Source organism: Erpetoichthys calabaricus, chromosome 4, assembly GCF_900747795.2.
Source record: "Erpetoichthys calabaricus chromosome 4, fErpCal1.3, whole genome shotgun sequence".
NCBI classification, from domain to species: domain Eukaryota; kingdom Metazoa; phylum Chordata; class Cladistia; order Polypteriformes; family Polypteridae; genus Erpetoichthys; species Erpetoichthys calabaricus.
The window spans coordinates 282,824,062-283,977,494 of record NC_041397.2 but is presented as its reverse complement, the minus strand read 5'-3'; the positions used below and the strand labels follow the sequence as shown (position 1 = coordinate 283,977,494).

Below are 1,153,433 nucleotides of genomic sequence, written 5' to 3'. Positions count from 1 at the left end.
CCTTAAAGAAAAAGAACATATCCATTTTACTTTTTTTGTATCTCTTTAGTAATATTTTACTGTAAAAGGATAACCAGTATTTAAACCTTTTATGTTACTTTATACATTTATTTTACACAATGTTGAAAAATTAATAAGAAAGCTACATATTTTGGCAGCTGCTGCTTTCATTTTCAATGAAATGAAAAAAAGCTCTCCAAGAGAAAACGTCAATGAAGAAGAAACAGTTTGCACTATCTAAAAATCAGAAACCCTCATTTATAAAAGTTTGCTGCAGATGACTTAACTGAAAATAAATGAATAGTTCCTATGTGTATAATACATATTTATCTATTTTACTTATGCCTTTATTCCACCAACTTACAACATCTGAGGTACAATTTGTTACATTACTTTTGTTTTTTGCAGCACAGGCAGGTGAAGTGACTTCCTCAGGGTCACACAGTGGTGTCAGTACCACGATTTGAACTGACAAGCTCCGGGTTTGCTGAAATATTACTGAAGAAAGAAAAAAAAACGAAAACGGGCAAATGGGGCTATGCATACAAATGTCCATCCGTCCATTATCCAACCTGCTATATCCTAAATACAGGAGCCAATAAGTAGATATGTATATATACAGTATATATATATATATATATATATATATATATATATATACAGTATATATATATGTATATATATATATATATACAGTATATATATATATATATATATATATATATATATATATACAGTATATATATATATATACTGTATATATATATATATACTGTATATATATATATACAGTATATACAGTATATATATATATATATATACAGTATATACAGTATATATATATATATATATATGTGAATGTATGTATGTATATATGTATGTCTATATATATATATATATATATGTAGATATGTAAATTTGTATATGTATATATATGTTTATGTGGATGTGTATATACGTATGTATATGTAGATATGTATATATATGTATATGTATATATATGTTTATGTGTGTGTGTGTATATTATATATATAAAAGACAGCAACACTCATAACAATGACAACACAATTACATTGACAATCATGTTACATTATTTTTAAAATGTTTCCTTTTTTTTTTTTCATAACCTCTTTAACACACTACTTCTCCGCTGCGAAGCGCAGGTATTTTTATATATATATATATATATATATATATATATAAATATATATATATGTATGTGTGTGTGTGTGTGTGTGTGTGTATGTATGTGTATATATATATGTTGATATGTGGATGTGTATATGTATATATATATGTAGATATGTATATATATGTATATATATGTTTATATGTGTGTGTGTGTGTATATTATATATATAAAAGACAGCAACACTCATAACAATGACAACACAATTAGATTGACAATCATGTTACGTTATTTTTAAAATGTTTCCTTTTCTTTTTCATAACCTCTTTAACATACTACTTCTCCGCTGCGAAGCGCGGGTATTTTGCTAGTATATAATAAAACACTAAGGTCTGTGTGTCTTGTCCCTTTGAGCAATCTGATTGGTCAGTTTGGCTTTGGTGTGATTGGTCAGTTTGGCTTTGATGATGCTATTTGACTCCATGGTTAAATGAGCTCTGACCAACCACACTGCTATTCCAAGATAATCATTCATCATCAATTGTCTTTACGCCTAGCCTAAACCATGGACTTCATGAAAAATAATGTAAAGTTCTCCATTTGTAGAAGAAAAAAAGACCCTTCCATTCTCATTCACAAAAATGTGAGTTTGGATGAAGAAAAACCCCCATCATTTAATATCCCAAGGAAACCAGCTTAGGTTCAATTTGCACATCTACTATAAAATAAAACACTAAGGTCCCTCATCATTTAATTTCCTGAGGAAACCAAATTAGGTGCATTCACATATCTACTATATAATAAAACACTAAGGTCTGTGTGTCCTGTCTCTTTGAGCAATCTGATTGATCAGTTTGGCTTTGATGATGCAACGAAAGAGGAAGTATAAGTGTGAGACACACAAGGAGGAGTAAGGTTGTATGAGGCATGCTGAGAGAGTCACCTTCAAAGACAGGGAATATAAAACTGGACAGAAGGTGAAAATATTGACAGAATCTGAGAAGCAGGCTTTACGGAAATGTGGTCGAGAGAGGGAGCACTGATGAAGAAACGTTCACACACTTGTGAATACAAGGAAAACAGCTGAAAATGCACATAGGACAAGAGACAGCAAATATTTTAAAATTATTCTATTACCTCTCTTCGACAGGTACCATGGCTAGTAATGTATAAAGCACCTACTGTGATAACCATGGCTGTATGTCCACATCAAACAACATGGCTGACAGTAGTCTCTTTTTGTTGAAATTGGCAGGCTTATTCTTCAAGGAAATTTGTTGAGACAGTTCAATTTTTATTGACATACATTGAATACAGTCCACTGTACAGATTTTTGAAATTTCAAAATATATCATTGAAAGGCAATGGCAAATTTGCAGACTTGTCTATCTTTAGTCAGAAAAATTCTGTGTGACCTTAACTACAAATTAGTTTACTGAGTCAGTGCCACCTTGGGAACAGATACTTCAACTTGAATATTTTTATTTATTTTTTTTCTTTTTCTCATTGACAGCTGCTCCTGAGAGCAAAACAGTGAATCACTTGCAGTTGTGCGTGCTGAATGAAATACAGTTTGCCCCAGAACATGGGATGGAGCGGTGCCAGATGGCCTAGTATAACCATACGGTACACCCCCAAAATTCACGGGAGTTACGTTCCTAGAGCACCCGCAAATTGTGAAAAACCGTGAATTTTGGATGTGGTTAAAAAAATGCCTATTTTTATAGTTTAAACCCTAAATATGCAACCAAAACACTTTAATTTCAAAGTCAACTTAATACATTACCTAAAAAAAGAATGTAAAGGTAAACCTGTATACTGCACTGCTATGTCTCCTGCAGTGCTAGAATGTAAAATACCGATGTTACTGCTATATGTACTGTAATTCATGCAAGCGTGTTTTCATTGCCAAAAGCCTTAGAAGGTGCAGGGCATTTCAGTGGCATCTTGGGGCTTTAACCCTTAAACTGCCACATACTTGGGGATTAATGCATCCCTGGACGCCAAATACTTTTTTGCTGCACTTTAAGTAAACGTCACAATTCACAAAGAAAAAGTAAAATTTTAATAGAACATATTTTTTCCATGCAAAGAGCATCACAATTACTGCAACACTGATCATTTTACACACTGCTAATGAACTGTAAAAACTATTTTAAAAACTACTGGAACAATATGTACAAGATGCAACTGATGCCATGGATGAAATTAAGTAAATCACCGAGCCAACTGCGCTTGAACTGGCAGCACACAAGCACACAGAGGTAAATGTTGAAGCTGTCTCACTCGCCACAACCGTCTGATAGAACATCTACAGCATCTTATTGCAGATGTTGAAGGATGCCAGCCTTCTAAGGAAGTATAGCCGGCTCTGTCCTCTCTTGCACAGAGAATCAGTATTGGCAGTCCAGTCCAATTTATCATTCCAGTTGCACTCCCAGGTATTTATAGGTCTGTACCCTCTGCACACAGTCACCTCTGATGATCACGGGGTCCAGGAGGGGCCTGGGCCTCCTAAAATCCACCACCAGCTCCTTGGTTTTGCTGGTGTTCAGGTGTAGGTGGTTTGAGTTGCACCATTTAACAAAGTCCTTGATGAGGTTCCTATACTCCTCCTCCTGCCCACTCCTGATGCAGCCCATGATAGCAGTGTCGTCAGCGAACTTTTGCACATGGCAGGACTCCGAGTATTGGAAGTCTGATGTATATAGGCTGAACAGGACCGGAGAAAATACAGTCCCTTGTGGCGCTCCTGTGTTGCTGACCACAATGTCAGACCTGCAGTTCCCGAGACGCACATACTGAGGTCTGTTTGTAAGATAATCCACGATCCATGCCACTAGGTATGAATCTACTCCTATCTCTGTCAGCTTGTCCCTAAGGAGCAGAGGTTGGATGGTGTTGAAGGCGCTAGAGAAGTCCAGAAACATAATTCTTACAGCACCACTGCCTCTGTCCAAGTGGGAGAGTGATCGGTGTAGCATATAGATGATGGCATCCTCCACTCCCACCTTCTCCTGGTATGCGAACTGCAGAGGGTCGAGGGCGTGGTGTACCTGTGGCCTCAGGTGGTGAAGCAGCAGCCGCTCCATGGTCTTCATCACATGTGATGTCATGGAAACATGCCGGAAGTTGTTCAGCTCACTAGGATGTGATACCTTTGGGACTGGGGTGATACAAGATGTTTTCCAAAGCCTTGGGACTCTCCCCTGTTCCAGGCTCAGGTTGAAGATGCGCTGTAGAGGACCCCCCAGCTCCGATGCACAGACCTTCAGCAGTCGTGGCGATACTCCATCTGGACCCACTGCTTTGCTGGCACGAAGTCTCCTCAGCTCTCTGCTCACCTACGCTGCTGTAATTGTGGGTGGGGATGTCTCTCCTATGCTGGTATCAGCAGAAGGATGGGTGGAGGGTGTAGTACTCTGGGGTGAGAGTGAGAGTGGGTTAGGGTGGTCAAACCTGTTAAAGAAGTTGTTCATTTGGTTTTCTCTCTTCACGTCTCTCTCGATGGTGGCACCCCGCTTCAACCTGCAGCCAGTGATGATCTTCATCCCATCCCACAGTTCCTTCATGCTGTTATTCTGCAACTTCTGCTCCAGCTTTCTGCTGTACTGCTTCTTCGCCGCCCTGAGCTGGACTCTGAGTTCCTTCTGCACGTGCTTGAGCTCATGCTGATCATCGCCTTTAAAAGCCCTTTTTTTTCTGGTTCAAAAGGCCCTTGATGTCACTTGTAATCCATGGCTTGTTGTTAGCATAGCAGCGTACTGTTCTTACTGGAACTACAATGTCCATACAGAAGTTGATGCAGTCAGTAGTGCAGTCAACAACCTCCTCAATATTCTCACTATGTGATCCCTGCAAGATATCCCAGTCCGTAGTTCCAAAGCAGTCTCTCAGAGCCTGCTCTGCCTCAGGGGACCACTTCCTGAATGAGCATGTGGTTGTAGGTAGCTCCCTCACTCTTGGTTTGTAGTGAGGCTGAAGCAGAACCAGGCTATGATCTGCTTTCCCAAGCGCAGGCAGCGGGGTGGCGCTGTATGCGTCTTTAATATTTGCAAACAGTAAATCATATTTGCATACAGTAAGTCAATAGTCTTATTTCCCCGGGTGTTATCTGTTAAGGCAGATAATATTTTGTCCAGCATCACATGGTTAAAATCTCCAGCGATTAGCACAAGTGCCTCAGGATGCTGCATTTGTAACTTAGCAATAGCAGAATGGATGATGTCACTCACTGTCTCCACATCCGCCTGAGGAGGGATGTAAACAATAACAACAATGACGCGTCCAAATTCTCTGGGCAAGTAATAGGGACGCAAACTTACAGCCAACAGTTCAATGTTCCTGCAGCAAGTGGAGATTTTGACGTTTACATGTCCAGAGTTACACCACCTTGTATTGACATAGAGAGCTAGACCTCCTCCTTTGTGCTTCCCGCAGATACTTGCATCTCTGTCCGCTCTAACTGTGCTAAACCTGGGTAGCTCCATGTTAGCATCTGGGATGGTGGTACTTAGCCACGTTTCGCAAAAGCACAACAAACTGCATTCTCTGTAGGTTCTGACACTTTTCACCAGCGCAGCCAGTTCGTCTATCTTATTTGATATTGAGTTCACATTTCCCAGGATCACAGAAGGCACCGAAGGCTTAAAACACCACTTTCTCGCAAGCCGCTTCATTTTTAGCTTAGTGCCGGCTCTGCTGCCACGATACCGCCTTTTTATCTCATCGGGTAAATAGGGAACCACACCAACACTGGCATTTGTTCTCAGCGCTTGAAGTTGACTACTTGAATAGACGAGTCTCGGCGTGTAAAAATCCATGTCCATATTGTAAAAGTTAAAGTGTCCAGGGAACGAATCCACATAAAAGAAAGTGATAGGAGTGATCAATAAAAAATAATAAAAAAAAGAAAAATAAAAGGTAAAAAAATAAAGTCATACACGGAGCTGCTGAAAAGGCTACCACTCTCGGCGGCGCCTGAGTCATCATTGTAAGTAAGAGAGCAATGTAAAAGTAGTCTATCAGCGTTTTTTAAGAGGGGTTTTTTGAGGAGTGTCCGTGTCTTCTATAATAATAATAATAATAATTCTTTACATTTATATAGCGCTTTTCTCATTACTCAAAGCACTCTCCACACAGGGAGGACCTGGGAAGTGAACCCACAATCTCCTTGATTGCTCACTAGGGGATGGCAGTGGTCATGAGCTGGCTGCTCAAGGAATGTACGGCACTGACTGATCAGCTCCTGCATTCTTGCAAATGGCACTGGGAAACGACTATAGCTGGTTGTGGTGGATTTTAAGGGTTAAGAGGAACAAAACGGAAAACACAAGAACACTCAGCTGGAGATGCATCACAGGGAGAAATGAATAACACTGTAGCGGTCCGGTGCCGCTAAGATTCACACCGTCAAGAAGACGGTGATTTATTTATTTTTATGGTGGAGATTCCAGGGACGCACCCAGCCTTGACCCGACCCGCACATACTCACAAACAGAGACAAAAACAAAGCAATCCGGTAATCAAACATCAAGTAAAGAATGTAATGAAGACAAATGAAATAAATGAAAACAATGATACCACCCCTTTTCCCCTTACAGCGATTACACATTAAATACAGCAAAGCACCAACAAAACACACACAGTAAATCATTAAAAATGTTAATGAAAAATGGCAACGGATGAAATGTAATGATGAAAAATAGATAGTCCAGAGATCCGCACGTTGAATGGGAATGTAAAGATAGTCCTACCGCTAGTTCCTGAAATGGTGAAAATGGGTTCAGGAGCACTTCTTTCTTTGCAGGATGGCCATGAATCCACTTACAGTCCTCATGTACACAGGCAGATGGCAGATAATCCAGACGCCAAACACGAAACGATCCAGGACAAAACGAATAAGTACAGGTAACCCAACTGAAGGCAGGCAGAGACAGGAACTTGAAACACAAATTCCAAAAACTTTTTTTTGGCTTTTGGTCACCGGCCCCCTTTTTAAAAGCCGTGCTGACATCCTTTGACCCCAATAGCCCCAGCACCCTCAGCAGAAGACCAATCAAAGCCACTGCAGGGACTGCTGGGAGTCGCAGTTTCAAATTCTATTGGCTACTTTCACCATCCCAAGCCGCGTTTCCACTACAGTTGCTTCCTGTTCTCTCTACAGTACAGTATTGCCATGAAAAAAGCCATAAAAATTGAGGAGGATATTTGCGGTTTCCACTAACAATTATTAGATAGGTTCTAAGGAAAAATCTGTGAATGACTGAGGCCACGAACTCTGAACTGCGACTTCGCGGGGGTCTACTGTATAAGAAGGGCATGACGTTAGATGTGTATTTATTTATTCAGTTCTCTAATAATGATATTTTGTATTTATTCATCACTGTACAAGGTAAGAACAATCCCTTATTGTGCCAGAGGCAGGGTTAGATCTTGTTATATGTTATCAGTCAGTCTTTTCCCTCTTGTGTGAACCTCAGTCACAACAGCTCACTTCTCCTGCTCCTTCTTTGACATTTTATGCTACAGGGACTAAGTATCCACTCAGTATTTCAGTTACATTAAAAGCTACTTCACAGCTGCCTTATCTAAAGATTACTGTATAATAGTTCAATTTTTATATCACCAAGCACCACAGTGATCCTCTATATATCATGTTCAGCTGTAGCCAACAATTTCAGCTTGGGGATTCAGTATAGCCTGGTATAGTGCCTGGTGATGCTGTCTCTGTGTGGTATCAAGTCTCAATCCAGACACTTTTCTTATGTAGTTCCTAGTTGGTGGAACAAGCTACCCACCTTCATTCATACAACTGACTCACTTTATGTATTTTAGAAGCAATTGAAGATCCATCTGTTCTGTGAATACCTAATTCATTCATTAAAAAAAACTCTGTGATATTGTTGGTTAATTTGCTGCTTTTTACACAATGAAAGAACTCGGGATCCCGGTGTGCAACTCCCCAGGCACACACGCGGTCCAATCCCACCATCCCGAAATGACCCTCTATCTGCGGCAGCCAGGTGTTACGTGGGCGACCCCTTGGCCTGGTCCAGCCACTTGGGTCCCCAACAATGAGGATCTTATGAGCTGGATCACCCTTGGGGAAATGCGCCACATGGCCGTAGTGCCGTAACTGATGCTCCCTCACAATGCTGGTAATGTGCCTCATTTGGGACTCCATGAGCAACCTCTCATTCGACACAAAGTCAAACCAACGGTACCCAAGGATTTTCCAGAGAGACGCAGTACCAATAGAGTCCAGTCTTTGTCTCAGGTCACTGGATAGCGTCCATGTCTCGCAACCATATAGCAAGACAGGAAGCACCAGGACTATAAAGGCTTGGACCTTCGTCCTTTTGTACAGATATCGGGATTGTCACACACCCCTTTCCAGCGACCTCATGACCCCTCATGCTCTCCCAATCCCTCTACTGACTTCATAGGAAGAGTCACCAGAGGCATGACTGTCGCTGCCAAGGTAAGTAAACCTCTCAACAAGGTCAACACTCTCTCCGCAAACAGACACACTGCTGATGGCTGTGCCCAAGAGGTCATTAATGGCCTGGATCTTGGTTTTTATCCAGGACACTCGCAAGCCCACGAATCCTCAGGATGTCCCACAGGGCAGCTCGATCAACTGAGTCGAATGTTTTACAAAAATCGACAAAGGCTGCAAAGAAACTCTGTCGATATTCGTGTTTCTGCTCCATGAGAACCCTCTGTGGCAGGATGCAGTCGATGGTAGACTTCTTAGCTGTAAAACTAGACTGTTCTGGTCGCTGGTAGGTGAGCAAGTGATCACGGATCCTATTGAGGACGACCCTAGCAAGGACCTTACCCGGCACAGAGAGCAGTGTTATCCCCCTGTAGTTGCTGCAATCCAGGTGATCACCCTTCCCTTTCCAGTTAGGAACGACAAGTCCCGTTTTCCAGTCAGTTAGGATGATGCCAGTCTCCCAAATGGAAGCAAAGATTGCTTGCAATGCCAGGAGGGCAGCCTTACCACCAACCTGGAGAAGTTCACCCCCCTCATCTGGTTCACCACCTGTGCAATCTCAGTGAGATTGGTGGTGTTAATCATTATGCAGTAGTCTCTAATGCACCATTTTACACCATTTTTTTTGTTATTTGACTTTTTTTTGTAGCCACATTTTAATTGTATTCATAATAGACTACAGTGTATAAGTATGGAATTAGGATATTTTTCAGAAATCTGCAAACTTTACTAATCTCTACTTTTCTCTGCTGCCTTCTGTGGTGGTGTTTTATGCCACCACCACCCGATAAAGGCACCATGCAGCCACCAGTGATGATGGAATGAAGGTGAGTATCTCAGCTGTCCATGAGACCAACTTCATAAAATACTTTTGGACGAAGCCTGGAAACAAAGAGGAATGATTTCAGCACATTTATGTTACTCAGAATACCCAGTGGCAGTTGGGTGGTCTTTTGGCACTGGAACCCCTGCAGTTTTTATTTTGTTTCTCCGCCAAACTGGAGTTTTGTTTTTTTTTCTTTTTCTGTTCCTCCCAGCCATCTGACTTTATCACCAGTCTCATCTGTACAGACTTACAATATGATATTGTATGCAAGGATGCTTCTCTTCTACAAATTATATATTAACTAGTCATTTAGCCCGTTACAATAACGGGCGCTAGAACAGTAGTGCATAAACATTAGTAGGAACAGTCTATATTAAATGGCAAGGGACTTTGACCTCATTCTTTTTGTTGGTTGTATTTTTCTTTCTTTCAGCCTTTCTTTTGTTGATGTTTACTTGCTGAGCTGACCGTTCTTCGTGGGCTGCCGCCGTGTATTGTGTGTCTTTAATTTTCTGTGACAGTAATACTGTCTTGTATGGCTCTATTCAATAAGGGCGCGCACAAAAAGGCGAGCTTGAAAAGGGCGACCTCAATTGAGCGCGGCGAATAAAGGCATTTGTAGATAATTTAGTTCAAATGGCTCTGGAATATGTGAAGAGCAACAAAGGTGCAGATCTTTATTTACGCGCGCCTTTATTTGCTGCGCCCAATTGAGGCTCGCCTTTTTGTGCGCGCCCTTATTGAAGGATACCGTCTTGTACGTCCGCTGGCTTGTACGTCCACTGGCTTGTACATTCATAATATACCTTTCATTTTCTCTGGCGGTAATACAGGCGTGCACGTCGGTAATATGCCTTTAATCTCCTCTGACAGTAATACTGGCTTGTATGTGGCTGTAATATGCGTCACTGTATTGTGTACCTTTAATTTCCTCTCGCAGTAATACTGGTTTGTATTTCCATAAAACGCCTCTAACTTTCTCTGACAGTAATATTGCGCATCGCACCGTGCCCCGCGCAAGTGCACTTCACCAGAAGACACCCACACACGGACACCTGGACGCACACAGGGATTTTATTAAAGAGGATGTTTTATAAGATGATGTAGATTTTATTTTTCTTTGTTACTTATTTATTATTATTATTCCCTAATCTTATTTGTTTTTTTTTTCTTTTCTTGTAACTTTCTCTTTGATATCTTGTAAAGCACCTGAATTCAATTTTTGAAAATGTGCTATAGAAATAAATGTTGTTGTTGTTGTTAATAATGTGAGAAACACATTCCCCTGACCTTTTTCAGTTGTAGTCTTCATTTACATTTAAGGATCTAAGGACAGTTATGGCGCACTCAGTACTTTGACATCCTCAGCGACTCAGAACCACACAAGGGTCAGATTCTTGTGTGCGGGAGAGTTGACTACCAATGAGTGTTCATTTGAAATTGTGATGTATATTGTGATGGAGGATCACAGGAATCATCGGGTAAAGGGGTCCTTTCATCGGATTGGCTGGCCCAGCACTGTTTCAGCTGTGGAATGGCCAATAGGGGGAGGCAGCTTGATGGCTGAGGTCTCCAGGACTCTAAACAAATTCTATTATATGATATCATCTGCTGTTAAATACTGCTCTGTACTTGTAATATCTTTATTTTACTATTATATTGTATTGAGGATTACTTGTGTTCTGTTCTGTGTATTGTATTGTATTGTATTGCATTGAGCCCCTTCTTTTTGACACCCACTGCACACCCAACCTGAATTGGCAGCCAGTGTTTCTGTTATAAACTTGGCTGTGCATTTATCTCAGCATTACCCAGTTATACCTCAGACACCCTTTAGTTAGTCAATCACCCTCAAAGCAAATGAAGCGTATGCTGGTGGCCTCTTTCTTTGCTAAACTATTGTACAGTACCTGGAAAGGGGTCTCTCTTTGAACTGCCTTTCCCAAGGTTTCTTGAATTTTTTTGGGGAGTTTTTCGTTGTCTTCTTAGAGAGTCAAGGCTGGGGGGCTGTCAAAAGGCAAGGCCTATTAAAGCCCATTGCAGCACTTCTTGTGTGATTTTGGGCTATACAAAAATAAATTGCATTGTATTGTATTGTATGTATAAAATGAAGCTGCAAGGAAAAAAGAAAGTGGATGTTTGGTACTGCATTATTAGAAGAGAGTCTTGCTTGTCTGAAGTCTTCTGTCTGTCATATCATGGCTGAATGAGAAATGTAAAGAAGAAAACACAGAGTAGGAAATTGTGGTTGAACTCACTATATCTGAAAAGCATTTGTAGAGCCAACAACACTGTCTGACAGCATGTGTATTTTCAGTGAAAATTGGGCAAGTTTGTGATATTTTGTTGGTGCAAAATACAGTTGGGAACTGTTTCGGAAAGTCACAAGGGAGTTCTGCAATCCATTATCCCCTGTGATTTCTAATTGTGTAATCTGGTATCTTCATATTCCATGTGGTTCTTAATCATGTAATTTGGCATCCTCATGTCATTGAGGTGTAGCAACTGCATGCTGTCCAGCTCAAAGTCATGTAATGTAGCATCAGCCCAAAGCAACATATCTTATCTTCACTTGTCTCAAATATTTAAGTTGCATTTGAAACTGAATGGGCAGCCACATCTCAGTGTTTCTGTTATAAACTAGGCTGTGGTCTTATCTCAGGATTACCCAGTTATACCTCAGACACCATTTAGTTAGTCAATCACCCTGCTATCTTATGGGTAAAAGCAAATGAAGCGTTTGCTGGTGGCCTCTTTCTTTGCTACTATTGTACAGTATGCATTAGACCGCTATTAATCCTTACATTTTATAAAAGTGTTGTCCCAATGAAGAAGTATTTCAAGATAACAAATACAATTATGATATCCAAAAGATGATATCACCAAGTGTTATAGAAAATAAGAGTGGTTTAATTTTTATATTTTTGTCAGAGTATTTTATTGGAGTTTAATGTTGAAAAGGGGAGATTAGAATCACTTTGAAAAGAAATTTTGCTTTTGGATGTATCATAATGATTCCGTTGACCTTGTGGACAGCTAAAGATCTCCAGAGCCATTGCAGCTATGCACACATGCATGCTAGGATTTCTTACATGTGCCCCTTTAAATAAACAAGTACTTTAATAAATAAGGTTTAAAACCTAAAATAAATATCCCATGGTCTTAGGTCTCTATAGAAAAACAAACGTTCAGCATGCCGTCTGATTTATAATAAAGCTGCTGAATACATCGGTCAGAGTTGAGATTGCTTGCTTTGCAAACAAGACTGAAATCCCCCAAGGGCTTACTGCCATATAACAACAATATAAGCCTTCAGTCAAGAACAAGCTACTAGCTAAGCCTCAGGAAGTCATATAAAAGGTCCCTTTGAAATTTAAGTTTGAGTTTTTTTTATGTAAAATTCCCAAAGGCTAAATACTGTACACGTCTTTTTGGTGTGACCTTTGATACAACAGTTAAGGGCGCTCATTCGAGCATGCATTCAACAGCTAGTGACGTCAATCAAATTAAAAAACAATGTAACTTCTTTTACAAAGTGAATCCTGGCTTGGCAAACATTTATTGCAATCTATCACGTAAACAGTAATCAGAATCAGGATTAAATTAAATTAAACAGGCTTTTCATGCCAGTTATCTCTTCCACTGCTTTGTGACAGTGAAAAGATTTTCCTTGCACTTCCAATAATTTTTTTGCAGACTTTTGTCACAGTTATTGAGCTGAGCATTGTTTAGCCAAAGGAAATGCTTTCAAAATGTTCCTCAGAAATCAGTACAAGCCTTTTTTTCTTGCTGTCATTCTTTTCCATGTTTTTTCTGATTACTGAGTTTTAAGTGATTATGTTTTGAGTGACTTCATATGTTGGCAGATGCAGCTAGAACATTTACATGCATGTCTGTAGTAAAAGGTTTTGTCAAAAAGTGATGAGTAAATCATCATAAAAGCAAACAAGCCAAGTGCTAAGATTCATTATGGGATAGTAACACATTTAACTAAGAGGTCTGACACCTTATATATACAGTGGTTTCTGCAAGTATTCAAGCCTCTTCACATTTTGCACAGTTTACTGTGTTGCCGATTTAATTATAAATCGATAAATTTACCATTTTTTCTCATCAGTCCATTCTCAGTAATAAATAATGACAAAGTGAAAATATTTTTCAAAAAGGTTTGCAAATTTATTAAAAATCATAAACTGAGATTTCTCTTTTATGTACTAGCCATCCCCTGCTAGTGAAACAGGACAGTGAGGAGGGCCCTGCCCAGCTCTCTACTCCTGATGTTACTCTTCCCCCTTCCCTCAGCCCACAGCCTCTGTCTCGGATTAGCGCAAATATATTGCTCCTGCAAGTGAACTATGACTCTTAGCACAATGAGAGAATCAACCAGAATGTTCCAGCAAATTATAGAAAAAAAAAAGATCTAAATCCGTTAAGTAGTTCTCTCGTTCGCAAACTAAGCGGAGTTAAGGTTAATCCCCGAGGCAGATGCGTGAGTAAGGCGGGCCGTGCCCCCCTCCCTGCAGCCCAAAGAGTCTCTCTCAGATTCACGCTAATTAATCGGTACCGCAAGTGAACTATGATACTTAGCACGATGAGAAATCGCAAAATCAACAGAATGTTCAAGCAAATTATAGAAAAAAACCCAATCTAAATCCGTTAAGTAGTTCTCTCATTCACTAACTAAGCAGAGTTAAGGTTAAGCCCTGAGTCAGATGCGTGAGTAAGGCGGGCCCTGCCCCCCTCCCTGCAGCCCAAAGAGTCCCTCTCAGATTCACGCTAATTAATCGGTACCGCAAGTGATCTATGATACTTAGCACGATGAGAAATCGCAAAATCAACGGAATGTTCAAGCAAATTATAGAAAAAAACCCAATCTAAATCCATTAAGTAGTTCTCCCGTTCGCTAACTAAGCGGAGTTAAGGTTAAGCCCCGAGGCAGATGCGTGAGTGAGGAGGGACCCCCCCCCCCCCCCCCCCCCCATCCCCGCAGCCCAATTGAATCTCTCTCGGATTCACGCTAATAAATTGGTACCGCAAGTAAACTATGATACTTAGCACGATGAGATAGTCACAAAATCAACGGAATGTTCAAGCAAATTATAGAAAAATGTCAGAGGGGGACATTTTTTTGTACACTGGGTGGTTCCATTAGGCACCCATTGTTGGGACTGGGGGGTGAGAATTTAAAAGGCTGTCTGCAGGATGTAGGTATTTGCCGTATTGCAAAGGAGTCACTTTGGCTGGTTGAGATTACAAACAATACCAAGTTGTGATAACAGAACTGCTACTTCCTTGGAGGATGTCTGTATTTACCTGAAATTAACATGTTTGACAATATTGGTTTCTAATCAGCAGATCTATACTCATTAATGGTTGGTAACAATACATTTTGTTAACTTGTGTTTTCATTAATTGTTAAACCCAGGAAACTTAAATTAAACTGATTGTCCAGTGCTGACAACGGCAGGGACTGAAGGAGATTTAAACTTCTGGGCAGGAGAAGGCAGAGAAGGGACGGTCTACTGAGAACGCTGCCAAGACACTTGGACAGAGCACAGGGGCTCGTAGGCAGACGAGGGTACGTGGTTGGCAAGACGTGAGGCACAAGGACGGCAACACTTACTTCCAGGGAGAAAGAGACAGCTCCACAAGGAGACGCCAGTTGTGGGTCCAGCGAGAGAGAGAAGCCGTATGAAAGGACCAAGCAAAGCCGGCAGACGAGAAATGACGCGTGCTTAGGTCACAGCAACACAAGGAGCCCAGAGTGGAAAAAAAAGGAACGACGAAAAGACTCTGACAGGGATTCAACGATTTGACACAACTTCTGTTGGGAAACGAGTGTGTGGTGAACAGAGTGCATCCGTGGACAGTTGAACAATTAAGTGTTGGGGTAAAACAGAGCGCAAACTGGACTCTGCACCACTAAAGGTTGTATCCTCCAATTCTTGTTTTTAACAGACTTTTATAGTGTGGACTGTGTGTTTTTCTTTTAAAAAAAGGAAATTCGTTCCTGATATGTTTAGATTTTGTTATGTTCGTATATCTTTTTAACGTACTTTATATTGTCTTGTAATAGAATTATAATGTTGTAATAGAACTAACTATTGCTTTTTTCTGAAATTACTGTTGTGTCTTTCATTGTGTGTTTACTCACCTCCCAATTTAAAGAAACCTGTGTGCTATTATCAGTAAATTTCAAGAGTTCCCAGTCTCTTAATAAAACTGGGTGGCGCAGTCGGATATTTTAATGGTGTCTAAGTTAGATTACCTGTAAGTGTGACCAGACACCTGTCACAAAAAACCCGATCTAAATCCGTTAAGTAGTTCTCTTTTGAAAAGTGGACAGACATACAAATGGGTCTAAAAAGCTATAAGAAATTTCGCGCTTGGACCACAAAATTTTTAAAACCGTTTCTTAGCGAGCACCTATGGGCCAAAGGTAACCTACATTCCAAATTTCAAGTCCCAAGTTCTCATGGTTCGGGAGATTTCGTGATGAGTGAGTCAGTGGTATTTGACCTTTATATGTATAGATTTAGACCCTTATTTCAACACTTTGGCAGCTTTGAGTCTTCTCACACTTTGCACACATGGATTTGGGCAGTTTATCCCATTCTTCCTGGTAGATCCTATCAAAATCTGTTAGATTGGATGGGAAGAACTATTACAGAACTATTATTATTATTATTATTATTATTGAATCAATTCCATACTGACTCATCACAAGTTGGACTTTCCAGATAAGGTGCATTTAGACTGTAATCGATTAAAATCCTGGACGGGTGATCTCCATTGAACTAACAACGGGTCTTCTAAAACCAGTGATGATTCAGGGATGTCACGTTAAAGGAGTGAATACTTGCTGGATCAAATATTTACAGTTTTATATTTGTAGGGGTGAATACTTTTCATGGACACTGTAAATACTGTGTCAGTATACACCCCTTAATCTTTTTTCCAGATTTGCTTCTTCTATACAACTGCTGTCAATTTTACTTATAAAACGTTTCTTTTGCCTTTTTGTAGTACTACGTTTCAATATTAAACTGAGTATGCGCACACATTTACTTGTTATTTCTTATGATGGACTACCTGTACAAACCAAGAGATTAATTCTGAAAATGAATTAAATAAATGTATTGTTGGAGGATAAAATTAATGTAATTTAACCAGCATGTTCAATATAAAACGAAGAATATCCCTCATATAGGTGAGCTGAATGGTACAGTCCTCCATTTTCCTTGCACAGAGGGAAGCTCTGCTTCTTTGCTACGAGGACGAAGCACTTGGTTGGTGTTCAGACTTCTCCTGTATGGATCATGTTTCTAAAGGACACAGAATATAAGTCTCTGAATTTATGTCTGCTGTGCAGGGTTTGCAGCATTAATGAATACATTAAAAGAACAAAAAGAGATGTTCTCATAAATTGTAAAGTTTTCACATTTTAAAATCTGCAATAGCATCATATATCTTGTGCCTCATTCTCACAGATCTGGGGTAGATCTGTACTAATCATCTCAGTCTCTACAGGAAGGCTTTCTCTATTACTAGGGTGAAATATTATTTGGAGGTAGTAATAAAGAAATAGAGTTATCTTAGTGATCCTTTTAAAATCATCAATTACATTCTCCTTCCAAAGGAGGTTTTAGGCTTTGTTCTTTTTTTCCTCCCACATTACATATTGCCCTCCTGACATACTCTGAAATCCAGACAGGCACATCAAGCTCATGTCTTTTCAAACAGGCTAAATTATCACATCTCTTAGACCTGTTTGTGTTTTAGAAAGCTTTAAATAGCCAGGCCTTAACCTTTTTGTTTCATGCAGTTTTAGCTCTACAAGGGATAATTGGTGCCTCATGTTAAGATCCTCAAAGACAAACTAATAAAATATGTACTGGGTCTGCTTAGAAAACAACGAAAATGGGTTTACAATAACATTAACATATCAGTCCCTCCAGCTATTCATTGATCTCTTTTGGTTTAATTTTGGAGAGTTGTGGAAAACAGGAATTTATTCCAGCAGCATGGGGTGCGGCACCATTTCCATCACAGGACAATTTTGTCAGTTAACTTATTGCACACTTCTTTGACAGATGGAAGTAAAACTGACTAAGTAGTGCAAACACAGGCTAAGTAGGTATTTGAACCCAGGATTCCAGAGTTGAGTGGCAGAAGGAATAAATATATACATAGAGAGAGAAAAAGAGAGAGACACTGACAGAGGTTTTATTGTCCCCTGTAGAGTAATTCACTTATTTCAGCAGCAATACATAACACATAGAAAAATAGTACACAAACTAAAAAGTGCAAGCTAATACTGCATAAAACTGAAGGCTCATATCTACAGTGGTGTGAAAAACTATTTGCCCCCTTCCTGATTTCTTATTCTTTTGCATGTTTGTCACACAAAATGTTTCTGATCATCAAACACATTTAACCATTAGTCAAATATAACACAAGTAAACACAAAATGCAGTTTTTAAATGATGGTGTTTATTATTTAGGGAGAAAAAAAATCCAAACCTACATGGCCCTGTGTGAAAAAGTAATTGCCCCCTTGTTAAAAAAATAACCTAACTGTGGTGTATCACACCTGAGTTCAATTTCCGTAGCCACCCCCAGGCCTGATTACTGCCACACCTGTTTCAATCAAGAAATCACTTAAATAGGAGCTGCCTGACACAGAGAAGTAGACCAAAAGCACCTCAAAAGCTAGACATCATGCCAAGATCCAAAGAAATTCAGGAACAAATGAGAACAGAAGTAATTGAGATCTATCAGTCTGGTAAAGGTTATAAAGCCATTTCTAAAGCTTTGGGACTCCAGCGAACCACAGTGAGAGCCATTATCCACAAATGGCAAAAACATGGAACAGTGGTGAACCTTCCCAGGAGTGGCCGGCCGACCAAAATTACCCCAAGAGCGCAGAGACGACTCATCCGAGAGGTCACAAAAGACCCCAGGACAACGTCTAAAGAACTGCAGGCCTCACTTGCCTCAATTAAGGTCAGTGTTCACGACTCCACCATAAGAAAGAGACTGGGCAAAAACGGCCTGCATGGCAGATTTCCAAGACGCAAACCACTGTTAAGCAAAAAGAACATTAGGGCTCGTCTCAATTTTGCTAAGAAACATCTCAATGATTGCCAAGACTTTGGGAAAATACCTTGTGGACTGATGAGTCAAAAGTTGAACTTTTTGGAAGGCAAATGTCCCGTTACATCTGGCGTAAAAGGAACACAGCATTTCAGAAAAAGAACATCATACCTACAGTAAAATATGGTGGTGGTAGTGTGATGGTCTGGGGTTGTTTTGCTGCTTCAGGACCTGGAAGGCTTGCTGTGATAGATGGAACCATGAATTCTACTGTCTACCAAAAAATCCTGAAGGAGAATGTCCGGCCATCTGTTCGTCAACTCAAGCTGAAGCGATCTTGGGTGCTGCAACAGGACAATGACCCAAAACACACCAGCAAATCCATCTCTGAATGGCTGAAGAAAAACAAAATGAAGACTTTGGAGTGGCCTAGTCAAAGTCCTGACCTGAATCCAATTGAGATGCTATGGCATGACCTTAAAAAGGCGGTTCATGCTAGAAAACCCTCAAATAAAGCTGAATTACAACAATTTTGCAAAGATGAGTGGGCCAAAATTCCTCCAGAGCGCTGTAAAAGACTCATTGCAAGTTATCGCAAACGCTTGATTGCAGTTATTGCTGCTAAGGGTGGCCCAACCAGTTATTAGGTTCAGGGGGCAATTACTTTTTCACACAGGGCCATGTAGGTTTGGATTTTTTTTTCTCCCTAAATAATAAAAACCACCATTTACAAACTGCATTTTGTGTTTACTTGTGTTATATTTGACTAATGGTTAAATGTGTTTGATGATCAGAAACATTTTGTGTGACAAACATGCAAAAGAATAAGAAATCAGGAAGGGGGCAAATAGTTTTTCACACCACTGTATACACACAGAATCATATAAATGATACCATAATAGAAAGCAATATTTTCTTATGTAAATATATCAATTATTGCTGGGTATGGAGGAGGCAGTCATGACAGAGGAGCCATTATATAGTCTGGTGTCTATAAGTGCCTCAGGACAACACATTAAATGGAGGATGGACAGCATTAATCATAATGACCTTTTAATTTTGCCATCTTCCCTTACTCTGCCTTCATCTCTAGCGTCCATATTATAAAGCAGCTGATCTCCTTGATAAGCTTTCCACATGTTTAGCCTCTCTTAAACTGGCTTTAGACCCCAACTCCCACAGCATACAACTGTACTCTGGCCAATATGTTCCTATCATGAATTACATTGTTTAAAAATTTTATGGGATTTTGTTTATTTATAGATACATTCTTTCAGGCATTTTGGGGTTTTTCAGGGTAAGAAAGCTAATTCTGAAATTAATTTATTTCATCATTGCTTATTTTTTGGTTATTTATGAATGGGGCTATTTGTTTCTTCCATTGTTAACTCAGGGACATTTACTCAAAATGTTCTGACCACCTGATTATAAAACAACTAATTAAATGGTCATCTTTTTCATCAGTTTCTCATCCAAGTTTGCATACACAAAACCCTTTTTGCTGAATGTATTTATTTCTTTAAACTGATTGCTCACTGATCATTCACTTGCTATTATTTTTACTTTAATTTCTATTTTGATGTTTGTTTTCTTGATTTCTCCATTTCAACCATTTTTTGCCTTCTGACTACATCTTATCTCTTTGTCCTTCTCAAAAAAATATTCTTGCTAGTCTCACTAGCACAGTACTTTTTGTTCTTTATGATATATACATATGTCATATACGTATCTCAATTTGGTGCATTTTTACAATTGTTATATTTAAACAACAGTCATGCACATAAGTGCAAAGATCTCAGACAAATAATACTCCCAATTCTTCTGTACCCAACTTTTAACAGAGACACGTCTCTTCTGAAGGAGTTTAAAGAACTGAAATTTAAAAGTCCTGTATCAGTTCAACTTGGATTTCTTTCTTTTGAACTCTATTCATAACTCAAACATCAAATGGAGTATCCTCTGGAACTCCAAACCTTTTTCTTTTGTTCTTCTCTTCATTTGACACTATGTTTTTAAGCAACACCATTTTGAGTTGTTTCAATGGTTGCTTGACGTTGTTAGGCTGGATGGCTGGGAGAGGGTGATGTGTGATGTCCTTAGTTATCCAAAATAAAAGGTCAGTGACATGCACTAGTTTGTCAAATATTCAAGTTAAAAAGTCCCCAGTGTTATTTTTGAGTATCATTTCAAACTCTGGCTAAAAAATCTTTTCTGTACTTTTGTTGATGTCTTTCAGCTTACGTTTTACCTCTGGGTTTTCATCTCTCTTGAAGTGCTCCTGACTATGATTTTGGCTTTGCACACTGAGCTTGTTTTCTACATTCTTGCATTTTTGGTAATTAAACTAGTCTAGTCTAAGGGCTCCACCTCTGAGGATACGCAAGCAAGGCCAGCAAAACAAAACATCCGAAGAGAGAGTCACTCGCTTATCCACTATTACAGAAGTGTGGCAAGCACATCGGCAAAGCGGTATCCCTTTATTTTTCCTCCTGCCGCTAACACGTAAGTGAGGTGAGCATGTCGGCAAAACGAAACCTCCGGAGAATGACAGTCACTTAGCCACTAATGCACAAATGATGCAAGCATGTCGGCAAAACAAAACCTCCTAGGAGATAGATGCCCAGAGTATTTCCTTTTAATTACCTGATATCTCTAAATTTCAATTTTTTTTTGTGACGATTTCAATAGTTTCTAGGACCCCGGCTTTTTACAGCACAGGCTTACACAGCTAGTAAAAAATATTATTCAAGAACTGCCAGTTTCCATTCATGAGCAGATTATTCTTGAAGTGGAGATGAAGGTGGAATCTTAGTGCTAGGAGGTGTTAAAAGTTACACCTCACAGGTGGCGCAGTGGTAGTGCTGCTGCTTTGCAGTAAGGAGACTGTGGAATATTGTGGGTTCGCTTCCCAGTTCCTCCTTGTGTGGATAGTGCTTTGAGTACTGAGAAAAAGCGCTATATAAATGTAATGAATTATTAAGGATAACAAATTTAGTTACTTTACATGTAGCTGATGGAAGACTGACAGAATGTGATGGAGTGCTCATGTGTTTAAATAGAAACTGTGTGTTTAGGAGTTGCTATTTAATTGCTTTTTAAAAATTGAAAGAGGCAGTTATAAAACTTTGTATGCCGGGATTGGTATTCTGCTGTATTGCAGAAGGTTACAAAACGGTTTCATTGTGCTACGTAAAACTAAGGCAGTGGTTCTCAAGTTCAGGCCAGGGACCACCTATGGCTGCAGATTTTCATACTAACATGAAGAAAATGTTATAAAAAACAAAATGGTGTTGTTTTATGTTTGGTTTTGGGCATTTGTTGAGTGGGTGAGGTAAGGAGAAATGATGACAGAGACCAGCAGCACATACTGGGGACAATCGGGAAGCTACACCTCGTAAAAATTTCTCTTTGTGTAAATGTAGAGAAAAGCCAAGCTTTAAATAGCTTTATTATAATGGAAAACTTGGTTTGTTCTGTTCACCTCCCCATGCAATTAATAAAGTTTATCTAATCTAATTTAATCTAATCTAATATGTTTTCCTTTCATTAGTATTAGCAGTAGCAATTATTGCCATTTATATTGGACACATCCCAATTTTCAATAACCTATTTCATTATATTTTATATTTTTTAACTGCAATTGTCTTGTTATACTTTTTTTTGCCTTTTCAGCTAATGTTTTATGGGTGCTACTGTTAGGTTTTACACTTTATTATAAATTTTGGAGCCCATTGTGCTCCTGGGAACACTTAAAGTGTTAGAAATGGTTTTATCAGTTTGTCCTGACCTATATTTCACTGAAAGGACCTACAAAGTTCCTTGGACCTCATGGCTTGCTTTTTATCCTAACATGCAGGGTGAATTGTGGGACTTTATATACACAAGTGTCTTTCTAGACCATAGTCAATCAATTCATTTTGCTACAGGTGGACTCCAATCACATTTCAGACACATCCTAAGGAGAATTAAAGCAAACAGGATAGAAGGGACCACAATTTGGAGTGCAAACAGTAAAAGGGTCTGAATACTTATGTAAATGAGAAATTTTATCCTTTGATTTTTAATACATGTGTGAACCTTTTCTGAAAACATATTTTCACTTTGTCATTATGGATTATTAAGCGTAGATCAGTAGGCAAAAATGGCAAATTGTTTCATTTAGAACATAATAAAGAGTGCAGAAAAAGAAGAGATTTGAATACATTCTGAACCTACTGTATAATAAATAATTTACATAATAGATAGATAGATAGATAGATAGATAGATAGATAGATAGATAGATAGATAGATAGATAGATAGATAAGGGGACTCTTTAGAAATCCTCAACATGCTTTACAGATTGTATATTTCCTCCTATACGGAAAGAAAATTTGGTAAAATTCCAAAGACAAACTAAATGTTTCTGGATTATAAAATTTCTGGGTCTCAGTATAGACAATTATATTCTTCATTTGAGCAGGAAAGGTTAATTAGCAGACATCCTGTCTAATACTAAACAAGGAAGCTTAAATTCATCCATCCATTATCCAACCCGCTATATCCTAACTAGAGGGCTTAAATTACTTACGGATATCAAAGATTTGTGAAATTTGCAAAGTAATATTGACCAATCCAGCTATTCAACAAAACAAATTTGATTATTTTAGAAAGTTCTATCACTGACTCTGTGATGGGCTTCGGCTGTCCTTGACTAATGATGGATTTGGTTCTGAAACCAGATTGAATATGGAATTTGTGCCAGAATTAAATAAATAAAATGATAATTATAAAATAAACAATCACATGCAGTAGTACAGCAATAGATATAAATGAGTCAATATATTGTGAAGAAATGTGTATTTACATGAAAGTCATCAAATTATTAGTAAAAGTCATCTAATTATTACTAAACACAATGTCCTCATTATATTATTATTAAAGGTTTTATTTCACAGGGTCTTATTTTTAAAGACCGTTTTTATTTCATAATGTGACTTTTCTGAATACATTTCCGAATGTTGCTTTTATTTATTTCCCAGTGCTTGTTTTCCTGATGGAAAAGGCCAATAAGCTGAGCTTTTTCCTATTAATTTATCTATTGCTGTCAATTACTTTTGAATGGTATAGTGGGTGGGTGGTCAATTTCTTTAGTCAATTACTTTTGCCTGGTATAGGTGGTAGGCTACAAAAGATCTTTTAGCGGTACTTGTACTTTTGTCACACACTGGCAAAACATTGAGGCAGTATGATATGCGGTAGTTTTGCGAATAAAATATGTAGAGCTAATTTAACATGCTGTAAATTTAACAAGTAATGGGTGCCTTTATCCAACAGTAATAAAAAGAACAATAAAAGATATATTACCTCAGTGTTCTCACTGTTACAATCCACGGGAAACGTCTGGTGAAAGAGGACCAACTGCCAATAGTGCGCTGTTTCCTGTCTTTAATGTCACTCTGCAGGTTTAGGTGTGATGACCCTGTCAATGTCATTCTGTGTCTCCCTCTCTTTCACTCTCCCCGCTTCAAGAAGAACAACCCACTGTCCTCTCTGAAAGTCTCTAACTATTGTCTTGAATGTTCTCAAAGCTTGTGGAATGCAGGGACTGCATGTGTTACTGTCAGTAAAACATTTAGCCCCACGGTAAGCCCCCACTAATCTGAACAGAAGTCTGTATGCCATAATATGATGCTGTTTGAAGAAGAATTGACAATACATTGGGGATGCTTGGACAGATAAGTGATCTTCCATCTATTCACATTGATGAAGAGATTCTTGGTAGTTTAAGATCAATTGAGTGCCGTGTCCGCACAGAAGGTCATCTGAAAGCATGTCATCTGGAATTTCCTGCCTCTGACATTTAGCATTAATGTGTACCTTTGTGAATTCTTCACAGGCATTTTCTTGCAAACATGTCCCTCATTTAATCTTAAACTAATAATGACTTCTTTATCAATGTCATCATTTTGAAGAGCACTTCTTTGTCTGAGTTTCCAATACATTGGCATTTTATCTCAAAATAGCATCTTGTGTTAAGCGATCTGTTTCTACTCAAGCTGACCATGCCAACTTTCAGCTGTCTCTGAGTGTTTGCCAGTTTGAATGTGAACAGAGCTAAAAGATCTTTGGCAGCCTACTGCCTACAATCAGGGAAAAGAAATCGACAGCGTAGGATTATCCATTTGGAACAGACTAAGCCAGGTGGTCTTTGTCTTTGTTGACAGGTGATTTAGTTTATCATCAGGACAAAAAGTTTATCATCAGGACAAAAGGCAATGGGAAAATAAATAAAAAGACATTTGGGAATGTGTGCTGTTCGGAAATGTCACATTGTGAAATAAAATTGGTCTTTAAAAATTAAATAAAACCTGTAATAACAATAAAATGATGACATTGTAATTCAGAATTATTAGATGAGTTTTATTAATAATTAGAGTATTTTTATTTAATTATGCTTTGTTTCACAATTTTTTTTCATTTATATTTATCACTGTGCTTTTGATTATTTATTTCATAATTACCATTTTGTTTATTTCATTTGGGCACAAATAGTATTTTATAGATTGATATTATGCAACTGTTTATTTAAATAATTCATGGATTCACAACACATTATCATCATCATATGAACTACATAAGCATCTCAGAAATATAAGAAACCCAGCTAATCCAGTAAAATTTATATTTAAAACAACAATGTTTAAATATACTAAATACGTTTTGTTAGGTGAGCAGTATGTCCTGCAGAAACAAAAATAGAAAAAATATGGTCAGGTGATGTTATTGATAAAGCGGTCAAGATAATTTTCTGCATTTTGGGCTTTCAATAACACTTTATAAGTAACTTTACACATATTGTATTATAAGATTCTTTGACATAGTTAATCATGTTATACTGTACAGTTGACACTTAGGTGAGTTACACATTTAATAGGATAAAAATGCAATTTGCTCGTACCTAATGCCTGAATTCACAGAATATATAATTTTATTTTTAAAGAAATACTAAAATGCATCTATTACTCATTTACTCTTATGTAACAAGACCATAACAAAGACTTCTTTTGGTTTTAATTGTGCTTATAAACCATCAATAAGGTGCTTATTCTTCTATTTGTCGTGTTGCAAATTAAGAGCTACTAGAATCACTGTTATTTACATTATTTAACACTAATTATTTAATCATTATTTAACACTCTAATCACATTAATCACATTATTTAACACTAGAATCCCTGAAGCCTATAAAAAAATCTCGTAATCCCGGGCCACTCCTATAAGTACCATAAATTTACACCAGCTGTTACAGACTCAAATCAAATGTATGATTTTATTCTATAATAGTAACAATCAGAGCAGCTCACTACTCAAAATGGTAATTCTAGGATGAGCCTGAAAACAAACTGGGAACCTCTTGATTATGAGTCGGCAGTTCTTACCTCTGCACCATCCAAGCAGTCTTGTCAGCATCGTACTCTAACCTGATTTCTTTTTCTACTGTACAGTTATATTCTTTAATAAAAGCACAATTGTTTTATTATACTTGGATCTTTTGTGAAAGTGTTTATTTAATAATTGGACTTAAATCTTCACACATTTATTCACTTCATGTCAAAATTTTGTCATTATTACTATAACATGAAAAACGTTTCTGTTTTAGCTATGTGTTCAACATTTCTTGCCTCACATTTCCTGTCATCCTACATTTACACAGATCATTGTACACACATGAAATGCATGTGTTCCAAATAACAATATATTATTTACCATATACAACTCCAGGAACCTCACACTCTGATAAACAGACTTGAGCTGGGAAAACTTTTTGTCTGCCTTGAGCTGCGGCGGTGGGGGGATGGGATAGAAAGCTGCTTGCTGCTTGTGCTGATTGACACATTTACACAAAATACACTAATGGAGTAGTGTGAAAGAATTTAAGGTGGATTACGAGATTTTCGTAGGCTTCAAGGATTCTAGTGTTAAAATGCTGAAAAAATTAATTATGCATATCAAAATGTACACATCTTATACTGAAGTATTCAATTTCAGGTGAAATAAGTCTCACATAAACCACTTTTGACTGTTCCAAAGTGAAGTTGTTTTTAGTAGGACGCATTGCAGATATGAACAACCCCTTTACTGATGCTTTGTAAGTGTTATTAACATCATATCACATATGTGTTGCATAACAGTACATGAGTAATAGATGTGTTATTGCAGTACTAGACTATTTAACTCTTGGCTAAATATTTTTTCCAAAAAACTCAGTTTTCTGAAAAGCATGCAAGCAATGGTTTCACACATAAATCAACATAAAACATCTGTTGCTATGTGCAGTGGCTGCGCAGGGGCGCCTCGATGGTCAGCAGGAATGCACGGTGGGCCGGCAGCCTGGCTGTCTTCACACAGCAGGTGGGTGGCGGTCACAGAGTGACGCAATATGGTTTGTACCTCTTGTCATCATAAGTGGTGGTCCTCCTAGGTGAACGCTGCTGTAGGTGCATCAGCTACATGAAACTGTTCAGCACCACTTTCAGCTGGGGACTGATCAGATGATGCTGGCACCTCACTTTCATTTTCAATATCCATCTCCAGATCACTTGCATCAAACTCAGAGTCCGACAAGTCAGAATCCCATTCAAAAAACACTACATAAAACATCCATGGAGTATTTTGCTTTGCACATTTGCTTTGGTCTCTCACCTGATGTCGATGCCATTTTAGAGGTTGTTTGTTCTTTGCTACTCATGCACACATAGGGAATCGAAGTTAAATTAACAAAGCTATGTAACTTTCCTTCTAGCAAAGATAGTTGAACTAATATCTAAGGACAAGTTTTGTCACAGTTAACCCCTGAATTTTGACAAAGGTCGACATCAGCCCTGAAAGAGTTAAGAAAAAGCAGATTAAGACAAGACTGTTGTTTTAAAATGAGTTCATCAAGAACACAGGGACACAGTTGGAAACTTCTTAAGGGTAAATTTCACACAAACATTAGGAAGATTTCCTTTACACAGAGAACCATAGACACTTGGAATAAGTTACCAAATAGTGTGGTAGACAGGAGGATTTTACGTACTTTCAAAACTTGACAATGTTATTTTACAAGAATTAAGTGGGTAGGAACAGCAAGCTTTGTTGTGCTGAATGGCCTGTTCTCATATAGATTGTTCTAATGCTCTAAATCAAGGGGTCTCAAAGTCCCCACTGTGGCTTCAGGTTTTTGCTTTAACCAGATTCATAATCAGTGACAACAACTGACAACACTGATCTCATTTAATTAGCTGGTATTTTTTCTCTTCTCATGTTCTACACTCAGAAAAGCACAGCAGCATGATTTGTATGCTTATTAGACATTTAGAAATATTTCAAGTTTTGATATAGATTTAAATACTTAACTCACTTTAGTTGATTTCATTATATATGCCCTTTCTCTGTGCAGTTTGCTCCTTTCATTGTCTCTTATTAACGACAATTAAAAACAAGCAGAGCAGACACCCAAACAAACAACACTGAATCGTGAAAGGCTGCAATTCCTTTAGCTGCAGACCCACTAATTAGTAAATAATGGATTAATTAAACAATAAGAAGACCTAGAAAAGCTGAATGAAAATCAAGATGAAAATACTGTAAAAAAAATATATATATATATATATATACAGTATACATATATATATATATATATATATAGTGACAGATTGGGGGAGCTGTCGTCCCCTTGAACCCTCAGACCACACATCAGACACCAGGTAATTGTTCAAATATTAATATTTATTATAATAATAATGTGCACAAAGCACCTACACTCCACAACACTCAATAATTCAATACAAGAATAATCACAATACACTTATCCTCCACTCCCAGCAGCTCAGTCAACCTGCTGGGGTTTCCCACAGTCCTTTTATATCTCTTGACCCAGAAATGCTTCTGTCCTTCACTTCCGGGTCAGATGAAATCTTCTTTTTTTCTTCAACCCAGAAGTACATCATTTCCTCTGTCCCTGTGACTGGGAAGTACTTCCGGGTTATATAGAAAATATAAGTCCCTGAGCCTCCCTGCAGTGTCCCCTGGCAGCCCCCATGATATCCAGCAGGGCTGTGAATTAAAACTCCAAGGTCCATGATGCCCTGCTGGAATTCGGAGCACTTCCATGTTGCAGGGAGGGCTCCATCTGGTGGCTTGGGGGTATTGGCCGGGATAAACTGCCGGCCATATATCACAGTACATATAAATTATTCCCATTTCCCACTCCTTAGTATATTTTATTTATTTATTTATTTTTGCCAAACTGAGTATTCTAATTGCTATATTGTTCCCAAAACACAGAATCTGGGAAATGAAAGTTCACTTAACTAGTCCAGGAGTTCAATTAAAAGCAGAAGTTGGATGGAACAAAAACTTGCAGCCACAGTGGGTCCCCAGGACCAAATCTGAGAACCCCTGTTCTAAAGTGTTACCAGCATATAGTAACCTGTTTTGACGTCAACCAAAAAGGTGTGCATGCTATGCAACCAGAAGACTATAATGTTCCATTCCTGCACACATTTTTTGTTGTTTTATTTTCTAACTGTTTGAATTCTGTGGGAGAACTATCTATTGCAACTTTTAAAAGTGAAGTCCTACCCAATGCAAACATATAATCATTCAATTTATATAGTTTAGGCACAGACAGGTTAACAGACTTGCTAAGTAACATAAAGGGAGAAAGACTCAGAAATTAAACCAATAACCCTGGGAATTATAATCCAGGGCTTTAGCTACTAGGATTGGATCAGTTTATGAAAACAGGGAAATACATGATTGTTTGGTTTCCACCTGTGGCCAATTCAGTTAACTGCACATAATTAGGGAAGGCACACACCTGTCTATAGAAGGTCCCACAGTTGAGCAAAAAATAAGCCATGGGATCAAAAGAACTGAGCATTGGAGGTTCCCAAGAGTAAAGTTGCCTTTATAATTCTCATTACTTCAGACTCACTACTTCAGTTTAGCATACCCTGACTAGAGCTGCTGATTAACTGTGAAGACTGCATCTCTGTTGTTAGTCATTAGCACTAATAAGTAATATGATAGTTATAATTTGTTACTAACCCTCACCTATTCTGTTTCTCTTCTCGGTACTCATATGTGGCACTTGATGCCACGGCCAACCTGCCAAGTTGTTTTGCCTGCTTAAGGTAAAGTCATTTCTGAATGAGGATCGCAGGAATCGGCAGGTAGATGGGTCCTATCATCGGATTGGCTAGCCCAGCGCTGACTCAGCTGTGGAATGGCCAATAGGGGGAGCAGCTTGATGGCCGAGGTTTCCAGGACTCTGAACAAATCCAAACTGTATTATGTGATACCAGTAACGGTGCACTGCATGATAACATGCAGTGACTACACTTGACTTGAACATTCATAGTTTTCATACTCTTTCTCTGTACATTTAGCATTTGTTTGCTTAGAGGTTGATGCACTTGCTGCTTGCTGAGCAGCTCTTCTTTTCTCCACCCTAGGGGCCCACTTCTTCTCTTCTTTTGTCACCATCTTTTCATCTTAAAACTGATTAAGTCAGTGTTTGTGTTGCAATTACTTAGTATATTTTCCTTAATTTTTCACTTAAGCTGGCACTTAAGTCTTCAATCTGCCTCAAGAATGATTTAAGATATGAAGAGGTAGAGGAAGTGACGGTGAATGTGGTAGAGATGAGAATGACGCCCATACTCATGCACCGCACGACTGCCCTGCTGGCCGCTACCGAGAGGTGATTCTACAATAAAACAAAATAAAATAAAAATAAAAGGAGGATTAACCTTGGAGGTCAATCATCAGCCCCAAAAGTGAATAGTAGACGTCACATAGTATATGTGTACCAAATTTCAGGTCAATAGTTCAAACGGTTTGCGAGCTACAGTTGATTTAAAATACTGGACAGACAAACGGACAGCCACGGTAGCGTATTATATAAAAAGATCATCTACTGTTAAATTCTGCTCTGTACTTGTAATATTTATATTGCACTATTATATTGTATTGAGGATTACTTGTGTTCTGTTCTGTGTATTATATTGTAATTACCCCCTTTTTTTTGACACCCACTGCACACCCAACCTACCTGGAAAGGGGTCTCTTTTTGAACTGCCTTTCCCAAGGTTTTTTTCCATTTTTTTTCCCTACTAGGGTTTTTTTGGGAGTTTTTCCTCGTCTTCATAGAGAGTCAAGGCTGGGGGGCTGTCAAGAGGCGGGGCCTGTTAAAGCCCATTGTGACACTTCTTGTGTGATTTTGGGCTACATAAAAATAAATTGTATTGTTTGGAAAAACTGTGACACTTTCCAGAGTTGGCCAACTGACATAACTCAGTGATTGTGGGAGAAGGGCCCTGGTAAGAGAGGTAACCAAGAATAAAATGGTCAATCTGGCTAAGCTCCAGTGATCCAATGGGGAAATCAGAGTGGCCAGACACAGGCCTCCCCTCAGTAAATGCCCACTTGGAGTTTACAAAAAGGCATCTGAAGGACTCTCAGACTGTAAAAAACAAGATTCTCTAATCTGATGAAACTAAGATTTGCATCATGTCTGCAAAAAACCAGGCGCAACTCATCATCTGTGCAACACTATTCCAAATAGTGAAAAATGCTGGTGGTAAAATCATGCTGAGGGGTTGTTTCTCAGTGGCGGGGATAGGGACGGGGGGACTAGACAGGGTTGAGGGAAAGCTGAACTTTACAAAGTATAGAGTATCCTTAAACAACACCTGCTCCAGAGTGTTCTGGACTTCAAACTGGGTTAAAAGTTCAACTTCTAACCGGACAATGACCATATGCACAATGCAAAGACAAAGCACGAGTGACTCTGAGAATGCATTTGAGTTGCCGTGCCATAGCCCAGACTTGAACCCAATCAAAGATCTGTGGAGAAACCTGAAAACAGTTTCCATTCAACCTGCCAAAACTTGAGACAATCTACAGAGAAGAAGGGCCAAAAATCTCCAAATCCAGGTGTGTGAGACGTTTTGCAACATACCCAAAAAGACTACAGGCTAGAATCATGGCCAAAGGGGCTTTAGACAGAATACTGAGTAAAGCATCTGAATACTTGTGTCAATGTAATATTTCAGTTTTCTTTTTATCAACTATTGTAAAAAAACAGTTTTATGTGTCAAGCCCCTGAGAGCCATCAGGTTCGTCAGTTTGGCTTTGGCTCACACTCAGAAAAGTGATTGCTGCAAAACAGTTTGGGGAAGGTTTGGCACTATTTTTGTTTGAATGTTTCCCTGATTCTATTTTTCATTCTAATTAGCTGTTTTAATGTAAATTTTCAAAATGTGATTTTTTTTTTACAGAGTTGCCAGGCAGCATCAAGTGTAAATAGTGAAGTGACAATGAATTGGAAAACAGCTGCATCATGAGACACATTCACACAATATAGAGTTGTCCCTTAACATTAACCTGCTCGTTTTAGGGAAAAGACTTGAGTACCCAGAAAAAAAGAACAGATGGACGTGAGGAGGACAGGCAAACTGCACACCGACTGTGAACTGATCAGGCTCCTAGAGCTATGAAAGTAAATGTACTTTAAAAGGTGCTTGTCATTTATCACTACCTGAATGAAAATCATTTACTTCAACAATTTAATTCTCTGCTTTCAGATACAGTGAACAATTTTATGGGACAAAGAGTTTCACAGAATTATATATGTGAATAAAAGGGTGAAATGAACAGAAGACGTTGGAAACTTGTAATTATTCATTGTATATTATGCAGTCACATAGTCAAAAATAATGTTAAAAATGCTGTGCTTTTCTAGCATAATGAAGTTAAAATTCCCCCTCTCTGCTTTGACACATCTTCTATCCTGCCATCATACCCTCAGTCTCATTTGTAACTGCAGACATCAATGAATTGGTTTGGTGCTCTGAGGAAGGCCAGGACTTTGTGCTGCGGCAGGCTGATGTATGATCTGCCAGCTGCATGAAGAGAATAATTCATTCCTGACACTGCCTTTATCACTGCCATTCAGAATTAATGAAACAACACTGAAACAAACACTTAACTAATGATCTTTGTGGAGAATGTTGAATTAATTTAAAGAAAGGGCTCTGTTGAGAATGTACCCCTTTTTTTCTTTAACAATATTTGGAACAGAAAAGTGAGATATATAATATGCCACTGAAAAACAATAGGAAGAACAGGTGTGATAATGTTGACTATAGGTGATTTAAACAACGTACGATTTAGTTATTTGCATTATCTTTAAAACAAGCTGAGGACATTTACAAAGGCAACTTTTCCAGTAGTTTAGATGCTTTTTAGCGATTCTTAAAAAAAAAAAAAATTCTCTTATTTCCTTCTATTTCAGTTCCATGTCAATTAGATACTAAAGCCAAAGGCTACATACAATGTTCTGTATTGATTTGTTGTTTAATTTGGAGTAGTGGCTACAAAGCCTAATCAATATTATTTCACAATATGAATCTGATATTAATGAAGTTTGGAAAGGAATAGAAGTCCGTTGGCAGTTTGGTATTTTCTCTTGCCTCCCCTGACTATTGAAAGAACAATTTAAAGGATTATAAAACAAGCAACACATGAGGGGCATGTTTCTCATCTGCCTGCTTAAGACGCACACAATCTTTAATGCTGTACTTATGTCCAGAAGGAGAACTCAGGCAATAGCACAGTTCCATTATTACAGATTATTGATCACAAGGCTCATACATTTTCCATTATTGATTTGTACCCACGCCTAAATGTTTAGCCTAGCTTTATAAAAGTATCTTTTATGTAAGATACAGTCAGCTGGATTGGCCTAACCCAGAACCTGAAATCAGGCTAGATACACACAATCGGGCAATAGTCATTCAAAGAATGTATGTCATCAGTTGGATCAGCATAACCTGATCGGTAAGTTTATTATCATGTAATGATAAAAAACCTGTTTGATCCTACAGAATTCTGCAAAATGATCTACTGCATCATCATACTAAACTTGTCACATTACATGACATTTCCAGCCTTATATAATCTTTGTCATTCAGAGGCAGTCAGTAGTGTGCTCCTCTGAAGCTGTGACATGCCCACTGGCTTGGTAAAATCAAACTCATTTGATTATGTGTTTAGTCATAGGAGTGGGTTTGTGTGCATAACATCTGGCAACCAATGAATGATCATCCAGAAGTACAATGCATATAATGCAGCAGCGAAGAATAAGGAATGCAGGTGTTTTTGGACTTTGCGAACGGAAAAGAAGCTTGTCTGTCTGATGTCTCATGTTTTACATATCACGACAGAATAGAAAAAAGAAAAAAGGGCAGAGATTGTGGCAGAACTTCCCACACCTATTAACCCTTTGTACAGTACAGGGCTGACTTAACGTATAGGCGCAATGGGCATTAGTCTAGGGCCCCAAGGGCATAGCGGCCCATGATGTTTCTGACGCCTATGTATGTTTCTGTTTTGCTATCAAAACAGGGCCCTAGTGCACTACTTTGCCTGGGGGGCTATGATGCTGCTAAAACAGCCCTGGTACATTATGGGTGTTTTCACGCTGCACACTATTGGTTGTCATAAACAGGAGTGAGCACGACTCTACTGGAAGGCTGGTAAATGTGACATGGGCAGCGATTTTCAATTGTTTAAACTGGCATGGTCTGGCAATGCAATCAGCAACTTCATTCAGCAAATATGACATACCCCACAACTATAAATTGCGTAATATGTCATCATTTCTATTATTATTACCACGTTTATTATTTTATTACTGCGCTTATTTTAACTTCGCCTGTTTTTTGTCTGGTACAAATCTTGTAATCGATATTTAACCCACTTCCTATTGTCCGAATGACATGAAATTTTCCACACTTACTCACTTCCGTTGACAATACATTAATCAATAATCAGTTTCATTAATTGATCAATTAATCCATGTTAATTAAGAAGTGAAATTTTCATATGAAGAATAGTTAAAGATTTCGCCAACAGATGGTGCTAGTAACAGATAGAAATATTAAAGAAGTGTTTGTTAAAATATTGATGACAAAATTATACTAAAACAAACCCAAGACTAAAAATTTGAAAATAATATATATATAAAAATACTTTTTAAAAATCATGCTTATATTAAGTTAAAAAGTGTACTAAAAGTAAAAAATAGGTCTCTCGTACATTACTCTTTTCGTCAATTGCGCTTTTCATCAATCAACATTCAAAAAACACTTCTTAAAATCTTAGCTAAAGCACCCACCTTTTATTTTATGAGTTATGTATGTGAGACTTATTTTTTACTTTTTAGTACACTTTTTAACTTAATATACAGTAAGCATGGTTTATAAAAAGTATATATATATATATATATATATATATATATATATATATATATATATATATATATATATATATATATATATATATTATTTGGTAACTTACCCAAGCAAAATGACACCTTTTATTGGCTAACTAAAAAGATTATAATATGCAAGCTTTCACAGGCCTTTTCTTCAGACAAGATGTAATACTAGAGACTGGAGTTCCATGTGTTTATATACACACTAGGACAAGTAACAACATTGGTAAATCTTTAAGTGAGACATCTTAAATGTCAAAAATTAATAAACCTCTTCAGGCTAAGATTCATTTAACAAGAGAGAAGAACAATGTATGGTCAAGATCTTTGGATAAGATAACTGTCCAACAAAGTCTTTTGAAGTTTCTGATGAGTTCTTCAATACAATGTGGGTCTGTAGTCAGGTTGTCTGGGTGAGTCTGAGAGATGCAAACAATCTTCATGCCTGGACATAAAACTCTTGTCTCTATTCAAACCATGTTGTAATGTGTTAAATTTTAGCATGAGTTTAACCATTCTTTTCTCTCTTGCTGTATTCTGAAGTTGCCCATAAGCACTGTGACTTTAAAGTTCCTCTCACAGTGTCCATGGCTGTTGAAGTGGGCCGCTACAGGAGCATCTGTGTTGCCACATTTAAAGTGGAACCTGTGTAAATTCATTCTCTGGCCAAGTGTTTGTCCAGTTTCTCCCACATAGAGTGCAGTGTTGGGACATTTCATGCAGAGAATTAGGTAGACCACATTAGATGATCTGCAGGAAAATTATCCCTTTATGCGATGTTCTAGTCGGCAGTGTGGTATAATTATACAGTCTGTATTATAAATGTGACCATATGTTTTACATCTTTTCTGTAGGAAGGGAGATGTGCCATTTTCTGTTGGTTCACTTAGGGAGCTTCGGACAATTACTGTAGTTGCTGCAGGTTTGGTGGTTGTCTGTATGCCAGGAGGGGAGGTTTAGGAAATATATTTTTCAGAGTTTCGTCATTGTTTAGGATTGGCTGAAGTTCTTTTATAATTTTTCAAAGTGCTTCAAGATGTGGGTTGTAGGTGACAACAAGAGGGATGCGGTTGTTGTTGTCTTTTTTTTTATATTCCAGAAGGTTGTCTCTGGGTATGGCAGTAGCTCTTCTTATTTGAGTGTCTGTTGTTTTCGGGGTATAACCTTGTCTGATGTAGTCTTGTCTGAGCTCCTGCAGTTGTTTATCCTGGTCTGTCGGGTCTGAGCAAATACGGTTGTATCATATTGCTTGGCTAAAAATAATGGAGCACCTTATATACTTGGGGTGGAAGCTATCACTTCTCAGGTAAGTCCATCTGTCTGTTGATTTGTGAAAAACAGAAGTTACAAGGGTGTTGTCTTTCAATTGAACGGTGGTGTCAAGGAAGCTGACTTCTGTTTTTGAGTAATTCAGCTTCAGCTTTATGTGGAGGTGCAAAGAATTATATTCATTATGAAAATGGAGGAGGTCCTTCTCACTGGCAGTCCAGATTATGAAGATGTCATCTATGTAATGGAGATACAACATTGATTTTAAGGCGCACATTGACATACTGTAAAATCTTCCTCCAATTTTGCCATAAATAGGTGTGCATAGTGAGGTGCAAACCAACAGCCCATTGCAGTCCCCATTTGTTGCAAGTAGAAATCTTGTCCAAAAGAGAATTAATTATGTGTCAGAGTGAATTTTATCATTTGTATAACTGACTCTGTGGGTAAGTCATGTTTCACATGCCAATATGCCATCATCATGGGGGATGTTAGTGTAAAGTGCCTCAACATCCATTGTGGCCAGTAAGGTTCCCTCAGGTAAGGGGCCTAAAGAAGACAGTTTTTTTTTAAGATGTCATTGGTGTCCTGGATGTAGGCTGGTTGTATTGTGGGCAAGGGGTTAAAGGATGTGCTCTACCCAACCTGAAACATTTTCTGTAAGGGAGCCAATTCATGAGATTATAGGCCTTCCTGAATTCCCTTCTTTGTGGATTTTAGGAAGCATGTAGAAGTAACCCATTTTGGGGTTCTCAGGAATTAAACTGTTTACATGATCCCTGATGTCAAGAGGAAAGCTACTTACTATCTTTTTTAGTTCCTTTTTGTAGAGATCTGTGGGAGTCTTCTGGTAGTTTGTAATAATGCATAGTATTGGACATTGTCTTTGTGCCTCCTGTATATAATCTGATGTGTTCATAATAACTAAGGCGCCCCCTTTGTCTGCTGGTTTGATAATGATTTCTGTATTTTTCCTTAGTGAATGTATGGCTCTCCGCTCATCCACAGTAATGTTTTCTATGTGATTCTGCTGCCTGTTTAAGATCCCTGTTTTCACTCTCTGTCGGAAGCAGTCTATATAATTATCCAGGGTGGAGTTTCTGCCAGCTTCTGGTGTCCATGTGGATTTATTGGTGGGGTTGTTGTAACTGCTTGTTGTTGGTTCCTGTGTGTTACCATTTTCTTTCTTGTGGAAAAATTCTTTAAGTCTGAGTTTTCTGAAGAATTCTTCCATATCACTGCAGAGTCTGATGTTGTCAATAAGCTTTGCAGGTCACACAGTTAAGTCAAAGATTTGATTGCACAGATATTACAGTAATACAGATAAATGTTCACTGTAAAAACACAGCCTCCTCTCCCCAACCCAATACAGATAGATAGTGCACCAGAAGATGTGAGCTTATTCAGTGCAGCAGGAACACTCAATAAAAATGAATTTAAAAAAATAAAGTGACGGTGAGATATGAAGAAGGCAGATTCACCAGCGTTTGTGTGTCAGCTTTTATCCCTCCAGATCAGAGTGTATGTATGTATGGTGATCGTGAGTGAGAGAATAAAAGTGAAAAAAAGGTAACTTTTACAAGTACAGTACTATAAATGTACACAGTCTGTTATAGACGCAAACCAAATGTATTTGTGTACTGTATAATATTAACAATAAGAGCAGCTCACTACTGAAAACAGCAAATACAGAAGACAGTCAGGATCGAACCAGGGACTCTTGATTACAAGTTGGCAAATCTTACCACTACGCCACAGAAGCTGTTGTATTGTCCTTGACCCTTTTGTGAAAGTGTTTATTTGATCTTTGGACTTCAGGCTTCACACATTCTATAGTTTATGCCTACATTTTGTAACATTTATTACTAAAATATGAAAACGTTTCTGTCTTAACAATGTGTTTACACAGATTACTGTAGAAACAGAACACAAATGAAATGCATGTGTTCCAAATAACGATCTATTATTTCCACTCTAAAACTCCAGCAGTTCACTCACTCCCTGATAATCAAACAAGGCATGAGCTGGGAGAATTTTGTGAACTTTCTGTGACGGTGGGGGGATGGAATAGACGGCTGCTTGCTGCTTGTCTTAATCGGCACATTTACAGGACAAAAGACGCTGACGGAGAGGTGCGAACGGATTTAAGGTGGGCCGGATTTATGAGTTTTTTCGTAGGCTCTGGTAATTCTAGTGTTAAGATATACAGTAAGATACTTACAAGATACTTACAAGAGGTACATGCAGAGAGAGATTCAGATTGCTTTGTACCATGACTAACCAGACCTAGGAGTTCATATACCTTAAAGATACATTTTGGACATGACCGAAACAAGAGATAAAGTGGGTGCCTACGTGAGACACAAGGGGAGCATTGTATGTAAATATTCATTATGAGACCTATGTGCTTTACGTGAGCTTCACGAACATTCATAACACCACTGTGAGTATGGGACGTGACTGATGGGTGACAATAAATAAATGACAAGACAAAGGGGGAGCGCAGTTCAACAAATAGCACTAACACCTAACAGCATGTGCAGAACAAGAGGTTCACTGAATCAATAGGCTAATTTATAAGCCAGGCTCAGTTATGGGATGTACCCACTGGACCCATTGGGGGTTGTAGTGGAAGAGAGAATGGAAACAAAACTGATGGCCACTATGAACAATGTACACATTCAGTATGTGATGCACTAACACTGAGGACTTTCAGTCAATCAGTTATTGACTGATCAGTCAGGGCTCCTTCATACTTACAGCAGAATGCCTGTATAAAGCCTCACTGGGACTGGGACAGCTTTTTTTATCTTTAACCAAGTCAGAGGTTTTCATTCCTTTTAGTCATTCTGGTGTGTATTTAATAGGAGGATGTTGTTTGATATAATGTACTCATTTATTTATTTAGCTTCTAGTAATAACATAAAACCTTTATTTAGATATAAGCAAAGTCTAGTGGTTCAGGTTAACAGTTCAATAAAAAATGGATAATATATATTTAAGTGTAATAATATTATTAAATCAAATGAAAATAATTATAATCAATAATGTATACTTATATTTGAGTAATAAATTTCATCTATGAAAATCATGAAATATCAATTTTTTTTAAATGATTTTTTTTCTCAAAAACAGTGCATTTAAATATATGAAAGTTGTGCAATAAAATAATTAAGAACATTTTTCTCGTGACTGTATATTGTAGTCCTTTAAAGACATTTTTTCTTTGAATTTAATAGTTGTTTAATTTATTATAAAAACACAATTTAGAAATGTGCTTGCTTAAATTCGTGTAGAGTAGTACAAGTATAGTCAGACTGCTGTAGTTTCAGAGACTGTATAATAAAGTTCCAAAATTGTAAAGCACCTGGAGATGGTGTTTATTCTAGAAAGTCAGTGTGGAAGTATAGATTGCCTGCTGGTTAGAATAAACAATCAAATTTGTCATTGAGGAGGAACAGAAAAAACATACGAGTGGAACTACAGGAGCCACATGATAGGAAAGAAGAGGTTGTTAATAATGTGTGAGTAGAAAGTAACACATTTCAAACCGCTTATTTTTGATGTCACTTCAATCATGTTTGTATAAAACATCATATTGGATGTCTTCATGAAATTAAGAATGTATTGATCCCACTGAAAGACAACTTGATTAGGGTGGGGTGCTTGCTAAATGTGAAGGTTTGAAGTACACAGAGGAGAAACTTATCATTAAAGGCAGAGAGAGTTTGTCTTACTTCTGCTAAATAAGCTGTTGTATTGACCAGTCAGCGGATCAAATGCATGCAGGAATAAGCCATAATGCAATAGACTAAAGGTAAAAATATCTGGCAGAAGAAAATCCAAAAAACAAACTGAACGGCAAGAAACAGAACAGCAGATGGTTTTTCACATAAACTACAAGGCACAAAGTCAGTGCAATGCGTCAGAAATGTCCCTTTTCAATTGCCCTGCACTCTTATCATGTGACTGTTGCATGATTACTGTTGCTTGGCAACAACACGAATGGGTGGAATTATGGGGAAACACATGTGAAGACAGGACAGATGGTAAGTGCCTACCTAACAAAAATCTATGTGAGGACTGTATGATATTTATGACTGCAGTGATGTACTATATATACCTGCTCTAATTCTGCCAATCACCAAAGTTATATTAGTTTTATAATAAAGGTATTTTTAAAGATGCTGCAAGTTCTCTTTAGTTGTAAAAGAGTGTTAAGTCAGTTTGATATAACAGAAGAAATCTGAAAATTAACTGACATCATAATTGCTGTTAGCATGTACTAGGTTTTCCATGTGTGGTATAGCGGGTCCACACCTCCCATCAAAGGCCAGTTTTAAATAAATCTCCGCACTCGCGTCTTAGTAAGGGGGCGTGGTTGTGTGGCTGAAGCAGGTCCTGGGGAATTTGTGATGTGGGCGTTTCTCACCTAAGTGCACAGGTGAGAAGCAGTCCGCATCCCTAATTGTTCCCAGGAGCTGCTGATTGCCACAGCTGCTACATCCTCATCATAAATAGAAGCGCGAGGCGGATAAGGAAGAAAGAAAAAAGGAAGGGAAAGTAAAAGAGAAAAGAGACGGATGTTGCAGGAAGCCGTATGGAGAGAGAACCGGTGTGAGTGAGCGAGCGAGAGAGTGAGAGCGAGCGTGTGCTCACAGACAGCTGGTCAGTGAGCCCCAGCAGTGGTGTTTGGCCGACACTCGGTGGGGCAGAAGGAAGTGGTCGCTTCAGCTGAGCGAACAAGGAGCTGGAGTGACCGGGGATGAAGGACGACTGGCCACGTAAGGCTGAGATGGCAGCGGGAGTTGTGGAGTCTTGGGAAGGTGTGCCTCAGCATGAGCGACCTGGCCGTTGAGGAACCCAAGTCTCAGTCTGGTAAGGTAGCCGTACGGAGCCAGGGAACGGAAGGCAACCGGACAGTAGTAAGGTCAGCTGTAGGAAGGGTGACTCCCCTATTGAGAAGCCCGTATGGGAGAAGCAGGGGAGCCGCCAGATAAAAGAAGACACCTGGCTTTGGATTTTAAAGGGTCTGCTTCCAGTGTTGTTTTAACCTTATCGTTGTTTTAAAAGGATTGTTTTTTTTTTCTGTGGTGTTTTTAACATCCACTTCAGCACTTGTTTTATGGATTTATTTATTTAATGACTTTTTGGAAGGCACTGCACTATTTATTGGGATATTGTTTTGATTTGATTTTAATAAAAGCACTTTTGCACTACTACACCATCCCCTTACTCCATTTGTTATGCCTCACTGCCAAGCTCATCAGTAACATTACCAACGGTGCAGGGTTCAAGAGCTCCCTGAAGCTGCATGTCACCATGGTAGATAGAACTTTATTATTTGTCCCTGGGGGAAATTTGATAGCAGCTTTCATACCCAGAATAAAGCCAAGAAGGCCCAGATATACAAAGTTACAAGGTTTAGTAAACAAGCAGGCACTAGCATAGGAAAAAGTCCTGGAAAATGCAAAGTATTAAATAAAGAGTAAAAAATAACAATATCTGCAGCCAAGCTGGGCCTACCTACACTATATGGCTGCATGTTTGTGGACAAGTGATAATCACATCCATATGAGCTGGGTGAATATTATAGAAAAATGTATTCTTGAAAGTGGTAATTTCTATGTATTAGAAAATTATTATAAGCACATGAGAAAAGTAAATACATCTTAATGCTTAGTAAAATATAGTAAGAGTTAGGGTTAAAAAGACTTATGCCTACATATTTTTTATTATTCTGTATGAGGTAGAAACCAACAATAGTTCATAAGCCAAATGTTAGACGTGCAGGAGAGCTGGAAAAGGATGGGCCCCTTGCTTAGAGAGGGAATGTGAACTGTTTGGCTGTAAATAATGGTAGCAAGCGCCGAACTAGTATGGAATACAGCTAGGCCTTGTCAGACAGACATGATGGACAGAGAAAAATAATGGTGGAATTAATTAGGGGCAGAACTAAAGCAGGGGAATGTTAGGAGTCAGATGAGGATGAATAATGACTTGTGTGATAAGAACCGTAATAAATGTAGAGCTGCCCATGGCTGCTCTCTCTTCCCATGTATGTACTTGATTCTACTGCCTGTCCTGAGACTCCAAGTGCCTTCATTGGGGCTAAGGGTGCCCGTGCCTGTCTGCTTCTACAATATCCCATTCCAAAATTATTGATATTACTATGGTATTACTATGAAGTTCCGCCCTGCATCCCCCTTTTGAGGATATAACAGCCTCCACTCTTCTGAGAAGGCTGTCTAGGTGATTTTGTATGGTGTCTATGGGAATTTGTGTCCATTCAGCCAAAAGAGCATCTCTGAAGTCAGGTACTGATGATGGATGAGAAGACCTGGCTCACAATTGTCATTCTAATTCATCCCAAAGGTGTTCAGTAGGTTTGAGGTCAGGGCACTGTGCAGACCATTCCAGTTCCCCCATGTCATTATGAACCTGGATTGGTGCACAGGTGCATGGTCACGCCGGAACAGAAAAGTGCCTCCACCAAAACAGTTGCCACAATGTTGGAAGTACACAACAGCTGAAAATGTGTTTGACTGCTGCATTATTAACAACCACGGGGGTATAGTCCAAACCCTGAAAAACAACCCTAGACCGTTGTCCCTCCTCCACTAAATTTTATAGTAGGAATTATGCAGTCCAGAAGGTAGCATTTTGCTGGCATCCAACTTACCCATATTTATCTGTCAGACTGTCAGATAGTGAAGTGTGATACATCACTCCAGGGTCCAATGGCACTTAGTTTTACACCACTCCAGCCGACTGTGCATAGTGATCTTAGGCTTGGGTGCAGCTGCCCAGCCGGGGAAGTTCATTTCATGAAGTACAGTTCTTGTGCTGATATTCCTTCTAAAGGCATTTTTGAACTCTAATGTAAGTGATGCCACAGAGGATGGCGATTTTTACATACAGCAATCGTCAGCCCTACTCTGTGAGCTTCTGTGTTCTTCAACTTCATGGCAGAGCTGCTGTTACTACATTACAACAGTAGCACTTATAGTTAACAGGGGCAGATCTAGCAGAGCAATAATATTACATGCTGACTTGTGGCGAAGGTAGCATCCTATAGCAGTGCCATGTTTAAAGTCACAGAGCTCTTTAGTAAAACTCAATGGTTTGTCAATAGAGATTGCATGGCTATGTGCTTCATTTCTTGCAGCTATTAACAATGAAACACCTAAACTCAATAATTTGGAGCGTTGTCCACATATATTTGTTCGTATAATGTAAAGCCCAGCCTCACCTTCCATCTCTCACACTGCGCCTCTTTTCCTTATGCCAGTTGACCCCTTGCCTTTAATTACACTGCTTCAAACACAGTGAGTTTCTTGGTTCAAGGCATAAATTCTGGCCATGCCCTACTTATGGTGTCAAGGGCAGCTCAGCTATTGCAGCCACGACATGAGGTTACAGTTTCCTTTAGCCACTTATTTGTCTGTTTGCCCAGGGAAGCCCACCAGCAGTATAACCACTTAAAAGGATAAGTCTCTCACCCTTTTCCCATACAGTTGTCATGTTTCAGTCCCCGTTGGCCGGAAGATCTTTCAGCTTTCTGCCAGCTCTGCATGGCCTTACTCTCTTTGTTCGTTACATATACAGGAAATTTTAAATGTTTCCATCCAGGATACATCCAGGTGGTTTCTGCTTCTCAGGTGCCCTTGTCCATAGAGCCGTTTGGTATATACACTTAGAGGCCATGTCTACCTCACTGGTAAACTGTCCTCCACACTGGCAAGATGAGTCACACCATCATCTTTCAGTGAATCTCCACTACAGCAGAGATTCTCAACTGCAGCCCACAAGAGGGGATCAGTAAGTATTCAGGGGAGCTGCAACATGAATGATAGTAATTATAAACTAACAGCAAAAAAGTAAAATCACTAAAAAATAAGCCACAGAAGGTTGTGAAACTTATCTTTATCAATATCCAAAATATTGTACCATCTCAGACAGCTCTTTTGTGCAAAGATTAAGTCCGGATTGGATTAGGCCAAGCTAGGAAGTAGTTCAAAGTTTTAATAATTTTTATTAACACTGTTGGAAACAAGAGCATGCATTTTGGTAATGCAAAGGAAAACGTAATTTCTTGACATAATAACCTAATATAATTATTCTAAATCTGGTCAGGGCTGACACCAGCATTTTAGATGTAACAGCTTAATCTTCATGCAAAAGCAGCATTAATTTAACAGCTTGATCTCAAGTAAGAAAATGACAGTTATCTTTATCAAAGTACCTCATTATTATGGTATTCCACTGAAAAGTTGTCTGAAAGTAAACTATACACAGCATTAAACATTTAAAGGAGTTCATGAATTTACTTCAAAAAAAAAAAAAAAAACTGGTGCAAGTTTGAATGAGTTTAAAATATGCAAAACTAAAAATAGTTTTACAGTAAATTCTCTATTAAAAAACTTTTATTGTAATAAATTTAACATTGTATGTATAAAAATAAATAAATGTAACAATGTGTTTACTAACATTATGATAATGTGGTATTCAATGTGATGGAAAAGACGTATATCTAAATAAAATACGTATGAAACTGTTTGCCAGCAATGTTGAAAAATCTTGGGAGATTAGTGGCTTTCATCCCCACTTTTCGGTTGTTCACTCCATCACAGGTGAAAATTTCAAAATAAGTTGACTTGCTATTTTTTTGTTAGTGTACATTGTGTATAATTCTAAATACCACAACCTCATTTACAGTTCTCTTATAGCTAAAATAATTAAACAATTATCACTAATAATGCAAATGTAAATCAGCCTTTTGGCATGTCTTGTTTTTTTTAAGCTGTTGAGCTAATCTGTTTATAAACCTTACAACTTACATCTTTTACATATACTGTATATTATAAACCTTATTAAGCTACCCTTTTCAGTAATTCTGTTTTACCCAGTTCATCTAATATGGATGGCTATTAGTTATCTTACTGCTTATAATCTTTATTGCAAAATTATCTGGCAATTTCTAAAATATTATTTTTTAATTGTGTTCACTGATCCTCATCTTTACATATTTAAAAATAATCCTATTTAAGGTATTTCTTCATCTTTTAAAATTAACTTTTTTTTTAATGATAAACGGTCTCTGTTTATGGCAATTAAAAACAAATTCCCTGTATCCTATCTTTAACTGTTTCACCGGTCCCTAATAATTTTGGGCAGAAGAGTAACAGAGGACCCATGAATTTCAAAGAGCAACATTGCTGGAATAAATAAAGTCCTGGTAATAGTAATGATAATAATTTAATGAACTTACATATCTTCTGAGATTTTTTCTCGTTATATTGATGATGTCTTTTTATCTAGGACTGCGGGTAGATAATTTGAGTGTATTGTAGGCATTGAAACTTTAATTTGTCCATCCCAAAATTACCTTATGTTCTGTGAAGAACTTGGTCCTATACACTGCTATCTGATCTTCTTTTGTAGAGTACTGTACATGCTATTTATAGATGAGAGGGAAGCCAATGGTTCAATGCTTTTCTTTCATCTTCAAATCCCTGTCCGGACTCCCTGGGAAGTGGGTTTCAAGGTGTGCTCAACTTCAACAGCATTAATTCTCTCTTAGACCAAGTCATTAGTCCCTTTAATAAGACCCCTAAAGACATCCTGCACAGGCTCCCTGGGACCAAAAAGGATGATCACAAGAACTCTGGCTAGCTTTGGCTTAATTGTATTTGTTTGTTATTCAAGCAGGAAATATACAATTCTACTTATACTTTATACAGTGTTTATATATATATATATACTGTGTTTCCCCGAAAATAAGACCTACTCCGAAAATAAGCCCTAGTCAAGATCATCAGCGTGGCAATGTGGTGCAGTGGTAGTGCTGCTGCCTCGCAGTTAGGAGACCCAGGTTCACTTCCCGGGTCCTCCCTGCGTGGAGTTTGCATGTTCTCCCCGTGTGTGCGTGGGTTTCCTCCTACAGTCCAAAGACATGCAGGTTAGGTGGATTGGTTAGGTGGAAGTCAGTGCCCAAGGCAAAACTTCAGACATTGCATTACAGTGGCTGGTTCACTTACTTGACATGGTGTAGATCGGAGTATTACATGCATAGGTCTGATCACAATCTGATATTTAGGTGGTTACCTACCAGGTAACACTTGTGGTTGGTTGGCCAGTCAGCAGACATCTGCCACACCCTCTCAGTTGCAAGAAGCAGATCATACACATGACATATAGTATCTGCCAAATAATACAAAAAGTACACAACATGATTTTCACCCTAATTGGAGCTCATCAGGTTTACACTCTTTTGCTTCTCCTTGTGGGGATCGAACATCAGATGTCAACTCCCGAGGCAAAGCCTCCAACATTTCGCCATGGTGGCTGGTTCACTTGCTTGACAGGGTGTAGATCAGAGTACTACATGCAAGGGTCTGATCATGACCTGATATTTGGGTGGTTACCTACCAGGTAACAGTTAACATGTCGTATACGCTTTGTATTATTTAGCAGGTGCTATATATCATTTCTATAATCTGCTTTTCACAACTGAGAGGATGTGGTTAATGTCTGCCAACTGGCTGACCAAACACAAATACCTAATAATCAAATTCACGAAAGTGGGAAAGTGACAAGTGCCACAATTTGAAAGAAACCTCACAGCTTCAACGAGAAACGATCAAAAGGGATTACTATGATTGGTTCTCTAAAATGTATTTCCACTTAGGTAAAAATGTTTCATGGATACCATGCCTCCTTCCAAAGTGCCCACACTCCATTTTTTTTTCTTTTGTATGTGAGATAGGATGGAAGAGAGATTTTGACAGAGGTCAGATGCAGGAAGGAGGATTGCGCTTTGTCAGATGGCTAACCTTGAGGTTGGATGATGAATGCTGCTTTGAAAGAGGTAGGAGGGAGGATGGAATTATATGTCGCAAGATGCATGGAAGTATTGTTTGCAGGATGGATGCTGTTTTAAAAGAAGCACGAGGGAGGATGCAATTTTGCCTGAGGAAGATGTCCACCACATCAAAATAACACCCTATACTGTTTGTGTGCCTTGTAAATTATCTGAAGCAAAATAACGGTCCATGTTTATTATTATTACTAAATGTAAAGGTAATCTGAAATAGTGAGGCTTTTCCAATTCTAAATTGTAAGCTTTCTTACATGCAGTTTTCTCTTCTAAGTCTACATTTTAAGAGATTGGAAGAACATTTATGGAGCTTACTCGTGTCAGATGTCTGTCTTTAGCCTCTCTGGTCATCTCCTGGTTGGTCTGTGAACTCTTTTCATAATGATTTTTTTCTGCCTGTTCTTCTTTTGTTCATCATCAGGCAAGTGTTCTGTAAGTTGGTTGACTTCATGTTGATATTAACCTTTCACAAGGACCAGTTTGCAATGCCACACCAGATGCTTACATTTTGTTAATATCAATGCTAAGTGTCCCTGAAGTCTGTAAAACCTATTATTTGGGAATATATTGCAGCCCAAGCAAATACTAAAACTGTTTTTTACTTTTTCAAATTTATCAATTAGAAAACTTAGACAATTATATTTTACCTTTTCTGTTCCATTTTCCTATTTACCCATTAGAGTGCTCTGTTAATCTTAAATCAGATGCCAAGAATGTGGCATGATGGTCCTCTTATCTTTTATTTTCTCTGCAGCTCAAATGTCAATGTCAATTTATTTATATAGCACATTTAAAACAACATAGGAATGCTGTGGCCAAAGTAATTTACAATAAAAGAAGAAAAAACATACAATTAATATAAATAACATAAATAGAAATAAAATAAATGAAAATAAATAAAAAAAATAAATAAATAGAAGTAATGTTACATAATCACAATGAGGAAACCATCAGTATTACTGAAGGTCCCAGAAAGCAAGTGAATAGAAATGAGTCTTTAATCTTGTTTTGAACAGTTCAATTGTAGACGACTCCTTTATGTGATGAGGTAAAGAATTCCACAGGCGAGGAGCAGCAGCTGCAAAAGCCCTGTCTCCCTTAGTTTTACACTTGGTACGAGGAACAACAAGAGACAACTGACCAGGAGATCTAAGCACTCTAGATGGCTGGTATAAAGCACACAATTCAGATAAATAGGCAGGAGCAAGCCCATGTAAAGATTTAAAAACTAGAAAAAAGATTTTAAAATCAATTCTAAAACTGACAGACAGCCAGTGTAAAGAAGCTAATATTGGAGAAACAGAATCAGACTTTCTTGCCCCAACCAGAAAGCGAGCGGCAGCATTCTGGACCAACTGTAACCTGCGGATCAGGGATTTGCTAATCCCAGAATACAGTGAGCTGCAGTAATCAAAGCGAGAAAAGATAAAAGCATGAGTAGCTTTCTCAAGATCCCTAGAAGGTAAAAAAGGCTTGATCTTACCTAAAAGATGAAGTTGGAAAAAGCAACTCTTGACTACAGAATTAATCTGTTTCTCAAAAGAGAGGTTACTGCCAAAGATAACAGGAAGATTGCGGACTTGAGCTTTGCAAAAGACAGAGAAAGAGTCGAGAAGTCCAAGACCAATTTGGGCTTTAGCTAATGGACCTTTTGATTTTTGATTCAGATCAAAGCCAAGCAAAATGACACCTTTTATTGGCTAACTAGAAAGATTACAATATGCAAGCTTTCGAGGCAACTCAGGCCCCTTCTTCAGGCAAGATGTAATCATGATGAAGAAGGGGCCTGAGTTGCCTCGAAAGCTTGCATATTGTAATCTTTCTAGTTAGCCAATAAAAGGTGTCATTTTGCTTGGCTTTTCTCTACATTCATAATGGCTAACACGGTACAACACCCTAGTGATTCAGATCAAGAAAATTATTAGCCAACCAGGATCTTAGTTCAAAAAGACAGTTGTGCAGTTGATTCATTGCAGAGTTCCAGATGGGAATATAAACCTGTGTATCATCAGCATAACAGTGAAAAGAAATGTTAAAAATGAATCCCTGAGGAACACCACATTTAAGAGGAGCAGTAGACGAAAAAGAAGAATTTAAAGTCACTGAAAGTGTCTATCAATTAGATATGACCTGAACCATTTAAGAGCAGCCCCTTTAAGCCCAACAAGATGTTCAAGCCACAACAGCAATATCTCATGGTCAATAGTGTCAGTGGACAGGTCAAGGAGGACAAGGACTGCAGCACCACTCGAGTCAGTAATAATAGAGACGTCATTGAATACTTTCAGGAAGGCCGTCTCAACACCATGATAACGCCTAAAGCCAGATTGGTAGATCTCAAATAAATTATTGGAGTTAAGGTGATCAACCAATTGATTATAAATAATTCTTTCTAATATTTTAGCCAGAAATGGCAATTGGGAAATCGGGCAAAAATTGGCTAAAAATCCAGGATCTAATTCTGCCTTTTTTAGACAGGGACGCACGGCAGCATGTTTGAAAAATGAGGGCACAACCCCCTCACTAATAGAACCATTGATAATGGCTAGTAAAGGTGGATCCAAAACATCAAAGGCTTCCACTAAGAGGCGTGGTGGTACAATATCAAGAGGACTGAGAGCTGGTTTAAGGGTGTTAATAGTACTTTTTAACTGTGAAAGTGAGACAAGATCAAAAGATTCCAAGACAATGCCATGATTAACAGTAGGAACTTCATAGCCAGTTGGATGATGATGTTTAAATATGGCATTACCGAGGCCCTGGTGACCAGGCACAGATAGGGCTCAGGACGTAGGTCTCATGACAGTTTCTGATTCCTGCATCTGGCTCAGTTTGTGAAGCTGAGCAGTAGTCTTCCAAAGAGTGAATTTGGATTTTATGGCTTTAGTAAGTCTGCAACTGTCAACTCTAAAGACCTATTTATGACACACATTTAAAGCAACCTCTATACATACTTTCATATTCAGTGTTTAATATTTCATGCAACTATTAAAACACAACATGTATTTGATATCACTTGAAATCCTGGGTTGGTTGCTCATGCCAAAGTGCTCTGTAAGGCTAGACTTTAAATATATGGTACAGAAATAAAAGCAAAAACATATTGTATGTAAGAAGTTTTTCACTGCTGCTCTCTGCAGACAGCCAAAAAACAGACTTGGATTAGAATCAAACCCTTTGAAAGCACCTCTACTCCAGCTGATTGAAATTATTCTATTTATTTAGCACTGAAGTGCAAAAGTAGCCTGTGAACTGACATTTTCTCACAGAAAACTGCTTCTGGTGGAAAGTGCTTGGATCATCTTCATAGATACATGGAATCACAGTTACTTTTTTCATAGATTGCTAGTTAAGGTCGTAGATCAAAGTAGCACTTGCTTAAATGTCAGCAAATCAAAATTCTGTGGTTACACAGATATGGAAGTAGCCAGGGCTTTGAACTGAACACTAAAAGGTTGCTTGTTCATTTCCTGCCGTCCCACTATGTGACTCTGATCAAGTGTTTAGCTTGCCAGTATTCAAACTGTAAAAAAAAAAAAGAGAGAGGGAGAAAGAAAAAAAGAAAAAAAGTCAAATCATTGTATAATCTTACTGGTAAAGCACTTTATAATAACAAATATTTTAGACACATGTAGGCAATATATGAAATAAAGGTTACATGTTTATTTGTAGAATTCTTGTTCACACCCATGTACGTGCATGATAACTACAAAAGAGAATTGTTGATATCTAAATGTGGCACAGATAGATAGATAGATAGATAGATAGATAGATAGATAGATAGATAGATAGATAGATAGATAGATAGATAGATAGATAGATAGATAGATAGATAGATAGTGTGGAGCCCAAGGGCACGTACAGCTGCCCTTCCCTGACACAAACAGGCAGACATAAGTTTGCCATACAACACACACTTTTATTTTCAGTGTCTTTACAGCACACAAGGCTCACAGCCCAACACAGTTCCTTTTGCCACCAGTCCTTCCGCCTCAAGTCCTTCTCAGGCTCTGTCCTCTTCTTCCCGACTCTGTCCAATGACTTCTGGCAACTGGCCCCTTTTTATAGGGCACCCAGAAGGACTCCAGGTGCCCAATGAGCTTCTTGTGGCCGCACATCTGGGTGTAGTGAAAGTGCAGCCAAAAAGGGCTCTTAAAATGTCCGTGGCTCCCATGCTCATGACCCGTGGCCCCTCTTGAAACCAAGGGGAATGCCCTCTGTCCGTCCAGGAGAGAAACTGTCCTTGGAAATACTCTCTCCTCCAGTCCTTCCATAATCAGGGTGTCTCGACCGTCCACCACAATACATAGAATGTTATTTGTCCCCAGAAGGAAATTTTGCTCCACAATAGCTTACATCTGTCTTAATAGCAAGCAATTTTATCAAAACTGGTGACTTACATCTACCAGCAGTCTACTATTTGCCTTGCCTTTCTGTGCCCTCACATATGTCAGTCTGGTGTTCCAGTATCTTATGCCCCAGCATCTACATCCATCCTGGAATGGCTTCTGCTCTAAATAGATGCAAACGATCATAATGAAGAATTTCTTACCCTGGAAGTCTTTAACCCAATATAGAACAGGTCCCAACAACAACAACATTTATTTATATAGCACATTTTCATACAAAAAAAGCTCAAAGTGCTTTACATAATGAAGAAAATAAAAATAAAAGACAAAATAAGAAATTTAAAATAAGACATTAGTTAACATAGAAAAAGAGTAAGGTCCAATGACCAGGGAGGACAGAAAAAACAAAAAAAAAAACTCCAGACGGCTGGAGAAAAAAATAAAATCTGCTGGGTTTCCAGGCCATGAGACCGCCCAGTACCCTCTGCGCATTCTACCTAACATAAATGAAATACAGTGATCCCTCGCTATATCGTGCTTCGCCTTTCGCGGCTTCACTCCATCGCGGATTTTATATGTAAGCATATTTAAATATATATCGCGGATTTTTCGCTGCTTCGCGGGTTTCTGCGGACAATGGGTCTTTTAATTTCTGGTACATGCTTCCTCAGTTGGTTTGCCCAGTTGATTTCATACAAGGGACGCTATTGGCAGATGGCTGAGAAGAAACCCAACTTACTTTCTCTCTCTCTCTCTCTTGCGCTGACGTAGGGGGGTGTGAGCAGGGGGGCTGTGTGCAGCTGCTTCCTGAAGGACATGCTGCACGGTGCTTCGCATACTTAAAAGCTCAAAGGGCACGTATTGATTTTTGACTGTTTGTTTTTCTCTGTCTGTCTCTCTCTCTCTCTCTCTTCCTGCTCCTGACAGAGGGGGTGTGAGCTGCCGCCTTCAACAGCTTTGTACCGGCGGTGCTTCGCATACTTAAAAGCCAAAAAGCCCTATTGATTTTTTTTTTGACTGCTTGCTTTGTTCTCTCTCTCCTGACGTGCACTCCTTTGAAAAGGAAGATATGTTTGCATTCTTTTAATTGTGAGACAGAACTGTCATCTCTGTCTTGTCATGGAGCACAGTTTAAACTTTTGAAAAAGAGACAAATGTTTGTTTGCAGTGTTTGAATAACATTCCTGTCTCTCTACAACCTCCTGTGTTTCTGCGCAAATCTGTGACCCAAGCATGACATTCTAAAAATAACCATATAAACATATGGTTTCTACATCGCGAATTTTCCTATTTCGCGGGTGGCTCTGGAACGCAACCCCCGCGATGGAGGAGGGATTACTGTAGTCCTCTTTGTATTTAGGGTTCTCATGGAAGGACTTGATGATCATGCAGACTTCTGGCTTTTAATCCATCACTGTTGGAACATCACGGTGCTTTGAGTAGATGGTGGTGGCGCAAGCCCCAAACACTCAGAAATGACATAAGGGCCTGGCCAAGGTGTTTGAACTTTTGGACTGCAATATTTCTTGTTACTGCTGTCTCTGAAATAAACCAAAGTCACCAAAGCTGTACTGCTTTTCCTGAGCACATAAATCATAAAAGTTATTTTGCTCAGTTTAGGAGCTGAGAAAGTAATTTTGAGCTACATGATGAGGTTTTAAAAGGCTGGACGGTGTTATTTACAAAATCGGAAACAGGTTGTGTTTCTTGGGAAATGTCTGCAGTTCTCGGCCAAATATCATGAGGCTGATAAATTTCCCTTCCCAACATGAGTCTATTAGGAAAAAAGTAGAATGAGTAATACTATGATACACTGCAGTGAAAAGAGAAAGATGTTCATCCCAATTTATTTGATCTAAGTCCACATAGCAATTAATCATCTGTGAGAAGCTATGGTTGAATTTCTCTGCCTGTTCATTTGATGAGGAATGGTAAGGAATAGTTTGAGTTTTTATAATTTACAATAGATTACATATCTCAGCAAACAGAGCACTCTCAAAGTTTCGACCTTGATCAGTGTGTATTTCTAGAAGATTTCCAAAATGGGCAATGAAATCATGGACCAGCCCTTTTGCATATATTTCATGTCCGTTCTCAGGCATTGGAAAAGCTTCTACCCAGTGTGTGAACTGGTCCATTATGATGAGAATGTATGTGTTGCCTGACTTTGACAAGAGAAGAGGCCCATTAATATCTAGAGCTTGGTAAGTTTTGTAGTTTACCTTTGCCATGTTTGCATATTCTTTTGCAAGCCTGGCATTAAGTACATCTTCCTACAAACAGACATACATCACCTAACATGTCAAACCATTGAGAATATGACTGATCTCGCCCTAGGGTTCTACCTTTTACCAGATGACCAGACTGAGGAAGTGGGTGGCAAGCTTCCAGGATGTCCTTCTTAAGAGAAGCATGTCCCAACAACTTTATTGTAAAAGTGGAACCAGAAACCACTCCCAGCACTAGTACAGAACTTCATTGTGCGTCATGTTAGGGGCCTGCAGAGCCAGCATTTCCAGACAGATGTGCTTTGTACAGTTGCTTGTTCCCGAGAAGGGATGTCTCCTGTGGACTTTCACTAGTGCAGGACTGACATATCAGGATCAGACTGCTGTTCTCTTTTAAAATACTTAAAGTCTAATGGTAGCAACCAGTTACTGTTAACACCTAACTTGGGTCTGGTTTGTGGTGCTACAAGTTCCCTTTATATCCACTGCTGGAGTGTCAGGTGTTTGTATGTATACCATCCACAATCTTTTCATACCAAACTCACTGATAATGAACCTTCTGACAATGAAGACAACCATGTCATGGTAAAGTATTTAGATTATGTCCAGCCTGATAGCAGTCACAGTAATAATGACTTTCTCATTTCTTCTTTAAGAGGTCATCTGCATTTGAATGATGGGTTCCAGCTCTTTGCTGAAATCATACTGAATCAGTTCTTCTGGCAAGGTTGCCTTCTGGTTGCGTAAAACAAACAAGTCAAATTAAACTCTTATGGTCTGTACGAAGTATGAATTTACATCAAGGAAGGTGATGGTGAAATTTTCTGGTAAAATTAACTACAGCCTGAAGTTTCCTTCTCGTTATGTAATACCTCTGCAGTTCAGTTGTAACACTAATGGGGTTTCTTTATATCAATGGCATTACACCTGCAAAACGCCTCACTGGCACTGTGACTGCCAAGTCAGAAATTTTTGATCTTTTCACCATTTAGCCTAACCTGTACATCTAATTAATTTAAAAATTGAAGTTGCAGAGCATCGTTTTCACCTTCATTTTGATCATCACCATTTTCAGCCCAACACCCACATATTAAACCTGCAGTGTAATGGAGTACTTGTTATGCTCATTTTCTGGGATACTTGTTCTGGTGTAAGTCCAAAGACACGCTGTTAGATGGAGACTGGTAAAGGGCCCTGCCAGAGTGTAGATGTACAAATCCCATAAAGGTCCAATGTCAAGCTCAGAATCAGTTCCCCAGCCTAATGTGTACTGTGATGCAGGAAACTGGGTAGGATTTTTCAAGATAATAATTAATGTCCACATTAGAGACAGATTGAGAACACAGGGCCCTGCAGGTAGTTCTGACACCTCCTGGACCTTAATCTGTTGATGATGCATTCTGTGAAGTGTTTGTGTGGGCTTCCTCTTAAAAAACTGATTTAATCTAAAAGTCCAAAGATATGCTGTTAGGTTGACTGCCCTGATGGGTGTGAATGTATGTTGTGATAGGCTGGCATTCTCTCAAGGGCTGGCACAGTGGTCTAGACTTTAAACATTGGTTCTGCACATTCCAGTATTGAAAAGGCACTTTAAGGAATTTAATTGATGAATCTGCACTGAATTTCATTTGGGGCAGAGTCTTCTTCTTCTTTCGGCTGCTCCCCTTAGGGGTTGCCACAGTGTATCATCTTTTTCCATATCTTCCTGTGCTTTGCATCTTGCTCCATTACTCATGTCCACTCTCGCCACATCTATAACCCTTCTCTTAGGCCTTCCTCTTTTGCTCTTACCTGGCAGCTCATCCTTCTCCCAATATACCCAGCATCTCACCTCTGCACACGTCCAAACCAACACAATTTCACCTCTCAGGTTTTGTCTCCCAATATTCCGACCTGAGCTGACCCTCTAATGTACTTGTTCCTAATGCTCTCCATCCTCGTCACACCCAAAGCAAATCTTAATATGTTTAACTCTGCCACCTCCAGCTCTGTCTCCTGTTTTTTGGTTAGTGCCACCGTCTCTTGCCCATACAACATAGATGGTCTCACTACTGTCTTGTAGACTTTCCCTTTCCCTCTTTCTGGTACCCATCTGTCACAAGTTTCCAGTTTGGAAATCTGTATTGTTGTCCGCATATTGATTTGGCAAAAATTTTACACCGCATGCCTTTCCTGATGTAACACCTACCCATTTATCTGTGCTTGGGACCAGCATGAGGAAACACACTGGTTTGTGCATCCCCTGTGACTGCTGGGGCAAAGTAAAGTAGCAATATTAAAAAGTGATGAGGGGTGATTTTTGGGTGAAATTTGTTGGCACAGTGGTTAGGGCTGTTACCTCAAAACTCAACAACCCCAGGTACAAATCTTGGTCCAGTCACCATCAGTGTTTGCAATGTGTGGCATGGAGGTGCACAGGGTTGTACAGCTGCTGCCTAAAAGATAGATAGATAGATAGATAGATAGATAGATAGATAGATAGATAGATAGATAGATAGATAGATAGATAGATAGATAGATAGATAGATAGATAGATAGATAGATAGATAGATAGATAGATAGATAGATCGGTTGTAGAAACATTGCTGAAGCCTAAAAGTCTTTTCCACACAGACTAGTGCTTTTTTGCTGCCAATGCCACTCAGGACTCAGAAGTGGACATTGATACACCTGTTCTGTCCTAGATTAGATTAATATAAACATTACTAAAATCATAACACACAAACAGATTAAGACCGTCCAAAACCAGAAGCCTTGGATAAATAGAGAGGTTAGATTCGTGATGAAAGTTTGCAATGCCGCTTTCAGATTTGGTGATGCTGAGAGCTCGTACAACACATCAAGGGCAACCTGAAAAAGAGCATCAGGAAAGCCAAACAGAAATACAAGCAACAAATTGAGGATCATTTCAAAAACTCTGACCCCAGACATATATGGCAAGGGATCCAGACCATCACAGAATACAGGAAGGTAAATACAACTTCAACATCAAGTAATGTCTCCCTTTCTGATGAGCTAAAAAAACTTTTATACTCATTTTGATTGGGACAATAAAACACTTGTAACCAAAACTGCCCCTCTCCCAGATGACCAGTCCCTCAGCTGTGCAATCTTCATGAAGCAAAGTGAATGCATGCATGGCTGCTGGTCCTGATGGCATACCTGTGCTTGTGCTTAAGGCCTGCACTGGGCAGCTGTCTGAGGTCTTCCGTAACATCTTCAATCTGTCTTTGGCCTTAAATCCATAATAAACTATCCTCTCCAGGCAGCTTAAATGACAATTGCCCTGTTGCACTCACCCTCATCATCACCAAGTGCTGCCCATCTCAAAGCCAATCTACCTCCCACACTAGATCCCTACCAGTTTGCCTATCATCCCAGTAGGTCAACAGAGGATGCCATATCCTCGGCTCTTCACTCTACCCTGACACATCTGGATAACAAAAACTCCTCAAGATGTCATTTGTTGATTTTAGCTCAGTATTTAACACTATCATCCCCTCCAATATGGTAGCTAAACTCAGCAACCTTGGCAACAGCGCCTATCTTTGTAACTCGACACTGGACTTTCTAACCAACAGACCCTAGTCTGTCAGGCTAAACAACCAGACATCCTCTACCCTGATCCTGAATACTGGCGCTCCACAGGGCTGTGTACTCAGCCCACTCCTCTACTCCCTCTTCACCCATGACTGCGTCCCTTTATATGGCTCCAACTCCACCATAAAGTATGCAGACGACACTACAGTAATAGGACTGATCAGTGACAATAACAAGTCAGCCTACAGAGAGGAGGTTCAGCACCTAGTAACATGGTGTGCTGACAACAACCTCGTCTCAACACCAATGAAACTAAAGAGCTCATTGTGGACTACCAGAAAACTAAAGGCAGCAGACACACTCCCATCTTTATAAATGGGGCTGAGGTTGAGTGTGTTTCCAGCTTCAAATTCCTGGGCATCCATATCTCCGTGGACCTTTCCTGGGTAATAAACAGTCTGGTTAATAAAGCACAATAGAGAATTTACTTTCTGCGGAGGCTAAAGAAAGCCTACCTCTCTCCTCAGATTCTGTTGAACTTTTACATCTGCACTATTGAGAGCATATTGACTAAATGCATTACAGTGTGGTATGGCAACTGCTCCATAACTGACAGGAAGGCCTTGCACCAAGTGGTGAAAATTGGCCAGGACATTATTGCCATCCTACTGCTGACTACCACTGACCAGCAGCATATATGGCACATAGCATCATCAAGGATGCCTCACACCCCAACCGTGGACTGTTTACCTTACTCCCATTGGGGAGGCACTACAGGAGCCTTCAGTCCTGCATCAGCAGGCTCAGGAACAGTTTATTTCATAACACCTTCACTATTCTGAACTCTCAACTCTAACCACACAATAGCTGACCTTTCTAAATATCAATAATTTCTGACTGTATTCTATGTATATGTTCACCTGTTTACATATATCTATTCTGTATATACTGTAAACATATTTCATATATCTATATTTATTCATATCATGTATCTGTACTGCTGATTAGTATTCACATTTATATACTCTTCCTTTTATATACTACTACCTGTAAATTTAAATATCATACAGATATATTTTCTCATTGTGGTGGGCTGGCTCCCTGCCCGGGATTTGTTCCTGCCTTGTGCCCTGTGCTGGCTGGGATTGGCTCCAGCAGACCCCCGTGACCCTGTATTAGGATTCAGCAGGTTAGGAAAATGGTATGGTATGGTATATCTTCTCATTTGTATGCTGTCATACTGTATTTCACCTTACCGTTTATTGCACTTTAATGTACTAGTTGCACCCACTTTGTACTTTCTGGTTCGATGATAAATTGCATTTTGTTGTGTCTATACAATGACAGTAAAGTTGAATCTAACCTGATCTAATGTAATCTAATGTAATCTAATGTAATCTAATCTAATCTAATCTAATCTAATCTAATCTAATCTAATCTAATCTAATCTAATGTTTTACCTGCACAATGTATCCCTTCTTGCTATATTTTTACATATGTAAGCAACTGTGTTGTAGTGTATCAGAACAGCAAACTCCGAGTCCCCTGTTGATAATGGGTTAAAACCAAAAGATGTATGGAATTTCTTATACCACGCATACAACAGTCATAAGCATTTTCATTCCTCCTTAGCTGTTAAATCTGGTGTCTAAGCTTTCACAGGCAGCTGTGTCAGTTTCAACATAAGATCCTCTGGGAGACCTCTGATTGTTTTCAGACCAGTGAAAAAAACAACATTGCTTGCCATTTGCAGTCCAACACAAACAAATATTTTTGAAATCATGGCAGGGTGAATAATCTGGCAAGATCACCAGCACATTGCAGAGTCTTAGTGTGATGCCATTTCCATCTGCGGATTATTAGGCACATTTTAAGATCATAGAGATAAATATTTATCTTTGAACACCAGTGAGGTTTTACTTACAAATATTAATGTGTTAATTTTGTTTTCAATTTGTGCTTTTTATTGTGAGAAGTTGAGTTCAATTTTTCTTCAATAAAATGATCCATCCATCCATTTTCCAACCCACTGAATCCGAACACAGGGTCACGGGGGTCTGCTGGAGCCAATCCCAGCCAACACAGGGCACAAGGCAGGAACCAATCCCGGGTAGGGTGCCAGCCCACCGCAGGACACACACAAACACACCCACACCCACACACCAAGGCCAATTTAGAATCGACAATCCACCTAACCTGCATGTCTTTGGACTGTGGGAGGAAACCAGACCGCCCGGTGGAAACCCACGCAGACACGGGGAGAACATGCAAATTCCACACAGGGAGGACCCGGGAAGCGAACCCAGGTCTCCTAACTGCGAGGCAGCTTCGCTACCGTGCTGCCCCAATGAAATGATTCATGATATAAAATGAATTATTTTACCACTAACAAAATCAACTCAAAATTGTATAGGTATTTTTCCAATAAAATAGTCTGGTTGGAAATGTAAGGAAGTTTCAAATTTATTGTCAAGTTTACACAGTACAATGATATTTGTACTTGTATACCCCCCCCCCACCCACCCACCTCAGACAAGAGACAGTAGTATATAGAAAAATACAGCACCACTCTGTATATGAAAAGCAACACCAGACATGGACTCTGGAACTGGGCTACTTTTGGCTTATTGTATTCTTTGTTGTTATATTTTACATAACTTAAGGAGTGAGCTTCACAGTCTCAGAGAGTTGCTCATATTATGTGTTGCTTAAGCCTACAAATAAAGATTTCATTGTTTTTTGTATATGCAACAATAAATCTAAGATGAACCGATTCCACTAATTACCATCCATCCATCCATCCACCTATCCATTTTCTTACAAGCCCAGTTGTCGCTTTTCCTCACCACCACCTCCAACTCCAACGTGTTTTCAGACAAGCTGAAAGATATAATCTCTCCAGTGTTTCCTTGGTCTGCTCCTCCCTTTTTCATATACTCAAAACACCTGCACAGACAGACATCCAAAAAGCACCCTAATCAGAAGTCCAAACCACCTCAACTGGCTCCTTTCGATGGGAAGGAGCAGTGGTTCTAATTTGTGCTCCTAAATGTCTACACTCCTAAACCTTTAGCTGCCTCCCATGCGCACGTGTGTGACAATATATATATCAACTCTATATATATATATATATAAAATCTTAAGCCTAAAAGTGCAATGATTTTGTGCAACAAATTTATGTGACTTTTTATGTCATGTTTTTTGTCATGCTTTAAATTGGGCTTATTTTAAAACCTACATATATATGTTTGGTATCATTCTTTTCAGAATTTATCAAACTTTAATGTGATGTTGTTAGATTTTCAGATTCTTATTCTGTTTTTAAATTATATACTAAAAAATATTAAGAACTCCCGTCCTGCAAGATGAGACTTTGTGATAAGAGATTTAACCACGCCTGGGGCCGGAAATAAAAGACAAAGAGTAGGACAGCTGCTGTACAGGCATTTAAATGTGACGCGCGGGATGCAGATCAAGGGCACGGCAGCAGCAGCAGCAGCTGATCGTTTAAGAAGGGGTTTCAGAGGAGCGACCGCATCTCCTTGGGGTGTGTTCAGCCCCCCTCTTCACAACACGAGCAGCAGAGACATGAAGTGGCTGGCGCCTAGCGCAGGCCGGGGAGGTTGGAGAGTGAAGCGAGCAGAGGACGAACCCCCTAGTGTATATGTACATTATATATACTGTATATATATATATATATATATATATATATATATATATATATATATATATATATATATACACACATATATTGACCATATATATCTATGATTTTGGAAGAAATATGGAAACGTCAGGAATCTATGGGACTGGAAGGCTCAGCAGAGGATGTCATGGTGAAGAACTGGAGCTGGGACATAAGACGGCCTTCTGGATCGTCCCCTGACAATGCTGAACATAATCAGTGTTACCAGCTCACCAGTAAAGAGCATTATACTCCACTATAATGTATTAAGCCCCAGAGGTAATTATATCTGGGACATATTTTTGGATGGGGGAGTTTGGAAGATAACAGTAAGTGAAGTAGGATTTCCCCAGACTGACAGATGGACCCTTCATCTCAGCATAACTAACTATAAGTGTCCTGCTCAGCGAGAGGACAAGTGTTCTGGTCTTTTAGAGGTTTAGGGTTTAGTCATACAGGGAAAAGAAGGACCATTAGGAGGAGTTTTGGGAGCGTGGCTTCATGAGTTGTTTATGCAATTTCTGATCCCAGATGTGATATTTGAGCTTTACCTGCAAATAGTACATGGCTAATAGTTGCAGCCACATGGCCAATTTGAGATTATTCAGCTGGTGGGAGGAAGACAAATTAAAGAAAGGTAGAGGGAGCAGCCAGCCAGATAAGTAATTCACCCCATAGCAGATAGGGGCTGCAATCTAGTATATTTAGAAATAGAGAGGCTTACGTTGTTTAATTTATTAATTCCACACTGTGCTTCAAATAGTTTGTACCCTTCTGTCACTCTTATTATAATATAAATATTATATGTAATGGGCGGCACGGTGGCGCGGTGGGTAGCGCTGCTGCCTCGCAGTTGGGAGATCTGGGGACCCGGGTTCGCTTCCCGGGTCCGCCCTGCGTGGAGTTTGCATGTTCTCCCCGTGTCTGCGTGGGTTTCCTCCGGGCGCTCCGGTTTCCTCCCACAGTCCAAAGACATGCCGGTTAGGTGGATTGGCAATTCTAAATTGGCCCTAGTGTGTGCTTGGTGTGTGGGTGTGTTTGTGTGTTTCCTGCGGTGGGTTGGCACCCTGCCCAGGATTGGTTCCCTGCCTTGTGCCCTGTGTTGGCTGGGATTGGCTCCAGCAGACCCCCGTGACCCTGTGTTCGGATTCAGCGGGTTGGAAAATGGATGGATGGATATTATATGTAATAATTTCCCTTTTTCTTTTTATAAAGGTTGACTGTATTTTGGGTAGGGCCAAATCAGAAACTTTTTCCTTTAATCCTTTGGCACAGAACATTTCTGTAGACTCCTTCCCACCATATTTGTTTAAAACTTGAATTATAGTTAATTCACATCCTTTACCAAAATTTTGGATGTAACTTGTTCCCAGAGGTTTCTGTGTGCAGTAGTAAACAAATGTATTTGTGAGTTAATGTTAAAACACCTAATCCAAGTGATTTTGAATATTAGTAATCACCATAGTTGCATTGTACAAGAGAGTTTGATTATTTGATGGAGCCATTTTTCTCTAAATTCTATAAGGATAATAACACTTTGTTCCTTAATGTCCCCAAAATAAAGGAGCTGATTGTAGGCTTCAGGAAACATGGAAAGGGTCATGAACTAAGGATGTTTTATGGTCTCTCATCACCAACTTTTACCTTGTTATGAAGGCACAAAAGCATCTTCATTTTAGGAAAAGGCTATAGAAAGGCAATCAATCTTACCCTGGATCTTTACTAACATTTACACATGAAGTGAAGAACGTATCAAATAGCTACATCACAGCCACATATAGCAAATATACTGGTGCAAAATAGAGGGTTTTGTAATGGATGGCTAAAATAGAACTACAAATAGAACTAGAGCTACAATCTCACACATGCAGGACATTTATAACAAATGTTTGGCAAAAGCACATGCAATCATCATCAACTTACCTTACAAACCCCCAAGCAACAAATTGTTTTCCATCTACAGTACAACAAATTGTACTGTAGTATCCAGTGCTATTCCAAAATATATGTAAATGATTTGTTTTCTAGTTGTCCAATAGTATTTAAACTGTTAATTCTCATACAGTTTGATACATTTGTCTGCTTGACATGTGACCAAAAATGCATTATGTAAGCACTTGTACTTAAGAGTGTCAGTACAGAGAGTGTTTATAGCTCAGCCACTTCTCTTGTCATGTATAGTATTGTTATGTAGTTGTTGACAACACTCTCTCTTTCATTCTTTCCTAGGGTACGAAGCGGAAGCAAACAATGACCAATGGGGAGATGAACCACGTCGTCGAAGAACTCTAGGCTCTGGACATCCAGATCCAGAAACTCCTGTCCAGAGGCACCTGAGGGATCTGAAGGCTCGTCTGCTGGAAAAATCCTCCCCGACATTAGAAATCGTCACAGCAAATCGCGGTTCGGTAACATCGACTCCACGCTGTGCCACTCACTTTCAAGGCCAAGTGAGCTTCACCCCCCCCGCACCTCGTCGTTATGGCAACGACGCCAACGATGAAGAATTCGGTTTGTTTCAGCTATGCAGGCGGGGGTTTAAGGCTAGAACACCTCCATCAGCACAGGCAAGCATCTCCACCCAGAACCGGTTCGACCCTCTCTGCGCCCCCAGTGTGCCTTCAACCCCGGGTGATGTATTTGTGATTGGTGATTCAATCGTACGAAACCTAAACATTGCATGCCCTAATCAGAAATCTTTTGTCTCTTGTTTTCCCAGTGCTTGTGTCCGAGATGTTATGAGATGTGTGCCGACAGTCTTCGAGAAGCACAAGAACAGGGCAGTGGGATCCATTGTGATACATGCTGGGGTTAACGACGTGGGACACCGACAGTCGGAGATTCTCAAGGCAGACTTCGCAGCACTAATTAAAGCCACAAAGGAGAGGACCTCGGCTGCAAGAATTTTTATCTCGGGTCCCTTACCTCTCGTTAGAAGATCGAATGAGTATTACAGTCGTCTGCTGGCATTAAAAATCTGGCTGAAAGGCTTCAGTGAGAGTCGAAACATCAGGTTCGTAGACAATTGGGACCTCTTTTGGGAGAGGCCGCATTTCTTCAAGCGGGATGGTCTGCATCCAAATAGATTTGGTGCCCGGGTCCTCTCCGAAAACATCGCTAAGGTAATTTGTCTCTCTTGGCTATCTATTTTTATTCCTAAACCTTTCCAGAACGCTTTGCTAGGATGTGATAATTCGGTAAGAAAATCTTCTTCAAACGTGCACTGCATTAACACTCTAATAAATAACCTCAGTGCATGTAAAAAATCTAGGCAGTGCGGCATAAATACAAATAATTTAATTACAATTACATCTCTAGATGAACAATGCATTAATACTATAAAAACAGATCATAGATTAAATAAAAAATATGCACAGAGCGGCGCTAATAAAAATAACCTAATTTCTATCTGAAATAACCATAACGCACATACAATCCAGTTCTGCTCTTCCAAAACATTAAATATGGCTCTATTAAATGTTAGAGCATTAACCAACAAAACGTTTTCCATCAACAATCTTATTAGTGATAAGAAAATTGATTTAATTTTATTGAAACGTGGTTTAGCTCAGATGGTGAGGCTGTTTTAATCGAATCTGCGCCTCCAAATTACAACTTTGCTCATGCAGATCGCCAAGGTAAGAAAGGCGGCGATTTAGCAAACATTTACTCGAGCCGGTTAAAGTGTAAAGATGTCGGCATTTGCAAATTCAAGTCCTTTGAGTATCTTGCCATTGTTATTCATGGAGGTTCTCAGTTTTCTATGTATTATCCATGTATAGACCTCCTAAATACAATGCGCCTTTCTTTGAGGAATTCTCAGACTTGGTGTCAATTATAATTACAAACTATGACATGTTCCTAATAGTCGGTGACTTTAACTTTCATATCGATAATCAGTGTGACCTGAAAGTAAAAGAATTCATGAACCTCCTGGACTCTTTTGATTTGAGCCAGCACATTAGTCAGCCTACACATAAAGCAGGTCATACGTTAGACTTAGTAATTACTAAATGACTAAAAGTTGATGTGAAGCAGATTATTGATATTGGTCTATCAGACCATTTCTGTTACTATTTAATATAGAAATGATAGAAATTATTTACGAGAAGCATATTGTTAAAAAACGCTTCTTTGATTCATCAGCAGCTTCAAACTTTACAAACATTAAAAGCAACCAGTTCCTTTGTAGTGCTTACTACAATAGTGAGAATAATGTAAATAGTAAGGTGGAAAATTTTAATACTAAGACATAGTCGCACCTGAAAAGATAGTTAAAAAATCTTCTAGTACTGTTATACCATGGAAGACCCAAAGAGTGTCTGAACTTAAGAGAACATGCCGGAGAGGTGAGCGTAAATGGAGAAAAACTAAACTGACTGTCCATTATGAAATATTGAAGGTTAAAATAACAGAATACAACAACGTAGTCCATCTTGAGAGGCGCTGTTATTTCTCTAGAATTATAAATAACAATATGTCACAAAAATGACCATAAGACGCTGAGAAGGTTTGGGGCAGCCACCTGTATAATTTTTCCCAGCTGCAAAATTGATTCCAAAGAACACACATGTTCACACAACAGAGTCCAAAACAGAACAAACTCATTATACAGAAGATGGCAGCTTTAAAGGCCAGTAGAGGAAGTGATGTCATCAGGACCGGAACCAGAAGTGACATCATTGGCTGCCCCAGAGCCGGGCGGGATTTCCCTAGAATGGTTTGAAAAAGATGGAGAGGGAGAATTAGTGCACTTCGCCACCCCCTGGTCTGGCGTGGAGTCACATGTACTCAAGCCCTTTAGTTGTCTCCTAAACACACGTGTGTGACAAATGCTAGTAATCCCAGAGTCTTATTCTCTACGATTGATCGTCTACTAAATCCAGGTCACTCAATGGAATGCCTCCAAAAAACTTCCAGTGAAACTTGTGAGGCTTTTGCTGAACCACTTAAACCCCGGTACTCCATTTTAAACAAATTAAATTCTTTCACCAGGATAGATTTACCTGATTTATATAAAATAATTTCTCAACTGAGACCTTCCACCTGTGTCCTTGACAGAATACCAACAAGTTTTTTCAAAGAAGTATCGGGCGTACTAATTGACAGTATTCTTGACATAGTAAACTCATCATTAGATACTGTCTGAAGAATGCTGTAGTTAAACCCCTACTCAAGAAAAATAATCTTTTGAAAATTTTAGACCTATTTCTAACCTGCCTTTCTTAAGTAAAATTCTAGAGAAGGCAGTCATTATGCAGCTTAATGATCACCTCAATAAACATGCTATTCTTGATAAGTTTCAGTCGGGTTTCAGAACAAATCACAGTACAGAAACTGCACTCGTTAAAGTAGTAAATGACTTGTGGGTAAATGCAGACAGAGGCCATTTATCTGTTCTCATCCTCTTAGATGTGGCAGTGTGTTAAATTGGTTTGAATCCTACATGGCAGGTAGAAAATTCTTTGTAAGTTGTGGTAATTATACTTCAAAGACACATGATATTCTACATGGTGTTCCACAAGGCTCTATCCTGGGTCCGCTGCTCTTTTCGATTTACATGCTTCCGTTAGGTCAGATTATCTTGGGGCATAATGTGAGCTACCACTGCTATGCTGATGACACACAACTGTATTCATCAATAGCGCCTGACGACCCCGACTCTCTTGATTCACTGTCACAATGTCTTACTTGTGTTTCTGAATGGATAAGTAGTAATTTTCTCAAACTAAATAAAGAGAAAACAGAAATTTTAGTGATTGGCAATAATGGATATAATGAGGTTATTAGAAATAAACTAGATGCATTAGGATTAAAAGTCAAGACGGAGGTAAAGAATTTAGGGGTAACTATTGACTCTGGCCTGAATTTTAAATCACATATTAATCAGATTATTAGGACAGCATTTTTCCACTTAAGAAATATAGCAAAAGTTAGACCCCTTATAACACTGCAAGATGCTGAGAAATTAATCCATGCTTTTGTTTTCAGTCGACTAGATTACTGTAACGCTCTCCTCTCAGGACTACCCAAAAAATACATCAATCGATTGCTACTAGTGCAGAATGCAGCTGCTAGAATCTTAGCTAGGAAAAGAAAATCCGAGCACATCTCTCCAGTTTTGATGTCACTACATTGGTTACCTGTGTCATTTAGAATTGACTTTAAAATCCTGCTTATAGTTTACAAAGCCTTAAATAATCTCACTCCATCTTATATTTCAGAATGTCTTACACTTTACACTCCAAATCGTAACCTTAGATCCTCAAATAATTGTCTGCTTAGAATTCCAAGAGCTAAACTTAAAAGGAGTGGTGAGGCGGCCTTCTGCTGATATGCACCTAAAATCTGGAATAGTTTGCCAATAGGAATTCGCCAGGCTAATACAGTGGAGCATTTTAAAAAACTGCTGAAAACACACTACTTTAACATGGCTTCCTCATAGCTTCATCTTAGTTTAATCCTGATACTCTGTATATTCAATTAATTATCATTATTATTCGTGGTATTCATATTCAAAATCCGTACTAACCCCTAGTTTCTCTTCTGTTCTTTTTCTAGTTTTCTAGAAAAACTACCTGGTCACTACCACCTGGTCATAGCACCATGATGTCCCTACATCGATGGATTAAAGACCAGGAGTCCACCTGACCATCATCATCAAGTTCTTCCATGCGAACCCTGAATATAATGAGGACTGATCATTTATGTTAGGTAGAATGCCTAGAGGGGGCTGTGTGGTCTCGTGGACTGGAACCCCTGCATATTTTATTTTTTTCTCCAGCCGTCTGGAGTTTTTTTGTTTTTTCTGTCCTCCCTGGCCATCGGACCTTACTTTTATTCTATGTTAATTAGTGTTCCCTTATTTTAATTCTTATTTATTTTGTCTTTTTTTCTCTTTCTTCATCATGTAAAGCAGTTTGAGCTGCATTATTTGTATGAAAATGTGCTATATGAATAAATGTTGTTGTTTTTTTTATCGGATAGATGTTGCATGTTACACTTATGCTGCCTATTAAAATATTTAGCCTTTGTAAGTTTTCATATTTTATCATTATATAGTACTGAATAACAGCAGATGTTATGTTGCTTTTTCATACTGATCAACAGAAAAAACTCTTTAATGTCAACATGAAAACAGATCTCTTCAAAGTGCTCTAAATTAATTAGAAAAATATAACACAAAATAATAAATCTCATAAGTATTCACTTGCTTGTAGACAGTATTTAGTAGGTGCACCTTTGGCACCTATGACAGCCTTTGAGTCTATGTGCACAGGTCTTTCTCTCCCTACCAGCTTTGCACATCTGGACACTGCCATTTTCCCCATTTTTCTTTGCAAAACTGCACGGCTGCCTGAGCTCTTTCCGGTAACATGGAGATCGTGAGTGAACTTCCTTTGTCAAGTCGAGCCAATAATTCTCTGTTGGATTGAGATCTGGGGCCTCATGTATAAACAGTGTATGCACAAAAATGTTGCATATGCCTGTTTCCAAGCTCACATTGCGATTTATAAAAACTAAACTTGGCGTAAAGCCACGCACATTCTTATGGCAGCACAATCCATTGCATACACACGTTTTCTGCTTGGTTTTTCAAACTGGAAGCACCCAGCGTCAAAGCAGTGCTACTGTTCCTGTGTGGTTTCCCTTTCTTTTTTAGATTCGCATCCCTGATGCAGCTTTATCAAATACACTGAAATTAACTGGATATCATTTATAAATTTAAGGCATCTGATTATAATCAACCTGTAACAATATAATGGTCCACAGAATGGCCAAACTATTCAAAATACCACAACTGATTTAACGTTGTTACTCTCAGTGCACCACTCAGAGTTTTTTAACCCACTGTATCTGAGTGTGGAATCTGAGCTGCTGATCAGAAAGCTCTAAGGTGGGCTGTGTCGAGAGAGCAGAGGATTATTGGGATACAGCATCTAGTCCTCGAGAACATTTATATCACACGCTGCCTCAGCCATGTGCACAGTCTATTTGAACTTCTCCCATTTGGCAAACACTTCAGAGCCTTTCCTGTAGGGACCTCAAGTTTCAGAAACAGTTTCATCCCAAGAGCTAAAAATACACTCAATCAGTCCATCAAGTGCTCCTGGTAGAACTGTTTGTGCTTAGAATTACAATTACCTCACTGTAAACTTGCACTACAGTTGTAATATTGCACAACCTGAGCCACTTTATGAACCATTTATTTGCATTATCTGCAATATATGTACATGTATATTGTACTTATGCTTTCATATTGTATATTTTAATTGTTTTTTATCATATTATTATTATTATTATTATTGTTATTTTATCATTTTATAGGAAAATAAGTTTATGGAGGATTTGCATATTGAATCTATTTGTATCATAAAATAACGATAAAGGAATTCAATTCAGTTCAATAGAAGAGTATTTACAGATGATAATGACTGGCTTCCAAGTTGATTTAAATTTCCAAGAGCTATCTTCTTGGAGCTTTTGATATCATTTTTAAGATGAAATGCATTAAAGTATGAATATTACATTATACAGATACATTTTTAACTTCATTTAAATATATACTGTTAATAATTAAACATGTGGGCACGGTGGCACAGCGGTAGCGATGAGCTGCTACCCCGTCCAAGGATTGTTCCTATGCTTACTAGGACTGATGAAAATGATATCAAATATATATCTTGGTATTTAAATTGTTCGAGGAGCTGTAATATCATGAATGTAAAGTATTCTGTGTCCTGTCAGTGTAAGAGAAAGCCCGTTTAAGAAGCATGTAGTGATTCACACACATAGTGCACATAGAAGAACACATAGAAAACGAAGCATTTAACATGATACTTTAGTTACAATGGGATTTGAAAGACTCTAGTAAATTCAATGTTGATTTTAAGATTAAGTTTCCGACATTTTACTTTAATGACTCTGTACCCTAATATGCTTCCGTATGACACTCAGACAGTGGACTGTGACTCGCCTTTACACAGCGACTTTTATATCTGACCACTTTTTTTTTATTTTGGGCACTGTGTGACTTTCTAAACTTGAACTTTTGAGTTTCTCCTCCACTCTGTATCACTAGTACAACTTCCTTTGTTGCTTATACCACTGCTTAATCCAACAAATAATAAATTTTTCCTTGCCTTCACTTCGCATTTACTGAAATTCTTTTATTCACATGCTTTTGCCATTTTCTTTTAACCAAATGCTGAACACATTACATGATTTTTATATTGATTTGTATATTAAAATATGCAAAATTATGGGAGGACTCAAGGTGGGATGGCAGTCACAGACTTTTCACACTGACTGGGATTTATGGAGCCAAAGTGCGTTGAAGTAGGCTTACGCACATTTTTGTGCATCTGATTTTTTTTGTGCATATGCACAGTTCTACTTTTGTCCATACTCCATGTTTTAGTGTGAATTTTATGTACTGCGTTATACATGAGGCCCCTGAACTTTGACTCGCGCCACTCCAGGATATTAACGTTGTTATTTTAAGCCATTTCAATGTAGGATTGAGTTTATACTTGGGCTTGGTGATGGGAAAACAAATCTTCTCCCAAGCCACAGATTTCATACAGACAGCATCAGGGTCCTCATGTATAAATGGTGCATACGCACAAAAATGTTGCATATACCCGTTTCCATGCTCAAATCATGGTGTATAAAAATATAAAAAAGCAGTGCTTTTGTTCCAGTGTGGTTTCCCTTTCTTTTTTAGATCCACATCCCTATCACATAAACTGAAATTAACCACATATTGTTTATTAGTTTAATGCATCTAATTGTAATTAACCTGTAACAATATAATGGTCCACAGAATGGCCAAACTATTCCAAATACCATAGCTCCTTTAGCGTTATTACTCTCACTGCACCTTCTTCTTGTTCTTCTTTCAGCTGCTCCTGTTAGGGGTTTCCACAGCGGATCATCTTTTTTCATACTACTCTCACTGCTCCACTCGGAGTATTTATATCACTGTTTCTGAATGTAGAATCACAGCTCTACAGCAGCTGATCGGAAAGAGAATTATCAGTATTCAGCATCTAGCACACACTGCCTCAGCCATGCACACAGTCTATTGAACTGCTCTCATGTGACAAACGCTTTAGAGGCTTTCCTGTACGGACCTCGCGGTTCAGAAACAGTTTCATCCCAAGAACTATAAACGCAATCAATCAGTCCATCAAGTGTTCCTTGTAGAACTGTTTGTACTTATAAGTTCAATTACCTCACTGTAAACTTGCGATACAGTTATAATATTGCACAACCTGAGCCACTTTATAAAGCGCGTATTTACATATGATGACGATATAATTTTAAGATTAAATGCAGAAAAATATGTTTCTTATATTATACAGATAAAACTTTAACTTCATTTAAATAATCTATATTGTTAATAATTAAACATGTGAGGACATGGTGCCTTTGCGCTAGCAAGGAGCTGGCACTCCATTCACAGATTGTTCCTGCCTCACGCTGTATTCCTGCTGGGACTGGCAAGACACTGGAAGGATAGATGGATAGAATAATTAAACATGTACTACGAAAGATATTTCAATGTTCCTTAAAAGTTTTGCATAATTGGCGTTCTGAGCTTACAGATGGCTTCACGTCTATTACAGAGCTAATTCTGTTGCAATTGGGTAGTTGAAGAAAGAAAAGGAAGGACAGGGATTGGGGGTTAGTACGTTTGAAAGAGACAGTACTGCTGCAATAAATTATTTCATTGAAGATCGCACATGGCACAGCAAGCATCTTGCATGAGGCAGGAACAATCTCTGGACGGGGCGCCAGTCTGTCACTATCACTGTGCCAACGTGTTCCCATGTTTAATAACATGCTTTAATTACTATCATCATGAAAATAATATCAAGTATACATCTGAGTATTTTAATTATTCAGAGAGCTGTAATATCACAAATGTAATGGATTCTGTGTCCTGCTGGAGGAAGAGAAAGCCCGTTTAAGAAGCACGTAGTGATTTACACACATAGAGCACATAGAAGAACACATAGAATACAAAGCATTTAACATGCTACTTTAGTTACGATGGCATTTGAGAAACTATTAAATTAAATGATTTTAAGATGAAGTTTATGATGTTCTACTTTAATGACAAAATAAACTACGTGATTAAAGTGAAAATTTTTAGATTAAAGTTGGCATTTCAAGCTTTTTTTCCCCACTGTGTCCCTATTTTGTTTTTCGTTTCTCTGTACTCTAATAAGCTTTCATATGAAACTCAGATGGTGGGCTACAACTCGCCTTTTCACTGCGACTTTGATATCTGCAACTTCTTTTTTATTTCGGGCACTGTGCGACTTTATGAACTTGAGCTTTCGAGTTTCTCTGACACTCTATGTCACTCAATCAATGTCACTTTAAACCAACAAATAGTACAGTTTTCCATGCATCCACTTGGTATTCACTGAAATTCTTCTATTTTCCCCCATACTTTTGCCATTGCCTTTTCACAGAACACTGAGCTTAAGGGCTATTTATATTGATTTGCATATTCAAAGAGGCGTAATTCTGGGAGGAGTTGGGGAGTGGCAGCAGGCACGTGCACATGCGTTACTTTTCACGCTGACCAGAATTTATGGAACGCACAGGTTTATGTATCTGGATTTTTTGTGCGTACGCACATTTCCGCTTTTGTCCATACACCATGTTTTAGTGTGAATTCTACGCACGCCATTATGCATGAGGCCCCAGGTGTTTCTCCAGGATTTCACCTTATTTTGTTACATTCATTTTACTGTCACAAGTCTTCCAGGACCTGCACCCCCACATCCTGATGTTACCACCACCATCCTTCATGGTGGGGATAGTGTTTTTTTAAAATGTGCTGTGCATGACATAGTTTTTATTCTGATGGCCAGACAGCTCAATATTGGTCCCATTAGACCACAGAACCTTCTTCCAGATGAATTCAGTCTCCCATAGCCAAGATGTCATTCTGTATAATTCTTTCAGAGCTCTTTTGGTGGTCTCCCTCACTTGTCTTCTTCTTGCATGATCATCCAGTTTTTGTGGACAGCCTGCTCTTGGCCTATTTCCAGCTATGCCATACTCTTTCCTAATGACTGATTTAACTGGACTCAAATGGATATTCAGTGACTTGGATATTGTCTTGTTTCCATCTACTAATTTGGTTTTTCAATCACCTTTTCACTGCGTTGCTTGGAGTATTCTTTTGCCTTTACTTTGTAGATTAGGCCACCATACCGACTCAGCAAGTTAGACCTTCCACATATGGGGCATTTATACTGCAAACCCCAGACAACTGATCTCCATTAAACTAATTCTATTATTTCTAAACCCAATTGGCTGCACTAGTGATAATTTAGGTATGTCATATGAAAGGAATAAATACTTATGCAATTAATTATTTTTTGCTTTATATATATAATTAGTTTAGACATTTTGAAGAGTTTGTTTTCACTCTAACATTAAAGGGTCTTTTTCTGTTGATCAGTATGAAAAAATCCAAATTAAATCCATTGTCATGCAATGCTATATATCACTAAAATGTGAAAACTTTTAAGGACATGAATACTCTTTATATGCCCTGCAATTTGATACTGTTACTTATTTATTGTTGTGGTTTTTGCCATTGCACACTTCTGTACTTTCTGTCTCTTGTGCTGCAGTGTTGCCTGCATGTTTCTGCACCAATGGGACTGACAACGAAACAAATTTCATTGTATTGTAAGGTAAAGTAAAAGTAAATTGAAGCAAACGAAATTGCTTTTTTGCTTAATTTACGTGATTTTCTTGGGTTATTGTCCCATCTGTAATCTCTCAGGTAATTCACCGTTGAATGCTTTGCTTATGTTCTTGTGAAAGGATTTTAACCTGAAGCACTAAAACTATTTTTGCAAAACACCCAGTGGAAAATGTTTTTTACAATTGTTTTTATAAAGTAACTCATTTCTCGACTTAACTGTAACTCCATGATATGTGCAATGTTTCTGTTCCCATGTTTGTACAGTTTTACAGTGCAAAATATCAGTCCTGCTCCAACCCATACTTGTTCTTGCAATAAGAATATAAGTTTAATGTCACTGTGCTCTGTACAATAATTATTGTATAAATTCACTCACATGTACAGGCCAGGCCAAAGTTAGCAAACAGGGGCTCTCAGCATTTAGAACTGCTAGGCAAGCATTTGAAGAGAGAAGGTACAACTACAAAAATGGGCATTGTACTATTTCTGTATGTTAGAGATTAAATGGAATCCTCTCCTTCCCTTGTTTGGAACCTAAGTAAGGGCCTGCACGTGGAGAAGACAGTATAAAAAGACTTGGACATCAGCCAAACACTTTGAAGCCGACGGACAGATGGGTGATATCGTCATCCATCCTGAAAAGCCTTCCAGTGCAGCAACGAAAAATGGCAGACTGTATAGATCAAGATCCCACCTTGGTAATTGTCTTGCTATGGCTTCCCGTCTGTAATGCCGTCAGTAAAGAAAGCTAAGTTATTTTCTCTTATGTGATTTTTACCGCCGTATCACTATGGGAGGGATATCGCCTTTTAATATCATATCTATATAGTTTTCGGTTACTTAAAATGATGCAATTACAAAAGAAGTTATTCCAACTAGGGAGCTATCGCCCCCTACAGGGAACAGTTCTAAAGGAAAATAATCTAATATCTGAAATTCCCTTGAGGTTATATTGTTCTGGAAGTGGATTTATCATCATTGTTGATAATAAACACACAATATGTTTTATTACATTGAAATACTATATTATGCTGGTGGTAAAAAATGCAGTGCAGGGAATAATGAAAGAGTTCATAAGAGGGTGAAATTTCGACTTTAAAGAAGGTAAAACTGCCATACTGCAAGACTTCTGTTCTGTGAAGAAATTCCTGCTTTGTACTCCATATATCTGCTCATTAGCAATTTAGTTGATGAAACAGATTTTAACTCTGCCTTTGTACTATGTAGCAATGCAAAACAACAAAAAAATGTTTCAAACAGCAAAACATCATCTTATTTCAAAGGTGGGGTGGTCTTGCAAATCAACAGACTTTGTGAGTGAAGTCAAACTGCTGTACATGCTTCATACATCTGTTAAAAAACATCAGAGGAAGCTTAAACAAAATAAAAACAGCACTGTTTTTCTGGCAAATCATGAATAGTATTTGGCACAAACTTATACACTGTCACGCGCATGGTAGGCAGCTTAAGGGCCAGTTTATCAGAATCAGATTTTTTGGACAAGAAGGAACCATTATAAAAAATTTGGTGACTCTTCAACTGTAAGTTACATAATCAACATACACACAACAGTTAGTCACACACCTCAGATATAAAAAAAAAACACAAAACAGAGAATGTACCCCTCCTCGAACCGCCACCTTATCATGGTGGAGGGGTTTGCGTGTCCCAGTGATCCTAGGAGCTCTGTTGTCCGGGGCTTTATGCCCCTGGTAGGGTCACCCAAGGAAAACTGGTCTTAGGTGAGGGATGAGACAAAGAGCGGTTCAGTAAACCTCCTATGAAGAACAAAAAATTTGGACGGTGTTTTCCCTCGCCCAGACATGGGTCGCCGGAGGCCTGGAGGTGAGGCTCAATGGCGAGTGCCTGGTGCCCGGGCCTGCACCTATGGGGCTCGGCAGGGCACAGCCTGAAGAGGTAACGTGGGTCCCCATTCCCATGGGCTCACCACCTGTAGGAGGGGCCAAGGAGGTTGGGTGCAGTGTGAGTTGGGTGGTGGCCGAAGGCGGGGACCTTGGCAGTCCGATCCTCGGCTACAGAAGCTGGCTTTTGGGACGTGGAATGTCACCTCTCTGAAGGGGAAGGAGCCTGAGCTAGTGCGCGAGGTCAAGAGGTTCCGGCTAGATATAGTTGGGCTCACTTCGACGCACAGCTTGGACTCTGGAACCAATCTCCTTGAGAGGTGCTGGACTCTCTACCACTCTGGAGTTGCCCCTGGTGAGAGGCCCGAGCGGGTGTGGGCATACTTATTGCCCCCCGACTTGGAGCCTGTTCATTTATCCCAGTGGACAAGAGGGTAGCCTCCCTCGACCTTCAGGTGGGGAGATGGGTCCTGACTGTTGTTTGTGCGTATGCGCCGAACAGCAGTTTGGAGTACCCACCCTTTTTGGAGTCCCAGGAGGGGGTGCTAGAGGGCATACCTTCTGGGGACTCCCTCGTTCTGCTGGGAGACTTCAATGCTCACGTGGGCAATGACAGTGGGACCTGGAAGGGCGTGTTTGGGAGGAAGGCCCCCCCCCCCCGATCTGAACCCGAGTGGTATTTTGTTATTGGACTTCTGTGCTCGTCACGGATTGTTCATAACGAACACCATGTTCAAGCAAAGGGGTGTTCATATGTGCACTTGGCACCAGGACACCCTAGGCCTCAGTTCAATGATCGACTTCGTGGTCATGTCGTCAGACTTGCGGCCACATGTCTTGGACACTCGGGTGAAGAGAGGGGCAGAGCTGTCAACTGATCACCACCTGGTGGTGAGTTGGCTTCGATGGTGGGAGAGGATGCCAGTCAGGCCTGGTAGGCCCAAACGTGTTGTGAGGGTCTACTGGGAACATCTGGCAGAGTCCCCTGTCAGAAGTAGCTTCAACTGTCAACTCCAGCAGAACTTCGACTATGTCCCGAGGGAGGTGAGAGACATTGAGTCCAAATGGGCCATGTTCCGTGCCTCTATTGTTGACGTGGCTGACCGGAGTTGTGGCCATAAGGTGGTCGGTGCCTGTCATGGCAGCAATCCCCGAACCCGTTGGTGGACACTGGCGGAGAGGGATGCCTTCAAGCTGAAGAAGGAGTCCTACAGTATACTTTTGTCCTGTGGGACTCTGGAGGCAGCTGATAGGTACCGGCAGGCCAAGTAGAATGCGGCTTCAGTGGTTGCTGAGGCAAAAACTCTGGCATGGGAGGAGTTTGGGGAGGCCATGGAGAACGACTTTCGGTCGGCTTCGGACGAAAATTCTGGTCCACCATCCAGCATCTCAGGAGGAGGAAGCAGTGCAGTGTCAACACTGTATATGGCGTGCTGCTGACCTCGACTCGGGACATTGTGGGTCAGTGGGGGGAGTACTTCGAAGACCTCCTCAATCCCACTAACATGCCTTCCAATGAGGAAGCAAAGCCTGTGGACTTGGAGGTGGGCCCCCCCATCTCTGGGACTGAGGTCACCGAGGTGGTCAAAAAACTCCTTGGTGGCAGGGCCCCGGGGGTGGATGAGATACACCCGGAGTTTCTCAAGGTTCTGGATGTTGTAGGACTGTCTTGGTTGACATGCCTCTGCAACATCGCATGGACATCAGGGACAGTGACTCCAGATTGGCAGACCGGGGTGGTGGTCCCCCTCTTTAAGAAGGGGGACCGGAGGGTGTGTTCCAACTACAGAGGGATCACACTCCTCAGCCTCCCTGGAAAAGTCTATTCGGGGGTCCTGGAGATGAGTCCGTCAGATAGTTGAACCTCAGATTCAGGAGGAACAGTGTGGTTTTTGTCCTGGTCGCGGAACAGTGCACCAGCTCTACATCCTTGGCAGGGTCCTGGAGGGTGCATGGGAGTTTGCCCAACCAGTGTACATGTGTTTTGTGGACTTGGAAAAGGCATTTGACTGTATCTCTTGGGGAATCCTGTGGGGGGTGCTCCAAAAGTATGGGGTACCGGACCCCCTGATAAGGGCTGTTCGGTCCCTGTACAACCGGTGTCAGAGCTTGGTCCGCATTGCCGGCAGTAAGTCGAACCCGTTTCCAATGAGAGCTGGACTCTGCCAGGGCTGCCCTTTCTCACCAATTCTGTTCATAACTTTTATGGGCACAATTTCTATGCAAATCAATATAAATAGCCTTCTGCGGAAAGACAATGGCAAAAGCACGGGGGAAAATAGAAGAATTTCAGCGAATACCAAGTGGAGGCAAGGAAAAACATACTATTTGTTGGTTTAAACAGTGGTATAATCAACAAAAGGAAGTTGATTGAGTGACAGAGTGTCAGAGAAACTCAAAAGCTCAAGTTCACAAAGTTGCACAGTGCCCGAAATAAAAAAGAAATTGTCAGATATCAAAGTCGCCATGAAAAGGTGAGTCAAAGCCCACCATCTGAGTATCGTATGAAAGCTTATTAGGGTACAGAGAAAAAAAATAGGCACACAGTGGGGAAAAAAGCACTAAATGTCAACTTTAACATTGAAATTTCCACTTTAATCACATAGTTTATTTTGTCATTAAAGTAGAACATCATAAACTTCATCTTAAAATCATTTTATTTACTAGTTTCTCAAATACCATCGTAACTAAAGTAGCACATTAAATGCTTTGTTTTCTATTTGATCTTCTATGTGCTCTATGTGTGTGAATCACTACGTGTTTCTTAAACTGGCTTTCTCTTCCTCTGACAGGACACAGAATCCATTACATTCGTGATATTACAGCTCTCTGAATAATTAAAATACTGAGATGTATACTTGATATCATTTTCATGATAATAGTAATTAAAGCATGTTATTAAACATGGGAACACGGTGGTGCAGTGATAGTGACGGAGTGGCACCCCATCCAGAGATTGTTCCTGCCTCATGCAAGATGCTTGCTGTGCCGTGTGCGACCTTCAATGAATAATTTATTGCAGCAGTACTGTCTCTTTCAAACGTACTAACCCCCAATTCCTGTCCTAACTTTTCTTTCTCCAAATACCCAATTGCCACACAATCAGTTCTGTAATAGACGGTAAGCCATCTGTAAGCTCAGAACGCCGATTCTTCAAAACCTTTAAGTAACATCGAAATATCTTTTTAGTACATATTTAATTATTCTATCCATCTATCCTTCCAGTGTCATGCCAGCCCCAGCAAGAATACAACGCGAGGCAGGAACAATTTGTGAACAGAGCACCAGCTCCTTGCTAGCGCTGCGGCACTGTGTCCTCACATGTTTAATTATTAACAATATAGATTATTTAAATGAATTTAAAGTTTTATCTGTATAATATAATAAACATATTTTGCGGCATTTCATCTTAAAAATGATATCGTAATCATATATAAATACGTGCTTTATAAAGTGCCTCAGGTTGTGCAATATTATACTGTAACTGTATTGTAAGTTTACAGTGAGGTAATTGTACTTATAAGTACAGACAGTTCTACAAGGAACACTTGATGGACTGATTGAGTGCATTTATAGTTCTTGGGATGAAACTGTTTCTGAACTGAGAGGAAAGGCTCTGAAGTGTTTGCTGTATGAGAGCAGTTCAATAGACAGCATGGCTGAGGCAGCGTGTGCTAGATGCTGTATACCGATAATCTCTTTCCAATCATCTGCTGTACAGCTGTGATTCACACTCAGATACAGTGATATAAATACTCCGAGTGGTGCAGTGAGAGTGATATGGAAAAAGATGATATGCTGTGGCAACCCCTAATGGAAGAAGCTGAAAGAAGAAGAAGAAGGTGCAGTGAGAGTAACAACGCTAAAGCAGCTATGGTATTTAGAATAGTTTGACCATTCTGTGGACCATTATATTGTTACAGGTTAATTACAATCAGATGAATTAAACTAGGCAGCACGGTGGCGCAGTGGTAGCGCTGCTGCCTCGCAGTTAGGAGACCCAGGTTCGCTTCCCGGGTCCTTCCTGCATGGAGTTTGCATGTTCTCCCCGTGTCTGCGTGTGTTTCCTCCCACAGTCCAAAGACATGCAGGTTAGATGGATTGGTGATTCTAAATTGGCCCTGGTGTGTTTGTGTGTGTCCTGCGGTGGGTTGGCACCCTGCCCGGGATTGGTTCCTGCCTTGTACCCTGTGTTGGCTGGGATTGGCTCCAGCAGACCCCTGTGACCTTGTGTTCAGATTCAGCGGGTTGGAAAATGGATGGATGGATGAATTAAACTAATAAACAATATGCAGTTAATTTCAGGGTATTTATAAAACCGTGTCAGGGATGTGAATCTAAAAAAGGAAGGGAAACCACACTGGAACAATAGCACTGCTTTGACACTGGGTGCCGCCAGTTTGCAAAACTGAGCGGAGAACTTGTGTACACCAGGGTTGGACCTACCGTGAAAATGTGTGTGGCTTTACACCAAGTTTAGGTTTTATACATCGCGATTTGAGCGTGGAAATGGGCGTACGCAACATGTTTGTGCATACGCACCATTTATACATGATGGCCCCAGGTGATGGCCCTTCTATCACTGACGTCAACTCCAGTATCCATTCCACTGGACTCGCCCCTTCCTTCATAAACCAGCAAACCAATTACCTACTTCTGTTCTGCTTGGACTTGTGTCTTTAAAGATATCTCCACAAATAAATGTGTGTTTATTTACACATTATATCTGTCATATTATATGGGGTTACCAAGGTATTCTTTGTGTATTATCACCCTTGTTTCTTGTTAAAGTATAGAGGATCTGAAATTTTGGATAAATATTTTCATTAATAAGAAACTTAATTGGAAAATAATTGAAAGATCAAATATCTGGAGTGACATTAATAGGGGGCTACACAGCATTCCATCACTATCACTCAGTTTATCAACCTGCATGTTCTGAACCTGATTCTAGGAGGCATATCTTGCAGTTATAAAAAAATTACATTTGATTGGCAGAGACACTGGCTTAAAAACTAAACATATCTCAAAATTCATCTGCAAGAACTCCTCATTATTATTATCATTTATAACAATTAAGTGACTTCCTTTACACACACAATGTAAAAATGCAAGACAATTGAATCTTCTTAAAGCACTCTAAGCTCCAACTTATGAAATAAAACAATGGTGTCAGGCCACTGTTCTAGCTTTTAAGCTTTAAAGTCATATGTTATACAAAGCTGTTAAAGTTATAATTTGGAAGTCAACATGCACAATCCTGTTCTTTCATGACCAGAGAGTCACACCTTCATTTCAAGGTTACGGTAATTTCTTTATCACTCACAGATTCCTTAAATAAATTGACTTTGCACACTGATAAAATCCACTAGGTCAAGTCTCAACAAGTCTGCAGCAAGCAAGGATATTAAATATAGATCTCCTTTACTGAAAAGCAAGGAAGCCAAGGTAACTGCAACAAAAAGATCTCAAGAAAAAACATGTTTGTCTGGTTACTGAGTTAAATAATATTTGCAAAAGCCAGTGTGGCGGACGGCCAGAGCCCTTACCCGGCCGGGACACCCTGAGTATGGAAGGACCGGGGGTGAGAGTATTTTCAGGACCGGCAGAGGGCAGACCCCTTGGCTTACAGCAGGGCCATGGGTTATAAGCATGGAAGCTCAATCCTGGACGTTTGCAGGGCCCTATTGGGCAACTGGACTCCTACCGGGTACCCTATAAAAGGAGCCAGTCACCACTACTCAATGGCCTGTGTCAGAGGAAGTGGATGAAGCTCTTGAGGAGGAGCGGAGGCAGAAGGACTGACTGAGAGAGGGGACTGTGTTGGTGCTTGGAAGGCAGTCTCTGTAAGTAAATCATGTGTTGTGTGCTAAACCTGTGTCCTGCCTGTCTGTGTCGGGGTTATGTCAGCCGTACATGCCCTCAGCTTCACACCAGTTTATCTTAATATATACATTTTATTTTAGATGACTTGAACAATTTCACCACAATCATATTAAAAAAATTATTTTTATTTATTCCACACATGAGATAAAATTTTAATTTGTTTGCTTCCAGATGAAAACAAAATAGTGTTCTTTAAAGCAAGACCAAATGACTGTACTATAGCCAGGATTTATTCTAAAGAATTATCAGCATCAAAGATGTCCCCATTTTACAGACAGTGAAATACTGCTAACGCCACATCACTTCCAGCTGTAACCTAGTTTAAGAAAATGCAGATTTCATACAGCGAAACACAGCTGTCATGCCGTCACGTGGGCAGCACAATCAAATCTGCTTGTCATCTGCAGATGAGCACGGCTAAAAGACCTGTGAAACCAGCCAGACAGGCAGTGCAGTTTATGGGTTATTCAAGAACATCTCTCATTAGTTAAAACATACATCTTCAGAGATGGAAAAGAGAAAAGTCTTCTTTATTCAACTCAAATGAATACAATATCAAGAAACCCTTAAAACAGGTCATTAGCATTAAAATATGAAGTGTTCTCTAAGGGTAAATGCTTTGCTGAGGTGAACCCTGAAACATGAAACTCAAAAAGGACACTGTAGCCAATTTCTTTATCACTGTTTGATTGTTTTATTTTTTAAATTAACATTTAGTTTTACCAATGTCTGCACTTTTTCAATGTCTTTTCAATAAATCATAATTTGTTTTGCTTTTCCACAAACTTTTGACTACATAAGTCAAATGTATACTGCTCAGATAATTTTCTACTCCATTTTATACTGTAGATTAAATGGTAACACTTTAGTTTAGATATGCATTATGAGAAATGATTAGCAGTCTATAATTATTTAATGAATTATGCTATTGTCAATAATATTTTTTTGAATTTGTAAGACTCTTTAAATATTTGATTAGTACTTTACATTAAGTAAAAAAAATCCTATAATATACTCTGTGATTGGCTGATGCCCTGCACAGTGATTGCTGGGATAGGCTCCAGAACCCTGACCCTGGTTTGGATTAAGTGGGTTAGAAAATGGCACGCCATGACATAATGTACTCTGTGATGGGCTGACAACTTTTCCAAGTGTTGTTCCTGCCTTGTGCCCAGTGATTGCTGAGATAAGCTCCAGTTGTCCCATGAACCTACCCTAGATAAGCTGGTTAAAATGATGAATGATGAATGGAAGCTTATAATATGCTTTATGAAATGCCTTATATCTGATTAAATGTGACTTATTTATTTATAACACAGTCCTGGAAAATGTGCATAAATTTAAGGAGGCATAACAGTGTAAGTAGCAGACCAGTGCTTTCAAACTGTAGTAAGCGGGCTCCCTCTGGTGGTACGCTGGGAGTGTCTGAGATGTTTTATAAAGCTTTTTAGATTTTTTTTATAAAGATTATATGAACGAGCCAAACTGTTTGGAGAATTATTTTAATTGGTTGACAAGCTGTGATGGCAAGCAGAGGAAGCAAAAACTGTGGCTGCAAACGGTATTAGAAGTACAGTGAATACGTTGAGCAGCACAACAGAAACTGAAGTGGATGACAGTGAAACTAGCACAAGTGTTAGTGGTGACATTACTGGTGAAGCTTCCATTCCATTGCACCAGCTAACAAATGACGCAAAACAATAAGGAAATATGACTCAAGTTACATCAAGTTTGGATTCTTTTGGAGTGGGACAGAAGATGAGCCAAGGCCTCAGTGTGACATTGTGTGGTGATGTTCTTAATAGTGATGTATGAAACCATCACATCTCAAACGGCATCTTACAAACAAGCACACAGTGCCAAAAGACAAACCAGTTGATTTAATTTCTGAGAAAACACAAGGATTTAAAGCAGTCCACATCATATATGCTACATCCATAGCCAAATCACAAGAAGCTTCGTATCATGCCAGTCTCATCATAGCAGAAGCCGGTAAACCACACACAATTGGTGAACAACTCTGTCTACTATTAGCCAAAGAGGTAACACGCAAAATGTGTGGGGCGAAGGCTGCCAAACAGATGAACTTGGTGCCACTTTCCAATGACAAAGTGTCAAGGAGAATAGGAGCCATGACAGACAATATTAAAAACACACTGATTGAGCGCATTAAAAGTAGTCGCTATTTTTCCATTCAGGTCGTTGAGACTACAGATATTGTAGTTATGGCCAATTTGCTTGTTTACATCAGATATGAATATCAAAGCACAGCTCAAAAGGACTTTCTGTTCTGTCAGTCATTTCAGACCAGAACAGCAGGTGAACACATCTTCCTGGTCCTGAACGCATTTATTCAAGAGAATGGACTCGATTGGAAAAAGTGTGTCAGAGTCTGCGCAGACGGCGCTAGGGCTATGACAGGTCACCATAGTGAGGCACAATACAATACAATACAATTTATTTTTGTATAGCCCAAAATCACACAAGAAGTGCCGCAATGGGCTTTAACAGGCCCTGCCTCTTGACAGCACCCTGGCCTTGACTCTCTAAGAAGACCAGGAAAAACTCCGAAAAAAACCCTTTAAGGGAAAAAATGGAAGAAACCTTGGGAAAGGCAGTTCAACAAGAGACCCCTTTCCAGGTAGGTTGGGCGTGCAGTGGGTGTCAAAAAGAAGGGGGTCAATACAATACAATACACAGAACAGAACACAAGTAATCCTCAATACAGTATAAAAATAAAAGTACGGACCAGAATTTAACAGTAGATATCACATAATATGATTTGGATTTGGATTTGGAAGTAGTAGCCCACATTCACGAGTTGGCACTGGAGATATGATAGACACACTGTTTAAAGCAGTACATTTGTTAATAATCTCACTGATTTTTTCTTGACAAAAAATAAACATGGTATAAACATTTGACAGGTACAGGAGATTGACATAAAATGGATATCACCAGGCTATGTTATGCTAAACATGGATTACTACTGATTTTAGTATCGAAAGGACTGGAAGAAGAAACCTTACAAACAAAGCAAGAGGCAAAGTCAAAAATTCAAAAAGAGCATTAATCTTAAACTAAAAAATACCTTTAACCAGAAGTTTGTTGGCAAAAAGGCTGTGATATCCATATACCTGGATAAGGAAAAGTTTTAGCAGATTACATTTTAACTTGTTGTGTCAATTATGTCAGGCACCGTGATCTCCAAGGGCACGACCCCGCAACAGGACTATGTACTTTTATTAACTTTAAATACTTGGTGGTTTTCAAAACTTAAGCCATATTTGAATTCCTTATATGTATAAAATGTCCCTGAAAAATAAAACAGAAAACCTTACAAAACTTTATTAACAAATATTCTAATTACAGGTTAGATATGTCAAGTCTTCTTGCCTGCCAATTAATGTCTCCTTCTATTGCTCAAAAAAGTTGAGGATCCCAAAAATTCTTAAAGCCTTCAGATATTTTTCTCCTAACCAGTTCCATTTGAAATGTTAAGAATGGAATGCTCTAGTATGTTCAGTAGAGTCTTGGCTCCAAAAATGGATCAGGTTCAGTGCGGGAAACTGGTCAGGATTGAGGGAAGGATGAATGCAGCCAAATACAGAGAGGTCCTTGAAGAAAACCTACTCCAGAATGCACACAACCTCAGACTGGGGCAACGGTTCACCTTTCACCACGACAATGACCTGAAGTACACAGCCAAGACAACACTGGAGTGTTTTCAGGACAAGTCTCTGATTGAATGGCCCAACAAAAGCCCAGACTCAAAACCCAAGGAAAATCTCTGAAAAGACCTGAAGATGGCAGCTTACAGACTCTTCCCCTCCAATCTAACTGAGCTTGAGAGGATCTGCCAGGAAGAAAGTTCTAAATTGCCCAAATCCAGAATGGTTAGGTGGATTGGCGATTCTAAATTGGCCCTAGTATGTGCTTGGTGTGTGGGTGTGTTTGTGTGTGTCCTGCGGTGGGTTGGCACCCTGCCTGGGATTGGTTCCTGCCTTGTGCCCTGTGTTGGCTGGGATTGGCTCCAGCAGACCCCCGTGACCCTGTGTTCGGATTCAGCGGGTTGGAAAATGGATGGATGGAGAAATGCAAAGCTTGTAGAGATTTTAACAAGAAGACTCCATGCTGAAAGTGCTGCCAATGGGGCTTCTACAAATACTGAATTAAGGGTCTGAATACTTATGCAGTTGTGGAAACTAAGGAATTACATTTACTTTCATTACTGTACTTCAGCAGATTTTGCAAAGAAGTGTACTTTTTAAAGTATTTTTAATCTAATGCTTTTACTCTTTAAAAATTATATTTATTTAGTAAAAATTCAATTGAAGAATGGAGCGTGAGATCGACAGGCGGATCGGTGCGGCATCCGCAGTAATGCGGGCGCTGCATCGGTCTGTCGTGGTGAAAATTTACCAGTCGATCTATGTTCCTACCCTCACCTATGGTCATGAGCTATGGGTAGTGACCGAAAGAACAAGATCGCGAATACAAGCGGCTGAAATGAGTTTCCTCCGCAGGGTGTCTGGGCTCTCCCTTAAAGATAGGGTGAGAAGCTCAGTCATCCGGGAGGGGCTCAGAGTAGAGCTGCTGCTCCTCCGCATCGAGAGGAGTCAGATGAGGTGGCTCGGGCATCTGATCAGGATGCCTCCTGGACACCTCCCTGGTGAGGTGTTCTGGGCACGTCTAACTGGGAGGAGGCCCCAGGGAAGACCCAGGACACGCTGGAGGGACTATGTCTCTCGGCTGGCCTGGGAACGCCTTGGGATTCTCCCGGAAGAGCTAGAAGAAGTGGCTGGGGAGAGGGAAGTCTGGGCATCTCTGCTCAAGCTGCTGCCCCCGCGACTCGACCTAAGCGGAAGAGAATGGATGGATGGATAGTAACAATTCATCTTTGTTATATTTTCAATCTGCGTCATTACAAAGGACAATTAATTGGCCTTTTTTCAAAATTTGAAAGTGACGTTCTGATGGGTAAATCTACTTCCTCTTAGTTTCCTTGCAATGGATGGAGTGTATGCCGCTTCTCTGTTTCCATTTCTAATAATAAATTTTTGTAATATAAGAAGTATCGTTGAAAACCACTGCATAACAAAATCATCAAAACTGGACAAAGCCAGTAAAATGTTAGTGAAGGAATTCTTTCTAATTACTAAGGTAAGTCTGTTAACTTTCCTATGCCAGTATGATAACAGTTTAGGAGCTGGTGCCATTAGATAGTCGTGTTGCATTGAGAAGGCACCTGCTGTGCTGTTTTCTGTCAGCATAGACTCACGCAGAATAACTCCGAAACAAGCATTTGCCCTTTCAAAAGCTGATTCCCATATCAGTAAAATACTGAAGTTGTTCCACTTCAAAAGGCAGGGTAGCAATTTTAAGCAGCACGTAAACTTTATGTACCCATCAGATTTATAGTCCTTGCTGCATACATAAGTGCTGTAGTGATGTATATAAAACTATTCTCTTATCTCTTTTGATTGTCTGGATTTATGCTTCATTAGTGGGAAAGGCCTCTGAAACTCAGGCAAAGATGTTTATGTTTAGAATTTGAACATGCACGTTCTTTCGTGATTCTGCCATTGTTTAGGCTAACTGAAAAAGAGTTTAGTCATCAATGATGCATCATGGCAGAAAAAATGTGAAAGTGTGGAAAGAGCTAACTGACTAAGGGGGTCCACAGAGGCCAAATAAAATAAAAAACATGCATAAATGTTGGGAGTCATAAGGATCTAGAAGTGCCAAGATTTGTAATAAATTACATGATGGCCATTGGGTTTTCCTGTTTTCTCTGCATCATGCTGTAATGTGTGGAAGAATAATTTTAGGGTAGCATAGCATTCATCTTAAAGAAATGGCATAAAGGGTTAATAATTGTGGGAAACCAAATAAAGGTCAAGTGAACAACAAAATATACACTGAAATATAAGATTTGGTTTAGGAAAAATACTGAGATGTCCTGCGGTGGGTTGGCAACCTGCCCAGGATTGGTTCCTGCCTTGTGCCCTGTGTTGGCTGGGATTGGCTCCAGCAGACCCCCGTGACCCTGTGTTCGGATTCAGCGGGTTGGAAAATGGATGGATGGAAAATACTGAGATGGACAAGTAAATAAAGAATGTACCAGAAGAAATGCTGATGTAATATACAAAATGTACTGAAGGATGACTAAGAAATCAGCAGATATACTATAAGCAACAAGAATGGACAATTGTTATATGCACAGTGGTGGAGCAACTCAAAGGTATAAGAAGAACCAGAATATAATATAACAGACTTTTATTTTATATACAGTGATCCCTCGCTATATTGCGCTTCGCCTTTCGCAGCTTCACTCCATCGCGGATTTTATATGTAAGCATATTTAAATATATATCGCGGATTTTTTGCTGGTTCGCAGATTTCTGCGGACAATGGGTCTTTTAATTTCTGGTACATGCTTCCTCAGTTGGTTTGCCCCAGTTGATTTCATACAAGGGATGCTATTGGCAGATGGATGAGAAGCTAGATTGCTTACTCTTCTCTCTCTCTCTTGCGCTGACTTTCTGTGATCCTGACGTAGAGGGTGTGAGCATGGGGGCTGTTCGCACACCTAGACGATACGGACGCTCATCTAAAAATGCTGAAAGATTATCTTCACGTTGCTACCTTCTGTGCAGCTGCTTCCTGAAACGACATGCTGCACGGTGCTTCGCATACTTAAAAGCTCGAAGGGCCACGTATTGATTTTTGATTGAAAAACAAACTCTGTCTCTCTCTCTCTCTCTCCCTGCTCCTGACGGAGGGGGTGTGATCTGCCGCCTTCAACAGCTTTGTGCTGTGGTGCTTCGCAAAGCCCAAACAGCCCTATTGATTTGTTTGCTAGAGATTGTTTTCTCTATCTATGTGACATTCTGTGCTCCTGACACGCACTGCTTTGAAGAGGAAGATATGTTTTGCATTCTTTTAATTGTGAGACAGAACTGTCATCTCTGTCTTGTCATGGAGCACAGTTTAAACTTTTGAAAAAGAGACAAATGTTTGTTTGCAGTGTTTGAATAACGTTCCTGTCTCTCTACAACCTCCTGTGTTTCTGCGCAAATCTGTGACCCAAGCATGACAATATAAAAATAACCATATAAACATATGGTTTTCTACTTCGCGGATTTTCTTATTTCGCGGGTGGCTCTGGAACGCAACCCCCGCGATGGAGGAGGGATTACTGTAAATCATTTGGGTGTAAACCAATGAACCAACCAGAGTAAAATGGATGCATTGTTTGACACTGTATGTAAATTCAGTAGTTTATAAAATGAACCTCTATTTTTTTTTTTTTTTTGACCATGCTGTAACCAGACTGCTTTGGAAGAGTGCTCCCTCCAAGGCATTAAAAGTTACAATGAACAGCTTTTCTCCTGTATGATTACTGAATTGTCCTGTTAGAGGATGTTTCTTTCTTTAATAAGATGTTAAATTTCGACCACAGTTTGTCTAGTTTATTTGATACTATTGGCCTCTTGTGTGCTGTGACTTTATGTTCCTGTTGTACTTGAGAATAGCTGTGCAATGGAAGACGCAGTGGAAAGTTCTAAGTGTTGGAGTAGCAGTGACGCACCTTAAGAAAAAGAGATGGCATTATATAACACTGGTCACATTCAGAAGAGCTGTTCAGTCTCACAGACATAAGACAAGACAGCTTCATTTTGTGGTATAAACTGCATCTGAAAACTTGTGAAGTGACCTGCATACAAGAACACTTCCCCAAATTTACAAAATCCCATGGAAGGAAGTAGTTTTTCTAAACTTGTGGGAAGTTTAAAATACAGCATGAATGATTTGATAAATTCATAGTTAATCTGCTGAAAAATACACAGAAAATCTCTGATAACCACTTATTGTTATGAAGCTGTACTCAGTTGTTCGAAAGGTTAAGCTAATATGAAAGGTGGAAACATTTTTAAAAAGTTGTTCCCCTTAAGTGCGTAATGTGAGGTGTGTTTAGCACATATGCCATTTCTTAAACAAACGTAGTGGGCATTGGTAAGTTTGTAGTCTTTAGCAGTACATTTCTGTTGAGGAATCTTAAGGATGAGTGCGTTACATCTGCCTTTAATGGCACTCGTGACACCCAAAAACTGATCACACAAAGGACTTGGCAAAGAAAACGTCTTTGACCTTATACTGACGACACACACTGATGCAGTGTTTGTCTAAACACACATTTCAACTGTAAAACCACTGCCAAAATCTAAGTAGTTCTTACTTTTTACCCAATAACCCTTGTACCACCTTCCAACACATTTTCTATTTTGTTTTCTTTTTGTTTTTTGATACTCATGAATTTAAGTGTGTGCAGCACAACCACAAAAATTTTACTGTAGCTTAATAATCGATGTTCTGCTTTGCTATTCAGAGATAACATATTAACAGCAGTTTGAGTTTTTAAAAAGTGCTTCTTTACTCTGGCATTATACAGAATGTACTTGCCTATCGTTTTAAGGCCTTTTCTCTGCCAAGGTAATGCAATTTATTTGCAAACCTGTTTTTCTTTACTGGACTCTTTGCTTACACTTTATAAAGAAAAACTATATTTTGCATTGCCAGCTGATGTTTAATGATGATTTTGATGACTTGCTTGCCATGCATTCATTGTCATGATGTCATTCTTTGCATGTTTTTGTATTTGCAATCCAGGTGACTTTGGTGATGTGCACGCACTATTACTCTAATAGGCTGATATTACATGAGATCAATAATGCCATAATAACAAACTAAATAATACAGCAGCCTTATTGATTTCAAATTGTAATTAGTACAGTGCACATATAGTAAAAAATATGAAATTTCAGTTGTCTTCATAAGTTTAATACTCTTTCTGGGGAAGGAGAGTAGGAGACTTTTTGAAGCTGATGAAGGACCCAGTTTCCTAGAAGTAGGCAACTGTTAATTCAATTTGAAACCTCTGCTGCCGCTTTGCTGATTATTTGGATTTTGTTTTAAAAATGAAAAGGTTTTCATATGCTTAAATCCAGTAGAAAGGCACAGGACACCGGATCTTTCTGTGATATTTCTTCTTTGTTTGGAATTTCATTATTATTTCAATTGATTTTTGACAGTTAATAGAACGGTTTCACTTTTGAATGTAAGGTTTTCTGCAGAGTTCATCTACAGTAAATGAAAACATTTTTAAACAACATCTTAATAAAGAATGTTGTTTAAATTCATAATGTCTGAGTTGTTTGCATTCATATTTTAATTAGCATTGTAATAAATCTGCGGTCTGCTTCCATAACTTTAAATTTTGTTCCAGTGGAGGAGAGTACAATGTGCATTGCACCTGATGATAGAAGTGTACAATAATCAGAGGTGAATTTAATAACTTGGGAGTCCCGTGACTGAGGGTAACCTCGGACCCCCCATGACCTTCCTGTTAATACAAATGCCCCACCCTCTCTGCACCTTACCTTCAGGCAGTGACCCACAGCAAGCATTACATGCAAATCATCGTGTGGCATTTGAGGCACACAATATCACCTTTATAATACCATATATTCTGGACCTAAGACATGTGGGCTAAGCAGCACCAGCCTGGCTTTTAGACTAAGCATATGATATCAGCAACTGAGACAGAAAGAATAAGTGGTGTGAATCAGTTACAAGCCACACAGCATGAGCAACAAGGTCACTTCCACCATACATAGTAGCCTATTGCTGTCTGGACAGTAATCCCACAACATCCACAAAACCTTAGCACAGTAGTGTAATATACAGTATGTCCCTGCCTTCATAAGCTTTTTATTCTGGTGTTCTTTGCAGCAGAATCTTTTATGATTTGTGTAAAATCATTTATTGGAGGGGTATCACTTTCAGGGGGTATCAGCGCTGAGTTTTTTCCTGTTACACTATAGCCAAAGCCTGCTTTGATAAAGAGCGCTCCTTATTGGCATTAGTGATAGGTCCTCAGGGATGGACTGGGATCAAAAACTGATCCATGACTTTTCTCCAGACTGGTATACCACAATTGCCCAGACACCAACTATTCTTGCACCCTTCAATTCACTTCAAAATATTACTCACTGTTGATATTTAAGTAAAGTACTGTAGTGCACTGGTGCTCAGGACCCCCAACCAATGAATACTTTTTTACCTTTTTTAACAAATCCTTTTTAAATTTCAGTGGTCGCATTGTTTAATTATCTAACCTTTATGTCTTCTCTTGTTTTGCATTAAGTGAAGTTATATCTAGATCAATTAAAAAAACTGTATTGTTGCCATATCTTACATTTATTTTGTCATTTTCTTTTTAACTCTGTGGGTTTACTTTCTTAATTGTATCCAAATACTGAGAACTGGTGATTCCAGGGCCAACAACAATGAATGGCAAAGTACAGGTATGTTACCCACACGCGCCCTTATTAGTAAATACTGGCTTAAATAACCAGAACATTAAAAAGAACAAAGCTTCACTAAGCATGTTTGAAAGTTCAGATATTTTCAAAGTAAAGCATAAAACAATTTAGATACACAAGAGAAAATAAAATCAAAGAGAAATCTTCAGACTATGACACTGTCTTGAAAACAGCGGGCATCCCTGATCTCAACTTACCCTTCACTTTATGTATTGTATTGTATTTTTTAATCCTTCCAAGGAGACGTGTGAGAATGAAAGTCACTGTGCTGGCCACTTCTTCATGCTGACCCTGTTGAAGTTTCTGCTGTGGAAAAAAAATTTCCTCCATTTTCAAAGAATCAGTCACGGAGTGAGATGAGAATACAGAATATTTCTTTACTTGCCCATAGATATGCAATCAATTAAACAATTCATTCCCTGTTATGCTTTTTTTATTACCATTACCTCATCTAATACATCACACCCATCTGACTCTTAATATTGTACACAAAGGATTTTTAAACACATTATATTATAAAAGATTATTCTTTTATTCCAAAGTTGAAGCCACACCAGGTGAAACTGGCTAGGAAGATGGACAGAAACATGTGAAAGACAATCCAGGAAAGCTATTTCAAAATGCTGACATTTGCTGACTTAATATATGGCCAGTGTGACCAACAGCTAATATCTGCAGAAGCCATGAGAACAAGAGAAGGTGTTATTTGGACATAGTCCAAAACTAACATGTACGGCTCTGTTGGAACTTGCCCATACCTGGCAAATATGTAACTATGTGTTTACAATGAAGAGGATCCATCACGTACCCAAAAGCTGACCAAGTGCTGCTTCCCACCTGAAGACTGACTGTATGTTCTTTTGGCACTCTCCAGCCTGGATATGTATGTATGTATAAATGAATTAAGCATTATATTCTTTGGGGAAGAAATTACATTTTAAAGCAAGTTAAATACAGATATATCTTTGTGTAACATATTTCTATCATCTGATTATTTCCGCCATGGTTACAGTAGGTGTGGGCATTGGCTCTAGTCTGTTCTGCATCAAGAAAGGACACAATACCAGGGAACCAGCACCCCCTGCTGGATACAGATATGTAGAATGCTGTCACCTTAGCCAATCATTTACAGCCACCAGTATTTTCAGACTCCTGCAGACTCTCCCATTTACCAGAATGCTGCCTCGTTGAAATGGGAGTCATCTGGACTATACTATTGACTTAGTGCTGCTTCCTAGGAGGGGTCTTCCCCATTAGTTTATCCTTGCTTTCCAGAGGGGTGTTCAATACTCATTTACATCATTTTAACCTTAGTAACTACTTTGGTGTCTCCTCTAAAATGAGGCAAAAGCCTCACAAGCTTAAGCTTTAAACCATGTTTAGTTAACTCTTTAGTTACCTTCAGACCTTTTCCTTATGTTTTCATTATCACAACTTCATACAAGTATATACTTGTAATAATTTGTAAATATTATATATTAATTAAAAATTCCATATTCCTAAATCACTTATTTGTTTAACCCATGGGTTCCCAACCAGGTGTGCCAAGGGGTGTGACAAAAAGGAAGGCTATGGTGCGATTCGCCAAAATTCGACAAAACCGAGTAATATGCTTTTTCCGACTTTATCATGGTGCTGTCATTTTTAAGTCATTTATGTGTTAGTCCTGTTCTATGATATGAAAAGAATTCAGCACCGTGTCTACAATTGGCACCTGTGAATGAGCAGCAGAAATGTACATTCTCATGGGTTCCTTACTGTGTGGAGCATTCATAAAGGTGAAGAACTTTATGTAAGAGTGTGGAATTTGGAACTTGCAATGATACTTAAGGAAGGGCGAGGTCGAGTATTGATTTCTATGTAAGCCCTGATTGCGAAACGTCATTTTGAATTTTTTTTTTTTGTATTTCATAGTCATGTACAGGATAAATTTGGTTTGAAATTTAATAGCAATATAAAATACAGCACATCTTTTACTCTGGACACTATCTATCTATCTATCTATCTATCTATCTATCTATCTATCTATCTATCTATCTATCTATCTATCTATCTATCTATCTATCTATCTGCTTCCTTCCTGTTTTGCTGTCTCTGTGTATGCTGGGTGGTTGTCTCTAGTCTGAGTGGGTTGAACTGAGGATGGACACTGAAAAATGAGTGTGGTGAACCTTTTCTTTTTTTCTCTTTTCTCATTTCTTTTTTTCTAGATTCTGTCTTGAATTGGTGTAAACTGTTACACTCGTTTTGAACTGAGTGGCTTAGGCCACAGCAGCCGAGATGGCTGCAAATCTTGAGCATTTACGCAGTCACCATGGGGTTAAACTTATATCAGAGGAGTTTATCCCATTGGAAGAGGGGGTGTTGGTAGTCGGCAAGGTGGTCGGCTGTGAGAATATCAAGTTGGCTTCATGAATGAGTGGGTTGATTGTTATTTTCCTGGGCTCTGATGATTTAATTACACTAGTTGTTGAGAAGGGGGTTGTTATTAATGGCTCCTTCATACAGGTTTCCCCATTAGCCATCCCATTCCGTAGAGTGACAATTTCATATGCACCACCTTTTCTGAAGAACAAACTATAGAAAGAGAGCTGGAGTGGCATTGGATGACTAGTTTTGAAAATTCGTTTTATTACATTAGGTTGTAAATCGCCAGATTTAAAACATGTCTTGTCCTTTAGAAGACAAGTTTATATGGTTTTAAATAGAATGGATGAAGAATTAAATGTGGAAATGAAGTTTAGAGAGGACGGGTTCAATTGCGTGATTTTTGACACTTCCAACAAAATGAAATGTTTTTTGGGTGCAGAAGTGAAGCATATCTCTCTATTATATAAAACAAATCCTGCGACGAGGTGAGACTTTTTGGAAGAGACTTTTTCAAGTCCTGCGAGACAAGACTGTTGACATGAGTCAAGCCCTCCTCTCAACCATATTCAAACATGCACACAGTTCACTCACATCTCATTCATGTGAATGCTTTTGACAGACACATTTCCTGCTCTCTCAGCTCTTATAAATTTTTCCTGAAGGGATATCAACAGAAGAAATGAGTACATGGGCAATCCATGCACAGAGAAACTATGAAGTCAAACTAATTTACGTGTAAATTCTCGATCGGTTACACGGCAAATTGGTTAAATGCGTATCAATAGACTATGCTGAAACAGTTGGTTGTGATTGTGCGAGAGATGAAAACATTAACTTACAATATTCTGAAGAATAACTACAACCGTTAACACCGTCTGGTCTTCCACCGCCCAAATTACTATTGAAAGAAAGATGTATCCAAGAAAGTTAATGTAGTACATCTTCAGGGGATAACATTAGACAACAAAGGAGATCTTGATATGCCATTCATTTTAAAATGTTAACCGTTTCCTGTTAAAATGGGTTTAGCAAAGACGATTAACAAATCACAGAGACAAATATTCAAAAAAGTCAGTTTTTGAGAAACAGTCAAAATTCTCTCACGAGCAGTTATACCTTTTGTTGTCACGATGTAAGTCCAAACACAGAATCAAAATTCAATGCGGTATTGATGAAAATGTAATTCAAAAAATTGTTTTTACTGAAGTTTTACAGTAAAAGTGTAAGTTTAAAAAATATTTGCATGCTAATTTCAAAGCCAAACAGAACAAAATCGTATCATGCAACGAAAAAACTCTAACACAACATGAAACATAATTTACTTTCAAATTATTACGGTTTACTATTTTTTAATATGGTTAATTACTTGCTGCAATGTAAAATAGTTAGTTCTATTATGCATATGTAACAATTCCTATGAAAATAGTGGCGTGTAGTTCCAGCCCGGGGGTTGGCGAGCAGGGGGACAAGCTCCCTAGTCTGATTAAACATTGTCCCAAGACACAACAACAGAGAACAGCCAATCAAATAAAGAAAAAGAAGGACAGGAAGCAGAAGATCGTCCAGTTGTGGCTGATGGTACAGAGGAACTTGTTGAGGCGCAGAGTGACAAGAATGAGAATGTAACTGGATCTGAAGAGCAGGAGAATCAAGTGCATCCAGGTCATGAGATGAATGAAAGAAGTAGTGAGACTGTAGTTCAGACATCGGTGGCAGCAGACAATGTGTGGGGAGACACTGATATGGACGAGGGAGGCAATAACGAGCCTGAGGAAAAGGGTAAATTTAAACATCCAGCTCAAAAGAGGCAAGGAGAAAGAGAAGATCGGCATGAAAAAAAATGTTTAAGTAAGGACTTGTGGGTGATAGGTGCGGATCCCACTGATGGTCCTCATATTAGTCAGGGGGATTTCCCCGTCCTTGTTGAGATTGCTGATAACAGTTCAACCACGGCGATTGTCAGGGAAGAGAATGATGAAGGCAATATCTCCAATGGGTCTGCTGCTTCAGAGTCCCATGAGTCAAAAGCCAGAGGCAGTTACAGCACTCAGAGCATGAAGGAGTTTTTGGTGATGACCGCCAGTAGAAAGGGGGTGGAGGTGGCCGAGTATTTCCCAGATATTGACCTCTTTATATCTTCTGTTCGTGAATTGCGGCGAGACAAAGCAGCCTCTGCAATGTTTGATGTTACAGAGCTCGTGTGGCTAAAGAACTTAAAAAGTAAACTGAGGAAGCAGTCCAACTTAAATACCTCCTAATGGATATGATCCCTGTAAAATCTACTCCGTGGTCTTTGTGGTGGTCCCTGTGTTTCATAATGAGTTTATGTATACATTCAGTTAGCACAGGAAGCATACACATAGGGAGCATAAATATTTATGGGGGGAGAAGTCCCAAAAAGAGAAGCACACTTTTTAATTTTATCAAATAACTAGGGGGCTCTGCCCCCTGCTTGATTTGCTCACCCACCCCCGGGTTTGGTTTACCAGATATACAATGTAAAGAGATAGATAGCGGCTGAACGCATGCTAAGGAGATGCCGTTGGATCATCTGCTGTTTTTCTGCTGCTGTTGCTGCTGTCGCTCTGCACGTCGATCATTTTAAAGCCTGTACAGCAGCTGTCCTTTTGCCACTTCGCGTCTCTGACACTCTCATTGTGAAGGGGGGGTAGGGGGGGTTAGGGTGGCTGAACGCACGCAAGGAGAAGTGGTTGGATCTTCTGGTAGGTTTCTGCTGCTGGTGAGCTGTGTGTTTCGCTTGTCACTTGTCGTTTTAAGAGCTGGGAGCAAGTTAAAGTGTCTCACGCGGGACTTCAAATTGTCTTCCGAGAAGATCACGTCTCATCTCCCTAGTCTCCCTCCCAAAGATTTTTTTTTATAATAGAGAGAAAGGATCTGAATGTCACATTTATACAAGAAACTCACATTGACAAGCAAAATCAGTGGGAGTGGAGCAGGAATTGGAAAGTAGACATTTTCTTTAGTAACATGACAAATGTCAGTGCTGGAGTGGTTGTTTTATTTCGCAGAGGGCTTCAAGCAGAAGTCTGCAGTATTGATGAAATGGTGAAGGGGAGATTGCTAAAAGTGAAGGTGAAACTTCAAGGCGGAATTGTCACTTTCATTAATGTGTACGCCCCAAATGAGGACGAGGAGAAGCTCCACTTCTTTAAAACGTTAGGAGAACTTTTATTCAAGTGTGACCCCGAGGAAGTGTTAGGGGGTGATCTGACACTCAGATAGTTAGGAACAATGGACTGGAACCTACACCCTCACTTGGCAAAAGCTTTAGGCAAGATAATTAATTAATCAGAGCTAGAAGATGTATGGAGGGTTAAAAAAAGGAGCCCACATGCAATACACGTGGGGGAGGATGAGAGGAAACATGATCTCAATGGCGAGACTCGATCGTTTATACAGTTTTAATCACCTATTAGGTTTATTTAAGGTGCGTTCAATCATACCTATGGGTTTCTCAGATCACAGTCTGGTGTTTTGTTCACTTCTTTTTAACACCTACAGACCCAGTAGTCCGTATTGGCACGTTAACACGCTCCTTCTGAAAGATCAGAACTTTAGAGATATTTGTTCATTTCTGGGGTGGGTGGCTGGAAGGCTAAGAAGAAGGAGTTCACCAGCCTACAACAGTAGTAGGAGGTTGGGAAGAGTCCCATTCAGCTTTGTGTCAGCAGTATACCAGAAATGTCACCAAAGTATTATGGACAGAAATGGCAGCTTTAGAAAGCAAAATAACTAACATTCAACAACTGTTAGAGACGGGTCCAAATGAGTGGCTCCAGGCAAGTCTGACAACTGTAAAACTGGGGCTGGCCTACCTTGTAGAGACAAGAGCTCAGGGGGCGTTAGTGAGAGCCCGCTTTCAGCAGTCAACTGAGATGGATGCACCATCTCGATTTCCCACTGCAGTATGGACCCTGTGAAAGTCACTGCTTATGCAGATGATGTCACAGTAATCATCACAGGCCAGAAGGACTTGGACAAACTGACTGAATGTCTGAGGAATTATAGTAAAGCATCATCTGCAAAATTCAGTTGGAATAAAAGCAGTACAGTACTAGTTGGGAACTGGACTGGATGCAGTCCTCCTCAACTGGAAGGGGGTATGCAGTGGACCACTGAGGGTTTCCTGTATTTGGGAGTACATCTTGGAAATGAACACTATATCCAAAGGAACTGGGATGGTATGATGGAAAAAGTTACAGCCTGGCTCACTAAGTGGAAGCGGATCCTCCTTCAGTTATCCTATAGAGGACGGATGCTGGTCATTAATAACCTGGTGACCTCCAGTTTATGGCTCAAGTGTATTTGTCTGCAGCCTCAACCTTTGCTTGTTCAACAAACACAGGAAACAATTATTAATTTCTTCTGAGATGGTACTCATTGGCTGAGAAAGGGTATTTTATTCTTGCCATTAGATGAAGGTGAACAAGGATTGTTTGATATTAACATCAGGATTACTGCTTTCCACTCTCAGACAATTCAAAAACTGCTGTACCCTGTAGAGCAGAGCCAATGGATGAATTTGGCCTTAATCCTCTTTAAACAGGCCAAATGGGTGTTGGTAAAAATTTACTACTGTGTCATTTGGATAAATGTAGAACTTTACCAGAATTTTATCAAAGCCTTCTGGAAGAGTGACAGCTGATGTCGATAAAAAAGGACAGTGATGACCTTTCCCCATTTTGGGTCCTAGAAGAACCATTCCTGTATAATCCTGCTGTTGGCACAGCTACAGGACAATCTGAAAGTTTTTTTCCTCATTTCATAATAAATGGGATAACTACGATAAAGGACATCATTAACTTGGATAATTACACTTGGAAAAGTGCACAAATGATAGCAGAGGAAACAGGGGTGCACTAAGTACGCTTAATGGAGAAGTTTCTGATTTGGACACAATCATCACTGAACAGTGAATCCCTGACACTCCTACACAGAATTTTCAACACACAGATGAAGCCAACTGAGGAGATGCCTTTTCCCACTCTTAATGTATCTCCGGCTGCTGAACTGAGGGATGGAGAGATCGATATTGTTTTATCCTTACATTTTCTAGAGGCTTTACCTTTGCCTTCAGTGACAGGGAAGCAGCTCTACAGAATATGTGTGAAGGTGAACCACCTGGAACAACTGAGGACACGAAAACACGAAACGCCATGGAGATAGAAGTTTGGAGTTCCCCAAGGAAAGAATCCTCCCTGGAGGTCATTGTACAAGCCACCATTGCCCAGTAGGGTGAGAGACCTGCAGTGGAGGTTGGAGCATGGGATATTAGCTGTGAACTCCTTCTTATCAATCATATGTCCCGGGGTTTCTGATTGCCTTTTTGTGGTCTGAGAGAAACAACTTTTCATGCTTTTATACACTGTGAAAGACTCAAGAACTTTTTTAGTACAATAGAAAGACTGATAGAAGGGCTAGCGGTCATGTTTAATGGGATGTTGTTTGTGTTTGTGGTGAAAATCACAAATCAAACCAGAGAAATTATGAATTTAATTAATTTCATTATTGGAGAAGCAAAATTATCAATATGGAAGACCCGTAAAAACAAGATTACTGGGGGTGGGATCCAAGATGTTATTGTCTTTTTTAGAAAGGTGTGTGAAAATAGAATATTAGTGTATTTTAATTTTTATAAGTCTGAATACACAATGAGCGGTTGGAAAATCAAGAGTACACCTTATGAGAAGGATTTAGGAGTCATAGTGGACTCTAAGCTATCAACTTCTCAACAGTGTTCAGAAGCCATTAAGAAGGCTAACAGAATGTTAAGTTATATAACACGATGTGTGGAGTAAAAGACCAAGGAGGTTCTGCTCAACCTTTATAATGCACTGGTGAGGCCTCATCTTGAGTACTGTGTGCAGTTTTAATCTCCAGGCTACAAAAATGACATAGCAGCGCTAGAAAAGGTCCAGATAAGAGCGACTAGGCTGGTTCCAGGGCTGCAGGGGTTGAATTATGAGGAAAGATTAAAAGAGCTGAGCCTTTACAGTTTAAGCAAAAGAAGATTAAGAGGTGACATGATTGAAGTGTTTAAAATTATGAAGGGAATCAGTCCAGTGGATCGAGACTGTTATTTTAAAATGAGTTAATCAAGAACATGGGGACACAGTTGGAAATTTATTAAGGGTAAATTTAGCACAAACATTAGGAAGTTTTTCTTTACACAAAGAACAATAGACACTTGGAATTAGCTACCAAGAAGTGTGGCAGACAGTAAAACATTAGGGACTTTCAAAACTCGACTTGATGTTTTTTTGGAAGAAATAAGTGGATAGTACTGGGGAGCTTTGTTGGGCTGAATGGCCTGTTCGCGTTTAGAGTGTTCTAATGTTCAATAATTTAGTTAAGTGTAAGGAATTGTGGTGTGTAAATATGATAATGATAAGTTACAGTTTGTGTTCTGAGTTTGTAGTTTTGTTTTACTTATTTATAAAATGGGATAATAAATAACACTTGAGATCAATGGGAGTGCAGGGAGAAAACAATGGTATGGGCTTACATAGATAAGGTGTTTTTTTTGAGAGAGAAAGAGAGAGTAAAATCTGAATAGATAATTGATTGAAACAGGGCAATCATCTTTAGGAATGTATGCACATTGTTAGTTTGGAACTAGATTTGAGATTGGTTTATTATTGTGATTTTATTACTGTGATTACTCAATAAAGTTTGGTTTTAAAAATTAAAAACAATATCTATCTATCTATTTATTTAATTGATATGTATATTCTGCTTATACTTTCCAATATACAGCATGGATATTTGAGAATGTTTTCATTTATACTAATCATTTTTTTTCAAGCATATGCTTTTACTTCAGTAGTTTCCAATGTCAGATACTTTTTCTTTTACTTGAGTAAATTTTGTCTTTGTAGTAATTCTTCTACTCAAGTAATTTTTTAGTACTTTTTCCACCTTTTTCTTTATGAATATATGATTTGAGTTTTTGTTCTGATAACATGTTTCCACTTTGTCATTACGGGTTATTGAGTGTAGACTAAAGGGCAAAAATGGAAATCCATTATCTATTTAAAATTAAATCTAACAACACAGTAAAGTATGCAGAAAGCGAAGGGGTCTGAATACTTTCTGAATCTACTCTATGTGTACAACCTAACTAATTCTCTAGCTGTAAAATGTCTGAAAGAGAAATGTCTGAAATGTATTCTGATGAGTGGAACTAAAATATTGCACGAATTATGATGAAGTTATAACCAGTAGCAGAAACACAGCCAAATGAGATAGAGTTTAATTTGGTTAATTTATAAAGTAAAAAAAAATTCTATACTGCAGTACACTGATGTCTGTCAAAAAAGGTTTAAATAAATGCTACATTTAAAAAAAAAGTTCATATAAACTGTTAGCATACTGGCATAAGGAAATTAACAAATCTATCTTGGTAATTACAATGGAATCCATGATAAATGTATAGCCTTTATCCAGTTTTCATTCTTTCTTTGTGGAATGCTTTTCAACAATATTTCTTATACAGTACAGCCAAAATCAATTTTTGTGAGTGAAAGCAGAGGTGGACAGAATAAATGCAGTATATTGCTGGCTAGCTAACAGGAAATTGGATTAATTCATTAATTAAAATGTTAGAACAATCTAGATTAGAACAGGTCATTTAGTCCAACAAAGTCCTATCCACTTAATTCTACCAAAATAACAATTCTAGTTTTGAAGGTTCCTAAAGTTATATTGTCTACCACAACACTTGGTAACTTACTACAAGTGTCTGTGCTTCTCTGTGTTAAGAAAAACCTGGTAATGTTTGTACAAAATTTACCTTGAGGTTTTCAACTGTGTCCCCGTGTTTTCAATCCACTGTACTAATTCCTTTCAAACCACTTCATTCATTTCTCCTCTTAATCTTCTTTTGCTTAAACTGAAAAGACTCAGCTCTTTCAGTCTTTCCTCATAACTCATCCCTTGTAGCCTTGAATCAGCCTAGTTGCTCTTCTGTGAACTTTTTCTAGTGCTGCTATGTATTTTGTATAGCCTGGAGACCAAAACTGCACGCAGTACTCCAGATGAGGCCTCGCCAATGCATTACGAAACTTGAGCATAAACTTCTTGGACTTGTACTCTACACATCAGGGCACTATATAACATGACATTCTGTTAGCCTTCTCAATGGCTTCTGGAAGTTAATAGTCACAAATCCACCATGACTGTAAATCCCTCTCATAAGGTGTACTTTCGATGACCTCCTGTTGTGTATTAAAACCCAACATTTTTACTTCTTACATGTAATACTTTACATTTCCTTACTTTAAATGTAATTTGCCACAAATCTGCCAAAGCCTGTATGATGTTCAAGTCCTTCTCTAATGATTCTTGATTATCTGCCAATCCAGCTACTGTAGCTTGGTATCATCTGCAAACTAAGCCATCTTCTTATATATAGTCCTATCCAAATCATTTCTGTATATTAAAAATAGCAGTGGCCCTAGCACTGACCCCTGTGGGACATCACTCTTAACATCAGCCAAATCGGATAGGGTTCCTTGCGCCATAACCCTACATGACTAAAGTGTGACTTCCAAAAAGCACTACTTAAACATTGGCAAGGCCTGCACACATTTTGTACCCAGAAGTTTGACTCATCGAAAAAAAAATATCAGTACATCCAATGTTTCAAGTAAAATCTAATGAAATTCAAGAAATAATTAAACTTGGATACATCACTGAGACTCAGAATCCAAACACCAATCAAAGAAATGAAGGCATAGTGATTCTGTAACAATAAAGAAATTCAGCGTCCAATCCACTGCCAGCAAGATCACATGCACAATTTTTTACAATATTGAAAGTGCAGTCAGTATTGATTTTGTGCTTCAAAAGACCCACATTACCAGTTGGTATTACAACGATTTGTTTTGCAATTTGTAAGCAGTCAATCAGGGAAAAAAGAGAGCAAAAATTTTGACTATCCATGTTAAGCCACACAATTTCCCTGCTTAAACTGCATGGGTTACAAGGACTACTCTGCCAAGCTATGGATTCAAAGAGATTCCACACTCACTACCTCCATTGGACACACTTTGCTATGCCTATAATGAGGACATGTGGTCAGCAGCAAAAGATTGATTAGATAAGCAAGACGAAGTGTTTTATCTGAGTGGCATAAAAATGTTTTAAGAACAATATAAAAAGTAAACCAGTATTCACTAACTCCAAAGCCAGTCCTTATTGCTAGGGTCTAATCCGTCTTCGTCTTTCCCGCCTATGCCTGCCACTAAACTTTGTCTTGCAGGTGGGGGTATTCATCAAGACAGCTCAACATCGCAATGTGCGTTGCCTGACTGTCAGGCACTCACTGGCAAATGTCATCCCCCAGGCTTTGCTGCAGGGGTAGGTCCCAGTAACCTAGTACTACACTGTCTTCTAATTCATACTCAAACATGAGTGTCATTAATAGCTTTCTTTGTCTGACCTCCCAGCTGAAAGTTGTTCACCAAAGGAGACCCTACCAGAAGTACATTGTTCTACAGAACCAACCTCTGAGCATACCTAAAGTGAAAGAGTACACCTGGGAATTCCTCAAAAAGAGCTGTAATCTTTAATTGAGGACAATGAAAGTCTGGGCAGACCTGCTTAGCCTTTTGCCCTTGCAACCCTCAAAAGGAAAAACAGTTTCAGAAGATGAAGTGAGACGAGACGGCTTTACTGGTATTTCAAGCAATACTTCAAGCTCAAAACTTGTTATCACCCCAACTGTGTATACATGCAGATATTTATATAGACCGAAAGATTTAGGTGTAGGTATGGCTCATTATTCTGAAAATACACATATACCCTACCTGACTTTACTGTTAGAAGTGAACCCATTAAAATGAGGACAATTTTTCTTCCTCGCCACAAGGCTTCATAACACTAAGAATGCATTTTTGCATTTAGCCCTTTGCTTTTTTTCGCAAAAGCACAATGAGGTAATGTGAATTTATTTAAGAAGTATCCACACATAAAGCCCCTTTTATTCACCTTTCACATTTTTATTTTTGAACCCTCTTCACTGTTGTTGACTGGTGTCATGAATACGGAGAATAGGATACCACTGTTAAAGCTTTAAAAATACATCACATATTATTGACAACGAAGAAGAAACATAAAGGCCATTACAGTTACAACAGCACATTTGAAGATGCTTTCCAGCCAAATAAAGAGCTTATAGTTTGCCATATACAATAAAGATTTGTGGAAAACAGAAGGAATACTTGAAGTAGAGCAAAAGTCAGCATTTTAGGCATTACAAAAGAACAGACTGACTGTTGCTGAGAACTGAATATTTATGATAAAAAAATATTTTATTTTAGAAAAAAGTATACTGATTCTTCAGGTGATATTTTTTATGATACAACAAGAGTTTATCCCCAGGCTTCTGTGTGTTTTCCTTTTTATTGTTATTTTTATTGCTTTAGAATTATTGTTTTTTATGTCTTTATGTAATTTCCATTACATTTGCTTATTAGTTGTTATTTGTGTACCATGTCTTTAAACGTCCTACCATTCCTTGTGTTTTGTGGGTGGTACCCCAGGAGTTGGGTGATTTCCAGCTTTGTATTGCAATTAGGAAGTGGATCGCTGAGTATTGTTTGGAGATTTATACAAGCATTGCTTTATTTTCTGGTTTCTTGATATTTTAGCTTCTGTTTTTGGGTTACAATTTCTGGAATTTAAGATTACATCTTGCCTGAAGAAGGGGCCTGAGTTGCCTCGAAAGCTTGCATATTGTAATCTTTCTAGTTAGCCAATAAAAGGTGTCATTTTGCTTGGCTTTTCTCTACATTCATAATGGCTAACACGGTACAACACCCTAGTACTATGGAATTTAAGACAAATCCTATTTGCCCTTATTTTGCCCTTATTTTCAACTTTATTTAAATAAACCATTGATTTTTAAAGACTGTATGTGGGACTTCTGTCACAGAGGTTTTACAATTTTATAGCTCCTCTCTCTTGCAAAGTATTTTGAACTTTTAAAACCAACTGTCCATTTTCTGACCCTGTGTAAGCTACAACATGCCTATGGTAGTTGGGGGCTGGCTACCTGGGGTGAGGCTACTTCCAGGCAGGTTGGTGAAAGTCTGGCCCATTTGTGGCATTTTCTGGAGTTCTCAAATCACATTTGTGCTTTTTCACTGTTAGGATTTCGCCAGGGTTCCTTCTGCGGTTTATGTTTCTTTTCTTTGTCTTTTTCATTAGTTTTTCAGCTTGAATTATTTAGTTTGTTTTTTTCTGTTAATATTGTTCTGTTCCTTTATCATTTAGTTGATATGTTTAATGTATGATTGCCTTTGCTATTGTAATGCTGTGTGGTGCCTGCCAGAGCTGACCCAATGGATTACACTTCTTTTTGTGTTCTTTTTATGACTTGCTATCCTTAAAAGGACTTCTAGTTTTAAGCCACACAAAGATAGAAAGAGAAAGTAAGACTTTGCTAAGCTGCCATTTTTATAGACGCTCCTGCTATTGTCAATGATATGCCAGCTCATTCTTGTCGTGACTCATCCCTGGGTGATGTAACTTATTCGGCACAATTGCATTATGTTTAAAAATGTTTATATTCTGCTTCTTTAAATATCTTTATGTTCCTTGCATTTTGTGGGTGGTACCCCAAGAGGTAGTGACACCCGACTATCACAGTTAAATGTTCCCTGCCCTACAAAGACTCATGGGATATGCAACCCTACACTGTTCATTATATATGTTTTGGAGATGAGTTTTGTTAGCAGTGCTGATTCATTAGTCTCTGCCATTTTTAAAATCTTTTTGCTTCTGTTAATTGTTTTACTCTTTAGGATTACGATTTGAGACTTGTTTTCTGTGGATTGCCTTTAAGGCAAATCCTTTTTGCCTACTTTTTTGATATTTTTGTAATTTGTTATTATTGCTGTCTTTATAAAGATTCTGTACAAGCCAGAGTTCCATGCTACTGCCTCTTGTAAGACATATTTTTAAATATTTGAGGCATATTTTGAGTTATTCAAATTTAAAAGTCTGTTCTCTACTTTTAGGCCTAGACAGGCCTAAAGCCTCCCAATTTCAAAGGGATCAGGCTCCCCTGTGTTGAGACTTACTTTGGGGCAAGCCAGTTAGGATTCTGGCTTGCATGTTGTGGGTCTTTTTGAAGGCCTCAGCTTTGTGTCATTTAGTAGTAGTAGTAGTAGTAGTAGTAGTAGTAGAGCTTTATTGTCATCCTAACAATATACTTACAGTACACAGTGGGACGAAATATCGTCCTCCAGAGTCAAAAGGTGCAGTACACAAGATATATATATATATATATATATATATATATATATATATATATATATAACTAAAAAACTTATACAGTATTACATAGTATTATTTATTCCAGAGAGTGTGTGGAGTAAAGAGTCCAGTGTGGAGGAGGGGCAGCATGGTGGTTCAGGAGCCGGACTGCTTGGGGAAAGAAACTATTGCACAATCTCGCAGACCTGCTCCTGATGCTGCAGAGTCGTCTTCCAGATGGAAGAGGAGTAAACAGTTGGTGGGAGGGGTGGTGGGGGTCAGCCATGATGCTAGTGGCTTTATGAAGGCAGCGTGAGGTGTAGATCTCCTGCAGATTGGGTAGAGAGCTGCCAATGATGCACTCAGCAGTCCGCACAATCCTCTGAAGGGCTTTGCGGTCAGAGGCATGGCAGTTTCCATACCAGACTGTAATACAGCTGGTCAGGACGCTCTCTATGGTGCCTCTGTAGAAGGTGGTAAGTATGGGTTTAGGGAGGTGCACCTTCTTCAGTCGTCGCAGGAAGTAAAGACGCTGCTGGGCTCTTTTTGTAAGATAGTTGGTGTTTTTGGTCCAGGACAGGTCCTCTGTGATATGAACACCTAGGAACTTGGTGCTCTTCACTCTCTCTACTGTGACGCCATCAATGTTGAGTGGGAGATGGACAGCCTTTGTCTTCCTGAAGTCAACAATCAACTCTTTTGTCTTTTTCAACATTAAGAGACAGATTATTGTCTTTACACCAAAGTGCCAACCGTTCCACCTCTTCTCTGTACGCTGCATCATCGTCGTTCTCAATGAGTCCCACTACTGTAGTGTCATCGGCGAACTTGATAATGTGGTTTGTGTCAGAGTTGGAGGTGCAATCATGGGTCAACAGCGTGAAGAGTTGCGGGCTCAACACACAACCCTTGGGGGCACCTGTGCTCAGTGTGATGGTGTTAGATCTTTTATTCCCAATCTGTACTGTTTGAGGTCTTTCAGTGAGAAAGTCCAGAATCCAGTTGCAGGTGGAGGTGTTGAGTCTGAGCAGATCCAGCTTACTGATCAGCTGGCTGGGAATGATAGTATTGAATGCTGAGCTGAAATCAATGAACAGCATTCTTACATGTGCATTGCGGTGATCCAGATGTGACAGGATCAGGTGGAATACCATTGAAATTGCATCGTCAGTTGATCGATTTAATTGATATGCAAACTGTAGAGGGTCCAGTTTTGGGGGCAGCTGATTCTTTATGTGACTCAAAACTAGCCGCTCAAAGCACTTCATAATGATTGGAGTGAGTGCCACTGGGCAGTAGTCATTGAGTTCTGAGGCTGTATCTGTCTTTGGGACAGGTCTGATGGTGGTGTTTTTAAAAAATTGTGGCACAACAGCTTGGCTCAGGGAGATGTTGAAGATGTCCACTAGGACATCAGTCAGCTGGTCAGAACAAGCTCTGAGCACACGTCCAGGTATGTTATCTGGTCCAGCAGCTTTGTGTGTGTTGACCCTGATGAGAGTCCTTCTCACACTAGCTGCAGACAGGGACAAAACTTGATTGTCTGATGAGGGGATGGTCTTCCATGCTGGTTTATTGTTCTGTGTCTCAAACCTGGCATAGAATTTGTTAAGAGCGTCCGGAAGAGAGGTATCGTTAACATACATATGCGGTGGGGCCTTATAATCCGTGATGGTTTGGATGCCCTGCCACATTCGACGAGAATCTCTTGAGCAGGCGAAGTGATCACTAATTTTCTTTGAGTACTCCCGCTTTGCTAACTTAATGCCTTGGGACAGGTTGGTTCTAGCTGCTCTGAGTGCCACTTCGTCGTTAGCTTTGTAGGCAGCATCCCTTGTTTTCAGCAGCTCGTGAACTTGTGCTGTGAACCATTGCTTCTGGTTAGCGCGTGTTGAGACAGATTTGATGACGGTGACATTTCCAATGCATTTGTCAATGTATCCTGTCACTGCTTCGGCATACTCATTAATGTCAATGTGATGATCAATGGTAGCCGCTTCTCTAAAGACACTCCATTCTGTGCTCTCAAAACAGTCCTGCAGGGCTTCAGCAGCTCCATCTGGCCATGTTCTGATCTGCTTTATTACCGGCTTTGTTCTCTTCAGCAATGGCATATATGCCTGAGTAAGCATTACTGTAATGTGATCAGACAGTTCAATGTGAGGGTGGGGAGTTGCTGTATATGCAGACTTGATGTTAGTGTATACCAAGTCCAATATATTGTCTCCTCTTGTCGGAAATTTAACATGCTGGTGGAGTTTTGGCAGAACAGTCTTTAAATTCGCTTGATTAAAGTCCCCAGCGATAATAAAAAATCCCTCAGGGTGCTGAGATTGCAGGTCACCAATGGCCTCATACAGTTCGCATAGCGCCTCCTTAGCATTTGCATTGGGAGGAATATACACTGCCACAATGACAATACTACTGAATTCTCGCGGCAAATAATAAGGTCTGCACTTAACTGCCACAAATTCCACCAGCGATGAGCAGTGCTTCATGATCATACCTGTGTTTCCACACCATTCTGTGTTGATGTATACACACAGGCCACCGCCGCGTGTTTTTCCGGATCTGTTGGCATCTCTATCCGCACGGATAGCATGTAGCCCTGTTAGCTGTATAGCCGCGTCGGAGATATTATCATTCAGCCAGGTTTCCATGAAGATAAAAACACAGCAGTCTCTTACTTCGCGACGTTTTGCTCATAGAAGTCGGATATGGTCCAGTTTGTTGTCCAATGAACGAACATTTGCCAGAATGATGGACGGAACAGCCGGTCTGGTTGGATTAGCCTTTACCTTAGCTCGGACACCTCCTCATTTACCGCGCTTCCGGGTACGCTCACACCGCTTGCGGCGTCTCCTTGCTGGGATGATACCTGTAGGTGATTCGGGGCTGGTTCACGGAGCAGGCCTAGCTCACGGAGCTCATTTGTTAGAGCGTCTTCAGGTAAGTTGCTGGTGTTAAATCTTGAATTGATTTCCAGAAGTGTGACGCGGTTGTATGAGAGTCATTTGTGTGCTGCTGCAATCAACAATACTCAATTAAGAGAGTAAACAGTTAAATAAGTACTTGGACATTATAAACATAATGTAAAATTCTTATTATGTTTGGTCTGTGAAAGTTTATCTGATTAGAAAGTGACTGGCAGGGCACAGGGCAAAAGAGGAGCTCAACAAGGCATTTTTTGTGAAAGAAAACAAACCCAAATTGACAGAATACTGCTTTATTTGCAATAGATACCATGAAGATAGAAAATCCTGTGATACCAGGGACAGTAATTTCTCCAGAGAAAAACCCCTCCAGATTTGGCAGCAGAGATATTCTACTAGCAGTAGGGTAGCCTTTGAGACCAGATATTTAAAAATATTCAATGCGCCAGGAGAAGGTGGAAGGTGTTGTATGCTGACAACCTGATGTGTAATTGCCATGTAAGATGGCTCAGATATTAGATGTAATGGCCACTGCTAGCCAGGAGTCATTCTAGTCTAAAGTCAAGTTCAAATGTATTAACATGTGCACATTACAATTAAATTTTTACTTGTATTTCTCTCACAGACTAGTGAGAGTAGCGCAACACCCCTAATAGACAATAAATACAAGACCATAAGTTCAATACACCAGATGATACAATACTTACCAGACATACTCTAGTAGTTGTCACTATGAGTGGATGTTGAGAATCCTTATGACTTTTTTGTGGATAAAAACTTTCCTTGAGTCTTGTGGTGAACGTATTAACGGTTCTGTAATGTTAGCAAGGACACAGGAGGCAGAAAAGTGAATTTGCCAGAGAGCCAAGGTTTATTAATAATACTGTTTAACTTTAGGGCAAATTCTGAACTAACTACAACAACTGCTGTGGTGCTTTGCAGTCCTAAGCTGAGCAATTTCTGTACTAGGATGTAATTTAGCCATTGTGGAGAGATTCCACTGTGCACCTGTAAAAGTGGGTGAGTATGGATGGAAACATCTGGACATTGGTGAACGTTCTTGACAATGGTTGAGAGATGTGTTGTCCTCATGTCAAGTCATCACTCCAAGACCCCAAGAAACCTATAACTGTCTACCAGATAGACTAGCGAAGAAAAAACAGAGAATTGGCAAGAGATGGGAGAAGAAAGTACTATTGTATTTTTTAATTGCAAGAAGTGGGAAAGCCACCCTGCTAAACAGTGAAATCCAAAGTCTGTTGGGCAGCTAGTCTTAATTTTGTGGTTTGACTTTATTTTTCTACTTTGCATTATCCTTATAATCATTCCTCACCTTTGTGTTATTGCTAATAAATAATAAACAGCGTACATTTGATTGTGACAGTTATGACTATTCTGCTGTGCTTAAAATAATTCAAACTGAGTTTCTTTTGAATGCTTGCACTCTCATAAATCATTTCTGTTCTGTCACATCAGGCAAGGAGATGGAAAGTGAGGTGGTCAAAAGTAAAGTGTGGGTCTAAAGCCACGCAGACAAGAAATGAATCAACAATAAATTACATAAACTAGAATCACTGTCAAAATAAACACATGAAAAGTCCTGACTCTCTTAAAGATTTTCCATGATAACAATAATGCACGATAACTTTGGACAATGCAGATTTTGCTTCCTGAACACTTTTAGGTGTGTCTTAAGAATTTTAAACTGCTGATCACAAAATCCACCTTCAGATTTTATTGCAATGGCCTATTGTGGGATTTTCCTTTCATATTATAAGTATACATGTACATTACTTCATTTTGAACTGGAACATTTGTGGTGATCTACAGTAAAAGTAGTGGCACTACTACTACTAATGCAGTTTTGATACACCAAGAACTGTTGTTTCATTTGGAAATGGGACACCCATGCTAAAAAGAACTAAATGCTTCTTAAGCATTTGGTTCCAGAGGTAAAACATGTGGTACATAAACCACTTGTTCCCAAAAAAGATATTGTTGCCTTCTCCTCATATATAACTTGGACTGATAAGAAATTGTGAAACCAATGAAGAAGAAATGTCAAGGATTTCAATATCTTAGATACTTCCACAAATAACTGATGCCAAGATTAAGAAAGGCATTCTTGTTGGTTCACAAATCAGAAACCTGATCAATGACAAGTGGTTCATAAAACTGCTAAAGGGGCCAGAGAAAATCATATGGAAGATATTTAAAATGTTGCTGAGAATATTTTAACAACTACAGAGCACCAGATATGTCCAGCTGATTAACAATATGTTTCAGGTATGCAAAAAAACATGGATTCACATGAAACTGGATTTGCAGCAAAACTCTGTGTTTTACTTCACAAGAAAAATTTGTGAAACACATGGCATTTCTCATGCAGAAAAATGTGTCATAGTGACACAAGAAGAAAGGTGTTTCTGACTGGAAGTGTTTTTTTTTTGAAAAATTAGATCTCTAGTTTAAAAAAAATCACCAGACTCATTTTTTGTCACGTGTGAACATTTTGTTGAGTCAATAGATGTGTGTTGTGGGTAAGAGGATGCTCACTTTGCCAATTGCAAGATCAATCTTGGTGATGGGAATCCTAAAGATGCACTGAAGCCAGGAACTCAAAACTCCACTAATGACTAACAAACAGAGATGCAGTATTCACAACTAATCAGCAGCTCTAGTCAGGGTATGCTAGATTAAAGTCATGAGTCTACAGCCTGGATTTACAAGCTGAGACTGAGAGAGCATCTCTTATATAAGCAGGCAGATCATCCCACGGCTTCAAGCCCTGTAACTAAAAGCACAACCTCCCACTGTTATTTTATTAAACTTTTTAATCTTAATGTAGGCCGGTATCTTGAGATCTTAATGCACACTTTGATTTGTAAGTAATGAGAAGTTCAGATAAGTAAGCAGGGCCTTGGCCATTTAAGGCTTTTTATGTTAAAAGGAAGATTTTGAAATCAGCCCTGAACTTAAATGGAAGCCAGTGTAATGACGTAAAAGCAGGAGTTATGTGTTAGTAATTTTTATTCTGATTCTTGCAGCAGCATTTTTAATTAACTGAAAGCTGCATAGAGAACGACTTGAACAGCATATGAATAATTAACTCCAATAGTCAATCCTATTAAAAATAAATGGATGTTGCAATCATTTTTCCTAAACTATCACCTGTGTCCATCATGTATGTCCCTTTAACTCTGCATGTCTATCTAATATTGTGAAAGACAAGATCAGTAAAGGAAAGGTTTTTGATCATTTTGTTGGAATGCATTACTAATGTGGCTTATTATAAAATTACAGACCCTTCATCTTTTAAGCTTATTTTAAAAGTTATAGTCCTGCATATAACTCCATCATACCAAAAAAATGAAGATTTAACAAAAAAATCTTTTCTGCTGAAAAAAAAAATAAACCATTACATCTGCTGTTTTTTTTCCCGCAGCCTGAAGCCCACTGCCTGTTAATTACGGCCCCTTTAATGCATACTTAAAGCCCTCTTTAATGTTTCGGTCCCTTTAATGTTGGGAACTGCTTGTGCACTTTATATTTCTCAGCATTTAGGTCATTCTTTAATACTCCAAAGTTTGCTGTAATTCTGCATTTAATATTCTTAAAATGTCTATGCTAGAAGCTCAGCACTTTGCATGTGGAAAGCAGAAATAATTTTACCTCTTCTCTGAGAGAGACAAAAGAAAGTGACATGAATTTCACATTTTGAACATAACCAAGAGCATTCTTTTATTTTTTAAGATTTTATTTGACTCCGTTCAGATTTGCAAATGTGAGATATGGGTTATAGTTAGGAAGTTTGAAGACTGGGGTTACTAGTAACAGGGAAATGGAATTATCCCTGTTTTGTACTTGTCCTTCTTCAAATAATACTCCCACGGCCAGAAAGCACTTCTGCTGATTCTCATAGACCTGCTCGAATTAGTCCTGGAAAACATTTTGTGGAAATTTATGGAGAGTCTTTGTTAAAGCTGCAATAAAATGCCAAAGTGCATCTTATAGTTGAGGAAATTTAAAAAGTCGCAGGCCAAAATGTCTTGAGAGTATGCTGAATGTTCCATGTTTTGCCAGCTTGTGCTGGACTGGTACAGAATGCTGCAAGGCTCACAGGGCATTGTGACTACTGCTTGGTCAACATGTACCTGTTACTAAAATAGTTACTGATTTATAGAAGAAAGAGCTTAGGAGCATATGCTGAAACAGCACTTTGCCGCACCCCCCACACAACAAACAGCCTCTGGATCCCAGATTACGACCTGAGTGCAGTTTGAATGGAATGGAACAGTATGAGGTTGTTTTACAGTGGCTGGAGAGCGAATCCTGCCACCAGCCTCCAGCCTCTCCCTGCAAGTTGGAGGACATGGTTTCAGGTTAACGTCATACCCAGGATGGAGCAATTGCAGGTTAAGGGCCTTGCTCATGGGCCCAATGGAGTGAAATCACTTCCACTGTTTCCAGGATTTGAACGGGCAACCTTCTGATTGCTAGCACAGATCCCTAACCTCAGAGCCATCACGCTGCCCATGATTTACAGAGAAGCTTGCAAAATTTTAAGTTGGTTCATTTGTCAAAAGCAGAATTTCTTCTTTCACTGATACACTAAGCACAATCTACTTTTAGAGTCATCAGCAACATCATAGCATGTGTGAATGACCAAATACTTGGTACTAAAACTACAGAATGGCCTGAAACCATAGCATCTAGGATGACCACCTCCTTCTCAACCAGTTTTAGGATATCAACCTTAAAAAATCTGGACATAGACAAAAAAGACTGCAATTTATTCCATTGGTACATGTCATGTCACGTCATGTCATTTTCTAACCCACTTAATTCAGACCAGGGTGGCAGGGTGTGCTGGAGCCTATCCCAGCTAGCATAAGGCACAAGGCAGGAACAAACCCCGGACAGGTCACCAGTCCATTGCAGGGAGAACACAAACCCACACACATCAAACATCACACTAAGGCCAATTTTATTGTCTCCAAACCTGCATGTCTTTGAGCAGTGGGCGAAAACCAGAGCACCTGGAGTAAAACCATGCAGCAGACATGGGGAGAACATGCAAACACCATTTAGACAGGACCTGGGACACAAAACCTGGGTTCTTTATTGAAAGGTTGCAATGCCACCACTGTGCCACCATGCCACTCTTATTGGTACATGAGTTTACCAAATAACTTTTAATATGAATGGATGTTCCTGGTTTATCTTGTATTATTTTTAAGTAGGCAGGCTGAATAAATTAGATACACATAGGTAGGTAAGTAAATTGTTTATTCATTAGTCACAGAGTTGATGCTCTGATCTGACACAATGCTTTGTAACATCAATAAATCCACCAGGAGAGATACTGAATGGTTTTCTACACAAATTGCAATAGCTTTTCTAACATGAGTAATCATCATTCTTTATTCAATTATATTTTTTCTGTCATTCTACTACTGTATATAAACATACATTCCTTTCATCTTCTTTCTGATTTAAATCTTCAGCTCTGTCAGATGTTTCTTTTAACTTGGTCTCTCTCTGATTATTCTTCCCAAAATTTCTTACATTTTTTTTTCCTAATAGGGTTTTTTTTTTTTGGTGGGTGGGTCTTGTCTTCTTAGGGAGTCAAGGCTAGGGGGCTATCAGAAAACAGAGCTGTTGCTGTTGTTGTTGTTGGTCACACTTATAGCAGCGCTACAGGTCGGCCAGTCAGAGAACTTACTGACTGTACCTGGTAGGATAACTTTTGCTGTTTCATATTTGGTTGTCTGTGCTCTCTCAGCTTACAGAATGTCAAAGGGTTGCTTCACAAAGCAAGAAGGATGCAAAATCAACTGGACTTTGTCTTCTTGTTTGAACAGAACATTAGAACACTCTAGATGAGAACAGGCCATTCAGTCCAACAAAGCTTGCCAGTCCTATCCACTTATTTCTTCCAAAAATACATCAAGTCGAGTTTTGAAAGTCCCTAACGTCTTACTGTCTACCACACTACTTGGTAGCTCATTCCAAGTGTCTATCATTCTTTGTATAAAGAAAAACTTGTTTGTGCGAAATTTACCCTTAACAAGTTTCCAGCTGTGTCCCCGTATTCTTGATGAACTCATTTTAAAATAACAGTCTTGATCCACTGTACTGATTCCCTTCATAATTCTAAACACTTCAATCATGTCACCTCTTAATCTTCTTTTGCTTAAACTGTATAGCTCTTTTAATGTTTCTTCATAATCCATTCCCTGTAGCCCTGTAATGAGCCTAGTCGCTTTTCTCTGGACCTTTTCTAGCGCTGCTGGCCTGATAAGTGAGTGAGCCCTGTGATGGACAAGTGCTCCATACAGAGCTGATGCTGGCCTTCCACCCAATGCTATAAGGTTAGGGTCCAGACCCTTATGACCTTCTGCTGGATCACTCCATCCATCTCAGAGTGGTTTAATGAAATTCAGGGTCTCAGCAACATTTGATGCATTGCAAAAAACAGCCCTGGATGGGGCACCAGTTGAAACAAACTGCAAGTGTTTAAAAAGCTAGTCTGAATTTCATTAGTGTGTGCCTTTTCTAATTTATAAATGCATTTATGAAAGGCTACACTTAATCTGAGCTATGTTTAAATTTTGTCTAGTGCAGAATAATTTTATTATTTGACAGATGTATTAATTCTTTGGCAGAATATTGAAGAACTGCTGTTAAATTTTAAATGCACCACTTAAATTTGTATTTAAGTCAATACTTTTCTAATTAGGAACATAGTCCGGATGCATAAGAATATTCCAAATTAAGTCCAATCAAGATATTTTTTTTTCTTATTTTAACAAAGATCACTTAGTGCACCAGAGTTAAATTCTTTTTTATGCATTAAAAATTTTACATCCAAGAGTAAAAATTATACAGACATCTAGAATGGTGTGTTAATCTGCCAGCATTCAAATTTCTTCTTTAATTTGTTCTGTGCATTGAACTGTTGGAAGCTATTTTTTCCTGAGCTTGCCCAAGCAGTAACTTTTTTTTTTTTTTTTAACACTACCAGAGGCATTCGTTTGTAGTGTCTCTATTTTTATACAAGGACTATACCTTCAGTGCCATCTTTATGGTGATTGCACTTAACTCATCCATCTAGTTAAAGAGTGAGATTAAAAAGATGGTGTAAATGAGCAATAACACATTTTTCAGACTGCACTTCAGCTCAGATTTTATGCTAAATGCATACAGAAGAAGACATATATAGCAAAACAGTATCTTATGAAATTGAATGAAATTCTCTCACTTTTATAATAACCATAAAGCAACCTCCATCTTAAGTAAAGACAAGATAAACTGCAAAGGAAGGAACAAATTCTCGCATATATACTGTTTATTAATACAGAATTTTGTGTGTGTATATTGTGTGATTATATATATATATATATATATATATACTGTATATACTGTATTTTTTTTTTGGTAAACCAGGGGCATGCACAGCCACCCCACCCTGACACAGACAGGCAGAGACATGCATTTGTCACACAACACATGTTTATTTCTTTCCCCACAGCAGCACAGTACAAATAAGCAGAGCACTAGAACACACTGTTCACAGTCCCTTCTTCTTTGTTTCCTTATCGTCCGCCTCCACACCTCCTCTTCCTCCCCTCTGGCTCCTCAAATGGAGTGAGGCAGCTCCTTTCAAGCAGACTCTGGGAGTGTTCTAGGTGGCTCATTAATTGGACCTGGAATCACTCCCAGGTGTTGTGAAAGCCCCATATAGGGCTCTGTAGCTCTACCTGGCGGCTCCCTTGGGCTGTGCCACACTTCAAATCCTTGCGTGCCCTGTGGGAATCCATGGTGCCACAGTCACCCAGGCAGGCTGCCGTCTAGTGCCCTGCCAATGATCTTTCCCCCGGTCCTTCCATCCAGGCTGGCAACCCAGCCAGGTTATGGCTGTGGCCACCTGTCACAATATGCATATGTATATATATATATATATATATATTATAATAAAAAAATTTTGGGTCGATATGTGATCTTCTCGGAAGAGAATTTGATGTCCTGCGAGACAAGGCAGTGAGACAAAAGGACAGCTGCTGTACAAGCTTTTAAATGATCAACGCGCAACGCAGCAAGCAGAACACGCAGCTCGGCAGCAGCAGCAGAAAGCCAGCAGCTGATCCATCCACATCTCCTTAGCATGCGTTCAGCCCCCCTGTCATAACGTAATCGGCAGAGACACGAAGTGGCTGAAGCGTTAGAGCGCCCATGGGGATGGGCGAGTGAAGCCCCCCTAATATATATGTATTTTAAGTCTCAATCATAATCTCATTATTAGGTGGTTACCTACCAGGTAACACTTGTGGTTGGTCAGCCAGTTGCATTACATCTGCCTATGACCATATCTATGACCTGCTTCTCGCAACTGAGAATTTTGGTTTTGGAATGGGATTTCCATCCAGCTCATATAGGTGTGATGGTCAGGTGTCCACAAACATTTGGCAATAATGTATATTTATTGCAGTGAGAAGGCAGAGAGTGTCCCAAAATAGTTGGGGCATCCACTGGCAAACCTCATTTAATTCCAAAAAAAAGAAAAATGAACTTAACAGGTGTGCAATGGCACTACAAACACAGCACAAGCAATGGCCTCTTATTGCTGTCTAGTGGCGTTCTTGGTATTACAAGTCTGCAGTCATTTCTGACTCTCAGTTCCAAATGAGATGCCCCTCTTTTATATTGGCCAGACAGGAAGGGGCGGGACTTTTCTGGCTCTGTTGCCCTCAAGGGGCAGTTTTTCGTCACTGTGAGGGGGAATAAGAGACCAGACTGTTGCCAATAGCACCCCCTCTCATTCCAGGGTAGTACCACATACCTTAGGTAAGTGTGGAAAGCAACCCTATGGTGTGCATGTGTGACAACATACTACAAAAACATCAGTGTATCATTATTATTATATAAAAATAAAATGCAAAATTAATTCAGTTGCATAACTAGGTTTCTAAAGAAATGTCTATACTTGGATTTGGGGCATGGCTATTCACTGCATTGGGCAATGCTTCATATCTGGACAGGGGGGATTTTTGTGTGACATTTTAGCATTCTGTTTTCATTTGTGATGGGTTCCACTGATGTTTTCTGATTGGATTTAGTATTTTCTTTTCATACCGTGCATGAGAGCATGTTTGTATGTACAGCTTAATTAACACGTCTAAAAACTGGTTAATTCCATCTTCACAACCATTGCTGGAAGAGCCAGCTTCCCACGATACTGCAGTAAACTCCACATTGGTGAAAAGGTAAATGGATTGATGGATTTACATCATTTTCTCCTACTCCACTATACCATGCATTGCTTTTATCTACATGCTCTATGGCCATTACCTCCATTTCCCAAACATACTGATTGGTTGGAGTGGCAAGGTTATTGCTGCTAATGTCTTGTAGCTGCAAAGCTGCCTGGGTCACTGGCTGTATGGTGTTTGCATGTTCTCCTTTTGCCAACATGATTTTTCTCTGTGTCCTCAGAAAGACACATGTATTAGATTAACAAACATCATTAAACTGGTCCAGAGTGAATGAGTGAGGTTTATGAGCATGAGTGTATGCTACAATATAGTAAAGCTGTGTTCTTCCCAATACTGTACCTGGTTTAGCTCAATCCTTGAGAATTAAGCTGTAGCTAATCACAATCCTCCATTAATTCGGCTAACAAAGTAAAAGGATGGATGAAATGACTGTGGTAAGGGTTGTAAGTATAAGACAATTTCTCATTAAATCAATCTTTTCAAAATAAATGGACACCTTTTTGTAAAACGTATAGCAAATCTTAGGAACTGAGGAACAATGAGTATTTTTGCACATTTCTCAAGAACATAAGTGTATTAACGGCTCATTTCCTGCCCGAGCATTATTTATTAGATACATTTGATAATATCTTATCAGGGATGAGATATGTGATTAGTCTTTGACCGGTACCTTGTTGCTAATTTGACTGCGCAGCAAAGAATAATATGGCAGAAGAATGGCTAATGGAACAAGATATTGCTTCAGCCTTCACAGGAAATTGTTATTCAAATACGTCCATGGGCAAATAAAGACATCTGTGAATGAGGTTAAGTTAATTTTTGTTGCTTATTTAATTCCCCATAAGGCAATCATAACAATTTCTGCTTCCTGATGGACAAAAGAGGAGTTGTCTGATCTCTTGTTCTGAGATGGCATGGAATACCTTGGATGCCTGCAGTCTGCCCCAGCTGCTTTCTTTGTTTAAAGCCTTACTTATGCACTTCTCTTTCAGTAGGTCACCCAAGGTATTAAATGACAACAAATATCTATCTATCTATCTATCTATCTATCTATCTATCTATCTATCTATCTATCTATCTATCTATCTATCTATCTATCTATCTATCTATCTATCTATCTATCTATCACAATAAGCTTGTTAGAGCCATAAATGCCTATTCCAATAGAAATAAGTACAAGTTCTGAGATTAAGCACAAGTTCATGTATCAGCCTCCTTTGCAGGGATTCATTAACTTTTTAATCTGAGGTCCTAAATAAGAAAATCAATATAATACCGAGACCCAAGAAGTTGATTATTAACATAATGGCAGCAGTCATACATGGAGAAATAACAATGGTCAAAGAATAAAAGTGTAAATGCTTAGTGTAAGGTTTTGCTAAGCTGAGAGAAATGCACTTTTCTTTATAAAAGACATATGATTTTTGACCTCCAGGGAGATACCACTGAGCCCCAAACCCCAGCCACAGTCATACCAAGACTGTCTTGAGTGCAAATAAATGTTTTTTTTATTCACAGTATCTTTCTTTTTCAAAGTCCACACCACAATCTTTGATGAACACAATGCCTCCTTCCACTCCTCCAGTTGTCTCCCGACTCTGACTCAACCCTTGAAGCGAGATGGCTTCCTTTTATGATAGACCTAGGAGTACTTCTAAAGCTATGATTTCACATGATGGAAGTACTTCAGGGTTATACTGAAGCTTCCCAAACCAGGGAGGGGTATTCCCAACAGCACGTCCTGGTGGCAGCCAAGGATTGAGACTGGGCCACCCTTCAAAACTATGTCCCAGGAAACCCTGAAGGTGTCTAGACTGGGGCCAAACCAGAGGAGCACTGCCCCCTCTCTTTCTGGGGGATGAGCTGTTCAGAGTCCCCCATTCCATTTATTATTCTTTTAACCCTTCTAGGATAGGAATCAATAACAATGAAGGCCAAGATGTGCCTCCTCTCATGTTGTTCTTCCATTACACCTTCCAGGCCAGGCAAAGATTCATGCTCCATTTCTTTCGGGATGCTAGTCCATCCGCCATGGCGCTTACAAAGGATAGAATGAATGGCAACTTAACAACTTGATTCATGATGCCAAATGAGGCATAAAGTGTCTAAAAATAATCAATGGCATTTATTTACCTTCTCTTAAAAAACATTCTTCTAAATGAATTCTCAAATTGTTCAGGATATCTGGGTGTTTAACAATTCAATGGGCTGAGTATAAAAGTAGCACAATTATTCATAAAAATGCACCCTTTGTATTTTATACAAGTGACGGGAAACATCTTGATGAGGAATTCAGTGAACTGTCCAGTCTGTAATGTTTAATGCTGCCAACTGAAGTTATACTGAAAACCGAAGTCTGCTGTACCACCCATCTCACCCTTTTGATATTTTCACTTGTTCTTACACTTCTGACAGGTCAAACAAACACGTCCATCACATCATCAGTAGATTGAAATTTATCAAACCACTTGAAAATAGTGTTTCTCTAGAAGGGATTTGTCCTAATAGAAGTATGTTTAAGTTTTTACTAAACTGTTTTTGCACCTCTGTCACAGGTTTAAATGGATTCAATGTATCCCACACAGGTGAACACGAAAAGAGTCGTACATGATCACTGAAACTGTATTTGCCACAAAACACAGCCACAGCACTATACAGTATACTGTATACCCCACCATACCATCCCTGAAACATTCAGAAAATGGTCACATCCTTGTGCCTCACCAGTTCTTGTCATTTTGATATTTTCTAATTAGTGCATGCTTATTTGTGTCACTCTATCATTTCCCCCCGCCCCCACTTTTTTTTGCTTCTCAGTCATCTCAGTTTGACAGTTTCAAAAGTTGGTGTCATGGGGAATATTTATAATATTTTCTTACTATAGAAACAGAAGATCTCTGTGAGGTGTCAAGATTCAAGATTCTTTATTTGTCGCATACACAGTTATACAAGTACATGAGACTGTGCAATAAGTTAACAAATAGATAAGTTAAATTAAATTTTGTTTCAATTAAAAAAAGAAAGACGGAACTTAAGTTAATAAAAAGAAACTTAAAAGGGTAGAGCTAAGGTAATACAATATATAAGAGAAAAACGTAAACTGTGTGCAGATGTAACAGTATAGAATATCGATGTACAGTAAGGTGCAGTTTGCTAGTTTGATTGTTAAATAGGCTTCATGAAATGGTGACAACTGAGAAACAATGAGTTCAACACTTCAATCTGTGTTAATGAACATTTGAAAAAAAAAAATTGTGGTGGCATGTCCAGGTTAAGAAGTCTTATAGCCTGTGGCTAGAAGCTCCTCCTGAGCCTCTCTGTTTTGGCCATAATACTCCTAAACCATTTTCCTTGATTCTACTAGGAGGAACAGATAGTTACTGGGGTGAGATGAGTCCCTGATGATCCTAGTTGCTCTGTAAATATCCTGCAGAGATGGTGGATCAAATCTGGTGCAACATTCTACTGCCCAGATCACGCTCTGTAGATCCTTAATGTCCCATACACAACAATTCCCAAACCAGGAGGTAATGTTCTGAGTTAATACACTTTCTACATCACCAGAGGGAAACGTCCATAGGATCACTGGAGAAACCTGAAACTTCTTCAACTGTCAAAGATGGTAAAAATGCTGCCTTGCCTTTTTGGATTGGGCTTGAATATGTCAATATTGTTACAGGCTGCGTCTCACATCACATACTACCACAACAAAGAGTATGTGAAGTAGAGGTCGTAAATTTCACTTGCCACAAAACTTGGACTAACTTAATTTGACTAGACAATTTTTTTACTAACATATCTGTGATCCAATATGTTTAAGATTCACTGACCTCTTTGAATACTTGTCCAGCTAATGTAATGTTATTTAACTTGTATATCTATATAACATTCATTTAAACTAAAGCCATTATAAATAGTAAATTAATAACAAAAGCAAGCCTTGATGGTGAAACCACCAGGAACACCACTTCCAACATCTCTTAATCTGACCCTCGTATGATTATTAGTACTTCTGGGCTTTCATCCCTGTGACTTGGTAGTACTTCTGGGCTATGGGTGAGACATGACTCTCCAGGTTCTCTTGCAGCGTCCCCTGGCGGCACCCGTGGTACCCAGCAGGGCTGTGGTATGAAACTACACGTCCCATGGTGTCCTGCGGGAATCCGGGGCTCCACTGCAGTCCAGGGAAGCTGCCATCTAGTGTTGTAGGGGAGGCAGTGTCCTACAAAAGCTGCCTTCCCCCATCCTTCCACCTCAGGGGCGTCCCAGCTGGTTTGAGCTGCCGGCAGTCTTTTACACAGGATTACCCAGTGTTCTCTGGGACAGGGTCAGCAACTACTTTTCAGAATCCAACACATCCTAAAATTTGGTGGAGATAGGTTCAACAGTGTGAATTTGAATACCAGACAAACACACATTCAACCTTATATATTAAATAAAGGCACTTTTTGTTTTATAAATATCATTTTTTTCTTGGAATTTCCAAAGATATGTTGCTGGGTTGATTTCAAAATGTAAATTGCCTGCATGAAAGTGTGCTTTTCTGCTCAAGGTAATCAAGGACATATTGATGCATTTCTACATTATGAATGTTGCTGTGAGAGTTAGGTCTTTGATGCTCACAACATTTCATTGGAATAAATAAACAGTATATGACTTAGCAGAAAAGATTGAAGGAGCTGAAACTTTTTAGTTTAAGCAAATGAAGATTAAGCAGTTGTTTGAATGTTTATAAATTATGAAGGGAGTAAGTAGGGTAGATGTATGCTGTAAGTTCAAAATCAATTCTTCAGCAAGAGCATGACAGGTAGATGGAAGTTAATTAAAAGTAATTTTGTAGGAATGTTCAAAAATAATTCTTTAGACAGACAACGCTAAAAGTGATTTACCTTGTAATGCAGTTAAAGACTGTACCTTGGGGGTTTATTTTTTTTTTAAACAGTAGATAAATAGGAAACATCAAGTTGGGTTAGGTTGAATGGCATGTTCTTGTCAAAAATGTTTCATAATAAGATAGCAAGAGCAGAACAATTCACCCTGTCTTATAAAGAGCACTTGGTAAGAAACACAGGCAGGACTAGCAACAGAAGATGCAGAAATATTGCATAAATAGGAAATTGGATAGCAACTCATCAATGTGTAGTGGTGGGAGGCATCCACAAAGGCAACCTTACTTGGCCTCTCAAGGTCCTCCCAAAAAAGTTAATATTGCCTGAGTTCGTCTGCATGTGTACTATTAATAATGTAAAGTACAATATATTCCTCAACAGTGACAATATAATAATATTAAAAAATATGCCAGCATGTCTATTATAACTGGCTAGGTTGAAGATGGATGTGATAAGAGGAAATTATGATACAATATGAAAGCTACATAGTGATAAACAGCTCCAGTAGTGCCTCTATACTGTGTTGCATGCAGGTGATGTGACTGGTGCTTTGGGACAACACAGCATGAACAAGACAGGAAGCATTATCCATGACAGCTTCTGCTCTTCCCTTCAAGTTCTTTCCTAATATTATTGCCAGTATGTCCCCTAAGAAAGAACAACCTGCCTTACCCCATTTTGTACAAGTTTGTTGAATCTGTTGTCACTCATGTATGTCGGAGGACTTCCTCATAGGGTTTGTCGAGACGAGTAATGACCCACTGGGATGAAAGGGGTGCTATCGCTAACACTGGCATCTCCTTCTTTCACCACAGTACTGAGATTCCACCCAGTATGGGCAACTGACCCCACTCCTTCCAGTACAGCCGCCACAAAAACTTGGGCCTCCCAGAAGGAGACATCATTACTGGCATGAGCGACCTGCAGGACAAAGCTTCGCTATCACTGTGACCTTGGCTAACCAGCTCAAAAAGCCTTGTTTGTTTTATTTTAATATCCTGCATGACGGGAAGCAAAGACCAGACAGTATTTGTTTTGTTTTGACTTTTTCTTTCCTTGGACAATATATGGTGTGACCTGGTTGGCACCCTAAATTTTCTTGCGTTGTGGAGCTATCATTCCTGCACCTGGTCACACCATCCAGTTCATTCCATTGTTCAGCTCCCCATGCAGGACCCCTAGGCATTTACAACTTTAACCTGCCTTCACCTCCTCCTCCATTGTGGTTTAATGTCAGTGTCTTTGGAATGTTCAGTTGCAGGTCCTCCACCACCTTCCCATTGCCAACCTCCTCATCTCCATTGTTGATGCTCCCTACAATATCTGAGAACTTCTGTAGACAGCATAAATTGAACTTAAACTGGTGTACAGAATTAACAGAAAGGGAGACTGGACATTTCCATTGAGTGCCCTATATTGCTGACCACCATCTCCACCTAAAAGTCCTGGAGCCTCACAAATGGAATCCTGTTGACTAGTCCAATATCTAGGAAACTGTAGAGACATCGACCTGTATCACTTTTTGCATATTGCCCAACAAGAGAGGCTGGACAGTGTTAAATGAATTAGAGATATCGAAGAACACATTTCAAACCATATTGCCAACTTTTTCCTGGGTTGGGAGTAGGTTTTGCAGAGACTACAGGTCAGAAATATTTTCTACTTATATAGTAACCTGGTAGACAGGCTTTTGTAACATGGACCGCTTGTTTTTTTTTGGCTAGCGTATGAAACGTTGTCTTATGTGTATAGGGAAAGTTAATGGTCTGTAGTACTTAAGAGCATGTGATCCCCTTTTTAGTTATAATAAATGCCTTACTTGAGCTGGCCTTAATTCTAAGGTTACAACAACACTATTACATTTTAATTTAAAAATGCAGATATTAGTCTCCATGTTTGTCTTTAATCCGCACTACCACAACATTTTTAACCCTGAAAACAGAGACTTCAGAAATGTGTAGATTGCAGTGTGAATGGGTGAGTTTTGAAAAATGAAAACTAATTGCACTGTGATTGGTTTGTGCTCATTAAGTGGCCTTTCCCTAATTGGATCTTGTTTTTTTACAATGTCTAATTTCCTGATTGGTCAGCCTTCACAGAAGAAAATGATGTTCTCAATATGGCAGGCACAGAGGAGTTCCTTTCCATGGCTCTTGTTCTGTTTCTTACCTATATGCATGTAAATGTTTGTTTTTCATATTTGCCATTGCTGCCCTCCTTGTGTAAATGCATACTACCAATGAATGTCTAGTGCGGAGGACACTTCTTGCTATATGTTGAAATATGACATTTAACATGAAAAGAGGGCATAACATAAAAACATGTCCAACAATTAGGAATGCATGATGATTGAATGCAGTAATTTTTCAGCAGTTAAATTGAGAAGTTTTGAGCCTTTAATTTTTGCATTATTTACTCTGGAGTTTTTAGAAGGGTGTTGTTTTTTTCTGCATTGATTGAAATATAACCAATGTCTTATGATTAAAAGAATGAACTGCTGAGGTTTACAAGTGATGGTTCATTTTTTTCACCCCCTGTAGTTAGTGATTTCCTGGATGTATAACTCCAGGCATCACTCTATCCAAACTATCACATATTTATCATTATTATGTACTTTTTGTACAGCCATCAAGTCAGTGTGAAGGAAAGCTGGTTACGTTAATGTATCCTTTAGGAGGCCAGATGATGCATGTACGTCTGCTTCTATTTCGACTCCATCAGTCACATTATCTTCTTAGAGACTTACTCCAGAGTTATAGAAAGTAAAAAGAAAAAGTATAAAACAATGGTTTTGAAAGCCTATCTTTCATCTTGATTCCTACTGCTGGATTTATCTAATAGATGGTACTATCTAAATAAAAACAGTGGACTGGGAAGGATAAAACTAATATTTTCAGTGTCCTTAACTGCTCTCAGAAATGATGAAACTTGAACGATCAGAACATCACCTTAGTCTATTTGGACCTGGACATTGAATAAACTGTGTCACCCAATCCATGTTCTTTTTATTTATCAGACCTTCGATTCCTCTCACTCTCGACTCCGAGACATAATCTCCAGATAAAATATTGCTCTACTTACCTTCTGAATCTAAGTTCAATGATGGACAGAGCGAATGGAGGTATTAAGCCCTGGCTAGGAATTGCTTCCAAAGACTCCCTAGAAAATGCTTCCAGGGTCAGAAATTTCTTCTGCACTCTTATGCTCATCTAGCAGCCCTGTAATCCTGAGGCCAGTTGACCTTCACACAGCCTGTCCACTCTTATAACGTAATTATTTTTTGTTGCGTCAACTTCATTTGGGACTCTGACTTTGCTTTAGTGTATTTATGTACAGTATTTAAAGAGCTGTAAAAAGACAAATTTCCTCCTGGGGACAAACAAAGGTCTATCTATCTATCTATCTATCTATCTATCTATCTATCTATCTATCTATCTATCTATCTATCTATCTATCTATCTATCTATCTATCTATCTATCTATCTATCTAGTTCTGCTCTATGGCATAGCTCACTCACTGTTCCTTCTGATCCTTCAGCTCCATTTTCATCACTTTGCCTTTTTGTTCAAAACAATCCTCAAGTACCCTAACTAGCTCACAACGCACTCTTACTCAAGTATCATAATACTTGGCAATGAGGAGCACTACAAGTTTATTACCATAATGCTTAGAAAAGTATAGAATTTCACTTAGCAGCTGATCAATTGACCGTATTTGAAGATGTCCTACTATTTTCGAAGTGCATGCAGCAATAGAAATGATGGTCTGCACCATACCTAAACATAATTTATTAACAACTAATAAAATACATGCGCTTCGCAGCGGCGAAGTACTGTCTTAAAATTTTTATTAAGAAGAAAACTAAACCTTTTTTAAACTGAGGGAAAATATACCAATAATTATTTGTTAAGGATCTGTTTGTATACCATGTTGTCAGTTCTCTCCCCTGAGCCACTGCCAGTAAAAATAGTTGCCTCAATTAGGATCTTTTGCAGACAAGTGACCTGAAGTCTCGTGCTGTTACAAAGTTTCGGTGGCTGTAAGTTTCTCAGTAACATTATTGGTGCCCCAACCTTCAAAATTAGATTATGCTCAGGAGTGCCTGGAGGATTCAGAGTGTGGACAAACTCTACCGGATAGTGCACTGCGTCTTCCACTTCTACAACTGAATCCACAGACTGATATGTTTTCGGTTGTGAAGGTAGTTGTTGAAGTAAAATGTGGTTTATAGTCATAGTCATGTCATTTCTTGGTGTCAGGATAGCTCTGTCCCTCAACCATCATGTCGTTTTCGTGGAGATTTCGTAGATCGGGGTAAACATTTTGAAGAAGGCTTTGTAAGAGGCATTGGCGGTTGTCCAAAGGTGTAAAATATTTGGCCATTTCGGTACACTTGAAAGCGACAACCGAGCAATTCAGTGTCAGTCATCAACTCACATGCAGAACCATAGGTGAAGGGCTTAAGCATTTCACTGTTATAGTGCTCCCGTGTAGTATAATTATCTCCTGTACCGTCATCAGTCAACACCTTGAACCTGTCCCAGTCATTCATTACATAAGACACAATGTTCTTCCGGATATCTAGAGTGAGCCTGAAATGGTCGTGCAATATGTAACACAGAGAATGGAAAAGGCAGGCACCATCTCCGGGCATGGAAACCACTCGGTAAGTGACAGTTCTTTGATGGATGGTGATCAAATCGATAGACATGTTAATGGGGGTACGGTTGGAATGATAAAGAAAATGGGTACCTGAACAATATAAACTAAGTCTAAAATACCTACAAAATAACTATAATTGTAATAAACGAACAATAACACAGCGGAGAAGCCGTGGATTAAATGAAAAGGCTGCAGTTATCAGCAGGGAGACATGAATACCGTGGCGAAGCAAGGAAGGGAATGAAGAGACCGGAGCGACGGACGGCCTTATATAGGCAGGCAGCCAACTACGTGGGAGGCGTGGGGATGGAGGACCCAACGCCGCCTCAAACGGCTATGGACGTATATATGTACGTAAGTAGGATTCAGTTTGCGTTGGGAACCCGCGTACCAAATTTCTTGAAGATGGGCCCATAAGTAACAGACCATTGGAAAGTTCAATATGGCGTCCGACAGTGGTGTTATACCACCGAAATAAGTACATACATCAGTTTCGGTTAGCGCAGGGAAACCACCTACCAAATTTCGTGAAGATGGGGCCATAAATAAGAAAGTTTAACATGGTGGATGTTGTCAACCGTTATGACCGTTACATGTAGAATTTTGAAATGAAACCTGATTAACTTTTGTAAGTAAGCTGTAGGAAATGAGCCTGCCAAATTTCAGCCTTCTACCTACACGGGAAGTTGGAGAATTAGTGATGAGTGAGTCAGTGAGTCAATAAGTACGTACATCGGTTTTGGTTAGCGCAGGGAAGCCGCCTACCAAATTTCGTGAAGATGGGGCCATAAATAAGAAAGTTTAACATGGCGGACGTCGTCAACCGTTATGACCATTATGCGTAGAATTTCGAAATGAATCCTGCTTAACTTTTGTAAGTAAGCTGTAAGGAATGAGCCTGCCAAATTTTAGCCTTCTACCTGCACGGGAAGTTGGAGAATTAGTGATGAGTGAGTCAGTGAGGGCTTTGACTTTTATTAGTATAGATGACTGACGTGAGATTTTTGATGGACTTTTTGATGGTGTTTCTTGTTGTCCACCCATAGGAATGAAAAATCAAAAACGAGATCTCCTAAATATTTTTTTTGGTTTCTCATAGACAACAATGACATCAGAAAGAAATAAAATGGAGACATATTTTTTTGTCTCATACTTCTCAGATTTTTCTCCTAAGAAAACATAACGCAAGTGTCTCTTCTTGAGTTTCAACAGAGATCTCAGCAAAGTCACACAATGGGCACAAGTAGTGTTACTGACATTTTTTATTGCAATTTGAATGTATTTGCACTGTGTGCTTAGTAATATATTGGTGAAAAGTATTTACACTTGTTTGTGGTAATAAAACACTTTATTATGATTATAAAATTGCAGTCTTTGATTCTGAATAATACTATTAGTTGCTCTAATTTATATTTGTGCTCTCCAATTTGATCATCCTCATTCTGGAAGATAAGGCAGGCAGTGCGACATTGGACTATAAGCCTTGAAGTTATGTGTTTAAATCCCACTCTGACACCATGCAACTATGAGCAAGTCATTTTATTTGCCTGTGCTCTAATTGGAAAAACAAAAGAAATGTAATCAATCATTTCTCAAATTTTGTAAGTTACTTCAGAAAAAGGTATTGGTCTAATAATAAGTAAAAATTATCAAGCCTTGAATGAAAATTAAACAGAATCTAACATGCTTTTCAAACCAAATTCTCAATTTTGACTTATTTTACCTCAGATGTATCTCATGACTCATTTTTGTTTAAAGCTTTTCCTCCTAATGAATTTTAAGAAAAGCATCTGTGACAAAGTTAATTCTTAAAATAAACATAAATGAGAATCTCTTTTAAGTCTCTTTAACCATCAAAGATCAACTTTTGAGCAGTAACATTTTCCAGTGGGCAGCATTGGTCACCATGAGCACCTATTATATCAGAACCTTTGTTGTTTCAATTCCCATAAAAACATGAGATCAATTATTTTCTTAGCCGTTACTTCAAGCTACGTGGAATAAGTAACATATAAAAAAGACATGATTTTTGAGTGGAGTATTCTTTTAAGAACCCGGGATGAACAACAAGTGTCAGTTTGACTCGAATGTATTTTCATTACAGCAGAAAAAAAACTCACATGCCCTATTTCATTAAATTATTTTTAAAATTTCACGGGGTTGGTGGCGCTTGAAATAATCCTCTGCTACCTGTCAAATAATTTCTGACAAGATGTTTTTTCTGATTTTCTTTTCTTGCCTTTTGTTTGAAATTTCACCAGGGGATTCAGGCTGTTAACAAAAAAATAAATAAATAAAAATTTAACAATGTTCCAAAGTGAAGTATTTTTACTGAGCTCCTTTGAGTTCTACTTGTAGACACAGAAGGTTGGTATTCTAACAAGCCACCTCTGACCTTTGCAGAAAGCTTGCAGTGTTAAATCAAAAATGCTTCAGTACCCGGTATTAAAGAGTATGCTGTACATGGGGAAAAGGGCAGAGATGAGAAATCAAAGAAGGAAGAACATTGCAATATCAGCAAGAAGGACAGAGGAGAATGTCTCTTATTCCCCAGCCTCTTAAAAACAGGGAGGATGCTGCTTTGTGTTTAAAGGATCACAAGTAGTTTCCTATACAGGCGGTTTTCAAAGACTTTGTCTAGAGTTTCCAAAGTGCTTAAGACTTTTGCACAGTGCTGTGTATCAATTTTTCATGTTTGCAAATACAGAAAGGCTGATTCATCCCCATTTAAGAACACAGTTCAGTTTTCCTCATGTTTAATTTACATTCAATGAATTTGCATAAAAATACAGTACATAACAATTATTGAATAAATTATATGTATGGATCCGGTTTGCCATTTTGTTGCATTCTATGATCAGTTGTACTGAAAGAAAATAAACTTCTGCATGCCCTGATAATTAATAATATTCTCATAATCTTGAATGGTTTTACTCAATGGTACACACAATTGAATAACTGATTACATAAACAATAACAAATCCTTGTAATTCTTGGCAAAATAAACTAGTTAAAGAAAACACTGTAACTGTAAATGTAATATATTTTTTTGTGTTCCATATTCAATAAATGTTACGTTAATTGGTGACACTACAGCAGTACTGCAGAACTGAGTGGTGGTATCAAGATTCAGAAATTGGCTTTGAAAACTGAAAGACAATTTTAGGGGTAACGTGTTAAAAGTAACACATGTTACATAGACAGGTTCATTTTTAAAGTAATGAGTAAGATAATACAGTACTTATCTTAGTGATGTAAAAATACCTGCACTACTTAATACTCCAAAAAGAATTACTGCATTATTTTGTTGGAAGTATTACGTTTTTTTCAGTAATATCGTGCACGTGTGTGCTCCGGCCATCTGGTGACAGCTCGTGAGGAAGAGGTTAAGCACGTGCATAGTGTGTATTCAAGTAAAAGGAACTGAAAAAAAGTTATAACTATAGATTTAATACATCATGTTCTCATGGGTAATTTAATCTGCCCGGATTAGAGTCACAGGGAGACAATAATTATCTGGGTGCAAAACTGGGTGTAAGGCAAGAAGCAAACATGGTGGACTAGTATGCCAGTCATTTGCTGGGCACAGTCACATAGCTAAAGAAAAAAATGTGTCCAGTCCAGTAGCAGAAGATCACACTGTTGAAGCAGCGGCCAGTGTTCATACTGCAGGTCTTTGGGGGCTCACTTTAGGGATATAAAAAGAGGATGGATGTTATTGACTTCACAACACTTAATGAACTACACATATTTGTAAAACACAAGAGATTGACCAAGTCAGGCTGTGTGTTGGGTCAGTTTTATAATGTTTCATCTATGGGCTTCAAATTTAATAACAAATCTTGTCAAGTTAAATGTGCAGTTTTTCTTACAAAGTAATGCAGAAGTAACTGTTTGTAGCATATTACATTTTATAAGTACCTATATAAGATATTTAGTTACTTTTTTAAGTAATGAGTAATGTAACTAAGTTACCTTTAAAGGTAATGTTCCCCAGCAATGCTGATAAATGGAGATAATATGTCATAATAATGCCAATAGAATGGGTTGCCATCAAGTCTAACCTTGTTCACCAATCTCTATTTGTCTAAATGTTTAAGATTTGCAGGTCTCCAGAATAGTCCTATCTATTACACTTTGAAAAATGTATTCCACAATTATGTTGTCCTATGCACTTTCTAATGTGTCGAATATTTGTGTTAAATTTTTCCTTAACTATTGTCCATCTTTGCCCCATTTTTGAGCTCTTTTAAGTTCTACTTGTAGACACAGTTCTGTACATAATATCCCAGATGAATTCTCATAGTTCTGCTGTACTCACTGCAGTACGCAATGTCTCTAATCACTTCTGTAAAGTGTATTATCATGGGCAGTTCCTAAGTCTTTCTTATATAATATACAATCAATAGTCAGACTCCTGTTTTGTAATAAAATGTCTATTATTTTTATATCCTTTGTTTAACACTTTATTGATATTGAACCTCACATATTTGTACATTCTGTCCAGGACTACCTACTTTAGATAGATAGATATTTGTCACCAGGGGGATACATGTATTTGGTTTTTTGGAGAAGCTATTTAAATAAATAAATGTTTATTTTTTTAATTGTTTAAGTTCTTTAATGGTATGCTCTTTCCTGAAAAAGAATTCTTCTTCGAAACGTTTTGGCCAGATCTACACCTTGCATTACATCAGTAGATTCTGAATCCAGTGACATTACTTCTTATGTTATGCTTTCTAAGCTTTGTGATATATATTGATTATACTCTCTTTGTATATATAATTTTATTATATATTTTTGTTTTCATTTGTACAGTAATTTCAATATTTTCTTGTATGTTTCATTGGCATATGTACAACACATTTTTGTTGTGTTTGCAAATTTTGTTGTATTACACGTGGGGTATTAATTTTGCATTTATAACTACTTTGTGGGAACATTCTATTTTTCCATATGTTGACTGAATTGTGTTTTACTTTTCATAAAGGTTTGTGTTTTATACACTATACTTTATTCTATAATACCTGCCTTTACTTATTTAAAATTCATATAGAAACGTATTTTATTTTCTGCTTACTTTATCTCTTGGTACCAGTCACTAAAGACATTGTCAAACAAATAGAGACCAAGAGTTCCACATGTGCAAAAGTAAAACAATGGCCCCTACTAAAGAAGGAAACTGGTATACTTAATCAACAAAATGGATCAGGGCAGATCTGGCAGAAGGATTACATTGGGCCACTGCCATAAGAAAACAAACACCAGTATGCTTTAAATAGAGTTGATACTTATTCTGGACTCTTACAAGCTTACCCATCCATGAAAAAGACACACGTAATGGACTGAGTCATTTGGTCCAAACATATGGAGTGCCAGAAGAAATTCAAAGTGATCAAGTATGAGATGTACAAGAGTGGGCTCAAGGAGCTGGAATTCAGTGGACTTTGCATATTCCTTATCATCTACAAGCAGCAGGACTTATTGAGAGAATGAATGGCCTTTTGAAAGAATATATAAAAAAAACTAACTGGGTACAATCACCTTAAAGGATGGTGTAAAGTTCTAAAGCAAGACTTGTTTAATGTCAATGATCATCTGTTGGCTGGGTCCACACCCTTTTTGAGATATCAAATTGCAGGATAACAGCCACCTATGTGTGCCCTCCATCTGACAACAATTAGCCCACTGGTAAAGAATGAATTAACTTCCTCAGGTTCAGGGTACATACACCACTTAATATTATTATCATGGAATGACTTATGCTTTGATTACATGGGAGGATATTCATTGGGAAGCAGAAGTTAACCCATCTCTCCATTTACAATTTGCCCTTGAAACAGAATTACCTAAATTTAAAGCTATTTTGGAGCATGCTGAAGAATATGAATATCTATTTAATGCATCATTACAAAACACTAGGGCACTAATAGTAAGGCTTAAAACTGATGAAAAAAGAGTAATTGTCTGTGCAGAAGAAATCAAGGAGAACTCCACACACCACTGGTGGGTTTTTTTCACCAAGTGGTCACCGTCTAAGAATAATGTGTTAAATGTAGCTTTACATCCATTTGTGTTGTTAAGTGTTGTTGTAGTCATTTTCAGTATTACAAATATCTATTTACACTTCCGCATTAGGAAAGTAAAACAAGAGCTAGATCGACATTACACCCCACGTCTCAATAAACATTGCTGAGGAACAGTTTGCACTGTGAAGAGGGATCAAGAACTTTTTGCTTAGACGACGAGCCCCTCAAGAATTAGTCACAGACCCAGCAACATTTAAGGGTGGATTGTAGGCAGTAGGCAACAAAGGGTTAATAACAAAAATGTCACTGTGCTCTGTTCAGAGAACCTGAGCCTACCCTAAAACAACTTAACAAAGACATGAAGAATGACAAGTGAGAATTCCTAGGGCTGGCTATTGTAGGAGAGAAGGTGTAATCTAAAACAGTCACTATACGTTTTGTAGCTGCAGGGTGCACCTTATTATTCACTCCGTCAGCACACTTATTTCCATGTTTGGTTAATGCATGTTTCTCTTTTGATGTGCTATATCAGCGTTGTTTAAAAAAGGCTATGTCCATGATTGGTTGTGATAAGCTCAACTTTTGGGACTTTTGACCAATAGAAATTGTATAAAAAAGCTTTAATCAAGCCCAGTCCTTTGAAGCTCAACCCAGATGGATGGATGATGTCACTGACGCTTGTTTCTCCAAATACAATTCTTGGGCTTCTCTTCCTCAATCGGGCATCAAGAGCTTCATTTCAGTTATGATTTGCAGTGTAAGCCAACATTAAACAAAGCTAAGTTATTTCTCCTATGTGTTTTCTTACCGCCATATCTCTAGGGAGGCGTATCATTATATCTATATAGATTTGGGTTAAGTAACCCGCTGCAATCACTAATGAACCCTTTCCCAGGGAGCGAGCACCTCCTGCTGGACACAGTGGTCAGAGGTGGACTCAAAACTCACCTTTCCAGTTGATGTAGTTGGAGTTTTTGATGTAGTAGGGATGGTGAGGTCGTTGGAAAAAAAGTGGCATTAGGAGGGGAAATCTATTTAAAAATTGTAAAAAAATTACTGTCATCTGCAAACTTTGTAAAAATCAGCAATCACTGTATAAAATAAGACGAGGTACAAATCAAACCAAGGTTTCAAAAGAAATAGTTATTCACATATTAATACCATGTAAAACACAAAAGTGTATCAAGAATTTATAATCACACCACACACAGATAAACGTACATGTACATCCCAACAGAAAGTTACAACAGAAGAAACAATTACTGTTTTAGCACTCTTGTAAAGCATAAAAAATATTTTTTTTCATTGTGAGTTGGGATTTACTTTACCCACAAATCTAATGGGACTTGTTCTTCACCACACTGTTGTTGCTTTTCCTTGTTAAAAAGGGAGAATTTTTATTTGACTTAATTAACAAAGTGATTTGTCCTGAAAGTTCTTAACTCCAAAATAATGCACAACCACATTGTAATCCCAAAAATGTCCAAAAGGCTTACATTAATAGTTTTATGTCTTTTTGAATATAACACCTAACAGGCCTGTTTTCAAAAGAAAAAAAAGCTGCCTTCCTCTATTCCTCTCTTTTCTTTTCTCTTTAAACGCTTAGACTTTGACACCAAGGCTCAGAAGACTTGTATCGCTTTACTGAAGCACACTGTGTCGAAACATCACCCCATGCTTTGAAATTTCATGCTGTCCCTCATGTTATTAAAGGGGTTTTGAAACTTCCGCTCGTATTTTAAACAGAAGAGATGTTAAAGTAAATATGGAGTCCAAAAGTGTGGAATTTGTTATCCGACAATAAAGTAAATGCCATGCCATACTATTCTTCTGTGCTGGAACTTATGTCGTGTCATTAATACTCTAGCCTACAGCAGGCACCCTCTCTAAACCCTCTTATGTACCCCATTCCACAAGCACATTCTCTAAATCTTGTTATGATTCTCTTTGCTTCTTAGTCTAGTTGTTCCCCAAATACTGATGGGAAAATATGCATCTTTAACATTGCCTCATATCAAAAATAACCTTACATGAAAAAGTTGTTACCTAATTATGAATTAGTGATGGCTTATAATGTATTGCATTGTTGTGCTGGAGCATGACAATGGATTATTTAGCACCATGGTAATGGTGCTGAAAAGTTGGAGATGAGTCACCATCAGAATCATCTGTCATCCTGTCATGCAAAAAAAGCCGATTCAGAGCCAGCAGCAGGGCAGCCTAGAAAAACAGCATGCTTACCAAAGTTGCATGAATTCCAAATAGTACGACAACAGCAATGTAAAAGAGCAAGAAGCCATTGTCATTAGAAGAGAATTGGTGTGGTGCTAAATGGTTGTTGTAATAGCAACAAATCTTTGCTTATTGTAGAAAATTGTCACCCATGCCAACATGCAAATTTGTTGCAGCATTTTAATGACAACATGATTATCATCAAATCAAAATGAACGTTTTCAGGCTTTTACTGCACCTGTCTGATTGAAACTATGCAATCAGCAAGAGATTGTGTGTGTGCTTCCTCCGCTGGAAGTGTGTCGAGTTCATGGCTGCTATGATTTCTGTAAACCACCACATGTCACTATTATCAAAGATTTGTATCTTTTTCCGTCACAATCGTAAAGATGCCTCAAAAGCTTCATGGGGCTTCATCCATCCATCACTACTTTTTCTCTACCCTCTAAAAGCTCTGGTTAAAATTGTGTTTCATAATAAATGTTCTTCCTGTCTTAACCTTACACAAGGCATTCCTTTAAAAACAAAAGTACCAATTTTTTTATTTTTTCATCCAAAAAAACCCTTGTAACAAAAAATAATATTTAAAAAAATCCATTAGTGTATTGAGGGTTCATCACAACATTAACCCAAATTCTAGAAGCATCCTAATTTAGATTATTTCTATAAATTAAAAAAAGCAATGGTCTGGGCAGCCTTTTTAAATCACCTAATTTGGAAAATGTTGCTTCCACCATAACTCATTGCGTCTTGTGTTTAAGCTGTAAGTCTTGTTTATGTGTTATATTTTGTATCATACAGACACCTAAACATGCACGCGTCTATAGGAGTCAGTTTGTACATGAGCATATGGACGGCAAAGCTTCACTGTCAATATTTGCAAAGGAAATGGCCGAAACAAAACTTTAACTGTCACACGTGTCTGTCTTTTTCACTTCTATGTACCTTCATAGTTATCTCTAATTGTACAGTATGTGTATAAGTCATTTAGCTATACCAACATGAAATTGAAGGACTTCATTTAAAGTGATTAAGGACAGATAAGAACCAGTAAAACACAAATTCAGGGATGTTTTGCGCCCTATCAGGAATAAACCTTTTGAAAAAGAAAGCAAAACAGGGAGAAGATAATTTCAATATGACACAACTTATTTTTGTATAGCCCAAAATGGGCTTTAACAGGCCCCGCCTTTTGACAGCCCCCCAGCCTTGACTCTCTAAGAAGACAAGGAAAAGCTCCCAAAAAATGTAGGGGAGTTCAAAGAGAATCCCCTTTCCAGGTAGGCTGAGCATGCAGTGGGTCTCAAAAAGAAGGGGATCAATACAATACAATACAATATAATAGTAAAATAAAAATATTACAAATACAGAGCAGAATTTAACAGTAGATGATATCACATAAAATGATTTGGATTTGTTTAGAGTCCTGGAGACCTCAGCCATCAAGCTGCCTCCCCCAATTGGCCATTCCACAGCTGAGACAGCGCTGGGCCAGCTAATCCGATGACAGGACCCCTCTACCTAACGATTCATGTGATCCTCTATCCTCTATCTGGGATAGTGTGCGACTGGGTGTTGGTTTAGTTTTCTGTGTAACAGAAAGAAAAAGAGTTTGTACTTGCCTCAAAAGAAGGAGGAGGTACGGTGCAGCATGGAATGCAGAGAAGAAGGCTGAGCGGCTGCACAGGTGCAGCACATTGTGTCAGTGTGAGAGGCTGGACAGCTACACTGGAGTGATCCATGGGTGGTGGGGGTGGACATGTGTTTGTGAACACCCTTGCATTGCTTTGTTGCCTCTTGAAGGAGAGTGACAGGTGAGATGCCAGTTAGTGAGAAACCGTGCAAGGGTCCAGAGATACGTCAAGGAGAGTTTTAACCTGAAAGATGTTCAGTAGAGGAGACTGGACCATGGATCTGTTCTGCGTGAATGCATGCATGCATGCACGGGAGGATTTGTGACTTCCATTGATATAGGAGCAGTCATTAGGAGATTGGTTGCTGCTATGTGAATTAGGCAGCATACAATCTAACCCTATGGGTGGGGTTGGAGAGTAGTACAATCAAGATTGGCTGCAGACATCCCATGAGGATATCTAAAACACTGCAAGGGCTAGTGAGGGGATCAGCTTCTGTTGGTGTGGTGTGCTTAGTGAGTAAAATAGTGTAGCCTTGGGCAAGCTTAGTGAAAGGGAAAGAATAGAAAGAAGGGGAAAGGAAAGAAGGTTATGCAGAGTTCTTTAGTTAAGCTAGGCCTGGGACCCAGGAAAGACAGACGCTGCAGCTGCTATTGGGAAATGCTTGGATCTGCTGTATACGCTTGATAGACCCTGGAGAGGAAAGAAGGTACGCCACTGAGTTAGAGGGTGTCAATCCAATTTAGTAGAGGCACACCATGTCGCAGTGTGTGTTGGTGTTGCGTGCACATGTGCCAGCGTGCGCTACTTTAGATTAATGATTGGCCAAGAACAGCACAACAGTCAAAAAGCACCACCTCAGCATGATATTTAGAAGAAAAGGGAGTGTGGTCAGGGCAAAGAGAGAGAGAGAAGAAATAAAGGAAAGAATGAAACAGAAAGAAAGCAATTGCCACTTGGGAAAGGTAAACTTTGGAGGATAAATTGAACAGTAGCATGCTGCTGATATGTTTACAGAGAGCAGGATGGAGTACTGGAGGAGCTCTGAAGAGCAAGCAAGAGGAAGAGAGAGGCCTAAGGAGCTGGTGGAAGGTTAGTGTTGCAACGTAGAGGCATCCAGGAGAGAGCATGAGGCCCTAAGAGTTGTGGTGACCTAAAGATGGCAGCTTCAGCGCCACGGATATTGACTGAGGTGCTGGATTGGAGGGATGTAGTGGTTTGGGTCCGTGGCATATCCATGGGTACTGACGAGGACTAAGAAAGAGAGTAAGAAGGAAGAACATTTGTGATTTGACCTTTCTGATTTATATTTTAACCTGTTAATTAAATTGGGAATTTAAAACACTTTGGAACACTTAGGCTTTATGGCTGAATTTTCTGAGTCACTGTATATGCTCACATTTAAGTTCTCCCATGGATAAGTCTGGGCTTGATTTTACTGTATAATTTCTGGTATTTTATAATGTCGGTCGTATAAATCGAATGCGGAAAACTCACGCTATTGGTCCAAGAGTTTATGATATGCTAATGCCCACCTGAAAGAGTAAACAACGGAGCACACTGCCTTTTTTTCTCTCTATTGCGCCTACTTGACCACACGGTAATACCCAAACTACTCCGAAGCGATGTTTGCCCTGTTTTTTGTTTTTTGTGTCTCACACCCTCCTACACCTTTATCGTAAGAGCATCCCTTATCTATGATGGAGCATTCGATCAGAAGAAAATATTAAGCTGGTTTTAAATTAAAAGCCATTGAAGTGGCAAAAGAAATTGGTAACTGCGCTGCTGCAACAAAATTCGATGTATCTGAGAAACTGGTGCGAGACTGGAGGAAGCAGGAAGATGTTATATAAGTCGTGGTCTGATTTTATGATAGATTTTTTGGGTTTCAACAACAACAACAACATTTATTTCTATAGCACATTTTCATACAAACAATGTAGCTCAAAGTGCTTTACATGATGAAGAAAGAGAAAAAAGACAAAATAAATAATTAAAATTAGGGAATACTAATTAACATAGAATAAATGTAAGGTGCGATGGCCAGGGAGGACAGAAAAAACAAAAAAAACTCCAGACAGCTGGAGAAAAAAAAATAAAATCTGCAGGGGTTCCAGGACATGAGACCACCCAGCTCCCTCTAGGCATTCTACCTAACATAAATGACCTCAATCAATTCAAGATCCAACTTATATGCGAATATATACGGTATTTATTTATTGAAATTATTTATTTAATTGTACTGTAGGCACTTTATGAATGCATTTTATATTCTCCATGTCTTGAATAACCTGCTATTCTTTTGACTTGTTTATTTCTCAGTTGTGACTTGCGACACCTTGGAAAATAGGCAGTGCCAACGCTATGAGCACAAGGGGCATCACAGGCAGTGCTTAAAAAGCAAGTCTTCCGAAAGTCCTGAGAATCAAGGTATTATTGTGAACTAGTAGTGCTAGCTAGTATTAACTTGTGGAGAAGCTCAGTGAAGTCTCTTTGCCTTGAGCAAGAACTTGTGTTTATAATGATTTATAACAGCACTTTAATTTGTGATTTTATTAATAATGTATTGTGTGGTACAAGCCTATGGATCAAAACATGTATAATGAACAGCTTTTACATTTTTTTTCTAAGACACTTGTGCCTGTGTCTCTGTCTTGTCATTCTGGTCGCTCTGTTATGACTACAGGTGCACCTAGCCCAAGCTATGGGCAAGGTGCCATTGCACAAGGCATTGCACCAGTACATTAGCCCTTTTAACAGAATGGTACTGGTGCGCCATGCAAAAGCTGGGTTTTTTCCAGGTTCTGAGCTTGCCTGCCAGATGGAGGACAAGAGGCCAAAAAGAAAGACATGTCCTCATTTTGCCAGACATCTAGTAACCTTAACCAGGTAAACCCAAAATTGTGCCCTTTGTTTAATAATTTCCTTAAAGTTAACAAGGAAAAACAGAATTATTTTTTAATCATTGGCAGCAAACAAAAAGGTGAAGATCTTAGAAATAAACTAGTCCATCTGTCTATACAAATAATGTTAAAGGTGTAGAATCATTGAGATTCTGAGCTAAACTTCAACTTAAGACTGCATTCTTTTTCAAAATATATCGCTTAAGTTACATCTTTTATATCACTGCAAGTGGGTGAAAAGTTAATAAAGGTGTTTGTCTTTATCCATCTAAAATATTGCAATGCATTCCTATCAGGAATTCTTGAAAAGATATAAGTCGGCTGCAATCAATCCATAACGCAACAACAAGAATTTTAACTAAAAGGAGAAATTCTGAGCTTATTTCACCAGTCTTAGCCCAATTACACTGACTGCCTATGACCTTTAGGACTGATTTTAAAACACTTTCAATTGTATATAAGGCTCTAAACAATCTAACACTTTCTTATATTTTGAAGTCCTTGTCCACCTACGTTCATATTGAATTCTTATATCCTCTTACATCAGCTTGCTCAGTAGTCCGAGAGTTCATCATAAGTTGTGAGGTAGCTTCTCTTTCAACGCATCAAGAATCTGAAATACTTTACCAATTAGAGATATGCCCCATGGGACAAATGAACATGCTAAAGAGCTACTAGAAACCCACCTCTTTAATCTGGTTTCATAATCACTTAAGACATCAGTAGCATTGCTTCACACTGAAGGGAGAAGGAAGTTGTTCCGTTTTCAGTAAATGAAATTCTATTTTTTGTTTTATAGGCTGGCCATTAATCAATACTTTTTGTGTGTGTGTTTGTGTTTTTTTTTATTTTTCCAGGACATGGCAGAGGTGTTACTGCCTTCTGGCATAAGTATGATACAGCCACATGTGATGCTGAGAACATGAACAGAACTCTACAAGAGTATCCTGTTAATGGTGACACATTCATAGACTATGGAAACCCCATGCGGGCTGAGTGGACTTTTGGCTTTTGAGACCCATAAAAGGTTTATTTTCTCAAATATCCTGCCAACTGGAGTTTTTATTTTCCTGTCCTCCCTGTCCACCTGACCATAATTTGTGTTCTTTAGTTTTTACTTTTTTATGTAATTGTGTTTAGATATTATTACTGTAAAGCACTCTGAGCTGTTTTCAGGTCTGAAAATGTAGAAGGAAATGTGGTCATTTAAAATTATAGAAGCGAGTTTTTAAAGACTGAAAACGGCTACTGGCATGGTGAATTGTTTAATTTTATAGTCTGCGTCAGGAGCGAACTCTCATTCACATCTTCAATCCATTTTGTACATTTTTAACAGTTTATTTTCTGCCTAGATCAATTAAGGATGAAATCCAACTAAAATAGTTCATTGTTGTAGGGCTGGTGTGTTTGTTTCGTTCATCTTGTATTGCGTATTAATTATAGAAAACATTGAGAAAAGTACAGCAATACAAGATGGATTTGCAAATTGATTGTGCTTTGGTGTCATAACTATTATTACTGTATTTGAATTTTTACATCCCTTTTGTTTAGTCATATCTATATTAATAGTATACTAGTAGTGCTGTAGTGTTGGTGGCCGGCTCTCCAGTTATCTTTGCTGCTGCTCCGGCAAGGGCTTACATATAATTGTTTGCTTTCCTACTTACTTCAAGATGTGTTACTGTTAGGGAAAAATGTTCTGTATGAATCCATAATGTTGTTCTATCTGTGATTGCTTGTTTAGCTAAGACATTCTGTACCATTTGTACCCAGCCCATTACCAATGATGAAGTAGTGATAATTAATACATTTTATTTTGTTCTCAATAAGAATCTAACTATTTTGAGTCTTTTTAATATACAAAAGATAGACATATGCTAAAGATTTATCTCTATACTGATTGGTACAAACTGATTTGCTTCCTAACTACAGTATGTTTTGCAAATGAGTCCAATTTATTTAAGATTGTTAGTTTATTACGTTCTTTCTTAAAGTATGGGTTATCTGAGATATCTCTAATTGAGTCGCACTGAGTCATTGAAGTAAATGAGAAAATGTCACAAATGTTTGCAGAAAACTGCGATTCTCCAAGAGGGACATTCCCCCCCAACCAAACATGTTCGGGGGAACAACACAATGATCAGCAGCTGTTTTGCAGTGGTTATGAGTCACAAAGACAAGCAATCGGAAAAATTAGGTTGTGAAAAAAAACTTTAGGAACCAATGCTTTTATTATATTCCCATGACAAAGGGACCAGTGCACAAGGTATTTTCTCTCAAGGCAGTTGTAATAAAGGTGTTCCAAAGGTGAAAACGTTTGCAACTGTGATCTCAACTATTTTTTTTTTCCTGACAGTTACAAAACGCCTGAGCTAATTAGAACAATTAAAAAAAAAAATCATAATGTGCCACTAAACCACTCCAGATGTTGATATTACCTAGTGTGCTGTTATTGCCTTGGTATTAAGCAACAAACTCTGTTCTGGTCTGATCATGGTACTTATTGTCTTTATTGTCTTTTTGTAAGTAGTGGTCTTGTTTCCTAATTGTTAGGCAGCATTTTCAGGCCCAAATCACACTTTTTTAAAATTTCTAACATTTATATTACATTTTCCTAATTTTCTGGGAAATTCTGTGGTCTGCCACTGCAATGATGGAATGTCATTGTCTTTAAATGTATTCTTCTTCACCAGAGTGGTCTGTTGGCACATTTAAAATGTTTTGAGTGTATAATGCATAAAAAATAAATATATTCATGTTGTTATTATAAATGATGTTCATCCAGCATCACACTGTTTGATGTGCCATTGTTTTTGCAGAAAAGAGAGTTGAAGTCATTTTCTCTGTTTCTGTATGTGTGTGTGTGTGTGTGTGTGTGTGTGTGTGTGTGTGTGAGTATTGGTTTAAAAAAAAGCACAGCTGGCAACTGTAAATCACTCTGACGTTCATTCTGATGTTATTCAACTGCCGTATCTAAATTGAACAGGGCTGAAATATATTCAGTGCTCAAGAAAAAGTGCCAGATTCAAGGTTGTTGTTCTATAAGGACATGGTTGTTGTTCAAAGTGATAACAGAAAGCTCTCTATCCACTTTATAAATGTTAATAAGGTACAGGGTTATCAAGGACAAACATGATGACACTAAATAGACTTGCTAGTGAGTATAAATTGCATTCAACTTTGTTTAGTGAAGGTGGGATGGTTCAGGTTATTTGAGACTGATGTTCTTTGTTCAAACAGAAAAATACAAACACTAAGTCTAACCCATATTTTGTGAAAGATCTCGTTATATTAAAAAAGTGTGTTTGTGTGCCAAACCTAAACTGTTAAACTGTTGCCTGTATATTAATTTTGCATCAAGTAAGCTTTTGTCTCATGCATGGTTTAAAACCCTAAAGCAATGAAATCCGCAAATATTTGGATAATTTCCTAGTCTACATTTCCCAATGCTTCAACTGTTCATCATTGTCTGTTAATGGCTTGCTTTGGAGAGAATCTTGCTTAAATGTTGCCAGACTTGTATCAAGGCATTCATTTCAGGACTTGGGAGCAAAAATTAACAGTCCACTCTTTATTTCAACATAGTGATATGATTTGGTTTGGACACGTGCAGAGGAGAGATGCTGAGTATATTGGGAGAAGGATACTAAGGATAGAGCTGCCAGGTAAGAGGACAAGAGGAAGGCCTAAGAGAAGGTTTATGGATGTGGTGAGAGAGGACATGCAGGTGATGGGTGTAACAGAACAAGATGCAGAGGACAGAAAGATATGGAAGAAGATGATCCGCTGTAGCAACCCCTAACGGGAGCAGCCTAAACAAGAAGAAGAAGTGATATGATAGAAAACATAAGAACAATTGGATTTCTTGTAATGAATATTTAGTTCCAGAAAAGCCTCTTTGTACACTGAATAGAGATTAACTAAATATGTATGTATTGAGTGGAATGCAGTGGCAAAAACACTGAACCATTTCCTCCTTGCCATTTGAAGCCCTTTCTTGTTTCACCACCTGTATCTCCTATACACATAAGCTGTTTCCTTAATACTCTGTTATAATTTATTAATAATGTTTGTGAAAATGCTAAAAATGGTAGATACCATACTAAATACATTAAAGATTGACTAAATGGCCAGGTCTTACCTTTGTTTTGTCGTGGACGGGTCCAGTTGTGACCCTGTTCTCCCCTTAGGACTATCACTATAAACATGGGGATCTCCACACCTTTGACTCTTGCTCTGTTAAGTCACATTTAGCAGCCAGACAAGCAGGTGCAGCTGCAGTCTACAGCTCCACTTGTGGTCACCAGCGGAGTGAATTACACCTGACTGCACTGTTAAATTCACTATTTCACTTAACCGTCTCATACCCTGACAGTAAGCAGAGGAGTGGGTTCACACTTTTACTTACTCATAATATTATACATTTTACACTGTACCTAGAACAAAGCAAACCTTTGTTGGCATAGCAAACACCCCATACAATCTGGATGGATTTCTGCTGTTCTCACTAGTGTTATGTTTAAGCCAGGGTTTTTTTTTCTTGGTTTATGTGTATTTTCCCTTTTTCTGCCTTGTTTATTTTCAGTATGTTTAAAGTGTTTGTGTAATTTTTAATATTTTTTTTTATTCAGTACCCATATACGTTTTATTGGTCTCTGGTGATCCTTGTATCTCATGGGTGAAACCCCAAGAGGTGAGACCTCCCTGACAACACTGCTAAGGCACCATCCCCAGCCTATAAATTCAGGCTGGAAGCAAGTCCCTTGGCTGTTCATTGATCGTCTGACATTTAAAGATTACTTTACTCGTGATGATTGATTTTCTGAATTTTTCATTTATTGTTTCTGTTTTGAAAATTGATTATTTGAATTACAATTTGGATTTGTTCACTGTGGCTTCAATTTTAAGCAAAGCCTTTCTGCCTTCATTTTTGCCTAATTTTGCTATTTTGGAGCTTTTTGTTCATTTTAAGTAAATATTTTAACAGTTCATCAACTGTTAATGGTTTAACTTCCCCTTTAGAGGCACACTTGAATATTGTGGGACATTTAAAGTATTTTAATATTAGAATCCCTGAAGCCTACAAAAAAGTTGTAATGCCAAACCACCTTAAATTCCTTCTCCTCTTCATCAGCGTCTTTGTTTTGCAATTGTGTCAATCAGCACAAGCAGCAAGCAGCCTGCTATCCCATCCCCTGCCAACACACCTGAAGTTCTCCCAGCTCAAGTCTGTTTATCTGGGTGTGAGGTACCTTGAGTTGTATAGGGTAAATAGTATATTGTTTTTTGGAATGCATACATTTCATGTGTGTTCTGTGTCTACAACAATCTAGAGAAATGTAGGAGGACAGGAAATGCGAGGCAAGAAATGTTGAACACATAACTAAAACAGAAACTTTTTTCATGTTATGGTAAAATTTGATAAAATGTTGACATGAAATGTATGATGTGTGAAGATTGAAATTCATCTATTAAATACTTTCACAAGAGGCATACAAAACAAGTGTGCCTTTATTCAAGAATATAACAAAAGCAAAAGAAATTATTCAATTTACATGTTGTTGTCAATATGTAAAAACCAAAGTCCATTTATCAATCACATGGATGGGTTAGAGGTAAATACGGCTGCTTTTAAATCAAGAGGTTACGGGTTTGATCCCAGGTCTTCCCTGCATTTTCCGTCTTGAGTAGTGAGCTGCTATTACTATTACTATTATATAATAAAAACATACATTTGATTTCAGTCTCTAAAACCCGCTGTAAATTTTTGCTACTTATAAAAGTTAGTGTTTTTTTTTATTCTGTTTTATTCTCTAAGTCACATTCATGTAGTACAACGAACTTGCCTCACCCTCTCTGAGTTAATAGCGTTTATACCCATTCTTTTCACAAGAGCAGCAATGACCACAGTTGGTGCTGTGGTTGATGCCTGTTCAGAACTATTTGTTATACAGGCAATCAAAGATATAATGCCCCGTGAACACTATCAGACTATCATGTGGCACTTGCGCTTTGACAACAAAGACATCCGTGCCGAAATTGTGAAAAACGACAGATTTGCATGTGCTTGTGCAAAGCTACTTCTTATTTAGGAAAAGACCTCAGCCATCCCATGGGAGAAGGACTTTCTGAGACTGTGCTCATAAAGCCGTTTCTGGACAAAGGCAGCACCGTAATAACAGACAACTTTTTCATGTCGCCTTTGCTGGCTAATAAACTGCTGCACTGCAACACAACTCTTCTTGGCACTATAAAGTGGGACAGGAACTTCCACCTTCAGCTGAACTCACTTCAGTATGCGTGCCATTCTCCATGCTAGTATTTAGATCTGACAGTGCCATGCGTTTTCAGATAATTTGGTTTTCATGCATGGATGTATGTGTGCGTGCGTGCATGACAGAGGCAGAGACAGATTTGGTATCATTCAAGTGGTTACTGGAATATAAAATAAACACTTTTGCAAAGGTATAACAAAACAAATATGCTTTTATACAAGAATAAAACTGAATAAAAAAGTTCAAGTAACAACAAGATGACATGATTCTCCAGTGTTTGTGTGTCTACTTACATCCCTTCAGCGATATCTTTTACAAGTTCCAAAACTTTACACCGGCTGTTACAGACTCAAAGCAAATGTTTTTATTATATAATAGTAACAATAACAGCAGCTCACTACTCATAATGGAATATGCGAGGAAAACTCAGGATCAAATCCACAGCCTCTTGATTTAATGGCAGCCGTTCTTACCTCTACATCTGCCATACAACTGACATTTGAACTTCAGTTTTTACATATTGACAACAACATGTAAGTTGAATAATTTCTCTTTCTTCGGTTTTATTCTCGTATAAAGGTGCACTTGTTTTGTAAAAGTGTTTATTTCATATTTGGACTTCAGTCTTCACACATTATACACTTCACGTCAGCATTTTGTCGTTACTATAATATGAAAAAAGTTTCTGCTTTAGTTATGTGTTCAACATTTCTTGCCTCGCATTTCCTATCATCCTACATTTACTCAGATTGTTGTAGACACAGAACACACAATGTGCCTAGATATCAGGCAGCTGCTCACTTCTTTGGTCCAACATGATCTCTAGATGGACATGATCGATAAGGAGGCAATTCTGAAGTGCTTGTGGACCCTGTATTTATGTTAACCTTATGCTTCCTTACTATAACCCTTCGACCAATGGGGCCTCGTAGTTGAGGTGCCCTCTCCTTCCCCATATAAATGCTGCGTGCCTTTGAACCAATCATGATAATGCATGACCTATATTCTCAAACCTTCTACCCATAATTTCTACTTGTTTTGGCAGGGGGTTATGGTAAAAGGTAGATGAATTTTCAGTTTAGCTGACCTCTAGTTCATCTTGTGACTGGTTCTAGCCAGGCATAGTTGAGAATAGGAAACGATTTTAAGTTATCAGTTAACAGTTACAGTGAAATTTTATCTAGAAAATTTAAATCATATCGAGACAAATATAAAACAGCATTCCAAACACTCCAGATCAACATTTTAACAGGCACAAACTTTTGATATGTGACTTTTAGTGGCCTTCAGATAAAAATCTTTATTCAAGTTTTAATGAAGAGTCATGCTCTGAAGAGAGAATGGAATGTGAAATGCTAAAAGCGAGAGGATTTCACGTGATGCCTTGTCTGTGATGGCTGCTTAAGACTGGACATCAAATCTCTTTATTATGTTCCAACCTACTCTAATTTTAACACCCTTGCTTTCAATTAATGCCCTGTTGTTAGAAACCTGTGTTCTTACCTAGTCTTAGTCCTTGACCTCACATAGAAATTGTTCTGAAGCCTTTGACTCACCCAAGAAGTCAATGTGTCACAAAATGGAGTGGCAAATATGGCAAAATGGACATGAGGCCTCCAAAAGAAGCAAGTAAAGCAGGTCAGCACCTTTACCAGCCAGCCCAGAAGAGGCTCACCCAATTCAGCTTGCTCCAACTGCTAATTATAATAATTGTTTGAAGTATACCCAAAAATGAAAACTAAAACTGCTGGTTTAAAATTAAAAAGATAAACCTAAATGTTTCAGAATGCCTCACAAGTGGGATAACCATAGAAAAACCCCAAAAGGCAACACAAATCCTTCAAACAAACAAAAAGAGAATAACAAAAGGTACTCAAACAAGGAGACTGGAGTCGTTTAAAATGCAATCTTAAAGCAAATAAGTCCCAACACTCTAATCCAGAAACGGAATTCAAAGATAGAACAAACACAGTCAGAAAAAAAATATCTGAAAACAATACATAAAACAGAACTCCAAATAGACGTCAGTGTAAACACTATAGGAGTTAATGGAAGGAATTATTATGGGAAAGACTGATACTAAGCCAGGTGGATTGGCAGATAATCTCAAATCTGTTGAATCATTACAGAGAGACTTGGATACCATACAGGCTTGGGCAGATTTGTGACAGGTGCAATTTAATGTAAGTAAATGTAAAGTATTAGAGTAAAATGTGAAATTGACTCAGCAATATCACCTGTTCAAAAGCCATTAGGAGGGCTAACAAAATATTATATTGTATGTGTGGAGTATAAGTCCAAGGTGGTTATGCTCAATCTTTATAACACTGGTGAGGCCTCATCTGGAGCACTGTGTGCAGTTTTGGTCCCCAGGTTACAAAAAGGACATAGCAGCACTAGAAAAAGATCCAGAGAAGAGCAACTAGGCTCATTCCAGGGCTACAGGGAATGGATTACAAAGAAACATTAAGAGAGCTGAGCCTATACAGTTTAAGCAAAAGAAGATTAAGAGGTGACATGTTTGAAGTGTTTAAAATTATGAAGGGAATTAGTACAGTGGATCGAGACTATTATTTTAAAATGAGTTCATCACGAACATGGGGCCACAGTTGGAATCTTGTTAAGGGTAAATTTCACACAAACATTAGGATTTTTTTCTTTACATAGGGAACCACAGACACATGGAATAAGCTACTAAGAAGTGTGGTAGACATTAGGACTTTATATACCTTCAAAACTCGACTTGATGTTATTTTAGAACCAATAAGTGGATAGGACAGGTGAGCTTTGTTGGGCTGAATGGCCTTTTATCATCTTGATTGTTCTAATGCTCTTAACACTAACTGAGTGTCTTCTTTTCTGGGCTAAATGGTCAGAAGGAGGGCTCAGGTGCAGTGAAATCACCTCTTGGGGAACCACCCACAAAAAACATAGACAAATGTAAAGAGACAGTACACAATCAATAATAAACAGTTTATTGAAATAACATAAAGAAATGAAAAGTCATCATTTAAAAACTAACAAAAACAACAATGAAACATAAAATACACATGAATACTGATTGCTACAAAATGCAATGCCTGTTCCGGGGCCAACTTTAATTTCACATGTTGGGATTTTATGACAGAATGCGAAATGCTGCCTACCAAAACTGCATAAAATAAACATGTTTTTTACATTATGACATGGAGATTGAGATCTGGCTGAAGAGAACAACTGTAAGAAAAATGTAAGAATTAAAACTCTTCTCGAAGGTAATGAGAAAAGTGATTCAGTTTCTCTTTTGACCAAGGTTTGGCCAAATTGATTTCCAGTTCTGAGCTTCTCTCCCTAGAAACTGAATGAGCTCACAGGATCACTGCGTCACAGGTGGATTTGTCGAGACTTTACCACGGTGACTTGTCAGAAAAAGAAAGTCAGTGAACCAGGTTATTAAGAGTGCAAGAGAAAGTGGCCTCCATCAAATTCTACTTTCTTCCACAAAGCCTCACCTGGGTGATTCCCATCATATGTTTTATTCACCAGCAGATGCTATTCAAACAATTCAATTATTTCAGTATAAAGGGTCATTCCTAGTTTAACAACTGATCTCATTTATCCCTTTTAAAGCAATACACTGAATAGGTGACTGTCAGTTGGGTTTTATTAATTTATTTGCTTTCTTAGTATCATTAGTATTAAGGAATGCCACATTGTGAAATGAAAGGCCATGTTATTAGCCAGTCATTTACTTTTACTTGCATGAAGTGTTCTGTTTACTTTAAATTTCACTGTGAGTTGCCTGGGTGGGGTTCATGAAGCTTACTTTAACAGTCGGTCAGCATCTTTTAAGCTTTGTGCCAGATGAATGGATTCTTTTTCTCCTCCCAATCCAATACTGAATTTTCACTTTGTTAATAAGTTTTTCTTGGTCAATGATGAGTAGGATGACTGGAGAGGGGCAGGGGGGCAATTCTATGCTGCTTATTTACTACAGTAAGAGCTGATATTTCGGGGTGTTGTTCTCTTAGCATTTTTGTGTTTTTTCTTTATTCAAAGGGCTAGAGTTGGGGAAGTCTGGGACTGGTGTGGAGTGGATGACATATTGATTCTTTATCAGTTTCTAGTATTATGTATTAAGCTATTGATGTCAGTTCATATCTTTTTTTGTACTTGTTTATACTTACTATTCATGATTTAGGTTATAGTTGAACTAGTGGTCATGTTGTTGAATATTCAAGATTAAGACTTTTTGAAGCATCACACATTGGACTTCATCTTTCCACATCAGCAAAAATTTAGGTTATTTGTAGAAAGAGCTGTTTGGGATTGGTTGCCTGATAATCTACCTATTTATTTAGGGTTTTGGGGGACCAAATTCTACCTTGGAAGCTTAAGGCAGGAACAAGCAACATACTCATACAGGGCCAATTTCAAGTTTCCAATCAACATAGCCTGCAATATGTTTAGGATATTACAAAAAAACTGGAGTACTTACACAATTTGACATGTAGGCCTGAACAATACTGTAAATCTGCACAGACAGCAACAAAGCCAGGATTCTAAGCCATCATCCTGGAATTGTTAGGCCAGCTCAATGTTACATGTTTTGAAAAAAGAACAGATCCATCAGTCCAACACAGTACACCATTCCTTGTTCACCTATCATTTTTATAATATTTTTGATTTGAAGTTCCTCTAGTGATGCTTTTAAATATACTTACTAATGACATGTGATGAGGCTCAATCAAAGAATGAGCATTGCCACACCCATCACATGACAAACCAACTCAGGATACCAGATTAGGACCCAAGTGCAGCCACACTAGGTTGAATGGAATGGTGTGAGGTTTTTTTATGGTGGCTGGAGTGCCAATTCTGCCACCAACCCCCAGGTTTTTCCCTGCAGGTTGGCAGGCCTGCATGCAGGGCTGGATGCAGAATAACGTCATACCCAGGACTGAGCAATTGCAGGTTAAGGGCCTTGCTCAGGGGTAGAGTAGAGTCACTTTTGGAATTTACAGAATTTGAACTGGCAACCTTCCGATTACCAGTTGAGATCCCTAGACTCAGAGCCATCACTCCATCCCAATCAAAGTAAGATGGCACAAAAGTTTTACATGGCATGGTATCAAGTCACAACCAACATTTAGGATTAATTCCCTTCATCGGGGTTAAATACTATTGACCTCTGATTGCTGAAGACGGAAAGATTCAGCTCCTTTAATCTTGCATCATAGTTCACACCTTGTACTCCTTGGAATCGGTCTTGTAGCTTTTTCCAGCATTATTAGAAATAGTTTGTTGCAACACACACCATTCATAGATTTAATGCTTCTGAATTTTACTAACCACAATTCAAGTTATATAGTCATTAATAAAGACCTCGTTATTTTAAAAACTATAGATTTTATTTGTGTTGTTAATGTGTGCAACTGTGGTTGTTATTTGTCACTTTAATGATGCTATGTTTTTAAAGGTGGTCCAGGAGATTTGAAAAAAGAGAAATGAGGTTTTAATGTTCATCATCAAGTGAGTGTAATGAATTGTGGGTCAAGAAGGATGACTTTATCAATTGCCAGATCTGATTATCAAGGGTAGATCACAATGGGACTGTGCTGACAGTGATTCATGACAGAGCCATTTGCAGTCTCAGGATTCTTTAACATCTCTGTGTAGTTCCACCTAATTATAGCATAACCATTTGGGAATACTGACATTGCAAAATGACTTCCTAATCACTTTTGGATATACAAGCTATCATTGTTTTAGACTGGAAAACACTGTCCATTGGATGGAAGCCTACTGGTGGTGTTTAATTGCTACTTTGTTTCCCAGTCCATTTAGACTTTTTAATTAAAATCTCACTTAATATCTGTCCAGAATGACAGTGTCATGCGATATTGTTCTTGGTGAAACAGTTTGGCTTCATTATCTACTCATTGATCTGGTCAGTTCTGCCATGATAATAATAGATGGGAGCCACTAACATCTCACTGAAAGTGGAACTGATTATAGTGTTGTAGCCTTTATCTTTCACTCCTAACAAGATTTAGTATTCACAAAAGAGTAGATTTATGTTATTGTTATGTTCTAATAAGTTTTAATAATCACTTCATGAACAGGCAAAACTGCTGCCTAAAGGCTCTAGTCTAACGTGTGTTTTAATTTTATTTGTTTTGTTTATTCTTATGTCTTTATTAATGATGTTATGAAAGTTAGTTATGTTGTCTTAAAACCACTTGACAATTGGTCAAAACAGATGCCTCTGACTGTGTGATTTTAAAGGCTATTTACAAAATGTATACTTTCCATAGACCAAAATTTTATACACTGTATTGCTATTCAAAATATCCAGTTAAACTAATTCTGGGACTTAGGAAGCAAAAAACAATTGGCCTGGCTATGTCACATACACGTCTATCTCCAAACTTAACCAAGGAACGGGTTAGATTAGGCCTGCTTTACTTACAGTTGCTTGATTTAAATTAATACAAACATTCCTATCCAAAAACATAAGAATTAACAAGAAAATCTTTTACTAATTATGAAACTACTGTCGTGTAATAAAGAGGATATCCACAACAAACAAAGAGTTGGGGAATGACCCCGTATATTGCCAAGCGGACAAAGAAAAGAAAATAGTGAAACACTGAAATGGCGTTTTTATAGAGGACAAAGATGGCTGGCGGAAATGATGTGGCAGGAGATGACGTTGTAACGTCGTAAGTGATTTTATTGTTGATGTGATGGAGGTGACGTCATCAGCAGTTGACCAGAAATAACGTCATCCTTGGGAGTCGGAAGTGACGTCATCAGCGGGAGACCGGAAGTGACATTTTTATCTGGAGTCGAATGTGGAAGTGACGTTGGGCGGCCATCTTGGGAATCCGGAAGTTGGTGTTGTGAGTATATTGGATTATTTATCTTCTTTTGGTCTGATGAAAAAGAGAGAGAGAGGCGTTAATACCATAAATCAACCCTTCATCTTGCAATATTTCACTCACCTCAGGGCTTGTTGACTGCCTCCTAAGCACACGTGTGTGACACTACATAAAACTAACATCCTATTCTAGTTGTCCAATTAATCAATTATTTCCAGTTTACCTTATTATAATCAATCAAAGAGAATTTATATGCACGCCATATTGCAGATTCCCAGGCTATCCATGCAACTAACATAAAATGTTAAATCTATAGAAGTTATGACTTGAATTCCCAAAGCACATAAGTCTCGAAAAATGCCTACTAGAGGGAGATTTACCATCAAACCTCAGCTAGATAATAGGGAGACACAGGATTTTCATAAAATAATTTTTTTTTTAAAAAAATGCTCTGCAAAAAAAGTCGGCTCCATAGAGCACACAATTCAAAAAGTTTCCTGTAACAAAGGCAATCTGACTGCAAACAAAGTGAAAATATCCAGTAGTTAAGAAAAAACAGAGCAGAATGTCAAAAACAACAAAACACAACAAAAGACACAAGAACTCTCCAACTCCATAGTGCACTCACAATGAACCACAAGATACTGTGGGATACCCTCTACCTTTATAGGGCTGAGGGAAGAATCTTGCGGTGATTTGCAGATGGCCCCATCTTTTAGGGAACTAGCGTCCTCAAAACACATGGAACGTAACAGAGGGATACGCACCTAGACAAAATCAAAAGCAAAGAATAATGCATATAATAAACAGAAATATTAACACAAACAAAAGAATCAATAATGACACAACTAAGACAATTGAACACCATCTGGGGGTGTTGGAATCCTGACTGAAACATAACAATAATCTACAGTTCTGAATATCACGCATATTCTCTTGCAGTGTTTGTAACATACATATTACCATAACCTGAAGCATCCAAGGAAAACCTTCATGGACACATAGAGAACATATTAACTCTAAACAGGGAACATCAGAACTTAAACCCTGATTTGCCACTTTTCCTTATTAATTGTTCCTAATCTAAACCATATTAAACCTTTTGTCAATTTCCCCAACAACTCATGTTCAAACTACTTAAAAACAATATCAATATACTACTGTCCAGCACAGATATTACAGGCCTTAAATGGGAAACAATGTTGGGAACCTAGTAGAAACCATGGCTAGTTAAATCAGCAGGGAGCAAGGAGATGGGAGAATGGTTTGGCTTGTATGAGGACTCATATCTCTGGTCATTACACACTAGCTGGGGTGAATATTATTGGCAACATAAACCAGTAACCTTTATAGTTTTGTAGTAAAGTTGACAACTGCCTGTGTTGCCACCAACAATACTATTGAATGGTCTGATTGTAAATGAAATAGAGGGCCAGGTACATGTTGTAAATGGTACAGAAGTAAAGCAGATGATGTAACCTTGGAAGAGGTTTCGAATTGGTCAGCAGATCACAGCAATTTTCAGTTGCCCCATTTAAATAGACAAATAGATGGGTTATGGAAAAACTTGCAGCATATTTTTAGATTTATAAAATGCAAACCTATAAAGTGGACAAAGTTAAATGATGAAATATTTACCATGCCTTAATCCTTTTGGCCCTGGATTTTCTGTTTTTATGGGAAAAATTATTTTGTAAAATATTCTACCTTTGTGGTGTCTAGGAAGCTCAAAAATGAAAAAAGTAAAAAAAATATCACTATTATTATACAATAGATACCAAATACTTCAATCCTCTTGAGGAAATAAAATTGAAAGAGGAGCTACTTACTATGTGGTGCACACAGTCCTGGAAGCATCCATTTTCACGTCCATGTTTCGTGCACTGTATGCCAGTCTCTCCAGTCTGCACTAATAGTAGCATGCCCGGTTCCAATGGCTGTGAACATACCTGTGCTTTACAAAAATGGCTGCATATTTATGTAGAAGTAATAGGATGTCAGGGCCGAAAGGGGATGGAGTATATTGGGGTGAAAAATACAGACTCGTAATATGTGTGCGAGGAATACAGGTTTACTAAGATAAGATGCAACATTTAAAATAACAAATTGTGTAAACAAGATGGTACTGTAAGGCTCATAAGGAAAGGTTAGCATTATTATAATTTTATTTTGTGTATTTAAACAAGAATTTAACAGGCAAGTAAGTGTCTTTTTGGACAGATGGATGGACTGAATGTTCTTCAACAGGAAGAGAATATTGGGATATAGTCAAATCAACTGAAGGGTATTGGAAGGGAGGGAGGGAGGGGGGTGTGCAAATCTAAAAGTAAATGCTGAAAGAGTGTTATAACTATTAGACTGTACAAGATTTATGCTCAGATAAACTAACAGGTGTGTATATGCTTTTAATAAGGTATGCAATAAGTGCTTGGGACATTTTAGTCAACTTGTTATTGTATTTGGCTTCACTGACAAGTAATGGAAATGATCAGTTGCCCAGTTTAGGCTGATGCAGTTATTGCTAAATCTTGTATCATTAGCCACAAAGGCACACTATAAAGGCAAGGATTTGGGAGCACTTTTTTAACATCTGTCAGTTTAGCTACATGCAGAAGTGTGCCAACATTGACAAACATCACATTTGGCCTAGAAAGACAAAGACTGTAACAACTAAAAGATAATCAACCACTGGATATGTAGCCCAATGTATGGGATTGATTTGAATCGTTCAGGTTGCATGTTTTCATTCATTTTTTCTTTCTAAAATTTGATGCATGCCTTGCTTTTTTGCAGATAAATGTAACTTTAGACTGGAATAAAGTTTGGTACTAGCAATCACAATGGGTAGGGGCTTATTAGGATGAGGGATTCAGATACTTATTTAAGTTCTCTAGAATCCTAACCCAGAAGGTTGGTGTAAAATCCTTTCAGAGCAGTCATCCCCTGGTTCAGTCCTTGCAGTAGGGGAAACTGAGAACAAGATTGGTCCCAGCCATTGCTAAGATTTTGAAAGGTTGAATTCTTGTCAAAAGTAGCCAGCTCTTATTTCAGATTCCAGGAGTAAGTATTGCAGGGTTCATTAGATAAACAAGATCAATAAGCTTGGGGCTAGTATTTAGGCATTTCTCTGATTAACTTGTCCACTAATAAAAAAAGAACTTTGGCAGGCTAAAGTGCCTCACAATAAATCACTACCCTATAAACACTGACTTAAAAAATATTTTATTATATGAAACAGTGTAATGTCTCTTTTCAAAATTATTGACTGTTTTTGAACAGGAATGAAGGTGCATTGTATCCTTGAAGGAGTTTAGTCAAACAACAAGATGACTGGAATGACTGGCTGCAATATCATCTGGATCAGTCTCTATTTAAGGGCACCCAAAAAGTGTCTATATATGTAAATTTACTTTCACATACATTAATTCAAGCTGACAGGGTGGTTTGTACGATTGCCTACTGAATTTTGCATCTTGGGTTAGAATCCTACATTGTATTCTATGTTGTCTCTGTTTTTATCCCACATCCCATGCAGGAGAGGTTTAATACTAGAATTCCTGAAGCCTACGAAACAATTTGGGATTTAAGGTGGGCCGGGATTACATCTCACCTCTCCATCAGCTTCTTTTGTTTTGTAAATGCATCGATCAGCACAAGCAGCAAGCAGCCTGCTGTCCCCCAGAACGGAACTTAGCTCAGGCAAAAGGCTCTCCCAGCTCAAGCCAAGGCTCCTTATCTGCATGTGATGTGCCTGGTGTTTTATAGGGTAAATAATACAGTATATCATTATTTGGAATGCACTTCGTGTGTGTTCCATGTCTACAAAGATCTGGGTAAGGAAATGCGAGAAATGCAAGAAGTGCTGAACACATAATTGTAGTAGAAACTTTTTCCATGTTATACTAATAATGATGAGAAGTGTATAATGTGTGAAAACTTTGGTCCAAATATCAAATAAACACATGAACTTTTATTCAAGAATATAACCAAAGAAAAAAAAAGCATTTGATTTACATGTGGTTGTCAATAAGTTAAAAAACTCAAGCTCAAATGTCAATCGACAGGGAATTTACACATATTCTTGAATGGTGCAGAGGTAAGAACTGCTGCCTTATAACCCTAACGTCCGGGGTTCGAGACCAGGCACTCTGCGTTTTGAGTAGTGAGCTGCTATTATTATTATTATTTCTACAATATAATAAAAACACGCATTTGATTTGAGTCAGTAACACTCGGTGTAAATTTTTGCTACTTTTAAAAGTTAGCACTTGTTTTTTTATTATTCAGTTTTATACTCTCAGTGACATTCATATGGTACAACCAACTTGCCTCTCCCCCTCTGAATTGATGGCATTTATCTCCATTCTTTTCACAAGAGCAGCGCTATGGCTGATGCCTGCTCAGAACTATTTGTTGTACCAGCAATCAAAGATATGATGTCCCGTGACTGCTATCAGACTGGACAAAGGCAGGACCATAGCAACAGACGGCTTCTTCACAGCGCTTTCGCTGGCTAACAGACTGCCTCAACGCAATGCAAATCTGCTTGGCACCATAGGTAAAATGGGAGTTCCACCTGCAGCTAAAGTCACTTCAGCACGTGAGCTATTCGCCACGCTAGTGTTTAGATCTGACAGCATGGTGCTGATGGTATATGCACCCAAAAAGAAGAAGTCTTTGATTTCAGTCTGTAACAGCTGGTGTAAATTGGCCTTCTATGTGTAAGTTTGGAGTGTTGTACCCAATGAAGGATTCACATCAACTTCCCTGGACAATGAAAAGTAATAATAAATAGATGGTATTAACATTACTTGTCTTGTTATTTCATATACTGGCATTGCATTGCTTGCAGCAGAAACCTAGAAGCTGAGGATCTTATGATGTAATCACAATAGTTTTAATGAAAAGCAAAAGAATGTCCTCTTAAATATGAAAACATCATTTCATTAAAAACTAACAGGAACATTTTACTTGAGATTACCAGTTAAATCACTCCTATAAATTATAAATAAAGATTTTTGTTAGACATTGGTTTATGAAGGTTTTCTCAACAGAGAATCATATTAATAACAATAGTAAGACTGTTTGGCCTAACTTAGCAATTTTTTACAAAAGGTGAGCTTTTATTTTAAACCATATCACAGCATTTTTTAATGTAGCTTTATTAAATCTGAAGATGGTATGTTATCTATTTACTGGAGATCAAAGAGTCTGAAATTTTAGAAACAGGTGTTAAAATGTAATAAAACAGAACACTATTTTGCTGTTGCTAATGTGTTTAAAATAGCAAAAATTGGCTTATAAAAATAAATATTATAAAGTGTACAATTTATAACTGTAATGAAATGAATATTAGGGGATAGTGTTTAATATATCATAATTTAATTTTAATGTTAAGTTACTCCTATGTGGGTTGTGCTTTGTGCTGTATTTCATATATGCAAAATGTGCAGTTGACTTACAGTAATCTAATAAAATGAGAGAAAAAAGCATATGAGACACTTAATACTAGTCTAATAATATTGCACAGCATTTAGTCTTGGTAATTAATATTTATTAGAAAGGAATATTTTTACATTCTGTATTTGCTTATAATTTATTGTAGTGGGGAACTTCATTATATGCAGCATTAATACACTGTAATGAATAAGAGCTTGGTTATTTTCATTTCTGATACCTATATCCACACATTCTGCTTGGAGTTATTACTGGTTTAAGGTTTTTGCCATTGGAATTGAACCCTCTGTTTTTTACTCAATCAAAAATGTGATTGAAAAAGGACAATATTAAAGTCCTGGAAGGTAAAGACAGATGGAATAGGACTTTTGGGAATTTTTTCAAATTAAGCTTTTTTAGGAAAAAGAAAAACATGTGGATTGAATATACTGTAAATTTACTAAGCATTGAAAAGACTAAAGAAGTGGCTGGGGAACTGAAAATAAAATTCCTCACTTTAATTATGAAAACTACTTGCCAGAAAGCACACGCATTAGACAGCTGATAGCAAGAAAAGCAGAATTGTGTAAGAGAATATTTGAATTTGAACAACTGCCTCAATTCTAGGTTAAATTTATTGGTTAGAGAAATAAACTATTTGGGAGGAAAGTCCCCCCCCCCCCCCCTTTTTTTTCAGCCTTACCCATTGTTAACCTTATGTCATTTTGAGAGACTATTGTCCAATCCAGGGAAGGTCTGTAATTTTGCAGTCCCAGCTACAGTGATAAACTCTGACTGACTGTTACCATACAACTGGATGAAGCAGAAAGGATGGATTAATTTACAATTAATTGGTGAAAAAATTAGAGGTATGAAGGACACACTCCTGCATTTTCTGAAAGACTTAGTAAAAACAATCCATAGGACAGAAGTGAGAGTTAAAGTCACTATCCATAAAGTAACCATTTTAGATAAATCTTACATGTGATAAAGAGATTGGGATTGTTCTATGTTTTATATATAACCACCTTTTTTATTCTAATGTATTCCAGAAAGACCCCTTCAAAGAGGCAAGCTATGGAAAGGGACTTATAAGTGGAGGCAGTGATTAAGAAACATGATGTGTAAAGCATGCAGAACCTGCCTAATGCACATCTACAGGTATTTTATCAGTTAGGACGTGGCCAACCATTAATGCTCCTAATTGAATGCAGAGCTCTTGACCAATGATTGAAAGGGGAGAGTGGGTGATCATATCAAAAGATTAGATTTGTGAGCATACAACTGGATAACTGACGTTAATTATGTGACATGACTAACTTGACATTTTTTCATAGAAGTTGCAATATTATTTGCTGTTGTTCAGTGCTTGCCCTCACTAGTCCCCTTTTAAGTCCATTATATCTCAGTTCTCCATGACAACATGAATTAAAATTTTTCTTAGCTATCACTACAAATAACATGGAGTAAGTCCAATGAAATATTATATTTTTTGTGTGGAGTGTACCTTTAATAACAAGATGAAAAAAACACCACCTACCTCACGTTGGCAGGCTGCCAATTATGATGTCCTATCTTCTAATTGCTGCTTCAGTGAAATTCATTAGCCTGGGAACATTTCTGTAAACCAAGTCATCTGGACACAGCAGAAAAACAAAAACCTTAGAAATTATTACTGTTATATTTTGTTTTTTGAAATCTTACTTAATGTACATTGTGGCTGGATGCAGGAATAATAGGCATTAAAAATAATACATTCAGAAGACCAACTGGGTTATCTAGTTTAATTGAACAAAGTCCAACAAAAAGCATGACCCCAGGCATCTGTACAAGTAGACTCTGGGTGAAATAATAACAAAAAGTATTCACCTTACAAAAGACAGGGAATGGCACTGAGCCCCAAAACCCCAGACACACCACACTAAATAGTCCCAGGTGCAAAATAAACAGTTTTATTTTCAGAGAATACCTCAAACACAGGTCAATCCACAATCCTCCCTTTCCTCCTCCATGTGAGCTTTACCTTCTTCCTCCTGACTTTGACTCACTGGAGGAAACTGGATGTCTCACTTTTATGTCAAACACAGGAGTACCAGGGCATAGCCCAATGGAAACACTTCCAGGCCAGATGGAAGTGTCCTGAAGCAGGGAGTCCCTCTCCCTGCAGTGCCCTCTGGGGCACCCAAAGACCATGACAGGGTTGTCCCTCAAGACTACAACTTCCATAAATCTCTGTGGGTGTCCTTACTGTGTCTGTCATACTGGGGGATCAACTGCCCTGGATACACCAAGTCCCCATCTTATCCATTAACTTATCTCAATGTAAAGGATGTTGCTTCAGTTCCATCTCGGCTGGGTTATGCTTCCTTCCATAGTGCCCTTCTATTATAGTGTTCTGCCCGGAAAAAGTCCAGCGCAACATTCATAGCCTCTTAGCTGCAGAACTGAGAGTTGTCTTACTGGCGCTCCGTAAATGGCTCTGATCTCAATAGACACCTCTTTCCTTGTATCCAGGATTCTTATCGTGAGTGAACTAGAAGGGGTGGGGCTAGAAGAAGAGAATGTTAGTGACAACACCCTGTCTGAGTAAAACTGGCTTGATCATTACTTAACCTTCTTGACATTAATCCAAAGCATGACTCTGGCTCAGAATTCTATGTAATTACAGTTAAGCCTGAATAATTCAGTATTCTGTTGCTATTTAGTGGATGATAAAATAACATAAAACTGCAAAAAATCTTGAATATTTCTATGTGTTTTGCCACTCTAAGGTAATTCATCTACTGTATATTCATGAGTGGGGTGGAGCCTTCAACCAGAACAAACAGAAACGGAACCATTAATTGAATCAAGCGTTAGTGAGGACAATGTGAATGGTCATAGGCGCTTGACACGGATACTAAAACTGATGCATATGACACTGTATGACTGAACCATCATGATATGCTTGGTGAATTTGTTGCCTGAAGGTTCACTGTGGTGCAAGTAGGTGTGTGGCAAAAAGGCAAAATGATTGCGATCAAGTGGATAGACAATGACTTTAGCCATCTAAGCACTTTCACATTGCAGCAACTGTCAATGTTCGTTTCAGGGAGAATAAGGAAGTCACTAAGTCTTGTGCTGTGGTAGCCTACAATAACGGAATGGATGCCGTATTTTGTGTGGATCAATCACTGACATTCTATTCCCTCATGCTCAAACAACTGAAAAAATATCAGAAGAAAAGTGCACAAAGAAACACACTTCTTCTGTCCCAATTGAGACATCAGATCATATTTGTGACTGTTTCAAAACATGTCATGCACAGAATGCGTTCTAAATTTGCATCGGTACAACAGTGGATACTAAACATACATTCCTTCTGTATTTATGCTGAGGTTGAAAAAAATTCAACATTTCTGATTAATTTTTTTCCGAGGGTAAAGATGATGGTAAGGAGGTTAATAATAATTTCTTTGTTCAACGTTATTACCACAATTTATGGAATCCATGGATGCAAGGAGACAAGGTCAAAGTCAGGTGGATCAGTGAACAACTTTATTGAAGAAGAGCATGAGACCCTGCAATGGAAACCAGACCGTCAATGGCCCAAACCCCCAACATGAACTCACAAATAGTCCTGTGTGCAAAAAAAGGATAGTTTATTCAACCAAATTCCTTCAACAGTTGCACAAAGTAGCACAAACACAGGTTTCTCTCTCCACAATACACAATAATCTCCCTCCTTCCAACTCTTACCACCATACTGCCCTCCTCCAGTTCAGTGTTGCCTTTCTTCCTCCCAACTGTGACTCGCCTAGGTAAAGGAGTGTTGTCCTTTTTATTACGATGCCAGGACTACTGCCCGAAGGAAGCACTTCCAGGTCAAATGAAAGTACTGCAGCGCGCTCTTGTGGCACCCAGTGACCCCAGCAGGGTTGCTCTCCTGGACTACAGCTCCTGGCATGCCCTGCTGGCTTCTCACTGGGCACTGATATCTGGGAATGCTGACATCTAGTGTGGTGTGGGAGTAGAAAGCCCCCAGCAACATCTTTCCTTTCCACTGGGCTGTCTTTCCATTCCTTCTGGTCCATCCTTCTGGGTCTGTTCCCCTTTTCCTCCCCAGCCTATCTGCCTGTTAGGAGCTTCCCGCCTGGGTAAGGAACCGTCCCCTCTTCTCGCCGGGATGCCTGTCCAGCCCATATGGCATCTACAGCCCCATGGCAATCATGATAGCAATTCTGATTGATTGATTGAACATCAGGTTCTTTATAATGTGATGCTCTAAAAACAAGACAAAGAGAAGCTAACCTCCCATAATTTATTATTGGAGATCATAAGACATTACTTCATCCCTGGTCCCGTGGGAATATGGAAGCTGTTACTCGCTCATTCTGGCCTAACGTTAGCCTAAGTGATTTTGCAATTGCTGAAACAAGCGTTTATTAAAGATACCAAGGCAACAGGGGATGAGTTATAAGGAATGATTAAGTGAGTTCAGACATTTTAGTTTAAGCAAATGAAGATTAAAAGTGACATGATTGCGGTGTTTAAAATTATGAAGGGAATTAGTCCAGTGGATCAAGAATGTTAATTTAAAACGAGATCAACAAGAATACATGAACACAGTTGGAAATTTGTTAAGGGTAAACTTCACACAAACATTAGGAAGTTTTTCTTCACACAGAGAACCATAGACACATGGAATAAGCCACCAAGTAGTGTAGTAGACAGTAGAACTTTAGTGACATTCAAAACTCGACTTACTGTTATTTTGGAAGAATTAAGTGGATAGGACTGGCAAGCTTTGTTTGGGCTGAATGGTCTGTCCTCATCAAAATTGTCCTAGTGAAATGATCTAATAGACAATCTTGTAAAGCATTTCTTTTCTTAACATGACTTATTTCTTGGACTTGACTAAAGGTCATCAGGCCTACAAACCTTACCATTACAAAGAAGCCAAGAGAAACATGGCTATTTTTCCACCAAAGAATACAAAGAATGAGTGTAAAACTCAGATGTGTCAATCCAAATTTATCCCACTGGTGATTACTGAAACAGAGCCTGTTAGTCTTTCACAAACATTTTGCAATGGTAAAAGGAAATATTTTACACATTGAACAACTTTGGTGATTTCTGGTAGAGCAACATTTAAAACTAATGTATTTAAATTTAGCAGTCTAGAGTAAAGCATCTGCCCCAGTAAAGCATCCAAACTCACCAGTTATAAAGAACATGTCATCAAATGCAATGAATTCCATTATCTGGGTATGCTGTTTGATTTTTTAAACTGTCAGCTTCTTTAAAGCCTTCGTTATAATACCAGACATACAATATTTATGGCTTTCAGTGCTTAGTAGATAATTAGGATATTTGGTGCAATTCAAAACACACATGTTGTATCAAACTGTTCTAAAAGAATGCCTTTGCTTTATTATTTTTCTGATCTAACTCTTGCAGATGTTACAAATGGTAAATCCCTCTGCTTTTTGCAGTTACACTGTATAGTAAATAATGGGATTTGGGATGACAGAAATACATAAGTTGTTGCTCGGGATCAACATATCTCATATAGGATGCACTGATTTTCCTTGGACCAGTGGTGTCCAGACATAGCCCTAATGGGACACAGTAGCTGCAGAATTACATATCACCCAAATCTTAAATTAAGTATTAGTCAATGTTGTGACTTCAGCTTAAAAGTAATTTAATTCATGTCCTATGAATTAAGGCTTCAAATTTTCATCCTCTTTTAGGTCACATAATATTTTTTTGCTTTTAATATTCAACACAGTATATTGATAGGAATGAGGATTCAAATATCCAATCAAACACTGTGTTCATTTAACCACAACAAATGGTTTCAGATTCCTTTCAGATAGATAGATAGATAGATAGATAGATACTTTCTAGGGGAAATTCACATACTATAGCAGCAGCCTACTGAAAAAAACAATATTAAATTAAAGAGCGATAAAATGCAGGTATAACAGACAATAACTTTGTATAATGTTAATGTTTAAACCACCTCCCCCTCCCCCCCCAATACCCCACATACCCCCCAAGGGGTTGAACTGAAGAGTTGCATAGTGTGGGGGAAGAACGATCTCCTCAGTCTGTCAGTGGAGCAGGACAGTGACAGCAGTCTGTCGCTGAAGCTGCTCCTCCGTCTGGAGATGATACTGTTTAGTGGATGCAGTGGATTCTCCATGATTGACAGGAACCTGCTCAGTGCCCATCGCTCTGCCACGGATGTCAAACTGTCCAGCTCTGTGCCTACAATAGAGTCTGCCTTCCTCACCATTTTGTCCAGGTGTGAGGTGTCCCTCTCCTTTATGCTGCCTCCCCAGCACACCACTGTGTAGAAGTGGGCACTCGCCACAACCATCTGATAGAACATCTGCAGCATCTTATTGGAGATGTTGAAGAACGCCAGCCTTCTAAGGAAGTATAGTTGGCTCAGTGATATCTTTTACAAGTAGCAAAACTTTACAACGGCTGTTACAGACTCAAATCAAATGTATGTTTTTATGATATAAGAGTAATGATAGTGGCTCACTACTCAAAATGGAAAAAATGGGGATGACCCAGGATCGAACCTGCAACCTTTTATATTAGAAGCAGCAGTTCTTACCTCTAAACCAGCCATGTAATTGATAAATTGGCTTTGGTTTTTACATATTGACAGCAACATGTAAATTGAATAATTTCTTTTTCTTTGGTTATATTCTTGAATAAAGGTGCACTTGTTTTGTTATACTTTTTGTGAAAGTATTTATTTGATATTTGAACTTAAGTATTCACACATTATTCACTTCACGTCAACATTTTAGCAATTATTATTATAACATGAAAAAAGTTTCTGTTATAGGTATGTGTTCAACATCTCTTGCCTTGAATTTTCTTTCATCCTACATTTATCCAGATCATTGTAGACACGGAAAAACACATGAAATGAATATATTCCAAAGACCACCTCACACCATTATAAAGAGATTTGAGCTCTAAGAATTTTGCATCTCACTTCAGCTGCGTTGGTAGGGGATGGAATAGCAGGCTGTTTGGTGCTTGTGCTGATCAACACATTTGCAAAACAAAAGACACTAATGGAGGGATGCGAAGGAATTTAAGGTGGCCCGGCATTATGACTTTTTACGTAGGTTTCAGGGATTCTAGTGTTAAGAAATAATTAGTCCATAAACTCTTCTGTTGCTCTGAATGAGTATGCTTCATCCGGTTCCCCTCTGTATCTAAAAATTCAAAGCAAGTTCTTGTACAGGGAGTCCTCGAGTTACAACGTCTCGACATATGATGTTTCGAGTTTACAACGCTCACTCCCATGAAAACTTAAAAAATTGAGACGTGAGAAGGAATAAAGGTAAGGATTTTTTTTTTACACTCATTTTTTCTGTTACTACAGTACAGTGTACAGTATAGTATATTTATGTCCTTTTCCTTTTTCTGTGGCTTAGTTGTGTTTTTATGTTCTAGATTATGATTTTGCAAATGTGTTAGGATAGGTAAGTGACTTAGGCTAGGGTGTGTTTTGACTTACACCAAAATTTGGTTTACATCAGGGGTGGGCAAAGTCATTCCTGGAGGGCCGCAGTGGGTTTTTGTTCCAACCCAGTTGCTTAATTAGAAAACAATCCTTGCCAATAATTACATTTCATGGCTTGCTAGTGCTTTAACTCTGCTATGTCAAGTCATTCTCATATCCTAGATTTTTTTTTCCATTCTAAGGATATCATCCAAATACTCTGAAGTGTAAAATGGATGGGTAATTCTCAATCCTTCACTTTTTTCTCTTCTCTTTCCTTCCAAGTATTTAATTAAACCAAATAGATAGATAGATAGATAGATAGATAGATAGATAGATAGATAGATAGATAGATAGATAGATAGATAGATAGATAGATACTTTATTAATCCCGATGGGAAATTCACATAGTGCAGGATAAATACACACAGGTGTAAAGGGTAAGAAGCAAAATGGATAACTGCTGGTTTCTTTTGTCATTTGCATCTTATTGCTAATAAGGAGCAATTAAAAACCAAGAATGCAGCTGTTTAAGACTTAAATAAGCAATAAGGCTTCAAAATCTTAACGAGGGACAGAACTAAAATGAAGCAGAAGTGTTTCTAGAGCAATAAGTACTTCTTATTAAGCAATTGGGTTGGAACAAAAACCTGCAGCCACTGCGGCCCTCCAGGAATGACTTTGCCCACCCCTGGTTTACATCACTGTTGTAGGAACAGAACTGTGTCATAACCCGAGGACCCCCTGTATATATAAAAGATATTTTTATTGACCTTTAGATTTATACTACTTTATACTGTAGTTTGTTTATGACAACTACACTTGAAAATGTTTTTTTTAAAGAATAAGTTTGGTATTTTTTTAAGTCAAAGTTTTTTCTACATCAGTCATAGTATATGTTAGTATATGTTAGTTTGTCACTTGAAATTGTGTGAAGCTATTTTTATTAATTTTATAAAATACCTAACCTGCTCATGCCCTGTAAAATGGAGGTGAAGAGTACCGGTATTCAATGTAAAAGCAAAAATCTTAAACATTAGTGTTGGAAATGTTAGAATTGTATTCTTCAGTCCTGTAAATGTCCATCTTATAAGCTCATCTTATAAAGGTTAGATGAAAACACCTTCTTGGGGTGTGGTGGCCTGGTGTGGGGTGGGGGATTGGTGCATTTTATCCAAAGATTAAATAGTTTATAGAAATGACTTTACTAGAAAACTATCTTTTCACATTTACAATTGCTAACTAAAGAGGTTCAGGAATTAGAACTTTCTTGGTGCCCCAGATTTTTAACATCTTGTCACCCATGTTGATTCTGATTTCCTGCATGTGTTCTACTATGATTGTTGCCTGGCATCTAGTGATTGTGCCATTAGATTGCAAATTTGAGATTTAAATTATTTATACAATATAATGACAAACATTTTCACATGAGACACGGAAAAATATTTTTGAGTGACACACAAAATTCAATTCAAGCATTCTGATTAGTAAAAATTTCAGCTAACATTTGCAACCATTATATCTATGAAAATCTCTTACAAGACGTATCTGTATTCATTTTTATTAAAAAATTAGCTGATAAGATTTTTGTAGTTTCACATTTCAGGCTATGCTTTAGATTCCATATTCAAATGGTAGTGGAATACTGCTTATAGCATAAATGGAGAAAGGTCAGAGGTTTCAGAGCACAGCATTAATAAGCTCTGCAAAATGGCATATGGTGTTAGTTGTATAGTGTAAGTAATGAATACTTAACTAGATACTGCAAGCCATTAAATGATTTATTAAAAAAGACAGCCCTGTAAGAATGTATAGTACGACCTCTTAAGGTAATTATGTTCAGCAACATCCGCCTATCTCTAATCACAAAGCCCCCAATTCTGGAGGGCTCTAAAGATATCAATGACAGGCTTATCATTTAAAACAAAGCTTTTAGTGCATTTATGATAACACTTGATGACACTAGTTGGCAGTCCACAGCTTGCAGCATTTGTGAGAGAAGCTGATAAGAGCTAATAAACGTATCAACAATCTGCGGTAGCACACTGGTCAGTGAAAACCAGCATTATATTTTTCTCACCTTTTAGGAAGAAACATGTTAACAACATGGTTAACCAAACTATGCCATACTTTTGTGAAATTTATAAACTACATTTTCTTCAAAAAAATGTCTGTGTGTGTGTGTCTCTTCGGAAACCAGTTACAGCCGTTAACTACTTCAGTGATATACATTAAAAACACTTTGAATTTGAAATATAAATAAAATGTTTATGCAAATTAACTTAAATCAGAGTAGGAAAGGTTCCAGGGACCCTGAAAAGTGACATATTTTGTTATATATTTATACAGGTTATATATAACACATAGCTAATGGACATAAATGATTTTACAAATATATGAAACTAATGGTAAGGTGTTATACCATATTAGCCATTATGGATGCAATGGGAAGGCAAGCAAAATGACACCTTTTATTTGCTAACTAAAAAGACTACAATATGCATGCTTTTGAGGCAACTCAGGCCCCTTCTGCAGACAGATTTTATCACATTTGTTTATAAACTGCCTGAAGAAGGGACCTGAGTTGCCTCAAAAGCATGCATATTGTAGTCTTTTTAGTTAGCCAGTAAAAGATGTCATTTTGCTTGATCTCTCATTGAAACTAATTAAGTTAGGTTAAAAAAAATCAGATATCAGTAAATCACAGTTAAAAAATAAACTAACATCTTACGGAGGTGTCCAAAGACATTGTTAATTGTCCTGCTGCAAAATCTAACTTCTAACTTTAGCTTTTGGACGGATGGCCTCATTTTATCCTCTGAATTACTTTACAAGACAGCAATTCAAAGTGGACTTAAAGATTGTGAGGCATCTACAGTAGGTGCAGTAGCTGCAGAGGAACCCAAAACCATCACTGCTCCAAAACTGTGCTTGATGGATGAGATTTCTTCAATGATACTTTGAGTTATCACTAAACATAAGGATGTGCCTAACAATCATAAAACTCCACTTTGGTCTCAGTTATCCAAAATGTGTTATTCCTGCCTTATTCTTGTTTTGTGGAAAACAGGCCTTCTCCTGAGTACCCTTCCATGAAAACCATAGATGTTAAAGCTTTTTCCGATGATGGATACAGGAAATATAATAGGTAATATGCTAACAGTGGTGTGTACAATATTTGCACACCATTGGCTTTTATATATTTTGAGACATTTGGTCAGATTGTTGAGTAAACTACCTTGGATCCCACTTATTGGAAGAATAGAAAATGTCTTGAATGTTCTCCATTTGTAAATATTGCATTAACGTGGGACATTTTGAAAAAACGCCTTAAAACTGATGTGTGAAATACCATGGGGTAATCAAGGTGAGTAGTGAATGATGAAATCTTACTGTGGTATTATGGCATTTTCAATAGATTTTCTACATACAGTGCTATCAATTGGGATATACATTTCTTAAGTTGACAAAAAAAAAAAAAAAAACTATATTGTACTTCTGACAAGCATTATGCAGACCGTTCTCTTTTCACAAAACATATGCACTTGAGTGCTGTGTGTCTCACACTACAATACCTATTTCATTGCACAGAATAAAGTAATTGTGTTGTGAACCAATGTGCCGCCCTTTCACAAACCAGCCCTGGAGCTGTTCTTCGTTAAGAGCATGCATGGCAGAAGAATGTCATTTAGAGTATAAAATAGTGTTCCCTGTAACGTGGCACTGTTGGTATCATTTTATCAGTAATCTCTGTCACATATTGCAAGCCACACCATATTGTTCATCACTGAGACTAGGCAACCAACTATGGAGCACCTATTTCTAATTTTTCTCTTCAGGTCTCTACCCACTTTCTTGAGTCCTCCTTTGAGTTAAAGGGTACACTTGCTTGCTTGTTAGATGGCCCCTAGCCATGCCCAGCCTGTGAAGTACTGGCAGACGACTTCCACCGAGTAATGGGCACTGAGTGATTCATAACACCTTAACATGTTTTAACGCTATTTTCAGGGCCCTCCCTTGATCTTAAGGTTTTGGTTCTAAAGGCTTAATTTGAGACTCCCATTCTCTTTGCTTAAAACATTTCACAGTCTGTTGAGCAGCAACTACATGCTCTACATACTCTATTGTTTCTGACACATCCTGAATACATGGATTTTATGTTAACGATAAGTCTAAATTGGCCCTATGTGAGTGTTAAGGGTGTATTGAAAGTTTGTCCTGTGAGGGCCTGGCACCCAATCCACAGTTTATAGATCTAGGGACAGGCCCCAGCACCCCGTCATCCTGAATCAGACAAACATTCTGGAAAATGGTTGGAGTTATATATATATGACAGCAGAGTTATTTGTGATGGTGCATCACAGCTCCAGAGTCCTTGGATCAAGTCCTGACCTTGCCAATGTCTGTGAGTATTTTAAATGAGTGGTTCTCAAAGGGGAAAGCATGTTGAGACAAATTCTAGGGGCTACATGAGGTGGCATGACACTTCTACAAAAAGTGTATGGTGTACAGGAAGTTATGGCATGCAATGTATCAGTAGCACCTTGTCACTTAACAGTTTTGTTCTGCCAGCTTGTAGATAACAGTGATATGTTCATTAACAACATTCATTCCTTCAAGTTCATGCTGTCTCTCATTCTCTCAAAAATGCTTTTAAATCTAATTGGTAATCAAAATGGAAAGGTAGCTCATATCAAACAAAAAGTAATGAAGAGAAAGATTACACATTATCTTTACGTGACAAATCTAATTGATTGATTGGAGTGGTTTGCTTAAGACGATAAAAAACATAAGACAAAGAGCAAGTTAAAAAAAGCACAAACCTCAAGCTAATTTTTTGCAGTATGGATTTGCCTGTTTGTTTTTGAAGGTGATTCCTATACGGTGTGTGTTTTGTGTTCAGAATTCCTCACCTTTGGCAGCTGAACACACATTAAACTCAAGAGACATTTAGAAAACAAAGCATCACACACATGGAAAAAATATTTTTTTGGATGTGTGGACAGTGAGTTGAAGGGTTAGCGATAAATCAAAACTAATATATATGGAATATTTCTGATCAAATGTAAATGGTGTACTCAGTAGTCTTGGGGTACCACTAGGGCTGCGGGTTTCAAAAATAAATGGTTCCATTTTGCATCTAAATGATCTAAGTGTTTAATTAGTCATTTTCTTCTCTTATTTTGCATTGTGTTAGTATATTTACACGTAATCAAAATTCAGAACTTGCATCTTTGCTATATCTTTAAATGTTAACTTTTTTTACCATATTGTTTTTACATTCACTTTTTCCTGTGGAACTTCCTCTGTTAACCCCTTAACTGTATGTAAATACTGGTGATTAGTGATGATCAGTACAGACACAGGTGCAAATGACACTAAATATTACAGGGAGGGAGCTATAGTAACTTCAGTATAAGATTCAATTGTGAGCTAATTCCTGCGGTGGGTTGGCACCCTGCCCGGGATTGGTTCCTGCCTTGTGCCCTGTGTTGGCTGGGATTGGCTCCAGCAGACCCCCGTGACCCTGTGTTCGGATTCAGCGGGTTGGAAAATGAATGAATGAATGTGAACTAATTCATAAGAAAAGGCTTACAGTACATTACCAGAGCATGCGTAATTAGGTGCAAAATCTTGAAAAGCAAGAAAATTAATGATAATTAATGTTACACACACAAATGCTTGTAACACTCCCCTAAAAATGTTACTCATTTTGTAATTTCTTGATTGACACAAAAAGAGGTAGAAACTGGGAATGAAGGCAGGAGTCCAGGTGTAAGCAGAAGAAGGTTGGGATGAACACCCACAGTTAAGGTGGTCTGCAGAACTGGACTTGAGGACCACTTAGTTAAGCCTTTTATAGCTAACTAGCTGTGTAAGCTTACATAGCCTGGGCTCCTAAAAACCCTGAAATCATCAGAAAAAAAACTGAAATGCAGAGTCGCTAACCCTAATTTCGTTTTCTGGACGTGCTTGCCCCCCTTGTATATCAGTGGCTAAATGAGTTTCTCTCCCCTAGGAGGTTTCATTTTCTGGACGTGCTCACCCCCTTGTATATCAGCGGCTAAGCGAGTTTCTCTCTCGTTTGTCTTTCCTCAGCCGTTTCACTTTGGCGATGGAGTTGCTTTCTTTCAGCTTCATGCTGTAGCCTCATACTTCGTTCTTCTTCTGACTAGTTAACTTAGGGCCACCTTGCCTTCTCTTTAAACTTCTATGTAGCCTCGCACTTCCGGGCCAGACAGACAGACACACACACTTCCACGCATAGATGTTTATATATAAGATTAGCACACAAATGAATGTAACATTGAAGTAGCTGCTCTACTTTAACATTTAGCGTCATTTACGCCCATGTCTGCACTGCTCATCACTAGCTGTCAGTAATGTGGATGTAATGTAAAGAGCAAACCTCAGAAATAAGTAGAATTGAAATGAAAACGGTAAAAGAAAGTTTGGCTTAGAAAATACAGTTCTGAATTTCTTCTAAATGTAAATTACTAGAAAACTTTACTAAATGCAGAATAAGAAAAAAAAAGATTTCCCAAAATGTAGATTGCTCAGCAAATGAGTGTCCATCACCTTTCTGGACATTACACTATGACTCTGAGATTTTGCTCTAAGACTTGAGGCACATGAATATTGCCTCGCCTTATTTGTCTGTTTAAGCCTGGAGAAATTATTATTTGTTTTATCCTAATTCACATCTTTGGATATTTGCACATTAGTGGTTATTTTTGTGTTGTTATAAAAGCATTGTGAGATATGGCCGGCCATTCATCCCGGCCAATACCCCCAGGCCACCAGATGGAGCCCTCCTTGCAGCATAGAGATGCCCCGAATGCAGCAGGGAACTATGGACAGTGGACTTTTAATGCACAGCTCTGCCGGATACCATGGGGGCTGCCAGGAGTCACTGCAGGGAGGCCCAGGGACTATTTTCCCTACACCCCGGAAGTACGTCCCAGTCACATGGACAGAAGAAATGACGTGCTTCCAAGATGAAGAAAAGGAGTTTTACCTGACCCGGAAGTGATAGAAAGTCACATGGACTGAGGGACAAACACTCCGGGTCAAGGACTATAAAGGACTCTGGGAAATCTCAGACGGACGAGCTGAGTTGGGAGGCAGGGTGGCTAAGCGTCTGGGAGTGGAGGATTGTTTATTTGATTATTGGTTATTGTTATTGAGTATAGTGGAGTAGTGGTGCTTTGTGCACTTTATTATTATAATAAATATTCATCTTTGGACTTTTACCTGGTGTCTGACGTGTGGTCTGAGGGTTCAAGGGAGCGAGAGCGCCCTTATCTGTCACAGCATTAAATGATCACAATGTGGTTCAAATCGAACAATTGTGTGAAACAATAAACTGCTCCTTTAATCATTGTCATGAAGTCATTCTTTGGGTTATATATTATATTCATGAGGAGTTACTCATAAGAAAAATAGGCCAACTGAACAATTTGATTGATGAGACATACGAATGCACAATTGCAAAACTGGTCGGAATGAAAGTCTGTAGCCACAGTGTTACTCCAGGACTGAACTTGGGAAACCCCTGTCTTACTGAACTGGCAACAGCCTTGTTCGCCCAGCTGATGCTACAGTAGATACATTTGTGTACAGTGATAGGACTCCATGCCAGTTTGAAAAATAATCCCTAACCCTAATCCCCTTTTCTGTGTGATACGTTTATGATGCACTGCTGACCTGACACAAGACAGTAAAGGTTTGTTAACTGAACTACTCAGAAATTTGCCCTCCATTAAAATGAATGAACTGACAGGGGGTTGTCTGCTGAGTATTTGTAAAACCTGCATTGGTAAATTACAACTTAATTAATTTGTAAAAGAACTAACATTTATGATCTGTTTACAGTTATGACCATCCTGTTACAAAGGGCTGCTGAAGAAATAGTTTTAAGAACTTCATGTATAAACAATCTGTCAACATTTTGTACAACTATGAGTTGTAAATTGTCCCACTATTAGTAAATGTTTATTCAATTGATTTTAGAGGGTGCTCTATTGAAGGGTACTCTCTGTGATCTCCACAGCCCAGTAATGGATAACTTGGTTTGAAAAATGAATTCACATATAAATATATGGTGGAGTAAATATCATTTGCTTTTTAGTATTTTTGCAGTCTGGATTGATTCAGCAAGGATCTTCAACCAACAGGTTAAAGTCACTTTCCCAAATGCCATTTTTTTGAAATGCTTATTGCTTAACCCACTAGGTCCCTAAGAAGTAAGGAGTACAAGGAATCAGTGAAAGAAAATGAGTGTTGTGTGTAAAAGAAAAACGAACTGTAATTATTGTCAGAATTACTGTAATTTTATGTTTCTAACATTAATACTTTGAGAATAATGTGCAGTGAATACTGAAGAGATAACGTTATCAGCTGTGCCATGCAGAGTTCTACAAATATTTTTAGCTCTATTTCTTATCAGTGCTGTGATTTAATTGATAGTCATTAAAAAAATAGATGCAACTAGGACAGCTGGCAACTAATTGATGTAGGTGATAAAAATATCAATAGGGCCTAAATTACCATTCAAATAGGGTTCAGTGCATTCAACAAGACCTTCCCTGAAGAGGACTGTTATCTAGATATAGTTTTCTAGTGCTAAGAACAAAATGCAGTGGAAATGCATCTTGCGTAATATTTGGTTTAGAATAAACCATTTACAAATATGTTTTCTAAACAGACCTTTCTCAGTGTTTCTTGCACCTTTAAAAGCAATCCATGGCTTATTGCATGGAGTCATTTCAGTCATTATTGTTAATTCTGAAAAATGTTACTCTGCTTGCAAAAATAAGAAAATCATATTGATGGACATCTGTCAACTGTCCCAGAATGAAATAGGGTGGGTGTTTATGAGTGAGTCTACCCTGAAATAGACTGGCCCCAATTTAGGGGGTCACACACTCACGTTATGGTGAGGGCGCACACTGGGACTGTCCTCAGGTCGTCTGAGTTCTACATCTTAGTCAGATCCAATCAGATGTCCTGGCAAGGAGAGATTTCAAGGGTGCACCTGGCAAACACAGGGATGCTCCAAGGATCGATGCTGGGCCCTTGGCTCTTCTCTCTATACACCTCACCAATCATCTGGACCCATCGTTTCTCTTATCTGTACTACACATAATGATACATAACTATACCTGTCATTCCCTTCAGAGGATCACATAGCATCAGCTAGAATCTCAACATGCCTAACTGATAATGCAACCTGAATAAAGTACACATTTTTAACTGAAATTAAGAAGGCAAAATTAAAAAAAACAAAAAATCAGATGTGAGTCTCAGTAGGCTTTGCAACTTAACAACCAAGTTTCCCGAACAATTGTATAGCATTTCCATAATTATTTACCACTCTGATTTTGATCTTTCTAATCATAAAATAGGTCATTACAATAGCAAATGATGAGAAGAATTCAAAATTAATTGCAGAATTATGGTATTTGAGTGCCACTTTTTCTTGCACAATTTGGCTCAAAAACTAATCAGCACATCATCATCTCATAACAGGCTTAAGTTTTGAGTTTGGTATTTTTCCGTCCAGCCGTTTTTTTCTGTCCTCAAGAAATTGGGACCCTAAAATGTTGAGATCTGTCAAAGACTGGAGATCAAAATTTTTTAATGAATCTAAAGCTTTCACTTCTCCCCCATAGATGATAGGTGAAGGCACAAAGCAAAAAAGAGAAAACATTAGTTGCGACAATTTATGTATCAACAAAAAACACACTATTTTATTCCAGTTCTATGCAATGCTTTACTTCACATCACAAAATATCGTCCAAATAATTAGCCTCTATTTAAATAAGTGTGATCTCCTAAATACAGTAATTTATTCATTAGATAATTAAGCTTCTATGTTTTCAGACTCACATTAAATCAGTATTAAGTGGAGAAACACAGCAATGGTTTTCCTGGTATTTGTGAGTCTTTTGTCTGGTTATTGGACTGGGGTGTGTGTGACGATGCAGGTTTGCGCATGCTCCCTTCTTCTGTTTGGGAGCCCTTAACCCGACACCGTCGGTAATGTTACTGATGAGCTAAGCAGTGAGGCAACAACATAGCAAGGGGATGGTGTATAAAAGTGCTAAGTGTTTTTATTTAAAAACAACACCAAAACAATGTCCAAATTAATAAGTGCAGTGCTTCAAATCTTCAATAAATAATCCATAAAAACAGACGTGAAATTGTGGAGGTTAAAAAGAATAGAAAAAAGTCTTCATAAAAACAACAAGGTTAAAATAATGCAGAAAGCTGTCCTTTTAAAAATCCAGTGCATCCCTCTTCTACTACTGGCGGGCCCCTGCTTCCCCCGTCTGGGCTTCTCAACAGGGGAGTCACCCTACTTGCAGCTGTCCTTCACTCTGCCTACTTCAGCTGTTTGGTTTGCCTCACCGACTCCTGGCTCCGGTAGGCTCCTCCAAACAGCGACTTGGGATTCCCCAACGACCAGGGCTCTCACGCTGGGGACACCATGTCCCAAGTCCTGACTTCCACTGCCTTCCGCGGCCTTACGCGGAGAGTCATCCGCCTTTCGTCACTGGTCACTCCCGCTACATGATCACTCAGCGGGAGCGACCACTACTACTACTTCCGGGTGTCGGCCCAACACCCAGGCTTCCTAAACAGCTGCAACGTGAGCCTGCACTCACTCGCTCGCTCTCCCACACCGACTTTCTCCTCCTGCTGCTTCCTGCCTTCTCCTGCAACCTCCATTCGTTCTCGTTCTCTTTTTTTTTTTTGGCTGACTCGCGCTTCTATTTATCAAGAGGGCATGGCAGCTGTGGCAAATTAGCAGCCCCAGGAACAATCATGGATGCAGACAGTTTCTCACCTGTGCACTTAGGTGAGAAACGCCCACATCGCGAATAGCCCTGAGAACCGCTTCAGCCACACAACCACCACGCCCCCTCGCTAAGCCACAAGCACAGTGATTATTTATTTTAAAATGGGCCTTTGATGGGAGCTGTGGACCCGCTATACCACAGTGTGTTCAAGAGAATATGCCCCGGAATCAATGCTGCAAAATCCAGAACTGATTTCATCCCTGTAACCAAGGTGTGAACAACTGACATAAGACAAAAAGGTTCATATAATAAGAGGAATGAATAGGGCAACAGGTGTTAAATTCATCTGCAAATGTCATGCTGTGCCATTTCAAGGGAATTAATGCACAAATTTCATGGTACATGATTGGAGAACTGGGGTGTTGGGCTGAGGACTACAGGAGTTTAGATACTGCGATATCATAAATGTGAAACAATAAGAGTTAGCAGCTGGCATGAAAAGCAGGACCACATATGCATCATGAACATTCTCTGAACTTCTGCTTATATAATATTAATACCCTAAAATGTCATTATTTACAAAAGGTGGTGAGAGCAAGATGATAGGGTGTCACATTTATGAGAGCTTCACCTGTGCGTTTGCATTTGTCATAAAGAAATTAGAAAATAATAAAACTGCTATTCAGGAAAATATTCTGCTGACAAAAAGATTAATTACAAAAGTTAGCCTGAAGCTACAGTGAATAAATATTAACATGAAAATCACATGATTATATTTAAATCTATATTTCCCACTGGAAAGATACAGTATATATGCCTTTGTTGTCAGTTCTGGTCAGTGCCCGAGATATGAGTGGTGACATCAGGTCCTTGTAGTGAAGAGCATACAAATCTTACAGGAGACCACATCTGTGATTTTTATTCAAAGGATTTCATAAACCAGAAGACGAGAAACCAGAGAAAGCCTTTAAAGATAGAGAGAAAATCTGGAAACCTATATACAGTAGATTCACAAAGTATTCTGACTAACTCACTTCCTGCAAACTTTATTGTGTTGCAGATTTAATTTTAAATGGATACATTTGTCATTGTTGCCCATCAATCTCCACTCAATAGCCCTTAATGACAAAGTCAAAACATGTTTTCAGAAAGATTTACAATTTTTTTAAAAATCAAACACTGAAATGTTTCATTCACAGTAATGTTTACTCTGTTAATTCGGTATTTTGTAAAAGCCTTGTTGGCAGTGGTTCCAGCTTTGTGTCTTCTTGGGTAAGTCACTACAACCTTTACACATCTGGATTTGGGCAGTTAATCCTGTTCTTCTTGGAAGATTGCTCTGTTGGAGTTGATGGTAAGCGTCTGTAAACTGCCATCTTCAAGTCTTTCCTCAAACATTCTATGGGGTTTATTTATGGGCTTTGACTGGGCCACTCATGGACGATCAGAGACTTATCCCAAAGCTAATCCAGCATTATAATGGCTTTATGCTTTGGGTCAATGTCATTCTTAACAGTGAACCATGTACCAGTATGACGTCGCGTGCACTCTGGAGCTGTTTTTTTCAAGGACTTCTCTGTATGTGGCTGTATTCATCCTTCCCTCAATTCTGTCCAGTCTCACTGTCCCTGCTTTTGAGATACACAGTCATACCCCAATGCTACCACCACCATGCTTTTTCATAGAGATGGTATTAGACAGGTTGTAAGCAATGTCTGGTATTCATCACACATAGTGTTTGGAGTTCTGTTCAAAAAGTTACATTTTTGCCTTATTAGACCAGAGAATCTTTTTTATTCGTGTTCTCAGAGTCCTTTAAATTCAGTCATATTCCTTTTACTCAGAAGTGAGAGAGAGAGGTTGGAAGCATGCACTGTTAGTGCATTGCCGGATTGGGGCCCAAATGTAGCGGGTGACACCTCAGCACCACACTGGAACAGTATGAGGTTTTTTATGGTGGCTGGAGTGGCAATCCTGCCACCAACCACCAAGTTTTCCTTGAAAGTTGGAGGACCTGCTTGCAGGGCTGGATGTAGATTAACAGTCACACCCAGGATGAAGCAATCGCAGGATAAGGGCCTTGCTCAAAGGCCCAACAGAGTAGAGTCACTTCTGCCGTTTACGGGATTCGAACCTGCAATCTCAGATCCCTCCAGAGTGGCTTCCGCAAAACCATTCTAACATAAGCACCTGATTGATGGAGTGCTGCTGAGATAGTCGTCCTTCCAACTGGTTCTCCCTTCAGAGGTCTTCTGGAGCTCTCTTAGAGTGACCATTGGGTTCTTGTCCGATTATTCAGTTTGGCTAGGCGACCAACTTTAGGATGAAACCAGGTGGTTCCGATCTTTTTCTATTTTAAAATTATTGAGGCCACTGTACTACTTCTTGGAACATTCAAAGCTTTAAAAATCTTTTTATCCCCTTGCCCTAAACTACACCTCATGACAATTTGATTGTGGAGATCTACAAAGAGTTCCCTGAGTTTCTTGAAACAAACAGGATGAGCCTGAGTACAATTTAGGGTCTGAATACTTCTATCAATGAGAAATTTCAGTGTTTGATTTTTAATAAATTTGGAAACCTTTCTGAAAACATGTCATTATGGGTTATTGTGTGGATATTCATGGGTAGAAATGGCAAATTGATCTAATTAAAATTAAATCTACAACACAGTAAACTGCGCAGGAAGTGCAGGGCTCTGAATAATTTCTCAGTCCGGGGCTGGGATACCTTGCCCCACCTTGCATGAACTGATGTTCTGTCCTGTGAACTTGGAAGACAAGTGAATGACAATTTATTCTCATGGTCATTGTGCATGCATAGTTTTGTTTTATCCCACTGGTGTCCAGGACATTTTTTATTCCACATTAATTACAGATATTTGATATTTATATTGATGGATCTCCAGTAAAGCTTTAAAGGTGAACAAAAACATTTGTTGGGCCATTTGGAACGATAAGTTACACTTTAAAATGTGTTGATTATTGTGGTAGTCTTTTTAAGATAATTGATAAAATGTCAGATTTTTTACAACAAATTTTATATACATGGGTTACAGTATATAATACTCTTTTGTGTAAACAGAAAACACATTTAATGAGATATTGCTGTTAGAACTTAAAAAGAACAAAACACCAAACTACTTACATTAAAAAACATTTACTTTCTACAAGCATTCAATACTTTAAGTATCTTATCTATAATTATTTAAAATTTCCATAATACCAAAGAGTAAAAATATTGCTGGAATGACTTTGCTTGCATACAAACTCAACAAGGGTCTGGATTCACAAAGGGGATTTTAATTGCAAATAACCTTTCATGCATATTAATCAGCATACAAGTTGAGGCTATATACAGTAATGGCCACAAGATATGCAGCATTTATGACATTTTCACATAACTGTCATCTTGCAAGGAATTACATACAGTCGTCATGGAGACCAGATGGCACCATAAAAACAGGATATCAAACTCTAGGGGGGATTTTTATATTCAAAGCTTGTTGTATTTTGTTCTTATTTAATTTGAACATTGCATCACAGTGTGTAAGCTACAAGGTAGCAGACATGCTACACTGAATTAAGATGAGATCAGACTATGTGATATGAAGCAATCCCTCAAATTGCTGAGGCATCCTAAAATGTTTAAATAATTTTAAACATTTGTTTGTTAACTTTACAGGATAGTCCATACATTGTCAAATGTAAAAAACAATCCATTGTCACGCATGTGATCACCTTTGGGGCTCGTCTGAGGAATGTAATGCTTCACCCAGGACAGAAGGGGGTGTTAGCTTTAATCATGTCTTCTCCCTTTCCCCTCCACAGTGCTGAGAAGACATCTTGTGAGGACAGCTGATCCTTTCCCTTCTTGTAGCTGGCCCATTAATTCTGGGTTAAGGGGAGTCTTTTGCTGACCGGGCAGCCTGTGAGATGGAGCTCATTAATCCAGACCTAGAGCAATGAAGGAAGGGCGAACTTGACAGCCCCAGGGAAGCTCCCTTTGTATTTATATTTATTAATCATGCCATCGAACATTGTTTTTGTTTTTCATGCACTTTAAGACTTTGAAGTAAACTGGGCCTGCCGCCTTGGCACCCCAATATCTCACCTGGGTTGATTGTCATTCCTCACATGACCACATCATATAATAGGAATGCAAAATCCCAAATAAAAACAAAAAATGTGCACAATCATAAACAGCAAGAGGAGCTTTATAGATCAAACATGTTAATTGTCCATAAGGGACTACATGGAACAAATACAGTAAAGTACAATAGAGTCATTAGAACAATTTTGAGAAAAAAAACCTTATTGAATGCATGTCTTGGTGTGTGTGAGAACATGACCTGCAATGGTCTGGGAGAACTACACATAGGTGGTTGCTGCCTTGTGCCCAGTGCTGCTGGAATAGCCCCCATCATCATCCTAAATCGTTTAACTCATTTTCTATTAATGATTAGGAACAATTTCAGTTTCTTGGTTCTTCAGGTAATTATACAAAAACTAATTCTGTCTTGTCTGTGTGTAGCTGGGTGCCATTTGCACACATCCAGGCTTTGAGATCACACAGGCTGTCAGTCAGTTTTTCAAAGGTGGTTGTTTATCTTCTTCTTCTTTCTGCTGCTTTAAGGGTTGCCACAGCGGATCATCTTCTTCCATATCTTTCTGTCCTTTGTATATTGCTCTGTCACACCCATCTCCTGCATGTCCTCTCTCACCACATCCATAAACCTCTTCTTAGGCCTTCTTCTTTTCCTCTTACCTGGCAGCTCTATCCTTAGCATCCTTTTCCCAATATGCTCAGCATCTCTCCTCTGCACATGTCCAAACCAACGCAATCTCACCTCTCTAGAGCTGACCCTCTAATGTACTCATTTCAATTCTGAGTTTCATCAATTCATGAGTGACAAATGAGGTCATGATGGTTATTAAATGTGCCCAGGGCAACATGTAGATATGTTAGAAAAAGTAATAGAACTTTAAGTGATAGCACATGACCAGAAACTAAAGATGATATCTAAAAGGAGATAGGTGGTTCTTGTCAGTTCAGCAGAATTATGTAGATTATTATATGTTGAAGAGGTCAAAAGTGTCGAATGCAGCATTGATGCCAAAGAGTAGAAGACATAAGGGATCTAGAGTTAGATGAAAGTCCAATGAAGTTAAAAATACAAATGAGAAGGTTGTCTACTAGAGTCTAAATTGGAACACCGATTAGACCATGAAAATGTAAAATCCAGTGTTGTTAGAGTGGATGAGGAATTGGTTGTTTTTCCAGGGTAGAAAGTCTTGTTGTTAGCTTGGAGCGGGATACTACGATGACCACCGCTAATCACTTGGGAGAAATGTCATGCCGTGGCTTCAACAAGTATTTTCTTGTGGCAACACAGATTGGAAACACCATCATCTTCTGAAACTGCAAAGGTCTGGGTTTTTGAAATTTATTAGTATACCTGAAACCTGAATGGATTTTTTGGAATCAAGTAGTTTTGGACTGGAGGAACCTGAAAAGTGATGCCTGTCAGAACTGAGTTGCATACAGTAGATGGACAGCACACTCCAATGTTGATTGGAGACACAGACTGAGAATACAGAGAACATGTGTGGATGGAGAAATAATACAATGACAGTAATCTCGTAGGGAGGCATGTGATTTTTTTGCAGAAGAACAAGGGAGGGGATAACAAAACTTCAGCAAATAAGAGGCAGTGATCACTAGTATCATAAATAGGTGTTTCAGTTATTCTGAAGGAAGGATCAAAGGATTATTAGAGTTGGAAAGTGTCAGGAAAAATCGAAAGAAAGAAGTGCAGCACAGCAATCAACATCAAAGTTTGAGTCTCCAAGACTGAAAACATTGTCTGTGTTGGTGCAGAATTCAGTAAAGTCTGTGATTCATGAAAAGTGTAGTGAGAATGGTGATAGATCACAGAAGAGGAGAATAAAAGAAAAAGGGAACTTAGTAGTGACATGCCTGAAGGACTTAGAAAAAAAATAGTGGTCTGAAATTGTAAGAGAATCGACAGTTAAAAATGACTGCAGTTTTCTTATCCAGCCATTTAGATGAGGCAGATCCAAGAAGCTGTAGCCCTCAGGGTTTTCAAGCCAAAAAGAACTGACAGCAAGTTCAAAACGCCATGGTTTCTGTGAAACCAGTTGAATTTACGTTAGATGAAGATATGAGGTTATTGATGAAAGGATTCAGTGGACCGTGCTTGCATACCCCGTGCCCCAACAGATTTGACTCTTCCAGAGACAAAGAGAGAAGGCACTAAGAAACTGGATAAACTCCACAAAAAAGTTTAAAAACCGATATCAGAGAAAGAATAACAAGAAAGGTCAAAGGGCAAAGGGGTTGCCCCATCTGGGAACAGTCTCTCTCATAGAAGCTTCAACGTTAAGACCTTTTATACGTTTTAAAGTTACATGGGCTTGTCACTCAAGTCTACTGAAATGTATCCAGTTTTAACTGTAGGCAATATGTTCATTTAAAGTAACAGATGGTGAAACTCGTGGATATTTTCCTTCACCACTTCTACTAGACTGTGATTGTAATTCTGTAATTATTTAGATATTATTTTTTGGATCATTTAGTATTTTTTTGTTTTGACTTATTGCACAATACCATTTTGAAATATTATTGATGCTATTTATGGGTTTCTTGAGATCTTGAGTTTTGCCATTTTTGTGAAATTTTCTTTATGACCACAGGTCTATGGTTTACAATCAATATGCCTGTCGCTGGTGATTTGGTTGTTTTGTTCCATAGTGAGTCATCATTCCCTGACTATACAAGACTTGAGGTTGCTTGTGATTTATTTTGTTTTGGTGATTATCGGCCCTGCCATCTCCACTGTCTCATTTTTACTACACATTCTGGCTCTATCATTACGATCTTTGTCTTTTTGCATTTTACCTTCTGCTCATTATTGAGTACTCATTTTTTGCATTCTCATTTTTATCTCCTAGTGCATTTTAAAACTGCTCTTTGCAGGACAGTTCCTTATTTTTTATTCTGCACAGAATAGTTGTTTTTCTACTGTAGGTGGCATTGAGGAGAGAATCTCACTTGAAGAATGGCAATGATTTTGTAGGGAAACGTATATGGGCAACTGGAGGGAAAGGCACAATTCATGCAGATACCTTAGCAGTTTATAGTTCTACTAGGGGGGCAAGCCCCCTGGCACCTTTGGCACACAACCCCCAGTCTGCCGCTCGCGTTGTGAAGAGGGGGCTGAAGAGACCCCAAGGAGATGTGGACACTCCTCTGAAACCCCCTCTTAAACGGTGATACAATGGGAAACAAATACAGTATTGTTTTTTACTTCCTCTTTACTCGATCAGCTGCTAGCTTGCTGCTGCTACCGTGTCGCACGATCTGCATCTTGTGCAGTGCTTTAAAAGCCTGTACAGCAGCTGTCTACTCTTTGTCTTTTATTTCCAGCCCCAGGTGTTGTTAAATCTCTTGGCACTCTTGGTTAAGTCTTGTCTCACGGGATGTTAGTTCTTGATATTTTTTAGTGTAGAATTTAAAAACAGAATAGGAATCTGAAAATCTAACAACATCACATTAAAGTTCGATAAATTCTGAAAAGAATGACACCAAATATACTGTATATATGTAGGTTTTAAAATAAGCCCGATTTAAAGCATGACAAAAATGTGACATAAAAATGTCACATAAAATTGTTGCACTTTTAGGCTTAGGATTTTATATATATAGAGAGAGTAGATATACTGTGTATTTTGTCCATGTTGATATACTTTGCCCATATTATAGATATGAAATGTGAGAATATGGCTTCTGGATTTCTCCCCCTCCTCTTGGCTCCCTTTCTTGCTAACTTAGGGGGTCTTTTTCAAAGGCAAAGCATACATTCAATATAATATGTTTACTAATATTTGGCCTATTAATACACACCCTTATATATTTCTTATGTTGTGATTTACACAGGAGAGAATAAACGTGATTCAAATTTGAGGTGTTTTCATTTAAATAAATAATAAAATACCTGGTATGTTTCTTTTGGGGATCTGGGAATGATAGATTCTAGCCTAGAATGCTCCAGGATGAACGAGACTCTGGTTCTCACAGAGACATTCTTACTGTATGAACCTTCCATGTCTTAAAAAAGTAAAAACGTCAGGACAGTTTCTCAGTGTTCTTCACAATGTATACCTGTACCTCATCATTCTTAGAATTCCTCATCTTCTGAGAATCCCTTTGCAATTAATAATAATGAAATGTTGGAGCCACTGCTGGTTTTCAGTGTGTCATTCTCCTCCAGACAAAATCACCACAGATGTTTCTCAAAATACCTCTTCTGAACAAAATAGTTGGATGCAGTCCAGTCAATGACCTTACTTTTGACCTAAGGACTTTTCATGTAGAGGTTTATTAATTTAAATTTAGCACTTCAACACAGAGTGCGGACACACTTTCATGTTTACTAGATTCAAGCTTTCTTTTTTCAATTTTCATTTGCCTTTTTTCAGAATACCTCATGCTATGCAACCTTTCCTGAGGTTATAATTTTCTATCCTTACTTAAGAATGAGTTGAAGAAGATGCACATTTAAAGGACTTATAATCATGAAGAAAAAAACTTTTTGTACTAAATGCCTCAAAAATGTTTTCAAGTATTTTAAGGATTGGAAGCAATGCTTGGATAGAGATTTAGAAAAAGGAATATACTGCACCAAAGTTTCTTGGGATTCTAAAGTGCATTGGTTTTTATTATAAACTACAGATTATTCAAAAAGTAATTATAATTAATAATAACATTTTTTCTTTTGAAGTCTTTTTTAGGTGCATTTGCATATAATGCGCAAATCAACTATTGCGATAGCATTTGATTTACATGTTGCTGTCAATGAGTTAAAAACCCAAGCTCAAATGTCATTTGACAGGAAGTTGATATGTATTCTTGAATGGTGCAGAGGTAAGAACCCGCTGCCTTATAACCTGAAAATCATGGGTTTGAGACCGGGCACTCTGTGTTTTGAATAGTGAGCTACTGTTATCCATCCATCCATCCATTATCCAACCTGATATTCCTAACTACAGGGTCACGGGGGTCTGCTGGAGCCAATTCCAGCCAACATAGGGTGCAAGGCAGGAAACAAACCCTGGGCAGGACGCCAGCCCACAGTAGGGCACACACACACACACACCAAGAACACACAAGGGACAATTTAGGATCTCCAATGCACCTAATCTGCATGTCTTTGGACTGTGGGAGGAAACCGGAGCACCCGTAGGAAACCCGCGCTGACACGGGGAGAACATGCAAACTCCATGAAGGGAAGATCTGGAAAGTGAACCCGGGCCTCCTAACTGCAAGGCAGCAACGTTACCTGTGCGCCACCATGCCACCCGCTACTGTTATTATTATTAATTATTATTATTGCTATAATATAATAAAAACATACATTTGATTCGAGCCTGTAACACCCGGTGTAAATTTTGACTACTTGTAAAAGTTAGCAGTTGTTTTTTTATTATTCAGTTTTATTCTCTCAGTGATGTTCACGTGGTACAATGAACTTGCCTCTCCCTCTCTGAATTGATGGCATTTATCTCCATTCTTTTCACAAGAGCAGCGATGACCACAGTGGGTGCTGTGGCTGATACCTGCTCACAAATTACCTGCTCAAAAAACCACAAATTACTCATCTTCTTATGCCTACTTCCAGCATGATAATGCACTATGTGAAAAAGCAAAAGTCATCTCAAAAGTGGTTTCATGAACATGACAATGAGTTCAGTGTTCTGTAGTGGCCTTCCCAGTCAGCTGGGACCTCATTTATAAAATTTTACGTGGATTTCAGAGTGAAATTATGCGCACACCAAAAAAACGGAAACTGTACAATAAAAAAATCAGGTTTATAAAACCTGGCATATGCACATTTCAATGCCACTTACCCTTTATAAATTACAATCAACTTGTAAATGTGCATTCGTGAACATGCCTTGATGCTAAACAACATCATACATATGCAATCACGATGCATTGTCTGGTAGAGCAGCCTTCCTCCTGGCACGTCGAGACCCTGCCACCTGCATTCAAGGGCATCTGTCGGCACACTGCAACTTAGCATGCAAGATCATGTGCAGCATTACAGCACCTCTCCTCTTCGTTCTGGGGGTTCAGGAAAGGTATAAGTTTCCAACATCTGATTGGTTAGCCATTATCACCTGGCACATGTAATGACACAATGGCTGATACAATGAATAGTACAGAACATATGAAAAACTTAGGGATCAGCCTGCTCCTTTACCACCAAGCCAGCCACCTTATACAGTACCGTCATGTCTGCCCAAGCTAGTTGACTTTCAAAATGAATGAATCACAAGTTGATTCAGGCCAGTTTGTCAGTCTTATCTTGGCACCACACATGACTTGTGCGTTAATGGAATATAACAGTTTGTAGTTGAAAAAAGCATCTTCATTCTTGATAGATGCCCTTATTGCAACTGTGAGTGCAGTAAAGTGATCTGATTACATTAGGAGACCCAGACATTACAGCAAATTGACTTTTTAAGCTGGCAAAAATATGTTTTGTTTTATGTATTGTAACAGATTGAGGCTTTGTCCACCTCTTGAACCCTCAGGTACCACTCGAGACACGAGGTAAAAGTATAACAACTATTTATTTTTCTGTTATACAGTGCACAAAGCACCCTCCACTCCACACTCATATAAATCACAGTAACTCTCTGAATAAACCATCCTCCTCGCCCAGACACTTCGCCACCCTACCTCCCAGCTCAGCTCAGTGTCTGGGCTTTCCCATAGTCCTTTTATATCCCCTGACCCGGAAGTGGTTCCTGGCCAAACCCACAAGTCCATTTCCTTCCGGATCAGGGTAAACAGTCCTTTTCTTCATCCCGGGAGCACGTCGTTTCTTCCGGTCACGTGATGCTGACGCACTCCCAGGTTATAGGGCACACAAGAGCCCACTAGCCCCCCTACAGCAACTCCCGGTGGTCCCCAAGGTATCCAGCAGGGCTGTGTATAGAAACTACAAAGTCCATGAGGCCCTGCTGGAACTTGGGGCACCATCATGCTGTCCGGAGGGCTCCTCCTAGCGGCCTGGGGGTGGCGACCGGAGTCTGCAGCCGGTCGTCCATCACAGTTCCCTCCCCTTAGCGACGATAACTGTGGTGGAGCATCGATCCCCGAGAGGGACGTCCTCCTCCAGGAGAACGCGTCATCCGGACCTTGGCTACGTTGTCTAGATCCCCTGGCGAACCTTGGGGGAACGGTGTATCTTCTATCCCACCGCTCCCCTGTCCTCCGGGGACAACTTCGCCACACGTGGCCCGGTTGCCGGCAGTTGTAGCACCGCCGACGTCCTCCTGGTGGCCTCTCTTCCCGAGACCCGAAACATCTCGGGAATTCGGTCAGCTCCACCCTTTCCTCCGCCAAGGAGGGGTTAACGGCCGCTTTGCTGCTCTCCGCCCTTTTCTTTACCCTGTCAGGAGACCCGCGTTTAATTTCGGGGATCTCCTGCTTTCTCTGGGGCTTGTGCACAGCGTGAGGCTCTCTATGGAAAAGAGAGCCTTTTTGCTGTTTGCACATCCGTTGTCCTGTGTAATTTCGGAGGCGGCGTCATTAGTACCATATCGCTCCGGGTAACAGCACTATTCAGCTGTACCGGGGAGATCGGCACTTCCCCCGCCCCTTCGGTAACCAACGGTAACGCCCTATTTTCACCGGTCGCGGTCTGGAATGGCGACTCGCTCTGGAAGGCCAAGTTACACGCCTGCCTCCGAACAATCGCTTCCTCCCCCGACCAATCAGTCATGGTAGCATGCTCAATTGTCGGGTTCACAGTGCTTTGACACCCGCTACTAATTAAACGCGGTGTCGGCTCGCACTGTGTCCCCTTATTATATACGGTACAGAAATCACTCACCTGTACCGCCGAATCAATCGAGGTTGGGGCTTCGTGGCCTAATCGTCGCAGGTACTCCATTAGCCCTTTCAACGGCGCTTCGGCTGTAGCTCCCAGCTCCTCCACACGCTCCTTTAGTTCCTCTAGAGTCTGTAAGAAAGTGTAAAGGGGCTCGAGACATTTCTCGAGCTCCTGTAAGTTTATAAAGTTAGTTATCTCGGCCGGAGGCAAGGTTACTTCCTTGTTTCCTTCACCCTCCGGCCGGGAGCCAATGAGCACGTCCACTCCTGGCATGTGCTCTGCTGGTTCGTGCATGGGCTTCTGGGACTTGGAGTCCAAAGAGGAACGGGTAGCCTCCCGCGGCTGGCTGCAGTCTGCCTTTTTAACTTTGTCGGCAGACCGTGCAGTCACTTCCCGCTCCTCTTTACTTCTTTTTAATTGTGGCGCTGCTTCGCTCGCCGTCCCCTTCCCTTTCAGAAAACTCGGATCCGTCAGGGAACGAATGACCTCACCTAGGGACCCGAACTGACCGTCACCTTCCCGGCGTCCATTGCGTGTGATCACGCGACGTGGGGAGGCGAATAGACTGGTCCCTTCCTGGTCAGGTGACTTCGTGTTTTCCTTACATCTGTCCCAGCCTGCACCAGGATGGCTCACGTGATCATTCTCCGCGAATAGGCTCCCCAGGTGTACATCTACAGACTCCTCGACTTTGCGGCCATTGCCAAGGTATGAGGCATGCGTCTTTCTTATATGATGTCCCGAACCGCTCGGCTTCTGCAAAACAAGACAACACAGTTCCTTGCGCTTCGGGCTTTATCGCGACACATACCTCCGACTTATGAGAGATTGCTTCAGGCTCCAGCATAGTCCTCTCTTCACTGCTTGGCTGTTGCCTTAGCCAGTGCTCTCTCACAGCGTCGATTTCTTCCCTGGCTTCCGCAGCACCCGTCAGGTAAGACCACAGCGTTGCGGCGTCCTCCAGTGGCCACATTTCTGCGAGGTTCTGTATATTTTGGGCTCGCCCATTCTTCTTTCTGGATTTCTTTCACATCACGGTCCGAAGGCTTGCAGTTGCAGTGCTCTCTGTTCCGGGTGGGTTTTTCACCTCCGCGGTTTCAAGAGGGACCTTTGTAGGGTAATCTGCTACAACAAAATTTATTTTTAACGCAGATCCTCTGCCAACGGACGGCCAGAGAATCCTGCCGACTACGCCAGTGTAACAGATTGAGGCTTTGTCCACCTCTTGAACCCTCAGGTACCACTCGACACACGAGGTAAAAGTATAACAACTATTTATTTTTCTGTTATACAGTGCACAAAGCACCCTCCACTCCACACTCATATAAATCACAATAACTCTCTGAATAAACAATCCTCCTCGCCCAGACACTTCGCCACCCTACCTCCCAGCTCAGCTCAGTGTCTGGGCTTTCCCATAGTCCTTTTATATCCCCTGACCCGGAAGTGGTTCCTGGCCAAACCCACAAGTCCATTTCCTTCCGGATCAGGGTAAACAGTCCTTTTCTTCATCCCGGGAGCACGTCGTTTCTTCCGGTCACATGATGCTGACGCACTCCCGGATTATAGGGCACACAAGAGCCCACTAGCCCCCCTACAGCGACTCCCGGTGGTCCCCAAGGTATCCAGCAGGGCTGTGTATAGAAACTACAAAGTCCATGAGGCCCTGCTGGAACTTGGGGCACCATCATGCTGTCCGGAGGGCTCCTCCTAGCGGCCTGGGGGTGGCGACCGGAGTCTGTAGCTGGTTGTCCATCACAGTATGCACATCCATACTGTAGGAAAACTGAATGTAGTGTCTCCTCAGTCAGCTAATGGTTTTCAGTTCAGCGGACATGATGGAGTGAAGCTTGTCTCAGAAATTCCCAACCTCTCTGCCAGATCCCTGAGAAATAACAACAGTTAGCCAATATAAACTGAAGAAAAAGCAAAAATGTCTTTCAGTGCAAATTCACACTGAAAATCAAACTGAAATACAGTCTGAACATCATATTTAAATCTTTTGAGGTGTGGTATGTTTGTCACTTTAATGCACATTATAATCACGGCTTGGTGACATTAATTATTATATGATAATTCATATCCCAGAGCTTTTATTGTAATACAGGGTATATTATATTATAGTTATATTACAATCCTCTTTAATAAAATCCCTGTGTGCGTCCAGGTGTCCGTGTGTGTGTGTCTTCTGGTGAAGTGCGCATGCGCGGGGCACGGTGCGATGCGCGATATTACTGTCAGAAAGTTACAGGCATTTTACGGAAATACAAACCAGTATTACTGCGAGAGGAAATTAAAGGTACACAATACAGTGACTCATATTACAGCCACATACAAGCCAGTATTACTGTCAGAGGAGATTAAAGGCATATTACCGACGCGCACGCCTGTATTACCGCCAGAGAAAATTAAAGGTATATTACGGACGTTCAAGCTAGCGGACGTACAAGAAAGTATTACTGTCACAGAAAATTAAAGACACACAATACACCGAAGGCCGAAAGAAAGAAAAATATGACCAACAAAAAGAATGAGGTCAAAGTCCCTTGCCATTTAATATAGACTGTTCCTACTAATGTTTATGCACTACTGTTCTAGCGCCCGTAATTGTAACGGGCTAAATGACTAGTATTATAATAATGCACACAAGTCATCATTTAGCTGGTTTGGGCTGAATTTCCCAAAATGCTGTGTACACATGGGTCAGAGTTGCTGTAAATATACACACATTCCTTTGTCAAGTTGTGTACACACATTTCAAGCTTCTTTCTGTATGAAGCTCCTCATCTGAATCTAATAGAACATCTATGGGATGTGGCAAATTGTGAGATTTGCAGCATGAGTGTGTAGCTGACAAATCTGCAGAAAATGTGTAATGCAGTCATGTCAACGTGGGTCAGATTATCAAAGGAATGTTTCCAACATCTTATGGAACCAATGCCACCAAGACTTGAGGCTGGTTTGAGAGCAAACAGAGGCCAAGTATTAGTACAATGTTCCAAATAGTTTGCTCCTTGAGTATATATTATATGTTTTTTGAGGATTTGTGCATTTTAAAGATGGTTTCAGATTTAACAGGCTATGGTCACTGTCACTTAAAAGATTAATAGCTTACAGCTTATTTGATTAAGCAATATGTTTTTGTCTAAAATATCAGAATTAGTTGGCCTGCAGTAAGCTATAATCAGTAAATCCTTGAATCCTTATCATTACTAACCTAATTCATTGTGATTCTCAAATGTACCCTTCTTGTGTGCCATCCTTATCCCTTTCTGACCCTGAACATGTTTTTTTAATTATAGCAGTACACTATCTCCTTTCCTTCCTAGTATGTCTTTGCTGAAGGATGTTTTAAAATGGATACAAGGTAATATGCCATGTCTCAAAGTATGCAAATTTTCAAGATGATTCTATGAAAATAATGTTGCCGGGGCCTGCAAAGTCCCCATGTTTTAATCCAATAGGACACATTTGGGAGGAGGTGGGATGCTGTAGTTGCAGCATGAATGTGTACTCACAAAATCTATAGGAACTGTGCTGTTGAGTTTGAATGGATCAAATCATCTGAGGAATATTAACAACACATTGTTGAATCCTGGCCTCGAAGAATTCAGGTTTTGAAGCTAAAATGTGAGTCCTACTCAGTGCCCGATAGACGTATCTAATAAAGTGGTCACATCACAGTGAAGCTGTCAACACATTTGACAGACATGCAATGCCATGACCTAAAGATATTCTTGAAAACCACAGTAGAAATGATTACTGTCTATCATGTTGTAAAGGGTTTAAACTCAATGCTCAAGGTTTAGGCTTCCAGCTCGCAACAGTGACAGTAATACCCTCTAAACAGTAGCCAGTCTTCCCAGCACTGCCAGGCAGTGATCCCTATAAGGTGAGCAAGTGTGTGATGGCGCACGCAACTTTTTATGCTTCAGTGCACAAAATTTTCCAGAGGTACACTGCAAAGCGAGTGAAAAAAATCCAACTCACCTGTCATGCATTCTTTAAACGCTTAAAAGTGACCTAAACAGTTTGTCACATGCAGAGAACATTACTCACTTGGAAGTATATCTGCCAAATTATCCAACAATAAGTATATATTTGAATATATACATTCAAATGTGATAGGATATAGCGGGTTGGATAATGGATGGATGGATGTTAAACATTGCGGGTGCTATGTATTCATTTGCATATCGTCTTATTATTAATGTTGTCACGCATGGGAGACAGCTAAAAGGCTCTAAAGATGGTAATTCCTCACCAAACCAGGGGATGACACAGTGCATTAATCCTTGTTCTTTTCCATTAGCAGAAAAATCACAGCAAATTCCACTTGGGTCCGATGATGTCACTTCCAGGTCTAGTATCAAGACACCACTGCCGGTTCTGGCTCCAAAGACATCACTTCTGGCTCCTACCTGATGAGATCATTTCCCGTCTGCCACATACTGTATATAAACACCATGTTTTTCTATATTGATTGTTCTTTGTTATGGACTGATCTGTACCAATTTGAACCAACTCTTCGTAACAATTTGGCAGCCAATTTCAAGTATACAGGCGGCTGCCCCCAAACCTCTTTCCTGTGTTGTCTGGATCATTTTACAATGTTAATATTTTTACTTTAACTCACAGTGTGTTTGCAAAGCATGAAGTGCATTTGACTCATGCACATTTGCATAAAAGAAGCAGATGTTACACTTAAAAACAGAGGCCTTCATGAAAATGGCATTTTCTGAGCACAAAATATGACATGATCAAAGACAAAGTGAAACGGGGCACAGTTTAGACTGGCTCCCTTAAATGTACATGAAGAACTCAAATAAAATTGCTCATGGCTGTTCAAATATTATCAAAATGGTGATTACTCTTTTTTGTTTCTTTTTTATACCAATAAAAAAAGAAAAAGAGCCAGTGGCCGATTGACTAGGCATGAAGAAGACAATTTGATACTGTTATTACAGCAATGACAGTGACACAGTAATAAAAGGCAGACTAAAAGAGTGGGAAAAATGATAGTGGAACTTATAAGAACCACCAAAAGTCTGCACAGGTGCACCCTATAAAAAGGAAGCATCTACACAAGTCAACTTGCCTTCATTCTACAGGCCTGATACCAGGTATATTGTATTGATCCCCAAGTGCAGATTGTTTCAAAATCCATCTTTTTAATATCATTAAAAGAGTTATGGGGATAGTATAGTGTTGGGGGACTTCAATTAACCAAATATTAACCGGGATAACCTTAAAAAAATGGAGCACAGGACTGAAGATTTTAGACATAATTGCTGATAATGTTAACAAAGTGTTAAAGCACCAACAAGTGGTATAATAATCTTGATATAATTCGGAAGAAGGAGTTAATCAATCATTCTGATATAGAGACTACAATATAACATATTTAACAGTGTTTTGGCAGAGCATAGATGTCAGAAGGGGACCTTGTTTTTCGATTTCCTGGATAATCCACTTACTGATTGTGTCAGGGTTGTCTGTGTAGGTATTTGCTGTCTTGCAAAGGAGTCACCGCTTTGAAGTCTGGCTGGTTGAGTATATAAACAATACCACGTGTGATAAAAGAACTGCTGCTTCCTTGGAGGATCCTGGATAATCCAGTTACTGATTGTGTCAGGGTTGTTTGTGTAGGTATTTGCTGTCTTGCAAAGGAGTCACCGCTTTGAAGTCTGGCCTTGGAGGATGTCTGTATTTACCTGAAATTAACATGTTTGACAATATTGGTTTCTAATCAGCAGATCTGTACTCATTAATGGTTGGTAACAGTACACTTTGTTAACTTGTGTTTTCATTAATTGTTAAACACAGGAAATTTAGATGTGCCATTGATTAAACTGATTGTCCAGGACTGACAACAGCAGGGACTGAAGGAGATTTAAACTCCTGGGAAGGAGAAGGCAGAGGGGACAGTCCACTGAGAACGCTGCCAAGACACTCGGACAGAGCACAGGGGCTCGTAGGCAGACGAGGGTACCTGCCTGGCACGACGTGAGGCACAAGGACGGCAACACTTCCAGGGAGGAAGAGACAGCTCCACAAAGAGACGGCGGATGTGGGGTCAGCGAGAGAGGGAATCCGCATGAAAGGACCAAGCAAAGCTGACAGACGAGAAATGAGGCATGCCTAGGTCACAGCAACACAAGGAGCCAGAGTGGAAAAAAAGGAACGACGAAGAGACGCTGACAGGGATTCAACGGTTTGACAAAACTTCTGTTGGGAAACGAGTGTCTGGCGAACAGAGTGCATCCGTGGACAGTTGAACAATTAAGTGTTGGGGTAACACAGTGAGCAACTTGGACTCTGCACCACTAAAGGTTGTATCCTCCGATTCTTGCTTTTAACGGACTTTTAGAGTGTGGACGGTGTGTTTTCCTTTTAAAAAAAGGAAATTCGTTCCTGATATGTTTAGATTTTGTTAGGTTCATTTATCTTTTTAATGTATTTTTTATTGTCTTGTGTAATAGAACTTACTGTTGTTTTTTTCTGAAATTACTGTTGTGTCTTTCATTGTGTGTTTACTCACCGCCCAATTTAAAGAAACCTGTGTGCTATTATTGGTAAATTTCAGGAGTTCAAAGTCTCTTAATAAAACTGGGTGGCGTAGTCGGATATTTAAATGGTGTCAAAGTTAGATTACCTGTAAGTGTGACCAGACACCTGTTACATATATTTAAAAAACAAATCTGTTGAGTTGTTAAGTGTGGAGACATTTGAGGAGCAATGAAGCAGGTTTAAAAGTGTTTTAAGAAATTAAAGAGACTAAATAAAGCAAACAAGAAGCTACAACAAACAAAAAGCTGATGCGTAAAGTGTACAAGACTTTTAACTCCGGCACTAACCATAGGACTACAGAGGATGAAAGCAATGGGTAAAAGCATATTAGAAAAGCTAAAAGGCATTTAGAGTGGAATATTCTTGAAAACTGAGAGATGACCCAAAGATATTTTTTTAGTATTTTGGTTGTAAAAGAACATTCAATGAGGAAGTAAACTGTATTAAGAATATTACGCACAAAATAAAATATAGAACCAATGGACTAGTGAAAGCTCTAAATTTGCATCTTTCTGAATTTGTCATCTGTGAAGAACCTGAGAACCTTCTGACTACTAAGGATGTACAAAATTGATTGGAAATTGTAGAAAGAGAGAGAGAAATGCTGCTTAGATTAAAAATGTTGAAGTGAAACAATTACTCCAAAAATTTAACATCTATCTTACAGTGCTGTATGTGCATGTTAAAATTTATGTTTCTAGACTCCTGCGTCAAGTTCCAACTTCCCCAGCATGCACTGTACCCTCGTTCAGCTTGACAAGACTGCAGACTAAAAGCAAAAGGTTAGCTGAAAAGTTTAATGCATCTCCTATACAGAGAGAAAATATAAATAGCATGATGAACAAAACTGCAGATAATACTAAAGTAGCTTGAATAGCAGATAATGGAAAAGCCAAATGATTAGAGAGGGGCTTGGAGAGCATAGAGGCCTGGGCAGATTTGTGCCAGTTGAAATTTAATGCAAATAAAGATAAAAAGGTAAAAGTAAAAATGTTAAATCTGAATAGACAATAGGAGGATTGAAACTTGAAGGTACACCTTATGAGAATGGCCTAGGAGTTGCAGCAGACCGTTTATTATCTACAGTACATTTAGACAGTGTAAAGAAGTGATTTAATACATGTATATTATTATGACGTGACAGTAGTTTATATACTCTAACGAGAGGAACACATATCCAAAAAAGTTATATTTAAGATATATAACACATTACTGAAGCTTCACTTGGAGTACGGTGTACAGTTTTGCTCGTAATGTTACAAAAAAAGAATAAAAAGTGCTGAATAAAGTCCAAAGAAGTACAACAATGCTAATTCTAGGGCTGGGAGGTATAAGCAATGAGGAAAAATTGAAGAATTTAATTTAAGCAAATGGAGATTAAGAGGTAAGATCATTGACGGTTTTAAAATTATGAAAAGAATTAGTAGAGTTCAGCCCAACTTTTACTTTAAAAAAATCCTCATTAAGATTACAGTGACACAGATTAAGGGGAGATTTTGCACAAATGCTAGAATTTTTTTCTTCACTCAGACATATGAAATAAATGGCCAAATAGTGTAACAGACAGGAGTATTTTGGGAACTTTCAAACTTCATCCTGATGCATGTTATGGAGCAATTAGCTGAATAGGAATGGTGCATTTATTTGGCTAAATGACTTGTTCTCATAAAAAACTGTTCTAGTATACTGATATTTAATAATACACTGAAGATGACCGTAAATATTTATCTAGTAAATATGATTATTCAACATTTAAGATCGGAATTTACAATAAAAAAAACTTTTATGTGGTTAGGACACCATAGCACACATCTCTTCTACAGTCCACAAGTGCTCCATAGTAAGTGCATTTCACTAAGGGTACGTCCAGATAACTGTGATGTCCTTCAAGTGATCTATGTAATTCAAATGGCAAACTTTATATGTCAAGTTATAAAATTAGGTACAAAAAAGAAATCAAAGCAAAAAAATGTAAAACTTCAAAATCTAAGAATGCTGTTCCTTTACAAATGTGCTATATAGATTGTTCTCTACAGAAAACAGCAGGAAATTCTAACTTACCTCAAAGACATTTAGCATTAAAAGTGCAACCATTTTTGTGAAGTCTTCTCCTGCCACAGGCCATCAAAATAACAGCTTGTAAGTGTTCTAATATGCACATAAGAAATGTAAAGAAAAAATGTAAATATGAGGAAGCATTTTTTATTCTGTCAGGTTCATTTTATTCAAACAGTAAGCCTCACTTTAATCTCCTTTAATTTTCCTCTTCCATCATTAGAATCAATGAAAGGAATTGACTAATGAACTTTGTTAATCTCTATTTGTATGTATGCATTCTATGTGTGTGTGTGTGGTGTATGGTGTTAGTCATTTCACTGTTATTTGTTACATGTATAAATCTCTTTGGCATTCAGAGGCTGTGCACTAGAGGTCTGCACTCCCGCTGGATTTCTCGCAGAACCCAATGCAATTGCTTGTGACACAGGACTAATTTTCAGTATTGTGGGCAGGTGCAGAAATATAAATATATATTACAACCACAGAAGTCAGCATTAAAAAAGTAAAGTAAAAGACTGCAAAACTCAGTAAAGGGAAGTCTGATATTTGGTAGTCATTTTTAATTGTTATTGATGGCGAAGGCAACCAACTACTGTTTGCTTGCTGCGATAAATGTGATAACATACCAGTCAGGTGCGTCAGGTTAATGGCGCAACGCATGTGCAGTAATGAAGGTTTAAACTAAATTGGCATTCTTGCTAAACCTGTCAGAAATAACAACTACCACTAAAAGCAAAGCACTAAATAAATGTGCAGATTTTGTTTTCAAGGATACAATGCCTTACGACACAGTGTGTGGTGTCAGTGGTTAACACGGTAGAAATAAGAAAGTCTGAAGTTTACAGAGATACTGTCCCATCTGACGACTGTATCCCAGCACATGGTAGAAAAGTCCAAAACTGAGAAGAGATATTGTATATGACATGCTAGAGACTGTCAATAATTAAGGTTGTGCTGTCACAACTGATATTTGGATTGAAAACTTTGAGAAAACCTGTTTCATATCTGCTACCATCCATTACATTAAAGAAAACTACAATCTTGTGTTAAGTATGCTTTTTGCGACCCTATTCAAACCAATCACAATTAAAACAGGTGAAAACATTCATACATTACTGTTTGAAAAACTTAAAAGTGTTTTCGGAATTAACTGTTCCTGACCGAGGAGCAATCATAATCGCTGCCTTGAGTGGCTACACCAGATTAAACTGCAGTGTCCACATTCTTAACATGATTCTCTCAAGTGCTTTTGCACCAGCAGTGATGGAAAGTGGTAGTGCTGCTGCCTTGCAGTAAGGATATCATGAGTCTTCCCTACATGGAAAGCGCTTTGAGTAGTGAAAAATGTACTGTATAAATATAAGGAATTATTACTAACTCTTTCAGGGTGCATGTCAACTTTTGTCAAAAGGAGGGATTGATGGTGGTATTCAACTGTAAACGGTAACAAAACCCGCTGTTATGTTTTATTTGGATTCTCTTTGCCAGAAGGAAAATTAGTTTCATTGGTTTGGCTGAGATTCCCTGCGCTCATGTGAGTAGCAAAGTGTAAACAATAGCAAAATGCCATTGACATTTGGTGAGAGATCGAAGTGAACGCGTAAAGCAAAATACTCCTTAGATGACGTTTAGCATTCTATCGCTTGTCGGACTCTGATTTTGATACAAGTGATCAAAAATGAATGTGAGGTACCAGCATCAGCTGATCGGTCCCCACTGACCATGGTGCTGAACAGGTTTGTGTAGCTGAGGCGCCTATGGCAATGTTCTCCTGGGTGGACCGCTACTTACTGTACAATGGCAAGAGGTACAAACCAGATTGCGATGCACTGTGACCAAGACCTTTGCTGCCACCCCCAACCCCTGGCACACAAAGACAGCCTGTTAGCAAGCCTGACATGTATTCCTGGTGAACTGGTAGCCATAGCATGCAGCAACAGACATTTTATGTTGATTTCTGTGTGAAACCATTGTTTTGTGTGCTTTTCAGAAAACTGTGTATTTTGGAAAAATATTCAGCCCTCAAAGAGTTAAAGCACCCAAATGTGCACAGCTTCTGGCTAGTGTAAAAAGGTTAGGTGGGAATTTCAAAAACATTCTGGACAGCAAGGCAAGCTCACCAGGCCACTCAAGCAGTCTGTGGAGACAAGATGAAACTCTAATTTTGATGTACTGGATTCAGTTCTCCATGATTCTGACAATTGGTGACATCAACAAAAAAAATACAACTGTGGTCTCTTTCATTCAAAGATGTGGCAACTGATTTGGAATCAGATATTATAATGAAAGAATTTGTCGACGAACTGTTCAGCACCAACTCCTATCCAAATTCTCTACAAAGGAGCAACATTTCTCAGCCCAAAGCTTATTTTTTTCATGATCAACTTTTTATTAAGGAAAGAGAAAATGACAGGATATAATCAATAATTGGACAGAACATGAGGAACGCAAAGCTTCTGTTTCTATATTGTTTATTTAAGAGGATCGCAAAGGCACAGGAACAAGAAGAGATTTGTAATAATTTGTAATAATTGTGCCGTAATGCAACTGCATTAAATCAAAGAGTGCAGTGAAGTTCACTGTTAGTAATGCCCTCTTTCCTCACAGAGCTACTGAGCAGACACGGAAATGTCTGTATATTCACGGTGCTTTGCTTGGTTGAGTGTGCTTGTATTGATAAGCAAAAAAGTACTGTGAGCTTTGGAGTGTTTGTTAACAGTAATATGCTGACTAGAAAACTGTATGTTTTAAGCAAAACTTACATGTGTGACTTGCACCTACCCTCCATGTCTGTTCCATAATTTTCTGGAATGAATAGCAATTATTAACATAGATCTTACTTTATTTCCATGTAGTAAATAGTTGCTTGCTTGCAAAGCTGTAACAAGACATGTTGCTTACACTGCTCTTTTTATGTTCCTTTCTGTAAAAAAAAAACACATGCAGACTTGTGCTCAGAAATTATTTAAGTCCCATTAGAAAATCTGTAATAAATACTGATGAAGCAGAATCTTTGCAAAAAATTTGAAAAGGACGACCGGGCCAAAGCTTCAGCCACCTTCTTGTACACGATCATGCTTATCAACCATACATGACCTTTTTTCCTTAATGGAAGCAATGTGTTTCTGTGAGTGGGAGTAGGACAAAACCATTAGGGTGCAGGCAGCAGTGGGACAAATGAGGCTAAGTGTATGCAGGAGTACTGCAGGAGCAGGTGGGTGTGGGTTTAAAAAAATCAGACCCGTGCAGACCTCTACTGTGCACTGACAAAACCCACTGTATAGCTGAATTCAGCCATTGTGTCACTTTGAAACAGTCATTCGCAGTGTCTGTATTGGGACATGGTGCTTTCTCACAAACAGTGATACTGTACTGCTTTAGTATCAAGCCAACTTTTCTCAGTGTAACACTATATCGTGACTGTGGCCAGGCAGCTATACCCTTTCAATGTTCATTCCCATTCTTTCGAGCACCTGATAGTGATCAAGTGATCAGCTCAAGCATTAATCTGTCAAGTCCGACATACTTCACAAGATGCAACTACCCCATTTCCTAAGTATGGATAATTGACAGACTGAGAAGATCATTCCTCCCCCAAACTATGCGTCTCTTCAATTCCACCAGAGGGGGTAAACGTTGAACATTATTCAAGTTATTGTCTGTTTTTTACCTGCATTTTTTATTACTCTTTAATTTAATATTTTTTGCTGCTGGAGTATGTGAATTTCCCCTTGGGATTATCTATCTATCTATCTATCTATCTATCTATCTATCTATCTATCTATCTATCTATCTATCTATCTATCTATCTATCTATCTATCTATCTAAAATCCAGGAAATATGGTAAACATTTAATGTAAAGAATCAAAAACGTGTAAACATTTACACAGAGTACTAAACTTATTAATGTCAAATTACAGCAACTCAAAATATGAAGATTTCATTTTCATCTTATTTTGGCAAACTCTTATAAGCACTGGAAGGTCATGTGAACCACACTGTGCCTCTGGATTGCTTGCGAGCATGACACAAAAGCTGCACAATTCATTCAATGTTTTATGCTTATGTAAGTGGTTAGTGCTTAAATGTTGGAAGATGGGGTTTCAGGAGTGCAGCATGCATTCTCCTTTTTGCTATTAGGACATCTTTTTCTTTTTGCTATGCTTGCTGTTTCACTGTGTGCTCTCTCTCTCTCTCTCTGTCTCTGTGTTTCTTTCACTCAGTGCTACTGCGATGCAAAGTGGGCTATATAGCAGCTTGTCACATGAAGTTGATTTTGCCAATTTGCATTTGTTTTTAGCCACTTCAATGTAATGTGTGTAAAGGGCAACAAAGTAAAAGAGAATTTGAATGGTGAAGGTGAATTCTATGCAGCTATCTAAGACTTGTTTACGCAATGTACAGTGTTAAAGTTCTTAATTTACATATACATGCACTCTCTTCCTACATAGCAAACATTAAGATGCAAGTGATTTGTGTAAGGAAGGACTACGCTGACAAATACTAATCATTCCTTTACTGAGGAATCCTACACCATCGGCCTACATGCATGTAAGCAGTAAAATCAGACCATTTGCAAACAATATCATCAGTGCTTATAAAGGTTAAAGCAGCAAGAGCCCATTGACATTGATAACTGTTACATATCGAAAAACATTGCTTATTGTACTCACCATATTATGTCTTGATTCCAAGAAAGATCTGACATTTCTTGTTGTGAATGGCCATATTACACATTCCAGCATCTTAGTTTGTTTGCTGCTTGACCATGCCTGAGTTATAAAAAGTGCAACTCTTCAGTGCAGTAACACTTATAGTAATTATAAATTGTAATTGTATACAGTAATCCCTCCTCGATTGCGGGGGTTGCATTCCAGAACCCCCCGCAAAAGATGAAAATCCACGAAGTAGAAACCACATGTTTATATGGTTATTTTTATATTGTCATGCTTGGGTCACAGATTTGCACAGAAACACAGGAGGTTGTAGAGAGACAGGAACTTTATTCAAACACTGCAAACAAACATTTGTCTCTTTTTCAAAAGTTTAAACTGTGCTCCATAACAAGACAGAGATGACAGTTCCGTCTCACAATTAAAAGAATGCAAACATATCTTCCTCTTCAAAGGAGTGCGTGTCAGGAGCAGAGAATGTCAGAGAGACAGAGAAAAGCAAACAATCAGAAATCAGTAGGGTTGTTTGGGCTTTTAAGTATGCGAAGCACCGCCGGACAACGCAGCTGCTAGGAAGGGAGCAATGTAAAGGTAGTCTTTCAGCATTTTTTTAGAGGAGTGTCCGTATCGTCTAGTGGTGCGAACAGCCTCCCTGCTCACACCCCCTCTGTCAGGAGCAGAGAATGTCAGAGAGAGTGAGAGAGACAGAGAGAGAGAAAGGCAAACAATCAAAATTCAATACATGCTGTTTGATCTTTTAAGTATGCGAAGCACCATGCAGGAAGCATATTGCTTGACAAAGCAGCCACATTTAAGCCCAGCAAGGAAGAGAGCAATGTGAAGGTAATCTTTCAGTGTTTTTTGAGGAGGGGCTGTATCTTCTAGGGGTGCTCACAATATATTTGAGGAGTTTTATTTAATAGATAATACGCGCTCTGGTTGGGTAGCTTCTCAGCCATCTGTCAATAGCGTCCCTTGTATGAAATCAACTGGGCAAACCAACTGAGGAAGCATGTACCAGAAATTAAAAGACCCATTGTCCGCAGAAATCCGCGAACCAGCAAAAAATCCGCGATATATATTTAAATATGCTTACATATAAAATCTGCGATAGAGTGAAGCCGCAAAAGTCGAAGCGCGATATAGCGAGGGATTACTGTACATCATTTCAGTGCACAAAATGAAAAGGACAAGAGGGGAAGAGTTCCAAAACCCACTTTAACTGGTTCAGTCTGAGGTTGCTTTGTCATACCACTTGATTTAATTCAGTTGTGCAAGTTTGATATATACTGTCGAATCAACCTGCAGTTTGACAAGGAGGTTTTGCTGAAACTGTGCTTTTTGCATATGGCCGTGATTGGGGGTAAGGGTATGAGGGGATGGGCCTTAGGTGCATATTTTTTTTTTTGTTAATTTCCTAAATGGTTTTCAACCTCAAATCAGCTAAATATTTAAATCGTTTTTTTTTAAATTCCTACTACTAAGACTACTAAGACATAAATCATAAATCTCTAATTGACCTCAGTTCATCTCGATCAAGGTTTAGATGATCCTGAAACAACACCTCAATATTAACTGATCTGTTATTGGGGCTAAATAAAAAAAATTGCATAAATTAAGAAAAAAATCAAAAGCTATCAACTTGGTGTATGCCAACAATCAAACATTTTCAGGTTTATAAGATGGATAGAAATACATCTATATAACATTCCTGTTCAGAAACAGATTGAAACTGCAGGACATAATGGAATCTTGTTGAATGTGCACTCGCTAAGAGTGGATTTGTCAGTACATGGAACATTCTGGAATGAAATTAGGAAAAATTATACATTCTTAAAAAGTTAGAATCACATAATACTCTGAAATTACTGTTATCTCATGTTTTGGCACCAGTTCTCCTAATGGGCCCTTCTTACTTGCTTTTCTGTCCTACAATATTTCAGTGCAACAACAACAACAACAACATTTATTTGTATAGCACAATTTCTTACAAACAATGTATCTCAAAGTGCTTTACATGATGAAGAAAGAGAAAAAAGACAAAATAAATAAGAATTAAAATAAGGGGCCACTAATTAACATAGAATAAAAGTAAGGTCCAATGGCCAGGGAGGACAGAAAAAACAAAAAAAATCTCCAAACGGCTGGAGAAAAAAATAAAATCTGGAGGGGTTCCAGGCCACGAGACCACCCAGCCCCCTCTAGGCATTCTACCTAACATAAATGACCTCACAATCAGTCCTCATGGTATTCAGGGTTCTCATGGAAGAACTTGATGATGACGGTCATGTGGACTTCAGGGGCCTCATGTATAATGCCGTGCACAGAACTCACACTATAACATGGCGTAAGCACAAAAGTGGGTATGTGTGTACGCACAGAAAAATCCAGATGCAGGAATCTGTATGTACGCAAACTTCCACGTTCTTCCGCTACATAAATCCCGATCAGCGTGAAAAGTAACGCACGTGCACGCGCCTTCTGTCCCGCCCCAACTCCTCCCGGAATTATGCCTCTTTGAATATGCAAATTGATATAAATAGCCTTCTGTGAAAAGACAATGGGAAAAGCACGGGGGAAAATATAAGAATTTCAGCGAATACCAAGTGGAGGCAAAGGAAAAACGTACTATTTGTTGGTTTAAATAGTGGTATAATCAACAAAAGAAAATTGATTGAGTGACATAGTGTCGGAGAAACTCGAAAGCTCAAGTTCACAAAGTCGCAAAGTGCCCAAAATAAAAAAAGAAGTTGTCACATATCAAAGTCGGCATGAAAAGGCGACTAGTAGCGGACCGTCTGAGTGTCATATAAAAGCTTATTAGGGTACAGAGAAAAAAAAAATAGGCACACAGTGGGGAAAAAAGCACAAAATGTCAACTTTAATCTCGAAATTTCCACTTTAATCACATAGTTTATTTTGTCATTAAAGTAGAACATCATAAACTTCATCTTAAAATCGTTTATTTTACTAGTTTCTCAAATACCATCGCAACTAAAGTAGGACGTTAAATGCTTTGTTCTGTGTTTGATATTCAATGTGCTCTATGTGTGTGAATCACTTCGTGCTTCCGTTCTTTCTCTTTTTCCGACAGGACACAGAATCCATTACATTCGTGATATTACAGCTCTCTGAATAATTAAAATACTGAGATGTATACGTGATATCTTTTTCATGATGATAGGAATGAAAGCATGTTATTAAACATGGGAACACGGTGGTGCAGTGATTGTTCATATCTCACGCAAGAGGCTTGCTGCGCCATGCGCGACCTTCGATGAAATAATTTATTACACAAGTACTGTCTCTTTCAAATGTACTAACCTCCAATTCCTGTCCTTACTTTTCTTTCTCCAAATACCCAATCGCCACACAATCAGCTCTGTAATAGACGTTAAGCCATCTGTAAGCTTAGAACGCCAATTCTTCAAAACTTTTAAGGAACATTGAAATATCTTTGTAGTACATGTTTAATTATTCTATCCGTCTACCCTTACAGTGTCGCGTCAGCACCAGCAATAATACAGCGCAAGGCAGGAGCTATCCGTGAACTAGCTAGCGCTGCGGCACCGTGTCCTCACATGTTTAATTATTAACAATATAGATTATTTAAATGAAGTTAAAGTTTTATCTGTATACTATAAGCAACATATTTGGCTGCATTTCATCTTAAAAATGATATCGTCATCATACGAGCTTTATAAAGTGGCGCAGGTTGTGCAATATTATAACTGTAGTGAAAGTTTACAGTGGGGTAATTGTACTTATAAATACAAACAGTTCTACAAGGAGCACTTGATGGACTGATTGAGTGCGTTTATAGTTCTTGGGATGAAACTGTTTCTGAAACGCGAGGTCCATACAGGAAAGGCTTTGACGCGTGTGGCTGAGGTAGTGTGTGCTTGAAACTGTATACCGATAATTCTCTTTCCAATCAGCTGCTGCTGTGATTCCCCACTCAGATACAGTGATATAAATACTCCGAGTGGTGCAGTGAGAGTAATGTGGGAAAAGATGATCTGCTGTGGCCACCCTTAACGGGAGCAGCTGAAAGAAGAAGAAGATGCATTGAGAGTAACAACACTAAAGCAGTTATGGTATTTGGAATACTATGGCTATTCCCTGGACCATTATATTGCTGCAGGTTAATTACAATCAGATGCATGACACTAATAAACAATATGCAGTTAGTTTCAGTGTATTTATAAAGCCGCGTCAGGAATGTGGATCTAAGAAAGAAAGGGTGACCACACAGGAATAGTAGCACTACTTTGACACTGGGTGCCGCCAGTCTGCAAAACCGAGCGGAGAAATTGCGTACGCCAGGGTATGAGGTACCGTGGAAATGTGCGTGGCTTTACGCCAAGTTTAAGTTTTATACATCACGATTTGAGCGTGGAAGCGTTCGTACACAACATTTCTGTGCGTACGCACCATTTATACATGAGGCACCTGGTCTTTAATCCATCAGTGTAGGGACAGCACGGTGCTTTGATTAAGTGGTGGTGGCGCAGATCACCACCACAGAAAACCTGAAAAAGAACAGAAGAGAAAGTAGGGGTTAGTATGGTGTGGAGGATTGCCGGCTTCTTACTCCGGCCCGCACCCCCAGGCTGCCAGGAGGAGCTCTCCGGACAGCATGGACGTGCCCCGAGGTCCAGCAGGGCCTATGTAGTTTTTATACGCAGCCCTGCTGGATAACTTGGGGGCCACCAGGCATCGCTGTAGGGGGGCTTGTAGGCTCGTATGTGCCCTATAACCCGGGAGTACGTCATGGTCACGTGAAGGGAAGAAACGATGTGCTCCCGGGGTGAAGAAAAGGACTGTTTACCCTGACCCAGAAGGAATAAGGAACTGTGGACTGTTGGGCAGGAACCACTTTCGGGTCAGGGGGTATTAAGGACTCATGGGTAAGCCCAGACATTGAGCTGAACTGGGAGGTAGGGTGGCGAAGTGTCTGGGCGAGGAGGAGAGTATTGAGTATTTGTGAGAGTTTATTATTGTGATTTATGAGTGTGGAGTGGAGGGTGCTTTGTGCACGTGAAGACAAGAAAATAAAGAAGTCTTGTGTTTATACCTCGTGTCTGGAGTGGTACCTGAGGGTCCGAGAGGTGGACAAAGACCTTATCTGCTACAATGGATTGTGGAGCCACCATGAACAATAATGATAATTAATTGAATATACAGAGCATCAGGATTAAACTAAGATGAAGCTATGAGAAAGCCATGTTAAACTAATGTGTTTTCAGCAGTGTTTTAAAGTGCTCCACCGTATTAGCCTGGCGAATTCCTATTGACAAGCTAATCGGACCTTGATAAAAGGTCATCAGTGTTAAGTGGTGTTGAGTGTTAAGAAAGTGTGGGCTAAATCACAGATATTCGTCCATTTTCAGAACCCACTTTGTACAGATGTAGTGTCACATACAGTATGTTGGGAACTGAGCAGCAGCTTTTAAAGAAGTAGATAAATAGTCACCTCGACCACTACTTATGTGCAGCATCCACCTGGAAGTTGCAACAGCAGACATTTTTGCAATAATACACTCACAGCGTCAGGTGCCTATTACTTTAAGCATTTTTTTTTTGCTATCACTTTAATTTAAAGTCATTCACATAATAACATACAAAATCAATACAGAAAGAGAAAAATAGATGGCATTTCAGACTAATTTAGTGTGATGTAGCATGCTAAACTGTATGCAAATAAAATCTGACAGAGGAATTTCAGTTGAGGACAACATTACAGCAACTTCTGCAGTGAATGTACGTTTCCATTTTCTTTTTGTTGTTACATTCCTGGGTATATTTTTGGAATAAATCTTGTATTTAGTTTTGTTTGATGATAAATGCCGCCGTCTGATTCTTTCAGTTGGTAAACACTACATATAATGAGCTTCAAAGATTTCTATCACATAGGACTTTTGTATAAATTATTGTTGACTAAACATCTCCTCAAAATTTAAACAAAGACACAAAAAGTAGATCAAGAGAAGGGAATGAGAAATTAAGTTGTGCAGCGTCATTAGAATACATCCATCCATCCATTTTCCAACCTGCTGAATCCGAACACAGGGTCACGGGGGTCTGCTGGAGCCAATCCCAGCCAACACAGGGCACAAGGCAGGAACCAATCCCGGGCAGGGTGCCAACCCACCGCAGCATTAGAATACAAATAGTTAATTATTGAAATAATTAATGCCTTTGTTGTTAGCATTCTGAAAACTGAATCAACTTTTAATTTTAAAAAGCTTGGAGGATATAATACTTGAAATTTAAAAAGTGAATAATAAGTGGAAATATTATATGCTCCACATTTTCATAGTAGACAAAAAGAAGAAATATTTAAAAGGAGACTCAGATCAGTGAGTAGCCACATATCAAGTATCTCCGAAGATTTCAATTAGACTGCAAAGCGAAAGCATGGCTGAAAAATAATTTGGAATGAGAAAGAGAAGAATTATGCAGAATGCAGCATGATCTTCATCAAAAATTTTTTTTACATATTATAAAAACTACAAAACTACTAACCACTACTGGGTTAGTGGTTAGCACCTCAGCCTCAAGGATCCAACATGATTAGTTTGAGTCCTGCTTCTGGTTGCCGTCTATGTGCATGGTCTCCCTGTGATCGCTTTTAATTTTACTCCAAATTTTGTTCCTTAATTCTAAATATATACAAGTTAGGCTAATTACTGATTTTATATTAGCCCTGTATGTGAATGGGGACCCTGTGATATACTTGTGCCATCTCCAGAATTATTTCCCACCTTGTACCCACCTTGAATAGCCTCTGTCACAAACACTAACCTGAAGTGGATTAAGCAAGTCTGAGACTGGCGAGGCAATCACAAATAGCATAAAGGTATGTTTATCTACTTTAATAAAATGATGTCTGTCCATGAACCTGTCCAGTTGCTATGCCTCTGTACTTCCTTTTTATAAAATTGTGCAAGTACACCACGCCTGCACTTGGAAAGAAGCACTTCATACAGTAAGATTAACTGTGAAATCGATTTAATGAAACCAAACAAGGAAAAAGAAATGGCAGAATTTTTGAAGGCATTTACTTTGCCTTGTCTCTGTAAACACAAAAGATCGCACATAACAAACATCACACTGCTTTTATAAATCCCACACTAAATGGCATATAACAGAGACTTATTCATTGGATGGTGCACAGCAAACCTGAGCAATGCTGAGGTCTGCATTGATTACTTAGATGGGTAGCACAGCGAGTTTAACAAATAAACACAAATGTGGGAAAACATAAAAAGGAAGGAAAGTGAGGTGGATAATTTAATAAAAATTTGGGGTGACTGTCACCAGCCAACAGAGACCAATTACTACATGTTTTCTGATGGAGATAGATAGATAGATAGATAGATAGATAGATAGATAGATAGATAGATAGATAGATAGATAGATAGATAGATAGTATTTAATATCACTGTTTACAGAGGCTCAAAAATATTATAACAAATAACAATAACAAAAACAACCCCCCTCAAATACACACAACAATTACAAAAATTCAGAAAATTTCGTGACTTGCCTAAAGATAAAGTGTAGCCACAATGAGGCATTATAATGATGCCATTCATATGACGGAGCCCCAGCAGCATTTCTTGACACACTATAATAATCTGCGTGCTAAAAGTAACAACAACAACAACATTTATTTATATAGCACATTTTCATACAAAAAGTAGCTCAAAGTGCTTTACATAATGAAGAAAAGAAGAATAAAAGACAAATAAGAAATTAAAATAAGACAACCTTAGTTAACATAGAAAAGGAGTAAGGTCCGATGGCCAGGGTGGACAGAAAAAAAAAAAAAAAACTCCAGAAGGCTGGAGAAAAAAATAAAATCTGTAGGGGTTCCAGGCCACGAGACCGCCCAGTCCCCTTTGGGCATTCTACCTAACATAAATGAAATAGTCCTCTTTGTAGTTAGGGTTCTCACGGAGTCACTTGATGCTGATGGTCATACAGACTTCTGGCTTTTAATCCATCCATCATTGTTGGAACATCATGGTGCTTTGGGTAGATGGTGGTGGCACAAGCCACCACCAATAGGACACCGGAAAAGGAAACAGAAGAGAGAGTAGGGGTTAGTACAAATTTTGAATGAATAGTTATTATAATGAATTGGATATACAGAGTGTCAGGATTAAATTACAGTGAAGTTATGAGAAGGCCATGTTAAAGTAATGTGTTTTCAGTAGTTTTTTAAAGTGCTCCACTGTATTAGCCTGGCAAATTCCTACTGGCAGGCTATTCCAGATTTTAGGTGCATAACAGCAGAAGGCCGCCTCACCACTTCTTTTAAGTTTTGCTCTTGGAATTCTAAGGAGACACTCAGTTGAGGATCTGAGGTTGCGATTTGGAATATAAGGTGTCAGACATTCCGATATATAAGACGGGGCGAGATTATTTAAAGCTTTATAAACCATAAGCAGAATTTTAAAGTCAATTCTGAATGACACAGGTAACCAGTGTAGTGACATCAAAACTGGAGAAATGTGTTCGGATTTTCTTTTCCTGGTAAGGATTCTAGCAGCTGCATTCTGCACTAACTGCAAACGATTGATGTCTTTTTTGGGTAGTCCTGAGAGGAGTGCGTTACAGTAATCTAGCTGACTAAAGACAAACGCATGAACTAATTTCTCTGCATCTTTCGATGATATAAGAGGTCTAACTTTTGCTATGTTCCTTAGGTGAAAAAATGCTGTCCTAGTGATCTTATTAATATGCGATTTAAAATTCAGATTACAATCAACGGTTACCCCTAAGCTTTTTACCTCCGATTTGACTTTTAATCCTAATGCATCCAGTTTATTTCTAATAGCCTCATTGTATCCATTATTGCCAATCACTAAGATTTCGGTTTTTTCTTTATTTAATTTGAGAAAGTTACTACTCATCCATTCTGAGATACAGGTTAGACATTGTGTTAGCGAATCAAGAGATTTGGGGTCATCAGGTGCTATTGATAAATACAGCTGTGTGTCATCAACATAGCTGTGGTAGCTCACGTTATGTCCCGAGATAATCTGACCTAATGGAAGCATGTAGATTGAGAAGAGCAGCGGACCCAGGATAGAGCCTTGTGGAACACCATATAGAATATCATGTGTCTTTGAGTTATAATTACCACAACTAACAAAGAATTTTCTCCCTGCCAGGTAGGATTCAAACCAGTTTAAGACACTGCCAGAGAGGCCCACCCATTGACTAAGGCGATTCTTAAGAATATTATGATCAATGGTGTCAAATGCGGCACTCAAATCTAAGAGGATGAGAACAGATAAATGGCCTCTGTCTGCATTTACCCGCAAGTCATTTACTACTTTAACGAGTGCAGTTTCTGTGCTGTGATTTGTTCTAAAACCTGACTGAAATTTATCAAGAATGGCATGTTTATTGAGGTGCTCATGTAACTGCATAATGACTGCCTTCTCTAGAATTTTACTTAAGAAAGGCAGGTTAGAGATGGGTCTATAATTTTCAAGAGCAGAGGGGTCGAGATTATTTTTCTTAAGTAGGGGTTTAACTACCGCAGTCTTAAGACAGTCTGGGAAGACCTCCGTATCTAATGACAAATTTACTATGTCAAGAACATTATCACTAAGCACGCCCGATACTTCTTTGAAAAAATTTGTTGGTATTGGGTCAAGGGCACAGGTGGATGGTTTCATTTGAGAAATTATTTTATGTAAATCAGGTAAATCTATCCTAGTGAAAGACTCTAATTTATTTATTATGGAGTACTGGGGTTTCGGGGGATCCTTAGTGTTGGGGAGATATACTATGTTATTTCTAATATCATTAATTTTTTGATTGAAAAATACAGCGATAGCCTCACAGGTTTTTAAAAGTACTTGATGATTGTGTGTTGTCGCATTGTTCATAAAGCCTGTGAGTTTTGTTTTCGCTGTCTCCATCTTTACTTGGCCTGCTTTATTAATTAGCTTGTCAAGTTGGGGGCTTCTCTTGAAGTGATGCTACTGACCAAGCATACCATTACATAGGAAATCTTCCTGGCCATCACAGAACTGTATAACATGTCACTACCCACATTAAAGGAGCACAGTCTCCAAAGTAAAAAGAGTCCACGCTCTTTTCTTTCTTATATAGTTCCTTTGTGTTACTGGACTAGCCCAGCCTGTCACTCATGCGGACTCCCAAGTATGTAGCAGTGCATCAACTCTACATCCACTCCCTGAATAGTGATTGGGCATAGTGGCTCCTCGGTGTGACAAATGTCATTGACCAGTGTCTTGATTTTTGCTAAAGATAAGTTGCAAAAATTTTTTTTTTCAGAAAGGGTCCTGCACTCAGGCATTGGCGTAAGTAACCGAGTGTCTCCCTGACATTCTCAATTTTCAAATCTTCGGCTTCGAAAATGGGAAATATCAACACTAAGCACTACAGTGTATACTTACAGTCATCGGTTAAAAATGTAAACACACAGAGATTATTAGAGATATTTTTTTGTAATTTATTCTGTAAGGTTTCAGAAACACCGCAACATTTATTGAAAGCTTACTAGTATTTATGTCACTAACTGTTATTTAGTCATTAATGATGTTGCCTCACACCTTGAGAAACTGTCCACAGTTTGTGTGGAGTTTTTACAGTTTGTCTAGATTTACATTGCTGTCTTCCCACTGTTCTAGATGGTCTTCAAGTTATTTTTTTTTTTTTTGCCACTGTGGGCTGTTAAGGGGCACTTAAGTGTGTCCTGAACTGGCATCATCCCATTCTGGTACATATGCATTCTACTCAATGTGCTAAGAAAGGTAAAGCTGTAAAGGAAAAATCAGCACCGGGAAATGTATGATGTATTAACTCTGTTTATCCAAGAGAATCAACATTCATTAATATTTTTATGCACACCTTTGACAAATTACTTTCTATTGGATAAGTTTTTAATCATTTTGTTCATAAAACTGTGAACAGACATTTTATTAGCACAAAGCAAAACTATGCAATCAAATGTTTATTCTCTTGTGAATTCATTTTTATTAGTAAAAGAAAAGCCAGAAAATCATTTAAATATCTAGATTATTTAAAGCTACTAGAAAACATTATTGGGAAAGATATTATTGAAATAAGTCACTAAACTATATTATGAAAATTAGCCTATTATACGAAAGGGAGTCAAGCTAAAGTTAGAAAATGGGATTTATTTGAAAATGGAACGAACCTTAACAACACTGAGAATGTCATTTCTCAATGGAGTCTCCACTCTTCTCAATGCACTTGCGCTACCTGCCTGGAAGTGCCTGGATACCAGCACAATAAAAGGTTTTGTCTTGTTCTCACAAACACTTGCGCACTCAAGTTAATGTTGAACACTACATGCTGAGGGGTACTACAGTCACTAGTGCAAGTTACTGTGAGTTCCTGGAGACCAATGTTAAGGCCTGCTATTCGATCCAAGCGGCGGGGACTGCTGTCTCAAGGAGTTCTTTGCTGCAGGACAATGCCTGCCCGCCCACACACTGCTAAGAACACCAAGGCTTATCTGGAGACATTGCAGTCACACTTATTCTCCAGATTTGGCACCGTGTGATTTACACCTTTTCAGACCACTTAAAAACATCTGGGTGGTAAGTCAATTCAAGACAGATGATGACGTGAAGAAAGTGGTGCAAGAATGGTTGCGAGAACAAAACAAAACCTTTTATTCTGCTGGAATCCAAGGACTTCCAGGCAGGAAGCACAAGTGCATTGAGAAGGGTGGAGACTCCATTGAGAAATGACATTTTCAGTTTTGTTAAGGTTCGTTCCATTTTCAAATAAATCCCATTTTCTAACTTTAGCTTGACTAATACCTCGTATTAAATATTTACCAATATTTATTACTTGCTTATGAATTCAGCTGTCACAATATTCACCACAGAAGAGTAAACTCTTTTAATTAGAGGCAAAACAAATTCATTTTACAAATAATACTTACAGTAGGTTTCAACTGGTGTTTATTCCAATAAGCACAATTATAAACTTTTTATAAACTAAATTACATTTTTCTTGTGTTCTGCTATGTTAAAGTGTAAATGTAATTATATGAACATAACATTCTCAAATCCTCTCAACCTAGTTCAGGGTCATGGCAGTTGCATCAATAAGGCAGAAACCATCCCAGGACAGGTCACAAAGGGCCAGTCTACAGATGCCACGTAGTGATGAGAGAAACGATTTGCAGCAAGACTGAGTGTTTCACTTTGCAATACTTTGTGAAATGACCTGCATTCTTTGCAATTCACACAAGAAGAAAGATGTTTAGCTCTGTCTGGAAGCATTTATATGCATTAGTTCTGCATACCTCTTCCTGTTATTTAGTATTTAAATAAAAATTTAAAAACAAAACAAAACCAAAATCACCAAACCCTTTCCTGGTCATGTACATACGTTGGCAGACACGCACAAGTAGGGAGCAACTACAGGGCTCCAATACTTAGAGCTATTCTACTCTGAGTGTGTAAGGCCTCTGTCGGCAACACCTTCTCCCCTTTTGCCTCAAGGACATACTGACATCCTGACTATTGATGTCACTTCTGCCTCTGGACCTGACTTCACCCCATCCACCTCTGATGGGATATAAAGAAACTGGAAGCTAAAAGTAGATGTTCATTCTGAATATGACACATCTCCACACCAACAATGACTCACTGTATAGAGAATTTTGGAAGACCTAAGGAATCATCTTTTGTTATTTTGTTCTTCTACAACTTGTTTCATTCTTTTTTTCATTTCATTACACATGGCTTACCAAAGAGATGCCCTAGACTTTCATCATGTCCTTGTTGATTTTGTTACTTTTTTTTTAACTTTTTAAATGTGTCCTACTATTACAAACCACACTTTGACAACTATGATAATAATTTTGTTAACCACAATCCTAAAGATACATTGGAGACAGAAAAGAAACTTCAAGCTCCATAGCACAAGGAGTGTGCATATCCTCAACCTCTTCTATAGAAATCAAAAAACAGGGAAAGGGGCTTAATAATATAAGGGGTGAGGTTGCTAGATAAGGGGGTGCTTGCGGCTTTTTCAGATTTTCCTAAGTAGAAATTACAGTAATGTGCACAATGGTGTGTTTTGGTGTGTCTGAAAATAAGCAGCATGTCACATTTTTAAAAACGCATTGTGTATCTCTGTAGTGATGTTGAACAAGATGCAAAAACAGAACTGAATTTTGCTGGTGTGTGACAGAATGCATGCATTACGCAGCTACAGAAAAGAATGCAAGTAAATAGGCTTTATGCAACAATATTCCTTCTTTTTCACTCCCCAAAAAACACTTTTTAGTTAGTTTTGTGTTTTGAAATTGCAGATTTGCCTGTGAAATGCATTTCGGTGTGTGTTTCGTAAAAAATCAGTTTCACTATTACTATTGCCAGTTAACCTGACCTACCCATATCTGGGGTGCTGGGGGAAAAGCCACACAGACATTATATAAATGTACAAAATCTACACAGGAGTTTGGATCCTTGAAGCAGCATTAACCATAGCACTACCAGCTAACCTAAAACACAGTGTCACTACTAGATTTTCTTGGTTTATTTTTCACAAATGATGTGTGTATAATATAAGAGAAAGGTTTTTATAAAGTTGCCTCCCTGTATAACCAGGACATCTTTTTTGGAGTCCACCAGTGGTCAATTCAGCTGATTGCACATTATTAGGTAAGGTACACACCTGACTACCGAAGGTCCCATAGCTGACACTCTGTATCAGGGGAAAAGCTAAGCCGTGAGGTCAAATTCATTTTCTGTACAGCTTTGTGCACAAGCCTTGTGCTGTGGTAGCCAACAATAACACAAGGGGTGCGTTAATCATGTGGATCAGGCACAGACATTCTATCCTCTCATGAGTAAGCAACAGAAAAATATATTATAAGAAAAGTGCACAAAGTAACATGATTCTACTGATTGTAAAGTCTAGCTGAGTTGGTGATCATTTCGAAAAATGTCACGCAAATGACATATACTAAATCTGCATCAGTACAGCAGTGGACACTATCCATCCATCCATCCATTTTCCAACCCGCTGAATCCGAACACAGGGTCACGGGGGTCTGCTGGAGCCAATCCCAGCCAACACAGGGCACAAGGCAGGGAACCAATCCCGGGCAGGGTGCCAACCCACCACAGGACACACACAAACACACCCATACACCAAGCACACACTATGGCCAATTTAGAATCACCAATCCACCTAACCTGCATGTCTTTGGACTGTGGGAGGAAACCGGAGCGCCCGGAGGAAAGCAGTGGACACTAGACTTACCTTTGTTACTATATGTTGACATTTTGGAAATGTACTTTTTTAGTTAAACGTTATAACATTTTTTTCTTATTGAAAAATATTCAATATTTCTGACTTGTTTTTCTGGGGGTAAACATAGGAGGCTACAGGCTGCTATGTTACTTGTCTTTTCCTACATTCTTATGTATAACCACTTATGAACTGCTAAAAAATACTTATATTTGTAACATTGAACTGTTAGGATATTCTGCCTTTTCACATACTACACATTTTTATTTATTATAACATAGTTAATTTACTATTAATTTTTTATTACCTTTTCAATATTATCTTGTCAACTGGAGACCTATTAACTTCTCTATTGGTTCCCAAACTTTTCTATGCCCCCCACTACTAGATAATGTTTGATTTACATTCATACCCCCTACAAAAGTACTATAACATCTGAAGATGTTGAAGTCAAATTTCTAATTTTTGATCCACAAATTGAACCACAAACAGCACTGCAGGAGAACAAATTGAACTAAAAAAAATGACCATATATCTTAGTGCATAAAATGTAAATATAAATTGAGCAAAATCCCAATAATCTTGTAAATGTGTCCCCTGTGAAGTTTAGACACTCGATTGATGATCCGGGGGATAGGGTATCCACGAAGCATGAAATGCCACAAGGAAATCACACACAATCAACAATCAAGGAGTTTGGAGGACTGCAAACCCCCAGTAAGCAATGGGTGCCAGCACACTGCTAAGCAATAAACACAGTCAATGAGCTTTGTCCCCTGATAAAACTTGCACTGCAGTTCAAAAACAGATGTGCCGCACAGTTAATATTTCTGCACTACTACTATCTATCTACTGCCAGGACCGCCAGCAGGTGAGATGGGCTGAGTGCAGGCAGCAAGTGTTTCATCCATTTAAGTCCCCCTTGTAATCCTCCAACAAAAGTGTCAATCAAACCTTGAAATCAGTGACGTTTTGTGAGCAGGGCTTGGACAGAAATCATTCCTAGACCTCACCTTTCTCTATGGAATATTTCAAGGTCCAAATTACATTCTCTTAAAAAAAGTTATTTGCCTTTACAAACGCACTGCCAGCAGCAAGGAACCCACAAGAAGATGCATTTCCACTCATTCACTGGTGACAAATGCAGTGGCAGTGCTTGATTCTTCCCATATCACAGAACAAGAGCACTAACTAAAAAATGACCTACAAATGACATCACACTGCAAGACACTAACTGCACCATGATAAAGTCTGACAATACACCTCACTCAATTTTGGTGAATCGTGACGCAGCCTTCCTCTTTGAGGAATTTCCTTTGTGGAAATTTTTGGAAATTTTTTTTTCAAAAATTCTTTGTGAATTTCCCCTTGGGATTAATAAAGTATCTATCTATCTATCTATCTATCTATCTATCTATCTATCTATCTATCTATCTATCTATCTATCTATCTATCTATCTATCTATGTTTGTCACACCCCCTGAACTATCATCTTGCACTAGCACTAGCAGTACTGTTTCACATAACATGTGATCTGACATTACTGCTTCATGAACAATCTATTGTGATAACATACACTACACTGCTAGCAAACAGTCGTATCTTGCTCAACTAGATGAATCCTAATCCAATTAGGAGAACTCAGATTTAAAAAAAAAAAAAAAGTGATGAGTAACAGTTCAAAAAATGTTTACAATCTAGAATTTGCTATTGTAGTGCCTAATTAATTGTCTATTAATTTACTAACAGATTTTCTTCAGAATATTTGAGTATTCAAATTTTTTTCTTTCTCTGCTCCCAGTGGGTAGCAGAGGGGGCTATTTGATTTAATCTGTATAATATAGAGTAATGTATGTTTTGCTGATTTGTAGTTTTTTCATTTTAATAATATTCTTAAATTAAGTGAAGCTGGCATGTGCTATGTAAAGCCCACACTTGAGCAATCGGTATTCAATAAATAAAAACTTAGATAGATAGATAGATAGATAGATAGATAGATAGATAGATAGATAGATAGATAGATAGATAGATAGATAGATAGATAGATAGATAGATAGATAATGTCTTGCACAGTAGTTACCTTCCTAGGTACATGGGGGAGACATAATAGCTCACATTTTTAAAATGTAATATGTTTGTAACTCCTTTAACAATAGAAAATTTAGCTAACTGTTGAGAAATGATGTGAATCCAACGGTAAGTCCAGTTAGTAACTTGACAAGCTGAGACCTGTCTGCCGATATGAGAAAGCAGGATGACAGATGGCAGTTACAGCTCCGGCATGTAATTCTGACTCAAGTATGTGCTCCAGTAGACACCATGCAGAGTTAGAGACAAGATATTTCATTTTTGTGAGATTTTCAGCTTTTCTGTTCAGTTTTACATTGCTTCATATTTTAGGAATTTCTTTATAAGATAAAGAGATAATAAGACTCACTTATTGCTTATTTTAAACAGGTCTTGTTCAATGGGTAGAAATGATGATGAAAAATACTGATGGAATCATAAAGCTAGAACAGCAGACTTGGTTCATTTTCATAAGTGTTTGTAGATTTGTGTAGCCCCAACATTTTAATTTTAATCAGCATCAAAAGCTTACACAAAAATATCTCTAGCTGATCTTCTTCAGGGATTTACAAATGATGCAACTGAACTGACGCATATTTTTAAAATAGTTAGTGCATATTGCTTTAGGGTATGATAAAAGTAAGATATGTCATATTAATATACAGAAAATGACATGCCAGTTTACATTCTCCTTCATACATGGATGCTGCTTCTTTTAAAGAAGAAAAAAAGAAATGTATCAGATCAGTTTACAATAAATGAAAAAAATACTCTTGCGAACTGGTAATTTATTAATAGTGATCAAATGGAAAATATTTCACATTTTATTTACAAAATCTTCCTCTCCCCCTCATTCATTGGTCAAGAGTCCTGTCTTTAATTTCTGTATATTCAATTCATTAATATTCAAAATTGTGCTTAAATGTAACAACATAATTAGAATATTGAATATATATAAATGTCATTTACAACAGGTGCTAGTGCTATTTCTGTACTGTGACCAGAGCGAAAGCCATGCTAATATATAATGTGTAAGGTAAGATTGAAACTGTCTGGTGTTTACTGTTTCATGGACTTTAGGAAGAAAAAGCAAATTTGAAATAATTCTAAGGCATATTTTATGTTTAGCAGTGGTTTTTCAGCAGTGGTGTAATAACAGACAATTTTAGGGCATTAGGAACTGTGCTATCAATAATGATCTATTTGTAATGTTAATAATGGTTGCAGCTAGAACAGTAATTGGTCTTTTCATTAGTTTAGTTGGGACTAGGAATAAAAGACACATGGTAGGGTCCATTTTAGAAACTGAAGTTATAATTTCTTGTTCTGTTAAAATGACTATAGTGGCTTGTGCACAAGGAAGGTTTCGGATTGCTAATGGAATATTAACTTGCAAGTAAGTCATAAAATCTGTACTGCAAACTTAATATTTTACTTGATTTTGGTATGTAGGTTCAATGTGAACTAATTTCTGGCTTGAAAATTATTATATAACTAAAGTTATTATCAAATGTTATTATTTTAGTATTCACTATGAGCACCTCATAGAATGCAAATTCACCTACATTTGTAGAAATGATTTGCATTTCCTCACACAGAATTATCCCAAGTCCAACTCCTCATCCAGTATCCAGTATGAAGAAATGTAAAACCATTTGGTGCTGCCTCAACAAAGGAAATAGTACCTAATTTACTTAGTTTGGTTTCAATAAGAACTTAGTAAAAGTACTTAGCAAAATGTCATTCAGCAAAGCAGCATAGAGTAGAACCAGTGGTAAACCGTTGAGTTGCTGAGGAAGTCTCCAAAGACCACAGTGGGTGCTAGCAGATCCAACTCCTCTTATTGGGTGGTGACAAATGAATCATGAAAATACTTTAAACATGAACATGCAGGGCCAATTTGGAAATCTCAAAAAAGGAGAATTTGGCACCATTAAGTCTGATCAAACACAGCTTTAAATGAGAAACACTCTCTGCATTCTATCGTTTCCTGCCACTGTGATGGAATTGGCGGCCTGCACAGGGAGATGTTAATGACAAAAGAATGTACAAATTTTGTGATATGGAAACAGATAATGTAAATTCTGCCCAAGGCCTGTCAACTCCCACATGGGATTTCACATTAAGTTTAATTCTGACTACAGTGTGATGACCGTCCAGAAACACAGGAGCCATGGACCATGTAATCATGATGGTTAAAGAAGCAGGTCTGCAGCTGTTTTTGCTTTGCTCGATGTTCCTGAAGCTCAGCCTCGATGACTTTCAGCAGGGACTCATTTAGCTGTTTATGTAACCCTTTCCTCCTTTGGATTTATGGCATTTTTGGGAGGGGTAAGGCATGTAGGAGTTGGGAAGCTACAACAAAGTGAGCTATTTGTGTTGGGGGTATGGAAGGATAGCCTTATAATTATAATCTTTTTTCTTTTTTTGTCACTTGTTTCAGACATAAGTTGCGTAAAACAAAGGAGATTTTTTTAAGTAATTGCAGAGCTTGATCAAAAGAAAATTGTTTTATGTTTTTTATATTTCAGTATTAATTAGAGTACTTTAAACCAACAAACACTTAACCTTTGTCTTAAAAATAAAGACAGGACTTATAGAGAAAACTTTATTGTTGAGCTCTCTTTTAAGTCAAACTCTTCTGGTTATGAATATAGTATGATTTTTGACTTCACCGATCTCCCTAAACTTCAATATATGATCTGCTGAATTTCACTGTGATTCACTTTGCCTGCATCTGACATCTCCTTCTGAAATGTCTCTAAATCTATATAAGTACATTTGATAAAACGTTTAGTGGAAAAAATATTCATAATAAACAAGGAAGAGAAGACATAAGTAGTTGTTACGTTATAGCTGCTTGAAAGGAATTGGGATGAAGATATACATCTTTAAGACTCCATTAGACACACATATGGTGTATATGTAAGAATTCCATCTTGATGACACTTTTATCTGACCACATATGGACTGGATTAATTTCTCTCAGGAAGAAGATAGTGTAATTGAACTAGTGGAGCTGTGATTAAATGCACAGACTGAAATCAATAGTGTAATTGAACCAATGGAGCTATGATTGAATGAATGGATTAAAATCAATCAGTAGATCAACGCAGAAGAATGTGAGAAAACAAATCAGTGCCTTCTTTTGGGTTGCTGGCCACATTCACTGTAGCAAACAGTATTAATGAAGACATAAAGAAGAATACACAATGAGAAACTATTCATGACATAGATGAATATGTAACATAACATTGTCACAACTCACTTCAACTAATTCATGGTCAGAAGGGGGCTGATGCTTAGAAACAGGATCCAAAACTGGAGTGGACTCAAATCAAAGTGTAGACCTCACTTATATATTTAATTATACTCACACTTACAGGGTCCTAATTCATTAATTAGCCTCGCACACACATCTTTAACTGTTGAAATTATCTATATTTTATATTTTATTTTTGTTGTTGTTAATTTTGAGTTTTGATTTTTCATGTCTTTTTCTGTTAGTTTTTATATGTAAAGCTGTAATTATGTACTGTCACTTTAAATGCAGCTTTGTTCCTTGTTATTTGAAGGTGGAGCTTCAGGAGGAGGGGCCACCCTGATGTCACCACAAGTGAGCCCCCAAACTCAGACTATTTAAACTGAAGGAGATAGCTCAGGAATGGGGATCACTTGCTGTTAAGACGTTTTCTGTGAGTATTAATGTGGTTTTGTTGGATTTTCTAGTTTTTCAATTATTTTTCATGTTGCTTAAGGATTCTGATTTCTGGACTACAGTTTGGTAGTTTGTTTGCTTAGGGTTGAAATTTAGGTAATTCCATTGTGCATCTTTTTGCTCTATTTGAGCTTTTCTTTGTATTGTGATATTTTTTTGTAATACATCTTTGATTTATAAAGATTCTTTGCTGCACTTTTTCTGCATAAGCTGGAGGTTGACGGTGACCCTACTCTTTGAGGGGTGTTTGCTTTATTTCGAGATATTTATAGTTATTTTTGCCAGCTCTCCATATTTTGGGCCTGATGCAGCTAAAGGCAGCAGGTGGTTTAGGGGCTAGCTAAAGTTACGTTAGCCTCTGCTTGGCAGACCAAGTAGGATTCTGGCCTCTTAGCTTGTTTTACAGGCACACCTATTTTGCTCTAGAGGAAACTGTAATCATAACATTAGGCTGTAAGATGAAAGCTAGAATATCCAGTGGAAACAAACCCTCATGAGAAGAACATTAAAAATATGTTTTTCCCACTAGATTAGATATCTTTGAAACTAGATCCATGATGCAGCTTTGCTGCAGCACTGTGCCAAATGGGAATACGTACATTTACATTTATGAAAAAGTTTATGCAAAAATTCGCTGTGATTGGCAACTTGTAATTTTAAAACTGAAGCAATAATATGTCAGGTGACATCTTTAGAGTTGGACAGGGATAGGCAAGGGTGTGTTGCTAACAACACTATGTTTTATAGCCCTCAATATTATGACTAATTATTAACAGATTTTTTTTTGTAATTTTTTAGGAACATTTTCATTTTATGTGATTAGCACCTCCTGTGATCGCCATGTCTGTTTCTCCAAATGTTTTGGCTTCTGTGGGCAGATTTTGTTGAAATTTTCTACACGTATCCCTAATGAATATTTGTCAAGAAAGTTCAGCTTCAGTTAAGATGTCTTTAATAGAGAGCAGTGTACAAATGTTAATTTCTCCCTGAAAAACTTCTGCAAATTTGCTAAACTCATATATCATAAAACAGGCCTATTCAAATGGTGGCCTGCAAGCCACATGCAGCCCAGAAGCAACCTCCCAGTGGCCCAGTCCGTGGTCCCACCAGAAATGCAGAGAAAAACACATTTTGCAAGCCTTCAGAAATTCTTGCAGTAGTACAGAGATGAGTGCAACACTCTGTGAAGCCTAGCAAAATTCAACCCATAATGCAGCGCATTGTTGTTTTGCCAGGTGGATGGTACTGGAACAGAAATGCCCCATCTTTGTGTTTGTGAGAGAAAGGGGAGGGCCTACATATACGGGAGCAGCATGTGTAAGTGTACAAGCAAGTAGAGGAAAACAAGGGTGAAAGAGCGGCATCCTCCTGGGCAATAACACTCAAGCAGAAGATGAGCTGTGTAGAGGAGTTAAACAAGTCCAATTGCGATTAAAAAGCTGAGGTGTCTCCCAAGGACAGAACAGTAGGAGTTTAGTTAGAAGGTAAAGGCACATCAGTTCTAATCTCATGAAACATGTACTGTCGTCCTAAACTCCCTGACTGGCTGTGGGAGATACCTCACCTTTTTAACCGCAAGCTGACTCGTTTAACTCCTTTACAATGCTCGTCTGTGTTACGGCCCAGAAGCACACCTCTCTTTCACTCTCGTTCTCCTCTACTTCCTTCTCTGCTGTTCCCACACACCGTGCTGCTCTTGTTCATCCACCCAAGTGCCACTCCCACACAGTGTTTTTTCCATTCCAGCACCTTCCACCCTTTTTCCAGGGGTCTCCCGATCTCATCTCATGAGATGGGTCATTGGCATATCATGCTGCATCTTTTGAAAGCACAGAGATCCGTAGACGTCCAGACACATGGTCCTGAAAATATCCAGCCCGATCATCACAGTGACGACCTGTCGAATAAGATACACAGGAGCCTTTTCTCCGGGAGAATTTTCAAAATACCTACTGGCTGTTTATTTGGTGTGCCTCGATATAAATGGTACCCTGCTGTGCCTTCTCAGGGTCAAAGGGACACCTTTTCTGTCTCTCTCTACCCTTTTACCATTTTACCAGTCCAGATATGAAGCATGTGTGCATGTTTGTGACCGATGGGGCTCCTTCAATGACAGGAAAAGTCAGTGGTTTGGCAGCAAGTTGGTCCACTGTTGTCCATCAGATGATATCCTTACACTGCATTGTGCATCAGAAGTGTGTTGTGCGCAAAACTAAGCAGGGAGCTCAAAACGATAATGGACAGCGTCATGGCTACAATTAATTTTGTTCGCTCCACATCTTGCCTCCAACACCACTTATTCCATGTGCTGCTGTCAGAAATGATATCAGTCGACTGTCCAAGGGTAAATCACTGGAGCATTTCTGTGATCTCAGAGAGGAAACAACTTTCCACCACAGCAGCAATCAAAAAACGGCAGCAACACACCTGAATCACATACTGGATAACAACTTCACGGCCGATGTCTGCTTTCTGAGCAACATATTCAAACACCTGAATGACCTAAATCTGGGACTGCAAGGCAAAACAGTCATTGAACTTGTGGATCAATACCGGATCAATTACGCAGTTGACCTGAGCACAAATGATGCATTTTCTAACACTCAGTAAATGCATCTCGTCCCCAGCACAAATCACGGATGTGATGACAGATTTCATTGGAAGGCTGAAAGAGAATTTTGCTGGTCAATTGGATGGATTTGCTCTGCCTACAGAGGTGATGGGTTTCGCCAGAGACCCATTAACTGTTGCAACAGAAGTGGATTTATCCACCAGAGGGGAGATTCATACTCGACCTTGTTGACATACAGTCATCCGTAACTATGGCAGAAGAGCTTTGCACTAACAGGCCCATGAAGTTTTGGACTGAAGTCAAAGTACATCAGTTCCATAACGTTACGAAAGCACCAGTCATCGTGCTTTGTGTGGTTGGATCAACATACACATGTGAATCAAGCTTTTCTTACATGAACTCAATAAAAAAGCAGCTCTCGTTGCATCCAGACTGACAGTATTCTTCACCAATGCCTTCAGTTTGCACTGACATCTTAAGAGCAAAAAGTCACTGCTCTCGTTCAGAACAAAAAATTCCATTTCTCTCACTAAGAAAGTCAGCAGGGTAACTATAGCCTACTACCATATTTCCCTGAAAATAAAACCTATTCCGAAAATAAGCCCTAGAATGATTTTCAGGCTGTTCTGTAATATAAGCCCTACCCCAAAAAAAAAGCCCTAATCAAGATCATCAGCTGAAATGTAAGGTGCCTAAGACTGGGTTTATATTTCACGCGATGTGATGCTTTGCCCGAAACATCCATTAAATTCCGAGGACACCTTGCCACAATATCTCTGAAAAGGATGTTTAACGATTACATCCTTTCCAGCAAGCATCTGGTGCAAGACAGAAGCAAAATGGGTGGGGCATCAGGTCATCACAAGGTGAACACAAGCACACACATACACTAACGTCATTTTAGCGTCACCAAATCCCCAAACCTTCATGTCTTTGGATGGAAAACGGAGCACACTGTGGAAACCCACCAGGAAAACATGCAAAATCCAGGCAGGGAACTACCGCTCTGCCACAGTGCCAGCCCCATATGTGTAACTATTAACACTATTCATTATTTAAACAAAGTTAACAATTTATCTGTAAAATGTAACATACATACTTTAATGTATTTCATCATGAAAGTGATATCAAGTATAAATTTAAGAATTCTAAATGTACAGAGTGCTGGAATATCATAAATATAATGTATTCTGTGTGGTGATTGCTGCTTGCCACTGCTGTCAGGTCAGGAGGAAGCCCCAGAAGCATGTAGTGATTAACAACTGGGTCGGTTTTAAGATGATATTTAGGAAAGTCAGCTTTAATGATAAAGTAAACTACGAGGTTAAAGTGGACATTTCGAGGTTAAAGCCAAAACTTCCACTTTAATCACAAAATAGACATTTTCATCATGTCCTTTCTGTGGCTCAAATACACCGCCGTACATTCTGATGGTATTGTGAAGATGCAAAAAAAAAAAAAAAAAAAAAGACGGCACAGAAGATGGTATGTGAGACTTTTAAAATGTATTGTGTCATTAAATTGGGGAACATGTGATGCTTGAATATAAAAGCACCACAAATACATTTGTATGTCGGCATTTTGCTTCACCACATCGAACCATTCATCAAACATCGATCCTGGAGGATCCTAAAAGCGGCTGGAGTAGAAAGAAATTCAGGCTGGAATTCAGGGTTTGAATGTGGTTGAGTTATGACGATATTACAGAAGATGACATGACTGTAATTTGATAAATGTATATTGTTGTATATGAATAAATATAAGACATCCCCTGAAAATAAGCCCTAGTGCAGCTTTTGGAGTAAAAATTAATATAAGACCCGGTCTTATTTTCAGGGAAATACAGTACATATTGTGAAGACCTTTCGAATAAGATGCACACAAAATGCTTTTCTGGGGAAGTCTTGAAGATGCCGAATGACATTTTGATTTGGTGTGCCGCAATATAAACGGTGCTCTACCCGCCTCCCATTGTCTGGGTCACAGGGACACCTCCAAAATAATAAAAAAATACTGCCTACTATGGCCTGTCTGCCTCTCCCGTGCCCTTTAACCATTCGCTCACTTCTCACCCTGATGCTGTCTTCCAAATTAGTTTCAATAATTTTTCTCACCAACCACACCCTTACACTTTTATTTGCCTGGAAGCACTGTTAATTATCCCTGCCCCTGTCACTCAGCTCTCTCTAGTGAGGAGCCCTGAACCCTCACAAAGTGCTTTCCCCCAAGACTCCACCCACACAGCCCGTGCAGTAGCGAGACACGTCACAATATCCATGTAATGTGGGATGTGTAAGAAAGTCAAATCTAATCACACATGTGGTGACTTAAAATGAATCCATGTTCCCTCGGTGTGCAGTAGACGTTGTATTCATGTGTGTTAGTCACTGTTATCACTTTTTATGGGTTCGTGCGCTAATAGCTTTGATAGCATTTATAGTTCTTTTTAATTTTGTTAAATGCACTTTGTGATGTACCTGGGTCATATATGACCACAATATTTATTTTATTTAAAAACTGAAACAAATGTTGCTGCCAATACTGCACACTATTTTGTTTTATACACTTTGAGATGTACCTAGGTCAGCTATGACCAAAAATATTTTTCTTTTAATTTCAAAAGTAGAAGAAAATTGTTGTTACTACTTCAGATTCTGTGCAGTTATAGTTTTTTATTGCTTTGTCGTGAACTTTTTGATGTGCCTGTGTCAGATGTGAAGTTAAAAGGGAAACAATGCATAAATATTTCTTGTTTTTCAATACATTCATTTGTGTTGGTTTAAAATTTATTACTGCTTCCTGCTTGCCGACCGCTGAAAATGTTTGGCCCAGCTAAATTTCTTAATTTGAAAATATGGCCCAACTGAATTTGTAATTAAATAGCCCTGTCATAAAACAAAGAAACATTCTGTGCTGCTTCAATTACAGATTGTTTTACTGTTTCAGATGTACTCTGAGAGAGGTAACTTCAGCTTCTATATTTTGTACATATTCCTTTCACTTGTCAAATTGCACTTTTGGTACAACAGCTTACATCTCCTGCTGCATCAGGTAATAAAAGTAGAAAAAGGTCACTTATTTAGAAAGTATTATAAGAGAAAATTAATTATTTAAGTGTTACTGTGTAAGCAAAATGAGAACAAATATCTACCCAGAATTTACAGTATGTTACATTAAAAAGAACTTCTTGGCTGCATTATCTCGACATTATCATGATTCAGTATTTCTATGAATATAATTTACCTGCAAATTTCTGCACCTGCTATCCATCATGGTCTTAAGCAGCTAATAGTTTTACCTTGAGATTTTAACTCTCCATGGGATTCTTCTTTTAAAAATTATTATTTTCAACAAAATTAACCTACAAATAGTCATAGATCCTTCACAACCAGCAATTAACAATAGAAACTCAACCAATGCCAGTTTTACATTAATTTAATTGGAATCTGCTGTCTATGAAAACTTTTGAGTTGCCACAAGCCTATTTGGGCTATGTTTTTAATAGCATGGAATTTTAAAGTGCTGTTACAAACATGTATTTAAAGTAGTCAATTAACATATTTGATTTGACTCTATTATTGCTGTTATTTTTGAATATGACTTACTGCTACAAAAAATGTAAAACAAAAATGTCATAACTAACTCTTTGATGAAGTATCAAAAAATTTAAATGATTCAGCTTTCAAATCAGTTAACTAAGCTATCAAACACACCTGAATATTACACCATCTGTGTATTTTCCAACTTGTTATGATAATGTGATGCAATAGAGTTGCTGTGAAAACTACACTGTTTTCTCTTAAGGTAAGAATTTTGAATTATGCACAAATCTGGTTTTGTTTCTCTGAATTTACTGTGTAATATACTTCAGTTTGTTTTGCGGACTGATTATTTTTTAACATTGAGGCAAGTCTTTTTAGGTGCTTTTACCCCTAATGTACAAAGCACCTGTTTCGATAGCCTTTGTCTGTCTTTGTCTGTCTGCCCGCATGAAGGACTCGGCCCCCAATGGATGAGTTTTGTTGGAATATGTTACACTTATTCTTCAAGGAAATTTGTCAAGACAGTTTGATCTTCATTGAGATATCTCAAACAGATCCAGCTGTACACAATTTTAAAATTTCAGAATCTCCCATTGAAAAGCATTGGCAAATTTACAAACTCCTCTGCCTTTAAATAGAGAAATGTTCTGTGTGACTTCAACTATGAATTACTGTTTCAATTTAACCCTGACAACAGATACACCGATTTGAATATTTTACATACAGTATCTTCCACTTTTTCAACTCTGATAGGTGATGACCACCAGTACAAGTTAATAATATACCAGCAGACTGTGTGTGTGGGTAGGTAGTTACTCGTTGTTGTGAGCTGTTTGCGTGGGCTGGTGAGTATCATGAACTAGGAGTCACAAAGCACTAGAAATAGTAATAGAGCAAACAACGAGTCTTTATAAATAAAAAGATATGTTTTTGCCTGTAACAGTAAAAGCAAATCAAGGCAAACAAGCCCCAATACAGATATTCAAAGAATCATCAAAATACAAAGCATAGTGTTGAAAATCTATAAATTCAATAAATTAAATAATCACTAGTCAACTCACCATAACACAGGCAGCTTATATGCATAAATAAAATTAAAAAAAAAAGAATAATGCACAAAATCAACAAAAGTAATATTAACATCCATCCATCCATCCATTTATTTTCCAACCCGCTGAATCCGAACACAGGGTCACGGGGGTCTGCTGGAGCCAATCCCAGCCAACACAGGGCACAAGGCAGGGAAACAATCCTGGGCAGGGCGTCAACCCACTGCAGGACACACAAACACACCCACACACCAAGCACACACTAGGGACAATTTAGAATCGCCAGTCCACCTAACCGGCATGTCTTTGGACTGTGGGAGGAAACCAGAGTACCCGGAGGAAACCCACGTAGACACGGGGAAACAATGCAAACTCCACGCAGGGAGGACCCGGGAAGCAAACCTGGGTCTCCTAACTGCGGAGGAGCAGCACTACCACTGCGCCACCGTGCCGCCCTAATATTAACATAATTATCATAATTAAAAAAAATCAGAAATCAACAAAAGGGACATAAAACAGGGTAGAAACCCTGGCTGAGGCATGACTGCGGGCAGTCCTCTGTCAGCAAGTCCAGCTGGGTGCGCATGGAAACTTCTTCATCAGCAAGTTTCTGCTTTATAAAGTCCTCCAGATCATCTCAAGCTCTGTCAGGATAGATGGAGACCATTAATGGACAACTGTTTTCAGGTCTCTCCAGAGATGTTCAATTGGGTTCAAGTCTGGCCTCTGGCTGACAAACCCAAGGGCATTCCCAGTGTTGTCACTATGGTACTCCGTGTTGTCTTTGATTTCTGTTTATGGTCATTTTCCTGTTAGAAAGTGAACCTTCAGCCTAATATTAGGCCCAGATCATTCTGGATTTTCATTAAGGATATCTATTTACTTTTCTCTGGTCAGCTTTCCTTCAACCCTGTCTAATGTCCCAGTCCCTGCCCATGAAAAACAATCCCATTGTATGATGCTGCCACCACCATGTTTCAACACTGGAATGGTATTGCTGTGATGAGATGATGCCTGGTTTCCTCCAGACATGACTCTAAACTTGGTTTCATAAGGCCACAGAATCCTGTTTCTCACAGTTTGAGAGTTCTTCAGGTATGTTTTTACAAACTCCATGTGGACTTCCATGTGTCTATTTTTAATAAACAGTGGCTTCTGTCTGGACAGTCTTCATAAAGTTCAAATCAGTGAAGTGTAGTAGTGATGGTGGTCTTTCTAGAAGTTTCTGACATCTCCAATGATGAGCATCTCAATAATGAACCAAATTTCAAGTGTCATAGTAAAGACTCTAAATATTTGTTTTAATGTCTCATTTCAGTTTTTATTTATAATAAATTTGCAAACATTTCTAAAATCCCATTTTTAGTTTTTCATTCTGTGTGACGTTGGGCGCCAAAAATTTAGCAATGTAGTTACTTTGTTTTATTATATAGCTTGCTTTTTAAAGTGATGTTCCTTGTGCTAGAAGGGTGGTACCATTACCAGTCTCATTGAAATTAAATAATCATTAGCTGATGTGCAGCTGAGGCAAGTAGAAGTAACAATGGTTGAAACAATTTTAAGCACGGCAGCTGGTGCAGAGGAGGATTAGTTGATAAAAACTTTGGTTGGTAAAGAAATACAATGGTGAAAGAGAAGAATCTGTTGGGCTGATTGTGTAGGTGAGATGAAAGAAACAAGATGGGGGCGATTGTGGTGATTGAAAACCCCTCAATCAGCAAAGTGAAGCAAGGAAGATTCTTTTAAAAGAACCAGAGTGTTTTCAGCAGACTTCAAGCTGCACGAGCTGGAGAATTATTAGGGAAGAAGTAACAAGTGCCCACTGGAAATACATTGGTGATGGTGGCAATCGGGTGCTGGGAATACCATTTGTTGGTACAGAGTGGCAAGATAAGGCAGTCATGAACTCTGCTGCCACAGAGTACAGAGACAGAGATGGCCACTCGGTATACCAGATGGTGAGTTGTGGCAGAACAGACTAGAGCAGAGGACTGTGCATATCTGTGATAGTGATGAATGGACTGTGTCCTAGCATTACTCATTAAGAGCTGCCTCTTCTGATGTCAGTATAACTGCAGTGGTGTTGATGGATTTTACTCCTCTGGAATTGGTTAGTTTGTTATAAAAAGACATGTTCAGGATGAGTTTTTAATGATGATTTACTTTTGAATTTTCCTACATTTTACCTTTGTTATTCTTTGAACTGATTTGAATACTTCACATATTTATTTATTGATCTGTTTAATTAATTAAACCATATTGGTTTAATAAACTACTAAGGGGGTTCACTCCAAATCTGTGTGTTGGGCACACCCTGGCAAGGTGACCTCTGACAATCTGGGGTACTGAGTATTGCTTGTTGAGAGGAGTAAAAAGGGTTAAAGGTCCTGTTGGTCAAGCACTGCTGTATAACACAAACAAAACCTTTACTAAGGCCTTCTTTAAGAGCAGTGAGGGACTAATAGATGCACTATGGGTAGCCACTATTTAAAAGAGCTCCAGGAAAAAGGTGCATTCATCATTTAAAAATATCATATGCAATTATTTGTAAAACATATTTCTGCTACACAGTGTGTAACTGCTTTGTTCAGCTCTTGCACTGGCCATCTATGATTTAGAAAAAATGAAGCTGTCCACACTATGGAAGCAGAGAGCAAGTTTTTATATTTATGAAATTAATCCCACAATATATTAGATGATTGAAATTACATTAAAGATTAGGCTAATACTTTAGTTTAGGTATCACAAAGATGCATCTTTAAACTCATTTACTCTTAAATAGCAAGACCTTAATATTAACAAGTAATTTTACCAGCATATCTAAGGGTCTTATTAGGCTACACTGCACAGAGATGAATAACTACTAATCTACTATTGTTTTGTAAGCATAATGAAGACCAAAAGATGCCTTTGTTAAGGTTTTGTACATAAGAAGGAATGAGTAATAGATGCATTTTGCAGTATCTTAACTAGATTGTTACTGAAATTAGTTTTCTTGCTAATTCCACATATTGAAACATAGTTTAAATTAATTCAGTATAAACCTCTGAGTTGCTTAACAGTAGAAACCCTGAAGCCTGTGAAAAAGTCATAATGCCGAGCCACCTTAAATTCCTTTGCACCTTTTCTTCAGCGTCTTTGTTCTACAAATGTGTCAATCAGCACAAGCAGCCTGCTATCCCATTTCTCCCACCGACGCAGCTGAAGTTCTCCCAGCTCAAGTCTGTTTATCTGGGTGTGAGGTGCCTGAAGTTGTATAGGGTAAATAAAATATTGTTATTTGGAGTATGTACATTTCATGTGTGTTCCGTGTATACAAGGATCTGTGTAAATGTAGGACAACAGGAAATGCGAGGAAAAAATGGCTATCTTCGTAGGCTTCAGGGATTCTAGTGTTAGTAGCACTGATAAGTACTTTGGTCAAAAAACTGCCAATATTTTAAAATATGTTGTGGTGTGCAGACATATTTTACGTACTTTTAAACAATAGGTGGTACATTTCTATAATGTTTCTTATAGTTCATCTCATGTCAATTTTCCCATCCCTAACCAGCACATTTAGACTATATGCTACCGATCCCCAGAGTAGCAGCAACAAGTAAAAATATAAATGATCCAGAAACACAAGTGACCACCACTATTTTCCTACTAGCCACAGTTACTCATACAGAATGCACCAAATGAAGTAAAAAGACGAATGGAAAGAAAATATAATACATTGACACTGCAGAATTGTTGTTGACCTCCAAAAAGACCACTGTTTGCTGCTTTTGGATTAACATTTACATTAAAACAGTTTGTGTCCCATTCTACAGGATCTGCATCTGCATCTACTACAATCTTAACAAACTAATATGCTAACGTTGATTTTTCTCAGGGCTAGGTTTTTTAGGCTAAGGGAAATCTCTGAAATTGCAATTAATTAAAGTTGCTGCTTGTGATTCCCCCACACTTGCACATAATGGAGGTATCTCTGCCCCTTAAGAGCCACCTTGATTAAATCCCTGCCTGTTTCATACTCCAACTCTTTGTGAACTCTCTGTGGAGACATGTTGTATGAGCCGGTACCAATCCTGTATGAGCACAAGGGGATCTTCTCAACAGCATGCAGTGAACCACACTTCTCCTGAAAATAATCTGTTTTCTCATTTTGAAGGTAATTCTAAACCCCATCTTAATATATTTTTTCCTTTAATACAGCAATTTCTGCTGCATTTTATTTACTTAGCTGCAGGCCATCTCCGACTATAGCTTATACGGCTCATGTATCACTCAATTATCGGATTTCTCATATTGAAAATCTACAGTAGGTGTAAATATGTACCTGCTATTGAGAGCCTGTAGTATTGCAGAATCTTTCTAATAAAGAAATAACTGTTCCTGTCCTGTATAGCAAATGCATACATCTAGAAGAAAATTATTTTTCACAAGTTATTATGAGAAATAAATAAAAAAGACACTGCAATTGCAAACCCAAATGCATGCTTCAGTATTCCTGAAGGCTATTTTTTTTAAAGCTGCAGGTTGACTGAGGAAATGTACTATATAGTATCCAGTTTAGATGTTAATTGAAATGCACTCATTGCAATAGACAGTCTTCAGTTAGTATGAAATGGATGCTATTGCTAAACAAACTAATATGAAGAGCTTGATAAATCAGGCATGGTACACAAAACTTTCTGAAGTTAGAACATTATGGAAGCATTATGGAAGGGGACATTAAGCAAAGATTTAAGGCTTCATGGCTGCCAAAACTGTATCTACTAAATACTGATTTGAAGGGGGCAAATACTTATGCACTTAATGGCTTTGTGTTTTATATTTGTAATTAATCACTTTGCAGATTTCTGTATTTTTTTTAAACATTAAAGAGTCTTTTTGTGTTAATTAAAAATGAAATCCCCTGTGATTGAATGTTGCATAACAATACAATGTAAAAACCAATGGGGTAAACACTTTTTATAGGAATTGTATATTTTACATATTTCACTAGCATAGACCCTACAAAAGAACCTTTAAAGTTAAAATCATGCTTCAGGTTTTATTTTATCTGCTGTCATTGAATTATATGACTTTTTATAACATTGGTACAACAGGACAGTGTCAAAGATAAATTCACAGGGCCGTGTCCAGGGTGGAGGAGAAGCCTTTATTGAAATGCGTGGAGTCATGCAGTACACAGAAGGCAATGACTGAATTACAGCTGTTGATTACACTTCTGAAATACACAGTTAATTACAGAAGTACTTGATTAGTGAACAGTTTCTCATGTCCTTGTAGGTTACTGATAGGTTACTGATAAAAAGGATCTTGGATGTTTCTTGTTCTCTTTGTTTGTTGCTTGTCAGAGCCAATTTTAATCAGTTTTAATCTTGTACATATCAGCACAGCTGAGAGCTGAGCAAGACTGGGTCAGAGATCAAAAGACTTTAATTAAAAGTCTTGCTAATGGTAAAAATTATAATTGACAATATGTTTTTTTGTCCTCTAGAACAATAATCAATAAACATTATCTCAAGGAACAGATTCAGGTAAATCTACATTAGCATAAGGCAGTGGGTAAGGTAACATAACCAAAATCAGAAGTGTTGAATATGGAGGCATTCACCATTTTATTAGTAACAGGAGATATAAAAGCGCAAACAGCATATTTAAAAATATAGTGTGATGGGCGGCCACGGCCACTACTTGGCCGGGACACCAACAGAGTGGAAAGACAAGGGGAGAGGTCATTGGTGAGGCAATACCTCCCCCGGGACACTACAGGGCAGCCCTCCTGTGGCACCATGGATTCCCACAGGGCATGTCGGGAGCTGGATTTTAGTGCAACCCTGTTGGGTTCCATGGGGGCCGCCAGGGGTAGCTGCAGAGCCCTATAGAGGACCTCCAGCTCATCTGGGAATGATTCCAGGTAATACTGATACGCCACCTGAAACACTCCTGGGACCTGAATAAGAGGAGCCACCTCACTCCATTGAATGGCCAGAGTCGGAAGGAAGAAGACAAAGCCCGAGGAGGAAGTGGAGACGGATGGACTGGCGGTAAGAAGGGACTGTATATTGGTGTGTTGCGGTGTTGGTGTTTTGTGCACTTTAAAACTGTGAATAAACCGGATATTGCGTTCAAACCTGTGTCCTGCCTGTGTGTCCGGGTTAGGGCAGCTCTACGCTCCCCGGGGGCTTCACAATAGTAACAAAGTAAGATGTTTATAAAAATAATAGCTATTAAAAAACAAATGCTGCCCTAAACCAAGCAGGGCAAAAAGAAAGAATGTCAGTAAACCAGTCAATATTCAATTCTATTTTCCAGTCAGGGTAAAAACTAAATCATCTGCATGATGTAACGTATTTTTATAGGCCAGGTCAGATATATTACGAGAAATATTTGGAATTTAGAAGCAATATTTTTGTCCCATCACCTTATTGATGTATCTCTGAGCTGCTAAGAGCATGTCCAGGGCCATAAAGTTATGCAATATTACAGTCTTGGTGGCAAGGGCTTCAGGCAGGAGTTCTTGAAAGACATTAGAAGTGAGATTAGCCACAAGTTGTAGTGCATCGGACAGTTCATTTGTATGTACGCTGGCTCAAACATTTTTCAGAAATATAATTGAAATGTGGATTATGTGATTGTCATTCCTGGACATTCACTCACTTTCAACCAATTAACTTTAAAGAAGGACTCTGACTACATAAAGCATGGATTGAAAGTAAATGATCTGATGTCCATTAATAATGAATTAATAATTTCTGCTTACCAATGAAATTTAAATGAACACAGATTTTACTTCTTCAAGCTTGAAGGATTTTACACATGTTCTCTTGAATGACAAAGATCCACAAACTCCCGAGTTCAAAGGTAAATGAAAACAGAGCAACTTGTTGAATTGAGGACCTGCTTCTCCTCCTCATTCATTGGTCAAAAGTCTTCAATTTAAAAATTCATCATGAATTTTTAGCTCCCTGTTTATGTTGTGTGCTCATTATTCTGGGATTCTTTAATTTTTTTTTTAAATTTAATTAGTTTGATTAACTAATTAGTCAGCATATCAATCTTTATTTTAGATAGCTTTGTAAATGCAAATCTTACAAAGTTAATGGTAAATTCATATAAATGTTTTCTTAATTTGAATAGAATGCAAGTTTCACATAGCTATTTAGATAATGTTAGAACTCTTTTAACCTGTATAAGCCAACATTCTAATAAAATATTCTTAAGACTCTACTGTATTTCTGGTGTGACAACAGAATGATCTCAGATTGATGGATAGTTAGATAGAAACATGAACTGTTAGATAGATTAGATTTTCTGCCTGTAAATGGAAAGGTATAGAGGCATGTAATTTTGTGATCATATGTCATAGTCTTTGTGATAACATATAGAAACTTGAAGAAATTTAACAAAGATACATGTGTCTTAAATAGAATCATCATAGGCAATATGTTTTTCTTTTGTGTGTGTATTGTCATTTTTTCCTTTGAATTTGCTTTGAGTTTCATTAAAACTTTAAAAATGAAGATACTTGGACTGTGGAATTTTTGCATATGTGTCATACTCAATGCTTGAACCTTTACAGTAGCTGCATTTTGGAACTATTTTGGAAACCGTCGACAAAAGTGGCTTCACACACCATTACTATCATGCATCATCACAGAGTGCTGAAAAAAAAATATTTAAATGTGAACATTTCTTTATTTTTAATCACATTGTTATTTAAAACAGATTAAAAAAAATGAAAAACATCCATGGAAAAAATAAAAATAAAACTCACGTTACTTTTGTTGCATACTCCACATGTCAGTTGTGAATGAGGGGAAGAGGAGATTCTTCAATTCAAAAAGTTATTTTTACGTCATTTACCACTATATAGCATTGGGGACTATCACTTTCTATTATATCATGAACTTTTTCCTCACCATTCTGCATAAAAACATGAGGTCAAATATGTTTCTCAGCCACTATTGCAAACTACATGGGGTAGGAAACAAATAAATATCATCATTTTAGGTGTAGTATTAATTGAAGCTGATTTAATAATAAATAGGTAGATGAATGGATACTGGCAAGGTACAGCAGTCTCTATAACCATACATTTGAAATTACTACTACTAATACCACAAATAATAATAATAATAATTGACAGAATAAATACATCGCTTGTGGAGAATGGACAAGGTAACCATCGTGTCCACTGTTGTATACGCCACTGGTGCCATTCCACATACACTACACAAAAGCGTACACACAATACATATAAACCAATGCACATATGTAAAATCACAGAAAGTATCCACTTTAAATACATTTCACATACTGAGCAATTTCTTTTACACTAAATCAAACCGCTAAAACATATATACAATGTGTATGTACACAACAAATAAAACTGCACTGACTTGGCCTTGGGCTGTTATAGGAGGCAGTAAGGGGACTATCTCAGAAAATGCTTTGAATAGTAATAACTAGCTATGCTACCCACCTAAACATTAATATTTGCAGTGCACCATCTAATAGAATGTATAGAATGTATTTTGTAATGTATGTAATAATAATTGCATTTGTCTTTCCAACAGATGGCACATTGTAAATATTTAGAGTAATAAAATGCATTACTACAAATGATTGTGATGCACCATCTGCTGGAAAGACAGAGACATAGCAACCGGATGGACACACAGACAGAAATACAGTCACTTATCTTTTTATTAAGGTGCATAATAAAAAGAAACCAATGATATATTATTAAAATAAGCAATACAATAAGAAAATATGGTATTAACTATGTAAATACTGTGGAATGTTAAAATAAACAGTCACGTGTCTCAGGAATTTTGTGCAATTTTTGAAAATTATTTCCTTACATAAAAATTATGGAAGAAAACATTTTAATACATTTGTCACTTCCAATGGATTGTGTACAAGTGAAAGAGCCCACACATTTACCGTTTTGGTGTTAGGCAAAACAAAAGCAATCAGTGTTCCTGCTGCCCCAGACAGCCATTTTAATGACTGCGTACGACACAGCCAGTAGTGAGATAATGCAGCCTAATTATTTGTCATCGCAGTAGGAAACTAGCAAACTGATAGGAAAATGGAAAATTCTAGAGTGGCACCTATTGTTAATGTATCCATGTTTTATTGAGTGGAATTTTAATTTTAAATTTAAACTCAAGTGTATGTATAGTTTATAAATTTTGTGCTCGTGGGGTTTTCATAATTTTAATAAAACAAATTGCCTTGTTCCAGAGTGTAAAAAGGGTGCAGTTGTCAAAGTGAATAATTGCCTGTGGCATGTCATGGAGAGCAGGATTACGATTGCCGTAATAAATGAAATTAAATAGGTGGTTGACACAGGTAGTCTGCAAATTGAATGTCTTGTAGAAGGCAAAGCTGCAGTTAGCAAGAACTGGCCCTACTGCATTACTCCATTATAGTAAAACTCTACATATTCGCATTATGATATGCAGGTTTAAGTGTGAAAGCGTGTGTGTTTTTTTTTTTTTTAATTTTAAAAATATCATATAATGGTTGTCTAATTATTTATTCCATTTCTATAGCAATATGAATAAATTAATGTTCTCAGCTGAAAATTATTTTTTGCAAAGTTTTCAAAAAAATTGTATCTACAATCCTTATCAAATATGGGATTAAATCTATTTAATCCAGCTCAGGGTTGTGGTGGTCAGAGCCTTTCCAGCAGCAAGTCAGGAAAGAGCCCAGGAAGGGCCTTCAAACCACTTAAAGACACGGCCACAGTCCATTTCAAATTAAAATTACACTACTACAAAGTGTGCAGAAAGTGAAGGGGGGTCTGAATCCACTGTATAGGCAAACTCCACACAGATAATGTGTTGATTTGAGATTCAAACACAGCTTGTTGCATACGTGAGGTGACAAAACAACCTACTGTGACACCATTATGCTCTATATATATGAATTTCCCATTGGGATTAATAAAGTATCTATCTATCTATCTATCTATCTATCTATCTATCTATCTATCTATCTATCTATCTATCTATATGTGTAAGATGTACTGTATGTATGAAATATATGTAATAAAGTAAGAGCCATTTGGTTGGAAAGAGAATCCTTCAGCAGTGAATTCAAATTGGTGCAAAAATCTTACAACATGCAAATGTGCTCCTGGCATCCGAGAATTATTAGCAGCCTTTCTGACAAGCAGAATCAGCATATTATTTCCTGACAAGCTAGTGCTTATTATATATTCCATTTGTTCAGCATCATACTGCTTAATTGGAGCTCGGCAATGCTAAAATCATATTCACTTAGCACTAATCAGTTAAAAAGCACAGAAGATAACACCTCCAGTGTATCATTCTTTCAGCCTCATTACCAATAATCAATTTTTTTTTCAAAAAGCTGCTTTATTTATATAATGCCTATTGTAAACAAAATCACCTGAAAGCACTTTACAAATTAAATTGATCAGAGAAGTATCTTAGAGTAAAATATAATTAAATTTGTAGAAAATCAAAATTTAAATTATTACAGATATTCTAAACAATTAAAGGTTTGCAACTATAATGCATGCTAAAGTTACATGAACTATGGGGTGAACGACAAGGGGGGAGGTGGGGAGAACGCACCATAAGGGAATGCTTCAGGCAAAAACAAAGAAAAAATGAAAAGTGTCAACTACTTGTTTTCTCCCTAGATATTCTCCAGAAGTGATGAAAAAAGTGTGCCGTACAATAGAATTATGAAAACAAAAGCATCATGAAAATTATTCTACATGAATTAAATATGTGTTCTGTGCTAGGAAAGCTCAGTAGCATCTTGATTTCAAGAATCACATTGTAACCAACTATCTCTATACTAGCACAACAAGGACTTTTCTATATCAGAGTCTGTCTATACTTCGACTATAGGTTTTTTATTATCATGGCAGTTTCTCAGCAATCGGAAATTGTGAGCTTTTCTTTTCCTCTCAGGATTCATTGATCTTTCAGTCCACATTGATATATTTTTCAATTTTTTTTGGTTCGCTAATAGCATAATTTGATCAAAAAAGTGCATACTACATACTTTATATACCATATATAGTGCACATCCTGATTTTCAGAATGCATGTGATGAAGTTACACATTAGAAGTTGGGCATCAAAATTAAATAAGTAGAAGGTCAGGATATACACTACTGGTCAAGTTTTTCCAGTATTTCTTCAAATTTAATCAGTTGAAATGCAATGAATGATCTAGAATGGTGAAAAGGTAAGCAGTAAACTGCCAGAGGTTTAAATTTAAAATTTAGTTTAGCAAAAACTGAGAAAAAAAAACTTTCAGAATATTAAAAATTGTCCTTAAGGGGTAACAACTAATAGATTACAACCTAAATATGTTCTGCAGCAATTAAAGTAAATAAAGCCTTGCAAGTTAAATCAAACATTTGGAACAAGTGTCCCAACTTCTGTTGATTACTTAAAATCCCTCTGTCTGTCTTAAAGCAGAGCTGGAACAGATTGAGTTACTACACCCTCTGAACTACTGCTTGGACAATATTCCACTGATAATTGCAAGAAAAAGTCAATTAACAAATTAAATGAGACTGAGCAGTATTATCGTTAGGATTGTAGGCCTTTGATTTTTTTCTTTTTTGCAATTTCTCTAAATGAAAGTGTCAATGAGTACAGTGGTGTCCTACACAATCCAAAGGCAATTGGAAACTGGAAGAAACTCTGGTAGGAAGAGATCTGGCAGACCCAAAGTAACAACCCAATCAGAAGACAAGCTTCTTGCGTGATCACAGGTGCCTCACAGCACAACAGCTTCAAGCACAGCTTAACAGTGGTCAAAAAAAGCAAATTTCAGTTTCTACTGTGAAAAAGAGACTTTGTGTTGCAAGTTTGACAGGGCGAGTTGCAGGAAGAAAGCCATTCCTTATAGGACAAAATAGGGCCTTGAAATGCCAGCTGGGAACTACTGTAGATTTGAAGAAAGTCTTATAGATTGATGAATTAAAATGTGAAATCTTCAGTTCATCACACAGGGTATTTATATGCCATCAAGTTGGTGACAGGTTGGTTCCTCAGTGTGTGACACCAGCTGTCAAACATGGAGGAGGAAGTGTGATGGTCTGGGATTCTTTTGCTGGAGGCACAGTTAGTCACATGCACAGATGACTGGCATTCTGAATCGAAGGGGTTACCACAGTTTGGCTTTTAAACTCCAGCAAAAGGTTGCTACTTTGATGAATCAAAAATTTGGAATTTTGTACACTTAATAACTTATAATTTTATTTGCCTTGTTTATTTGTTCTATGTCTTGATTTCATGAAACATTAAGATATTAAACTGCATGCATTTCCATAATAACTGAAAAAACTGAAGTGTTCTAAAACTTTTACCAGTAATGTAGTGTATAGATCAATTCAAAACTGGCTCAAACACAGAAATTGATGATATGGGGAACCTTATCAGAATTTGGCAATGCTAAGAGTGATGTCCCTCATGGTGCAGGGGCCACTACTATTTTTAATATACATAAATGACCTTAATAGAATTCTAAACAACAAGCTGGTTAAGCCTTCAGACGATACCAAAATAGATTGGCAGATATGATCTGTTGAATCATTACAGAGAAACTTGGACACCATGTAGGCTTGGACAGATTTGTGGAAAATGAAATTTAATTTAAGTAAATGTAAAGTATTACATGAAGGAAGTAAAAGTGTTAGATCTGAATACACAATGGGGGTCTGAAAATCGAAAGTACTAGGGGGCTATTTTTTGTACGTGGATTACTCATTTAGCCAGATGTAATTGTTGACGATTTGGCCTGATCCTGGATCTGTCGGTTTTTCGAAACTCTTGCTGGATGTGTTGTCATAGCAACACATCCAAATCCTCAAGCCTGCATGGAATTCATTTAGTCATGGCTTCACCATTCATGAATGAGTGACCAATTGATACCAGTGTGCAAATTATAAGAAGAGAATTTCATATAGAGAGGGTTTTGCGCGATAAGTAAGATCCTTTATTGCTCCCGGAGGAAATTCTTTTCGAAAGATACCACTTTAGCTGAGGGGGAATATTATACCTCAAAAATTTATTAGCACCTTATATTCAAAGTCAAACTAGGCGAAGTCGGGCTCTCACAACCACACAGACAGTATGCATTGCTTTGAGGTTTTTTGCAAGCGGTATTTTTTTATATACAGTAGGCAAAAATCTATCTAAAACACCCACAGTTCCATGAAGAATCTCACAATCAGCTAACATTCTCATTACCCAGGATTTCCAAATGTGATTGGGGCACATGGGACTGATCAGAGTGGAGTTTGATCAAACATTATTTGGAAAATGTACCTCTCATCCTGATGAATAATCGGACACAGTGCGTCTTCATCAAGTATTTGACCTTCATCAATATCTCATTGGTCAGACACAGGTTCTAGGAATATGACATTCCCTGCAACTGACCCAACAAAAAAAGAGGGTATATTGAACATACCTACACAAATATATGCAATGACCATCCTTTACCTGAAATGAAGTGACCACTGCATCCTGCCACTGGTTCTGAGGAGGGGCTTCTCCCTGGAATGCCCTTAGAAAAAGGGCAGTGGGCATTTTGCTGGAGATCCAACTCTTCTGCAGGGGTTAGGTCTGGACCGCGTGGACCTCCACCTGTTTTTTGCTTGTCTGCCTTCTTATTAGCTTTAGAATTAATGTTTTTATATTATATATGATTCTTTATGTCAACAATTCTTTAAATAGTTCTATACCAATATTTACCAGTTATATTCTTGTACTTCACTTTAACCTGTTCCCATGTTCTCACGTTTGATCTGGAATTATGACATATTAAATAATAATTAATTATCACTGGTATTAACTCATCCAAGATGAAGCATCTGATCTCGGATGATTTAAGCGACGTACGGAAAATAACCCCTAGGAGTCACAGTGGACATGTTGTTATCAACTTACAAACAGAGTTCATAAGCTATTAAAAAGGCAAACAGAATGTTAAATTTTGTAGCATGATGTGAAGACTACAAGTCAAAAAAGGTTATGCTGAAAGTTTGTAACCCACTGGTTAGACCCCATCTGGAGTACTGTGTGCAGTTTTGGTCACCAAGCTACAAAACAGATGCAGCAAAGTACAGAGAAGAATGACTAGGCTGATTCCAGATCTGCAGGGTATGAAACATGAGGAAATATTGAAGGATCTGAACCTTTTCGGTTTAAGAGAGTGTTCACATTAGGAATGGATGCAAATATGTTTTGGATGAAGTTTCTATCATCCACATTTGGTGAGTAGATTTTTATCAAAATCACTTTACAATGAAATAATTTACCCATTAATGATCACATAGCACCCTTCAGAATCAGATACTACATCTGATACTACCAATGAAACTGTTCTATATATTATTATTCCTACACGTCTAGTTTTCTTTGTATAACTGGAGTGGAATGTTTGGCTAATCCAATGTAAAATGTAAAAATACTACCTTGGTGTTTAGAGCTGTTAGATGAGAAAATACAATCTTTCTCTTTAATTCGTGATTAAGACCTTTGACATTTCAGCTCACAAAGTTCACTGTTTTGTCATAGAGACATTGCTTCTGGTCTTTTGTAAAAAGGATAGATTATAATTAGCTCCCCTTTGTGGAGAAATTATTTATTTAAATAAATACAATTTTATAATTATAATTTTAATTAAAACATGAAAATAGCAGTGAAGAAAATAGAATGTATAATTAAGGCAAAAGTCTCATTACCAATGGACTAAATTACAAGTAAAATGTTTTTTTTCCTCTGCCAGGACACAGTGTGACTCACGATCCTATTTGAAAAAGTATCGGGATCAGTTTTCTTTTTCTGCTTTATCTGGAGAACTAAAAGTGTAGAACTTGCCTTGAATATCTACTGTCAATTTGGCAGGATACAAGGGGATGTATGTGATTTTTGGCTTTGCATAAGTGCTGTTTAATGCTGTAAAATGCGACCAGTTTAGCAGATGTTGAAGGTGAGAAATCAGGGAAAATAAGAGTGCAGTTATTTTCAAATATAATGTCTTGTTTCATTCTTAGAAGTGGCATCAAGTTTAATTTAGATTGTAATTTGTCAAAACGTACAATAAGGTTTCTAGGTTTTGAAGCAATTGATTCACATATGCGGTAAACTGCTGATATCTCGGTGTGTGATTTAAAGTCCTCTCCAATTATTTTAAAGAATAGCTCAGCTATGAATTTCACTGGGTTTGAACCTTTACAGTTTTCAGGGAGACCTAAGATTCTGTTATTATTCCTTCTGTATCCATCTTCCAGTACATCTAGTCTATTTTCAAGCACTTTTTTGTCAGTGGTAGATGCCAGTTGTTCAATTATTTCAATACGAGTCATGAATGTTTGCTTAACATCTTCAAGCTGAGCACCAAGTACTCTAAATTAATTCTCAGACTTACTCGTATTTTCCAGAATTTTTTCCTCAATTTTTTTTGCGTTTAAAGTTTGCCTCAAAATGATTACTTAAATGTTTCTCCTGGTCTTTAATATCCTGAAGCAGCTTCTCGTTTGTCTTGTTTATGTCCTTCATATCTTTCCTCATATCCTTAATGTAAAGCAGTATTTATTGCAGTAATCGTTACCTTTAACTCAGACTGTTTATTTCAGTCTCCTTTCTGCTCCGTGGGGACAGTAGCAAGCCCGGTTAGAGTCTTGCTTATCAATCCATACAACCCCATCTGACACAGCTGTTTTCACATAAATAAAAGTGTACTTTTATTCAAGACTATAACCGAAGAATAAAGAAAGCAAGTTACAGTTGGTGGTTGATACGACAGCTTGCGTGGTGCAATGCTAAGAACTGCTGATTTCAAGTGATGGTGAGATACGAAGAAGGCAGCTTCGCTAGCGTTTGTGTGTCAGAACCCTTTTGGGGGTGGGGGGCGGTAGTATGCATCGTGGTACACTGCAGACCTATAGCGCGTCTTTATGTCAGATGGGGTTGTATGGATTGATTCTGAATGCGACTGCGAGAATGAAAAGTGAATAAAAAAAAAAAAAAAAGCTAACCTTTACCAGTATCATAAGTTACACCGGCTGTTACAGACTGAAATCAAATTTATGTTGTTATTCTAAAATTGTAAGAATAAGAGCAGTTCACTTCTCAAAGTGGAGCGGTGCGGGATTGAACTCGCCACCCTTTGATCCCCAGTCAGGAGCTGATACCATTACGCCACCGTGGCGGTTGTAGTAAGAATGTCAATGTGGCATGCTAACGCGGCTTTTTTTTTTTGTGCAGTTATATTTTTGAATAAAAGCGCACGTGTTCTCTTATTTGTACCTTTTGTGAAAGTGTTTCTTTGATATATGGACTTCAGGCTTCATACGTTATATAGTTTATGCCTACATTTTGTCATTTACTATTAGAATATGAAAAACGTTTCTGTTTTAAAAATGTGCTTGCACAGACTACTATAGAAACGGAACACACATGAAATGCGTGTATTCCAAATAACACTATATTATTTCCACTCTAAAACTCCACTTCAATCCCAGATAATCAAATCAAGGCAAGCCATGAGCTAGGAGAAATTCATTCTAAGTCGGTGGGGGGATGGAATAGCTGGCTGCTAGTAGCTTTTGTTTATCAGCACATTTAGATGACAAAGGACTCTGGCGGACAGGTGCAAACGGATTTAAGATGCGATTTAAGGTGGGACGGATTTACGAGTTTTTTTCGTAGGCTCTGGTAATTCTAGTGTTAAAGCAACAAGAAAAACTTTCATGTTTTGGAGTAGCCAAGTAAAAGTGCTGACCTTAGTCCTATGAAAATGTTGTGCAAGGATCTGAAGCATGCTGTCTATGTGAGGAAGCCTGTCTACATCCCTGGATTGAAACGGTTCTGTATGGAGAGATGGGCTAAAATTCCTCCTAGCAAATCCACAGTTACCGGAAATGTTTTGTTATTGCTGTTCTTTGGGGTTACACAAGTGACTGAAAGCAAAGACTCAAAGACTTTTTCACACACAAATATGTAACATTATGACATTTTCCTCAATAAATAAATGAACAAGTATAATGTTTTTGTGTCTCTTCTTTAAATGGGTTCTGTTTAACTAGTTTTAGGACTTGTATAAAAATCTGATCACATTTTACTTCATATTTATTCAAAAATTGTAAAGGGTTCATTCACTTTCCATCACCACAATATGACAACATCACTTTGCTGATACTTAACATAATGATACGCATTGGCATTTGTCCAAATTTTTTGTCTCCTTAATTAAGTTTTCAGAAAATTTACTTATTTAGAAAAAGTCTTGTTAGACTAGCTTCAGAACTCTACTTTGCTTCTTTTTGACTATGATTTCAGCTCTTATTTAATAGTTTGAAGTTCTGTTCTCTAGAGTATATTTTTGGATAACAGACTTTTGCCTTGCTCTCTGTAGCCACATTTTATGTGCCCTTAAACCTTCACTTTTTTCACCTTTCAAGAAAACTTGCCTCGAGGCAACCTGCTGCTGTTATGCTGTTGGAAGCCTTATCAGTTTTAATGTGCTCTGCACCTGCACTCAATGAAGCTTACGATACAAAAATATTGTATTTTATTATATTGTAATGGGCCCTTATCCAATAATTGCACTTTTTATAATTATTCATCATGGAACATGCACCCTCAGAGACTATTCAAATTTACTAAAATTAGTCACGTGTGTTTGTGTGTGTATATGTTTTAGTTAATGAGAGGAATGATCAGCTATACCAAGCTGAAAAATATACAGTATATTAGTTATGCAATATATAGTATTTTTGTAGTGTGTTTTTTCTGAAATTTAATAAAGAAATTTAAAAATAGAAAAAGGCACCTGCCACAACTAGTATTAGCATCATAATACACGATGGACCGGTTTCCATACACGTGTCTAAATAAAATTGTCTATGGAATCTAGGAATTGAGATGTAACACAACCCTGTACTCTGTACATATTTTGGTATATTATCATACATACCACATGATGTTTCTCTTTTTGCTGTGCAACATTATGTTATTTTTGTTGCATTACATTTTAAGAATATATGTATAATAATTGTATAGCATGCTGAGCTCATAATTGGGAGTGCGCTTAATTAGAATAAATGCAACAACCATATAATTATCAGCTAGTCAACTAATCATCTGGAGTGAGGATAAAAGAAGGTGGAAAGGATTCAGACCTGGCATGACTTCATAAAATGAGAACTGTTCTATTGCTTTCATATAAGTTTTTTAAACTGTTATATGTCATAGTGAGTTATGGCAAGTTGAGGTACTGCAATATTTTGCATACTGTGAAGAACTGGCTTACACCTCTTTTTTCAGACGCCATTTTAATTCTGGATAGTTTTCATCTGAATAAAATGAAAAAGAGGAAGGTGGACTGGAGATTTTTGTGAATGTGCAATGGTTAAGAAGGAAGTACGATATGATTCAAACTAATGAGTGTTCAAATTCTTCATCTTTTCCCCACATTTTTGTGGTATTTATGTATCTGATTAACCGACTCCTGCACCCTCCCCAGTCAGATGTTTTTTTCCCTTCAAGTCTTCATTCTCTCTGTCTATCCACCCCTGCTTTGTCCTCCTCCACTTTCTCCTTCCCTGGACTCCCATTTCTATCACTCTTTTGCCCACATATTACTTGTTTGTTATCACCACATGTCCATATGTAAAGGATTTTTTCGTTACTTAATAATCAGTTGAAGCTCATGTTGATTGTCAGGTTCCTTTATTTATACCAAGGTATCATGGGTGCCCAGCACAGTATCCTTAAGCAGGTTTGAGAGTGTGAGAATTTCTAATTCTTAGACATTCTATGGCACTTGGGTTAATCAATATATAAATGTTAGTTAAATGCACGTCTTTTATTTTATCAGTCTGTCCTGGGCAAATAAATTCTTCTAATATTGCTGAAGCCCAGAATATGACCTTTGCACCGAAGAGTCTACACTTTAGCTTAAAGTAAAAGTTTTAGTATGACAGTTCTCTCTGACTGTTGGTGCAACTCTGATCGTCTTATTTCTTATTCTGTCATTCTTTGTAACATCACACATCCATCTCCATAACGTTCTTATAAAATACACATTATAAAAATAAAAAAAATTATATTGTAAAATGACTTTACTGAGGTAAGTTTGCTTCCGTGCTCTTATTTCCTTGGAAACTGGCATATGGGTATATTTTCCTGAGAGGTAATTTTACTCAAACATCTCCTGTAACAATTCAAGCATTTGTAATCAGCCAGGTAAGCTAATTTTGTTTGTAGGGCAAGTCACTTTCATTGTTTGAGGCATTTTTAATTTGACTTGACAGGAAACCCTTTTTATGAAGCTTCTTTTTTTTTTTCTTTTCTTCTTCATTGCTCTCCTCTGATGAACATCCTGACAATGGATTTTAAAAAACAGATCTGACAGGACTGATGTAGCCTGCATTTCTTTCCATGTTAGTAGAAATCTTGACATTAGAAAAAAGCAGTGTGGAAACAAAATACACACAATAAAGAGCAAAGTGAACAGTGTGCTGAACATTTACCATTAGCCTAATTGTCTTAAAGTATTTTAACAATTTGAGAGCTTCTAGCAGTTTAAATGGCCTTTAAATTATCCTGATGCATTTTTCAATTTTATTAAGTACCTTTAATTAAAAGCAAACATGAGATATTTCAGAAAACAAACAAATCAGCAGTATATTGCAGCACATACGATTATTGGTACATGTAAATTGAGCCCATGATATTAAGACAATACAAATAATTATAATTTACATTTCAAGACATTGAGGCGCAATTAAAAATATGTTAAAACAAAAAATATAGAAGTGGACTAAACGTTAATTAAACTGATAGTAAGATGTTGCAATATGTTCAGCATTAGCATAAGAAAAGTACACTAGGGTCCTTGTAGAGAAATGGCTGTGAGAAATGACTACAATACAATTTATTTTTGTGTAGCCCAAAATCACACAAGAAGTGCCACAATGGGCTTTAACAGGCCCTGCCTCTTGACAGCCCCCCACCCTTGACTTTCTAAGAAGACAAGGAAAAACTCCCCAAAAAAACCTTGTAGGGAAAAAATGGAAGAAACCTTTGGAAAGGCAGTTCAAAGAGAGACCCCTTTCCAGGTAGGTTGGGCGTGCAGTGGGTGTCAAAAAGAAGGGGGTCAATACAATACAATGCACAGAACAGAACACAAGTAATACTCAATACAGTATAAAAATAAAAATTTTAGAAGTACGGAGCAGAATTTAACAGTAGATGATATCACATAATATGATTTGGCTTTTTTTAGAGTCCTGGAGACCTCATCCATCAAGCTGCCTCCCCCATTTGGCCAGTCCACGGCTGAAACAGCGCTGGGCCAGCCAATCCGATGAAAGGACCCCTCTTTCCCACGATTCCTGCGATCCTCCATCAGGGATGACTTTACCTTAGGCAGGCAAAAAACTTGGCAGGTGGGCCGTAGCACTAAGTGCCACATTTGAGTACAGAGAAACAGAATAGGTGAGGGTTAATATCCAATTATAACTATCATGTTACTTATGTTTTAGTGCTAATGACTAACAACAGAGATACAGTCTGTACAGTTAATCAGCAGCTCTAGTCAGGATATGCTAAACTGAAGTAGTGAGTCTTCAGCCGGGATTTAAAAGCTGAGACCAAAGGGGCATCTCTTATAGTAGCAGGCAGACCGTTCCACAGTTTAGGGGCCCTGTAACTAAAAGCTCGACATCCCACTGTTATTTTATTAATCCTTGGAATCATAAGTAGACCAGCATCTTGAGATCTTAATGTGCACTCTGGTTTGTAAGTCATGATATGTTCAGACAAGTAAGCCGGACCTTGGCCATTTAATGCTTTATATGTTAAAAGGAGGATTTTGAAATCTGCCCTAAACTTAACTGGGAGCCAGTGTAAGGATTTAAGAACTGGAGTTATGTGTTCATACTTTCTTGTTCTTGTAATAATTCTTGCAGCAGCATTTTGGATTAACTGGAGGCTGTATAAAGAACAGTTTGAACATCCAGTGAACACCACATTGCAGTAGTCAATCCTACTAGAAATAGATGCATGAATTACTTTCTCAGAATCCTGTTTATTTAGAAAGCACCTTAATTTCCTAACATTTTTAAGATGGAAGAAACATGATTTAGACAACTTTGTAAAGTGCGCTTTAAATGACATGCTAGAGTCAAAGATAACTCCTAGATTGTGGACTGATTCAGTGAAATTAATGGGGATTCCAAATGAGTTAAATTATGACAAAATATTGTTGTGATCAGCGTCATTCCCTCCAACAATTAATATCTCTGTTTTATCTGTATTTAAAGACAAGTAGTTCTCATTCATCCACTCCTTTAATTTACTAACACAATTATTTAAAGACAACATTGGAGAAACTTAATTTGATCTAAATGAAAGGCATAACTGGGTTTCATCTGCATACGAGTGAAAATTAACGTTATGTTTCCTAATGATAGATCCCACTGGAAGTATGTAAAGTGAAAACAGTAAAGGTCCCAGTACTGAGCCCTGCGGGACACCATATTGAACTTCTGTGTATAATGATGGAGTACTGTCAGCACATTTCTGTACATATTGGAATCGATTTGATAAATAAGAACTAAACCAAGCGAGCACGGTGCCTGTAAGCCCAACATCATTTTCTAGCCTGTGCAGTAAAATAGAATGGTCGATGGTGTCAAATGCTGCACTTAAGTCCAACAACATAATTACAGTGGAGTTTCCTTCATCAGAGAATATCAGAATGCCATTTACAACCCGCTGTTTCTGTACTATGATCAGTGCGGAAACCAGACTGGAATTTCTCAAATAAATTGTAATTTGTAAGGTGTGACTGAAGCTGACTGGCGACTACTTTTTCTAGTATTTTAGATAGAAAAGGTAAATTTGAAGTAGGCCTATAATTATTTAGTATGTGTGGGTCTAGATCTGACTTTTTAAGTAATGGTTTAATGACTGACACTTTTAGTGCTTCAGGTACTGTGCCATGCAATAATGAACTATTGATAATGTTTAGAATAGGCACTGCAAGAACATCCATTGCACTTTTTACTAGTTTTGTTGGCACTGGATCTAGGGAACAAGTAGTGGGCTTCAATTTAGAAATTAAAGTTAAGATTTCCTGCTCAGTTACAGGATTAGAATTATTAAAGTGCTGAATGCAATGTGAGACAGGGTCTGCTAAGCTAGTATGTGGTTTGTACTGTGATGCTGAGATTTGGGATCTTATATTTTTAATTTTCTCATTGAAGAAGTTCATAAAGTCTGTACTGCTAATATCTGTTGGTATTTTGCACTGTTGATCTGAATTTCCATTTGTTAATTTAGCCATTGTTCTAAACAGTACCCAAGGATTTTTATTATTGTTATCTATTATTGTAGAATAATATTCTGACCGAGCTTTAAAGAGGGCTTTTTATATTTATTAACACTCTCTGTCCATGCATTTTGAAAGACATGTAGCTTTGTTGTTCTCCATCTGCGCTCCAGTTTTCGACACTCTAATTTAAGAGCTCGTGTGTTTTCATTAAACCAGGGAGAGTTTCTATGTGCTTTGATCACTTTTGTTTTAAGGGGAGCCACTGTGTCCAGAGCATCTCTCAAGGTCACATTATAATGTGATGTTAGCTGATCTAAATTGTTTTCCACGTTTACATTTGATGTTAACTGATCTAAATAGTTTTCGACAATTACACTCAACTTACTCAAAGTATCTACAAATTTTAAAGCAGAATTACAATCTAGATGTCGCACTGTCTTTGTTTTAATCTGTGAGTGTGTTGGCAAGGGCATGACTAAATCAAATGTAATTAAGTTGTGATCAGAAATAACTTCATTTAATGGAGTAATATTTAAATTTTGAATTTCAACTTTGTAAGTTATAATTAAATCTAATGTGTGGTTATGATTATGAGTTGGACCTTTGACAATCTGACAAAATCCTACTGAATTTAACAAATAAGTAAAACATTTCCTAAAAGTGTCAGTTTCCACATCAATGTGTACATTAAAATCCCCCATCTGTACTATCTTATGTCCAGTCATAAGATACTTGGACATCTTTAACCACCAGATGGCAGTCTCATGAACATTCCCAGAAAAGTACACAATCTCTCTGCAGCAGGCAAATACTCCTGAGAATTTTGTCTTTATGATTGTGTCGTATCTTTTTTATTGTTTGTTTACTAGCAATCTACTATTAGTCCAAGATGGCCACAGCATCATGATGTCACAGGCTTGCGGGCACATGGTGAACAAGTGACTTTAAGGGGCAGAGTCACCTTGTCCTGGTATCCATTTTGGGATTGTATAATAGCAGACTTGGAAATATGTTTAGAATGCAAGCTCTTCTGATATTTGTGGTATTGCCAGAATGTTTCCTTTTCTTTTAATGTCTTCAAAATCAATAACTTCTTCATTTTAAATATTATTTTCTTGCTGTTTTTAAAAAGTCTAGTTTTTTTGTTCATTTGTTGCCTTTTTTCTTTATCAAGACTTTTATGTTTATTTCCTTTCAAGGTTAAAAATTCTTACTAAACACCAAAATATTTAAGGCCATTGTTTGTATATCTTTGGTCAAATTAGGAATTATATATATATATAGTAATGGGCGGCCGGGTCTCATGCCCGACTGGGATGCCCGTGCTGCATATGTTCCGGGGGAGACAGCCATGGGCTCCTCAGTACCTCCCCCGGGACTCTTGGTGGCAGCCTCCCTGGGTGACGATTGTGCCTCAGTTTCCCGCAGGGCTCCATGGGAGATGAAATTCTCCACAACCCTGTTGGGATCTGGGGTGGCCGCCAGGGGGTGCTGCATGGATCCCAGAGCCAGCCTGGACACCTCTACAGCCCCGCCCAGAAGTGCAATTAGCAACAGGTGATCAAGCACCTGGAGTAATTCCGGGTGAGCTATAAAAAGGGCCAGCATCCACCACTCAGGAGCCAGAATCGGGAGGAAGAGGACGAGGTTGCCTGGAAGGAGTGGTGGTGCCAGAGGAAGGATTGGTTTGCTTGGGTGTTTAGTTGAAGTGCTTTGGGACTGTGTATTGCCTATGGGGTTCACAGGGAAGACGTGCCCCACAGGTGAAGAAAAATAAAAAGTCTTTGTACTTTTACATGTGCCTCAGTGTGAATCTGTGCCGGGTCGGGTACCTATATAGCACCTTATTTCACTATATATAAAAAATTCATAATATATATATATATATATATATATATATATATATATATATATATATATATATATATATATATATGTGTGTGTAACCTGACTTTGCTTTAAGAAGTCATGCTTTTTTCATGTGTCTTGATTTTATCCACTGTCACGCATGTGAGACAACATAAAGTCTTTGGGGATTTGTAATTACCCGTCGGAGCAGTGTACTAATACCTTCTGTTCTCCTCCCTCAGAATGGAAGATTGACAGCCACTCCATCTCTGACGCCACTTCCATGTCTTTCCACCAAGACACTCCCCTTCTTGCCACTTGAAATCGTAAACCGGCCATCTTGATTCAGTTCCTATTTTAAACTCCAAACAGCAGCTGTTTCTAGCAATGGTACACAGAAGAGCATCTCCAAATGCATCATAAATCAGAAAATGATGCAGAAGGGCTACTGCAGTGTAGCTTCCTGACAGCTAAAGAGAGGAAGAAGTGAGGCAATGTGATTGTGTGGCCAGAAAATATGCAAAAACAGCAGAAACCTATCAAGTCAGTGTGAACCAAGAGCCCCATGGAACATTCCCAACACATTCATGTATTTACAATTTGAACAGTTTAGGGACAAAAGTGGAAACTACACGCTACTAAGAAAGGAGTACCTAATAAAGTAGCCACATCTTCATTACCTTTCACCTCATGCACTGGGTTGTTTCCTACGGTATTTCAGCACAATGAGTTAACAGCTGTTTTATATGTCACAAGCTGCAAAGTAAATTATTCAACAAAGATCCTTTCAGAAAGGAACATTATTTTACTTGTAGAGTACTTTGTGTACCCTGTGAAGAGACTAACACAAGCTTAAGGATCTGACATTGCACGATTAATGAAGAAAGAAATGCATTTGCTGTTACTTATGGTAATTTGTGGTTTACCTCTGGATTACCTGAACTGAACTTTGTCAACATGTATTTCAGATCAAGATGCAACCAAGCCGCTAACCAATCTGCATTTACAAAGCAGACAGGACTGCAGAAGAAGTAAACACACAAAGAATTTGAGTAAGAGGCTAAATGGCTAAATGTGAAACTAACACAAATAACTGAAAGACTGCTGACTAAATTATCCCTGACTAATTAAACTGGCAATTAAAAGAGGTTGAAGTTAACTTTTACAATAATATTAACTTTCCCAAGCCTCATTACAATTAAGCTTTTGATTCTTACTTGGGGCCACCCAGTTCTTAGTTATTCTGCCAAACAATTCCACCCAAATTAAAGAATAAGTTTAGTATTTTTAAAAGACAAAGTTATTTCTTCACCATCATGGTATATATTAATTTGCCAGATGAAGCTGCTTTATAAAGTGAAACATATTTTATACATTTTAAAAAATAACTAGCCTACTCTTATGTCTTATAATGCAGCTAATATATCCCTGGATCCTAAAGTGTATAAAAAGACTTAAAGCCTTACTGAATAAGTCCATTTCTCAAGCCAAAAATGTTATTGAGTATTGATCCATATCTTGAGATTGCATATGTAATGCAAAACAGCATATCCATGTCATTTTAAGAAGGAAAAAAGCAAAATACAAAATACTGGTTTGAGATTCAGCACTTTTAAAAGGAGACTGGCAACTATTCAGGGTTAAGGTGTGTGAATTTATCTCATAAAGTCGTCATTATGTTCATTTATTGCAAATAAATGATGAGGCAAAAATGTAAAACAAGCTATCTAAAATAATAAAACAGAATATATCAGGCAAAAAGTAACCACCATTTATAAAAACAATCAAATCTGTTATTACGAGCTATGGCAGAACATAACTTCTGAAGAAACAGAACTGCAGAAGTTAATAAGCAGAAAATAGCTTGGCGAAGGCTGGGTTGTCATGACTTCACCCATGACAGAAGTGTGTCCTAACCTGAAGAAAATAACACCAAGACTCTTGTAAAATGTATTATTTCCAGTTTACTTTTGTTATCACAAGCATACCTCAGAAACACGGAAGGCCCATTTTGTTAAATCGAAACATTTGCGACTTCAAAGACAGTGCATTCAGTATGTTTTAAGGCTTTTTTTTTTACATTGGGACCCTGCTACCTATTAGCTCCATTATAAAGCACAAGTGCAGGCGAGTTATTGTTTTAAATTTATTAAAAAAATAAGCTTCACTTTGGAATGCAATTCATGTGGCAAAAAATATATGCCACACTTGTGAAGAAATAACTTTGACATGAAAGATACCAAACTTTTCTTTTAGTCTATGTTACAGTATGGTGTATATTCTCCTTGAGTTTCTTACGCTGGGTTTAAGTAGTGTAGACGCTAGGGGGTCACTGTTGCCCCTTAAACCCAAAAGACAGACACAGGGTAAATGCACCAAGAAGATATTTTAAATCTTTTTCTTTTATTAACAGTGCCCTTCAAGCACCACAGCCACAGTAAACAGGCAAGTAATTCACAAGCACTATAAGCAATAACAAATACAATTCTGTTTTCTTCTCCACACCTCCCAGCAAGCTTCGTCCACCTCTGCCCGACTCTGGCTCCCTGCTGGGTTCACAGCAGTCCTTTATATATGGTCAGACCCGGAAGTGCTTCTGTTCTTCCAGTGTCACATGACACTTCTGGGTCAGATGGAGAACTTGAGTTTTCTTTAGCCCAGAAGTATTCTGGGCTATGAAGGAAGCATGACTCTCCAGGTCCTCCTGTAGCGTCTCCTGGCGGCACCCATGGTACCCAGCAGCCTGTGAAGCCAAACTCCAGATCCCATGGTGCCCTGCAGGAATCCGGGGCACTGCTATGCTACAGGGAATTCTCCATCCAGCGTCTTGGGGAAGGCAGTGTCTAGAAGAAGCTGCCTTCCGCCATCCTTCCATTCTTGAGGCGTCCCGGCCGGGTTGAGCTGCTGGCCATCTCTTAAAGTGGCAATTTTGAATTCAATCTCTAGAAACTGCCATCGCATCCATCCTATCCATGGCTGGTTCTTGCCTGGCATGCTACTGGTACAGACCATTCTGTTCAGTAGTATCAGAAAATGGAATGATGAATCTCTTTTGATCTGCTTGTGTTTTTAAAAAGTTAAATACAGTTAATTATAATGTAAAATAATGGCTTGAAACTCACAATTCTGATTTAGTATTTCAACTGTAACTGTGTACAAATCTCCTGAGCTATAAAATAAACTACTTTAAAAAGATGGGAAATTGTTCCCATAATTACACAGCAGTGCATTATGAAATATGAAATGCAAAAGAAGAAGAAATCCATCCATTTTCCAACCCACTGAATCTGAACAAAGGGTCCTGCTGGAGCCAATCCCAGCCAACACAGGGCAGGAACCAATCCTGGGCAGGGTGCCAACCCACCACAGGACACACACAAACACACCCGGGCCAATTTAGAATCGCCAAACCACTTAACCTGCATGTCTTTGGACTGTGGGAGGAAACCCATGCAGACACGGGGTGAACATGCAAACTCCACGCAGGGAGGACCCGGGAAGCGAACCCGGGTCTCCTTACTGCAAGACAGCAGCGCTAACACTGTGCCACCGCGCCACCTCAGAAGAAGAAATGTCTTGTAGAAATATATACTGATCTTAGATCTAATATGCAAACTCCAGTTTCTAATTTACTCTTTTAACTCAATATAACATCTTTATGCTACAGTCATTCTGGGAGAGCTTCCAGACAAGGTAAAGGAGCTTGTTTCAGCAGAAGATTTCATTTTAATTTAATAATTCTGCAAAACTAAGCACATTCATGTTCCTAAAGTTACAGCCTGAAAGATTTCAGGGATCACATAGTGAGAACATTGAGGAGGTTGTTGACTGCACTACTGACTACATCAACTTCTGTGTGGACATTGTGGTTCCAGTAAGAACTGTACGCTGCTATGCTAACAACAAGCCATGGATTACAAGTGACATCAAGGGCCTTTTGAACCAGAAGAAAAGGGCTTTTAAAGGCGGTGATCAGCATGAGCTCAAGCACGTGCAGAAGGAACTTAGAGTCCAGCTCAGGGTGGCGAAGGAGCAGTACAGGAGAAAGCTGGAGCAGAAGTTGCAGAATAACAGCATGAAGGAAGTGTAGGATGGGACGAAGATCATCACTGGCTGCAGCTCGAAGCGGGGTGCCACCATCGAGAGAGACGTGAAGAGAGCAAACCAAATGAACAACTTCTTTAACAGGTTTGACCACCCTAACCCACTCTCACTCTCACCTCGGAGTACTGCACCCTCCACACATCCTTCTGCTGATACCAGCATAGGAGAGACATCCCTACCCACAATTACAACAGCGCAGGTGAGCAGAGAGCTGAGGAGACTTCGTGCCAGCAAAGCAGCAGGTCCAGATAGAGTATCGCCATGACTGCTGAAGGTCTGTGCATCGGAGCTGGGGGGTCCTCTACAGCACATCTTCAACCTGAGCCTGGAGCAAGGGAGAGTCCCAAGGCTTTGGAAAACATCTTGCATCACCCCAGTCTCAAAGGTATCACGTCCTAGTGAGCTGAATGACTTCCGGCCTGTTGCTCTGACATCACATGTGATGAAGACCATGGAGTGGCTGCTGCTTCACACCTGAGGCCACAGGTTCAACACACCCTCGACCCTCTGCAGTTTGCATATCAGGAGAAGGTGGGAGCGGAGGATGCCATCATCTATATGCTACACCGATCCCTCTCCCACTTGGACAGAGGCAGTGGTGCTGTAAGAATTATGTTTCTAGACTTCTCTAGCGCCTTCAACACAATCCAACCTCTGCTCCTTAGGGACAAGCTGACAGAGATGGGAGTAGATTCATACCTGGTGGCATGGATCGTGGACTATCTTAAAGACAGACCTCAGTATGTGTGTCTTGGGAACTGCACGTCTGACATTGTGGTCAGCAACACAGGAGCGCCACAGGGGACTGTACTTTCTCCGGTCCTGTTCAGCCTAAATACATCGGACTTCTAATACAACTCGGAGTCCTGCCACATACAAAAGTTCGCTGATGACACTGCTATCGTGGGCTGCATCAGGAGTGGGCAGGAGGAGGAGTATAGGGACCTAATCAATGACTTTGTTAAATGGTGCGACTCAAACCACCTACACCTGAACACCAGCAAAACCAAGGAGCTGGTTGTGGATTTTAGAAGGCCCAGACCCCTCATGGACCCCGTGATCATCAGAGGTGACTGTGTGCAGATGGTGCAGACCTATAAATACCTGGGAGTGCAGCTGGATGATAAATTAGACTGGACTGCCAATACTGATGCACTGTGCAAGAAAGGACAGAGCCGGTTATACTACCTTAGAAGGCTGGCGTCCTTCAACATCTGCAATAAGATGCTGCAGATGTTCTGTCAGACAGTAGTGGCGAGCGCCCTCTTCTACGCGGTGGTGTGCTGGGGAGGCAGCATTAAGAAGAAGGACGCCTCACGCCTGGACAAACTGGTGAGGAAGACAGGCTCTATTGTTGGCATGGAGCTGGACAGCTTGACATCTGTGGCAGAGCGACGGGCGCTCAGCAGGCTCCTATCAATTATGGAGAATCCACTGCATCCACTAAACAGTGTCATCTCCAGACAGAAGAGCAGCTTTAGTGACAGACTGCTGTCACTGTCCTGCTCCACTGACAGACTGAGAAGATCGTTCCTCCCCCAAACTATGTGACTCTTCAATTCCACCCGGGGGTGGGGGTGGGGGGGTAAACATTAACATTATACAAAGTTATTGTCTGTTTTTACCTGCATTTGTATTACTCTTTAATTTAATATTGTTTTTTGTATCAGTATGCTGCTGCTGGAGTATGTGAACTTCCCCTTGGGATTAATAAAGTATCTATCTATCTATCTATCTATCTATCTATCTATCTATCTATCTATCTATCTATCTATCTATCTATCTATCTATCTATCTATTTAAAGTGGTGTGTATTTTTTCTTTAGCGGGGCATTTAAAAGCAAAATAATGAAAAAAGTAAGAGAACATCTGATAAGCAACATATTGTAAGTAATAATAATTTTTTGCATTTATATAGCGCTTTTCTCACTACTCAAAGCGCTTAGCAATTGCAGGTTAAGGGCCTTGCTTAAGGGCCCAACAGAGCAGAGTCCATATTGGCATTTATGGTATTCGAACCGGCAACCTTCCGATTGCCAGTGCAGATCTCTAGCCTCAGAGCCACCACTGTTGAACTGGCACCCTATCCTTGAATCAGAAACTGGACATATGTTATAGATTGGAAATGGAATGCAAAAAATGGTTGCCTGTAGGCATTAGTATAATATTGTTGAAAACCGTGCATCACTCATTGGCGCTCCATGACTGGGCGTGGCACACAACAGAAAGATCTTTTACCCAGGGTTAGCCTTTTTCCTAACTTGGGGTGCAACTAGGACAATTACAGACACCCTAAACAGACCCAGTATGAGCGAGCAAAGGAAACCATAGTGGATTGCATCCAGATTTGATCTCTGAGTTATCCCTGATGCTGCTAGAATAAGACAATGTCTCTTTATTAGCGAATAATAAAAAAGTTGTTTCAGATAATGTTAGGACATGAAAACTTACATTAATATAATGATACCCTGTCCCTACAAAAAGTATTCATCTCTTGAAAATTTTTCACATTTTATTGATGTACAACATTGAATCACAGTGGATTTAATTTGGCTTTTTGACACTGGTCATCAGAAAAAAGGCTTATGTTAAAGTGAAAAAAGTTCTCTGCAAAGTGACCAAAATTAAATCTATTCTATATATATAAAATCCTAAGCCTAAAAGTGCAACGATTTTATATTACTTTTTTGTCCGGCTTTAAATCAGGCTTATTTTAAAACTTAGATATATATGTTTGGTATCATTCTTTTCAGAATTTATCAAACTTTAATGTGATGTTGTTAGATTTTCAGATTCTTATTCCATTTTTAAATTATAAACTAAAATATCACCGGCACGGTGGTGCAGTGGTAGCGCTGCTGCCTCGCAGTTAGGAGACCCGGGTTCGCTTCCCAGGTCCTCCCTGCATGGAGTTTGCATGTTCTCCCTGTGTCTGCATGGGTTTCCTCCCGCAGTTCAAAGACATGCAGGTTAGGTGGATTGGCAATTCAAAATTGGCCCTAATGTGTGCTTGGTGTTTGTGTGTGTCCTGCAGTGGGTTGGCACCCTGCCTGGCATTGGTTCCTGCCTTGTGCCGTATGTTGGCTGGGATTGGATCCAGCAGTCCTCCGTGACCCTGTTTTTGGATTCAGTGGTTTGGAAAATGGATGGATGGAATATCAAGAACTCACATCTCGCAAGATGAGACTTTGTGCCAACAGATTTAACCACGCCCGGGGCCAGAAATAAAAAACAAAGAGAAGATAACAGCTGCTGTACAGGCTTTTAAACGTTCGAAGCGTTGTGTGAGATGAAGATCACGCGGCAGGCAGCAGCAGCTGATCGAGCAAAAAGGAGGTTAAAAAAAAACTATTTGTTTTTCATTGTATCAGCGTTTCCTTGGGGTGCGTTCAGCCCCCTCTTCACAACACGAGCAGCAGAGACGCAAAGTGGCTGGTGTGTAGCGCAGACTGGAGGGTTGGCAAGCAAAGCGAGCAGGGGGTAAGCCCCCTAGTACTGATATAAAACTCAAAATAAAGGATTGAATACGTATTCACCACATTATTCAATAGGACACACCTAAAGCACCACTGATGCATCCAACTGGTTTTAGAAGTCCCATCATGACTTCAATGGAGATCACCAGTGTGGGGTTTCAGTTGATTGTAGTTTAAATGTACCTGATCTGGAAGGTCGAAGTTGTGGATAGTCAGTATGGTGGCCTAACCTACACAATGAAGACAAAGGAACACTCTAAGCATCTCCAAGGAGAAAGGATTAAAAAGCATAAGTCAAGGGATGGAGGCAAGAAAACATCCAAGTACCTGATTATCCCCTGGAGTCCAGTTAATCAGCCTTTAGGAAATGGAAAAAGTAATGGCACAGCTGTAAATTTGCCTAGAACAGGCTGTCCAAAAAGTGGAATGACCGTGTAAGTAGAAGACAAGTAAGGGAGGTGACCAAAATATTTATGAGAACTCTGAAGGATTTACGAGCTCCAGTGACTGAGATTGGAGAGACTGTACAGACAACAACTGTTTTTGAGAGAGTGGCAAAGAAAAAAACGACTGTTAAGAAAAACTCACAGGATACTGTATCTCTGCTAGAGTTTCCCATAAGGCATGTGGGAGATGTGAACTCTGCCAGAATAAAATTGTATGTTCTGAGGAGATCAAAAGTGAGCTTTTGGACCATTAAACCAAACTCCATGTTTTGCATGAGCCAGACACTTCACTTTATCAAAAACACACCATCGTCTCCATGAAGTATGGTGTTACCAGCATCAGTGTATGGGGACGTTTTAACATTAGTCCCTGGAAGGCTTGTGAAGATAAAATGAATGTAGCAAGTTCAGGGAAAATAGAGGAAAACCTGATGCAGTCAGCAAGAATTCTGTGCCTTGAGAGATGTGTTTTCAGAAAGACAACAGCACCAAGCATAAAGATAAAGCTATGCAGATTTGGCTTCAAAACAACAATGTGATTGTCCTAGGGTGACAGAGTCAGAGTCCAGATCTTAGACTAATTCCAAATATTTTGCTGGACTTGAAAAAGACTGTTCAATCACAATCTCCATGCAAGTTGACAGAGCTTGAGCAGTTCTGCAAAGAAGAACTGAGAGAAAGGTCAGTGTCCAAATGTGCAAAGCTGATAGACCTGAGCACACAGACTCAAGGCTGACATAGTGGACAAAGATGCGTCAGCTAAATACTGACTTGAAGGGGGTGAAAACATAATGTTATTATTTACTTTGAATTTTATATTTATAATTAATTTAGACCATTTTGCAGAGATCTGTTTTCACTTTGACATTAAAAACTCTTTTTCTGTTGATCAATGTCAAAAAGCCAAATTAAATCCACTGAGATTCAAGGTTTCAAAATACTTTTTATAGGCAATATAGAATATAGAAAGATTTGAAAATGAATCAAGAGTTGGGCTTTAGATAGATAGATAGATAGATAGATAGATAGATAGATAGATAGATAGATAGATAGATAGATAGATAGATAGATAGATAGATAGATAGATAGATAGATAGATAGATAGATACTTTATTAATCCCAAGGGGAAATTCACATACTCCAGCAGTAGCATACTGATAAAGAACAATATTAAATTAAAGAGTGATAACAATGCTGATAACAATGTAGGTATACAGACAGACAATAATTTTGGATAATGTTAATGTTTACCCCCATAGGGTGGAATTGAAGAGTTGCATAGTGTGGGGGAGGAATGATCTCCTCAGTCTGACAGTGGAGCAAGACATTGACAGCAGTCTGTCGCTGAAGCTGCTCCTCTGTCTGGAGATGATACTGTTTAGTGGATGCAGTGGATTCTCCATTATTGACAGGAGCCTGCACAGATGGTGTCATGTAGTGTTGTCATCTCATTGGTTCTTTCATTTTGTTGTTTAAACTTTATTCATGAGCTTCAAAGTTTCATTACCATGCAAATATCATAGACGATATTGCACAAAGTATTACACATTTATTCAGATAAAACACTCCTTCCTCAGTTCGCCTGTTCATTAACTTAAAATTGGCGTATTGTAGTACAGCACTGGTGGGATGACTGGGGAGGCTGTTTATCAGAGACTATTCTCGCAGCCTCAGACTGACAGCAAACAAGATACTGGACCAATCTGGAGTCACCAGTATGCCAAATATACACAACTTTTGCATGTAGGAGGAAACCCACAAAGACACAAATAAGAATAAGCAGACTCTACGCTAATGTAACTTCCTCCTTTCTTCTTTCCATGGCAGACAGTAAAAGACCATACGCCCATTGCCTTTAAGAATCTCAGCCACTTTATTTACACCCACAAGCCAAATACACTCTCTGAGAGAGCAAAGGGAAAAAAAGAAAGCAATTGTAACATAAAATAAGACTCCTGCGCAATTTTCTAGGGTGCTTCTATTCAACTTTTTTTTTCAAAAAGACAAACAATACAAATGATCACTTCAGTGCTAAAATAAAAACAAATGTTAAACAAAATAAAAAGAAATAAACAGAGCTTGCTGAAATAAGGACATGAGTACCCATAAATGTACCCCAACCGAGAGCCTGCAGCATGTGCTCTCCCACTGGTTGGTTCCTACCTAACATTATGTACATATTAAATAAAAGTAGTATAACAATTTTGGGGAAATACAAAAGAAAAACAAACCTCAAAGTACAAATATAACATGGAAGACCAGATTAACCCTGTTAAACTAACCCAGAACTGAGATGTGTGGTAGCTGTCTTAACTATTGTGCCACTGCAATGCTGACATTAGTTAAAAAAGCATATGTCACGTAACATGTAAGTACAAAATAAAACATAACAAAAATCTTCATAACTTGATTAATTACATTTGTAAAGAATGGTTGTGTTTAAAAAAGTACTTCAGTTTCTATAATAGTACACCTAATCATTTACAATTTCTGCTGGTAATTTCTTGCTTCTTATTTGTCCTTAGTAAAAAAAATGACAATTATCTGTCACCTAAAGCCTTATTTTTAAAGACAATGATAATTTTTAATGATATTAACAATTTTGTTTGAATGTAATTAATCCTGTGTGATCACACGAGTTACAACAATTGGTCCAATAAATGTTTGGACACCCCATTTAATAACAACAGAAGGTTTCAAACAAAAATGATTCATGATGCCACTTTACAAAATATAATCAGCCAGCGTTTGATTGTCTACAGTGATCAGGTCCGGTTTGGAGCTTCAGTCCAGAATGAGACGCCACCTTCTGTGACTGCCTAGTATTTATACTCCTCTGACTTGAAGAGGTGCAGTCAATTGCCCTCATGGGGAACCTTTTCCTGGCTGTGGGAACAGAAAGAGACAAAAACTTTAGCCATAGTGCCCCCTGTCATTCCGGGGTGGGATTGCTTACCCAACATGAGTCACAAGGGTGATTCACAGACACATTCGTGACAACCGGATACTCTAAATTAGAAGGAAAAAATGCTTTGGTGTTGCCAAGATGCTGAAGAAATGCACTGAATCCTGCTGAGCAGAAGACAATAACTATACCTCGTTCATAAATTACAGTTTGCAACTTCCACCAAACTATCGCACACAAATAAAATAAAAATAAATAAAATACATCCCTTTGGAGGTGTCTTATTCACATTCAAGTCATGCAGAGTTTGTGTGTTTCCCTTTACTTCTCATTCCTCAGTTTCTCTTTTTCACTTTTCCTCTTTTACCTCTACTTCTCTTCCTCAAGCCAAATGTACACTTGCCTTAACTCACCTTACCTTTCAGAGCAATCACTTTAAATAGCATCCTGTGAAAAGGCAGAGTTTTCTCTGGCTGCCCCTTCACCGCAAAGACCCATTTTACCATTAATGGACTTTCTTGCCCTCCATAATAGGAACCTTAACTCCAGATGTTCTCAGCTAGCTGCTACCAGAGGGTATTCATGTGTATCTCTGCCTGTCTCCTATGTCAGTTTAATCACTGCTGTCCATATAAAGGAACTGATAACCAGCCACTTCCTAATGAAATAAATGTATTTAACAATACAGTAGGTATCATAAGTGTACTAAATATTGTAAATTATATTTAAACATAGCTCAAAATATTACACAAATGAAGATAAGTAAAATTAAAAAAGTATTAGTAAAGATATAAAAACATAAAACGTAACTGAAATTAAATCAAAATTTAACACAATGTACATAAATTATATACAGATGTAATAAGCTAACAGAAATTGAAAAATGAGAAAATAATATAAAAGGATTCATTCATCAAGGATAATTGTGGAAGGCAAAAATAATGATTATACTCAGACATTCAATTCACACACACACACACACACAAAATCTCAGGTTGCATATTCCAGACTTGTATAAACACAATAATAGTATACGGAATTACTTCATAAACATCCATCTATCCATCCATTTTCCAACCCGCTGAATCCAAACACAGGGTCACGGGGGTCTGCTGGAGCCAATCCCAGCCAACACAGGGCACAAGGCAGGAACCAATCCTGGGCAGGGTGCCAACCCACCTCAGGACACACACAAACACACCCACACACCAAGCACACACTAGGGCCAATTTAGAATTGCCAATCCACCTAACCTGCATGTCTTTGGACTGTGGGAGGAAACCGGAGCGCCCGGAGGAAACCCACGCAGACACAGGGAGAACATGCAAACTCCACGCAGGGAGGACCCGGGAAGTGAACCCAGGTCCCCAGGTCTCCCAACTGCGAGGCAGCAGCGCTACCCACTGCGCCACCGTGCCGCCCACTTCATAAACAATAGAGTGGTAAAAAAAAATTCCAATGGTTTTCAAATAGCCATTAAATCTTCAACAAATTTCACACATTCACATTTCTGGTATTGTATCCTTCTCCTATTTCTTCTACTTACATCTAAGGTCTGTTCTCAAAACTTGCAATTTCCCCTTCTAGTGCTCTCTCCTTCTGTTCTCTTCAACATTTCAGTAATTTTTTTCCTTTACCTCAAGATCTGTGGCTTCTCTATATACTCATCTGTGCAAGGCCTCATATCGACCTTTACCAATCTATTTTTAGTAGTATTTTATTTTCATTTAAGAAACTCAGCCTTCAAAATGTTCAATATAAGATTGTTTTTCTTCTTCTTCTTTCGACTGCTCCTGTTAGGGGTTGCCACAGCAGATCATCTTCTTCCACATCTTCATGTCTTCTGTATCTTGCTCGGTTACACCCACCACCTGCATGTCCTCTCTCACCACATCCATAAACCTTCTCTTAGGCCTTCCTCTTTTTCTTTTGCCTGGCAGCTCTATCCTTAGCATCCTTTCCCCAATATACCCAGCATCTCTCCTCTGCACATGTCCAAACCAACACAATTTTGCCTCTCTGACTTTGTCTCCCAACCGTCCAACTTGAGCTGACCCTCTAATGTACTCATTTCTAATTCTATCCATCCTTGTCACATCCAGTGCAAATCTTAGCATCTTTAACTTTGCTACCTCCAGCTCTGTCTTCTGCTTTCTGGCCAGTGCCACCATCTCCAACCCATATAACATAGCTGGTCTCACTACTGTCCTGTAGACCTTCCCGTTCACTCTTGCTGATACTCATCTGTCACAAACTACTCCTGACACTCTTCTCCACCTATTCCACCCTGCCTGCACTTTTTCACCTCTCTTCCACAATCCCCGTTACTCTAAATTGTTGATCCCAAGTATTTAAACTCATCCACCTTTACCATCTCTACTCCTTGCATCCTCACCATTCATCTGACCTCCCTCTCATTTACACACATGTATTCTGTCTTGTTCTTACTGACCTTCATTCCTCTCCTATCCAGAGCAAACCTCCAACTCTCCAGGGTCTCCTCAACTTGCTCCCTAACCAAAGTGTGTTGCCATGAGTCTGTCCATTGATTCCTATTGTCCTTTCTGCCAGTCAAGTATCCCTGGTTCTTTTTGCATATGTTTTAGGAAAGCTCCACAGTCTCATCTTTTTATTGCCTATTACCAAATTTCCCCCCACTCTTTTTTCACATTAGCATCTTCCTAATATTTTCCTTTTACCAGACCTCTCATCTGTCTGTGTCTGCCCCTCACTTCAATCCAGCGAAACCTGTCTTGTCGAGTCACAATAACTGCAAAGGCATCCTTAGGTTCTCACTGGAAATCTGAGGTTTATAACTCCATTGCATATTGGCAAGCCTCATTTTTCAGTCTTACTCACCTAGACCCTCAGTGGTGGTGACCAACGAGTTATCTTACAAAATGAAGTGTTCTAGTGGAAATTCTGTGGAGCTAGGTGTCTTTGGTTGCCATCACTTTTCTCTTCCTGCTTCTTAAATCTTGTCTCAGTGAAGTAAAGTGTCTAGTCTTACTGTCATTATCATTTGTAAAATTTTTTAATTGATTGTTAATTTAATGAGAAATCTGTTGGTGTTATTATTTCTATTTTTAATTAATGTTTTTTTTTTAATTTCAATAAACACAATTTAAAACCCAGTTTCCACTGGGAAATCAGTGTTTGTTTCCAAAGGGTGGGAAAGTGTGACAAGTTAGGGTTCCTGTTGTCATATTTACAGTTGGTTAATAATATTTTTGGTCAATGCATTTCAAGTTAAAAACTCTTCTTCAGGATCATTACTGTATTGACCAGTATCCAAATAGCAAAACTGTATAAATAATGTATTAACTGTTAATAGCCATTGTTTTTGTATCTGCAAAGTTCACAACAACAAACTCAAACTGACCAATAAAACTAAATTCTGTTTATCAATATATTGTTCTTCGACTAATCGTCTGTCCAACACCTGTCTAGGACAGGACTTTTTGTTATCTTCATTAGTTTAATCTTTTGAGTTGCGTGTTTTTCATAATATAGAGCAGTTGTTCTTAATCTTTTCTTTCTCCTTACCCAAATTTGCCTTTTTCCTGTCTTTGAGACCTAGATTTGCCAGCATCTGTCATCCCAGAGGCGGTTGTCCACCTTGTAGAATCGCCACCAACATTCAACCCGTGGGGATCCTCCTTGGAGAATTGGCGACACAAGTCGTAGAGTAAAATGGCATGTATTTAACTTGTGTGATGTACCATCATTAAACACACCACAAACCATTTACGACCCTTCCCCATTGAGTATTATTGTCAATCATGACTCTGAATGACCAATAACATCAAAAGATGTTACCTGAGGATGGACTGGGTAATGAGGACACATAGCAACGAGAACATTGTGCATCAAAGTGCTCAGTGCTTTTATTTCCTCATAGTGTTCAAACAATAGAGAACAGTTTCTTTCAATAAATACTCCAAGTAGTCATGTGGAGGTTAAAATGTAATTAAATAATTATTCCTTAAGTAGGGTAATAAAATATAGTGTGATTCTTTCATTAAAACCATCACGAGCTGCATTGCATCCCTCTTAAACCAACATCTCTCATACTACCCCTGTTTGGTCTGCTTAACGATGGGCGATGTCATTTGGCAAGCACAGTCACTCTTCATAATTGGCTCTCGTCCCTGCCGCCATTGCTTGCAGTCCACAATGACTGCACAAGCCCTGCTACCTTCTCCCACTGATGTCCTCAATGGTCTGGGGGAACTACCTGGAGCAGTTGATCGCTCCTGCTCCCTTGGTCCCAGGACAAACCCTGCTCCCGTGAGCTCAATCTGCTCACGCTCTACAGGATGCCATTACTGACCACTTCCCTCCCATCTTATAGTACCATCAGCCCTGCCACAAATATGTATCTGTTTTATCTTCTTCTTTCTTGTTCTTTTTTTCTTCGATCTCCATGTTTCTCCCTCAGGCTGTCCTTTACACCTCCATGGGTGCTGCATTCTTATTATGTGCAGCCAGCATAGTGCTGACATGGAACAGCTGAACTAAATAAACAATCAGCTTGCCTCACCATCAAACACCCCACAGCTGTCCAACCCTGCAATCATGTGCACCCATAAGTTCGATACTCACTGTTTAGAAAAAAAAGACGAGTACACTGCCATTGACCCCTAACTCACACCATTCCAATTCTCACCATTCTCATAGGCGGAGTGGTGGCTCTGAGACTAGGGATCTGCACTGGCAATCGGAAGGTTGCCGGTTTGAATCCCATAAACGCCAATAGGGACTTTGCTCTGTTGGGCCCTTGAGCAAGGCCCTTAACCTGCAATTGCTGAGCGCTTTGAGTAGTGAGAAAAGCGCTATATAAATGCAAAGAATTATTATTAGATAGATAGATAGATAGATAGATAGATAGATAGATAGATAGATAGATAGATAGATAGATAGATAGATACTTTATTAATCCCAAGGGGAAATTCACATATTATTATTATCCTCTAAGTAAATCCGGTCCCAGTGGATCTCATCAATTTGTATTTGCAGGATGATGTGTGTTACTCATACTAATGTGGTGTTTCTTCCACCTCTAGTATTTGCCAGGACCATTTCCTCATCTGGTGTAGCCCTTTTCTCCCTGCCAAACCCTCCTCGACCAGTCAAACCACAAAAACAGTCTCATTTCTTTGTGATGTTTTTGGAAATTGTAGATCTTAGATGATGTAATTCACTTTATTAAAATGGCTAGAAAAAGAGTTTGGCTCTGTAAGGAAGACATCATCCCAAACTTTTAAGTTTTAATTACTGATTTTTTATTGTATTTGTCATCTATCCAAAGACGTGCACATTATGTGAATTGGTGATGCTAAATTGGCCCTGGTATCTGGTTTTTGTGTATGTGAGTTTGCCCTGCAATGGACTGGCATGCTGTCACGGGTTTGTTCCTGCCTTGCTAGTGGGGAGCGGATCCAACCACCCAGCGACTCTGGTCCGGATTAAGTGGTTAAAAAAATGACATGACATTATCCTTGAGTTAAGCCTTTTCAGTCATCTATTACTCTTTGTTAGAGTTAATAGACCAGAAGTCAGTTTTATTAAGACATAATGGCCTCTCTTTAACTTTTGGAGATTTTCTTTGCACTTCTCTTAATTTTTGTTTGTTAACTGAAGCTGATTATTTAATCCATTTTTTCTTTTAAGGACAATGAATTGAAAGAAAATCACTCTCAGACATACTGTTCTTTGTCCTCTGAAGTCTTTGAAATTTTCCCACCGGGCATGGATGCCTATCTTTGCAGATCTTTTTAGAGATCTAAAATGATATTAAGTTAGAATAATAGCCTTGCTGCCTGTTTCTCAAAAACGAAAGGCACACCCTCCATCATTTTCAAACATTCCAGTCATCTAGTAAATATTTCATTTTAAATATTTGCTGAAATTGGCTTACGGATGTTTTATAAATAACATCTTGCATTTCTTTCTACTCTACTGGTACATTTCCAACAGGCTGAGGGGTTTTTGTTTGTTTTGGATGCACCTGCTCCCTGAAACACACCTGACTCTTCTATTTTAAAATCTTTGAACATGGAGCTTGTTTTCTTTTGTGCCTGAGGCAATCCAATTATTTTTCCTTTTGTAAATAATTGGGTAAAATATTATATCTCATTTTATCTGAATGTTACTTAAAAGAAACCAGCTTAAAAGGAACCAAGCAATTCAATGTTATAATATACCTAATTGGTTTACCATTATGCAATTCCTGTTGTATTATAATAAGTCCATTAACATACTACCCTGTTATTAGATTTCAGGACCATTAAGAGCTTGTCGTTACAGAGTTTTCTGCTCACCTTTGCATCTGTATATTTAACTGCATCAGAATATTTTGTCTAGAAAGATATGCTTGATTAGTACTCTTTGGCATTCACATCGTTCAGTGCTAACTGTTTTATCATCCTGTGGTGCTCCGGTTTCATATTACAGTGGCTAATCTATGCTCTGTAGACACCTTATTAGATGCCCTGTTTTTCACACGTAATTAACTAATCAATCAGTGATACAAGACTATGGTGACATGGACAGCAATCTTACCCCTCCTTCAACAAAATGGTACCAAGAATTTGTCAAAAAATTATTACTACCAGTTTAGTTTTATTGTCACAAGGATACCTCAGAAAAATGAAGGACACATTTTCTTAAATAGAAATCCTTTGCTGCTTCAAAGTGGACATGTTCTGTAAGTTGTTATGCATTTGTTTTCATGTATGAACTGCAGACTCTTCACCACAATTTTAAAATGCAGTTATTGGATTTCTTTCATTAACACTAGAATCCCTGAAGCCTATGAAAAAGCTCGTAATCCCCAGCCACCTTAAATTCCTTTGCACCTCTCCTCATCAACGTCTTTTGTTTTGCAAATGTGCCGATCAGCACAAGCATCAAGCAGCCTGCTATCCTATGCCCCACACTGACAGAGCTGAGACCGGCCCAAAATTCCTCAGAGTTCAAGTGTGTTTATAATGGTGTGAGATGCCTGGGGGGTATTTTTCGTACGTGGATTAGTCATTTAGCCGGATGTAATTGTTGACGATTTGGCATGATCCTGGATCTGTCGGTTTTTAGAAACTCTTGCTGGAAGTGTTGTGATAGCAACACATCCTAATCCTCAAACCTGCTTGGAGCAGGTTTGTTCTGCGTAAGTAAGGATTAGTTTACACACGTAATCAGTGACAGTGCGTGGAAGTCATCCAGTCATGGCTTCGCCGTTCATGAATGAGCGACCAATTGATATTGTTGCGCAAATTATGCGAAGAGAATTTCATATAGAGAGGGTTGCGCGATCAGCAAGATCCTTTATTGCTCCGGGAGGAAAGTCTTTTCGAAAGATATCGCTTTAGCCGAGGGGGAATATTGTACCTCAAAGATTTATTAGCACCGTATATTCGAAGTCAAACTAGGTGAAGTCAGGCTCTCACAACCACACAGACAGTATGCATTGCTTTGAGGTTTTTTTACAAGCGGCACTTTTTTATATACTGCAGGCGATGCGGAAAATCTAACTAAAAGTGCAGTTTGCCAGGCAATTCGTAAAGTATGTTTGGCTCTGAAATATTTCCTTCGGGTTTTCATAGTGTTTCCTGGACACCTGCGTGTGCAGACAATAAAAGAGGCGTTTCATGCCATTGCAGGTAGGTAATACACAGGCTAAAACACCCACAGTTCCATGAAGAATCTCAATCAGCCTAACAGTCTCATTACCAGGATTTCAAAATGTGATTGGGGCACATGGGACTGATCAGAGTGGAGTTTGATCAAACATTATTTGGAAAATGTACCTCTCCTCCTGATGAATAATCAGACACAGTGTCTTCATCAAATATTTGACCTTCGTCAATATCCCATTGGTCAGACACAGGTTCAAGGAATATGACATTCCCTGCAACTGATCCAACAAAAAAGAGGGCTACATGGAACATACCTATGGCACACATCGAGGATCTATATATGCAATGACCATCCTTTACCTAAAATGAAGTGACCACTGTATCCTGCCACTGGTTCTGAGGAGGAGCTTCCCCCTGGAATGCCCTCAGAAACAGGGCGATGGGCATTTTGCTGGAGAGCCAACTCTTCTGCAGGGGTTAGGTCTGGACCGCGTGGACCTCCACCTGTGTTTTGCTTGTCTGCCTTCTTATTAGCTTTAAAATTAATGTTTTTTATATTATATATGATTATTTATGTCAAAAATTCTTTAAATAGTTCTATACCAATATTTACCAGTTTGAAGTATATTCTTGTACTTCACTTTAACCTGTTCCCATGTTCTCCTTGTGCTCACGTTTGATCTGGAATTATGACATATTAAATAATAATTAATCTGACACCTAGGAAATGAAACGCTGCATTCAGTAAGTGCAATGCACACTACTTAGCGTTTAATTTGTCGGCCACTTTTTGCCAGACGTCTTTTCTGGTCTGGGCTGCTTTTGCAGTGTTACCCCTTGTGCATATTAAATCTTGAAATTCTTCATGTCCGTCGAATAAAAGGTCTTGTGGCGCGTGTGTGAAAAAAAAATGCGCCTGTTCTTTCGTCATTTTGTTACAGCCTATCAAAGACTTGCTGATCGTGTTTTCTAGACTCAATATATATGGGCTTTTCACTCAGCGCGGGCGCGCGCATTCATCTCGTATGATTAGATCCAGCTAGACTAATCTATTACACGGCTGCGTTTGAAAAACCGACCTGTTCCGGATGAGTGTCACCGGCATTAACTTATCCAAGATGAGGCACCTGATCTCGGATGATTTAAGCGACGTACGAAAAATACCCCCCTGGAGTTGAATAGGGTAAATAATAATATCGTTATTTAGAATACATATATTTCATGTGTGTTCTGTGTCTACAACAATCTGGGTAAATGTAGGATGACAAGAAATGCGAGAAATGCAAGAAATGCTGAACACATACCTAAAGCAGAAACTTTTTCCATGTTATACTAGTAATGACATGAAATGTATGATATGTGAAGACTTAGTCCAAATATCAAATAAACATGTGTGCTTTTGTTCAAGAATATAACCAAAGAAAAAAAAATCATTCAATTTACATGTTGCTGTCAATGAGTTAAAAGCCCAAGCTCAAATGTCAATCGACAGAAAGCTAATCCACATTCCTGGTTGGTGCAGAGGTAAGAACTGCTGCCTTATAACCCAAAGGTTGCGTGTTTGAGACCGGGGGCTCTGTGTTTTGAGTAGTAAGCTGCTATTATTATTACTATAATATAATAAAAACATACATTTGATTTGAGTCTGTAACACCCGGTGTAAATTTTGAATACTTGTAAAAGTTAATGCTTTTTTTTATTATTCAGTTTTATTCTGTCAGTGACGTTCACGTGGTACAACAAACTTGCCTCTTCCTCTGTAAGTTGATGCCATTTATCTCCATTCTTTTCACAAGAGCTGCAGTGACCACAGTTTGTGCTGTCATTGATGCCTACTCAGAACTATTTGTTGTACCGGCAATCGCAGATACGTCTTTACGTCATTATGAGTATAACATGGAAAAAGTTCAGAGATTCTAGTGTTAAAATACATATTAGGGCATTTAATATGTGCAGGCAGTGTTAAAAAGCCAATGGATATCTAAATATCCTTAACAATAAATTTTATCCCATCATGGCAGTCCCTTTACTGATTTTAATGGAGTTCCTAGATCTCAAGTCAATAAAGTGTTTGTTGTATGAGATGGAACAACCTATTTTGAATAGAGAACCACCAAAAAGAGTTTTTCACTAGTTATGGGACACATAGGGTTCAATATGGATTGCCAATTGAGTGCCATACTTTCTACACCTTATTGAATCAATAACAGGCAATATTATTAATATTAAGACAAATGGAAAACCAGTGTGTCCCTAATAATTGCTTACTCAGTCTTTATATTCTTTATTAAAGTATTGCATCATTTTTTTATTAGACAGTGTAACACTGACTTGCTACAAAAATGTGTGCTTAGAATACATGGTTTTACTCTGACACAGTGCCACATCAGTGTTATCATCTCCCTTAACGTTTGCCTGCTTGTTTGAAAGTGTTTTTTTGACCAATATGGAGGTGAGAACTATACCTTTAAGGGAAGACATGTACTGAGGACTGGCCAATGAGCAAGGGAAGGAAGTGGCTAAAATAGGATGTTAGGAGCAGAGTAGGAATTTTCATATCCCGAGGAAAATAGTATTAGCATTGGAGGGATGAACTTTCTCAGTGCTGGAAGACCTGCTGTGACAGAGGCCTATGCTGAACCATCCAGTGGTGGATATGTTAACTTGTTGCAAAGAGACGAGCAAGGAAGGGTTATTCTGGAGGAGGTGAATGCCCACTTTCAAGCTATGAAAGAGGCGGCAGAGGTTATCACAAGATACATTTTGTTTTTGCATTGTCATGTTCCCATTCTTGTCATGGGAGCAGGTTTCACTGACATTAAAGAGACCTCCAATTTAGATGTGGTGGCATGTGGCAGGTTCTGCATCCAATGGTGAATATACTGTACAATAAACACTTCATTCTATCAGTAGTTCTTTCAAGAAGACATTGGTCCGTTTCTGTCCTTTTTGGCATCATTTTTTTTTTCTCTGATTTTAAGTTTGGTCTTGACCTTTGATTTTTGTCATTGTAAATGTTTTGTTTCGTTTTGTGTAGAAAAGGCAGTCATTATGCAGCTAAATGATCACTTGAATAAATATTCTTAACAAATTTCAGTCAGGTTTTAGAACAAATCACAGTACTTGTGTAAATGCACTTGGGTAAATTTAGTGTGACAATAATACAATATAGACATCATAAAGATTTGGTGCAGCCACCCGTATATTGTTTTCCCAGCTGCAAAAGTTTAAGTTTTTGAGCACAATGTGCATAGAACAGAGTCCACAACAGAACTGACTACAGTAGACAAAGATGGAGGATTTAAAGGCCCATAGAGCACCCCCGGAACCAAACAGGGCTGAGCCGACAAATATCAATTCCAATACAGCCCTGTGGAAATCCGAGGCACCATTGCCCTCCAGGGGAGCTGCCAAATAGCAGCTCAGGGGATAGCACCCTTCATAAGCCATCTTCCCTAATCCTTTCATTAAGGAGGCATCCCTGCCAGATAATGCTCCTGACTGTCCCTCCCACTTTATAAACTAGCTGCACCCTACAGGATTGACAGAGAATGGGAGGAAGAAAAGAGAAGCTTGGAGGACTAGGAATTGAAAACACTCATTGAAATAGACTCTGGGACTCATCCCATAAGCATTCTGTATACATTCTCCAAAATGACTTTCTCAAATCTTTTCTCAAGGTAACAAGCTGTGGGCTGTTCGTCTCCATGAAGAGCTGAAAAGGTGAAATTCTCTTCTCTTTCTGTTCCAGAAGCTGAGACCCAGTCTAAGCCAAAGCTGTGTGCTAGTAGTCTGTCAAGGCTGAGAAGTAGCCATTACTTCAAAAAGGGAAGTGCCGCATCTAAATTCTTGGGCTCGAAAGAGTAATGCCTTTCCCTATGAAGTTGTAGATGACACAGCCAAGGGCCTGACTGAGGAATGCACTGCACAACAGAGACAAAGGATTGAACCCAAAGCAGCAACAGAACAACAACTCCGCTCCACTTGGTACTGTAAAACTACGTATCTCTGACAAGATAAAGTAGAGCTCTAAATACCAGTAAACAGCTAGCCTAAATGTTACATATTTTGTCTCTCTAGTAGTGTCTGCATCCTGTCTTGTATGTCAATATGTACATACATGCATTTATCATACTTGTATAATCCGTGTGTTTATTAATAAATCTTATTATTCTCTTCTTTAAAATAATTATGCTTCAGTTACCTTGGTATAAGTCTAAAGGCTAGAAAACCACTTCCTACAACAGAAAAACGTAAGGTAAATAAAGGAGGAGACTTGCCGAAGTATCTGATTAATTACCAGTATTGCAGAAGGTAAGACCGATGATTAATTAACCAACTTAAAATTCACTGAATTCCTACATCTAAACATACTGTCCCTGGGTAAGCAAGTTAAAATTTCTTTTTTAAATCCTACACTGATTATCAGGTACATGTTAAGCAAACATCAAACCATTAGTGAGCAAGGTATGTATGTATGAGAATGTATGACAAATTAAATGACCAGTAGCTTTAACATAAAATTAAAGCATATTTGTGAAATAAAGCATTTATATTTAACGTTTTTTTGCAAAAGTTATTTAATCTCTTGGTTTATACCCTTACAATGATATTAAGCACCTTCAATGTGCTCATAACACTCTGTAACACACATTTAAATCTGAACTCTGCCCTCTAATATAGTGTGTTTACTTTCCAGATATGACATTTCCAACCTAATAAATAAGCAGACTCTTTAGTCTGTATTTATTCTTTCTTCCAGTCTATCTGTTATGCAGTGTCAAAAAAGATTTTTTGGATTCTATCATATGAAGAAATCAGATTAATTTAATAATGAAGTGTATATTGTCTAACATAAATGAACACTTTATACATCTCATTTTGTGGTTAAGTTGTTATAATGTAATGCATTATAATACTGTTAAGGTTGCCTGGAATTTACTGGAAGGTCACTTGAAGCCCAGTTTAGGAGATCCCAAAATCTATAAAGTAATACTGTATAAGTATGACTACATGATTCCCCTTTTTTTCTTTAACGCATTATATTATCTGTGTTTTGCCAAAATTCTTAGCCAGTTTACTAAACTTTTTAGCTTTCTTTGAAGTTAGAGTTACAATGAGATTTTATCCTGTAAGCTTAATGGAGCTTCTTATCAGTATCAGTAGGAACCAGCACTGAAATGAACGTCAGTAATTATTTGGCTTATTTACTCTTATTAACTTAATTTACTTTTATTATTTTTGAACTATGGGAGGGAACCAAACCAGAGTCCAGGCACTTTCGAACTAGAATGCTACTACCCTTTGGCACAGTGATGCCCATGTCATTTTGTTCTGTACCTGCATGTATTGTTTTCTTAAACATATAATTATTTCTACTTCTGATTTGCACATTTTTTTGGTGAAGTATTTGTCATACACTGGCTTTATATGAATCAATACAGGCTTAATTAGTAAGTATATAGCAGACAGGTGAATTGTACCAACATCAGGTATGAAGAATCTCAAATACGAAATTCAAAAAAACATTGTGAATTCTTTTTTTTCTCATCAGTGTTGAAGATAGGCACTTAAAACAGTGCTCCTCTTTTTCAAGATGTTAGTTATTCTGGAGTGATTTGACCAACAACCTGTGGTCATGAGGTCAGTGGAAAGGGGTGTGTGGCACTCCCGCTATCTTTGCAAAAGGTCCAAGTCTTTAGAATCCTGGTGCTTCCTGTCTTGCTATATGGTTGCAAGACATGGACGTTACCCAGTGACCTGAGATAAAGACTGGACTCCTTCGGTACTGTGTCTCTTTAGAGAATCCTTGGGTAATAATAATAATAATAATAATTCATTACATTTATATAGCGCTTTTCTCAATTGGTAAATATTTTACTCTGCTTTCCCATTTTATATTATTAATACATAGCCTTTGTCAGAATGCCTCAAATCTCACAGACTTACCACCGTTTATATTGTACCATATAACTTCTCCCCACATTCCCTTCTACATGTATAACCTAAAGCAAACAGGTGTAGTAAAAGACAAGCAGGAGTTAATTTACAATTTAAAAAAATGTATTATTGATAATATTCATAAATAATAACACTATGCAAAGTACATTTGAATATTGGCAAACATACAACCTGATAAATGGTGATGTGTAGTTCCAGGCGGCACACAGTCTTGTTAGTTACTTAAAATGTCTCTAGTTAAGGCATCATTTGTGGTCAGCTTTCTTCAGAACAGGCCGCATGCCTATCTCAATATGGCTGCCGAGCTGTGCTCTTCATTGTGTTGTCCTTTTCAGTTCATGGTGTGAGAAGGTCTTTCTTCAGTTTGGTAAGAGAGAGAGAGGGTGAGGTAAAGCAAGCAAATTTATAGGTTTTCTGTCCAACCCCTAGAGCCAATAGGACATCTTATGGTACTTAAAGGCTTCTGATACAAGCCAGTTCCAAACAGCCATACTTCAGACCAATGGGGCAGAGAACATCTTCACACCTGCCCTCCAAACCATATGTTAAGGTAAAGCTTGGCAGTTAGGCAGCCAGGCTTTCCTGTGGGGGTTGACTGAGAGACTTCAGCAGAGAAATATTGGTCAAACTTGTTTGAGGCACTTCCCCCAACTCTGTCGTAAAATTACAAAGAGACTGATTCCTAAAAGGGGGGAAGGGGTTCTTAAACCATCAAACCATTGCTGTTATTATAATGTAACACTAATATTTCATTGCTTGATATAAGTTACAAATAAAGACATACAGAATATCAACTTGAATGCAAAATTTCACATCACAACACTCCACCCCGATAAATCTTTTGTGAAATGTCTTTATATTGTAATTAAACAGTCTTAATTGTTTGAAGAGTCTGTTGAATAACTTGTGCTTTGATTTGCAGTATTTGCTTTTCCAATGTTAAAAACTGTGCGTGACCATTTGTCAATTATGTATCTTCTTTATTTCAAAGGCAATCTGAATAACTTGGATGCGCTCCTGATGACTTGTATCTGCTCCGGCTTGCTTCAACTGTTTCTTTAGCGTTCTGCAGTCTTCATATGTCATCAGATCTGGTGGTTCAAAATGAGATAAGTCCACACCTTCCACTAACCTAACCCACTGCAGTTTAGTCTATTGTGTGAATTCTTTCCTTAATCTGTACTTGTTTTGTGTCTAACCGCTAATTAGACTCCTGTCCCAAACTATCCATTTAAGCATGTGCAGCTGTACAACTAACATCAAAATTTGTAAGGTAACATGCCACAGGTGCCAGTACAACCACTTCTACTCAAGTGAGAGCACATGTGCCTCTGCATAAACTGTTCACAAACCAACATTTGTGGCCCCTCTTCACACATTTGGGGTTGACTTAGTTGCCTCTTGTGTTTTTCTACCCATGGTGCAACCCTTGACTGCCATCAGCCTTTACCAGTATAGGCTGGCATCACTACCATTAGACATCACAGCTATACAACTCTCATCATTCCCCCTGTAGGCCACCCCTAGAGTTGTTTACTCACCATATGCATACTCGTTGTGCTAAACACCTCGGTTCAGAATTGGCCCACTGGTCCTCTGCCTGTACCACAGTTGACAACTGCAGCAGGGCGTCCATATTTTCCCAATTAGACTATACCTAAACATTGGAGCCCATATGACTTGCAAATGTACCAGCTGCACCTGCTTCACCAATTTGCTCAGTGTACCTTTCTTTAATAATAGTATTAATTATATTAATTATCCCACTTAATTAATTAATACCCAGAATCTATCATTTATGAACCCAAAATTAATCCCCTTATTTTGGCATTCCTAACTGGTTTGTTCAGTTTCCACTCCTTGGAATATAAATTTGCAGCAGTAATGAACAAACCTTTCCTTTTAAACTATAGCTATTGTGACTATTCCTATTAGATAGATAGATAGATAGATAGATAGATAGATAGATAGATAGATAGATAGATAGATAGATAGATAGATAGATAGATAGATAGATAGATAGATAGATACTTTATTAATCCCAATGGGAAATTCACATTCTTCAGCAGCAGCATACTGATACTATTATTGCATGACTTGTGGACTTGTTACTAACTTAAACCCCGGTAAGTGTCTTTTTCTTCATGTCTCTTTAGTTCTTCTTCATGTCTTTGTCTTTAGTCTTTGCTTGTTGTCTTTTCCTAGCTTCTTTATTCGTTACGCTATGTAGGCAGGTCTACAAAATGGAAGGTTACAAAGCAGTTTCTGTCCATCTCACCTTCTTGGTTGTCGAACTGGTGCCAAGACTCAAACTTTGCTTCTGGGCATTCATTGGAACAGCTTGGCTACTAGTTCCACTCCACTCCAATGCTTTAGTTGTAACACAGTCTCCTGCATGGATTTTAATCTGCTAATTGCCTTCACTATTTATTACCTGCACCAACCAAAAGTCCATAAAACCTTACAATAGAAGTAGCACTATAGCAAAAGGTCAGAAAATTGAAACAGAAATAACTATTTTCCCTTTCCTGTCTTCCTGTGCTACCCTTCTATTTTTTTCATTGCCTATGTGTCCTTTTTTATTGTATGGTAACTGCTACCTGAAAATGTGAGCTAAAACCTCTCCAAAATCCAAGTGTCAAATCCACAGTGGCTGTCTTTTTAATGAACTGGTCAGTCAGGTTTCAAATTACTGAACCTAAATGTGTGTGCTTTTTAATGTGTGTGCTGGGCCTAGCAGAGCTGTTGGGACCATCACACCCCTGTGCATTCCGGAATTACTGCTTGAGCTTGTAAACCTTCCTGCTGCACCATCCCCCATCCTTTATTCTTTGGCTTGTCCTGTTTCATTCAAACCAACTCCTAAATTGGTGCACTTTTTTTCCAACTCAGTCATTCTTGCACTAGTACTTTCAGACCTTTCACACACAAGCACTTGGATTCTTTTCATTTCCATTGTTCCTTGTTTTAATTCCACACTTTATTCACTCAGTACCCATATGCCATTATCCAGTTCAAGCCATTTAGTCAGCAATTGCCATTCAAACTCACCAGCTTCTGTGCCTTCTATCTGATTTTTTTGTCCTAAATCAAATTTCAGTGCCGCACTGGTTACCTTTCCTAACAGTGGTGCCAACCAGAATCCCGAGCTGTTTTGTCATGTGGTGGGTGCAGCAATGTGTTGTACCAGTGCATGCTTCCCAAACTGACCTGACCTGATGTGATTTCTAAGAAAACATAGATTCCACCTTAGCAGAAGAAAAAGAACTGAAATAAGTTAAAGTAAAGTTCTGGATGAAGGAGCATTATCTCCAGCTCAACCTGGCAAAGGCAAATTTCCTTGTTATGCCACCTCATCCATCTATTCAACACATTGTCTCTGTTCAGTTCGGCTCTTTATCACTAACACCTACCATGTCTATACACAACCTTAGGTTGCTGATAGATGATCTGCTGTCCTTCACTGACCATGTTGAAACGGTCTATATCTAAATCTCTCTATGCAGATTCACTCCATACAAACACCCACAATATCAAAACGTACCTGAGTAAGTCGGCAGCACAACTCCTGGTCCAGGCTTTGGTCTTTTCACATCTGGACCACTTTAACGCTCTGCTGGCAGATGATTCAAATGGCAGCAGCACATTTGGTGTTCAACCAGCCACAGCAGGCAGATGTCATTCCATTTTATTAGATTACTACATTGGCTCTCTGTAGCAGCACATATTAACCTCAAATCATTGATGGTTGCCTACAAAGTAGTCAACAGATCAGCACCTATATAAATGGATACTTTGTGAGGACCTATGCTCTTTTTTGGCAACTCTTAGGTATGTTGATGAACAGCATCTGGTGGTGTCAACTATGCATGATATTGAATCTCAGTCCAGACTCTTGTGCAGCTCTTGGCTGGTGGAACAATCTGCCCACATACATTAAAAATTCTCACTGTCTCAATGTGTTTAAAAAGTGTTTGAAGACTGCCTTGTTTGGTGAATTTCTGTCTAACTGATATTGATAGGTTCTTGTAACCAAGGAATTTTAACTAGCTAGCAGTTTGTTCTTAGCAGATCATTTGTGGTAATCAGTTTTATAACCATGTCTTGAGCTAACTAAATAAATATAAGTGTAAAAGGAGAAGGCTTCTAAAGTGTGGGATATATTCACATCAAAGCCATTAATGTGGTCTGGCCCAGTACACGTGAGTGATGGGAGATCGACATAGGCCTTAGTCAAGCACATCAGACCCAGAAATTCCACATCTGCTGGTGGCCAAGTGAAAATGAAAGTGAAGCCAGGTGTGAGGGTTAATGTACAACAATAAATCAGTAGCTCATCTGTCATTTTACTCTGGAACTTCCTCTTTGACATTGGCTCTGGCCAGTACTGCTGACTGAACACTAACAGGGCATTGTGCAGATGATCATAGAGAGAATCTCTGAGAATATTGAGAATTAATTTATGGGAGAATATACAGGAAAGAAGTTAACGAAATATTGAAGAAATTAAAGAATACATGAAGAGTCGGGTGATACAAATCAAATTATGAAGGATAAAGTAATTCACCTAGGTATCTACTTCAAGCAAAAACTGGAGCAAAAGATGAAGAGTAAAGCAGACAGCAAAATGAAGGACCTTGATGCACAGCTAGATGATTTGAAACATATGTTTACTGTCTGCATTGAACATTTACAACAAAAAATAATTACTGCTTTAGGGAGCAAAAGTAAAACGCTTTGTAGTAAACTGATGGATCATGAAAAAAAAATATCAAAAATGATAGGGCTAATAGAAGGAGTTGAAGATGGAGATACTTGAAATTTTGCTTCATCACTTGGTTTTAAAATTCAGTATGATGTCATTAAAAATGTCTTGAAATGTCAAATATATATCTCTTACCTGGTAAATACTCCCTTAGGACTATCATAGTCAGATTTGATAAAAAAGTGTTATATATATATATATATATATATATATATATATATATATATATATATATATATATATATATATATACTGTATGTATTGTCACACGTGCGCATGGGAGGCAGCTAAAGGGCCTGGGGGTGGCAGAGTACACTAATCCTTTCTCTTTTATCCCTGCAGTCCAAAAATTGGAAATTCTGCCTGGAACTGAGGACACCACTTCTGATTCTGGGCCCAATGACATCACTTCCAGCTTAGACAACATCACTTCCAGTTCCAGGGCTGATGACGCCACTTCCGGTTCTAGGCCCGATATTGCCACTTCCCCTGACCAATCTTAAAAACCGCTATAATCCTCCTGTTTGTCAGTTCTGTGTTGGACTCTTGTCTGTAAAGACTGTCAATTACTACTTTTGTCATTTTTTCAGCCAGACTTCAAGTATACAGGTAGGCTGCCCCAAACCTTTTTGTGGTGTCAAGGTTATTCATTTCACAATATATATAGTTTATATTTTTAAAGCAGGATATACATCTTTCTAGAGTTCTCCTTTGCAAGTTACGACTGCAGGGAAAAAGAGGTGCTGTAGTCATTGCAAAACCATGTCTCTAGTCCACAGGCATCAGATGAGGACTGTTGGTGCCAGCAAGGTGACACCCACCATCAGTTTTAAGACAATAAAAATAAGTACTATTCAAGTACCAATGAATGAATAAACACATTGTTAGAAAATATTGTGATATTTTATTAAAAATGCTGCTGAAAATTTTATACACGTGTCCAGCCATAAATATCATCTATCATCACTTAAGGCAAAAAATGCAAACAATATAGAGACAAACAATTTAGTTTAATATCCTACATTAAAACCCTGCGTGCCTTTTCAGGTAAAGGATCTAAGGCCAGGATGGGTATGTTTTATATGAAAAATTGACTTTATGATGTTCCAATTGTTCTCTTATTTTGACTTTTTTTTTTTAAATGGATGTATAATCCAAGTAAGTGGGTTAATGGTTATTATAGTATCCATTTTTTTTTCTTTTATAACCCAAAATATCACAAGCCTGGCACAATACTTTACATATTGCTAGCATATGACAATTTGAAATATCTAACAAATATATATTTTTTACAAACATATCCAACTAATGTAGATACCAAAACCACTGCCTTTTCATATGTCCAGTAATATGCAGGTTGCTATCAAAGCTGAGGCAGTGTTAAGGTTGCTAAAAGAGGCTTATAATTAAAGTATATACTAAAGCAGCACAGAATGAATGATGAGAAAATAAAAGATTTAAATTATACCACCAAACTGATTATTAAAATCAGTTCTTTCATCATAATGCTTGCACATTATTCACACACTATATTATATTATATATATATATATATATATATATATATATATATATATATATACAGTATATATATATATATATATATATATATATATATATATATATATATATATATATATAATGTTTCAAAGTGTATGAATTTGAATATGTTTCCGCTCTTTGTTTGTTTGCTCGTAGTGCTTTATGTCAAAATGTCAAACGTCTGTCCTGGACTGCAGTTTGTAAGCAATATTTTAACATGCAACAAGTGTAACCAGAAATTAAGATATGTTATGGAACACCAAAAAAATATGATTGGTCTGTAGGATAGTTTCAAACAAATGAGCAACATTTCAAAGTCTGTTGTTGTTTTTAACACAATTAAAGATTTTTTTTTATTTAAAAGATGATCTGATCAATATATTTACACACATCACAACTGAAAGCACAAGCTCCCTAAAAGCCATATTTAAACTGAAAACAACAATAAAAGCTTTGTTTTTCCCATTTCTCTGTTTTTTTTTTGTTTTGTTTTGTTTTTTTGTTTTTTTTTTGAGGGGTATTTTTTTTACTCACAACTATTTACATTTTTATACAAAGATTCTTAAATACAATTCAGGCTGGCAATTTTTTTCACTCTTCATAGAATTACACCATTTTACTGCATAGTCCTTTTCATATGAATTTATCCCCAATAAGCTACTTTTCTTTATCCATTTGCAAGAGAATGTCAGATCTTCTTGGCATACAGAGTATGGCACATATGCAGGTTTTAATTACCTTGTAATCATTTGCTACATAATGAAATGTCTATTTTTCATATAATTCTCTTTTAAGTCAATATTTTTTGAAGGGTGTCACTTGTGTTTGAACCCCTACCTTTCTCCATCTAAAATAGAGCTGAAATTCCAATGCAGTATTTCAGTAGTGACATTCACATTTCACAGGTTTTGTTCATCTCTAGTAATTTTTAGAAGGCGCAGTAACAAAATAATATCTTAACTTCTGTGATGAATCTCAGTTACTTAAAATATAGTTTTACGATACTGGTTATAAGCCAGCAAGAAGCTTGTGAGAGCTATACCCGGGTGGTGGAATGCCCATGGGGTAGGTTGGTACTGTTTTGACTTCCACTGAAGGTGTTAAAAGTGTGCAAGGGTTGCATTCCAGCTAAAGTGTTTGGAATCATGGTTATGGTATTAGGTGTCATAAGAGGAATATCATCAGGAGATCTTCTCAATGTAAGTGTATAGTCTGGTGGACAAGTAAGTCTTAGGGTGTCATGGGCCTGCAAGGATTCACACTCGTGATCGTGTTCAAGTTGCTTCATCTGCAAAGACATAATCTCCTCGTTCTGAATATGCGCAATATCATTTGTGGTATTTCTCTGAGGGCTGGGCCTCCGATGTGTCTCGTGGCGTCGTTTATCCTTCTTGTAGTACAAAGCTGCAAATGCCAGGATGTTTAAAAACAACAGTGATGCCCCCACGGCAATGGTGACACTTAGTTCTGTTGAGTAATCTCTCTTGTTCTCAATAAGGACCGTGGTTTCTTCTGACCCCGATTTGCGTGTATCCTTGGGTTGTTTTGGATTGTTGCCAGGGATGACAGGATGCCTTGTTGTCGATGGCCTGGGACGTTTGGTGTAACCAAAGGGTGTTGTATCCTGTGGCGGCACTTTTGTCGTTGTTGACAAATAGGGAAACAGTTCATTTAAGCTATGCAAGTGTGGTACAAGTTCCAACCAGAATGCTACCTTTGTGGCCCGGTAGTGATCTCTAACTCTTGGTTTTAAACCGATGTGCAGATACAGTTGATCTTTTGGGTTGTATTTTGACCATGCTACCTCTTCGAAGCGATTTGGTTTAGTGTGGATGAATTTGGTGTCCTGTGGGACAGGATAGTTTGGATCCCTAGAAAAAAAGAAAGAAAGAAATATTAAATTCAAAGCCAATAACTATTTCCATACAATATACTTTGGAAAAATAAAAAAGTAAATATGTTAATAAATAACAAAAATGAGAGTCTAGAACAAGAATCAGTTTCTATTATCTGAACATTTCAGCTAAACGTGAACTGAATTTGAATTAATTGCTTGTATACTTTATAAAAGATAATTAATTGTATTCACTTAATATATTTGCCATTATTTAGTAGAGGCATGTTGTAGAGATACTGTATTTGATCTTTTTTATTGCACAGTGTAAAATCAAAAAACCACCTAACATCAATTAATAATAATAATATTATAATAAAAATAATTCTTTACATTTATATAGCGCTTTTCTCACTACTCAAAGTGTTTTACGTAGTGAATGGGGAGTCTCTTCAAACACCACTTATGGATTATGTGAAGGCAGCCATTTTCTGCCAATGTGCGCACCACACATTAGCTGTTAGGTGGTAAAGTGGAGAAAGATAGTTAGCCAGTTAGAGACAGGGGATGATTAGGGGGCCAACATGACTAGGCCAAGTTGGGCCAGGACATCGGGATACATCATACTCTTTATTGAGGATGCCCAGGGAACTTTTATAACTACAGAAGGTCAAGATATTGACTTTATGGCTCATCTAAAGGGTGGCACCATTTTGACAGCACAGTGTCCCCTTCTGTGCACGGGGGCATTGGGATCCACTTACAAACTACAGGGCAAGCGCACCGCTGTGGGCCTCATCAACACCTCTTCCAGCATGTAACCCAAATTTTTCCTGGTTGGTCTTCCATTCATGTAGTAACTGGGCCCAAACATGCTTAGCTTAAGGTAGATTACCTACTCTGAAGTTCATGTACAGATTGTACAATTTTGATTTATTTTAATTAAGTTCATTTGTAACTTAAAAAAATTATAACATCATTTATTGGTCAAATAACATTTTATACTTTTATACACATATTTTCTATTTTGCAAAGTCTTTAAATATCTGTTTAACACTCATTCTGTTATTTTAACCTGTTAGACCACAGATACATTTGTACTAACAAAAGCATAATTTGCACAAATACCAAAAAATTATTGGAGAAAACTAAATCAGTGCAAATGTAAAAGAAATATAAACTGCAAACACAAGGAGCAATCACAGTATCACTACAACTAAACTGACACTCTTGTGCAAACTCCAAAGGATATATGAGCTGGAAGAATTTATGCATGACATAATTCATAAATAAATATACTCCACAGTTTGAAATGTATACATGTAATTTTATTTAATAATTTTTCAAAAGATACCTGTTGATGGTGTTACTTAACTCAAAAGGAATTAATACTCTACACAGTATGTAAATGAGGCTCTGGTTGAATATAGAAGTTATATGAGGTGAGACACAAAAATAACAGGACTGGGCTTGGGGCTTTCCTGGAAAACCGTTTGGAGGTCGACCAGACGTGAATCATAGAACTATATCCCCTCCTACATGCCCGATCAAACCGCTGACCGGCTAGGTATATCCTGTGAATAGCCCTGTCAGTATTTGCACAACAATCGCTACACGAGTTACCGCAATAATGTCGAGTGAAAAAATCGAACAGCGAATCAACTTCAAATTTCTCGCAAATTTTCCCTTTTTCCGTAAAGCAGTTTTTGACTGACAAAAACATTCCTGTCCTCGATCATCCTCCCTATTCACCCGATTTACCTCCATGTGATTTTTATTTGTTCCTGAAAATCAAAAGTGACCTGAAGGAAACACATTTTTCTTCAGTGGATGAAGTGAAGACAAAAGCGGCAAGCCTGTTGAAGATCATCAAGCAAGAAGACTTCCAGCACTGTTTCTATCAATGGAAGATACATATGGAGCGGTGTAGAGATCAGGAGGGGAAGTATATAGATGGTGACAATGTTTAGAATGCTGTAATTCATCAATAAATATTTTTTTTTTACCAGTCTGTTTATTTTTGTGTCTCACCTCATTTATTCACATTTGCATTTTTGTGCGTTACATAAATCTCTACTGCATGCATCCATCGAATTATGTTTAGCCAGCACTGCAAAGTTCCATAATTCCAACTCCAAAATGAGCTAATTCCAACTTAAGGTATACAGGTTTTGAATTACACAGAATTGTATGCGATATCTAAAAGCATTACAAGAAATGTATATTCTTCTTCCATTTCATATTTGATCCCTTTGGAATTGTCAGCAGTGAGAATTAATGGGGCATCTGGCTCTCATATTGATAAATGGACTGATACAACACAGCTGCTTCTACCATGGCTGCCCCATTGTCCTGGCCACAACTCTAATACATAGCTTTTCTTCTTCTTAATGGGATTGGTGCTGTGTTATTCCCTCTCTTTCTGGACATCACGGTTGCATTAATTCTATCCTTTCACTTTATTGAGCCTTGTGCCTGGTATGAGTTCAGAGGTGTCTACAAGAACTGTATTTCCCTAGTTTGCTAGTATACTGCCATATATGGAGAGTGTAGGTTTTTAAAAGGGAACGGACCTAAAATTTAAATATAGTTAAAAATAAACAGGCAAGGGCCAAAACTAGAAAGTCAAAATGCACTGTCATCAAGGCTAAACAAAATCCAAAGTCGAAGTCCAAAGATGAAGCTAAAGTTATTGTACCTGGAAACACTAACCAATAATGATCACATCCTAAGGGTTTCTTAACCCTGTAATCACAAATGCAAGGAGACAAATTGTATTAACCTTTAACTGTCACACTAGTGAGTCACAGATTTCAAAATTCATAACCACATGACCTAACAAAAGGTCACTGCATTATGCAACAAAGTCAGAAAAAGTCAACATCCTTGAAAATAAAAATGGTGTTGAAAAGAAAAATGAACCTTTTAAATAAAAATCAACTGGGTATTTCAAAACTCAGAACAGTGAAGAAAAAAATGCATAGAAGTTGCAAGAAAGTTTAAAAAATCCAAATTATAACTGGCTTTCAGTAGCACATAAGGCCAAAATGTAACAGAAATGAAAAAGCCTGTTCATTCTGATCCCACCTGAATTTGACCAACATTTGATCAGCTCGCTTTCTGTGTTTTTCATTGCTTTGATTTATATAATGTTATGATTGTCAGATCTGGCTGCAGGCACCGTCATCTTGTGTCTTTTGTTGTTGGAAATTGTGCCCTGGATGCTACCACATGGTTTCTGGTAAGTGTGATGCGTGAAGCATGGTACCGACAATATAAAACATGGTCTTTTCCTCCATGTCAGTGTATTTTGGATTGTTGATAAAATATTTAGAGAGTTAGGACTTTGTTTGCTTTTTGGCTTTGACTTTTTTTTGTGTAGAGACTCCTGCAAACAAAATTGTCCACCCATGGCTGTGACATCACGCCAATATATTGCAAAATGAATATTAAATTTGATTCGAGCCTAGTTTTGGAAAATGTGACTTGCTTGTATGGAATTTTACTTGATTTTAATAAATTCAATAAAATGTTAAAAAAAATTTGTTGAAATCTGACTTTGTTATCGCAAAGTCTAAAATTGGCATACATCTTGTCAGCCTTTCTCCTCATTTATAAAATCTTTTCACAATATTTAACTGAATGAAAAATATATCTATTTTAACTAAAATACATAACATACATTAACATAAAATTCTCACACCTGCTTCATTTTTTTTAGGGTGACAAGGTCTGTTAAAGCCTATCCCAAGCAACACTGGCTATGACACACGGTACCATAACACATGTGTTTTTGAGGTCGTGTGAGTAATACCAGAATACTTAGAGAAAACCTAACAGACAAGAAGATAACACTCCACAGAATGTCCAGTCATGGAGTTCAAATCAAAAATGTTATATCTGTCATTCAGTGAAGGTACCTACTGTACCGCTGTAGGGTCTGGATTAAGCGAGTCAGAAAATGACATGTTATAGCAACATCTGAGATCATTCACTTAATAAGCAATGGGCAAAACCTGGGGAACTGCCTGTGAGCCTAAACTGAGAGGATGTAATTTCACTACACATGTGGGAATAAACATACTGCTCAAAAAAAATTAAAGGAACACTTTTTAATCAGCATATGGCATCAAGTCAATGAAACTTGATATGATCAGTTAAGTAGCAGAGGGGGTTGTTAATCAGTTTCATCTGCTTTGGTGTTAATGAAATTAACAACAGGTGCACTAGAGGACAACAATGAGACAACCCCCAAAGCAGGAATGGCTTAGCAGGTGGAGGCCACTGACATTTTTCCCTCCTCATCTTTTCCGACTGTTTTTTCACTAATTTTGCATTTGGCTACAGTCAGTGTCACTACTGGTAGCATGAGGCCATACCTGGACCATACGGAGGTTGCACAGGTAGTCCAACTTCTCCAGGATGGCACATCAATACGTGCCATTGCCAGAAAGTTTGCTGTGTCTCCCAGCACAGTCTCAAGGGCATGTAGGAGATTCCAGAAGACAGGCAGTTACTCTAGGAGAGCAGGACAGGGCCGTAGAAGGTCCTTAACCCATCAGCAGGACTGGTATCTGCTCCTTTGATCAAGGAGGAATAGGATGAGCACTGCCAGAGACCTACAAAATGACCTCCAGCAGGCCACTGGTGTGAATGTCTCTGACCAAACCATCAGAAACAGACTTCATGAGGGTGGCCTGAGGGCCCGACGTTCTCTTGTGGGTCCCAGCTCACTGCCCGCTTGGCACCGTTGAGCTCGATTGGCATTTGCCATAGAATACCAGAATTGGCAGGTTCGCCACTGGCGCCCTGTGCTTTTCACAGATGAGAGCAGGTTCACCCTGAGCACATGTGACAGATATGAAAGGGTCTGGAGAAGCTGTAAAGAACGTTATGCTGCCTGTAACATCGTTCAGCATGACCGGTTTGGTGGTGGGACAGTGATGGTCTGAGAAGGCATATCCAACAGGATAGACAATGGCACCTTGGCTGCCATTAGGTATCAGGATGAAATCCTTGGACCCATTGTCACACCCTGCAGTGGGTCCTGGGTTCCTCCTGGTGCGCAACAATGCCTGACCTCATGTGGCAAGAGTATGCAGGCAGTTCCTGGAGGATGAAGATGGAATTGATACCATTGACTGGCCCCCACGCTTGGCTAACCTAAATCCAATAGAACACCTCTGGGACATTATGTTTTGGTCCTTCCAACACCGCCAGGTTGCACCTCAGACTGTCCAGTAGCTCAGCGATGCCCTGGTCCAGATCTGGGAGGAGATCCCCCAGGACACCATCCGTCGTCTCATTAGGAGCATGCCCCAACATTGTCAGGCATGCATACAAGCATGTGGGGGCCATACAAACTACTGAGTACTATTTAGAGTTACTGCAATGAAATTCCGGTAAAATGGACTAGCCTGCCACATCATTTTTTCACTATGATTTTCAGGGTGTCTTTGAATTCAGCCCTCTATAGGTTGATAATTTTCATTTCCATCAAACGATGTGGCATCCTTTCTTTCCTAATACATTAACCAGTCCATATCAGTATACATATCTGGCATGATTTTTTTCCCATTGTGATCTGATGTATTTTCAAAGTGTTCCTTTAATTTTTTTGAGCAGTTTATTTTGGCAATTGAGAATGCTTGATGACACACTTCTACTATCCAACTGTAAAACAATATCTGAAGTTACGCACACTCAGTCCAGATAAACATGGATAGAAAAAACAAACTCAATACAGACACTGACCAGGTTAGCAATCAAAACTGAACTTGTGGCACTGTGTATTATTATTAATAATAATAATAAATAATAATAATAATAAATATTATGCATATAGCACCTTTCCCATGCTCAAAGCACTTCACAGTATTCAAAGGAATATAATAGAAATAAGAGCAAAGATAACAAAACAATATCAAACATTAAACACCAAATAATAAATATTCGAAAGTAAAAATTCTGAATTAGATTAAGAAACATACAGGAAAAATAGAAAAAAACCCATGAACAAATAACACAAGTTTTGTACGATTACATGTAGGAATATACAGTAGATGTTAGAATCACCCACAATGTTATGGAACAATGAATAGGATAAGGGCAGATTCTGTAGTCACTTTTACAGCCAAGCGCTGGCTGACATTGACCATTCAATGACTATTTGTTTGCTTTTGGTACAGAGTAATACAGATATTTGATGATCGGAGAAGTGAAAAATGACAATGTCCTACAATAAACACAGTAATAACAATCCCAGCCAAGAAGTATGTGCTATGGGAAAGCAAACACTCAGATAGAGTTGCGTCATTTAGAAAAGGAAACTCATGAAGTTTGTTTTTTTCTTGTTTTTTTTATTTTTGTGTGATACATACTATAAAGATTACAGTTGCAAATAAATCAGATAATTCAGTGTTTTACCACTGAAGAGCCATTTGGTAAACATGGTAATGTTAGGTAAAGAAAGTTTGCTGCACACAGATCAGTCAACGGAGTTTATTTTACTCTTGTGAACAGAATGGCGTACTGCAGAATTAAGAGTGCTGATGAGCTCCCAAGCACAGCCTAGTGACCTGTCAGCCCCATTACAAAGTTTGCAATCCTGCTAAATATACAACGTATTAAGACTAGCCATGGTACCTTTCAAAGGCAGATAACAGAATGATTAAAAAAATATTTGCTTTCTCTTGCCTTACTTCAGCACCTTCCCTCTGTATTTGCGTGTGTGAATATCTCTTCTCTGGTGCTTCCTCTCTCAAGTGCATTCCTGTAATACCTGCTTCTCTGTTATTATTTTTGAGGCTCCTTTCTCATATCCTGTCCAGTTTTATACTTGCCATTTTTGAAGGCAACTCTCCCAGCATGCCTCATACACCTTCACTTCACCTTGTGCATCTCACACATGCACTTCCTTTTTCGTCACATGACCACAACCAAACTTACCAATCACACCAAAGCAAAACTGACCAATCAGATTGCTCAGAGGGACTGGACGCACAGATCTTAATGTTTTATTATGTAGGAGATAGATGGATAATTGCTGTCTGATTATTTGCTCTTGATGGAGCATTTAACAAAGAAAAGTTAATCATTATAGTGTAACAGGAGCTTGCTCTGCAAAACTGCACCATCCACATTGAAATATCAGTTCTATTTACTTTATTAAAACTAAATGTGTACATGTAATGTCAGCTCGGTTGATAACACTGATTGACACACACCTGCCTAATATGTCACTGCAATGGTACCCCCACCCCCCAACAAGCAAAATCTGTGCAAAGTAAACCTTCTTTGGCACATGAAGATAACATATTCTTTCGTTTCTCAATACTGACTGCAGTACTAGGGTGTTGTACTGTGTTAGCCGTTATGAATGTAGTGAGAAGTCAAGCAAAATGACACCTTTTATTAGCTAACTAAGCTTGCATATTGTAATCTTTTTAGTTAGCCAATAAAAGGTGTCATTTTGCTTGACTTCTCACTAAATACTGACTGAAATGAAGTGTGTGGGGTGGAGATTTGAGCTTCACAAGTCCTCCATGGCTCAAATTTTCAGACTACTTAGCTGTATTTCCTAAAGTAATGTGTGGAATGTTTTAGGCGACTGCCTTTCTCTTGAAGTTTTGTGAAATCAGACATTTGAGACTGATGGTCAGTAATGGCCAATGAAATCCACAGAATAAGTCACTGACGAGAGTTGAGATTTTGCTGTTCGCTCTCAGTTTTTAGAAAGGAGCATTGACTAATGGCTGAAATGACCAATGTAATCCACAGATTAAAACACCAGCAGAGATGGGGACGTGAACCTGCACACCAGTCAGCGCTCTTCTCTAAACTAAAATTATGACTGCATGGTTTTATATAATGTTTAATAAAAATACCGGCAACTGTATACTTGCACATACATTATAAAGACTGGCATGATGAAAATTACAAAAACTGATTTTGTTTTCATTCAGTTCTAGTTTTCAGACATTTGTTTTCATTTTTATTTTAGTTTTAGTTAAAAAGATTTTTTTTTTTGTTAACAACATGTTTCATTTTAGTTTTTGTTGATGGGAGTAATGCTGCCATCCTTCTCCTGATTTGCACCTTTAAACAATAAGCTCTTAGATCTTGAGGACCGTTGTTACATCAGCACATGGAACTAAGAAACACTTGAGGAAATCCAGATTTTATTTTGGTGCAATTAGAATTGCTTCATGTCTAGTGAATCAAATTACCTTTGTGTGTGATCTAAAATGTGGTTGGTTAAAAATAAACATATCTATCATTTATGAAAATTTTTTCAAATATCATAAACTATTGTAAATAAAAATGTTGTAAAGATAAATTAAGAGGCATTTGACCATGTGTGAGAATGTGTGTGCATTCTATAAATGAGTTACAACCTTGTCTAAGATTGGTTCTTTACTTGCACATGGTGCTGCTGCGATATAAAGAAGATATGTATTTGTATATTAATGTTTTATCAATGGGGTGGAAAGGTATTTAATCTTGAGGCAAAGCTTTGCTAGTGTTGTACTGTAAAGCCCCGTGCATTGTAACTCCTGCATAGATTATGCCAAGGGTACCTCATAGCCATGAGTGAACTTCCCAGTGAATGAATGAGAGACACAGACAAGAGGAACTGCGTAAACAGTCACTCTTTATTGCAGCAAGTGCCACAATCAAAATTTCCAGTAGTGTATCATGCAATAATCTGAAACAAGTCACGGACAAAGGAACTAATGAAAAAATGAAAACAATAGTTATCCGTGTTCATGTATACACCTGCACAGTAAACTATGGAGTAAAAATAAATAAATAAATATATTCTATTTGTCATCCCAATAATAAATAATGACTGTCAGTGAAGGGATCTCAAAATAGACTGCTCACCAACTTATCCCAATATATCCACTCTTCTTATAAGCCGGAGGTTGCTCACCCTGCATTCTTTCTGCTCTGAAATTAGTAGATAAAAAAGAAGCCCCCTTGTCCCAGCCTCATAGTTTTAAATATTTGTGTGGTTTACTTGACCAATCAGAACCAACATTCATGTGAATTAACTACTTCAGCTTAACATCATGACGCTTGCCACATGATGTGTTCCTTTCAAGTTTTAAAATCTATCACTCAGAAGCATGCATGTGTGCAACTATGTTCTCCTCAACTCTGAGACTTCCAAAAAGTCAACACAGGTCCTCTTTTCTGCCAGCAATCACCTGACTGCACCACTCCTTTAGCCCATAGAGGTAAGCCAACACCAGCATTAAGGTTCTTTGTTTTCCAGGAGATGTGCAGAGATTTGTACGCCTCTCAAATTTCTCTGACAAACTTTGAGCCAAAGCACATCCAAATGCCACATTACTGAGCTGGTCCACAACAGAGGGCCAAACTGCACACCCCATGCCCTTTGCAACTCCTTAGACCTTTCCCTATTGTATTACATAGCAAAAAAAAAAAGAATCTTCCGACTAACTTCAGCTTTGTGCATCAGTCCATCAAATGTACATTCAACACGATCGTGTTGACCTGTGATACAATACTATATATACAAAGCTAAGTTATAATATGATATTATTATGAATACATTAATATATTCAACTGTGTTGTAATTTCTTTGGGTTACAAAAACATATGAGTTTTGAGGTATATATACAACATTAATATGATGTTTTATTGATAAATTATTAAACTTTCACACATAAGCAAAACATGTTAACCAATTTTCAATTCTCAAACTGATGAAAATTCTACTTTAACTAACCACGGGGAAAAATCCTACTTTTGCCTTTTTATTTTTTCAACAATTACATTTTTCCATGGCTTGTAATAACAGACAGAGTTCACATTTAAAGATTACTTTTTTCCAAACAGCACTTACTTTTCATCCATTGTATTCTGTGTTGTTACTTTATGTTGAGTAGCAGGATAGTGAAAAAAACACATAAGAGTTTCATTGTACTTTATATATATAACAATCCGTAAATACATACTATATACAGTATACAAAATTAGATGGGGAGAACATGCAAAACTAATGCGGACCCTGCTGCTGTGAGAAAGGAATGATAACTCTGTGCTACCTGCAGAAGCTGGTATAAAAGGTGCTCCACAAGCAGCAGCGGCAGTGCTGAGAGCTGAGATGGGGTGTTGATGGTGCAAACAGCAAGCTCAACACTTGCTGAGCCTCTAAACTATCACCTTATTCAGAGGCTCTATTAACTGTACTTCACAAGACAGATTACTAGTACAATTTGCATGTTTGGTAGAAAAATGGTGAATGAGATTGTGCTCCTGATGCATTACTGGCAATGAAGAGTTGGGAGAAAGAGTGGCATATGGATTGCTTCTGCCCCTGGCTGAGCAGAGTGTGGGGGGAGCATGTGTTGCCACATGATTAAAACAACCGCTGAAATAATAAAGTAAGCTTCTGTATAGTGAAGACGATCAGTGATCGTAAGTGTGCCATTTTTAGTTATTACTGATTAGTTGACTACAGAACAGAGACAGCATTTCACATCAGGGCATCAACATTCAGTGTCAATTGACATTGATGTACCCAGGTGAATCTCTACATTGAAGAAGAGGAAGAAGAAGAAGAAAAGCAGAAGAGCTTTTAAAATGGTTAAATGTCACAACAATGTTTTGCTTTGTGTTTTCTTTCCTTCTTAAAATGACAGAGATATGCTATTTTGCAGTCTGTGTGTAATCTCAAGATATAGATTAATACTTGATAACATGTCTTGAAAAATGGATGTATTTAATAAGTTTTTTCATTTTCCTGTGTATCCATTAGCACCACTGTACATTGCAAAATCAAACAAGAACTTTTAAAATTTTATAAAAAAATGATTCACTTAAGAACACAATTCCATGTGGCAAATTAATATATACCATGAATGTGAAGAAATAACTGACTTGAAAAATACTAAACATCCTTTAAGGACACTAGTTTCATGGAGGTGAATTCCATGAAGGACAGGAGGAAACAAAGTCCAGAGAAACTTTCAAACACTACAGTTTTCTTGCTCCTATACCTTCTCTTTCATTATATCAATGTGTGAATTCTAAATTCAGTATAAATCAGCCTTGACGCATCTTGAGCTGAATAGACTGTCCTAGTTTGTAGTGTCTTAAGAGACTTGGGGTATAACTCTGTGCACAGAATTCATACTAAAATATTGCATACGGACAAAAACAGAAATGTGCATACACACAAAAAAAATTCAGATGCATAAAACTGTATGCAAGAAAAGTTCCACACACTTCCACTTTATAAATCCCAATCAAGTGAGTTTTATCACATGTGTATGTGCCTAGAGCTCCACCTGGACTCCTCCGAGAATTTAGCATATTAGAATATGCAAATTAATTAATTAAATAACACTTTCCATTCAGTGTTTGTTAAAATACAATGGTAAAAGCACGTATAAAAAAGAATTTCACCAAATGCAAAGTGGAGGTCCTACTCAGTGAAGTGGAGGTAAGTAAATTTGTACAATTTGGTGGCTTAGATAGATAGATAGATCGATACTTTATTAATCCTAAGGGGGAATTCACAATAAAAAAACGTTGTAAAAGTAAGTGTGTCCAGGGAACGAATCCACATAAAATAAAATGATAGGAGTGATCAATAAAAAAGAGAAAAATAAAAGTAGAAAATGAAGTCGTGCACGGAGCTGCTGAAAAGGCTGCCACTCTCGGCGGCGCCTGAGTCATGAGGCAATGGAATAAGCAACAAAAGGAAACTGATGAATTGGAACTCAAAAGTTCAAGTTCAGAAAGTTGCACAGTGTCCAAAATAAAAAAGAAGTGGTCAGATGTCAGAGTTGACATGTAACAATGAGAGACTAAGTGTCACATGAAATTGCATTAGAGCCACAGAAAAGAATAAAAAGGTCTGAGTTGAAATTAAAGTTGAAGTGTTGTATACGTCATATGTCCTACTGACACTTGATGGACTGAATGAGTGTGTTTATAGCTCTTAGGATAAAACTGTTTCTGAGTTTCGAGGTCCATGGAGGAAAGGCTCTAAAGTGTTTGCTAGATGGGAGAAGTTCACATAGACTGTGGCATGGCTGAGTGGAGTCCATGGAGATGCTGGTGGCTTTCCTGAGGCAGCATGTGCTATAAATGTCCTCCAGGGCTAGAAGCTGTATCCCGATAATCCTCTGTGCTCCCGACACAATCGGCTGTAGAGGTTTAAGATCAGCTGCTGTGCAGCTGTGATACCACACACATATACAATGGGTTAATATATTCTCATTGGTGCACTGAGAGTAACAATGCAAAAGCAGCAATGGTATTTGGACCAGTTTGGCCATTCTGTGCACCATTATATCGTTACAGAATGATTATAATCAAGTGCCTTAAATTTGTAAACAATTTACAGTGAATTTCAGTGTATTTGATACACTTCACATCCTGGATGCTAATCTAGAAAAGAAAGGGAAACCACAGAAAGAGTAGCACTGCTTTGATGCTGAGTCCTGTTTTTGCACATACGGTGTAAAGAAAGCAACGAAAAATCTCAGATACTTGACCTCACCAGATCATGTACTGTATTGTGTGGTGACAAATTTAGCAAAACTCTATTAATTCTTCCCTATGTCTCTCTACTATCATATAGAATCTAGCCAGGCTTTCTTTTGCCATCTTTTCTCAGGAATGCCAATGAATGCAATGCAGTCACTAATTTAGCAAAGAATTCCACAAATAATAGACAGATTTTGTAGTGCAAACGATAAAGACTAAATTGGCATTTTAGATTGAAAGTGGTAATCAGCTTGAAGTAATGACAATGTTTCACAGCTGTTTTTTAAGAAATGTATGCTTTTTTCTATATGGATGATTTGAAATGAAATGGGACAAGAAAATATAATAATTATAATGCATCCCACTAAAAAGCAGGAATACTAATTCTTTAAAGACACAAAGTAAAAACCTTTGAGTATTTCTGGCTCAACGAATCAGGAGACAAACTAATAGTTTAATTAAGCCAGTAATTTGGAAAATGTCAAGCCTTAACCTCATAAAATATGAATTAGTATATACTAAAATATGAATTAATATACTAAAATATGAATTAGTATACTTTGAATAATACATTATAAATTATGACTTATAAAGGTATTAAAAAGTTACAAACAAATTATATTGTATATAAAATAGCAAATACTACTTTCCACATAAGATGCATTGTTTGCAGAGTTCCAATACATAAGCAGTAACAGCTTAAAGGACTTGAAATATTCATTAATCAAAAGAACAGAATGCAAAATCAACATATTGTAACTGGAAGCTTAAATAATTTTATGTTCCTATTCTTCAGTCCTGCTTTTTTCATTACAGAAACTGAGAAGACAATTCTAACAACCACATGTTGCATTAGAGGAACCAAACATGGATGTGATGCCCCCCTAGGGCAATGTACAGTTATAAACTAACCCAAGATGCACATGTGTGGAATGGGGAAAATCTCACCTATATATGGAAACAATGTGAAAAATCCACACAGACTGAATTCAAACCCATCTATTAAATTATAAATTAAAAATCTGATATTTAACAGGAATTGCATCTTGACAGAGGAAAAAATGTGCTATTTGATGTATATTTTTGCACCCCCAATATACAAGAAACTAAGCTCTGACAGAGTTACATATAGTGGCTAGTTTCAGTGTACACCATCTTGAATGTATTTTCTTGTACCTGTTTAATGTAGCTAGCATTCTGGAGTTCTATGTGGAACTGACTTCTTCCCCCTGTTGAGATGAATGTTGGGATTTTTCCTATACAGGCATCATGGCCCACTTTACTTCAATTTGCAGAATCACAAAGATTCAAGGATTGTTCAAAAAGAATGTCAGGTTTGCTTAAGTCAAAACACTATTGTAAGACATTGATAGTTGTGTTAAAGGGTATATGCTAAATTTGAAGTAGAAAACAACTCTAGACTAAAAAGCAGATAGTTCTTCACAAGAACGAACAAAATATATATTTTTTACAAAGTCATTATTTTCCCTCAAAGTTTGGACACCACTTTATTGTATATTGTATAACACGAGTGTTACTATAACAAAGGATCGTTTGTCACATAGCCTTACAGTAGCCTGGTGCAAAAGATGGTGATGCCCATGAAAAATAAACACACAAAATGGTGGTTTCAAGTGGGAAAACAAAAATATAGAAAATGGGAACGGCCATGAAAAGTAAACACATGAATTGCACTCCTGGATCCAGGCTTTGGTCTTGTCGCATCTTGGCTACTGCAACTTACTGCTGTCAGGAGCACCAGTATGTATCAGCAAGTTGCTACATGTGCACAAAATGCACAAAGCGATCTGCTGTTTAACCAGACAAGGTGGGCACAATTCACTCCTCTTTTCAGATCATTACATTAACTCACTGTAGGTTCAAGTATTAAGTTCAAATCCTTGATGTCTGCTTACAAAGTAGTCATTAGCTCATCAAAGATATAAGAAGACCCTTGTGAGGTCCTCTGCTCCTTCTCATCCATTCAGATCTGCTGTTGAATGGTCTGGTGATGACATCTCTGCATGACATCAAATCTCAATCTGGACTCTTTTCATGTGTAGTTTGCTGTTGGAACAAAATTCTGACTCTTTTAATGTTCTTAAGTGTTTAAAGACTCTCCTTTAGTGAATTTCCATCTAACTGATATTGGCTGTTAGATTTTTGTAAATTAGAAATTGTGCCTATAGTAAGTGGTATATTGTTCTGAGCTCTTTACTGCTCATTATCAATTTTGTAATCTTCTCCTATAACACTTGTTCCAAAACAGCCCCCCAGACTGATGTTTACTTGATTATTTTGACCTCTTTTGTAAGTCACTTTGGATAAAAGCAACCAGATAAACATAAAATGTAGAAATGTTTAAACAAATATAAATGGTAGTGCCCATGAAAAACAAATATACAAAATGATGATTGCAATGGGAATAGTAAACACAGCAAAATGGCACTCTTAGTGAAAAGTCAACACTTAAAAAGGTAAAGAAATTATTGTAAGAAAAAGTAAAATGTACAAACAAATAATAAAATAAAAAACAGAGCATTCATTTGTATTATCTTCCTCCCCAAGCAGAGACATAGAGGTTACATGAATTGCTGTCCCTACATTATGTGCATGAATGAACCCTGCAATGGGCTGTCACTATGTCACTAATGCTGTTGATCCCAGTGCCACTAGGAGAGGCTCAGGCCTTCCAAAACCCTCACCTTTATTAATCAAGTTTAAAATGTTATGTTATGCCAATATTTATTTTTAGAGTTAAGGAACAGAAGGACTGATACTGTTTGCATATTTGTAGCTAGTAATTCACAAAGGGAGAAAATGAATCGCCTAACTTAAAATAGTTTTTACTACTAAGCTTTCGACAACCTACCAGATGTCGTCATCATCAGAGGAAAATTATTAGACATATAGGAATCAAAGGCAATATATAGCAAATGAGGAGGTGGTGGTGGAGGGTGTTGGTCATAAAGTCTTTTTCTGTTATTTGAATGTTCTTCTTTTTAAGCCTGCATATGTTGCATTCATGTCCAAATGACTGTTAATGGTGTTTTCATTTCTGTGCCACAATTTAGCTAGCTCTCTGGTATTCTTAGTATTTGTCTTAAATTTTACTTGCACTGTGTTCCAGTTAAATGTGTGCCCGGTTGGACTTATGTGTGTATATCACAGACCATGGGTCCTTCCTTCTGACAGCATTCTAATGTTCTTGTTAGGAGTGTTCTGAGTGACTTAGATATTTATCCCATGAATACAACTGGGCATGCAGTGCACGGTATACTGTATACTGCATTCCGTGTCTCTGATGCAGATTTCTTGCTTTTGGCAGTAAAAAAAGTTTAGGGTGATACAGACTCCAGAATGTCAACATTTATGTGAAAAAGGACTTGAATAAATGATAATATTAGATACTTTTCAGGACATTCTATTATATTTAAGCACAATTTGCAATTACCCACTGGCTTAGACAGAGAAAAAAAAAATATATATATATACATATAAATATATAAAAGCAACCAGACATTAGACATTATTTATAAAGAGTACTCTTAACAGTTAATGAACTTTTCCATAAAATTGTGATGAGATCAAGTCATTCACATAAATTAACTTGTCCATACTATCACATTGATTGTCCAAAATAATATCAAGTCGAGATTTGAAGGTCCCTAAAATGCAACTATCCACCACAGTACTTGTTAATTTACTCCATGTGTCTATGGTTATTTTCATGAAAAAAAAAAACTTTCTAAAATTTGAGTGAAATGATTCTTTAACAAGTTTCCAACTGTGTCCCCATATTCTTGTTGCAGAATGTATTTTAAAGTAAAGCTGGGATCTACTGTACTAGTGTCCTTCATAATTCTAAACAAGTTAGTCATGTCCCCCTGTAATCTCCATTTGGTTAAACACAAAAGGTTCAGCTCCTTCAATCTCACCTCATAACTCAGACCCTGCAGTTCTGGATTCAGCCTAGTTACTCCTCTTTTGTAGTAATATGAAGACCAGAACTGAACACAGTAATCCAGAAGAAGCTTCACTAATGGGTTATAACTTAGGCATAGTCTCCCTTGACTTAAACTCCACACGGTGATATATATCCTAACATTCTTTTAGATTTCTTTATTATTTCTGTACACAGATTGAATAAAGAGAGTGATAAGCCCACTATAACTTGGATATGGACATGAGTCCAGTATGTGCCTCACTATATTAAAATACACTTTAAAATAACCAAAACAATAAAAGATTTATCTTGTACACTGAACAATACGTCAAGAGAGAATGAAAATGTAGAGCTCTTGTTCAATGTTTTATATATTATAAAAACAAAACAGAAAGATTATGTTTTACGGGGCTAATAACCAGTTGGACTACAAAACAATCCTGGGAGAAATGATGCACCTGGCTGTGTCAGAGCACTACTAAATATGTCAAGTGAGGCCGCCGACCTGCATGTAGAAGTGGACCAATCACAGTCACACAGCCAGGAAGGCGAAGACTCGAGATGCAAAGAGGGTAGCTGGGGGGTCTTTCTCTCTCTGAAAGAGGCATAAAAATAGAGGTTAAACCTCTTGGGTTGTTTGCCTGACTGAAAAGCTGTCAGACACCTTAGTGCACGGCGTGATGCGTGTGGCGTATTCCAGAGCCATAATACTGGAAGGACTTCATTGGACACTGCAACATGTTCTAGGGCTGTGACACCGGGACAGTTTCAATTTGTAAAGCATCAAGGTAGCAGGACGTTTATGATGTGTTCTGACAACAACCAACAAATAGGGCGTCCCCCTCAGCCACTAACTGTGGGGGTAGTTAAGTAGTTTCAGTTTCACAAGAATTTCACTACAGTGTCATTTTTCATGTGCTATATTTGCTATATTTGAATAAACAGCAGAAATGCTGCTTTTTTTTTTTTGACCTTTTTAATGGTGGAAGTGCCCCTCTTTATTAGAATTGCTGGTCGCTACAATAGTATTTTGGAGTACTTTAGTGACTTGCTCTGTGTCACACAGAATTGGGCACTGAACTGGCAGCATTGTGGATTAACGTCCAGTGCCTCAGTCCCTAAAGCAGCTTCTGAGCTCTGTGTTGTATTCAATTCTGCAGCCAACCTTCTAATTAGAGACAGCAATGATACATTTTAAAATGCTTTAAAATTGACAAAATTCGTACATAAATTCCAGCAAGGACATATTTTCATTTTTTGTGTCATGTAAATGATGTATTAATCTGCGTTGGCCATTTCAGAGTTTCAGCCTGTAATAAATTATGCATTTTAATAAACATAAGAAACACAGGTGCTTTATTTTTTCCTCATAAAAGGAGATTCAATTTGAATATATTAATAATAAAGATTTTGCACACGTTTCCTTGTGCATTGGCTTTGATTAATTATATCACTTGGTCCCCTGTACACCAAATGTAATCAAATATCTTCAGAAAGCCATGTTAATTATATCATTTTACAAGTCTCTCAGCTCAATTGATGACACTTTTGCAGTTACCTTATGTCTGACCTTCACTAACTAGATTAGTTAGGGTTCTGTCAAAATAAATTGTGAGGCAAAAATGGTTTAATTAAAATTTTTTTCCATCCTTCTTCTACACCTGCTTTTTCATTTACAGGGTCACAGGGAGACCGAGTTTGTCGTGGTAGGATCAGGTGTGAGGCCAGAGCCAACGCTGCAACCCTGGTCTGTTGTAGGGCAAAGCTACACGCATGTGGATACCAGGGCAGTTCACAGCCATTTAACATACCATAGATGTCAGCATGGAAGAAACTGACTAAGAAGTGTAAATGTTTGCATATTGTAATTTTTTTTGTATTTCTAGAGCTCTTAAATTTAACATCTGTCTGATTTACTCAATTAATTATTTCCTGCTATCCGTCTGTGTTGTTCTTATTTATTTTTCCTGCTTTTGACTGAAATGTTCATATTACTTTGTACACTTGAGAGTATATTGTAATCTTGTTTGTTTCATAAAACATTATATAAAATAAAGATTGATTGACAACCCATATTATTGAAAAAGAATGTAGAAACTGAACACGTGCCTGGAACTGCTAGGCAGCACTACAAGTCCACTGGGCTGCAGTGACAAAATATTTATGACACAAAGGAATCGAACAGTTAATTTAAATATTCATTCATTGAATCAAAACCAAACCTCTGAGCATATCAAACCTTGTTCCTAGGGTACCAATCCATCATAGGGCACACGTACTCATACTGGGCAGTGCCAATAAAAAGAATTCACCCCCTTAAAAGTTTTCACATCTTTTTGTTATGCAACATTGAATGAAAGTGGATTTCATTTGACACTGATCAACAGAAAAATACTCTTTAGTGTCAAAGTGAAAACAGATCTCTGCGAAGTTGTCTAATTAATTACAAATAAAAACACAAATAATTAATCGTGTAAATATTCACCACCGATAATGGGAGACACCTAAATTATCACTCGTATAGCCAACTGGCTTTAGAAGTCACAGAATTAGTTCAATTGAGATCACCTGCCTGGGGTTTCAATTCAAATCCCATTACTGCCAGAAAGGATCCTACTCAATACCTCATGCAGTCCACAAGAAACTCATACCTTCGTAGAAGAAGAGGAATGGCTTACAAACCACAATATTAATGTGCTGGAGTCAGAGTGCAGATCTTAGTCCAAATGGGAATTTGTGGCTGGATTTGACAAAGGCTGTTCACTCTCGATTCTCATGCAGCCTGACAGATCTTAAGTAGTTTTACCAAGAAGAAAACGTCAAAATATAACTGCGATACCAAGCAGGTAGGGACCTGTGCACACAAACTGAAGGCTACAGCTGCCAAGGGTGCATTTACTAAAGACTGACATGAAGGGAGTGAATATGTATGAAATTAACAATTTTTTAAAACATTTTCGTAACTTATTTAGTTTACTTTGCAGAGATTTCTTTCACTTTAACATTAACTTTTTCTAATGGTGTCAAAATAGAAAAATAAAATGTGAAAACTTCCAAGGGGGTGAATTACCTTTCATAGGTATGGTATAATTATGACTTAAACTAACATAAATGGCTCTGGAAGGAAACAAGGGGTACCCTATGCAATGCAGACTGAAGTATTGAAAATATCCCAACACTGTACTGACAGTGCCAGTTTTGGGATTTGAAACACATTGGGGAAGCTGCAGTAACTACTGTGATAATGTGCCATCTAGATGTTGGTGTCCATCACTGAAACTGCTAGCCCTGGGTTGTCTGGGCCAGAGCCTATTGTGAGGGTATCAGGTGTAAGGGGGCTCCAGTCCATCTCAGGTCACATTAATGCATACAGAAAACTCAATCATTCACACCGGGCTAATTTAGGGTTACCAGTCTTGAGATAAAAACTGGAATATACAAAGAAAAATCAAAGCAGACACATGGAAAACATGGAGATTCAAACTCAGAACTGTGTAGCAGCAGGGCTAGCTAATGTGCCACTGTAGATCAGGATTTCACTAAGGTAATTTGTGGGCGTGGGCACTTCTATCTTGGGACCTCTGCCACACCTTAGCAACACATCCATATATGAAAGGAAGATGAATTTCCAAGGGCAGGTCTAGTTTAACATTATGGGTATATGCAGGCTAACAGATGGCAGATTATGTACCCTAAATAAAATAATTTGTAAAAAAGCAGTAAAATTTGCCAGTGAATGGAATTTAAACATGTCATTTTCTAGCAATCTGTTCACCATTACAGAAGAAATGTGAGAACCAAGGTTTGCTTAAGTAATGACGCTGATGCAATAAAAGTCCACCGTATTGGGACAACAGTGGTACTTTGATTTTCTTCCTCACCTAGTACTAACATTGTTCATTCATCGTGGGCCCCTAGTATGCCACACTGGTGGATGTTTTGTTGTCACACGTTACTTTGGTGTCTTCTTCTGTATCGTAAGCTGCTTCTGACAGATTGGCATCTATTTTGGTTTCTGCTCCCAGCTATTGTATGGATGTGGTGGGGAAAAGAGTGGTCAAACTGTTTGGACATTGATGGGGTTAGCATTAGCTGTGTGTTCAAAGAGCCTGGCTGATTTGTGGTCTCCTGGCCTGCTGCATCAAAATCAGGAGAACCAGCAAGCTTCCTTCCAGATTTGTTAGTGAAAAAGCTTGCTAGCTTTGGCATCTCTTTTAAAAATCCATCTGCTCTTGTTTGTTTGTTCATCTTAAGCTTGCACATATTTGACCCACTCTCATACTTTTTGTTTGACCATGTGAGGCATAGGTAACATTGATTATGTTCAAATATGCTAAAGTACATTAACTGATAGTGCGTAAGTACAAATCCAAAAATCAGAAACTCAATAGACATTTTTATATCAACCAAAAGTTCTTTTCCAAAATCTACTTTTAATATTACATTTTGAACATTTACAATCATGTTGAGAGGACCCCCTAGTAGCTGAGGCTCTGGGCTGCAACCCCCTATAGCCAATAGAGTTAATGTCACCTTGGTCTCGATGTTAAAAAAAATATATACATGCAAATAAGTGTTTTAACTTTAATGAAAGTGACAAATATCAATGTTCTTCTCACAAAGCAAATGTGAATGATATTTTGTGTCTGTATTGTCAGCATGTTTCATAACCCTTAGACTTAAAACGCAGTTCAATATACTTACATCTCCTTCACATGGTGCGGTGAGATCTGAAGCAGCCATTAAATGGGTTGTTATTAGCTCGTCTTCCGTTCACTTCTCTATTTTGCCTTTGTTACATTGGTATTGAACACAAGTGAAAAAAGAAAACTAAGATTTTTTTTGGCTGCATTGGCTTAAGATCTACCTATAAAGAATGGTTGCCAGCAGGAATGTAGTTTTTTTTTCCCCTTACGCCTTATTTGACCTATGTGTCCTTGATTATTTTGATTTATTTTTACATTAGCTACACTGTCTGCAGCAGAATGAAACTATTTTTGCACTGATGTTGCCTTCATTCTTTTAACATTTGATAGTGAATATACTGTAATATTATAATGCAATATTGTGCCATTACTTATCCTTGATTATTTGGTATTCCCAATTTACTTTATGCGCTTGTAAGGTGTTTTAAAATATGTGCAGCATCAAAATCCAAATAGAACACAATGATTGGTAAGCATTCAATCGATTTATCCTTTAAAAAGTAAGATGTGCTGTGCAGTGTTTTTATAATTGTATGTATTGTTTCCTAATTCACTTTATGCTACACAAACATATTATGCTGACAGTGTCATGTATACAGCTGGCCCTAAACTTTGATGCTAATACTTGAATAAAACAGAGAAGTATAACTATTAATTAATTTCAACTTACTATACCTACCCACTGACAAACTAGCTATCTCTAATCTGAGCTAAAACATTACAGGCACTTCAGTATGAGGATTGTCAGTTAAATAGAAGGCTACTTGAGCTAAATCCTCCCTTTTTATGGTAATTCAAGCAACTGCCTAAAAATACTTAGCCCATTATAGAGTTCCTGAAACACTGGGTGCAAGGAGCACAAAGCAGGAACCAACCTTGGCGAGTTCTCAGCAGACAACACACACATTTTCATTCTTATCAGGCCAATCAGTTTCCAGTTAATGCGCTGGGCCATTTTAAGCCTTTTCCTTGTGCCCTAAATGGTACATTTAGTTTAAAAACTACCATTACTCTTGAAGGTGTATTAGCTTGACAGTAGGGTGTCCATTTTAGAATATCACCTTTTTTCACTTCACCCAGTCATCAAACATCAGTTTTACTTGATATCTTGTATCAGGAGACACTCATCACTTGTCACACATTACTACTCACTTGCAGCTCATTACGCATCACTAAGTCATTTCTCAGTAGTCGCTCATCACACATGAGATGATTTAAGGAGATAACAGGTAAAATAGCAATGAATGGAAACCAAAAGTGTTCTGTGACACAAATTCATACTTATTCTTTCCAAGCCCCTTGTATGTTATTGGGTTATAGAAGAAAAATCAGCATACACTGAGAAACTCTAGGAGGGAGTACTGATTGGAACGGATATTTAAATTGACTCTTCTGGAGCAGAGAAGCTGCAGCTGTGCCTGTCACTGAACCATTTTTCATATTTATTTCAAATAATTATAAAAGAGACACATTAAAGAACTGAATTATGTGTACTTTACTCATTCTCGTTTCAGTATTTTTCCAAAGACTTAATTATCCATCCTAAATGTGAAATCATCTGTCCAATTGCTTTGAACCACATAATCCAAAGTGAGGACAGTGGGATCAATGTTCACTATAATATGAAAAATAAATTATAAACAAACTAAGCTCAATCATTTGTGGTTGAGTGAGGTATAACACAAAATAAATGGTTTGCGAGCTAGATTGCCCCGTTTAATAAAGATGCCAACTATAACAGAAATTGTGCTCTCTGGTGCAATACAAACAAAACACAAGGCTGAAATGCCTTCTTAAACAAAAATTCAGATCTGGGGTAGAGCTCCATCCTTGGCTGAGTCTACATCCAAATAAGAAGCCACCTTCCAAGAGCGCCCCAGATTTATAGACATTTAACTGGAAGGGGCAGAATCAGTTGCCCTCACTGGGCGTCTTCTTAGTGTTGTGGAGATGTAAAGAGTCAATAGTGACAGGACCCTCACTCAGGGGTGGTATTGCTTACCTTGGACAAGCCCTGATGTGACCTTCAGACATGCATGTGTGTCACAGTATAACAGCATAACTATGATTCAGAACTTTGCAATTCGTGTGAATTTAAATGGCAGTAGAGGAAATTGTCTAATGTATTCATTGAAAAACCCTAAAAATGTAAAAAAAAAAAACTCAATTAAAGCAGTGCCTCATCTTTTTGCAAATAACTTTACCATCCAGCCAAAATAAATGATTTAATAACATAGTACTGAGAGAAATGTTTAGCGTTTGGATGGCAGCAAAGAGAAAGTATTTGATTGGTATTTCAATAAATCATTGGGCTGTGATTATACTTTTTTAATTTACATTGCGCATGGCTCCTGCCGTATCTCATCACTGATTGGTCCTAAAAAGACTGAACATGAGTTATGGTGCGTGACGAGCCAGAAATAAATACTGATGAGTGATATGCGAGAACTGAGTATTGAGGATTGATGCGTTACATACAATAAGTGCCATAAGTATTGAAGAGTGATGATTGAGTACTGATGCATGATGTGTGGTGAGGAACTACTCAGTAGTGACGAGTAATGCATGATGAACTGTAAGTGAGTAGTGATGAGAAATGAGTGACTACTGATACGTGATATAGAGTAACAATGATGTGAAAAATGGCTCTAAACTGAACACCACAGTACAGATCTGTACAGCCCATAAGACCACAAGTAGTCACTTAGGAAAAGAAATGATCCTGCTAATGTGCACATCCTGGAATGTTGTAGGAAAGCTGGGATCCCACACAGAACAGCTTATGCAGATTTGAGGAGATTGTGAAAACATCATATATACAGGACTGGGCTCAGGTTATGAACCCAAGAGTCTGGAGATGTAAGACAGCAACAATAACCACCATCATGCTAATATGTGTATTTGTCTGGCAATGGTAACTAAGCTCTGTTAAGTAAATGGTTTTGATTTTTTTATTCATTTTTTATTTATATAACAGTCTATATGTGTCTCTCTATCTTGTGAGAAGGGAACTGTATAAAAATAAATTGAACAGATTTGTAGGCATACATACAAGCACGTTTATATGATGCCTTTTGGTCCTTAACACCACCCTAAACAGATTGTATTTTTTATTTATTTAGATTTTAGTTCACTTCACTTATGATTCTTTCTAGTTTGAACATTATTGATGAATGTGATCTCTGTCATTAATCACTTTCTCATTCATCATAAAGTACAATAAAGTAAAAGCACATTTATATTAGAATGTTTTGTTTGTTTTATAAAATTCATTATTGGAATTGTTTTAAACAGAATATAGAAACTTAACATTAAATTAATATGTTCAATGTTCCTTTGTACATCCAAAACATAACCCATTAAAAATTGACCCTTTTAAAAATATTATTCTAAGGCTGTGTTACATTTGAAGTGGGAAGTTGGAATTATCGAATTTCTATTCTGAGTTTTCAACTGGAATGCCCCCTTTAGTCGCATTTCCAACTCAGAAACCCTGGGCTGGTCTGTCAAGTCCAAGTTTTTTCGGTGTGATACACTGAAACCTTTAGTGAAAGCTGTGGCATTATACTTTTTTTTAGCACTTCTGTTTATTTGTGACTCTTTAAATCAGTTGTACAAACAGTACTGTCAGATATCTATCTATGGAAATGTTGCTACAGTGTTTGGATATGCAATAATGTGTTGTTATCAACTGCTATTTATTCTGATGGAGCAAGTTTTCCTGGATGCATCCATATTTGTTTTCTGAATGTCTTACTGGAAAATAGTGAGCTTGGGTATGACATCTTTCCCAGCATAATTTCAAACTATTATTTTGCTTTCAACTTTACTTTAGTGTACACTTTTTACTGTTCATTAAATGCACCAAACAAATGCTGTGTCAATCACTAATTCTTTCAAGTTTCAACAGAATCATTACCTGAGAACAAGTCACATGGTTCTCATTCATTTGATCCGTGAATGAGTTGTACAGTTCTATGTATTTGATTCAAGAAGTGATTCTTTGAATCATTATCCTAGAATGAGTCAGAAGATTCTTGTTAATCCATCCATCCATCCATTTTCCAACCCGCTAAATCCGAACACAGGGTCACGGGGGTCTGCTGGAGCCAATCCCAGCCAACACAGGGCACAAGGCAGGAATCAATCCCGGGCAGGGTGCCAACCCACCGCAGATTCTTGTTAATTTGATTCACAAATGAGTGACACAGTTGTTATTCATTTGATACAAGAAGTGAATCATTACATTACCTGAGTACAAGTTACATAATTATCATTGATTTGATTTGCGAAGTGAATTAATGAAGCACTACCCATAATTCTTGTTCACTTGGGAAGTCAATCACTCAATCATTACCAGGGAATGATTTGCACAATTGCTGTTCACTTATGGTTCTCAAGTGCAATCAGTGTGTCTTATTTTAAGCATGCATTTTCATTAAATTGTCATGCTTCATGCTAATATTATTGGACATGAATTACCAACTGTTGTGATGTGAAATTGTGCATACAAGTTGATAAATATTTATATTTATATAATGTTATATTAGTGAGAAGCATTCATGTTTACTCCACCCGGAAAGGGAATTTTACAATAGGGTTGGGGGGAAGTGCGTCAAACAAGTATGGAAAGTGTTTCTCTGCAGGATTCTCAGTCAACCGCCAGAGGAAAATACTGGCTGCCTAACTGGCAAACTTTAGCTCAACAAATGGTTTTGGGGGTTGGCAGGTGTGAAGATGTTTTCTGTTCCCCCATTGGTCTGAAGTATGGCTGTTTGGTACTGGCTTGTATCAGAAGCCTTGAAGTACCACGACACCCTATTTGCTCTAGGGATTGGACAGAAAACTTATAAATTTGCTTGCTTTACCTCACTCTCTCTCTCTCTCTCTCTTACCACACTGATGAAAGACCATCTCACCAACCATGAACTGAAAAGGACAACACAATGAAGAGCACAGCTCGGCAGCCATATTGAGACAGGCAATGCAGCCTGTTCTGAAGAAAGCTGACCACAAATGGTGCCTTAACTAGAGACATTTTAAGTAACTAACAAGTCTGTGTGCAGCCTGAAACTACACATCAACTTTTATCAGGTTGTATGGTTGCCAGTATTCAAATGTACTTTGCATATTGTTATTATTTATGAATATTATCAATAATACATTATTTAAATTGTAACTTAACTCCTGTTTGTCTACACCTAATTGCCTGAGGTTATACATGTAGAAGGGAAGGTGGGGAGAAGTTATATGGTACAATACCTTATAAACAGTGGTAAGTCTGTGAGATTTGAGGCATTCTGACAAAGGCTACATATTAATTATACAAAAGAGGAAAGTAGAGCAATATAATACTCTACCAAGTCAAAACACCAACATGTTTAATATATAATTTAATCAATCCAAATCATACATTATATTTAAATAAATAATAATTAAATTGAGAATCATTCAAGGGGGATCTCTCCTCCAAAAATGTTTTTTTTAAATCATTGATGAATCAAACAAATCAAATTAAACAATTTACTTAATTGGGTAGTTTAAAACAATCAGATCAGTAAGGTGGATCAAAATGTCCATCACTACATTTGACCCAGAGCATTCCATAACTAATTACCATGGATTCTGCACTTTTCATTTATGCAGTCCTATTCGGTTTTTACTCAGTCTCAGAATCACCAAACCTGCTTTGTCTTCCCCTTTCTAACACCTTCCTTGCATAGAGAGCCACATGATGTCCTTTCCTGTTACCCTCATTGGTTGCATGGAGTCAAGTGAACTCCACCCACAGTCTCTCTCAGAGGCCTTCATTTGCATAGGCTGTAGCCTCCTGGCTGCCATTCTCCACACTACCAAATGCAAATGAACCATCAGTTGCTTATGCTTAAAGACGTAAATACTATGTAAAATTAAGAAATGTAACTATTATTACTGAGATGAACAATCGTACTATGCTTTTTGAAGTTCTTGGTGTTGGAAATATTGTTTTTTTCCTTGTGATATGCAAATAACCATCTTTGCAGGAGGGTTTAGTGTTTCTTGTGATTGTGACATGAAATATCTGTATTCCATAGTAAAACACAGGTAGGAAATTTATAACACTGCGCTGAGGGAAAAACAAAATACTACAGAATCTTTAACTGCCATTCCATATAAAGAGATATGTTTCTAAAGCATTTAATAAAGATAATAATTCAAGAGATTAGTTAGAAAAATCATAATAATTTGATGGTAGTAATGTTATGTGTGCCATCTGTTTCTGATAAGGTGGATAGATAACACAAATTTTTATTTTGCAGACTGGTCTGATGCTGCTTTGAATAATCTGAATGAAACAGTTAACTATGTACCACTAAATCCATTTTGGCCAAATTTGCTACAAGTTTTCTCAGACCAGACTTTAATGTTTTGCATTTCCAAAGTGATGATGTAAATTTTTAGATAAGGAGAGGCACTTAGACTTACAAATCTGTTCTTCAGCCTGATGTTGCAGCAGACTGATTACACTTATCTGTAGCTTCAGATGAGAAGAGCACCAGCTCAATTTTCACAAATGGCTTTAAATTCGTTATCTTGTTCCAGTTTTTACGTCCCTGTCCAGATTGATGCAAAATGTGTGAAACAATTCAGCACTCATTCCATGATGTCCTTTCCCATTATATCAACCACTTCATCTTATAATGAAAACTGAATGTGAAAGCATTTTCATCTTTATTGTTAGAAAAGTAAAACTACTTTACTTATGATTAAAATGTTTCCCGTAATCATATACTAAACTAGACAGGAAAGGGAAGCCATAAATTAAAAAGTACAAAAACTATAATTTATAAAACATTATTTTATATGGCATACACTCTGTATGGGAGCATGCCTTTTCAACTGACAGATTTCAGGAATTGTCAAGCTGGACAGGAGTGAAATGTATTCTGGGAAAGCTGAGAGGCAATATAGGGCTACGGAATGTTTGTCTATAGCCAGTCTGCTTGTAGCTTAGTACAACTTTTGATTTCCATGGTAATCAAGCTTGAGCTAGTTTGGTAACAATCCTGTGTTTTGAAAAACTGTAAAAATGTAAACTGCTGTGTTGGTGGATGGTAAACCAGGTGTGTCTGTTTAATTTGAGTGAGAAGTGTGGAGAGATTGACTGCCTTTATTAAACTTTTTCAAAAAAAGAGTTCAGTTTTTAGTTTTAGTTCATTTCTGACACTTTGCAGAGAAGCTTGCTATCTGTTTAGCTGCTGGACACTTTTCAAGGAGCTCTATCTCCAGCATCAAACCTTTCTTTTCAGTTTCTGATTAAGAATATATATAATCTAGGAAATTATACCTGGGACTGAATGAAGACTGCATGAACCCACCCTGGTTGTATGTATTTCTTTGTATTGCTTATTCAGTCAGTCTTCACAATTCACACATTTCTCTTTCACGACTTTAAGTATTCGCACAGTTTTATTTGTAACCTCTTGCATTGGCAACTTCATACATTCGCAGGCTTTGCGGCTGTCTGTAGTAGAGAACAAAAAAACTAGAGGCTCAAGTTTGGGGTGTGGCAATAATTTTTTTTTTAAGAGAATGGAATTTGGACCTTACACTGATCCACAAGGAGGGGCGTGCTGTAATATACTGTAGATTGCTATGCAATCCCTGATCGTGAAATGTCAGAGATTTCAAAAATTGAATGTTTTTTTTTTTGCCAGGGAGGGCAGGTGGACTGAATCAGATGCAATACCTGTCTTCCTCACTCGGCTCTTGCAGAGTAAAGAGTTCCCTGCGCATTCGATGCATATTTTCATTGTTTTGCTTAAAAAATTAAGTTTTGTGTTCCACTTATGCCCCCAGAGCATAATGCAATGGCAGTGGTGTGGCTTAGTGAGAAGTTCCAGCTACTGAATGTCATGAGTTTGGTGCTGTTGGCTAGAGGGACTTTCAAAACTCAATTTGATGTTATTTTGGAAGAATTAAGTGGACAGGATTGGTGAGCTTTGTTGGGCTGAATGGCCTATTCTCATCTAGACTGTTCTAATGTTCTGTAGACATTAAGGCTGCTGATCCCATTATCCATCACAGCCACAAGGTTAAACATCAACTCAATTCTGCTATGCTCTTATATCCCATGACCTTTAAGGATTTTAAGTGGCACATAAAGCAGACATCGCTGATGGATTATTTCAAGCATGTATGTCCTTCATGATCTCCAATGCCATCCGCAAGCATTGAAGGACAGAGTGTTAGAGGTTATGACTAGGGAGGATTTTCTAGGTAATGACTTTCGAGAAAAAATGTTTTTTGCATGTTACCAATTGTATTTTGTATATGGCACTCTATGGATTATGTCATGGTTACTGTGCTATGAAAAGTGCATATTATCAAAAATCGTGTTTGGTAATAAAGAATCCCATGAAGAAAAGTGTATCTTGAGCAATTTCTAGTGACAGATTACAGTTTTTGTTGGTCACTGGAGCCTAACTCTCTTTTTCCAATAGTTTCAATTGTATGAACATTTGCATATTCAACTTTTGCATAATTTTTAGTAAAAGATTAAACTCAATTTTGTCTGATTATTGATTACTAGCATTGCCAAGTGCTACGATTGTTCATTCCTTTTTTAGTCTAGTTGTGGACCCTTAACAGCACACTTTATGACGCCTTCTACTGGTGGTAAACAAGGTTGAAGTAAAGGAGTGAAAATGAAAGACAGCCCAAGTCAGTGAGCAGCCTGCTCTTAGACATCCCTACGGTTGAATATGCGGGGTACAATATTTACAGTGAGACAGGTAAGACGCTATAGACAACAATTACATACCTGGTTTTGACATTTCCCCCATTTAAAAAAAGAACCTAAGAGGTTATATCGGTAATTTTTCGTAGGTTCATATCACAGGTGAACTGACAACACAATAAAAGACTATCTCAAAGCATTTTACTACTTAAGAATAATAGTAAAATTGATTAAAAATTAATACTCCATAGCAGCTCCACAGATTTTAGTTTTATGTCCAGCACTGTCCTATGTGGATTTAAATGATTTTCTTATATCCCTGTGTGTTTTCTTCAGGTACCTTTCTTCCATGAAGAAGATGTGCATGTTCGGTTAGGTAACTATTCTAAATTTCTTGCACCCAGTCTTAAATCAGCTCCAACACCCCACAACCCTGAAACAAACAATGTGTGTTTAAAAATGGATGTACGGGGCAAAGGCCATTTAAGTGACTTTTTCAGAATCACACAGTAAGTGGCATGTGCTGACTGAGCCATGAACATTCAAAGACCTACCTGAGTGAAAGTCAGATTTAACTGCTAAGCCCTATAGGGAAATTATGTAAATAGCATATGTATAATGTAAATATGCAATGCTAGTAAAAGAATACATCAAAAAAGAAAATTTCTTGGAAAAGTACATCAATAGAGAAAATGTTCAGTAACTTCTAAGGCATCTTCCCAAATGTATAGTTGTTTGAATTAAATATATCTGATATATTTCCACAACCTAATAAGGTTTAAAAAAATACAAAAATGGGGCATTGTATAAAACACATATGTATTGAAACTGATTGATAGCTCCATTCTAAATATGACTTTTATGTTATATATTGAAACAACATGTCTTTGGGGGTCACACAACTTTCTTCATATTCTGTTTACTCTTACTGGCAGTATATCTAAGGTATTGTACAAGACTCAAATTAAAAAACAAAGACAAACCAATATTGATGACCTAAATGATTTACAAGAAATTGATTTTGCAGTACAACTCAGTGTTTGTGGGTTTGCATTGCAACTTTCTGTGTATTGAGTTTTCCAATGCATTGGATTGCACTCTTGGTTTTTGTTACATGGTCCTTTGTCTGTGGTGTGGTGTGATATGATGTTGTCATCCTCAGCACTATTCTTGGCTTTTTGCTGTGTTGTCTGCAGCTTCAAAGGGAAAAACGTTACTGTAAGAGACATTTTCCTTGTTCTATAAGATTCATGAATATTTCTTAGATGACAATGCATAAATAACGGGAGGTTCCTATAATCCCCGTAAATAGAATTGTAGTGGTATATTCTTACCATTTCTAACAGCTTGGAGTAAACATTATTCTTCAGTTAGCTAGTGATAGCCTTGCCTTGTATAAGGTGTAGAGGCATACGGTTTTTAACCGTGATCGCACGTCACCGTGCCTGGGCACTTGCCTATTTGCCAACCGGCTTATGAGCCTTTTGAGAGTGTGAAACAAATATGCACTTAACAGCACTTAATTTATGTGTTGTGCCGTACATAAAGCGTACAGAAGAAGAAGCTAAGAACCATTAAGTAGAGAAAAAGAAATTAACCTTTAAGTAGAGAAGAAGAAACGTGACCGCACGTAACAGTGCTCGATGGCCTACGGGCTCTTTGAATGTGAGAAATAACAAGTAAAGAAAACTTGTTTACTTAAGTACTGCACCGTACGCCAAGGCGTACAGAAGAAGAAATTAAGAACCTTTAAATATAGAAATAACTAAAGTCTTTCAAGAAAAGCTAAGTTTAAAGAAGATACATTTTTCCTTTTTTTTTTTTTGCCTTTTTTTCTACGTGTGTAACTATTTTTTCTTTTATTCTTGTGTGGACTATTTGCTTTTATGTTTCACTAAATACCTTTAAAATGAACTCTTGGACTCTGAGAATTCTTTTGACACGCGTCTTACCCGTGCCGGATGACACCTTATATATTTCAGCAGCTACAGTTACTCTTTCTGTCACAAGAGTGTAGGCACTGAAGTTCCCTTTTTGAGGTAATGTTGCATCCCAGTCACTGGCTCAGAGCTTGTCATGGCAGAGTAGACCTTAGTGCTGTTTCAGGGCATGCATCTCCAAAGCATTATAGAGAGTAGCTTCCTGGATGTAGAAAGTTTGTAATCTTTTTCCATCAGCCTTCAGCTCCCAAAGAGACAGAAGAGATGAATGAACTGAATTTTATATAATGTTGTAACCAACATCCCTTCCAGTTAGAGATCCAATGCCCACTTATACTGTAGGTGTGTTATTCTGTCTATCACATCTACCGTATATACTCAAGGATAAGTTCTCCGGCGGATAAGTCGGGACTTGATTTTACAGTATAATTTCTGGTATTTTATAATGTCGGTCACATAAAGCCGAAAGTAGAAAACTCACGTTCAGCGTCAGATCAGCTGTAAATGTATGGTATTTCTAAAAGTGAGGTTTTTTTCAGTTTTATTCTCTCAGTCACATTCACGCCCTCCCTCGCCCCCCTCTGATCTGACTGTAACTAACAGCGGCAGTATAAATTCACACCAAATCTAACGCTATTTGTTTTCAAATAATATTGCATTAGTGCGATGATGTTTTCTGATTGGTACTATTCAGGTCATAAAATGATTTCTTCAAAATGTCACATATATTTTTCTTTTTTTTTTTTACCCGGTGCTGCGCTGACATCGTGCACCAGAAGGCGTGAGCTTATTCAGTGCGAGCAGAAGCACGCAGGTAGCCGGTTGCTGTGTGCTATAACACGATTGACTTGGTGGCAATCCATCGCACATATACTGTACAAGGCATGCACGGGGGCCACTGAGAAAAGAAGAGTGTTCATGGCTCACCTTGCAGAGGAACTTCGTCATCGCTTCTTACAAGAAAAGGCGATGGATAAAGCAAAAGAGGATGCAACATTGACAAGCTTCTGTTCCAAGACCGCCGCTCTCCCCAGCCCCTTCAGTGTAATAGTAACACAGCACAGAGAGAAGTGTGTACATTGCAACAGGTACACATGTCGTAAACGTAGAAAGGACTGTCCTTGGGTATGTAGGAACTGATAACATTTAAATCTGATGATTGCATATAGCGCGGAACTGACCTCTCTGTACTATTCCTTCCTCTGCATGTTCTGGAGTACAAAAGAAACAGTACCATGCACCAAAATGAGGAGAGTGCATGGGCAAGATCGAAAAAAAAAACCGCGATCACTGATTACAAGTGCAAGAAGGCGTGCAAATAAATATAAATAATATGAATAATGTTACATCAGTGCCACAATGTTTTCCGAAATGTTTTATACAGGTCATAAAATGAGTTATTCTAAATATCATATATACCTATGTCTCTGTTTTTTTGTCAGTGCGGCTTTGACATCATTGACCATAAGGTGCATACTAATTCAGCGTGAGCATGAACACTCAATAAAACTGAATAAAAAAGAATTCAAGTGACGGTGAGATACGAAGAAGGCAGCTTCACATCTACAGTTATTCCCAGTTTCAGATAAAAAGTAACCACGTCAGATCTGGGGGGGGGGGGGGGGGGGGGGGTCTTGTTGTTGTATCATGATCGTGACTGAGAGAATACGTTAACTTTTACAAGTCCTATAAATTTACACCGGCTGTTACAGACACAAATCAAATGTATGTTTTTATTGTATAATATTAACAATAAAAGCAGCTCACTACTCAAAATGGTAAATTTGCGGGGGAGCTGGTCTCGACCTCACGACCTCTGGATTATAAATTGACAGTACTAACCACAGTACCACAGAAGTTCCATCCATCCATCCATTTTCCAACCCGCTGAATCCAAACACAGGGTCACAGGGGTCTGCTGGAGCCAATCCCAGTCAACAAAGGGCACAAGGCAGGAAACAATCCTGGGCAGGGTGCCAACCCACCGCAGATACCACAGAAGTTGTCGTTTTGTACTTGCACCTTTTGTGAAAGTGTTTATTTGATCTTTGGCCATCAGCCTTCACACATTATACAGTTCATGTCTACATTTTGTCATTTATTACTAAAATATGAAAAACATTTCTGTTTTAACGACGTGTTTACACAGATTATTGTAGACACAAAACACACATCAAATTATTTCCCCTTACAATTCTGGGTAGCTCATTCCCAGATAATCAATCAAGGCAGGAACTGGGAGAACTTCTTACCCATTCTGAGGCGGTGGGGAGATGGTATAGCAGGCTGCTTGGGCTTATCGACACATTTAGAAGACAAAAGACGCTGACGGAGAGGTGTGAAAGGATTTAAGGTGGGATTTACAAGTTTTTTCGTTGGCTCAGGTAATTCTAGTGTTAAATATCCTGTCATTAACAGTCTAGCAACTTTGACCTACACCAGAGATCTTACTTACTAGACTTATTCCAGGAATACAAGAAATGGTTTATGAGCAAAAGCTGAACGATTACAGTATGAATGAATGGTGATTAAGAAATAATACTGCAAAGACAGTAAGGAAAGTGGACACGAGTCATAAATTTAAACTCACGTTTTCAGCAAGAACAGTCTTCCACTAAGGGAAGCTAGTAGAGGGTATATTTAAGAAGAATGCTAGGACTTATTTCTTTTCTGAGCGTACTGACAAGTTAACCCTATACTGAGCTTGAAAATTGCAACTTGACTTGGCGATATTTTGAAAACATTAACGAAAGATTCGCAAGCTGAGTTAGACTGAATGACTTGTCAAGATTTTTATTTTGTTAATAACAAAAGTGCAGCATTTGAAGCAAGCAAAGATTTAAAATTAAATGTGGTTGCTATTTTATAGAACCAAATAAAATATGTACTAAGCTAAACTTAGACTGATGGCTTTCGGTTGTATAGACTTCAATTATTTACACACCATTTGAAACATTAGGCATGTTTTTAATAAGTACATGTCTAATTTATGGAACTTTTTACTTTGTGCCCTAATTCATTCAGTGTTCATTCTCTATTTCTTACATCACATTAATACTGCAGTAAATATGCAAAGTGCCATGCATTAACACTGGGAGAAGCAATAATTACAGTTTATGTCTGTTTTTTCAAAGTTAATTACTACCAAAATTTAAACTATGGGTAAACTGTTAAATGGTTTTAAATATAGTAATTATATTGTGTACATGAAAACATCTACTTTACATTGAGCAAATGTATATACATTTTGCAGAGTTGATGTACAGTGGATTCAGAAAGTATTCAGACCACGTCACTTTGTGCAAACTTTATTGTGTGGTCGATTACATTTTGGTGAAATGTTGCCATTTTTGCTCATCTACCTACAATAAAAAACCCATAATGTCAAAGTAAAAATATGTCTTAGAAACGTTTGCAAATTTATTAAAAATCAAAACCCGTAATCTCTCCTTCATAGAAATATTCAGACCCTTCATTCAGTATTTTATATAAGCCCCTTTGGCAGTAATTATAGTTTTGAGTATTCTTTACACACACGGTCAACACTTGGATTTGGGCAGTTTATCCCATTCTTCCTGGCAGATCCTCTTAAGTTCCATTAGATTAGAAGGGAAGCATCTGTAAACTTCCATCTTCAGGTCCCTCTACTGATGTTCTATGCAATTAAATCACATGTTGATTTGTGGCATCCCCCAGACAAAGTGAGTAGTTCAGCTGTTCTTTAGTGAACCATAACTTTTTATAAAATGTAAACTATAATAAATTTTTGTGAGTATTTATGATGGTAAATGACAAAAATGATTAATATTACAGATACAATTGAAATCTAACAAAACAATATGCACAAAATGATAAACACTCACGACAAGTCCAGTTTCACTGATGCAGATGATGGTGGTATAGTTATAAATTGAAATCCCCAAACAACAGCCTCTTGAAAGTTACAGTATGTAGTTTTTGTCGTACCATGACTCCAATGTATGTGAAGATTTATAGAAGGTGGGAGTGCTCCCATACAAAGACGTTTTCTAACTCAGACAAAATCACATGAACAAGTAGGCACAGGACAAGAACAAAATATTCAGAGAAAACTGCACTCTGATGGGTGTAATTGTAATCAAATTGTCCAGTGAAGCACTAAAACAAAAAGACACCACTGTCTGTGATCCTACTGGCTTGCTATAGCTCACTTTTAAAACTAGCAGCAACCAGTGAAGCTACCCAATGACACAGTACTATAGGGGTTAATGGGATTTGCAGTCCATTTAAGTAGCAGGGTTACTGCGTCATTTGCGGTTTTCCACAATAGGTCAAAAAACTCTAAAAAAAATTTCCATTTAATTATTGACAACAACCCCACAAATAAGCAGATCCATTAATTGTAAACCTGTGAGTCACAAGGGTTGACCTATACAAGGAATCATAGGTGCAGTAAGACAGTGGTGCCTTTTTTGTTTTTATGCTGCTTTTGCCATTTAGTTCTTGTCACGTTTGGTGTTTGTTTGAACATTTTCATCAAGAACTGTGTATTGATGACATTATTGTGTTCACCACAGGTCTCCTGTTGTTATGATACAGGCGTTGTCACCCTGCATATATACAATATGTGTTGATGCATGATGTCACAGGTAACATTTTATAATAAAGCATGAGGCAACTTAGAGAATCGCATCTCTTTGCTTTTTCTGAGGCAATGTGTTTGGATTGAGAGATCGTTTGATCACAAAATAAATGAGGAAAGCTTTCATGTTATCAGGAAACAAGTATACAGGGTAACCTGTGTTCATTACAGAGAGAAGTTAAGGAAACATTTTTTTCCTGGAAAAAAACACAGGAAAGCTGTGAAAAAATACTGTGGAAAGTGTTACAATTAAAAAGAAAAGAACTTCCTCCTTGATAAATCTATCCAGCCAGCCCTGTGGTAGCAGACTCTCCATTTAAGACAGTAGAAATCTGTAAAATTGCTTTCCATAGAGAATGCAAAAGGGTCCAAAAGAGACACGCTTTTAAATTCTTTTTGAGTACCTCCTGATTTTTTTCGTCTAGTGTAAGCCAAGTGTCATGGCTTATACTGTTTCAAAAGTTAATACTGTTCCTCATTTATAAAGTTGCAAAGCATCTATCTCCCACCACTTAATAATCCACACTGTGTGTGCTAGTTAGCCATAACAGTAATAAGCTCAAAACTCCCAGAGAAAAAGGCAAAGCTAAAATAATGATATAGTTTATGTTATAACAGGTGATAAAATTGTTTGTAAATTATTAACACTGTAGATCACTGCAATTAATAATTTTCATTGGCGTAAAAATAAAAAAGAGTAAAGGTGTGTTGACCTTACTGCGGACAATTTAAGACTTTATGGATGTTGCTTGTTGTAAACTAACTCAGCATGAAAACAGAGATGTTGGCAAAACTGCATTGAGTTTGGACACGATTGAAGGAACAAGTACAGTATGTGCTAAATATTGTGCCAGAACTCCATGGTGAAAATGCCATTTAATTTCTCAAACAAATTGAAAAATGTTTTCAGAGTGCAGGCTTAATGTGTATGGCCGCGTTCAAGGTCAGATTTATCTTGCCATATATAAACATTACATGGAAGTTCCTTTTCACTTGTTCTCTCAGGAACCAAACAACTAAATGAGTCATAAAAAAATCAAACAAAATAAAAAATATGTATAGAAAACATACAGCTCATATACAGTATGTATGATCTGCCTCCCTGGGATGTCACTAGAGATTACAGTACAATACTGTCCTTTATGAAATGGCCCATTACTCAAGAAATTTTTTTCAGTTAGTTAAGCAGTTTTACAGAGGCCCATATTAACATATCTTATCACATGCAGATGAAAAACTTATTCCATAGGATAAAAGATGACAAAAGTTTTTTTGTTATTTCTTACAACATACCTAACATTTTAACATTATCTCTTTCTACTTTCTAAAATATACATAATTAAATTACTCCATATTGATACTTTTGTATTCTTTAATATACTAACCACTTGTGCATGAAGTGTCCTGCCAGCGAGACACCGCCATATTGCGAAGTTGTTTGTGTATGTTGCAATAAACCCACATGTCAATCAAAAGCAATAAAGACATTTTTACTTACACAAAGATATCGTCTCCAAACCCCGTAACCCACCACTGGAAGACGCTAGTATAAAATAAATGCATGTACTTAGTTTATTTCAGACATGAAATGCCAGAATAAAAGCAACAACAACAACAAAAATAAATAAATAAACTTTTAATGGGTGAATTATAACACTAAAACCCCAATCTAGTGTACAGAATGTAAGGTTTCACTGCATCTTATGGTAAACAGAAATTGACATGAAAAATAATTTTGTAAGTAAAGGTTTGGATGAGTACATAATTAAACACATGTAGTTATAATTTGCTTACTTGTTGCTTTAGAGTGAAATATATAGCGTGTCTGCATGTGTATGAGTGTGTGTATGCATATACAGTATAATAAAAAAAAATATTGCAGTTTCAGTAATATATATATTGTGAAGGACAGCCGGGTCCCATGCCCGGCAGGGACGCCCCTGCTGCATCTATTCCGGGGGAGCCACCATGGGCAGCTCAGTACCTCCCCCGGGACGCTTGGTGGCAGCCTCCCTGGTGGACGATGATTCCCCAGCCTGGCGCAAGGCTCCATGCGAGATGGAGTCCTCCACAGCCTGGTTGGGGGCTGGGATGGCCGCCAGGGGGAGCTGCATGGACTTTCCAGCCCAGCTGGTCGACTCGTCAGCCCCACCCGGAGGGTCAATTAGGGCCAGGTAATCAAGCACCTGGACCGCCTCCGGGTGGGGTATAAAAAAGGCCAGCCACCACCACTCGAGAGAGCCAGAGTCGGGAGGAGGAGGACGAAGCCTGAGGAGGAGGAGGAGGAGGAGGAGGAGGAGGAGTGGTGGTGCTGAGGTGGATAGAGTATTTGTGAGTGTATTTGGGACTGTGTTGGGCCTGTGGGGCACGGGGAAGGCGTGCCCCACGGCTGAAGATAAATAAAAAAAGCATTTATTTAAGTACGTGCCTCTGCCTGAGTCTGTGCCGGGTCGGGCGCTATATAGCGCCTTTTACAATATATAACTGAAACTGCAATACTTATTTTGAGAGATTGTTTAGGTGCAAGATACTAAATATTTCTAAAAGGGGATCAATGTTAGCAAACAGGGGGACACCCTGTGCCAAACAGTATAGCTTTACAATGCTATGGGATATGACATCTAAACTTGGTACACTGATAGTCGACTGATTCGAGAACAACAGAAACTTGATTCCAGGGTTGCACATTATAAAATCTGTTGGTTAGGTACTGTAAAATCTAAATTTTTGGAGAGAACTCCCTAATGCATCAATTTTTTGCATTTTGGTTAATTGATATTGGTGTAAATAAATATTTTTAATCATAAGGACATTTTCTTTAAAAAATCTTAAGCGTTATACTCGCTACTCTTCTGCTATTTGCAGCTTCTATATTACATAAACTGAGTAAAACTTGCTTATTTTTGGTATGTAATTTGGGTGTAATAATGGCAAAAACTCCTTAGTGCATAAGGTGTTAAGCTAGAATCTACTGAATTCACATTTGTATTTAAATGTATTTTAAATTTAATAGTGTTTTGACTGAGTAAACAGAATTAGACTTTATAAATTAATAACCTCCAGCTCGTTACAGGAGTGTGTTGGTTGAACCCTTTATTTTTTTCTTCATTTACTGCAACGATGTTCAAACTGAATTAAGCAGGTTTAGTTAAAGTATAGATAAATGGATGGAATCATTTATATTTCAATAAGAACTATCTAGTTAGGACAAAGTATAATAAATATAACTTGCCTAGATTGCTGACATTTCTCATAAGAGCCAGACTAGAGGATCTGTTCATCCACGTTCTGTTCCTTTCTAACTGGAGTCTATCAGGGCAATATTAAACACAAAGCTCAAAGCAACCACCTACAAGGCACCAGCAATTTGATTTCACTTCGATAATGTAGCACAACCTGATTATACATTTGAAAATCTGCCTATTACTTTTCTTGCCCCATTTATTTACCCTTTTCTTATTCTATAAGTAGAATTTGAAAAAAAGGCAGTATTTATAGAAGACAATACCGGTAGGTATTATAATACACATTATCCTTGGTTATTCTTTTTGAATTATATCAAATAATACTGCCCTTAAGGTAGTTGAACTTATGTACATGAACTTATGAAGTGAATCGCATCAGGAATATTTTGTTTAAGAGTATTTTTTTCTTTTGTTAAATCTCTATATATATAATAGAATTTCTGCCGGTCTGTATGTTCCCTATACAATCCTACGCCCTTTGACTGATCTGGACCAAATTTTGTATAGTTGCCCTCTAGGACCACATGGACAAGATAAACTACTTTGAAATCTGAAGTTCTGAAACTGGGGATCCCATTGTGTTTTTTTGTCCTGTATGTTATAGTTTGCGCACCAGTGCCATGTGTTGGCTCAGAACTAGTAAAACACCTAAAATGACTGAAGCCAGACTAACAGACAAAGTGACCAGAGCTTAACATTACTTGGCCAGGCAACAGCAGGTGCTGCTTCTATCTGCTGTAACATAAAAAGGAGAAGATTTGTGTGAGGCTTGATTGAGAGTGGAAGTGCAGTGCAACCTATCAGAAAATCTAAGGGTTGATGTTTAACTACTGCTTTGTAGGATTTTCTTAATTATAGCACTGTGAACTGTCTACCTTGAACTAAGAATGCAAGGAGTTGCCACAATTCCGGAATCCCATCGGAGACATAAAGAATACATTTTTGACTCACAAGCACAGAGTCATTGATGGAGAGCTAGTGTGGATGACAGATGAGATAGAGAGCAATAACAACAGGGTAAACATTTAAAAAAACCCATAAACCATTGGTTTCTTTCCTTAATCCATTCTACATATATACCTGGGCAATGTCGTAAATAATAAAGTAAAATTTGTTATGTGCTGTTTGTCACCCCCAATTAGCCTTAGTTCTGTTATTGAAAAAACATTAAATTAAAGAAAGGCATATTTAAATATTTAATTCCTTCTGATTGAAAAGAAGCATACTTTCCTGTTCACATAAATGTATATAATTTTTTTGCAGCCAAAATAATTATTCTAAACTAAGTCTTACATATCCTCAGTTTTATCAAAACTAACTTCTGATTTTAGAATTTACAGATGACATAAAAATTGCCTGTTACAATTATGTGCCAGAATTTGGTTAAAATAATGGTATTTCAATCTACAAATGTTCACTGCAAAGATAGAAAAAAAATTGATAAGATTAAGGCTTTTTAACAATGACTGCATGTAAAAGCATAATCATCTTATTATCTTTTGAAGAGACAAATTTAAAATTAATGCAAAAAAATCAAACCATTAACTCATTGCTTTTATGACAAGACACATTCTGCCTTGAAATAACAATTTCTTTTATAGTAATATCAATATGCATGTAGTACTGTCTAACTTTGGCTTTATATTGGAGATAATCTTCATTTCTACATTTGCTGCATTCTTCTCACACTGTAATGTGGCCAATACTATTCATGCTGACAGATTAAAGTCATTAAATAGAATGTTAAGTAGTGAATGTAATACATTAAGAAATAATATAGATAGACTGAGTCTTGAAACATGTTGGGTGTCATTTCTTATCAGAGCTCTACACACGTGGAAGTAAATTGTAATCAGAACTTTTTATGCAAATGGTATGTAGACTTTTTATCTTGTTGTATAAAAAATATTCTTAACTAGGTAAAAAAAGTTTATGACAGTGCCATATACTAAAAATTTTAAAAACATGCTGCATATAAACAAAAGATTGCATCCATTTTATTGCTGCACTGTCTGTAACACTTTGTTCCAGCCATAGCCAAACTTGACAAGTCAAACAAACATACAGCCTAATTTTGCTTTTTGATTCCCTATTTCCGTATCTCTAGAGGTGCATAAAAGTCCATCAGAATTGCACATTTTCTTAGCCTCGTTAGGGTTATTTCTTGTTACTAAATACACTCACATAAGGGCTGATATATAATCAGCATCCGGTAGCTTGTTGACTAGAGTTGCTAAACAGGTCTAGAAAAAGGCATGTTACATCTTATCAGGCACTCACTATTAGGAGGTTACATCACATTCTGTTACTGATGTGCAGATTGTACTTGAGTAGGTGAGTGACTAGACATATGCAAAGGGTGTCTAGCAACAGGTGCCACCAATGCACTTCGATGAGTGACAAAGCAAATGTGGAAGAGAGAAGAGAAAATAAGCAAATAAGCTATCAGCTGCCCATTAAAATACAAAGAATCCTAAACTGCATATAAGGAAGCAAAGTAAATCACATTTCTATGAGAATTCCTCAAGCGTTATGAATAAAGTATTTATCAATCTTGAAGTTTTATTACATGAAGAATTCTTCTATAAGGGTTCCTTAAAAAGTTAAATAATTTTTAGCATTCTTTTTGACACCATTTTGTTTGACCTTGGATGGCTCCATTTTGTGTAGGTTTGTTGTACAGGTTACTAAGGCGTTGCAATCAGTGTTGCCCAGGGTCACAATGCATAGGTCGTTAAGGTCAAGGATATAATGTTTCATTTCTATAAACTTTCTGGTATATTGGATAAAGAGTGTCGGTGTATGATTTTTACAACAAAGACTTTTCCTTGTTAACAAACTTGCTGTTTGGTATTAAGATGTTCGATTTTTATTACTTTTTGAGCTTGTCGACAGATTATTTTGACTTTGGTTATCTGCTTCAGCTGGAAATCTTGAGTACATTTGATCTCCTAATTCTGTTCATTAAAAAATCTCACTGTCTCCTTCTGAGTCAAGACCAGTTACTTATTTAGTAAAATGTTGCTTTTAATGAGACCAAATAGGTTGCACATATAAAGTGGTTGTAAATACATGAGAACTGAGGCTCTTATTGTTCTTTTTTATTAAAGTATTTTAATTGTCACTGTCATCTACAGGTATGACAATATTACCAGATCTTTCATTATAACAGTTTAAAAAATGTTTAAGCAGTAAAATCATTATTGTGCCCAGTGTACAATAATGGGATGAAAAGCAAGGAATATTGCTCCCTAAATCCTGATTAGGTTGTACTCTAGTGCTGCTTCTGCTGCCTTGATCTTCCAAGTTGCTCCACCAGATCTCACTGCCTGCCTGTACACTCATGACACCGGTTTCACATTGCACTGATTAAGGTTACAGGTAACACCATTAGCATTCATGTTCTCCAACTTCATTAGCCGATCCAAACCAGGATCCTACTGGATCCATGCCAGTGCTCTCACACTCTGTTAAATGGATTATCGTAAAGGACAAGTGATCTGAGATGAGTGCTCCCTATATATGTGTTTATATCAAAAATGTTGTGTAGATTGTTCACTCAAAAGTAATAACTACCATTATAGCTTAACACAAGTAGATACAATTAGATAGAAGGGGTAAGCTAAAATAAAAAAGTGTCTGTCTATTCATTATTTGTCATATTACTTTCCTTATTTATTGTCATTTTACTTCCCTTATTTATGTTTTTATGTGGCCTCCTTCCCCACTTTCATTTGTCTGATTTGAGTATAACAGTCAACTAAACTTTCATTTAAAAAGTCAACTATTTTTATACTGTTCTAAATTTCATCATGGGATTTTGTCACGACACTTATTTTCAGTTTTTCCCATAACTGTCAAATCTGTCCAATTCACAGTTCAAAACTAGAACCTTTTGTGGACTGGATACCAATTCATTAGGCTAAAGTAAACATTATCAAGGAGTTTAACTGCATAATACTTACATTGTGATACTTAATTAAGTCAATATGCTGGATCAAGCAGGGTAATAAGAACTTCTTAAAATGAAGAAGTAACTCCTTGTCTGTAAATATATACTGTGTGGCACGCGGCTGGCGTCCATGCCCAGCCGGGACGCCCCTGCACTGTATCTTCAGGTGAAGCAGCCCTGGACGGTGCAATGCCGCCCCCCTGGGTTGGAGAGGTGCCTCGGGTTCCCGCAAGGCTCCACGGGTGTTGGAGTTGGATACAGCCCTGTTGGGTCCCGCAGGCACTGCCAGGGGGTGCTGTATCTGGGACTCCTGCGGCCCACATATGCACCACACCCGGAAGTGCAGCCGGAACAAGCCAATCAAGCACCGGGAGCACTTCGGGGTGAATTATAAAAGGGGCCAGCAGCCACCACTTGGGAGCCAGAGTCGGGAGGTGGAGGACAAAGCTAGATGGGAGGAGTGGTGGTGCCAGAGGAGTGTTTGTCTTGTCTTGAGTGCTTTGGGACTGTGTATTACCTGTGGGGTTCACGGGGAAGACGTGCCCCACAGGTGAAGAAAAATAAAAGTCTTTGTGCTTTTACACGTGCCTCAGTGTGAGTCTGTGTTGGGTTGGGCACAGTATAGTGCCTTTTTACTACAACTGCTTATGCTTTATTGTAAACAAGTTTCATTAAAGCTAGAATTTGGTCCTCTTCAAAAAACATTTAATAGTTTATTGTTTCTCATACATTTTCCTACAGCAAAGTAATTGGTGTTATTCTGTAAGAAAATTGCAACAAGTGTGCATGGGCTAAACGGCATTTTTTTTGCCTTACCATTGTTATATTCAGAGATGTATCACCCACTGTGCTGACTGAAGTACGAGTGCACCCAGATTGTCTCTCTCACTATCCTGATTGGGTGGACTACAGAACAGCACACTGCTCTATAAACTGAAGTGCAGATCAGAGCAAACCATCAATGACATGGGTGTGATATAAAATTTGTATGGGGAATGTGAAGGAAAAGATTAGGGACAGAAACAAGGCCAACTGCTAAAATGTATATGCTTGCTTTATACAAGGGCATCAAAAGGATTTCTAACTTAAGCATCTCTTGAAATATGGCACAGAAAAACCCACCGATTCATTTTCCAAAACTGTCATAGTCATTTTACCTTTACAGGTTAATGAAGAGTCTGAATCTATCTGGGCAGATGCGAGGAGACTACAGAAACCATGTGTTGACTTGTTGCCAATTTGTCAGACGGTGTGCTTACATTCTGTATATATTCACACCCACACTTATCCAATTTCAAGTCACCAACTATCATAATCTGAATGAATCTGAGAAAGGAAAATGAGGGTACCCCAAGAGAAACTCATGTAGACATGGCAAGAGTGTACAAGTTCAACACGGTCACTGACATGTATACAGTGATCCCTCGCTATATCGCGCTTCGCCTTTCGCGGCTTCACTCTATCGTGGATTTTATATGTAAGCATATTTAAATATATATCGCGGATTTTTTGCTGGTTCACGGATTTCTGAGGACAATGGGTCTTTTAATTTCTGGTACATGCTTCCTCAGTTGGTTTGCCCAGTTGATTTCATACAAGGGACGCTATTGGCAGATGGCTGAGAAGCTACCCAACTTACTTTTCTCTGTCTCTCTTGCGCTGACTTTCTCTGGTCCTGACGTAGGGGGTGTGAGCAGGGGGGCTGTTCGCACACCTAGACAATACGGACGCTCATCTAAAAATGCTGAAAGATTATCTTCACATTGCTACCTTCTGTGTGCAGCTGCTTCGTGAAGCGACATGCTGCACGGTGCTTCACATACTTAAAAGCTCAAAGGGCACGTATTGATTTTTGACTGTTTGTTTTTCTCTGTCTCTCTCTCTCTCTCTCTCACCCTGCTCCTGACGGAGGGGGTGTGAGCTGCCGCCTTCAACAGCTTTGTACCGGCGGTGCTTTGCATACTTAAAAGCCAAACAGCCCTATTGATTTGTTTGCTTTCCTCTCTGTTTCTGACAGCCTGTGCTCCTGACGCGCACTCCTTTGAAGAGGAAGATATGTTTGCATTCTTTTAATTGTGAGACAGAACTGTTATCTCTGTCTTGTCATGGAGCACAGTTTAAACTTTTGAAAAAGAGACAAATGTTTGTTTGCAGTGTTTGAATAACGTTCCTGTCTCTCTACAACCTCCTGTGTTTCTGCGCAAATCTGTGACCCAAGCATGACAATATAAAAATAACCATATAAACATATGGTTTCTACTTCGCGGATTTTCTTATTTCGCGGGTGGCTCTGGAACGCAACCCCTGCGATGGAGGAGGGATTACTGTAATTCTGAAACCCATCTATTGGAACTGTGAAGCAGCACTGTACTGCCTGTGTAATAAACCTTTGAAAATTAGGAACAAATCTCAAAATGAAATGCCATATCCAAAAAAATACCGATGTCTGTATTAGTAACAGTAGTAGCTATCCAAGCAGTGATATTGGTAGACTTCTCCCACACTTGATGGGATTTTTCTGAGCTGCATCTGACAAGAAGTGTGGCTGAACGAAATGGTGAGTGCAGGTAAATTTTTACAAGATACAGTTTGCATTTGAATTTGTGGCTTTATTTCATTTGTATGAGAATTGGCGCAAATCTTGTGAGATGTAGGGGAGGTTTTTGGTGGGCAAACATCATCCCACTAACTGATACTAGGCTGATACCTTGAATAATGCTGGGCAGTTAGAAATGTTCATTTCTAATTATTGAGGCACAAGCAACAATAAGGTTAAAAAAATAAATAAAATAAATGTATTATTTTTGCATACTCTAATTTACAAATCACTGTTGCGTGTCTAACATGTATTTATATTCTTTTAATAAAAATACTGATGACCAGGTATTACAATGTTTCAGCTTTTGCTGATGAAATTATTATTGGTCTCCATTTTTCACAGCCAGGTTGCAGGATCAGATTAGCAAGCACTCTGGTCATGGTCTTTGTGGCAGTTGCCTATTTCCACGCTAATAAATTGATCATAAGTGAGAATTGTGTCCCACTTAGGGGTGGTTCTTGCCTTGTGCACATACTGTATTTACAGGATGGGCTGCAGCGTCCTGTGACCCCGTAATAGAAATGGTGCCTTCAGAAAATAAATGGCTTTTATGGCAGCAGGTATGTTATAAGACTTTGATTTCATGCACTAAGTCTAACCAACATTTTATTTTAAAATACCTAAACCATGAACATCACAGACAAAGTGTTTTCTGTCTATAGTGGAGGACATTTTGTACAGATGAAAAAATTGTTTAGATTGTAGACAGTTTAAATGGATTGCTGGATCACAGCAAGTCAGTGATGGAATGGAAAATGTAACTTTGTGGCTTTCATTCCAACTTCTTAGCTTATATCAATCTACTGGATTATATAAGCTTTTATAAAACTTTTCAAAGTATAAAATGCATAAGGCATTTCAAAATGTTCTTATATTTCTTGTAACTTTTTACTTTTGTACAGTCTGAGTATATTCATTTTTAAATCTAAAAATGGAGGGTGCATGCAGCAGAGAAAAAAATATTTCTAAACCAAAAAAGTCATTTTCACAGCTTTACTTTAAACTCAGTGATCTTTTCATTATCACAGTGGCTGCCTATGGTAAACTAAGCTAATTTCTTTGCAGGTAGTCAGCTAAGCTAATTTCTTTGCAGGTAGTCATGTTCATTAATTATCCAGTCACTAATGAGACAAAAAGAGAAATTTCTGCTATCAAGAGCTGGCATCTACAATTTCATCACCCAGGCCGAGCAAAAATAAATGAGTTTTAGACTTTTAGGTCCTTGATTCAATATGACAATTAAAGACCTTTTCTGTACTACATCTAAAAAGAAACCCTTTACTTGTGGCCTGATAAAAAATGTTTATGTTTAGTAACAGATATTATAGTAGGTGTTATTTTTTATTACTTTTTCTGGTATAGGCCTGCTGCACAATACTTGTTTATTAGTGACCTATAACTGCATATTGTAGAAGTGTTTGGTACCTCTTAGCACACTGTTGCCTTTGATAATGTATCCATGTCATCACAATCTATCTATCTATCTATCTATCAATATGTAAATCTATAGTATAAAAAATACATTAGAACATTAGAAAAGCTTTTGATGAGAGCAGGCCATTAGGCAAGCCTATCTACCTAATTCCTCCAAAACAACATCATGGTCCTACTGTCCATCACACTACTTGGTACCTTATTCCATGTGTCTGTGGTTCTCTGTGTGAAGAAAAACTTCCTAACGTTTGTGTGAAATTTACCCTTAACAAGTTTCCAACTGTATCCCCATGCTCTTGATGAACTAATTTTAAAGGCACAGTTTCGATCAACTTAACTATTTCTTTTCATAATTTTAAACTCTTTAATAATTTCACCTCTTAGTCCCCTTTAGCTTAACCTGTAAAGGTTTAATTTCTTCAGTCTTTCCTGACAGCTCATACCTCTCAGTCCTAGAGTTAGCCTTGTTGCTCTTTTGTGGACGATCTCTAGTGCTGCTATGACGTTTTTTGAAGTATGCAGACCAAAACTGTACACAGTACTCCAGGTAAGACCTCACAAGTGCATTATAATGCTTAAGAAAAACCTCCATTGACTTGTATTCCACACATCGTGCTATATAATATACATTTTGCTAGCCTTCTAAACACTGCCTGGAATTTTATAGTGTCTGTTATGACTCTTAGGTCCTTCTCATAAGGACTTTGCCATTTCAGACCTCCCATTGTATATTCAAATCTAACATTTTACATCTTACATTAAATATAATATATTACAATACATGTAGGCTCGTGTTTACCTGTAAACCTCGATTAAAAGATCAACATCCAGCACAATCAAACTGTATCTTCTAATCATTAAACCCGTTAAAAAAAACAATTATAAACAGCAAAAACACAAATTATTTTTTTTATGATTTCCATTTATATATGCTTTCACAAAACGCTGTTATTCCATGGGGGTGGCACAGTGGTAGCGCTGCTGCCTCGCAGTTAGGAGATCCGGGTTCACTTCCCAGGTTCTCCCTGCGAGGAGTTTGCATGTTCTGCCCGTGTCTGCGTGGGTTTTCTCTGGGTGCTCTGGTTTCTTCCCACAGTCCAAAGACATGCAGGTTAGGTGTATTGGCGATCCTAAATTGTTCCTAGTGCGTGGTTGGTGTGTGCCATACGATCTCGAAGCACTCTCTAGCTCAGTATTTCATACCTTTTCTATGGCCTTCAGACCCAGTTTCATGTATTTTTGTTCAGTGATGACCCTTTATTAGTGGTAATTTTAAAGTAGACTAGCCAACTTTTTTACCATATGCAACATTTAAATACCGTGAAGTTAATAGTGCACATGGTACACCTCCCAGAAATAACCCGGCACGGGTGTGTTTAACAGTTTATTGTCTACTTTTCCTTTTAATAAGAAACCTGGGCATGAACAGTTTTCACCAGTTTGTTGGCATCAGGGGTAAGAGAACAGAATGCAGAGAGGAATATTTTTAGTTTGATGGTCATCTAATGCTTCATTGCACATGTCTATTGCATAAGATGAGATAAGCTATGATCCAATTGTGTGAACTTTCTTATTTTTGGCAAATCAATTTACAATGTGATGCAATGCACATTTTTTTGTGAAACCTCAAGAGTTTCATTTTTTCATTTTTAAAAATTCCAACAATTTAGTTCTGGTGTTATAGTTCTTTGTTTCCAAATGGCTGGTTTGTTTTTTTTTACTTGTACCTCACTTCAGATAACATGCAATGGCTTTTTCTAACCATGCTTCACAGGAAAAGTAAATCCTTAATTCTAAAAATCTAGGCCATATTTTCTTTTAACTTTCCTGTTTGATTCCCGGGTTTAGGATGAATCTTCTGAGATTGATGTGGAATTGGAAAAGATTGGATCAGGTGATGTTGTGGGTCGCTTGAGGAGCGTATCTATGTTCCTTGAATTTCTTACCTGAAGCATGGAATGCATAAAAGGTTTTCATCTTCCAATGACTCTACTTAAAGTTTCAATTGCCCAGTATGCCAGAGCAAAATTCTCTTAGAGTGGGTGCAGAACTTAAATCTCTAGTTAGTGGGCCAATAAATCATTATTATTGTTTAACTTAAACTGCTGATCCATCTAGAGTCTTATGTCTGGTTTGCTACCAACGGATTGAGAAACACTTTGCTTGTTTTTGGAATCATCATTCAACCTAACAGAACTGAGTATCCAGAAAAAAATCTCCACACAGAATACAGCAAAACATAGAAACTCTGCATGAACTGAGTGGGACTGAATTTGAAGCCAGTGTTTTGTCTCTGGTTTCTCTTTTGACAAAATAAATGTTTGGACTTATATTTAATTGAGGGTTCCTCCCCTAGCTTGGATTCATATCTTTGTTTTATTGTTTTTTACATACTTTTGGGTCACTGTTTTGTGTTATTATGTACATAGTTCCCTATGTCTGTGCTATGTTCCGTGTTTTTTGTGGGTGGTCCTGCAAGGGGCAGGTCAGCTGCCCATCATCGCCAGGAACTGCCCTCCACCCTATAAATCTAGAGGGTCTTCCACAGTTCCTGGCAGTTCATTTTGAGTGTTTGGTGAGTTCTGTGATTCTTCTGTGCTTATTGTAATTAAAGTATTTTTGACCCTGTGCTTTTTGATTTAACTTTGGACATACTGTTTGGGGACTTTATTTTCTTTGGAATACCTTATTGCTTCAGGCAATTGCTTCATATCTTTGTGCTCATGTTATGTCAGTGCATTTTCATTAAGAATAAACCTTTTTATTTTATAAAAATTCCGTATGACTCTATTTTGTGTCTTGCAGAGGGTTATTGTCAGTGTCCCCCTTCCCAGTGGGCATTTTTGGAACAGTCAAGAATACCTGCTTTGGGACTCCTAGTCCACAACAATTAGACACTTTATGTTTCCACTGGAACTCTGTTTGAAAACATAGGAATATTATTATAGGAAAAAGCTTAATACTAATATTCTCCACTACATAACTTTCCTGAAAGATGGCATTTGGCCCTATGTTTGACCTTACTTTTTCTACCGTCAACATGAGTATGCTTGCTGTGAGTTGGCATACAGCATGTAGATTGTAAATGCAAAGAAATCTGGTTTGTTTTTTAAATTGTTTCGGTAATAAGATCTGAAAAATGCCACTTCTTGCTGTTGTATGATCCAGATCTTTATAGGTAATGTGATAAGTTGCTTATTTTTTAAGGAAAATGTTAATGTGCCAAAAATGCAACTGTATTTTAAAAAAAAAAAGTAGATGATGATTTATTCTATTTGGTACTTCTCACCAACCAACTTATTTGATCTGATCAGCGATCTGTAGGTAATTATAGACAACAAATTTAAATTGGTGCTACATTATGTTTTGCCAGCTAAGGTCTAATGATAGCCTGAATTTTAGGGTTGAGCAAGATAGAAGTGGGCTCTGGGTTGAAATTTCAAATCCATTTATTGACTGATATGATTTTTTTCACCATGTGACTTGGACTCCTATATTTTAAGACTGACATATTTGAGTTATTGGCAGTTCTAAATTGACCCATGCAGCTGTGTGCTTGAGCAAGCCCTTTGATTGAATGACATTCTGTACAGGGCTGACTCTTTCCTTGTGTGCAATACCACTTGGCACTAGGTGACCCTGCATTGCATTACACAGGTTTGAGAGTATTATGATTATGTTACTTTGATTTGTATACATAATGACTTTATTAACTTAAAGACAGGAACATTATTAATAATCCACTTTTCCATAATAAGATGTACAGTAGGTATTGTAAGCATATCAGTCTGAATAATGTCATTCGTATTACATTTGACTTGAATTTAAATTCACTCATCTCAAAGTTTTGAATGCAATTCATTGGGTTCATGTTAATGAGAGAAAAAAAAAAACATAGCCTTATTATTTTAGGGTTATTCAGTAGTTGTTATCAGACTGATTTTTTTTGTGAATTAATTCTTGATGTCAGTCTTGAAATGCCACTTACACTTTTGGTGTCATAATTACATCAAATCTGCAATCAAACCTGTTTAACGTCACAATGAAGGCACTCTTCAGCAACAGTTGCCTTGCACAGTATGACTCACAATGTTGCAGCAGGATGTTTATATGGCACCAATCGATATCTTTTTCTAGCTGTTAATAAACCTCTGCTAGCACTGTCCAGCCTACAGGAAGTCTTGATTATTTTAGCAATGCGTATCACGCATGCATGTCAGAGAATCTCCTTACGGGCTCTGTCAAGGTATGTAATAACTCACATAAACAAGAGGGGATGCCAATCACTAATATTGTCATCTCCTTCTTTCCCAGCAGTGCAGAGAAACAACCCCAGAGAAGGCAACTGACTCCACCCTTTTTGGTTCATCGTTCACAATGGACCTGGCTCCCTGGAAAAAAGTATCATTTTGATAAGAGCTACCCGCCTGACAGAGCTCCTCAACAAACTGACCCTGACTTGCGGATAGAAGCCATATATATCTTTTCACAGCCTTTTTTGCACCCTGACCTCAAGGGCAAAGACATCAAAGAGTTTTTTGTTTAGTTAAAATATTAAACTGGGCAACCTGGTTGGCATCCTAAATTTTCTTCTGGTACCCTGTCATTCCTGCACCTGTCTACAGCCTTCTCAGAATCTGTATAAAGACTCATTCATATGCACTTATAGTCTTCCACAGCTGGAGACTAAAGAATCTCTTTCTTTATTTTGCTATGCCTGTTCCCAGAAGGAGGTATTTCATATTGCATGGCACCCTGGATATCATTGAGAGGAGTCTCAGCGCACAGCTTGAGCAACTTTGGCAACTCCAGTCTGTTCTGGGAACTAAGAAAGATGGCTACAAAATCTCTAAGGGCAGATAAATGAGGCATTTGTTAGAGGAGACTGTGAGTAAGTGACACAGCATTTATGGTCTAGTGACCCATGTCCTGCTCACAGAGGAATCGAAACATTACACTCATCTGTTTCTCGGAGAGTGGCAATCATGGTGGGTGATGCAACATTCCTTATGGATGATGCTGTAGTTGTGACTCGCTAGGCTGGCTACTTGAGCAGCTGTTTAAAGATATTCTGATTCTGATTAAAGTTGATCCTCCAGGTAGGACGTTGGACATCTCTGGGTCCACGGTTCTTGAGGCTGGTCATGTAATAAACTTTAAACCATCCAATCTCACTGAGATTGCACATGTAGTGAACCAGTTGAGGGTAGAGAAGGCTATAGGGATCTGTGGTATCTGGGGTGAACTTCACTAGGCCTAAAGCTGTCCTCCTGGCATTGCAAACAATCTTTGCTTTCATGTGGAAGATGGGCATCACCCCAACTGACTGGAAAATGGGACTTATTGTCCCTATCTGGAAAGGGAAGGTTGATTATGTGGATTGCAACAACTACAGGGAGATAATACTGCTCTTGGTGCTGGGTAAGGTCCTTGTTAGGGTCATCCTCAATAGGAGTCGTGATCACTTGCTCACCCTTTAGTAAACGGAAGAGTCTGGTTTTACGCCTAAGAAGTCTACCATCAACCGCATCCTGGCACCAAGGGTTCTCCTCGAGCACAAATACAAAAATTAGCAGAGTTTCTTTTCACCTTTTGTTGATTTTCAGAAAATGTTTGACTCAATTGGTTGAGTTGCCATGTGTGACATCCTGAGACTTTGTGGGATCCCCCTGAAAATGCTGGATATCATGGCTGGCCTGCATGCTGGTACTGTGAGTGATGTGCAGAATTTAGGGAGAACCTCTGCATTTTTCCCAGTTGATTCTGGGGTTCATCAGGGGTGTGTTCTTGCTCCTACTCTGTTCAATACTTGCATGGCCTGGGAGTTGGGCAGGGTCGGGTGGTCCAGAGTCTGAGTGTCTGGGCTAGCACGTATCCTGGATAAAAACCAAGATCCAGGCCTTCAATGACCTCTTGGGCACAGCCATCAGCAGTGTGTCTGTCTGTAGAGAGAATGTCATCTTCATCAAGAGGTTTATTTACCTCGACAGCGACATTCATGTCTTTGGTGACTCTTCCTATGAAATCAGTAGATGGATTGGGAGAGCATGGGGAGCTGTGAGGTCGCTGGAAAGGAGTGTATGGCACTCCCGATATCTATGCAAAAGAACGAAGGTCCAAGTCTTGAGAGTCCTGGTGCTTCCTGTTTTCCTATATGAATTGCGAGACATGGACACTATCCAGTGACATGAGATGAAGCTTGGACTCCATCAGAACAGTGTCTCTTCAGAGAATCCTTGGGTACCGCTGGTTTGACTTTGTGTTGAACAAGCGATTACTCAAGGAGTGCTGAATGAGGAACATTACCTGCATTGTGAGGGAGTATCAGTTACGACACTGTGGTCATGTGGTGCGATTACCCAAGGGTGAAACTCATTGTTGAGGACTCAAATGGCTGGACCAGGCCAAGGTTGGCTGTGGCAGATAGACTGTCATTTGTGGAGGGTGAGACTGGACCGTGTGTTTACCTGGGGGGTTGCCAACCCGGATCCAAGCTGCCAACCAGGATCTGAGCTGTTTTCTTGTGTGGTGGGTGCAGCCACATGCTGTAACAGTGCATGCTTCCCAACCTGCTATGTTTTTACATTGTCAGCATGAGAATACTGAACTTGTCTGCAATGTCTTTCCATTTACATATGAAAAACAAGCATTATTAAAGCTTTTAAGTCCACATCTACTCACCCTGTACACTTTACCTCCCCACCTAGCCAATGCAGTACCAGCTGCAGTTACATATACAGTAAATCACAGGCCATGCATCACATTATACTGCAGCATTACGGACAGTACTCTGTGAGGCAGAATTGTTTGCATAGACAGACTGATGTTAGCTGCATGGCATCAATTAATGAAGAGTGCCGATATAATCAGCAGCACAGACTGTGACTTTGTGATATTAAGGTAGGGATTTAAATCACAGGGCAGATGAACTTTTTGACATTAACCAGTTTGTTACATTACACAGAGTGACATCAGGTGGAGTATATCATAGATGCTTTCATTGGGAGCTTATGGAAATAAAAAAATATGTGACATTATGTGCTGTGACATTAATGGGCCTGACTGTATATCTTTAATGAGAAAAGGTTTGAAATAAAATTGTTCCAGGGTTTTCAAACAATTGATGCTCACTTTGGTTTTATTTTTTGATGTGTAGTAAGTGCTTCAAAAGTGCTTTTTTAATTTGCTATATCAGAATTTATTTGACAAAATAGCGGAGTGAGAAATTTCTTCCTGGTATGCTATTTTGTATGAGAATATGCTATGACAATATAGTAACTAAATACTGTATATTCTCAATAGCAGATATGTGTGATGAAAATGTGGGCATCTTAGAAGCCAATTGCTGTGTATCCATTTATGCACTAATCCATCCATTTTTGGAATGATCTTATTGTAATACTGGACCTCAGGTGACCAGGGTTCATCTTAGTAACATTGGGTACAAGGCAGGAACCAAAAACTGATATCCATTTTTCAACCTCCCACAAAGAGAGAGGGCTATAGTGACAGTGTTCATACCCAGAATAAAGAATGATGCCAAAGAAAAACAATGATTTTTAAACTAATAAATAAAAGGGAGTGATATAACACAGAGATTACATAGAGTAGAAACTAAAAAGAGCTTGAATTAAGAAGTCCTGCTGTCTTTAACTGTACAGTTTTTGGTTTTCTGCTTTAACAAGTATGATCAGGTGGCTTGACCCACTTCCCATGGAAGTCCCACAAAGAGAATGCCTTAACCTCATCTCCTCTCCTCTCTTTCTTTGTCTCTCTTTAACTTGGCCTCTTTCAGCTAGTAAAACTCTTGCCCCTTCCAGCTCTAAGCTCGGTTAGTCTATGACTTGCAGAGGCTTGAAACGCCATGCAATGACCTACTACTAGATCCAGTGACAAATTTCATTCTTAAGTCACAAGGCTAACAGTTGTTGGTATTATACTATTGTCTCTAGTCTATGGAAGATATGCAGGTAAGAATACCATTGCACTTTGTACATGTGAGAATAAACTTGAACTGCATCTAGATAGGTAATATTATAAATTATTTGTTTGTCAATCTGCTCACCAATCACACAATAATAAATTAACCAATTTTCATGAAATGTTGCATATTAATCGCCTTTGGTCCAAATAGAAATATAGATTATTTAGCTTATTAGGGAGAAGGGTTGTAATGGTGGCTGGCAATCCAAAACTGGCACCAATGCAAGGACTACAACTCACATCCCACAGCAGGACAGCACTGGTATTAATGGGAGGATACAAAGTATCGTACCAGCCAAAGCGGGATCTCACCTAAGGCCACAGGTACAGAGTTATTTTCTTCTGATCTAATATGGATAATAATTGTATGGTCTCGCTGGATTACAGATTTTGTCAAACAGTAGATCTTTTTGTCTCATTGTTGGTTGTGTTTAGCCATGTTGAATTTCTAAAAGGCAGTTTTTCCTCCGTTTATTTTCATCTAGATATCTTTTTGAGGAATATATTGGTCCAGAAGAATTACGGTGTGGCCAAACCTTCAATGAGCAATGTTCTTTTCTTCCAACACCCCAAAACAGTCTTTTTACTCAGTTTCGTGGTTGTAAAATCAGCATGCAAAACAAATTTTAGCCCCAATTGAACAGAACAGTAGTCGTAAGGAAGCTTACTGTTTTTCTCATTTCTACCTATTATTTTGTGATGTTATATTACAGATAACAAAAAGAGTGAGGTTCAGGCTGTCTGACAAGGAGATTGACAGCATGCTCCATGTTGGTCAAACATGTGAATAGTAATTTTATTACACTGTGTAGATCTGGCAATAACTTTGAAATGACCTGATATTTTTATCATAGGAAATTCTTACATTTTTGGAAAAGACAACACTGTCACACTCCAGTGTATCATTACAAACTATGACAGAGATAAGTCATGATAGAACAGAATGAAATGCCATTTTTAATTCATGCTGAGTTGCTACTTAGAAAATGGTTGAAGGAAAATGTGTGGGAAATTGTGTTAATAACTTTTACTGTTTCTTTTTGGTAGACACTATTGAAGTCCATTTTATGGTAAGGCACTTGTAATTTTAGGCTTTGATTCCGATACAGCATTGTGATTTGTAGAAAATGTGAAATCAAATATTGAATGAATCAACCTTGAATCTTTTTTTTTTTTAAAATTATCGAATATCACCGCTGATGCTGTCTCCGGTAATAGTATGGAGACCTGCAGCGATGTCTGTGAACCCCAATCTCCCACACCAGATCCCCTACTGCAGATGCTTTCCATAGTGCATGGATTCAATTATTCAACAAGACCTCCTTTTTGAAACACTAAACTAGGAAATACAAAGAAGAAGCTTTCGTGGTTCCAACTCAATAAGGAGTTACTGCAATAATTGGCTCCAATCATACAAAAAAATAATAATTTCTTGATGATGGATGAGACACTTACTTTTTAGCCAGAAATTAGAAAATGGTCAACAACTAAATTATACCAAGATCCCAGAGTACTTCAGCTAGTGTACAATAAAAACTGAACCATGGGCCTTGTGCCATCAACCCTAAAGCAGAACTAAATAATTAGATGAATGACCATCTTGTATAGCCTGGATAGTTAGTATCACCGTTATCCCAGAGGGTGATGCCATTGTGTTTGCACTTTTAAACTTTTCCTCCACTTATAAAAGGCATCTCCATGTCTAACATCACAGTAAACAAGCATCTCTTGTGGCTCACCTCATCTGTCTGTGATCTCAACCCTTATAAACTCTGTGTGGTATGGAGTGGGTGTTTAATGACTTTCTGAAACATTCCACTGAGTTATCGACTGTTGGGTTTAACTGGAAAATTTTCATACTATTCATTTTAAGGTCTAAAATCCCCAAGGCATTTGTCCTGAATGTAGGGCACTGTGCAGTTATGTAGTTTTCTATCAAAAATATTTTAAACACACTGACAAAGAGGAAATAGGAAAAAAGAAAATATGGATTGCATTACATATGGTGCTGAAACTCTTCAAATTGCTTGTTCGATAGCTGCAGACAGCCTTTGAAGATTCATGGAGATTTGTACAGTTCTATACAAACTTCAAAGATAGAAATGTGGATAATGTTCAGCTTTGGCAGATGCCCTTAATGATCAAAGAGGCAAAGTGGATAGCCTGGCAGATGTTGAGGACAATATATCTCAATTCCTGCCATGGCTATGCATTTTGCATGCATAAAGAATTCTGTTCTGCTGTTATCTGATTTACATAAATTTATAATCTTTTTTTATCAAGACACTATAGGCCTAAGATTGCTTGCTGCCTGGTTGTGGAAATGACAGGTTTGGAAAATGGATGGATTCTGTAGTTTTCTTTCTCAGATAATTAATATGATTTATAACGTAGCATAAAATTCTCAGATTGCCTAATTCACATTCAGTGTTGTGTAATACAATATTCTCGAAGTATGCACTCTTTATATTTTGTTCATTGCAGCTGTTTAATTATCCAGTTGCACAAACAAGTCTATTCTAGAATTTGTTCAGTGGCATAACATAAAGTTGTTATATTTGCATAGTCTAGTTCTGGGTTGTCTGGGGGCTGGAGACAATCCTGGTAGCACTGGCCACTCACACATATTCACTCATTGCCCAAAATAGAACTGCCAATTAGCCTAATGTGCATGTCTTCTGTTATGTGGTTGGAGAACCAAGGAGTTAAAAACCAGTACAGACAAGGATGAACATGCAGACTCTACATGGACAATGACTGGAAACAGACTTTTGAACTTAGTACACTAGATCTGCAAGGTAACAGTCTCTGTAAAATTAATCACCTGCATGCAAGTGTTTTTGTTTTTTTTCTGTCCCACTTCATATAAATGGTAGTTTCCTTAGACTGGATATGTACAGGTTTGCCTAATGGCTTCCTTAGTTGGATATTAAACTACAAGGCTTCTGGCACAAAATGCATCTCTGATTTACTATGTTACACTCCACTAATTTACTTAACCTGTCTGGGCTGAAAGTGTAGAAAATGCATGAACTGGTCACTCTTTTACATACACCCACTCTTCCCACATAGCTGAATGATCAGGCAGTGAAGCAGTAGACTGTATATCAGTGTTTCTCAAACACTGGGTCACGTGGATCAAAGGCTGCTTCCAGTGTGTCACGAGTTGCCATTGTTTGTATAGGTAGTGGGTCATTGTGGGTCATGCTCCCTCTCCTTCCTGAGTGTAATGATCACTCTTGACTCACCTCACATATATATGACTGTAGTTGTCACAAACCTGAGCTGACCTAAGTAGCTCATGACACCAAAAAGGTTGAGAAACACTGCTGTATACTGTATGAAGGAGGAGAATTGTCAAGACTAAAGATCAGAGTGGCTTTCGATATAGGAGTCTAGATACACTGATGAGTGTATTGAGAAAGTGGCATATCAGAAAAGAAGAAGGAAGGTAGCAATTCAGAGAATTCATTCGAGCTGCATATGCACAAAGCATACAATTATTCAACTCGAAATTATATATAACTGTCCAAAATGTTTCCAGGGCAAGATCCAACCTGTGAATGCTGCAATCAAGTTCTACCCTCACTGGGTCCAATGTTTTGGGCCTGCACCAAATTAACATCATTCTGGACAAAAAATTTTAAGTGCCTTTCAGACAGCCTTGGTGTCACAATCCCTCCTAACCCACTAACAGCTGTGTTTGGTGTACTTCCAGATGGGCTTAAAGTGGAGAAGGACAAACAAACTGTGATTGCCTTCACTACACTATTGGCACGCAGACTTATTTTGCTAAACTGGAAGAATCCTAACCCTCCTCTTTTAAGTCAGTGGGTAACTGATGTTTTATATTATTTGAAATTGGAAAAAATCAGATTCTCAGTTAGAGGATCTGTGCAGAACTTTTTCAAAACCTGGCAGGATCTAATCAATAATATTTTAGAATAAGCTCTTAAAGCACTGAGGAAGTAGATTCTCTTCCCATTTCTTTTTCTTCTCCATTTATCTTTATTCACCTATTAAACTCATCAATTTATTTATTTTTACTAGATTTAAGTTTTATTCCGTTGGCCATGCTCTCTTTCTCAAGGGTGGGGGTTAATTTGTTTTCAACCCTATTTTTTGTAAAAAGTTATCTATGTGTATGGAATGATTACAATAAAATCAATAAAATTAAAAAAAAAAGAGAGAAAGAGTCTTCCTTGCTTCTCATGCATGTCAGGGTGTTACAGGTGTCTGAAGAATGGACCATCATCTACAGCAGGGGTGTCGAACTCCAGGCCTGGAGGGCCGCAGTGGCTACAGGATTTCATTCTGACCCTTTTCCTAATCAGTGAGTAGTTTTCACTGCTAATTAATTCCTTTTCCCCTCATTTCAATAGCCCTGTTTTTAAGGAGTCAGTCCTCTGAATTGAAATGTTTCTTCATTAAATGGCAGCCAAACAGAAATGAGACTTGAAACAAGCCAACAGATGACCAACTAAACTGGGATGTCAAACTCCAACCAATTTCACTCCAAACAGTCTCTTAATGAGAAGTTGATTCTTGATGTTAATTAAGCCCGTTATTTAATTCAATGGCTTGTTACTGCTCTCATTCTGCCACAGCAGATATTTCCAAATCTGTTGATTTTTCTGTTTTTTCTAAGAACACCATCAAAATGTTTTGGTGACCTGAGAGACCAACCTTACTGTGACCTTCACCTTTATTTATTTTCAGATATTGTGTGATGGGCACAGGTGAGCTGGTCATATGGTGGCTTGTTTGTCTCATTATTGTTTGGCTACTAATTAAGGAAAAAGAGACAACTAAGGGGCTTGAGACAAGTTAATTAAAACAAAAGCAAAAGAAGTTAATTAGCAGTAAAAACGGCTCACTAATGAAGAAGATGGTTAAAATGAAAACCTGCAGCCACTGCGGCCCTCGAGGACCGGAGTTCAACACCTGTGATCTACAGTATTAACCGTACATTCAATCACTTTGCAGACACTTATATCCTAAGTGACTAACAAAAAATATCAACATAATGAAGTGAACATCCGCCTGAGGGACTGTTTTGTCTGTTTACTTTAATAAAATTTGGCAAAAACTTATTTAAAAATTATTAACCACTTGGCTATGACTAGCATAAATAAACTTGGGTGCAACCAATATTCTTTACAATACATCCATCAATTTATTCAATTTAATGCCAACTTAATTCCAGACCACAGGAGACAGGAGTTTATTCTGAAAGCACTGGGCTCAAGACAGAAACCAATCCTGTACAACTTTCAGCCAATTGCAGTATTTCTATTTAGAGGTCACCCGATTACTTGAATTGAGTTCACTCACGTGCAGTGAGGGTGTATTACACAAAATAACAAACCTCTGAGACGTCCAACAGTTCAATTCAAAATTGAATCTGGTATATTACAAATTAAGTAGCAGGAATACAAAAATTACCAAAGTACCAAAACTCACTCAAAGCAAAGCGAGGTCAGCTCTAAAGAAATGGAAAACAACAGTACAAATTAAAAATCTGTGTAAAATGGGTTTACTAAGAGTAATGGGCTTTACTCAGTAAGTCTAAAAGTTGCCAATGAAAATTAAAAAAAACAACTGTAGTTTTTCACAGTTAAAAACTGTGTATATCTCACTTACTACAAAGCTGGACAAACTTGTCAAACTTGATTTAATGGATGACTGGAAAAAAATCCATTGTTAAAAAAAACAAAAACACAAAACTCAGAGTTTAGTAAAACCATGATAACTAATATGCAATAATACTAATAATCAGAATAATGTATTTTTTTCCTTCCAAAGCATTCAATGACACATTACAGGTATTATTGATTGGTATTTTTTTGTTGTGCATTTTCTGGGGTTTTCTACGGCTTCACCATTTCTTCCTAGTGCCACATGATGCTTTATAAAGCCAGCGTGATGCAGCCAGTGTTGGATGGGGGTGCCACTACCCAATCCTTACTGTCTGCCTGGTTTGTGTTGCAAGCACAGAAATTTCATGCATGTGTACCATAAATGTATTCCCACACACACTTTATGGTGCTACGTGATCCACATACACAATGATATAAGAAATAGAATATAAGAAATTTGACAAACAAGAGGAGACCATTCTGTATTCAAGCTCATTTGTTTAGCTAATAGCTAAGCTAAGCCATCCCAGTTCTCATCCAGATTCTTCTTAAAGGTTGTCAAGATTTCTGCTTTAACTACATGTATCGGTAGTTCGTTCCAGAGTCACAAAATTCTTTGCGTAAAGAAATGTTCCCTGTCTTCAGTTTTACAGGCACTTCCCCTTTATTTCCACTAATGTCCTCGAGTATGTGATTCACCCTTAAGCCGAAAGAATTCTGTTGGATCTACTTTATCAATGCCTTTGAGGATTTTAAAGATCTAGATTAAGTTCCAACACAGTCTCCTCTACTTGAGACTTAACAGGTTTAATTCTCTGAGTCTGTCATAGTAGGACAGGTCCTTAAATTCTGGGATGCACTTGGTTGCTCTTGAAGTGCTGCTGATGCCTTTCCTGTAGCATGGTTCTCAAATTGCACACACTTGACATATATTCAACAGTTTTTATGATATAACCTAACATTTTATTTCCCTTTTTAATTGATTTTGTGCATTACTTAATCAATGAAAATACAGTGTCAATATATCCCCCTAAATCCTTTTCACAGGTTGCTTACTGTATGAGAGTGTCTTCCATCTTGTATTTATAATTGATGTTCCTTTATCACGTTTCTACATTAAACTGCATTTTACAAGTGTTTGCCCAGTTGTGAAGGTTGTCCAGGTCTTTTTGAATTGTTTTTGCTGCATCCTCAGTGTTTGCCATCCCTTCAATTTTAGTGATGGCTATGAATTTCACATGTTTACTAACTGTAATGGTCCAAGGGCAGACCCCTGAGAGACTCCACTGATGACCTTTATCACAGTGGTGATAAAAACCAATATTGGATGTGGAACCGATATGTGATTCAGAAGAAAGGATGCTGTCAAATATAGCACAAAGGCTTCCCACTTGGGAATAGATGCCCCATCAATAGACATGTTGGGGTTGCCTGATCCTACACTATACAGACACTATTAATAAGCTTAAATAGCTGATGTGTCAACCTTCACTGTGTATTATTGAGACAACTGATCAGAAATGAAGAAGGGAAAGCTATAGAATGTTGTATGGTGAAAAAGTTGACTTTAATCAGTTTAACTATGAAACTGAATACTACATTGATGTGTAATAGAAAGAAAATTAGAAAGATGGTAGGTGATAACTTGTAAACAGCTCACTATGGATCCCATAGGGACACTATATTTTAAAAAGAGTCATGTGAAAACTACAATATTTAAATTGAATGAATGAAAACGATTAGTTGAGTCTGACTGAAACCATGCATAAGAAATACCAGCAAAACTTAAGGAAGGAGGAATTCCAAAAGCAGTGCATGAGAAATGCCATCAAATGCTTCACTAAGAATGCATTATAATCCAGGATGAGTGGCACAGAATACTGTAGATTATTTAAGTAATTTATCAAAGCCTTGGCTAGTGCTTAACTCAGGAAAGCAACCAGATTTAGAGCATACAAAATATGTATTAGATTTCCAAAAGGCAACAGTTGATGATGTTACCATTATCACTACTAGCTTTTTTTATACTGGAGTAACAGCGCCAATTTTAAAATAAATGTGGGATAATACCAAAGTAAAGAGAAAAATCATGAATAGAATCAAACACAAGGATAAATAAGATCTGACTACACCAATAGGAATGGGTCAAGCTTACAAGTGGATGGCTTGTATTTACATATTGGCTAAAATACTAATCTCATTTACTGGGAAAAAATGTGAAACATAATTAGCGATATGAATGGGAATACTCATGCAAATGTGGAGATGTTGATGAAAGGCATGAATTCTAAAAATTTGGGAAGAATAGCCAGCCTCTGTAGAAATATAGTAACATACCACATTACATTAGAATCTACATGATTATCGTTAGAATGCAAATGTTTGTTAAGTGTAGAAAAAACAGACTAAGAATTTCTATGACTATTATAAATTATAGTAGAATAATAAGTGTATCATGTAGCTAAGGGCACATACTGTAAATTGCCATTTTCTAGGGCATCTTGCAGGGTCATACATATGCCACTCCCAGGTGACCACCTCCATTTGCATATGCCATCTGTTTCATACGATAAACTCTCTTACCAATAAAGCACAATCTCTGATGATTATTTTTTTATGAATATAAATACTATCTGCATAATTCAGGTTCTTAACACATACCAAGGCTGTGGACGGGTGGTAGTGATGGCTCAGGGTCAGAACAAGTAGGACTAAATTCTATAATGTTATCTATCAACTGAAAAAAACGTTTACATGGGCTGTGATGGTAATGTAATGCTTAGCATTTTTGCATTTCAAGCAGCGAATCTGTTCTGAATTCACCCCATTTTCCTCACTATTTTTGTCATGTCTCCAAGCTTTCTTCATGTGCTCACATTTCCTCCAGAATTACTTGTTGTAAAGTGGGGTCATAGAGCAAATCTCTCACCATTACGCCACCATCATAAATGGCCCAGCATTGTTTCACTGTCATATGTGAAGATCACTCTGCTAACTAATGGAATACTAATTTGACTCAGCAGACTCAAATCTCATAATGAATTGGGATCACAGATCAGATCAAACATAATACTTTTTTCCCACTTTAATTTTACAGCAGATTTTTTAAAAAATATTACAAGCAAAACCAAATAACAGAGCTGTATCTAGAAAGATAAAGCTGACTCTCAGTCTGGTTGGGGTCCGTGTGTGCATATTTGTCACAGCATTTCCTCAAAACAGTTATGCATGTTTCAGGAAGACTGAATAACTTAGGGTTTTGAGACATGGTGAAAGTGTTTGGGGCTTCCAAATAAGCCATAAAACATGCCAGGATCTTCACTTCCCAGCCCAAAAGGCTCACCCCACTCACTCAACTTCCAACACCACTATCTGCAGCCTGCAGCCTACACAGGCCTAAAAATAGGGAGTTTGCTTTAAATGTTCAAAATATTACAAATGACTCAAAATGCCAAACAATGGAAAGAAGCCATAAAACCTCTGGCTTGTAACCAAAGGGCAATGCGAATCTTTATAATAAAAGATATTTATTGATAAAAGGCATAAAAGGCTAATATAACACAAAATTCTCAAAAGAACATAAAGGAGTTTCATAAAAGGCAATCCAAAGCTAACAAGTCCCAACTGAAGGCAAATATCCAGAGACTGAAGCAGAATAATAATAAAAAAAAATTCAATTCATTTCAGTTTACTGTTGCTTCACACTCTTCACTTAGTACAGGCAGAGAGCATTGTGACAAGTTCTCAAGTAAAATGAAATCACAGTACAAACTTTACTAATTATGTAGAGATACAAAGTAGTGAGGAACTGTTTAACATAAGCGGTGCCCAGCACTATATGTCCAATAATTTGATTGTTGAACTATGGTCAGCTGACATTGGAGGAGAGGATAACAAAAATTCCAGTCAGCAGCATCCCCTGCAAAAGATAAACCTCTAGAGGGTCACAGTCAATTGCAAGAGAGATATCAAAGATAGAGACAGCTAGAGTCAGAAAATCCCCCAAAAAAAATCAGTACTCATTGAAAACTCTATTACTTTCAACGCTCCCCTGCTGGGTTTCTCCTTCTGGCCAAATTTTTAAGGAGGACCCAGCAGCAATGATGACAGGGTGGCCCCGCCTCCTGGGGCTCCACCCAGAAAGGACGTAAAATGGTAACACGTTTATAATAGATCGAATACAAATATAATAAGCAGATCTAACAGAAATGACATGTAAACTTGAGAAACATTTTTTCAGAATTGGTAAAACCAACTATGAAACAGAAAATAAATGCAAGGCTTGCAACCCAACATAGGATTGAAGTGGCAGGGAGTGGGTGATAAATCTGATGAGGTCAGGAGTCTTTTGTCCATCCTTTTCAATGTCAGAAGCAAACTTTGAAACTGACTAGTTGAACATGAATGACAGTCTCAACTGAGCGGGGGGGTCAAGGGAGAATGGGGGGATTAGAGGTAAAATGAATAGACATAATCTTAACAGAATGCTATAAAAGAGAATCTGTATTTTAACCACAGATTCCTATCATCCTATCAAATTACACACTCCATTTCATGCAGCTGCATTTTTCTTGGAGTCCATGTTTGGCAGCCAGACCTCTTACAGGAATCTTATGAGCACCTGGATGTTACTTGTTCAGATACATGTAAATTAAATTTAGAAATAAAACCGAGGCAATCCTGAGAAACGCAGTTAGTTGTTTTTAATACTGTGTGTTATATTTTATCAGAAAATATAGCACTTAAATATAAAATCTGTGGTAAAGAGGCACTTTTCTGGCTTTGGGGTTATGCAAAGTAAGACATATATTTATAGTAGGAGCTAAATTCTCAAGATTACAAGGGCTCAGGCAGTTCTCCTTTCCATTCCTATAATTAGTATTCCAGGGCACCATCTGTTTTCTTTACATTTCCATTAAGATAAAGGAAATAAAGCTGTATCACTTGAATATGAAGAGAGGCCATCCTAAAAAATTACTCTGTGGAAACTAGTGTGCCATTCCTTACTTGTAATTCTGAGACTATTTGTGGAAAAAAATATAGGCAGGGGAAAAAAATGCATAGAGCCTTGAAACATAATAGAATTGAACATATATCACCCCAATGCGTAACATGAAAGATAAATATGTGTTTTATATTAATGCCCTTGCACTCCCACTAGTAAACAAAATGAATGAATTGTACAACACAGTACACAATGTTACAGCTCACTGTAATTAAGTTTTAAATTACTGGTCTGTGGAAAACAGAGTACCCTGAGAGAAGAAATGCACATTTTCTTATTAATGCTGTGAACTGAGCTACTGTATCACACACGGTTATGGTTTTGTGCAGAATACAGTCTTATCAAGAAAATGTGACTTCATCCAGAGTAATCGGCAAGTAGAATCAGTACGTTTCTTCATTGAAATATAATCAATAGTTCTTTTTTTTTTTATTTGACTATGCTTTGAAATAACTAGAGGCATATACTGTACATGATTTATGTTTCAGTTCCTCTTTTATATTTTTCAACTGTGAAAAGCCCATGAAGTTTTACCAAAGCGGAAATTGTTCATCCTCATAACAGTTCTATTTTTTTAATATAAACAGGTTATAACTACATAAGCATACCCTGGCTATAGCTTAATTATACTGAACAGCTAAACAAAAACAATAATGTCGAGTGAAGTATGAAGCACCATCCTAACAATAAATCATATTGTGCAAACCGAGGTGAACCACAGTTGGAAATGGATATTAACCTGATCACAGGCAGCATTCCGCACGTGAAGGTTATCCTACGATATATTTTATTCAGACCAACCAATTATTTTAGTTAATTATTATTAAAAGATTAAATGCATGGTTGGAATGACTCATCAGACTTCATGACTGGGAAAAAACAGAAAATGAATTAAACTGAGAAGGGTCCTGCCTTTGAACACCCAACTTGTTTCTGACTGAGCCTGTACCTAATTACAGATAGAGAGTGGTAATTTCAAAGCAGGATAGTAATTCTCTTACTGGAAAGAATAAATCAGCCTTTGATTGATTTTCTACTATTGTTCTTCTGGCAGCATACTTTACCCCATGGGCAATGGACACTGTTGATAAAGTCTAAGGCATTAGATGATGCTACATAATTTCATTTATCACATTCTCATACCGAAAATGGGATCACTACTAGCAAGCAACATATTAAAAAATGAACAAAACATGCAGCTAAGTTTTAGGCAAATAAATAAATAATAACCCACAATAATCACAGTAATTGATTAACTTGGAAAAATTCTTATCATAGAAAGAAAGCGGTCTGTGCTAGCCAGTGCTGTTCTCTGGGGAATAGATAGGTTAAAAGCAATTACTTTGTAAACATGGTGTATATGCATTTCTTTGTTTTATTTTTTTTATGTAAAATAAACTAGGTAAATATCTGAATCATTTTTAAAAACATATATGACTAACAGTGCATAACTTCATGTACATTATAGGACACAATTTTAACTACTGTTATTACTTTAGTATGCTTTAATCAGGGATGAACAGGAATCAAAAACTGGAATCCTTGGACTTTTGCCATTAAAATCAGCTAGATGCCAACCATCCTTTCACCATCATCAGCGCATGTACATATAACGTCCACTATTGGGGTGTAATAAAGTAGTATACTCACTGACATAAAGACACGGCAGGTACAGATGTTGCATTGTCTCCCGGATCCCCTCTTACTGCTAATTGAGTGCTACACTTTGCAGAACTCTTGACAAAAAAATAAAAATGTGTGAGGATCTAACACATGCACAAAACATTTTAGTCTTACGTAAACCTTTGTTCACTGCTTGCTAGTTGACATTTAGATTCACATCTATGATGTGGGTTTCATCAAATACACTGAAATTAATTGCATGTCGTTTACAAATTTAATTCACTTGATTGTAATCATTGCACAGAATGGTCAAACTGTTCCAACTACCATAGCTGTTTTAGCGTTGTTAGAAGACATCAGAAATAGAAGAATTAGAAGAGTGCGCGTGTTTGCAGATGATGACGACTGGCTTCTAAGTCGATTTCAATTTCCGTGAGCTATCCTCTTGGAGCTGTATGCTGAAGCGGTGCCAGCTTTACAAAGTCAGACTTTGAGGAATTGTGCTCTACCTGTTCCTTTGCAAGTTCTGTCCACTCTCAGGTTTTCACCCACAGGAGTTTTTTAACGTGAACTTGCTGACCAAGTGGGTATTTCTCAATCATTACTGAGTCGCGCCATGTCAGCTGTATAGGATGGTATTATTTGCTTGTCATTCAGATATAGAATTTCCTTACACTGTGGTTGAACTGGAAAACATAAAAACACAATTCGCAGCAATGTCTGGTTTTCCAAAATATAACTGGAGCAGTCATCTCTCTCCATGCACATTGCTATTGCAATAGCGCTGGACAAGTTACATCAGCCAGGGATAAATCACCAAAAGAATGATCTGGCATTACATCATATATAGCTGGAGAACCTATAAAAAAAGCAGCTCCATACAGTCACAGGTGCCTTTTACTACTATTGTGGCAAAAGGCAAGCAGTCCTTTTAAGGATAGCGAGTCACCAGAAAAGAGCTGAGAATTGATCCATTGTGGCACTTGGCACGCTACATTATAAAGGTGCCTTCAGAGAATAAATTTGCTTATGTAAATAGAAAGCATTTCCAGCCTATTAATGTGATACTCTATAGTCCAGAGAAAGATTGTTGTATTGTGCATCAGACAGCATTACAACTTCATTTGAATGTAATTAGCAGAATGTAAAAACAAGTAATCAGATGCAGCATTTATTTTTTAACCAATTCATTTAATTTCTGGTCAATGTTATGTACTACAGCACTTATATTCCTAAGTTAAATTGGCCACATCTCTTACAGCACCCACTATTGCATTTTATGACTCCAGAACAGTGTCTGTCAGGACACAGCCAGAAGGTTGCCTGTTGGTTTCTGAGGCAGAGGTGTGTGCACAGCGTGGATTTATGTCCTCTGCACTGGGGTCAGCTTTTGTAATATTGTCTGAAACAGAATAAAGAGATGGTGGGCTTTTCATGTTGACTTTGATATTTGACCACTCCTTTTTTATTTCTGGAACTGCGTCAGTTTCTGAACTTGAACTTTTGAGTGTCTCTGCCACGCTGTATCACTCCATCAATTTTCTTTTGTTCTTTATACCACTGCTTAAGCCAACAAATAGTACGTTTTTCCTTGCCTTCACTTTGCTTTCGCTGAAATTCTTTTTGTCCGTGTGCTTTTGCCATTGTCTTTTATCAAAGCACTGAAGAAAAGGGGCTATTTATTTTGATTTGCATATTAAAATATCTGAAATTCTGGGAGGAGTCAGGGTGGGACTGTAGGCACGTGCATTTGCGTTGGGATTTTGTCCATACGCCATGTTTTAGTGTGAATTCTTTGCGCGGCGTTATACATGAGGCCCCAGGAGATAAGATGTTGTAGTAAATTCAAGCTAAAATTTATATAAGTGATCTTTCATCGCATTCAAAATGTTAATCAAAAATCAAGCACCTTAACACCAAAAGCAAGCTCATTAAGCAAGGAAAAGTTTTTTTGTTGCAAGAATTACACACCAAAACTGCTATTTTCCAAATCTTGCATTACCATTTCTCTGATGATATTATGCTTTGCACATTCCTGAAACATTCTGGGAGGACTGCCATTTGCAACCAATGACACTAAACTCTGAAAATGACAACTCCCATAACTAAACAAAATGGTTTTGCGGCAGAAGAGTGTTGTGGCATAATTATTTAACTGTTATTTTATTATTTACATTTTTAAGGAACCCTTCTAAGATGACAACAAAGATCAGAATCAAATTCTTCAGGTAATAAAACTCCAACATAGACTCGTACTTTGTGCTTAACAATAAATACAGTTTCATAAAAATTAATGACAAAACATCGACCATAACACTCCATGACACTCTAGACATCCACCTGATAATTCTTATCTCTGTTCTTTTCAGCTTTTCTTCAGTCTCACAGAGCATACTGCTCCTCACACAGCTCTAATAAACTTTGCCCTTCAAAGCCAGAGAAATGTCTTTACAAGTCTGAATGAATGGCAGATCCCATAATTTCCTCTTCACAGCACTTACTCTCACTGTCACTAATATATCTACACATCCATTTTCTCTACTGTCTCCAATACTACTTCATTGCTAATATCTAAATTTACACTTAATTCATTAAAAATCTGCACCCATCTCGCACACTTTCTACGAAGAATGATGATACTGTCTGTAGACAACCTTTACAACTCATATATCTTTTATGTGCCCAATAACAATCGATGCATTGGATTGAGTCCCTCCAAATGCTTCTACCCCACATGATATGCTTGTTCCCTCATTCACCTCCTATCACCTCCTTGGTTTTTCCTGCATCTTAATGGAATCCTTTTGCTTCCAAACTAGATTTTCCATTTCACTTTCTTTTAGCTCAAGAACTCTTGACTAATAAATAAGAGGTAGAGGGGGGTCTTCAATGTAAAAGCTTGATCCCGTGTCAAAGCAGTTCCTCTGCGTGACATACTCTGATGTTACAGGAGTATTTATTTAAAAAACATGTGTTTTGCCTGTTGCAAGCATGCAACTGGATGATTCAACATGTGGATTATGTAACACAAGTAACGTCATTTTTTTTTTGTGAATATTTTTATATTGTTTGGAGTGGCTGAGTGTTGGTCTCCAAAGGAGCTCATTCCATCAGAAAGTTTGGTATCTCTGTTCACATTAAAAACATGACGTGAAAAATAATTTTCAGCCGTCAATACAAACTAAAATTCACACATAAAAAAGATACAACTTTTGGTTGGAGCATTCTTTTAATATAAAAATACTAATGAATGTTCAACGTAGAAGGGCTATTCAAATACAAATTCAGTTAGTTTGGATTTTCAAACCAAGAAATATTGTTGGGCCAGACATTTCCAGCGGCCGGTAAGCATCAGGTAATGATAACTTTGAAACCAACACAAATGTATTGAAATACAAGTAATGTTTAGTCATCGTTTCCCTTTTAAGCTTGGTCACATCTGACACAGACACAGCAAAAAGTGCATAAAAAACAATTAAAAAGCTATAGCTGAACAGAATCTGAATTAGTAGCAATACATTTTCCACTTTTGAAAAATAAAAATAAACATTTTGCTCACATCTGACCCAGGCACATCTCAAAGTGCATAAAATCATAAGAAGGACACAGTATTAGCATTAACATTTGTTTTCCTTTTGAAATAAATTTAATGTCTTGGTCATATGTGACCCAGGCACATCACAAAGTGCATTTAACAGAATAAAAAATAACTATCAATGCTATTAAAGCTATCAGTGCCCAAACCCATAAAGTCTACTGCACACTGAGGGAACACAGGTTCATTTTAAATCACCACATGTGTGATTAGGCACGGCTTTGTTATGCATCCTGCATTATGTTGATATTGTGATGTGTCTCACTACTGCATGGGCTGTGAGGAGTGGAGTCTTGGGCTCACGGCACCTCCCTAGAGATAGCAGAGTGACAAAAGAGGTAAAAGAGCAGGAAGAGTCAAAAAACCTGGAAGGATACCTTTTTTTTTCTTTTTTTGTTTGTTTGTTTTGGAGGTGTCCCCATGACCTAGACAAGGAGCCATAGGGCACCATTTTATAGCACTACATACCAATTAAAAAGACAACCCTGGAGAAGCAGCTTCTGTCTGTCTTATTCGACAGGTAATAAATAATAATAAAAAATCTTTACATTTATATATTGCTTTTTTCATTACTCCAAGTGCTCCACACAAGGAGGACCCAGGATGTGAATCCATGATTTCCTTATTGCGAGACAGCAGGGCTAACACCGCGCCAATCTGCTTGATTTGCTTAAATGTTGCTAGGCTATGTTGCATTCATGGTCTGTCTTACAGTAGGAATTTATGTAGGAATTTTTGAAGGCTCTCAAAACATGTTCTTATCCTTTTTTTTCACTGTGTTTTTGGCAGGACATGGGCTAGGCCACTCGGAGGTTGCTTCTGGGACACATATGGTCCGAGAGCTGTCATTTGAATAGGCTGGCTCTAGAGTTATATCTATCTTTAGCATGCAGAAAGCCTCTGAAAAAGATGAATGGAGTTATTTATTCATTGCATTAAGTATATTAAACGTTAAACTCAATATTTCTGCAAGCATTAAATTTGTGCACTTTAGTAGAGAAGATTCAATTTGTGTAAATAATCTAAATTCTGATTTCAACACAAATTTGTCATTGACATCAGGACGTTAACCATCCAGTTATATAAACAATCAAAGATACTAGGAATTGTAAAAGAAAGACTTAAGTAAAATGTATTTCTGTTTGTAGACAATATGGTGACCCATACTTGTTTTTTAAATATGCACCAGATACACATTATTTTTAAATTCATTGTTCAAGATTTATTTTAATAAGAGCATGTTTTTTTCATGTAATTAGCCTTGCATGTCAGCTTAAATTTAACCACTTCTCACTGTCCTTCAGTAGTTTACTTGGATAGGAATCATAATTTTGTAATGATTTAAAGACCTATTTAAATGTAACGTTAATAACCTGATACAATATGTTAAATAAGACATATTAACATGAATAAAAAACTTTCAATGCATTCTTTAAAAATCTGGATATATCTATAAATTTCATAAGAACGCAGAAGTCACTGACAAAAAAATAAAGAAAGCAGCATTTAGAAAGCAGAGTAGGGGCATGGAGTTACTTTAATTTAACTTCTGCTATTGGGCTATTAATACATGCACTATGAGATTATAGAATGAGACAGAAATTAAGTTGTACCCACTTGGTTAGCCAGGGAGAGAAAATCTTCAACAAAATCCTGCCTCTAACCTTTGCTATGCACATCAGCTGCTATTAATTACTGAAAAAAATGTCTATTGGTTCAATGTACATTTAGATCATTTTATCACTGCAGAAGTTTCTTAAAAGGTTGAGATGTTACTACCAGTTGCACCTTTACAAGATAATTACACATTTTCACCATCAATATTTCCTTTCTATAAGATGAGGTGGGGAGGGAATATCTAATCTGAACGTACCACAGTACATTTTACTGAACTGCAAAGTGTTCATGGTATCTAAACCTTGTGTAAACCATTACTATGCCTTAATTTTGTATGTTGCCGTCAGTAAAAGTCTGAACAAATAAAAAATTAAATTAGACTCAATTATAATAACAGTCATCTGGAATTTGAAATGGTCATACATTCAAAAGATGACTCTTTAAAGATTTAAAGCAGAAGGTGGCATGGCACTACCTACCTTTTGTTTTTACTGCTTGGCAGCAAATGCATACACGATAAAACCGATAGAAATTCAGTGCTCGGCTTGCAATGGAAAACAATCCTTGTTCTAAATCTTCTTTGTATGCCCTGCTTTGTGCTCCACTCAATACTAACTATCATCAGTACACCAGTAATCCAGTCATCCGCCAAATATTTTAAATATTGAACCAATGCAGGACACATTTCAAGGTAAAGGAGCTCTTATCTGTTGCTCATATATATTTAACACATGGAAACCACTAGGGATTAATACACGAACAGATCTTTATATAGATAACGTATCTGCATCTTATGAACAACTATGCTCCATATTTAACCTTCCAGCTTTTTTTCCTATATGCAAATTAGAAATATTTTTAAATGAAACCATCCCAACTCTCCTTATATCACACCCTCATGCATCCCAGGGCCCATGCTGATTAGTCTTGATGAAGGCACAGACAGTATCTCAACAAATTATGAATAGATTTCAAAGACTCTACCTCTCGAAGATCCTAGGGAATAATGAGAAAGTGATCTCTCAATTGACATTTCAGAAAAGGAATGGAAGTCAGCCATGCATAGAATATACTCTAGTTTTATCTGCACCAGGCATTGCATAATTCAACTAAAGGTCTTTCATCAATCACATTTATCTCCCTTAAAACTATCCAAAATGTACCCAGGGCAAGGCCCAAACTGCAGCACTAGGCCATATGTTTTGGGAATTAATAAAGTTACATCATTTGGACCAGAATCTTTACATACTTCTCCGACAGCCTAAAATCCTTTAACAACAAAATTTGGTGTACTCCCTGAGGACATTAAAATGCATAAGGAGTTTATTGATTGTGATAACCTACACCACACTATTACTATGCACTTATTTTGCTCAAATGGAAGAATCCTAATTCACCGTCTATAACTTCAGGGAGAAGCATTGTTCAATATTATCTCAAATAAAAAAAAAATCAAATTTTCCTTGAGAAGATATACCCAAAACTTCAAAATATAGCAAGAATTCATTAATGCTGTTTTAGAATAACCATGTCGGGCTTGTGATTAACTCTCTAATGTCATTAAATGTTTTATCATCAAATCAAAAAGATAGAGAAGTTTTGTTTCTTTTTTTCTGTTTTGCCTATGTCTCTCTTCTTTGTCTCTTTCTTATGGGTGGATTAGAATCTTTTGTTTTGTTTCATTTTTTGTCTTTTTTTTTCTGCTTTTGTTTTTTCTTTGAATTTTTATTTTTTCTTTGCTTTCATTTTAGTGAGACATCAAGCAAAATGACACCTTTTATTGGCTTGCATATTGCAATCTTTTTAGTTAACCAATAAAACGTGTCATTTTTCTTTACTTCTCACTACATCTATAACGGCTAACACGGTACAACACCCTAGTACTACTTTGTTTTCATTGTAATTAATTTGAAGTAAATGGTTGTATCTGGTATGTTATAATATGTTTGATCTGTTTAATGCCACTGTAATGTTCAGGTTTTAAAAAAGAAAAATCTCTAAATAGAAACTGAAATAGGTGATAATTGTTAAAATGGGGGCAATATAGGGAGATAAAGGCTGATAGAGAATAGTAGTACATTTCAAACATGGTAACCATTCATCCATTTTCAAAGACCTTATTTTAGAAAAAAGGTAACAGCCAAGTTTGGATGGGATGCCTGTCAGTGTCAGGCACACTTACCTTCACTCAGGCCATCATTTAAGAAAAGTCACATATCTGTGGTATTTAGGAGGAAATTGGACTAAAGCACATCGCTAGATTTTTGAAACAGCAACTCGCCCCTCTGGCACCCTAGTCACTCCATAATAAAATATAAAATGTACATATGTAGTACAAAAAGTATAGATATTTATTGTAAGAAGTGAAATACATTGTGGGGTAGAAATACAAATATTACTACTGCATTACAGTGTTTTCATGGTGATTGACTTCAAAAGAGTGGCAAATAGCTACAGTGAGTCAACTATCACCTGGTTGTAACAGTGGTGAAAGGACCAGTCTTCATGTAATATCACAAAAAGATATAGTCAAAGTTATCTAGTACACAACAAATGAAAAAGGCAGTAGATTAATAACATTGCCTTGTCTGTTATTTTTATTTTTTTTATTTCCCATGACTTACATATATGGGAGGGTCAATATAATGCAAAAACTCCAAGAATCCATCTTGATGTGTGTTAACAATTCATGCTGGTAGGGGCTTTGTAATCAAGTAGTGCATGTTTTCATGACACACTTGGTTACTTGATATGTGAAGAGAGTTATTTAAATGGCACATATCTGTTGATAATTGTTAATTGTTGTGAAAGAGTACAAGTGAATGTTGACCATTATAGTGCTCTACTTATATGTAAAAAAAAGTCTGTAATTGTTCAGAAAAAAATATATGTGAAATATTTTCATATCTGTCTGTATACAACAACCCAATGATGTGTCAGACATATTCACAATAAAACATTAAGTCAGTATAAATTATATTTAAGTGTAAAGTCTAAGAATAGACAAAAAAGGTCATAAAGGTTTGGGGCACGTCCATGATCTCTGTATAATTTCAAGACTGAAATAACCACAAACAAAATTAAAATAAACATGTATAATTTTCTTAAATGCAATTCTTCAAAACAGACTGTCTCAAGATAGCAGAGGAGCTGGTTTTAAGGGCTCGTAATCGGAAGGGGTGGGTTTTTGAGACCAGAAAATGTCATTGATGGTTAGAAGAGGAGAGGTATTTAAGTGACAGCACCAACCATTGGTTGGGAGTGTTATTACAATCAGACAAGATCCTGAAATTGAAGCTATAAAGAATATTGACTTGTAGAGGGTACATACTTATGCAATAAATTATTCTGAAATTGAATGAATTTGAATTGAAAATTATTTTTGAGTTTATTGTTATTTGTTTTTGATAAGTTGTTTATTTTACGTAATTGTTATCATTAACTGTTATCCATCTTAATAAAAGTATAAGTGTCTATGTGCCTATTATGTTTCTATGTCTATGCATCACAAACATTAACACTCCTTTTACGAATCCTACATGGCATATAACGGAGACAATCTGCAAAGATTACTTTGATTTCAACCCATTATAGATGGTTAGCGCAGCTAGTTAAAATTATAAAAATAATTGGTAATAATAATCATCATAACCATTAAACAATTTAAATGCATGTATCAAATAACCCACACAAAAATTGTAAACACCAAACTATAATGAGAATGTTCCAAATGTAATCAAAATACTGATCAAAATAATTTCTATGGGGTCCTTTCCATCCAAACTTGCTCCTGCAGCTACATCAGGTTTGTGTGGCAAACCAAACACTCTTATTTGGTTCATCCAATTAGTTTAGTATTATGAGTGTACTGACTTAGCAGTCTTCATGCTTTAACTTCAGATTATTTGCCTGTGCCTTTGGAAACTTGAAACTAAGCAAAAAATGCATTTTAAGAATTTTACTTCTAGAAGTGCAATAACCTTGCTAGTTAATGGCTAGTGTGTTGATACTATTTTGAATTTCGTAAAGAAAAAAAAAATTGAAATAAATGAACACATATATAAAATACATCTTAATTAAAATGACATTAAAAGGCATTCAATAATATTGAGGTTTTTTAGGGGTTAATTCAATAGCACAAATTATTTCCTTATAATATTGCAGTACATCTATTGCAATTATGATACAGTCTTTCTCATTTATAGTAATAAGAATCACTAGAATTACCAATGACAATAATCTTAGGTGGTTTTCAAATCTCTGAACACCCGTTACCATGCATTTAAATGTAGGATCATTGGATTGTAGGTTTAATTCCTATTACTGTATACTCTATGATTCTGTGTGTAACTCTATTTGCTTGCGGTTGCTTCTACTCTTAAAAAACATTCAAAAAATGTATGAAAAGTTTACCCGAGATTATTGTGAGCCAAACAGGATCAAGAGATGTAAAAGCGAGACAAAAATTGTAGTTAAGGACGGGCAGGGGCCTTACCAATAAAGAAAACGAGCTATGTTACCAAAACCAAAATCACACACCTAAAAGAAAAAGAACTCAAAAAACCTAGCACCAGGGCCTAGTTGAAACTGAATTAACTATCTCAAAGATTTGTAAAGAACTCTACGAGTATCTACTGAGAGATAGTGAGTGTTGCAACCTCTGCTATATAAAAAAAACCTTTGTCAAAACATGCTAAATTTAAAAATAACCGACTTTAAATCTGTTATTCTGAACCTTTAAAGCCACAACACAGAATGAAATTAGGGTTGCCACCTTTCCCAAACAAAAGTAAAGAATGCTATAGGGCAATGGTGACGGGTGGGTTGGGACATTATGGATTTGGATTTGTAGGGGCGCGAAACTTGTTTGAGGATTGGGATTTGTGTGTTTATAATCAGTCCCCCATGGTGTTTTCCAAAATGTTTTTGATTATGCAAAATGTATTAACAAGTCATTGACAGCAGTTTCACAGCAAACATAGAATCCAAAACACCAACAGCAAGTGCAGTTTGCAGCCAAACTGTAATGTTTAACGTGCATTAATTATATTCATTGACAAAACAAAAACCTAGCAAAAAACAGCTCCTAAAACATTACAATACCATCAGCACGATCAAATGCATTCCACAGGATTATTGCAGCAACGCCTGTCTTTATTTTTTCTTTTTCAATGTATATGTTAATTTGCTTCTGGCAGCCAAATTTTGTGTTAGAGAAACTTTTGAGATTTCATTTAGTCTATTAGAGCTAAGATTGTGCTTTACTGTGTGGCAGATATGTGCTAACCTGCTGTCACCTATAATAAAGATAATCATAAATAGTAGGCTAATATTTTATTACATAACTTTATAATATTAAAAATGAACTGGACATTTCGACTATTAGCTCTACTTATTACATGGCCCCATTGCTAGCCATGATTTTGGGTACATGTAGTTCTGCCAGAATTATATTTTATATTTTTATTATCAATCAAATTAGCATATTCTAAATATCAACAATGTATACGTCTGCTTGGAGTGTTGCGTGACAGTGCAATACTCTGGGTGCTCCCTATCATGTTAACAGCGTGCCTCCTGCTTGACATCACATACATTGCCATGGGCAACATAAAATGCTCCACAGCACACTTTATAGTGTGCCTTGTAGGCATCTCTTGTAACAGATTCAAGTCATGGATAATGGCATTCACATTCAAAGCGATAATTCTATAAATGCCTCCATTTTGCTGGAGGACTCAGAGTCATGCTAAGTAACTGGCTCAGACAATTGGTGTCTGCGTATCTGGCAATAAGCATGATGCAGGCGAGGCAGAGCAAAAGAAAGATCACATTGCTCCTTGATGTATTTATTTAACCAACATATCTTTATATGTTTTGTTACGTTTTATTTTTATTATTAAAAAATATTGATTATACTCATTGATTGTATATTAGATTGTTTTTATACTCTCAGAGTCATGTATAAAATATGGAACTAAGAGCATTCCATATTGATTTGTTGAGGAATGCAACATGTCAGTTTCAAATACAGAATGGTCCCTTAAAACAAGCAACAGGTGACAACCTTAAATGAAATCCACCTAAAAGATGCACTAATTATCAGAGTAATCAGTTGTGCTATTATGTCAACCATTTTTAAATGGTCATCACAAAAAAATAAAAGTATCAACTGTATAATAAAACACTAATGTTAGTGTGTCCAGTCCCTCTGAGCAATCTGGTTGGTCAGTTTGACTTTGGTGATGTGGCGAAGGAGGAAGTGTGAGTGTGAGACGCATGAGGAGGAATAAAGACGTATGAGCCACACACAAAGAGTCGCCTTCAAAGACAGCAAGTATAAAACCAGACAGGAAAATTTTGAAAGGTGCCTCACAAATAATAACTGAGTCTGAGAAGCAGGCTTTATGAGAAATCTGCCTGAGGGACGGAATGTCGATTAAGAGACGTTCACACACGTAAACACAGAGGAAAGGCACTGAGGGTACATGTAGGGCAAGAGATAGCAAATATTTTTTAATTATTCTATTACCTGTCTTTGAAAGGTACTGTGACTAGTAGTTTATTAGTTTGTCTCAGTAATAATGAAGTCGAATATCATTTTCAAACGTGTTCAATCCAGTTCAGGGTTACCTATCTTGGGAGACCTCTTTTTAAAATAGAGCCTCTTTCACACCAATCTGAAATTGACAATTAACTTGTTATCTTAGGGGATGTGGTAGGGACAGCAGAATATATGGCAGAAAATGTATATTAGACGTAGTAAGAACATGCACACTTCATACAGACAATGACCACAAACAAGATTCAAACTGAGCAACTTATTTCCGTGAGACAGCTACAATCACCATTTCTCCACCATGCTTCTCTCTCTATGAATACCTTAAGCTTGTTTTTTTTTATCTAAACTTTATTCTATTTTACATGTATATTATTATACAATTCAGTACAACTCCCACAAAATCCATGTCAACATGTCACCATGAATCACAGTGCTGTGCTTCTGATGCAGAAATTATGCAGTGCTGTGCTACTTTATGAAGAGGTAATGTGGAAGAATGATGTGTCAAGCAAAAAGGCTGAGCTTCCACAGCAATGCAGCTTCTCTGCAGAGTGGGAGAGACAGAGGTTTTATACCTGAACTGTCCTTTAAAGATTTCACTGACATTGACTCGACTATGGATGGTAGTGAAGTACAGTCAGGCAAGCAGGAAACTGAATCATTTTACCATTTAGAAGTAAAGCTTGAGATTATTTTATAAAAAGCCTTGTCTTCTATTTACATTTATAATGCATTTTTTTTGCCAATTTTTTCTGTCCCTAATCAATGTATTTACAAGACAGATGTACTGGCAAATCATGGTAGCAAATCTAATTTCTTATTTCTTAATTTGCATTTGAATCAGGTAGGAAATGTCTGACAATTTGCTTGTGGGACAACTGATCCTACACAGAAGTCTCTCCTCCTGATCAAAATATAATCTTCACTTCTATTCATAGGAATTGTCTTGTCAAGCACTTGTTTTTCCTTCTCATATGTATGATATAAAGTTTTTTAATAATTTTACAAGGAAATATTAGATTTTTGAGTAGGTATTGCATGCATAATTCAGCTCAACTCTTACTATATGATTCTGGTTGGCCAGTTTCTTCTACTTGTGTGTTGATATTAGTCATTTAGTTATTTTTTTAGACTTCTGCAGTACTAGGGTGCTGTATCATGTTAGCCATTATGAATGTAGCGAGAAGTCAAGTAAAATGATACCTTTTATTGGCTAACTAAAAATTACAATATGCAAGCTTTTCAGGCAACTCAGGCCCCTTCTTCTACATCTTGCCTGAAGAAGGTGCCTGAGTTGCCTCGAAACCTTGCATATTCTAATCTTTTAGTTAATCAATAAAAGGTGTCATTTTGCTTGACTTCTCACTAGAATTTTGCAATAATTCCCAATGTCGTTTGAAGATACATTATTCACTGACGCAGTATTTGTTTCAGAGATTTTACTTAACATTGTTGAGAGAGAAAGCTGCTCCCCGATAAGAACTGGATTTTTGTATGGACTTTGTCATGATCCATTCGATCTTTCCACAAAGAAAAAAAAAAGATCAAAACAGTTGATTAGCCTTGAAAGTGAGACAGAAAAAGCAAGAGAGTAGCAAGGACAAGGAAGATTTATTTACAAATCAAAGACTGCTACCCAATATGAAAGGAAAAATGGACTTGTAAACAGGGAAAACAAAACAAAAATCACTCCAAAATACGAAAACTAGAATAAAAATAAATAAGAATAAGAAAAAGAGTCTTTTCCTTACAACAATGAAGATTAGAGTATAACTGCATATGTGTGATACCCCATGGCTTACTACACCACAACACAACCTTGAACCCCGGGTATCTTATTGGTCATGATACTGAGAGCAATCAGTGATGGACAGACCAAGACACAGACAAAAAGGTTAAAAGTGAGAAAACCATACGTTCTTTATTTACAATGTTCTCAAAATATTTACAAAATGGAAAAACAACCAACTCCTTACCAAAAGAAACAAAGGATCATTTAAGGAAAAGTATTTACAAGAACAGCAATCTCACTCTGCACCCTTCAGTTCACAGCTCTGAATGCTCCTTTATATGCTCACTCTCTCTCTACAGCTCATCAGCAAAAGACAACTTCTTCATTGTAGCTGACATCTTCTAAACCAGGGGTAGGCAACGTCGGTCCTGGAGTGCCACAGTATGTGCAGGTTTTTGTTCCAACCCAGTTCCTTAACGAGAACTCAATTATTGCTGATGAAGCACATATTGCTTAAGTGACATTTTAATGCTTCATTTTAGTGGTCTCGCTTGTTAAGGTTCTCCAACCTTAATTGCTTATTTCAATCTTAAACTGCTGCATTCAGTGTTTTAATTGCTCCTTATTAGCAATAAGATGTAAAACAGGGGTAGGCAATGTCGGTCCTGGTGAGCCGCAGTGGCTACAGGTTTTCATTCAACCCAATTGCTTAATTAGAAACCAATCATTGCCAATCTCAGACCTTATTTAATTTTATGGCTTGTTAGTCTGTGCAATGTAAGGCTTTTATATCGTAGATTTTTTTCCTTTCCAAGGATATCATCCAAATGATTTGAAGCCTAAAACAGATAATTTTCAGTCTGTCACATTTTTCTATTAAGTGTTTTATTAAATCAAACCGTGCATGATGAACACACACAGATGTAATTGGAAAAAAGCTAGCTGGAGAACTGCTGGCTGCTTTGTCTTTTACATCTTATTGCTAATAAGGAGCAATTAAAACACTGAATGCAGCAGTTTAAGATTGAAATAAGCAATTAAGGTTGGAGAACCTTAACAAGCGAGACCACTAAAATGAAGCATCAAAATGTCACTTAAGCAATATGTGCTTCATCAGCAATAATTGAGTTCTCGTTAAGGAACTGGGTTGGAACAAAAACCTGCACATACTGTGGCACTCCAGGACCGACGTTGCCTACCCCTGTTCTAAACCACCATGGGGTTTGCTCACTCTATCATCCCACCTCTGTTTGTCTTCCAATGTGAAAATCAGGAAGCACACAATGACATTAACTACACCCATGTTCCTCATTCCAGAACTCTGCACTTCACTTTGTTTTCTTCATGGGCGCCGGCATTTCCTGTGGTAACTAGCTCAGGCATAGCAACACGTCATATCAGGTCATAAAGATCAGGCCTGAGATTCTCTGGATTTTCTGTGACTGGTTTGAAAACAAAAGATTGTCCGTTTGGTGTGCGCATCATAATGAATTCAATGATTTTAAATCTATGCAATAGTTATACTGATAATGATGGTTCTGGGTTATGATTTGTGCTTTGATGAAAGATAACATGAATGTATTGGCATTTGAATTAAGCTGTCACTTATGTTTAATCTTCTGGTCCCTGAAAAAATAAAAAGAAGCTGGCCTTCTCTCTAGTGCAGGCAGAATGTTATGTTATTTGGTGACTCTGTATTAACCTGGGTGCATGAACTGGACAACGCAAGTTTGATAATAAAAGGATAGTAATAGAAAGATCGATTTTTTTTTTCATGATTGGTTTTAGCCTCAGAATATCTCACAATAGTAAAAGTACTATAAAGTATGCATGAATGTTATTATGGAAATACAATGAATTTATATGTGAAACTATATGTTTTTGAAAGATGTTATGCCAAAGAAAATTCTGAAAATATTATTGCAAATATTCATAAAAGTACAACATTGAAGGTCATTGTAAGACTGAAGTTTCTACCATATGCAGAAGTGTTCAGAGTGCCATTTTACACAAGATTTCATTAAAAGCTTGTAACAAGATTCTCCCTTCACTATTTTCATGAACCATAGTCTGGTATTGGTGTTCTCTTTGCCTTTTTTTGGGGTATTTTTATCATAGTTGTGATCTTTTTGTTTTGTGAAGACGTGTCATTTGTGTGTATTTTTTTGTTCTTGTTGTGTGTATTTTTCACTGTCCTGTTTAATACCCATTGCTGGTCACATGACATGCAAGACATGCCATATTATATCATCATGACCTACCTGTGGACAAAGGTGACACTCGTGGCTACTAATTTAGGGTTACTCAGCCCATGTTAGTATTTGCTCATGCTTTTTTGTCTTTAATTTCTGTTGTTTGCACGTTGGGATTTAACCAGTGTTATTCTGACTGCCCATTTTTTAATTTAACATTTTCTTTTTTTGTTCCTGACTTAACCACTTAAGCCATGTGAAATAATAATCTTGTGGTCTTTTGTTTTAATTCAGTGCCTTTTTATGTTGTGCCATTTACAAATTCTTAACAATTACTCAACAACAGCAACATGTTTCTCTCAAATGCCAGTCAATGTTGATTGAAAGCAACCTTATCTCAATTCCTTGAATATTATTGAACGGGTGTGTCATTAGGATCTGCGGAGATCAGCTTCTTAACCAACACATTGTTTATGTAGTCTTATTTGGATAAAAAAAATCAAAGAATGGGGTTATTCCCTTATGAAGCTGCACTATCGTCTAACCAATAAAGAAATTTGAAGAGCCGAGCCTTTCACACTATGTTCAGAGGCTAAATCAAATAGGATAGATAAAAAAGTTCAGGGACTTAACAATGTTATTCTTGTACATTCCTGAAAGAAGATCAGGGGCTCTGTGCAATAGATCAGAGACTGAAGCCTCTGATAAAATGGTATTGACTTATCCCACTTGTCGAGGTCCACACTTAATTGTTAGCTGAGGATGCATTAAAAAAACACGCACACACACAAGATATTAAACTGTATAAGACACTTTAATGATTTATGGCACACTAGTTTCACAGCTAATTCCAGAGCTATTTTAGATGCAAGGAGATATTTTCTAACTCCTGACCAAGCTCTGTGCACATCAGTACTCTGTATTTCGTTATATTTTTGTGACATTAATTTACAAATCCTTAAAGATTTGTTCTGTTAATATACCATTCATTCTCAGTATCATTTTATGATGAGATCCACAAGCACCTTCCTATATGTTTCTACTCACTCTGTTTAATGAGATTTGAGTAGAAGACACTCTAATTAAATGACTAAAGGAAAGCCACTTGATGTAACTTTGTATGAGTCTTCTGTTTTTTTATTTATGTTAATTCCTCCTTTCTTACTAGCTTTATCAAAGGAGTGAAGGTGCCCCAAAACAAACGTTTCACCTTGTTCTTTTTGGCAACATGACAGAGTGAATTCCTGGTTCTAAAAGGTAATTCTCCCTATTGCATTAACTACACTTTTCTGAAAGTCACATTTCCGAAAGACTCATTTAATGCCATCACAAATTATTTCAGAATGTTTCTCTGCTTGGTTGTTTTCTCACCTGACGATCAAACCCATCATGTTTTGACAAAGAGAACCATTGATCACATATTCAGACCAGAGCAAAAACTGGAATTTCCACCTTCGGACATTCAACATTAATGTGCGTCGTAGTGATTTCTTCATGGAAGGCACACAATGTTGAAGTAAAAGTTGTGTTCATTGTTGTGTTCATGCACAAGGCCATTTTGAAAAAGCTGCAATAATTCAATATAACGTAACTACATGATTGAAACAAAATAAAGCAGTGAAATTGTATTTCATGATTATTGCAGTTTATGTCTTTCATTTTAATTTTTTTCACAGTTCAATTTAATAACATACTGTTGCCCATTATTGATTATTTATTGCTAAATTACCTTTTTAGTTATTTAATTTTGTATCAACTGTACAAAACATGGGCGGCACGGTGGCACAGTGGGTAGTGCTGCTGCCTCACAGTTAGAAGACCCGGGTTCACTTCCCAGTGTCCTCCCTGTGTGGAGTTTGCATGTTCTCCCCGTGTCTGCGTGGGTTTCCTCCCACAGTCCATAGACATGCAGGTTAGGTGCATTGGAGATTCTAAATTGTCCTTGGTGTGTGTGTGTGCCCTGCAGTGGGCTGGCGCCCTGCCCGGGGTTTGTTTCCTGTGTTGTCAGGGATTGGCTCCAGCAGACCTCGTGACCCTGTAGTTAGGATATAGCGGGTTGGATAATGGATGGATGGATGTACAAAACGTTTTTAAAAAAAGGAACAAATGGTAATAGAACTGTATGATTAAATTGTTATTCTAACCATAATTACAGTAAGCCAACAGCCATACCACATGCACTTTAGAAGAGGTCATCCACCTGAAGCTAAGCATATTCTAGCCCAGCCAGTTCTTGGATGGGAGACTATCTTGCAAAAACTAGGGTTGCTACTGGAAGGGTTGTTGGTGTGGCCAGCAGGGGGTACTGACCCGCTGGTCTGAATATGGATCCCAATGCCCTAGTGCAGTGAAAGGGACACTGTCCTGTAAAAATTGCATTGTTCTTCAGATTAGATGTAAAACTGATGTCCTGACTCTCTGTGGTTATTAAGAAACACTGGGCATCCTTCATAAAGAATAGGGTGTATCCCAATGTCCTGGCTGAATTGCCCCCCTTGGCCTAGTTATTCTGCCACACCTAATCATGCCAACTAACTGGCTAACTATCTCTTTCCCTTTTACCACCTAATAGGTAATGCACAGTGAGTGTACTGACACAAAATGGCTGTCGTCACATCAAACAGGTGGATCCTACACTTCAGTGGTAGTTGAAGTGGCTTCCCACTGAAGCCCCTTGAGTAGTGAAGAACTACTATTATTATTATTATTATTATGAAAGTGAAATAGCTTAATAAAAAAACTTTAATATTAAATGACAAAAATACTAAAGAAAGGCAAACTCTAACATGATTTATTTACTTACAATATTAGATAAGTAATTATGCAGGTTAGGTATACAGCTATACATGAAAGCAGAGATTATTGTCAAGGGAACAGCTAATAATCCCTTTCTCACAATTTTCTGATGCTGTATTTTTTTTCTACAGGTCAACGATAAATGTGTGTAAGGTTATTTATGAAGGGCAGCAAGCAGATAAATAAGAGTTTAGTTATTATAATAGCAGTAAATATTTAAGAAACACATAATCACTGGTTTACACATTATATTTTATGTGCACAGTACTTCTACATAACATCACGTCATAGAAATGAGGACAATACCCAATGTTTCACAGATTTTAATTAGCTCTGACATTTAAAATTAAGATCACAGCCTGGTCAAAATGACTGCAATCAATTAATCAATAAATGTAAAACTGGTCTGTTGATAAAGGCATTTTGATGCAAACTTCTTTAGAAGTGCGTATTATGTGAGGAAATGTACATAACATTAAAGAAATCACGACTGCTAGTGAAATGTCATAAAATCTTAAACGTATTGTGTGTTAACATTAATCATATTCTCAATAAAACAATAATTCAATAACAATGATAGTCTATTAAACAAAATCCATTTTGGCATTATTAAAAATGTAGCAGAGCATCATAGGATTCTACTATGCCTAATGTACATTTTCAATTGTGTTGCTGTATTTCTTTGGTAATTACGATATGTATTTAATTGTTATTACACTGCAATTTCCCATTTCTTACAGATCTTCCAAAGATCAGATTTTTTTCTGTGCTGTACACACCGCTGCAAAGCCACTTGAAACCTTACAGTTGAACTGGAAATGCAGACCACATTTTATTCTCAATCCTGACTTGCTGAATTCTCCAAACCCTAACGCTAATGTTTTTCCAGTTTACTTTTTGTGACATAGCTCGTTATTGTTATCAGTTTCTGTCTAAAGCAAAAAAACATGAATAAAAATGATTTTAAAGGCTGCATATGGCTGCAATTTAAGATAAACAGGGATGAAATGCAAAACTATGCTTTACCATGGTTGAAAGGGATATAAATGATCATATCAGTGGTGAAAATGAAACACCAAATGTCTTACAGGAAAGAAAAAATAATTCTCTTGTTTCCAGTTTTAGAGGTAAGGCTTTTTATTTTACAGTAGAGGCACTTTGGATATTGTGGAGAACCAGTTTCTTATTCCAGATACTGTTTTAACAGATATCTTTTGGATGGATCATATCTGTTACGGTCAGACAGTGGGGAAAAAGGAAAGAAGGGAACTGGAGTGATAAGTTACATCATCCTGATTAATATCCCTCCTTCTCAAACTGGGACTCAGCAACAAAAATAAATCACTGTGTTACTAACACTCTAATGATGAATCATTCGAAATATGTGGCGACTTCTACTATAGGATTTTGGAAGGGACAGTGGCAAACATCTACCACGATGTGTCATCTTTCATTTCTGTACTCTAATCCATCAATCCATTATCCAACCCACTATATCCTAGCACAGGGTCATGGGGGTCTGCTGGAGCCAATCCCAGCCAAAACAGGGTGCAAGGCAGGAACAAACCCCGGGCAGGGCGCCACCGCAGGACACACACATACCTGTACACTCACCAATCACAATTTAGGATCGCCAATGCACCTAACATGCATGTCTTTGGACTGTGGGAGGAATCTAGAGCACCCGGAGGAAACCCACGCAGACACGGGGAGAACATGCAAACTCCACAGAGGGAGGACCCGGGAAGCAAAGCCAGGTCTCCTTACTGTGAGGCAGCAGCACTACCACTGCGCCACCATGCCGCCCTCTGTACTCTAATTAAATGTTAAATGTGTTTAAATGTAAACCTGTAGCACAAATGGGCAGATCTGACCTTAATCTGATCCATTGTACCTTCACCTATAAGCCTATTAGTAGACAGCAGCAGCTCTCTTATCATGAGCTAAGCCAGATGTTCTTGTCAGTGTAATGTTGCGGAGAATGGATTGTTTTTTTGTTATAATATTTCTATTTTTCTTGAGCTTCTGCTTTAAATTTCCCTTGGAGAAAAATACAGTATCATCTATCTGATAGAAGACGGGGATGGACTGGCTTCCCAGATGGGATGGGCTAACCCTTGCCTGGCCTATAAGGTTCATATAATGGAAAGACAGGTAGACCATCTATCAGAGCTACTGTATGTACAACCCCGATTTGCTAGGTGTCAGTCTTGCTTTGTTTTAGTGCTTGTGTGCATAACTTCAGGGAAACCTGTGAATTGTAGTCCTATTGATCAGCCCTGTTGGGTGCTGTGGATGCCTCTGTTGGGAGCTGCTGAGAGCAAGTATCCCTACTTTGGGGTATTCAGTTGTGGCACCTGAAGCACTCCTGGATCTGGCATAAAGGGATCCACCTCACTTCACTCTGGGAGTCTGGAGTTTGGAGAAGCTGGATGACACGCTCCTGAGAGGAGTGAAGGAGTGAAAAGAAGAAAAGAAAAGCATCGTGCACAATATTGCACTGTTTTGGAAGAGGAAGGCATGTTGGAATGCTCCTTCTTAAATAAAAATCTGTTCATTTGGACCTGGGACAGTTGTGCTGTATCTGAACATAATCTCATATGTGTATGTTGTTTGAGAGCTTCTTGTGTAAACTTAGTGAACAGATGAACTAAAAGAGTACAGTATAGGTATGAAAATTCTACAAAGTAATAAATCAAAATATTACAGATTGTCTAATTTGAATTTCCCATTGGGATTAATAAAGTATCTATCTATCTATCTATCTATCTATCTATCTATCTATCTATCTATCTATCTATCTATCTATCTATCTATCTATCTATCTAGACCAGACATGCAAAGTAAGGCTTTGATAGAAAAGAAAAATACAAGAAAAAATATAAGATGAAAGATTTCTACTTTTCTGTCATAAAGTAAAACAAGCTGTGAGCTATTCAGGCAGTATACTTCACATTTATGATGCAGAATATAATGTGCTACCAAAGAGATTCTGTTACTTAAAATTTCAGGTAGGTAAAATAAACGAATAGTGTTATTCATTAGCCAGACTAAGATGGCATTTCTTCCCATTCAATGAACAGGCAGTAAAGATTTTTTCACATCTTGTATTATTTATTTTCCTTGCTCTTGAATGATTTTTTAAAATGTTAAAATGAAAACTAATGCAAACATGTTGTTTTTTTGCCCGCTTTAGACATTTGTTAAATTCAATAACACATTTATGCCAAAATGCTCCATGGATAAAAATAATTAAATTAGTTTTATTATATGACTTCTCAAAACAATGACATTCCATTTGGTTTCTTTAAATCTACAAATGAAAATGTGTAATGGAATATACAGTACTACAGTACTTAGAATACAGTAAAATGTCAGAATGTCAATTCAAATTCCAGTATGGCTTATTGTTTACCCTTAGTGGTTGGTCTAATAGAGAGAAATGTTGCCTAAGGATATGAAATTATAGTGTAAGTGAGGTTCCGCTGCAAACAATAGCATGCTACAGCAATCTTCCATTCTGTGCAGCGCCAAGACCTCAAACACAATATATACGCTCAATTTATTATGTAACAGAGCCTGCCGTTGGCTTGCATAATATAGTTACTCTTGCCTGGTTTAAAAGAAATATACATTGAAAAAGTAATAAAATCTATTGTCTTGATTTTTGTTTTTTCCATCTGGGATTCAGTTTTGTGCAGATTTTTGTACACATTGATTTAGCTTTTCTGTCTGTGATCTATTTTTATTGTTTTGACTATGTCATCATTGTGGTGTGGTTTTTGAATGATTTCTTAGCAGGTTTTTATTTTGCACTTATTTTACCTGGCACTGGCCATGTTGCTGATGGCTGTGACCTACATGATTACCAGCATGATGATGCATTGTGTCATCATGACATCTCCATTTAAGATGGCTATGCAATAGTGTAAGCACCCAAACCTTTCAATAAAATCAAACTCTCCAGCAGTAGAATACTTTAATTGTTTTGGGAAGGGCAAATTTATTGTTAGTTTATTTTTGATTAATTTTATTATGGCTGTGGTTCAAATTTTATTTATGTTACAGTTACTTTTGTTAATGATTGGATTTATTCCTTATGCCAGTGCTATATGTTATAGTCCTCGTATGTTGTGGGTGGTTCCCCAAGAGGCGGGGCTACCTGTTCATTACCACAAGGGACTGCCCCCAACAATATAAAGTTGGGGAAAACCCACAGTCCCTTGTGGTTGATTTAATACACTTGAGGGTGATGAGTTTCTTAGATTTGTGATTTTTCTTGTGCTTTGTGATTTACTGGATGTTTGACCTCAGTGATGTGTTTCTCATACCAATCTTTGGATTTGTGATTGGGACTTGTTTGTCTTGGATTGTTTTCATATGCAACTCCACCTTGCCTTTTATGATCCACAGAGCTTACTTATTGTTCAGAGAATTTTTGAAGAGTATGTCTTTTATTTTAAAAAGATATCATTTTTGCCCTTGTTGCTAGAAGAGTTTTGACAGCTATCCCATATTTTTTCTCTGCGTGGTATTTTTGACCTCTACAAGTCCTAAGACAACAGTTTAGCCTGTTCCCAGACATTATTTCCTCTCACTGTAAATTGTTCATTTCTTTCTTAGACAAGAAGGGAGCCTGCAACAAATACAGATGCTGAGGTGCTAACCTTTACAGTTTCATTGTCAGATGCTACTGTACATATTTCTCATTCATGTATGAATTGCTCTATGTTGATAATGTGACTTTTTAGTCTGTGATCTGGAATTGATGCCGTTATGGACATTTGTAGAATCAACATGATATACTGTACAGTATTTGGCAGTAACTGTTTAGCCTCAACGAAAATCTAAGAAGAAGCACTGAGACCCATCAGCTCCTGTTTTCTTTGCAGTAAAAGTAGGTTTTTGCCGATTCCAAAACAGACAAATACTGTAAAGGCTTTGAAGTGCACATTCCAAGAACGGTCTTACTGAGCATTTTAAGCCATTACTGACTAATCTTCCTCCTCAGTAATTTTTGAATTTTGAAATAGGAAAAAGAATCAGATCCATGGAGACTTGCCCATGCTCACTCAAGGTAATGGTCTTTTTCCTTCTAGATATGTTATTTCAAGAACTATTGATCATACTCTGCTGTCCTAACTCAAATAATACAGCTTTGATTCAACTGTCATTTCTGACTGTGCTTTATGGGATTTAGACATCAGTTATACATCAGTGTAAATTAGAGTGACACTTTCTATTCAGCTCATCATTATTTGCAGAAATTATCTATCACTAAATACCCGTGTTTACAAATTGATATTTTTTATGAAAACAAACCCCCTTCTGGTGAAACTCTGGGAGAAGCTCTTCAAACATTTTTAAAGGGTCAAATTATATTATAAATAATGCAATGAGAAGTCAAGCAAAATGACACCTTTTATTGGCTAACTAAAAAGATCACAATATGCAAGCTTAGGAGGCAACTCAGGTCCCTTCTTCAGGCAAGATGTAATACAGAAACTGGAATTCCCTCTGTTTAAATAGGCACAACGACGGATACAAAAGATTGACTATACATTGTTCTCCTCTCCTGCAAAATGAATATTATTAATTTTTAATACCACTTAAAGGTTTTCCAATGCTGTATCTGTCTCTTTAAACTCCCATCAAGAATTCTGTCTATCAGCCACTTGCTATTTACTTGTGAATTCAAGTGTAAATTCCGGTCATTTTAGATAGATAAGATAGAATTGTGCCTTTTTAAAGAAACTCATTAAAAAATGAATTTAAAGACTGAACTGGAGCAAAATATATCCCATTATGGCTATGATATGGTGCTTAACATAAATCATTTGAATTCATCACCTCATTTATGCTAAACATAATAGTGTAGTTCTGCAATATCTCTTGGGTTTAACATTGACTTAAATAAATAACATGCATCAGTTCATGTATGTAAGGGTTAAAGTTACACTTAAGTTAAAGATTTAGCTGAACTTAATTTTCAAAACCACTCTGAATGTGCTAAGCAAGATCTTTCTAGCTACTCTCATCTTAATCTAACATTGAGTGAAAGACTTAAAATTATTAAAATAAAAAGTTACTTAATATTCCATCCCTTTTCCAGAAGATCCTACACTATGTCTTTATATGTGTCACTTTCTGCTCCAGTAGGTTCAAGCTACTATACATATAGAAAAACTGATTACACACTAACAATTTGATAGCACTGCAGGCAACACCTTATCTTAACACTAAATCTTACACCACATACTGTATCTCGGTTAAAGTGTGGATTGTCAAAAATATACTTCAGTCTACAGCCTGCTTGCCAGATGTTTTAAGCACCATTTTCCCTTCTTAGTAGACTACCTTGATATTATTATAAATCCTCATCTTTTAATAACCCTTTTCAGAGGAACTTTGAATTAAATACCACATCCTGAAGATCAACTCTGTCATCATAAGGTAGAAAACAGCACTCACTTGCAGTTACTACACTCTAGTCTCTTCAGCCCTTTTGGGGACTGCAATACGACTGTTAGATGGAATACTTAATATGCAATTGCACAATAGGTGGCTAAGTTTACAGTAATGTGTTGTTTAATGATAAATTAAAATCAATATAGCAATAATTTTAATATTACAATAAAAAAATCTCAATATCTCTGCAAAGTTTGAAAACAATTAAATGTGTCACAAGTCTTTGTTCGAAATTAGGGCTGAAAGAACATTGATAAAACAAATTCAACATCAGCAGTTAGCTACAATCGTAGAACATTGCCAACTGACTATGAAGTATTACGTGAGTAGAACATTTTGGACGTATTCATGTGTGATACACCAGACATGAAACCACAAGGCTCTTATCCTTTGTATACATTTCCATGTAATTCTTTTAACTCTTCATGAATCCTTGAACAGCAATACCATTACCTGACCATCGACACAGGCCTTCTCTGTTTCTCTAATCACTCACTTTTCATTGCATTCATTTATGGTAAATTCTCTGTGTTTCCAGGAATTAGCTTTCTGAGGATAGATCATGATCCTACTATACCTTTAAACCCCAGATCCGCTACCCATCCATCTATCGGTTTTTCCATTCTCCCATCCATCCATTCTGTGTTGCAGAGATAGAGCACTTACTGTGCCATAAATAGTTTTGACCCTCTTGGAAGTTTCCACAATTTGATTGGTTTACACTGATCAACAGAAAAACGCTCTAATGTCAGAGTAAAAACAGATTGTATAAGTATTCTACCCTTCAAGTCAGTACTTACAGAATCATCATAGGCAGCCATGAGAGCCTTGAGCCTAAATGCACAGGCCTCTGTCAGCTTTGCACCTCTGGACACTGGCATTTTCCACAGTCATCTTTGCAGTACTGTTGAAGCTCATTCAGGTTGTATCATGAGTGAACAGCCTTTTTTCAGGTCCATTCACAAATTCTCAGTAGAATCGAGATCTAGACTCTGACTTGTCCACTCCATGACATTAACATTGTTGATTTTAAGTCATTGCTGTGTAGCTTTGTCTTTATGTTTGGGTCATGTCTTGCTTGAATCCAAGGCACAGGTTTTTTGCAGACTGCATCAGATTTATTTCCAGGATTTCCCTGTACTTTTCTGCATTCCATTGTCTTCCATCTCAGAGGAAGAATGCTGCTACCTACCAGTGCTTTACAGTATTATGGGATGGTATGTTTTAGATAATGTGCAGTGTTCAAACATGGCAAGTAGTCTGATGGCCAAAAAGCTACATTTTTGTCTCATCAGATCTTGGACTGTTTTTCTAGATGACTTCAGAGTCACCCCATGTGTCTTGTGTCTTCTGCATGTTTTTTAACAGTGCCTTTCTCTTTGCCACTTTCCTATAAAGCTGCAACAGTTGTTGTCTGCACAGTCTATCCAATCTTATCCAGAGAAGGTTGTAACTCCCTCAGAGTTCTCATACATTTCTTGGTGGTCTCCTTAACTAGTCGTCTTCTTCTTACATGATCATTCAGTTTTTGTGGCAAATTTACAGCTGAGTGATACTCTTTCCATTTCTTAAGAATTGATTTAGGTGGACTACAAGGGATATTCAATGACCTGGACATTTTTTGTCTCCTTTCCTGGATTTGTGCTTTTCAATCACTTTTTCACAAAGTTGCTTGGAGTGGCCTTTGGTCTTTGTTGTATTGGTTAGGCCACCATACTGGCATATCACAAGTTGCACCTTCCACATAAGGTTCATTTATACTACTATCAATTGAAACCTCAGTCAGGTGATCTCCACTGTAATAATGATTAAACTTTTTAAAACCAATTGGCTTCACCAGTGCTATTTTAGGTCTGTCATACTAAAGAGGATGCAATCAATTATTTTCTGTTTATATTGTAATTGATTTTCAACATTTTTCCATTAGATTTTTGACTTTGGCATTAAAAAAAGTCCTTTTCTGTTTATTAAAAATACATATCCACTGTGATTCATTGTTGTACAATAATAAAATGGGAAAACTTCCAAGGAGTGAATGCGTTTTATCGACACTATATCCACTGTCTTGAAAAAATTCTGCTTAACTATAAATGCATAAAATTGAATCAGAATGTTGAAATTGAGTTGGAGTAATTGGCAACAGTGCATCAGCTCATGAGGCTGATGCTTGTAGGATTGGCACACTGTCCAGGGATTATTCCTGCCTTACATTCAAAGCTGTAAGTGTAGGATCAGCTGCCACAACCCTGTATGAAGAGGAGTCAGCACAAGTATCAATGGTTAAGCCACACATGCAAACAACTACGCAAGGTGAATGTGAAGAAAAAACTAAATCAGACCTCATGGAATCATCGCAGCATTAGCAATAGGAATACCGCTGATGTCTGCAGATGTAACACTTGTCCTTTGCAGGTGACATTTTATAACCAATATGAAAATGCACTATTGATCTTCATGGTGATGAAGTAGACTGAAACTTGTGTTCTAATAAATTGGATGACAGCCAATAGCTGTTAAAGTTGCCCAAAATGTACCAATATGTACTAAAAATATAGCCAAAGGTTCTTTCAAGGTTTACTGCCATCGCTTAGAAAAAAAAAAAACAAAGTTCTCATTCACTAAGTCTTTAAAAATGAACATCTGCTTACAATTTACAAAGTTGTAGTTGTCATAAACAAGCCTTGAATTTGTATTCAGCCCCTGTATTCTGAAAAATTACACAGTGTAATTAATAATTCATTTTAAAAACTACATAGTGGGATACAAAGTAATCGATCCTGCAATTTTATTAACTCACCCGAGCCGTTTCCATTCAAAATGTCAACCTCTAAGCAAAAACAGCTTTCATGTTTTTCAACTTGATACTGTATATCTAACATTTATTATTACCATCTAGTCAAGGTGTCTGTTGCACCATGGTCTTTCTGGCTATTTTTCAAACTGAAGTACTAAAGGTCACTTTGGTTTTCATCATTTCTCATAAATAAGTTGTAGAGATAAACACTTGAGCGTACCTCATACAAATACAATACACCTGATGCCTTATAATGTTTTGATTTCCCTTTAAAAAATTCAGTGTATTTTCCTGGTTTACACCATTTCTTTTCTGAGTTTCAGATTTATAAATCTGGCTGCCAGCTGCATATCACAGGTTTTCTTATTTGTATTGTCAAGTTTTATATTTCAACAGATGCATAACTATGGATTTTTCTTTCTTTTGTGATTTTGGCAGCTGGTAATATATTTTTGTACAGATGTTTTAACACTCAGTAATAAAGACGTTTCCTAAGGTAATAATATTGATGCAACCAATATATATGTGAAACAGCCTGTAAATGGTTAATATTCCACGGTATATTCATTTTTTTTGTGAGGAAAAAGTACTTAGTGCTCCAAATGTAGATATTTGAAGCAAAAGCAAAATTTTCCATCTTATCATGGCATGATTCCTGTTGCATGAGTATTAGCAACAGCTAAATTTATGAAGAAAATCCAACTTACCCTGTTTTAGCAAAGTTAGTCCAGTAGGTCATAACCACAGCGCTGAGCATGACATCATTCTTGGAGAAATTGCAATTAAAAAGATCTGTTGGCCCAATCATAGGGATCCCAAAAACATAAGGAACTTCATCACCATGGGCTGAATCAGCCCAGCTGGGTTTCATATCACTTTGACAGTGATGATAAAAAGCGTAGTAATAGGTTGGTGAACCGTACTGAGCATGTAAGTCGGCGGTTGCAACTGCGGGAGCAACCCACTGGTGGTCAGTAAACAAAGCAACAAGAGTCTTTCTCCGAGTTTCAGGATTCTCTTTGTCAGCCCAGTCAGTATACATGAATTTAATGGTTTCTCGCAGAGTATCCTTCCCCTCCGGGTAGCCATACAAGTGATCCACGAAATCCGAAACAGCAAAGTCAAAGTCGTTCGCAGACACTCCATCCTCGCTGTCCACGATGCCTTCCACAAATTTGAATCCTTCACCTTGATTCACACCGAGCATGATGTCATAATTGAGAAACTCACCCTGTTCCATTAAAATCTGTGGATCATCTGGTATTACATCCCCATCAACGACAGGCCCAAAGGCAATGTGGTATTTTGCTGGAGTTATATATTGCTCAATGAGTTCTTTGTAGTTCTTCATTCGAAGGCATTCAACTAAATCACTGGTATCTAGCATGTTGCAGCCAACTTTTTCTGCCAACATCCTGGTGTACTTGGCTGGCTGGTAGTTAACCGCCCAGCTAGATAATGCAGTCCCACTCTGTATTATTGCTTTCTGAAACAGATCTAAAAATCAAACAGAGAAAAAAAATTAAAAACATAGTATTATGTTGACTATTACTCGGTCTTGCTTTGAATGCAATTAATGGCTTAAACAGACATGTCCTACATGAAGAATTAGCATAAATTGATGTCAATATCACATCGAATTCAAAACTGTACAGTTACAAGTTAATGCTAATAAATCTGTTTGTTATCTTAGCCTGCTTACTGAAATCCAGAGGTATCCTTGTACCAGTGGATGCAAAAATGGGTATAATACAGAAACCATCTCTGGCTGAAAATGATTGTTTACAGTGTGTGTGTTTTTGTGAGATCCAAAATATGTGAAATCTGAAAAAGTGAACAATAAAATGTAGAAGAAGGTCAGCATCTCGTTTTGTGTTGTCACTGTACGTAAGACATAAATTAAGAGGTGCACGTAAAAATCAGAGTAACATCCTTCCAGCCAGAAATCACAATCTTGCTAAAGTCCTTAAATGTGTGGGGCACTAGCAGAGACCTATTCTTAATTACTGCACATCTGCACCATCACAGACACACTGTTTGAAACATCAGAGGTAGAAACTTTACATTTCATTTCATTTTTAAACCACTTGTCCTGGTAAGATTTATGGTGGAAACGTTCCTGTGTGCAGCAAGTTTCTTTCTAGGGCATACCCAGTCCAGAAGAGAGATATAATCCTCTGATACGACCTGAGTCTGTCTCTAGGTCGCCTTCCATTAGGTCTTCCCTTCTGTGTCTCCTGTACTTTTGGAGCAATTAGACTGCTAAGCTTTGTTGGGGTGAATGGCCTTTTCTAGTCAAAATTTTGTTCTATCTTCTACACTAGTTGCTCAAACCACTTCAGCTGAATTGACTCGTTGCTATACACCAAGTTGTCTCTGGAATATCACACTTATATGGTTATTTTTAAGGAATATCACATGAGGTCATAAAGCAGGAATATACTGAAGTCAGTTTCTTGTGACAAAAGGTGCTTTTAACAATATACTGTATTTGAACCATTGTAGATATTGATATTATAGATATTGGCATCTGAATTGTAAATGCATTTGGGGACCTTGGGAAACATCAAAGTGGCTTGACATCTCTCAGTTACTGACCTTTGACATTGCCAACTATGTATATGGGAGCAAGATGTTCTGCCATGATTGCTACAGTTACAGCTTTTACATTTTAAATTTAGTATAGTTTCATTTGCACATTCACACAAGAATCATACTGAATGTTAATTCAATGGTAAGGCAAATCTAGTAGTTAGTTAATCAGTCTTAATCTGGTACCATAATTCCACAGCACAAAGAGTCGCAAAAATGATGTTGAAAAATAGGAGTTTGAATAATTAAAAAGTGAGTAAAAAAATCTTATGGTGCAAAAAATCCAAAACAGAACATAAGCACTAATAACAAATGCTTAATGGCTTAAAGGTTTGACATACATTTGTAACTTAATAGAGCAACTACTGTAGATCCTAGAATGCAAATATAAATAATACAAGTTATTTTTTGTAGAGCACTCTCCACTGAATGAAGACACAGAGCACTGTGAAGAAATTCTTGGGTAAAATGAAAGTATAGGTTATACTAATTACTGAATATAGAAATAGAACAAATTATATATATATATATATATATATATATATATATATATATATATATATATATATACACAGATTTGTTGAAAACACACAGAAAACAAAGTAAAAACTGATTAATATAAATTGAAACCAACAATATCTGCCCATTAATTAACTGTTGAACTGTAGTCAGTTGACATCATAGGAGATTCAAAGACAGACACAGTCCCAGTCCCGGAGACCTCAGCCAACTAGTCGCCCACCCCGTCCTGGGCATTCTACAGTGGAGTCTGTGCTGGGCTGTCCAACCAAACACCACAGAGCTGTAAAGTGAAGGAGAATATAACATAAAAATAGCTGAAAAGTGCATATACAGCCAAAGTGCTGGAAATGAACTGCAATATAGTGAAGTCCAGGAACTATTGTGAGCAGAAGTGTTAGGAATCCGTATTTCAGAAAATTCCTTTTTTCTTAATTTGCACAAATCAGGTGTTCTTACACTTTTTTTTATTCCTAGCCCAGAAATCTGCAATCAGTTTCTTGAAATTATGCTTACTTTGATAATATTTTTGGGATATTCTTGCTGACATTTTAGTTATTTACACACTGGAAAAAATGCATATGCAAAAACTAGAAAAAAAACCTCTGCCAATGGGGTACGCAAAGTTCACTTTCAAGATTTCTTAAAGTAAGCTAATCATAAATATAAATTATTTGATAAGTCAATAATTCTTACAATAAGAAAAACAAGATTTAATGTCATAATATAAGTACTTTTCACTTGCTCAGATTTCATTTATTGCAGTGCAAGTGCTGCCATTTTGTGTCTAGGACAGGGACGTGCATTATTAGGGGCATGTCATCCAAGGTCATGACCTCCCAGTAATGATGTAACGGGTTAAAAGGTCATCTTTCAAAACACTAACTCATCCAGATTTGTGAATAACAAAACCCTATTATCAAACGTCCTTTTGACCACTTCAACACAATTTCTCATTTTTCGGGCTTTGACTTGTGTTTAGTTTTTGACTGTGATTTTTGGTTTCACTTTGGTTGCAGTATTGATTGATCTCCCAATTTTAACTTGTATTTTGGCATTTGATTAGGCTCGGTTGCCATAAAAATCTTTGCTAGCATGCATAACATAACAGTAATACACAGAAGCATACCATAAATGGAATACAGGAAATATTTGGACAGTCTAAGGCAGGGGTGGGCAGATTCAGTCCTGGAGGGCCGCAGTGGCTGCAGGTTTTTGCTCCAACCCAATTGCTTAATAAGAAACCCTTATTGCTCAAGTAACACTTCAGCTTCACTTTAGTTGTTTCGCTCGTTAAGAGTTTGAACCCTTATTGCTTATTTTAGTCTTAAACAGCTGTATTCTTGGTGTTTAATTGCTCCTAATTAGCAATACCATGCAAATGACAAAAGAGACAAGCATTTCTCCATTTAGCTTGTTACCATTTACGCCTGTGTGTATTTATTGTGCACTATTTGGTTTAATTAAATACATGGAAGGAAAGTGAAGAGAAAAAAGTGAAGCACTGAGAATTACTTATCTGTTTTAGACTTCAGATCATTTGGATGATATCCTTAGGAAGGAAAATAAATCTAGGATATTAGAATGACCTGACATGGCAGAGTTAAAGCACTAGCAAGCCATGCAATTGTATAATTGACAAGTATTGGTTTTTAATTAAGCAACTGGGTTGGAACAAAAACCTGCAACCACTGCGGCCCTCCAGGACTGAATCTGCCCACCCCTGGTCTAAGGCACTGTTGTTATGTGATATTCTTTTGGAATATGTTCAAGGACAAGGGCTGCACAGCTTTACCCTAGAACAACAATAGCTTATATAAAATAGTTAAAAGACCTTTGTAAGCCAAAGAGTCCAAAATGGTAAAATATTACAAAACAATCTCTCTTAGAGTACATACACACAAAAAAAACAGACATATGGAGAAAGTGAAAACTCCACACAAGCAATGAGCAGGTGCAGGGTACATACCTGCGGTGGAGGATATATGGGAACTGTGCACCCTAGAACAATAATATCTTATATAAAGCAGTTCAAAGACCTTGTGAGTCTTAGAGTCCAAAATGGTAAAGTATTAGTAGGAGGGAGATGATCACTTTACAGACTGTCAGGGATGAGCTGAAGTTGAAACCAAAAACCCAATCAATACCAAAGTGCCAAAATAAGCAGCAAGGCAAGTACAATGATCAAAGGCAATCATGATGGTTAATACCAAAAACAAAGTTCTACAGCTAAACTCTTTAATAAAATCTCAGTACCATTTAGAATTTTGTGTTGGAAAGAATATCCAGCAAGGGATACTGAACATGGCAACTGACACCGTATTTTACTGGAACTACAGTGACATCATAAACTGGAGCTACTGTGATCATGTAGAAGATTCAAGTAAACAGAGTGGTGCCCAAAGCGGCATCGCGGTAAAGAAAACAAATATATTACAAAAATAAATAATTCAAAATCATTTAAAACTGTGCAATAAAAGATACATATGGAACTTACATATCCAAAATAATAATAAATAATACCAACACCAAACAGAAATAAAGTATAACCAAAACAAAAGTGTACCATCATTCAAAACAGTATTAAATTATCAAATAAAATGAAACATCAGCTTGAATTTTGCCTTAACAAATAGTGCCAGAAGACCTGATGACCCTAGAATGGTTCCAGGCCTCATTTTAAATGGAAGTAGATGGCATTAGAATTATCATATACTGATTCGTGAGACTGCACCCCTTATATTGATAATTGCTCTGAAATATTATATATCCATCCATCCATCCATTATCCAACCCGCTATGTCCTAACTACAGGGTCACGGGGGTCTGCTGGAGCCAATCCCAGCTAACACTGGGCACAAAGCAGGGAACAAACCCCAGGCAGGGCGCCAGCCCACCACAGGGCACACACACACACACTATGGACAATTTAGATGCACCTAATGCATCTAACCTGCATGTCTTTGGACTATGGGAGGAAACCGGAGTACCCAGAAGAAACCCACACAGACACGGGAAGAACATGCAAACTCCACGCAGGGTGGACCCGGGAAGCGAACCCGGGTCTCCTATCTGCGAGGCAGCAGCGCTACCCACTGCGCCACCGTGCCGCCCTATATATCCTATGGAATAAATGGAACATTTTAAAGTACAAGTGGTTGTTATAAACCTGTTAATGATAAATAATTTATTTTTTTTCTAATTAAGTCAAGAAAAGCAACACAAAATACTTCTAACAGTTAAGGAAGTTCATCCCTTTTAACCTCAGAGCGATGTTCTGTGTGGATTCCAGAACTCGTTTATGAATTACCTTTTACTTATAACCAGTTTATTCTACTGTTTTCATTTGTATGCTCAATAAAACTATTAATTGTTTCACCTTCCAAAAGACCAAAAATGCTTCAGCATGTACATATAAGGCTGATTTATTGATAAGATCAAAGAGATGAAAAGACAATTTTGTCTGTGCAGACTAGCCCATTTGTCTTGATTTCCTTTACATTTCTTAATCCTCAGAAAAGGTGTCAGACTGCAGACAAGCACATTGATAATTATGTATCAGTCATGCTCTAGTAACTTTAACATCTAAACTAATTTTCAAAGGCTGTTACATGCTTATCACAGAGCCTTCTCTGTTGTGGCACAAGAGACATAGATGTATTAGGTAAGCACATATTGATAATTTATATTCAGACGAGTAGGAGATTGAGAGGAAAAAAAATTCGACATTTTTTTTTTTAGAAAATATCTAACTCCCTATTAGGCCCCTTTGACAATTTATCTTTACCTCTTAGTCCTTGACATACTGACGCCTAGGTTGTTACATAGACTGTATGTGCTCTGTTCCTATTTTCTTGGTTTCAGCATGTTTTGTTATGCTCTTTGAACACTATAAAATGGCAAGTTTGACCACATGATCTAACACTGACCATAATTAAACCTTAATGCCATATGGACCAACCACAAATAACAATTAACTGGTCAATTAGGGTAATTTTAAATAGTATAGCAGACTTCCACATTGGCACCTGCATGTCTTGACAGATTGCTATCTGTATTATTTACGTTATTGCATTTTGGCTTGAATTTGTGTTTATGGAACACAGCAGCAAAGGACACAAACATACAGTCTGTACTCAGTAAGATTCCAGCTTCTTTTAAGGCTCACACAGACCCAGACACATTTGGGCCAGGGCCATTTATTTTCACCATTCAAAACAGACAGCATAATTTCACATTGTGGAAGGAATGATAACAGTCATAACATACCTTATGGTAGTGTACCACACCATAACCCATCTATTAAAAATTGTTAGTATTGTAAGTAGAAAATACAGTTGATCAAGGCATCCTTATACCCTGTCTGCAGCAATATGTGCATATCCAAGTAACTGCTTTTGACATGGTTTAGGTCATACCTAACAAACAGAAGTTTTTAAGTCAGCCAGGGAAAAATTGTCATCTTCCTAAGCCCCTCTCACCTGTGGGGTCCCTAAAGGATCTATTCTTGGGTCTATTCTTTTTTCATTGTACATTTTTCCGTTACGATCCATTTTAAAAATGTATATATATATTTTTTCATTGCTACGCAGATATTACATATGGGTTGGAGATACGCCCTGACCAAAAAGCAGGAGACAGAGCTGGAGGTGGCAGAGTTAAAGATGCTAAAATTTGTACTGGGTGTGACGAGGATGGATAGGATTAGAAATGAGTACATTAGAGGGTCAGCTCAAGTGGGACAGTTGGGAGACAAAGTCAGAGAGGCGAGATTGTGTTAGTTTGGACATGTGCAGAGGAGAGATGCTGAAAATATTGGGAGAAAGATGCTAAGGATAGAGCTGACAGGCAAGAGGAAAAGTGGAAGGCCTAAGAGAAGGTTTATGGATGTGGTTAGAGCGGACATGCAGGTGATGGGTGTAACAGAACAAGATGCAGAATACAAAAAGATATGGAAGAAGATGATCCGCTGTGGTGACCCCTAATAGGAGCAGCCGAAAAAAGAAGAAGAAGCTACGCAGATATTACACAGATATGTCTCCCACTGAAACAGAGGAAAACAAATTCCTTTAAACCCTTATGGATGTCATAAATCTTCTTAGTTTAAATGATAAAAAAAGAGATTGTGTGTTTTGGACTTTCTGATCTTATGCTCCTGTAAGTAATCTCAGCCCACTGTAAACCCTTGCAAAAGCTTAGACGTAATTTTTGATAACGCCCTTAAATTTGACAATCAAAGTAACTCCATTGTAAAAGCCTATTTCTATCAGTTCAGGGTACTGCGTAAAGTCAAGTAATTTTTTTTCTGCAGATGATTTTCAAAAACTGCTTTTGTCTCTTCTCGGCTTGACTTTTGCAACTCATTATACACTGGAGTTAATCAGTCATCCCTTGCTCTTCTTAAACTGGACCAGAACATCATGGCCAGGCTCCTAGCAGACACACAAAAACAGAATCCCATTACACCAACTTTAGCCTCTCTTTACTGGCTTCATGTTCGCTACAGGATTGAGTTTGACATTTTCCTGTTTGTTTTTACGTCTTTGAATGGCTTACTCTACCTTGTGATCACTTAAGTCATCTGACCAGAAGTTACTGGTCATGCTGAGGTCTCGACTTAAACTCAGAGGGGGCCATGCCTTTGCAGTTGCTACCCCTAAGCTTTGGAATAGCTTACCTTTTCATATTAGGTCAGCACCAACTTTAGGCACATCTTTTTGCTTTAGCTTTTTAAACTTGCTTGGGAGTACTGTTTTTGTTTGTTTTTATTAAATAAATCTTTATTAAATAAATTTATTTGTACATTTTGGTGTATTTATTTACTGTATCTATATATTTATTGATGTATTTATGGAAACTATACAGCACTTTAGTCAATTTCTGTTGTTTTAAATGTGCCCTATAAATGAAATTAACTTGACTTGACTTGACTAGAAAAGATGCATTTCAGCAGTATGTATGTGTAAATGATTCTGAACAACCTGGATAAATGCCAGAGCCATTAAAACAATTAGCCATATGTTCAGCTAAAACAAAACAATTCAGATTATTTCCTCATTTCTTGAAAAAAAAAGAGAAATGTATTCTATTGTACAAAAAATACAAAAGTTTTTTGCTAACAAAATAACTCAAAATTCTAAATTGAGGCCTCTGCAATCTCTAAGTTTAAAGGATGGTCACAGCATTATCAATGTAGTTTAGGCATGTGTGAGCTTGAGGAGCACTAGACACATGGAAGGAACTGAACCTGGACGAGAAGCTAGCTTTATATTACAGTAGTTAATTAAACTGACACACGTCTTCAAGATGTGGGAGGAACAGCTGAATGCAGTAAGGGAAACCCTCAATCCCCGGTTCAGCACTGCTCTCGTCCAGAAAGGTTCTTCTAACACCAGCAGTGTATAAAGGGGTGGACAAAAGTAGGTTTACAGTTGTGAGTATGAGAGGCCGGCAATTTAATAAAGCTATTGTAATAATCATTACCTGCATGTCTTTTTCCATGTGAACAACTGTAAAACCTACTTTTTCCCACCACTTTATATAAAAGGTTTTATATATCTGAGTCATCTTAGGAGCAAAAACACTAAAAGATGTCTATTCTCAACCTGTAAAATTCTGTGTCCCCAAGTTTCAATGTTTGAAAAAGGCTTTTATAAGGTAACATGATAATACATTACTTCTTTAACATATACTTGATAAGCACACAGAAAGTACATAGAAGCATACCATAAATGGAATACAGGAAATATTTAGACAGTCTAAGTCACTGCTGTTATGTGATAATCTTTTGGAACTTATTCATGGACAAGGACTGCACAGCTGCACCCTAGAACAATAACAACTTATAGAAGACCATTAAAAGGCCTTGTAGGACTAAGAGTCCAAAATGGTAAACTATTACTAAAAGACTTCTCTTACAGTACCTAAATAAAAAACCATGGAGACATGCGGAGAAAGTGAAAAATTCACACAAGCAGGATTCAAACGACAGTTGTCGATCTGTAGAAGCTGTATGCCCTAATGCAATAACTGAATATAAAAGACAGTTCAAAGTCCTTGTGAGTCTAAGAGTCCAAAATGACAAAGTATTATTACGAGTGAGATGATTGCTTTACAGACTTAATCGGCTGATGTCAGGGATGGGCCAAGGTTGAAACCAAAAATTAAATCAATACTAAAGTGTCAAAATAAGCAGCAAGGCAAGTGAAAACTCCACACAAGCAATGACCAGTTGCAGGGATAGATAGATAGATAGATAGATAGATAGATAGATAGATAGATAGATAGATAGATAGATAGATAGATAGATAGATAGATAGATAGATAGATAGATAGATAGATAGATAGATAGATAAAGGTTAATTTGTCCCCAAGGGGAAATTTGACTTTTTATAGAAGCTCTTTACATAAATAAATGAATAGTTATGTAAGTAAGTAAATGAATAAATAATACACACACACTTTAGTCTGAACACACACCAGAATAACTTAAAATTAAGAAAACTTCTGACTTGGCTGGCACCAAGTGAGCCACTATGCAAATGTATTGCTGCTGGCATAAAGGAGCCCCAGGTCACTTCTGATGAATAATTTGTTGGTTGAAAGTCCCCCTTGTCAGTGTGTCACAGAGAGTATGCGCAGCATTGTTTATAATGGCTTAGAGTCTTCTTTTTAATTCTGTCCTTTACTATTGCAAAGGGGGTCCAGAGTGCTTCCTATAATTGAGCACAGTGGTGGATCTTTAGAATAGTGTACTGCCAGTGCTGAAATTGGCAGATCACAAGGGAAATATTTAAAAGAAAGACTAGCAGATGATGAATTAAACAAAAAATGGCAAAAATCCACCAAAATCAAACTACCAAAGCCCAAAATGAATGCCAGCATTTCCTTAATTAGTAACTACATGCAGAGATTTTTATATCCACAACCCCCAAAACTTTAATGTTGCTTATGTTATTGGGTTGATGGCATCTCTTACCACAAGGCAGCTCAAAAATACACAAAATGGAAGTGATTAAAAACAAGATACAAAATGTCAGACTAAAACATAACAAATTGATTAAAAAAGTCACATTTGAAAACAATGATGCAAAATATGTAGAAAAATAAATCTGTAACTTCCAGAATATCAGAATTATGACAGACAGTAGTGCTAACCAAACAACACCCATATACCGTTTAGGTAAATGTAACTGTTTAATTACTTTTACAATATTCAATTCTCATTTGCTCTGTTCTTTTCTAATTTCATTTAATACTAAAAGCTGAGAATAGATTTTGGCAACAAATCAGAAAATGTGATTGCACTTCTTTCAGTTTCTTCACTAATTTTCTCAGTTTTATTTGAATCAGTGCCCAGCTTATACACATTACCATTGCTTGATAATAAACATTTTATAATACATGAAAATATAAAAATTTATTATAAAGTATTACTTTGTTCAACAGGACTGTATAACATTGGGAGAATAAAAAAATACAGTAAAAAAGCAAAACAGAATGTTGAAGTGTTAAACAGAAATAACTCGGTTAATGAATCATATGAAAAGAAAGCTCTTTGCAACAAAGTCCCATTTAGAAGGTCACGTATGTATCTGGTAGGGTGCTATGGAAGTCATATGGAAAAGTCATTCTTGTTGTTGTTAATATTAAGTGTATTGGAGAATGCACAGTTAGTATATGTGAGTGCTTAAGTATTTCAGGCATACTGTTGTTATTTTAATATTTTTATAAAAAAATAAGTATAATTTAACCAGTATGTCACAAAAACATAAAGCATTATCTTTAGAAACTAAAATGCAGACTTTAAACAGTATAGAAGCTGGATAAAAGGAATGCCATGTAGCAGAATCATTGGCAGGCATTCATGAAAGGAGCTGATCCAGAGTGTGGATTACCTATATGCAAGAAGCATTTCTACTCTGCCAAAATCAATTAGCTTGGGTGTATGCCCACTGGTGAGTCTCCTTAAGAATTCTGGCGTGCTTCAGCTCACGCAGCTGTGGAAACTGAGCTAGACTGTGTTGCCTCTGAGCCAAACGGAGAGGAGTAACGTGAAGTGAATATGCAGGGTGCATGCAGCCGCATAGTATGACCTGTGGAATATCGGGGAGGAGACAGCAAATAAACCTCCTCAACTCTGTCTTTACAATGCACATTCATATTTTCCTATTGTACACCTACCTCTAATAATAAAATCCATTATAGCAAACTAAAGTCCAGGAATGTATCTGCTTGGTTAAATGAGCTATTATAGTATTTCTTAAAATATGTAGCATAAAATATTTATCATTTTATATTTTTAGAATTCTATAGAATTTAGTTACTGTATACCTCTAATAGATCTCCGTAAACATTATCCGAAGCTCTACAACAAGTATAGTAGTTGAACTTTATTTTGAGTAGGATTCAGTAGAGATGCAGACACATTTACTTATTTGATTGACACCTTTATCCAAGGTGACAAACAACATTTATGGTACAATTGGTTACATTTCTTTTTGGTTTTTCAATTGGAGCACGGGCAGGTCAAGTGACATGCTCATGGCCATACAGTGTCAGTAGCGGGACACACAACCTCAGGGTTTGAAGTCCAAAACTTTAATAATAATGATAATAATAATAATAATCATAATAATACATTTTGTTTATACAAAGGCTCCTTTCTAAGCACTCAAGGACACCGAACAAACAATAAATAAAAAAGCACATTATAAACAGAACTTAAAGCACCAGAAAATACAGAAAATATAAAAAGTTAAACCAAACAAAGCCGTTGTAATCATTGAGAAAAAGCCATTTTGAACAGATGGCTTTTAAGTTTACATTTGAAAGTTGAGAATGATTCGGGCAAGAGGGATGGTCAGGTAAATGGAGGAAGAGGATCTAAGATTACAGGAGGGAATGGCAACATGAAGAAGGTTGGACAGATATAGAGGGGCAAGGTTATGAATGGCCTTAAATGTTAACAGAAGAATTTTAAAATCAATTTGAAACTTAATCGGAAGCTAAACTTTAAATACTACACCACACTGCCTGCAGACAACACCTTTTGTTCAAAGCTGGAGAGGAGGTGTTTGTTGATCAAGCACAGTGCCATATAAGGGACAGTTTGACACTGGTCCTTCCAGTTAAATAGCTGGCCCACCCAATTGAGGGCAACTTAATGGTTTGAACTTAAAGTAGAGAAAAAAAAAATAAAAGTGACATGCATGCAAATGATTCATAAATCATCTATATGTATTGCACCCCTCTGAAATTATTTTTCAATGCATTTAACTAAGAATATTGTGACATGATTGTTTAGGCTATTTGCCCAGCTCTGGTTACTAGCAACAATCTTTCCCCCTTCTTGCCAATCTTTCTCATGGCTCATAACGTCAGCTAGCTAAACAGGTCTAAGCCTAGCTTAGATTATGGCCAAGCTCTTTAACTAGACATTTAAAACAAACAAGGATAGAACCAAAAGAAACTCAGGCTTTGACACCGCATCACAATACAAGCACAAGGAGTACACACTCCATTAGGAGTACACACCCGTTGTCACTCCTTTAAGTGTCAAAAGTGCTAGGCTGGTGGTAGATTTATTGTCATTAGATGAGCCATCTACACAACTAAAATTAAGCATGTTTCCTTGTATCAGAAAGAATGGAATGTTCCAATATTTTTCAGCCAAATACTGTACAGTATATTAAAGGATATAGTGTACTGCTAGATATGTTGTCATTGTAACACTGAAAAAAGGAGTATTTACTATAGTGACCCTAACCCTAACCCTAAAGTGTGCTGCCACATTATTAATAAAGATAATAAGGAATAGCTAAGTGAATCCACTGTCACTTATTTTGTTCTTATATACTGACTGGCTAATGAGTAGAAGGCTGCATAAAAACACAAATTACTTGCAGTGTACAGTATAGCAGGTACGTGTGTTCAATGGGGTACAATAAAGAAAAAGACTGTTGGATTTTTGTTTAACACTAGAATTACCAGAGTCTACGAAAAAACGTGTAGATCCGGCCCACCTTAAAACTGTTCTCACCTCTCTTTTGTCTTCTAAATGTGCCGATTAAGACGAGCAGCAAAAAGCCGGCTATTCCATCCCCCACCATCGCAAAACGTTCACTAAGTTTTCCCAGCTCATGCCTTGTTTGATTATCTGGGAGTGACTGAACTGGAGTTTTAGAGTGGAAATAATAGTATTATTTGGACTTCAGTCTTCATACATTATATAGTTTATGCCTACATTTTGTCATTTACTACTAGAATATGAAAAACATTTCTGTTTTAAAAATGTGTTTACACAGATTACTGTAGAAACGGAACACACATGAAATGTGTGTGTTCCAAATAACAATCTATTATTTCCACTCTAAACTCCACTTCACTCCCAGATAATCAATCAAGGCATGAGCTGGGAGACGTTCGTGCATGTTCTAAGTCGGAGGGGGGATGGAATAGTTGGCTGTTTGCAGCTTGCCTTTATCTGCACATTTAGAAGACAAAAGACGATGACGGGGAGGTGCGAACAGATTTAAGAAACGATTTAAGGTGGAACGGATCTACGAGTTTTTTCGTAGGCTCTGGTAATTCTAGTGTTAAAGATGACATGAGTACATGTTAAAGGTTAACAAAGATTGTAGAAGTGATCGAACCACTGCAACTAGACGTTTCTCTTTGTGGAGACATCAGCTTGGATATGTGTAGAAATCAAGGAGGAGTGCACCTAATTTTAAAACAGACTTTTCCATATTCTGTTTACCTATCCTGTAATTCCCATCGACACAGTCTTTTACTGGCAGCAGTATTAAACTTTCTAGCCATGAGTGTTTTATACTTTACACAGATTTAGCCCAGGGTGTTGCTGATGTGTCATTTTCATGAAAATGCAGAAAGAGCTCCATTCAAGTCACTTGTGTCTTACCTTTGAATGATCCATAGACATGGACACAATCTGGGTCAGTCCACAAGATATTGATTTACTTGATTCTATTTTAGATCTACAGTGAAACGATGAACCTTCTTTATCAATCCCAAACAAAGCAAGTTCCTTATTTTGTTAGTCACATTTGGAAAGCTATTTAAGACCAGCAATTTTGCCAAAAGAGGACTCCAGAGCCTCTCACTGTTTGTTTTTGACCATATTCTTCTGGATAAGGTTTTAAAAGAAAATGATTTTTTTCTAGGGATTATTAGGGGATAGTCGACTTCTCTTTATATATAGAGACCAGTGGTCAGATTAACTTCAGTACTGTGCTCGGTTAGCTAGTAATTCTTCTGTTCAATGTAGTGATGTTTGAAATGATCAAAAATGCCTTGATAAGGCTAATTGCCTTGATTTGCAATTTAACTGAGTAGTTAATCATTAGAAGTTGTAGACTTTGGAATGAATGACTATGGGGGAAAATGGTTTACATTTTACATGTTATTCAAGCTAAAATTTGAGAATAGCATAGTATTGCACACTCTTTTAATCAAAGTTAACTCACTTACAGATTTATGGCCTCACTACTGATGTTTGTACCCATACTCAGGACTTATTTTTTCCCTGGGTGAAAAGGTTTGCTATGATAATCTTTAATGTGGTATGGCTATGTACAGTATCATTTGTAAGTAAAAGCATAACCATCAAAATGATCTCATAATCAGACCATGTTAAAGTTATTGTTCAATATTTTTCTCAGGTAGAACTCTGGGAAGCTTCCTGAGGGAAAAGTTTCAATCCTTACAATGACGTCTTTGAGTATTTAAGATTATAAAATGTTACAATCACTATTACTGTATCAGGACAGATTCTTGCAATTGTGCTCAGCGGGAATGACCTTTTATTGTAAGAATCTCATTCGGCTCCTTTATCCATTCATTTAGCATCAGCACACAAAACAATCAGTGTTTTCACAGCCGTTTAGTCCAGTGCATACCCTGTTTTTCATTGCCATTTTTAAAAAGTTGTTATTTGATGATTGGCACATAATGATAATGGTAATGATAAGGTTAGCACAGGTAACATAATTTGAACTGAATATATAGAAATGTGGAAGTCAGTGTTCTCATGGTAATCAAGGTAAGCACATCTAGTGGGTGTATTATTTTCTGAAAGATATAATTTCGCTATAAGTTTTCATTTTAAATACTTCTATATGTTGATTGTGGCAAATGTTTTTTTTCTGGGAATTCTCTCATAAACACGTGATCCCATTCATTCATTGGCAGTACAAAACAGAGCCACCCCTATGATCACAGACTTTCCATTCTTCCCACATAACTATAACGCAAACTTTTGCCTACTGAACCAAAAGACAATCCTTTAACCCATCAGGATTTAACTGTCATTCAATGCAAGAGCCATGGCATTGTCACACCACTTGAAAGTGGAAAACACTTTAGCTTATTTACACTCTCTACTGCGTCTCATGGAATTCATAGTGAAAGATATCCCATTCTGATACAACAGGAAGAATCCAGTGAAGCCCTGTGACTAGTTCCTTCAGGATGCTCACACTACAGTCTTGAACTCTTCGATCTTCTTTGTGGTACCAACAATAAGCATCAGTCTGCTGAGGTAAATGGGCAGTTTAGTGCAGAAGGAAACTAATAGTGCTGTAAATAAATGTGAATAGCAGTTAATCTCGATTAATCAAGAAGACTGCTACATAATTGAATGAAACTCTTGTACATACCTTCTCAAGGCCATATTGGTCAATCTATAATGCTTTTAGAAAAGCTTTAACTTGACTGTATACACTTACATTAACTAAATATGGGATTCAGACTGATTTAGACTAATAAAAAATGTAATTTGACATGATTCCAGAGGTAAAAGTGAGTTTGTAAAGTAATGTATAATGGAAAATGTCGCTTCTGTGGTAAAGTTGTACTTTCTCATTATTTTCACGTGGATTTTCTCTGGAATGTTCTTCCAAAGTGCTAATACAGTCTTGATAGTTCAATAGCAACTCTGAATTTATGTTCACATGGTTTATATTCATTGGCAAATTTGAACTGTAAGGTCTGAGAAGTGTTTCTGTATTTAGAGCCAAACATTTCACCTGACAGCAAGTGTGTGGCCAAAGCCTTTGAAAAAACACTAACTGCCTAGAGGTGACAGCAAAAGCAATACATTTCACAGGACCTTCATTGTGATGACTACTTTTCAAAGCTAGCTACCTGTGGGGGTGATACAGTCAACAAACTGCTTTAAAAAGTTTTACTACCTAGGTGTGCTTTTTTGTAATAAACAAGGATACTGGTGTTTCTCCAAACCTTTCTGTGGATCCAAGTGTTTTTTTTAGAACAATGCATTTATCCTCTGTATAGTTCTTGTGATTCTTGCCAGATGAAATACCTGTAATTTTTTTTTATACTTGTAAATTTTTTATACTTGTAATTTTTTTACTTTTTATACTGTATTGAGGATTGGTTCTGTTCTGTGTATTGTATTCACCCCCTTCTTTTTGACACCCACTGCATGCCCACCCTACCTGGAAGGGGGTCTCTTTTTGAACTGCCTCTAACAAGGTTTCTTCAATTTTTTTTTTTTTTTTGGGAGTTTTTCCTTGTCTTCTTAGAGAGTCAAGGCTGGGGGCTGTCAAGAGGCACGGCCTGTTAAAGCCCATTGCAGCACTTCTTGTGTGATTTTTGTGCTATACAAAAATAAATTGTATTGTATTGTATTGTAAATACTAAAAATGAGGGATTGCCTCATAATCTATCCTCAGACTAAACAGGGGCCTAGATCTCAAAATGTCTACTTTCACAAAACTATAACTAAGTTTCAGGCTACACAAACCCAAGCAAAAGGCATCCCAAATATTAATAATGTTTCAGAAACCAAAAATTAATACAGACATTTAGAAGCCACAGAAACTCTTGCACTTTAAAACTACAAAGAATTATTATCAAAAATAACATTAAAAACTAGTCAATAAAACATAGCCTGAAGCAAACAAATACTGTCCACAGGCCAAATACAAAAACCACAAAAACAGACTGAACAATCAGAAAAAACAGAAAATCCACAAAAGTACGCTCAGTGAAGATGCTTCCGCTCTAATGCTCAGTGCTGTTTTGGTGGGAGCTGAGCTTCTGTCCATATAATTAGGCAGAGGGGGCTCTCTACAGGAATATCATGGCATCCCCTTCACCTGAAACACTGTATAAAAGGAACAGGACACATAACTGAACAGATTAACACAAGAATGGAAAATAAAAGATAGAGTATGGCTTTGTTTAATAATTGCCTAAGTATAACACAAAGTCACATGATGTACACAATAATAATTATAAAAAATAAAACAAAAAAAATTCACAAGAAATTAAACTCCATTTTAAGCCTGGGTTGAGACCATGGCTAAAACATGACAGTGAAGCTTTAATTACCCTGTGCGATTTTGACAGGGTGTAGATCTGGTGATAAAAAAGAGTCATGCATGAGTGAGGAGTAACGGAAAGTTGATAACAGATTGAAACAAAAAGATGATAACGCACAGACTCCATCATTGAAAAGTAGGATGAGCAATTAATGAGACTAAGCAGATATAATCTTGAATGACTTCTGAACATGATACCACTTTAAACCATATCCTAAAAAAAATATATATATATATATTTATATATAATGGCTGTTCTAGGTTTATATATATATATATATTTATATATAATGGGTGTTCTAGGTTTGCCTTGGGTGTTTCATTAGACAGTTTATAATTTCCACACTTTTCATCAGCATTTTAATTTTTGTCTGTTTTCAAAATGCATTTTCACTTTATTTGTTGTTGTTGGTCATTTATAGTCCATACCTAGAAAAGAAACACTATAAATCTGATGAAGTTATTTTGAGGTAATTCTTTCTTGTATTTCTTTTAACACTGTATATTAAATGATGTGTTTTTGTATAGAAAAGCCAGATATTTACCAAGGATCAGCTTGTTTTCTTCTTCACTTCTGCCATCTGCTAGATTGTCCTTAGCTGACATTGTGCTCTTGATGTAGTTGGTGTAACCGTTAGCACACACCGCCTCATAATATCTATAATATGATTTGAGTGAATCCTCTGGCTAACTGAAGGCATCTATTAAGTTAAATCAGTTTTTGCATATTATGCTAATGTTCTGTTTAGCCTAAATTGTTTTGTGAGTTATCATGAATGCTGCTCATTGTGCATTATATACTGTGATTATAATTTCTGTTATTGTTCTGATTTGGTTATTTATGCACATATTGCACACTGGAATTTTCAGGAGTTTTTTTGTTCATTTGAATTTTGATGCACAAACCACTGTTTGCAGACACACTCTAGTCCATTGGTAAATTTAGAGCTAAAATATGTGACAGACAGAACCGTGGCAAGTACATAAAGGTTTCCTGTTTTAATCATAGTCCTCATGTAATGCAAGAGTGCCTATTGGTATCATACTGAATTAACAGACATATGTTATAAGAACGCTCCAATAACTTTTACACATTTGGTTTCAGTATTTGTTTTTTATAATCACAAATCTCCATCTGCATAAAATAATGCAAACAGGGGTTTTAGAGAATATTTAAACTTAAGAGAAAATGAAAAGAGCAAAAATATGTCTAACACATGGCATGGAGAACATTATTATTTCAGTATACCTCAGCATATTATGCTTATATAATTTGATTGATCTAGTGGCCAAACCTCCATAATCCATATATGGTCCATTGGGGCACAAGAGCCTCATCCAGTCAACAGAGTCCAGCTGCAGAAGAGACAGCCTGAAGCCTCGGACAGATTCAGCGACATAAGATATTCTGAGGCCCGTAAGTTGACGCCCCTATCGGTGGAATCTTGTTTGACTCTGCCCACTTTCCTGGAGGCTCTTCCCAGTTTCGTTGGGGTATAAACACATATATTACACACACCACTTAGTTTCTGCTTTCAAACCAGTGGATTTGGTAGTTTTGAGACCCATGTATTTAGCATTTATTAAACTTCTAAACTGTTGAGGTCTCTCAGTTCTGCATCTGAAGCAAAACCACAGAATGTATGTGTCTTTTTTATTGCTAAATATATATAAGGGTGTGTGTGTGTTTTCAGAAGGCAGCTTTTTTTTGTGTGAAAAAATAAAATAAATCACATGAATACAAAAAGGTTCTGGGCTTCATGGTGTCTGAAGTGCTTGGATCTGTCAGAGGCCTAAAACTGTCCTGACTGCAGCTGTATACTTCTCCATCCAGTAGCATTTAGACTCATGGCATAAACCCACACTTGATGGACTGAAAGACCACAATACTTAATTAAGAACTATTTCCAAATTGGTAAATTCTGAAATTTTACAAATATTTGATAAGTATTAAAATATTAAAAGTCTCATTCATGTATCCAGTTCCATCTCTCTCTCCCATATTCTGAAGAAAATGCCAGTTAACATAACCTATATACTTTAGGTATGTGGGAGGAACACTGGAGTATCCAATGAATAGCTACAGAGACCCTGAAGTTAAATTAAATAAAGCAAAAACAAATCAGAAAGTACATAAACAATTTGGAAACAAAAAAAAAAAATCAGAAAATGCAAAAAAAAGAAAAAAAAATTGGAAAAACAAAATTAATGTGCAAAAACAAATAGGAAAACACAAAAAATGTACAAAAACAAATCAGTAATCATAAAAACAAAATTGAAAATGGAAAAATAAATCAGAAAATACCCAAACAAACCAAATATGCAAACACAAATTATAAAACCCACAGAAAAACCAGAAAACAAACAAAAAAAAAACAGAAATGAAAAAATAAATCAGAAATAAGAAGAAATAATTATTTTATTTCTCCATTTTTTATTTACCTTTATATATTTTTTCCTTTCTTTTGTTTATTTTTGCCCTATTAAAAAGCCCTAAGCAATTCTCCTTTGGCCATGCTCTCCTTCTCAAGGGTGGGGTTTGATTTGTCTTCAATTCTTTTTTGTATAAATTGATCTATTTGTATGGAATGATTGCAATAAAATTAACAAATAAAAGAAAAAAAAGAAAATGCAAAAGCAAACTGAATATGCAAACACAAATCAGAAAGCACAAAAACTAACTGAATATCAAAAACAGACCAGAAAACACAAAAACAAAAATGAAAATGCAAAGACACATCAGAAAAAACAAACTCAAAATTTTATATGCAAAATCAAATTATAAATCACAAAAAACAAATCAGACAAGGCAAAAACAGATTTATAATGCAAAAACAACAGAAAACAAAGAAACAAACTGAATACACAAAAACAAATCCAAAAAACACAAAAGCAAATTGAAAACAAAAATACAAATTAGAAACAATGCAATAGATGCAGCACAAAAACAAACATTGATAGTGCAAACATCCCAACAATTGGGAAGCAGACATTTTTATATACTACCATGACTAATTGACACATATTTTCTCTAGCCTGAATGTAGTTATCTTGAATTGTATAATGTTTGCAAGCATCGTTCAATGGTATACTTCAGGGCATTCTTGAAGGTCCATGTCTGTAATCACAATAATGTAATTGGTCACCTTTGCCCAGATTTCAGTCACTAAGCATTTTTTTTTCCTATTTCATTATTTTTCCTAACAATGAGTGTTTTGTTTTTCACTTAAAATATTTTTGGTTAATGATTAATTTTGATTTCAGCCTTAAAGTAAAAAAGCTGAAATATAACTGTGAGTACATTTTTAAAATATCCGCCGTGCCTACGATTTGTCCAGAGTTTCCTTTAATGGCTGCTGACCCACATCATGACTACTGTGAGTCTTTTAACTTAAAACACAGAAAATCCCTGATAAAGATCATTTCAATTATTTATTTCTAACCATTTCTTATTAATAATAATAATAATAATAATAATAAATTTTATTTATATTGCACTTTATATTTTAGCAATCCCAAAGTGCTACAGAGTAAAAATAGAATAATAAAATAAAAAAAAAGAACAGAAGAGTCTATAAAATACTTTAACAAAATGACTTTCTAAAAAGATGAGTTTTTAGGTTTCGCTTAAAGGGCTCAGTCGACTGTGGGGCTCTCAGGTAATCAGGGAGGGCATTCCACAGCCTCGGCGCCACCGATGAAAACGCACTGCATTATATCTTGTTTTCCTGAAACTAAATGCTTCAAAGAAAGTATTAGTGAAGAGTTTCTGGAGAATCCACTAGTCGATTTAGGCTTTGCTCTGAAACAGTTTTCTCAAATGTTCTTTATAATCTAGATGAATCTTTATGTGAAAACATTTTATTTATCCGAAGGTTAATGCTTACTATCAAAATACAACAAAGCAGATATTACTACTATAAGTGATACATTCAGGACCAAATATGAAAGAATTTGAAAAATATTTCTTTTTAAAGTCAGCCCACCCACACACTCCTTCTAAATAAGGTTGTCGTGACCACCTATTCAGTGAAACTGTTGCTGTGTAGACAGTGATGGGCTTGGAGAAAGGACTGCTTAAAGCACACACTCGATCAGTAATTTTAAAATCAGATGGAAAGTAAATAGCTCAGCTTAACTGATTGCAAACTTCAGAATGGAACACTTCAATTGTTCATTCGACCTTTAATATATAAAGAGTATATATATGTAAAAATATTTTTCAGCATACTGTATATTTGTCTGTCTTGCTTATTTAAATAGAAAGAGGATAGTGATATGAACAGTGTGTGCTGAGCACACAAATCTCCTTTGGGCCATGTGCCCATGTAGGGCTTGCTGTGGGTGCTCTGGTTTTAATTCCAAATCTCAATAACATGCTTGAAAGATTTGTGTGGCAATTTCAAACTGGCCTTGTGTGAATGTGTGTTTACATGAATGGGTCCTGGCAGTAAACAGGGAGCTAAATCCTTGGACAAACCTTTCGACTTCTTAGTAAGTCTACATCAAAACCCTCTTTTATAGAGATGAGCTATAATAGTGACTGAAAGAATAAGATTGCAAGTATAAGTGGCAGAAATGAAGTTCCTGTACATGGTTTATTGAGTTCGCTCTACTTGTTTAGGTGAGGAGCTCAGTAATATAGGAAGACCTCGGAGTAAAATCACGATTTATCTGAATTTGTAAGCACAAATTGAGGTGGTTTGGATATGTAGAAGTGGTAAAAGAATTGACTACTGTACTTGCTGAAGATTCAAAGGCCTAACCAGGACATGATGAAGGTATTATATACCTTTATCCACAGAGGAGTATCTGAAAATTCTGCAGCAGCAGCTGGAAGAAGTCTATTCATTTGATCTGTCCAGTTCAGTACGTTGTCACTGCATCCCTGATCAAAAGAAGTGGAGTGTTATTTTAGTGAAACGATGCAAAGATTAATCCATTAATTTTCCAACAACTAATTTTCTACATGGTCATGGAAAGCCTGGGCTTATTCCAACAACCGTGGGTATAAGACAAGAATCAACTCTGGACTGGCACCAGTCAATCCAAGGGCAAACACACACTTCACGCATAAAGGGACAGGTTAGAGTTTCCTGAGACCTAACACCCAAGTCTTTATAGACTACAGAACATCAACACCATATGTAGTAACAATGTGCAAAGTCCACAAAGACAACCATTGGACACAGGATCTGAGCCTGGACACTAAAGGTGTGAGGCAGTAGAACTAACCACTGTGCCACTGTACCAACTTGATATGTTAAAATCTGCATAAACAAAATTAATAGGATAATATATACTGAAGAGGCAGCAAAAACAATTCAAAAAGAAAAACGCAACCACCTGGTAAGTATAGATTAATGTAATATGACCAAAATAGCCAATCTTGACCCATCCCTACCACATAAAATAGATGAAGCAGAGGCCAAACTAATAAAAATGGAAAATTTGTTAACAGAGTTAAAAAACTGGGGAGGAGTAAACAAAAGGATAAGGCAAAATACCACATAGACAGAAAACCAAATCCTGACTGCCCAACTTGGCCTACAGCACCTAACAACCCAGTACAATATCAATATAGATTTTACAAACACTGGCTCATTTCCTTCAAGTCACTTGACAGCTTGTTAAACACCATGGCATATAACTCCAAAATAATCTTTATAGTCGTGTGAGGGAGCTTCTAAACTTGCATCATTAACTGCTACTAAGCACGACCCATGTATGACTTCAGTGTCATGAATATATTTGGGAACTCAGGGTATCATTCTTCTAGAAAGTCCTCACATGGTCTCAGATGACCCTTCAAGAGTCCCATCACTCAAGTGACTCAACTTATTATTGGGTTATTGGGAAAATTATCATTGCCTATTGTCAGCAGCCATACCACATCCACTTCAGAAGAAATTGGGCCAGGCTAGTACTTATGGAAGGAAGACCATCAAGAAAAGTTTTGGTTGCTGCAGGAAGAGGTGTTGGTGAAATCAGCAGGAGGCGCTTACCCTGTGGTCTGATTGTGGATCCCGATGCCTCAATGCAATAAAGCGGACACTGTGCTGTCAGAATGTTGCCATCCTTCGGATGTGACATAAAACCGAGGTCCTGACTCTGGGTACCTGGGTATCCTTTGTAAAGACTACGATGTATCCTGATGTCAAAGCTAAATTCCCCAACACAGCTTAGTCTTTCTGGCCCCCAAATCATCCCCTGTCTTTAATTGGCTGTCTGTCTCACCACTTTTTCCACCTAACAGATAATGTGTGGTAAGCGTACTGGAGCAAAAATTGCCGTCGTTGCATCATCCAAGTGGATGCTACAACCAGTGATATTTCAGTTCTGATATTAATTGTAGTTTTAGTTTATATTTTATTTTATAAAATGAATTTATATTTTTATTTCATTCTAGTTTTCAGTGGAGTCAACAATTTTTATTTTTATTTAGTGCTGTGCTTAAAATTTTAGTTATTTTGTTTAGCTCTGGCCTTTTTACATAATATTAGTACAATTTAATTTCTTTTCTGTTGCAAGACCACAAAAGCAGGCCTACACATATTTCAATGCAAGTTATGTTTCAGTCAACTTACAGTTCATAATGCCATTAAACACAGCTTGACTATCAATGATCAAACAGATTAAGTGGTCTAATGAGTCAGCAAGATCAAATGTTTCAACCCAAGAAACCAGTCTGAGCAAGCATTTAGCTATTAAGCTTTAAACAAGCATGTATTTTGAGAGATTTGTTCATGTTGCAATGACATCCGTTGCAAAGATAGCCACACTGAAAATATTTGCTCGACGAACGCCTTCTTGGTGTCTATGTTGGATATTACTTTTCCTTGCAGATGGACATTTACAGCAACAGGTAATTTGAACGATTTGTATTAATGTTTTATTCTAAAAGTGCTACAACTGTGACAACTGGTTGAAAATGAAACGTGCAAACACACATGTAAGTGATTGTCTTTTTATGTGATGCGTTCTACTAATCTGCACATTTGCAAAACAAAATGGGCTTTTAATGCAGTAATAAGGAGCTTTGAGCTTCTTGGCATATGTCAGGAAAATTTAAGGAGGTCAAGGGCAATGAAAAATATTGTAAGCTTTAGGGATTTTAGTGTTAATATTAAGTATGCATTCGTGGCTACTATAAACAGCATGTTAACTATTTTATCACTAGTTAAATTTGGCATAAAAACAAATAGGTTATGCAAATAACTCAATATATGCTTACCTTCTCTCTTTCTTTTCTCATCTTTAGCCTTCTTTTCTTCATCTAATGCACTTAAAATCATTGGATGATGTCGAGCTAAATGAGCCCTCAGATTCATGGTATTCTTCCCACTAACTAAGAATCCAATCTCTTTTTCTTCTTCTCGCAAGCTACATTTGCTTTTATTATCGTGTGCGCTGTAATTAAAGTATTTCCACATGTTACTTTGCTCAACAAACAGACAACGGTCCTTTACGGAAGTTGCACCACATGACTACAGTAAGCCCAAGGTACAAGATCACCGCATAGTAAACAGCACAATGTATCTGAACGCTCAGGACAACCTACAAGCAACCCCCTCTGCACGACTGAACTGGATTGAACGAAAAGGCTGTTGCTGTTTTTTCCGTTTTTACTCAATTTTCATTCTTGTTTTAGTTTGCTCTCAGATCACTAATTTTTAGTTTTAGTTTATCTGTTTGTTTTAATTTCAGTTCTCGTGCTTGTAAAAGAAACAAAATAATATTTTTAGTTCTAGTTCTCGTTTTCATTATGAAAATATCACTGGTTACAACGGGTTGAAGTGGCACCCCACTCACTGAAGCGCTTTGAGTAGTGAAAAAAGTGCTATATAAATGTAAATAAGCATTATTATTATTATCAATTCCAACTAGTAGCTGGACCAGCATAGTGTAGTGAAAAAAAAACTGTTCCACTGTTCTATGGAAAGGACTAAGGAAATTCCTGCCCTGTTATTGAACTTTTTACCTGGGTATCTTTTGGTTCATCTCTTGTCCTAAGAGATGAAAAACTATCTGCTTTCCTGGTTCTGACCAGGTCTTTCTTCATAGAAGACAAATGTCAAGCATTATATGCAAGGTAATGGACCATTAGTTAGAATGTTGAGGACCAATTACAAGATGCAAACAAAAGAATAATGTTGATGCAACATTTACGGCCAAACTCTTCGTGACCTTGAGCAATTCCTCAGTGGTGACATAAGTAGGAACAGGAATGGGATATTGAGTTTGAGAGAGAGCCTTTCACTCTGTAATATGATACCTTTCTATTTGAAGAAGGAGGTAAAGGCTTGCTTGTTAGCAATGTAGTGGTCGTGGGGTATTAGCTTCATCTTAGTGATTTGGAGGCCACAGGTTTGTGGCCAGTCTCTGTGTGCATGGAAGTGAAATGGAGATAGGCAGGACCTTATGCAGTGTCTCCCCAGTAGTAAACCTCTTTGGTCTTGATCAGAGAAAACAAAGAACACAGTTGGAAACTTGTTAAGGGCAGATTTTCCACAAATGTTAGAAATGTTTTCTTCACGCAAATAAACAAAACACAATGAATAAATCACCAAGTAGTGTGGTGGAGAGTAGGCCTTTTGGGACATTCAGATCTCAACTTGATTTTGTTTTGGACAGTCTATGTGAATGGGATGGATGAGCTTGTTGAGCTAAATGGCCTGTTCTTGTCACAATTGTTCTAATGATTTAAAACTATATGGAGAACTCAAGGTACTGAAAATTCTGAAAAGCATTTATAAAGATGAACAAATAGAACTCTTTCAAATGAATAGTGAATCATGCATTGAGGGATGCGGGTTCAAATGAAGACAATATATAGCTCTTTTTCATGCAAAGGGCAGTAGGAAGCCCTCAGCAAACCCCCAAACCATGTAAATGAAAATATTATCCTAATAGCTTCAAAAAAGTAAGTAGAATGACATTAATGGGATACTATTACTTACAAACAGTTCACTTAACAATTAAGAGTTTCAAACAACAAATGGAGAACAACATTTTGATGAAATATGTTAGTCAGGGCCAGAGATTTGCTAATTTGATTAGACAAGTTTTATTGTGGTTGCTAACTGTTAGAAAATGTATGAAACAACTGAACAAACTTGAAGGGCTGAAATGTGACCTCTTGTTTTTAAAATGGGGTGTTTCCATTACAAGATTTATTATAAAGATCAGAGAGCTCTTTTTATTCATTACTTTTTCCATTTTTGGTAAAGGATGGCAGGCGTTTACTCCTCACAAAGAAGGTCCAGCACCATTTAGCTTCTGGAAAAACATTTTGTTACCTACTGATAAACTCACCTAAAACCTTAAGAAAAAGATGCCCAGTGTTAAGCAGATATCTACCTAAAATAAATATGAGATGATGCATCAGTTTTAATCAGTCTTTTGAAAGCTGTGTTACACTCCGACAGCTATAATTGGATATAATAGCACTGTGTTGTCTGCTCTTGCGAGAGGTTAGTTGCTTGGTGGAATATTTATTGATTTGTCCAAAGCCTTCAACCTTTTAGATCACAGTTTGCAGTCAAGCAGTTTATTAGCTATAACATACGCTTTAATTCATATTTGACACACATTGCTTTTTTTTGGCAAAACCTTAACCACCTTGAGAGACATGGCAGAGAATTATAATTGAGGAGCTTAAAAGAAGTGATCCACATAGTAGATGAATTAAATAACTACTTACCATCTAGAAAATTTGATTTTATTATGCAAGACTGCCATTTTCATTGAAATACTCCAGTGTTACCGCAAGCTGTGCTACAGTATATTACATCATGCTCATGAACCACATATGTAAAAAGAAATGACTAACAATCCAAATGGAAATTAAAATAATAATACAAAAAAGTCTTTGAATTTAACATGGAAAACAGCATGCTGGGTCCTGTCTTCTTGCAGCTGTTTAAACAGGCTTAGCCATATTAAGCAAGTGCTAAGCCTTTGAATCTTGTCAATTTTGATTGTTGCCCTTTTTAGAACATTGTGATGCTCAACAGAATATTAAAAACACAGATTAAAATGCAAAGATGATCTTGTTAATATTATCTTTAATCATAGTAATTGGATAAACCCTATGCTGAACATCCCGCCAGCTATCACTAGAAAATGCAATTTCATTTGGAGGAAGCACACCAAAGGTAACATGAAATTCACCAGGGAAAAAGTGGACATTTTTTAGGCATTTTGCTACATTTTGACATGTTAGTCTTTGTACAACTGCTAGCTAACAGTATCACCTTGTGTGTTTTTTTTATTTATTGACTGATTCCATGGCCATAATGAGATGGAGTGAGTAAACGGTTAATGAACATTTATCTCCATCCTACAGGAGACTCTGATGTAGACCTGTGCCAATTTTTAAAATATGTTTGTGTTTCATAACCTTTGCAATTCCTCTTACTTGCATGAATAAAAATATGGGTATGAATCTCAGCCCAAGCACTGTCTGCAAGAAGAGTTTCCATGTTCTCCTCTTGTGCATGTCTTGTTTCTCACATCCGAGTTGTGATTAGTGTTGCCCAGTATATTGGTGCTAAAAAAAGTACCGAACTTCCAATTTTTAAAATGGTGCTATGGTAACAGCATTATGTTAAACTAGATACTGGAAGTAAATGGTTGCATACTGGCTTCTTGACCAATATTTGTATAAATTCATGCTTGAAACTCCAAGGTGTTTTCTACCCTCCACACTTCATGTATATCAGTTCTTTTGAAACTCCAACAGGCAAACCCTTCACCCCCGCTCCTCATCATTATATGTGTATATCAGTGTGCTAGAAATTCCAATCAGGACACCCCCCACTACCCTTGCTCCTTAACATTACATGTGTATTTCAGCACTGCAAACTCAAATGAGGATAGTGTGGCAGTCGGGTTGGCTTTGACCACCGTTAGTGCACATGTGTGCTGGCTGGGGGTATAAAACAGCTGGGAGCCAGTGAAGAAATGGTTATCCGTTATTTGCTTTGGTATCATTTTGGTACCAGTACTGAAGTGCAGAAATGGGTATCGGTACCAAAGTCAAAGTTTTAGTATTAATCCAAGACTAGTTTTTAATTAATCTCACAGGTGGCCATGGAGGTTTGAGGTCTCAAAACACCCAGGGAAGCACACAAGAATCCCACCAGCCTTCCCAGAAAAAAGTGCAACAAAAGGCAACCTAGCTTCCACTTGAGTAGCTGGCTTCAGCAAACACATTCTCAGAGTTATACAATATGTTCTGTATGATCTGTAAACACACTCAAAATGCCTCACAAGGGAGAGGATCACCTTCAACCCCTGGCTTTGATAAAGCAAACCCACGAGAAATCTTTAAAGAGGAGGATTTGTTGAATGAAAAGGAAAAAATTAACAAAAGGTAAAAAACAGCAAAAAATAATCAAACAGGACAAAAAAATTCCAAGTTAAAAGAACTGAATTATTAAAATCCACAAGAATAATACAAGAAATAGAAAAAAATACAAAAAAGAAAAGCCATACTCAGAAGAACCATCACACGCTACCAGAGTGCATTCCAATGAACCGCAAAGGAACTTCACTTCCTAGCCTGCCTTTATAGGCTGGGGTGACCCGTTAACTGTGATGGAAGGGTGGGACAACCTATGGAGGATCTACTTACATAACACATGGAATATCGAAGAACAGGATAACATAGAGAGGAATAAAATAATAACTACATTGAAAAAAATTAACAGAAAATACAGAATTATACAAGTTATACATGAACAGAACAGTATTATCAGAAACAATACAAAATGATGGACAATAATGAAAATGAACAAAGAAGACATAAAAAAAAAATTAAGCATAATTCAAGGAGGAACCCAGACTTCACCATGTCCGTCCCAAAGACGTGTGTCAGGTTAATTTTAAATTCATGTCATATGAGGGTGCATGTATGTGTGTGTGTGTGTTGTGTGAGTGTGCATGTGTGTATATGACCCAAAATGACCAGCTACCCTATCCATTGCTGGCTCCTGCCTCATACCTAGGGCTACTAGGATGAACCATACATCCAGGGGCTATCATCTCGTCTAATTGTTTTCTAACTGTGTTTAATAATGGATGAAGTAATATATTAAAGAAAACAGATTCTTCTGAACCAGCTCCATAACTCATCCTCCTGGAGAATCAATGAACTGATCTCTGTTTAAAATAGCATCATTAATGGCTTGAGCAATAATGATTACAATACAATGTAATCAGTACATTCATTTGCTGGGAGAAGAAGACCATGCTGGCAGCATCAGATGTAGGGTGGGAAAGAGTCCTGATTTGGATGCAAGTTCTCTTAACCACATATATCCGTGTACGTCACTCATACTGTGTTAGTTTAGAGTTGACAATTAATATGTACAACTTTTTAAGTGTGGAAAGAAACAGATTATCAAGAGAAAACCCCAAGAAGGCACAAAGATTTTGTGCCAAATCCATACAAAAGGAGTAGAATCACTGCAGCTGTGAGCTAATAACTCCACCAAACAGGAAAATATGATCTGTATGGAATAATAAAAAAAAAAAATCTGAAAATTGCCTTTGATTCCAATCTAATTTCCTAAGTGTTATCATCACATCATTATAGGCCTATGCAATAATCTGTCTCCATCTTACAATGCAGTGATTGCTTCTCTTGTCTGGGTCTTTGATGTAATGAGCTATCAGAATGCAAGGACTAATGAGCTATCAAACTTGTTAACAGGCCATCAAGGTGTGAACTTGGATGGGCAGTTACCACTGATTGGCTATCAACGGGTGAACATCGATGGGAAATTACCGCATAAAAAAACAGAGGTCCCTGAACGTTATGTGAAACTGAAGTCATTTGGATGACAAAATGTTTCCCAGAACAAACGCTAGTTTATCTGACTTAAAGAAATTTTGAAGTTCTTCTACCCTGGAGAACTGAGAGATGCATAGGAAAAATGACTACATCATGATCACCTCTGGGCTGTAATTGGAAACAATGAGGAAGACTGGCACTGCTATTCTGATAAACATTTTTTTTTTTAGTTTAGAGGGGTGGAGTGTGTTACACTGCATTACACAGCATGGTCGCTCTGAAAGACAGTAAGATATAAATCGACCTGATAGTCTCACTGTTTACACTACCAACACCTCTTCTCAGCTTCATCCTCCTGTCATCACTGCAAAAGACATCTGCATCTTATTCAAACAGCAAAATATTAAAATAAAAACTATAGGCCTGGACCTTATTTGCCCTTCCACACCCTGGCACTGTGCAGACCAGTTGTCTACAGTATTCTCAGACATCTTTAACCAATCTTTGGATCTGTGCACTATTCCTGCCTGCTTCAAGACCTCCACCATCTTTCTAGTAGGAAAAAATCAAATGCCAAGAGCCTGAATAACTACAGACTAGTGGATTTAACCTTTGTAGTAATGAAGACCTTTGAACGGGTATACGTGAGGATCTCGTTTGTGAACTTTGGGCTCTGCTTTCAATACAATCATCCCAGAACTCCTAGATATGAAATTCACCCAGTTCATCCAGCCTAGTTAAATTGGATTGTACTAGACTTGGATTGGATTGGATTAGACTTTCTTATTGATAGGAAACAGTACATGCGGTTGGGTGCACAGATGTCTGGCCCATTAGCTCTTAGTACTGGTGCGCCACAGACTATGTCCTTTCCCCACTACTCTTCTCACTTTATACAAATGTCCTACCTCTGGTAATTTGTTTAAATTTAAATTTGCTGATGACATCACACTAATAGCCTTCATCTCAAACAATGATAAGTTAATATGCATAAATTAAGTGAAACATTTGACAGTGTGGTTTGACAGTGTGGTGCAGCCACAATAATTTGCACTTCAACATTCTAAAAACTCAGAAGATGATTATAGATTACAGAAAACAGCCACCTGCTCATCTATCTCTTACTATAAATGGCTCAACCATTAGAACAACAAAGTCATTTTAGTTTCTGGGTACTGTAATTTCATAAAATCTTAAGTGGGACAATAGCATCACATATACAGTATTACCAATAAAGCTCATCATAGAATTTTTTTTATTTGTGTCAGCTGAGGAAATTCAATCCCCCCCAAGCAATTTTGGTTCAGTTCTACCCAGCCATAATCATTTCCATTCTGACCTCATCTATAATTGTCAGTTTTGGTGCTGCCTCTGTTCAGGCTAAGGCCAATCTGCACCACATCATCAGAAGTTGTGAAAGGATCATAGACTATAATTTACCACCCATTCAAACCCTATACGAGTCCAGGGTACAGAAGCATGTCGTAAAGATCATTGCTGAACCGACTCACCCAGGGCATTACCTATCCTCAAGACATCTCACTGTCAAATGTCTTTGTGCAGTATAAGGTAAAACTACACATCACTTGAAGAGTTTTTTTCCATGTACAGTTGTTTTGACTAATCAGGTCTGAGCTTCTATTCAGTATCTATGTATACCTGCATGCTAGACTATCAGGACTTTTTAAATCCTCTTTATCTCTTTATATTTTGTGTTGGCATTGTATGCTGCATCATAGTTTATCATTTTATATTTATCTTGTGTATTGTGTGTTGTTCGTGTATGTTGCACCAATACTATCAAGACAAATTCCTAGTACACATTAGTGTACCTGGAAAGTCTGATCCTGAAAACAAATAAAATATTTAGTAAACAGATAGAGAAGAACATTAGAAAAGTCTAGACAAGAACAAGCCATTCAGTCCAAAAGAACTTGTCAGTCTTTTCTTCATAATTCTTCAAAAATATATGAAATCTAGTTACAATGGTCCATAGAGTCCTATTGTATGCCCCAATACTTGGTAACTTATTCTATGTGTCTATGGTTCTCTAGGTGAAGAAAAACTTAATTTTTGTGTGCAATTTAACCTTAACAAGTTTCCAGCTGTGTCCCCATGTTCTATTTGCTCATCTCTGGACCTTTTCTAGCACTGTTATGTTCTTTTTGTAGCCTGGAGACCAAAACTGTACACAGTACTCCAAATGAGGACTCACCAGTGTATTATAAAGTTTGAGCATAAAATCCTTGGACTAGTACTCTACACATATTCTACTGTAAATAACCTAACATTCTGTTAGCCTTCTTAATGACTACAGATGCATGTATTAAGCAATTAAAAGCAATTCTTCATTTATTTCAGCAGAGATAAAAATTTGATACATTAGTATTAATTAGACCCCTTCACTTTTTTCACATTTTGTTACATTGCAGCATTGTGCTAAAATCATTTAAGTTAATTTTTCCCTGCATTAAGCAACACTCAATGCCCCAGAATGACAAACTGAAAACAGGATTTTAGAAATGTCTTAGCAAATGTTTTAAAATAAAAAAAACAGAAATATAAGTATTTAGTTGAAGCCCCTTTGGCAGTTACTCCAGCCTGGCGTTGTCTTGGGTATTATGCAACAACGCTTACCTAGTCTTGGGGATTTCTGCCATTCATCTCAAGCTCTGTCAGGTTAGATGTAGACTGATGCTGGACAGCTGCTTTCAGGTCTCTTAAGATGTTCAACTGGGTTCAAGTCCAGATTTTGACTAGGCAATTCAAGGACATTTGTTGTTTTTGTCCTGTTAGAAGGTGAACCCTTGGCCCAGTTCGAGGTCCAGAGCATTTTGAAACAGGATTTTATTTAGTATATCTTTGTACTTTGATCAGCTTTCACTCAACCCTTCCTAGTCTCCCTGTCCCTACCACTGAAAAACAACCTCACAGAACAATGCTGCCAACACCATGCTTCACTGTTGGAATGGCATTGTGCAAGTGACAAGCAGTGCCTGGCTTCCTCCAGACATGACGGTAATCATGATTGATTATACCAAAGAATCTTGTTTTTCAAAGTCTGAGAGTCCTTTAGGTAATTTTCTGCAAACTGCAAGCAGGCTTCTATAAGTCTTCTACTTAGGGGAGGCTTCTGTGTGGCCACTCTCTCATAAAGCCCCGTTTTTAGAATATTGCAGTGATGGCTGTCGTTCTGAAAGTTTCTCCCATCTTCACACAGGTTCTCTGGAGCTCATCCAGACATACCACTGGGTTCTTGGTCACCTCTCTTACCTCTCAAAGCATTGCTGAGTTTGGCTAGGTGGACAGCTCAAGTCATGGTGTTCCAAACTTATTCAACTTAAAAATTACGGAGGCCACTGTGCTGTTAAAAACTTTCAATGCTGCAGATGTTTTTGTAGCTTTACCCAGGTCTGTACCTCAATGCAACCTTGTCTCTAAGTTCTGCATGCATTTTCTTCAACCTTATGGCTTGGATTTTGCTCTGCTACACATTGCAAGCTGTGGGACCACCTATAGACAGGTATTTGCTTTTCCTAATTATGCCCCAATCAACTGAGTTGACTTCAAAAAATGTATAGAAACATCTCAACAATGTTCAAAAAACTGAAGCCTTAAAGGACGTACTTCTTTATGTAAAGAGATGTGGGATTCTGGGACAAATTCTAGACATGTAGATGAAGCAGAAACCTTGAAAACCGTTAACAAATAACTGGATGAGATATTGGGGAATTTTAGCTATTAGCTTAGCAAACAAGTTTGATGGACTTCAGCTTTAAATTTTTAATAAATTTGAAAACATTTGTATAATCCTGTTTTTTGTTATTATGAGATACTGAGTGTTGTTTAATGTGAGGAAAAATAAACATGAATGATTTTAGCACAAGGCTAAAGCATAACAAAATGACCTGAAAACATTCTGAAACCACTGTAATTTTTACTTTCTCATATACGAAGTATAGGGAGAGTTTTGGAATCGTCCAAAAATTTAATGTCGAAATTTTGATGAATCTCGACGTTTTAGACCTCCCTGACATTTTCATATAAAAAGTGTAGGTCTATGTAAATATGATAACTTAAGTATTCTTTCACTTAGGTCAACCAAATTTTGTGCACAAGTATTAGGTACAAAACGTAGATTTCTATAAACGTTTGGGCTATTTCCGCTAACCAGAAGTGGTACAGGTGCAGAGCCTAATTTATTCTTTACTTTTATAATAATTGTTCAATATATTATTAATCTGATTTGATTTGTTGTTGATGGCTCTTTAATGTACATAATATAAAAATATAATCATTGTCTTGCGGTTTACTCCGCAAACATCCATCCCCATATATGAGTATACGAGAAAGTCTAGGGGAGACCACTCCCGATTTTTATTTTATATATTATTCTGTGCTGAGCATAAAATTGCAAGGTGCCTTGCCATGCAAACCAAAACAGCATTTCAAATAAAAATAATATATTCAGAATAGAGTAAATTACATTAGAAATGTACAGATAAACTGTCTGTTTGCTGAAGTAGTAGTTTATGGGTATGAAATGACAATACACTGGAATCAGAGCGTGCATTTGCAGACGCAGTCAATTAAAATCCAACAGAGGAGAAATGAGATGTTAAACTTGATTTAAATGTAATCAATGTTGGAACATTACCAACTGACAGAGAAAGATTTTTAGAAATTTAATAAACAGAGCTGAGAATTTTTTTAATAGTGAGTCATTGGAACAGTGAAAAACCTGGCATCACGGAACTCACATGTCTGGGAAGTTGGAATTGAAGCAAAGAAAGTTGCTAGATAATCTAGTGTGGGGAGTGGCAATTAGCAGCTTTTCAGTACCAAAGTTTAGGACATTATGCTGTATCAGAGGAGGTCAATGAATTTGAGCCAGTTGAGTGGTCGTCATTATACTTGAATTATGTTGAAACACTAGCAGAAAAGTTTTTTGGATTATAAACCTCTGCAAGGTCTGGCTCCCTGTTACCTGACTGAGCTTCTCTGTCCAACATCAGCCTGGAGATCTTTAAGGTCTTTAGGATAATCACTTTTGACTCTTCCCCGTTCTTGTCTGACATCAAAGGAAGACTGTAACTTTTCAGTAGCTGTCCAATGGCTTTAGAACAGTCTCCCTGCACTTATTAGGGCTGTTTCATCTGTTAGTGCCTTTGAGGCCGGTCTCAAGGCCTATTTGTTTTCTAAGGGCTTTCTGTATTCTTGAGGCTTTCCTCTAATTTATGTGTTATATTTGAAGGCATTTTGATCATTTTAATTGCTTTTAATTTGTTTTAGTTTGTTATGTTGTATTGTGTTGAACAGCTGTTATTTCAAGATGTTATGAAAATAAACTGATACTGACATTAGCACTGAAAGAGATTGTTATTAAGTTCCCCAAACCTGTCAGATTTCCACATGGGCATCGGCTTCATCAGGGAGCTCATTATTAGATGTTAGAAAAAGGGGTGATACTTTGAAAATGTGAACCTGTGCTGTGAAGTCATCACGCAGTCATGTAATTAGATTTGCACAGTGATTATAGTCATGAAAACTGACATGATACAGCAACAAGATCATCAAATGCCGTCATCAAGTTTGACAACCTCTCCGATGGAAAGCTGCAAAAAGTATAATACTCTGGCATTGTTCAGTAACTGATAGAAAAGCACTGTCACCATGGTGGGATTTTCAGAGTGCTGTTCAGCATGATCACTTGTTAAGAAAAGTTTAAAAAAGCCAAAATCTAGTAATGAGTTCAAATGGACTGCAAGGCATTCAGTGATTAGTAAACAGATTAAAATATTTTAGCATTTAAATAAAATCAACACTTATTGTAAGGGCACTGGTAAAATATGATGGTGATAAAGGGCTGCCTGCCATGTATTGAAGACTTGTTGAGCTTTCTCCCATTAACTATATTTATTTTTTTCTAATTTGAATTCTTACATCACGTCTCACTTGCATTGTGATATAAAGAGCTGAGTGGTATTTTTCTAATTGAATAAGATGACATGGAAGAATATCACCATCACACAAGGTATCATACTCAAGTGTTCAATGAGCAAAACTCATCTATCCAGTATCAAAGACAACTATAAGGTAACAAGCATCTGTAAAATTCCTATTAGTTTTCCACTAACAAACCAAAATGTTTTGTTGATGGATACAACTGTTTTAAAGCATCTCACTAGAACATTAGAAACGTTATCACAAGAACAGACCATTTAGACCAACAAGCTCTTCCATCCTATTCACCTGGATTGTTTGAAATAAAATCAAGTTGAGAAGGTTCCTAAAGTTCTGCTCTCCACCACAATTCTTGGTTATTTATTTCGTATATTGTAACAGACAGCCAGGATTCATACCTGGCTGAGATGCCTCCATAATGGAGGAGTATGCATGGGGTAATACCTCCCTGGGACGAAAGAGGGCAACCTCCCTGGTGTTCTACAGTGCCACAGGTTGGGAGCATGGAAGCTTATCTTAAGTTAAGCTTAAGTTAAGAGATGAACGCAGTGACTAATTCTAAATTGAATTGGAAAGTGTCAGTCAATTATTGATAAACAGTAATGATCAAGAACACAACCATCCAGAATTGATTTGTTTTTAGTCCTGCGTCCAGTACTGCTTTAGACAAACTACCTTTGTGATGCCTTTAAAACGATGGTAGAGTTTTGATATAGTTCCTTCATTAACAAGGTCTTTGTAGTTTGCAAAAGAGAAATGTTTGAAAATTGCTGCATTTTAAAATTATTTATAGTTCTGATTGAGCAAACATTTTTACATTTGCAAATTTGTTTAAATGAAATGTACACTAGAATGACATATCTAACTTCTGTACTATATTTATCTGAATTACTTGAACATTAATTACTAAAGAAAAGGTACATCCTATAAAAGATTCATCCTGTCATGTTTAAAACCGGTTAATAGCCATCCTTATTACAGACTAAGACCAACTTCTCTTCCAGTGCAAGTAGAAGAATGTGAGGAGTTTGAAGTGCAAAGATTTTGTATTTTTGAAACCGTGATACCATTGTGGAATATTTAGTTCATTTTCAGGTCTATGGCACCAAGCACCACTTTTACTTTGGAGTAGGTCATGTTCACACCATTGTGCTATTAGGTAGCTTCCATTAACCGAAAACACCAGGCAAGCCTGACTAGTGCATCTAGAGGCTGTGGGCTATATATCATGATCTGGATTTTGGTATTAATTTTTGCTTGGTCTCATGGGGTTGAAGGAATCCAATAGTTACGTTTATTGCTTCTACGTGTTTTTAGTGATGATTAAAAATGAACTGCATTCTCCTGTGGTGCCATATTTTTTCACTTGTGGTGGCATACTTTTGAGACCTTTTTGGAAGGTTTCAGGGAATGACATGAAGGTCAGAGTGGTGCTCCACTGGGTGTCCAAGATTTAGAGTTATCATTAATGTTTCCATCTAATCTTTTTTTATTAATTGACTACAACTTTTGTCTTGCATTTCGTCTCTGATTACATGAGATTATTTAGATTTTTGACTTTTTTGCTGGGTTCTTTAAATTACAATTTTGGTTTCATGTTCTTGGCTTGTTTATTTCATTATTGTCTTCCCATTATTGACATTTTCCTGTTAATAAGCAATAACCTGTTTCCTGAATTAATTTTTATGTAAATACTACTGTCACCTAATGGAGTTTATACAATGAGAACATGACTGAATTCTGCCAAGTTCTGCTTGATGGAACACTGTTGTGGAACAAATTGAAGAATGTGGTGTTCAGTTCTTTGTCTATGAAGTCAAGCCAAAATGATCAGACATCCTAAACTAAAAGAACAATTCATATTCCCTTTATTTTCTTTGAATTTCTTCTAACCCAATCAAGTGAAGGGGATGATAGAACATTTCTATATGAAGACTTTACCAAAGTTCTGTAGAAGGTAGAAAAACTCCCACATATTCTATGTAGCACAATAATTATTTATTTTTTAAATGCCAAGTAGCATTAATGTCATTTGGAACAAACAGCCCAAAATAATTCCAGCTACAGGTAATACCGTCCTTCTCTCTTCAAAAAGAAGACATTTTATGATCATGACATTGGTTCCTGCCTTGTGCCCTGTGTTGGCTGGGATTGGCTCCAGCAGACCCCCGTGACACTGTGTTCGGATTCAGCGGGTTGGAAAATGGATGGATGGATGGATGGACATACATCAATTAAAAGTTTATACAGAATATGACTGCTAAAATTGCTCTACTGGTTAATTTTGATCTGTATATTGTAAAAAAGGCTGATAATGTTTATTTGATCAATTTATTAAAAGCATTTTATTATTTTTATGACTTTCAGGCACAAAGCAATGAAGAGATGATAGGACACACAACTGATAATAGAAGGTTTAAGAAAACATATTATTACAAAATACGGCAATTTTGAGACCATTGTTTTTGGAAAACGAAGTGATGTGTCAATCACTTTCCACCACATTTTCTGTTCAATACACACATGCAATATCGTAGTTTTGATGTAGAAATATTATGCTTGACAGGATTTTTATCCACAATACACAATTACATATGTTATATTTTTGCTTTTAACAGATTTGTCTCTATATTACTATTTTTAGTACCTTCATTTTCCAATAAGTGATAACTAGTAATAAATGTGCTCTTTGGCATATTAATCATAATACACATCTGCTAGATAAGGGGACATGATGGCAGTGTCAAAAATCCTCATGAATGTCTGTTTTTAATTCTAATAATTGTAATATCAACTTGTCAATATCTTCCATACTGTAATTTGGTGCTATTTTAATGCATATTTATAATCATCTAAAATAAAACATTTAACTTATTTAACTTGTAAATGTTATTATCCAGTTTTAAAAATATGTTGATGTTCACATTTTAGTTAGTTACTTTGAAGTTTGGAGTATAGTGGGCAATAATAGCATTTAAAGGATTGCTACTATTATTGAGTAATAACATCTGTGTTGTACAGTACTGTATGTGTGGAAATGTAGAATAGAATATTCAAGTTTAGAAATATACCTCTATAGAGGCAGCTTTTGCACATTCTCAATGTCTAGCAGATGATTATAGAATTTTCTCATAATAAGATCACTGGTTCCAGCACTACACAGATGACATTTATACTTTGAAATGAAAGTAGAAAAAAAGGAAAGCTGGTCTCAACATGTTTCAATACATCGATTAAGTTTGAATTACACTGATAGCCATTTACATTCTACTTTTCTGATGCCATGTTTCTTGGGTTCTAAGTCAAGCAATACATATGCTCAAAGACACAGCTTTTAATGTGTTGTCTCATATTTCATGCTTATATAGGAGTAATCTATTGGTCATGAATTAACTTTGTTCATTGTTTATAAATTTTTCTTTGTCAGGGACATGGGGAGGCCGATCACAACTACAACAGAAAATGATGCTCTTCAAAAGCAGATTAACTCACGTGTCACGTGAATCCGGAGTGTGAGAAGAAACCAGATTCCAAATTCAGTGTCCACTTTTCATAAGCTTTTGCAGGCAAGTATCTAAGGTTCACATTTGGTTGTCTCTGACGGTACAGTATTGTATGATATGGGTTACAGCTGAACAATAGTTAGATAACACAGCAGTTGGCACTGGTACCTCACTGGTCAGGTTCAAATCATCTTGTATGGTGTTATTACTAGTTTATGTTTTTCCCTACTTCCCAAATATGTGTTAGGTTAACTGATAACTCTAAATGTGACTAATATGAGTGAGTGCATCATTACTGCAGGTATTGCCAGGATAGGCTTCAACACACCAGAGTCCATTAATATAAAACATGCTGATCTAGACAATGGATCATAAAGCTTAATTAGTAATGCAAATCAATAGAATAATCCAAAAAAATAAAATATAAGTGAAGTCTTTGAAGGGTATAATGTTGTTGGTCAAAGATCATAGTTTAACGTCAATGGCATCGCATGAACAGTGGTGGGACAAAGGCGCAGTAGAGAATTAATACAATGTAGTGTTTTAAGCAGAAGATAATAGAACATGTTAAGTATAATAAACTTAACAAAACATTGGTATTTTAAGTAAAGTTCTCTTTTCTTTCCTTTTATTATTTTACGCAACAGCTTCAACTTATGCAAACTTAGCATGTCTTGCCTTTATCTGAGCAAATTAACAGCAGAAACAAAACAGCAATCATTTAGAAAAGAACTAAATTGCATTTCCATACAAATTACTTGTTTAAAATTAATAGTATTGCAAGACAGAGTAAGGAATGTTAGTGTAGAGTTTAAATGTGGAAGGGAACACATTTTGTAACAAGAACTGTGGTTTATCCAGATGCACCCACTGACTCCTGACTGTGAGCTTCTGTCTCTGTCTCTGCATGTCAGCAATCAGCCAACCATCCGGTGATGTCCAGAGCAGGTTGGGCAAGGATGCATATTCCATGCAGGGTTGCTGGGTCTCCTCACTGAATAAAAAATGTTAGGACATTTTTTTTTAAAAAGACTCTCATCTTGGTACCCTGAGTCCAGTGCCTTGGAGTAATTGGTCTGATTGCATTGCACCTAAGGCCTACCCTGATTGTATAACATAATCCTACTTGAAGTACAGAAGATAGAGCAGATCTGATATTATACTATGAAAAACTGTTTCTATTTTTCAAGTACAACTTCATAATACAATTAATCTGTAGAGTTTCACTAGTTGTTCTGCAATTAACAGCGCCTCATCCAATGTGAGTTCCTATTGAATAACTCTTAAGTTGGAATAAGTGTATTCAGTTAATGCATGGATATCTGCTAGCTGCACTGGCAATAAAATTATTTTGCAATATTCTGTCCCTCAGCTATGTTACTGGAACTCACACAACCTCAGTACAGTATGCCACAGTCTTTCAATCCTTTTCAAAAAATAAACATACGTATAGAGCAGATGATGACTGCTGTCGAATTCCGCATTACATAATATAACACTCTGAAACCCCTTTAATCCAATTCAGAGTCACAAGGGGCTGAAGCTTATCCAGGGCGCAAGGCAGTGACCAGCATTTGACAGGGCACCACTGAAATGCAGAAATATCGTTGTCTGATTGAGCAGTTACAATGAGCACTTGATCTTCTTGTTTCTACTGTGATTTGTTTATAGATTATTTCTGCATTTTATTTCATTTTTAGCTTTTAAGAAACAAGGACAGAACCATCAAGCAGTCAAACATGTGTTAGTTCACCTCTGGGTTGGGCTTAATTCTATATGCTGAAAAATAATAGTTTCATTATTATATGTCTTCACTTTGTTGGTGTCTCCCTTATACCAACAAGAAGTTTCTTTCCTTAAAATGTCACTTTCTGTCTTAAAGTTGGTGCCCTTTGTAACAATGTACGCATAACCAACAGTTTCTTCTTATAAGTGTTTTAGTAAAAACACTAAAAACAAATTAAATAAGAATTAAGGACTGATCACATAATATTGGCATTGTATCAACTCCAGTGTGGTCACCATGTATGTGGAGGGCTGCTCTTTCTTTATATGCCTGTGAGGTTTTCCTTTCATGTTGGTTAAACGGTGATTCTAAGCAGGCCTTGTATTAGCGAGTCTGTTTGGGTTTGTGAATGCATTCATACATTCCGTCCATGGCTGCTTCCTCCTGAGATAAAGTATGGCTACCGTGAACCTAGAACTGGATTAAGGTGGTTAAGAACATGGATGGAGGGCTGGTGGCACAGTAACCACTACTGCTCTATCCCATCCCCAGGGGCTTCACTTCAGTTAACTGAATTTGGCTTTGTCTGCTTCGAGGTTGCACATTTTTCCCATCTGCACTTGGGTTCTTTTCCAGATACAATGCCTATTCACCCCGTTAGACATTTTCATATTTTATGGTTATACCACAATAAACCATAGGGGATTTAGACTTTTTTGACACTGATCAACAGAAAAACAAGCACAAAAACAGATTTCTGCAAATTGGTCTAAATTAGTTACAAATATAAAATACAAAATAACTGATTGCATAAGTATTCAGCCCTCTTCAGGTTAGGGTTTATTAGATGCACCTTTGGCAGCCATGACAGCCTTGAATCTGTGTGTTTAGGTCTCTCTATCAGCTTTGCTCATCCGGATTGTGAGCAAACAGACTTTTTCATGTCCGGACATACTGTAAATTCTCAAATGGATTGATATCTGGACCCTAATTTGGTCACTTTACAACATATTGTTGTTTTAAGCCATTCTTGTGTTCAGTTTTTTAGCTTTATGTTTTGGCCCATTGTCTTGCTGGAAATCAGATCTTCTCCTAAAGTGCAGGTTCGTTGCAGACTGTATGAGGGTCTTCTCCAGGATTTCCCTTTATTTTTCCCTCACAAACCTTCCAGGGCCTGCTGCAGGGAAGCATCCCCAAAGTATGATGCTGCCACCATCACACTTCACGGTGGGAATGGTGTGCTTTTGATAATGTTCAGCGTTCAAACATTGCCTTTATCCTGAAAGCCAAAAAGCTACATTTTGTGCTCCTCAGATCATAGAACTTTCTTCTAGCTGATATTTAGAGTCTCCCTTGCCCCATCTTTAACACTGATAGGTCATTTGATAACATTCAGTTTTGGTACAATTACTGTGTGATCTTGAATTGAAATGCAATATATTTGGAGTGGCACTAAGCGAAATGCAATACGCTTGCTTTTCTTTTAGATATGGCATGTGACATAAGGACTTGAACTAAAATGCAATACACTTTTGTACTGAATTTTAAAGTGAAACAAGACTTGCATGCTATAGTGAAAATCAATCGCTCATTTGGTTGATATGGTTTTTATTGTGACACAATAAACCATGCACATGCATTACATTGTAGTGCAGTTAACACACTGGATTGCATTTAATTTTGTCACAAATAATCTTCCATACCCATGTGCCTTCTGTCAAACTGTAGTCAAAATTTCAGACTATAGACTCGTACTATAGGTAAAGTGGTCTGGCATATGGTCTCCAAATACATAAAGAAAGAACTTTCACAACTGATTTTGTAGAGCAAATGGGTTTTGAACCCTCAGAGACAAGATGTTGTTTTTGTAAATGACATTGTGGCGTAGAAATTAGTACATCTTAGTTACAGATCCAGTACTTGCACTGGGTCTGTATGGGGTGTCACACACGTGAGCATGGGAGACAACTAGAGGGACCAATCAAAGGTAATTCCACGCCAGGCCAGGGGTTGGTGGGGTACACAAATCTTTACTCTGATATTCCTGCAGATCAAATATGTGAAATTCTGCCTGAGTCCAGCCCTGAAGACAGCACTTCCGGTTTCCGGCTCCACGGACTTACTTCTGGTTCTGGCCCCCAGATGACATCACTTCCTTCAACCTACTATAAAAGCAAGACAACCTCCACATGTATTCAGTTCTGTTTTGGACTCAGACATGTTCACAACTTTGCTTGTATTTGCACTTTTGCAGCCAGGGATTAAGTATACGGGTGGCTACCCCAAACCTTTTTCTGTGTCAAGGTTGATTATTTTCACAGCGGTCTTCATCCTTTTCTTCATATTTGCTCTCCCCTAGCTATTCTATATTCCTCCCAAATCCCCAAAATATGCATGCATGATAAGATAATTTGGGGATTTAAAATTGACTGGTCGTTGGCATGCAGGAGTCAGCTATGGAATGGACTGATACCTTATCAAGGGTTCACTTCTGCCTTTTACTCCATGCACCTCCACCACAACCCTGAATGGGATTTAGAGGATCTCAGAATGTTATTTTAGCTTGTTTTTGTGTTCCTCACCTCTAAATTCACTCTCATCATTAGAACATTCTCCAGTGGTTACCATTTCCAAGTTAAATGATCATTTCTACAGTTCTTTTCATCATGATAATTTGGGCAGAACTATTTATGTCATGTCTTTTTAAAGATGAATCAATAAAAAGAAATCTGCAATATCTTAACTAAAAAAGAGGACTCAAGCAGTATAATGGTTGATATTAAGTGATTTTGGAAGAGGAAAATATTCCATGTTTAAATATCTACAGTCAGTTCTGGAAGGTTTCTAAGAGATATTTGTTCAGTTCCATCAAATGTGGCCTTTGTCTCTTTAAATTGCATTGTATGATATTCATTTTACTTTAAATTCTATTCTACATATGTAAAGGTTCCAGCAGCAAAGCAGGAAAAAAAAAAGTAATAGGCTTTGTCTCCGCCGATGGCCTTTTTATATTTTAATAGAACGTACAAAATTAATGCTTTATCATAGACTTGTTTATTAGTTGATTTTCATATCAGTAGTTAGCCAACATGAACTCCACATTTATGTCGGCTTTTAAATGTGTTCCTTTGGGTAAACATTGCCTTAAATAGTGTTATTGAGCTTTGAAGGCAAAATTGCAAATGAGAAAACTTATTATTTGAATGGCCTTTTCTTGTTATTCAGAATGTAATAATGTCACTGAACTGTCTCAGCAGTGGGATTTTGTAAGGAGAGAATAGATTTTTTTTTAAAATAACTCATATAATAAAATATTGATAATGCAAAGCCATGTTCAAGCCACAAATGTATCTGACCCTCAGAAATTTGAATAGCTTTAAAATGCATATATCAAGAAATCACATCATTACAATATTTTTATGTCAGAGATCTCCTGTTACAGTATATCTGAATAATGTGGCATTCCCATCCAATTTTCAGTTACAGGATTTGCCAGAATGCTTCCTAAAAAACTCTCAACGAGATGTTGTGTGCGTTTCTGTTAAAAGTTGTTTCCTCTTTGTCACTCTCCCATAATGCTGTGAACGGTAATGCACCCTTGTAGCAGTTCTGCTATACATAGTCTATCTAATGTCAGCCACTGGAGCTTGTAATTCTTGGTGTCCTCCTTTACTAATCATCTTATACGATCACTCCATTTTTGTGAACAGTTGCCCTAGAAGATTTACTTTCCATTTCTTCATGATTGATTTAACTGGACTCCAAGGAATCTTCAGTGATTTGGGTATTTTTGTGTCTCCATCCCCAGGCTTGTGCTTTTCAATCCTTGGCGAGTTCTTTTGTCTTCATTGTGTAGATCAGGCCACTGTACTAACTCACCACAAGCAGGCCCTTCCAGTTAAGGAACATTTAGAGTACAATGAACTAAAACTCCACACAGGTGATCTACAGTGAATAAATTGTGGAACTTCTGAAACCAATTGGCTTCACCAGTGATGATTTCGGCATGTGATATTAAAGGAGATGAATACTTTTGTGATCAATTATTTTGTGTTCTATATTTTCAGTTAATTTAGACCACTTTGCCATTAAAGAGTCTTTTTTGTCAGTGTTAAAAAAGCTAAATTATATTCACAGTAGGTCAATGTTGCATAACAATAAAATGTGAAAACTTCCAAGCTGTTGAATACCTTTTATGGGCCCTGTACATCGGATATCTGCCATTAGTAATTCTAAATTGGTCTGGTGTCACTGAGTGTTGGCATTGGTATGGACTGGGGTCTCATTTATGTCTGTTTTCTACTTTGATTCCAATGCTTTGAGTATAACCTGTAAATCCCCAAAATATGTAAATGATATCAATCCTATGCAGCACAGTGGCTAGCTACTATGCCTCAAACCTCAATGTACGAAAATTCAGTTTTCATCAAGGTTCACACTTGTGTAGAGCATGCACATTCACTCATTGTCTCGGTAGTCTTGTTTTCTTTCATACCTGAAAGTTGATTCTGTAAGATTAATAAGTAACTGTAAATTACATCAATATCTGTTATTGTGAGTCCCATGAGAGAGTCCTAAAAAGGACCACCGTCTCATGAGTGGTGGCTCTGAGGCTAGGAAGGTTGCCGGTTCGAATCCCGTAAATGCCATTAGGGACTCTGCTCTGTTGGGCCCTTGAGCAAGGCCCTTAACCTGCAATTTCTGAGCACTTTGAGTAATGAGAAAAGCGCTATATAAATGCAAAGAATTATTATGAAGGGTTGGGTTATGCTGTATAAATGAGAAGAGATTTAGCTTGGTTAATGAATTATCGACCGTGCCTTTGGCAATAATTTGGTAAGGCTCCTATTCTTTTTACCTTACCATTTTCTGTTGTAGGAGGCAGTCTCTGACTATTAGATGCATATCAAGGTAATTGACGCACAGTCGTTTTAAGAAACAGAATAATGCAATTCATCGATAAACACAGGATTATAGAAATATGATAACTGCATATATATATATACAGTATTGATATATAAGACAGGAGGGATATAGCCTAGACGGACAAACATATAACATAGAGAGGCTGGCTGTTTACTGGTTATTCAGAGTTCTAATTTATCTTAGCTTCGATACATAGTTTTACAATACCAAACCTTTAAAGGTGATGTCTGATGTTGTATAGAGTTGTCATTTTGTTGATGCTCTGGGTTCAAATGGAGGATTCTTCTTACATTGGAGTGCACTTTTTCTCTTTGCTGCATGAGCCTTTGTCTCTGTTGTGCAGTGCTTTCCTCAGTTAGGCTCTTTGTTGTGTTGTCTCCAACTTTGTAGGTAAAGCATTACTCTTTCTGGCCCAAGAGTTTAGATGATGAAATTCCCTTCTTGAAGTAGTACGTACTTCTCAGTCTTCAGACTGGGATCAGCGCTTCACTTGTTAGACTTGACCTTAGCTTTCCGTTCCACGAAGAGATTATCAGCTTACTGCTTCCAAGGTATGGAGCAGCTCATCAATATTTTTGGTTTCAGAGATCGTCAATTCATAGATATTAAGTCAGTCTGGAGAGTGAGAGCATGGGAGTTTCTTCAACGCTTCTCAGAATTCCCTTGAGAAAATGCTCAGAGAGAATGTCTAACCGGGACGAGAGTAACTAGTTTATGATGGAAGGTGGAACCTCTTGTGATTGGATTAAGGTCACTTTTAGTTACAAAAGCAGCTTCTTCTCATAGGTGAGTTATTCTGTCCGCCACAGTTGTCATTCCTTGAATTATAGGTCTTTGGTCTGGCTTTAGTTAAATTTGTGCATTTTGGCTCAAGAAATCTAAAAAGGGGTCCCTGCATAGATGTGATATCCTACTGTAAATTTGAGCTCAGTCAGTTTAGAATGTAAAAGGGAGTTTTGCACAGCTGGATGTCTGTTAAATCAGCTGCCTTAACAGGCCTGATATGCCACTAAAGCCTAGCAGAAAAGGCCCACTTTGTCCTAAAATTCCTTATGCTGTCAAGATATAATCTAGATCTCTATAATCCTGTAATACAAGAAGTAATTTTAGAAAATGAATAATGCATTGGAAGTGAGCCATGTATTTGTGCTGTCATAATGTATACTTACACTCTCAAATAACCCAATGTCTTTGCCTGGTCTTGAACACATACTATTTTAAATTTTTGTCCCATTATTGGTGGAATCCTGTGTTGTGTCCATTACTTTCTGGTTAGAATACAATCTTTCCAGAGCTGGGTTAAGAAGTTAAAAAACGCTAATGATAAATAAATGGAATATCATTTGTACTGAATATTTTACACAGAAAAAGAAAAAAAAAGTCAAATATGTTGATATTTTTCCTGCTTTTGTTTAACCAGGGTGTTGCATGACGCCCTGGGGAAAATAAAGTAGCAGATGTTATACCAGCATGCTCGTGCCACATAAGAGTTTAAACATCTATTTGTCAGCACACTTCATTTATTACACAGGAGAATACATGTTTTTTGCAAATTATACATGAAAAATCTTAAATTATTTTGCATGGCTCTGCATAAAAAGCCCTGTCATAAACATATATTTTTCATGAATTTTATTAACATCAAAAGCTACTCAGTGAGAAAGAGTTGCAAGGGTAGTAGGAAGTTAAGACATGGGGGCAAAAAATTCAACTGGAATCCTCTGGACAGTAAAACCCACACTGGCAAAAAGGGATGACAGGTGCCACTGGGTTGAATGTGACCTTGTCACCACAGAATGTTTCCTATATGTAGCAGTTAATACAATTTAATGTTTTTTTTTTAAATAATTCCAAATTATTTAGACTGAGTTTAATTTTTATCCCACCCATCCATTATTTCACAGCAGGTGATGGTATAAATATGTCAGCATTTTCTGTATATATTACCCCTTGCTGGATTAACATCTTGAAAACTAAAATTACACCAAGTAGGCCCTAGCACTCTTAAAACATGGATTCACAAACATGGTGTGGTGTGACAGGTGTCGCTGCTGGTTAGTTGCCCATAACAGTTGTCCTTAACAGTGGCGATAATTGCTCATGTGAAGTAGTTCAGTAGTTCCCCTGCTCCGTTTTTCCCTCTGCCAGTGGCACACTCTTCGCTCTTAACTGTGAACTGTCTCTATGGCAAAGAAACACAGCTGCCCTTCAGAATCTCCCTCTTAAACAGTATTTCAATGAGAAACAAACCCAGTCTTACCCATCCCCTTTGCGGGATCAGCTTTTAGTGTGCAGGCTTACCGGACCACATGCTTCTTGCACAAAGTTTAGAACATGTTAAAAGATCGAACCCCAGCCAACCTAACAGCTCACTCTCCTGTCCTCTCTCCCTCAGACTGCATCTGCTCCAGTCTCTGTTTCCAAGCCGTTGAACCCGCTTGATGAGAAGAACTTTGTGTTCTTTTGACCTGGAGATGGGAGCTGGACCACCACATTTGACAGCTACAATCTGTGTGCTGCTGTTGACAACCCCCTTCTGAATACAGTCTTGTGTTTGTATCTGCCAGTACAGCAATAAAGATTTTGTTCCTTGGAAACCTGTTCCCTTTTTGAGTCATTGTCCAGCTTGACAATGGCGAAAAAGGTAACTGAGACATCTAAAAGATCCACTAAGCAGGCCAGGACCATCATTGGCCTGCCCAGAAGAGGCTTACTCAAAATCAAGCCAGGGCCCAACTGCTACCTGCAGAATTTATCCTACATTGACCTATGAAAAGAAGCTGGATTTCAAAGTTTAAAAATGCCATAATGTCCGAAGTCTCATTAAAATGCCTTTTAAGACAGAGAAATAAAAACTCTGGGCTTGTAATCTAAAGGACAATGGGAACCATTGTAAAATAAGTTATTAATTGAAAAAATAAGCAAATATAAGACAAAAATGGTCAAAAGAGCTTAAAAGAGTTGCCTAAAAGATAATCCAAAGTTAACAAATCCTAGTACACTTAACTGAGAGCAAAGTGGCAGAAACAGAATAATTCAGAAAATTCAAACAAGCAATACTTAAGTAAACTCCTAACAACAATCTTGGGTGAGCCTGAGCACATTCCACTTTCATTCACTAGAACAATTTTATAAGTAGTGGTTTATTTAACAAAATGTTCATAAAAATTGTAAGCATAAGACTGGATGACTTAACATGTCGATTATGCAGCCTGAATAAGATTATTTTTTTCATTGACTTTATGACATTTCTTGATGTTGTCCAGTGTTGTTTATCATATAACTCGGTATTATCAGAATCTTTGCTATTTCCATTGTGCATGAAAAAATGATGTGAAAAATTTTTCTTACCCATCACTACAAACTACATGTGGTAAGTAACATATAGAAAAAAATATCATTTTTGGGTGAAGCAGTTCTTTAAGGTAAGGTAAGGTAATATTTGACCATGTATATAATGTCACCAACTACCTTGTAAGCAATGGCAGCACCACAATAGGAAGGTATTGTTAGAAACCAGCAGGACCCAAATGCAGAATAATGACATCAAAGAAGCAATGTAAAAAATGAATGAAAAATATATCTAAATTACTGCAATTTTAAGGAAAAGCAAATTGGAAACAGTATTCAAATTGCTCAAAAATAGATCCTAATCATAAAACGATCCTGACAGGCTGGTGTACTTGTAGGTAAATTAGGACATCTGTGTTCCTAGATGGAATTCTGCAGCTTGTCCCATTTGTGGTCACGGGATGGGGCTTAAGTGCAGAGAGAGAAAATAAGTCTAGGGTTTCTAGGAGTGCTGGTGTCCTTGTCAAATGGGGGAGTGGGGGTCCGAGAAAGGCCAGGTTTGTCACTGTCAAGATTGTTTAATCAGGAGATACATGATGGTGGCAGACATGAAAGCAGAGCATCACAGATTTAAGGTAATCTGAAATGAGTTGTCAACTGAAAGAGGGGGTTGAAACACTGAAGATCTGATATTGGCAGACTTAAGTTAAAAGGACCAAACTACAGTAAACTTGCTTTCAAACAATATAGTTAGGGTAAAACTAGAAAAACATTTCTAGATATATAGTGTGCTATCAAAGCAGAATATTTTCTTACTCTTAAACAAAGTTCAGATGGCCTTTAATACTGTACATGGCTGACTAGCAGTATTTAGCATCAAAAACATAGCACTCATTGTATCGTCACTAATGAATGTGGTAAAATAAGAAAAAATAATATGAGAATATACTAATTTCTTGAATCCTAACAGTCAATGAGAGAAATGAGATGTTAGAGAGAACAATGCTTTGTTGAGTGGAGAATTGGGCCAGAGAATGAAATCTACCAAACAGATTGGGCTTTGAGCCTTTAGAGCAGGGGTGGGCAGTGTCAGTCCTTAAGAGTAGCAGTCGCTGCAGGTTTTTGTTCCAACCCAGTTCTTAATGAGAAGTCAGTTACTGCTGATAAAGCACTTATTGCTCAAGTGACATTTTCATGCTTCATTTTAGTGGTCTCACTTGTTAAGGTCCCCCATCCTTAATTGCTTTTTTCAGTCTTAAATAGCTGCATTCAATGTTTTTAATGGCTCCCTATTAGCAATAAGATGAAAATAACAAAGGAGCCAGACGTTCTCTGTCTAAGTTTTTTCCATGTACACTTGTGTGGATTCATCATACACTATTTGGTTTAATAAAACACTTTAAGAGGAAAATGTCTTTCACGTGATCGAGCACTCTCTAAATATATAAGATCTGTCATCCTTTACTGGAGCAGAACTCCTTGTACTAGCATGGCTATAAATATTGTAATTGCCAGTGTATATTTCTGTCTTCTCATTAAGGTTTAGTAAGACTGTGCCATTGTCCCATTCTATCATAAATCTGATTAATTTTGTTATTGGGGCAGCTGAGGTTACAAGAAAAGGGCATCTACATTTTTTTTATCTACATGATACAATTAATATTAATACACTTTTCGTTTATGTTTATTAGACTGCAGTTGATAATTTTATTAAGCTTTACAATAAAAAGTCGAGGAAGAGCCAAACTTTAAAAACTATAGAAATAATACGACCAGACATGAAAAATCCACAATCAATTATATGCAGATTTTGAATGAATGAAAAATATATGATTATAGTTTGCAAATAAATTCTATAGTTTTGTAATTGAAGATAATTAAATATTCTGTAGATGAATATTGTTAGTGCACATGCCCCGTAAGTTGGGTGTGCAATGGATTAGAAAGAAGATTTTTGGAATGAGTTGGATGAAGTGATGAACAGTGTACCCAAGGGACAGAAAGTGGTGATTGAAGTGAATTTCAATGGACATGTTGGTGAAGGGAACAGAGGAGACAAGGAGGTGATAGGTAGGTATGGTGTCAAGGAGAGGAATGAAGAAGGTCAGAGGATAGTGGATTTTGCCAAAAGAATGGACACGGCTGTGGTGAATACGTATTTTAAGAAGAGTGAGGAACATAGGGTGAAGTACAAGAGTGGAGGAAGATGCACACAGGTAGATTACATCCTATGCAGAAGAGTCAATCTGAAGGAGATTGAAGACTGCAAAGTAGTGGCAGGGGAAAGTGTAGTTAAGCAGCATAGGATGGTGATGTGTAGGATGACATTGGAGATCAAGAAGAGGAAGAGAGTGAGGGCAGAGCCAAGGATTAAATGGTGGAAGTTGAAAAAGGAAGACTGCAAGGTTGAGTTTAGGAAGAAGGTGAGACAGGCACTGGGTGGCAGTGAAGAGTTACCAGTCAGTTGGGAAACTACAACAGATGTAGTAAGGGTGACAGCAAGAAGGGTGCTTGGTGTGACATTTGGACAGAGAAAGGAGGGAAATGAAACCTGGTTGTGGAATGGGGAAGTACAGGAGAGTATACAGAGGAAGAGGATGGCAAAGAAGAAGTGGGATAGTCAGAGAGATGCAGAAAGTAGACAAGAGTACAAGGAGATAAGGCACAAGGTGAACAGAGAGGTGGCGAAGGCTAAAGAAAAGGTGTATGATGAGTTATATGAGAGGTTGGACACTAAGGAGAGAGAAAAGGACCTGTACCGATTGGCTAGACAGAGAGACCAAGCTAGGAAAGATGTGCAGCTGGTTAGTGTGATAAAGGATAAAGACGGAAACGTACTCACAAGCAAGGAGAGTGTGTTGAGCAGATGGAAAGAGTACTTTGAGAGGTTGATGAATGAAGAGAACAAGAGAGAGAAGAGGTTGGATGATGTGGAGATAGTGAATCAGGAAGTGCAATGGATTAGCAAGGAGGAAGTAAGAACAGCTATGAAGGGAATGAAGAATGGAAAAGCCGTTGGTCCAGATGACATGCCTGTGGAAGCATGGAGGTGTTTAGGAGAGATGGCAGTGGAGTTTTTAACCAGATTGTTTAATGGAATCTTGGAAAGTGAGAGGATGCCTGAGGAGTGGAGAAGAAGTGTACTGGTGCCGATATTTAAGAATAAGGGGGTTGTGGAGGACTGTAGTAACTACAGGGGGATAACATTGATGAGCCACAGCATGAAGTTTATGGGAAAGAGTAGTAGAAGCTCAATTAAGAAAGGGAGGTGATGATTAGTGAGCAGCAGTATGGTTTCATGCCAAGAAAGAGCACTACAGATGCAATGTCTGCTCTAAGGATGTTGATGGAGAAGTATAGAGAAGGCCAGAAGGAGTTGCATTGCGTCTTTGTGGACCTGGAGAAAATATATGACAGGGTGTCTCGAGTGGAGTTGTGGTATTGTATGAGGAAGTCGGGAGTGGCAGGAAGTATGTAAGAGTTGTACAAGATATGTACGAGAAAAGTGTGACCATGGTGAGGTCTACAGAAGGAGTGATGGATGCATTCAAGGTGGAGGTGGGATTACATTAGGGATCGACTCTGAGCCTTTTCTTATTTGCAATGGTGATGGACAGGTTGACAGATGAGATTAGACAGGAGTCCCCGTGGACTATGATGTTTGCTGATGACATTGTGATCTGTAGCGATAGTAGGGAGCAGGTTGAGGAGACCTTGGAGAGGTGGAGATATGCTCTAGAGAGGAGAGGAATGAAGGTCAGTAGGAACAAGACAGAATACATGTGTGTAAATGACAGGGAGGTCAGTGGAATGGTGAGGATGCAAGGAGTAGAGTTGGTGAAGGTGGATGAGTTTAAATACTTGGGATCAACAGTACAGAGTGATGGGGATTGTGGAAGAGAGGTGAAAAAGAGAGTGCAGGCAGGGAGGAATGGGTGGAGAAGAGTGTCAGGAGTGATTTGTGACGGACTGGATATCAGCAAGAGTGAAAGGGAAGGTCTACAGGACGGTAGTGAGACCAGCTACAGTATGTTATACAGGTTGAAGACGGTGGCACTAACCAGAAAGCAGGAGACAGAGCTGAAGGTGGCAGAGTTAAAGATGCTAAGATATGCACTGGGTGTGACGAGGATGGATAGGATTAGAAATGAGTACATTAGAGGGTCAGCTCAAGTTGGACGGTTGGGAGACAAATTCAGAGAGGCGAGATTGCGTTGGTTTGGACATGTAGAGAGGAGAGATGCTGGGTATATTGGGAGAAGGATGCTAAGGATAGAGCTGCCAGGTAAGAGAAAAAGAGGAAGGCCTAAGCGAAGGTTTATGGAGAGTCTTAACATGAATTCCTTGAAAACAGTAGAAATGATTGTGGATTTTACAAGAAACTCCTTACCTTTTAAACCCCTAGTTATAAATGGTGTCACTGATTCTGAGTGTAACTATCACTCACCATCTGAAATGGGATGTAAACAGAACTGCTCTTATCACAAAAGCTCTGCAGTGGATGTTTTTTCTCTGTCATCTTAAAAATGTAACCTGTTCCAATCAGTGCTGGTAGAGCTTTATTGAGCTGTTACTGAAATCATCCTCACGTTATCCATGACAGTCTGGTATGGCAATGCATCTGCTCACTCCAACTATAGAGTCCTATTTGTACAACAGAAAAGACTGCAGGTCTGAAACTGGAATCCATTGAGATCCTGGATACATCACAGGTCAGGAAGCGGTAAATATAATCCAAGATGGAAAACCAGAAAACCATCTGTTTCAGTTATTACCATCCAGGGTACATTACCATTCACTAAAGGCAAGAACTACAAGATAAATGATCAGTTTCTTTTCTACTGAAGTCATTCTGGTTAAACACAGTCTCCGATTCATGACTTTTCCTAATATCTGAAGTTGTACATCCAATCTAAATTATGTTTATTTTGTGTTCATAAGGGCTTACATAATATATTACAGGACAGGAGTGGAATTCTACTTTACTGTATTGTTTTGTTTTTTGTACAGTATGTTTTTCACTGCTATTATATATAATGTTGTGATGGTGCCATATATTGTACGTTATATTGTGTTGTTTATTTGTGTTTATTTTATTATGAATATGGACAGAACACTAAGAAAAATTCCTAGCAACTATGTTGTCTGGTAGTAAAGTTCAGGTTCAAGTGGAAATGTAAAAAGCAATTAAAAATCATATATTACCAGTCTTTATCATCCCCCACACTTATTGAATACAGCAAATATGTATTGTTAATATTGAAAAGCTACTATGTATATTAATTACTCCCTCTAGGTCAAAGAACCCAAAATTACAATGAAAAATGTTGATGAAAACATTACCACTCTCTCCTCTCCAACTTTTTGAAAACATGACAAAAATAACAAGGGAAATGTTTTAAAAGAAAATTATAAATGTAATGAGTGGGACTCAAACCCAGGTTTCTTGGTTGACAGACAAGCATTCTAACCATCACACCATGCGTGGCGCTGTTCCTCTCTGCATAAATTACACTGCAGTATTTCTAGCCACCTTGTCTGACAGTGGGCAGTACAAAGCCAAAGTTAATATTTCAAAAAAACCTATGGTGAAAAGTACCTTTGTGTCAAATTGTAAAATCAATAATATAAAAACAACTCTGTGCATGAAAAATAACAAAACAGTATGTAGTATACAGTAACAAAAAAAACGAAATTACCTTCAGAGTGATGCGATAGCGTCAGCAAACATACACATGATGCTCCTGCACCAGATCCAAATATTGTAACCCTCTTAGGATCTCCTTTAAAAGCTTGGATGTTTTCTTTGATCCATCTCAAGGCCTGTATTTGGTCAAGCAGTCCATAGTTTCCTTTGGCAGCTTGGTCTCCAGTACTTAGAAAACCTAAAAGAAGAGTGCATTTATCATTCATCTGTGCAAAGAAAGGTGTCTTGTGATTTTTGCTTTCATTGTATTTCTCAAAGCCAGAAGAGAATACATTATGTACATTCATGTGGCTCTTACACAGTTTTATTAAAAATATTTCATTTGAGTTGTGTAAGAGAGAGAAAAAGTCAAAGTGATTGAATACATTTCAATAAAATAAATGCATTTCCTTAAAAAATGAAAGTCACCTACAATTCTGAAAATAAACAGAAAGGCTCAGCAGATAGAATTAATTATGTGCCCTTTGGCGACCTGGTGTGCGGTCCCGTGAAGACACATCTTGAATGTGTGCCATCCTCTGCTGTGATTCCCACGTGGAAAATACCCCAAAATCAGTTCATAAATACTTCATTGATTTGGATTTTGTACTGTTAAAGTTAACAAAGTTAGAAAAAATGCTTTAATTCATTATTTTGAAGAGAATGTAAGACTGGAACCTAATATTGCTTTACTTTATTTTTTAGTAACCACATTTTTATTATGTAAATTTCAAATACAAAAACAGATTAAGTAAAAGAATAATTTTTGAGAAGAATTAAAACAAGCAAAAATATGAACACTTCATCCACTGTGGGCATTTGTATTTAGACACAGCATTAATTCTTTTGGTGGATTGTTAAGTATGTTTTAAGTGGGCATCTTAGACTACGTCCAGACTACTACATTTTTGTTTAAAAACGCAGATATTTGTCTTCATTTTTGACTTTTGTCCACATTAGCCCGATATTTTAACACTAGAATCCCTGAAGCCTATGAAAAAACTTGTAATCCTTGCCCACCTTAAATCCCTTCGCACCTCTCCATCAGTGTCTTTTGTTTTGTAAATGTGTCGATCAGCACAAGCAGCAAGCAGCCTGCTATCCCATCCCCCCCGCCGCCGAAGCTCAACTTGGGCAAAAATTTCTCCCAACTCAAGGCTCCTTATCTGCATATGAGATTCCTGGAGTTCTATAGGGTAAATAATACAGTATATTTTTATTTGGAATACATGCATTTCATGTGTGTTCCGTGTCTACAAAGATCTGGGTAAGTGTAGGATGAAAGGAAATACAAGGCAAGAAATGCTGAACACATACCTAAAACTTTTTCCATGTTATACTAATAATGACGTGACGTGTATAATGTGTGAACACTTTAGTCCAAATATGAAATAAACAACTGTGCTTTTATTCAAGAATATATCCAAGGAAAAAAAAATCATTCGATTTACATGTTGCTGTCAATGAGTTACAAACCTAAGCTCAAATGTCAATCAACAGGGAGTTTATATGTATTCTTGAATGGTGCAGAGGTAAGAACTGCTGCCTTATAACCCAAAGGTACCAGGTTTGAGTCTTGAGTATTGAGCTGCTGCTGTTATTATTACTATAATATAATAAAAACATACATTGATTTGAGTCTGTAACACCCGGTGTAAATTTTGGCTACTTGTAAAAGTTTGCGCTTGTTTTTTTATTATTGTTTTATTCCGTCACTTTCATAAATGATGTGTAAATATTAGTGTGGAAGGAGATCATTTTTCTTTAAAAAAGTTTTAAATGAAAGCACAGTAGCTTGGACGTAGCCTTAGAAGACCAAACAGAAATGCAACCAGAGCACCAGCCAAAACCACCCTTTGTTTTTGAACAGAATTTTGGACTCTTCAATTACTACTCAAGATCAGAACGTCAATCTCCTGCCATATTTAAAAGACTGCAACCTCTAGAGCACAGTCAGCCCCTAAAATGAAGGCATTAGAATGAACTTATTGGATCACAAAGAAGTGATTCTACTGACCCATCAACAATACATTAAGCCATTTTATATATGTATTCCCATCCCCATAAACAAAACAGACATCGTTCTGATAACTTCAAACAAGAAGGCACCTTAACTATTTGCAGTTGGAATTAAATGAGAAAAGCAACCAAATATGCTTTTGTTTCAATGACAAATAATCAGATGTGTGAATGTGCCCAACATGAATCACAAAGTTTTCAATAATCAAATGCCTCACTTCTTCTTTTTCCTCTTCATCTTTTCCCACTCCTATGTGGGGTCCATGTGCTTGATCAATGTTCTTCATACAGCTCGGTCCTGCAACCCCTCCCCTGACAAGCTTTTTCCTTCAGATCTTCTTTTACTTTATCCATGCACCTCTGCTTTTGCCTCCCCGGCTTTAACTGCCCCTGCACTTCCATTCCCATCACTCTTTTGTCCACATATTCATTGCCTCTCCTCATCATGTGTCCATACCATTTCAACCTATTTTCCTGTACTCTCTTAGACATCTCTCCCACTTTTATTGTACATCTGATTTCTTATTCTGTCATCTTTTTTGTAACTCCACACATCCATCTCAACATTTGTGCCACATCTAATTTCTTCTCCTGCATTTCCTTTACTGCAAATGTTTCAGCTCCATACACCATTGCTGGTTTTATCACTGTCTTAAAAACCTTACCTTTAACCTTTGTCTTAATTCTTGGAACACACAATACTCCTTATATCTTCTTCTTCCATCCACACTGCACTCTATGGGTTATATTTGCATCTAATTTTCCATCTTGGGTTACCACTAATCCTAGATATTTATATTTTCTCCACTCTTTTTAGCTCTCCCTGCAGCTAACTTCTGAATCCTGGTCATCATTAAACCTCATGTTCTGTCTTCTTCTCATTTAACTTCAATCCTTTATCTTCCAAAGTCCTTTCCATTCTTCCAATTTCCTCACCACATCCTCTTTTCTGGTGCTATACAAAACAATTTTATCAGCCAATAGCCTGTATCATTGGGATCGGTCTGTTATCCCATGACTCGACACATCCATAACCAGATCAAAGAGGTAAGAACTTAAAGAAGATCCCTGGTGCGGACCTACTCTAATTGGAATCTTGTCTGTTACCCCAATACTGATTTTAATCCGAGTCCTCACTCCCTCACACATATCAAATGCCTTAATATTTTGAACATCATAGCCATCCTTGACCTGTAGATTTGAAATTACCTGCACAGTTAATTTTGAAAAACTAATGAGGTGAAGAACTCAAAGGACTTTTAATCTCAAAATAAATTGCTTACATAAATTACTTTAATTTACTACTGCTTCATTCTATGCTTGGTCACAGAATACACCAGGAAGGTGTAACTCCATAGTGAAATTCATCATAAATGTACAATGTAGCTAAGTTCTGTGTCTCTGAATAAATCAGCAATCTGGTAGTACATTTTATAGAACACACACAAGCACAACAGCATGAACAAAATTGCACATTAAGAGTCTTCACTCAGCCCACTCTCTTGCAGATCAACGTCAAGTGGTTTTTCAAGGGTATATTCTGTAATCTTTTCTACTTACTTTGAATGCTAAACATATCATGAGCCTAGCTCTATTCAATAAAATATATATAGAAAAAAGAAAGTGCTATCGATATTACCCTACAGGTGACGCAAAAAGACAATTTCCCATCGAGGATTAATAAAGTGTGCCAAATATTGAGGTAAAGCTATTGATAATTCTGCATTTACTGATAGGACTATAGCCCACCGCAGCAAACTAACTTGCAGAGCTAAATGTAAATAATTTGCAATAATGGAAATAAGAATTAATTTTTGAGAGACTTTAAGAGTTAGAGCTTGTAAAGCACCACATATCAAAAATAGAGAGCAATACATTCACAGAAATCAACTGCAACTAGAGGAACTGTCATACAGTATAGCATTAGTGACACCAAGGATACACTCAGCTCAAGAAATTCAGATATTATAGCTAACTAGAGGGCTTAACCCCTGCTCGCTTTGCTCGTCAACCCCCCTGGCCTGCGCTATGCACCAGCCACTTTGCATCTCTGTCAAGAGGGAGGCTGAATGCACCCCAAGGAAAACACCTTCTTAAACGTTGATACAATGGGAAACAAATACAGTTTTTTTTACCTCCTCTTTGCTCGATCAGCTGCTAGATTGCTGCTGCTGTTGCTGCCATACCATGTGATCTGCATCTTGCACGACGCTTTGAACATTTAAAAGCCTGTACAGCAGCTGTCTTTGTCATCTACTCTTTATCCTTTATTTCCAGCCCCGGGCATGATTAAATCTCATGGCGCAAAGTCTCATCTCACGGGGTGTGAGTTCTTGATATTTTAGTTTATAATTTAAAAACAGAATAAGAATCTGAAAATGTATCAACATCATATTAAAGTTCAATAAATTCTGAAAAGAATGATGCCATATATATATATATATATATATATATATATATATATATATATATATATGTAGGTTTTAAAATAAGCCAGATTTAAAGCATGGCAAAAAACTTCATTTGCACAAGTTGTACTTTTAGGTTTAGGATGTTATATATAGAGAGTAGATTAGATCAAATGCTGTAGTAAGAATCCAAGAACAGTAAGACTCTATTGAATATGTAGCCATGGGCATTAAGTAATCATTAAGCTGAAATGCCCCAAAATGTTCAAGAACATAAAAATAAAAAGAAAACTGAAGATCTAAAATTACTCAGATTATCAACTGGAACTACACCATCTGACACAAGTACAACATCTAGGGAGGTATTTTATTATTGTGGTTGCGACTTGGTTGCAAGAATTAATGCTGTCACACACATGCGCCTTGGTTTAAACCTCTGGTTGTTGTAATTTCTGGTCAATCCATAAGGTGGTGCTTCTTCCTAACACCTATTCTCTTTCTCCCTTTACAGACTGGATAATTGACAGCCATACTAGCTCTGATGTCACTTCTGGCGTCTGTCCCTCCGGATCTGCCTCTTCCTGCCTGGCACTTACAATACATATAGTGAGAGGTAAGATCGGCTAGCTTATTTTAAAGATGACGTCATGGAGGGCAGTCAAAGATGATGTACTGTATTTCAAAATGTGTTAAAGGAATGAGTAGGAGGAAGACTTGAAAAATAGTAGATGGACAGAAACTAGACTTGAAGATTATATTTAGATTTTCCTTAAAAAAGTGATTTTTAATTGTAAGTATTGGTAATTGACTGTCAGGGCCAAATTATGTATTAACCAGGTGGGACAGACGTTAGGATTACTTTGAACATTGCAATTAAAACACTTTTAAAAGATTTGTGATGGTCAAAGTGAATCTGCACATGCACAGTGTTACACCAAGGACTCAAGATACTGTATGTTGTTCAGCAGATTAAAAACTATAAATAAATTTTCTCTTATTCATTTAAGCTCCGTCACCTAAGGTTGAGGCAAATATGGTGTTTAGGCGATCTGTATGGTTTTTATAATATAGATAAAGGGAATTCAGCAAGATCGCTAGATACTTTTTTGATTTCTAAATAAAATTAACAAGAAGGAGGATGAAGGCTGAAGGTTGATAGCTCTTGGAGCTGAACTGTATACAAGTCATATTCTCTGTGATGTGTGGGATGTAGTCATAGAAAGAAGTAAAATGTGGATGGAATTCTGTTTTAAAATTGAAAATAACTTCTGGCAATTTTCTCTTGTTGGACTTTTTCCAGATTATTTAACTACCTGTCCACACTAAAAGTTGGTTTTCCATTAAAAATAATAGTTAAGGGTAGACAAAATATATATATCTTATTTATAATTTACATTTATATAGTGCATTTTGCGCTACTCAAAGTGCTTTACATAGTGAGTGGGAAGCCACCATTGATTTACAGCATCGACCTGAATTATGTGATGGCAGCCATTTTTGCACCAATGCATTCACCACACATGGAGCTATTAGGTGGATAGAGATAGTTAGTCAATTAGAGACTAGAGGCCCGATAGACTATGCCATGGAGGGCAATTTTGCCAGGACATTGGAACACACCATACTCTTTACAAAAGATGCCCAGGGAACTATAATGACCACAAAGAGTCAGAACCACAGATTTACGTCTCATGAGAAGGATGGCCACATTTTTACAGCACAGTGTCCCTGTCACAGCACTGGGGCATTGGGATCCATACACAGACTTCAGGATAAGTGCTCCCTGCTGGCCTTGCCAACACCTCTTCCTGCAGCAATCCAAGCTTTTCTTCGTTGGTCTCCCATCCAAGTACTGGCTGGGCCTGAACATGATTAGCTTCCAGTGGATGACCTGTTCTGAAGTGCATGTGGTATGGTGATACTTTAACTAAGACATTTCAAAATACACTTCTCTCATTATATAGTTTCAAGCATTAAAGAATTGATTCATTATTCAAACCTGTTTATCTAACAAAGAATTATGGAAGGTTGAGACTACCATTGTGACACAAAGAAAGAAGAGAAAGGGCCACCAATTCAATGTAGAATGAAGTGAACTTGTAACAAAGGTACCTTCAGCAGTGGAAATCTATGACCATTTCAATAAAAGTAGTAAACAGTAAGTGTTTTGCAGCAAAATCCATACATTTCTGAGGCTACTTATTCTACTTTAAAACCACAGGATCAGGTGCCCACCATGGAAGCATTAAGAATAAGACAAAACAAGTAAATAAACTGATGTTAGCATGATAGTGACAAGTCAGGTAAATACAAGATGGAAACGATTACATAGTCAAATGTAAACTGCTAATTTAATACTTTAAAGTGAAGTTAATTACAAACAATACTACATACTCTACAGGCAATTAGTTTAACATTTAATTGTCTTTTGAAGAACAAAAGAATGTCATTGTAAATTCTCCACATGCTTCTGAGTGGTCTGTACATCAAGTTTTTTCATCTGAGAAGAGATTTAAAACCATCGATTTAACAAAGTGATGTATCATTCTTTTTTAGATGTTAGATGGAACTTTATTCATCCCCAGGGGGCATTTTGTGTTTTACAGAAGCTCTTTAAATAAATACATACATAAATAGATAGATAAATCAATAGGTATATTTATATATACACACACAATAAGATCTGAATACACACCGGAATAACTTAAAAGAAAGAAATTTTAAAAAGAAAGAAAACTGTGAGTCTCAGTGAAGCATTAGGCAGACATGTTGCTGTTAGTACAAAGGAGCCCCGTTATTGTTTCGTGGCGCACTGCTACTGAATAATTAATTGGCTGAAAGTCCTCAGTGTTAATGTGTCAGAGAGAGGATGTGCAGCATTGCTCATAATTGCAACCAGTTTTGTTTTAATTCTCTCCATTGCTACTACCACCAAGGGGTCCAGAGTGAGTCCCATAACTGAGTTTGCCCTTTTAATTAGCTTATTGATTAGGTGGGTCTCTCTTGAAGTGATGTTACCAGCCCAGCACACCATAGCATAGAAAATCACAGTGGCCATCACAGAGTTATAGAAGATGTGAAGGATGTCACTACCCAAATTAAAGGAACGCAGTCTCCTAAGAAATAACCTGCTCTGCCCTTTCTTATATAGTTCCTCTATGTTATGAAACCAGTCTAATCTGTCATTGATGTGGACCCCCAAATACTTGTAGAAGTGTACCACCTCAACATCCACTCCCTGAACAGTGACTGTGTCTTTGGTGGGGAGACAGTCAATAAGCAGTTCCTTGGTTTTACTGATGTTATGATGCAGATAATTCTCTTTGCACCAAGAAATAAAGTTCTCCACCTGCCTCATCCTCCTTATCAATGCATCCCATAAGTGCAGAACCATCTGTGAATTTCTGCAAGTAACATGATCTCATATTATATTTATGGTGTGAGGTGTACAGAGCAAAGAAAAAGGAGAGAGTCAGTTCTCTGCAGTGCTCCAGTGTCTCATTGGAATTCTATTGGTTAATCGTGTCTAGCAACAATTGGGCCTGACGTACTGTAAGCAAAGCAGTACAACTGCAGTAAACGTCAGCATCTCACCATGAAGGAGAGTTAAAGTAGTTGTTGAATGAAATTGTCAGATATTCTGTAATAAAAATAAACATCTGTCCGTTGATCTTATTTCCTCACTGAAATATGCATTTTTTGTTTCACAGAAGACTTAAAGCATTTCTTTTTTATAACAAATGTTTGGCTTTGACTGTTTTAACTGAATTATAATGAAATTCTGTGAGAAGCAAAGCAAATACTATAATAGTTTTAATAGTATAGTAATATAATAATAATGCTATAATAATATACTGAAGGGCGCCACGGTGGCGTAGTGATAACACTGCTGCCTCACAGTAAGGAGACCTGGGTTCACTTTCTGGGTCCTCCCTGTGTGGAGTTTGCATGTTCTCCCTGTGTCTGCGTGGGTTTCCTTTGGGTGCTCTGGTTTCCTCCCACAGTCCAAAGACATGCAGTTTAGGTGCATTGGTGATTCTAAATTGTCCTTGGTGAGTGTGTGTGTGTGTGTGCACGCCCTGCAGTGGGCTGGCGCCCTGCCCGGGTTTTGTTTCCTGCCTTGCGCCCTGTGTTGGCTGTGATTGGCTCCAGCAGACCCTCGTGACCCTGTAGTTAGGAAACAGCGGGTTGGATAATGGATGGATGGATGGAATATACTGAAACATTCTTCTTATGGCAGTCCATCTATCATACCCCACACTTTAGAGGTTAAGTTGAGCATTATGGGAAGAGATAGTAGAGCATCTTTGGCACCCATACCCAGAAAACCTCACACCTGTCATAACCACCATGCACTTAAAAAATAATACATTTTATAGTAGCGCAAAACTTGCTGCTCAAATATCTGACTTTAAACAGAAAGTAAGATCAAAACAAATTAAACAGAATTTTGTGCTAAAAAACATATCAGGTCCTAAAAATAGCCTGAATAAAGGAGATAAATTTAGGTAGCCCCCAGGTTATGAATGAGTTCCATTCCTGCTGATGTTTGTAATCGGATTTCGTATGTAAGTTGGAGCTTGCACTGAAAATACCCTTTAATGGAAATACAAGCAAAAATGCATAATTCTGTACTACTTATTTCACAGAAAAACATTTCAAATGTATTAATAAAATGATAGTAAAGGAATATTACTATGCTTTAAATCACAAAACACAAGTCATTTTAAATAAAACCAATAGATGGTCTATTCCACTTTTGCAGTGTTCCCGATTGTAGTCCAGCGTCGCGTGTCCTGTCCCTTTCCGTTTATCCTGATATATCTGCAAGGCAGTATTTATAATTTCCTGGGAGTCTCCACCTGCTATCTCGAGCCTTCCCAGACTTGTAAGGTAAAATGAAAAAGGGAACACAGAGCTCAGCCCACCTGTGAACATCCTGCCGTCAATCAAATGTCCAGGGTGACAATACGTTGACCTTTTGCTTAAACATCCTACAATTTTTAATAAAGACACAGTACCTCATAGAGATTGAAAAGGTACAATACTGATATGGAAAGTCTTCAATAACTGATTATTGATCCTTCGGCAAAAACCTGTGTTTTGCTTGAGTGTCTGCTAAGAGTGCCACCTTCCTTATCAAGCAACTGTACTCTCTGAGACAGCGAGGTTGGGACACAACCTTATAATGCTGTGGATTTCAAGCAGTGGGTTCTACCACTCCTCAGCTAAACTGACAGCTGCCTATATAGCTGCTTACCCAGTGCTGGACAAAGTCCATTTGGCGCCTGGGGGGAACAGAGACAGTACCCCTCTGTGTCCATAGCTGGCAGTCTGTACTATTGGACTTAGACATCTGGGAAGGGGAGGTGGGGGAGCCGAGTCCCCCTCGGTGTTCAGAGCACACACACCTTTGGCAACATAAATGGCGTCCCTTTGCTCATTTTTAAGGAGTGTGAGCCGTTTAACTTTCCTTTTTATTTTGCCCCATGCTATACCCTGTGAGGGGCTGAACCCCCCCTCATTCACGGTCGGTTACTTCAGTATAATATGAGACAGTCAGGTATATATTTTGTTTCCATTCAAACCATCTGTGGACCTTTTTTCAATTAATTCTATAAATTAAAGGCTTTGTTTGCATCTGTGGGGTTAGCATGTCAAATGAATTCTTGAGGGATATTTTAATTAAGGTTTTGGTGACCTAGCACTCCTTAAACTCTTTCTTCCGTTCTTATTATGACTATACTGTATAGCAGGTTCTAAGCTTTAACTGCAGCCATGATAAATGCAATGGTAACTGCATTACAGAATACTACCATTCTACATTCATGAGGTTGCATTAGCCTAAAACCGCATTTGAGGCGGCTTAACGTTAGATTATTAATTTCCCCTCAGTTATCTAAAATGTTGCTAAATCTAATTAAAATCTGTTGGCATGATAACATGAGCGCTTTTTACCTAGTTCCTGCTATTCAGTTTATTAGCATAAAATTTTGGCTTCTTTATGCATATGGATCAAGCAGGGTATCAAAATAAACTAGTAACGCTGCAGTGCATATAATTGACTCTGTGAAGACATTCATTGATAATCCACAATATTATGTTCAAAGTCAATATTCAGCTCTTCTTTCTGGTAAATAGGTATGCCCCACACTTAAAACACTTTGAGGTATTTGCTTATTTTACTCACAGTTGATCCATCCATCTGTTTTCTGTAGCTGCCTTTTCCATTATAAGGGCATTTGCAAGATCAGTCAAAAAGTGGGATGAAATTATGGATGAAATGTCAGTCCATTAAACTAACATTTCAGGTATTTGAGATGTGTATTTGGAGAAAGCCACTGTGGACTCCATAAGAACATGCAAACTCTATACTGGGCTAAAAACTTAACCCAGTTTCTCAGTGCTATGAGAAAGCTGGGCAAACCACTGAGACACCCTACTGTCTGACATTTAAGACATTGAGCCAGAGTTATTTAAGAAAACAATATGCTTCCTAACAATTTTCAGTCTTACTGTATACTTTAACACAATTGGAAGTACAAATGTGAGGGGAAATAAATAGATTTGAAAGTCAAATCTGACGATCAAGAGGCAGCTACATATTTGTAAGTAGGCTGAGGGGCTGAAGTGACACATTTGAGGATGCTTAAAAAAGATAAACCTGGCCTATGCAACAGGTAACTCATCACTTGCTTTGCTCTTTTCTCTAACAAACATTACTTTAATTGATAGACTGCTTTAAAGGAACCATATAATAGGAAATAAGAGTGTGTATGAAGTTTGTTTATTAAAATATCTTTATTATTAATAATAATAATAATAATAATAATACTTTACTGTTTATGTTTGCCTTCTGAAGCAGGTGTGTTTTTCAAAGTAAAACATGTGTATACATTTTCATAATCTCTGGCCCATATTTTAGCTTTTGTCGTAATAGAAGCTCAAAATAATGGCACATATGCTTTCATGAAAGCTAGGCTCATAAATTAAATTCAGAAGAGACTCCATTGTAAGTTCTACTGCAAAGATTTATTTTGTCTAGAAAAAATGTATTTACATTTTTTTCAGTGGTAGGACATTTGTTCATGATCCATTCATAGAGCTGCGCACTTGCACAAGAGTGGTGCAAGAGGGTGAATGAGCCCTACTAGGGCCTTGATTAAACAAAGAAGGCCACGCTGAGAGTTAGGGGTTACACCTGATCATACCAGTATGAACAGACTGGCACTTCTAGAGGGTCAGCCCTGTGCACGTTGTGGGTGTCTCATAATTGACTTAACTAGAAGCACAGTGTGAGGGGCCCAGAAGACTGGAGGGTGTCAATTCAACTCCTCTGTTCTGTAGAAGAATCACAACAGCAATGGATCAACAGCTATTACAAACTGATTTTCTATTCACTGTGGTTTGTCTCTCAACTCTGTTGGCACACAAAAAATGAACTAAAATGAGCCAAAGAATACAATCTTCCGAGATGCTAGAATTTAGTTTGGAAAAGGCAATTTCCTAACCGAAGCATGTGATATACATTCCACATGACCGGAGCACTATCCTGAGACGAGAGCTAAAGGAGCCCTGCAATAAGCTCACCAGAATGTAAAATATTTCACTCGCCTGACTCTGTTCAGCCAGCGTAATTACCTGCCTACTTTATCTAAACTCTAAGCGGCTCAATTACCTCCATTCGAAAACAAAAACACACAAAGAAATGAAGCATTAAATACTAAGAAAGGCAAAATAAGGTAGTTAACACGTAAGAGAGATTCATGAAAAAAAATTTATTTATTTTCTGTTTCATGGTTGTTTTTGTGATGTTTGAATATTTATTTTCCAGGTTTTTCTGTTAGATTTGTTTATTGTTTGTTAATTATGCACTGTTTTTTAAAGTGCCATCCATTCCTTGTACTTTGTGAGTTTAACCTCAAGAGGCGAGACCACCATGAACTCACTGCTGCTGGACCCCCCACCCAGCTGCGTATTGCTGTTACAAGGAGAGATTAAGTAATGCATTATTGAGTTTGTGAATCAGTCTTCTCTTGATTATTGCCCTTTCTTCAGATTTACAGGTTTTTGTGATTTGGTTTGCCTTGTTCTGGATTTCGACCTTGGATTGTGTTTACAGACTATTCATTTTCCTTTATGGGAACATGCTTTGTTGCTCTTTCGAGCATTTTTATTATATTTTCCTCTTATTGTCAATAAAGTCTTAATTCATTGTGGCCTTGTCTATACAAGGCAAAGTTTTCTTTCTCTTTTGAGATATATTTTGATATATAAGTTGATATATAAGTTGATTCATACCTGGTGGCATGGATCGTGGACTATCTTAAAGACAGACCTCAGTATGTGCTTCTCTGGAACTGCACGTCTGACATTGTGGTCAGCAACACAGTAGTGCCACAGGGGACTGTACTTTCTCCGGTCCTGTTCAGCCTATATACATCGGACTTCCAATACAACTCGAAGTCCTGCCACGTGCAAAAGTTCACTGATGACACTGCTATCGTGGGCTGTATCAGGAATGGGCTGGAGGAGGAGTATAGGGACCTAATCAATGACTTTGTTAAATGGTGCGACTCAAACCACCTACAACTGAACACCAGCAAAACCAAGGAGCTGGTGGTGGATTTTAGGAGGCCCAGACCCCTCATGGACCCCGTGATCATCAAAGGTGACTGTGTGCAGATGGTGCAGACCTGTAAATATCTGGGAGTGCAGCTGGATGATAAATTAGACTGGACTGCCAATACTGATGCTCTGTGCAAGAAAGGACAGAGCCGACTATACTTCCTTAGAAGGCTGGCGTCCTTCAACATCTGCAATAAGATGCTGCAGATGTTCTATCAGACAGTTGTGGCGAGCGCTCTTTTACGCGGTGGTGTGCTGGGGAGGCAACATTAAGAAGAAAGACGCCTCACGCCTGGACAAACTGGTGAGGAATGCAGGCTCTATTGTTGGCATGGAGCTGGACAGTTTAACATCTGTGGCAGAGCGACAGGCGCTCAGTAGGTTCCTATCAATTATGGAGAATCCACTGCATCCACTAAATAGTGTCATCTCCAGACAGAAGAGCAGCTTCAGCGACAGACTGCTGTCACTGTTCTGCTCCACTGACAGACTGAGGAGATCGTTCCTCCCCCAAACTATGCGATATTTAACATTATACAAAGTTATTGTCTGTTTTTTACCTGCATTATCATCAATCTTTAATTTAATATTGTTTATTATATCAGTATGCTGCTGCTGGAGAATGTGAATTTCCCATTGGGATTAATAAAGTATCTATCTATCTATCTATCTATCTATCTATCTATCTATCTATCTATCTATCTATCTATCTATCTATCTATCTATCTATCTATCTATCTATCTATCTATCTATCTATCTATTTTTGCAACAGCATTTAAATTTTTGAAATGAAAAGCCAGCTACCCATTTGAGCTTGAGTAGGCCTAAGCTTGCTGGTAGTAATTGGGGAGTGGCTGCCTTAGGGTGAACCACTGCTATCCAGGCCAGTAAAAGTTTTGTTCTGCTTTTGTGGCTTACTTTGGTGGCATCACACCACTTTCTGTCATATTTGTAACTTTGTGTTATAACACAAATGACTACAGCAAATACATCACATGACCACCTATGTGACATATTGACATAGCAGTCATCTTTTAACCCCAAAACAATGTCAGATAACAAACAAAATAATACACAAAATCAAATACATAGAAATGAAATGACAATACAGTATGCACACAAGTAATACAAACTGAGCTTCCTTTGCTTATGCATCTGATAGTCTTCTGCCCACAAGACCAAACCTAAAACATCTGAATAGAATTAATAAAGACAATATTAGAAAATTAACAGTACTTAACCCATGCACAAGACAAAAGGCTTAGTGAAGTGCAGAAGAGAGAAAGAAAAGCTTGGAAATCTTGCATATCGCAGTAAACTGAAATTGTCCCCAGTCAATGCATAAAATAAAAGTTCTAGCAGACTTTGACCAGCTAACTGAGCATTCCACTCATTGACATTCTGACAGTACAGTCTATGAAAATGAAAGAACAGGTTCAATCCTGAGATCAGTGGACAATGAAACTGCTTCTCTAATGTCCTGTGAATCAGTTCTCCAAAACCTACGTGAGAATGCTAAAGATTTAAAAATGAACAAAACATACAAATAATAGAGTTAAGGCTGAAAGGAGTGCTAGCCATACTGATAAATTAGACAAACAGATATTCCACAAACAATAATGCATATGTCACTGCATTAGCAGCTGAAGGAGAATTACATGAAACATAATGCAAAGTAGTGGTCCTCAGATATATCTTAATGGGGCATTCATCACATTTTTTCTGGTAGAATAGTTTTAAGCATGTAGGTAGTACACTTTATTATTTCTGGCGTATAATTTGCTACAGGGTATTCAGATATACAAAATTTATACCAGCACAGCTGATGGTGCTACTGCTTTAGAGTAGTCCCTGAAATTATAGGCCTGTGCCTTTTGATTGCAGGGTACGTAAACATTAATGTGTTCAGTAAGGTAAAAGGGAGCTAAACCACTCACAGCTTTATATGACAGAAGGAGGATTTTAAAATCATTTGTAAACTTAACCAACTCAATGAAGAGGCTTAAGCAAGGGATTAATATGATCACACTTGAATAGAGTGAAGAGTTGACAGTCTGAAAGTGAAGCTTTGCAGTAATCAATTCTACTCGATATAAACCCATTTATTTTTCTGTATTATGCACAGAAATATTACTAATTGAATCTTTATGTATTAAAAGATCTGAGATATAGTTTACAGTGTACTGCGTATTTAGAGCAGAGTTCCTCATAAACAGGCTGATCATAGCATATTGAAGTTACTGGAAAATGTGTCGGCATTCAAATACGTCAGTCTGAACTCCTTCTTCTGGTTTCTCAACACTGCTGCTTCAGTGTTAACAAGCATAATGTGCTTTATTAATTATAAATGCCTACATTTTCCTCTGTTAAACTATCATCTGGGTATCAGCTTACTTCAAAAAATGTTTCCTAAGGTTTAAAGTATCTGCAAATGTTAAAGGGAGCTTTAATTAATACCTACTGTCAAGGATGGTGGCATCTCAGCTGGGATGAAGCCCGTTCCTTTACTAACATACCAGATGGTCAGGAAGGGAAGCATGGCACTCCTTGTCCTTGCCAAGAAGCCGATTTGGAGGGGCATTGTTGCAGCAGGTAAACTGGGACTGGTAACCTGGCAGCAATTGCCTGGCTGGGAAGCTAACATAGCAAATAGACAACCTGAATGGAGGAGAATCCCAGCCTAGTTTGTTAATAATCCCTTTCCCAGTCTGGAGGCCTGAACAGATGAGGGATAGGAGGAGACTGCCTCCCAAACTCATGTTGTTCCTCAGGACATTTTGTTGCAGCATCCTGTTTGGTAAGCTCCTGAATGAGAGGAATCTACTCAGGGACCCTGAACGCTTATCAAGAGTACTGTATGTGAAGAAGACAGCCTTGCATTACGTGCAATGATACTAAGAAAAAAATCTATGAAGAAAGAAGTAGAAATAGTTTCAAAATGGCAGCCCCAAAGGAACTCAGTTTAAGATAATGATCATTCATGCACTAGGCCTAAAGGGACTTACAGGTCTGAGACAAAACCAAGTGACTGAAAGAGGAAAATGAAATAAAGATTCTGTTCAAGTTTTTACTACAGTAGATATGGTTCTTCTCAGAAGACAAGTTCAGAGAATTAAGACCGATTTACAAATATCAAAACATAACAAAAAAGTACAAAACTGTTCAATTAGTTATATACTGTAAATTAACAGATTTTTAAAAATCCATTAATTTGGTATGGACTGCTCCAAAGGCTGGGATTTAGGAAACAACTGAGCATCATCTGTATAGGGAAGACAAAAAGCAATGAAGAAGGTACGTAGGAAACAAATACACAATAAGAATAACACTCATCAATGAGCCACGCCTGAGAAGAATCATGCAGGAGAGGATAATAACTTATGCCATGAGATTGAAAAGAAATGGCTTTATATGGTAGTTTAAGACTATAAACCAATCCAATACAGAGCATGTGATGTCAGGACAACATAAGCAAGGAATGTTTAACTTTAAGATCAAGGGCCTATTAGAAAATATAATATTCTTCTTCAAACAGAGCTTGATAGTCGCATTTTGTAAAATAGGCCATTAGAGGCTGCAAAAGTGAAAACACTTGGCTAAGTGATAAGCACAAATGATATTGAAGGCAGATACTTCCATGCGTGTATGTTCCCTAGGTGAATTAAAAATATACAATCCTGCATTCTGATCCTTAAAAAAATATAGGATCTCTAATTATGGCTAGAATACAGTTATGTTAAAAGAGGAATGGTAATTGATTTAGCAGGAGCTTTATTAGTTAAGATTGCTGTTGTTTTATGAGGAAGGGTGTGCATGGTGATGCCAATATAAAACTAAAGGAAGAAGTCATTGCTGGCAAACAGCAATACTGATTAGAGGATTGGAGGACTTTAATTGTCTAGGCATTTATTCAATGAAAAAGCCTAAGTGGGCATGTTAATTATAAATCAGTTCACTGGAAATTCCAGTTAGAGGATATGAGCAGATAGTTGCATGTGCCTAACTGCCCATATTAGTACTCCTTTCCTTTCTCAGTTCTAACTCAGCCATCCATGCTCTCACTAGGGGACTCTTGGTACAATTTCTAAGACTGTGGTATACCTACATGTAGTGAGGCCTTCATAAAGATGACTACCTGGTAGTTACTGTAGACTTTGAACCCTGATTGTGAAATGCTCATAAAGTTCTATCTCTTGTGTCAAAATCTAACCTATAACTATAACCAGGAGCGTATCTACCATCAACGCTTTCTGGGTGTGTGCCCAAGGGCTCCTAATGGCAAGTTCCTGTGCTCGATGAAACAATTGAGTATCTGCCAGTTGAAATGATCAAGGGGTAATTTATTGAAAAATATCATGCTGCATCAAATGAACCAGTTAAGGAGATAAGTCATTCAGGGGTTTTTGGGGGGGTCTTAATCCAGCCTTGGCTATAAATCACAACCGTACAACTCTTTTTTGGATATACGCTAAGTTATAGAGATGCAACTTTCCTGCTAGTCTGATTTGCCAGTCTAGCTGCATGAGTTTTCCACCTTCTGACCAGTTTCATTGACATATGATATGAAAAACTTGCAATTCTGAAAAATGACTCGGTAAAATATTAGCAGATCCTAAAAACTACACCACCTTTATGTTATGCTTACTTTGATTTAACACATTAAGTCAAAAATAAAAAAAAAAACTGTAATACCACAAACTATAAGGCCAGTAAGAGAGTGGCCTATAGTACCAAAATTACGAACCACTTCTGTAAATGTAGAAAACGTATTTTGAGTGCCTCAAAGGACAGACGGGCATCCTGGCTGGATGACAATATGACTTTGGGACAAGATGGAAGGTGCCAAGGGATGGAAAAGCAGAAGGCTGAGGCGAATAGCAGTTCCATCCCCTATACTTTAGATGGCAGTGGTGTGCTGAAGGTGTCGAAGGAATTCATGGGAACTGGTGTCTGGAAGTGCAACCTGGTTGAGGTCCCTGGGTGCTGCAAGAGGGTGCTGTTGGGGGAGGTCTACCCTGGTTCTCAAACAACCTGGAAGTGATCCCCACAAATCTTGACAGGTCACTAGGAGCTGTCAAGTATGAAGAAGCATGTTGCCTTAGCTTAGGGAGTCTGAGTTAGGAGGCAGTGGGCATTCAACTGGAGGCATAAGAACAGGAAAAGAGTCATTGTTTTGCGTGGTAATTGACTGTACTTTATGTTGTTCATTGCTTGGTGGATTAAAAAATCAATTATTTGAACCCATGACTGTGTTAGGTATTATTGGGTCAAGGGTTTGTTGCTCAGTGGCACCCCCTACTGGTTTCAGTAACTAAGGCATATCTTTTTTTAATACCTCCCCATCAGTTCCCAAGCCTTCTTACCTAATTAAGCTAAAGAAAGATTTTCTGAAGCCTTAGCAATAAATCAAATGTAATAATCGGCCTTATATCAACTGCAAGTTAACATATTAAAGGTCTATCTGCCACCAGCCCAGGTTAACCAGTTCTTACTATGATGGATTGTTTTTTAATCCACCCTTCAATCTAATTTGAGACACATTTAATTCAAATTTAGGGTCAAAGAAAGCTGAAATCCATATTCATTCATGGAGGGCATATTGAGAGTATGTAAATTCCCTACACGTTTGTTTTTAGAATGTGGGAGGGAAACCTGAGTACCCAACAGAAATTCTGTAGACATGGAGCAAAATGATGCAAACTACACACAGGCCATTAGGGAATCCATTAAAGCAACATTGCTAGCCACTGGACCACCATAATGAATGAAGTATTACCAAATTCATTATAATACCACATCCCAACATGCTGTAGTGTAAATCTCATTATTTGTTATTGCCATGCTCCAAATCCCAGCAACTGTCATTCACTGAGCTACTTCCTGCTACCAGATGATAGCAAATGAAACTCAACAGATGTCTAATGGACTGTGGTTTACTTGTCACATGAACTGTCAACTGAAGAATTAACCTTATGAGTACACTGGGACATGGCCTCTCAAGTCCTGTTGTTTTCATCTGTTCTCCCATTCTGTCAGCAAAAAACTGCTGGACAGGTTGTCCTTCGGGTGAAAGCTTGACATACTGTAGTTTCCAACATTTTAAATGGCTGAAATGTTTTTAATTTCAAAGGAGACTGATTTTTATAGCAGATTTCAACATCTACTATATGTGATGGTCAATCATAGAAATGGGTCATGCAGAGGGACTGAATGTGAGAATTTGGACAAAGGAATTATTCCACAGAGAAACAAAAATGATAGGCCTGTTAAAAACACACTAACGTGACCCATTTCTGTTCAGATAAAAATGCAGTAAATACACATTAATTGCTTCATAATAATGAATAACCTGACTTTGCAGAAATGATAGGCCTTGTGAAAAGAAAAGCAATCTATATATGTTTCTAGACTATTTATACAGCATGAGAAAGTAATACAGTTTCCCAAGCTCTAGTCACATCTTGGTAGCTGGTCAGATGGCAAGAGAATTCACTTTACAGCAAATTGGCAGCGATGCCAAAGGCAAAGCAAAATTCTCTAGGCTCTTGTAGGCGAAATATCCTGTTTGTCTTGGAGTGAAAGAAAAGAACTGAAGACAGCTGGGCAGAAGATTACAGACAGCACTCAGCATGCACATACTGGCATTGGAAGGTAAACTGTAACCACAGTACACAGAGAATGATAAACTAGAATTAGGACTCCTGCTAATTTACTTTACATTTATCACAGACTAAAACTAAATGGATTAGACCCGATCTCTGGCAAAAAAAAAAAAGTCCGAAGGGAATGTTACTGTTGCAAATTTTCAAAGTTGAACACTTTCTGTAAGTAAACACACAGGATGTTTTTATACCTTCTAGAATTTAAAGCATGACATGCTTTAGGAGATTATGTGATGCCAGGACTGTCAGGGGTTTTCATGCACGAATGCCTGTGTATTCACAACTTCTTGTCACAATACACTGTGATTTTGGTGTTATTTGACAAACAAAAATCCAAATAATTGCAGCTTCTACTGTACATCATTCATTGATGCAGCAAGATAACAAAGAGATCAAACCCCCTTTATGTGAGTAACAAAATCCCCAATGCTGCAATGTATTTGTTACAAATTATTTTAAAATTGACCTACATTAGTTTATGGTGATTTTATTCTAAATGTCCCTAAAGCTTTTATTTAAAAAATTGGGTTTATTGAATGAATTTTTATCTAATGTTATAATGTAATACTGTATCAGTACATATTTGTGTTACATAGTACCATACAGAAAGCACACAATCAGAAAAATCAAAAAAATATAACAATCCCTAAACTCTTATTTTTTAACATAAAGATACAATAAGTAAGTAATAAGTAACTGGACACCACTGGTAGCACTGTGAGGATTATGTTCTGTGATTTCTCCAGCACCTTCAATTCCATCCAGCCATCCCTGTTAAGGGGGAAACTCACAGATATGCAGATAGATGAGCCTATGGTGTCCAGGATAATGGACTATCTGTCGGGCAGACTGCAGTTTGTGAGACTCAAGGACTGGGTCTCTAAATAGGATGTGAGCAACACTGGAGCACCACAAGGAAAAGTCCTGTGTCCTTTTCTCTTCACTTTGAACACTTCAGACTATAAATATAACACCAGGTCATGTCACTTGAAGAAATTGTCAGATAATTCTGCACTTGTGGAGTATGTTGATGAAGGGGATGAGGAATAAGGATGTGGGCAACACTGCAGCACCACAAGAAAGAGGCCTGCCTCCTTTTCTCTTCACTCTGTATGCCTCAGAATATAAATATAACAGCAGGTTTTGTCATTTGCAGAGATTTTTCAGATAATTCTGCACTTATAGAATAAGTATAGAGTACAGGAGTTGGGTGGAAACATTGCTTAGTGCAAAGAGAGATGTCTGCAACTTAACAAGGAACTGGTTATTGACTTTTGCCACAGCCTAGAGCCTATATGTCATTATTTAAGGAGTGGATGTAGAGGTAGTCCACTCTTACATGTACTTGGGGTGGGGGTCCACATCACTAACAGGTTAGTCTGGCTTTGGAATTAAGAGGAGCCAAATAACAAAATGGCAGGACAGGCACTTTTTCCTTACTGCATTCCTGTAGCTCTTTTAGGGCGGATGTCGACTTTTGTCGACAGGAGGGGTTGAAGGCGAATGTCGACAAAAGTCGACATCCAGGGATAAAGGGCGACAATCAGCTGTTAATGGCGACAAATCTCACTGTCACGTCACAGGCATTCCCTCTGTGCTTGGAGGAATGCTAGACTCGTTGACTCGGCAAATAAACATTGCGTGTGCGTGAGTTGCGAAATGTAAACAATGGCAAGATGGCACCGACATGTGAAAAGGCAGCGAAGCAAGTGCAGAAAAGAAAACACTTGGCAGACGTTGTTTTGCGCATTACCGCGGAGTCGGACTCTTGATTTTTCAGAATCGGACTTTATTGGCAGTGATCAGGAGATCGAGCAAGAGAGTTAGAAGCAGGCATCAGCTGATCAGACACCAGCTGATGCCGCGCGAGCGGATCTGCTGCCAGTTGAGTGCCTTCGCGCAGCCGATGCATGTACAGCAAGGTTCGCATGGGATAAATACACATACATTGATCCGTTGAGAGCCGATATGGCTACCGGAGTTTACAAGACGGCATGGCTTGTTTTTGGACACGACAGATCACCAGCTACTGTACTTCAGGCTGCTCTCTCCTGATGCTGCTTTTCAGCTACTGTCAGACAAACAGGTAGGCAGAGATTTTTTTTGAATCGCGGGCTGCCTTTGCATCGCATTCTCGTTATTCAAAGTGGAAACCCACAACGAAAGACGAGATGAAGCGCGCTGTGGCATTACAAATAGAGATGGGACAGAACTGGTGAGATAACTTCAGGGAGCATTGGTCCAAACGTGTTTTGTCCCCGGGTGGCTTAGGTACGTGCTGCTGCAAAGTTTTATTCACTTCTGTAATAAACAGAAGCAAATCCCATGGGGTGAGCCAGGCTATAATGCCATACATAAAGTTCATAAAGTTTCAGAAGATGAAAAGAGGTGACAATACGGTTTTCATGCAGGCAGAAAACTTGGTGGCAGTGGCATGGCACGATGGCAAATGGGTGACTTGTCTCTCTACAGTACACACTAACAATATATGTGAGAAAATGCAGCAACAGACAATTGAAAAATAGGCATCAAAACAACACATAGAGAATTCAGGCTCATACAACATGCAAGACAGTAACATTTGTCAAAAGTAAATATTGTTGATTTGATATGTTAAACAATTGCTTTGTGTTCTTTTTTAAAAAATATTAGTTTTTGGAAAAATATTCAGCCCTGGGAGAAAAGAAACAAAAAAAAAATTAGCCCTAAAAGAGTTAATTTGAGTAATGACATCTTCCACAGCTCTGTGATGGCCAGTGCAATTTTCTACGCCATGATGTGCGGGGTGCTCACTTCAACAGAATCACACCGAATCAACAAGCTAATTAAAAGGGCAGGCTCAGTTATGTGTAGTGCAGAGTCAGTTAGTTACTGACTCTACAATCTGTACAATATTTGCTAAAAATAGCTGACAAAACAAAAGCTGATTGTCATTCACATTGTGACAATAATAGATATCTACGCTCTTTAACTACAGACACCACTGTTATTTTTTGCTTGAGGCAGTAAATAGTAATTTATCACATATATTCACATTGCCCTGATTCAATGATGCCTGTTTCTGCAGTACTTTTCCACTGTAAAAGAGTCTCAGTGTTGCTTGCAGCACTTTTTGTCTATGGAAAAAAAATCATCTTTCTGTTATATTATTATGCTACATTTCAGTTTAATTTCAGCTCTTTTTGTGCTTGATTTATTCTAAAATAGTTGCCCCAGGTTTACCTTCCTTATGCACACCTGGACAAAACAATATACTTCACACATAAAATGCCCACATTTATTAATTCATTTCAAACAGTGTTTTTACTTTAATACACTGCAAGGATACATTAACACTTTTAAGTCTAGAGAATATGTCAGCCTCTCAAATGTAATTTTGTTAATCAATCACAACAATAAAATGTATTCTAGATGCACCACCCTAATGCAGTATTCCCATTTGAGATAATGTACTTCCTCTTAATTAGAAGCCATTGTACCTCATATGGGTTACTTTAAGTAAAAAATGTTCATAAACTGTTTAATTGTTTTCTGAAAGGCAACCTAAGCTTTCCCTTACTTATCTATTCATTTTTATCACTCTTTAATTTATTGTTTTTTATCAGTATGCTGCTGCTGGAGAATGTGAATTTTCCCTTGGGATTAATAAAGCATCTATCTATCTATCTATCTATCTATCTATCTATCTATCTATCTATCTATCTATCTATCTATCTATCTATCTATCTATCTATCTATCTATCTATCTATCTATCTATCTATCTATCATACAGTGTCTTTTCTATCTATCTATCTATCTATCTATCTATCTATCTATCTATCTATCTATCTATCTATCTATCTATCTATCTATCTATCTATCTATCATACAGTGTCTTTTCTATCTATCTATCTATCTATCTATCTATCTATCTATCTATCTATCTATCTATCTATCTATCTATCTATCTATCTATCTATCTATCTATCTATCTATCTATCTATCTATCTATCTATCATCTTCTTCTTGTTATTTTTATGAATTCAATACCTTCTTTTATCTCAATGACCAGATAACCAGTTTCTCGTTTCTTAGTATCGAGGCTATTTTGTTAGGTTGACCTGCTTGCAAACACAGGTAGGCTGCTGCTGCAAACAGCCAATCAGACGGCTGCTTGTCAATACTTATACACTCAAGTGAGTTAGTTATTTGTCAATGGCAAAGACCTACTCAGTATGATTATTGGTAACAGATCCGGTGGTTACCAGAATCTTAGGAAGAGGTGCACTGCTGGGATTTTCATGCTCTGTGGTCTCTTGATTTTACAGAGAATGGTGCGATAAATGTACTGTTAAAAGATCCTGTTAGTGGCAGGTCTGTGGGCAAAATCACCTTGTCAGAGGATGTCAGTGAAAAAAGGTCAGTCTCCTTTACTTTCACCCTTCGGATGTTTTATCAAAAACACACCATTCCCACCGTGAAGCATGGTGGTCGCAGTATCATGCTACGGTGCTTCTTTTCTGCAGCAAGCCCTGGACAGCTGGGCAAATTAGGACACAAAACCTTCAAGAAGTGATAAAAAGTGGAATAGGTTTTATTTTTTATTGTGCAGTTCTTAATTCATAAATAAATAAAGAACCAAGTAAAAACAAGTATCTGTGGAGGATAAATAATCCATAAGAACGGGGTTAAAATCACTGGAGGGAGCTGTCCTTAAAAATACAATAGGAGCTATGGTACTTCCTTCTCCACCACTTCCCTGCTTCTCAGCTCTTCTGGGTCTTCTCAGCTCACACAGTCGCTTGCTAATAAGTGCAGTCATAACCTCCACACAGTCATTCACCCTAGCCACCTCATTCGGTCACAACTCTGGTGCCCTAAAACCAACATGTGTCCCTCACTACTATCCCTCAGCATATGCACGTACCCACAAGCCCTGCTGCATCTCCCATCCACCTCCACCACAAGGCCTTAAGGTGGGACTCCACTCGGAGCAGTTGGTCACTCCTACTCCCAGAATGCTCGGCAGTAGAAACCCCTACTCTCATGAGTGCTCGCTATGTGATCCTCCCTGGGCATAAAACTCAACCGCTTGCCTTTTCCCTACCACACAAGCTCAGCCACGCTACCTTCGTCTTTCTTCTCTTTTAATTTAGCCTCCATAACTCTTTCTTATCTTGGTCTTTCCTTTATCTTCCTTGTTTACTGGCCAGGCTCCCTTTTAAAACTGTGGCTGGGCACAGATTCTGCATTCACCTTCTGCGAGGCACGAACAAAGCACTTGACCAACCTGCTCGTATCTACACGTGAATCAGGCAAGCACCTCAATCAACTGTTGAATGTCGTGTGCACATTATCACATACTGCATACCTGTGCCCACCTGGAGCCTGCACACTGAGTCATTTATCCATCCATCCATTGTCCAACCCGTTGAATCCGAACACAGGGTCATGGGGGTCTGCTGGAGCCAATCCCAGCCAACACAGGGCACAAGGCAGGAACCAATCCTGGGCAGGGTGCCAACCCACCACACTGAGTCATTTATTTCATTTTAAAAACACACAATGCCACAAAACTCTCTCATCACATAGATCCCCATTTTTATGAAGTTTTGTGAAAAGGAGTAACTTTGACCCTTTGTATCCCTCTAGGTGTGCACTAGAATGGGTTGGTGTGGGAGGCACAACTTTAAGTCCTTGTTAAACTTGCTAAGGGTAAATTTTGCACAAATGTTAGGAGGCTTTTCTTAACAAAGAGAACCATAGACAAATGGAATAAGTTACCAAGTAGTGTGGTAGACATTACGACTTTAGAGACTTTCAAAACTAGACTTTATGTTATTTTGGAAGAATTAAGTGGATAGGGCTGGTGACCATTGTTTGGCTGAATGGCCTGTTCTGGTCTGGATTGTTCTAATGTTTATCATTTTTGCAGAAGACACCTATTGGTTTATTCTTTATCACAAGCATGTAAATATTTCAACAAAACATAGTCCAAAAATGGCCTAAAAATGAGTGTTTTTCAGGTCCAAAGGGCCAAAAAGCTCATTGTGTAGCACAACTAGACATCACAATGAGTCAAAAGCTTTGTTCTATGTGGGGTGCTCTCATACCGGAGAGTGTGGGAGTGCTGGACTGAGAAAAAGTGTTTATAAGTAATTCTTATGAACACAATAATCCCTTCTAGTGATTAAAACAAATGCTAACCTTTTAAGTTTTCTTATTTCTGTTTTGCATTTTTATGATTATTTCTGGAGATGAAGGGAAGTTTCTTCTTTGGGGAGAGGTGATTGTTATATCTTCACAGCCTTTCTTGGTACAAATCTGCAAACTTAACATCTACAAAACCAAGAAATTGGTTATTGACTTTTGCCACACCAAAGAGCCTCTATGTCCAGCCATTATGGATGTAAAGGTGGTCCACTCATACAAGTACTTCCCTTGTACTGAGAAGGTTGGACTGGTCTCATAACACATATGAACTATATAAGAAAGGGGAGAGCAGGCACCTCTTCCTTAGGAGACTGAATTCTGTTAATCTGAGAAGTGACATCCAACACATCTCCTATAACTCTCTGATGTGCCACTTCAAGAGAGGCCCACTGAATCAACAGAGTTAGTAGTAAAGGAGAGAATTAAAACAAAATGGAGTGCTATTGTGAAGAATGCTACACATCCTCTCTCTGATACAGTAATGCAGAGGACTTTCAGCCAATGAATTATTCTGCAAAGGGGTGTCAAGAAACGCGTCTGGGGCTCCTTTATATCAACAGCAATATGTCTGCATAATGCATCACTGGGACTGTGAGTGCCAAGTTAGAAGTTTTTCTTTCTTTTTAATTTTTTTGCTTGTAAGTTATTCTGTTGTGGTTTCAGACCATATTGTGTGTTCATTTATTTGTGTATGTATGTATGGTATGCATGCATGTATTTATATATATTTATTTAAAGAACTTCTGTAAAAAGCAAAATTTCCCCCTGGAGACAAATAAAGTTCTATCTGTCTGTCTATCTTGTGATAGTACCATGTTTCATGCCATCTTGGCACTTTTCTGAAATGTTGCATGTTTGCTAAGCTAACCGTTACGCGGTCTTCATTATGGCTCTATAACATAGTCTAGTTTATCTCCACACAGCCCCAAAGACTTCTGTGTGAGCTGAATTACTGACCTTAAATTATCAGAGTGAGCAAGTGTAGGTGTGTCCACTAGTGTGTCCTGAAGTAGCCTGACACCCTGTGCAGGGTTTGGATTTTTGTTAGGGTAGGGTAGGGTTTGATTCCCTGACATGCCTGATGATAACAGAATAAGATTCAGCTCTTCATAATTCAGCAATTGGAATAGGCAGCTTCAAAAATTGGCTCTGTGAGATGTCATTTCGAGTATATGTGTGAATGTTCCCTGTAGTGGACTAGGACTGAGCCAGAGGCTTCCTAGAACTCTGCAGAGTTCAGGTTCAGTAAAAACTGGAAGGGAACAATTGGCAGGAATAGATAAGAGAACAGATATCTTGTAGGGGATAGCAAAGAATCAAAGCACAGAAGGATAAGTAAATTTAGGGCACATTTTCATCTTCAGTGATGTTTAGTCAAAGCTTTGACTGTTCTTACTTCTTTCTAATCAAGTTAGCTTTTTTCACTAATCTTTAGTAAACGACTGTCACAAAGCAAGAAAAAATTACTTTTATCATTCTAATTGAAGGCAACAGCACTATTTATCACATTTGAAAACACTGCTTTTAACTTGCACCTTTTCATCCTGATTCATGATTGATCAAAGCACTCGTGTCAGTTGCTAAGAGAAGATGGAAGTTTAGGGAACTGTGAAGTTATAAATATATTTTGCCTGTATGTGACACTGAGCTGTCTAACTGACTTGTTGTTGGGTGCTGATTTTTGGAGCATATTTCCATGAGCTATGTTCTCTTAAGCAAGTCTAATAGCACACAAGTGTGTGATATGTGCAGCAGTGGGAAGTGCTCACAGCAGAATTTATCTTGGTGCAATGAAGGGAGAAATCGTTTATGCACTTTATGAAACAGACAATAACAATAAGAAACTAGAGAATGAGTGGCAAAGGAAAACAAGTAAAACAATCTAATTACACAATTGTCTTGTTTATTATAAACATGATGATTTTTGTGGTGCTCTTTTGCATCTATGATCTATTGCGCACTTAAGGTCTAATTTTCAGAAGATGATAAAGAGTTTGCTCTTGATTAAGATCCTTCCGAGGAAAGCAACTTTCTGGAAAGACATAACAATCTCTCAGACATGTGTAATGCTTCATAAATAATTGTTTTCAGAAAGTGCATAATAAACATCCGCCCATTGTGGTGTTTTTAAAACTGCTTATTCTGGTAGATTGTAATGGAAATTTATTAATCAATGCAAAGCATCCTAAACTGAAGGGATGTCGGCCATTACAGAACACACCAGCACACACTCATATTTATACTGTATATACTGGGCAAGGTCAGCATCACTAAATAACTGAAAAAGGTCTAATGGTGTACCTATGAACTATGGAACTATCCCAGGATACCCATTTGAACAAAGGGAGACAAAGCAAACTTCACAAAGTAAAAATTCAATCAGGGAATTCAACTGAGGTTCAAACACTATGAGGCATCAAAACTGCACTGACTCATTGGAGGTAGTAGCATGAGTAACTGAACCACTATGAATAACCTTCATTTTAGTAGCGTTTTTCCTCATATATAGCTTCAGTTGTATCATGACAACTGAGCAGGGGAACACAAAGTTAAAAAGAAAGTGTCTAGAAACTTTTGGACTGAGAAACTAAACTGTTTATCTACAGTATATTGTGACCGGAGCGGCACGGTGGCGCAGTGGGTAGCGCTGCTGCCTCGCAGTTGGGAGACCTGGGGACCTGGGTTCGCCTCCCAGGTCCTCCCTGCGTGGAGTTTGCATGTTCTCCCCGTGTCTGCGTGGGTTTCCTCCGGGCGCTCCGGTTTCCTCCCACAGTCCAAAGACATGCAGGTTAGGTGGATTGGCGATTCTAAATTGGCCCTAGTGTGTGCTTGGTGTGTTTGTGTGTGTCCTGCGGTGGGTTGGCACCCTGCCCAGGATTGGTTCCTGCTTTGTGCCCTGTGTTGGCTGGGATTGGCTCCAGCAGACCCCCGTGACCCTGTGTTCGGATTCTGCAGGTTGGAAAATGGATGGATGGATGGATATTGTGACCGGTGTTGCCACCAGTTAGCTGCCCATAATGGTGGCGACTATTGCTCATGTGCAGTCCAGTAGTTCCCCTGCTCCGTTTTTTCTCCTGCATAGCGCCACCTGCTGCACGCTCTTACACTCTTAACTGTGAGCCCTTCAGAAACTCCCTCTTTAACAGTATTTCAATGAGAAACAAACACATTCTTACCCATCCCTTTTACAGGATCAGCTGTAGGCCTGCAGGCTTACCGTGCAACATGCTTCTTGCATAAGGGTTAGAACATTTTAAAAAACCAAACCCTGGCCGACCTGACGGCTCACTCTCCTATCTTCTTCCCTCAGACTGTGTCTGCTCCAGTCACTGCTTCTGAGCCGTCGAACCCACTTGATGAGGAGGACTTTGTGTTCTTTTGAACTGGAGAGGGAAGCTGGTCCACTATATTTGACAGCTGCAACCTGTATGATTTTTTGCTGTTGACAAACCCCTTCTGGATAAGGTCTTGTCTGTACCTGCCAGTTCAGCAATAAAGATTTTGTTCCTTGGAAACCCAATCCCTTTTCCAGTCTCCTGTGCAACTCTGTGACTCAACCTTGACAATATAAATAACACTATATTACCTGTTGTCTGCGTTTTTAATTTTTTCTCTTCTTTTGATGTTATTTATCTGTTTTGCACACCAAGGACTTCGGTTTACATCTTGTCTGTTTGTTTGTTCGCCAATCATGCAAACACAGCTGAATCTGTTTTCAAGACATTTTGCCTACGGGTTGCCATTGATCCAAACTAAAAAAATAGTCTATATGGCATTTCAAAGAAATTATCAAGGGGGTTGTAATGAGGGAGGGCAAAAAATGCATCATGCCAGAAGTGACGAAGATCCTGAAATTTTGCAAGTTCGCCACTGTTGACAACTTAAAATCTAGACTTTAAGGCCTTCAAAAGTTCCATTGAGAAACAGGGTTGTAATGGGGTTGGGTGCAAAACCAAAACATCACTCCGTCACTCCAAAACTGAAAGTAGTAAATTTGGCGTATTGTTAGAATTGGCCCAACTTACAGTGAAGGCTACATCCTACATCAGTGATTCAATGGAAGTGACATGTTGTGTGATTAGATTAGATTAGATTAGATAAGATTTATTAATTCCATGGGGAAAGTCAGCTGCAAAAACATTAAAAATCATGGATACAGACTCACAGGACAGATAATACTGCCAATCAATCAATTAATCAATCAATCAATCAAGTACATAAATAAATAAAAAATGAGTACATCAGGTGGAAGCATTCAATCTTGCCTTATTGCAGTGGGCAGAAAAGATCACCAGACCCACTTCTTAACACACTGTGGTGGAATGAGCCTGGGGCTAAAAGTGCTCCAAAAAGGTGCCTCCTGGAGGGGATGAAGGGGAATTTTATTAAGGCATCCAATTTTGCAGTCATCCTCTTTTCCACAAGAGCTTCCAGTTTGTCTAGGTTTGTGATAGAGCATACTTTTCTAATAAGTTTGTTCAGGCATTGTGTTTCTTTTGAGATCAAGTTGCTTCCCTAGAACACCACACTGGCTACTATGGACTAGCAGAACATTTCCAACAGCTTGTTGCACACATCAAAAGAGTCTGAGTCTACTTAGCAAGTCCAGTCTTCTCTTTTCCTTCTTGTACGGTGCCACTGCGTTGTCAGACCAGTCAAGTTTGTTGTTCATGTGAAACCCCAGGTACTTGAAGCTCTCTTCTAGCACAACAAAAAATGTGTACATTACTCAAAAACAACTGCTTTCATGAAATTTGCATTTACATATTGTTTATCCAATTTACAGTCTTTGTAGAGTTTTAAAAGTTTCATCATGAATAGAGGTTCACTAGAGTGAATGACATAAAAATGGTAGTTTTGCCCTGCTTATATGCCCTATCAATGATTCATTTGTTCAACAGACCATCTAATTTCTTAATGTGGGGTTAAATGTTTATGTGTAAAACAATGAAAACGGAGTGGTGGCTCTGAGGCTAGGGATCTGCACTGGCAATCTGAAGGTTACCGGTTCGAATCTCATAAATGCTAAAAGGGACTCTGCTCTGTTGGGCCCTTGAGCAAGGCCCTTAACCTACAATTGCTGAGCGCTTTGAGTAGTGAGAAAAGCGCTATATAAATGCAAAGAATTAGTATTATTATTATTAAAAACCAGGAAATACAAAGAAGTAGCATTCAGGGTTCCAACTCTGCAAGGTCAAGTAAGGTAAGGCTGGGGAGCACTGGTACAGCGCATTGGCGCATCCACCACACAACAAAACAGCTCGGGATCCCAGTTGGCAACCCCCCAATGCAGACACGCTGTCCAGTCCCACCATCCCGGAAATGGCCATCTATCTGGCACAGGTGTTACTTTGGCATCCCCTTGGCTGGGTGTATCCGCTCAGGTCCAACAATGAGGATCCTGTGAACCGGATCATCCTCGGGGAATTGCGCTATATGGCCGTACTGCCATTACTGACACTCCCTCACAATGCACTTAAAGAGCCTCATTTGGGAATTCATGAGCATCCGATTGTTCGAAACAAAGTCAAACCAGCAGTACCCAAGGATTCTCTGAAGAGTCACAGTACCAAAGAAGTCCAGTCTTCTTCTCAGGTTACTGGATAGTATCAATGTCTTGTAGCCATATAGCAAGACAGGAAGCACCAGGACTCTAAAGACTTTGTCCTTTTGCAAAGATATTGGGAGCGCCACACACCCCTCTCCAGCAACCTCATGACTCTCTATGTTCTCCCAATCCATATACTGACTTCATAAGAAGAGTAACCAGATATATGAGTGTCACTGCCGAGGTAAGTAAACCTCTGGATGAGGTTGACATTCTCTCTGGAGACAGACACACTGCTGATGGATGTGCCCAAGAGGTCATTAAAGGCCTGGATCTTGGTTTTTATCCAGGATACTCGCAAGCCCAAACACTCAGACTCCTCGCTCAGTCACTTGAGAGCCCCAATCAGAGCCTCCATTAACTCCACAAAGTTCACTGCATTGTCAGCAAAGTCAAGAGCAGTTAATCTTTCTTCACCAACAGATGCAATGCAACTCAACAAGAAGTTACTGCAATTATGGAACTGTTTATCAGAGAGGTGGTGTTGATGACTTTTCAGCCAGCAATGACAAATGGGTGAAAATCTAAAAAACACAAATATTTGCTTTCTTACCATAACCAATTATGGAAATATACCCAAGCAAAGCTGATTGTTCTGGCTAGGTATACATAAAGAACAACTGACAAGGTTATGAGTTGCATCATTAAAAGAGAACAAAAAGTTTTTTTTTATGATATTTTCAACACTGAACCAGTGCTTCATTACATAAGATGTGTGAGGACAACGCATCATGCAATGATGAAGGTTTTGACTTAAGTGTATGAAATAAAAGATTTTAAAGAATAATTTTGACACTCAAAAGCATCTAAAATTGTGCACCACTGAGAAGAAAAAATGCACTGAATGCCCAATCCAGTCTTTAGTTTAATTTATAGACTCAAAACTTCATAGCTCGAAATAGTCAATAAAAGATTGAAATGTGAAAAGGGGAAGAATGATTGGTGCACTTCTCTTTAAATAAAAGTCTAACATTTAAGATGCATTTTTTAATGCACCCATGTAATCCATTTAAAAAAGTTTCCCAGCAGCATCAAACACACGACAGGAATGAACGCTGGATGAGGTGCCAGTCCATCTCAGGTAATGTCTAATGTCCTTTCATCCTTCCATTTTCTAATCCACTTAATTCAGCATCATTTATAGCTGGTGTCTTTCTTAGCAGTATTGGGTATAAGATGGGAATCAACTTGGATAGGCCAATGGTATGTATATAACTCATGTCTGGACAGTTTACAGTCACCAATTAACTTAACATGGGAGAAAACAAAATGGAGTAACTGAAGAACAACTGTTTACAACAGCAACTGTAACCATTGGGCATCTGGACCATTTAGGGATGTCTAGTGTGAAGCGCTTCCTTCCATGATTTTAATCGCGGCATTGTACACTCCAAATGTATAATGAAAAATGTGAAATTGTTATGTGGGTGTTTGCAGGATGTGGTAGATGGAGGAACAACTTATACAATGATGGTTGTGTACGATCCTGTTCAGGTAATTTGCAACATCCCGGGACATTATTTTGGAATAAATAGATTCGGAAAATGAATGAATGAATGAATAATCCACTGGATACATTTCAAATAGAAAGCTCCAGAGGTTTGGATGGAGTAACTAAGTTTTTAATTTAATGTAATGTGTAAAACATTATATGGTATGTTTACTCATGATGCCTGTTGGCCTTAATCAGTAATTAACCTATGTTAAAATAAACATTTTATAATTAGGCCTAGGCATGAAATAAGCAAGATGTCATGAGCAGATGTGGCTTAGGATTTAAGGACTGTTACATACAGACAAAGATGCCACTTGTATAATCCACATCCAAACATATACAAGTCCATCTATATTACTAAACCACAGTTTGATTTATGCACGACGGACACATGCGTACTGCACTGTGGCGCCCGCCCCAGAGTCAAACGCAGCGGCTTCCCAGAGTCAGTGGATACGCATGCGTACTGCGCCGTGGCGCCCGCCCCAGAGTCAAACGCAGAGGCTTCCCAGAGTCAGTGGATAAAAACAATAAACGGAGCTCCTACAGCGCGCTTCACAAACACCAGAAGCAAACAACTCACAGGCCATGGCACCCCAGAGTCAAATGCAGCAGCTTCCCACCAAGGTGCATGCGTACTGCGCCGTGGCGCACGCCCCAGAGTCAGACGCAGCGGCTTCCGTGACCTCATGGATAAAAACAATAAACGGAGGCTCCTACAATGCGCTTCACAAACACCAGAAGCAAAGAACTCACAGGCCGTGGCGCCCCAGAGTCAAACGCAGCGGCTTCCCAGAGTCAGTAGGTGGCACCCAAACAACACAACCTGTACACTACACTTGCTCTAATCCACTGTGCCAGTAATATAGATCACATAACAGTCACAGACTCAAACCCAGCAGCTTCCCAGACTCAGTGGCTGGCACACAAACACCACAACCTGTAAACTAAACTTGCTGTGCTCCACTCTGCCAGCAGTCGGTGTCAGCAAAGGCAACGGGATCATGTCTCCACAAAACGAGACTGCTTTAGTACAGATATGCTTATTTAATTAAATGACATTTCCCCAGACGCACCCACCCTCCATGATATTTCATCCATCCAAATATCGGACGGAACAGAAACTGATTGCCATTCTTGGATTTACGATTCTCTAAAGAATCGCGGGGTTACTTGTATACAAGAACATAAAGGGATGGAAGGAAGCAGCCTCCTGGGCTGTGTGCTTTCCCAGTGTGTTAGGCAGCATCATTCCTCTGGTGGATCTCCCATGTGAACATCTGCAGGGCTGCATTATAAACATAGTCCCAAATGGGCGACCCTGCCGGGTTTCTTGGGAGGCAACGGGGCAACTGAGGGAAACAGCCTGACCTGGAAGTGCTTTCTGGGTGCACTGTCATAGCACCAGCATACAGCCACTCTGCTTCACCCAGGTGAGTCGGGTATGGAGGACAAAGAAAGCTCACCTGGGAGGCGTTGAGGAAGAAAAGAGAGAAAAGGAGAATCGTATTGTGGTGGTGAACATGGTGAAGGAGCCTTTGTCAAAGAACTGCATGACAAATAAATTCTTATTTGAACCCGGGACTTGTGTCTGTGCAATTGTGTCTAGGGTTTGAGGTGCTATTAACAGCATGTATTTAGTACTTGCAATGCATGTCCCCATAATAACAGAAAGTGACACTTCAAGTTTTTAAAGCAAGACAGAATGATTCACTGCTTAAGGCTAAAACCTGAGCACCTGACAGTTTCATTTTATGTTTCATCTGCAGAGATGAAACAGGTTGTCCGTTGGGTTGGAATGTTGAGATATGTAGCACAATAGGAAAAGCTGCCAAGAGTACTTGTCAGAACACCATGAGTTCTTTGTTTATGAGGAGAAAAACAATCATTAGAGGGCCACAGCTGTCAGTTGGCATTGTACCAGTTAAGCGGCATAAACCTTAATGAAAAGGATTGTTGACCTTTGCTATATGACTAATAGGATCCATTTAAGGTGATCGTAGTCATCACAACTCTATAGAACATTCAGCTGAACATCTAGTTTACTTGCCAACCACCCATTTTCAGAACCCACACTTTACGCCGTAAGGCCATGTGGTACCAGAGATTCTAAGAAGCATCAACTTTCAAAGAAAAAGCAACCCTGGGCAGTACATCAGGTCGTGACAAGGCCCACTTTCTTACTCACATGTACTCACTTGTACTGTGCTTAGAAATATGACTAATAAAGTCAAACTAGTGTGGTAATAAAAACATGGTGTGACACAAATGTATGTAAATACCCTTAAATGAAAGTCTGCAAACTGCACTTCAATAATTGTTCATTGTTTATATATATATATATATATATATATATATATATATATAGTATATGCTTGATTTTTTTTGACCAATGACAAACTGCCCATTTATTTAGTAACATTTATATTTTTCTATCGGTCTCGTGTCTCTGGTAACCTACCACAGTCCAAAGACATACAGGCTACGTGGATTGGCAATGCTAAATTGGCCCACTTGTGTGTGTGTGTGTGTCTGTGTCTGTGTTGACCCTGAGAAGGAATGGCATCCTGTCCAGAGACTGACTCTCTCTTTCATCTAGTGATGGCTGAGATAGACTCCAGTGAACCTGCTCAGGATTAAGCAGGCTTAGAAAATGTCTGCAGATGATTTGATTTTTTTTATCCAGTGTCACACACGTGCACATGGGAGGCAGCTAAAGGGCCTGAATGAGAGTAATTCCACGCCAGACCAGGGGGTGGCGGAGTACACTAACTCTTTATCTCACTTCACTGCAGACCAGTTACGGGAAATTCTGTCTGGTCATGATGATGTCACTTCTGGTTCTGACCCACTGATGGTGTCACTTCCGGTTCCGAGGCTGATGATGCCACTTCTGGTTCTGGTGCCCATTGATGACATCATTTCCTCTGCTGGCCTTTCAAGCTGCCATCTTTTGGCCAAGATATCAGTTCTGTGCTGGACTACAATCTGTACGCATCTGTACAATAATTATTCCTATTTTGCAGCCAGAAAACAATATATAGGTGGCTGCCCCAAACCTTTTTTATGTCTCTCGTCCATTCTTGTGACACCAGTTTATGGTTTTCTTCTACATATATTGGTATATATTGGCAGTCTGCTCTACAGAACTCTGTCCTTTCATTATGTACATATTTCTAGTTTGATTTTTTTCATTGGTTTTGTTTATTGCTATTTTCCCCTCATATACCTTGCACTCCTAGAATTATTCTGGGCTTACTTTAAAGACTGTATATGCTTTGTGTAAGATTAAGATTACAATATTTCATATGTAGCCTCATAATTGTGCTTTACACCTTAAGAAAAATGTCTCCATACTAGTCACTCCGTACAGCCTGGTGCTGTGTAATACAACTTTCAAATACCTTTTTAATCACTTTAGTGCACTGCGAAGCTGTGGTTAGTGTACTAGGGCTCCTAATATAAACATTGTACATTGTCACACATGTGTGCATAGGAGACAGCTAGAGGGAATAATCCAGGGTAATTGAACGCTGGGCCAGGATGGGGTGCACTAACCTTTCCTCTGATTCCTTACTTCCAGTTCTGGCCAAGAAGACTTCACTTCCTTAAAACCCTGACAACCTGCCCCTGCAATCAGTTTGATCTTGGACTCATTTCTGCACACAACTGTACTACAAACTTTGCTTTTTGCAGCTGGGATTAAAGTACATGGGTGTTTCCTTCCACACGCAAAAAAAAAATAATAATAAAATACTGTGTAACTGTTCAAATATGAATTTTATTCCAGTCCATCAAAGGAAATGTTTTCTGATTCTTGGATGCTCATCTTGACTGGATTACTGCAAATGTCTTCTTCAAGGTCTTTCTGCTCGAAGCATAGATCAAATGCAATAAGTTCAACATGCTGCTGCCAGAGTTAATGAGCACAGTAGCTAGTTTACAATGACCACTCGTTTAGTATCATATTATATTAAAAATTTCTTTCTGACTGACAAAGTTGTTGATTTCAACACCCCAGATTACCTGTCACTATTACTTGTATTTTACCAACCTGTCAAACAACAGAGGGGTTTCTAAATGAAACAATTCCTGTTGTCCACCGTTCCTTGTTTTTTTCTTCCCTTACTTCATCTTGTGCTCCTGTATAGGTGTGTGTATTACTGTTTACCCATAGACCCCTTTTTCACCTCTTATTGTGTTTTTGTTTAATTAGCCATTTCAGGTGAAGTCGGGTAGGGGATGTTTGTTTTGTTTTTAAAGGTGTCCTTTTGCTTGGCTTTTCTCTTTTGTTCTTACCTAACCCATAAATCAGTTATTGTTGTTGATTTCCTTTTACTTGAGAATGATAAGATGGGCAGGAGGACTCAAGGACAGCAAGAACAGTTGAAAGGTGGATTCCAGTAGGAAGGAGAAGAGGAGGAAGACAAAGAAAGAGGTGGAAAGATATGATGATGATAGAGGAAGCAACAGACAGAGGAAGTATGGATAACTAGCTAACTTTCCTTTTTCTGTATTCCTTTTTCATTTTATCAAGAACAATATAATCACAAAAAAGACTGCATTGACCTCTTGAAAAATGAAAAGATTTAAATATATATAATATCTTTTAAGTCTGCTGTATATAGTATACTGTGTTTTCTTTCATTAATTCATTGTTACCTTTCTCAAAGTATGGCCACAATGTATTGAACAGTTACAGTGTGTATTGAGTACAGTCGAGTAAATAAATATCCAAAATAAAATTTATAACATTCAGATGATAATCTGAAGATAATCCACAGAAGTATTCCAGTCTTTGCCATTGACTACATTTGCTATTCTAATTTTAGCTACCCTTAATTTCAGATCTCTTTAATTATAATGGATTCACATTGTTAAGTATGCATTGTCTCAGTGTACTTGCTGAACCTCACAAACAAGCACACAGGACAAAAGACGCTTATCTGCACCAATAAGCATTATTGTTATTGCTTTATATTTTTCAAACACCTTTACCCAAGGCAATTTACAAGATGATGTATACATTTCAATTGTTCAGATTTCCTACACCTACTTAAGTGGCATGCTTGAGATTACACAATGAGAGGCATGCTGGGATAGAAACAGCAGCTTCACAGTTTAAAGTCCAGTCTCCTATGCCAGCACATCTTACTGCATTACAAAACCAATTACCAATATGTGAAAAACACACAAAATGTCCACAGACAGACATACAGGCAGGATTTGAGCACACTCTGCTGCAGACATAGGGCATCAATGCTAAACACTGCCATGCCATGCCATCTTTTTATTTATTACATCAGTTACAGGGCTTACTTGTATGGCGGCTGTGGAGATAATTGCAGAATTATTGCTATGTGATTATATAAGCTTAAGAATAGGCCTAATACAAAAAATAACCAATCTGTAACTTATCTCAGACTGGCTAAAATATGCAATAGTGTTAAATATTTTGGTCGTCACTCAAAATTTTTATAACACTAATAATCAATACTGGGTAACACTTTACAATACTGGCTTCCTGGTAACTGGTATGTAAAAGATCTTAACAAATGCTTTGTTTGGTCTTAATAATATCTAATAGACTACCAATGACACTTTAGGACAGAGAAGGCTCCAAGTGCTTCTGTTATCCACCCTACTGCCATGAGACCATAACAAAGAGTTTGTTTGTGTAATGCACTAGATGCCCCTTAACAAACCATTAAGCCCCAATTCTAAAGCGTTACTGGATACTGTACCTTTTGGTTTGATTTATTACAGCAGGAAGAAGTGCGGCTGTAACTCTGCTGACAGATTTGCATAACGCAAAAACTGTTATTTGCTTAACTGCATACTGATGGCTCTGTTCTTTTTCAAATGCCACACCTGTCTATCATTGAATGAATGCTGTGTTAGTCCTAAATACATACTGCAGGCTGACATCTGCCTTTTGAAGCCAGCAGATCCTTAAGCAAAGATTGGGAGAAATTCTCAGGTGGGTTGACAAGGTGTCAGTCACACTAACTGAGCCAGTTCTTCTGCAATTACTGTCCATAGAGCAAACAATATCATTGGACCAAAGAAAGGATTCAGCATCTCCAGCAGGGATGGAGAGAGTGTGTGTGTGGGGGGGGGGGGGGGGGGGTTTGGGGGGGGGTAGAATCCCTGCCAAGGTCCTTCTGCTGCAGGAAGATAAGAGCACCTTGTGAACTGATTGTCTTCAGAGCGTAACAGTCACCTTCTAACAAAACCGTCATCTCACCATTTCAGTTTTTGACCTCTTTAATTCATTCTATTATTTTATTGAATACACCATAAGTATACTGTGTAGTGTTTTGTTTCAGAAAATTCTGTAAAAAATCTCTTAGAATGATGATTTAGGAAAGATAGTCCTGGCCTCTATTCCTGTTGTGCAGAGTTTGCCTTTCATGCTTCAGGTATTTACTACCATGTTTCAAAGGCATGAACTTTAGCCATATCAGGCATAAGGAAAGAACAGAGTCACACTCTCATCAGGCGAACAGATTATTACTGTTCAGCAGAGTACCGATATTAAATAAAGAATACTTGGAGACAACTCCACGTAGACAATGACAGGATGTGCACATTTCAGAAGATAAAGATTATGATAGGACTGCAATTCAAATGCAGAACCCCACTGTTAATTACAACTGAATCATCATTCTTCCTCACACAAATTATCACCACGCTCACCACACTTGATTGCAAATCTACTTGAAAAGCTGACAATTGAACACAAAATCTCAAAAATGTTCATAAAATTTAACACACAGACACATACACAAATATATAGTCAAGCATGGACCACAGAGTTGCACGAGACACAGGAAAACGAGACCAGGATTCCAAGGAAAAATAACTTTATTGCTGATCAAGCACAAACAGTTTCAAGGCTTTATTCAAAACAGGAGATTTTCTTCAGCACACGGGAACACAGGTTACAATTAGGGACGCGGGCAATTGTCCTCCCCTTTTCAGATTACAAGAACACAAACCCTTTTTCATTGAAGAGGTTCAGAAGCACGGAAACACCATCTGGAACAGACACAGTCTGGAGGAGAGGGAACAGGAGAGTGAGCAAATGGACAAGTCAGCGCTCAGCAACAGCACGTTACATGATAAGCCTACAAAACCGCAGCTGATCCCACAGAAAGCAAGTTAAGGGCATGCTTGTTTCCCATTGAAATATTGTCTAAGTGGGAGTTTTTTGAAGAGCAGTTGTGTCACTCAGCCACTGGTTTACTGTTTAAAAGAGTGTCCATGCAAGGGAGGATCAGCGAGCAGTAGAGCAACTTTGGAGCTGTCTTTGCGAGACTGCCAGCACTGTTGGAGATGGAGAATTGGCGGTGTCACTGGTCACAAGATATATCATTTAAAATATATCTATTGTGACCACTAGGGGGCACGCAGGGCCCAAATACCAGACACAACTTAGCCACATTCAAGTTCTAGATAAAATAAAAATAAAAATTCAGACGTGAGTGTCAGTATGCTTTGTGTCCTAGGATCCAAGTTACCCGAACTATTCTATAACATTTCAGCAATTACAGTATTTACCTCTGTGATGCTGATCTTTCTGATCATAAAATAGGTCATTACGATAGCAATTGACAAGAAGAATTCATGATTAATTGCAGAGTTACTGTATTTGAGGGTTCCTCTAGAGTGCATCAATTTCTTGCACAATTTGGCCCAAAAACTAGTCAGTACATCATAATCTCATAGCAGGCTTAAGTTTCAAGTTTGGTATTTTTCCATCCAGCCGTTATAGTTCTAGACTGTCTTCAAGAAACTGTGACACACAGACACACACACAGACAGACACAGACCCATCCTTGAGATATTGATGTTTTCTGTATCAGAGAACCCTACAATGTTTTCTCCTTCCCCATAGTCGAGAGGTTATGGTGTGGGAGGGCACAAAGCAAAAATGTTTTTTATTTCGTAACAGCATCTTGTCACAGTAAGTGAGCGCCATCCAGCTTTCTCCGGACTCTGAGCGAGGTGAGATGCCTCCTTTTATGATGGACCCCACAACACTTTTAGTGTGACAGCATTGCATGAGTACTTTTGGGTCATACAGAAGCTCTATGAAATAGGGAGGTCCATTCTTCACAGTACCCTTCCCCAGCCCCCCAGGGCACAAAAGGAAAACGGATGCGGATGACTCCTCACCTGTGCACTTAAGTGAGGTTCGCCCGCATCACGAATTCCCCAGGAACCGCTCGGCCACACACACACCATGCCCCCTTACTAAGCCGCGAGTGCGGTGATTATTTATTTTAAAAGTGGCCTTTTTGACGTGAGCTGTGGACCCGCTACACCACACACCATTCTGTACTAAAATTCCCAGCCAATCCTGCGGGTGTCTAGACTGGGCTCCAGTTGGGGGAGCACTGCCATCTCTTGTGCTGAGGGACTAACTGTTCAAAATATCTATTTGTCTCTCGCCAGTCCCAGACTACCATGGCTTTGTTACACCCCCATTCTTGTGCTCCATCCATTACGGTCTCCTGGCAGGAAATCATCCTCAACCCCAGTATGCTGGCACTAGATAGACAGATAGTGTCCCAGATGGATGGGGACCCTACCCAGCCAGGACGCCTGGATGGTCCCCCGTGATGGACAATACCTCCCCTGGGCCACGAGGGGGGCAGCCGCCGGGTCTGGTTATAGGCCACTGGACCGGAGCTGAGACACTCATCCCTACCGGAGGACGTGGCCACCGCCAGGGGGTGCCCAGACTGTTGTGAAGTTCTGGATGGCAGCACTTCCGCCACACCAGGAAGTGTTGCCGGAGGAATTCCCAGGGGCACCCGGAGTGCTTCCAGGGGCTCTCTTGACACTTCTGTCACACCAGGAAGTGTCGTCAGGTGGAGCACCTGGAGCTCATCTGGGTCAGTATAAAAGGGGCCACCTCCCTCCAGAAGCTGAGCCAGAGTCGAGAAGAGAGAAAGAAACAGAGAAAAAGAGAAAGAGAAAAGGAAAAGAGAAAAAGAGAAAGAGAAAAGAAGAAGAGAAAGAGAAGAAGAAAGAGTGTAGGAGGATGGCATTGTGGTGCTTTGGAGAAAATAAAGAAGTGTTTTGGACATTCTGGTGTCTGTCTGTCTGTGTCTGGGGGTATGCTTTCCACAATAGATAGATAGACAGATAGATAGACAGATGTTATAGGAGCATAGGACAATCTGAATGATTCATATAATTGCCAGCAATATTTTAGTGATATACCTATTTGACTGAACCACTTAATTAAAATAAATATTAAATTTAAAATGTCTTTCTCCATGCATTGATAATACTAAAATCCTAAAAACAGCAAAACCTTTTCAAAAAGCGAACCATCATGTTGTTATAGTAGAGAATAATGGTTGTTTGGGTACGTTATATTTGCTTATAATTTCTTTAATTACAAAGACTAATTTTTCTACTTTACAAGTTAGAAACGCAGAATTCTAAATGGGTAGCACAGGGCAGTAGTGCTGCCTCATGAATCCAGGTTTGACACTCATTGTCTCTGCGGAGTTTGAACATTTTCCCAATGCTTGTGTGATTTATTTTCTTTCCAGGTAAATTGAGTTTTCACTTTCATCCCAAGCATAAATATATTAGTTTAACTGGCCGTTCAAAATCTAAATGAAACCTATAATAGGTCTGTTCCTTACCCAGGATTAGTTCCTTCTGGCACCCATGCTGCTGACACAGGTTCAGAATATCTGAAATCCTAAATTGGATTAAGTTGAGTTGGCAGTGTTATGTTATGTTGTTTTGTTTTGAATGTTAATGGAGTAAAGCACCAACAAAAGCATGCCATCAAAAGCCAGCTGACAAAAGCATGCGGTGACAAATACACTGCTAGTGGATTGCACTTTCCATCTTGGGCAGTGGCCATTGAAAAAAGTGCAGCAAATGAATTTAGTGGACACTTACAAAAGCAGCAAAAAGTTCCCCCCTGAATATTTAAAAGTAATTACATTTAGTTTTTCTGCCTTGTAATGACTTTCTGAAGAGTTTGTTCATACTTCTCCTAAAGAGGTAGAGGCATTAAAATTGGCAATAATCTGGTTGATCCACTATACTGGATGAATTCTTTGTGTGGAATGAATTAAAAAAAATTACCAGTATATTAACTGAAAACTTGTCAACACATGTAAATGTAAAAAATATTGTATAACAAAATGAAAAACAGGTAATATTTTTGTGAATAAACTTGAATGAGAATTGCGTGTAATAGGTGATTCTACCCCTTTAACAATATTACACAGATTGATGTGTGGTTCAGCTTGATTGGTAAGTTGATGCATGCTCTGGACCCCCACAATGCTCCAACGAGTTTGACAATGCTGTTGATTTCAAATTTAGGGAGACAGGAGAGGAAAAATGTGTGCCTTGTCCTTTGCTTGCTCAGTGCTGAACACGTTCTGTCAAATCCATCCGATGTGGAGAAGTTAACAAATGTTTCAAGATAAAGAGGCACAACTATGTGCACAATTAAATATTAATGCATAAGTAATTTCATCTAAAAAATATTTCAATCTGAAAATGATACTTATATACATTATACTGGTTGTCATAATTTTTTACTGTAACATGATATGGATTTTTTGGATACACTACCCACTCTGATGTCCAAATCAAGACATATCCAGCTTAATTGTCACCTGCAAACCAACAATATGTAAGCTTGCTGCATTTAGATTTATTTCAAACAGCTGTACATAATTATTATGGAAGAGCCAGGGTTCCATCCCTGGCTTAGATGCGCTTGTTTTTTTAGTATTTCTTTATATTGTATTTTATAAATGTTATTATTAATTATGTCATTGTTATTGTTTTACAGAATAATTTAAATTTATTGTGCGATATGTTTTGTTGTTCTTTATATCATATGCCTTATTTTCTTTATGTATAGCCTATGAGGGCAGGGCCCCCTGCTGTTGCAACTGGCAGACCACACTAGGCCTTTATAAGCCTGCAAAAAAACGGCAGTACTTTGCTTGTACATTCTGATAACTCCTCTCGATTTTCTTGATTTTTTATTTTGTATTGTACTAGTTTTTGATCTCCTTGGATTTTTTTTTTCTGTTTAAGTGTTAAGATTTTGGGATTCTGCGGTGGGTTGGCACCCTGCCCGGGATTGGTTCCTGCCTTGTGCCCTGTGTTGGCTGGGATTGGCTCCAGCAGACTCCAATGACCCTGTGTTCGGATTCAGCGGGTTGGAAAATGGATGGATGGATGGATGGATGGATTTTGGGATTGTGGACTGGCTTTGTTTTGCTTTGGTACGCCTTTATGACACCATTTTTGGTTTTAGTCCTGTTTTGCCTTTTTTGAAGATTTTTGTTTATAAGATATTTAAATATAACAAATAATTGTTTTACATTTCTCCTCTTCCTTCTAAATTTGCCACCTTTTACCCTTTTCTTTGTTGGACCTTTGTAAGGTATAAAGCCTGCTTCTAGAGTTTGAGGCCAGGATGCCTTTATTATTAGGCCACTTCTGAAGCTTTGCAGCCTAGTCTTGCAGATAAATCTGAGTAATGGAGAGACTGAATTGCTGAAAGTTTCCTAAATGATATGGGAGACTCTACCTATTTAAAAACTGTTGCCTCTCTGTTATTATAAACTAAACTGCATCAGCTCCTATGGGGCATACAGGTTGCCATGTATTATCATAGAGAATATTATTTGCTTTATTCATGTCAATTATGATTTCTCTTTTCTTTTAATTTCAGTTACAAGTCTTACAGTAGTCGTTCTCACCAACATACCCACACTTTCTTTCTTTCTTTCTTTCTTTCTTTCTTTCTTTCTTTCTTTCTTTCTTTCTTTCTTTCTTTCTTTCTTTCTTTCTTTCTTTCTTTCTTTCTGCTTGTTGTCCTTAATAGTGCTTTCTTAGGAGGGCAATACTTTACAAGAAACACCACATGCTTTCATTATCTTAAGTACTGTATCTAGTTTTCTCTTGATTTAGGTGGAGTTTTGAATATGGTAATGTGACATTTTAATGTCATTACCACAGTAAGAGGGTATTTAAAGATATTTGAAATCAGCTGGAAACCTGCATAATAAGACATACTAATGCTGAACCTTGGGACTGCTTTTTAGGTTAATAACCAGCCTAATGTCCAAATATTTACAAGTATTAAAACTTTTTATCACTTTGCCATATGGGAAACTGAATGAAGTAGCTACTGCTTAAGTAGAAAACATGGCCAGTAGCCATTCAGTATACTAGACTTAACAATTTTGAAAATTAACTACCTACAGTATACTTATGGCAAGTCCATAATGTGTTTCAAAGTAGCAGCTCCTCATTAGTGATTAATGAACCATACTGAATTTGCTTTGCCTCAAGTTCAGCGAAATTGTGCAAATGTTCGGTACTTTCATCGAACTTGGCCAAATGCATTGAAGTCAAAGGGGAATGGATAAACTGAACTAACTTTAAGTGGATTGTTATGGTGCAAAAGACTTTTAAATGTCTCTGATAGCTAGGGAAACATCTGACAGCTTTGCTAGATAAATTAATGTGGACAACAATTCGACCTGAACTGTGAGGCACCAGTGTTCACAATTGTGCAAACACGCCTCACCAAGATAAAGTTAAGAGAATTCATTTTCAGTACACTATAAAACAGTAAAATTTCTTGAAGACAGTGACAGACAGGACCTATGAGTTCACTAAGGCTTGCTCTCACTGATTCGATAGCAGGAACTCAACTGTCTCGAGTTAAATAGTACAGTTTGTTTTATTTCTCCCCTGATGCTTTTGCTTATTCACTGCCGCTGCTACCAGATGAACAACACACAAATTCCTTCTTCACTCCGTCTCATATGCATCACCTGCACAGTACCCTACATCATTCTATTAAATGGGTATGCTTATGTATTACACAGAAATCCATTCCAATATACATTACCTTTAAGACAAGAAAATAGCAACACATTTCCAATTTTCTTCTGCCACCTGTTTTCTGACTAAATGTTTTTTTCTGACAATTCTTCAGCCCACTAATAGCATCGGCATTATATGCTTCATGGGGGAAGTTGCATCCAACATTAGTGTTAAAGCTTTGTGATATCACACTGCCCTCACAAAGCATCATGGGGCGCTGGGAAAGAAAAAAGCCTAAGTATGACAAATTACTTGGGAATTATTCGGTGAACAAGGTCAACAGTGAACACAGGATATTTGCCACAAAAAATGCCTTGACAAATGTTTCAGATTAACACTACTCCTTATTTAGATTTAGGATCAAACTGACCGTACATCATATTGTTTGAAACACAGATGGATCATTTAGCTATCTTTTCATTAGCCTATTCCTCTGCACAGTAGTGTATGAAATTTACCATTAACATGCTGAGGTGCTTTTTGCAAAAAACAGAATATCACCTAGGTGGCTTAATTTGCATTTCCCATAGTTTCAGGGAATATAGTAAAACAGGTGTTTGGTTACTGCATCTAAAAATATGTCATCTCTTCCTTGTTAAGTTAGATGAAAACAGAAAAAGAAGTCAGGTATATAAGAGCGAGGTTTACGAGTCATATTTCATCACTGAATACATTAAAGGAAGCTGTGCATTTTGGATCTCTGTTCATCCACTCTGTTTATGATCATTTCAGTACACAAGAATACAAAAAGCTGAATGCTGAGATGCTGCCTTTACTGCAGTTAGAGACCCTCACAACTCCCTTCAACAACTCCTTGAGCTCAGTTGGCATACCCTTTGGTTTCAGGGTATCACAGTTAAATTCCAAGCTGTTCAAAGTTACTGTGACGATGCGGGTTCCACTTCATGCGCTTGAACCCAACACCATCGGTAATGTAACTGGATGAGCTGATCAGTGAGGACACAACGAAGCAAGGGGATGGTGCAAAAAAGTGCAAGAGTGCTTTTATTTAAGAACAGTCAAAACAAAGTGTTCAAATAAATAGTACAGTGCTTCAAATAAATAATCCAATAAAACCAGTGAAAAGGTGGAGGTTAAAATCCCATGAATAAATCCATAAAAACAAGGTTAAAAACAAAGGCTGGAAGCAGTCTTTTTAAAACAAAGCCCAGTGCCTTTTTCTACTGGTGACTCCCCTGCTTCTCCCATCCAAGCTTTACTTCAGGCCAGGAGAGTTGCCCTACCTGTAGCTGTCCTTTACGTCTGGTTGCCTTTCGGTCCATGGCTCCGTCAGAGCAAGACTTAGGTTCCCCAACAGCCAGGGTGCTCACACTGGGGTTCACTCTCCTAAGCGTTCCTGGTTCCCGCTGCCTACCGTGTCCTTATGCGGCGAGCCAACCACCTTCCGGGTCACTCCAGCTCCCTGATCGTTCAGCTGGAGCGACCGCTTCCTTCAACCCCACTGAGTGTTGGCCAAACACCCTTTCTAGGGGGCTCTCCCTCCAGCTGCCTGCAAAGCCACTAGCGAGTCTGCTCCTGATCACTCGCTCTCTCAATCTTGCAGTGGCTTTCTCCTTCCTGCCACCTTCTTCTCCCTTAATCTCTGTTCACTTTCTTTTTTCTCCCCCCTCCGCACTTGCGCTCCTACTATATACATTGGGGACATGGCTCAGGTATGGCGATTAGCAGCTCCCGGCATCAATTATGGATGTGGACATTTCCTCACCTGTGTACATAACCGAGGAAACGCCCACCTCATGTAGCACCCAGGAACCGCTCCGGCCACACTACCACACCTCCTCTTTAAGCCGTGAGTGCGGCGATTATTTATTTAAAAAACTGGGCTTTTCTTTGCAGCCGTGAACCCGCTATATCACAGTTACATAATAATTTTCTTCTTTTTGAATTATTTCTCATAATCCTACTTTCTTTCCCCCTTCATGTTGGCTGTCCCATCACTAATTATGTCCTTGCAGATGGACGAGTAAAGTTTGTATTTTAACATATTTGGTATTTAGTATTCAATTTCTCAAAAATGTTTCCTCATGTCATTACGGTTGGTAATGCCAAGGAGCACAGAGGATGTTAGTCAATCTCTCCCTTCCAAGCACATACCAACAAAGTTGTATAAGACATGATGTTTGTTAGTTAAATTGAAACATGTTGATTTCACTTAAGATAAAGCCTCTTACTCCATATTAGGAGCCATGTCATTAATCCCACAAGACACTCTGTTATTACTCAATAGCATCTATCCAAGACTTTCTGTAGCGTTTTCTTTTAAAACTGTTTTAACAATATTTATTGCTGAAGATACAGTTAACCATTCCGCAAGAGTCTGTAAAACTATCCATAGTTTTGCAATAATAAATCATATACAGTGTGGGACTAACTGCATTGTGTCATTCACCGTAAACTTTCTCCTGGTTTCCCAAGCTGATATTTTCATGTCTTCTTTTAAAAAAAAATGATAAAGGCTCATCTTTCAGATCACCATGGCTACTGTTATCTATTTTTATTTTTGTAAAGCCATTAATGCATTCGATTAGCTTTGCACAACTCACATAACAATATCTACAAGAACACCTACTTAAACTTCATGAGCCACCTGAGGGTCACAACCCTGGACTTGCTCACATCCAGGTAGATGCTATTCTCTGTACATAATGACATCTAAAAAAATGCAATTGTAATCTCATCATTTACAGCCCCATATTTGTAAAGGTATCACTCTGGAGTAATGTGCCTTTTTAAAGCTAGAAAATTTAAATTTTTAAGTCAGGGAAAACGTGACTCAATTTTCACCTTAGTCCTGCTTTTGGACTATTACACTTTATAGACTATATCCCAATGTTAGAAATTTTATCAAGCTTATCAGTTACAAAACTACATGCAAACAACCACAGGAGTAGAAATCTATAACACAATCTATCTATCTTGCTCTACACAATGTAAATATGAAAGGTTCTAACTAGCAGTTGAAATAAGTGTGTTTCTTACATTGAACACAATTTAAACAATACAGAAGTATATTGAGCTTAATTTTGATTTAATTTCCTAATTATTTATAACTAGATATTACATGTTATTGGGAAATCTGAATGGAAATTACTCCTAAGAAGAGTATGTGACATGACAGTCTATGGTCCTGTTGTGTTTGTGGTGTTGTTATGGAAAGAGTGTCTTTAAAATGTTAAGACAGCATGACAATCCAAATCCACACTTCTGTTGTAGATATGTTAAATTATACTAGGGCGCTAATAATGACAATAACGTTATATTCTGATTTAATATAAACTGCAGTCAAGCATATATAATCCATACAGAACGAGTCTCCTTTCAGTAGCTATGGCTACCTCATGGGTAAGTAATTGACTGCTATCAGACTACAGTTGTCCTTTACCAGATATATGAATAAGCATAAAGAAGACAGATAACCAAATCCCTGTAGACAGTTTAGTCTAAGTTTATTATTTAGTTTATCTAAGTTTACACTGCAAGAAATACAATGACACTTCTGTTTGATTTTCTGTTAAGTGCCCTGTGACCTGGAAATGTAGGGTGCTGCACAAGCTGAATGATGTTGAAGCTGTTTGCTTTTTTCTAAAGCAGCGGTTCTTAAAGTTGGTCCTGGGAGCCCACTGGAGCTTCAGGTCTTTGTTTCAACCAGAATCATAGTCAGTGACAACAACTGATCTCATTTAATTAGCTGGTATTTTTTTTTCTTCTCTTATTGTATATTCAGAAAAGCACAGCAGCATGATTTTTACATTTATAAGACATTTAGAAATATCTCTGTTTTTGCTATAGATTTAAATGCTTAACTCTCTTTAGTTGATTTCATTATATGTTGGCTTTTCTCTGTGTAGTTTGCTCCCTTTATTGTATCTTAAAACTGACAATTAAAAACGAGCAGCACAGACACCCAGGCAAACAACACTGAATCATGAAAGGCTGCAACTACTTTAGCATCAGACCCACTAATTAGTGAATAATGGATGAATTAAACAATTAGAACATCTGGAAAAGTAGAATGAAAAGCAAGATGAAAATATCTTAATGAAAAAATACATTATTCCCATATAACTAATTAGTACATTGTAATTTTTTTTTTCCAAACTTAGTTTTCTAATTTCTACATTGTTCCCAAAACACAGAATGTGGGAAATATCAGTTCAGTTAATTAGCTCAGGAGTCCAATTAAAAACAGAAGCTGGTTGGGACAAAAACCTGCAGCCTCAGTGGGTCCCCGGGACTGAGTCTGAGATCCCCTGTTCCAAAAATTATTTTGTTTAAGTAATTGCTGGGAATTACAATTGCTGCTAATGACAAAGCTTACATATATTATTTTTTTATTCATTGCTCCAACTTTACATCTGTTTTCTGAACAAGACCTACTTAATCCAAGCATAGGGGCATAAGGAGCAGAGGGCATGTGTTGGCAGGAATGAGCCTGGACAGTGCTAATCCTAGGGCACTTTTACAAACCAATTCACAATAAAGATTTCATATCCATTTAGAATCACCAATCAATCTGGCCTGCACACCCACATTTTGGACATAAGTGATACAAAGACAGGGAGAGCATGTAAGACCACAAACACAAAATGCCTTGAATCCAGGTCTTTGAAGACTGCTGTACCACTCAGGTTGTCACATACCTCCATTCAAGTGTAACACAGTTTGAAAACACTGCAAACAAGTTCAATAAAAAAAATATACAATTTCAAATGTACATCAAGCAACATCAAAATATAAGCTTGGTCAGAGACACACTTACTGTAGTTTAGCTTTGACAAACTTCTCTAACATTCTGTTCACATTTTAGGAGTACTGCCCCAGTGCAAAAATGTCATCTTTTACCAGAAAAGCCCCTTTCAACCACACAGACTTACTTTATGTAGCTTTCAATCTGTAACAGTAAGAATGAGTAAGTTAAAAAGTAAGTTTGACTTCAATATTTGAAGTAAAAGTCTGAAAGCAAAGGGTTACTCTGCATTAAGAAGCAAATTCATTCCTGAAAACCCCTTTGTAAAGTATATTCTCATAATGCAAACATATAATTACCATTCATTTAAATACACAAATATGTCTAAGTGTTCACTGGTCTCAAACATGACCCCTTTTGCTCATGGACATTAAAGTTTGATGGAATTAGTACAATGTTAACATAATCTTCAAAACAAAACCTGATAAGACATATTCCCTTCGTTAAATAGTATTTAATAAGGCTAATTGTCTATGCTTTAAGTTTAACTTTCCAACTAACTGCCTTTTGGTCTTTCTGGGTCTTTTCCAAATATCTCAGGATCTTTTTTGGAACCCATCCATCCATCCATTATCCAACCCACTATATCCTAACTACAGGGTCATGGGGGTCTGCTGGAGCCAATCCCAGCCAACACAGGGCGCAAGGCAGGAAACAAACCCCAGGCAGGGCGCCAGCCCACCGCAGGGCACACACACACCCCAAGGACAATTTAGAATCGCCAATGCACCTAACCTGCATGTCTTTGGACTGGAGGAGGAAACCCACGCAGACACGGGGAGAACATGCAAACTCCACACAGGGAGGACACGGGAAGTGAACCCAAGTCTCCTAACTGCGAGGCAGCAGTGCTACCACTGCGCCACCCGCAGACTAAATCATAGCATGTAAAAGCAGCATCCACCACAAGAAGCATGGAGACTGGGATTCACCTGACTGGTTAACCACCAGAATCACCCACACCCTAAATGTTCATCCCTCTCTAGTTCTCACGCTGAAGTGATTTGTACTTGGAATGAGAAAGATGATAAGGTATTAACAATGCTGGTATGCATTAGAAAACCATCCCAGACTTCTAAGTGAGAAAACTCAGCAATTTGTTAAACGTAAAAGGTCATTAAGTAACTTTCTTTACATACATGGTTGAATATAGAATCATAGTGAGTCTGTTAAGGTTACACTGGGGTAGTGATGAGAAATTAAAGTAGTTATTTACACACTATCCATTTCCCTCTCTTAGGATAAAGGAACACTGTCAGTTCTGCTCCACTGCTTCTGGTCAAGAACACTCAGAAGTCCATGTCACCAAAGAATGTCATCATTTCAGTCACAGATTTCCAAGTAAGCAGACAACGCTTCCTAAGAATGAATGAATGGAGATCGATGAAATGATGCAGAGTCTAACCACAACTATTACCACCTTTGTTGCTCTGGCAGTTTAATGAGGTTTTCCAGATGGAGCCTCAAACCACTTTATATTTGCTATCCTTCTATTTTCAAGGTTAATGTTCGTACAGCAGTTCTTCTGAGCTTTTTTATTGCCTGGAGTGACTTTGTTTTGTTTAATTAAAATCACTGAGTACAGACTATAACAATACTTTGAAAATTTATTGATGGAAGTGAAATGGTTCAAAATATGTTTAAGTTACTTTAAAAAAGTATACTCTCCAAAATCTTTCCCTTGGCAAAGATCCATAGCAACAATGAAGCCTACTTATACTAGTAAATGATATATTAATGGCTACTCTACATGCAAATTATGGTTATCTTTCCATGAAATTGTACAGACTGCTGGCTGTTCAGTATGCTTAGCTTTTCAACAGAGTTCAACACGATTTAGCATTGGCTACTGCAGCAGTAACAGTAATATTTCAGTAAACCATTTTAATAGCAATGTGAATTATATAGAAAATTATATCAGCTTTCATATTTCTTTTCATTTAACAACAATGCTTATTCTGTAAAATATATACTTAACTACTATATTCATTATTATCAATTATGTAACCATAACAGCTAAACAACTACTACTTTTAATAAACTATACACATTTCTCATTTATGTGTTTATAAGAATAACTTATGAACGCTTTGAAATCACTTCAGTTTATTTTTTTGTGTAGCACCTCATGAGAAAATGTGACGTATTATTTGCAACATCTTGCTGTGTAGTCATTCTTTGGCTATTTTGGACCATATTTTGTGCCAGAAATTAGGTGCCTTCAGCAAAAATAATCAAAAGGACTTGAAGTTGTGCATACCACATCAACCGACATCAACTGACCACGGCTTAAACATAACAGGCAGATATCAAATCCAGAGCTGGCTCAAGGACTGGACAGAATATGTCCCATCTCACTAGAACCTTTAATTGGAAAAAGTGGATTCAGAACTTGAATGAATGCATTGACACTAATAATAATAATAATAATACATTGTATTTATATAGCACCTTTCCCATGTTCAAAGTGCTTCCCAGAGTCTTAGAAAAAACAGCAGTGTATGTGTAACATTGGATACAAATGTTTTCCTGAACAGAACAATGAAACAGATAACAAAGCATTAAATAGAATAAAGGACAATAAATTAGAGTAAAATACTAAATTCAATACTAAAAGAAAATCCTAACAAATAACCTAAATTGTGATATAACAGACACACAAATTATCCTGAGCACTAGTGCAAAAGTAAAAAATGAAGAGTGGAACTTTTTCCATTATTTTGATTTTAGCTTAGTTAGAGGTTTGTGGGCTGTATCACTGAGGCTTTTCTAATTATATATTGCACTTAGGCTAATAACATGTTTTGCCAAATTAAAGTTATATACAGTATACTGTAATCATGGGGCAGTTATTTCACTAAAAGTGTGAAACAAAACAGTGGTCAACAGTGGACTCAAGCTATTTCTATCATTTTTAATTAACAACACAAGATAAATTCCTGAAATAACATTATCACATTCCCTCTATACATCCTAGGGTGGACGAAGGTCATATTGCATACAACTTAGTGACCTGGAGCATGTTACTATCCAGGAGGTGACCAGCATGACTAATGAGTATGCAATGTTTTCTTAATAAGTTTTGTCACATAACAACTAAAAAACTGTGGCTACCCAGAGCTGGCAACAGTGGTGCTACTTAGTGACACCAATTAATAACTGTCACTTGGATTTCACTGATGGTAAATTGCTAAACATACGTGAATAAGTAATTGCCTGATGTTTTTGGAAAAGCTTGTTATTTATAAGTGTGTATATGGGTATATTATATATACAGTATATGGCAGAGAGAGTTGGCATCAAAAAGGCTTCACAAGGTTACAGAACAGTCACAAACCAAGTGTTGATGAGATTTAATTAACACTTGTATAAAATCAAATTGCTTCCAGAAGCAAAAGGCAAAACAAGAGTCAAGAGTGCAACAAAAGAAAATCATTTTTTAATTTTAATTTTAGAAAAGGTGTTTGGTGGCTATGAGAATGATGGCCCCTAGTGTATAGGTTAAAAAACGTACAGTGACTGCAAATGAGAGTATGCTTAAAGAGCCTAATTGTAATGTCTATAACTTTTTACAAAATAAAAATAGATTTTAAAGAGGTGTCACTCAGAGGTCTCACAGCGTACATCTAATTAATCAGTTCACCAGCAGACCTGCTGCTATTTTAAACATATATTTAGGATTGAAGAGAATTATTAATGTACAGTATATGCATTTTTCTATTCCCGACTTTTTTGTAGACCACCTACGGGTGAAATGTCATTTCTGACTTTGCTTCACAGCATATACTATATTCCGTATTCTTATTTATTCACTCAGAGAGGCACAGTGCTTTGCAATTCTCCCTCAAAACTCTAAGGATATACATTTATATGCCTATCTGAGAAACTACTTAAATTCTCATTGTATCTGTGTGGAATTTCTGTTTCCCACCACATTTAAAAGACTAAACAGTGTTAAAGAATAAAAAACTGTCTAAACAATTTGAACAAGGAATCCCTAGATTTGCTCTAAGTCAGTTCATTCAGAGATCAGAAAAAAATTTATAAGTACAGTATATTAATTGTTACAGGGTACCTACTGTATAATGAAATTACCTGTACTATTAGACTGACAATGCCTCAGTCACTCTGTAGTTAAACAGTCAGATATTAAGTATGTACAAGGCACTGTGTGTGCTTGGTAATTAGAGATGTACATTTATTTTTGAGCACACTTCCTATCTTATATTCACTGATTTTTATTTTCACCCTTTCACAATATGAAAACAAAAGTGCTGGACCAAATGCCATTTAGGTCTGAGGTCTTAAAAAAAGTTAAAGATTTTCTTTCTTTTGGAAATCATCACATCCGTAATGGTTATCAAGCTTACTCTAACCATATAGGCCACTTAAACATGTCTGTTATGTAAGAACATAAAAAACATAATAAATTAGGTAAACAAGGGAACACTAACAGCTAAGTTGCCCCCTCATCACAGTACTAAAAGGCTGACACATTTTCATTCGATTTGTTCCAGATTCCCAAGATACTTTGTATGAAGAAATGATTTCTAGAGTCCATCTTAAATGCACTTTTCTTTAATTGCCAGCAACATCCTTCAGTGCGTAATTAACATTATTGCTGGAAGACTGTTGAAGACCTTCCCTGCTCTGTACTGTAGAAGTTTAATTCCCTTATGTCCGATAAATAGCACAAGCTCTTAATCCCAGGAGGCACTAGGTTCTCTGCACAACTTCAAGAGCTTCTATATCTTGTGGTGTGGTTGACCAGAACTGCATAGAGTATTTCAAATACAAATTAATTAGGGTGTGGCACAGTTTAAGAATAGCATCCCTTGGTTTATATTGAACAGTTTTCACTACATAACCTAGAATTTCTATTTACTTTTCAATTGCTTCCACACTTTGTTTAGACAGTGAAATTGCAGGCTCAACAACAAACTTGAAATCTTTTACAAGCTTTGTTTTCTGTAGGTCAGCGTCAACAATCTTATGTTTTTAATTATCATTTCTTAGGCCTGGCAGGCATATCATGTTCTCAGAAAAAAAACTGATCAAAATAAAATATATAATGAGGAAAATGAATTGGAAAGCCTCTGTTAGAATATTTTACACAATATTTTCGCTATTAGCCATATACACTGCGAAATCTAAGCAAGTGAAAAGTATTTATATCATGACATTATATCTTATGTTCCTTATTGTAAGAATTATTGACTTATCAAAACGTTTGTATTTATGAATTTTTTAGCTTACTTAAAGAAATCTTGTCAAGTAAATTTTGTTCATCCCACTGGCAGAGAATTTTGTTAAATACAAGCAAAATAACTCCCATTTAAAGTTTTTTTTTGTCTAGTTTTTGTATATGCATTTTTGCAGTGTAGAAAATTAGTTGTTTTTGGTAATATAATGTCATAATTGTGGGATACATACTAAGTGAGGACGGAATTGGTGCAAGGGTTGAAAATCTCAACATACACACATTTAGTCTCCTTTCTTTCTTTCGTTCTCAGAAAATAAAAAAGTCTAAAGCCAATAACACATTAACTCAACACTTAGTCGTTGAGTATGACAGACTTGCTGACTGTGGTCGCTCAACCAACTCAATTTACACAACTGATAATTGCAGGACATGTCAAATTTAGCAACTGCATGCTGACCTTCCAGCACACTTGTGCTCACCCCTTTATGATAGGCTGATGATGAGTTAATGTATGAAGAGTTAATACGCACAGTGAGTTCAGCCACCAATCACTGCCATTTTATTTATTTTTTCATTTTTCCATTCTGTTAAGTTATGTAAAGATATCCGACAGAAGAGCTTCTCTTCAGTTTGCGAGGTTAAAAACACCTGCGTTCCTTAATACTCATTGCTGCATTAATATGCGTTGTAATTCCAGATGAGCATTCATTGGTTGTCAGCCCCCATACACAAAGAGCCATCCACATGACTCAACACAAAATCAGACCTCTTTGATTTTAACAGAGAGAATCGTGGACTAGTTGGAGTGAGTCACTGGGTATGTCACACAAGACAGCTGGTGGTGTGCCATCGACTACTTCTGACTTGCTAATGTTATGTAAATGAAGTCTACAACTGAAATTAACTAGAAAAATTGTCCAATGTGACGTGGTCTTCACATCTTGCTAATGTGATACTTATACAGTATGTGAGATGTGACCCTGAAAGGGGCTTTTATTCCTGTTGACATTATTATGACTTACAAGTGGACACAAAACAAAATAAAAAAAAATACTTTATCAGTACTAAAAGGTTTCAATTCATTACATTAAAAATATTTTGTAGAAAAAGTCTTAGGTAAGTTTGACGTCTTAATTTAAATAAAAAAAAAGTTTCTTTAAGCAATGTGCACTGAAGTTTAACCTCAAAGTTAGTTAGTTTGCTTGACCTCAATTTATGTAAGTTTCTTTCAAATATAAAATATTTTTGAAAAAATTGTGTTTATTGACTTCACTGCCAATTGTAGCTAACTATGATATGTACATATTTCATGTATTAGTAGTATTTATTATTGAATTAATCACCAGAAAAATATATATATAAATCACATAAAGATATAGAAAAAATAATCACAGATTTTTTGACATAAATCAAAAACAACATGTCTCAAGAAATGGATTAAGATTAGCAATACTGATATTCCTTGATTTTATTTTTCAATGTGATGCAACTAATTAAGGATATAAAGTGTGGAACGAAGGCCTTTTCTGAAATTAGATTATTTAAATCTTGCCTCATTAAATTTATAAATAAAAACTAAAACTGTTCTTGCCAATGATGCAAAAATAATAACATTTTAATTGAATTATGATATAGTAACAATTGGTACAGGGGCCAACTGTTAATTAATATCTTAATTTTTTAACCAAGCCTAAAAGTACATCCTGTTTGTTTTATTTGTTATATTTGTCAAGTTCAGCTTCCTTACTTACGGTGATTAGTCTTTCTTTTTTTTTTTTTTACTTCTGTAGCAACAAATTATTCCTCCATCCACTTATGGAGCTGCTTACTCCATTACAGGGTTGCAGGAGAACTGGAGCCTATCCTGTCATCACTGGCTGCAAGGCATGAACCAGGTGGACTAGTTGGTCATTAACAGTTATAGTGTCCTGCCCTTTCTTGAATGGTGGGTTAAAACCCACATGGAGATGGAGAGACTGTGTAAAACTGCTCATCAACTTTGACTGTTGTGGATTTAAACTCAGTTCTCTGGAACTTAGAAACAGTATCAGTCCTTATGCCACAGTCCCTCTATTATTGTCATTGAGACCAAAACAAAAGAACTCATTTTGCAATTTCAAGAGGAAGAGGAAAAACTGGGTCAGAATGTATTGAGAAAGACTTGAAATTGTTACTCAATCAAACATTTTGAACAACCACTTGGAGGCTGCAGCTTTTTCTAGCATTACTGAATCCTACACAGGAAACATCCTTGGACAAATGTTCCATTCCCCAACAGACCTATACAGACTCACTCCAAGGTTATTTACACATTGTACCCTGATCAGCCTAATCTGGGATGTAGAAGCCAGAATAACCTTAAAGTCCATGTAGACACAGGGAGGCCATGGAAGGCTCACCCAGATAGAGCCTTGGCTAGGATCAGCTCAGAAAAATGAAGCCAACGCCTTGAATTAACCAAGGAGAGGACAAAAAATTGAAGAATGAAGGTCAACCAAGTGCATATCCAATATTTGTTTTTGTCAATCCACAATAACGTATTTCTGGGTTTCTTAACAGAGTTTGTGAAACTACAATGTTGAATTGACTATTCTCTTGTTGAACTTTCTTATCTCCATTCTCCATTAAGTATTCTTCAGTACTGTGTCTCTTCAGAGACTCCTTGGGTACCACAGGTTTAACATTGTGTTGAACGAGCGGTTGCTCACAGAGCTCCAAATTAGGCACCTTATCTGCATCAGTTCCAGCACTATAGCCAAGGGTGATCCGGATCGCTGTATCTTCACTGTTGAGGAGCGGCTGGGCCAGGCTAAGAGGACACCCATGTAACACCTGGCTGTTAGATAGATGTTCATTTCTGTTGGCAGGACTGGACCATGTGTTTGCCTGGGGGGTTGCCAACAGGCTGTACCAGTGCATGCTCCCCAACCTGACCTAAGCTGATTCTCCATATAAGCATGAGATTACAAATTTTTCTTCCCCATTACTGCAAACAGCAAAGGGAAAGTAACAGATAAAGCAATTATTATTTCTGGATGGAGTATTCCCTTCAATGGTAAAGAAAATTGTAAGATTTTCGATATTCGATATTAAAATATAGATTTTGCTTTTGATCACACTTTACATTAACAGTCAGAGTAATGTACAGAATAAAAATTGTCTTCAGGTACTGAGATACAGTATGTATTTAGATCAATGAAAAAATATTATGAATACTAATAACAAAGTTACCAAAGCTTTTTATTAATTATAAATCTAAACATATAATGCAAAGCTCACTGACTAACTGGTGGACTCATTGACTCACTTATGAACAAAATCACTATTTCCCATTAAGCTAAAAAACTGAATTTTGGCAGAATGGTACATCTAGGGCAGTAGGTATTTGCTAAGAAAGGATACTGCAATATATCAATATTTTGGGGTAAAAATCCTAGTGGTACAATGGTAGTGCTGCTGCACAACAAGAAAGCTGTAGTTCATGTCCCAGACATGTTCTACCTGTGTTCACATGGGTTTCCTCTAGATCAGTGGTCTCAAACTCCAGTCCTGGAGGGCCACAGTAGCTGAAGGTTTTCATTCTAACCCTTTTCTTAATTAATGACCTGTTTTTGCTGATAATAATAACTTCTTTTGAATTAATTTGAATTGACTTGCTATTGAAGACTCAGACCCCCTTAATTGTTTCTAATTCCTTAATTAGCTGCCAAACAATATTGACACAAAAAGAAGCCAAAGCATGAGCTGCAAACTGTGCTCATCATACAGTATTTGAAAGTAAAGGAGATGATGAAGGTCTCAGGAATGTCAATCTGCTCAGGTTCCCCAAAACATTTTAACAGTGGTCTTAGAAAAGAGGAACTCAGCAATTTCTGCTATTGCACAAAGAGTGCAGGAACAAGTCATGGAATTAAAGAACAGTTTTAATTAATAGCAGCAAGAGTCACAGCCTAATTGAGCAGTTGCTTAGAATGAAATTGGTTGGAGTTTGAGGCCCTGACTTAGTTGGTCTTCTGTTGGCTCACTCACTTCACAATTTATTTCTGTTTGGGTGCCTTTTAAGGAAAGAAATGAAGCAATTCAGAGGAACAAATTTAAAAAAAAACAAGTTGATTAAAATGAAAGGAAAAGGAGTTAATTAGCAGCGAAAACTGGTCACCATTTGATAAAAAGTTTAGAATGAAAACCTGCAGCCACTGCAGCCCTCCAGGCCTGGAGTTTGAGTCCACTGCTATAGATGCTCCGATTTCCTTCCACAGTCCAAAGACTTATGGGTTAGATGGATTGCCAATGCTAAACTGGCCTCTGGTGGGAGTGTGTGTGTTCACTCTCCAATGCACTGGCACCCTGTTCAGGGATTGCTCCTAACTGCCAACCTATGCTTGCTGAGATAGACTCCAGATTCCACGTAGCCCTGCTCAGGATAAGGTGGGTGTTTGGAAGATTGATGGATAGGTTCATTTAATGATATAACATAACTAATCTACTATAATTCAGAGATAACCAGAAGTTTTGGACCATATCCAAATAGCATCAGGTACAAGGCAAAAGCCAGTGCTGTATAATGCAGTAGTTCATTGCATGGCTGTTGAAATGGCGGCACCTGTGCAGGCAGCGGCTTACAGAGCTCCCGAGTCCACGGCGTTTAGAGTTAATCTTTGTTTGTCTTTGTCAACTAATATAAGAAAAGAAGTAGATTTAAGTGATAGTGGTACACAAACATACATTTACGAATGGCAAATCCTGCTCGATTTCTGAAGAAACTGTGCCGAAATATGCAGCGAGGTGACAGAGACACTCCGCAGCTTTTGCTTACTTCAGCAGCCTGAGAAGCTGAGCTGGTGGAAGCGCAAGTGCAGCGATCGGTAGCAGAAACAAGGGAAACGTGGCGGTGTTAGCACAAGGCTAACTTCAGCAGCACCAGAGACACATTTCATATGTGGCAGGGCGTTCAGACAATTACAAACTACAAGCCCAACCCACACAGCAGCGATGGTGATGCCTCCCTACCAGATGAGCTGAACAACTTCTTTGCATGGTTTGAGGTTTGTAGAACAAAGAGCCTGCGAGAAAAGCAACACCTCCCTCCACTGACCAGGTACTCTGTCTCTCCATAACTGACGTGAAGAGGACTCTATCCAGAGTCAATCCACGCAAGGCTGAAGGACCTGACAACATACCTGGTTGTGTGCTCAAAGAATGTGCCAGTCAACTGGCAGTCATCAGTACCAGCATGCTTCAAGTCGACCACCATCATACCAGTGCCGAAGAAGTCATCAGTGACATGCTTGAATGACTACCGACCAGTTGCACTCACGCCAATCATCATGAAGTGTTTCGAAAGGTTAGTCTTGTCACACATAAAAACTAATCTCCCTCCCTCCCTTGACCCTCTTTAGTTTGCATACCGCTCAAACAGATCAACTGAGGATGCCATGTGCTCTGCCCTTCACCTCTCCCTGACACATCTGGATAAAAAAGACACATATGTCAGGATGCTATTCATAGACTTTAGCTCTGCCTTCAACACAATCATCCCTTCTAAGCTGATTGTAAAACTGGGCAGGTTGGGCCTGAACACCACCCTCTGCAGTTGGATCCTGGACTTCTTGACGGAGAGACCCCAGTCAGTTCGGATTGGCTGCAACACTTCCAGCATCATTACACTGAGCACTGGAGCGCCACAGGGCTGAGTGCTTAGTCCACTGCTCTTCACCCTGCTGACTCACGACTGCACAGCCACACACAACACCAACCACATCATCAAGTTTGCAGATGATATGACGGTGCTGGGACAGATAAGCAGGGATGATGAAAAAGCATACAGAGATGAGGTGGAATGGCTGTCTGCATGGTATGAAAGCAACAATCTATCTCTGAATGTCGAAAAGACAAGCGATAATCGTGGACTTCAGAAAATCACATCCTGCCCACATCCCACTCAGCATCAACGATTTAGATGTGGAGACTATTAGGTGTACCAAGTTCCTCGGTGTGCACATAACTGAGGAACTTACGTGGACGCATAACACCTCATCACTAATCAAGAAAGCCCAGCAGAGACTACACTTCCTGAGGCGGCAGAAGCGAGCAAGTCTTCCCCCTTCCATCCTCACCATGTTCTACAGAGGCACCATTGAGAGTGTTCTGACCAGCTGCATCACTGTCTGATATGGCAACTGCAACATATCCGACCGCAAGTGCCTGCAAAGGATAGTGAAGACAGCAAAGAACATTATTGGGGTGCCTCTCCCTTCACTACAGGACATATTTTACGAACGCAGTGTCCGCAAGGAATGCAGCATTGTGCAGGACCCCTTACACCCCTCACATGGACTTCTCACACTACTGCAATCCAAGAGAACATACTGCAGCATCAAAGCCAGATCTGCCAGGCTGCAGGAGAGTTTTTACCCCCAAGCTGTTAGACTCCTTAACACCAGGCTGCCCCCTGGGACCTTCCACACGGCCTCAACCACCTCCAAAAACAGAACTTTTATACATGCGAGCCACTTTCAAGCAAAGACGAGCGTGCAGGTAGAAAAGAACTGAAAATCTCATACTGATCTTTAAGTATTTTGACACTCTTGATATCCTTCTGCTGTGAAATATTCTGACCTGTCATTGTTTACACGTCTTAAACAACTATTATCATACACTGATAATTTCTGTATTATCTATATCTATTATTTATTATATTACATATCTATTGACTATATTTATATATCTAGATTGCAAATACCATACATTGCATCAATGTTCATATTGCTAACTACACGTCAATACTACTACTTCTTTGCCTTGCCTTTGCACAATGTCTTGTCTTGTTTGTGTTTTAATTTTAAATTTAAATTCTATTTTTAATTTATTATTTGCACTTCATGTTGTTACACTGTGGACCCTGAACTTCACAATTTTGTTTATCTGTATACTTGTATATGGTTGAGATGACAATGATAAGTTCACTTTGACCATTTGACTTTGATGAACAGACTCATATGTGGCCAATTTAAAATCACAAATAAAGCTAGAATAGCAGGAGAAAAACTGATGTGGATTCAGGAAAAAAGTGCAAACTCCACACAGTCTGGTACCAGGTGCTGCATCCTTGAGGCGACAGCACTAAATACTGCAACAGCACAATGAATTAATTGAAAGAAAAAAAAAATTCCAAAAAAAAGTTGACAGTGTGGCAGTATGCAGTTGAGTTGTGAATATAAAATCAGAATTTATCATTGTGCTTCTCACCTGATGATGCAGTTTTGATGATCTAAGGTCTTCACATATGAGGAAGTAGATAACCTCCCAGCGGTAAAAGGGACTACTAAGAAGGTACTGAGTGATTTGGAAACTGTAGAGGGAGAAGTGCTGAAATCAAACAAATCACCAGGACCAGATAATATTTACCGTTGAGTTCTTAAGGAAGTTAGCGAGTACATCTATAAACCTTGACGCATATTTCTAGGAAGTCACTGTGCACTGGGGAAATTATGAAGGACTGGAAAGTAGGAAAAATTATCCCATAATATAAAAATGGTGACCAGGCAAATCCATGCAACCTACAGGGCAGTAAGCTTAATGTGCATTACAGATAAATTAATGGAAGGAATTATTAAGAAAAGATTGAGCAACATATGGCAAGTGCTGGGCTTTTACTGAACAGTCAGCATAGGTTTAGGAGAGGGAGGTCATATTTTAACAACATGCTGGAACTCTATGAGGAAGCAACAAAACGATAAGATCATAGTGTAGCATATGATATTATTTATTTTGATTTTCAGAAAGAGTTTGATAAGGTGCCACATGAGAGGCATCAAACTAAAATAAGTGGGAGTTCAGGGTGATGTTTTTAGATGGGTGCGTGGAACCTCATCAGAATTGGTTGCCATTAAGAGTGGTGTTCTACAGGGGTCAGTGCTAGGGGTGCTGCTATTTTTATTATATATAAACGATTTGGATAGGAATATAAGTAACAAGCTGGTTAAGTTTGCAGATTATACCAAGCTAGGTGGCTTGGCAAATAATATGCAATCTGTTGAATCATTACAGAGGGACTTAGAAAGCAGACAGTCTTGGGCAGATTTGAGACAGATCAAATTTATTGTAATGTAACACATTTAATGTATGAAGTAAAAATGTTAGGGTTGAATACCCAGTGAGAGGTCTGAAAATTGAAAGCATACCTTATGAGCAGGATTTAGGAGGCATAGTGGAATCATCACTATCAACAGCCAGACAGTGATCAGAAGCCATTAAGAAGGCTAACAGAATGTGAGGTTATATAGGACAATGTGTAAAGTAGAAGTTCAAAGAGGTTATGCTTAAGCTTTATAACACACTGGTGAGGCCTCAACCGGAGTACTGTGTGCAGTTTTGGTCACCAGGCCACAAACAGGACATAGCAGCACTAGAGAAAGTACAGAGAAGAGCAACTAGGCTGATTCCAGGGCTGAAGGGGATGAAGAAAAGATTAAAAGAGCTGAACCCTTTCAGTTTAAGCAAAAGGAGATTAAGACTAGACATAACTGAAGTGTTTAAAATTATAAAGGGAATTAGTACAGTGAATTGGTGCTTTAAAATGAGATCATCAAGAACACGGCGACACAGTTGGAACTTGTTAATGGTAAATATCACACAACCATTAGGAAGTTTTTCTTTACACAGAGAAACATAGACACTTGGAATAAGCTACCAAGTAGTGCGGTAGGCAGTAGGACTTTAGGCACTTTTAAAACCAGATATGATGCTATTTTAGAAGAATTACATGGATAGGACTGGTGAGCTTTGTTGGGCTGAATGGTCTGTTCTCATCTAGATTGCTGTAATGTAGAATTTTGTACCAAAATTTAAAGCAGCTTCTTTCCAAAATTTGAAAACTACAAATCTACATTTAAAATATGGCAATTCATCTTTGTATCTGTACCATATATCTGTTAATTTAGATATAATTACATTTAATGTACAAATTATATAAAGTAGTTTCAAGTTAACTTTTTTATTTCTATTGTAAAGATACTAAGCTTTTCACTACCTGACATCAATAAAGACAGAAGGTCTTCCCTGTAGGGATGTTTCTTTTTCTTTCTTGACAGACCTGTCTGAATGATCTGTTCATGCATTTGGGATCACACATCCAAATTTTCTGCCAGGATCTGAACCCTAGAGCACTCAGTTATTAGTCCTTCATCACTATGTAACTCTTAATAAAGGGAATCACATTCTGAATGCCAAATAATGCTTTTAGATTAAGACTGTATGATAAGTCATATGAAAATAGTGCCATACTAGTCACTGCCCGTGTGGAGACTGGAGATTTTTGTTGTTTCTGCACTTTTTCCTCGAGGATTGCAGTTTGCTCTCACATTCCAAAGATGTATCGGGTTAGTGGACTGCTGACTCTAAACTGGCCTTGTATAAATATGTCCAGAAATGGATTGATGATGGTTTGTACCTTGTATCTATTACTTCCAGAATAGGCTACAATTTTCCATGAACCTAAATTTGAATAAACATATTCAGAACCTGGATGGATGGATGGATGGATGGTTTGACTATTTGATGGATGACTTCTATTGCATGTTTATTTTAGATCAGTTTTATCTTTTTTCAGCCTTTACATCTTAGTTAGGAATAACATTAAAAACCAGTAAAAGCTTTTCTTAAAACTCTGAAAACCTTAAGTTTAAATTTCTTTTATCAAAACTGTGATTTACAGTAGCTTGTAGAACAATATTACAAAAAAATTAATGCACTGAATATTTTCATATGCATGTAGCCTTTGTACATTTTAGATATTACATATTAAAATGTCCATGTCATACAGCCAGTGTTCCTTCAGACAATTAGACAGAATCAGCAGATTGAAAAGGGCAGGGTAATTAATGAAAAAAGGGCAGGCAAACTGATGCAATGTGGTGTGACAAGTATTTTTTTCCTGATTAATTGTGCCTGAATACAATTAAAGCATACAGTCACACACACCCACACACATATCTCCCTCTCTCTCCCTCCCTAGATAGATAGATAGATAGATAGATAGATAGATAGATAGATAGATAGATAGATAGATAGATAGATAGATAGATAGATAGATAGATAGATAGATATGCTTGCTGAGATAGTCTCAACCAGGAGGAATCGTGGTCCTATACCCGGACAGGAGGCCATAAAGTAAGGACTGGAATGGTTCCAGGTACCTTCCCTGGTTGGGAAGACATTATTGAAGAAGATGGCTGTTGAAGAAGGACTTTCTCTTGGGGGACAAATAATTCCTTAGTATGCTAGGTGCCAGCTTCGCTCTGATGCAGCTCCTATTTGTACAACCACAAGGCATCTTGGGAGTTGTAGTCCTGATGGATAGCCCTGTTAGGGTACTTGGGTGCGTCCAGGGGGAACTGTGGAGAGAGGCCTCCACTTACTTTAAAGAAATTCCTAGCTCTGGGGGTCCAAGGTTTGTTAAACTTGACTTGCATGTATGGAATGTTTTTTGATTTCAATAAAATAAAATTAATAAAAGAAAGAAATTCTACCTGACCTGGAAGTGCTTCCTGTATGTAATCATGTGACATCAGAAGTACTCCTGGTCAGCCGGTCAGGCATAAAAGAAGCCACTTGACCTCATCTGGGTGAGTTGCAGTTGGGAGAGGAGTAGGACAACCCGCGACCAATAGTGGGAGAAGTGTAAGGATATTGTGTTATTAAGAAGAAGACACCTGTAAAAGCAGTCTGTGAATAAAGACCCTTGTATTCTGTGGAATTGTGTCAGGGGTTTGGGGCCTGCTTGTCACAACATTTAATATGTTTACAGACACACACATATATAAAATATATACAGTGTATGTAAGATTTTAATGTTAATAGGCTGCTGTTGTTATGCATATATTATTTACTACATCAATATGTACCTACAAACTTCCTGTATTCATTTCAACAAGTTGTTTGTGACCATGTCCATATTCTTTTCCTGTCAATAAGCCTCACTGGAACACTTGTGGTTTAAGATCTCATAAAGCCTTAATGAATAAACCAAGAAAGGTGAGGACATGGTTGTCTAAGACTGGTTCCTGACTAACTGCCACTTGTTTCTTTGTATTATGGGCTATTTGTTTTCAAAGCATCATGCAGACCTTGCTCTGTTCTATGACAAATGGAATGTACAGATTGGGCAGGTTACCATCACTAAACTGAGAAATAGTGGACAATTTAAAAACTGCTTTCTTTCATTATTGCCTCAATACTTGTATATTTCCATTTAAGGACACACAAGCTGAAGTGTCTCATCTCGCAACTTTCTATCTGCCCTTCACCTTCATGTTATGGTGTTATACAGAAGTATTGGCAGTATGTTATATGCAGTGATGAGCTAAACAGTTCATGTGAAGTTGACTTTGTGATAAAATTCATGCCACTGATGTTTAGTTCCAGTCTAGAAACATTTTCCTGTGTTACTTCTGCTTGACTTGGCAGTTGAGTGAATCCATAATGTTTTGACCAAAGAACAAATAGTTCTATTTTATACCTTTCAAATTTATTTCAAACACATTAGAAAACATGTGAAATTCATAGATAGGTATTCTAGCTTAGTTATGCCATGTAACAGTAGTCACCCAGACTCCAGATGCTTGCTGGTGAACACTATTCCCAGATTTGGCTTCAGAGGGTGCTGCTGAAGTCATTAGAGATAGAAATCTATTTTGACTGGATTTTGTTCAGCCTCTTTCCCTTAGACTAATCTGGTAAGGGTTACCCTATCAGAACAAAAAAGTTATTAAAAGCGTGTTTATTAGAATCTCTATTGCATACAAGATCTCCATCAGGTCAAACAAAACCTAAGAAACAAATATCATTTTGGTGATATATCATGGTGTGTGGTGTACAAGTCAAGGGAGGTTATGCTTAAGTTAAAGACCACACTAGTGTGGACTCACCTGGAGTACTGTGTTCAGTTTTGCTCACCATATTACAAAAAAGACACAGGAGGAGAGTGAATAGGCTAATTCAGGACTAAGATGAATGAGCTATGAGGAGAGATTGAAGGAGCTGAGTTTTTTCTGTTTAAGAAAAATGAGATTAAGAGAAGACACAATTGAAGTGTTTAACAATTAGTGCAGTGGATTCCAGTTGTTACTTTAAAATAAATTCTGTAAGAAGAACATAGGAACATGGTTGGAAACTTAAGGGGAAATTTTGTACAAATGCTTTTCCTCATGAAAATAAACAAAGACACATGGAATAAATTACTAGGTACTGTGGTTCAGAGCAGAACTTTAGGAACCTTCAGTTCTCGACTTGATGTTATTCTGAAAAATCTAGAAGAATAGGATGGATGAGCTTGTTGATCTGAATGGCCTGTTCTCATCACAAATTTATTTATTTTTGTTAATGTCCAAGATATCAACAGTTATTTGTTTAAATTTGGTTCATTGAAGGAAAAGAAATTTTGCTGACAATATTACATAAAGATTCAAAAGAGTGAATGTTATGGTTTAAAACCTATTTCTTATGTTAAGTTTCTGTTTTATGATAATATGAACAAAAGCTGTAAAGAATTCTCAAGTTCTCCTTACCACACTCTCATTCTTTATCCTTTGCAGAACTTGCTTTTGAGAGTCCTCTTTTACTATAAAAGTAAACAGATGACACTGAGTAGAAGGCTTTGTGAAATCTAGCAATTGTTAAATATGAAGGAGGAATATGTATATAGCCTTGAACGATAGAGCATTTCTTTTTAGAACAAGTTTTCCTTGAAAAAAGCTGTTCTGTATCTCCATCTGTGGTTTTGTTTGAAACTACATTCAATATTTGGCAGTGATTTCCACTTAGTGAAGTCCGACTCTGTTTTCTAGAGCACAATTATAAAGACTTGCAATACACTTTAAGCCAATTGGTAGCATTACATGAGCCAGAAAAACTTACAAAGTGCTCTCAGAAGCTGAAATAAATCTACATTATGTACAGCACATTGAAAACTTATTCTATAGTAAATATCTGAAGGTGTTATTTATGAAAATCAGTTTTTCTGGCAATAGAGAAATTTTCATTAGGGAGCTTTATTTTTCTTAAGGAAGGGGTATGTTGAAGGTGTATAAAAATGTGTTCTGAGAAGAAGCTAATAAGCTTCAGATTTAAAAATTTCATTTGATGTTAATCAGCAAGAGTGCTTTTAGCCATCTATGTACTGGAATCTCTTTGTTTTAATGGTTGTTTATTAGCTTAGAATTACCTAACACCACAGTGAAGTTATCATTCTTATTAAGTACTGTTGCTAAGTCAAACATCTTCATATGTGTCTTGTTCAAATTCCACTGTAAAATTCAAGGAAACATATCACTAAATTCCACTAAATTTGTCCACCACTTGTTGGAAACATGTTGATAGGTGACATGGTGGTGTATTGGTTGGCACTCGGCAAAATTTGACAGCATTTTTAGAGTGAATATGCTGTGTTCACCGGTGACTTTGTTCGACAAATATTTTTTTGGAAATCTGTCAAGTGGTTGGCTTAGACAAACAGTGTTTTTCTCAGCACCCCATGATACTTTGCGAGGCCAGCTTGACATCACAGAGTTTAGGAGTCTTATGCTGACCTTTCTCACAAGCATACACCACCTCATATTTTACGTCACTGCCTGGTATGTTTCGGGCAGCCTTTTATCCCTCATTTTTTTTGTTAGTCTAAAAACCAACATGCCATTCTCTTGCTTCAGATTGTCTCAAACATATGCAATGTTTGTGCCGGGGCATTTTTTAAAATTAAGGATATCCGCTTCAACTACATCAACTGGAAGCATTTTAAAAATGTCAAAATGATTTGAAAACTATTATCTAAAAAAGACTAGAAATAGATTCTTCATGTGTCAAAACCCCAAGTTAAACAGAGTACTCTCCTTATTATTATTTTTAATTAATGTTTTATACATTTATAATGCATGGGGATTCACAGTTTAGTGTAATTTCATAAATCTGAAAATAAAAACATGACAACTAATATTTCCAATGTCATAAACTGGTTATAAAACAGATAAAAAAAATTTAAATGTGTTTTAACCTTCACACTTAAAGTGTCACACATCCCTAAAGTGGTCTGTCTTTTGATGAAAAAATGCTATCTGATCTCCTGAGTGTCCTGAATAGCACAATTAACACTAGCATCCCTGAAGCCTATGAAATAATCCTGGGCCACCTTAAATTCCTTCGCACCTTTCCATCAGTGTCTTTTGTTTTGTAAATGTGTCGATCAGCACAAGCAGCAAGCAGCCTGCTATCCCATCCCCTCCACCAATGCAGCTCAACTCGGACAAAAAGATCTCCCAGCTCAAGTCTTGTTTATCTGTGTGTGAGGTGAGGTGCCTGGAGTTTTATAGGGTAAATAATATATCATTATTTGAAACACATGCACTAATGACAACATTTTGACATGAAGTGTATAATGTGTGAAGAAAAAGAATCAGAAAACAGGGACAAGAATTAAACACACATGCAGGTATGTTTGTTTGTTTTTTGAGGGTATCCACTAATTTGAATAATGATGTGTGTGATGCACTGCTATTTATATTGTTGTGTTGCTTCTGTTAATTACTAGATTTCCAGCAACACACTCCATAGCAACCAACACCACATTGTAACGATGGCAACTCAACATGAGAAAACATGAAACTTGAAAAAACAAACAACAGAAACAGAACAATTCTTTTTAATAATGACTGAACATAATAATAACAGAAGCTGAACAGGTTCATAGGTACACATGTCAGTTTTGTTGATTACCTTACATCTTTGATTCTGTTTTCTCCAATTTGTAAGTTTTTCTTTTTTGATTTTTTTTTGTTTTGGACTCTCTGCTCTTTTGTTTTTTTCAGTTGGATTTCATTTTTGTTTTTTGAGTTGCCTTGTTTGAGGCACCATTCAGTTTTTGCTATTTTTGTTTAAGTTACTTGTTAATAAACTTTAAAATTATTGTAAAGCCCTGTTTTTATTGTTTTGATCTATGCAGACTGCAAAATCTCCTTTTTAAGTCTTTGAGACATGCTTACGTTGTTTTTAAGCCTCATACAAGCTTTCAAGGCCTACTTTTTGAGTGAAGCCTGTGTGTTTAGTTTTTTGAAGCCTCCAATTTCACAAAAATATGAAAGAAGGTGTTTTTGATCAGCATCTTGTTGTGTGGTCCTTGTCAAATACAACAATACAGTTATAGTCCTACCCTCGAAGACACTTCACATCTGTATTTTTGCAATGTTGGAATTGTCTTGCGTTAAACTCTTTATTTAACCTAATTGCAATCTCCGAGGCTTGTAATAAACTAATTATGTCCTGCCTTTAATAGAATTTTGCACAGATTAATGCAGTAGTATGGCACGTTCTGAAAACAAACAAATGGACAAAACAGTGACCATGCTAAGCAACTTGGATAAAAGAATGAATAATAACATTAAACCTGTTTTTTTTTTGGTTTATTATGAGGGACGTTCAGAAAGTTTCCAGATTTTTATATTTTCTTTGGAAACGGTGAAGGCAGGAGTAGTAATTGGACATTAAAATGTATGACAATGGAAAAATTGCATCGCAAAGGAGGCTGACTATGTAGTAAAGTGATGTAATTTGTTTTTGATATTCTTAATAAATAGAGTTAAAAAAAAAAAAGTGTGGAAACTTTTTGAACGTCCCCCATAAATGAAACTTGTATTTAATTACTGTGTTTTTATTTTATGGCAATTTAGATAAGATGTAGCTTTTAATTGAATAAACTGTGTGACCAAGACTACAACTATATACAATTCATGTGTCAAACCTACCTCTTTCCTCTTTTTCCTTCACAGGTAACTACTATGGTTGCTTGTGAGATCAGATACCATTTTTAAATATTTTAAGCGGGAGACAATGGATGGATGGATGAATTATGCATACTGTACTGCACAATTAATAGTAGTTTGTGTTACCATTAAAATAAATATGAATGCCTCTGTACCTGCACTTTTATTGGTTGAACATGGCAATAAAATGTGGTTCCACTGCAAGTCAGATGACACAGGTACTCATTTCTTCAACTGTCCAGATTAACATTTGTATTATATAGATTACATAGATTGTTTTACTTTTTCACATAAACTTTCACTTTTTTTGCATAATATGTGCAACTACAACCTACTCTGCATAAAGATTTGTAAGCTTCAAAAACATGTAGTGTGTCACACAAATGTTATGTTCATAAGCCTTAGAATCCACTTGAAAAAATATTAAATATTCAAATACAAGATTGTATGCCAAGCAGATAATTGGGGACCTTTGATTTTACTGACAAAACAAACTTGGCAAATTATTTTAGGAAAACAGTTCCTTGGATTCCCAAGAAGCGATCATGCAACAGGTAGCTGGAGCATTCCACTTAATTCTATAATAAATACACAAAGCCTAATGAACATAATCAACACAATCGTAAAACATTAGGAAAAAGTGATTGTGGGGAGTTTGGCCCAATGCACAGTAAATTATACATTACTAGAAAGTCCCATCCTGACATTATGTTTCCATGTCTTGGTCTCTCTTCCTTCAATAGAAATCAACTAAAATTAGAAGAGGCAGAATGAATGAGATTTCTGAACCAGCAGAGTCCATTAAGAAAATTGCAGGATTAAGCTTCCTTTCATTAACCTGCAAGGCTACTGAAATAAATCATTTAAAACATATTTTATGACCTTGACAGAAACATGGCTAAAACCAAAGGATTTACTTAAGGTATCTCTACCTCATAACTCGTTGAGCCACATATTTCTGGTTGGTAAAGTATGGTCTTTATTTTTGACCTTTGTATAAAATTAATCTCCGAAGATTTCGAGTGTTATCATTTTTACTGAAAATGGTAAAAAGGCAATTCTAAAGGGAGGATGTATTTCACATTGTCCCAAATTTGCATACTCTTTAATTGTGTCAACATAGAATTAGCAGAAGTGAAAAGCAAAGCATTCCAGTGTGGCTTGGGGGCACAACAGCTTAATACTACAGTGACCTGGGATACATTTCTGGCTTGAAAACTGTCTGTGTGGAGTTTGTATTTCCCAGTGCTTCTGCCCCAGCCATATCCCAAACATATCTATGTTAGTTTAATAGACCCTATCCAAATAGCTTGTTATGAGTGGCTGTAGATGTGTGAACATCCCATCTTGAGTTTGAGCATGCTGTATGCCCAATACTACCAGTATAAGCACTGGATCTTTTAAATCCTAAAATGGAAGAAGTTTTTGGATGAATATATTGCAATTCCTGGATTAGCAACATTCCGTAGACCTTTTGCTGGGCAGTGTCTCAAAGATAGACAGAGAGCACTTTACAGGAGGACAAGATTTGTAATATTTTATTCATGGTTACAAATTAATACCCACTTTAATTTTAGAAATTTAGTTGTAACATCAGGATTATTATAAAATTTGCCAAATTGATGAATTGCCAAAGTGATGAGACAGAATAGAGGAGTCAGGTGGAGAATTTTGTTTCTTCGTGAAAACTTAACATCAGCAAAACCAAGGAACTGGTTATTGACTTTCGCCAAATCAAGGTGCCTTTATACCCAGTCGCTAGACTGATCGATCTTGTTACACAAAGGTACAATGTTTGAAAGGGAATAGAAAACTATTTGATCTTAAAAGACTGCACTCCTTTAATGTGGGTAGTAACAGCCTTTACATGCTCTATAACACTGTGTTAGCCATTGTAGAACAGACTGGCATTACCCATTTTGTTACTTTGGCACACACATCCTTTGCTAAAAAGCAAACTATTAGACACTTTCAATTCCATGTCCAGTGTCATTTCTCCTTACAGGGCCTTTTTGGAATGCATCTGGAGATGTCTCCTTTATGTACCATCTACTGTAAATACTTGATCAGAACCAAAGGGCAATAATCCAATGATAGGCAACATTAATGGACAAAGCTCTTCACCAATTATCAACCAAAAGGTAGGGCTCATGTGGACTTGAGAAACAAATGGCAAAATGTCTGTTCCTTTCTTTAAAAGCCACTGTCAGCTCAGAATCTGTACTCTTTTTACATGTACACTGCTCTCAACCTGCCGTAACCCGCTCAATACTGTTGACTACGGTGTGCCCGTAACAAAGGCTGAAGCTATTCCTTTCACACTGAAGGGCAACCTGGTGCTGGATTGGCAGAGTCAAAGACTTGTCTATTTGGAGTTAGATGAGGGTGCCATTAGTTCATACCTTGCTAAGGAAAAGCAAGTGCATGAGCAAGAAAGAGACTATGTGAAAGCCACATGGTCAACTTGTTAAAGATGGGTTGACCGATCACCAACTGCTCAGCAGACATAATCTTTATTTAGCTGAGGCGGGCTGAGTAAAGAGAAAAAGAGAAAACTGTGTGACCAAGATGAAATATGAGAAGAGCCCCTGAACAGAGAAAGAAAAGCTCATTGAAGATCTTTTCAGATGTGCCAGAGAAAGCCGACCAGGAAAGGAACAAAGCATTGCCTACATTAATCCATAAGCACACTTACTTTGATTCAAAGAAATATTGATTGCAATTTAATAATTAAAATAAAACCAGTTAATGTGTTGTGATATTGGCATCACTGCAACAGAAAAGTAATAACCTTTGTGAAGGATAAGTCTATAGCTATTATAGGTTTCTGTCCCTAAATCCAGTAGAAAGTGCAGAACAGCACCTCACATACACACGGCCTGGTGATGGGTAAACCAGTGCAGACTAGCTGTGAGAAAATCAATGCCACCTTCAGAGTGCACGCTCTAGAAACTTTATAACAAGCTAATGAACTTATCCATGAATTGAAAGATCAGGATTCATAAATTACATGCCCTAATCTTTAGGAAAGAAAAAAGCTCAATTAAGTTATCGTAATATTATGCTTGTTGGTTTTTATTGTCCTTCATTTAGATATCTATATACATACAGTATGTATATATATATATATATATATACAGGGTAGGATTGAAAAGTAATGAGCCTCATTTTGTTCTGACGCGAACGTACCTCACCGCGCGCCCCACTTACCAGCGACGGCGGGTGTTGGCTTCACAACGCAACGGAGCTCCTACCGCTCCGAGCTTTCGGAGCGGTAGGATCGGCCTTGACGGGAACCCCTGTGCGGTAGTGCGTTACACGGCGGAATGGAAAGTTCGTTAGAGCAACGGTACGCGTTGAAGATGAAGACCATGATCATTGCCTTCTTTGGAGTGAAGGGGATCATCCACTACGACTTTGTCCCGCAAGGACAGACCGTGAATGCTGCTTACTACTTGGAAGTCCTGAAAAGGCTGAAAAGAAGCGTCGCGCGCAAGCGAAGGGACATCAAGGACAGCTCGAAGCTTCACCACGATAACGCGCCCACCCACACCGCCTTCATCGTGAGAGCCTACCTGGCCCGGGTGAACGTTTCGGTGGTCCCCCAGCCTCCCTACAGTCCGGACGTGTCGCCTTCTGACTTCTTCTTGTTTCCACGCTTAAAATCAGCGCTGAAAGGAAAACGCTTCGACTAGATCGAGGACATCCAAGCAAATGTAAATGCAGCCCTTGCAGCCATCCCGGAACAGGCCTACGTGGACGCCTTCGAGTCATGGAAAAGCCGCCTACAAAAGTGTATTGATGCAGGAGGTGCCTATTTTGAAGACTATTAATTACTTGTACCAATTTGCTCAATAAATTTGTCTTTTTGAACAAAGGCTCATTACTTTTGAATCCTACCCTATATATATATATATATATATATATATATATATATATATATATATATATATATATATATATATATATATATACTGTATATATATATATATATATATATATATATATATATATATATATTTGCATATATTGTCAAGCTTGGGTCACAAACTTGTACAGGAGTGTTCAAGGAGTAGAAACTTGTTGTTCTGCCAATTACAAACACAAGTCTCTTACAGAGGCGAACCAGCCCCACAAGGAACAGCTGTCAAACGTGATGCACCGGCCCCTACTCCTGTTCAAAAGAATGCAAAGTCTTCTTCATCAAGGGGATCCAGCGGGCGGGCAGCAATGGCCAGAGCGGAGGGAGTCTGAGGGAAAAAAGACAGGAGAGTGAGAGACCTCAGGAAGGCCATGGCTCGAAATTTTAAGTGTTCGTAGCCCCACACAAGGAGCAAGTTGCATGGCAATTCAGCAGCTGATCCTGCAAAGAGGTACTGAAAGAGTGTGTTTCTTTTCCATTGAAAAACTTTTTAAGAGGGGGTTTCTGAAGTATATATATATATATATTGGTCACACATGTGTGAATGGGAGGCAGCTAAAGGACTCAAATGAAGGTAAATGTACACCAGACCAGGGGATGGCAGAGTGCACTGATCCTTTCTCTTTTTCATTGGCAGACCAACCACAGGAAATTTCACCTGGATATGATGATGTCACTTCTGGTTCTGGACCAAAGAACATCACGTCCACTTCCTGCCCCGATGACATCACTTCCCCTGCCTGACTTTAAAGGCGCTATTTTTGCCTTTCTGTTTGATTTTTTTTGGATTGAGATCTGTTAAGATGAGTTTAATATGAACCAAACCTTCAACTTTGGCAGCCATACTTCAAGTATACGGGTGGCTGCCCCCAAACCTTTTCTTGTGCTATCTAAATCCTTTCACTATATATATACAGTATATGTAGATACACATATCTTTTTGTTTTCCTTATGTTAGGAATACATTGAATTATCTGGTTTATTGCAGCAAGTGTATTTGGGTTATTTGTCATAAACCACCATGTCCAAACCACAATATAGAAAGTGAAAGTTATTTAATGTAGTCTTTATAATATACAAGTTCTCTTTATATTTCTGGCATCTCAGCTGGAAAGTGAAAGAGAGGTCCTTCACACATCCTACACCACTTTTATTTCCTGCACTGTATTTTTCTGGGCCATTGTCATCACTTCAAGAGAGGACCACTGAATCAACAAGCTGATTAAGAAGGCAGGCTCAGTTATGGGTCAACCTGTCAGCCAGCTGGAGGTAGTAGTGCTGAAGACAAAGAAGACAAAACTGGTGGCCATTATGAACAATGTTGCAGATTCTCTTTCTGACACACCTACATTGAAGAAGTGCTGCAGATATTCATGATGTATTGGATTACATTTTCTTGGGCAAAGGGAATCTATGACATAAATATTTGCAGGTTGGCCTAGACAACGCTGTAGCTCTGCTACTTAAATGGAATGAAAATCTCTGCATCATTGGGCAGCTTTGGTAGTTGCTGGGTGAACGATGAGGGTGCTAGCTTTAAAAGTGACCCATAACCAACAAGTAAGATCACAGTCGGCGGTGTCTTTTTACTTTAACGCTTTACCACACAACTGGATTACAATTACACCCATCAGATTACAGATTCCTTTGGATTTACAGTCATATGAAAAAGTTTAGGAACCCCTCTCAGCCTGCATAATAATTTTCTCTACTTTGAACAAAAAAGATAACAGTGGTATGTCTTTCATTTCCTATGAACATCTGAGTACTGGGGTGTTTTCTGAACAAAGATTTTTAGTGAAGCAGTATTTAGTTGTATGTAATTAAATAAAATGTGAAAAAATGGCTGTGCAAAAATTTGAGTACCCTTGTGATTTTTCTGATTTGAATGCATGTCACTGCTCAGTACTGATTACTTGCAACTCCAAATTGGTTGGATTAGCTTGTTAAGCCTTGAACTTCATAGACAGGTGTGTCCAATCATGAGAAAAGGTATTTAAGGTGGTCAATTGCAAGTTGTGCTTCCCTTTAAACTCTCCTGTGAAGAGTGACAGCATGGGATCCTCAAAGCAACTCTCAAAAGATCTGAAACCAAAGATTGTTCATTCTCATGGTTTAGGGGAAGGCTACAGAAAGCTATTTCAGAGTTTTAAACTGTCAGTTTCAACTGTAAGGAATGGAATCAGGAAATGGAAGGCCACAGGCACAGTTGCTGTTACACCCAGCAGGTCTGGCAGGCCAAGAAAAACACAGGAGTGGCATATGTGCAGGATTGTGAAAATAGTTACAGACAACCCACAGATCACCTCCAAAGACCTGCAAGAACATCTTGCTGCAGATGGTGTATCTGTACATCATTCTGCAATTCAGCACAATTTGCACAAAGAACATCTGTTTGGCAGGGTGATGAGAAAGAAGCCCTTTCTGCACTCACGCCACAAACAGAGTCGCTTGTTGTATGCAAATGCTCATTTAGACAAGCCAGATTAATTTTGGAACAAAGTGCTTTGGACTGATGAGACAAAAATTGAGTTATTTGGTCATAACAAAAAGCGCTTTGCATGGAGGAAGAATAACACCGCATTCCAATAAAAACACCTGCTACTTACTGTCAAATTTGGTGGAGGTTCCAATCATGCTGTGGGGCTGTGTGGCTAGTTCAGGAACTAGGGCATTTGTTAAAGTCGAGGGTTGGATGAATTCAACCCAATATCAACAAATTCTTCAGGATAATATTCAAGCATCAGTCACAAAGTTGAAATTACGCTGGAGTTGGATATTTATGCACAAATTTATGCACCTGTCTAATTTTGTTATGATGCATATTGCATATTTTCTGTTAATCCAATAAACTTAATGTCACTGCTGAAATACTACTGTTTCCATAAGGCATGTCATACTGTATATTAAAAGGAAGTTGCTACTTTGAAAGCTCAGCCAATGATAAACAAAAATCCGAAGAATTAAGAGAGGTTCCCAAACGTTTTCATGTGTTTGTGTGAATTTGTCTGGTTTGGAAAACGTCTTCGTCTGGGAGTGCTCACCGCTTCTACGAATATTCATGTATATCAACATCATAGTAGGACAAAACTTTACTTGACTTTTAGGAAGCTCTTCACAAGGGATTTAATTTCATAACCACATCATCTACACCTGCGAAACTGGATTGTGTCAATGAGTGTTTATCATTTTGTTCTTAGTGTTTTGGATTTTTTTTGTAGCTGTAATATTGCTCATTTTTTGTTATTTACTACCATATATATACGCAAACGTATTATAATTTAAAATTTTAAAGTTACAGTTCACTAAAGAACTATTGAACTACGCTGTTTGTCTCTGCACCACCACACATCTTTGTCTCAGCAGCCTGCCTACACACGTGATTTGATTGCACTGTGATTGTTTTGTCTTCTGTTTCTTGCCAATTTTGCCACCTTATTTAGTGCAATAAACAGAATATACAGTAATGATGAGCCTAAAATACATTTGCATATTTTCACATTCATGGGGGTCTTGCGCCCCTTACCCCTAAGAACTCCAAGGGTTACTGTATTTCATTTTTGCTAAGCTGTGTAAGTGGAGTGATGCTGATGACCATAGGTGCACTTAAATTACAATTTTGAGAAATTCATAATTCGTTAGTCTGGTGAGAATGGTACTGTAATATAGACATATTTTTCTAATTGCACTGTTTAAATTCTTGAAAGTTTGGCTTTCTTTTTAGTTTAGTGTATCCGTTTTCAGTAAATGCAGCCATATGGTTTGTTCCCAGCCTGCTTCATTCTGTACGCTTTGTGATGATTCCTTTTCACACTATTATTTACTGAACACTACAGAGATGGGAGGAGGCATGATTCATCACCTGCCCCGGAGTCTGGAGCATTCTCATTTCAATTTAAACAAATATAGATTAATAGATGAAATGATAGAAATGTTTAAAATTATTAAGGGATTTACTTGGGTGGATACTAGCTTTATTTTAAAATGAGTGCTTCAGCTCAAATATGGTTCCACAGCTTGAAGCTTATAAAGGGTAAATTTTTGTAACAAATCATAGAAAGTTTCTTCACAGATAGAACCCTAGAAACATGGAATAATTTACAAGTTATACAGTAGATGGTAACACTTTGAATACCATCAGATCTTGACTTTGAAAGTGTTTGGTGAATGGTGATTGATGAGTTATGTTGGATTGAACATCTCAGCCCTCAAGTGTAATGAATGTTCGTAGAACACAAAGTGCCAAAAGGCAAAAAGACAAAAAGAAAAAAAAAGAAACAGGGAGATAAGTAATCAATGAGGGAAAAATAAAAGATGTGCAGATGTTTGAAAGACCTTGAAATACACAAAACGGAAGTCTAAGATCAAAAGAACAAAGCAAAGATCCATTTAATAATAACTTGAATTCCTTACCATGCAAAAGAAACATTATTTAAACAAGAATCTCAAAATTAAGACCCCAGGTACTGCAATGCCATTTTTTGACAGGATGATGACATCCCAGGCTAGCAATGGGGTTGCTATTACAAATAATTTAACAGTATCTACTTATCCATGTAAAAATTGCATTCTTCAAACAATTAATGCCTTTAATAAAATGATGTTGTGATGAGATCACTGAAATAATTTTAAAGTAAATAAACAACACATACAAAAAGAGGAAAACTAGATTCCCACACAGAGATTCATAACATCAAATACCTCTTCCACGTCTACCATATACTAAATGAGCATTACACCACCACTTAGTTGACAACTAGGGGGCTCCACCCCCTGCTCGCTTCGCTCGCCAACCCCTGGTCTTGGGTAACCCGAAATACATTTGAAAGAGATTATTGTCTGTCTCGGTAATTGTTACATATGTATCATGTCCACTGTCACGATATCTGTAGGTCCATGTAATATATGTAAATGAGAATAGCAGTGTAATTGTTATGTTATGCAAGTATAGAATGTCTTTGAGTTTACGCAGATATATGTATGAGATATATTGGAGTGTAAAGGTGTAGATGACGTACATAGGATATCTTTATACACAACATTTGTAGTAAAGATGGCGTGTTGTCCTTGAATGAGTATTCCTTGGTATGGAGTTATTATAATCTTAACGTTAACGTCACATGAATGCCGAACTCTTGAGAAGGCGAAATAGAGTTGTCCATGTCTAAATACAGGCTCAGAGAGGTAAAGGCCGACTCTGTCCATGGTCTGTCCTTGTGATTTGTTGATTGTCATGGGAAAATAATAGCATGACTATTGTCCCAACTTTAAGGTTAAGACTGTGTTGTGGTAATCCGGCCGGGTTAATGGTGTTTCTTGTTTTGGAGCCGTGACCGTGACTCCATTAGTTATACGTTGTTTACTGTTAGTAATATGGATAATTGCACTTACTGTTAAAATCACTTATTTACGTTAGTTGAGCTCTTTCGTTTCTGAGCCGTGGCTCCTTCGCTTGCGGTGTATAGGCGCATGTGCCCTCCGTACTATCTTGGGTGTGACTATGCTGTGTTTTGTGGACCTTTGGGGACTCCGTACTTTCTCTGGTTTGACTGTGGGGCGGGATGCCGAAGCCTCTTCTGTTTGTGTTTTCCGTGAGTACATATAGTATTGTATTACTGTAATGTGATTCACATATGCTGTGGAGTCCGGATCTTTGGGGCTTCTGTACTATCTCGGGTTATTGCTTGCGGTGCTTTAGAAGTGTGTTGTAGGCGCCTGCACCTTCCGTACTATACGTGTAGGGTTCTGTACTCTCTTTTTGTATCTCCGTCAGTCGAGCTCATTCTTTTTGGAGCCGTGCCTGCTTTGCTTGTGGCATTTGAGACGCGCGTTGTAGGCGCTTGCGTTCATTGATTTTATCCAGGTAGCTCCGTTAGTCGAGCTGTATCGTTTTGGAGCCATGACCGTGTCTCCACTAGTTATACGTTGTTTACCGTTAGTAATATGGATATTTGCACTTACTGTTAATACGGAGCATTTTCTGTGGTTGTACTGTTAGTAATGCATCACTGTAATGTGATTCACATATGCTGTGTAGTTTGGACGTGTAAGGATGCCGTATGTTTAATACGGGGCGTTCGTTTATTCTTATTACCCATCTGGTGTCGAGCCTGTGTTTTCTGTGGTTGTACTGTTAATATTGTATTACTGTAATGTGATTCACATATGTTGTGGAGTCCAGATATTTGGGGCTTTTGTACCATCTCGGGTTTTTGCTTGTAGTGTTTTAGACGCGTGTGGACCATACTGTAATGTGCTTAATATTGTATTACTGTAATGTGATTCACATATGTTGTGGAGTCCGGATCTGTGGGGTTTCTGTACTATCTCATGTTTATGCTTGCGGTGTGTTAGAAGCACGTGGACCATGCTGTGTAGTGTGGATGTTTAGTTCAGAAGCATGTTGTAGGCGCCTGCGCCATTCGTACTTTCCCGCGCCTTCCGTACTATCTTTGTGGACCTGTGGGGCCTCCGTAGCCTCTTCCGTTTGACTCTGGGGTGCAGCGCAGAATCCTTTTTTTTGTGTGGCTGTGTCGTTAGTCGTTAGCTATGGGCGCGTTGTTGCTTCATTTCTTATTTACGTTAGTTGAGCTCTTTCGTTTTTGAGCCATGACTCCTTCATTCGTGGTGGATCAGACTTCGCTTGCGGTTTATGAGACGTGCGCTGTAGGCGCCTGCGCACTATGCCTCCTGCGTCCATCGCCGTGTACCTGGGTCCGTGCCTTCCGGTTTACCATTCTCGGTTAGTAATATGGATAATTAACAATTTCTGGTATGGAGAGCAAAAGATGCAGGGAGGAATTAGTGTAGGATTTTCTCTGTGTGGCTTACCAAAGCTAATATACGTATTTTCACCTTAATTCCTTCTATAGTCTCACAATACATATAACTGCATTTTCAGAACCCAGCAGTACAACTGAAATTTAGGTAGCACCATCCTTTATATATGGGAACCCTTATATATGAACCCTTTGTATTTTAAATAAGTAAATGCTGTTTTCACATGTAGTTGTGCTTTTGGATTGAAGATGTGCCTCTCCTCCTCATTGGTCAAGAGTCCTGACCTCAACTCAAAAGTGGATTCCAATGTGAAGGGCTTCTTGTTTGTGGACTACTTTAATTTTTTACAGGTATTTATTTAATAATCTATAACCCCAGCCCCTTTTAGACCTATTGTGTGCAGGGCCCTGTGAACTTTACGAAGGTGCCTCCACCTCAATAATGCTTATATACTGTGCCCCTAAAATTCACTTTCCACTTATTACATACTGTAGATTGTATTATTTGATGATTATAACAAGCACAATAACAAATAAATCAAAGTTTCAAGAATAAAAACTACTTACAAATATATTCAGAATTCAGTAAAACAACAAGAAATGAGATATGCACAGTCACATATATTTGTGCACTCACATCTCACCTGCGAGTTCACCTACATTTGTCATGAAAGTCAGTCTTACTTATAAACTTTGGGAGCTCCATACATTGTTATAGATCATTGTGGCCTTTAGAAAAAGACTGAACTGGCCCCTTAACTTGTACATCATCAAACGAGGTGACAGAAAAAAAAAAATACACACCTTCTTGAATGGCTTCTCACTTACATTCAATGGCTTCAACATGCTTTCCCATCTGGCCACCATCATGTGTAGTTCCTTTGTACACTTCAAATCAAGTCATCAGAATGCCACTTACTCTAGCAAAACCAGCGCCTTCAACTCATGGGACAGCCCTTTTCTGAACTCGTTAGCCTCTGTCTAGCCTTCTCTCCCTCTCTTGACTTTTGACTCAGCAACTTTACTCATGCCTTCCACTAACTTGCCAGGTCTTCTCATCTTTTTACTTTGCCCTTCACATTCTCTGCAGAAAACGTCCTTTCTTCAGCCGGTCAACTAGACTGACATCATATTGTTTGTCACTACTTCTGGCCTTTTTCTCTGCAAAAATGCTCTTTCACTGACTAGCCCGTACTTTCCATTGCGCTGAAATTTTCAGTGTTTTGTTTCAGGGTTTTCTCTGTTTGCACCAATTAGTTACTCCATTCCCTACAATGTCTACCCTTCGTTCCTCTTTATTGCTCCTTTAAACTGTTTTATTCCTCTTCAGTCTCACTACTCTCCTTTTTTATCATCCAGTCCAGACCCTGTTACTACCCTATTCTGACCAGGATAAACCAATCAGGTCACTTACCCGCCATCAGCCTAGGTTCTACACTCTCATGTGCTGCCTAGTTACACTTCTCTCCAACCATTCTTTTTTTCTTTTGAATTAACCTTATTAAAAGATTTCACAGCTCTGCCTTTATTATGTCAAAATCTACACCAGGTTACAAATATTTTTATAAAACATACATTCATTTTGTACATTGTGAGCATACGAGTGGATGAAATGATGCAACATGAATAATGTGAAATTTCTAACATGGATGTTTTCATGGTGTTTACTTTTATTCATCAACGGCTCCCTTTCTACCAAAAACTTGGTTATCACCATTCTCCATGAAAATATGACATTACAAATTTTTCAAAACAAACTTAACGGTAAGGCTGAGGTAAGTAACATAAGTTTTCCTTCAATATATATTATAACTCACTGTAACAGATATTCAGTTATTAGGAGGATGTTCATTGTAATACTAATTTTTAAATCTAATGTGAGATGATGTCATGCTCCAGTTGTAAATGTCTCGTTTAACATACATCACTGATTTTTAACTAATAAAAAAGTACAATGTATCTAAAAAGATCATTATATATTTACATTTATGAAGACTGAATATACACTACTGTAAACACACTCTTTGTATATAACAGTGAGCAGAAACAAACACACACCCCAGCAGTCACAGGCAGATTAGCTAATGTCACATGAAAGCATATTTTCCCAAGTTTTCCATACACATAAGAAATTTACATATTTAACTAAATCTGCATTTTTTATTTAAGAGGAAAATTAAAACAATTTTCAGTTGTGAGAATAAGATATGTGTCCAGGTGGATGTGACAGTGTGGCAGGAGCTGAAAGCAATGTCTGTGCTAACTCATGCGACACTGACACTAGCAGCTGTCAGCTATGCTGCCATGAACCTGACACTCTGGACATTAAACTGGCAAAGATGAGTGGAGGAACTGGTCTTATCTACATACCAGGGGAAATAGAGTACAGAGATAAATCAAGATAATCTGCAATGTGATTCTCACTATGCAGTTAAATAACTGCTAATGACATTTCCAAGGAGTGTCATTTATGGTGAAAACCAAAACTAACATTATTTCAGGAAGAACTATTAAATTGTAGCAGTTAGTAGTCTGGTTATGCAGAATATGATAACTAAAATAAATTGCATAATTCATTATATAGTCTGTACTATTTAATTTAGACACTTCCATAGCCTTCTGCCACACTTAGTCTGTGGTTAGATTGTGGTGTGGAATGACATCTCTGTAGGGTTTGCATGTTTCTTCTGTATGCAAGTGGTTTTCCTCCCTCAAATACAACTCAGACTCGCAGGTTGATTGGGAGCATTAAATGATACCTGTGTGATTTGGGTATTTGTGTATGTGTAAACGTGTGCCCTGTGTGATACGCTCCCGTGAGGAGGCAGTTAAAATGACAATATTAGTGACCATGGGTACACTGGAAAACAACCTAGTCATTCAGTTAAGTCTAATTTAAAATGCTAAGTACAAAATTAAAGTTAAGAAATTTTACCAGAAGTTCCAATACTTTATAAATGGAAGCATAATCACACAACAATAAAGAGAACTTTAGGTTTGAATTATCCACAATCTTAGTTGACCAGGAAGTGCATGGTACTGACCATTTGAACCACACCCACAGTCATCACTCACAACAAAATAATAGCAACTGTAAACAATATGGGACACTTAATGAAAGTCTCTATGATACACCTATTGGTATTTTTTAAGTTGAAAAAATTAATTCTCCATTAAAAAATAAAAAATAAAACAAAAGAAGGAAATCCAATCCAAGCAGAAGCAAAGAGATTAAGAAGACATTCATTTTATAACACTGAGAAGGACTGGAGCTCCTACTCAATCCAAGGTTAGTTTTTATATTGTGTTCAGTGCTGCCAGAAAAGGCTTCTACTTCTACCACCGCAAAAATCTGAGTGTAAAAACAAGTGCATCCATCTTCTAACCTTTATGTTCAGCTCTGGGGCATGAGAAGCTAGGCCCATTCTCACTTACTCTCCTGAAGGAATGAGGAGAATGCCTGAACTCCAGATTCACAGCCAGGATACAAACTAAGGACTCTTTATCAATTAGGGAAAAACCATTGGCTGCCATTTAAAACACAATTTGCTCTTCCTCATTGTGATAATCTTCATGGGTATAAAGAGAATCAAACTAAAAATGTGTCTGAGAATGGTGAATTCTCAGAACCTTTTCTCTTCTATTTGCACAAAAGCACCAGAAGTATTTTACATACATCACAACACACATCTTGAGAGTGTGCAGAGTCCGCTATTTAATTCTGTTTCGTTAAGTGTATAAGATGGATGCCTAGTTTTAAAAACACTTGAAGAATCTTGGCTCATATTTTTCATAGTGGGAGGAGGGTTAAGAAATTTAACCAGGTTTCTTGTAGCAAAGTCCCTAACTTCCAAGTAGTAGAAATGCTGGAATGAGACATTATATTTAAGATTCAGATGTCCAAAGTATGCAAGCATCTTGTCAATTTCACAAGCAACAGTACTGAGCATATTCCATGTGTTAAATATTGTGAACATTTGAGCGGATGAAATTGAAAGGAACATCTTAGCCATGAAGAGTTCATGGGGCAGTAAATACCAAAAGCCAAGGAGACAAAAAAAAAAAAACAGGAAGTCTGGAGATGAATAATCATTGAGGAAAAAGACAAAGGTGGACTCAAAGGATGTGCAGTCATTTAGGAAACCAGGGAAAGTCAAATAATAACAATCAATATGAAATACACAAACCTGAAGTGGAGGTCAAAAGAACAAAGCAAAAATCCTGATAATAACTTGAATTCCTTACCCCAATGCATTTTTTGAGTTAAGCGAGAATCCGAAAACTAGGACACTGGATAACGCACTACCATCTTTTATGATGGCAACAAAGCTACAAGCTGTAAATACTTACAGAACACGCCTTGCTTTAAAAAAACTCCTGAAGAATTCTGCTTTGATAGTTTCATAAATTTTTTCATTTCCCACTAACCATTGCTATGCATATTGTGACACGTAAGTCACTGTCTTGCACCCCAAAACAAAAAGCTGAGTCTTAGTACTTTAGCAAAACCAGCTTTATTCAGCTTTATCCCTGCCTTTATAATGTCCCTTGCATCACCCATTGGTGACAGGCACGCATAGTGCGATTTCGATTGGCTCATAGTTGTTTCCGCGGCACTTTTCTGCTGCGCTGCGAACCTGTGGTTACCTCGGCAACAGAGAAGCAGTCTTGTACAGATGCTGCACCAGTTTTAGCTTCCTAAAAGTGTTCAGAACCCTCACAATATATATATAGATAAGTATGCATATATATTGCTTTTTTTACATCATTCAGGAACCAGTGGGGTGGCAGTTTAACTTTTCTTTTTTTTATTAAAATATTAATTGATTTCAAAACCAACTGGATGAACATCTGCGGCAGAGTGTCTGTTAGCTGGAGACCAAGTTAAATGAATTGTCTGTTATCATTCCAGTATTATGATTTCTTTTGATCTCAGCTGTCAAAACTCATCATAATGATTCATGCTGTTGATGGGTCTAAGTAAAATAAATATTAATTGAATAAAATTGTTGGTATGTGTTTATTTTTCATTGTAACAGTTGACTTTGTACCATCTTTTTAATCTTGTATAAAATACAGCAAACCCTCCAACCTACCCATTCATTCTTTATTATTAAACCCACTTACTTCAAATTGAAGTTGCAGAGATTTCAAAATACACTCAAAGAAAAATAATTTACGCTTTTCATAACTCCATAGTTAGAAGAACTTGCTTTTCATTCTATCCATTATGTTATTTAAGTTGTTTTTCAGGCTTCACACTGTCTGTTAAAAGCTATTTCATTGCATAGTATTTATCACTTCTGTAGCAAGATACGAAAAGCTATCTTTGCACTAAAAATAAACTTTTTGTGTGGCATCATAAAAGTCACAGATGATAACAGGCCACGTCATGAGTTTATAACAGATGGCAGCAAAGTTAGAAGGCTTTCTAAAAAAGAAAAGCGTCTAACTGCACTTTGCACTCCAGTTTTGTAATCCTAATAATTATATGGACACCAATTTTTTCCCCTACCATTATTTCTTAATTCAAATAGTATTTTCACTTTAAATGTTCATATTTTTGGCAGAATAAATCATATAAATAAGAATAAAATATAAAGAAATTTTTGTTCCATTTAGACAAAAGCCGCTTTTGCAAAAAAAGATAAATGTGTTGATATTCCATTTGAGCTAAGCTAATAAGGCTTAAAAGAATATTTTAATTAAAGGAAGATTTGGCTACTCTACAGGCCCACTGTTACCCTCTCCTCTACCTCATCTTCTTGTCCTTGTCCTTAAAAACTCTTGCTTTTGCCACCTGCTCTCAATATCTTATTTTCTCACAGTTAGTCGACATTTATCACTCATTATCTTCAGTTCACTTCCAAATTCATCCCAGTAGGTTCTTTACATTTTTTTTAAAACTCTGATGAAAAAAAATGTAAGAGAAGAACATTCTGGATGCGGTGCTATAAGAGCTGGTAAAGGGAGTCTGCTATTCTCTCCCTACCAGAAAACGGCGTGGGTTCTTCTAGGCTCTTGAGTGACCTCAGTAGTGTAGCAGAGGAGTCCTCGATGTGCAACAAGGCATGGCGTTCTAATAAAATCAAAACATCAACAAGTAATACTTCCACATAAAACTGCATAGATTTAGCATAAATTAAGAGAGAACTTAGCTCTAATCAAAACAATACTAACAATCAGTACAACTTAGTATAACACAAAGTCCGTAAATTTTGCAGGTATGTTCCTCTGAGTGGAGGCAAGTTTTTAATAAGTGGAGAAGAAGCTGATGATTCTTAATTACCTAAATTTGTGTCATTCCTGGGGGAACTGGGCGGTGTTGGGATTGGTTCTGCAGTGGTGGGAGTAAAACTCTGCCTTGCAACAATAGGATCAGACAATCATGGCTGAGATTGTAGCTGCGTAGGAAGTGAAGGTACAGCTGGTGATAGAGGACTTGGAATGAAACCTGATAAGATATTTAAAGGTGGAGGCGAAACAGAGTCTGGGCGATAATGAGATACAGCTTCAGTCAAATGGAATGGATGACTTTTTGTTTAGTCTGGGATTTTGACAGATTACGGAGTTTAACGATGACAGAAGGGTCATTGTAGGATGATTGTAGAGGGCATATAATATTAAAAGAGCCAATTCAATTTTGGACTAATTTGTTTTGACGATGTGCTGGGTCATCCTTCAGTACTAAATCTCCAGTTCTATTAGTTGTTTACCTTGTACGATTACGATTGTAGTACAGCTGCTGCTGTTGTTGTGCTTTATTTCTAAATGCAGTTGCAGATCTGTAAACATTTGTCAATCGTGCCTTCAATGAGGCTGCATATGCTGTTGCAGAGTTGAATAGCCGATTTCATTATTAAGTATGTGAATTGGAACTCGGCTTCCCACCCATAAGCCAAAAACAAAGGTGTGAAACGTGTGCTTACATAGTTTATTATGTTATAAACCAATTCCACTTGAGGTAAATGACCATCCCATTCAGACTTTTAAGGTGAAGTTATAATGTTCCACTGCTTCATCATATTGTACATGACAGGGAGAAGTGTGGAGCTTGTGAATTGACAACAAGTTGTAAAGTTGTTTTATAAGGTCTGACTCGAACTGACGACCTTGGTCTAAGTGCAGAGCTTCAGCAATTCCATGTTGTGTGATAAATTGTTCAAAAATACAACATGCAACTAAGACAGTAGTCTGATCCCTTAATGGATAAAGATTGACAAATTTAGTATAAAGATCCATTAGCCCTACACCATTTATACAACTCACAATAGCTGGAGTTGAACTCCATGCTTTAGCGGACACTGGCTCAGGTCTCTCGCTGATCACAGATGTCTGCCACAGATCTTTTCCATTACTATCCACGCAACCTATTACTAAGACATTTGTCCTTGTCATATACAGTATGTTCATTGGCATGCTATATTGGTCCACTGTAAGTGTATGAATGTGCGGTTTGATGGACTGGTGAGCCATAATGGGTTGGTTGATGAAAAAAACAGACATTGTCCCCCTAGGACCCTACACTTGGTCTGAGTGGTATTAGCAATTGGTGCTCTGCCCAGATGAAGAAGTTAGCACAAAAATTAGAAAAGGATCAGGAGTTGAAAAGGAATGAATCTTAAGCCAGTAAAAAGCAGAGGCTTTAACCAGGAAGTTGCTAAAACCAAAATAACAAAGCACAATACACACACCTAGTCTTGGTAACTAAAAAATACCATAATTAGTCACTAGATAATGATACCAAACTAGGTGGATTGCAAGATAGTCTAGAATTCATTGAATGCAGTAAATGTAAAGTATTACATATAGGAAGTAAAAATGTTAGGTTTGCATACACAATGGGAGGTATGAAAGTACACCTTATTAGAAGAATTTAGGAGTCATAGATAACTTATTATTATTTACATCAAGACTATGTGCAAAAGACATTAAGAAGACTAATAGAATGTTAGGTTATATAGCGCAATTTGTAGAGCACAAGTCAAAACAGTTCATGCTCATACTTTATAATACACTGGTGAGGCCTCTCTTTTGTTCTCTTGGCTGCAAAACAAGACATTGTTACGTATTGGTCTAAGCACATTTTATTAGATCAGTAAACCAGTACTACCAATTGCTTTTGTGCTACCACCTAAACACCATGGAGTACACTGCCTTCTATGTATTGTGCCTACGTGACCACACGGTAATACCCAAATTATTCTGAAGGGACATTTGCACTGTTTTGTGTTTTTTGTATCCCACACCCTCACACACCTTTATCGTAATTAGCATCCCTTATCTATGATGGAGCGTTCAATCAGTAGAAAATATGAAGCTGGTTTTAAATTAAAAGTTGTTGACGTGGCGAAAGAAATTGGTAACTGTGCTGCTGTAACAAAATTCGATGTCTGAGAAACTGGTACGAGATTGGAGGAGGCAAGAAGATGTAAAGAAAAAAAAATAGGGATTGCATTTTTGAATGGGCGTATAAGTCAGGGTCTGATTTTATGATCAATTTTTCAGGTTTCAAGATCCAGCTTATACGCGAGTATTTACAGTAATCATTTATTACTATTTAACACAAAAAAGAAAAGCTTTTGTTAAAGCCTCGGCAACTGAAAGGTGCGCTATACACAGCCCAAATTCTAAAATATCACTGTAATTATTATTAAGCCAAAACAAAGCATTTGCTAAGGTTTTATTACACAGCAGTTACTAACTAACAGGTAGGCAGGTAGCTTTTACTCTAAAGTGTGACACAGTAAAGTGTTCTTAAGCCCAAATAGTTTGTAGGAGTTCACATATTTTGAAAAAATGGCAACTCATTTAATAGTGCACTTTTAGTATTTATTTCTGGTTGAGACTGGTATATCAATCAATGATAACATATGACAAGGTTTAATTACAACACTAACAATAAATAATGTTAGACTGAACACAACTTAATATGGGCAGATATTCATGTGTGCCAAATAGGGAGTAAATATAGGAGCAGCTTCAGAAACAGAAGAGCTGCATGGGATAGTGGGCAGCAAATACAATCAATAATTAAAATGTCCCTATGATTTATATTTTAATTATCTTAATTATGCACTCATATATTTACTCTCTATATATAAAATCCTAAGCCTAAAAGTGATAACAATTTTGTGTAGCGATTTTCTGTGATATTTTTATGTCACGTTTTTTGTCATGCTTTAAATCAGGCTTATTTTAAAACCTACATATATATGTTGGGCATGTGGGGGTGTGGATTGGCTCCTGCATGTCGTACAAACAGCAACAATCTAATCCATTCAATTTTGGAGAGTAAGATGGGTGACAGACAACAAAGTGGACTACTTAATCCAAAATTTCACCCGAGTTTGCCAAATGTTCACTCTACAAGAATATACTATCTGTTAAGGGTGGCTCCATAGCTAATTTGTATAGGCACCTAATGTGAGGTGGCATAATGTGAGAAGACCAGTGCAGCAAATCGAAGTATTACAGATGCAAATATAGCTGAAATAGAAATAGAAACTTCTGCTGCTCCTGCACCTGTAGTAACACCTAGAGTCTATAGTCAGAGGTCCATTTCCACTTTTACTTTGAGGCCTATTGGACCACAGCAACAGAACAAACTGGATGAGGATCTAGCCAAGATGGTGGCACTAGATTTCAGCCATTTTCTACAGTTGACGACAAAGGCTTTAGGGGCTACACAAAAGCACTGTGTCTACCAACATACATGCTACCAAACAGAACAACAATGTTTAGGACTCTTGTGCCACAGCTGTACAATAAAACAAGAGCAGATGTCCAGGGGAGAGTTCAGCAGGCATCATGCGTCTCTAATACTACAGGCTTCGGCGCCTCTGTCACAAGAAGTAACATGACAGTTACATGTCACTTCATAATTGATTGCAGGCTCATTTCAGATGTCATGGATTGCTTTGAATTTACAGAAAGACACACCTCTGACAACCTGGCAGAGGAGCTGGAAAAAGTGATAAAAAAGTGTGAACTTCAAAACAAAATTGTTGAATGCATTAGTGGTCAATCTGACAATATCACAGCTGCTGTGAGGCGTAATGGTTGGAATCATCTTCCATGTTTTGCTAACACAATAAATATTGTGGTCGGGGAAAGACTAAAATCCATAAAGGCAATAGTGGATAAAGTAAAGGCATTTGTGGCATTTTTACACAAAAGTACTGCAGCTATTGAAGGTCTCAGAGCATCTCCGAAACAGATGGGCTTGCCTGAAGTAGGATGTGGCGACAAAGTGGAATTCAACATTTTACATGTTGAAGACATTCCAAGAGTGCAAGGATCCCATTCATTACTACAATGGCTTTGGTTAATGCTGCACCGAAAAATTTGTTATCTACGGATTTGACGGTAATTGCTGATGCATGCAAGGCTCTCCATCCCTTCAAGAAGGTGAGAAATGGGACAAATTCTCACAGAAAGAAGGAACAGACTTACCAGTGACAGGTCTGTCAGATTGCATTCCTAAATGCAAACCTCATGTGAGTCCACAGTCTACGCTTTTGTAAATGTCTCCATTTTAATCTAATAATTTGAAATATTTTTTGACCATAGTTTAAATTTCTGATTTATTTTAGTTGTTGTTTGTTGTTTTGTTGCTTTTTAACACTGGTTGTTAGATTTGTCTTTATATTACGATTGTGATTGCACAGCCATTTTCAATGTTCTCACAGTTTTATCATGACATGCACACTATTCTAAGGTTCTATTCATATGATTGTTTTTTTTCTATTTATTGTTAAACATTTATTTACTGCCAGAATTTGATAAATATTATGTGTGAATTATTTATGTTGTTGCCTTTTATATGGTTTATATTGTTTGGTGGTTAAAATTGTTACACTGTTATGATGTTATTCTAGAAAAGATTCAAATCATTTAAAAAAAAGAGCTCCATTGAATGGATAATGTCAGCTCTTGTTAAAAAAAAAGAAAAATATACAGAAAAGCACTTAGTTTTTCATCTGATTAACCAACAGCACTACAACTGAGGCCTATTATCTTAAACAAATGTCCAAGCATGCTGGGTAACACAGCCTAGTATTAACATATGTTACAGCTAGATTTAGATTGCCTTAATTAATATATTTAAAGTATTTCACCTAGTACAAGGCTTATTAGATACTGTATATGAACTGTGAGGCAAGGTCACCTTCAGTAGGAAATATCAGAAAAACAGTAATATATTAATTAAATCTGCTCTTATTTTTGTGTAATATTAATTTTCATGGGTTCTGCTATTTTACGTTTATTTTCCATGGGCAATACAATTTTATGTGTCTGATCACAAAGCTGCCAAATAATTTCTAGGTACAGGAAGCACATGCCCCTTGACTTACGACATCACAGTGGTAGTGCCATAAAACATGGTGGTGAGCACAAGGTACAATCTGCAATTTAAAATTAAAGCTTTAAAGGAACAGCATCATAATGACTTGTCTTGAGCAATACAAACAATTTTAAGATTTTGGTTTTCACTTTTTAGCCTAGATCTTATGAATCTTGAGAATCGCTACAGCCTCCCATGCACCATCCTTCTCTCTTGTTTTCAGCTATTCTTTGGGAAAATCCATTTAATTCTGATGCCTTTAATGCTCTCTGCTAGTCAGATATCTTCATTCTGTTTATGACACTGAAAGTCAAAACAAATTGTTTTCTGTATACAAAATTTGCCAAAATAAAATGGGAGGCCAGAAGGGGAATATGGGACTATTATATGGGCTATTTGATGGTAAAAAGCAGCTACCACTCCCTACGGCTCACTCTCTGTTTTGTCACATTGGTTAATATTTAACAGGTGTATGTTATAATTTAATTTCCTTTTTTAAAACTTTCCAGGTTTATTATACATCTTTTTTGGAATTTATTTTTTGCTGTAAGGGTTTGGACATGGTCCAAATTTGAAGCTGCTTTATAAAATGTATTTGAAATGTTTAAGGTAGTGTGTTTGTTTTAATGTCTTGCTCTGCATTTTGCAATTTGTTTGTATAAAGTTGTTAGCCGCATTGCTATGCAGCACAACAGGAGGTCTAGACCAGGGGTAGGCAATGTCGGTCCTGGAGAGCCGCAGTATGTGCAGGTTTTTGTTCCAACCCAGTTCCTTAACGAGAACTCAATTATTGCTGATGAAGCACATATTGCTTAAGTGACATTTTGATGCTTCATTTTAGTGGTCTCGCTTGTTAAGGTTCTGCAACCTTAATTGCTTATTTCAATCTTAAACTGCTGCATTCAGTGTTTTAATTGCTCCTTATTAGCAATAAGATGTAAAAGACAAAGCAGCCAGCAGTTCTCCAGCTAGCTTTAATAAAACACTTAATAGAAAAATTGTGACAGACTGAAAATGATCTGTTTTAGGCTTCAAATCATTTGGATGATATCCTTGGAAAGGAAAAAAAATCTACGATATAAGAGCCTTACATTGCACAGACTAACAAGCCATAAAATTAAATAAGGTCTGAGATTGGCAATGATTGGTTTCTAATTAAGCAATTGGGTTGGAATGAAAACCTGTAGCCACTGCGGCTCACCAGGACCGACATTGTTTACCCCTGGTCTAGACCCATGATATCACTAAATGGAGGGTATAAAGGTCAGGGGTCATGCGCTTCCTGGTTATCTGAAATTGGTTGAAAATACTTTGTGTGTGGTGTGCTTTCCTTTATGTTCATTTAGATGTTCTGAAATACAAACTTCTCACTCCAGTGTTCTCTACTATGCCTTTTGGTTTTTAATTGGACGTAGGTAAAAGGTAAGACTGATTTTCATATTTATTGATCTTGGCTGAATTTGGCAGCTTTTTATCCACTTTAAACATAAATATGATTATGTAGTATTGATGGTGGATTTTATTGTACACATTGATGTAGAAACTGACACATATGTTTTACTTATTTGTTGAACTCAGTAGTGTTTTGCCAGATTTTCAATGGCCCAACTCATAGTCATAAGCACACATTAGATTTAATTATTACTTACAGAGTTGAGATTGAAAATGGAAATATTTCTCTATTAAATAAAGTTATTTCTGATTACTGGTGGAATGGTGGCTCTGAGGCTAGGGATCTGCATCCCATAAATGCCAATAGGGACTCTTGAGCAAGGCCCTTAACCTGCAATTGCTGAGTGCTTTGAGTAGTGAGAAAAGCGCTATATAAATGCAAAGAATTTACTAGTGAAAAGCTCAATGGCTGTTCTGGCAGCATCCATTCTTACCATTATCAATTGTTCATTACTGCACTATATTTTTGACTTTCTCTTTTACAATTTCAATCTCCACCATTGTCAACTGTCCAAAATTCAACTATTAATTAATTGACAGATATTGTTGGTTTCCGTTTACATAATAACCAGTGTGGTGTTCTACGCTGTGGTCCCATGGGGCTGCAACCTGAGCTCAAAATAGCACAATACCTGAACAAACTTATCAGGAAAGCTTGCACAATCACAGGGTGAACCCTGGACACACTGAAAGATGTTGCAGAAAAGAGGATGGTGGCAAAATTGGATGCCATCATGAAAAATCCCCTCCATGCTGTCCAGGAGGTGCTCTCTTTGAGCATTTTTAGCCACAGGTTCATTCCACTACGAAATGGTAAGAAGCGCCTCTGGGGGCCTTTTCTGCCCACAGCTATCAGGCAATTCAATGTTTCCTCTAGGGGCACTCATACAATTTATTTTGAAATACCATTTTGATATACAGTTAGGTCCATAAATATTTGGACAGAGACAACGTTTTTCTAATTTTGGTACTGTACATTACCACAATGAATTTTAAATGAAACAACTCAGATGCAACTTTTATCTGCTTAATTGATAATGACATAACGATGGACTTGCCCACACCTGCCCATGAAATAGCCTTTGAGTCAATTGTCCAATTACTTTTGAGCCCCTGAAATGAAGGGATTGTGTTAAAAAAACTGCTTTAGTTGCCTCACATTTTTATGCAATCGTTTTGTTCACCCCACTGAATTAAAGCTGAAAGTCTGCACTTCAACTGCATCCGAGTTGTTTCATTTAAAATGCATTGTGGTAATGTACAGAACCAAAATTAGAAAAATGTCGTCTCTGTCCAAATATTTATGGACCTAACTGTATCTGAGCAATATTTATTTGTTTATTTTTATTTACATATCAGTCGATTAATTGATTGGCTGTATTATTTGTCATTTAAGTCTGTATCCTTGTTTTTATGTTTCTGCTCTTGTATGCATCTGAATTTTCCCTTGGGATTAATAGTGTATCTAATCTAATCTAATCTAATGTTACCCAGTTTCTACTACGGTTTTCTGTGTTTTAAGAAATGTGTATCCTTATATTTACTAATTCTGTATTTAGTAATTAGTGTAATCTATACTTGCACTTTACCTCAGAATCTGTCACAGTACCCTGTGCAATGAAGAGCGTTGTACAAAAATAAATTGTATTGTATTTCATTTTTGGTTACAAACTTTCGCTCAGTTTAGACTTCTGTTTTATCCTCTGATCCTTATTTAAAAATGTTTACTTTTACTACTAAAGTCATAGCATTGTCTTATTGTAATTTTTTAAGTCACTCAGTCTTTAATCTTTTCTGCAAACTAAGCCACCGGGACAGCTGAAGAGCCAAGACCTTCGCCACAGTCAAGAACCTTGCCCATGATAATGTTGGACCAGAAACTCTTCTTCTAATGATGTACTGACTTCCTGTGACTTGACAGTTACTTATTTCACAACATTAAAAAGTAAACGTTAATACTATTTTGTTTTTTGTCATTGTTTGTTTATACTGTTTGAGGTATGTGGAGATGTTTTTTTGGTAGCAATAACAGCAGTATAAAACAGCTTATGTTTTTAGGGAATGCATTCCCAGTGCAAAATACACCAGTTACCAGTGCTTAATATGTAAACAATGAGGTTCTCATATTGACTTCGCGGGAGTGGTATGGTTGTGCAACAACAATAGTAATTTGGGCACCAGAGAACAGTGATGAATTATATCAATGGCCTAAATTAATACATGAAATCGGTGTTTATATGTATACTAACATATCAAAATTAGTATTTAACTTGATATCTTGCAATCTTAAACTATTTTGTGTGTCCACACTCTGTCCAGCATTCTTGTATTGGAGTTTCACTTTTCTCAACTTTGTCTTATGTTTGCTTGTTTCTAGTTCCTTATGACTGTTTCTTTTATCTCTCAATTTCTAGCCAGTCAACAAACAGATGTGTAATATTATCTAAGCATCTTTTACAAAATTTAAATAAAATCTGTATAATCTTTGTTGATTTAAACATTATTGTATGCAGATGATAGGGTCTCAGAGCAGAACGTGTGTGGTGTTGCACGAGTACAGAGGGTTAAATAATATAGACTGAAACTTGGCAAAAAGTAGGTCTTCCTGTTACATTAGTTGCTATATCTTTTGTCCTAATTTTTATTGTTTGAAATTTTGAAAATCAGCAAGGCTTGTTTTTGCTACTTACTTTTTATACTGTAAATACTTACAAGTCTACAATGAAAGAAGACTGACAAAGTGGTCTAGCGACCACGTGGAATGTTAGCAAATGTGCCAGAGGAGTTAGACAGGTCACAACACCAAAAGGTAATACAATTGTGAATGTTTCCAAGTGATACAAAGGCTTCTCATCATAAAATAAAAGGCCAAATTATTCTGAGACATTAGACAATACTGCCATTTTTAGAACGTGTCTTGGGTTTAATGAACTGCCTCTTTAAGACTAATGTAAAGCTGTTAGTTAAGAGTGCAACCAGCTCTTTGGCCGTGTTGCGCTTGGTTGAGCATAAGCTGTTAAACATTTCCTCAATTAGAGAAATTAAGAGCTTGTTTTTCAAACTGGAGCTGTTTCACCATGTCAGATGACCAGTGTAAAATAAGCAATAGTCTGTCAGTCCACTCATCCATTGTATAAAAACGTCTCTCTATAAATTGTGTCACTGTCGAGTTAAGCTGGTCACAGGCACTATCATTCGTATTATTAAATGAAGCAGTAGTGAAATCACACATATCACTGGCAAAGTAACTAAAATGAGAGCAAACAGCTTGATAAGAAGGGAATACAGTCAATATGTATAAAGGCCAGTCGTAAGAGCAAATGTGATAAGACAAATAGCAGTTTTAGGAAAAACAGCAATGATAGGAATCAAAATATCAGAGAAAATGTTTGAGTGTGCAGTTAAACAAAAGAGAAACAATGCCTTTTATATCTATCTGTCCAGGAAATGATAATGCTATCTTTGTTTAATGCGTATACAGCAATGCTTACAAAGCTACCTCGGAGAGCAAAGCACTGATGATCTGATCTTTTTTCTTTCTCAGTGAAAATGATTTGAACCATGACTTTAAATTCATCAAATGGCATTATGATAATATGTTCTGTTCACATTTGCTCGCTTCATTCAAATGATGTAAACCCTGGAAAGAAGCTTGTCCTGTCATTTCACTACTTACTTTTGATAAAAAGGTTTTTTTAAAGGAGTTTATAACCAAAAGCCTAATTGCCTCTTACAAGACTAAATCATGTTGTCAACAAAAAGGCTGCAAATTTTCCCTCCCACTTCACAGAGCACAACCATGCAAAATATAAATGTTAAAAGTCAAGGCATTTTAAATAAGTCCTTCTCCACAGCAGAACTGCATTTGTAAATTTTGAAGTACATTCCTCCTATTCATTGACTTTCCATGTTAATATTTAATTCTGTGGTCTTTTCAATCATTACTAAACCATTTTAAAATTATGCAACATTTAACATTCATTTAACCAGAGAAACGGTAAATAAGACATCTGTTTTACCACATGCTGGTAGGCTGACTTTCAGACACTATGTTACCAGTTTGCCCCTGGGGTGTAATGTACATTGTAAGCAAGGATGAATATAAGTTTGTCCCCATCTAAATATCATGAACTTTATACTAAATATAAATATTTAATTAAATGATGGACCCTACCACTTACATGATAATTATTTTCATTAAAATTGATTGTAAATGTTTTGAAATCACTTTAGTTTTTTTTGTCTGACATCTCCTGACTTACTTGTATGAGAAAACCCCCACTTATGATTTACTATTTGAATTACCATGATGTTTTGTTATGCAATACATCAATCTTTTTCTCACCTATGTTTGCCCTTCTAGAACTTAAAAAAATCATTTTTAGTCCATTTTTGGACCATATTTTGTACAGGCAACTACAACCTTTATCATTATAAAGAGTAAACCAATGGGTGTTTGCAGCAAAAATCATCAGAAGGATTTGAAGTTGTGCAGACCACATCAACCCACCCCAGAGCTTCACCCACTAATGGGCAGGGACCAAAGTTCTTGCTTTTTACAAAACTTTGAAAAAAAAAATGGATTGGTAACAAAGGCATGTGGAGTTCTGTTTAATGCAATTTTGATCACAAATATTCGGTTAGGTTAGATTAGATTTGATACAATTTATTAATCTCAATTAGACATGCACACAGCAGAAGAAACTTAAAACACACAGACAGAGATTCACAGGGCAAATAATGTAATCAGTCAATACATAAATGGATAGATAAATGTATATTGTACAAATTAACTAAAAACAGTGTAAGTATTTAGCCTGAGATATTAGGATGAAGCATTGAATTGCCTGATGGCAGTGGGCACAAAAGATCCTTAGAGGTGCTTCTTAGCACACTGTGGTGGAATGAGCAGGTGGCTAAAAGTCCTCCAAATTAACATCATTCTGGACCAAAATCTTTAAATGCCTATCAGACAGCCTTGGTGTCACAATACCTTCTAATCCATTAACAGCTGTGTTTGGTGGACTCCAAGATGGACTTAAAGTGGAGGAGACAAACAAACTGTAATTGCCTTTACTTCACTATTAGCACGTAGACTTATCTCGCTCAACTGGAAGAATCCTAACTCACCTCTGTTAAGTCAGTGGGTTTTTGAATAAGCATTTATATTGGGGAAAAGGATTCTCTTCCCTCTTTTCTTCTCTTAAAGTTTTACTCTGGTTTGTTGGCCTTCCTCTCTTTCTCTTAGGTGGGTGTTGAATTTAGTTTTGTTAAGCTTGACATGATTGTATGGAATGTTACTTGTTTTTAGTAAAATCAATTAAAAATATATAGTATTTAAAAGTGCTCCAAGAGAGCACCTCCTGGAGGAGATGGAGGGGTCTTTTTATAATATCCTCTAGTTTTGCTACCATCCTCTTTTCCGCAACAGCTTTCAATGTGATATATTTGTGATATTTAATGTGATGAAGACCATGGAGCGGCTGCTGCTTCACCACCTGAGGCCACAGGTCCACCACGCCCTCGACCCTCTGCAGTTCGCATACCAGGAGAAGGTGGGAGCAGAGGATGCCATCATCTATATGCTACACCGATCCCTCTACCACATGGACAGAGGCAGTGGTGCTGTAAGAATTATGTTTCTAGACTTCTGTAGCGCCTTCAACACCATCCAACCTCTGCTCGTTAGGGACAAGCTGACAGAGGTGGGAGTAGATGTATACCTAGTGGCATGGATCATGTACTATCTTACAAACAGACCTCAGTATGTGTGTCTCGGGAACTGCAGGTCTGACATTGTGGTCAGCAACACAGGAGCGCCGCAGGGGACTGTACTTTCTCCGGTCCTGTTCAGCCTATAGACATCGGACTTCCAATATAACTCGGAGTCCTGCCACGTGCAAAAGTTCGCTGACGACACTGCTATCGTGGACTGCATCAGGAGTGGGCAGGAGGGGGAGTATAGGAACTTAATCAAGGACTTTGTTAAATGGTGCGACTCAAACCACTTACACCTGAACACCAGCAAAACCAAGGAGCTGGTGGTGGATTTTCGGAGGCCCAAGCCCCACCTGGACCCCGTGATCATCAAAGGTGACTGTGTGCAGATTGTACAGACCTATAAATACCTGGGAGTGCAGCTGAATGATAAAATTGGACTGGACTGCCAATACTGATGCTCTGTGCAAGAAAGGACAGAGCCGACTATACTTCCTTAGAAGGCTGGCGTCCTTCAACATCTGCAATAAGATGCTGCAGATGTTCTATCAGACGGTTGTGGCAAATGCCCTCTTCTATGCAGTGGTGTGCTGGGGAGGCAGCATAAAGAAGAGGGACGCCTCACGCCTGGACAAACTGGTGAGGAAGGAAGGCTCTATTGTTGGCATGGAGCTGGACAGTTTGACATCTGTGGCAGAGCGACGGGCACTCAGCAGGCTCCTATCAATTATGGAGAATCCACTGCATCCACTAAAAAGTGTCATCTCCAGACAGAAGAGCAGCTTCAGCAACAGACTGCTGTCACTGTACTGCTCCACTGACAGACTGAGGAGATCATTGCTCCCCCAAACTATGTGACTCTTCAATTCCACCCGGGGGGGTAAACGTTAACATTATACAAAGTTATTGTCTGTTTTTACCTACACTTTTATTACTCTTTAATTTAATTTTTTTTTGTATCAGTATGCTGCTGCTGGAGTATGTGAATTTCCCCTTGGGATTAATAAAGTATCTATCTATCTATCTATCTATCTATCTATCTATCTATCTATCTATCTATCTATCTATCTATCTATCTATCTATCTATCTATCTATCTATCTATCTATCTATCTATCTATCTTTTTGATATTTACCAGTGATCCTAGCCCTCTAACTGACACTTCCAGAAGCAGATGATGGTTTGTAATGCAGGGCACTAAGATGCTGCCCCCCACTTCAAATATTTTAAAATCTCTACTTAAATGAATTAGCTAATATGAAATAATCATGAAATACATTTGTTTATTTGCACAACATGCCTGGAGTCAACACAGGTAAACATATGTTAAAAATTGGTTCTGACTTGTATTTGTTTAATTTCTATGTGAATACCTTTATTTCTTAAGTGAAGAATGCTGGCCAAATGACAGTCTAAGTAAGTCTTTGATCTTTTTGGCAAGCAGGTGACCTGTGACTGCCCTTTAATTAACCCCAAACAGTCCTACATTTTTTTAGCAGCGAATTAGTATTGTTTTAAGTTTTTTTATTCTAATGTGATTAGACAATCCTCAATGCACTATTTCATGTTAACGCCAATAGTTCACAGCTCACACCCAGCATTACATAATTATAGATGAGCAATCACAACATCAGAAATCAAAGAAAATTCAGTTATTTCCTTAACAAAACAAATGTTCATAAACCGTTCACTTGAAGAAAAAAGAAGATAAAGGGACTTGGACCAGATCAACCTGACTTAAGAATTCATCAGCAGGCAAGTAATCATGGACAAGCTTACACACTGACTTTTTCCAGCACTTGTTATGACAAATGGATGCAGCTAACTGGATGTGGTGTAATTAATACCTTTTTTTGCTTTCCCTGTTTGTTGTTTCAAAGTGCCGGAACCAAATCATTGTGGACAACAACAGGTAAACAAGACCTAAAACATCATTCTGAAAAATGCAAGCAGGATAAAAGTAATCTAGACCAGTGTTTTTCAATCAGTGTGCTGTGGCACAGTGGTGCCTCGTGAGAGCTACCTAGGTGGGCCCCGGAAATAATAGTACAGTAATCCCTCCTCCATCGTGGGGGTTGCGTTCCAGAGCCACCCGCGAAATAAGAAAATCCGCGAAGTAGAAACCATATGTTTATATGGTTATTTTAATATTGTCATGCTTGGGTCACAGATTTGCACAGAAACACAGGAGGTTGTAGAGAGACAGGAACGTTATTCAAACACTGCAAACAAATATTTGTCTCTTTTTCAAAAGTTTAAACTGTGCTCCATGACAAGACAGAGATGACAGTTCTGTCTCACAATTAAAAGAATGCAAACATATCTTCCTCTTCAAAGGAGTGCGCATCAGGAGAGAGAGGAAAGCAAACAAATCAATAGGGCTGTTTTGCTTTTAAGTATGCGAAGCACCGCAGCACAAAGCTGTTGAAGGTGGCAGCTCACACCCCCTCCGTCATGAGCAGGGAGAGAGAGAGAGAGACAGAGAAAAACAAAATCAAAAATCAATACGTGCCCTTTGAGCTTTTAAGTATGCGAAGCACCGTGCAGCATGTCGTTTCACGAAGCAGCTGCACACAGAAGGTAGCAACGTGAAGATAATCTTTCAGCATTTTTAGACGAGCGTCCGTATCATCTAGGTGTGCGAACAGCCCCCCTGCTCACCCACTACGTCAGGAGCAGAGAAAGTCAGCGCAAGAGAGAGAGAAAGTAAGCTGGGTAGCTTCTCAGCCATCTGCCAATAGCGTCCCTTGTATGAAATCAACTGGGCAAACCAACTGAGGAAGCATGTACCAGAAATTAAAACACTCATTGTCCGCAGAAATCCGCAAACCAGCAAAAAAATCCGCGATATATATTTAAATATGCTTACATATAAAATCCGCGATAGAGTGAAGCCGCGAAAGGCGAAGCGCGATATAGCGAGGAATCACTGTATAGCGCATATGGATCTGAACCTGAGAGAGACAACCTCCTTGAATGGTCAAGACCTGTGTGAGGAGGACAGGTGTACCTGGAGAAGCTGGCATCAAAGCAGCTCTGTGATCACTATGTTACAAGTACAGCACTTAGAGCACTTCAGATGCGTCTCCAGGCTGCTAGAGTAAATCTGCCTGGGTGTGTGGTTGCTATTGAGTCTCTCAGGACCAGTGAAAAGTGGGCAGAGAGGGGCGAGCAAAGGGATGAAACAACTGGCAGATGGCAGCAAAGTGGTCACTAAGTGCTGTGTCCGTGAACGCTGATCTCGGAGCTCCTTTTTTACAGGCTTCTCCAATAGTCTCACCTCTTTGGACGGTTGAGCACATGTATGAGCTATAATGTGTTTGTGGTTAATAAGATAGTGGTGTGCCTTGGGGTGTTTTTGATTACAAAAAGTGTGCTACCAAAAAAGAAAGGCTGGGAAACACATATAGACACTAGTATGAGGCTACGTTTTTGGCAGGCTTAGTGAAATGATTCAGTTTAATTAGAAAGTAATTGAGAAATTTTCAGGCCTGAAGGAAAGGAGGTTACACTTTATGTTCAAGGTAATATATGTTTCCTGATCATAAAGGCAGAGTAAGATTTAGGCCGAACCTGTCCTGTGGGGGTAGCACAAATCAGGTTCGGGGGCAAGTTATGTTTTAAGATGTGGGGGTCAGTAGATCTTACATTGTGAATTTGTGCTCAGATGAGGTAAGCCTGGCACTCTTGCAGAGGACCGGGCATGCTGGCAGCAAGTGTAGAACAAAATTAATGTGGGAATAAAACTGTTGGTGTTTTAAATGAAAAGCTGGGATGCAAGACTTAAGAAAAATCAGAGGACTAGTGATTATATAATGTGGATTTATTAAACATAATGGAAATGGCCAATGACTGGGCGCTCTATTAGCAGAGAAAGAATAGGATTTGGATTTGACTTACGCTATGGATACTGTATGTTATAAGACAGATGGAAGTGCACTTTATTGGAAGATTATGGAAGTGGGTGTGCGGACATTATGGTATGGGTTTTGTCAGAATGGGTAACTGTGCAAGTTGGCAAAGGACTGGGCAATTTAGAGACAAGTGTAGTATAAATTTTGGGTGGCAGGGGCAGCTGTTCCTTTCCCCATCTATAGGGCAAGCGCTGGGAAGAATAAGTGGACTCTGGATGTCATGGACTGAAATTTTGGAGTGCAGTATAAATGGGAAAGCTGGCATCAAATTGGGCAGCATGGTTCAAAGGGTATAATACATTTTAGCTTGGATTTGTCCTATGTATCTGCTACTGGACAGGACAAGATGTGTATTGACATTATGATGAGGACCACGAGAGCTTCTGGAATGACCAGATAAACAGAGATGAAAGGCACTATATAATAATAAACTGCTGTTTCAGTTTTTCTACCCAAAAACTGCACACCCACCCAATTATTTTTCACCAGCTGCCACTGCCCAGAAGATTAAAAATGACAAATTTCAAATAAAAGCATGTGAGATATTATTTTAGGTTCTTTTAAAGTTAGTGATTACAAATATCATATTATTTTTTTCCATTTATGGTGCTTTACTAGGGATCTAGCCTTCTATGGACCTCTATCAGAGGGTGAAAAATGATATCGGTGGATGTTCAACATTCATATGTAAGTCATGTTACAATCAATCAGTAAAGGCTCGTCTTTAGGAGACTGCATTCCTTCAATGTGGAAAGGGACATCCTTCACATCTCTTACAACTCTGTCATGGCCCGTGCAATTTTCTATGCTGTGGCGTTCTAGACTAGTAACATCACTTCAAGAGAGGCCCACTGAATTAACAAGCTTATGAAAAGGTCAGGGTCAGTTATGGGATGCACTTAGGCACCCCTCTTGGTAGTAGCAATGGAGAGAATTAAAGTAAATCTGAGTGCCATTATGAACAATGTTGCACATCCTCTCTCTGACACACTAACACTGAGGACTTTCAGTCAGCAAATTATTTAGCAGAACAGTGTCAGGAAATGTTACTGGGGCTCCTTTATACGAACAGCAATACATCTGCTTAAGGCCTCACTGTAACTATGATTGCCAAGTCAGAAGGTTTTTTTTTTCTTTTCTTTCTTTTTAAAATTTTCTTCCATTTTAGTCATTCTGGTGTATATTCAGACTATAGTGTATATGTATGTATTTTGGCAGATGGCTGGGGCTCTTGCCTAGCCGGGATGCCTAGAGGATTAAAAGACCGGGAGAGAGACAATACCTCTCCCAGGACAAAAGAGAGCTGCCTCCCTGGTTTGTATCAGGGCCCTGTTGGGGTCTGTGGCCACTGCCTGAGGGCGCCTGGACAATTGTGGAGCCCAGGACGGCAGTACTTCCGGGTCCCCATGCAGAATTCTGCCACACTCGGGAGTACTGCCAGAAGTTAATGGGACAGGACCTGGACCACATCCGGGTGCACTATATAAGGAGGCCACCTCACTCTGTTTAGGGAGCCAGAGTCAGGAGGAGGGGAGATGAAGTTTGTCGAGGAGTAGTGGAGGAGAAAGAGAAAAGAACAAAGTATTGGGAAAGGCATTGCCCACAAATGAAGAGAAATAAAATTCACCTGTGCTTTTATAAGTGTGCCTCCTGCGTCTGTCTGAGTCGGGTTGGGTGGCTGGCACACCTCCTACTGGTGTCACAGCATATACCAAATATATACATATACAGTGTACAGATACACATCTGCAGCAAGATGTTCTTGCAGGTCTTTGGAGGTGATCTGTGGGTTGTCTCTAACTATTCTCACAATCCTGCACATATGCCGCTCCTGTATTTTTCTTGGCCTGCCAGACCTGCTGGGTTTAACAGCAACTGTGCCTGTGGCCTTTCATTTCCTGATTCCATTCCTTACAGTTGAAACTGACAGTTTAAACCTCTGAGATAGCTTTTTGTAGCCTTCCCCTAAACCATGAGACTGAACAATCTTTGTTTTCAGATCTGTTGAGAGTTGCTTTGAGGATCCAATGCTGTCACTCTTCAGAGGAGAGTCAAAGGGAAGCACAACTTGCAATTGACCACCTTAAATACCTGATTGGACACACCTGTCTATGAAGTTCAAGGCTTAACGAGCTAATCCAACCAATTTGGTGTTGCAAGTAATCAGCATTGAGCAGTGACATGCATTCAAATAAGCAAAATTACAAGGGTACCTACATTTTTGCACAGCCAGTTTTTCACATTTTATTTAATTTCATACAACTAAATACTGCTTCACTAAAAATCTTTGTTCAGGAAACACCCCAGTACTCAGATGTTCCTAGGAAATGAAACACATACCACTGTTATCTTTTTTTTTTTGAAAGCAGAGTAAATTATTATGCACGCTGTGAGGGGTTCCCAAACTTTTTCATATGACTGAACTTAATATTTTATAAAGTGGATAGGTGGATGAATTTGAAATGCAGAATGAATTTATTTTAGTGTTAATTTACGCCACTTAAAACAATACTGCAGTTTGATTCATATGGACAGGGCTGCTTTAATTCTTTATTCTTGGAATTTGTGATAGAAACATTTTCATTCTCATAGACTGAATAGCCTGTTGCACTTAATAAAACAATCGTAAAATCCTTTATCATGCCCAAAGCCAAGTACAGGTCCATTCTACATCTGTTTGTAAATATACTCTGCATGTGAGTACCACTAGTAAAGACCCTTTGTCAAGGCCTTGGTTATCCATAGACAGTGCTTTCAAGTTCCATGACTCCTGCTGGTTCTACTCATGTCTCTAATCCACATCACTCCAACCTCTATCTCAGTTTAAAGGAAACTTTGCAGTAGCCAGCAGGTGTCTATGACCAGTAGCAGAAAAATTCCATTACTACCCTAGACAGTGCAAAAGAGAAACCTGGGGTGACCCCAACCATCCTCACAACTTTCTGCTGATTATTTAAACAATACAGAAGAAAATACAATCTTCAGAGGGACAGAGAGCTCCATGAATCAACAGTGCTCAACAGTGCATAACCATGCTGCCTATTATTATTAGTAGTACTTTTTAATAGGTTGTTTAAATTAAATATGACTTCCAAAAATCAATATAAATTATGTTCAGTACATTTCAGTGGTTGGCAAGACAAAGCAAAATTAACAGGCAATCGAAAACACAGAAGCTTTTCTGTTCATTGCTTAATTCTATGTTTTGCAGTTGGGTGTAAGACAGGAGCATTGGGAGCCCATTTTCTCAATAATCCAATAAAGATCATAAGACATGTTAGCATGACAACGAAAACTAATGCACAAAAATTAATTGGTCATTTCCTTTGAATAAAAGTAACTAAAAAACAAGATCCCTTATCTCTTGGTCATTGCAGAGACTGGCTGGCCTTTTTAATTCACATCGCAGATTCACTGTGTTACTCTGAGGGAGTGTTAAAAGTTTATAAAATATATCAAGACAATTGTATTACATACTGTATATGTGATGCACTGGCTAGTGCTGGTGTATTACAGTTTGGTTTTTGACTTAGTAAGAGTTGTTAGAGTGAACTTGCATGTTCTTCTTATGTTTATGTAGGTAATGTAATGTTTTGCCATTCTCTCCAGGACAGGCCACTGCCTTGAGCCTAAACTATCTGAAATTGGCTGTGGCGTTCCATCAATATGTCATAGAAAATGTAGGTTCAGAAGATATATCACTGCTTTGTCCAGATTGGAGTCAGGGGGAGCTGGAGTCTGTGAAAGGGTATATTATGCCTCCTAATTACTATAATTTAACCCACATTCTCATCACTTATCTACTGTAATCCATTTCATGGTATTAGGAAGCTGGACCCTTCCACCTGTATCAGCACCGTTCAGTTTAAAGCAGGAGTCTGTCCTGGACTGGAAGTAAGTCTATCTCTGAACCCACTCATGCACACATTAATAGAGGAGCAGTGTGGCATTTTAAATGAATTTAACTCTTAGGGGGATGTAGAAGGCCAGGGTGCTGAATCTATGAAGTAGCATCCCTAACTACTGCAATACCATACTGAATTATTGTTTAATAGTAGAGGATGGAATGTGATATTATTGATACTTAACTGAAGAGTTATCAACTAAAGCCTCTTTAAAATGAGTATAACTTCTTTCAGAACACCTTCAGTTTAGGATTACTATATCTCCATCTCTTTTACCTTAATGACTGCCTTCTTGTTGGTCACAAGTGAAATAGTCCCTCAGTAAGGCACTTCACCTTTTCCAGTCTCCTTGCCTGCCATTTTGGCCCTGGAGGCAGCTCTTGGAATTATCAGCAAACAGAAACCTTTGTCACTCTGGACAGTCCTACAGTCTGTGTTATTGGGACCAAGGCCAAGGTCATATTCTCCTATGAAGCGTACAAATATTAAATTAGAAGAACTGCCAGACTTCTGTGATTGCCCCACTGATTTCGTCAATTTACAGGACTACTACTGATGTGCCAGCACAGGATGATCAGTTGTTTTTCTGGACCACATGCTAAGTTGTTCTTGCACGCCGCAGAGATGAACATACAGGCTATGTAATGAGGGTTCTATGAAGACAGCTGGTGATCTCGCTGTAAATCTCTACAAGGAGGCAGGAGAAATACATCCATGTCTAAAGCTCACAGAATCACTTCACTTTTGAAGTAATCATGTGGGACATCTGTTATGAAAAAATACAATTGGTGTTTGTGTGCTGCTTTAACTTTTAACCTATATAAAATCTGATATTTCCTAAGACAGAAAGAAAGAAGCAAACAAAATATCAATATTAATTTCATATTAATGTATATATTAAGTGCTGTCGGAATAGGCTCTGGCCATCTGTGATACAAAATTAGATCAAGCAGGTTTTAGAATCTTATGTTATACTACTTCTTAGTGTTATACAATGTCAAGATGTGGTGGTTATTATAGATTTGTTAAAATCACATCCAGATATAAACCTGATAAAAAGAGAAATGTGAAAGCTTTACAAACTATTGACTCAGGGTGAAAATGAAGTAACAAAAATATTACTTGGGTAGTGGGAAAGGATTGATCCATGCAGCCATGTTGGCAGGCAGTGTGGCATAGTAGGTAAAGCTTTGTTCATTGGACTTCAAACCTTCAGATTGTGGGTTAAAATTCTGCTACTGATGCTGTGTGATCATGAACAAAGTCACTTTACCCGCCTGTGCTCCAATTGATAAAACAAAAGAAATGTACCCAATTGTATCTCAAATGTCATAAGTCACTTTGGATGAAGGTGTCAGCCAAATAACAAGTAATAATAATTTTGTATCCATTGTTAAACTATCTGTACTCTAGAAGCTGAAGTCCACAATTTACATCAGTGGTTCTCAAAATCAGTCCTGGATGCTCCATGTGGCTAAAGGTTTTTGTTCCAACCAACTTCTGTTTTTAATTGTTTAATCCAAAGATAATCAAGCACATTGTTATTTTCCACTGCTTATGTTTTGAGGTTAATGTTGAAAAGTTTGATAAATTTTTATTAGAATGTACCAAATATACAATACAAGCGATAATACAAATATGCGAATACAAGCAATACAATACAATACAAATGAGTTTCCTCCGCAGGGTGTCTGGGCTTTCCCTTAAAGATAGGGTGAGAAGCTCAGTCATCCGGGAGGGACTCAGAGTAGAGCTGCTGCTCCTCCGCAGCGAGAGGAGTCAGATGAGGTGGCTCAGGCATCTGATCAGGATGCCTCCTGGACGCCTCCCTTGTGAGGTGTTCCAAGCACGTCTAACCGAGAGGAGGCCCCGGCGAAGACCCAGGACACGCTGGAGGGACTATGTCTCTTGGCTGGCCTGGGAACGCCTTGGGATTCTCCTGGAAGAGCTAGAAGAAGTGGCCGGGGAGAGGGAAGTCTGGGCATCTCTGCTCAAGCTGCTGCCCCCGCGACCCGACCTCGGATAAGTGGAAAAGGATGGATGGATGGATAGAATGTACCAAGCATTTTTATAAGTTTTGTTTTTATTTTTAACTTATTTATTAAGATCGTTATCCTCATCATCAACATAATTTTCATTCTGCCTTTTCAGTTTTTTTGGTTATTTAATTCATTGATTAGTAATGAACGGGTTAATGGTGCAGCCGTTTCACATTCAATGTCATTTCCCCAGTGTAATTAGGAGATGACACAAGCAAGGTGAATGGGAGTAAGGCTTTCAAAAAGTCCCACAAAACAGACAAGTACCTTCATTAGCCTTACCCCAGGAAGCCTGACCTTAATTTCAACACGGCAGGTTCTCAAGGCCTGCACAGGCCCAAAATGGGACACTGGCTTTCAAAGTTCAAAAATATCTTTAAATGTTCAAAAATATCTTTAAATGTTCAGAAACACAAAAATGTCCTTCAAGGGAGAAGAAACCGTAAAAACCTCTGGCTTGGATGGAGAGAACCAATACAGAATATTTATAAATAAAGGATTTATTTCTATTAAACAAAAGAAAAACAAATATGGTATTGCAACAAAAAAATAAGGCAAAAAGGGTTTACCTAAAAAGGCGACCTAAGAATATATAACAAGTCCAAAACACAAATCTGGTAATCAGAAACCATAAGCAAAGAAAAACTAACGATAAACCAAACATCTAAGATCCACATGAATTAATGTGAGTAGAAACTGATCAGGAGATGAACAGATTGCAAGAAATTGTGCTCAAAGGACAAAAACAGCGTTAGAGTCAAAAAACAGATTGAGCAAAAATGATTTAGGGGTTTATGCTGACACTACATTGTCATCATTGAAGCAATGTGTGCAAGTGATTAAAAAAGCAAATAATATGTTAGATTATGTCATTAAAATGTTGAATATATGGTAAATCAAGGGATGTTGCACTCAGATTACATAACACACTAGTGAGACCGCTTCTGGACTATTGTGTGCATGTTCTGGTCAACACGCTACAAGGAAGACATAGCAGCACTTGAAGCTGTGCAGAGGAAAGTAACCAAGTTCATCCCAGGACTTAAGGATGTGTCCTACTCTGATGGACTCTAGCAGAGAATTAAATCTGTTTAGTCTCGAGCAGAGGAGACTACTTGGAGACCTAATCCAGACGTTCAAAATATTCAAAGGCATTGATAAAGTAAATCGAGCAGAATTCTTTCAACTTATGGTGACACAAGTGGAAATTAAATGGGGAAGTGCATTTAGGATTGAAGCCAGGCAGCACTTCTTTACGCAAAGAGTTGTGGAAATCTGGAGCAAACTACTGAGAAATGCAGTTAAAGCAGAAAGCCTGACACATTTTAAAAAGTATCTGGATGAGAGATTGAGACAATTTAGCTATTAGCTAAATAAATCAGCTTGATGGACTGAATGGTTTCCTCTCGTTTGTCAAATTTTTTATGTTCTTAGTACTGGAGTTTTTTTTTTTGGGGAGTATTTTTGATGTTTCTTCCCCCTCTTCGTTTTCTGGACAAACTCATTACGCTGCTATAACAGCATATCTTCCAAAGCTGGTCTGGTTGAAGAACAGATTTTCAACTAAATCAGCTACATTTTTGTGACTATTGAATAAACATTAAAGAAGATATAACTTAAAAGGCTGATTTTTTCAAACCGTGTATCACTATTAGATTTAGTTCTGTATCTAAAGAGAAGAAGAAGGTCTGCATAACATTTGATTGAATAATTATGCATAGTAATGAAGCTATCCAGCTGGCACAAGGGCTCATACTAAAAAAAAGTACAATTAAGGGCTCAATTAACTTGGAAATGTTGAGTCACAGGAAACAGAGTTTATAAAAGAATATGTCCAATTTTTTTTTCTTTTTGGTCACATCAGAAAAAATACAAGCCACAAAGATGTAGCACATCATAGCGTCAAAACTAACAAACACAACTTTGACATATAATATACACTTGTCAATATTTACACAGTATATGCAGGGTGCAGCAGATGAGCAAGCATTTTATTCCATAGATTCATAGAGAATATTTAAAAGGAAATTGCTGAAATCACACTAAAATGTCCACACGAATAAAGGCCTGAACAGGGGAAGCTAAAAGGTACCCTAGAGCATGCAGTCACCCCTTGTCTGTCTGAACTGCAGTCTGACTCAGCCGCCCACTGCCAGGCTCATTTTATGATGAAGTTATATTGGTTACAAAAAGCAGAGAAAAGCTTCATGCAGAGGTAACTCGGCAGTATGTCTATGCAAAACTGTAGGAGACGCCAGAGTTAAATGTAATTTGTTAGAAGATTGCTTGCTCAAAGATGTAACTGAAATGTCAGTTGGCACTTTATTTATTCACTCGCTTCATTAGACATTCTGCTGAGACTCCCCTCCTTGGCATCACATAATGTTCCACACATTCTCTACTGCGTGGCACTTTTATGGCAACCGTCCGCCCTGTGTGCTATGATGTTAGCTTCTCTTCTCTTATATCATGGAAGATTGTTCAGTATAAAGAGAGATTTAAAATCATCTTATATTTATTGTTCTTTTTGCAAAAAGCATTTTTACTTCTTTTGAGCTTGATTGGTCTGATATGGTAACATGCCTGGTAGCCAAAAGCAGAGGAGCTTCAATATAGTACAGATGCTTCAAACTAGTGCCCACAGATTGAATAAAAGGGGCTGGAGTGAGTGACAGAATAGGCTAGGAGAAAGTATTGGAGAAAAATGGCAGATGAGCATAATCACAGCTGGTGAAGTAGAGCAAGAGCAGGCTGAATGTGTTCTGCACTCAGTAGCTACTTTATTAGATAAACCTATTTGTTCATACAAAAAGTGGCTTCAATGTCATTTATAGATCCTCCAGACTTGGTCAAAAGATGTAGCTGTCATTCAACCAAACACAAGACACAAATGATCTAAATGATGTTGACCATGGAATGAATGTTAGTGCCAGATCTGGTAGTTTTGACATCATGGAAAAGGCTGCTCTCCTGGGATTGTCAAACAGTAGAGTCTCCCAGGCTTATAGAGAATGGTGCAATAAACAAACAACACTGCAGTACGCAGCATTTCTGTGGGCAAAGACACATTGTTAATGAGAGAGTGCAGATGAGAATGAGCAGAATCATTCAAGCCAAAAGAAATGCCACAGATACTCAAACAGCAGTTCTGTACATCTGTGGTGTGCAGAGGTGCACCACAATAGCGGACGGACTACAGCAGAAAACATGTCACGATCCAGTCTCATTAGATCAGAGCTTGACGATGAGGCTACAGAGGGCACACAATCACCAAAATCGGAGGATTAAAGATTACAAAAGTGTGTTAGGAATCCTTACTTCTGCTGCAACTTGAAAATGGCAGGATCAAAATTTGGTGTAAATAGCATGAATTCAATTTTCATTGGTATGGGATGGTTGTTGCTTAGGGTTATCTTTCCTTGACACACACTCTATTATGCTGTTTTATGTCATTTTAACAACACAGAGTGCCTAAGAATTTTTGATAACTACAATGCCCTTAAAAATATACACACTGTTGGACATTTTCATATTTTATTGTAATCACAGTGATTTAATTTGGCTTTTTTGAGACTGATTGTCAGGAAAAGACTCTTTAATGCCAAAACAAAAACAGATCTCTGTAAAGGGATCTAAATTAATCACAAATAGAAAACAGAAAATAATTGCATAGGTATTCATCAATGTGTCAGACTTAAATGATCACTGGTGCAGCCAGTTGGTTTCTGAAGTCACAAAATTAGTTCAATGGAGGTCACCTGGTTTTCAGTCAGTTGTAGTCTAAGTGCACCTTACCTGAAAGGGCCAGCTTATGGTAAGTCAGTAAGGTGGGCTAACGTACAAAGTGAAGACAAATGAACACTCCAAGCAATTGAGTGAAAAGGTTATTGACAAACACAAACAAGGGGATGATGACGAGTCTCACGGAGTATCCCTTGGAGTCTAGTCAAGAAGAAATGGAAAGAATATGGCACTAAACAGAGCAGGTCATCCACAAAAAAGCGAGGGAGGGAGGTCACCAAAAGACATATGAGAACCGTGAAACAGTTACATGTGGTTCAGATTGGAGAGGCCGTGCAAACAACTGTTGCCCAGTGTTTCACCGGACATAGCTTTATGAGGGATTGGTAAAGGGAAAACAGATACACATGACATCTTGGCTAGAGTCAGATGGAAAATTGTTTTGTGGTCTGATAAGACCAAATTAGATTTTTTGGCCATAAAACTAAACACTATGTTTCAACACTGCATGTTATCAAAAACACATTATCTCCTCCGTGACACATTGGGGTGGCAGCATTATTCTGTAGGAATGCTTCCCTGCAGCAGGCCCTGGAAGTCTTGTGAGGCTAAAGGGTAAAATGAATGCTGTAACATGCAGGGAAATCTGAAAGAAAGCTTGAAACAATCTGCAAGAAACCAGTGCCTTGGGAGAAGATTTGTTTCCATCAAGGCAATGACCCCAGGTATAAAGTCAATGCTATGCAGGAATGGCTTATAAAAAACAATGTTCATGCCCTGAGGTGCCGAGTCAGAGTCCAAATCTCCGTTCAAATGAGAGATTGTGGCTAGATTTGACAAAGACGGTTCACTCATATCCCCATAAACCCTGACAAAGCTTGAACAATTTTACAAAGAAGAATGAGGAAAATGGTATTCTCCAGATGTGCAAAGCTGATAGGGAGTGACTGAGACTCGGAGCTGTCGTGGCTGCCAAAGGTACATCAACTAAACATGGAACTGAATGGGGTGAATATTTACGAGATCAATTACTCTGTGTGTAATATTACACTTTGCCATTAAAGAGTCTTTTATGTTGAGCAAAGTCAAAAAACCCAAAATAAATCAAAAGTTATCCAATTTTGTAACACAATACAATTTAAAAACTTCCAATGGGGGGAATATTTTTCATAGGTAATGAATGTGCATGTTTTTAGGATCATAGCATACACTTTTCATATGGATACGTCCTGCAGGATAAGCATGCATGACCTTAAACTTACTCCACAAATAGAACAGTGACTTTAGTTTACACCAAAGGCCGGAAGACTCCCCAGTTCCCTTTCAGCTGGAGCACTCTTGGAATGAGGTGGAATGATTGGTTCACATCATAAATGTATTGCTCCATCTAAAAAGTACTCCATGAAGCCATTCAGTCAGCATGGACCAAAATCCACATGGACACTTTCTGGTGCCTTGTTGAATTTGACTACTCTGAAGACAAAAGGGTCACCTACTCAGTAATAGATAGGTAGACTTTATAAAGTGTCTACTGAGAGTAGCGCATTGTCGCCTCATAACTACAGGAGAATGGCTGTGAATTCCAGCATAGTCGCCATCAGGACAACAGCAGTGAAAAGGACTTGTATATTATGAGATGGCCCTTTAAGTAGTCCTGTTGTACCCAGCTGTTAATTGGCTGACTGTAAGGCTTATGTTATTCAGCAGAAGCCCTGTCAGCATTCATCTGTGCCTTTCGTGAACAGTCTGCTGACCACAAGACTGCCTTTCACTGTATTTTTTCAGTTGGTGGTACGTTTCCAATACATCTGAGACTGTCTTGGGTGTGAAAATGTATGGTTGCTGTTTCTTGTTCATTCATGCCCGCAAATCTGTTGTTTAGTACTATGGTACACTGAAAACAAATTAAATATCTTTCTCAATCATTCATTCTGTGGATTTCACATACAAGATCAGCAATCTCACATATGTGATGCTTGCACATATGCTGTCAGTTGTGTAGGAAGGAGATATGACATATGCGTATATACACATATACACATTTTTTGTAGTGCTTGGGTTTCTGAGTTCCACACAAAAGTTGAGTACTGGTCAAAAAAAACAACTTTATTCTGGGACTAGCAGGAACAGCATTAAGACATTAGTTAAGAGTGTTAACTCACAACTGCCGGTGACAGACGGGATTAAAGGCGCAGCAGACCCTCTAAATGGCTGTCTCGTTATAGCTGCGGCTGCCAGAAGAGACGAAGACGTGGCAACAGCTGTCACTAAATAAGTATATATATATATATATACTAGGGGGCTGTGTCCCCTACTCACTTTGCTCGCCCACCCCACAACCCCCTAACCCAGGGGTGCGCTTCACACTAGCTACTTCACATCTCTACTGCTTGCATTGTGAAGGGGGAGGGGGCTGAACGCAGCTGCATGATCTACATGTCACGCTGTGCGTCAATCATTTAAAAAATGAGTTTCTGCTGCCATGCTGCGTGATCTGCATGTCGCACTGCACGACGATCATTTAAAAGGCTGTACAGCAGCTCGCGGGACTTCAAAGTGTCTCTCCGAGATGATCATGTCTCGACCCAAGGTTTTTTTATATAATAGATTGTGGCACGCGGCTGGTAGTAGTTCCCAACCAGGACGCCCAAGAGGACCGGTGGAGGGCTTACACTTCCTCCAGACTATGAGAGGGCGACCGCCCGGGTTTCTTTGGGGACCAGGGGTACAGAGCTTTGAAGCTCAGCCCTGTAGGGGCCCGTGGTCACTGCCAGGGGGCGCCCCGATGCCTATGGAGCCCTGGACCTCAGCACTTCTGCCACACCTGGAAGTGCTGCGGGGAAGAGGACCTGGGACACCCGGAGTGCTTCCGGGTGCAAAGCCGGTACTTCAGCCACACTGGGGAGTGCCGGCGGAAGCTTATCGGAAGACACCTGGAGCACGTCCGGGTGGTCATAAAAGGGGCCACCTCCCTCCGTTCGATGGCTTGAGTCAGGAGTGGAGAAGGACGGAGCTCAGGAAGAGAGGCAAGGAGGCGGCCTGAAGAGAAAGAGGCATTATAAAGAGGCCTGGACTTTGGGGGGTTGTGTGCTGCACTGTACATAATAATTGGTAATAAACGTGTGTTGGGTGACTTACAACAATGTCCGCCTGTCTGTGTCCGGGCTGCTTTCCACAAGATATATATATATATATATATATATCCATCCATCCATTTTCCAACCCGCTATATCCCAACTGCAGGGTCACGGGGGTCTGCTGGAGCCAATCCCTATATATACATTTACAGTATATATTTATATATATACTTATATATTTATATATTTATATATATATATTCATTGCATTCGTAGTCTGAGTCTCAACGACCTGAATTGTGTGGGTGGTTACCTACCAGGTAATGCTTGCGGTTGGTCTGCCATTCGGCAAACATCCACCACGGTGCCCTCTTTCAGTTGCAAGAAGCAGATCATGGAATGTTGCATAGTTTACTGTCAAATAAAGTAGAGTACACGACATGTGTTTCGCCCTCACTTGGGCTCATCAGGCGTACACACTCTACTGCTCCCTTCTCGGGAAATTGAACCTCGGACGTCAGCGTCAGAAACGAAGCCCCTTTACACTGCGCCACAGCATGTAGTTTGTTTATTTGACAGCCTGTAGGTCCGGAGTAATTACATTACAGCACATTGCAATTACAGTAAACTATGCAACACACATATATATATGCTCCGGTTTCCTCCCACAGTCCAAAGACATGCAAGTTAGGTGTACTGGCAATTCTAAATTGTCCCTGGTGTGTGTGTGTGTGTGTGTGTGTGTGTGTGTGTGTGTGTGTGTGCGTGTGTATGTGTGCCCTGCGGTGGGCTGGCGCACTGCCCTGGGTTTTGTTTTCTACCTTGCACCCTATGTTGGCTGGGATTGGCTCCAGTACACGGGTTGGATAATACATATATATATATATATATATATATATATATATATATATATATATATATATATATATATATATATAGTGGCGGACGGCTGGGATGCCTGGAAGGACCAGGAGAGGAACAATACCTCCCCTGGACCACAAGAGGGCAGCTGCCCTGGTCTGCATTGGGACCATAGGATCAGAGCTTAGAAGCTCAACCCTGTTGGGGGCCTGTGGCCACCATCGGGGGGGCCCAGACGATTATAGATTTCTGGATTGCAGCACTTCCGCCACAGGAAGTGCTGCCGGAAGAGATTCCAGGCACACCCAGAGTGCTTCCAGGTGCTCCTGCAGCACTTCCACCACACCAGGATCAACTGGAGCACATCCGGGGTATTATAAAAGGGGCCGCCTCACTCCAGTAAACGAGCCAGAGTTGGGAGGAAAAGGACAGTGCTTGTGTGTGGAGGAGTAGAGGCGACAGAAGAGTTGGAAGGAAAGAAGGGACTGAGTCATTTGTGGCTGATTTATTCATTGTGTGGTGCTGAAAATAAGGAAAGGAATATTAAACATGTGTGTTTCGGACATTTGGTGTCTGTCTGTCTATGTTAGGGGACTGAACTTCTACAATATGGTTCCCCCCTGCTTGCTTCACTCACCAGCTACATTCACATGTCTGTCACTCACATTGTGAAGAGGGGGGATGAACGCATCCTAAGTAGACATGGTCGCTCCTCCCAAATTCATTTTTAAACGGGGATACAATGGGAAACAAATACAGTTTTTCTTTTACCTACTCTTTGCTCGATCAGCTGCTGGCTTGCTGCTGCTGCCATGTTGCATGATCTGCATCTTGTGCAGCGCTTCGAACATTTGAAAATTCTGTACAGCAGCTGTCCTACTGCTTGTGTTTTATTTCCGGCCCCAGGCGTGGTTAAATCTTTTGGCACAAAGTCTTGTCTCGCGAGTTCTTAATATTTATATTAAGAAGAATGATGAAAAGGAAAATTATATGCATATAAGGGACTGACTTGACATGTCATTTGGCCACTTCACAGTACATATTTCCATTGCCCTTTTTGAGACACTCCTGTTCCGGCCTTTCTTACTCCCACAAGTGAATCCTTTCCCCACTAACCATCCAACTTTAAAATATATGCAGCTAGTGGGTAAGAGGGCTTAAATGATCTGCTAGAGGCAAATCTGGTCAGTCCTAGTCTTATTTCAGGGATCACAGACTAGACAATAAAATCTCTTCAGTGCTTCAGTTAAACATGGTGCCTCTACCAAATGCACACCCAGTGTGTTAATGGTACTTACAACCTTCTCTTTTTTTCTTACTGATGTAACAGTATGTGTCATCACTGCCATCAAGTAAAATTGTTCATGTCGCTTAGAGCCTTGCTGGAGCTTGTTCCTTTTCTGTGGCATCCTCTTCTACATAGCAGCTCTTTACATGCACACACACATACAGAAAAAGTGATTGAAATGTTTTGGAAATTTCATTTCACTTGATAATGAGAAGTTTACAGACTCTTTATTTGTGTCTAAACTTAAGGAAGTGTGGGCTGCATAGAGGCAATGGCATCTGTGTTAGATATTTTTTAACTAACATATGAAAGTACAAGGTAGCTTGAGAAAACTTCATAGCCATACCTGAACAAGTCACCAAATACATGGGCACATTTATGTCATAAAAATTATTTGCAGAAGCAACTGCCTTGAAATTGTGCTTCTGGAATTCTGTCCAGAAGCTTGTGTTCACATAGAAATGGACTGGGGCAGACTGAAGAAAACTTAGATATACTTTATATACAGTATATAAGTAAAAATGAAGACAGGCATTGATATATTACACAGGTAAATGTGCACATTTTTGCAAAAATCTGGCAAAGCAGGGAGTATTAAATTCTCTGTTGATACAACAGGGATTATGTAATGTAGGAAAGAATAAAAACAGAAAAGACAAATAGACAAACAAAATCCTGTCTCCAGCACTGAGATACAGTGGTGTGAAAAACTATTTGCCCCCTTCCTGATTTCTTATTCTTTTGCATGTTTGTCACACAAAATGTTTCTGATCATCAAACACATTTAACCATTAGTCAGATATAACACAAGTAAACACAAAATGCAGTTTGTAAATGGTGGTTTTTATTATTTAGGGAGAAAAAAAAATCCAAACCTACATGGCCCTGTGTGAAAAAGTAATTGCCCCCTGAACCTAATAACTGGTTGGGCCACCCTTAGCAGCAATAACTGCAATCAAGCGTTTGCGATAACTTGCAATGAGTCTTTTACAGCGCTCTGGAGGAATTTTGGCCCACTCATCTTTGCAAAATTGTTGTAATTCAGCTTTATTTGAGGGTTTTCTAGCATGAACCGCCTTTTTAAGGTCATGCCATAGCATCTCAATTGGATTCAGGTCAGGACTTTGACTAGGCCACTCCAAAGTCTTCATTTTGTTTTTCTTCAGCCATTCAGAGGTGGATTTGCTGGTGTGTTTTGGGTCATTGTCCTGTTGCAGCACCCAAGATCGCTTCAGCTTGAGTTGACGAACAGATGGCCGGACATTCTCCTTCAGGATTTTTTGGTAGACAGTAGAATTCATGGTTCCATCTATCACAGCAAGCCTTCCAGGTCCTGAAGCAGCAAAACAACCCCAGACCATCACACTACCACCACCATATTTTACTGTTGGTATGATGTTCTTTTTCTGAAATGCTGTGTTCCTTTTACGCCAGATGTAACGGGACATTTGCCTTCCAAAAAGTTCAACTTTTGACTCATCAGTCCACAAGGTATTTTCCCAAAAGTCTTGGCAATCATTGAGATGTTTCTTAGCAAAATTGAGACGAGCCCTAATGTTCTTTTTGCTTAACAGTGGTTTGCGTCTTGGAAATCTGCCATGCAGGCCGTTTTTGCCCAGTCTCTTTCTTATGGTGGAGTCGTGAACACTGACCTTAATTGAGGCAAGTGAGGCCTGCAGTTCTTTAGACGTTGTCCTGGGGTCTTTTGTGACCTCTCGGATGAGTCGTCTCTGCGCTCTTGGGGTAATTTTGGTCGGCCGGCCACTCCTGAGAAGGTTCACCACTGTTCCATGTTTTTGCCATTTGTGGATAATGGCTCTCACTGTGGTTCGCTGGAGTCCCAAAGCTTTAGAAATGGCTTTATAACCTTTACCAGACTGATAGATCTCAATTACTTCTGTTCTCATTTGTTCCTGAATTTCTTTGGATCTTGGCATGATGTCTAGCTTTTGAGGTGCTTTTGGTCTACTTCTCTGTGTCAGGCAGCTCCTATTTAAGTGATTTCTTGATTGAAACAGGTGTGGCAGTAATCAGGCCTGGGGGTGGCTACGGAAATTGAACTCAGGTGTGATACACCACAGTTAGGTTATTTTTTAACAAGGGGGCAATTACTTTTTCACACAGGGCCATGTAGGTTTGGATTTTTTTTCTCCCTAAATAATAAAAACCATCATTTAAAAACTGCATTTTGTGTTTACTTGTGTTATATTTGACTAATGGTTAAATGTGTTTGATGATCAGAAACATTTTGTGTGACAAACATGCAAAAGAATAAGAAATCAGGAAGGGGGCAAATAGTTTTTCACACCACTGTATATACTTTGCATCAGGATTAAAAACTAATTTCCCTTGCTACTACTGCCAACACTCCCCACTTTCCCCTCTGAATGCATAATTTTTATACTTTTAACTTCTTCCCGCTGCAGATGAATCCCCACAGTGAATGTGAGAAATGATGCCACCAGTGATAAACTCGAGCAACAAGACCATCTCAGAATAGCACTGCAATCATGAATATTAGCGTACACTAGCATATATTAGGTAGAGTGCACTCTAGCCTGACCAAGTTGGGAATTTAGTAATATAGGGTCTGCACAAATGATTTTTCAAAGGGTTGAAGGCCTGAGAGGTTTATTTACTTTCTGAAGGACAGGAGATGCTCTCGAGTCATCACCAAACCAAGAAAAACTCCAAGAGTATGCAAATGTAGTAGTAAAAATATCTTTTTGTAAATAAACTGAAAATAAAGGATAAATAAAACACAAAGAACCAGAACAAAACCAAAGTAAAAACTACAAAAGCCAAGAGCCCCTGTAAGCTGGCCTGCTCAGGACTGATCTGGGCCAATCACAAGGTGTAGCTGACACACCTCCCATTAAGAACCACATTAAGCACCTTTCTCTTTCCTTTTGTAACTGTTTTGTTATGGTAGGGTCCTAGGGTGACCCTATTTTCCACATTTATACTCTTTGTTATGTAGACCTTAATAGAATGCACCCCCAATACTCTTACTACACTGTCAGGATTTACTATTATTGTAGTTAAACGTTTCCCCCCTTTCTTTTACATTCTATAACCCCAAGAAACTAGACAGAGTGCCAGACTTTATTCTCAACATTTCCACTTTAATCTCGAAATTTATGTCGAGATTAAAGTTTACATGTTGACTTTATTCTCGTAGTTTATTTTGTCATTAAAGTAGAACATCATAAACGTCATTTTAAAATCAATGTTTAATTTACTAGATTTTCTCAAACCACATCATAAGTAATGTAGCACATTAAATGCTTTGTGTTAAGTGTTGCCTGACCCATGTTACTCGGTACTGATGTCCTCTCTTCCTCTCCTCGACTTTATTCTCGACATAAACTTTTTTTTTCTCTCACTGTGTCCATATTTTTTTCTCTTCTCCGTGGCCCTAATACACTTCCATACCTGTGAGAATAACCACGGAGCACACTGCCTTTTTTTTGCTATGTATTGTGTCTATGTGACCACACGATAATAACCAAACTATTCCAAAGTGATGTTTGCACTGTTTTGTGTTTTTTTTGTATCTCACACCCTCATATACATTTATCGTAAGAGCATCCCTTATGGAGCGTTCAATCAGAAGAAAATATGAAGCTGGTTTTAAATGAAAAGTCGTTGAAGTGGCGAAAGAAATTGGTGACTGCACTGCCGCAACAAAATACGATGTGTCTGAGAAAACTGGTGCGAAGTTGGAGGAAGCAAGAAGATGTAAAAAAAAAATTAAGTGTCGAATTTTTGAACGGGCATATAAGTCGGGGTCTGATTTTATGATCTATTTTTCAGGTTTCAAGACCTGGCTTATACGCTTGTTTATACAGTACTCATCAATGGATTATATTAAAAATCTGCAATTGTAAAAAAATGTGATTGTGACAATAATACCAATATGACCTGCATTGATGTTTGCTACCAGGTTACTCTCTGTGTTATATTTTAGTCCTGCTTGGTCCAGCATGGTCTTTAATGCCAGCATGTTGCCTACATAGGACAGCAGAAATGGCCTCTCCTTAGGATGGAAAATGGCAGAAAAAGTATGGCTCTCTACATGGATGAAACAGATGTTTGACTTTTCTATCAGCCCTTAATTTAAGTCCAGTCTTGATATCCTTGGCACACTTCTTGGTCAGATAAAGTAAGTTTTCCCCATTCAAGTCCAGTTATAGATTGTGTATGACCCTTCGCTCATTTTTTTCCAGTTTCAACGGATGTAGTGGACAAACAAGAAAGAAAGGATTTACAGGTAATTAAATTACACACTGCCTTCTCAAACCTGCTTCTCTTCTGAGTTGTAAATTTACTGGTCTTTTTCATTACAGGAAGGTAGTATGTAAAGTGTCGCTTTCAACTGTCCACCTTCTCATCAGAGATGATCAGCACATTTGACAAAAAGCTTTATCTAATCTAGTAAGATGCAAATGTTCCAGAGTAATGACTGGCTTAGAGTGTTTTCATACATTTCAAAATATGATATTGTTAGACATTAATAAATAAAAACATTACTAACCTCTGTGCTAGATATTATTCTCTGTTATAGTAGTACTTTGACTTTTGTCTATTTTTCCAACATCATTACCTGCTGGTTTAGTTTGGTCCCCTATCATTTGATTATTTACTTTGGATTTTTTCTTGCCATCCACCCTACATTTCCCAAAGAGACTCCCAGTAGGGCCTCACCGTGGAGTTTTTTAGAAGATCGCGACTCTACTAACATACACTTTTTATGATGTGTTTGAATTGGGTTTTTTTTGTGTACAGAGAAGGACATATTTAAGACATTATATAAAAATAAAATAAAATTTAAACTTGTCAAGGTAAAGGAAAACATGTTAAACAATAAAAAATACAAAAATTTAGCTGGATCAAGCAGTGCGCTCTAAATGAAAGTATGGCTTCAGTGACATTAGAAATCATTCATAAATTTATCATGAATAATGCCTGATTTCTTATTGGGATTTAAAAGCAGTTAACTAACATTGATCTCTAATGATAGAGCCCCCATCGCCCCCCCCCCCCAACAATGTCCAATCAGAATGTACAGTGAGGTACCCTAATTTTTGTAATTTTGAAAGTTTTTAAAAATATAGGGTAAGAGTTTGAAGGGCTTATCAACCTCAAGAAAATCAAAAATGGCCACAATCAGATTTAATTTCTAAGCTTGCTAAGATGCTTTAAATTACACTTTCGTGTGTTACTAGTCAATGATCTGTGTTATCAAATAATTGTTAAATATGGAATACGTGCCTGATGATACTGATAAAAAAATGCCTGATAGTAAAATGGTCAAATACAATATTGTAGCAGTGAATAGGCTGAACATATCCATACAGCCTTGTGAATTGATCTTCTTACAGAGAAATGGGCATTCCATTCTTATGTCAGAGTGAATTTCAAAGAGCAAGTTAGGCTGGTTGGACAAGACAAGGAGGGAGAAGTGAACAAAGTATTTGGTGAGTGTGATAGGTATAAGTGAATAGGACTTGAGTGAGGGTGAGGAAATATGAAGTAGTCCTGCATATTGATAGTTTTCTGTGGACCTAATTGTGGGGAGGTTCAGATCTTGGCTTGGACGGTGGGCAGTATCCTGGTCCAAAAAAACATAAATACACTTAGTAGAAAAAGCACTAAGTTGTAAACTCTGTGTAGTGCCAATGTTTTTCTTCACAGTAACTATGATATATCTATACTTACATTATGATTTACTATTTATGTGAATCACCTTAATTGATCGATCAGAAGCAGCCATCACAGGTTCTTCACTTTGGATATAAAAGATATTGTATGGATCAATACTCGTCCGTTTCAGGATGAGATTAAGATTTTAATGGCCTACTTGTATATTCATTTAATTAGAATTAAACAAATACTATCATTACCACATGAAAGGTGAAGATCACAGTAGATGGAAAGACCATTAACCGGTCCCATGATTAAGGTCTGTTTATTGCTTCATTTATTTTGTTTGAATTCTGTCTGGTTGTTGTTGAATTTGCACATCCGCTTGGAGCTTTATTCAGGTACTCAGGTTTTCCTACAATATCCCAAAAATATGTATGTTAAGTTGACTGGTAATTCCTAATTGGACCTTTTTGTTTGACTAAGTGGGCCCTGTGATGGTCTGATATCCAAGGCTGATTCTTGCCATGTGCCTGAGGCACTTGACCTTTAATACTACTACAAGTAAACAAGTCTTAGTGTTATTTTTTATTTAATTTCATACAACAGATGTAGCAAAGATGAGGTAAAGGTCAGAGATGTAAAGAGTTGTATTAAGTAAGTGCATGGACATTAACTGAGAAAGTCCTTAAACAGTTAGTGTGGACATTGAAGAATGAAGAAAAATCGAGATTAATCATATCTGAAATGCCGAGTTGAAGGAAGCAGTCTACTAGCAAAAACATACAAGAGCAACCAACAACACTCTTGGAAAAAGAACAGGAGAGAAGGTTCTTGAAATACTAAGGTGCAAAGCAGAAGCAAGAAGCACAGCAGGCTTGATTTTCAGGATTTCTGGAGTAAAGGTTTTTCAGAATGGGGTCATCAGCACTGGCCAGTTAAAAATGCAAATACTGTTGGTATTTGTTCAGAAATTAGTGATGATGTTACACAAAAAGAATTTGGAATAGAAAATAACTAATGTAAGACTTACCAAAAACAAGCAAGTGTTATAACATTCAACTGACTTCCACTCCCGGTAGGTCTTAGTTGTGTTTGCAGTGTGTTAAGGGTCATTATCAGGCTTAACATTTTTGCCATTAATATTTCTTTTCCTAAAGATGTGTTATGAACCAGAATTTGTTTAATTTGGGCTCAGTGTTCCATAAGACTTTCTGCCAATAGTCATCTCTTTACTCTTTATGGTCTGTCACATACTGATATCATTTCTGCTTGCGCCAGTTTGCAAAAATGGTTTCTGAGCTGCAATACATTCTAAACGTTTTTATTTATTTACTGTATTTATTTATTTATAAAGAGTTTTTGTGCAGTTTTTGCTTACATTATTATTCCCTCGGGTAACACTTTACATTAAGTGTCCATAATTACACTGTAACTACTATGTAATTACTTGTATAAGTACAGTGTAACTACGAGTTATTACTCCATACTTACTGTGTAATACAAGGTAGCACTATAGTTAATTACTCAGTTGTCATTGTTATTCCACAGTTTATATAATTACAGTGTAACAATTTATCACTGATTCAAAAAAAGGTGTACTTACATAGTTACATTGTATCTGTACTTTCAAAATGTAATAAAAACATCAGGGTATGTAACTACAACTATGTAACAGATGTTCCATGGTCTGGGCAATTGTAATGGAGAATTGCAGTGATAACTGCATAGGTTTTCAAAGATATTTGCATCATTCAATCAAGGTACACAGGGTAGCAGAGTCATTTCAACCATCACCGAGCACAAGGCAGGAAACAGCCCAAGATGAGGACCCATCCAATTGCAAGGCCCACTGACAAACATACCAGCACTCACACACTCATGGGATGTGACAGTAAAACCCATGAAGAAGACATAGGGAGACATGGGTAGAATGTACAAATTTTACACACATATCTCCAAACAGAATTCCATCTCAGGAAAATGAATCTGTGAGGCAAAAGCGTTAACCATTTTGCAAAGGTGTTTTCACCAATTAAAAAAGATCTTGAAATATCATCGAAAACCTATGCAGTTATCACTGCAATTCTCCATTACAATTGCTCAGACCATGGAACATCTGTTATATAATTGTAGTTACATACCCTGATGTTTTTATTACATTTTGAAAGTACAGATACAATGTAACTACTATATGTTAGTACACTTTTTTTGGATCAGTGATAAATTGTTACATTGTAATTATATAAACTGTGGAATAACAATGACAACTGAGTAATTAACTATAGCATTACTTTGTATTACAGTAATCCCTCCTCCATCGCGGGGGTTGCGTTCCAGAGCCACCCGCGAAATAAGAAAATCCGCGAAGTAGAAACCATTTGTTTATATGGTTATTTTTATATTGTCATGCTTGGGTCACAGATTTGCGCAGAAACACAGGAGGTTGTAGAGAGACAGGAACGTTATTCAAACACTGCAAACAAACATTTGTCTCTTTTTCAAAAGTTTAAACTGCGCTCCATGACAAGACAAAGATGACAGTTCAGTCTCACAATTAAAAGAATGAAAACATATCTTCCTCTTCAAAGGAGCAAACAAATCAATAGGTCTGTTTGGCTTTTCAGTATATGAAGCACCGCGGCACAAAGCTGTTGAAGGCGGCAGCTCACACCCCCTCCGTCAGGAGCAGGAAGGGAGAGAAAGAGAGAGACAGATAAAAAAATCAATACGTGCCCTTCGAGCTTTTAAGTATGCGAAGCACCGTGCAGCATGTCACTTCACGAAGCAGCTGCACAGAAGGTAGCCAACGTGAAGATAATCTTTCAACATTTTTAGATGAGCGTCCGTATCGTCTAGGTGTGCGAACAGCCCCCCTGCTCAATCCCCCTACGTCAGGATCAGAAAAAGTCAGCGCAAGAAAGAGAGAGAGAGAGAGAGAGAGAGAGAAGTAAGTTGGGTAGCTTCTCAGCCATCTGCCAATAGCGTCCCTTGTATGAAATCAACTGGGCAAACCAACTGAGGAAGCATGTACCAGAAATTAAAAGACCCATTGTCTGCAGAAATCCGCGAACCAGCAAAAAATCCGCGATATATATTTAAATATGCTTACATATAAAATCCGCGATAGAGTGAAGCCGCGAAAGGCGAAGCGCGATATAGCGAGGGATCACTGTATACAGTAAGTACAGAGTAATAACTTGTAGTTACACTGTACTTATACGGGTAATTACATAGTAGTTTCAGTGTAATTAGGGACACTCAATGTAAAGTGTTACCTTTTCTTGTTTTGTGAATGTGTGTCTAACTAAAGTAAGTTTAACTAGCTTTGTGTTCTGTTTGGTTTAATGCTCTTTACTTATGGCAGTCAATTTTGTAACCTTGCCCTGTAAAACCTGATGCTAAACAGTCTCCCAGACTGATGTTTACTTGATTATGCTGACCTCCTTTGTAAGTCACTTTGGAGAAAGGCATCTGCTAAGTGGATACATTTAAATGTATGGTGCTAAATGAAACCGCCAGATATTGAAAAAGCACCTCAATGGATTTCTTTCTGTCCCTTATGGAAATGAAAATAAAGCAGTGGAAGGCCGTAAACTCTGTATGCATCTGATGTACGGTGCATTTTCAGTCATGTTTCTTCACATTTCTTCACTTGATAACTTGAATACCACATCTTGAATATCTGTTTTTTTGGTCTGCTATTTCTGGCTGACCATAACATTGCTGAAAATTTTGAATGGATTTTGTTAAGGTGTATTAGCTTAGTCATTAGAATTAAATATATATATTTTATAAATGGCTGCTATGCTTTGAGGAAAGGTCTGGGAATCAAACTTGTAGCCTTCTCTGTTTTTGAAAAGTACATTTCTTGCCACTTTTTTATTGAAGCAATTTTTATTTTCTGTATTATAAGCAGATATTTCTTGCCCAAATAATATTTTAAACTTATTTACCTGAGTGGCCTAAGATGTAGGGAGGCAACCACTCCTGTCAAATAAAGAGATGCTAGGAACAAGATAGTGAAATGCTGGCAGAGTTGCACTCACATGCGAACACCAGTAGCTTATACTTGATGGTGCCTGTGTAAGCAGCAGCTACGACTTCAGTGAATCTCTACAATGGCAGCTTACTTTTGCTGCTATTTGCAGTCACATCAGATCAGTTAAATTATCAGAGCAATCGTAAAAGTGAAAAATGCAAATAAGGAGAGCAAAATGTCACAAGTATATCTAGAAATGAGTGGAAAAGGAAAAGCTGTTATGTGTACAGTGAATAAACATGTCCTCAGTATCTACAGTATGCTACTGTAAGGGAAAAACGTAATGTATAAATTTGTAATGTGCCTGAATGTTTAAGTAGGTCATCCTGAACAGTGCTGGTGCTGGTGCCTTATTAGTGTGCCAACCAACTTTTTTATAGCTAACCTGTACAGCTAGGTTTCCCCCCACCCTTATGATCTGCACATTAGGTAAATGCCTGACTTGCCTTAATGGTGGCGCCGGCCCTGATCCTGAACCCTTGTTCCCAACATATCACTATAAAGATGAGATTCCAGGACATTTTAGCTCTTCATTTTGTTCTCTGATAAGTTTACCTATAAGAAATCCTATTCAATGAACCAGATATTTCCTAACGACGTATTGAAATAGTTTGGGACCTTAGGATAATTCTAAGGCATAGGTGCATTTTAAGGATATACTATTTATCTATGTTGATTGGTGTCTATTAAACTGTGTTATGTAATGTAGCCTACTTCATTTAAAGCCATTGTTTTTTTATTTTTGTCAGTCAGCTATAGTGAACTGATAGAGTGCACTTGTCGATCTGTTCAAGCTTATTATAGTATAAGATATCCATCTTGAAATTCGTTGCTAATGATGACTGGATGATTCTTTATTTACACAGTATAGTCCCTAACAGTTACACTAAAAACAATTACACAGCTGCCTTACTTACAGATTATGATGATTAATATGACTCTGACACTACAGTTTATCATTTAAGTAGCACAATGACTTGCAGTCCACTATAGTCTGTAGCAGACAAAAATATTAGATGGAGACTTCAACATGGAGTTTAATTCTTTAATTTAAAGCTTTAATGTTCAATAGGAACTACAATTAGTCTTAAACCAATCACAAACAACAATTAATAATAACGTACAAACAATGTGATTGTTACATCACTTGAGTTGGAATCTGGCTACTTCAGCTACCATAAGCCTATCTGAGCCCTGTTTCGAAGTACATGATATTGTAAAATGCTATTAAAAGCAGGTATTTTATGTACTGTGTTCTACTAGTAAATGTAATTACATTTCACTCTCCCTTTTATGTTTAGATAGTACTCATCGTTAGAAAACATTAATAAAGAAAAATGCAATATCTGTCGCGTTCATGTAGTAAACGAAAAAATAAATGAAGAGGTCCCTGAGTACAGTTGAATGTCACATCATGGATACATTCTCTAACTTGTTAAAAGATGATAATTTGTGTACTTTTCAGAAAACCTTTCAGACAGTTCCTATGAGAACAGGAGAAAGGTGGGAGTTTCTTAAATCTACGGAAAACACACACACACAGATATTTGTGCACTTGTTGGCAGTATGCAGATCTACGATTGCAGTGAGGTTTGGAAAGAGCACTGGGGATGCCTGTCAGCAGTGTGAGGCATTCCTCAGCAAATTCAGCATCTGCCCAAATGCTTGCAGCCAAAATAAAAAATGCATAAATAGCCTGCAAAGCAGTTTTAATAAATGTGTAGTCACCTGTTAGTGCCAATGCAGAGGACAACAATGAATTATGAACTGAAGGTTGCTGTTTCACTGTACAAAGTGCAAACACTGTACACATTTGGAAACCACAGTATACAAGTTAGAAAATGTATGCATGGCGTTACATTCAGATGCCTTCAGGGACTTGGTAAAATGATTTGAAAGCTGGGGAATTTAACATTATTTTAGTTACTTCATCAAAGAGTCAGTTATCACATTTTTGTTTATTATATACTGCAATTTTGTAACAGTGAGTCATATTCAAAAATACCAGCAATAACAGAATGCAATTACATGTGCTAGTAGACTACGTTAAGGTGTATGTATTTAACGGCACTGTTTAACATCAGGGTGGTGCAGTGGTAGCACTGTTGCCTCGCAGTTAGGAGACCCAGGTCCTCCATGCGTGGAGTTTGCATGTTATCCCCGTGTCTGCGTGGGTTTCCTCCGGGCGCTCCGGTTTCCTCCCACAGTCCAAAGACATGCAGGTTAGGTGGATTGGCGATTCTAAATTGGCCCTAGTGTGTGCTTGGTGTGTGGGTATGTTTGTGTGTGTCCTGCGGTGGGTTGGCACCCTGCCCGGGATTGGTTCCTGCCTTGTGCCCTGTGTTGGCTGGGATTGGCTCCAGCAGACCCCCATGACCCTGTGTTCGGATTCAGCGGGTTGGAAAATGGATGGATGGATGGATGTTTAACATCAGATAGGTAAAAACAGAGCCCAAATAAGATTGTCGTGGCCCAATAGACAGCCGATTAGATTAGATTCAGATTTATCATCACTGAACATGACAACAAAATGCAGTTTTACATATAAGCAGAAATGCAAATAGTAAAATATAAATTTATACAGCAGTTAGGGGTTTGTACACATAAGATTCCCATTCAAATCATTTACAAAATATTGGTTATGCCTAGTCTGTGACTAATTGTAATTTACATTTCTTAATTATAATATTTGGTCTGTAACTAATTGTAGTTTACATTTTTTAATTAAAACATTTTCTGAAAGCAGTATGTGATGGGCAGTTTTAAATCTCTGTTGAGGTGTCAAGGTAAAATTGATGGCATCTTCAGATCACAATGGAGAGGAGGTGTGGAGTTTTGCTGATAAATTGTTGAATCTGCGAAATACAGAATCATTTGGATTAAAAGCCAGAAATCTGTATGACCATCAGCATCAAGTGACTCCGTGAGAACCCTAACTACAAAGAGGACTATTTCATTTTATGTTAGGTAGAATGCCCAGAGGGGACTGGGTGGTCTCGTGGCCTGGAACCCCTGCAGATTTTATTTTTTTCTCCAGCTTTCTGGAGTTTTTTTTTGTTTTTTCTGTCCACCCTGGCCATCGGACCTTACTCCTTTTCTATGTTAAATAATGTTGTCTTATTTTAATTTCTTATTTTGTCTTTTTTTTTTCTTTTCTTCATTATGTAAAGCACTTTGAGCTACTTTTTGTATGAAAATGTGCTATATAAATAAATGTTGTTGTTGCTGTCGAGTGCACAGATAATGCAGCTGCGAAGTTGTGTTTATTGTAACCTAAATACTGACTACATATATGTTCACTCTGTCCTTAAAGAGTTGCATAACTCCTGTCCTCTTACATTAATTTCTAGATAAGTGACTTTTTTTTTTATTTTTATGGTTGACTTACCTCAAGCAGCAGGAGACAAGTGTATAACGAATATGATGTGTATAAACTTTGAATAGAGGATCTTCTCCTACTCCAGCTTATTACATACCTGTTCTCAACCTCAGTCTCAGGAGTGGAATTACTTTTTATGGATCAGTGTAAATGATAGTATATTAAAGAACTGCTTACTGTAACCCAGAAAAAGGAAGCATGCATGTTATAAATGTTGAACTAAATATACTGTTTGTACCAACTAGTTCTGGGAGGAAAACTAGCCTATAGCATAATCCTAAGAAATGAAGAGTTCCAGTTGGTCTATTAAGCTTATTTGTGTTGTTAACAGCACTGTAGTCTCCGTATCTCATACAGGCCTTTTCAGACGTTGTCAGGGTTTCAACTACATGACCCATTAGTTGGTTCTCAAGATCCTTTATGCTAAGAAGTGCTTCCTAATTTCTATCTTAAATGCACTTCCCCTTAATTTCACTTAGATGTCTTTAAGTAGGTAACTCACTACCTACATTTCATCACCGAGTTGAATCACCCACTAAATCTTATGCTCCACATTCTTCAGACATTGCGTTTTGGCTGTTTCTTACATTTGGATTATGACTATTTATTTCAGTTATTACTCTTACTGCTCTACTATAGATATCTCAGAAAGGTGACGTTACTCATTAACTTATTCTAATGTCCCAAGGTTTTGGGCATGAAGAAATTCCATCTTGAATGCACTTTTTCATTTCATTTCCACTATGTTTGCTTTTGTATTTGATTCACTATTCATCTGAAGAATTGTCCTTGCGTTTTAGATATGACTAAATGTAATCTCTCAATAATCCTACTGCTCTGGATACTTCAAACACAGGATTTTGACATACATTTCAAGTTCTAGTTGAAGTTTGCTGTCATGTTTGCAAAGTGCAATGAAATTCCCATATCCATGTTGGACCAACATGCCACAATTTGCATGATCTGTTGAATGATAGCAAAGATGCTTTTGTGACAGTAATGGCAGTAATTTAGTGCGATTTGGAGGAATGTGCAATACAAACAAATGTAAGAGGTATTCAGAAATACATCATTCTAACAACATTTGGCTAGTGAGTCATTGCTTTCTTGCACTCTGCTAAAGTATGCCCAAAGCCGTGACATTCAGACAGAGAAAGAACTTCCAGATTTTTATAGACAATATAATATAATATTTGATTTATTAACATTATTATTCTGATAAATGAGGAGTGCTATGCTAAAATAAATTAAATTAACTTTAAATTGATGGACTGGCCTGCTGTGAAAGGTTGGTTGCATGGATGAAACAGATTATACAATGGATGGATGGAAAATGAAATACAGTATACTGTATATAGCTCACTAGTAGTCAACTAAAAATATGCATTCATTTGTAACCTGAGAAATATTCTCTTAAATAGAATGAATACAGAGTTGCAAGAAAAATTACAAACCCTTGATTTAGAACTGGGAAAAGGTAAAGCAAACTTGCTTTAGGCTGTTGTACTCCAATAATAAACAATCATGACCAATGTGCTGAGCTACAGTTATTAGTCTATGAAAAATATAATGAAAGCTTTGAAGCGGAAAAAATGTATTATTACAGGAAAAAAAAGCCTAAATGAAAGATCTTTTTCTTTTTTAATTGAGTAGACGCCCATCATCCCATTATCTCAGCTCACACATAAGCTGACCAATTGATATGCCTGTCAGTAGGCACACCCTCCTTTCATTGTTCATTTTAATAATGGAGAACCTGCTGTCCATTTTCACTCTGAAGAGGAAAACAAAGAGCTTCATTCTTGCAACATGTTTTTTTTTTTGTTCATTAGAACAGTATGTTGAATTGTATGAAAAGAAGCTGGCAAGTTTTTTAGAAATGGGATGTCTGATGGATTTTGGCAGTCATAAGCTTCTGGACTGTTAAGCTAGAATTATTTTCTGTCTCAGATTGAACAAGTACATTTATTTGTCATGTCTAATCAGAATTTTGCATGTGTCCCAAAATCAGATAAAATGAAAAAAATCTTAACATAGCCAGTATTTTATAGTGTGTTAATTATAATAAATACTTCAGTCCATTCATTTTTGAGACCCTGAAATACAGGTCAGGAGTCACCAGGGTAGGAGCATATCCTAGCAGCATTAGGTGCAATGCAGGAACCTACCCTGGGTAGGGCATTTGTCCATTGAGAACTGTGCATATCATTAACTAACTCAGGGGTTCTTAACCTGAGGTCCGTGGACCCCTGGGGGATCCATGGATAGGTTTCAGGGGGTCCTTGAAGGTCAGATAAAAATTAACATTTATATTCACTATACAGCCTGGTACTGTTGATTTTTCTTGTGTCAACTTTCATGCCAAACTTGATTTTCCTTGTGCATTACGTCTGTCACAATTATCTTTCTCGCAAGTATTTTTCTCACCTAAGCCTAATGTGTGAATTGCATACTCGTGAGAAAAATAATGCACAAGAAAAATAATGGCAACAAAAATGTCGCACGAGAAAAATTGCGTGAGAAACATCATGCGAGAAAAATAGCAGTCACCATACAGGTGAATATTTCTGGGGAAGGACTCAATAGCTGTCATCAGATTCTGAAAGGGGTCCATGACTCAAAAAAGGTTAAGAATCACTGATCTAACCAAACACATTTTCTGAATCTGTTTATTCCATCATAGGGTTTTAGGGGGCCATGCCTCACCTCCGCTATAGTAACCCACCTTGGGTGAGTGACCTGTTTATCTCATGGCAAACTTATGCATAGATCTTTTGTGGTCCAAATTAAAGTCTTAAATGAATCTAACTTTTGAATCTAACTGTTTGTGGAATATTAGAAAGATTTTGAGAAGAACAGGCTTAACAAACCTTGACCATCCTATCTACCTAGTTTCTCCAAAGTTACATCAAGTCAAGTTTTGAAGGTCACTAAAGTCCTATGCTCTATCGCACTATTTGGTAATTTATTCCATGTGTGAAAAGTTTCTAATGTTTGTGTGAAATTTACACTTAACAGTGTCCCCATGTTCTTGGTGAACTCATTTTAAAATAACGGTCTCAATCTACTTGACTAATTCCTTTCGTAATTTCAAAAAATTTTAATCATGTCACCTCTTATTCTCTGTTTGCTTGAAATGAAAAGTTTGACTGTTTTAATCATGCATTAATTATCTTTTAATCATTCATCATAACTCATACCTCTCATTTCTGGGATCAGCCAAGCTGCTCTTCTCTGGACATTTTCTAGAACTACTATGTCTTTTATATAGCCTGGAGAACAAAACTTAACAGAGTACTCCAAGTGAGGGCTCACCAGTGCGTTATAAAACTTGAGTATAACCTCCCTGGACTTGCACACTACACATATTGCTATATAAATTAACATATCTCTAGCCTTCTTGATCGCTTCTGTACACTGACTGGAGTTATGAGTAGATAGTGATGCATTCAATAAAACTCCTAGGTCCTTCTCATAAGGAATACTTTCAAGTTTGAGACCTCCCATTGTGTATTCCAATTTACATTTTTTTGCTTCCCATCTGCAATACCTTCTGTTTGCTTACCTTAAATTTCATTTGCCACAAATCTGCCCAAGTCTGTGTTCTGTTCAAGTCCTCTTTTAATGATTTGATTGATTGTAGATAATCTGCCATTCTACCCAGTTTGGCATCTTTTGCAATACTAATCAGCTTGTTATTTATGTTCTAATCCAGATCATTATATACATATATAAATATACAGTATACACACAATTTCCACCTTTATAAAAGGATAAGTGTCTGTGTATGTGTCTCTGTCTGTGTGTCCATCTGGTTGCTATGTCTCTTTCATTGCACAAGATGGTGCATCACAAACATTTTTAGTAATAAAATACATTGCATTTGTCATTCCAACATACGGCAAATCACAAACATTAAACAATGGTTTTACGAACCCCATATAAAATAGCATATAACAGAGACGTGCTTCATGGTGTACTGCAAACATTAATACTGAAGCCTCTGTTGATAACTTAGACTTCAAAACAGGTGGGTAGCACAGATAGTATATGTATATGTGTATACATATACAGTATGTATGTGTGTGTGTGTGCATATATAGGTATTTGTGTGTATATATACAGTAAATTGTCAAGCTTTTGGTTGCTAGAAGTGGTGGTGCCGCCAACTGTTTTGTCTTCTTCATCCACAGTACAGACTAACTGTAAAGTGACGTCAAATGACTCCGCCCCTTCTGGTCACTGAGCCATAAAAGTGTGTCTGCCCGGAAGGTAAGTGTCACATCTTGTCCAAGCGACCTAAGCAGAGGAGCTCCACAGCCTAACTATAACTGACAAAGACATCCATTTTAAATTAGCAGGGTGTTACAGTGGCAGCAATTTTCTTTCTTTTTGAACACCATCATGCATTATTATTGTTCAAGCCTTTAATTAAATGGAAACAGCCAGTTTGGTGCCACAAAAATTTATCAGCATATTAGCCCATTATTTTCTGAGATGACCAATGTGTGTGTGTATATATATATATATTTTGATAAAGGCGCTATATAGTGCCCGACCCGGCACAGACAGACACAGAGGCACGTGTAAAAAACACAAAGACTTTTATTTTTCTTTAGCTGGAGGGCATGTCTTCCCTGTGAACCCCCCAGCCACAACACAGTCCCAAAAAACACTTAACTCCAAACAACACAACACTCCTGTTGGCACCACCACTCCTTCCTGGCAACCTTGTCCTCTTCCTCCCGATTCTGGCCCTGAGTGGTGGTTGCCAGCCCTTTTCATAGCCCACCCGGAAGTGCTTCATGTGCTTGACCACCTGCTTCTGATTGCACTTCCAGGCGGGGCTGTAGAGTTGTCCAGGCTGGCTCAGGGACCCATGCAGAACCCCCTGGCGACCAATCCAGATCCCAACAGGGCTATGGAGAACTCCATCTCCCATGGAGCCCTGTGGGAAACTGAGGCACCATCCTCGGCCACGGAGGCTACCACCAAGTGTCCCGGGGGAGGTATTGAGGTATTGAGCAGTCCATGATTGCTCCCCAGGAACATGTGCAGAAAGGGTATCCCGGCCAGGCATGGGAGCCAGCTGCCCGCCACAATATATATATATATATATATATATATATATATATATATATATATATATATATATATATATATATATATATATTGTCACACATGCACGCATGGGAGTCAGCAACAGGGTCCAGTTATTGTTGAAGCTCTGCATGGGATTGATTGTGTGCACTAATATCTTCTCTCATTTCTTGCAGGACCACTTAAGAACTTCACTTCCTATTTCAGCATAAGACCACCCCTGGGATGATGTTACTTCCCCTTGACGACCTGCCTCTTCCTCCCTCACCACCATATAAACCGAAGAGACTACTCTTGTTTCTAACCTTCAGTTATTTTGCATTAAAGCGAACCTGACAATATACGGGGCGGATCCCCCCAAACCTTCATCTTGTTCCTTTTGTTTTCTTACTATATATATATATATACACACACACACATGCACACATATATGTAAAATAGTAGCCACCCCAACACTGAGCACTGAGGGACACCACTTTTAACCTCACCTAAATCTGATAAGTTCTCTCACCAATACGCTTTGCTTCCTGTGTTTGTTTGCCAACTTTTTACCCAACTACACACTACACCCTGAATGCCCACTTGATTTAGTTAGATGCCCAACCTATCATGCAGCACCTTCTTAAATACCTTCTGAAACTAAACTGACATATCCAGAGACAACCTGCATCCACAGGGAGATTATGCAAACTCCACAGGGCCAGTATTTGCAGTTTGTAACTAGTCTCTGTGAATATTACATAGTAGCCCTAATATGTATGAAACAATAAACATGTAAAAAATTCATAATTATTTTGCAGTTTCATAGAGGAACACTGGTTGGCACTTTTCAGCATAATATAACTGAATTCTGGCCCAGTTACTTTGCACATGGAATTTGCACATTTTTTCTGTGAGTATGTTTCTCAGGTGTTTCACCAGGTACCGCTGTTTTTTTCCCACATATATTAAACTGATGGTTGTCCCTAAATTGATCCAATATAACCGAGTATAGGTATGTGTAAAAATATGTATGGAGATGGGCTGGCACCCAGTCCAGTTCTGGTTTCTGTCTTGTGTCCAGTCCTGCAAAAACAGGTCCTGGATCCTATGACTATGATATTCTGAATTGATTTTCTCATAATTCCGTTTTTGAAAGAAATATAGTAATAGATAGATAGATAGATAGATAGATAGATAGATAGATAGATAGATAGATAGATAGATAGATAGATAGATAGATAGATAGATAGATAGATAGATAGATAGATAGATAGATAGATATTATATTAATCCCCAAGGGGAAATTCACATACTCCAGCAGCAGCATACTGATAAAAACAATATTGAAAAATTAGGGTGCAAAACACAGTGCAAGTTAAAAAGTGCAAGGTGGAGAGTGTGAGGCAGGTATAACAGTCAATAACTTTGTATAATGTTACTGTTTACCCCCCTGGTGGAATTGAAGAGTCGCATAGTGTGGGGGAGGAACAATCTCCTCAGTCTGTCAGTGGAGCAGGACATTGACAGCAGTCTGCCGCTGAAGCTGCTCCTCTGTCTGGAGATGACACTGTTTAGTGGATGCAGTGGATTCTCCATTATTGATAGGAGCCTGCTCAGCACCCGTCACTCCTCCACAGATGTCAAACTGTCCAGCTCCGTGCCTACAATAGAGCTTGCCTTCCTCACCAGTTTGTTCAGGCGTGAGGATTCTCTCTTCTTTATGCTGCCTCCCCAGCACACCACCGCGTAGAAGAGGGTGCTCACCACCACGTAGAAGCGGGCGCTTGCCACAACCGTTTGATAGAACATCTGCAGCATTTTATTGCAGATGTTGAAAGACGCCAGCTTTCTAAGGAAGTATAGTCAGCTCTGTCCTGTCTTGTACAGAGCATCAGTATTGATTATCAGTATTAATAATTACCCAAAGAAATCCATCCATCCATCCATTTTCCAACCCGCTGAATCCGAACACAGGGTCACAGGGGTCTGCTGGAGCCAATCCCAGCCAGCACAGGGCACAAGGCAGGAACCAATCCCGGGCAGGGTGCCAACCCACTGCAGGACACACACAAACACACCCACACACCAATCACACACTAGGGCCAATTTAGAATCGCCAATCCACCTAACCTGCATGTCATTGGACTGTGGGAGGAAACCAGAGTGCCCGGAGGAAACCCATGCAGACAAGGGGAAAACATGCAAACTCCACGCAGGGAGGACCCGGGAAGCGAACCCGGGTCTCCTAACTGCGAGGCAGCAGCGCTACCACTGTGCCACCGTGCTGCCCCCCAAAGAAATCCTTTTTTTTATTTAGATGTGATATACAGTACTTGACAAGCTTAAAGAAAAAAAAAACAAAAACTAAAGCTTAATTTCTCACTAAAAATCATTAAGCAGGATGTGGTGGAGAAAACCTCTTTAAAGGTAAGTAAATCCATCTGCCTTTCCTTTTTGAAACTCGTTGTAGTTAAAAATTTCCATTTTTGGTGGGGGGATCCACTTTTTTCAAATGAGAGGCTAGTACCATAACTGCAAAATCTGATGAAAACTCAAAAGCTAACAGAATCTCCTAATAATATTATTGTGATTTTTCAACTGGAGACTTAACTTTCCTTTTTGCACATACTCTTACGTGCTAATGGAATCCTCCATCTTCTTTAGCTTTATCAATTAAAATTACTTTTAATTTATTGTGTTCTTATAACGCTATAGAACCTACTAAAAAAACAAGGATGAAAAATGTTTTGCAGTATTTCAAAAGGTCACCTCAGTTCTAACTTTCTGTTCTGAATGAATATAACTAATGACAGCTCAAATAAAATAGCATTCTGCAACATTTTCAGTGTTACTGCTTTTGTCAAAAACATTACCAGTGTCATAATAATTGGACAAAAGATTCAAATCTGTCCTGATCATAGCATACATAAAAAGAATCAAAATGAAACAGGATGTATGATGATGACTCAGAAGATCGATCCAGTACCTGAAAATAGCTCAGTATTTAGTGTCCTGAGTCAGTCAGTCACAAAATCTGCAATTAGTGTTTGTGGTCTCTATTTAAAAAAAAGAAAATGCCAGATAACATTATTGTAACCCTCGTGTCCGTTATCATGTACACAGTTAATAAAACAACATTAAGTAATGGAGTTTATTGTTCTCCAAAGCTTCAGGAGGAAAAAAAGGAGGGCTGGATCAGAGTGACGGAGGAGGACTTTATAGTTTAGTGTAACTTCAACAGAACAGACTGAGCAGGAATGAAAAGAAAGAGACAACAAAATTCAAAGATTGTACCAAATGGCCATTAATGAGTAACTAAATGCATTAACCAATGAGGGTGAGGAAAAGTCCCAAAGCTGCAGTCATATTACATTACTGTCCCATTGATTTTCAGTTGTGGCCTTCACTTGTAAATTCTTAGTAAGTTGAGGACAGTCATGGCAGCCACTGTTAACTACCAATCATGTTGTTAACGACAGACAGACGACAGGGTTGGGTTGACAACCCAGCTGGGATTAACCCTTTACCCTTACCTGGCAGGAAGGTCAATGTAGTGGATGGACATACTGCCTCCCAACAGTACATATTCCCCAGACACAGTGGATAAGAGCATTCCTGTGCCAGTATGTTGGGAATTACAGTCCCGTGGGGCAGCTCTGCTGGGATCCCTTAACACCCACAAGGGGAGCTGCTGGGGAAGGCTGTCCCCACTTTCATGGGATTCCACCTGACTCAGGAGTACTTCCTTCTTGACAACAGAAGTATTCATATGTTCAGCATAAAAGTGGCCACCTCTGTCCACTGGGCGGTCAAAGTCGGGAGGAGGTGGATGAGACAGTATGGGTGGTGTAGAAGGAGAAACTTATTGCGTGTTGTGTGGTGTAGAAGGAGGGAAACTGAAACCCTGTGGAGGTATTATTACCTTTTATTTGAACCAAGGAACCGTGTTGTGATGTTTTGTCTGGTTGTTTGGGGTGCTGTAATGACCCCTACAGGCCACAAACTGGCCATAATTATGGAATGCAAATAAAGTTACATACTTTTCTAATATATATAAACTAGACATTAAGCCCGTTACAATAACGGGCGCTAGAACAGTAGTGCATAAACATTAGTAGGTACAGTCTATATTAAATGTAAAATAATAATAAAAATAAAATAGAAATGTATATGACAATACAGTAAGTATAATTAATATTACATTTATCCTCTCCTCTGTGGCTGTTGATTGATGTGTTGTGTCTGTTTGAAGATCTCTTATCCTGCCTCTCTTTATTTTAGCTTTAGCTCTGTGTGTTTTGGCATTTTTCTGACGCTCATCTTCCTCTTCTTCAAAAGATCTATTTGCTCGTCTTTGTCTTTCTCTTTGAGAATTTTTTTACGCTCATTTTCCTGTTCTTCTATAGATCTATTTGCTCTTCTGAGTCTTTCTCTTTTAGCGTTTTTCTGACGCTGATTTTCTTTTTCTTAAATCGATCTATTTGCTCGTATTTTTCTTTGTCTTTCAGCCTTTCTTTTGTTGATGTTTACTTGCTGAGCTGACCGTTCTTCCAGGAGATGTTGCATACCTCATTTACCGAAATTCAATTGGATCGGCCACGCGATATTTTATAGGTCCCGCCCTCTCTGTCTTGCGTGACGCGTCAGGTGGCCTTTGAAGCATCTGCTAAAGGCCGGTGATTCTGCCACTCATTCCGCCCTTCCCTGTACTTCCGCCTTGGCTGCGACTACCCAATCAGCACTCTCCCCAGCAATAATGTCCTTTATCGGGATTAATAAAGTATCTATCTATCTATCTATCTATCTATCTATCTATCTATCTATCTATCTATCTATCTATCTATCTATCTATCTATCTATCTATCTATCTATTAAACAGTGCCCTGCATATGCGCACTTCACCAGAAGACACACACATACGGACACATGAACGCACATGGGTTTTATTAAAGAGGATGTTTAGGGTTTTTTTTAAGTAATGTCTATTGATATTGCTGCAGTCTAACAACCTAACAAAACGTAGTGCTTCTTAAGTTTATCAAATAAATAAAAATATACAGTATAATAACAAATCATTGAAGTGAAGCATGTAGAAAATTATTGATTAATTCTATTCTTTTTTTTTCAGAAAAATGGATGTGTCCACATTGTTTGTAGAAAGGGCAGATCTGCTGGCACTAACAATGTCTCCCGCCATTGAAAAAACCTTCTTGTTTGGGACAGAGGTAGCAGACACAGTAAGGTAGTGTTTTGCCAATATGGCAATATAAGGATATGTTGGCTCATATTTCCACATCAGTAGTAAGTGCAATCTCAGATAAATTATGTACAACTAAAGCTGGTACTTGTTTATAAATGACTGGTATGATTTGCCAGCTGAAATGTGGGTGAGAGGGAACATCATACTTGGGCTCAATCACTTTTAGCATGTGTTATATATAAGAGTATGGTTGCAGATCCGATACAATATAAACACTTATTATATTTGTTATTTCTTTTGCCCAGTCTGAATTAACAAGAAGAGGTTGCCCAAATGCCATGGGGAGCAGTGTTGGAACTGCACTCTCTTTTTTCCTTGTACTGGTGATGCTCACATTTGGATGAGGCCATCTCAAATGATTAATCATGGTCGATGTACTGCTAGTAACATACCCGATTTCAGTTTAACAATGGCAGCACACTGCCTTCAACTTATCCACTTGTCTTTACTTATTACTATTGTGGTTCATTAGAAAACTGGAATGTTCCCAAACAGGAGACCTGAAGGATACAGGAAGGTCCTCAAGCTCTGACCACATCACCGAACATGTGCTAATTCAGTTGCTAAGCTACAGCTCTGTTATGGCGTCAGAGAGGAAGCTGATTTTTTAAAGTAGTTCCACACACAAAAATAAAGAGGGGAGGCCACACTGTATCTGGTGAAGTATTACTTTATTCTGTAACATTTTGGTCGACTGACTGTCTGAGCATTAAAAAAGTGCATGTAACATGCGTGGTTAAATCTAGACTATATTCACTTGGATCACAATGCGTACCAACCTGAAAGTTCTGTACGGCACGGTACAAATATGTGTATGGTTAAACCCCTATGAGTATAGTGTAATTGATATACATACTGCCCCCGTAACACAGAATATTAATGATGGGCACTGGATTGAAGCTTTGTGGTTTTTAGTGCAGTGCCTTAACCACTAAGTACATGACTGCGCATCTTAATGTATATTCTTGATTTGCACCAGCTATACTATATAAAGAAATTAGTGCACTCAAAGAAAGCCTTTGTTGTGTAAACACAGTTTTCTGTTTTTCTTTTGGGGGTCTGTTACCCAGTGATAAACTTAACAGTGAGACTTAAGTACAGTACATGATCATCAGCATAGCACAACAGCTTCATTGGAAATAAGGGCTTCAAAGGTCATTTAGGCCCTGCAAAAATGGCCAGTGTTTATATAGCCCCCACCCCGGTATCAAATGAATGTTGCTCTGTAATATGCTAGATGTGGTTGACACCATGTGATTTCTGATGTCTTGGATTTCTGTTTTGCAATATAATGAGCAATCACTCTTTTTCTTTTTGAACTAATGTTCAGTATTTCTTTTCATGGATTTCTTTTCCACATGCTCATTTATTTGAATATGCTCAAAAATAATTTAATTGCTTTAGAAGAGAAAAAATAACATTCTAGTGAATTATACAACACAATGCTTTTTTCTACATTTTTGTTGAATTTGATTATGTATTTATTATTGCTTCTGAGGTTAGCCATAATTCAGATAATAAGTCAAATATAGCTGAGAGCAGCAGTGACTAATAGCTAAGCTTTGGCCTCAGTCTATTTCAGTATGTGAATTATACCACAGATGCAGCTAATTCAGTTTCACCTCTGGGTTTGAAATTCTCCATGGAACATAAATGATGTTATTTTTGAATTCTTGATTTACCAGTTCTATATTTGTACCCAATTTCTATATTACATACACTAAAATGTCTATATTGTAGGCCCACATATTAAGTAAATATTCATTTTCATTTTGAGGTTGCACTGTTGGCTCTGGGCGGCACGGTGGCACAGTGGGTAGCGCTGCTGCCTTGCAATTGGGAGACCTGTGGACCTGGGTTCGCTTCCTGGGTCCTCCCTGCGTGGAGTTTGCATGTTCTCCCCGTGTCTGCGTGGGTTTCCTCCCACAGTCCAAACACATGCAGGTTAGGTGGATTGCCGATTCTAAATTGGCCCTAGTGTGTGCTTGGTGTGTGGGTGTGTTTGTGTGTGTCCTGCGGTGGGTTGGCACCCTGCCTGGGATTGGTTCCTGCCTTGTGCCCTGTGTTGGCTGGGATCAGCTCCAGCAGACCCCCGTGACCCTGTGTTCGGATTCAGCGGGTTGGAAAATGGATGGATGGATGGATGGACTGTTGGCTCTTGGAATGCCCCAAAGTTCCAGAGATCTTCATTTGATTTCTGTTGCAGTCACTGTCAGTATGGAGTTAGCAGCACGTTCCCCCACTGTCACAAAATCAAAAAGTGTCATGTGACCATCAGCAGAAGAAAATGGCAAAGGAGATAAAGCCCTCATATAAGATAGAGTAAAACTACAGTACTTTCATTCGAATGTGCTAGATTGTAGTAGCAGGGTGTTGTACCATGTTAGCCATTATGGATGCAATGAGAAGTCAAGCAAAATGACACCTTATATTGGCCAACTAAAAAGATGACAATATGCAAGCTTTCAAGGGAACTCAGGCCCCTTCTTCAGGCAAGATGTAATGTGCTAGATTTAAAGGGGTTGTTTCCATTACTACACTTCCGTTACTGTATAATACTTCTTCCTTCGGCTGCTCCCGTTAGGGGTTTGCCACAGCAGATCATCTTCTTCCATATCTTTCTGTCCTCTGCATTTTGTTCTGTTACACCCGTCACCTGCATGCCTTCTCTTACACATCCATAAACCTTCTCTTAGGCCTTCCTCTTTTCCTCTTCCCTGGCAGATCTATCCTTAGCATCCTTCTCCCAATATACTCAGCATCTCTCCTCTGCACAAGTCCAAACCAATGCACCCGTCACACCCAATGCAAATCTTACCATCTTTAACTCTGCCACATCCAGCTCTGTCTCCTGCTTTCTGGTCAGTGCCACTGTCTCCAACCCATATAACATAGCTGGTCTCACTACCATCCTGTAGACCTTCCCTTTCACTCTTGCTGATACCCGTCTGTCACAAATCACTCCTGACACTCTTCTCCACCCATTCCATCCTGGCTGCACTCTTTTTTTCACATCTCTTCCGCAATCCCCATTACTCTGTACTGTTAATCCCAAGGGTATAAACTCATCATTATTGTGTAATACCATCAGTAAATTGGTTGGATTTTTGTCTGTGTCTGTGTTGCACAATAGATGTGGAGCTCAAGTACAGTATGTTTTATCAACTTCCCCACAATAAAGGATGGAAGGAGCATGGAGGCATAAATTTACTCACAAGCCAGCCACAACTAGCCCAATTTACTATTGTAAATATTAAACATGCTCAGTACTTATGACACCAAATCATATACATATATGTTTTTATATGCAATGTATCTTGACATTACATTTGAAAGTTTAATGGCCAATTGGAGATGACTAAACGTTGTAGTGAAGAAGGGGTCCTATTTCTTCCAAATGGTAAAAACATTCCTTTTTTCTTTGAGGTTTTCCAACGAAACAATGTACAAACCCTTGTGGCATGTTGAACCTGAGTGGTGTGTGGCTTGTTTGTTTCAAAATTACATTTTTGTTTGTGTGAAATTCTGCAACATGCCAGGTTCTACAGTATAAATCAATTCATTTGTGATGTTCTTTGTACATATACAGTGCCTTAGGGAGGTATTCAGACCCCTTAATTTTTTTCACAATGTATTACTTTGCTGCCTTATGCTAAAATTACTTACATTTATTTTTTCCCTCACCAAGCACTCAAAAACAATCAATACACCCAGATGACAAAGTGAAAACTGGATTATAAGAATTTTTGCAAATTTAATAGAATAGAAAAAACTAAAAAGCGAGTATTCCGCTGACACAAGCATTCAAACTCTTTGCTATGACACTTGAAATTTGGCTCAGGTACACCCCATTCTATTGATCATCATTGACATGTTTCTCTCCATTGTTTGGAGTCCACCTGTAATTATTTGAAGTAAATGGACCTCTTTAGGAAAAATCACACACCTGTCTATAGAAGGTCCCACAGTTAGCATTTAGTGTGTATCAGAATAAAAACCAAACCATCAAATCAAAGGAATTGCCTGAAGAGCATAACAGAGAGGATTATGCTGAGGCACAGATCTGTGGAAGGCTACAAAAACTTTTCTGCAGTATTAAAGATTCCCATGAGAGCAGTAGAGCAGTAGTCTCCATAATTCTTAAATTTACTCTTCTTACAGTGACCACTCGGCCAAACTGAGCAATCAGTGAAGAAAGACCATTGTAAAAGAGGTGACCAAGAACCCAATGGTCACTCTAGTTGATCTCCAGAGAATTTGTGTGGAGATCAGTGCAGCTTCTAGAGGACCCATGACATCTGCAACGCTGCATTAATCTGAACTTTATGGCAGAATGTTTCTTGTCTCATGAAACCAAGATTGAGTCATTTGTCCTCAATTCTAAGTGTCACATCTTGGGGAAAGCATGCACCACTCATCACCTGCATAATAACATTCTAACAACGAAGCATATGGTGATGGTGGCAGTATCATATTGTGCCATAGTGACTGGCAGATGGAACCTCCAACCACAGACCAAAGACAACACATGAGTGGTTTGGATATCACTCTGGAAGGGTTCTTGATTGACCCAGCCAGAGCCCAGAGTTGTACCCAACCAAGCATCTCTGTACAGACCTGAAAGTAGCTGTCTACTGGTGGCCTCCAGAATTAGAATTAGAGAAAAACACTGAAATCCAGGAGTGCCAAGCTTGTTCCATCAGACTCAAGAAAACTCCAGGCTGGAATCAGTAAGTACTGAGTAAAGGCCTGAACACTTGTGCCAATGATATTTCAGTTTTTAAATTTTAATAAATTAGCAAACATTTCTAAAATTGTGATTTTGCTTTGTTATTATGGGGTGTTGAGTGTTGCTTGATGTGGGGAAAAAATTGATTTAAATGTTTTAAGCACAAGGCTACAATACAACAAAATGAGGTGGAGGCACTGAAATCCTGTAGTGTGTTTTTCCGATACCCAAAGAGAAGCTAATGTACACATAATCTGTATTGACACTATAACAATGGCAAACAGTCATTATTGTTGACATCGTCCAGCATAAAAAGAAAAAAAACCAAAAACACACAGGACGTTCAGACCTAAACATTTCTAACTAGTTCAGTAGGTTTACAGTAATTAATAGTCAAATTAATTAATAAGAAGCTAAAGCCAAAATAATTGGTGTAATCTGTAGTTATGTCCCACATTTTCGGCGTCTCTGTCATTTAACCCTTTCACAACATGACCCTTAAGGCAACCATGCTGCAGTATGTAACCCTTCGGCCTGAAGGGTTACATAGCTGAGAACCATATGGCATCCCAGTATACAGGAGAGGTATATACTAGTACTGCTTGATGGTCCCTTGTTATTATTCATTAGCTGGTCACGTGGTGTTGGATCCTTCCTTCATTCAGTCTCAAGTGTTGTTGACTGCCAGTCTGACTAAACTGAACATGGCATCATGATGACGTAATTATTTTTTTCTATCGCAGTGTGCCAAGTTTATGTTGTTTTTGTGGATAGAGACATTGAAATAGAACACAAAAGTTTTGAAATATGCCTAAAAGGAGTACATATATGACTGGAATGGAAGTATTGGAACATATTTTTCAAGACTGACAACTATGATTGTGACATTGACATTTGGGACTTAAAAAAGCTTCTTTCTGGGTGTAACCACTTCTCAGGTAAACGTTCATAAGAAGGAACTGGCTCGCACAAGACATCAAAAGTGAGTCTGTTATGCTCATGGATTTCATACCACTAAAGGCAAACCCATTACAGCTACTTGGATTTCCAAAGGCTGTCCATCACAGCCTGGGCTTTGCATTGAAGGCAGATGTTTTGAGGATTACACTAAATTTGACTATTAATTACTGTAAACCTACTGAACTAGCTAGAAATGTTTAGGTCTGAACGTCCTGTGTGTTTTTGTTTTTTTTTTTTTTTATGCTGGACGGTGTCAACAATAATGACTGTTTGCCAGTGTTATAGTGTTAATACAGATTATGTGTACATTTTATTGATGTGTAATTTGTTGCAGCAATAAAGACACTGTACATGTTTCTCAGCATGGTCAACCATTACATCAGTTAATTTCTTATTTCTTTTACACTTGGGTGTAAAACCTTCTAATATTAACTACATACTAATTATTGAGGCAAATAAAAAATTCATGTCACTAATAACTATGTAATTTCATCAGAAACCATAAGAAAAATATATACAGTTAGGTCCATAAATATTTGGACAGAGACAACTTTTTCTAATTTTGGTTCTGTACATTACCACAATGAATTTTAAATGAAACAACTCAGATGCAGTTGAAGTGCAGACTTTCAGCTTTAATTCAGTGGGGTGAACAAAACGATTGCATTAAAATGTGAGGCAACTAAAGCATTTTTTAACACAATCCCTTCATTTCAGGGGCTCAAAAGTAATTGGACAATTGACTCAAAGGCTATTTCATGGGCAGGTGTGGGCAAGTCCGTCGTTATGTCATTATCAATTAAGCAGATAAAAGGCCTGTAGTTGATTTGAGGTGTGGTGCTTGCATGTGGAAGATTTTACTGTGAACAAACAACATGCGGTCAAAGGAGCTCCCCATGCAGGTGAAAGAAACCATCCTTAAGCTGTGAAAACAGAAAAAACCCATCCGAGAAATTGCTACAATATTACGAGTGGCAAAATCTACAGTTTGGTACATCCTGAGAAAGAAAGCAAGCACTGGTGAACTCAGCAACGCAAAAAGACCTGGACGCCCACGGAAGACAACAGTGGTGGATGATCGCAGAATCATTTTCATGGTGAAGAGAAACCCCTTCACAACAGCCAACCAAGTGAACAACACTCTCCAGGGGGTAGGCGTATCGATATCCAAGTCTACCATAAAGAGAAGACTGCATGAAAGTAAATACAGAGGGTGCACTGCAAAGCCTCAAGAATACAAAGGCTAGATTGGACTTTGCTAAAGAACATCTAAAAAAGCCAGCACAGTTCTGGAAAAACATTCTTTGGACAGATGAAACCAAGATCAACCTCTACCAGAATGATGGCAAGAAAAAAGTATGGAGAAGGCGTGGAACAGCTCATTATCCAAAGCATACCATCTGTAAGCATCATCTGTAAAACACGGTGGAGGCAGTGTGATGGCTTGGGCGTGCATGGCTGACAGTGGCACTGGGACACTAGTGTTTATTGATGATGTGACACAGGACAGAAGCAGCCGAATGAATTCTGAGGTGTTCAGAGACGTACTGTCTGTTCAAATCCAGCTAAATGCAGTCAAATTGATTGGGCGGCGGTACATGATACAGATGGACAATGACCTAGAACATTCAGCCAAAGCAACCCAGGAGTTTATTTATTTATTTATTTTATTTTATTTTATTTTATTTATTTATTTATTTATTTATTTATAAAGCACTTTAAAAACAACCTCAAGGCTGACCAAAGTGCTGTACAAAGAAAAACAACACATAAACACATAAGAGCTGAAGACATTCTTAATAGAAAGTATAAAAAGTATACAAATAGCTACCATATTATACAGGGTTAAAAGCCAGACAGTAAAAATGTGTTTTTAAAAAGGAATTAAAGGCAGCTAGCGAAGGAGCCTGCCTAACATGCAATGGCAAATCGTTCCAGAGTTTTGGGGCTGCAACTGAAAAAGCTCGCTCACCTCGGAGTTTGCATCGTGTCCTGAGAACACGTAAAAGCATCTGGTCTGCTGACCTGAGGGAGCGAGATGGTACGTAAGGGTGCAGCAGTTCTGACAAATAAAGAGGGGCACACCCATTAAAAGATTTAAAAACAAATACAAGGATCTTAAAATGGATTTGAAAACGAATTGGAAGCCAGTGGAGGGAAGCCAAAATCGGGGTAACATGCTCATGCTTTCTTGTGCCAGTTAAAAATCGAGCAGCAGCGTTTTGCACCAGCTGTAGGCGAGCCATGGAGGCCTAGCTAATTCCAAAAAGAAGCACATTACAGTAATCTAGACGAGATGTTATAAAAGCATGTATCACTGTTTCAAGGTTGCGCTTAGACAACATAGGCTTGATTTTTGATTTATTAAAGCAAAGAAGTGGAAAATTCTTGAATGGCCAAGTCAGTCATCTGATCTTACCCCAATTGAGCATGCATTTCACTTGTTGAAGACTAAACTTCAGACAGAAAGGCCCACAAACAAACAGCAACTGAAAGCCGCTGCAGTAAAGGCCTGGCAGAGCATTAAAAAGGAGGAAACCCAGCATCTGGTGATGTCCATGAGTTCAAGACTTCAGGCTGTCATTGCCAGCAAAGGGTTTTCAACCAAGTATTAGAAATGAACATTTTATGTCCAGTTATTTAATTTGTCCAATTACTTGTGAGCCCCTGAAATGAAGGGATTGTGTTCAAAAACTGCTTTAGTTGCCTCACATTTTTATGCAATTGTTTTGTTCACCCCACTGAATTAAAGCTGTTTGTCTGCACTTCAACTGCATCGGAGTTGTTTCTTTTAAAATTCATTGTGGTAATGTACAGAACCAAAATTAGAAAAAAGTTGTCTCTGTCCAAATATTTATGGACCTAACTGTATTTGGCAAAAAAAGGCATATTGGAAAATTTCATTTGGCTACCTCCCCCCGAACTCAGTACAGGGGGTGGGGCTACCACAGAAACAAATGGGTTAAAAATCTTCCAACAAGTCAAAAGTCACAATCTATTTAAAGTAATAACCAGCCCTGGATTACCCATTAAGTCAAATAGGCATGTGTTTCAGGCACCAAGGGAAAGGGGACACCACAAAGCTTTTTTCCTTTAGCTATCATGTCTTTAAGTCTTTCACTGCCACGCTTGACATTAGTTGAATTTTTCGGCTGTGTTCAACTTAAATCTGCATGGTTGAAAAAAAGAAAGTTTTGGAAGGCTGGTTTGAAGGTGTTATCAGAAGTCATATCTGTGTCTGTCTCAATTCATGAGTTTCACTTCTTTTGAGTGTAAACACAGCTGCATGGGTCTTCTGTTTCATGTAATGGACCCTTAAGATCTTTATCTTATTTCTTTTTTAGATTTTTCACATAACCATGTTACGTTTTATCTGTTATTGCAGATGGGGCTCTGAGGCTAGGGATATGTGTTGGCAATCGGAAGGTTGCCGGTTCGAATCCCATAAACGCCAGAAGTGACCCTTCTCCTTTGTGCCCTTGAGTAAGGCCCTTAACCTGCAATTGCTTTGTCCTCGGTATGACGTTAACCTGTCACCAGCCCAGCAAGCAGGTTCTCCAGCTTTCCGAGGCAGGATTGGCACTCCAGCCTCTGTAAATAACCTCACACCGTTACATTGTGGTGCTGAGGTGTCACCCGTTGTTCTCGGTTCCCGATCCAGGTGGCGCTATAAGCGTGTGCTCCCAACTTCTGTCAACTTCAACACTTATTGAGTCTTAATGTCTTTTTAGTTAATCAATGGAAAGGCCAAGGGGCATCAATTGGCCTAAATCTGGCTTTGTTAATAACCCACATAAATTATACCTCTTCTTCGCAATGCTAAATACATCATTTAAACATTCACATCTACAGGGTGGGGAAAAAGTATGTGAACCTTTCAACCAATTAATCTTGCAAAAGCTACCTGTAGTTACTGAGTCTGTTCTTCTCAAGAATGATCTATTCATTTGAACATGTCCTTATCAAAAGAAATATCTGAAGGCTTTAAAGGGCTTCCCAAACGTTTTCTTACCACTGTGTTTGTAGGGAGGATAACATAATGGAGTTGCTGCTAAAAGTAAATATTACTGGTCATGGTCCTGCTGAGCTTTCTTGAAAAGATGTTTTTCTTCCATCTGAGATGGAAGGCTTTACCTACCAAACACACTGTAAAACAATTACTCTTCTTGACTATAATGATACTCATTGGTTGTACTTTCTCCTTTCTGGTGTGTTTAAGACCAGTCATCTCCTTGAATATCACACCACCCTAGTTTGGTGTCACATGCTAAACAAAAGGAAACCAAAAGGACTAAAAAAGACTGATCCCATAACTATCCCCTAAATGCACTTATTAACATACATGAATAGTTTTGTGGTTGCCTCACAGCACTAGCTTCTCGAGTATGGGTGAAGTGTTCTAGCTCTTTCTTATATATAACTAGCTGTGTAAGGCCGTGCTGTAAAAAGCCCGGGGTCCTAGAAACTATTGCAATTGTCAGAAAAAAATTGAAATGTAGAGATGTCAGGTAATTGAAAGGAACTACTCTGGGCATCTCTCTCCTAAGAGGTTTCATTTTGCCGACGTGCTTGCATCGCTTCTGTATTAGTGGCTAAGCAACTTTGTCTTTCTTAGGAGGTTTCATTTTGCCAACGTGCTCCTCTCGCTTCTGTATTGGTGGCAGGAGGAAAAGTAAAATGGATACCATTTTGCTGATGTGCTCACCTCGCTTCTGTATTAGTAGCAGCTAAGTGAGTGACTCTTTCTTCTGAGGTTTTGGTTTGCCAACGTGCTGGACTCACTAGTCCATCTCGTGTGACCTCGGAGGTGGAGCCCTTACCCCAACTCCACCTCTCACTTCCGGGCTGAACAGACACAGACACACACACCTCCACGTGTAGACGCTTATATACAAGATTTTGAAACCTTCAGTCGGCTGTCCCTTGCAGTCTTGCAGCATTTCAGTCATGAAGGCTGAGACATCAGGCAAATGCTGTGAATTTATATCATTAAGTTCTGGCACATTGATAAAACACATATGAGTTGAAGTATAAAATATAGAAAACAGTCCCTGAACAAGCCAGCTGGGCCTAGCTCAAAAACTGTTCATGCCAGTGTTGACTAGAATTCTCCTTTATGCTGTTAAGCCTTTATTTAATTAGAGTGATATCGCTACAATTGGCCACACAGCCAGTCATGTGGGTTTCACTTGAAGGAGATTTGGAGATTTGTAATTGTTCCAGTGTATATGGCAGACCATGCAACAGGTAGTAGAACACACCACTGTGATTACATAACTGTCTGCTTCATCCACACCACTAAAGCTGCTGATCTGAAAGTAGATCTCTGACCACCACCTTACTCCATGTACTGTTTTCAGTTACAATGTGAGAATTACACTATGTTAGCTTAACCACAATTGCTCCTCCAATTTCTCAATGTAAAGTGTATAGCTGCTTGGGACCTCAGCTCTCATTTTGTTGTTTAACTTCATTTATTCTTATATAGAACAGTACCTCACCCACAAGGCTGCCAGTTTTCCAATCTGAACTATTCTATACTTGGTTCATTTGTCCTGAAGGATATTGGTCTTGCATTAATGTGGAGATCTCAACTAATGCCACTCCTATTTAGTCTTTTGGCACAGTTCTTGTAAGCTAGGATCAATAGCCGAGATGTTGGACAATTTGGGATTAACAGATAAAAAGATTCTGTCGCCAGATTAGACCAGGGGTGACCAGGACGTCAATCGCGATCGACCGGTAGATCGGAAAGGTAGTGCAGGTATATCATGTTGCATTCAAAAAAAATTATTTTTAAATGTTAGTCTATCATATATCCTCCCTATGACATTTGCCACTTGATTGACATACAGGGCGGCCAGTCTGAGATCTCTTTTCTTCTAACACACTGGTCATCCTGCACCCACGATCAAACGCGCGAGCTACTGCAAAACTCCGGCTATCTGAGTAATCTAGTTAGCCTTCCAATTTATATCGACTAAAGAAGGGATTTAAAAAAAATTTGTTGGAGGGTATGGGCTGGATGTGGAATTGGAAGAGGATTTTTTTTTCTCACAATGTCACAATCGAAGTGCGTTTGTCTGATCTGTCAATCTATCACTGCTATTCCAAAAAAGGAAAATGTGGAAAGGCACTTTTGAACTGTTCATAAAAACTACGAAACTGACTTCCTTCCGAAAAGCGATCTGAGAAAGAGAAAGGAGAGGGAACTAAAATCGCAATTAATCGGACAGCCATCATTTTTCACTCGGCTGAATTCAAAAGCAAAGGCAGATGCACCGAAGCATCGTTCCGGGTGAGTCACTCGATCATTAAGCATAAGAAGTCCTTCCAAGATGGGAGAGATGATAGAAGAGGCCTTCGTTGAGGCAGATGGCTAGGGAGAAATTCCTGCTGAGATTTCGAGACCCCTGGCCAGAGAAAAAGGAGTTTCTCCTTGTTATTAAACATGCAAAATACAACCAACTTAATAACGAACAATGGCTGTTAGACTTGGCATTTTTTTTCCGATCTGACCAACATGTTGAATGAGCTTAATTTACAGCTGCAAGGAAAAGACAAAACCATGGTCAATATGATTAGCTCAGTTAATGCTGTCAAATGAAAAATGCAACATCTGTCCTCAAACCTGCAGCGCCTTGATTTGGGGAACATCCAAAACCTCGCGTCAGAGCTGGAGACTCAATGGAAGGCGTGTGCGCAACTTGACAGCATACGCTACACAGAGCAGATTGAAAATTGTCTGTTAGACTTTGACAGACAGTTTCAAGACTCAGCTTTACTTGAGCCAATCACTACTTTTAAGTGCTATCCATTTAGGGAAGATGTTGAGAGTGATTCACCCACATCAAAAATTGCAACCTAAAACTCTTCTACAGTGGAGGATGAGATTTTGACACTACAGGATGACATTCAGCTGAAGTCTGGGGCTCATGGACAGTTTTGGAACTTACTCACAGAGCAAAAGTACCCAAACATGAGGAAACGTGCTAGCTTCTTGACTGCATTATTCGGCTCTACTTATTGATGCGAGTCAGCCTTTTCCCACATGAAGATTATTAAATCCAAATACTGTAGTGACCATAAATGTATTAAACTGTTATTGTTCCATAAGGGTTATTCAGTTATGCAAGGAATGGCAACATATATTTTATGTATAAAGTATACTCAGTATATATATATGGCATTTTTAATGTAGGTAGATCATTTCGACCTGGTCATTTTAAAAGTAGTTCGCAAGCCGAAAAAGTATGGACACCTCTGGATTAGACAATGCAGAACATATTCTACTTGGGTCAGGGAGACAGTTTGACTGGGGTCTCCAAGACTCCAGGCTTGTCTGTTATAAGTTACCATGGACCTCACAGAAGTTTATTTTCTCCAGGAATGCTGCTAACTATTTTTTGGTTTCCTCTCCTCCATTGTCAATTGGTCATAGTTCAACAATTGAGTAATGTGCACATATTGGTAGACACTATTGAAGTTAATCATTTTCAGGCCTGTTTGTTTTATGTATGTTTGTTATTTGCATTTGACATATGATAACTTGTCTTTGCACTGTATGCCTGAACTCAGTGAAGAGTGCCATACCAAAAAAAAGCTCTTCAGCCCCGGGCTATCAAGGCAGGCTGGACCCCTGCTTTTGGCAGCATCTACAGTATCTCCCTAGCGGTACAACTTTGTTTTAAATATAGCACCCAAAGATCCCCGTTCAGGCCTAGTGCTTCTATCCTATCAAACGTATTATACATATATCGGGTTCATTTCAGGCCAGTACACTGATAACTGCATATTACAGCATTTACTCTTGGCACAAGTATAACTCACTATACAAACAAAGATTTTTAGCACACTGTCAAAAATGTCCTTATATGGGATATGCTGTAGAGAGTTTATAAGGTGTGAGATAAATACAGCATATATTATATAATAAATATATAATGAGCCCTGCAGTAAAATGACTGAACAGCATATTCCTTTTTTTGTTCACATCGCTTCAATGAATCTGTTTCATAACACACTGAAACTGCCTCCCACTCCTGTTATGTGTGCTCAGGCGATTCTAAATAAATCTCAGCTTATTCTAAAAATATCTCATTGAAGAAGTCAAAAATGAAACAGTAGCAGTCAAATGCTGAGTCTCTAACTGTAATTAATGCAGCCATGTTAAAAAAAGCTATGGAACAAAAATGATGGTGTGCCAGTTTACTTGAAGCACATCCAAGATATCGATGATGATGCTGCTTGACATGTGTGATGGCTTATTCTCCCAAGGAAAGAGAATTAAGGCCTTCTGTAGTATTTCTCAGAATTGTTAAATTATAAATAGTTTACAGAATGATTATTCACAATATGTAAAAAGCTTCTGAAGCCTGCTGCACAAATTTTACGGTGAAGCCACATTTTAAAACTGTAAAGTTTTTTGAGACATATTTATTTATAGTATTTATATTAAAAACATTCTTTTATGAGACAGTAATTGTAATATATAAATAGATTAGTTAACTTCGGCGCTGAACTGTTACCTGCAGAAAATGACTGAAGTTAGAGCATCAGTCTATTGAAGTGCATACTCACACACACACACTCTTACACTCACTCTTTAAGGGTCAGGTTAGAGTTTCCAATTAGCTTAATATACATGGCTTTTGGATGTGGCAGGACAATCAAAATACCTGGGAGGAAAACCAATGAAAGCACTGAGAGAAAGAACCAAATCTGCAAATACAGATAAAGAGCTTGGCCAGAATTCAATCACTGTACTGCAGTTTTTAGCGAGAGCCACCATAAGGCTCAGAATAAATGTAAAAAATATAAATGCAGCATTTACAGCCACCTATTATGAAGCACACCTAATTGAGAACAAGGTTGCAAAGGGTGAAGGCAATGTCAACAGTGTCAGGTAAACCGCAAGAAATAGAGGATGCCCTAAACTTACATTTTTCTAAGGTGTTTACAAGTGAGCAAGTGGATAACCTCCCAGAGGTAACAGGGACTACTAAGGAGGTACTGAGAGATTTGGAAATTGTAGAGGGAGAAGTGCTGCTCAGATTAAATAAGCTGAAATCAAACAAATCACCAGGACCAGATAATATTTACCCTCAAGTTCTTAAGGAGGCTAGTGAGTACATATATAAAATTATAAATGCTGAAGGACCGCAGACATTTCAGTGTCATGATCACTTTTCTACTTATTAGTATAATCATGGCTTAAATAACCAGATCAAAATTTATATACTATTCAGGGCACACAATACAGATTTTTAGTTGTGAGACAAAGACCTTTTGAAATGTAAACTTCATAGAGGTCAGCTACAAAACAAGGGATTGGCACACAATTATTTTTTTATAAACAGAAAAAAAACTCCATAAACCCTCACATTTCTGTATTTGATCACTTTTATAGGTAGGTATGGATGTGTTTGACCAGATGGCAAGGCTCTACACAGCCCTGATCATCTCCTGTCTCCTTTCCTACATAAATTTGCTGCTGTCTCATCAGTGAGCACAATTTGAGAACAAAGAAAATCTTTTGAATTTTAACAAAATGCCATGATTGTTGATTAAGTGAGTACTTTTATTATGGTTGCTATGGTTTTCTTTCCTGAAGATGACCAGGCGTGCTGTTCCACAGTCTCGGTGCAGGTATTGTCACTCTTTATTAGGACTCACTTTGAGCCCTGTTACGTTCTCCTCTGACAACCTTTCTTTTCCTAGTTATGCTTATTCTGTTGATATAAGATCTCAGTTTAATCCCATGTTCTTTAACTGTATTTTAGACTTCCTAAATGAAAGATCCAAGCATGTGTCCTGTAGAATCTCATCCTCAATACTGATCATCATAGAGCAGGGAGCTGAACCCCATAACGTATTCCTTGTTTACCTATGACTGCGTGACAGAAAATGCACATCCAAGTTCTTCTTTAAATGGTGCCAACAATTATGAAACATCTTATAGAGAAGAGACTTATCTTTTAGCACAATGCTGCCAGAACAACAATTTCTTCTTTAATGTCAGAAAAACCAATGCGCTGTTCATACACTTCAGAAAGCAAAATGCAGACCATACTAACATATAAACTAGAATGGAAGCAATGGACTAGGTCAGCAGCTTTAAATTTGTTTGAGTCAACATCACTAATAACCTTAAGTGGGCACAATGCATCATGGTGATCAACAAGAAGACTTTTTCTCTCTGAGGAAAGGTTGCATGTCTTGCTCGCTGATTTCTTTAGGCAATTTAGTCCATCTTAACTGGCTGTATTATATCGTAGTGTGACAAGTGGTGGCTCTGAGGCTAAGGATCTGCGATTGCCAGTTTGAATCCCGTAAATGCCAAAAGGGACTCTGCTCTGTTGGGCCCTTAAGCAAGGCCCTTAACCTGCAATTGCTGAGCGCTTTGAGTAGTGAGAAAAGCGCTACATAAATGCAAAGAATTATTATAATTATTATTATAACTCTTAAGCTCAGAAATACCATAGATTGATGAAAGTGGTAAAGTCAGCTCAGAATGTTATTAGCAGCCTCCAGGTCTTCTTTAGGCAAAGGGTTATGGGACTCTGGAACAAACTACCTAAACATGTAGTTGAAGCAGAAACCGTGACAGCCTTTGAGAAGAACCTGCTCTATTGAACATACAGTGCCGTACGTTTAGAGCGTATAAAAGGCGAAGTGAAGCATCTCTAAGTATAGAGATGAGTGACGTTTGACAAGAAAAGCTAAGCTTAGAGAAGAGACATTTTTTTTTTCCATTTTTTTTTCTTTTTATTCTAGGTGTATAACAACCCTTTTCTTTATTCTTGTGTGGACTGTTTCCTTTCAATTTTCACTAAATCTTTTTAAAATAAACTTTTGGACCAAGAGATTTCTTTTGGCACGTGTTTGACCCGTGCTTGATCCTGCCTTACTTACCAGCAGCTGCACTAACAGTTGGGACAGCTTAGCTATTAGTTCAACAAACAGGTTTGATGGACTAAATGGTCTCATCTCATTTGTCAAATTTTTTACATAAAACACATACTTTGGACTAGGGGGCATAACTGGCAGATGAATAAGTCGACTAAAGGGAAAAGCAGAATTGTAAGCAGTAGACAGGCAAAAGTCAGGAACCATGAAATCAAATCATTTATAGTTAACATGAGAAATAGAACAATTAATAAAGAAGATTCCAAAAAATGCTAACACTATTTTGGGTTTCTGACTCTTAAATACCATTACCATGCAGCATGCATTTGAATTAAGATCCTAAAGAAGGATACTAAGACTTGCACACTGTTGACTTTAATGGATGAGACATAAGAGAGAATGTGAAGTGCATGTCACATGATTGTCAATGGGCATTGAAACTGCAAACCTAAAATAGAAATGTGTAGTATGACCTAATCACAACACTGTAGAGAGGAGAACAATAAGCTTCTTAGAGAATCGAACGAAAGGTAAATTTCCATTAGCGCATGTGACAGTTCTACCTTTTCCTCTGAGGGATGACTTCAATCATTTCTACACTTGTACTTTGGTAACATTGTCCTTTGGGCCCTGTTTCACCACGCTGGTGCTCTATTACAGAAAAAAGCAGACTATAATGTCATTTTTGATGTGCAGTAGTGTAACCAGACTCTAGTTAAGCATGCCATAGACTTTTATAAACCAAGCAACCACACTCAAAAGCTCCAAAGTCTCTCGAGGTAAATGAATGTCCATTAAGTCCAATTATATCAGACTCGCTTTTAACAGTCTAAAGTTACAATGAGTAGCTAGGAATGATAAAAATGTAATGTATAGATGCACATTACAGCAGGCAGAGCTAAAACACATATGGTACAACTGGCACAAAGTGCTAATGTTCTCAGGCTGGCACTAGCAAAGCATATTATAATTTCTACAAACATCTGAAGCATTAATGATCAGACATTATGTCTCTCTTAGGATAGGCAAAATGATATTTAATGGTATTATCAGGATGCAACTTTTTTCTAACATATGCTGCTACTTTATATTTATCAATTACTATTTCAGTTGTCAAGAAATATAAAAATTTTAAAAATAGATTAATCTTTGAAACTCATGTTTTTCTATAACACAGTCACAGCAACAGGTAAAAGGTAACAAACACTTTTATTTAGAACCCTACTTTGCTGTAGAACACACTCATTTATAGTCCCCGATTTAGTGGTGACAAGCATGGCTTAGGAACGAAACACACAAAAACCATAAACTTATTACTGACGATGAGAACTGACCCACCATCCTTAAGACTGTGAGGCAGCTCTGTCAACATAAATAAAAAGTTTTAAAATGTTGTAAAGTAAGAAACGTCTGCTGTCTAAACAGAATTGTGTTAAAACATTTTGATAAAATAAATAGATTAGTAAATCAAAACTGGCACATTGCAAGTGAGTGTTAGTACCTTTGGCATTATACATCGCACCGGACTAACACCCGTCTGAGGTTGGTTCCAGCCATGTACACGATGGTGCTGAAATGGACTCTGACTCCAATGCAACCCTAAAATTGTATTAAGTACGCTCAGTCAGTCAGTCAGTCATTGTACAACCCGCTTTATCCTAACACAGGGTCACAGGGGTCTGCTGGAGCCAATCCCAGCCAGCACAGGGAGCAAGGCAGGAACAAACCCAGGCAGGGAGCCAGCCCACTGCAGGAAACACACACACACACACACACTAGGGACAATTTAGGATTGCCAATGCACCTAACCTGCATGTGTTTGGACTGTGGGAGGAAACCGGAGCACCCGGAGGAAACCCACGCAGACACAGGGAGAACATGCAAACTCCATGCAGGGAGGACCCGGGAAGCAAACCCAGGTCTCCTTACTGCGAGGCAACAGTGATACCACTGCACTGCCTTACAAGTAAACTGTTGAGTGATTTTTTTTAATGTAAAATCTTCCCAACTATTTATTAGATGAGGATCACAGAGTATCAAAACATCACTAATTTGTTAAACTTTCATAAAGAATAAAAACATATGATTGCTGGGGTAAACTCCAACTGCCCTGCAACCAGTGGTGGACCCACATTTTTGGTACCCCTTTGCAACCAACAACAAGGTCTGGGAAACCACTTTCATTTTCTTCAATAGGGTTGTTCCACAGTAGATCACCACATTTTTTTTTAAAAATTCAACCACTAGATATATGTTTTTTTTTTTAAAATCTCCTTATAAAGAGGGTTCCTGTCCCAAAATGTTTAAGGAATGTGGACTAAAGTCTCTTCTGGGGCCCCTCTGGGATTAGGAAAATACAAAAAGGCTGGGAAATGATAGAACATTATTCAGCCCATCAAGCTCATTTAGGAAGATGTCCAGCTATTTCATTCAGATACTTTGTAAAAGTCATCAAGGTTTCTGTTTCAAGTACAGTACAGTACACTTTGTTTCGGATTTTGTTATCCATTTGTGTGTGATGAAGTGCTTTATGGGTTTTGGCTTTAACACACTACCCCTAATTTCCACAGAGTGACTAATACATTAAAATAACTGATGGATTGACTATCAATTTCCTTCTGATCATTCTGAAGACCTGGACTGAGTTCCCTCATTATGTTTGTGGAAGTGTTTAATTGATGTTACCCTCTCAGAATATGATATGCCTTTTAGCCCTGGCAAAGATTTTATTGCTACATGGTAAAAAAAAACAAATAAAATGCCACAATACATAAAGCCTTATCTATTTTACTGCACTTATTTAAGTCCGAGCCAGCACCAGCAGGATAAGGCACAAGGGAAGAACAATCCATGTACAGAGCACTACTTCATTATTATAATATACTAGTCATTAAGCCCGTTACAATAACGGGCGCTAGAACAGTAGTGCATAAACATTAGTAGGAACAGTCTATAGTAAATGGCAAGGGACCTTGACCTCATTCTGTTTGTTGGTCGTATTTTTCTTTGTCTTTCAGCCTTTTTTTTGTTGATGTTTACTTGCTGAGCTGACCGTTCTTCATGGGCTGCCGCCATGTATTGTGTGTCTTTAATTTTCTGTGACAGTAATACTGTGTTGTACGTCCGCTGGCTTGTACGTCCATAATATACCTTTAATTTTCTCATGTGGTAATACAGGCGTGCGCGTCGGTAATATGCCTTTAATTTTCTCTGACGGTAATACTGACTTGTATGTGGCTGTAATATGCGTCACTGTATTGTATACCTTTAATTTCCTTTCGCAGTAATACTGGTTTGTATTTCCGTAAAACACCTGTAACTTCCGTGCCCCGCGCATGCGCGCTTCACCAGACGACACACACACACAGACACCTGGACGCACACAGGGATTTTATTAAAGAGGATTGTCCTTATGGCATGAAGGTAAAAATTCAGGTTTATCAACCACATTTATCATTTTTCAGTTTACCTCAGAAACTAATATATCAGTACTCTTCAATGTAAAGTCACATTTGATTCATCTTCTCAATGCGGACAAAATATGCTGCCAAGATCTGGTGTTTGTGTTTTTAATTTATTCAACTTATCCTTTTTCTCAAAATATAATTGAGACATCAATTGGCTGGGGGGTGGGGTTCAGAGCCCAAGGTATGTGATTGTTATATTTGTTTTCTAATATGATGCATTTTTAATCTTGTTTTAAAGTAAAATCACATTTCCCACAAAGCTGTTTTGATTTTTTGCAGGAGTAGCTGTTAGAGTGTGATGCATGAGATTATTACCATAAAGGTCATTACCGGTATATTGTACACCCTGGTTTTTCCAAGTCTGTGGATACAACTCAAAAACACTAGCATTGATTTCTTTTCATTATATTTGATTATTAGTTAGAACCTTTTTTTCTATCCTTTTTGACCTCAACCATTAGTTTGCGCAATTCTTTCAGTTTCTGTGCATAGATTAGTCTTTGACTTCCCCGTAATGCCTTCTGTCAACGATTTTTGGTTTCACAACCTTCACTTTAAGCTTTCCCTTGGCTAGATTATACATTTATTTTCCCTTCTCTCTATTCCATTCTTCCCTCAATCTGCTGTCATTATATAGGTTTGTTGTGTTCTAGTCTTTACCACCTCAATGCATCATACTAAGAAGGAGTATCAAAGCCTTTATTTTATACGGCATCTAATATGTTCTCATAAATTATGTTTTATAAAGCAGTTAGCACAATATATCAATCAGCGCTTTGAGTACTGAGAAAAGCGCTATATAAATGTAATGAATTATTATTAATCATTAAATGGAAAACATAACAGTTATATTAACACAAAAAGAGGAAATATGTTACAATTATAAATGTGTATAAAAGAATGAGCCCTTTAGCTTTTGAATGCTAGGAGTGAACAAGATTCACAGACAGGGATCAGGAAAGAGCTTCATAAAATGGCTACAATTAAACTCTGAATGCTTCAAGGGTTGCACAGCAAGGCTTTAGGAATATGAGACATGTTTTTAGAAGATTTGAGGTATATTATCACTTAATATGGGATAAGAAATATCCATATTATTCATGGTTTTTTTTGCTCTGAAAGAAAGGCTCATAATCCCAAAGCAAAAGCAGACAGATGTTCATATACTATTTTATATGCAGGCTTCAGGACAGCTGAGAAACATTAATTTTGGAATATAATTAAGCACATGCATAGCCCGTGCTGTACATACATAGAGGAGATTTTAAAAAAGAGAGTATTTTAGGACCATTAAGGGCCTTCTTCAGGTAACACTAAATAACACCTCAATAACGTTTGTCAGTAAGGGGAAAGAAAATCTTCTATGAAGAATAAAGTAAAACAAAACAGGAGCCTCAGCAGCTTAATGGATTAAAACTTTTTATACATTCCCCTTTGAGATAACTCATTTCTTTATTCACCTTTGAATTTCATTATTTTGCAAATGGTGGACATTTTTTGAACTGAATATATGAATATATGCACATAATGTATATACAGTAGTCCCTCCTCGATCGCGGGGGTTGCGTTCCAAAACCCCCCGCGAAAGGTGAAAATCTGCGAAGTAGAAACCATATGTTTATATGGTTATTTTTATATTGTCATGCTTGGGTCACAGATTTGCACAGAAACACAGGAGGTTGTAGAGAGACAGGAACTTTATTCAAACACTGCAAACAAACATTTGTCTCTTTTTCAAAAGTTTAAACTGTGCTCCATGACAAGAAAGAGATGACAGTTCTGTCTCACAATTAAAAGAATGCAAACATATCTTCCTTTTCAAAGGAGTGCGCGTCAGGAGCAGAGAATGTCAGAGAGAGAGAGAGAAAAAAAGAAAACAAAAATCAATAGGGCTGTTTGGCTTTTAAGTATGCGAAGCACCGCCGGACAAAGCAGCTGCAAGGATGTACAATGTAAAGGTAGTCTTTCAGTATTTTTTAGAGGAGCGTCCGTATCCTCTAGGCCAGTGTGCGAACAGCCCATCTGCTCACACCCCCTCCGTCAGGAGCAGAGAATGTCAGAGAGAGAGAGAGAGAGAAAAACAAACAATTAAAAATCAATACGTGCCGTTCAAGCTTTTAAGTATGCGAAGCACCATGCGGGAAGCATGTTGCTTGACAAAGCAGCTGCACAGAAGGGAGCAACGTGAAGGTAATCTTTCAGCATTTTTAGACGTGTGTCCGTATCGTCTAGGGGTGTGAACAGCCCCTCTGCTCACACGTCAGGAGCAGAGAATGTCAGAGCAAGAGAGAGAGAGAAAGGCAAACAATCAAAAATCAATACGTGCTGTTTGATCTTTTAAGTATGCGAAGCACAGTGCGGGAAGCATATCGCTTGACAAAGCAGCCATATGTAAGCCCAGCAAGGAAGAGAGCAATGTGAAGGTAATCTTTCAGCGTTTTTTGAGGAGCGGCTGTATCCTCTAGGGGTGCAAACAGCCCCCGTGCTCACAATATATTTGAGGAGTTTTATTTATTACGTAATACGCGCTCTGGTCGGGTAGCTTCTCAGCCATCTACCAATAGCGACCCTTATATGAAATCAACTGGGCAAACCAACTGAGGAAGCATGTACCAGAAATTAAAAGACCCATTGTCCGCAGAAATCCGTGAACCAGCAAAAATCCGCGATATATATTTGAATATGCCTACATATAAAATCTGCGATAGAGTGAACCCGTGAAAGTTGAAGCGTGATATAGCGAGGGATTACTATATTCATAAATATATATCTCTCTATTATATAAAAAAATCCTGGGACAAGACGAGACTTTTTAGCCTGGGATGAGACGTAACCTTTTCAGAGAGATACTTTCAAGTCCCATGAGACGAGACTTTGTGCCAAGAGATTTAACCACGCCCGGGGCCGGAAATAAAAGACAAAGAGTAGATGACAAAGTAGAACACCATAAAGAGGTTCAAAAACGTTGGCGAAATACACATGCAGAGCAGGTTAGAGATAATGAAAGTACTAAAATTCGAAAGTCTCAAAAAAAATGACAGTAAAGATCGCATTAGCACAAACAAACAGAAATAATAGAACAAAGAAAAGAGATCAAATATATTGTTCGGATTTAAACTTTAAGTCAGAGACTTGTAGATCGTCTAATTCGTGTTGCCATCAGGGAAAAGTAGTGTTTCTTCCCAATGAAGAGGCATATCTGTAAGAATTAAAAGATTTTTTTGTTTGGTGAAAGTGAAATCCACATGCGAGAGCAGCAGTGACGCAAATTGGCTGGCACGTAGCACAGGCCGGGGGGTTGGCAAGCGAAGCAAGCAGGAGGCGAAGCCCCCTAGTATATAAATATATTTGAATACAGTAATCGCTCCTCGATCGCGGGAGTTGCGTTCCAGAGCCACCCGCGAAATAAGAAAATCCGCGAAGTAGAAACCATATGTTTATATGGTTATTTTTATATTGTCATGCTTGGGTCACAGATTTGCGCAGAAACACAGGAGGTTGTAGAGAGACAGGAACGTTATTCAAACACTGCAAACAAACATTTGTCTCTTTTTCAAAAGTTTAAACTGTGCTCCGTGACAAGACAGAGATGACAGTTCTGTCTCACAATTAAAAGAATGCAAACATATCTTCCTCTTCAAAGGAAACAGAGAGGAAAGCAAACAAATCAATAGGGCTGTTTGCTTTTAAGTATGCGAAGCACCGCGGCACAAAGCTGTTGAAGGCAGCAGCTCACACCCCCTCCGTCAGGAGCAGGGAGAGAGACAGAGAGAGACAGAGTTTGTTTTTCAGTCAAAAATCAATACGTGCCCTTTGAGCTTTTAAGTATGCGAAGCACAGTGCAGCATGTTGCTTCACTAAGCAGCTGCACAGAAGGTAGCAACGTGAAGATAATCTTTCAGCATTTTTAGACGAGCGTCCGTATCATCTAGGTGTGCGAACAGCCCCCCTGCTCACACCCCCTACGTCAGGATCAGAGAAAGGTAGCGCAAGAGAGAAAGAGAGAAAGTAAGTTGGGTTTCTTCTCAGCCATCTGCCAATAGCGTCCCTTGTATGAAATCAACTGGGCAAACCAACTGAGGAAGCATGTACCAGAAATTAAAAGACCCATTGTCCTCAGAAATCCGCGAACCAGCAAAAAATCTGTGATATATATTTAAATATGCTTACATATAAAATCCGCGATAGAGTGAAGCTGCGAAAGGCGAAGCGCGATATTGCGAGGGATCACTGTATATGTAAATGACTGTCATTTAATTCTCTCTTTATTGGCCTTCTTTCACAAAACAACTAACTAGAACAATATTACCTTATAGACACAATAGTCGTCTGTCAGACCGGTCACAATGATCACAATACAAAACCTAAACAAAGCCCAAACACCCAACTATTCACATTTCCTCATCTGACTTGTTCTTCTGTCATTAATTCACAATTGTACTATGTCTTCCATATGTTAAATTGATTTCTACAGTACAATATTCTCTATTCTTCATATCTTACCCATTCACTGTCCCTTCTAGTGTCTGCCATTTCTGCCCTTTCAGACTTTTTGTTCCCTTTTTAACATACCTATGTCTTTTTCTATTTTATGGTATCATTTATTTGTAAATATTATGGTGGTTTAGTCTGTGTAATACTACTTTATAGAACTAAAACTCATTAATAGATTCAGTGGCAACATTCAAAATGCTTTCATTCATGTATCCCATTTCTAAGCTGCCTAATTCATTTAAGAGTTGAAGGAGAAAGGTTTTACATTAACAAAGGTTTACTTTAATCCTAAAGTGTAGACTTTTCAGTTCAAAGGTCCATCCATCCATCCATCCATCCATTGTCTCCCGCTTATCCGAGGTCGGGTCGCGGGGGCAGCAGCTTGAGCAGAGATGCCCAGACTTCCCTCTCCCCGGCCACTTCTTCTAGCTCTTCCGGGAGAATCCCAAGGCGTTCCCAGGCCAGTCCAGAAACATAGTCCCTCCAACGTGTCCTGGGTCTTCCCCGGGGCCTCCTCCCGGTTAGACGTGCCCGGAACACCTCACCAGGGAGGCGTCCAGGAGGCATCCTGATCAGATGCCCGAGCCACCTCATCTGACTCCTCTCGATGCGGAGGAGCAGCGGCTCTACTCTGAGCCCCTCCCGGATGACTGAGCTTCTCACCCTATCTTTAAGGGAAAGCCCAGTTCAAAGGTCACACTCTGGAATTCAGCAAGATTTGTGAATTCTTTGCCCAGGAGAGACTGATAGAAGAAAAGAAGCACCTTAACTAACACTTCTGTGCTGATTAACGCGAGTACCATAGGGTGTCTAAGAGCTGCAAGCACTTATACATTCAATATTGACTCAGTTCAGCTAGAAACCTGCGTAAGGTCACTGTGCTGGGCATCCTTAGTGCCTTGGTACTTTTTTTTTTTTTTTTTTTTTTTAATATACAGAAAATCCCTGACAAGGTCTGAGAGGTAAGAGCCTGTTCTAGAAACACTAGGGTCAAGCTGGGAACCAAATCGGAAGAGGGTGCCAATCCATTATAATAAAGCATGCTCTTATCTCACCCGCACTCACAGTGGTCTTGTTCTTGTTCACTTAATCCAATATGAATTGAGCTCACCTCTTATGTGTTCAAGGCTAGAATCCAGTTCTAGGCGGGGAAAATTTCCACAGTCAATCTAAGACACATACACAGTCAACAATGGAGGCAATCTGGAGACAGTTATGTTTCATTTAGCGCAGTGTAAGGAAACTGTTATGATTGGAACATAAACAATAAAAAATAAGTAAATCCCTCATACTATGTCAAAGCTGAATCGGGGGAAAAAGTTCTAGATCAAGGGTGAGAAACATCTGTCTGGAGGGCCTCAGTGGCTGCATGTTTTTGTTCCAACCCAATTGCTTCATGAGAATTAGTTTATTGCTAGTGAAGCACTGTATTGCTAAAGTGACATTCTTTTTCTTCACATTAGTTATTTCGCTTGTTAAGATTTCCCATCCTTAATTGCCTATTCTAGTCTTAAACAACTGATTTCACTGTTTTCATTTGCTCCTTAGTACCAATATGATGTAAATGACAAAGGAACCAGCAGTTCTCTATTCAACTTGTCTCATTTTACACCTCTGTGTATTCATCATAAACTATCAGGTTTAATAAAATACTTGGAAGGAAACCAAAGAGAAAAAAGTGAAGGACCGATAATTGCTCATCTGCTTTAGGTTTCACATCATTAGGGTGGTATCCTTGGAAAAGAAAAGGACCTGACATGGCAAAGTTAAACACTAATAAGCTATTAAATTAAATATGGTATTGGCAAATATTAATTTCTAATTAGGTAACTGGGTTGGAACAAAAATTGCAGCCACTGTGGCCCACCAAGATTGACATGGCTCACCCCATTCTAGATTATGAAGTAGTATTGCTTACCACTGAAGCACAGTGATGTCTACATCTTTTGTAAAGTCTACCTAACATAAAATGGCAGTTAAGATCTTCTTGTCAGATAAACTGTAAAATACTCATCTGAGGACACCAAATGGCTTCTATTGTGCAGTTCCATATAAAAGAACATGTAGCACTAGTTCAAGAGGTAACACTTACTGAAAATGTCTTACAATACACTTCTTATAAAAGACACAATGATTCATTGTTTCAAATGGCAGAGGACTACTAGGGTTTAATGACTCATAAAAGCTCGAGGCTACACAATGAACTCTTTGAGGGCAGGTGCTCAAAGTTTAAGAATGGGCATTATGTACACGCAAAGTATGAAATGAAAGCATCTATATATTAAAAAAATGTACACATCTATTAGGTAATAACATTAATTTTTTATTGATTTTTATTTTTTTCTGAATTTTATTTTTCAAAACAAATTTTGACAATAGTAAGGATAAAAGCATGAAAATGGCCCCAACGAGTGAATTAAACGTAATGTGAATAACAGTTTACACTCCTAAAACTGAATTTTATGGTTCTTTACACTGTTGTGTGGTTCTTTTTAGAACCATTGCCATTAGTGTACATTTTCAAAAATTAAGGTGCCAGAGTGGCTCTTTATTGCAATGGTATAGGGGAACCATTTGTGGTTCCCAAAAGACCCATCCACATGAAGGTTTCAGAAAGAACCTTAATTACTTAAATCTGTAACAAGCCCCATACACTCTTAAAGACAATGGCTCTTTAATGTCACACTTTGGTGAAAATGTGTTCTAAAGTAAAACATTTTTTACATCAAAAAAAGCCTGGTCTGTCTGGCCTTTTATAATGGAGATGGTGTAAACCAGGGCATGTAACAGTCAAGGAAACAATCTGCTGTTGGAATGTTAGCAGTGGGTGTCCATACAAACTACATGTCCAGGGAGTTTTCTCACTCCATTGTAGCTGTTGTTTATGTTCCTCCACAGGCAGATGTAGGGACAGCGTGTGACATCATACATCACGAGACTTCAGACGCAACAACCAGAGGCTTTCATTTCCATTTCTGGCAAATTAAATCATACTACACTGGACTGGACTATGACTTCCTTCTGTTAGTATGTTGATTGTCCCACCAGAAAGAACAGGACAATTGACCTGCTTTATGTGAATGTGAGGTATGCTTACCAAGTCACTCCCTTCCCTTCTCTGGGTAAATCTGACCACAATCTGGTTTATCTACAGCCTCAGAAAAAGTCTCTAGATGAAAGACAACATACAACTACATGCTCCATCAGGAAATGATCTCCTGAAGCTGAAAATGCTCTTAGGGACAGTTTTGAATCTACTGACTGAAGTGTTCTGCAGGAACCCCTTCGAGAGGATATTACGTGACAGACTATTTGAACTTCTGGATGGACACTGTTATTCCAGTTAAAACTGTAAACTTTGGATTACCAGTCATGTTAAGGGCCTTCTAAAGAAGAATAAGAAATAATAAAAAAGGGCCAAGCAGAGTTTAGGAGTGTACAGAAGGAACAAGTGTACAGAAGGAGTCCTACAGGAAGAAGGTAGAGCATAAGCTGCAGCAAAATAACATCAGGGAGGGCTGCATGATCCATGTTGGCAGCTTGGGGAAGTGGTGGATGAGCAGATGTGAGAGAGGTAGTGGTGGCCAGTGAGTTTATGGAAGTTAAACAGGAGAAGGGCATTCAAACTGGTTGTAGAAAAGATTGAACTCATTCACTGTCTCCACATGGTCCTCTGCTGTACAGCTGTTCCTTTGCTTATAGCCTGTGATTCGGTTATAAGGCTGCAGCTTATACCTTTGCTCCATCCAGGATTACATACTAGTTTTCTGTCAATTGACATTTGAGCTTGGTTTTTTAACTTATTGACAGCAACATGTAAAGCAAATGCTTTTTTTTTCTTTGGTTATATTCTTGAATAAAAGCGTATGTGTTTATTTGATATTTGGAAAAAAGTCTTCACACATTATACACTTCATATCATTATTAGTATAACATGAAAAAAAATTCTGCTTTAGGTATATGTTCAGCATTTCTTGCCTCCCATTTCCTGTCATCCTACACTTACACAGATCTTTGTAGACACGGAACACACATGAAATGCATGTATTCCAAATAAGGATATATTGTATTATTTACCCTATACAACTATAGGCACCTCACCTCATATGCAGATAAGGAGCTTTGGTTTGAGCTGGGAGAACTTTTTGCCTGAGTTGAGCTCTGTCAAGGAGGGGGATGGGACAGCAGGCTGCTTGCTGCTTGAGCTGATTGATGCATTTACAAAACAAAAGACGCTGATGGTAGAGGTGTGAAGGGATTTAAGGTGGGCTGGGATTATACATTTTTTCGTTGGCTTCAGGGATTCTAGTGTTAGCAAAAGTACCTCTTTCAGCTTTCTTCGCAATCCACAATTCCAATCACAGTCACAATTCACTTATTTTCTACTCCACTACTCCACCCCAGGCAAGCATTGTTCTTCTACTCGTCCAACTCCAATTCACCTAGATAAGGTCAAATGGCATGTTTTATAATAGACTTGGGAATACTTCTGGTGTAACAACATTACACCGAGGAAGCACCTCCTGGTTAGGCGGAACCCCCCCTAAAGTATAGAAGTCTTTACCTATCATCTCCCAGCCTGGCTGCCCAGAGGGATTCTGCCACTTATAGTTTTAGGGGAAGAAATTGCCCCAGAAAGCAGCTTCTTTTTAGTCATCCCTTATGAAGTCTTCCTGACTGGTATATATGTTTATATTTATATATATAAATGTTATTTTTAAATACAAAATAGATGGGCCTGACAGTCTGTTAAGGTGGAAACAGCCCCATGAGGCCTGCTTTTTTTAGTAGGCCTCTTTAGATTTATGAGGCCTTCTCCTGGAGACACAGCCTCGTCCTTTGAATTTTTGGGAGTCCAGCAATTCATAACAAATGACAGCTGCCTGTATGGCTGGTACAGGAAGATTTTCATTTTACACACTTTGAGAATACTGGAGAAGGAAGCAAAGACTTTGTGAGTAAAAGATAAATAGGAACTCCACACATGAGTTTGTAGCTTTTCTTCAATCAATCAATCAATTAATCAAAAATGTATTTATAAAACACATTTAAACACAACAAATGCTGACCAAAGTGATGTATATACATTCAGAATAAAAACAACTTCATAATTCAATCAATAAATGTACTAAACATATTAAAATAAGTTATGAACAAATTCAAATAAAACACATAAATATAAACCATATCAAACCATTGAAAATAATCCAATTAAAATATGACACTAGTACCTTTAAGCATCTCCATATGCCAATGAGAAAAGAACAGATTATAATTTAGATTTAAAAATATCAATAGTGTTGGAATGGCTGATGTAGAAAGGTGGACTATTCCATAGAACATGGGGCAGACATAGAAAAAAAAGCACAATCACCCTTAATTTTCAACCAAGACTTTGGGATAGAAAAAAGGTTTTTGATCAGATGATCTCAAAAGGCTACAAGTGGAGTAGGAGTGAAGGAGGTCTGAGATATAATATGGTACCAAACCATGAAGTGCGTTACGCCTTCTTAGCGCTAGACCCGAGCGTAACTTGGGCTGTAAAAATAGTGCTAAACGTGGTAGTCTTGAGTGTCATTCAGACAACGTAATAGAAGCATCTCATATAAGCGTTAGATTGAGGATTACTCAGGCAATCAAAGTGCCAACAGCATTACTGCCAAGTGTTACTCAGGCAACGGTATAAGCCTGTCTTATATAAGCGTAAGGCCCGAGCGTTAGCTGGACAACAGTGTAGGCGTGTCTTCTCCTAGCCTCATAATGGCATATTGTAAGAAACGTCTGTCATCAGCTGTGATGACAAAGTGAATCTGTCTTTGGACAGTGAAATTAAAACAGATAGTGAAACTGAAAGTGATTCTGATGAATCCAAAAGTAACACTTGCATCGCTCGCACATGTGCATAGTTTTGTTTATATTATTATTCATCATCATTATTATTATTATTATTTGTATCATTATTATACTTTTTATACTTCTGACTTACAGTGTTTTGCACGTTTAACAGCAGAAAGATGAGATTTGAGAAAAAATGTAATGGTAAGAAGGTTAAAGACAAATAATCAAACTTCAAACTGGATTCTTTATTTTACTAGCCACCATTGAAGAAAGGCAAGCAATGAAGAAATATGTTCATCAGTCAGGAGCTGAGCAGCTGCATTTCAGACCAGCAGCAAATAGAATAGAGAAGATTAACTTACATCCAAATAGGGACAATTATAATAGTCACGAAAAGAAGAAATGTAATTGTGAAAAACTATCTTTAAGTCTTTAAAAGAAAGCACAGATTTAAGTTTGGCAATCCCCTTGAGATGAAAGAAATGGCCCTTTACCACACTGTTAATTTGTTTGTCATCAAATACTGTATGACAACAAGGTTTCTGACGTGGGTGTGCACACATTATGCCAGAGGTCCTAAATAATTAGTTATACTATTTAATTGAATTTGGAGATCCAAATATAATATTTTCAGTTTTACTTTCATTTATCTGAAGGAAGTTGTCTTGACATCCAATTCTTAACATTCTCAAAACAAAAGGCCTGAATTAGCATAAGCTGCCCTAATTCGGGTGTTCATAATAAATGTAATGATTTATTTTGTAACAAAGAAGTATTTAATTAATAAGAATAGTTGTGTAAAATATTTGTAATATTAAAATATGTGCTTCGATTTAAATGTATAAAACCTAAATATCCTTAATTGTACTAGAAATTTGTCATTTTTCACTCTCTGATAGGGGTGCATAGAGAGCTAGATCCCTAGTTAAGTATCAAAAATCTAAAATAACATATTTGTAATCACTGACTTTAAAATGGTCTAAAACAATAACCCACGTGCTTATGTTTAAAATGTGTAATTTTTAACCTCTGAAGAATGGCTGTTAGAGAGCAAGGACCACTGGTAAAGAATGAAATATCAAAGATATTATCACATTTATGATATAAATCTCAAAATACCATAAAATGACACTCCACATGCCTATATTACCAATCCTCATTTTTTGACATTTTGTGAAATAGAGTAATTTTGACCCTTTGTCCTTTGCATCCCATTGTTGTTGGGGCATGCACAAGCATTGCACCATGCATGAACATTTTTGCTAAAGACCCTTACTAGTTAATGCTTTATCATAAATATGGTCCAAAAATAAGGGTTATTTGGGTCTAAAGGCCCAGAAATAGAACATGAACCCCCAAAAGCTCGACATCATGCAGAAGCAGATATTAAGGTGAATCAAACAGTTTATCAATGTGGGAGTTTTCTCATACTGGTGAGTAAGGAGGCGCTGGACCAAAAAACTGAAATGATTTCAAAGCGTTCCCGTGTAATTCTTATGAATACAATTATGATGTTTAGAGAGTCATCATAATTTAGTGGCAACTGAGTGTTATCTACATAAAAGTGGAAAGAAACATTTTTTTGAAAAATTGAACCTAAAGCAATCATATACAAAGAGTGTTAATAGACAGAGAGAGACAGACAGACAAACAATGACAGAGAGTGCACAAAGACACCAACAGAATTATGTTATGGGGGGACAACATGATACTAGCCGTGTCTTTTCCTTGTAATAGAGTAACTAGTAGTGTTAGGCTTTTGAAGTACAGTGTTTCTGTTTATAATTGTTTAATAAACACTCTTGTATTTGGGCTTAACTTTTATTGCATACAGTCATATGAAAAAGTTTGGGAATCCCTCTCAGCCTGCATAATAATTTACTCTACTTTCAACAAAAAAGATAACAGTGGTATGTCTTTCATTTCCTAGGAACATCTGAGTACTGGGGCATTTTCCGAACAAAGATTTTTAGTGAAGCAGTATTTAGTTGTATGAAATTAAATCAAATGTGAAAAACTGGATGAGTGAAACCATGGGATCCTCAAAGCAACTCTTAAAAGATCTGAAAACAAAGATTGTTCAGTATCATGGTTTAGGGGAAGACTACAGAAAGCTATCTCAGAGGTTTAAACTGTCAGTTTGAACTGTAAGGAATGTAATCAGGAAATGGAAGGCCACAGGCACAGTTGCCGCTGTTAAACCCAGCAGGTCTGGCAGGCCAAGAAAAATACAGGAGCGGCATATGCACAGGATTGTGCGAATGGTTACAGACAACCCACAGATTACCTCCAAATACCTGTAAGAACATCTTGCTGCAGATGGTGTATCTGTATATCATTCTGCAATTCAGCACAGTTTGCACAAAGAACATCTGTATGGCAGGGTGATGAGAAAGAAGCCCTTTCTGCACTCACGCCACAAACAGAGTCGCTTGTTGTAAGCAAATGCTCATTTAGACAAGCCAGATTAATTTTGGAACAAAGTGCTTTGGACTGATGAGACAAAAATTGAGTTATTTGGTCATAACAAAAAGCGCTTTGCATGGCGGAAGAAGAACACCGCATTCCAAGAAAAACACCTACTGTCAAATTTGGTGGCGGTTCCATCATGCTGTGGGGTTGTGTGGCTAGTTCAGGGACTGGGGCCCTTGTTAAAGTCGAGGGTCAGATGAATTCAACTCAATATCAACAATTTCTTCAGGATAATGTTCAAGCATCAGTCACAAAGTTGAAGTTACGCAGGGGTTGGATATTCCAACAAGACAATGACCCAAAACACAGTTTGAAATCTACAAAGGCATTCATACAGAGGGAGAAGTACAATGTTCTGGAATGGCCGGCACAGTCCCCTGACTTGAATATCATCGAAAATCTATGGGATGATTTGAAGCAGGCTGTCCATGCTCGGTAAAAATACCTCCATCCAGAATCCAGACACTCATCAAAGGCTATAGGAGGTGTCTAGAGGCTGTTATATTTGCAAAAGGAGGCTCAACTAAGTATTGATTGTAATATCTCTGTCGGGGTGCCCAAATTTATGCACCTGTCTAATTTTATTATGATGCATATTGCATATTTTCTGTTAATCCAATAAACTTGATGTCACTGCTGAAATACTACTGTTTCCATAAGACATGTCATATATTAAAAGGAAGTTGCTACTTTGAAAGTTCAGCCAATGATAAACAAAAATCCAAAGATTTAAAAGGGGTCATCAGACTTTTTCATATGACTGTATGTGTGTCTCAGTTCATCCATCTTTATTCCCATTACAACATTTTATATGAAGTACAGTAAATGTAGTGTGTTCCGATGTTGCCCCCACACATTAGTTACTAACAAGTCAGTCCTCTTCCTTCAGATGCCATATCTATGTAATTCAGCAACAGCTAATAAAATGAAATGGAACTCAGTACTGCTTAAGTCAACTAGCATGGGGCCTTCAAAACAGAAAATGGCTTGAAAAAGGCAGAAAAAATGGTCGCTTGAATTAGGAAACTGGTTTCAGTTATCAAAGTTCATATTAAGCCCGGAAACAAAGGGAATTGATTTAAGAACATTTATGTTAGGCAGAATGCCCAGTGGGGGCTGGATGGTCTTTTGGCCTTGGAACCCCCTACATGCTTTGTTTTTTCGAGTTTTTTCTGTCCTCTCAGCCATCTGACCTTATTTTTTTGTTACTTATTCCCTTAATATTATTGCCTAATCTTAATTGTTTTTATTTTCTTTCAACTTTCTCTTTGATTTCTTGTAAAGCACTTTGTGCTACATTTTCTGTATGAAAATGTGCTACTGTATATAAATAAATGTTGTCATTTAAATGCAATGAAAGAGCAAGAATAAATTAATAATAAAAAAACAACAAATAAATGGTGGTTCTGGGCTATATGTGCGATATTATTTGTCCAGGGTTCTGTCCTGAGTTAATTTAAATCTTGAATATGATAATGTGGCTTCTCTTGGCAATAACGAAAAGGGAGAACAGAAATAGTCTAACATCATTTGGACCAACACATGTAACTGAATGCTTGGAAAAGCAAAACATCAAATTAATGCTCCTAAATATATTTTTTTAGCTTGCATGCTTAAGTTTTGCCAAAGATTTCATCAAGCCAGTGCCTCCAGAGGACATATTTTAATATAAAAGAGGAAGTGGAGCATTAACTGATCAGTCCTTGCAATAAAAGAAAACCTCCAGAGGCACACATGCATAATTATCAGAGCCCTGTCAATTTATTAATATATTTAGATGTGTGAACAATTCAGCTATGCAGAAATGCTAGAGATTATCTGCAACAACATACTGTCTATGTAATGCACATTTATAATTTTTTGTAAAGTACTACATTTAAAGATTTTCGGAATGTTGCTATTCACAAATACTGTAGCTGGCCACAGTATTCTATGATGACAAATGCAGAAAGACAACTGTCTAAAGGAAACACACATCTATTCATCCACCTAGGCATTCATCTTTTAACCTCGTAGGTCAATCCTGGGCCTAAAGGAGCTGCAGCGTAGGGATGGAACTACGTAGCTCTGATTAGACGTCAATGACATGCACAGAGGACATAAAATTTCTTTGCTGAAAAGAAAAATGATAAAAAAACCAAAAATGAACATAAAAGCTCTGCACAGAAAGCAGAGCGGCACAAGAGTGAACCTGGCCACCTGCACTGTGAAGCTGCAATAAAACCCATGGTGCCTCAGAGCCACCTCTAATGGAAACACTTATCTTTATTTCCTCTAGTGTAATTTAGTTTTCAATTATTTTCTGGAAATAGATTACTTTTGGAAAGTAATCTATCGAAATGTTTCCAGACACATTCACTGTCATTAATATTCACTGTGGTCTATAATACATAGTGGCCTTGAAGTGCAAATTCTAAGCACATAGAATATGTGTAACAAATTAAAACTGGTATAAACTAAAAAGGCACACACTGCAATGAATGTTAAAATAGGGCACCATAAATATAAATGACATAAACTGCATTGTTAAAAGAAGGGTGTTTCAACCAGAAAAGGAGATATATGGCTTTCAATTCTTCAACAGATCATTCCATGGATCAAAAACGAGCTGATGCCTTTTGGACTTGCTTTTGATTATTGGATTGCAGTAACACAGAATCAATAATGGTAATGTGGACCACCAGGGGCATACCACCGCCCAAACCCAACACAGATAGGCGTGGGACACAAGTTCAAGGCACATGTTTTTTATTTTTATCTTTTCCCTCATGGAAAATGCCTTCCCCATTCTCGACAAGTACAGCACAGTCCCACACAACACAAGACTCTTCTTCGTTTTCTCTTTTCTTTTTCTCTCTTCCTCCACTCCTCATAGCAAGCTTTGTCATCTACCACCGGACTCTGGCTTCTTTTATAAGGCACCCAGAAGTGCTCCAGGTGCTTGTTGACCCTCTTCTGGCAGCACTTGAGCTGCCCATAAGGCCTCAGCAGCAGCTGTAGCACCCCCTGGCGGCGGCCACGGACCCCACAAGGACTGTATCGCACTGCATCTCCCATGGAACCCTGCTGCAACCCAGGGGGGCTGCCACCTAGCACTACAGGGGAGGTAACACTATGGATATGCTCCCTCCCCTGGTCCTTCCAGAGTGGAGGCATCCCGCTGGGCAAGGGCCCCTGCCGTGCACCACAGTAGTATCAGAAGCAAAGAAGAACGCAACATTAGCTAGAACACCATTCCCCCAATGGACTAAGGCACATATAGCTCTGTGCTAAATTTGACAAATGTGAATGTAGTGTACCTTTCAATACAGTTTTTAGATTTTTAAATCACTAATACTGCATGGATTGAGAGTCAGTTCCACAACTAATTGTTCAACCCGACCATACATAAACATAAAGGATCTGCTAATTCTTATAGAAATCAGTATTAAAAATAAGCACTTTTATTCTTCTGAATAATTTTTAAAATGTAATGTATCATAAAGATTTGTTTAGAATTGTTTTAATTGGTCAATAGTAGGACCATATTGTAAAAAAACGCTTTCACTTCATCATGAGCATGAACACAGCCATACCCTTCATTGCCATTTGTGAGGGGAGTTCATTCAGTTAGCAAAGGCCTTGGTGTCATTTTAACCTCCATGACTACCTGGAACAAAGTAACTGCAAAAGTCAACTTTCTCTTATTGGAAAGTTTTGAAAAGAATTTTGTAAAATGGGTGTTTTTGAACTAATATCTAAAACTGAGACATTGGCAGGGTATGTGATGTTTATCCCTTTGTTATCTTTAATGATGATCAAATTAATTTATTTGTACAAACTAGTAAGGGTCTTAACTCTAGATAAGCATGTTTGTTTTTTTAGTAGATATAAATGTATTATTTCATTTACATATAGTTTAAAGAAAGGCAAAGTTTTTTTGACTATTTACTTTTCAGAAAGTAAGTGTTATCTAATAAATAAATATTTGTAATGTTCTTAGAACAAATGAGGGCAGGCAACTCAGTTCATGGCAGAGCTGCTGCATATCCCTGTTTCTAGAGATTTAGTGAACGCAAGAAGGGTAATGACAACACAATGCTACTACATGACATCCTGACCTTTAGGGACAACAAGGGCTTCCTTCTTTTACATGGAGAAATTAAACTGCCTCCAGGGAGGAGAGAACTGGTCCATTAAACGCATATGAGAGCGCAGTGGTGCTCACTATTGGGGAATCACTAAGAGGGAGTTTTACCTCAATGAACTTTTAATAAAAGCTGGTCTTCCCATTCAGAGATCAATAGGAAAAAAATAATTAAGCCTGAATGAGACATTGGTCGATCACTGAAGACACTCACACACAGCACCTCACTCATTCATATTGGGTTAATTTAGTGTCCCACAACTCATAAGTGATTCCAATGTATAGCCAATAGTGATGCTGGTTTGAAATTTAAAGCTTATGTTACTTAGTGTTGAGCAATGAAAAGTAAGAGAAAGAGAAGCCAGTGTGTTGAGACAGAGAGAAACATGAAGCAAAGAAAAGGGCCAAGTGGGTTAGCCACACTAATGTAGAGACTGAGGTTTTACCATTCAGGCTCAAACTGGTAATAGAGTTGTTTTTTGTATTTGTATGTCTTTTTTATTTTCTATTTTGCGTTTCCTCTTTTTTCAATGATATACCACCATTGTATTCTCTTCTATCACTACACACACATGCAAAGACAATCCCCCCCCCCCCATTGCCATTTCTGTTTACCACTGCCAGTCCATCCCACCGCTGCCGCCACTTGTGATGATTCCGGGTTTAAGGTACCAGGAAGTGTGGAGCTACCTAGACTGTCATAGGATCCAGAAACACTTCCTGGTGCAACAACATTGCCACCTAGAAGCACTTTTAGATCAGGCAGAACTTACCTAGGCAAGGGGAATACCCCCCTGACAGCTGCCCCTGGCATCAACCAATTACCTAAACAGAGCCTCCTATTGGGACTACAGCTCCCATGCTTCATTTCAAGTGTACAAATAGGGCTCCAGCAGAGGGATGCTGCCACCCAGCATATTAGGGAACCACGTGGCCCCAGAAGGCAGTCTCCCTCTGCTCTTCTTCTATGGCAGCCTACAGACTGGGAAAGGGAATACCACCTGTCCAGGCCAGGATGCCCAATCATTCAGTTGGTCCATACCTTCGCAGGACCTCCTGGCTAGGTAAGGAAGCCTCCATCCCAGCTGAAATGCCAATCCATCCTTCCTCTCCAACACAGTATATACACTATGTATAAATATGTGTGTGTGTGTGCATAATAAAATTGTTTTATAAACTTCATAGCTTATAGTAAGTCACTATAATATGTAATGTACAGTATATGGTAGAATTATATTGCTGGTGTCATGATCTGGCTTTTGTTGTTAATATTTCATATCGATTTAACTTCTGCGGTGGGCTGGTGCCCTGCCCAGGGTTTGTTTCCTGCCTTGCACCCTGTGTTGGCTGGGATTGGCTCCAGCAGACCCCCCGTGACCCTGTAGTTAGGAAATAGCAGGTTGGATAATGGATGGATGGATGTATCATAAGTATAAAAGTAGGCACTGGACATGTAAAGGAAAAGAAAAAGGTATTTGAAACTGCCTGCAGGTTATGCCAAGCATTTGTAGCAGTGTATGATGAAGTGTTTTGTGGCCTTTGGATGTTATTTAATGGCAGAAGGGTACTACTAGAATTTACCTTTTATACAAGTGGTCACTGGTGGGATTGAACCGTTTGCTAGCTACTACAGTATTTGTAAATTAACCTAAGTGATAACAGGAGCTGTTCTCTTAAGACTAATCAGACTTGCAATGGAGGTCTTGCTTACAATACAATGAGCCTCCACTAGTGGGTGAAAATAAAGGACATGCTTGTATTTCAATTATAGTGATGACTCAATATTTTTTTATTTTCTTCAACACACAGTTCTTAGTTTTTCTAAGTTTGTGGATACAACCTGATAAGCCTAGCACTATTTTCCTTAATTCTTAGTTTGAATTCTGGTTATAAACATTTTTCTGTCCTTTTGACTACAATCTTTGATTTACATTTTAGGTCACCTTACATGTATATTCATGGTTGTGCCTTTTTTCAGTTATTGACTATGATTTTTGTGTGATGTTCTGAGTTCTGTTGCTACTCAGTTTCGATTTTAGTCAGTTTATTTTCCCACTTACCACATCCTTAATCCATTTCTTTCTCCTTACTTCTGCTGCCTAGTGCAGACAGTATAGATGTATGTTGTGGTTGGATTCTTCATACCGCTACAGTAGTTACTTTTTGTTGATGGACTGCAATTGATAAGTCTAGTTTGTTTGGCTCAATGGCAATAAAACATTATAGTTATGTCCAGGTGTCCTAGATATTGGTGCGTTCTTCTCTACTCAAATGTAATGGTCACTTGCATGCAATTTTTCTCTTTTTAAAAGATTAGTCTGTATTAATTTTACTTTTAATGGGGAGCATGGTGGATATGAGAGTAGTGTTAAATTAACATAATCTGTGTCTTTGAGTCTCCTCTGATTTCTTTTTGCCCTCAAAGGCAGGGCCTTCTTAATTCATGGGCACACTGGGCAGTTCCCGGGGCCACTATGTTTATGTTCATGCTAATCTATATATGTTGTGACTTGCTGAGTGGTTGTGCAGGTAGGGGCCTTACTGCACTGCTTTGCCTATAATGCTGTTAAGATGGTCCCGCTCAAAGGACATGCTGACACTAAATTGACCCAAAATGCTGAAAACACATTACTTTAACACGCTTTCATCTTAGTTAAATCCTGATGCTCTGTATATTCAATTAATTATCATTATTATTCATGGCGGCTCCAAAATCCATACTAACCCCTACAATATCTACTGTTCTCTGTCTGGTTTTCTGTGGTGGCGATCTGCACCACCACCACCTGATCAGAGCACCGTGATGGATTGATACATTGATGGATTAAAGGCCAGAAATCCACATGACCATCATCATCAACTTCTTCCATGAGAACCCTGAATACAATGAGGACTGATTGAGGACATTGATGTTAGGTAGAATGCCTAGAGGGGGCTGGGTGGTCTCATGGCCTGGAACCCCTGCAGATTTTATTTTTTTTTTCCTCAGCCGTCTGGAGTTTTTTTTTTTCTGTCCTCCCTGTCCATTGGACCTTATGTTTATTCTATGTTAATTAGTGTACCCTAATTTTAATTATTTATTTTGTCTTTTTTCTCTTTCTTCGTCATGAAAAGCACTTTGAGCTACATTGTTTGTATGAAAATGTGCTATAGAAATAAATGTTGTTGTTGTTGTTGTTGAGTGAGGGGCTGTGCGTGAGTGTCTTCAGTGATGGACCGATGTCTCATTCAGGCTTAATTATTTTTTTCCTATTGATCTCTGAATTTGGGATAAACTACGGCTCACTGTCAAAATATATAAAATGAACAGATAAATAACTAAAACTTTGATTTCAATAAAAAGTTGCCTTTCCTCTTACATTATTAAAACTAAAAATCATATAAAACGCTAAAAAAAAAAACTTTTGAAGAACAGGACAGAGACACCTTTTTTTGAATTTCTATTGAGGTATCAGAGTAGAAGAGCATAATAATAAAAATGGAAAGAAATTAAAGGTGGATAATTGGATGCACAAAAATATGGCCAAGAACCCTCTTCATATCATTCAAGTGTCACTTGAAAGTGATCTGCTTGAAATTTGCCAGTGCATATTATTTCATACATGTCCGCAATACATCCACCACATGACAAACTAAGCATGGAAAAATAACTTTTAAAGTTAATCTCTTAAATGACATTTCTATTAAATTTACCCATACATGTCAATCAAGACAGCTGAAGCCTCACAGAAAGCAGCTCTGGAGAAAGAGTTATATAACTCCTAGTATTGAGTGGGCTTTTGACAAGGTCCAAAGTGTTTTATAAACCTGAAAGCTCTCTTACATGAGATAGAAATCTGACACTGCACAGAATGGTCCATTTTATCACTTTTTTTTTCTCTATAGCACTTATGATGACTAAGTGGTGAAGCATACTCTAAATCAAGCAAGAGCAGTTTCCATGACAGCAAATTACTGAGAGTTTTACTCAAGCTGACTTATGCAAGTAGAAACTGTGAAAGGCTGCATTATAGCACTAGAATGGGCAAAAGGAATTGTGGTAATGCGTGTTAATACTTCCTATTGTTTTTGATTTAATGAACAAGGTATATTGTTACAATAAAGCTAAATTATTTTTATTGGTTCATTTGAATTGCAAAGGTAAATGTTGACAACAAAAGAAAAAAATATAAAAAGATGTTATTACTTAAAATGTATAGGTACTGGACATTTATGACTCTGAATTGAATTAAATGAGTATGAAAATGATAAAAGGAAATGTAAAGTGTATAATCCACTGAGCATGCCATTATAATGGCAGGGGGAGTTTTTACAAAGTTGTAGTTTATCTAATGCAGTCCTCATTTGATTCAAGAGGAAAAGCAGGTTTTTCCAGCCACACTACTTATATTTTGAACATATACTTCAGAAACAGAAAGTGTGTTTTAGTTCTTAATGAAAAGACAAAAAAAGGACAGGAGTGGAATCCTGATTAGTTAGAGATAGATAGATAGATAGATAGATAGATAGATAGATAGATAGATAGATAGATAGATAGATAGATAGATACTTTATTAATCCCAAGGGGAAATTCACAGGGAGGGAATTAGTTTAGGGAAGAACTGTAAACAACCTCAGTGCACAGAAGATGAATTCATGGTTTTTGGACTGGTGAATGAGAGGGCTAAAGATAACTCTAAATGATGCCCCTCAAAGAGATGTGGTGGGAAATTAAAGGGATGCTGGAATGAGTTAAGCTGTTTTGCTTTTTTGGTATATAATATTGTTTTTCTATTACAGAGGTTCTGTGGTCCTGATGATAACTTAAAAACATAAAGGGTGCAATGAACCTTATTTGTGTTAACTTTGAAAACTAACATAAAATGGTGCATATCATGGCAAGTGTTCCTGTTATGATTCTGTTTTATTTTTACATTTTCTTAGCTTTCTTTTAGAGCTTTTTTTGATCTTCATATGTCTATAAAGGTTTTTGACCACGAAGATTCCATGTATTGTGGGTTATTTTTGTAGAAAAAGGTTACCTTCACTTTGTTAAAAATATTTTGTGCTGTTTCAGACACCATTTTAATTTTGTTATGGGTGCTGTCATTTCTTGAGTCCTGTTGACAAGATGTGACTCCCTGTTACCTGCAGCATGGTCACTGAGGTTTCAACATCGCATGTTGTTAATGAGATTAATTTAAAAGCTGGCACTGCTTGGCATGTTCTCTCCCAGGTTTGTGGATATTTCCTTATGATACTTAGTGAAAATCTTTCTTTTTCATATTCTTAGGCTTATGACTTTTAGGAAATGTTTCTTGACTCCATTTTCCAGGTTTTGTTTTTAGACTAAATGTGATTTGATTTTGAGTTTTAATCCCTGAATGTTTTTTATTAAGTCTCAAATTAACTAAGTCCCAACTATTTGAGCCAGTATTCTTCTCCATTATACGTTCAATATAGTCCTTGAGCCTCACCGACTGTGGTCTGCCTGACTGTGACTACAATGTAAACGTGAGCAACACTGGATCACCACAAACAACAGTCCTGTCTCCTTTTCTCTTCGCCCTGTACTCCTCGAATTAGGTCATGTCACTTGCACAAATTTACTAATGATTCTGTAATGATTCTGCACTTATGGGGTGTATTGAAAAAGGGGAAGAGACAAGAGTATAGTCATTAGGTGATAAACTTTGCTTCTTAGTGAAGAAAGAGCTTAACATCAGTAAAACCAAGGAACTGGTTTTTGACATTCACCAAGCGACTACACCCAAGCACTACTACAAGTATATGGGGGTTCACATCAATAACAGGCTGGACTGGCCTCATAACACAGAGGAACTATACAAGAAAGGGCAGAGCAGACTCTTTGTGGGAGACTGTTGTGGGATGTGAAATCCTTCACATCTTCTACATCTCTGTGATGGCCAGATGTGAATTTTTACATAGTGGTGTGCTGGGCCAGTAATGTCACTTCAAGAGAGGCCCACCTAATCAACAGGTTAAGTGAAAAGACAGGCTCACTATTGGGCACAGTCTCGACACTCTGGAGGTATTATCAAATGAGAGAATGGTAACAAATTGAATGTCATTATGAACAATGCTGCACATCCTCTCTCTGACACATAGCAATGAGGATTTTCAGCAGAAGTTTATCAAGATATGCTACTGGGACTCCTTTATACCAACGACAACACGCCTGCTTAAGGCCTCACTGTGAGTGTGACTGCGTAGTCAGAAGATTTTAGTCATTCTGGTGTATATTTGAAAGGAGTTTACTGTTTTGTCATAATTTAATAATATGTATGCATTTATGTACTGTATTTATTCATTATTTACTAAGATGCCTTAAAAAAGCCAAATTGTTTCCCGGGGACAAATAAAGTACAATCTACCAATAGTATAGAAGAGTAAGACACAGGTCAAAGAAGACCCATGGGAAGTGTGCAGGATTTCAGACCTGTAAGCTACCCTACATATTGCCAAAAAAAGAAATCTGTTCCTCAGCTGTAACTACAGTAAACACACTTTTTACAGCAATGAGCTACATCTTGTGTTCATTATTAAGGGATCTAACTGCTACAACTTCCACATAAGACTTCAGCAAAAAAAAAATCTTCCTTTCAGAGAACCAGTGATAGGTATTATTAGGAGTATCTGTCTGGTTTCTAAAATAAAGTCAATTTCAAATTCAAACTAAACATTATCATGTTGAATTAAACACAGAAACAAAAATAAAATCTATTTTATTTAGTTGACTTGTACAGTGGGAACCATTCCCAAACAAAAACATAAGTGTGTGTTTTTGAAAGACTAATTTCAAGGATGCACTGACAGATGTTTATCCAGAATTGAAGAAAAGAACCCACATGATGAACAATAGCCACCACACTAACCGCAACTCTGTTGTCACCCTACCTCAAAAGAAAGTCATCATTCATTTTGAACTTGCAATTATCAGAGGCACTCAGTTGAAACTCTGGATCCTTGTTAATTTAATTCTAGCCATACCAGCTGCCAATAAAGTGGGTTTCCTGTTGGCTCCCCGAATCTTCTGAGCTTGTTTCCTTCCCTTTTACAATATATCCACAGTATACATAGATAAATCAACATATACAGTCATATGAAAAAGTTTGGGAACCCCTCTTACTCCTTTGGATTTTTGTTTATCATTGGCTGAGCTTTCAAAGTAGCAACTTCCTTTTAATATATGACATGCCTTATGGAAACAGTAATATTTCAGCAGTGACATTAAGTTTATTGGATTAACAGCAAATATGCAATATGCATCATAACAAAATTAGACAGGTGCATACATTTGGGCACCCCAACAGATATATGACATCAATTCTTAGTTGAGCCTCCTTTTGTAAATCTAACAGACTCTAGACACTGTCCTCCTATAGCCTTTGATGAGTGTCTGGATTCTGGATGGAGGTATTTTTGAGCATTCTTCATACAAAATCTCTCCAGTTCAGTTCAATTTGATGGCTGCTGAGCATGGACAGCCTGCTTCAAATCATCCCATAGATTTCTGATGATATTCAAGTCAGGGGACTGTGATGGCCATTCCAGAACATTGTACTTCTCCCTCTGCATGAATGCCTTTGTAGATTTTAAACTGTGTTTTGGGTCATTGTCTTGCTGGAATATCCAACCCCTGCGTAACTTCAACTTTGTGACTGATGCTTGAATATTATCCTGAACAATTTGTTGATATTGGGTCGAATTCATCATGCCCTCGACTTTAACAAGGGCCCCAGTCCCTGAACTAGCCACACAGCCCCACAGCATGATGGAACCTCCATCATATTTGACAGTAGGTAGCAGGTGTTTTTCTTGGAATGCGGTGTTCTATCTTCCACCATGCAAATCGCTTTTTGTTATGACCAAATAACTCAATTTTTGTCTCATCAGTCCAAAGCACTTTGTTCCAAAATGAATCTGGCTTGTCTAAATGATCATTTGCGTACAACAAGCGACTCTGTTTTGTGAGTGCAGAAAGGGCTTCTTTCTCATCACCCTGCCATACAGATGTTCTTTGTGCAAATTGCGCTGAATTGTAGAACAATGTACAGATACACCATCAGCAGCAAGATGTTCTTGCAAGTCTTTGGAGGTGATCTGTGGGTTGTCTGTAACCATTCTCACAATCATGCGCATATGCCGCTCCTGTTTTTTTCTTGGCCTGCCAGACCTGAGTTTAACAGCAACTGTGCCTGTGGCCTTCCATTTCCTGATTCCATTCTTGACAGTTTAAACCTCTGATAGCTTTTTGTAGCCTTCCCCTAAACCATGAGACTGAACAATCTTTGTTTTCAGATCTTTTGAGAGTTGCTTTGAGGATCCCATGCTGTCACTCTTCAGAGGAGAGTCAAAGGGAAGCACAACTTGCAATTGACCACCTTAAATACCTTTTCTAATGATCGGACACACCTGTCTATGAAGTTCAAAGCTTAATGAGCTAATCCAACCAATTTGGTGTTGCAAGTAATCAGTATTGAGCAGTTACATGCATCCAAATCAGCAAAATTACAAGGGGACCCAAATTTTTGCACAGCCAGTTTTTCACATTTGATTTAATTTCATACAACTAAATACTGCTTCACAAAAAATCTTTGTTTGGAAAACACCCCAGTACTCAGATGTTTCTAGGAAATGAAAGACATACTACTGTTATCTTTTTTGTTGAGAGTTAATTATTATGCAGGCTGAGAGGGGTTCCCAAACTTTTTCATATGAAAGTATTTGTAAATACTGAAAATAAAGAGTTCATCGTGTCTGATTCATTTGGACAGCAACATACACTCCTTTGTTATCTCAATCTGTCACACTAAAACTAATGCAGCTTCATAGCTCTTGGCCTCACACAAGAAACAAACTTCTTTAAAGTGACAAATTCAGACATTTCCAGTAATGAATATTCCAGCTTTACATAAGAGATATGACCTCTAAAAAGATGCTCTAATTTCTCTTAAATTAGTTCTTTTGTATACAAAGAAGCCTTTTCTATATAGAATAACCTGGAAATATATCTGTTAGAGGTGCACCCCGGGACTTCTTCTTTCGGTTGCCACAGCGGATCATCTCTTTCCATATCTTCCTGTCCTCTTCATCTTGTTCTGTTACACCCATCACCTGCATGTCCTCCCTCACCACATCCATAAACCTTCTCTTAGGCCTTCCTCTTTTCCTCTTTCCTGGCAGCTCTATCCTTAACATCCTTCTCCCAATATACTCAGCATCTCTCCTCTGCACATGTCCAAACCAACACAATCTCGCCTCTCTGACTTTATCTCCAAACCGTCCAACCTGAGCTGATCCTCTGATGTATTCATTTTTAATCCTGTCCAACCTCATCACATCCAATGCAAGTCTTAACATCTGCAACTGCCACCTCGGGTTCTGTCTCCTGTTTTTTTGGTCAGTGCTTCCCATAGGTGCTTCCCTGGACAGTCTGGAAAAAAAAAACTGATACAGGAGAAGACAACACTAAATGACCCTGACTACCTTCTTAACCTGACCAGGTTGAGTGAATTGACTCTCTTCACTTTTTCTTTGTAATTGTGTTATATTTGTGAAGGCCACTACTCACGTTGCTAAAGACAGATCAGTTGTTTTAAAGTTGAAATAAAGACAGAGAATACAACATATAAATAGAGATCAGTCTTAAGTGTTTTAAACACCAAATAAGCATCATCATGGATTGCCATCCAGCACCTTTGGTGCTATACCTTATTTTTAATAAAATAAGCAGTCTACTACACATAATCAAGGAGAAGGAATTTAAAAGGCCACAATTTCACCGAAAGAAGCCATGCACTACACAAAAGTGAAAGGTATGTTACCCCAATTTCAAATGCCAAAGGTTTGCACACCAACAACATTTATAAATCATACTGGTTCAAATAAAATGGAAAAGTAAAGCCACAAAAGCAAACAGAGCTATAAACATTTTAATTTTGCAACACTTTTGCAAAAAAAAAACCTTTCAGTTTCTGATGCTTTGCTATCAAAGACCAGCACGATAACAGCATTATTTCCTAATATGATTTGCCAGTGTTAAAGTACTGTAAGAAGATTTTTGCCATGCTTATCATTTATAAAAGCAGTGAACCTTTTAAAAAGATAATAAAACCAGTAACTTACCCAAAACACCCAGTCTGTAGTTGATGGTAACGACAATGACGTTTCCATAACTAGCGAGAATGCTCCCATCAATCATGTTTCCTGTTCCTTCCATATAGGAGCCCCCATGAATATATACCATAACTGGCTTTAAGCCATTTTCGTCATGGATATCTGGGAAAATATATAACAATTGTTTAACATCAGAGGAAAGTGACGTATAATTCAAGACAAAGAGATACATTTCTCAATTATTCAATATTCAATATACAATCTTGATTTAATCAATCAAATTTTTGTCTGAAGACAGATGACTGTGACTGTGCAAACAGAAAATGGTTCAAGACAAGAACCAGACCAGTCTCAGGAGCCAATGAATCACAGTTACACAGAGAAAGCACTTTCTGGGTTTGTCATTAAGTTTATTTTTTTATTCAATAAACCACTTACTTAAAAAAAAAAAACAATATATACTTCTGTGCAAACCATATTTATTGAATAATCCATCCTTCCACATACAGGTTTTACTTAATCCAGATTTTAAGAGAGTTAGAGTCTATCCTGACAACGTCAGGTGCTGCCATGCATGGGGCACCAGTGTATTACTGAATAATGTAGAATTTTAATTTTATTACTAATGCTGTTAACAATCCTGGCCATTCACCTCATGTGTGAAATTTGCCCATTCTCGTTGTGTTCATATGGGTGTGGGCTATGCTGTTTCCTTCCCAAGTCCCATAGACCCCCCAGGCTAGGTTATCTGGTGACTGTAAAGTAGTATTTCATTCAAAAATGTGCCATGTGATAGACGGCATCACATCCAGAGATGTCCCCAGTGTTGCTGGGATAAACTCTGCCCCTCTGAGCTTGTACTGGATTAAGTAGGTCCCATAATGGAAAGAAGAATTCCGTTATTGCATTATGAAATTAAGAGTCATAAATTGAATATTTCAGCATACATTGACCAGATGAAAGATGACAGAGGAACAGAAAAATAATCTATTAAATCAGCTTAATGTACTTTGAATCCTCTGACTGTTAAAATTCACAGAGACGGTGTAATTGATGTTACTGATACATTAGCAACATCTAGCCTTTTGTACAATATCACATCTTTATTGTTAGCCAATAGTCACTCAAATTATGTAATTTTTTTTGTCCTTATGATTTCAGTTTTTCAAAGACACAACAACTTAACACCTCTATTATACATTAATTATATGTATATATAAATATATACATACACATTCAGTGTCATTTAGCATTTCCTGTAATGATAAAAATACCTCCGAACACAGTGTTAGTAGTAAAAGTACACATAACAGTTAGTCTGCATGCAGAAACATTGCATATGGAATTTCACATACTGAATATACAGTACAATATGTTCTGTTCACTGTAATGCCCCACTGAAAATGCTCACTGTCAGCCCGCAGTGACTGTCTTTTCTTTTTTTAGACTCACACATGTGACTGAAAAATTGTTATGTGCAGCATTTGTGAAAAAAGAAATTGCCATGTCCTAAAATGAATTTCAGTATTTCAGTAATTTTAAATTCAATGACACAGGTAATTGAATATGTCATGAAAATGTCCGCCTTAATGTGTTTCCTATCTTTTACTGTTTGCCATGTTAGTTACGGTACACGTGCTTAATCGTACAGTGCATTCATATTCGCTTTGGTGCATGTGTCAGACTTTTTTTCTAAACTGCTAAGACTGCTCAGGGATTTTTATGGTAAAGATACAACAGAATTGCCAGTGATGTCTAAGCCTGGAATTCAAAAGCACTTTGAGCTACTTTTTGTATGAAAATGTGCTATATAAATAAATGTTGTTGTTGTTGTTGGGATTCATTCTTTCATTTTATAATAATTCTTTAGATTTTGCAAATATTACAGTTTTGAGTCTATCAACAATCCACATAGTAAACTTTATTTTCTTCATAGTGCCTTTTAATAGTGAATGTCTTCTCATGGTTCTTTAAAATAAAAGAGCAGAATCTGCATAAATAATTTTTATAATTGAAGCACAGGTAGATAACATGACAACCTGTGATGATGTTAGGACCCGGCCAGTTCTGGGGTGGGAGACCATCTAGAAAAGCATGGGCTGCTGCTGGAAGAGGTGATGGTGAGGCCACCAAGGAAGGCTTACCCTGTAGTCTGTGTGTGGATCCCAATGCCACAGTGCAGTGACGGAGACACTGGGCTGTAAAAATTGGTGCCATTCTTCAGATGAGATGTAATACCGAGCTCCTGACTCTCTCTGGTCATAAAAGATCCCTGGGCATCTTTTGAAAAGTATTAGGGTGAACCCCAATGTCCTGGCTAAGTTGTCCTCCCCTATGGCCTGGTCATTTTCATCAACCAATCTCTGTCACCACTTCACCACCTAATAGCTAATGTGTGCACAATGATGGCTGCCTCTGCCTAATCCTGGTGGACATTGGTGGTGGTTGAAGTGGTTTCCCACTATCTATGAAAAGCTCTTTGAGTCGGTCAGGAAAGTGCTTTATAAATTTAATTACTCATGGCTGGAGAAGGGACTAGAAGGAACACCTGAACCCCCAAGCCACACTCACTAACAAGAAATTAGATCACTTTGATTTTGCAGTTAGTCATATAACATACAGTCTGTTAGTTTGGCTTCTTCTTAAGAACATGATTAATGTATCAATAATTATTTGTACAACAACAAGATCTGGGTTGCCTACCACTGTCACCTAAAAACCCTTACACTTTATAAGATTTTAGTTGTGCTGACTGTGGAAGATTCCTGATATCATATGAGACCACTGCTGCATCAATTTCAGTATCCTCATTGAGACAAAAATGACCAGCATTAAAATAAGAAACAACTCAGGATGGACCACTGTATCAGGAGACCTGATTTTATTTTCCATACAAAAGTCCTGTACTCCCATCCGAGTCAAAGTCAGAGTGCTTGGAGAAAACGAAACGGTTCAACAACACCCTCAAGGCCTACCTCACAAGAAGCCTGATTAATATCACTAGGTGGAAGAGACCCTAGCTACAGCACTGTCCCCAGTTTTTCAAGTAGCACTACATATGGAGGACGACAAAAGATAGACAGAGAAGAAGGAGAAGCCAGACACAACCAAACCTCCCCTCTCCACTGTTTCAAGGCCGGCAAACATTAGACTGGATTCCTCAGCCGTTTGAGTGACCACAAAGATATCACTTAAACTCACATCTAACTGGTTAACCGAAAAGTGTACTCTGAGAATAGGAAAGGTGTTATATAAATAAAATGCATTATTACTAGTTTCAAATTTCCAAGATATTGCATGCTTTGCTTTGACAAGCCTGAAAAATAACAGATAACATAACTCTCCCTACCTTTCTTAGTCCCATTCACAGTTGTAGAAGTATGGAGCCTTTCACCAACAACAGTGGGTTCAAGGCAGGAATTAACCCTGATGAAGCAATAGTTCCTTTCAGGTATACAGTGAATCACACATCCACATTAGAATTTAGAATTGTCAATTAGTCTTTCATACACAAAGCACGGGTAAACTCCATATAAACAACAGTCAAATGCAGGACACTTGGCCTGTACGGCAGTTATGTTAACCACTACACCATCATGCGGCCTTCAAGTCCAGACATAGACTCTAATATTTATACCTAAATAAACGTGGCTTTAAAGAGTTAAAAGAGCTCTTCATAAGAAAGGATCACTTCCTCGTAATTCAGCTTCAGGTGGATACCGAAATCTGCTGAATTAAAAACTCATATTACTATTTTTGCTAATTATATTATCCATTATAACAAACCTTGTTAATGGGCCAACGTTAATTTTCTATCACACACTATCTGTCCATCCATTTTTCTGTCCCTGTTCCTGGTATTTGAACAACTAGAATAATGTAGTATGCATTTGTTGTTACAGACTTTATATTGACAAATACTTAAAACTTTCCTGCATGGATTCTTGAAGTAAAACACTTTTTGCCTTATCTAACACAATCATTTTGTTAATTAAGGACTGTGAAAACTAAATAAATTCATTGTGATCTAGTGTTTTTGTTGAAAGATAGATTACATAAAGCACATACTGTATTAGTTTAAAGCCAAAGCCTTTTTGTTAACAAGTAACTGATATAAACATTGGTTGACAGGTAGCCCTTGAGTAAAGGGACTTTTGCCCTTGTCCACCCTCATTGTAGCTGTTTCATATTGGTTTTAACCTTTTAGACACCACACTTGCCACGGCTGTACAGAAGACAAGCAGAAATATGTATAAGGCTCAAAAAACATGCACCTTTGGTGTATGTTACTATTACACAGACACCATATCATCAACATGTTTTAAGGCTTATACACACAAAACTGAACTGAACTGATTTTGTTGAAATTTGGCACATTTATTCTTCAAAGAAGTTTTTTGGTAAGTTCCATTTCCAAAACAAAGGAAATTCCAATATGAAAAGCATTGGTGAGTCTGCAAACTCACCTGTCTTGAAACTGAGAGACATTCTCTGTGACTTCAATGACGGATTAGTTTACCCTTCCAAATTTACATTGAGGGGTGTAACAAGTATATTTTGTATGTTTTTCTTTTTTTTTTCCTCTTGTTTTATAAAAAAAACTTCACAAAGCTCAGAGACTACAGAAAGGATGCCTTTTTGCTCTCCGTGGGAGTAGCTCTGCTGCAGCTGCCCATAGGAAGGCTGCTCGCATCATGAAGGGGATGGGGGAAAGCCCTCGGGAGCCCCATCCCCGGAAAAGTCGAAACCGTTGGAGAGCCAATAGAGTCAGGTCTGTTGGGGATCGGAACTGGTGTGGTGCTGAGGCGTTGCCTACTGCACGGTAGCATTCGGGTCCCAATTTGAGGCGGCCTATACGGGTGGGGGCATGGAACTGTGTTGTCTCTCCGGCAAGAAGATCATCTTCCTCTGCTGTCGAAGGAGCTGCGTAAACTCCGCATTTCAGTGGCGGCACTCTCTGAGGTGCGCAGACTGGGGACTGGTCAGATCTCTGTCTGTGGATACACCTTTTATTGGTCTGATGGCTGTCATACTCAGGGAGCAGCTGTTGCTGTAGCGGATTGGCTTCTTCCGATGGTGTCCGATGTCACTTGTTTCAACGAGAATATTATGGGACTCAAATAACGGCACTCCCTGGGTGCCTTGTCTGTTGTCTCAGTGTATGCTCTGACCGCGGTGAGTGATGTCTCGGCGAGGGAAACATTTTATTCGCAGCTTTGCTCGGTGGTTGATGGGTGCCCACGGGGTGACATTCCTCTGGTCATGGGTGACTTCAATGCAGCCACTGGCACTGACAGTGCTGGCTATGAGGATTGTCTCGGTCCCCATGGGTCTGGTGACCATGGTGAAAGTGGCTCCATGTTCCTTGACTTTGCAAAAGGTCAGGGGCTGCGAATCGCTGGATCCTGGCTCAAGCGCCCTGAACCGCATCGTTGGACTTGGTACTCCAATACTGGTGGTGCGGTGATGGCGATCGATCACATCCTCGTGGGCAGACGCTGGAGGCTTTTGCAAAACTGCAGGGTCTACAGAAGTGCCCAGTTTGTGAATTCTGACCATAGACTTGTTGTTGCTACTCTTAGGATCCAGCTTAAGTCCAGTAGGTTACCACTTGCTAGGAAAATGAGCCTGGACTTGGCCAGACTCCAAGACCAGGCTGTTTCTAATGAGTTTGCACGCAGTTTGTGTGAGGAACTTTCAGATTTGGGTACGACCGCCGATCCTAATGTGATGTGGGAGACCTTCCATGACAAGACCCTGAAGGTTGCTGAGGGATGTGTTGGTGATACCGGTGTTACCAGAAGGAGGTGTTTCATCTCGCAGGGCACCCTGAATATCATCAAGAGGAGTTGCAGTGCACGGTTCAATGGCACCTCTGGTCTGTACCGGGCAGATAAAGAGGCGTTTGTTAGAGGAATCTGTGAGCAAGTGACACACCATCTGTGGTCTAGCGACTTACGTCCTGCTTACAGAGGAATTGAAGCATTACGCACACCTGAATCTGTTCTTCGGAGAGTAGCAGTCAGGGCGGCTGATGGAACGGTCCTTACGGATGACACTGCAGTTGTGACCCACTGGGCTGGCTACTTTGAGCAGTTGTTCAAAGCTGATCCTCCGGCTAGGATGTTGGATATCTCTGGGTTCACGGTCCTTGAGCCTGATCCTCCAATTAGCTGTGAACCACCCAATCTCACTGAGGAGGGAAAGGCTGCAGGGATCTGTGGTATCCAGGGTGAACTTCTCCAGGCCCTGTGGTAAGGCTGTTCTCCTGGCATTGCAAGCAATCTTTGCTTCCATTTCGGAGACTGGCATCATCCCAACTGACTGGAAAATGGGATTTGTCATCCCTATCTGGAAACGGAAGGGTGATCACCTGGATTGCAGTAACTACAGGGGGATAATACTGCTCTCGGTGCCAGGTAAGGTCCTTGCTAGGGTCATCCTCAATAGGATCCGTGATCACTTGCTCACCTACCAGCGACCAGAACAGTCTGGTTTTACGCCTAAGAGGTCTACTACCAACCGCATCCTGCCACTGAGGGTTCTCATAGAGCGCAAACGCGAATATCAGCAGAGTTTCTTTGCAGCCTTTGTTGATTTTCGCAGAAGTGTTCGACTCATTTGATCTAGCTGCCCTGTGGGACATCCTGAGGGTTTGCGGGATCCCCTCAAGGTTGATGGATATCATGGCTGGCCTGTACACTGGTACTGTGAGTGCTGTGCAGAGTGGAGGCAGGACCTCTGCATTTTTCCCAGTTGATTCTAGGGTTCGTCAGAGGTGTGTTCTTGCTCCTACTCTGTTCAGTGCTTGTATGGACTGGGTGTTGGGCAAGGTCGTGGGGTCCAGCGGCTGTGAGGCATCTGTTGGTGAAGAAAGATTCATGGATCTTGACCTTGATGACGATGCTGTGATCTTCGCGGAGTAAATGGAGGCTCTGATCGGGGCGCTTGAGAGACTGAGTGAGGAGTCTGAGTGTCTGGGCTTGTGAGTGTCCTGGATAAAAACCAAAATCCAGGCCTTTAATGACCTCTTGGGCACAGCCATCAGCAGTGTGTCTGTTTGCAGAGAGAGTGTTGATCTTGTTGAGAGGTTTACTTACCTGGGCAGTGACATTCATGTCTCTGGTGACTCTTCCTATGAAGTCAGTAGACGGATTGGGAGAGCATGGGGGGTCATGAGGTTGCTGGAAAGGGGTGTGTGGCGCTCCTGATATCTATGCAAAAGGACGAAGGTCCAAGTCTTTAAAGTCCAGGTGCTTCATGTCTTGCTACATGGTTGCGAGACATGGATGCTATCCAGTGACTTGAGACGAAGACTGGACTCCTTTGGTACTGTGTCTCTTTGGAAAATCCTTGGGCACCGTTGGTTTGACTTTGTGTCGAATGAGCGGTTGTTCATGGAGTCCCGAATGAGGCACATTACCTGCATTAGTGAGGGAGCATCAGTTACAGCACTACGGCCATGTGGCGCGTTTCCCCGAGGGTAATCCGGCTCATAAGATCCGCATTGTTGGAGACCCAAGTGGCTGGATCAGGCCAAGGGGTCGCCCACGTAACACCTGACTGCGGCAGATAGAGGGTCATTTCCGGAGGGTAGGACTGGACCGCGTGTCTGCCTGGGGGGTTGCCAACCGGGATCCCGAGCTGTCTCGATGTGTAGTGGTTGCAGCATCGCACTGTACCAGAGCATGCTCCCCAACTTGACTTGACTTGTTTTATAACCACTCCCGATGTCAAAACAGTTCCCAATACAAGTTAAGCAAACGCTGAGAAAGGAATTACATGTAAACCACATCACTGCTACACCAGCTCACTCCTGCTGCTTAAGGTAAATGAACTGTAAAAGTTAAAAGGAAAACTCACTCGTCTAGAAAATGAATGTAAGCAAAGAGTGAACAAATGTGTACTCAGTATGTACAGGGAACGTTACACAAAAAAAAAAAACATCACGGTTGCATTATCTGAACGTTACAATGATTCAGTATTTCTCTGACACTTTAACGTATCGGCAAAGCTTCAAACTTGCTCTCTATCATGGTCTGAACAATTTTAACCTTGATATTTGAACAGATTTTCACTCTTCCTCAGGTACATCCTTCAAAAATATAATGTTTAGGAAATTTAAAATACTTAAGCTTTCAAATCAATTCAGTCCTCAAACACAACAAAATGTTACAACGTGTACAATTTCTAACTTGTGGCACAGACAGGGTGTACATTGTTTGTGTGTAACATTAATAAGTTTAATTTGTGTGGAAACAGTATAAATTGTTTAAATTGCCTTAAATATCAGCTCATACTTTTGGGATTAGGGTAAGGGTTAGGGTGTTGTTAACACCCAAAATCATTAGGAATGACTTTATTCAAAATTAACATGTTTTGAAGTTTAATAATGATTCCATGTATATGTTGTATTTACACAGTAACTTTAAGCCGAAATAACTTAAAGTGAATGTGTTTCAAGCTTCATGTTTGTTTGTACGTGTTTGTAGTCCAATTGGCCTAATTTTTCTGGATGTTATAGTGACAAGGTTTATGTATTGTGAGACCCCTTAAGACAACCCCCAGTGCTTTATAGTCAATCTGGTGTATGTTCAGGCCAAAGTGTGTGTGTGCATATATTTATTTATTTACAGTAATCCCTCCTCCATCGCGGGGGTTGCATTCCAGAGCCACCCACGAAATAAGAAAATCCGCGAAGTAGAAACAATATGTTTATATGGTTATTTTTATATATTTTAAGCCCTTATAAACTCTCCCACACTATTATAAACATTCCACGCACAATTATACAGCATAAACCCTTTGTATTCTCTTAGATATTAGGTAAGATTCGTTGAAATTATGTATGTAAACACAGTTTACATACAGTAAAACCTAAATATTATTTTAAAGATATCGAGCGTCTCCGATATCACGTATGTTACAGCCATTACGACAGACAGGCCACCGGCAATAAATACGTACAATGCAAGAAAAATTGTATATAGTAAAATGTGTGTACAGTCACACTAAACTATGTACATGTAATAAGTACTGTATGTAAATAATTAATTATGGTTACTCACCAACAATGACACGACGACTTGTCCGATAACGATGAGTTTAATTTTACTGCACAACAAAGGATAGCGTTACAGCTCTTCTAAAGGAGCCTCTTCAGGCGACTGTTTAGCACCGCCGTTGTTCTTCTTCCATCACTCTTCAATCCAAATCCCTAAAGCAGATTCCATCCAGACTACTGCCTTATCACGTCCATTTGCAACTCATTTTGCGCCCTGGTTAAAGGACACTGCGGCCGTAGATCTTATATGCTTTTCCTCCTTTTTTAAATAAAAAGAATCGTGGACTCATTTATGCTGTAATGGTGTCCTGCAGCGGTGTAGCTGTTCCCTTCCTTCAACATATCCAAAACTTTTACCTTTTCTGCAATCATTTGCATCTTCTGTTGGCGCTTGGGCACGTTAATGCTGAATGAGTGAGATTAGACTTCCTGGTTAATGCAGCACTCCGTCACTGAGCCAAACAGCAACACACAGGAACTTAACCGCGTGCTATGATTGGGTAGCTTCTCAGCCATCCGCCAATAGCGTCCCTTGTTTGAATTCAAATGCGTCCCTTGTTTGAATTCAAATGGGTAAATCAAATGAGGAAGCACACGTACTGTAGACCGCAGACATCCGCGAAGCAGTGAAAAATCCGCGATATATATTCACATATGCTTACATTTAAAATCCGCAATGGAGTGAAGCCGCGAAAGACGAAGCGCGATATAGCGAGGGATCACTGTACTTACTTATTTACCTATTTATGTATTTATTTAAAAATCTATCTATCTATACTATGTAAAAGAAAATTTGTCATAAGACAAGTTGCAGTAAGCTGACCAAGGACAATTCTTTATTTAGCATGCGTCCATTAGACAGAGGAAAGATGACTTTTCCTTCTTTGGGGCCCCTCCTGACACGTACACAAAAAAGAAACTGTTGGCCAATTTGCGTAATACAAGATGAAATGCTTAGATGCTGTTTCATTAGTAAGAGGAAGAGAGGAAAATTAATATTAAAAGCCAATTGAAACAGGGGAACTTTGCTTTTCTGCCTTGCAACGTGGAATCCATGTATTCATCTGTGACTGAATAAAGACTGATTGATTGAACTATTCCTGTCTTCCTCAGGGGTTACTTCCACAATTACTCTCACAACTAATCAATTTACAACATTATTTGGAATACTAATTTACAGAATAATATTCCAAAGTAAATAAATCTGTGTGATATCCTACAGCGGGTCCTCCCTGCGTGGAGTTTGCATGTTCTCCCCGTGTCTGCGTGGGTTTCCTCCTGGAGCTTCAGTTTCCTCCCACAGTCCAAAGACATGCAGGTTAGGTGGATTGGCGATTCTAAATTGGCCCTAGTGTGTGCTTGGTGTGTGGGTGTGTTTGTGTGTGTCCTGCGGTGGGTTGACACCCTGCCCGGGATTGGTTCCTGCCTTGTGCCCTGTGTTGGCTGGGATTGGCTCCAGCAGACCCCCGTGACCCTATGTTCGGATTCAGCGGGTTGGACAATGGATGGATGGATGGATATCCTACAGTACTTTGCTTGCTCGTCACATAATCTTATTCAGTAAGAAAAAGCGTAATCATCCCACTATAACACAGTAGGAAAAGAATCTCCTATTCTACTTAAAAAATTTTCTTCTGAGGAACTGTCAGAAGCTTCTTTAAAATGTGTCAAAAATGTATTAATATTGTTCTTATATAAGCCTCCCCGGCCTTTGTTAACATTTTAAATGCTTGAAAATCTTTGAGTGACAAGTACATATTGGATTATTTGATTTCATACTGCTCCAGATGGATTGGAGACGGTGCGGAAGTTGAATTTGATGTGAAATATGGTATTGCTTATTGTATGCTCAATTATTCTCTATCAAACTTGCTGAAATTTTTAGAAACTTCTAAACAGAAAATAGACCAACTACAGTTGCAGATAAATTACAGTATGTGTTGTTTGAAATGTAGCTGTTATTGCTTGCCAAAGTAACACAAAGCAGTGCAAATACAGTGTTATTTTTAAATGAGTTTTAATTTATGAAGAAAGTTTATCTATTAAATGTCAGTGCTAAAATGTATAAAATAAACAGTACACAATGAATACATATTACATGTTTTAATAAAATAAAAAAGCAAATGACAACTTTAAATAAAACAGTTGATGATGGTTAACTATAGAACTAAACTGGTTGTTAGTAACTTGGACAAGTAAGGCATAACCAGAAGAAAGGTCACAACAAATTTGACATGGAGCAAAGAAAAGGTCCACTAAAGACCTCCACAAAGGAGAGACAGAGAAAGAGATGTTGGACATACCAGTGTAGAGCCCTGGGGTTTGTAAGGGGCGACATTCCCTGTACATGTGCTAAAGGCTCGGTCAGAGTAGTGTAGAAGAAAGAGAGTTATAGTCTGGAGAGAAAACCTGTAATATTTGTTTAAAAAGTTAGAAGCAGTAGTCTGAACCTTGAAATGGAATAAGAGGGAGGCCGAAGAAGGCTTAGAAGAATTTGCCAAAGGTCTAACTATGCCTCCTATCATCCTGGGACAGCATAGGTCTGTTCTTCTTAAGGAGTGGGTAGCAAGGGAGCCTCTAGAGAGAAAGAATAAGAAAATGTCCTAAACTTTCCACTGGGGGATTAAAGTGTACATAGACAAGCTTAAGAATGTCCTACAATGAACACTGTAAAAGCAGCAGGGGAGCACCTAAATTACCGAACTGCTAAGATATTTATGTGAAAATAGCAGAAGAGGAAAGCGTTAGATGCTCGGTGGGAGGTTTTCATAACAATGTGGTAGTTAACTTACAACTCAGTGTCTTGCCACACATTTGGAAGTGAGAGTGAATATTTAATCTAAGGACACCTTGAATAGGAACAAACATAAAAAAGTAACGCCAACATACATGAGCAATAAAAAGGACAATATATATTGTATATATACTATATGAATATTAAAGAGGACTGCATAAACTTGTAAATACTTCCCAATATATTTAAAGTTTAAGTACTGTATATTTTTTTATTTAACCAAAGTCATAGAACTCTTCATTTAACCATACTTTCAGCAATAGGGACATCATGGCCTATTTCAAATAAAAACAATTTTTCACCATAACTTCATTTTTCTGTAGATTTCCAATTCATTTGCATAGCATTTCAGTCACATAAGAAATCATGACAGCAAACTATTGTGCTTGTCTTAATTAGAAAATGAAGTTGCATGATAGGATAGTGGCTAGAGGTCTTCTGGACTCTGACTGTGTCTGGCCTGTCTGACTCCTTGTATACAGTCTGGTCTGTTGTTGTATAATTACCAGATGGACAGGTATTGTTGTCTTACATTTATGTTCATTAGTTTCTACTTTGTTTGAGATGTACTTTAACAAATCTGTATTTTCATATGCGATAGTTCTGTATTTAGTGAGTGGTGTAATCTGTTCTTGCATTTTGACTTGTAGTTTGTCCTATTGTATTGTACTTCTGAGGTGATGATGCTAGATTGGCTGTCTAGTTCTAGTTTTTTTATCGTGTATTGTATTTATCACATTTTTTGACACCCAATTTTTTTTGGGAGTTCTTTTCTTGTCTTCTTAGAGAGTTTTGGCCGGGGGCCTGTCAAAAAACAAGGCCTGTTAAAATCCATTGATATTCTGTGGGTGATTTGGGGCTTTACGAGAAATAAACTGTTGTTATTATTAGCACTGCTCCCTTGAAGAACCATGGATCAGGACGCATTAGCCTAGTTGCCAAGTTTTGTCCAAACAGATTTTTTTAGGAGATCCTCACTTGTTTCAGTATCCTACAGGACTTGCACATTAGGTTAACTGGCGAGTCACAATTAGCGCTGTATGAAAAATGTGAGAGACTGGACAAGTACAACCCGAAATCAGCCTGTTTTTGAGGAAGTGTGTCTGGTATTTGTAATGGTGTCTAAGGTTCCTGACTTTGTAGCCAATGGTGTCAGTTATAGTTCTGGCTCCCCAGTACTCTGTAACATGAATATACAAACAAAACCTATTGAAAAAAACAGGCAACTCAGCCCAACACACTCATCAGTCCCTACTGAGAGAAAATGTTCAAAATACTATCAGGTCAACAGACAAATATCCCTAACGTACCACTGTCTACTGCTATGCTTCGTACCGTATACTTTAAATTTATTGTCATTTGTATAAGAAAAAAAATCAAATAAATTTGCCATTAACCAGCTTCTAGAGGAACACATTTTAAAATAACAACTATCATATAGCCTACCAATTCTTCATTTTCAGCTCTTTTTTCTGTCATCTTTTGATTTCACCTAAGATGTTTATCTCATAACTTATACCTGTCAGGATGTTGTAGCCTTTTCTTTTCTCAGCATGTTGCTACTCAGTCCTCCAATCCAGTTATAGCTATATGGTGGAAGGTGCAAGAGGAATCTCAAAATGGTACTGTATATGTCTAGTTGCTCTTACCTGGAATTTCTCTAATACTCCAATTTTATTCCTCGGGCATGGAGACCAAACAAAACTTCACAATATTTCAGAAGTTAGTTGGACAGGGTAGATGTCATTCCTAATTACTTTGTACTCTCCATGTCTGTGCCTGGTAACGAGTCCAACAAAGGTCCCCAATGTTTCTCATGGGATGTATTTTCAAATTTTGCACCCCCCTTAAATATTTTATGTATAATGTTATGTTTAATTAAACTAAATTCCATCCAAGGACACCTAAAATGATTTTTTTGACAGTAAGGTATTCTCCCATCCACCTAGTTTAGTGTGATCTGCAAACTTAATCAGACTATGTTTTTAAATGTTCTGATAGAGTCTTAATGTGTCTAATAGTCACAGTCTAATATGTTATGAAACCTTCTCCTCTGTCCATCTATTGTAAATTTTAAATTCAACATGAATACCAACCATGCTGGTGGCACAATGATCCATGCGGGTGGTGCACTGGTAGCACTACTGCCTTGCAGTAAGGAGATCATGGGTTTGTGTCCCTGCATGGAGTGCTTAGTGAGTAGTGAGAAAAAGTGCTATATAAATGTAAAGAATTATTATTATTTATCATTATCCCACAAATATGGTATTATAGTCTGGTTTCCCCATAGCAGCTAATTCAGTTTCTTCCATTTCCTGAGATTCCGTAAAACAAACACACAAGTGGCCAGATTGTTTTCCTTCCTAGTCAGGCAGTATCTATTCTCATCAGCAAAAGGACTGCCAACACAATCCCCCAGACTTGTGGCCTGATCCATCATGCAATATCTGAAATGCAGCCTCCTGTCTCATAACACTGAAACCATATCCACATTTACTGAAATAATAGACCAAGCTAGAAATTAAGCTAGTATTTTGGCAGATGCCATCCTGCGGTCTGCCTCCACCATGATAGTGATCATGACTGAGATCACCATACCAACATTTGAGAGAAAGAGGGAGGAGTACAAGAGTTGGCAGAGGAGTGCACAAAAGTAGGGTGGAGGACAGTGATCTACCCTGTAAAAGCTGGCCGCAGAGGCTTCAATGAAATATCCACCCAATGATTTCTGAAGACTGTCGAAATTACCAGTTCCAGGCAAAAGAAAACAGCCAAAGAATTGCCAGAGAAGGCAAAACAAAGAAGTTTCTGGCCTTGGCTTAGAGGAAATAATTCAAAATGTGAAGATCAAGGATCAAGGACAAGCTGTAGAGAGTGGAAGGGAGATGTGTCACTATCTTGGTACATTCAGAGATTAAAGGGGCAAAATATCAGGTAACGGTGCTCTCAATTGATAAACCCACAGGCGGACCATCAGCATTGGCTGCAGAGAGCCAGGTAGCAATGCCTAGCAGGTGAACACCGGTGCTTCTGTTTAGCCATAGTTTAGGTTTAAATTGTCAAACATCTGTGGTTATTTTTAGAGAATGTATAGAGAAGCTAAATTGAATGAAACAGCAAAAATGCAACACTTTAAATTGTTAAACCACTTTGCCCTACTTTTTTCACTTTTGTGCAAGACTGGTAACATTATTTTAAATCTAATTGATATTGATCATGCTAAACGCTGGGACGTACAATATGCTTTAATAATGAATGTGTCACATTTTATACAGAATACAGTAGTTAAGGAATAGGCTACGTGAAATGTTACTTTAGTTGATTGTTCTCCAAAATGTAATAAAATTATAGACACTGTGAATCAAAATCACTCATTCTGTCTATCCATTGTCATGGCTTAGATGTAGTGAATCTATTTTTGGCAGCCATGGATTAACCACTAAGCAAAATAAGCACATGCTGAGGTCACTAAGGGAAGAAGGTCACCACAGAGTTTTTACCTGTTAACTGTCATGCTCTGCACTTAACTTTTTTCACTCATATTTATGATTGTGTATATCTACCATGTTCATCTTTTATCTGCATTGTTAAAAAAAAAAAGTTTTCTTTGGTTTGGTGAATGACTAAACTCTAAAAGTTTGGTTTGAAGGTGTCATCAAATATTACATTTGTTTCATTTCAAATCATAAACACAGCTTTTAACTCATCAACTAATTTGTTTAATGGACCCTTAAGTTATTTATTTTATTATTTCTTTTAACACTTATTTCCCTGAAGCCTACGAAAAAACTCGCAATCCATCTTAAAGTCCTTCGCACCTCTCCTCATCAGCGTCTTTTGTTTTGTAAATGTGTTGATCAGCACAAGCAGCCTGCTGTCCCATTCCCGCCTTGACAGAGCTCAACTCGGGGAAAAAAGTTCTCCCAGCTCAAGACTCCTTATTTGCGTGTAAGGTGAGGAGCCAGGAGTTGAATAGGATAAATAATATAGTATATCGTTATTTGGAATACATGCATTTCATATGTGTTCCATGTCTACAAAGATCTGGGTAAGTGTAGGATGAAAGGAAATGTGAGGCAAGAAATGCTGAACATATAATTAAAGCAGAAACTTTTTCCATGTTATACTAATAATGACGTGAAGTGTATAATGTGTGAAGACTTTACTCCAAAAATCAAATAAACACGTGCACTTTAATTCAAGAATATAACCAAAGTAAAAAAAAAAATCATTCAATTTACATGTTGCTGTCAATGAGTTAAAAACTCAAACTCAAATGTCAATCGTCAGAAAGTTCATATGCATTCTTGGATGGTGCAGAGGTAAGAAATGCTGACTTATAACCAAAAGGTTATGGGTTCGAGTTCTGTCACTACATGTTTTGAATAGTAAGCTGCTATTATTATTACTATAATATAATAAAAGCATGTATTTGATTTGAGTCTGTATCACCCAGTTTAAATTTTGGTAGCTTGTAAAAGTTAGCACTTTTTTATTATTCAGTTTTATTCTGTTAATGACACTCTCGTGGTACAACAAACTTGCCTCTCCCTCTCTGAGTTGATGCCGTTTATCTCCATTCTTTTCACAAGAGCAGTGATGACCACCGTAACAACAGACAGCTTCTTCACAGCATTTTCGCTGGCTAACTGACTGCTGCACCGCAACACAACTCTGCTTGGCACCATAAGTAAAACGGGACTTCCACCTGCAGCTAAAGTCACTTTAGTGCGCAAGCAATTTGCCACACTAGTGTTTAGATCTGGCAGTGCCATGATTTTTCATACGAACAAAGCAAATTTACTTCACCCATCCATATCTTAACGTCTTGTCAGTTAAACAATGAAATGGCAGAAGAAACACCATATTTGGGTTGTGCTTAAGGCATCAGTTGTCCGAAGTCCTTCAGGAGTCTGTCCTTTAACCATTACTTTTTCTGATTTCTATTAATGGCATTGATTTTGGCATAGTTAAACTTGTGAAATTTTCAGATAACACTAAAATTGTGATTGGCAGACACTGAGGAGGCAGCAAAATGAATTCAAAAAGACCTGAAAAATATTCAGAACTGGGAGAACACCTGGAAAATGTAGTTTAATGTAGAATAGTGCAAAGTGCTACACATGGACTAAAGGAATATCAATGATAACTACACGATGGGACACACTATCATACATGAAATAACCTCTAAAAAGGATTTTGGGGGATATGTTGATGCAACATTTTCTTTGAGTAAGCAAAGCACAGAAGCAAGTAAAATGGCAAATAAAATGTTAGGTTGTATCGTACAAAACTGTTGGATGTTACGCTCAAACAATATAATTCACTAGTAAGACTGCATTTGGAGTATTGTGTGAAGTTTTACTCACCACAGTACAAGAAAGACATAGCAGCACTTGAAGCTGTCCAGAGGAGAGCAACAAAGTGCATCTGAAAACTTAAGGACATGTGCTACTGTGACAGACTCAGAGAATTAAACTTAGAAAGATATGGAAGAAGATGATCTGCTGTGGCAACCCCTAACGGGAGCAGCCGAAAAAAGAAGCAGAAGAAGTCTCAGGCAGAGGAAACTCTGTGGAGACCTAATCCAGGTTTTCAAAATTCTCAAAGGTATTGATAAAGTACTATAGACCCAACATAATTCTTTCAACTTAGCGATGAATAATATACTTGAAGATATCAGTGGAAATTAAGGGGAAGTACATTTAGGACTGAAGCCAGAAAGCACTTCCTTATTCAAAGATTTAAGAGAATCTGGAACAAACTAATGAGACATGTAGTTGGAGTAGAAATCTTGACAACTCTTAAGAAGAATTTAGATGAGAAACTGAAACAGCTTAACTATTAGATAAACAAATGAGCATGATGGACTGAAAGGTCTGATCTTGTTTTTCAAATTTCTTATATTCTTGTGTAGTTAGGATGGCTCATTTATCACCTCCTGTAAGAAGAGTATCAGTCATGGCCCATACCGGAAGGATTATATTTCTATTCTCTTACTATCCTCCATACCTTAACACACTGTTATGAAACTTGGCTGGGGTTCAAATTCCTTTTTTATGTCTTTTTTCTTCATTTTTGGTTCTTTTGTGTATGTTAATATTGTTTCCTTTTATCTGTGTATCTTCTATTATGTCCTATGTGTTTTGTGGATGGTTACCCAAGAGGATTGGCCATCTGCCCATCAAGACATAGCAGTACATGCATCAGAGGACTTAAGGACATGTCTTACTCTGACAGACTCAGAGAATTAAACCTGCTTAGCCTCGGACAGAGGATACTCTGTGAAGACCTAGTCCAGGTATTTAAAATCCTCAAAGGCATAAATAAAGCAGATCTAGCAACATTCTTGAAACTTAAGGGTGAATCGCTTACTCAAGAACAACAATGGAAATTAAGGGGAAGTGCATTTAAAACTGAAGCCAGAAAGCACTTCTTTACATAAAGAGTGCAGTAAGGAGTTTGTGGGTTCGCTTCCCGGGTATTCCCTGCGTGGAGAGCATTTTGAGAAGTGAGAAAAGCGCTATTTAAATGTGAAGAATTATTATTGTTATTGTGGGCCTCTGGAACAAACTACCGAGAGATGGAGTTGAAGCAGAGACCTTGACAACCTTTAAGAAGAATTTGGATGAGAGATTGGGACAGCTTAGCTATTAGCTAAACAAACAGGCTTGATGGACTGAATGGTCTCCTCTTGTTTATCATATGTCTTAAGTTGTTATGTTCAATCAAAGTTATATGCATGTCTTTGCCATGTGAGGAGATATACTCTCATTAAACTGCATTTCATATTTTCGTTTGAGTTATAATTAGGAAGCAAATCAATTTAATAAAACATTTTGATTTTGTGTTCAGGATATTTTATACATCACATTTATTTTATATACATTATTAACTGATGTTACCTAAAACAACATGGCCCCCTCAAAACCAAGCTTACAAGTTTGTAATTTTAATTTATTTCCACATGGCACAGTGCTTTGTTCTTGTTGTCAGGTCTTTGTCTGTTGCTTCCTCAAGTCTATCAATAATACAGTACAGGTACAAGGTTGTTTCTTATGTGTGCTACTGAGCTTCTATTTTGCTTCCACATTTCTTAATTTAATTCTTATTTTAAACCTTTATCTTTGTAAACAATCTTGGAATGTTAAATTCACAGAGAGGAGGGTTTAAATATTGAACAACTCCATTTAATACCATCAATCTGTTGTCTTAACTCAAATACTCTGTTTTTAGAGTTGCAGTAAGTTGGACACTAGTGTACCTGCAAGACACAGATCCATCAAAGGGTGTAGCCATACCTACCAGACCAATTTGGACTTACCAGTCAACCTAAATATTAGAGAACATGCAAACTCATTACATACAGTGATTGGGCCCAGAACTATAGAGGAATCTAGAAAACCAGTGCTAATCCCTCCATACTTACATTTTAAAATGTAATACCCTACTATAGATGAAAAGCCTAGAACTGATGTTTTATGTCTTAATCAAGAGAAATTAAGCTGAAAAATTCATAATTTCTCATGTACTGTTCTTTAAGTATTCAATGTTTTGTCTGTAATCCTGCATCTATCCATAGTACAAATCCTAATTACAATTGCGTATTGCGTGTGACCTTAACTGTAACAGGACTGTAGTTTTCTGTGCAGTAAAATTATGACATGTGAACATTAAACTGTCTATTGTAACTGTTATAAATCTGGGTTTTTCAAATATTCAAGGCTTATTATTTTGTGCATTTGCATCATAGGAAACATATTTTTGGGATCTCTTCCTTCAAAAAACTCTTTTCTAGCAGCAGTCCTGAGTACAAGAGAGCAATAGCGTTTTTTGGTTACATCCTATTTATTGAGTATTACTTTTGGTTTTTTTCATCTCCCATGTATAATTTTTTCCATTTGTGCATCTGCCCATCCACTCAGTGTTAGGTGGTTACTGTTCCTAATTGGGTGCATTTAGAAAGAGGGAGAGTTTAAAAAGAGACACATAAACAAAAGGACACGACCACTTACCAATCCTAAGAAGGCACTAGGTTTTTTGTCTTTGCCATTGGGGGTGGCTACTCCATTCACCACATTGTAACACAGTTTTCTTCATTTGCATCTGACTCCTGCTCTCAAGCAGGACTCAGACTGACAACAGTATGATCACATACTGTTCTAAAATGAAGCAAGGAAATAAATATTGTTGTGATAAATAATATTGACAGCAAAAACAGACAATTGGTTAATTTTTCGAAATTGAACTCAGTATATTTTCAAAGTTGCTCTTCAATTATTGTGTTAGTTTACATACACATAAAACGTGCACCATCTTCTTTAACAACATTCTCGCATGGCACAAGCACATTTATCATTAACATCTCCAAATGTAATGGAAACCAGTAACTCAAGCCAATAATTGTTAGTGTTTGCCATCTGTTGCCTCTCCTTTATCTGAATCCATTTTAAATGTTTAATATTAATGGCTATTTTTGTTGTTTCATATGAAGCACGTTATTCAGCTGCTGCCCATATGACTGTGGGTGTAGTGCTGGAAATTGAGGTACCAGGGTAAGCTAATATGATAGGAAAAAAGTTAGCTTTCACAGATGGCAGAAGAACAAGAGCTTCTTAAATCATTTTCAAATCAATAAAGTCAGACAATTTGGATTCAGATGGTAAAGTTGGAGGAAAAAAAAACTTTTTGTTGTATTTTCTGTATTAAGTTGAGACAATAAACAATAAACTATATTTTCATAATTGTTAAATTTCACCTTCATTTTACCTCAAAACACTAGCTAAAATGTACTTTATGTTTGAAGATGAAAGCAAAGTTTGAGATAACTTGCTTTGCTGTAAAAGACAGCAGAAGGTAAACTGTTAATAACAGGGTGACCAGATTCTCCCTAACAGAATATGGAAGGGCCCCAGTGGGGAAGTGGAGGGTTACTGGGGAGAGGTGGCTGGGGGTGTTGTTGTTTAAAAATGTTCTATACAAATACATTTACACTGCTCGTACACATGACAACTCTAGAGCATGAAACCAAACAAATACAGCCTGCAAAGCCACTCATATAAGGTACTTTATTATTTGTGGGCTTTCAACAACACATTATTTACTTGCTGGGTGGCATATTATTATGTTACAATGCCATCTACCACTCTGACGTTGGTTGCTCATACACTAACTCAACTGAATTAGAAGGCCCAGCCAGTATTGTCACTTGGATCATATTTTATGTTTTGGTGCTGAATGATATGTGAACAGCCCTACACTTGCATAAATTGCGCCTACTACAACTATTGGCCTACCTGGCACACTTACTGTTTTTGACATCTTTATATTTTTTGTTATAGATATCCTGAGTAATATCTCTGCATCCTCCACGGGAAAAAGAACATCTACTTCCAGATGTTTGGCAAACCAGTTTGTTGTTCTCTGAATCAAATTCCAACATACATACATATAGGAACTCAAAAATACATGGAACTATATACAACTTTTAATCACCCTCAAAGTACTCTTGTGCCTCATGTGTAATGCCATGCATAGAATTCACACTAAAACATGATGTACAGACAAATCTGGAAATGTTCATATGCACAAAGAAATCCAGATACATAAAACTGTGCATACCCAAATTCCACGCACTTCCCCTTCATAAATCCCAATAAACGCAAAATTTAACACACATGCACGCACATTAGTCCCACCCTGATTCCATCCAGTATTTTGCATATTTGAATATGCAAATCAATATAAATAGCCCCTTCCTTTTGGTGTTTTGTTAAAAGACAATGGTTAAGGAATGTGGAAAATAGATGAATTTCAGGGAATGTGAAGTGGAGGCAAGGAAAAACTTACTATTTGTTGGCTTAAGCAGTGGTATAAGCAACAAAAGGAAGTTGATGGAGTGATACAGCATGATGGAGATACTCGAAAATTCAAGTTCAGAAAGTTGCACAGTGCCCGAAATAAAAAAGTGGTTAGGTATCAAAGTTGACATGAAAAGGAGAGTCACAGCGGCACCATCTGTTTATTCTGTTTCAGAGAATATTACAAAAGCTGGTCCCCATACCAAGGACGCAAATCCACGTGGTTATGGTGCTGCTGTGCCAAGCACGTCTTCAGGCACTGGCTATGCTGAGTGACCATCTGGTTGTCTGCTGTCAGACATTGATCTGGAGTCAGAAAATGCAATAGTGGATGCTGTGAGAGATGTGGCCAATGGACTAAGGAATATAAGGGCTGTACTATGTGATATTGACTACAAATTAAATGAACTGGTTAAAAAATAAATGCTGCATTTGATTACCTATTTTTGCTAATTACATTCAAATGAAGTTGCATCACTGTGCAATTTGGCTGATCATTTGGTGGATCAGGGTCAGGTTCATCATACTAAATCTCTTCAGGTACAGGCAAGCCATGATTGTGTGCCACATTGTGCAGCATGCTACATACTTGCACAACGTGACACACTTTCTGTGAACAAAGAACATTTATAGAGTTGAAATCCTTTCTATTTACATAAACAAATTAAATTGTCTGAAGGTGCCTTTATACTGTATGTCTGCACCAAGCACCACAATGGATGGATTCTCTGTTCTTTACATGGCTCTTTGAGGTGCCTCGCTATCCTTAAAAGGATTGCTTGCCTTTTGCCCCACTATCTGGAAAAAGCACCTGCGACTGTGCAGAGTTGCCTTTTTTTATAGTTGATGTAATGCCAGCTCATGCTTTTGGTGATTCATCTCTGGCTGATTTAACTTGTCCACCACTGTTGTAATAGCAATATACGTGGAGTTTACTGTTCTGATTACATTTGGAAAACCAGATTTTGCTGTCAGCCACAGTGTAAGGAAGTCTTCCATAGCTGGATGACAGATAATACTATCCTATAAAGATGGTATGGTGTGATTCAAAGGAGCAGGTAGAGCGCAATCCCTCAAAATATGCCTTTGTAAAGCTGGCGCCAGTTCAGCACACAGCTGTAAAAGGAATAGCTTTTGGAAATTGAAATCGACTTAGAAGCCAGTCATCATCATCATCTATAAATATTCACTCTCCTCTAATTCTTCCATTTACAATGTCTTCTAACAATGCTAAAGCAACCATGGTATTTAGAATAGTTTGGCTATTCTGTGCATTATTGTATTGTTACAGAATGATTACAATCAACTGAATTAAATTTGTAAATGACATGCAATTAATTTCGGTATATTTGATAACACCTGTGTCATGGATGTGAATATGTAAAAGAAGGGAAATGATACAGAAACAGTAGCACTGCTTCAACACTGGGAGCCACCAGTTTGCAAAACTGAGCAGAAACCTGCATACACATGGTGTGCATGGCTTTACATAATGTTTGGTTTTTATACACCTCAGAGTGTGCTTGGAAGTGGGCATATGCAACATTTTTGTGCGTACGCACTGTTCATACATGAGGCCCCTTGAGCCACAATGCACTTTGCCCAGCACTTCTGCCATTCCTGTTAACATTTCCTGTGCTCATCTTTTGTTACCATGTCTAGAGTTTTCTGTCTTCTCTGTTTTGTCCTGGATTTCTTTCATGGTAGCAAATCATCCCTTCAGTCCAAATATATCTGATTATATTCATTTATTTAAGTAAGCTTTTCATAGTTGTATATACTGTAGTTGTATACCATCCAATAAAACATTTCTTCCTAAAGGTAGCACTCTCTTCTTTATAATTTAATTAATAATATAAATTTAGAACTGCTGTCTAGACCCTTCCTTTAATTTAGAAAGATTTTGTCATTTTATTCTTTTACTCATCAAATAATGTAACCACATCTCACTTTATTGAAAAAAGTTTCATACTGACTTTAGCTGAAAATTTCATATAAAATAATAAAAAACTGGTGAAGGGTTATGTTTGTCACTATCCTTGTAGCAGTTACCACAGAATATCCCAAACTCAGAGATGCAAACTTGTGCCTTTGAAAGTAAACAGACATAAAGCTAAAAGCCTGCTCTTGTGTGAAATTATTTGCCTAGTCCAGGAGAATAGCATTGATAATTGTGTAAAACAGCTAAAAATAAGAAACTGGAGACATGTTTCATAAGAAAGAAGAAGTAACTGAAAATGTGATTAAAAGAAACATGTAAACAACTATTGCCTTGGTGCTCTCTGTACATTTTAATATTGTAAATGATCTCTTTCTATCTTTTTGTCTAACTCTTCCGCAAACATGGAGTACTGCGAAGATTCTGAATAAACTGCCCGAGATTATTATAGTCAATTTTAATATTGGGTTGTATGTTCTGCATTACATATCTATTTATAGTGTAGTCTAGGGATTTGAGGTGTTCCACATGCATTTCAGTATTAAATTTGTGCTAATCTGTTACTCCAATAGCTGTAAATGTGTTCTTATATTCACTGGAGGCTTAGTAAGAGTTTCAGAAAACACCTACTGTGAACAGAATAGCTGAAAGAGAATGAAATCAAAGGCCACAGAACACTTACTGTTCATTATGGGTTAGTATTATATTTGAAGTATGCATGTTAGGGTCATTGCCAATTTCCATGTTGTTAGATCACAATATAATTAAAATAAAAAGGACACCTGTTTTCATGCAAAAGAACAAGCTCCTGATATCACAATGATGCTTTCCATCACAGATGTTATAAAAACTACAATTTAACAAAACATGGGTTAATTTTCATGCTGCATTATGCAAAGAAAAAAAGAAAATCATTATTTGTTTACTGAAATAATTTAAGGGAAAATAACAATTAAAGTCATGCATATGTTTATTTCTCATTTTCATTTTTTGCTGCTGAAAGGGAGTAAATTCATTTATAAAGAACATTTATTATGTTGTTCGCTTCACACGTATTTTGAGATAACCTTTAGCTTATCTCACAAGGGAACTGAAGCCATCTATATGCTAATATGGTTAGAATAAAATGGCTTAAAAATAATATATAGAAAAAAATGAAGAGGTGCACATAAGTATGCTCTTCAAGGTAAAAAAATAAATCACCAAAAATCAAAAGGTTTATTTTCATGCATCATCATCGAGCTTTTCTTTCGTTTTTTTAAAAGAAAAAATACCTTCATCTTCACTGCGCTCATTATTGGTTATATCATCTGCTTGTTTCTTTGTGTTGGCTCCTAAGGTCAACGGGAAAAGAGTAGAGGGGGAAAAAGAGAATTCAAAAAACAGTAGGTTTCTTAAAAACATTTCGTAAAAAGTGCATTCAGAAGTAGTTCAATTTAAAAAAAAAAAAAGTCTGATTAAAACTGTAAAAAATGCTGTGTTCGTAAAAAATGCACACAAAAAAAATGAAAACATGAGCTGCTATGATCTTGATTAAAAGGAAAAAAAAAACGGGCTGCAAAATTATTGTAAAAATGATCAATACAAAAGCAAATGTACATAAACAAAAATCTATAAAAGAATGAAAATTAATAAAAATTTCAGTAGAAGAAAAACAACCAGGATTTTTTTATATATAAAGATGAATGGTAATAAAACACAAATGGTTATTTCTTTAGAACCCAGGATACTTTCATAAATACACCCAAGCTCAGCACACCCTAAAATAGTCTGCATTGATGAATTGTCAAGATATCACATTACAGAATTTTTTTTCAGGCACAGGTTAAATCAGTACACTAGTGAGTACATATTTTAAAAGCATGATAATGCTAGAATACATGAACTGTTATATTTAATCACATTGATTCATTTTCTGCCCTTGCTTTTAAAATAAACTAAGGGGAGTCAAATCCTGTCCGAAGATATCGGGGGAAAGGTTGGAATGGCAATCAATTGCAGGATAACCTCATATGCATTTACACTTATTCATAGTTGATCAAGTTTTAAAATAAAATAATTTACCCTTCTTTGGAATCTGCAATGAAATCTACAAAGGAGTTGGAGCAAATTTCACATAATGATTTATCCAGGAAATGCCTTTAGATCACATTACATCCATACTGTATATATGTCAGTATACACTTTACATATGTGAGTGTGCGTAACAACCATGCTTTACACACTTCAAATTGGAAATCTACACGATATTTGTACTTTTCCACTTCATTTTAAAGTTAAGAGAGGAGCAAATATAGCAGAATAAGCTTAAGTGTTGACAATGCAGAAATAATGTAACAGATCGGAGCTCAGTTCAGGCACTTCATAGCAAAACAGCACTGTAAATAAAGAATAGTCAAGAGTCACCATAAGTGATTGAACCCAAGATGGATGTCTTTTTATTTCAACAAGCCTGAAGGAGCCAACCACCTAAATGTACTTGATCAGTTCATCATGGCTAATTGACTAAAATAACAAACCAGCATCTAAAATAAGGTGGGTTAATTTGCTTAACATAGTTTAGGAAGCATTTTAGTTTCCACCAATCAATATAAAGATAAATGGTATAACTTAAAACGCATCTATATCTTAAAATTATCTAACGGTCTAAAAATACTTTAGCAAATTAAATCACTTTAGCATATACACAAACATTTAATTCTAAAGAGAACCTTCTTCTTTATAAATTCTTGAAAATAAAATGTATTTAATTATAAATATCTCATTGCTCCCTTGGTGACTTTTTTAGTTTTACAGGACAGATACACTCAGAACAGTAATAAATTCATACACAAATAACAAAGCACACAAGGATACTTTTAGGAATTTTTCTGCTACATCACACAGACATGACTCAGCACAATTCGAACACATCATCCACAGAGTCAGAATTGGAGTCCACCAGTCCACACACAAAACTACTGAGTCCTGAAAAAGAGTAAAGATTACAACGGCAATCCTGTTCTTGAGTATGAAAGCATAGCAATTTTATGGTTGGGCAGTGTAATTTAAAGGTTTTTATTTCAAGTGCGAAACTGGAATTTCAATTAAGTTTCAGGTAATCTTTTTCTTATCATCCTTTAAATTATTTCCTTTAACAGACTTTCCTGAAGCCTCTGTGCCACATGAGGACTAGAAATGCAAAGCTGTATAACAGAGAACATTTGACCTGAACTGCTAGGATCTGGAGAGGTGACTCTTGATGGCCATATGCATAACATAAAATGTTGTAACATAACATAGAATTATTACATATGCTTAATCCAAGGGTCATGAGGTGTTTGAGTCTATCACTGCAGCATAAGGCACAGGTCCAGAAACAGGCCAGGTGCCACACGCCCACACTCACATGCTTGTGTCTGGATCTTTATGACATTATAAAACAAGCAGTTTCAATTGTATTTAAAAAAAATGGTTTCATTGTCATGCTTATTTTAGTAAAATTGACATACCCAACCAGTTTCATTTACTTTTCCCAGGTTAAGTTTGATTTATTTTACATCAGCTAAGAACACCTAGTTCAGACATGACCAGATATTTGATATTTATTTTTAATACAGTGTTCATACCACCAAAAAATTCAGAATGCTATACTACAGTTCATACTGACACATCTTGTGGTTACAATGGAGAAATTTCAAGAGTTGCCAGTTTTATAAACTATGTACATGCAAAATGCACCGAGTGGTACTGGAATTGGTAGCTTCTTCTTACAGCCATGTAAGGGAAATGGTGATTTCAGATAATGGATAAAAGGATGGGCTGTATTCACATTTTCAACCTACATTATTTTTTTTTACCCGCCTGCTTTTAAATAAGCAATGATTTACTTAATGCTATGTTGTGAAACTATTTGTTATTTAATTATCTGAAATTCTGCGGTGGGTTGGCACCCTGCCCGGGATTGGTTCCTGCCTTGTGCCCTGTGTTGGCTGGGATTGGCTCCAGCAGACCCCCGTGACCCTGTGTTCGGATTCAGCGGGTTGGAAAATTGATGGATGGAATTATCTGAAATTTTAAACTATGTATTGCTTACAGAAGCAAAGAAACAACAAGAGCATAGGGTGAGTTTCCCAAAAACAATAAGCGTTTAGAGATTAACGAGTAACTTTATGATATATATATATGTAATGTACATGCTACTTCATTCATTTTTAATCAGATATTTTACAAATGAATATAAGGTACGTCTTTGTTAAACTTGTCCTAAAAGCATAAAAAAGTCTTTTGAAAAATAATTGACTGACATCACTTTTATCATGTAGTGTAATTTTTGCAACAATCTCTGATGGGTTGAAATAAAGTTGCTTAAAGTAATATGAAGTAAATGTGGCATCATAAGTTGTTAAATAATTATAACAAAGCCTAGAAATAGGACCAGAATCAAACAACTATTGTTTCTAAGAAAAACACAAAAGAAATGATAAACATGATCCATAAAAATGGAAGAGTTTGTTCTTCTTTTAGATGTCAATGCAGTGTCGTTGTTTACTAAAGACAGCAGCCGCTTTCTGGCAGTGAGACAGAGACAAGTGTGATGAGATTATGAAGAGAAGAAATCTCAGAGCATCACAACATAACTTTGCTCTCTTTCAGATACACAGAAACCACCTAGATAGCTTTGAGGCAGTTTATATTCATTTAATTTATGTAATCGGTTTTTACAATTATTAAATGAAAATGTCATTTTATGTAGTTAATGCTCCCGCACTCATTTGGATAATGCATATTGTGCTTATTTCTCAAATTTATATGGAATATTTCCCAGGTCTAATTAAATGCAAACCAATAAACAAAAGAAAATCATTTTGTAAATATATTGATCTTGATGATGGCCTGCTTAGCCTGCTATGCACCCTCTACTTTAAGATCGGGAGTACTGACATTTCTAATCTCCATCCTTTCTTCCTCTTCTTCTTCATTTGGCAGGAGTACATAACAAATTCTGCAGCATTGCACAATCAACTATCATAGCTCAGCACTGCTAAGGTAAAAATCTGATGTTGTCTAATGATTTATAAAGACAGTGGAATCGTATTTATTCATATACCCATAACAGTCCAAAACATTGTGGTTTTGCTGACGTGCTCCAGACACTTTGCTGAGGACGCTTTGCTACAAAATCCACAAAACATCCTTGGTGATTGCAAAGCTGAGAACCATTACAATAAGTGTAACTAGTCTCCAAAAATCTGGGAAAAAGAAGATAACAGCTACAACTAAGTAAATTTAACTTAAGTAAAGTGTATGGGCTGGGTTAATTCTGGTTGTCAGAGACAGAGGTACAGAATTCAGGGGACATCCTTCTGTGTAGGTTTCCTGTATTTCCATTGAAATGTCTCTCCTCAAGCATACCATCCTCTAATTCCTGTCAATTCCTTTTTCTTTTTAATCTGCTTCTCTACATAACCAGTAGTAGTAGGGTATTGTACCGTGTTAGCCATTACAGATACAATGAGAAGTCAAGCAAAACGACACCTTTTATTGGTGAGATGAACTGATTACAAAATGCAAGCTTTTGAGGCAACTGAGACCACTTCTTCAGGCAGGTTAAGAAGGGGCCTCAGTTGCCACGAAAGTTTGCATATTGTTATCAGTTCAGTGAGCCAATAAAAAGTGTCATTTTGCTTGACTTCTCATTGCATATATAACCGGTTTTAATACAAAAATGCCTCTGTTGAAATAAAGTTAGCGGTAACCTTACAATACTGATTCTTCAATCTTTTTATTATTTGTTTCTTAGTAACAGTCTCCATACTGTGAGGCAGCAGCACTACCACAGTGCTACCCAGCACTTCAAAATGGTTATATTTTCAATAATTATTTTCAGTTATTCATTACTATAGCTTTGATTTTAACATTTGCATGCCTGCTGTTAATTACATGTATTTTTTTTATAACAAAAGCCTTATTAATTACTAGAAGCAAAAAAGCCTTGATCACATAATATGTTATTATAACAGTTATAACTGCAATTAAGAAACTTGAAATCGGAAAACAAAATTTGCCTGAAACTGCAAAACCTTTTTTTATCTATGTTTAACAACACATAGAAATGAAATTAAAAAACAAAAATAAAACTGGAAGACTTTTCTGAAGCAAGCATTTGAGGAAGCTGAAGCCAATATTTTTTTTCCGTGATGAAGAAGTCCGATCCAGTATTGCTTCTTTAGACACCCGATGATTTATCTTAGTATAGTTACTGGCTTGCTTTCATTTTTCACTAACAAGATGACAAACAAATTGAGTAGTGGCTGTTCATGTAATTATGATACATATGCAGCATGATATGCTGGTGATGCTGACAATATATTATAAAACTTAGAAAAAAGAAAGCTGGCTTTTATTATTGCTTAAAGATACTCAGAGTAAAATTCACATATGCAAAGTGTGCTGTTCAGAAAGCTGTAAAATAACATAATCAATGCAACCAGTAAAAGACACACATGTTGGACTACCATAATTCCCTGTTGCCATCCAACTCATTTTTTCTTTTTCTACAAAAGATGGGGCTGTCCAGATATTATATTCCATCATACACTTTCTGTTGGCTTCTTAATACTACTTTGGTCCATTTCAAAAAGTGTGTCCTTGTTACCGCCAGTGTATTATCTCACATCTTCCTCCATTTATGAAACTCTTATTTACTTTGACCTGCCTGTTACCTATCCATTCCAACTGCTCTTGATCTAGTGATACTTAGATGTTTCTTGAGGACACGTTTTTTTCAGTAACCTCTTTGAGAGCTTTCTACTTTATTCCCTACACCGGGTATCTGCAAATTTAAAGCCATCCATTCAAACATATATTTTTCGTTATTTGCTTTCTATGGAAAAATATTTTGGACAAAATAAAAAAATAAACATGCTATTAAATTAAAGTACAGAGGAATGAGACAATATTCAAAAATAACAACATGAAATGTAAGAATAATTAAATGTGTTGCAAAATATATTTTTGTTGCTTATTTATTTAATTTAATTATATCAGTGGCACTGCACACAGCATAAATACCTAAAATTAAAATGATCACTTTCACTCATCAAAACTGAGAGGGTGGACTCTACCAACTATCGATTTTTGATTGGTGAATTGCTCCAAGTTTGGATGTATTTGCTTTGCTTGACTTGGGAATTCTTTGGCTCATGCGTAGGCTTAGATTTGTGTGTTGCAGATACAAGTGCAAGAAAAAGTTGCCAAGAATTACTGCGCTACTTTTAATTCAAGAAACTCCAAATACATCATTAGGGGTTTGAATTTGAAGTGTCTGCTGTAAATATGGCACTTGATGGCCAAAGGTTTACATCCAGTAACTCACCAATCAAAACACAGTGCTCGATGGACCCGCCCCTTCATGTCTGACGAGTGAATGTGGCAGTTTTCAGTTCGGGGCTTACGGTATAAGTTGCATGTGTGTCACTGAAATTAAAAAAACTAAATAAATAAATAAGCAACAAATAATATATTTCATGATACATTCAATTTTTTTATTCTCAGATTTCAAGTTCTTATTTATTTATTGTCACATTTCACAATACTTTGATTTATTTATGTTTTGCTGGAAATATTCATTCATAGTCTTCATCTAATTGCATCTTTTAATGGTAATGGCAAAGTTGTTTAAAAACTTGAAAGAAAAGCACAGAGTTGTTGCTAATCTTGTGTTGACACTCTCATTAGCGGGAGGTCATTGACAGCTGAATGGTTCTCAGTGGTCATCACTTGACTATCACCCAGACTGGCTCTCTGCAGCCAATAACCACAGTGACCGACACAAATTTTCACATGTCCTGTTTGTTTAAAATGAATAACAGTTGTGTTATCAGAGGCATTTTCCATTGTATAATCCTAACTTCAAATCAACAGATTGTTTGATTTTGGACTAACCTCCAAAATTAGCAACCAAAACAGCATGATTATTTTGTTATTATTATTTTTGTTATTAAATTCATCTTACTAGCTGTGTTTGTATATCCTCATCCACATTAGCACATTATGTAGAAGTAAAATGCTTGAGGTTCATCCTGTCTGGATTATGACATGTTATCAAGTCTTTCCACACCAGTATCTCCAACTGGGTACAACATGGCACGGGATAACAGCAAAATTAGGCAAATGTTTATTTCCAAGTATAAGCCAGCCATTTTCTGAGGATACATGATGTAACAGTTGCCTGTCTTTAGAGAATATATAGAAATTCTTTGTTTTTGATCTTGTTATTACAAAGCATTCTTAAAAAGCCAAAAAAATGATAGCTAGATTACAGTCATGACACTTCAGAAATAGCTGAGTTCTCTTTCATTCTTCAATTGTTGTATACCTCCATCCATCTAAATATCTTCTAATCCTGCTTTTTCTTTAGCAAGTTTGTGAACCAGAACATATCTTGACAATATTGAGCAAGAGACTAAAACCAATTTTGGAACTGGGGGCCAATCCAAGGCATATCTATACTCCCTCTCACTGGGCTACATTAAATTTACTTAACATTCATAGAGCTTTCTAAAGTAGGAAAAGAAACTTAGAACTTGGAGAAAATTGAAACAAATGAGCAAACTCTAAGCATAGTGTAATCAGATGTTGCAAAGAACTCTCTTACTTTATATCTATGAGTTGTTTACAATGATTTTAAACCCACATTACAAAGATACATTTGATACATTAATCAGTGTTATTTCTCTCAGTGAAGTGGAATTTGGCAAACAATTAGGACTCAGAAAAATCGTTGCCAAAACTGAAATGCTAAATGGTGAACGTTGACAAAAGGGAAATTCACAGAACTACCACCAAAACCTAAACAGCTAACAAAGTAAAGAGAATTTCTAGAAGTCGATCACCAGGACATTTATTACTAAAAGCACACACACCAAAGTTATTTGAGGTTTGAATCCTGGACACTGCACTGAACGAACAAGTAAAGCATCAGTGACATGATGCAGTATGCTTTCTGGACATTGAGTCCCTAGTAAAGGAGTGCTGCCAAATTTCAGAGCTGCTAATGAATAATGCAAGACACCAATGTATTAAAATTTCCTAAAGGTCAATGTCAAAACAGGACAGCAGCAAAAAAATACTAGCAAGGTGCCCCAATTCTTAACAGTGCCCATAGCTTAATATATTCATTATTGTCAATTTATTTAATAATGAACATTCCCTCTCTTGGAGTTGTTTCCCTTCTTGCACTAAATACTGCGATCCTGAAATAGATAAGTGGTTTTGATAATCAAAATTTGGATATTTTATAAAGACTTTATCTTATAAAATGATTTATTAAACATTAAATATGCATTGCCTTTCTGGACACTATAGGATTTTGGAGCAAGTATGGACAGGAAAATATTTTTTATTAATTAACCTACCATATATGACCTGAGTGCAGATTCCTGTCCTAAGCACTGCATCAACAGTAACCTTGTCAACACATCAAAGAGTGATAGAACTGGTTGTATGTGATAGGAAAAACAACTGTTGTAGGTTTCAGATAAACCAGCATGTGAACTGAACAATTGTAGCCAATTAAATATTCATCCTTTGAAAAGACTGTCAAGCATGCCATTTCTTTCTCGAAAGAAAAGCCAAAGTTCAGTTTTGCCTAGGCCTCTCTTGCCGATGAGAAATGTTTGTTTCACAACACACCTGTTGAATCCCTTTTTAATGTTTTCTGACATTAACATCTAGTCTCCACATTCCATCTGATAACTGTTGTTCTGCAATCATTTAAATGTCAGTTGGTGCTCCAAATAACTTGCCTGGACATAATGGCCAAATTTTGGAGATTTTAGGGCAATCTCCCAGAATGCATGTCTGTGTTCATTGCCATTATCCACCACATATTTGTAATTGTAGTACTCTGTTACTGTATATAACTTGGAATTTACCGGTTAATAAATGGTTAATTATTGTAAACAACTTCTGATCTTTTACTCTGCTATTGTTAGTTTTAATGCTGAAAATGTATAACCCTTTCCTTGTGGACAAAAAAAAAAAAAACCTTTATAGCTCACAGTCTGAATATTCATAATTGGCGAGTATTCTTTTAATAGTCTGGCACTGAATTCAATGTAACACACATTAACTTAAGCTGCCTAGCCTCTGAGGTATTGTTCTGTAACACATGCTAAGGTATAGTACTCATCCTTTGAGGCTGCAAGTGACCTATTATTCTAAGAAAGGTACTTAGACCCTGAGGTTTTATTATAAAGCACACACTACTTAACGCTTAATCTCTGAGGTTACTTCATATTGTGTTTAACTTAAAGCTTTTCAAACCATAGTAAATCAATACCATCTTAAATAAATAGTAACTTAAAATCATTTTATAACTAACAGTAAATGTAATCTTTAAATATTAATCAAGTCAGATTAAGAGATCCACACCCTTATTCCATCATTGGTTAAGAGTTGTGACAATTATAGTTTAAAGCTGGTGAAATAAACAACTGAAAATACAGATATAAATTCATAATTAATATATGCATATATTGATAGCCTGTTAAAAACGCTTACAACACATCTGCCATCATGGCCCACTGCTAGGTGAAGTTCATTGTAAAGGTGCAAGCTGGCAACCAGCCTTAGACAAACACCAGCCCATCAGAGGGCAGTTAGGCACAGATCCAGCATCAATCATACAGGAACAATATATAATTCCTGACTTGCCTAACCAGCACCTGTTACGGATGTGATAGGAAAATTGGAATACCTGAAGGAAAAAACACAAACAAAGTAAACATATGAGAACTCGGCAAAAACAGTGCTAGAACTGAGATTTAATCCAGGACTGTGGAGCTGTAAGGTAACAAAACTATAAACCTTACACAACCATACCCCCAGTCTTTCTAAATACAATATGATTATTTCAAAACATTATTTTTCTTCTGCTATGAAACATAGCATTTCTCATCCGTGTGTTTCATTTTCATATACTCAATACTTAGAAGCTGAAGCAGAAATGCATAAAATGGCCCTGGAATGACTGACTGATTGATTATGCTTCCTGTGTAAGTATTTTGCTGAGATGTGAATATTTAAAGGGTGCGTAGTGATATGAAATAATATCACTTTTTTATTGTAAATGTTTTTTTTTATCTTTTAGAATGTAACTCAAATTACATCAGAGTTAACTGATAAAAGATATTTAAATATTTACAGTATTGCAAATGCCATGTGCAGCTACTATAATAAAGAAGGTTATGATTTGTTTTATTTTCATTAACACATCACACTAGTAATGTCATCTAATTGTTTACTCCTGCAATTTATTTTTTTTCCTTTATTCAGAAAAATGTAAATGGTATTACCTGCAAAAATACTGTGATGTCAATATGTTAGGGGGCAAATCACAAACTAAAAACCATCCTTAAAATGACCTTAATTGACACGATGTCAATGTAATGGAGGAAGCTGACTGATAATTCAAATGGAAATGTAGTCTTTTCAGAAAAGGGTGAGGAAAGATTTGAAATGGCCAAGGAGGAGTGAAGCTGAACCCTGCAGGATCAGGCTCAAATCAGGAACTAATCCGACTTGGGTGCCAGTCCATCTCAAGGTACACCCATGTTCACACTCTGGCATTTGGGGTCCACTTAGAGTTGTCTGTTAACCAGATTCATGTGTTTTGAGGAGGTGGGTAGAAATCAAAGTTTCTAGATAAAATTTCTTTTAGACAACAGAATAAGGAGGCACTGCATACTGTACCTCATATGTTTAGATGAACATAAAACCTGACATGTGCTTTGGAATTAAATTCCAACCTTTACGGGTGCAAGGAATTAAAATACATATAGAAACAGCAGAGAACTGTGAAGGTGCATGTTATATCAGTTTTCATATAAAATCATTTATATTTGAATTTTAAACACTATTTTTCCAATGTCGTGCACTGATCATTTTCATTATCAAAGTATTTATGATAAGACTTTAAAAAAGTGAGCACCAAAAAAAAATCAATTTTTCTATTTTTCTTCCTGAGATAGTGATCATTTAAGGCATCTAAAGAATTTTCATCTTAGTCCATGCCTATTGTTTTCTACATGTATCGTAGTTTAATGTTTTTAATGCAGCAAGTGACTTTTATGAAAAGTAAGCCACAAGAATCTTCTATGGACCACACAAAACATTATTCACAGTTTGAAATTTCAAAATTTCTATTTAAAAAAATGATAAAAGGCACCATTATAAGAATTCACTTAGAGATTCTTTTATTTCCTTTATTCTTTATCATTTATTGTGTTCTTAGTAGGTCACAAGTGAAATGTCCTTTGCTAAACTTATAAAGCATTTGAGGACCAATAACAAAAGCTTTTCTTTTTGACTGAATCTGAAACATAAAATTGTTTGCATTCTGAATGACCAATTTTCATTTGTTCAATAAATTATTAAAAAAAATCAGTCATTGACAGTGATTTTTAAATTAAAAGCAAACCTAATGTGGAGGTCTAGAAATAATAAATGGTTAATACAAATGCAAATGTATTCGGTTGCTCATATGATTAAACCACTTGAATTTTCTGACAAATCATAATAGATTTTAAAAAAATATATACAATATATACTCACTGAGCAGATTATTAGGATCACCTGTGCAACTGCTTATCCATGCAATTATCTAATCATCTAATCATGTGGTAGTAGAGCAATACATTAAATCATGCAGATACAAGTCAGGAGCTCCAGTTAATGTTCACATCAAAAATTGTGATCTCAGGGATTTCGAGAGTTGCATGTTTGTTGGTGCCAGGCAGGTTGGTTTAAGTGATTCTTTAACTGTTGATCTCCTGGGATTTTCATGGAGAACAGTATTAACAGTTTACTCAGAGTAGTGGAGAAAACTAGAAACATCCATTGAGTGGCAGTTCAGAGGACAGAAACAGCTTGTTGATGAGAGGGATCAGAGGAGAAGGATCATACTTGCTCACGCTTACAGAATGGGAATGGTAACTCAGGTAACCACTCTTTACAACTGTGGTGAGCAGACTGACATCTCAAAATGCACAAAACATCAAACCTTGAGGTGGATGGGCTAAAACAGCATAAGACCAGGTTGGGTTCCACTCCTGTCAGACAAGAACAGACATCTAAAACTGCAGTGGGCACAGGCCCACTAAAACTGGCAAGATACATGCAGCCTGGTCTGATGGTCCCCGATTTTTACTGAGACAGAATAGGGTGAAAATTAGGTGCCAAAAGCATGCATCCAACCTTCCTTGTGTCAACAGTCCAGGCTGGGGGTGGTGCCATAATTGTGTGGTGAATGTTTTCTTGGCACACTTTGGGTCCTTTAATACTAATCAATAATTGTGTGAATGCTAAGGCCTATCTAAGTATTATTGCTGATTATATGCATCCCTTTATGGCCATAATTTGACCATCTCCTAATGGCTACTTCCAGCATGGTGATGCACCATGTCACAAAGCAAAAGTCATCTCAAACTGCTTTCCTGAACATGACAATGAGTTCAGTGTTCCTTAGTGGCCTTCCCAGTCACCGATCTGAATCCAATAGAAAACGTTTGAGATGTGGTAGAACTCATGAATGTGCAAGTGGCAAATCTGCAAAAAGATTCTGAGGCAGTCATGTCAACATAGATCACAATCTCAAAGAAATGATTCAAACATCCTGCCATGAAAAACTGAGGACACAAGGAGGTTATACCCAGTATTAGCATACTGTTCCTACTAGTTTCCCCATATTTATGAATAGTCAATAGAAAAACATTTGAAATCCATCAATTCAGTTTCTGAAACAGCTGAATAAAGTTCAGGGTTGTGGAAAGCTAGAGCCTATCCTAGGAGCATTGCCCACAAGGTAGGATTCAGTTCTGGACAGAGCGTACATCCACAGAAGCACACACTCAGGAACACATCAACATCTTCTCATATGGGGTCAATTTAGTGTTGACACTCATGCTATCACAAATTCTTATGGATTAGAGGAGGAAAACCAATGTACCCAGGGAAAAATCAACACACATAGACTGAAGAACGAGATTGACAGAGGCCTAGTCTAAAGCCTAATCTCTATGAGCTGTGTGGCAGGTTTACTAACCACTGCACCACTATGGCATCCCGCATGTATAAAATGTTGCATATATTTATTGTAAGTCAATAGAAAAACATTTGAAATCCATTAATTACTCCTGAAACAGCTGAACCAAGATCTGGGTTGTGGAGAGCTGGAGCCTATCCTGGGAGCATTGTCCACAAGGTAGGATTTATCTCTGGACAGAGCGTACATCCATAGAAGTACACACTCAGAAACACATCAGCAGCTTCTCATATGGCAGCGTTTCTCAACCTTTAAGTATTTGCGACCCGAGTTTTCATAACAGTTTTAATCGTGCCCCCCTAACATGTTTTTGAAACCCTAATAAAATTTATTCCTATATTTTTTGCTGCCGATACACCGCTACAAGTTTATTTCCCTACGAATAGCGAAATTACTCCACATATGGCAACATTCGCGCCCCCTTTTTTGTTACCCCACAGTTTGAGAACCGCTGTCATATGGGGTCAATTTAGTGTTGACACTCATACTATCACAAATGCTTATAAATTAGAAGAGGAAAATCTACATACCCAGGGAATAATCAACTCATAGATTGAAGAACGAGATTGACAGAGGCCTATTCTAAAGCCTAATCTCTATGAGCTGTGAGGCTGGCATGCTAACCACTGCACCACCATGATATCCCACATGTACAAAATTTTTATCAATGAATATACACATACTTACTGGCTTTACTGCTAAATGCCAACATCGATGTTTAATAATGCTTTAACTAATATACTGACATTGTGCCCTGTCTTGGCCACAGGTTCTATTCAAATGCAAGTGAGAAAGAACAAGGAGAATGGTTTAGAGACTTCATGTGATGCTTCTTTCTTTCACTACCACAACTGCTAATTGCTCCTTTGAGAGGGAAGTGCCAATGAAAAATACACACCTGCTCATTTTTGGAAAACTCGAAAGTAATCAGCTGGCTAGATGGAAAAGGAGTGGAACTCCTCAAACCTGAAGAGTATCGGTATACCTGATACTGTAAAGAAGCAAGTCAAGTAATTACAAATACCATAAGCAAAATTTGCTGTATTTATTTGTTTGTTTTATTAACTGTTTAATACTTTGTGGGTGACGCCACACTCACTACTGATGATCCTACGCATTAGTTGTTAGGGTTTCACATTCACCATGATTCAAAGCAGAGATTAAGGTTTAAGTAAAGGTGGAGTGGTGGCTCTGAGGCTAGGGCTCTGCACTAGCAATCGGAAGGTTGCCGGTTCGAATCCCGTAAAATGCTAAAAGGGACTCTGCTCTGTTGGGCCCTTAACCTGCAATTGCTAAGTGCTTTGAGTAGTGAGAAAAAGCGCTATATAAATGCAAAGAATTATTATTATTAAAGGAAAAATGACCTGGCGTCAAGCAGTAAGTAAATTATTAACCTGATAGGGATTTCTCCCAATAGTAACCTTCTTCTGTTAATAAATAGTATCAGAAGGGTGAAATCAGTTTAATTTTGATAGCAACACAATTTCTTGCAGTCCACACTAGAATAGTAAAACAAAGTTCAATAAAAATATATTTTTTTCATTCTTTCAGCATAAAAATGTTATATCCTCCAAAGCTGCAGCAAGTTGTCGGGGCAAAAGAGAAGGTCGTGGATCTAAACTTGCTCTTTAACCAGTAATCTGGAGCGGGCAATATAATTAAAGATCATAACCTCACATGCCATTTTTTTATCATTGTAGGTCACTCAAATAAGGACCTCTTGTCTTATTTACTTCTTTCAGCAAACATCCAAATCAATAAAATACTCCCGCCTCAACAACTTCTAGGTGACAAAGGCTGGCATGATGGCATATTGGATTATGGATTATGTATTTATTGTGAACTTAATGTGAACTTTGTTTCTTGCTCTTGATGCACATTTGATTTAAGTGCTACTGCATAATTTACAGACTATTTTTAATACTGCTTTTGTTATATTAAAAGTTGTGCTGAAGATAAACTGAGTCAACCAAAGTGCCATGTGACAAACGTGCATGAAATATATTTTCAAACTTTCTCTGCTTTAGCATAAACAAATAGTAGTATGTGCATACGTGACAGGAAAAATTTTCCATTATGAAATTTCAGGTGAACACCCTAGCAAGTGCTAGCTCCCATTGGAAAAATTCAGAGATAACTTTGCTACCTGAATTCATCAAGCTGTGTAGTAACTCTAAACACCCACCTCATTATATAAAATAAAAAAAATATAATCAGATTAGTCATAAATGTGTTTTGCCATTGCTTTGTATTTCAAGCAATGCAATACACACTTTATTTTCTTTTTGTGAGGATCATGCAACAGATGAGCACTTGATGTTTCTCATCAAACTTTGACAGAAAATGCACATAATCAAAATGTGGTGAGATGCTGAAATTTCAAAAACGGAAACTCAGAGAATTTCCATATTTCCTGAATGCCATATAAATCAATTGTGCACTTGTGGCCTTGTGATCTTTGTTGCTAAATGACTATTTACACAATTGTAATTTTTTATTTTCTAATTTGAGACAACTACCATTGTGCCAATGACATAGAAAGTGGGAGTGTCAGCTTGTGGCACTATTTTTGGTCTTCATAAAGTTATGGATGCTCATAACAGATGGTAAGAGCTCACATTAATTAAACTACTGCACAAGATTCACGTGAGAAGCTTCATCTGAAATGTGCCAAACAGCATTAACACATTTTAAGAAAATGATCATTTACATGAGAGTGATGTTTGTTGACTTTAACTCACCAATCAACACGATCGTCCCCGTGACTTTGATAATGATGCTTCAGACTCTCCTGCTTGACATCATCATCTTTAACTGGATCGTGGATTTCCTGAATGATAGATCTCAACCTGTCAGGCTTACATGTACATGAAAAAGTTTAATTTTCAACAACAGAATGTGTTTAGTCTGTTGCTGCTATTGCAGTATGCATGTTTGTCTTGCCAAATACGACTCAAACTCTACCTTCAACTTTGCTGACAACACAACTGTAGAGGGTCTGATTACCAGTAATCATCATCCTTCTACATGGAGGAGATCAAGCTTCTCATTGAATGATGCTGTGACAACAATCAACCCTTCAGGATCAGACCTTACACAAACAAAAACTCGTGTGACGTTGGCTGTTGCAGACCTTCTGCATATGCTCTCATTGACCTGCAAAACTGCTAGGACATCATGATTTTCTTTTCCTGGTATGGCTGAACCCAAGACCTTTCCTGTTTTCTGTGTAAGAAGAAGATTTATGTAAAAAAATAAACAAAACATATCAATTATCCTATCTTTTTATTATATCTGGTATTCCAGCATGACTCTTGAGTGCATATAAAATTTGGAATTAACATTAACTGCTTTTGCAGTTCTTGATATATGGTATTTGCCCTATAAATTTGCGTGTATTTAATTTTTGCTTTTTAATTATTTTTTTCATATTGTAATATGTAAGGTTGACCTTTAAACATAAATTTGAAGGGTTTTTTACATGTTCAAGTGCTGTTTAAATGTATGATGCCTTGACTTAATGCTTTTTCTCTATTTTTCTTTATTTCACTAATCACTCCTACCACTTTCTTTTATGTGGACTTGTTCCCTGGACACTTTTTACTACTTGGACTTGGATTTTTACACGCTGAGACTCGGCTATTCAGGTAGTCAACTTCAAGCACTGAGAACAAAGGCCCGTGCCGGTGTGGTTCCGTATTTACCAGACGAGGTAAGAAGGTCGTATTGTGGCAGTTGAGCCGGCGCTAAGCTAAAAGCCAAGCAGCTAGCAAGAATGTGGCGATATAAGCCTTTGGTGCCTTCTGTGATCCTGAGAAATGTGAACTCACAAATGTGAAAAATGTCAGGACCTACAGAGAATGCAGTTTGTTGTGTTTTTGTGAAACGTGGCTAACAACTAACATCCCAGATGCTAACATGGAGCTACCTGGGTTTAGCACAGTTAGAGCGGACAGAGACGTAAATACCTGTGGGAAGCGAAAAGGAAGAGGACTCGCTCTCTATGCGAATACAACTCTGCAACTCTGGACATGGAAACGTTAAAATCTCCACTTGCTGCAGAGACATCGAACTGTTGGCCATAAGTCTGCATCCCTATTACTTGCCTAAAGAGTTTGGACACGTCATTGTAGTTATTGTTTACATCCCTACCTGGGCGGTTGTGAAGATAGCGGGTGACATCATCCATTCTGCTGTTCCTAAACTACAAACACAGCACCCCTTGTGCTAATCGCTGGAGACTTTAACCATGTGACGCTGGACAAAACATTACCTGCCTTCTCCAAGTATGTGGATTGTAACACCTGGGAAAATAGGACAATTAACCTAGTGTATGCAAACGTTAAAGACGCATACAGCGCCACCCCACTGCCTGTGCTTGGGAAAGCAGATCATAACCTGGTTCTGCTTCAGCCTCACTACAAACCAAGAGTGAGCGAGCTACCTACAACCACACGCTCATTCAGGAAGTGGTCCCCTGAGGCAGATGGCTCTGAGGGACTGCTTTGGAACTATGGACTGGGATATCCTGCAGGGATCATATAGTGAGAAAATTGAGGAGGTTGTTGACTGCACTACTGACTACATCAACTTCCATATGGACATTGTAGTTCCAGTAAGAACAGTACGCTGCTATGCTAACAACAAGCCATGGATTACAAGTGACATCTATCTATCTATCTATCTATCAAGGTCCTTTTGAACCAGAAGAAAAGGGCTTTTAAAGGTGGTGATCAGCATGAGCTCAAGCGCGTGCAGAAGGAACTCCGAGTCCAGCACAGGGGGGCAAAGGACCAGTACAGGAGAAAGCTGGAGCAGAAGTTGCAGAATAACAGCATGAAGGAAGTGTGGGATGGGATGAAGATCATCACTGGCTGCAGCTCGAAGCGGGGTGCCACCATCGAGAGAGACATGGAGAGAGCAAACCAGATGAACAACTTCTTTAACAGGTTTGACCACCATAACCCACTCTCATCTCAGAGTACTACACCCTCCACCCATCCTTCTGCTGATACCAGCATAGGAGAGAGTTTTCCCACACCCACAATTACAGCAGCCCAGGTAAGCAGAGAGCTGAGGAGACTTCGTGCCAGCAAAGCAGTGGGTCCAGATGGAGTATCACCACGACTGCTGAAGGCCTGTGCGTTGGAGTTGGGGAGTCCTCTACAGCGCATCTTCAACCTGAGCTTGGAACAGGAGAGAGTCCCGAGGCTTTGGAAAACATCTTGCATCACCCCAGTCCCAAAGGTATCATGTCCTAGTGAGCTGAATGACTTCCGGCCTGTCGCTCTGACGTCACATGTGATGAAGACCATGGAGAGGCTGCTGCTTCAACACCTGAGGCCACAGGTCCAACACGCCCTCGACCCTCTGCAGTTCACATAACAGGAGAAGGTGGGAGCACAGGATGCCATCATCTGTATGCTACACCAATCCCTCTCCCACTTGGACAGAGGCAGTGGTGCTGTAAGAATTATGTTTCTGGACTTCTCTAGCGCCTTCAACACCATCCAACCTCTGCTCCTTAAGGACAAGCTGACAGAGATGGGAGTAGATTCATACCTGGTGGCATGGATCATGGACTATCTTACAGACAGACCTCAGTATGTGAATCTCTGGAAGTGCAGGTCTGACATTGTGGTCAGCAGCACAGGAGCGCCGCAGGGGACTGTACTTTCTCCGGTCCTGTTCAGCCTATATACATCGGACTTCCAATACAACTCAGAGTCCTGCCATGTGCAAAAGTTCGCCGACGACACTGCTGTTCTCGGCTGCATCAGGAGTGGGCAGGAGGAGAAGTACTGGAACCTAATCAAGGACTTAAATGGTGTGACTCAAACCACCTACAACTAAACACCAGCAAAACCAAGGAGCTGGTGGTGGATTTTAGGAGGCCCAGGCCCCTCACGGACCCCGTGATCATCAGAGGTGACTGTGTGCAGATGGTGCAGACCTATAAATACCTGGGAGTGCAGCTGGATGATAAATTGGACTGGACTGCCAATACTGATGCTCTGTGCAAGAGAGGACAGAGCCGACTATACTTCCTTAGAAGGCTGGCGTCCTTCAACATCTGCAATAAGATGCTACAGATGTTCTATCAGACGTTTGTGGCGAGCGCCCTCTTCTACGCGGTGGTGTGCCGGGGAGGCAGCATAAAGAAGAAGGACGCCTCACGCCTGGACAAACTGGTGAGGAAGGCAGGCTCTATTGTTGGCACGGAGCTGGACAGTTGGACATCTGTGGCAGAGCGATGGGCGCTAAGCAGGCTCCTATCAATTATGGAGAATCCACTGCATCCACTGAACAGTATCATCTCCGGACAGAGGAGCAGCTTCAGTGACAGACTGCTATCACTGTCCTGCTCCACTGACAGACTGATAAGATCGTTCCTCCCCCACACTATGCAACTCTTCAATTCCACCCGGGGGAGTAAACGTTAACATTATTCAAAGTTATTGTCTGTTATACCTGCATTTTTATCACTTTTTAATTTAATAGTTTTTTATCAATATGCTGCTACATAAGTGAATTTCCCCTTGGGATTAATAAAGTATCTATCTATCTATCTATCTATCTATCTATCTATCTATCTATCTATCTATCTATCTATCTATCTATCTATCTATCTATCTATCTAGTTATGTTCACATGAATTTTCATTTGCCATTTTCAGAGATAAAATTAGGTCACTGTTCATTTTTTACTTTTTCTGGACAAAATGTTTCAGGACCACAAAAATGGCATTACTACCTAACCTATTTATTATTTTTCAACTAGTATTACTGAATGAGAGGGGAGGTCAAAATCACAACTTTGCTAATTTGTTACCATTGTTTGTGACAAACCGCCCTACTGGGAGTTATCACTTCAATAGGTGTTAATATGAAATGTTTGACTGGGAAATTTAAATTTCCTGTCTATCCCATAACAAGTGAACACAGCATTCCTTAACCTTTAATCATGCAATCATTGTGACACAAAAAACAGTTGCTATCATAGTGACTTGACCTACAGTGAGGAACATAAGTATTTGAACACCCTGCGATTTTGCAAGTTCTCCCACTTAGAAATCATGGAGGGGTCTGAAATTCACATTGTAGGTGCATTCCCACTGTGAGAGACAGAATGTAAAAAAAAATTCAGGAAATCACATTGTATGATTTGTACAGAATTTATCTGTATTGCACTGCTGCACATAAGTATTTGAACACCTGGCAATCAGCAAGAATTCTGGCTCTCAAAGACCTGTTACTCTGACTTTAAGAAGTCCACCTCTACTCCACTTAGTAATCTTAATTAGTAGACACCTATCTGAGCTCTTTAAAGACACCTGTCCACCACAAAGTCAGTCAGACTCCAACTACTACCATGGTAAGACCACAGAGCTGTCAAAAGACACCAGAGACAAAATTGTTGACCTCCACAAGGCTGTAAAGGGCTATGGGGCAATTGCCAAGCAGCTTGGTGAAAATAGATCAACTGTTGGAGCAATTGTCAGAAAATGGAAGAGGCTAAAGACAACTGTCAGTCTCCCTTGGACTGGGGCTCCATGCAAGATCTCACCTCGTGGGGTATCACAGATGATAAGAAAGGTGAGGAATCAGCCCAGAACTACACGGGAGGAGCTGGTCAATGACATGAAGAGAGCTGGGACCACAGTTTCAAAGGTCACTGTTGGTAGAACACTATGCCGTCATGGTTTCAAATCATGGTTCCCCTGCTCAAGTCATCACATGTCCAGGTCCGTCTGAAGTTTGCCAATGACCATCTGGATGATCCAGAGGAGGCATGGGAGAAAGTCATGTGGTCAGATGAGACCAAAATAGAACTTTTTGGCCTAAACTTCACTCGCCGTGTTTGGAGGAAAAAGAAGGAGGAGTTGCATCCCAAGAACACCATCTCTACTGTGAAGCATGGGGGTGGAAACATCATGCTTTGGGGTTGCTTTTCTGCGAAGGGGACAGGACGACTGCACTGTATTAAGGAGAGAATGAATGGGGCCATGTATTGTGAGATTTTGAGCAACAACCTCCTTCCCTCAGTCAGAGCACTGAAGATGGGTCATGGCTGAGTCTTCCAACATGACAATGACCCGAAGCACACAGCCAGGATAACCAAGGAGTGGCTCTGTAAGAAGCATATCAAGGTTCTGGAGTGGCCTAGCGAGTCTCCAGACCTAAATCCAATCGAAAATCTTTGGAGGGAGCTGAAACTCCGTGTTGCTCAGCGCCAGCCCCGGAACCTGACAGATCTAGAGGAGATCTGTGTGGAGGAGTGGGCCAAAATCCCTGTTGCAGTGTGTGCAAACCTGGTCAAGAACTACGGGAAATGTTTGACCTCTGTAATTGCAAACAAAGGCTTCTGTACCAAATATTAACACTGATTTTCTCACGTGTTCAAATACTTATGTGCAGCAGTGCAATACAAATAAATTCTGTACAAATCATACAATGGGATTTCCTGAATTTTTTTTTTTACATTCTGCCTCTCACAGTGGGAATGTATCTACAATGTGAATTTCAGACCCCTCCATGATTTCTAAGTAGGAGAACTTGCAAAATCGCAGGGTGTTCAAATACTTATGTTCCTCACTGTAACATGATCATTTTTTACATCCAAAACATGAAACACACCCTTTTTATCTAACATAGTGTCAAAATTAAGGGGTACTTAGAAAAGTGCGTTTCAGGGAAACAACAACAGAAAAATACTAACTCTAGCTTGTTTTGAAACAGTACAATATGACGTCTTCACAATTTCCTTGTCATAGGTACTATACTGTATGTGACTTGATCATTTCTTGATAGCTAAACAGAGTCGCAAAAACGAATTCCCTTATATCTGCTAAATGCTACTATAGAGGGAAAAGCACAATTTCATTAATGTATTTGCACAATGAGTCCACAATAAATTCAATTAGTTACACATATCTTTAAGAAAGGTCTTGTTCAGTTCATTCAAGTGAGCAATGGATTAAAAATTCAAAGTAATGAGGCAAAAACGAAAGCCCTGACGGTGTTTAGTATCTATTACACTATGTTAAAACAGTCATATTTAATACTTTGCTGCATATCCCTTTCATGCAATGACAGGTTGAAGTCAGCGATTCATAGACTTCACCAGGTGCTGAGGATCGTCTCCAGTGATGCTCTGCCAAGCCTCTAATGCAGCCATTTTCATCTTCTGCTTATTTTGGGGGCTTGTCTCACTAAGTTTTCTCTTCTGCATATGAAAGGCCTGCTCAGTTCGATTTAAATCGGGTGACTGGCTTGTCAATTCAAGAATTTCCCATTTTTGTAGCTTTGAAAAACTCATGTGTTGCCTCATGTGTTTGGGCTCATTACCTTGTTGTAGGATGAAGTGTTGTCCAATGAGTTTGGAGGCATTTACTGGAACTTCAACAGATGAGATGTTTGTATACACCTCAGAATTCATCATGCAGATGTTGTCAGAAGTTACATCATCAATGAAGATACTGTATGTGTGTCAGCACCATTGTCAGTCATACACATCCAAGTCAAAACATCCCATTCACCATGTTAAATAGATGAAGTGGTCTGCTTTAGATCTTGGGCAGTTTCTTTTCATCTCCACACTTTCTTCTGGCCCTCACTCTGATACAGGTTCATCTTTGTCTCGTATGTCCACAACAGCTTTTCCACAATTTTGAAAGCTCTTTCAAGTACTTTTTTTCCAACTATAATCTGGTCGTCTAGGTTTTGTGGCCAGCTAGTGGTTTGCATCTTGTGGTGTGGCCTCTGTATTTCTGTTCATTAAGTTTTCTGAGGATAGTCACCTCCTAAAGACTGTTTATGATCTGTCACACAGGCGTTTGGGGCAATGAATCGCACCTGGGTAACCACAAACACCTGTGATGCCAATTGTCCCAAACATTATGGTGCCATGAAATGGGGAGACTATGTAGTAAAAGTGTCATTTTTACATGGAGTGACCAAAATGTATGCAAATACCCTTAAATGAAAGTCTGCAATGTGCACTTTATAATCATTTCTGAATTGTTTGATTTGTAATTTTAGACTGTAGAGAAGACAGGCAAATCAAGGAAAAATATGTCTTTGGAGGGCCATGTACTTCTGATTCTATAGCTTATTGCATTAGCCTCTACATGAGTATCATTCCACTAAGTAAATATATCTACTTATTGCTTTAGTTATTCTTGTGTGAACACCATCATTAAAGGTAGTTTAGAATGTAAAGAATTCTAATGATGAAACCAATTTAAAAACCTGAAATAGGGAAATGCAATAAACAGTGGGACTGTAGGAAAGAAAATATGACACTTAACAATGAATTGATTCAGCAGAGTCCACCCTTCACAGGAGCAGCTGGTAACTGGAGAGAGCATCAATAAGCTGGTGTGGGTAAATAAGCACCAGGGACAGTTGGGTTAACAGGTCAGAGTTGTGCCCTGGAAGTAATTAATTCATTGAGCACTGCAATAAAAGGGAATGAGACATGGGAAGAGTTGTGGCGAATCCACTGAGAAGCTCATTTAATGGAGCAAAAAAAAGAGATCAACAGTCACAGTAATAAATGCAACTCAGATATCAATGACCATAGTCGGTTTACTGATTAAATTTATCTAGGAGGTATAAGTATAATTATGTCCTTTTTACACTACAGAGTAATCTATCTTTCAAAACATTTTCTGACATATTTGATCCAATGTAAGGTTGGGGGGCTAGTTGCTTCTCTGGCAGCACTGGCAGGAACTAAACTGTGGATGTGAGGTCAGCTTATTAAAGGGCACACTAATTCAGCAAACCCACACATGGTCAATTTTTTTCCAGATATACTTTAAATAATAAGAACTGACATTCAAATTCTATTATGTATCTGCCCTCTTTCACATTCAGGATCTTAAAGAAGCTAGAGCTCATTTTGGCAGACAGAGTTGAAGATTTCATGTTTTCAATTTTAAATAGGCTAGGAAAACTACTAGATATGTGAAAGTGTATACAGTGATCCCTCGCTATATCGCGCTTCGCCTTTCGCGGCTTCACTCCATCGTGGATTTTATATGTAAGCATATTTAAATATATATCGCGGATTTCTGCGGACAATGGGTCTTTTAATTTCTGGTACATGCTTCCTCAGTTGCTTTGCCCAGTTGATTTCATACAAGGGACGCTATTGGCAGATGGCTGAGAAGCTACCCAGCTTACTTTTCTCTCTCTCTTGCGCTGACTTTCTGTGATCCTGACGTAGGGGGATTGAGCAGGGGGGCTGTTCGCACACCTAGACGATACGGACGCTCGTCTAAAAATGCTGAAAGATTATCTTCACGTTGCTATCTTTTGTGCAGCTGCTTCCTGAAACGACATGCTGCACAGTGCTTCGCATACTTAAAAGCTCGAAGGGCACGTATTGATTTTTGACTGAAAAACAAACTCTGTCTCTCTCTCTCTCTCTCTCTCTCTCTCTCTCTCTCTCTCTCTCTCTCTCTCTCTCCCTGCTCCTAACGGTGGGGGTTTGAGTTGCCGCCTTCAACAGCTTTGTGCCGCGGTGCTTCGCATACTTAAAAGCCAAACAGCCCTATTGATTTGTTTGCTAGAGATTGTTTTCTCTATCTATGTGACATTCTGTGCTCCTGACACGCACTCCTTTGAAGAGGAAGATATGTTCGCATTCTTTTAATTGTGAGACAGAACTGTCATCTCTGTCTTGTCATGGAGCACAGTTTAAACTTTTGAAAAAGAGACAAATGTTTGTTTGCAGTGTTTGAATAACGTTCCTGTCTCTCTATAACCTCCTGTGTTTCTGCGCAAATCTGTGACCCAAGCATGACAATATAAAAATAACCATATAAACATATGGTTTCTACTTCGCGGATTTTCTTATTTCGCGGGTGGCTTCCTCCCACAGTCCAAAGACATGCAGGTTAGGTGTATTGGCGATCCTAAATTGTCCCTAGTGTGTGCTTGGTGTGTGGGTGTGTGTGTGTGTGTGTGCCCTGCGGTGGGCTGGCGCCCTGCCCAAGGTTTGTTTCCTTCCTTGCGCCCTGTGTTGGCTGGGATTGGCTCTAGCAGACCCCCGTGACCCTGTAGTTAGGATATAGCGGGTTGGATAATGAATGGATGGATAATTTATATATACAGTATATATATATATATATTTTTTTTTTTTTCCACATAAAGTAATGCCAGATTTCAAAGGGCACATTTACGCTCCCTAGATGCTATTAAATTTTGCGAAGCACAAGATGCAAGAGAACAGAAAGTAGGATGTTAAAAGCATAATGAACATAAAATATAGGTGGCTTCTAAAGACTGTCCTTGAAACTAGTGACAGAATAATTGTAGACATTTGAAAAATGCTCAAAGCACTTACTATGACAAGAAATGTAATAAAAACAATCAAGAAGAATTAGCAAAAAAGCTGCCAAACAGCTCATGAAAAAATGACAATCATGCTTTACAAAAACCCAAACTTCACACCGCACAAATAGCCCAAATTTACAAATGATGGAGTTGCTTTTTAATGTGGACTTCACTGAATTCTCAATATTTATTTTTTGAATTTTTGCCAGCTCCAGCATATAGGGGCAGATGATGACTGGCAACCTCTGCCTCCACCATCTGCCGCTGCCGATTTCCTCCCGGCATAGCTGACATGCCAGTCAAAGTTCCTAAAGGACATGGAAATTGGAATGTGACTGCTTGATGCATTTTGTACTTCACTGCATAGTACTTTGGCTTATTGAGCCATCAAGCCTGTCAAAATACATCTTTACAGTGGGCTGAATCGATTATACAGTAGGCATAATCATTTTAAAGTTTTATGAATACAATGGAGCACCTTAGTAACAGCCTCTCGCCCTAGAATGACGACATGGAGGACAAAACATACAAATTCATATGTTTACTGTGAAGTCAATGGAGCGTAGAGATAAATCAAGGGCGAGATGAAAATCTCAAAGTAAACAGAAGAGAAAACAGCCTTTCAAGCTCTACCTATTCAGGCATGTCTGTCAGCCAGGCAAAATTGCTTGCCCACTTTCCCATCAAGCACTCCCTACACCTTATATCAATCTCTTAGTTTGTTATGTCCTACCAATGGATCTTTACTTAACTCACATAACTGACTGCAGAGTAAAAATGCCATTTTAAGGATCAGTGTGAACTCCTTTATTGAATTTCATACTTTCCCTTAAACTAATAAATTACAGTGGATTTAAAAAGTATGTAGAACCCATCCATTTTTACACACTTTTTCATTGTAGATTTCATTTCAAATGGATAATTTAGCTATTTTTGCCAATCAATCTACTGGACACTCAATAACCCATAATTACAAGGTGAAAACATTTATTAAAAATAAACACTGAAATCACTTGTTAGAAGTAACTGGACCTTTAATAATTCAGTACTTTGTAGAAGCCAGTTTGGCACCAATTGCAGCTTCAAATCTTCTTGGTAAGCTCCATTAGACTGGATGGGAAGTCTGTGAACTGTCATCTTCAGGTCTCCCCACAGATGTTCAATGGGGTATAAGTTTGAGTTGTGGCTGTACCACTCAAGGACCATCAACGACTTGTTATAAGGCCCCTAAGCATTGTCTTGGCTATATGAAGATTGTGGCAGGGGATTAAATCTGTGACAGATTACAAAACAGTTTCTTACCCCTGTGATGATAGCTTCAACTTCCTGAATGATCTAAATAAGTACTTTGGACGGTTTGAAGCATTGAATGATACATCACCAGTGAAGGCCACCCCTCATCCTGATGAGAAGGCACTGTGTCTGGAACCGGATGATGTTCTACGGACTTTGAGGAGAATTAATCCAAGGAAAGCTGCGGGACCAGACCAGATACCAGGTTGTGTACTCAAAGGATGTGCGGAGCAGCTGACACATGTCCTTACGGATATATTTAACATCTCTCTGTGTCAAGCTGTTGTGCCATCTTGCTTTAAAACCTCAGAGATCATCCCAGTTCCGAAAAAACCCATAGTCACAACCATGAATGACTATCGCCCTGTAGCCTTAACATCAATAGTGATGAAATGTTTCAAGAGGCTGATCAAGGACCACATTACTTCTGTCCTACCTCCTCTTTTGACCCACTCCAATTCGCCTACCGCTCCAACCACGCCACAGAGGATGCCATATCTATTGCACTCCATTTTTCATTGGAACATCTGGAGAATAGAGACGCTATGGTCCGCATGCTGTTTGTTGATTTTAGTTCGCTTTTAATACCATCATCCCTCAGAATTTGATCAGCAAACTGGGCCCATTGGGACTGGGCATACCTCTGCAAAACTGGATATTGGACTTTCTAATGGATAGGCCACAGTACGTACGGGTAGGAAAGAATAAATCAGATACCATCTCCTTGAGCACAGGTTCTCCACAGGGGTGTGTTCTAAGTCCCCTCCTCTTCACGCTCATGACCCACGATTGTTGTGCCAAGTTCAGCACAAACCAAATTATTAAGTATGCGGACGACACAACAGTGGTGGGTCTCATTCGAGGTGACGGGGAGGGGGATTACAGAGAGGAGGTGAAGTCAATGGGGAATGGTGTGATAAAAACAATCTGATACTGAATGTCGGAAAAACAAAAGAACTGGTGATCGACTTCAGGAAGAAACAGCTGATACACATCCCGGTCTACATTCCACACTGCTGTGGAAATTGTGCAGTCTACTAAGTTCCTGGGAGTTAATGTGACGAACAACCTCACCTGGTCCCTGCACACCTCCTCCGTCATCAAGAAAGCTCACCAGCGCTTGATCTTTCTGCGGAGGCTAAAGAGGGCCCATCTCAGTAAGTCAGTCCTCACCACTTTTTACAGAGGGACCATAGAGAGCGTGCTAACCAGCAGCAGCTCTCTGTGGCAGGAGAGCTGCAGCGCTTCGGACTGGAAAGCACTGAGGAAAGTGGTGAGGGCTGCGGAGAGGATCATTGGAGCCCCGTTGCCAAATGTACAAGATTTGGCAAAACAACGCTGTCTGGCCAGAGCTGTGCGGATTTCTAGAGACCCTACTTATCCTGCCTCTGAACTCTTTTCCCTCATGCCCTCAAGCAGAAGGTACCGCAGCCTGAAATGTAGAACTACCAAGTTTAAAAACAGTTTTTTTCCTACTGCCGTTCGTCTTTTAAATGAAGCATTTTAGTATTTTATTGTAGGCTGATTTTAACTATGTGTTTTTATTAATGTCTTGTGCATCGTATTTTCGTTCTGCAGCACATCTTGGATGTTCTGCTGAATGACAAATAAAATTGAATTGAATTGAATTGAATTGAATGATTCAGGTTTTTGTTCTGCTGAAAGGTGAACCGTCACCCCACTCTGAGGTTATATGCTATATGTAACATGTTTTCATCAAGGACATCTCTGTACTTGGCTGCATTCATAATTTTCTCAGTTCTGACCAGTCTCCCTGTGCCTGCCACAGAGAAGCATCCCCATGGCATGATGCTACCACACCCATGGTTCACTGTAAGGATGGTATTAGGCAGCTGAGGAGAAGTGCCTGGTCTTTGCCAGACTGCTTGTAAGTCTTCCCAAAGAATTCAAAGCTTGTCTCTTCAGACCAGGAAATCTATTTCCTCAAGATCCCAGAGTTCTTTAACTGCCACTTGGCAAATTCCACGTGGCATGGCATATGCCTTTTACTCAAGGGAAGCTTCCTGGGTTGTGGTTCACCTACCTGGCCAATGCCCTTCTTTGCTGATTACTCGGTTTGGCTGGATAGTCAACTCTAGGAAGAGTCCTGGTGATTCCAAACCTCTTTTATTTCACAATTATTAAGGCAACTGTACTCCAGGTAACATTCAAGGCTTTAGAAGTTGTTTTATACTCATGCCTCACCCTGATCTATGCCTTACCACAGTTTATTGTGAAGTTTAAGAGAGTTCCTTGGGCTTCATGGCTTGGTCTTTATCCTGACATGAGATCTTTTTTTTTTCAATAATTTGCTTGAACATTCCAGTTGATTTTGGGACTAAGAATCATAGTTCGCATGCAGGAGCTAATCCGAGACAGAGGTTGCGGGCCAAGGGAAGGGGGAAGAGTGACTTCAGGAGAAGAGAGCTGGGCGGGCCCTCCTCCCTGTCCTGTTTCACTAATACGCGGGCGAAGCCGCTGGGGATGGTTAGCCTTTATATATAATACGCTACTGTGGCTGTTCGTTTGTCTGTCCAGGATTTTAAATCACCTGTAGCTCGCAAACCGTTTGACCTATTGACCTGAAATTTGGTACACATATACTACGTGATGTCTACTATCCAATTTTGGGGTGATGATTGACCTCCAAGGTTATTCCTCTTTTTATTTTTATTTTATTGTAGAATCAACTCTCAGCCAGGCGGCCGCGCGGCGCATGCATATGGGTGCTGTTCTCATCTCTACCTCCTTCGCCATAACTTCCCCTACCTCTTCATATCTTAAATCATTCTTGAGGCAGATTGAAGACTTAAGTGCCAGCTTAAGTGAAAAATTAAAGAAAATGTTTTAAGTAATTGCAACACAAACACTGACTTAATCAGTTTTAACACAAAAATATGCAGACGAAAGAAGATAAGAAGCGGGCTGCTAGGGTGGAGATATCTGAGCAAACAAATGCTAAACGTACAGAGAAAGGGGATGAAAACTATGAATGCTCAGGTCAAGTGTATAACGTGCAGTGCGCCGTTACTGGTACATATATAATTCCGATCATTCTTAAAATATGTTTTCTCTTTATCATTAGGGGATATTGAGTTTAGATTGATAGGGAAAACTGCAAATGTTAAAATTAAATCTACAACACAACACAGTGTGCATAAAATGAAGTGGTGTAAATACTTTCTGAATTCACTGTACCTTCAACATAATTCAAATCCTAGAGAAGAGGTGAGTCGAGTTGTTATTTTCATCATAAATATGGAATGCAAAAGAAACTCACAATCATAAAGACAGATAAACAACAGTTGTTCACCGATGCTTTTGAACTGTTATTAGACTGACCTGAGAAAATCTTAGTCATAATATGGCTTTACAGAGATTTTGATTCTGAGATTTTTATTTTCAGAGTTTCATAGTGTTTTGGTGAAAGGGTCTTGCAGATTGCTTGAAAATGCTTGGGAAGCCAAGGTTAGCCTATTCTACTAAAGGGACATGTTTGTTACTGTATGTGTTCAGGCTACAACAGAAGCAGCAGGCATCTATTAATGGTTCTCTAAAGGTGCAAAGTCACTGGAAATTGGCAGTCACCTAACGTACAGGATAAGGATGCATTACATTTGTTGACAGTCTTAAATATTTTTTACATGTGAAGTACAAGCAGGTTAAGTCCATCAATTCACAGAGTAAGGTGAAGGCTAGGAGTGAACTGAATTTCATGATGTAGAAAATTAACATCCTAGCTATCAAAGTTAATTGTCTGAATAGTAAAAAAAGAAAAGTCATTGAGTCCCAAACCTTGCTTTCTTGTTCCATCATTGGAATAACCTTTACTTTTTTTCGTTTGCACACAGACACTGGCATAACTTTTCACTATCTGTGATAAGGTTTTGAGCCTACTGTTTTCCTTTGATCATTTTCTCTTTGCCATTCGAATAAAGATGTGAATCAGTGGTTGGGGCTCACGTGTGCAGAGACTTAACCTCATATCCTAATGCCTATGAAGAATTCACACATTTTCCTTATGTCTGTATTTGTTTTTCCATGAATTCAGATTCACTCCTAAATCCTTCTATCAAGCATCTAAAGTTGCTCCATAGCCCTAAATTAATCTGGTGGATAACTGAGCCCTCTGACGATCTGGCACGACACCCAAAGATAGCCCCTTCCTTGTATTTAATATTTTCAGTGTAGGCTGTGGATGCCCAATACGTGACATTGAATCATTACTTTAGGAAAGAGAATAATGAATTCAAGAAAACATTTTATTGCAAAATATTTCTTTTTAATCTCTTTTATTGATCTGCAATATGCAGTTGGACAACATTTGGGCAGCCTCATTGATCCAAGATAACTGGTTTGAAATCTGCTATTTTGGGTTTACAGATTCTCTCTATGTCTAGTGAGTCTGTGTGTGTGAACAGACCCCGAGATAGATGGGTACCCTGTTCAGGGTTGGTTCTTCCCTTGTGCCTGATGTGGCCAACAAAGTCTTGGGCTCCCCATGACTATGATTTGGATTAAGTTTGATCTTGAGAATGTTTTGTTTTGTCATGAATTCACCATCAGTATTTTGCAGTACCTCTTCTTTAAACTACCATGACAAATCACGTTAATAAAATCTGGAATAGCCTGCCAATAGGAATCCACCAGGCTGATACGGTGGAGCACTTTAAAAAACTGCTAAAAACACATTACTTTAACATGGCTTTCTCATAACTTCATTTTAATTTAATTCTGATGCTCTGCTTATTCAATTAATTATCATTACTATTCATGGTGGCTCCAAAATCTGTACTAACCCCTACTCTCTCTTCTGTTCTTTTTCCGGTTTTCTGTGGTGGCCACCACCACCTAATCAAAGCACCCTGATGTCCCTACATTGATGGATTAAAGGCCAGAAGTCCATGTGACCATCATCATCAAGTTCTTCCATGAAAACCCTGAATACAATGAGGACTGATCATTTATGTTAAGTAGAATGCCTAGAGGAGGCTGGGTGGTCTCATGGCCTCAGAACCCCTGCAGATTTTATTTTTTCTCCAGCCGTCTGGAGTTTTTTTTGTTTTTTCTGTCCTCCCTGGCCATCAGACCTTACTTTTATTCTATGTTAAGTAATGTTCTCTTATTTTAATTCTTTGTTCTCTTTCTTCATCATGTAAAGCACTTTCAGCTACATTATTTGTATGAAAATGTGCTATATAAATAAATGTTGTTGTTGTTGGAATGAAATTATTCAAATTTTTACTTTTGTTAGGCAGGCACTAGAATAAATGTAAATTTTTTTATATTTGATATCAAATATACGTTCACCCTACTCCTTTATTTAGTATCCTTGTGCATCTCGACCGTTCGCTCAATCACATTTCCATAAAGCCTGCTTCTCAGACTCTGCCATTTCAAGATGCAATGGTCGCCTCCTGTCCACTTTTTGACTACCACACTTCACCTGTTGTGAAAACATCATTCATATCCTTGCAAATATTTCCCTTCTTTGAAGGCAACTCCCAGTGTGCCTCCTACGCCTTTCCTTGGTATTCTCGTGTGTCTCAACCTCTCTGGCCTGGGGCTTCCTGTCTTGATCTTGATTGATTGAGCAACCACAGTGAAACTGACCAATCAGACCAATGCAAATATGATCAATCAGATAGTTTTGAGGGACTGGACACATACATACAGATATTAGTGTTTTATTATATACATAGATATACTTAAAAATAGTAACAGTAAATACAACAGAATAATCACTTCAGTTAAAATAATGTGAAACTAGAAAATTATAAAAAATGTGAAACTGATTCCTTTCTCAGAAATAAAGGAAAATGGTTGAGCATTGAAGTTGGATATAAATATTGACATTACAATTGAGTCATATACAAGAGCAGTAATTTGGAGAAATAGGTGTCTCCTTGCCAGCAGTGGCCTCGATGCAGAGGATAACATATTTAAGTGACATTGTTCAGTAAGACTCAGAAAGGCACTCAATGACACATAATGTAGTATTTGTCTAATGCCTTTGAAGTATTGACCTCAGTTAGTAGAAACTTATTGGCCATCTGGCATGGCCCTTAGGAACAAAAGCAGGAGATAAAACTCTTAATATCCTAGTAAAGACAGACAAGGGCAAAAATTACTCTAATTACCATTTCAGCAACTGATCCCTCATGTAACATCCAGGAGGGATCCAGGAGGCACCAGAGGACTCTCGGAGACAAGAGCATTATTTCTCTAGTGATGATAAACATTTTCTCACAGATATTTAGAATATAATAACATTTTTAAATTGTTCCAGGCCCCTGGATGACACCATGGAGCAGAGTGAAGATTCACACTGTGACTTGTCAAGTGCTATTGCGCTGCATATGGTGCCAAATGGATACATCTGGTTCTGTATTGAGTACAGAAAACCAAATGTTATCTCTAGATAGAATGCCTGCCACTTGCAAAAATGTGGACAAGTTAATAAATCATCTGGGTATGGCAGTCTTCCTAAGTACTATCAGTATGATAAATGTGTCCTGGGAACTTAACTTTCACAACAAATATTCAAGAAATGGCAGCAGTTTGTACACAGCATGGCCTTTATGCTGCTGCTGTATGCCAGTGATGACTCTTTAGTGCCCTGGCACAACAGAGAGTATTCTGCTAGCAAATTGTTAAAATACTGTAGCATAAATACTATACGAAAAGTAGCAGCTTGATAATTAGCAGTAGAGGAGCCTATCAGCTCTCGAATGAATGTACAATAGCAGACACATTTAGAAGTGGAAAGAATCTAATGACATATCGTAGATTTCTATTGCTAATATACTAGGTGACAAGTCTTTTGGCATTGACGGTTTGATGTTTATTGGGGAGATTAGAGCTCTGCACTGGTATTGGTGGGTTTGAGGCCATATGAATACTTCCATGGCTACTGAATTCAACTGTCTAGAACTGAATTAAGGGCCAGATAAAGAAGCCACAACTTTATTTAACCTTGAGTGAGAGTCAGAAAGAGTGAATACTGAACAGCAGGCTTGCTTGCAGCCGACAGAGCATTATCAGTTAATCACTTGGTATTTTTATGCTGTAGGCAATCATTTAGCAGGAAATCTCATGGGCTAACCTATTTAGCAAATTTGTAATGGTTAAAAGGTGGAGACAATTCTTGTCCTCTGTCTTATAACATTGTATTGATCTTAATACTATAACTATCTTAACACTTAACAAACACAATCTTAACACTTAACAGAAAAAACTAATGTCAACACCCTAACATCAAAAAATATTCTAAGAACATCTGTTAGTCAGTTATTTCTATGAAATAATATATGCTTATTCAGCGTTAATAGGACTTACAAAGCACCAATGACAAACTTTAAAATGGAGGGCTATCTATAGAGTTTGTTGTTGATAAGGTACAAGACCTTAACAAAGGCTTTCTGTTGCTGTTGCTATAATGAACTCAGTCAGCTTCTATTATAAGGTCAGAAAACATGACAAAAAGCTAGACAGATTTTGACAAGAACATGCCATTCATTCCAACTAATTCACCAATACTGTTTGCCTAATTTGTCCAAAGTAACATCAAACTGAGAATTAAACATTCCTCTACCACATCACTTGGTAGTTTATTGCATGTGTGTATGGTTCTTTGTGCGAAGACAAACTTTCTAGTGTTTCTGCAAAGATTTCCTCTAACAAGCTTGCCACTGTGCTTCTGTGTTCTTTAAGAATTCATTTCAAAGTAGAAGCTTGAATCTGCTGTTTTAATTGTCTGCAGAATTTTGAACACTTCAATCTCGTTGCCTCTCAATCTCAGTTTAAGCTGAAAAGGTTAACCTTCTTCCGTCTTTCCTTGCAGCTCATACCTCTCAGTCTTAGAAACAACTGCGTTATTCTTCTCTAGACATATGCCAGGGCTGTAATCTTATATATAAACGTCTATGTGTGGAAGTGCGTGTGTCTGTCCGGCCCGGAAGTGAGAGGTGGAGTCGGGGTAAGGGCTCCACCTCCGAGGATACGTAAGCGAGAGCAGCACGTCGGCAGAACTGAACATCTGAAGAAAGACTCACTCGCTTATCCGTTATTACAGAAGCGTGGCGAGCACATTGGCAAAACAGTATCTCTTTTACTTTTCCTATCGCCGATAATACGCAAGCGAGATCAGCACATCAGTAAAACAAAATCTCTAAAGAAAGACTGTTGCTTAGCCGCTAATGCACAAATGATGCAAGCATGTCGGCAAAACGAAACCTCCTAGGAGAAAGATGCCCAGAGTAGTTCCTTTCATTTACCTGACATCTCTACATTTCAATTTTTTTTTCTGACTGTTTCAATAGTTTCTTGGACCCGGCTTACACAGCTAGTGCCTTATAATATGGTGAACAAAACTGTACTCACTACTCCAACTGAGACCTCACCCATGCTCTATAAAACTTGACAGCAACATCCTTTGACTTGTATGCTACACATTGCGCTATATAATCCAGTGTCCTATTGGCCTTGTGTAGACTGTCTTGAGTAGAAAGCAAGGAGTCTGCTATGCCTCATAAAGTGTATTTTGAAGTTTCAGATCTCCTATCGTATATTCAAATCTAAAATTTTTATTTTTTACATAGTACTAGGGTGTTGTACCGTGTTAGCCATTATGAATGTAGTGAAAAGTCAAGCAAAATGACACCTTTTTTTGGCCAACTAAAAAGATTACAATATGCAAGCTTTCGAGGCAACTCAGGCCCCTTCTTCTGGCAAGATGTATTTTCACTTATTTTTTACATGTACAGTAATACTTTTCATTTACTTATACTAAATTTAGTCTGCCATTGATCTGCCCAAGACTAACCTGTCCAGGGTTCTCTGTAATGTTTCAGATGGTTCCGTATTGTCTGCTAATCCATTGTTGGAAATCACAAACACGTGAAATTTGATACTATTTTCTTATTGGAGGATATATAAACTGTGAACATGCATATACTGTTGGTATCATAAGTAACATTTAGAATTCTTATTTGAACACTTTTAACAGATAAGGAGTTTGGGTCAAACCTAAGATGTTTTGAATATTTTTACACCTTAATAAAATAGATCCTTATAATTTGTCTTATTTCTTTTCAAAGGTTCACTTTGACTCTATATGCTTTAGAACATTCTGAAAGAGATTCCAGTCACTCTGATCTGTGCAGGCTGCATTGAGATGACATGATAAATGGTGTGAAGTTCAGACTGTATTGACAGAATATCTATACAACCGCTCAGCAGTTCACCATAATATGTGATCAGACCATTAGCAGAGTAGACATCCATCTTACCAGTATTTCTTTGTCAAAATATGTGCTGATTTATATGGCAGTCTCCCTTACTTACTACTGCGTTCCGAGACAATGGAAAGGTCATCATTTGACCATCAAAATGCATACAAATGTGGATTTGTATATGTGGTTGTTTGCCCAAGTTCAGTCAGCCCTTGTGATTCAAAGGTTTATGATTTGAGGATTCACCTCTTTGCGGGTATGCTGTAAATGATTAAACAGAAATTATATTGCAAGTTTTGTGAGTGGTGAACAGGAAAGATGTCATTCACTGAATGCTATGAAACTGGATTAAAGACAGGACTCTCAGCAAATGAATGAGGGGGAGTGGCAGGTCTTCAAGTCAAACACACAGCATTGTGGGAATGACATTTTTCCTATTTACTATGAATGTTGCCTTTTCCAGGAAGTAATTGTTAATTATTATTTCAGGAAACAATGTGCACGTTTTCCATGTTTTGACCATATAAATGGATATTGGACATGTGGATTATGCAACATGAATTATGTGAGAATTTCCTCTGTGCCAAACTAACGTTTTATTCCGTCTCTCAACCCCCTGAAGCCCAGTATTGAACTACTGTATGTGAGTTAAGAAGAAGATGGAGCTTCAAAAAACACATACTAGGAAGATGTGTGTTAATGAGTAGGAGTGTCATAATACCTGATAATAGAAAATGTATAAGAAACAAGCTTTCCAAAAATTCTATGCTATACAAGGCAGGTGTTGTAGAACCTATGAATAGCAATTTCCCAGTCCTGGTTATATCAATTCCATTTTGGCTGTTGATTTTGATTTCTCTAAATTAAAAACATCCATCAATCCATCCATCCATTATCCAACCCGCTATATCCTAACTACAGGGTCACGGGGATCTGCTGGAGCCAATCCCAGCCAACACAGGGCGCAAGGCAGGAACCAAATCCCGGGCAGGGTGCCAGCCCACCGCAAGTAAATTAAAAACACACTATCTTAATTGAAGTATTAACTTTTTAAATGTCCCTCTATCTGAGAGGAAAGCAGATTCTGCAGTTTTTGAGGCCCTTTCCAGAGCTCAAGTAATGAGTGCTGCTTATAACTTACTCTGCTACCACTGTTTGTGAATTCACAGTTTAAATAACATATGGTAGCATTTATTATGAAAGTTGTAATAGTGATTTTGTTATTTCTTTGTTTTTCTTGTTTTTTATGAAAAATCTTTCACCTTAATTGGGGATCTTTCTTTCTTTTTTTACAGGCTCTCCCATAAGCAGTTTTAGAACTGATCTGGAACTTCAAAATGGATTTGCTGATTAATATGCAGCATGCGTCAACTTCTCTGCCAGGTAATCAAGCTTTATTGAATATTTATATGTGCTGGTGTACAGTAGGCAGTGTTTATTTTGTCATGAAGCGTCATTAACTGACAGCGCAGTTACTGCAGCTGAAGGGTGAAAGCTTTGTTGAGCAGAAGGCCCTGTCAATGTTTTCGGAATATATTAGCAAACAAAATTATTGCTGAGGAAACTTGCATTTTGTTCCTCTGTTTATTGACTTAAAACTTTATTTTGTGATTTAGAAAAGGGTTGGGAAGCAGGCAAGGCTTTCCCTAGCTTTCAAATGTCAATGTAAAGAATGCTTCTAATTGATTAAAATTAATCACTGTTACTGTAATGTAAGCAGAGATATAATAATAATGACCAATGTATTGTATGTTAAATCAACAAAAACTTTCTTGAATGGAATTAAATGCACATTATTTTATCCTTTATAATTTAATTCAGGTGAAACTTTGGCAGTGTTTGAATTGGGTTCAATTTTGGGCCAGGTTTTGTGAATTTTTCTTCAGTTAACACATTTTGTACATCCCAAGACATGCATGTAAATTAGCGACTCTACTGTAGATATGTAGCATTTTTCCCATTTTTAGAGCATAAGAACATAAAAAATTTGACAGACGAAAGAAGACTATTCAGTCCATGAAACTCATTTGTTTGCCTAAAATCAAATGTGTCACAGTATCTCATCCGGATACTTCTTAAACGTTGTTAAGGTTTCCGCTTCAACTACATTTTCCATATTTCTACAACCTTTTGAGGAGCTTTATGACTTCAGGCCTAAATACCAGTCTCTCTTCTTTTTTCCAGGTCCATAATTCCATCCATCCATCCATTATCCAACCCGCTATATCCTAACTACAAGGTCACGGGGGTCTGCTGGAGCCAATCCCAGCTAACACAGGGCGCAAGGTAGGAAACAAACCCTGGGCAGGGCGCCAGCCCACCGCAGGGTGTGCACACACACACCCACACACCAAGCACACATTAGGGCCAATTTAGAATGCACCTAACCATAATGCATATACCCATAACCCATAATACCCATGTTTCTTATTCCACATCACTACATTATATGCATTACATTTCCAAGTGAGCACTCGTTGGTTGTAACCTCTCACACACACGCAATCCCACCCATATGACTCGTGGCAAGTCGTGGATTGGTTAGTCTGAGTTCCTGGGCATGTCAAAACACACGAATGTGAATCACGGGAGTGCATCACGACTGCCTCCAACACGTTAAGATTATGTAAATGAAGTCTGCAACTGAAAATCAGTGGAAAAGTCGTGTAATGTGGCCTGGCCAATTGCTACCTGCATTTTCCCTGCTTTTTTGATTCATACTCAGTATATTTAAGAGATGAACTTGGGAGGCAAAGTGTGCAGAGTTTCTGTCTCAGAGCTCCTGGAGTGTGGTTTCAAATCCTCCTCTAGTCAGTGTCTGTTCTGAGTTGATATGTTCACACCTTGCCTGCACAGAGGTTTTTTGGGTTCTCTGGTTTCTTCTCAAATATGTGAAAGTTAAACTGATTGTTGTCTCTCAGTATGAGTGAGAATAAGTATGAACTAACATATCCCTTGCTTGTTCCTGAATTGTTCCTAATGATCCCAATGTAAACTTGTGTTCCTCGTGGCCCTGGAATAGAACAAGTGGGTTTCAAAAATGGATCAATACATAGATGTAAACATAGGTTTTTTGATTTTTATCACCCTACCAAAACACTAGAAAAATATATATGTCGTGTGAACAGGCGTCTAGCTTACCCAGAGGTTATTTTTATACTTTGTTGTTAGTTCAGAATTGACTTGAAGAATATTGAATATTCAACAGTGTATGTTACTTCCCAGGGAATCACTAATTTGAATAATTTACTCTGTGAACAATTCACCATTGATGTGTAGGGCACATGGGAGTCAAGTTGAAAGGATTCCTTCTTTCTTTTGTACTGTAAATCCATCATGATATAGCATGGAAAAAAGAAGATTTTAAAATAACCCTATGCAAGGACAAAAAAGAAGACTAATGTAAGGAATAAAGGAAAATATTTGGTGGAGGTTTATGACTGTTGATTCAGCTTTGACATAATAATGTCAGTGCCACACCAGGCATCAAATATGCAAATTTATAGAACAGCATTTTGGTTTAATGTAACTGTAATTGAACAAATCACAGATATGAAACACATGTATTTGATGGCAGGAGCAACACAGTGATACCATAGCTTCTGCTGCCACCTTTCAGATCCGGCATTCTTGGTTTTAAATCTCAAATGCGGAGTTTACACATTCTTTCAATGGGCTTTCCACTGAAGAAGGGGCCTGAGCTACCTGGAAAACTTCCATAGTATGATCTGTTTAGTTAGCTAATAAAAGGTGACATTCTGCTTGACTTTCTCATTGCTCCCACATACCCAAAGAGATGCAGGCCATGTTAACTGGTTATTCTAAATGAGTGTGTGTATGAGTAGGATCAGCAAAGGACTGGCATCCTTCTCGGGAATGGTACCTGCTCTGCATCCAGTGCTACTGGAATAGGCTCCAGCCCATCGACCCTAAACTGGATTAAATGGATTTGAAAAGGTTATGTTATATGATGACACTAAATCAGTAACTTAAGTAAACAAAATAACCCAAAGCAATAAGCAAAACTCTGTTCATTTCAGTTTGCTTACCACATATTAACTATTAGGTGATGAAGGGGTGAGAAAGATAATGAGCCAGTTAGGGACAGGAGATGATCAGGGGGCTAAAAAGGATGAGCCCATGATGGGTAATTTAGCCTGGACATCAGGGAACACCCTACTCTTTGTGAATGATGCCCAGAGATCTTTTATGATTGCGGAGAGTTAGGACCTTTACATGTCTCATCCTAAGGACTTTGTGACGACATGGGTACACTCCATGCTCCCTCTTCACATTTGGTTGCCTCTCAACCTCAACACCATCGATAGTTATGACCGAATGAGCTGGCTGAGGGGAACAAATCACACATGAGGCAAGGGAATGGTGTAAAATATGTTCCGTGCTTTTATTAAAAAGTATCAAAACAGAACAGTGTCCAAATAAATAGTGTCGTGATTCAAAAACGTCCATAAATAAATAATCCACAAAAACAAGTGAATAGTGGGGGATAAAAGCACAATAAATAAATCCATTCAAAGCAGAGGTTAAAAATGCAGTCACTGGCTCCTTCATGTTCTTTTCAGTATGATCTCAGCACACCTCCTTCTTCATTTCCCCGGCTCACCCATATCTCGTACAGCCGGCAGAGACTCAGCAGACACAATCAGCATCCCCCGACCCTTGTCTTGGCTGCAGCCTCACAGCACAGCCAGACCATAAGAGGTCGGCACTCCTCCTGTCATCCTTCACACACCCGCAGTCATACCTCTGATCCCTGGGGAGGTCATCTGCCATGCCTGCCTCACTCCACACCATCGATCAATGGGGCAAACCAGACCTTACAGCGCCAGAACCTACACTCCTTCGCAGGGCTCCTGATCATGCTGCCTTTCCTCTGTAGGTAGCCAGACTGTCCTGCCTGAGACTGCTCTTCTTTTAACCTCTATTCCTTTCCATCTCCCCCTCCTGCCACACTCACGCTTCTCCTTTGTATATGGGGACATGGCACAGGTGTGGCGATTAACAGCTTTTGGGACCCGTGCACATTAGTGCAGAAACACCTGCGCCATATCGTGCCCAGGAACCCTCCTTAAGCCGCGAGTGTGGAGATTATTATTTAAAAAGGCAATCAGCCGCGGGCCTCAACTTACCGCAGACTTCACCATTTTTCAGCACAGTGTCCCTGCCACTGTACACTGTCCACACAAGGTAATCACCCCCTGATGGCCTTGCCATTCATTGCCTCTTCCAGCAGCAATCCAGGCTTTTTCTAAATGGTCTTCCATTCACATATTGGTTAGGCCCAGAAATGCTTAGCTTCAGGTGCATTACCTATTCTGAAATGCAGGTAGTATGGCAGGTTGTGGTGTTTTATGTTTTAAATTCGGCATGCTGGAAAATTTAACCCGATATTGAACAGGAACCCCATATAGTGCTACGGCAGGTCTTGTGCTGCATTCAGGTGTTATGGAAATTTGACCATTTATGACATCTCGCCTTTCCTCCTCACTGTGAATTAAATGTAAACGTAGTTTTCAGACATTTTTTGGTATACACATGAACATTGCTACTGATTAGCTGTTTTTTATCTGCGCAAAAAAACAATTAAAGATTAGCTCTACTTTTTTTTATTAAAATACAAGGCAAGCTTCACACATTAAGCAAGTTTTGCATCTCTCCAAATATAATGCAACCTCAAAAATTCCATCTCTGGCTGACCTTGATATTATTTTTTTATTGTCTATGTTTGAGTGAGGTGAAGAGTCAATGTTATGACATGCAGTAAAGTTACCTCCTAATTGAACAAGCAGGAGCTATAAATTTGAAGGACGTTCACATAAAATTCACCAGTGGGAAGTTCATATTTCCTATTTATCCTATAGGACATGAACTTTCTTTTTATTTGGTACTTTCGTACTAGTCAAGGCCCTAGTAATTCTAGAGTGATATATTGCTGAGGTATTAAGCTAATTCAAAAGAATTAATCAGGGCAGGAGACATGGACCTACAGTTCTGGAGGAGCTATTTTGGAAAAACTATTGCTTCTTCGAGAATTCATTGTTGTGGTGTGATTACTACTGACTACTAACTGACTGTTTATAGCTGTGCTTGTGGCCAGCACCAGCAAAGCAGATTTAATGCAAATCAATTTTTTCGCACTAACATTCACTTCAGTACATGTACATGTACAGCATACTGCATTTGCTTGTACAGAGCTTCCTCTACATGAATACATAAAGTACATTGAGGCATTGATGCAAGATGCAGCATGACAAATTCTCCTCAAGCACTATTAAGATAGCACAAAGAACGAATGTAGTATTTGAAATGCCACGCATGCTAACTCAACCACACAGTAAATCTATCACATAAAGGAATATAGTAGATATTTTTTCTTGAAAATACACCTTATGAGCAGTACCTAGGAGTCACGGACGCTTTACTTTCTACTTTCAGACAGATTAAAACTTATAGGTTTTTAAGGTTCATTTCTTGTAAGGTTAACCTTGGTGGTGGCATGTGTTCTTATCAGGATCTACTTTATATGATATACCAGTCAAAGTATGTCCTCAATAAGATTCCAGGACGAAAAATATGAAAAGAATCACCATAATGAACTATTCCACGGATGATATAATAATGGTAGGACAGTGATCTGCAAATATGGAAGGCATAACTCCTTATGCTATACCTTATAACAATTAGACCTCTTCAGGGGTGGTTGGCCTTGGTAACACATCTTGCACGGGACAACAGTATGGACCTTTATGCCCTTAAGGAAGTTAACTATACAAAATGACCAGTGGCCTTCTTGAGCAATAAGATCTTTAAGCAGAAAAATAAACCTGAGAACCTTCTTCACTAGTTTTTACCTGGGATCATCTCATAATCTGAGTCTAAGAATTGCATCAGTAGGCATCTTACATGAGTGATTTTAAATTGTTTTAAAATTTCATTACCAGATCAGAGATTGACCTAAAATATCATTACACCAACATGTTATGTTTTTAGGTCGAGCCCTGACACACTATATTCCTCAATCAACCTACTGGCTAAATTCTGCTATTGGCAGGCCATGAGTATTGATTTGTTAAATTTATGCGATACCAGCTAAGGGATGAGGAACCAAGGCCAGTCTCATTTCAGCCTTCAAGCTCAAATTCCTTTATCAATTCACCTATTCACGTTCTCCACCTGCTTTTCAACTAAAGTTCAAAGTGAGCTGTTGCCTGGCCCTTTACCATTAGAACATTAGAACAAACTGGAGGAGAACAAATCATTCAGCCTAACAAAGCTCGCCTGTCCTATCCACTTAATTCTTCTAAAATAACATCAAGTCTAGAAAAGTCCCTAAAGTCCTGCTGTCTACCACACTTATACCTTATTTCATGTGTCTGTCGTTCTCTGTGTAAAGAAAAAAATTTAATTATTGTGTGACTATTTACCCTTAACAAATTTCCAATTGTGTCCCTGTGTTCTTGTTGAACTCACTTTAACACAACAGTCTTGATCCACTGTACTAATTCCCTTCATAATTTCAAACACTTCAATCATGTCACCTCCTAATCTTCTTTTGCTTTTACTGAAAAAACTCATCGCTTTTAATCTTTCAACATAATTCATTCCCTGTAGCCCTGGAATCAATTCAGTTGTACTTCCCTGGACTTTTTCTAATTCTGCTATGTCTTTTTTGTAGCCTGGAGACCAGATGAGGCCTCACCAGTGCATTATAAAGCTTGAGCAGAACCTCAGGCTACAAAGCAGCAATGTCAGTCTCAGAACTCAATCAGTCAAACACCCAGTTTAGAGCTGCCAATTAACCTAATATGCATGTTTCTGAGAAACAGTGCATTGAGAGAATATCTGTATCCATGTACAAACACATGGATAATGTATACATTTTGCATACACCATTACCACACTTGCAATTGAACCCAGGTACATGAACCTGTGAGTCCATTTTATTTTCTATTTTTCAGAATCCTACCAACCATTTATTGCCGCTGGAGAGATCAGAAACTGACTGCCAGACAATTATGTATGCCTGGCCAAATCAGGTTGCTACATCAAAGTAACTCCTCATATGGCTTCCACTCCTTTGATAGTCAGAGCTATAAGAAACAGTGAGCACTTGATCTTCAGATCCTATTAAGCAAACTATAAGATGTCAAATCTCATCATTATCATTACTGGTTTATCTGTTATTTTCCTGATTTTTCTAGGTTAGCTGGTTGCCCCCCAGATCTTTTTCCTGCATTCTCCCGAGTCCTGGCCATTATTTTCAGTAAGATCCTTAATTTTCTTATCATTTGAAACAACAACCAGCTGCATCTTCTTCAGCCTCCCTCAGCACTTATATCTTGTTGCACGTCCCCGTGATCCTCTGCCTTTTGCTCTACATGCTTAAACAACCATAGCCTGTTTGTAATCAGCACAAAACCTATCATATTCACAACAAGTATTTTCTTAACTCACCTCTCATTTTCTTCTCATTTCGTCACACTTCACTCATACATCTATTAGTTCATATTTCATTTCACAATTGTCTGCTTCTTGGAGCCCCAAAACTTTATCCCTCAAACACCAGGTAAGCTGAGAAAATGAATTTTAAAGTAAATAAGCTATAAATAGTTCTTCTTTCTGTGGCTGTGCCTCCAACCCTCCAATAATCATGGTAATCATTTACTTGGGCCCTTCTGCTCTTCTTCATTCATGCTGGCACACTAATTCTCTTCCTTAGCCTCATACTTGTACTGCCTGCCTTCTTCTTCTGTCCTGAGGACTATAAAGGCCTATAGTACTCTATGAGCACCCATTTGCACACATTGCCATTCAGCTACACAACTGTCTGCTTACCAGAGCCCCCAAACTCAATCCCTCAAACACTACATAGGATCTGTTGAAACTATTTACACTTCAACCAAATCGGCTATAAATAATTCCACTTTTGTTCAAGCCTAAATACCCATGATGCTGGCCGATCACACAGACACATAGAATAAGTTATCAACTAGTATGTTAGACAGTAGTGCTTTGGGAACCGTACTAGTGCTTTGGGAATCAAGTTGAAAACTCAACTTGATAGTCCGAAAACAAAAAAAAAAAAAACTGAATATCTGAGAATAGTAACTCAGAGGTACCTCTAAAGCTTGTTAAAATAACAGACTTTAATGTATGCCATTTTTCTGGTCACTGAGGTCAAATTAAGATAATTCCTATGTAATTAATCTCCCACTGAGCCTTTTTACTGCAGCATAAGACATTTTAATTCACTGGCAAAGTACCCCCTACTGGTTACTCCAGACATCAGTATCAAGTACAGCGCTTTGGCCAACAACAGACAGACGATGTTTGTCAATGACTCAACCTGACTTCCTATGCAGCGATCAGTCAAAAATACAGTTAAATTCAAGGTGCCTATTTGGTGTCTTCTTCTTCTTCTTTCAGTTGCTCCCATTAGGGGTCGCCACAGCGGATCATTTTGTTCTACAGTAATCCCTCCTCCATCGCGGGGGTTGCGTTCCAGAGCCACCCGCAAAATAAGAAAATCCGCGAAGTAGAAACCATATGTTTATATGGTTATTTTTATATTGTCATGCTTGGGTCACAGATTTGTGCAGAAACACAGGAGGTTGTAGAGAGACAGGAACGTTATTCAAACACTGCAAACAAACATTTGTCTCTTTTTCAAAAGTTTAAACTGTGCTCCATGACAAGACAGAGATGACAGTTCCGTCTCACAATTAAAAGAATGCAAACATATCTTCCTCTTCAAAGGAGTGCGCATCAGGAGCAGATAATGTCAGAGAGATAGAGAAAAGCAAACAAATCAATAGGGCTATGTGGCTTTTAAGTATGTGAAGCACCACGGCACAAAGCTGTTGAAGGCGGCAGCTCACACCCCCTCCGTCAGGAGCAGAGAAAGAGAGAGAGAGATAGAGAGAGACAGAGAAAAACAAACAGTCAAAAATCAATACGTGCCCTTCGAGCTTTTAAGTATGCGAAGCACCGTGCAGCATGTCGCTTCATGAAGCAGCTGCACAGAAGGTAGCAACGTGAAGATAATCTTTCAGCATTTTTAGACGAGCATCCGTATCGTCTAGGTGTGCGAACAGCCCCCCTGCTCACACCCCCTACGTTAGGATCAGAGAAAGTCAGCGCAAGAGAGAGAGAGAAAAGTAAGTTGGGTAGCTTCTCAGCCATCTGCCAATAGTGTCCCTTGTATGAAATCAACTGGGCAAACCAACTGAGGAAGCATGTACCAGAAATTAAAAGACCCATTGTCCTCAGAAATCCGCGAACCAGCAAAAAATCCGCGATATATATTTAAATATGCTTACATATAAAATCCGCGATAGAGTGAAGCCGCGAAAGGCAAAGCGCGATATAGCGAGGGATCACTGTATATCTCTACATCTTGCTCTGTTACACCCATCACCTGCATGTCTTCTCTCACCACATCCACAAACCTCCTCTTAGGCCTTCCTCTTTTCCTCTTGCCTGGCAGCTCTATTGTTAACATCCTTCTCCCAATATACCCAGCATCTCTCCTCTGCACATGTCCAAACTAACACAATCTCACCTTTCTGACTTTATCTCCAACCGTCCAACTTGAGCTGACCCTCTAATGTACTCATTTCTAATCCTATCCATCCTCGTCACACCCAGTGCAAATCTTAGCATCTTTAACTTTGCTACCTCCAGCTCTGTCTCCTGCTTTCTGGTCAGTGCCACCGTCTCCAACCCATATAACATAGCTGGTCTCACTACCGTCCTGTAGACCTTCCCATTCATCCTTGCTGATAGCCATCTGTCACAAATTACTCCTGACACTCTTCTCCACCCTTTCCACCCTGCTTACACTCTTTTTTTCACCTCTCTCCCACAATCTCCGTTACTTTGTACTATTGATCCCAAGTGTTTAAACTCATCCACCATCACCAACTCTACTCCCTGCATCCTCACCATTCCATTGACCTCCCTCTCATTTACACACATGTATTCTGTTTTGTTCCTACTGACCTTCATTCCTCTCCTCTCTAGATCATATCTCCACCTCTGCACGGTCTCCTCAACCTGCTCCCTACTATCACTACAGATCACAATGTCATCAGCAAAAATCATAGTCCACAGGGACTCCTGTCTAATCTTGTCTGTCAACCTGTCCTTCACCATTGCAAATAAGAAAGGGCTCAGAGCTGATCCCTGATGTTATCCCACTTCCACTTTGAATGCATCCATAACTCCTACTGCAGACCTCACCGCTGTCCCACTTCCTTCATACATATCTTGTACAACTCTTACGTACTTCTCTGCCTCTCCCGACTTCATCATACAATACCACAGTTCCTCTCAAGGCAGGTGCCTATTGGGTGTATTAATATTAAATTTACTATATGAAACACACATTATATGGTGCAGTCGAGGTTTCGGCCAGCTGTATGCCCTTTTGTGGAGACCTCACACCCACTTTTGCCATATTGAACTCAGTATGCAGTTTTGATCTTCATACTTAAAAAGGAAATATAAAAAATAGCATTTCTTCAGAAAGTCCAGAGAAGACCAATTCCAAGACTATTATTTATGAACTATGAGGAAGGCTTGAGGCAGTTGAGCTCTTTCAGTTTAAGTAAATTGAGATTAATTGATTAAAATTATGAAACAAAATCAGTATGGTGGATCCCAGCTATTACTTTAAATGAAGTTTTTCAATATAAACTTCAGGACACAGATGGAGTTTTGTTAATTGTAAATTTCATACAGATATTAGAAAGTTTTCTTCACACAGAATCGCATAGATTGCGATGCCCCTGGTCTGCACACTCCAAGACATGACATTGATTCCAGGGCCAACATCTGTGGTGAAGAAGAAGAAGAAAAAGACATCAAAGTAAAAAGTGAAAAACAGTGTTTGTTTTTTTTATTTCCAGCGTCTTACCATTCACAGTTCAAAGACACACAAGAAAGAATCAGTGGAAAAAGAAAAATATTTACAAAAATAAAAATGAGCAATCTAAGCACCCAAATTCAGCACCGACACAATCTCCCAGGTGCGTAATTCTCTGTGGACGGTTTCTCTTTTCTCTCTATGCAGAAGATCACTTTCCAACCACTGGCTGACAAAAGACATAAGTTACAGTTCACTATGTTTCTTTATATCATTGTGTGGTTTGGCATGACCAATCCCGTGTGACGTGCATCTCATTCCCCAATTAATTAGCGCACAGCGATGCTGGCTACACCACACATTTCCTCCTAGCTGGGTTTCTCTTCCTCTCGTATGCCTGCCTCTGAGCAAACTTGTTATCTTTCTCTCTAGCTGTGCCTTCAGTCCTCCAGTAAGCAAAATCACAGTAATCATTTATCTGGGCCCTTCTGTATTTCTTCTTTTGTGCCGGCACACTAAATCTCTTCCTTAGCCTCAGACTTGCACTGCCTGCCATCTTCTTCTGTCCTGAGGCATGTAAAGGCCTATAGTACTATACGAGTACCAGTTTGAGCACATTGTCAATGCAGCTACACAATCGTCTGCTTCCCAGACCCCCAAAACTCAATCCCTCAAACACTAGATAGGAGTTGTTGAAACTATTTACACTTAAACTAAATTGGCTATAAATAATTCCACTTTTTTTCAAACCTAAATATGATGTTGGCCCGTCACATAGACACATAGAATAAGGTACCCAGTAGTAGGGTAGGCAGTAGTACTTTGGGAAACTTGTAAATAAACTTGATATCCCCCTCCAACCCCAAGAAAATGACTGAATATCTGTGAATAGCAACTCAGAACTGCCCCTGGAAGGAGCTTGATGAAACAACATATTACTATGTTGTTTTTTTCTGAATCCATTTAATGTATGACTTGTCTCATGCAATTTTACAGATCTCTGAGGTTAAGCCAAGACAATTCCCATGTAATTAATCTCCCACTGAGCCTTTTTACTGTACCATAAGACATTTTAATTCATTGATAAAGCACCTCCTACTGGTTACTCCAGACGTCAGTACCAAGAACGGCTGTTAGGCCAACAGCAGCCACACAATATTCAGCTTGTATTTAATTTCATTGAGTGATTCTGACTTTCATATGCAGAGATCAGTCAAAAATATAGTTAAATTCCAGGTGCCTATTGAGTGTGTTAATATCAAATTTACTAAATGAAACACACATTTTATAGTGCACTCAAGTACAGAATCAAATGTTTAATAAATGAAACACGCATCATATAACTATGCATCAGGCATAACTATATTATTTTGTTTCAAGTAAACATGGGTGCTTCTGTCATTGTTTCAATTTATTTACAAATGTTAGCTCATCTATTACATTCATTTTCACACCATTAGAACAAACAATTTCTTTGAAATATGGTTATTTTCAAGCTCAGCAATCCATAATTCTTAAGTAAATGGAGTGTCATTTATGCAAAAATCTTTTTTTCCCCAAACTCCACATAAAGTAATTCATGATGCTTGACTGAATAAAGCAGTTTGGAACTGATGTATAATACATCACTAATGGCAAAGCATTTAAGACCTTGCAAGTGAACTAAAATTGCATTTATACAATTTTATGTTTCAATTGAAGTCAAGTGCTTTTACTAGTTTTGGATTTTTTTTTTTTTTACAATTTATAAAGACTGTTAATTGCATTTGGGCCTTGGGATTCTTCCATGTATCTGTTGTCTACAACTGCCTTTTTCTGTTGAAAAGGCCACGGTGAGGTAGAGCTTGTTTCTGCAGGACTGGGTTTAAGGCATAACCAAATCAGTCATATCAGGCCAATTTTGTGTTTCTAATTAATTTAATCTGCACATCTTTAGGATATGGGAAAATAAAACACAGACATGGAGATTGTCAGGAACAGGATTGGCAAGGGCTCACACTTTAACCCTTTTCTTTGTACTGTTTATTATTTGTCCTTAGCCCTTCCTGTCTGTGTTTGCTGCTATGCAGTGCTTATTACACAGCCGTCACATGATTTGAGCTGACTGAGGGCACAACAGCAGGTAATACACCTGAAGTTAAGCATGTTGGGCCAGTACTTGAATAGGAGACCATTTAGGAAAAGCTATGGATACTTGGAGGTGTTGCATTTCCCAAAATTTTTAAAAAATTTTTTCCCCTAAAAGGTTATTTTTTGGGAGCTTTTTTCTTGCTTTCATAGGGAGTCAAGGCAAGGAATCTGTCAAAAACTGTGGCAGTTAAACACTATTAAGGCATTCGTGTGATTTTGAAATGTAAAAAAAATAAATTATCATCGTTGTTGTGTTGGTGAGGCGATGAAGGGATCACATATCCTGTAGTTTTTGATTCGATACCAGCGTCCCAACGCCCCAGGATGGGGAAGCTGTGCTGTAAAAATTGGAGCAGTGCTTTGTATTAAATGTAAAACTGAATTCCTGACTCTCTCTGCTCATAAAAGTTCCCAGGGCATCTTTCAAAAAGAGTAGGGAGTATCCCAATGGCCTGGCTAAATTGTCCACTTTGGCCTTGTGCTCCTGGCCCTTAATTATCCCCTGTCTCTCTTTCTCTCTATCTCACCTGTTCACCACTTAATAGGTAATGTGTGGTGACTGTACTGGCGTAAGAATGGCTACACATTGGTGGTGGTTTAAGTGGTTACCCACTCTTTATGTAAAATGCTTTGAGTAGGTTAGAAAAGTGCAATTGTAATTATTTATTAACATCAATTATTATTATTGTAATTAACACCCTGGAATGGTACATACTCAGCGCTGTACTGCAAAGCACTATGGGGTGGTGAAGCTGGCACAGAATACTGTATGACTGTCACAGAGCTGCCTTCTGTCCAGGACATATATAACAAACACTGCTTTATGAAGGTAAACAGTATCAATAAACACTTCAGCCATTATAGTGGCAACACTGCATAGAAATGGTGAAGGTACTTCTCACAGTGCTCCGAAAAAGATCTCTGAGTAATGGAATTACTCCTTTAACTAATGCTGCAAGGAGATTGCATTGGAGCCAGAGTGTTGTGGTTTCACAGTTACCTCAGTGCAGATATTTGAACTGATATAATTAATGACAATTCACTTCGTAATGAGGATGGAATTTGCTCTGTGGATGAGTGGAGTGTAGTAGAGACTCTGCACTGAAATGATGGGACCTGACACAGAGGGACATCAGCTGATGTCACCAGGAAGCACCGTTCACAGTGCTCAGGAAATGGTCTCTATGCGGCTGACTAATGAAGTTACTCCTTTCGCTCACGCTACAAAGAGATCGCTTCTGAGTCAGATGTTGCGGGTTCACGGCGGGCTATTTGCAGTTATCACTGCACAAACTTTCAAACTGAGATGCATTGTGGTGTGAGTCTTTCTCTTCTATTGTTACAAATATTACAGTACCATTAGAGCTTGTACCATTAGAACTAGCCCTTTAGAAGTCACACCATTGGCGAGTTAGCTTATTTCCCAATAGCCAACAATGGATCATGTTTATTCCACCTCTCTCCTCTCACTTTCAAAAACTGATTTTAGTGATGTAAGAAGACGTGTTGAGAAGCACTACTCAAAGAAGGCATTGGAACTGGACATAGCTACACATTTTTGTGGAGAAATTATTTTACATCATTAAGGTAAGTTTGTTATATATTCTTTTATATCTAACACTTGCTCGTTTTCAGAGATGTTAGTATTTTATGAGATAGGAAAAATAAGATAAATTAGCTGTAATGTTATAAACTGAATAAAAATATGTTTTCTTAGCAAGAATTAATGGTCATATTGCTTCTGAAAGTTTTTCATGTTTATTGTATACTGTATGTAATTCAGTGTCCTGCCAAAAACTCACAAGAATATGCAAGAGTTAGATGTGGTTTTAAACTTACAGTTCGTGTTCTTACTCATAAATAATTTAATCATATTACAGTAACCTTAAGTTGGGTATATTAAACAGGAGCAGATGCCATTGCATGTCGTGTTCTAGTGAGAAGAAGCCTTGGGAGTTTTCCATCATCACAGACTCACACATGAACACCAAGCCAAGCATTTAAACTTTCAAAAGCTGATTCCTGGGTCTCTATAACACCAAAGCAGCATGTGGACGTTATGTAGTCATCAGATTTGAAGCGCTAGCTCCACATATACATGCTGCCATGACATTTAACAATATTTGGTCTTTTGTTTCTCATTTTGTTTTGTGGCTTGGATCCATTTTCTTTTCATGTTTTTCATCCATGGGATTTTTTTAGAAATGTGAACACAGAGAGACACTGCAGAAACTCTTTTTTCTGAAAGAACGTTCTCCTTTCAGCATTCCTTCCCAGAAGAACAAATACTGAAGTATGAAAAGGGCCTATCAGGAACAAATTTTATCCAATGGCTTTAAGGCTATTCAACAGTCACTTGGAGTGGCAGTCCACTTATATAAATAAATAATATTTGTTTCAGCTTTTCAACATGCTTGTTTTCTCACTGGCTGTTCGACTACTTTGGTGCACACAGCCAAAGAGTGGCATGCTGCTTTATTGTTATGCCCGCAGTACAGCTGGCTTCAGTGAACTGGGCTACATGCCCTTATAGGTGCATCTGCCCCCCCAGGTATCTGGCCAGTTCCACCCAGACAATAAATTGGCAGTAAAATGAACCAAGGCCCCTGAAGCCTTGAGGCATCAGCACTACCCACCATGCCACATTTCTTTCGAATGTAACCTGAATATATGAAGCACTACAGATTGTAAAACAGAGACTATGCCAGGCTCGTAATAACACTTTACTGTAGAATTCATACTGAAAAAATGTTGCCTTCATTTTAACAAAAAGGAGGGGTGATCAGAGTAAGAACATAACATGCCAAAGACAAAAATCACAGAGACACGCTTACTACCCACCTAGGGCTCTGTATAAAAGTAGTCATAAATACAACAGCTGAGTTTCATTTCACATGCAATTTTATGAACTGAAACTAAAATTCATCGTGAAACACAAAACACACCAGAAGGAGTTTTGTGGGGTGGAAAGCAAGAAATATTGCATCCTAAAGCCTCGTTCACATATCTGAATTTGCCTGCATTTTATCTGCAGATCCATAATCCAGGTTATCCACAGAGCATCAGTAAAAGCAATTGTATTTTATGACTCCTGCTCATATAACCGAAGAGGAAGGCAATGCCTTTTTTTAAAAAATATGATATGCTGCATATTTTCTGCATGAAGACACAACAAAAACACACCCTCATACACATCACTGTGTTTTCTCGACAAAAATAAAACAAACTCCCATTACCTAGCAGCCACTCTTTCCTCTTTCTTGATTCCTGCAAATGAGACTGGGGATATACACACTCCAAGCCTCAAGCTATAATATACCAAGTATCGTTTCTTTCTCTAATGCATCGGGATTACGATTGTTATTATACGTGGTAAAGTGGGCATCATACTACCAGAACTACTAAAACATGAAATGAGCCTATTGATTTGTTTTTTCATTATAGAACTTTATTTAAACAGTAAATGACAGGCAGATGTATGCATAATTAGAGCATAAAAAAATGAATTAAGCACATTTCTTCCTTGGTCAATGGCATGCATTTCTCTGATAAACTTTTTTCTTTTTTTTATTGCAAACAAATGTATGTGGCTAAACTAAGTTTTGCTGCAAATTAAATTTTGCATGAATTTCTGGCTCATCACTATTATTTGCCTTCACTGTAGGCTAATTACCATCTCCACCTTCAAACCTAGTGAAATTACTAAAAGCACACTCATATCTTCCTTCTGTCTGCTTCTCAATCTCTTTGAAATATTTCTTTCTTTCCTTCTACCAGTAAACCTCTATAGCACCTGTGACAAATAGGGGCGCTCTCGCTCCCTTGAACCCTCGGATCAAATGTCAGACACCAGATAAAAGTCCAAGATATTGACCTTATTATAATAATAGTGCACAAAGCACCCTCCACTCCACGATACTCAATAATAATAATAAACAATACACAATTCCTCCACTCCCAGACGCTTAGTCACCCTGCCTCCCAATTCAGCTCAATCTGCTGGGGTTTCCCATCGTCCTTTTATACTTCTTGACCCAGAAGTGTTTCTGTCCCTCAGTCCATGTGACTCTTAACACTTCCGGGTCAGGTGAAAACTCCTTTTCTTCATCCCAGAAGTACGTAATTTCTTCTGTCCCTATGACTAGGACGTACTTCCGGGTTATAGTGCAAATAAAAATCCCTGGGCCCCCCTGCAGCGACTCCTGGCGGCCCCCATGGTATCCAGCAGGGCTGTGCATTAAAACTCCAATGTCCATGAGGAATTCGGAATTCGGGGCACCTCCATGTTGCAGGAAGGGCTCCATCTGGTGGCCTGGGGATATTGGCCGGGATGAACAGCCAGCCATAGTCCACACACCTCATTCATTGACTCCAGTGTCATTTTTTTCATGTAAAGTAAAGATTCTGAATTCCCCATCCTGGGATTGATTTCAAGCCATGCCTCAGAACCTGGAGTAGTCTTGTACAACTAGACTCTAACAAGTTAAGGGCACCCTTTGGAAACACCTAATACTCCTTAACCTCTTAGTCCTGAACACCCTTTAATTTTTTAAGATCATGAGATTGCACCTGGGTAATATCTTCCTAAAATAACAATGCAGACAACTTGGTATAGTCACTGACCATGCCCATATTTCCCAACTGCCTGCACTCTTAAAAATAAAGGTGGCAGAGTGGTTCTTCAGAGTGATGTCATAGAGGAACCATTTTTGATTCCTAAAAGACCCATCCTCATAAAGGTTCCAGAAAGAACTTTTATTTATTTTGATCCACAGCAGACTCCATACAAGTAAATAACCATAAATAGATAGTAACAGATTTGTGAAATACCAATGGGTCATGATTTTAAAAGGACTCTTGCTTCATAGAGGCCAAGTCCAGGTTTTCATACTTTGTTAGTGTCCTGCAAGGTAACCTACCATACATTAAAGATTTGATTTCTAATATATGAAGGTTTTTCATGATAACTCTTTCTAGACTGAAATAGTGCTTTAGCAAGCAATAGTTCTATAAGTAGCCACACTACCTAGGAAAGAATTATAAAGTACCATTAAAGAACTATTATTTTTAGGAGTGTGGTATTATGCTAGGCAAGTTAGCAAGAATATGTGAGTAGTAACTAGGAGAAAAAGACAAAGTCAAAATTACAAAAATTAGTCAACAATCGAACATTGTTATCAAGGCCAAATTGTGAAACAAAAAAGTCAAAAACCAAAGTAATAGGAATTAAAGGGACAAAGAGTGTTGTTTTTAAACTGCAAACTCAAATAAGGAAGTGATTCCAAATAAAACATTCTAACCCATTATGTCATTAACTGGAGGTCACGACCACTAACTCCATGATAGGCTGCCCTTATGATGGGAAGTCAAAATGGCAGTAATCATGAAAAAACAACAATGGTGATGAAAATGGACCAAAATAAATAACAAAAACAAATGTAAGCTTTAATTAAAAAAAGAATGCAAATTTCAGGTTCTAGAACTCAAGAAACCTACAAAACAAGTGCTAAATGTAAATAAATTGAAAATAATGTGGAAAAAATGTAAACAATGAACCCATTCACGACACCTTGAGAAGCGATGTTAGTTTCCTGCCATTCCTTCAGATTCCCATACTATCTCCAAGTACCACTGGACGAATCACTTCTGTAATTACTTACCACTTCTACTGCACTTGATGGCATCCATCTTCCGAAAATTGCAGGTACTCTCCAATTGCCCTGTTGGGGCTGTTAACTGACCTGTACTACTCTAGTTCCACTTTCAATTTTGGTAATGCTATGCCAACCTGAAAAGTCTGCAAAATTTATTTACTGGAAGCATTATGAAACTTGGGCGACATGGTGGCGCAGTGGGTAGCGCTGCTGCCTCGCAGTTAGGAGACCCAGGTTCGCTTCCCAGGTCCTCCCTGCGTGGAGTTTGCATGTTCTCCCCGTGTCTGCGTGGGTTTCCTACGGGCGCTCCGGTTTCCTCCCACAGTCCAAAGACATGCAGGTTAGGTGGATTGGTGATTCTAAATTGGCCCTAGTGTGTGCTTGGTGTGTTTGTGTGTGTCCTGCGGTGGGTTGGCACCCTGCCCAGGATTGGTTCCTGCCTTGTGCCCTGTGTTGGCCGGGATTGGCTCCAGCAGACCCCCGTGACCCTGTGTTCGGATTCAGCGGGTTGGACAATGGATGGATTATGAAACTTTTATGTATGATATCTAGTAATACAGGAGCGTTCACAATTTATTTTCTCAAACACAATCCAAGATTTTTCCTTTGCTTATCTCCATCATGTGATATTACCATGTTTTACACATGTATTTTGCCATGTGTAGTGTTTTTTATTATATTATAATATAATATATTATATTTCTAAAGTTTAACTTTCATTTAGATTCTTTTTGAAAAAGTTTATATTTTATCCCAACTTGTTTTTCATTGTTTATGTGGCAGTTTACAGATGTGTCACATAATGGCGGTCATCGTATTACTGACTTCAAGGATGTGACTATATAAATAAGGCAGAGGTATCATTATGTGTTATCCATCAGTGGATAAAAACTCCTTCTTAAATATATTTAGTGCAGCTACTTTAAAATACAAAAAAGCCTTAGCACTACGTTTGGATTTGTCTTTGGCTTTTCATCTTGTCCTTTTGTTCTTGGTTGTTAGTTTATGTCAGTCTCCCATTTCTGATCTTTCTCCTATCCATTATACATTTTGCATCTCTTGGTTTCTTTGTCTGCTTACAGTAATTTCCAACACACCTTGGAAGTCATACTGTATGTGGCTTAACACATTTGCCTTAACACACCATGCCATGTGCAATGGTGTTACTGATATAAACATACTAAAGCAAGCAACAAGTAATTTATAAAGCACAGTTAAACTAAAGTTATGCTGTTTGCCAAAGGTTGAATTTCTACTTAGGGATCCACTTGAGTTCCTTTAAGTCAAGTATATCTCCTTTAATTTTTTCTTTTCCACTACCCCAATTTTTAACTATTCATTTACTAAAACTTTCTAATCCAGTTTTAATGTTTATGGAGCCAAAGTTTACCTAGGCAGCATCTGGAGCAAGAAAGGAATGAAGCCTGGATAGAGGGCCAGTCCAACAGCAGTCACATATCCACTTATACTGGACCAATTTAGAGCTGTCAGTTACATTCATCTGAGATCTCTAAGAAGAGGGAAGTAAACCAGAAAAATCGGAGTGAATGTACACATTGAACGATTCCAGGCTGGGATTTGTACCCAGATTTTCTAGAGCTGTGAAACAGCAGCCTTAAGCACTCCAACACTCCTGGATATAAATATTTATATAATATGAAAATAGCTTGGAATCAGAAGACAGCAAGATATTGGCTTATTTATGAATTTGATTAATGCCTGCGCGCTTGCTTTCTTTTTCAAGGTCGAAAAGAGAGTAGGTACTGTATGTTTGATGAGCTTAGTTCTTAGAATTCATATTTTCCATAGCACATTTTTTGTATTTTGAGGAGTACATGAAAATCCCAGAGTAACCTGACACTATCTTATCTAGAAGCCTTTGCATTGTGTGTCTGAGTACTGCTGAAATGCAGGCATTTTGTTCTTGACAGAATAAAGATATGTAAAGAAAAGATAATTGAATGTAGTCTCCTAAGAATATTTTCATTATAAACATCTTAGTATATCAAACTTATATATATATATATATATATACTGGACATATAAATACACAAAACAAGTCCTGGGTTCAAAATAAAGAGGATTTATTACTAAAAAAAACACATTATAACAATTATACACAAATTTCTTTGGGCAGAGGGAGGGAAAACTTGATGTTGGCACAGCATGGAAGTGGAACGTGAATGAATCAAAAAAAAGTTTATGAATGGGTAGAAAGGATTAAAAAAGAAAGAACACATGTACCCAATGCATTGCTTTCAAAAAAATGGAATTTCCTAAGAATATAAAATATCTGATGTTGCTCTTTAGAACTGAAAGCTTATCTACAGTACATCCAGATGAAGTTACACCGCTACTGTGTGCAGAGACAGCGTCTCTAGGGATCATTATGAGCAAGAGTATTGACTGAGAGACAAAACAGCAGACAGAAACGTAGTGAGGGAAAAATTTGAGGTCAACACCGGAAGAGCAATGTAAAGAGCAGAGTAAATAGCAAATAAACCGCAAGCCAAACGTCAGGAGCAGAAAAGGGATCGAAACTGAGAATGAGACTTAACACTTGGCTTACTTGTAAAGAAGATGGTCACGCTAGAGTTTTTTGTTTATAGGTTATCCAACCAAGGAATAATAAAACATGGTGCTGATGCCGGATTTATACCAAATTTCTGCTGACATCAACAGAGCAACAATCGAAATCATATAAACAAAACACAGAAACTTTACAAACACTTCAAAACCCGTAATATAGATTTTTCATGGTAAAAAGCTATTAATTGCCACTCAGAACAAAATAAATGATGATTAATTACTTCACCGTGTATGTCTGGAATAGTACATCCTGTTACTCTAATCATAACTTTGGAAGTGTCAGAGACACTACTACAACATTTTGTTGCTGCGCAGGCTTCCTTCAGCTAGTTTTAAATGGGAATGTAAGCTACTATTAGCGGTAAGTTAAATAAATCCTTTCCTTATTTTCATATTGTCAGATATTGGAAGGAATTTTCTATATGACTGACAGAGAACAAAAAAGAACACTTCCTTAGAGAGCCATGCACACCTTTTTAGATAAACAGGTCTGATAATGAAAGCTGCAAAGGTGCTTCATTTTATTGAGCCTTTATTGCTTACAACAAATATATGACTATATGCAAGCCACATATGACTCACAATACACACTTTACATGTGATCAGTTTATAAAAAAATGCTTTGAATTGTTAATCTCACAGGATGCAGTGCACTTCATCACAATGTGGCAAAGCTGTCAGATCAGGATTTATCTCAGCAGATTATCTCCTTGTTCCCTGCTTAATCTATTCAGTCTACAGTTGAAACTAAATTTAGATTGAAGCTGTAAAGATGAAAGGCCTTGATTATCATTTTATGTTAGAAAACTTGTCATACAGAATGTTTTGTAATAATCTTGCAGTTATATTCCTGTTGTGATTTTAATTGTGTTAATAAATGACATGTGTACAGCAATTCCTGGATGGTATATGACCACAAATCAAATAAACTGGTGAGAATTAAATTATATTATTGTTTTAAATTGTTCAGTAGAATTTCTTTTATTCTGCTTTATTTAGGATGATACTTTATTATAGCAATATAGACTAATATGAAAATATCATTTAACACCTGTTTTCATAAATGTGTATCTTTTTGGGAAGCAGGTATGGCTGGGAATATTGGAGCAGCGCCTAAATACCAGTTAGAATTCTAAGCTTTTCTTTATTACAAAAAAGCAAAAGGGGAAATGCACTGCCTTATTTGTGTAATACTCACAGCAGTAAATGATGAGTAACTTAATACTACATATTGGTTAAATGTAACAAATCAGTACAGTAGAGTATTGGTACATCATACAAAATCATTTCTACACATTAGACTATAGTAAGGGAAATTATATTCATTGATTCAATTTAATAATCATTAACATTTGCAAAATTTTATTTATACTTTCTTCCACAGACCAAATATGGTTTGTTAGACTGATTCGGGTCTCTGAGCAGCCCAGCTGCAAGTGTCTATACGCATGTGACTTTTGTTTCATCGACGCACACTGAGAAAGTCTAAGTTCTTTCTCATTGCATTGTGGGGGTCCCTTGTTGTGAAACATCCATTTTCTTCATGCTCTTCAAATACTATAGTTTTTCCGATCTGATATAGGGATAGTCTTTAATAGACTAGGAAAACTTATGGGCTGTGTGTTTCCTATATCTTATGTAAATATTGATTAGATACATAATACAATAGCAATTAAAGCACGTAATACAAAAATGTAGGAAACTTTAGGGTTAATTGTCCAGCAATTGCTCTATTATAAAATTTGCTGATTTGCTTGGCTTGACACATCACTGTCTAGAACCTGTAAAGAGAAGGGGAAATTAAGGTCTGCACGAGCTGCAGGTGTAAAAGCAAAAGAAAATTGTCATGGACATAATATTAACTAATGGAAGAACTGCGAAGAAAGGAAGGACCTGGATGGGATTGTTCGAGGAGCCAGAGGTCACTATGGAAAGGGCGTCAGCTCCTGCTCTTTGATGTTCCATTGGCCCAAAATACCATAGGGATGTGTGAAAAAGACATACAGTAAATAACAAGTCCAAGAGGTTTTACCCTACCCACTATCAGCCGGAGCCCCAGCTAGAAAGACTGACCTGCTCAATGTGTAACACAAGAAGACCTTCCACTTGCGCACTATGCCTATTGGGTGTCTAGCCTTCGATATGAGATGCTGCTATCCATCCAAAATGCATTTGGGGCAAATTCTGCACTCATATGTACTTGAAATCTCTTTCCTTCAGCTTTAGGCACATTTTAGAAATTGAGGACATTTATGATTGTGATTTAGTTTGACAATAAGTGAACAAAAAGTTGTAGGCCGTTTCCCTGCTAGACTGCTGTACACTGTTTAGGGTCTTTGAGTAAGTTAATGATAACTGACACATCCTGGTTTAATCACTGCAGTCTGACACCCGAATAACAAATATAATTGGGGATATTATAAGATATCAATCGTGTCTGCTCTTAATCTTGTTTTGCTTGGATATTATAAGTGTTGTGTGGTCCCTCTGTGACACCCCAACAATAAAACACTGTCAAATATTTTAAATAGATACTTTTTAGGTTAATTGCTAAAACCAAAATGGCCAGGTATTGTATGAATGGAAATTAATGAATAGGTGTGCCTTGTAATGCATACTGTTTACTGACTGTTTTGTGACTCAGGGCATTTTTCATTAAAATCACAGAGGACTGCTTTTTTTTGCTGCAAATTTTACCTGTAAGTAAGTAACTGTAATTGAATTATAAACGTCTTCATCATGTAAGTCTGGATGTTTAATCTCAAACATTTCATACAGCACAACATTGTCTGTTATCTAAATGTAGAACTCACATTCAATCTTAGAATGACTGCTCAGTCTATAACTCAGTTTCCAGGTGGGCGTTATTAAATATTTGATAATTGTATATTATTCTAATTAATATTTCATTTGAGGCATTCCAAGGTTATGTTTTCATTAACAGGCAATGCATAGGCATTGAGCATGGAAGGTCATTTCTTTTTACTTTGTGTTTGTGAACAATGCAGGTATGTTTGATTTCTTGAATAAATATGCTATCTTTTTATGTATAAAGGAGCTGTGCTACCCATCTAAGACATGTTTAAGACTAACTAATCGACTAATCGAGCATTAACGTTTAATCTGCACTATGCAAAGCATATGTCTCTGTTATATGCAGTTTGGTATGGGGTCCGTTAAAGCAGCGTTAATATTTGTGATGAGCTATCTATTGGAATGAAAGAGACATAGCAACCAGATGGACATGCAAACAGACACATAGACACTGATTCTTTTATTGTTGTAGATGATTTATTCTGTTCTTGTTGTACTTAGTGGTGCATGGATATTTATGTCAATAATATATGAAAATAGGATCAATCTACTTTTACAATATTCTTGACCTCCCATCAACAGTAAACCATTGGGAATTGGGACTCAACAGAAAATGTTCATCATTTTTCAGTGTCCAGTGATTATGTTCCTCAGTTCACTAGCCGTCACACCCAGTCAGTGCATACATACTGTATATTACCACATTAGAATAATCTAGAAAAGAACAGGCCATTCAAACCAACAAAGCTTGCCAGTCCTATTAACTTAATTCTTACAAAACAGCATGAAGTCAAGTTTTGAAAGTCCCTAAAGTCCTACAGTCAACCATACTACTTGGTAACTTATTCCACGTGTCAAAACTTCCTAATGCTTGTGTGAAATTTTCTCTTAACAAATTTACCAACTGTGTCCTCATGTTCTTGATTAATTCATTTTAAAGTAACAGTCTCGATTTTCTATACTTCATAATTTTAAACACTTCAAATATGTCTGCTCTTAATCTCCTTTTGCTTATATGGAAAAGCCTCGGCTCCTTTAATGTTTCCACATATTTCAGCCCCCAAAGTCCTGGAATCATCCTAGTAGCTCTTCTCTGGATTTTTATTAGCTCTGCCATGTCTTTTTTGTAGCTTGGAAAAAAAAAACTGCACATACTACTCCAGATGAGGTCAAACAGTGTGTTATAAAACAAGAATAACCTCCTTGGACTTTTACTCAGGCACTATATAATCTAACATTCTGTTAATCTTCTTAATAGCTTCTGAACACTGTCTAGCAATTGATAATGTCGAGTCCACCAGGGCTCCTAAATCCTTCTGTATTTTCTAATATGACAATTTATGTGGTTGTGGTGCTCAGTTCTGTGTCTATAGCCTCTGTTAGACACTGCTAGTAATTAATTTCCTAATACATAACCACATTTGACTGGATGGAGACCCATCCTCTGTACCTTTCAGACACCGTCATGAATGAAAACTCCAGGAAGCTGCTCTGCTATTCTTGATACACCCTTGCTATGATGTGTACACATACACAATCTGTTGGTGGCTGCCTACTCTCTTTTATTTCATTGATTGCTTTCAGTATGTAACAGCATCTCTGATTGAGTAGTCACTTACACAGGAACGACAAGTGTACATAATAAATTGGCTTTTTAATTTTCAGGGTCTCCTTTGTCAGGGTGGCTTTTGTAGAGAGCTCTCTAATCCTCTTTTAAAGTAATGACAATAAACACTTCTGGCAAAATAGATTCTGTGACTGTTCTTCTAGCAATTTTTTTTAGCATTTTCAACGAATGGAAAAAGTGTTCATTTCAGATCGATTTTAATTTAACTTGTAGATGATGAGATAAATTTCAAGCATGTCAAAGATCCAAAGAAGATTAAGGATCAGTTTTAGTAAACAATCCTACTGGAGTGAGAATGGCAGGTTAGACCTCCATTGGACAAACTAAAGTTGTGACAAAGTGTGGGGCAATTCATATTGCGCAGAAAGCAAACAGAAACAGGTATGTGAGAAAGCATTTGGTGAACTATTTATTTAAAACAGTGACACTGAACCTTTCTAATGTTTAAATAAAATGGGTAAAAATAAGCAGATTGCCCCAGGAAATACCATGCTACTTTCATAATTCATCATATATTTAACATATCAAACTTTTTAAAAATTAAGTACACCTATAAACCTGGTGGCACAGTGGTTAGTGCTGTCAGCATCAGGGGTTTCAATCCAATGCGTGGTTTTAGGGAATGATGGGAATGCATGTCTTCCTCATGTCTGAATGGGTTTTTCTCCATAACTGAGGATTTCCTCTCACATCTCCTCTCAAGCAGATGCATATTAGGTTAATTGTTGTCCCAGCATTATTGGATGTAGAGGTGTATGTGAGTAAGCCTTACAACAGACCAGTGACCTTTTCACATCTCTGACATGTCATCGAATGCTTTAGGATAAACTCCAGGCACCTATGACCCTGAATAGGTTAAACTGGGGCTATGAATATCACTGGTCTGCACCAAAATCCTCCCGTGCAACAAAATCAGTGTACTTTATAGATGTAGGTGTGCTGAATCAATTTCTTGAACTAGAATTTATTGCACAAAGTATTTCTGCGAGGTATTGGAAATATTGTTGATTTTTTACAATAACTGCGCTTGCTTGTTTTAAAGAGTATTTTTCATACTCAGAATATTATTTGAAGTATATTTTGAGATGAAAATTGGCAGTCTTGTTCACTCTTAACATTGAAACTAACCAAAATCAAATATTTGCTACACATTTTTAGTTGTCATTCAGTTTTTTTTTCCTCTTTTTATTCCTTCAAAATACAGTAGGCACTTATTTATATTTAATATAAATTATATATATAAAATAATATTGAAAATGATTGTTATATTCATGTTTATGTTAGTTTCTCCAAATACTGTACTTTTGAGCCCCTGAAAATGGGGGCACAATGTACTGTATACAAATGGGCTGTCTTTTCTAAATGGCTCATACAATGTTTTTGTTAAACGCCTTAAGTTAAAACTGCAAGACTACACATTTTTATTGCCTCATTTGAAATCCATTCTGGTGGCACACAGAGCCAAAATTGTAAAAATTGTATCACTGTTCAAATACTTATGGACCAAACTGTAGAACAATTCAAAACTTTACACCATATTATGTAAAGTATCCGTGTTATCGTAATAAATTGAACAAAGCCATTTCAAAGATATGCAAAAAACCAAAAGGGCACAATTACTCTGCGATGATTCAAGCAATTTTATAATTTATATAAAACAGTGCACCACATAGCACTCTCCATCTCATAAAGTGATGCTTAATTGTATTTTGTTGGGAAAAACACAGTGCAAGTGCCTGCAAATCACCCATCCAGCCATTTTCTAACTCACCTAATCCAATTCAGGGTTACTGAAGGCCAGAGCCTCACACAGCAGCATCTGTCTCACATTGTTTTAATTTGATCTTAACTTTGGCACAAATTGACAAAAACAAAATTTGTATTCTTGGGAACATGCATTTCAAAGAATAACACTTGTAACTGTAATGTCTTGCAAACAGCATGATCCCTCCAGCTTTTGGTTTATACTGTACAGTTTCTGCATTTATTTATCTGTAAGAAGGATTTTAGCAATAATACATTATAAAGATGGAGCTCAAGCTGTGTATTTCAAAGAATACATGACTAATCTCCATAACATCTGACAATTTTTCCAACATTTGGTGTCTGCACACCTATAAAAAATGAAATTCAAATAGAAGCTGTATATGAAGATAAATGACATGGTAGCACTATATTCCTAAATACTACTTGGAATTACACTGTAATAAGGCCTTAATTTGGTCTTAACTCAGAGTTAAAGTTAAAGCTGTATTGTTTCTTAGAGGACTAGCTTGGAAAAAAGAATGTGGATGGCAGGAAGATTGATATGAAGGACTATTTGAGAAAAATTTTTTTTTAAATATATATGTAAATAAATGTACTGTGAAATGTGACAATACATAAATAAAATCAATGGCTTGCATAAATAATTAAATCTGTCATGAAGTGTGATTTTTTTTGCTTATTTCTTTATCCATCCATCCATTTTCCAACCCGCTGAATCCGAACACAGGGTCACGGGGGTCTGCTGGAGCCAATCCCAGCCAACACAGGGCACAAGGCAGGGAACCAATCCCGGGCAGGGTGCCAACCCACCGCAGGACACACACAAACACACCCACACACCAAGCACACACTAGGGCCAATTTAGAATCACCAATCCACCTAACCAGCATGTCTTTGGACTGTGGGAGGAAACCGGAGCGCCATGCAGACACGGGGAGAACATGCAAACTCCACACAGGAAGGACCTGGGAAGCGAACCCAGGTTTCCTAACTGCGAGGCAGCAGCGCTACCCACTGCGCCTATTTCTTTGTGCATTTATGTAATTATTTCTTTATTTATTTACTTCTGTGCCACTACATGCAACATGAAATAGGGCTTGAAATTAAACTGCCATTTTCACCCATCAAAGTTGAGATGGAGGGCTCTAGTGAGTACTGATGATACTTCAGAGTAAAATAAGTTAGACAATGTATGCATGGAGTAACATTATGGGTGTGTTCAGCAACTAAATTCAGTGATATGGAAGTTGGAGCATTTCACAGTTTTGTTTACATTATTCAAGAGTTAGTTATTACATTTTTGTTTATTAAAAAGTTTGGTATCAATGAAGTACATGCAAAAGTAATAGTGATAATAGAATGCAATTACATGTGCTAGTAGACTATAGTCAATATGTGCATTTTAAGAGGGCTTTACAATGGAGTTGAAAACGGAGCACAAACAGGCTTGGGGTGGCTCAGTAGCTTTCACACACAGCACAGTCCAGTTCAAGTGATGTGAAATTGGCATTGATTGATGTTTGTTAGTGGTGGAGGTTCTTGGACTAACTGTTGTTCGAGTTTCTTAATAATAGAGTAGTACCAAATAATTAACAATTGAAAAATATCAATATAAAATGACCAATACTAGCATAAAATCAGGATCAATGTTACCCTGTGAAAGGAGAAAGGCCAATGAAATAAGTTCTCTATGTAGCTCTTAATATTAGTTAAAACACAGTAGTGGAAAGGAACTGATTTATTGTATAACAAGAATACGAAAGGTACAAGATGGGCTAGAAGATCAGGGGCTTGCCACAAATGTTCATGTATATCTGGGACTGAAAGATCAGGGTCTTGATTTATATACAGTACGTCTCCCACCTCCTGACACCGCTGTCCATTTTTAAACTATGTGTATATCAGTTAAGACAGCTGCACCTTTCCCATGTTATTAATTAGTTCCAACACTATTTAGCTGCAGGTTGATAACGTCGGCTCTTTACAATAATAATCTGCAGATAATATTGTTCAATCAAGTCCATTTTTTATATGCTTACTTAACTGCTTTCCTATAACATTCATTTCTAGAGAAGTGACTTTGTTATCCTCTATTAGTTAACTTACCTAAAACAGCAGGAATAGGGCGCTGCTGTGTGAGTCGTTGGCATCTTTGTGTGCTCTGCCCAGCGTCTGACTGACTTGCACTGGGCATCCGAGAGGCTGTCAGACGAGTTAAAAAAGGAAAATATCTGAAAATTTAAATTCAAACTACCACTTTCAAGGAAAAATGGAAACAGTAATCTAATTTCTAGTTGAAGTCACACTGAACATTTCTCTGTTTTAAGACGTACAAGTTTGCAAATTCAGCAATGCTTTTCAATGGGAAATTTGAAAACTTCATGCAGCGTAATCTGTTCAAGATATCTGAATGAAAAATGTCTTGACAAATTTCTTTGAAGAATAGGTGTTCCAAATCTCAACATAAATGGTCCACATGGGACTCACAGGGACTTTTGCAATAGGTGCTTTGATAATTAGATGCAAAGGCACATAGAAAAGGTCAAAAATCTCTATCAAGTTAGATTCTAATTTTTCCATGTTCAAAATGTCTAGAATAGTTGATTTTAGCATGGCGATTGTGATGTATCTGGAATACGTTACCAATAGAGATACGCCAGGCTAATACCATGGAACATTATAAAACACTCCCTAAAATTTTTAAATGTGTTTTTTTTATAGCTACACTTTAGTTCTACTGCTAATAGATTACACATGCATATAATTATAATATTCTTCATGGATTCAAAATCATTACTAATCTCTGCTTAAATGCTACCACCACCTGATCAACAACAACAACAACAACATTTATTTATATAGCACATTTTCATACAAATAATGTAGCTCAAAGTGCTTTACATGATGAAAAAAAGAGAAAAAAAGACAAAGTATGAATTAAAATAAGACAACACTAATTAACATAGAATAAGAGTAAGGTCCGATGGCCAGGGAGGACAGAAAAAACAAAAAAAAACTCCAGATGGCTAGAGAAAAAAAATAAAATCTGCAGGGGTACCAGACCATGAGACCACCCAGCCCCCTCTGGGCATTCAAAGTGCTCTGCAGTCAGCATGTGGTGCTGCAACATAAGCAAATACTCTATCTGTCGATGCGACCCATTGCAAAGCCCAACAAAACACTAAGGAATGACTTAAGCAGATTTCTGGTAAGTAGACTGCCCAGTCTGGTCCATCTTTTGGCCTTGGTACCCCTGCAGATTTTTTTTTTTTTTTTCAGTATCTCACCTCTGAAGTTTTTATTTTTCTGTCCTACTGGCCATCTTATCTTATTATCAGGTTCATCTTTACAAACTCAGAATATGATACTATATGTAAGGACTCTGACCTTCTACTAGTTATGTAGTTATTTTATGCAAGCCCATATTGATTTATTTCTTGTTATTTATTCATTATTATTCTTAAGTAATTTGATTTATTTTTCTTTTCTTGCATCTATTTTTTTGACATCTCACAAAGCACATTAAGCTACATTCTGTGTATGTGGTATAGAAGTAAATGTTATTGTTGTAGCATGTCTGAGGTAATCAAAATTGATTTTAATGCCTTGAAATTAATATGTTTTGGAAATTGTTTGTTTTTTGTGTTGTGTAGAGCTTCTGCATGACAACATCCTAGCACTGACAGAATATTTTAGAATAAGCCAATTCCAAGATATCCAACCTGAACCCAAGACCTCCGTACAATAATAACAAAAAAATTGACCTATCTTTATTAAACAAGTTGCATTGTGTGTTCTGTATAACAGACACCAGGCTATTGTTTTTTGTCCTGTTTGGCTTAGTACTTATGTTTGGACATAAGTCAAAGGATATGGGGATAACTGTCATAGGAATTGTTTAATTTAACCAAGATTTTGACAGTCTGATCCGTTTAGTCATGGGACCAAGTCTACTCGTTTGCACAAGTAGTTTTTGATATATATACAGTAATTTATTTTAATATTCACATACATACACATAATGCTGGGAAATTTGTAAGTGAAGATAGCGTACAGCTTGTTTGTCCTACAAGAGAATTTATTGTACTTGATACATAAACACACACACCTTGATCTGTGAAGGTCGATGTGCACAGAGGCATTAAGCCACCCCTGCACCAATCTGTCTTTTCTAAGCAGCCTGCTTACTTCATTTGACCCAATATGTTTAATTTAAACCAAATTATTGATGCTGTTCATTCATTGATTCAATTCCTTGTTCATTTTACTCTACATTTGTGTACATTATAAATATTATGTAAGTTAGTGTGCTTGATTGTATGTTATTACACTGTACAATTAGTTGAATTGTATTGTAAAATCTTCTGTTGGGTGATTTCCTGCGTAAAGTGTAAATTAAATGGAAGTACTGTACAGACCATTTCATGCTGATTTTTTGATTGATCAATTGTCATTAGAAGGGACACAGCCATAACTTTTCACATGGTTATGAGCCACAGGATTTATATGGCAAGTAAAGCATGTGCTCAAAGTTGTGACAGTACACATCTGTGGTGAACACGAGTGCAAGGAAAAGTCTTCCTAGCAATGAAGCACTTGTTGCCCAAATATTTAGTGCATTCTATTGGAGATTCACCAATCAAAATATGGTATTCGCAAAAGCCCACCCTCTCAACTTTGACAAATGAGTTTTCATTTCAAGTCATTTTTCACTTTGCGTGCACTGTCACAGAAATAAAGAAAATGAAGAAATAATAATTAATACATAAAAAAATAAGTAAAAACATATTTTACAAAACACTTAATTACTTATGCTCACATATTGCTGTAATTTCATTTATTGTTACATATCACAATAGATTTATTTATTTATGTCTGAATAGCTTGCATCTCACATACATTCCAACCTTGGAAAAACAGCTCCAGCAAAGCATTGTCTGGGAATTGCTGTGAATTTTCTTATTTGAATGAAAGTATCTTGTCCTTGTATCCCTGTATTTTCACCACATAACTTTTAGATACGAACATATTTTTTATGTACAATACACATTCTAATTTATAGGTGGCTTAATGTATTTTCTAAGCATTTCTTTATACAATCTCCTTTTTTCCTGTCACCCTCTATTAGCACCCAAGCACTACTGTGGAACACTGCATGTTAAAAGGCAATTAGTTCAGTCAAAACCCCAATTTTTTACTTCTGATAATTACTGTTTTTCCTTCTTCAGAATCGTAACTTGCTCCTCCAATATCCTGTGTCAGTGATCTTCGCCCAAAGTGAATTTTCCTTAGGTAAACATGCTGTCTATCCTCAGGCCTGTTCTTTGAAACTCCGACTCCAGATCTGTCAGTGTAGTATGCTGAGTTTCTAATGTGCTGCACATCCATCAAAAGTGTGACTTTTTTTTGAGCAAAGCCTATCCGCTGCTTGTAATGTAATGAATTTTTCTCTTTGATCACAACTGCCAAATTGCCTGATGGCCCTTTTATATCTAATGCCTTGTTAATTGAATGAATTCGGCATGAAGGCACAGTGCATTGGGCAGCTGGCTACAGTGGATAAGTTCTTAAAATGACATTAAAGTTTATCTCTGCTGTGTCACACAGTAATTTGAGGGCGGACTGTTGTTTCTGAAATTACCAATGATGCTTTATTTTGTGACTCCATGACACACAATTCATATATTGTTATTTATCCTTCTATGAACTATTTATCCCTTTCTATCGTATGTTCTATGTCAAATTACAATAAACCACAGTCAAATAAGCACACTGAAAGCCTAATTAAGGCACTCAGCTTATCCAAGACCTTGAGATTCACCAACAAGAGTAATTGCAACATCGAATTGAACTGTTTTTGCTATGATTACCCACTGGGCTTAATCACATTAGAACACACAGCCTTAGAAATACTTGGATTTGAATTAAAATCTGAGCCACAAGACAGCTCTACGCATTGTTTGTGCATACAAATAGAGAGAAACTCTCACTATGGTCTCAATTTCTAAAATGATTGGGTAGCCTGACCTCCTGGTGGCTTCAATTCTTGACAAATATTTAAAATCAACAGAAAAGCCTAAGCTGATATCTTCAGGAAAGATAAAATGAAATTAGGTCTTTGATGGTAGCAGTTTAGATTAATATTCTGCCTGTGTTAGAGAATGAGAGACAGAGGACAAAAAATGAAAATGACTAGAAGATGCAATAGTCAAGAAACAAGCCAATGTCAAAAAAAGGAATAAAAGATTTGTCAGGAAATAATATTTATATTAATAATAATTCTTTACATTTATATAGTGCTTAGTCCAAAAGTCTAAAACATGAACCAAAAAATTAAAAATGAAAACACGGGAGCAAGGGGTCATAACCAGGAATTCAAAGAATAGGTCTGTTATCCTCTAAGTTCAGATACCTTAGAAATAATGGGAGTGACCTATGAAACTTTGCTTGTTTGACGTCATTAACAAGCGTATCTCAGGAGAATTCTGAGAAAGGTTTTCATGGCAACAGTCAATGTTCTTAGCGTGGTAATGTCTGTGATGAAAACAAAATGTTGCTGAAGTAGGATGTTCACAAGCATTCAGCTTTGTAATGAAACACAAAAACAGATCTAAGCTCCAGATCCTCTGGACTTCAAAACCTTTTAATAGACTAGGGGGCTTTGCCCTCTGCTCGCTTCGCTCGCCAACCCCCGTGTTTGGTTTTCCAGATATACACTTTTAAGATTTTTTTTTCTTTGAATTGTTGCTATTTCATTAGTTTCACTTTTATTTCAGAACCTCTGTAAAAACAATATTTGTAATCTTGTGAGTCCCAATATGCTGAGTCTTTTTAATGAGGTCAGGACAGGTTTCAGCACAGACAAAACGATCTACATCATCAGCAGTTAATAATTTTTTTTTTTTTTACACAGTAAAAAAGTAAGTAGAGTTCTGCATTGGACTCCTGTCTGTAAAGTCGTGCTATTTTCCTCTCACAGTTCCAAAAGTACATGGGGTTACAAGGTGATACCCCAGCTTTTGTCTAGGTTTTTGTACAAGGGCTAGACAGAGCATTTTTGACTCCTGGGGTAAATTTAGGTTTTTAAATAAGCAGACAGATAAATATATATACATTAACAAAGTAACCAATAAATCATGTGCGGTAAACTCCATTTTTGAAATTCTCAAAATTCTTTATTTGTCACATGCATAGTTATACAGGACAACACGCAGTGAAATGCATCCTGATCCGCTTATCAAAAACTGTGCATAGTTAGAAGAATATCAGATTAACAAAAAGTCATAGACTGAAAGATAACAGTATAGTAGAACATAATAAATAAGTACAATTATGTGAATAAAGTAGAATTAAGTGTTAAGGTGCAATAGTGTAGTAATTATTGTGCAAAACCAAAGTTTTTGCACAATAGAATTTGTAGAATTCTAGAACAGTAGAATTTCACATTAGATGATATCACATAATATGATTTGGATTTGTTTTAAGTCCTGGAGACCTCATTCATCAAGCTGCCTCCCTCATTCTGCCATTCCACATCTGAAATAGCGCTAATCCAATGAAAGGACCCCTCATTCCCACGTCCCCATTCATCAGGGATGACTTTACCTTAGGCAGGCAATCTACAATTTAAAGAGATTGTTATTTTCTTGTGAATTGTTACATATGCATTATTTTCACTTTTACTTTAAAAACTTTTGTAAAAACAATACTTGTTTCTTTATTTCTTGCCTCACACGGGGTTACATCTCTTTCTTCCCAGACGTATAATACTGCTCGTGTTGTGAAGGGTGTTGCGGCTGAACGTACGCTAAGGATATGCCTTTGGATCATTTGCTGTCTTTTTGCTGCTTGCTAGCTGCCTCTTCTGCCTGTCGCATGTCGTTGTTTTAAGAGCTCCGAGCACATGATGCTTGCCTGCCAAAAGCAATCCAACAACTGCTAGCTTAGAGGTCTGTTGACTTGTTTTAAATGATGGTTCACTGCCTGGTCTCACGTGACATTGTAAAAGCAATACCTGTCTTTTATTTCTGGCCCCGGGTGTGTTTGAATTCTTTCTTGCAGGATGTATAACGCTGCTCGCGTTCATTTGGGGTAGCTGCCGTCAAGCTACCCTTCGATCTTTTTAAAGCCTGTACAGCCGCTGTCCTTTTTGCTACGGCCCTGGGACAATCTCTTGGCACCAAGTCTCATGTTTATGGTCCCCGCAAGATGCACCGTGGCAAGTCTCCTTGGTCTCACGGGTCTTTTAAATGTCTTTTGAGATTATCATGTATCGTAGCCTTGCATTTTCTTTCCATTCTAGGATTTTCTTTTATATAGAGAGAGATATATAATAGTCCTGAAAAACAGCTAGAGCAAGAACAAAAATGTATAAATATTGGAGATCATTACAGAGAAAAGGCTGTTTATATCAAGAGGGACCAGAAGATGAGACATAACCATTTTTCAAGCAACTTTGTGACCAGAAATGCATCCAATCTTTCACCAAAGCTAATAATCAGAACGCAAAGATGCAGTCAAAATTTTAAAGCACAGAAGTCAGGATTTAGATAAACAAACCAAAGAAAACACACTTGCCAGACACTGAAGTTTTTTATCCAATTTCAGTTAACTATAAGTGTATGAAGCTGGCCTTTAAAACAATGCTATAGAGACGTCACTCCTGGCTACCACAGCATTGGAACTCCATAGCAACCATACACAAAAATACGAGAAAATGGTGGTGCACAGTTTACGACAATAACGGCATCACAATCCGACATTCAATAATTATAACACTCTAGAAGTGAAAGTAAATAAAAGAACAAATTCTGCCCCTACAAAAGCCATAATGAATCCAAATCCTGACATGGTGCTAAAAACATCAAGAAAAAAAGGACTCGGGGTATAACAAACAGGAGCTACCTTACACTGCAGAAAATACAGATGCAAAAACGGGACAAAAAACTTTACACGGGAGTTGTTTTGCTTCTGTTTAGCAAAAAATCTGCCAAAGGAGTATGCAAAATTTGCTTTACAAGATTCCTTAAAGTAAGTTAAATAATCATAAATACACATTTTTACATAAGACAATAATTGTTACAATAAGGAAAACTATATTTAATTTCATTTCACTGGGCTTAGGTTTATTTTTTTTTGCAATTTAGGTGCATCTCTTTGTTAGTGCTGTGTGACAAGACCTTTCTAAAGGCTTTGTCTGTGTTACATAGCAATACAATATACAAATAGTCTATGCCATCAGTATTACAACATCTGTTACATTTGTGAAATTCCTATTTCAAAGCCTTCAAATAAGTGTGTTTAATGTATTTTAAAGCCTATTTCTATAGATTTCAATCTGATTTTGTTTGGTAGGATTCAGTAAATTCTAAACATTTGATAATATCTTTTGAAAAGAGACATCAGTCTGACTAACTTGTGCTGACTACATAGCTTTTGGGGTTTTTTTTGATCCAGCATTGCACAAATTTAAGTTCTGTACCTTAACAGTGTTTAGGAGCTAATTTGATTTTAAAAATGAAAATGCATAATTCTAACACTGCTGAAATTGTGAAGCAAAGAGTGAAAAATTGTTTGTGTTTAAATGCATTCTTGGAAAATATATAATAAGTGTACCTTGACTTCATTGAACTGGATTAATTGAATTAATTTAATTGAATTGCTGAATGACATCTTCGTAATACACTGAAAATGTCTATATATATAAAATCCAACAATTGTCTGTCTGTCTGTCTGTATGTCTGTCCGCTTTTCACGAGAAAACTACTTAATGGATTTAGATCAGGTTTTTTTCTATAATTTCCTTCAATATTCCGGATGATTTTGCGACTTCTGTCACTTCTCTTCAATCTTCGATAGAATGCAGTACCAAAGTTCACTTGCAGGAGAAATTTATTCACGCTAATCCAAGAGCGATGCTGTGGACCGAGGGGAGGGGGAAGTGTGACGTCAGAAGTAAGGAGCCAGGCAGGGCTCTCCTCATTCATGCACCAACCTCTGTTCGAATTGCTGTACCTCTGGCCACGTGTTGGAGTGTACCTTACATCTGCTTAGCTAGTGATACCCGTTTTGTTTATTGATTTTTAAAGTTTGTCTTGTTTCACTACTACGTGGGCAGATGCCGCATTGAAAATGCAATTAGTTTTGTTTCTTTGGTTTATTCAATTAGAACACAGGCAAGCGATGTGACTTGGTCATGGTCGTAGTGTCAGTAGCACGATTTAAACCCAGAACAATAAGGTCTGAAGTTCAAAGCCCTAACCACTATACCACGCTGCTTGCCTTTTACGTCACTTACTTAGCAAAACAGTCTGCCAATGGATTAAGCAAAATTTGCTTAACAATATTTCTTAAAATAAGCAATATAAACTTTAATGTAAGTTTTTTGATAAGTCAGCAAATCTTACAAGAAAGAAAACAAGAATTAATGGATTGATATAAAAACATTTCACTTGCTGCTTATACTTCGTTTTATGCAGTGATGAAGTTGCAAAGTTGAAAATGACATTAATATTTTTACTTTACATTATATGTAGAAGCACCATAATTACATAATATAACATTCTCAGACATACACAATCCAGTCCTGGGTATTGATATTCTGAATGCCAAGGCAGACAATAGGAATTTGTTTACAAGGTGAAGAAATGGACTAAAACATGAAACAAAGTTAAACAACATACAAATGTCAGGAACCATGACATCAAAAGATACAAGAAAAGCAAAATGCAACTCAAACAATCAAAATTCGGTAAAAATATAGTAAAATTATGACTATAAAAGCCAAAACAATTCAGAAAAGAAGAAAGAACAAGAAAAAAAAAAACAATACATAGATAATATCAATATCATAAATGCTTTTATCGACATCAGAACCTCAGACAATCCTTGACAAAGGAACCGGAGTGGTTCCGAAACAGATAGGAAAGGACAAAAAGGGAGGAGCTGGTTTTATTTATCTGCCTTTAAAGGCAACTGGAGGTATTCTGCAAACTTGAGGACTTTAACTCTGTTGTTATTAATGCTCACAATTATTTAGTGGTTTGTTAATTGTCCTTTCTTTCCAGGCACTAGAGCTTAGTGCAGAAATCCATATTGTTGTTTTGTTCTGTTTATTGCCTTTTCCTATTTCGTTGATGTAGATATACAGTATGTACGTGTTCTGGCCTCCTTGACATTTTGCAGATGGGGGTATTTAATTATATCTGTAGGTTAAGTAGTCTTTTTTGATAAAGATAAATGATGAATCTAGAACCCAAGTTACTATATTGTTAAGGTACAGTTTGGATATCGATTTATGCATTTATGTATTGATGATACTGATATCCAACAATTAGATTTTTTTCTCCTTTTTTCCTTTTCTGAAGTGGTTGGGCTTTTATAGACGTACACTGCAAAAAATGAAATCCAAGCAAGTGAAAAGTTTTTATTTCATGACAATAAATCTTGTTTCCTTATTGTTAGAATTATCCATCCATCCATCCATTTTCCAACCCGTTGAATCCGAACACAGGGCCACGGGGGTCCGCTGGAGCCAATCCCAGCCAACACGGGGCACAAGGCAGGGAACCAATCCCGGGCAGGGTGCCAACCCACCGCAGGACACACACAAACACACCCACACACCAAGCACACACTAGGGCCAATTTAGAATCACCAATCCACCTAACCTGCATGTCTTTGGACTGTGGGAGGAAACCGGAGCGCCCGGAGGAAACCCACGCAGGGTGGACCCAGGAAGCAAACCCGGGTCTCCTAACTGCGAGGCAGCAGCGCTACCACTGTGCCACCGTGCCGCCCGGTAGAATTATCGACTTATCAAAAAATTTGTATTTATGATTATTTCGCTTACTTTAAGAAATATTGTCAAATAAACTTTGTTTACCCCATTGGCACATTTTTTCTGCTAAATAAAAGCAAAACAATTCCCACTTAAAAGGTCTGCATTTGCACTTTTTGCAGTGTACTAGCGGTACATGGCATAGTAGTTAGAGATAGACTTTTTGATTCTTGATTATGTTGTTCCAGTATGGGATGTACATGAGCAAGTGTAGATTTATATTCTTGACTGTTAGGATTAAGTTAAAGCAAAATTTTAAACAAACTCCCATCAAGCACCACATTCATGACAAGTGGGAATTAAAGCCTACCTGAGCAGCACAGGGTGCAAAGCAGAAACCAACTATGAACAAGGCACCATTCCATCCTGGGGCTCACTCACCAAATCAATTGTGTACAATCACTGAATAAATTGGAGTAGCCAGGAGACAACCCAGACAGACATGAGGAGAACTTACAAACACAGCCTGCACAATACCTAGGCATGAGACTGCAAACACTTACTCAACCACTTTAGCATATTTACTGTATTTATGATTTTCCCAATTTGATGTTCCTCAGTGAAAGTCACTTGCAGCTTTGGAGTTCTTATACCTTTTAGCACACTCATCTGTTTATTTTCTTTATGATGTGTTCTCATTTAATTGTAGTGTATTTAATACCTTAATGCCATATTTGATTAAATTTAGGGGTTCTGTTTCACTGCTGATTACGAATGAGTGTCAGTGTTCAGAACACTTATTACATGTTTTGCCCACATACTACATTGTTATTTTTAACTTAGTGATCAGAAAATATAAAAAAGTGTACTAATTAAACATCTGCATGTTAGTAATAAATATGAGAATCAGTAACCAGTGGCCTCCAAATACCAGTATATAATTTAAGTGTAGAGGTGTAGAGAGAGAGAGAAAGCACAATTCATTAAAGCAAGAAAAACAAGACATACAATCAAGTCATTGGGATACAAGTTGCACAATGCGGATGAGTCAGGTTAGACAATTAAAGTCTGGTGGGAAGAAAAAAGTTATAGAAAATCCAAAACCTGTGTCATTGGTGGAACTTTAAGAAAAGATTCCAATTCAAATCATTGGGGAGGACCTTCTGAAGCAGAGATGCATGAATGTAGGCTTGATGGGTATAAGCCACTTTACTGCTTATCTGGAGCCAAATTTAAATCTTTTGATAAAGGAATACTGTAAGAATTTGGTCTCTAGGGGTATTTAACAAGTACTGTCTTTGATGTTCACCCTCATACAAGCCAGTTAGCCTGTCTCCTGTTGTGTATTGAGTTCTGATATAAATCCCTTTTGGGAACTGCAAAAGGAGAGAAAATAGGAATAATGAGCTTATGAAATATTTAATCAAGTCTGCAAATCTGCTCTACAGTCATGGTTTGCAGTTTGCCACCTGACGTTTGATTCATGGCAGTTCCTAATATACAACGCAAAGTGAGTTCTCAGGTAAGAAGAAAAAGTACTGCAACATGCAAAAGGATATACTGTGTGTCCAGATGGTTACATATATTTATAAAATCCATTAAACAAGGAAATATAAGAACTATTCAAGACACGGAAATTAAAGAAATAGTTACAGGCATGTAGCCATCTTTTTAAAATACTGTTTTTTACCTCTGATGTGCATGTGTGTGTGTGTATATATATATATGTATGTGTTTTAAAAGTAAAGTAGACTATACAACTTAAGCTATCATATATATAACAGGAAAAAATATATAAAAGGAAATTGTGCAAACACCTCTATGGTATGCTTCAGTCAAAACCAACAGTAAATGTCCTCAACTTACTCAGTGCTACAGAACAATCTGGTTCATAGTTCATGATCAGTTCACACTCAATGCAGATTTATACCATGATGTTCTTTTTAAACAATGCTATATTACTGATGGAGAAGAAATCATTTAGAAACAAACTTGCAGATGACATCATCTGTGGGAAATATCTTGGGAATGATGACATTGTTAAAGAAGAATAAAAGTGTCTCTAAGTGCAGGATTTAAGCAGGTAAGTGTTACAAATATATTTGCAGAAGACTCTTGAAGTTGATGGAGATACTGTGGAAAAATGTGGAGTGTAAAAATGTATCTAGCTATCCTATGAGAATGTTCAAATAGTTCTGCAATAAATTACTAGAAATAAAACAACACTGCAAAACCCTCATATTCTGCTCACATTCTTGGGATAGAGGTGTAGCCAACGTGGCATCTACTGCTCTTCTAAACTCTCTTTGTTTCTTTAGGTAGTGATGAGCAAAATGATTTATTTTTCGCTTCCTATGAATTTTAATAATTCTTTTTACATTTATATAGCGCTTTTCTCACTGCTCAATTTTGTGCCTACAGTTATTAACTGCAAGCATTTTCATGCATTAATTCTGCACATGTCTGCCATTTTGTACTTAAATCTTACTCTTTAGTGAAACAAACAAAAAAAATCACTAGCTTTACCGGTGTCTTACATATTATATGCTTCACGCAACTGCAGAAAAGAACAAAGGTAAAAATGGAAGCATGAATGAGTCTTTAGGGAGCACTATTTCTTGTTTTCCAAAAAAACACCTTTAAAACATCCTCAAAAACTTCTCAGGTAGTTTAACACTTTTCATTTGCGAAATTGCTGCAAAAAATTACATTGGTGTCAGTTTTGCAAAACTTCATGCAAATCGAAACTTGTCTGTTTTGCTTATTACTAGTTACAGATGACCATCTATGTGTGTAAGAGAGAGAGAACTTGAGATTGATTATGAAAGAGAAGAGATTCAGTCTGCATCTCTAGGTGGTTTGAAAAAGGGTGACCCTTTTAAAACCCAGTAGTAATTCATGGGTCAGGTCAGGTGCAGCCCTACAACAGTACTACGATCATTAAGTCCAGAGCTCTAGTCTGCCATCTAGTGTCTTGGAGGATGTACTCCAGGCTCAGTAAATTTCCCAATATACCCTGCCTAATACTCCCAAGGCACTCACACTGTATTGTAAGAGTATTAACCCATGTTGGAAGTCTGTCCGTGACAGTTACAAAGGACCAACCTTCCTTACTCTGACAAACACTGGTGCTGGCCTGATGAACACTAAAAAAGTCTGACTCCTGGCAATACTTTGTTGTGCACAGTACATACTTAGGAAGGAGTGAGTATTTTTAGACTGGGGAATGAATTTGAGTTTTAAAGGCCAGGCAAAAGTAAAGTCAAAAAGGCAGTTGGGAGTCAGAACTGAAAATCAAATGATAGTATGCCTTGACTAAAAAATGTTTAGCAAGATTATAGTCAAAAAGTAACAAATGAAGGTCAGTAACACTACATTAAATATGTTTGCTCAGGAGATTTTTTTTTAAATTGTATTGAATTTATTAAAATCAAATAACATTCCATACACATAACTCAAGTTTTACGAAAAGAAAAAAAAAAGGTTAGAAACAAATCAACCCCCACCCCTTAAAAAACACATCTAGGCCACCAGTGTAAGACTTTCGGAGATATTTTTATCCAAATTGATTTACAAAAGAAGTGAACATGATCAAGTAAACATCAGCCTAGGGGAAGAAGAGTTACAGGACAAAGTTTCAAACTTGATCATCATAATTAAAGACCACAGAAGAAAATACAAGTAAATCACAGTACCTATTAACAAAAACGTAACAGCTAATATCAGTTGAAACAAAACACCAAACAAGAGAGTTTTCACACTCTTTTTAAACACATTCAGGGAGTCAGAATTTCAAATGTTGGTGGGAAGCTTGTTCCACCAGCTAGAAGCTACACATGAAATGAGGCTGGATTGAGATTTGATGCCATGCAGAGATGATATAACCATATGCCATTTTTCACCAGACCTAAGTGGGTGAGAAGGAGCACAGCACCTCACAAGTGTCTCCTTATACCTACTGTAGGTGTTCACCCATTGACTACTCTATAGACAAGCGTCAATGATTTCAATTTATTATGTGCTGCTACAAAAACCCAATGCAGTGTTCAGAAAAGAGGAGTGCAATGTGCCCACCTTGGCTAGTTGAACACCAGAATTGAAGCTGCAGTAGCTCAGTGACACACGCTTGTACTCTTACCAGCACAGAGTTACAGTCATCCAGATGTGTCAAGACCAAAGCCTGGAACAAGATTTGTGCTGCACGCTCAATGTCAAATATGGTCTGTTCTTACAGACGTTGTATAGAGTGAATCTGCATGACTGAAAGACCATTGCAACATTGTCAATGAAAAACAGTTGGTCATCGATCACCACCCCAAGGTTGTGTATGGACTTGGCAGGTGATGACGATAATGAGCCGAGTTGACCAGAGATGGAGAGTCGAAAAGATTGCCTGGAAGGGATAACCAGAAGGTCTGTCTTTTTTACGCTGAGCTGGAGATGGTGTACCTTCATCCAGTTTGCAATATCAGTGAGATATGCAGAGACTTTAGGTAATACAGCTGTGTATCATTGGTACAGCACTGGTAAGAAAAGGCATGGGACAAGATGAAGTTGAAGATATCTAACAAGCAGTTTTGAAGAAAGATTTGTGGCATTTTTTCAATCCAATCATTAAGATACCCTACATTGTGCTATGTTATAGCCAGGGTTTATTTGCTGGCTTATGTTTAGTATTCTTTGTGTGCCTTCTTTGTTTGTTTTAATTGTCTGTTTTTCATATTTTTATTGTAATTATGTATTTTGATTAGTTTTGCTTGTTTATTTACTATTTAGTTTCTATGTATTTTGTATAGTTCTCATACATTCCTCTAGTACAACCCCAAGAGTTGGGAGCACACTGATGTCACCACTGAAGGGCCACCCTCATCCTTTAAATTCTGAAGCTCAGAGCAAGTCCTTCAGTGGTTCATTGACATTTGGGGAGTTCTGTTCTGTCGTGACTACTGTTTTTAGAATTCTGGATTTTTACTTCTGTTTGATTTCACCTAAGGCTTTTGGATTGTGATTTATTGGAATGTCTTTTTAGGTGAGTCCTTTTACCTCCTTTTGCCTTTTTTGGCATTTTTGTTCTGCTTTTAATAATAATGATAAATTATTCTTTTCTAAAGATTTTTTGTGTACTTGTGTCTCAAGTCAAAGGTTTTTTATGGTTTCCTTTCCATTGAGGAACTTTAGACATAAATAAACGAAAGACCTGTGTGTGTGTATGGAGCAGCTTTCAGTCATATGAAAAAGATTGGGAACCCCTCTTAATTCTTTGGCTTTTTGTTTATCATTGGCTGAACTTTCAAAGTAGCAACTTCCTTTTAATACAGGACATGCCTTATGGAAACAGTCGTATTTCAGCAGTGACATTAAGTTTATTGGATTAACAGAAAATATGCAATATGCATCATAACAAAATTAGACAGGTGCATAAATTTGGGCACCCCAACAGAGATATTCCATCAATACTTAGTTGAGAATCCTTTTACAAATATAACAGCCTCTAGATGCTGTCCTCCTATAGCCTTTGATGAGTGTCTGGATTTTGGATGGAGGTATTGTTGACCATTCTTCCATACAAAATCTCTCCAGTTCAGTTAAATTTGATTGCTGCCGAGCATGCACAGCCTGCTTTAAATCATCCCATAGATTTTTGATGATATTCAAGTCAGGGGACTGTGACGGCCATTCCAGAACATTGTACTTTTCCCTCTGCATGAATGCCTTTGTAGATTTTGAACTGTGTTTTGGGTCATTGTCTTGTTGGAATATCCAACCCCTGCATAGCTTCAACTTTGTGACTGATGCTTGAACATTATCCTGAAGAATTTGTTGATACTGGATTGAATTCATCCAACCCTCAACTTTAACAAGGGCCCCAATCCCTGAACTAGACACACAGCCCCACAGCATGATGGACCCTCCACCAAATTTGACAGTAGGTAGCAGGTGTTTTTCTTGGAATGCGGTGTTCTTCTTTCGCCATGCAAGGCGCTTTTTGTTCTGACCAAATAACTCAATTTTTGTCTCATCAGTCCAAAGCACTTTGTTCCAACATGAATCTGGCTTGTCTAAATGAGCATTTGCATACAACAAGCGACTCTGTTTGTGGCGTGACTGCAGAAAGGGCTTCTTTCTCATCACCCTGTCGTACAGATGTTGTTTGTGCAAATTGTGCTGAATTGTAGAACGATGTACAGATACACCATCTGCAGCAAGATGTTCTTGCAGGTCTTTGGAGGTGATCTGTGGGTTGTCTCTAACTATTCTCACAATCCTGCACATATGCCGCTCCTGTATTTTTCTTGGCCTGCCAGACCTGCTGGGTTTAACAGCAACTGTGCCTGTGGCCTTCCATTTCCTGATCACATTCCTTACAGTTGATACTGACAGTTTAAACCTCTGATAGCTTTTTGTAGCCTTCCCCTAAACCATGAGAATGAACAATCTTTGTTTTCAGATCTTTTGAGAGTTGCTTTGAGGATCCCATGCTGACACTCTTCAGAGGAGAGTCAAAGGGAAGTACAACTTGCAATTGACCACCTTAAATACATTTTCTCATGATTGGACACACCTGTCTATGAAGTTCAAGGCTTAACAAGCTAATCCAACCAATTTGGTGTTGCAAGTAATCAGTATTGAGCATTTACATGCATTCAAATCAGCAAAAATACAAGGGTACCCAATTTTTTGCACAGCCAGTTTTTCACATTTGATTTAATTTCATACAACTAAATACTGCTTCACTAAAAATCTTTGTTCGGAAAACACCCCAGTACTCAGATGTTCCTAGGAAATGAAAGACATACCACTGTTATCTTTTTTGTTGAAAGTAGAGTAAATTATTATGCAGGCTGAGAGGGTTTCCAAACATTTCATATGACTTTAGCTCTGCTCACATTCAACCACAGCCACTAGATGGTGCATGCATGCACTTTTAAATTTTCTCAGCACTTGCTGCGAAAGACCTGTGTGCAAAAAACATCATCCTCACATCAACAAAATTGTGCTAATGACACAGATGAAGAGGTACAACTTTGAAACAAAGCAAATGCCGCGGCTCAACCACGTGCAGGCGAATCACCTCAGCAACGGAGGGCAAGGCTTGAAGTTTTCACTAAAAACATTGTCTATCTAGAGGTATTTTCGCGAGACAAAGATTAATAGGATTCATATGCCAGCTATACGGCTAAGATATGGTTTCACCAGCATCTTCTTACAAAAGCCAGTGGGACAGCAAGCACAAGGTGGGTCCATGTCCTCTGCACTGGATAGTTCTGAAGAGTTAGCTGATACCGCTCCAAGTTCATGAATACAGTAAAACTGATAGGGTATCTTCAGGTTGTTTTTGTCCCAAAGAGAACACACAGCTAGTACTGCAATATTTTGAGACACTGAAAATAATTTGAACTTTCAAAGTCTGTTCTTTATTTCTGGGGCCTGGACTGGTTTGAAGCTTGCCTGTGGTGTTGGGATGTCAGACTGTTTTGGAGTGAAAGCAGGGAAGACTATTTTGTGTGCTACTCGATTACAACACATTGTATACTGCCATCTTCAATAGAGGTGGCAAAATGATGCAGCTATATGGCAGCAATCTGTCAATAAAATGGCTGCACCCATAAAAACAAAATGAATGAATGGTAATAAATAATTATTTATACAATAAGTCACATAAAAATGATGAAACTAAACATGAAGAAATTAATATGAACTGCAACATTTTTCCACTTAAACTTGCTACTTGGGTCTCCCTTCCTAATGCTAATCTCTCCTACAACCAGTCTTATGACAAACTTTGTGCATCCTCTTAAATAGAAACTCATTTGGTACCAAGGCAATATATGTAACTGGTATCCTGTGGCATGAAACAGTAGATCATTTAGATAAAAGTAACAGTAAAGCTGATGTCACATTGCTCAACTTCTAGTTGTTGCTAATCTAGTCACCAGACCATGTCAATTTAAATGACTGAAAATCAATGGCTATTTCAAATTTATAGAGTGCGTATTGACTTTCCAGCACAGTTGTGCTCCCTGCTTTTTGTGACAGCAAATGATATGCTGCCTGATGAAAATGGCATTATGTGAAGGGTTAGCAGTTACAATGATTTCAGTTGCAGTCTTCTCTTTGTTTTTCTCTTTTCCATTCTGTTGTGGTACATAAAACATGAGACATCAAGCAGACAAACTTCTCTTCAGGGTTCCACAGCTGGAGTTTTTTGGGTCCAAAAAAATCACATTCCTTATTCCTTGTTACTGCATTATATGAATTGTGCTTCCAAATAAGCATTCATTGGTTGTCAGCTCTCATGCATGCAAAGCCCACCCCTAAAACTAAAGCCATAAATTAAACCTATCACAGACTAGTTGGAATGAGTTACTGGGCATGTCACATTACACAAAGGTTTCATGGGAGTACGTGACTGACTATCTCGCTAAGATTATATAAATGAAGACTACGACAGAAAATCAGTCAAAAACTTGTGTAATGTGACATGGCCTTAAATAATACATATTTAAGGCCATGTCACATATGTAATAGTTATAAATATCATAATTATAATAGACAGGATAAAAAACCATTGATAACCTGAGGCCCATTTCAGAATGGTACATAAATAGCTGCCCTAAAACTTTGATAGAACAGGATAGGCTGAACAAGCATTTAAAAGAAAAAGGGAGCTGAGATGAAATAAAAAAAAGACAAATCATTTGAACTTTGAACTTCCTTTATAAGCCGTATTTTTAACAGGAGTAGAGAGGATAAAAAGTTAATGGGGATAAGTTATTATTACATAAGGTTTCTGATGGTGCTCATGAGGACAGTAGATTTGCCTACAGTTAGGTTAAATGATGTGCTCAAACACTGCAAGATTAAGCTTTTCTCTTGGTACACTGTATAAAACTTTATGCTACTGAATAATTATGTCCACCAAAGCCTTATCAGCAAATTAAGTCATTTGACTTGCTGCCAGTTTTCTGTAATAAATCTATACCAATGCTGAACTTTATGTTCTGTTCAGAAGTTTATACATGCAACTCAGCATTTAAAAAGAACAAGCAAGGTGCAAGCAATACAATTCATTATAAAAATATATATTCTCTACTGATCTACACATGAAGAACACAAAAATAATAACAAAAATACATTAACTTTCAATATGTTATAAAATTTGGGGGCATGCTGGTGTAGTCATTATTTTGGATTCAAACCCCATGCCAATTCACTATCTGGGTGGTTTTGCACATTCTCCCATATATATGTTGGGTTAATGGACAATTCTAGTTTTCACCCATGTGGCTATGAATAAATAGAACATCATTTTTACAGAAAAGCTCATCAAATACATAAATAGATAAACACACATACTATGGTCTGAACACACACCAGAATGACAAAAAGGGAAAAAGTAAAAACAAAGAAAAAACTTGGCAGTCTCAGGCATTATCCAGGCGTATTGCTGTTGGTATAATAATAATAATAATAATAATAATTCATTACATTTATATAGCGCTTTTCTCAGTACTATCCACACAGGTATAAAGTAGCCCCCAAAGCGCTTCTTGACACACTTCTTCTGATTAACTCATTGGCTGAAAGTCCTTAGTGTTAAAGGATGTGCAGTATTTTTCATAATGGTATTCAGTTTTGTTTTAATTCTCTCCCGTGCTACCTATCTCCAAGGGGTCCAGAGTGAGTCCCATAAATGAGCCCGCCCTTTTAACTAGTTTGATGGTTTGGTGGTCCTCGCTTCAAGTGATGTTACCAGCCCAGCACACCACAGCAGGGAAAATTCTTTATATAGCTCCACTGTGTTATGAGACCAGTCCAGTCTATCACTGATGTGAACCCCCCACATACTTGTAGGATTGTGCTACCTCTACCTCCATTCCCTGTGACTGGACATAAAGGCTGGTTGGTGCAGCAGAAATCAATAGCTAATTCTTTGATTTAACTAATATCACAATTTTTCTACACCAAGAAACAAACTTCTCCGTCTGACTCCTATCCTCTGTCTCATCCCCCTTATCAATACACCCCATAAGTGCAGAATCATCTGAGTATTTCTGCAAATTATATGAACTGGTGTTAAATGCTCACATCTATATTAGAGACACAGTCCTTGAATCACACAAACTGTGGTCTGCCGAAGAGATAGTCTAATACCCAGAACTCCATAGGCTCATTCACCTGCATATCTCTGAATTTACCCCCTAACAGAGATGGTTGGATGGTACTGAAGGCAAACAGAAATATCAAAAAACATAATACTCACAGAACTGCCAACTTTGTCCAGGTGAGAATAGGCCTTGTGGGGCAGACAGATAATCGCATGTTCCACTCCAATCTTTGTCACATATGCAGACTTCAGTGGGTGCAGGTGACCTACCACAAAGGACTCATATAGTCCAGGACCAGTCCCTCAAAGGTCTTCATGTGGATTTATACAGGCATGAGTCTTGAGAGAGACTGGCTTGCCTATCACGGTTAGTTCCTGAATTGTTTCCATTGCTGCTAATACTGTATATATCATGACTCTGAACTGGACTAACTGGGTTTTAGTATGCATGTTTATGTTAATGCTGCAATTAGCAGAAAAAAATAGCCTTTACTATTTAATGCTAAATCTTCTATTATGTGTTCAAAATCTAAAATGTCAAAGGTTTAAGATGAGCTAGTTACCAAGTTGCCATTAGTTGTTTTGACAAAAAGACTGTATTCTGTCGGGGGCATGGGGTAGGCCATAATGGCCAAATGCCAACAACATCAAATTGAAAACAATATTTGAATATTTCACGTAACCTACACTGTCGCATTAAAAACATTGTAAGTTTTAGAAATGTTAAGCCAGAAGGTGGAACTGGCGTATTTTAGGTTGCCACTGAGTCTTCAACTGAGGTAGAAAAGAGGTACTTGTAATTTAGAAATTAAGATATGGAGCTAGATACTATGAGAATTATACAGAGAAGAAAGGACTCATAAGGGTAGGAGGTATGAAGTAAGAAATGATGTGATTGCAGGCTTGCTTTGTGTTACATCTTACTAAAAAAGACTATCACTGATACGCTAAGGCATTTTCATAGAAGCAGGCTTAATGTAGTTGTGTGAGATACTGTAACATTAAATAAACATTTTTGCAGACTTCATGCACTGAAGTTGCATAAAGTTTTATGCAGGTGCTAACATCTCATCTCTATCAACTCCTGTGCTGTAAATCTCAAACTAACTAAATATCCACAAGCATAAGCAGAAATGGCATTAAAATGCACTGCTCCTCAAAAATGCTTTGAGTTTAAGCATAAACTATAGACATTGCTATCGAGTATTCCAGCACCAGTAACACAAGGTGCCAAGGGTTCTCTGTTTCAGCATGATGTTATCATAAATGATGCCTTTTTTCCAAGGCAACTCTCCATATTTAAAATACAACTGGTTATATTTATATTTTATTTCTCCAATTTGAGCTCAGGCAGGTGAGGTTTCTTGCTCATGGACTACAATGTCAGTAGTGGGATCTGAACCCAAAACCTCAGGGTTTAAAGTTCAAAGCCTTAACCACTATGCCAAACTGCCTGCATAATGTAAAAGATTAGAAATCAGGTATAGAAATGTGTTTAGGTTGGATTAAAACATCTGTATGAACATGAGTGGGAATATGCGTAAGTAGGCTCTGGGTCCCCAGAACCCTGAATTTGACTATGCAGGTTTCAGAATGATATGATGTGTATGATATTTTTATGTTAAACAGCAGATAGGTTAAAACTTAATATTTTACCAAAAAGTATACTAACATTCAAAAGTGTATCCCATATCTTCAAATTTGAAAAATTTGTGTTGGTTCTGTTTTTTATACCTATTATAATGATTACATGGAATTTTTCCTTTCTAAGACTTTGTTCTGTTGAAAACAAATTTATTCTAACTCTTACAATTTTTATTCTTTAGTTGTTATTTTTCACCCAACCCAGCCACAGGGGATGCACAAACCAGTGTGTTTCTTCGTACCGGTCCCAAGCCCAGATAAATGGGGAGGGTTACGTCAGGAAGGGCATCCGGTGAAAAATTTTGCCAAATCAATATGCGGACAACAATACAAATTTCCATACCAGATCGGTCGAGCCCAGGGTTAACAACGACCGCCACCAGTACTGTTAGCCAACAGGGTGCTGGCGGAAATTGGGCTACTGTTGGCCGAAGAAGAAGAAGGAGAAGAAGAGGGGGGAGACGTTTCTGGAGGCAGGAGGAGAGGAGGAAAGTAAAGAGAGTAGAACTGAGGGTGGAAACATTGAATGTTGGCAGTATGACTGGTAAGGGGAGAGAGTTAGCAGATATGATGGAAAGAAGGAAGGTTGATATATTGTGCGTTCAAGAGACTAAATAGAAGGGGAGTAAGGCCAGGTGGATCGGAGGTGGATTCAGATTGTTCTATCTTGTTCTATCATGGTGTGGATGGGAGGAGAAATGGGGTAGGAGTTATTTTGAAGGAACAGTATGTCAAGAGTGTTTTGGAGGTGAAAAGAGTATCAGGCAGAGTAATGATTATGAAGCTGGAAATTAGAGGTGTGATGACGAATGTTGATAGTGCATATGCATCGCAAGTTGGGTATGCAATGGGTGAGAACGTTGGATGAAGTGATGGACAGTGTACCCAAGGGACAGAAAGTGGTGATTGGAACAGATTTCAATGGACATGTTGGTGAAGGGAACAGTGGAGATGAGGAGGTGATGGGTAGGTATGGTGTCAAGGAGAGGAATGAAGAAGGTCAGGGGATAGTGGATTTTGCCAAAAGGATGGACATGGCTGTGGTGAATATGTATTTTAAGAAGAGGGAGGAACATAGGGTTACATACAAGAGTGGAGGAAGATGCACACAGGTAGATTACATCCTATGCAGAAGAGTTGATCTGAAGGAGATTGAAGACTGCAAAGTGGTGGCAGGGGAAAGTGTAGTTAAGCAGCATAGGATGGTGGTCTTTAGGATGATGTTGGAGATCAAGAAGAGGAAGAGAGTGAGGGCAGAGCCAAGGATCAAATGGTGGAATTGAAAAAGGAAGACTTTTGAGTTCAGGGAGGAGGTAGGACAGGCACTGGGTGATAGTAAAGAGTTACCAGACAGTTGGAAAACTATAGCAGAAGTAGTAAGGGTGACAGCAAGAAAAGTGCTTGGCATGACATCTGGACAGAGGAAGGAGGAAAAGGAAACTTGGTGGTGGAATGGGGAAGTACAGGAATATATACAGAGGAAGAAGATGGCAAAGAAGAAGTAGGATAATCAGAGAGATGCAGAAAGTAGACAAGAGTACAAGGAGATAAGGCGCAAGGTGAAGAGAGAGGTGGCGAAGGCTAAAGAAAAGGCGTATGATGAGTTGTATGAGAGGTTGGACTAAGGAGGGAGAAAAGGACCAGTACCAATTGGCTAGACATAGGGACTGAGCTGGGAAAGATGTGCAGCAGGTTAGGGTGATAAAGGATAAAGATGGAAACGTACTCAGAAGCGAGGAGAGTGTGTTGAGAAGGTGGAAAGAGTACTTTGAGGGGCTGATGAATGAAGAGAACGAGAGAGAGAAGAGGTTGGATGATGTGGAGATAATGAATCAGGAAGTGCAACGGATTAGCAAGGAGGAAGTAAGGACAGCTATGAAGAGGATGAAAAATGGAAAGGCCGTTGGTCCAGATGACATACCTGTGGAAGCATGGAGGTGTTTAGGAGAGATTGCAGTGGAGTTTTTAACCAGATTGTTTAATGGAATCTTGGAAAGTGAGACGATGCCTGAGGAGTGGAGCAGAAGTGTACTGGTGCCGATAATTAAGAATAAGGGGGATGTGCAGGACTACAGTAACTACAGGGGAATAAAATTGATGAGCAACAGCATGAAGTTATGGGAAAGGGTAGTGGAAGCTAGGTTAAGAAGTGAGGTGATGATTAGTGAGCAGCAGTATGGTTTCATGCCAAGAAAGAGAACCACAGATGCGATGTTTGCTCTGAGGATGTTAATGGAGAAGTTTAGAGAAGGCCAGAAGGAGAAAGCATATGACAGGGTGCCTCGAGAGGAGCTCTGGTATTGTATGAGGAAGTCGGGAGTGGCAGAGAAGTACGTAAGAGTTGTACAGGATATGTACAAGGGAAGTGTGACAGTGGTGAGGTCTGCGGTAGGAGTGACGGATGCATTCATGTTCGAGATGGGATTACATCAGGGATCGGCTCTGAACCCTTTCTTATTTGCAATGGCGATGGACAGGTTGACAGACAAGATTAAACAGGAGTGAGTGTGGACTATGATGTTTGCTGATGACATTGTGATTTGTAGCGATAGTAGGGAGCAGGTTGAGGAGACCCTGGAGAGGTGGAGATATGCTCTGGAGAGGAGAGGAATGAAGGTCAGTAGGAACAAGACAGAATACATGTGTGTAAATGAGAGGGAGGTCAGTGGAATGGTGAGGATGCAGGGAGTAGAGTTGGCAAAGGTGGATGAGTTTAAATACTTGGGATCAACAGTACAGAGTAATGGGGATTGTGGAAGAGAGGTGAAAAAGAGAGTGCAGGCAGGGTGAAATGGGTGGAGAAGATTGTCAGGAGTAATTTGTGACAGATGGGTATCAGCAAGAGTGAAAGGGAAGGTCAACAAGACGGTAGTGAGACCAGCTATGTTATATGGGTTGGAAACGATGGCACTGACCAGAAAGCAGGAGACAGAGCTGGATGTGGCAGAGTTAAAGATGCGAAGATTTGCATTGGGTGTGATGAGGATGGATAGGATTAGAAATGAGTACATTAAAGGGTCAACTCAAGTTGGATGGTTGGGAGAAAAAGTCAGAGAGGTGAGATTGCGTTGGTTTGGACATGTGCAGAGGAGAGATGCTGGGTATATTGGGAGAAGGATGCTAAGGATAGAGCTGCCAGGGAAGAGGAAAAGAGGAAGGCCTAGGCAAAGGTTTATGGATGTGGTGAGAGAGGACATGCAGGTGATGAGTGTAACAGAGCAAGATGCAGAGGACAGAAAGATATGGAAGAAGATGATCCGCTGTGGCAACCCCTAACAGGAGCAGCCGAAAGAAAAAGAAGAAGTTGTTATGTTTCACCCAAGGTTGCTGCCCTCACTGAAAATATTTATAAAGTCCTTTTGGTGTCATTTAATGTAGGTTTTCATATGTTGTTATTAATTCTCTTTTTGTCTTTGGTTTGTCCTTATATTTAAGTAATATACCATATAAATAATATGGTATTATCTATTTTCAGTTTTGTATTATGTTAAGTTTCTATGTATTGGTTTTCTGTGTTTTCTGCCTTGCCTCCTTTATGAAGAGCCCACAAAGACAACAGCACCTGTTGATGCAGCTGGCAGACTAGAAGCTTCAGTTAGTACTGAAGAGTCGGCTTTGTGTTTGTTTTCTGGATTCCAGGTTTGTGATTTTTTTATTGTTTTGTTTGGGTACCGTTTATGGCTTGTGTTTATTTGTATTTTCTGCTGTTAGGTTTGTGCTTCTAGGTAAAACCTATTTTTGCCCATTTCCTGCCTTGCCTTATTCTCTTTTTCTTCAAATAAATCTTTAAAAGTGGAGGGCCTTTGTTTTTGTTTGCTTAGGACCATTCTTTTCATAGTTGCCCTCTCATCTCTTCCAGACATATTGAACTCTTGATATTTAAAAGTTTTTGCCCCATTTTGGACCTGTGCAGGCAGGAAGACAACCATATGAGTTTGGGGACAGGCTGCATTTGGTATGGCCTAACCAATTGGCTTAGACTTTTAAAGGAGTAGGTCTGACCTCTTATTTGTTTTTTTCTGAGACATTCTCATTTTCTTCAAAAAATCATTTAATGTTGAGGACCTTTGTTTTTGTTTTCCTGAGACCAGCCTCTTTATAGTTTCCCTCTCATTCTTTCTGAACATTCTGTACTACTGATATTTAAAAGACTATGTCCCATTTTTAGACCTGAGCAGGCAGGAAACCACCCATTTGAGTTTGGGGCTAGGCTGCATTTGGTGTGGCCTATCAGATGGGCCCAGACCTGTAAAAGGAGTGAGTCTGGCCTTTTGTGTGTTTTTCTGAGATATGCTCTCATTTTTTGTGCTTTGTGTGTCTGGTTAACACAACATCAGGTTGAAAAAAAGTGTATAATACTGCATGTCCATTTTTGTTTAGAGGAATTGCAGACTTATTTGCAGTTAGTTTAAAATAGTCTCTTAACAAGCTACAGCATTTATCCATCCATTAATTAAATCATATATCCAGTTTGAGAGTCAGAACATTGAGTTCAGGGTGGAATCCAATACATGACAGAGGAATGATCCTTTGCAGGGCATTCTGAGCAGAAAGAAAAAAGAGAGCGAGGAGAGGCTCAGGCAAGAGAGGACACAACTTCTGACTAACAGATGTCCCAGACAGTGTTATAATGAGTTATTGTCTTTTATTTTATCCTGCCTTTTCTGTAGGTTTTGAACCTTGAGAAATGTGAGTTTCACATTGATTTTGTAGAAATCGCAATGGTTAATAAGTTGACATTTTATAGGTTGTTATAAGTTTGTTTATGCACTGCCAGCTTTTTGATGAGTATGTGTTAGTCATTGCCATGGTGATCCATCCTTATATCCTTTGGGAGTGTGCAGCGTGTGACATCATTTGGCGCTCCAGCATAAAGGTCGCCTCAAGAATCCAATATTAGGATTCTCTGTTTGATATCAGTGCTATTTTATTTGACTGACTTACTGGCTTTTCAAACAAATTTTTTTTTCTGGCTTTAGACCTTAATATTTGGATTAATGTTCTTATTTTTTTGACAGCTAGTCAGCAGTCCTTTTGGTGCTGACCTCTTTTTTTTTGACTATGTCTTTCCAATCAATCCCATTTTAAACTTTTCACTGACTCATCATGAGTCAGTACAGAATTGAACTATGGAACTCATGGTATTGTGTTGTCCTTCTAGCAGGAGAGACCTCACAAAAACACTAGGAGCCACCAAAGGGTGTTCTAACCTAGCAACCTTGAAACCAATGAAGGACTCCAGTTTCTGACTCCAGAAGAGACCCTAGGTAGAGGTGCAGAGTTGGGAGAAAAGTGGGTACAAATTCAACTCCATGGGATTAAGATGACCCAGGAGTCAGCAGGACATATTAATCTAAGAAAATTAGCAAGATTTCATGTTATTTCTGTTATTTTGTCCTTGAAACTGTCCCTTTCTGCACCTCTGCTTGTGGCTCTTTTGGTTAAGACACTTGCCATATTTTAGTGCCTGTTGCCTCCTTGGTATATTTCTGGGTGTAAAATGCTACCCTGAGGGATGTCTCCTATCAAAGTATCTGCAGTAAATAAAATATTTACTATGGTCAAATTTTATTTCTGGCCATATATACACTATTAATTTGTTATTTATATACATGTGTTCTATAAGGTCTAGTTCACTTTCAGTTCTTAAAGACAGTTTGGCAGAATCATTCACAATTAATTTTAAGATTCCTGTTAGTATCTAACTGAGGTTACTTAAGGTTTCTGTCATCGTCATTGTTACGTCATTGATATTTTATTTCATAGCAACTACATTCTTATAAGTGACAATGCCTTGTCAGTTTTATAATGGAAATATATGGAATTAATCTGCACTAATCAATTACGAAGTACTCTTCTTTAAGAATGGTCTATAAATTCACAAAGGAATGCTTTAATAAAATGATAAAACAAAGGCCAAGAGCCAAGCCAGTGAAGATTTAGAAGGTGTCTACTTCCCCTCTGCTATTTGCTTGGAGACAGATAAGGCCAGCTGGCATTGTGTATGGCAAGATTAATGACCATGTCTCCAACGTTCAAAAGGGCATCAGAGCAAACCACCAGCCTTAGAATTAAGATTGGAATTTTTTAAAGTAAGAGGATGTCTGTAGCAATCAGCTATGAATAAAGATGCCCATAAAACAAGTGCATTGGGTTGACAGAACAATAAAAATGTGCTCAAGATGGCATTTTCTTTTTCTGCGCAATTTTAAATTTTACATGCTTGAATATGGGAATGAATTAGTTGAATCACAACCAGCTCAATACAATGGAAGATTTCATGCTTAGTTCACCGCTACATAATAAATTGGTAACGGTGGCTAAAATGAATTGGAGCAAAACAGACCAGTGAAATAGCCTTGGGTTCTGTGCTGAAAAACGACCCTCAATTAATGGTTACCAGTCCCTAGAGGGGACCTAGGTACTGCAGCAAATTATTAAATCTCTGATCATAGGCAAAAGAATACATGAAAGCAGAAAGAAGGGACCGCATGGTAAAGAAGCAAGATGTCTTTTACTCACAAGGGTTCAATAGTTAACTGTAGTTTAGTGGAGATTATCCATGAAAACCGGGGTTGAAAACACCCAAACATTAGAGGACAGTGGCTTGATTTATATTGCAGATTTAACACCTTAGAACAAACCATTGTGAAGATACAGAAAAGCAGCAAATTATCCCAGCATGAGTCTGTGGTTCTGTTCTTGACGTGTTTTTTAGGCAGCTAAATTCAGAGAAAAGACTCCATTTATTAAAGGCTCAATGGCTGGAAACAAACAAGACAGCACTCTGATGCTTATCATTGGGCTACCAAGGAAGTGAGAATGTGCTGTTTTAATTTTATTCAAATGTTATTTACCAAAATTAATTCAGTAAAATAATTCAGGTCTGTTTATTCATATGCCCCTTTTATTTATCTTTCTGTATATATGCAAGATAAATCATTGTGTAAACACGGTATGCACCGTACATGAAACAGTTACAAACCACACACTATATATGTCTGTATATCCTTATGAATCACAGTGATGTACTAATTACTATGTTTGTTGCACACTACAAATAGACGGATAGATAAATAGCACATTATTTGTTCCAACAGGAAAATTTAGCTTTTCATAGAAACTCGATAAATAAATGAATATTATAACAAACAACAACAATCGGGGTCAAATACACACCAGAATTACAAAACAGAAGAAAACATCTAAATTGGCTAAGGATAAGAGAGCAATTACAGCGAGGAATTATGCAGGCGTATTGGCATATGCATGAAGGAACCCCCCAGTTGTGTTTTTTGACACACTGCTGTAGAATAATTTGTTGGCTAGAAGTCCGCAATGTTAGTGCGCCAGAGAGGGGATGAGCAGGTTTGTTTATAAAGATTATAAGTTTGTTCTCTCCTTTGCTACTACCTACAGAGTGCATCCCATAACTGAGCCTGCCATCTTAATCAGTGTGTTGATCTGATTGGCCTCTAAAGTGACATCAACAAGCCTAGCCAGCACAGCATAGAAGATCGCCCTGACCCTCACAGTCACAAATGTTGCAGAACATATAAAGGATATCTGTACCCACATTAAAGAAGCATAGTCTCCTATGAAAAAGAGTCTAATGCTGCATTTCCCAAAAGAAACAAGCTATTGTGTAAACATAAAAACATTCAGTTTGGCACAAATAAGCAAAAATTGTCCCTGCTGTACTTCCATGTAAAATTTCATTCAATTATACCAATAGAAATCACTCAATAGAAGATTTTACAATACAATACAAATGACTGAACTGTACAATAATATAGAATTCAGTACATTAACTTATATAATATTTATTATGTGTAATAAATATAGAATAAAATAATCAGGAAAGTAAATCAAATGAACAGCTTAAATAATATTACATTTAAAACTAAACATTTTGGGTCAAATAAAGTAGACAGGCTGCATAGATAAACAGCATATGCTGTGGTAGGGCAAACAAGCTGTCATCTGTCTTCACCTATAAATTTCTGAGTGTGTGCGTGTGTGTGTGTGTGCATATACGCTTGTGTTTGCTTCTGTAATGTGCGTACATGAATATACTGTATAAATAAATTATGTATCTCAAAAACTACTCATGCAAAAATTTTGAAAAGCAATAGACTGATTAAACGACTAAAAGAAGCAGACTGCAAAAATCCCAGTTAAATCAACAATTTCTATGGCAGTTATTGTTGGACATAGGTCAAACTGTTTATGAAGGATGGGGGATAATTACTGGACCAAACTACCAAAAACTATAGGCCTGGAGTCTGTAACGAGGCATGCAAGCACAATGCTGCTTGTTAGGTCCATTTTTTCTGAAACGTTTCCTATACATACAGTAGGTCTTGCTATTTAGGACAGATACCTTGGAAACTGTTATATCTCTTTTGGGAGTCATCCAGGAGCTCTACACAATGCAAAAAATGCATCATTTTCTGATGATAAATCAAATTTTGCAACGTGAAAATCAATTTTGATTTTCCATAGTCAGACATACGGATACCATTCTAAAATCAGCTTTTCTCAACATTTAAATGTACATAATCACAATCTGAACTTAACTCGATAGCGAATTGGTGACCCCATCAGTAAACGTCCATTTACATGGTAGTAAAAATTGACAATGACAATGAACAGTAGTAGATGATAAAAGTGAAATATTTTAGCATATTTGTATTTTTGTTATTCTTTTTAGATTACATTTTCCTGTTTTAGTTTTATTTTCTTGTAAACTCTGTGTTACTTTTTTCCATTGTTTCTGAGGAAATGGATGAATACTAAAAAATGTGTATTTATGGTATAGTGTGGATGTACATATTTTTATTACTTATTGTATCTTTAGTTATTGGTATTGTTGTACTTGTTCTCATTGCAGTTCTTTTTTTTCCTGCTTATTACTTATTGCAGTGAAATGTTTGGATCCTCTGGTTTTTCATTATACCTGGAATTATATCTGGAAAAAGGTAGGCTAACTGTCCTGTCATGGTCCGGACCTGAAGTGTTGGGATGCTCTGCTCTTTCACTCTCTTTAGTCCTCATCAATTGCATTTTTCAGGGCATTCTTAAAAACAGCATTTTTTACTTCTCAGCAGCTTCTGCCTGTCCATAAGGGTGGGACAGCAGCTCTCTGTTCACTGGTGTGGTGTTTTCTGTGATTATCTGAGCCTTTTCATGCCTGCTTCTTGATTCTTGTGTTTGTTTAAAATTGATATGTTGGATGTCTGTTTATGGTATTATATACCTAAACATAGTCTACTGGGGTCATAAAAGCTAATTTTGGCATTAGTTATTTATATATGATGCCAAGAGCCTAGTCATGTCACTATACCACAAAATAGTATGGTCATAAGTGAGGGCATGGTGTATCGATTAAGAGGATTGCATTCAAAGGTACACAGGAGAAGGATTGGTATGTGACATGACTGCTTGTTTATCTTAATTTTCACCTCCAGCATTAAAAATAAGACCAATAGTCACACCTCTGCCCTCATCTTTCTGGACATCCACTATAAAAAGACGTCAACACTAGAATTTGTTTCATTTTGGAACTGCAGTGATCAGAGGGACTTGCCTGGGACTCATATTTCTTTTGAATGGCTATCTATTGCCATAACATCCAGCCATACAAACATCTATTAAATTGGGATACTGTTTGGCTCCCCAAATCTTCTTACATTTTCTCATCACCTTCTTTTTGTACATTATGTATAAAAGTTATGCTGTATGTTAACACAAAATAAAAATGGTCAAACCAGCATCATCTAGTTCAGGTTCATGATAGCCTCAGTTTATTTGATGCATGACAGAAACCAGCACCACCAGTCCATTGCAGCGCCCCCCTCATGCACAGTCACACATGGTCAATTTGAAGTCACCAGTTAACCTAACACACCTCTTTTTTGGGGATGTGGGAAGAAAATGAATGCACCAGGTAGTAAAAGCTAAGTCAACACAAGAAGAATGTGCAACAACACAGCACTGAATTTGAATCTGGAGCTCTGGATGTACAAGGCAACATGAGTAACAAGTGTACCACTGTGCCATCCATTACCACAACCTAGTCAAATTAAAAAGCAAAAAATAAATAATAATAATAATAATAATAATAACACTGAATGTTTTAATTCCAGATATCAAGCATGCCTCATATGAATGCTACACTTGAACTTGTTATATGCAAAGTTAATGTAAACAAGCCATAATCTCATTTACGAGTAACAAAGATGGATATCATGGTTTAAACTATACTGATTTTATGTAGATCTTAGAAGCATTTTACCTTCAAGAAGAATGTGAATTAGTCTATGAGCTTGTTAAGCTAAAGCTTTTATACAGATGTTAGAGAAGTGTTAATTAGTAGAGCTAATTTCACCACTTCCTAGAGGAGTAAACTAAAACATCTGGTGCAATTTAAATTTAGCACACTTATGTAGTAGAACTGTTGCAATCATAGGAATGTAAGAAGAACTGTCAATTCAGTCTGAGAAATGTCAGAATTCATTTAACTTTTTTGTACATATGAACTGGTTGAGATCCGACTGTGTAATGGGAAACAATCCATTTGTTGAACAATCCACAGCATTAAAGATGGAAAAATACTCAAGAATCACAGTCACAAACAGGCACAAGTAACTGTTCCTGGCTTGTCTTTGCTATTTTTGGAAAAAAATTAACTTTTCCTAAATAAGGAAAACACAGAAATATTAGTTGTTGTCAAAAATAGAAATAGTAAGAGTCTTAAAAGTAACGATCCTTTAGCATTAAAAGTCAAGGTGGAAGTAAAGAATTTAGGCTTAATCATGGACTCTGACCTGAACTTTAAATTGCATTAACCAGATTACTAGGACTACATTTTTTCATTTAAGGAACATTAAGTTAAACCTCTTATAACACTGCAAGATGCTCAGAAATTAATTCAGGCTTTTGTTTTTAGTCAACAAGATTACTGTAATGCGCTCATAACTGGACTACCTGAGAAAACAAAACTTGGTTGCAATTAGTGCAGGAGGCTGCAGCCAGAATCAGAACTAGAAAATGGAAATCTGAGCACATCTCATCCATTTTAGGATCACTACATTGGTTACCTGAGTCCTTTAAAATGCTATTAATAGTATATAAAGATATAAACAATGTTGCTCCTTCCTATATTTTGAAGTGTCTGTTTCCCGTACAGTCCATGTCATAAACTTCGATCTTCTAATAATGGTCTGCTTACTATTCCAAGAGCCAGACATAAAAGCAATAGTGAAGAGGCCTTTTGCTGTTGTGCACCCAAAATCTGGAATGCTTTACTGATAGAGATATACCAGACTAATACCGTGTAAAATTTTTAAAAACTCCTAAAAACAAATTTTTTTTTATTTGACTTTTTCAGTGGTGAATTTTAGTTATACTTCTGATAGAATTTTATATTAATGGAAATGTAATGTACTTCTGGGATTTGCAATAATAATTAATCTCTACTTTTCTCTGCTTTCTTTATCATTTTCCATTTGGTGGTTTTTTGCACTGCCACTACCCAATCAAAGTACTGTGCAGTCGCCTATGATGTTCACATAAAAGCCGATTCCTCAACTGTTCACAAGTCCCACTGCATCGAGTCACTCTCAGAGATTCTTTTTTCTTTCCTCCCCAAACATCTGACCATAGCATCAGACTTATCATTAGAGATTAAAAAATAAATCTAAATTTAAGGATTCTTCTTTTTTATTACTTCTACATTTGTGTTATGAAAGTGCGTATTGACCAATTCTTACATTCTGTTTTTGGTATGTTGTCTATTCATTCTTATCTATTTTTAGTGATGTTTTCTATTTTGGCCACTATTTCTTTGACATCTTGTAAAGCACTTTAAGCTGAATTCTTATGAAAATGTGCTATGGAAATAAATATTTTTTTAAGTACTTTACCATTATTCTTCTTCATTGTCATTTACAGGTCTTCATTGCATATCAGAATCAATGATTACAATTTGCAAAAACTTTGTGCAAATGATAATAAAAGCTATTTATTTTTCAAGCTCTCAACAATGTTTTAAGAACATTTCATCCCAAGATGATAATGATGATGATTATTATAATAATAATAATGATATTGATAATGATTAATTTGTAAGATTTCAGAAAAAATGTGAACTTGGTATATGATCAAACCTTTTGATTCTGTATTTGAACAATTTGCTTTACAAAATGAATGAATACCAGGCTTTCAAATTAAATGAACAGTCAATATGACCAAGGGAAGCCAAAGAGAACAAACCCACAACTTGCCGTGATTATTTTCAAGAACCCAAAACATGTCATAATGCTGTTCATATAAATTAAGGGAGGAGGATATTCATAAATTACTTTTCCATACAATACATTACAAACCAAAGTATTGGTAGTAAATTATTTAAAAAACGGTTCAGTGTTTTAACATTAATGACCTTTGCTCTACTAAAAACTCATTCTCAAAAACATTGCTAGTAGTCAATAGCATGATTGCCAAAATAATGTCCAATATTTGTTTTTTAATGTATTTATTATTTGTAATTATTTCAGTGATGTAATTTTGTCATCATTTTCTAAGACTTACTTTTATGGGTGCCACCATGTTTCATATTTGTTTTGTGACCTGAAGGGCAAACTCTGCACCTATTTTACCTGAGGAGAGCATTAAAAGTGTAACATATTAGTCCTCACCTCTAGACAATATGTTCCTGACAAGGCTGTGTTTGCAATAAACACAACTGAAACATTATCAGTTTAAGATTGGCTGTGCACAGTCTCTCAGCCTGTAACATCTCCAGGCTTTCACAATGATGGAAGCCTTTAAAAGAGTGGTACCATTCTTGGTCCTCTCACCAGTTGGCTCTTCTCTTGAACTGGACAGTGGATTGTGGGAGTGACCTGCTCCTGAAGATTCCTGATTCTTTCTTGAAAGAAGAAGATGATATAGAATTCTACTGAATGCTAGCTATTGTGAGACTGCACTTGCTGCTCCATGGAGATGCTGTTGGCTTGCTGTGTCAGTGTGCAGTGACCATATTACCGCTCTCTTCTATATGCTTGTGCTAAGATTTAAAAAAAAAATCAAGTGCCTGATTGCAAGAAAAGATGAGACATGGTCTGAAGTCTTTCAAACAGCAGAGAACCCACATTTGTGCCAGTCTGTACAGACAACACCATTTTGTATTTCTTGTTTTTGTGGTGGCATGGTCGATGGGCATGTGATATCACGATGGCCATGTTATAAATGCTCTTTCAACATAAAGGAATGTACTTACCAAGCACTTTTCAGAACATTTTTTGTTTAGAATATTCTACTCACACTTTTGATATGGTTTTTGACTTTATCAAACTTTCTTAAATTTTGGTAAACATTAGCTTTAGTGTTTTGGCTCTGGCTATATATGACTTCCTCTCTGTAATATCCCTAAAATTTCTCTCATTTGATTATTAAATTTAGTCTATCTGGAGTAGTGTGGAATGCTCCTAGATGTCACGATAGTCAGAATTATTAAAATGCTATTATGAACCTGTTGCTTTGAAATTAATTAGAGTGCCTTGAGTTTGTAATGGTAAATGTCTGGTCCAGTCATCATATTTCTGGATTCACTATATTTTGAAGAACTGTTTTTTCAAGAATCTGGTATTCTGACCAACTTAATATCCAACAGTATTTTATGTAAACGTTAATCATCATCATGAAAGTAATGTGGTGTTGATATTAATAATAAAGATGTTTATTGTCCTATGTTGAGCTGCATGTGTTTGCTTCCTCATTCTTTTAGCTTGCCAATGAAATAAAAATATTTAATAATTAATAATATATATATATATATATATATATATATATATATATATATATATATATATATATATATTAATATTTATAATATATATATATATGTTAATTAATATTAATAATATATATTAATATTAATAATTAATAATAAAGAAATTCACTTTGTGAATTTCCTCTTGGGATTAATAAAGTATCTATCTATCTATCTATCTATCTATCTATCTATCTATCTATCTATCTATCTATCTATCTATCAATGGCAGCCTAGCTGAAGTGGGTAGAGGGCAGACATTTCTGATGTGTAATCATTTGGCTTTTGTGACTCAAGAATTTCGTTCAACCCTTCAGATGCAGAGGTGCTTTAACTTTGTCATTTACAAAGTTTATTCAGAAGAACAGTACTTTTGATATTTTTATCTGTGCTTTTATACCATTCACATTTCCTCTACATCAAAGCAAACGTCGATCTTCATAATGAACACTACCTATTTGCACACATACTCTCTGCAACTGAAGTTTACCTTCTTCCAGCCTTTCTCTGCTCCTCATACTATGTTGTCTCTACAGAGAGCAGGTTATCACATGACATGAATTCTATGGTTTTCATATTTGTGTCTTTGTACATATATAAATATGTCTCATAAAGTATGCGATTTAACCAAAGTTTGTTCACTTTCTCACTATTTTGTCCACTTTAATGTCCCCATGCACCCCAAGTCTTTATGCATGAGATCATATAAAGTGAAGAATGAAAGCAGCCAGCAAGCACTCAAATATCTAAACTAAGCTTTGTCACACCTGATCAAACTTTATGGTTCGTTAGTCAATAAACACTTAAAGAAAACATAGAAGAGTAACATGTTGCCATTGCTATTATTATTTTTATCTGTTCCTTTAAGGTGTCAACTTAGTATCTCCAGCTTTACTCTGCACTCTTGCTAATGTTCAATCTGACTTTACAAAAGGACTAACAGTGTTATCTGATATGGAAAGTACAGAAAAGCCATGAAACAAATATTTTTGAAAAATGTTGACTATCACATTATTTTTCACAAGCGTGTTTTATATATGACTAAACACTTTATGGCTTTGTATTGCTGTTTATGGTGTAGTCTATAATATTAGATTTCAATCTTCAGGTATGATTAAAGTTTCTTTGTGTTAAGTGCATTGCTCATTTTTAATATGACTATTCTGTTCAAGCAAAAGAAAATTAAGTTTCTGATTTTTATTCTGTAAAACTATGATTTCTGTTGGGTTCAGGTCTTGCTGGGAATCCTTCAGAGGCTTCTGTTATCCAGATATTGCAAAGCACGATGAATTCTAAAACAGTAAAAGTGTATACAAGTCTACTTTTGCAAAATTCACACATTTTAGTATTGTTAGTAGTTTCATAAAACACACAATTCTGTTAAACCATAAAACTATAAAATTAAAAAAAATGGCAAGGTTATGCAGTGATGGAAAGTAATATGTTATCAGTAATATGATGATTGACTATCCAATGATATACTTATCAACATAAATATAAAATCATAAAATTCATATTTTCAAAAAGAAACGTAATAATACAAAAATGAGAAACCTACTCACCATCCTCAGTGGGAACATAAATGTTTAAGTAAAGACAGTCCTCATTTTGATCTTGCACGTAAGTAACCACTGTATCCAAACTTGCTGTGAACCAAACTGGGAGCATATCATTTAGTAAAAATCTGTCTTCCAGGTACTGGGGACAGACTGGGGCAAACTGAGTAGCATTCCTCGTTCCAGTCCATGAAGAAGGGGGCTCTGGGGGTTGAAATCTTCTTTCCCCAGTTGGTGGAGAGGCATAAGGAACCCCAAGGTACTGTTCCACTGGCCCAAGGATTTCATTGGGTAGAGGAGTTTTCAGACCCCGCAATTTTCCATAGTTTGTTGTTACTATTGTTGATTGTGCTTGGCAGTTGATAACAGTAAATTGGAAAGCCAGGGTTGTTATCCATAAAATCAAGTTTACATTCAAGATCACCCTTAAAGGTGTGGAAATGAAAGGTAGCCATAAAATTCCCGTTCGCCTAGACATTGTCTGTTGCAGCTCCCAAAGGATATAGTCTTTCAGGGCTAAAATCTTTGCCTTGCGTAGACTATAACTTATTATTGTTTAATAACCGCCATATGCAGAATCTGTGAATAATATCAGTCCCTTGAACAGTAGCCATCCCTGTAGATGGATGTCATATTGGAATTGGACGCAGGTGATAAGAAGACACCTGACTCTTGCCGTGAAATTTCTTCCTGGAGTTTGATTGATTAACCTGTGAACGAGAAAAAGTGAACAACTTACAGTCATCTTTTATGTAGACATATCAAGAGAATAAAAGACATTTCATAACAAGTGACACAGCATTTGTCACCTCACTGAGAACAGATTTAATCAGATTTAATGATTCTAACGTTGTTAGATTTTAATTAATACATTTCTTTGTACGGGAAAAAAGGATCACCTATTGTGCAAATCAAAGATGTACTTTATTTATTTGTTAATGATTCGTTATTAGTTCATATTAAATTATTGCAATACAAAATTAAAACAAAAAACACTAAATAAATACTGTATATTTACAAAGAAACTTTCACACTGATTCTTTTCAAAATGTATCAGTTTTTGGCAACAGTGGTGAAACTAAGTTAATAGTAAGGGAAACCATAAAGTAATAAATACAGAATGTAAGGTACAGTAAAAGAGAAGAATGAAGATGACAAAAGATTTTGTTCTTTGCAATCAAGAATACATTTGTCAAGAAAACCTGCAATTGATAATTAAATATTTGAACTATTCATATTTTGGGAAAGTTGTGGTTGTAAATGAAAGTCTTGACCTTAGAAGTAGTGTTTAGATTCATATTGATTTGATATTTCTAAAAACAAATTTTATTTACATTTGTTTCATTGCATTAATATTTGGTTTACTGCCAAAGTGCTATTCAGCAACCTGTAACGTTGGAATGAAAGCAGACACTCCAGTTCCAACAGCATGGCATCTTTTAGGACAATGTTTAAAAAAAGCATCTTTAATCTTGTAAATCTACTTTTTTTTGTTCAAAAGACCTCTTTATCCAGAATAACTGAAAATAATATTTTTCAAAAACTCTTAATCTAATTCAGTATTATTCGGAAACTCTGTCTGAATACCATCAGGTGCAATGCAAGAAATAGCCTTGAAAGGGGTAGCTCACTATTATAGATGCTGCTACCATTTGGGGTAGAAATGTAATAATATGTTCAAGTGAACCAATATGATTAATGTTTAAAGTTAGTCTCCGTTCAAATTATTTTTAAAATAAAGTTTTGTGTGTTGAGGGGCATAGTGAACCAAGCCTTTTGGACCACTCAATGGCAAACGAAAGGTTCAAGCCTATAACAAACAAAAGCTCTTGACTCACATAAATGTGGATAAACATAAGAGACCTGAGAATGATTAACTAAGCAAATACTTACATTGTACAATGTTGATGATGTTAAGAACACTGTATGAACTGCTCAGAGCACAATTAATTAACATATAGGACTTGCCATAAGATGAGCTGTTCAGAGCTTAAAGGAAGCCCTTGTGACATTTCCTCTCTTGAGTTTCTATGATCCAGTAAGGTAACATCAAAGTTTTAACTAACATAAGCAGTTATAGGGAAAGGCTAGAAATATGTGGCATTGTATACTCTTAGAAGACAGCTTAAAAAGGCCATCTGATAAACTGTACACTCACTGTATATATAAATATAAGCAGGTTTTTAGTCTATTACATCTTTACATCCGGCGCCGCCAAGAGTGGCAGCCTTTTCAGCAGCTCCGTGTACGACTGTATGTGTATGTGTACTTTTCTACTTTTATTTTTCTGTTTTTATTTATTGATCACTCCTATCACTGTTTTATGTGGATTTGTTCACTGGACACACTTACTTTTACAACATGGGCATGGATTTTTACACGCCGAGACTCGCCTATTCAAGTACTCAACTTCGAACGCTGAGAACAAATGCCAGTGCCGGTGTGGTTCCATATTTACCCGACGAGGTAAGAAGGCGGTATCGTGGCAGCAGAGCGGGCACTCAGCTAAAAATGAAGCGGCTTGCGAGAAAGTGGCGTTTTAAGCCTTCGGTGCCTTCTGTGATTCTAGGGAATGTGAACTCAATCTCAAATAAGATCGACGAACTGGCTGCACTGGTGAAAAATGTCAGAACCTACAAAGAATGCAGTTTGTTGTGTTTCTGTGAAACGTGGCTAACTAACACCATCCCAGATGCCAACGTGGAGCTACCCGGGTTTAGCACAGTTAGAGCGGACAGAGATGCAAGTACCTGTGGGAAGCACAAAGGAGGAGGACTCGCTCTCTATGTTAATACACGGTGGTGTAACTCTGGACATGTTAACGTCAAAATATCCACTTGCTGCAGGGACATCGAACTTTATTCTTGTGAATTTCCCATTGGGATTAATAAAGTATCTATCTATCTATCTATCTATCTATCTATCTATCTATCTATCTATCTATCTATCTATCTATTACTGAATTTAATGCATTTTGGTATATTTGCGGGATACAGTATTCACCAGGGAGGCATCTGGCAGGGTCTAGATGGTGATCAAAGCAATACTTCAGCTGATGTTGCCAATTATTGCAGTGCTTTTCTACACAAGCAGGTGTAGAATAAAATAGCCTCAGAGAATGAATAGCAGCCACAAACTATTAATCAAATAATATTTTTGTATTTACTGATGTGAACATAATCTTGGTCTAGTATGTGCCTTTATGTTAGTGATTGTTCTTTGGTTATGATTTCACTATTGCTGTGCCACATTTATGTAAATCTGTTTAAGTGAGACCGTCTACTTAGTGAGGAGCACATAGTGATTATACATTGAAGTGAATCTTGCTGAGTCCATCCCAATGAATGCAAAAAACTCACCCACTGACAACTGGATCATCATATTAAGGCTAATATTGGCTCACTTGCAATGCCGTGTCAAAACAGCACTGGAACCTGTGCAGTTTGCCTGCCAGGACCACACAGCGGTGAATTATGCTATCACCTTTGTACTGAATAGAGCCTACTCCAATCTGGAGAAACAAGATGGCAGTGTAAGAATGTTGTTTTTTGACTTCACTATTACATTACACAACATACAGTCTAAGCTGCTGGGGAAGAAGCTCTAGTCAATTCGGATTGATGCCACCACACTTTCCTGCATATTTGACTACCTAACTGGGAGCCAACAGTTTTTGTGGCGTAGATCAGATATGGACATGAGTAGTATAGGGACTCCAGAAGGAACTGTACTGGCTCATTTCCTGTTCACACTGTCCACCTCAGATTTTATATACAACACTACAGCATGTCATCTGCAGAACTTTTCTGATAACACATCCAAAGCTGGGTTTATGAGGGGAAGACAGAAGACTGAGTACAGGACTCTAGTGAAGGAATTTGTAGAATGGTACAAACTGAATCACCTGCTGATCAGCATCAGTAAGACAAAGGACTTAAGGAAGGTCAAGCTCACTCTGGCCCTGGTTCTCATTGAAGCTAATGATTTGGAGATGGTGAGGACATAAGAGTACCTCAGGTTGCATTTGAATGACAGGCTTGAGTGGAGTACCAACACATAGGCTTTATACAAGAAGAGTCAGAATTGCCTCTCTTTCCTAAGGAGGTTAAGGTCGTTTGGTGTTGGCCACTCTTACATGTTTTCTACCAGTCTGTAGTGAGCAGTGCTATTCCCTGTATTCAAATGCACTGAGGAAACGGCATTATTGCAGGTGATGCCAACAAATTAAACAAAGTGATTAAAAAGGCAGGTTCATTCTTAGGACTTCTGCTGGATTTACTGGATGAAGTGGTAGAATAGAGGTCACTCATACAGCTGCTTACTGTTCTGGACAATGATTCTCAGCCACTGTATGAGGTCTTGGCAAATAAGACGAGTACTTCAGTAACAGAAGCTACATGTGAGGATGTTTATACCTTCAGGCATCAGACTTTATAATTAGTCACCCTATGGTTATGGTGGTCTACTATGTGTGACGATGCGGGTTCCGCTCCATGCTCCCATCTTCCTTCTTGGAGACTCTTGAACCCGCCACCGTCGGTTATGTCACAGATGAGCTGGACAGTGAGGCACAACAATGAAGCAAAGGAGATGGTGCAAAAATTGCAAAGTGCTTTTATTAAAAATGACAAAAATCAAAGTGTCCAAATAAATAGTGCAGTGCTTCAAAGTAAATAATTAAATAATCCAATTAAAATGAGTGAACACTGGGGGTTAAAAACACAATAGAAAAAAAATCCTTTTTAAAACCCGAGGTTAAAATAATGGCTGAAAGCCATCCTTTTAAAAAACATATTCTGGTGCCTTTCTGTTGGTGACTCCCCTGCTTCTCCCGTCCAGGCTATGCACCAGGGGAGCCACCCTATCTGCAGCTGACCTTCTTTCTGCCTTCTTTTGCTGGTCTGTTTGCCTTTCTGATCCCTGGCTCTGGTATGCTTCATCAGACCATGACTTGGGCTCCGCAGCAACCAAAGTCCCGACTCCCGCTGCCTTCTCGGCCTTATGCGGTGAGCCATCCTCCTTCCAGTCACTCTCGCTCCTCACTAAATGCTCAGCGGGAGCGACCACAATTGACTGCTCCCGGGGTGCCAGCCAAACACCCAGGCTCACTGCTCAGCTGCACCTTCGCTCGTTCACGCACGGGCTTTCTCCTCCCTGCTTCCTGCCTTCTTCTTCTCCTTTTTCTCCTCCTGTAACCTCCGTTCATCTTTTTTTTTCTCTTCTCCCTTTCCTAGCTGCCTCGTGCTTCTGTTATTTAGTACAGGGACATGGATCAGGTGTAGCAATTAGCAGCTCCCGGCATCAATTACGGATGTGGACGACTCGTCACCCATGCACTTAAGCGAGGGCCGCCCGCATCACGAATTCACCTGGGAACTGCTCCTGCCACACTACCACACCCCTTCTCTAAGTGTGCGGCAACTATTTATTTAAAAAGTGGCCCTGTTGGCTTGAGCTGTGGACCCGCTACACCACACTATGGTTATGTGTTCTGAATGGTACTGAGCTGGTCTAGCAGTCATCTTAACAGACAATGATGCTATGCACAATATACTGTGCCAGTGACCGGCATCCTTTACTGTGAAACTGTAAATGATAAGCATGTGAAATTCTAATAACTTACACTTAATAAATACCTACACTTTATTAAATACTTATAGATAATTCTTGTTATATGTGTATTTCTGCCTTTTTATATCTACTGCCGTAACCCTGCTATTTCCTTCTATTTATCCATCTAGTGACTGAAGAACAGATAAACTTTGGTAATCACACATTATTGCTCTGAGTCAGTGAGTCACTCAGCAATAGAGTAGCTGGGTTTGTAAAAATGCACAGAGAGAGATAAAATGCTGAAATTGTTCTATTTATGTAATATTAAAAGAGACGTTTCATGCCAGTTTTATTACAAAATGGCCAAGTCACAGGTAAACAAATAAAGTCGTTCCCACGATGCTCCCAGACTGGCCATGGAAGCTGATTGTAGTAGAAATTTGTTTGCGCTAAGGTCAAGCTGTTTAGCTTTACAAAGTAATAATTGTTTTGCCCAAACCTGCTGGCAACAACAATCAGAAAAGTCAATACTTGACTAAAAGTAACCATTGCCAAAGTAACTGGCAATTATCCATGACTGTTTTTACAAGGATTGTAAATATGCAACTGATGAGATAACAGACAAACATTGCAAAAAAGCATCAGAAACCCCACTTCTTAAGCCACTCTAGCAATATTTAATTCCACAAGACGAGCAGAGTAATTGATGGAAAATAAACATCAGAATACATTTGGCTGCCTTATTTTACTTCATGTTATTTCCAAAACACCATCAAGTGCATGAAATGTTGTTTGGTTTGGTGAAATTCACAGAAATATACATACAGACACATAATCCAAGGACAAAAATAATCATCATTTCCTAACAACTCATGCACAGTTTAACATATAAACACTTAGATTATTGTTGCTTAAGGTCATGATGTTGAACGTGGAAGTTACTGTATAAGGGATACTTTAACCTTTTCAGCTGACAGATTTCAGGTACCTTGAAAGTCTTGTCAAGCTAACCAGGAGTGCACTGTATTCTGGGAAAGCTGAAAGAAGGAAGGAGTAATATTGTTTTCCATAATTAGATTGTGAAGCTTATGTTTCCCATAGGAGCTTGTGATAATGATTGTGTAACATTTTCTGTGTTTTGGGAAACTGAAAAGTGTTAACAGAGTTGAAAAAAATCTAAGGTGTTTTGTGTATGTTTATCTCATGAAGAATGAGAAAGCTATTATTGTAAAAGAAGATGTTCAATAGAAAAGAGGTTTATCTTAGTTTCTGCAATGGACACTTTCATAGAGCTCTCTCTAATTTACTGCTACAAACACTTTTATGGAGCTTTCCCAACTGTTGCTGTTTTTCTGACACTGTTGGAAAGAACTCGGCACAGTTGCTGCTCAATGGAAAAATGCACATTTTTAAAAAGCCTTTCTTGGCTGCTGCTTTCAGAAACTAAAGTGGACATGGCATTGAGCTCTCTCTTAGCTGCTGGACACTTTTAAGAGAGCTGTCTCTGGCAAGACGTCTTTCAATTTTCATTTTTCGATTAAAGATATATCATTTGCATCTAAAGAAAAGACACCATCTGTGAATTGTTGCCAGGGAGTGAAGACCTGACCTACCAAGGCTGTGTCATTATTTGTATCACTTTAAATTTGCTTTGATTATTTATTATGCAAATAAAATAATATTTAAGTGAATGCTTAAATCAAGCAACTCTGTTTGGCTGCTACTAGCCTAGCCAAAAGGTTTAGATTGTTTAATTAACATTCCTGTGAAGTCTTGTATTGGTGGTAAACTTGGTTGAAGTAAAGGAGTGAAAGTAAATAACAACAACATTTATTTATATAGCACATTTTCATACAAATGATGTAGCTCAAAGTGCTTTACATAATGAAGAAAGAGAAAAAATAAAATAAATAAAATAGAATTAGGGAACACTAATTAACATAAAATAAAAGTAAGGTCCCTGGGTTTAAATATGGGGGTTACAATAAGGACACTGAGAAAGGTAAATGGTTGTAGCTGGGAGTTTCATTGCTGGTTTGGATATTTCTTCCTATTTCTGTTTAGAAAAGAACCTAGGAGGTTAATTGGTAACTTTCCTGTTAAATGCATGTCACAGGTGATCTGACAGCACAATAAATCACTTACAGTACTTATAGTTATGAAACGTGAGGGTCCTGCTCTTGAGAGACCTTTGCCACTTACAAGATAGAAGGAGACTGAACAGACAGTGGGTGAGTTATGCGGGTCCAGATTATCTCATAGAGGATTTATGTGTTAATATTAAAATGTGCTGTGAATCCAGAGTGGAGAAGTGACAACCAATGATTTTTGAACTTGTGTGCACCACTGTCTCTGGATTTTTCTGTTCTCTTCTTATATTACCATATAAAACCATGCTTAAGTTGTTATAAATACTTTTAATAAAGGACAAGTAGAAAATGGCTATTACTTTCTGTGAAATTCTCAGAAAGAACAGTCTCTGGTGAAAACGTGCCCAAGCACATATCAAGAAACTGGATGCACCAACCAGGTAGAATCACCTGTTTTATTTTAGATGAAATACAATATGGCCCTGTAACGATGCCAGAGATCCAGTGCTAATTAGGATAAATGAGCAAAGTACATAAACTGAATAGATTTCAGTTAGGGTGAGATATGGCACGGTGACACCCCGTTCACTCCTGCACATGCTTGAACTCTGGGTGTCTGTAACGTTGTAGCGGTGCTACTAGGGAATGAAATTTCAACTCCCAGCTGAGGGTGCAGGGGCTGCTGGGCACAAGGAGGCCGACATGACATTTAAAAGGAGGCCAGTTCTACGGAGAATGGAGGAAGATTTTTGTGTTTCGTGTCTGTAGTTGCCTGTCTGTTTGCCTTCCCATTTGATACTTGTGGATTCTTGTTTACTCCTGGATCGTCTCCTGTTTTGGGTGTATGGACTATCTAGTGTATTCCTGCTGCATGAGGACGGTCTGAGGAATTGTTGTCATCCTGTGAAGAAAGGAGAGCTCCTGATCCTATTCACATGTCACTATCTCATCAGGAAATACCAGTAGAACTGTCTTTACATTCATATACAGTGTGCTGATCTCTGCACTATCTACCTCCATCACTTCATTTCGTCATTTGCTGTTTTTCATGGACTTCATCGTGTGTAGTTTTTGTTAGTAATTTGTAGTTGTTTTTGAATTTGTGTTTATTGTATAATCACCGTAAAAGGAACTGGGGTGGGATTGTTGTAGTTTGTGTAGTTATTTTTCGTTATTTATTGGTTATTACATTCTGTCATTTCTGTTTTAAAACTGTTTGCTTATTGTCTCTGTGAAGGAGTGTGTGTGAGTCGGGCCAAGGCTGGGTGCGTTCCTGGGATCCCCATTGAAAAAATAAATAAATCACCGTCATAATGATGGTGTGAATCTTATCTGGGTTTTAGTCCGCTACAACGTAACCGAATGGATCAGTGGTGTAAATTGGAAGCACAGAACCAAAAGATATTCAAAGAAAACAAATCAATACTAAGTGAGCTACTAAAGCAAGAAAAAGAAAATTCTAGAGTCAAGCACATCAAATTAATTGCAGTCATCTGCTGTGACACTGATTGCACAACAATAAACAGAAATACATTAAGGTGAAAATGTACAGTTTTTACGTGGCTCAAAAATAAAGGTGATGAAAAAAAAAATAACTAAAACACATGATTAGACAATTCTTCTTCTTCTTCCTTCTCCCAGGACAAAAATCAAGAGGCCAGAAAAAACAATTATCAAAATCAAAAGTGATAAAAAAAATGGCACAAGTACAGTACAGGAAAATCAGTGAAGAAATCAAATAACGCTCTATATACATGAACACTCATTAAGGATCGCTGTATCTAAATCACCCAGCTACCTTCTCTCTCCAACCCCAGACAGTCAAAAGACAGCCTCTGCTGGGTGCTTCTCAGTTTTAAATACTGAGCCGATCTACCTGGCCAATCATTTACACCGGTCTGACAACAACCTGTCAGCAATGCCACTTGTGACCTTCCACCCCATAAACCTCTCTATAATGCATGCATCTCATTCGCACACACACACCCACACACGCATGCACACTCCTCCAACTTCAGACAACTTCCTGAAGTTGCTTTCATCTTTTTTCCTCTTTCTTGGGGACTTTCAATCTTACGGCTGCTCTGCATGCCTGGCTTACACACCTCCCTTTTCAGCCATGTACTCTGCCTCGACCTAATGGATGTCCATCCCCAGTATGGCAAGAAGTAACACTAGGATGTTGGCATGCCAGTGCTCATGTATTAACATGAATGATGGGCCTCCTATCCCACGTCAAAACTGGCAACAACGTTTCCATGTGCCTTAATACCACCACCACCATAGCCGTTTAATCCCAAAACCTTCTCACCTACTCTGCAGGTAAGTGCACTTTTCATAAACTCAAAAATTAAACCACTCTGGTTAGTTATAACCTTGTTTCTCAATGTCCAATGATATGGCCTATCACAGGAACCTGTACAGATTAAGGACTCCAACTGAACTCTACAAATTGCACCATCAGACCATGCTAGAGGAGGTGACAATAACAAGTTAAAGGCAATGTCTTCTTCAACTGATGCAGATAGCAATAAAGAAGATACAGTTTGACAGATTGTTAATCTTACAGCATACACATCTGCACTGTTTAGGCTCTGCCTTCAGCTGGGTGTAAATGGTTTTATTTGTTCTTTTTCTATAACAACAGAAATGGGACTGCTAACAAGTACAGTACTCAGTGAAGGTTACACCCTTACTTTTAAATGGACAATATTAGTAACAGATAAAACTGTGTTTATCACAAGTAACTTTTTTGAATGTTTTCTTAAAATTATAATAGTTTGCTATAGAAAATCATACTTTTCAGACAGCCTATCAAAACTGAAAAATAAGTCAACATTAATTAGTGTATCCTTAAGCTTTGTGTGGATATGAAGCAATAAAATTGTTTTTAATCTCTCTCCTTCTAGCTGTTATCCTGTGTTTGTGCAAGGTAAGCCGTCGAACAAGTCAATCGCCATTTGTTTCGATCCAGGGCATCTTTGGGAGTGATGTCAACTTGTTGCCTGTGCTCCTTGATTCGGTCAAGCCAATGCTTCTTTAGTCTTTCACGGGCTTAATCGTAGGGCTGTTTTGGCCACTGAGTTCTTGTCACACTAGAGTACGTGACCGTACCATGGAAGTCGTGCTCCATGCATCTTTTCATTGATCGGCACTACACCCATGATATCGTAGACATCTTCATTTATGATGTAGTCAAATTGGGTAAGGCCAAGGACCCATAGCATCCACATCTCCATGACGTGGAGTGTTTGCTCATGCATGGTGGATGCTAGCAAGTATTCAACCCCGTACACTTACTCTGATACAGCTTAAATGAGCACAGCTGACATATATTACAAGCACATTCAGGTAACATGCATTTTAGAGAAGTTGTGCTATTGACAATGGTCTAAATGCATCCATCCTAATTTAATCAGCTGTACTTCCTTAAATGTTAGTCATTTTTGGTAAGATCTTGCAGGCTAGCAGTGTCAGTTAAGGTGCTGCAAACAATTATGTGTTATTAATTAAAAAAAGACTTTCCAAAACTCTAAAAATTAATTGATGTTAATTACAGAAGTACAATGAGTAACTGAAGTTTTTTTTTCACTTGTCATTTCAATTTCCTTAGGGAACATGCTCACTGCCATGGTTCAGGAGCTCCAGGAAGACTGAGTCTTAAGAATGTCATTTCTAAAATCTGCTTTTTTTTGTTTTGTTTTTCCCCAGAGGTGTCATATTTCACCATAAGCAATACTTTGAGTTGAGTCTAGAAACAGCTGGCAGTGTAGTATATCAAGCTGTTTACCACAGAGTTGCAAAACAAAACAATATGGATTTTGGATAAAACATTTCTGTGTTCCATATTTAACTTTACATACAAGGGTGGGCAAAAGTAGGTCTACAGCTGTTCTTATGGAAAAAGACACACAGGCTATGATTATTACAACAGCTTTATTAACTCAATAGATTTATTAACTTCATTAACTCAAAAGAATGTCACAATGGCACAGTGCACTTAGGCTCAATCTCATAAGTGCTCGCCAGCCTCCATTATTTACACAATCTTGTAGTCTACTTGCTATACTCAAGCTCACTTTAATTATAATAAGAAGAAGAGAAATAATACAAAATAAATAATACAATAATTAATAAATATAGTCATATGAAAAAGTTTTGGAACCCCTCTTAATTCTTTGGATTTTTGTTTATAATTGGCTGAGCTTTCAAAGTAGCAACTCCCTTTTAATACAGGTACTCCTCACTTTACGACCAAGTTCCGTTCCTATGTCATTAAGCGAACTGGTCGATAAGCGAGGAGCTTGCGCCGGGAATATAGGATCGTTGTAAAATTATAAAATTATATAAAATTATGCAACAAACTTCACATTTTTTCATAAAAAGACATACATATGTACATATTATCATTTGTAAATGATTCTGTCGATTTTTAGCCTTCACATGCCTTCAAAGTCTCAAAGATACTGCGTGCCTTAGCTTGAATTATTAAAAGGCTTATCAGCATATTATTTTGCATCTCGTTGTCAAACCAGATCACCAATAATTTCTCCATCTCATTAATAAGACCTGTTCGCTGCCTAGTTATTATGGCTTTAAATCCTGTCGATGATTTCACCACCTCTTTCACTCTAACTTTATCCTTTAAAATCGTTGGAATTGTCGAATGTGCTAATTTCAAATCACATGATATTTCTTTAACCGTTTTACCAGCTTCGTAGTCTTGTATGATTTTTATTTTCATTTCAAGGTCGATAGCTTTCCTTCATTTCTTAACAATTTCTCCAGATGATGCCATACTTTTTCTTTTCGTCAACATCTGTACTATTTTGGGGTTAAAAATATGTAAAAAAAAAAAGAGGTTGCACAGTGACTGCTTGTAGGAATGAAACTGACTGAAAAGCGCCTAGCAAGACTATAGTACGCTCAGTGCACATGTCACCATTCGCCATTGACCGACACTCAAGCTGAGAAAGGGGATTCCCCGAATTGCAGGTCGAAACTCGATTGGTCGTAGGTCCGAGTGGTCATTAAGCAAATAGGTTGTAAAGTGTGGAGTTCCATGTCTTATGTACCTGTCTTATGCCTTATGCCTTATGGAAACAGTATTATTTCAGCAGTGACATTAAGTTTATTGGATTAACAGAAAATATGCAATATGCATCATAACAAAATTAGACAGGTGCATAAATGTGGGCACCCCAACACAGATATGACATCAATACTTAGTTCAGCCTCCTTTTGCAAATATAACAGCATCTAGACGCCTCCTATAGCTTTTGATGAGTGTCTGGATTCTGGATGGAGGTATTTATGACCATTCTTCCGTACAAAATCTCTCCAGTTGAGTTAAATTTGATGGCTACCGAGCATGGACAGCCTGCTTCAAATCATCCCATAGATGTTCGATGATATTTATGTCAGGGGACTGTGACGGCCATTTCAGAACATTGTACTTCTCCCTCTGCATGAATGCCTTTGTAGATTTCAAACTGTGTTTTGGGTCATTGTCTTGTTGGAATATCCAACCCCTGTGTAACTTCAACTTTGTTACTGATGCTTGAACATTATCCTGAAGAATTTGTTGATACTGTATTGGGTTGAATTCATCTGACCCTCGACTTTAACAAGGGCCCCAGTCCCTGAACTACCCACACAGCCCCACAGCATGATGGACCCTCCACCAAATTTGACAGTAGGTAGCAGGTGTTTTTCTTGGAATGCGGTGTTCTTCTTTCGCCATGCAAAGCGCTTTTTGTTATGACCAAATAACTCAATTTTTGTCTCATCAGTCCAAAGCACTTTGTTCCAAAATGAATCTGGCTTGTCTAAATGAGCATTTGCTTACAACAAGCGATCTGTTTGTGGCGTGAGTTCAGAAAGGGCTTCTTTCTCATCACCCTGCCATACAGATGTTCTTTGTGCAAATTGTGCTGAATTGTAGAACAATGTAGAGATGCACCATCTGCAGCAAGATGTTCTTGCAGGTCTTTGGAAGTGATCTGTGGGTTGTCTGTAACCATTCTCACAATCATGCGCATATGCCGCTCCTGTAGCAGTTGAAAGTGGTGTATAAGGAGGATGCTTTGAAAAAGTCAAGTGTCTTTGAATGGCGTAAGGGGTTCTAGGAGGAGCGTGAAGATGTGCACCATGACACCAGAAGTGGATCATCGGTCATGGTAATGTTTCAAACCATGATGCACTCAGCGTTTGCAACTTCCTGCCTAAGAAATCAATTACTATTTTGAATCATCCACCCTATTCAATTAGCCCCTTGTGATTTCTGGCTCTTCCCAAAAATAAAACCTGCCATGAAAAAACTAAGAGTTTTGGACATTTCTGGCAGATATTATAATGTGACAAAGGAACGCAAGGGTATTACAGAAACAGAGTTCCAGGTATGTCACCAGCAATGGCAACGTCATCAAACTAAATGCTTAGGTGACAGTAGCTGCTAGAGCAATAATATGCACACATTTTTTCTACAGGTTCATTTGATGAATTAAATTGTCACACCTCGTACATCCGTTTGTGTTTTATTATTTCTTTGTAAAGTATTCTTAGTGTGTTTTTCCAGTGTAACTAAGATATTCTGTTCTTATTGTGTTCTGAAAAAGTTAACAAGGGAACAATAAAATAATAATTAAATATATTTTATTAAAATTCTTTTTAAAGATAAATGGGTGCACCAAAAGACTTATAATATATTAACTAATTTGGAATTTTTAGGTAATATTAAGACATAGTTGTGTTATAAGGTTATATCATTTATTTGAAAATTGATTGATGGATACCAAAATGTTTCTTGACTGTGTTATGTAAATTGCCCTAATTTATTTAAGATGCTGGTTTGTTAGAATAGTCAGTCAGTCACAGTGAACTGATTAAATGTACTGGTGTGGCTCCCTCAAGCTTGTTATAATAAAAGACGTCCATCTTGTAAGTGCATTAAAGATATGTTTTGAGCAATATTTTTATATTACTTTTTATATTTTTTTTCTAATATTACTTATTCAACCAGATAACTGCTTTCATAGAGCTCTGCTTATGTTTTTGCACCACTTTATCCAAAACTGTACATTTTTTGTGTAATCGATGGTTTATAAACCTAAAGCCAGTTTCTTCTCTGCAAAGTTCTGCTGCAGACTTAAATTGTAATTTTGAAAAAAATAATACTATGGCCTGTCTGTGTTCCTTGCATCTGCAATAAACTAGTCAGTTAATGAGTTTGCACTTTCATGCACAGTTGTTACTAAGTGGTAAAGTCTCTTCAGCTGGCTTCCATTTAGCCACTATTTTACATAAAACAACAGCAAATTGAGTGGTTTACAATACACCATGGAAGCTTGTGCTATACGTGCCCTTATCAATCAGCCACTTCTTGAAATCACTAAGATCTCTTCTTCAAGTATAGGTAGCCATTAAAATGTGCAAACAGGTTTGCCCAGCAATCATAATCAGATTTTAATTGCTTATCTCATACGTGAATAAAATACCTGTGTTCAAAGTAATTTATATTGCTCAGTTGCTTGAACATTTTCTTTATTTAATCAGGTACCTCTATGTATAAGCAAAGCACAGATGTTTTCCAAATTTTAGGAGGTACCTCACAGCATGGGAGAATGTCATCTTGATTTTTTTCAAATTTGGCAACGATGAGCCTTATTACACTAAAACAGATTCTGAGCTTTGTTACACCATATACAGACAGAAAGACAAATATCAGGATATTCTTAAACCCATGCAATTTAAGTCATAGTCCAAGTGGGCCTGAAGCCTATCCCATTAGCAAGGCATTAAACAACCCTAAATGGGTGTAAGTCCAATGCAGGTTCTACACAGAGAGAAAGATCAGGCTGCAGACCTCCAGTGGCAGAACCTTCTGAATCTGCTCCTGTCACAGGACGCAGTACAATATTTTATGTCCCAAAATATTCATTTTGTTAAAGATACCTTAGAAGTTTTTATATGTACCAATAACAGTTTTACAACCTTCACATGATCTAAGTGATTACCATTATTTATTATTGAATGTGCTAACATTATGTTTTATAATGAAATGCATTACTTCAGACTAGCGATATATGACCATTGGGAGTATATGTCCATTTAGCCAGATCAATGCAAGTTTAGCAGATACAGCCTGCTGTCGGTCCAGCAAAACAGATTACTGCTTTCTTTCCCTGAACGAATAATTTACAAATTTAACTCTTTAAGGACATAAGGTGGACTAAGCAGATTTCATTTATGAGCAGCACAGCTGCAGTGTAATGTAAAAAAACACCATATGTCAGAAGTTATAGTGGAAATCCACAAACCCTATGAAGGACAGGAATCTGAAATTACTGTGTAAGCATAATTGGAAAAGAGCATGCATGCCCAGTGCTGTACCAGATGTTTTTCATAATTACAATTAATAATAATTAATAATTACAATTATCTTTTTAAATCAGGTACTTGAACAAATAATGCCATACTGTGCACCTTCATTTTCAAGTTCTTGATAGAACACCTACCTACATGTTTAGCTGTTTAGGCCAAGAGGCAAGAGGGAAAGAACTATGTCTTTACTGTACATCAAGTTTCTGCAACACTAAGGGGGTGGGGGTTGGTGGGCTTTTTTTCCTTTTTACATTATGACAATGTTGCTGTTTATTTCTTGTACAATAATGTTTGAAAAATAAAATAATCAGTCATTTACAGGCCAAACACATACCCTTTATGAGCCACTTGTAGATTGGCAGTGTCTAGTTGCATACGTTATGAGAGACTGTTCTCTTTGGCAACTGTAAAACCTAATATAAGAGATCAGACATCATATTAGATAGTTGGTTGATGTTGTATTGTAAAATTACTGGCACTCCGTCCAGAGCTGATTCCTGCATTGTGTGTGATGCTGCTGCTATCGATGCTGCTGCCCTGTGCCCTTGAACTAGATTAAGGTGTTTCAGGAAATAATTACATGAAGGGATAATAGAATTAATTAAAGGTGAAATGTTTTATCAAAATGTTCAGAATGAAAATTGCAATTTGAAAATAGCCTGTTTGACAGAAGGTTAGAATAGCTGTTATTCTTCATTTTATTTGTAGAATTTACTGAATAAAAAGTGAGTGGAGAGGAATCACCTAGGTGTTCACATTCTAACACATTAATAGATAGATAGATAGATAGATAGATAGATAGATAGATAGATAGATAGATAGATAGATAGATAGATAGATAGATAGATAGATAGATAGATAGATAGATAGATAGATAGATAGATAGATACTAGGCCAATAAATTAAGAAAAATGTCCCTTTTTTAAATAATGTACATCTGTAAATGTTAACTTTTAAAATTCCATCCTCTGGTACATAATCACTACTAATCCCTAACCTTGGCTGTCCTCCACCTGCTGTAAACCTAATAACTGTTGTTACACACATGTACATGGGAGCCAGACACATGGACCAAAAGAAGGGAATTCCATGCCTGGCCACGTGGTGGCACAGTGCACTCAGCCTTCTTATTTTGTCCCCGCAGACCAGACACGGGAAATTCTGCCTAAGTACGAAGATGTCACTTCCGCCTCGGCTCTGAGGATGACATCACTTCCTGTCCCGGCCTCAAGGACGACACTTCCTTAAACCTCCCTGTAAAACCCAACTTCCTTCCTCCGTTGTGCAGTTCTGCTTTGGACTCTCTTCTGTACTGTATTGTGCTGAAAACTTTGCCTTTTGCAGCCAAGGTCAAGTACATGGGTGGTTGCCCCAAACCTTTGTCTTGTGTCAAGGCTCATCATTTCACACTGTCTTTAAAGGATCTCATGATTAAGTAACCTGTTCCAAGCTTGGCAGATAGGTGGCAGGGATAGGTCTAAACTTCGGTCATTAGGGGGCTTTTAGAAGGCTTGTTTTTATTAAGGGTATCTCTGTACTTTGCTCTGCCCATCTTTCTCTCAATCCTGACTAATATTTCAGTGTTCAGCTGATGCCACCACTATGCTTGACCATTGAAATGGTATGATGAGCAGTTCTTGTTTTGCGCCTGTTGTGATACTTAAAATTAGCAAAATGAGCAGAGATATCCTTAATGGAAATCTGCTCTAGAGCTCTCTGAACCACAGACTGGGCTGAAAGTTCACCTTCCAACAAAGCATTAAACCAAAGCACAAAGCAAAGACAAATAGGAGGGGCTTAGGAACAACTCTGTGAATATTCTTGAGTTCCCCAACCAGAGCCGATTCAACCTGACAGAGCTTGACAAGATCTACAGAGAGGAATGGCAGAAAATCCCCCAATCCAGACACTTGTTGTATCAGACCAAAGAAGAGTCCAGGCTGCCAAACGGGCTTCTATAAAGGACTGAGCAAAAGATCCAAATACTTCATTTTTGATAAATTTGCAAAAAGTTCTTAAATGGTCTTTTCTGGAGAAAAATACGTTTAAATGATTTAAGCATATAGGTGCTTGTGGTCTAGCAGGTCTGCGGTTCAGAAAAACTGGCCATATTAATAAATGAATAATGAACATGCTCACACTGGGGAGCAGAGCAGGTGCAAGCAATTGTCTGTGAGGATGTCTTTTCCCCGGGTTGGTTCGCGGCAGTTGGCTGACCTTGATTTGCTGTGCCGGCACTTGCGGGCAGTCTGATTGTCTCAACATCAGCCCAGGGTGGCAATCAGGTGATCGCACCTGCAACTGCTCCCCAGCCTATAAAGGGGAGTGCAAGCTCACAAGAGAAAAAGAAAGGAAAAGAACAAAAGGGAGTGGAGGTTAAAGAACAGAGAGAAAGGCAGGAGTGGGCCAGTGCTTAGAGAGAAGCAGTTGGATGGGAATGGGTAGTGATAGGCAAAGCGAAGCCTCACGAAGCATAGAAACATTTGAGTCGAAAATCGTATCGAAGCTTCAAAGCATGTGACACTCACCTCTCTAGTGACACCTTTGGCTGTTTTCATTAACGTTACACAAACTCATGATCAAGTTCAATGACGTCTGTTAAAACTGCATTGCTTTTACTTTTTCGCTGCTAGACTGGCAACGAAGAGAAGGGTTCATCAATGGCTTATGTCTAAAAAAAAAAATAGTATATAACTAACGCCGAAAGGCAGAATGTACTTTTACGATTACCTCACTCTTGGAGCCCTGGCTCTATCCATGAATATTCACTTTTACACTGTAACATTATTATTGCTCCTGTTATTAGTATTATTATTAATCCTCATCTTTCTTGAAATCACATTTAATAGCCCAACGTTTGGGGTTCCACGGATCTAATGTTGTAGTTTAAAAAAAAACATAAATTGAAAACGAGCCTTGTTATTTATCCTTGAATGTTTTCATTGTTCTGACTAAATTTAAATGGAGTAGATGAAGTTTTAACCCTGTACTTTGCAATAATATAAGTTAAGCACATTTGAGAAAGAAAAGATGAAATCCTTAAATCAACAGATGTTATTATTCGATCAAGTATTGAGATATTTCATTTATTAATACTTTACAATATTTTCTGGAGCACAAAAGTAACGAGTTTGCAACGAAGAAAAGATACCATAACAGTTGATTGTGGCTCAAGTGACTAAGGTGGTTGCTTTTTAAATTCTGCGCATAGTGCAAACCCTAGTTCGTTCCTAATTAAAGAGTCATCAAAATTAATAAAAAAAAAAAATTCTCCTAATATATACTATATCTGCGGTGGGCTGGCGCCATGCTCGGGGTTTGTTCCTGCCTTGCGCCCTTTGTTGGCTGGGATTGGCTCCAGCAGACCCCCCCGTGACCCTGTGTTAGGATATAGCGGGTTGGACAATGACTGACTGACTGACTGTATACTATATGACGTATGATAAAAAAAAAATGAGCTTGCATGAAAACGTTGCATGAGGTGAAGAAGGAATATTTATGAGAAAGGTTTCGTCACCTGTATTACTAAAGCTCTTCTTTGCAGCATTATGCATTCTACAAGTCAGCATTTGTATGATGTACAGTATAATTTATACTTTTGTTTCTTGTCACTAAATATTATCAGGCACAATCATTTAAAATGTATTGATCATCCACAAACATTCATTTCGCCTGGCAATTCTGTTGCGATTTTGAACTCTGTTGATGCCATATGTACTTCAAACGGAGCTTGATCAATAATGATCTGAAGCAATGAGCAGACATGCACACTAGTTAATGAAGTGTGAAGCGCAGTTTGAAGCACTGAGCAGATATGCGCACTAGTTAATGAAGTGTGAAGCGCGGTTTGAGGGACTGAGCAGACATGCGCAGTAGGATTGAATCTTGAAGCGTGCTTCAAAGCACTGCGCAGACATGCGCACTGGTTAATGAAGCGTGAAGTGCAATTCGAAGCATTGAGCAGACATGGGCACTGGTTAATGAACCGTCAAGGCGGTCAAAGCGCTGAGCAAACATGAGCAGTTAAAGGAGGCTTTATGAAGCCTCAACACACTCAAAGGTATTGTGCTCTATATTTTTGAGAGTCTATGTGACACTTAACTCTAGTTATATTTTGTAACTTGTATTGACACTACACACTTCAGTTGATATAGTTAAGTGATGGACTGAAACGACAATTCAGGTAGTTGCTGACAAGTCATTATTGTTATTGTGGATTGCTGTGATTTCCTTTGTCTGATACATAGTTTCAAAGATATATTGTCATATATCAACTTTATATATATAAAAAGATTAGGTAAATCGTGCAACCTTTCTATGCAACGCATAATTTTCTTCAAAACCGTACATCATATAGGATACATCTATAAATCTAATTTTTTCGTCTTTATTAGGAGAATACAACAATGATACTCTTGTGTCAATTAAACCAATTTAACGTGCATATGTCAAACAATATATATTGTCTACATTCACTTCGCTAAGAACAGTAGTAGTAGTTCAGTTGTGTGGAGCTCGTTAATTAGATAGATAGATAGATACTTTATTAATCCCAAGAGGAAATTCACATACTCCAGCAGCAGCATACTGATAAAGAACAATATTAAATTAAAGAGTGATAAGAGTGCTGGTATAACAGACAGACAATATCTTTGTATAATGTTAACGTTTACCCCTGGAATTGAAGAGTTGCATAGTGTTGGGGAGGAACGATCTCCTCAGTCTGTCAGTGGAGCAGGACAGTGACAGCAGTCTGTCACTGAAGTTGCTCCTCTGTCTTGAGATGATATTGTGAATTACCCCGATTAGGTGGCTCAATGGTATTGCAACTGTCTCTCAGTAAAGGCACCAGGGCTTCGCTTCGTTGATCCTCCTCTTGTGAAAAGTTTTTTTTTTTCTATTCCTCCATTTAACAGAAAATTCCACTGTGGACCAATAGTGAGCGAATCGAGCTATCGAGGTAAGGTTGGGCCGCCGTGAACAGTCACTAGGCACATGCCCCTAATTATATTGTGTATATTAATAGTTTCACTGTAAAATGTAATAAGCTTCATTTTTGAGTATTTGGAGATCCTGGTGTCGTACTGAATTTGTATTGCAGAAAAATATAAATTACTGTCCAGCATTCTTAAATATTTCTTTTTATTTCTGATTGCTATACGGCACTTCTATCTTGGGACAATTCACCAAAAACAGTTTCAGTCAATCCGTGCCTTCCAATCATCCAGCTGGACAACGTGAACCTTCATTGTTAGCTGCGTGGCATCTTCGTTTCATTTACTTATATTTAGTTGTTAGACTATTTACTGTTAAGTGGTGTTTGAGCTACCGTTTAGTACAACAGGTAGCATACTTAGTTCTTAAATTGATATTGAAATGCACACAGAAGCCTCCTAAATTATTTATTGAAATGCCAATTTTTACAGTGTGCCTTTTAGGAAGTTATTATGAATTATAATTTCACAGCGTCACATATTATTTGTTACTACTCACGAGTCCTGCTTCATTAAGATTCTGTTTTATATTCTGTATATGCAAACATTTTAAAAGGAGTGTTTATTGAACTGACTATAGCAGACTTGTCATCTTCTTAAAATGGCTTTATTTATATGATATTGACAAATAATCATCCATCCATCCATCCATCCAGTTTCCAACCCGCTGAATCTGAACACAGGGTTACGGGGGTCTGCTGGAGTCAATCCCAGCCAACACAGGGTACAAGGCAGGAACCAATCCCGGGCAAGGTGCTAACCCACCGCAGGACACAAATAATCATAAGGTCAAAAATCAAGGAGGTTATGAGTTTGTATGGAATGTGCTGTTTCTTTTTTTTCGTGACATCGTGTCATTAGAGAGTACGTGATGTCAAACAATGCATTCTGTCCTAAATGATGAGCTTTTTGATATTTCCCAAAGGCCAATGTGTCTCAGTTTGTTCGTTAATATGTTTTGACAGTGTAGTTTAATCAGAATTATTATAAACATAGTACCCATGTTCATTTCCCATGTAGATATGTAACGTTTGCTGAGGTAACAACACATATAATAGTTATGTTGCATTGTTTAGAATTAACAAAACTCATTGGTTATCTGAAATGTTCTACTTTGCATTTTTACATTTGGGAATGGAATGCTTTCGTATACAGTCGATTTATTCCACTTCTGAAGGTGTACATTGTCAGTATTCTCCATTGCATTTGCCCCCAGTGTAACACATGCCAGTGTAACTGAGAGGCAGTAGACAAGCTCACATAATGGGAGACAAGGCACCTCCTCACGCTGATGCCATGCAAATTCTTCTCATAAATATTCCCATCTTGTGCTTTTTCTCATTCCTACCAGTTTACTATTATTATTATGGAACATGTACAGGTATGTAGAGGGGGTGGCACGGTGGCGCAGTGGTAGCGCTGCTGCCTCGCAGTTAGGAGACCCGGGTTTGCTTCCCGGGTCCTCCCTGCGTGGAGTTTGCATGTTCTCCCCGCGTCTGCGTGGGTTTCCTCCGGGTACTACGGTTTCCTCCCATAGTCCAAAGACATGCAGGTTAGGTGGATTGGCGACACTAAATTGGCCCTAGTGTGTGCTTGGTGTGTAGGTATGTGTCCTGCGGTGGGTGGGCACCCTGCTCGGGATTGGTTCTTGCCTTGTGCCCTTTGTTGGCTGGGATTGGCTCCACCAGACCCTTGTGACCCTGTGTTCGGGTTCAGCGGGTTGGAAAATGGATGGATGGATGTATGTAGAGGAAATGTGTGTCTTATTTTAAGGAAGGACGGTAAACCCTTGAATGAAACTCAGTGTTGATACTTTGGGTAACAAGACAGGTAAGGAGCACGGAACGTTAAATGTGTCAGTGACTGCAGCTGATCGTGTAACTGGAAGATAGTTTAACAAAACAGAAACAACAAAAGCTTAGTCTTTTTCAATAATTCTATTTACATCAATGATTTACTCTACTGTGCTGCAGTTCAGAAGACTACTTATTAACCCCCCACCACAGCCTTTGATAAGATGCAATCACAAGTAAAGGATATTGCTGACAAAGTCAGGTTCTTTTTTGGAAGTTTGGCTCCAGATATGTTTATCCAGCTGTTCCTTCTTGTCAGTACTTGAGTGATCTTTATGTTCACCTCTGGATGAATTTGCAAAGTTTCTTTTCAACATTTTTGTCTCATTAATCCAGAAATCCTGAGGCTTTCCCTAAACTGCAGAAGACGTAGTCAATTGCAGTGATTCTGTCTTAAAGACCGTTTTGGTTATTTATGCAGCACACGCTTTTACTCGCATTGCTTTTTGGAAATCAATAATACATATCAGCTACAGATCTGGGAATCACTGAATACTAAAAACATTTAATGAGGAGTGTCTTGCGCATATACTGTTGTGATGACCAAGTCGGCTTTGGTGAAGTGTTTCTTAGCCTCTCTGATATGATCGACATGGGGTAGAATAGATTCTGGATTGTTATAATACATGCTGCCTTACGCAAAATATGCTCATCAGTTTGTTACAGGTTCTAGGTGGACACGATTCCACACCAAGGAATGAGGTGCCCCATGTGAATCGTTCATAATGTCTTCTAAACTGTTTTTCATAAAGTCCTTATTTTAACTTTGGGCAAGGACCATATGTGAGCCCCAGTTAGGATTTGAACTCAGGTGAGGGGAGACCAAATCGGCTGCTTACTGCGCAGATATCAATGACGTCATGATGCTAGCGTGCCTCAAAATCACATGACGGACACATTTGAAACAAGCCTCGAAGCAGCACTTTGAGCACCAGCGCTTTGAAAGTTCGAAACAGTGTAAAAACTTTAGTATCGAGCAGCCCATCTCTAGGGAATAGTGCCTCAGGAAATAACGTGTGGTCAGCACTCAGGAGGGGACACAGGAATCACTCCTGTTGAGTAACCAGGGAGCAGGGGTGATTGTTATACTCCGGAGTGTCCTGTCGCCAGGTGGAGCCAGCGATCGGCAGCATTTGGAGGTTGGCACGCTTTCGCCAGGTGGAGCCTGGAAAGGCAGTGGTGGGTGCGGGAGCAGGGTCCAGTGGCCCCCCATGGAACGCCATGGATCAGGCAGTGGAGACATGGACCAGATCTGAAGGATGTCTGTGCATGTTGGTGGACGTCTCTCCGTTCTGTGAGGACTGAGTAGGATAAGTCAGTTTTTAAAGGAAAGCACCGGGCATTGAGGATTTTAAAGAAGACTTCTGCCTGAATTTTAACTTTGTTTTAATGGATTTATTTAACTAACATTTGGACATTTTTATGGGTTATTTATTTATTGACCATTGGAGCACTGCACCATTTTGATCACTTTGATTTTGAATTTAATTAAAGCACTGAGCACTTTGCACCTTCCCCTTGCTTCTCTGTGTGTTGTCCTCATCTGCCACACTCATCTCGGTCATAACTATAGTGACTAAGGTCCAATAGCTTAGTCAAGAGGGATAGATTGTACACACTCACTTTCTCCAACACACTTAATCTAATTCACACGCATAAGCAGCAAAAACGTATCCCATGCACCACAAGGCTCGGCCCGAGTCCAATCACAGGAACCACTGACACAGGTTCAAATTATAATTTTCCAATTAACCCAACTTGCACGACTTTGGAGAGAAAAACCAACATAAATGGGGGAGAGTTTTAGAAGTCTACACAGACAATTCCCATGCAGCAGGGCTAAGAGTGGCCTACTGTAGACTTAATGCATGTCAAACTATGAGGTCTTTTGATAAAATACAAAGGAGTTTATATGAATTATTGTTTTCTCCAGCAGTAGCACACCCTGAACATCAACAAGACAAAACCTTACTATGGTGTACAGAAAATCATGTCCAAGTCAGTATTAACTAAACACTGGTTAAAACTGCTGCTTGTTTTAAAATTATCATCTATTTCTATTGTAACTTCTTTTTTTATTCATTTTCTTTTTAACTTACTGCTACAAAGACAATAAATATGAATTTTTCCCCGAATATGGTAATTACACAACAGAAAATAAAACTTGAACTTCCCTTCGTATATTATCTAAGTGTCTATTGTCACCATTCATAGAAATATTAACAACATTAGGCAACTCAATATCATATTATGGAAATTTACTGCATGTCTTATTGCTATAGATTCAAAATCTAATAATAAAAACAAATACGTTTTCTTATTTAGTCAAGGACTTTATTTTTGCATGACTGAACTCCTTTGCTGTAGTGTGTAAAATAATGACTCTAACAGAGACCTGCATCTGCTTAGTGTTTATAATGGAGAAATGAAGATAACATAAATCAAAGAAATTGTTTTGCAGTCATTTATTAATGCCCTCTCCCATTAACAGAGCTGTCAGAATTGTTCTAGAGAGTAGGGTTGTTAACAGATCTCATCTTCTACTATTGATTTATATAACAACAGCTTAAGTATAGCATCTCCCTGTGGTACTATTGTGTATATTACAAAAAGAGAGTGTGAAAGAGAGGGACAGACCAGCATGCACCTCTCTATTTGGGCATAACCAGCTGCTAATACAGTTAGACTTTTACATATCCTATACAGACACTTATTTTCTATAATGCAAAAAGAAGTGCAGCATTTGGACAAATTGCCAGAAAGCACATCTGCAAATGTCACACTGCCATTTTTGCTGTTTTGATGTATATGCAGGATGTAGTAGTTTGCAAAAAAATAAAAAAACACCATCCCTTATCAAATGTACTGACAGGAGATAAAGAAATTAAGCCTGTTGAGTTTTGATCAAAAGGCCCTCCTTGGGACCTAATCCAGGTATCTGAAATACTTGATGGCATTGATAAAGTTGATCCTGCAGAATTCTTTTCAGCTAAATAGTAAATTGCATGGTTGAGGATGCTGATGAGGATTAGGGAAAGTGAATTCAATCTGCAATCTAGGAAACACCTGTTCACACAAAGTGCTGTGGAATTTTGGAAAACAAATGACGTAATTCAAGCAAAAATCTTGACAGCTGTTAAGTATCTGGAAGAGATATTCAGACAAATTAGCTATTAGCTAAGTAAGTGATCTTGATGGACTAAATAGCTTCCTCTTGTATGTCGAATTTATTATGTCCTCATTTTTAAGGCAACTCACTTTTCATGTGTAGGCGTACTGGAGGAACTGTGTCCAGTGGCAGGAAAAACAGGTATTCACCTGAATCCACTTTAATATAAATAATATAAGTGTCTCTGTGTCTATCTGGTTACTATCACTCTATCACATCACTATGTTCTTGGTCGCAGTGTCAAAGAAAGGGCATTCCAAAGACTTCAGACCAATTGCTTTTACTTCATATATCATAAAAACCATTGAGAGGCAAGTTCTAAAACAGCTACGACACCTGATTTCAGAACATCTGGATACTCTGCGGCTTGCCTATCAGACACATATGTGTGGAGGATGCTCTCATCTCCATGCTCCACAGAGCCCACACACACTTGGACAAAGACAGCACCACAGTCAGTACAATGTTCTTTCACTTTTGCAGTGCTTTTAACACCATTCTACCTAATGAACTAGGACAGAAGTTTAGAGCTTTGAATCTTGGTGCCCTTGCTGTTTGCCTTCTACATAACAAGCAGACTTCCAGCCCAACACCAGTGTTTACCATCTACAGAAAGTTTCAGATGACTTGTACATCATAGGCTGCATTAATAACAGAGACAAGTCAGAGTACAAGAAGGTTGTGGAAATATATATATATATATATATATATATATATATATATATATATATATATATATATATATATATATATATATATTTATATATATATTTATATATATATTTCAAAAATTTATTTCAAACAACCTGTATAAGACAGAAACAAATTTTGCGCATCTCTGGATAGAGGAAAGTTCAAAGTTTAAAAGCCCGTCTAAAAGTACCAGTGAATGCAACTTTGTGCTGACTTCATTTTCATGCAAGATGGTGGCCCGCTTCATTTCCACTTGGAGGTCCGGCGTTACCTGAACGACACCATTCCAGGACGATGGATTGGAAGAGGTGGACAACAAGATCTTGCTCATGGTCTATGGCCTCCTGTGTCTCCAGACGTTATCCTGTGCGATTTATACCTATGGAGGTATATTAAAGAAAGAGTGTTTGTTCCACCTATGCCCACTAATCTTCAAGATTTGTGACACTGAATTGAGGAAGCTGTGAATTCAGTAATTAGGGACCAGTTGACTCGTGTGTGGCAAGAATAGAATGTGTTTCTGTCTTATACCATTTGTTTGAAATACATTTTTGAAATCAGCTTTTTCCTGTATATATATATATATATATATATATATATATATATATATATATATATATATATAAAATATATACTAGGGTATTCATGTTGTGCGTTGTGAAGAGGGGGGCTGAACGCACCCCAAGGAGACATGGTCGCTCCTCCAAAACCCCCTCTTAAATGGTGATACAATGAAAAACAAATACAGTTTTTTTTTTACCTCCTCTTTGCTCGATGCTCGATAAGCTGCTGGCTTGCTGCTGCCGCCGTGCCATGTGATCTGCACCTCCTGTGGTGCTTCGAACATTTAAAAGCCTGTACAGCAGCTGTCCTACTCTTTGTGTTTTATTTCCGGCCCCGGGCGTGGTTAAATCTTTTGGCACAAAGTCCTGTCTTGCAAGATGCAAGTTCTTGATATTTTTTAGTTTAGAATTTAAAATGGAATAAGAATCTGTAAATCTAAGAACAGCACATTAAAGTTTGATAAATTCTGAAAAGAAGGATACCAAATATACAGTATATACGTAGATTTTAAAATAAGCCCGATTTAAAGCATGACAAAAAACGTGACCTAAAAACGTTGCACTTTTAGGCTTAGGATTTTATATATAGAGAGTAGATATGTATACAGTATTGATGCATTTGTTTTTAAATAATAAATAAATAACAGTAAATGTTCCCATTTTCAGAACAGTTAACTAAGTCTCCAAACACACTTGAATTTTAAGTCATACACATTTTATCTAACTTACTAACACTGAACTTCTTTCAGTTATAAACCTCCTCTCCCTTATACTTCAGGGAGCACCATAGCTTATCAAAAAGAAGACTGTGTGCCTGGCTACACCACCAAAAGTGTTTTTGTCAGCCTTTCAAATGATACACACACACTCATACATTATATAATACACATACATACAGAAAGATTCCAGCTTCAAAGCAATCAGGGCAGCAGTCCCTGTGAAGACAAGATGAAACTGAAGTCCTCCCTAAACTCACAGAGAAGGCACCATTCAGCTGAAACCTGTAATGTAGCAGCACATACAATTTTTCAAACACTAAAACACAATTTGATTTTTGCAAAAATAGAAATCAATATTAATACAGGAATTGTACCACAGACCAGGAAATGCATCTTCTTAAAAGTGATGATTAATTGGACTCCCAGAAATTTTATTTTCTTCGCCTATGTGGCAGACACAAGATATCAAGCCATCAAACAGACAGACTTAAAAATGGTGGTCAAGCTAAAACTAATTGTGTCTGAAAGAGTTTTCTTAATCTGCATTATGTGTTTTTAGTTAAAGAACTGAAAATGTGTCAAGATGAGATTAAATCCAGCAGTGCTTAAAGAAAATGCCAGACAGTATGACACTGGTGTCCGGAGTCCCTGTCAGGAAGAAAAAGCCTGGAAACAGAAAAGATATATCCCTTAAAGAGCTCCAGTGGTTTATGCACTTGATTGAGTGAATTTTGTTGTGTGTGGCCTCTTTCTATACTTATAATTTACTTCTGTCGAGTATGAGTTCAACACATTTAGTTACTTCAGTTTTGGGGTGAAATCGTTTAAATTAGGGTTTTTTTTTCTCCCTACCGATCTAGAATGTTTGAGCCACTTCAGACTAAATAGAAAATATCAAAACATACATTAAATAAAAATACTGAAATTGGGGGACCACAGATAAAGCATCAGTGTGTTAGCCAAATCGCAAATAGCTTGATGGACTGCACTGATGTGCAGTCAATTTAGAATTGACAGTCAACCAAACCCACACATGTTAGGGAGTTTGGGGGGCTAACTGGGCACCAGACGAAGCCCCACGCCATTAAGAGATCACCTCATAAAAATTAGAGGAATGGTAGATTAGTTCTATAAAATCAAAAGTATCTTCTGCATCTCTTTGTCAGTTTACTAAAGTGTGCACTCATATTGCCCCACAACAAGGCGTGCCAGGGGTCAAGAATAAACACCCTGTGAAAGGAGGACCCATAGGCAGAGTTCAGGACCCTACCTGACAACAGCACTCAGTAAGAAATGGTGGTGTTAGCATCTTTTGGTCGTGATACTTTTCTGAGGTAGGGGCAGCAAGTTTGAATGAAGGATCAATGGAGGTAAACATAAAAATTACTGGATACAAATCTGTGCCCCTATACTAGAAAAGTGAAGTGTTTTAACAAACCAGTCACCCAAGGCACACTGCCAGAGCAATAGTACAGGATCTTAAAATTTAGAAAATAGTTTTCCTTGAGTGGTCCAGAGTTATGATATTAATCCTGAAACAAATCTTTGCCAAGACTTTCACATTATCGTCCATCATCGTTCCCCATCAATTTACACAGATGGACAAATTTGGCAAGATGAAATGGAGAAATATTGTTCCATCAGAATGGGCAAAGCTAAGGGCTGCTCTTTACTTTCTTTGTTCACTTCTCATGACTCACAAATATAATTCATATCACTAATGCACCAAAATTCCATAATGTACAGTGCTTTCAGAAAGCATCCAGACCCTTTAGTTTTTATACATTTTCTTATGTTGCAACCTTGTGCTAAAATCATTCAATGTCATTTGTACTTCATCAGACAGACACTAAATACCCTAGAATGATAAAGCAAAAATTAGATTTTAGAAAATTTTGCAAAATTATTAAGAACAAAAAAAATCTGGAATATCACATCGACACAAGTATTCAGTCCTTTTACTCAGTACTTCATTGAAGCCTGTTTGGCAGCGATTACAGCTTGGAGTCTTCTTGGGCATGACGTGACAAGCTTCTCACACTTGGATTTGTGGAATTTCTGCCATTATTCTCTACAGATCCTCTCAAGCTTTGCCAGATTGGATGGAGACAATCAGTGGGACAGTCATTTGCATGTATGATTGGAGTCCGAGACCAGTCAAGCACATTCAAATAGCTGACCCTAAGATATTCCCATATTGTATTGTATCATTGCCCTGTTGAAAGGTGAACCTTCAGTCCAATCTGAGGTCCAGAACACTTTAGAGCAGGTTTTCCATCCATCCATCTATTATCCAACCCGCTATATCCTAACTACAGGGTCACGGGGATCTGCTGGAGCCAATCCCAGCCAACACAGGGTGCAAGGCAGGAAACAAACCCCGGGCAGGGTGCCAGTCCACCGCAGTCTAGAGCAGGTTTTCATTAAGAATATCTCATTATTTTGTTGCTTTTAGCTTTCCCTTAACCCTGACTAGTCAGTGCTGCTGAAGGAATGAGTGGTGGTTCTAAGGCCAAGGATCTGCAGGGGTATCTGGAAGGTTGCTGGTTTGAATCCCCATTACTGCTAAAAGAGATCCTACAGGGCCCTTAACCTGCAATTGCTCCAGGGTTGCTGTTCAATGGTTGACCCTGCACTATCTTTAAACTTACTTTACTTCTCAATGCATCCATAATGGCTAACACAGTACAACACCCTACTACTATGGTCCATGCCACTATTACCTATCCATGAGATGCTGACCCCAAGAGATTTCTTCTCATCACGACCCAAAAAGATTGAAAGGACAGTGCTTGCATTCCTAAAGTTTTCACTTGTACTTTTTAAAAAAATGGAAAAACAATAGTTTATCAATGAGTAGATAGGTACAAATGGCACCGAATAAGCTTTTCCTGTGTAGAGCATGATGCTAATTGCTGCCTTTTAAATACAATTATTGAGAACCATTTAAGAGAGAAAACAATTAACAAGGAAGCAAGTGATTAAAAGAAGACTAAATTGAGGAAACTCCTGTGTTCTAAAAGGCTTTCCGCAGTATACATTTTAAACTTCTTCTATTCATCTATCAAGCGTATTCCTCTTAAATGGTTGGGGTTAAATAATATTCTGGACAACATCAGGAACTGGGACGGAAGTAACCTGGATACATATATGCATTCACTTGCTCTCGCTTGTGCGCCAGCTTAGAGTTAATGGTTAACCTGGAATGTTTACAGATTACTTATATAAATTAATTGGAAGTGGCATATTTTGATATAAAAAACCAAGGTATAGAATAAATAAAGAAGACAACTTAAAGTAAGAGTGTTATTTCTGGATTAAAAGAAAACCTTTAGCCACGTGATCCCTAATACAAGTTTAAGAGCCGCTGTCTGTCACCTTTCCCATTCTGCTTACTTTTTCCATTTTTTTCTTTTCATTTTTTTTCCAGTTTCTTCAATTTTTCTTAATTCCACATATATATTGTTAATGTGCAATTGACATAACAAAAGAATATTTATACTACACATATTTATTTTTTTTCTAAGTAATATATAAATAAAAATGGTTCTGTTTTTCTAAACTGTAGCACTTATTAGTTTAACTGACTTGCTTCAGGTTTCCCAATGAGTCTGTTGTTAGCGACTGATTCGGCTACACTGTGCTTTAAACTAAATTGCTTAGCTACTAAACCAGGCAATGAAAGCGGAGCTATATTATGCAGAACTTCTTACCTGTAATTTTTCTATGTTTCCCTCATTCATTTTGTGTAATCTTGCACTCTAAAGTGGGGTTTGTAGTACAGAAGATCATGAATCTGACATTAGTTTTTGCACTTTCAGCTTACTTTTGTTGTTATTGATTTTTTCCATTATCCCTGCCATCCTGGATGGAAGTAATTGGCATAATTTTATATCTTGACTACATAGGCCACTCTCCCATATCTATGGGGTTGCCTTCTGAAATTGTAACCAATGTTCCCTCTAAGCTAAGCGCGTGAGCGATCGCTCACACGAATTCAGAGCGTTGCTCATACTTCCCGCACGATCGCTCATTCCGACAGTGTCGCTCGTACTTATCGCACGATCGCTCACTCCGACCATCGGAGTTGGTGCTCATAAATTTTTGGCTTAAACAAAATGTCGCTCATAAACAATGTTTTTTGCTCACTATATGCTACTCCTTAGAGGGAACATTGATTGTGACCACTAACCAATTACTCATTGGGGTTAAAAGTCACTAGGTAAGGTCACTTCATTATTTGAGCAGACAGATTCTAAACATACATTTTTGCCTTGTGCATTGTGTAATTCACTTTTAGAATCTCTAGTTTTTGATCTTCTGCCTGTATTTTTTTGATTTTGAATTTGTCTCCTGTTATTGCCTTGCTTCTGATTATTTGTCATTCTACTGTAGTGTTTGACCCCTTTTTGCCTTCTCCTGGTTACTTAAACAAACCTCTCACTACCTGAAAAACAGGCTATTTCAAAATGATAATTATCGATTGTACGATTTACTCCTCTTATTCACACAGATTTGTCCTTAATTGTGTATGTAGAAACATATAAAGCCTTCTAAAATGTCAAATAAAGTCAGTATAAAGGCATAACACAATAAATGTAATAATTATGCTTTGTTTCCAGAAAAATTTATCATTGTTATTGTTTTATTTATTTTTTGCACAGTGAGAGTACTTTACATGGTCCCGTATGATGACTTTGCGCTTTAGGACAGAGCTTCCATAGAGATACAATAAATGAAATTGAAAAGTGTCAAAATGCCGTCGTAAGCGGTTTTATTACAGTATTAACATTACTGAAGTATTATAACTGTATTTCAATAATTATAAATAATTTATGTGATGTTTGTATAGGTTACATTCCTTGAGGTAAGGTAAGCTTAGAGTAGTTTACAACAGGTCCGGTGCGTACTTAACTTGTCATTATGGCAGAAATTACATAAAAGCATGACCCTGTGTGCTACTGGCCTACGTTGAGATTTCACTGCATACTGCACATGGAATATAGCGATGTTTGTGCGGCGAAAAAGTTTCTTAATGAGGAAATCGACTAACGACACATTGGTCAGAACCATATGTCATTATTAAGCGAGACACAACTGTACTGTCGTATTGAACACCTGTTATGTTTCAGACAGGTTTTATTGCCAGGATTATGTATATGTTCTGTTTAATTGTTGCTTTAAATTATTTTTTTTATGTATTTTCAATTTTTTGTTTCTTATTTAGTGTTTTGTACTGTGTCTTTAAGTTTATATATGATCCTTGTGTTCTGTGGGTGGATCCCCAAGAGGCGGAGTCACTATGACATCACATCTGAGGACCAGTCCCATCTACTTTTCAGTTCTGCTAGAGGAGACAGCTTTCCTCAGGCTGTCATTGAGTGTTAATTGGAGCTAATATTGAACTTTTTTTTTCTTTTAATTCTTCTGGATTTGTGGATATTTTTTGCTTCTGTTATTGGATTTTAAATTCTGGATAGCATATTGTCACTTATTTTGATTACCTTTGAAACTAAACAGTTTGTCCTTTTTGTGCCTTTTTTCCTTCTCTGCCTTTTGTGAATATACTCGTTATTTATAAGGAAACCCCATTTTGCTTTGTCTCTTCTAGCCAGAGGCGTATTGTTTCTCTCCCTAGAAAGACACTTTTATATATTTCAGGTCATTAAAGAAATATTTAAAAGTCTGCCCCTATTTTCCACCTGCATAGTGGTAGGAGGGGGCTGGCTACCTCGGCGTATATCCTTACCAGGGCAGGATGGTGAGGATCCTGGCCTGCTTTATGTGGATTTTGGAAGATGTCACACACTATTTGGCCATGTTTATGTCTATTCTATACAACAACATTGAGTACTTGCTTTATTAGACAGACTTACCCTACCCTTTTCTCACACATTGAATAAATTACCAAGTAGTGTGCTGGACAGTAGGATCGTGGGGACCTTCAGATTTCAACTTGATGTTATTTTGGACAATCTAGATGAATAGCATTGACAGGCATGTTAGGTTGAATGGCCTGTTCTCATCACAATTTTACTAATGTTCTAATAATTGCCCAGTCAGTCAGTCATTAAAAAGATTATATGTGATGACATTTCTGTGTAAAATAGACAGGTGGGCTCCAGCAGATTCCTTGCATGCAATTCTGATGGAGAGTTTGTTGGGATTATGGTTAAACCTAAAGATATGAGTGGCTTTGAATGCCAACCTGAATAAAAATGCTGGGTTTTTACATAATGTAACATCTTTGAAAACAGTAAATTGAATTTAGGGTTCCAGGAAGCTTGAGCCAATCCCAGTAGCAAGAAAGAGCCTTGGGCAGTGCACCATTCTATCAAAAGTCCCATTCAAAACACATCCGCTGTCCATTCATACTCGTACAAGGGAAATGTAGAGCCGTCACTTAATAGACTCATCTTTTTATTTTTTTTGTTTTTGTCATGATTGTGCAAAAGCAACACACAGATGTCTTTTTTAAGTGTCAAGAGGCTTACAGGGCGATTCAAAAGAATTTCACAGATAAGCTGGCTCAGGAAACAATAAGTTCAACAAAGCAAATAGAATCAAAAGAAGTAAGCAAAAAACAACTTTGAGCTAGTAAGAGACTGAAACCAAAAGTAAACCTGAAAACAAATTTAATTACTCAGAAAGCTAACCTTCTTCTATATAATAGTTTTTTTCTTTGAAGAAACAAAGTGCAGGTACTTTTTGAGCACCAGCTTGATCTTTTGAAGACACCTCATAATGGAGTTATTGCAACTGAAACACAAATGGCACCAGTGGTAACATAACAAACAAATCTCTAAAAAAACAAAACAGCAAAATGGCTTAATTCCTAAAAGGGTTGCAAGAAATACAGAAGTGCCTGGATGGAAGCCCCATGCAGAAACAAAGCACAAATGCAAACACTACAAAGATATTGATCAGGAGCAAGATTCAAACCTAGTATGCTGGCTATGTGAAGAAGCAGCACCGACCACTGCATCACCATGATATCCACATTATCTGTCTACTGTACAATATGATGGGTTCATTAGCTGGAAAGTTCCTTGCACAGTGCATGAAACAGATGGCAAGCAATCACATCTGTAGATGTTTAATTCTTGGCAGAACTTGATAATGTGGGCCCTCGGAACTTCCTTAGGGTTGTTCAGGTGGGCATCCTACTTCCAAGCTCACAGCACCTCTGGGTTGCTCAAAAGTGAACCCCAGCATCTTAGGGTATCCCCCTTGGCCTCTCATGATTCAGATCTACTCGGGTATACCTACCATTTATTGTGATTCAGTCACAGCCACCTCGATAGAGACTCTGGTTGTGAAGTGATGTTAGTCACAAGCTTATTTTGGGTTGACCCCATAAATACCAAAATGGAAAAGGCTCTCCATAGTTACTTGCCTACACCTCTTCTGCAGCCCATTTCCATTGGGCGATTCCCTGCTGGCCATCCCCTCTGTTGGAATTCAATGATGAGTGTGTGGTACTTTCCATGCTTTCTCTCATTGGCATCTTCCATCCTCTTCTCCCAATGCACAGTCAGCTTAAAGATCACCACTTGTTTTGTTGTCCTAGACCCTAGAGCTATGTCTGGCCTGAGCTGCAAGCTGGTAATCTCCTCTGGGAATTTTAGTTGCTTGTTGAGATTCACTCTTGTCTCCAGGCCAGCAGCTGATGCCAAACCTCTTGTGCCAGTTGATGTTCCGCTAGAGCTTTCTCTTGGTTTCACAAATCTGAATAAAGCAGGGCCTTTTGGTTTTGATGTTAATTAGATACTTATAAAGGTCCTCTTTCTAGAACACATCAAGCCAATGTAGGTTGACCACTTTTAGGCAGATTGGCAATCGTCGTTCAACTAACAGATGGTAGTGACATCAGAACAGTCATATCAGAGCACATGACTCATCATACTTAATCACGAATGGCAGATGGCAACTGATGACCTGGCAGATGGCAACTGATATTGTTGAAGTGGACTAAGAAACAAAATCACTGAATATTTAAGGAAAGGAAAAACATCTCCTGGTTTAACGATTGCTACATTCATTTTCAGAGCTCTTCGGGTTTGGTCAAGGAGGAGGCCATAGTGGTTACAGCATTTTTATTAATTCAGAAGCTGATATGTGAATGAAAATGCTGGAACCTACAAGATTTTCAAAATCTGAATATTAATTTTGTTTAAATATTTTTTCTGTGCCATTCTGATGATGGTGATGAACTCACATGAAGCAGTACAGGGAGTACATGGCCTTCCTTGTTTAGACTGAAATACTGAACTGGCATTACTAGAATTGATCGATTTGTTTAAGTTTTACTTTGTCTGCATCCACATATTTTACTAATTGTTAAATGTATTTGATTTACATTTTTTGTGTGAGTTTTAAAGTAATGCCTATATATGTTTTATGTTTTGTGATTCTGTAGTTTGATTGTTTTTATATGCAATATGTTTAAGTTTTGTTAAAGAACAGTATACAGCAAAACTGTCATGATGCCTCAGCGGTTTGAAATATATGGCGAACGTTATAATAAATTTCAACTGGAACAGCCAGTGTTCTGCGGTGGGTTGGCACCCTGCCCAGGATTGTTTCCTGCCTTGTGCCCTGTGTTGGCTGGGATTGGCTCCAGCAGACCCCCGTGACCCTGTGTTCGGATTCAGCGGGTTGGAAAATGGATGGATGGATGGATGGACAGCCAGTGTTAACATACAGTATTTGACAGAATTGGAAATAAACATTGTTTTTTTTTCATTAATACAGAAACTTTACACCATCCCCTAGTGTATAATTTTTGTCAAAGTTGATTAATTATGTTGTGATGTATTAAAATGTCAGATGGGAGCAGGTATGGGATATTGGGAATATGAAGCTGAATTCTCATGATTTTGGGATTTTCTATAAAGCACCAACTGTGCACTTCCTGCCCTTAAGTGAATATTAAGTCAAGTCAAGTCAAGTTGGGAAGCATGCACTGGTACAGTGCGTTGCCGCACCCACTACACAATGAAACAACTTGGGATCCCGGTTTGCAAGCCCCCAGGCAGACACGTGGTCCAATCCCACCCTCTGGAAATGATCCTCTATCTGCCAAAGCCAGGTGTTATGTGGGCGTCCTCTTGGCCTGGTCTAGCCACTCGGGTCCCCAACAATGATCACCTTCGGGGAAACGAGCCACATGACCGTAGTGCCGTAACAGACGCTCCCGCCCAATGCAGGTAATGTACCTTATTCAGGACTCCATGAGCAACTGCTCATTCGACACAAAGTCAAACCAACGGTACCCAAGGATTTTCCGGAGAGACACAGTACCAAAGGAGTCCAGTCTTCGTCACTGGATAGCATCCATGTCTCGCAACCATATAGCAAGACAGGAAGCACCAGGACTCTAAAGACTTGGACCTTCATCCTTTTGCATAGATATCAGGAGCGCCACACGCCCCTTTCCAGCGACCTCATGACCCCCCATGCTCTCCCAATCCGTCTACTGATTCATAGGAAGAGTCACCAGAGACATGAATGTCACTGCCCAGGTAAGTAAACCTCTCAACAAGGTCAACACTCTCTCCGCAAACAGACACACTGCTGATGGCTGTGCCCAAAAGGTCATTAAAAGCCTGGATTTTGGTTTTTATTCAGGACACTCACAAGCCCAGACACTCAGACTCCTCGAGAGCCCCGATCAGAGACTCCATTGACTCCACGAATATCACAGCATCGTCAGCAAAGTCAAGATCCATGAATCTTTCTTCACCAACAGATGCCCCACAGCCACTGGACCACACGACCTTGCCCAACATCCAGTCCATAAAAGCATTGAACAGAGTAGGAGCAAAAACACACCCCTGACGAACCTCAGAATCAATTGGGAAAAATGCAGAGGTCCTGCCTCCACTCTGCACAGTACCAGTGTACAGGCCGGCCATGATATCCAGCAACCTTGAGGGGATCCCGCAAATCCTCAGGATATCCCACAGGGCAGCTCGATCAACTGAGTCGAATGCTTTGCGAAAATTGACAAAGGCTGCAAAGAAACTCTGCCAATATTCACGTTTGCGCTCCAAGAGAACCCTCAGTGCCAGGATGCGGTCGATGGTAGACTTCTTAGGTGTAAAACCAGACTGTTCCGGTCGCTGGTAGGTGAGCAAGTGATCACGGATCCTATTGAGGACGACCCTAGCAAGGACCTTACCCAACACCGAGAGCAGTGTTATCCCCCTGTAGTTGCTGCAATCCAAGCGATCACTGCTCCCTTTCCAGTTAGGGACAACAAATCCCATTTTCCAGTCAGTTAGGATAATGCCAGTCTCCCAAATGGAAGCAAAGATTGCTTGCAATGCCAGGAGGACAGCCTTACCACCAGCCTGGAGAAGTTCACCCCGGATACCACAGATCCCTGCAGCCTCCCCCCCCCCCCCCCCCCCCCCCCCCCCAGCTGGTTCACCACCTGTGCAATCTCAGTGAGATAGGGTGGTTCACAGCTAATTGGAGGATCAGCTTTGAACAACTGCTCAAAGTAGCCAGCCCAGTGGGTCACAACTGCAGTGTCATCCGTAAGAACTGTTCCATCAGCTGCCCTGACTGCGACTCTCCGAGGAACAGATTCAGATGTGCGTAATGCTTTGATACCTCTGTAAGCAGGACGTGGGTCGCTAGACCACAGATTCCTCTAACAAATGCCTCTTTATCTGCCCTCAGAGCCCTCACAGCCGTCCCTCTCAGTTCCCGATACAGACCAGAGTTGCTATTGAGCCGTGCGGTGCGACTCCTCTCGATGATCTCCAGGGTGCCCTGCGAGATGAAACACCTCCTTCTGGGAACACTGGTAACACCAACACAACCCTCAGCAACCTTCATGGTCTTGTCACGGAAGGTCTCCCACATCACATTAGGATCGGCAGTCGTATCCATTCTGCAAGTTCCTCACACAAACTGCGTGCAGACTCATTAGAAACAGCCTGGTCTTGGAGTCTGGCCAAGTCCAGGCTCATTTTCCTAGTAGGTGGTAACCTACTGGACCTAAGCTGAATCCTAAGAGTAGCAACAACAAGTCTGTGGTCAGAATTCACAAACTGGGCACTGCTGTAGACCCCGCAGTTTTGCAAGAGCCTCCAGTATTAAGTACAGCATAAATAAAAAAACTTGCTTTCAACTTTGTCTATGCTTGTTTAGGATATGCAACAACATACAATTTATTTTTATTAAATATTTCAAAATGTGATCATCTTGGTAGCGAAGTATTTAGTGCTCTGTGTCACTGATCCAGGATCCCTGGTTCATATCTCATTCCTGTATGTTGTCTGTGTGGAGTCTGCACCTTCTCCTCATATTTCCGTTGGTTTGTCTCCTAGTTTTCTTCCACTTCCCTAATATTATACTGTACAAATTAAATTCAACACAGGCGATGTGTAGGCAAGTGTATTTGTAAGATGGCCCTGAAATAGACTGCCCGGGGATGTTTACTGCCTTCCGCCCAGTGTTGCCAGGATGAGCTCCAGACACATATTACGTATGCGATTTCAAAGTAAGATGATGGTAAATGGTGCCATTCTCAGCCTGATCAGTAACATCAGTAGAGTTGCCTATAATAGATGAACTGGTAAGTGCTTACTTTGTACTAACTGTTAAATAAGTAGCCATATCAGCTATAACAGAAGCTTATTTTAGAAGATTATCTCAACATACCAGATAGTAAGTCTAAATGTTTTGGGTCAGGATGAGCATGATATGTCCCTGGCTGGTTTTTAGATTTATGAGTGTGCCAAGTTCATCTACCTTAAAAACAATCCTGAGAAATTCTTGTTTATTCAGTTTTTAAAAATACAAGTATAACAGCATTATTGCAATATAACGATTAGCACAGCTAACACCTTCTAATCGACATTTACTTGATTATTCAACTGTGTCAATAGCATTGCCTTACAATCCAGGCGAGTTGCCTATAGCACAGCTGTCCAATGCTACTGTTATGGAGTGTCATTTGTGCCAAAAACAAATAAAAAAAACAATCAAATGCCAAAATGCATCCATTTGTAGTGTCATGCATGTGCAGAACTCCTTACAGGCTCTGTCAAGGTATGTAATGGGATGACAGGAATGTGCTATCGCCGATAAAGTTGTCTTCTCCTTCTCTCCCTGAAGCACAGAGAAACCGCCCAGTGAGGCCTCCTGACTCCGCTCCCTGACCATAGGAACATGGCTGCCCCAAAGGATGTGTCATTTTGGCAAAAGTGATCTGCTGGTCAGAACTCCCAAGCAAATTGACCCGAATCCACAGCTAGAGCTAAGCCTTTAGTTTGTTATTTGAAGCATAAGGGCAAGAGCTCTAACGCCTCAGGATTGTTTTTGTTTGTTTTGGAACTTTCTGTTAATTAAACGGGACAACTCAGTTGGCAGTTAAAAATTTCTTCAGTCATCTGTTATTCCTGCACACGGCCACAATATAAATCATTAATTTTTGAAAAACTGCAACATTACATATAAAGGATTTACTAAATTGTGAAAACAATGCATGACTACATAAAAACTGTCTAATTATCATGAAATGCTACATCAGCTTTTTATTCAGTTTCAATAAAGTACTCACTTTTAATTTCATTTTTTCAGGTTTTATTTCAAAATGGAATGACTCAGTTCTATGTATCTCTAAACATATTCAAGTGATTATTTATTTCATAATTGCCTTTTTATTTATGTCTTTCTGGTCTGAATTGTGTTTCATCTGCTCCTGCCAATCGAAATTACCAGTCTAATTTAATATACCTGACTCCAGTATTCCAATGATGCTTCTAAATCATGAGGACTTTTTGCAGTCCAATTGAGCCGGGTAACTTTAAGGAATTTAATCTAATAATATACTACTTAAAATAAAAAGTCACGTTAAAAGCCCTATGTTGTCTTCCTGATTTTTTAGCTGTTTTATATTCTGGGACCATCCAGCTGACGACCAAAATTTCTTTTTTTCTTATGTTTTTTGACCAATTTTGAAAAACTACCAGTTACCACAAATATACTATGGGTAAACCAACTGATTCACGCTGGCTATGCTTTTTTTTTTTTTGTTATTCTGGTATGCGTAGCATGTTTAATTTACATATTTAATTTGTCTGTTTTGTTTTTTTTTTAATAAACCGTAAAAGGAATTTTATGAACACTATGCTATTATTATGTTTTGATTTTTTACTCCGCAAGCAGTTTGTGGAAGGTCAGATGATCTACCTGAACTACCCCAGCTACGCCCCTGCAGACAGTGTTAAGAAGCCATTAAGAAGGCTAACAGAAGGTTGTACTGTAAATCAAGATGTGCAGAGCACAAGTAAGAGGTGATGCTTGAGCTTTATAATGCAATGGTGAGGCATCACCTGGAGTATCGTATGCAGTTTTGGTCTCCAGGCTACAAAACAAGACACAGCAGCACTAGAGAAGACCGACTAGGCTGATTCTGTGATTAAGTTGTAAGAATTGTGAGGAAAAACTAAAGAGTTCAACCATCCAGTTTAATCAAACCGAAATTAAGAAGTGACATAATTGAAGTGTTTAAAATTATAAAAGGAATTAGTACAGTAATTTATGTTGGTACTTTGAAATGGGTTCAGCAAGATCATGGGGATACAATTGTAAATTTGGATACATTTCTCATAAAAAGTTTTTCTTTACATGGAGAAACAAAAACATGTGGAAAAAGTTAGTAGTGTGCTGGACAGAAGGACTTTAAGGACACTGAAAACTCAATATTATTTTAGTGGAATTAGGCGGATAGTTCCGGTGAGCCGTGTAGGGCTGAATTGGCCGTTTTCCTCAAAAATTTACTAATGCTCTTTTCAGCTTTTGAGTGGTTCCATGCTCTATCTGGTAAATGACTGTGACAGTATAACATGAAAGTATGGAACCATTTTTGTGAAAAGCTTGGACTTATAGAGGGCTGATATCCAAGTTGCAATATTGGAAGTGAATAACCAAGGTACAGAAGAAGAATATCAAGAGATTAAGCCAAAGGCAAATTGGCTGCAAAGTTACCCAAGGAGAAAAGCCTCCAGAGCGTAGAAGCGAGATCATGGAGGAGAAAGACATGAGGTGAGAGAAGAATATTAATCAAAAGGATTGAGGAAAGACAGCCAGAGCCAAGGGTCAGAAGGAGGAGGCAGGAGGACAGTTCAAGGACTTGTAGAAGAAAGTCTAAGGGGCATTTATGACTACTTTTTTTCTTAATGTTCAGAGGCCAGTCACATACCCTAGTGCTTGTGAGGAGTAAGGTATAAACAATGCACCAATTACATCGAATAGGATGGTGATTAGGATTTTGGAAGAGAGTGAGATATTTTTAAAAACTGGTACAGAGTGTATGATGGAAGGTTACACGTCTAAACTGAGTAAGTGAAACCACAGAGAAAATTACAATAACAAAATGGGACCACAACTTGCTGTGCACAACCATTTACAATAATGGTATGGATCTTTGCTAACAGCAATCAGCTTACTACCCTATCAGCCTTGTTCTGAACTCACATTTTACAGCACAGTGTCATAGGGGCATATTTGAGCAGAAGCTGGAGACTGTGGAAAAAATACCCACATGAACAGTTTGAGACTATGCTAATGCCACACTGCGAACACCATGGCTGGGACTCATAATGGTCTGGCAGGGACGGTGCTTGCTGCTCCACCATACAGCTAGCACATTACACTAAATGTGAAAAATGAATTAAACTTTATAGAGTAGTTCATCCATTTAATCTAAAACTAACGTTCCTAACAGCCAGGAAACATTTCCAGTACAAACTGTGACAAAACAGTTTCTCACAACTACTTGAAAAAATGTTTAATGCAGAATTCTGACATTTCTGGCTTGACAGCGTTTAAAAAAGATTTTATAATAGTTATGGAAAATTGTATTTATCTTGTCATTTGCACACCATCCAAAAAAATGTACATTATGTCCTAAATTGTTTCTCTGGAGTAAGCACATGGTATGAGTTAGAGAAAATCCATTTAGCTGCTTTCAATTGGCTTTAATGCAAAGCATGAAATAACACTGCAAAACAAGGACATAAAAGTCACAATGTCTTTATAAATTCCCCAGAATGTTTCGTTCCTCAGCGGTTTATTGAATCTTGAATTAATTCCTGCAAAATTTGTAACAAACAGAAATTATAAATATACATAAAATATATGACTTGGCACGGTTTAAGGGTTTGACATTTCTATGACAAAGAAAATTTACTTTCATCAGCTAACATTTTTTTGGATTTGTTTAGAAATTAGTAAAATTAAAAATCAAAATGGAAAGAGACCAATTACTTCATTCTATTTATAAGCCTGCTTAATGTTAGTCTGGCAACATAACATAACATTAACATGGTAAAACTCATTTAATCGATTTTGGGGTTGTGGGGACTGGAGACCACCCCTAAAACAGTGGGGCAAGCAGGCAGCAACCCTAGGATGAGGTGCCAGTCCATTGCAGGGCACAATGACACACATGGGGCCAGATTAGAATCATCTAACCAACGTGCGTTGGGAGGCAGCTAAAAGAAGGTAATTACACACCAGGCCAGGGGGTGGCGGGGTGCAGTAACCCTTTCTCTGTTATCTCTACAGACCAAACACGAGAAATTTTGCCTGGATCTGATGACATCAGTTTTGGTTCCAGCCCCACTGACACGACTTCGGGTCGCGGCCCCAAAAACGTCACTTCCAGTTCCCGGGCCCATGACGTCGAGTCTGGTTTCCGGCCCCGAAGACGTCACTTCTGGTTCTGGGCCTGAAGACGTCACATCCGATTCTGGCCCCCTTGAGGTCACTTCCGGTTCTGGCCCCCATGACATCACTTTCGCCGACCTGCCTTTAAAGCCAGACAACCTCCTGCATTCCTCAGTTCTGATTTGGACTCCTACCTGTACACTTCTGTGCTAACAATTCATCGATTTTTGCAGCCTAATTCAAGTATTCGGGTGGTTGCCCCAAATCTCTTCCTGTGTCAAGGCCTGTTATTTTCACAGTGTTTAAGGATTTCATTTCAGTGCCTGCTTAAACAGGCACTTTACCTCATAAAAACACATGAAATACCAAACACACTAAAAGACAAAAGATAAAACAAAATAAATGACATTAAACAGAACAATAATAACTGAAAAAATCCTAAATGGAATAAAAACTTGCTCAAGTAAAAAAATCCTTAATTCTTGAGTTGAACACATCTAAACATTGAAGCTGCCTGATGCTGCAGAGTAAAACAATCTGTTTGGCACACTGCAGTTTATCAAAATGGATACATCTGAAGGAACAAAAGAACATAAGAAATTTGACAAACGAGAGGAGACCATTCAGTCCATCGGGCCTGTTTGTTTAGCTATTAGCTAAGTTGTTCCCAAAATCTCATTCGGATTCTTCTTAAAGGTTGTCAAGGTCTCTGCTTCAACTCCATTTCAGTTTGTTTCTGAGTCGCACAGCTCTTTACGCAAAGAAGTGCTTCCTGGCTTCAGGTTTAAATGTATTTACTCTTAATTTACATTGATGTCCTTGAGTATGTGATTCACCCTTAAGGTGAAAGAATGTTGCTGGGTCTATTTTATCAAAGGAGATTTATCGTGTAACGTCTTGACCATTAAAGACAAAACTTTGCTTTTCAAAATGCTTTTCAAATTGAACCAAACTGAACTACCATTAAAACTGTGGTTATGTTTGATCACATCTTGGTGTGCATTAAAAGACACACAAGTAATTCTGCACTGTTTGAAGAATATATATGGATCTTTTTTGCCGACCACTATATAGAGTATTACAATATTCCAAGTGAGTAAGGATTAAAACGTTAATTGCTATTTCAGATACTGTAGAAAGCACAGTAAAACTAACATATGCACAAATCTGAGTGATGTTCTTATTTAAAAGTGGCTTTTATTTTTGCATTAAAACAGAGTTCTGAGTCAAACACCACAGTCAGATTATGCAAGGAACAGTTATAACTGACTTTACTGTTACCTAAAATGAAATAATTGTCAGATAGGGCTGTCACATTTTTATCTGATCCTAAACATAAATCCTGAGTTTTGTTCACTTTTAAATTAAAAAAATCTAGGGTCATCCAAGAGTGAATTTCGTTGAAATGATCGGAAAGTTTTGTAAAATCAGTGAAAGTACCCTTATTTATTGTCATGTAAAGATTAACCATCCATCCATCCATCCATCCATCCATCCATCCATTATCCAACCCACTATGTCCTAACTACAGGGTCATGGGGATCTGCTGGAGCCAATCCCAGCCAACACAGGGCGCAAGGCAGGAAATAAACCCCGGGCAGGGTGCCAGCCCACCGTAGGAAGATTAACCATCTCAAAATAAATATAGAATTGTAAACCTGTCATTATAAATAACCAGTAATGGAGCACTGCATGTGAATACACTTGACTTGAGGATTCATACTGTAGTTTTCCTCCTCTTTCTCTGTACGTCTAGCATTCGTTTGCTCAGAGGTTGATGTGCTTGCTGCTTCCTGAGCAGATCTTCTTTTCTCCACTCTAGCGGCCCAATTCTTCTCTTCTTTCGTCAGCATCTTTTTGCATTAAAACTGATTAAGTCAGTGTTTGTGTTGCAATCTGCCTCAAGAATGATTTAAGATATGAAGAGGAAGGGGAAGTAATGGCGAAGGTGGTAGGGATGAGAACGGGACTGCTGGCTGCTGCCAAGAGTTGATTCTACAATAAATTAAATAAAAATAAAAAGAAGAATAACCTTGGAGGTGGCGGCACAGTGGCGCAGTGGGTAGCACTGCTGCCTCGCATTTGGGAGATCTGGGGACCTGGGTTCGATTCCCGGGTCCTCCCTGCGTGGAGTTTGCATGTTCTCCCCGTGTCTGCGTGGGTTTCCTCCGGGTGCTCTGGTTTCCTCCCACAGTCCAAAGACATGCAGGTGAGGTGGATTGGTGATTCTAAATTGGCCCTAGTGTGTGCTTGGTGTGTGGGTGTGTTTGTGTGTGTCCTGCGGAGGATTGTTTCCTGCCTTGTGCCCTGTGTTGGCTGGGATTGGCTCCAGCAGACCCCCGTGACCCTGTGTTCGGATTCAGCGGGTTGGAAAATGGATGGATGGATAACCTTGGAGGTCAACCATCACCCTGGACATGGATAGTAGACATTACGTAGTACAGTATATGTGTACCAAATTTCAGTTAAATAGTTCAAACTATTGAGAGCTACAGGTGATTTAAAATCTTGGACAGACTAACGGACAGCCACAGTAGCATATTATATAAGAAGATATTCCCCAGTGGAAGTATGTATCCAAGAAATAAAACAGAGTCTAATATTGAGCATTGAGGTACAACATGGCAAATATAAAATAATTTACAGCAGTTACAGACCACAGTTTGACAAATAAGAAGCAAACCATTTCAAGGTGGTGACTAGTCTAGTGTGTAGTGGGATGAGAGATGATGCAAGGTGACACCAAAAATAGTTGGGATGTCATCCAGGCAAAATCCTGTTTAATTCGATTCTACAAAATAAAGCAGCCATTTCAACCAAAAAATAAGCACTCACTGGTGCTACAAAGGGCGGCACGTTACAGATGTTTGTAAATGCCTGAATCATCTGCATGCCCTTCGTTGTGGCTTGTTAGGTTTCATCTGAGATGCCACTTCCTGGGAGTGTTTCTGTTTTATAATGGCTGGACCAAAAGGGGAGGGGGGGGCTTCTTTGCCTCAGTTGACTTGAAAGGGTGATTTCTCAAGGCTGTGAGGGAAAAGGGAGACAAGACTGTTACTGACAGGGTGGTACAATATACTTTAGGAGAGCCCTGAAGGTGATCCTCAGGGGCGCATACGTGACAAGTGATACGAGTGGAAAAACTGAGCACCTGGAGAAAACTTTTTATGCAGTTAAGAAGGAGAATATGCCAACTCTACACTGAAATGCAAACCCAGGGCACTGGACCCATGAGGCAGTAACACAAACCACTGCATCTCCATGCCTCCTAAATGTTGTTTAAAACTGAGAAAAAAACAGATGATATTATTCAGTGTGTACACTGTGTGAAAGGAGAGTGGATTTGCTGCTAACATTTTTAAAGCAGCCTTAAAAATAATGCAAAATGTTGCTAAAATGCTTCACCAACCATGACACTGTCTCCGAACATTGGATCTGACACATCTGGCATGTCAGATAATTTTCTAGCCTACATGCAGCATAAAAACCTCTCCGCTTTCATATTTAATACAAGTCCTCATCTACAATTATGTTTAGTTGCACAATTTTTTCATTCATTTTCTCAACTGACACCGCAGAAGAAGAAGGTTGACTAGTGACTAGTGTGGAAGTGAGTGTGGCGCAGCTCCTTGTAATAGATTAGAAAATGCTGATTGCCTCTTTATATCCATAATTTGCCTCCAGACAAAAATGAAAAGAAAAATTTGGGCTCTGAAAATGGATGAATGATTAGCATTGCACGGTGGGATGACTGTGACTTAACCATTATGTGAAACAGACTCAAGATTGCACACATTTGTATTTCATAACTGTTAGGTGCACCCAGGAACAAAGAAGATTAACACAATTTACAGAAGGTAACAGAATTGTGTGTGAGTTTTTTTTGAAAGGAAGCGGATAAGTTCCAATAAATAATCCTTCAAATCATCATTGTGGAATTTAATATATGTCAAAAATGGCATCATCCATCTCTTTAGGGCAGGAACTTCGGAACTTGGTTCTTCCAAACTGCGCAAGGAAGATCGTCCACCACTGGGACTGAAGACAGGAGAGCTTCACAGTTCACAGTATGGGGAGCAAATAACAAGCACAATCACTTCCCTGTTAATCTGGCTTGTCCCCCAACATCGCCATGTATCATACACTTGGATCAGCCATGGTAGTCAGCCTTTTTAATCACCTACCTGGAAAGAAAACAAGGATGTCCAAGTGGATGTCCCAGCACCTCATACAATATATAGGTGTATAACAAAAGGATTTTTCTGAGCTTCCACTTACTTGGTTGGGACTGCAAATAGGAAACAATTTTTTGTTTGCTTTTTCATGCTGTATAGACACCATCTGTTTGGACAATCTCCATGTATTACCATGAAATGTTTGATTTCTCTGGTCAGCCTAGTAGAATACCTCAATACCACTTCAGAGGTTTGTTCCATGGAAATCGGTACAGAAAAGACCAAACTAATGACCATTAACACCATTGGCTTCAACATTGACATCAAAGTCAATAGCTAGAAACCTAAAACACTTTTGAGCTTCAATTACATGAGAATATCTGCCTCAAATGAATGTTCAAAGCCTGAAATCCTGGCCAGGATCACTCAAACAACAGACCGTACACTATTTGCTGTGAGAAACGGGAAGGATGGCACTGGGACGGTAAATTAGAAACAGGCATTTGCAGTCATTTAAAGTGACATGGTCTGGGGATGAGATCAGTGACTGCATTCAATACACCCAACATACCCAATATGGTATAGCAGGGCTCAAGGCGATGTGCAATTGTTAAGTAATTAATTAAAAATGGTGCAGTTTTGGCTCTGTGGAAGTGTGTGTTCGTGTGGCCCCGGGATGTTTAATGGGGTGGTTGGGTCTGATCGTCTTTGCACATGAGTGTGTGGTTAGTTGCAATCTTCTTGTTAACTTTACATGGATTGTAATTAAGACATCACACCCACAGAGGTATAAAGGAGGATGAGCAACAGGACCCGAATGAAGGCCGAGTCGGGTCGCTCAACCCAACGTAGTAATGGGAAACAGGCAGTCAGTGGCCCTGTGGAAGAGCGTCTCCTACTGAGCATAAGAAAGAGGTGGGGGAATGAGAGAGAAGTCCTCTTAGGGATCCAGTAGGTGCCAGAAGGGTGTAGGGAAGATGGAGGGCCATGCTTAGAGCATCACAGCAGAAGCCGATGGAGGCAGTCATGGCGAGAGCCAGAGGGTGTGACTGTAGCTGCTGGCCATCCACTGTCTGCAAGACCCAAGCAGGGTGAGCTAGGGAGACAAAGAATGGAAGATGCGCTGGGTTGGAAGACAAAGAAAAACCTGATTTCTGCACAGTTTAAACAGAATAGTGATTCTATGTCTGATTTTAACCTTCATGGAAGAGCGCCTGCTTTTAAGGATTATTTATTGACTTTATTTATTGACAGCACTGCACATTTTGCACTTTATTGTTTGGAATAAAAGCACTTGCGCCACCTCATATTTGCTCTTATGTCTTTATTTTCCCTAGCTCATCTTAGTTCATGCCTATTGACGGTTCTGGGTTCATGAGTTGCCTGGGACTGTGGAGTCCACCCAGATCATCAACATTCACAACTAGAAGTCACGTAATGTGACATCAGCTTAAAGCAATGAATGGATGGATTTTCAAAACCAGGTGAAATTACTCCCTCATGGTTCCTGGACACCAACTTTAATTCCAGGCTAATGTGCACAAAAATGTTCTTCAGTTTTTATAGTGGTTTCCAGCATGGAGTCTTGTAACTTTCAATTCTAAAACAATGCCATTAAATTGATTGGAAAATTTGATTTGTGTCAATTGTATTAAGTGTAGATGTTTGCTGCAGAATCTCCCTGATGGGTTCAGCTTCCTGTGACCCTAAAATCCAAATCCTGACCCTAGTTTTTCTATAAACAAAAACGAATGTATGACTGTCATTTAACCCACTTTAGATAATTAAAAATATATTATTTTAGGTATAAAGCAGATGTTTATCTCTGTAAAAGGATAAAAATAGGTCATGAAAAAAATTGTCTCCTCTTAAAATAATGACTCAGAAAAACACAACTGTAATGCTGGCACTGATAAAGTCCTTCCTATCAAGTCATATAAAAGATATTCCTCTTGACTTATTTCTTTGCCAGCAGACTTTGACATACTCCAGCAGTACTGATCCTACAAATCTAAGTAAGGCAATTTGAGGATTTAAAATACATTCCTAGGGCTTGAAGTACAGCTTTTTTGAAGTCAGACTCCTGCCTTGATGCTGATTAAGCTGGACTAGGTGGACAACCTGCCTTTGGAGTTTCTGCGGGTAGATGTGTCATGTATACGGGTGTTACTATATGAAATTGTTACTGTAGATTAACATCACATACACATTCAGTATTTGCATTTTATAGAAATGATGATGTGCTTTGAAGCATTACTACTAAAATGTTCCAGTCATCTTTTCATTTCTCACAGACATGAAGATTAAAATTACACAGCATTGTCCCCTGTTTACAGCAACATATTTCTGCAGCATTCATCTAAAATATTCTCCGCTCCAAGAAAAATGATAACATGATAAAATCCATCCATTTACACCAAAGCCAATTTTACATAACTGAAGGCTGACATATCAGGTGGAAGACTGGCTCCATCTCTAGACAGAGCACAAGCACACTGCAGTACGGGCAAGGTTAAAATAGGAAGCACCGCGTGTCACTTGAGGAGGATTATGGGGGAAGTGTTCCCTTTGAGCTTATGGAAAAGAAAAAATAAGGACATTATTGAGAAGGACTCAGTATGCTGCCCGACATAGCTTGTCATACTTCATTACCTATTATTTTTGAAATAGCACCGAGTTAAGATTTCAGGGCTCTAAAGGTGCATTTGTAACACCATAATAGGCAACGTCTTCTGCGTATCTACTGTTCCTGGTGTCAAAAAATACATTTTAGGATTTATTCAAAATTTAGCATCAGTGATAGATAGATAGATAGATAGATAGATAGATAGATAGATAGATAGATAGATAGATAGATAGATAGATAGATAGATAGATAGATAGATAGATAGATAGATAGATAGATAGATAGATAGATAGATAGATAGATAGATAGATAGATAGATAGATAGATAGATAGATTTCCATGGTAATTGACCTTGAGCTTGTGCAAAACCTTTGTGTTTTGAGAAACTGTGATAGAGGACAGTAGGCCAGGTATGTGCCCTTAATCTGGGGAAGAAAGCGGGACGAGAGTGGCTGCCTTTTATTAGAACTTTTTTCCTTAATACCAGCTCAGTTTTTATTTTAGTTCAATTGGTAGCTTGTTGTAAATGGAGTATTTGGTTAATGCCTTTCTGAGACTTTGAGAGAAGCCATGGACATTCAAATGGAACTTACTATCTATTTGGCTGCTGGACACTTTTCAAGGAGCTCTGTCTCAGGCCAGAAATTGTTCATTTCACTTTATATCACTTTATAATTTAAGGATCATCTAAGGAACTGAATCATCTGAGAAATATCATCTGGGACTGAATAAAGACATGCATGTATAATTCTTTGTGTTGCTTATATTTGCTGCCATTGGTTATTGTGCAAATAAATATAATTTTTAAGTAAAATGGTCTTTGTCCTATTATTTATTTTGTTGCCAAGAACTACAATTAATTTCACTGTAACAATTACACTGTTCTTCCTATCACCAATAGGTTAGAGGGGCACAGCACAGGTGATCTAATAACACAATAAAATAGACAGATTAGGACAAAATATGATAGATAGATAGATAGATAGATAGATAGATAGATAGATAGATAGATAGATAGATAGATAGATAGATAGATAGATAGATAGATAGATAGATAGATAGATAGATAGATAGATAGATAGATAGACAGACCCATCTTATCCTGCCTGGATCACATATTACCTGAAGGGCGGCCATGTTTGAGTTATTTTTGCATTTGACTTCCTAAAAAGATGTTATTGTTATCTTTGTAAAAAGATTCATTTTTCGATTTATTTTCATTGTACGGGGTCACATGCTTTTCCGTGTCTGCTTCTTGTCTTGCAATAAATAGATACTCACTAAATCTGTCATCTTGCACTTAATATCTATATTTATCTGACCAACAGACTTTATTCAAAAATGTAATCATAACTATATGTATCATGTCCTAAAGATTTGCCTAAATGCAATCTGTTTTTGTAAAAGGCTTTGTGAGAATTTAAAAATGTTACGTTGTTTCAAAATAATAATATTTCTTTATTCAGACATAAATATAAATTAATGTGAATCCTAAATCTTTTTAGTTAAACTAATATTGTTAACTTATCTAAAACATATCTAACTTAAAAGTTAATTCAGCTCATAGTAATACAGAAAATTATATAATTATATTTTGGTTCATATTTTATTAGTGAAAAAATGCTAGCCTGACTGATGAATTAATAACAAAGAGGTTGGTGTCCCTGCTTCACAGCTCAAGGAGACTGAGATTGTTTTACAGACCACATACCTGTGTGGAGGTCCATATTCTTCACAAGTCAGTTTGGCTTTAACTTTTATTATCTGATTTTTCCATTCACACTTCCATTAAGTGACAACTGTTCATGTCCCTGGTGCAAGTGTCCAGGTACTTGTAATGGGGTCATCTAACTCCTAAAGCTGACAGAATAGACTTGAAGTAATTAAAGCATTTAAATCAGATTGTGCTCTTCAATTACTCATTAGCAGAAACAATGACAAAGGAGGGCAATAATATAAAAATATACAAAACAAAGGATTTTAATTACAAGAGAAAATCTTTAGGGAGAGCACAAAGCCCAATGGCGTACATATGAAATAGGGCAGTCTCTGATTATCATGAGGGGTGACTGGACCACTTGCCCACACAAATTTCCTGCTCACCTTCCTGTATATATCAAGAAATACTCCTGTACATGCATACTTGTCTTCCACCAGGTGGGCTGACTAAAAGCTCAACTAGCCTTCATATCCTACCAGTAAGATTGCCCTAGTGTATCTTGAGACCTGCTTGCAGATGTTATGAGTTTACTTGTTAATAAAGTTTTTGTAATATTTCTGGTCCTGTTTTTTATGGAGGTCTTGTACCTATACAGAGTTTCTAGTATGAGTGATCAATATTGGAAGTCAATTTTGCAATTCAGTGCTTATTTAAAATTATGGAAATTATCGTGTGCCATTTCTGACACCATCTTGGTTTGACATAACACACAGCCATTTTTTGTGTCCCATTGTTGGGATGTTGCTCCCTTTGTTGTGGATGTGGACTCATCCACCGAGATTGTGGATAACAAAACTCTTTGCTACAAAATTCTTTCTGAAAGTCTTGTTGTTCTGAATTTTGTGTTAATACAGGGTGAGCCAAAAAGAAATACCACATTTCAAACATTTATTCTACTGAAACACCACAAGATCAAATAAATTTCATTACGGCACAAAAAAGGGTATACAAAATAATTTTTTTTCAATGTCTTTTAAGGTGGTGGCCATCATTAGCAATACACTCTTCGAGACGATTTCCAAAAGCTTAAATGACTCGTTCGGCCATTTCAAGGGGAATAGTGGCGATTTCATGGTGAATAGCGTCCTTGATGGCTTCAAGGTTTTGAGGTTGGTGTGTGTATACCTTCGACTTGAGATCACCCCACAAGAAAAAAATCGCACAGAGCAAGATCAGGTGAACGTGAAGGCCACCCAACATTGCTGCACAGTTAGATCAGCTTCCCCGGAAAGATCTCCCTTAAAACTTGCATGGATCTCCATGCCATATAAGCTGTAGCTCCATCCTGTTGAAACCAGGGATCCATTTCTTCCAGTTGGGGCTGCAAAAAGTTCTCTAGCATTTCAATGTAACATTCTAAAGTGAGGATGACCGTTGCTCCCCCCTCCTCAAAAAAGTAAGGGCCTACAATGTCAAATTCTGCAATGCTGCACCAAACTGTAACACACTCACTGTGCTGGGGTCTCTGATGAAGTTCACAAGGGTTGGTTTCAGCCCAATGGAGAAAGTTTTGCTTATTTACTCAACCACTCAAATGGAACTGTGCCTCATCACTACATATGATGATGGAATCTCGATAAATGGTTTGCAGAATTTTTATGCACAACTCTCCACGGCTCTCCCAGTCTCTCTCAGTAATTTCCTGCACTACCATCATTTTGTATGGATGGAAATTAAGGTCCTCATGCAAAATCCTCCTCAAAGATGTGTTGGAAATGCCTAAGATGGAAGGATGTTTGGGCGCTGAACGTTTAGGAGACTGCAAAATTGATGCCCTTACAGCTTGGATTGATTTCAGGCATTCATACAGTCCGAGGATGACCTGGAGATTTTCTTTTCAATGTTGTACCTGTCTGTCTAAATTTAGCCACACACTGAAGAATTGTTTTCTTATTTGGAACATCACTGTTTGGAAGAATGCTGAAGTGCATTCGGAAGGCGCATTGTGTAGTGATGATGATTCGTTGTTTTTGAAGAACACTTCAACAGTGAAAGCACGGTGCACACTGGACCAAGGCATGTTGCTGACTGAAAACTACTAGGGATCACCTATCAAAGCACCCAACCCACTCAGCTGCCTCTACCTCGTGCAATGACCTTGAGAAATGTGGTACTTCATTTTGGCTCACCCTATATTTTGGCCTTGATGACTAGGGTTTTTGACTGTTGTCCACGTACGTCTCTTCTAGTCTCACTCCTTCAATTTTGCTAATGTTTCATCTTTAGCATAACAGCAGGATGATGTGTAGAAGTTTCAGAACAATATACCTAAAGGTCCCTCTGGTGTGCAGTGTCCATTTTAATATATTACTTTTCTCTAGAAAAACTCGATTCCCCTTTCCAATTCCATCCTTTAACCTCAAAACCATCCCACATGCAGGACTTTCAAAGAGAAAGCATACAGTGCATGAATGTGATTGGTCGTATTAAACGTATTGCTGCTTACATAAACATAATGAAAAAATGTATAGCATAAAATAAAGATTAACAGATGTGTAATCTCATTCTAATGACTTGGATGGTAGTAAAAGTTTCATACTGTAGATTGACAGCCTTTATTGTAAAACTGAATGATAGTTGTTTCTCTCTCTTCCAAAGCTTCCTGCTTTCATTTTTCAGCTTTTATTTCTGAGGCAGAAGCAGGAATGAATCCCAAGTCCATCAGTCCCTTGGCCTGACAAGACACTGAGCTCCCCTTCCCCAAACTCTGCATTTTAGCCACAACCAAGCTACAGTCACATTGAATAATGGTGCATTATTCAACTAAATACTGGTGTTCATTTGCATTAATATGGCATCAAACACAATCAAATAATAGCATTAAACTAATTAAGCAGTAGATCACATACAACATCATTTATGCAACAATAATTGTTGCTTGCATTGGCGTGTTTTACACAAAGTATCTAGCAATAAAACAATATCCTATACTTGCTTTGTATTCAAAGATAAAAAACAAATACTGTAAAACCAAACAATAATATGAACTGGGAAACAATGTGATCATTGTTTGGCTGTCCTTCTTCCCCACAAGAGACTACAAGAATCATAATCTCTAGTTTGTTCTAGTTTGTTTGCGCCGTACTGGATTTATATTTAATCAATGATAAATATCCACCACTGCAGCCATCAGTGAGGTGTAACTGAGATATTCTGTAGAGCTACAAACAATAACGTTATAGTCATTTGCATTATCTTTATTGTCCTACCTAAGCCATCCACTATAGGGCAGAACCACAATTAACCACAATGCAATGAAATAGAAATAGAAAACACAACTAGGCAGGAAACATAAAATAGCAATTAATAAATCGGTTCCCTATCTTACACAGGCATCTGTCTTGTCTTCTCCTCACAAAATCATTAAATTGCAAGTCTCAAGCTATGAGTCAGTTCATTCTCAATGGACTTTAATGAGTAGCTACAAATTTCTAGTTGGTTTAATTTTCATGAGGGCACCTCCTGCCCAATAGACCCAGGCGCAATAAAGTCTAAAGTTTTATAAAGAATTAGTGAGGCCACACTTGGAGTACTACATACACTTTTGGTGTCTGGTTCACAAAAAAGACTCAGTAGCCCTAGAGAAAGTCCACAGAAAAGCAACGAGGCTGATTCCAGGACTGCAGGAAGTGAGGTATGAGGAATTATTAAAAGAGTTTCAGTTTAAACAAAAGAAGATTAAAAGGCGACATGATTGATGCGTTTGAAATTGTGTAAGTAATTAGTAGAGTGAATCGAAATTACTACCTTAAAATGAGTTCAACAAAAACACAGGGCCAACGTTGGAAACTTGTTAAGGCTAAATTTTGCTCAACCACTAGGACGTTTTCATGACTCAGAGAACTATAGACACATGGAATAAAGTACCAACAGTGTTGTAAACAGTAGGACTTTAGATACCTTCAAAACTAGACTTGAGGCTATTTTGCAAGAATTAGGTTGATAGCATTGGTTAGCTTTGTTGGGCTCAATGGCCTGTTCTTGTCAGAATTATTGCAATATTTGGTGGGAAGGAGTGAGAATAGACTTTTGTCGCATGGCAGAAAGTGGATAGAAATTTTTCAGAGGTGGTGGGTAGAGGATGGTTCTGTCTGCTGATGGAACTCATTTTGGCAGCGGTTGTAGCAAGTATAGAGTTTTGCCAAATGGAGAAGAAAACAGGTTGTCCATCCCAAAAGCTCACCTATCTCCCCATATGTCTATGGTTGTTTCATTAAAGAGTTCAGAAATTATAAAGAACAGAGTTCATTTGGTAAAACCCCCTGCTTGTCAAAATCTGGATTGCAACCTGCAGTGAATCACAATGGATACAGCAAATGGATTGGTGGACGGTTGATAGAAATGATGACTGCATTACAACAACAACAACATTTGTTTCTATAGCACATTTTCATACAAAGGATGAAGTTCAAAGTGGTTTATAACATGTCAAAAAAGTAGTTACATGCAAAGAAAAGCAAATTGAACTGAGATAAGAATAATAATGAATAACAGATATGTAATTAAGAGATGTAGAGTACCTAAAAATAGAATTTTTTTTAAGTTTCTAAATGACAGTCTGATGATAAGGTCAGAGGGCCAGGAGGACTGAAAAGAATAAAATAAAACTCCAATTAAGATGGAGGAAAAAACAAAGTCTGCAGGGGTTCCATGCCAAAAGACCACCCAGAACCCACTGGACATTCTGCCTAATATAAATGTACTTAAGTTGTTCTTTATTGTTTTCTTTTTAGGCCTTATCTTAGAGGATTTGATGGAGTGAGTCTTGTGATTAGTTAGGGTACTTGCTTTCATTCATTTCACTTTACAAGAAGCTTCTAGTAAAGAGTGTCAATTTATTGAAAGCAAAGCTTGACTTAAGACTGAATCAACTGCCTACTCTGTATAAATATAATAATAAATGACCAGCAAGGTAGCCCAAAGAATAGTGTTGCTACCTCATGGACATGGGGTTCAGACCTAGGCCAGGACTATTATACTGTATTGAGGATTACTTGTGTTCTGTTATGTGTATTGTATTGCATTGTATTGTATTGTATTGTATTGACCCCCTTCTTTTTGACACCCACTGCATGCCCAACCTACCTGGAAAGGGGTCTCTCTTTGAACTGCCTTTCCAAAGGTTTATCCCATTTTTTCTTCCCTACAAGGGTTTTTTTTGGAGTTTTTCCTTGCTTTCTTAAAGAGTCAAGGCTGAGGGACTGTCAAAAGCAGGGCCTGTTAAAGCCCATTGTGCCACTTCTTGTGTGATTTTGGGTTATAAAAAAATAAATTGTATTGTATTGTCTTTATGGATTTTGCAAGTTCTCCCTGTGTCTCTGTGGCTTTTTCTGCAGGTTTTTCCCACCACATCCCAAATGATGTGAGGTTAGGTAAATCATTGCTTTTAAATTGGCCCACATACTATACTGTATGTGTCAGTGAACACTGTGATTAAACTGGTCTTCTGTCAAGGGCTTTTTCCTACCTTGCCCTCAACGCTTCCACAAAGCAGGCTAAACTCCCCATTCAATGTGGCCCTTAATTGCATTAAGAATGGGAATTGAATGTTATTTTAAAAAAGCTGGATCTTTAGCTGAGCCAAAACGACCTGACAAAGTATTTTTCCTTTCATGTTGGTTTGACTTAAATAATAAATAATCATTCTATTTTTCATGTCGGTTTGGCCTAAATAATAAATAATCATTCTATTTTAGGTAGTTCAAGCTTCATCTATGAGTTAAAGACACACCAAATCTCTTCTTCATGGACATTCTGAAATATTTGGCAGAACAAGTGTCCTCATCTTCAGGTGAAACGTAAAGAAATGAAGTTCCCTCCCCTTATTACGCTCCCCTGCTTTTCACTGCCCTGCCAAATCTCCTGCCCACTGCTCTCAGCTCATTTTGACAACCTGCCTTTCAAGATCACCGCAAACCCATCAAAATAAATCAGACCACAGCTGTAGTTCTCAACAAATGCCAAGTATGCAGGAAAAAAACACATAAGTAAGCTCAGCACTTAAACATCACAAGGTTTAAATCTTTAGAGATCCATAAATTACGCCTTTCTTTGCTGTGAAATATTGGTTTACCTTAGTCAAATACAAATATGTTCCAATAACTTGACATATATTTCCTAAAACACTCTTTTATAAAGACAAAAACTTGATTCACTGGTAAACATTTATGTTTTGATCATCTGCTAAATGGTGCCAGGTCTTCCTCCCTTAGATATACTGCTCTGAATTTCCTTCATTGTAGCTATATTTTACAATTAATACATTTATATACATATAAAAAGTGCATTATACATCATAAAGTATATACAATTCAGATGTTCAGTTATTAATGACCTTAAATGAAATATCCCAAATGATTTCTACTGCTCAATACACATCACACATGAAGAAATAACACAGAACTGTTAGAAACAATACGAGGAGAGGAATGATATTAATTTGGACACATTTGTTACTTTTCAATGCTGTGTTTTCCAAAAAATAAGCAAAACTGATAAAGAAATGAGGACACTTTTCAAGGTATAGGCGGCTTTGCCAAAAGCAACCGAGCAGCTGCCAGAAGAGAGGGCAATAGTGTTAACCTCATTTCCATTCATTATTTACTAAATATCTCGTCTGTCTCTAGAGATTTGATGTCCTTCTGTTGAAATAAATCCAGAAAAAGAAGACAGCCTTTATTAAGGAGAGTAAATGAGAGTTAACTTGTATTTTTCTCCTCACACAATGGATGGCAGTAAGCTAAAAATCATTGAAAAAAACATGAAAATGGAATAGGTTGTGATAGGGATATGAAACTGATTTCTATAAATTTGTTCTATTGTTTATTTTTGGGGCTCACAAGGATACTGTAGTTGATGTTTTGTTTTTTTTTTTTTGCTATGTTTATGAAAATCACCAAGTGGTATATATACAAAGTGTATGTATGGTTTGCAGTGTTAAGGGTACCTGTACCTGTTTTGGAAGAACTCTACAATAACATACATTAACGAAGACTGCCTGAAAATCCATGAAGTATAGCTATGGTAGTGTATTTATGTACAGTTTTTAGATCTGTATAACACATATATGCATCTAATATAATATAATATAATATAATATAATATAATATAATATAATATAATATAATATAATATAATATACTGCGGTGGGTTGGCACCCTGCCCAGGATTGTTTCCTGCCTTGTGCCCTGTGTTGGCTGGGATTGGCTCCAGCAGACCCCCGTGACCCTGTGTTCGGATTCAGCGGGTTGGAAAATGGATGGATGGATAATATAATATAATATATAATTTAATTGTAAATTGGCCCTAGTGTGTGCTTGATGTGTGGGTGTGTTTGTGTGTGTCCTGTGGTGGGTTGGCACCCTGCCCAGGATTGGTTCCTGCCTTGTGCCCTGTGTTGGCCGGGATTGGCTCCAGCAGACCCCCGTGACCCTGTGTTCGGATTCAGCGGGTTGGAAAATGGATGGATATATAATATAATATTCCAATGCTATTGCCTCATAGCTCCAGAGTCCTGAGCTCAAATCTCAGCTCAGACTCTTCCTGTTTGGAGTTTGCTTGGGATTTCTTCAGATATTCACATTTTCCTTTCATGTCCCAAAAGCATGCAAGCTAAGCTTAAGGGCCAGGTAAGACCGAAGGTTGGTGTTCTGCAACAGACTGGCACCTCTTAAAGAGTTTGTTTCTGCATTTCGGGTTTTAAAATGGATGGGTATTAATATTGATTCATTAGATTATATTGTCCATCAACCATAATATAATATAATATAATCTGTCACACTATTATTCACTTCTTTAAAATAATATAAGATAGCTCTATATTTTTCCTTTAACCACATGGCTAACTGCAAAGCAATTTTATTAATTGTATAGCTACCACATAACACCTGGACACCAGTTTGTGTGCTTTACCTATGTTTGTGTGAATTACCCATCATGCTCCAAAAGGATGTCTTTTTTGATAACTCTGAACTGACTGTAAGTACAGTAGGTTCAGAAAGTATTCAGATCTCTTCAGTTTCTGCTTGCTTCATTGTGTTGTAAATTTCATTTTTATTGGATAAATGTGTCACTTTTGCACATCAATCTATGCTCAGTAACCCATAATAAAAACATGCTTGCAGAGTGGATTGCAAATTTAATAAAAATCAAAAACTGAAACATACTCATTCATGTAGGTGTCAGACCTTTAATTCAGTACTTTGCACAAGCCCCCTTGCAAGAAGTTCCAGCTTTGAGTTTTCTTGGGTAAGTCTCTACAAGCTTTTCATATGACTGCACCCCTATCCATTTCACAAATACTATCATTAAGTTTGCAGATGATACCTCTGTAATGGGGCAGAAGGAGATGAGTTTGCCTACAGAGATGAGGTCCAGAGACTTACAAAATTGTATTCAATGAATAACCTAACACTGAACTCCACAAAAACCAAAGAACTCATTCTGGACATCAGAAGGCACATCACAGAACTGGTTCATCTCTACATCAACTGAGACCATGTGGAAAGGGTGCACACCTTCAAATTCCTGGGAAACAACATCTCAGAGAACCTTTCCTGGACTGAGAATACCATAGCAATGATCAAAAAGAGACTACACTTTCTGAGAGTGCTCAGGAAAAACAACTTGGAGCAAAAGCTATTGGTGGCTTTTTATCGTTCAACCATTGGGATGCACGGCAAAAGACAAGAAGGCTCTCCAGAGAGTCATAAACTCAGCACAAAAAAATAACAGGTTGCTGTCTGCCCTCCCTGGAAGACATTGCCCACTCTCGCTATCTCACCAGAGTCACAAATATCATTAAGGATCCTTCACACCCTGGTGACCACATGCTTGAACTGTTACCCTCTGGTCGGCATTCTAGATCTTTGAAAGCACAGGCCAACACAGGCAATAAATACATTGAACAAAAATAAGCAAATTAAGGCAGGTTAAATAATTTTTGGTTAATGCTGAGAAATAGACTCCTATATACTGCTGCTGCACTCAGGCAGCTACTCCCCAGTAAAATGGAATTATTTATTATTCATTGTATTACTACTTCATTTTTGATCTCATTTCTTTTTACGTATATATTATACATTTAATATACTCTGCAATATCCTTTAGAGCAATAACATTTTTTTTCATAAAAGTAGTGCTGTTTGCTTTTTTTACCCAACTGCAGTGGTGCTCGTAATTTTGTTGTATTTATTTGCAATGACAATAAAGGCTTTCTATTTCTATTTCTGTTTATCCCATTCTTGCTGGCAGATCTTCTCATCTCAGTTACACTGGATGGGATGTCTGCAAACTGCCATCTTCAGGTCTCTCCACAGATGTTCTATGGGGTTTAAAATGTCGCTGGGCCACTCAGTGACTTAGCATTATCTTGGCTGTATGCTTCAGGTTATTGTCATGCTGAAAGGTAGACCATTGCCTCAGCATGAGTTTCCGTGCACGCAAGGTTTTCTTTAAGGACATCTCTGTATTTGGTTGCATTCATCCTTCCCTCAATTCTGACCAGTCTACCTGTCCCTGCAATTGACAAGCACCCCCATAACATGATGCTGCCACCACCATGTTTCACCATAGGGGTGGTATTAGTCTGGTGATGAGCACTGCCTGCTCTTTTCCTGACATAGTGCTTGGACGTCTGCCCAAAGAGTTCACTTTTTGTCTTACTGAACAGTTGAATCTTTTTTCTCATGCTCTTAGTATCTTTTAACTGTCATTTGACAAACTCCAAACAGGAGTTAGCCACTCTATTGTAAATGCTTGATTAATGGAGTGCTGCTGAGATGGCTGTCCTTCCAACAGGTTCTCCCATCTCAACAGAGGATTTCTGAAGCTGTGTTAGAATGGTCATTGAGTTCACCACAATTTGATTGCAGAGAGTTACTCGGACGTCATGGCTTTGTTTTGCGTTGACGGGCACGGTGAATTATAGGGCCTTATATGACACGGGTACAGGTGCGTCCTTCTAAATCATAGTTAATCAATTCAGTTTGACACAGGTGGACTCCAATCAAGTGCCAGACACATCTCAAGGAGAATTAAAGCAAACAGGGCAATTTGGAATGCCACAGCAAAGTGAGGTTTCAGCTTTTGATTTGTAATAAATTTGTAAACCTTTTTTAAAACATGTTGTTTTCACTTTGTCAGCATGGGTTATTAAGTGTAGATTGGTGGGTATGAATGGCAAATTTGTCCATTTAAAAATGAATTTACAACACAGTAAAGCGTGCAGAAAGTGAAGGGGTCTGAATACTGTCTGAATCCACTGTATGCCCTGCAGTTGATTTCAGTTCTGCCTGGGATTTGGCTTTGTTGTTTCTCCTGGCACAAAAGACCACTTCTAGTAACTCTATACCACATAAATTTGTTTCAGTAATGAACAGACATATAGCACTCTTTGTACTGAAATAAAAACAAACAAATATGCAAACAAAATTACACATTTCGAAATAGTCAATTTCCACTGCTGGCGAGCCATACAGAGGCGCATAAAAGTGCTGCAATATGACCCTAAGCGTAAGTGCTTTACAAACATCGCCAGAATGTACCCAAACACCTAAAAAGGCAACAGTCCCAATTAAGTCAAAGGTATTGATCCAGGTGGCAGAGCGCCAGCTTGTTTTTGCTGTGCTGTTGTTTTTCTCACTTTCTCTAAGAGAACATGCACTATGTGCACTTTATTTTCTAAGACAGCGTACTAGAAATTCTATAGAGAAAACAGAGAAAAATACATTTGCTTTTTTTCATTTTGTTCCTTTGCAGTATAATAAACTTTTATGATTTGGGGCTTCAGCTAAACTAATCCTCCTTTGGTCTATGAGTGCTTTTAGCATCCACACCTCTAAGTAATGTGTTAGCAGTGCGTACTGATCTGATCAAAAGAGAACACTGTGGACTACACTGCACTGTTTCCTTTTATTATAGTACACTTTGATCAATTAGGTTGTCTTTACAGAGAGCATTTTTAGAAATGTTACTCAAAGCGGTCAAGCCCATTATTTCAGAGAAAATCCTAATGGAGAAACATATGTCTGAAAATATCATTCATAAAAAAGATTTTAGCATAACTTCTAACATAACTTCTTTTGTGCTTATTTACATTGCTATAAAAAGTTTTCACCTCTCCCCTTGGAGTTTTTCACATTTTGTTCTACAACATTGAATCATAGTGGGTTTAAATTGGCTTTTTGACACTGATCAACAGAAAACAACTCTTTAATGTCACCTCTGCAAAGTGATCTATATTGATTACAAATCTAAAACACAAAACAATTGCCCACATAGGTATTCACCCCTTTAATATGGCACCCTAAATAGTCAGTGGTGCGCTGGTTTAGGTTTTAGAAGTCACAGACTTAGTTCAATGGAGATCTCCTCCCTAGGGTTTCAGATGATTATAGTATAAATGCATCTTATCTGGAAGGTCCAACTTGTGGTGATTCAGCATTGTAGCCTAACCTACACAATGAAGACAAAAGAACACTCCGAGCAACTCAGCGAAAAGGTGAATGAAACATCCAAAATCCAAGTCACTAACCATGCCTTGGAGATCAGTGAAATCAACCGTTAAAAATGGAAATAGTATAGCACAGCTCTACATCTGTCTAGATTAGGTCATCCACAAAGTGCACTTGATCAGGCAAAAAGAAGGCTAGTGAGGGTAGTCTGCCAAGATATCTATAACTCTGAAAGAGCTACAAGCTACAGTTACTGAGATTGGAGGGGAAACAGCTGTGCCTAGATGCTTCACCAACTGCATCTTTATGGGAGATAGGCAAAGAGAAAGACACTAAAAAAAAGGCTCATGCCATCTTGGGTAGAGTTTGCTGGAAGGCATGTGGAAGATGCTGAACTCAGGAAATCTGAAGTCTTTGAAGAGGGTTCTAAGATCTAATGAGACCAAAATTGAGCTTTTTGACCATCAGACTGAATGTTGTGTTTAAACACTGCACATTATCAAAAGTACACCATCTCTGCAATGAACCGTGGTGGAGTCATCATCATGCTAAAGGTATGTTTCTCTGCAGCAGGCCATGGAAAGCATATGAGGATACAACGAATGCAGCAAAATACAGGGAACTCCTTGAGGAAAACCTGAAGCGGTCTGAAATATTTTCCAGCCAGATGTGAAGTCTAAGCATAAAGACAAAGCTGCTACACAGGAATGGCTTAAAAACAACAAGTGGCCAAGTCAGAATCTAGATCTCAATCTATATTAAAAAATTGTGGTTGAATTTAACAAAGGCTGTTCGGTCGCAATCCCCATGACACCTGACAGAGCTTGAGCAGTTTTCCAAAGTTAAATCTGGAAAAAAATGGCAATTTGGAAATGTGCAAAACTGACAGAGATAGAGAGAGACACATACATGAGACTGGTATGGCTTCCAAAGGTGCATCTTTTAAATACTGACTAGTGAATGCTTATGAGATCAATTATTTTGTGTTTTATATTTACAATTAATTTAGATCACTTTACAGAGATCTGTTGTCACTTTGATATTAAAGAGAACGTTTCTGTTGATCAGTGTCCAAAATTAATTCCACTATGATTCAATGTTATATAACAATAAATTATAAAAACTTCCAAGGGTGGGGATTTTCAGCCAAATTCTCAAACACAGCTTAATGGTTATCAGAAGGATACATAACCATTTGTTGATTAAATTACATTGTGTAAATATTGTCATGTAATAATACAGATACAATGAATTTCCTATTGTTAGCTTACAGGTGAGGTAGATTAATGTTACTGAAATTTTTCAATGGAGAATTCCAAGGTGCTACAGTGGTTAAAGCTGCTGCCTCACAACTTTGGGTTATATCTGTTAAACTCAATAACGATTTGATAGAGTTTATGTAGTTTAAGCTTTGTTACCATGGCCATGAAGGAGTTTCTGTAAGTTGTGCAGTTTATTCGTTCATTCCAAGGACTTCCATCCATCCATTATCCAACCCGCTATATCCTAACTACAGGGTCACAGGGGTCTGCTGGAGCCAATCCCAGCCAACACAGGGCGCAAGGCAGAAAACAAACTCCGGGCAGGGCGCCAGCCTACCACAGGGCACGCACACACACACCTACACACCAAGCACACACTAGGGCCAATTTGGAATCTCCAATCCACCTAACCTGTATATTAGAATGACTAAAGATTCCAAACTGACTCAGTAACGTGTTAGTTTAGGTATTGCAAAAATGCATCTATTACTCATTTAATGTAATGTAACAAGACCCTAACAAAGGCTTCTTTTGGTCTTCATAGCACTTATAAAACATCAGTAGATTTGTTATTCACCAATGTGCAGTGTGGCATATTGACATGCTGGTAAAATGACTTGTTAATATGAAGAATTCATATACTGAATATAGTAATATACTAATATACTAAATATACTAATATAAAGAATTCATATACTAAATATGTAATATGAAGAGAAACATGACTCAGTTAAACCACCTCAGACCATTCCAAAGTAAGATTTTGTTAGTAGATCCCATTCCAGAAATGAATAAACACTTTACTGATGCCTTATAAGTGTTATGAAGACCCAAAGAAGTGAATGTTACGGTCTTGTTACATGATAGAAAATGAGTAATAGATTATTTTTGCAGTACCTAAACTAAAGTGTTACCACTGACTCTCTGTGTACCTCTGTTGGAATATGTGGGTTTGGATAATTGATGAATTCATTTTTGGGCAGAGGCAAGAGAATAAATCTGGAGTAAAGCTAAAAGGAATTGTGGGAGATAAGTAATGATAGCCGATTATTATGAAATATATAATACTAGCCAACCCGCGGCGTAGCATATGCCGCATAATTATGTATTGATGGGTGAACACTTTCCTGAAAGACACAGTTGTCCAAATGGTGTGGGTTTGACGACTGTAAGTAAATGAAAAGATGGAACTCTGGAGAGAGCGACATACAATTGTCCGTGACTGAAAACTGGAGGACAGCCGCCACGCCCCCACCTCCCAGAGCGAGGGACGGGGCTGGACATCAGTCGGGCGCAGAGGGTGGAATGGGGGGAGAGAGGGCAGGGAAGCGGACCCTAGAGGTTTTGGGTCCTAACTGTCCAATGACGGGTCGGCACAACCGGTAATGATCCTTCCGCAGGTTCACCTACGGAATTATGACTTTTACTTCCTCTAGAGAGTCAAGTTTGATCGCCTTCTCGGCGCTCCCCCAGAGGCTGCGATCGACCGTGGCAGGGACGATCCGAGGACCTCACTAAACCATCCATTCGGTAGTAGCGACGGGCGGTGTGTACAAAGGGCAGGGACTTAATCAGTGCGAGAGTATGACAGGCACTGGGAATTCCTCGTTCGTGGGGAACAATTGCAAGCCCCTGTCCCCATCATGAATGGGGTTCAACGGCTTACCCACGCCTCTCGGCACCGGGTAGACACACATTGATCCATTCAGTGTAGCACGCGTGCAGCCCCGAACATCTAAGGGCATCACAGACCTGTTATTGCTCAATCTCACGTGGCTGAAAGCTTAGCAGCTGCGATAGTTTTACACACCAGTACATTGCAGTGAATGCTGGTAACAGTCAGGTGGGCGGGTGGGCAGGCGTTCTTGTCCCATGGTCTTAGAGTTGGTGGGTGTGGCTCTGTGAGTTGTCGTCGTATCCCATGCTCTTACAGTTGGTGGGCGGGGCTCTGTGAGTTGGCGGGCATGGCTATGTCATGCGTATCCCATGGTTGTCTTGCGTGCCCTGGTCGGCTGCTTAGTGAATTATATATATAGACTAGCTGTGTAAGCCTGTGCTGTAAAAAGTATGGGGTCCTAGAAACTATTGAAATCGTCAGAAAAAAAATTGAAATGTCGAGATGTCAGGTAATTGAAAGGAACTATTCTGGGCGTCTCTCTCCCGTGAGGTTTCATTTTGCCGACGTGCTGGCATCTCTTGTACATTAGCAGCTAAGCGACTTTGTCTTTCTTTGGAGATTTCGTTTTGCCGCCGTGCACACCTCGCTTGTGTATTAGTGGCAGGAGGAAAAGTAAAAGATATACCGTTTGCCGATGTGCTCGCCTCGCTCCTGTATTAGCCACTAAGCGAGTGATTCTTTCTTTGGAGGTTTCAATTTGCTGATGTACTGGCCTCGCTGGCCTCCTCAGAGGTGGAGCCCTTATCCCGACTCCACCTCTCACTTCCGGGCCGGACAGAAACACACACTTCCACGTGTGGACGTTTATTTATAAGATTGTGATGAACAGGAATCCTGTTCAGTGCTGAACTTTCAACCAAAGCTGCTGGAATAGTCCCTAGTAATAGGGATCTTCTGTGATGTTAGTGTTGAAAGCTTTATTAATGATTCAGGAAGCCAGTGTAGCTGTGCCAGATGTGATGCATTGTGATCATCGTGTTTGGTTTAAGTCAGAATTCTACATTCTTCATTTTACTGCTTCTTTTAGTCTGCTGTTAGTTTATGAAGATAGGCCATTAAAGAGCAAATTATGGCTAGGATTATTGTTAGTATGTGATAGAGAGTGAGGTAAGGATTGAACCTGCTAAGTCTGCCACTGTGCCACCCAACACAGAATACAGACTCTGCTTTCATTTATGTATTTGCTTTGTTATTTCTAGTTAAGCTAAAGTCTATTTAAACAAACACATTTAGCCATTCAGACTTTGTACACCAATGAGATCAATAACAGACTGGAATGCTTTTATCATATCTTTTAAACATATCTTTAGTGAATATCAAACATGTATTAGAGTTTAATCTGGAAGATCTCAGGTGTAGAAAGAACAAGTACTGCTGCTGGTAAAACGGGTCTTAATGTATTGCTACCAGGTGTGCCATCATGCAGACAGTTACACTACCAGCAGCAACAGCAAACAGATGATACTGTTTGTTGGCGTTGCAGTTTTCCTCTGGAGCAGTCATAACTCAAATATACATTGCAAATGTACTATTTACCATTGTTTGTCAGGAGGCTACCTTTAGTAGACTTAATCAAGTGTCAGATTTACACAACCAGAATATCAAAGGTCATTCTGTCTTGTTTCATCAAAAGTCAAAAAAAAAAATTTCATAATTGATTAGGATATCACATATCCATTCTTTTACAATCATTATCCCACTGTATTTAATTTTAATGGACTCTTGACCAAACACGGAGTGTCTAGGATCAGTTTTCTATAACACTGATATAGTAAAACAGTTGCTCTTCTGATACTGGACTATTACTAATTGTCCTGTATCAGAAAAAAATCATTTCCTTTTCAGATGAGACAGGTCCAAAATAGTGAATTAATTCACCTCCTGAGTTTGTTTCACATCTAAAATGGGATACAGCATGTAGCTTTCATTTTCCTTTTTTGAAAATTGACATAACAGCACTTGGGAATGTCAAAAAAGTGCTGCAAGTCAGATTGCAGAACTGTGTCATATGAGCAAGGAAAGAAATATTTTAGCTTAAGTAATAAGTAGAGATCAAAAAGTTACATGACAGAAGTCATCATTGTCATTGTCTAACCCCATAAATCCAGTCCAGCTCAGTCCAGAGCTATGGAGTGGGGATTGGAGGCTATCCCAGCTAGCATAGGGCGGAATGCAGAAGCAAAGCCTGAACAGGGCACCAGTCCAGTGTACGGTGAACACACACACCAGACACACACACTAGGGCCAATTCACCTAACTTGGGTGTCTTTGGATAGTGGGAAGAAACCAGAGTACCATGAGGAAACCCATGCAGACACAATGACAGCATGCAAATTCCATGTATAGAGGACCCAGGACACAAACCTTGGTCTTCCTGCTACCACTGCTGTTGTTTTGCAATCTAGAAGGATCTAATAGCAGGCCAGTTACTGGTAACCTTAATACAAGTGTTACAAAGTATGTCTTCAAACAAAAATTACAAAGACGGCAGTTGGCTTCCATCAACATGTTTGCAAGTAACATTTATCAACTTACAGACTGAAGTCATCAAGAATTATGGAACTCTTCTAAGTTAAGCAGAATTGCTCCACCTCACTAATAATTTTTATGCACTTTGATCTTTTAAATCAATCTTAGAGCATACCTTTTGCATAAATTCATCCATCCACTTCTCTGAACCTAATCATTCAGCATTATATCCATCTTCACTAATTATTACAATATCTAGTGTCAGACGCAAACGCTTAGGTGACAACGTTTGGAAAATAAAAAGCTATAATGCCATAAGATTTCATCTCTAAAGTCATGTACTCATGCAATTGAATATCCTAGTTGAACAGGCAGTCGTTTTAAGAGGCACTTTACAATTCATACAGTTTGTTTTCCTTTACAGTGGGTGTATATTGTTAAGCACATGAGCTTAGCATGCACCCCAACTCTCTTCAGTCCCAATCCTTGTTATAGTGCCTGTGTAGTGTTAGAGAAAATACTCTATGAAGTAGTTGTGAGTCAACATTACATCAAGCCAGATAAAGCCTGCCACATGAATTGCACAGGACACTGTGACAGGACTGACTAATCTTGAAAGCAGGATCTTAAATAAGTTAGGTTCATCTCCATAACATTGTCAAGAAGCTTTTAGATTTCACCAATCAACATAAAGATAAATGGTACAATCTCAACACTCTTTACTCTTACTCCTATCTAAAGGTCTCAAAATAGTTTAACAAATTAAATGTTTTGTCAAATATCTGTTTCATTCAATAGGACCTCTGACATATAAATTCTTATAGAGAACAAAATAAAAAATTAAAATGTCATATGATCTCATTACTGTGGTGATGTGTTTTTACAATTGATACAGAATGTCTTAGTTAAACAGACAGTCATAGTTAGAAGCACTTTACAAATTCATATAGTATGTTTTTTCTTTACAGTGTTTGTATATTGTGAAGCACATTGAGCTTAGAATATGTCTCAACTTAATGGGGAATCCATTTACTCAAGGGTGCCAGTGGAAATTAAGGGCAAGTACATTTAGGACTGAAGCCAGAAAGCACTTCTTCATGCACAGAGTTGTGGGAGTCTGGAAGAAACTATTGAGTCATGTAGTTGAAACAGAAACCTTGACAACCTTTAAGAAGAATCTGGATGAGATATTGGGACAGCTTAGCTATTAGTTAAACAAACAAGCCTTAATGGACTGAATGGTCTCCTCTCATTTGTCAGATTTCTTGTGTTCATATGGTTGTTCTGTTCAGGGCTCCAATAAGTTAAGTAGTACCACTCCATGCTAAGAGGGAGTATAGTTGCTCATGCATTCTCCTTTTTCATCTACATTTCTGAAGAGGACTTGGAATCTGACTGAGGTTCTTTCCATCCCATTTCCTGTAATCCCACCTCTTCCAGAACTAACTTACCACCAGAAGAAGTTTTTCATTCTTGGACCAGAGAGGACAGGAGAAGGATCTCCTGTTCTGTGCACTACATGAGCCTGACATTGTGTGCCAAGCAGCTGAGGTAGTTTAATCCTTTGAGTTTTGATCATGCTACTAGTTTTTTGCTTTTCTTTCAATTAAACAGGGTTTCACCACACAGTTGCCCCAATTTTTCATTTTTATCTGGTCTCATAGTGTTACACAAGGTTTATTTTTACTCATGGTTGGTTTACACATCATATGCTTCTGTAAGGCATGCTGAGACATCATTCAGATTCTGATCTTCCATACAATTTGGCAACTGAAACCAACAACTGTATTCTTTTTCTACTGAAAAAAGGTAATCAAATATTTAGGAATAATTGTGATTAGCCTCAATAAGACAAAAGATTGAAAGTCTGATTGCTGAAAATCAGCATTCTGTATGTGATGAAAGTCATTACAGATCACTATTTTGAATCTCTGTGCATTAAATACATTTTCAAACATGCAGTTTCTTTTGCTGAATCATAGGGAGCCAGATTCATTCCACAGTAAATACTACCCACGAACAACCACAATATACAGTATGTACAGTATGGTTTGCTAATCAAAGTGTAGGCAGGATAAGTGAGTTACTAAGGATCACAAAGTGATTGAGAGGTGAAAATTTAAGATGGTTGAATTATTTTATAAAGTCCCCTTCCTTATTTACTGGGCCATCTAAGGTAAGACTGAAATGTGGATAACACTACATTCCATCACAGCACACTCACTCACATCAGGATAATGCAGAGTCACCAATTTATGTGATATGGGGAAGATAGATAGATAGATAGATAGATAGATAGATAGATAGATAGATAGATAGATAGATAGATAGATAGATAGATAGATAGATAGATAGATAGATAGATAGATAGATAGATAGATAGATAGATAGATAGATAGATAGATAGATAGATAGATAGAGATCTGCCTACTAATCCATGGAGACACAAGGAGAATGGGCAAAACCCAAACAGCAGAAGCCCTAGCAATAAAACGAATCCTGTAATTACCCATGAAACAAGTTAAAGCAAGGTCCACACAAAGCAGTTAGAAACTAATTAAAACTAACATTCTTGGCATTTTGACTTTTCAGTGTTATGCTGCCTGACAAGTAGTTCTCAATGTGAGGTTCATGGACCACTAGTGGTGTGTGAGCATGCACCAGGTGGTCTTTGACCTGAATTAGTTTTGCTTCTTAGAAGACCTTTCTTGCTAATAAAGCTACATGAAATGACTCAGAGACACCAACAAACAGAACACCCTGTCTGTCTTTCTTGCAGATGATAACATCTTTTACTTATATATCACTTTTTCCAACTCTGATCCTATGCATGTAGTGATTGCTTCCTTCTCTCTTTTGACATTTCATCAAACTTGCAGTCTGTCTCCTGTCCAAATTAACTCTTTCACTGTATGGGACTGCTTTTTAAATCTACTCTCAGATCCAGCCAACAGCAGTCTTTTAATTCCAGGTGGGCACTGATGCACGTTGCTCCTTATATGTTTTCACTGCCTGTGTGTTGTAGCAGCATCTTCAAGGGTCCGGACCCCTTGGAGGTTGTAGCGAAAGAGAGAATTAAAACAAAACTGCGTGCCATTAAGAACAATGCTGCACATCCTCTCTCTGACACACAAACACTGAGGACTTTCAGCCAATGAATTATTCAGTAGAAGTGAGTCAATAAACAGGACCTGTGGGGGGGGGGATGGTCCTTTATACCAACAGCAATACATCTGCATAATTCCCTGCTGGGACCAGGACTGATCTATCTATCTATCTATCTATCTATCTATCTATCTATCTATCTATCTATCTATCTATCTATCTATCTATCTATCTATCTATCTATCTATCTATCTATCTATCTATCTATCTATCTATCTATCTATCTATCTATCTATCTATCTATCTATCTATTGTAAGATGCTAGGGGTTGCTGTTGCCCCGTTAACCCCAACAGACATACACACTGGACACAGGGTAAAAGCACCAAGAAGTTATTTTCCTTTCTTCTTTGAGTAGTGCCCTTCAAGCACCGCAGCCACCAATAAACAAGCAAGAAAACACTAATAACAATAATAATTAACACAAATATCTCCTCCACACCTCCCAGCAAGCTCTGTCCCACACCTTCTGAACCCAGCTTGCTTGTTGGGTTCCCATCAGTCCTTTAAATAATCCTTGACCCTGAAGTGCTTCTGTCCTTCCGACCACTAGAACTGCCTTTTTTCTTTGGGGCTTCCGTCCTCATGACTACCTTGTACCTCCGGGCCATATGGAAAGGGTTATTCCCCAGGTCCTTCAACAGCTCCCCCTGGCAGCACACACGGCACCCAACAGGGCTGAAAAACCAAATTCCAGGTCCAGGGATGCCCGGGGAATCTGGGGCACCGCTACACTCCAGAGAGCTGCCATCCAGCATTTTGGGGGAGGCAGTGTCATCAAGTACCTGCCTTCCCTCATCCTTCCATTCCAGGGGCATTCCGGTCAGGTTGAGCTGTCGGGCCTTCATCACACTATCTATCTATCTATCTATCTATCTATCTATCTATCTATCTATCTATCTATCTATCTATCTATCTATCTATCTATCTATCTATCTATCTATCTATCTATCTATCTATCTATCTATCTATCTATCTATCTATCTATCTATCTATCTATCTATCTATGTGCCCCTCTAACCTATTGGTGATTGGAAGAACAGTGTAATTGTTACTTTTAACCTCTTATCTGGCCATATTCTATCCTGCATATTCAACCCAACCCAAATGACTTCTAATGGCAGGTTGCTCGCTGACTGGGACTGTGTTTTATTTTCTTTACTTTACTTCAACCAGGCTTACTGCCAGTTAAGAACTTTGATTCCTTAAGGGGCCACATCTAGACAAGAAATGATCAATGGTAGCTCAGTATTTGCCACCCAGACCTTAGAGAAGACACCAGACCAGTCTGTACAACCAAGAGAAAAGGAGGCAGCATGGTAGCTCATAGAGTAGCAGCATGAGAATTAGATTGTGACATAAAAAGAGAGTTAGAAACAGTGCAAGTTTTCCTGAGGTCTATTTGTGCTCATATTTTTGTTGCCTTTCTTGAAGCACCTTCCAAGGGCATAACAGCAGGAGTAGTACAAGTACTTAAATTAAGAAGATGCTTTCCCATAAACAGCCCAGTTCAGCCTACTAATTCACTGATTATGCCATCTCTTGTTCTTTATACTTTGTAACACTAAAATATTTTTTCATAAGTAAATGTAGAAACAAACAATGTGATAAGCATAAAGCGGAATTCATTGCAATGTCTGTCGATCATTTTTTGTTTTGAAAAAATGGTTCTTTGTCCAAAACACTTCGAGAACCACTGCTTTAGGCAAATGGAGAGTTAGATGGGGAAAACCAGAAAAACTGTTTAGCTCTAAGAAACAAAGACTATCAGCCAAGATTTGTGACTGACCCAGCCTTTCCCATCCATTTGGCACTTCCGTGGCTTTTGCTTCTACAATTCAAAATGATATATCAAGAGCTGTCTAGGTCTTTAGTTAATGCAATTGATCTTGGTAATGATGATCAATTAATGAATGGTGAAGTGAGTGCACAATGAGATTTGTATTAAACTTATGTTTTTGGCTGGTACTAACCCAACCTTTTTCAAAGAATTTCTATGTAGGACTTCAATTCCCATTTTTCTAGAAATGTATTTCCTAATTTTGAAGGTAGGAACTGATATCTTTGTTAGAACCAAATTGTCTCAGCTGATCTGACTAAATACTCTCTGATGCGATCATGAATTGGTCTCCGACTTATACATCCTTAATCAAATGAGCTAAAGGAATATTTTTTAGCTCATTCAGCATGAATGGAGTCTTTGTGCACTAGATTAATCAGTTGCTCCCAGTATCCCCTCATTAGTTGTTTTAGCTGGGCCGTTACCACATAAACTATTGTCAGACATGTAAGCATTGTGAGCATTTTAAAGGTTTGTGCTGGATGAATACAGGGAAGGAATTAACTGTGATGCCATTGTTAACTTTTGTTCTGCCTGTTTACTTACAGTGGAGGAATAAATTCGAACAGAGGACCACTGAGGTCATGTCCTTTTTGAATGAGATCTGCTCCTTTTGGTCTCACCAATACTTAAATCAACAGATTACCAGAAATCGACATTCATTCAGGGACCACCTTCTAAGGACAACTGAGCTCTGCACCTTACTAAAATGGCAGACGCCAGCTGAGCTTGATGAACTGAAAGGTCTCCTCTCGTCTGTCAAATTTCTTATCTTCTATATTCAATCATTTTCTTTTGGCACAATTGGGCTCAGTTTTTATCCTTCGGACATATTCATTAAATGGGTCTTACTCAGGGAGCCCAGTCTTAATTTCTGTTTTTTGTTTACTCCATTTATACTACCTTAAGCCATAGTATACGTTCATGTTGTCTTTTTCACATATCCATGTAACATGCTGATCCACGCATTAGTCACTTTTATCAATTCTACTCCCAAGAGCACAACAGAGCCATTGCGCTACCTTTGTTTGATTATCTCAACAATCCTACTGTACTACTTCTGCTAAACTAAGAAATTATTCCTCCTACCTGGGAGGCAATTAATTCCATCCTATACATGTCATGACCAATATTACAATTCAGTCACTCCATATTTCCTTTCTGATCATTTCCATTTTGTTCATATTCTGTATAAAACAGTACGTATAGTAGAATAAAAATACAATATACTGAATATAGTTTAGTGAAAAACAGCCCAGCTCAGAAAATAGGCCACTTCAAGAAACAAAAAATATGTATTCAGCAATCCTAGTTGGAAGGCCTCCCCAGTTTAAAAAATAACCAGATTTATTCATATAATGGTATAAATAACTAAACAGCTTATTTGGATTTTGCCTGATTTGTATGCAAGACATTTTCATTCAGATGTTTCCTTATTTCATCAGTAAAAATGGAAAGTTCTAAAAATTTATGATATACTTTAAAAAGCATTGAATATCTACATAAGGAACTTTGTTCTGTACAAGTATTGTGTATGTACCTACAAGTTATGTTACTTAAACAATAAACATTTTCATTACAAACCACCCTTATTTTCATACAGTTTTCATACTGATGCAGAATGCATATTTTTGCAGACTTTACTGGTTTGCCATACTCCCTGTCTAACGATAATTGTCATATCTTTCTGTCAAACTAGTGTTGAAAATTCCAGACCCCATCCATCACTTAATCCCTAGCTGAAATGAAGGAATACCTAAATCAGCCATATACTCAGTGTCAATAATCGAACCTATTTTTTAGAAGAATTAACTGCCAGCACTGAATGATTCTTATAACTTGCTGACCCCTACAGAAAGTATGGCTGAAAATATGGTAGACGTTTCCACAAAAAAGACTGTCCCCAAGCAACCAAAGAAGACATACAATCCACATTTTAGTTCTACAAAATTTTGGTCTTCAGTCTATGGTTAAAGCCCTATTCCAATATAAATGCACACACATTTATTTACATTGACACTTTCATCACAACTGGCAATCGGATCACAATACAGTCATCCCTCACCTATCGCGGGGGTTACGTTTCAGAGCCCCCCCCGCGATATGTGAAAATCTGCAAAGTAGCGACCTTAGATTTATTTTATTATTTATATATATTTTAAGGCTTTATAAACCCTTCCCACGCTCTTATATACTTTATCGCCTTATTAGGTCCACTTACAACTCGTTTTGTGCCTTGGTTAAAGGACACTGCGGCCGTAGAGCTTATATTCTTTTCCTTCTTTTTAAATAAAACATATCCAAGCCTTTTGCCTTTTTGGCAATCGTTAGCATCTTTCGTTGGCGCTTGTGCACGGCCCTTGAAGCAGTAGCAGGAGCAGATCATTTTGGAGCCATAACGAAGGGCTTGACTATGCACAAAGATAGACACAAAAGAGCACAAAAGTTAACTCTTTACACAGCGAAACACGTTGATGCTGAATGAGCGAGACGAGACTTCCTGGTTAACGCAGCGGAATCAAATTCGGCGCACCATCACTGAGCCAATCAGCACACAGGAACTTAACTGCATACTCTGATTGGGTAGCTTCTCAGCCATCCGCCAATAGCGTCCCTTGTATGAAATCAACTGGGCAAACCAACTGAGGAAGCATGTACCAGAAGTAAAAAGACCCATTGTCCGCAGAAACCCACGAAGCAGCGAAAAATCCATGTTATATATTTAGATATGCTTACATATAAAATCCACGATAGAGTGAAGCCACGAATGTCGAAGCACGATATAGCGAGGGATTACTGTAGTTTCATTGTTATACACAATCCTACACAAGAGGTGGAGATTACTGGCAACCTTGTGCTCTCCAGTCAAGTTCCATAGTTACTAGGTTTTATGGCCTAGAAATTACAAACACAGCTGTGGGGAGCTGTAATGCACGTGTGATGCGGAGAGGTCAAGCAATGTTAAGATAATGAGCAGTCAAAAGCAGTGAGATACCACGTGCCGTGCAAAACCCCATTAGAAGTCAGCCACACTTCAACAGGTGTGCAACAGAGAGTGAGGCGAGATTGTCACATATACATATGAAGTGGGGGAAATGAAAGGTGACTTGTGACTGACTCTGATGCCTAGGTGCTTATTTGTTGTTTTGGAGGTGCCCCCCATGGTCCCAAACAGTGAAGAGGCATGCTTAGATGTGATAGAGTTAAGCAATTGCCTGTACTGAGGAAAAATAATATGTCTGCTCTTGTAAAGGCTGAACTGCTTATTCTGCATGGTTTCTCTGTCTCTCTTGTCCTAGTCCTCATTATAGTGCCTGTGTGTTGTTAAGGAAAATATTCTGCAAGTAAAAAGTAGTTGTGAGTCACCTCTGACAATGAATTCTAGATGGATGTCCTTTGTTACATCAAGCCTGCCACGTGCACTGCACAGGGCACTGTGCCAAGACTGACTAATCTAGTAAAGCAACATCTTAGATAAGTTAGGTTCCTTTGCATAACACAGACAAGAAGCATTTTGGTTTAACCAACATACAGATAAATCGTACAAGCTTAACACACCTTTCTCTTACTATTATCTAAGGTGTAGATAATGAAACAGTTTGGCAAATATCTGGTCCATTGTAGGACTTCTTATAGTGATGTGCTGGTACAAGTGATACAGAATGTCTTAAGTTAAACACAAAGCCAAAGATAGAGGCACTTAACAAATTCATATAGTAAGTTTTATCTTTACAGTGTGTATATATTGTGAAGCACATGAACATAGGATGTGCCTCAACTTAACTGTGAATGGAAATCAAGGAGAGGTGCAAATAGTACTGAGGCCAGGAAGCACTTCTTTATACAAAGAGTTTTGGCAATCTGGAACTAACTTCTGAGACATGGAGCTGATGCAGAAACCTTGACATTCCTAAATAAGTCTCTGGATGAGATATTGGGACAGCTTAGCTCTTAATGGACTGAATGGTCTCCTCTTGTTTGTCAAATTTATTATGTCCTTATGTCTCAAGAGTGCTGGGTTAGCAACTATTATGGGGAAGAATTTGAATGTGACACTGCCACTAACCTGATTTGCTAAAGAATATAGGAGAACAATACAGAGGACCACTGATGTCACTTTCACCAGGAACAACCCATCACCTTGACCCTTCTGCATTCACTCCAGTATGTAAACCCACCTGCCCCAGGAAATCCTCGTCACTTTGGAATTTGCCTTCTTGCAGACTTGTTTTCAGAACAGCTTTAGATCCATCTAGTTTATTCTATCCTTTGTTTCTTTGCAATTTCAACCAACATTACCTCGGTCATTAAATGGGGATTCCTGCTGATGCACCAAATCTTTTTCCCCTTGTTATCTCATGTTATTTTACAATGCATATACAGTATACATGCTACTTATATACTGTATATGCTATATATTCTATATGATATATATGAATGTAGGTGGGTTTTCATTAGATATACGCATTTAAATTTTGAACACATTCTTTTTTGAATCCCTGGGACACATCATTATTCTTATATTAGATGGATGTATTGTATTTCCAAGGAATTCTTCAAACCAGTGTTGTTTATCAAGTAGTGGACTATGCATTAAGTTTTAAAGCAGTACAAATTCACACACCAAACCATCTACTAAGCCTGATTAAACCTGAGCAAGGCCGCAGTGGGCTGAAGCCTATCCCAGCAAGCACAGGGTGCAAGTCCAAAATGATCCCCTGTAAAGGACGCCAGTCCATTATAGGGTGAACACACAGCCTCGTCAGTCACCCTAAACTGCATGTCAGCGACTGAGGGAGGAAACTGGAGCGCCCAGAGGAAACCCATGCAGACATGGGGAGAACATTCAAACTACACACTGGGAGGACCAGGGATGTGAATTCTGATGTCCTGACTGGATGTTACTACTGTGCCACCTTATAAATGCATGTAGCCTTTAAATACAGAAAAAGTGTATTACTGTCCATGCTGAACATCCATTCACTTAACATGTAATGCCGTGAATAAAATCCATTTGTTTTTTACGTCGCTACCATACTTTTTTTTTTTTTTTTTTTTGCTTGCTATCTGCCAAGCAACAACTTAACCAGTTTACAAATCTTAGAAACCTTCGTATGTAAGGTGTTCATACTACCACCTTGTGGATTTACTCTGAATTTACCAGTCGCGAAAAGAGCGTACATCATTAGGTGATATGTTTTTTGATTAACAAAATCTCAGTCCAAGAGACCCTATATTGATTATCCATCAGCTTGAAACAGATTATTAAATAATTTTAAATTCATCTGGGATGTTGCGATGCCGTGTCCATCAAATAACATGTGCATAATAAAGCCTTCGGGATAATTTAAGATCTAAGGAGAAACACGATTCTATAAGAAAAACAGTAACAACATGAGAAGAAAACGTAATAAGCATGGCAAATCGATCCACTGTGCCCATACGACGACACCACATCGATCCTCCACCATTAAAGTAAACGCGCACACACGCGCCGAGTACCTGCTTGGCGATTAAATTGTAACACATGCAGGCAAGCAAGGTAAGATTGCTGTAAAATGATGCGCACATTATTAGTATGTGCAAAGGGAATCCTGGGCATCCTAAAATATAACGTTCGCAGCCGCAGCCCAAGAAGCAGGTCATTCTGACCTCAGCGCTACGGGAGCCGAATACTAATTACCCAAGAGCTTTAGCACTCCTTTTCAAGTTCAAACATCAACAAGGGTAGGATCTAAAGGCACACCGATTCCGTATGCGCAAATGGGATCCCGGTACGCGCGGTACATTGCAAGCCTTGAAAAAATAGACGTCACACTGAAGCCAGCCATTAAGACAAGTGAATGCATAAACGCTTTTTAAAATCTCTGCCTGTTGGGCAGCTTTTTTGGTTTGGTTTCATACATGGTGAATTCCAGAATAATGCGAAGAATTACCCATCCTGGTTTTGGTGAATGTTGCGTTCCTAATTACAGCCAGCGGTGTGGTGGTGAAATGTGTTTAAAACTGATTGCAGATTGCAAGGTGTAGACAGATTGGAAAAAATAAACTGACATTACCAGCCTTTAATCAAAAATAATTTCAGGTTTTTAGGCGCTCTGAATCAACGATGTGCTATAACATATGCATGCACTTCTCTGCCAAGGATCGCACAGCCTTTAAGGATTTTACGCACATACCCATTTTGCCAGTATAAGTGCAGCATAACTGTTCGCGTACAGAGGGATTGGCTAACTTTTTTTTCGCTTGAAACGTTATGTGTCATAGAAACTAATAAATAAAACATTACAATTATATGATTAAGAAGAACTGATGATCCTATTGCACAGACTTACATCCCCTAAAAAAATGTTCAAACAAATGATAAAACAGTATAGACTTAGTAATGAAACGGCTCAGAGAAAATAATAAAAACATAAAACCTGGGAGGCTGAGAAAACACCAAGCAATGCTCATATATTACAGCATTAATTGCATTGCTATTTTATGATTTACTTTGGCAAGTAAGCCCAATAAGCCACACGGGCACCCAGAAGTAGCTTTTTTTCCATACTACACGCTATGCATATACGTTTACACGCGCACATATATATAAATATGAATTTGAATGTATAACATATATTGTATATTTGCACCGACCTACACATACATATGTATACACCTATATATACATACACTTGAACACAGACACACACATTCTGTGTCTCCCTCTGAATAAAAGCCATTTCAGTGAATCCGATAATGTGTAGCTTTCATTGACACCGACTGAGGATTTTTGTGCACTTTGCCAAAAATTCTGGATGGGGAAAGGTGGTGCTGGTAGTGAAGGTTGTAGTGATGATGATGGGGGGGGGGGGGGGGGGGGTACAGGGGGCATATTGGGCTGAAAATGTTAAGCTGATCAAATCGAAAATGAAAGAAGCAAAAAAAAAAAAAAAAAAAGCGACTGTGTTAACATTGAGCAAAGATAAAGATACGGCTAGCATTTGAAGCACCGGAGCTCTCAGCCAAAGCATTGAAAGCGAGCCAAAATCAGATTTCGGTACTTACCTCCTCGGTATATCTGCAACATCTAACTCCTCTACTTGAAGCCAGGGACTTCGAGAGATACAAAAAAAAGGGGGCGAATATCACACCAAATATCTAAAACTCCATCTCCCCTGAAAAGGAGGAAAGGGGAAAAAAAAGAAGAAGGAAGAAGATCCAATGCAATATCCCGGTCCAAGTGAAATGCAATTACACCCCAGACTTAGCTCCTGAGAAGAATAGCTGCTTTTCGCTTGTAAATGACCTACATTCATGAACGAAATTCATTAGATTCACTGCAGAGGAATTGCAAGTTGTTGGGGCTCTGATTGCTTTCATAGAGAGACACACAGAGAGGGAGAAAGGGAGAGAGAGAGAGAGAGAGAAAGAGAGAGAGAGAGACTGGTCTGCAACGGGAGATTAGAGGGGGGGGGGGGGGGGGGGGGGGGGTGAGAGAGAGCGGTGAGCGGAGAGAGAGAGAGAGAGAGAGAGAGAGAAACCCAGGCTGTACCAGTCGCTTTCTGTGCCTTTGCTATTGGACTAAACTGAATGAATTTTACAAAGCCGGCAACCAATTGCCGCATCCCGCTCCATCACTATTAACCGAGAGCGGATCCGCTGCTTGAAATGTAAAGGTCTTTCTCGCACATCTACGTGGACCTCACATATATTGGTATAGTTATTATTATTACTATTACTATTATTAATTTAGGTGTATGGCTTCACAATTCGCGTTTTTTTTTTGTACATTTACTCCCGTTTAATCACCCAAGCTAGCTTCTTTATTTATCTGATATTGACATTAAGTAAATGGCAGCTGCATCGTTAGCAACCAGATTACTCCCATTTTCCACGACTAAGGAGCTTTTCTGCTGCAGCAAGCACACACATCTCCAAACCAACCCCCCCACCAACAGCACCCTCCACCAACCGCATGTTAATCTCCAATTTTATCAGCATTTTAGATTAATTTGTGGGTTTCTGTCGAGTTCTCTCCGCCCACCCCTCCAAAGCAGAAGTGCGTATTAAAACCACACACCCAGCCAGCCAGCCACCTACCCACGCACGAACGAGCATGTCGCCCTGAAGACCTCGGCACAATATAAAGAAACTAGCAGATTACTTAACTCAGATAATGCTGTCAAATCTTTCTGATGATGAAGACATTTTTTTTTAAAAAGGGCCACTACATTTTTCCAGTTTTGCAGGCAGAAGCGGAGCGCGCAGGGAAACAAAAAGGTCCCGGGTTCAAATCTCTCGTGAGCCCGTCGACTGTGATTCTACTGCTACTTATTGGTTTACACATCCATCTTGTAAACTGATTGTTATTACATGCGGTAAGCAATATTTTTAATCATAAAATACATGGCGTCCCGTCCAGGGATGAGGCTATATCAAAGACAGACTGGCTGAAATCTTTAACAATCATAAAATATAAAAATCTTCAATGGACTGGCATCCCATCCAGGGCTGAGGCTATATCAAATAGAGACTGGCTGAAATCTTGAACATAAGCCACTCTTAAAAGCAATGGTTCCAAAATGGCACTCTACTGTGCCTTCTTGCAAAACCATTATTTGATAAAGAACCATTTCATTCTGTGTTATTGTATGCAGCTCGAGTCCTTTGAAAATCAATGCTCGGATATCAGTTAGATAGACAGAACTTTATTTGTGCCTAGGGGGAGATTTGGCTTTTTACAGAAGCTCTTTAAATAAATAAACACATAAATTGATAGACAGATAACACACTATGGTCTGAACACACACGAGAATGACAAAAAAAAAATTAAAAAGAAAGAAAAGAAAACTTCTGAGTTAGTACTTACAGTCACAGTGGTACATTATGCAAGCATGCTGCTGTTGATATTAAGAAGCCCCCCCCCCCCCCCCCCATTGGGGTTCCTGACACATTTTTGCTAAATAATTTGCTGGCTAAAAGCCCTCATTGTTAGTGTGTTAGAGAGAAGATGTGCAGCATTGTTCATAATGGCACAGTTTTATTTTAATTCTCTCCTTTGCTATGAACTCCTGGAGGTCCAGTGTGCATCCTATAACTGAGCCTGCCCTTTTAATGAGCTTATTGATTGGGTGGGCATCTCTTGAAGTGATGTTACCAGCCCAGCACACCACACTGTAGAAAATCACATTGGCCATCACAGAGCTGTAGACGATGTGAAGGATGTCACACCCCACATTAAAGGAACACAGTCTCCAAAGGAAGAAAAGCCTGCTCTGCCTTTTCTTGTATAGTTTCTTTGTGTTCTAAGACCAGTCCAAACTGGCATTAACGTGGATCCCCACATTATCATCATTGGTTTATAGCTAATTTACGGAGCTTGTCATGGATTTTGTCTGGAACCTTCAAGTGGATCGTTCTTTTGGGAACCAAAAATGGCATCACTCTGAAAGAACTTCTTCGGCCCTTTTAAGAGTGTACAGAACTATTAGACATCAGTAATGTACCCTTCTAATTATTCCTTTTGCACTGTAAGTCTGTTCTAAAATGTATTTTAAAAATGTAAAGAACACTAAACACTAATAGAAGTAACTGGACTCACTTGTTTAAAAGGAATTCAAAACGGAGGACCTCATGACTTGACTGCACTGCACTGATAAAGGAGGGTAAGGAAAATCCACTCCACGCCTTTGACCTTAAATTTTATTAAGAGATCAGTTAAATGAAAAAAAAAAAGAGTCAAAGTAACCTCAGTGGTTGCAATTGCCAGGCTTAATTTTAGCTATCCCTAAAAATTAGGAAATAGATGCAATTATATTTATGTAAAGGAAAAAGTAATGTAAAACAGAAAAGCCTCCTGGGGCATTTTTCTTTTTTCACTTTCAATTTTCATGCATTTTTAATACTGTGTATTATCAGAGGGGTATGTAAGTTGTACTCTGCAATTTTTTATTCTAAGTTTTGTTTTGTTTTGGCTTTTTTTTTTCATATTATTTTTTTCAGTCATAGCTTTACTTGTGATTGAACCTTGCAAAGATGCTTGCACTCTGGGCTTGCCCCAAGATATTAAAAGTGATCTTTACCCTTTGAGAGGTATGAAAAATGAACTTGGTCTGGTGTCAGCAGTTAAAACAGAATTATTGCTTTTATCAGTTTTGGAAATTTTGTAGAACTTTGCACTCAGTGGCGAGTACTACAGTGGCTTTAGAAACTATTCAGACCTCTTCTATTTCTGCACACGTTAGTGTGTTGTAGATTTCATTTTAAAAGGATACATTTCCCATTTTTGCTGATCAATCTACACTCAATAACCTATAATGACAAAGGCGAAACATGCTTTCAGAATTTTTTTATTAAAAGCCAGAAAGTGAAATCTCTCATTCATATAAGTATTTGCGACCCTTTGCTGTGGGAGTCTAAATTCTGGTCAGGTGCTTCATGTTTGCTTTAATTCTCCTTGAGACGTGTCGAGAACTTGAATGGAGTCCACCTGTGGCAAACTGAATTGAATGGACATTGCTTAGAAAGCCACATAAAGGGTCCAATAATTCACACTACATGTCAGGACCAAAACCAAGCCACAGAGTCCAAGGAAGGCATGGATGAGGTCAAGGGTATAAAACTATTGCTAAAGCGTTGAGTCCTTTGAGGCTTTTGTGAAATGGAAGAAGATAGGAACCACCCTGAAGGGCCTTGGTCAGGAAGGTGACCAAGAACACATTGGTCACTCTAACAGAGCTTCAGAGATCCTCTGCTGTGATGGGAGAACCTGTTGGTAAGATGACCCTTTTAGCAGCACTCCATCGATCAGGTATTTATGGTAGAGTGGCTAGACAAAAGCCACTCTTGAGTAAAAGGCACATGACAGTTTAAAGAGCTCTAACAGCATGAGGAAAAAGATTCTTTGGTCTGATGAGGGGAAAATGTATCTCTTTGGGCAGAACTCCAAACACTACATCTGACAAAGTCCAGTTACTGCTCATTACCTGCCTAATAACATCTCCGTGGCGAAGCATGGTGGTGGTAGCATCATGCTATGGGTTGCTTCTCCACTGTTTTGCATCATGCCATGGGTGTGCTTCTCAGCTTCAGAAACATAGTGAGACTGGTCAGAATTGAGGAAAAGGTAAATGCATCTGAATGCCTTGAAGAAAACCTGCTCCAGAGTGAATGTAACCTCACACCGGAGCAATGGTTCACCCTTCAACAAGAACATGATCCAAAACATTCAAACAGTATATACTGGAGTGGCTTCAGGACAGGTCTCTGATTGTCCTTGAGTGGCCCAGCCAAAGTTGAGGCTTAAACTGTGTAGAACATCTGCTCTCCATCCACTGTAATGGAGCCTGAGAGGATCTGCCAGGACAAATACACTCTTAAAAATAAGCATGCCATACAGGAACCATTTTTGGTTCCCAAAAGACCTATACACATGAAGGTTACAGAGAGAAGCTTTATTTATTTAGATTCGTGATAGGGTCCACACAGTAAATAACCATGAATAGATGGTAACAAATTTGTGAAATACAAATATTTCATGATTTTAAAAGGACTCTTGCTGCATAAAATAACACTATCCTTAATCTGTTAGTGTCCTGCTAGGTAGCTTACCATACATTAAAGATTTCAGTTTTTTATTTTTATTTTTTTCTACACATTAGTAAGTTTATTAAATCACAAAGAACTAACTTCATTTTCAAGGAACCCTTTCCAGAATGAAACAGTGCTTTGTAAATCAATAGTTCTATGAGGAACCACACAACACAGTGAAGAATCATAAAATGCCATTACAGGAACTATTATTTTTGAGAGTGTAGGATAAACTGCCCAAATCCATGTGTGCAAAGCTTGTAGAGATTTACCCAAGATGATTTGAAGCTGCAATTGGTGCCAAAGGAGCTTCTAGAAACTGCTCAGTTAAGGGATTGGAATACTTATGTGAGTGAGGCATCTTGGTAAGTATAAGTGGTAAGTATACAAGCCTCTCTGAAAACATGTTTTTACTTTGTCATTATGGGTTATTGAGTTTATAGTGAGGCACAAAAAATGCAAATTTATCCATTAAATCTACAACACAATAAAGCTTGCAAAAAATCAAGGGATCTGATACTTTCTGAATCTACTGTATGTAAAAATAAAGTGAACGGAATATTTTAAATTTTACTGTACAGTTATTCAATTAAAATAAACATCTGAAAAAGTATGTATATCATCTTCCAGTTTTATAGTTTTACATATCAGGATATAACTAATAATCACCTAGCCTAAGTCTCTGGTGTGCACAGCATGGGGGCAGGAGGTGCAACTGACTTTTTGCTGAATGTAAACATATGCCCTTATGAGAAAAAAAATATACATTTACATTTTACTGCTGAACTGTGCTGCTTTTATTTTTTAATTTTGCATCATTGCAACTTTGCTACTTCTATCATATTTCTTATCATATTTCTTAAAAAAAAGTTGGGCTTGAGCAGTGCACACACACCTTAACCAATGATATGAGGGTGTTGCTAGGTTGGGACAGTTTTCGCCCAATCAGAGTGAATTTGATTGGATTGTGCAGGTAATGTGCACTGAACACTGACTTGAGCCAACTAGATAAATGGTACTCACTGAGTCTGATTTTGAAGAAGAACAAGTGAGTTACATCATTTATGTGAATTATCAGGTGTTTATAGTGCAAAAGTTCATATTTTACATCAAATAAAAATATTTTCAGCAAATACTCTCCATACTATTATCCCCTCTTTTATGACAGAAATACAATAAGTTAAATAACCCAAAAATGATTTCTTAATGAAAGTCTTGTACTCCTCGTAAATCTTGAAAGTAGTGATAAACACTAAATGCAGAACAAGCTACCGAAAGAACAACAGTTTGTATAGTAAAATTCTGAAAGTCTATGAACCTGCAGTTCCTGTTTTCTAGGTTGATAACATGAATAAATGTCATTAATTGTGGCTAATTAAACAGTACGCTGCTATGCTAACAACAAGCCATGGATTACGAGTGACATCAAGGGCTTTTTGAACCAGAAGAAAAGGGCTTTTAAAGGCGGTGATCAGCATGAGCTCAAGCGCGTGCCAAAGACTCTCCGAGTCCAGCTCAGGGCGGCGAAGGAGCAGTACAGGAGAAGGATGGAGCAGAATTTTCAGAATAACAGCATGAAGGAAGTGTGGGATGGGATGAAGATCATCACTGGCTGCAGTTCGAAGTGGGGTGCCACCATCGAGGGAGATGTGGAGAGAGCAAACCAAATGAACAACTTCTTTAACAGGTTTGACCACCCTAACCCACTCTCACCTTGAAGTACTGCACCCTCCACCCATCCTTCTGCTGATACCAGCATAGGAGTGACATCCCCACCCAGAATTACAACAGCTCAGGTGAGCAGAGAGCTGAGGAGACTTTGTGCCAGCAAAGCAGTGGGTCCAGATGGAGTATCGCCACGACTGCTGAGGGTCTGTGCGCTGGAGCTGGGGAGTCCTCTACAGCGCATCTTCAATCTGAGCCTGGAACAAGGGAGAGTCCCGAGGCTTTGGAAAACATCTTGTATCACCCCAGTCCCAAAGGTATCATGTCCTGGTGAGCTGAATGACTTCAGGCCTGTCGCTCTGACGTCACATGTGATGATGGAGTGGCTGCTGCTTCACCACCTGAGGCCATGGGTCCACCATGCCCTCGACCCTCTGCAGTTCGCATACCAGGAGAAGGTGGGAGCGGAGGATGCCATCATCTACATGCTACACCGATCCCTCTCCCACTTGGACAGAGGCAGTGGTGCTGTAAGAATTATGTTTCTGCACTTCTCTAGCACCTTCAGCACCATCCAACCTCTGCTACTTAGGGACAAGCTGACAGAGATGGGAGTAGATTCATACCTGGTGGCATGGATCGTGGACTATTTTACACACAGACCTCAGGAACTGCAGGTCTGACATTGTGGTCAGCAACACAGGAGGCCGCAGGGGACTGTACTTTCTCCGGTCCTGTTCAGCCTATATACATAGGACTTCCAATAGAACTCGGAGTCCTGGCACGTGCAAAAGTTCACTGATGACACTGCTATCGTGTGGTGCATCAGGAGTGGGCAGGAGGAGGAGTATAGGAACCTAATCAAGGACTTTGTTAAATGGTGCGACTCAAACCACCTACACCTGAACACCAGCAAAACCAAGGAGCTGGTGGTGGATTTTAGGAGGCCCAGGCCCCTCATGAACCCCGTGATCATCAGAGGTGACTGTGTGCAGAGGGTGTAGACCTATACATACCTGGGAGTGCAGCTGGATGATACATTGGACTGGACTGACAATACTGATTCTCTGTGCAAGAGAGGACAGAGCCGAATATACTTCCTTAGAAGGCTGGCGTCCTTCAACATCTGCAATAAGATGCTGCAGATGTTATATCAGACGGTTGTGGCGAGCGCCCTCTTCTACGTAGTGGTGCGCAGGGGAGGCAGCATAAAGAAGAAGGACACCTCACGCCTGGACAAACTGGTGAGGAAGGCAGGCTCTATTGTAGGCATGGAGCTGGACAGTTTGACATCCGTGGCAGAGCGATGGGCGCTGAGCAGGCTCCTGTCAATTATGGAGAATCCACTGCATCCACTGAAGAGTGTCATCTCCAGACAGAGGAGCAGCTTCAGCGACAGACTGCTGTCACTGTCCTGCTCCACTGACAGACTGAGGAGGATCGTTCCTCCCTCACACTATGCGACTCTTTAATTCTACTCGGGGAGGGGGGTGGGGGTAAACGTTAACATTATACAAAGTTATTGTCTGTTTTACCTGCACCTTTTATCACTCTTTAATTTAATATTGTTTCTTTATCAGTATGCTGCTGGAGTATGTGAATTTATAAAGTATTAATAAAGAATTTATTAATTTATAAAGAATTAATAAAGCTATCTATCTATCTATCTATCTATCTATCTATCTATCTATCTATCTATCTATCTATCTATCTATCTATCTATCTATCTATCTATCTATCTATCTATCTATCTATCTATCTATCTATCTATCTATCTATCTAATAACCAGTGGTGTGCAGAGGCTTGTAGACAGGTAAGGGCAAAACTCTCTGGCACATTCTGTAAATTTAACTAAAGTCTGTACTAAAACAATTTCTTAGAAAATAATGTAATTAGACTCATATCCAGTCATTCTAGTCATTGCAGTAACCAGTCTTTGGAATGAATATGAATGAACTAATGCAAAAATATTCTTATTTTTCAAGGCATCAAAACATAACTTTTTTTTTCAAAACTTAAGATAGATAGATAGATAGATAGATAGATAGATAGATAGATAGATAGATAGATAGATAGATAGATAGATAGATAGATAGATAGATAGATAGATACTTTATTAATCCCAGGGGGAAATTTCTAACTAAAAAGATAAAAATGCATACGTTTACAAAATGTTAAGCAAATTGTTGCGTACCCTGTGTAATATTATGCAAAGGAAAATATGTTTCTTTTACTTTTCTGTTCATTTTTAAGCTATTTCTGGATTTATAATAAAACTAGCTGTGCTACCCTTTGAAGGCCAGTTGAAATCTAAGTAATCAACAGAATATTTGCTAAAGATATAAATTCAATCTTCTACACATTTTCAAGAACAGTTACCATAAATGTAACCATACCTTAGGTCTGACTAAAATGTAAAGGAAAATCTTGTATATATTTAAAATATCGTTGTGTTCTTTCATTTTAGATTTTAATATTACAATACATGCTGAATCTCATCATACTGTGCTGCTGCTAATCCCCAACTTCATCATGTAACTATTATGTAAAATATATTCTTTAACTTTTGTATTGTTAAAGCCATGTGTCACACACATGAGGAAGATTAAAAGCTTACCAATGGTTTTTGCAAGGAGAAGGTAAATGTGACACAGATGAAACATACAGAAAAAGAGAGAAAGGATAGAAGGTACCTTTGGAAAAATACACTAATACAAATGTTATACTTTAATTATTTTGTAAAATGTCCAAACTAAAGTCTAAGACTTACTTTTAGTAAACTGACTAAAACTGACTGAAAGTCCATTGTCAGATTTCAAATGAAAAAAAAAAACACTCTGACAGGAAAGTTAGTTCGTAGTGGTGGCTGAAAATTTTTTTAATATCTTGGTTTTGTGGACATAAACTTTCTGATCAAAAGGGAAACAATGATGACTGGACAACTGCAAACAAAATCAAAAACATCTTTGGAAATTCACACACTACTTGCATCACATACTCCACAAGTCACCTAGTTGTATGCTCACAACATGCTAAATGCATGTATTTTTGCCAAAAGATATTTTTAAATACATTTAAGTAGTCCATAAACAAGAAGCCCCTTCACACAGGTATCAAGCATTTGAATTGAAGACAGGACTCTTTACCAATAGAATAAAGGGGAGAGGCGGGTCTTCAAGCCAAAAGTACTACAATGTTTGAAGGAACCTCCTGATTAGTGACCATTTTCATTTTCGTTATTTATTCATTTAACATTACTTCAGCAAAACATACATGTATTTTGCACATTGTAACCATAAAACTGAATGACTTAATATGTGGATTATGCTACATGTTTAACCTGAGATTTTTATTTAAACAATTTTTGGTTACCATTTGGTCCCGTTCTATCAGAAAATTTGCAATGTTTACTCAAGGAAAACATCAGATCAAATGTTTTTCTCCCTCACCACTATAAACTACTTGGTGTAAATACCGTATACATTATACTCGCGTATAAGTCGGATCTTGAAAACCGAAAAATCGATCATAAAATCAAATCCTGACTTATACGCCTGTTCAAAAATGTGACACTTAATTTTTTTTTTTACATATTCTTGCTTCCTCCAATCTCACACCAGTTTCTCAGACACATCGAATTTTACTGCAGCAGTTCAGTTACCAATTTCTTTTGACACTTCAACAACTTTTAATATAAAACCAGCTTCATATTTTCTTGTGATCGAACGATCCATAGTAGATAAAGAATGCTCTTACGATAAAGGTGTATGAGGGTATGAGATACAAAAAAACACAAAACAGTGTAAACGTCGCTTTGGAATAGTTTGGGTATTACCGTGTGGTCACATAGGCACAATACATAGAAAAAAAGGCAGCGTGCTCCATGGTTACTCTCTCAGGTGGGCATTAGAATATCATAATCCCTTGTACCAACAATGTGAGTTTTCCACATTCAACTTACACAACCAACATTATAAAATACCAGAAATTATACAGTAAAATCAAGCTCCGACTTATCCGCGGAAGAACTTAAACATGAGTATATACAGTAAAATATACAAAAAATATTTTCGGGTGAAGCATTTCTTTAAGACACTGGCAAATTTCTTTTGATGTCTCCAGGTAGTTTAAAGCATAATGCTACTGCATTTAAAAGTGGCAAATGTCCCAGTATGTAAAATAAGGAGGAAAAAAGTAAATAAAGCCCGTGATTCATTTAGTCATACAAACCAAACAGTAAAATGTGTTCTGATATTGCATTGTATAGAGCTTTCAAAGAGATAATTTATCAAACAATAGTTTAAAAACACTTTCTGTGCAACAGCATTTATTATAGTGAATAAGAAGAGTTTATTGTTTAAACAGCTGTTTCAGTTTTATTGGAAAATAAACACATTTTAGTATAGCGTAAATATTTCAAAACAAACAGATTCACCTGGGACAGCTTAGCTATTAGCTAAATAAATGGGCTTAGTGGACTGAATGGTCTCCTCTTGTTTGTCAAATTTATTATGTTCTTTTTTGGAAAAAAAAAAAAAATATATATATATATATATATATAAAAGTTATAAAATACAGCAGGCACTGCAGTAAGCACTGTACAAGCGACTGTATAATTATGTTTGCCCAGGGGAAACAATATAATAAAGAGACGCACTATTTAATCCAGTAGATAGATAAGAGGAGAATGTCTTGGGCTACTGACTCCAATATGTTTGCCATTCTCATAACTGGTCAGTTGAGAACAGGACTGGGAGACTGTGGTTGATGTGCCAAGTTATTACAAAAGTACAAGTTCAGCATCTTTACTGTCTTAATTTGATAAGTCTATTACTTACTCAGTCAGAGAATAAGAAGCCTGTTTTAACTTTATGTTCTCTCCCGGATTTTCCAGAACATGTGTCATCCCCGTTGATGAATTTTAATCACTAAAGTCAAGTTACACATGTCATTGAGGGCTTTAAAGGCTAAAATGAAATTCTAAATCCTAATGCTAAAGTGAAATCAACAAAGACAGTAGAGGCATGTTGGATATATTTGTTAGGTTAAATTCAGTCCAATTTTTCATCTGGAAAGGGGTCTTGACCTCAATATACAGATCAGACACCTGAAAAAAAACAGACAAATTCCAAATTAATGCTTTCTCAGTTTCCCTTATGCTGGTTCTCTTTTCCTCCAAACATTTTTTACCCAATAAGGTACTTGGGTGTATTACATTATATATGTCATGGAACACTTCATTAATAAGATCAGACTGTCCCTCCCAAATTAATGACATAACAAGGTTTAAATTCATCAGGATGCCACCAAGAGGCCAAAAACAACTCTAAAGAAGCTAAAGAAGATCATATCAGTAACTGACCAAACAGTACAACCATTTTGCACATTCAACACACAGATCTAAGCCTTGGGAGTAGTGGGTAAAGACATTAGCCACTGAAGAAGTTTTTATACTCATTTACATGTTTTTATGTATTTTCTGCTAATTCATGTATTGTACCTTTCCTTATGGTTCTTTTGCGAGTATTGCTTTTCTTTGACTTTGATGGTTCTGAATTTCACTTCTGTCCTATGATTTTGCTTTTTGGGTTTTATCATAATATTTGTTTCATCTAGTATTGCCTTTTTTGTCAAATCTTTTTTGCATAGCTTTTTTAATTTTGTTCTACTTTATTTTTACCCATCCATCCATCCATCCATCCATCCATCCATCCATCCATCCATCCATCCATTTCCCAAACATGCTTATGCTGAGCAGGGTCACTGGAGCCAGTCCCAGCAAGCATCAGGTGCAATGCAGTAACAATCCCTGGGTTGCCTGTTCATTGTGGGGTGAACACGCTCTCACACAAACATGGAAAAATAAATTCTTAATTTATAAACTTTCTTGTTGGAACATGTCTCATCTAACCAGATGTTACTGCATACAGTATCCTAAAGGTGTATTTTCATATAGGTTGGGACTATTTACAGATATTATTGAACTTTTAAAATCAGGGCACTTTTTAGGGCCTGGCAAGCCAAAGCCTGTGTGTGGTGATTGGGGGCTGGCATTACTGGGTGAGGCTGTACATGGAGAGGTCGATGAATGTCCCGGGCGGCTTTGTGGGCTTTTTAGGAGATCTCACAAGGATTTCCATCATTTTTGGGACTCTATTATACAAAACCAAGCCTTTTTCAAGAAGACACATTCAATTTCTCAAAACCACATGAAACAGTGTCTTTTATTCTGATGAAATCTAGGGAGTATTTAAATTCCTAGGTGTAGCCAACGTTTACAGTATGTCACTATGATCTGTAAAGTTTATTTCATTGTCCTATATCTGAATTTACTTATATGAGCAGAAACCAGACAGATTTAGGTAAGCCAGCTGACAGAAATACATGAGTCAAGCTGGCTGATGGGTGGTTGGGAGACAGATTCATGACAAGAAGATAAGCAAAAAAAAAAACTGGAAGACTGGACGACAGGATATTTGCCCTATTCGGTGTGTAGCCAAGAGCCCTGGTCTGCTAATTTAAGTTTTGCTGGTGTACGAATTCCATGGGCAGGGATTTTTATTGATTAAAGCAGGCCAGACCCATTGTCTTTATTTCAAAACCATGCAATTCAATTAACAGAGGGAAACCGCCAGCACAGATGGACAGGGGAATGTGAAAGACACACAGGCTGGCCATTTTAAATGTGACCATGGTCTATAGAAGACATAAATGATGAGAAAAGGTGAAGGTGTTATTTGGATATATCCACAAATAACTTAAACAGCCCTATGGCAGTTGCCCATATCTGACAAGAATTCTATGCATATGTAAATATCTGAGTATTTATAATGATGAGGATTCATCACCAAGTCTGAAGCCGTCTCTATGCCGTCAAATATTCCTGCCAGAAGAGCATATAGTCTCAGCATTTCCCCATCTGAAGAACTTCCTGTGATGACTGTACTGTTCCTTGGCTTATCTCTGGCCTGGATATGTATGTATAAATGATTATACATTGTATATTTGTGGGAATTGAAGATATCTTTTAAAGCAAGTTAAATACATATATCTCTTTTTGTACCATATTTCTCTTGACTGATTATTTCTGCCATGGTTTCAGAAATGATGGGTATTGGCTCTAGACTGTTCTGAATCAAGAAAGGACACAATTCAGAGGAGGAAGAGCGCCCCCTGCTAGATACATCAGTGATTCTGTGCATATTGCACAAAGCCACAGAATATAACGTCTCACCTGGTGGTGAAAGCATCATGAGTGGGGGATAGTGGCCCCACTTGGGCATTTACGTTTGTCTTGTAACCTAGTCCTTCACTTAATTTGGTGTTTTTCTTTAGTGTTTTTTAATCTTTGTTATTTTTGGATTTTTTGAGTTTTGCACAGCAATTTCTTTCTGTTTTGTATTGCTGTTTTTGATGTTTTTGCCTGTCTTTGGATTTTGCATTTTGTCTTGCTTCTGGAAACGTTTTTCTGCTTTGCCTTTTCTACATACTGTGTGACTTCCTGATTGATTTTTAGTTTTTTTTTTTGTGTTATAGACTTACTAGGGGGCTTATCCCCTACTCACTTCGATTGCCAACCCCTGTGGCCTGCGCTATGTGCAGGCCACTTTGTGTCTCTGCCGCTCGTGTTGTGACGAGGGGAGCTGAACGCACCCTAAGGAAACGTGGTCGCTCCTCCGAAACCCCCACTTAAACACTGATACAATGGGAAACAAATATAGTTTTTTTTTTTACCTCCTCTTTGCTCAATCAGCTGCTGGCTTGCTGCTGCTGCCGTGCCATGTGAGCTGCATCTCGTGCGGCGCTTTGAACATTTAACAGCCTGTACAGCAGCTGTCTTTGTCAGCTACTCTTTGTCTTTTATTTCCGACCCTGGGCATGGTTACATCTGTTGGCACAAAGTCTCGTCTTGCAGGACATGAGTTCTTGATATTTTAGTTTATAATTTAAAAACGGAATAAGTATCTGAAAATCTAAAAACATCACATTAAAGTTTGATAAATCATTAAAAGAATGATACCAAACATATATGTAGGTTTTAAAATAAGCCTGATTTGAAGCGCGACAAAAAAGTGACAGCGGAACGGTGGAGCAGTGGTAGTGCTGCTGCCTTGCAGTTAGGAGACCTGGGTTCACTTCCCGGGTCCTCCCTGCATGGAGTTTGCATGTTCTCCCCATGTCTGCGTGGGTTTCCTCCCACAGTCCAAAGTCATACAGGTTAGTTGCATTGGCGTTTCTAAATCCCCCCTCCTATGGGAGTATTGTGTGTGCTACGTGTGTGTGCCCTGTGGTGGGTTGGCGCCCTGCCCGTGGTTTGTTCCTGCCTTGTGCCCTTGGATTGGCTCCAGCAGACCCTCGTGACCTTGTGTTAGGATATAGTGGGTTGGATAATGGATGGATGGAAAAAAGTGACATAAAATCATTGCACAAAATCATTGCACTTTTAGGCTTAAGATTTTATATATAGAGAGTAGATTTATCTAGATCATTTCTAGTGTTTTCAACATGTTTGCTTTACCCTTGGCTTTACCCAGATCTGAACTGTACTTTTCGGAGCAGTTTGTTGCACAGCATCCTTCTGTCTCACTTGTGCCTTTTTAAAAGCTAGATTCAGTGAGTTGTATTGCATGCACTCTACTGAAAGTCCAAAACAACAATACAAACTATGCTTACATGAAATCTAAAAAAAAAAAAAAACCTTATTAGAGACAGATGTGAATTTTTTTTTTATTTGTTTGAAGGAAAGGCTGTATTGTGTATTATACTTAACTTTTTTTTAATCTACTGCCTCACTGTTCTCTGACACAGACATTCTGACTAAAACCAATAATGTGAGCCTATCACTGCTACAATCTTGTCACTTTTGATCTCCTGGTCACCAGAGTAAGCATACATTTTATAAAAATGTTGCAAGGGAGGGCTTTATTTGTTAAAGACTTGCTTCTGCTTCTTTCTTGGCCTCCTCTCTTAAAGGTAACATTTTCAGAATTGTCTGCTCCAGAGGTTCCAATCAGGCATATTCCAGAGGTCCAAAAGACCCTGCCAAATGGGGACATTCTAGAGAGCCAAGAGACCACACCAAAAGGACCGCAAAGTCCTGTCAGCCGTTTGCAACAGTCCAAGAGACACCAAGAGTTGGGGACATTCCGTGGTTTTTTGAGTGATCCAGTGTGTCTTAAGTCATGCCTCTCAGAATGGACAGTCGGGTGTCACAGGTGCACCACCAGATGGGGGAGTTCCTGACTACCAGGACCTGATGGATGGGGATGAACCAGAGTGCCAATTTCCCACTTTAACAGTATTTCTCTGGTGATGTCCTTACTCATAGGAGGGGGTGTTTTAGTCTTCCCTGGGGAGTTCAAATTGCAGTCCTCTAAAATGAAACCCTGCAGTGCTCCAGTGGTTCCCAAAATTTTGATGAAAGAATTACTTATAATAGGATACACTTCCACTAAGTGTTTCACATAAAATTGTAAGGTCTACAATATACATTATACAGTAGGTGGTAGTGATTATGCATTAAAAGCGACAGCCATACTACAGTAACATCAGTTTTTAATATTTAGTACTTATTTTTATGCATTTAAAAAGATAGATTTCACAATATTAAGTACTACGAAAGCAATTCACTGGATATATATAAAAATAAAAGCTGATATCAAAATATTTTGTATTATTTTAAGCCGCTAAACTTCAGGGAATTTACCAGGAGGGATCAAATTCATAAACATAGGAAACTCAATACTTGAAATGAGGTGCATGGGGAGTATGGGCAAGAAAAAGGATACAAAGTGCACAGTGTACTTAAGCACACGCTTTGAGGACATAAATGATATGAAAATATTTTGTATGATTTTAAACTGCTTGACTGCAGTGAGTTTAACAGACTGGATCAAATTCATAAACACAGGAAACTCAATGCTTGAAATTTGGTGTTTGGGGAGTATGGGCAAGTATGAGCAAGAAGAAAAGACACAAAGTGCACAGTTTACTTAGGCACACACATTGAGGACATAACTAGTGCTCACAAAAATGAAGCAACAACACTCTTTAGAATTTAAAGTAAAAAGGAGTACAAAAATAACTTCATTTTATGTACAACAAAACAATTTAAGCACTCATTGATACACCATGAAACAAAAATCAATAGAAGCCATTTAATATGAAATATGGTAGTGGCCAACTATATAGCAAGCAATTATATTATACTGTTTTTTGTAAGTATTTCTGATAAAAAAAATAATTAAAAAATCCATCTATCCATTATAAAATCCACTTAAACAAATTCAAGATTGTGTTGGCTAAAACTAATTCCAGCCACCTTGAATCCAAAATAAGAAAAATTCCAGAAAGGGTACCAGTCTGTCATAGGGCACATGCTTGAAGACAGCCCCACTCAGCCACATGGGGCCAATATGGAGTATCTAATTAAAGTAACATCTAAAGTCAAAACAACATAGCATAATTTCACATAAAATTCTCAAGCAGAGCCTATGCCAGCAGCACTCGGAACAAGGCAGGAAACGATCCTGAACAGAATATCAGCCTATTGCAGGGTTCACTCACACATTCACCTGCAGTCACAGTCACACATGGCCAACTAGGAATTGACAGCTAACGTAACCGGCACATCATCTGGGATCTATTAGGAAAACTAGAGTATCCAGGAAAACAGAGAAAAAAACACAAACACATTTCACACAGATGGTGCCTGGACCAGGATTCAGATCCAAACTCTAAAGGTTGTGAGGAAGGAAAGGTAACTCTTTAATTTTAAAAGGTCCACTCCTATTTCGTTTTTATAATAAAAGCATTATTTACCCCTTGAAAATGTCAATAAACAGGAGACATGATTTTCCTACCACATCCAAATATGTTAGGTTATTTCAGGAATCTAAATTAGGCTTCAGCAGTAGACTTATTCTACAACCAAAGTTGATTCCTGCTTTTCACCCAAGACTGTCTGGATGGGCTTTGGTTCCCATAACCTATATCTGGATAAAACAAGTCTGAGAATGTTACAGTGGACTCAAAAAGTATTCACATCCCTTCACTTTTTTCACATTTTGTCATGTGGAAGGCATGTAATTAAATCATTTAAATTATGTTTTACCATATCAAACTCGCAATACTACACGAAGTCAAAGCAAAAACAGGATTTTAGAAATTTTTGTACATTTATTAAAAAAAAATAAACTGGAATTAAAAAGCTCAGAGATCTTTATATAGACAACATATTTACATCTTTTGAACAATTACGTTCAAAATTCAACCTCCCAGCTACACATTTCTTTTACTATCTTCAAATTAGAAATTTTGTTAAACAGAAATTGCCCGATTTCCCCCACCTTGCACCCTCCACAATCCTGGAAAAAATACTGCTCAATTTCGAGGAAATAAACACTATTTCCGCAATATATAAAATCTTATTAGAGTCCCTACCTTTCAAAGATCCAAGAGGACATTGGGAAGAAGATTTCTTAATCAGTATATCAGAAAAGGAGTGGAAGGTAGCAAAGCATAGAATTATTCAACTAAAAATTATATACCGAGCTCATCTGTCTCGCTTAAAACTGTCCAAAATGTTTCCAGGGCAGGATCCAACCTGCGAACGCTGCAACCAAGCTCCTGCCTCACTGGGTCACATGGTCTGGGCCTGTACCAAACTAACATCATTTTGGACAAAAATTTTTAAGTGCCTTTCAGACTGCCTTGGTATCACAATCCCTCCTAACCCATTAACAGCTGTGTTCGGTGTTCTTCCAGACGGACTTGAATTGGAGAAGGACAAGCAAACGGTGATTGCATTCACTACACTTTTGGCACGCAGACTTATTTTGTTAAATTGGAAGAATCCTAACTCTCCTCTTATAAGTCAGTGGGAAACCGATGTTTTATATTATTTGAAATTGGAAAAAATCAAATTCTCAGTTAGAGGATCTGTACAAAATTTTTTCAAAACCTGGCAGGATTTAATCAATATTATTTTAGAATAAGAGAAATAACTATTATCGCATTTAACTCCCTTCTCCATCTCTTATTTATATAGATATTTACTTCTCCCCTTCTTTTGTTTAATGTTGCCTTATTAAAAAGCTTAAAGAAATTTTCCTTTAGCTAAGCTCTCCTTCTCAGGGGTGGGGTTTGATTTGTCTTCAAATTTGTTGGGTTATAAATTGATCTGTTTGTATGGAATGATTACAATGAAAATTAATAAAATAAAAATACAAAAAAAAAAATAAACTGAAATATCCCATTGACACATGTATTCTGACCTTTGGCTTAGGTGCATCCCATTGTATTGATCATCACTGAGACGTTTATGCACCTTGTTTGGAGTTCACTTGTGGTCAATTCAACTCATTGGACATCATTAAGAAAGGCACACACTTGTGTGTAGAAGGCCCCACAGATGACAATGTGTATCAGAGCAAAAACCAAGCCATTAGGTTGAAGGAATTGCTTGCAGAGTTTTCACAGGATTGTGTCAAAGACAGATCTCTGGAAGGCTATGAAACAATTCCTGCAGCACTGAATGCTCCCCGGGGCACAGATGCCTTCACACATCTCAAATTGTAAGGAGTTTGGAACAAACTTGACTCTTCCACCTGGCCAAACTGAGCAACTGGGGAGAAGGGCTTTGGTAAGAGAGGTTACTAAGAGGCCAATAGTCATTCTGGCTGAGCTCCAGAGAAATATGGAAATGGCAGAAACCTCTAGAAAATATAACCATCCCTACAACACTCCACCGATCTTGGATGTAATCTTGGATCCTTAATGAAAACCTGCCCCCTGGACCTCAGGCTGGGCCAAAGGTTCACCTGTCAACAGGACAATGTCCCTAATAATAAAGCAAAGAGAACACAGGAGAGGCTTAGAGTTAAGTCTACGTATATTCTTCAGTTGCCCAGCCAGAACTCAGACTTGAACTCAATTGAACATAATCTGGAGAGACCTGAAAATAGCTGTCCACTCACAGTGTCCATCCAACATGACAGAGCTTGAGAGGTACAGTAGAGAAGAATGGTAGAAATTCCCGAGATCCTGGAGTGCAAATCAGATAGCTTCATACCCAAGAAGAGTCCAAGCTGCTGGCAAAGGTGTTGCAATGACGTTCTGAGTAATGGGTCTCAATACTTGTGTCAATGGAATATTTCATTTTTTTAATTTTTAGAAATTTTCTAAAATGTCTAAAATGTTGTTTTCGCTTGGTCATTCTGGAATATTGAGTGTTGCTTAATGAGGGAAAAAAGCAATTTTTATGATTTTAGCATAAGTCTTCAGCACGGCAAAATCTGAAAAAAAGAGAAGACGTCTGAATGCTTTCTCAATCCATTATATGTTTTGTTATGTGAATGTCAAACAAACTTGTAAGTCAGTTAATTTAACATCAATTAGAAATCACCAATGAAAAAAAAAACACCCAATAAGTATTCAAAAAAACTGTAATTTGAGCATTGAGATGGGGACAACGTGATGCCACACGTAAGAATCCATTTGTCATGGTATTTGTCTTCCAAGAAGTGACTAAAACATATCTTTTGGAAACTAAGCAGACTGGATTTACTTGCTCACATTTTTCCTTTAGTATAAAATCAGTTATTAAAAACAACTTATATTGCAAATTTTATTTTTAATGTTTAAGGATATGAGCAAATCAATTTATATATTTATAAGAAATACAGAACACAAAAGATTTTAAGTTGCTGCAGCTCTGCTTATAGTCTGCACCCCCACTGTATCAAGAACATATGACAGTGTCTAAGAATATTTTTCTATATATTATTTTATTACTCAGGCATGTTTCAATAGTAATGTTTGTTTCTGATATTTCACAACTGCATCTTGCTTCCTATTCTTTTCTTATGAGAGACGCCATTTCTGGTGATTTGGTATGAATGCAGCCTTACTGTTTATAATAACTATGCCTGTTGCCAGTCATGTGGGCGGGGGGCATGACATCATTTGGTCTTGGTGTGTGATGTTATCATGCGGTGACTATATAACATGATTCCATGTATTTAAATATGTCCATATGTTTGACCAAAATAAGTAAAAATTACATTTGTTAGCCATGGAGAAGAGCGTAGAATGAAGCCTGATTCTAGGTTTTAAGGTTTCAATTTGATATACCCCTGGTTCACCACAATTATTGGACCCTATTGTCCTCTTCTCACCCTTCTTCCACTTTTTCTTCTGTTTTCTACATCTTTCACTCTCTAGTCTCATTATTAATGTCACACTTCATAATCCCAAACACCTTTTGCCCACTTTATTTCTTGCCCACCAACTTTAAATGAATATGCCATGCCATTTTCTAACCCGCTTAATCAAAGACCAAGGTCGTAGGTGGTATTTGCTGAAATCTATACCAGCTAGCTTAGGTTCAAGATAGGAACAACCTCTGGACAGGGCACCAGTCCTTTACAGTGCAAATACACAAACACACCAAACACACATTAGGGCCAATACAGACAATTTAGCATTGCCAATACACCTAACCTGCATGTCTTTGGACTGGGTGAGAAAACCAGAAGACCTAGAAGAAACCCACATGCAAACTCCATGCAGGGAGGACCTAGGGCACAAACCCTAGCTTCCATAATTTGAGGCAGCAGCACTGCCACTGCACCACCATTCCACCCTACTTTAAAGGTACACTGCACCCAAAAATTACATTGTTTTAATTTGTTAATCTTTTAATTTGTTGGTTAGTGACGGCTTTGAGAAAAAAAAATAAACTGATATTCTTCATGGAGATTAAACTTAAACTTTCTGATAGAATGGTTTCCTTAGGGATGTCAACATTGAATCACTGCAAAAAATATTAAAGCATCCACAAAAAAAAATCTCACGTTACTCTTGTCACATAATCCACACGTCAGGTCATCCAGTTGTATGCTGACAATGGGCAAAACACATGCATTTTTTACTAAAATATTGCTTTATACAGTATATACTTCCATAAAATCAGAGCAGTACATGCAGGGTTAACTCATTCTCATGGGACTGAATGTTTGAATTGAAGACATACTTCTTCCCCTCGCTTATTTGTCAAGAGTCCTGTTGTATCAGATTATTACTATGCTTTGCTGCATCTAAGACACCATGTTGCACAAATAACTTGGAGACACAGGTCTTTGCAAATGACACTTTATATTATACTAGACAAAGAGCCCGTTTCGACAACGTAAGATAAAATGGGCACGGGTGGAATAGTAATAAGTATAAGTACCACAAACCTGATATAGGTGTATTGAATGAATGCATAATTAGGCCTCGAGCTGTAGTCGAAATCGCCTTTCAGGCCTCTAGAGCTTTAATCGAAGTCGCCTTTCTCTTTGAATTTTTGCGGCCGTAAACCCGCTGCCTGCCGTGATGTTGGGGTTGGATGTCGGTCGAAGTCGCCTTTCTCTTTGAATTTTCGCCGCCGTAAATCCGCCGCCTGCGCATTCGGCTTAGGACAGAGGTGAGTGAGTGAGTGAGTGAGTGAGTGAGTGAGTGAGTGAGTGAGTGAGTGAGTGAGTGAGTGAGTGAGTGAGTGAGTGAGTGAGTGAGTGAGTGAGTGAGGAGACTGGCGAATTATGTATTAAGATTTGGCAGTAGAGTTTCTAAAACAACTTAAAAGTGTAAAGGAATGCTTAAGCATTCTTTGGGAATAGATGGACTCTACTTACGATTTAGAAAATTAAATGACATTCTAAGCCATCAGCGGGGTGAGTTACAATAAAGAAGAGAGCAACCAGGTGCATCTGAGAACTTAGGGACTCACAGAATTAAACCTGCTTAGTCTCACGCAGAGGAGACTGTGTGGGGACCTAATCCAGGAATTTAAAATCCTCAAAGGCATTAATAAAGTAGATCCAGCAGAATTATTTCAAGTTAAGGGTCAATGATGTATTCAAGGACACCAATGGAGATTAGGGCGAAGTGCATTTAAGAATGAAACCAGGAAGCACTTATTTACATAAAGAGCTGTGGGACTCTGGAACAAACTACCGAGTAATGGAGTTGAAGCAGAAACCTTGACAACGTTTAAAACTACAACCATTAAGCATTTTTTCACTACTAAATCACTAAAGATCCCCATGTGGAACCTGAATCCTTTTGTTCCCACAAATGGCCCATTAGCTTGACATCTTGATAACGCATCCCTGCCACCCTACACCCAAAAGCCACAGATAGCCTAATACTGCTTATTTATATTTTCACATTAAATATTAGCATATATTTTGAATAAAAAAAAAAAAAAACACCTCAGAGATGTGCAGCTGTGGGGCAGACAACTGCTTTAGTATTTATTAGTGAAGAGCAAAACAACACAATTCAATTATCTGGGCCCATAAAGTAATACATGAAATAGAAAGTAATTTTTATTTTGAGAATTTGCACAATTTTCTTTTTGTTTTGTTGTGTGAGCATTGTCAAAATTTATACTGCTCCATTCTACCTGTAGCAAGAATGACACGAAGGGATACTGTGACATGAGTGGCTTTGTAAAGTTGTTCTTCAAAAATGAAGATGTATTCCCTTTTGTTGTGCTGTGTTTGCCTTTGCACATTATCAGTGTTTGTCTGTCTCCTGCCCTTGGAAAAAGTTGCTTATTTAACAGACAAACGTTTGATGTTTAATAAAATAAAAGTCGATGCTCCCTGTTGTGTTGGCTTCTTTATCCTTCTCCTTCATATTTAATGTGGACTTGATCCAAGCACATGCATATATATGCATATATATGCATGAACAACTTCTGATACTGGGTGGGGAGTAAGGGAGTATCCCTCTTGGAGGCCTAAAGGTACAGAGAGTAGTGAGGTTTATGTTGAAAGTGAAACATCTGTTATGAATGATGTTGATAATCACTGGTTTACTTAAGCCCAGAAAGGGAAGTGCCCACTGCAAGCACTGTGGAAAATTTTGTTAAAATATTGTCAGCAGTGACTTTAATCAGATTTCTTGTGAAAGACTCACAGATCTCATCAACAGTCACACTGTCTTTCCCTGCCAATCAAGTGTGATCAGGCAATAGTATTTAGTATATTTATATATTAACTAGTCATTTAGCCCGTTACAATAACGGGCGCTAGAACAGTAGTGCATAAACATTAGTAGGAACAGTCTATATTAAATGGCAAGGGACTTTGACCTCATTCTTTTTGTTGGTCGTATTTTTCTTTCTTTCAGCCTTACTTTTGTTGATGTTTACTTGCTGAGCTGACCGTTCTTTGTGGGCTGCCGCCGTGTATTGTGTGTCTTTAATTTTCTGTGACAGTAATACTGTCTTGTACGGCTCTAATCAATAAGGGTGGGTAGATAATTTAGTTCAAATGGCTCTGGAATATGTGAAGAGCAACAGGTGCAGATCTTTATTTACGCGCGCCTTTATTCGCTGCGCCCAATTGAGGTCGTCCTTTTGAGGCTCGCCTTTTTGTGCGCGCCCTTATTGAAGGATACCGTCTTGTACGTCCGCTGGCTTGTACGTCCATAATATACGTCCGTAATATACCTTTAATTTTCTCTGGCGGTAATACAGGCGTGCGCGTCGGTAATATGCCTTTAATCTCCTCTGACTGTAATACTGGCTTGTATGTGGCTGTAATATGCGTCACTGTATTGTGTACCTTTAATTTCCTCTCGCAGTAATACTGGTTTGTATTTCCGTAAAACGCCTCTAACTTTCTCTGACAGTAATATCGCGCGCCGCACCGTGCCCCACGCATGCGCATTCCACCAGAAGACACCCACACACGGACACCTGGATGCACACAGGGATTTTATATATATAGATTATATCATCAGCTAACAAAAAGTTGATTTTGAACTTCAGGTTTGTTTGACTTTCGCTACATAGTTATTGTCTGTTTTTTTTTTGTCTGTTTTTTTCACCTGTATTATTATCATTCTTTAATTTAATATTATTTATTGTATCAGTATGCTGCTGCTGAAGAATGTGAATTTCCCATCGGGATTAATAAAGTATCTATCTATCTATCTATCTATCTATCTATCTATCTATCTATCTATCTATCTATCTATCTATCTATCTATCTATCTATCTATCTATCTATCTATCTATCTACATGAAAATGCATCAACATTTCAACAACTGCTCATCAACCAATATGTCTGCCCTTACTTATAATGTATGATGCAGTTTTGTTCAAAGTTTCAGAAATGTCAGATTTTGCAGCAAAGCTGTCAATAAAGAAAGTACTCAGCCAGAATCAGTTTTATGTAGGCAAAGGAGAACACCTGAGATGGCACAATGTATACTGAGTGATCCGTGAGTGAATGCAATTCACTTGCAATTGTTTCATATACATGGCAGACACAAGTACAAAATACAAGAATAACCTGTTGGTTTTCATCCATCAAATACACGTATATGATTCAAAATGAAAAAAAACATGCAGAAGCATTTCACTATAGCCATGACTAAAATTTGGCGGGCACTTCTCATTTTTTTAGGAGTTGTAAACCGGCAGTGTTTGGTATGTACTGACAATGTTTTTGACCATACTGGCTCATGGCATGCGTTTGCAAGCTGCTTCAATTAAATGTTAGTGTATTGTCACGATCATAACCTCAAGGGGGTCCCCCTTCCTGCTCTTTGATTTGATTGAATAAATACCGACACTTACGTAAATCCATGTCAGACACTAAGTATAGCTGTTGTGGACCACCAAGGCTGGCACTACCAGCTGAACCCGACACAGACAAGCGTGGGACACAAGTTCAAGGCACACACTGCTTTTTTATTTTCTTTTTTACCTTGTGCACAATGCCTTCCCTATTCCCACAAGCTCAACACAGTCCAGCACATGCACAGCACAAATACACTAGTTTTCTCTCTCTTTTCCTTCTCCTTCACTCCTCGGGTCAAGCTTATTCGTCGTCGTCATCCTCCTCCTCCTCCTCCTCCCAACTCTGGCTCCCCGAGTATTGGCTGCTGGCTCCTTTTATAAGGCACTCGGAAGTGCTCCAGGTGCTTGATGACTCATTTCCCGCAGGTGTGGCAGAAGAACTGCCCATAAGGACAGCAGCTCCTGCTGCAGCACCACCTGGCGGCACCTGCAGATTCCAACAGTGCTGCACCAAACTCCAACTCCTATGAAGCCTTGCAGAAGTCTGAGGCCCCACTGCAACCCAGGGGGATTGCCATCTAGTGTCCCTGGGGAGGTAACACTCTGGCCATGCTTGCTCCCCTGTTTCTCCCAGTGTGGAGGCATCCTGGCTGGGCAAGGGCCCCAGCTACAGGCTACACTGTGCTGAAATCATATTTAATTTTATCCTAAAAGGCACCTCATTTAATGGTACTTCCATTTTCACTTAGAAAGATCACTATTTGTTCTTACATTTGCATTCAGGTGTGGTGTATCTCTAAGAACTTTGCGAGTTCAGTGCTGTACTTTTCACTCATGGCCAGATTGCCCTATCCACTATGTGCCACTTCACATGTTCTCCCTTCCCCATGTAAAATTCATGCTGACTTTATATTTCACAATCCACAGTGAGTAAGAACATGGCAATGCCATTTCAAGTGAGATTATAGTTGTTTTTTGCCTAACTGAAATACCTGTAGTGGCTAAAGTGTTCAGGTTTGTTTGTTTGTTTGTTTTAACCACATTTAGTGAGAAATTGTGAGTGATTTTAAGGGGTGACATCTTTTGATTATTCAGTGACTATTTTATGATTGCTGAATTCAGACAGCAGTTCACATCTATGAAACCCATTCAGTAATGTCGATAACATCGACAGAAGGAGATTTTCAATTGTAATAATATAGCCAAGTGAGGAGAGAGGCAATGATTCACACTTAGGTACCAGTGTTCAATGGCAATGCTTCTGGTGGTAATAGGTGGTGTTTTGTGTGAAAAAAAGAAAAATATCAATCAAGTTTTCTGAATAGAATTTCAGTGTTGTAATAACATAAGCATTTGAAGAGCAGTAAATCAGGAAAAGGAAAGGAATAACAGGAGCATGATCGGCACACTGCTGAAATAATTCAAATATGTAAAAATATTAATACTAAACAATTCTAATATTCAGAAGTACTGTATCTGGATGAGATATTAGGACAGTTTAGCTGTTAGCTAAACAAACAAGCTTGATGGACTGAATGGTCTCCTCTTGTTTGTCAAGTTTCTTATAATGATATAATATGTGTCTGTGCTCTGTAGCAATCTGAAAGACAGCAAACCCAAGCTGGGGAAAGACTTCTTGCATTACAGAAATGGGTACTTATGAAGACATATTAACATGAAAGATGAGACTCGCTGTAACTCGAGTAGAGTATTAGCTGATCTCATATCAAACTGATTTAAATTCATGAGAAAGTCCGTTTTCTTACAGCATAACATCCTTTAGAAGCAAAACTGGCGCTTCCCCCCATCACAGCTTTAGTGATAAGCCGTACAAGAGAAAGGTTAAAGATAATATCCTGAAGACGTTCCTTAAGAAGTCTAGGCAGAGGAGAAAACTGTTTTTGTGCTTTATGTTTAGTGTTATTTTCTAATTGAGAGATGTGTTACAGTGACAACCAGGTTTCAGTACTACTTTTCAGTTAAATACTTTTTTTTAATATTGTGTTGTTTTACCTTGAAAATGAAGTTCAAGTTCACTAATCTATGCAAAAGATAATTTCATAATCATTGCATTGTCAGATTTTTTAAACCTTTACAATTATAAGGTACAATAAGACCTTCCAGGTTGGATGTTGTTATTATTCTTGCCATTCAGTTACCATTACAGATGTTAAAACAGAACATTCACCTGTACAGCATATAACTGGTACTGGACATATAAGGATACACTTGCTTCAGACTTCAGAATGCTAGATACTGATCTTCCAGATCCTGACTTGCTTCTCGCTTGCCTTAGGTAAATGCAATGTTCAGTTTGTCTAGAGCCCTATATTTCATGCTCAAAAAACTAAAAGAACACATTTTAATCAGAGTCTAGCATCAAGTCAATGAAACCTCTGGGATATTGATGTGGTCAGTTAAGTAGCAGAGGGGGTTGTTAACCTGTTTCACCTGCTTTGGTGTTAATGAAACTAACAACAGGTGCACTATAGGAGCAACAATGAGATCTTTTCTGATCAATCTTTTCTGACTCTTTTTTCACTAGTTTTGCATTTGGCTACGCTCAGTGTCACTATTGGTAGCATGAGGAGATACCTGGACCCTACAGAGGTTGCACAGGTAAATCCAACTTCTCCAGGATGGCACATCAATATGTGCCATTGCCGGAAGGTTTGCTGAGTCTCCTAGCACAGTCTGAAGGGCATGGAGGAGATTCCAGGAGACAGGCAGTTACTCTAGGAGAGCTGGACAGGGCCGTAGAAGGTCCTTAACCCATCATCAGGACCGGTGTTCGCTCCTTTGGGCAAGGAGGAACAGAATGAGCACTGCCAGAGGACTACAAAATTACCTCCAACCGGCCACTGGTGTGAATGTCTCTGACCAAACAATCAGAAACAGACTTCATGAGGGTGGCCTAAGGGCCCAATGTCCTCTAGTGGACTAGACTGCTGCATCATGCTCATTTGACCTCATTTTATTTTTAAAAAATCTAATGGAATGATTTAGTTTCAGGTACAATGGAATGGTGCTGTTTGTGCATAGACAGATATGACAATCTGCAGAAATTCAGAAAACGAAACTGAAGTATGCTCAAATGAGATGACAACCTTGCCTCAAGTAACCAGTTTAATAATTTTGTTGCATGATAGCTGCTGCACAAGTGAGGTACAGAACATGGCAGCAGTGTGCAGTTGTACACTTTCTGATCACCTGATTGTAATAATGAGACTTTGGGAACATTTTTGCCAAACATGGAGGTTCCTCCATAAAGCAAGATGGCACAACAAGCACAGACTTTCCACAATTCTGCATTTGTTCAGTGCTTTCTAGTGGGATCAGTGTCATCTGGATCTAAAGCACAACCATGGCATCAAGTGGCCCAAACAGAACAGCAGTACTCCATGGTTGCCTGAGCAAAGGTTTTGTATGCTTCCAGCAACGTAGAAGTAGTGTAGTTAATCCTTGGCTGACCTGAAGGAGCAGTTGTGCCATCTAGTTGTCGTAGCTACAACTCTGATGTGATATCTAAAAAAGTTGAGGATGCAGGCTAACATCAGCAAGAGTTACACTATTTTCCTCAACCAGCGACTGATCCTGGTAGACAAGGATAGGATGTGACATCTTGCTGTGCCAGTCATGGCCTGATAGTGAAGATCTTTGTCTTTCCAACATTGAATAAAACACAGTAAGACTCAGTCTATTCAGCCAGAAGACTTAAGAATGGCACACTAATCATGCTCGCTCTCTTGCACAATCCCATACTTAACACTCATAAATGGTGAATTTTTAGTCATAAATTGTAGTGTGGGAAATAAAATTGAGCAACTAGATACAAGAAGTATGGGCAAATGCAGATTGTTACCATGCTGGAAATCAAACCCAGAACCCTCAAGCTGAAAGGTTGTAACATTTTGTTACTTTGCCACCTTATACACTGTATAACACAAGAATAATGCAAAGCGTGCATGTGGGTTGAAATGGATTTCTAGGCTTCTTTTAAAAAGGTCAGTTTTAATGGGATTTCTGCCTGACCTTTGCTTCTTAGATTTAAGTTGAATTGTTTGCCTCAAGAAAACTTTTTTTTTCTAAAAATATCATTACAGGGATTTATATTTCATAAAGAGTAATTAGCTCTGAGAAAAAGTTTCATATAAATTCATGTACATTCATTGTGTTTCTGTCTGCACTGGGTTTACCTATACTTTCTTAGAACTGAGCATTATTAATGATTCATATCTGCAAGTAAGAGAACCTGCTGATGGATTCTACAGCTGCTTCAATCAAAGTGCTATTGCTGATGTGAAGTTTCCAAAGAAGAAGAGTGAATGGGTGCTTTTTATTAACATTTATCCATTTGCCCATCAATTTCGTCAGCATATTGTCAGGAGTGTGATTGTTCACACATGCCTACCTAAACTAGGCAAAGGGAATCACAACAAGGGATTGCAGAAGATGTGAGATAACTCAACTATCTGTCTGCTTTCTCCACAGTTCTGAAGTTGCCAACTAAAACCAGGACTCATGATCCTTCCCTCCAGCTAACTCCACCTTCCTCTCTGTCCTTTACCGTCCTTGACAAGGACCCCCAACAGACTCAAACACTGTGTGTCTGATAAACATTAGCAAAAAGAAACTTGATTTGTCTTTTCTAGAGTGCCTTTGACAACACCAACAGAGTCTTAGTGCAACTTACTTTTCTCCATATTTTTACTCCTCTACTAAAACAAAGTCTTCCACATTTTCTGTATATAATTTTACTATATACAGTATATAGTATATACAAATACATTTATGATTCTATGGAAGGAATTATGTAAGATATGAATGGTGGCAACCTCTCCCCACTATCATTACAACTTGCATCCATATTCCTCCTAATATGAATAATTAGGAACATAATAATTGAATAATAATAACTGTGAAACATCACTGAAGTCTTGTGTTATTTTTCTCAATTAAATTTATTTTTCAAAAGTTAATTGTTTCCTGTTGTTCAGTGATCACAGTTGTATCAGGAACTTTGCTATGTCTGTTTTCCATGAAAGCATGAGATTAAAATGAGATTTCATGGCCATCACTACAAACAACACGAGGTAAGTCACAGATACAAAAAATATTTTTGGCTGCAACATTTCTTTAACTCAAGATATGTTCTGGTGTCTAAAAAGGGGATTCAGACATCTACGAAGTCAAGTTCTTATTTTTGTTCTGATGCGTACATAATAAAATTAACTTCCAACTTGTATGTCTCCTGCAGACAAGAGTACAGTGGTGAAACCGATAATGAATACAACACAGACAGTGAATGCAGCATCATCCATTAACATTATCGGAGAATATATAGAAGAAATACTCATGCACTTATCTATATGGCTAGCTGTCGAGTAGCCTTGTGACATGAGGATAAAAAATGTCCCTGAATCTAGTGCTAATGGTCCTGTACCAATTGCTTTAAAGGAATAGGCAGAAACAAATTGAAATAAACAATTATATCCTTTAGATGCTCTTTATCCCAGGTCAAATGTTTTACATGCAATTGACAAAGAACTGCAATTAGGTGGCTGTCTGTTTCTTTTGGATTATTTTAATAGTTTCTACCTGTTTCCCTCTTCTTCTCCCTGAACCATATGACATTTATGGTGGCTAAGTCTATTACTTCACTATGGGGTTGATGAGGTTGGAATGGCTAACTGTTTGCTGGTATGGCACTGGATAATATGTTGTTGTATGACATAATGTATGCAACTATCTACAAAGGAAAGACAATGTGTTCATTTACTGTCAGAGCTAGTGTATATTTGCAGGAGCACACACTCCCTGAAAACTAGGTTATTTCATCTTCAGCCTAATGCTAGATAAAGATAAAAGAGCAGATTAAAAATAAAAGAGCAGTCACAGTGAGGCATTACAAAGTCATAAAAATTAGTTGATGAGAAGTACTTAATAGTTTGTCATTGAGATCATGTGCAACTTTGTGCGTAAGGGACATCAGTGTTGTCTTCATTCTCTCATTCTATCATGAAGACACAACAGATAGCTGAGACAACCTGTGGTACCTTCCATATTATTATACTAGGGGGCTCTGTCCCCTGCTCACTTTGCTCGCCAACCCTGGTTGCGGGCGCTATACACTAGCCACGTTGCGGCTCTGCTGCTTGCGTATGGGGAAGCAGATGTACAATTTAAACAGTTTGTTATTTTCATGGGAATTATTACATATGCATAATACTGTAGACCTAACTATTTTACATTACAGTGAGTAATTAACCATAGTAAAAAAATAGTAAAACATAATGAATTGAAAGAAAATTATGTTTCATGTTGCGGTAAAGGTATTTGTTGCGTTATACGTGTTCATTCTGTTTGGCTTTGAAATTAACAAGCAAATACTTTTTAAACTTACACTACTACTGTAAAACCTCAGTAAAAACATTTTTTAAATGAACTTTTCTTCAATATCACATTGAATTTTTATTCCGTGTTTGGAATTACATCGTGACAATGCAATGTATAACTGACCGTGAGTGGATATCGTTTATTTCTCTCTAATAAATAAATCGACTTTTTCAAATGTTTGTCTATGTGATTTGTTAATTGTCATAGGAAAAGCTATTGTAACGGGAAACTGTAAACATTTTAATATGAATGGCACATCAAGATCTCCTTTGGTGTCTAATGTTATCTGCGGACGATGTACTACATTACCTTTGTTGTCGCCTGTTAAAATTTTACATGTCACTGCCATGTAACTGATCGACAATTTTCACATTAATTTGTTTGACTTCATCGTTTCTCGGTGCAGGGATTGCCCGTGTACTCATTTCTTCTGTTGATAACCTTTTGGGATGAAATTCATCAATAAGATTTGAACTTAATAAGTCTTCTTTTATTGGGAACTTAAAGTGAGGAAAACGTAAAAATTTATAAGCACTGAGAGAGCAGGAACTGTATCTAACAAAAGCATTCACACGAATGAGACGTGAGTGGACCATGGGCGCGGTTGTAAATGGTTGAGAGGAGGGCGGGACTTGACAAAATCTCTTGGAAAATGTCTTGTCTCAAGATTTTATTTTATAATAGAGAGATATATTATTCATGGTATCAGCCCAATAAGTGATAGAACTCCATATTTGCATCCTTTTCGCATTCCTGTTATAAATGATATATGAGTTTCTGGGTCTGCGTCTGTAATTGTTTTGTTCTTTTCTGAGTTGTTACATTTCAAAGTACTTTATTTTGTGGCTTATACAGTGCCTTATATTCTCAGTACAAACTAAAAAACTTTTCTATGTGTATGTGTAAACGTGGAAAATCTATTTTTAAAAGATAGAAATATAGCAAAACATATGAATTGGTATAATTAATTGAAGCATAAATCACAATGACACACTAATTATTGGTAACTGCTAAGCATTACAACTAAGGTAGATTAAACTCTGTCTCTCCTTTTACTTATTTTGTAAAGACATAAAATAAGTAATTAAAAAATGCTAATTTCAGCAAAGAATCTCCTATTCATTTTTTTTTTGTTGAGGTGCAAAGGACTCTGGACTGAACAGGAGTTCCATTAAAAAGAATTGGGTTTTTGGTTTTTAATATTTTCTGCAGAAAATAATATTTAACTTTTCACTTTGACCTTGGCATACTGTTTGATTTCTATTTGTAATTCACTTTGACACTGAGGTTTATTTCATATTGTATCTGTATCTCAAGTACTATCTACATAACAGAAACAGGGCAGAGACACATGTTACCTTCCAAGTATTTTCACATCACTTGATCATGACCCTACTGATTTCTGTGTCTGTGTTCTTTTACAGTGATGCAAACACCTTTCAAAGAAAAACATGAGAAGCTAAACTTGTTCTCAAACTAGGATCACACACTTCTGCAACAGTAAATGACTGACTGACCTTTGAATCTCTGTTCATCTTTTCTAATGGCTGTTTTTCACACCCCTCTTGTGTTTCACTCCTTTTATCTTCCCCAGCTTTGTTCTCGCTTTCTCTTCCTCTATATGTAACCTGATTTTTCTTTTCAGTTACACACCTGATGAAGGCTATACAGCTGCAACTTTGTACTTTTTTTAAACTTTTCATTTGTTGTTGGCTTGAGAATAACTATTATGTGAATTACATTTTGATATTTCTACGGGAAACAATTTGTAAAGAACAGACTTTATTAGCCAAAAATGTAAGTACCAAAAGTCTTTACTCTTTTGATGTCAAAGGAAGAACATCCATACTATAAACAATTACTCCTGAAGAAAATGCAGTTTTTAGGCCTGATCAGTTTGTTTGGTGTTTTGCCAATGGGAAATGCTTTTGGGGCCAAAAAAGAAAAAAAAAATGTAAATTTATTCAGAATAAAAAACTGAAATATTACATTGACCCAAGTATTCAGGCCAAATAATGAATTTACATAGGTTCCACATCAAGCATGGCAATAGAGATGTTCCTGTAGGAGCTCACTTCAGCAGCCATGGACACTGTGAGAAGGACTCTAAAGTCACAGTGCTTATGGGCAACTTCAAGACACAGAAAGAGAGAAAAGAATGGGAAGTTAAACTGATGGTAAAATTTTACACATTACAACATGGTTTAAATAATAGACAAGAGTTTTATAACCAGATATGAGGACTATTTACATCTCTTTGACTGATCTAGACAACCAGACTACAGATCAACATTGTATGGAAAAACTCATCAGAAACTTCAAAAGACTTTGTTGGACGGTTATCTTATCAAAAGATCTTGACTATAGTTGTTCTCCTCTCTCTTGCTAAATGAATCTTAGCCTGGAGAGGCCTTTTAATTTTCTCCATTTAAGATGTCTCACTTAAAGGTTTTCCAATGTTGTATTTGTCCTGGTGTCTATATAAACACAGGGAATCCCAGTCTCTGTATTACATCTTGCCTGAAGAAGTGGCCCGAGTTGCCTGGAAAGCTTGCATATTCTAATCTTTTTAGTTACTAGCCACTAAAATTGTTATTTTGCTTGACCTTTCCTCAGTAACTATGTGAATCCTCTTTGGCAGTGATTCCAGCTAGGAGTTTTCTTAAGCCTAACACAATACGCTTTACACAATTAGATCTAGGGATTTTCTGCCATTCTTCTCTGCAGATTCACTCAAGCCTTGTCAGGTTAGATAGAGACCATCAATGGACAATTATTTTTAGGTCTCTCCAGAAATGTTCAAAAACGTTCAGAGTTGACCCTAAACTACTCCTGTGTTGTGTTTGGTTTGTTCCCAAAGGTCACTGTCCTACTTTAAGGTTAAGCTTCAGCTAAGTTCAAGATTCAGAGAACCCTGGAGTTGGTTTTCATTAAGGATATCTCTATAATTTGCTTTGTTTAGTTTTCCTTCAACCCTCGCTAGTCTCCCAGTCCCAACAGCTGAAAAAGAACCCCACAGCATGATGCTACCACCATCATGCTTCACTGTTGTAATGATATTGCAAAGGTGATGAGCAGTGCCTAGTATCCTCCAGTAATTTAAGATTCTTTCATCTTGCATTATGCCTCAACATGGTGGTTCTCAAACTGTGGGGCGGGCCCCCCTAGGGGGGCACGAAGTAACAAAAAGGGGGGCGCGAAGATGTGAAAAAAAGAAAAACAGAAAACAAGAATCGAAAATATGAAAAATACATCTATTGAAACCAAAACAAATTAACTTAAACTACATTCTGATACTAGAAAAATAAATATAGAGTTAGATAAATGTCAATAAAAGTTAAGTAGGTATAATAAAATATGCATGTATGATATATCATTAATTAAAAAAGAATAAATTGGTATTAGTGGGCTCCTTTCAAAAAAACGTTAGGGGGCACGATTAAAACTGTTATGAAAACTCAGGTCGCAAATACTTAAAGGTTGAGAAACGCTGGCTCAACACAATCCTGTCTCTAAGCTCTGCAGGTAATTCCTTCAACCTCATGGCTTAGTTTTTGCTCTAAGACACATTGTTATCTGTGGGATATTTTAAAGACAGCTGTGTACCTTTTTTAATCATGTGAAATCAAAAGAATTGACCACAGTTGGATTCCAAACAAAGTGTGGAAACATCTAAAGGATGATCAATAGAATGGGATGCACCTGAGCCAAATTTAAAGTGTCACAGTCTAGCCATTTTCTTATTTTTAATGAATCTACAAAAATTCCAAAAATCTTGTTTCTGCTTTGTCGTTCTGTTGTATTGAGTTTTGCTTAATGTGGGGAAATAATCATTTCAACTATTTTAACAAAAGGCCGTAACATAACAAATGTGAAAAAAGTGAAGGTGTGTAAATACTGTACTTCCTGAATCCATTAGTAATATCTATTCCTGCATTTTCTGAACAGCATACCCCTGTTACTTTGTCTTAAGGTATCCAAAGCTTATACCTAGAGCACTGGTACAAGGCAAGAATCATATGAAGAAGGGAGGCCAAACAATATACAGTATTACCTCACCTGACCCAATCATGTATTGTAGATGTAGGGAAAAACTGCAATACTTGGAGAAGATCTACACAGAATCGACAGAGCAAGCAGATCCCAAACAAGCTGGAGATCAAACTACTGTGCTTGGAGCTGTGAGGCAACATGATAAGCACTGTGCTTTCATTCTTCCCTTCAGACACAGTATTCCAGTTAATGTATTTCAGTCTATTTTGATACAGCACTTTGTAGGTTAAATGGGTTTATAGGTTGTGGGCCTTGTTTTCAGAGAGGTTAGAAAATTCATTAAAAATCAAAAACTGAAATCTCTCCTTCACATAAGTATTCAGATTGTTAATTTATTACTTCATAGAAGCCTCTTTGACAGCAATTACAGCTTTGAGGCTTCTTTGGTAAGTTTCTGCATGCTCTGCACATCTGGATTTGGTCAGTTGATCCTGTTATTCCTGGCAGAGCCTCTCAAGCTCTGTTACACTAGTTGGGATGTATCTGTAAAGTGCCATCATCAGGTCTCGCCACAGATGTTCTATGGGGTTCAATTCTGGCCGTTGGCTGGGCCACTCATAGACAGTCAGAGACTTGTCCTTGAAGCCACTCCATATAGTTTAGGTCATTGTCATGCTGAAAGGTGTACTATTACCTCAGTCCAAGGGCGTGTCCAGTCTGAAGTTCCTTCAAGAACCTTTCAGTATTTGGCTGCAGTTATCCTTGTCTAAATGTCATGCCAGTCTCCCTGTCCCTGTGAAACCCCCATACCATGATGCTACCACCACCATCATGCTGTGCTTTGTCTTCTCCAGACATACTGCTTGGGGTTCTGCTCAAAGAGTTCAATATTTTTCTCATCAAAATGTTGAACAAATACTGAGGGTACGTGTAAGGGAAGAGATATCAGATATTTTTAAATTGATTGAATTCCCTGTCTTTGACGTGCAAAATAGTTTTCTTTAATAAATATAATATTACGAGCTGTATATACCCGGCGTTGCCCGGGGCAGAAGTAACCTAATCGGTCAAACACTTACATATATACCAAAGTAAACCTAATCGGTCAAACAGTTACATATATAAAAAAAACCGAACCTAATCGGACAAACAGCTAATCTATATACAGAAGCGAACCTAATTGGTCAAACAGTTATGCATGTGCAGAATGATTTTACAAACATTATGCGTGTTAACAATCATTAAAAAGAAAAGATTGAGGAACTGTTCTTCTATATGTGATGAAGCCACTAATCAGACAGATTTTTTTCAGGACCCAGCTGTTTCATAACTAAACTACTGCCACCCCAAAGTAATGCCTAATAGTGGTTTTTGGGGTAGCTGTGGAATAAAAAGGGTGTTTTTTAGTCAGTAAGAATCTGACACTACCCTTCAGTACGGGCTGAAGGGTGCCTATGTAAGGTTTTACATCCTTCCCGTATGGAAAAAAAAACATACTAAACTTTTTTTTCATCATTACACATAATCTCAGTCAAATGGAAGTACGCATTCTCAATTTATTTTTATCTAATTTTTACTTTTTCACAAAGCCATCCCATGCCAATTTGTATGAATAAACTTTTGCTAGAGAGTTAGCAAAAGTTTATTCATGCACATATTTTAATACGGATAATCTATCTCTAATCAAGGTTCTCATTTTCATTCTAATTTAAAATAATAATAGATACTCATTTTTTTCTTCTGTTTTAGAAAAACCAATCTATGCCACCTACGTCTTCGTCAAGTCAGCTTCATCCAGCTTCATCACATATACAAGAAGAGTTCCTCAATCTTTTCTTTTTAATGATTGTTAACACGCATAATCTTTGTAAAATTATTCTGCACATGCATAACTGTTTGACCAATTAGGTTCGCTTCTGTATATATGAAGCTGTTTCATCGATTAGGTTTGCTTTTGTATTTATGTAACTGTTTGACCAATTAGGTTTGCTTATGTATATAGATTAGCTGTTTGTCCGATTAGGTTCGCTTCTGTATATATGAAGCTGTTTGTCCGATTAGGTTCGTTTTTTTTATATATGTAACTGTTTGACCGATTAGGTTTACTTTGGTATATATGTAAGTGTTTGACCGATTAGGTTACTTCTGCCCCGGGCAACGCCGGGTATATACAGCTCGTATATATATATATATATAGCAAAATACCCGCGCTTCGCAGCGGAGAAGTAGTGTGTTAAAGAGGTAATGAAAAAAAAAGGAAACATTTTAAAAATAACGTAACATGATTGTCAATGTAATTGTGTTGTCATTGTTATAACTGTTGCTGTCTTTTATATATATATATATATATATATATATATATATATATATTATATATATAATATACACACACACATAAACATTTATATACATATACATATATATACATATCTACATATACACATGTACATATATATACACACACATACATAAACACACACATAAGACTTACTGAGTGAAACGGGCTTTCATTGACAATCATGTTACGTTATTTTTAAAATGTTTCCTTTTTTTTTCATAACCTCTTTAACACACTACTTCTCCGCTGCGAAGCGCGGGTATTTTGCTAGTATATATATATATATATATATACATATACACACATACATGCAGTTTTAATAACACAGAAATCAATATAAACATTAACATCATTATCATATGAGAATATGAAGTAATATATAAGAAGCACATTTCATATAAATATAAATTATTAAACAGTAAAATCTTCTTCTGTAATTTGCTACCGTGGCAATTTGTGTGTCTGTCCAGGATTTTAAATGACCTGTAGCTCGCAAACCGTTGCACCTATACACTTGAAATGTGGTACACATATAGTACGTCACGTCTACTATCCGCTTTATGGGTGATGATTGTTTTAGTCTTTTTATCTTTATTTTATTTTATTGTACAATCAAGTCCTATCTGCGCACACCAGGGCAGCCGTGGGCGGATGCGTATGGTGTATTCACTCGATGTTATCGTGCATTGCGCTGTCAGTGGTATTTTGATAAAAGAATTTGAACAACATATAAGAAGCGTATAAATTATTAAACAGTAAAACATTAACATTTAAGAAGTAAAGTTACATTAAGTACTACTGCAGTGCCTTTGGGTATACCTCATTTTTTGTTTGCCCATTACATGCTTAAATGTATACATTTTTTGGTGCACCTACCCGAGAACACGCGACATATAACCCAGCGTGGGAGAAGCATGGATTTTAAACACGCGTTGAGTTGATGTGCTGGTCTCCCTCGTGAAATAACTGGTAATGTTTGACTAAAATCTACAGCGAGTAAAACGACATTAGCTCCTATTTTTTTTTTTACGATCTCTGAGATGTTGCTTTTTTCGGTTCAAGGCTTCATAAGCTCTTTTATGTTGTATGGTGTACTTATCCCAAACCATCATCTTTGAATGTTGCAACACTTTCGCCTTGTATGTAGATCGGGGTAATTACATTCATTGCATTCCTAGTCTGAATCACAATCTGATTGTATGGGTGGTTACCTGGCACTGTAGGGTTGCCACCCGTCCTTTAAAATACGGAATCGTGCCGCGTTTGAGAATGAAATTGCGCGTCCCGTTTTGAATCAATATTGGACGGGATTTATCCCGTATTTTTTTTATCATTTTTTTTTTAAAGCAGCGTCTCATGCAAATCATCCCACACGCATTTTATGAAGATGCCTCCTTTCCTACTTTTGATTGGGTAATACTTGATGTCATCGTTAGTTTGATTGGTGTTTTTAACTGTCCAGTGAGTAGGGCGTGTCTTTCAACGGAATGAAAAAAAGGCCCACCCGACGACCCACCCATTCCATTTTTATATATATAGACTAGCCGTCCCCCATGGCTCGGCCCACATAGTAGTGAAACAGGACAAACTTTAAAAATCAATAAACAAACAGGTATCACTAGCAAAGCGGAGGCAAGTTACACTCCAACTGGAGACAGGTAGAGCGACGTGAACAGTGGCTGGCGTGTGTGTGAGGAAGGCCCTGCCCGGCTCCCTACTCCTGACGTCACGCTTCCCCCTCCCCTCGGTCCGCAGCCACTCTCTCAGATTAGTGTGAATATATCGCTCCTGCAAGCTTAGGGTGATGTGAGAAGTCGCAAAATCAACCGGGATGTTCAAGCAAATTATAGAAAAAAACTCGATCTAAATCCGTTAAGTTGTTCACTCGTGAAAAGCGGACAGACATCCAGACAGACAGATAGACATTGGATTTTATATAGAGAGAGATTGTATGTTGCATTATTACAAATATAATAAAGTTAAGCTCCGAACCCTCACAACTCTGAGTTTAAGAATGTTATGTTATCTTATTACATCGTACAGAGATGATGAGTTTAGGTAAAATAACTTTGTCTGCAAAACAAGGGAGCACCTATGAGAGTATAGATAATAGCAGCAAACAAGGGTCCTAGCTACTGATACCATAGTAGTTGCCCTGAAGAACCTCTTACAACACTTCTAGAAGAAACAATAACAACATAACAAATAAGAAAGGAAGTCTGAGTATGTCCTGACATATTAAGGGAAAGGCAGAATCTTTTCCTGTATGGATGACAGTCTGTCAAACACAACTATAAACACATATCACAAGAATATGACTATTAATCCAACAGTATATTATGTATTGTTCTACGCATATTATCAGTAGCTGTATACAAGGTTATACAATACATATAATAACCCTTAATTTGCACTTACCAATTTACTTTTTATGTCTATGTACAATCTTGTGGTTTTGTAAAGGCAAAATATGTAATTCTACATGTGGTTACGAAAAAACAAAAAGCTTCAAAGAAAACTTGTTAATTTAAGTCAAAACAGCCTACATCAATCCTAAGTGCAGATGTATTGCATTTTTTTTTTCTAATCCGTTAACTAAAATGTAGATGGCATAATGATATTTATAGAAAAAAAACATATTTCACTATCATTTCCAATGAATAAATATATTTAATTTCAAGATACAAACAATAAAGGCAGGTGCTCAAATAATCTGAACTGAATGAAAATTGCTAAAATTTAGATGATTAACACTTTTTATAAACACACATTCTACATGACATTTTAATGAATGCAATAAATATGAGCTAAAAATCTCATTTCACTGATGAGTAGCACCTGGTTTCTATTGACATGATTACAAGTAGTGCGTTTGCCAGCGAGAGACTGCACTATATTGTATATACCTTGCACTAGGCACACATTACATTGCCACTAAATCATCATCATCATTACCAAACAGAGAGGAAGGGTCTAGATAAAATGGCTTTGTCTACAAAATAAGGGTTACCCCTGCTTAAACCAAAGAGTTTGCCTTGTAGACCTCTTACAACACTTCTCAAATCTTACAGAAAGGTTCAAATGAGAAAGCTTTTCTCAATTACACAGCGTCTGGTTAAAGTGGGTCAGCTTGCAGTCTTTATTTACAGTAACAAGACTATCTGTTGGGTTTGGTGCTATTGTAGTACACACCAGAACTGCAGAGTAGCTGCAGATCATGACTAGCTCTGTATTAAGACCAACTACCATTGAATTGTGCCACTGGGAGCTGGCAAAGGTGAACACAGTTAAGTACTAACTTAAACCACCTTGATATTGTTCTAAAGTAATGTATTAATTACACTTATCTCAGTGTTATAAAAAACTATAGAAAATTGAGTATTGAGCAATTATAATTGTTCTGCTACATAGTAAAAAAAATAAGGTTTGCTTTATATAATAAATTAATTTTTCAGTGACAACAATGTTGTTAGTAAAGTGTGAACTGAAAAATGATACGCTTTTCTTACCAGTTTCTAAGTACTATGGTGTCCACCAAATCTGATATAAAAGTTTCCACACTGTGCATTATATACATATTACGACGCGTGAGTCCCTGTCATGCACCACAAAACACGAGGCTGAGTCTCAGTACTTTAGGAAAACCAACTTTATTCAGCTTGAAACAGGAACAGCTCGGTTATTTATTGTAGTGGGATCTACCACTCTCCTATACACCGACACAGCAAATGGGCAGGGTCCTGGCAAGGTTTATGGCCAAGTAATCCTGTTCCCTGCATTTATAATGTCCCTTGCATCACCCATCAATGATTGGCACTTATAGTGCGACCATGATCGACTCGGATTTGCTTCCTCTGTGCTCCGCTGCAGCGCTGTGAGCCTGTGGTTGCCCTGAAAACAGACAAGCGATCTTCCACAGATGAGGCAATCGCACTTCGGGACGCACTTTGGTGTGTCAGCCCGTTGAGTGGGGGGTCGCAAAAGAGTTCAGAAACCTCACAATATATTTATGTAGTTATGTATAAAGCACATTTTCATACATGAAGGTAGCTAAACAGAGTTACAGTAAGTCAATAAAACATTTGCTCTAGTGTGTATTTCACACTGCAACTAGGCATTCTTTACAAATATTGTCCGATATTTGATCCTAATATGGTATGATTATACCTTTTGGTGACAATGAGATTATTAACATTATTAGAACAAGCTGTTCATATAACAGCTGATATGTGCCACAATTATCAGGGACTTGGCAACTGGTTGTTTCATCACTTTTTTGCATTATCTGTGAAACTGAACAATGAGAAAAAATCAGGGCAATGGTGATTAACATGTGATTCTAGTAACATGTAACTAACAACCTAAATTCTAGTTAAGTTATTATCCATCCATCCATTTTCCAACCTGCTGAATCCGAACATAGGGTCATGGGGGTCTGCTGGAGCCAAATCCCAGCCAACACAGGGTGCAAGGCAGGAACCAATCCCGGGCAGAGCGCCAACACACTGCAGGACACACACACACACACACACTAGGGCCAATTTAGAATCGCCAATCCACCTAACCTGCATGTCTTTAGACTGTGGGAGGAAACCCACGCAGACAAAGGGAGATCATGCAAACTCGGGTCTCCTTACTGCAAGGCAGAAGCGCTACCACTGTGCCACCGTGCCACCCTAAGTTATTATTATCTGCATTTTACTTTTTGTTTCTTTTAATTTTATACTAATGGAAGATAAGACTTTCTGATAGTGGTCACTGATTTACTCAAGTGACAATACAACATTTACTTTCCTGATGAACACTGACATGAGAATATCGAGGTTTTTTCATAATCCTAAAGTGAATATTATCCTTCTTAATAAAAGGGTAAGTGTCTATGCATCTGTCTGTGTGTCCAGCGGGTTGCTATGTTTCTGTCATTCCAAAAGATGGCACATCACAAACATTTTTAATAATAAAATGTATTGCATTTGTCTTCACAAACATTAACACTGCTTTTACAAATCCCATACCAAATGGCATATAACAGAGATACATGCATTTCATGGTGCACTCGAAACGTTAATGCTGAGGTCATCATTTCAGCATGTTTTAGATAGGCGGCACAGCTATTTATAATAATCCTTCAGTTTGACACCAGTCATTTTCATATGATTTAATGTAGCGTTTTCATGCATGTTTCAGGTGGTTAAAAAAATGTGCTTTTTTCCTAAACATTGCACCTTTAAATGTAGGCTTACGCATAGCGGCATGTCGTTAATTACTAGCATGCTGTTAATGAGCAATCAGATGCTCAGCTGAGCAGGTCAATGAGACAAACCAGACAACAGCAGGACTATCTACTGATTAGTTAATTCAGTCATGATCTCCTTCTGTTGTTCACCGGATGCTACATAAGCAGATGTGACAGCATGGTCAAATAAGTCAGTCCTTCTTGTTTATTTTGGAAAAGCTAGAGATTTCTGCACTTCAACTGTTAACATTTTTTCAAAGCACTAACTCTCCGTATCTGTCTATTTTCACATTATTTTTCTGTATTTTAAGAACATTTTGTCTTTTTTTGTGATCCTGTTCATTTGGTTTGTTTCAGTACTGGCTTGGTTTAATGCTCATTTAGGAGCTAGCTCAAGTAGGTAGATCTCCACTCCAATTGGGCCAAAGTTAGTTGATGAGGCAAACTCCCGTGAACTTGACATGATTCTTCTGTTTAGCTTCCTGTTTGTCAGGCTAGTGACAGAACATATAAGAGATGTTACACTTTTTTCTATTTTCAATATTTTGACTCACTGCCACTGCTATAAATTTGATTACTCTGTGACATGTTTAATACTAATATATATATTTTTTTCTTTTATATAGGTTGGTCCAGATCTAACTATGCAATTATTGCATAGTTGCATAGTTAGATCTGGACCACCCTGTACATGACTACTGGTGTTCACGCAGGACTGATATAATGTCCTAAAGGCCAGTTTCTTTGAAAAGAATGGCCGAGATCAATACAGAATAGTCAGGCATGAGCACAATGGTCTAAACAAGTAAGTCATTGAGCCTTTTATGGAGTCAAAGTATACAGTAAATGTATCAAAGTTTGCTACCAGAATCCTATTCTTAAATAATTTGTTTTCTGAAGTATGCCAGTCGTACTGAGTCATTCCTTTAATTTCCTTAATTTCAGACACTTCTTACAGCTGGAAATCTTGTTTTATAATGAAGCTAACAGGACATCACAAAGTTTCAAAATGGAGTTCCCATTTTAAATGATTGCATAAAATGTCAACAAATTAATAATGAAAATATAAAAAAAAATTCTGATAGTCAAAACAACACCCATTTATTCCCATTTAAGCAATACCAACAGTATCCCACCACCAAGGACCGAGTGGCACAATCCAGCCCTTGCTGGAAGGTTAATCCATTATAGGGCACATACTGCACAATTTGGAGAAGCCAGTCTATTTGACAGCATGTTTTTGGGCTAGGAGGGGGAACAAGATGCCCCATACAAAACTCCCATGCACAAGGTGAATATACAAACTCCACACAAAGGTAATAAGGCTCAAGGGCTGTGAGGTGACAATGTACTATGTCAGTGCGTCTCATCATAAACGTTTCACATTATTTATTTACCCGTATGCTGTTCCCTTGCAAAAAAAGAAATCTTAAAATGAAATGAGGTATGTTCAAATATTTGAACCTGTCATAAGCATTTTTATTCAATTGATTGTCTCTAGATAACTGTCTGCATATTTACACAGAACTAGGGTATTTTTTAAATGAAGCACTGAGTGTTTTGTGCTTTTTTTCACATCAGTAATCTCTTCTTCTATTCAAGGATGAATCATTTGAATATTTAATCTAAATGTAATGAATTATTATTTATTATTAATCTTGTTTTTAATTACCATTTGTAATGGGTAGCACAGTGGCATAGCGGTTAGTGCTGCAATCTCAAATAATCTCCTGCTTAGCACTAGGTCGTGTAGGGTCTGCTTGTTTTTTCCACACTGTCTACATGAGTTTTCTCCCCAGCTTTGCCAAAGGTAAATGTTAGTTTAAATGCAGATCCCAAATCGGCTCTGTGTAAGTGTGAGCATGTATGTGTGCAATAGCACATTTGTGAATTTCCCCTTAGGATTAATAAAGTATCTATCTATCTATCTATCTATCTATCTATCTATCTATCTATCTATCTATCTATCTATCTATCTATCTATCTATCTATCTATCTATCTATCTATCTATCTATCTATCTATCTATCTATCTATCTAGCATGCCCTGCTCAGTGCTGTTTCCTACATTGTGCTCAGAACTGCTTGGATGAACCTGAAATTTTGGCTAGGTTAAAGATGGATGCGCTTGTTGGGCTAAATGTCCCGTTCTCATTTTGGTTGTTCACATGATGACAACCTGAAAACTTATGGTAGTTTATTTATTAATGTTCCCCAGGCCACTAGAGGGTGTTAAATTGCAAAAGTACTGGGAGGACAGATAATGTAAAACTTCCCATTCCAACTTGCTTTGGACCTTGGTGCTGTTGCATTAAGTTTATCAGGTACACGAACAGGCATTTCAAGTTTGCCCAGTTGACCCAGCGGTACTCATGAAATACTCATTTCCTGGAAGTGTGCCTGGACATAGGCCTAAAGGGCCCTTTCGAGAAAGTATACTGGCAGTCTTGGAGTTAGGAGGTTGGTAAACACTTTGTTGTTTATTCAACAAGAACATGGGGACCTTCTTGGAATCTTCTAAAACAAGCATATTTTGCACAAATGTTAAAAAACATTTTCTTCACTGAAGGAACTATAGGCTCATGGGCTAAATTACGAAGTAGTCCGGTAATGAGTAGTAGGAACCTTAATATTAGTCTAGGTAAATAGGATCTCGTTATTATAATAATATTATAGTAATCTTGTTATTTTTAATTACCATTCGAAACGGGTAGCACAGTGGCATGTTAGTGCTGCAGTTTTAAATAATCTCCTTCTTAGCACTAGGCCGTGTAGGGTCTGCTCGTTTTTTCCCCACTGTCCACATGAGTTTTCCCCCCGGCATAGCTAAAGGTGAATGTTAGTTTAAATGCAGATCTCAAATCAGCTCTGTGTAAGTGTGAGCATGTATGTGTGCAATAGCATGCCCTGCTCAGTGCTGTTTCCTACATTGTGCTCAGTACTGCTTGGGTGAACCTGAACTGGCTTAGATGGGATAAAGAATGTTATGTCAGTATTTGCTTAAAACAAAAACCACTCAAACGCCAATGTAATTTCTATGTCAGATATACTGTATGTTACCTAATAACATTCCAATAATAAGCTTGTATGTTCTGTCACTTCATTGTAAACTACATTTAATGAAAATCATTCCCTTATACATTGGAATTTTTTTGACATGTCTTACTCATAGTTTATAAATTTGGTACGAGGATGTCATTTGAAGTCAATGCTCACTGCTGTCCAACAGAGAACACTCACAACCGCAGGCAAGAACAAGAATTGCATGTATCGGTGTTGTGTCAGATAACTGCAACACACATCTAATTTGCATTCTTTATTAAAAGAGTCTTTTAATGCACAGTTACATCACTTTTAATTTGTATTTCCCAGTTACTTCAGTTTAGTGAAGTGTAACAGATTCCTTTAAGCACAATGCAACTCACTAAGCATTGTGCTGGAAATTCTCGTTGCTATTCCTGACCTGGAGCTTTACCGTTTGTAATTCAACTGCAGATAAAATTGAATAAACTGGATTTCTTGGAGATCTATTTTTAGTTACGCAGAGCCAGGGATGTTGCTACAAACCAAAAAGATTTGGGATTTATGCCCAGTCATTGCAATGAACAGATATTAAATTGTAATCTATAGTATTACCACATCAATTTATATATTCTGTATCTCCAGTAAATAAAAATTTAAAGAAGTCCATCATTATATAGCATGGCTAACTTAAATAAAAAGTATTACCTGATTTAGGAGACATTTCATAAGTGATGATATTTTTCAGATATATTCAGATTTATCTCCTGGCCTGTGCCCAGTGGCCCTAACCGCTTTGCAGTTTAATACGCAAGTTCAGTAAATTAATTCATGAAAGACAGTAAGTGTTTTTTACAATATTTATGTATCCTATACAACACTGTTGTATGTCCAAAAATGTGTTTGCATAATTAATAGCAAAACTACTATATCATACCCCAGAAACACCAACCATTTATTAATTTTTTCAACCTATCTGTCAATTTGTATTTGATAAAGCACCTGTCATACCTGCATTGTCATTTTCTCTTTTATGAAACAAAACAAAAATAGTAGACTTCAGAGTGAACTTTTTATACCATACATTTAGTTTCATATTTATGTAGGGTTGTCAGATTAGAAAATTAGAAATATGGGAAACTCTTAAAATCTCTCTCTATATTACTATATATATAAATTTATACATGCCCCCTACACACCCAAACCAATATATTATATAAAAGTAGAGATTTTAATGGGTTATGAGGAAAACAAAAGTAAAATCATTTGAAAATTATATAATACAAGTTAAAAAAAATTCTGTAAAAGTGAAATCATTTGAAAATATTTATTTAATACAGACAATAGAGTAATATTATTATTATTTAATACAGACAGTTAGAAAAAAAGTGGGCCATGGCAAGTAGTAACAACACACTTTGTTGACACTGTTATGTTGCAATGCTGATACAGAACTGCACAGCAGCGCAGCTGGAGAGTAAAACGCTAACAGAGTCGCTGTCCTCAGCCAACCACAGCAACTGAACAAGTTGCAAACAGGCAGCAAACTCTAGTTTCCTCATGACATTTAGGCTATTTTCATCAAGAGAATCTGAGAAAAGAAAGTATCTATATATATAATTCACTAAGCCAGAAGACAAGTAGCCAACCATGGAAAGCACGCCGGAAGGGGCGTGGATTCACTAAACGGCCGACAAGTAAGACGCCAATGGCGCACGCAGGAAGGAGCCACACCCACCAACTCTTAGACCATTGGATACGACGAAAAAATCACAACCACGCCCACCAACTCGGACGCGACGCCTCGAAAAACATGCCGTCATTTCTGTTTGTCTGTGCCACAGTCCACTTGCAGCTCTGAGCCACGTTGACTTTTCATTAGTCAACCTCAGTGGAATCTTGGTTCACACACAGGCAGCGCGAGAGAGAGAGCCGCGCGCACACAGGCAGCGCCAGAGAGACAGAGGGGCGCACACACACACACACACACACACACACAGAGGCAACGCCAGAGAGAGACAGAGGCATACACAGGCAGCGCGAGAGAGAGAGCCGCGCGCACACACAGGCAGCGACAGAGGCACACACAGAGGCAGCGCCAGAGAGACAGAGGCACACACACACACACACACACGCACACACACAGAGGCAACGCCAGAAAGAGACAGAGGCATACACAGACAGCGCGAGAGAGAGCCGCGCACACACACAGAGTCAACGCCAGAGAGAGACAGAGGCACACACAGGCAGTGTGAGAGAGAGAGCCGCGCACACACACAGAGGCAGCGCCACAGAGAGACAGAGGCACACACAGGCAGCGCAAGAGAGAGCCACGCAATCCTTTAAAACTGAAGTTAAAACACAATGAAGGAAGCAGTCTTTAAAAACCAATAAGCTCTGTGCCTCTTTTTCATTAGCGTCTCACCTGCTTCACCGCCCTGCAACAGTCGAGACGCTTTCTCAGCAGCTGACCTTCTCTGTGCCTGACTCCACTACTGTCAGTCGCCTGATTAAAAATGGTGAACTCCTGCAATGTTACTATCTTGGTTGGCTTTTACATAAAGTTTGGATTTGTTCAAATGTTCCTTTTTTTCCCCCTGTGCTTAAAACTCATTTTAAAAAAAAGTGTTTATACAACTGCTGCAATGTTAGAGAGAGAGAGGGCTCGCGTGCTTCTGAGAGACAGAGGGGGAGGGAGCTCGGGTGCTGCTGAGAGAGAGAGAGAGAGAGAGAGAGAGAGGGAGGGGGAAAAAGTATATTTTTATTATTAAATTTGAAAATAAACTAAATACGGGACATTTGGGTGTCCCTGAAAGGTCAGTACAGGACAGGGGACAAATTTATCAAATATGGGACATGTCTCATATATAAGGGATGTCTGGCAACCCTATACTTATGGCACACAGCATATACTGCATAACTACACATGTATGTAAAGCATTTTTTTAATAACATTTTTAAAAGGCATAACAATAGTGAAATATTTGCATTTGAATGTATTAGGATTCTCCTAACTGACAAAGAGCCAAAGCAAAAATCTTAATGTACAAAGTCTACCTGACCTTGGCTAATTACCGTTTATACTCGCGTATAAGTCGAAAAATTTATGCCTTAAAATTCATTCAAAAAAACAGGGTTGACTTATCCACGGGGCAACACAATTGTCCATAGAATTTGGGTAATGACATTGTACACTCCACGCTTCACAGTGTTAAGTCACCGGTCATCTGCCGCTTCCCATGGTCTTTGAAATAATTATAAGCCAGCAATACTATTGCTAATTAACTAGTTTTTATTCTAATTTCATTAAATAATTCTTTAAACTGTGAAATACTTGAATTTGAGCATTAGCTTTTGCAGGTTTTGGATAACAAACATACCATTAGCTGCAACCAGATTTGGAATCAAAAGAACCAAGGCAACGCACGCTATCAATGCGATGCAAGCGTAGCCCGCGATTCAAAAACTTTCTCTGCCTACCTGTTTGTCTCGTCTGACAACAGCTGAAAAGCAGCATCAGGAGAGAGCAGCCTGAAGTAGTCCAGCAGCAGGTGATCTGTCGTGTCCAACAGCAAGCCATGCTGTTTTGTGAAGTCCGGTAACCAGTTCGGCTCCCACGGATCAATGTCTGGGTATTCCTCTCACGCGAACCTTGCCGTAGGTGCATCGGCTGTGCGAATGTGTTCAGCTGGCAGCCGATCAGCTGGCACAGCATCGGCTGGTGTCCGATCAGCTGATGCCGGCTTCTCACTCTCTTGCTCGATTCCTGATCACTGTCAATAAAATCCGATTCTGAAAAATCTGAGTCAGACTCAGCGATAATGTGCAAAACATCGTCTGCCGAGTGTTTTCTTTTCTGCACTCGCTTCGCTCCCTTGTGACATGTCGACGCCATCTTGCCTTTGTTTACATTTGTTTACATTTTGCAACTCACACACACGCAAGGATTAGTTGCCGAGTCAAAGAGTCTAGCATTTCTCCAAGCACAGAGGGAATGCCTGTGACGTGACAGTGAGTTTTGTCGCCATTAACAGCTGATTGTCGCCCTCTATCTCTGATAGCTGTCAAGTTTTACCCTCGACTTATACGCGGGTCATAACAAATTTCGTAATTTTCGGCTTAAAAATACACTCGACTTATCTGCGAGATCGACTAATACGCGAGTATCTACGGTACAATGCTTATAAAAAATATACTCCCCTTGGATGTTTTTTACATTTTATTGTTATAAAACATTGAATCTCAGTGGATTTAATTTGGCTTTTTTATACTGATCAACAGAAAAATAATTTTTTAATGTCAAATTGAATAGTGGTCTCTGCAAAGTGGTGTAAATTAATTACAAATATAAAATACAATTTTGCTTCCTGGAACACATACAGCATTCTCTCTCCAGAATGTGCCATCTCGCATTTTCTCCTTTGCCTATGTCAAATTGATGCTGGTGTTGCACTTTGTATTCCAAGTTCTTTGAAAACATTGAAATACAATTTCAGATGGGTTTAGCTAATTCAAATAATGAGCACTGATAATTAACACATTACTGTTTGATCTTTTTATTACATGTACTGGAAAATATGAATGATTAAAAGTATTTTTTCTTTGATTAGAGTAACAGCAATTCACATTTGGGTAGCAACATACAATATATGCACATGTGCGTGTGTGTGTGTGTGTGTGTGTGTGTGTGTGTGTGTGTGTGATTCAGTAGATGCACCAGCATTTCAATATAGTTGTACTCAAATCATACATTTTTTTCTAAATGTCATCACATTCTTGGCCATGTACCACACTGTATTGGTTCTCCCATTTTCACATCCTCAGTTTATTCTTGCATTTACATACATCGTTGGGTCTGCCGGGTCTGTGAAAACTCAAGAAGGGCACTTCATTGCTTTGTTCACAATGCGCCATCTCACATGTTCTCTTTTCCCCACGTCAGATTTATGCTGGCAGTGTACTTCCTAAACAAATTCCATAAAATTTGTCAGTATGGACAGTTTTCCACATTCGACTTATATGACTGACATTATAGAATACCAGATATTATACGATAAAATCAATTCCTGACTTATCCGCGGGAGATCTTATTTTATATATGGTATATGCTATGTGCCAAGAAATTATTTATTATGTTCACTCAAGCTTTATCGGGCTATCTGTGGCTTTGGGAGTATCACAGTAGGACTGTGTTAAACCAAGATTCCAAGCTGATGGGCTATTAGTGAGAACAAAAGGCTTAATCTTGATGGTTTCAGTAATGAAAAAATGCATGGTGGCTCTAGAGTTAATGAACTTCACATTTCGACTTCATATTATTTTGGCTAGGTTAAAGATGGATGAGCTTGTTTGGCTAAATGTCCTGTTCTCATTTTGGTTGTCTTAATGATGACAACCTGGAAACTTATGGTAGTTTATTTATTAATGTTCCCCAGGCCACTAGAGGGTGTTAGATTGCAAAAGTACTGGGAGGACAGTTAATGTAAAACTTCCCATTCTAGCTTTATGATATTGCTTTGGACCTTGATGCTGTTGCATTAAGTTTATCAGGTACACAAACATGCGTTTTCAGTTTGCCCAGGTCACCGAGCAGTACTCATGAAATACTCATTCCCTGGAAGTGTGCCTGGACATGGGTCTAAAAGGCCCTTTCGAGACAGTTTACTGGCAGTCTTGGAGTTAGTAGGTAGGTAAACACTTTGTTGTTTATTCAACAAGAACATGGGGACATTTTTGGAAGCTTGTAAACAAGCATATTTTGTGCAAATGTTAAAAAAACATTTCTTCAGTGAAGGAACTATAGGCTCATGGGCTAAATTACGAAGTAGTGTGGTGATGAGTAGTAGGAACCTTAAAATTATTTTAGACAGTCCATGTACAGTAAATAGGATGGATGAGCTTGTTGGGCTGAAAGGCCTGTTCTCATGACAGTTTTTTGAATATTCTAATGTTTAAATAGGCCAGAAGCTTTAGGCTTTGTTATTTTACCCCTCCATGTATTGTTCACTCTGCATGTTTTATACCAAAACACTTCTCTTTCTTGTATCTTATCTGATTTTTCATCCTGGGTGTAAGGATGACTATTGATCGCCCCCTAAAGTCCACAAAACTAAAAAGGACACGCTAGACTCTTGTTAGGAAAAGTGGGCCTTTTGTTTTTTTAAGCCATTGTAATTACCAAAATTTGTGCAAAACTGAATCTGTTACTAAAATATAGAAAATGAGCAATACTGTATATCTGCACATTTTTAGTCGATTCAAAAATGAGTGTTATAGGGAAGAAAACACAAATGTCTAAATGCTTTAGAGTGTAGAAACACACCAGTAAGCATTTTGTTGGGCACAGTTTTGTGGTGAACTTCTCCTTGAATATATGCTGCCAAGCATATGCACTTGTGGGGTAATAACACAGTAATACCACTGTGAGTCGAGAGAGCCCTGTTGCTAAAAAATTCTCCTTTTGAATCCACAGTTCAGAGGGGTGCCAATTAGATGAAGACTGACCTCACTTCCTCTCCATCCCAAGAAATCCCCATCCCTTCAAGAGTACCAGTTTCTAAACCCATCAGCAACCGGAAGTACTTGTTCATTCTAGGACCCACATCTGAAGAGGTCAGAGACATTCTCATAAGCAACATTTTTCTTTGGAAACCCATTGTGATCTTGAGAATAGCTTAAGCCATCTATTTGTACCCTTGTGTTGTTTAATTTGATTCCACCCTTTTCCAAATTATTAAACAGAGTTAATCTGCAGGTTACCTGACTCTTGAGGATGAGTGTATCTGGTTTGTTTCCACAATGCGTATTACACGAGTACCATTGCTTGTGGTTTTATCATATCAGACTCCGGTAGTCAGGTTACAGCACACTCTAGATCCATGTGATTATCTGTTTGCAAAGGCAGTCACATACAAGTGGGATATATTATTTTTAGTGTAATAATGACATGTACAGTATCTGTTGAAAAATATCAGCTGTATATACTAAAATGAATATATAACTTCAGTGAGAACTTTAGAGCATTGAGTTATCCCTTCAATAATCAGAAGGTGTTTAGTATTTATTTCATTTTTTGTGAATATTATGCAAGCTACAACACTAAATTCAATAGTTAGCCCAAGTAATGTTTTCATAGTGATACAGTAGCTGTAGATTTTGTGCATTTAAACTGGCATGTTATTTTACTATTCTTAGGTGTAAGTTTAATAGAGAACGGATTGAGGACATCTTAAGAAAATGAATGATCAAGTGACCTTCACCATAGCTCGCTCTCTATTTGCTGTCATTGTCTTTGCCTGTCCTCTCTTTCTTGTAGCCTACTCTATTTTTATATGCAGCTTGCGTCCCATCTTTATTCTTATCATTCTTCACGCCTGTTTCTATCAGCTGTCCTGCTCCTCTGTTTATCAATTAATAATTCTTTTGTATTCTGCCCAACATTCCTCTTTTATCTGATTGACTTGTTTTAGATCTGTATGTCTTTGCAGTTTTACTTCTCTGTTTTTCTCCCAATATATTCTTCACTTCATGACATTTCTACATGGGGCAATAATGAATCACTTCATGAGAAAGATTCTGCCTGTACACATGGTACTGTGGTTCAGTGTCCCTTCCATGTCCCATTATCTGCTGCCTCATGAGCTGGTTATAGGGCCCAATCATATGTATGTGAATATGATCTCATAAATCAGTTCTTATTTTACATAGTGCCTTTCAATGTCAGTAACATCGCAAAGCACTTTTATGCATACCTGCCATTATAATAATGTAAAACACTGAGGTACCTAGTAGAGTAAATTATGCACAGGGCTTGTAAAAATGTAGCAAGAAACTGAAAGTTTTTCAGAAGGCCAAAGATAAATTACATAGGGGTGGGCAGGAATACTAGGAGGCAAGAATTAAGTAAATATAAGAAAGCAATAGATGATGGATATATCGTTTTTAATAGAATGCCAAGATAAAAGAGCCCCACGGGGTGAATTTTCCAGAAAGTGGTTGTCATAAAGCTGATCGAGTATGTGCTGTGAGTAGTGCAGCAAACCTTAATTATTGCCACAACTCCAGCTTCAGAGCATTTCTGGTGTTGCACAAACTTAAACTGATAAAAAGTTTAGCTCTGATCTCCCACTCTGTGTTCACTTGTTTTCGACCTGTATAATCCAGTTTTCTATATCATCAGTAATAATGAACTTTAAAAAAAAAAAGACAAAGGTTCGCAAAAAAATTACCAAGCAAATCAGATTTTGTGCATCACACAGAACATTATGAGAGATGAAGTGAGATCTGTCCACAAATGCAAAGCTGTACTGTGACTCTTTGGTCAGGAAAGAGAAAAAACATGTGAACTGCAAACAAGGGGAAGAAGTTAAAGCTAACGGTTTTAAAGGAAAATTGCAAGATCTGAAAAAGAAGAATGCTAAAGCTAGTAGGAACAAGACTTGAGAGTATGTAAGTAAAAAAAAACACAAATTAACAACTTCATTTCTTTCTATAGCACATTTTCATGCAAAGAATGCAGCTCAGAGTGCTTTACAAGATACCAAAGAAAAAATTGCAAGAAAAGATCAACAAATTAGAATGAGAATATCTTTATATATAATACGCTACCGTGGCTGTTCATTTGTCTGTCCAGGATTTGAAATCACCTGTAGCTTGCAAACCGTTTGACATATTGACCTGAAATTTGGCACACATATACTATGTGACATCTACTATCCACTTTCAGGGTGATGATTGACCTTCAAGGTTATTCCTCTTTTTATTTTTATTTTATTTTATTGTAGAATCAACTCTCTACAGCAGCCAGCAGGGCGACCGTGCAGTGCATGGTTATGGGAGCCATTCTCATTTCCTATCACCTTTGCCCCCTACCTCTTCATATCTTAAATCATTCTTGAGGCAGATTGAAAACTTAAGTGCCAGCTTAAGTGAAAAATTAAAGAAAACGTACTAAGTAATTGCCACACAAACACTGACTTAATCAGTTTTAACGCGAAAAGATGCAGACGAAAGAAGAGAAAAAGCGGGCTGCTGTGAGGGGAGAAAAGAAGAGCTGCTCAGGAAGCAGCAAACACATCAACCTCTGAGCAAACAAAGGCTAAACATTATCGTGCAGTGCGCCGTTACTGGTAAATGATAAATTAAATATCATGAAGAGTAAATAAGAATAAATCAATACACACTTATATACTGCAGATATTCAATTCATTTTTAAGTCACTGATGAGACTGTAAGTCTGATGCTGTGGTCAGATGGCCAGGACAGAAAAAAAATAAAAATTCAAAAAAATAAAAACTCCAGGGGTAGGCTGCTGGAGGAATAAACAAAATCTGCAGGGGCTCCAAGGCCAAAATAATTTTACAACATGGTTGAAAAACTGGCATTGCTAGGCAAAAAGAAAGGAAGGCTGGTCCAGTCTAAGAAGTCAGAGATGAACTATGATCTGATTAGTCTTAGTCTTCTTAGCTGCCCAATATGTGAAGTCTTGTGCATTTAATATAAATCCTTGAGACGTGACACAGTTCTCCCATGCTAAGGTAATAAGCACTAATTGTCAGCCCTCACAGAATGATGTCTCTCAGACCTGAGTCTTCGACTGTTTTAGAGCTCTACAGTCTGATGCAATCCATTTTGCGATAAATACCAGTAGTAAATGTTTTAGATTTTGTTTCAATCATGTACATAAGTCGAGTTGTACATTCATGGATTGTAGCCTGCCACAAATTTTGCTGCCTAAAAATTTGGAATAATAGAAAATCAAATACTCTACTACATCAGACTATTGAGACATAGAGTGTATGATTAAATATCACTCAATATATGTGAGCCCATGGGTTTGCAACCTTTTTTTTCACGTATTACCTCAAGGAATTGCAGGTACTACCATTTTCTTACAGTCGTAAATTGTTAAGCACTGAACTCTTATTACTGTAAACTTGACTAAAAGTGAGATTTCTAATATTCCGTTTGGGATTTTTAACAGCTGATTACAGATAGCCTTTTGTGTTCTTATGTACGTCTTCTAGATTTTCTTATACACATCAAATGATTTTTAAATTTCTCTTATTGCAATAACAGTAGCTTGGTTTGACATGGAATAAAATGTAGCCTGTTTTAATGTATAAAAATTATACAGTTACTTATGAATCCTGATCGAAAGGAGCAGAAAAATAATTGAAGTCAACTACTAAATAACTACAGGTTAAACAAAGAGGAAAATAGCTTAAAGTCAATTGTGAAGGTTAAATGTTTTATAGGTCATTATTATCAATGTCAGGTAACAGTTTTGATAACTTTAGGCACAGTTCTGCTTTTAACTTCAGCCTATTCCTGTTTTTATTCTTTAAAGGAAGGAAAACGTTTACCAAACATTGGCAACTCTGTCTGAAACAACAGCTTTCTATTGTTGATTCATATTTATAGCACTAAAATACAATGTTAAATATGCACATTTTATTATTAATAATTGTTAAAGATTGTTTTTGTTTTGTTGTAAATTGAAAAGTAAAGGTAATTTGAAAATTATGCAGTAAACGAAACAGAAAAAATCTGACTTCATACAAGATGCTCGTGATGGCTTATGGGTAGTATTCTGCCGTTAATCTACTTGAAGCCAAGGTCGAATGAACATGGATGCTCCACAACTGAATTGCACTATTGTTGAACATTGTGCCATAGTGAGATTTCTTTGGGAAAAGGGAGTTGAAACTTGCTGAAATTCACCTAAGGATATTGCCTCAGTAAGGAAGTGAAAACAGAATGACTAAACATAAAGTTTAAGAATAGGTAGAAAGATTTAAAGTTGAAAGAACAAGAGTAACTGACAAAACTCAATCTGGTCAAGCATCAACATCATGGACAAAAGCCCACATTGACATGGCGAATATCTTCATCAGAGAAGACTGATGGATTACGTTGTCTGCTGATACTGCACATTTGGATATGAGCTATGGATCTGCACATGCCACAGTGTATGATGACTTGGGCTACTATAAAGTTTGTGCAAGATCGGTACCCAAACAGCTTACTGATCTGCACAAGAGAACATCCTTCGTGAGTCTGTCACCAGTCAGGGTACTCAAGCTTAACATTCTTAATTCTACTTAACTGAATTCAAAGCCACCAACGGACCTTGTGGTGCATTGATCAGAATTAAAGAAAAACATCTTTAGCATGGCAGCTGCAGCAAATGTCCAGGCTATTAGTATGTTTCTATTGCTTATGCTGCTGCTGATCTAACAACTCGCTTGGTCAAACATCTTACTTTGACTTTTCTATTAGTATGATGCCTGATATAACTTTGCATAGGTATGTATTGTTGCTATGTTGCTACTCCCTAAAAATGTATGTTTTAACTGAATATATCCAGAATGTCTCATATTTCACCACACTCCCTTATAGTATTATATAGAAAAACAATTAAAACCAAGCATTTCTAAAGCATTTTCAAGTAGTGTAGTTTATGCAATATTTTAAAAAATGCTCTTTGTATTAATGTACAGTAGTTATCTTCAGGGCAGATTGACATAAATAATTTAGTAATATTTAATAGCTTCAGATATAATGCATGTTAAATAGATTACAAGCCTCCTATCTTAATGTAAAACAATGCAAAATAACAATGACATATTTCAAGGATCTTGCAAATTTTAATGGCATTTATTACTGTTAACAACATATTTAATAAATAATGTTTATAGACTATTAATGGCTCCCTTAATCACCATGTAATAAAAGGTGTTACACACTTTGCCTAACTTAATGTTTATACTTTTCTGCTAATGCTAAGATCACCTGATGCATGGCTTATTAAAATTCCCTGAGGAAATAAAAATACCAGTTTTTCAACCTTTAATATATGGATTAATGTACAAGTTAATATAAGAGATATCCTGTCAGGCCCAGCATTAATCAAGGCTGAAGAAGCTTTATACTAACATACAGTAGCACACATCTGTTAGAGCTGCCAGTGAATCTGCTCTTTAATAACTTCAACATTTTATTGTGTTCACCTGTTACTAAATCTTCTCATTCTCTCTGTCTCTGTCTCCCTCTCACTTTTCAGTCTCCTACAGTGGTGGCTGTCATTACTTTAATAAAGCTTTGAATAGAACCCTGCAGTGGGTGGAAAACAGCATCATCAGTAACAGGCCCATCTTCATCCATCCATCTAAATCAAGAACCTTATCAATTGACTTATTTTCGTCAGATGCTTTTGGAACCTTATCAAAGGTATAGAGTACAAACACATGTTAAAATATCAGCATTTGTGAATGTATAAGCTAAAATCAAGACAAATAGTGTGAGTTTTTTTTTTAACATTTTTATAAGGTTTTATAGCCAAGAACATTAAAGTAAAACACATATTGATCATTTTTAGGAAACATAATTAAAAATAAAACATTCACTACCTTAGTTGCATAATATTTAATTTCATATATATATATATATATATATAAAATATATATATATATATTGTCACGCTTGGGTCACAGATTTGCACAGAGACACAGGAGGTTGTAGAAAAAAGGGAACTTTATTCAAAGCACCGCATACAAACATTTGTCTCTTTTCAAAAGTTTAAATGTGCTCCATGACAAGTCAGAGATGACAGTTCCGCCAGAAGGAGAGAATGTCTGACAGAGAGAAGGAGAAGCAAGCAAACAATTTAACAAACTGAAAGAAGCCCGTGCAGGCTTTTTAAGAAGGCGGAGCACCGCGTGAGAGGCATATTACGAGACAGAGCCGGCCAGAAGGGAACGGAGGAATGTGAAGGTAGTCTGTCCATGTTTCTTAGGGGTTTTCCCAGGGGCGTCTGTATCCCCTGGGGGTGTGATCAGCTTCGCAGCTCACAATATATATATATATATATATATATATATATATATATATATATATATATATATATATATATATATATATATATATAATATATATATATTATAGTATATATACAGTGTATATATATATATATATATATATATATAAATATATATATATATATGTATATATATATATATATATATATATATATATACGTTTAATGTGCATATCATCTTTCTCTCCATCTCTCTCTCTATATTTTTAGAGACGGCCGGGATGCGCAAGAGATGGAAGGATGGGGGAAGGCGGCACTACCTCCCCCAAAATGCTAGATGGTAGCTTCCCTGGATTGCAGCGGTGTCCTGGATTCCCACAGGGCACCATGGGACATGGAGTTCTATAACCCAGCCCTGTTGGGTACCATGGGTGCCATCAGGGGATACTGTGGAAGAGCCATGTGGCATGAAGTTTCTGCCCAACCCGGAAGTGCTTGCAGACCACGTTGCCGAAAGAGCAGAAGCACTTCAGGGTTGGCTAATATAAGAGAACAGGACCGGCCTCACAGGAGTGAGTCAGGTGGAAGGTGGACAAAGCTTGCTTGGAGGGGCAGAGGAGAAAGAGACAGAGAAAGAAGAAGAAGAATTGAGTGTTCTGCCAAATATTTACTTGTGGCTGTTGTGGTGGGAAATGATTGGGAAGATTTTTCTTAATAAATTAGATCTTTCTGCTTTTAACTAGTGCACTGTGTCTGTTGTGTTGAGTTTGAGGGGAAACCGTGCTCTCTAGTGTCCACAAAATACATATTGTCACACACGTGTGCTTTGGAGGCAGTCTAAGGGCTTAACCAAGGGCAAGATGTGAAGTTAAGGGGTAGACGAAGTGCACTGATGTCTCTTATCCCTCTTCTACAGATCGCCAGAATGGAAGCCCACCTAAAGTGCAACCAGTTTCTGCACCCCCTTCCTAACCACGCCCTCCTACTGACCTTACTTCCAGCCAACCTCTCATGGACCCACCTCTTCCTTTCCTCCACCTATAAAAGTCAACGTCCTCACCTTACCAGTCAGCCCCATTTTTGGACATCAACCCAGAAACTGTGCATGTGCTTGTGTTACAATATACAGATTGTATCCCCAAATCTTTCTTTGTTTGTTTTCTCATCTTACAACACAATCTGTAGATGATAATGTCTGTTGAACAAACAGGAATCACTAGCTAAGCGGAGGCAAGGTGCGCACCAACACGTGGCGAAAGAAGGACCGACTCGAATGGAAGCTGGCGTGTGAGTGATGAGGGGTCCACCCCTCTCCCCTCTGCCGGCAGCCTATCCCTCAGATTCACATAAATAAATCGGTACCATAAGTGAACTATGATACTCAGCGACAGAGGTGTGACCAGAACATCATGTGTGGATGGGCATTTGGCTTGTCTGGGGGGGCAAAAAATATCCATCCATCCCCATTTTTGTAGGGGGGTTAAACAATAATAACAACATAGTTTTATATAACATATAAAAGCACAAATTGTGGCATAATTCATAACTTATTGTTCAATAAAATTAACAGAGGCAATGGAACTTGTATTATTATTTTTTGTGAACAAATATAGAACTACATCTACAAGGTAAATATCAATAAAGTCAAATGTATACAACATATGAGTGCAAGAACAGAAACGTGGCTTATTGTAGTCATGGAAGGCTATAGGACATCAGTTTCCAGTGTTTAACCTGGATATTATGTACAGGACCAGTCTGCGGTTACTCTTGGCAAATTCTGAAATAAATTCATTCATGTCTAGATTTTCTGTGATGTTTTTCTCATGTGCCAGAATAACTAAATTTCTTTTCCTTGAATGCAGCATTGTTCGGCAGAGTGGAGTGAGAATGCGGTTCAAAGTAGAGAAAGAGCTTTCGTATGCAGCTGAAGACACACCAATGATGAGTGCTGTGATGCAGACATGGCTCTGATGTGCGGGATTCTAGACGCGTGTTTGTGGAAGCCGCCACCGTCTTTTTCTAGAGCTTTTTTTCAATTAGTGTAGCCGTGTTTGGTGAATATGTCCTCGCAGTCCGAATTGGAAACACTAAATATGTGGCAGGCAAAGCAAAAGCTGCCATCACGGACAACAGAATATTCAAGCCATGGTCGAGACTGATACCAGCTTGCACTAAAACATCTGAGTGTCTTTCCGAATGCGCGCTTGGGATAATTAATTAAAATGGGCTGGGATGGGCTATCCATATTTAAGTCAGGCAGACCGGACTGTATATTTTGTTGAAGGCAGAGGTTTGGAGTACCCGACATGGGCGCAGAGCTGGAGGATTGTGTAGACTTATCTACATCTTTTGGAGTTTCAGTTCCCGATGTGGGTGCGCTGTGCTCCATGTTGGTAGCAGCGGTGCTGGGCTCAACCATGGAGCCAGCAGCTTGCGGAGGGACAGAGGTTGAAGATGTCTGCTTTTTAATAAGCCACCTATGCATTGCTTTTGGTGTTACCAACCAGAAAATAAAAGAAGAATCGAACGTATACTCTGTTTTAATTAAAGAATGAGGTCAACAGGTTCAAAACGTGCTGCAAAATGTGCGGCGAAGTGAACTGTGAGCAGCATGGTGCCTGTCTAGTGGAGGAGACACTGATGGATACGTCCCAAATTCAAATGGGCCGATTGGAAATCAACTCAGTTTTGAAAATCAAATGTTATTCTTCTCCGGAGTTTTCATTGGACAGACAAAGCATTTCGCAGGGGGGGGCACGGCTTGTCCCTGGGTGGGGCAGTGCCCACCCCAGCCCCCCCGTGGTCACGCCTCTGCTCAGTGAGATGAGAGAAGTCGCAAAATCAACCAGAATGCTCAATTAAATTATAGAAAAAAACCCGATCTAAATCCGCTTAGTAGTTTTCTTATGAAAAGTGGACAGACAGACAGACATTGGATTTTCTATATATCATACAATTTCTATCTAGCTGTCTAAATACAGATCTCATCACATTTTCTGAAACCACTTTTACTGGTAAGTGTCACTGTTGCAGCAGACCAAGTATGTCAGCCTAGACATCTGAACTGCAGATTCTAGGTCATCCTGGGAAATTACCTGGTGTTTCCAAGCCATCCGAGACATATAATCCCTCCAGTGTGTCTTGTGTCTGCTTCAGGGTTAATGCCCAGTAGGATGTGCCCAGGGCAGCTCTACCAAACTACCTCAACTAGCTTTTCTTCAGCCAAACAAGCAGTGACTCTACTCTAAAGATTTCTTAAATTGCTGATATTCTCACCAAGATTGTCAGCCAGGCACCCAGTGAAGAACCCTCACAATCTGATTCTTTTGGCCATTAGCTCCAGCTCTTCATCGCATGTAAGGACAGGGATGTACATTTTCTGGTAAAATGAGAGTTTTGTCTTTAGACTCAGCTCCCATTTCACCACCATGAACTGGTATAGTGCCCACAGAACAGCTCCAACCACTCCTATCTGCTTGTCAATCTTACCTTCCCATTTTCCGTCACTAATTAACAAAATCCAAAGATACTTGAACTCCTTCACTAAGGGCAGTTGTCCCTCTCCCCATCTTTTCAGAGAGAGAACCATGCCCATAGACTTGGAGGTACTCTTCCTCTTTCCAGCTGCTTCACACTCAGCAGCAAATCTCTTAAGTGCTTGCAGAAGGGCAAAGTCAGATGAGGCAAAGACAATATGCAAGGGTCTAGTAGGGAAGACTTCACCCCACAGCTCAGCCAAAGATACAGGTGGAAAAATATGGATTCTGCCCTGGCTGTGGAACAGTAGAAAAGTTGTTCTCTTTGCCAAATTTGCTGAAGGTTTAATGGGAATTTGATAACTCAGTCTGCATGTGTTTTGTAGATTTGGAAAAAGCATATGACTGTGTCTCTTGGCTAGTGTTGTGGGAGGTGTTGCAGGTATATGGAGTTACAAGGCCACTCTTGTGTTCTGTTCATTCCCTATACGAGAGCTGTGTCTGAATACAAATCTGTTAATTATGGATGTTGAGCTCTGTCAACACTGTGTCTTGTCACTTACTCCTGTTTGTGGTTTTCATTGACAGGATATTAAGGCACAAACAAAAACAAGTTGAAACTATGTATATATTATTCACACCTTTAATTTTCAAAGTTATTATTTTTGCCAGTCCTTCAAAAAATTTCTGTTCACCACGAGACACATTAGATAGATTAAAAGAAAAGGTGATGTTACAAAGTAAGAAACAGTCGATTGTCCCAACTTTTGTTGAGTGTGTTAAACAATTAAATTCACAAAGTAAAACATCAAATAATGTGTTGTGGTAGTGTTTTCAATATAATACAGGGTAAAGAGAACATACAAAGAACTCCTTTCTGTTTTTACTAGCATTTCCCATACTGTCCAAACTTTTTTGGAATGGGTTTGTATTTTAGGGTCTTTTGACTTATTCTTAAATTGAAATGACTGAAGTGATATCATTAAGTATAAGTCTCAGTGTTTTCATGTGACCCACTTTCTTCTCTTCGTCCTTTTTAAATCTACCAAGTTTAGCACTGATCAAGATGTGTTTCAAGTAAAACAGGCATTTTTTCAGCATCTTCTTTCCTAAGATTTACAAAAATTAAATTTTAGTGTTCATTTGCACAAAGTATTACGTTACTTGAAGACAGTACATGTTGTTCTTTTGCTGGATCTCTTCCAGGCAGACTGAAGGCAAGAGATGACCAAAAAATTTGCTTTCATGTTACAGAAAAGGGGATTAATAAACTGAGAAAAGGGAATCTGAGGAGTCATCCTGTGCATGTAGATAAACAGAAGATTTATATGCTGTCCAGCAAGACATGGAGTAGAAGAAAAGAAACACCAGAAACACAGGGGTGCATCTTCAACAGAAATGAAATGAGAAGCTCAATGAATGAGTTTGGACCTTTTTCATTTTGTCCTTTAATAAATAGATAGATAGATAGATAGATAGATAGATAGATAGATAGATAGATAGATAGATAGATAGATAGATAGATAGATAGATAGATAGATAGATAGATAGATAGATAGATAGATAGATACATACTTTATTAACCCCAATGGGAAATTCACGATTTGTACAACAGATTGGAATGTTTTGTGCTGCAGTTCACACATCTTCTCCTGCCTTCTGTTACAGTTGTTCCAAAAAGGACCTTATTTATTTTTGGTTGTTTTTTCCTTGCATTTCACATCTGGAATTGACTGAGTACATACTGTACAGTACATACATTTTCAGTGCTGGAGCAATGAATTTCCTGGCAGCCCTGGGCAGGGCACACACATACACCTAAAGTATTCACACAGGGGCCAACCAACCTAATCAATTCATTTTTGGCATGCAAGTCAAAAATTTGCATAATCAGAAACAGTGGAGTGAAACTGGGAAATCTGATCAAAGTGGCCAGGAGAGGGGATTACCCGCTTGAAGTGGATTCATGGCATGGTGAGGCATTCTACAGGTACATTCAATTGAAGTGTGGTCCCCAGTGAAAGTCTGAGCAGTGAAATTCAGTGATATTTGATTGGAAGGGGGTTCCCCCAAAAAAAGGTAATTGGCGGTGGGGCGTGGTGTGGCGTTTGGCGATACAAATACATTCAATTCAAGAATGATCTCATATGGTGGGGTGGTTCATGCAATGTGATTCAGTGACATTCCATTTGGGACAGTCCCCACATGAAATTTTCAGCAGATACAGCGTAATGGTACGCTAAGAGTTTGAAACTAGAAGAGCACTGTTTTGATATGGTAATTGAACACATGATGTTTGAACTGTAAAAGTGCATGCCATGATGCTTCCAAGTTATACTAATTGAGGAATATTTACAAATCAAGCATAGCACCGAATCCTTTAGCAAAAGCATTGTTCTCAATAGAGTCAAAACTGTGACTCAGGGTCTTCATATTTTGTATCTCTAACATTCTATAGCTTTCGTAAGACTTTCTCAACCATATATTTTCTTTTTGTAGAAGAAGACATTTCCTTTGTGCAAACTTTAAGTCTTATTGTGTATCAAACAAACAATTCTCATGCATTCTCACATGAAGCTTTGTGCATAACAGTATGTAAAGCTGCTCGCCTTGATATATGTGTGTACAAATCACATATTTTACTATTAAAAGAGAGCAGACAACATTGAAACTCATATTTTATTTGAAAGAAGACACCAATGGACATGTAAAAATGCTTTTGATTGACTTGCGGGTTTATTGCAACATACACAAACAACTTTGAAATATGGCAGTAATTTTTACATCCATAGTTCTCTCTCTGTTATTTTACACTTAACATCATTTGGAGTAAATACCAGGAATGGACCCCAAGTATTCTTTAACAATTTCGGTAAGAAATGTGAATAGTCTAACAATGTTGCATAATGGAGCCAAGCTGGATTTCGGTTAGTTGAACTTTGAAAAGCTCCCACTTTGGGATGTCATAAATCACCACATTTGGAATGAAGTTATGCTCATCCCTGGCCTCAATAGTGACCCAAAGCATAACTAAATAAACTTGCAGTAAATCTACTTCAGTATGAAATAACACACAAATACCATACATTTTTGCTAAAAAAAATAAAAGATGGGAATCATTTCTGGTATGTATGATTTGATTAGAGGCATTTATTTTGTAACGTGTAATGGATAACAGTACTAAATGGATATTTATTCAAAATCCACTTGAGCATGTATGCTTACAATACAATTTTACCTCACACTGGCCTTGAAAACCACTTTACTACTTTTAGACCTGTTCCACCTCATTAATAAATCAGTAATGGCAGAAGCAGCCAATGAGCACAGCAGGAAATTGATTTTGGCTGCTAGGGTTTTATGGAACAGTAATTGCCCTGAAAACTGCTCTTGTAGGGGGTCTAGTGGATCCCTACTGCTTAGAGATAGAGATAGACCCCCCAACTAAAAGCAAATAGGCTGAAAAATCTAATAGAGCAGAGACGGATAAACACAACTAATCTTCAATGTGCATTCACAAAGCAAATTCACATCATAGATGTTAAACTTATGAAGGGTGAAGTTAAATGGACTATTTGTAAATATTTTGTTGTGAATAATTTTGACATAAGTATCTTTCAAAGTTGAAAAGTTTTGAAATGATAGTACAAATTAATTTTATAATACTATTTACTTGAAATAAGAAGAGCACTTATACTAGTTTATTCTTAGAGCAATTAATGATATAAAACTATTTACTTCAAATAAAAAGAGCAGTTACACTAGCTTATTCTTAGAGCTGTAAATGAACAGTGTGTTTTTCACACAGTAAGTCTGGTTTAGTTTAAGTAGTTGATAGTTTGATGCACACTATGTCCATGTAATAGTTAATGGCAGTATTTTAGTATTTAGTAGTGTATAGAAAAATCAAGATATTGACTAAAGTCTTCTTCTGACATCAGCCTTCTTAGTACCTCAATACCCTGAAACACAGCATTCACATATTATGAAATTCTCTCCCAAGGTCCATTTGCTTTAGACTTTAGGCTCATGCCTAAAGATTCACCTCTTCATTCTGTCTTTACAGAACATTCTTTAAGCCTTTAAATCTCTGAAATGAACTGTAATGTGTTTTAAGTAATAACAACTTATATATGTCTAATCATCTCTAATGTCATCACAAAGCACAAATCCCATTGTGAGGTGTTTGCTAACTTTTTCTCATTTAATTCAATGCACAATTCTTGTATGACAGGGTATACAATTTCAGTTTAATTAATGTTGACATGTGTGTGCTCATGGGAGACAGGTTAAGGGCTTGGATGATAGTGACTGCCTGCTGAACCAGGGGTAGGGGCTGCGGTCTAATGCCTTCTCTGTCTCTCTCTCTCTGCAGAATATAGAATTTTAATCAAATACTTTTAATCGATACATGATAATGTTTACAATTTAATATCTTCCTCTTTAATAAAATCCCTGTGTGCATTCATGTGTCTGTGTGTGTGTGTGTCTTCTGGTGAAGTGCGCATGCGCAGGGCACGGTGCGATGCTTCAAAGGCCGCCTGACGCGTCACACAAGACAGAGAGGGCAAGACCTGTAAAATATCGTGCGGCCGATCCGATTGGATTTCGGTAAATGAAGTAAGACCTAAAACATAACGCATGAAAAATCCAATCGGGTACTGAGATGCGGAGACCAGGTTCCCCAAAGAGGTGGGATTAGTGTTTGTTGTTGTACAAGTGTTCACTCTGAGGATGTCAGATTTGCAATTAACAAACTTGGCCCAGTAAAGTGTAAAGTGTTTTCCTAAATATACAAATTTTCATGATATTACAATAGGATGACTTTTAAAAGTAGATTTATTTTCGCGCACATAAAATCCGTTGCTGGGGAGACGCCATACATACAATAATCAGCTGCACACCAGCACAGATTAAAATACTTGCTGGAGAGACGTATTACTGTGAGAGAAAATAAAAGGCACACAATACAGTGACGCATATTACAGCCACATACAAGCCAGTATTACTGTAACAGAAAATAGACGGTCCTTTGCCATTTAATATAGACTGTTCCTACTAATGTTTATGCACTACTATTCTAGCGCCCGTTATTGTAACGGGCTTAATGTCTAGTATAAAGTGGGGTCAACATCAATGGGAAAACCCATACGACACCCCCTTTAATGAAAAGATGTTTAGAATAATGGAAGAATCGAAATGTATACGAAGTTACTGGAGGTTGTACTTAATTGGTCAAGATGTTAGAATTCTGCAAATTATTAGTCATATGACTTGATCTATTAGATAGGGTAATTATAATAGAAAAGTATAAAAGGCAACAAATTCTATTAATGATTGGTCACTCCATGGCCTAAGATATCGTACATATCTCTGTGCAAATAAAGAACCGTTCAGCAGTTTCATCTGGTTTCATGAATGACTTCTTTGATAAAAAGATGAAAGTTTTTTCCACTACAAGAACAGAATGGAAAACTGACGGCCACTCCACAGCTGACGTCACTTCCATTGTCCGCCCTCCTGCCGACGACTTCATAACCTGGAACCCAGCCATCTTGTTCTGTTTTGGACTCATGTCTGTAAAGATGTTCCTGTTGTATGCTTTTTGCTTCATTTCTAAACCTTGAACTACAGTATATGGAGTCACCATGATGGTGCTTCAACCTTTTTACGTTGTTGTGTTTTCCACTGTACTCATAAGGTTTTTCATTTATTTTAATTCTGTAAAGCACCTTATGATGGCCCGTGCTATGAGTTTCAGTGAAACAGACATTATGGATTTATTTCTTGTTTAGGAATGTCATTATTTTGCTTCAACTAATGAGCACATTTATGACTTAATCATTTAATCATTATTTCGCAGAGTTCATCGTCATAAAACAGTTTACACAGCAATCAAGAGTACAATTGAAAGAACAAGTTTGTAGGGAAGGCAAGAAAACTATTGAGATTATTATTGTAAAAGCTGAATTACCGTGTATTGCCTGGATGAGAAATTAAATGACTGGTGTTTGTATTTAAAAGCTTCTTTGTATAGAATATTCTTAGCTTTTCTTTCTGGTGCAAAAAGCTCCAAAATGGATTAAATACCTCTAGTGACAATATGGCCACACTCAGGATGGCTTGGGTCAATGACAATATTAATGAGGGAGTCAACCTAGTCCTCCTTCTCTGGACTTCTTCTAGTGCTGTGTCAAAAGAAGACAAACACAAGAGGTTAAGGGTTGGGGTTGTGAGCCCCGTATACTGAATGGTACGGTTTTCCAGGTCAAAACAGTTCATTAAATCAACTTTCGACCGATACAATAGGTAACACGGACATTTTATATTGACGGGACAGGAAATAAGACAGGAGGAATGTTGGGAGGCGTTGCAGTGGTTTCTGGGCATGGCGTCATCAAGGCTCGTCTTTGTTTAGAACTGCACCCGGAAGTGTGCGCTTGCGAGACCGTTCCGGGCGCTCTTTACGGCTCCGCTGCTTCTGCCTTTCTGAGGAATTAAGAAAACAAAGGATAGTACACCGTCGTAGCTCCCTCGCGGGGTGTTTTATGCAACGGACCGGGTCGCTCAGCTGCTCCCTAATCGCTCGTGCGTGACAGAACCCCCCCGTTAGCCCAGACCCACCGGGTCGGGCGACCCGAACCGAGAGGTCGTGAACGCGGGAGACAGCATCCGCGTTGGCCTGCAGGGAGCCCCGACGATAAACGACAGAAAACTTGAACGGCTGCAGGTCCAAAAACCACCTGGTGACACGAGGATTCGAGTCACGATGCAGGGCCATCCACTGGAGGGCGGCATGGTCCGTTATCAAAGTGAATTCCCGTCCCAACAGGTAATACCGCAGGTGGGTTACTGCCCATTTAATCGCCAAGGCCTCCCGCTCCACCGCAGCATACCTGGTCTCCCGGTCCAGCAGTTTCCGGCTCAGATACAGCACAGGATGCTCAACACCATCGATGCTTTGGCTCAACACGGCACCCAAACCTGTGTCCGAAGCATCGGTCTGGAGAAGAAAGGGTAGAGAAAAGTCAGGAGTACGCAATATCGGTGCAGAGGTAAGGGCTCGTTTTAAGTCATGAAATGCATGGTCCGCTTCCTCGGTCCACACCACAGTAACAGGAGCCCGCTTCTTTGTAAGATCCGTCAAGGATGCTGCCCTCTCAGAGAAGTGGGGTACAAACCGGCGGTAGTACCCTGCTAACCCCAGGAAGGCTTGCACCTGCTTCTTGACCATTGGACGGGGCCATTCCAAGATGTCTTTAAGTTTGGTACACTGTGGTTTAACTAATCCCCCTCCCACCAGGTAGCCTAAATAGCGGGTTTCGTTCATCCCAAAGTAACATTTCCAAGGATTGATACGAAGCCCAGCCTTCGCTAGTGACAGGAGAACCGTATAAACCTGCACTACATGGTCCTCCCAGGTGCCGGAATAGATAACCACGTCATCCAGGTAGGCGGCACAATAGGAGTGGTGGGGCCGTAGCACTCGATCAACCAGACGCTGAAATGTCGCTGGTGCCCCGTGCAATCCAAATGGGAGCACCTTATAGTGCCAGTGACCGCTAGGGGTACTGAAAGCCGTTTTTTCTTTTGCGGACGACGTTAAGGGAATTTGCCAATACCCCTTCATCATGTCAAGGGTAGTCAGATAGCGGGCCGTCCCCAGTCTCTCTAGGAGCTCATCCACCCGGGGCATGGGATATGCATCGAACTTCGAGACCTGGTTGAGGCGCCTGAAGTCGTTGCAAAACCTCCACGAACCGTCCGGCTTGGAAACGAGGACGATAGGACTAGACCAAGGGCTATGGCTCTCCTCGATGATGTCCATGTCCAACATCCGTTGAACCTCTAGCTCCACCTCAGCACGTTTCACCTCAGGGAGACGATAGGGCCGTTCCCTGACAACCACCCCAGGGTCGGTCACAATATCATGCTCAATCAGCGAGGTCCTGCCAGGTGTCTCGCTGACCACCTCCGGGACAGACAAGATGGCTCTTTCGAGCTCCTGTCGCTGGTGGGGCACCAAATTGGAGCCGAAGTTAAGGGGCATAATTTCAGAGAATAGGGCGAGAGTAGGACCGGGAGGAGGGTCCGGTTCCCGGTCTCTCCACGGTTTCAGAAGATTGATGTGATAAACTTTCTCCCTCGGTCGACGATTCGGCTGGCTCACCAAATAGTCGACGAGCCCTTTTCTCTCCTTCACTTCGTATGGGCCCTGCCAATGGGCTAACAGTTTTGAGTGGGAGGTGGGCACGAGCACCATCACGCGATCTCCAGGCCGGAATTCACGCAGCGAAGAGTTTCGGTTGTAATTCCGGACCTGCGCTGCTTGAGCCCTGGCCATGTGATCCTTTAGTAACGGCCTAATTTTCTCCAATCTATCGCGAAATTGCGCGATATATTCTAAGACATTGGTGGACGGATGGGCCTCCCCTTCCCATCCCTCTTTTAGTATATCCAATAATCCCCGGGGTTGGCGTCCATACAACAATTCAAAGGGGGAAAACCCTGTGGAGGCTTGGGGTACTTCCCTGTATGCGAAAAGTACGAGTGGTAAAAGCTGGTCCCAGTTTCTACCATCCTCTCTGACTACCTTGCGGAGCATCTGCTTCAATGTCTGATTGAAGCGCTCAACTAGTCCATCCGTTTGGGGATGATAAACGGATGTCTTCAGATGCTTAACCCGGAGTAATTTGGCAACTTCCCTGAACGTTTCCGAGGTGAATGGGGTACCCTGATCCGTGAGGATTTCTTTGGGTATACCCACTCAGGAGAATAAGTCTACCAATTCCCGTGCGATGTTTTTTGTATTAGCAGCTCGCAAGGGAACTGCTTCAGGGTATCGAGTTGCGTAGTCTACCATTACCAAAATATATTTAAAACCACGCACCGAGGTTTCCAGGGGTCCTACCAGATCGACACCGATCCGCTCAAAGGGTATATCAATAAGGGGAATCGGGACTAGAGGAGCGCGGTCCCTCCGAGGAATCTGTCGTAATTTACAAACCGGGCAGGATTGACAAAAACGTCGGACCTCCTCCTTGATCCCGGGCCAGTAAAACCGAAGCGTTACCCTCTCCAGTGTTTTTTCGGCCCCGAGATGGGCGCCTAGGAGGTGGGCGTGAGCTAGTTCGCAGACCTCCCGCCGGTAAGTCTTCGGTACTAGCAACAACTTCCTTACCTCACCGTCATGCTCGGCCACTCGATACAACAAGTCATTGTCTAACACAAAGTACGGCCCATGTGGTGTGGAAGCCATAGACGATATGTCGTCAGCGGACACTATAGCATTCCTGGCGAACTTCAGGGAATCATCATTCCATTGTTCCCTTTTGAATGACGCAGGGGTAGAGCGATATTGTATGTCTAACCCGCTGAGTGTATCCACTATTGGATCCGAGGGAGCACTCGACTGCAGCGGAACTTCGCCCGGGGTTACTTCCCGTCCGAGGTCCGGCGCCGAAGAGGGCCCCCCCGAGCAGTCCACGTCATCAACATTCGCCGAGGTGCACGGCGTGAGAGCAGCTGGGAGGGCCTCCCGACCCACCATAACTAGACCCGGTTTGGCTTTTGGAGTGGTGACAGTCTTACCGCTTATTTTGTTAGACCAATCCCGTCCCAATATTACTGAGAAAGGGGGCTCTGGCATAACGGCCACCATCATTCGTTTTAGAGTCCCCTCCCAGGAGATGAAACACATTGCGGACCGGTAAGAGCGGGTCTTCCCGTGCACACATTTTACCCCCAAATGTTGGGGTAGCCATTGTCGCGGTAAAACATAACGGCGAGCAACAATGGTAATGTTGCTCCCGGAATCAAACATAGCCACCACCGAGTGTCCATTCAACAACACCACCCCCGTATTAGTAACCGCGAGGGGATTAGACAGTGCACAGTACCTTTCTTCCCGGGTCCAAGTGCAGTCCATGGGTTCCTGATTGAGGGGGCAGGCTGGCAGCAAATGTCCCGGCTCCCCACACTTGAAACAGCGCGGGAGCGCGAGTTTACGCTCTTTTGGCCTGACCGGAGCCTCAGCGGGGCGGCGATAGGGCTCGGAGGAAACGGGCCGTCCCTATCGAGACCCCCGACTGGAGCCATCAGATCCTCCGAGTTGGGTCACCGCCAGTTGTCGCTCCAAAACCTCCAGAAGGCCATTCATGTCTTTAAACGGGTGCCTCCGGACCTGCTGGGCGAGATAGTCCGGCATTGCATGAATCAAACCCTCACAAGCCACTTGCTCAACCACCTGGCGAGCCTGGTTCCTGTCTGGCCGTAGCCAGAGCCCTAGCTTACCCCAGTACTCGAAAGCCTGGGCTCTAGCTGGGAGTGCGGGGTCAAATCTCCAGTGCCACCAGGCGCGTGCCTTTCTGGCCAGAGGTCACACCGTATCGTAGGTATATCTCGGCCTTCAGGAGGTCATATTGGGCGGCTTCCTCCTCGGGAAGATCATGATAAGCACGCTGCGCGGGCCCCTTCAGGTACGGCGCCAAGAGGGACGCCCACTCAGCCCGCGGCCACTGATTACGGCTGGCGGTACGCTCAAAAACACTCAAATATGACTCAATGTCATCATCGGCCGTCAGGGCCACCATCGAAGGGAGAGGAGGTCTCGCCGGCTCCGGTCTTACCGCTTCCGCTGCCGCCAGCCGCCTCCTCGTATCAGAGAGCTCGGCTTTCGTCGCGGCTGCGTCCAGTTTCACCGCCTGCAGCTCCGCGACGAGGGTGTTGAGGACCGCGTTCAGGTCCTGTCCTTCAGTCATTTTCTCGGACGTTAAGAGTATTTACTATCCTGTGCGACTACGCCACTGTCAAAAGAAGACAAACACAAGAGGTTAAGGGTTGGGGTTGTGAGCCCCGTATACTGAATGGTACGGTTTTCCAGGTCAAAACAGTTCATTAAATCAACTTTCGACCGATACAATAGGTAACATGGACATTTTATATTGACGGGACAGGAAATAAGACAGGAGGAATGTTGGGAGGCGTTGCAGTGGTTTCTGGGCATGGCGTCATCAAGGCTCGTCTTTGTTTAGAACTGCACCCGGAAGTGTGCGCTTGCGAGACCGTTCCGGGCGCTCTTTACGGCTCCGCTGCTTCTGCCTTTCTGAGGAATTAAGAAAACAAAGGTTAGTACACCGTCGTAGCTCCCTCGCGGGGTGTTTTATGCAACGGACCGGGTCGCTCAGCTGCTCCCTAATCGCTCGTGCGTGACAGCTGATATGTCCTACTTGTAATTTGGAGACCAAAACTGCCCGTTATTCCAAATGACTGATTGACTGTTACTTGGCACTAGATGCTATGTAACTCAGCATCCTAATAATTTTCATAATGGTGATACAGTAATGTTTATCAAACCCAGTGAATGTACCTAAAAAAAAATACACCCTAATCACAAACTAGGTATAAAATATTTTTTGACTTTAAGGCAGTGAATAATCTTGAATCAGCCTACCTTTCTGATTTCCTTCAGTTAGAAATGTCTTGCCCATTTCAAATACACTGAGCCTTCCATCACTGTGTATGCTTTTCTGTGATGCTTCTTTGAAAACAAGCTAAATCCATTCCTATTTTAATGGTTTGTTAATGCCTCTATGTCCCTTTATTATTGCAATCACATCCTTGCAAAGCAGAGAGCTTCACTGTAAGTAAAATGATATTATATTGAAAACTTTGGGCTTTTTGAATAGTTTTTTTTCAATGTAGCCAGTTATGCTAGATCATTTTGTGCAGTTATGTTTAAAATAACATTGCTCAGAGATACCTAAATATTATATCCATTGTAATTATGACAGGTGTGCATCTTCACCAAGTTGTCATTTTTGCGTGTGTGTGTGTGTGTGTGTGTTATGTTTTTTTTTACCATTGAAAAATAACACAAATTACATTTTTACATGGTACTTTTGACTTTTTCAGTTAAGTCATTTACACCTTTACAAGAATATTTTGCTGTCCTGCTCATCTCCAGTAATAAACAGCTTCACACTTGTCCAGTGTACTATGCTAATGGCATGCCATACATATTTCAGTTACTATTATATTTTAATTTCTCATTAAACATTTACTATAACGTGACAAGGAAAAAGAAATATATTTGTAATTGGTTCTTACAGCAGTTAAAAGCTGATTGTTTTCAAATGGCCAAGCCATTCTAGACTGAAACAACAATTAGCATTTTGGGCCATGGCAACTGGCAGTCTTTGGAAATCAACCATAGAAAATGTTCAAATATTTATATATTGCTGCCCTTCTCTATTATAATGTACATACAGTACGCAGATTAACATGTCTCCTTGTATAATCTACCATGAAAGTGAAATGCATTTTTACGTTTTGCTGTAATTTGATTTGTAAAGTGCTTTGAATTCTTTCTGGCTTTCTGTCCTTGGCTATGAATTTATATTGCTACAGGAATGTATTGTACTTTATAATATACACACGATTTTTTCCTTTTTTAAAAAAAATGACAATAATTTAAGAAAAAAAACTGCCTGATCCTGTTTTAAACTACACTTGTGTCTTTGAAATGACTTAAAAGTGACATTTACCCTAATCAAGCAATTGAAATGCACCACTTCAAAATTAAAATCTTTGATTAGCTTTTAAGCTTTGAAAAAACAACTGCAGCATGTATGATTAAAATAAAAAATAGTTCATCTTAAGTGAAAGGAAGTTTGTCGAAGGCTTTGTCGAACAACCAATGTCCACCTGTTGTCATACCGAATTTTTCATGACCTGCTAAATAACAAAACTAAGCAAGACATATCAAAATCATTATAAAAATCCATCTAGTAGGGAAACTGAAATTCACAGATGATGTAGGCTAGCTACATCTTGTAAATACCATTAAGCGCTGCACTGCAGATCTAATTTTGGATAAAGTCTCTTTAGCAGATAGACATGTGTTACAAATGTGTTTTATATATACACCTACAGATACACCTGAGTGCTGGTAAATCTGTAGAATGTTTATTCACTTGGCTTCCCTTCATGGACTGGATGTTAAAAATGAGAGGGAAACCTGCCATTACTTCTGCCTCACTGTTAGCCCCACTCCATCCGGCCAGGAAGAATCAAACTGCACAAACACATGTGACTCGAACAGAGAATGAGCTAGAGAGAGAACAGAATTCCTGTAGTGTGGTGACATACTATAACGGCGCTGACAATCAGCCAGGGATGTGTCACCCATAGTATGAGCTGGCTTTCCATCACCAGCAGCAGGGGTACCTATCAAAATGGCAAGCCTGCAATGTCATAAACAGTGTTTTAAACATAGCAAGGCACCTAAAAAAGCAATGTAAAGAGCAAGAGGATGCATACTCTGCACTCAGTACTGGTGTTGGTGTCAGAAGCAGGACAAAAAGAAGACATACAGTCTGACTTAATAAAATGCAGCATTCCACAGTGATTACAGTGGGCCTGCTTGGGTCTTTGGAGGAGTTATTTTGTAGTCTCGAGTCAGAGATCCAGGATCCAAAGTGCCATTTGCAGCAACAGTACAGGGTGGAAAACAACCGAGAGACTGCAACCCCACCAATGCTTTATCATTTGATAAGGTCCATTGACCTGAGTGGTCTGATTCAGAGATTCCAGCTCATGGAGATCATGTTGCCACTGACTCCAAGTTTGCCATGGGCTGTTGGTAAAACTGTCCAGGTAACGAATAAGGCCAATCACAGAGGTGTCACAGGACCACCACAAAGAGAGAGTTCCAAGGCTGACATCCAGCATTAGTTCAGTGAAGGAAAAATGGCGCATCTGCAGCTCCACACAAGAATGGTTGCCTGCTCACTTGTAACTGGCAGATCACGGCACATGGTTGTGTGCTCGAAGGAGTGGCAAAGTAACACCATTGACAAATTACATCAGCCAGGGGTTAGTCACCCATAACATGAGTTGGCATTTCATCACCACTGCCAGGGGCACCTATTAAAAATGGCAAACCTGCAATGCCAAAAATAATATTCTATCCAGTGCAGCAATGGCAAGAAGTCCTTTTAATTATAGGAAGCCACCTAAATGAGTCATTTAAACATCAGAGAATCCATTTTGGCACATACATTGAATACTAGAGTGAAGTCCCTATGTCAGCGATGTGCTTACAGCATCTGGAAAACAGGGCAATGAACTTTAGTCTGTCTTGGCTGATTGCCCTTGATGACAGAGTGATGTACCTTGGTCTGCTAACAGCAATTCCCTCTTGAAGACTGAGTAAAGTACTTTAGACTGGGGGGCAGCCATGTCTCTCTAAATAATGCTTAATGGGCCACCAGTGCTATGAGTCCTCACAGGTGGTGCAGTGGTAGTGCTGCTGCTTTGCAGTAAGGAGACTGTGGAAGATTGTGGGTTCGCTTCCTGGTTCCTCCCTGTGTGGATAGCGCTTTGAATACTGAGAAAAGTGCTATATAAATGTAATGAATTATTATTATGAGCTCCAATGCAACACACCCTATGCATCCTCTTTCTCTCTATATATAGAGAGACAATTTACCCTCTGGGATTAATGAAGTATATCATCATCATCATCAGTTTGGTTAATTAGTATGCTGAAAGGCATCGTGCTGAGTTGACTCAGTTTAAAATTTTGCCATTTATTCTTCATTCGTGCACATGACTTGGTATAATTTCCTTCTCCAAGACGCTATTATGTTTTTTCAACATTGACAGACTTGTTCATAAAAGGTTTGTTTCCTGTGAACAAATTGTTAATTAGTGACATTAAATTGAAAAGCTGAGGTGTCTACAGGAAAAAACATTTTGGAGAAGTGGCGCACCCAAAACTGGATTTTGCACCGTATCAGAGTGCCTGCACATACTGCATTGTCAGTCAAAGAGTTTTTGACTAATAACAATGCGGTTATTGGTTCACAAACCCCATCTTTGACTGATTTGCTCCCTGTGATTTCATTTTGTTCCCAAAATTAAGACTAAAGAGACGAAGATTTGCTGCTTTGGAAGAAATTCAGAAAAAAGCACAGCAGGCTATAATCATGGTAACAAAAGAACAGTATAAGAAATGGTTCAAGAATGGAAGAAGTACTGGGACAAGTGAAGGAGAGGATTTTGAAGGTGACTAAAACAGAATTGTAGTATATCATATAGGAAAGGGTTTGTTTTTTTTTTTTAATAATTTTTGGTCCACCCTCGTAAATTTGTGTGTTTCATCAGTACAATGCTTACAGCTCTTTGGATGTTGTTAGCCAGTCTCATCAATCCCAGTTATTCTCATTAATTTCATTACATTACATATAGACTGTATACACACAGACATTAAAAGATGTTATTATTCATTTATTTAGTTGCTTATTTGTTTGTTTGTTTTTTTCAAGGGACAGAGTAAAGCAAAATTAATATGTTTTTTTTCTCCTTAAAGTATAACTTGTATAATTAAACATTTTGTATAACAAATCCGATTTAAAATCTGCATTTCCAAAATAATTATGATGAACTAGAACTCTATCCAGGCATGCTTTCAAAATTGCTACTCTTGTTACCAAGACAGGCTTGCAATATGATGAGGCAAGTTGCGTAATTGGAGGAATGGACTTCCAAAATAAGTGAAAAAAAAAAACAAAATTAAAGAAAACATGGTCAGCATACACCTCAATTAACAACATGACAGTTGCTTTTACCATTTCCTAAGTGTTACATTTTGAAACCTTACATGAACGTTTCTGTTAGAGTTTTGACATGACCTGATTGATCACGAATCAGATCAATGATAAATACCTTATCCATTGCTGTTTTGCTGATGATACACTTCTTTTCTCCCGCAGTGCAGAAGAACATCAAGGATAAATAACTGATCTGAAAGACTACAGAAAAAATATCAGGATTGAAAATGTATCTATCAACCATTTGACACACACTGATGGTAATGATTGAAAATCACAAACCAGAAAGCATTATTGGTTATATTTACCTTAGCCAAAAGAATACAATGAATGGCAGACATTCTGAACCCCACTAAACGTAGTTGGAAGGAATCTGGTTAATTACATGCAATATTCAACAGAAAGTTACCAACTTGAATGAAGAGCAAGGTATTTCACCACTGTATACTGCATTGCCTGGCACATGGGTGTAAAACCTGGCTGAAAAACAGTAAAGCAATACAAAATCTAAAAGTCACTCAAAGATGTTTAGAATGACTAATGCTTAACTCACTATGAAAGAAGAAGAAACACATGACATCACCAACAGACAAAACTATGCAACATAATGAAATGAGTGGAATCAACCAAATACCAATAGGCCGGACACATTGCATAACAATCACATCATCACTTGACAGTAACTGTTGGATACCATGCAATAGAAAAAGACACAAGAAATGCCCAAAAGAATGCTGATTTGATGATATCACCAGGTACAAAGGTGTCATTTAGAAAAGCCATGCATTCTGTCAAAGCAGTAGGAAAGAAGAAGAAATGTATTAATAATATCCACTTTACATGAAACCTGACCTGATCCAAACACATGACATGTTGGTAAAGAAGGCACGACAAAGCTTTAACATCTCAAGTGACTCTGGAATTTTAGGCTGCCCTCCCAGTTACTAAAGATATCTACCATTGAAAATATCTTGACAGGAAATATTATCGGCAGGTTTGGGAGAGCACACTGCAGGATCGCAGGGCTCTGCAGAGAGTGGAGAACTCACTTCACTGGGTGTGCATTCTCAAATTTCTAGGACATCTGCACCAAGTGATGTGGGACTAGGTCAAAGAACATCCTAATAAGGGCCTCTTTTCTGTGTTGCGTTCAGGGCAATGCTACTGTTGTCTATAGTGAAGGTCAGAGAGGCTAAGGATAAGCTTTTTTCTACAGTTCATATACATCTTGAGTAAGGAAAAGTTTGTAGAATTACATGATGCACCATTGTTAATGCTCTTACGTTAAGTATTTTAACTTATTATTTATTTAGTTATTATTTATTATTAATTGCCGCTATGCTTTTAAAATGAGGGACAGATAAAATCAGGCCAACATCTAAGCCCTACCGAATTTCCACCCTGCCACCTGAATATTAACAACACCCAGGAAAAATACCCTTAAGAATAAATACACCAAACACACAAATATATAAAATGATCCTTATTAGCTAGAATAACTATTTACAAATACAAAAAAATACAAAACACCCCCCCCACAAACAAACCTCCACACAACGATGATTACAGTCCTGGAAAAAAAAGTCCTTACTGTAAATGATGGGGGTGATTCTGGAAATGGAAACTAGGGTTAAATGATGGAAAGAAGTGTGGAACATTCCTATTCAATAAAGTGCTTCCCGGAAAATGGATAGTGAAATTCTGTCCTACCACCGGAATCCATAGTCTTCGGAGGCACACATCTAATCCAAGAGCATCGAAGGACTGGATTGGGAGGAAAAGAACCCATCACCGTCCTTACCTCTGGTGGCCGAGCACCATCCTCCTACGAATGTCCAGTAACTGAAAATGTTTAGGAGCTGCTGCGGATGATGTTGATTAGAAAATGGTCCACTCGAAAAGTCCCGTCCTATCCTTCTCTTCCGGTTTTATTGGTACAGTGCATACAAACCACAAACTTCAAATCCCACAAGCCCCTCTGCATCAATGCAAACCTGTTTAAAGACACTGACCCCAATTTACAAACAGAAATCAGTGCACCCAGTGTTGTCATTCACATTTAACAAACACTCAAGAGGACATACTTACATAGAAACAAAAACTCCCTATGTGGCCCCGCTACAATGTATTGTTTTTGTCCCTTTATATTGTTCTTAAAGGCAGAGAAGTATTTCTCTGTATGTTGTACAGGATGTATAATTTGTATTTGACATATAAAAAACAATTTAATTTGATTTGATGAGTAGATATTACACATATAGCATAACTGCAGATGCCGACATGGAAGTTACACATTATAAACTTTATTTTTATTATAAGTATTTGTTTAGAAAATGCCCATAGTTTACTGAATCTTTTCATTTTGGGTAGAGATCATGTGGCTCTACAGATTTTTAAAAGTTGTAAGAAATACAATACTTTCAGAGAGCACCCCTTCACTTTTTGCAGATTTTGTTATGTTGCAGCCTTATGCAAAAATATTTTTTTCATTTTTTTCTTCATCTAGCAGTACTTAATACCCCAGAATAACAAAGCAAAATCAGGATTTTGGAAATTTTTGCAAATAAATAGAAAAAAAAGGAAATATCATATCACTACACAGATAATTGTTTTATTTGCATGTCAAATTTTTAATTTTTCTTTCTTACATGGAGACAGTACTTAAATCCACTTTAATTCTCATTATTTTGCATCCCTTTCCAATCAGAAACTAGATGGTACTTTAATTCTTATAAAATATATTTATTGATAGCCATTGAGACAAATTGGATAATGGCCCTACAGAAAGTCTTGATTTGCATACTGATTTACGAAATGAAAATGAAAATTAGTATTGTGGGCGATTTTACAATCGCAAAATTTTAAACTCACTAAGAACATTTTTTTATTGCGGTGGATTACAAGAAAAAATTCTTCCTAAAGCTTTGTTCATACTTCCATGTTTAACTGTGTTCTTTTCTGCAGCTGTTTAATGTATGTAATCTGTCACAAAACAATAAAATCAATTCTATCTATTGCTCACATTCACATCGCCACGAACAATTGCAGAGCAATTTTTAAAATGTGCTGTGCTGCATATTTTCCCCACTAAGACTTTAAAAAGCACCAAAGAGCAAATAAGAAAACTCACTACACGGCAATACTAAATGAATGACAGACATATGCAGAATTAATGCATTTAAATTTTTCCAAAGAGGAACTGAACTCCTTTATTCTTGAATCAATGGCACACATTTAGCTGGAATCAAAGCAAAATTTGTTTAGCAAATTTTATTTTGTGAAGCAAAACACAACACTGAGCCTTTCTGTGAATTTAATGTGAATTTCCCCTTGGGATTAACAAAGTATCTATCTATCTTTGTTAAATGGTGCAACTCAAACCACCTACACCTGTACACCAGCAAAACCAAGGAGCTGGTGATGGATTTTAGGAGGCCCAGACCCCTCATGGACCCTGTGATCATCAGAGGTGACTGTGTGCAGATGGTACAGACCTATAAATACCTGGGAGTGCAGCTGGATGATAAATTGGACTGGACTGCCAATACTGATGCTCTGTGTAAGAAAGGACAGAGCCGACTATACTTTCTTAGAAGGCTGGCGTCCTTCAACATTTGCAATAAGATGCTGCAGATGTTCTATTAGACGGTTGTGGTGAGCGCCCTCTTCTACGCAGTGGTGTGCTGTGGAGGCAGCAGTAAGAAGAAAGACGCCTCACGCCTGGACAAACTGGTGAGGAAGGCAGGCTCTATTGCAGGCATGGAACTGGACAGTTTGACATCCATGGCAGAGTGACGAACGCTGAGCAGGCTCCTGTCAATCATGGGGAATCCACTGCATTCACTAAACAGTGTCATCTCCAGACAGAGGAGCAGCTTCAGCGACAGACTGCTGTCACCGTCCTGCTCCACTGACAGACTGAGGAGATCGTTCCTCCCCCACACTATGCGACTCTTCAATTCCACCCGGGGGAGTAAATGTTAACACTATACAAAGTTATTGTCTGTTATACCTGCATTTTATCACTCTTTAATTTAATATTGTTTTTTATCAGTATGCTGCTGCTGGAGTATGTGAATTTCCCCTTGGGGATTAATAAAGTATCTATCTATCTATCTATCTATCTATCTATCTATCTATCTATCTATCTATCTATCTATCTATCTATCTATCTATCTATCTATCTATCTATCTATCTATCTATCTATCTATCTATCTATCTATCTTCTGTGAATTAATTTCAGCGCAAATTGTTTTCGCTCATCACTAGTGTTCATCAAGCAGTGAACTTCTTACTATGCTGTTCTAAAAAACATATTAAAATATTTTAAAATGTGTTTTCATAAACTATATGTTATAATATAACATTTTATGTTATAAAAGGAGCACAGACTCATAGGAAAAAGAGTTGGGGTTTCAAAACAGAACTCCAATTTTAATTGATGTTTGATATGTAAAAACCCCATTAAATGCTGTTGATATGCAGACAAGAAGGGCAATTGCTGCTAAATTGGCTTTAGCCTCCTATTGGAAATCCCAACGTAGGTTGTTCATTAATTTCTGGCAAGCCTCCTTTTCTAATCTTACATTATTATAATTATCCACGGCAGGGATCATTCAGCTCCTGCATTTTAAATTGCTAGTCTTCTACATGGCTTGTCAGTAGCCATATACAGGGGAGCCGTGATTCACTATCTCTACAGTTTTGTCTTTTTTTCTTTGATATTGTTATGATTTTCCGCTTAGAACTTTCTTTATTTATACAGGGCTGTGGTGGATAGCACTCCTGGGATGGGCATAGAGTGAGTTTTCTATTGTTCAAAAATAATGGACTTTACTATTGTTTGTTATGCTTGTGGGTTTGATTTCACTAAAAAAAACTAGAAATACAGACAAGATGTACAGTGAGGTTTCCTTGGCTCTTGTTGAGGAGAGGTGCTCTGATTATTCTTGACTCCATTTAAAAAGTATATGACATGTTAGAGGTGTACAGTTGAATAGAGATGACCAGGCCTCAGTTGGTCTTTCTCTTAGTCAGCAGCTTCAGAGCTAGGGAAGAAGCAAATAGATACATGATTCCCGTGGCCTCCTTCACAGCCATCTGTTATGAACCCTTTTACTTAGTCCTGGGGTGCTTGTGCAATAATTGCAACCTTGACAGTTTATTAATTATATATTATTGACATAAACACAATAAACTGTGTGACATCAATTAAAATACAAAGATAAAACACGTTTTCATTTTGCGGATGTCATTAATATTTCATGTCTTAGTTTATCTCTGTCTCTCGTAAACTGCAATGTGAGATAATTAACCTTAGAAACTGGAAAAGCAAAGACATTCAAAGTAATTTAAGTAAATCCTTCCTTTCTAAAATAGAACCTTCCAAGTGGTGGGGGGAGATGGCACCTTGACAAATTCAGTCATGTTTTTTTGAATTAAAAGTTACAGCTGAAAGAAGAACTTTTTTTTTCTTCTGGTTATTTCTCTTTTTCTTTCTTGCTGCATGTTTTAAGGAGGCCTCAAGTGATATGAGATGCAGCTAATGTCAATCAAAAAAAAAAATGGGCATGACAACCAGCTCTTGAATGGCACTTCCTAATACACAAGCAATTAATAATGAAATTATTAAATTGCAGTTTGCTGGAGAGAAAGTTTTGAAATGGACCCGATAACTCAGCTGTTAGTACGGATGTGCAATACTATGTTTGCATTCAAAGAGGAATATAAACTATTATTCCACCAATCATTGCGATGCTAATTTGAATTTTTAGAGCCTGGGATTATGCAGATCACTAGAGAGAAACAGAGAGAAAGAAAGACAGAGAGATTGAGAGAAAAAGTCAACTTATCATTTAGAGACATAATAAAATGATCAGTTTGGTATTCTAAACGTAGATTTAATACCTTTATGTGAAGACGGACATTGAGTCTAATGAGAAGGTTCTATTGTGCCTTCACAAATTACTAACTTTCTCATGTAGTACTAGGGTGTTGTACCGTGTTAGCCATTCTGAATATAGTGAAAAGTCAAGCAAAATCACACCTTTTATTGGCTAACTAAAAAGATTACAATACAGTACGCAAGCTTTGGAGGCAACTCAGGCCCCTTCTTCAGGCAAGATGTAATACAGAAACTGGAGTTCCCTGTGTTTATATAGACACCAGGACAGATACAACATTGGAAAACCTTTAGGTGAGACGTCTTTTTTTTTTATTATTTTATTGAATTTATTAAAATCAAATAACATCCCATACGCATAACTCAAGTTTTACAAAAAGAAAAAAAAAGTTTAGAAACAAATCAATCCCCGCCCCTGAGAAAGAGAGTTAGGCCAGCAGTGTAAAACTTTATGCTAGTAAAGACAAATGGTATAAAAGAGGAGAGAAAACCTGCCTCCTCAATTTAAATGCTTATTCTAAAATGTTATTGATTACAGTAGATCCTGCCAGGTTTTGAAAAAGTTTTGTACAAATCCTCTAAGTGCGAATTTGATTTTAATCCAGTTTCAAATAGCATATAACATCCGTTACCCACTGACTTAGAATATGTGAGTTAGGATTCTTACAGTTAGGCAAGATAAGTCTGTGTGCCAATAGTGTAGTAAAGGCAATCACAGTTTGTTTGTCCTTCTCCACTTTAAGCCCATCTGTGAGCCCACCAAACACAGCTGTTAATGGGTTAGGAGCAATTGTCACACCAAGGCTGTCTGAAAGACATTTAAAGATTTTGGTCCAAAATGTTGTTAATTTGGTGCAGGCCCAAAACATGTGGCCCAGTGAGGCCGGAGTTCGATTGCAGCGTTTGCAGGTTGGATCTTGCCCTGGAAACATTATGGACAATTCTAAACGAGATAGATGCACTTGATATATAATTTTAAGTTGAATAATTCTATGCTTTACACATATGGAGCTAGAGTGAATTCTGTGCATTGCATTTCAGTGAGACATCTTAAATGTAAAATTTTTTTACGTAGGTACAAAACAGGACTCAGCCTTACACAAACACACATGCGCGCACACACTGATACCAAGCAATTTTAGTCACTAATATAACATCAGTATCTGTAAGAATATCAAGGAAACTGGAGTACCCACAAAAACAACATGAACATGTGATGGATAACCAAAGAAATGAAACAGACAGAAATCAAACTCAGGTTATAAGAGGTATGAGGTAGCAACACTGATCACTGAAATATCAAGGTACTGTGTAAAGATTTTAATATTATTATTATATTATTTTTAATATTATATTTTGGGCTGATGCCTTTATCCAAGGTGAATTGCAAAGCAAGTTTTTAATACATATACATGATTAGAAGGTTCAAACATCAAAAGGAACAAGAAACAAGATAAAAATCAAGCAAGACGGAGTAGTACTACTACATAGGTTTGCTTGCAACTAGACTAAGACAAACATCAGTATTCTAAACTGTTTTTAATTACAAAAGCAGTTATAAAATATTTAAAGAAAAGGTGCATTTTCAGGAGATGCCCAAACATGAGTAAATTGGGTGCAGTTTGGATAGGCAAAAGAAGGTCATTACACAGCTTTGGAGCAAGAATGGGCAAACATTGTTCAAGAGGAGGAGCACTCAGCAGATAGACAGAGACAAAATGGAGACTTTTTGAAGGGACCTATTTAAAAACTAAAGAATGGAGATACTGGGGACAGGAACTGTTCAGAGAGCTGTAGTTCAAGAGAAGAGTTTTGAACTGGATCCTTGTAGCAAAATGAAGCCAATAGAGACACTGAAGCGGAATGAAACAAGGAATGGAAAACACCAGTCAAGCTTCTGCATTCTAAAGGAGCTGAAGAGGTCTGATGTCTGCCTAAACAGGGCAGAATTAGTGAGGAAGGGTCAAATCTTCTAAATATTATAATGAAAAACAAAACAAAGTGGGTAATTTAAGGATGATACTTGATGAATGGAAGTGAGGAGTCTATAGTCATGTCAAGAGCAATGTTTACAGATGAAAATCTGAAGAAGGAGAATCAGAAGGCAAGATATCTGACTTTGAAAGATTTCATTTAAGACGCTGATCATTCATCCATGATGAGATGGCAGAGAGACATCTGGAAAACTTGGCTGAAACCTGAGGAATGTAAACACAAAATGAGATGAAGATCTGGGTATCATCAGAAAAGAGATGGCAGGAGAAGCCATGAGAAGAAATAACTTTGCATAAGGAATGCATTCAGAGAGAACAGAGAAATGGACTCAACACTCATCCTTGAGACACATCTGTGGAAAGTTTCTCTGAGTTAGACCAGGAGACACAAAGAGGTTGGTCAGACAGGTAGAACTTAAATGAGTCCAATGTAAAACCACTGATTCCAAGTTTCTTAAGGGAAGGGATAAGCAAGAAGTGGTTAAAGGTACTGACAATTGATGCAAGGTCAAAAAGGATAAGGTCAGAGTAGCAACTCAAGTAGATCTAAACGCATTTGTGACTGATAAGCCATACTGGCCAATTCCAAAACCAGTTTTGTTCTCTGTCCTTTAAAGTATTATGTTAGTAAGGTTCTCCATAACCAAATGTGTGAGTCCTTATGTGTTATAATAAAGTGTGTCACAGAAGGCCAGAGTCCTTGTCCGGCCGGGATGCCTCTTAACTGTATGAACCGGGGGAACAAGCCTGGCTAGGACAGTACCTCCCTGGAAACACTAGATGTCAGCCTCCCTGGGTTGCAGTGGTGCTTTGGACTCCTGCAGGGCTTCATGGGAGTTGGAGTTTGGTGCAGCCCTGTTGGGATCTGTGAGCACCGCCAGGGAGTGCTGTAGCTGCTGCTGAGTCCTTATGGGCAGTTCTTTCTCCACACCTGGAAGTGCTGCCAGAAATAGGTCTTCAAACACCTGGAGCACTTCCGGGTGGGCTATAAAAGGAGCCAGCAGCCAACACTCCGAGAGCTAAAGTCGGAGTTGGTGGAGAAAAGAGAAAGTGAAGAAGAATTGTGTGGGACTGTGTTGTTGGCTTGTGGGGACAGAGAAGACGTTCCACCCGAGCGAAGAAAAATAAAAACCATTTGTGTTTTTATAAGTGTGCCTCCTGCGTCTGTCTGTGTCGGGTTAAGCGCTGGTATAGTGGCACTGTGTTATCCTTGTTATTTGTAAACTTAAACTGCAGACCACAGGTGTTATCTGTTCATTTTTTATTAACAAAATAAAACTCTGTAGTTGTATTGTTCAGTGACCATAAAAATACTAAAATAAAAAACAATTCACTAAGAATGTGTACTTTTATAACAAAACATTTGCCCACAATGAAAAATGTTTATCATAATTACTAACCACAATTCTAACAATTTAAAATATTTATAAGACTGTTAGTAAGAAGATACAAAGATAACATGCTTAACAAGTTTACAAGTAAAGCACACAAATTAAGCTAACAAACATTTTATTTACTAAGTAGCAAGGATATCTGTTCAATAATTCTTTCAATTTAAAATATGGGCTTCTGTATTAAACACAATGTTGTTCACTGTCTACAGAGAGACAAGGAGTGTTTTTATCTATCTATCTATCTATCTATCTATCTATCTATCTATCTATCTATCTATCTATCTATCTATCTATCTATCTATCTATCTATCTATCTATCTATCTATCTATCTATCTATCTATCTATCTATCTATCTATCTATCTATCTATTTAAGGACAAAATGAAAAAGGTCCAAACTCATTCACTGAGCTTCTCATTTCATTTCTGTTGAAGATGCACCCCTGTGTTTCTGGTGTTTCTTTTCTTCTACTCCATGTCTTGCTGGACAGCATATAAATCTTCTGTTTATCTACATGCACAGGATGACTCCTCAGATTCCCTTTTCTCAGTTTATTAATCCCCTTTTCTGTAACATGAAAGCGAATTTTTTGGTCATCTCTTGCCTTCAGTCTGCCTGGAAGAGATCCAGCAAAAGAACAACATGTACTGTCTTCAAGTAACGTAATACTTTGTGCAAATGAGCACTAAAATTTAATTTTTGTAAATCTTAGGAAAGAAGATGCTGAAAAAATGCCTGTTTTACTTGTAACATATCTTGATCAGTGCTAAACTTGGTAGATTTAAGAAGAACGAAGCGAAGAAAGTGGGTCAGTACTACTCAAATTTTTAATCAAAATTCACTTTTTACCCTTTTTTTGATATAAATGAAAACACTGAGACTTATACTTAATGATATCACTTCAGTCATTTCAATTTAAGAATAAGTCAAAAGACCCTAAAATACAAACCCATTCCAAAAAAGTTTGGACAGTATGGGAAATGCTAGTAAAAACAGAAAGGAGTTCTTTGTATGTTCTCTTCACCCTGTATTATATTGAAAACACTACAACAACACATTATTTGATGTTTTACCTTGTGAATTTCATTGTTTAACACATTCAACAAAAGTTGGGACAATTGAGTGTTTCTTACTTTGTAACATCACCTTTTCTTTTAGTAACACTTATTAAGCTGTTAGCACTGAAAACACCATTTGGTTAAGACTAGCAAGTGGAGTTTTCCTCCATTCATCCATTGTGAAGGTCTTAAGCTGCACAGTTGCACAGGGCGTTTATTGTCATATTCGTGCTTGATAATGCATCACACATTCTCAACCAGTGGCAGATTAGGACTGTCGGCAGAACAGTTGAGTACCTGCACTCTTCGCTTAAGCAGCTATGCATTTGTAATCTTGGTAGAATGTTGTTTGACATGGTCCTGCTGGGAAATGCTGAAGTGTCCCAGGAAAAGATGGTATCAGGAAGGCAGCATACTTTTCTCTGAACTTTGTACATATCTCTCTGAATTAATGATGCCCTCACAGATGTGTAAGTTACCCATTACATGGGCACCAACACACCCATCATATCACAAAAAGTGCTGTTTTTTTAGACCTGATGCTGATAACAGCTTAGATAGTTCTTTTCCTCTCATGCCTGGTGAGTATAATGGCTGTATTTCCAAAAAACTATTTGAAATGTTTACTCGTCTCAGATGAGACTGAGCCCAAGGAACTTTGTGACATTTTTAGACAGTGTTAATGTAAGGCTTCTGTTTTGGGTAGTAAAGCATTAACTTCCATCTGTGGATGCGACGGCGTATTGACTGATAAAAGTTTACCAAAAGTATCCCTGAGCCCGTGTGATGGCATCCATTAAAGACACATGATGGTTTTATAGTTAGTGATATGTGAGGGATCGGAGATTACAACCATTCAGAACTGGATTTCTACCTTGTCCTTTATCAACCAAGATTTAACCATGTTCCTTGAATCCTTAACTTATATTGTGCACTGTAGAGGGTGGAATGCCTAAAATCCTTCCGATTATTTGTCTCGGGAACATTGTTCTTAAAGTGCTGGATTATTCATTGATGCATCTGTCGGCAAATTGGCGAGCCTCAACCCATCCTTGCTATGAAAATCTTTTTAAGAGACTCCTTATGTACTATTATACATTTGCTTCAAATTTTTACATCAACTGTTTCACATCACCCTGCTATTTCAAATTGTCACAGTCCTAAACTACACCCATCCTAACTTTTGGGAACAAATTTTAAATTTAAAATAAATGTCTATCTTAAAAAAAGATGCGGTTGATTAAGTAAAACATGAAGTACTTTATCTGTTTTTGTTTAAAATCAAGTCAAAGTAAATTTACAAATAATTCCCTTTTGTTTTAATTAGCATTTTGCATGTTTTCCTAACTTTTTGAAAATTCAGTATGTAAGTATGGTACACATTAATATCCATCCATCCATCCATTTTCCAACCTGCTGAATCCGAACACAGGGTCACGGGGGTCTGCTGGAGCCAATCCCAGCCAACACAGGGCACAAGGCAGGGAACCAATCCCGGGCAGGGTGCCAACCCACCGCAGCACATTAAAATCCATCCATCCATCCATCCATTTTCTAACCCGCTGAATCCGAACACAGGGTCACGGGGGTCTGCCGGAGCCAATCCCAGCCAACACAGGGCACAAGGCAGGGAACCAATCCCGGGCAGAGTGCCAACCCACCGCAGCACATTAAAATCATATTTTGGAAATCAGAGCAGAGCATGCTGCTTTTTTCCCTGAGCAGTGCATTTACTCAATGCCGCTTTACCTGATAGTATAAACACATAAACTCTGTCAAGCAAATTTATTAAAGTAAAGGGATGACCTCATCTGAGAGCTTTGTGTTGCTCAAAACAGTAGAGACTATGACATCAACTCCTGTGACAGTTCATACTAAACATGTGACACTGGATTGTTCAGTGCACTGGGTGGCAGATCTTTCTAGACATTGCTTGGAAATAAGTTAGTAAAAGACAACACAGCAGGGATTATGACAACAATGAATGAATGAACAATGCACCGATAAGTGGGTCATTCTAACACTTCACATTAGCTAAAGAACAGCATGTAGCTGCCAGTTCACATTTTATCAGAATGCACAGTAACTAAAGGATTGCAAGTCTTTAAGTAGGTACACAGGAATCCGGGTTAATTTGAGCAAATAAATTAAAACATTGGTGATAATGTTGAGACTCTCTGATACTGTTTATTAAAAAGATGAGGGCCTTTACTGAAGTGGATGTGATGGATGAGCCGAGAATTTAATTGGTTTCTAATACTTCATAAAAACACTAATGGTACTTTAAATAAATTATTTAAGGATATATCTTTACAAATTAAGTCTAAGGAAGATTGCTATGAAAAGGAAGTTCCATAAGGCTTAAGTTTAAGGTCTCTCATATAATATACCAGTCTTTTGTGTTTTATGATTATCATTTCATTCATGCTACAAGGGTGTAAGCCTATCATGATACAGTTTATTCTCAAGTACACTGTGCATACTGTATGCATCATCATTTTGTGTTAACTAAGAAAAGTTTGTGCTTGTGTTAGTTGTTGTTTTCTGTGTACAAGTTAAATTTCATTTGCAGTGTTTGGTCTTAAAATGTAAGAGGCTGTGTTGTACTTTTTATAGATATTTTCTCTTTAGAAGGTGTTTTGACATTTTTTTCTGCTGCACGGGAGCAAAATTGTGACATAAATCTTGGTTGAATTAAAGTTTTCTTGAGCTAATTCATTCTTTTCCCGGACAATACAGGGTTTCCTCTGTATATTTTTCTGCATAAAGCATCTGTATGTATGCATAAGACTTAAATATGAAATCTGTATCTGAAATAAAAAATAATATCTTTTATTTTTTTTTTATTGGGTGCAGCTATTTTGTAGCTTCGTTGGTACATGTCACTTACAGTTGTCAAAGTTCATGCCCCTAAAAGTCTCTCTGGCAATCGTCTTCACCATGATAATAAAAATAGTGGCCATTTAACTTTACAGTTGTCCTACGTGTTGGATAACTAAAGGCCTTTTAAAGGATGTTTTCTTATACTCTTATACTCAAACTTCTTCTTCTTCTTCTTTCAGCTGCTCCCGTTAGGGGTTGAAACAGTGGATCATCTTCTTCCATATCGTCATGTCTTCTGCATCTTACTCTATCACACCCATCACCTGCATGTCCTCTCTCACCACATCCATAAACCTCCACTTAGACATTCCCCTTTCCCTCTTGCCTGACAATTCTGTCTTTAACATCCTCTTCCCAATATACCCAGCATCTCTCCTCTGCACATGTCCAAACCAACACAATCTCGCCTCTCTGACTTTGTCTCCCAATTGTCCAACCTGAGCTGACCCTCTAATCTACTCCTATTTCTAATCCTGTCCATCCTCCTCACACCCAATGCAAATTAGCATCTTTAACTCTGTCTCCTGCTTTCTGGTCAGTGCCACTGTCTCCAACCCATATAACATAGCTGGTCTCACTACTGTCTTGCAGACCTTCCCTTTCACTCTTGCTGATAACCATCTGTCACAAATTACTCCTGAAACTCTTCTCCAACCATTCCATCCTGTCTCAAACACCAAACAAAAAAGATTAAAAAATATAAAAATATCAATTAGGATATAAATTACTTGTTTTGCTGCGGTGGGCTGGCGTCCTGCCCAGGGTTTGTTTCCTGCCTTGCGCCCTGTGTTGACTGGGATTGGCTCCAGCAGACCCCTGTGACCCTGTAGTTAGGATATAGCAGGTTGGATAATGGATGGATGGATGGATTACTTGTTTTCACATGTGATTCATGGTATGGTTTTGCTTCTGGTACTGTCTCAGTAAGGGCCTGAAATGTTAGTAATGGTTTCTGTTTTTCTGCCTACTCCTTAAAGAAAGATCTTAAAAAAATTCTGCCACTTGCTCTACCATTTGTTCCCTGGGAGTTTAGGATAGGTAAAGCATATAGGTTCATATAAGAGAGAAAGCATTAATAATAAATAAATAAATAAATAAATATTTGAAATTACGATAAAGTTAAGGCAAATTAAAATCAATAATACTCTAAAAATTGCTTGCCATAGCACTAGAATTATTAAAAATAAAACAAGTGAATTGGAAATACACTATATGTGGCTGCAGATAAATATGTTATAGCAGTAGCAGAAGTCTGTGTTAGTCCTAGAGACTGGGTTTGAGTATAATACTGTTTAAATGGATACACATCAGGTTAGAAAAGATATATTAGGAAGAATATCTGGCTTCAACTAGAAAAGCAGCAAGGATAGTGGCCTTTAAACAAACAGTGATTAAGAAGAGAGTGTGGTTATAATTATGAAAGGAATTAGTACAGTGGACTCCAGCTGCTGTTTTAAAATGAGTTTTTTGATACTAATACAGGGACACAGAAGGAAGCAGATTAAGAGTGAATTTCAAACAAATGACAGAAGGACTTTTCCTAAATCAGTAAGCCATAGATTTAAGTAAAAAATAGCCATGTGAGGTGGTAGATACAAGTACTTTTGGGTCGTTCAAAACTCAAATCAATGATATTTTGCCAAAGTAAGGTGAAGAGGTATTGATGCGCCCAGGAAGTCTCATTCCAGTGCAGCTTATAAAAATTTAATCTCTTAATATAAAAATAAATTAGACTTAGTACCAAGTCACATGGTGTTTCATGGTATATGTCAGTAATGGATTGTATATTCATTTTTTGATTCTGCACTAGGATGTTAAATGTTTAAGTTTTGTTTATTATATGCAAGCAAAAAAGCTCTTACCACTTTGGAAATGAAATGTTATGGTAGGGACAGCTTAGTGAGTTAAGAAATCAGTACGTTAGGTTGTAATGGCATGGATTGTCATTGACAGCTTTACAGAGGTCACATTATACAACTTCTAGTCTTAGGAGATGTCAAAACTTGGCAACATCAGTTCCTGATCTTGTCGCTGAAGCATGTCACATTACATAATTAGAAATTGTAGGGCATATCAAATTAGACAACCCCATGATGACTTTTCAGCACAATTTCAAGTTCCCAAAGTATCACAGGCTCACTCTTATTTCTGACAGCCAACAACATGCTGCCCGATGAAGTCAATGCCCGTGTAAATGTTTACAGGTATGGTGAGTTCATTCTTAATATAGACCTTTTTGTATCTTCTTTTGTTCTATCATGGTACATAAAACATGAGACCCCAGACATATGAGCCTCTCTTCACTTTTTTCAGGCCCAAAACACACGTGTTCTTTATTCCTTGTTTCTGCATTATATGCCTTGTACGCTCGGGTGAGTACTCATTGCCTAGCTGAACTGAGTTGCTGGGTATGTACGACTATACAAGTGGTGGTTAGCAGTGAGTGCTGTCACTGCCCGCAACTTGCTAAGATTATGTAAATAATGTCTGCAACTGAAATTCACAGGAAAAGTCATTTGACAAAGTAACTTGACATGGCCTTAAAAGGTTTGCATGTTCATCCCCTTTATCCACAGATTTTCTTCAGTTTCAGATCAAGGCAAACATTTTTGATGTATTAACAATTCCAAAATGGCCATGTTTTGGTGTTTGTGGGTGTGTGTGTGTGTGTGTCTGTGTGTGAGTATGTCATGCAATGGACTGGAGGCATCTTAAGGGTTGTTTTCTACTTTGTGCTCAGTGCTGCCATGGGACAAATATACTACGCTGAGCCAGTGCCAGTCTATAAGAGGCCAAGTTCCAATGTCAATTTCCACAACTGGCCAGATATGATTAGTGACAGTGAGCAATCAGCAGAAGATATCATAATAGAGAGTACCAATGAAAGACCATCTCTACAAATCTATCACACCTATACATCCAGTATGTTCTATAATATTAAGATATTAAGATTAAGCGGTGACATGATTGAAGTGTTTAAAATTATGAAGGGAATTAGTCCAGCGGATTGAGACTGTTATTTTAAAATGAGTTCATCAAGAACACGGGAACAAAGTTGGAAACTTGTTAAAGGTAAATTTTGCACAAACATTAGGAAGTTTTTCTTTACACAAAGAACGATAGACACTTGGAAAAAGCTACCAAGTAGTGTGGTAGACAGTAAGACGTTAGGGACTTTCAAAACTCGACTTGATGTTTTTTTGGAAGAAATAAGTGGATAAGACTGGCGAGCTTTGTTGGGCTGAATGGCCTGTTCTCATCTAGAGTGTTCTAATAATTATGCCAACAATTTATTCTGTATCTCACTCACTACTGATTAACACCTTCCTAAAGCAATCTTGATGTATTAGAACATAAGAAAAATGTTTGACAAGAACAGGCCATTCAGCCCAACAAAGTTCACCAATCCCATCCACCTAATTCCACTAAAACAACAAGTCATGTTTAAATATCCCTGAAGTCCCAGTATTCAACAGACTACTTGTTAACTTATTCCATGTGTCTATAGTTCTATAGCATCCTAAGGGACAGGTAAAAACTTGGCATATACTAATGTTGGATTCATAGTTGAACCTTTAAAATTTCTAGAGTCAGAGTTGGAGGCTTTTTTCAATGACTCCACAGCCCTGCTTGCAACACACGACTGACAGACATTATGTAGAAAATGTTCACCTAATCAAAGGATCTGAGCCTTCTCAGGAAATGCATTCAAATCTGGCCAAAGGTTGGTTCTGTGTCTGTAGCCTAGTCCAGATTTCTGTTGAATAAAATCTTGAGGTATTGATAAACCTTTAAAAAATTAGAAAAAATTTTGATAAGAACAGGCTATGCAGCTCACAAAGTTTGCTAATCTTATCCATGTAATTCTTCCAAAATAACATCAAGTCCCTAAAGTCCTACTCTATACCACACTACTTGATAACTTATTCCATGTGTCTATGGTTCTTTGTGTGAACAAAAACTTCTTAACATTTGTTCAGAATTTACCCTTAACAAGTTTCCAACTGTGCTCTTGTGTTCTTGTTGAAGTCATTTTAAAGTAATAGCCTCAATCCACTGTACTAAATATCATCATAATTTGAAACACTTCAATCATGTCACTTCTTAATCTCATTTTGCTTCAATTGAAAAGGTTCAGCTCCTTCAATTTGTCCTCATAACTCATCCCTTGTAGCCCTTGAATCAGCCTAGTGACTCTTCTCTGGATTTTTTCTAGTGTTACTATGTCTTTTTTGTAGCTTGGTGACCAAAACCGTATACAGTTACAAAGCTTTAATATAACCTCCTTTGACTTGTACTCTTCAAATCGTGAAACGTAATCCTACATTCTCTTACTCTTATTAATTCTTATCACTATCTGGAGTTTTCGATAATGACAAGTTCAATAAAACTCCTAAGTCCTTCTCACAAGGTGTACTTTCAAATTCCAGATCTTACTTTGTATATTTAGATCTAGCATTTTTACTTCCTGTATGCAATACGTTACGTTAAATTTCATCTGCCACATATAATCCCAAGTCTGTATGAAATCCAGGTACCTACAAAATGATTCAAGTAATTCTAAAGTGTCTGCCATTCAACTATCTTGTTATTTAAATTCCTATCCAGATCCTTTATGTATATTAAAAATAGCACTACAGTGATCCCTCACTATATCGCGCTTCGCCTTTCGCGGCTTCACTCCATTGCGGATTTTATATGTAAGCATATTTAAATATATATCGCGGATTTTTTGCTGGTTCGCGGATTTCTGCGGACAATGGGACTTTTAATTTCTGGTACATGCTTCCTCAGTTGGTTTGCCCAGTTGATTTCATACAAGGGATGCTATTGGCAGATGGCTGAGAAGCTACCCAGCTTACTTTTCTTTCTCTCTTGCGCTGACTTTCTCTGATCCTGACGTAGGGGGATTGAGCAGGGGGGCTGTTCGCACACCTAGACGATACGGACGCTCGTCTTAAAATACTGAAAGATTATCTTCACGTTGCTATCTTTTGTGCAGCTGCTTCCTGAAACGACATGCTGCACGGTGCTTTGCATACTTAAAAGCTCGAAGGGCACGTATTGATTTTTGCTTGCTTGTTTTTCTATGTCTCTCTCTATCTCTCTCTCTCTCTGCTCCTGATGGAGGGGGTGTGAGCTGCCGCCTTCAACAGCTTTGTGCCGCTGTGCTTCGCATACTTAAAAGCCAAACAGCCCTATTGATTTGTTTGCTCTTCTCTATCTCTCTGACATCTGCTCCTGACGCGCACTCCTTTGAAGAGGAAGATATGTTTGCATTCTTTTAATTGTGAGACAGAACTGTCATCTCTGTCTTGTCATGGAGCACAGTTTAAACTTTTGAAAAAGAGACAAATGTTTGTTTGCAGTGTTTGAATAACGTTCCTGTCTCTCTACAACCTCCTGTGTTTCTGCGCAAATCTGTGACCCAAGCATGACAATATAAAAATAACCATATAAACATATGGTTTCTACTTCGCGGATTTTCTTATTTCGCGGGTGGCTCTGGAACGCAACCCCCGCGATGGAGGAGGGATTACTGTAGTTCCAGAACCGGCCCCTGAGGGTCACCACCCTTAGCATCACCCAATTGTTTCTACCACTAAAGCTATGCTCCGTTGTTTTTTTCTTTATTCCAAGCTCGACATGTGGCCCTCTAGTAGAAGTCATAAGTATATGATACATGTCTAATTATCAGCAAAGCATCTAGAATTGTGTCATTGTTCAGTCAGTTGAATAAAAAAAAAAAACAGAAACATTATTTATTTTTCATTTATACTTGCTAGACGATTAGTGTTATTTTTTAAGTGGTAGATGTCAAAAGGGGCGGCACGGTGGCGCAGTGGGTAGCGCTGCTGCCTCGCAGTTGGGAGACCTGGAGACCTGGGTTCACTTCCCGGGTCCTCCCTGCGTGGAGTTTGCATGTTCTCCCCGTGTCTGCGTGGGTTTCCTCTGGGCGCTCCAGTATCCTCCCACAGTCCAAAGACATGCAGGTTAGGTGGATTGGCAATTCTAAATTGGGCTTGGTGTGTGGGTGTGTTTGTGTGTGTCCTGTGGTAGGTTGGCACCCTGCCCGGGATTGGTTCCTGCCCTGTGTTGGCTGGGATTGGCTCCAGCAGACCCCCGTGACCCTGTGTTCGGATTCAGCGGGTTGGATAATGGATGGATGGATGGATAGATGTCAAAAGTGCAACGCTACAAAAATCATTTTCAGAATCAAAGTAGGAATTGTTATCTTTCACACAAAAAATTATAACAGAAAAGTGTCAAGAAAAGCAGAGGTCAAAATCATAAAGTCAAATAACATTTATTTTGGGCAGGAGGCAACCACAAATGCGACAGGCAGAATTTCCCAGTCAAAAGCAGAATTCAACATATAATACCTTTCTTTTCAGCTACGTGAATGGTGCTGCAGCCTTCACACTCAATAATTTTCTCCAACAAGAAGTAGGCAGAGTGAAACAACACAGAACACAGCTGGATCCTAAGCTGACAAATCCAGATGTGTAGAGAAACAGGAACAAGGCTGCAACCCATCTGTAGGAAGTGGTCAGAGTATACAAATGACTAGGATAGGGACTGGCCAAGTGAGCAGACAAAACACAGTGTGGCAGGTGTTAGTTACAGTAATTGTGTTCAGCAGCCATTTAGACAAACTGAGAGCAGATGAGGCAGCCTGAATGGATCACCTGGACAGACAAAAAAGACGGCCACCTACAAGCCGTGTGGCATGGCTCAACATGTGTTTAGACACATGTCTAGCAAAAGAGAAAGTGGAAGAGCATCATTTTGCAGCACACAGAATCCCCCAGGGAAACACACATAAAATAGGATTCAAACAGCTGCCACTTTCAAAAAGATAACCATCTGGACAAAACCAAAACACACCAACATAACAACAAGTGGAGGATGGAATTTTGGAGTGTTGCCCAGCAGACAAATAAAAACAAAAACTCAGATCTTTCCCTAAAGCAATTAATACATTTTCATGTTGTGTATTTATATGTTTGTTTTTTAACAAAGACCCAACCAGCCCAAAAATATTAGGTGGCAAGCATGCATGCGAGTGCATGAAAGGTTACAGCAGCAGTGTACAAGGCATGGAAGAACATTGTGCAATAGGCTGATGACACTAAAGAGAAAATGCCGAAAACAAAGAAGAGACACAGCTCAAGAACTCAAGACCCTGATATACAAACCTCCCCAAGATCCTGATTCTATATCACATTTAATACAAGTTGAGTCACTGATAATGGGTGACTATACTTTGTTTTTGTGTGTGTATTTGAGACCAGATTGTCATTCTTCAAGGTTTTAAGCTATAGATGAATTATCAGTGGTTGTAAAAACAAGGTAGAAGTGGGGACCCAAAAATTCCCAGAATCAGTCAGTATATTGGGAGTAGGGTGTAGCTCTCAAATATCATGTGCCTACAAGTGTGGTTAATCAGTTCGCCAAGCGTCATCATGCTGAGTTGATTAAGTGCATGTTTCTGGTGTTTATTTTACAGTTGTGCAGATGACTTTGGAAATTTTTAAAGCCCACCAGGGCAGATTTTAAAGAGACAATGATCGTGTTTTTCAATATTGACAGACTTATTCAGAAAGAATATGTTCCCCGTAGCCAGACTGTCAATCAGTGACATTATGATGGATCGTTCAAAAAGTATCCGCACTTTTATATTTTCATAGGAAATGGAGAAGGTGGGAGGAGTAGCAATTGGTCATGTCTGAGATTGTCCAGCAGCCCTTGCAGTTTAGTACAAGAGTTGTCACCCTGTAGTGAAGATGGCTGCGAAACTTATAAATTGCACCAAAGAGGAACAGCACTCTGCCGTACGCTTTTTGTGGGCAGAAGGTGTGCCGGGAGCACAAATTCATCTCCACATGTATGCTCAGTATGGGGATAAAGTTCTCTCTGGTAGAGTCGTCTATGAGTGGATTGAAATGTTCGAAAATGGCCGTACTAGTGTGATGAATGCAGAGCACAGCCACGATCATGAGGAATAAAGAAAGATCCTTGATGTGAAAGCAACGGTGCATCAGTGTCTGCGCACTCAACCAAAAACATTTTTTGCTGATGGCATAAAAAATTGGTATGATGCTGGGAAAATTGCATCGCAAAGGAAGGTGACTATGTAGAAAAGTGATGTAATTTGTTTTTGAAATTCTTAATAAATAGAGTTAAAAAAAGCGTGGAAACTTTTTTGAACGTCCCTCATACATTGAACTGCTAAGGTGTCTGCGGGAAAGCACTGGCGAAAGAAAGCATCCGGAAGCAGTTGCACACCCAAAGCTACACTTTGCACCATGATGCCATTTTTGTTCCTGAAATTAAAATTGAGACAGAAGCAAAGAAGACTTGCTACCATGGAAGAAATCCAGAAGAAAACAAGGCAGCAAAAGATGAGTACAGGAAATGTTTCCAGGTATGGGAGAAGCTATGGGACAAGTGTATTGGATCTCAATAAAAGTTTAAAAGTGATTGAAAGGGAATTGGTATAAGTTCTATAATAAAGTTTTTTTAACAACTCTGGGAATTTTTTGGACCTCACTTGTTTATAAACAGTACCACATGTAAGTGAATGAATGAATGAATGAATACACAAACATTCTGTGTCATTGTGAAAGGACTCAACTCAGGACTGGATGCTAACCTAAAACAGGGCATACTAACAACAACATTTATTTATATAGCACATTTTCATACAAAAAGTAGCTCAAAGTGCTTTACATAATGAAGAAAAGAAGAATAAAAGACAAATAAGAAATTAAAATAAGACAACCTTAGTTAACATAAGAAGGAGTAAGGTCCGATGGCCAGGGTGGACAGAAAAAAACAAAAAAAAACTCCAGAAGGCTGGAGAAAAAAATAAAATCTGTAGGGGTTCCAGGCCACGAGACCGCCCAGTCCCCTTTGGGCATTCTACCTAACATAAATGAAATAGTCCTCTTTGTAGTTAGGGTTCTCACGGAGTCACTTGATGCTGATGGTTATACAGACTTCTGGCTTTTAATCCATCCATCATTGTTGGAACATCATGGTGCTTTGGGTAGATGGTGGTGGCACAAGCCACCACCAATAGGACACCGGAAAAGGAAACAGAAGAGAGAGTAGGGGTTAGTACAGATTTTGAATGAATAGTTATTATAATGAATTGGATATACAGAGTGTCAGGATTAAATTACAGTGAAGTTATGAGAAGGCCATGTTAAAGTAATGTGTTTTCAGTAGTTTTTTAAAGTGCTCCACTGTATTAGCCTGGCGAATTCCTACTGGCAGGCTATTCCAGATTTTAGGTGCATAACAGCAGAAGGCCGCCTCACCACTTCTTTTAAGTTTTGCTCTTGGAATTCTAAGGAGACACTCAGTTGAGGATCTGAGGTTGCGATTTGGAATATAAGGTGTCAGACATTCCGATATATAAGACGGGGCGAGATTATTTAAAGCTTTAAAAACCATAAGCAGAATTTTAAAGTCAATTCTGAATGACACAGGTAACCAGTGTAGTGACATCAAAACTGGAGAAATGTGTTCGGATTTTCTTTTCCTGGTAAGGATTCTAGCAGCTGCATTCTGCACTAACTGCAAACGATTGATGTCTTTTTTGGGTAGTCCTGAGAGGAGTGCATTACAGTAATCTAGTCGACTAAAGACAAACGCATGAACTAATTTCTCTGCATCTTTCGATGATATAAGAGGTCTAACTTTTGCTATGTTCCTTAGGTGAAAAAATGCTGTCCTAGTGATTTTATTAATATGCGATTTAAAATTCAGATTACAATCAACGGTTACCCCTAAGCTTTTTACCTCCGATTTGACTTTTAATCCTAATGCATCCAGTTTATTTCTAATAGCCTCACTGTATCCATTATTGCCAATCACTAAGATTTTGGTTTTTTCTTTATTTAATTTGAGAAAGTTACTATTCATCCATTCTGAGATACAGGTTAGACATTGTGTTAGCGAATCAAGAGATTTAGGGTCATCAGGTGCTATTGATACATACAGCTGTGTGTCATCAGCATAGCTGTGGTAGCTCACGTTATGTCCCGAGATAATCTGACCTAATGGAAGCATGTAGATTGAGAAGAGCAGCGGACCCAGGATAGAGCCTTGTGGAACACCATATAGAATATCATGTGTCTTTGAGTTATAATTACCACAACTAACAAAGAATTTTCTCCCTGCCAGGTAGGATTCAAACCAGTTTAAGACACTGCCAGAGAGGCCCACCCATTGACTAAGGCGATTCTTAAGAATATTATGATCAATAGTGTCAAATGCGGCACTCAAATCTAAGAGGATGAGAACAGATAAATGGCCTCTGTCTGCATTTACCCGCAAGTCATTTACTACTTTAACGAGTGCAGTTTCTGTGCTGTGATTTGTTCTAAAACCTGACTGAAATTTATCAAGAATAGCATGTTTATTGAGGTGCTCATTTAACTGCATAATGACTGCCTTCTCTAGAATTTTACTTAAGAAAGGCAGGTTAGAGATGGGTCTATAATTTTCAAGAGAAGAGGGGTCGAGATTATTTTTCTTAAGTAGGGGTTTAACTACCGCAGTCTTAAGACAGTCTGGGAAGACCCCCGTATCTAATGACGAATTTACTATGTCAAGAACATTATCAATAAGCACACCCGATACTTCTTTGAAAAAATTTGTTGGTATTGGGTCAAGGGCACAGGTGGATGGTTTCATTTGAGAAATTATTTTATGCAAATCAGGTAAATCTATCCTAGTGAAAAACTCTAATTTATTTATTATGGAGTACTGGGGTTTCGGGGGATCCTTAGTGTTGGGGAGATATACTATGTTATTTCTAATATCATTAATTTTTTGATTGAAAAATACAGCGATAGCCTCACAGGTTTTACTGGAAGTACTTAGGGGGCATTCCTTTGAGTTACCTGGGTTTAACAGATGATCAATTGTCGAAAATAAGACTCTGGGATTACTAGCATTGTTATTTATAAGCTTAGAGAAATAGCAGCGCCTCTGAAGACGGACTGTGTTATTGTATTCTGTTATTTTAACTTTTAATATTTCATAGTCAATAGTTAGTTTAGTCTTCCTCCATTTACGCTCAGCTCTACGGCATGTTCTCTTTAAATCAGACACTCTTTGGGTCTTCCAAGGTATAATAATGCTAGAAGATTTTTTAACTGTCTTTTCAGGTGCAACTATGTCAACAGCAGCCCTCACTTTAGTATTAAATCTTTCCACCTTACTATTTACATTCTCCTCGCTATTATAGTTGGCACTATAAACGGACTGATTGGTTAGAATGTTTGTAAGTTTTAAAGTTGCTGATGAGTCAAAGAAGCGTTTTTTAACAATATGCTTCTCATGAGTGTTTTCTATCATTATTTCTATATTAAAAAGTAGAAGAAAATGGTCTGAAAGACCCGTATCAATGACCTGCTTTATATCAACTTTTAGTCCTTTAGTAATTACTAAGTCTAACGTATGACCTGCTTTATGTGTAGGCTGATTAACGAGCTGTCTCAAATCAAAAGAGTCCAGGAGGTTCATAAATTCTTTTACTTTTTGGTCACATTGATTATCTACATGAAAATTAAAGTCGCCGACTATTAAGAGTGCGTCATAGTTCGTAATTAAGATTGACATCAAGTCAGAGAATTCCTCAAAGAAAGACGCGTTGAATTTAGGAGGTCTGTACACGGATAATACTAGAACGTGAGAATCTCCCTGAATAACAATGGCGAGATACTCAAAAGACTTGAACTTACCAAAACTGATATTTTTACATTTTAACCTGCTAGAGTAAATGTTTGCTAGCCCTCCACCTCTCTTTCCTTGGCGATCTGCACGAGTAAAACTGTAATCCGGAGGCGCAGATTCGATTAAAACAGCTGCGCCATCTGAGCTAAGCCACGTTTCACTTAGTGCAATAAAATCTATTTTTTTTTCACTAATAATGTCGTTGATAAAAAACGTCTTGTTAGTTAAAGCTCTAATATTTAATAGTGCCATATTCAATGTTTCGGAGGAGCAGAGATGAATACTATGTGTGTTATTGATATAGGGAACAGGAATTAAGTTATTTTTATTAGCGCCGCTCTGCGTGTATTTTTTATTTAATCTATGATCTGTTTTTACAGTTTTAATACATTGTTCATCTAAAGTAGTAACTTTAATTAAATTATTGGCGTTTATGCCGTATTGCCTAGATTTTCTATGTGCATTAAGATTGGTTATTACAGTATTTATGTTGCGCACTTTTATGGAAGATTTTTTTAAACAATTATCATGACCAAACACAGGAGTGGCATTTCGGAAGGGGTTAAAAGCAGAGATAGATAGTCAAGATAAACGAATTACCTTCGATATGTTTTCGGAGAGGACCCGGGCGCCGAAGCTGTTCGGATGCAGGCCATCTCGCTTGAAGAAACGCGGTCTTTCCCAAAAGAGGTCCCAGTTGTTAATGAACCCGATGTCTTGATTCTTGCAGAAGTCCTGCAGCCAGTTGTTTAAACCAAGCAGACGACTGTAATACTCGTTTGATCGTCTGACGAGAGGGAGTGGACCCGAGATGAAGATCTTTGCCGATGGGGTCCTCTCCTTTGTGTCTTTAATTAATGCAGTGAAGTCTGCCTTGAGGATCTCCGACTGTCGGTGCCTTATGTCGTTTACGCCAGCATGTATAACAATGGCTCCAACTGCCCTGTTCTTGTAGATCGCCGGTGCACGTCTCGTCACATCTCGGACGCGAGCACCGGGAAAACAAGAAACAAAAGATTTTCTATTAGGGCAAGTGATATTGAGGTTCCTAACAATAGAATCACCTACCACAATTACATCACCAGGAGCTGAAGGCGAACTGGGGACGCTTAGAGGGTCAAACCGGTTCTGGGTTACGATGCTTGCCTGTGCCGATGGAGGTGTTCTGGCCTTGAACCCCCGCCTGCATAGCTGAAATACACCGAGGTCATCATCGGTGTCGCTCCTACGAGGCGCGGGGGTGAAGGTGACTTGCGCGGCACAACGCGGGGTTGATGTTACGCCGATAACAGATGGCGAGGACGGTTTATCCAACAGCCGAGCCTTCAGATCTCTGAGGTATCTTCGTCTGGACAGAAGATTCTGAATCTGTTCATCGAGTGCCTGGAGTTCCTCGACTACAGTTGCAATGCGATTCACCTCACTGTCGGCCATTGTCCGCTTCTGCTTTGCTTCCGCTTCCGCTTCGTGCCCTAGGAAGAATGAGAGAGAGAGAGAGAAAATGAGCCTAATGAAAAAAAAAAAAAAAAAAAAAAAAAAAAAAAACTAATGCAAATACCCATACCTGGAAAAGTTCAAGTGGATGAAAACCCCCCATAAAAGGTAAAACGTGTAAGATGTAGACAATAAGAAGCCTGGAAACTGAGCTCAGATTTCCTAGAGCTTTGAGCAGCGTCTGTGCCATCAGATTTACTAACATGTCATATATGGGGTGTCTGTCAGTACATGTGAGCTTTGTGAGTGCCTTGTTTTTATTCATTTCATCAAGACAGAATGTGCGACCTGATGGACATGAGAGTCTTCTCCAAGGAATCCTGCCTTTGAGCTTTCCAATGAGAAGTATGGTTATATTTATTAAAGTATTGATTTGGATCATCTGGCAGTCTAAGGAACCCTTAGCAACACAAACATTCAATTCAATTCAATTCTTGTGTTTTGGCATTAGCAGTTGTGCAATTCTCATAGACATAAATCACTACTGGAAAGACTATGGCTTTAATAGTATGGCTCTTTGTTGACAATGTGATGTCTCTGCTCTTTACTATCTTGTCTGAATTTGCCATAGGTGTCCTTCCTAGAAACAGGCAGCATTAAATTTCTTGGCTGCAGTTTCCATTTACAGAAAACAGGGAGCCAAAGAAAACAAAATCCATTACTGTTTCTATTTCCTCTGCATCTGTTAGCAAAGAATGGGCAGGACTGGTTCACATAATCTTGATTTTCTTGATATTGAGCAGACAGCCAACTTTTTCACTTTCTTCTTTCACTTTCATCAAAAGATTCTTTAAATCCTAACTGCTTTAAGCCATCAGCGTACTGTCATCCGTTTTGTAGGGTTACAGTATACAGTCTCCTTTATTAATCTTGATCCAGTTTCTTGTTCCATGATTAGATAGATAGATAGATAGATAGATAGATAGATAGATAGATAGATAGATAGATAGATAGATAGATAGATAGATAGATAGATAGATAGATAGATAGATACTTTATTAATCCCAAGGGGAATTTCACTACCAATTAGTTCTAACAGTAGCTTCTGCCTCCACATTGAGGCAGATGAGATGACCTGGTATCCTTATTTCTTTAAGGGTGTGTTATGTGTCCATGATTTTCTCTTGGCAAATCACTTGCCATTTTCTTCTCCAGTGGACCATATTTAGTGTAACCTCCCCACTGGGACCTGCTCATCATGAGTAGCTGTGCATGGTACAGCCCATGGCATCACTGAAATACACAAGTCCTCTGCCCTCTATAAGGTAATGGTCCATGATGTGAGTGCTTTACCCAGACTGATTTAAAGGGTCATATGGGGAACTGGCAAGGGGTTACACCTTCTAAATGTCCAACTGCAGTTCCTATTCACAGCACAGAGAAAATCCCGTCCAAGGGATGACACCATCTCTGGAGTTTCATCACTGCTTCCCTTCGTGGGAAGACAGGTTAAAGCTATCACATTGCACAAAGTAAGGGTCATGAGACTATCAGCACATAGATGTATCATATTTTCCCTCTTGCTGACAAATTGATGCTTGGATTGGATACAAATTCAAGCATTTTATCATTGAACACAACACTTTCTCTTTCAGTTCCATTCCATTGGATATTCAGTTCCATTCTTGGATAGACATACTGTATTTTGTTTTTCTATCTTTGAGCACTCAAATCAATAATATAAAAAAACCTGCCATATCTTTCTTATCTGATATTCCCATCAAACAATGATTGCATTTTAGCCTATAAAAAGTACTATGTAGCAGGGAACATAAGCTTGATAGAGATACTGCAGGTGCAAATGGCAGTGCTCACAGTGTATGTCATCATTTTATAAGTAATTAAGGCAACACTCTCAAACTAGCCTGCAAAATACAACCCTGTGTGAGAACATTCATAAAAATAATTCATATTTAATTTCTTTAAAGCAGGAATTATTTCATCTAATGTTGTCCATCTTTCAGTCTAATCAAGCTCAGACAGTAAAAATAAAGTTATGAAATTGCTTGGCACTAAGCCTCTGAACAGACTTAAAACCTTCAGAAACAGCTGAGATGGATATAATTTTGAAACTTATCCGACTATAAATAATGCAACCACTGGCTGGCTTTCTTCCATGGTGTAATAAATGTTGAAAATTGTATGAAATCTGTTCCCTCTGCCAATCTGCAACTGCCCAGGATGAATAAAATGAAATACACCATTAGAAACAGTAACTTTCTTTCCAAGTTTACACCACGTTGCACTTTTTGAAATTATTTTTAACATGATGACTAACTGAAGCAGAAAGAAACAGACTACATTTCTGCTGAACAAGTTTTACAATTTAAAGTAAGTTAGATTGTGGCTACTGTTTTTTTTCTTGTAATTTTGTTATACTGTATTACCATGTAATATATCTGCAATAGTTAATTATAAATAATTTTATCTTAGTAGAGTACTTTAGTAGAGTTGAAAATAAAGCAATACTCCTCAAAAAATTATATTTGTTTTATGTTACTTAATCCAGGTAGTTTGTTGTGGCAGCTGAGAAAATTTTTTAATCTCATGTTTTCATGCAGAATGAAGAGAAAAATGTTGATAGATAGATAGATAGATAGATAGATAGATAGATAGATAGATAGATAGATAGATAGATAGATAGATAGATAGATAGATAGATAGATAGATAGATAGATAGATAGATAGATAGATAGATAGATAGATAGATACTTTATTAATCCCCAAGAGGAAATTCACATATTCCAGCAGCAGCAGCATACTGATAAAAACAATATTAAATTAAAGAGTGATAAAATGCAGGTATAACAGACAATAACTTTGTATAGTGTTAACGTTTACTCCCACGGGTGGAATTGAAGAGTCACATAGTACGGGGAGGAACGATCTCCTCAGTCTGTCAGTGGAGCAGGACATTGACAGCAGTCTGTCGCTGAAGCTGCTCCTCTGTCTGGAGATGACACTGTTTAGTGGATGCAGTGGATTCCCCATGATTGACAGGAGCCTGCTCAGTGCTCGCCTGCTCTGCCATGGATGTCAAACTGTCCAGTTCCATGCCTACAATAGAGCCTGCCTTCCTCGCCACAACCGTCTAATAGAACATCTGCAGCATCTTATTGCAAATGTTGAAGGACGCCAGCCTTCTAAGAAAGTATAGTCAGCTCTGTCCTTTCTTACACAGAGCATCAGTATTGGCAGTCCAGTCCAATTTATCATCCAGCTGCACTCCCAGGTATTTATAGGTCTGTACCCTCTGCACACAGTCACCTCTGATGATCACGAAGTCCATGAGGGTTCTGGGCCTCCTAAAATCCATCACAAGCTCCTTGGTTTTGCTGGTGTTCAGGTGTAGGTGGTTTGAGTCGCACCATTTAACAAAGTCCTTGATGAAGTTCCTATACTCCTCCTCCTGCCCACTCCTGATGCAGCCCACGATAGTAGTGTTGTCAGCGAACTTTTGCACGTGGCAGGACTCCGAGTTGTATTGGAAGTCCGATGTATATAGGCTGAACAGGACCAGAGAAAGTACAGTCCCCTGCGGCGCTCCTGTGCTGCTGACCACAATGTCAGACCTGCAGTTCCCGAGACACACATACTGAGGTCTGTCTGTAAGATAGTCCACAATCCATGCCACCAGGTATGAATCTACTCCCATCTCTGTCAGCTTGTCCCTAAGGAGCAGAAGTCCAGAAACAAAACTCTTACTGCACCACTGTCTCTGTCCAAGTGGGAGAGGGATCGGTGTAGCATGTAGATGATGGCATCCTCCGCTCCCACCTTCTCCTGGTATGTGAACTGCAGAGGGTCGAGGGCATGGCATACCTGTGGCCTCAGGTGGTGAAGCAGCAGCCGCTCCATGGTCTTCATCACGTGACGTCAGGGCGACAGGCCTGAAGTCATTCAGCTCACCAGGTCGTGATACCTTTGGGACTGGGGTGATGCAAGATTTTTTCCAAAGCATCGGGATTCTCCCCTGTTCCAGGCTCAGGTTGAAGATATGCTGTAGAGGACTCCCCAACACACAGGCCTTCAGCAGTCGTGGCGATACTCCATCTGGACCCACTGCTTTGCTGGCACGAAGTCTCCTCAGCTCTCTACTTACCTGGCTTGATGTAATTATGGGTGGGGGGAAACTCTCTCCTATGCTGGTATAAGCAGAAGGATGGGTGGAGGTTGCAGTACTCTGAGGTGAGAGTGGGTTAGGGTGGTCAAACCTGTTAAAGAAGTTGTTCATCAGGTTTGCTCTCTCCACGTCTCTCTCGATAGTGGCACCCCGCTTCGAGCTGCAGCCAGTGATGATCTTCATCCCATCCCACACTTCCTTCATGCTGTTATTCTGCAACTTCTGCTCCAGCTTTCTCTTGTACTACTCCTTCACCACCCTGAGCTGGACTCAGAGTTCCTTCTGCACGTGCTTGAGCTCATGCTGATCACTGCCTTTAAAAGCCCTTTTCTTCTGGTTCAAAAGGCCCTTGATGTCACTTGTAATCCATGGCTTGTTGTTAGCATAGCAGCGTACTGTTCTTACTGGAACTACAATGTCCATATAGAGGTTGATGTAGTCAGTAGTGCAGTCAACAACCTCCTCAATATTCTCACTATATGATCCCTGCAGGGTATCCCAGTCCATAGTTCCAAAGCAGTCTCTCAGAGCCTGCTCTGCATCAGGGGACCACTTCCTGAATTATGCTTATGACATAATAGAAGCCAATAGTGACCTTTTTGAACTGAAGACAGGACTTTTGACCATTGAATGAGGGGGGAGGCGGGTCTTCAATTTACAAACCATATTTAGTCTGACCTCTCAGCTATGAACTGCCCGTCATGAGTAGCTCTACATGGTGTAGGTCTTGGTATTACTAAGATACACAAGTTGCTCTCACTACAATAAGGTAATGGTGCAGGTAATTTGCCCAGTAGGGGCTGGGTAGTCTCATGGCCTCAGAACCCCTGCAGATTTTGTCTTTTTCTCCAGCCCTCTGGAGATTTTTTTTTTGTCCTCCTGGCCACTGGACCTTACTTTATTCTTTGTTACTTAGTATTGCCTAATTTTATTTTTATATTTTTCTTTTTCTTTCTTCATCTTGTAAAGCACTTTGAGCTACATAATTTGTATGAAAACATGCTATATATATAAATGTTGTTGTTGTTGCTGTTGTCCATGGAGTGAATGCCATATTTCCCATGAGGCTTTATTTTCCTATGTATTCCTTTATTTTCAGTATGATGAGCACTGAACATACCAGAAATAATTTTTAATAATATTTTGTGCATACGACTGGATAACTGACATGTGGATTATGTGATAGTGGTAGTAACATGAGATTTATTTTTGTTTTTTCCATGAATATTTGTCATTATACAGCATTGGTTGTCACTTTTTTCACTCCATAATTGATGAAAATATATATAAAAATATGTCACAGCAAGTACCACTTTACTAGAAGCAAATTTTTCCAAGGATCCGGTGGGGGGGTTGGGGGTATTGTGTGGATTTGGGGCGGGTTCTTAAGACAGTTTTATACACAATTTACATTACATTTCTATTATTATTAAGTTATAATATTGTAATAGAAATTATACAACTTAACATAATGCAGAATCAGTGGGAGCCCTGAGCTTGTGTTCCTGCAACCAGACGATCCCTTTTGGGGATGATGGAAGACAGTGACACACGAAGTGTGTTGCTTATGTTCAGTCTACTCCGTAATCTCGTTTTGGTTGCCGTCACTGCAGAAAACACTGCCTTACAAAGATAGGATGTTGGAAACGGAAGCAGACTTTTCAGTGCTTTTGTGGCAACCTCAGGAAATTCCGCCTTGCCTTTAATCCAAAACATATGAAGATTTGAAGTTGTCTCAAACATACTTTTAAGGCCACCATCATTTCCAACCTCAAGCAGTTGATCCTCTTCAAGCACAGACAAAGTTGATTCATCTGGCTTATTCACAAATGAGTCACAGATCCATTGCTGCAGATGTTCTATCAGACAGTTGTGGCGAGCGCCCTCTTCTACGCAGTGGTGTGCTGGGGAGGCAGCATTAAGAGGAAAGACGCTTCACGCCTGGACAAACTAGTGAGGAAGGCAGGCTCTATTGTTGGCATGGAGCTGGACAGTTTAACATCTGTGGAAGAGCGAAGGGGGCTCAGCAGGCTCCTATCAATTATGGAGAATCCACTGCATCCACTTAATAGTATCATCTCCAGACAGAAGAGCAGCTTCAGCGACAGACTGCTGTCACTGTCCTGCTCCACTGACAGATTGAGGAGATCGTTTCTCCCCCAAACTATGCGACTCTTTAATTCCACCCGGGGGGGTAAACGTTAACATTCAACATTATACATAGTTATTGTCTGTTTTTCACCTGCATTATTATCATTCTTTAATTTAATATTATTTATTGTATCAGTATGCTGCTGCTGAAGAATGTGAATTTCCCATTGGGATTAATAAAGTATCTATCTATCTATCTATCTATCTATCTATCTATCTATCTATCTATCTATCTATCTATCTATCTATCTATCTATCTATCTATCTATCTATCTATCTATCTATCTATCTATCTATCTATCTATCTTTAACAACCTCTGCTAACGTTTGAAACATATCAAAACATCCCAATGTTCACTTGTCGGCCCTATAAATCAAGTTTGGCTTTGAATGCAGCCACTTTATCTGCCAACTTGAACAACGGGTATCTTCTGACTCTGCCTCACGTGCTGCTGCACCACCGCTGCCTCAGATTTTCCTCCTCAGGCTCCTCCAGCACTCCTCCAGCCTGGCTGGATACTGAGTCTGCAGAGTGGGTAAAGGTGGGGTGCCCTAGTGCTTGAATGCCACTTCATATTGTGAGGTTTCTGAACTCTTTTGGGATCCTACCCACCCAACGGGAACATCACGCTTTTGCTTCACAGTAGAGCTATGAGCCTGCTGTTGCACCGGCAATAGATAAACAGTCTTAAACAGACGTGGTGATCGCACTTCGGGATGCTCTTCGGCTTGTTGTCCCGTTGACAGAGGTCCCAAGAGAGTTTAGAAACCTCACATTTTCTTGAATGAGGTTTCTGAACTCTTTTGGGATCCTACCCACCCAACAGGAACATCACGCTTTTGCTTCACAGTAGAGCTGTGAGCCTGCTGTTGCCCCGGCAACAGATAAACAGACGTGGTGATCACACTTCGGTATGCAGTTCGGCTTGTTGTCCCATTGACAGAGGTCCCAAAAGAGTTTAGAAACCTCACATTTTCTTGAATGAGTGCCGCATTAATAGCAATGTTTCTTGAATGAGCATCACTGAACCACATAAAAACTGTCTTCAAATGCAGCAGTTCGCACACATTTGCAACCCGAGATTTTTCTTCTTATTTTGCATATAACAAAGACATATGCATTGCATTTGTCATTCCAACAGATTGCACATCACAAACATTAACACTGTTATCGTTTTTTCGTGTCTGCTATTTCTATAGGAGGGAGACAATAAGTTTAATTCCAATGGATGTTTTTCAAATGTTGAAAAGCAATAAGCAAAAGATATCACTGAAAACCACAGAAAACAAAAACAGCAAAAAAAAAAAACAGTACGAGAAAAGTTTGAAGAAAGAAATTTTTTTTACAATGTTTTTGTTTGGGGATCATTGTGCAAATGTGCACAACTGAGCTGTGACCACAGATCTAACTGCTCTGCGGATGATTCATTCAAGCATTTCAAGGTCACTTCGTTGTAATGAAAGCATCTGCTGAATGTACTTTGTAGTAATGAGATTTCTATAGACTCGTGTCATATGGGGAATCTGTCGGGACCATAAAATACTTTGTTGTAATACTCTCTCACCTCGGTCGCTCTCCTCTTTCTGTGCCGCTTTAAAGCCCCGCCCACCAAGCGTCTCCGTTGCCGGCAGTTCTCTCACGGCCCGGCTGTCAGACGGCTGCGGCCTGGTAGTGGGCCGTGGACCTGGGGTTGGGGACCCCTGGTCTACAGGATGGTAGTGAGACCAGCTATGTTATATGGGACGGTGGCACTGACCAGAAAGCAGGAGACAGAGCTGGAGGTAGCAGAGTTAAAGATGCTAAGATTTGCACTGGGTGTGACGAGGATAGACAGGATTAAAAATGAGTACATTAGAGGGTCAGCTCAAGTTGGATGGTTGGGAGACAAAGTTGCATTGGTTTGGACATGTGTAGAGGAGAGATGCTGGATATACTGTATTGGGAGAAGAATGTTAACGATAGAGTTGCCAGGAAAAAGGAAAAGAGGAAGGCCTAAGTGGAGGTTTATGGATGTGGTGAGAGAGGACATGCAGGTGATGGGTGTAGCAGAGCAAGATGGAGAGGACAGGAAGATATGGAAAGAGATGATCCGCTGTGGCAACCCCTAACGGGAGCAGCCCAAAGAAAAAGAAGAAGAATGGATGAAAATATAAGGTTACATTTTTTTCTTTCCACTACTACAAATTATATAGGGTAAGTAACATAAAAAAAGTATCATTTTTGGTGGTGTATTCCTGTAATGTGCTTGAAATTTGCATATTTCTACAGATAAAAGCCTTAATTAATTTCCTTAGCCACTACAGGTGATAAAGATGCTGTCTTGCCTTCCTTACGTGAGTTTACCTGGGTCCTATTTGTATTGTAGTTGCTTGCTGTAAGTACATAGTAGTATGTAGTATTCAGACCACCAAGTAGCCTTTACTACAAACTGAAACTAACAGTGGCACAGGCCGTGTCTGTGCAATATTGATAGTTGGCATCTGAATGGGTAAGGTTCAAAGCTTTTACTCAATAACTTTAGGAAAATATGTATATTATGACTTTGTGAATGTATTGTCAGTAACCTGGCACCGAAACCCACCCATGGCTTTGTAATACCTAGAATTCAAATACATTTTAAAAGGAAAGGCAAGTTTGCCATGTACACATTACAAATCTTTTAAAATCTGCTTATCTTATCTGAAAAAAATTACAGATGGTATTCTTAATGTTAGAGCTTTGGGTGAAGAAACTAAACTGACCTGTAACCCATTTTTTCTTTCTGTATATCTAACTGGAAGCTACTTGTGTACCCAGACTAAATTTCCATTTAGCAACGTGGGTTTCTTTAATTAGTTTTATTTCTTTAATAATGCCTTTATTAGCAATAGTTTTATTTACACACAGATCGTACATTTTCTAATAATATTTGTAAAGTGGTTAAAACCATTGAAAATACTAATTGAAACATGTCCTAAATTTTTGCTTTTAGTTGACCTCAATAGATGAGGTGGGACTCTTGCTACAGTTGCCCTGCGATGGACTAGCGAGCGCCCTGTCCTGGGGATTGTTCCTGCCGTGCACCCTATGCTACCTGGAACAGGCTCCAGCCAACCTCATGACCCTGTTCAGGAATAAGAGGATTAGAAAATGACTAACTGACTGACTTGCTAACGTGTACAAAAAATCATTTCCATAGTGTTGGTTAGTTATAGATTTTGGGCAAGAACTTATGATCTGTGATGTAGGATGCAGTGTGTTAGCAGGTAACATGCAGCTCAACTCCACTATAAACGAAGGGTGCATGCACAAAGCATCCCGAATTTGACAACAAAGAGCAGACCTTTGCAAAAGACTTAACATTGAAACTAGGGAAAAAACTCTGGTTTTGGACTTATTTCCCTGTTTTGAGTTGGAGTTTGGTTTTGGTCTATTAACACTAGAATTACCAGAGCCTACAAGAAAACTCGTAAATCTGGCCCACCTTAAATCCATTCGCACCTCTTTGTCAGCATCTTTTGTCCTGTAAATGTGCCGATTAAGACAAGCAGCAAGGAGCCTGCTATTCCATCCCCCCACCATCGCAGAACGCTCACAAAGTTCTCCCAGCTCATGCCTTGATTGATTATCTGGGAGTGAAATGCTGGAGTTTTAGAGTGGAAATAATAGATCGTTATTTGGAACACATGTATTTCATGTGTGTTCCTTTTCTACAGTAATCTGTGTAAACACATTGTTAAAACAGAAACTTTTTCATACTTTAGTAAAAAATGTTACAAAATGTTGGCATAAACTATAGAATGTGTGAAGCCTGAAGTCCAAAGATCAAATAAACAATTTCACAAAAGGTTCAAGAATGATACAACAGCTTCCGTGGTGTAGCGGTAAGATTTGCTGACTTGTACTCAAGAGTCCCGGTTCGATTCTGACTGCCTCCTATATTTGCCGTTTTCAGTAGTGAGTTGCTCTTATTGTTAATATTATACAGTACACACGTACATATGGTTTGTGTCTGTAACAGCCGCTATACATTTATAGGACTTGTAAAAAGTTTTTTCACTTTTATTCTCTCAGTCACGACCACGATGCATACTACCGCCCCCCCAGGGATCTGATGCTGTTACTTTATATCTGAAACTGGAAAAACTGTAGATGTGAGTGGTGTTTTGAGGCAATGGAACTGGACATTCTTTGATCTGGACGGATAAAAGATATAGGTATATATGATATTTGGAATAACTCATTTTATGACCTGTATAGTACATTTCGGAAAACATTGTGGCTGATGCAACATTATTCATATTAATCATATTCATTCGTATAACATCTTGCGATAGTAATCACTGACTGCATGTTTCGTGTGTTATTTTTTTTTCCCGATCTTGCCAGTTCCCACATTTTGGTGCATGGTGCTGTTTTTTTTTTGTACTCCAGGACATGCAGAGGAAACATTAGTACAGAGAGGTCAGTTCAGCGCTATATGCAATCATCAGATTCACATGTTAACAGTTTACACACATCCAAGAACCGTCCTTACTACATTTACGACATGTGTACCTGTTGCAATGCGCACACTTCTCTCTATGCTGTGGTTTCTATTACGCTGGAGGTAACCGAATAAGGCGGCTGCGGTACAGCCCCATGAGATGGTTGACTACGTCTGCTGGAGGACGTCTCGTTGGGTGAGGAGACCTTAAGGGTGAGCTGAGGAGACATCAGGTTAGAAAGGGAATACTGAGTCAAGCTTTGGTTTAAAAACAAAACCGATTCTATGTATTATAACTTCGATTTTATGGATAATTTGATGTTATTTATTTGTGGAATAAATAAATGCCTCCGCAGAAGACACCATTTTTATTCTGGATTATTTATTTAGTTACATGGAAGAGCACTGCACTGTTTGAACACTTTGTTTGGAATAGTGAAACAACTGAAGCACATTTGCACTTTACTCTTGCGGTTGGTGTCCTCATTTGCCCTGGTTCATCTTGGTTCATGAATATCGATGGATCCGGGTTCAAGCAAGCATGGGAGCTCCAGCCAACCCGGACTGTCACAGTGACAATGTTTATAGACACACATTGATCATAGAAGTGTGAACACAGATAATGATCACACCTTGTAAGAGTGCATTATGATCAAATGAGGAAGTATTTAATGGGGTTTTTAAAAAAGCAACAGGGATTTACATTTCAAAATATCTGAGTTGCTTTTTATGTCTGCATACAAGAGAGTATATTCAGTTTATAAGGCAATTATTGATTTTACTCTTGTTGGTATTAAAAGCTAATTTTTTTTTTTTTTTTTAAGAATAAAATTTTTTTCTATCAGAATTAGATTTCACATTGCCCCACATTCAAAATCTGAGGTGGTCATACCTACCCTTTCTGCCAATGTATTGGTACACTGAACCAATCTCCACAGGGGTGCCTTTTAAAATGATTTAAAATCGTTTTAATCTATTTTAGACATTCGGTCAGCAGGACATCTAAAAGATGTTATTGACAGTATTTCATCTGATGTTGGTAATTTCAAATAATAGTTCTTCAACAACTGAGTCAGATCCTTCTTATATTAAAACTGCTGTCATACAATGGATTCAGACCCCTTCACTTTCTGTGCACTTTATTATGTTGTAGGTTTAATTTAAAATGGATAGATTTGCCATTTTATCCCATCAATCTATACTCAACCCATAATGACAAACTGAAAACATATTCTCAGAAAGGTTAGCAAATTTATTAAAATTCAAAAACTGAAATCTCACCTTAAGAGAAGTATTCTGACCCTTTTCTGTGGCACTCCAAATTGTGATGAGGTGCTTCTGTTTGCTTTATTTATTCTAGAGATGTGTCAAAAACTTGATTGAAGTCCACCTTTGGCAAATTGAATTGAATGGACATCATTTAGAAAGGCACACAGCTGTCTATATATAAGATCCCACTATTCGCAGTGCATGTCAAGACAAAAACCAAGCCATGAAGTCCATGAAACTCTTTCTAGCCCTCCACAATCAAATTGTGGTAAAGTATAGTGTGATGGTGCGGGTTAGTTCCACTCTCCCAAAACTGTAATGGGAGCTTCTTGAGTCTGCATCCATCAAAAGTCATAACAGAGTATTGGGCCATGGCAAGTGAGGACACACACAACAACTGCAATGGATAGGTATAAAACTATAAGAGGTTTTATTCAATACATCCTTTTAAAGAACAAACCAAGGAAAACAGTCAAAACAGTGCATCTTACTATATCAAATCAATAAATAATCCAATAAATAATTCCTGTTTCCAGGTGAATTTATGGAACAATGCAATAAATAGTTCAATAAATAAGATAAAAACCTGAACGTAAAATAATGTCCCCAGATGCAAGGCATTTGTGCTGTACCTCTTCCTCCTCTCTGCTGCAGCAGCCATCCTTCTGCCTGCTTTACTACCACCCTTTCCTTTCTTCTCTCCTTCAGCCCAGCACTTCTCTTTCTTGTCTCGCCAAATCACCTTTCCAGGTCTTGCAGTTAGCAGAGACATTAGCAGCCCTTTCAAACACGGCTTAGGACTGGCTCCTTCGGCACATCTGCCATGACTCCCCAAGCCATCTTCTCCTGTCTTCCTCACACAAAAATCTGGTGCCTGTCATATCCCTAGGGAGACCTCCAATCACCCCTTTCTACCTCATTACTATTCAGCAGGAACTGATCTGCCCCAAGAACATTGACCACTCATTGCTGCTTGTGACTCCTAACCACTTTCCTCTACTCCTTCATAGAGACTGACCGAGTATTGACTTCACCTTTCTCTCTCTTCTGGTTCTTTCAGTTCTCTTGAGTTCTCCCCCTTCCCTTGCACGACCCCACCGTTATAAACCTCCAAGGGTGGACTCTAACTCAGACCGCATGAAGCCAATGAAGCAATCAAGACAGACCACACCACCACATGGGTGCGTCCCGTCTCGATCACTCCGCCAACTCCATACAGCTGCATGAAAGTCTGCACACACACGGAGATTGATCCAGCCATTTATCGTAATGGCCACTTGCTACTTAGCCATGGATCACTTATACCACACATAGATCAAAGCAAGGATATAATACCAATCATCATCTAAATATGAAATGAAAGAAGTGGTGACACACTAACACTTCTCTTAGATTTGACCTTTCGGCAAAGCTGAGTAACTGGGCAAGAACCCAAATGGTCACCCTAGTAAAACTTCATAAGTCTTCTGATGAGATTTGAGAACCTGTCGGAAAGAGAAGCCTCCCAGCAGCACTCCATCAATGAAATGTTTATCGTAGAGTGGCTAAACATGAGCCACCATTGAGTAAAAGGCATATGACAGCCTGCATGGAGTTTGCTAAACTGCATTTAAAGGACTTTGAGATCATAAAGATCTCATTGAATCTGAGAAAAATTGAACTCTTTGGGCAAAACTCTGGGCAATACGTACTGATGAAGGCAGTGAAGCATGGTGGTGGCAGCATCATGTTATGGGTGAGTTTCTCAGTGTCAGGCACAGGGAGACTGGTCAGACCTGAGTAAAGGATGAATGCAGCCAAATACAGAGAGGTCCTTTAAGAAAATTTCTAGAGTGCACACAATCTCAAACTAAGAAGACAGTTTACCTTTAAGCGCAACAACCACCCAGCTAAGACAACAATGACAAAACTTCAGGAAAAATCTCTGACTGTTCTTGATTGGCCCAAGGCAAAGCCAAGACGTAAACCCCACAGAACATCTATGGAGAGACCTGACCTGATGGCAGTTTATAGACGTTTCCCATTCAATCTACTGGGGCTTGAAAGGATCTACCAGGAAGTATGAGATAAACTGCACAAATCCAGGTGTGCAAAGCTCAGGTTATTTCCACTGGGGACTAAGAAGACTGAAAACCATAATTGCTGCCAAAGGAGCTTCTACAAAGTACTGCATTAACGGTCTATACACTGACATAAAATAGACATTTCAGTTTTTGATTGTTAATAAATTTCAGACCTTTCTGAAAACATGATTTCAATTTGTCATTATGGATTACTAAGTGTAGATTGATGGGTAAAAATGGTAAATGTATCCATTTGAAATTAAACCCACAACAACAACAACAACAACAGCAACATTTATGTATATAGCACATTTTCCTACAGGTGACATGGTGGCACAGTGGGTAGCGCTGCTGCCTCGCAGTTAGGAGACCTGTGTTCACTTCCCGGGTCCTCCCTGCGTGAAGTTTGCATGTTCTCCCCGTGTCTGCGTGGGTTTCCTCCCACAGTCCAAAGACATGCAGGTTAGGTGCATTGGCGATTCTAAATTGTCCCTGGTGTGTGCTTGGTGTGTGTGTGCCCTGTGGTGGGCTGGCGCCCTGCCCGGGATTTGTTTCCTGCCTTGGGCCCTGTGCTGGCTGGGATTGGCTCCAGCAGACCCTTGTGACCCTGTAGTTAGGATATAGCGTGGTTGGATGATAGATGGATAGATTTTCAAACAAGCAATGTAGCTCAAAGTGCTTTACATGACAAAGAAAGAGAAAAAAGACAAAATAAATAATTAAAATTAGGGAGGACAGAAAAAAACAAAAAAATAAAATCTGCAGGGGTTCCAGGACACGAGATCACCCAGCCCCCTTTAGGCATTCTACCTAACATAAATGACCTCAATCAGTCCTCATTGTATTCAGGGTTCTCATGGAAGACTTTGATGATGATGGTCATCTGTGTTTCTGGCCTTTAATCCATCAATGTAAAGACATCATGGTGCTTTGATTAGGTGGTGGTGGCGCAGAAAAACAGAAAAAGAACAGAAGAGAAAGTAGGGGTTAGTACGGATTTTGGAGCCACCATGAATAATAATGATAATTAATTGAATATACAGAGCATCAGGATTTAACTGAGATGAAGCTATTAGAAAGCCATGTTAAAGTAATGTGTTTTCAGTAGTGTTTTAAAGTGTCCCACTGTATTAGCCTGGTGAATTCCTATTGGCAAACTATTCCAGATTTTAAGTGCATAACAGCAGAAGGCCGCCTCAATACAATAGTGTGCAGAAAGTGAAGGAGTATGAATACGTTCTGAATCCACATATATATATATATATACTAAGTAATGTAACTTAATTGCTTTAGGAGATTGAAAAAAACTATTAACTTCCTTACATGCCCAATGTAATAATTTGTCTGAGTTTATTAACAAATTTCCATGCATTAAAGAATCTCTAGCACAGCACTATCCTTTTTTAAATCTATCCTTTCTCAAAAATAGTACTAAGTTTCTATCGTAAGACATAAGCATTTGTAAAATGGCACGTCCCATTGTTCAGTATTGGGGCCTCTCTTGGTCTCTGTTTCTACCCCTGGGTCAAGTAGCTTGGAATAGCAATATATCTTTTCATTTATCCATGTCAGATTGAAGGCTAATGATGACAAATACCTTTGTATTTTAATGAACCACATTACTGATATTAGGCATTGGGTGGCCAGTAACCCTTATCAACGTAACGATGATAAGACTGAAATACTCATTATAGGCCCTTAAAGAAGCCAGAGATCAGGTCAAGAGAAAATTAGTTCACTAGGGCTACATTCAGTGTCTTAAGCAAAGGATTTGTAAGTGACTGTTGACTTTCATTGTGAGCTTCACTTTTTTACAAAATATGTATGTGATGAGTTTTTTCTTCCTTTGTTTAATTAAATCTTCACTATTTAAAGACACAAAGCCATTATCATATAAAAGCAAGAGTTAGTTTCAATAAACATTATAAAAAAAAACACCCCCACCATATAACCCCAAACCCACGGATTACCATGTTTTGAATGAAAATAAAAGCAGAGCTTTTGTGGACAGAGGGTAAGGAGGAACATGGCAGCCACCCTGGCAAGGAAAAAAATCATTAGAATAGAAAACTAAATATTAGAGCAGTGTCAAAGAATAAAGGGCACAAGTGCATGGGCTAGCTGTCAGATTTCCAATAAATTATCAATACAGTATAAAGACCAAATGCTCTTTTGGTTCATAGACAGGGCATCAGTAGTTTTCCAGGGAGTATTTCAAGCAAATTTTACGGCCATTGCCTCTGCTGTATAACAGAAAAGTGTAACAAAGAAAGATGAAGATCTAGAAGTTCAAAAATATGGGAATGGAGTGGAATGATAATAAAGAGAATGACTGTGAGAAAACTAGACACATCAGTCCACACTAGACACGGGAGAGCATTCCCAAAATATGTGCACAAAAGACACCAGTGTGTTCAAGAAACAGAAATGACAGTCAGGATTGGACATCAGACACATACAAGGTGTACCGCCTGTTAAACAATGCTTATAATTTGGGTTTTTGGACACCAGAAGGCTACAAAAAAAATTCTATGAAATAGAGAGGATAAAACGGACACACACCCCTTAATTGATAATTTAAATGGCATTTGCATAATGTTTTTAGGACAACACTTCATCGATTACAAATTACAGCAAAGACGAGAACTTTACTATCATATGAAGATGTAGAAAGGCTGGGAGATTCTTGAAATAATGGAAGAAATGATTATAGCAATTCTTTACACGCTGGGATACCTTAAAAATGTAACAATAGTTTTCAAATGATTCAGACGAAAGCTGCATGATTATTAATAAAAATAAAAATTAGTATGGAATGGTCCATACAGTACTTACCACAGGAAATCACTCAATGGAAGATTTTGCAATGCAATACAACCAATTGCACTGTACAATTATATAAAATCAAGTATATTAACTTATATAATACAATACAATACAATACAATTTATTTTTGTATAGCCCAAAATCACACAAGAAGTGCCGCAATGGGCTTTAACAGGCCCTACCTCTTTACAGCCCCCCAGCCTTGACTCTCTAAGAAGACAAGGAAAATCTCAAAAAAGGAAAAAGGAAAAACAACTTGGCAAGCTGTTCGTGGTACTAAGTGCCACATTTGAGTACCTAGAAGAGAAACAGAATAGGTGAGGGTTAGTATCCAATTATGACTATCATGTTACTTATGTTTTAGTGCTAATGACTAACAACACGGATGCAGTCTGTACAGTTAATCAGCAGCTCTAGTCAGGATATGCTAAACTGAAGTAGTGAGTCTTCAGCCGGGATTTAAAAGCTGAGACCGAAGGGGCATCTCTTATAGTAGCAGGCAGACCATTCCACAGTTTAGGGGCCCTGTAACTAAAAGCTCGACCTCCCATTGTTATTTTATTAATTCTTGGAATCATAAACAGACCGGCATCTTGAGATCTTAATGTGCGCTCTGGTTTGTAAGTCATGATAAGATCAGACATGTAAGCCAGACCTTGGCCATTTAAGGCTTTATATGTTAAAAGGAGGAATTTGAAATCTGCCCTAAACTTAACTGGGAGCCAGTGTAAGGATTAAAGAACTGGAGTTATGTGTTCGTATTTTCTTGTTCTTGTAATAATTCTTGCAGCAGAATTTTGTATTAACTGGAGGCTGTATAAAGAGCAGTTTGAACACCCAGTGAACACTGCATTGCAGTAGTCAATCCTACTAGAAATAAATGCATGAATTAATTTCTCAGAATCCTGTTTATATAGAAAATGCCGTAATTTCCCAACATTTTTAAGATGGAAGAAACATGATTTGTACAACTTTGTAACATGCGCTTTAAATGACATGCTAGAGTCAAAGATAATTCCAAGATTGCGGGCTGATTCAGTAAAATTAATGGTGATTCCAAATGAGTTAAATGATGACAAAGCATTGTTGTGATCAGCGTCATTCCCTCCAACAATTAACATCTCTCTTTTATCCATATTTAAAGATACATAGTTCTCATCCATCCACTCCTTTAATTCAATAACACAACTAATTAAAGACAACATTGGAGAAAGTTCATTTGATCTAAATGAAATGTATAACTGGGTGTCATCTGCATACAAGTGAAAATTAACATTATGTTTCGTAATGATAGATCCAAGTGGAAGCATGTAACGTGAAAAACAGTAAAGGTCCCGGTACTGAGCCTTGCAGGACACCATATCTCACTTCTGTGTATAATGATGGGGAACTGTCAGCACATTTCTGTACATATTGGAATCAATTTGATAAATAAGAACTAAACCAGGCGAGCACAGTGCCTGTAAGCCCAAAGTCATTTTCTAGCCTGTGCAGTAAAATAGAATGGTCAGTGGTGTAAAATGCTGCACTTAAGTCCAACAACATAATTACAGTGGAGTTTCCTTCATCAGAGAATATCAGAATGTCATTTACAACCTATGTTAGTGTTGTTTCTGTACTATGACCAGTGCGGAAACCAGACTGGAATTTCTCAAATAATTTGTAATATGTAAGGTGCGACTGAAGCTGCTTGGCGACTTCTTTTTGTAGTATTTTAAAGAGAAAGGGTAAATTTGAAATAGGTATAAAATTATTAAGTATGTGTGGGTCTAGGTCTGACTTTTTAAGTAATGGTTTAATGACTGACACTTTTAGTGCATCAGGTACTGTGCCATGCAATAATGAACTATTGATAATGTTTAGGATAGGCGCTGCAAGAACATCCATTGCACTTTTTACTAGTTTTGTTGGCACTGGATCTAGGGAACAAGTAGTGGGTTTCATTTTAGAAATTAAAGTTAAGACTTCCTGCTCAGTTACAGGATTAAAATTACTAAAGTGCTGAATGCAATGTGAGACAGGGTCCGCTAAGCTAGTATGTGGTTTGTACTGTGATGCTGAAATCTGGGATCTTATATTTTTAATTATCTCATTGAAGTTCATAAAGTATGTACTGCTAATATTTGTTGGTATTTTGCCATGTAGATCTGAATTCCCATTTGTTAATTTAGCCACTGCTCTAAACAGTACCTGAGGATTTTTATTATTGCTTTCTATTATTGTAGAATAGTATTCTGAGCGAGCTTTAAAGAAAGTTTTTTTATATTTTTTAACACTCTCTGTCCATGCAATTTGAAAGACATGTAGCTTTGTTGTTCTCCATCTGCGCTCCAGTTTTCGACACTCTAATTTAAGAGCTCGAGTGTTTTCATTAAACCAGGGAGAGTTTCTATGTGCTTTGATCACTTTTGTTTTTAGGGGAGCCACTGCATCCAGAGCATCTCTCAAGATCACATTATAATGTGATGTTATCTGATCTAAATTGTTTTCCACGTTTACATTTGATGTTAACTGATCTAAATGGTTTTCCACAATTACCCCTGACTTGCTCAAAGTATCTATAAATTTTGAAGCAGAATTACAATCTAGATGTCGCACTGTATTATTTATTATGTACACAAAAACTCTGCAACAACTGGGCCTTGAACCTTCATCTTGGTCTTAATCGAGAGCTTATGATGTGATACGCATAACACAACCTAGGAGATGGATGTGTGGGTTACCTCCTTCTCATGGCAAGCAGCTCTGCAGCCTCACTGCCTAGGTTTCAGGCAAAGAATCGTGGTGAGCTCTTCTCACAGTGAAGCACAAGGTACATGCCAACTTATCTTTTCAATGGAAATCATTCACTTCATAGTACAACAGAAAGTCATATCTCACCAAAGAATTTGAGGCATTGGCTTCCTCCACCACGTTATTGGGCTTTTGGTCCTTCGCAAGGTCGAGCTGCAGTGCAGCCATGTGGCAAGGCTGCCAAAAAAGGAACAGACAAACAAACACACACAAGCTACAGGCTTACAATCATCATGGATATGGGGATAAGTGCTGGACCAAATAGAAAATGCCTGGAACTTGTAACAGGAGATCTTCTACCCACAAAAAACACACTAAAAAACTTTTTTACGTTCACATCCGTAACATATCCCTGTTCACTCATTCCTCTCCTTTTCTAATGCTGAGAAAATTGTCCATGCTTTCATCACATCCTGCATCGATTATTGTAACTCCCTACTAGCAGTGGCTAATCTTCTTATATCACAGCACCAGTTGATTCAAAACTCTGCTGCAAGAGTCCTAACGTGGACCAGCAACAGCAAGCACGTAATACTCACCCTGCTTCACCTCCATTGCCTCTCTGTGTCTTATAGGATTGAATATAAAATTCTATTATTAACCCACAAAGCTTCAAATGGCCTTGCACCGGACTACATCAATGACTTTCTCCATTGCTAAGGTCCTCTGATTCTGACAATCTTGTGCCCCAACTAACCTGCACTCTATGGGTGACGGGGTATTCAGCTATATAGCGCCCAGACTTTGGAATGACCTCCAAAAATTAATTAGACCAGCTGACTCCATTCATTTTTTTAAAAAACAACTTCAAACTCATCTGATCAGGAAGGCTTTTAGCTTAACCTGACATTCTACCTCCTCTTTCAGTCTTGCTCTTTGTCCAGATGCTCAGTATAATTTGTGTATGTGTTATATCATAAATTATGTTATTTGTTCAGGCTTTTCTTTTAGCATTGAAATTAGTATTTAACTTTGGTTTATTGTCTTTTATTCTATTTAATACGTTCTGTCTCCTGTATTTATCTGTTTAGTGTTCCATGCAGAAATCTTTGTGCCAATGTTACATATATCCGACTGTTTAAATAAGCGCCGTGAGTATGGGAAAGGAACTTAATAATTAAAATTTATTATTATTATTATTAGTATTTATCTGGTTTGAAAAAGGAGTTATCTTTGTAAAGAGGTCTCTGTGTTCAGGGTAGATATGTCGGAAACAGCTCATTTTAAATTTTGGTGCCTTTGCTAAGATGTAGTCATCCAGGAGCTCTGTACAATACAAAAAAAGAATGATTTTCTGATAAATATTGTAATTTTAAAAAGTAAAAATCAGCTTTGATTTTTCACAGACACACACACACTAAGACACACATACAGACACCACACTAAAATTAACTTTTCTCAATGTTTTGAACGTCATAGAATCAGAATCTGAACTTAACTTGACAGAAAATGTTTGACCCCATCACCAAACTCAACTTACATGGAAGTAAAAAAGACAGCACATCTCTCCTGTTTCTGAAAAACTGCACAGGTTATTTCATTAGTTTAAAAACACTGTACTCCACAATCTCGTGGGTTTACCTTTGTTTTAATATGTCCCACACAATTTTAAAAGTAGAGGAGAGATTACTTTTACTTTCTATTCTATAAACTGTAGAATGTCTTGCTTCATTTTTAGTTTTTGTCATCTAGCTTTGCTATAATTTGTATATTTGTTATAATTCTGCTATTTTATTTCAGTTTTACTTTTTATCTGTTTTCTTGTGACATGTTTTTTAAATAAAGGTATTTTTGCTATTGTCTCCTGAAACCATTTGCAAGCCAGGCAAGATTTTACAATGTATTATTTTTGGTTGAGTTTGCAGACGAGCTAAAGCGCGAGGTTTTATGTTCAGAACTTTTGTCAGCCTGCAGTTGCACTGATGTTCTGTAGTTTCTGTACGTTTCATATTGTTAAATTACTAAATAATTCATTTGATAGTTTGAAGTTTTAGCTTCTTTCCCGACATTTCCTGCAACCTATGAAATCAATAATGATACATTAGGTATAAATATTAAAGCTGACATTTACTTTCAAGGTCCTCCTGGTGTCTGTCAGAGGTTCATTTCATGTGTCACTTTTTTTTTTGTATTTCACTCTTCCTTTTATTTTTATAATTTTTTATTCAGATCAGAGTCAGTGGAGACTGGTGACTGTCCTGGCAGCACAGGCACAAGGTTGGGGCCAAAGCTGTGCAGGGCAGCAGCCCACTGCAGGCCACGTTTAAGCAGCACATGTCACACTCACTATCCGCAGGTCACTTTATAGTTGACAGTTTATGCTAATCTCTTCACTTTCTGGATGCAGTAGGAGAATTCATCTTGTGAATGCTTTGTGTTATTAATTCTTTCTTCATGTCACGATGGAATTGTACTTCAGAAACTATTGGTTATTATGTTTTTAGGGGTCAGAGAAGTTATTTCTGACATTCTGGGGTTTTTTTCAGTTTCATTTTATTTTCGATAAAAATTATTTGAATCTTTTTCAAATGCCATCTTATTTATCACGGCACCATCATTTTATGGTACAGTTGCTACCACATTACTAAAGAAAACAAACCAGACGTGCACAGCATGTGACATCACCGTCACAACAGCATAAACGTTCAGTGAGGTGCATTTCCAGGTTATTCAAAAGATGGACAGATTCCTTTCTGCTTTGCTAGAATGTTTTGATTTTCCTGGTTAAAGAATCATTTACTTTAAATAATTAACTTCTTTTCAAAATGTCAGTTTTTGGGCTTAGAACGTGGCTGGGCTTCTGATGAACATTACTTCTTAAAGTTCATATTTAAGAACCTATCTGCCATTTAGGACACACACAGTTATGGGGTGAATATGAAACTGATTTGAACTCAGTACTCAGGTGCTGGGGGGCAGTAATGCTAACAATTTCTCCACCTTGTCATATTTTATTAATAATATCACAATGTAAGACAAAAATTCTCATATACTGCGACTACTTGTTTTATTGTGAAAGTGTCCATGAAATGCACATTATCCTTCAAAGGCTCTTTTTCATTAGTAGACAAGAAGAAATGCCCTTATAATGGCCCCTGAATTATTAGCCTTGTTTTACATGTACACCCCACAATACCTACCCCTGGAATTCTTAACAAAGGCATAGCCCGAGAGGATTCAATACTTAACTTCTGAATAAATTAGCAGTCTGCACGGGTGAGGCCTCATCTGGAGTACTGTGTGCAGTTTTGGTCTCCAGGCTACAAAAAAGACATAGCAGCGCTAGAAAAGGTCCAGAGAAGAGCGACTAGGCTGATTCCAGGGCTAAAGGGGATGAGTTATGAGGAAAAATTAAAAGAGCTGAGCCTTTTCAGTTTACGCAAAAGAAGATTAAGAGGTGACATGATTGAAGTGTTTAGAATTATGAAGGGAATTAGTACAGTGGATCAAGACTGTTATTTTAAAAAGAGTTTATCAAGAGCACTGGGATACATTTGGAAACATGTTAAGGGTAAATTTCGTACAACCATTTTTCTTTACACAGAGAACCATAGACACTTGGAATAAGCAACCAAGTAGCGTGGTACACAGTAAGACTTTAGGGACTTTCAAAAACTCAATGATGTGGAACCCCAAGTACTTACATGATTGCACCACCTCTACATCTACCCCCAGAATTGTGACCAGACATAGCGACTCTTTGGTGCAACAAAAGCCAATAAACTGTTCCTTGGTTTTGCTGATGTCAAGATGCAGATAATTCTCTTTGCACCAAGAAACAAAGTTCTTCTCCTCACTCCTATATGTGTTCTCATACCCTTTATCAATACACCCCATAAGTGCAGAATCATCTGAGAATTTCTGCAACTGACATGACCTGGTGTGATGGTCATGTATACACAATAGTATTTCAGTGCCTACCTTATCCATATTAAGTAGTTCCAATCTATATAAGGTATGTGATGTGATGGGTGTGTGTTATACAGTTGTGTTGTGTAAATTCGTCTCAGTCTGTATAACCTAGCTCTTCATGTACTGTATTAGGTCAGTGTTGTTTATTGTGAACTCAGGGAGTTCAAATGTCATATGCTCCTCCAGATTTATTATAATAAAGGATATCCATTGAAAACATTGTAGTTCAGCTGCTATTTAAAGGAAATTACCAAACAACCATTCAATTAAATGTAATAGTAATAGGCCTTGTAAAGTGCCAGTTCCTGGCACTATCTTATATATAAATGTCTACTCATGGAAGTGTGTGTATCTCTCTGGCCTGGAAGTGAGAGGTGGAGTCGGGATAAGGACTTCACCTCCGAGGAAACAGAAAACACACTTAGTCGCTAATAACACAAGCGAGGCCAGAACGTCAGCAAAAAGAAACCTCAGAAGAAAGAAAAGGTTGCTTAGCTGCTAACATTGGCAAAACGGTATCCCTTTTACTTTTCCTCCCGCTGCTAATACACAAGCGAAATGAGCACTCGGCAAAATGAATCCTCCTAGAAGAGAGATTTCCAGAGTAGTTCCTTTCAATTACCTGACATCTCTACATTTCAATTTTTTTTCTGACAATTTCAATAGTTTCTAGGACCTCAGGCTTTTTACAACAGGGGCTTACACAGCTAGTATATAATAAATGGTAATAGATTGACTGATTGATTGATTGATTGATTGATTGATTGGTGTAATCAGCAAAACATGTACAAAACAAAGCAAAATTTGACAGTCTGTCAGTACTAAAGGTTAAATAATCTGCCAGTCTCTGATGTTTAATTAACAACATAAACTGAATGATTCTTTTATTTCACTGATAAGAAGCTTATTTTTGTTCCAAGTCAATCTCACTGAGGACCACTAATTTGCCAAAAGGAGATATTAATCTCTTCTGCTCTCCTGCTAAACTGTCATTTGAGCCATATATTCTCTGATTTCTGTGGGCTTAGTTTAATTTTTCATTATCTGATATGCAAGATGTGTAACAGCAAATATTCCCTTGGAGTTTCAGTCACAACTTTGATATATAGTCTTTCTTGCTTACTCTAAGTGTTTTAAGTTTTTAAAATGTGTTTCTTGATTCGTCTACTCAGTATATAGTCACCTGTCTAAATGTTGTTATTATTAATGCTGCCCCCTGCTGCTCATTATTTATATTGACCTTGTTAGCTGTATAGTAAGGTCAAATGAAAGACTTCATGTTCTGACAATATTTGGTCTCAAAATTATGAAAAAAAACATTAAAATTGTTTATTGCAAACATTAAAATATTAATTAGTGGAGACTAGTTTTATTTTCTTCATTTTACTATCTCATGGAGATAGCTGCAGGATATAATTACGCATTTTACAATGACATTTAAAAATGATTCATAGTCTATCTGATTTAGCCCAGCTTTCGTGCAGACTCCACAGAAGACCAATGAAGTATGGAAAAACAGTTCTGAGGAGGAGGAGGAAAATTCCAAGCACAGCATATACAGGTGGGTAAGCTTTCTTTGTCATAGGTGTGTATTGTATGGTGGGTTATTGGATAGCACCAGTGCTTCACAGCTTCCCAGACTAGAGCTAAATCAATGGCTTGGTTACTGTCTTGGTGGGTTTTCGTCTGATATTCTGCTTTCCTCCCTGATGCTAAATGATGACTTAGCTTAGTGTGGTGAGCTTGTTTCTGCCTTGTGCCCAATTATTTTGGGATAGACCCTTGCTTCACACAATACTGCAATGGAAAAAGTGGTATCAGAAAATGGACAGCTGGATGGATATGCTGAACACATCCTTTATAATCAAGGAACTTAAAAAATATCCTTTAGTAATGATAAAAAATCATTATAAACCAACACCTCATAAAGAAGCAAATGTGAATACAGCAAAAACCTAATGGAAAAAAACCTTTATTATTCCGAGCGTGCGAGCTTATATGCTTAACAAGTCAAACTCTAGATCCCTTAATATAAATATTTATTAAATGCTAAGGGTTGTGGCTGTCTGTTATGCGGTTGCTTGCAAACCACTGGGGATATAACCTTAATTTCGTTCTTAATCGATAACTTATGATGTGACTGACACTGTTTGATGCAAACAATGTGGCTGATGGTAACCCCAGCAAAGTTATTGGGGTTGTGATGGACGACCGGCTACAGACTCCGGTCGCCACCCCCAGGCCGCTAGGAGGAGCCCTCCGGACAGCATGATGGTGCCCCGAGTTCCAGCAGGGCCTCATGGACTTTGTAGTTTGTATACACAGCCCTGCTGGATATCTTGGGGACCACCGGGAGTTGCTGTAGGAGGAAACAACGTGCTCCCGGGATGAAGAAGAGGACTGTTTGCCCTGACCCGGAAGGAAACGCACTTGTGGGTTGTGCCAGGAACCACTTCCGGGTCAGGGGCTATAAAAGGACTGTGGGAAGCCCTGTACATGGAGCTGAGCTGGGAGGTAGGAGGGCAAAGTGTCTGGGAGTGGAGGATTGTATTGTTTATTGAGAGAGTTTGTAGTTATATGAGTGTGGTGTGGAGAGTGCTTTGTGCACCGTTTAATAATAAAAGAAAGAATATTTATACTTTCATCCGGTGTACAGAGTGGTACCTGAGGGTTCAAGAGGTGGACAAAGGGCGTATTTGCTACAGGGTTCACATCTTCCTTACAGCAAATTGCATAGGCAGTTGGAGAAGGTGGTATGGCAAAGAGAAAATGAAGAGAAGTGACAACTGCTGAGTGTAAGGCAAATTGCAGAAGAAGAGAATTCGGCATTCACAAAGCGTCAAGCTGGTGCTGCACAATAGCCTGCTGGTGTTTGTGACATACTGGGGCTGGAACCTTGATCTTGTTTTTAGTTAAAAATAAAATGAACACAGTAATACTATGCAACACCTACAACTAATACTGGCTAGTGCTGATCAGTGAAATTTGCTAAAGCATCTTTTAGCAGTGAATTTGGTAGCTTTACTGACATCTGATTTTTTCAGCGAAGACTTGCCATGAGGCTGGCTTAGGCGAGCTTTTTTTCCCCAGCTCTTCATAATGCTTTGTGAGGCTATCTTGACATCATAAAGCTGTAGCAACCAATCATCATGTTTACATGTACACACATAAGTGGGTTAAGTTAAATAACCCATTGGCCACTGTGAATCCAAAAATAAATGTGATGCCTGTGGTCATTTTCTTGTGTTTTATAAATATGTTTAATCAAATGGACTTTTATTTATAGGTTTCTGTTACCAGAATGCATGCAGCACACTCTTTTGTTTGGTTGTGTGATTGAGCCCAACAAAAGACACAGTACATGTGCTTCTTGCGTTATATAGATATTTTTACTTGAATAAGGTAAGTATTGTGTTAGGTTACTTGTTACTTTTAAAGGAAGCAGACTACATAACACGTTTCTTTTAATGTGTTATCCTACTGCTTTCAAGATTGTGTTGATGAGCTTAGCATTGTATATTCAGCTCATCAACATAAAGTTTGCGATTTCTGAAATATTGAGACAGATTATTACAGCCAGGTGAAGGAATGAGATGGTCGCCTGAACATTTCCCTGAGGAAATGTATGTTTTTTTTGTGTTTTTTTTCTGGTCACAATGCAAGCAGGAGCTCTCTCTCTCTGTCTTCTTTTTTTTAAGATTATTAACTAATTTAATTTAGTTAATCATTATTAACACTATAATTACCAGAGCCAATGAAAAACTTGCAAATGCGGGAGTCCTTAAATCCCTTCGCATTTCTCTGTCAGCGTCTTTTCTCTTCTAAATGTGTCGATAAGCCCAAGCAGCAAGCAGGCTGCTATAACAGTAACAAGCCAGAAGCCATATCTTAACATTATCTTTAACACTAAAATTACCAGAGCCAACAAAAAAACTCGTAATTCCAGCCCACCTTAAATCCCTTCGCACCTCTCCATCAGTGTCTTTTGTCTTCTAATTGTGTCGATAAGCCCAAGCATCAAGCAGCCTGCTATACCATCCACCACCCCCCCCCCCCCCCCCCCCCACCTCAGAACGGGCAAGAAGTTCTCCCAGTTCCTGCCTTGATTGATTATCTGGGAATGAGCTACCCAGAATTGTAAGGGGAAATAATTTGATGTGTGTTTCATGTCTACAACAATCTGTGTAAACAAATCATTAAAACAAAAACATTTTTCATGTTTTAGTAATAAATAACAAAATGTAGACACGAACTGTATAATGTGTGAAGACTGATGGTCAAATATCAAATAAACACTTTCATAAAAGGTGTAAGTACTATATGACTGCTTCTGTGTTGCTGTGGTTAAAACTGCTGACTTATAATCTGGAGGTCTTGAGTTCGAAACCAGCTCTCCAGCAATTTTACCATTTTGAGTAGTGAGCTGCTCTTTTTGTTAATACTATACAATAAAAACATACATTTGATTTGTGTCTGTAACAGCCGGTGTACATTTATAGCACTTGTAAAAATTTGCGTTTTTTTTTTTTCACTTTTACTCTCTCAGTCACGATCACGATATAACAACCCCCCCTAGCAACCCCCCAAATCTGACATGGTTACTTTTTATCTGAAACTGGGAATAACTAAAGATGTGAGTGGTGTTTTGAGACAATGGAACTGGAAATTCTCTGATCTGGAGGGGTAAAAGCTGACACACAAACGCTGGTGAATCTGCCTTCTTCATATCTCACCGTCACTTGAATTTTTTTTATTCAGTTTTATTCAGTCAAAGCCGCACTGACAAAAAACAGAGACATAGGTATATATGATATTTGGAATAACTCATTTTATGACCTGTATAGTACATTTCGGAAAACATTGTGGCACTGATGCTACATTATTCATATTCATTCGCATAACATCTTGCGCTTGTAATCAGTGACCACATTTTTTTTTTTGATCTTACCAGTGTGCACTTTTGGGTGCATGGGGGTGTTTCTTTTGTACTCCAGGACATGCAGGGGAAAGAATAGTACAGAGAGGTCAGTTCTGCGCAATAGGCAATCATCAGATTCAAATGTTAACAGTTCACACACACCCAAGGACCGTTCTTTCTACATTTACGACATGTGGACCTGTTGCAATGTACACACTTCTCTCAGTGCTGTGGTTACTATTACACTGAAGAGGCTGGGGAAGTGGCAGTCTTGGAACAGAAGCTTGTCGATGTTGCATCCTCATTTGCTTTATCCATCGCCTCTTCTTGTAAGAAGTGATGACAAAGTTCCTCTGCAAGGTGAGCCATGAACACTCTTCTTTTCTCAGTGCCCCCAGTGCATGCCTTGTGCAGCACATGTGCGTTGAACGCCGCCAAGTCAAGCTTGTTATAGCACAAGCAACCGACCACCCACGTGCTCCTGCCGCACTGAATAAACTCACGCCTTCTGGTGCACGATGTCAACGCAGCACCGGGCAAAAAAGAAACAGACAAATATATGTGACATTTTGAAGAAATCATTTTATGACCTGAATAGTACCAATCAGAAAACATTGTCCCACTAATACACTAATATTTGAAAACAAACAGCTTCTGTTCCAAGACAGCCACTTCCCCAGCCCCTTCAGTGTAATAGTAACCACAGCACAGAGTGTGTGCATTGCAACTGGTACACATGTCGTAAACATAGAAAGGATGGTTCTTGGTTGTGTGTGAAGTGTTAACATTTGAATCTGATGATTGCTTATAGTGCGGATCTGACCTCTCTGTACTATTCTTTCCTCTGTATGTCCTGGAGTACAAAAGAAACACCCCCATGCACCCAAAAGTGGACACAGGCAAGATCGAAAAAAAAAATGTGGTCACTGATTACAAGCGCAAGATGTTATGCGAATGAATATGAACACTCAAAAAACTGAATAAAAAAAAATTCAAGTGACGGTGAGATACGAAGAAGGCAAATTCACCAGTGCTTGTGTGTCAGCTTTTATCCCCCCAGATCAGAGAATTTCCAGGTCCATTGTCTCCTAACACCACTCACATCTATAGTTATTCCCAGATTCAGATAAAAAGTAACCGCATCAGAACCTGGTTGGAGGTTGGTGTTGTATCATGATCATGACTGAGAGAGTAGAAGTGCAAAAAAATGATAATTTTTACAAGTACTATAAGTTTACAGTTACAGACATAAATCAAATGTATGTTTTTATTGTATAATATTAACAATAAGAGCAGCTCACTACTCTAAATGGTAAATTCACCCGGGAACTGGTTTCGAACTCACGACCTTCAGATTATAAGTCGGCAGCTCTAACCACAGCACCTGTTGTCTAGTGCTTACACCTTCACACATTATATAGTTCATGTCTACATTTTGTTATTTATTACTAAAACATGAAAAACGCTTTTGTTTTAATGATGTGTTTACATAAATTGTTGTAAAAACAAAACACACATCTAATTATTTCCCCTTACAATTCTGGGTAGCTGACTCCCAGATAATCAATCAAGGCAGGAACTGGGAGAACTTCTTGCCCGTTCTGAGATGGCGGGTTTGGGGGGGGTTTGGGGGTTGGATGGTATAGCAGGCTGCTTGATGCTTGGGCTTATCGACACAATTAGAAGACAAAAAACACTGACGGAGAGGTGCGAAGGGATTTAAGGTGGGCTGGAATTACGAGTTGTTTTGTTGGCTCTGGTAATTCTAGTGTTAAAGATAATGTTAAGATGTGGGTTCTGGCTTGTTACTGTTAATCTTAAATGAATATTTAAATTGAAGATATGCTGCTGTCATCACAGACACGGACCCAAGCAGTCAGACCTTATCAACTGCTTTTTGGATGATCTGGAAACTTGAAAGTTATCACAGTGTGAACAAAGAGGTTCGGAAGAATCTGATGGCACTGGAGAATATAGAAGTTTAGAGCATGTAAAGAAGTAAATATTGAATATTCCCCTTCTCAGCTGGTAGCACTGCAATCACTGTTGACTTATCGCAGAACACCACGTCCACAGATGGAAAGATTACAGAGCACAGATAAAAGTAAAGTGGAAAGAAATCATCTATTTTTAAATATTTTTTAGAACGATGAGTGATTCTGAATTAAGGGTATGTTCATTTTTTGGACAAAACAAGCTGGATCTGCTTTATTCAAAGGTTAAAGCCTTCGAATGAAAATCTGACCATCTTACTGTCACCTACAGCCCTGTTATTGATTGCAGCAGTCCTCCAGTATCCAAGCCAGAAGTTCTTATGTGTGTTTAGGGGGTGTTGTCTGCTTTATTATTGAAATATTACTTATATATTTCTCTTTCTCTCTCGAGCTTCTGTAAAGTTCTAATTTCTCCTTGAAGACCAATAAAGTACATCTATCTACCTGCAGCTGCCGAAAGAGTGTACGAAGCAAATATATGCACCGGTTAATCAGAGTACAACAGACATGTGCAGACTACAAAATCCTTAACAGTAATTCGGTTATAGGCTCACTTGACCACATAATTGGATTAATCGTGGAGAAATCGACCTCTGTTAACCAGGTTTCTCAGACCCCAATAACCCGATTTATATAATTGGAATAAGGGTTTACACTGCATATGTTTCTGCGAATAATCAGGTTTTTGAAGTGCATGTATATGCACTAAATGTTTGATGGAAAAGCATCTGAGCATATAACGCAGACCCCTTGCATCACAGACTTAGAATTGGCCAGAGGAAGCAAGTCATCAGCTGCCAAACAGTGAGCAGAGGCTCACACCCAGAGGCAGCTCTTCTTCTTCCATGCCCATACCTATCCCTCCTGATAGCGTACAGGGCGAATTCTCCATTACCCATATGCTGGAGCATAAGAGGTCCCTCCTGCCCAGCCACCTTCAAATTCTGCCTCTAATTGGGGAACTGGCAACTGTTCTATCAGCTGGTAGACATAACACACTTCCGTCAGATGAAGAGTTGCAACATCCCCAACTGCCAGATTCCCAGCCCAGCCGGTGGACAAACGAATGAACGGACATTTCCAGCTCCTAACTCCTGTTTCTAGGGATTAGATGGGTCATTTGTCTGTCCCTCTCTATTGTACTTTTAGATGCCAAGCTTTATTGAATTCTTGCTTCCTGCTCCTATTGTTTTCAATATATTTTACTCTTCTGATATTAAATTCTATCACTGTTACCTCAGATGTATCTGAGGGTGCTAGGCCTCAGTTAATTTGTGCTTCCTGCTGCTGTTGCCACAATCTTCAAGAAATGTTACTGTTCTGATATGTAATTCAATTAATTGTTGCATATCGGGTCGAGAGTTGCACTACTAAAACTAAAACAGTTCTTTGAAGAAAACACTGCTTTTTCATGAACTTTGAATCTTCCGAGGCCAAAGCCAAAAACACATTTTCAAAGAAGTTCATGTTTATTACTGTCTTCCTGAAATTAAAAGAATTCAAAGGCATCCTGTAGAAACCTGTCCCCCAACAGAGGGGCAGGGTTGCATAAAACACAAAGGCAAGCAACTCAGATGAATTAAACATCACACAATCAATAACTTATAAACATTTTTATTACTGTGAGATATGAGAATTGTGCACAACCACAGCTGATCCAGCATTTCTGACGAAGACACAGAGCGATACACAACGTCATTTTTTCTCAATGAAGCACAGTGGTGCAGTGGTTAGCATTGCTGTCAGTTCAGGCCTCTATTTGTCCACAATAATTAATCTAGTATAGTTGACAGATGCTTCCTAGCCCTCAGAGACACTTAAGATACCATTGCATTATATTAATCCACTCAAAACTGGTTCACTTTCACCTTTCCTTTGACATTTTGCATCCAGTGGGGTTCACTCATAACTACCACTGATCTTTACTTTTCATTTTATTTGGTGTTCTGATCATATTGTCCCAAGTGTAGCTTAAGCTCTCTATCCAATTTGGTGCATATTTGGAAGTCGAAATGTATTAGGATTACTCTATAACTTCAATCTAAAATCTTTGCTTATCTATGTCATCTGCTTAATTTCTCCTATTATGTAACTCTAGCAATTACTAGCTTTTATTCATAACTTTGAAGAAAGAATAAAATGTAATTTCACTAAAAATTGTGATCTATTTTCAAATCGTCCTTCAATACCACTTTTGTTGCCAAAGAGGAAACAATTAATTTAGAAACAGTTAGAAATGGTTTATTTAGTTGTTGAGATGAAAGTAATGGACACAATAATAACGCCTCTGCTATTATTCATTTCTTATCAACCCACCTGCTATTTAAGTTAAATGTACAAATAACCCTAGCAATTTAAAAAAAAAACAGGATGAATGGCATGAACTTTTTAATTTTGTCAAAGCATTAACATTTCCCTGCCAAACAATTTATAAAAGGCAACTGACATTTTCTTCCATATATTAGACCTTCATATTTCATGACTATTCTTAACTTCACAAAATCAATGATGTGCATTTCACATTCCTTTACTAATGCTTTGTCGAAACAATTATAAACTTTGTTTTGAATGTATCAGGAATTTTGAACTTTTTCAGTTGTATTTTTTTCCAGCGTTCTGAAAATCTGGTGTAGCGTACAGCCGGGGCCCTTGCCCGACCGGGATGCCTCCACGCTGGAAGGACCAGGGGAGCAAGAGTGGCCAAAGCATTACCTCTCCCTGGGATGCTAGATGACATAACCCCACACTTGGAAGTGCTGCCTGAAACTAGGTCATGAAGCACCTGGAGCACTTCTGGGTGTACTATTAAAGGAGCCAGCAGCCACTACTTGGGGAGCCAGAGTCGGGAAGAGGAAGACGAAGCTTGAGAGGAGAAATGGAGGAAGAAACATCAAAAGAAGAAGAGAATTGTTTGTGCATTATACTTGTGAGACTGTACTGTACTTGTGGGAAACAGGGGAAGGTGTTTCCCGCGAGCTAAAAAGAAATTAAAAAACATGTGTGTGCCTTGAACTTGTGTCTCACGCTTGTCTGTGTTGGGTTAGGGCGGCAGTGCCAGCCTGGTGGCCCACACTGGAAAGAAATAATAATAATAATTCTTTGCATTTATATAGCGCTTTTTCTCACTACTCAAAACGCTCAGCAATTGCAGGTTAAGGGCCTTGCTCAAGGGCCCAACAGAGTAGAGTCCCTTTTGGCATTTACGGGATTCGAAACAGCAACTTCCGATTGCCAGTGCAGATCCCTAGCCTCAGAGCCACCACGCCGGTTGAGACATTTGTTATGTTGGGGTCTAATTGACCTCGGTCTAGTTTTACAACATTTATAAACATTTGATATGTCAACAGTTAGCCCTGCACAACAAAGTTTTTGCTTCTTGAACAGTGTTGGGTGTTTCTTATAGATTTTTGGGTGCTGATCACGAATATCACATCAAAATTTACCCATCACGTACCATTTCATGATTTTTTCTTATATTTGTATCCAAACATTTTCACTCCCGTAAGTGACTTATCAACAACGGTTTGTGCAGCCTGGGCATGTCCAGGCATGGAATCAGGCCAGGTTGGAAGATGTTCAGTGGAAGTTGACATCCTGGGCATGCCTGGGCAGGTCTGAACGAGCTTGACGCTGTCTCAGTATGCTATAAAGGTGGCTTGCATACAACAATCCTGCTCATTTGGTTAATATAGATAGATAGTCAGTGTGTATGTATATTATCAGTATAGTAAAGTATAGTATCTATAGCATTATAACAGTAAGTAAGCTTGATGCTATAGACGTTTTGGTGTCGGACGATATGTCTCGTCAATATCGTAACAGCCGTGATACATTCTGCTATAACTGTGGTGAATATACACTTGCACCTCAGAGACGTTGGATGACTGTTCTTATGAAGAAAATTTGTATTTCGGCTGCAAAACTGGAGATCAAGACAAGGAATGGGTGCCTCACATTCGCTTTACAACATGTGCTGTCAGTCTGAGAGCCTGGCTCAAAGGCACTCAAAAGACGATGCCGTTTGCTGTTCCGATGATATGGTGAGAACAGAAAGACCATGTGACAGACTTTTACTTCTGTTTGACTAATGTGTCTGGTTTCTCTGCCAAAAACACGAAGTCAAATTGAATATCCTAATCTGCCTTCAGCAAATAGAGACCCATGCCACATGACGACAGTCTTCTAATGTAAAGTGATGCACCAGACATTGAATATAAAAGAAAATCAGGAGCAAAACACTTTTAATTCTGTTGAATTTAATAGCTTATGCGAAACATAAATGTGACCAAACACGTTATTGTCAGTAAACATAAAACTTTTCTGGAAGCAAGACTTTAAAAAAATATTGTTGTGCAATCCTTTTAGATACTTAGTAAACATTAATTTATAGTATTCATACATCAAAAATAACAGTAAAACAGTATAAGCTGTAAATCGATAAGACAACGATAAGTCATAAAGAGTTGGGGCACCTAGGTGAACCCTGTTTAACTGAAAGATGTTTAAGGATTGAAAATAGATGCAGAAATTGCGGAGATGTCTTATTCAGAGCAGAGCCTTTTTCAGACTGACTCCAAGGTGACGGCAGAGCCAGTTTCAAGGAATGTGACCCAGAAATGGGAGAAAGGACAGAAGTTAGAAGTAACATCGGAGGAGGAACGTTTGTCAATCATCCATTCTGCAGAAGGAGGACAAGAAAAGAGAAGAGAAGAGAAAAGGCATTTAGGAGCAGCACCACCCTCCGGTTTGAAGTGCCATTACCAGTAAATGAGCCCTGTCATTTTCTCCCATACATACATGTGTGATAATACATTGCCAGGAAAAAAATATTACATACATTGTCCAGTCATCTCGGACATTAGTTTGCAAATATGAAACCTGTGTCATTTCAGTGAGGATAGATCTGGCATGACTTCCACCAGCTGATGGTACCTCTTGCAGAGAGGTTCTGAAAGTGTGCACCTGATTTTCCTTCACAACGGATACAGCCTATAATGTTTTTGAAAGATGTTGTCTCCTCTCAATGTAAGTGGTTGTCACAGCCTTATCCAGCTGCTTCAGAATGATCCTCTTTTAACATAGTTTTCTACTGTTCCCGTACTTTTTTCTTCATTTAATGTAACAACATAATAGACATTGTACGACACCACTTCAATAATGTTAGAAAATGTAGAATAGAAAATGTCAAGTGGCTAAAAGGCAGTCTTGCAATGGCAGCAACATTTTTTGTACTTCCATAGCACTTTTTCATACACAGGATGTAGCCCAAAGTGCTTTACAAGATGTCAAAGAAATAGTTACAAGAAAAGAAATGTTAAAATTAGATAAGAATAATAATCAATAAATGAATAAACAACCTTCAAAAATAAATAATATACTTACACTATATATATATATGTATATAACTAGTAGAAAAGTAGAGTTCTTACATACAGTGTATAGCGCACATCTCTAAAGATGAGTATGATGATAAAGTCAGATGGCTATGGAAGACAAAAAAAAAACTTCAGATAAGCAGGAGAAAAAAAAAAAATCTGCAGGGGTTCCAAGGCCACTCAACCCTTTACTGGGCATTCTACCTAACTTAAAAGATCTTAAGTTGTTCTTTATTGTTTTATGGCTTTGCCGTAGATGATTCTGTGCTGTGGTTCATATGGAGAGTTGGGGTATATGAATTCATTTAAAAATAAAAGGTAGCTGCCTGGTGCCTTGATTAGTTGGTGGTGGCGCAGAATATCAACACAGAAAAACTGGAAAAGAACAGGGGACAGTAGATATTAAAAATGATTGAAAATCCATGAATAATTTGATCAATTTGAATCAAATTCACACTTAGAGGATCTGTTCTAAACTTTTGTAAAATATGGCAGGATCTAATCAATAACATTTTAGGATGAGCTTCCATTTTGAGGAAAAGGATACCCTTCCTTTCTTGTTCCTTTTATAGAGTAGCTTTGGTTGTTGGCTCTATTCTTTCTCTTGGGTGGGGGTTGTAGTGTATGTCTATTGGTTTTATTATTCCAGCTTTCTGGTGCATAACAGCAAAAGGTCACTTCACCACTTCCTTTAAGTTTGGCTCTTGGAATAATAAGTAGACCACCATTAGAAGATCTAATGTTATGGCTTAGAATGTAGGGGGACAGGCATTCCAAAATATATCAAGATTATTTAAGGCTTTATATACCATTTGTAATCAATTCTACAGTATATGACATGGGTAATGACACTACAACTGTTAAGATGTACTCAAATTGTCTTTTTCTGATTAACACTAGAAGTACCAAAGCCTATGAAAAAACTTGTAATCCCGGCCCACTTTAAACCCCTTTGCACCTCTCCGTCAGTGTCTTTTGTGTTGTAAATGTGTCGATCAGCAAAAGCAGCAAGCAGCCTGCTATCCCATCCTTCCACCAACACAGAAAGTTCTCTCAGCTCAAGTCTGTTTACCTGCGTGTGAGTTCTATAGAGTAAATACTATATCGTTATTTAGAATACATGCATTCCATTTGTGTTCCATGTCTACAACAATCTATGTAAACACAAAGTTAAAACAGAAACGTTTTTCATGTTTTAGTAATAAATGAAAAAATGTAGACATGCCTGAAGTCCAAATATCAAATAAACACTTTCACAAAAGGTACAAGTATAACAAAACAAGTGCGCTTTTATTCAAGAATATAAATGCAGAAAAAGAACTTGCGTTAGGGTGTGACATTGACACGCCCTAAAACGAATGCACTGGAGGTGCAGTGGTTAGAACTGCTGACTCGTAATCAAGACATTCAGGCTTCGATTCCCGGACCCCTGATTTGAGTCTGTAACAGCCGGTGTAAATTTATGGTACTTTTAAAAGTTAGCATAATAAAGTTAGCATTTTTTATTTAGTTTTATTCCCTCAGTCACGTTCACCTTCACCCCGATCTGACACTACTGTTTTCAAATAAAGAAGTGCTATAACAGAGGTGAACTCAGATGAGGGCGAGGGTTCTACATCGGAGAAAGAGAACAGAAGCCCTCCCCGCAAGAAACGTCCACTCATATATAAGAACAACGCAACTGCACCAGGCATAAAGGCGAAAGATGGCAACGTTTGGATGTAGCAACAGGTCGGGTATCATCCTGCCAGTCGGTTTGCCCCAGGGCTTACAGAGCTCGCCAAGGTAGCAGGCAAAATCCTGTATGTGATTATGTTTTGTGATGGTCTTTATATAAAAAAACATTTATATGTTACTTATATAAAAGCCAGGTCGAATATTATTTACCTTGATTTATTTACCTATCTTCCCACAGTATAAAGTCACAAGTAGACTGCAGAGCTTCCTCTGTTTGATCGAAACGGGCATGCTCACAAAGTACATGTGTACGGAAGTGACTTTAGCTGCAGGTGGAAGTTCCACACAACTGTTGTTACGGTTCTACCTTTGTCCAGAAATGGTTTCATAACCTTTATGATCATTGTCTCGAAAAGTCGTTCTCCCGTGTGGCAACTAGGATCTTTTCCTGTATAAGATCAAACACAGTTGTATAGGGTTCAACAGGAGCTTCCACCTAATTTTTACATACCTGAGACATGCTCAAAAGGTTATTAGAATACTTTGTGGCAATTTACATCAGGCACAAGGTCAATTTGAACCATTTCAATCTATTAAATTGATTGCAGCATATTGAAAGAACAGAAATCTTACAGACATGCTAGAACATGCCTCGTGCAGTATCACGACAAAAAATCGCTTTGCCTGGGATAGTCCTTTCAAGATGAAAAGGATTATTCGTAATACGTTTTCTCAAAGGGAGGTGGCGATCTTTCAAGAAATTCATCTAAATTTAAATAATTGTATATATGGTATCCAATGCTGGGACTGTGGAGTGATTTATATTGGGGAGATGAAAAATTTGTTGAGGGTGAGATTTATCCAGCATCTCAGATTGACTGAAAACCAGTCAAACCCACAGCCTTATATCAACATTTTAATCAGAATGGGCTTAGCCTGGTCATGTTTGGTCTGGAACACAATAGGACATGGAACAAGACATTGTGTCTTAAAAAGGAGTAGCAGGGAATTGAAGATCTGGACACTTTTCACCCACAGGGACATAATGGGAAGTAATCGAGGGATGACATAAAAAAAAATTGGGTAATGACTAACAGCTCATTTGGTTCAATTTCCTTGCGATGCTTACACAGCTTTGATAGATGGAAGGATAGATACACTTAAATTGTAGGCTGCAGTCTAACTTCATTTTATTTAATTGTTAAATGGAGGGTCAGTCGGCCCAGGCTTGCCTTTGGGCTAATATCCCCTATCCTAATGTCTATCTCTGCTAGTGACTGACCTCCAAAATTAGTTTTGCAGGCTCAAGAACTGTATTCTAATAATGGAGTAATTTAGGTTTAAATGCAGAAATAAACTCAAATTGGGGAGTATAGCTACATTATATTAGTTAGTTCCATTGTTAGAACAATTGTTAGTTTTAATTTATTTAAATTTCATTTTAATTCCCCCTTTAGCATTTTTTGTATAGGTATCCAGTAGGAGAAGGATAGATGGCTTATTTATAATCAGAGAGGTATTTTTTTTTAAACTTTTAAATTTTAAACAAAAATAGTTTATCATTTTAAATTATTCCTAATTTGATGATGGGCAGGGAGTTTAAACCGGAATAGGTCATCATTCTTGACCCTTTAACATTTTGGACCCAATTAGACACCTGTTGTAAGGTCATATTTTTTCTTTTGTTTGGCTTTATATATATTGGTTTTTGAACAAAGCCAGCTTACTTTTTTCCCTGAGAAAGGTTATTTTTAACTGAAACATTGGAAAAGTAACAATTTTTGGCCTTTTTTGTTATCTCATTTGTCCTGCTCATCTCGGTTCGTGATTATCAACGGTTCCAGGATCAAGAGGCTCTCAGAAGCAACCAGGGAGCATAGAGCCTACCTGCACCGTCACAGTGCTGTGCTAAAACAGTTGCTTAACATGACAAAGAGCTGGGGTTGAAGGCCTGAGGAGTCACATTTTTTGTGTATTTCAAGACTGAAATTAAAATCTTTAGGATATGTGTCACCTTTAGTATTCCCGTTATGCAATAAATCAGATCAGTTGTAAATAACAAGTTCTTAGTCTTTTATTTATTTAGTTACTTTATTCTATGTTAATTAGTATTGCCTAATTTTATTTATTTATTTTTTTCTCATCCTGCATCCTGTAAAGCACTTTGAGCTACATCTTTTGTATGAGAATGTGCTATATAAATAAATGTTGTTTTAGTGAATTACTGGGTTTCAACTAATATTAATAGCCAGACTGGAAATGTATTTCTCTTCTTTCAGTAAGTAATATTGGAGTAATGTTGATTGTGATTTTATGCTAGAGGTATTCACTTTCTTTTCATAGTTATTTTTTCTTTTATTAATTTTCCTTTAATTTTTCATACACTATGAGTTGGCATTTAGTGGGTAACTGAGTGATGTGTATAATTACTAAAGTTGTGAAAGACTGGATTGTATTTACTACATTAAATACTTGTCGAGTGGTTATTGTTTTTTTTTATTTTTTGGGGATTTTTTTGGAATCTATTTTGTTATTTATGAAAAAAATACAATTAGTCACTGATATTATCTCAGCACATCAATTAATGCCATTTACATATCACTTCAATTGAAATCTTCTATGAATAAAAGTTATTGAACCTCCAAAAGCCTAATAGCGCTCTATCTGGTTACTTTTAAAGAGCAGGTATTTAATGTTGTCTACTAACACATGTAATTATCATTTATTATCTATTTTTTTATATGGCTCATGGTTACAAAAACATTTAATAAACATTTAGTTTCCCCCCATGAAGTTTTTTCATGCATTATTTCCGTGTGTGTTTGCATTAATAGAGATAGATAGATAGATAGATACTTTATTAATCCCAAGGGGAAATTCACAATTTAGTATTTGATTAAACATTAAGTGATTGCCAGGTAATGGCAGATGCCAGTTTGGCCGTGGCACCTTTCCATGTACTAAGTTTTCCTGTGGATAAAGCACAGTAATATGCAGAATGGTGTGCTCTTGTTCATGTGTAAAACATGCAACATGTTGCATTTTATAAGAAGTGTCCTGCACTCATGGCTTGAATCAAGAGGCATAAATATAATTGATTTTTACCAGTATGGTATGGATTACGTGTTACAACAACAACAATATTTATTTATATAGCACATTTCATACAAATGATGTAGCTCAAAATGATTTACAGGATGAAGAAAGAGAAAAAAAGACAAAATGCTGTCTATTAAAAAATAAAATTAGGCAATATTAATTAACATAGAATAAAAGTAAGGTCCGATGGCCAGGGAGGACAGAAAAAACAAAAAAAACTCCAGATAGCTGGAGAAAAAAAAAACAAAATCTACAGGGGTTCTGAGGCCATGAGACCACCCGGACCTTTCTAGGCATTCTACCTAACATACTGTAAATGACCTCAATCAGTCCTCATTGTATTCAGGGTTCTCATGAAAGAACTTGATGATGACGGTCATGTGGACTTCTGGCCTTCAATCCATCAATGTAGGGACATCACGGTGCTTTGATCGGGTGGTGGTGTCGCAGATCGCCACCACAGAAAACTGGAAAAAGAAGACCAGAGAAGTATTGGTTAGTACGGATTTCGGAGTTACCAGGATTATAAGGATTAAACAGGATTACGGTTACAGAGAAGATCTCAGATAACATAGACATGTGATTGAGACTTTAGGGAGTGTGGACATGGCCGGCCTTTTATCCCGGCCAATACCCCCAGACCGCCAGGTGGAGCCCTTCATGCAACATAGAAGTGCCTCGAGTTCCAGCAGGGCATCATGGATGGTGGAGTTTTTCATCACAGCCCTGCTGGATACCAGGGGAACCTCCAGGGGACGCTGCAGGAAGGTCCAGAAATTATTATGTGCCCTATAACCCGGAAGTACGTTGTACGTAGTGACAGGAAGCATGACGTGCTTCCGGGGTGAAGAAGAAGAGTTTTTATATGACCCGGAAGTGTTCCTAGTCACGTGGACAGAGAGGGCGAAACACTTCCGGGTCAAGGACTATAAAAGGACTATGGGAAATCCCAGATGGGGAGCTGAGCTGGGTGGAAGGGTGGAAACGCGTCTGGGAGTGTGGAGGATTGTATTGATTGATTATTGGTGATTTATTAGTATTGTGGAGTGGAGGGTGCTTTGTGCACATTATTGTTCAAATAAAAATAATATTTGGACTTTTACCTGGTGTCTGGAGTCAAGTCAGAGGGTTCAAGAGGACGACAGCGCCCTCTATCTGTCACAGGAGTTGTACTGCTTGTTTTCTACCCAAACAAACCTTTAAAACCCTAAAAAAACTCATAATGAGCATTTCACAATAGCAAAATCACCTGCAAAACAAATTTCAGTTTTCCCGTTTCACAAAACATTATGCGCATCAAAACTTGCCTACTTCACTCATCCCCAGTTGTGAAATTCAAAGAAAGAAAAATATCTATTTTGTATTTGGAGAGAAACAAATTGGGAAGTAAAGCATGCATAACTGATAAGATGTTTGACATTACGCCTACAGGGCACCAGCCTCCTCAGCCATAGGAAATATGGATGAAAGAAAACAAAGTAAAAATAAAATAATTTTAGTGGAGGAGACAGCAAAGGAAAAGACCCTGCGTTGAGAGAGAAAATACATCATAAAAACTTTAGCATCCAGTGGAAAATAATCAAAAGCAGTATAATTGCTTCTAGAGGGGGAAAAAGAAAACCTAAACATGAACTTTTATGTACATTCAATATAAGATAGAAGCAGTGAAGTGTTTAGTAAAACTTAATGAATTTGCTTAAATTTGTAGAAATTGCTATAGAGGGAAAAAATATCTCAGTATAGTCACTCAAAGGGAAGGGATTAATATTACATACAAAAGACATAAAAAAGCAAACACAATCGAGTGTTTTGCACCACCAATTTAAAGGTAAATAAACAACGCCCCCTACCGCTTCATTTCACGATTACTAATCTTGTATTCTTTTTAGCATTACTTTCTTAGTCTCTGATTATTTGGTTTTCAAGAGTAAACACTTTTGGCTGTCTTCCAGAGAAGTCCCCATGTAGTAATATCTTCACTATGAGTTGATGTCAGACATGACCAAAATTGAATTTTTCCAAAAATAAAAAAGTGATATAATAAATCTCTCCCAGGCATTCAAATATGTTATCAATTCTATGACACACTTAATCTTTTCTTTTAGATTTTGTTATTCAGTTAACCAAAACTTTACTTAACACAATAATGATTTTCAAATCAGAATTATACTCATTGATTATCTTCATGTTTTAAGTTTGGCTAATACAAAAACATACATTAGAGATTCTTTTTTAAAATGTGTTGTCTTTTACATTATAAGACATGTAGTTTACAGTTAATATAATATTAGCTAAAATAATTCTGAAATACTGGAGATTTTAAACTGACTGTTTATCATATACAGTATGCACAGAGCTATGATTATTCTTAATTCAAATAAAGTCCATAATTATTCAGGAAAACTGTCATAAAATAAGAGTCATAATAAGTGAGAGGTTACAGTTAATTAATTCATTACTTTTAAAACTCCACTTTGCTAGGAAAAAAAAGATTATATACATTTGTGTGCCTAATATTTCTATTTTCGAATTTCTGTTTTCCCCCCAATAGCTAAGTAACACTGTCAGTGTAATTTCTTGGGAAATACTTTGTTTTAATGCAATGAAATGTCACTTAAACTGCCTGTAAAATCTATTCACCCCCCTAGAATTTTATACATTTTTTTATTATTACAAAATTGAATCACAGTCGATTTAATTTGGCTTTTTTCACACCAAATAACATAAAAAAGTGTCTTTAATGTCAAAGTGAAAACAGTTCTCTGCAAAGAGGTCATATTTTACTGTATTAAAGTTGGGAGGATATTTATGCTATCAATTACTTTGTGCTTTATATTTGTAATTAATATATTTATAAAAATAACAATAAATTACTTAAATAATAGTACTTACAACAGACTCTTAAGAACTTCAATGTACCATTTCTGTGGCGTCTTTCCTGTCAGGAATGTAGTACTAGGGTGTTGTACCGTGTTAGCCATTATGGATGTAGTGAGAAGTCAAGCAAAATGACACCTTTTATTGGCTAACTAGAAAGATTACAATATGCAAGCTTTCGAGGCAACTCAGGCCCCTTCTTCAGGCAGGATGTAAACGGCCTGAGTTGTCTCAAAAGCTTGCTGTGGCAGACGGCTGGGGTGCATGCCCAGCCGGGATGCCCTTTCATTATACAGCATGTTAAGGGGGAGCAGCCATGGACTGTGTAATACCTCCCCCTGGACGCTAGGTGACCCACCCCTGGGTTGGAGTGGTGCCTCGGTTTCCTGCAGGGCTCCATGGGAATTGGAGTTGGGTGCAGCCCTGTTGGGTCCCACAGGTGCCATCAGGGGGTGCTGCAGCTGGGACTCCTGAGCCCGTATGGGCAGTGTATTCGCCACACCTGGAAGTTCAGCCGGAACTCGGCAATCAACCACCTGGAGCACTTCCGGGTGGACTATAAAAGGGCCCAGCAACCACCACTCGATAGCCAGAGTCGGGAGGAGGAGGACGAGGTTGCCTGGGAGGAGTGGTGGAAGAAGAATAGTGTGCCTTTTGTTGTTGTTCTGTGCTTTGTGGGACTGTGCTGTGTCTGTGGAACACGGGGAAGTTGTGCCCCACAGGTGAAGACAATAAATCTTTGTTTTATTTCTACGCGTGCCTCCCTGTCTCTTTGTGCCGGGTCGGGCGCCTATATAGTGCCTTTCACATTGCATATTGAAATCTTATTAGTTAATAATAAAAGGTGTCATTTTGCTTGACTTCTCACTACTGTCAGAATTTATAAATTAAATTTGCAAATTCAGTCATTTTCTAACTTGCTAGCACAAGGCACAAGGCAGGAACAAACCCTGGAAAGGGTGCCAGTACATCACATGGCAAACACACACATACAAATCTTAACCACAAACTTGGGCCAATTTAGCATCGCCAGTCCACCTAACTGCATCTGTTTGGACTGTGGGAGGGAAACCCACACAGACATGGTGAGAAAATGCACACTCCACACAGAAAGCACCCAAGACGTGTACCCTGGTTTCCTTACTGTGAGGTAGAAGTGCTACCACTGCAAAATTTGCAAATTGCTAAATTGACTGCATATATAAAACACAAAATAATTCATCATCTAAGTAACACCCCTTTTACATGAGACACCCAAACCAATGCAAACACTTGACGACTGACTTTAGAATCATTTCTCCACAAGGCTTATTTTTGTGCAGTAGGGATACCAATTCTGGCCCAGTTGTAAAACATTTAGAGGTTGCTTCTTTCTGAACATTTTATTTGAATTTTACTTCGCATTTACTCTTGCTCTTAACTGGCTAAGTGATTAGTAAACAATAGCAAGCAATAAAAGAAATTGAAACAGTGAACATTCTAGTAATAAGGTGGTGTTCCCAAAACATTCCAGCAGTAAGTCAAAGTTTCCGGAACATTCTAGCATTAAGAAGGAGTTTCAAGAACATTCAAGTACCAAGTAGGAGTTTCCATTTCATTTCTAGTCTATTCTTGGTCTGGACTGAAGTTTTCTGGTAATGATTGTTGCCTGTATAAAATGTTGAAAAATTCACAACTGATAATTCATTACACGTAACAGTCACAACAGTAACAGTGTTTTACTTTGATATAGGATTTATTGAACTAATATGGCTTCACCTGGTTTAAGATCTCATCCAGAGAATTGGCTGCTTGGAAAGCCAGTCTCTCATTTATCCACAGCTCGTGGACTCGACGTACTGCAGTTAGTCCAATTTCACTATTTGAATGAAGGGGAATTTCAAGATAGCCTGCACTGCAGTCATTTCAGTTTATTCTTCAGCTGGTCACAAACCATTTCAAGTCTGTTCTAGCTTCATTAAAAACAGTGCTAATATTGCAGACGTTCAAGCGTGGAAGAGCTGTCTGCTGTTTAGTTCAGGTGACTTAACTGCCAATTGGAGTGACCTCTTAACTGTTTTTATTTTATTTAAATTTTGTGTATTTTTATAAATATGATAAAGAATAAAACTATAATTGGACTGGACTGCCAATACTGATTCTCTGTGCAAGAGAGGACAGAGCCAGCTATACTTCCTTAGAAGACTGGCGTCCTTCAACATCTGCAATAAGATGCTGTAGATGTTCTATCAGACGGTTGTGGTGAGTGCCCTCTTCTACGCGGTGGTGTGCTGGGGAGGCAGCATAAAGAAGAAGGACGCCTCACGCCTGGACAAACTGGTGAGGAAAGCAGGCTCTATTGTAGGCATGGAGCTGGACAGTTTGACATCTGTGGCAGAGCGACGGGTGCTGAGCAGGCTCCTGTCAATCTTGGAGAATCCACCGCATCCACTAAATAGTATCATCTCCAGACAGAGGAGCTGCTTCAGCGACAGACTGCTGTCACTGTCCTGCTCCACTGACAGACTGAGGAGATCGTTCCTCCCCCTCACTATGCGACTCTTCAGTTCCACCCGGGGGGGGGGGGGTTAAACGTTAACATTATACAAAGTTATTGTCTGTTTTTACCTGCATTTTTATTACTCTTCAATTTAATATTGTTTTTTGTATCAGTATGCTGCTGCTGGAGTATGTGAATTTCCCTTTGGGATTAATAAAGTATCTATCTATCTATCTATCTATCTATCTATCTATCTATCTATCTATCTATCTATCTATCTATCTATCTATCTATCTATCTATCTATCTATCTAGCCTAGTGGAGAACTTGAATCATCACTGGTGCAATCATTTAGGTTTTGAAGTCTTATAATTAGTTCAATGGAGATCAGGTTGTCACAGCATTAGCACCAGCTACTATATTGTACTGTACTGCAAATGATGTCTTATTGTGTTCATAAAATTTACTTATGAACACTTTGAAATCACAAGGTTTTTTGTCCAGTACCTCCTGACTCACCAGTGTGAGAAATATGATATAACCTTTGACATTTCTTAATCTCTTGTTATGCAAGACTTGAAGCTTTTTGGGGATCCTAGACCCAAAGAATTTCACCAGCTAAACTACTGTGCTACACAGTGGGATTATTTACAAATTTCAAAATCTATAGTTCTATAAATTATAAAAAGCAGAAAAGCACAATCCTTATTTGAACAATGTCAACACCTGTCTTCCTTACACAATATAAAATCCATTAAGCTGCTAGGGATTCAAACAGCAAAAAGAAAGCAGATCAAAGATTATGACATGATAATAGTCAGTCAGGTAGATTTAGTATCAGCTATTGGTAGTTTCACTCAGAAAATGATTACAAATGGTGTGTATGAAGATTTTTTGACCATTGAGCATTCAAAATTTTGTTGTAGTACTTAAAACGTGGAGGATTTTCTCCATAGAAATCCATTGAAGTGGGAGGTCTTAAATGGGTGTGTCTGTCTACAGCCAATAAGCAAGTTGAAGCTTCACTTCTGTCATTGCAGTTGTTTTATTAAACACTAGGGGGCTCCGCCCCCTGCTCGCTTCGCTCGCCAACCCCTGGCATTGGGGCATGACAAAGAGTGAGATGTATGAATTAGATATAGAATAGTGTGCAGGTTTGGATGATGCCTATATAAATAACAAATAGAGTGTTTGGCATATATTAATGTTTTATTGGAATATTTCTTTGTATACAACATTAGTAGTAAAGATGGTGTCTTGTCTTTGAATGAGTCTTCCTTGGCATGGATCATTTATAACTTTAACGTCAGATGAACGTCGAACACGTGAGAAGGCAACATAAAGTTGTCCATGTCCAAAAACGGGCTCAGAGAGGTAGATGCCAACCTTGTCCATGGCTTGTCCTTGTGATTTGTTGATGGTCATGGCAAATGCAGGTTTAATGGGGAACTGTCGGCGTTTCAATATAAAAGGTAATTCTAGGTCAGAACTCGTAAGGTCAATTCTAGGAATGAGAACAGTATTGTTAGCATGTGATTCTGTAAGAACTGTTGCTTGAATAACACCATTTTTAAGGGTAAGGTTGTGTTGTGGTCATCCGTCTGGGTTAATAGTGTTCAAATATTCTAAGGGGAAATTCAGATGTTCATTGTCGTCATCTGAGTCAACTTTGTCAGAGCTTAGAAAGAGCCGTGTCTCTCCAGGAAGTAATGAAATGACCTGGTTATTAATGTGATTAACATTAATATTTTTTGGACATAATATAGTGCGTTTTGTTAACCACATATGCGAAAGCAGTATGGGCCATTGCCTTTTGGTGGCCTGATATGTACTCCGGTAGATGCAAAAGCAAATAAACTATTGTAGGATCTAATGCAGTTCATAAAGTTTTTACTTTCAGGCACATTGTTAGTTAGAAGCTTCTGTAGATATTCAGGATATGAATGTAAAGGAGGCAGTCTAATCTGACCCTTTTGACAACAACGTGTAAATTCATTATTTGTATTGCCAGTTGTTTCTTCTGGGAAGTTAAGTGAATGACAATGATTGCAAATGACATTCATTAATCCCAATGAATTTTCCTCAATAGTGGACTCATTATTGAAGGCATTGTCAGCCAACTGGCGTAAGCGTTTAGCAGGTGTCTGGCGCTGATGTCCGCGACGGGCATGTTTTGCTTGTGGCGTTTGAGTGCCGCGTTGTTGCATGTCCATTATTTGTGATGCGCTATTTTGGATTTTTTTTTGATTCGCCTCCGCTTTGCCAAAAGTCCGTTTCAGTCTACGTCGTGCATTGTTTGTATCGAGCCTTGTCCGTTTTTGTATGTCGGTCAGTTGAGCTTTCTGCTTTTGGAGTCTTGCTTGCTTGTTTTCTGGCAGGTCATATGCGCGTTGTACACGTCTGCGTTCATTTATTCTGTCTCTTCGCTCCCTTTTTTGTATGTCTGAGACGCGAACTCTTTCTTTTGAAATCGTGCTTGTTTCGATGCAGTACTTTTGAGACGCGCGCTGTATGCGTCTACGTTCATTGTGTCTGTCCATTTGGGCACGTCTCTGTAACGGGCTTACTTGAGCTGGTGAGCCGCAGTATGTGCAGGTTTTTGTTCCAACCCAGTTCCTTAACGAGAACTCAATTATTGCTGATGAAGCACATATTGCTTAAGTGACATTTTAATGCTTCATTTTAGTGGTCTCGCTTGTTAAGGTTCTCCAACCTTAATTGCTTATTTCAATCTTAAACTGCTGCATTCAGTGTTTTAATTGCTCCTTATTAGCAATAAGATGTAAAAGACAAAGCAGCCAGCAGTTCTCCAGCTAGCTTTTTTCCAATTACATCTGTGTGTGTTCATCATGCACGGTTTGATTTAATAAAACACTTAATAGAAAAATGTGACAGACTGAAAATGATCTGTTTTAGGCTTCATACCATTTGGATGATATCTTTGGAAAGGAAAAAAATCTACAATATAAGAGCCTTACATTGCACAGACTAACAAGCCATAAAATTAAATAAGGTCTGAGATTGGCAATGATTGGTTTCTAATTAAGCAATTGGGTTGGAATGAAAACCTGTAGCCACTGCGGCTCACCAGGATCGACATTGCCTACCCCTGTTTTACATCTTATTGCTAATAAGGAGCAATTAAAACACTGAATGCAGCAGTTTAAGATTGAAATAAGCAATTAAGGTTGGAGAACCTTAACAAGCGAGACCACTAAAATGAAGCATTAAAATGTCACTTAAGCAATATGTGCTTCATCAGCAATAATTGAGTTCTTGTTAAGGAACTGGGTTGGAACAAAAACCTGCACATACTGTGGCACTCCAGGACCGACGTTGCCTACCCCTGCTCTAAAGTATCTGAATCATCCCCAATCTTGGATGCAAACAGATGGATGCATCTGCTTATACAGCATCACACTGGTGATGACGCGTAGTGTGACTTTTGGGGCACACCCCTTAGTGACTAGGCATTGCATCCTAGCAACAGGACCATCAAAATGTCATTGCAGTAAACAAAATCATTAAAAGAATAAATTGTAAGTCATTCTAATAACTGAATTTGAACAAAATAATAATGTAATAATGTTCTTTAATATTCATAAACATCTAAATATGCAAAGGAAACACTTAGAAAAAATCTATTGAATGCTTAATACATTTTTAATGATGCCTACATTGTGACATTTTTGTTGCTACTTTTTGACCACACATTTTTGTCTCGTGATTTGGCACTGTTGGCCTTTCTTAACATTCTTGTTTCTACCTTTGCTCTCTTTTTTGACCATTCCTTTGGATTTTCCAATAAAGTATGTACCACAATCAGTAAAACAGACAAATAAAAACAAATTCACTGTATGGTAACTTACAATTTCTGAAGAGTGGTTATTAGGTATGTATATTCGCTAGACAAATTAATGAAAAAAATACTAAAACAAAGTTGTTTAATAGAAACACATATAGAGCTGAGGGATAAAAACCAAAAGAAGAACCAGACTTGAAGTCATGAGTATGGCAAGGTCAACACAAAGGGACAGTTTTTGAATCTGACACATCATTACTATCAGAAACACAAGGAGTTTTTTTAAAAAAAAGTTCTTCTAAAAGGTTGTGTAGCTGGTCTTACTGTTTTTCTTTACTAGACCATTAAAAAAAACTTGGTTAAACAAAAAGTATCTCCTTGAAATCTGACAAAGCCTTGTGCTCTCCACCATCTCATATACATTATACAGTTATAGTTGCAATGATAAAACTAAAGATTTGATATTAAGCTACAATAGCACTTGACAAAAGATACTTTAAATTTAAGATGTGATTTCTCCTGTCTCGCCTCCTCTCTTCAGGATTCTTTCTTCAAGAAACAGTATGTGCAATTTTTTAAATAAATGAAATGTGCTACTGTGCTGCACCTTGATGTAAAATAGCTAGCAGTGTTTGAAGAGAAATCAGGCATCCATGTGCTTTGATCTGTCTAACTTAACACATCACTCAGCCTGGCCCTGAACACCATAAACGAGTCACAAGAGACATTGAGAGAGGCATCACAATATAAAATCTGTGAAGGCAGATGCTTCTTTATGTTTCCGGGCACCAATAGAACTGATAAGCTGAATTACCTAAGATTTTCACTGAATATTCACTTTGTTGCCCATTTGCTGTAGCCTTGGGAAGACGATTGATTGCAGTTACTCTGAACATTCAGCAGTCCTCTTGCGAATCACACCCTTGTGCCCCTATTGTTCTTTTTACATTGCTTTGCAGCAAGCTTAATACTAGAATCCCTGAAGCCTAGTAAAAAAGTCGTAATCCCAGGCAAGACGCTAATGGAGAGGTGAGAAGGAATTTAAGGTGGCCCGAGATTATGACTATTTTCATAGGTATTTGAGTGTTAAAAACTGATTTACAATTTCTCCTGGATCCTTGTGAACAATGTGACAGTCTTCACTATCAAAAACAGCTGGTCACTTTTGGACTTCTGGCTAGGGCAACTTAGATAATCCAGTCGCCATATGTGAGCTTGCACTTTGCTATTGGACACTGCCTGGCAGCACCATCAAAATCAGTACTAAAGACTGAATAAACTATATTTTATCTCTCTATTATATTAAAAAAAGTTTTCCATTGTGTCCACGACATTCAGCCTTGAACACTCCATCCACACCGCTTGCCCAGTTGTTATTCCTGTTGCGCACATCCTCTCTCCATACCACCCCATGACACTCTCAGTGCTTCTAAATCGCCCTACAATGCAGTCAGTTATAATGGCAAGGCAGAAAAGCAAATTATCTATTCAAGATTGCGATAGAAAAACAGCAGCAAGAGCTGATAATGAACATAAAAGAAGAAAATGAACAAAAACGAACTGCATATACTAAAAATGATGAACAAAGAGAATCGTCCAATAAATGAGAAAGAGAAAAATATCCAGAACAATATATAAATAGAAATGCAAAAAAGCAACGTTTATAGAATGTAAGTTAGAAGATAAAGTAATTCATAATATTGTTTTTGACAAGGAGTTAATGCAATTTAATTTTTCATTGTTTTATTACATTTTACTTTTTATTACATTTTATTATTCACTGGTATTTAAAATAGACAGTTGTAGTGAAACACTCAAGTAACTGCTTTTCTATTTCTAATAACTAAGGACCGAACCGTCTTCCTTCCATACCCTGCATACTCTCCTATATATTACCTCTTTAAATACAATCGCTTTCTCTAACAGAGGGCACCCCAATGCCCTTCAAGCAGCTCAGCAGCGAGATAGAGGGTGCCCAGTGCCTGCCCCCTGGGGTTGGCAAGTGAAGTGAACAGGGGGTGGAGTCTCCTAGTACATTTAAAAAAAATATTTTTGGAAAATATTTTGGCTCCAGCAGACCCCCGTGACCCTGTGTTAGGCATATAGCGGGATGGATAATGGATGGATGAAAATATTTTGGTAGCTCTTTAAAATATTCTTGATTTTCTAGTGTATGACATATAAAAAAGCATCTTAATTAAACAAAAAAGCTATTTCAAATATATCAGGTACTGGTCAACTTGGTAATGCTCTAGTTTAAGCTGTGTTCTTCACTAGAATCTTTAATCTAAAATAAATAAACCTTTGTAAAAGACACAATTACAAAATATGTCAAACAAATAGTGCACATTGAAAAAATTGTTTTGATAATTTCATGTGATTTTTATATACTATAAAAACTTTGAAAATCTTCTCAAGAAAATAAACTATAACAAGCACCTTTGATTCTTATGTGGTGGTTCTTTGTATTTTACTGGGTTAGTAGTCAGGCCATACAAAACTCCCAAGTTTATCTGTGAGTGAGACAGCATAGCCAAGATTGATATTGGATTAAGAAGGAATGGCCAACTTGAAAACCGCCATAGCTTGCTGCCAAAAACATCATCACACCAAGCTTGCTGGATCCAGATAAAGTGCTGCTGGGTTTAATGAAGCAGTTTTTACAAACACTATCAAAAGATGGAGCCTGTTTTATGGGTTTGTGCTGAAAGTTTCTGGGTTTGTCTGATGCTAAACTGAAAGAAAGAATTTTTGTTGGACCTGATATTAAAAAACTGATTTCTGATGCAGAATATGATTTTGTGAGGAATGACCTGGAAAGAGAGGCTACAATTCAGAGCAGTAACTTCTAAGTTTGTATTTAACAATAATGATTGAAATTATAAAGAAATTATGAAAAATGTATAATTTAAGTTTAAGGAATTAGTTTGCTACATGAGTCTCAAAATTTACTTTTTCGATTTGCATATGAATTTTTTCTCTGAAAATCTATGAGCAGTGAGTAAAGGACATGAACAGAATAATGTATTATACAATATACATTTGCATGTATAATAATGAAGAGTATCATACAATATATTAAACAGATTCAATTGTACACTTAAATATTTAATTGCATTTGACAACTTTATTATTCTTATAAATATCTGCATTTTTCTCTTTTCAGTAGTGAGATATTAAAAAGACAATTGAGTGTATATATACAGTATATAAATGAAGCCATAAGAGAATGAATTTTTAAACATAAGGAAAGAGCCTGAATGAAACTCAAGGGTTAACTAAATGTAACTTAAAGCTGAAAGTGGAAGAGGTCTCTGCGTTGTCTTAGAGAAACTACCAATGTCATTTTCCAAAGTTAGAATGAGGTAAAAAAGTAACAAAGAACCCTCCAGAGAGAGGGGAGATAAATTTGTGGGAAAGCTCATATACCTCTCCTATGAAGCGGTGCTAAGATAAATAGGACAATCTGCAAAATACCTCTCTTAATGAAGCTCTGCTCAGAATGATGGGAGAATCGATGAGTCAGAAATTACTGGTGACGTTAGTTGATTTAGAAGGTAATACAGGTCTGCATATTAAGAGTTAGATGATGTGATGTTTTAGATGAGGTAATGGTAATCAGAAAAAGCAGATGGCTTGTTTAATTGGTGTCACTCCATGGACTGAGAAATTTGTACATAACTTTGAGCAAATAAGGAAATGTTCTGCATTCTCATCTGGGGTCAGTCATCTTTGAAGATGGAGGACAGTTTTTTCCACAACATAAATCTAAAAGTCAATTGCAGAGAGTGGTGCCGAGTTTGATAAGTTTGGTGTTCGTCTTTGTTGGTACAACAGTGGTTAATGCTGAGCTGTAAGTCTATAAAGAGAACTCTGCATAACAGTTTGTATTATCAGTAAGTGCAAGAAATATGAAATCCTGTGAAATCACTGTCTCTGTTACATGTTCTTCTATCTTACAATTAAATAAAACTCTAAACTTTTCCAAGCTATCCCATAATACACAAAGCGTCCCATCAACTTGACACTTAAAGTCACAGGTACTCAATGTCTAGATATTACTCTCTTCTTTGGGCTTTTTGAGTCATGATAGATGTTTTCGATCATTGTTTTTTGGGTCTGCTTAAATTTTACGAGTGTGCGGTAAACCATGAATTGCTTAAGCCCATCTTGAGGCAATGTGACACACTATTTCTTTGTGAAACTTGTAAGATGAGTCTTGATTTCACAAGCATGCTTCATGGAATGCACCCCAGGACTGTCAAAGTTTATATTTTGATACTGTGTATTGCTACTATAGTTTTGGATAGTATGCAGTTTTTTTTATTATTTTACTTTTGTCACTACAAGAAAATGTTTAAAATGTGGGCTAACATCCATGAAAGTTATTAGATATTCTTTATGAACCTGATACCTAGATAACTACCACTACTCTCTTCCTCCATTTACAACTAAAGCATACACTTCTGTTGTGGAGGATTGTATTATCAACAAATGTTTTATGCACTTGGTGATCTCTTAACTAGAAACATTCTGATCACAAATAGTAAAAATAATAATAATAATGATTATAGGAGGAAGATGGTAACATACTCTATCAGCTCATTCTGTTTCAGAACATATGGCCTATTTACCAGGAGCATTCTTCCAGGAACAAGTTAAGTGGATGTTATCATAATTTTTGGTGAATGATTCCATGTCATAAAATGTTAATATTTTATTTATGCCACATCATCCACAAACTGGTAATTTTTGATGAAATGTGCAGTTTAGGGTGCACTGTAGCCCCCTTAGTCAGTGTTCCCTTTTGATTAATGAGATATGCTGAATGCCACAATATTTTGAAGTAGGCATTTTTCATTCTGTTTCTTTTCACTGTTAAGATTTTTTCTTTTATCTGGACTCTCATCATTTTCAAGACAGGTCCTTTTGACACATTCATATTTTCTGCTTTTATTTTGCAGAAGAGGCTGACATGCAAACAGAAGAACAAATCCAGATTAAAGCCTCAGGAGTTTTCTCCTACAGCTGTGCTGGCTCATAAAACCAATATTAAGGTACAGGCTGCTAGCATCAGACTTTGCTGCATGTATGCTTGATGTATAAAATTTCACTTTAAGTTCCTTCTTATTTCTGAAGGTGATAGCTATAAGCCCCTCATCCTCCTCTGCCTACTATGGCCCTGTTAATCCCATGGTGAATTTCAAATGCATAAACAGCAGAAACATAAAAAGCAAGGAAACAACTCATAGGACAAATAATACTGCCAATCAATCAATCAATAAATGAATAAACAAAAATAAACTTAACGAGTTCATTGGGTGGAAGCTTTGACACAGCTGCTATTGTAGGCGGCCGCACGTGGCAGCAACAGAAGTCATATACCTGCTTGATCTGTAAACCACCTTGTGATGATACAAGGTGTGATCAAAAAGTACGCTGAATGTTGATGCAGAGTACCATCCAAGAGCAACACAAAACAATTCAATGCAGGTTCTGACATGTCCATCCTAGAGCCGTTTGTGACAAGTTTCAAATTGTTTGACTGTCAGTCGTTTGTGAGCCACTGTTGAGTTCAAGTGTGTTTTTCAAGTTTGTCGTTAATAATGGATATCAAGCAACACATTAACATGAAGTTTTGTTTTTGAATAACACCGCCATGCTGTTATTGATGACAATGTCGTCTTGCTATCATGCGGCAGTTACTGGAGTTACAAATGACATCATCAACAGCCAAAATTTGGATTCATGCTATGTACTGTAAAACAATATGCTTTGTCTTGGTGTAGTTAGTCAAAGGATTTTCACAATCATTAAACAAGTGTTTCTGACATTTTTGATTGAGTTTTGGCATAGAATTTGGGTTTTGACAATTTTATATATTTTGTTTTTTTCCCTTGTCTGTTTGGTTATAGACCTCTATCAACTTTTCAACTATTCTCTACCTTTAAAACACAACTTGTTTTAATTTCCTGATGTAAGTTTAAAAAATAATTCAACCTTTTGGCAAGCCATTTATATTCAGGCATGACACTTTGCTTGTATATAATATTTTTTCTTGTGTTTACATTTCTTTGTAATTTACTTTTATTAAGGTTTATTATTATGTGTGTCACATCTCAGATGTTGTCATTTACTTTTGTGTCATTTTGGTTTCTAGACCTTTCTCATCTTTCTGTATTTTATCTAATTTGTGATGTAGATGTGTACCAGTTGCTCCTCTGTCTGCATGCCATGTCAGTTACAGTGACACATTTTTTTCAATATTTATTTATTTCTCTAACCAAATTTGTTTGTAAATCTCAAGTTGAGTTGTCAGCCATTTCTTTTTTAGCTTTTGCATTTTGTGTATTTCTAAATTGATTGATATAAGATCATTAGTAAATCATGCAGAACATGTGTCAGTTTTAATGATAATAGATTTAACTGGGGCCAAGGTGTCTGATACCAGAAATAATGAATGGTTATAAAGACTAAAGCAATAATTTATATCATAATTTTCAAGGAAACTTTGACTGGAGGCTAAATCATAATTTATCAAAGCTTCAGTGACAGAAGCTGATAAAACTTTCTTCCAAGGACAGTGAACAAATCTATTTTGTGGCTGGGGATATGTTACTTTAAAAGCACCCTGCACAAGGTAAATGTCTGACAAATATTTGTCTTAGACACATTGATTTCAAACTTTTTTTTCATAATAACATGATCAAGCGTTTTACCATCCACATGAGTTTTAGAATCAACAACCCAACAAGATAAAATTCAAAAGTAAATCATTAAATTTTGGTATAACTGTGGAAGGCATTAAGGTAAGTTAAAATTTCACATTATAATTAATTTTTCTATTGTGAGTGTGATGAACTGAATGCACTCTTAATTGTTAATTTTCATCTATTTTATGATCTTCAGGTTGGGCAGGTGAAGCTGTGTCATCACTTAGGTTTGTTGACTTCAGCCAACAGAATAATCAAAGTCGCATCCAGCAGGGTACACTTTCACTCCCTGGGAATATATTCTTTAGTGATTGAAGCTTTTAATAAATCAAAAGTGTGCGTATGTGTTTATATGCAGTGTATATAGTGTATATATACACACATACAGTTAGGTCCATAAATATTTGGACAGAGACAACTTTTTTCTAATTTTGGTTCTGTACATTACCAAAATGAATTTTAAATGAAACAACTCAGATGCAGTTGAAGTGCAGACTTTAAGCTTTAATTCAGTGGGGTGAACAAAACGATTGCATAAAAATGTGAGGCAACTAAAGCATTTTTTAACACAATCCCTTCATTTCAGGGGCTCAAAAGTAATTGGACAATTGACTCAAAGGCTATTTCATGGGCAGGTGTGGGCAAGTCCGTCGTTATGTCATTATCAATTAAGCAGATAAAAGGCCTGGAGTTGCTTTGAGGTGTGGTGCTTGCATGTGGAAGATTTTGCTGTGAACAGACAACATGCGGTCAAAGGAGCTCTCCATGCAGGTGAAAGAAGCCATCCTTAAGCTGCGAAAACAGAAAATACCTATCTGAGAAACTGCTACAATATTACGAGTGGCAAAATCTACAGTTTGGTACATCCTGAGAAAGAAAGCAAGCACTGGTGAACTCAGCAACGCAAAAAGACCTGGACGTCCACGGAAGACAACAGTGGTGGATGATCGCAGAATCATTTCCATGGTGAAGAGAAACCCCTTCACAACAGCCAACTAAGTGAACAACACTCTCCAGGGGGTAGGCGTATCGATATCCAAGTCTGCCATAAAGAGAAGACTGCATGACAGTAAATACAGAGGGTGCACTGCAAGGTAAGCCTCAAAAATAGAAAGGCTAGATTGGACTTTGCTAAAGAACATCTAATAAAGCCAGCACAGTTCTGGAAAAACATTCTTTGGACAGATGAAACCAAGATCAACCTCTACCAGATGAATGGCAAGAAAAAAGTATGGAGAAGGCGTGGACCAGCTCATTATCCAAAGCATACCACATCATCTGTAAAACACAGTGGAGGCAGTGTGATGACTTGGGCGTGCATGGCTGCCAGTGGCACTGGGACACTAGTGTTTATTGATGATGTGACACAGGACAGAAGCAGCTGAATGAATTCTGAGGTGTTCAGAGACATACTGTCTGCTCAAATCCAGCTAAATGCAGTCAAATTGATTGGGCGGCGGTTTTCAACCAAGTATTAGAAAAGAACATTTTATTTCCAGCTATTTAATTTGTCCAATTACTTTTGAGCCCCTGAAATGAGGGATTGCGTTAAAAAAATGCTTTAGTTGCTTCACTTTTTTATGCAATCGTTTTGTTCACTCCACTGAGTTAAAGCTGAAAGTCTGCACTTCAACTGCATCTGAGTTGTTTCATTTAAAATTCATTGTGGTAATGTACAGAACCAAAATTAGAAAAAAGTTGTCTCTGTCCAAATATTTATGGACCTAACTGTATATACATATATATACTATATATATACTGTATATATATATATATATATATATATATATGTATGTAGTAGGTGTGTAAGCCCGTGCCTGGAGTCCTAGAAACTATTGAAATTGTCAGAAAAAATGTATAAATGTGAGGTGATTGAAAACAACTACTCTGGGAATCTTTCCCCTAGGAGGTTTCGTTTTGCCAACGTGCTCGCATCGCTTGTGCATTAGTGGTGGGAGGAAAAGTAAAAGGGATTTCGTTTTGCAGACTTTATCTTTCTTGTGAGGTTTTCGTTTTGCTGACGTGCTGGACTCGTTTGTGTTATTAGTGGCTAAGCGAGTTTTCGGTTTCCTCGGAGGCGGAGCCATTACCCCGACTCCACCTCTCACTTCCGGGCCGGACAGACACACATACTTCCATGCGTAAACGTTTATATATAAAATGATTAAATATAATTTGGGAGTAATAAAGTTTATCTAATGTAATCTAAATAATGTTGTTAAAATTTCAAGCAACAGTGGCCAACAACTAAATACTACCCACTCCTGAAAATGTGAAAAGGCATTTCATTAAAACAGTGATAATAATTTTATCAATCCAATGCTCCTTCCGTTTATCTGTAAATGCAGACACTGTTTTTGGCTTTGCACAGGTCAACACCAAAAACTTTGCCCTAAAGGGAAGCACAAAATCATTCTAGCTGACAAGACAGCAAACCAGCAAAGTCCACAGTAATGGTCCCCCTCCCACTTTTCCCCTTTCCTCACTATAAATACTTCTATGGGAGCAGCCATGGGGGCCTCATTTCACAACCTCAGCTGTGTCCATTTAATATCATCTAATTAAGGAGCTGTCAAAATGACCTTACTCATTTACTTCTTCTACGAGCTAAATATAGTTTAATGGTAGCTAAATCAACTCAACCAAGACAGGTATTATTTATATATATAGTACATAATCTATGGAAAAAATGTAAACCTAAACCAAAAATAATGTAATCCAATAATACAACTTCTACAGGTTGCCTGTGTTATTTGATTATTAAAAATTCTTATTACAATAATACACACAAATTTAATGAAAGATAAGAAGAATATTAAGATATGCACAGCATGCAGTAGACTAAGAAGCATTTTGAAGTTCATACATAGCAAGTGTCATGGTGGTGCAGTAGTTAGCATTGCTGCCTTGGAGACCTGGGCATTGAGTTGAAGACCTGCCTTCTCATTCATTGGTCAAGATTCCTGTCTTCATTTCAAAAGCCAGACTCTATGTAAAGGGGCTTCCAGTTTATGGACTACTTTCATTTTCTGAAGACAATTATTTACCAGCATTTTAGCAAAAAATAAATGCAATTTGCATGTTGTAAGCATACATATAGATAACCTGACATGTGGATTACACGGTTCGAGTTACAAGATTTTTTTTAGTTGTTTGCTGTTGCCAGCACTGGTCACCATAGGCTCCTGTTCTACTGGAAATTATGTTATCTCCATTCTCCACGAAACCATGAGATTAATTATTTTTTCTCCCACATAACTACAAACTGCATGGGGTGAAAAAAATATCATTTTTGGGTAGAGCATTCCTTTAAGCAGTCCATTTTAATTTACTGCTGCACAGTATTATGTGAAAGAAATATTATAAAACAGATTGCAAGATGGAATTACAGTGCATTTTAAGCATATGAAGGATGTATTCTGTGTCACTTGAGGGACCTTTACTCCAGGGCTTCCATGCTGAAAGCCCAATAGATAAATGGTGGGAATCAGCACAAAGGTCCAGAACTGGCCAAAATCTGATACCAGGAATGAAGGGAATCAAGGGCATTATGGTGATGATGATATATTTTTTCTGTTAGACTAGCAACGCGTTTTCTTGCAATAATTGCTAAGTTGGTAATATGCTTAATCATATTGAACAAAATATTGAAAACTAAGAAATATTTAAATAAGGTTGAACAAAGGACAGGCATGGGCCACACACTGGTCTTAAGAGCAACTGTCTAGACTCTCTAGACAAGTTTGCTTCCTAAAGGTCTCAAGCTGGAGCCCTCACCTTTCAAAGAAGTTCAAACACTTATTGACTGTTTCTAAACAGCTGTAAGTGGAGTGGTCTTGCAAAAAACCACAACGCAGCAGAAGCTGGGAGTTAATATACACAGTCTGGATCAAAGGCAGAAGAGAGACAGAGTTGCAGAGGGTCAGAGAGTGGGTGTGACACACACAGCTAAGAGGGGGAGACAGTCAGCTGCAAGCAAGATGTAACTACTGTACTGCAGGGGCTGGCCACCTGAGTGAGGGGAAGAGAGACTGAAATCCGCTATTATAACAGGCTAATGCTGGTAACATTTAACTGTTGCTGGAGTTCAGGTTCTTTCATTTAATTTGACACACTTACTTGCTTCTGCTTTGGCATGATATATGATACTAGCTAACCCGCTACGCCGCATAATTATGTATTGATGGGTGAACACTTCCTGAAAGACACAGTTGTCCAAATGGGGTGGGTTTGAGGATATGACTGTATATGAAAAGATGGAACTCTGGAGAGGGCAACATACAATTGTCCGTGACTGAAAACTGGAGGACCGCCGTCACGCCTCCACCTCCCAGAGCAAGGGATGCGGCTGAACGGCGCTCGGGCGCGGAGGGCGGAATCGGGGGAGAGGGAAGGACACCCATTCCGCCCCCTCTGCCATTCTAGTCTGCTGATTTCTTAGTTATCTCTTAGTCATCGTTCAGTACGCACTGCTTGCTCATGTGCCCGCCCCCAACTCCTCACCTGAGTCGCTTTTGTCTGTGTACAGTCCACATGCACCTGTGAGTCACGTTGACTGTTCATTTTTCAAACACCGCCTCAGTCGCTTTCGTCTCTGCTACAGTCCACATGCACCTCTGAGCCACTTTGACTTACATTGTTCTTTGCAGTTCCGGCTGCTTTTCTATATATAATCCACCAAGTCACCCGACCATGGTAGTAGTAACAGGGGTGTGTACAAAGGGCAGGGACTTAATCAGTGCGAGCGTATGACCCGCACTTACTGGGAATTCCTCGTTCGTGGGGAACAATTACAAGCCCCGGTCTCCATCACGAATGGGGTTCAACGGTTTAGCCACACCTCTCTGCGCTGGGTAGACACACGTTCATCCATTCAGTGTAGCGCGTGTGCAGCACCGGACATCTAAGGGCATCACAGACCTGTTATTTTTCAATCTCACGTGGCTGAAAGCTACTTCTCCCTCTAAGAAGTTGGACGCCAACCGCTCTTTTGTCGCGTAACTATTTAGCAGGAGGGAGTCTTGTTCGTTATCGGAATTAACCAGAGAAATCGCTCCAGCAACTAAGAATGGCCGTGCACCACCACCCACAGAATCGAGAAAGAGCTATCAATCTGTCAATCCTCTCCATATCTGGGTCGGGTGAGGTTTCCCGTGTTGAGTCAAATTAAGCGAAAGGCTCCACACCTGGTGGTGCCTTTCCATCAATTCCTTTAAGTTTCAGTTTTGCAACCATACTCCCCCCGGAACACAAAGACTTTGGTTCCACAGTTGGCTGCAGGGCGGGTCATGGGAATAACGCCGCTGGATCGCCAGTCGTCATCATTTATGGTCGGAACTACGACGGTATGTGATCGTCTTCGAACCTCCGACTTTCATTTTTGATTAATGAAAACATTCTTGGCAAATGCTTTCGCTCTCGCTTGAATTGTTGGTGGGCGGGGCTCTGTCATGCATGTACCATGGTCGGCTGCTTAGTGAATTGTTGGTGGGCGGGGCTCTGTGAGTTGCCGGGCGTGGCTCTGTCGTGCATGTGCCATGGTCGGCTGCTTACTGAATTGTGGGTGGGTGGGGCTCTGTGAGTTGGCAGGCGTGGCTCTGTCTTGCATGTGTCTTGCTTGCCATGGACTTAGTGAATTCTTAGAGTTGGTGGGCGGGGCTCTGTGAGTTGGCGGGCGTGGCTCTGTCTTGCATGTGTCTTGCTTGCCATGGACAGTGAATTCTTAGAGTTGGTGGGCGGGGCTCTGTGAGTTGGCGGGCGTGGCTCTGTCCTGCGTGCGTCTTGCTTGCCATGGACTTAGTGAATTCTTAGAGTTGGTGGGCGTGGCTCTGTGAGTTGTCGTCGAATCCCATGGTCTTAGAGTTGGTGGGTGGGGTGCTGGTAACAGTCAGGCGGGCGTGCAGGCAGGTGTTCTCGTCCCATGCTCTTAGAGTTGGTGGGCGTGGCTCTGTGAGTTGGCGGGCGTGGCTATGTCGTGCGTATCCCATGGTTGTCTTGCGTGCCCTGTCGGCTGCTTAGTGAATTATATATATAGATGTTAATGGATAAATAAATTAAGAACACCTGATATGCTGTCTTGCTTACTGCTCTAGTCATCTAGTATGAAGGTGTAGAGTCAGTAGGTTAATCGGGTGTCAGCTCATGGTCCAAGGAGTAGGGCATACTACTGGTGTGGCCTTGAGTGATACCCTGCCACAAGTGCTAATAGGTGCAAGTTGCAGGCCATGACACTGTATTCCAGAGGTCAGAGCAGAGAAACGATCATGTACAGTAGTTGATAAGTGGCATTGGGGTGAGGTATCCATAAAAGAACAGAAAGGGGAATTATGTTTTAATGGGAAGGCATCCGACACATTCCATGACAAAACAGTCACGTTAAGTGATCACAATTCAGATTGAAATGCTGTAAAATACCAAGTAAAACAAACAAACTAATAAGAATTTAGTTATGGTAATAAAGGTTTTAAATACTTTGACTATTATTAGCATTTCATCCATCCATCCATTTTCCAACCCGCTGAATCCGAACACAGGGTCACGGGGGTCTGCTGGAGCCAATCCCAGCCAACACAGGGCACAAGGCAGGAACCAATCCCGGGCAGGGTGCCAACCCACCGCAGGACACACACAAACACACCCACACACCAAGCACCAAATGTAGACTGTTAAAAAAAGGCAACCATATTTTAAGTTTTGGCAACCAATATCTGATGTCTGGTTCCCAGGCCTGGTAATAATGTTTAAAAGTTAGTTTTGAGCCCTGCTTATAAGTACATTTCTTTTGCCAGTTGCCTGCAGACAATACTTTTTCCAGTATGATTGAGCCCCTATGTCCGCTTGAGTGTTCTCTTTCAGTGAAATGCCTCTTGTGCAGTGCTGCTCTAAGGGGAAAATGCAAATGTTGCAAGTTCAGATAGAGTAAGGTGCTCACATGTTAACTTTTAAAATATTCAGATGATGTCTATTCAAACTGCATCACAACTATTACTTTAGTTTAAATTGGTCATTAGTAAAAATCCTTTACAATTAGATAGCACTTTTCTCAATACTCAAAGCGTTCTCCATGCAGGGAGGACCTGGGAAGCAAACCCACAATCATTGAGTGGCTTTTTCTCTGTCCATTGTTTGGCTGATTAGCCAACCACCACAAAAGACATTTAATTGACCCTTTTGATGTACTCATGCTTGAGACAAAATTAAAGTAGGAACTATAACAAATTGTCATTGCCTTAATGGAGATGATTATTAATTTCTGAAATAAACATTAGCTTGAAACATTCTTCATTTCAGAGTTCAGCAAATAAATGCAGATGATTCCCAAAAATTAAAAAGTTTTATTTAATATGAGTGTACTGTATATGCCTTTCATCATTATTATCTACTAGCTGTGTTATCCACCTAAGGCAGTTTGAAATCATCGTAATCAACATAGACCTCAGCATTATTGTTTGCAGTGCACCATCTGTTGGAATGTTTTTTGTAATGTGTGTAGTAATAAAATGCATTGCATTTGTTATTAAAACTGATGACACATTTGTTAAAATAAAATGTTTGTAATATGTAATCTGCTGGACTGATAAAAACAAATGCAAAGCATTTATCTCTGTTATATGCCATTTGGTATGGGATTCATGAAAGTAGTGTAAATGTTGTGGAAAGCAGCCCGGACACAGACAGACAGACATCGTAGTAAGCACCACCACACGTTTATTATAACTAATATTTACACATAAAGTGCCACACACAACCCCCAAAACTCCCCCAAAGTCCAGGCCTTTTCAATGATACCTTCTTCAGGTCAGCCTCCTCTCCTCCAAGACTTTGTCTCTCGTCCTCCCGACTCCAGCCACTGAACGGAAGGAGGCCCCCCCTTTTATAATCACCCGGATGTGCTCCAGGTCTCTTCTGATAATCTTCTGCCAGCACTCCCCAGTGTAGTGGAAGTACCAGCTGTGCACCCGGAAGCACTCCGGGTGTCCCTGGTCTTCTTCCCTCCAGCACTTCCGGGTGTGGCGGAAGTACTGAGGGCCAGGGCTTCGTAGGCATTAGGGCACCCCCTGGCGGTGACCACGGGCCCCTATAGGGTTGAGCTTCCAAGCTCAGTTCCCGTGGTCCCCAAAGCCACCAGGGCGGTCACCCCCTTGTGGTCTGGAGGAGGCGTAAGCCCTCCTCTGGTCCTCCTGGACGTCCCGGCTGGGTACCACCCCCAGCCACTCGCCACAATGTTTTGATACACCATCTGATGGATTGAAAAATGCAAAGCATACATCTCTATTATATACCATTTTTATGTGGTCCATTTAAGCAGTGTAAATGTTTTAATGTACCACCTGTTGGAATAACAAATGCAATGCATACATCTTTGTTATATGCAATTAGGTATGGGATTTGTGAAAGCAGTAACATAATGCATTTCTCTCTATTATATTAAAAACATTTTCATTTGTGTCTGTGTTATTCAGCCTTGACCACTCCCCTCCACACTGCTCACCCAATCAATACTCCTACTGCACATATCCTTTCTCACTGCTAAATCGCCCTTCAATGTAGTTGGTAATAATGGCAAGGCAGAAAAGCAAATGATCTATTCAAGAATGTCGAATTTTAGATTGTGATAGAAAAAGAGCAGAAAGAGCTAATAATGAATGTTGAAAAAAAGAAAATGAACAAGAAAAGAGCTGGATATAATAAAAATCAAGAACAAGGAGAATTGTTCAATAAAGGAAAAAGAGAAAAATACCCCGAACAATATGTGAACAGAAATGCAAAAAAAAAGCATCATTTGTAGAATATAAGTTAGAGAATAAAGCAATTTAAAATTGATTTTCTTTCTATAATAACTAAGGACCAAACCGTCTTCCTCCTACGCCCCGCATACTCTTCTATATACCATCTCTTGAACTACAATCACTTTCTCTAATGGAGCAGCGCCCTGATGCCCTTCAAGCGGCTCAGCCACGAGATAGCGGGCATCCAGCTCTGGGCCCTTATGGTTGGTGAGAAAAGCAAGTAGGGGGCTGGGCCCCCTAGTTATTAATACAAATGTTTGTGATCCATCTGTTGGGATGTCAGAGACATAGCAGAAACACAGATTCACAGACACTTATCCTTTTATTAAGGTGGATATATTTTCATTTTGCAATGAATCATTTTTTTGTTTGTTTCTATATATTCTACAAGTTTAACAGACCACTAGGAACTGTTATGGGAGGTTCATTGTTTGCACTCAATGAAAACATCCAAGGTAAGATAAAGTTTCATTGCGAACGTCATCAAAATGATTTTTTTATTGTAAATTGTGCAGAACACATTTCTTGTCTTCAGCCTGGTACGATAAAATGGTATAGACAATATTGTGCCCTTTTACCTCCCACTGGATTTGAACTGCCTTTCAAGTCACAAGAGGCAGACCTGAGGTTCAAAACTGAAAAGTTAAAATATCAAAATATCTTGCATTGTTTTGCTGTGATGGTGTTGCCAGAAAATATGAAAACAAAAGTATTAAGGAGGAACCACTCCTGCTTCCAAGAGATGAGAAATTATGGCGTTTTATTTCATATCTGGCTTACGCTTTTAAGATGCCTTCAATTACTATAATCCAAAATGAAAATAAATCCAAATGAAAATAAAATCACATGCTGAATAGCCATGATACATTTTCAGTTTATTAAAGCAATCAGTGGGGTGTATCACACATTTATTTAGGCTGTGCAGATCCCTCAGTCATGGATGTAATGTGGTGAAGCAGCATTTTTTTACAGAGTAATATCTATCAAGTTTATGATACCCTTCATGAAGGCACATAAAATGTTGGTTTCACTAGAGCCAAACAAATATATTCCCTTTGAAAATGTTTATACATGTGTTTTATTTTCTGTCTTGCATTTGCTGTGGATATCCAACAGTAACAGCAAAATGTCAGGTTAAGCTGCCTGATCTATATAACAAAATAAAGAAAATAATAGAAAAATTAGGAAAATAATTTGGGGCCGAACTGACAAGGGTAAAAAGGTGCTATATATGTGCCCGACCCAACATAGACTGGACACGGAGGCACACAAATAAAATAATCTTTTATTTTCTTCAGCTGGAGGGCACGTCTACACGATGTTCCCCCAGCCACAACACAGTCCCAAGCACAATAGAGCAATACCAAAACCGCTCCTTCTCTGCACCACCACTTCTCCCTAGCAACCTCGTCCTCCTCCACCCAACTCTGGCCCCTGAGTGGTGGTTGCTGGCCCCTTTTATTGGGCACCCAGAAGTACTCCAGGTGTTTGATTGCCGACATCCGACTGCACTTCTGGGTGTGGCGAAACCACTGCCCAGATGGGTCCAGCAGCTCCTGCTGCAGCACTCCCTGGCGGCGCCTGTGGAACCCAACAGGGCTGCACAACACTCCAACCCTCATGAAGCCCTGGGGGAGTCCGAGGCACCACTGCAACCCAGGGAGGCTGCCACCTAGCGTCCAGGGAGAGATACTGGGTTTCCCATCCTTGCTCCCGCGGAAGATATGCTGCAGGGGTGTCCCAGCCGGGCATGGACCCTGGCCGCCTGCCACACAAAATTGTCACATTGAAATTAGTGGTTATGCAGTGCCTCTGTCCCATTAAGTCTGAAAAAAATCAGAAGACTTAAAATATGTACCATTTCATTTGTTACAGAGGTACAAAGGTTTTGAGGGCATTAGGTTGGTATGGAAAAAAAAAATATATATATATTATTTTAAAAGAAATGTGAACGCTGGCAACATTTCTGAAACTATGGTTATAAGAACAAAAAGCTGCTTCATTCCTCTTCCTTGTTTTGACAATACCCATTGTTTAAAGAACTGAAGAACAGGATATATGACTCTGCCTAAGTCATTCTGTTTTACGTATCTAAACCTATAAGAACTTGCTTATGGAAATAATATTCACTCAAGCTCTATTAGAGGGTTTGGACCACATTTTATAACAAGTTAAAGACCTCCTTTTATTAATTATTATTCTACCTTACTTTTTCTTCCACGGTTGCATTTTATCAACTATCAAATATAAATAACAAGCTTTTTTAAGTTTGCAGATGATGCCAAGATAGGTGGACTGGCAAATAACTTTTAATCTTTTGAATCATTTCAGAGGGACTTGGGCAGCATCCTAGCTTGGGAAGATTTGTGGCAGATGAAGTTTAATGTCAGTAAATGTAAAGTATTACACGTAGGAAGTAAAAATGTTAGGTTAGAATACACAATGGGTGGTCTGAAAATCAAAAGTACAACTTATGAGAAGGATTTAGGAGTCAAAGTGGACTGGACACTATACAGGCTGAAGTTCAGCACAGTGGGTCACATATCAAGACCGCACTGTGGTATTTTAACAGTTTCTGCGATACGTAAAGAAGCTGCTTGTGCCACTGATAGCAAAGACAGGGCAGGATTACAGTTTGCGCTGCGCTACAACAGTTGCTTAGCAGTACAACACATGACAAACAGTTGGGTGTAATGGCCTAAAGAGCTTCTTTTCTTTCTGTTTATTTTGAGACTGAAATTAATATCATTGAGATTTGTGTCACCTTTAGTATCTCAATTCTTACTTATTTGGATCATTTGAATGAATTATTGTGTTTTTGATAATAATAACAGCTAGATGAAGATCTTATTTTAGTTGCTTTTCTTCTTTATTGGAGTATTATTGATAGTGATTTTACGCAAGTACTGTATTGTTCATGTTTTTTAACAGTTATTTTTCTTTTGGTATTTTCACTGTATTGTTGGCATTTTATGGGTAACTGAGTGGTGTGGTATAATTACTAAAACTGAAAATTAAGGTAGAATCCCCAATGGGGGCTGGTGGTCTCTTGGCCTTGCAATCCCCGCAAATTTTGTTTTTTTTTTCTTCTGCCTAACTGGAGTTTTTTTTTTTTTTGCTGTCCTCCTGATCATCCAACCTTACCTTTTTCTTTATTATATATTTGTATAATATTACTACCTAATCTTGTTTATGTTTTATATTAACTTACTTTTTATTTCATCTTTTAAAGCACTTTGAGCTACATTCTTTGTATGAAAATGTGCCATATAAATAAATGTTGTTGTTGTTGTTGTTAAAGAGAAAATTTCTTTACAGTTACTTGTTAGGTAGTTATTTAGGTTTTTTGTTTTTTTGGGATCCATTTTTTAGACACAGATATTCTACAACTCATAACTGAAACTCAATCCAAACCAATTTCGCCTCACTTGAACTGGATTTTTCTGTGTGTTAAAGCTACTGAACCACCAGAAAGCTATATGAGCCCCATTTTTAACTACATTGAAAATACCCCAAAATGTCAAATACTACATTTTTCATATCAGTTAATTCAATCCCTGTGACGATGCGGGTTCTGTCCACTCACCCTTTCAGCTTCAGGGAGCTCTTGAACCCTGCACCGTCGGTAATGTCACCGATGAGCTTGGCAGTGAGGCATAACAAATGAAGCAAGGGGATGGTGTACAAAAGTGCCAAGTGCTTTTAATAAAAACAGCAAACAAACAATCAAAAACAAAGTATTCAAAATAAAGTGCAGTGCCTTCCAAAATCTTTAAATAAATAATACATAAAATCTGTGCAGAGTGGAGGTTAAAACCAATAAATAAATTCTTAAAACAACGAGGTTAAAACAATGCTGGAAGCAGTCTCTTAAAAATAATCCACAAAGCCCGGTGTCTTTTACCTGGCGGCTCCCCTGCTTCTCCCATCTGGACCCCGCAACAGGAGAGTCGCTCTTCTGCAGCAGCTGACCTTCTCTCCGCTCATCTGGTCCGGAGGCCTCCCGATCCCTGGCTTCAGTTCCGCACTCTCCAGACCGAGACTTGGGTTCTCCAAAGGCCAGGACGCTCAAGCCTCCCAACTCCCGCTGCCTTCTCAGTCTTATGCGGCCAGCCATCCTTCATCACCGGTCACTTCAGCTCCTTGTTCACTCAGCTGGAGCGACCGCTTCCTTCTGCCCAACCGAGTGTCGGCCAAACCCCCTGCTAGGGCTCACTGTCCAGCTACCTGCCTGCAAGCCTTCGCTTGCTCGCTCGCACTGCTCACACCGGTTCTCTCTCCATACTGCTTCCTGCAACCTCCGTCTCTCTCTTGTCTCTCTCTTCTCTTTCTCTTCCTTTTTTTTCCTCTCCCTTAGCCACCTCAAGCTTCTATTTATGAAGAGGACATGGCAGCTGTGGCGAATCAGCAACCCCGGAAACAATCACGAATGCAGACGGTTTCTCACCTGTGCACTTAGGTGAGAAACGTCCACATCACGAATCACCCCGGGAACTGCTTCAGCCACACAACCACCACGCCCCCTCGCTAAGCCGCGAGTGCAGTGATAATTCATTGTCTTTATGATCAGGATTACAATTCTGGGGATGGGAAATGTGATAATAATCATTATGTGTGTATTGGGGCAATATTTGATCTGTTACTGTAGTGACAGTTACTTTGTGTCAGTTGTAAATAAGCAAAAATTCTGTGTACCTCTAACAAAAAGGAAGAGCCCACCAACATGTGAAGAAAACCATACAACCTTGAAATAAAGAAGAAGACTTTGCCTAATTGCACTCAGTTCTGCCTTCTGCTTAAGCATAATTCTGTTAAAAAGAATAAGAATATGACAGACTGATCTGTGTTTTTCTTTGATTTGGCTTCTTTCAACTGATTGTAAGCAATCTTTTTTTTTTTTAAATCTAGTTTTAAAGCATTGTAGTCCTTTATCTCCCCAAGGGCTGGGAAGGACATGGAACATTTTATTGCTTAATAACAGAATACTATTATTTTAAAGGAAGTCAGATCTGAGGTAACCAGCACCTCTTGTTGGATGTACACCACTTTGGTAACATGTCCTATTCTCTGTATAAAAACATACTTTGAAAAGTTTGTGTGAAATGTCCTCTTAACCAACTTTTATTGGTAGTGTCTGTGTTTCGTACTGACGTCTTCAGTCACTCATCACAGTTCATACCTTGCAGTTCTGAGATCAGTCTAGTAACTCATGTCTGGACCGTCTCTAGTGTTCACATATATTTTTTGTTTATGGCAACAAAAAAGTTCCCAGTCTTCCAGAGCACATCTCTATACCTTTATTGACTTTTATTTAATATAACATGACATGCAACCCAACATCCTATTGGAACTGTAATTTGCCTCTGTATACCGTCTTGTCATGACCAGTAATGAATGCACTATGACTCTTCCTTCTTTCTCACATTGTCCACTCTCATCTCCTATTGTTTAGTCATTTTATTATGATTCAAAATTGCTTTGTGTAAAACTGAACATTTATGTACTTCATCTCCTGCTGTTCTATCTTGCACTGACAGGATGGGCTGTATTTGAGAAAGAGGGCAGATGTCTTCACTGGTCAGATATGAATTGTTTAAAAGCAGGTGATGGAATGAAAACACAAGGAGCTTAGGAAATAATACTGTATTACACGCTATTGTTAATGAATACCTCCAAAAATGACATATAATTATGAAAATACCAATCATTAGAGAATAACAAAAATATAAACAGTAGTAGAATAAAATGCTTATTAGAAATCAAAATACTGTAGTTTAACTTGAGCTTTCTAAAGCTACAACACATTTGTACAGCACTTACCATTAAAAAAACCCAAAGATAGATGTGGATGACTATAATGTACTGCATATTAGTAGCCAAGATTTATTATTGTTGATTTGGCTGATGTCTTTACTCATAGAAAAGAGCAAGATCAGGATATAATTCAGCTATTTAAATACATACCACGTATACTTTTTACATTTGGAGGATGGCAAAGAAAGTAAGTTGATCACCTTGCAAGTTGTTGGAAGAAGATATTGAACTGACAGCTTTGTAGTTTAAAGTTGATTCCCATAGCAAGTACACATCTCTGATTTAAGGCAAGACTGTAAAGATAAAAAAGTGGCCATACGTGTATATTGTGAACACGGTGAACACGACCCCAAGAGGACGTGGCCGTTCCTCTGAAAACCCCTCTTAAACAGTGATACAATGGGAAACAAACAAAGCTTTACATCTCCTCTTTGCGGATCAGCTGCTAGCCTGCTGTTTGCTGCCATGCTGCTTGTTCAGCATGTTGCACGGGGCTTCGAACATTTAAAAGTCCACACTGCGGCTGTCCTAGTGTCTCACTGCCTTGTCTCTCTTCCCCCAGACATCCTCTGCTTTATTCTTTAAGCTTAATTATGCTGTATTCGAATGAAGTTTCTGTTTCTTGAAAACCCTGAATGAACCTATGCAACTTTGTGACCCAAGCATGACAATATAAAACATATTTTAGGTACGAAGCTGCTGAGAGATGGAGTTTCTTAGTTAAATAAGAACATCAACTCCTTAAAACTGAGACCCAGAAAAAGATGATCAACATTAGAAAAATCTAAAAAGAAGATACATTTTTTGCTGACTGCTCCAATTTGCTGAGTTTTAACAAAAAGTTCAAAATCATATACTGGTCAAGTTGAAATGGCCAGTTCCTCTCTGGTCCCAATATGGAGCCAACCTGCTACCATCTTGAAGTACTAGAAGGAGCCCTTTGAGAAACTTGAACCACAAATATGTGTTCTCAGATGGAACCATTCAGTAAGTCCCTCAGCATTCACAACACAACTATCTGGGTGTACCAGCAACCCCACAAACAAATCATCAAGCCATCAAGCAAATATTTAACCTGAATTGTACCCCCACAGAGGTATTCAGGGCTGGTTCTGAGGATTTTGCATTCAGCCTTTAAAGGATAACTAGCAAGATCTGAAATGACAAATCCTTGAAATGGCTACATTGTCACTCTTTAAAAGAAGGCTTTATTTTGTGCTTTTTTACACAATTATGTAAAACATTCAAAATTGTTGTTGTGTATGACAAAAATGAAGGAACATCATTCAAAATGATCCAGCTAAAAATGTATGTTTTGGTTTGATAGATTTTTATTAAACATATTGTTTAAAGAAATAATCGAAAATAATTTAGATTTAATAGATTATTTTCAAATTTTGGGGACATAAATTAATGTTTTCTTTTTAGAACTTTTTAATAAACTGAGCAATTTATGATACAGTGAGATGTATCCAGAGATCCAGTTTATAGAAACCAACAAGGAATATTTATCATCTTATGCAGAAACAAATGCCTGGAAGGAGGAACAAAGTAATACACTCAGGTTTATGTTAGAGTCAATGATGAACAATAACAATAGCAAATAAAAAAAAATTAAATTCACTTTAAATTTAATCTATCGTTATATAGTCAACTTCAATTTACAAGCCTAGAGCAAGGTACATAAGGATCATTGTTGTTAACAAAAACTAAAATTATGAATAAAATTACAATGACACTGATTAACTAGAGGAAAATTAAAAGTAATCGGTAATAAAAAAAATCACTTAAACAGTTTTTATTTTTTAAATTGAATTGTGGCTTGTTGGTTTATTTATTGATTTGTTTGTCCTTTTAGAGTTCATCAATGCCTGTGTTCATTTACCAGCAGAAGTCTATCTGGCCATGATCAGAAAGGTATTGTACAGTATGTGTTTGAGTTTTCCCATCATTCTCGGAATAGACAACGAAGGCAGCTGCAAGAACATGTTCTTTGGTGGTAATGAGCAAAACAGGAAGAGGTGTGGTTTAGTTGATTGGTGCAGTGGCTTAGGTGCCCTCACTGGGCAGCTTCTCAAAGCTATGGTGAAGAAAAGAGATGGCATTATTGGAGAGAGTGCCTCCTATTGCTGCAGTGGGGTATTGCATACCTTGTCTGAAGGTGAACCTGGAAGGTGATTCTCAGGCACCCATGGTGTGACAATATATATGAGAGATGGACTCAGCGAGCAAGTCAAAGTATATAAACAATAAATACAATTTGTCTTTATAAAATGTATCTAACTAATCAAGTAATTTGGCTGCCTTTAATATGCCACAGAATAAACAAGTAAATATGCATGATGCATATGGAATGCTTTCTCAGTCTTGTTTACAGTAAGTTAAAAACAGATGTGCAAGAATGAAACAAATAAACAGACATGAACAAACAAACTACATACAGTATGAATGATACAATGAACACATTAAAAACTGTTAAAGGATGATCAAATTATTTTGTGTGTGACCTATTAAAAGTAACACCAGTTGAACCAAACAAGATTTATTTTCCTATACCTCCTGAAGTCCCTTTTATGGGTAAATCATTAAATGTTGACTGGCTGAAATGCAAGTGTCTGATCCATCATCTACAATACCTCTCTGTCAATTTGAATGCTCTTATGAGTCAGGTGTTTGGTCTTTTTGTCAATGACTGGGTTACATAATTGCAGTAATTTCTTACTGAATTCTACTTTGTTGTATTTCTAAATTAAAGATGTATTATATTTACAATTAAACTGCAGACCAAAGGTGTAACCTGTTAATTTTTATTAACAAAATGAAATTCTATAGACTTACTGTTCAGTGATCATAAAAAAAAAATACAAAAAAATCCCCTATAAAACAAAAACATATATATTTATCCATAATACATATGCCATAAAAGAAAATAAAATGTCATAATTAAAAGCCATAATTCTAAAAAAAATGTTTATAAGATGTTAATCAAGATACAAGGCTAACATGTTTAACATGTTTATACATTAAATAAAAATTTGTCTCTAAAAACTAATAAACCTTTTGTTTACTAAAAAGTTAAGGCTAATTCTTCTAAAAATGTGAGCTGCTGTACTAAACACAAGCTCGCTTACTATTCACATTCAGGACAATGAGTAACTGTTTTAATTCAAGAGCAAACTGAAAAAAGTCGACAACCTCCTCTTTTCATTTCTTTCTTTATTTTATTTTATTGATTTTTATTGTAATCATTCCATACAAATAGTCAATTTTTACAAAAATTAGGATTGAAAACAAAACAACCCCTACCTCTGAGGAAGACAGCATGGCCAACGGAGTAAAACTTAAAGCTAGTAAAAATAAATAAATTGATGAGTGTAATAGGTGGATAAAGATAAATGGAGAAGAAAAAGAAATAGGAAGAGAATCTACTTCCTCAGTGTTTTAAGAGCTTATTCTAAAATGTTATTGATTAGATCCTGCCAGGTTTTGAAAAAAGTTCTGCACAGATCATCTAACTGAGAATTTGATTTTTTCCAATTTCAAATAATATAAAACATCAGTTACCCACTGACTTAAAAGAGGAGAGTTAGGATTCTTCCAGTTTAGCAAAATAAGTCTGCGTGCAGACAGTGTAGTGAAGGCAATTTCAGTTTGTTTGTCCTTCTCTACTTTAAGCCCATCTGGAAGAACACCAAACACAACAGTTAGTGGATTAGGAGGGATTGTGACACCAAGGCTGTCTGAAAGGCACTTAAAAATTTTTGTCCAGAATGATGTTAATTTGGTGCAGGCCCAAAACATGTGACCCAGTGAGGCTGGAACTTGATTGCAGTTTGAATCTTGCCCTGGAAACATTTTGGACAGTTTTAAGCGAGACAAATGTGCTTGATATATAATTTTGAGTTGAATAATCGTAGGCTTTGCACATACGGAGCTCGAGTGCATTCTCTGCATTGCTACCTTCCACTCCTTTTCTGATATGTTGAGTGAGAGATACGTTTTCCATTGTCCTCTTGGATCTTTGAAAGGGAGGGACTGTAAAATAATTTTATATATTGCAGAAATGCTGTCTGAGTCCTCGAAATCGAGCAATATTTTTTCCAGCATAGAGGAAGGTGTGAGATAAGGAAAATCGGGCAGGTTCTGTTTAACAGAATTTCTAATTTGAAGATAGTGAAAGAAATGTGTTACATTTGGAATGTAATTGTTCATAGGATGCAAAGATGTTGTCTATGTAAAGATCTCAAAAAAATGTAATCCCAAATGTTTTCCAGATATTAAAAATTGCTTATGTTTGCGAGGGTTGAAAAAGGTGGTTCTCATGCAGAGGTGCCACAGATAAAAGATTCTCCATCTTAAAATGCTTTCTGCATTGGTTCCATATTCTGAGTGAGTGAAGCACAATTCGGTTATTAGTATATTGGCGATAACTTGCATTTATAGGGGCACAAAGCAGGGAATATAAAGAAGTACTGCAGGATTTTATTTCATCTATTTGTGTCCAGGTTTTTATAGCTTGTATGTTTGCTGCCCAGTAATAAAACTGAAAGTTGGGTAGAGCCATGCCACCTTCTGCCTTAGGTCTTTTTAGGGTCGTTCTTTTGATACGTGGATGTTTTAAGTTCCAAATAAATGAGGTTATGGTTGAATCTAATTGCTTAAAAAATTATTTATTGATATATATTGGAATGTTTTGAAATAAAAAGAGAAGCTTAGAAAGGATATTCATCTTAACAACATTAATTCTTCCAGCTAGAGTGAGATGAAGGGTTGACCATCTATGCAAGTCTTGCTTAATTTTTTTCCATACAGATGGCGAAATTTTGTTGAAAAAGAGCTTTATATTTACTTGTGATGTTGACCCCTAGATATTTAAACTGATCTGCAATGATAAAAGAGAAGGTGTCCAATGTAATATTGTTTGCTAGAAAATTCACTGAAAGAGCACAATTTTGTTCAAATTAATTTTAAGTCCAGATAGATATCTTTTGAAATTCTGGTAGTGCTGTTAGGGTTGCAGGCACAGATTTTTGTTGGTCTGATATATATACAGTACCATATCATCTACATATAGTGATATTTTCTGTTCAAGTCCTTCTCTGAAAATTCCCTTTATCTCTGATGCATTTCGAAAGTAAACAGCCAGTGGCTCAATGGCGATTACAAACAGCAGTGGTGACAAGGGGCATCCTTGTCTAATACTGTGTTGTAGTTTGAAGTAGTCTGAGATAATGTTGTTAATGCAAACTGAAGCTTCTGGACTGGTATGCAGTAATTTGATCCATCCACAAATTGTCCCAGGTCAAACCCAGTTTATGCAAATTGGTGAACAGGTAATCCCATCCAGCCATATCAAGTGCTTTTTCTGCATCCAAAGATAATATGATCTCCACAGTGTTAGACTTCATTAGTAAATATATTACATTAAATAAGCATTACAGATTGGAAGTCAGATGTCTACCTTTAATAAAAGCGGTTTGGTCTTGTGATGGAGCACTTTCTCAATCCTTCTAGTGAGGGCTTTGGAGAGTGCCTTAAAATTATTATTCAGAAGTGAGATTGGCTTGTATAATGCACATTGTAATAAGTCCTTATTTTTCTTAGGAAAAAATTAATTAATGCTTGGCGAAAAGATAGACTTTTTAATGTCTCTTCTATAAATGTTGCTAACTTAACTGAAATGTTTTTATAAAATTCAACAGGGTAGCCATCAGGACCTGCTGCTTTCCCACTCTGAAGTGAGTTTATAGTCTAGTAATTCTGATAATGTCAGAGATATGTTCAATTCCTCTGCGCTTAGAGTATCTAGCTGTGGTATTCGTAATGTATCAAAAGGCATATTAGATCATGTCTTGTGTTCTTTAAACTGGGTAGAATAATAACTGGGTACTACTACTCACAGTAGTCTCTAAATGTGTGCATTATATTTTTATGGCCAATGATTCTATCTCTGTCTGTGTTGGTGATTACTGATATTGCACTGTGAGCTTCATGCTCATGGATTTGTTACCCTAAGATCTTGATAGCCTTCTCTCCATGTTCATAGTAATGATGTTGACATTTTAAAATGAGTTGTTCTGTTTCTTTTGTTTTCAAGAGGTTGAGTTCTGATTGCAAAGCCCATGTTTTCCTAATAACTGCCTCTTTTGGAGACCTGGCATGTTCTTGAGCTATTCTAGTAATTTCACTAATTAACTCCGATGCCTTCTTGGTTTCTGATTTATTTTTGTGGGAAAGATATGAGATAATCTGCCCTCTTAAAAAAGCCTTCAGAGTTTCCCAGAGAATTCCTGCAGAAACCTCAGAGGATATATTTGTCTCTAAATAAATCAATTTGCTTGGATATAAATTCTGTACAGTTCTCATCAGCTAATAACAGGGGGTTAAGACGCCAGCTGTGAGATGAGTATGTGGGGCATAGTGATCTGAGCTCCATAATCAGAGGGGCATGGTCAGAAATAACAATAGTGTTGTATTTGCAAGATTTGATCATGGGCAAGAAATTGTTATCTATAAAGAAATAATCAATTATTGAGTAACCATGATGTACTGGTGAGGAGAAGCAATATGCTCTTAAATATGGATTTAGAAATCTCCAGGAGTCTGATAAATTATTTTTGCAGTGTTAGATGTTGTCACCCCTGTAGCTGAAGACCTATCCAGGTCTGGATTTAAAACACAATTAAACTCTCTGGCCATTATAATTTTGTGAGTGTTCAAGTTAGGAATGGATGCAAATCGTTTTGGATGAAATCTCTTTCTTTCATATTGATGCATAGATATTTATCAAAATCACATTACAATTAAATAAATTACCCATAACCATCACATATCACCCTTCAGGATCTGATACTATATCTGATACTACAAATGAAATTGTTCTGTGAATTAAGATTCCCACACCTCTAGTTCTCTTTGTATAGCTGGAGTAAAATATTTGGCCAGTCCAATCCAGTCTTTTTGCAACTGAAACTGGTCCTTGCTTAATAAGTGGGACTCCTGTAAAAACAGTATCTTGGCATTTAGACCTGTTAGGTGAGAAAATAATTTCTTCCTCTTTAGTTCATGATCGAGACCTTTGACATTCCAGCTCACAAAATTTACTGTTTGGTCATAGAGACATTGCTTCTGAACTTTTGTTGTCATTCTATAATCTTAAAATAAGGTTGTACATTGTTACATATGATAGCTCCCTTAATTACCAATATTGTATGGAGTTATGGCTATGAAACCTATTGTTGTGTTGGCACTTACAAGTGTGGAGATGAAAAGGTTAGATCAGAAATAGCTTACTCTCCTTCTTCTCTCCCCCCCCCCCCCCCTTTTCAGTTCTGCCAAAGTTGTGTCTCTCTTTCCTTCCACTCCAAGCACAGCTGAACAACATATATTGTATGTCTGCCGCTCCTCTCCAAGAATAGTGTGACTCCACAAATTCCCTTTTCTCAGTTTATTACTCCACTTTCTTTAATGTAAAATTATTCTGGTCTTCTCTGTCTCCTGAACTTTGACAGTTCACTCTCTGCTTAGAGGGAGTTTTGACAGCAAAATGACACATGCAATTCCTAAAGTTCCATAATACTTTGGGTAAAGGCACACTACAACTAAAATAGTGCAAAGCTTAGAAAAGCAGATTATGAAAAAATGTTTTTTTAAGATTGACTAATTTACTGATTATTTTCATTTTCAGTCAATCGATCAGAAGCTAGTCAAGCAGTACATAAGCAGGGAAAATATATAAGAAATGCTCTGTTTAATTTGAAATCAGTGTAATCCCTTAAATTAAGCAGTAATATATTCTGCAGATGTAATAAGGTCTAAAATTCCATTTGTAGAGTTTTGAACATGCTTTTCTTGTGTCATGTTATTTTAATTATCACACCAGTATCTCAGCCCTATTGAATATTCCTGTGAGCCAGGGCTTGAAGTGAGCTGGTGCTCACCACTGCACGCCCAACCTACCTGGAAAGGGGCCTCTTTTTGAACTGCCTTTCCCAAGGTTTCTTCCTTTTTTCCCTATAAGGGTTTTTTTGGGAGTTTTTCCTTGTCTTCTTAGAGAGTCAAGGCTGGGGGGCTGTCAAGAGGCAGGGCCTGTTAAAGCCCATTGCGGCACTTCTTGTGTGATTTTGGGCTATACAAAAATAAATTGTATTGTATTATAATATGGAGTATCGGTACTTCTGAATTTTCAGTGTTGTGAAGGACTGTTTTTTGCATACCAGTAATGTTTTCTAGAATATCGGCTCACATCACATTTATCTAAGTTGTCTCAGCGACAACCATTTCATAGATACTGCCCAAAAGAAAGCCTGTCATGCAACTCAAACATTCAAGGGGGAAACACCCTGCTCTTTAAACAACGGTGAGTGTGTCTCTGTGTGTTGCTCCACACAGATTTAAATGTAGGGCACTGCCACTTGTGTATATCTACTTCTGGCACAGAACAATCTCTCCTTGTTCTCCAAGATTCTGTATTCAAACAAAAACAAAAATGGTGTAGTGTTTTGTTTGTAAAACACAAAAGGCTTCCTAACTTAGCTGCGTTATTGACTATGAGTTTTGATTTTTGTGCTGAGCTCTGGTGCTTTCAATTTTTTTGTTGATTTTCTTGTTTTGACTTCTACTCATTGTAGGCAAATAATCTCACTGTTTCTCCTGGTCCATACAACGTTACATTTTTCTGCCACTTTTTAGCACTGGCATAACAGTAAAAAAGTACAACATTGCAATAACAAAGATAAGGAGTGACAAAAGCATTATAGCAGAGTCTCAACAAGTAAGATTCAATAAGATTAGGTCCAAGTTATGGACTGTTGCTTATTTGAAAGAAATAAAATGCGGTTATTTTCTTTGCATGCATTTTAATTGAAATTAAATCAAGGTAAATTGTAGTATCTTTTTTGTTTATTTAATTCAAGCAGCTACCTTATGATGCACAGATGAAGGTGAAAGACGCTGGATTCTTTGCTGGGTGACTTTTCACTTGCACCTACTTGTTAATTAGCAGCTAGTTAGAAAGCAAAAGAAGCAATTACTGTATCGTGCAATATCTTAGCAAACAAGTAAACAAAATTTGAAAAAAAATGTAATTAAATCACTTTAAACTATAAGCAACAACTATAAGTTTATGGAGAGGTAAAACCCACACTAGGCTACTAATAATTTTTGAGTCATCAATCAGAAAACAGGAAGAAGTCATTTAACCAAATGACATATTTCATATATTTTTATAACACGTTCCTAATTAAGAAATTATGGATATCTCTGTTCTGAAATAGTAGCCGTCTAGCTGACAATTATATAAATTACATTAAATAAATAAATTACAATAGAACAAAATGCTCAGAAATGAAATGATTATTCTTTATAACAGGGATTTTGCTATAATGGAACTGAAACATAGCATAGCCTTTCCGCCCATACAGTTAACAAAGCTGACGGTGGAATGCCAAGCTCGATGGCAACGTTTATTTCCTTCTTATAAGGGTCAATGGTCACAAGAAGTAATTACATTTTCTGTAATGTAAATTGCTTTCGTTATATAAACGGTGCCCCTCAGCATGCCTTAACTTTCAAGAATACCTCACCTTGGGTGACATCACCTAATGAATTGCCCAGCTGCCGTCTGTTCTTTTGTGAGTCACTGTTTTTTTTTCTTTTTTAACCTGGAAAAGTTTTACATAAAAAGATCATTATAAAAAGGTCATATTCGTAAATAAGATTCATTGAATGCATAATTGTTTGAGCACAAAATTCAAATACACATTTTTGTGTATGGGTGATTATATGGTAAAATCTCAGTGAAACGTGTTATGAAACACGTTGGACACTTTTTGAGTAGCATAAACACAAGGGAATCTCAGCAGTCAATAATTTTGTTGTAGGGTGAGCCAAAAATGAATCATCAGTCTGATGAATGTGCTTAGTAAAGTCAAACCATTCTTCAAGAAATCTGGAATTAAGCGACAGAGTCTATATGCAGCGAACCACCTGAGCTCCCCAAGTACAGATAAAGTCAAATCTGATTGACAATTATCCCACCCGCTAGACACACCTACATGCCTGTGGTCTACAGTGACTCTTTTCGAGCTCCACAGCTGCAACAGTGTGACAATTAACAAGTAAACCAATTGACATAAACGTACAATCTAATTGGCTGTTCAGCAGAGGTCCTGAGTCACCTTGGAACGTGTACAGAAGAAATACATGTGTTTTGCTGTTTTCTTATGAAACAATGACTTTTTTGTAATGAATTTTAAGGAACAAAACTCCAATGGGTTTTTTTTTAATGCTAGTTCTGTAAGAAATTGGTCAGGACCAAAAAAAGAAATTATTTTAAATGAGGATTTTGTTAAAATGGAGTTCGTTCAACATTCTGACCTGTGTATATACAGTACATATATATAGAAATACAGTATACATTGAAGAAAATATGCTGTTTATAAGTGTTCATTTTTAATTAAGCTCCTAATGCTACTAATAATAGTGTACGACAGGACCTGCGAGGAATCCAGTCAGGTGAGGTAAGTGTAGCAGCTGAGGTAGGGGGTGGAACTATGAGTTGAGTGACATAAATAGGGACCAGGACAGCTTGGCTTTAGACCGCCCTCCTAGAGCTTCTGCGAAGAAAAGACTACACAATTGGTAATGCACTGCTGGACAGCGCCTGAAGCCTTTTGATTACTAGTGGCTGCGTCTCCCGTAGCTATGCAACGGGAGTTTAAGATAAAGAAAGCATTTAACAATTACTGGTGGCTCTTCATCAGTCTTCCTTGCCATCAGATTGTTACAGTAGCAATAAAAATGCAAAAATGAATGCCGATTTCAGTACACACTATGTGCACAATTATTAGACAAGTCAGTATTCTGACCTTATCATTAACAGTATGCATATTATAAACCTGAATGCTTATTGAATGTAATAATTTTTCAGGTTATATGTAATTGTTTAATGAGAGATGGACCTGGTGTAGCTTAAATTGATGAACACCTTATGTTAAGGTGTGCATAACTATCCGGCAGCTGCATTACCTCGGGTAAAATTGTCTAAGAAGAGAAGAAGACTTGCAAAAGACTTGAAAAGAAATAAACATTAAGCTACCAGGAACCCACTAGTGTCCAGTGCCATCTTATTCCAGAAATGCAACCTACTTGTAGTCTCCAGAAGTGCTTAGAGACATAGCTAAGATAAAGAAGGGAAAAACACAATCACTAATGAATATGATTCAGAAGTTAGAGTCAAGATTGGACTAAGGAATATCTGAAGACTGATCCTTCAACGGATTTATGGATGGATGAAATGAGAGTGACTCATTGATTAGACAGAAGGACCCATGACTGAATCACTAATGGACACACGCTCAACCACCATCAAGGTGAGGAGGGGTATGGTGTGGACTGACATATTAATGATGGGTTGGACTGTTCTTGGAACACAGAAGAGCAGTATAAGAAAGGGCAGAGCAGGCTGTTCTTCCTTAGGAGACTGCATTCCTTTAATGTGAAAAGTGATATCGTTCATATCTTCTATAACTCTGTGATGGCCAGTGCGATCTTTTACACTGTGGTACTGGTAACATCACTTCAGAAGAGACCTACCAAATCAACAAGCTAATTAAAAGGGCAGGCTCAGTTATATGATGCACTCTGGATGCCCTGGAGGTTGTAACAAAGGAGAGAATTGAGACAATACTGAATACCATTATGAACAATTCTGCACATCCTCTTTCTGACACACTGAATACTTCAGACAACAAATTATTCAGCAGAAGTGTGTCAAGAAAAACAGCTGGGACTCCTTTATACAAACAGCAATATGCCTGCATAATGCCTAACTGTGACTGTGACTGCCAAGTCAGAACTTTTCTTTCTTTTGAATTTTCTTCTGTGTTCAGACCAGTGTGCATATATTTATTTATTTACCTACCTATCTACAGGTATGTATTTATTTATTTAAAGAACTCCTGTAAAAAATTGTGAATTTCCCCTTGGGATTAATAAAGTATCTATCTATCTATCTATCTATCTATCTATCTATCTATCTATCTATCTATCTATCTATCTATCTATCTATCTATCTATCTATCTAAAAGCCAAATTTTCCCCGGAGTCCAAAGAAGGTGATATCTATAGTATCTATTTAATTTTTTTTTTTATGCACACTTTTCATAATGTAGTAACTATAAAACAACCCATAAAATTCAGCACCCAAAATACAATTGCTAACATGCAAAACATTTTTTCTTATAGGCATTTCCTAAAATTCTGTGAGCTTTTTTGCTAGTATCTCAATGCTGTCGGAAAACACCTAGACTGGCTAGGACCTGACATTCACTGCTTGACATCACTCTGTCCTTCACAGCTGGTGGATTGTGTTGGAGATTGTGAATGATATAACAACTTGAAGTAATCTATAATAATAAAAGGCAAAGCCCTCACTGACTGACTCACTGACTAACTGACTCACTCATCACTCATTCTCCAACTTCCCGTGTAGGTGGAAGGCTGAAATTTGGCAGGCTCATTCCTTACAGCTTACTTACAAAAGTTAGGCAGGTTTCATTTCGAAATTCAAAGCGTAATGGTCATAACTGGAACATATTTTTTGTCCATACACTGTAATGGAGGAGGCGGAGTCACGTATCGCATCATCACGCCTCCTACGTAATCACGTGAACTAAAAACAAGGAAGACATTTACAGCACGAGTCACACGCGGGAACGAAGGTAAATGACGTTAATTTTTGACTGTCTTTTAATACTGTGTAAGCATACATATTAACACATGTGCAATTAAACGTGTGCATTTACGGGGTGATTTCTCAGGCTTAAAAGCTCACCTTTTATCAAACGCGGGAACAAAGGTAACCGACGTTGTTCACTGTCTTTTAATACTGTGTAACCATACATATTAACACATGTCCAATTAAACGTGTGCATTTACGGGGTGATTTCTCAGGCTTAAAAGCTCGCCTTTTACTAAAAAGGTAAATGCAAAACTATTTTCAATCAGTTTATTGAAACGCTCCCGTTAAGGATTTCAATAACATATTCGCGAGATAAAAGAACGAAGTAGGGGGAAATGGAGGAACAGCCGCAAACAGCAAAGAGCAAAAAATTAATTAAACAATTGAGAACGGAGCGAGTTAAGCATACAAGCATGTTCATAAGGGAAACAAAGCACGGTGTAAAACGTAAGTTTAAATTAAGTTTATAGAAACGCTCCCGCTGCGGATTGCAATAACATATTCGCGAGATAAAAGTTTAATGAGAAGACACGAGGTATAAACGAACCACACGCCGTGGCGCAACGTTAGGGGCAACAGTTTCAACCATTCTATGATCTGCTTCTCGCAACTGAAAGACGGCACATGGCGGATGTTAGCCGACTTGCTGACCGCAACGTTAGGGGCTTCAACTATGGCGCTGACGCCACATCTCAGTGCCAACACTTTGCAGACTGTACTTAAAAGACACGCCCTCCTCACTGGACAGTTAAAAACACCAATCAAACTAACGATGACATCAAGTATTACCCAATCAAAAGTAGGAAAGGAGGCATCTTCATAAAATGCGTGTGGGATGATTTGCATGAGACGCTGCTTTAAAAAAAAAATTATAAAAAAAATACGGGATAAATCCCGTCCAGTATTGATTCAAAACGGGACGCGCAATTTCATTCTCAAACGCGGCACGATTCCATATTTTAAAGGACGGGTGGCAACCCTACAGTGCCAGGTAACCACCCATACAATCAGATTGTGATTCACACTAGGAATGCAATGAATGTAATTACCCCGATCTACATACAAGGCGAAAGTCTTGCAACATTCAAAAATGATGGTTTGGGATAAGTACACCATACAACATAAAAGAGCTTATGAAGCCTTGAACCGAAAAAAGCAAGATCTCAGAGATCGTAAAAAAAAAAATAGGAGGTAATGTCGTTTTACTCGCTGTAGATTTTAGTCAAACATTACCAGTTATTCCACGAGGGAGACCAGCAGATGAACTCAACGCGTGTTTAAAATCCATGCTTCTCCCACGCTCTGTTATATGTCGTGTGTTCTCGGGTAGGTGCACCAAAAAATGTATACATTTAAGCATGTAATGGGCAAACAAAAAATTAGGTATACCCGAAGGCACTGCAGTAGTACTTAATGTAACTTTACTTCTTACATGTTAATGTTTTACTGTTTAATAATTTATACGCTTCTTATATGTTGTTCAAATTCTTTTATCAAAATACCACTGACAGCGCAATGCACGATAACATGGAGTGAATACACCATACGCATCCGCCCACGGCTGCCCTGCTGTGCGCAGATAGGAGTTGATTCTACAATAAAATAAAATAAAGATAAAAACAGTAAAACAATCATCACCCATAAAGCGTGTGTGTGTGTATATATGTGTATATATATATGTTGATATGTGGATGTGTATATGTATATATATATATATATATATATATATATATATATATATATATATATATATATATATATATATATATATATATATATGTAGATATGTATATATATGTGTATATGTATATGTATATATATGTTTATATGTGTGTGTGTGTATTTTATATATATAAAACACAGCAACACTCATAACAATGACAACACAATTACATTGACAATCATGTTACGTTATTTTTAAAATGTTTCCTTTTTTTTTCATAACCTCTTTAACACACTACTTCTCCACTGCGAAGCGCGGGTATTTTGCTAGTACAGAAGTAATCATCCCCCTAATGATTGAGTCCCCAACTATTACTACCTCTCTCTTTCTGGGAACTGGTTTTGAGGTGTCCCGTTGAGGCTCCTCATCCCTGCCTACCACCTCAGAATCATCAGAGACACTGTCTAGCTCCACAAGGACGTGATAACGGTTTGACTCTTCTATTTGGTACACTAAAATCTGTTAGAAATTTTTGTAATATTAATTAATGATAATATACAACTAACTATAGTATGTCTTTATTGTTTTTGTTCATTATTCTGTGGAACGCACCCATGTTGCATCTAAATGTAAGATAAGGTGCTATATAAATAAAGTTATTCTTATTATCAACTGCTTGGCTAGTCGGGCAAATGATTCAACAATGGCAGAATAATGAACTGCCCCCCTTCCTCACCTGACTTTAAATCCTCCTGGGAACTTGTGGACCACTCTTAAATTTGAGGTTTACTGTAGGGGAAGACAATACACCAATCTGAACATTTGGGAGGCTGTGGTTGCTGCTTCAGGAAACGTTCATCATGAACAGGTCAGTGGATGCTCTATGGATGGGAAACTCATGATGGTTATTGAAAAGAAAGGTTGTTTGTTATATGTCATTCTATGTTACCTATTTGTTACACTTTCTTGAGAATAAAAAAATGAATAGGTGAAAAATTATTAGTAATTTAGTTGCCTAATAATTCCGCACAGTAATGCTTGCCTAACAATTGGGTGTACACGCATTTTCCCCAAAGAAAGACAAAGCTCACTTTTCCAAGGTTAAACATTCATGTTTCATGTAAAGTAGGACTGTGGATTGACTGAAAGCATTGTATTTGTTTAACAATAAAATGAATCCTGAGGAATACCATTTGCCTTATAAATGCACATGCAGTGTATAGTAGGGCCTCCAGGCCTTTCTCCTCATTGAGTTTGTCCCTGTGATTTGGCACATCAGGATTTCTTTCCCACACTCTGATATTGTGACCAAAAGTGGTTGTCACAACTGTATCATACAGTCAAAGCCTGTCAAACAAAAATTTGATCTGCGATCTCCCTAACATTCCTCGCAGGTTGTTTCTGAAAATCTATATAATTCAGCTATAAAAATATATTTTATAAAATTTGCATCAAAGCATACACTGGACATCTGGTGCACACAAATTAAACTAATTATCTCAAATGGACAAAAAACTGGCACAGTTTATTCATAATTGGTTGTTATTTAAAAAATATTGGGCACTACAGCCATAGGGAACACTTCCAAATGCAACTCTTGGCAAATTTGCAGACGCCACATGTTGCAGAACTAATGAAAAGAAACCCATGCATTGTTTGAATGCAGGTGTGAAACCAATTCAGGCAAAAAAAAAAAAAATGGACACATAAACTAAATAATATGTGTGCCTGACCCTCTGAGTGTACTACTGATGTCCTCCTCAATGTCGAGTAATATCCACTACAGTAGAGCTGTAGCCTTCCATAGAAAACAGTTAATGACAAGGAAATGCAAAAATATTTTCTATGTACAGTAACAAGGCTGCCTGGAATCCAGAGCAGAAGAAAGCATATGTGCATTTAGACCTTTTGTATTCTTTTGTGTACGTCTTTGAGCAGTATTATGTATCTATTCAGAGAAAATGCAGGGATACAGCTTTACAGTTATGCAGTATCCATCCATCCATCCATTTTCCAACCCACTGAATCCGAACACAGGGTCACGGGGGTCTGCTGGAGCCAATCCCAGCCAACACAGGGCACAAGGCAGGAACCAATCCTGGGCAGGGTGCCAACCCACCGCAGGACACACACAAACACACCCACACACCAAGGCCAATTTAGAATCGCCAATCCACCTAACCTGCATGTCTTTGGACCGTGGGAGGAAACCGGAGCGCCCGGAGGAAACCCACGCAGACACGGGGAGAACATGCAAACTCCACGCAGGGAGGACCCGGGAAGCGAACCCGGGTCCCCAGGTCTCCCAACTGCGAGGCAGCAGCGCTACCCACTGCGCCACCGTGCCGCCCGTTATGCAGTATGTAACAACATATTTGATTTAATTTCTCCAGCTTCTAAATTTAGTGTACCAGCAGCTTCAGATATAGTTTACTTATAGTACTTAGTATCTACTAATTTAATAAGCTCATACATTCATTGAACAAGTAAGTAGGAACACTATACTAACACTGGGCAGGGCCTCCTTTCACTGTCAAAACAGCTCTAATTCTTTGTAGCATGGATTTCACAAGATGTTGGAAACATTCCTTTGAGATTCTGGCCCATGTTGATGTGATTCAGTCAGTCATTGTCCAACCCACTATATCCTAACACAGGGTCACGGGGGTCTGCTGGAGCCAATCCCATCCAACACAGGCAGGAACACATCCCGGGCAGGGCACCAGCCCACCGCAGGACACACACACACACATACACCAAGCACACACTAGGGACAATTTAGGATCACCAATGCACTTAACCGCAGACACGGGGAGAACATGCAAACTCCGTGCAGGGAGGACCCGGGAAACGAACCCAGGTCTCCTTACTGCACCACCATGCCACCCCGATGTGATGTGGTCCTATTCAGCCTATATACATCGGACTTCCAATATAACTCGGAGTCCTGCCACGTGCAAAAGTTTGCTGACGACACTGCTATCGTAGGCTGCATCAGGAGTGGGCAGGAGGAGGAGTATAGAAACCTCATCAAGGACTTTGTTAAATGGTGCGACTTAAACCACCTACAACTGAACACCAGCAAAACCAAGGAACTGGTGGTGGATTTTAGGAGACCCAGGCCCCTCATGGACCCCGTGATCATCAGAGGTGACTGTGTGCAGAGGGTGCAGACCTATAAATACCTAGGAGTGCAGCTGGACGATAAATTAGACTGGACTGCCAATACTGATTCTCTGTGCAAGAAAGGACAGAGCCGCCTGTACTTCCTTAGAAGACTGGCATCCTTCAACATCTGCAGTAAGATGCTGCAGATGTTCTATCAGATGGTTGTGGCGAGTGCCCTCTTCTACGCAGTGGTGTGCTGGGGAGGCAGCATTAAGAAGAAGGATGCCTCACGCCTGGACAAACTGGTGAGGAAGGCAGGCTCTATTGTTGGCATAGAGCTGGACGATCTGACATCCGTAGCAGAGCAACGGGCACTCAGCAGGCTCCTATCAATTATGGAGAATCCACTACATCCATTAAACAGTGTCATCTCCAGACAGAGGAGCAGTTTCAGCGACAGACTGCTGTCACTGTCCTGCTCCACTGACAGACTGAGAAGATCATTCCTCCCCCAAACTATGCGACTCTTCAATTCCACCAGAGGGGGTAAACGTTGAACATTATTCAAGTTATTGTCTGTTTTTTTTATCTGCATTTTTTATTACTCTTTAATTTAATATTTTTGCTGCTGGAATATGTGAATTTCCCCCTGGGATTAATAAAGTATCTATCTATCTATCTATCTATCTATCTATCTATCTATCTATCTATCTATCTATCTATCTATCTATCTATCTATCTATCTATCTATCTATCTATTTCATCAAATAATTAACTGCAGATTTGTCAGCTGCACATTCATGATGCCAATCTCCTGTTCTACCACATCCCAAAGGTGTATGTCATGTTGCTGAAACAAGTTTAAGATGACTTTTTTTGCTTAGTGAAATGGTTCGTTATCATACTGAAAGTAGCTATTAGAGGATGGGTAAATTGTGACCACGGAAGGATATACATAGTCAGGAACAATACTCAAAAATGCAGTTTTCAAGTCGATGATCAATTTGTATTAACAGGCCCAAAGTGTGCCAAGAAAACATTCCCCACACCATTACACCTCAGCCACAAGTCTGGAATGTTGACATAATATAGGTTGGGTGCATGGATTCATGCTGTTGATGCCAAATTTGGACACTACCATCGATATACCTCAGGAGAAATTGAAATTTATTCAACCAGGCTACATTTTTTGCAGTCTTCAACTCTCCAGTTTTGGTGAGCATGTGCTCACTGCAGCCTCAGAGTTTTGTTGTTGGCCTGCAGAAGTGGAACTCAGTGTGGTCTTCTGCCATTGTAGCCCATCCACCTCAAGTTTAGATGTGCTGTGCATTCTGAGATGCTTTTCTGCTCACCACAGTTGTGCAGAGTGATTATCTGAGTTATTGTAGCCTTTGTGACAGCTTAAACAAGTCTGGCCATTCTCCTCTCACCTCTCTCATCAACAAGGACTTTCCGTCCACAGAACTGCCACTCACTGGATGTTTTTAGTTTTTTGCACCATTCTGAGTAAACTCTTAAGACTGTTGTCAGTGAAAATCCAAGTAGATCAACAATTACAAAAATACTCAAACCAGCCTGTCTGGTAGCAACAACCATGGCATGGTTGAAATCACTAAATTCATATTTTATGCCCAGGACCCTTGCCCGGCTGGGACACCTCCATTTTGAATGGACTGGGGGAGCAAGCATGGCAAGAGCGTCACCTCCCCTGGAGCGCTGGATGTCAGCCAGTTACTTACACTCCAGTACATTGCAGTGAATGCTGGTAACAGAAAGTCTAGTGCCATTACAGAGACCTTTTGCTGGCAGGAGGTTTCTGAGAAGCATGATGACTGAACCAATTTTAATTTTGAGTTTATGCGGAGGCATGCCAGTGGGAGTAAGACTATTAAGAAATTCTTCGGGGAATGAAAGTTGATCTGCAGGATCATCTGTGATGATGGAGTCAACGCTGGTGAAAGTCACTTCGTCGGTAGGGATAAGTTTCAGCACTTGTTCATTAAGGTGTAGCAAGTCTTCATTGGTGACGCTTAATATACGGGAGGAGGGTTAGAGTTGGCAGCCGGGGCTCTGTTGTGCGTATCCCATGATGCAGGAGGAGGGCAAGAGTTGGTGGGTGGGGCTCTGACTTGCATGCGTCTTGCTTGCCATGGTCTTAGTGAATTATATGTGATGATGGAGTCAACGCTGGTGAAAGTCACTTCGTCGGTAGGGATAAGTTTCAGCACTTGTTCATTAAGGTGTAGCGAGTCTTCGTTGGTGACGCTTAATGTATACGGGAGGAGGGTTAGAGTTGGCGGCCGGGCCGCTGTCTTGCATGCGTCTTGCTTGCCATGGTCTTAGTGAATTATATATATAGAGGTATTGTGTGCTCTGCTTGTGCTATTTGGACTGTGATGTGCCTGTGGGAAACAGGGAAGGCTTTTCCCACGAGGTGAAGAAAATAGAAGTAAACTTGTGCTTTTATAAGTGTGCATCCTGCATCTGTCTGTCTCAGGTTGAGTGGCTGCTACGCCCCCTACAGTTGTCACAGTACATTCTGGCATTTGATGTGAACATTAACTGAAGCTTCTGACCTGTATCTGCACGATTTTATACATTGCACTGCTGCCAAATTATTGGCTGATTAGATAATTGCATGAATAAGCAGGCGTACAGGTGTCCCTACATATTTTCTCAGTAGGTGGACGTATTTTGCTATGTCATGGACAAATCATAAGCATGCATGTGCAACAGAGATCAGCCAAAAAAAAAAAAACTTTACAAGTGATGCCACCCCTCACAATCAAAAGCCTGAACTTGAATTAAGTAACTCTTTTATCTCACTTTGCCACTTAGATTTTATATAGATAGGTGAAAGGGAATTGCTGGGGTTGCTATAGCACAACAGGGCATGGCCGAGCATCTCCAGCTTGACATTCACACTTTTGTAAAGATGGCTAAAAACTGACAATTGCCATTGAAGTCGTCCAGAAAGAATTTACCTAAATAAAATAAATCACAGAAACTTTATTTTTTTAATTGTGCAAAGTAAGGATTTTCTTTATTGTCGCAAACACTAACTGTAGATAGATAGATAGATAGATAGATAGATAGATAGATAGATAGATAGATAGATAGATAGATAGATAGATAGATAGATAGATAGATAGATAGATAGATAGATACTTTATTAATCCCAGGGGGAAATTCACATACTCCAGCAGCAAAAAATATTAAATTAAAGAGTAATAAAAAATGCAGGTAAAAAACAGACAATAACTTGAATAATGTTCAATGTTTACCCCCTCTGGTGGAATTGAAGAGTCGCATAGTTTGGGGGAGGAATGATCTTCTCAGTCTGTCAGTGGAGCAGGACAGTGACAGCAGTCTGTCGCTGAAACTGCTCCTCTGTCTGGAGATGACACTGTTTAATGGATGTAGTGGATTCTCCATAATTGATAGGAGCCTGCTGAGTGCCCGTTGCTCTGCTACGGATGTCAAACCGTCCAGCTCTATGCCAACAATAGAGCCTGCCTTCCTCGCCAGTTTGTCCAGGCGTGAGTCATCCTTCTTCTTAATGCTGCCTCCCCAGCACACCACTGCGTAGAAGAGGGCACTCGCCACAACCATCTGATAGAACATCTGCAGCATCTTACTGCAGATGTTGAAGGATGCCAGTCTTCTAAGGAAGTACAGGCGGCTCTGTCCTTTCTTGCACAGAGAATCAGTATTGGCAGTCCAGTCCAATTTATCGTCCAGCTGCACTCCCAGGTATTTATAGGTCTGCACCCTCTGCACACAGTCACCTCTGATGATCACGGGGTCCATGAGGGGCCTGGGTCTCCTAAAATCCACCACCAGTTCCTTGGTTTTGCTGGTTTCAGTTGTAGGTGGTTTAAGTCGCACCATTTAACAAAGTCCTTGATGAAGTTTCTATACTCCTCCTCCTGCCCACTCCTGATGTATCCCACGATAGCAGTGTCGTCAGCAAACTTTTGCACGTGGCAGGACTCCGAGTTGTATTGGAAGTCCGATGTATATAGGCTGAACAGGACCGGAGAAAGTACAGTCCCCTGCGGCGCTCCTGTGTTGCTGACCACAATGTCAGATCTGCAATTCCCGAGACGCACATACTGAGGTCTGTTTGTAAGATAGTCCACGATCCATGCCACCAGGTATGAATCTACTCCCACCTCTGTCAGCTTGTCCCTAAGGAGCAGAGGTTGGATGGTGTTGAAGGCGCTAGAGAAGTCTAGAAACATAATTCTTACAGCGCCACTGCCTCTGTCCAAGTGGGAGAGGGATCGATGTAGCATATAGATGATGGCATCTTCCGCTCCCACCTTCTCCTGGTATGCGAACTGCAGAGGGTCGAAGGCGTGTTGGACCTGTGGCCTCAGGTGGTGAAGCAGCAGCCGCTCCATAGTCTTCATCACATGTGATGTTAGAGCGACAGGCCGGAAGTCATTCAGCTCACCAGGACGTGATACCTTTGGGACTGGGGTGATGCAAGAACAAGGTGATGCAAGAACTGTAACAGCAAGGTTTGCGTGAGCTCGCCACTCATTTCCAGACCTGCTTTTTTACAGCATTTGTTTGACCTTTATTGATTCACACCTTTGTTAATATGTATCTATAAGTGTTGATTCTTGAAACAAACAAACAAACCAGTTATCGGAATTAACATCCTGCCCTTGAGAAAACCTCAAGTCTATTTCAGACTGTACCTGTCAAACCCAAGGAAGGTGACGTAACCTGAAGACTTTTTCAGTTCCTTCTAATTAAAATTAACTAATTAATTAAGTATAAAGATGGCATATAAAATACATGAAGTAAGGTTTCCCATTAGCTTGAGTCTCTTATCTGTCTATTAATTATTAGTATGCTGAGCATTGCCAACTTGATGATTACGAGGACTATGCCAGGTGTGCTTTTCCCAAAAGAAGATTAAACGAACAAATACATTTCTATAAGTGATTCTGTGACCACAAATAGCATTGCAAATTAAGCTCATGAACTACTATGCTTGCACGCAGGCCCTTCAGGTTCCCCCGAATTTCCCAAATCCCGACTGTTACAACAATAATAAATTCATCCATTGACACTGGCTCTGTGCCGATCACTTTTAAAATCACTTCTGTAACCCCAATGTTAAAAAAGTCTGGTCTTGATGCTGACAATCTTAACAATTTTTGCCCTATTTCCCACTTACCATTTCTGTCAAAAGTTCTTGACAATGTTGTAGCTTCCCAACTCACCAACTACTTAACTTCTAATAATGGAACCCTTTCAGTCTGGTTGCAGGGTGCGGCACAGCTGTGAAACTGCTCTGCTACGGGTAACCAATGATTTTCTTATGGCAGCAGACCCTGGACAAACCAGCATATTAATTCTATTAGACCTCAGTGCAGCATTTGACACTGTCAGACATGACATTCTACTGTCCAGAATGGAGAATATGCTGGGTATCTCTGGCACTGCCCTCCAGTGGTTCAAGTCCTATCTGACTGATAGACAAGAGTTTGTTAGTCTTGGCAACAGCAGATCCAGCTCAGCACCAGTCACACAAGGAGTTCCTCAGGGCTCTGTCCATCTTCTCTGCTGTATTTATATGCTTCCTCTTGGCCGTAATATTCGTAGCTATGGTCTGGGTTATCATTTTTATGCAGACGATATTCAACTCTATTTCAATGTTAAAAGTGGAACTTCACCAGAGCTTTCTCAGCTCACAACCTGCCTTAGTGAAATTAATACCTGGATGGAGCAGAACTCTTTAAAATTAAATTGCAACAAAACTGACCTCTTGCAAATTGGGACTAAAGTGCAACTTAATAAAATGAACTCTTTCCCAGTCCATCTTGGAGGTGATCTCATCAGACCTGCCTCTACTGTAAAGAATCTTGGTGTCATTTTTGATTCCACCCTTTCTTATTCCGCCCACATAAATCACATTAAAAAACTTTCCTACTTCCACCTCTGTAACATATCCCGTGTTCGCTCCTTCCTGTCCTTTTCTAATGCTGAGAAACTTGTCCATGCTTTTATCACATCCCGCATCGATTATTGTAATTTCCTACTGGCAGGTGTCACATCTAATTTTATATCACAGCTCCAGCTTATTCAGAACTCGGCTGCAAGAGTCCTTACATGGACCAGCAGCAGCGAGCACATCACACCCATCCTGCTCCTGCTCTGCTTCACTGGTTCCCTGTGTCTTACAGAATCGAATATAAAATCCTACTAATAACCTACAAAGCCTTAAATGACCTTGCACCAAACTACATCAATGACCTTCTCCATCACTATGTGCCTGCCCGCCCACTAAGGTCCTCTGATTCTGGCAATCTTGTTGTCCCCCACACTAATCTAGACACCATGGGTGACAGGGCCTTCAGCTATATAGCGCCCAGACTCTGGAATGACCCACCAAAATTAATCAGGTCAGCTGACTCCATGAATTCTTTTAAAAAACAACTAAAAACTCATCTGTTCGGGAAGGCTTTTAGCTCTACTTGACTTTATTACCCCTCTCTCAGTTTACCTCTATGTGAAGTTCCTCATGTAACCTGTATGTGTGTGTGCTAGACCATCAATTATGTTGTCTGTTAGGCTTTTTTTCTCTGAATTTACTGTCTTAATCTTCTTTATTTATTTATCTGGTTTGTACAATGCTATATACTGTATACCCTGCCGTTCTATCTTACACTCTGTGAAGTGCCTTGAGCATGGGAAAGGCGCTATATAAATAAAATGTATTATTATTATTAAACAGTACCCCACAGTGTCAACTGCAATTGTAGGGTGATGCATGGTGGGTTATCCTTTTACATTATTTATTGGGAGAAGAACAGTAAATCACAGCCCTTTATTGACCTTATAGCACAAACGTGGTGCTGCCTCATCACATACATGGCCACAACCATCAGTACCCAGTTCACCCAAATCTTAATTATGAAAAGTCAATCAATCTCAATCTTATGAAGTACGCTTCATGGAACAATGTGAATGATTTTTGTGTGTTTGCTATATGATTCTAGTAGATGTTGTTTTGTATGAAATATCATTAGCCTACAATTGCATTTATGTTATTCTAAAAGCTATTTTTTTTTCCAGTAAAGCATTTTTTTTAGAAATGAATTCCCAATTTAATCTGTTACCTTTGAATTGGTCAGCTTTCTGAATGCCCTTTATGGCTAGACCTTCAGTAATATGTTGGTTTAATGCCTTTACAAAGTTTGTGGACAGAATAATAAGTGCAATGGCAGAAGCATTTTTAAGATTACTGACTTTAATAAGCTCCTCAGGGCCCACAGTGGCTGGCCTATTAAAGACTGCAGAACATTCAGAATGAATTAGGTATTGCAAAGCATCTATGTTTATATCCTGCTGATAGTCTCTGAAACTAAGACAGACTCTGGAAAAAAAGGTCAGTTTATGTAGAAATGCTTGTCAGATTTTTCCTGTACCGAAAATACTGCTCTACGTGGCAACACCTTATTTGCATCCGTGACTTCCAGAGTATTTAGTGCAATTTGCATGCAATTGAAATTTGTTACAGCAAGTCATATACGGTGCCTATAAAATGTATTCACCCCCTGGGAAGTTTTCACAACATTGAATCACAATGGATTTCATTTGGCTTTTTTCACGCTGATCAACAATATAAGACTCATTAATGTCAAAGTGCAAACAGATCTCTGCAAAATGTTCTAAAATAACTGCAAATATAAAACACAAAATAATTGTTTGCAAATATATAACACAAAATAATTGTTTACATAAATATCCAAGTCAGTATTTAGTTAAGGCACCTTTGACAGCCATGCCAACCTTGACCTCTCTATTGGATTTACACATCTGCATCCTCATTTATAAAACTTTGCTTGGATTTGAGCATCAAAGTATGCATACACCAAAAACGGGTAAATGCATGCACCAAAAACAAATCAGGTTTATAAAACCTGAGCAACTTACCCTTTATAAATTACAATCATCCTGTAAATATGCATATGTGAATGCTCCTCAGACCTCACCCAGTTGGCAGCCTGAAACAACCAAATATTGGCCGTGTTAATCAACCTCAGGCTTATGCAGTCTTGATGCTGAAGACCTTCACTGACTGGTTGTGCAGCCTCCCACAAGAACTTGCCACCATAATTTGTGGAGTCCTATGCTGTACTCCACAACTGAGTATGCAAGTGCAAGTGTGTCATTATAGTGCCTCTCCTCTACATTCTGAGAATAAGGAAAGGCATAAGCCCCCGGCATCTGAGTGGGTAGTGCCCTATCATCTGGAACATATAATGGCATGATTTTTGTTAGTGTGGGTTCAGGCAGTTACCTTACCAACAAGCTGGCCACCATGTACAGCACCAGCAGCAAGTTGATTGCCAAAGCTACTTTGCCTCAAAATAAACAAATCAAGGCCACTGAGCCTCATTGTCTCATCTTGGTATCGTAGATGATTTGTACATTAGTAGAACGTAACTACTTATAGTTAACAAAAGAAACTTCATTCTTCTTAGGTGATCTTACTTCAATGAGTGCAGTAAAGTGATCCATTTATGTTAGGAAAACCAAACACTGGTGCAAATTTACTTTTTATGTTAGTAAAAATATGTTTTATGTATGTATCTGGCCTAACTACCCATAAGAATGACAGCCTCTGTGAGCAGAAAAATAGAGCAAGGCAAGATGAGCTTGAACATTACACCCAATGTGCAGTGGTGATCAGGTTGTTCACAACTCTTTTGGTTACATGGCTGTAGCTCAGGTGACTCATGGCATGGATCTCTCCTTTGTGAGGGCCCTCCTCTTCAGCTCTCTGATCAGCTCACCATCAGATCTTATAAAACTAATCTAAGGTGTGGTTGAGGCTCTGAGACTGTGCAATCATCTCCTTATTTCTGATGTTATGAAGCAAGATATGAATTACTTATGGAATGACAGTTATGAACTGCATATGTACTTAACAACTTGTGCTGTGGCAGCAGTTCTGCTTATGCATCTGATCTGAACCAGTTCTCATCTCCTAAAACTTCTCAAAGTACAAACAAAAAATTTGAAATACCACTCCTACCATCTTAAAGCTTAAGTGACTTACAGCTTACAACATCCAATTCTTGGCTTACAGAAACACTATTTATCATCTTAATGTTTTTAACAACTTAATGGTAAAATATAATCATTAATGTTAACTTCTACAAACTGCTAAATAAAAAATTGCCCCATTCCCCAACACAAACTACTGTACATATCAAAGATGTTTATGGCTGGGCTAATTGGTTATTAAATATTGGTGCTGTCACCAATGAGAAATCAGCCAAGGCCCTACTGTTCTCACATGGAAAGGCTGGCTGCTAACCTGGAACCTCCAAGTCAGTAAGCAGCTGATGATGAGGTGGATGACATTAAGGACACAATTTTTATACACTACTAGCTGTGCCCCGTGGCTCCTCTCGTGTAGTAGTGAAATAGGATAAACTTTAAAAATCAATAAGCAAACAGGTACCACTAACCAAGAGGAGGCAAGTTACGCTCCTGTATCCAGCAGGGGCGCTAGCTCCCTTGTTGGAATAAGTTCTTTTGTAATTGTGGCATGTTACATAACCTGAACTATATAGATATAATATAAAAAGGCGATACCCCTCCCTTAGTGATACGGCGGTAAGAAATCACATAGGAGAAATAACAGCTTTCTTTAATGACGGTTTACGCTACATAACAGATGAGGAAGCCATGACAAAAACCCAGTGTGGAAGTGGGAGCCCAACGTATAGAGTCTGCCATTTTCATCGCCGTGTTGGAAGGATTTTCCGGATCGGATGACGTTATCTCCTATCCGTCTGTTGGCTTCAGAGGTGTGTCAGGCAATGTTCGAAGGCTTTATACTCTTCCTTCATGTGCAGGCCCCCACTTCGGTGAATTATGCCATTCCCAAACAAGGCACAGAGGATACAGTTTCATGCTGACTTAGACACACAGAAATGCCCATTTCGCAGTTGTCCCTGTCTTGTCTTCTAATGCTTGCCTAGCAGTTCTTATAGTATGAACTCCTGTGTGCTAAAACTAGCCTTGTGTTAGCTGTACATGTGAGTAGTAAGAAAAGTGGATTTATAAAATATTTTTGTACAGAGCACAGTGACATATTAAACTTATATACTTATTTCAGCTCCAAAACGTGGCCATAGGTTTACCGACTCGAATGGAGGCTGGTGCGTGAGTGAGGAGGGCCGCGCCTGGCTCTCTGCTCCCAACGTCATGCTTCCCCCTCCCCTCGGCCTGCAGCCTCTGTCTCGGATTAGCTCGAAAATATATCTCCTGCAAGCGAACTATGATAGCGCGATGAGAGAAGTCTCAAAATCAACCGGAATGTTCAAGTAAATTATAGAAAAAAAACCCAATCTAAATCCATTCAGTAGTTCTCTCGTGAAAACCAGGCAGACACACAGACAGACGTTGGATTTTAAATATATAGAGATATGGGCAAATGTTTGTAAATACTTGACCATCACACCTTTATGAGCTTGTTGAACATCCCATTCCAAAACCATGGGCATTAGCATAGAGTTTGCTCACCTTCACAGCTTTAATAGCTTCCACTCTTTTGTGAAGGCTTTTCAAAAGATTTTACAATGTATATAATGTATAGTCAGTTAGGGCTAGGGCTGTTTGCTGGCACTTGAGTTACTCCATGTCTTTGTGCACCAGGTTTAGTGCACAGTGGCACAGCCATGCTGGAATAGAATAAGGCCATAACCAAAAGTGCTGGAACATCACAATTGTCTAAAATGTCTTGGTTTGCTGTATCATTAACAAGATCTTTCGTTGGAACCACAAGGTCTAGCCCAAAACTTGGAAAACAGGCCCAGACCATTCTCCCTCCTACACCACACTTTATAGTAGGCACTATACAATCTGGAAGGTAGCGTTCCCCTGGCCAGATTCATCCATTTGATTGACAGATAGTGAGGTGTGATTAATCACTCCAGAGAAAACATGTCCACTGCTCCAGAGTCCAACAGTGGCATGCTTTACCCTACTCCAGCTGGCACTTGACAATGCGCATAGTGATGTTAGGCTTGTCCTTGTGCTGATGCTGCTTTGAAAGGCAGTGTGATCAGGTCATTTTTAAGTTCTATGCCCTTCAGTATCCCTACACTGTGAGTTTGCTGGTCTACAATTCACTGCTGAGCTCTTGTTGCTCCAAGATGCTTTTCAGCGTCACAGCTGTAGCACTTGGCCAGAGCAGATCTAGCAGGCAAGAAATTTTACATACTGCCTTGTGGAAAAGGTGGCATCTTATGATAGTGCCACATTTATATACGTAATTAGATTAATTCATATTCCTTTATTCCCTATATTTAAGAAAGCAACTTTGCTTTCAAACAAAAATCTTATTAATAATTTTTAAATTTTAATTCTATTATCACACTCAATACTACTATTTATAAACATTACATTTCAGATGTTTGTAATGCGATTAACAGAATGCATCTCTTTAGTCAAGAACCATGTAATATGTTGACACCTACACTTTCACAGAAAGAACGTTTTTGCTCTTTGCTGAAATATGCTAAATTTTATTAAATATCTAAAAAACATTGAAAGACTATATTAAATAAATGATAAGATACCTGGTGAATATTTTTAATGCTGCAGATAAAAACAAATTTCCGCAGTATCTACTTCATAAAGAAAGGTTCTTAAAACTCAGACAGGTTAAGATAAACAAATTCCTCTCCAGTAATCATCAACCTAAACAAAGTGATGCTTTTATTATTGAATTCATTAGTTTAGTTAAGGTATTAAAGGAAATACTGCACAGATTTTAGAATCAGTTTATATGTATATATAGTTTGTACATGTTTATATACACAATAACGTGATATGTAATGTTACCCAGATTATTTTTTATTAATTTATTGATAATAGAAAGAAAGAGAATTAAGAAAAAAAAAGGAATTTAAAGGAAAAAAAGATTGTATCTTGATAAATGATATGCTTATGATGCAGAAATTGGAGTTCTACAGGAAAATATTTTCAAGAGCAAGTTATTTTTACATAAATGTATAATTAATGTGATGCTTCATTATTTTCTGCTCTCATTTACTGTCAGAAAAAATGGAAATTCTATGATTTTTGATAAATGCTACTAAAAATATATGCAAATAAATAAATAACCAGGGCACCAATTATTTAATATTAATGTTATTCTTGCAATGAAAAAAAAATCAGATGGGATTTGCATCTGCTATTTGCTGATTAGAATTTGCAAGTGATTTAAAAAGTTTTCTATGAACTGCACTCTTAATTGAAGAAATTCAATTTTAAATAGTACGACGAACTGTCAGCATGATATATGTGTGTCAAAAACATCAGAATTCATATTTTAAAGTAATTATAGTTAACACCCACATGCTGATTTAATAGTGTTACCTTCCCTTTGACATAAAATGATCACTTTCAGTGTTACTAAAGGTTTGCCCTGACATTGTGTGCTAGCAGATGATGTGATTCATCACATTCATTTCTTCCTAGAAGTTATTTAAGTAACAAAAGAGATGCCTCCACCTTGAATGAGTGAGCCATAACATTTAAATTAATAACTTAAACAAAAACTGTTAAATGGTTTGCCAACAGCACATTCATACCTTTTCAAACAAAAATATCAATCCACATAGTCACATTTCTAATTACATAAAAAGATGAAAAAATGTTTGAATCTTTGTAATTAAGGAATTATATACAAAACATAATCTTTTTCAATGCTTTAAAACTATACACTGTATATATAACTAATAATTCCCAACTTACTCTCTGATGCTATTTCCTTAGAGACTTAGAACTAAACATTTATATGCCTCACATAACCTATTTGTTTTCATATTGGAATAACTGACCTATGAAAGAGAAGTCTGTTAGTTTTGTAATCCAAATTTAAAGAGTTATGTGTTAAGATGAGGAGCAGAACAGAGAAGGGTGGTCTTCTCCAAAGTTCTCCCTGTGTCCTGTGCCACTCCATATAAGACTGAGGAGATAAGGAGGTTTATGGTGTGGCTCATAAGGGCTTAAGTTTATGAGAGATTGGGACTCCTGAAATAAACTGTACTGGACCTGTTCCGACATGACAGGTTACAATCCAAATCATATTATGTGATATAATCTACTGTTGAATTCTGCTCTGTACTTGAAATACTTTTATTTTACTATTATATGGTATTGAGGATTACTTGTGTTCTGTTCTGTGTATTGTATTGTATTGACCCCCTTCTTTTTGACACCCACTGCACACCCAACCTACCTGAACAGAGGTCTGTCTTTGAACTGCCTTTCCCAAGGTTTCTTCCATTTTTTTTTTCCCTACAAGGGTTTTTTCTTTGTCTTCTTAAAGAGTCAAGGCTTGGGGGATGTCAAAAGGCAGGGCCTGTTAAAACCCATTGCAGCACTTCTTGTGTGATTTTGGGTTATGCAAAAATAAATTGTCTTGTATTGTATTTGGGCAGTTTATTGGTGATGCTTATGAAGAGGTTAGTGGAGAAAAAGAAGAAAAGATTAAAAAGAAGCTATAAGAACAGCAGCATTTATTTCTATAGCACATTTTCATACACAGGATATAGCAGAAATGTCAAAGATATTGGTCCAATAAAAGAAAAATAAATTAAAGGCATTCCAAAAATATATGAAGGGGCAAGATTATTTAAAGCTTTATATACCATTACTAGTATTTTAAAGTAAGTTCTAAAGATCATGGGTTTCAATGGTAATGATGCTAATGGTGAAACGTATTCAGATTTTCTTCTTCTGATTAAGGTTCTTGCTTCTGCATTTTGCCCTAATTGCAACCAATTGATGCCCTTGTTAGGTAGCTCAGTTAGGAGTGCATCGCAGGAATCTAGTCGACAAAAAACAAATGCCTCAATCAACTTCTTAGCATCTTGCAAAGTTTTAAGACATCTAACCTTTGCAATGTTCCTTAAATGGAAAAATTCATTCCAGGTGGTCAGATTAATATGCAATTTAAAGTTGAGGTCAGGATCCATGATTAAACCTAAATTCTTTACTTCTGCCTTGGCTTTTAATGCTAAGTGAACAAGTTTATTTCTAAGAATTTCACTATTTCTGTGCATACCAATAAGATTTCAGATTTTTCTTATTTAGCTTGAGACAAATGCTACTCAACTTTCAGAAATACAAGTAAGACATTTGATTAGAGGGCCCAAAAGTTTCAAGATCATCAGGTGCTGAAGATAAGTAAAGCTGTACACCATCTGCATAGCTGTGGTAGTTCACCTCATGTTTCAATATAATCTAGCCTAATGGGAGTATGTAGATTGAAACTAATAGTAGGCCCAGTGGTGGTACACCATATACATTATTATGTACCTCCAAACTACAATCACTACAACTAACCACGAATTTTTTACCTGTTACTGACTGAAACCAATTTAAGATACTACCATAGAGATTCACCTGTTGTCTAATACAAATTATGAGAATACTGTGGTCTGTGGTGTCAAATGCTGCGCTCAAGTCTAGTAGAACAAGAACTGATATGTGTCCTTTGTCTGCATTACCACACAAGTCATTTACTACTTTAACCAGTGCATGTACTATGATTTGTACATACATACACAAATCTTACTGAAACTTATTAAGTTTGTTCAAGTAATCTTTAACAGCTGAAAAACTGTCTTTTCTATAATTTTACATAAAAAGTAGGTTAGATATAGGTCTAAAGTTGTCAGGTATGGAAGAGTCAAGATTATTTTTCTTGTGCAGGGATTTAATGACTGCAGTCTTTAGAGAATCTGGGAAGACACCCATTTCTAATGACAAGTTAACTATGTTAAGTACATTAAAGACTTCTTTGAAAAAGCCAGTTGGGACTGGGTCAAGGATACAAGTAGAAGGTTTTAGTTGAGAAATAATTATATAGAGTTCAGGTAAATCTATTTGAGTGAAGGAATTTAGTTTACCATTGTATAAGGGTGATTGGGCAGATCCAAGTAACTATTGGCCAGTGAGCTTAGCAGGCATCATGGAAAAATGAATAGAAACAATTATTAAGGAAAAGATTACATGGCAAAAACAGGTGTGTATGTAGAAAATTATTTTTTCAATTGTTGACTAGCCTCGTGCTATCCAAAAAACACCTGCCACATAGTAGTCAATGCTGCAGTTCGAGTCATGCATTTTGTGTACTTTCCATGTACTTTCTGTATTATCCTGACTTCCCCTTTTTCACCTCAAAGCTGTTTGAATCTAAACTTGAGGTGTTGCCATTTCAATTTAGTGAGTTTATAGTCAACACATTTTCCTAAGCAGCTGGTGGTTGAGAGGCTCTCACTTTTTTGTATATGTTTTAAATCTTTACTGCTGTATTCTGTCTAATGATGAGTATGTCAGAGGGTTTCACAAACATCTGATGCCAATCAAGAAAAATCAGACACTGGCATCCCATTGTCTTACTAATTCATTTGTAACATGAAAGGTGTATTTACTTGCTTATTTTGTTAGTCATTAGCAAAAGAGGGGCAGACATTATTAGTTAAGCAAATTCATGTTTCGATTACACAAGTTGCAAACACAGAAAAATTCTGCTATGAACCCACAATATCAATTGACTCGTTCAGTTGTGACAAGTACCTTGTTTGTACTGATTGTTTAAAATATTTTGATGGATGAACTAAGGAACTATTTCTGTTTTTTAATGTTTGACATTAATACATTAGAAGGTCTTAACAAGAAAAAAAGAGATGCGTAAAACATTCACTAATGTGTGCCCTTGACTTTTTATACTGTTCCCCAGTTACAAATAGTGCAATTGATAGAATGAATGGAAAACTGGATCTATAATAGAGACCCTTTAGACATTCTGACCTAAATGTACTTTTATTTGGGATATTAGAAGGTTAGGGTTAGGGAACAGTGGAATAGAGGGTTGCAGAAACATCTAAGTGACCTGTTCTACATAGGTCTTAAAAGACATTGTAAAAGCACTTCACCAGGACCAGGAAGATGAGGCAGTAGAAGAAAGGGAGCTCTATGGTGGGGTTGAGATGGGGAGCACCTGTCCTGTCCCTGAAGTAAATAAGTCACCAGAGCAGTAGCTATTGGCATTCACAGAAAATTCACACTCTTATTTTACACAAGTGAATATGAGTGATAAACCAGCACTCTTTATGGTAGATGGGCTGTGATGTCTCACTCATTACTGAAATGTTTCTATCTAGAGACAAAACACAATAGAACAAAAGGTGGCAGCTACAGTGTCTATATAGCAAAGTAAAATACTGTACTACGCAAAGGTCAGGCTGTGTAAGGGCTGACAGTAATGTGCTGGATTCTTTTTAAGTAAGCACTGCCACATGCAATCATTCTGGGCCATGAATGGTAGATGCCTTCATGGAAAAGGTCCATAGTACACAGTGAGTCAGCATTTCCAGAATGCCCTGCCCTGCTCGCTCCTGCTGAGGGTCATAATGAGCATATTTGTGAGGAATAAAAGGCATGCTTTGGGAATTCTTACTCCATGGATAATGTAAATGTTCAGTTAATTTACTTTGTGCTGTTTGCATGTCCAATGCTGTGGCTAATGATTGCCCAGGGGAGTAGAACAGCTTTTGAGCAGAAGGGCAGAATGGTGACACCCTGAAACATACATGGAATGATGTCTATATAGTAGCCACAAAGCACCACAATGAAGGTCACTGAAAAGGACCTCACAGTGCCCTGTTCAGTAAACCCAATCCAGGGATCAGTGCAGCTTACAGTCCTTATAAATTGAATCTGGAGAGAGATAAGGATAGTGGCAATCCAAGGTGGACTGTCGTTGATTTAAAGCCAGACATTTAAAGCAAAATGTCTAAGAGCTGGGACAGAAACAAAGTCTGAAATCAAAAACCAGAAAGTAAAGAAACTAAACATCAAAGGCCAATACAGTAAACAGATATGTTGTCAAAAAATCTACATATGTTGTATTGCCAAAAAACAAATTGAAATGCTTAATAAACACTAAAAAATGTTTATTATTCGTCCAGAAACATAAATGATATAGATAGCACTCTGCCATCTTAAATATTAGCAACCTACTGACATTACCAAACACAACTTACTGTAATGACACATCAGCAATTGGGTTTATTCCTCAGTTAGCACTGAACTGAGTCTAACTTCAGACCTCCAGACCGCTGCCCTGTTGATGAGCCAATCAAATTTCACACATTTCTTGACATGTAGCAGCCTTTGCGTTATATGTCAGTGATGTTCCGTGATAACAAATGCCTTCATCAATGTGCCAATTTCAAGGCGTACCTCATGCGTTGTTCTTATTCTTACACTTTGGTTAAGATCACATTTCTGAGAGGGTTAACTTACTCAGGGGTAATGATGGCTATTGACTAGGTGTGTCTTATCATGAGCAGAGACAAGAGCATTTTATGAGTAAATAAATCTGGAAATCAGCAAGAAGCTAAGATAAGATAACCATGGCAGCGCACATAGTTGCAGTGGCTCGGTGCTCTCCCCTTCAGAGTCTTGTTTTGTGTGTTTGTGTTGATTTTAGTTCATTCTACATCCTGTTGGGCGAACATATACTACAACCGACACAATCTTCTTAAGATCGGAGTCTGCTGTGAGGGGAGTGTTATGGCGGAATTCATTCACTCGTTCAGCGTTCCGGTGGATATAGCCAGGACACCCGGCTCCCCGTGGATTACCATCCCCAGAGGCTGACGACAAAGGCGGCGCAGAGACAGAGGAAGAAGAAGCGAGGCTGCAAGGCCTGCACGCTAGCTAGACTACGGAGATAGCCTCACAAACCTCCGCTTCTAAGCCTTTTCCTCGCTAACGCCAGATCTATTGTCAACAAGATGGATGAACTGAGGCTTCAGGTTGCATCAGACCGTATGGTCAAGGACAGTAGCTTGTTTGTGTTCACAGAAACTTGGCTTCATTCATGAAATCAGGACTTGGCAATTGAGCTAACAGGCTATACATCGTGGCGCATCGACAGGGCTAGAAACATCCGGTAAGAGCAGAGGAGTGGCTGTGTGTATGTGTACATCAATAATAACTGGTGCATGGACACAGTGATAGTGGATAGCCATTGCTCCCCTGACTTGGAGTACATGACTGTGATATGTAGACCAATCTATTTACCGCGGGAGTTCAATGTTGTAATGATCACCATTGTTTACATACCACCAGCTGCTAATGCTAACTCGGCTCTGAGACATTTATACAGCAGCATTAGCAGCCAACAGAGCCGTTACCCTGATGCAGTGTTCATTATCTCAGGGGACTTTAATCATGTGGATTTAAAAGCAGTGCTCCCTAAACTCCACCACCACGTAAAGTGTGCTACTAGTGGAGCCAACACACTAGACAAGGTCTACTCAAACATCAAGCTGGGCTACAGAGATAAACAGCTTTCACACCTGGCCCAGTCAGACCACATGTCACTGCTGCTGATTCCTACATACACCCCTGTCTGCAAATCTGCTCTAACCACCACAAGATCCATCACAACCTGGCCTGATGATGCCTCTCTGAAGCTGCAGGACTGCTTCGACAAGACTAACTGGGACATTTTTGAAAATCCAGACCTGAAACTCTACACCGACAGTATATTGTGTTACATCAAGACCTGCATTGACACTGTCACAGTGGAGAAACATATTCGTGTCTACCCAAACGAGAAGCCCTGGATGACAAGAGAGGTTCAGCGGTTGCTAAAGGAAAGGAACACAGCCTTTAGGTGCGGTGACAAGACTCTGTACAGCATGACATGGTCCAACCTGAAGAGAGGTATCAGAAAGGCTAAGAGGGGCTACAGGAGAAGGATTGAGGAGAACCTGGACAGTAATAACAGCAGGTGGAACTACAAGAGGCAGCTGTTACACACGCAGCAGCAGTTCACAACAACATCAAGCCCTCCCTTAGGGTGGAGGAACATGAGGAGAGACACTCGCTCCAGCCTGTCAGTCCTAGGAAGGCAGCAGGTCCTGACGGTGTCCCTGGATGTGTGTTGAGGAGCTGTGCAGAGCAGCTGGCTGGCGTCTTTACAAAGATCTTTAACCTGTCACTGTCCCAGGCCTCAGTTCCTCCCTGTCTGAAATCCTCCATTTTACTCACTTTACCAAAAAAATCACCCATAACCAGCCTGAATGACTATCGGCCAGTTGCACTCACCCCGATTGATGAAGTGTTTTCAGAGACTGGTCCGGAGTCATATAATGTCCTTCATCCCTCCCACCTTTGATGCATACTAATTTGCTTACAGGGCTAACAAGTCTACTGAGGACGCTGTTGCTGCCGCTCTCCATGCTACCTTGTCCCATCTGGAGCACCAGGGGAGCTACGCACATCTCCTCTTTATTGATTTTAGCTCTGCTTTTCATCCTCCCTCACAGATTGGTGTGCAAGCTGCTAGCCCTGGGACTCCTGTATTCCACCTGTATATGGATTAAAGACTTCCTGACAGACCGCACACAAAGGGTTAGGGTGGGCCCTCATATCTCCTCAGCCATCAGCATCAGCACCGGCTATCCTCAGGGCTGTGTGCTGAGCCCCCTGCTCTTCACGCTGTACAAACATGACTGCACCCCCGCCCACCACAGCAACACCATCGTCAAATTTGCAGATGACACCACTGGGGTGGGGCTCATCTCTGGGGAGGATGAGTCCGCCTACAGTGACGAAGTGGAGTGGCTGACAGTATAGTGCACTGACAACAACCTGCTCCTGAACACAATTAAGACCAAGGAGCTTGTTGTGGACTTCAGGAAAAAGAAAATGGACATCAGACCACTTTACATCAGAGAGGACTGTGTGGAGAAGGTGTCAGACTTCCGCTTCCTGGGAGTCCTCATCATGGAAGATCTGTCCTGGGGTGTGATCACAGCTGAGCTGGTGAAGGAGGCTCAGCAGAGACTTTATTTCCTGAGAGTCTTCAGGAAAAATAACATCCCCCAAAAACTGCTGCTGTCCTTCTATCGCTGCTCTATTGAGAGTATCCTGTGCTACTGCCTCTGTGTGTGGTTTTCCAGCTGCACAATAGCTCAGAGGAAAACACTTCAGCGGATCGTAAAGACTGCCCAGCAGATCATCGAATGTTTTTTTCCCCCTCTGGATGAACTGCACAGCTCTTGCTGCCTCAGGAAATCGGAAAACACCTTAAGACTCCTCACACCCCGCTCATGACATGTTCCAACTGTTGCCATCAGGCAAAAGATATACTGTAGGAGCATCAAAATAAAGACTAATAAACTGAATAACAGTTTCTACCCTGTTGCTATTAGGACACTGAATGCCACCTAATCACCTCCAATGCAGCAGTGCAATAGATGACATCTTGTGCAATAGTGTTTTATGTGCAATTAAGGTCTTGTGTAGAATGTTTATGTCTTCTTATCCTTTCCTATCTTTTTGTAATTATATTTAGTTATTTTTGACACCGCAGGAACTGCACCTAATTTTGTTGTATTTGTTGCAATGACAATAAAGATATTCTGATTTTAAAGATAAGACAAGATAACATAAGGTAAGATAAGATAAGGTGAGATGAGGTAAGACACTCTGCACTCTGATCTTCTTCCAGCAGCACTCCCGAGTGTGGCGGAAGTGCTGTAAAGGTCCCCGGAAGTACTCCATATGTTCCCGGATCCTCTTCCGGCAGCACTTCCAGGTGTGGTGGAAGTGCTGCAGTCCATGGCTCCGGGACTCTCCAGGCACCCCCTGGAGGTGACCACGGGCCCCAATAGGGTTGAGCTTCCAAGCTCCAAGCCCAGGGTCCCACTGCAATCCAGGGATGCTGCCCTCTCGTGTCTCGGAGGAGGTATTGTTGTGGATATGTCTTCTCCCCCAGTCCTTCCATCATTGGGGCATGCTGGCCGGGCAAGGGTCCCAGCTGTCGACCACAAATTGTAAATTGCCACCATCTGCAAAACCATTCAATTCTTTGGGTTGTCTTTCTGTTGCCTTGTTGTCCCTTTCATTTGCAGTTGATTCACAATCGCTTGTGCTTCCTAACTGAACAGACTGATATCCTTGAAGCTTAATTTACTTGGTGTTTGACTGGGATGATTAAGTAGATTTTCCCTAATTTTTTGAAAGTACACACACACATTACAGTACATATATATAACAGTACATATATATTTATATATTTCTGTCAATAAAAAAGTAAGTTCCCGTAGCCATTAATTGTATGCAAATGCAGCCTGATAACTTTTTCTAGAACTGTGTACTGATCATGCATGCAGAGTTTCAGATCACTCAGCTACTGTTCCAGGAAGAGAGATAAAGATAATCCAGCTAACTACAGGCAGAAGTCAAAATGACCCTTGCATAATGTTGATTTTATTTGCATAATTTTAAATGTCTGAGCTGTTACACCTAGCTAACTCATCACTAATGCATTAAAAAGCAAGCACTGATACAGCTTTTCCTTGTAACTTAGCAACCTGCTATCAGACCTTTCATATATTTTCTCTGCTCTGTCTGTAACACAATTCCTGTTTATCAGGCTTTACACCTCCCCCAAACTGGAAAATGAATGCTCCCAGGTTAGAAATACTTTGCAAAAGGTACAATAAATGATTTCAACATTTATCAGAGTGAATCAAGATATGAAATATTTCCTACAGGAAAAGTAGGAAAAATACATCTTTGATGAATCTAGTGTGGATTTTAAGTAGTGGGACAGTCAATAACCATCACAGCAGCCAATTTGAAAGTGTATTATTCTATCATACCACAGATTTTTTTTACATACGTTTGCCTTTGTGTCTATAAACCAAGTCAATATCTTACGTTTAATCTTGTTAATGTTTAAGGCTATGATTAATATGCTCAAAATATACACCTTAATGCCTTAAAATAGGTGTTTTTAAGCATTTTATTAATGTTTTTGCATCATTTCTACTATGTTTATTCAATTTGTTTTTCATTGTGACAGCCTTCGTTTTCTTGATTTACTTTGTTCTTGCCATTCTCAGCATAGTATCTTGAATGAAGTCATCAGTATGCACTATGGATATTGCTGTGCAAAGGTTGTCATTGATGTGTGCTTTTAAATGATATTAGATAGATAGATAGATAGATAGATAGATAGATAGATAGATAGATAGATAGATAGATAGATAGATAGATAGATAGATAGATAGATAGATAGATAGATAGATAGATAGATAGATAGATACTTTATTACAGGCACTGTTATTATAACATGGAAATGGAACCTCCATTTTCAAAAACTCTAGTCTCTGTATTAGAGATAACCCTATCTCATTCCCAGGCTGGGCTAGGCGTGGCATCATTATCTTGCATAATATTTTCAACAGCTCTGAACTCAGAAAGTTTCAATTACTAAGGTCCACATTTTCTATTCCTTCAACTCTGGTCTGTTATCAGGTCGTGTGGTATTCCTCTGTCTTTTCTGCTCTCCTCCCACCCTGTGATGCCCCAGGTGTCTGTGGCCATGGGCTGGTTCTGCTTCCCAAGACATCAGTAGGCATAACTGAGACTGACTAGGAGAAATGAGTGCATGAACAACAGGTATGGTGCCAAAGTGCTAATAATAAAAGCAAGCAGTGACCAACAAATACGGTGCAAAGAATCCATACATCCATCCATTATCCAACCCGCTATATCCTAACTACAGGGTCACAGGGGTCTGCTGGAGCCAATCCCAGCTAACACAGGGTGCAAGGTAGGAAACAAACCCCGGGCAGGGCGCCAGCCCACCTCAGGGCACACACACTAGGGACAATTTAGGATCACCAATCCATCTAACCTGCATGTCTTTGGACTGTGGGAGGAAACCAAAGCACCCGGTGGAAACCCACGCAGACACGGGGAGAACATGCAAACTCCACACAGGGAGGACATGGGAAGCGAACCTGGGTCCCCTAACCGCGAGGCAGCAGTGCTACCACTGAGCCACCTGTGCAGAGAGTCTTCAATATTAATTCTTAAAAACAGTGCTGTGAGGAAGTTATCCATCCATTTTCCAACCCACTGAATCTGAACACAGGGTCACGCTGGAGCCAATCCCAGCCAACACAGGAACCAATCCTGGGCAGGGTGCCAACCCACCGCAGGATACACACAAACTAGGGCCAATTTAGAATCGCCAATCCACCTAACCTGCATGTCTTTGGACTGTGGGAGGTAACTGGAGCGCCCAGAGGAAACCCACGCAGACACGGGGAGAACATGCAAACTCCACGCAGGGAGGACCCGGGAAGCGAACCCAGGTCTCCTAACTGCAAGGCAGCAGTGCCACCGTGCTGCCCGTGAGGAAGTTAAAGTCCAATAAATACATGTAATAAATAATTATTTAAAACCAAGGATAAAAATCAAAGTCAGAATCAACTTTCTTTCTCTTTGTTCTCAGTGTTTGTCTCTCTGATCACTTCTTGTATGCGCAGCAGAACTGAGACAGCAGTGAATGGAGTCCACCAATGACTCCGGTCCCAGCCAGTCTATCGCTGGCATTCACTCTGCTCACTCTGAACATGACATCCTCATCCTGCTGCCTCTGTCGAAATCTACAAAACTCCAGCAGCACTTGATCACTCCTACACCCAAGCTTAGCAGGAGCAATCTGATCTGCCCCTGGGGCACCACTGCTTCCACTCCTTTGTGGGCCTTCGCCACCTTCTACTAGCATTTGCTCCAACCCAGTTCTGTTCTCTTTACTTCCCCGAATATTTCTTACTCAATTTCCTTTTTCCCTTCCCTGTCCTTCTCATTGTTAGTGTAGGTACCTCCTCAGTAATCTGTAGTGAGTTAATGAGGGGTGACTGAGCTATTAGTCTCATGCACATAGTGAGTGCTGGAGTGGATGGACTGGCATCCTGAATGGCATCGTAACCTGACTGGGGCAACCTCAATTCCTACCCCAGTGAGTATAAACAAATAAGGGAGGTTGGATATTATGAACAATTCATTGTCCAGCGTGAGAGATGGAGGTATTCCTCTGGTTGGTTTCCAACTTTGACACCTGCAGGATGGCCTGGGAATTGAAGTTTGGGTGACCCTGTTGCCACTAGACGGCACTGTGGGAAGAGAGCCTTCCTGTTTCATGCCGCCTCTGTATGGTGTTGGAAGTGCTATTGTGGAATAAAAATTACATATCCCCTTGCTTGTGAGGGTTAACATATGGTCTGTGATACGTTTGGTGTTGAGCAAGAATGTACTCTTAAAGTTCAAACTTAAAGCTTAAAGTTCAAACTGCTTTTTTAAGAACTTCTGTTTTGACTTATTAGCCATAAATTGACCTATGACTTATGCTAGATAAAAGAGGAACTACTCTTTACAAAGTAAACAAGCTCACAATATAAGGATGTGTTTGGGGATTGTAAGGGGGGCTTCTGTCTGGCTTGCAAGGAGAGAACTCACAGCTACTGACCTGTTGCTAATAAAATTTATTGACTGATTGATGAAGCTCTTGCCTTCCTCGGTGAATTCTTCCACACTATCGGAGTACAGTACTGTGGCACTGGAAGTATGCCTGAGTCACACATAATAGGAGCTGCTCTGCCGAATCCAAGCAAGACAAAACTTGAGGAGGATAATGGGCAGGAGACGGAAGCTATTGATGTGCAATTGGACTATTGTTTGATAGATTAAAGCCCGTAAAGGTTCTGTTGATAATAAATTACTATTTAATTGAACTTGGAACTGTCTGTGGTTCCATTGTGTCTAGAGTCACACTGAGGCTCCCCCTGGTGGTCACAACATGCAGACCATTCCCTCATTAAGCACTCCGTTTGGAGTTTTGAGCTTCTTTTCTGTCTCTGATGGATCTTTAGAATTGTGATCACCAATTTCTTCATCATAGTTGGAGGAGTGAGGATTGTACTACCAGAGCAACTCTAGCAGCTCAACAAAATATCCACACCTAACAGGAAATGAGTCTGTTGATTGATTTTTTTTTTCACCACAGATATTTAAATATTAAATGACAGGCAGATGTATATGGACCTGATACATGTTAATGCTTCCAGACATGACTAAACATCATTCTTCTTTACTGAATGGCTCAAATTTCATCATAAGTGTAGCACAACTTGTTTAGCATTTTTTTTAATGTAGCAAAACACAGAGTTTCACTGCAAATTTAATGTCATGTGAATCATAAAGCTTATCACTAGTTAAGTTTAATATAATTTATCAACACAGGATCCCTTCACATCACAATTGGGGTTGGGGGGCAACATCAAAGGAGTGGATCTTTTCCAAGCTTTGTGTTTTAAAATCTCAGACTTTAAAGGCTCCCAGATTATATAAGTGGCCTATTCCTGATTACAAAGACTTCCAGCCTTTATTCACGGACATTGGCTGTATTCCTGACTTCACCCACAATCCAATAGTTAACCCAAACATTGCCCTAGTGAGCAGCAGCTTCACCAGATTCCACTGGTACTACAGAAAGTTAGAAATGTGCTGGCCACAATGAGCCAGTTAACATCTAACCATGATTATCAAACCTTATTATTGGAAAAATTCAGCTGAATGTGGATTTAAGGAAAGTTAATAAAGCCATCTTTCATCTCCTTTGCCTACAAGAGAAGCAAGAGAAGAGCTGACAACACGTTTACAGTGCTCTACTGTTTTCGGCATTCTGGACTTTGCACAGGGTTATTTACAAGATCCAATGCTGGACATACCACTAGCTGGGACCTGACTGCTTCTATCTCTCACCTGGGGTTCTTCAGGTTCACATGCATGGTCTTTAGATTAAGCAAATTGTTTTCAAAAAATCATGTTGCTTTTGCTTGCAAGTTTCTCTTGTATGTCAATAATTTTGGATGACATTGTGGCACTTGGCTGTACTCAAGAACAGCATGATATTTGTTTGCAGTAGGTACTGTACTGGCTTGACCAAAGCCAAGTCACATCATATGCAGGAAAGGGCATTTTTAGTGCCCCGGCCAATTAACTTTGTGGGCCATAATCTTAATCGCAATGACTAATGCTGAGCAATGTGGATGCTAACCTAGCATTGCCAGAGCCTAATTCAGGCATGGAGTTGACTTCATCCCTGGGTATCGCTAATTATTACAAGTGTATTCCACCACATTATGCTAATACAGCAGCATCACTGAAGGCATGTTTGAAGAAGGATGCTACATGGGCTTAGACAACATCTTGCATTCAGGTAATTTATGACATGAAAAGCTAACTCTCAAGGCCAGCTACATGAGTCCATTTCTTCCATGCACTGGGTGCTGTTCTCTCGGGGGAAAGAGAGCCTCTGGCTTGTTTGTAGGCCTGCGAGTGATATTTATTTTTATTAATAGCATTTTACCATTTGCACCAACTACAGGGTATTACCCATTTTGCTGGGATGTTGGGATTGAGTTTAAACCACTAAGGTGACTCTAGTGGGCAGACCATTTAAATAAATACAACTACAAACTGTAATTCATGGCTAAGTGTAAAAATACATTTGCTGATCCTCATCCCTGCCTGTGATTTCAGTCCCAGACACAGAGCGTGGCTGGATCAGTTGCAGGAACAGTTTAAAGGACATAATTACAATGGAAGAATTACGTCAAGCAGTTCACAATGATGAGCGGTACTGTTTTATGCAAAGATACAATAGGTAAGGGAGGGTGAATACTATGGAGCCAGTGCTGTCCTGTTGGGAGAATGCATGTTTAGTAAGGGGATACCAACTCCTGATCCCTAAATCTCTCTAGACAAGGGTGATTTATATGTTCCATGTGGGTCACCTGGGAATTGTGAAGAGTGAGCAATGCTGTAGATAGAAAAAAAATGCAAGGTGGAGAGTGCAAGGCAGGTATAACAGACAATAACTTTGTATAATGTTAATGTTTACCCAACCGGGTGGAATTGAAGAGTCGCATAGTGTTGAGGAGGAACGATTTCCTCAGTCTGTCAGTGGAGCAGGACGCTGACAGCAGTCTGTCGCTGAAGCTGCTCCTCTGTCTGGAGATGATGCTGTTTAATGGATGCAGTGGATTCTCCATGATTGACAGGAGCCTACTCAGTGCCCATCGCTCTGCCAAGGATGTCAAACTGTCCAGCTCCATGCCTACACTAGAGCCTGCCTTCCTCACCAGTTTGTCCAGGCGTGAGGCGTCCCTCTTCTTTATGCTGCCTCCCCAGCACACCACCGCGTAGAAGAGGGCACTCGCCACAACTGTCTGATAGAACATTTGCAGCATCTTATTGCAGATGTTGAAGGATGCCAGCCTTCTAAGGAAGTATAGTTGACTCTGTCCTCTCTTGCACAGAGCGTCAGTATTGGCAGTCCAGTCCAATTTATCATCCAGCTGCACTCCCAGGTATGTATAGGTCTGCACCCTCTGCACACAGTCACCTCTGATGATCACGGGGTCCAGGAGGGGCCTGGGTCTCCTAAAATCCATCACCAGCTCCTTGGTTTTGCTGGTGTTCAGGTGTAGGTAGATTGAATCGCACCATTTAACAATGTTCTTGATTAGGTCCCTATACTCCTCCTCCTGCCCACTCCTGATGCAGCCCACGATAGCAGTGTCATCAGCGAACTTTTGCACGTGGCAGGACGAGTTATATTGGAAGCCCAATGTATATAAGCTAAACAGGATCGGAGAAAGTACAGTCCCCTGCGACGCTCATGTGTTGCTGACCACAATGTCAGACCTGCAGTTCCCGAGACGCACATACTGAGGTCTGTGTGTAAGATAGTCCACAATCCATGCCACCAGGTATGAATCTACTCCCATCTCTGTCAGCTTGTCCCTAAGGAACAGAGGTTGGATGGTGTTGAAGGCACTAGAGAAGTCTAGAAACATAATTATTACAGCACCACTGCCTCTGTCCAAGTAGGAGAGTGATCGGTATAGCATATAGATGATGGCATCCTCCGCTCCCACCTTCTCCTGGTATGCGAACTGTAGATGGTCGAGGGCATGGCGGACCTATGGCCTCAGGTGGTGAAGCAGCAGCAACTACATGGTCTTCATCACATGTGACGTCAGAGCGACAGGCCGGAAGTCATTCAGCTCACTAGGACATGATACCTTTGGGACTGGGGTGATGCAAGATGTTTTCCAAAGCCTCGGGACTCGCCCCTGTTCCAGGCTCATGTTGAAGATGCACTGTAGAGGACCTCCCAGCTCCAACGCACAGGCCTTCAGCAGTTGTGATGATACTCCATCTGGACCCACTGCTTTACTGGCACAAAGTCTCCTCAGCTCTCTGCTTGCCTGGGCTGCTGTGATTATGGGTGGGGGGAAACTCTCTCCTATGCTGGTGTCAGCAGAAGGATGGGTGGAGGATGCAGTACACCGAGGTGAAAGTGGGTTAGGGTGGTCAAACCTGTTAAAGAAGTTGTTCATCTGGTTTGCTCTTTCCAGGTCTCTCTGGATGGTGGCACCCTGCTTCGAGCTGGAGCCAGTGATGCTCTTCATCCCATCCCACACTTCCTTCATGCTGTTATTCTGCAACTTCTGCTCCAGCTTTCTCCTGTACTGCTCCTTCGCTGCCCTGAGCTGGACTTGGAGTTCCTTCTGCACGCACTTGAGCTCATGCTGATCGCCACCTTTAAAAGCCCTTTTCTTCTGGACCTGTTCTTACTGGAACTACAATGTCCATACAGAAGTTGATGTAGTCAGTAGTGCAGTCAACAACCTCCTCAATGTTCTCACTGTGTGACCCCTGCAGGATATCCCAGTCCGTAGTTCCAAAGCAGTCCCTCAGAGCCTGCTTTGCCCCAGGGGACCACTTCCTGAATGAGCGTGTGGTTGTAGGTAGCTCTCTCACCCTTGGTTTGTAGTGAGGCTGAAGCAGAACCAGGTTATGATCTGTTTTCCCAAGCGCAGGCAGCGGGGTGGCGCTGTATGCGTCTTTAACGTTTGCATACAGTAGGTCAATAGTCCTATTTCCCCAGGTGTTACAATCCACATACTGGGAGAAGGCAGGTAATGTTCTGTCCAGCGTCACATGGTTAAAGTCTCCAGCGATTAGCACAAGCGCCTCGGGGTGCTGTGTTTGCAGTGTAGCAACATCAGAATGGATGATGTCACCCGCTATCTCCACGTCCACCCAAGGAGGCATGTATACAATAACAATAATGACGTGTTCAAACTCCTTGGGCAAGTAATAGGGACGCAAACTTACGGCCAACAGTTCGATGTCCCTGTAGCAAGTGGAGATTTTTACGTTTACATGTCCAGCGTTGCACCATTTGTATTCACATATAGAGCGAGTCCTCCTCCTTTCCGCTTTCCGCGAGTATTTGCGTCTCTGTCCGCTCTAACAGTGCTAAACCCAGGTAGCTCCTCGTTAGCATCTGGGATGCTAGTTGTTAGCCACGTTTCACAAAAGCAAAACATACTGCATTCTCTGTAGGTCCTGACATTTTTCACCAGCGCGGCCAGTTCATCGATCTTATTTGGTAGTGAGTTCACATTTCCCAGGAGCACAGAAGGAACCGAAGGTTTGTAACGCCACTTTCTCGCAAGCCGCCTCGCTCTTAGCTTAGTGCCGGCTCAGCTGCCATGATACCGCATTCTTACCTCGTTAGGTAAATAGGGAACCACACTGACACGGGCATTTGTTCTCAGCGCTTGAAGTTGACTACCTGAATAGACGAGTCTCGGCGTGTAAAAATCCATGTCCAAGTAGTAAAAAGTAGTAAAAAGTGTCCAGAGAACGAGTCCACATAAAAGAAAGTGGTAGAAGTGAAATTAATATATTGAAATTGTGTAGTTGTCTTCTCCATCATTGATTGCCTTGCTTTTCTTCCACGCAGTCATGTTACTTCCATGAGAAAGCCACACTGAATCAACGTTGTCGCTGTTGTCACTATGAAAATGATCATCTGCCTCCAACATGCAATGCTCTGTTTGCTGCACACTTAGTCTGGCACCTCATTTGAGACCTGTCCGTCTTAGGTGACCCTTCTGGCAGTGTACACTGCCAACAGCATAGCTCTCAACCTCACTGATGCGTGTAAACCCCTTCAGTACATCAAGTCGACACAGCAGACAACAGGGAGCATGGAAGTATACACTGTAAATGATTCCTGTATGTGCAAAGACAATCAGGTGGTATTGGAAACTGTGAAGTGGAGTACACTTACGGTGTACATATGTGAAACACAAATCAGGCAGGTATTGCAGATTGGGAAATGACATCCACATCCAAACATGTCTTCTACAGCTCTATGATGTCACGCTGGCCTTGCAAAGCATCAAGGGGCACTGGGATAAAAAGTTTGTCTAGGCCAACTACACAGGAAATTGTCAGGTAAAAATTTGACAGTTTCAACAGCAAACTGAACAAATTTGTTATAAAAACACTTTGAGTTGGGAGGCAGCATTCTCCAGAGTATTTCCTGCCTTGTACCCAGTGCTCCATGTCTGGCCTCCTATATGAAAGTGCTATCATACCTAGCATAGTCTGTCAAAATTTCTTCTTCATTGAATCTACAATCTGATATTACCAATAGATGGGCAAAATCAGTTATATCAGTAAATTATCAAAAGCCTGAAGAATTGCTGGTTTTGGCTCAGGCTTCATTTTATGGTTTTGTTTCTGGTATTGTCCTTGTAATGTGTTTCAACACTATTAACGATTTTCATATAGCAGCTGTTCAATGTCTCTGACAATTCTCCTGCCCACTTTTAAAAGATCGACAAGACTTTATGTGTCCCAAAGAGAAACTTTACAGGAGCTCAGGAAAAATATAAATATTATAACAAACCACAATCCTCCAAACACACGCAAGAACTTCTGGCTTGAATAAGAAGAGTGCTGCTGCAATCTGGTAACAGGCTCTTAGGTGGCAGTAACATGTGGTCAGATCTGCCCAGTTGGGCTACATGTTTACATTTAAAGCCTTAACTTTTGGACAGAGCAGGGACAGCTTGTTGTGTCATAGCAACACATCCAAATCCTCAAACCTGCTCGGAGCAGGTTTGTTCGATGTAAACAAGGATTAGCTCACACACTTAATCAGTGTCCGTGCATGGAATTCATTCAGTCATGGCTTCACCGTTCATGAATGAGCGACTAATTGATATCGGTGTGCAAATTATAAGAAGAGAATTTCATATAGGTATGGTTTTACGTGATCGGCAAGATCCTTTATTGCTCCCGGAGGAAATTCTTTTCGAGAGGTACCGCTTTAGCCAAGGTGGAATATTGTACCTCAAAGATTTATTAGCACCTTATATTTGAAGTCAAACTAGGCGAAGTTGGGCTCTCACAACCACACAGACAGTATGCATTGCTTTGAGGTTTTTTGCAATCGGCACTTTTTTTATATACTGTAGACGATGCAGAAAATCTATCTAAAAGTGCAGTTTGCCAGGCAATTTGTAACGTCTGTTTGGCTCTGAAAGATTTCCTTCAGGTTTTCATAGTGTTTCTTGGACACCTGCGTGTGCAGACAATAAAAGAGGCATTTCATGCCATTGCAGGTAGGTAACACACAGGTAAAAACACCCACAGTTCCATGAAGAATCTCACAATCAGCCTAACATTCTCATTACCCAGGATTTCCAAATGTGATTGGGGCACTGGATTCTACGCAGATCCGAATAATCAGACACAGTGTCTTCATCAAGTATTTGACCTTCGTCAATATCTTGTTGGTCAGACACAGGTTCTAGGGATATGACATTCCCTGCAACTGACCCAACAAAAAAGAGGGCTATATGGAACATACCTATAGCACACATTGAGGACAAATATATGCAATGACCATCCTTTACCTGAAATGAAGTGACCACTGCATCCTGCCACTGGTTCTGAGGAGGAGCTTCCCCCTAGAATGCCCTCAGAAACCGGGCGATGGGCATTTTGCTGGAGAGCCAACTCTTCTGCAGGGGTTAGGTCTGGACCGCGTGGACCTCCACCTGTTTTTTGCTTGTCTGCCTTCTTATTAGATTTAGAATTAATGTTTCTTTATATTATATATGATTCTTTATGTCAACAATTCTTTAAATAGTTATATACCAATACTTACCAGTTTGAAGTATATCCTTATACTTCACTTTAACCTGTTCCCATGTTCTCCTTGTGCTCACGTTTGATCTGGAATTATGACATATTAAATAATAATTAATCTGACACATAGGAAATGAAATGCTGCATTCAGAAAGTACAATCCACACTACTTAGCGTTTAATTTGTCGGCCACTTTTTGACAGCCGCCTTTTCTGGTTTGGGCTGCTTTTGCAGTGTTACCCCTACGAATGTCCTTTGAATAAAAGGTCCTGCTCCGCTTGTGTGAAAAAAAAATGCGCCCGTTCTTTTGTCATTTTGTTACAGCCTATCAAAGACTTGATGATCATGTTTTCTAGACTCAATATATATGGCCTTTTCAATCAGCGCGGGCGCGCGCATTCATCTCGGATGATTAGATCCAGCTAGACTAATCTACTACACGGCTGCATTTGAAAAACCGACTTATCCTGCATGAGTTTCACTGGCATTAACTCATCCAAGATGAGGAATCTGATCTCGGATGATTTAAGCGACGTACGGAAAATACCCCCCAGGTGTCTATGGAGACATACATTGGACAAAAGAGAACTATATGAAAAAGTCCATGAAAAAATCTATTACTCATTTCACAAAATCCACATACAAAGTTATCAAATTGTATGCTCACATTGTACCAGGACTATGCATTTTTTGCTAAAATATTGTTAAATAAATATTTTGAGAAAATCAGAACACTGCACGCAGAGGAAACACTTTCATATGGGAACTGAATTTGAAGACAGGACTCTTAACCAATGAGTGAGGAGAGAGAAGCCTTTAATTTGTGACTAGCAAAATACCCGCCCTTCGCAGCGGAGAAGTAGTGTGTTAAAGAGGTTATGTAAACATATATATCCATCCATCCATTTTCCAACCCGCTGAATCCGAACACAGGGGTCTGCTGGAGCCAATCCCAGCCAACACAGGGCAGGGAACCAATCCTGGGCAGGGTGCCAACCCACCGCAGGACACACACAAACACACCCACACACCAGGGCCAATTTAGAATCGCCAATCCACCTAACCTGCATGTCTTTGGACTGTTGGAGGAAACCAGAGCGCCCGGAGGAAACCCACGCAGACACGGGGAGAACATGCAAACTCCACGCAGGGTGGACCCGGGAAGCGAACCCAGGTCTCCTAACTGCGAGGCAGCAGCGCTACCACTGCGCCACCGTGCCGCCCAACATATATATACATAAACATATATACATAAATATACATATCTACATATACATATATATATATATATATACATATATACATATATAAACAGTAATCCCTCGCTATATCGCGCTTCGCCTTTCGCGGCTTCACTCCATCGCGGATTTTATATGTAAGCATATTTAAATATATATCGCGGATTTTTTGCTGGTTCGCGGATTTCTGCGGACAATGGATCTTTTAATTTCTTGTACATGCTTCCTCAGTTGGTTTGCCCAGTTGATTTCATACAAGGGACGCTATTGGCAGATGGCTGAGAAGCTACCCAACTTACTTTTCTCCCTCTCTTGCGCTGAGTTTCTCTGATCCTGACGTAGGGGGATTGAGCAGGGGGGCTGTTCGCAAACCTAGATGATACGGACGCTCGTCTAAAAATGCTGAAAGATTATCTTCACGTTGCTACCTTCTGTGCAAGCTGCTTCCTGAAGCGACATGCTGCACGGTGCTTCGCATACTTAAAAGCTCAAAGGGCACGTATTGATTTTTCACTGTTTGTTTTCCTCTGTCTCTCTCTCTCTCTCTCTCTCTCTGCTCCTGACAGAGGGGGTGTGAGCTGCTGCCTTCAACAGCTTTGTGCCGCGGTGCTTCGCATACTTAAAAGCCAAACAGCCCTATTGATTTGTTTGCTTTTGTCTCTCTCTCTCTCTCTCTCTGACATACTCTGCTCCTGACTCGCACTCCTTTGAAGAGGAAGATATGTTTGCATTCTTTTAATTGTGAGACGGAACTGTCATCTCTGTCTTGTCATGGAGCACAGTTTAAACTTTTGAAAAAGAGACAAATGTTTGTTTACAGTGTTTGAATAACGTTCCTGTCTCTCTACAACCTCCTGTGTTTCTGCGCAAATCTGTGACCCAAGCATGACAATATAAAAATAACCATATAAACATATGGTTTCTACTTCGCGGATTTTTTTATTTCGCGGGTGGCTCTGGAACGCAACCCCCGCGATGGAGGAGGGATTACTGTATATATACATATACACATCCGCAGCGGAGAAGTAGTGTGTTAAAGAGGTTCTGTAAACATATATATACATATACATATATACATATATATACATATCTACATATACACATATCTACATATACATATATATATACATATATACATATATATATATATATATACATATACACATCCACATATATATACACATATATATATATATATATACACATATGAACATATATATACACATACATATACACACATACACAAACACACACATATACATACTGTATATACATACATACGTAGTGCGTTGTAACACAGGCTGTGATTGTTACATGGGAGGGAGACGACAAATCACAGCTTCCCGCTTTCTAATCGGGCCTGTGATTGGTGCTTTGACTGATGCCCAGATCCCACAGTATCTCCCCTTAGGAGAGGCGTTAGGCAAGTGTAATTGAATAGCGGTATTGCAAGTTTAGCTTTACACCTGTTTTTAAGGCTTATTGACTGAAAGGGGCTTTCATGAAAAAGTTAGGGCTTTGCTACAGGATACACCCTCCACAAGTTAAGGAAGTAAAAATAAAGGTATATATTTCTGTTTTATTTAAACCTTTTAAGTTTGTATGCGGGCGGCATGGTGGCGCAGTGAAAGGTGCCAGTTAGGAGACCCGGGTTTGCTTCCCTGCGTGGAGTTTGAATGTGCATTGGCGATTCTACTGTAAATTGTCCCTGGTGTGTGTGTGGGTGTGTGCACCCTGCGGTGGGCTGGCACCTTGCCCGGGGTTTGTTTCCTGCCTTGTGCCCTGTGTTGTAAGGGATTGGCTCCTGTATTTAGGATATAGCGGGTTGGATAATGGATGGATGGACATTTGTATGCATAGCCCCATTTGCCCGTTTTCATTTTTTTTCTTTCTTCAGTAATATTTCAGCAAACCCGGAGCTTGTCAGTTCAAATCCTGGTACTGACACCACTGTGTGACCCTGAGGAAGTCACTTCACCTGCCTGTGCTGCAAGAAACACAAGTAATGTAACAAATTGTACCTCAGATTTTGCAAGGTGCTGGAATAAAGGCATAAGTAAAATAGATAAATATGTATTATACACATAGGAACTATTCATTTATTTTCAGTTAACACTAGAATTACCAGAGCCTACGAAAAAACTTGTATATCCGGCCCACCTTAAATCGCTTCTTAAATCCGTTCACACCTCTCCGCCAGCATCCTTTGTCCTCTAAATGTGCTGATAAAAGACAAGCTGCCAGCAGCCGGCTATTCCATCCCCCCACCGACTTAGAACGTGAGCGCACTTTTCCCAGCTCTTGCCTTCATTGATTATGTGGGAGTGAAGTGGAGTTTTACAGTGGAAATAATAGATCGTTATTCTAAAGTAATCTGTGTAAACACATTGTTAAAACAGAAACTTTGTCATATTTTAGTAATAAATGTTACAAAATGTAGTAGGCATAAACTATAGAATGTGTAAAGCCCGAGTTCCAAAGATCAAAAAACACTTTCACAAAAGCTTCAAGGACAATACAACAGCCTCTGTGGTGTAGTGTGTTAAGATTTGTATCTTAGAGCACAACAACTCTGCCGCCTCACAAACCTGAGTTCGATTCCCCGCTGGGGATGAAGTGTTGCCTTTTTTTTTTTCTTTTTAACCTCAAATTTATAAATTGGTATGCACTTTCAGTTAATGAGATCGTTATATTTTCATGTGGGATGCTCCTTTTAAAATATTTTTTTAACAATTGAGACTGCAATTAACAGGAACAACTGTCCTTATAACTGTTATTTTTAAGATCCATAACACATAGACAGACGAGCACTATGTAATAGAGAGACAGACAGGCAGAGATATATAAATAAACAGGGAAGGCACATGTACTGAAAGAAGAAAAAAGATCAACGTGCGTTGTTCCTGCAGCACTGAATGAGCTCAGGCGCTCTAACATCACCCCTCCCCCCCAATTGATCTTTGGAACTCGGGCTTTACACATTCTATAGTTTATGCCTACTACATTTTGTAACATTTATTACTAAAATATGACAAAGTTTCTGTTTCAACAATGTGTTTACACAGATTACTTTAGAATAACGATCTATTATTTCCACTGTAAAACTCCACTTCACTCCCAGATAATCAATCAAGGCAAGAGCTGGGAAAAGTGCGCTCACGTTCTAAGTCGGTGGGGGGATGGAATAGCCGGCTGCTGGCAGCTTGTCTTTTATCAGCACATTTAGAGGACAAAGGATGCTGGCGGAGAGGTGTGAACGGATTTAAGAAGCGATTTAAGGTGGGCCGGATATACGAGTTTTTTCGTAGGCTCTGGTAATTCTAGTGTTAAGTCATGTGCAGCAAACCTTTATAAATGAGGGTTTCTCCTTTTTAGATTTTTTTGCAAACTGTTTCTTCTTCATTGAGGTTTTCTCTTGGAGAGCTTTTTTCATTTCATTGAAAATTAAAGCAGCATTGGTTTCGTCCGTTTATAGGAGATGGACGTCTGAAGCAGAGCTCCGCTAGCAGCGGCTTTATTTTCCCACGTATTTCATATTATTTAGAGGTATCCTGTATTTAACCCAACCAAGGAACTTCCACTACAATATACAAGCATGAGTAACAAGAAGAAAAGTCAGAAAGAACCGGAAAAGAAACTTAAAGTCTGCTTCAAAGTCTAGACAGACTTCCGGCCTGAGTGCAAGTGCAAGGTATGGCCTCACGGAGACTGACCTGGAACAGGCAGACGAATGCGCAGAATTCCTGGGACCCCACTCCATTGTATCGTCTCCAGTCGAGAGTGAAAATGGGAGCGAAGGTGCAAGTGATACAGGTCGCGATGGATCGCCGATTTCTGAGGATCATTCGAGACTAGAAAGGGCTCTGCAGGATGTGCTCTCATCTACTCATCGTGAGCCCGCAGCGCCTACTGTAACAAAGATAAGGAAACGCATCTATTTAAACATTTTGATGTGAACTTTAAAGGCATGTTGGAGAAATTAGTGGAACACATTGAACAAACTAATTCCAAACTGAAAATGCTTGATGAGCATATTAATGACGTTTCAGATCAGCTGGAAGACGTTAAGCAGGGACTCACGGCTCGAGTGGAAACAGTGGAACAACTGGCATCTAACGCCGATGAAAAAGCCACAGCTGCGAACTCGGAATGCAAAAAACTTAGAGACAGACTTGCAGCCCTGGAGGATGGGTGCAGAAGAAATAATATAAGAATTGAGGGTATACCTGAGAAACGAGAAAGCTCAAGCCCAGTGAAATTTGCAGTAGAATTACTGTCTAAAATAATTGGAGATGACTTTAAACTCGACATTGAGATAGCCACGGCTTATCGCACAAAGATACCAAACCTTCAAACCTAGGTCTTTTATTGTCCGCTTCGAGCGACTACGATGTAAGCTTGATGTGATGGCACTTCTCAGACACAAGCAAGAGATTATATTCGAAAATAATCTTATACGTATTTTTCCCGACTTCTCACCATCAACAGCTGCAAAACGCAGATCCTACATCGACATTAAAAAGTTGCTACGGAAAGCCGATATCAAATACAGCCTCTTGTATCCCGCCAAACTGAAAGTGGAAGTTCAAGATCGACATTATATTTTCTTCAGCAAAGAAGAAGCTGAAAAAGAACTAAAGAAGCTGTTTCCGACACTTTTTTGAAAGTTAATAAGGAGCCATATTCTATCAAGGCACGGGAAAGACCTATGATCTGCTCTCTGGATCCATGTTTAAAGAGACTGGTATTATAATTATACATCCCTTTTTTTTTTTTTTTTTCTATCTGGACTTTATAAGTTTATGTTTTAATCAGAGTTATAGAGTTATAGATGTGAGTGTGAAAATGTGGAAGTGATTAAAGTAGGATTCGTTTTATTTTTTTTTCTTCTTCCTTTTTTTCTTTTTTTTTTTTTTTATTTTACTATACCTTAAAGTAGACTGTTTAACTTCATACCCTTGGTTTACTGCTTTTTCTACTATTTATACTATTACCATTATACTATTACAGTAGGAATTACCAGGTTTATTCTAGACTAGTTTTTAAAATCATTCCCAGGGTTGTTTCTTTTCTTTTTTTTTTTTTTTTTTTTTTTTTTAATCTTAATATCTTAACTTAAAAGCGCTGAAGATTATTTCAAGCTTAAATATTGTTAATGAGAACATTTTCGGCAGATAGTATTAAGAATTTAAATGCAAAAGATATCTCTGTTTTAATTCTGTAACGCCGCTGCAGGGTGGGGTTTGTTTTGTTTTGGACGTGCTCTGTCTCTTCGTATGTCAGAGGACTGGAACATCGCGAAGTGGGATCTAGCCTCATGTGGGGAGGCAAAATGGGGGGGTGGGGGGATAAAGGGGGGAGAGAATGAGAGCAGGTTATATCTAATCTATTCTTGTAACTCTTATAATTATAAATATCAATGCAACAATAGGCTAAAATGCAATAACTCATGGGGAATCTTGAAACTAAGATTAAAACTGCCATATTACCAATTAAACTATAATGACATTAAAAACTCAGAATCAATGTCTCCATGATGGGACAGTTAACTTTGTGAGCTGGAATGTTAAAGGCCTGAATCACGAATTAAAGAGAAAGAAAGTATGCTCTCACCTAACAGGCTTAAACGCTAAAATAGTATTTCTACAGGAGACCCACTTACTAACCAAGGATCAGTTCAGATTACAAAAAGACTGAACTGGCCAAATGTTCCATTCTAGCTTTATAAAGAAAACTAGAGGGGTGGGAATTCTCATACATAGAACAGTTCCATTTGTAGCATCAGATGTAGTGTTGGACCCTGAAGGGAGATATGTGATGGTCATGGGCAACTTATATAACAGTAAAATGATTTTGATAAATGTTTATGCACCCAATGTTGATGGTAAGGAATTCATGCAAAATCTATTTGCATCCATTCCCAATGTGAACACTCATAAAATTATAATGGCTGGGGACTTTAATTGTGTTTTAAATCCACTCTTAGATAGGACTCCTGAGACAGGGGGGATGACATCTAACAAAGCAAAGATAATTACACAGTTTTTGAATGATCACAACTTATCAGACCCTGGAGGTTTCTTAACCCAAACTCAAGAACATATTCGTTCTACTCACCAGTGCATTATAGCTACTCAAGAATTGATTATTTTTTTATAGGTAATAATTTCCTGCCCACAATTAAATCATGCAAATATGACACAATTGTTATCTCTGACCATGCCCCTCTAGTCTTGGAGCTAAAATCATTAAGCCCCTCACACTCACCTCGTAGTTGTCTTATTTTAATTTCTTATTTTGTCTTTTATTTTTCTTCTCTCCATTATGTAAAGCACTTTGAGCTACTTTTTGTATGAAAATGTGCTATATAAATAAATGTTGTTGTTGTTGTTGTTAACCCTCTTTTATTGGCAGACGAGAACTGCACAGAATTTATATCCAAACAAATCAGCTTCTTCCTAGAGACAAACACGTCCACAGAGGTTTCTGCAGGAACACTCTGGGAAACTCTAAAGGCCTTCTTAAGAGGACAGATTATTTCATATCTTTCCCACAGAAATAAATTAGAAACCAAGAAAGTGTCAGAGCTAAGAAATGAAATTACTAGAATAGATGAAGAACAAGCCAGGCGTCCAAGTGAAGCTCTTCACAGGAAAAGGCAGGCCCTACATACAGAACTTAACATCTTAACAACTAAAGAAACTGAACAACTTATTTATAAGTCTAGACAGCATTACTATGAACACGGAGAAAAAGCTAATAAGCTTTTAGCTCAACAAATTCATAAACAAGAAGTTCACAATGCAATACCAGTAATCACCAACAAGAATGGAGAAGAAATCATCGACCATAATAAAATAATGCACACATTTAGAGATTACTATAAGTCTTTATATTCCACTGAGCCCAAAGAAGACAACACACAATCTAATGCATTTCTGGATAATTCACAAATACCACAAATAGATGCTTTAAATGCTGAGGAACTGGATAAACCTCTAACGCTAACAGAATTACTAGACGCTATAAAGTCACTACAAAGCGGGAAATCATCAGGCCCTGATGGTTACCCCGTAGTTTTATAAGAAATTCTCCACTCAGCTAGCTCCACTCTTATTGGCAACATTTACAGAAGCTAGAGACAACCAAATACTACCTCAAACATTTCGACAAGCATTAATCGCCGTCTTTCCTAAACAAAATAAGGACTTGTTACAATGTGCATCATATAGACCAATTTCACTCCTGAATAATGATGTTAAGATTCTCCATCCTTCTAGCTAGGATTTTTGAGAGTAAGTGCTGCCCTCGGTAATATCACAAGATCAAACTGGATTTATTAAAGGCCGACACCTATCTTCAAATCTCCAACGCTTGTTTAATGTTATATATTCACCAGCAAAATCAAACACCCCAGAGATATTACTATCATTAGACGCAGAAAAGGCATTTGACATGATCGAATGGAATTACCTTTTCACTGCATTGGAGAAATTTGGGTTTGGCCCGAATATTTGTGCTTGGATCAAACTACTGTATACCAATCCAGAAGCTTCAGTTTGTATTAATAACATTTGCTCAGACTACTTTAAACTAGAACGTGGTACCAGACAAGGATGTCCCTTGTCGCCACTGTTGTTTGCAATCGCTATTGAACCACTGGCGGTTCACTGCCGAAATTCTTATCAGATAAAGGGGATTGTCAGAGAAGGACTGGAACAGAAAATTTCTCTATATGCAGATGATATGGTCTTATATATATCGGACCCAGAAAACACTGTCCCCGCTGTTTTAACAGCACTAACAGAACTTCAAAAGATATCTGGTCTTAGAATTAATCTGAATAAAAGTATACTCTTTCCAGTGAATTCACAAGCATATAATATTAGATTAGACACCCTACCTTTTACCATAGCAGATCAGTTTAAATACCTAGGGGTAAATATCACTAGTAAACATAAAGCTCTTTATCAACAAAATTTTGGCGTCTGTATGGAAAAAATTAAGCAAGACTTGCATAGATGGTCAACCCTTCATCTCACTCTAGCCGGAAGAATTAACATTGTTAAGATGAATATCCTTCCTAAACTTCTCTTTTTATTTCAAAACATTTCAATATATATCAATAAATTGTTTTTTAAACAGTTAGATTCAATAATAACCTCATTCATTTGGAACTCAAAACACCCACGTATCCGATGAGCGACCCTACAAAGACCTCAGGCAGAAGGTGGCATGGCTTTACCTAATTTTCAGTTTTATTACTGGGCAGCAAACATACAAGCCATAAAAACCTGGACACAAATAAATGCACATACACAGGCTTGGTCCGCAATAGAAGTAATATCCTGTAGTACTTCTTTATACTCCCTGCTCTGCTCTCCAATAAATGAAAGTTATCGCAAATATACTAATAACCCAATTGTGCTTTACTCACTCAGAATATGGAACCAAATTAGGAAGCATTTTAAGATGGAAAATCTTTTATCAGTGGCACCTCTGCAAGAGAACCACCTCTTTCAACCTTCGCAAGTATATCCAGTTTTTAATACCTGGAAAAGTTTTGGGATTAAAATGCTCAGAGATCTTTATATAGACAACATATTTACATCTTTTGAACAATTACGTTCAAAATTCAACCTCCCAGCTACACATTTCTTTTACTATCTTCAAATTAGAAATTTTGTTAAACAGAAACTGCCCGATTTCCCCCACCTTGCACCCTCCACAATGCTGGTAAAAATACTGCTCAATTCCGAGGAAACAAACACTATTTCCGCAATATATAAAATCTTATTAGAGTCCCTACCTTTCAAAGATCCAAGAGGACATTGGGAAGAAGATCTCTTAATCAATATATCAGAAAAGGAGTGGAAGGTAGCAAAGCAGAGAATTCACTCGAGTTCTATATGCGCAAAGCATAGAATTATTCAACTAAAAATTATATACCGAGCTCATCTGTCTCGCTTAAAACTGTCCAAAATGTTTCCAGGCCAGGATCCAACCTGCGAGCGCTGCAACCAAGCTCCTGCCTCACTGGGTCACATGTTTTGGGCCTGCACCAAACTAACATCATTTTGGACAAAAGTTTTTAAGTGCCTCTCAGACAGCCTTGGTATCACAATCCCTCCTAACCCATTAACAGCTGTGTTCGGTGTTCTTCCAGATGGACTTGAATTGGAGAAGGACAAGCAAACGGTGATTGCATTCACTACACTTTTAGCATGCAGACTTATTTTGTTAAATTGGAAGAATCCTAATTCTCCTCTTATAAGTCAGTGGGAAACCGATGTTTTATATTATTTGAAATTGGAAAAAATCAAATTTTCAGTTAGAGGATCTGTACAACATTTTTTCAAAACATGGCAGGATTTAATCAATATTATTTTAGAATAAGAGAAATAACTATTATTGCATTTAACTCCCTTCTCCATCTCTTATTTACATAGATATTTACTTCTGACTTTATTTTGTTTAATGTTGCCTTATTAAAAAGCCTAAAGCAATTTTCCTTTAGCTAAGCTCTCCTTCTCAGGGGTGGGGTTTGATTAGTCTTCAAATTTGTTGGGTTATAAATTGATCTGTTTGTATGGAATGATTACAATGAAAATTAATAAAATAAAAATATTAAAAAAAAAAAAGAAAATTAAAGCAGCAGCTGCCAAAATATGTAGCTTTCTTATTAATTTTTCAACATTTTGTAAAATAACTTTATAAAGTAACATAAAAGGTTTAAATACTGGTTATCCTTTTACACTAAAATATTACTAAAGAGATACAAAAAAAGTAAAATGCATATGTTGTTTTTCTTTAAGGAGATTAAATATTACTGAAGAAAGAAAAAAAAAAACTAAAACAGCCAAATGGGGCTATGCATACGAACTTAAAAGGTTTAAATAAAACAGAAATACAGTCATCCCTCACCTGGAACGTCACCCCCGCGATAAGTGAAAATCCGTGAAGTACCGACCTATATTTATTTAATTATTTATATATATTTTAAGGCTTTATAAACCCTTCCCACACTCTTATAAACCTTTCTATCTCTCTTTTTAACCTTTCCCACACTCTTATAAACACTTCCTATGCTCTTAAACACTTTCTACACTCTTAACACCGCAGAGCAACACTACATGCAGCGATCAGACGTTGATGTGTCTGCCACTTGCCTTGTGAAGAGGGGGGCAGGTGAACACACATTAAGCAGAGGTGGACTTTGTGCTGCTTCTGCCAAAATGCCTGCTTGTCGCTTTGCGCGTTCTGAAGGAGGAGGAGGAGTGTGTGTGTGTGGGTGTGTGAGGGCTGAACGCACGTTCGCTGAAACCCCCCTCTCCGAGGCGCGCTACGCTCCTGCCACTTCGCGTTGTGAACTGGGGGGGTTGGGGGAAGCGGGCTTCCTGAATACACGCTAAGGAGAAGTGGACTTTGTGCTGCTTGTCGCTCTGCGTGTCAATAAGCCTGTACAGCAGCTGTTTTCCTGTCTCACTGCCTTGTCTTGCATGAACTTAAAATGTTTTATAATAGAGAGATGTTACTTATATCCTTAGTCCGACATCCACATATCATATGTGTTAACAAAGTGTGTTTTATAAGTTTACATGTGTTTAAAGCGTGTGGGATGGGTATTTTAAGGCTTAAACTATAAAAATTTATATGGTTTTTCTATATCGCGGATTTTGACCTATCACTGATGGGTCTAGAACTGACTTCCGCGATAGGCGTTTCACGTGATTACGTAGGAGGCGTGATGACACGATACGCGACTCCGCCCCCGTCCATTACAGTATATGGACAAAAAATAGGTTCCAGTTATGACCGTTACGCTTTGAATTTCGAAATCAAACCTGCCTAACTTTTGTAAGTAAGCTGTAAGGAATGAGCCTGCCAAATTTCAGCCTTACACCTACACGGGAAGTTGGAGAATTAGTGATGAGTCAGTCAGTCAGTCAGTCAGTCAGTCAGTGAGGGCTTTGCCTTTTATTAGTATAGATTAACTTCCATTTTATCTTCTCTTCATGACTGTGTCTGATTGGTCAATTGTCCATCATGTGGCATTAAATTCTGCTTCCCCTGAAACACAGAAAGATTGTCTTTGCTGTATGAAAACATTTAAATAACACCTATTATTGGACAAGATGCACTGTCAGAAAGACCTTCTCAGCTGAGCTAAGCTTTGATAATTAAAAAAAGTTGCTGTGAACAGTTAAGCATATTATTTATATGAAAATATTTAGAACTCAGTCTCTGTTGTAGAGTGTTGTTTTTGTATGTTTTACCTCATTAGAACTAACAACAAATACTTTTTAGTGAACTGCATGGAATAGAGGACAATTAAGTGAATTGAACTGAATTTATTCTGACCTTATCCATCCATCAAACAGTTTGATGAAACCACTTAATGGAGTACCAGGAACAGCCTACTGCACATTTTATTTTTCTGCCATCTTTCAGCTATCACTACTATTTAATTTGGATGACGTTACAATTGTAAAAAGGAGAAGAAACAAAAATGCATAAGGAGATCAGCACACACAGTGCATAGTCCCCAAATACACTGTTAAAGACGGAATAGCTTGCCATAAGCAAAACAGTTTTTATATTCTTTTACATGAGGAGATTATTTTAACAAAAGTTCATTTTAATAAATGTTCATTTTAACAAATGTTCATTCAAGGAATCTTCCTATTTTATTCAGAAAGTTTAATGCATCATTTAATTTGGATTTTAACTGCATTTTATCTGACCTTTCCACAGGCAACAATGTGGAGTGATGTGTATTTGAATATTTGAATGCCACATTACTAAAGATTTCTTGTCAAGCATTTTCTTTATTAAGATCTTGTATAATAACATTCATTATATAGTATTTTATAGAGTCTCTAGAGACACATTATCAATTCAGTGAGTCTGTAATAAGAGCGAAATCCATGTCTGCATTATAATTAAAAAAAAAAAGCAGATTGTATTCTATCAAAATGTAATTGCAGCAGAATATTTTTTAAAAAATGCAGAAGCTGTCAAATTCTACAATATTAAGTACAAAATTGCTTTGTTAAAGTGTGTATTATTTACTCTAAAGTGTGCTGTATTTTACAAGAGCTTGTTGTCATGGGTATGTTATGTTTAATGAAGTTCAAGCTCAAGCTAATTGTTAAATTCAAAGTTAAATATAATGAGATTTTAAATTCTGCACAACACATAATCTTCAAATCAGTTTTTTAATTTTGATGAAGAAGTACACGGATAAAGGAGTGGTGGAATCATCTGATAGAAAGGTTCCCTCATCAGACTGGATGTCCAGCACAGACTCCACCACAGAAAACCCACGAGCGGGTAGGTGACCAGTTGCCCAAGGTCTCCAGGATGGGACTTTGTTTTTGACTTTATACAATTTTATTCTCCTCATTTGTCAACTGGCCATAGTTCACCATTGAATTAATGGACAGATATTGTTGTTTTCATTTAATGTTTAATCAGTTTCTTCCTTGCTCTTTGTGTGTTTTAACAAATCTGCTTTCATATGTGTGTCAGTTCTATATTTAGTAATTAGTATAATCTATACTTGTATTTTAAATGAGAATTGTTCACAGCAATCTGTGCCTGCACTCTGTAAAGAGTGCTATACAAAGAATGAGTATTGTATTGTAAATTGACTAGTGTTTAGAATTTCTAGTTTCCATCCATCCATCCATCCATTTTCCAACCCGCTGAATCCGAACACAGGGTCACGGGGGTCTGCTGGAGCCAATCCCAGCCAACACAGGGCACAAGGCAGGGAACCAATCCCGGGCAGGGTGCCAACCCACCGCAGGAATTTCTAGTTTTCACCAGGATAGTCAGTTGCCAGAATGAGCTGTCTTTGCATTAAGCATTGAAAAGTAGTACATTTTTATTTTCATTACTATTGTCATTATTACTATTATAGTATATACAATATACACACAGAAATTACTTGATTCGTGTTATATTTACATACATAGAAGGCCTAAATATATTCATTTCAAGGTAACTGAATTTACATACAGTGCCTATATGAAGTATTCACCCCCCTTAGAAGTTTTCACATTGTTTTTTTTATATGACACTATATGAGTGGAATTTGTCTTTTTTTGAAGATGATCAATAAAAAAAGACTCTTTAATGTCAAAGTGAAAAAAGATCTTTGCAAATTGGTCTAAATTATTTAAAAATGGAAATCACAAAATAATTGCTTAAGTACAATTTCAAGTCATTTTGAGTAGCTGGACCTTTGGCAGCCATGACAGCCTTGTGTCTGTGTGTACATGTCTCTCCCTCTCTATCAGCTTTGTACATCTGGACACTGCCATTTTTTCTCATTCTTCTTTGCAATAATGGTCAAGCTCTATCAGGCTGCATGTTGATCGTGACTGAACAACTTCTTCAGGTCCAGCTACAAACTCTCAATTGGACTGAGATCTGCACTCTGCCTCAACTACACCAAGGCATTAACATTGCTGGTTTAAAGCCATTCTTGTGTAGCTTTGGCTTTGTCTTTCTGGAAAACAAATTTTCTCCCAAGATTCAGATTTCTTTTGAAGATAGCATTAATTTTATTTACAGGATTCCCCTGTATTTTGCTGCCTTCCCGGTCCTGCTGCCACCAACATGCTTCATACAATACAATACAATAAAATTTATTTTTGTATAGCCCAAAATCACATAAGAAGTGCTACAACGGGCTTTAACAAGCCCTGCCTCTTGACAGCCCCCCAGCCTTGACTCTCTGAGAAGACAAGGAAAAACTCCCAAAAAAACCCTTGTAGGGAAAAAATGGAAGAAACCTTGGGAAAGGCAGTTCAAAGAGAGACCCCTTTCCAGGTAGGATGGGCGTGCAGTGGGTGTCAAAAATAAGGGGCATCAATACAATACAATACACAGAACAGAACAAATCCTCAGTACAATATAAAAATAAATATTTTACAAGTGTGGAGCAGAATGTAACAGTAGATGATATCACATAATATGATTTGGATTTGTTTAGAGTCCATGAGACCTCAGCCATCAAGTTGCCACCCCCATTTGCCCATTCCACAGCTGAAACAGTGCTGGGCCAGCCAATCCGATTAAAAAGACTCCTCTACCCCACGATTCCTACGATCCTCCATCAGGGATGACTTTACCTTAGGCAGGCAAAACAACTTTAGCAGGTTGGCCGTGGCACTAAGTGCCACATTTGAGTACCTAGAAGAGAAACAGAATAGGTGAGGGTTAGTAACAGATTATAACTATCATGTTACTTATGTTTTAGTGCTAATGACTAACAACAGAGATGCGGTCTGTACAGTTAATCAGCAGCTCTAGTCAGGATATGCTAAACTGAAGTAGTGAGTCTTCAGCCAGGATTTAAAAGCTGAGACCGAAGGGGCATCTCTTATAGTAGCAGGCAGACCATTCCACAGTTTAGGTGCCCTGTAACTAAAAGCTTGACCTCCCGCTGTTATTTTATTAATCCTTGGAATCATAAGCAGACCGGCATCTTGAGATCTTAATGTGCGCTCTGGTTTGTAAGTCATGATAAGTTCAGACAAGTAAGCCGGACCTCCGCCATTTAAGGCTTTATATGTTAAAAGGAGGATTTTGAAATCTGCCCTAAACTTAACTGGGAGGCAGTGTAAGGATTTAAGAACTGGAGTTATGTGTTCGTATTTTTTTGTTCTTGTAATAATTCTTGCAGCAGCATTTTGGATTAACTGGAGGCTGTATAAAGAACAGTTTGAACATCCAGTGAACACCATATTGCAGTTGTCAATCCTACTACAAATAAATGCATGAATTAATTTCTCAGAATCCTGTTTATTTAGAAAGTTCCTTAATTTCCCAACATTTTTAAGATGGAAGAAACATGATTTGGACAACTTTGTAATATGTGCTTTAAATGATATCCTAGAGTCAAAGATAACTCCTAGATTGCAGGCTAATTCAGTGAAGTTAATGGTGATTCCAACTGAGTTAAATGATGACAAAATATTGTTGTGATCAGCGTCATTCCCTCCAACAATTAACATCTCTGTTTTATCTGTGTTTAAAGACAAGTAGTTCTCATCCATCCACTCCTTTAATTCACTAACACAACTAATTAAAGACAACATTGGAGAAACTTTATTTGATCTAAATGAAATGTATAACTGAGTGTCATCTGCATACGAGTGAAAATTGACATTATATTTCCTAATGATAGATCCCAGTGTAAGTAGGTACATTGAAAACAGTGAAGGTCCCAGTACTGAGCCCTGTGGGACACCATGTCTCACTTCTGTGTATAATGATGGAGTACTGCCAGCACATTTCTGTACATATTGGAATCGATTTGATAAATAAGAACTAAATCAAGCGAGCACAGTGCCTGTAAGCCCAACATCATTTTCTAGCCTGTGCAGATGCAATGGTGTCAAATGTTGTGCTTATGTCTAACAACATAATTACAGTCAGAGGTTCCTTCATCAGAGGATATCAGAATGTCGTTTATAACCCACGTTAGTGCCGTTTCTGTACTATGATGAGTGCGGAAACCAGACAGGAATTTCTCAAATAAATTGTAATACGTAAGGTGTGACTGAAGCTGATTGGCGACTACTTTTTTTAGTATTTTAGAGAGAAAGGGTAAATTTGAAATAGGTATATCATTATTAAGTATGTGTGGGTCTAGGTCTGACTTTTTAAGTAATTGTTTAATGACTGACACTTTTAGTGCATCAGGTACTGTGCCATGCAATAATGAACTATTGATAATGTTTAGGATAGGTGCTGCAAGAACATCCATTGAACTTTTTACTAGTTTTGTTGGCACTGGATCTAGGGAACAAGTAGTGGGTTTCATTTTAGAAATTAAAGTTAAGACTTCCTGCTCAGTTACAGGATTAAAATTACTAAAGTGCTGAATGCAATGTGAGACAGGGTCTGCTAAGCTAGTATGTGGTTTGTAATGTGATGCTAAGATCTGGGATCTTATATTTTTAATTTTCTCATTGAAGAAGTTCATAAAGTCTGTACAGAAGATTTTTATTATCGCTATCTATTATTGTAGAATAGTATTCTTTGTGAGCTTTAAAGAGAGCTTTTTTATATTTATTAACACTCTCTGCCCATGCAATTTGAAAGACATGTAGCTTTGTTTTTCTCCATCTGCACTCCAGTTTTCAACACTCTAATTTAAGAGCTCGAGTGTTTTCATTAAATCAGGGAGAGTTTCTATGTGCCTTGATCACTTTTGTTTTAGGGAGAGCCACTGTGTCCAGAGCACATTATAATGTGATGATCTAAATTGTTTTCCACGTTTACATGTGATGTTAACTGATCTAAATGGTTTTCCACAATTACACTCGACTTACTCAAAGTATCTATAAATTTTGAAGCAGAATTACAATCTAGATGTCGCACTGTCTTTGTTTTAATCTGGGAGTGAGTTGGCAAGGGCAGGACTAAATCAAATGTAATTAAGTAGTGATCGGAAATAATTTAATGGAATAATATTTACATTTTGAATTTCAACTTTGTAAGTTATAATTAAATCTAAAGTGTGGTTATGATTATGAGTTGGGCCTTTGACAATCTGACAAAATCCTACTGAATTTAACAAATAAGTAAAACATTTGCTAAAAGTTTCAGTTTCCACATCAATGTGTACATTGAATTCCCCCATCAATACTACGTGACGTAACAAAATCGACTCCAGACAGTCACAAAGGTTTGGGGCAGCCACCTGTATAATATACTCCTGGCTGCAAAAGGTTTGAAAAAAGTTACAATGTTTACAAAACAGAACTAATCAAGTGGAGGTAAGATGGCAGTTTTAACAGTTGGTAGAGGAAATTAGGTCATCCAAGCCGGAACCGGAAGTGACGACATCAGTGGACCCGGAACTGAAAGTGACGCCATCTGTGGCGCCGGAACCCGATGGGTTTTCCCAAGAATGGTCTGCAAGAGACTGAGAGAGACTGTCAGCACACTCCGCCACCCCCAGCATAGAATTACCGTTATTTAAGCCCTTTTCCTGCCTCCTAATCGCACGTGTGTGATAATGATTATAATTTATAGCCAAATCAGATAAAAGGTTGCTAAGTTCAGTCATGAACAATGAATATGGCCCTGGTGGTCTGTAGACTAGCACTATATTTTTGTTGGAATCTGTTTTAATATTTAAAATGAATGACTCAAATAATGTAAAGTCACCTAAATTTTTAAAAGTAATTTGCATTTTGTTACAATGAATTATTCCAAGGCCTCGTCCTCGATCAGAATCTCTAGACTTATGAAGGAACGAGTATCTGTCTGGTGATGCCTCAGCTAGGGGAACAGTGTCACATTTACTAAGCCAGGTTTCAGTGAGAAGACACAGATCAGATTTTGTACTTAATATAATATCATTTACCAAAACAGCTTTACTGCCAAGGGAGCGAATGTTCAATGAGCAACATTTTAAACTGCATGCTTCTTTCTGAACTGGTGATATATTTTTTGTTTTAATTTGAAGTAAATTTCTATTACAGATACCCCTGGTGGGGGAGTCTGGTTTTATCCCTTGGTCTAATTATATACTTTCTTTTTTGGTATCAAGTAATTTAAGGTTTGCATCAAGACTAAATTTACTGGATGCCCCACACTGTATCTGACAGGTCTGATGGGAGAGCGTCCCCCATGTGGGGAGAAAAGAATGTGGCCTTGATATCTCTGGCAATCAGCAGCTACACTCTAAAACACACGTAGCTCTGATCTCTCTTTCTCAAAAACGTCAAATGTTACTCCTTAACAATCTGTAGATGAAAATGTCTGTTGAACAAACAGGTATCACTACGTAAGTGGAAGCAAGGTATGCTTCAGCATGTGGCGAGAGGTAGAGCGACTCGAACGGAGGATGGCACATGAGTGAGGAAGGCCCCACCCCCTTCCTCAGCCCGCAGCCACTCTCCCAGATTTGCGCAAATAAATTGGTACTGTAAGCAAACTATGATACTTAGTGCAATGAGAGAAGTGACAAAATCAACTGGAATGTTCAAGCAAATTATAGAAAAAAAACCTGATCAAAATCCATTAAGTAGTTTTCTCGTGAAAAGGGAACAGACATACTGACAGACGTTGGATTAACACTAGAATTACCAGAGTCTACGGAAAAACTCATAGATCTTAAAACCATTTGCACCTCTCCGCCAGCGTCTTTTGTCCTCTAAATGTGCCGATAAAAACAAGCTGCAAAAAGCTGGCTATTCCATGCCCCCACCGTCACAGAACGTGCACGAGCATCTCCCAGCTCATGCCTTGATTGATTATCTGGGAGTGAAGTGGAGTTTTAGAGTGGAAATAATAGATTGTTATTTGGAACACATGCATTTCATGTGTTTTCCATTTCTACAGTAATCTGTGTAAACACATTTTTAAAACAGAAACTTTTTCATATTTTTGTAATAAATGTTACAAAATGTAGGCATAAACTATAGAATGTGTGAAGCAGCATGAAGTCCAAACATCAAATAAACACTTTCACTAAAGGTTCAAGAACAATACAACAGCTTCCGTGGCGTAGCGGTAAGATTTGCTGTCTCAGAGCGCAGCAGGTTTACTGTCCATCAGAGATCTGAGTTCGATTTCCCTGCTGAGGAGAAAGTGGGAGGGGATGTTAGAGCACGTGAGCTTATTCTGTGCTGCAGGATCAACGCACATGTTGATCTTTTTTTTCTTTCAGTAACAGCGCCAACATAAATCCACACCCGATCTGACGCTGTTTGTTTTCAAATAATATTGCATTAGTGCGATGATTTTTTCACATATATTGTCTCTTTCTTTCAGGTGTGTAATAGGAACCACAGCATAGAGAGAAGCGTGTACATTGTAACAGGTACACACGTTGTAAATGTAGGAAAGACTATCCTTGTGTGTGTGTGAACAGTTAACATTTGAATCTGATGATTGCATATAGCACTGAACTTACTGCTCTGTACTATTCTATCCTCTGTATGTCCTGGAGTACAAAAGAAACAGCATAGAGCAACATGTGGTGACTGGCAAGATCGGGGAAAAAAAACACACAGTCACTGATTACAAACCACAAGATGTTATGCGAATGAATATGAATAATATGAATAATGTTACATCCGTGCCACAAAGTTTTCCGAAATGTACTATACAGGTCATAAAACGAATAATACCGAATATCACATATATCTCCGTCTGTGTTTTTTTGTTTTTTTGACATCATACACCATAAGGTGCACACTAATTCAGCATGAGCAAGAACACTCAATAAAACTGAATAAAAAAAAATCAGCGTTTGTGTGTCAGCTTTTATCCCTCCAGATCAGAGAATGTCCAGTTCCATTGTCTCAAAACACCACTCACATCTCCAGTTATTCCGTTTCAAATAAAAAATAACAGCGTCAGATCCCTGGGGGGGGGGGTGGACACTATGTATCGTGATCGTGATTTAGAGAGAATAAAAGTAAAAAAAAGGTAACTTTTACAAGGCCTATATAAGCACACCGTGTGTTACAGACACAAACCAAATGTATGTGTGTACAGTATAATATTAACAAAAGGTGCAGCTCACTATTGAAAACGGCAAATATAGGAGTGAGTGGGGATCAAACCGGGGAGTCTTGATTACAAATCAGCAAACCTTACCACAATGGTATGGTAGCTGTTGTAGCATCCTTGAACCTTTTGTGAAAGTGTTTACTTAATCTTTGGACTTCGGGCTTCATACATTATATATTTTATGCCTACATTTTGTCATTTACTACTAAAATATGAAAAATGTTTCTGTTTTAAAAATGTGTGTACACAGATTACTGTAGAAACGGAACACACATGAAATGCGTGTGTTCCAAATAGCGATCTATTATTTCCACTCTAAAACTCCAGCACTTCAGTCACTCCCAGATAATCAAACAAGGCATAAGCTGGGAAAACTTAGTGAATGTTCTGCGGCGGTGGAGGATGGAATAACCAGCTGCTTGCTGCTCGTGTTAATCGGCACATTTAGAAGACAAAAGAGAGTCGAGAACGGTTTTAAGGTGGGCCGGATCTACGAGTTTTTTCGTAGACTCTGGTAATTCTAGTGTTAAATATATATACCAGTAACGGCACACTGCATGGAATACCCTTGACTTGAGCATTCATAGTTTTCATTCTGTTTCTCTGTGCGTTTAGGATTCATTTGCACAGAGGTTGATGCGCTTACTGCTTCCTGAGCAGCTCTTCTTTTTTCCACCCTAGCGGCCGAATTCTTCTCTTCTTTCGTTGGCATCTTTTTACGTTAAAACTGATTAAGTCAGTGTTTGTGTTGCAATTACTTAGTAAGTTTTCCTTCATTTTTCACTTAAGCTTGCACTTGAGGCAGTTTGAAGACTTAAGAATGATTTAAGATATGAAGAGGTAGGGGAAGTGACGGCGAAAGGTGATAGGGATGAGAACAGCGCCCGTATGTATGCACTGCAGAAACGCACTGCTGGCTGCTGCAAAGCGTTGATTCTATAATAAAATAAAATAAAAATAAAAAGAGGAATAACCTTGGAGGTCAATCATCACCCCGAAATAGTATGGTAGACATCACATAGTATATGTGTACCAAATTTCAGGTCAATAGGTCAAACGGTTTGCAAGCTACAGGTGATTTAAAATCATGGACAGACAAACAGACAGCCACGGTAGAGTATTATATAAGATATAGATATAGAAGTGTCAAAAAGCCAAATTAAATCTACTGTGATTTATTATCATATCACAATAAAATGTGAAAACTTCCAAGGGGCTGAATACTTTTTATAGACACTGTATATAAACATGATATTTAATCATATACAGCACCTTGTGGATATTTACCGTGATGGAGTACAATTGCTGCAAAGCCAGTTTACATTAGTTATGGGAAGTTTTGCAGCATACACAAGGTTTCTGCATATACTGTAGACATTCAGATGCAGCTTTGCTATTTCATTAAAGAATATCATTGAATCACAATTAAGAAAGTTTGAGAGTGTCTGTATCTGCATGCATCTGTAAAATAAAATAAAAACAAATTTCTCAAACTCACTTTGCACAGGTCAGGGTCAGAAAGGCTAAAAGCTATATAGTATCTTTTAGATTAGATGCAATGCAGTAACCAGTCCAGCGCAGAGTCACTTCACACATTCACTCATACAAGAGCCTAACCTATCCTAACAAGCACACCTACTGAGATATGGATGAAAAATTGGAGTACCTGGAGAAAAACCTACAAACTCTGATCAGGCATCCACCATAAACAGAATTCAGACCTAAGATGGATGGATGGATGCTGGATCTGTGAGGTAGCAGTGCTAACCACTGTGTCATCCTAAAACAATATAAAGGTAAAGTCTATAAACACAACATTTCATGATTTGAGATTTCATTAACATTCTTGTACCTGACTGTCAGTTTTCTATTTCATAGAGATGTACACTAATTTGCTACAATGAAGACACCAGGCTGATGGTGATAAACTCTACTGTGAACACGATGAAGTTAGTGAGAACCGGTGGATAAATCTGAACTTTCTTCAGATGTTTGAGGAAGCAAATGCCTTGGTTATCTTTTTTGAGAAGAAATGTGTTGTGCCAACTTCAGTTCACTAATAATGCTTAGTTAAAGACATTTAAAGCTGCTTACTTTCTCAACAGAGCGGCACTGTGATGTACTGTGGATGGTAGTGTGGTGATCTGTCTTCTGCCTCCAAAATCTATGACTAGCAATTTGGTTTTCCTAACATTAAGGGTGAAATTGCTATTCTGGCACCACTGAGTCAACAGGAAGGCCATTTGGTGGTCATGCCTATGACTATGGCATTATCAGCAAATTAATCTGAAGTGGGAGCTGTCTGGCTACGCATTCGCAATTATAGTGTAATAGAAAGTGCTAGACAGAGAAGACTGGGTGCTCTGGTTTTTAACTCTAACCTGGGTGCCTCTTCTTTTTCAAAGCTCTCCTTATCTGGACATTCCTAGTTGAGTCATCCTGATTATACTGGCTGCACATACAAATTTCAGAAAATTTTTCTGTCATCGGACAGTAGATTCAGAAAGCGTTTAGACCCCCTCATGTTTTTCACGTTTATATGTTTCAGTTATGTGTTAAAATGGCTTAAATCAATTTTCCCCCCACATCTCAATACTCCTGAAAGACAATGTGAAAACAGAATTTTAAAAACGTTTGCAAATTTATTAAAAATAAAAAAATCTGAAATATCACACTGACACAAGTATTCACATCCTTTATTATGACACTTTTGGCTCAGGTGCATCCTTTTCAATTGATCATCACTGACATGTTTCTACACCTTATTTGGAGTCCACCTGCTGTTATTTCATTTGACTGGACCTGACTAGGAAAGGCACACAAGGTCCCACAGCTGACGATGTGTAACAGAGCAAAAACCACGTCATGATCTTGAAGGAAATACCTGCAGAACTTAGAGTCAGGATTGTTTCAAGGCACAGATATGGGGAAGGTCAAAAAAATGAATGCAGCACTGAAGATTTCCAAGATCACAGCTGCCATCTTAAATGGAAGTTTAAAACAACCATGATTCTTTCCAGAGCTGGCCTCCTAGCCAAACTGTGCAATAATGGGAGAGGGGCCATAGTAAGAAAGGTGTAAAGAAACCAATGGTCACTCTGGCTGAACAACAGAGAACCTGTGAGAGATGGGAGAAATTTCTAGAAGGACAACCGTCACTCCACTGATCTGGGCTTTATGACAGAGTGGCCAGAAAGAACATTATCCTTAGTTAAAGTGACATGGAAGCCCACTTGAAGTTTTCAAAAAGTCACCCAAAATTAGCTTCATGTTTGAAGGAAACCATGTGGCGTTCATCACTTGCACAATACCATTTCATCAGTGAAGCATGATGGTGGCAGCAAAATGCTGTGGGGTCGTTTTTCAGCAGCGATTACTGTGAGACTAGCCAGGGATGAGGGAAAGCTTAAAGGAGCCAAGTACAGGGACATCTTTAATAAAAACCTGCTTCAGAGCACTCTAGGTCTCAGACGGAGATGAAAATTTACCTTCCAACAGGACAATGACTCTAAGTACAAAGGAAAGACAACGCAAGAGTGGCTTAGGGACAACCCTGGGAATGTTCTTCTGTTGCCCAGCCAGAGCCCACACTTGAGCTAAAATCAAACATATCTGCAGAGAACTGAAAGCAGTTTTGCACCATTGGTCTCCATCCAACCAGAAATAGCGTGACAAGATCTTCAGAGAACAATGGCAGAAAATCCTCAAATCCAGGTGTGTAAAGCTTGTCATGTCATACCGAAGGAGGTCCCATGCTATAATGGCTGCCAAAGAGGCTGAGAAAAGGGTCAGAATACTTGTGCCAATATGATATTGCAGTTTTTCTTATTTTTAATGAATTAGCAAAACTTTCTAAAACCCTGCTTTCATGTTGTCATTATGGGGTATTGAGAGTTGTTTGATGTGGGGATAAAATTAATTTAAATGATTTTAGCACAAGGCTGTAACATTACAACATGTGAATACAGTAAAAGTGAAAGGGTCTGAATGCTTTCTGAATCCACTGTAACTGATGAGAGTAGCTTAGTGTTAAATTGGCTAAAAGTTGAATCCAGACAGCTCACTCTGATGTTTAAAAGGATTTGTCGATCATAAGTATTAATCATAGTAACAGAGTGCACGGAAATAAAATTATATATAAAAATGTGAGAAGAAACATGCAACATGTCGCCAGTAAGTACATCATTCTTCATTATCCTTTCTGTTTAATGTTGTATTTTAACTAAGAAGGCAAGTGCATGAAAGAATTCTGTTGTTTATATAACCACCAACAAATAAAATTAAATTTCAACTGAGCAGAAAGGCAAGACGACTAAGGATATGAAGCTAACATCTCTAAGTCAGATTCCACTCTTAAAACCAAGAATGCCAATGTAGTACAAATGTCGCACTGTGGATAAAATTTGTGATTCTGCTGGGAGAAAGAAAGAGGAGTTGTCACCCCTTCTGCATACATTCAGGGTAACCTGGGTGATAATCTATTCACTGTTAAAATGATTTCAATATCCCTCACATGTTTGCAAAACTGCTAATTAATTTGCAGTTGGCCTCATTCTGAGTGACTGCTTTGATCTAAAATTTTCTCATCTCAACCTCTTTCACATACACCAAAATGCTTACTAAATGCAACACCCAATGCTTCAGCATTCAATATCAAATGCTTAGAGTCAATTTTAGATATCTGTTTAGGTCACACCTATATTCTGTGTTAGACATCAATTAACCCTGGACACAGTTCAAGTGTGTTAAATTTAACAATTTGTTTTTACAATGCTCTCATCACAAGGCATTTTTGTGTCTGTTTAGACTTTAAAGACTTCATGGTATGCCCACTGGCATTATCATACCCAGTTATACTGATCCAATGTCACTGTGGCTAGTGTCCATCCTGGCAGCGTGATACACAAAGTAAGAATCACCCTACAATCACAAATCAGTGTGGGGCCTATTTGGGACACAAATTGACCTAACATGGAAATCATTGGATGCAAAACCAGAAACATGGAACAGGTACACAAATAATATACACATAGTGCCAAGGTTGGAATCTAAATGCAGAAATTTGTAGCTGTGAGGTACCAGTAATAACCAGAGGGTCTCACACAAAAAAGTAACATTGCACATGGTAAGAAGTCCCGCCATAGTTTTATCAATGACAAATGTAGCCATGTAATCAATCACCAAGTATTGTAGTAGACACTTTAGAGACATTTGAAACTCAACTCAGTGTTATTTTGTGAGTAATTTCTACGTTTTGGGAGACTGTTTTGAGAGTAAGTGCTTTCAGTTGGCTCTTTTGATTATTAACTTGTGTAGTGTTAGTTTTGTGTTGTGCTTAGGTTTATATTTGCAATTTGTATGTAGTATACAAATCTGTGCTTACTATACCAATTGCTCTAAGTAATTTGCTGATTTACTGACCAGTTGCTGTCTTTTTCACTATTTACTTCCATACTGGCAGCTGTACTGAATCAGCTGTTCCATACTTAAGAGTTCTTCAGTGCTGTTGCAAAGCATCAGCCCTCCTCATGTGAAGACCTACTTGAATAAAGACTATGAGTCTACCTGCACGAGTGCACTGATCAAGACTGTGTCACCGAGTTGCTACAGATCATTGAAAATGCAGATCATTACATTAGATCTCTCTTGTGACATGTATTAAGTTCTAATCCTTGATGCTTACCTACAGAGTACTTAATGGTCAGCAACTATATATGGAGACACTTGTGAGGCCTTCATAAATGTTCCTTCTCAACCAATCAGGTCTGCTGATGAATGGCATCTCTTTGTGGCATCAAATCTCAATCCAGACTAATCCCTCAATGTGTTTAAGAAGCATTTGAAGACTCTCTTGTTAGGTTTTTGTAACCTAGGAGATGTAACTTGTGTTTATTTTGTTTTAATCTCTTTACTTGTGGTGATTATTTTGTAAGCTTGCCCTGTAACACTTGCTCCCAAACAGTCCCCCAGACTGATGTTTGATCACTTTGTAAGATGTGTTGGATAAAGCCATCTGCTAAGCAAGTAAATGTAAATACTGTATAGATTTTGCATGAGTCAGATAAATAGAGATTGACGAGCATGGGTGTGCTGAATGCCCCGTTCTTGTCAAAATTGTTCTAGTAAACTATGGCAAAATCCCTGTGCACATTTTGTAAGTTCTGCTTGTTATCCATGTGTTTGCTGGAGAGAAGACGCTCTGCATTCTTTGAAACAGCGTATTTCAATTGTGGAGCTCTATGTTTACATGGGCTCTTTTAAAATGTAATGTAAGGATTTCTTGGAACAATACCCTGTTGCAAGTTTTCCCATGAAATGTACAATTCATCAATTAGAAAAAAATGGCATATGATTGATTCTGTGAACGATGCATCAAAACCAAGAAAACCCAACTGGGGATACTCCAGAGGTTGGCCAGACATAGTGAATCATATGGAAAGAAGCTCTTTATTGATTTTCATTTGAAGTAAGTAACATTCTATATAATCGAGTCAAACTTAACAAACCAAAATTCAGCCCCCATCCAAGAGAAAGAGAGGAGAGCCAACAAACAGAGAAAATCTTTAAAACCAGCAAGGAAGGAAGAGTATCTTTTTCCCTGATATAGAAGTGCATTCTAAAATGTTATTGATTAGATCCTGTCAACAGATACTCTAAGTAAGAATTAGTTTTTTTTCCAATTTGAAATAGTAAAGACTATAAGTTACCCACTGACTTAAAAGAGGTGGGATGGGATTCTTCCAGTTGAGCAAGGTAAGTCTACTTGCTAGTAGTGAAGTAAAGGCGATTACAGTTTGTTTGTTCTTCTCCACTTTAAGCCCACCTGGGAGTCCACCAAACACAACTATTAATGGGACAGGAGTGATTGTGACACCAAGGATATCTGATAGGATTTCAAAGATTTTTGACGATATTAATTTAGTGCACAACCAGAACATGTGGCCTAGTGAGACTGGAGCTAAATTGCAATGTTCACAGGTTGAATTTTGCCCTGGATACATTTTGAACAATTTAAACAAGATAAATGCACCCGATAAAAGATTTTAGGTTGAATGATTGAGTGCTTTGCACATATGGAGCTAAACTGTATTCTATCCATGGCTTCCTTTCACTCCTTTACTGAAATATTAAGTGAAAGGTCATTTCTCCATTGTACCCTAGGACCTTTGAAAGGAAGGGACCTTAAAATGTTTTTATATATTATAGAGATGCTATCTGAGTCTTCAAGACTGATCAATATTTCTTCTGGAACAGAAATAGGTGGGAGGTAAGAAAATATGGGCAGGTTAAGTTTAGTTTCTAGCTTGAAAGTAATGGAAGAATTGTGTTGATGAGCAGTTAAATTTGAAGCTTAATTGCTTGTAGGATGCAAAGACATTATCTGTACAAATCTCAGACATTTTCCAAACATTAAATACCGTGTATGCTTGAGAGGGTGAAAAAAGGTGGTTGTCATTTAGATGTGCAACAGATAAAAGCTTCTCTGTCTTAAAGTGCTTCCTATATTATGTCCATATTCTGAGTGAATGAAGGCCAATTGGACTATTAGTGTATTGATGATAATTTGTATTTACTGGGGCACTGAGCGGGGAATATAAAGAAGTACTGCAAGATGTTAATTCTATTGCAGACCAGGCTTGTGTATATTTATTGCTTTGTGTCAATGTCCAGGTTTTTATGGCCTTTATATTTGCTGCCCAGTAATAAAATTGAAAGTTAGGTAGTGCCCTGCCCCCTTCTGCTTTAGATGGTTCTAGATCACCCTTTCAATGCATGGATGTTCCAAATAAATGAGGTTATGATTAAATCTAATTTCATAAAAAATGATTTGTTAATGTATAATGGAATGCTATGAAATGAAAAAAAAACTTGGGAAGGATGTTCATCTTCACAGTGTTGATTTTCCCTACAAATGAGAGATGGAGGATAGACTCATCTATTAACATCTTGTTTAATTTTTTCCATGCAGACAGCAAAGTTTTGTTGAAACAGAGTTTCAGGTTTACTTGTGATATTTCCCCCTAGGTATTTAAACTGATCTGCTAAGATAAATGGGAAGGTATCCAGTCTAATATTGTGTGCTACAGTTTACTCAAAAGAAACACTTTTATTCAAATTGGTTTTGATTCCAGATATCTTTATGAAAATCTGCCAGTGCTTTTATGACTGCTAGCACAGAATTTTGTAGGTCAGATATATACAGTATCATATCATCTGCATATAGTGATATTTTCTGTTCAAGCGTTTTTCTGAAAATCCCCTTTTATCTCTGATGCATTTCAAACATAAACAGTCAATGGCTCAATGGTGATTGCAAAGAGCAATGGTGATAGGGGGCATCCTTGTCAACTACCACATACTAGTTTGAAGTAGTCTGAAATAAGGTTGTTAACATAATCTAAGGCTTCTAGACTATTATAATTTTTTTAATTCATGTACATAGGCTTGGGTCAAACCCATATTTGTGTAATGTGGTGAATAGGTGGTTCCATTCAATCATATCAAATGCTTTTTTTGCATCCAAATATAATAATATCTCTGGGTGTTAGATATAGTGGGTGAATATATTACGTTAAACAAACATTGAAGATTAGAGCCCGAGTATTTGCCTTTAATAAATCCAGTTTTGTGATATTACAGAAGGAAGTTCTTTCTTAATCCTTTTGAAGAGAACTTTGGAGAGTATCTTAACATCATTATTCAGGAATGAGATGGGTCGATATGATCTACATTGTGGTAAGTACTTATTTTTCTTAGGAAAGATGGTAATTAATGCATGGCAAAAGTTTGAGGTAGAATTTTGTTGTGTCTGGCTTCTGTAAATGTTGCTAGTGTAGCTAACATATTTGAAAATGTTTTTTAAAAAAATTCCATTGGGCAGCTATCAGAGCCTGCTGCTTTCCCATTCTGAAGTGAGGTTATTGTGTCTAGTAATTCTGAGAGTGTCAGAGGTTTATCCAATTCCACTGCACTAAGGTGATGCTGTGATCATCACAACAGATGCATTTCTCAAGAAGTTCATGTCAACCGGTATTCTATGATTTGTGGACTATTTTTTCATGTGCTCTCAATATTAAGCCACTGTGACTCCTTGTAAGAGCCATTTCTTAGTTAGTTAGGTTGTGTTAAATTGATAGAGGTATTTTCCTAGTTATGTTAAAATGTGTGTCTATATATTCATGAGTATTTAATGGAAGGTTCTATTATAACCCCTGTAAGCTAACATGCAAATGGCATATTGTAATTATTTCTTGTGATTCTGACTAGAGACTAGTTCAGTCTATGATCTGCCTTGCAGTTGGTAAGGCATGAAGGGCAAACAGTTTCAAACCATACTGAATGTACTCAAGTGAGGTTTATGTAAGTTTACTGTAGAAAAGTAACACAACTTGTAAGTAGAGAACATAACTGAAGTTTAAGAGAAAGCTAAAATTATAATGAAGCAGTACAAAACCTTTTTTTGTTTTGCCTTTTCTTCTGTGTCTGTAATAACTTTTTATGAATTCTTTAATTTGTTCTTTTTTTAATTTTCAATCAACTTTATGAAAATGAACTTTATTACACTGTGGAATTTAATTTGTTACATGTTTGACTCCTGCTGAATCCAGCCTTGTCAACTCAGTAGCTGCTCAATTTTGGCATCCTGGAAAAGACCCAGATACACATATGTATCCTTTGTAAAGAAAGGACTGGATGGACCTACTTCCCAAATGGGTTGGATGGTTCATAATCTACCTAAAGGACCCATATAAAGGACTGAGGACACAGATGAACAGAGGTCCCAACCAGGATGGTTTGTGTTCCATTTCTCTGACAACCATGTAATGGAAGGACAGAGGGAGAATGCCTATTAGGGCTGTTTAGTTCCCCAAACTGCTAGGTGGTGGCATCCCTTTGCTAGATCACCAATGTGCACACCTGTAGGACAACCAGGAAATTGTAGTCCCATTGGACAGTTCTTCTGGGCAGTGTGGATGCCGCCAGAGGGAGGTGCTGAGAGTGGTTTTCCCAGTTCAGAGGTGTTCTGCCTGACCTGCAAGTGCTTCCTCATTGTAATGATGTGATGCCAGAAGTACTCCCGGGTACAGCATAAAAGGAGCCCCCCACCTCATTTAGGGAGTCAGAGTCAGGAGTGGAGAAGGACAACGCTCTTATGGGGAGGACTGAAGGAGAGTAAGGCGATTTGTGGTTGTGGGGCTCTTGTGTTATGAAGAAACCTGGGAAGGTATGTTTTCAAAATAAAAATATGTCTTTTTAAAACAAAGACCTGTTTGTGTATTTGTGTCAAAGCTTTGGGGTTTCAAGAAGTCCCCTAGCGAGCAAATCTTATGCATCAAAAATTAAAATGAATGAAAGGACTCAATATTATTTTAATATTTTCAAAACAGTCAAATAGATGCTGCTCTTGTTAGAGTTCTTAAAATGAAACAACAGCAATAGTTTATCTTTGTCCATCCATCCATCCATCCATCCATTCTCTTCCACTTATCCGAGGTCGGGTCGCGGGGGCAGCAGCTTGAGCAGAGATGCCCAGACTTCCCTCTCCACGGCCACTTCTTCTAGCTCTTCCGGGAGAATCCCGAGGCGTTCCCAGGCCAGCCGGGAGACATAGTCCCTCCAACGTGTCCTGGGTCTTCCCCGGGGCCTCCTCCCGGTTGGACGTGCCCAGAACACCTCACCAGGGAGGCGTCCAGGAGGCATCCTGATCAGATGCCCGAGCCACCTCATCTGACTCCTCTCGATGCGGAGGAGCAGCGGCTCTACTCTGAGCCCCTCCCGGATGACTGAGTTTCTCACCCTATCTTTAAGGGAGAGCCCAGACACCCTGCGGAGGAAACTCATTTCAGCCGCTTGTATTCGCGATCTCATTCTTTCGGTCACTACTCATAGCTCATGACCATAGGTGAGGGTAGGAACATAGATCGACTGGTAAATTGAGAGCTTTGCCTTATGGCTCAGCTCCTTTTTCACCACGACAGACCGATGCAGAGCCCGCATCACTGCGGACGCCGCACTGATCCGCCTGTCGATCTCACGCTCCATTCTTCCCTCACTTGTGAACAAGACCCTGAGATACTTGAACTCCTCCACTTGAGGCAGGATCTCGCTACCAACCCTGAGAGGGCACTCCACCCTTCTCCGGCTGAGGACCATGGTCTCGGATTTGGAGGTGCTGATTCCCATCCCAGCCGCTTCACACTCAGCTGCGAACCGATCCAGAGAGAGCTGAAGATCACGGCCTGATGAAGCAAACAGGACAACATCATCTGCAAAAAGCAGTGACCCAATCCTGAGTCAACCAAACTGGACCCCCTCAACACCCTGGCTGCGCCTAGAAATTCTGTCCATAAAAGTTATGAACAGAATCGGTGACAAAGGGCAGCCCTGGCGGAGTCCAACTCTCACTGGAAACGGGTTCGACTTACTGCCGGCAATGCGGACCAAGCTCTGACACCGGTTGTACAGGGACCGAACAGCCCTTATCAGGGGGTCTGGTACTCCATACTCCCGGAGCACCCCCCACAGGATTCCCCGAGGAACACGGTCGAATGCCTTTTCCAAGTCCACAAAACACATGTAGACTGGTTGGGCCAACTCCCATGCACCCTTCAGGACTCTGCTAAGGGTGTAGAGCTGGTCCACTGTTCCGCGACCAGGACGAAAACCACACTGTTCCTCCTGAATCCGAGGTTCAACTATCCGACGGACCCTCCTCTCCAGAACCCCCGAATAGACTTTTCCAGGGAGGCTGAGGAGTGTGATCCCTCTGTAGTTGGAACACACCCTCCGGTCCCCTTTCTTAAAGAGGGGGACCACCACCCCGGTCTGCCAATCCAGAGGCACTGTCCCTGATGTCCATGCGATGTTGTAGAGACGTGTCAACCAAGACAGCCCTACAACACCCAGAGCCTTGAGGAACTCCGGGCGTATCTCATCCACCCCCGGGGCCCTGCCACCAAGGAGTTTTTTGACCACCTCGGTGACCTCAGTCCCAGAGATGGGGGAGCCCACCTCCGAGTCCCCAGGCTCTGCTTCCTCATTAGAAGGCATGTTATTGGGATTGAGGAGGTCTTCGAAGTACTCCCCCCACCGACCCACAACGTCCCGAGTCGAGGTCAGCAGCGCTGATCCCCACCATATACAGTGTTGACACTGCACTGCTTCCCCCTCCTGAGACGCCAGACGGTGGACCAGAATCTCCTCGAAGCCGCCCGAAAGTCGTTCTCCATGGCCTCCCCAAACTCCTCCCATGCCTGAGTTTTTGCCTCAGCAACCACCGAAGCTGCATTCTGCTTGGCCTGCCGGTACCTATCAGCTACCTCCAGAGTCCCACAGTACAAAAGGGACCGGTAGGACTCCTTCTTCAGCTTGACAGCATTCCTCACCGCCGGTGTCCACCAACGGGTTCGGGGATTGCCGCCACGACAGGCACCGACCACCTTACGGCCACAGCTCCGGTCAGCCGCCTCAACAATAGAGGCATGGAACATGGCCCATTCGGACTCAATGTCCCCCACCTCCCTTGGGACGTGGTTGAAGTTCTGCCAGAGGTGGGAGTTGAAGCTACTTCTGACAGGGGGCTCTGCCAGACGTTCCCAGCAGACCCTCACAACACGTTTGGGCCTACCAGGCCTGACCGGCATCCTCCCCCACCATCGAAGCCAACTCACCACCAGGTGGTGATCAGTTGACAGCTCCGCCCCTCTCTTCACCCGAATGTCCAAGACATGTGGCCGCAAGTCCGACGACACGACCACAAAGTCGATCATCGAACTGAGGCCTAGGGTGTCCTGGTGCCAAGTGCACATATGAACACCCCTATGCTTGAACATGGTGTTCGTTATGGACAATCCGTGACGAGCACAGAAGTCCAATAACAAAACACCACTCGGGTTCAGATCGGGGGGGCCATTCCTCCCACTCACGCCCTTCCAGGTCTCACTGTCATTGCCCACGTGAGCATTGAAGTCTCCCAGCAGTAAGAGGGAGTCCCCAGAAGGTATGCCCTCTAGCACCACCTCCAGGGACTCCAAAAAGGGTGGGTACTCCAAACTGCTGTTCGGTGCATACGCACAAACAACAGTTAGGACCCGTCCCCCCACCGGAAGGCGGAGGGAAGCTACCCTCTCGTCTACTGGGGTAAACCCCAATGTACAGGCTCCAAGTCGGGGGCAATAAGTATGCCCACACCCGCTCGACGCCTCTCACTGGGGGCAACTCCAGAGTGGTAGAGAGTCCAGCCCCTCTCAAGGAGATTGGTTCCAGAGTCCAAGCTGTGCGTCGAGGTGAGTCCGACTATATCTAGCCGGAACCTCTCAACCTCACGCACAAGCTCAGGCTCCTTCCCCTTCAGAGAGGTGACATTCCACGTCCCAAGAGCCAGCTTCTGTAGCCGAGGATCGGACCTCCAAGGTCCCCACCTTCGGCCACCACCCAACTCACACTGCACCCGACCTCCTTGGCCCCTCCCATAGGTGGTGAGCCCATGGGAAGGGGGACCCACGTTGCCTCTTCGGCCTGTGCCCGGCCGAGCCCCATGGGTGCAAACCCGGCCACCAGGCGCTCGCCATCGAGCCCCACCTCCAGGCCTGGCTCCAGAGGGGGGCCCCGGTGACCCGCGTCCAGGCAAGGGAAAACGCCGTCCAAATTTTTTATTCGTCATAGGAGGTCTGTTGAACCGCTCTTTGTCTCATCCCTCACCTAGGACCAGTTTGCCTTGGGTGGCCCTACCAGGGGCATAAAGCCCCGGACAACAGAGCTCCTAGGATCATTGGGACACGCAAACCCCTCCACCACAATAAGGTGGCAGTTCGAGGAGGGGTGTTTATCTTTGTATAGCCCAAAATCAAACAAAGAATGACTCAATGTCTTTTACCAGGCCCTATTTAAATGGCATTGAAAATTGAAATAAAAATGAAAGTTGAAAATCCTCCATTATAAGGTATCAATGTAAGTCTCATTTACAGTACTCAGCTAAGGGAAATGAGGTAAGGTCAGTGAATCAAAATCCCAATTACCGACAAGACCCTGAATGACTGAGGAAGAATCCCTGGTGGGACTGATTAGCAGCTATCATGTAATATCATAATATCGATCATGTTCTGTTTTATAACCTACATCTCTTGAATTTGACTTGGTTTGGTATGCTGAAAGCATCCCTTATGCAGAAGTAAAACAATTCAGTCTCTATATCACTTTGTATGCCTGGATCTTTTCACGGTCTCATAGTGAGGCTTAGAGTATTAGCACCCAAATATAGGGAATCCTAAAAATTATTAATTAAGAACAAGGGTCTTAATCAGTATTACTTACACTTCTGCATTGAAATCATTTTTTGAAAACAGTAGATGAGGGAGGCTACAGTAGTTAGCTTACTATTAATGAAACATAAGCACAGGTGAGAGAAGACCAATGAACCCTTCAATATTCACCATAATTAGTTATGAGCCATTAGCTGCAGTAAATGGCACCATGTACTTAAGAAAGGGGGAAGCCCTTCTGCTGTTGTTCTATGGAAAGAAAAACCTCAGGGAGCCCCAGACTAATGGATCATCCCTGTTCCAAAATGGGCAATAAAAATAAATGCAGTCAGGTATAAAAAGTCCCAACGTATAGGTTTCTGGACTCTCTTGTGGTACATTTGTGCATTGTTTTAGCTAAACTGGCATCTCCAAGGTGTGTAAATGTTAAGTCTTTTGTGCGCTTTTGACTTCTTATTCCCAGAATTCAACTAACGCAGTGTGAAAAATGGAACCTGTCACAGTAAGCAGTCAAAGTAGTTTTTAACTAGCTAAAAAGCCAATTATCAACTGGAACAACTTATTCTTATTTACTTTAGTAACACTGAGTACAAAATGCTGCATATTACATGAGCATTTTACCATTGGACATTTCTCTTGTTTACTTTTGCTCCGTCTTTGTTGGAAACATTGTGGTACCCATTAATAAGACTGATTATGGATTTTTAAAGGTAAGTACACTTTTTATTTGTTCTAGCTATTCTGGTGTTATTCTGTTACATAAAATATTTATTTTAATTAGCCATCCAAGCCAGCATTCCTAGTGGCTAAATCATGCCAATTTGGCACTGGCTGCCTTACTTACTTGCCTCCTGTACTTACAGTTATAAAAATGTTAATGCTAATAATAATAATAATGCTAATGCTAATAATAATAATGCAGTTTATTTATATATTTACCTTTCCCACGCTCATAGCACTCACAAAAACAACAGGGCACATACAACATTGCATACAAACACTATCTGCATAAATCATCATCATCATTGGTCGACTGCTCATTGCTGCTCTCGTTAGACAGAGTTTGTGCAGGCAAGAACAAGTTTCCTCCTGATCTTGCTCTTCTCATTCAATTTCGGCTGGTGACAGTTTAATATCGTTATTGATGATATTGGCAATATGCTGCACATAAGTTGTTATTAGGCAGCTGACTTTAGGCATTCCAAGCCTCTAAGATGGTTCATATAGTGCGTACTTTCTTATGGGTTCTTCAGAGTTTCATCAGGGCATGTGTCCTATCTATTCTTTTGACGACGATTTCTGATACCGGTTTTAGGTTTAGATGACTGTTGATTTCAGTGTTTGAGATGTGTTCAGTATGCTTTATTTTCAGCATGATTCTCTAGAAGTTTGTTGTGTAACTTTTTGAGGTTCTCTTGATTTGTTCGCTCAGAGTCCAATTTTCGCTTCCATACAGAAGAATGCTCAGGCATGAGGCATTAAATATCCATAACTGGAGTTGAGCTGCTAGGTTGCTTTGCGAGGTTGGGAGCCAGTGAAAGTACAGCAAGATAGCTGTTATATGCTTGTTGTTATGGGTCTGCGTAAGGATTCATGCAGCCGAGTTTTGAACCAACCAGAGCACTGGTAACACAGGCCACCTGCCAGTAGGAGAGTTGGATCACAACTTATACAGCACAACTTATTTTTGTGTAGCTCTTTCCACTGATTGCAGGTGCAGTGCACTTTGAATAATTCTCAGTTAAAATACAAGTATAGATTATACTAATGAATAACTACAGAACTGGCACACATATAAATGCAGATTTGTTAAAACACACAACACACACAGTAGTCAATGCTGGATGCAATAAAAGCACAACACAACACAATATATTACCATTAGAATCAAAACACTTAGATGGCTCAAATACATTCAGAATGCATCTGAGGAAAATAGGTGAAAGTTAAAAAAAAGAAAGAAACAATTTTTGATGGATAGCCTGCTTTGGGCGTGTCTTGCTAATGAAAACTCCATATTACCCAACAACAGAGCAATGATCTTCTGAAAGCAGCTTTTCACTCTCAGAAAGCACCACCATCCAAGAGTCTGTGGAACATTAATTTAGTTTGGTGTCTCCTAATTTTCTTGAGTGCTCCGTTTTGAAGCTCCATTAATTTTAATGTTTCAATTAAGGCTGAAGGCTCAACTCCTTGCTGTTTTTCCAAAATTTCCTTTCTGCTTCCTTAAAGGCTCCTATTATGCTATATTTTCTCTTGGGGTTGTTTTTTTCCATATTCCACAGGCCACTATTCTGTTTTTAAAAGCTCTTTCTTTATAAGCTTCTACTGCTTTTTGACACTACCCTTAGTTATGTTTTCATTTCTATTATAGTCACAGATTTGTTACTCTGATGCCATATTGTAGTCGAGTTTTCTGTGTGAACACCTTTTGACTGCTAATGCCATTACGTGATTGATTGATTAATTGATTAGTTCAGAATGATCACAGCGCAGGGCAAAATTTTTGAAAACAATTTTCAATCCACCATACGGAAATCAGTGACAGTTTAATCGATCAGATGTTCTTTGTATTATTGTTTCTGAAGGTGTTCATACTTTGCTTCATGAATGGTAACATTTTTGTGAAAAACAAAGTATAGAGTGACAATCTTTTTTTACACTTATTTCAAAGCACAATGACATATTTGATTCTGTACCTCTTTGATAGATGAGCTTTGCATTTGCAGATGGGGCACAGTGGCACAGCGATTAGTCTTCCCAGCTTACAACTTCTGATTTCTGGTTTTCATTTCAGGCACACACTATGCTTTGCCTGTATGGAGTTTGCTTTTGTGTGTATATTCCAGATTTTCTCACCCACATCCCAAAACTATGCATGATGGGTTAGCTGGTGACTAAACTGGTCAGGTGTAAGGAAGTGTGGGGTTGTAAATTAGTGTGGATTGAATTGTACTGACACCACATTCTCCATTGGTTTCTGCCTTGCACCCAGTGATGACTGGATGGACTTGGGAGTATGAATATTAGAACACTAGACAAAGAGCCCGTTTCGACAACGTAAGATGAAACGGGCACGAGTTTGTGTCAGCAGTGTATGAAGAACAAATGATAAGTAACAAAGAAGTTGTTTTGTAATGATTGTAGTCCGCTTTACTCATTACTGTACAGGCTTGTACTGTTAGTTGATGAATTTTCCAGGCCTATAGTATAATATTGAATGATGAATGTTCCAGTCTGCGGTGGGTTGGCACCCTGCCCGGGATTGGTTCCTGCCTTGTGCCCTGTGTTGGCTGGGATTGGCTCCAGCAGACCCCCGTGACCCTGTGTTTGGATTCAGCGGGTTGGAAAATGGATGGATGGATGTTCCAGTACAATATGGAATAGTAATAAGTATAAGCACCACAAACTTGATATTGGTGTATTGAATGAATGCGTAATTGAATCAGAATGCGTAATTAGGCCTCGAGCTGTAGTCGAAATTGCCTTTCGGGCCTTTAGAGCTTTAATCGAAGTCGCCTTTCTCTTTGAATTTTTGCGGCCGTAAATCCGCCGCCTGCCGCGTTGGGGTTGGATGTCGGTCTCGTAAGGTTTTTTGGGCAGCTGCACAGAAGGCAACTGTGCATTCGGCTTCGGACGTACGCAGAAGGCGACTGCGCATTCGGCTTCGGACGGACGTGATTGAGTGAGTGAGTGAGGAGGCAGGCGAATTATGTATTAAGATTAGAACAATGTAGACGAGAACAGACCATTCAGCACAACACAGCTTGCCAGTCCTATCCACTTAATTCTTCTAAAATAACATTGTCAAGTTTTAAAATTCCCTAAAGTTCTACTGTCTGCTACACTACTTGGTCACATATTCCATGTGCCTATGGTTCTCTCTGTAAAGAAAAACTTAATGTCTGTGCAAAATTTACCCTTAACAAATTTGCAACTGTGTCCCCATGTTCTTGATGAACTCATTTTAAAATAACAGTCTCAAGCCACTGTACTAATTCCCTTCATAATTTTAAACACTTCAATCATGTCACCTCTTAATCTTCTTTTGTTTAAACTGAAAAGGCTCAGCTCTTTTAATCTTTCCTCATAATTCAACCCCTGTAGCCCTGGAATCAGCCAAGTCACTCTCCTCTGGACCTTTTCCACAGCTATGTTCTTTTTGTAGCTTGGAGACCAAAACTGTACACTGTGCATCCTAAATCTTTTCCATAAGATGTACTTTCATGCATGGGTGAAGTTTTGATAATTATGAATTATGTTGCATTGAACAGAAATTTACCAGTGAACACTTTGTAATCTAGTTTTTATATGTTTCAATTGCTGATATGAATATGAATTCTAATCTTATAAGTTTGGAATAATTAAGCTCAGAAAACAAATGACTGAATATGTGTGTGCATGTGCACAAAATGTGCCCAGCCTGATGACCTAGAGTAGGTAGGAGATGAAATCTACAGAGATGGATGGAGAAAAAAAGAAACACACAGAGAGAAACAATTCTGTTAGGCTTTAAAATGTTGAGTTTAATAGTCTGAAATGAACTTGAACGATTGACAATTTCCTGCCCTTCTCTTGAACATTGAATTTAAATGAATAGTCCACTTTGTAATAATGTTCTCATGATTAGGGTTGGGTTAGTCCACAATTAGGACACATGGCACAATGATTTCCAGAGCACAACTGTGCAAAACAATTTTTTACTGCAAGGAATTCATTATAGAATAATAAGAACATAGTCATTGGGTGACTTGGTGTATATGCTTTAGTCATCATTTTTCTACATACTCTGCTGTCTACTTCAACAACATTGCCTCCAGTATTCCTTCTTGTGCCAGACTAATCCCTGCACTTGCAGTCTATTCTTCATTTCTACAGTAATCTTGTCATCATTTGAAAAGCTTTTTCCATGGATGGGATCTTTAGGGGTCACAAAAGAGGTGGAAATATGAGATAGCAGGAACTGAGCTACAGAGTAGATGGGGCAGAATAGTCCGTTTAAAATTTGTGAATGCGGCATATGCTATCAGACTTGTGTGTGACTGTCCATCATTGCGGTGAGGGTAGATTTCCATTAGGTATGATGTTGAACACTCCTCAAATCCTTTTGTAACCTTTCATGAGTGAGAACATATATATTTCAGTTATTGGTATAATGTTTACCAAAATTAACATTTTTTACATTCCAAAAAATAGTGATTATGGCTTTCCTTGGTGAAACATTAACCTTAATCTTCTACTTTAAAAGATAGGTTGATTGATGCCATTCTTTTGACTGTTCTTCAGTGTCTGATACAAAGTGATGAATCCATATATTGTCCCCACTAATGATCAGCGACCAAAGCTTCACACACTCAGCTTTGTAAAAAGAATCAATTTGTAAACCCACCTCTTTCATTCAGTTTTGTTATCAATAGATAGAATTCATGGAACTGAATATGCACACTAAGGTTTAAATATGCGAGGGCATCAATAATGTTCCTCAATAGTGTTGATTGGTAAACTTCAACAAATCATTTTTCACAGCGAATATGCTGTATTCACCAGTGACCTTGTTCCCCAACTATTTTCTTGGAAATTCGCCAAGCACCCAGATTAGATAAACTTTTTTTTCCCAGACCTCCATGATGCTTTGTGATGCCATTGTGACATTAAAGAGTTGCAGCAGCCAATGTTGGAATGTATAGGCCCCGAGTATACAACACTGAACGTAATTGTGGGCTAAAAATCTGTGAAAAACTTCTAAATACATTTAAACATAAAATGCACACACTGAAGAAAACCAGAAAGGTTTTGTTGTGTTGATGTCTTAAAGTAATGTGTTTTTGTATGGACTTTTTGTATGGAAGTGCTGAGTGCTGTGCAGTTGATAGAAACAGGAATGCTTGAAGAATCCACGTGTTTTAGTGTTTCGCTTACTTGGTGAGTGAGCAAAAGTGTCAGAGAAAAAACAAACAGTACTTTTTGGCTTGACAGAGGTGAGCACCTGCTATTGAATCTATTGAGGGCAAGCCTTAGTCAATTAATGCTTACTTTCTGCCACTGTTTGCAGAAAAGTTTGGAGCTGTGATAACGGATTCTATTAATTTTATCTCAGGGAGGCACAGTGGTGCAGCCATGAGTACTGCTTCCTCACAGCTCAGGTCACATTTTTGGCCACAATAATCAGTCCAGCATAGTTGGAAGATGCTTCTCTAAACTTCAGGGACATTTAAAGTAACATTATAATCCACTTAAAATGAGCTGAGTTTCTCATAGCATTTTGACATCAAAGTATTTTTCTGAGTTCAGCGAAGTTCCCATAAATTTCTACGATTCCACTGAACTTGAGTCAAAGTGAATTCAGGAGGATTCGCTCATTCCTATTTCTTCACTTATCCTTCCAGTGCGTCAATGGGGACCACTGGCCTTCATCAGAGCTCTCAATTCATAAAGCCCAAGCATTAACAATACATTTCCTTCCTATGCATCGACACAATTATTTAACAGTAATTTTATGAAAAACACCTATTTAACAATCTTTAATAGCCTCAGACATTTCACTACAGATTCTTTCTCTACCACAATAAATTTGATAAGAGCTTGTTTATTAAAATGCACAAAGTACTACAGTGCCTATTACGATTATTGGTATGATGCCAGTTCTTTTTACATTTTTTCTGACTCAGAAATTTTTCAATGTATATGTTTATGACTTAGGTTAGGTTAGGTTAGATTTGATATTAGAAAATGTCATTGTTTCTTCTAAATAACAGTGTTGAAATTTGTTTAATTATTATCCTGTGACACCTTTTTATTGGGTGATTGCATTTTAGGCTTTCGTACTCAAGAAGTGAGATCAGTTTGCTTTTTCTGAAGTCATGCCACAATTATGTCAACAATGTGATAGAGATACAGTATATAAACATGCATCTTGCAGCTTCCATAACTCAGGTTTGTGTATATCAATGATGATTCTTGTACTCATGTTTATTATGCATTTCTTTGGCATCTTCAACCTTGGTTTACCTTTGATTTCGTTTCTTGCCATTCACATATTAATTAGTTGTGAGGTTCATGGACTCACGGTTTTGACTTTTGCTTTTGGCCATCCTTCCTAATGATTTTGTCTGCACCTAAAGCGTGAAAACAATGAGCCTTTGAGGGTGAAATGTGCATGTGCTTAAAAACAAATTGTAACAAATTAACCATAAGTTGTAGGCATGTCCTATTCATTTTGGCAGAAGTATAGCAGCTGTTGCAAATTTCTATACAGTCATTCACATTGCAAACGCAACACACACAGACAAACGCATATACTATGACACAGCATAGATTTATCAAAAAAGCCAGTTATACAGTAATATTTTGTGGTCCTGTAAACTGTGTGAACCCTTTAGAATTTTCTCAATTTCTGCATAAGTATGACCTATAACATGATTATATTTTCATGTATGTCCTAGTAGTACTAGGGTGTTGTACCGTGTTAGCCATTATGAATGTAGAGAAAAGCCAAGCAAAATGATACCTTTTATTGGCTAACTAAAAAGATTACAATATGCAAGCTTTCGAGGCAACTCAGGCCCCTTCTTCAGGCAAGATGTAATCCTATGTAATGTGTGTCCTAGAACTAGATGAAAAGAACTCAATTAAATTCTTTGGTGTTAACCCCAAGTGTGACATGGGCTCAAAATTCTATGTTATCATAATTAATTCCAAGTCAGAATCGGGGTGGATGTGGTGTAGCAGGTCTGTGGTCCTGAATGAGAGACCAGTTTTTAAATAATCCATTTGACCGAGGGCATGATTGTGCAGCCATGGGAAGTTGATGAGGTAATTGGGGCGAGTTGGACTCGCACGTGAGGGTGCGATCGTTCTCAATTGCTTAATCGGCTTCCTGTGGTGCGTGATTGAGCCACTGCGCCCACAGAGCTGTATACTGTAAGTACGAATCGGCACAGGAGATTGAGGAAAAATGGAAAAGAAAAGTGAAGGAAAGGCTTTGAGAGTGAGAGCAGCATCGGAGGTAAAAGAGAGTCGATGAGCCAGCCAGCTTAAACAGACAGGTCAGTGCGGTCAGGGGTTCCGTGTGGAACGAAGAATCGTTGCTCTAGGGAGGAGTGGGTTCGATCAAGGTGGAGTCCTCCCTAGGGATCTGAGAAACGACTACGTGTGCAAGAAGGAAGACGGGAGGACAACCGACCCCGAGCGGTCTGGCAGACGCCGGCGGGGGCAGCCAAGAAGGGAGTAGCGAGAGCTGAAGTTTTTTCAGCTGAGAAAACCTTGGGTGAGCTGGAGAGACTGGGAAGGAGCTGTGTTTGGCTGGTGTCGCTCTAATGACTGCTGCAGGTTTTTATTCTTGTGTTTTAGCCTTGTTTTAAACATTTGGGATTTTTACCTTTTTATGGAGTATTTATTTATGGACGCTTTTGAGCACTGCACTTTATTTGGACACTGTTTTTTTTTTTTTGATTGTTGTTAATAAAAGAACTTGCACTTTCTGCAACATCCCCTTCAGACCAGCTCATTTGATTACATTACCAATGGTGTTGGGTTGAGAGGCTCCCAGAAGAGTGGTGGGAGAATGGAGCAGAACCCGCACCGTCACAGTGACGTTTAAGAATCAGCTTTACAGTGTAAAGGCAGGATAATTCTCAGGACAGCATTCTGCTGCTATCTGATGGATGAAATAACATTATTTTGCAAAACAATCATGAATAATTCTATGCATTTTGCCACTTTAAGGTAACTTTTCAATATTCATGAGTGGAGAGTAGTCAGCAACAAAAAAACACAATGATATGTAAAGGAGAAGCTATAATGCCAATTTTAAAACAAACTAATTAGTTCAATCAAGTGATAGCAATGACCGTGCGATTTGGTCATCAGGCATTGACACAGACAGTGATACTAATGCAAATAGCACTGTACAACTAAACCACCATGATATACCTGGTGAATTCAGTCCAGATGCAGATTCAGATTGGATTTGATAAAGGAACAGATTTCCCCAGTGAACAGTTTTCAACATAATATGTAAAGTTTTGTCCTACTGTGATGGAGTGATGAGGAAAAATTGCAGAGATCAGGAGCACAAAGATGAAGATGTTTATGAACTCTGATCAGACCAGACAAATATCAGACACAGGGCATAAAAATAAACTGAGAAATTCTAATCCTCTGGAAACTGTAGTAATCTAATATTGGGGTGAAATTTTTTTGGCAGATTCTTTAAAGTCTGGGTCATACCTCATATCCTGCAGCAACCCCAGTGGCAACACCTGAAGCTGACCAATGGCAAATTACAACCAGTACTACAACATGAAAAACTCTGGTGGGATGCCTGTCCATTTCTTAGCATAGCCATCAATTTAGAGTAGCCAGGCAACTTAATAATAATAATACTGAACTGTAAATCACAAGGCTGTGAGAGGACACTGAACAATCCCCAGAAAAGTCATTTGAATACAGACGTTCCAGAAGTTTAGACTTGAATCCAGGACTCTGCAGCTGTGAGGCATTTCTTCTGTACAGGTATATAGGCCTATAATGTATTGAATACAATATATGCATTGCTGTTTTGAAAACTGACAGGCATGTTAAAGCATTGATCATACATAGCAGTAAGCGACAAGTATATACAGGGAGCCTTTCTTTTAAACGCTTTATTAAATTTAATTTTCAGATGCATCTCTGAATGGTGTCGCTTCTTAATAATCTGCAGTCAGTTTTGCAAGCGTAGATTGATTTTGAGCAAGACGTGATCTGCTTTAGAACATCTGTAATTACAGCTCAATACTAAAAGCATGAACCTAGCAATTGTGTCAGTTTTAGAAGCTTGTCACCTGGATGCAGAGAAATACAGAATCACAACATTGATATCAAATCAATAACTTTAGAGATGTTGCCCTAAAGCCACCATTTGCAGCCATGAAAAGTCATAGATTGCTCTATCATGTACCTCATGAACAGACAATGAAAAGCAAAAAAATGCACAGTTGTTTTAGCATGTCCCACTATAGATGAAAATTGTACTTGGCAGATATGACAAGGTGATATCTTTGAAAAAGTGGGTTGCATGTATCTACAACATTCCCACACACATTTCTTTAGCCTCTATAAAATTAAAAACATCTTTAGCAATATGAGAAAAATATTTCCTAATAGTTGCATTTGTGTCCTGCAATGTTGGATTCTTCCTTGCACCCATTCCTGCTGGGATAGGCTGTGAACTTCAGTAACTATGGACTGAATTAAGCTGGACTAAAAATGAATTAATAACTATGTGACAGGTGTCTGGTCACACTTACAGGTAATCTAACTTAGACACCATTAAAATATCCGACTACGCCACCCAGTTTTATTAAGAGATTGGGAACTCCTGAAATTTACCAATAATAGCACACAGGTTTCTTTAAATTGGGCAGTGAGTAAACAAACAATGAAAGACACAACAGTAATTTCAGAAAAAAGCAACAGTAAGTTCTGTTACACAAGACAATATAAGGTACATTAAAAAGATAAACGAACATAACAAAATCTAAACATATCAGGAATTAATTTCCTTTTTTTAAAAGGAAAACACACAGTCCACACTCTAAAAGTCCATTAAAATCAAGAATCGGAGGATACAACCTTTAGAATGCAGAGTCCAGTTTGCGCACTGTGTTACCCCAACACTTGATTGTTCAACTGTCCACGGATGCACTCTGTTCACCGGACACTCGTTTTCCAACAGAAGTTTTGTCAAAACATTGAATCCCTGTCAGCATCTCTTCGTCGTTCCTTTTTTTTTCCAACTCTGGGCTCCTTGTGTTGCTGTGACCTAGGCACGCCTCATTTCTCGTCTGCCAGCTTTGCTTGGTCCTTTCATGCGGCTTCCCTCTCTCGCTGGACCCACAACCGACGTCTCCTTGTGGAGCTGTCTCTTCCTCCCTGGAAGTGTTGCCGTCCTTGTGCCTCACGTCATGCCACCCAGGTACCCTTGTCTGCCTGCGAACCCCTGTGCTCTGTCCGAGTGTCTTGGCAGCGTTTTCTGTGGACTGTCCCCTCTGCCTTCTGCTGACCAGGAGTTTAAATCTTCTTCATTCCTTGCTGTTGTCAGTCCTGGACAATCAGTTTAATCAATGGCACATCTAAATTTCCTGGGTTTAACAATTAATGAAAACACAAGTTAACAAAATGTATTGTTACCAACCATTAACGAGTACAGACTTGCTGATTAGAAACCAATTTTGTCAAACATGTTAATTTCAGGTAAATACAGACATCCTCCAAGGAAGGAGCAGTTCTGTTATCACAACTTGGTATTGTTTGTAATCTCAACCAGCCAAAGTGACTTCTTTGCAAATACGGCAAATACCTACATCCTGCAGACAGCCTTTTAACTTCTCACCCACCAGTCCCAACAATGGGTGCCTAATGGAACCACCCAGTGCACAAATAAATGTCCTCTTCTGACAACTGGATGGACAAAACACTACATTCAGCAATGAATGCAATTAAATAAATACACTATATGGGCAAAAGTTTGTGAACACCTGGCCATCACATCTACCTCTATATGAACTTGTTGTTTGTCCCATTCCAAAAGCTTGGAGTTGTCGACCCCAATCCCCCCAAAATACTGCAAGATTCTGGAGTGTGGTTTTGGAATTTGTGCTCATTCAGGCAAAAGAGCATTTGTGAGGTCAGCTCATGATGTTGGATGAGAAGACATGGCTTGCAATTTGCATTCCATTTCACCCCAAAGTGCTCAGTAGGGTTGAATTCAGGTCTCTGTACAGGCCACTCACGTTCCTCTGTGTCTTTATGGACCTGGCATTGTGCACATGGGGTACAATCATGCTGGAAAAGAAAAGGGTCTTCCCCAAACGGTTGCAACAAATTTGGAAGTGCATAATTGTCTCAAGTGTCTTTGTGTGTTGCAGAATTAATTAACAGTACCCTTCACTGGAACCCAGGCTGTTCCTGAAAAGTGGCAAACCCTGAAAAACAGCCCCAAACCATTATCCCTCCTCCACCACACTTTACAGTAAGCACCATACAGTCCTGAAGGTAGTGTCCTACTGGCGTCTCCCAAACTCAGATTCATCCATCAGACTGCCAGATAGTGAAGCTTGAATTCTCCAGAAAATACTGCTATAGAGTCTAATGGTGGTGTGCTTTACACCAATCCAGCTGACACTAGGCATTGTGCATAGTGATCTTAGGCTTGTGTACAGTTGTTCGGCCATGGAAACCCGTTTCATGAAACTCTTGGCACAATTTTAGTACTGATGTTGCTTGCAGAAGCAGTGTGGAACTCTTTTGTAAGGGATGAAACAAAGGGTATGTGATTTTAATGCACTTCAGCACTTGGCAGCCCCAGTCTGTGAGTTTGTGTGGTCCACCACTCCACGGCTGAGCTGCCGATACCCCTGCACACTTCTACTACACAATAATAGAACTGACAGTTGATTAGGGCAGATCTAGCAGAGAAGATATTTCAAACACTGACTTGGCATCCCAAGTCGTTGCCATGTTTAAAGTCACTGAGCTCTTTAGTACGACTCATTCTACTGCCAATGAAGGTTTGCCAGGCTATGTGCCTGATTTTATACACTTGTTAACAATAAAACAACTGGACTCAAAAATCTGGAGGGTTGTCCGTGTACATATATTAATTTTTAACCTAATTCTGAGTCACAGGGGGAGAGGATTGATAGGCTATATCACAGAACATTTAGAGAAAGTATAATGACTGACCATAGCTGTTTATCTTTATATAGTTTAGTTACTGTATAAAAATTGTACTTACCTTTAAGGTGAAAAGGGTCTAAGAGTAAACGGCTGTGGTGGTGGTATGGAGGCACGCCTTGGGTGGAAACGCTGGCAATTTAACACGAGTGCGAAGGCCTGTCACTCCGGCATGCCAAGAGTGCCAGCATGCCAACCTCCTGCAGTACTTTGTACCATACCAGTGAAAGACATCCATTTGGCTGCAAAATTTACAGCAGAGTAACCAGTGTAAGCTGGGCATGCAGCGGAGCCGGAGAAAGAATAAAAATGAAAGCAACTTCAGGAAGCTGCCAGAAGTTGGAGGCACATACCCGTGCGTGTGTGTTGGCAGCCATGCACCCACACACAAACAAGACCCCCGAAAATAGAATGGCTTCTGTCTAGATTGAGGCTGCAGGGGTAAAAGGTCACATGCGACCTCACTGACAGGCTGGTGTTAATGACTGGCCAGGTAGATCGGCCCCTCATATAAAACCGAGGGACATCCAGCAGGGGTTGTCTTTTGACTGTCTGGCATAGGAGAAAGAACGGTTAGCTGAACAAATTCAATTGTGTTTCATGTAGAGCATTCCTGTATATAGAGTGATTTATTTTTTCATGTTTTCCTGTATTTTTCTGCATGTGCTGTTTTCTTCTCTTTTGATTTTGATAACTGTTTCTCTGTCCTCTTGAATTTCGTCCCATGGGAAAGTGGAAGAAGATTTGTCTGATTGCTTGTTTTTAATTTTTTTTCATAACCTATATTTTGAGCTATTGTAAATACCATAAAATTTCACCCTCACTTATTTTTACTTTCTCATATACAAAGTATAGGGAAAGTATTGTAATCATCCAAAGATTCTATGTCGAGATTTTGATGAATCTCAGCGTTTTAGACCTCCCTAACTTTCTCGTATACGAACCATAGGGAAAGTATTGGAATCCTCCAAAAATTCCATTTCGAGATTTTGATGAATCACAACGTTTTAAGCCTCCCCGAGTCCGAAAATATCATTTTTGGAATTATGTCTGTGTGTCTGTCAGTGTATGTAAACACGATAACTTGAGAACGCTTTCACTTAGGTCAACCAAATTTTGCATACAAGTACAGTGGAATCTCGGTTCACGAACGTCTCGGTACACGTACAGCTCGGTTTACGACCAAAAAGTTCGCCAAACTTTTGCCTCGGTTCACGACCACACACTCGGTATACAAACAAGCCAGTTTCCCTTTCGATTTGTGCGCTGTGCGTGTTGCATTGTTCTCCGTGCGTGTGTGCTTTCGCTGTGAGGTCTTTGTGCTCTATTTCATTTCCCTTCCGGTTTGTATGCGCCGATTACTGTATTTAAGCACGTGTTCAGCCTCTCCCTGTTCATTGTTCTCAGTCAGACGTGCGTGCTTTACCTGTGAACTCTTTGTGCTCTACAGTATTTCGTGTGCTTTTGCAGTTAACTATGACATCTAAGCAAGTGAAAGTGTAGTCAGAATTATTGAGACTTAATTATGAGAAGTGTTGCAATGTTACTTTTCTCTTTTTTCAAATGTTTATTTTTTCCCTGTGCTTAAAACTCATTTAAAAAGTGTGTTTACAGTGATCGGGTTGAAATGCTATTAGCTTGAACCCCTGTAATGTTACTTTCTTGGTTGGCTTTTAAATAAAGTTCAGATTTGTTCAAATGTTCCTTTTTTTCCCTGTGCTTAAAACTCATTTAAAAGGTGTTTATGCAGTAATCGGATTGTAAAACTATAACGCGAACTGCTGCATTGTTACAGAGAGAGGTTGGGGGGGCTCGCGTGCTGCTGAGAGAGAGAGAGAGAGAGAGAGAGCCTGCATGTAAAGCTGAGCAGGGAGCCTGGGTGTTTGTGTCAGTGTTATTCAATGTTTTTACATTAGTTTACTATTACACTGTATATTCTATGGTGTACTTAACTATATTTGTGCTTAAAAAGCTTTTAAAAAAATATATTTACATACAGTTCGTACGGTCTGGAACAGATTAATTGTATTTACATACAATCCTATGGGGGAAATTGCTTCGCTTCAGTGAACCGAGGCTCCACTGTATTAGGTACAAAACGTACATTTCTATCAACTTTTGTGCTATTTCTGCTAACCAGAAGTGGTACTTTACCTTTTATTCATGCAGCCGCAGAGTCTGATTTATTCAACATTACTTTTATAATAATTGTTCAATATATTATTAATTTGATTTGTTGTTGATGGTACGTAATGTACGTAATATGACAATATAATAGTTGTCTTGTGGTTTACTCCTCAAATATCCATCCCCATATCTGAGTATATGAGAAAGTCTAAGGGAGACTACTCACATTGATTAATTCTGTGTCATTGCAGACGACTGCATTTAATTTGAAGTGCGTGGCATTAGAAGTTTGTTTTGTCTTGCTGGCACATTAATAAAGACCTTTATTTTTCTTTTGAATATTTTCTTTGGTTCTGTGCTTCCATTTTACACCACTGATCCATTTGGTTACTTTACAGACGCCCAGACTTTGATTGTGTACAGAGGTGCCATTGCAAGTCAAGAAACAGCCCTGGAGAGAATGGCAGTCCTTTGCAGGATGACTACATGTGCAGACCCACATTGACTCACACCATCAACTTAACCTGTGTTGTCAGAAAATGTTACTTAAATTATTTGTGTTGTAATCATTTTAAATTGGTGCATATGGTCATAATGGTCATAATGGCGGCGCGCTTAGACGCTGCGGCTGTGTGCACTCCGACTCAGATTGTGTTTTTTCCACCCTGCCTGGATAAATACACGTATAGCCGGCAGGATATTTTATCTATCGGTTTACGGAGCAAGAGTTGCTCGACCTCCGAGTTTCTCCACGTCCACAACATTCCGGACGACATCGCACGAACACCGGGCTCTCCGTGGATTACAATCCCAGTTTCGAGGAGCCGGCGGCGGCGCAAAGAACGTAAACAAAAGAGGGGGTGCCGAGGCGACGTGCTAGTGAGGCTAAGGAAGCAGCCACACAAACCACTGCTTCCAAGCATTTTCTCCTCAAATGTGAGGTCTCTGGCAAACAAACTGGACGAGTGGCAGCTGCGGATTGCAACAGAAAAGATCATCAGGGACTGCTGCATATTGCTGATCACGGAGACGTGGCTTAATCCACTCATACTGGACACGGTGATCGAGATAGCAGGACACACAGCACACCGGCAAGATAGGACAGAGCACTCCGGTAAGAAGAGAGGAGGTGTGGCTGTGCATTTATGTGAACAATAGCTGGTGCACAAATTCCACCATAGTCACCAGACACTGCTCTCCAGACGTGGAGTTTATGACAATTAAATGCAGACCCATATACCTCCCCTGTGAATTCAATGCTATACTGCTAACTGCTGTGTATATAGCACCAGATGCTAATGCTAACTCGGCTCTGGGGCTTTTGCATGACACCATCAGCAGTAAACAGAGCAAGTATCCTGAGGCTGTTCACATTATTTCTGGGGACTTTAATCATGCAGATCTGAAAGCAGTTCTCCCCCAATTCCATCAACACATAAAGTGTGCAATCAGGGGAGTAAAAACACTGGACAAGTTGTACAGAAACATCAGACAGGCCTATAGGGCTAAACCCCTAGCACACCTTGGCCAGTCTGATCATACATCTCTGCTTCTAATCCCTGCATATACTCCCCTCAGGAAACAAGCTCCCACTATGACCAGGACTGTTACCATATGGCCCAAGGAGGCCTCCCAACAGTTGCAGGACTGCTTCCAGAAAACCGATTGGGAGGTTTTCTATCACCAAGACTTGGAGAACCACACTACGGCAGTCTTGGATTACATCAGGTTCTACACGGACAACGTCACCAGGGACAGACGCATAAGGATTTATCCTAACAGGAAGCCCTGGATGACAAGGGATGTCCAGAGTCTGCTGAAAGCTAGGAATACTGCTTTCAGGTCTGGGGATGGGGCTCTTTACAGTGTAGCCAGAGCGAACCTGAAGAGAGGCATCTGAGAGGCCAAGGCAGCATACAGAAGGAGGATAGAAGACCATCTGAGGAGTAACATCACCAGGCAGGTGTGGCAGGGTGTCCAGCACATCACCGGCTACAAATCCAGCAACTCCTTGGCCGCTGAGGGAGACGCTTCTCTGGCAGAGGAGCTGAACATCTTCTTTGCCCGCTTTGAGGCGACACCAACAGCAGCTCCATCACAACAGCCTGTTCACAACAGCAATATACTCACAGTGGAAGAGTGTGAGGTGAGGCGGGTGATGAGGAAGGTAGAACCCGAGGAAGGCTGCAGGACCCGACGGTGTGGCTGGACGGGTGCTGAAAGACTGTGCAGATCAACTGGCCGGAATCTTCACCAGGATTTTCAACCAGTCCCTGTCCCAGGCCACTGTCCCATCCTGCCTCAAGTCCTCAATCATTGTTCCGCTGCCGAAAAAATCCAACACGAACAGTCTGAATGATTTCTGCCCAGTGGCACTCACATCTGTCATCATGAAGTGCTTTGAGAAACTGGTGCGGAGTCATATCATCGCCTGCCTGCCAGCAGACCTGGACTCATTTCAATTTGCTTACAAAGCAAATAGATCCACGGAGGATGCTGTGGCCACAACCCTTTATGCTGCCCTGACCCACCTGGAGCAGCAGGGGAGTTGCGCCAGACTGCTCTTTGTAGACTTCAGCTCAGCGTTTAACACCATCCTCCCACAACGACTGGTGTCCAAACTGGCAGATCTGGGACTTCCATCACTCACCTGCAGTTGGATACTGGACTTCCTGTCGGGTCGCTCCCAGAGGATCAGGCTGGGTCTCCACACATCCACTGCTCTCAGCCTCAACACTGGGATGCCGCAGGGTTGTGTGCTCAGCCCACTCCTCTACACCCTCTACACATATGACTGTGTCCCCACTCACTATAGCAACAAGATTATAAAGTTCGCGGATGACACGACGGTGGTCGGACTCATCTCGGGCAAGGAGGGTGAGCTAGCATAAAGGGACGAAGTGGAGCGACTGTCAGAGTGGTGCACAGTCAATAACCTGCTCCTCAACACCAAAAAAACAAAGGAGCTTGTTATTGACTTTAGGAAAAACAAAACTGACATCCAGCCACTCATCATTGGTGGGGCCTGTGTGGAGAGGGTCCCGGTGTTCAGGTTTCTGGGTATGGAGCTGGAGGATGACCTGACCTGGATCACCAACACCAAGGAGCTGCTAAAGAAGGCGCAGCAGAGACTGTATTTTCTGAGAATTCTCAGAAAGAACCACCTCCCAAAAAATCTGCTCCTTGCTTTTTATCATTGTTCCATCGAGAGTGTGCTCATGTACTGTGTGTGTGGTACGGCAGCTGCACTTCCTCAGAAAAGAAAGCACTCCACAGGGTCGTCAGGACAGCGGAGAGAACAATTGGTTGTACCCTCCCCACTCTGGAACAAATCTACACGTCCCGATGCCGCAAAAAAGCAATAGACATTTCACAGGACTCATCACATCCCGGTCATTGCCTCTTCCAGCTTTTGCCATCGGGCAAGAGATACAGAGCTATGAAAACTAGGACAAACCGACTTAAAAACAGCTTTTATCTGAAAGCAATCATGGCCCTGAACTCAGAATAAAACTGCTCCATATTATTCTACCAATGTGCAATATAGACCTTAAGTCAACAAGTGCAATTTGTATATTTATTACTATTCGGTTTGTTATTATTTTTCTCTCTTCTTGTCTTTTTGTCTTTTTAACTCTTATTCCTCACACTGAGTCGATTGCACCTTCAATTTTGTTGTTCCTTTGTAAAAGTGACAATGACAATAAAGATCTATCTATCTATCTATCTATCTATCTATCTATCTATCTATCTATCTATCTATCTATCTATCTATCTATCTATCTATCTATCTATCTATCTATCTATCTATATAGTAATACAGTAACCTGTTAATCTTATTTTTATTTCTTTATTACACAATTATATAGGTGGGAGATATTTTCTCAGCTAAAGAGCAGAGTAAATAGAATATTCACTTAATCTGTAAATGGAAACAAAAATATTTATAATGACCACCGCTCCTTTGTCTAAAGTTAGTTTAAAATCTTTCATAATTGTGATAAGCATGTAATAGAAACCATTTAGTTTTATCTTGTGGTTCAGAGCTGATGGCTCTCTTGTACTTTTTTCCTGTGATTAAACATAAATGTAATAATCTTTTCCTGGCATCATGCTCCCATGGCCAAAAGAAAAAATCTTAGCAGAAGATAGCATACATTTTATGTCGGTGAAAATTGCAGGATCCACACAAAATGTCCACTTTATTGGGAACATCTGCACTTCTGTGTTATTGACCGGTTAGTCAATGACAGCAGCATATGGCCAACTATGCTACATGGACCAAGAGACAAGTGCTGATCCTGATGTGATTTAATTTTATATTTAAGTGACTTTGAATGAATTTTCATATATGAGTGTATCATGAGTACATCAAGAGTGTATCACAACTCAATAAATATACAGTGGCTCAGTAAGAGTGTTCCTGAGTGCAGTTTGATAGAAGCTGTCTCAACTTATCCAGAGTAAAGATACAGATACACTTTAATTTATACAGCATCTTTCTATAATGAACACCATTCCAAGGCTACAAAATACCTTTTACTAGTTTACATATACTCTTTTTTTCCTCTGGAACAAAGGAATGTTAGGTGATTCCATGAGTGAATGAATCCAGTAGGGATTAAAATGGAAACTTTGCATTTTACAGCCCAACTCCTTAACCACTAGACCTATGTTGCGGAAAATACTTTGGCAATAAAGATGAACTTTATCAAAGAAGCCATCGTTATAAATGAACTCCAACATCGACGTCCTTTATTCACACCTACAGGTGGAGACCCCATATTCTTGTTCAAAGCAAAATGGCAGAGAAGAACTCTTAAGAAAAAAGCTTCCTTCAATCTGCTACATTAATTTTCATAAAACATTTGATTTCGTCAAATGTTATCTTAATTTTCACCAATCAGCTTTAGAAAACTAATATATACCAGAAACAAACCTCTGAGTTAAGTATTAAAAGTATAAGAAATAAGACATTTCATATGTATCAGAGAACAAAGCACAAAGTTAAATGTTATATATGATCTCAATTTCAAATCTGAAATGTGTTTGTACAAATAAAGTTAGGATGTCCAAGTTTAACTGGCAGGATGTTTTAATCACTTTTTCCTTTTTTCTACACCTGCCTGCCAACAGATGTACTTTGTCAAATATCTGATTACAATATTAGTGCAAAAAGATAAACATCAAAAAGTTCAATTCTTTGTATGTTTTCCTAATCTGGGATTAGCAGCTCTTGAACTAACAATGCTTCAGTGTTCCACTACTGCTGACAAAAAGAAGTTGTAGCCGCATTGAGCTAAAGGGGACAAACATTATAGGACTGGAAAAACAACTTGATATATGATGGTGTGATTTGAGAGTTGCCCACAGTTTAATCCGGGTAATCGATAGTCACAAAACTGAGGATGGACTTGTGCAAAGAGGACTTGTACAAGCAAAGCTGGTGCATCATAAGTGCATTCTGCATTTTATTCAATGTCCAGATAAATAAATAAAGTGCAGTTCTTCAACAGTAAATAAATACACAATTCAGTCCTTCAATAAATAATCCAACAAACAGGTCAAAATCAATATTAAAATCACAGTCAGGATAGGATGTCTCCACACTTTAGACCTCAAGTAGCCTTCCTCAAACCCATCTCCTCTGCTCACCCTTGGGATCTGCTCAACAGATGGAGACAAAATGCCAGAAAGTGCGATCGACCCTCTTTGGCTTGTGTTTCCCACCACCATCCCTTGGTGTCTGTGGAATCTCACCGTAGAGATCGGCCACTCCTGCTCTTAAACGATGGGCTGCTCCTGTTCTGCCTCAACTATCTTGCCTCCTTTCTGTTATCTCAGCTCTGCCTTAATCCCAACATTAATGTTTTTTTCTCCCTAAAGTCTGATTTGACTTCCGACTTTCTCTTAATCTCCTCTCCTTTACTTTTGAATATAGACCCCTTTTATTCACAGTGAGTGCAAGTGTGGCAAATAACCTGCAGACCCTCGATGAGCGACAGCTGCGTTAACTACCTGGGTTCACGTTAAACCCCCTACGCACTTTACCACAGATGACCGAGACAAATGGAAGGTCTAGGATATGGCAAAAATCTCCTTAAATCCATGGATCAAATGTGCTATATTGTAGCAGGCAGTGCATGCTAGTGGTGGCAACCTATTGGTTTGGGGTGTGTTTTTGTCGGACATGCGAACAGGGCACACAGTACATGAATTTTGCCTGATGTATGATATTTTTTAAATTTACTGTAATGTCCTCTCCAATCATTTGATCTCAATTCAATGGATGAAATATCTCTTAGAATAACATAGTAATTCATTTGGAGAAGCCTTATCCCAATAAATTCTTTTTGAGTGCTAAAGGGGACTACTTGCTATTAAAGGAGAAAGGTGCTCCAATTAAAAAGAAGCCATTCAGAAATGATGAACATAAGGTTTGATAAGCATGACACGGTCTCTAGGTTTAAGGTTTTGATATTATTTTTTACCTAAAAAATAACTAATTTTGCTCACATTTTGGAGGACTTTGGCCCCTTTTGCTCCAGTACACACTAGCTCCTGGCCTCAGCTTCATAACATGAAGTCATTAGGTCTCACTGAGGTGTCCTACCTCAGATTCCTCTGATCGTTTGTAATCTCTTCTGGGAAGAAAACACCTCTGATCTTGGTGTGTGTTTCTCTCTCTCTCTCTTTGGCTAAAAAAGTACAAGGTTTTTACACTTTACTGTTATACAACATTGAATCACAGTGGATTTAATTTCACTTTTTTGACACTGATTAACAGAAAAATACTCTTTAGTGTCAAAGTGAAAACAGGCCTCTGCAAAGTGGTCTAAATTCAGTGCAAATATACGATTGGTTAAACTGTATTTTATAAGTATAACAGGACACACCTAAACTGTCAATGGTGCAATCAATCAGATTTAAAAGTCACATAATTATTTCAGTGGAGATCATCAGCCTAGGGTTTTACTTCTTAAGTCTAATTGCACCTTATCTGGAAGGGTCAACTTGTGGTGGGTCAGTGTGGTGACCTAACCTAAATAATGAAGATTAAACAACACTCTAAACAATTCCTTTAAGAGTTTATTGAAAGCACATGTCAGGGGATAGAGACAAGAATATATCCAAGTTACTTAATATCCCTTGGAGTCTAGTAAAATCAATCATGAAGAAATGATAAGAGTATGCAGGCAGTGTGGTGTAGTGGCAAACCCTGATGTTGTCGGTTCAAATGTCACTACTGACTCTCTGTGACCATAAGCAAGTCACTTGACCTGTCTGTACTCCAGTTGGAAAACCAAAAGAAATGTAACCAATTGTGTCATAAATGTTGTAAGTCGATAAAGTTGTCAGCCAAATAAATAAATGTAAATGTGTATGACACAGCTGTATATCTGCTATAGTAGAGCATCCACAAAAACTGAGTCATCATGAAAGAAGAACCAAAAATTGAGCTTGTTTGCCATTAGACTAAATGCCATATATAGCAGAAACCCAATACTGAACATTTTAAAAACACACCATCCCCACCATGAAGCATGGTGGTGGCATCATCATGCTGTGGGAATGCCCTTCTGCACCAGGCCCAGGAAGACTTGTGAGGGTAAAATGAATGCAGCAGAACACCGGGAGATCCTGATGTAGAAACCTGTGCCTTGAGAGAAGATTTGTTTTCCATTAAGACAACAACTCCAAGCGTAAAGACAAAGCTACATAGGAATGGCTTAAAAACAACATGTTAATGCCCTGCAGTGGCCAGGTCAGAGTCCAGATAATTGAGAATTTTTGGGCTGGATTTGAAATCTCCATACAACCAGAGAAAGCTTGAGCAGTTTTGCAAAGAATAATTGGAAAAACTTGATGTGTCCTCATAGAGAGAGACCTGTGCAAACAGATTCAATAGTGTCATGGCTGCCAAATATGCATCTACTAAATACTCACTAGAATGTGGAGCACACTTAGGCAAGCAATTGATTAGTGTTTTATGTTTGTAATTAATTTAGACCACTTTGCTGAGAACTGTTTTCTCTTTGACATTAAAGAGACTTTTTGTGTTAACTAGTGTCAAAAAAACATATATATACAGTATATATATATATATATATATATATATATATATATATATATATATATATATATATATACATGTATCTATACTAATAAAAGGCAAAGCCCTCACTGACTGACTCACTGACTGACTGACTGACTGACTGACTCACTCATCACTAATTCTCCAACTTCCCGTGTAGCTAGACGGCTGAAATTTGGCAGGCTCATTCCTTACAGCTTACTTACAAAAATTAGGCAGGTTTCATTTCGAAATTCTACGCGTAATGGTCATAACTGGAACCTGTTTTTTGTCCATATACTCTAATGGAGGAGGCGGAGTCACGTATCGCGTCATCACGCCTCCTACGTAATCACGTGAACTAAAAACAAGGAAGAGATTTACAGCACGAGTCAAACGCGGGAACGAAGGTAAATGACGTTAATTTTTGAGTGTCTTTTAATACTGTGTAAGTATACATATTAACACATGTGCAATTAAACGTGTGCATTTACGGGGTGATTTCTCAGGCTTAAAAGCTCACCTTTTATTAAAGAGGTAAATGCAAACTGTTTTCATTCTGAAGGGCACAAACCACGTTAGATTTCATGCTCAAGAGTAAACTCAGCACACAGCTTGGTCATATTACAACCGGTTCATTTTCCTCAGTTTAAAAAGGTTTACTTTTCTCCTTAATAAAATTTTTAAAGCAGTACTTCGCCGCTGCGAAGCGCGGGTATTTTGATATATATCAAAATATATCGCGTCATCACGCCTCCCACGTAAGCACGTGAACTGACCCGCTGCCGTTTGCAATGCCATATTCGCGAGATACAAGTTTAATGAGAAGACACGAGGTATGGACATGGCAACATCACACAAGACAGCGGCTCACATGAAGTGACTGAACGCAGCAGGAGTGATCACTTCGATGAATCAAACCTGTTCAAAAAACACATTACACAATTGATAAGGTACGAAAACAATAAGAAACCGATTGTGGATTTGCGTACAGCCACTGAAACTTTGTGACGGCACGAGACTTCAGGTCACGTGTCTGCAAAAGAACGTCATTGAGGCAACTATTTTTACTGGCGGTGGCTCAGGGGAGAGAGTTTTTATTCCTCGCATCCCTGTTATACCCTCTGATCTCCCATTTCAATTCAAACGCCTCCAATTTCCACTAAGGCTCTGCTTCGCAATGACAATTAATAAGTCTCAGGGACAGACCCTACAAAAGGTTGGCATTGATTTGAGGCAAGACTGATTTTCACATAGCAAACTGTACGTTGCATGTTTAACAGTAAGCTCAGCACACAGGTTGGTCATATTACAACCAGAGGGGCGAACTGGCAACGTGATATACAAAGAGATCCTTAACAAATAATTATTGATTCATTTTCCCTCAGTTTAAAAAGGTTTACTTGTCTTCTTAATAAAAATTTTAAAGCAGTTCTTCGCCGCTGCGAAGCGTGGGTATTTTGATATATATATATGTACATATGTGTATATATATATATATATATATATATATATATATATATATATATATATATGTAGATATGTATATATGTAGATATGTATGTATATATATATATATATATATATATATATATATATATATATATATATATATATATATGTATATATGTAGATATGTATATATATATATATATATGTAGATATGTATATATATATATGTAGATATATATATATGTGTATATATATGTAGATATGTATATATATATGTAGATATATAAATATACTGTATATATATATATATATGTGTCTGTGTGTGTATATATGTATGTGTGTATATATATATGTATGTGTATATGTATATATGTATATGTGTGTGTGTATGTATGTGTATATATATGTTGACATATGTATATATATATATGTATATATATGTGGATGTGTATATGTATATATATATATATATATATATATATATATATATATATATATATATGTATATATGTGTATATGTAGATATGTGTATATGTAGATATGTATATATATGTAGATATGTGTATATATGTCGATATGTAAATATATATGTATATATGTGTCTGTGTGTGTGTATATATATATATATATATATATATATATATATATATATATATATATATATATATATATATATATATATATATATGTGTGTATGTATGTATGTATGTGTGTATATATATGTTGATATGTGTATATATATATGTATATATATGTGGATGTGTATATGTATATATATATGTATATATCTGTATATGTAGATATATATATATGTATATGTATATTTATGTTTATGTGTGTGTATATTATATATATACAGTATATAAGACAGCAACACTCATAACAATAACAACACAATTACATTGACAATCATGTTACGTTATTTTTAAAATGTTTCCTTTTCTTTTTCATAACCTCTTTAACACACTACTTCTCCGCTGCGAAGCGCGGGTATTTTGCTAGTATATATATATATTGTAAGAAGAACGACCATAAGACATTGCGAAAGGATGGGGCAGCCACTTGTATAATTTTTACCAGCTGCAAAACTGATGCCAAAGCACAGACATGTTCATACAACAGAGTCCAAAACAGAACTGATTCATTCTACAGAAGATGGCAGCTTTAAAGGCCCGTAGAAGAAGTGATGTCATTAGGACCGGGACCAGAAGTGACGTCGTTGGCTGCCCCAGAGCCGGGCGGGATTTCCCTAGAATGGTCTGAAAAAGATCTAGAGGGAGAATTAGTGCACCTCGCCACCCCCTGGTCTGGCATGGAATTACATGTACTCAAGCCCTTTAGTTGTCTCCTAAACACGTGTGTGTGACTATGTATATATATATATATATATATATATATATATATATATATATATATATATATATATATCAGTCAGTAATGGCGCACTGCACGATAATGTGAATACACTTGACTTGAGCATTCATAGTTTTCATACTCTTTCTCTGTACGTTTACCATTCATTTGCTCAGAGTTTGATGTGCTTGCCACTTCCTGAGCAGCTCTTCTTTTCTCCACCCTAGCGGCCCATGTTAAAACTGATTAAGTCAGTGTTTGTGTTTGTGTTGCAATTACTCAGTACATTTTTTGTTTAATTTTTCACTTAAGCTGCCTCAAGAATGATTTAAGATATGAAGAGGTAGGGGAAGTAATGCAGAAGGTGGTAGGGAATAGAACGGCACCCGTACACATGTGCCGCACGGCTGCCCTGCTGCCTGCTGCCGAGAGTTGATTCTACAATAAAATAAAAAGAGGAATAACCTTGGAGGACAATCATCTCCCCGAAAGCGGATAGTAGACGTTACATAGTATTTGTGTACCAAATTTCATCTTAATAGGTCAAACGGTTTGCAAGCTACAGGTGATTTAAAATACTGGACAGACAAATGGACAACCACGGTAGTGTATTATATAAGAAGATATGTTACTATATCTTCTTCTGCACAGACACACACAGACAATATACAGTATAGATGTGAATATATTATAGCCTTTAAGTTGCCAAAACAAGAATATTTTCAGAATAATAAAAAGCCATGTAATCTGACCCCATTATATGTTAAATATTTAGTAAGAAAAGATCATCTATCTGGAAAAAACATGAAACTCAGCATTATTGTGCAGGCTGGTACTCAAAGGTTGGCTACTGGATGGTCTTAGGAGACTTACAGGGAGGTGTTTCAAAAGAGATGCGGCCAGATCACTTTCCAGCAGAACTTGTCTCTTCCCCTGAGGTCTGCATTGTGGTTGGTCAGGCCATTACTGAATTTGTCAGAAGTGGGTCACTGTGAAAAATAATCTCTCATCACTGACTATGTGCATGTAAAAAATTCATGCAATTCTTTTAGGACAGAATATAATTTCTGTATTCAACACTATAATCTTTCTTTCTTATGATCTACTTTTTATAATAATATAAATTAGTTATTTTGGCTACAAGGGACCGAATGTAAGTATTTCTGTGCCAAAATCATTATACCCAGCTACCAGAAGTATGACATTTTTCATTTAGTGAGCATGAGTAGAAACTTTGTAGTTTCCCAAGCCAGCAATGATGGTCTTTTTATATGTGATCAGCATGAAGAATTTAAAGGTAATTTAAATTCTAGTAGGCAATTTCTTGTAGGATTAGCAAAGTTGCTATCTATCTGTATACTGTAGTTACTTGAACATCTAACAATCCAAAACCAGCTGAAAAGCTGTTCTTGTCTTTCTGGTTTCAAAAAGAGGGATAGTATTATCCATATAAAAAATGAAATATTACCTTTAAAAAAACATCACCATTCTACTCACTTGGGGGCACATTATTAAAGTAATAGTATCAGAAGATTAATGACTTTTATTAAGTATTATAGAGTATTTTTAAAATTTACATGTACAAAAATGGTATATAAAGTAGAGTTACCACCCACCGGTGTCAAAGACTTAATTACAGCTCTTACATTTCAAAGACATTGAATTGGATTGAGTGGTGACTGTTTAGAGCTTGGTATGTTCCCAGCTGTGACGATGTGGGTCCTGCTCCATGCTCCCACTTCCTTTTTGGGAGCTCTTGAACCCAAAACCATCTGTAATGTAACCAGATGAGCTGGACAATGAGGACACCAAACGAAGCAAGGAGAAGGTGTAAAATGCAAAAGTGCCATTATTACAAAAAACAAACAATATCCAAATAGAGCAGTTCTTCAAAGTGTTCAAATAAATAATTAATAAAAACATGTAAAAAAAATCCAAATGTTTAAAACAAGGCTAAAACAAGACTAAAATCGTGCAGCAGACATTGGGGGTCACACCAGCCAAACACAGCTCCTTCCCAGTCTCTCCAGATCACCCAAGGCTTGTTCAGCGGGAGAGATTTCAGCCGGTAGTCCTCTCACTACTGACCCCCGTCTTGGCTGCCTCTGCCGGTGTCTACCGGTGTCTACCGCTCGGGTTCTGTTGTCCTCCTGTCTTCCTTCTCACACACACAGTTGTCCCTTGGATCCCTAGGGCTGACTCCTCCTCGATCGAACCCACTCCTCCACATCATCAGTGGGCGCGATCTGTCCTTTGAGCACCGATCCTTCACTCCACATGGTACCCCTGGCCGCTCGGACCTCTCTCTTTTTCAGCTGGCTGGCTGGATCGTTCTTTTTTGCTCCCAATGCTGTTCTTGCTCTCTAAGCCTTTCTTTTGTTTCTTTTACGTCTCTTTTTTCCTCTCTTGTTTCTCTGTGCCCGCTCGTTCTTATACAGCTCCGTGGGTGCAGCTCCTCAATTACGCACCGCAGGAAGCCAATGAAGCAATTGAGAAAGACTGCACCCTCATGTGCAGGTTCGACTCGCCCCAATTACCTCATCAACTCCCTGTGGCTGCACGATCGCACCCAGGGATACTGACACTGCCAATTGAATTACCTAAAAACTGGCATTTCCTTTGGAGCCGCGGACCCGCTATACCACACCAGCCTCTGTTAATTTTTATTCACACTGCCGATGTTTATATTGTGACGTGCAGGCAGCCTAATTTTTCAGTTTTTTTTCAATTATTTTTTACTTTTCCCCATCTTGTTTTTCATTGTTTTTGGGACATAGTTTGGATGCGACACATGAACACGATCGTATGCAGTAGAATATACGCTCAAATTGTATGTGTAACTTCAGGGTTTGTTTTCTGCTCTCACTAGGAAAATATATGCAGTTTTTTAACAATAATTACTGAGCAAGGTTTCATATATGTTAAATAGTTTCATTCTATTTATTTTCTTGAAGAGTTAGCAAAATATCTTTATAGGTGCTTACTAAGTATATCATACTTACAAAATATTTCCACAAGTGATCATTAGAGTTATGTGAATGCAATGTCTTATTTTTGTAACATAGAGTTTCAAGGACAGGCAGTTACTGGTAAGACAATTAATGATCTCTGTAAGCAATAAAACATAAATGTTTGCTAACTAAGGGCCACCACACATGACCTAACTCTTGTTTGTATGAAGTAAGCAGGTTGACATTGATTGATGGAATGGCAGTGGGGGGATGTTTAAGCCATAAAAGTAGAGACTGCTTTAATGATATTTTTCAGAACGTTGATGTAAAATTCTGGATCTGCATTAATGCTATTAAAGTCCTCCTTTTGTTAAATTAAATATCGTGGCTTATTTTCTTCCACAGATATAATGACATAAATATGACACAATTTTTAGTATTCACTATCCTTTTGGCACATAGCAACTTCTTTATAAAGATCTTTAGTGTATTTATTTGAAATACAAGTAGCCCCTAAAGCTAGGTATGGTTTCTACTTCAATTTTGATTTTGACTAATGTTTAACATCTCATACTTTTGTTCTTTGTTGCCAGGTTCGATCGAACTTCCAGTTCTGACTTTTTGCATGTCTTGACTTCATTATTACTTGTTTTGAATCTCTCTGCTTCTTTGACTGATCACAATAATCCTCAGTATGCTGTGCCTTAACAACTTCTGGCATGGGTCAGCCCTAATTCTCTTGTATGGCTTTTATGATGATAGGATTGCACAGTAACCTCCTAGAATTTAACCACAAATAACCCATAATTAAGGCACATCCTCCTAATATTGACACTATATTCTATCTTGATTATTCACCACAGGTATTTCTAGTAGGATACCAATGTATGATGCAGCACATTATTAATGAGTACATTAGTGGAGATATTTACAACCCAACTCAAGTATTTGCTACACAATTTTTACTCTCTTTTTTATCCCTTTTAAAGTAGCCAGGAATTTATATTTAGATGGTTAGAAAGATACCTTATTAATGAACAGAAGAGATACATTTGTTGTTTAACTGCATTTTACAGAAATATGCAAGGTCACATTGATCCAACCATTGTCTTGATCAGGTAACAGATAAGCAAATGACAAAAGAAAACATGGGAGCTGTCTCTGATGAATGAGAATTCAGAGGATAACAAGAGGAAATAAATTACTAAGCAACTAGTTTTTGTAAGTAATAGTGGTATTTAAAATGATTATGTGTAATCACTACATTTTAAAAGTTTAAATAATTAATATGAAAAGTATTTTTTTCTCGGGCGGCACGGTGGTGCAGTGGGTAGCGCTGCTGCCTCGCAGTTGGGTGATCTGGGGACCTGGGTTCGCTTCCCGGGTCCTCCCTGCGTGGAGTTTGCATGTTCTCCCCATGTCTGCGTGGGTTTCCTCAAGGCGCTCCGGTTTCCTCCCACAGTCCAAAGACATGCAGGTTAGGTGGATTGGCGATTCTAAATTGGCCCTAGTGTATGCTTGGTGTGTGGGTGTGTTTGTGTGTGTCCTGTGGTGGGTTGACACCCTGCCCGGGATTGGTTCCTGCCTTGTGCCCTGTGTTGGCTGGGATTGGCTCCGGCAGACCCCCGTGACCCTGTGTTCGGATTCAGCGGGTTGGAAAATGGATGGATGGATATTTTTTTCTCTAAAATCGTGTTTTTTTCTTCCTTTTAAACCTTCATCTCTCAAAAACTGGATGTGATACTACAATTCTATTGCCAGATTTGAAGTCAGTACTATTAAATCTATAAAGAACACATACTATTTTTGATGTATAGACCAGTACTATTTTTGTCTTATTGTAAAGTTGACTTAAATGAAAATGCACACCTACAGTACCTTAGCCTTCAAAGGACTAAAATTGACACCCCGTCCCTGACTGCTTATTAAACTTTGCCTTTAGCAATGCCGGTAATCCGCCTTAATAAAAGGTTAAGTGTCAGTCTGTCTGTCTGTCTGTCTGGCCGGCTGGCATGTCTGTGCCATTCCAATAGATGGTGCACAAAAAAAAAAAAGAATACTAGTTTTATGAATGCCATACCAATTCACAAATAACAGAGATATACACATTGTAGGGTGCACTGCAAATGTTATCGCTGAGGTCTATCTTGATTATTTAGATTTCAACCCGTCTTGGACGGGAAGCACAGCTACACTGCAAAAAATGAACAAGAGAAAAGTATTTATATCATGACATTAAAACTTGTTTTCCTTATTGTAAGAATGATTGACTTATCAAAAAACTTGTATTTACAAATATTTAGCATATTTTAAGAAATCTTGTCAAGTAAATTTTGCTTACCCCAGTGACAGATTGTTTTGCAAAATGAAAACAGAACAGCTTCCATTTAAAGTTTTTTGTGCATTTTTTGTAGTGTAGTTAATTAAATCATTCAGTAAGGTTCCTACTTTACTTATCTTACCTTTCTCTGTTTTAGAAGGTAGTCTGCGGCTGTTAGACTTATATCAGGGTAACTGAAGCACACTAGCTTTAAGAAACAGGATAATAGTATTTATTGATATACACAAGGATTAAAGAAATATGACGACTGCAAAAACGTTTAGCCATTTTGGTGAGTATGTTCAAAAATGCCCTGAATTCCCTCAAAAATTCCTCAGAGAATTTCACAAATGTGCCATTGAGAAAATCTTTACATGTAATGAGTGTAAAAAGTTTATCAAGAAAGGTGGAACCACTCATGATTGAAATAAAGTCATTTCCAGTTACAAAATAAAGGCTCGATCATAGGTGCATTATTTTGTTGATCAGCATTGTCATTGCATTGAATTATAGATCTTTGTCCTGGGGTGCCAATTTTGCACATTTAAGCCAGAAAAAGTCTCTGCAAAAAGGTGTTTGCAAACCTGTCATTGCGACTCTGTTTACCACATTTGTTATCAGATGAAGTACAGGCAGGTTGTACTGACCTGAAAAGCGCTGAGTCCCTTACTTTGGAATCTAAGTGGGGGTTTAGTGTAGCTAGATACTTGCATCTCTGTTAAAGGTGCTGTCTTAACAGGTCTGGGGTGCCATTAAAGCCTAGCAAAATAGGAAGTGCCCACTTTGTCTTTCAGTGCATTATCTACTGCTATTAATTGCAGTTATATTACATCCCCTCCTACCCTGATTCCATTGGTTACTAGTGTAATCCTCATCATATTCTAAATTAAAATGTTGGAGAACCTTTGTTATAATCATAAAGGACATAATCACATCTCCATTGCTCACGTAAAGATGTTACTCCTTAGAAGTACCAAATCTACTACTCCTTTTAGCATATGGGTAGAGTAATGACACACCATCTATAGATAGAATCAAAATTATGGAAGGAAGACAAAGGACTGATGAATTATCTTTCAGAAAGTCAATTAGATGGTTCCATACTTTAATGGTTTCCCCTTATATGACAGGATATAGAGAGATATATTCATGCTGGGTTGCCCCTGACCTGCATGCATGAGAGAAACAGCATACACATTTAAAAAGGACATTAATTTGAGGTTTCAACAATATCTCAGTGTTGACACCAGGGTTGAGGAGTACACCTCTTCATTTGAAATGTAAAATGTATTTGTGTGCATTTCCACTCAATTCACATTAAAATATGACCTTCACATTTAAGAAAATTGCTGAGGTCTACTAAACAGACTACATTTTATCATGTTAACTAGAAGTAGTTAATTTCATTGCCTTGCAATTTGCATGGAAAAGCAAAAACTTACAGGTTTGTTTATTTAATTGCTGTTGTCAGCATTGAATGCCAAAGTAATTTATGCACATTTTTGTACAATGTTTTAAGTGAAATGACATCATTGTTTTAAGAATTCTGAAAATGCTAAAAAGCTCACAGTTTCATTGTCAGCGCTACTTTGAGATTTTCTGGCACATCAGAATACACTTATTTTTATATGTATAATCCACTTTAAGAGAAACACCATCCATTTTCCAACCCGCTATATCCTAACGACAGGGTCACGAGGGTCTGCTGGAGTCAATCCCAGCCAACACAGGGTGAGAGGCAGAAAACCAACGCTGGGCAGGGCCCCAGCCCACCGCAGGGCGCGCACACACACACACACACACCAAGCATGCACTAGGGACAATTTAGAATCGCCAATGCACCTAACCTGCATGTCTTTGGACTGTGGGAGGAAACCGGAGTACCCGGAGGAAACCCACGCAGACACAGGGAGAACATGCAAACTCCACGCAGGGAGGACCCGGGAAGCAAACAGAGAAACACTTAGAAGGAAAATATAGTCCAAAATTCTCCATGAATTAGGAAAGTTTCCTAAGGTGTCACATTGCCATAGTATTTTTCATGTTGTGGTGTAATTCTGAACTGCATAAAATCCCCCAGAGGGAGAAGTTCAATGATCATTCATTGACCAACACCAATGTAAAGTTTTGCAGTTCATGGTATGTATCTCTACACAGACGCACACCTATCAGCCACAACATTCCAAGAGTGGGATTTCACATGTAAGCTGGGGGTGGTCAGATGAACCGTAACAAATAATTGCATGTTTTATAGTAACAACTGCACTGCCACATATTTACATCATAGCCCATATTAGGTGCAGGCGAGGTATGTGGAAGGTTGCCGATTCAAATCCTTTACTGCCAGAAAGGATCCTACTTCACTGGGCCCTTGAGCAAGGCCCTCAACCTGAAAACTGTTCCAGCGGTGATATACGATGGCTGACCCTGCACTCTGACCTCTGAAATTAATGCAAACTTCATTGTCAGTATCTGCTAACTGTCAGGGCCAAAGAAAAAAATTGTGCACTCCAGCACCTATTACTGTACTACTACTGCCATGTGACACGCTGTGAGCTATGCACATTGGAACAACTCCTTTGTACCAGTGCACAGTGTTCTTCCCCAGCACCACATGTCATGCCGCATTTTGAAATTAGTGTCAGTTGCATACCTTCAGTTTTAATAGCGTTTCATAGCTTTTCCCTTTTGTTATAATTATACAGCGTTATGGCAGATAAACAGATGCATGTGGTGTTGGAATTGCGACAAAAAATTTAAATTATTAGTCATTTATGAAATGGCAAAAAGTGATTCTGACACTTTCTACAGAGTAGGAAGAACAACAGTGAATGATGCCGACAAAACTGAAAAACAAATCTTGAAAATGGAAACCACTAATGGTAATGTTATTCTTTATTAATGTTGATGTACTTTTGGATTGTAATTTTCTTTTTAATCCTGTTGTATTATGTTTTGTCACTATATTGTGATGTGCATACAGCTTGAGATACTTTGTGGGGGAACAGAAAAGGGGGAATACTATGTAAATGACTGGACTGGGCGAAGGGCTTCTGTTCTGTAAGGGACGGACACACCTCTTAGGAGATGAGCGATAGGAGAAGTTAGGAGAAAAAGGAAGGTGCGGTTGAAGGAAGTTTTAAGTAGTCAGGAGATAATAAGCAGGAGTGTTTGCAGTATACAGAAAGACAGAGCATGCGTGGCAGGAAATAAACTGATAGGTAGGGAAAGCTTTCTTTTATCATTTTGGACGTGTGCTCCGTAACCCAGATAACGGAATACAAGACAGGTCACCATTTGTTACAGAATGAAGAGTCCAAGTAAAATGTAGAAAACCCCAGAACTAATGAGTTGTGTTTGATTATTATGCTGGTTGTTACAATATTATATGAATTAATTTATTTTCTTAATACTAAATAATATTTTGTTAATATAGTTTTGTTTTGTAAGTAAATATGATTCATTGCTAAACTAATCTACTGTATATCATTTTTAAAGTAGTTGTTTTATTATTCGTTGTGGTGGGTGGCCGGAATCCTTACTCGGCCAGGACGCCCAGAGTGTGGAAGGACTGGGGTAGAGAGTATTTGTGGGACAGTTTCTCCTCCGGGCCAATAGAGGGCAGTTCCCTTGGTTTCCAGTGGCCACCGCCAGGGGGCAAATGGACCTTTTCAGGGCCTTATTTGGCCACACTTCTGCCACACTTGGTGGTGTGGCTGGAAGAAGCTCTTTAGGCACCTGGAAGAACTCAAAAAGAAGAACTAAAAAAAGGGGCCAGTCCCACCATTCAGGGGACAGAGTTGGAAAGAAGGAGTGGGTGAAGACTGTGGAAGAGTGGAGGCGGAAGGACTACCGTCAAGGAAGGGAATAGACTGTGTATCGCAGTGTTGGTGATTGGTGCACAAACTGTAAATAAACATGGGTCTTGAGTTGAATCTGTGTTCTGCCTGTCTGTGTCGGGGGTTAGGGTGGCAGTACGCCCCCTAGCGGCTTACACCGTCTCTCCTCTTATCCATCACGGCCTCTTTGCTGACCCCTGATGGATAATCGAAGTTTCACTGTACATCAAATAAAAAGTGAAATATTATCAGTTGGTCTTAATATAAATTTACAATATCAAGGGAATCTCACCTATATTAACACGTTTCCAACTTTGAAATTACAGAAAAGTACACTATTACCGTTGACAATATTTAAATGATAGAAAACATTGTTTTTTCATTAGTTTGTCAACTTATTGTAATTGTGAAACAATAAGAAATTTTTTTGTTTTTTATACAAGTTAGAAAATGTATGCAAGGTATAACATTCATAAATAAATAAGAAATTTGACAAACGAGAGGAGACCATTCAGTCTATCTATCCAGTTTATTTAGCTAATAGCTAAGCCATCCCAATATATACGGTAATCCAAATTTTTCTTAAAGGTTGTCAAGGTCTCTACTTCAACTCCATGTCTCGGTAGTATGTTCCAGATCTCCACATCTCTTTGTGTAAGCAAGCACACACTGGCTTCAATCTTAAATGCACTTCCAATTAGTTTCCACTGACGTTCTTGAGTATGTGATTCACCCTTAAGCTGAAAAACTTTTGCTGGATCTACTTTATCAATGCCTTCGAGAGTTTTAAATACCTGGGTTAGGTCCCCACGCAGTCTTCTCTGAGACGAAACAGGATTGATTTTTGGGTTTTGGAATTCAGTTAATTGTTTTGATAGTTGGAGTGTTTTTTTTTTTATTTACTTCATCAAAGAGACATTCTTCTTTTTAAATATTGTTTCACAGTGTGTTTGACAAGTTGTAGAGGTTTGCTTAGACCACTTCACCGCTTGATTGTACAGGCATCATCTTCAGGCATAAGCTGCGGGACTGCACAACCCTGCGACTGTTTCAATAGTCTGACTACTGAGGATTGGTTTTCCAAAAGGAGTGGCTATCTGACGTGTAAAAGGCAAAAATCCTCAGTGCAAAATATAGAAGTTTGGCGTGACTTCTCTCCCTCAATCTAAATTTAAAATGGTAAACCAATCCATAATTGAAATCATAAAGAATGTCTCCCTGTTTGCATAAAGGACAAGTAACATGATATAGAGATTTGTCCATGTTGGACTCGAAGGGTGAAAGGATTTAGTTTTATTACATCTACTTATAATATTGTGTAATGTCCAAGAGTGGGCTAGGAGCCAGTTAGCATTGATCACCAGAGCTGTTACTTTGTCTAACTTGGCTATAACTTACCACACGCTATAAACCCTGCAGAGCTTATCTTTTTAGGATTACTGTTAACTGTTTTGTTTTCTTTTCCTCCATTGTGAACTTGTCATATCTGAATTATAATGTTAATGGACTTTTATTGTCAAAATTTATTTATGTTGGTTAACCCGAAATGTCGGTTTTACTGGGTGTTCACCTTAATTAATGCGTTCATGTATGTAAATAATGTATGGCTTAATTTTTTCTGTTATTGTTAACTGGAAACTTGTGCAAACAATCTGAGCCTGCACTTAGAGGTAAGTGCCATACAAAGATAACTATAACACTAGAGGAGATAAATGTTCAATTAGGAAATAACGGGGTAAATGTGTTTAAAAAAATCTGATAATGGCAAGTGCTGCAATATAAACACTACAGTTAATGAAACATAACATCCAAATAAAAAAATGGAAGTTAAAGACAGATTCGATACACATCAATAATAATTTACAAATGTACAAACGTATGCCAATTAACATGAGTGGTGGCTGATAAATGTTTAAAACTTTTTAATAAAATATACTGTATCAACCTTCAAGGAACTAATACAAACAAAATAATGCACAACTACAAAAAAAAGAAGAAAATTAGTTGAGAGCGTCATTACCCAACCTGTACTTCTTGCCCGATTTGCATCATGCATGTGCACGTATCGCACGGCACACATTCACATACACTGCATCATTTTTTATGGTGCTGCCTAAACTGCCTTGTGCATCTGCAGGCATTGAATACTAAATATAAGCCATTGTTTATGAGCTGTTTGAGCAAGAAGCACAGGTCACACAGACCAAAAATATTATTGATATATTTGGTAATATAATTCACTGGCATTGTATTCTTGATTTACTTCACACTGTCTGTACTACTAAGATTGAAAAAGCAGCTACTGGTTTTAAGAATCTGAATGAAGGGACATAGTGAGAAAAGAAGCCCTGGTCAAAACCATAAAGATACAAGAGATTCAACAATGGTCTATACTGTACGTAAGGCAAAAGCTAAAGGTGAGATACTCGCCGAAAAAGGAAAAAAAAAAAAAAGGAAAAAAATCAAAAAGAACAAAAAAGGTTTCTTTCTTTTAGGATACTAATTCCAATTTCACTGGAAAGAGATCAACAGAGACATTAAGGATGACCTTTTATCCCATCATGCTAGTGATGTCATGTGCCACTATTTTAAGGGCTGGGCTGAGACCATGGTGACAGATAATCAAATATCCTCCAAGATAGTGACACATGCAACAATCTGAAAATGGCAAAAGAAATGTTTCAATTAAATTTTCATAATTATATAAACAAAAGAAAGATGATCCAAACAGATTCTACAAGGATAAACACTCCATAATGAACTGAAAAAATGATTAAACAACACAGAACGAAAGACAAAACAGGATTGAATCAAGGAGTACCACACAGCCCTGCTGTAGTTAAACTAGTGTTAAACTGACTAATTGTTAAAGCCAAAAAATCTCATCTTTCAAAGTACAACTGGAGAGATTTATTTAATATAGAAAAATGATTCTGAACTATCGTAAAAATCGTAAAATTACCCACATCCTGAGAGCTGAAGAATGTAATTTAATGTCAGCCTTCATAAAAATAGTTCACTTGTGGAATGCAAATAAGGCAGGGGTGCGACACAGAGGGTATAGCACTGTTTATCAAATATCATGTTTAGCATAAAGTTTCAGCAGGTAGTAATGCCAAATAACACAAATAATACGTGATAAACCAAATATGAAGAGAAACAATTAATATAAAGAAACAGTCAAGGTAATTAACTTCATTTAGACCAATTGGAGTAATCTTAATTTATAAATCAAAATGGCCTCTCAGTGTATTAGGAAATTATTATCAGACTGTGCCTTGATGTTGCTTTTGTGTTTAGCTATGTGATGTCTGACAGTGCAGATGACAGATAAAACAGATGACATGGACATTATAGCAAGTAAATGGTGCCTATCGTAATGCAGTCTGATCTCAGTGAGTGCAATTTTTACTGGTCATTTTCGAGTGCTAATGTACCACCTTTTAATTCACCATGCAAATGAAAAGGAAGGAATTAGAGGTCTGTTGCTGATGGAGTAGAGTAGGTGCAAAAAGTAGTGTATGCTGTAGGGCAAAGGATAAGAGAGGTGAAGTTTAGAAAAGAACAAAAAGTCAGTCAGTCAGTCATTATCCAACCTGCTATATCCTAACACAGGGTCACGGGGGTCTGCTGGAGCCAATCCCAGCCAACACAGGGCGCAAGGCAGGAACAAATCCCTGGGCAGGGCGCCAGCCCACCGCAGGGCACACACACTAGGGACAATTTAGGATCACCAATGCACCTAACCTGCATGTCTTTGGACTGTGGGAGGAAATCAGAGCACCTGGAGGAAACCCACGCAGACACGGGGAGAACATGCAAACTCCACACAGGGTGGACCCAGGAAGCGAATCCAGGTCTCCTTACTGCGAGGCAGCAGCGCTACCACTGCGCCACCCAGAACAAAAAGTGTATATTTTTTAATATAGAGATTTGCCATGTGATTCCAAACAGCAGGCTACAGGAGGGTCAGGTATTATTACGGCATTACAGTGTTTTGAATTAATACATTGTGGGTTAATATGGGGCTGTAATGAGGAATATAAATTATTAATCACATAATAGCTGACGTTGGAACCATTATAAAAAGCAAATGAGGGTGCCAGAAAAATTAAAACTGAATTAAGAAATGTTTTAGTATTTTAAAATACCTCAAAGAAAATGATTGGCATATTTTGAGTACATAAGGGTGCAAATTAATGGTTTATGACGTGGTGTTAGAAAATCCCTGTTGGCAGGCAAGGCATGTTTGAAAGCTGCGTTAATCTATTTCTTAGAGTAACCTCATTAAGAAAACACTGCTAACATGATAAAATTGTGATGATTAGAAAAAATGTTGTGTAAGCAAAACAATTTGAAAAACCAGCAAATTGTCCATCAAAGTTTTCAGGTCAAAACTTGAAGCGTGAAGAAGGCTTTCTGTAGAGTGATAATTAAAAAGATTTATCTAACACAACAAGGATAGCTAATTAGGAAATAGCCCTATAATCATAATTAAGTGTAAAAGATCGTCTGGGATCACAATCGTTTAATGTTGGTTTTTTTTTTTCTTAACCTGAAGAAGCAAAACAACATTACACACCAAAGCTATAAAGGTTTTTGTTAATAAAGGAAAATCCAGGCAGTTTAATCTGTTGTAACCACACCACTCATCAGATGAGAAAGATGACAAGAGAAAAGCATTATTGGTTCATCAAGGTAATCTTATTTTATTGCATTCACATGATAAATTCGTCATTAGATACGGGGGTCTTCCCAGACTGTCTTAAGACTGCGGTAGTTAAACCCCTACTTAAGAAAAATAATCTCGATCCCTCTGCTCTTGAAAATTATAGACCCATCTCTAACCTGCCTTTCTTAAGTAAAATTCTAGAGAAGGCAGTCATTATGCAGTTAAATGAGCACCTCAATAAACATGCTATTCTTGATAAATTTCAGTCAGGTTTTAGAACAAATCACAGCACAGAAACTGCACTCGTTAAAGTAGTAAATGACTTGCGGGTAAATGCAGACAGAGGCCATTTATCTGTTCTCATCCTCTTAGATCTGAGTGCCGCATTTGACACCATTGATCATAATATTCTTAAGAATCGCCTTAGGCAATGGGTGGGCCTCTCTGACAGTGTCTTAAATTGGTTTGAATCCTACCTGGCAGGGAGAAAATTCTTTGTTAGTTGTGGTAATTATAACTCAAAGACACATGATATTCTATATGGTTTTCCACAAGGCTCTATCCTGGGTCCACTGCTCTTCTCAATCTACATGCTTCCATTAGGTCAGATTATCTCAGGGCACAACGTGAGCTACCACAGCTATGCTGATGACACACAGCTGTATGTATCAATAGCACCTGATGACCCTAAATCTCTTGATTCGCTAACACAATGTCTAACTTGTATCTCAGAATGGATGAATAGTAACTTTCTCAAATTAAATAAAGAAAAAAACGAAATCTTAGTGATTGGCAATAATGGATACAATGAGGCTATTAGAAATAAACTGGATGCATTAGGATTAAAAGTCAAATCGGAGGTAAAAAGCTTAGGGGTAACCGTTGATTGTAATCTGAATTTTAAATCGCATATTAATCAGATCACTAGGACAGCATTTTTTCACCTAAGAAACATAGCAAAAGTTAGACCTCTTATATCATCGAAAGATGCAGAGAAATTAGTTCATGTGTTTGTTTTCAGTCGGCTAGATTACTGTAACGCACTCCTCTCAGGTCTACCCAAAAAAGACATTAATCGTTTGCAACTAGTGCAGAATACAGCTGCTAGAATCCTTACCAGGAAAAGAAAATCCGAACACATTTCTCCAGTTTTGATGTCACTACACTGGTTACCTGTGTCATTCAGAATTGACTTTAAAATTCTGCTTATGGTTTATAAAGCTTTAAATAATCTCGCCCCGGCTTATATATCGGAATGTCTGACACCTTATATTCCAAATCGTAACCTCAGATCCTCAACTGAGTGTCTCCTTAGAATTCCAAGAGCAAAACTTAAAAGAAGTGGTGAGGCGGCCTTCTGCTGTTATGCACCTAAAATCTGGAATAGCCTGCCAGTAGGAATTCGCCAGGCTAATACAGTGGAGCACTTTAAAAAACTACTGAAAACACATTATTTTAACATGGCCTTCTCATAACTTCACTGTAATTTAATCCTGATACTCTGTATATCCAATTCATTATAATAACTATTCATTCAAAAACTGTACTAACCCCTACTCTCTCTTCTGTTTCCTTTTCCGGTGTCCTGTTGGTGGTGGCGTGCGCCACCACCATCTACCCAAAGCACCATGATGTCCCAACAATGATGGATGGATTAAAAGCCAGAAGTCTGTATGACCATCAGCATCAAGTGACTCCGTGAAAAACCCGAACTACAAAGAGGACTATTTCATTTATGTTAGGTAGAATGCCCAGAGGGGACTGGGCGGTCTCGTGGCCTGGAACCCCTACAGATTTTATTTTTTTCTCCAGCCTTCTGGAGTTTTTTTTTGTTTTTTCTGTCCACCCTGGCCATCGGACCTTACTCCTTTGTATGTTAACTAATGTTGTCTTATTTTAATTTCTTATTTTGTCTTTTATTTTTCTTCTCTTCATTATGTAAAGCACTTTGAGCTACTTTTTGTATGAAAATATGCTATATAAATAAATGTTGTTGTTGTTGTTGTTGATAGTTTAAGGTATTTAAAGAATTTAAGAAACTTCTTAATGAGACTACATTTCTTCTTCAGAAACTAAATATCCCTTGAACATTTTTGATGATATCTGCTCAGAAAATGACAGAGGTTGATGTATATATATATATATATATATATATATATATATATATATATATATATATATATATATATATATATATATATTGGTTATGCTGTTGCCACACAATGAGATTTTGAAAAAATCGCTTTTCTTAAATTAGTTTTCCTACCTGCAGTAAATTAGTTTAAGTGGAATAACAGCAAAAATTAAATCAAACCATGGTACAAGAATATTCACAGTAAAATTCATCAAATATTTAGGAATAAGCAACAGGGTGGCACAACGGGTGGCATTGCCACCACACAAATCTAGATTAGTCTGTGTGGAATTTGTATGTCCTCTCCATTTCTCCATGGGTTTTCCTCCTACATCTCCCAAGACATGCAGTTCACGTGAAGTGACATTTCCAAATTGGCCTTTGTATGACTGTCACTGTGGGTGTGTGAATGACTTGGCCCTGCGTTGAACTCTTTCCATGTCCCATACTGCTTTCTTCCTTTACATCCACTGCTGCTAGGATAGTCTTTTTCCTGTGGGATGACTGGGATCTTTTCCTAAATAAGGAGTAGCATTGCACATGTACTTTGTCTTCAAATGCGCTGCAGTCCAAAACTTTATGCCAAATTTGTCAGGTTTGGTTGAGATGTATTGCAAGAAAGGATAACAGATCTTCGTTGGAAACAGTTGCTCATTAACAGTAATATGTTGCCCTGGGTTGTAACTGAAAACGCAGTTCTCAACAAAACATTGTCAAATGTCTGGAATTGCAGCAAATCTGCCATTTTTCACACATTCTCCATGGGTGTCTGTGTTGTCAAAGTGTTAATGCCATATGATAGTCTGATAGCGGTTTTGGGGCATCATATCTTTGATTGCCAGTACAACAAATAGTTCTGACCAGGCATCAACCACAGCACCAACTGTGGTCATTGCTGCTCTTGTGAAATGAATGGAGATAAACGCCATCAACTCAGAGAGGGAGAGGCAAGTTCAGCAATGGTATGAGAATGCAGTCAGACTTCTTTTTTGGGCACATGCACCATTCAGATCTAAACACTAGCGTGGAGAGACACTCACGTTACTGAAGAGTCTATAGTTGCAGGTGGAAGCTGCCATCGCTGTACTTTGTATATAAGAGCCAGATCGAATGTTATTTACTTATTTATCCTGATTTATTTACTTACTTCCTACAGTGTAAAGTCACAAGTAGACTGCAGAGCTTCCTGTGTACATATCGAATGTTATTTACCTATTTATCCTGATTTATTTACTTACTTCCTACAGTATAAAGTCACAAGTAGACTGCAGAGCTTCCTGTGTACATATACAAAGTACAGCGACAGCAAAAGTACGACATGCATTCTTTCTCCAATGTAGAATCCTCGTCATCATCTGAGTTCACCTCTGTTATAGGACATGTTTATGTGAAAACAGCAGTGTCAGATTGGGGAAGCATGAACGCGACTGAAACAATAAAACTGAATAAAAAAAAAAAAGTAACTTTTACAAGTATCAAAAATTTACAATGGATGTTACAGACTCAAATCAAATGAATGTTTTTATTGGAATTGAACCCACAACCTCTTGATTTAGAAGAAGCCATTCTCAACTCTAAATCAGCCATTCGAGGAATATTTCAGCTTCAGTTTTTACACATTGATAGCAGCATGTAGATTGAATAATTTCTTCAGTTATATACTTGAATAAAGGCACACTTGTATTGTTATACCTTTTGTGAAAGACTTTATTTGATATTTAGACTTCAGTCTTCACATAGTATACACTTCACTTCAACATTTTGTCAATTATTACTATCCATCCATCCATTTTCCAACCCGCTGAATCCAAACACAGGGTCACGGGGGTCTGCTGGAGCCAATCCCAGCCAACACAGGGCACAAGGCAGGGACCAATCCCGGGCAGGGTGCCAACCCACCGCAGGACACACATAAACACACCAAGCACACACTAGGGCCAATTTAGAATCGCCAATCCACCTAACCTGCATGTCTTTGGAATGTGGGAGGAAACCTGAGTGCCCGGAGGAAACCCACGCAGACACGGGGAGAACATGCAAACTCCACGCAGGGAGGACCTGGGAATCGAACCCAGGTCCCCAGATCTCCCAACTGCGAGGCAGCAGCACTACCCACTGCGCCACCGTGCCGCCCCAATTATTACTATTACTTGAAAAAAGTTTTTGTTTTAGTTATGTGTTCAGCATTTCTTGCCTCGCATTTCCTGTCATCCTACATTTTCCCAGATCATTGTAGACACAGAACACACATGAAATGTATGTATTCCAAATCATGATATATTATTTACCCTAAACAGTTCTGGACACCTCACACCCAGATAAACAGACGAGTTGGGAGAACTTCGGCTGCGTCGGTGGGAAGGATGGGATAGCAGGCTGCTTGCTGCTTATGCTGATTGACACATTTGCAAAACAAAGACACTGATGAGGAGGTGCAAAGGAATTTAAGGTGGCCCGGAGTTACAAGTTTTTTTGTAGGCTTCAGAGATTCTAGTGTTAAATGTGACAGAAACACTTCAGTGCTGAATCCAGAGGATAATAAGGTAGCTTATACAGTATAATTAAGGTCAATAAAGAAATGCCTGCATTGACTAATTCTACATTTTAAAAACTACCATTGATTTTTTTTTTCAGAAATACATAATCATTCTATGGTTAATTTAAAAAGTAATACTTAAGATGAATTACTAGTGAGCAGCGTTTCTTGTTTTTTAAATATCTGCATTGACAAATTCAACATTTTGGTAATTACTGGTTATTATTTTTCCCTAAAAATACCTACTTGTTTTATGTTAGGTTTAGGAAAATCAAGCTACTAGTAAAAATAACTTTAATAAAGCATACAGGTTGTTTTTGACATGGCCTATTAATTTTATATTATTGTTGGTGTATTTCTATTTTTCTGGTTTTAATTAGGCAGTGTTACAGCAATAGCAGCAAAAACAGGCCACTTTATTAGGTACACTTGTTCAACTGTTGGTTAATGCAAATATCTAATCAGCCAATCACATGGCAGCAACTAAATGCATTTGGGCATGTAGACATTATCAAGATGAACTGCTGAAGTTCAAACCCAGCAACAGGATGGTGAGGAAAGGTGATTTAAGTGACTTTGAATGTGGTATGGTTGTTGATGCTAGATGAGCTGATCTGAATATTTCAGAAACTGCTGAATTGCTGGGATTTTTATGTACAAACATCTACAGAGAATGGCCCAAAAAGGGGAAAATATCCAGTTTGTGGCAGTTCTCTGGGCGAAAATACCTTGTTGATCCCAGAGGTCATACTGTAGAAGAATGGCTAGACTGGTTCGAGCTGATAGAAAGGTAACAGTAACTCAAATAGCCACACACAACACGTTGAACCTTGAAGCCGATGGGCTACAGCAGCAGGAGATCACACTGGGTGCCACTCTTGTCAGCTAAGAACATGTAATTAAGGCTACAACTCCCACAGGTTCACCAAAATTGCACAAGAGGATATTGGAAAAATGTTGCCTGGTCTGACAAGTCTCTATTTCTGTTGTGACATTCAAATGGTATGATCAGAATTTGGTGTCAACAACGTGAAAGCATGATTCCATTCTGCCTTGTTTCAATGGTTCAGGCTGGTGCTGGAGGTGTAATGGTGTGGGGGATATTTTCTTGGCATACTTTGGACTCCTTAGTACCAACAGAGCATCATTTAAATGCCACAGCCTACCTGAGTATTATTCCTGACCATGTCTATCCCTTTATGACTGCAGTGCACTCATCTCCTGATGGCTACATATAGCAGGATAATGTTCCATGTCACATAGCTGAAATCATCTCAAACTGGATTCTTGAACATGACAATGAGTTCACTGTACTCAAATGGAATCAACAGTCACTAGGTCTCAATCCAATAGAGCACCTTTGGGATATGGTGGAACGGGAGATTTGCATCATGGATGTGCAGCCAACAAATATACAAGAAACTCTGTAATGCTATCATCAAAAAACCAAAATCCCTGGGGAATGTTTTCAGTACCTTGTTGAATCTATGGCACAAAGAATTACAGCAGCTCTGAAGGTAAAAGGGGGTCCAAACCTGTATTAGCAAGGTGTATCTAATAAAGTGGCCAGGAGTGAATGTTTTTGTCAATAAATATATCTTCAAAACAAGCCATTGCCAAGAATGTAGCAAAATACAAGACGGTAAATATCAAGGCCTTTGTATATACATATGTGTATATATATAGTTATGCACTGGTTAACGTCCACAAAACATTCTGGAAAAATAGAATGTTGTGTGAATGCCACATTATATACAATACTGTGGTTTATCTATTTCGACTAAATACAGGGATTCAATCCCAGAATGCTAATGTCCCATCCTGTATAGTGTGAGGCAGGATGAACAGGGAAAAACAATCCTACCCTCCTCAGGCCTAATATGAAACCAAACTTCTTAATCAAAAATACCAAAGCACTAAATCACATTCCTGCAGTAGCTAAACAAAATATACTTTTTAAGCTTTAAAGGTTCTATCGGCAATCTCAGATAACCAGGAATTGCATGGCACTGACCTTTATGCAGTCACATAGATGACATCACATGCCATATATTCTCTGCATGGTAGGATAGCAACAGCACACCAACCATAAGAGGAAAATCTCACAAAATGGCGGCACCCATTGTAAGATCCTTAATAATTTACAAAAAATTCTCATGGTGACAATAAACATTAAATTTGGGTTCTCCAGTGTTTACCCTTTGAACCTACTAGGCCAAGCACATTGTGGTATACTGTATATCCAAAAAGGCAGTATAGTGGCCCACGTATCTACTGTTATAACCCTGCTGGCCTGAAAAAAGGCCTATGCATAGCTGTTACACAATGATACTGTTACGCTACACTACTGTGTAAATCTTGCAGTCTACTGCTATAGAAGCACATTCCTGAAAGGTCACTCTACCAATCTACCATTACAAACCAGGCTGGCCAGCATACTGGGCTTCAATATATTAGACTACACACACAATATAATGCAATCTAGCTATGATGTTACACTGCTTATGCCAGTTTTACAGATGTTTTTTGCTGCAGGTTATTTTTGTTTTTGCTCATAAGTTTCCAGAAGGAAATGGAAGGGTTTCTGCTGTACTTTAGTGTGGGAGCACCTCAAAACAACAGATGTGTAGTTTGCACAGAGAAGTACAAGCAGGCAAAGAGAATTTTTTCCCTTCTTCTTTACGGGAGGTTTGTAGCCCTTCTGAGCTCATTTTAGTACACCTGTGTTACTGCTGTCAAACTCCCCACCTGCCACTGTCTCCTGGAGCAGATACAGTAGCAGTGGGCAGAAAAGACTAAATTGGGTCTGTTGGTAAAAGTGCTCCAAAAGAGTGCCCTCTGCAGGGGATGGAGAGGATTTTCCATGATGGCATTCAATTTTGCCATCATCTTCTTTTCCGCAACAGCTTAAAGTATGTCCAAGAGTGCTGGAGTAGGCTTTCTTCATAGGTATGTTCAGGCATTCTGTATCTCAAGTTGCTCAAGTTGCTTCCCCAGGAGACCACAGTTTAGAACAACATACTGGCTACTATGGACTGATTTCCATCAGCTTGCTTCACACATCAAAAGACCTCAGTCTCCTTAGCAAGTACAATCTGCTCTAGCCCTTCTTGTACAGCACCACTGCGTTGTCAGACCAGTCTAGCTGTTATTATGTGGCCCCCTAGGTACTTGCAGCCCTCCATCACTTCGTCCCCTGAATGGTGACTTGTCTCAGAGGCTCCTTGGCATGCTGGAAGTCCACCAACAGCATTCTTGTCTTGCTCATGTTGAGTTGCAAGGTAGTTGTCCCTGCACCACAAGGTAAAGTCCTTCACAACGTTCCTGCACTCTGTCTCATCTCCATTATCAATCGGAGTCTGTTGTGTAGAGGGGTAAACATGAAGGGAGACAGGACAGTTCCCTGAGGTGCCCCAGTATTTCACACCACCATTTCTGACACACAGTCCCTCAGCCTCACAAAGTGCTGTTGATCAGGTAGTCCACGATCCAGGAAATTGTGGGGACATCAAGATTTAAAGCTTTGAGCTTTTTCTTAGTCCATGAAGCAGAATGGTTTTAAAGGCACTGGAAAAATGAAAGAATATTATCGTCTACCTCTGTCAAAAGGATCAACCACTTTTTCACACTTGATTGACACTTGTTTTTCAACAAGTGGCACTCCAGGAATGTGATTTGCAGTGCAGGACACAATTTTATTGCTGCAAGCACCCTTTAACTTCATTGTGCTGCTATGCCCTACACTTAATGGAAAAGTATACATTTTTATATATAGTTCTCTGTTAGAAAAATTATTTCTTACATTTTATGCACAATTTACCACTTAACAACTTCCATCTGTGCTACTGTATTCCTGAAGAACTCATTTGAAAGTAACAGCTGGTCTCTAACTTACTTACTCCTTTCATAACTTAAACACTTCTATCATTTGTATTTGTTTGATTAAGGTGAAAAGATAAAAGTTCTCCAATCCTTTCTCATAGATTCTACTCCACAAACCTGGAATTAGTCTAGTATCTCTTCTTGGGACTTTTATGTCTAAAATAACTATAGATTTTGCAGATGCATCAAGTGAATTTACACTTCCCCACTTCCCTAGACTGGTACTTGATACACCATGGCACAGTATGTATATCACCAGGCTACTTAGTCTTCTTAACTGACTGTTTAACCTTTCTCGTTCCAGAGAGTGACACGTCCATTTTCAAATTCCTACTGTATAACTTCATAGTTCTAAGTCTTCAGGGAATTCCAAAGTACACTGGGATATCCAATAAATTAGAGATTTATTACAATTATCTTTTTTAGCACCATTAGATAAATATTATCCAGCTGTGATGGATCTATTACATATTAACCTTTTTATTTTTAGTAACATAGCTAGCTTTCACACCAGTCACGGTGCAGAAGCATCCTTGACTTGTGTTTTAAATCTGAATATCACAATTCACCTAACTTAAAAAATCTACTCCACTTACACATTTTTTATGGGTCTCTCTCAATATCCACTTTGTATATCTGTAGTACTAAGGTGTTGTACCGTGTTAACCATTATGAATGTAGAGAAAAGCCAAGCAAAAATTACATCTTCATGATTACATCTTGCCTGAAGAAGGGGCCTGAGTTGCCTTGAAAGCTTGCATATTGTAATCTTTTTAGTTAGCCAATAAAAGGTGTCATTTTGCTTGGCTTTTCTCCATATCCACTTTGTCATTTATGTTCCTTAGATTTACCTGGCACCTTCCTCCATGTGCTTTGCTACTGGCTTCCTGTCTTTTTTTGGTTATGGATATGGACACGCTAGTTTCTCTCCTTGTTTCTGTCTTAAACTCTGCTTCTGTTAGACATTTCATAGCTTATTCTCACCTCTTACCAATCTGAACATCTATGTCTTAGAACCATTGCACTATACTTGTCTGTTGATGTAAATCATCCTTGCTTCTTTATTTTGCAATTGGTGATCTTACTTTTTTTAATCTAAATCTTTTGGATCTGCTTACCTCTTGAATTAATGGAGCATCCTTAAAAACAATTGAGAATAGGGCCACCTCAGTTTCCAAAATGATGATTATTTGGGGCCCATCAGCATCACAAATACAGCGTACTTTGGTTCATTTGGTGGTGTGCTTGATACTTTTGTTCTGTTTGGGAAGGGATAGGTGATGGGGTGACACCATATGGTATATATAGTTTTGCTCTGTTTTCATCTGACCCTTTTAATACATGTCTTAAATTCCTTGAACCAATAAAAAAATGAACATAAAAAAATGTGCAACTGGTTGAAATATTTCTAATCAGCGATCTTATATACAACTTGCTTGGATGGGAGCTCTGACTTGATGTCCACATACTTTTCTTTTCCATGTCTTCATTTCCCAGCAGCTCGAAGGAAATTGCGCTCATTGAATGTCTGAAACAGCTACAACAGCTGCTGAGGACAAAAATGGCCAGTGGGAAACTTGAATAGGGGCCGGCGAAGCAGCAAGGTGAAAGATCTGTGTTTCTGTGTATCCCAGCCAACATAACTACTGTGAAATCATTTGTACCCTGAATCATTTCTCGCAAGGATGGATGGACTTTGTCATGCCTACCTGTAATGTGAATAGTGGTGGATTAGTCGTCATGCATCTTCAGAGGGTGCACTCCCCAAAATCTCACCCCTACTGGCTACCGTTATTTATTATGGAAGCTGTTCCCAGGATCTTCATCATTATCTTTACTCTATACCATCTCTATACCATTTCATCCATTTCTGCCATTTCGGAACTGGGATAAAGACAATGTCGTGAGTGTTTATAGTCGTGGTTGATTGTTGTGTGTTATATTTATATTGCTGAAAGGGAATGAGAGGGTTGACAGATTTTTGCTGTTGTCAATTGATTTTTCACTTAATATATTTAATTCATTTGTTTGATTTGTGTCTCTTTCTGTGAGTGTTTGCAGGTCAAGCCAAGGCTGGATTCCTAGAATCCCTTCTGAAAAAATAAATAAATCACTGTCCTATCGACGGTGTGAATCTGAGCGGCACAGACCACTACAATGTGTAGTTATGCTTTCTCTCCTCCTTGATTAATTTCTTCTATCTTGAGGGGTGTTTTTAACATGTACTGATCTTTTCATGGTTATGTCTGATTTGTATGATTATTGTAACATGTAATGTATTTGCAAATTTATTTAATAAAAACTTTATAAAAAAAAAATCCCTTGTTGTGTCTAATAGTTTGAATATAAGCACAACCTTTGCCTCATTTTGGCCTCTTTGGCATTCATTCAGGGTTTATGTATGTAAGCCAGTTTCCATATACATGTTATGGCCAAAACCCGAAGTTCAGCCAGTTCCCGAATTGGCCAGCCGTTTCGCATTTTGGCCGCGAGGTGTGGCCAAAGTCCAAATTACTAGAAATGACCAGCGTATATGCTACTTTGGTCGGCCATTTCGCGAAGTGGCAAGAACTCCCTGGCCAAAATCCGATGCACTGATGTAAGACTGTCCGCTCAAGGTGCAAAGATACTTAAAAGCTTTCAGATGCAGATTCAGAAGTAAATTTTCCATACTGTGCAAGAAACTGCTCAAGGTGGGTCTTGTTCAGAAAGCGAACACCACTTGAGACAGCCTTCCCCTCGCCCAAACACTAACCGTAAGGTCAATAAAATAGGTCCCTGATGTTAAGTCATTATTTTAGGGCTAAAATGATAATAGAAATGTGAAACCTACTTATATACCTAATCGCAATTATTGTGAAACAACCAAATGGCGTCCGCTTTCTGAACAAGAGCCGCCAAGGCTACACTAGATGCAATTGCACATGCCTTTTTTCTTCCGACATTGGCCAATCATCCTGTGCCATTTCGCAAACTGGCTGGCCAAATCCCGAATTCGAAGAAAAGATCGGACATTTTACAGCAACATTGCCCATTTCCCGGTTTGGCCGGATACTTCCCACTTTGGCCGATTTCAGGTTTTGGCCGTAACATATACATCAAAGAGTTAAAAAATCATAATTGTACTTGTAATTAGTTCATTGCATTTAATTGCATTTTAAAAACTGCAAATTAAATCCCTGTTATTCAGACAGAGTGGAATCTAGTCCAAGTTTGGTTTCCAATAAGTGACAATGCATATTCAGAATGTGGATAGAATGATAAAGTCAGCATTAAAGTATATTCAGTTAAAATGTAACATTGGTTTAGAATATACACAAAAACCTGAAAGGACTGTGATCAAAGTGAAATACCATTTTCTTACAGAATAAATTCGTTTTGTAATAGTTGTCAGGGTTTTGACGGTTTTTTGGTTGTTTTTATTAATTCATTTGTATCTATTATTTAATCTTTCTTTAGTCATTTTGTTAATATCCAGCTTATGTTGCATCGTGGTTTCAGTCTAGGGATGCTTTCCCCCACTGTAGTGCCATTGCACATGCGTCAATTGAGAATGTATTACACACCATCTCATTTAAGAGAGCCTGGCTGGGATTACTCTTAGTCTGAACTTTACTTAAAAACACAGGAAATACTTTTTGTGAAAATAAATAAAGTACGATTTTGCTTAAAAATACAGGTTTATTATCTGTCTCATTTGCTCTCTCACTCTTTCCTATACTGTTTTGATTTCGTCTAGTGTTAGAGAATGTGATTTTATTATATAATAGAAGTATTGTTAAAATTTGTGTTAGTTCTCTTTCTTTCTTTTATTCTAAGATGTTTTTAAAATTATTTTCTGAACAATAAGTGCAGAATAGAACTATGACTTTTATTCTTTTTATTTTACTTGAAATTCTGAACCCTGTAACAGTTTGTCTAAACACAGAAAGAGGAAGTGTTAGTAGAGACAGAAAGCAGTTTTACAGAGAGGGGATTTTTCTGTAGTCATAAGACACCTTTTTCATCTAAGTGGAAATTAACTTTTTTTGACGATGAGTAGGATTTAGAGGAAGGTCAACCCCTACAGAGCCAAATGATCCTTTTTCCTTGTCAATCCACATGGTTAAAAATGAAATGCTTGACTTTTACATTTGCTCACATAGTCAATCAAATGACATTGGACAGAGAGGGGCTAGGGGTGCTCACCTTGGCCCTGACAAGCTTTAAAAAGTCAGCACCTTAAAGTGGAAGTACTGAATTAAAAAAGAACCAGGAAGAAGATGAAGAAAAAGAACACAGCCACCAAGAAGACCCATGCCATGAAACGTAGCAATGCAATCTTAAGAGTATGACAGCTCCTGAAAAAGCCAGGTAGTACTATTGGCAATCTGAGGCACTCATTTACTTTTGTTTTTTCTTCCACTTTTGGCAATTTAAGAATTTTAAAGAGTAGGATGCTGGAATAAAAATGTATTAGATACTCGCTTTGTTTGGCACCTGGGGTATAAAGAGGAGGCATCCTGTAACAGGAGAAGTGAAGCACAGTAGCAGTTGGGGTTGGATGTGGTTCGGTCTCCCCAAAACCTAGTTAGTTCAAGTTTTAATGGACTTCCACTTGAGTTACAGTTATGATTTATCTTCCAACTTCTGCCACATAACAATATAACAGAATAAACTACCAACAATATACCTCTTTTATGGAAAGAAGTTCCCACTATATACAGTTTGTATTTTATCTTGTTACTTTAAATTGTATTATTTTGTGTATTATAAAGTGCCTTGGTGATGGCTTGGTCTTTAAAGGGCACTACAGTATATAAAATACAGACTGGTTTATTTATATGTGTGGGGCAGAAAAATGTTATACATTTATGAAAGGATATTTTTCTGTTCCCACTGTACTCTGTTGCATTCACCATGAACAAGGATAGATAGGCTTGTATGGAAAAAATAGAATAACAGAAAATGTTGATAATAGCAATAACTTACTCAGTGTGAAGAGGAAAAAACAGATAATATAGTAGAATAAAGAGATTATAAATAAACATGATTGAAAATTCAAGAACCAGAATGTAAAAACATCCGTGCTTTTAAATTGAGCCATTGTTACATTTTATTTTATAAAAGCATTGTTCATCTATTCAGAGCTTGCCTTCCTTTAATGCAATATCCTAGGGTGACTTGCAAAACTGAATTGCTTGATAGCTATTTTCCATCATAACCAATTTTGGAGGAATACAAAATTAGTCAAGTGTGAAATATCTCCTCATATTTTACCACTGGAACATAATATTGAATACGCCTACCTCTGCTGAGTATTTATGGCTTATGAAATCTAACAATGTTTGAACCTTACGTGCCTTCCAACTTAGTCTGGTTATAATATCACCTCAGCTAATTGTCAAATCTTGAGCTGCCAGAAGCATTTCTATCTTCTTGAATGAAATCTAATGCTGCAGAATTGTGTTTTCCCAGCATGCATCATTTGTTGCTTAGTTAAAGCAAAATATATGCACAAAAACACAGAACAGATATACTGAGCTTTCTGTGAATTTTATATTTTCAAGATGATTATATATATTTTTTTAATTTCTCTGAGTCGTTGAAAGTTTTTTTCAGTTTGAAATGGATATTATAATTAGCGTACAAAATATTATGAAGCCATTAAGTTATATGTCTGCCACAAAGTGTGTTGGTGTAAAAGAACACTTGGGAGCAAAGCTTGATGTATCTACCCACACTCATTTTAATTTACACTTGGCAGTATCACTCCTACAGGGTTGATGTGTCCACTGTTTTTGCTCAAATTAAACAAAAAAGAAAAGAGAAAGAAAATAAAGGGCAACCTTTAATATTGAAGTATATTTCAATGTTTGCCCAGCAATGAAACACAATCTGAAATGTGGTCTCAGAACAGCTGGAGAATTGAAATTACTTCATACATTCATGATATGCCCCACATTGTATACAGTCCTCAGTTTTATTGTGAATTGTTATTACCAGTAAATTGTATTGCATTTATAAAAGAAGCTTGTAAAAAAATGGAAGAACACCCCCATAGCTGTCTAACAAAGTCAATAAATAATTAATTGTGTCAGGATGATTTGGCAAGCATAGTTGAGATAACAACACAAAATAATGTGCAAACAGAAGGAGAATATAGGACGGGGGAAAAAGAGATGTTCTTTTTTGAAACGACATAATAATACCATTTCATATGTGGGGGTTTTCTCGTACTGGTGAGTCAGGAGGCACCAGACTATAAAAAACTGAAGTGATATCAAAGCTGAATACACGGGGGCACCTTAAGAAAATCTTCCAAAAAAAACACTTGGCAGAACTTACAAAGTGACTGAACCATTATACTGCACACTTTTCTTTAAGTTATGTAAAATCTAATTAATCTAAATAAAGATTCTCAGAATATATGACAAGACTGCTAAATTTAACAAATCTGTGCTGCTTCTAGCATTCTGAGAATAATTTGGTTGTGAGGAACATGGATGCCCTGTGGTCATTTCGTTTGACTCTCGGATTTAGCTCCCTCGGTTGGAATTCTACACCCTGTATCTGTATCTATATTGCAGAGTTTCCATATTCTTCTTGTGCATACGTTTCCTCAGTGTACTTTGGTTTACCTATCACATTCTAAAGAAGTGAGTGGTAGGTTAATTGGTTATTTTAAATTGACCCCACTTGATTGTGTGTTTGAGTGTATGATTGCACCCTGAGATGAGGGTACCCTGTCAAGGATTGATGTTGGCTTTGTACTCAATGCTGTCTGACATAGATTAAGTGGATTTAAGAAAAAAATCATGGTGTCACATAAGAAACTCTACAAAAGCAACAACTTAGAATAGGATTAAAACACTAAATTTGTGGTCCATGAGGAAGTAACCACAGCCTTTTCTTGTGTTGTAGTTTTAAGTAAACATCAATTAAACCTTCACATTCCGTCGACTTTGACTGTCAAATATATTTTATTTTACTTTTACTTTG

At 38.3% G+C, this 1,153,433-nt stretch overlaps 1 protein-coding gene across 2 annotated transcripts; it reads right to left on the bottom strand.

Moving 5' to 3' along the window:
- Positions 1-285,611: 285,611 nt before the first annotated feature.
- On the bottom strand, positions 285,612-838,941 carry nlgn4xa (neuroligin 4 X-linked a). Of its 2 annotated transcripts, XM_051927218.1 has the most exons (7): positions 838,602-838,941; positions 757,465-758,168; positions 654,385-654,444; positions 629,463-629,615; positions 439,208-439,393; positions 383,528-384,317; positions 285,612-287,161 (listed from the first exon to the last, which is right to left on the bottom strand). In XM_051927218.1, exons 2-7 carry the CDS (start codon positions 757,934-757,936, stop codon positions 286,327-286,329), a joined length of 2,496 nt encoding a protein of 831 aa, XP_051783178.1. In that variant the 5' UTR covers positions 757,937-758,168; positions 838,602-838,941; the 3' UTR covers positions 285,612-286,326. The 2 variants fall into 2 exon arrangements, with proteins under 2 accessions (XP_051783178.1, XP_028656705.1); XM_028800872.2 differs by lacking the exon at positions 654,385-654,444.
- Between the last annotated feature and the right edge of the window lie 314,492 nt (positions 838,942-1,153,433).

Bases quoted from the DNA above. Each gene is read 5' to 3' on its own strand.
- nlgn4xa (XM_051927218.1), bottom strand. From the start codon at position 757,936: ATGTCTAGGCGAACGGGAATTTTATGGCTACCTTTCATTTCCACACCT. The intron at 629,616-654,384 runs GTATTTTTTCTT...ATATTTTCCCAG, and splicing joins TGAGCGCAGTGAAGATGAAG to ATATCCATGACGAAAATGGC. The intron at 439,394-629,462 runs GTAAGTTACTGG...CTCTTCTTTTAG, and splicing joins CTACAGACTGGGTGTTTTGG to GTTTTCTAAGTACTGGAGAC.